This window comes from Rhinichthys klamathensis, unplaced genomic scaffold (assembly GCF_029890125.1).
Source record: "Rhinichthys klamathensis goyatoka isolate OS25496 unplaced genomic scaffold, OSU_Roscu_1.1 h1tg000053l_1, whole genome shotgun sequence".
In the NCBI taxonomy this organism is placed as follows: Eukaryota; Metazoa; Chordata; class Actinopteri; order Cypriniformes; family Leuciscidae; genus Rhinichthys; species Rhinichthys klamathensis.
In genome coordinates this window covers 3183762-4337194 of record NW_026606598.1, presented here as the reverse complement: position 1 = coordinate 4337194, position 1153433 = coordinate 3183762, and the positions used below count along the sequence as shown (strand labels likewise).

Genomic DNA, 1153433 nt, shown 5'->3' with positions numbered 1-1153433 from the left:
CTAAAACATACCAAAAATTTATTTCAAAGTGAACTATCCCTTTAACAGGTTACAGTAGTCACACCGCATACGTCAAAAGAGTGGCTCTGTGTACAGTAGCAGAAGCTGCAAGTAGAATTTCAGCTCTGAGCTTGTTTTTACCACACGTTACATGCCGAACACTGCAGACAAATGTTGTGAAAATGCACTGTCTATAAACTAATCTATTTAAAATACTGGAATGAACCACTAAAAAAACTGTCACGACTTGATGCAAATTACACACAAACAACACTTTCTATTAAATCCAGAAACTAAATCAATTTATTTAAACCATTAACATTATCAGGGGAAAAATGGTATTGTAATATGTATGTTTAGTTTTGGATTAGTTCCGCTTATAGACTCTCCCCTCGAATAAATCAGGACAGACATGGTTGAAAGTGGACAAAAGAGACGGATTAAAACACCAGGTGTAAACGGGAATGTGTCTTCACCGTCTACTTGTGATCCAATCGACCAAAACGCATCTTAATACCAGGTGTAAACAGGGCCTTAGAGCTCCCTTCCTTTTCCGAATGTTTCAATTTTGTTTCGCGTGTCTTATCTTGTAAAATGCGCTGTGTGAGCTACTGTTGGTTGTTTTGGCTGAGGGGATGATGGTCTCATCTGTTCAAAATCCATGTAATCTTATTGGCAGGTGTTTTATTATTGACACTTTAGTTCATTGGGGATCTTATACTTCTCTGCTGCTTTTAAAATACACAGTTGACGGAGGGCAAGAAGGAGATTGAGATGAAGCTAGACTTTCTATCTGTCTACCTGCTTCACTGGCTTTGTTGGTTTGGGAGCAACAAAAGTGTGTGTGTGTGTGTGTCTTAGCGAGCCAGTGAAGAACTGATTGAGTTTACTCTTCTCTTTCAACTGTCTGTTCATCCTCAACACCTACACACCTCTGAAATCTAATTTAACTCACACTTTATTTATTCAGCACCTTTCCAGCAAACAACGGCATACAGAGTGCTTTACATGCATGGCATGACAAATAAGAACAATCAAAGGCAGAGATAGATAAAATAAACATGTATTCAATTGGAGTCAAACAAATTGATATCGCAAATAACATAAAATAAATATGACTTTAATTAGTTTACTAAATGAATAAGCAGGAATAAATAAACCCAAGAACCAAGGCAAAAGTTATTAACAGACTTTTCAACAAAGCCATATACACAGTATATATATATATATTATTTATTCTAGACAGTGTAAGATTAAACTGAGCAGTGGCTGATTGCTGTCACAGCAGCACTGCAATAATAATGTATGCAACCAATAAGATCTCTGCGTTTTCCCAAAGGTTTGTCCCGGATCAGCTTTGTTAATAACCTCTTAATGACTTCAGTTTTAGATAATTGATCCACCCAGGATTGTGGAATTATTTTTTTGACTAATAGTTCAACACAGTATGATGTGAGAGAATATAAAAAAAAAAAAAAAAAAAAAAAGCGAGATCTTTATTATATATCAGTTGTATCTCCTAGACAATAAGTTTAAATAGAGATCAAATGTAGACTTTTACTTGCGTGTCTTGCTCATCAGATATTTCTCCTGAAAAAAAGACACTAATAATCTCATGTCTCTCTAGAGTTTAGAAGGCATCTCAATAATATCTCAAACAAGATACCAGTCTGCAATCAAAAGTTTCATTTTGAAGTTGAAGTTTGAAGTTGAACTCAAATATTTCTCATCAAATTCTTCCAAGATGCCATCCACAGTCATTCATATACATTAACGTTCAGAAGTTTGTGGTCGATAAGATTTTTTAAAACATTTTTGAATAAAGTCTCGTATTCAGCTGGATTTATTTGATCGAATTACAGATAGTGAAAACAATAATACTGTCAAATATTACTTAAAATGTCATTTATTTATGATTTTATGATGGAAAAGCTGAATTTCCAGCAGCCATTAATCCACATAATTCATTGGAAGTTGTTAAAATATGCTGATTTGAAATCTTTAATACCATTATAAATAACTTTTCTGTAACTTTTTTAGCATTTTTTACAGTGTATGAATCCTGAATATTAAATATGTTCTGAATATTTCAGATGTTTTGTTATTAACGTTGTCTGTAGCTGAAGTGAACTGAGATTTTGGCATGGTTAGCAGTGGATAAGGCTGCTAATTGAAATGCATGTTTGTGTATGAATACGCTGTGGGCAGCAGCCGGGGTCGGTGTAATTGGGTGGGTGGGTAGCTGTCGGGTCAGAGCTCTGAAGGTCAAAATCATAGAGAGAGGTTGAAAGCAGCGACCTTGTTTAATGAGAACAGCGAGGTAGGCCAGACGGATCAGCGCTCAGGGGTTCTGATAAGAAAAGCATTTGTCTATGTTACTACCTGGTTGTCTATTTTGGCCCTCCAGCCATCCATGACAGACAGAACATCACATATGCAACTAATTATGTTGAAGCCATCAACATGTACAGTATGGTTGTGCTTGCATTGTGCTTTTTGGAAGAGAGGCTTCATAGAGACAGGAACTAAACAGAGCGTTACTGTAATACTGGAAAGAGAGGTGCTGCAACAATGTGAAAAATAATGGGTTTTGAACATTCAAGCAAGAAAACGTATTCTAGTAGAGCCCAAAAACAAAATCAAGTCTTCGCAAAAGGGCATAATACATTTTTTAATACTTTTGTTTAAGGTTCACTCAAAAGATTTTGTACTAAACCAGTTGGAATTTAGATTTTCATGACCATTTTTAATTAATTAATGTTCCCCATGAGGAAATCTTGTAAATCATAGTAAGTGGTGTTTTTTGAAAAAGTCAAAATGCAGAAAGTTTTCTGTGATGGGTTTGGTTTAGGGGTAGTGTTAGTGTTAGGGGATAGAATATACAGTTTGTACAATATAAAAAGCATTACGGCTACGGAGAGTCCCTACAAAGATAGCGAATGAGTGTGTGTATGTGTATATTGCTATGGCTTTAAGAAAAATCCTTAGCATATATACTTAAAAAACTCTTTAAGTATATATCTTAAAACTCTTAAAAAAATACAAATGATTTATTGGCATCTATAGTTCCATGAAGAACCTTTAACATCCATATAATTTTTCAATGCCACAAAAGCTTCTTAGTGTAAAAAGTTATTTAGATTATTAAAAAGTTCTTCACACTAAGATAAAAAAGGTTCTTTGGGGAACCCAAAATTGTTCTTGCACTGCTGCGAAAACCCCCTTTATTTTTAAGAGTGTATATACTGTAGGCTATGTGCCTATACTTGGCACTAACAAAAGTTTACCAAAAAGTACTAAGTACTCTAATTTGATGCATCTGTAGCCCCGCTGCCACGGCCGGCACTCTGAAAGAGAAGTCTGGGAGAGGAGAAAGCTGTGAAACCGCAGGAAATATACCACTGCCGCCATTTTCACCCCAGCATTGCATCATGGGAACTACCAAGTGCAATAATTTTAAATATTTTTTTAATAATAATAATATTAATTCATATATAGCGCTTTACATAGAAGGGGGAATCTCCTCAACCACCACCAATGTACAGCATCCACCTGGATGATGATGATGCGACGGCAGCCATATTGTGCCAGAACGCCCACCACACACCAGCTTACTGGTGGAGAGGAGACAGAGTGATGAAGCCAATGAGTATATATATATATATGGGGATGATTAGGAGGCCATGATGGACAGAGGCCATTGGGCAAATTTTGGGATTTTTAGTGACCACAGAGAGTCAGGACCTCGGTTTAACGTCTCATTCGAAGGACAGTGCTCTTTGACAGTATAGTGTCCCCATCACTTTACTGGGGTGTTAGGACCCACACAGACCACAGGGTGAGCCCCCCCCTGCCGGACTCCCTAACACCTCTTGCAGCAGCAACCTAGTTTTTCCAGGTCTCCCATCCAGGTACTAACCAGGGGTGCGTTTCCCGAAAGCATCGTTAGCCAACTATGGTCGCAAGTTCTGTCGTTACCAATTGAGTTCAATGGGATTTGCGACCATAGTTGGCTAACGATGCTTTCGGGAAACGCACCCCAGGCTCAACCCTGCTTAGCTTCAGTGGGCAACCATTCTTAGGCTACAGGGTGATGTGGCTGCTGGCTTATGGCTTATTTTTCCCTTTTCTGTCCATCACAAGGAACAGAATAGATTCAGTTCTGATGTTGCTGGTGAACAAAATGTGACTTGTGACTAACGACATAACATCTAGTCATTTTTGCAGCTTAGGCTATTCTATACAAAAACTGTCATTTTAGAAAGAACCAGACCAAGGAATGTCAGTAATGCATTGACAACATTTTTGACAAGCTGAGTTGTACATGTCATGTAACTGATCACTCTCATTGGAAAAGATTATATACACTACTTTTCAAAAATTTGGGGTCTGTGAGATTTGTTAAAAATGTTTTTGAAAGTCTCTTACACCTTGTCCTAACCAGATGCGATGCGGCACCATAACACGGTGATACCATGGTAATCAGAGTTTTTGTTCTAACCAGTCGCAACGGCAATATATATATGTATAGAAAATCTGAAATATATATTTATATATATATATATATACACGAGAACAAGTCGTGGACTACTTTTATAATGGATTTATAGTGCTTTTGCATGTTTTTTAAGTTTTCTAAAGCTTGAATTTAGACTTTCTGTTATTCTATAATCATAATAATAAAAAAAGGACACGCAGACTGTGTGATCCATGGTGGAATTTTCTCTCCACAGTCTCAGAGACGACATGCTTACACCTGTCCAACAGCACTCATTGGAGACAACAATGCTGGGCTGATAATTTGACTATTAGAGATGTTAACATCCAGCAGAGACAGTCCTGGATAATATCCGCTGGATGTGTGTGTATGAGCATTTGTTGGTGAGCACGGTCAGCGTGTATTAAAATGCATCTTGTGAATCCCCACACTGCTAAACAATAGATCTTCAGGGTAGCTGTTGTATAAAAGAACCAGACAACTGTAGTCTTATTGACAGCACTGCGCTGTTGAGATATCAGAGCGACTGCACAAAAAGAGACCCTCCGACCAGACGCATTTCCAAGCAATCTCTCTCATCTCTCGCCACCACAGGGAGGGTTTCAATTCATCCACGGCTGCCTCTCTGTTTCTGCCGTCCCTCTGGAGGGAAATGTCTGAACAGCTTCATCTCTGTCTGTCAGTAAGCCCGAAAGCATGACATTTATGTGATGAAAGAAGATCGTATCATGTAAGCGCACTTTAGCGTAATTCACAGAGGTTTAGCCACTCAACAGCACTTCTCAAGTATATCTTAGTACTTGTGCTCACAACAACACACTCCAGATGGACACTCTTTTGTCCAAAACATATTTAGCTATTTTATGTGAACTTCTGATGGGTCGATCATCAGAAACTTTTATATGACACTGGAGTAATGAGTAGTCTCAGAGAGCATTCACCTTTTCTTCTCCGTACAATTGATTTTCCAGATCTCCCAAACAGTTGTAAGGGAGCTTCATCGTTGCACCAGTCTTGTCCAATCCTTGCACTACCTGTAGAATTTCATTCTGTCCTTGATGTTTTTCTTGAGGAGAAGTGGCTTCTTTACTGCCCTTCTTGACACCAGGTCTTTGTCCAAAGTCTTGGCCTCACTGTGTGTGAAGTAGTAACCGGTCCAACTCGACCCGCTCCGATTGGGATTCAGGGTCTCTGGCGTGGGACGCCTCTTGAGGCCAGGGGAGTGAGGTTTACACACACAGCTTACTACAACTCTTACTTGCCTACGTGCGTTACACTCACCCTCCTAAACCTCACTCCCAGTCAACTGCACCAAATGTAACCAGCCCTGTTCGACTTGCTCCGAGCGGGATTCGAACCTCGAACAAAGGCATGGTGTCAAGAAGGGCAGCAAAGAAGCCACTTCTCTCCAAGAAAGACATCGAGGACAGACTGAAATTTTATAAGTAGTACAGGGATTGGACACCAGAAGACTGGTGCAAAGTTATTTTCTCAGATGAAGCCGCCTTACGACTGTTTGGGACATCTGGAAAATCAATTGTCCAGAGAAGAAAAGGTGAACTATATTGCCATATAAAAGTTTCTTTCAAAATTAACGAATCGTTCATGATCGACCTACCAGAGGTTCAAATAAAATATCTAAATAGTTTTAGACAAAAGAGTGAAAACGCCGAACAGAGGAGCTTCTGCTTCCAAATAGAGAACGCAACAGAGCTCGTAATAAAACGACAATCAAGATTGGCTTGGCTTTTCGGAGATGGAGAGAACCGAGTGATTTTGAAATATAAATGCGACGCAGAGATGCCATTTTTATGATTCAACAGGTGAGTAAGTTCATTATCTAACTGAACTTTTAACACCCTACACACCAGCACGTGATCTCCGCTCTTTGGAAGCTGGCCTTTTAATTGTTCCGCATACCCGACTAAAACCCATGGGTGATAGGGCCTTCTCGTCGAATGCTCCAAAACTTTGGAATTCCCTGCCTATTGAGATTAGGAAAGCCAAATCTCTTAGTGTTTTTAAAACATCACTTAAAACTTATTTGTTTAGGGTAGCTTTTACATAATTGTTTATAATTGTCTTATTATTATTAATCCTATATTTTCATAATGTTTTTATTTATTTATTTTTTGTATTTTATTACGTTTTACTGTCAGAAATGCATAGTTTGTTTAATTGTATGCTTTATGTTTTTATTCTTGTGAAGCGCTTTGAGATACTTTTTAAAGGCGCTATATAAAATAAAGTTTATTATTATTATTATAAGGTATTTTATTGAACAGATAAATTGCCATATTTCTCTCTCTAACAGAATAAGAGCAAAATCTATTGTGAAGGGTCATTTCATTATGGTTGTTGTAGTGCTGTGCTGGACTTTATTTTTGAAGGAAGTACTTGTCTATTATTGAGTAAAGCTACAACGTCTTCAGCTAGTCAGCTTGAGATCCTTTCCATCTAAACTGGTTATATCTGTTACGCCTAGTAGTGAATGTTTTATGAGCAGTAGGATAACCATTTTTGGTTTCACTTTATTTGGATGGTCCCTTTAACACATTCATTTGACTATAAGTAACGTTGCACCTACATCTCTACTAACTCTCACTAGAGTGTTAGTAGAGTATTAGTAGACTGGTAGGGTTAGGGATAGAATAAGTTGACATGTAGTTGCAAAGTTACTTATAGTCTGTAGAATGTCTGTTGGAGGAGCATCACAATAAAGAGTTGGCAGATATTAAGCAGACAGTCTACAAATACTCTATTGAGAGTTAGTTGACATGTAGACTATGAGTAACTTTGCAACTACATGATGTAGTTGCAAAGTTACTTATAGTCAACAGTATGTTCAAAAGGGATCATCAAAAAAATAATGTTACCCTATTGTTATCCGCAGTCACGCAGAGCCGAAGCACAACCAAAACAATGTTCTTCTGCAAAATGCAAGCAGTTATGCTTTTTACTAGAGGGCTGAAAGTTTCATTGTGTAGTTTTATTTCACAGCTCTAAATGTTATTCTAATAAACCAGGTACTTCTAATAAACGGGCAACAAACAACCTATAAAACTTTTCTCATTAGTTCAATTATGTTTTCCCACAGCAAAAAGGATCAAAAACATTTGCCCTCGACACCCAGCCAATCTCGTCACTTTGTTATGGCCATTTAGAAGCAGACAATTAAAGTGACCATTGACAAAATATATGTTGAGCTTAAGTAATAGCTTGAGCTGGAGAGATCGCCGTGGTTTGGAGTTCAAGATGTTTTTATGAGCCACGACTGAAAGCCATGAGAGCAGAAGAGTGAACGAACAGATAAGATAAAGTTTTTATTGGGTGCGTTATTGATCTGTGGACTGTGGAAAATCCGCTTCCAAACACAGTACGCGTCTCATTACAAACAGAAACTCATTAGGTTTGTGGGGGACTACGCGCGGCTTTTGTTTCAGGGCAGGCGACAATTAGCTCTCTCCCTTTGAAAACTTACTAATGAACAGCAAGTCCTAAGAGCACACACAATGTCTCTCTCAGACACAATCACTTTAAATCAAACCCAGACCTCATCTCCTCTCTCCCAGGCCAATTTGCTAAGCATATATTAGTATTTACTGTTCAATTCCACTGAATTAAACAGCTAGAGCAAGACTTTGCTCAACGAGAAGGGGTTAGCTAGGCCCACATTTCCCCCACAATTTAATTAATCACAGGAAGAGGGATTGTGTATCTCGGAGCCTCTTAAAGTCTCCAAGAAAACAGAATATTAATCAGCCTCGGCCCATCGCATGCTGCTTTCATCCCTGTTCAGAATAGTCAAGGAAACGCTTTAATCCCCGACTGGCAGCGATACGAATCGGAGCTTTAATGCGTTAGCGTAGTCCCTACGGTCACAGGGACAGATGGCTGGGCCGTCTTTATTTTTCTTTGCTAAAGATTACGACATGTTGTAATTTTTACAATGCAATTAGATGCTAATGAACCAGGATGAAAAGGTGCTCTGTGAAAACTTTGTCGGGATTAATTATCCATCCGCGTCTGTACAAAAACGCTTCAAAATACGCCTCCTCTCTTTAAAAATATGTCATTAGGAGCGCGGTTCTTTGAAATACAAATAAGGCATTTAACCGTCATCATGATACAAGAACGCAATGAGAGATCACAGCTGGGGTTTTCTCTCTTGGGAGTGTTAGTGTGCAATAATCTGAGCTGTGTGAACAGGAAAACTGAATCTACACGAGCTATTAAGTTAAAAATAATAAAGTGAAAATATGCAATCAAGAAATAATTATGTCATCCATTACACCAGTAAGGTTCAAAACTCACAAAAACAGTAACTGTATTTTTTTTTTTTTTTTTTTTTTTTTTTAATAATATAAAACAGCTATCTAAGCTAAAAATATAATTAGCATTATAAAAACGCTAAAAGTCTGGTATGTCCCCATTTAGATAGCTAAGAAAGTGTGTGTGTGTGTGTGTGTGTGTGTGTGTGTGTGTGTGTGTGTGTGTGTGTGTGTGTGTGTGTGTGTGTGTGTGTACATTATCGTACATTATCTAAAGTGCCTATTGCTTAGTCAAAAAAGACAGCTTTAACATATTACAGTCAATAAACATCTACCTTTCAGTGTGCTCTGAATTTAAGAGCTTATTAATTCACTTCACATCCTCCTTGTATCATTATTGGATAATGTAATAATGTTTAAATGAGCCATCAGTCCTTTTGTAAAAAAAAAATAGTTTTAATTTCCCTATTAAATAAAATTGGGTCAGGTTGTTGGCAGCCCTAAATGATCTCATTTTTATTCTTGATTTTTTTTTTTTCATTATCTGTCTTTTAAAACCTCTTCTTTGAAGATAATGTTCCATTTTTATTCAAACATTGTAAAGAAGCTGATAATGGCTAATTTGTTCTTATTTCCGAAAGTGATTTCCACAATTGATTCTGCTTGAGTCACGTCAATCATTAAAGCTTTTTACTGAAACCTGCTTAATTACTTTAAAACATTCTTTAGAAATCATTAACATGCAGAAAATGTCCTGAAATATATTCAAGTAATTCCAGAATTCACTAAAGCACAGGGTTATACATTTCCGAAAGATCCACGCTCTAAATTTCCATTCAAGCACTGAGTTTTCAGGTTGGCAGTTACAATTGAAATTAAAAAGTATTATAAAGTAAAATCATTTAAAATAAAATCATAACCAGCTCATGTGACTGTTCCGTGTTGAAAAAAAAACCCCCAACTAATTTATAAAAAAAAGAATTCACTGTCCAAAATGGAACAATTAACTAATTGTTGACCTCTGCATTTTTATTTTATTTACATAACTTTCAAGTAACACTTGGACTGTACTTCAAAATCATCTGTAAACTTTAACCTGGGCTTCACTAAACTCCACAGGTATAGTGCACAAATTCATGGTGAGATTACAGGACACGGTAGTAATGGAAATCTCCACGACCGATTAAATCCTCTCCAAATGAAAGACTCCGAGCTAAACTTATTGGTTGGATCTTATTTTGATTTGGGAGGACCGAGAGAGCACTGAGATATCCATCAATATGAGGACCCAGTGCAAACAGTGATATCAGAGACTGTACGAGTGAACACCACAAGCACAGCGAACATCGCCTGTAGGAGAAAAAAATGAAATCAAAAATGGATTCTCCGTAATATCTCAATTGCGAGATTAAATGCGTGTCCAAGAGTTTCAGAAGGGATCAACATTATAAAATGTCATATTTGCAACAAGTCCGATTTCAGTATGAACTAATCAAATTCATCCAAAAAAAAACAACAACTATCTTTGGAACTGAAATCGAATACTTCCTTATATAGTATGCGAAAAACGGTATACGCTAAAAGAGTATGTTCGTGAAAAACAGTAGGCGAAACGTCCCCCAATTAACCTACTACTTCCGGCGAGATTCTGAAGTGTGCATTCGATGGACACTTTACTATCCCATGAGGCCACGGGAAAGGATTTATGAATGGCAGTGAAGCGACGCAACTGACGCTTGTAGGTCACGTGACAGTAACAAAATGGAGCATGTAGTAAGTCTGAATTTCATTCATGCTACACACATTCATACTATATAGAACATACTTTTTTAATGGTCGTGAAGTTCAAATGTAAATTCAAATTCATACCTACTCAGAAACTATGCGATTTCGGACGCAGCGTATGTGTTTATTTCCGTTTTTATTTTATAGAAATATACTCTGCTTGAAAAAAAAAATCACACATTTTAATATTTAATCAGCTAAAGAATTAAACAAAAATGAACAAGTAAAAAAAAAAACATCCAAATTATAAATCCAATCCAAAATAGTCTATTTTGTTTGTGTGCTGTGTTCTTATTCCTATATAATCCAACTTTGGCTTTGTCTTCTTTCTGTTAAAAGAACCTGTGTAGTAAACCCTGAGGCGCATCCAAACAACACTCGTCTTATCCTCTGACAGTCTCTCTTTTTTTTCTTTTAGACCATAGCCATGGCATCCTCATGCATTTGATTTTGTTTTTTACTTATTTATTTATTTTTGTATTTATGTGGTTGGCTTTCCATTCGTCACTTTGAATGGCTCGTTTCATTTCGTTTCTGTATTTGAAAGTCTAAAGGATCTATAAGGAAGACAGAATGTTGAACAGAGACACACAGCTGATCAAACTCTTCACAAGACGTCACACAAAACAGCCCGAATCAAAGATAAACACTGTTGTGTGATGTCAGTAATGAGTAAAAAAGTAATGAGAAAAAAAAAACAATGTTTTATTAAAAATGTTAACTTTTTTTCTGTGGTTTACGGTACTCTGATTGGCTGGTGCCACACCATTGGAAGAACCAACCAGAGCTTCATGCCTGACCTATGTATTTCATGAAGCAAAATGTACTCTGCTTAAAAATATCTAGTTTGTAGTACACTAATAAAGTTAACTAAAACAAAATCTCGAAATATCTTTCAAACAACCTGAAACCTTTGGCAATTCAAAGAGCCTGACAAGTTCTCCCTAAGAGGTGTGCTTATCAACAGGTACCTTGTAAATATGACAATAATATTGTTTCCTGCAAGACTGATCATACCTGTGCCTCCCGAGCTAAAAGATGCATTAAATGATTTCTGAGAAATTCTGTTGAAAGTGGATCAGACGAGCACCACAACACAGTTGTAGCCAATCAGCAGTAGGGGGCGTGCCCACTCAGAGTGAGCAAGAGGGAGATTTGAAGAAAGACTGTAGAAAGAGAGATGGCTGAGAGACATTACAAAAAAGAAAAGGTCAGAGCAATATCACTGGAAAAAGAAGGGTTATGAACAGGCAAGAGCTTTAGGAATTAATATTAGAAAATCTTTCCAGCGCCTAAGTGGTTCCAGCGCCTAACCCTGACACCGAGGTTGCATCGTTTCTGCTCTATACGTGAGTAACATTGGTTTTGCTGTTTCGCAGAACTGAGATAGGCTGTTGTTGTAATGTTAGCTGTAGTAACAGGACAGTTTTGTGTGTTCATTTTTTGTTCTTCCTTTGTTTGTTTGCCATCTTCTCTTTTTTTTCTCGAAGCACTCTTTTGCTTCGCTTCAGCTATGATAAAGACACATGCACTCTTGCATTGCGTGTTCGTGCATTTTGGGGGTGGATCAATGAAGGAAGGGGTGTTTTTTTTTTTTTTTTAGATTTCAAATATTAACAGTTAATGCACATTTAAAGAAGTATTGCCAGTCAAATTGCCTGATGCGGACACCAACAACACATGCTAGGGAAATATTTTTATATTATTCATTTTCTTTTTTTCTTAAATCAAACCTTGTTAAATAAAATAGAACCAGAATAAGCTTTGCTGATAGTGTCAGGAGTAATCATTGAAGACATTTGTTCCTGTGCTAGCTCAAAGCTTAATGGTGAGCTGCACAGCAAAAACACCTACAGTATTCGAAGAGCCCTTGAGACATGCAGTTTGGTATGTACAGTAACCAGTTTGCATAAACGCCTTCAGGTTCACAGGTTTTGATCATTTAGCAGTGCATTTTGTGTGATGAAAGGCCTCTTTATTTCAGCTCTAGGGTGCAAGAATCTCAAGTTAAAGGTGAGTCATTGCATTTGAACAAGGCTGGTGAACCCACATTGTACAAACTTTCACTGGATATACACTGGCTTTGTGTGGTATTCTGTTCCCACTTGAAATCTCTCATTTGCCATTAGTACTTGTGGGCTTTCAAGGCTGTCAAGACTAGGTTTTGGAGAGCCCAAATCCCTGTGCTGTCATGGTAACCGTCTTCTGTGCCAGGTGAGTAATGAATATTTACATTTTGATGGATGGTTATCCATCATCTTATCCCTCTGAGACCCATTTAGTCTCTCAGAGCTTTGAAAAACTTAAAGGGAAGGTTCAACCAAAAAATGAGAATTCTGTCATTAATTACTCATCCTCATGTCGTTCCAAACCCATAAGACAGATGAAGATCTTTTTGATGAAATCTGAGAGATTTCTGTCCCTCCATTGACAGCTACGCAACTGCCACTTTGACGCTTCAAAAAGTTCATAAAGAGATCTTAAAACTAATCCATATGAATTAAGCGATTTAGTCCAAATTTTCTGAAGAGTCTCAATAGCTTTATATGATGTTTATAAGTGAATAAAAGTCTAAATTCAATCGGGTTATCATATATAGCGATCGTGTCTTTTCGTCCATTTCAAACACAACCTCATTATATTAAACACATCAGACAACTGGAGGTTACTTTGAAATGATCTCCGTGTTCCCCCTGAGACCAGCAAAAGTGTCTCCAGGTGAGAGTCACTGTAGATTGGATCAAGATCACAGAGACAGTGTCGAGAAATGCTGTGGGACCGAGTGGCAAAGAGTCTTATTATTTCTTCTCACCTCTAATTTACTCCCATACATTCAGAGTCTTGTCTCTTTAAGTACCTGTGTAATGGAGAACAGTTATGTTGATGCATGTTGAAGAAAGACACAGACTCACTCAGGAAAAGGCGTGAAATTAGTACAATTTCTCAGAGGGGAAGGGGACCGAGCCGCGTAAATTGCTCAGTTTCCAATGGACAGAAACCAATTTGCAACATTGCATGCAACACGAGGCCTACAGAGACCCTACTGGGACATTTTTCAGAACCAAGCGCTGGCAGATTACATCTTGAGAGCTCTCAGTCCGCATGGAGACAAAGCAAGATGTGAAGATTGGCTATCACTATGACCGATTTATGTTTTGTGTCAATGGCAGATTACAATCATTACAGTAACGCTTTAAATCCAAGACAATCTGTGTTGGAATGACAACAACGAAAAAATGGCTGAGCACAGTTATTTCCATTTTTGGTCTCTTATTTAACTGTGTTAAGTGACACCTGCTGAAATATATCATGAGGAACGAAAAGAGTACTGTACTAACATATGAAAATGTAAGCTCATTTTGATGTTTCAGAAAAATTCTACTTATTTGAATGCATGAATTCATGACATCCCGCATTTAACCCTTGTACACTGTTCGAATTCTTCGTGCACCCTTTATGGAGCGGGTCAAATTGATCCTAATTGGATTCAATACAATTCTTCAAAAATCACACTATGAAAAACAACAAAGATTTAGATACAAACTGTAAACTTTTAATATCAACATTTGTCAAACATTACAAAAACTGAAAATATGATTTATAAAAATGTTTTTGAACCAATTTTTGACAAAATTGGAAAATAAACAGTATACTGACTTTTTTTGCATATCATTTTTTTTTCCACAATTTTTATTTTTTATTTTATTTTTTACATTTTATGCTTTGAACATCGTAACTGAACAATACAATTTTGCTGTATAATGAGAATTTTTAATTAACTTTCCCTAGTTTCCTAAGACCTAGTTCCCTAGTTTCATTATTCACTCACAGGGAAGTGAGAAACCAAACATAACAAAATCATACATCAAATAAATGTTTTTTATTTATTTTTTGGCTCTGTGAAGCTGCCTTTGAAAATCCTACATAAAAGTTTTGGTTAAAAGCTATTTTAGATATCTTGAATATTGAAATGAGAGCTTATTTTACTATCTGTGTCTGACAAAGATTTTCATCTGTAATTTGCAAATAATTCTAAACACTGTGATTTTAGCTTTTTCAAGTGTGTTTGGTTAGGGTTAGAGCACTTTTAGATACACTTGCATGTTAGAACTGGAGTTGAAGTGCCCTTACATACAGAAAATAAATGTTTTAATTTCGTGTCTGTACAGTTGCTTTTGAATGGCTGCCTATGAGGGTCAAATTGACCCGCGAACATCACGAACGTAATAGTAATTTTGTTTGTTAATGTCAAAACACATCAGCATGTTGAAACTTTGCATGCATGTTCATCATGATAAATGAGAAAAAGTCACAAAATATCAAAAAAAAAACAAAGGTTAACCAGTATTTCCAACAACTAGAAAATCGAAACGGGTCAAATTGACCCGCAACATAACACAAGGCCCCGATTCTCACGGCAAAGGGGTAAACAGAAGCGTTCTTCGTTAGAGGTATACAAATGAAGTTCAAAATACATGAGTGGTACACTGTTAGCGAAACATCCTTACGCCGCCCATACAAAGTCACATCACATTTATTTATATAGCACTTTATACAATAGATTGTTTAAAAGCGAGCAGCTTTACAGTTTTAAATATGGGAAAAAGTGTATCTTTCAATTAGAAAAACAATTTCTACAATAAAGCAGCTCTCCAGTGTGTTAATGTTTTGACCATGACAGGAGAAATAAACCGGAGAAGATTTCCACTCGTTGACGATCACACATTGACCTGATTGGTTTCAAGGAAGTTTGTGACGTCAGGAACACCAGCGATTTCAAACCGCATTTTTGAGACTGTCTTTAGTTCACTGCAGTTTTAAGGAGAAAATATGTGGATTTGCACATGGTTTGTCTTAAAGGGATACTCCACCGTTTTTTCATATTAAACTATGTTATTCTCTTATCTAAGACGAGTTGATACATACCTCTCTCGTCTCAGTGCGTGCACTGAATCGCTCTGTCGGGCGGAGAACTTTGAGAGCAGTTAGCTTAGCCCCATTCATTGTATATGGGCCAAACAGAGATGAAGTTAGAAGCGACCAAACACATCCACGTTTTCTCTATTTAAATATAGTTACACGAGTAGTTACACGACCAAGTATGGTGACACTAAATAAAATGTGGCGCTTTTTATAAGCGGGTAAAATGGATAACTATAATGTATGGCGGAATAGCACTTATTGGGAACACTTCGACTCGGCGCTGTAATATCTTCACTTGTGAAAAGTCCTCTCCCCCTCTCCCTCTCCCTCTCCCTGTCATTAACGTCAATAGAACCAACGTGACCTGCACGCCTGCAGTAGTAGTAGTTTTTTGTGCAGAGTTGACGAAGTATCAGGGAGAGGGACCCCAGAGTTGATACTTCGTCAACTCTGCACAAAAAACTACTACTACTGCAGGCGTGCAGGTCACGTTGGTTCTATTGACGTTAATGACAGGGAGAGGGAGAGGGAGAGGGAGAGGGGGAGAGGACTTTTCACAAGTGAAGATATTACAGCGCCGAGTCGAAGTGTTCCCAATAAGTGCTATTCCGCCATACATTATAGTTATCCATTTTACCCGCTTATAAAAAGCGCCACATTTTATTTAGTGTCACCATACTTGGTCGTGTAACTACTCGTGTAACTATATTTAAATAGAGAAAACGTGGATGTGTTTGGTCGCTTCTAACTTCATCTCTGTTTGGCCCATATACAATGAATGGGGCTAAGCTAACTGCTCTCAAAGTTCTCCGCCCGACAGAGCGATTCAGTGCACGCACTGAGACGAGAGAGGTATGTATCAACTCGTCTTAGATAAGAGAATAACATAGTTTAATATGAAAAAACGGTGGAGTATCCCTTTAAAGCATATTAAAAACACCACATAGACATTTAACAACATTAAGATTTCCACCACAGGGGGATTTAAAAAATTTTTGTGTAAGCAAAATAATAATAATAGCCTAATTCTTAATATCCTAAAAAATAAATACAATGACAGAATACATGACTATTTTTGAAAACATCAGTGCATAAACAGGCTTTTTGCTCATATTATATATTATAGAATTTAAAAAGAACATTTAAAGTGCCATTTACAAAGTACTGCTTTCACTTTCACAGTTATCTGTAATGAGCCGACATAATATGTATCAGCGTCTCTATTTGTTTGTCAACTGTTATCTAGCCGAATACTGTAGGTTTTCATTTATGTTAAACACCTTTTCAATCTAATGTTTGTAACCACAGCAATGATTTTAAGGAGTTAGAGAACATGGATATTAGATATCTTTCACAACATGCCGTATTTACGTAAAGTGTGTCAGAGTTTGTTCACTGTGGCCTGGAGCCGGCGAGGCATCTGATTTGATCAGGGAAAACCAAAGACCACAGTTAGAACTGCTGTAATGGTGGTCAAAATGAAGAAAAGTTGCAGTGATATTGCCTGTAATTCAGTGCAAGCACAACATCTATTAGGATATATTGAGCCCTCGGGATACAGAGATAGCAGGGGATGGAGGGGTCAGAAAGTACCATGTTCTCCCTCGCGAGGATTGTGTGCGAGAACGTTCAGGAATCACTCAGAGAGATTAAAAGGAGTTCGGAGAGGGAGAGGGAGAGGGAGAGAGAGAGAGAGAGAGAGAGAGAGAGAGAGAGAGAGAGAGAGAGAGAGAGAGAGAGAGAGAGAGAGAGAGAGAGAGAGAGAGAGAGAGAGAGAGAGAGAGAGAGAGAGAGAGAGAGAGAGAGAGAGAGAGAGAGAGAGAGAGAGAGAGAGAGAGAGAGAGAGAGAGAGAGAGAGAGACTCTGTGAATCTACTGAACCTCTGTTGACTTTATAAATGCGATTGGATCTACAGTGCAATTGCATTACAGGGTTCTTATTTCATTACACATTCTCTTCTTTATTGTATTATTTCAGAAAGAGTTGGAAACAAGTCTAATAGCTTTTTAAACAGGTTCCTGTCAGTGGCGTTTTAAGCTGCTGTTATTTACCAAGAACGTCTCTGCTAGGCAATCGATCAGACGCCTTCATTTCAGCGTTCTGCTGTCACTCTGAGATGAGGCTGTGAAATAGATTGAGGACAGGAGGGTGGAAAACTGAACGAAAGCCACACACCCGCACACCAGCTTGGCTGCCCACAAGATAGTATTTGGTTTATTTTCTGTCAAAGGCACGTTCTTTTGCCTTCGAGTATAACACTAGTGACAGATCCACTAAAAGCTTTAGAATTAATTGAAATTCAAAGAGCTGTGAAAAACATAAGACTGCAGCTATTTAACGTGAACCTGCCGCTGGCCTTGTGCTGCATTCTTCCACAGAACAAATCTGCAAAGAACCTCATACGGTGTATAATTCAGTATCGATCGCTGCTCCCATTGAACATTTCAGAGACTGAATACTTGCAAACCGCATACTTTATTTTTTTTTTTTTTTTGGTAAGGGTGAATCTTATGAAACCATGACTATGTTTCCATGACTATGGAACCATGTTTCACCCCCAGATTTAAGGAACAAAAATTAAAAATAACATAAAAAAAAAAAAAAAATAGTTAGCCCTGTGTCACAATAAAGGAGATTCACAATGAAAATTATTATTTTCACATTTTTTTTTATTTTTACAAATCACATTTATTTGGTTCAATAAGGTCTTATTTTTTAACATTATTTAATGTATTAACTAACATGAACTAACCATGAGCAAAACATTTGTTACTGTATTTGTTCATCTTTGTTAGTGTTAGTTAATAAAAATACAGCTGTTTATAGTTTACAGTGCATTAATTAATGTTAACAAACACAACTTTCGATTTTAATAATGTATTATTAAATGTTGAATGTATGTTGAAATGAATGTAATAATTCAAACATTCCCTAGACTCAAGGCTAAAATTCTCCTCAAACATTTTAAATAACAGGCTCAAATAATGAAGAAAAAAAAGTCCAGACCTAAACTGACCATCTTGAAAATTAGAAAAAGATTATAAATCATATACTTTGAACACTTTAAACTGACAGATGTTACTAAGGTGGTCTGGGTGGTAACTATGGTGTTGCTAGGCTCTTGCAAATGTGTTCTAGGTGGTCACTAGGCAGTTGCTAAGGTGTTCTAAGTGGTTACTAGGCAGGTGCTAAGGTGTTTTGAGTGATTGCTAGGCCAAATTTCATGAACATAGCTTAAAGGCGCAGGGAAAGTTGCAGTCAAAAGTTTTGAAAATAGAATTATGCAAATTACGAAAAACAGAATATTATAAGACATGACAAAACTGAGAGTGTGCTGGAATACTGAGAATGCCCTGTTTCTATGGTTACTGTCTCCTCTAAATGATATCCAGCCGTGTTGCCCTGCATAATACTAGATCATGTTTAATAACTCTCCTATACAAGTCATAGACATACAATATACACAAAATAAATCCCCAAGATCTCCCAAGAGCAGCATTTCTCACTAAACCTGTCAAGAACATCAAACTGAAAATTACAAAATATGGAGCCTATTTTTAGGATCATTGTGATCATATTTTCGACAATTAAGAATATTTTCATCCCAATTCTTATTATAGTAAGTTAACGCAATGCAAAATAATCTGTTTTTTATTAATGTAATGTTGGAAAAATAATAATTCTGAAGTATGTTCGCATTATGGTAGTATATGTTGTACTACATTTATGTTGCTTTAAATTTCAATAAAAATCACTGTATTACAACAATGAGACAAAAAACTGACGCAATACAGTAATGAAGTATTGGAGGAAGGTTAATAGTCATTAAAACTTTCACAATGCAAAAAAAAAATCCTAATGCTCCTCAAAATAGGCTGCATTTTCTATATATATATGAATTCTCATATTTCCTTTCATTTTGGGTTGAAATGTGACGTTTAGTGAAATTCATCCATATAAACCTATGTACAGAATAATCGCTCTAATTTAGCATTACTTTAAGAGGCGATAAACACTGTAGGGCCATATCGCTTTACCACTAATCAAACCAGCATCCTGCAGTATAAACGCAGACCATGGACACAAAGAGGATGTGATTTGTGGTTTGGTAAAGCTGCAGAATTCATAATGAACAAATAGACAGGAGAAGATTGAAAAACAACAGGAGGGACCCATTAAAGAGGGAAAAAAATCACTGCTATTAGGATCATTACAATCAGCAAGCGCATGTAATACATGATAAACAACTTTTATCAGCAACTTTACCGCAGAGATAATGCTTGTTAGTTAAAAAGACAGGTGTTGGACTTCACATCCAGGAGATAATGAAACAACAGGGCTCATTATTTCAAGTTAAAAACTTGGGAAGACTTTACTGCAAGAGAAGGGTATTGTAAAAATAGGGTAAAAATACTATATTATTATTATTATTATAAATAACTTCACTCTGTATGTCTGATTATCCACATGTTAGACAAATCTCCTTTATATGAAAACTCTGTTAGCACCATTACAGTATATTAAAGCTGAATTATGTTATATTAAAATACTTTTGCCTATGCAGAGACAACATTTTACATAAAATTTTTGTCTCCAAAAATCTGTTTTCAAAGAAATGGCACAGAAATCCAACTTTTGTTGTATAAACTGTATGTAACAAAGTCCACTGAAGGCAAGTTAAAACCCAGGTGCAGTTTATTGATGCGATACCAAACTAAAACGGGACCAGGACTCCCCAAAGAGCAGGTTACATTGACAAACAAGAAAACAAAGAAACATTAGGGCTATTTATACACAAACACTAATCGCATAAGAAGGAACACCTAAGCAATCAAACAATGAGCCAATGAGGAAGCAGAGCAGAGTATCACATGACAAGACAAACCAATGAGAACATAACTGAAGAAACACATGACCAAACCAACCAATCAGAACAAGACACATAAACACGGGAAGCACAAGACGATAGGCTCGTTCGACTTGAACCAGCGCTGCACAGACCGATCGGTGTATGACAAAGTACCACGAGATCCATTCAAAAGTGTACCAGCCGTCTCTCTAATCGCTCTCGCGGTACTTTGATGTCATTCATCGATCGGTCTGTGCAGCGCCGTTCAAGTCGAACAAGCCTATAATCACATGAGGGCAAGGAAGTCACATGATAAAGAACCAGCAACAAAATTTCAAAATAAAAGACACTCTAGTCCAGTAGGTGGCGGTGAGTTGGTTTTCCAACCACCATTACTACACAAAGAAGAAGACGAAGACCAGACCATAAAACCAAACCAAAAACAGATATGACACTGTATTGGTGTACTTCTGTAAACTACTACTTTCACAAAACTGACAGCAAAAAAAAAGGTAGGCCCAACTCTGACAGAATTTGAGAAAAGTGACAGGGGTCTTTATCTTTTCAAGTGTTTCCAGCATAACACAGAGGCAAGCATCACCTGGTGACACAATCACATAGTCCCATCCCACACCCACAAAACTTTACAAAAGTAATTCTGCAGATTGTCTAACCTGATTCTTTTCAATTCCAGCAGGCTTATTGAACAACTAAAACAAATGGAGTCACACCACACCTTGCAAATTCAACCACTCACCCCTGAATCTCAAGCCATGCATTTATCTCCAGCATTGTGATAAACCAGTATGAGAGTCCCTGCGAAAATAAACCGCAATAAAGCAATTTAGACTCTGTGTGTGCTTCTCAAATAGAAAAGAAACATGGGATCTGTGTGTGATGTATATGTTTCTAATACAAATCATGGCTGTCAAGCTCCATAAAGAGCAAAAAGACCAAAAAGGTATGACTTTTGCATATAATATTGCAAGCCTTATGAAGTTATATGATATCTTTGCTTGGGGAACACAATGAAATTGAACCATAAACAGAAATAATCTTCCATTCCCTCTCATTTGAGGACTTGTGACAGGTTTGATGTCACACAATGTTGCCGTTCAAACGGGGAATGAGATTTGAAAGATGGTGGATTTTAATGTGACTGAAGAAAAGGATTCACAGTGAATACCAGCTTAAATTTGTGCTTATCTGACAAAGGTCTAGCATGACTTCCGAAAAAAAAAAAAATTATGCTTATTTTGTATTGTCTTTTGATCCACTTTGTGGCTGCTATGACTTGTGTTGTATGGTTTAAAAAAAATGAGGGTGACATAATATTGGCAGAAATTTCATAATTTGGGTGAGCTATTCTAGCTGATCTGCGAAAGTGTTTTATCATTGTCTTTGAAAGCCTGTATCTGACCTTGAACCACTCAAAGCCTTGCAGTTCTCTATATCAGCCCTTCATCTCTTGATTGAGTGATGTCCCCAGCTACAGAGCCAGACGATGGAGGAAAAAGACCTTAGAGAAAGAAAAGCCTTTGATTTAGGAAATACCCCATCAACTGGCAAAGTCATGGCTGACCGTACATTTAATGGTACAGTTTTCCACTGATTTAAGTTCAAACTTTTATCACAGCAGGCTGATGTGAACCACTGAAACACAAATCATAGTCCTTGTAGGAAATAAATAAGGTTGGGTGAGCATCCTGTGATCTTACTGGTGTTTATGTGGTTGGTGAACCATTTGCCAATGTGATGCAATTAAGTTCCTTTCACAGCAATTCCCTAATCCTCTTCTAGCTCCAAATTATTTTTCAGTGTTAGAAACCTCTTGTGTTTTAATAACTGGAACATTTCATACTGCTATTATTTGTAATAAAGAACTTGCCACTGGATTCTTTCCAAATTTTTGAGGTTTCTGCTTTGTATGTTTTTAAAGAATTTTGGCAAATGGTTGCAAGTAAAGTTTTGATGCTCATTGGTTCATTATTAATTATAATTAAGTCGATTGCTGGATTAACATGTCTCAATACGAGAAAACATTGCTCAATACGAATTTCGTGTTTACTTGGCCGTTGTACAAAACAATACCACTTGAGAAAATTCTGCCGATACTGTGTATCAGAGAGTAATGGACCACTTACTCTCAACATTCATTTCTAAATAATGTGTAATTTTATTTCACGATAACATGAAATTTCATAAATCTCATCACCAAATTCAATATCACATAAAATCTTTAAGTAAACAGTCAGTGATATAATAGGAACAAAGAAATTGATTACAAGCAATAAAACAAAAAACTACAGTAGAACAAAGACGCAAATTAAATAGACCTACCTGAAAAACTTCAAGCACTAGATAGGCCTATAAATAGAATACAACATAAATTGTATAAAGTAATCAAATACACAAAAAACACTGCATAGTCTTTACTGTGTAAATTAGGTATACATTTAAAGTTACAAAAGCGATTCAGTCAAGAGCAATGAGATTGTTGGATTAACATTAATGGCACAGACGGCAGCAGATATATTAGGCTACTGTCACTTTAAGACCGAATGCACTAATCTAATATACTGATACACATGCGCTTTCTTTCTCAACTGTGAACGTTCACTTACACATAAACGACTGTGTTTACGAGGATACTCACAAAGATGGGCATTTTGACTGTTCAACCCCAATAAGGCGCCAAAATAACTCAGTTTTCACAATCTGTATGAGCAGAGGCTTTATGAACGGTAAAAAACCCCGCTTGTTTTTAAACCCCAAGGCTTATAAAATCATTCAAAAGATAAGCTTTCGTGGCGGCGCAATAGGGCAACGTCACATGAGCATAACCGCGATAGAGACGATAGTCTAAATCTCTACCGGTTGACAAATTTCTACAGGTTAATCTATCGCCCACGCTTAGTTCATTGCATCTCATCTTTATCTTGTTTCTATTATTACCGAAATCAAAGAATTCTCATGTGACTGAGTGGGCGGGCCTTTCACCCTGAAAATGGCTGCTTGTAAAAACACACTGCCTAATTAAGTCTTCATGGGTTCTACTTTATTGCAGAGATTGAAATACTGCTTGTGGTAATTACAACTAGACTCTCATTATGAATGTGTTTCATGCCTTAATTTAATTACATTTATTAATCAGTGCTAGTGTGCAAAAGTGCTGGAGAGAGAGAGAGGAAGAAGAAAATATAGAGTGAGGATGAGAATATGAGTTGATGGGGGTGTTTATTTGTTCTAGCTTAGGTAGAGAGATATTGCATTGTGCTTTGCTGCCCATAATTGGATCTGATAATGATAAATTATGGAACATTTCCAGGAGATAAAACATCACCCAGGCGCTTATTGGAAGCTGGGGCAATATACATCAAAATGAGAGGTGTGGAACACCCCCCCTCATTGAGCGGAGGTGCGGGCCTTGGTGGCCTTTCACCATCAATTTCATTTATTTCTCTCAAGTAGAGAAGGAATTATGTCTATAAACAATACAGCAGTAGCTGCACAAAGCCAGATTAGGGATGAAAAGTGGACTGGCTATGTTTAAAGTAATAAGGGGGAAGGGTTTTTAGTGGGTAGATCTGTCAGCTTACAGACACTGTCAGCCTGTAAGCCCCCCAAAATAGTTTTGAGACACTTAAGTCACATTTAAAAATGTACAAATGTAATTTCGTGAGAAAATATCCAATGGCATATATTTGAAAGAATCAGCACTATCACACCTGGAAAAAAATCATGAAAAAAAAAAAATCATGCTCAGAAAACAAGGTGGGATTTCAAACAAGAAATTGAACTTGCTCATTGCATAAACACGACTTTGCATAGGTGGACTGTTGTAATGGAAAGCAAGACTGTTACACTAGGTGCGACTTTAAAGGTAGAGTAGGCAATTGTGGAGAGGCTAGCAATAGCAAGCTAGCTTTGAAAGCATGAGATCGTCTCCAGAGCGTCTCCAAAGCCAGAGTCTGCAAAGCGTCACGAGACGACAGACGGTATTAAATTACCTCATGTCTCAAAGCACATACAGAGCCCCTAAGGCGACATGTTGGTGGAAAAAAATATGAGATGATAGTGTTGAACACATTAATCTGAGTCTGAGGATGTGAACAGCTCCGGGCAGAACGTTACGGGTTGCCATCTCGTGATTTTGGTTACGACATGGCGTGAAGCAGCATATGCTCGTTGTTTGCGCGAATGTATGGAAATATATGTTGACAGGTAGGACAGCGTATAATTGCATTCGGGCCGAATGCAATGATTGGACGAACATTGTTTGGTCCTGAGACTTCCACAGAAGATATACATTTAGACCACTTCTATCATTGATTGCTATCATGATGTGAAAAGAGAGTTTCAACCAGTATGACAAAAAAGTGTTTACTAAAAAAATGGCCTACCAGTTCAAGTGTGTTTTTGTGTGTGTTTAACTCCTTGCCCTGCTGGTTAACATTAAGCTGATGAAAGTAGAGGCCATTTCCACAGCAGTGCCAAGGTTATGAGAGATCACAGTGAGGATTTAAACAGGTGCTAAAACATGAGTGTTTTCTAATAAGATCCCTCGAGGAACAAACAGCCATAGAGAAAGGTAGAATACAGGCATCCAGAGAGAGAGAGAATTAGAAGCTAATGAGAAGTAGAAGGAAGAAAATAAAAAGTAGAAGGTGGATGAACTTCTGCAAAAGAAAGATTTGCTTTTGTCATGAAGAAAACAAAAAAGATAATCTGGTCAGTGAAATTTTTATTTTTACATTTTTATAGGTTTAGTTTAAAATGCACAAAAATAATATTTGTATTCATGCTGGTTTCATCTTTTAAAACATTTTCTTTAAAAAGGTTTTCAAATGTCTCTTTAAATTACAAAAAGTCATGTATGTATATCATATATACAGAGAGAGAGAGAGAGAGAGAGAGAGAGAGAGAGAGAGAGAGAGAGAGAGAGAGAGAGAGAGAGAGAGAGAGAGAGAGAGAGAGAGAGAGAGAGAGAGAGAGAGAGAGAGAGAGAGAGAGAGAGAGAGAGAGAGAGAGAGAGAGAGAGAGAGAGACTTCCCTCTGTGAAGAATCAGGTACAGTAAAGATATCCATTTTTAAAAGTTTACTGTATGTTAAAAATGCATATTTGATGAATCTATGATTGTACAAACTATATTTGTGATTTCATGAGGCTTGCCTTGTTATATTCCTGAAGATGGCAGCAGAGATACACACTGCAAATACTGCTGGATTTCATGGAACTTGACTCTCCTCTACTGTTCATTTGAAAAACAATTTTCCATTACAGCTGGATTTTTATTTATTTTTTTCCCTTAACATATATATATTCTTAATTTGATCTAAAGATATTCTGCAGGTCCGTGCATGAATGTGTTTGATGAATACAGTGAAGCCAATCAAATTAATTTTCTTATTTCAGTGCACAGAGATGCAGATATTAAGTTTAAGTTGTTTCCTTATGATTATGATTTAAGATGCTATATTATTGGCTATGTTCGCAAACTAGCTCACAGAATGCAGTATACAAGCATTCTGCAATAACTAAAAACAGTATGTCACATGAGTTGCATGTGAGTAGAACCAGTTATGTTAAATAAATATGCTGCTTAATTTTGTGTAAAAAAAAAAATATCTGAAATTCTTGCAGTCTGATAAGTCAAATAGAGAATGGCAGTAATATTTCATTACACTGGAAATGGAAGGTCAAATTGAGTGCATTGCATTGTGGGATACAGTATTCCACTGCTTTGTTGTATACTGCATACTGTTGTATGCTTATTGTTTAAATACTTGCTATATTTAATGTATTATATACACTCACCGGCCACTTTATTAGGTACACCTGTCCAACTGCTCGTTAACACTTAATTTCTAAGCAGCCAATCACATGGCGGCAACTCAGTGCATTTAGGCATGTTGACATGGTCAAGACAATCTCCTGCAGTTCAAACCGAGCATCAGTATGGGGAAGAAAGGTGATTTGAGTGACTTTGAACGTGGCATGATTGTTGGTGCCAGAAGGGCTGGTCTGAGTATTTCAGAAACTGCTAATCTACTGGGATTTTCACGCACAACCATCTCTAGGGTTTACAGAGAATGGTCCGAAAAAGAAAAAACATCCAGTGAGCGGCAGTTCTGTGGGCGGAAATGCCTTGTTGATGCCAGAGGTCAGAGGAGAATGGCCAGACTGGTTCGAGCTGATAGAAGGGCAACAGTGACTGAAATAACCACTCGTTACAACCGAGGTATGCAGCAAAGCATTTGTGAAGCCACAACACGCACAACCTTGAGGCGGATGGGCTACAACAGCAGAAGACTCCACCGGGTACCACTCATCTCCACTACAAATAGGAAAAAGAGGCTACAATTTGCAAGAGCTCACCAAAATTGAACAGTTGAAGACTGGAAAAATGTTGCCTGGTCTGATGAGTCTCGATTTCTGTTGAGACATTCAGATGTTAGAGTCAGAATTTGGCGTAAACAGAATGAGAACATGGAACCATCATGCCTTGTTACCACTGTGCAGGCTGGTGGTGGTGGTGTAATGGTGTGGGGGATGTTTTCCTGGCACACTTTAGGCCCCTTAGTGCCAATTGGGCATCGTTTAAATGCCACGGCCTACCTGAGCATTGTTTCTGACCATGTCCATCCCTTTATGGCCACCATGTACCCATCCTCTGATGGCTACTTCCACCATGTCACAAAGCTCTAATCATTTCAAATTGGTTTCTTGAACATGACAATGAGTTCACTGTACTAAAATGGCCTCCACAGTCACCAGATCTCAACCCAATAGAGCATCTTTGGGATGTGGTGGAACGGGAGATTCGCATCATGGATGTGCAGCCGACAAATCTGCGGCAACTGTGTGATGCCATCATGTCAATATGGACCAAACTCCCTGAGGAATGCTTCCAGCACCTTGTTGAATCTATGCCACGAAGAATTGAGGCAGTTCTGAAGGCAAAAGGGGGTCCAACCCGTTACTAGCATGGGGTACCTAATAAAGTGGCCGGTGAGTGTATTTGTGCCAAGATAGGATTAAAAATCGCACACACCCAAACTTTTGAGAAAATTTCACATTTAAATAAGGAAACAAACCATGTGTTTCTGCAAAATAAATGGTCAGAAATATCATGCTGACTGTATCATTTGCAATGAAAATTAAATTAAATTAAACTAGAAAAGAATGCAAACAAGAAAAAAAAAAGTCAGAAAAGGCCAACTAGTCAGATTTGTAGCTTCCACTGAAATACAAGATGCAAAAAAAAAAAAAAAAAAAAAAAAAAAAATTCAAACCAGGCTTTTGCACAAATTCAACTTTCAATTTCAATTTAACTTTTCAATTATATTATGATGCTGATTGTACACACACACACACACACACACACACACACACACAGCTTTAATTAAAAAGAATGCAGAGTTTTGGCCCCACAGTTTGTGGGTTTTGCTTAAGTCTCCTGTAGATAATAACATGCTATTATACACCCCCAACATCACATTACTGTGGCAACCTGCTGACAACTGACTCATAAACAGCTATTTACTGCTGTTTTCATGTGGACAAACTCAATAAGATCACATTTGAGGGACGTAGAAAGAGATTAGCATCCATTAACAGCTCAAATTAGCATCAACACAAACCTCAAACATTAGCCTCGCTGTGCTGCATCTGGCAATAACCAACAACAAAAAAGAGATTGGTTTAGTTTAGTTAGAAAAACTGCAAATGAACAGAAATGAATTTACAATGTGGAAAATTGGTTTAGACCTGTGGCAAATGATTATAAAAAGGTTGATAGGCCTTGTCCCAAATATTCCACTGCATGTCTGTCCACAAGACCACATGGTGTTCCATTTATCATTTTATGACAACCAAATTAATTTATTCAGCAAATCCTTTCACATGCAATATCCGTGTTAGAAGAGCTCTAATAGTGTAATGGCTTGATAATGCTTTTCTTACTCGTTGTTTGGTTTCTCATGGCAGATTAAAGCTGAATGAACGTCTTGTTCCGCTGTGTACTGAACACAAGAGGGCAGCAGCAGCTCGTGATCAGAACAAAGATCATGGCTGTACAGAAATGGATACTAGCTTACTGTATGCTGACACCATTTTTGAATAGTGTGTGAAGCAGAATGCATTTAGCAACAGTACGAAAGTTTCAGCAAGAATGACAATTCAGTGACTGGTGTCCAGTTTATCTTGGAAGGTTATTTATTTGCATTTTTAATCTATTTTGTCCAAAATGGTTTCTGCTCAAATGAGTAAAGAAAGGGTTACGAAAATTACTGAGATGATCTCTTTTAAGCCCTGTGAGGAGGAATGAAACCTGCAACCTGTCAGCAAAAAAGGAAGATTCTGCATCAGATTTAAAGGGTTAGTTCACCCAAAAATGAAAACTCTCTCATTAATTACGCTCTCATGTCCAAACCCGTAAGACTTTCGTTCATCTTCAGAACACAAATGAAGATCTTTTTGATGAAATCTGAGATATTTCTGTCCCTAACATTGACAGCTACGCAACTACCACTTTGACACTTCAAAAAGTTCATAAAGAGATCGTAAAACTAATCCATATGAATTGAGCGGCAAATTTTCTGAAAAGAAATGATCGCTTTATATGATGAACAGATTTAATTTAGACTTTTATTCACATTTAAACACTGACCAGCAAGCATAAACAGAAGCTCAACCAAAAAGGCTTGATGCGCGAGAACAAACCTCATTGGTTCTTGCTGAAGCTCAAACGTGATGCGTAACACGAGAATGAACCTCATTGGTTCTTGCTGAAGCTCAAACGTGATGCGTAACACGAGAATAAACCTCATTGGTTCTCGCACGTCAAGAAATCTCTCAGATTTCACCAAAAAGATCTTCATTTGTGTTCTGAAGATGAACGAAAGTATTATGGATTTGGAACGACATGAGGGCGAGTAATTAATGACAGAATTAATTTCATTTTTGGGTGAACTATCCCTTTAAGTAAAAAAAAAGGTTCTGTAAAGTAAATTAGCACAGACATTAATTGGTCAGTTGTGGACTGAAGATGTTTATTTGGTGTACATTGAAAATCGAAAATTAGCAAACAAAACCTGATGACCTCGAACAAAGTTTAAAATGAGTCCAGGCAATCTGGCTGATCTAATTTCAGTTTTCTAAAAAACGAGAAATCTTGTTCTGCAGACGCAAACACGTTACAACAAACCAAGACCTCAAACGTCATTCTGTAGTGTAGGAAAACAATTCCAAAAGTGTTTCAAATATGTTAAGAAAGAAAAAAAGACACTACATATTGTAAATACTCGGGCAGTAAAAAGTAGATACACAGCATTTTGTGTTAAAATAAGAATATCTGACAAAATATATTTTGTTTACAAAACTTCGATACGCGAGACTACACTTAAAGCATCTGTTAAATGGTGTTTTTATATATTATCATACATGTCCATATTGCACGAGAATCGTCGGAAAACTTGGTCCTCCTCTTGGCACAGACGGAGAAGTTTTAAGTAAATCTGGTCTGTCTCAACGGAGAGTAGAAGTAAAATATTGAATAGAAATCATACAAGCATCTTAGAGTACATGTAAAAATTAATAACATATAATACTTGGTTTGATCTCCCTAATCTGTCTCTGTCTCTCTCTCTCTCTCTCTCTCTCTCTCTCGCTCTCGCTCTCCTTGTTTTAGTTCCGTCCAACCCTCTCCGTGCTGTTTCCATTGTCATTTTACTGGTCCTTTGACTCATACAACAGTTTGGCAGCCTAGACAAGCAAGGAACAGCAAACATAATATTACTATAACATAGAGGAGTCCTGAAGTTCAGAAACTCCCTACAGAAAACACAGTATCATAGTAACAACTATGGCTGGGTGAAATTGTGGTGCGTAACATGGTGGCTTTATTACTGGAAGTCCTGCTATGATGACATTATTATTAGGTTTCATAACGGAGTTAAAATATATTATTAAAACATAAGTATGACAAACAGATTGTGTTCCCATTCAAATAGAATATACCTAAAGCTTGCCTTATGGAGTACTTAACGATTTTGCAAGCAATATAAAATTAAACAAAATTGTGATTCCCATAATCATTTCAAAAGCACCTCTTATTTAGGCTTCAGTTAAAAAAAATAATTAGTAGGCAAGTTTGATTCACTTTCTTAAATCAGTTCAAACTGTCCCTTTCAAATAACTGATTAAAAACCATTTACATCACCACTGGACTCCATGTGAGGCAATGTTCATTAAAATTTTATATATATATATATATATATACACACACATTGCATATATACATACACATACAGTATATATACATATATATATATACATACACACTCACCTAAAGGATTATTAGGAACACCATACTAATACTGTGTTTGACCCCCTTTCGCCTTCAGAACTGCCTTAATTCTATGTGGCATTGATTCAACAAGGTGCTGAAAGCATTCTCTAGAAATGTTGGCCCATATTGATAGGATAGCATCTTGCAGTTGATGGAGATTTGTGGGATGCACATCCAGGGCACGAAGCTCCCGTTCCACCACATCCCAAAGATGCTCTATTGGGTTGAGATCTGGTGACTGTGGGGGCCATTTTAGTACAGTGAACTCATTGTCATGTTCAAGAAACCAATTTGAAATGATTTGAGCTTTGTGACATGGTGCATTATCCTGCTGGAAGTAGCCATCAGAGGATGGGTACATGGTGGCCATAAAGGGATGGACATGGTCAGAAACATTAGCCGCGTTTCCACTGTCGGGCCAGGGCCGGGCCGTGCTAGTGCGTGCCAGGGCCAGTCGCGTTTCCACTGTCACTTCCGGGGCTTGATCGGGGCTCACTCGGGGCCAACGGCCAGGATTTCTGGCCCGTCGAATACCTTGGGCCAAAGCGGGCCAGCTCAGGCTAGAGGAGTGGTTACGAACAAAGGCGGAGTTTACCTGAGTCGAGAGACAGGAGCGCCGATGGATTCTGTCAGCATTAAAGACTTTTAAAATGATTTAACTCAATTTCATGTTTGAATAAGGCACTGTTTGTGATCCGATGTGGATTCTGATCACCGTATAAGGTAGAAATATTTATACGCGATGCAAAAGACTATGTGCGCTAACCATTACCATAGTAAACATAGTAAAACGCTTGAAGATACGCAGTAAAAAAAAAAACATGGTGAACGCTTGAAGAAATCAGACCAATCATAAAGGCTATCACAATCATGTTTTTATTTTATCTGTCAGTAGCCTGTCTCGTCTCTTTATACCGGACTATCATAAAAAAAGCTACTTTTTTCAGGAGCTTCCTCTGTTTCTCTGACTGAAAATATCTGTAGCCTACTGGGAGTCGAGACTGTGCTAACGCTCCTCAGGTCGTATTTTTGGTGGCATATATTTGTAGAAATTATCATTCTTTCTAAATGTGATATATGTCCTGTAACTACCAAATAAACAGAAACAGCCTCAACTGAATAAGTATAGTGTGTCCTCTTTCTTTTGTGAAATAGACCTAACGGTAATTTATTTCTGTGTGACTAATGTGCAATTTTGACATAAATTAATTAATTATGATCAATGTATCACTTTTGATTGTAAACATGTGGTAAAACATCGATGCTTGGGTTTTAAATATTCAAGTAAACAACAAAAATGCCAGCAAACGGCCGCTTTTATCATGTTTGTTTTGCGATGCACGCTGTTTCCAGTGATTTCTTTCTGATTAGTTTTCTGATAAAACTTCCATTTGTTGGTGAAATGATGGGTTAGTGTGACGTTGTTCCAGAGAGGCGTGTTACGGGCGTGTTTTAGTGACGCGCTGTGGAGATTCTGGCCCGACAGTGGAAACGCAGGCCCGGTGCTACTGGCCCGAGGCTATTAGCCCGGCACGGCCCGTTTAAAGCCCTGGCCTAGCACTGGCCCGACAGTGGAAACGCGGCTAATGCTCAGGTAGGCCGTGGCATTTTAACGATGCTCAATTGGCACTAAGGGGCCTAAAGTGTGCCAAGAAAACATCCCCCACACCATTACACCACCACCACCAGCCTGCACAGTGGTAACAAGGCATGATGGATCCATGTTCTCATTCTGTTTACGCCAAATTCTGACTCTACCATCTGAATGTCTCAACAGAAATCGAGACTCATCAGACCAGGCAACATTTTTCCAGTCTTCAACTGTCCAATTTTGGTGAGCTCTTGCAAATTGTAGCCTCTTTTCCTATTTGTAGTGGAGATGAGTGGTACCCGGTGGGGTCTTCTGCTGTTGTAGCCCATCCACCTCAAGGTTGTGCGTGTTGTGGCTTCACAAATGCTTTGCTGCATACCTCGGTTGTAACGAGTGGTTATTTCAGTCAAAGTTGCTCTTCTATCAGCTTGAATCAGTCGGCCCATTCTCCTCTGACCTCTAGCATCAACAAGGCATTTTCGCCCACAGGACTGCCGCTCACTGGATGTTTTTCCCTTTTCGCACCATTCTTTGTAAACCCTAGAAATGGTTGTGCCTGAAAATCCCAGTAACTGAGCAGATTGTGAAATACTCAGACCGGCCCGTCTGGCACCAACAACCATGCCACGCTCAAAATTGCTTAAATCACCTTTCTTTCCCATTCTGACATTCAGTTTGGAGTTCAGGAGACTGTCTTGACCAGGACCACACCCCTAAATGCATTGAAGCAACTGCCATGTGATTGGTTGATTAGATAATTGCATTAATGAGAAATTGAACAGGTGTTCCTAAAAATCCTTTAGGTGAGTGTATATACACACATATGCACAGACATGCACGCGCACACACACACATATATATATATATATATATATAATAGTTACAATATATATACACACATTTTAACATAAAAATTTGTTTTTACATAGATACGATTAGGGTTATAAATATAATTTATTAAATGTGTGTATATATATATATATATATATATATATATATATATATATATATATATATGTGTGTGTGTTTTTTTTTACTTCTTGCATCAAACATTTTTAATCCAATTGGAAAAACCAATTATAAATAAATTAAATTAATAATAATATATATATATATTTTTTTTTTCAGTGTATACTTTTACTAACACCTACTTTGTGCATGGCTACAAGCCAGGCAGATGCGACGCGCTTGTCATCAGCAGTGTCCATGTAGAGATCCTGAAGGTTCTGAGATCCTGGTGGCTTGTACTGAAGCACCATGCCATTGGCACGGAGAGAACCACCTAAAACAGGTCAAAGGTCAGTGGTGGTATTTGACACAATTCTTTTTCAAGGCAACTTTCAGAGTTTGCCATGACACATGTTCCTTATGTAGTTAATTGTACATGCACAAATTAGATTTGTGACTCGCATAATACGACAGCAAAAGGGTGCTGAAGTCTGAGGGACTATCACAGCGTCACAATAAACATGCAGATGCAGCCGTTTATGAGACTGCCTTGCTTTGACATCGAGGTCACAGGAAATGAGTGCATGCAAGGTTACTTATATCATATGACAAGGAAAACAAACTAAATGGCACACATTTTAGACAAGGAAAAATAAAATAGACAGGAAGGAGAGATAGAGGGACGCTGACCTTCAGATATTTGATTGTCCAGCAAGCTCGTGTACGAGCATATATCTTTCTCTTAATGCAGAGAACAAGGAAATTAAAGAAAAGAAGAGAACGTTAAAAGGAAAGAAATATAAACCAACAGAAAAAGATTTAGGTGTGCATCACACTGCAAGTAGATGTACTGTACATAAATTGGCCCCAACAAGTATTTGGACATGCAAGTCATGCTTTAAAAGTCTAAGTGGCCCTATTTTAACGAAATGGTCCGAATACACTTTTTCCACCATATCTTTATGTACACAAAAATAATCTTTTACATTGTAATCCATTTATTTTTTATATTTGGTTAGTTTGTGCGCTGCTGCGCGTCCCTGTGTGTGTAATAAGCAGAGTGTACGCGTGCTGTGGACCCGCCTATAGGCGCACATTACTAACGCGCTCTTTAAATAACAAAAAAAATATTGCGCCATAGTTTATTGAGGATAACTATTAAGTTTAATGACTTATTGTTTAGCAAAGAAACTAATTTTTTAAGTTGTTATTTAAATAAACTAATACTTATTCATCAAGGATGCATTCAATTGATAAAAAAAGTGACCGTAAAGACATTTTAAATGTTATAAAATATTTCTATATCAATTTCATCCTGTTCTTTTGAATGTTCTATTCATCAAAAAATCCTGGGGAAAAAAAGTATCACGCTTTCCAAAAAACATTAATGGTGCAGTAAGGGATTTCTGAGAAATGCTGTTGAAAATTTAAATCAACGCCTAATCAAACAATTTTGTGAATATTTGAAAGATGTCTGTTCTGTGTGTGTGTGTGTGTGTGTGTGTGTGTGTGTGTGTGTGTGTGTGTGTGTGTGTGTGTGTGTGTGTGTGTGTGTGTGTGTGTGTGTGTGTGCTGAAAAAAATGTGTTTATAACATAGTCCTAGCTGTGTAAATAAGAGAAAAAACTAATTGGATTGGACCGATCCACGGAGCAGCACAACACACCTGTAGCCAATCATCAGTAGGGGGTGTGTCCGCTCATGATGGGGGAGGAGAGAGAGAGAGAGAGCAAGCAGGACATTTGTAGAAAGACTGTAGAAAGGAGAGATGGCTGATATATTATCAAAGAGGAAAGGTCAGAGGAATATAATGGGAAAAAGACGGGTTACGATCAGGCAATAGTTAGGACCCGTGTTAATACTGGAGAAACTTTCCAGCGCTGGAAAGACATTAGAGAGCAGGAAGGTCTGAAAAAGGAGAGACATTACGGAGAGAGCATTAGAGAGCAACAAGTTTGCGTTGTTTTTGGTCTATACGTGAGTGACATTGGTTTTGCTATGTTTCACAACCAAAATACGCTGTTTTATACAACAGTTCGTTCTGGTTCTCGAATCTGATTGGCTGATTAGCCTTTTCAAGTGAGAATGTAGTTATTTAGACCTCAAATATGGAACTTGTATATAAATATAGAACCTATTTGACAATTTGTTTGAACAATTTCGGAGATGTGAGCTCCAGATATATATATTTATATTAGCACGGCTGTGAATGATATAGAGCTCATGTATATCGTGTGATATTGCTCGTGTATGCTGTTGTTGTTGAATCACAGGTGATTCATCCATAATTGTGCGAGCTGTCTGATGCGCCAGCTGTTAGTGGTTGCCTGTGTTGCACAGTGTGTTTGTTTGGGTGTCGATTTCAAATATTAGTGTTTCTCAGAAATCGCTTACTGCACCTTTAAGCAGCACAACCGTTTTCAACATTGACAACAATCAGAAATGTTTCTTGAGCAGCAAATCAGCATATTAGAATGATTTCTGAAGGATCATGTGACACTGAAGACTGGAGTAATGATGCTGACAATCCAGCTTTGCTTTGCAACACAAAATAAAACACATTATACATATATTAAAATATATAACAGTTATTTTAAATTGTAATAATATTTCACAAAATTACAATATTTGACTGCATTTTTAATCACATAAATGCACCTTGGTGAGCATGGTGATTTTTTTAAACAAACATTATTAAAAATTATACCGACCCCAAACTTTCCCTGTGGTTGTAATGTAACTTTTAAGAGAGGGTTTTAGCATCCTCAAATGCTGTACTCAATGTTAGCAAATGTGCTAAGATCCCAAAACTTTGCTCTTCTTTACAGTCATTACATTTACCTAGTGTCTAGTGAATAGTCTCAAAAATCAATAATTGTTTATATTGCTCTGACAGGTTTCTCCTCAAAGCCTCACCTCCCGGAGTCGACCCCTCAGTCAACACCTGCATACTGGAAATGCGAGACAGCTCCACCTCAAAATGACTGTCACCGTCTAGGAAGAGATATCTAAAAGAGCAATAAAAGATACACTTTAAAGGGATAGTTCACCCAAAAATTAAAATTCTGTCTAAAGGAAGATATTTGGAAGAATGTTTGTAACCAAGCAATTCTCGCCCCCCATTGACTACCATAGTATTTTTTTTTTCCTACTATGGTAGTCAATGGGGCGGGGGGGCGAGATCTGCTTGGTTACAAACATTCTTCCAAATATCTTCCTTTGTGTAAACCAGAACAAAGAAAGGTTTGTAACAACTTGAGGATGAGTAAATTATGACAGAATTTTTATTTTTGTGTGAACTATCCCTTTAAGATATGCTACATCAGATCTAAAGAAGTCAATTTGTGGTTACCTACACGCATACCTGTGATTATTGGACAAGCGGCAGACCATGGTCTCCGATTTCTCTGAGGAACCCACTTTGACCCCGAAAGTTCCTCCTACAATGCAGGAAAAAGGCTGTGAGGTTGTCAGTGTAAATACTTATTGGTGTATTTGACAACATTTTCCATATAAATGAAAGATCTCAGTATTACAGTACCAAAAGTCCAAGTAGCCATTTTCTTTAGTCACACTGCAACAATAAACACCTTCAAACATCAGTGTTTTCAGATTCAAAACAGACTGTTAGACTTGCATTATGAGACGGCTCTAAAGTCAATTACATCCAGATTAAAAATCTGGTTGCTGTACACTACCATTCAAAAGGTTTGGGGTCTGTAAGACTTTAAAGATTTTGAACATAAACATACGAGAAGTCCCTTATTCTCACCTAGGCTGCATTTATTTGCTACAAAAATACAATCAAAACAGTAATATTGTAAAAGAATATTACAATTTTAAAAAGGCCATTTTCTATTTGAATTTATTTTAAAATGTCATTTATTCCAGTGATGCAAAGCTGAATTTTCAGCACCATTACCTCAGTCTTAAAGGCAGGGTAGGCAGTTTGTTTCTAAAACCCTTTTTCCCAAATTTGTTTAAACTGTCTTTATATACCAATACAAATCTAAAATGTAAGTACTCTGAAAAGGAGAGTATAAAAATCGAGTGTCTGTAGCCCAGAAGGGAGGGGGTGGGAGTTTCTCTGTTGGATACTTTCAAAATCTCAAAAAAGTTTCTCAAAAACTTGCCTAACCTGCCTTTAAATGTCACATGATCCTTCAGAAATCATTCTAGTAGGCAGATGTGATGCTCAATAAACATTTCTTATTATTATCAGTGTTGAAAACAGTTGTGCTGCTTAATATTTTTGTGCCATTCCATCCCTGCTGAATAAAAGTATTTATTCCTTTCAAAAGAAAATTCTTACTGACCCCAAACTTTTGAACGAGTGCTATTGAAGAAACATTTTAGGAAAGCACCGATATTAAAATTCTGGCTGATACTGGTAAGCGGATTATTTTCAGGTTAAATAAATCAAAATACCCCCCCAAAAAAAACTATTGTTTTACATGCTTCAAGTGAACCTGTATGACCGTATTATAATATACAGTATAAAACTGCATTATCATTTTGAGATGTGCTAAAGATTTAATTTCAAATCAAGTCACCTTTATTTTTTTATATATATATATAGCACTTTATACAGATTGTTTTGAAGCAGCTTTACAGTGATAAACCGGAAAATAACGATACAAACAGAATTAAATTCTGCTGTAAAGCAGCTCTAAAAAGACTATAGTAAACAGTCATTATTCAGTTGAAATCAACTGTGTTGAATCATTTCAGCTCAATAACTGTCTAAAGTACATCAATTATGTAATGAGTTCAATTAAGCTAAAAAGCAGCTCTGCAGAAAACTGTGATGTCATCATTCACATTCAGCTAAGTTGAGTTCTCATCTAACAGTGTCAGTCAAAACAGTAATATTGCTGAATATTAATATTTAACAATGTTGCTGAATTATGTGTTTTTAAACATGAACTTTAAGTCCGTTTTAGATGAAAGCAAAGGTGATTCAAATATTAAAATAGGCCAAATGAGCATGCAAAATTACATATTGAATATAGGCTCGGCCCATGTATAATTGATATACAGTACTGCATGCCTAGTTGTGATCGCAGAACTGTCTATTTTACCTGATTCCATCAGTACAGTCTTTGCCAAACACACACTCATGCAAACACAGAGTAGCTAAATTCTATTTCCAGCAGCAGTTAAGTTGAGTCTCAGGTAAAGCATTACTCATCAAGTCAGTGCTGAAGTAAGCTACAGAAGTTATGTAACATACATACGCTCTCCATGACCTATAATAGCAACATCATAAACTTTGAACAGTGAGTCTATGAATGCAAAAGTGGGAATAATCGTGTCAGTGGTCTCAAGCTAAAAGCATTCGAGTGCGTGTTTGTTCAACCCACCGGCAGTGAGCACTTTAAGCTGTTTGTCGTAAAACTCCACCTCTTTCTGTGAAATGAGGCCGCACTCCGCACACTGCCTCACCGGATCCACAAAACACATCCTGGGCAGAGACACTTTCTGACTGCAGCATTTATCGCAGAAACACCGACCGCAGCGCCGGCAGTGATGCTGACATACAAAGAAGAAACACATATTGCTTTAAATCCATTGCAATTCCACAACACAATACACACAATAACTACAAAATAGTAAAGCAAATAATATATATATATATATATATATATATATATATATATATATATATATATATATTAGGGGTGGAACGGTACACAGAAGTCACGGTTCGGTTCATACCTCGGTTCAGACATCACGGTTCGGTACGATTTCGGTACAATGGAGGGAAAAGCAAAACAAAAATGCAGAAGGCATTGTATTTTTTAAATAAGTTTTATTATATAAAGGCATAGAACCAGTTTATTTGTAGTGCACTGACAATAGTTTTATATAATTAGTTTATTAATTATTTTAATGAAAAGACAAAAAGACCTTGCGATATGTTTGGTAATTGTACCTGAATTAATTTAAAATTAATTTGCTATATTTCAGATCAATATATTTGTTTTCCTTAATTTTAATTATTAATTAACAATGTAACATTATTCTCATCTGAATTATAATTGATTTCTGTTAAAATAATACTACCATTAAAAACACATTCGATTTTCTTTTTTAATCAATGAGTGTAGAATGTGTAAGATTAGTGCTCCAAGGACAAGAAATGAAAACCAATGCAATATGACGAATGTCCAAAAGATGGGACCCACAGACTGTTTTGAAATGGAGTCGGATAAATATGTTTTTCTTTTAAAACAGTGTGTGTGTGTGTGTGTGTGTTTGTGTGATTTTGGTTGAGTGACAGTTGTAGGTTACAGTTTGAGTAAGAGTTTACAGTGTGCACAATGTTGTGTTTTATTGCGAGTGTACACAAATATAAGTAGGCTAAACACTTTGCAGGTTTAATGATCTGTATGAACAAAATTACGGAGTATGTTTTTTTTATGTTTCCACTGTTCGGATCGCGCGCGCCTCTCCCTCTCTCCCTCTCTCCCTCTCTCCTCTCTCTCTCTCTCTCTCTCTCTCTCTCTCTCTCTCTCTCTCTCTCTCTCTCTCTCTCTCCCTCTCTCCCTCTCTCCCTCTCTCCCTCTCTCCCTCTCTCTCTCTCTCTCTCTCTCTCTCTCTCTCTCTCTCCCTCTCTCCCTCTCTCCCTCTCTCCCTCTCTCTCTCTCTCTCTCTCACACACACACACACACACACACACACACACACACACACACACACACACACACACACACACACACACACACACACACACACTTCGATCTCGCCTCTCTCTCCCTCTCTCTCTCTCTCTCTCTCTCTCTCTCTCTCACACACACACACACACACACACACACACACACACACACACACACACACACACACACACACACACACACACACACACACACACACACACACACACACACACACACACACACACACACACACACACACACACACACACACACACACACACACACACACACACACACACACACACACACACACACACACACACACACACACACACACACACACACACACACACACACACACACACTTCGATCTCGCCTCTCTCTCGCGCGCGCGCACACACACACACACACACAGACACAGTCCAGCATTGCAATCTTGACATCGCAGCCTTCATTATGCGGTCACACCAAACACGAATAGAGCGTCAAATTCGCGTCTAGTTCTAGTATCTAACGGTAGTTCCGCATTACATTAATTAATTTGCACGCGAGTTTTATTTATTTTTATACCGTGTATTCTCCGTGTAAATTCGTGCACCGAACCGTGACTCCCGTACCGTTTCGGTTCGATACGAATACATGTACCGTTCCACCCCTAATATATATATATATATATATATACACACACACATATAAATGTATATATATGTGTACACTATAGTGTAGCTATTTGAAATATACACTGCCATTCAAAAGTTTGAGATCGGTAAGATTTTTTTAAATGTTTAAAAGAAGTGTCTTATGCTCACCATGGCTGTATTTATTTGATTTAAAAAACAAAAACATATATAATATTGTGAAATATTATGACCAGTTTTTATGAATTAAAATACCTGTTTTCTATTATAAAATGTCATTTATTTCTGTGATGTCAATGCTAAATTTGTAGGATCATTACTCCAGTCTTCAGTGTCCATGATTCTTCAGAAATCATTCTAATATGATGATTTGCTGCTCAAGAAACATTTATTATTATTATCAATGTTGAAAAGAGTTTTTTCAGGATTCTTTGAAGAATAGAAAGTTAAAAAAAACAGCATTTATCTGAAATTGAAAACAAATGACGTACTTTTGAACTTTCTATTCATCAAAGAATCCTGAAAAACAATTGTACAACTGTTTTCAACATTGATAATAATAATAAATTTTCCTGAGCAGCAAATCAGCATATTAGATGACTTCTGAAGGATCATGTGACACTGAAGACTGGAGTAATGATGCTGAAAATTCAGCTGTGCATCACAGGAATAAACTACATTTTTAAATATATCCAAATAGAAAACAGTGATATTAAATTGAAATAATATTTCAAAAATATTACAGGTTTTTTATATTTTTTAATCAAATAAATGTAGCCTTGGTGATCATAAGAGACCTGATTATTCAATAAAAATAATTGTTGACAAAAAAAAGAAAAAAAAAACTTTTATATGGCAGTGTACATGCACACAAGCTATGGTAAGTGTTAACCAAAATCATGATATGAGTAATTTTATATCATGGTAACAGTATATTACAATATAGTTATTTGTTTTAATTTCAGGGGAAGGAGTTTTACAACATAATGGATGTGATCTAAAAGATATATATATAAAAAAAACATTGTTTTTAATTTACATAAAAGTGTTCTGTTAGGGCTTAAAATTCTATACTATCACATAACCACAAAGACAGATATAAACACACTAAAAGAACAGTCAGTAACAGGAAAGCAAAAAGAAAAGAAAAGAAAAGAAAAGAAAAGGGGAAACAGGAAGGGAAACTTGCAATTACATACTATTGCAAAACTTAACACAAAGACACTTAGGGACAAATCAAACTGAAAGGAAGACACTCATAAAGGGTGTCTCTATAAGCAACAATACAGCAATTTCCATTGTCCTGTATGTGCGAACATTCATAACTCTGTACGAAATTACTCTTGACACAAGATGAGTCCACATGCTTACCTTCCTGGTGATGAAGTCAAACTTAGTATCACACTGCATACATCTGGGGCACTAAGAGAGGACACAAATGAAACATGAATTTCTAAAGGCTCTTTATTAAAATCCAAATATAGGGAAGAACAGGCACCTGTATATCTCTATCTGCTGCCAAGAGTCCATGGCATTTCATTAGGAAAGTGTGGCAGAACACCCTGGAGACTTAAGCTGAATTTAGTTCTCATATCTGGGCGTAGCAGCAATACAATCAAGGCCAAAACCTTTAAGGCAAAATACACAGGGATTTAAGGTAATGTTATCTGACAGCGGCCACAGTAAACCAGAAGCAGCCTGTGTGAGTCAAATAAAACACTTCAGGTCTGACCATAGTTTCGTGTCTAAGCACTTAAAGGGATAGTTCACCCAAAAATGACATTTCTGTCATTAATTACTCGCCCTCATGTCGTTCCAAACCCGTAAGACTTTCATTCACCTTTGGAACACAAATGAAGATCTTTTTGATGAAATCTGAGAGATTTCTGTCCCTCCATTGACAGCTACGCAAATACCAATTTGATGCTTCAAAAAGATAATAAAGAGATCGTAAATCTAATCCATAGAGCAGTTTGGTCCAAATTTTCTGAAGAGACTCAGTCGCTTTATATGATGAACAGGTTGAAATTAGGCTTTTATTCACATTTTCAACATTGATCAGCGAACATAAACAGAAGCTCAACCGAACCTGCTTGACGCTCATTGGTTCTTGCTGAAGCTCAAACGTGCTGCGTAACACAAGAATGAACCTCATTGGTTCTTGCTGAAGCTCAAACGTGCTGCGTAACACAAGAATGAACCTCATTGGTTCTCGCACATCAAGTGAACATGCTTGAGCTTCCGTTTACCACAACTGATGTGTGAGCTGATGAATGTTTATATCTGAATAAAAGCCTAAATTCAATCTGTTCATCATTTAAAGCGATTGTGTCTCTTCAGAAAATTTGGACAAAACCACTCAATTCATATGGATTAATTTTACAACCTCTTTATGAGCTTTTTGAAGCATCAAAGTGAAAGTCTTACGGGTTCGGAACGACATGAGGGTGAGTAATTAATGACAGAATTGTAATTTTTAGGTGAACTATCCCTTTAATACATAATCTTACAACTAAAAGCCCTAAATATCATGAGCTCAGCTATATAAATATCATGAGCTCAGCTATATAATTTATTAACATGCTTATATAATATATAGTACAGTTTCGACAATATCCTACTCCTCCCAAAATCAAATCCTTTTAAGTCGTCTATTAGTTCACAGTATTGTAAACCATTCCTGTTAGCGGGCTAAGTATGCAGGGAATTTCTTGGACAGTTGTTTCTTCCTTTAAATTTAATGCGAGAATAACACGGAATGTGTTGTACAGATATAAGATTATGCCGTTTCTGTATACCTCAGCATAATATAATGAATGGGCGTGGCTAATCATTTGACAGTCTCTTGCTTTTCCGCCATACAGAATCATTGAAGAAAGTTTGTTTCATGGCACATGCCCCAAAAATCAATCAATAACACATATAAGAGTTGTTTTCCAGTGTTTTTGTCCACATTCATGGATGTTCGCTCGCATACACACTCTACAGCACAGAGATGCATTGATTTCCATCCATCTGAGATAATGTCTGTTTAATGATCCAAGACTAGCCATCTGTTTTCTTTGTAACACCATCTGGGAAATTTGCTAAATATTTCCTACTGGCTCTTGTTGCCTTGAGGAGCAAACAACGCCCAAAGACAGAGACAGACCAACCACCACAGCTTCAGCATCATCATCATCTTCCTCTTCATCAAGATTCATTACCTCTTTATCCGGAACCCACTGCGGCTCATCCAGGGAAAATGGACTGTTGAAAGCGCCGTTTTCCGGTACCATGCGGAGTCCGCTCGGGCTCCGGACCAGCTTTTTGCCGTCAGGCACCGCGGACATATTTGTGTTTATGAGTGCGCAGCTGCTGCTGAGAAGAACAGCACAGACATCAGCAGCAGCACAACACTCACACTGGCACACCTTCAGCATAAGAGTCCTTCCTTTCACCAGTGTATTGTGAAGTATTTGGACACCTAGGGCACCATTAAAATGCTTGAATTCCAAAGTTTTCCAGCCAATTGCAAATTAAGCAATTACAAATTGCAAATGTTTTATTTTAAACGAGCCTTTAAAAAATATTTAATAATAATAATAATAATCTCGTTAACTTGGATTTACAGATTTTAAAATAAGAGTCCTTTGGATTTTATTATTATTATTATTATTATTATTATTGTTATTATTACGGCTACTGTTACAAATGTTAGTCAGTGCACTACCTTAAATGTAAAAAAAAAAAAAAAAAAAAATCCTCACAGTGTAAGTAACCATAGACTGTACAAAATTGTGGGCAGGTAGGGCACCATAGATGTTAGGGCACAATTAAAATGCATGCATTCCAAAGTATTCCTGTCAATTGCAAAACTAAAATAATCCAATACTTCATACAAATGTTTTATTTAAGCGAGCCTTTAAATTTTTTTTAAATAATCTAGTCTATGATTTACAGAAAGTGCAAAAGTATGAGTCCTTGATTTTACAATAAGAGTCCTTTTGATTTTATTTTTATCCTCTTGATTATTATTATTATAACAACAAAATACACAATTTTGAAATGTATGTGATATTTTCAGAGAACTGTGCAATGCCTCGATGGGCTTTCATATAGGTCCTGTCAGTTTTCTATTTAAAATTTCATTTGTTTCAGCTTTTTTGAAAGAGCATCAAAGCTTTTAAAACACCATATAAAATACAGTGTCATTAAAACAATTAATTGAATATAGGCGGATCATTTTTCTTTTTTCTTAATTTCAGTATTTCAGTTTTGCCGGCGTCTGATGTGCGTTAGCAGAAGAGAGTGAGACCAGTGATCTCAGATTCTGTGTTTCTTCGAGCGCAATGAAAGTGCCACCGTGGCCTTAAAAAGACAAACCTTCATTATTCTCTCAGTGCAGCTGTGCTTGATTTTCTTCACCTACGTTACAGTGTGTGTTGACATGTAAACACACACTATCGCGTTTTCGGTATATATGTAGTCCAGTGTGTTTTAGTGTAAGTGTTCAAACTGGATCACCGCAGAAGGAATAGCAAAGGAGGGAAGAGAGAGGAGATCTCCAGAAAATTCCTCCTGTCCAAAAACAACATGTTCTCCAAATTTACCTCCATCCTGCAGCACGCCGTCGAGGCGGTGAGAGCTTCTAAAACTATCTGACCACATTTAAATGACTGCTTGACTAGGGAAATGAGAAATGGGAAAGTGAGAGTCGGTCAGTGTTGATGTGCTGAAGGCCTGCTAGCTAACAGCTAACAGCTTATGTAGTAAATAACACATGACAGACAAAACTTCTGAAACGGTTTTAACAATCTCCCCATGCGTGTTTCAGGGTGTGCGTCCGCTCGATTGTGGTTTATTGGGTGTTCAATGTTGGTCTGGACATTTTAAGCCTTTGTTTGTTTGCTGTGTATTTTAGCAGCTGTGCTAAATCTTGCGCAATTCGTGGATTGTTCGGTTAAAGGTCTTCATGTACGCGAGCCTCTCGGGATTTTAATCAATGTAAAGTAATAGTTATCACATTTTAGGAGAGATATTGCTTGTATAATGTGACATGTAACGTTACAGTAGGTGTATCCGTGATAGCCTGTTAGCATGCTAGCGGCTCATTTGCAGGATGTAAACAAAACGGCTGTTACTAGGACACGCGTACGAATCAAAACTAATCTACGATTGTCTTAACATTTTTACATGGTAGTATCTAAATGCGTGTGTGTGTGTGTGTGTGTAATAAAATAATATTAAGACAGTCGTACATTAGTTTTGATTGCGTACGCGTGTCATAGTGACAGCCGTTTTGTTTACAGCCATATTTAACTTACATGCATGCATGCATTCCATTGTAATGTACATACATAAAAAGCATTTAAACACTTAATTCACATTCACAATTTTTTTTTGAATGTCATTCAATACATTAAAATATAAAATTAAAATAATGACAAAATGGCAATTGAATTAGCAGTTATTTTAAAATAGGATAGCACAAACCCTGTTTACATGCAATTTGTTTGTTTTTTACATAAGTTTTAAACAATATATAATCACGATTCTTTTTGGTCAATATTGAAATCTCAACTATTTAACAATTTTTGGTAGGCAATATGATCAACGTCTCATTTAGGTGAAGTGTCACAATTATTAATTCTTCAGCAAAAATGTATACTAGGTTATCTAATGTAAGAAAAAGGTCCTCAAAATAATTACACAAGACAAGTAAACAGTCAGCAAAGCAATGCAAGAATAAGTGTTTAACCATGTTTTAAGTTTTTCAGGAAGGTGTACTAATGGTGATATTCAGATAAGGAATAGCTTACTTACTACAACAACAAAAAATTGAATAATCAAATGTAAAATAACACTGTCTGCATAGTCTTATTGTATAGTGTACACAATAAATATAGATTAATCCTTAGTAAAGCTACTTAAGTTATTCAGTCAATGACTACAACAGGTTTATTAGGGTGCTGTCACCTTAAGAGCTAATGCACATATCCATTATACAGTTACACATGCATTTTCTTTCTTTGTTTGCAGAGGACAGATGATTTTTATTTTTAACTTAAGTGTCCAAATACTTTTGGATTGTAATGGTGTAATGCGTTATATGCATGCATTATGTTGCTGTAAAGTGCATAATCATATAGTAAGAAGAACTAGGCATTTTATTTTTATGATAGTTTGTTTTATTTTTCAGCTTGCACCCTCACTGCCATTGCAAGAGGACTTTGTCTATCATTGGAAGGCTATCACACATTATTACATAGAAACCTCAGGTAAGAGATCACCTGCAGTGATAGTCAATCTCGCTTGTTGTGCTTTATTACCAAATAACCATACGTCATCTTCTGTTCATTGTTTTGTAGATGACAAAGCCCCAGTGACAGACACCAACATTCCCTCCCATCTGGAGCAGATGCTGGATATCCTGACCCAGGAGGAGAGGGAGAGAGAGTCCGGAGAGACGGGACCCTGTATGGAGTATCTTCTCCACCACAAGATCCTGGAGACGCTCTACACACTAGGCAAAGCAGATGTCAGTGTTTTAGTTACAAGTAGTGCTTTTCACTGGTTTCTGTCAATTGCATAATCGAAGTATGACTAAATATTAGGAATGTTATCTGAATGTTTTTATGTTTAGAATAAGGCTCTGTTTCAAAACTTTCTTAGGCAGCATCTTAAGTCAAATTAAATCTCAGTGACAGATTTGTAATGCTCACACACTCAACAGTTTGTTTCAGGAGAGTTTCTCATTAGCATAATTATGTCTAACTTTTAGAACTGCCTATAATGCCTAATTTTGCTGCCTATGTAGCCAGTTCACTAGATTTGGGAAGAAAGCAAAGAGTAAAAAGTATGTGGCCAGTAGAGACCTGCTCATTTACTGTGAGTCATGTTTAGTAAGAGAGACTGTATATATAATGATTAATGTTTTGGCACGCACTACCGTTCAAAAGTTTGGGTTGATTCACTTTTTTTTTCTTTTGAAAGAAAGTAAGTTATTATTCCTTTTATTCAACAAGGATGCATTCAATTATTCAAAAGATTATGTTTCAAAAGATTAATATTTCCAATTTAATGTTCTTTTGATTTTTCTAATTATCTAAGAATCCTGAAAAAAAATCGTCGTTTTCACAAAATTATTAAGCAGCGCAACTGTTTTCAACATTAATAATAAGAAATGTTTCTTGAGCAGCAAATCATCATATTAGAATGATTTCTGAAGGATCATGTGACACTGAAGACTGGAGTAATGATGCTGAAAATTCAACTTTGCATCACAGTAATAAATTACAGGAATAAAACATTAAATTTAATTTAAATAGTATTACTATTTCACAATTGTACTGTTTTTTGACCAAATAAATGCAGTCTTAATGAGCGTAAGAAACTTTCATCAAACATTAAAAAAGCCCCCAAACTTTTGAACGGTAGTGTAAGTTAAACGATTATTATTTTAATACCTTTGATTATTTGATCTTGATCAAAGTACCAGTAAAGCAAGGGTTTTCTTTTTGTCTTTTCTTCCTCCTGTGTGCTCTTCCTTAGTGCCCTCCTGGAATGAAACAGCAGGTTTTGAGTTTCTACACCAAACTGTTGGGGCGAATTCGGCAACCACTCCTGCCTCACATCAACGTGCACAGACCTGTACAGGTGATAAGAATTACTGTCTTCACACTTTAAACATAGAAAAATCCCTTCAATCTTTAACTGACCATCATGATGTATCCTCAGAAACTGGTCCGCCTTTGCGGGGAGGTTCTAGCTGCTCCTACAGAGAACGAAGAGATCCAGTTTCTGTGTACCGTCTGTGCCAAACTTAAGCAGGACCCATATCTCGTCAACTTCTTCCTGGAAGTGAGTGTTGTGGGATGTGTGTAGTTTTCAAGATGGGCTCCGTCTGTGTAGGCAGCATATATTAAGACACGCTTCCGACACACATGGCTATATCTAACATTTAAATTTCTCCATGTGTTTCTGCAGAAAAAGAATAAAAAGTTGGATGCTGCTAAAGGTGGTGGAGCTGATTTAGTGAAAGATCCATCTTCTCCAGATACAGGACAGAATAAAAACCAAAATCCCAGTCTGGTCACATCCGCACAGGAAGGTGCAGCAGGTCAAGCCACAAGCCCAGGGGAAGCAAGTCCGTCCTCAGTCCACACTACACTGCCAAACAACGACAACTACAACCTAGTCAGTTCCCTGCTTAACCTCACTAAGAGTCCAGTAAGTGTGTCTCTCTGACTCTAAACTCTCCATCCTGATGAATTTGATTGTATGCATGTTAACGGATCTTTTCTCTTTCTCAGGATGGGCGTATTGTGGTGAAGGCATGTGAAGGTCTCATGCTGATAGTCAGTTTGCCTGAGGCAGCTGCAGCCCAATGCCTCACAGAGAACACTGAGCTCAGTCAACTCCTCACGGACCGGCTGGCACAGTTCTACCGGGCCCTTCCCCAGTCCATGGACCCTCTAGATATTGAAACTGTGGAGTCCGTAAACTGGGGGTACATGACTATCTAATCCAGTACCTATATTATATTGCTAACACTTGCAAAAGGAAATTTTTTACATTTATAAATGTTGTTGTTGTCATATATAAACTGAGCGCCCACATAGCTACAGTAAACTTCATATTCTGTAAATTGAATGCAATGCACTTACTACCTCAGATGACTACCTCAGACCATGACTTGCCGTTCTAATGATGAACAAAACACGTATGTCCGACATTCGCTGGTCATAAACCTCGTAACTCAGTTTAGGTATTAAATAATATCTAATCAAAATGTTTTCACTGGTTTCTAAACTTTCTACACTACTACTACTATTACAATTGGATTCCATGTACAATATAATATTATACATAATATTTTAACTAAATACAAAATGTTTATTTTCTATATTTTTATACATTTAATTTAAATAAACTGTTTTGAATGTTTATTGAGAGTGTGTGTATTTGTAGGCTGGATGTGTATAATCTAAAGGAGGATGCTGCTGCTTTTGTGGGCAAACGTGCCCTTATTTCCTTCCTGTCATGGCTGGACTATTGTGATCAGCTCATCAAAGAGGCTCAGAAGGTAAAGACAATTTAATCAAAAACCACAAGATGGGTAAATACTGAATCATGCTTAAAATCTGTCTACAAATGGCAAGAAAATACATAAATAAACATTTTTATCCATATCAGATATATCAAATCACATATTGAAGTGTGTGTTTGGTCAAATATTTGTGTGTTGCTTCTCTGTAACTTTAGACGGCTGCTGCAGTTCTGGCCCGGACCGTGAGAGAGCGGTTCTTTGTTACTGTAATGGAGCCTCAGCTGATGCAAACGTACGTATGTAAGCTATCTCGGGTTTGCCAGTCTCACAGACTTTGAAATTGCACCTACACCCCAAAGCTACGAATTGAACAGAAAATATGAGTTTTCTTTCTCACGCTTTCTCGTTCTTTTCATTTTTGTCGCATTCCAGCTCAGAGGTTGGAATTCTGACTTCCACAGCCCTGTTAAACAGGATCATCAGACAGGTGACGTCAGAAGCCCTACTTCAGGAGACCATTTACTTCCTGTTGGGAGAGGGAACTGGGCCAGAGACACTTGCTGGCATTACCCAGCATCCCCTGAGACACAGACTCATAGAACATTGTGACCACTTGTCAGATGAGGTAACCCTGGCTACCATGACTGCATTAATCGATGCATTTTATCCTTCTTTGACCAGATGATCTAAAGGTTTTGTGAGCTCCTAAAGGCAGGGTCAAACATTAACATACAAAATATGTATGTATTGAATATACAATATACTGTCTTTTATTTATTTTAGGGATGCACAATATATCGGCCACCTTGTCGGTATCGGCCGGTATATGTTCATTTATAATTTTTTCGTTATCGGCCAAATTTTCTTATTAGGCCAATAACGAAAAAATTATAAATGAACATTATACCAGCCGATACCGATATGGTGGCAGATATATTGTGCATCCCTAAAATAAATATATTAAAGCCAATAAACAATGGATTATTTCCTTCAGCTGAGACTCTTCAGATGCGCACTGTTCGCCTTGATGGTTTTGAACTGCTTGAAATATGATTGGAATCACTTCAAAAAAGGAAAATACAGTTAATATGCTGTCATATAGACTATATAAAATGATAATGAGAACATTATAATTGTGTGCTTGGGACATGGCTTTTAGTAGTGAGACTTTTGTTTTTGTAATTAGCTCTCAAAAATTCTATAAAAATTTGGATTTAGATTTATCGGCCAATATATCGGTTATCGGCTTTCAAATATAAAGAATTATCGGTTATCAGTATCTGCCAACATTTTCATATCAGTGCATCCTTTATTTATTGAATGGTTAGAACGCCTCTTTAATTCTAAATCATGTTCCTACCACTTTGGATTTTTAAAATGGTGATTTCCAGAACTGCAAAAATCATGGAAAGTTGTAAAATCTTACAAAGAAACTGGAAATACTAAGTCTTGGAAATGTTTTTTCAAAAAGTATGAGAAATATATTATAGAGGTCTACATTTAGAATAAAAGACGAGTGTCGGCACTATAAATTAAATAAGAAGTCGTACTCAGTCAAGGGATGTTAATGCATTCTAGATTTACTGCAGCAATTCTTAAGGTTTATATTCATGAATTTCTGGTTCTGTGTCTGGTTCTAGATAAGCATCATGACTCTACGGCTCTTTGAGCATCTGCTGCAGAAACCATGTCAGCACATTCTGCAGAACCTGGTGCTGCGCTGCTTGGAAGAGCGCAACTACATGGAGAACAAACAGCCGGAGGAACGAGAGGAGCGCGAGCACATGGAGAACGGCCAACCACATGACGCCGTGTAAGAGCTGCTGTCTCCACTGCTGCTAAACTTCCAGATCATTCTGATCAATGCGCCTGCATGCTTCTAGAACATGCAACATCATAAATGCACTGCAATTTGTGAATGAATAAAACTTAAATGCAAGTCAACCAAAGTAATATTTTTGAAATGTGTTTGGATTGGTTGCTGTGTAATGATACTAATTAATTAGTAATTAAAGGTAAAGTGTGGATTTTTTTTATGTTAAAAAATCTTAATATGCAGAAAAGATTATAATTTAGGGTGACTTCCACTGAAAAAGTGAAACTGGGTCGGTATCTGTGGCAATAAAAAAAATTGCTCTGTTTGTTTTAGCTTGCAGTGCAACATTTTCACAACCAATGCATTGAATTTAGGACAGCACTGCCTGTTTGGAGATCAATGAGAGTGGGGAAACCTGTTTGACAACAGACAAATTACACACACCACCTTTAAATAAATGCCTCATACAACATTTCATTCCTTTGTTAAACAAATGGACACACATTAATACAATTAAACTGATTCAGATATTGTGCTGAATCACAAAGTGCAGAGGAATGTTGCTTATTGAACTTATAAAACACTGACAACAGCAAGACAATGTTCAATAAATAGTTCCATTTATTCGTAAGAAGAATCTGAATAAACAATTATTCCACCACATAATATTGGTCGTAAGCCTTTGTGTTTGCCTCGCTATCCGTTAATGAGGCATTTTAAGTAACGGGTCTGAGTAATAAAAATTGTGCCAGAGTTAAATCCATTATCACTCATTCTAATAAATGGGACTATATAATGGTGGTGTTGCACTACAGTAGTTCTACATATTTGTTGCATGTTCCTTTAAAAATCTAGCTGTAGTGATGCTTTATACTACAGTTCCTTGTTTTTTGTTCTTGGGTCAGCTCTTGTAAATCTTCAGAGATCATAGCAGATATTTCTGAGAGCTGTAGTATACATGTAATAGTCTAATTACATTGATTTGTATTGTTTCCCCAGAGATCTGGAAGAAGACCCGCTGTTCTCAGATCTTTCACCTGATAACAGACTCTCTAGCCCTGATTGGTTAAGCTGCTCTCCGCCACCAAGCACAGAACATGCAAAGCCTGATGGGAAGACGGAGGTTCACAAAATAGTTAACAGGTACCGCAGGATACCCTCTATTGTGATATGCCAGATTCATAATTTTGTGATAAATATTAACTTCCCATATACAAATTCTGCGTTCTCCCCCTGTAGTTTCTTGTGCTTGGTGCCTGATGAGGCAAAATCATCCAATCAGGTTGAGGGCACAGGCTATGACACCTACTTGAGAGATGCACACAGACAGGTAAGGAAGAAATACAATAAATTGATCAAAATGCGGTGAATATTCAATATACTCCATGGCTTTATTTATTAATTTTTTTGAGTTGTGTATATATTTTGTTTTATTTATTTATGGGATTTATTTGACATTTTAAAGGCGTTGTATTTGATTCCTTTTATTGTATTTGATTTCCTCTTATGTTTGATGTATTTGTTTTTATTGGATGGGATGTTGCAATTAGTATTTGATTGTAATTTTTTGCTCGTGTAAAGAACTTTGTCTGAAAGGTGCTATATAAATAAGGTTTATTTTAAAATAAATAAAATAATTGCCAAATTGTGAAATTGGCAAAAAGTGCATTACAATTATTATACGATTTATAATAATAAATTATAGAATAAAATGTGTAACACTGAGTCTCTACGGCCCTATAAAAATTGCTCTGTTTATTTGAGCATCCAGTACAACATACTAACATTGACACAACCATTGGAGTGATTATCATCATATTTGGTTGCATGTTGACAGTTTCGGGACTATTGTGGAGTTTGTCAGAAGTGGGACTGGCGTAGCAGTCCAAAACCCTTTGAGAAGTGTAATCTGGACAGTCCTTTTTTCGAAGGACACTTCCTCAAAGTGTTGTTTGACAGAATGGGTCGAATCCTCGATCAGGTATGTGAACTGATGTGTGATAGCTCTCAACGTATTGCTTCAGAAGACTTCAAATATAGTGCTTCTATAACACTTGAATGGTGTTTTTGTCATTTTTAGATTGCTCATTCACTTTCTTTACATAGATAATACATTTGTAAAATTATGCATTTTTATTAAAACTATCTTTGGATGATGGATTTCCTCCTGATGTCTCTCTTTGTTTCACTGTCTCCATCCAGCCGTATGATGTAAACCTGCAGGTGACGTCTGTGTTGTCTAAGCTGTCTCTGCTGCCTCATGCTCATCTTCATGAGTTCCTGCTGGACCCGTACATTAACCTGGCGCCGGGCTGCAGGTCTCTCTTCTCGGTCATCGTCAGGGTACATCTGCTGTTCTCCACACTGAATCCCTATTTCAAACACAATCAAAATGATCCTAGCTCTGCAGTCTCCAAGTCTGTTAGACTGTATGTGTCATTTAGTGTAGCGCTAAATGACTGGCATTTTTGTTGGATAGTTTGAATGACTGGATAAGTGTTCTCTCTCTCTCTCTCTCTCTCTCTCTATATATATATATATATATATATATTAGGGGTGGAGCCGAACCCGAATACGGTATTCGGAAAGGTACAAATAACGTGTTTTTTACGAATAGTTATTTCGAACAAATACTTGAAAAAATATTTGTATTCGGGAACAAGAAAAACTTTATATCAAAAAGCTGCGTTTCCTCACGAGACCGCAGTGCATGCACAGATGAGTGAGTTAGAGTGAGTGAGTCGTGAGTGACGTTCAGGAAGAGGTGACTGACACAGGCTGCTCCACACAGCAACAGAGAGGGCTCGGCTGAGCGAAAAAACACTTAACTGCATCACTATTTTTGTTGAATAGATTTTTGTACCTTAACTGGGTTCCGGAGGCAGTTTATAACTTTCGGGAAGCGGAGTTTAAACGGGAGATTATTCCATTACGCTGCATTATTGACGTCTGCAGTCGGATGCTCTCATGATCGCTCTGTTTACGTAGCTCTGTTAGCTCGGTAATTTAGACAATAGGCTGTTGACAGAGTAATGTTAACGTTCGGTTAAAAAGGTTAAAAAATGCTTGTGTAGTTGTGTCGAATTGTATGCACTTGTGGGAGTTATATGGTACGCAGACATCCCAAGTCTCTATTGATAGCGGCTCCCTAAAATTAGTTCAAATCTCCCGGAATCTAACGCGCATGCGAGAGAGAACATACTGTGCTCCAAACCGTGTAGCGCGCGCACGGAAGAGAGAGGGAGAGAGCGAGAGACCTTGCGTGTATGCGTTATGAAAGCTAGATTTTTAGGCCTATTTTGAATTTTACTCGAATACGAATACAAATACGAATACTTTTCCCCCCTCAACAAATACAAATACAGATACAAATACCGGCTGCTTTGCACACCCCTAATATATATATATATTATATTTAGACACCTCAAAGACTGTTTAACCCACTGTTTGTGTTGATGGTTTGATCAGGTGGTTGGTGATCTGATGTTGCGAACTCACCGCATCCCTGAGTTCACCCCTAAACTCCTCCTGGTGAGGAAGAGACTGCTGGGACTAGAGCCAGAGGGGATGAGGTAAGGCTTTGATTTATTTATGTATTTGTATTTGCACAAAAATCATGAGCAAAGATTACATTTTCCAACATGAATGCATAAAATGCCATAGCGGGCCCTACAGTGAAAGTGATTTTTTTTAAGTTAAACCATTGAAGTAGACCATTTATAAATCGATTGTATCATGTTTAATGTACCATTTATATCCAGCATATATAAATATTTATATACAGTATATACAGTTCTGTGCAAATTCTTAGGGACGTTAGTATTTTAACCAGAAAAAATGGTTTCAAGCCAGTTATTTATATCTTTTGCGGTAGTGTGTCAGTAGGAAATATCAGTTTACATTTCCAAACATTCCTTTTGCCAATAATTGTAATATATATATATATCGTATATATTCATTACAGACCCGTAGCACTGGGTTAAAAATATTGATTTCTCGATTTTAATCAATTCTCATTTTGATGAACTGATATCGATTCTTAAATCCCAAGAATCTATATTTTTGGTCTTTTTTTAGTTGATTCATGAACACTAAACATTTATTAACACTAAAACATTATTTTTAGCCTGCCTCCAGTGTCTCCAGGGTCAGTTCAGAGAGATTTTTCCCCCCTTGAGAACATTTACATGTACTTTACCTGATATACACTCACCTAAAGGATTATTAGGAACACCTGTTCAATTTCTCATTAATGCAATTATCTATTCAACCAATCATATGGCAGTTGCTTCAATGCATTTAGGGGTATGGTCCTGGTCAAGACAGTCTCCTGAACTCCAAACTGAATGTCAGAATGGGAAAGAAAGGTGATTTAAGCAATTTTGAGCGTGGCATAGTTGTTGGTGCCAGACGGGCCGGTCTGAGTATTTCACAATCTGCTCAGCTACTGGGATTTTCACGCACAACCATTTCTAGGGTTTACAAAGAATGGTGTGAAAAGGGAAAAACATCCAGTATACGGCAGTCCTGTGGGCGAAAATGCCTTGTTGATGCTAGAGGTCAGAGGAGAATGGGCCGACTGATTCAAGCTGATAGAAGAGCAGCTTTGACTGAAATAACCACTCGTTACAACCGAGGTATGCAGCAAAGCATTTGTGAAGCCACAACACGCACAACCTTGAGGCGGATGGGCTACAACAGCAGAAGACCCCACCGGGTACCACTCATCTCCACTACAAATAGGAAAAAGAGGCTACAATTTGCAAGAGCTCACCAAAATTGGACAGGAAGAAGACTGGAAAAATGTTGCCTGGTCTGATGTGTCTCGATTTCTGTTGAGACATTCAGATGGTAGAGTCAGAATTTGGCGTAAACAGAATGAGAACATGGATCCATCATGCCTTGTTACCACTGTGCAGGCTGGTGGTGGTGGTGTAATGGTGTGGGGGATGTTTTCTTGGCACACTTTAGGCCCCTTAGTGCCAATTGGGCATCGTTTAAATGCCACGGCCTACCTGAGCATAGTTTCTGACCATGTCCATCCCTTTATGGCCACCATGTACCCATCCTCTGATGGCTACTTCCAGCAGGATAATGCACCATGTCACAAAGCTCGAATCATTTCAAATTGGTTTCTTGAACATGACAATGAGTTCACTGTACTAAAATGGCCCCCACAGTCACCAGATCTCAACCCAATAGAGCATCTTTGGGAGGTGGTGGAACGGGAGCTTCGTGCCCTGGATGTGCATCCCACAAATCTCCATCAACTGCAAGATGCTATCCTATCAATATGGGCCAACATTTCTAAAGAATGCTTTCAGCACCTTGTTGAATCAATGCCACATAGAATTAAGGCAGTTCTGAAGGCGAAAGGGGGTCAAACAGTATTAGTATGGTGTTCCTAATAATCCTTTAGGTGAGTGTATATCCAAATTAATAAATACTGAATCAAATAGCAAGCTTGTGAATCGAAATCGAATTTTGAAATTTGTGGCAATGGCTAGCCCTATTTTGCAGCCTGATCAGAGACTTGTTTCTTTACTGTGTATCTGTTTTTCTGTGATAAAGAGGTTCATCTTTGTCTTACAGCGTTGATCATGTGACTTTGCTCGAGGGGGTTATTGTTCTGGAGGAATTCTGCAAAGAGCTCGCGGCTATCGCTTTTGTGAAGTTCCATGCGTCCGCCTCCACTTCCCCCTAATCTTGGTTGTGCGCCGGACACAAACAAATTAATAAACAGACGAAAGGGGGCAGATGACACAGGAACGACAAACCCAACTGTACTCATCCCTCGGCGCAGACTGCTCCCTGCGGCAGGACTCGCATTCAAGGATGCTTCATTCGTGTTATCTCTGGGATATTTCCATAACTATGACTGAGCGTTCTGTTTTAAAGGCACCGAAGAGGAAATTTTGAAAGAGATTGTGACTCTCATGGAACAGCCCATGTGGAAGGAGAGAGAGGATTTTGTAGCATTCATATGTACCGAAAAGAAACTGTAACTTCCGAACGAAAGAATGGTAATGCCAAAAAAAATTATGTTTAAAGTAGAAAAAAAGGAATTGACTTAAATTTGATTCAAATAGTGAAATTAAATTAAATATTTAATTAATGATTATTGTTTGTCATTTGCAGTATCAAAGATACTGTCATCTGTTCTCTGTTCTTTAAAGGAAAAATAGTGTGAATACAAATGTCAAATGCAACATAAGTTAATTTGCAATGAAACATTGCAATAACTCAGGATTCAAAGTCTAGGTGTTTTTAAATAATTGGAGAACTAGACAACGAGCAACGTTTTTAAACAAATCCTCTCTTTTTCTTTTTCTTCCCGGTAGTGTTTGCCGACACTTTTCTTTTAAAGCGAACCGGAAGCAATGCGAACTGGATTGATTTGAGACTGGGCACATTTTGCACTCAAACCAGTTTTCACTGGTGCATTTCCAGAGAGCTGTTCATCATTTATGTTCCCGACAGTGTTCCCAAACCATTTTAGTTGTTTAACTTGACATGTTATGTGTGTGTGCCTTGGTGCCAGCTAGACAGTAGCTGTGTCTTTCATCCTGTATCATCATGTATTTATTATTGATTTAAAAAATAGTTTTAAATGAGTAGTTCACCTAAAATACACCTAAAAACTCAAAAGATTGTTTTTGTTCCTTGAAATGGCAGAATGTTCGATCACATCATTTTCCGTGCAGTAAATATGAATGAGGATTTACGCAAAAAGTACCATAAAAGCGGTGCATATAACTTGTGCAGACAGTCGTCTGAAGCCATTTCGATAGATTTGTGTCAACTATAAGAGGGAAACATTTAAGTCTTAAGGTGATAGTTAACCCAAAAATAAAAATTCTGTCGTCATTTACTCACCCTCAAGTTGTTCTAAACCTGTATGAATTTCTTTGTTTTGTTGAACACAATTTTTTTTTTTTTTTTTTTGGGAGAATGTTGATAACCAGAAGTTTGATGGCCCCCATTGACTTCCATAGTATTATTTTTTTATTTTTTTCATACTATGGAAGTCAGTGTGGACCATTATTGGTTACTGATATTCTTCAACATATTGTCTTTTGTGTTCAACAGAGCAAAGAAACTCATGCAGGTTTGGAGCAACTTTAGAGTGAGAATAAATATTATTTTTGGGTGAACTATCCATTTCAGTGAATGGAATTTTAAATTTCGATATGTTCTGGCACAAAGATTTTGAAAGGCTTGGAACATAGGGCACAAGTCATATGGATCACTTTTATAATACTGGAAAAGTGAGAAATGTAATGGTTCAGAACAACATTAGGGTGAGTAAATGATGACAAAATGTTCGTTTTTAGGTGAACAATTCCTTTTAAAACTACTTTAGAGTTTATCTGCTTCCTCATAAGGGATCTTTAAAATGATACTTTTGCAATATGTGACATTGTGTAATTATACCAGCAATAGTGTTATTCATCTGGCTGCTCTCTTCGTCTGCTCCTGCTCTTTGTAAAGGACATGCTGAGCTTAATGCACACTGTGTACATTTGGCAAAGAAGGGGCACAGCTTGAAATTGGGTTGGGTTTTTGATTATATTTTTGGAGAGCTGGCTGCCTTGGCTTCGTGACTTTATTTAACTATCTTTACAGGGTTCAGATTTATGTATCTCGATCGTTACCTTGCATTTTTCCATCCATAATACAAGTGTATGTTTAAAGATGCGTCACGTCAAGGTTTGCATTTATTTTCAAGAATTGCACATTAGTGTCTATTTATCCAATTTACATGTGCAGAAAAGCTAAATGTCTGTCTTTTTAATTGTATTTTCTTTAAAAACCAAAGGATGTCTCGTCATAGGAGCAGCATGTCTGTTTCAGAGAGAAAGAAAAAATAATGTTTTTTTTTATTTTTTATTCTTGATCATGCACATTTTATACCAAGTTCTGAACTGTGTATATACAAATGTACAGTTATAACAGTAGTGAAGTCTGGTGTGAAATGCATGCAAGGTCACAGCAGAGGAAAGCATATCACCTCCCTAACTTGCCCCTCCATTCAGGGTTTTGTTCTCTCTACTTTTGCTTATTTATGGTGATATTTGTAATGCCTTATTTTAAATGCAGTAATCGGTTATAGCCTATAACCGCTGCAGTCTTGGTTTTGAGTTAAACGCCTAAGAAAAATTGGTCTTTGTTTTAATGGGGTCTATTTAAAAAAAAAAAAAAAAAAAACGTTGTAAAGCAATGTATTCCATCGGTTAAAAAAGATTCCCGGCTTTCTCCTGTAAAGTTTTCTCTATCTCTCTCTCTCTAAATATGTAATTCATCTGCTTAGACCCTATCACTGTTCTGCTTGACTGATTTATTCCCATTTCTTGTACAGATGTTGCTCACATGTCAGACGTGTCAGGACATATCTGATGAATTTGAGTGTCACTGCCATGGTGTCACAATGTGACACTTTTTAGAAGAACAAAGTTAACCGGTTACTATTTTCGGGATGCAATGTCATGTGATCTCAGTTGCTTGATTCTGCTGAGCCATGAAATCTCTGTAATGAGGTTTATGCTCTGTCCTGTGGCTTACTTTAATTCATTTCACTCCGTCCCAATTAAAAAATTTTGCTTTCTTCAAATTTGTTTTGAATTAGTTTTGCAGTGCAGTTTATTCTGACTAAATAGAATATTTTTCGATTATTGCATATTGCTAAAATTTAATTTCAGGAGATTCAGATGAGGTGTGTGTGTATGTGTGTGTGTGTGTGTGTGTGTGTGTGTGTGTGTGTGTGTCTGTGTGTGTCTGTGTCTGTGTGTCTGTGTGTGTGTGTCTGTGTGTGTGTGTCTGTGTGTGTGTGTCTGTGTGTGTGTGTCTGTGTGTGTCTGTCTCTGTGTGTGTCTCTGTGTGTGTGTCTGTGTGTGTGTGTGTGTGTCTGTGTGTGTGTCTGTGTGTGTGTGTCTGTGTGTCTGTGTGTCTGTGTCTGTGTGTCTGTGTCTGTGTGTCTGTGTCTGTGTCTGTGTGTCTGTGTCTGTGTGTCTGTGTCTGTGTCTGTGTCTGTGTGTCTGTGTGTCTGTGTCTGTGTGTCTGTGTGTCTGTGTCTGTGTGTCTGTGTCTGTGTCTGTGTGTCTGTGTCTGTGTCTCTGTGTGTCTGTGTGCCTGCCTGTGTGTGTGCCTGCGTGTGTGTGTCTTCCAGTGGCTGCCTCCGAAATCCCATACTCTCATGAGTAGGTAGGTATTTTGAATAGTAATTACTTAACCCTCTGATGGTCTTCAAAAAAAAGTCACACTCGTGGTCTTCGGGGTCTATTGGACCCCAGACAATAACATTTAATTTTGTAACAGAAAAATATTTATTTTTTAACAAATATAATTTTACTCTGTTTATTAAGGTTTTTACTCAACATTTGTGCAGTTTTTGGAGGATTTATGATTTCTTTTTAATTTTTATAAATAAATAAAGAAATATTTATTTAAATAGGATTTTTACAAAAAAAACTGCATTTTATGTTAAATAAACTTTGTAAAAGACCCAGATTTCTAAATTTCATTCCTGGGGATACCATGGATAATTTTACAAGGTTTAATGTACAATTTTTGCCCATTTTTTTGAAAATACAGGTTAAAATTTGTAATAAATCACTTTAACCACTAGATGGCTATAGAGCTCCACTAGGCATATGCTATTTGAATTACTGAAAGATATAGTTTCTAAAGTTGGATTCAGTTGGATTCATATCTAAATATTATAAATTAAATATTATATGTGTGTGTGTGTGCACATTTTGAATGTATCTTAGTGTTACCAATTTATTTTTGCGGTGGTTCTGCATTTTAGATTATTTTATTTTACAAATGATAAGAGAACAGTTTTTATAGATTTAATTTAACTTATTTAATTTAACTAATTTAATTTAACTCATAAATTTTGGGGCATCTCGCCCGGGTGGCGGGGTTACGTCCTGTTTCACATCTCTCATGCGGGTTCTTGTTGACCAGGGTCAGCGCGCACAATAGCGCACACAGGCAGGCACAGAACTAGCTAGCGAACCTAGGTCTAAACCTAACCCCTATCCGCCCCCCGGGCGAGATGCCCCAAAATTTATGAATCTCATTCCTGTCTATTGTATTCCTCTACATGTGTGTGTGCGCGTGTGTGAGCATGATAATTTTCATTTCTGTCTATGTGTTCTGCGTTATTTCTGATTTTGATGATGAATTGTGTCTATTTTGAGTCCAATGATAAATATGTATTTATTTATTTATAGATATTTAAAAGATATCATAAATCCTCCCAAAACTGCAGAAATGTTGAGTAAAAACATTAATAAACAGTAAAATTATATTTGTAAAAAAAAAAAAAAAGCTATTGTTCTGTTACAAAATTAAATTTTATTTTTTGGGGACCCCGAAGACCACGAGTGTGACTATTTTTGTCACGCCTACATAAAAACAGATAACATTCCATTTAAAAAAAAAATTTGTAGATCTAGAAAGTGTTGAGAGCCGTAGGAAGTTTCATACCATTTGGAAAAAGAGAACATTTTTTTTTAATTCAAGTAAAAGTCATTTGGGGTCCAGTGGAGCCCGAAGACCATCAGAGGAACACTGCTACTTGGGCGGAGTGATAACCGCAGCACCTGAGACGCGCTCTCTGCTCCTCACCACGGCGCGTCTCAGGTGCTGCGGTTATCACTACGCTCAAGTAGCAGTGCTTGTGCTTCGCCTTCAGAGAATATAGTTCCCAGTATTTATACGGTTAAAATATGTCTGTCTCATGTGACTTTGTTTTTTGTACACTCTGTGACTATACAAATCACAACATGTAAATAGGAAAATGTTTGCGTTATTTTGTCACTTATTTGGATTGCTAGCTGCCTGCAACCATTTACATCCAGTCTTTGTGCTAAGCTAGGCTAGCGGTGGGTGCGTCAAACAGACTTATAGCAGCACGGAGATGAAAAAGGTATGTATGGACTTATCTAACTCTTGGGAATAAGGTGAATAGGCTAAAGCCTCGCTCACACTACAGGAGTTTTAAAATCCTAACCGATTTTGAAATCTGGTTGCAGCTCACACTTAAGGAGAATCTTTGCAGATTTTCTTACCTCAAATCTTAAACATGCTCACACTACAAGATTTGAAAATCGTGGCGCATCACACACTACACAATGTTATTAAGATTCGTGCCAGAGAAAGCGCCTCACGTGATCTCACGCAACAGATCGGAAGCGGAAAGGTGGATGTAAACAAAATATCTGTCCTTCATATCAAGTCATATTCGTGAAAAGGTTGCCGTGTGACCAAGGAAAGCGAAATCATTTTAAAAAATCATCCTTTTAATAAGGATATTTCTAATGAATGGCGTCAGCTCTGTTCAATACAATGAATCAATGCCATAGATCTCTATAAGGTAAAGCATCAGCAGCGTTGCTCAATGCCCATTGCTGCTCAGCTGAGCATTGTAAAGTGGAGCTCAAAGTTAAAATTAAAATAATTAACAGCTTGTTTCATTTAACCTATCTTTGAATGAATATAACTTTATAATGAATATAAATATTTTATAATGAAAATATTTTTGTGTAGGCCTAGGCCTAATTCTGTGAATTACACTGTGCAAACCAAAGTAATAGCCTACAGTAGCTACTACCCACCGGATGAAGAAAGGGCTCTCAGTCTCCACAGAACATAAAATATTCATATTATTTTATTTTTCGTGTTGGCATTTGAGGAAAAAATAATGTTACGGACATGACCGCTCTAAGCGACTTTAAAATATGCTTTAAAACTTTCACAAAGACATCAAACAGAAAGCACAAAACCTTTCTTTAAATCGAATTTCGTTTTGTATTAATTGTATCTTAATTTTAAACAATGTTTCATCAACCAATTGCCTGGATTTTTATAAATAAGAAGTAAATATAGCAGACGATAGATAATCACGAAACGGAGGCGTCGGCGATACTTCATAAATGAACCGAAACTCAGCGTATAAGATAGACTTGCCTCACAGTCACAGACATGTCTACTTTTAAACAGAACAATTCAAAACGAAAGAAAACAGACAACAGACTGCTCTCTGCTTATGTAATCCGTAGGGTAGACTGGGTACAGTTGAGACACTTTTTGCGTTTTGATTTTTCACACAAAAATAGATGCTGAAAAGACGTGAATTTCCACATGATATGCCACATGACATTTCATGAGCTTGTAGACTAAGATATAATCAATCAATATTACTCATAAGTAGTTTATATTTTCCACAATTAGCTAATAAAAATAAGGTGCTCTTTGTCTCAACTTTGTCTCAACTGTACCCATATGTGGTACAGTTGAGACAGTACCATGGTACAGTTGAGACACCCATTTTTAATGATGTAAAGGTAACTAATCGTTCATTGAAAATATAATAAATAAAGACAAATAAAAAAATAACAATTGGGCAACATGTTTGTTTATTCATCCAGTCAAATTCATTAATGTTATTTAAATTAGCACTGGTTAAATTTTATAAAACAGAAACAATATATTTTATACATTCATTAATAATACACAGTTTAATTATCACAAATACCAAATTTTTATTTCATTTGCAGCTTATGCTGGCTAATTATGACATTTAACCTGTTATCATAACACTGAACAACTAAACAGTGTGTTTCCTAATAGAACTCTATCGCGGGTACAGTTAAGACAGTGTGTCTCAACTGTACCCTGATGGCCACCTCGCGCATTTCTCTAGATTTTGCAATGACCATGCCTGAAACAATCCCATGAAATATGCCCGTTTTTAGGGCACAGAATAACGTTTGTGATTATACCAGTTACGTTTAACAGTCACATAAGGATAATAAGCTATTCATTGTGGAGTGTGCATGGTGAAGTGAACGTCTTACCTTAAAAAAAAAAACTTTTGCCGATATCTTCGGAGCGGATATGCGTCCATTGATCAAATTTCCCACGATCAAAGAGGACACTAATACGCATGTGCACAGCAAAAATCACAACTTGTGCTGGCTGCGCACGCAAGTTATTTAAGGTGTCTCAACTGTACCTATGTCTCAACTGTACCCAGTCTACCCTATGAAATGTGCATTTCTCTCTGGCGCGTTCACTACTGAAGATCGCGTGCATCCTGCGGAAGACGGAAGAGTTGCAGATGGTTCAGGATCGATATCGAAAAATCTATATTTTTGACAACACTAGATTGTAGGCTACTTAGTTTATTATTTCAGATGCCTTTATTATGCATTTAGTATTTTATTATTATTTATTATACTGTAGCCTATTGTGCTTATTTATTTAGCAATAAATGGATAAATGGAGATAATGCGCGCATCGCGCTGATGAGTCACTCAAAATTACCTCAATGGAAATTCCTTCACCATGACAGCCCTACTTATTGGCTATTGTGACAGTACTGACGTAATCACAATCTTGCTCATCCCGATAAATATCAAACATGTTTGATATGATCTGGGCGAGCCCGATTTGTGTAAGAGCAGATCGGGAGGTGCAAGATTCGATCTGTGAATGCCTCACATTACCAGATAATCTGTGCCGAACATCGGAACCGATCGAGGTCCTCGACAAGATTTTTTCTCCGATTCTCGGGAGGGGAAAATCGGGCATAAATCGGCCTAAAACTCCTGTAGTGTGAGCCAGGCTTAAAGTCCCCAAAAGTCGGAGTGTTCCTTTAATGTACGTTCCATATGAAAGTGTGTAGTATGAATGTAATCCGGATGCACACATTATCATGTGACCTGCCAGCATCAGTTGTGTCGCTTCACTGCCATTCACAAATCCTCTCCTGTGGCCTCATGAGACAGTAAAGTGTCCATCTTCACTGAAGTATGCACACTTCACACAATCTTGCCGGAAGTAGTAGGTCATCCGGGTACTTTTATGAGTAGCCTACTGTGAATTCAGACATATTTTGTCACATACTGTTTTTCGTCTACTATATAGTAGGGGAGTGTGATTTCGAATGCAGCCCTAATGTTTTCTGAACTCTTGTTTAACTCTGACAGTGGATGAAGTTTGTGATGACTGAAGAAAAGAAGTGGAGCTGGTGTATTTAGCTAGAAGATGGCAAAACCCGGTCAGTTCAAACTATGAATTTCACTTCTCACTGGCTGGCCCAGGGGCGTAGCCATCATTTCAAAAGTGAGGGGGACAGAATGTCAAGTTTTTTTCTTCAGACTTTTGTTGACAGGTTTTTGCTTAATTGGTTTAATATGCAATTTATTTTTAAAGTAACAACAGGTAACTTTTCAGCCTTCATAATATATTTCCAAGTCTCTTGTGATGGTACATCGACTTACAATAGGTTGAATGACACGTCTGCCATAGCCTGACGGGGTCTGTAGCGTTTTTAATCGTACTTTTAAACTTCGGGTTTCGGGTAGTAACCGGCGAACAAAGAGAACTACAAAATTCGACTGCTTTACGGCATATACGTCACTTCCACCACCACCCCCACTTCCTTAAAATCGGACTTGCGAGCCAAATGTTATAGTCATGGCCGAAGCAGCACAGAAAAACAAGAAAGCAAAGGTTTTATCGGAGCAAAGCAAAAAGAGAAAGTGATCGCGTTAAAGGCAGAAAGAGGATCAACATTGCAGAGCTGCCAACTCTCACGCATTGGCCGTGAGACACCCGCATTTGATTTGTTTCACACGCTCACACGCCACACCCCCGGTTTCTCACGCTAAATTGTCAACCCGGTCGGTCAAATGCCTGAAAGATGAGTTTATCTATAGATCTCTACCTGTTGAGCCACTCGTGATCGACAAGTTATACCGCAAATTAGTTCAAATCTCCCGGAATCTAGAGCGAGCGCGCACGCGAGACAGAGACTGTGCTGCAACGCGCGCGGACGCCAGAGAGAGAAAGCGAGCGAGAGACCTTGCGTGTGCAGGGAGCATCGAACCCCCCCATCGAAAAAAGAATGCCTCTCTCTAACCTCTCTAATTCGCTAGAGTAGTAGCGAATTATCAATCTGGTAGCTAGTAAACGATATTCTAGTTTTTGATGGTTAGCTATCGCGATAGTATTCTCGTTCTGATTTGAACTTTGCAATCGATGAAATGCCAATAGCAAATGTTTGACCTAAAAAGTGTAGTCTACTCAACATGTACAAAGAAAGGAGGAAGATTATTAATAAAATCATATTTTAGGATACCTAACATGTCTGTGATATTTGTTTATTTGTCTTGCCTCAAGCTATAATGCAAATCGATTTGTAAAATTTGCAGATTCATTTATGGTAGCTTGATATTATAATATTGACGATATATGGTTATTATCAACCACTCAAACATTGCATTAAAGTATCATATAGATTCAGTAAAACGGTAACCAATAGACTAGGCTACTATAATGACGCTGGCTTGTAAACGCGATCATTTGTCGTTATAAAAAAAATAAAACACATGAAATTATATTCATATGACATGCTGAAATATATGCCACTGTACCTGGGATGAAGACATTTCACACACGCAAGAACACCTGCATGTGACCTCCTCCTACAGTGTTCAGGGCTATCATGGTTGTCAACAAATGCACGTGCATGTAGGATGACAGAGTTTATGACAGTAGTAGAGGACAATACTGTTTCCCAACTGTAGGGGGAGCCCGAGAGCAAAAAAACAACCTGTTGTTACTTTAAAGCAATAAAACAGAAAGAAAGAAATGCAGATGTTCAGTACTTTATATTGCACATGCAGGGTTTTTAGTTGAAAACGAGGCGGAGGTGGTAAAATCCCGACCATGTATTTAAATTAGATAATAAAATGTTTATTTTTCGTAGATCACCATATAGCCTACTGTGTTACCCACATTATTTTTATAGGTGGATCTCGGTACTTCTAGGGGGGTCCGGGGGCATGCCCCCCCGGTAGAAAATTTTGTAATTTTTAAAGATAAATTCATTAATCTGGTGCACTTTGAGTCCCCCGAATACACTGTTAAAAATAAATAATCCACCCGTCAACCGCCCAAACATATGATATTCTCTGATTTATATTTGATCATCGCATTACAATAATTAAAATTATCAGTGTTAAACATGATAATGGTTAAATATCACACTGAAGTAGACTGATTTAAAAATAACATTTAGGTTACTTAGAATAAAAGTTCTTCTTTTGGCAAAATTAAATTTCCTTAAAAGCCTAAACAATGTCTGTCTTACTAAACTTTCCAATTGAAATCCTTCAAACTTCAAGCTTTTAAAACTACTTAAAACTTTCTAGTTAGGCTTTTTCAAGAGAACTTAAAGTTTGTCTATAACTTTTTTATCTAAATGTAAAGTGTTACCGAATTATGGTATCATGTAGGCCTACTAAATGTTACAACGCTGCCTGATTCAAGCAGATCGTGGCTGTTATTGCATGAAAATACAAATTCAGCATTAACAATCACCATGTTTATTCTAATTTGAAGGGCTTTGATAACATATCTGTGAAAATAAAAGACATTACGAATAAAAAAAGATTGAAAATAGTGCACATTTTTGCGGGTAGTGAATATTTTCAATTTACAACAAAACTTAAAGGCACACTGTGGAACTTTTCAACCTTTATAATATATTACCAAAACCCATTGAGATGGTACATCGACTTACAATATGTTGAATGACACGTCTGCCAAAGCCTGAAGGTGTCTGTATCGCTTTTCCTAGCACTATGTAACTTCGGGTTTCGGGTAGGAACCCGAGCACAAAAAGAACTACAAAATTCGACCGCTTTACGGCATACGTCACTTCCCCCACCACCCACAACTTCCTCAGATTCTGACCTGAGTGCTCAACTCGCGTTTGATTGCCGTCTGTATGTTTTCGTCATGGCCGAACCAACAGCTACAAGGAAGAAGGCAAAGGTTTTGTCAGAGGATACTAAAAAAAAAGTAAAAGGCATAGTGACAAATGAAAAGCCAGGACGAGGATCACCATTGGTCCAGCGTTCGCTCGCTGGCGTGAGCTACAGGAGGAGGAGGGGTGCCCGACCGATTCTAACGCTTGCCTGCACACAAATGCCGTTTCCAAGGTGACACAGATAAATCATATAAGCAGTGTAGTATTTTCTGGTATTCCGGCCACAGCCGATGGTGTTATGAGTGTGTAATAAAATGCCCACAGCCCATTGTTCATTTCTACACACAAACACAGCCCGCCACAGTGCAGGGCTCGAACAAATAAAATCGACTCATGTCAAATGTACATTAAATGTAGTGAACGTTCCCACGACTCAGTGCCCACAAACACTACACACAACATGTCCCACGGTTTCTGTAAAACGAAACCAACACACATAAGTTACAGTCAGCTCAGGCCGACGGTGATTTTAGTGCAGTAAATGTGCCCGGCTCGCCGTCCCGCGCCCACATTCACTCACAGACATGTTAGCACTAAGCCGCTCGCTCTCTCTCAGCAGACTGCTATAAGGGAATCGAGCGCGGCCAGGCTGCCCGCCTCAAACACTGCAAGCACACACAATCTAAAGACACGGGAAGCTGACTCACTGTCTATGGGCGGACCGGTTGACTTTTGCGACAGTGCTGCGGAGCTTGTGGCCTCTAGGGACGCTAGACGTGAAAGTTACAGGTCGAGCGCCACTAGTGGCCAAAAGTTCCGCAGTGTGCCTTTAATTCAACAAGAGAAATAGGCAGAGTTATTCATCATTGTGCAACACAATTCGGATACCACATGACAACTTACTTACAGTGCTTGACTTTTTCGTGAAAAACGAGTGAAGAGTTTTTGCCGTTTTGAACTAATACTGATGGATTCGCATGGGCGTGTCGTAGGCTAATGCAAGAGTGAATGATTACCATGGAAACGTGAAAGTCACGTATGTAGATAGACTATCCTTGACTCTTTGGATTTTAAATCTCGATGTAGGCTACACACAACCGCGAAAACCTCAGCTTGTTGTATACACACTTGCCCTATGAAAAAGTGCGGGGGACGAATTTACATTTTATAAAAAGTGGGGGGGACACGTCCCCCGCGTAATCTACGCCCATGGGCTGGCCAGTTTATTGTCTCTTTTAAAAATCTCTCAGGCTGCTGCATATGACCCATGGGCCAAGTTTGGACCTTTATTCCTGCAAATTTTCACTCTCAACACTATAGATTGTGTCTGTGGCCAGTGAAAGTGTTTCCACCAGAAAACCCCAACCTGCCAAGAGATGACAACCGGACAGTAGCCGTCACAACCGGTTAGTTCTATGAATGTATTCACAACCAGTGAACAGGTTAAAGTCAACATGATACAATTCACTTTTGTGACATATTTATGAGTGAGATTGAATATTCAACCCAGCACAAGTAGATTGGTATTTGATTTGATTTGTCGTAAATAGATTGGATTGTGAAAATTAGGCCTTTTATAACAATGGTTTGGAGGGGTTAAAAGGGAAGAGGGATTATCTTCACAACAGCCACAAAAAAAGATGTTTCACAATTAAAAAAGTTTGAAGAAAAAAATTTATTATGAAGGCAAACATTAATGAGAACTAACCTGTAAGCACTTATTATCAGGCTCGTTGTTAATATGCAATGTGAAAATCTGTTTCCATCTTCAAGGGAACTGTCTCATCCATAATATACAGCATAATAATTGCTGCAACTCAATAAGGAACTGAAAGTCTGGCATCATTTAATGACAATGTGTCAGAAAAGTTTTTTTTTTTCCTTTATGAAGATGTAAAAAACAATACATTTCATGGATTCAAAAAGTATAACAAATACTGTATGTAGAAAGAGAAATAAGTTAACCAAACTTTCTTTAGTTAACCAACAGATGGCGCCAGACTCAGAGTAGGGCTCACATTTGTATAGCAGTCACACTTTTTCACTAAAGTGTTTATTTCTAACTGCACGTATATATTTAAAAGACAGTTGCTGTAGAAGCAGAAGGTGTAGCCTTGGCTACAAAATGCATATAGTGTGAATGTGGTGTTAGTTTTTTTGTTGATATTGGACTCTAAATGTGGTCATTATCTGAGAAAGTTGTCTAGATGAGGATTAGCATATCTGTGTAGTTCTGGCCTAAAAGAAGTGTATTTTCTGTGTTTTCTGTTGCATTGTGCAACCAACCCCAAAGTCATGGGTTCGATTTCTACACGGACACTTTGGTTATGAAAACACTTAACCATTAAATACACATAATAACATATTAATGGTGCAGTGTTTAATGGATCTGAGGTTTGCAGAATGTCCAAGTGGTTTCGTTTCCCATATCAGCATTTTGTCGTTTTAATGCTGTTGCTCTCATAGGTAAATCAATATATCGGTGTGTTATTGAGCGATGGCCATGTTCCCAAGTGAAGTGTGTGAAGGAGTGAAACAGCTTACCACCATTCCACATCCTAGCAATCACTTTCTTACCATACTTTCTTAGCATCTCCTCCTATGGGAAACTTACAGGCAAAGAGCCTGTAGCCTGATCTTGATCTTACAGGCAAAGAGCCTGACTGCAAAAACTCTAGTATTGATAAATCAGTATATTTTTTAGTAAAACATATCCAAACATTCTTTAAACATTAAGAAAAGGTTCGCTTTTATGGTAACACTCTAGTATCGGGAACACATTCACTATTAACTACAACTTTTGCCTCAATAAACTCCTAATTTATTGCTTATCAATATGGTAAATGGTAAATGGACTACATTTATATAGCGCTTTCACAGACCCAATGGCCACCAAAGCGCTTTACATTGCCTCACATTCACCCATTCACACACCGACGGCGGTGTCTGCCATACAAGGCGCCATCCAGCTCGTCGGGAGCAGCTGGGGTTAGGTGTCTTGCTCACGGACACCTCGACACTTGGTCAGGTGGAACTGGGGATTGAACCACCAACCTTTCGGTTCGCAGACAATCCACATGAGCCACTGCCGCCCCTTAGTAAGGTAGTTAGTTGTAGTTGTTAAGTTTAGGCATTGGGTAGGATTAAGGGATGTAGAATATGGTCATGCAGAATAAGGCATTAATATGTGCTTTATAAGTACTAATAAACAGCCAATATCCTAGTAATATACATGTAAATAAGCAAGTTAATATTGAGAATTGGACCCTAAACTAAAGTATTACCACTTTTATTAAAGGTGACATAAAATATGTACATTTACAGATGCCCACTTTTAACACATTTTCAAATGAACCAAAACTTTTTTGTGATCTTATTTAATAGCCGTTTTGAAAAAAAAGTTTGGGGTTGTAAGATTTGTTTTAAATATTTTTGAAAGAAGTCTCTTATGCTTACCAAGGCTGCATTTATTCGATCAAAAATACAGTAAAAACAATTAAATATTATTCCAATTTAAAATAACTTTTCTATTTTAATATATTTTAAAATGTAATTTATTCCTGTGAAATCAAATCTGAATTGTCAGCATCATTACTCCAGTCTTCAGTGTCACATGACATGATCCATCAGTATTCATTCTAATATGCTCAAGGAACATTTCTTATTATTATCAATGTTGAAAACAGTTGTGCTGCTTAATCTTTTGGTGGAAACTGTAGTTATTTTTCTTTTCAGGATTTTTTGATTAATATAAATTCAGCTTTTATTTGAAATAGAAATCTTTTGTAACAATGTTTAAGTTGTTCCTGTCACTTTTCATCAATTAAATGCATCCTTTCTTAATAAATGAAGAGAGTAAAAATCTAACTGACCCGCGTTATTAGCATTATACCGTCAACCTTCCACCCTAGATTACAGCATCAGCCATGGAAAAAAAAAACAATATCAGAGTTGATCGCTAGGCTACGGAAGCTGTTTTTCCATCCCATCTGACAAAATATGCGGATCTGTAGAAAATAATAATGGGATATTAAACCTTAGTATTTTATAATAATGATGAGAAACATTCCTGTTATGACTTCATATCTGCTAATAATGAGAAACCTCATAATAAGGATTTCTCAAAAATACTACGAGACACTAACTCACAATAATGACTTAATATATCTCATTATTAAAACAAAATCACAATTTTGAATCAACTGTGACAGAAACCGACTTCCATATCAGACACAGTGATTGACAAACCTAGCTGAATAATTCAGGCCAAGTATTTTTTAACAACATATGGATGGGTGTGTGTGTGTGTTCTTGCATCTCTGTGTCCGACAGCATCCCGTAAATGCCCCGCCCTGCCTCTGCACCAGGACATCAGACTTCTACCTGTTAGACTGCGGCATCACCGGCCTATCCTTGGCAACCGGTACCGCGGTAACCTGAGTCTCCTCCTCCACTTCCTCCCGGGTCCGGACACCAGAACGCATGCAGTGAGGACACACCGCCTCAGCACTTTCGTGAGTGTGTGTGTGTGTGTGTGTGTGCGAGGGGGAACGAGTCTGGTGTGTGTGTGTGTGTGTGTGTGTGTGTGCGCATGTGGCCCTGTGCGAATGTGAATAATTGATTAGGACGCAGCTTCAGAATGTCCTGCCGGGGCCGTCCTGTGAGTGTGTGAGGGTGTATATGCTTGTCAGTAGAGATGGGGGATAAGAGTGCAGTGCACCAGCAAAAACAGCCTCCTTACGATGGACTGTGCAACTACGCCCAAAAAATTACCTCCTGCTTCGGACTTGATGGTAAGCACCGTCTCAGACTTCCCAGTGTCTTGTTCTATGTGATATATGTGTTTATCTCTATAGGAGGCTTGGGGGCTTTGTGTTTACGCTTGGTTTGTGTTCATTGTTTTCCTTTGTAAGGGAGTTGTCTCTGATGTGTGCGCTGGAGCTGGATCAGTTTCCGCGAGGTGAACTGGGGCGCTTTGCTCTGCAGCAGAGAGATTTATTCCCACTGTACCTTGTGTTAGTTTGTGCTAAGCTAATTTGCTGTATGGTCCACTTCACAGAAGAAACGGCAAACTCGTCTGTCCCGAGTGTGTAGAGAACATGGAATTCAATGGGAGTGAGTGAAAGGAAGAATACAAATCTGAATGATAAAACATTAACGTAGATGGTATCTAAAACATATATGAAGAGGACATGATGTTCTGCCCATTCATTCACTGTGGTCTTTTTATATCACAGGAGATGCTTTAAGGGGGTCACCTAACAAGGGAAATTGTCATCATTTACTCACCCTCAAGTTGTTCCAAACCTGTTTGAATTTCTTTCTTCTGCTGAACACAAAACAAGATATTTTGAAGAAAATGGTTAACCAAACAGTTGATATGGGCTTCATTGACTTCCATAGTATGGAAAAGAAATATAGTCAATGGGGCCCATCAACTGACATTCTTCAAAATATCTTCTTTTGTGTTCAGCAGAAATAAGAGATTCATGCAGGTTTGGAGGAACTTGAGGATGAGTAAATGATGATGACAATTTTCATTTTTTGGGTGAACTATCCCATTAACTGATATCAGTGGATGAAGGATTTCAGCATGTTAAACTCTTCAGCCTTTTTGCGGTTTCTATGCCAAGTTCATGTGTCATGTTAGAGGCATGTTTAAGATGTTGTCAGAGTTTGAGTATCAGTTGAGTAGAGTCTAAGATGATGTAGCAGTTTTGGGCATCTTCGGAGACCATAAACAAAAACAGGGATTTTTAGGATCACAGCGGTTTTGGAGTTGTAATACTGCACTGATCAAAAGTGTGTGTGTGTGATATGCATATCTATTTATATTATTTTTAATATATTTTTGCACTCTATATATACACCACCGTTCAGAAGTTTAGAACATTATTTTAAAGAAGTCTCTTCTGCTCACCAAAGCTGCATTTATTTGATTCAAAATACAGTAAAAACACTAATATTGTGAATAATTTTTTATATATATATATTATAAAATGCAATTTATTCCTGTGATGCAAAGCTGAATTTTCAGCATCATTACTCCAGTCTTCAGTGTCACATGATCCTTCAGAAATCATTCTGATGATTTGCTGCTCAAGTAACATTTCTGATTATCAATGTTGGAAACAGTTGTTAAATTTTTTGATATTAAATAGAAATATAAAGCTTTTGTAACATTAGCAATGTCTTTACTGTCACTTCTGATCAATTTAATGCATCCTTGCTAAATAAGAATTCATTTCTTTAATTTATTTCCCAAAAAATCTTACTGACCCCAAACTTTTGAACGGTAGTGTATAATGTTACAAAAGATTTCCATTTCAAATAAATACTGTTCTTTTAAACTTTCTGTTCAATACAGAATCGTGAAAAAAAAAAAAAAAACTTTGATAATAATAAATGATAATGATAAGTAATTCATATTTATAGTGACTGTTATGTAAATGGCCTAAAATAGTGTTAAATTCTAGCAATGTCTAGTTTAATTTGCGGTAATTAAAGGTGTTGTAATTGATTTCGAAATTTTTCGAACCTCTTTCCAAAACTTCGCTCTCCAAAGACACGTCAGATCTTATGCCAGCAGTCCCAAATACACAAAACCATGGACATGCAGAGATTCAGATTGGATAAATAAGCTCTGTATTGTTCTCTTCTGCTTCTGAAAACACATATCGGTCAACCACTCAGCCTGAAGGCCCTTTCACTGAATCACGTCAACATTGTCCAATGCATTGAAACCCTTTCTTGAACTAATTTAAATTCACCAAGAGCACCCGGTCAGTAAAGTTCAATGTTCAGCAAGTTTATTTTTTCCTTTCTGCAATGTATCAAAGCAGTTATACAGGGACCTTTTCTGTTCTAAGCACAAATGTTTTTAAGCGGTTATGGTACATTTCCCACTATCTTTCTACCTAACAATCTTGTAAAATTGCCCTTTTTGTGTCATTTTTAACTTTTCATGTTGGCAGTGCATGGGTCATGTGAAAGGGCCTTGAAAGAGATCGGAAGAGAGCTTCATTTAACGGAGACAGCAGAGCTCTATTATTCATGAAGCCCTATATCATGCAGAAGCAGAGGAAGATCATGAGAAGTTCATCCCTCTTTCTCTCACTCTCTCTCTCGGTCACTCTAAACCCATCTCTCTTCACCCCTCCCTTTAAAATCTCATTTTCAGTTGACATGTAAATGATGTTCAACATTTGACAGTTTAAAGATTACATGCATAATTCTAATTCTGCCTCAGTCTGACTCTGTTATAAATTCTATCAGCGTCTGCAAAACTCTTTGATGCTCTTTTCCAAAAACCTAGTGAGCTGGTATGTTGCCAAGATAATCGCATGATACTTAGAGCAAAAAAAAAAAATCCATTGAATAGAAATATTGGAAAATAGAAATATTGAATTAAATAGAAAAACTTCAAATAGATTCATTAAATAAATGTTTTAGTTATTAAATAAATTGTGTGCGTGTGTATATATTAATTTATATAATCACTGTCCAGATGTTTTGCATTATCTTATAACCTTCACTGTAAAGGATAAGTATGATGTAGCAGTTTGTCCAAAATAAGTTATCTTAGAAATGAAAGATAATTACCTTTCTGTACAACCTTTCTTAAAATATTGCTAGCATATACACCTTTATAGGTTTTGAAACAGAGCCTGTGTGTGTTTAATAAGTAAAAACTGCTGAGCCACGGTCTCTCTAATGCATCTGAGTGCAGAAAGACCCTCTGCGGGGTCTCAGCACATGTCTCTTAAATCGCATTCTTTACTCTGTAATTTCATAAAGCCAGTAGGTTAGTGCTTTTCTCCACTATTTGTCATCATTTGGTGAATTATCTCCTTCAGTCAATGACAGCGCCTAAAGCACTCTTCGACATTACAAGTTACGTAATCAGATTACCTTTTCAAAGTAATGCATTACTTTTAAATTTTCTACAAAATATCTGAAAGGTTTGTTTGAGCTGCGTCCTCTACTGTACAGGCGTGAGTTAGCATTGTCTTCATCCCTTATTTTGTTTGTTTTGTTATTAAAAAACAAACAAGCAAGGCCAGCCCAGGTGAGAAAAAGTCATTCAAAAGTAATGTAATGGATTACTTTACATAAAAAGTAACTAAGTAAAGCAATTAGTTACTTTTTTTAGGGAGTACCACAATATTGTCATGAATTGCTTTTAAAAGTAACTTCCCCAACACTGCTCTTCAAACAGCATTAGATTACTAAACTATGTTTGATTTATAATTACTAATGTCTGTCATGTAGTTTACTGGACTCGTTTTTTATCAGATCTAGTCGGTTGTCTGGCTGTGGGTGTTACAAAAGGTTATGTGCTCTGGATGCATTGTGTATTATTTTATATGTATTACAATTTATTTACTTTATTATTTTATATAATTAATTTGATTTACTCTTCTTTTAAATTGTCTATCTTTTTATCATTTATGTAATTTGTTTAATTATGCCAACTCTAATACCACCCAGAAAATTGGCAGAAAGCCCCCCAAAAAAGAAAAACCCATAATGAAGTTTCAGCACAATGGGAAATTCAGCTGTAGTTACAATATTGGATGAAGATCAAAATAAATGAAAATCCCATATATTCTTATCTGGACATTTTGAATACATTCTCTAGAAAATTATTATAATAAATAACTGCCGTTTCCTGTTTCCCCTTTTATTTTATTTATTTATTTATTTATTGATTTTAATCAGAAAATGTGCTTGTTTATTTATGCCCATTTGTTCTCACCTATTTCCTCCAGAGGCGAGGGAACAAATAGAGAGGTTTGGGTGGGATTTATGAACTTGTAACGGTTATTACACCTCTAATTTCATCTCCATAAGACATTCATTAAACCACAACAGTTTGATTATTTTTTTTATGAGTTGTGCCAAACAGCTGCCATTATATTAATAATAGTATATCACAAAATGAATTGCTCAAGATTACAGACTCTGCGAGCATATGAAGAATTAACATTTTGATTATTGCTGCCACGATCATAATCCTTTTTTTTTTATCGTTGTAACATCAGATTTTTTCCTTCTGACGCCGCTTTCTTTGGCTGAATTAGAAAATCCTGTGATTAAAGATTTAAAGGAGTTTGTGGGATTATAACTAATCTGTGTCTGTTTCAGCTAATCTCGTGCATTACATTTCAATTGTATTAATAGATAATGGACTGCAGTTTCTAAAAAAAGAATCGAACTGTTCAAATAAGGGCTTGCTAATTGTCTCAAAGATGACCATTCTTGATTTGGATCCAGATCAGGGTATTTTTAGTTGTGTCGTTAAACTGCTCTGAGCAAGGAGCTTGTGCTGCAGCGGCGTCGGAAAACCCCGTCCGAGAGATAGACGTCAGGGTTGATCCGCTTAGGAGAAGGAAAGGAGCTATTCGAGACACTTCTTACTGTCCACTCTGGATTGGGGTTCACCTGTGGTCTTCACCTGAGCCAGAAGTAGGAGCATTGCATCTGGCAAGCACTAAATTGTGACGAGTAAGCATTTAATTGAAGATTTGTTAACCTGAAGATCAGAGTGTTTTGGTTGGAGTTTGGCGCTCTCTGCAGACTCGCCGGCTGGAACGTGGAAGCTGACCGCTGGGTCAAAGGGCTTTTTGGGAGATCACCGGTCATCATTTGCATCTGGATATTGAGTCAGTTGTGGAGAAGACTAATTCCTAAAGCATTTTTGGGCAGGTTTGGTGTGTTTTTAAGGACTTATTGTGCACCACAGCCATGCCTTCCCTTCCCACTTTGAACAGCCTGGGGAAACTGTGCGGCTCGGGACGCAGTCAGCAGGTGGATCGCACCCGGATCAAACGCACAAACTCCGTCAAACGCATGTCTGTCATAGAGGATGGACGTGTGGCAGAAGTGCTGTACCTCATTCCCAAACAGTCCATGATGCAACAGCTGCCGTTTATCAACCCTGACGACTACTACCTGAGCGAGAGCCTGACGCCCGGTACGAACAGTGGGTTGCGCTTTATATTGTGCTTCAAACCCAGCATCGCACACCTCTTGTTCATTGCATAATACTGTAAGAGACAGTATTAGATTAGTTTTCAAATTTAGACCCATGATCAACTGAGCGATGGTATTTGTAAAGTTCAATTGTTTATTTTAAGGAAACTTTTGTTTTACAACAAGTAATTTAATTACTGTAATTTAGTTACTTTTCTCTTGAATAAGTAAAGTACTCTTAATTTTTCTGTTATTTAATTAGTTACTACTGATAAATACTGTATAGGCTATAGAACAATTGATTGCACTTTATTTTACAGTATGCTACTTACAGTGTTCTTAGCTGGGTAATATAAGGCAACTACATTGGTTTAGGTTAGTACCTAGTTATTACCTGGTTATTGTAATCACTGTAATAAGTATCCTACATAGTAAGTACATGCGGAAAAGGACTGTAAAATAAAGTGCTACCAAATAAACATATATAAACGTATATAAAACAATAGTGGAGTTAACATCAGAATTTAACGTCTAATGTTAAAATGTATGTTTTTAATATAACCTCCCTTTAAACACTGGTCAGTTCAAGAATAATTGATGCAATTTTATATTATTTATTTGAAAGAATTAAAAATAGCAGTTTCATGTCTATCCCTGTATTGTTCAACCGTAATTTGTAATATATAATGCAATACTTTTTAAAGAGAGGGTTTAAGCACAGTAATCTTATTACACTTTTTGAGATGCAATAGTATTTAATTACTTTTTTAGTGTAACTTACCCAACACTGGTCCTAGTAATGCTGTGTCTTTGTCGACAACATGATCTCATTAGTATTCATAATTTCATATGGAAAATATTTTTTATGAATATTCCAACAGCTTCCAAAACATGAATCCTTATATATATATATATATATATATATATATATATATATATATATATATATATATATATATTAGTGTTGTCAAAAATATCGATATTTCGATAAATATCGATACTGAAATATCTGAACGGTACCAATACTAATTTCCCGAAGTATCGATACTAGCCGAGCAGTCACGTTCACTTCTCTCAAAAGGCGCGTTGACAAACACCACACGTGACGCACTCGTCTCATTCGCTCTGGTTAAATAGCAAAAGTGAAGTGAATGGAAAGATGGCGAGGGCCGCGCCCCCGCGACCGGCTTTGGTTGATTGATTAAGAACACCACGAGCGGGCATGTCGGAGAATAGCGCGGACACGCGTAAAAAACACACCGCGAGCGGGCATGTCGGAGAATAGCGTGGACACGCGCTACACACCGCGAGCGGGCATGTCGGAGAATAGCGCGGACGCGAGCGGGCATGTCAGAGAATAGCGCGGACACGAGCTACACACCGCGAGCGGGCATATCGGAGAATAGTGCGGACACGCGAGCGGGCTGCGGGCACCCAACAGATTGTTTGACTATCAATAATCCCTCACATCACTCATTTTTTTAAATTATTGTATAGGTGAAAACAGACTTAAGGAACAGGCTCCAGGGGTAGGCTACTATTTAGCAGCAAATGCTCAGCATCAGGGGTGTTTGTTGTTTGGACAGACCTGCCCCCACTGCTAAAAAAAAAATCCTCAAGGAAACACTGTAACTCTTCCCATTTGAACTTTTCTGAAACATTAACCAAGATGGCCTAGTATTGTTGTTGATAAGAGTCTGTGTTGTCTCGTTTTAATTCTTAAAGTTAACATAATCTGACTGAGGAATCTTAGACAAGTAAATATTGTAACTGTGGTCAAATGTAAATTAACTGGTGCCTATTTAACTTTATTCAAAAAATATTATTTAATTCTGCAATTTTCCTTCATTAGCTATTATCATCAATTTGATTACACAGATATTAATTAAACTAAACAGCTAGACAATGGCATCTCTGAATTCAATAATGACATGCCTTTAACTGAAAATTGAATGTTTAATCTTATTATTATACATTACTGACTCTCTATCCTCCAAGAACTCAGGACATTTTTGTTCATGTAAAATATACCTCATTGTCATGTTCTAGACTTGTTATATTTAGCTTTAAATTAAAAAAATACCCCCTTAATATTGTGGCAGTTTTTTCTCCGTGGTATCGAAAATGGTATCGAATATCGATATTTTTCAAGGTATCGTATCGAAGTTAGAAATTCTAGTATCGTGACAACACTAATATATATATATATATATATATATATATATATATATATATATATATATATATATATCAGTTGCTTTTAATGGGATGGAAGCAATTAATTATGCTAATCAAGATGTAGTGCTCATCTAAGTGCAAGGAAACATCTTGACGCATCAAACTTTTGTGAGTGTGTGTGTATATGAGGAGAAAAGAGCATTATGCAATTTATTAATCAGTACACTAATGTCAAAAAATGATGGTTACTGCTTTTCGAAAATGAGTTTTATGTAACTGTAAACTTCTTCAAGGATGCTTGAATCTTGCAAAAAGGCTTTACTCGTATTAGACCATCGGACAGATCCAGCATGTCAGATTTCCTCCATCAGGAGTCTTCAGATTTCTTGGGATTTGCTTGTAAACTCTTGTTTGGGTAAAGATTTACACAAACAGATTACAGCAATTTTGTGGGAAAGGAACTTCATTTGGCTTGAAAGAAGAAGCTTTTACATGCATTGCCGTTCAAAAGTTGGGGGTCAGTAAGATTTTGTGGTGTTGTTTTTTTTATAAAAACGTGTTTTTTTAACGTTACAATAAGGTCTCATTTGTTAACATTAGTTAATTTATTAACTGTAAATGAACTAACAATGAGCAATACATTTGTTACAGTATTTCGTTCATTGTTAGTTCACGTTAGTTCACAGTGAAATTACTAATAGTAACAAATACAACGTTTGTATTTGTAAATTTTGAAATTAGCATTAACTAAGATTAATAAATGCTGTCTAAATATTGTTTATTCTTAGTTCATATTAACTAAAGTTGTTAACTAATGAAACCTGTGGCAAAAGTGGCAGTAAAGACATTTATAATGTTTGCATTGAGTCTTTCTATTAATTAAAGAATCCTGATAAGTATACTTTCCACAAACATATTAAGCAGCACAGCTGTTTTCAACAAGAAATGTTTCTTGAGCAGCAAATCAGCATATTAGAATGATTTCTGAAGGATCATGCAAGACGGAAGTAATGATGCTGAAAATTCAGCTTTGACATCACAGGAATAAATTACATGTTTATATAGATTCAAATAGAAAACAGTTATTTTAAATGGTAATAATATTTCACATAACTTTTTATTTACTCTATTTTTGATGCAGTCTTGCTGAGCATAAGAGACCTCCTTAAAACATTTTAAAAATCTTATATCAACCCCAAAAAAGATGTTTCTTGTGTTTATGTCGTTTGTAGACAGTAGTAAAAATGACACAAGCAGGTGCACAGCTAAATGTACATTTATTTTAATGTTTTAGGACACCGTATCAATTTAAAAGTGTAGCAACTCTCGAGATGTCTGTGTTCTGTTTTACGGCATATTTGTTGATTTAAGTTGCATTGCCCCCATCCTGGCATTCCTTGATGAACCATATAGATCCGCTTGGAAGAGTTTACTTCCGGACATTACTGTGGAGAACTAAGAGCTTTTACAGGGTCATCTGAGAAGGGCAGACAGTCAGTAATTGTGGAGCAGTGTTCTTGGAAAAGATAATGGCATGACAAATCAATGAAAATGCTCTTATGTATATAACAATAAGTTGTAATTATTTAACAGTGCAGTGCTATTGCACAGAGATTCAAACAAATTGCACAGAGTTTGATGCATGTGAAACAATTTTAAAATCGAAATTAGATGCAGCAGGGCTGGATTATGAATGGAGCAGATGCCCCAGGACCTCAGAATAGGCCCCTGACTACTAGATTTAGTCATCTATTGTGAAAAAAATGTTCCTAATCTTTGCACAAATTTAAATATGATGATCAATATAATGAAAATGTTTTAGCCCATCCTATCTGATGCTGAATGTTATGTTGACATCATGCAAGTTGAATCTACAGCAGAGATTATTAATATAACTATACATCTTCCATTACATTAATACATTTGGCAGATGCTTTTACCTCAAAACTTGACCTCCTGTTCTCTGGGAGCCAAGCCCATGGCATTACTAATGCAAAACTTAACCAGTTGAGTGAAGCATAAGCGCCAGTCGCATACATTTAGTTCTCCAGAGTATTTAGCTTTTAGAAATGTGTCCGCACTAATCCAGTCTATGATTAGGTAAAGTACGTTTTTGCGTACGGAAAAGTGTTCATTGATGCTTCTAGGCATGTGTTGTGAGGTCACGCTACCACCTGAGGTTGATGATCCTCAAGTTAACTCTGATCCAGACTAGATGCCACAACAACAGATCGCCCATTCAGGATGCGTTGTGAGGTCACGCTGCCACCTCAGGGTGATGATCCTCAGGTTACCTCTGATCCAGACTATGTCCAAAATATATTAGTTTCCACAAAAATATTAACAAAACCTGCATTTTTTCATTGTTTTAAGTTGTATGAACTTGTTTCTTTTAATTTAAACAAACTTAAATTTAACTGAAACTGGGCTGGGATTTCTATTTCCCAGGATGCTTTTCCATGACACTCGAAAGGGAGAGTAAATGCTCCAATTAAAAGTTTGTTTGTGGGTTGTGTGTGTGTGGTTTTTTTTTCTGCAAGATTAATGCCAAGTGTGAGATTTAGTGTTTAATGTTTTGCTATGCGAATTTCAAATAGCTTCTGTTATGTCAGGGTTTTGGGGGGTTCCCATAATGGTGTACTCATGCAATTGCTATGCTATCAAAGCTTTGCATTACCGATTAAATAAGTAAGCATTTGCATGCTGCAATATACACAATACAGTATATATGTGTCATGGCAAAGCATGCTGGGAAATAGAAATCCCAGTCCAGTCTCAGTTAAATTTGAGTTTGTTTAAATTTAAAGAAAACTATGAAACAATTCAGATTACTTAAGATGTGTCTGTTTTGAGAACTCAGAAGAAAAAGTTCTAAATACTCATAAAAGTTCATTTGATTGGACTAATTTGTTTAATTTAAGTTCACCCTACTCAAACCAATTAAGTATTTTAATTAGGGTTAGGGTTTGATTAGGGTTTACAGTGTCACTTAACTAGATATTAACGAGCAGAAATGTGCATTCTGCTTTGTTTTTGAGCTTGTGAAAAAAAAATTTACTGAGAGAAATTGTGATCAGAAAGTACACACATTTCGGCTCATTTCCTCTTTATTTTGTGTTGTGAATCATACCGCTATGTTGTTTGAGTGGTTTTTGCTGTTTGAAATAGCTTATTGTGGTGTCAGCTATTTCTGATAAACCCATTCAAAACTGCATGTATGAATGAACAAAATGAAGTAATTTAAGATCTGTCTAAAAGCAATCAGTCACCGCACCGGTAAAGCTTCACAATACTGAAATATTTGGAATTTATATGTTGCTTGCAATTTGTTTATTTATTTATTTTGTGAGAATTTACAGCTATTTTTGAACAGAGTGAACTCGGTGGAGTGTTTTTGTCCACATAATAGTATAGAAGATGTTCTGCTCATGTAGTTCTTTGAGAGTGGGTGTCACTCAGACAACTGTTGTGTCTAGTAATAGGATTGTCAGAGCTTAATCACAGGGATATTTATAGTGGATTAAACAAGATCATGTTCTGTCCGCTGCCATGATCCCAGACAAACCTGTGTGATCTAAGGATATGTCAGGTGAAGGCGGCACGGCTGGCCTTTCTCAGCAAAGATCCTGACATATTTTAGTTATTTTATGAGTAGCAGGATGGGCTGAGCACATGAGTTTTGAAGTATTATGCCTAGTTCTGTCATGATCTCTAGATGGCGCAAGCTGATGATATTTACAGCGTTAACTTCTTGGCACAAGCTGATTGGTTCACATTGCATCTGCAGCCAATGAGCTTTCTGCTCAATATTTAAATGGCTGGTTACCATTCACCATTTCGAAATTCATCTAAAACCCTCCATCTTCCCCAGCTCCACCTGTATAGATCTGTTAGGGGTAATTGATAAATGTTATTTGTGCAGCATGTCTTACATACTTATGGAAGCTTGTTTCCGCCACTGAAAAAAAATAATAATAATAATTGCGACTTTTTATCTCACAATTGCGAGATATGAAGTCAGAATTGTGAGAAATAAAGTCGCAATTGCGAGATATAAAGTCGCAATTCTGAGAAATAGTTGCAATTGCGAGAAAAAGACAGAATTTAGACTATCTCACAATTCTGACTTTACTACACGCAATTCTGACTTTATAACACGCAATTGCGACTTTATATCATGCATTTCTGACTTTATAACACGCAATTGCGACTTTATATCAATCAATTCTGACTTTATTTCTCACAATTCTGACTTTATAACACGCAATTGCGACTTTATATCAATCAATTCTGACTTTACAACACGCAATTGCGACTTTATATCAAGCATTTCTGACTTTATAACACACAATTGCTACTTTATATCAATCAATTCTGACTTTATTTCTCACAATTCTGACTTTATAACACGCAATTGCGACTTTATATCACGCAATTCTGACTTTATATCTCGCAATTCTGACTTTATAACACGCAATTGCGACTTTATATCAAGCATTTCTGACTTTATAACACACAATTGCTACTTTATATCAATCAATTCTGACTTTATTTCTCACAATTCTGACTTTATAACACGCAATTGCGACTTTATATCACGCAATTCTGACTTTATATCTCGCAATTCTGACTTTACAACACGCAATTGCGACTTTATATCACGCAATTCTGACTTTACAACACGCAATTGCGACTTCATATCAAGCAATTCTGACTTTATAACACGCAATTGCGACTTTATATCACGCAATTCTGACTTTACAACACGCAATTGCGACTTTATATCACGCAATTCTGACTTTACAACACGCAATTGCGACTTTATATCACGCAATTCTGACTTTACAACACGCAATTGCGACTTCATATCTCGCAATTCTGACTTTACAACACGCAATTGCGACTTTATATCAAGCATTTCTGACTTTATAACACGCAATTGCGACTTTATATCACGCAATTCTGACTTTACAACACGCAATTGCGACTTTATATCACGCAATTCTGACTTTACAACACGCAATTGCGACTTTATATCAATCAATTCTGACTTTACAACACGCAATTGCGACTTTATATCTCACAATTCTGACTTTACAACACGCAATTGCGACTTTATATCAATCAATTCTGACTTTACAACACGCAATTGCGACTTTATATCTCACAATTCTGACTTTATATCTCACAATTCTGACTTCATATCTCACAATTCTGACTTTACAACACGCAATTGCGACTTAATATCACGCAATTCTGACTTTATATCCTGCAATTGCGACTTTATATCAATCAATTGTGACTTTATATCTCGCAATTCTGACTTTATAACACGTAATTGCGACTTTATATCAAGCATTTCTGACTTTATAACACGCAATTGCGACTTTATATCACGCAATTCTGACTTTACAACACGCAATTGCGACTTTATATCAATCAATTCTGACTTTACAACACGCAATTGCGACTTTATATCTCACAATTCTGACTTTACAACACGCAATTCTGACTTTATATCTCCCAATTCTGAGAAATAAAGTCAGAATTGTGAGATAAAAAGTCGCAAATTACCTTTTTTATTTTTCATTCTGTGGCGGAAACAAGCTACCATACATACTCACAGCAGCGTATCCGCGTATTCAATTTTAATATTTTTTTATTCGCTTTAAAAAAAAAAAATTATGAGACTTTTCAGTGAAATAAATGACATTTAAGAAATAGAATCCAATTTTTAAATGCAGAAGCCATTTTCATATTGAATCCTCTGAGAAAGGTCAACACTGTGATAACTCTGGCTATGTTTTCATGCATCTCAGAAAACTGCTTATTCCAGGGTTTTAGCAGAAAGCAGCAGTTTTCTGGTGTGCTTGTAAAAGTACTGACAGCTCTAGCCTAGGCTATTTGTATAATAGCCTATTTGTATATTAGCATCCCGACCATCCCGGGACAGTAACATTGGCTCAACCTAAGGTGTGAGTTTGTTCAACCAATAGCAGGCAGTGTGTGTTTGGGAAAAATCATTATTATTATTACTATTTTTAATTCCATTTACTGATGTTAATTAGCCTAGAAATCTAGACGCACCCTAGCGGCAGCAAAAATCATTTCGCTGCCAGTGAAACATCTTGATGTAGGTCTGGCATGCCAGGCTAGATGTTAATGGCAAAGAAATTACACACTTTAGTAATATTTTTATTCGATGTTAGTATTTGTTTGAATATTTGTTTGTTTTTTTATATTTAAATACATATGAACCTCATTACCTGTAAAACATTGTTTTACCCGTTTGATATGAACCTTTTGAAAGCTTGTTCTAGCCTAATCAAGGCAAATTGGCTGCCACAATCATAAATCTGCTTGGCAGAGCCGGTAACTTCCAGACTGCAGAGGAAGATGGGCGAGTCCTCGGATTAATGAGACAGAAAAGGGGGATGGGACGAGGGGTGGGGGCAGAAGGAGGAGGAGAAGAGAACAGAGGGGTACAGGGGAGCAGGCACACGCCGGGCTGCCTCTGTTGTTTTAGGAGACATTTAAGCTTTCTCTTACTCACATTTTCCTCTTTCCTCCTGTTCATCTGTATTAGTTAACTGGATTTTTGCTTAGCTTTTTGAATGCGGCGTTGAATCTCTCTGGATACGACTCCACCAGGGCTGGTTATTGATTCATATCCACTTATCACTGATGGTCATGGTCAAAAAGAAAGGTAATTGTGTGTGTGTGTGTGTGTGTGTGTGTGTGTGTGTGTGTGTTAGTGAGAGTTACTGACCATCTTTATATCTTAATGTAGTCACGTTGCACACTTTTAAGAGTAAATAGTCCATTATAATCTCAGAAACCAGTCACTTTTATGCCTTTCGAGAGGTTTATAATGAGTGTGAATGTGTTCATTACATTCTGTTCTTTCACCGCTATCAGTCCCATCATGCTTTATCTGCAGAGATGCAGGTTGGATCTCACTTCTTTTTTTGACATGGTATTTTGTGGTTCATTTGTTAAACATAGGTTGATAATCTTTGTTTATGTCCAGGTTGTTTGGATTTAGCCGTTGTGTTTGAGCTATTTGAATCACTGGAACTGTTATATAATAGAAAGCGTCCTTTGTGCTGCAGTCGTACCTTTCAGGTCCACAGGTTATTGGATCAAAACTGTCGGTCATTTCACTGTGGGATTGAGTTAGCGGCATGTCTCCTGTCATCGCCGTTGTTTCGGCTGTGTTGCAGTTTTAAATGGGATGCAGAACCGTGAGGTACACACGCGAAGCCCGCAGCCGTCGCCATAGCAACGCCGACAGGAAGGTAGAGTCCATTGTTGTGTCTCGCCTGCAGTGGCCTCTTTCGGTTTAAAGATGTCTCATCCCTGCTGCAGTTCATCTGCAGAGACGCACACTTTCTGTTCATATCCTGCATTGTGTCTTTGACTATAAATCAAGAATGGGACATTTATTAAGGGCTTTTTACAATACTAGAGGGAAGACTGCAAGTGTAAAATGCATCTTTGTTAGCACAAACATTTACATGCATTTGAGCCACATTAAGTATTTTAAGATTTGTCCTCATAGATGTATATCCTCATAGACCTTCAGTATTGATTTACAGTAATTTGAGAGTATGCAATATTATGATACTACAGTATTGGGTTACTTTATTTCGATGGTCCTCTTTAGACATTCTACTACCTATAAGTAACTTTGCAACTACATGTCAACTATCTCTCACTAGAGTATTAGTACACTGTTATTAGACTGTTAGGGTTCGGGTTAGTAGAATAATTTGACATGTAGTTGCAAAGTTACTTATAGTCAGTAGAATGGCTGTTGGGGAGCATCAGAATAAAGTGTTCGTATATTAAGCAGACAGTCTACTAATACTCTAATGACTGCTAGCTGACATGTAGTTGCAAAGTTACTATCTATACTGGACCACAGAAATAAAGTGTTACCTTGGGATGTTCCATGAAAACATGCCGGCAAAGTAAATGCTCTTACAAAAAGTACTTTTTTTAGTACCAAGGTGATGTCACTGTGCCTTTGTATAAGTGGAATTTAAGTTCTTCAAAGAACACCATGGAATTACCATAATGTCCAAAAAACATGGTATATTTAATGTTAATACCATGGTGTTTCTTGTCCAAAGGCGGCATTGCATGTACCCGTCATAGAGAAGCCAATCATATAATGCAATTGAGAAAATACAAATCCAAAATTATAGATGAATCCAAGCAAATTTTGTAAGTATTGGTAAAAATAGTTCAATCTATTTTACCATATCTTTGTATGCTTATTAGAGTATTGTGCCATTAGCTTAGCAGTATGGCAATGCAAAACTCTATTGAAATGCATACAGCAATCACACTTCACAGTCAAGGCAGCTGTCTATAGACAGTAGAGAGCGAGTCCATCAAGCTGAAGTAATATGAGTAATGCTGGGCTCTCAGAGCTGGAGGTTAACTGTTCTGACCGGCCCACTTAATCTTGTTTTGCCACTTCAGAGCTTAATCAGCAAATGCCTGGAGGAAGTGTTTTATAAAGCTCCACAAAGAGTTTGAAGTACGGTAGCTGTCATATACTCTCCCACTCTCTTACGACTCTCATTCTCTTTTTCTGTGCATGTAAGATCCCTCAGTATAGTAGGTTTTTTTAGTTTTTTTTTTGCATTAGTGAGTGATTAATATGGCTTGTAGACTGTGAGAACTGTTATATAATGTATTTTTTTACAGGCTTGGACCTGGGTAATATCTAGAGACCATATTGTAGATTTACATCGTATAGAGACCTAGCAATGCCCTACAGTGCAAAAAAAGATTTTCTAAATCCGTATTTTTGTCTAGTTTTCCATTACAAATATCTAAACATTCTTAAATTTGGCATGAAATGGAAGTTGCGTTACTATTTTCTTCCCTATTATGATGTATATTCAAGTGAAACAGTTTCTTGAATAAGAAAAATGATGGCCGGGGTTTAATTTTGTCCATCAGGGATTGATTGGATGGGTGTGGTTTGCTATTGGTGGATCTCATGTGAGTGACAGGTTGTCCCGCCCTCGCGCCAGTAAACACATCACCAGAGAAGAGAAGAGATGTTGCTGCAAGAGGAATGAGAAGTTATTTCGATTAAAGATTAGATCAGATTAGAGCACATAAATAAATAAAAAATGATGTGCACAGATAAATCTTTTATAATAAATACTGCAATATTCCATAGAAAAAAATAATTGTCCATTTTGATTTCATGGTGACTTGAAATCTAACATGCATTAACTTGAGAAGGAAAAATATATCAAAATAAGTGAGTTTATGGTTAAAACAAGAAAATATATCTGTGAGTGGATTAAGAAAAATAATCTTGTTTTCTCTTTGAATTACTTTTACTTTCTTGTTTGAAGCAAGAACTCACTTAATTTTGATTTTTTTTTTTTCTTCAGAAAACAAGACCTCATTTATGGATAGTTCACTCAAAGATGAAAATTGTCATCATTTACTCACCCTCAAGTTGTTCCAAAACTGTATGAATTTCTTTCTTCTGCTGAACACAAAACAAGATATTTTGAAGAATGATGGTAACCAGACAGTTGATTGAAGCCATTGACTTCCATCATATTTTCCATAGAGATATTTTCCCCCCCAATACTATGGAAGTCAATGGGGCTCATCAACTGTTTGGTTACCCATATTCTTCAAGATATATGTTGTGTTCAGCAGAAGAAAGAAAGTCATACAGCTTTGGAACAACTTGAGGGTGAGTAAATCATGACACAATTTTCATCTTTGGGTGAACTATCCATATATTAAGTCATGTTTCTTGTCAAATCGTGTTGTAATCATATAAAAGCGGGGAAACATTTAAGACACCTTCGTTTACATTTTATTTTACCTGTACTTCTTCCGCTTTTTAATGTTTTTAAATGTACTTTCACTGATGATATATTTATAATGGATAATGACGCTTCATCTCTGGCAGTGAGAGATACGGCTCTGATCCCACTTTCCAGTGCTTTGTTTAGCCTGGGACGTGAGGGTGAAGAGGGTTTGGAAAGGGGGCAGGGGAAGAGAGTCGACGCATAAATATGTATGAAAAAAGTCTGCGTCTGCGAAATGAATGTCCCTCGAGACTCGTACAATCCAACATGCATGCACACACACACACACACACACAGCCCTTCCCTGTAATGCTGATTCAATAGCGCAGGGACTGTCTGTCTGATCTTCAACACTTCGAGACAGAATGAGCCGCTCCTTCTGGATTAGTGTAGACACCGTGGAGAGAAGGGAATGATGGGTTGGAATCTTAAGAGATGCTTCCTTGATTCAGAGATTTTGAGAAGGTTTTTGGGTGCACTGCTGTATAGTGGATATGATATTCTTCATTTGCAGCTGCAGTACTGCTGGCAAAACAAAAGTCTTTGTCAGTATGAAATGAAAATTCACATCTGTTTTCGAAATGCATGTTATTGATCTTATTGTGAACAATTCATCCAACCGTCATGGTTTTTTACCTGGTCATTTTTCATCAATATGTCATAATTTGACATGATGACAAAATAATTCTTTCTGATGACGTATACTGAACAATTATTTGTAAACCCCGTCCCTTTCTTACAATCGACTGCAAGCTCACATTCAGATCTGTCACATTACAAAAGAAAAAGCTGCTTTTGTTTCATCGTGACTTTAAAGGAACAGATCATCCAAATTGTGAGTAAATTATTTAAATCATTATTTAAAGTAGTAGGTCATCCAGGGACTTTTCGCCTGTTTTATGAATACTGTATTCAGACATACTACTTGGCTCACATTCTGTTTTGTGGGTATAAATGTATATATATATATATATATATATATATATATGTATGTATGTATGCATGTATGTATGTGTATGTATATATATATATATATATATATGGATAATATATATGTGACACCACAAAATTCTGGAATCTGAGGGTACAAAAAATGTAAATATTGAGAAAATCGCCTTTAAAGTTGTCCAAATGAAGTCCTCTGTTGCTGCATCCAGCAAAAGTAACTTTGACATATTTACGGTAGGAAATTTACAAAATATCTTCATGGAACATGATCTTTACCTAATATCCTAATGATTTTTGCCATAAAATAAAAATCGATCATTTTGACCCATACAATGTATTGTTGGCTATTGCCACAAATATACCTGTGCGACTTATGACTAGTTTTGTGGTCCAGGGTCACATAGATGGATAGATGGATGGATGGCAGTTCAAATGTGTTTAAAATGACATGAGGGTGAGTAAATAATAAAAGTCATTATTCGATATTTTTTGCATGATCTATTCCTTTAAAGCCGCCACTGTCACATTTTACAAACACTAACAATTATAGAGGATGTTTTGGATAAAGTGAAGCTCAAAACGAATGGAAAATTAATGGAAAACAAATGCAGATCAATAATAGTAAAAGCTTTGCGTGTTTCTAAAGGAATGAGAAATGCTCGTCCGTGCCGTATTGCTCAGTGCTGAATTGATAATCAGGTTTGGAGGACATCTGAGGTGAGGTGGTGATGTTTTTATAAGGGATATTTTAAGGTACATGATCTGCCGTACGAATACTAAAGGAACTAGAGACGTGCATACAGTCGGACTTTCACATTTCGGCACTGATTGCAATTTGATTTCTTGCTGAATATCCTGTTTTATGTGCCATTTCATGATGACTTTAAGGTGCAGTGAGCGTTGTTTTTTGATGTACTCTACCGTTCAAAAGTTTGGGGTCAGTAAGATTTAATCATGTTTTTGAAAGAAGTCTACTTTTGCTCACCAAGGCTGCATTTGTTTGATCAAAAATACAGTAAAAACAGTAATATTGTGAAATATTATTACAATATAAAATAACTGTTTTCTATTTGAATATATATATATTTTTCAATTTAGCATCATTACTCCAGTCTTCAGTCACATTATCCTTTAGAAATCATTCTAATAATGATGATTTGCTGCCCAAAAAACATTTCTGATTATTATAAATGTTGAAAACAGTTGTGCTGCTTCATATTTTTGTGGAAACTGTGATACTTTTTTTTTCCAGGATGTTTTGATGAATAGAAATGTCAGTATTATTTTAAAATAGAATCTTTTTGTTACATTATAAATGTCTTTACTGTCACCTTTGATCAATTTAATGCATCCTTGCTGAATGGAATATTTACTAATCCCATAATTGTGAAAGGTAGTGTACTTAAGCTTGATTTTGTAATGAAAAGCAATGTGTCACCTTAATAGACTGTGTTACTGAACAGAATAGTAAAATTAAATGCATTTTGCACGCAGTAGCTCTATATGCATCTCATATTCCACCTGTACTTGCACTGTCACCCTGTAGGTACTGTTACAGACCATGACAAAAGCTCTTTTTTTTTCTTCTATGCAGTGGCCCATACACAGGAATCTCACCACCAGACGGAGAAGCCTCTGATACGCTGTGCTAAATGTGGAGAGGTGTGCAAGGGAGAGGTGTTACGTGTGCAGGCCAAACACTTCCACATCAAGTGCTTCACGTGCAAAGGTGAGTGAGTGAATCAGTGTCACTTATCCATCTGTTACATACAAGACATTCAGTGCCATGAAGACCAGTTCTGAATGAGGAATAGATGTCTACTGTACATTCGAATTACGATATGTATGCAATATTCAGAGATATAATCTATTAGTCTGTGGAAAAGGAGAGGTGTGTACTGTGCTGTAGTGTATACTGTAGTTTAGCTTTTGAACTGAGAGCAAATGAAATTTGCAATAAAAAAAAAGCGGTAAATCTAAAAACACATCATCAAAAGAAAAGCATAAAAAAATGTTTTCTGCAATATGACTAAGGCCCTGCTTACACCTGGTATTAACTCTTTCCCCACCAGCATTTTTATTTTTTCAAGTTGCCAGCATTTGATCATTTTTACAAAATTTTCACGGCCCCCAGAATATTTTGTTGTATGAATATCTGAACCTGCAATATGACAGGGCATCTGCATTAAGCTATAATAAAGTTTTTTTGTTGTTGTTGTTGTTTAAAAGCAGTCTTTTTTATCAACAATTGAATGTGGGCAAGTTTCATAAAAAAAAGCAACATTTTGAGCAAATTGCTGAGAAAAACGTGTTTTTGTCAAAGCCTACGTCCAGATCAGATTTAGAACGACGATCAAAACACAGATGGAGTAGATCGAGTGAGTCCATCAACACCCCCAAAGCTTCACAGTCCTAAACCTCGTCCTGGGTCGACATTTCATTCGGTAACATTAGGCAGTTTTGATTTTATGCTGTTTATTGTTGATGATCGCATTATTTTACATAACTTGCTTTTACTTTTACGTAATCGCTTGTTTCTGCTTCTTCTTCACGTCTTTTGATCAGGAGATACTCTTTGGATGTCATAGCGCCCCCTACAGTATAACAGTGAAAACACGGAAAGCCTGAAATTTCCAAAAATGACAGGGAAGCGTTGTCTCATAAATAACGCAAATTTCCGTCAACGCCGGGGAAAGAGTGGAGATGCATTTTGGTCGACAAGTATAGTCTCCCTCGTCTCCTTGTGATCCAATCAACCAAAACGCATTAATACCTGGCGTAAATGGGGCATAATAAATTCATACATACATATGATACATACAGTATATACGCTATATGGGGGAAATCTGCTTAACTGTCATGAAAATAATGTCACTATGCAGAAAATCTCAATGGTACAAAATTTGTTTATGAGATTGACGTGTTTGACAGGTTTCGAGCTTTTGGTTGCATATTCATAATCAAATCCTCTCTGTCTGAGATGCTGCCGTTCTGGTTTGCTGAATGTTTCCTATAAATCACCTCTTGTGTGAGTCGTCTATGACTCACCTCTCCAGTCAGAATTCAGGATCACCGAGTAATTGTTAAGGGTGTTATAGATGAGTTCCAGCTTGACCTATTTAGCATGTGTTTTTCAGAATCTAAGTCTTAAGAACAAACTCTAACCTCTTGTGTGTGTAGTCTAAATAGCATTAACTCTATAGGGACAGGTGAGGTCAGCAACCACAGTTGGTCACTGTTGAAATGGCAGTAGTTAACATGAAATTTACAGCGATTTCAGTAGTGTCATGGGGTATGCCATGCTCTAATTCATAAATGTTAACCTTAAAAAATAATTATATTAAAAAAATATATAATAAATACTTTTTTATGAACTTGGTTTGCTATATTTTGTTATAGACTATGGGTATTGTGTAATATAAGCCTTTTTTCAGAGATTTGTTGCATTCAAAGTTTCTTTTGAGACCATTAGGTGATGCCCAGCGCCCCAGACTGCCTTTTTAAATTCTCTCACTGCTGAACTTACACCGACATATCCAGATTTACCATGCCACTTCAGGGCCATTGTTTAAAAAGCCCACCAAATCTATCAGCTTTTAGCAAAACACTCAAGATAATGTGGACTATTTTGTCAGTTGCACTTGATGCAGGGCTGGATATAATAGAGTCCTACAGTACGAAGTAAATCCTGTCATGACTGAGCTCAGCTGTGATCCAATTAACCCAGAGACTTTCTCTCTGTCCTGCTGTACCACTTCAGTTAGAGAAATCAGCATTATGATGATGTCAGATCTGCTGTGTGAATCTAAGTGACAGTGACATGTATGTAGCACATGACAATTTTGGGGATTCATTCATGGAAGTAGCCTTGTCCCACACTTCCAGTCAAAGATTTGGACATACTTAGTCTTTATAATTACTATTTTTCACAGTTCAGAAAAATAGTCATTAAATCTATGAAATAACACAAATGGAAGTTTGGGAATTATGTAGTGACCAAAACGTGATATAAATGTTGGGTATCACTAGTTAAGGGCCCAATTCTCACTATTAACTAGTTATTAACATGCATATTACTAGGATATTGGCGGTTTATTAGTACTTATAAAGCACATATTAATGCCTTATTCTACATCCCTTAATCCTACCCAATGCCTAAATTTAACAACTACCTTACTAACTATTAATAAGCAGTAATTATGAGTTTATTGAGGCAAAGGTCATAGTTAATAGTGAGAATTGGACCCTAATCTAAAGTGTGATCAAATGTTGTATGCTGGACAGGTGTTGGCAGCTGTTTTTTACTGTTCTAACTCATAGATTCATTTTAATGAATAAATAAATTCTACAAAACTAGACCAACAGCTCTGACTTCAACTTGTACTACTTGCCCAGTGCAGATTCATTTTGGCATTGATAGTGTTTCCATAGAAAAGTATAATTCCGAGCCCAAGGACATGAACAGCAGAACGTCACAGGTTGTCATCTCGTATCACAGTAATTGCGACATGGTGCAAACGCAGCATTAATCATACCAACATAATGGAACAATGAAATGAAAGATTATTTTTAATTTATTAAATGCTTTATTTCTGTTACCATGAAGCAGTTGGCAATGTTGGTTGGGGAATACTTTTAAAAAATATTACAATTATCAACATTAACATTATTAAATACTAATTGTTTCACTTAAAAAGTAGCATTACTTGTATGTTACTTTTGCATAATTTTTTGTGTGTGTATTGTTTTCAGTTGAGCACAGATTCCCTCATCATCAACTGAAACATCTCAAATATGTTTTTAATATTTAATATCTGAGTTCATGTCATTCTCTCTGACCTCACTGACTTCTTAATACATCACAGACAGAGACTCTATGAGAAATAGTCTTTTAGACTAGTGGTTTTACAGATTAGGATTTTGAAATATGAAAGGTGATAATGAATATGAGAGATTAAACTCTTTTCGGACGACTTTGGATCGAACCTCACAGATATTTGAATTGAATTTGCACATGACCTGTAGTGATCTGGGCAGATAATCAGTTTAAGAGCTAATCATCTACTTTGTGTTAACCAACCTGCAGGGATTATGTCATTCTTACTGTAAATCTGTGTAATAATAATCAGTTTATCTAATGTAATCAGTCCAGAGCAGCGTACAGACAAGATCATTCTATTCTTCATTTATAGGCAACATTAAGAAAGTGGTTTTTGAAAAATAAAATGTACATTTTAGGACATTTTTAACTTGTGAAATGAAAATAAATAAAATCACAGAAAGTTAAGTTCATGCATTAAAAGTTTTGGAGTTTTCCAATTGCATATCTATTTTTGGGTTTTATATTTAGCTATTTTCTAGATAATCGTTCTTATAGGCCTACTTCTTAAAGGCATGTAAACATGTAATTTTAATGCTAAAAAATGAGAGCTGAGCTCATCACATTGAATGAGAGTTAATGAATTCTTTTGTGTCTGGGTCGTCCAGAGATGAAAGTCAGATTGTAGGAAATGTGTCAAAGGACGTTGTTGCCAAGTCCATTATTTATTCATTTATTCATCAGATCAAATGATTCAGTGCTGATTTCAACATTTCAAAGGAGACGCGGTCATATTGTTTATTCCCCATAGATTCATATCGGTTGTGTTGTTGAGCTGCAGGTTAATTTAAGGATATTGGGATGAATTTTTTATTTTATTTTAATAAATGTGTACTTTTTTGCACCGTTGCACCTAACTTTTTTTACAGTAAAAAGTATTTTTTATGAATATTTTCAGTATTAATAGAATACACGCAATTTGCATTTTTATAATGAAAATTTCTCTCGCTTTATCCATGAGACTAGGGTGGCGTTGTCCTCATACGGCCCCTGCAGAAGTTTCTCAGTGCATAAACTCATTTTATCGGAGCGGATCGTGAAGAAGGATAACAGCACTGTGGAGCCTTACTGTGCACATTGTACACATCTATTATACTTCCACTCATTTATTCTCTCAGTAAATCGCACATCCTGCATTAGTCACGGCCTCGGTTCACCCCGCGGGAACCCAGGATGAGGTGCGGAAAGCCATGAAAGATGGTTTGGACAATAAGACTCCAAAACAGAAAGTGTCTGAAGGAGCTCTTAAGAGCTTAAAATGAAACACAATGAGCTCTAAATGTGTTTCAGAGAGCCTGTTGGTTTAGATTAGACATTTCAAGGTTTCTGACTATTGTGTTTTCTCAAGATCATGGTTTGGCCATTGTCCTCCACTAAGGTTTATTTTTACACTTTTATTTGTTACAAGTTATCATGTAACAAGAGAAATGTATCACAATGAATACATTATAACCCATGAAAAATATCAAGGTTCATCCTAAAAATTACACTCACCAACTATTGTTCCAAAAAAAAAATAAAAAAATGTGTATATATATATATCCTGTGATGACATGAATTTTCAGCATCATTACTCCAGTCTTCAGTGCCACATGATCCTTCGGAAATCATTCTAATTGCTGATTTGCTGATCAAGAAAAAAATATTTTTAGTGTTGAAAACAGTTATATTTTCTTATGCTACATTTTTTTCAATATTCTTTAATAAATAGAAAGTTCGATAGAACAGCATTTATTTGAAATAGAATATACACACACACACACACACACACACACTGCCATTCCATCTCGGCCCTGTGCATGCATGTATATTACACACCATAATAATTTGATTATTAAAACCATAATTAAAACGGTTGTGTGTGTGTTTCTGTAGTATGTGGCTGCGATCTGGCTCAGGGAGGATTCTTCATGAAGAATGGAGAGTATATGTGCACTCTGGACTACCAGCGCATCCACGGCACCCGCTGTAACATCTGTGGAGAGTTTGTGGAGGGGGAGGTGGTGACCGCGCTCGGAAAGACCTACCACCCAGCATGCTTTGTGTGCACAATCTGCAAGTAAGAGCCGAAGAAAAACCCACTCACACACTAGACATTATACAGTCACTGACATTGTGGTTTATGGTAAGCACAACACTGGCAGGAGTTTTAACAGGGATCGTATATTTCATGACCTACAGGAGACCATTTCCTGCTGGAGACAGAGTGACATTCAATGGGAAGGACTGTCTGTGTCAGTACTGTGCAGAGCCCATGTCTCCAGTGCACACCAAAGACGTCGCCGGACCCAGCAGTGAGTGCAGGACCTGAAGCTACAGCAACCACATGAGTTAATGTCACAAAACCAGCCAAGAACATAACAGGCACATTTGAAGTCAAATTATTTAGGCAGCGGCTATTTACACTGTGCAAATAGCAATAGATGTTATTTATGGTGTATTCACACCAGGAAAGTCCGATAGTTCACTTGTTTTGGTCCGGACCAAATAAATTTTTTTTTTTTTTTTTTTTTTACGGTTCGCTTTCACACTGCTCTTTTTGCAAGTGAACCAAAATTTGTAAACAAAACCACACGTGTGCTAAGGTCGTCCATTCATTGGACAAGGATTCTCAAGTAGGGAAATCAGGAAGTGCAAAAAAGGTTCAGCATGGAGATATTTCGTACTGCAATATTTGTTATTTTACTAATTTTGTGTTATTCTGTACAAACGCAATATGAAGAAACTGCGCAGAAGACGGATAAGGTATAAAGTTTTCATTCATAGAGAGGGGCTATGTTCACACATTCAAATAATGAGATTCTTATTGTATATACTGCTATCAAGTGCTGTCAATGTTAACGCTTGCGATTAAGTTTGTCCAGTTTAACGCAGCATCATCCTTGTATATCGTTACATTATATGAACTGCAAAAGCTTTTTTTGCATCTATGCGCGATTAGACTAAAGAGAACGCTCTGTATGTGAAGTCCTGATGCACACACTCATTCATTCCACTCCAATGACGCACACACGCTGCGCAACAGAATCGCGTGGCCAGACAGCGCGCCGGAATGGAATTCTCTTTCGCACTTGAACAACAATAACACAAACCATTATGCCAAAATCTCCGACTACGGAAGCCTGTTAACTCAAAGGCGCAGTGCTTTCTTGCAATTGGGTCGGTTCATGTTCACACCGTAAACGAACCGTACCAGAGTTCGTTTGGAACCGTACCGAGACCACCTCTTCAGCTGGGTCTCGGTTCGGTTGTTTGGTCCGCACCCGAGTTCGATTGCTGTATTCTGCCCAAAAGGTCCGCACCAAGGGGGGAAACGAACTAGAGTTCGATTCAATCGAACCAAACAAGGCAGGTGAAAGTAAGGGTGCTTTCACACCTGGATCGATTTGTTTTGTTCCGGAACAGATCCGAAACAAAATACTTTGTTCCGAATCAATTTAATACGTCACTCTGTTCACACCACACTGTTGTAAAGCGGTCCAAATCGCGCACCCTTCCAGGGCGTTAGACACTTTATTTTTATTTATTTTATTACGCGCCTTTTATTACGCGCCATTACACTATTGCTGCTGTTGACAATCAAACGTCTTCCATTATTTTGTCTGGTTCAATCAGACGTCACTAGGCGGAGTTAGTGGAAATAGCCTAGTGACGGGGGGAATTATATATTATTGGTATTATTTGTCATGTTAACTTGAATTTTTGCTTTTTTTTTTATTAATTTATTCCAACATTCTGCTACAATTAAGCAAAAATTCATAAAATCTGTAAAAATCACCATAGAGAATAATGGGGAAAATCTAAATTCTTATTATGGAACTTGCGTAAACTTTATAAAGCAGCTTATTTAATCACAACTTCCTTAATGGTCCAACATTTAAACTTAAGAAAGAAATAAAAATACCATCAGTGTAAATTAACTATAGTAAGAGTACAAACTGCCACACAGAGACATTGCATCCACACACCAGTAGCCTAGAACTTTAATGGGAACGAAAGTGATTGTAAAACCCCTTAGAGATGCACTGGCATGAATTTACACGTGAAACAGTAAATTATTCAGACCCTCCATCTATCCTTGTTCCCTGATTCTGAGTGTTTGGGGGCTTTTTGGCCAGGATCCACCTACTATGATAAATAATTAACTATTATTTTCTCTTAAGTCTATAAGCTTGGCTATTAAAGCCAAATATCTTCTTTTATTTATAAAGTAAAAAGTATAATGTAAAGAAGAAATCAATAGCAGACATATAAATGTGTTTAAAAAATGCTGATTCACAACATGTTGATCAAGACAGTGGGATAAGTTAAAGTATAAAAATATTTTGGCACAAAAATAATTGCCCACGCTAGTAAAAAATTTGGTATATATATTTGGATCAAGTTTGATCCAAAGATCAAGGCTTTGAGAAGCATACAACCACATCCAGTGTTTTTTTTGGGGGCAAATCAGTTTTTCTTGTGTTTGTGTTTCAGGTTGTGCAGGCTGTGGCAGAGATATTAAGAATGGTCAGGCTCTGTTGGCTCTCGAGAATCAGTGGCATTTGGGCTGTTTTAAATGTAAGGCCTGTGCTAAAGTATTGACTGGAGAATACATCAGCAAGTAAGACACATTCATACACAAAATCCATCCAATCCATCCAAAATGTTGGGTGACTGCATGCATCGGTTGGTTCTTTATATGTGCACAGAGATGGCGCCCCCTACTGTGAGCAAGATTATCAGGTTCAGTTTGGAGTTCAATGTGAGGCGTGTCAGCAGTTCATCACAGGGAAAGTCCTGGAGGTACGACAACACACACACACACACACACACACACACACGTTGGGTTTCCATGTTTATGTTCCATGTTCCACACCTACCCCTAAACCTACCCATCGCAGAAAACTTTCTGCATTTTTATATTTTCAAAAAACATCATTACTTATGATTCATAAGTTGTTTTCCTCTTGGAGACCAAAAAATGTCCCCACAAGATCAAATATTTCTGGCATTACTATCCTTACTATCCTTATACACTCACCTAAAGGATTATTAGGAACACCTGTTCAATTTCTCATTAATGCAATTATCTATTCAACCAATCACATGGCAGTTGCTTCAATGCATTTAGGGGTGTGGTCCTGGTCAAGACAATCTCCTGAACTCCAAACTGAATGTCAGAATGGGAAAGAAAGGTGATTTAAGCAATTTTGAGCGTGGCATGGTTGTTGGTGCCAGACGGGCCGGTCTGAGTATTTCACAATCTGCTCAGTTACTGGGATTTTCACACACAACCATTTCTAGGGTTTACAAAGAATGGTGTGAAAATGGAAAAACATCCAGTATGCGGCAGTCCTGTGGGCGAAAATGCCTTGTTGATGCTAGAGGTCAGAGGAGAATGGGCCGACTGATTCAAGCTGATAGAAGAGCAACTTTGACTGAAATAACCACTCGTTACAACTGAGGTATGCAGCAAAGCATTTGTGAAGCCACAACACGCACAACCTTGAGGCGGATGGGCTACAACAGCAGAAGACCCCACCGGGTACCACTCATCTCCACTACAAATAGGAAAAAGAGGCTACAATTTGCAAGAGCTCACCAAAATTGGACAGTTGAAGACTGGAAAAATGTTGCCTGGTCTAATGAGTCTCAATTTCTGTTGAGACATTCAGATGGTAGAGTCAGAATTTGGCGTAAACAGAATGAGAACATGGATCCATCATGCCTTGTTACCACTGTGCAGGCTGGTGGTGGTGTTGTAATGGTGTGGGGGATGTTTTCTTGGCACACTTTAGGCCCCTTAGTGCCAATTGGGCATCGTTTAAATGCCACGGCCTACCTGAGCATTGTTTCTGACCATGTCCATCCCTTTATGGCCACCATGTACCCATCCTCTGATGGCTACTTTCAGCAGGATAATGCACCATGTCACAAAGCTCGAATCATTTCAAATTGGTTTCTTGAACATGACAATGAGTTCACTGTACTAAAATGGCCCCCGCAGTCACCAGATCTCAGCCCAATAGAGCATCTTTGGGATTTGGTGGAACGGGAGCTTCGTGCCCTGGATGTGCATCCCACAAATCTCCATCAACTGCAAGATGCTATCCTATCAATATGGGCCAACATTTCTAAAGAATGCTTTCAGCACCTTGTTGAATCAATGCCACGTAGAATTAAGGCAGTTCTGAAGGCGAAAGGGGGTCAAACACAGTATTAGTATGGTGTTCCTAATAATCCTTTAGGTGAGTGTAGTATCCATGTCCTCACAACATGGGGTTACCTGAACGATACACACACACACACACACACACACACACACACACACAATCAGTTTTGAAGTTCTGGACTGGTAACAAACTGACTCTTTGAAATAATTTGAACAATGTTGTTATTGTTAACAAAAAATGTTGAATGAAAATGCTGAAATAAAACTTAGAAATGTTACCTTGAAGTACTAAAGTTAAAGTACTAAAATTACTAAAACTATCTGGTGTAAAAATAATTAAAGCTATATATAATTATGTAAAATCAATAAAAACTAATAAAAATGACAAAAGCACATAGCAAAATTGCTAAAACTTAAACTAAAATTCAAATGAAAACTGAAAATATAAAAGCTGATTCAAAATATTAAATATATACTATAATAGTATATAAATAACACTTGAACACTGGCTTTGAGGTGATTTATAACAAAATTCACATATATTCACATATTAAAACTATTCTATTCCAAGAAAATACATACACCAAAAATATTAATGCCACATCTTCTTTGTAGAGACGTATACAATTTTTCTTCAATAAAATGTCCTGTTGGTTATAATCACCTACGACCGATTTAATACTTCAACAGTAAAATCTTAAGTAAATAACGCCCCTCAGAATATGTCCAACTTCCTGTTTGAACAGGAAAGATGTCAACACAGGAAAGAATATTGCGTTCATCAAACAGGCAAACCAACACAGTACTAGAATCGTTTTGTTTGTTGTATTCAGTTGTTTCATACAGTCATCAGCCAATAATTCCCTGCATGAAACCTTATCAGTGCTGCAAGTATTTAATGTAGTCTGGGTCATATTTTCTTTTAAATATTTTTCAGAGCAGACCTGTGACCCATTTTGGTGTCCTAACCCACCATTTGAGAATCCCTCTTTTAGCTCATATGCAACATGAACAGTATATTTATCACTTGACAGCACACATTTGTATGTCCCACAACAAAAGATGGTTACACTTTATTTTGATGTTCGCCTTTAGAATAGCTGTTATAGTTGACTAGAAGTAACGTTGCACCTTGCATGACAAATAACTCTCAATAGAGAATTGTTTGATTATTATTAGTTTATAGGGGTTGGATTAGTGTTAATAGAATAAGTTGACACGTACTTGCAAAGTTACTTATAGTCAGTGGAGTGTCTGTTGGGGAGCATCAGAATAAAGAGTTAGCAGATATTCAGCAGACAGTCTACTGATACTCTACTAATACTCTAATGAGATTGTGTGTTCACACTTGGAAGGTTTGCTGGTGCAATTGCTTTGTTAGTACGGTTCATTTGAATAAGTGTGAACGCTGAACCTTGGTGCGTGCCAAACAAACGGACCGAGGCGCTGGATTTCCTAGCGCTGTTTTGACTCCTTTACACATTTTAGAAGCTCTTTATGAGTTCTCAGCTGGTCAAAATACCATCATATGTAGGCTACGCATTTAGCCTTGAATGCTTTTAGGTTCTGTGTTAAAATGCCAATCTGAACGCTAAGCGGACCAGGACTAAATGTTTTTTATTGGGGGTTTTTTGGGTCCGAACCAAGCGAACCGAACTACAAGTGTGAACACACCCTTATATTCAACAGAATATCTAAAGATGTCCATCAAATGAAAGTGTTACCCAAAGACACTGATTGTGACACAGACCTGCAGCACAAAAGCATGTTACACACATCCGATCTCTCACAGATAACCGTCTGCGTCTACAGTTTCACAACAGGCTCAGAGCAGACAATTGCAACAGGACGTTTCATCCGGCTAATTGAATCTGATTGGCTGTTAGAGAGACACTTGCCTTTTCTTTTCACACGTTAAAGCTTTTCCTGTATGTTATAATGGGATGTGTTTGTGCATCGCCGCTCTGGAGTATAACACACTCTATATGAACGACTTTGAGTAGTTTGAGATCACAAAATACTACACAGGGCCTGTAAGTCTCTCTTAAGACTGATTTTTGTGTATGAATATAGTTCAAAGGTTTTAAAGATGATGTCTGCGCTGTAAAGAGAGAACACAGAACCTTTCTGTATTATATTTGATAAGCTCATTGGTTCTGGTCATTTGAATAAAATATGTGTCGTCTCACATGATACACATGCAAAGCATCAGTTTCTCTGTAACAGTCTGTTTGAGTTATCTGACTTCATGGTTGTTAGTACAGTTCAACTTTAAGCGAATCGATATAGTGATGTGTGTGTCTCTCCACAGGCAGGGGACAAGCACTACCACCCCAGCTGTGCTCGCTGTAGCAGGTGTAACCAGATGTTTACAGAAGGAGAGGAGATGTACCTGCAAGGTGAGTCTGAGCCTACAGACGGCACATATAATATGTATTTTTTCTGCAGGAGGAACCTTTGTCAATTTAGTAAAAGTGTGTGTTAAAACCCTGTTTCTTTTTTATGATTTGACTTGTCTGGTTCAACTACACTGTTTTTGTATTTTTTCCCCCCAGTACAAATATCTAAATATTTTTGAGAAGCAACATTACTTAGATATTAAAGGTGAACTAAGTAACTTTTTTACCTTAACCGAACAGCTTTGGAGTCATTGTAATGTTTATATTACTGATTTCGTGTTGAATGGTGGTCGTCTCGCACCCCCCTGGTGCCTGTGAGCCGCAAAACCACCCTTGCAACTTTGGGCCGGCGGGCCGCCGGCCTCTGTGTTAGGAAGTATCGTGTGATATCAGGTCTCGCGAGGTAACGAATTGCTTTACGGCAAAAAACAGATCTGATAACATTCTGATAAAATGAGCATCAAACAGAAATAACCCGGCGCCGTATACATGTGGTGTTCGAGGCGCACATACAATACAGACTGCCGACAGTTAAACAGGGCGCGCGCGCAGCTCTTAAAGGGGCCATACCTTATTTCCACTCATTACAGCGTCCATCCTACTGAACAGGTACCGGTGTACAGGGGGAGGGGATCCGGCCATGAGTGCGTGCCATCTCTGCGTGAGTGCTATTCTCCACAGCAACTCTAGGGGTCGCTGTTTGACAAAAACGGAATTCCTACTTAGTGCTGCTTTAAGTATGTTAGATGCTTCAAAATTAAGCGAGTTCATACCTAAAACAAAAAATATCTGCCAGTGGGGTAAGAGAAAATACAGCTTAATTATTTTTCTCAATCCACTGCCAGATATTTTTTCTTGTTTTCAGCAAAACACTTAATTTTAATTAATTTCTCAGAAAATAAGATTTAAGGGGTTAGATCACCCAAAAATGAAAATTCTGTCATTAATTACTCGCCCTCATGTCGTTCCAAACCCGTAAGACTTTTGTTCATCTTTGTAACACAAATGAAGATATTTTTGATGAAATCTGAGTTTTCTGTCCGTCCATTGACAGCTACTACGCAACTGCCACTTTGACACTTCAAAATGTTCATAAAGAGATCGTAAAACGAATCCATATTGAGCGGTTTAGTCCAAATTTTCTGAAGAGACAAGATCGCTTTATATGATGAACATATTTAATTTAGACTTTTATTCACATTATTCATCGGTTCACACATCATGTTCGCTTGACGTGCGAAAACCAATGAGGTTCATTCTCGTGTTACGCAGCACGTTTGAGCTTCAGCAAGAACCAATGAGGTTCATTCTCGTGTTACGCAGCACGTTTGAGCTTCAGCAAGAACCAATGAGGTTCATTCTCGTGTTACGCAGCACGTTTGAGCTTCTGCTAGAACCAATGAGGTTCATTCTTGTGTTACGCAGCACGTTTGAGCTTCTGCTAGAACCAATGAGGTTCATTCTCGTGTTACGCAGCACGTTTGAGCTTCAGCTAGAACCAATGAGGTTCATTCTCGTGTTACGCAGCACGTTTGTGCTTCAGCAAGAACCAATGAGGTTCATTCTCGTGTTACGCAGCACGTTTGAGCTTCTGCTAGAACCAATGAGGTTCATTCTCGTGTTACGCAGCACGTTTGAGCTTCTGCTAGAACCAATGAGGTTCATTCTCGTGTTACGCAGCACGTTTGTGCTTCAGCAAGAACCAATGAGGTTCATTCTCGTGTTACGCAGCACGTTTGAGCTTCTGCTAGAACCAATGAGGTTCATTCTCGTGTTACGCAGCACGTTTGAGCTTCTGCTAGAACCAATGAGGTTCATTCTTGTGTTACGCAGCACGTTTGTGCTTCAGCAAGAACCAATGAGGTTCATTCTCGTGTTACGCAGCACGTTTGAGCTTCTGCTAGAACCAATGAGGTTCATTCTCGTGTTACGCAGCACGTTTGAGCTTCTGCTAGAACCAATGAGGTTCATTCTCGTGTTACGCAGCACGTTTGAGCTTCTGCTAGAACCAATGAGGTTCATTCTCGTGTTACGCAGCACGTTTGTGCTTCAGCAAGAACCAATGAGGTTCATTCTCGTGTTACGCAGCACGTTTGAGCTTCTGCTAGAACCAATGAGGTTCATTCTTGTGTTACGCAGCACGTTTGAGCTTCAGCTAGAACCAATGAGGTTCATTCTCGTGTTACGCAGCACGTTTGAGCTTCAGCAAGAACCAATGAGGTTCATTCTTGTGTTACGCAGCACGTTTGAGCTTCAGCAAGAACCAATGAGGTTTGTTCTCACGCGTCAACCAGGTTCGGTTTCGCTTCCGTTTATGTCCGCTGATTAATGTTTATATGTCAATAAAAGCTTTAATTAAATCTGTTTAGCATATAAAGCGATCAAGTGTCTTCAGAATTTTTTGACTAAGCTGCTCAATTCATATGGATAAGTTTTACAATCTCTTTATGAACTTTTTGAAGCATCAATGTGATAGGTTACTTAATTGCTGGACTATGTTTAACCAAATGTATTTATTTTAATTATACTTAAAATAATATAATGCCAGATAAATTAAAATAGTATGTTGTTTTGGTGTACAATGGTGTTTTGTTTTCATTGTAGCTGAGCACATTGATTTTGAAGGGTAAATCGGACTTGGATGCCTCTTGGGACTAAATAGTTATTTTTGGTTTGATGTTATCTGTATTTTTTATTTATATTGTATTGTCTTATGTATAGTATCTGGAGAATGGTGGCAGATAATGATACACTACAAAATGCAATGCCATTTAAAAGTTTGGGGTTGATTTTTGATCTCCAAGGCTTCATTTAATTGGTCAAAAATACAATAAAAACAGTAATATTGTTAAATATTATTACAATTCAAAATGACAGTTTTCTGTTTGAATATATTTTAAAATATAATTTATTCATGCGATGAATTTTCAGCATCCTTACTTCTGTCTTCCGTGTCACATGATCCTTCAGAAATCATTCTAAAATGCAAATTTGCTGCTCAAGAAACATTTATTATTATTATTAATATCAATGTTGAAAACAGTTGTGCAGCTTAATATTTTTGTTTCTTTTATTCTTTGATGAATAGAAAGTTAAAAAGATATGCATTTATTTGAAATTGAAGTATTTTGTGACATTTTAAGTGTCTTTGTCACATTTGATACATTTAATAAAAGTATTTACTTATTTAAAAAAAAATATATACACTTCCGTTCAAAAGTTTGGGGTCAGTGAGAATTTTATTTTTATTTTTTGGAGGAAAGAAATCAATACTTTTATTTATCAAGGACAGTAAAGACATTTATAATGTTACAAAAGATTCTATTTCAAACAAATGCTGTTCTTTTGAACTTCCTATTCATCAAAGAATCCTAAAAAAAATAAACAAAACTGTACAACTGACAGACCAACAACTGTTTCAACATTGATAATAATAATAAATGTTTCTTGAGCATCAAATCCTCATATTATACTGATTTGTGAAGGATCATTTGACACTGAAGACACTGACACTGGTGATGCTGAAAATTCAGCTTTGATCACAGGAATAAATTACACTTTACTATAGTATATTCACACAGAAAACAGCTGATTTACACTGGAATAATATTTAATACTATAACTCATTTTTGTTGTATTTTTAATCAAATAAGCGCAGCCATGGTTAGCAGAAGAGAATTCTTTTAAAAGTATTTAAAATCGTACCGACCCCAAACTTTTGAACGGTAGTGTATATGTATATATATATATATATATATATATATATATATATATATATATATTAGTGCTGGGCAAGTTAACGCGTTATTATCGCGTTAACGCATTTATTAATTAATGCCGACAATTTTTTTATCGCGCGTTAACGCAGTTTTTTTTATTATTATTATTTTGAAAGTCCGTTGCTCACTGGCTCTGAATACACATAGGCCTACAGCCAAACCATGATCACAGGAGGGGTGGGATGTTGGTCAGCCAGCAAATAACCCACCCAAACAAGCAGTGGAGGGGCTTTGGCAGGTTCTCTCAGGTGAACAGAAAGGGAGACAGCGCTCCGCGAGTGAATGACAGGCGCTCCATGGTAACCATGCAACGGCTTCTGTGCGCTACGCAGCTGTAGCCTTTTTAACTTAAATTAAAATTATACATAACTTTACCTGATAGGCCTGCGTTTAGTTCAGCGGGGATGCTCTGCCATGTGAATTCCCTCCTGTTGATGTCCTGATAACTATTTAGATTCTGGAAACTCACAAACAGCGAGCCAAGGATCAGTCTCTCTTCCAATGATTTGTGCTGCGCGTCGTGTACAAAATTCAACTTCGGCAACGCGCGGGCGCGTGCGTGAGGCGAGCATGACCGCAACAGTTTCACAGGAACGCACCCGCTTGTTGCTGCACCTGTGCTCGACCACTTCACCTCACTCTAGGCTGATTTATAATTCTGCGTCGGACCTAAAGGCCAATTTATACTTCTGCGTCGGGTGCGCGCAGTACGTACGGCGTAGCATACGCACAGACGCGTACCATACGCCGTACCCTTCGCCGTAACCTGACGCGCACCTCCTCAAAAATGTAACTACACGTCGCGACGACGCGGACCGCAAGATCTGTGATTGGTCGGCTTGGTAGCATCGCGTTTCCTCCTATGCATTTCCGGCGTGTTCTTCTGCACCGCCCGCCATTTTTAAATTCTAAGTACAGCGAAACTGTTAAAAAAACTAAAAATTTACCTTTTCCACCCCGATAAGCTCCAACTCCAACATGATCTGCTCTCTTTCAGTCGGCATTGCTTGTAGTAACCTAAACTCAAAACAGCCGCGAGGAATCTTCTTCTTCTTGCCGCGAGGAATCTAAACACAGTGGAACATTAAAACCCTCCGCCGCCAACTAGCGTTTCGGCGCTGTACTGCAGAGCAACGCAGACCTAAACGCAGAAGTATAAATGCTCATGACGGCGTTGCCTACGTGCGTAGCCTACGCCGTACACTACGGCGTACACTCGACGCAGAAGTATAAATTGGCCTTAAGCCGGAGCCTCTACGCTATAGACTACGCGTTGGTTTTCATTTATATATCTGCGTCCAGCGTCGTTGTCCGCGTTGACGCGCAATTACACATGCAGAGGGAGAGTGTGAAACCCGGGGAGCGGTTCTAGCAATCACAGCGCTTGCAGTACGCGAAGAATTGACGTTACATTTTTTGAGAGATGCACGTCAGGGTACGCGCGCTACACAGCTACGGCGTGAGTTCGACGCAGAAGTATAAATTGGGCTTTACCTCTGTTTAATGTAATCTTACGTGGGAAACCATGGCATGCCATGACCAAACCTAAGCTTCTATCAGAGAAGTAACGTTGGTCGACTTATATCTGTAGTAGTGATCATGACCCTTTAACTAGACTGTTTCTGCTGCTCCCTGATACAAGATACCTGTTCAGAAAAAAAAAGAAAACTGGACTCTTTTTAACAAGCTAGATAAAAGGTAATGCCCTGGCAGTGGCAAATAGTTTTGTTTAAATATTTGATTTGATTACGTTAATGTTTAAGTTGAGATTTACAAGAAATATTGTATTGATACTGTGTAAAGGCAATACTGCTGGTATAAAAGCACCTTATTTGTTTAAAGTTTTTGCAAACCACATGTTATTGCACTTTTGTAGCAGTACATTAAATCAAAAGTGCGCAATACACTACTTTAGAATTCATTATTCAATATTGCGCGTAACAACGCGATTAATCGCGATTAAGCGCAAGAAAATCATGCGATTAATCGCGATTAAATTTTTTAATCGTTGCCCAGCACTAATATATATATATGTCCACCATGCTCTATAAATTGAGATTATCATCGTTCATAAAAAAATTGAGTAGTTGGCCAATAGTAAAGGTCACCTCACCTCAAAATCATGACCATATTCATTTCATTTTAATTCTTCTTTATAAGCGTTGTCAAAAATGTATCCAAATCACATGACTCCACTCTAAATGTGGCCTCTTAGCCTGGTAGTCTTTGGATTATTTTGCCTTCTGTTTCATTGTTTATGCAGGATCAACAGTTTGGCATCCAGGCTGTAAGCATTCAACTAGAGGCGAGGAGAGACAGCGGGTACGGCCCTTTTTCCATCTCACTTTTGTATCCGGTATTTACATGTTCGTCCTGTATAGTTGTTGTCTGTGTGTTCTTCTCTGCTGACTCTTTTCTGAAAGTAAGCAGATCTCATTGCTAGCTTTGAGGTTGTACTTTCTCCTTCTGGCTGTTTTCTAGTAGACTTGTCGCTCAAACAATCGTTCCGGGAACACCGCTATAGGCTAGGTGATTCAGAATCTTGTATGATGTCCAACCAAACCCCTGTGTCTTCCTCCACAGCTATTGCCTGCATCTCTAGCTCTACTCAGCAAAACAGAAAGGCAGGTACTGTACTCTCTGTCAGCTGCGGCATGGCATCGCATGACCATGTGCTGCCCCCTGGAGGTGGAGGGTTGCAGTGCTCCTCACTGGCAGTACACTCCAGCGCTCAAGCCGCCCGCTCTGTTTTAGACATAAACCATCATTAACATCTGGTTTATTCCATCTCATAGACGCTGATGCCACAGAACAGATAGTAATCAACATCCCAGTTACTCTGTTTAGTCGATTAGTAAGTTAAAAGTTGGATATTGGTGTAACCTTAAGGAAACCCTGACTCACATTCCTTCGGTCTTGTTATTGTGCTCCAGTATTACCAAATAGGCCTTAGATCAAGTCAAGCAGCTGTAATCACGCATGCTGCATTTCAGTATGCTGAGAAATATCAGATGCCCTTACATTTTCCGCCATTGGAAACATGAAATCGCCATTGACATTCATTGTGTGGAAGGCAAATGAATGATTTCATTTGTTTTAGGTTTGTTTTAAAGGTTCTGTCATCATTTAGTTCTGGCCTTCATGATATATGGGTCAAAACACACTGGTCTCGACTTGTTGATTAAAAGTATTTAACTTTTAATAATATTGTTGTGCTTTTGTTAAATTTTGCTATTTAGGTTTATTAGATATTGATTTCAGTTTTAGTTTTAGTTGGTTTTAGTTTTGATTTATTTCCAGTTAATAGTTTTAGTGCTATATTAATCATTTGTTTTCAACTAGTATTTGTATTTTATTTTATTTCAGCTTTATTTCAATTAACATATATACTGTATTATATATTAAAGATTTAGTTTTAGTTTTAGTTAAGGGTTTTCTTAGAACATTTGAAAAATTTGGATAAATGCATTTATAATATATTTATATTGCACTAATTTTCAGATTTGTTGTGGATGCCTTGTTGGTTTTGTCTCACAATAAGTGAGTTATAGCATTGATCAGCTGACTGACTTTCTGCACCCTGATTGGCCTTATATATTTTACTGTACACTATAAAAATGTATATTATAGTGTATCTCTTTACAACCATGTGCAACAGTCACAAAATGTGTAATGTAAGTAAGTCAAGGAATACATTAGGCCAAGATTATGTGCAATAAAGCAAATATAGGTAAATCTTCTGCTAAAGGGAAAGTTTATTGAGTAATCATGGATCATACTACCGGTAATCATTATGAACTGATGGTTAGCTGTTTAGATGGAAATTAATACTTTTTTAAAAATAATTTTCTCTTTAAAGCTTATGTTGAATATAGATTTGTTTTTTTGGTTTGCTCCACAGCCGATGCGCTCGTCGACCGAGAGCATATGTTCCAGACCTGGTTCAAGCATACCTAGCTCACCGGGTCACACCATATATGTAAGTGCATTAGTTCATCATTGTGTGAGTTGATATATGTGCATATATCATATATACATACCATGGCTTATTTTTTATATAAAGCTATTTATGTTGACCCCACATTTTTTCTAAAAGTAATTATTTTACATCAAAAGCTCAAAAGTGACCGTAAAATCGTGTTACAAAAGAGTTCTATTTCAAATAAATGTTCTTTCAAAATTAAAAAAAAAATTCTTTTGAATTTTCTATTTATCAAAGAATCCTGAGGACAAAATGCACAACAATATGAAGCAGCACAACACTGATAATAATTAGAAATGTTTCTTGAGCAGCAAATCAGCATATTAGAATGATTTCTGAAGGATCATGTGACACTGAAGACTGGAGTAATGATGCTGACAATTCAGCTTTGCATCACAGGAATAAATTATATATAAAATATATATATTGTAAAAATGTTTCACTGTATTTTTGAACAAATAAATGCAGCCAGGGTGAGCATAAGAGACTTCTTTCAAAATCATTCAAAGAAATGACCGACCTCAAACTTTTGAACAGTAGAGTAAGTACTTTTATGCTGATTACTCAACAAATATCTATAATTATTGTGCATTTTATTGGACTTTACAATGTTATAAATTGGCTTATTTGAGTTGTCATGTTGTTTTCTGGATGTTAAAATAGATAGAAGTCCTGATAGATAGCTTTCTTTTCTGTCATTGTGAATTCTGACAGCAGTGTTGAAATATTATACATATTTTTTTATTATTTAAATTCTCATAATTTCGCCCTTTGATTGGCCTGTCTGTAGAACTTAATATTTTCACCGCTGTCATGTAGAAATTCATATATGTGTGTGACTCCCTGTGTGTCCTTGTGTTTCCCTCTAGGCAAAAGTAGACAATGAGATCCTTGATTACAGGGATTTAGCAGCCATTCCCAAAGTCAAAGCCATTTATGACATTGAGCGTCCAGATTTAATCCACTATGAGCCACTTTACACCACCACACTGGAGGAGTCAGAGGAGGGAGAGAGTGTGGGAGAGGTAAAAATAAGTCAAAAAGAAGCTCTGTTCCAAACCATAGAGACATTTCTGTCTAGACAGCATCATAGGTGACATGCTCCTGATGAGAAGACTGGTTCAAAAGGCAAACTGCAAAATTATAGGCAAATTACAGCAGCATTGCATATATACAGTATATATATATATATATATATATATATATACACACACACACACAGTGCTGGTCAGAATTATTTGCTCACTTGGTAAAATTATTGGTAATAATTCTGACCAGCACTTTGTGTGTGTGTATATACTGTATATATATATATATATATCCAATATACCTCTTTTAAATAATTCCCACCCAAGGCATACGCAGTATGAAAAGCATGAAGGCATGAAAACCTATTCTTGTAGAGCCCCAAAACAAAGTCACTACGTAAAAAAGGGCATAATAGTTCCCCTTTAAATTTCATTCAGCAGATGAAATTATCATAGGATATTATAGGATGTATACAAATAAATTTGAATTGAATTGAATGTTGCCTTAGAAGGTACATATGTAGGTAGTAAATAGTGATGCAGCTCACTAGGGTTTGAAACAGAGCTCTCAGAGTTCAGTATTGAACACAGACTAATACATTTTTCTACTTGTGTAAAAGGGATATTTATTCACTCACAGTAGTCCTTTATTTGACATTCACCTGGAGTTTATTATCCCAACACACTCTGTTGACAGCTGCAGAGCTCCAGGAGAGAGTGTTCACCCATGCCAGACGACAGAGTAAGTTATTCACATGACCTGTTCCACTCATTCTCATGTTATTGGTGCTGTCTTAAATGGCACACTGTATTTGGACTAGCAGTCCTATTTCTGATTTAATGATTCAGATGGGTTATCGAGAGTCACTAAGCCACACAAATTCTCTGCTGTGCATCCATATGTTTTACTTAACTTTTTTATAATTTACTTTTTGTAAGTCCTATTATGGATGGATGGGATGGATGGGATGGATGGATGGATGGATAGAATAATAAACAGGCAGATGGATGGATGGATGGATGGATGGATAGATATTTTCTTAAAGCTAAATATAACTTCTCTTTTCTTTCTTTTGACTTCGGGAAAAAATTTTACCCAGTCATGTTCCTGACAGTTTTTTTTTTTTTTTTTGCCCCCATAGCTTTAATAGTCTCCCAGTTACAATGTGAATTTCTTCACAAATGTTTCATTGTCTGCATATATTTTTTTGCCCTGTTGTTTCAGACCAGGTCACCCACACCAATTGCTGAAGTAAGTCAGATTTTGAGTTTTATTTTGCATGCAGGCAAAAATAAAATTATTACATCATAATAAATTGTGGAGAATATTTATATTTTCAATTGTAAGAATGGCATTTTGTTTAACAGTGTATGTTTCATGCATGTTTTTTTTTCAGGGTTATTATGACATGAGAGAACGTATCCTCCACAGGTCGACAAGTCAGGGCTCCATCGGCTCTCCCATTTACAGCCGCCACAGTTACACACCCATGTCCCGCTCACCACAGCACTTCCACAGACCCGGTGAGCTATGAACCCTGCCTGGAGTGTCCATCAGTCTGCTGTCTTCATAAGACTCAATTTAATATTTCATCAAATCAAAATTTATTTTATGGATTATTTACAGCTTTCTAATATGCCCCCCTCAGAGAAAACCTTTCCAAATCCCCTCTAAACACTAGGACTTATGAAAATCGTGATGCACTACTATTCAAACATTTGGGGAATTTAAAAAGGTTGAAAAAATGTAAAAAAAATTAAATTAACACTTTTTACCCCGCAAGGACAAAGCAATCTTAATTATTTCAAACTATGTAAATGTTGTTATTTATCACTAGACATTGTTACATTTGTGCTATAATATATAAGTACATATCATATAAATAAATAATCAAATCATCTTTCTTATATATATTTATTAAAAAAGAGTGTGTAAACATGCCTTAATTTAGTTTTTAACTTAATTAATTATTTTTAAATACTGCGTTTTACTTTGTTCATTAAACATTTTGAGTCAAACTGAGGCTATATACATATACATACATACACATTAAATATTGATTATTGTCAAATGGCTGAAGAATGTTGTTTTTAGCTATTTCGCCCAGCCCTAATTTAAGCTATTCTCCCTATTGACCTCTGACCCTGTTTCTGATTGGAGGCACTGAGCCGTCCAGTGGTCGGAGTTCCCCAGGGTCCAGCACCCCTCCTCTCCCTCTGACCCCTAAACATTTTCACCTGCCAGGTACTGTTGGGATTCTTCCAGCGGCCCTCTGTGTGTCAATCCCAGCATGCCCCTGTGTTTAAGCACACTTTCACAATTCATTACATTTTCTATATCTGGTTATCTCTCTGTCTTAAAGTGCCAGTTCAACTAGAAACGAAAATTCTGCACAAGCTAACAGCACTCACATTTTTGTTCAGATATGATATCTTATATCATATGTTAATTTGGTTATGGAAAATCCAAAGTTTACGTGATGCAGTTGTCAGTTTCTCCGACTTATTCTTTTTAAAACCCAGTAACTCAGATATCAAGAATTAAAATTTTAAACATTTACTTTTTCCTTTCTTTCAGATCAAGGAGTAAACATCTACAGAAAACCCCCTATCTACAAACAGCATGGTATAGTCATTCAGAATCTTTGAGGTCAACACATTAACTTTTACATTGATGAATGATAGGAAATTAGATTTGGACACATGCCTATTGATTTATAATACTAAAGCAGTGTTTCCCAACCAATTTGTGATATATGGACTCACACAGCCCCATCTTAAAGGGATAGTTCACCCAAAAATGAAAATTCTGTCATTAATTGGGGGGCTCCATTGACAGCTATTTAATTAACACTTTGAAGGCCCAGAAAGGTAGGAAAGGCATCGTTAAAATAGTCCATGTGACAACATTGGTTCAACCTTAAATTTATGAAGCAAGGAGAATACATTTCCGACGCGCGTTCGTGTCTTTCCTACCTTTCTGGGCCTTCAAAGTGTTAATTCATTTTTGGGTGAACTAACCCTTTAAGGTACTATCACACCCGTCACAAACACCAAACCTTTTAACTGCCTTTAATGGCCTTAATTATCACTTTCTAGCCATGTTCCGATCCTCTCTTTTTTTTCAGCGAAACTCCTGAGCTAATTTGTTGGTTTGAGGAGTTTGAGAAGATAAGAAAAAGATTATCTGAGAAAGACCTAATGATAAAGTGAAACTTGGGTAGAACATTTAACAAATTTAAAGTAATATGCACTCTTTGTATGTTGAAATTGAAATGCTATTGAAGCTCAAGTAGAAAATATCACTGAAGGGAAAATACACTGTCATTGGTACAATTTTTTATGAGAAGATGTAACTTATAGGAGGATAACTTACAAGTTTAACACAGCAAAATGGCGATGTTTAAGAATGTGCACCCCTGGTTGGGAATCACTGTTTTTAAGCATTGCATTGTGAAGATTGCATCTCTGAGTGAACTAGTTCTTAAAATGCTTGCCTATTTTTACTTAATTACTTTACTTATTTAAAATGGCTAGACAGTTCTATCATTGCAAGGATTAAAGCACTCATGTGGAGCAACTAGCTGTTCTGTTTACTGTTCAAGTCAGTTTACACAATCTTATTCAGCATCTGCATGACATTTAAAACAGCATACTGAATATACAGGCACGTTCATGTTCCCTTTAATGCTGCTTGGCTCACAACAGCAGGGCATTTCTACGGCCTTATCGATGAAGAAACAAATCTTAACAGTTCAGTGGTAACCTCAGCAAGGGTCGGAAATTCTTATTGAGAAAAAATCTTAAGGTCATGGAATTTCAGAATATTTCACTCCATGACTGTGTATGGTTTGTATGTCACTTTTCCATAATTCTGTGTTTTGTTTGTCTGTTTTCGTTTGGAAACTGTGAGTCCCTCCACCTCATTAATATCTGCTTGTGTGCCATTTAACACCACCTCAATGTTAACATGTAAGTATTGTTTGAAGTCTTCTCAACTGAGCTCATTTCACTATAAATATAAATCAACCAACCGATCAATCAATCATCATTAAAGCGTCTTCTGATGAGTGCCTGAATAGCTTTCATTCATATTCATCAATAACAAAACTTGCACAAAAAAATTGCACGATTTTTAAGTTAGTTCTGCATAAGTTAGTATCTGCTAATTTATTTAGTGACCGCGTATTACCAAACATGTAAAGTCATGCAAGTAACATCTGTTATTTTTTTTAAATAATTATTACATTGACAGCTTGTTGCTGATACTCGAGTATTGTTTATCACCAAGCATTGAAAAAAAGTAAATAAATAGGCCAAATCTTAAGGCCACGTCCACACTACTGCGTTTTCGTTTAAAAACGGAGACCTTTTGCTACGTTTGCACCTCCCGCCCAGACTAAAACGGAAAAAACGAAGACCTAAAACGGAGAAGTTTAGAAACGCTGCCGATCCGTTTTGCGTTTTGAATCTCCGGAGGGCGTTTTAGCGAAGACGGGACAAAACGGAGGACTTTAGAAACGATGACGTAGTAGAGGCTCACGCTCGCCTCTATGATTGGGTGTCATCAGTCATGACGTATCCTTCCCTGATTCGTCAGCCACCCATCACATGTCAATCCGTTTCCTGTTTACACCGGCACGCGCATGCCCAGTGTTGGTGAGTGGTCACGTGATCCGCGTTTTCAGGCATTTTAATGTGGACGGAGATCAATTCTAATACGCAGATAAAACGCTGGTGTGGACGGAGATCGTATTCGTTTTAATTCTCCGTTTTTAAACGAAAACGCAGTAGTGTGGACGGGGCCTAAGTTTATTGCTATTTAAATGGGTCATATCACACAATATAGTTTTTTTTCTCTCTCTGAGGTCCACTTATAATACAATATCGGTGCCAAAACATTATGGGCCCTATTTTAACGATCTGAAACGCAAGTGTCAAAGCGTAAAGCGCAAGTAACTTTGTGGGCGGATCCCGGCGCTGTTGCTATTTTCCCGGCGGGATAAATGCCTCTTGCGCCTGGCGCAAATCTAAAAGGGGTTGGCCTGAAGTAGCTTCATTATTCATAGGTGTGGTTTGGGCGTAACGTGAAATAAACCAATCAGAGCGTCATCTCACATTCCCTTTAAGAGCAGGCGCGCTTGTTCTAAAGCGGATTCCTATTATAACGGCGGATTTGCCAGGCGCGCGCCAGGAGCGGTTCACAGCCGAGGAGAGCAGCGTTCTCGTCAGAGAAGTGACATTGGGGATGGAGAAAGTTTGAGAAACCCACCCAAATTAACTTCTGTTAAACAGGCGTATGATAATTTGGGTAAATGTGTAAGCTACATGTTTTTATAATAAATTGTCTATCTATCTATCTATCTATCTATCTATCTATCTATCTATCTATCTATCTATCTATCTATCTATCTATCTATCTATCTATCTATCTATCTATCGTAATAATGTATGATTTGCAAAAATGAAAACTGCTGCTTAGATGAGAGAATCGTATGCGTGTTGTGCACACGCTACATTGATTATGGCCAAGCATGCGCCCTTAAAATAGCATAATGAACAACGCGCAACGCGCCACTGACTTTAGACTAGGTTTTTTCTGGTCAGTGGCGCAATTGTTTTATAGAACAGCAAAATAGCATGAGGGAAAGTTTGCACCGGAACACGCCTCCTCTTTGCGCTGAACCGCCCCGGGGAGCGCAAGTGTATTTCTTAGTTAACCGACGTGCGTCTGTGGAGGGAAAAGTCCGCTTTGCGCGGGTGCAAAATAGGAATGATACATGCATCAGTGTACAAAGTCATTTGCGTCGAGTGCAAGATAGGGCCCTATAAGTTGACACAATTTATTTTTAATTTTTACAATCTGCAATGAAAAGTGTCTTAATTATATTAAGATCAGCATAAAATGGTCAGGGATCTTGTTAAAAATAAACTTCAGCCGCTTGTTTCTAATGTTAGGATCATTTGGAGTCACATGCAGAGCGGCAGGTGCTACACACGGATGGATGGATGGATGGATGGATGGATGGATGGATGGATGGATGGATGGATGGATGGATGGATGGATGGATGGATGGATGGATGGATGGATGGATGGATCGATAGATAGCTCTGCCCCCACATTAACGTACACGCTATGCAACACAGGCACCTCCCCCCTAAAGAGTGGACACGCCCCTTACTGCTGATTGGCTACAAATGTGTCTTGGTGCTCGGTCCGATCCACTTTCAACAGCGTTTCTCAGAAATCGCTTACTGCACCTTTAATTGGTCTGATGTCAGTAAATTTAGAACAAGAGTCCCCCCCCCCCCTTCCCCCAGCTTTGTTTCAGTTTTCTTTTTTCCATCAGGGAGAGCATTTTTACTTCTGACTATCACTGTATCGGATTCTTTGTGATATGACCCCTTTAAATGCAATGTGTTCTGAAGCCAGTGATTGTTTGTCAGATTCCTGCATGGCTTATTTTGGCTGAGTGATTTATAATTGTAGATGTGCATGTTTAGCATGCAAGCAAACAACCAATAGTCTCTATAGTAGCATTGTGAATGTGAATGAGGAGAGGCCTTAAACTCTTATGCCACAAATGGCTTGCAGCAGGTGGTTTTTCTGCTATCTGTTGGTTAGATGTTGGTGTAGCCACACTGATGGTCCAGCTCCCCCGGTTTATTGATCTAGATTCAGCTGCCTTTGCAGCCCAGAGCAAGTCTGCTGATGACATCATCAAATCGGCCAAATTCCCCTCAGCGTACGCCCCTGGTCCCGACTACCCAGCAATGATAGAGACAGACTGCTGGTCCTTGCCGATCTCCCATGCTGCCCTAGGTACTGTGGGAACTACAACCTTGCCCTCAAGATTTAAAGCAGATTTATTAACATATAGAAGAATTGTAGACGTAGATGCAGTAAATGCTAGTAAGTAGTAAGTTGCTTCTTCCTGATTAATAGTTTAATATTCAATATCAAATTGAAATCTTATATAGAGTACCTTTTTCTTGCAGTACTGTAAAGTTTGTTTATCATTGTGTTTCAAATTATTGTATTATCGCATTAAAACAGCTTTTGGTGCTGGATTGGCATAAAAAAAAGAATAGTGTAACGTTAAAAAAACGTTAAAACCGAACACTGAGATTGACTTCAAACGTCTGTGTTGTCTTTCTGTCCATGTGTTACTGTGTAATCGTCTGTCTTGATGTAATACACAAGTGATCATTTCATGTCTGTTCTATCAGGAAGTATAAATACCGAATGTAAAATGTGTTTCCTTTATATAAAAACAGATTAAAGACTGCAGAATTTCTGGCATAGACTGTCTTTCTACTGTCTTTTACATTAGCTCTCCCCTCCATCCTTGATTTCAGGTGTTTGTGTCTGTGACTGTGTCCCACTAAGGTGTTTTTGTTGTCGTTGTGCTGCTCAGGAACAGACGGGTGGAGAAGGTCAAGAGAGGAGGATGAGGAGGAGCTTCAGAAACGCAGACAGATTCAGGAGGAACATCTCAACAAGGTCAGGAACTGAAAGAATGATGCAACACAGAGAGCAGCTCTAGAACTTGTTCCTGTCTAAATGGCTTCATGTTTCTGATTCCAGATCCAATCTGGTTTGGGGAAAATGATCCTCAAAGAGGAGATGGAGAAAGAGAAGATCCGAGAGAGTCATGAACGGAGTCAATCGGCACAACGCTACGAGCATGGAAGCAGTAATGCTCCTCAGTACAATAGATTGCAAACTAGACATTCATGTTCTGATTTTTATTGAGGTAGTAAATAGGATGCAGAATTTGAATTTAAGGAATCAGGATTAATGGAATGAAATGTATACTACATATATTTAAAAATACATTTTAAAAGGAATAATATATATACAGTAAATATTATTGGACCCAATTGTTTCATGGTGAATGTATACTATGTTATTACAATTGCAGATCAAAGTTCACCGTCTAAATCAGGCTCACTGCCTGGATACGGGCGGAATGGACTGCATCGGGTAAGATCCTTTCTTTGGAGGAATCTGTGGGACATTACTTATTAATCATAATATAATGTAATGTAATATATTGATTAAAGAGATATTACACTGTAAAATTATTAACTGTTAAATTATATTTAAAGTTGTAAATGAAACAAAGATTATTGGAGTACTTTTTACAAGAAAATACTCTTTCAGTTTGTATACTTTCATTGTGTTACTTTCCGTTTGAGAAATGTATTAGTCGTTTCTGAGTTAAAATTTTGTCAAACTAAATTCAACACCATTATTATTATATATATATATATTTTTTTTTTTTTTTTTTTTTTTTTTACAGTGTATTCAACCCATTTTGTCTGTTTCTAATGTGTGTTTTTTTTTTTTTTTTCAGCCTCAGTCGACTGATTTTACACAGTATAACAGTTATGGGGACGTGTGCGGTGGGATGAGAGGTTCGTTTATCTGTCTCTTTATTTAGTTTAACTTAAATTACATATGTGACCCTGGATCACAAAACCAGTCACACAAGAAGCACAGGTATATTTGTGGCAATAGCTAACAATACTTTGTATGGGTCAAAATTAATGGTTTTTATTTTATTTTTTTTGCCAAAAATCATTAGGATATTAAGTAAAAATCATGTTTCATGAAGATATTTTGTAAATTTCCTACCGTAAATATATAAAACATTTATTTTTGTGAGTGAATGCAGTAAATGGACAATTTTAAAGGCAATTTTCTCAATGTTTCGATTTTTTTGCACCCTCAGATTCCAAATTTTCAAATAGTTGTATCTCAGCCAAATATTCCATACATCAATGGAAAGCTTATTTATTCAGCTTTCAGATGATGTATACATGTCAATTGAAAAATAATGGACCCATGTGACTGGTTTTGTGGTCCAGGGTCACATATAGGAACATGTAATGATAGCAAATAATAGTCAAATATGTTTTGGTCTATGTATTATGGAAGTAGTATAAATGCATATGAATAATTCTCATGTTGGTCATTTTAATGAATGAAAATAAAAACAAATCTTTTTTTATTTTCTTCTTAACAGAGTTTCAGGTACGTAGATATGATTACCTCTTGGAATCACTCTGTTTTCATTTATCCTTATTGCTTTCTTATAACTGATATGTAAAATAGGGTACAACAGGGCCAAAGGCACACCTTAAGAAAAATGTGCTTTTCACTACTCTCATAGTGTATGATTGCAGAAAAAGATGTATTTGTATTGAACATTTATGGAGCAACAGATTTTGTGTGAAATAAATCCTAAAAGTGGTTTGTTTTGTTTACAAATCTTATAAATGTATGAGGTGGCAAGGTGGGCCTTTTAGCCCACACACAGGGTAAAATGCACACATTATTTATACAAATACTTTAGCTAAAATAATGTTTTTAATAATTTCTAAGTTAATAATTGTTCAAAACAATCACTTTAGCAAAGTGTGTACTATTTTCTGTTTATTTTGATAAATTAAACAATTCATTTTTGTTCAATAAATAATTGAATAATATGGAAATATATTTTAAAATTATAGAAACCAAATTATTTAAAAAAGTAAACATTCTGAAAGCATTGAAGGAGATCCCATAATAATTAAATATAGATTTACAGTAGTAACAATAAATTATAGTTTATTATATGATATGATTAATAGCATATTTTTTAAATATGATGGTTTCATTATAAATATGTTGATTATCTCGGTAACACTTTACAATAAGGTTCATTAGTTAACTACATTAGTTAACATTAACTAAGAATGAACAATACTTCTTCAGCATTTATTCATCTTTGTTAATGTTAATTTCAACATTTACTAATACATTATTAAAATATTGTTAACATTAGTTAATGCACTGTGAACTAACATGAACAAACAGTAAACAGCTGGATTTGTATTAACTAACGTTAACAAAGATTAACAAAAACAGTAACAAATGTATTGCTCATGGTTAGTTCATGTTAGTTAATACATTAACTAATGTTTAATAAATTAACCTTATTGTAAAGTGTTACCATTATCTCTAAGGTGGACAGCCAACCTATTTACCATCTGAATCTAACCATGTCATGTCAACAAATGGAAAAGTCAGCCAGCTGTTTATTATCATGGTGACTTTTGCCACAAATACCATACGTTTACATATTCTTCCGTTATTGAAAAACTGTTTTTTTTTAATTACCTTGAACAAAACTGAAAATCATTAACAAGACCTTTGTCTCAAAATATATTCAATGGTTTTAGCAATTCTCATTTTCTACTTAAATCTACAACATTGTAAAAAACATCAGATATTAGTTCAAAGTATAGTGCAGATTGCATCAAGGATCAGCCAAAAATCCACTTGCATTGTGAAAAGCAGATGTTTTGGAAAGTGCTGTGGCAAGTTTTTGTGCAAGGTTTAGAGGAAAATAAAATCAAAGGCGCATTTAGCCCCGTTGTATACCCTATTCTTTAAAAAATAATATCTTCTACATGCTCATACTCATTCAAACAACATTATGTGAATTAAAATGGAAAGAAACAGCTGTCATGGCTCATTAAAGTAGCTTCATGTTCTCACTCTGTCTATGATTTGTTTCTAGGCCATGCATGATGGCCACCGCACAGCCACTAGAATGGACAGAGGAGTGTCTATGCCTAACATGCTGGAACCAAAAGCAAGTGTAACACATTAAACTAGCAAAACATTATCTGGTATTGAATACGAGTTCAATTATTAGGCTGCTTAACGTCCAAGAAAGTACTTGGATGTAATGGTACTACAGCCGGATTTAAGGGCCATTCACACCAAGGACGATAGCTATAACGATAAAGATATAGACCTTATGTAGTCCCGCTCCTTTTCAGCTTTGGCCTCATTGTGTTCTGTCTTCCGGTTTGTATTTCATGAAGGTAAGATCTTATGGATTCATGAATGAACCGCTCGTTTTAAAATCTTTCCGGTCTACTGGCATTTGTTATGACATTCGCTTCAAACATTACAAAGCTCAGGATAACTTTCGTTAACTCTACAATACAGTAAGTGGTCAGAATTACTGGCACCCTTGGTAAATATGATCAAAGGTGGCTGTACAAATAATCTTTTGATCTTTCATTCAAAAATGTTTGCAAAAATCAAACCTTTCATTGAAGTAAAAATGAAAATGGAGGGAATATCACATTATGAAATAAATGTTTTTCTCCAAAACATGTTGGCCATAATTATTGGCACCCATTGAATACATTTTGCAACCTCTTTTTGCCAATATAACAGCTCTGAGTCTTCTCCTATAATGCCTGATGAGTTTGGAGAACACCTGACAAGAGACCAGAGAGCATTCCTCCATACAGAATCTCTACAGATCCTTCAGATTCACAAGTTCATGCTGGTGCTTCTTCTCCTCAGTTCACCCCATGCATTTTCGATAGGGTTCAGTTTAGGGGACTGGGACGGTCATGGACCCATTTTTGTGTTGATTTTGATGTTTGTTTTGGATCATTGTCCTGATGGAAGATCCAACCACGGCCCATTATAAGATTTCTAGCAGAGGCAGTCAGGTTTTGATTTTCTTTTATCTGTTGGTATTTGCTAGAATCCATGATACCGTGTATCTGAACAAGATGTCCAGGACCTCCAGCAGAAAAATAGGCCCACAACATATAAGATCCAGCGCTATATTTAACCGTGGGGCATGGGGTACTTTTTATCTCTGTTTTCACCAATTTAGACAATATAGACACAATTAAGTAACATCTTTAGTTGATTGGAACTTCTTAATTATTACTCTGATGGTGGAAATGGGAATTTTCAATGCTTTAGCTATTTTCTTACAGACACTTTTTTATTTTGTGAAGCTCAACAATCTTTTGCTGCACATCAGAACTATATGAAGTCTGATGTGCAAGAAGTCATAGATAGACAATTTCATGTTCCTAGTCACCCTGGTGTGCTAAAAAAGTTTATATTAATGGGAATATACTTCAGAGATATTTTACTCATAAAAAATTCTAGGGGTGCCAATAATTGTGGCCAACGTGTTTTGGTGATTTTCCCCCAACTTTCAATTATTTTACTTCAATGAAAGGTGAGATTAAAAAAAAAAAAAAAAGAATGAAAGATCAAAAGGATAAACAATGCAGATTTATTTGTATAGCCATCTTTGGTCATATTTACCAGGGGTGCCAATAATTCTGACCACAACAGTAAGTAATTCCAGCTAATTGTTCTTCGACATAAATATACAGAGCAACCGCAAAAACGGAAGGTCAAAGACAAAATTCTAAAGATGGCTGCGCGTTTATTTTTGTGGCGCATAAGCTCTATAGTTCTAAATCTAAAAGAACAGCAGAGTCCACAGCACAACTATAATGGCACAGAGAAACTGTATCTGCGTCCCGACTCAGAGTCTGTATCCTTCGAAGGTCAAATGCGGCTTCAATATGCGTTTTTTCTGTTCCTGTGACATGAAGGATACAACAGATGGATCCTTCGCGGCCTTGCCTACCCCAGCATTCATTGCGCGCCAGTGACGAAAGGATTTTTTTGAGAGAGAGGGATTTTTTACTACACTTTTAAACGTAGTAGCCTCTGAATTGGGACACAGCCGATTTCGTTGGAGTCATTTTCAGAACGACTTTTTCTAGCTGATGAACGATAAAAACATGACAGCCAATCAGAATCCATTGAGCATTTAAAGCGGCAGTAGGCAAAACTGCGGAGCGTGATTACAATAAACAGAACGATATTGTCCGCTGGTGTGGATGCTAATAGAGTTATCGGTAACGCTTTAGATTACAGCCCGGAAAGTACTGTGTAATTAAGAGGAATTTACAGTGTAACTTTCGGTAATTATAGTGTACCTATAAGTACTTGCATTTAAGTATAAGGGAACAATATTTTAAGTTTGGGGAATAAAGGGGTAACAACCAGGAGAATTAAAAAAATATTTATACTGTAAGTATTATAGAACTAAGGGGAACTTATTCTACTATTATGATACAACAATCTTACATTTGGGAGCAATTTAGCAAGAACATACTCTGCGTACCTTTTTGTAATAATTGTGTACCAATACATACTGTATAGGCTTTTTAAAAATGACAGGGTACATATCTATGCATTTATACACTTTTTTTTTTCTTTTTCTTTTTCTTTTTTGATCGCAAAAGTGCAGATGTTTAAGTTTGAGCTTACATAATTTTTAAATACTGGGAAATATACTTTAAGCAAAAGTTGCAATAGTTTTCGTTTTTAGATTACTTTATTTAAAGTAACAACAGGTAACTTTTCAACCTTCATAATATATTTCCAAGTCTCTTGTGATGGTACATCGACTTACAATAGGTTGAATGACACGTCTGCCATAGCCTGATGGGGTCTGTAGCGTTTTTAATCGTACTTTTAAACTTCGGGTTTCGGGTAGTAACCGGCGAACAAAGAGAACTACAAAATTCGACTGCTTTACGGCATATACGTCACTTCCACCACCACCCCCCACTTCCTTAAAATCGGACTTGCGAGCCAAATGTTATAGTCATGGCCGAAGCAGCACAGAAAAACAAGAAAGCAAAGGTTTTATCGGAGCAAAGCAAAAAGAGAAAGTGATCGCGTTAAAGGCAGAAAGAGGATCAACATTGCAGAGCTGCCAACTCTCACGCATTGGCCGTGAGACACCCGCATTTGATTTGTTTCACACGCTCACACGCCACACCCCCGGTTTCTCACGCTAAATTGTCAACCCGGTCGGTCAAATGCCTGAAAGATGAGTTTATCTATAGATCTCTACCTGTTGAGCCACTCGTGATCGACAAGTTATACCGCAAATTAGTTCAAATCTCCCGGAATCTAGAGCGAGCGCGCACGCGAGACAGAGACTGTGCTCCAACGCGCGCGGACGGCAGAGAGAGAAAGCGAGCGAGAGACCTTGCGTGTGCAGGGAGCATCGAACCCCCCATCGAAAAAAGAATGCCTCTCTCTAACCTCTCTAATTCGCTAGAGTAATTGCGAATTATCAATCTGGTAGCTAGTAAACGATATTCTAGTTTTTGATGGTTAGCTATCGCTAGTATTCTCGTTCTGATTTGAACTTTGCAATCGATGAAATGCAAATAGCAAATGTTTGACCTAAAAAGTGTATTCTACTCAACATGTACAAAGAAAGGAGGAAGATTATTAATAAAATCATATTTTAGGATACCTAACATGTCTGTGATATTTGTTTATTTGTCTTGCCTCAAGCTATAATGCAAATCGATTTGTAAAATTTGCAGATTCATTTATGGTAGCTTGATATTATAATATTGACGATATATGGTTATTATCAACCACTCAAACATTGCATTGAAGTATCATATAGATTCAGTAAAACGGTAACCAATAGACTAGGCTACTATAATGACGCTGGCTTGTAAACGTGAGCATCGCGATCATTTGTCGTTAGAAAAAAAATAAAACCCATGAAATTATATTCATATGACATGCTGAAATATATGCTACTGTACCTGGGATGAAGACATTTCACACGCGACGCAAGCAGAACACCTGCATGTGACCTCCTCCTACAGTGTTCAGGGCTATCCTGGTTGTCAACAATTGCACGTGCATGTAGGATGACAGAGTTTATGACAGTAGTAGAGGACAATACTGTTTCCCAACTGTAGGGGGACCCCGAGAGCAAAAGTTATCTGTTGTTACTTTAAAAAGCCTATACAGTATGTACTGGTTTACCATTTTTCAAAAAGGTGTGCAGTGTATCTTCTTGCTAAATTGCTCCCAAAATGTAAGATTGTTATATCATAATAGTAGAATAAGTACCCCTTAGTTCTATTCTTTCAGTATAAATCGTTTTTTAATTCTCCTGGTCGATACCCCTTTATTCCCCAAACTTAAAATATTGTTCCCTTATACTTATATTGTAAGTACGTTATGGGTACACTATAATTACTGAAGGTTATGCTGTAAAATCGCTTTAATTACACAGTACTTTCCGGGCTGTAATCTAAAGTGTTACCGAGTTATCTTTATAGTTATCATTCTTGGTGTGAACGGGCCTTTGTGCTTTCCTGATTTATTTGACCCTAGACTACATTTCAAACAATTAAAACAAGTTTGTGCATTTTTGTACTGATTGAGATGTGTCCTTTAAAGGTATATCCATATGAAATGCTGAAGATAACCAGCCGCGGTCGCTCCAAACTGCCCAGAGATGTGGACAGAACCCGACTAGAGGTAATTGCTCACAGCATATGTATCACAAAACACCGCATTATGATATAATCAAGTGATTTTTATACTTTTTTAATTAATTTTTACCTGCATTTCTAGCGCCACCTGTCTCCAGAGATGTTCTTTGAAATCTTTGGGATGGAAATTAAGGAATTCGACAGGTTACCACTGTGGAAACGCAATGAACTGAAGAAGAAAGCCAAACTCTTCTAACCGGGATGTACAACATCTACACACACTCACACGATGTATCATACAGCTGTTTGCTAATCTTCTGTTGTTTCTTGCTAAAACTATAGCCAGAAGACAGTTCCATTCTGCAATATTATCATATGATGTCAGTTTGTAATAAACGGAGGGTCCAAGCATTTCAGATATATCTCCAAAATTCGCAACACTTTGTTCTCTTTGTCTCTGTTGTTTTAATATTCCCTCTTCCAGAAATGAGTCTTTGTCTTTTTGTTCTTTGTTCTTCTTGCATATCTTGGAAAATCATGTTCATGCAGGTCTGATCATCTGAACCTTTGTACATTTGCAGTCATAATCCATTTAATTCAGTGTTCCAGTAAAGACTCCTCTATTTGCGTCACTTTTGTTCAGGGAGGGATTGTCGATGCTACACTGTGTGGGTGTCTGTGTCTTTGTACCTGTTCATGTAAGTTTTGAATGCATTTAAACAAATGTAATCCATAGCACATATCCATGTATTCACCCTTTACTACTGTACCAGCCTCTAAAGCATCTGTAAAATTAAAGGTGAAGCGTGTAATTTCTGGGCCAATAGCAGCACCAAACATAATTGGGAAAAAAATTGACAGCTAACAGGGAATGTTCTCAGAATGTTCTCGCAAGGTTCTCTCAAAGTTATGAACAAACGTTCTTCTGAGATTGTTAATAGAATGTTCTTTCAAAGTTATCTGGTCTTTAATGCTATTAAAACATTAGCACAAAAAAAAATGTTTATAGATCATTCATGAACTGTTTTTCTGAAACAATCTACGTTAATACTTAAAAACATTCAAAATGAACGTTCACATGATACTTGCAAAATGATAAAACAGAGACAACATTCCTTTAATGTTTTCTCTAACGTTCACATTTTTTAAAAAACTGAACGTTTTAAACGTTTTGAGAGCATTCAGAAATAACGTTTTCATAACTTAATCGGAACGTTAGCAAAACGTTCTTAGAACATATTTTTGTTGGCTAGGTTGGTTGAGCCATGGGCTTCTCAAACCTATATCTTTTTCATTTGATGCCACTAGTGGTGCAGAACTGACACATTTCACCTTTAAGCTTTCTGAAGCTAATTTAACTGTTGAATCAATGCTGATGTCCCTAGTATATTGTACATTTAAATAATAGAATACAAATTTAAGGTAAAAATGAACTGCATTTGACTTTTTTTTTAAAGAGCTGATACTCACACTGCCAATTTATTGTATTTCAATTGTATTTCTACAGTAAATGAAAATGTTTCAATGAGCAACTCTCAGTAAAACCAAAGGCATTACAAGAGAACGGGCTCTAAAAGAGTTGTAGTCTACAGCTGTTTTTATTTTATTTCATCCTCATTAATCAAATCTGACGTCTTCATATTTCTTTATGCACACTACAGTACACTAGGCTTCATGGAAAGCATATTAAAATTACCTTACATTTCCAGCTTTTCCATGAATATGGGAAGAGTGCCGAACTGCAGCTTTTATTATCAGCATTATTGTGAACAATAGGCTACTTTTATTTTGTGCAACCGAATATAGTAGGCCTACAGTCGTTTTTAAGGACCATTCAGTATGTTTTATTACTAAGAGAAAAACTGAATATGTAACCACCATTATATTGCTGATCAATTCCAAAAAATATTACACATCATTTTAAAAGGTGAAAATCATATTAGTTTACTTTATCATAAAATCATAATAAATTGAGGTGAATTTTTAAATAATTTTGTTTTGAGCAGATGTCATGATGCACTGAAATATAATACAATTTAACCAGGTTTTTCCTGTGTCCTTAATATCACTTTCCATCCTGTCAAGTCTTTTGTAATATAATTTTTAAAAGGCTAGTTACTTGATGACATCATCCAACAGGAAGTGACATAATTTCGGAGGGAATTTCACAGCACAAACCTCAGTAAGTAGCCTATGGATTTGATCAGCTCTGTGATGTTTTGCGGTATTAAGTTGATTTGTCTCATTCTAAAACATTCCATCCGGTCTGATAAAATGACAGATGGTAAAAAAAAATCTCTCAAAATTAACCTCCAGTTTCATGTAGCAAACAAACATTCACTCCTTCATGGAGCAGTGGCTGACTTTAGCTGTTTATTCCCATTCTGTCAGGCATGATGGAAATATTTTTGCAAAGTTAGTTCTGAATAACTTTAACGAAACGATTCCTAAAATTACAACATAAGCATATACCGGTACATGTTTTGCAAAACTTCAAAAGGTAGTGCATATGGGATTGATTTTGATACTGTATTTCTCCTCTAGAGGGCCACAGTGTCGCATTGTGTGTATTTGCTGGTGTCACTAGACACTTTATATAGCTCTGTCTGTCTTATAGAATGTGCAAATAAGAATCCACTAGAATGATTGTCCCTCTCTGTCTTAAATCAATGGATCTGCCTATGACCTATCCTTTGACCTTGATATAAAATAAAAAATTCAATAATGCATGAATGGGGATGGTAAATCACAACTCATAAAACTGCCATAAAGGTCAGCAGAGACACTGAAGTAATTAGTAACTATCTGTAAAAGTATAAATCACCATTAGCTAAATTGTGACATTAAAACAGAATTATGTATTTTAAAACAGACGGATTTCACTTTCAAAAACCCCATCACAATGGGATCTTGTGACGATGTTTCAGCAAACAGTCCGACCCATTACATATATTTATCTTGGATTATATTTTGCAATATTACCAGCGAATGACGGTTCGTGCTAATAGATGTTTAGCCAGCAAAGCATTATGATGGGAGAAACTTGGCATGCAGCTTCACAGCTTTCCAGACCATAAACACACGTGTTTTTCAGTCATGGTGGGGAATTTCCATCGACTTCAGTTGTTTTAACAATGAGCTAGGGATTAAACCTTCACAGAAATCGCAAAAATTAGCATGTATTTTAAGCAAATTTCAAGTTACTTACTATTAGGCCTACCGGTACTTTTGTGCACATTTAGTTTCCATAATGTAGGCAAAACCTGACGCAGAGAGACGCTCTCTCCTGTCAATGCTGTGTAGCTATTGATGACATAATGTAGTGTGCAGAGGCGGACAGAGTACAGAGCTTTTTTACTTGAGTAAAAGTACAGATACCCCTTGCTAAATTTTACTCAAGTACAAGTAAAAGTACTACATTCAGATGTCTACTTAAGTAAAAGTACTAAAGTACTTGTTTTTAAAAGTACTTGAGTATCAAGAGTACAAGAGTAGATTTTCTAAATATTGCATAATCTACTGCCACAGTGCTTACATTTATGCACAGAAACGTCCTACATGGAGTTATGAAAAATGTTAATGTTAATACCTTGGAGAATGTAAAAGGAATTGAAAGTAAAATCAAGTCATTTTCATCTTTTTACCATGTTGCTTTATTTAATTTAATTAAATTTTTGGGGGGTCCCATCTTTAAATGCGGGGACAACACACACACACACACACACACACCACATGTAAGGGTGGCGCTGCCAATAAAGCACCTAAAAGCTGTCACAAAGAACCGGCAAAAGGAATGATTATGAATATGTAAAATATAGCAAGGAGATATTTTAATTGTTTATTAATTAACACTTGTTAATAAACAAGTGTTTTCTTTGTCAATGTCGACTAGATGAAGTTGACGATGCTGACTCGCGATCTTCAGTAGTGAACGCGCCAGAGAGAAATGCACATTTCATACGGATTACATAAGCAGAGAGCAGTCTGTAGTCTGTTTTCTTTCGTTTTGAATTTTTCTGTTTAAGAGTAGACATGTGAGGCAAGTAGGCTACCACACTGTGTTTCGGTTCATTTATGAGACGAGCTCCAGTTCACGCACCGGCGCCTCCGTTTCTTATCTATCGTCTGCTATTTACTTCTTATTTATTAAACCCAGGCAATTGGTTGATGAAACATTGATTCAAATTAAGATACAATTAATGCAAAACGAAATTCAGGTTAAAGAAAGGTTTTGTGTTTTCTGTTTGATGTCTCTGTGAAAGTTTTAAAGCATTTTTTATGCCGCTTTCAGAGCGCTCACGTCCGTAACGGAGAACACGTCCATAACATTGTTTTTTACTCATAAATGCAAACCCGAAAAATAAAATAAAACAAAATTAATATTTTATGTACTGTGGAGACTGAGCGCCAACCCTTCTTCATTCGCTGGGTAGTAGCCTACTTTGGTTTGCGCAGTGTAATTCACATAATCAGTTAAAATATATATTTTGCCTCCTAAAGTTTTTTTTTTAAGAAATCAGAAATCCCTCGTGGCTACGCCACTGCCACATTTGAACCTGACTGTGTTAAACACACCACATACTCAAGAACATCAAACCAAATGCTTGGCTTACATTAATGTGTAATATAAAATCTGACCATGGAGTTGACTTTGGCGGAAAGCTGAAAGTGATTGCTGATAGGCTGTCCCAATCAGTGGCGCCTGCACAATCCAATCACGTTTGAGAGGGAAACAACAAATTGAGGGTTTCTGAGATTTTTCTTTACTTTTTTTTTTTTTTTACTCGGGTACTCACGGTTATGGATAGAAATGTATTGGAGTAAAGAGTACAATATTTGCCTCTCAAATGTACTTGAGTAAAGTCACGAGTACTCCCCAAAAATGATACTCGAGTAAAGTACAGATCCCTCAAAATTGTACTTAAGTACTGTACTCAAGTAAATGTACTCCGTTACTGTCCGGCTCTGGTAGTGTGTGTGTGTGTGTGTGTGGAGCCAGACAGCGATCAATTCTGTGCCTCCTGTGTGTCTTTGTAGGTTGGGCTATAAACAGTCCTGTCTTTAATTAAACTCATGCTGACCAGCAGGGAATGTAATAACCCTTAGCAAATATAGCCTAGTTTTGTTCTCTCTCTCTCTCTCTCTCTCTCTCTCTCTCTCTCTCTCTCTCTCTCTCTCTCTCTCTCTCTCTCTCTCTCTCTCTTACCTAAAGTCAACTCCATCCAAGATGACAGATAAAACGAGAAAATGTTGATTATAAATACAATTATTTTAATAGGGTACATGACATATTTTTTGTTCTCTGTAAATGTTAGATAAATAGCTTAGCAACTCTTGAAATCAACTGATTTGTGCATGATGAATCTCAAGCACTATTTTGCTGCCAGTGTAGAGTGTTCCACGTGTGTGTGTGTGTGTGTGTGTGTGTGTGTGTACGTGTGTGTGTGCGTGTGCGTGTACGTGTGTGCATGCGTGCGTTTGTCTGTCTGTCTGTCTGTCTGTCTTGATAGCTGGAAGGTATGTATGTGTTGTGTGTTATCTGTCAAATGTTGACCTGGATTAGCAGGACAGAGCAAACAGATCATAAAAAGTCATAAAGATGGTGTTTATTGTCCAGAGCAAATCAGCTCAACAGACACCGCTCTCTCATGTGCACTCATTCTGTTGTGTTTCTGTCTGTATCCATCTGAATATCTGCTTATGTGTTGCTTATTTATATATTATATGGATATTCAGATGCCCTACTGTAGAATTCCTCTAATACACATCTCTCTCTGAGTGTCTTTCCAACTCTTTCGTATGCAGTGAATTGTGAACCTGCATTGACCTTAGTTCAGGTGTGATCTGGAGCTGGTGACAGAGGTTCACTAAACATGAGCTTCAATCAGACATTGGCTATGCTCAGAATACTATTTCTGCCGTATACGATACTATAATGTGATACTAGAACAGATGTAATGATTGAGATTAAGTTTTTTAAGTTCCTCATTATTTGATCAGACTGACTGACTGGTGTTAAAATATTATGCAAAATTGGATTCAATGCAAAATAACGTCAAAGCATAGCCTATATGTTTAAAATGTTTAGATTTAGTTTAGACATCAGAGATATTTTTTGAACTGGTTTTGTGTCATATACCACAACATCATTAGACTTTCATCACTGCATTGTTAGTTTCGGAAGAACTGACTGAGAAATCATCAACAGGTTTACGTAACATCACAAATCCACACCGATTCATAAGAAACAAAAACGGCCATGCCAATGAAACGTCAGTGCGTCATGTGAACTTTTCACAGTCATTGAGGCAGAAAGAGTTTCCTCTCGTTCGAGTCAGAACTCATGGAGCATAACCCACGTTCCCCAAACTTCTCTATTCTCTATAATATTCATAACTCAAGTCTATGAATGCTGACTGTATGACCAGATGAGAATCCTATCGTCTCACTGAATGGGTCTTAACCTCAACACAGATGATCTGTTATGTGTTTTTAACATATTTTCCTTTGACTGATGACTTTATGTCCTGTTTCTACTTGTTGACTTGTTTCCAGTACTGAGATAAGAGTCCAGAAATGATTTCTGCCCGAAACCCATAGTAGAAATGATACAGTGTCACGCACAGGCCTGCGTTTAAAGGTAAAGTGTGCAATTATCTATGTCATCTTGTTTTTATACAGTACAGATTGTTTTAAAGGAGCTTCACAGTAATAAACAGGAACAAATGATCAATTCTTCAGCTCTAAAAAAGACAATAGTGTCATTATATTCAGTTCAATTCAATAACTGTGAAGCTCATCAATTATGAAACGAGTTCAATTCATATATGCTCTACAGAAGACAACAGTGTCGTCTGTATTCACTTTGAGTCAGTTCAATGTTGATTCAGTTCAGTTCAATAACAGTGTCGATGTTGCTAAATTACATTTAGAATTTAATAAACCTATAGCCTGAATTTGGAGCAGGACTATGTGTTTATTCTGTTTGGTACCACTAGTGGTGCAGAAACGTCCCACTTTACTTTTAAATACGTGTGTAAAAAACGTTTGTGACTCACTGGAACCGCTTGCAGAGCTGATTATCTCCAGAATGCCTAACGCAGGTTTGTGGTTTGTCAGTTGGCTTGTTTTCTCTCTGAGGGGGTGAAGAGCTGTCATGTTTGTCCTTTGCACCTCAGTGTGGGGTCATCTGATAACACTGCTTTGGTATGTGGCTGTGTGTTTAAGGAGCAGATGATGATAATGTGGCACTGCAGGAGAGCTCCTTCTTACTGTGATCTAAAAGTCTAGTCATTTCTCTGAATTGTAATTCGATGAGAAGATTGCAGTTTTGCACTTGAAAACAGGAACAAAAAAACTTGATTTAAATCAGTAAAAAGTTATTTATTTTCCAGTCTTGTCCAGTTCCAGTTTCCAGTTCTGTTTCCAAATTTTTTTTTTTTAAATCCAGTCCCTTTAATATTTTGGAATCAGCAAGGACACCCTAAATTGACCAAAAGTGCCAGTAAAGACACAAAATGATTATATTCTAAATAAATGGTTTTTGACTTTCTTTTCATCAAAGAATACTGGGGGGAAATCACAGTTTCCACAAAAATTACGCAGCACAACTGTTTCAGCATTGATAATAATGATAAATGTTTTTTTTTTTTTGATCAGCAAATCAGCATATACGAATAATTTCTGAAGGATCATGTGACACTGATGACTGGACTAATGATGCTGAAAATTCAGCGTTGCATCACAGGAATAAAATATATATATTATATTTTAAAATATAATTTTAAAATATATTCAAATAGAAAACGGTAATTTTACATTATGATTATATTTCACAATAGTAATGTTTTTACTGTTTTTTGTTGTTGTTTTTTAAATCGAATATGCAGGCTTGGAGAGCATGAAAGACGTCTTTCACATTTAAAAAAAATATTACCGACCCATTTTGAATGGTACTCTGTATATAACTATTTTGTTAGTACTTCATATTTCTACTTTACATTTTCTTTCCCATAATGTGGCTTTGAAATAGGCTTTCATACTACGCTCTTTTTTTTGCAATCCACACTGGCAATAACATTTAACAATTACTGTGAATAAGGCAATAAATTGTTTAATATAAAAAAAATACAGTATATAGTTATACAGATAACAAAGAGAGGTATACTGTGTTCACTGGATGATTGCCGGTTTTGCTGTGCAGCATATTGAAAGATGGAAACAACACTTAAATATATAGTTGCTGAACACATAATAAAATATTAGACTGCACTTTAGTACTCATGAAGTCTTTTGAGTGCTATCGATTATTCTGAATGTGGAAGATGCAAACAGCTTCTAACACAAAGTAAACTTCATTGAATTTCTTGTATTGATTTTATCTGATGTCCATGATTGGACTTTTATTGCTGTTTTAAATTACGGCATCTTTAATTAGTGAGACTGGACCAAGGGTCACCTGTAAAACAAGAGGCTTATACGTTATGACCCGAGAGATCATTTCCCTAGTAACCCTAAGCCTCTATACATGACTAAGACAGCTGATAATAATATATCCTTCAGCCAGATGGGGTCACTTCTCTGGGTCCATATCTCAAGCCTATACTTGAGCTCAACAATCCTTGCCCCTTAGCATTTTGGGATTGATATTTCCCTGCTAAAAAGGCTAGCACAAGGCCAGCACCAATTTAAATAGTCACACAAATAATCTGAGTTCCCTTTATTTGAGTTTTGCTTTTTAACACACTCACCGGCCACTTTATTAGGTACACCTTGCTAGTACTGATGCAAGAACTGATAAGAATGTAAAAATGTGTATCTTGAAATGCAATGTAAGTCGCTTTGGATAAAAGCGTCTGCCAAATGCATAAATGTAGTACTGGGTTGGACCCACTTTTGCTTTCAGAACTCCCTTAATTCTTCATGGCATAGATTCAACAAGCTGCTGGAAACATTTCTCAGAGATTTTGGTCCATATTGACATGATAGCATCAAACATAGCTGCAGATTTGACGGCTGCACATTCATGATGCGAGTCTCCCGTTCCAGCACATCCCAATGGTGCTCTATTGGATTGAGATCTGGTGACTGTGGAGGCCATTCGAGAATAGTCTCATTAGCTATGTTTCCATCCACACGTTTTTATCCGCATTAAGTGATATCGAATGAAAAATGCCTTATGGAAACAGTAAAATTCGACTGAATTTCATGAATATCGACTCAAATGAAATACGATCGGTCTCATCGGATTTTATCTTGATCGATATACGGCTTATGCGATAAACGCGGATGGAAACGTTATTATGGTGCGATCCATTTTGCCTAGTAAAACTTTTTTCGCAAATGTTGGCTTGAATTTGGTGCAATTCGGTGAGAAAATGAATGGAAACACCTTAACATGTCTCAAATCAATTCGATATACCAATTTGATCGCAAAACAGCATGTGACGTCGTTACGCACAGGTTTTTATCCGCTTTAAAGCCGTTTGATGGAAAAACACTTTCATCAGCTGTGTTCGCATGAGGTTTTTTACCGAACTTCAAATAATTCGATTGACAAGTGGATGGAAACATGGCTATTGTCATGTTTGAGAAACCAGTTTGAGCGTTCAGAGATGCTCTTCTCCAGACCTCGGTTGTAACGAGTGTATATTTGAGTTACTTTTGCCTTTCTATCAGCTGAACCAGTCTGGCTTTTCTTCTCTGAACTATAAAAAAAAACAAGGAAATCCCGCACATATCAATACTTGCAAACGAGTATCAAAATTTTATTAGCATCATGACCTTCATCAGGCATATACCTTCTCTGACCTCTGGCATCAACAAGGCATCTTCCTCAATCTGATTGTCAGTTTGAACTTCAGCAGATCGTCTTGGCCATGGCTACATGTCTAAATGCATTGAGTTGCTGCCATGTGATTGGCAGGTTAGATATTTGCATTAATGAGCAGTTGAACACGTCTAGCTAATAAAGTGGCCGATGGTATAAGCCACCGGGGCTCAAAGGGCACCGTTTACCATCTTTTGGTATTTAGCAGGACAAGTTACAACTATTGCAGATTATTTATGGCAGCTGTACACAAACTCAGCTGTGCATGAAGACAGATAGTTTTCACATAATCAGATTGAAGAGGTCATTTAAAAACTCTGAAGAATCAATCAACTGAGAAATACCCATTCAACATGTCCACCAGTGACTGAACCCTTGCTGTTTCCACTTAGAATGGTATTCACCTCTGCAATCATCTCTGTTTATCTTTCCTGGAAGAAAACGTTAGCAGCCAGTTAGCGCCCAGTTTATAGCCAGGTGAGAGGTGTATTCTGTAAAGAGCGGTGGATGATTTAATTAGTGTTTTTGCTTGTGTCTACAACACTGACCTCATGTTGCCATTTACAACTGATCTCATTAACGGATTGTTACCCATGTATGGTAGCTAATGCTCCTGACACGTTGAGCTACAGGATATCTCACCTCGAGATGAGCATTTATTCTAAATCAGGCCAGATTAAAGCAAGCAAGTACAGGATTGTGCATCGTCGGATATAAATAAACTGTACTATAGTGACCAAATCCACTAAAACTATTAGGCTACTAGTTGAGCTAGACTAATGAGAGCTTGGTGCACTGATTACTATGCAAACTTTTTCATTGTAGAAAAAGTAAATTCAAACCTTAAAATACAAAAAAAAAAAAAAACGTTTTTTTTAAACTTGTTTTTCAGTTAAAACAAGATAAATATACTTTAGAAGCAACACTGCATAGTTTTCTGTATTTTGTCTTACTACACTGTTATGCAATGGTTACTCATTTTTAACTTAACTCATTTTTAAATGCAATTTTTTTTTTTTTTTTTTTTTACTAATTTTATGCTATTGCAGTAAGACCGAATACACTGTAAAAAAGATCAAAGTTGGAAAGGGTTACGGTCAGGGTAGATTTTAGTACATTTTACAAGGAAGTCCTTTCAGTCTTTCTACTTTAAAATGACACATTTAATTCAATGTTACATGCTGTTTCTTTGTAATTATTTGAGAATATTAACTAGCAATTTCTGAGTGAAAAGTGTTTCAAAGTAAATCTTGTACCATTTTTTTCAGTGTACACTCATATTTAAATAAATAAAAATGAATTATTCCTTGATCTAGATTTTGGTCTGCTCGCACCTAATTCTCAGCGTTCTTTATACTTTTAGGCTAGACTGTATTAGCCTTTAGCACTCTGTAAATGTGCTCCTCTAAAGCCTCCATTGTGGGTTACCGTGGAGAATGTGCCTTATGGTGCAGGAAGTGAGGGGATTTGTCCTCTGGCTGTTTGGACAGGGGTTCCCGCTGAGGGGACAAGCTGTGATTCCAAACACCTTTTGAATAAAAGCTTCAGTGCACTTACAAAGGCGAGAGTTGAAGCGTAGTGCCATGCTTAGATTCACTGTAACATGTAAATGCAGTGCCTACAATTTGAGGAAAACTCAGTTCTTTGTTCAGTAGAAATTTATGAATGCCAAATGTCTCTGTGAACGACTTTGTAACCTAATGTGAACTACTGCGCTTCATACGCATGTGAGAACAAAGCTGTTCATGAACTGACCAGTCACAAACTGGATGAACAAAATACTGTATTGGTTCCTTTATGTCTCCCTTCTTACAAGGTCCCTGGCTTATTTAAATCTCTTTTGAATATTAGAGAAAGGAATAGTGAGATTTTAGCATCACCGTTTCCCTTATATACCAACATCCAGCAGATGGAATAGCAATAACAGCGGGTGAGTCGAGGTTAATCAGCCGTCCGTCTCTTTCTGGCCTGTTTTTACTCTAGCTCTAATGACTTTCACAGTAAGAACTGTGTTCTCCCAAATCCAATTGCATGCAACGCTCTCAACATTTTGACTGTACCTGCTTAAATTTGTGATGTAAGAATATGCCAGATGTATGAAAAGTGAATGAGACATTCATGCATGGACCTAAGAGTTTGGGGAAATATTATATAAAATATAATTATAATTATTAGGAACTTTTATGTCACAGTGGTTGATTTTTATTTGAACAAAAATATAACAAAAAATTAAATCTTGACTTTTTTTGCTATTTTTCCAATTCCTTTTATGTGTAAATTGATTTTATAGGCTTTATTAGCTTAAAATATGAAAATCCCTTATAATAATATGGATGTTGATGATCTAAAAGGTAACTATAATTTTGTAAAATCAAGTAAATTATGCAAAATTCTGCACAAGAAATAAAAAAAAAAACGTTTTTTAAATGTGTTTATATTTTTAATGTGTTGTATTTAATATTATTAATACTATTGTGCACTTTTATTTTTTAATCATGTCTCATCATTTATTTTTGATGTTTTTCAATTGCTTTATGTGTAGATTTTATTGTTTTACCCTTAACCCGGACCCTTTTCTAGCTTAAAATATGAAAATCATCATCTTTCATCTATAAAAATCATCAATATTTAAAATGTTTAAAAATTTGATGATCTCACCTGTAAAAGTAATTTATTCAAATTATGTAAAATATGCAAAATTATGCAAAAAAAGAGGAAAAAATATTTGTTTAATTGTATTTATAGTGTACATAAAAAATACTAGCTTTGGGATTAGCCTTAGCAAGACATGAAGTTGACCTTTTTCATTTAATGTCTAAAATGTGATCATGTCCATCACAAAATAAAAGTTGATTTGAGATGTGGCTGAACATTTGTTCATGATGGTTAAGGGGAAAACACAGCAAAAATGTGTTAGACAAAAATTAAACAAATTAGAGTTTAACTCCACAGGGCCAAAAGTAAAGTACCTATTGTTGCAGGTAATGGGTAGAACGCTAGTTAAGATTCAAATGTCTGATTACCATCATAAAACATAGAATTTCTGCATTATAAATTTGCATCTACAGTTGTCACACACCTGTCTGCTCATTCTGCCTCTTTACACTCCACTTCAGTCAAGCAAGACTTTTTCTGTCGGCTGCACACAACCTCCATCTCACAGATGAAACGACACTGTCTACAAGTATAGAGAGGTTTCATGTTGTACATAGTTGTAGACATCAATTTTCATTGACTGATACATTAAACAGCAAACGTTTGCCTTATCAATCAAGTCATTTTTGTTATCCATCCATCAGTGCTTGAGTGCTTGTATCCACGTGTGTGTGTGTGACAGGCTGTGACCCTACAATGGAAACCCATGTTGAGAAAGACTGCAGGAAGTTGATGAATGAGAGCTCTTCCCTCGTGACCCTGTGACCTGAACTCCCACTACACCCTGCAGGTACTAGTCTGAGGTCATCACACGACTTTACAGCCAAACCCCACCCTATGAGGTCAGTGGTCTTTACCCTCGACAGAGTTCCCTCCCGCAGGGCAGGTGTAAGGTAGAACGAGTCTGAAATGCACTTGATGTGGAACTTCACATGCTGACGGATGAGATCTGCGCCTCTCTATAGACTTCAGTCAGGGTAGATACCATGTTTCATTTCAAGCACATGAGGCTGTGAGTCTGTGCATTGCGTACGGATGAAGTTTATAACAAACTTTTTTTCCAGTTTTAACAATATTAAATATTCAGAAGGTATGCATATCTTAAATTAAGTTGTAGGCCAATATTATTTTTCATACCCAATTCACAATTTTGTTTTCTCTTTTTGTAGGAAAAATGTAATGCCTTTTTTATGCTTATTTAAAACTTACACTTTTTTATGCTTTTTTAAAACTTACACTTATAAACATACACTATGAATTTTTATTTTTTATTTTTTATTGATCTTGTTTTAAGGATATTTCTCCTGGTAAACAAAATAAAAACACTCACAAAAAAAAAGACTTAGAAAAATAAAGTAAATTTGACCTAGAAGCTTAATATATATTGCTCAAATAAAATATGCATTAAATAGGCATATACCCTGACTAAGGGATAAAATAAGTAGGATATATACTGTACGTGTGTGTGTGTGTACGTGCGTGCTGTGCTGTGCTGTGCTGTCAGTAAGGATGACCATCAGCCAGACTGACATGATTCTGAAACACAGAAGTATGACCTGATGTGCCCTTCGCCCTCAGGATGTACCACAGTTTTGACCTCTGTCTGGTTTCTATTACTCTCTGAGATAGTTTCCTCAGATGAGTCACCTGCTGTCTGGACCGTAGTCTGACTGACCACTAAACACTAATGGAGGGTGAGTACAGGTGAGAACAGGAAATGCAGTAATGCTGTGGAGGAAATTACTACTCTTACCAGCATTTTACATGATAACGCTAGTGTTCAGAAAAATACCTGGGGTGCCTTTCTTTTGTTGATGTGCTACTCTCGTAACTATATTTTCCACATTCATGTGAAATATAATTATTTTATATACAAATACCATACATGCAATTATTTTTGTTTTGACTACGAACTTTATTTTGGATATGTTGTTTCTCTTGTTTGATCTAATTTAATTTTTTTTTTTTTTTTTACTAATTATGTTAACATGGTTTTCTGAACTAACCTGCACAGTCAATTTTTATACCAATTATAGGGATGGGTCATAATGGTCGACTAATTTGTTATAGTTGTCCAACAACTAGTTAAGGTAACAACTTAAGGTAAACTGGTTGTTTAAATAAATCTATTTGTATTTCACTGAAAACCTCCATGTTAAAAAACATCCCTTTAAAAACCTTTGGCCATTGTGTCTAGCGCCTTCAAAAGCGCTGTTAAGATGCTTTAAAAAGTCAAGTTGAAAACTCTCTAACGTTTAAAGTCCCCCTGTAGTCAATAATTGTATCCCTTAAAACTCATATTTTAACACCAAAATTACATATTTAAAGTCCTTGAAAAAACATTTCTTCATGCCTTAACATAGCTTGAATGTAACTCTTCACCCTTGCCTCATTTAGTATACGCGATTCTATGACTCCACTCACTCACACCAGCTCAGAGATCCACTCTTTGACGATCACACGTGGACCTGATTGGTTACAAGGTAGTTTGTGCCGTCAGAAACACCAGTGATTTCAAACTGCGTTTTTTAGGCCTTGTCCACACGGACACGGGTGTTTTTATAACTGGAGTTTTTCCTCCTGCGTTTAAAAAAGAAATCCCGTCCACATGAAAACGCAAAAACACGCTATCAAGCGCCGTCAAGAGCCACACCAGCAGGCGCCGATATAACCCTAACCATAAAGCCACGTTGGCCAATCAGAAGCCTAACAAAAAGTTATTACAGGTTCCGGTAGGCGGATAACAGCGCACAATCTGACGTCGCAAGGCAAAAACCCCGGTTTTACTGTCTACACGACAACACTGTAACCGGCGTTTCTGAAAATCCTCACCCTGGCAGGGGTTTTCAAAAATGTTCGGTTTCAGTGACCTGATACTGCGTTTCCGTGTGGACGAACGGCCAAACCGCGTAAAAAAAGTCACGGTTATAAAAATACCCGTGTCCGTGTGGACAAGGCCTTAGTCTGTCTTTGGTTCACTGCAGTTTTATGGAGAATTTTTTTTAAAATAGCAATGGTGTTGACATGAATTTGCACATGGTTTGTCTTAAAGCATATTAAAAGCACCACATAGATAAACAACATTAAAAGATTGGTTTTCACCACTGGGGGACTTTAACAATCCCTTGCATTCGGATCCATTCCTTTGTGCTCCATTAAGCTTCTTTTTGAAGCATACTTATACAAGGCTTCCTCGAGATGATTAGTTGACTAGTTTTCAAATGTAGTTGACATCTACTTAAACTGCGGCGTTTAGTTATTATGTAAAGTGCTGCGAGAAAAGCCTATACATCTAAACATCTCGTCACGCGCAGTATAGCCAACATTTTTTACTTTTGAAAAATGAATTTCACCAAATGGTTGATGACAAATGGCAAATGAAAAATGGTTGGTGAAATTCATTTTTCAACAGTAAAAAATAACTGAAGTAACCCTGTTACTTGTGTTGAAATTATAAAATGTTGTGATTTTATTGCCATCAAGAGGTGCATCAGTTTTTAGTCAAGATCTTGTATTGTCAATGCAAGAGTCCAGCACTCTGTAAAGTCTCCTCCAGCACATCCCAAAGACTTGCAATGAATTTAAGGTCTAAACTCAGAGGAGCATCAGTTCATGTGTGAAAATGATTCATCATGCAACCATTCTTTCTTTCACAGTTTGAGCCTGATGAATCTTGACATTGTCATCCTGGAATATGGCCATGATGTGTCACATGGTTGTTTAAGAAATGAAAAGCTACACACTCCATCAATTAGGGTAAGAAGAACTGTTGCCAAACATATAATAATAATAATAATAATAATAATAATAATTCATTACATTTATATAGCGCTTTTCTCGGCACTCAAAGCGCTTTACATAGAAGGGGGGGATCTCCTCAACCACCACCAATGTGCAGCATCCACCTGGATGATATAACATGCTAGAAACATAATCACTGCAATAGTGATCCAGTCATAGACTCTTAAGCATTTGCCTATTTAAATCCAAACAGTGTAAATCCAAACAATGTATAACAACTGAACATGTCAATAATTAAAGACCACATGATAAGAGTAATAATACATTTCTGCAATGTGTTCAATGTTGAATCTTAATGATGAGCTCATATAGAGCTCATGTTGATTTGTAGATGAATAGCAATATATATTTCAAATGCCAGATTTATGCTATTGATCATGCCCATTGATATTTATTTCCCGATGACTCTAGCAGAGTTTGGAGGAGGCCGCTGGCCTGATGCCAGGTCATGCTGGGGAGACGCTCTGACGCCATCCTGCTGAGATCCGGTAGGATTACTGTTTACATTGAGCTCCATGGGAAATGGCTTTCATTGAGGGTGTGTGTGCTACAGTGCTAAGTCATACACACACACTGTAATCCAAGAGCCATTAACCGCTGCATGTGATGATGGATAGACTCTGTCTAATGAAGCATAATTGACTCCAGATGTGTGACTCACCCGGTGTGTTTACTAACTGCTCACTCGCACAAACAGCAATACACAAAGAACAATGGCAATAAAGCTTCTGATGCATTCTTGGTAGATTGAAGACATTGTTGCATAATCATTTTGATAACACCTGAGTTTAACATTAATCAAGTGCAGGATATTCAAATCAACCTTCTTATGCAGAATGTAAATGTTAGTTACAATACAGTGGCCACAGAAAGCACGTGTACGCGATGGTCTTATTTCAAAGTTTTTTTGAATGTCATTGCATTACATAACAAAATATCTAAATAAGTGGAATTTTACAATGAAATATAACACAATTAGACTTTTCTAGTAAAACATTTGATATTAAAATATTAGGTTTAAAATTATATAAAGAAAATATTTAAATAATGTGAATCAATTGTTTGCAGATGCCACTTGGTTTGATGTTTTTTTTTAAATCAAATTAGTGACAATCAGGCATTTTCATGGCTGACTTGAAAATCCACAAACACATTTTTTCTCATCCGTGGAAAACAAAAGAAGATATTATGAAAAGTGTCTGTTTTTTGTCCCTAAAATAAAAATGATCCTAGAATAACAACAATCTTTACCACTTAAGTGCAAAAACCGTTGAAACTTTGGGGGATAGAATATACAGTTTGTACAGTATAAAAATCAGTGTGTCTAAGTCTCCATAAAACATTTAAACTCAACGTGTGTGTGTGTGTGTGTGTGTGTGTGTGTTGCTGTGAATTCTACCTTTAAGTGCATAGTTTCTAAAGTCATAAATACATTGAGCACAAGCCTTCTAATCAAACCGGTGTATGTTATACCATTGCTAATATTTATATAAACGTAAATGCAAATGGAAATACCTATGATAATGAAGGTCTTGTCCATGAATGTCTTATCTGAGGAGGGAAGAAATCTTGTATGTTTTATGGTCTGCTAATTTCATTGCGTGTCCTTATTTCTGAGTTAAGAGAACCTATTCCACAGCTGTTCTGCACCTGTTCATGTTCCTCAATAAACCTTTATTATAACCTTTGAGGATTCATTTCACTGCATCATAGATGGAGCAATAAAAACCCTTATAGACATATGATACGGGAAGACAAAGACAACGTGCATGCATAGAAAGCTACATGAAAGCAAACGATCGGAAAAGGGAAGTCGTGAATAAATGTTCCCATGGGAGCATCAGTTCCAGTATTGACTAAGAGGAGCAGGCTTCAGTACGGTTAAGCTGATCTATACTTAAAGAAACTACGTTTGTTGCGGTACCAATCGAGTACTTGGGTAAATGTAACTCCAGTAAAAGTACAATCATTTATTTTTAATATTACTTGAGTACAAGCAAAAGTACAAAAAGTCTTCAAGCTTTATTTAATTTTTTCATTTTATTACCAAAACTCATCATACATTACTTATCATTTAATATACACTTTCACAGCATATTTACACAGTTTAACAGACAGTCATGATTTTCATTTGTAATAATCAATACTAAAATCCAGCATTAGTAACTTACTTTTTACGTCATTCAAGCTCTATTCCGAGTTCATTTTGACCAGATCATTTACTGCAATCGGATCAGGCAGATTCGTGATTTCTGAACCAATTCAACAGGTTCTTTGGAAAGAATAGTCTCATTCACGAATCGGACATTGCCTCGTTTTGGCTGTAGTTTGCCATATAATTTTTGTTAGATAAATACCTTAATTTATCTAACAAAATGAGTCTTAAAACTACTTTTTATAATTTGGCGTTAAATTCCGTATGAGAGCTGTTGGTTTTAAGTTTCTATTATCTTCTTGTGTTTTAATGTTCTTGCTTTTTGTTATGTTATTGTTTTATTTTTGCTTGTACAGCACTTTGGTATTCCCTCGGGTTTTTAAAAAGTGCTATATAAAGAAACATTGAGTTGAGTTAACCGAGTTGTTTTTTTTCTTCCCATATATTTAAAATATTAGTTGAGCGTATAGGACTTGATTAGTACTATCCTGTCCTATACGCTCAACTAATATTTAAAATTTGAGCAAAGATGTTAAATATCCTCTTCCCTCATATTTAAAATTTTAAATATACATGTAAAATATTGTCCTTAAAAACAAAAAAACTACTGTAATTCATCTCACAACCTTTGTGCTAGACATGAACGATACCTCAAACTGTGGCTCGTGTGAAAGGTTCCTACAACTCTATGAGTGATCGAACTTCCAATTTCTGCCTGGAAGACAGTCAAACATGCACCTAGAAACCACAGACTGCCTAGCAACAACCTCTCAACAAGTTAACAACAACCCAGAGCACCTCAGAATTGTGGCTGCGGGTTTTGCACAGGCAAGGAACACTTGCATAACTCAGATAAAACAAAAGTCTGGTAATTATCATAATACCACAAAATTGTCTTCAAATCACAACAGAGTATTGTGAGAGAATCCCATCTGAGCTGGATTAATGTGTAGCGGCAGATGTGATGCGTAATTCTAATGAGGTTTTGTTTTGAGGGGATGATGGGAGATTTGCCGGCATGTTTTGAATCTCCCACCCATGCAGCTCTTCAAGTCTTTCACGTGTTTTACTGACAACAGAGAACAAAGACGTCTTATCCGCTGCCAAGAGAGTGTGTGTCTTTATTGAACTCTCTCTGTCTCTCGCCGTTCTCATTTTGCAACTGCTGCAGTGTGTCGTTTTTTTAACATCCATCAATCAGCTGTCGCATGCCTCGTGTCAACCAACACTGTGCTAATGGCAATGTCTTATGGGATTTTATGGCCAGAGCAAAGTATCCACAAAATGTTATCTCCTCAGGAATTTATGGGACATAATGAAAAAGTCAAATACAAACTTATCAATCTGTCTTCAAACACTCACTTTAGTGCAAAATGACATTAGCAAAGAAAAAGATGAACCGATAGGCTAGTGGAGGATAAAAACACATGCAATAAACTCATTAAGCTAGCTAGTCTCTGAGCTGCCTGCCATCCCTGCAGTTTTTCAATTTGTGTCTTCAAAGAAATTTTTTAGGCAAAATGAAATCATTATTTACTCACCCTCCAAATCAGTATGCTGCCATGGTCACTACAAGACCTAAAAAGAGCTGTGTTGAATATTTCTTTTCAAAATATGTATTATTATTATGCATTCATCATTTTGGGGGCTAAAAAAACTTCAACACCCATAATCCACCACAAGTCTGCTAATAATAAGGTTGCCAGAGTCAAATACCGCCTTGTTTTTGTAGGAAATACTACTTGGCAAACTTTTAGTCATGATGGTGTCCACTTGTATTGTTTCCGGGTGCAATGCTTTGGTCTGGGTGTATTTCTTTTGCCATGGAAACAGAAATTTTGTTTGCGGGTGAGTGACCATAGTAACATTAAGGCCTGTTCACACCGGGACGAATTTCGCGCGCGATATTCGCCGACGTTTAACGCCTCGTGACTAAACAAAGGGCTCCAATGTGAGTGTGCACACCGACACGGAAAACGCCACGCGTAAAAGCGTCATTTTTAAAAAAAAACGCCTCGGGTTCGTTTTTTTGGTTTGACGCGTCAAAAACTATCCGACCAATGAGATTGTCGCTTTTGCTCACTTGTCTGGAGCTTCTGAAGTTACAGTAAAATACAACTTGGGGGCGCTCAAACAAAAAACGGTCTTGCCGAGCACACATACGTAACGGCGAAGAAGATATACGCCAAGTAGCGTCTACACTGCCGGGAAGAAATAAGACGAGGAAGATGCAAGGCAAGATGAATGTAGAGCTGCTCTCGTTGGTGTCGGAACATAAATACTTGCTCTCTTCTTCTGAGTGACAAGCGAGTGTCAGAAAGTTGCGCAGCGCCACCTTGTGTACCGGGGTATTTCTTTTTTACATTAAGCACCATCTAATGTCAGGGAATGAATTGGCATGTTCACTCGGCTCATCGTCAGGGAAAATCGCTTGGGTGTGAACACAAAAAACGCGTTGAAAAACGCTGGCGAATAACGCGCGCCGATATTCGTCCCGGTGTGTACGGCCCTTTTGACTTCTGCAGTGTTTTCTATTTAGATCAGGATTTTATCATTGTCAAAACATAATTGCTTAAAATATTTAAATAGTAAATATAGTGGCCAAGAGTGATGTCCGGAAGGGGATATTTGTTTTTAATGAACATTCAAGTTTGATTAAAACATCAAAATATGAGGAAAATATTTTATGTTTTTTATTATTTTAAATATGAGGGAAGAACAAAACACTAAACTTGGTTATGGTATTTATCTGTCAAAATTATTGGGGGAAAAAGAAGGCAAACTACAGCTACAGGTTGCAAAAAAAAGGGCATAAAAACAAAAGGCTCACAGGAAAAGGCATACAATGACTATAACAACACAGTCAGTTATTAATATTGCATGTGTTCATCATTTCTTTGTATGATAGCTTGTCCAAAAATTCCCGCACATTTTGTTTCATTGTGTTATCACAACTAAAATGATCGACTCCAAGCACAACAATGATACAAAATCTTACAAAAAAAAAAAAAAAAAAAAAAAAAAAAAGTATAATATCTGAATAAAGAGTGAAAATGTGAAAAGACATCACTTTGGGCCACTACTGCATATGAAGGGGGTAGTATTTTTTTGCAAGCTTAAATAATGTATTAATTCAAAATGAACTAAAAACTTATTGAAATATAATATATGGTAAAATATAAGACTATGCATTTCTGTATAATCAGTCATAGAAATTCAATTTAAATTATTTTTGAATAATTTGAATTAATTAAAAATTGGGCAAAGATATTTTTTTGCAAGATTGATCACATTTCTCAAAAATAATGATAGATTCCTGAATTGATTTAGTTCCCTGTTCCACCACTTATAGCCTTATAAGTGAAATGTCATTTTAAATTACATATTGAAAAGGAAGTGACATCATTAACAAGTTCACATTCGCATAATATATTTTGTTTGTCAAGTCCAATTGTCATCTACAATTAACAGGGGAAATATTTCAAAATATTCAATTAACAGGGGAAAGTCATGTCACAGCATGATTGTTAACAGGATGAGCAGCAGCCATTTTCTCCCCGTGAATATGAAAAGTGGTGCCTTTGCTCTTTCACAGTGCTTCTGTTTTTGGGAGTTGAGGTAATGACAGAAGTTGGATCCTAAACAGCGAGCAAGAGCCCAAAATCAGGGCATGTACCAACACGCTCCAGTTTTGGTAAGAAGATGCACTCATGCTGCACTCCTCCAGTGAGACACTGAAAACCAATTCTAGAGAGAGACCTGTGACCCAGAGGAGATGATGTTTTCCTCTATAACAAGCACTAAACACAGAACACTACGTATACAATTTAATTGGATATTCCCTAAAGTTTGAGCAATGAGCTTGTAGGTCAGAATGTTTTGGTCCACTTATTCCTTGAAGGTGATAAATAGAATGTGCTATTTTTCCCCCTTCGAGTAAACAGAGTAATGATGCTCAGTGGTGTCTGAAGGAGTGAGGAGTTCATCTCAAACTGAGATGGCAGCTCTGAGAGCTTTTGAGGATGGCATAAGTTCTATTTTATCATTGGTTGCATGGGATGAAGTTCATTGAAGAGAGACAATCACGAGAGACAACGTGAATGAGACAAACTTCATTTGTTGTTACCCTTAACCATTTTTGTATCCTCTAAACTACATAAATTGTTTGCAAATAAACAAAGGAAGTATGATGCTAAAAATTAGGTTTTACATACATATACTGTGTTTTATATTACATACATATATTTTTTTGATTGAAAGAAGTCTCTTGTTAGCCTGGGAAAACCCAGACAACTTCCGGCAAATTTAGATTTGCTCTGAAAGTTAGTCTGGCAAAGAGCTCATTCAAGCCATTTCCAATCCGTCGAAATCGCGGCACCAATCAGAAACGTTGGGGCGGGCTTTACACGATGATGACAGCGCTGGGATTTTGAAGCAGATTTTGTAGCCTACATTACAGAGATGGATGCCGCCGTGGAACATCACTCGTTCGAATCAGCTATCGCGTCTGTTTTAAAGGTGACCTATAATTCAAAATTGAATTTACCTTGGTATAGTCAAATAACAAGAGTTCAGTGCATGGACATGACATGGAGTGAATCTCAAACTGGACTGTTTTCGCGTTCTCATTTAATTCACGTTTATGAAAAACACCCCTGAAAAACGGTCGGTTCTCCACACAATACCGACTGTGACGCAATAGTCGGGATCATTAATATGTACGCCTCCAAATATTTGCATAATGCCAGCCCTCAATGCCAGGTGGAACTGCGCAGCCGAAGCATGACAGTTGCTCAGTGTGGATGTACACATGAACACAAAAGTATTTTTTAGTTCCTTCATCTGAGCCTCTGAAAAAACAATGGGTTAATTTTATTTTCTCTGGAAATTTCCAAACATTTCACCGACTGTTTCCTCAACTTGGGCCAATACAGAGCTGGCCTCGGATCGAGCTACCAAGCAACACTTTCTGATGTGTAATTGTTCAAGTTCAGACAGGTAATCTTTCTCTCAAAATCGTTCAATACTGTTTATGCATCAGTAAGTCAAGTGTTACGTTCCCAATTAGTTTTCTAGGGGCAAAAGGGAAGTAACGTTTTAAAGCAAAAGTTAACGGCAACAAAGAGAAGTTAACTTATCTGAGTCCCAGTACACAATACACAAAGTAAGATGTATTATACATTTATTTACAATAAATAAGTGATAACATTGATACAGTGGAAAAAGGAAAACTAAACAAACAACTCCAGAAAAAGAAAAGGGAAATGAAGCATGCTCTTCAGGAGCGGGTTAAGCCAAAACAACAAACAAAAGACCACTACCTGTTTGAAGGAAATCTAATTAACCTACAACAATAAATACAAAATAAACAACAGAACTCTTACCTAACTAAAGTTAGCCAGAGTGACTAAAATATCAGCTTCACATCGTTTCTTTTAGTAGGATGAAAATAATCGTATTTAAATTGTGAACAAATTATATACAGAAAGCGATCAAAGAACAATCTTTCCACACGGCGCGAGTTTATCTGGACACTTGCCAAACTCGTTATGAAATTAATGACGCACGTTACACTGCACAACGAAGCTCTTACTGTATTTACATCATCGTGTTTGCATTGGTGAAAGCAGAGAGAGTGCAGAAACTGCTTTGCAATGATAAGATCTTCATTCTCGCGATCAACACACTGTCATCTGCTCAATGCTCATCACGGCAACATTTTATGTGATGGGAATAGATCTAAATACTTTAAAAACATCTCACGATTCGTTAATCTCGATAGCTGTTATAGTGAAAACGTATAATAGCAGTAGTAAAAGTATTCGGGAGAGAGTTTCACATGTAATGCGTACTAGCTATTTCATATGCAAGCATGTCAGCCAATCACAGCAGTGGCCGCGGTTACACTGAATCCCACAGCAGACACGCCCCTTCAAACAGAGTGTTCAAATCAGAGGCTAAAAGCAGGCTAGGAAAAATGCCATTTATTTCTAAATTATGATTATTTTTTATCTAAAAAACATACTAACATTATAAGGGTAACCCAGGAAACATCATAAAATAATAAAAAAAAACATTCTAGGGCACCTTTAAGCGATTTGAACGTTTCCTTTTTGTTAAAAACCGAGCAAAGAACAACACTCGGAGATGTTTCTCCGCCGCTCTGCATACGTCATCTCCTTCATCGCTCTGATTGGTTTTAGGTCTATCCGCGACGTCCGTTGGTGACGCCCCTCTGGAAATGATTTGTCTATGACGCTTTGCCAGACCATAACTCAGTTACAACTGAGAATGGTCTGGTTTTAACCAGGCAAGTCTCTTAGGCTCACCAAGGCTGATTTAAAAAAAAAAATCAAAAACACAGTGAAAACTGTAATATTGTAAAATATTACAATTTTAAAGAGCAATTTTCAACTTTAATATATTTTAAAATGTAATTTATTTCCGTGATAATAAAGCTTTGATAATTAAGATTTGCTCTCTCCATTTATTAAACAGAGACAAGCCATAAGATATTGAGTGGTAATGTTCCATCGAAAGAGACAAAAGTAAGGATTTCTTGGGATTTGTAGAGACGTGTCTGTACCATCCAACCCCAATATACCCAAGTCAGGTTAACAACATACCGTGAAAAAAATAATTGTGAAAATTACATTATCTAGGACCTTAATACAGTACTTGTATTATTATACACTCTTTCTCTCATAAAACATTTTTTTGTAAAAAAAAAATAAACCCAAACAGGGTGAAAAAGACCCTAAAATAGGTGCAGGAGTCTTGTAGTATTTATTTTGTGATAAAGAATGACTGACTGTGCACTATTCCATGAAGTCACCTTTGCAGTCGTTCCAAATTCACATTATTTTGTGAACGGGTTTGTGAAAGTCGGAATGACAAATACAATATGTCAATTGTATTTTAATTCCAACACTTTATTTTCACCAGAAAAGCTTTGTTTATAGGTGACAAGCCCCAAAGTCCATTAGGACTCGAGTTGGCTTTCATGCGGTCATCATAACAGCACTTCCACTGGTTTTATGACTTGTGCCCGGGCAAACGCTCTCACACGTGCAGGAGGAGATACAGGAAGGGAGGAGAGAGGTGTCTGACTGAGGAGAGATGAAAAGACACCTCCTGCTGAGTCTGAGCTTATTGTCTGCTGAAGTGTTGTGGATGTAACCGGGAGTGTTGAAGCTTCAATAAAAACAGTGTCTCTCTTTGTCAGGCATGACCTTAAAGATGCTTTTAAAAACAAAACAACAAATCTCCGTAGTTATCACTCCTGACATAGCAACGACTTTACCCGAACTCTTGCTACTACTGTGGCACGTTCATTAGTGTTGGGAAGTTTCAGAGGAAATCCTGACTGAAGCTTGGGAGGAAATCCTAATTGTTTCTCTTCAGTTCCCCATATTACCTCAGAGACAGTTCGAATTCATCAACCGGTGTGGAGCAGAATGATTTTGTTAAACCACAGCTCTCTGGGGCATATCCTTTATTTCCTTTGAGTATTCTGTTATCTTGAGACCTTAGGATGACAGGAAAGACCATCTGTTCTTCTGCAGGGTCTTTGATGTGGTCAACCCCAGCACATAAACCTCATTTTAACACTATAGGAGACGAGCCTTATCGGTTTCCCACAACAGCTGTGGAAAAGGCTTTCTGAACTCAAGGCAAGAATCACTATTATTATTGCACATACTCAAGGGTAAGGATTAAAACATGTCTAACTCTATGTATTAAACTTAGGTGTGTATGCTCATCCCACAGAAGGTATAGGAACAGCCAACAACCTCCTTAGCATCATGGCATGCGCACCAATCACATTCTCTTCAGAAAATGTAAATATGTCGTTATTTCAAGACCCCATGATATCAAAATGGAGTTTTGTGGTTATTAGTTTTGAGTTCATTTACAGTTTTCATGATTCTTTGATAAATAGGTTTAAAAGAACATCATTTATTTGAAATAGAAATCTTTTGTAACATTATGCATGTCTTTACTGTTGCTTTTGATCAATTTAATGCATCTTTGCGGAACGGTAGTGCAATGTTATAGGTGCATTTTGAAAAGTAAGCCACACTTTTTTTTACTAAAGAAAATAGACCACAGATAATGATGACTCATGTTGCACTCATGGGCATTTCAACATTTCTGTCCAATCAAATGCTCTCTAGAAAGACTTTTTTTCTTTTTCTTTATTCTATCTGCCATTTATAAAATATGCAGAATTAAATGCTCAGATCCTATATTCGCTTTTCATACATGAAATACATGTGAAAATTAAAATCAGATCTGACTAGATGTGACACAACATTTAAGACATTTTGAAGTTTTATGTGTTTATACGGGAAAATGCAAGCACACCAGTCTTGTATCCTGTCGTTTTTAAGCTTAACTAGACAAATGTGAGAGTATAACATTTATAATTGTATATGTTACATATATGGATTCCTGACTAGACAGTTCCCAGGGAGTGAGCTGGGATTATGGGTGATCCTGGGAAGTAATCTGACCACTACTACTGAACATTGGCATGAGAATAGAGCTGGTTAGTTAATCCATTTCCTGTTATTCTTAAAAGGCTTAAAGGAAGTGGTGGAGAAACATCTGGAGGTTGTTTGGAGCTCCTTCCAGGGCAGTAAGAGAGTTAGGAGCCTGGGACGGCTGCTGTCGGGGGGAGAACACCACCTGTCTGGAGCTGTTGACAACGGAGGATGTGCTCTGACATAATACTCGGCTTCCTCACTACAGGCAAGGAAAGAGGAAGACAACACGCATGCATTCATCCACAGAAACATTGCATCTTTATTTAAACTATACCCTGTTGGTGAGAGTCACTGTGGATGTGTTTGTGTTCTGTGTGTAACCGGTGGCATTTGTGTTGTTATAATGATTACCAAAAAAAAAAAAATGTTGCCTCATCCCACAGTTTTACAGTAAGGCACTTACAATCTATGTACATGGCCACAATGAACACTGAAATATTCACGGTTTCAAAAGTGCATACATTATGATTAATGTTAAATGTGTTTTGAGACTAATAAATCACACTCTTAAAAATAAAGGTGCTTTAACATCCACAGAGTCATCCCATTCCGGACAAAAGGACAATTTTCTTTGAAAACTCATTTTTTCCTCTCCGTTTTGGCCTTCCGTCCACACGTAGATAGCATTTTTGTCAACAAAGACGGAGCTTTTTGAAAACGCTCTACAAAGTGGATAAATTTGAAAACGGCAAAATTGGGGTATTCGAAAACAATGACACAGGTTTAGTCATGTGATACATATTGTACCTATAGATATCTATCGTTATACTGTTGTTGTACCCAGGGGCGGACTTAACCATTAGGCAAAGGTCGGCAATTGCCTTGGGCCCCGAGCTACCTAGGGGCCCCCAAAATGCCCCATTAAATTATGCTTAAGTTTTTTGTTTTTTTGTTTTTTACTTTTCGCAAATTATATATTTCTAAAAAACATTTGCGAAAAAAAGCATCAAATCATTAGTGTCGCAGACAGGAGAGCATCATAAAAACATTCATTAAAGCAGTGTTTCTCACTAGCAATCTATTCAGTCAGTATATTTGTGTTTGATCTGTGTGAATTACAGAAATATAAGACTTTCTAGACCTACTTTTTTCTATATTTCTTTGCACAAAACTCTCCAGAAAGTGCCATTTAATGGTTTATTTTTCAAAAAAAAAAAAATGTCGTTCTCTTTTAAAGAGCGGATGGGGGGCCCCATACTACCTTTGCCTTGGGCCCCCAATTTGCTAAATCCACCACTGGTTGCACCTACTATTTACTTTCATTGTGTTGCTAAAGATAATTGTTCCTTTTTAGAATCTCCATTTTGCATTCCTGAAAAGATGACAGAAAATGTACTTGCAATTGCTATCCTACAGCAAAATTGCGATTTGGATCATACGGTTTTGAATGCAACCTGGACGCAACAGTTAGCGGTGGGATATTTTGCTAATAAAACAATCATGCCAGAAGAATAGCGTGAGAAGTTTATTATGTCTGCTCTCTCGGTATCATCTCGTGAGATTTTATTATGTTTTATTCATGTTCATTAAAGCATTTTCAGTCTCGGTGTGGATGAGCAACCTTTGGAAAACACTTGAAAATGCTAGAGTGGACGGGAGCATTTTGAAACAAAAACACTGTTTTTAAATATTTCCGGAGAGACGTAGCCTTATGAGTGTGTAGAAAAAGACTATTTACATGGCCAAAAAAAGTAAAGCACAACCAGAAGTTCCAACGCTATCTCACGACCAATTCGTACAAATTTGTACGAGTGATTAAAAGGTGGCTAATTCGTAAGAATTCGTACGACCTCACTCGTACGAATTTGTACGATTTGTCTAAACCCACGTGATGGGTAGGTTTAGGGGCGGGGTCAGGGGTAGGTCATTCGTACGAATTCATACGAATTGAGCAACTCATAAAATATGTACGAATTTTACGAGGTGGCTAATTTGTATGAATTCATACGACCTCACTCGTATGAATTTGTAAGATTTTTGCTAAATCGTACATATTTTACGAGTTGCTCAATTCTTATGAATTCGTACGAATGACCTACCCCTGACCCCGCCCCTAAACCTACCCATCACGTGGGTTTAGACCAAATCGTACAAATTCGTACGAGTGAGGTCGTACGAATTAGCCACCTCGTAAAATTCGTACGAATTGCCGTGAGATCGTGTTGGAAGTTCATCTGCTTAGAAAAGTAGCCACATCTCAAAAGGAGGTTTAGACAACGTTGCAGCTCAAACAAAATAAACTTCACATTTCTCCTTTTGAACCAACTGGAATGCTGGTCCCTGTTGACTTCCATTGTACATAAATATAGCCTTGATTTTTGCTTTAAAAGATGCAATTTTTATGGGAATTGATCAAATGCTGTCAATAGAGCTTAACTTGTACTTGCACCATTCCTATAAGAGCCTGAGAGAACAACAAGCAGTGTAGTTAGTTGCATTTACCATCATTGCTCTTTATACACAAACACAGACCACATACTTAATTTTTTTAGTAAAAATTTTCTCACACTGTCCTTTCATCTTCTGTCTCCCTAACCTCAGCCCCCATCCTCTGGCATCACACAATCCCACACTCGGGGGGGAGGGGCGGTCGTACCCTTTGTCCTTCTGGTTACTGTACATATGAATGGACGCAGGCAGGGACAGGAACCCCTGAACTCATGAATGTGAATGGAGTCAGGACACCAGCCTGATGAGCAGGTCTGGCTATTAGAAGTGTGTATGTGTGTCTGTGTAGTAAGGAAATGAGCACTCTGTGGTCAGCTTTCTACAGTGATTACATTACATTACTTTGCAGCCATGCCAATCAAAAGCTTGAACGCACTTGACTGAATTTATGTTTCATGATCATGTTTTTTTGTGTACGATTTTTGATCACTAAATAACACCTACACTACCACTCAAATGTATTGGGTCAGTAAGATGTTTTACATTTTGGGGGAAAAAGTAGACTATCTTATGCTCACCAAAGCTGATTTTTCAGCAGCCATTACTCCATCTTCAGTGTGACATGATCCCTCAGTAACGATTTCAAAACAATTTTATCGTTTTGATGACTTTACTATTATTCTATGTGAAAAATGGACATGGTGCTAGAAATGCTAACAGTTGTAGGTTTGAAACCCAGGGAATGCATGAGAGGATATAATATAGACTTTCGAATGCATAAAGGTGTGTCCAAACTTTTTGACTGGAGATGTACGGGAATGTAATGTTATTTGAGGAAATGCAATCAGTTTTATTCACAAGATCTTGCATCCTTAAGATATTGAATCCATGATATGTTTGGCTAAATTATTAGACTTAAAACACGAAGGCTTTGGCAGGTTTAGCATGTGTATGCGTGTTGGTTTTCAGAGAGGTCACTGAAAGCATTCTCATTGTCAACACATTCAATACAAACCTTATTTCAGACCCCTATTCCTGGAAATGCATCTACGTATGAAAAGGTTTTCAGAACTGTATGAAAACGTCTTCTTGTTAAGCTTTGCTGCAGAACAACAATGACCAAGTTTCATGCTCTGTGCATGCACCAAATTACAGGCCGAGTGAATGGAGAGAGACTTGTAGCATTGCTAGAGGGGGACATCTGTTGAGGGGGACAGCTCAGTGAATTGTGACACAGATGACAGTGGGCAGCCGTGTGTTTGGACTGAGGATTACCTCATCACTAAAAGAAAGCAGAGACCCTTGCATCCCCCCTATCCTCTCTGCATTTCTCCCTCCCTCCATCCAGGCTTTAATTATCACCCGTCTGTTGGATGGCCACTGTTCCTTTGTGGTTTCTCTCTATCTCTCATCCCCCATTAAAACCCCTGTTTCACTTGTCTGTCACGTTAACATTGCATTAGAGATGTGACATTGACAAAGAGCAGTTAGAAGCACACTTTTAAACTAAACACAACACAGTAGTATCAGCAAATAGTGATGCCAAATACAGTGGTACAGTTCTACAGGAAACAGATTTGTGTTACATGTTGTTTTGGTTTATATACTATATAATACTTTGGCAGTTTTTTTAAGCATTGTGCATCTTAAACTGATACCATACAAGAGTTGGATATTTAATTTAAACATGAGTATCAAAATCACCTCTAAGGAATCATTCTTCATGTTGAAACCACCGAGTCATCCATGTGGATAAATCTTTCAAAGGCTGTCCAGGTCAGAGGAGGCTGGAGTCCCAGTGGGTGTTGACTGTGCATGGAAGACTTGGGCCATAATGAGATCCCTAATAACAGCAGTAACCCTTCAGAGTAATATGCCTCCTGTGGATAACCAAAATTCACAACTACTCCAGCCGTCTGTCTGTTTCTTCATCTTTTGTCCTGCATGTCTAACTTCCTTTAGGTTTGTTTTCCATGCCATACACCTGTTTTTATTCTGGCTTCTCTCTCTCTCTCTACCAAGCCTCTTCCTGATGTGTATTGATCCTTTCTGTTTCTCCTTCCCTTCTCTCCCATCCTCTGAGTTCATTTTACACTATAGAAGAGTGTGGAATCCCCAGGTTATACTCATTAACATTAGAATGGTCATATGTTGGGTTTTTATTGATATTCATCCCATTGATTATTGTTTTTTATGTCAGAAGCAAGCTGAATTTGAGGTTCATTTCTCTCCAGTTTTGATGTCAAAATGCTCACAAGTATGCAGAGCGAAATTGCGGTAATACACAAAAATCTAAGTGTGTCAATCAGGTTTTGCTTAGACCGTTTAACTTTAATCCGATAAAAGAACAATGTTTAAGGTGTTGACATGACCTTTACATTAATTCTCAAGTAATTAAACATAATTGGTGTAAGGTCATGCATGTAAACATATTCTGAAACAACAAGATTTCAAAGCTGTTTATCCATGCTTTTGTGTTGAATAGGACTGCTTCATAAGATCTTATGTGATTAAATGTTAAAGGTGAACAGCGCAATGAAAAGGCATGCAGGGATAGTAGCTGTTCTCAAATATCTTCATATTTGAGAACCGGGTCAAGGTGTGTTATCATGATTTATTCAAACTTTCCCTGATAGAAAACTTGCAAACATAATATTTTTAAATAATTTTTTTTTTAAAAGAACTAATATGCTTAATTTTACAACACGCAAACACAGAAGTAAGCAGTGAATTAGAGTTTGTCACATTATACAATGGCCCCAAAAATATTTGGAAAAGCTAAATACTTTTTGGGCCACTGATTATAACATCTCTGAATCATTTGATAGTTTTACTTGTGTAAAATGTTTTAACAAATCATGCAGTAATTTAAAACAAGGGGTAAATGCAGCCATTTCAATCCAATTAATTTAGTCAACTAAAAACTAAGGAAGGTCAAGGCTTGAGACCAAGCTGGGAAAGAAAGGTTTGGGAGTGTGTGGTCATGACCTCTATGTTGAACCTGTTGACTAGGCATCAGGGAGTGTGAGATGATTCAGCTAGACAGCTGGTGAAGGTGAATGCAAACACAGGGTCAGGCTTGCTGGCCTTGACCCAGCGCCAAAGAAAAACAGAGTGACCTATGCTCTCTATAATCTCGTGATTTGCTTGATCTTCTCAGACACAGATGCAACTCTGTCTGACACAATCACGATTATTACATGATGTGGGGGGTTTATGATGCTATGCACTTAGAAGAAATTACATTTTTTTTGCAAGAACTATCTTTCAATATTTTGTGCCATTAGTGTTGCATTTCAAGGTAAGTTAATAGTTGAACTTGATAAAAGTTGTTAACAAACTTTTTTCTGTTGGCTCTCAGGAATTTAAATGCAGTGCTTGCTTAACAGGCACTGTAAATTATGCTTCTTATATAAATCCCCTTCCCAGAGCCAGAAACAGTCTTAAAATACATGGTCAATTGTGTTGAAGGGGTGTGTGTGTGTGTGTGTGTCTGTGTGCATTGTCATGGTGATAAGACCAAGCAGTGTAGTAAATTGTAAGTAAAAGTTGATGACATTCTAGAGTCTGTTAAGAGAGTTAAGCTCCTTTCAACCCAGACTAGCAAAGATAAAACGCATCCAGGGGCCCGAGGACCATCTGGTCTTCACCTGTGTTGAGTCTATTCAGAAACCAAAAACCCCATTCCAACCTTTGTGACACTACAGGAATTTTAATAGAGATTCTAAGACAGAGTAAAAGAATGAGATTTAGAGATTTTGTCAACTCTTTGATGTCTGACATCTATTCTTCTCTTGGTTTTAATGCTCATCTTTCATTGATTGTTGCTTTAACTATTTTTTTCGCCTCCTTAACAGACTTGCAGCCTTAAAGCTCTCACCTTTTTCAGATAAAGCCATAGCAATCAGAGATTAATTGAAAGCAATATAACTCCTGGCTGGTGTATATGCATCTGATCTTGCATGGATAAAAAGCTTGCACAGATACAAGCACGCTCTGAGGTGGGACAATGGACTCTTGAATGCTTATCTGGTATGACCGCTTAATACTGAAAGTTATGTTCCTATGTTTTACTTGCGCTATAATTTTAACATAGACAATATGGATAAGAAAGTAAAGGGAAACTCCATTAAAAAATAATATGCATAGCTGAAATTAACGTGGAAAAAGCAACCGATTTTTATTGAATTACATAAAGTACAGTTTTGTACCAAAAGCAGTTTTCACATTTGATTACAAGATATTCAAAGACCTTATTTACAGTGTACATTTCCTATACATATCAACAGAGGATGTTAGTGTTGTCGAGAAGCCCAATTTTTTCAGCAAAAAAATATGACTGAATCGCTCAAGTCTTGTGATAGTTGTGATAATGTTTTGGGTTTAAGTTAGCTGGAGCTCAGTGATCAGTTGTGGAAATTACAACATGTGACATTATTGGATTTGAAGCCTCAAAATACTTTTATGAGATACAGGTTGTTTGGATTACAGGTGCAATTGAACCATGACCAGATTGATAAAAAGGGCTCCAAGTGAGTCCCAAATTTCAGGTGAAGCTAAAGGTTTACTTGACAAAATCCACCTGAAACCCAAGTGAAGCTACACCAAAGTCATAACCTTAAGTGACGCTGGCTGAAAGCGGCGGATCTTCTTCTTCAGTGCTTTGGAAGCTTTGATGCGGCAGGCTGCTGGTTCTGAACGATGCTGTTGCTGAAGAGAAAACCCTGCTGCCGTGGTCCCCATCGCTGCCTGAGCCCACACTAAACCCCCTTCATCTTCCTCTTCTTCCTCCAACAGGTCCTCCTCATCCAGCGAGAGACTGCTGTCCGAGTCTGAGACCGTCTGAGAGCCCTGGCTGGACTCGCTGTCCCCAAAACGGTTTGTGGTGTAGTTGCTCATCTCTCCATCACTGCTTGCTGCGATAGTAGAGTGAAAGAGCGACGCACACTCTGCAGAATACTCAGAGAACTCTGACTCACAACGAGGAGGATAGCGGCTGGAGATTGGCGCAGCGGGATATCTAGATTCTAAGTAACTGAAGTAAGAGGAGGTGGAGAGCGAGTGAGGAAGGGCCCTTGGAGGACAGCCCCAATGACCTGAGCGAGGTCTGGCACTAACACTCCTTACCATCGACACCTTTCGAGAGTTCAAGACTTCTTTGGATCTCTGGGTGTGGAGAGTTGGGGGCAACGGGATCTCAGAAGCGGAAGGCCATTTCCGAGAACTCGGTTTCTTTTTGGCTTGGTCCAGAGGAAGGTGCACAGGTTCAGGGGCTTTACGGGACTTTGTGGACTTGGAGGTTTGACTCTGTTGAAGGTGAGGGTTGTTTTGGGTGTGGTGTGAGTTGAAATGTCCATTACAACTGCAATCGGTGCAAGAATTTATCTGGGACTCTTCCAGATTTGTCACTTTCCCTTTGCATGTGCTGGACTGCTTTAAGTCAGCTCGGGTTTTGGTGCAGAACTCTCGAGACAAGTGTTTTTGCTGCAGTTTCTTTGAAGATTTTTCTGAGCTCTTCTTTCTCAGTTTTACAGATTTAGTTTTCTTGTCTGCCTGACGCACTTTCACCCTCTGAGACCCTGCAGGAACAAACTGTGCATGGACAAACTCTGCTGGAGGTGTACCACCCTTATCATCAAAAGAAGCTCTACCGTCCTCTCTTCTGAAGGTAAAACTTGATCTCCTCTCTACTAGCTTTGGGACCATAGATGACTCCTTGGGAAAATGTCCACTCCCCTTTTCTGAATGTCCATTGTCAGACTCGGCACCAGTCTTGCCTGTAACATTCCTTATGGGCAAGTAATTATTTTGGAGATCATTGGAAGGTGCTGAGTGTGTGCCATAGCATGACGTCTGGACCACAATTGCTTCGAAATTGGGCTCCAAACCAGGTGTGTTCCTCTGTTGCTGATTGCTGTATAGTGCTGAAGATGTTTTTCCAGTCTCCGGTGCATTTTCTAAGGGCATTGTTATTTGTTGAAGGGATCCCAGAAGTTGAGGAACGTTGAGCTGTCCATAGGTCATTTCCTGGGATCTGGGTCTTTGCTTTTGTGTACTACTAACAGTATCATTTCTTCTTATGGCGTTTAACAGGTTTATCTTACTGGAGCTTCGCTGCAGTATCTTGTTAATGTATCCAGCAGACCTGGAGTTTGTGAACCCTTCGATTGGGTTTTGGGTTTCCTCTTCAAGACTCACTTCAGGCATTCCATCAAGTGCTAATGCACTTCCCTGATCACCGGTGCAACTGAAGATGGGGCTTTGTAAGGCCACAGCATGCAGTGGACTGGGGTAACAGTACACTTCTGTCCCATTGCTAGACACCAGGTTACTCTGGTATTTGGGGTCTACTGAGGGGTTTTGGAGGCTAACACAGGGTTTAGAGCTCTTCACATCAGTGGATTTGAAGGAGCCAAAACCAGGTCCGATCATTCGGTCGAGGTCCCCTGAAAGAAGAACCCAAGAAAAATTGCATCAAGATACTTTACATTTCAAAAGTTAAGCTGATTGTGACTATGTGACTACAATAAGAAACAACGTATCCTGATAGTACATGCCATAGTACTTTACACAAACTTTACCCTAAGAACACATTTTCATGCTCACCTGTGGAAACAGGTCTTTGCCTTGCTGCTCGAGCGGTTGCTGTTCGTATACAACTGCTACCGAGCTTCACTCCTGAACGTGGTGCATCAGACTGGCCAGTACTCTCATCAGCAGAACAACGTCGAGACACACCAGTCTGTCTAGAACCATTACGGCCATGTGGCACATATGAGTTGGAGAGAAGTGGAAGCAGACTGGTTTGAGATGAAGAGGAGAGACTCTCGCTGTAAACAGAGGTGCAAGAGTTGGAGAGTGAGCCTGAACCACCATCACTGAGCTCGTAGAACCCTGGAAGTAGAAATTAGCACTATTAGATGCAATGCAGAGTACCAAAAAATGCTTGATGTTGTCATTTAGGTCTAGAAGCTGGTGTAAATTTTAAGTCTTTAAAGGGGAAGCTTGTTATGTCTGTTTACCTTAAAAGGAAAAAGGAAGTATGTGAATGGGTATGTTTAGTCACCTGAACTGGGTCTGCTGTCACTCTCTAAGTGTTCAGTGGATGCTTTACACACATCCAGTTTCAGCTCATTGATTTGTTGGTCTAGCTGCTGGAGATGAGTCTTCAATCCCACATCCTGTCTGCGTAGACGTGTCTGCAGGTACAACACACATTGACATATATCAGTCTCAACATGTTAGCATGCAACACAACTGCTGCAACTGCATCCTGACTGCAACTGAAAATACATCACATATCATTCAATATTATATACAAGATATCTGATACATCAAGCAATTTAAGCACATTTATCAACCACATGAGCAGAGTTGTATATAAATTCAACAGTTTTTCATGTAACAAATACTAAGCTGAAAGTTTGAGGACAGTGAAGTGTACTAAACTTAGTCATGCACAAAAGTGTATCAAAAAACTAGTGTTCTTTGTTAAGCTACTATTCATACTCATTCCAAACTAACCACAGAAGAACATTGAAAACTAGATGGTTCCAGACATTTAATGGCTGATATGACTCCTGCTGTTATACGATGTAGACAAGAGGAGAAAAAAAAACAGAAGGAGGAAGCAAATAAAAAAGGAGAGCGGTTGACTATTAACTAGGCAAGGATAAAGGGTAGCTTGGGGGAAGTGCTGTAAGATTACTAAACTCTCTCCTGCAGAGGAGCACAAACTATTGTGTAAACCAAATGTATGGGTCCAAGAGGAAATGGCATGCCAAATACAGAACATCTATAATGGTTGACTGTAAACCATCTTTGCAAAGTAAAGGGTCACACCTTTGCCAAACTCTGACAACACATACTTTAATCTATCGTCTTTGTACTTGCCAGTTAGTGAAAGAGAACAATGAGGAACACTAATCCAATTTTATCTGAGGGTATAACCGTAAACTATAGTTGTGTGGATAATGCAACCGGTTGCAACCACTTAAATTCAGAAAATCCTTAGTGATAATACCCTAAATGTTATTCCTAAGGGTTTTCTTAACTTAAGAGGGTTTGTTGCATCTGGGAACTGACATTTGGATAAATATGAAGTCAGATCCGCCAGATGTTTTCTCAGGGTTCCTAGAGATTTGACTAATGAATCTTTTCTTTTTAGAGTGTTCACAATAAGCAATTTATAGGCTGATGAAATAATTCAGAGCATAGCATAACTAGAACGATTTAATTCACTATAAACATTTCCATGACTTTTAAATATATATATATATATCTGGAAATCAAATGTGTTAATTTTAGGATGTGTATTTACAAACAGAACATTATAATCTGCACACATACTTCTACATTGGTGGAGCACTTATTGCAGATGATATCAACTGTGCAATTTTCCTGTGCTTTGAAAAAAAAACAAATTGTAATTAATTTAAATGGTGTAAGAGCACTAATGCCAGTCTCTTATATGTCTATAGACCAGAGTCACTTTGACTATTGAGCATTAGAAGGGTTCAACAAAAGTCCAAAACATTCAAACATGCATCGGCTGTGGGGTCAAATCTGTGTCGCCGACCGAGCCACAGTTCCTCTGTAGCCATTCTCATTAAATTGGGTTAATCATCAGAAACGGACTGGCCCCCCTCAGAGCCCTTGATTTATGACCCCTCACTATGACCCCCAGCTGAGCTTGTGATTCAGCACTGGATTCAGTCATCAAGCCTACTGCCAAACCATGCACAAAATACACAAATGAATCCCCCCCTACAGTAAGAGCACACAGGAATATAAGCTTTATGCAAAGATTCTCATTTGCTGCTAGAAAATACACAAAATAATGTAAAAGAACTGACTAAATCACAGACAACATCTGGTAGATCTATCTACATATTCATCCAAAATGATCACATCAGATATGTTCACATATGTATGTCTGTCTGAAGGGTTTTCAACGAGCAGTTAATGCTTTTTTTTTTACTTTTTTCTTGGCTGGTGTAAACAGTCATATGACTAGAATGGACTAGACAAGAATAGCTGTTTAATCCAGTTTGCTTCTCTAAGATGATATCTTTGTCAAAGCTCTATAAAAGTGAGCCAAATAAAAGCTGTTAAAGCATAATACAGATAATATATGATGCATATTATATATAAATGGTTGATTATTGATTATTTTTATATTAAAAGGTTTGTTTTAACTTACAACTAAACATGTCATGATGTCAGTGGTCACAATTGTGAGCCAGCTGGAAATCACAAAGTTTTTTTATTATCATTATTAAATGAAAAGTAAAAAATAAATATGTAGCCTACATTTGTGTTGGCCACAATTGCCTGTTATAACTTATTTTTTACTCCGTAGGTAGGCTACCCACTGTATAGCCACAGTTGTGATCAAAATGAACCGCATACTTTCATCAAAATTATTGTCACATTGTCTTTTATAAGATGTCTTACCAGCTGTTGTTTTAGCAGAGTAAGTGTTGCCTCCAGTCTCAGCTCTTCTGTGCTCACGTTCTCATGTTTTGATGTATCGGACTCTTCTCTGTTCAGGGTCAGAGCCCAGTGCACCATGGCACTCTGTTTGTCCCGGAGGAGATGCAGTTCCTGCAGTCCGGCCAGCGCTGCGTGCAGCCTCTCTCCTGTCCTTCCCCGGTCCATTCCTGCAGCTGCGCTCAGCACACCTGATCCAGGTGTTTTTCTCCCCAACATTATCAGACGTGCTGTTTAGACATATCCAGAGAGGCGAGGGAAATAATGAGATCCGCTATGTGACTGAGCTTGTCCAATGTGCGACCCAGTGTGACACAACTATTGTGTTTGGACGAAGCGCATGTGACTGTGTACAGTACCTGTACGGGGCGTTGTACAAAGCAACCCCGCCCACTTTCACGCTAAACGTGGAAAACCCCGCCCCTCGCTGGCTGATTGGCGAACATTGATTTAGTCTGGTCAGTGAATTTGCCAATCCTTCTTTGGTAAATGTCTGGGATATTATTCTTAAGCAGTTAATCAAGAAAAAGAAAAAAAATGAACAAATTAATATTCATGAGCTAATACATCGCTCTGTCTGTAGGATTTGTAAAATCGCTGGCGGTCACGTATTGCCTACATTTCTTTTAAAAGGGATAGTTCCCCCAAAAATAAAAATTCTGTCATCATTTACTCACCCTCAAGTTGTTCCAAACCTGTATGCATTTCTCTCTTCTGCTGAACACACACACCAAACACCAAACAGTTATTGACTTCCCTAGTATTTTGTTTTCTTCCATACTATGGAAGTCAATGGGGCCTACCGATATTTTTCAAACTATCTTCTTTTGTGTTCAACAGAAGAAAGAATTTTCATTTTTGTGTGAACTTTTTTTTAGACCTAAATAAATGCTCTGTGTCTCAGAAAAAATATGAATAGCCTACACAAGGACTGGTTTTTTTTTTATCAAACACCAATTTAAAACATATAAAGTTATATTTTTAATCCGCATTAAACTGTATACATGTTCTTATGTGTTTTGTACTTGTATCCATGTACTTCATATACACAATAAAGAAATCCATCTTGGTTTATACAATTAGCCACTAGCGCCCTCTTGCGTACAATGACTGGCCTACAGAAAACCTCAAAACCTCAAAATGATCAACATTGGCTTTGGCATGCAATTATCGAGGTTTTGGACATTTAGGCATAGTATGGTGCATCATTTTGCATAATTCTCTTTTTTAAAAGCTCAAGGTAAAAATAAAAAAGACATTTATATATATATATATATATATATATATATATATATATATATATATATATATATATATTTATGTTGAACATGCTATGCATCAAGCAGAGTAATGTTGAGAGTATCTGGAATCCATGTGCATTTTTGTGATGTAGGTCTACACAGGAAACGTGTGTTGATGAGAACAGGGCAAGATAGCATCAGGGTTCGAGCCCTCATCGCTGGCAGTGGCGCTGTGAGGTAAAGTCAGACTGTACCACACTGTCTTTCCCCTACAGCTTGCATAAGTTTACCTCTGTCAGCCACAAGATGTGGGAGAGGAAGTGAGATACAGGGAGAGATACAAAAATAAATACAACAAACAGACCTTTGAGTAAGTCAAATAATGCAAAATCTGATCAAGATTAGCCTAAATACAATGTTTTATCAATGTTATAAAATATGAGATGGTTTGATTAGGTTTTTGAGTCAACCATCTAAACAAATGAAACGCACAAATCCTGTCCGGGTCAAAATTTACCCCCAAATCGGAACATAACATGATCTAGAGATGTCTTTGTGAGATTTGTCCATACAGTGACATTGCCGAAGTCAAACAGAAACAGAATCTTATGTGAGACAATGACTCTATTATACCTGCTATTGTGTTTTACATAAACTTCCCACAGGGAGACACTGTCCTGTGTTACAAAGAAGAGATGTGATGTTACCAGCAGGTGGCGCTATAACACAAGCATCAAGTGCTGTATTTGACCCCTGTGTGAATCTCACTAAAACATGGTCGCACAACACCCTATTGATATTGTTTCCATTTTCTTGTTTTATAAGTAACATTTTCTTTCTTTTTTTAGTAATGAATTAATAATTCTTATGTTTCTCAATGGTGATTTTCATTAGATATAGTATTTTTAAACTGCTTTACAGTACTATTATACAATGATTTTGTAAATTTAAATCAATATATAGATATTGCATTACAGTAATAAGAATGAGACTTTCTTTTCATTTTGGAGTAAAATATGATGAGGACGTGTTATTGACAGGTTTCATGAAATTTACTCTCTTACACAGAGTGAAATCTCAGAATGTCATGTTAAAGGTATGGTAGGCAATTTCGGAGAAGCTGCAAGAGCAAGTTAGCTTTGAAAGCATAAGATCCCACCCTCCCTTTAGAGCGTCTCCAAAGCCACGCCTCCTTCAAAACACATGAACGCAACACAGCAGAGTCTAAAGCGCCACGAGATGAGAGACGCCGTTAAACTACCTCATGTCTCAAAGCACATATACATTACAATAATAATGAACATGAACAACTTACAGCACTCTGGTTGTACCACCTGACTGCTTTAGATTAATTTCGATGTTGATAGTGTTGAACACATAAATCTGTAATTATGGCTGCACGACATGAACTCAGCATAAGCTTGCTGTTTTGGTTCAGGAGGAACTGTAGAAGGCGACTGCTGTTTGTTGATGGCTCTCGGTTACTGTCTGTGTACAACTCTGCATAGCCTCGAACGAGCTGATGACGTGTGATGTCTGTGCGAGCAGGATGCTCAGAGGTATAGAAAAACATATTGACAGACAGATAGGCAGTGTTGTGCCTGAACGCGTTCATTGAACGATAGTTCATGAACTCGTTCATATTTTGGGCGAACGTGAACTGAACGTACTGTATTACTGCCTGATGAACGTTACTGTGAACGCGTTCATTCTGGTGTCTGTGAACGCACGCTCTCTCAGTTTAACTTCGTTCAATAGGGTGCCAGGTTTCTATAGAGCCTTCCAGGCGAAAACCCGGCTAAAACACGCGTAAACAGGCCTTAATATGTAGCGAAAATAACACCCAATCTGGCAACACCAGCCACCAGTGTCGCACCGCGGCCGCCGCGTGCGTCATCAAGACAAGAAGCAGCATGTAGTCGACAAAGCAGCGAGGAGGCGTCGCATCGTATGATCAGTTTTAAGACAAGGTCGGTGAGGATGGGAGAAATCTTACATTTCTGTGCAAACTTTGCCCGCGATAAAATATTGTATATGGGTTGTGGCAATAATTAAAAAAAAATAGCTCGCAGCAACATATGGAAAAAAAGAGCTATGAACTAGTTCATTTTTTGGAACCGTGAACTTAGTTCAAAATTGTGAAGTATGAACTATGAACTGAACTAGTTCATTTTAAAATTTGTGAACTGAACTGAACAAGTTCATGTAGAAAGTGAACTTTCCCAACACTGCAGACTGCAGATAGGACATCGTATCATTGCATTCGGACCTCATGCAATGATTGGACGAACATTTTTTGGTCCTTTCACAGAAGATATATGTACATTGTACATGTTTTAATATTTAGACCACTTCTAATATTGATTGCTATCAGGATGTGAAAAGAGTTTAAACCAGTGTAACAAAAAGTGTTTATAAAAAATTGCCAACCAAACAAAATCAAAACAAAATAATTGTTGCAAATATGAAATCGCTGCCCAAGACTTTTGAACTAAATACATGATCTGTAAGTTTTCAATAAGGATGTTTACTAAAATACTTCTCTCGTACCGTACGTGGCGGGTGTGTGATGTTGTCTGAGGGAAATGTTATGCTGCAGTGCTGTGAGGGTCCAGTGAGTGTGAGTGTCTCAGCCGTTTGCTTTGATCAGCGTGAATCGGAGGTCTCGGACTGTAAACCAGCGCGTAAGAGGAAAGTGATGCTTATCTTGTCTTGCCTAGAATCTTGAATGATACAGGTCCAGTGGACATAATAATGCTAACATTGTCCTCTCTGGACGTCCCTGTGCCCTTATCCCCTTCAAAGCACTTCCCTATAGTGATGTCATGATGGTTTTGATCCCGCAGTGTCCTCCTCTATGCATACCAGTGAGGGTGTAAAAATAAATAAATAGCTACATTCTGATGTAATGTCATGTAAACAAACACACAAGCTCTGTTGCAAAACCCAGTAAGCTGCTTTGCTAAAAAAAAAAAAAAAAAAAAAAGGATGTTCTTTCTCAGTTTTTTTTGTCTCGTTTTCCAGTACAAATATGTAAACATTCTTAAATTAAGATATTACTTGAGATTCTAAAAATGATCAGAATTAAGTTGCTGAACACAAGGAAAAAATATCTTCAAGTGGAGTAAGACAAATAATCGGTTTCCCTTTGAATTAAATTTTACTGGCCGATTTTTTGTTCTTGTTTTAGGCATAAAGTCGCATAATTTTGATACATTTTTCAAAGTTTTGCTTCTCAAGTAAACAAGAATGCTCAGATATTTGTACTTGAAAACAAGACAAAAATACTGATGAAGAACATTTTTGCTTTGTGTTTAAGCCTTTTATCAGAAGTGTATGGCAAGCCGTTTTAACTTAAAATGTTTGCAGTGTAGTTGTAATTGTATTTTTACTAGTAAGAATAAAATTAGAGAGCTCTCTAATTCAGTTGTTACTAGTAAGAATGCTATTGCAGAGCTCTTAAAAATGAATGGAAGTCAATGGAGACATACAGTATGACTAGTAAAAAATTCAATTGTGGAGCTCTCTAATGGCGCTTTTCCACTGCTGGTACGGCTCGGTACGGCTCAGTACGGTTCGGCTCGCTTCGCTTTTCCACTGCTGGTACGACTCGGCTCGGCACGGCTCGGCTCGCTTTAGCTCGGTTTGCTTTTCCACTGCAGTTAGTACCGCTTCAAAGTGGGTGGGATTATAGTCGGACCGTTAGTTTATCCGCTCCTCGGCAACCAACGAGACGAACGTCTGCACTTCGTCCACTGACCACGATTCAGCCATTTCTTTTTTTATGGAAGTTTTCTTTCTTTCTTTTTTCTTCAAGCAAGTCAAGCAAGTAGTTTTAAATCAGGTGCTACAGCGGTGGCTGTTGTCTACTGGCTATTTAAATCTAGTGGGTTTAGTGTCTCGTGTCGCAAATACAATGACGCTGATAGTGACGATTCTGTCTGTCTGACCAATCAGTGATCTGTAGTGTTTTCACGTCACATTTAGTATCGGTACGGTACGCTTGGAACCTCAACAGAGCAGGTACCATTTAAAGCGAGCCGAAGCGAGCCGTACCGTACCGTACCATGCAGTGGAAATGCGCCATAAGTGAGCCGTACCGAACCGAGCCGCACTGTACCATGCAGTGGAAAAGCGCCAAAGCGTGCCGTACCGAACCGAACCGTACCGTTCCATGCAGTGGAAAAGCGTCATAATGTATGGAAGCTTGTTTTAAAACAATTTAATAGATAATTGTGACTTTTTACCTCACACCTCTGACTTTTTTCTAGCAAGTCTGACTGACTTATTTTCTCAGAATTGTGAGATATAAAGGCAAATTCTAAGGACAAAAAAAGACTGACTTTTTGAGTTTTTTGACTGAGTTTATATCTCGCATTTCCATCACAATTACTTTATGACTTTATAAGTTTCAATTATGAGAGAAAGGAGGTCAGAATTGTGAGATAAAAAGTAAGAAATACCTTTTTTATTTTTTATTCTGTGGCAGAAACAAGCTTTCATACTAATGGGAATTGTTACTAGTAATAATTGATAGAGAGCTCGCTAATCATAATTGTTTTGAATTGTAGAGCTCTCTAATTTAATTCTTACTAGTAAAAATGCAATTACAACAAGGTACGCTGGGAACATTTTAAGCTAAAATGGCTTGCCATAGGAGTGCAAACAAATGACACCAAAAGGCTTTGCTCATGGCGTGTTGCACAGCAATGTTCTTTTAAGTTACAGATCTTGATAACAGTTCTGTTTTCATCTCTACTCCTTAATGCAATGCTTTCATCTTCAATATGTTTCTAAATTTTTCCATGTCATTTTCTTTTCATTGTTTATCTCTCATTCTCTCTCATCATGAATGCAACCGTCCAAATGAGACACAAAGGCCTCCAAACAAAACCATAGCGACAGACAGAGATGCCGCTCAGAGCTTTTAAAGGATCGGAAAAAAGAAAGGAGCGTTCGGTGATAAGGTGTACCTGTATTTGTGAGGCAATAAAGGACAGGTCACAAACAACAGGAACTGCAGCAGGGGGAGTGAAAGGTAAACAGGAGTCAGGAGTCAGGAGACAGTGAGTGATGAACACAAGAAAACAAACATGTTGGCAAGCCTCACGGCCTTCAAGCCACCAGCATCTGATATCATGCACAAGGTATTTTCCTGGATGTGTATACTGTGTGTGTGTGTGTGTGTGTGTGTCGTGGATGTGTATACTGTGTGTGTGTGCTTTGTTTTTAATGGAGTTTTATTTGGGTGTATATTTTGGGTGTTTTTAATGGAGTTTTATTTGGGTGTATAGTGCGGATTGTTCTTCTGAAAATATACATTTACTGTAAGCCAATAGCAAAACTTTATTGTTTCTTCATAATTAAGATATTTTGAAGAATGTCTTTAACCAAAAAGTTCATGGGGCCCATTGACTTCCATAGTATTTTCCCCCCATAGTCAATTGGGCCCATCAACTGTTTGGTTACATGTTCTTCAAAATATCTTCTTTTGTGTTCAGCAGAAGAAAGAAATAGATACAGGTTTGGAACGAGTAAATGATGACAGAATTTTCATTTTGGGTGAACTATTCCTTTAATGTATATAGCAGCTCAGATCATTTGGAATTTAATGAGAAATATTTAAGATTATATTGAGATCTCTGCCTATGTTGTTTAATGTCTGATGATCATGTTAGCTTACATGTGCGTATAGACAGTAAAAGAAATGGCGACAGCGACCCCATAGACTTCAACGGAGAAAAGTCAAGTCAATTAGAAGCACTCACTTCCTGGTGGCTGAGCGAACTGCGCAGGCTCACACTGAGCTTGATGACGTAGATGTGACGTGAGCAACCTGTCTGACAATTGCAAGTCTTCTACTAGCTGTGCCAAGAGGAATCTGAATCATTCCCTTACGAATCTTGCAGAGCCAGAGATCGTGAGTATTAGCTGTCCATGAGCTAGCAGCAGGATCAACTTTATGACTCTCTATGGACTTCTCCCTTGACTTTATGCCTCCACGTCCCCCCGACTGACCACAAGCTTCCTCCTGTCTATACAGTAATTTCTCTACTGTGCGACAGAGAGTCGCGAGGTTATGACCAATTGTTAGCCTATTTTACAAAAACTGCTTCTACGGGTCCATAACGTAAGATACAAGGTAGCCTTTTATACATTGTCGTGTTTCTTTAGAAATAAACAATGGACAAATGGAGTCTTTAAACGACTCAGATGTAAAGTTATTCGCTGTCAAAGTGATGCCAAAATGAATGAGAGTCAATGGAATGCTAACAGCAGGTGAAGGCTTGCTAACCAATGGCGGCCCCCAGGGAGGCTTCAGTTTCCGGCTGGTGGATTACCCCCTTGAAGCAATCTTATTTTGCTATTGCTTGTTTCTGCTTCTTCTTCGCTTGTTTTTGGATCCGGAGATTCTGTACTATTTCATAAAATGCGTAATAGCGCCCCCTACCTTAAAGCTACACTGTGTAGGATTTTCTCCCATCTAGCGGTGAAATTGTATATGACTACCAACAGAATATTACTTTTTTAGCCCCTCCCATTCCGAGGGCGTTTTAACCTTTTACTGTCTATGGTTCTCTTACGAGAGGTTCTCTCGTATTGCGTAAGCTAGCTTACGCTGCGGGAAAGATTCATCTTTGCTGAGATATTGAAGCCAAAAAATTATTTCATAATTTGTATCCATTGACAACGCAGTTCCTCTGCGGCAGACCTAGAGCAGGCTAGCTAGCAGCTCATTGGTTCGCTCAGAGAGAACTGCTTAAGCCTATGGGAGAGCGGGGCTGAACCCGCTTCCAATGAGAGGCGCCCGCGCGCTCATTGCGTCATGGCCCGCCAGAATGGGCGTGGCTATGGTGTATATAACAGTCTCTCCCAGGCTTATATGTTGATTCATTTCATCTTCAGCAAGCTGCACGCTTCTGCTGTCCTGAGAAAAGCCGTCGCCATCGAGAAGGCATCACTCTAGCGAGCTCCCGGACCCTGAAGAAGCCGGCCGTCTTCGCCACCTTCAGCCGCCCTGCAAGCTAGCGCCATCCGACGACTGTATCCTTCTCTTTTCTCTATATATATCTAAAAGAGCCGAGCATCTTTTTAAAGATGTCTCGTTTTTCCTGCGGCTCTTGCCGCGCTCCTCTCGAGGACGGAGACCGCCATGTCATCTGCGCTCTCTGCCTGGGACTCGAGCACGCAGAACTCGCCCTCGCGGATGGAGGATGCGACTTCTGTGAGAGCCTGCCGTGTTCGTCCCTGCGGGCACGACTTCTGGCAGCAAAATCCGCTCCCGCGCCGCCTCCCTCTTCGCCGCGTAAGAAGAAACGCCGCTCCCAGAGGCCCCCGGAGCCCCCTGCGGAACCATGCGGGCCGCCGCCGCCGCTTCCCGCTTCCCGCTCTCCCTCCCCGCCCCTGCCGGACATACAGTTGCCGCCGAGTGGCCGCTCTGTCGCTTCCGATGACGCCGCGGAGGAGAAGGATTCCTGTTCACTGCTCGCATCAGACAGTGAAGAATGGTCATCTCTCGGATCCACGAGAGAGTCGGCGGGGATCCGCGCCGGGATAGAGGAGGAACTAATGCGCCTCCTCTCACAGGCCGTCGAACGCCTCGGTCTCGAGTGGTCTCCTCCACCCGAGCAGGCCCCGAACCGGATGGACGGCAGCTTTTTTCATCGGCGTTCGACCCCCGCGTGCAACCGGGCCGCCCCATTCCTGCCTGAACTTCACACAGAGCTGACGAAGTCCTGGAATGCCCCGCTCTCGGCTAGAAACCGCTCCGATATATCCGCCTCGCTGCGCTCGGTGGACGGAGCCGCCGAAAAAGGTTACTCAGCCATGCCGCCCGTTGAGGACTTGGTCGCCGCACACCTCTGCCCGCCCTCTGCTAGATGGCGCTCTTCCCCCACGCTTCCTTCGAAAGCTTGCAGAGCGACCTCGAGCTTTCATGCTTGCGCCTACGCCGCCGCCGGTCAGGCCGCCGCAGCGCTACATTCTATGTCTGTCCTCCAAGTATTACAGAGCGATATTCTCCGTGAGTGGGCCGAAAGCGGTAGAAACCCCTCCCCCGCTGTCACGGATCTGAGAAGTGCTACGGACCTCGCCCTTCGCGCCACTAAAGCCGCCGCACAAGCTCTGGGGAGATGCATGGCCAGCCTTTGTGTAGCCGAGAGACACTTATGGCTCACGCTCGCCGACATGGGAGATTCTGAGCGCGCCGCGTTTCTTAACGCGCCCCTCTCCCCGACGGGCCTTTTTGGATCTGCTGTCACGGGAATCGTCGATCGCTTTTCCGAGGTCCAGAAAGCTACTCAGGCGATGAATTTGTTTCTGCCCCGCCGCGCTAGCTCTTCCGCGGGCCGCTCTCGCGAGCCTCCTGCCAGAGCTCCACCACAGCGCCCCCCTCCGCAGACTCAAACAGCCCAGCGCAGACAGGGCGGCCGCCCTCGCTCTCGCTCTGACAGCCGCCGCAGACCGCCGCCCCCACGGGGCCCGCGACCTAAGATCACGCTGAAGCCTGATCATCAGAAGTCTGCCTAGCAAAGTTAAGAAAACGACGGTGCTCTCCCGCTGCGGCCGGACCGCCGTCAAAGCTTCGCCCTCTGCCAGTCCCCGTTGTTTCACCGACTGCTGTAGTGTTGACCGCCACAAACAAGCCGGTGTCCCAGCCTGCTTGCGAGCGACAAAAAGCCGTTTTTACGGCTACCCAGAGAAATCTCAAGAAGAGAAAATTTGCCAGTTGTGTAGAAAATGTGCCCACAATCATGTGCTCACCCATACACACAAGCATAACATATCCCGTGTCTCTATCAGAGCCCCATCACATGAAACGGGCACAGCCCGCTCTAATATCAGAGAACATAAACACGCCCACGAGCTCGTGCGCGTGTCCCCTCTCTGCTCGCTCTGTTTCACGGCCCATAGACTCCTCTCTGAGTGCAAATCCCGTTGCCACACACATTCAAAGCGCGCCCACACACTGTGTCCAGCCCGCTATGTGCAGCAATCAGGGCGATATAGCCATTCGGCCACTAGCCGCATGCTCCAAAGCGTGGGAAGCCATTCCAGGCATTTCCCCGTGGGTGCTAAGCATTATAAAGAACGGCTATCTGCTACAGTTTCGCCGCCGCCCGCCTCGTGCGCGCGCGCGGCTCGAATCTACTGTCAGCCCGCTGGCCGCCGGCACGCTCCGCTCAGAAATTGCGACGCTGTTGAAAAAGGGCGCCATAGAGAGAGTCCCACCATCTATGACCGAGTCGGGGTTTTACGGCCGTTATTTTCTGGTTCCCAAGAAAGACGGCGGCCTCAGACCGATTTTAGATCTCAGGTCTTTGAACAAAGTGCTCATGAAGAGACCGTTCAAGATGCTCACTACCAGGAAACTCCTCGCGCAGGTGCGCCAAGGGGACTGGTTCATCTCTCTAGACCTGAAAGACGCCTATTTTCAGATCCAGATAAATCCCCGTCACAGGCCATTCTTACGTTTCGCCTTCGAGGGTCATGTTTATCAATACGCCGTTCTCCCGTTCGGCTGATCCCTGGCGCCCCGCACATTCACGAAGTGCATGGATACGGCGCTCGCCCCCCTGCGGAGCCAGGGGCTGCGCATATTGAATTATCTGGACGACTGGCTGATTTTGGCCCAATCACAGACGGAGCTTCTGTCGCACCGCGCAGTTCTCCTCGACCATCTGAAAACGCTGGGCCTCTCTGTCAACTGGACAAAGAGCTCCCTTCAACCCAGTCAATCGATTTCCTTTCTAGGAATAGATTTGAACTCGGTCACGATGACGGCTCGCCTGTCTACACAGCGCGCGCGCAGTGTACAGCGACTGGCCGCCTCGTTTCAGATGGACACCCGCACACCTCTGAAAATTTTTCAGAGGATGCTGGGTTACATGGCCTCAGCCTCCGCTGTGCTTCAGCTGGGCCTTCTGCACATGCGTCCGCTTCAGCTTTGGTTAAACAGCTGTGTACCCCACCGCGCGTGGAACATGGGCCGCCAGCTGATCAGAGTTACGCAGACATGTCTCACGGCGCTGCAGCCATGGACAGTAGCAGAATGGTTTCGACAGGGCGTCACGATGGGGACCTTTTCCCGCCGAAAAGTCATCTCGACAGATGCATCCAACACGGGTTGGGGTGCAGTCTGCGAGGGCTCACCGGCCTTCGGCCATTGGTCGACACAGGAAAGCCCCTTACACATAAACTGTCTGGAAATGCTTGCGGTCGAGAACGCGCTTTCGCGCTTCCTCCCGCTCATTCGGGGACACCACGTCCTGATCCGTTCGGACAACATGGCTGTGGTCTCCTATCTCAACCGTCAGGGCGGTGTCAGGTCCAGGAATCTCTTCCTACTGACACACCGCATTTTAGTTTGGTCTCAGAGCCGCCTGCTCTCGCTCAGAGCGACGCATGTGCCGGGCCATCTGAACGACGGTCCAGACATACTGTCCAGGAACCTCATCTCCTCAGGAGAATGGTCCCTGAACACACAAACGGTCCAAATACTGTGGCGGCTATTCGGCAGAGCAGAGGTGGACCTCTTCGCGTCAGAAGAGAACGCTCACTGCCCAATATTTTTCTCAAGGAGCGAGGACGCGCTAGCCCAGGAATGGCCTCGCCGCCCGCTCTATGCATTCCCTCCGATCGCTCTGCTACCACAGGTAATTCAGAGGATCAGGGACACACGCCACTCGGTGCTCCTCATAGCCACGCGTTGGGAGAGTCAGAATTGGGTTCCGGAGCTCACTCAGCTGTCACAGACAGCCCCGTGGCCCATCCCAGTCAGAGCAGATCTCCTCTCTCAAGCTCGCGGCACGATCTGGCACCCCCATCCACGGCGCTGGGCGCTACATGCATGGGTGATCAACGACTATTTGTCGATTTGCCAGAAGGAGTAAGAAACACTATCATACAGGCTAGAGCACCTTCCACGAGAAGGCTCTATGCGTCTAAATGGTCTGTGTTCTCAAAATGGTGCACCGACAAACATCTGGACCCACGGTCATGCGAGGTGCCGTCTTTGCTTGTTTTCCTTCAAGAGATGCTGGACAAGGGCAGGTCCCCCTCCACTCTCAAGGTTTGAGTGGCAGCCGTCGTGGCGTTCTCTGAACCCCGACGCGCTCAGTCCCTGGGCAAAGACGAGTTAGTCATCCGCTTCCTCAGGGGAGCTAAGAGGATGAACCCTCCGCGCCCCCCTTCGGTTCCTATCTGGGATCTTTCTATAGTTCTCGAAGCTATGAAAGCACCCCCGTTCGAACCGCTCGAGTCTGTGGACCTAAAATACCTCTCGCTCAAAACCGTTTTTCTGACGGCTCTGTCCTCAGTAAAACGCGTGGGGGATCTTCACGCGCTCTCATCCAGCGCCGCGTGTCTCGAGTTTGGACCGAATGACTCTGTTGTCATTCTCAAACCTAGACATGGCTATGTCCCGAAGGCGATTGGTACCCCGTTCAGGGCTCAGATTATTTCCCTATCGGCTCTGCCTTCATCCGATAGTGAGCGCGACGCCAATCTCCTCTGCCCGGTGCGGGCTCTGAGATTGTACACTACGCGCGCTGCCGCGTTCAGACGCGCTGAGCAGCTTTTCGTGTCGTTTGGGGGGCGCACCAAAGGTCTGGCCGCCTCTAAACAGACACTGTCTAGATGGATAGTAGACGCTATCGCCTCTGCTTACGCATCTAAATGCCTGCCCTGCCCTCTGGGCATCAGGGCGCACTCCACTAGAGGCATGGCCTCATCGTGGGCATGGTCCTGTGGAATTTCCATTCATGACATTTGTGTGGCCGCGGGATGGGCCTCCCCGTCCACTTTTGTCAGATTTTACAACTTGGAAGTTCCCGCCTTGCAGGCAAAATTACTAGCTGTCTAACGACCAGCTCCCTAAGAAGCTGCATTACTGGGAGTCCCTCACACAACCGGTTCGCCCCTTGTGCTCTCCTTAAATGCTTATACACTTCATGTGCCCGCTCTGCCGGCCTCATACATGCTTATGTATACACTTCATGTGCCCGCTCTGCCGGCCTCATAATACATTCACTCCACGTTAAAAATCCCCCGGTATCACCCTGGGATTCATGAGTGGATTCATAGCGCGCACGGCGTTGACCAGGTGTTCCCGCAGCGTAAGCTAGCTTACGCAATACGAGAGAACCTCTCGTAAGAGAACGAATCGGTTACCTAACGTAACCTCGGTTCTCTCTAGAAGAGGGAACGAGTATTGCGTTCCCGGTCGTGCTTGCGCTACTAGCGTTTCGCTTCACGCTGAAATAAATCAACATATAAGCCTGGGAGAGACTGTTATATACACCATAGCCACGCCCATTCTGGCGGGCCATGACGCAATGAGCGCGCGGGCGCCTCTCATTGGAAGCGGGTTCAGCCCCGCTCTCCCATAGGCTTAAGCAGTTCTCTCTGAGCGAACCAATGAGCTGCTAGCTAGCCTGCTCTAGGTCTGCCGCAGAGGAACTGCGTTGTCAATGGATACAAATTATGAAATAATTTTTTGGCTTCAATATCTCAGCAAAGATGAATCTTTCCCGCAGCGTAAGCTAGCTTACGCAATACTCGTTCCCTCTTCTAGAGAGAACCGAGGTTACGTTAGGTAACCGATTCGTTTTAACTCCTACAGTGGCCGTATTATTTCAATGGGAATTCTTAATGCTAATTATTTGTTATGTATTAAAGAAAGAAAGAAAGTATTTGTATAAATATGTATACAGTTATTGGTATGTGTGTGGGAGTTGTCGTGAGTGTGTGCACGTGTGTGTGTGTGTGTGTGTGTGTGTGTGTGTGTGTATGGTCTCCTGTCATGAGGGGTTTCCCATGCTGGTTGTCTGATTGAGTCTCTAAGCTTTATTCACTAACAAAACCACAGATATGGGATTTCAGACATCAAAGAAGATTTTCTCTTTACCTAAAAACATTCCCGAATCCCTTCAGCACCTCTGAGAGACTCACACAAACACTTTCCCACAGAAAATCACTTTTTTACACACTATAGCACATCTTTCTTTCAGTTTACTTATTTATTAAATGCATTAAGTCAGCACACTTGAAAATGAAAATATTAAACCATCTATCAAATTTTTATCAAAAATAAATGGATCAAAACTGACTATATACTTTTCATTTTTACAAAAAAAAAATCTATTTCAAATAAATGCCGTTGTTTTGAACTTACTATCAAAGAGTCCTAAAAAAAAGCATCACGGTTTCCACAAAAAATACTCAGCAGCATATGTTTTTCCAAAATAAAAAATAATACGAAATCAGCATATAGAATGATTTCTGAAGGATCGTGTGACACTGAAGACTAAGGATGCTGAAAATTCAGCTTTGCATCACAAGAATAAATTACATAGAAAACACTTTTTTTAAATTCGAATAATACTGTTTACACTTATTTTTGATCTAATAAATACAACCTTGTTGAGCATACTAGACTTCTCATCAACCACAAACTTTTGAATGGTAGAGTATATCCACTAAAAAATTATACACAATGGTTTGATAGTCAACATGAAAATGCATTCCTGATTTTATTGTGCACATTATTCCAATTTTTGCCAATAGAGTGGGGCAGGGATGACGTCAAAACCTGGAAGACTAATTTGCCACTGGTTCCCTTGAGAACATCCAAGTATTGTCAAGTTATGTTTACCACAGACCGTATTTTACTCATAAATTGAAAAACCTCATTATAAAAACCTGTTGGAAAATCCAGAGGAAACCACTTTATAGCATTAGTCTTCAGGGTTTTAATGTCAGGACTGCAGCACTCTATTGCAAACAATTTAACCTCCTTAATCTGATGTTTGAGAGGGTTTGAGTAGTCGTTTAGAGGCGGAGTCACATTTTTCTTTTTATTAAGAAAGTCATTTTGATTTCACGTTGCCTTTAAGTGTCCAAATACTGGGCTTTAATATTAAAAAGGGCAAAACCTTAAAGGGATACTCCACTTTTTTTGGAAATAGGCTCATTTTACAACTCCCCCAGAGTTAAACTGTTGAGTTTTACCGTTTTTGAATCCATTCAGCCGATCTCCGGTTCTGGCGGTACCACTTTTAGCATAGCTTAGCATACATCATTGAAGTGGACAAGACCATTAGCATTTCTAAAAAAAAAATGACCAAAGAGTTTAGATATTTTTCCTATTTAAATGTAAAGTTGCGATTTTCTAGGCTGATATGGAACTATACTCTCATTCCTGCGTAATAATCAAGAAACTTTACTGCCGTACCATGAGAGCAGCAGGCGCAATGATATGACGCAGCGCCTGAAAATAGTTCCGTTGTGTTGACGGAAGGTAGCCTATTTTCAGGCGCTGCGTCATATCATTGCGCCTGCTGCACTCATGGTACGGCAGTAAAGTTTCTTGATTATTACGCAGGAATGAGAGTATAGTTCCTAGCCGTATCAGCCTAGAAAATCGCAACTTTACATTTTCCGTCGGTCTTAGTGCACGATGTAACTACAGAAGAGTCAAGTTTTAAATAGGAAAAATATCGAAACTCTTTGGTCATTTTTTTTTTTAGAAATGCTAATGGTCTTGTCCACTTCAATGATGTATGCTAAGCTATGCTAAAAGTGGTACCGCCAGAACCGGAGATCGGCTGAATGGATTTGAGTAAAACTCAAAAGTTTAACTCTGGGGGAGTTGTAAAATGAGCCTATTTCCAAAAAAAGTGGAGTATCCCTTTAAAGGCCGCCCTTTTCCACCGTAATAATTTCCACAGAGATGCAAAGTATTTATTTACTCTTATGTTATGTTACTCTCATGTGGAGGCGATTTGTCTGGTTTTATTAGTGCTGTAAGTGTCATGCAGTGAAAAGGAAGGCATCCCATAAAGTAAACCTGTCCATCCGTTCCTGTGGTTAGGCCCGGCATTACCCACGATCCTCTTTGTTCTAAACCACACATCTGAGCATGAACAAAGCCAAGCATCTCTGATATGTCAATGAGATGTCTACACAAGCCAAGGGCATCAACGCAATGTGCAATGCAGATTGTTAATGTATAAACAGTGTGTGTTTCTGTGTGTGGAGGAGCATGTCCGAACATGTTTCTCAGCTAGTCACTACTAATACGTTATTTCCCCTTTGTTTATCTTTTAAGAGAGTATATGCGGGGCTTTTATACTATTACAGTATATACTAGAGTAGATGAAAAGTCTGTCATCATTTAATCGCCCTCATGTTGTTCCAAACCCGCATGACTTTCTTTCTTTAATGAAAGACAAAAGGAGATTTAGACAGAATGTCTGCTCTTTTCCATATGAAAGTGACCAAGGAAATCAAGCTACAAAAAAAAAAAAAACATCATAAAAGCCTCATAAATATAGTGCATGTGACATGTTCCAAGTCCTCTGAAACCATATAAAAAATTCCAGGCTCTTCTTTACATTGAGCTATTGCATTAACACTTCCATATAGCATCAAAATCTCATTTGCACTTTTCTTGCAGCCTCTCATTTGGTCACATGACATAAGAACCACTGATGTGTGGTATCGTTGATGGTAACACTTTATTTTAAGGTGGCGTAGTTACACGTTACTACATGTACTTACTAATAACAGTGAATTATGCATAATTACAAGTAAGTAACCCTAACCGTAACTTTATAGTACATGCAGTTAATATGTAAGAACTGGCCCCCCGACTGAGCCTGGTTTCTCCCAAGGTTTTTCTTTTATATTCTGTCACCTGATGGAGTTTTGGTTCCTTGTCACTGTCGCCTTTGACTTTTGCTTGGTTGGGGACACTTAATATTCAACAATATTATTGATTATTGATCTGCCTGCATTGACAGCATTATATGAGAACTGAACTGGACTGAACTGGACGATGACATCACTGTTTTCTCCAGAGCGGCTGTATAGATGTATAGATGTATAGATGAACTAAATGAATAACTTTTTTACAACAGAAACCATCACTGAATTTACTTAAGCTGCGGACTATGACACTATTCTCTTCTAGATCTGCTGTACAGCTGAAACAAACTTTGTTGCATTCTTTTCCTGTTATCAATCTGTATTGTAAAAGCGCTATATAAATAAAGGTGACTTGACTTGACTTAAAGAGGTCTTGTGCTCAGCAAAGCTCCATTTTTTGATAAAAAATACAGTAATATTTCAGTATTATTACAACTTAAAATAACTGTTTTGTAATATAAATTATTCCTGTGATGGTAAAGCTGATTTTTCTTTGCATTTTTACTCCAGTCTTCAGTGTCACATGATACTTCAGAAATCATTCGAATATGCTGATTTGCTGCTCAAGAAACATACAGTTCCACAGACGCTGTGACGCTCCTCTTTTTATTTATTTATTTACTTATTATTTATAGGTTTACTCATCTGTTCTCACACTCGTTCATTTCATGGGACTGTCGTATAACTCAAGAGGATAGATGTCTGCATGCAGTGGACAGAAGGGTTCTACCTGAAAGACTTCATTTTCCTCGGGGAGATTAGGTTTTAAGGGTGAGTATAAAAATGTCAAGGTCCATTCAAGAGTGAGTTATCCAGACCAACCTCCAGTGGCTTGTATTCAGACACAGGTTCTCTGCTAAAAGAGAAGCACTCTTTCTCCAGGAGTGGAGAGAGTGCTTTAAGAACGTGTAAAGTGTTGGGCCAAGTTGAATTCCACACGTTGCCATCGTAAAACAGTCAGCAAATTAATGTTAATCTGTTTTTTAATGATGGAGTATCCCACAAGTGACCAAACTGCTCAGGAAAGTTTGACTTGCAGCCATCTCCAATAACAGAGACAGGAGAGGTGGACGGATAGACTTACTTTAGAGTTGCTGTAAATCAAAGTAAACCATCGAGTAAAGGAGCCTATAATGTGTACATGCATCTGAGATGATCTGGAAAACACAAGATTTGCAAGAGACGTATAGTAATGCTTTGTTTTGATAATCCTGCACTTTAGACATTCTAACTATAAGTAACTTTGCAACTACATGTCAGCTAGCAGTCATTAGAGTATTAGTAGACTGTCTGCTTAATATACGAACACTTTATTGTGATGCTCCCAACAGACATTCTACTGACTATAAGTAACTTTGCAACTTCATGTCAAATTATTCTACTAACCCAACCCCTAATACCTAACAGTCTAATAATACAATAATGAGAGTTAGTTGACATGTAGTTGCTGAGTTACTTATAGATAGAATGTCTAAAGTGGACTATCGAAATAAAGTGCAACCAGGATGTATTTTAGGACATACTGTCGGTGTCACATGTGCCCTCTGGACTCTGCCCTGCATGTTCTCACCGCGCGTGTGTGTGTGTATGTGTATGTGTATGTGTGTGTGTACTGCTCCTTCACAGTCTTCTGTTGTCTGGCCTTGAAGTATGATATAGGCTACTTATACTGACCTTTTGCTCCTCAGGGGATTTACCTGTGTTTCTTGTTGCCTGGAAGATATAAAGATAAGTGATTTATGTAAGACTGTTTCTTACCTGTGTCAACTCATCTGATTTTTCCCATACTTGCCTGTTTCTCCAGTGCTTCTGATCTAATAAAACTCCCACACCTGGATTCAACTATATTCGTGTCTCAGAAGTATCATAATAGTCGGTGTGTTCCAAACTAGGGATTTATGTTGCCTATCTTCTTCTAGACTACTCTGCAAAAAAAAAAAAAAAAATATATATATATATATATATATATATATATATATATATATATATATATATACCGGTATATATATTTCTGATTATTTCTGTCTTGTTTTCTAGTACAAATATCTAAACATTCCTAAATAAAAATACATTTGCTTGAGATGCTAAATGACACAAAAGATATTAAGTCTTGTTGTCTGTATTTATATCTGAAATAATTTTTCTTCTCAAATATATATGTCTTGAATTAAGTATGTGTAGATATGTGTACTGAATACGACACAAAAATACCAACCAAGAAGATCATTCTTTTGGAGTGTATGCAGTTTACTTGGACAATCCCATAATGCATTGCTACCAACAAAGTGTTGGGATGCGTCCGAAATCGCTCTCTTATAGGTACTTATTTTTAATAAGTAATTACTTCACGACCGCTAAAAAAAATCTGGACGTACTACATTTGCCATGTTGTCATTATCATGTGACCTACCAGCATCACTTCGCTTCACTGCCATGCTCTCCCGTGGCCTCATGGGATTGTAAAGTGTCCACTGAATGCAAACTTCAGAATCTCACGAGAAGTCGGTCATCCGCATACTTTTTGAGTACTGTGAATTCGGACAGACTTCTTTTGTCACATACTGTATTTCGCCTACTAAATAGTAGGGAAGTATGCGATTTTGGATGCAGCCTTGGTGTCTATTGTGTGTGTGATTGTCTCTCTCTCAGGTGTAGTCATAATACTTACATGATGCTTTTATGTCTTTTGACAGCTGCAGGTCACCTTCATTGAAAGAAAAAAGCAACTTGGACAAATTATCTCCCACTGTGTTTCAAGAAAGAAAGACGTACAAGTTTAAAATGACATGAGGGTGAAAAAATGACAAGTTTCGTTGATTATAAAGATAATGCAATTTAAATGCGACCTTAAGCAAATTTCATATTTCATGGATGGGTTTAGGAAATAGGTAGGACTTCAAGGCTCTGTTATTTTTGAAGTTGTCTTCTAGTATGCTTCAGGCTTCACACAGGTGTGTGTGTGTGTGTGTGTGTGTGTGTGTGTGTGTGTGTGTGTGTGTGTGTGTGTGTGTGTGTGTGTGTGTGTGTGTGTGTGTGTGTGTGTGTGTGTGTGTGTGTGTGTGTGTGTGTGTGTGTGTGTGTGTGTGTGTGTGTGTGTGTCATTTCTTTCTTTCTGAAGCCCCTGAGTTTTGCTAGCCTGAGGCTTGAGCACCTGCACGCAGTGACCTCAGGCAGCTCCAGGGCGAGAGGTTTGATTGACAGCAGCTCCGGCTGGAGTGTCATCCATCAGAAGGACAAAACATGCACTGATATAGCAGTCATTCCACATCGGTCTCCATTCACTGCAAAGTCAAAAAGTAAAGGTAATTGTGACTTAATTTCTCAGACTTGACTTTTTCTTTTGATTTTGCCATTATATCTTCTTATTTTTTATGTTTGACTGTTTTACAGTGTTCTTTTAGTATTAGTATATATTAATATTTCGAATTAGCTTTTATTTTTATATTTTCAGTTTTCATTTTCATTTTAGTGTAAGTTGTAGTAATTTTGTCATGACTTTTTGTCATTTTTATAAATTTTTGTTTTAATATTTTAATATATTCTTAATTTATTTGTATTTCTCTTTCAGTTAATAGTACTTTAACTTAAACTTATTTATATCAGTAAGTTGCCAAGACAAAAATAATCAAATTTTTTAACTTGATTTTATTATATTTCAATTACCAAAAATGATTTTAAAACTATAGTTTTAGTTTTTAGTTTTGGTTAACAACATTGATTTCTTGTAGTTTTTTATGTTTCTCATAATTGTACTTTTTGAGACTTTATGATTGTGTCTACAATTGTTCATTTTAAACTTCCTCACAATTATCTTTATATATTCACCTTCCATAGGTGTGTATGCAGTTTTGGACATTTGACGTAGTTCTCACTATTTTCAAAACTGACCAAAAATATATATATATATATTTTTTTTTTCCTCTAACCCTTTGGTGCTGTTCTGTCTTGTTACGTTACAAAATGTAATGGGTTTTTGTTTTTTTTTCTTCACCTTATCGGAATGGAACAAAACTTAATAAAGGTTTTGGCACTTGCAAAGTGAATACACACACAAACAAATAATAGTCATAATTCGAAAAAGTTAAATGGTCCTGAAAAAAATAGTCACACTTGTACTGTTCGTGGACAAACATGCATTGGAAAACGATTGGAAAGTGAATTTCATCTAGTGGAAACGTTTAGTACTGCGCCCAAACAAAATCTTACTGAAAGCTAATTTTTTTGAGATATTAACCTCAAATTTGGAACACAACTTATTTAGATTTATGGCTTTGATTTTTCTAACAGTTTTAGAGTAAAAACATGTTTTGTAATTCATTTTAGATTTAAAAATAGTATTTTTATGTATTTTTCATAATAATAAACTTAAACTTCTATAACTTTTTTCCCTTTTTTTAAGCTTTTTTTTTTATTTATTTACTTTTTTTTCACTTCAGCAATAATCTACCAAGTGTCTTCTTTGAAAAGAGATCAAACCTAGTCTGTGCTCCACATTTATGACAGTTTAATTTTTCATTTTCAGGTCTATGCTCAAATCAAGTGATTAACAGGTAATAAATGGATCATAACTATTCCATAAATATACTTTAGTACAATATATTAACAAAATATTTAAAAAAAAATCAATATTGAATAAAAACATTACCAAACTAAAATATAGTGCATTCATTTCATTGAAATGAAGGGTAATTTTTGACCACCACACGAGCAGCACAAGAGGGTTAAATCTAATAATGTCAACCGGTTTGCATGATTTTATAGGGTAGAGTATAAATATCATTACCTTAGTAATGAAAAGCATGAGAGATGCTCAGCAATAGAGCTCAAGTCTGTGTGGATCCCAAACGCATTGGGCCGACAGCACTTCTGAGCTGAGGCTTAAGAAAGCAAACAGAACCTGCAGACACCCGTCCTGCCTGTTGAACACTCACCTACTGCTTCACAGAACAAGAGTTTAACTCCTGTAAGGACCGTGTTCCAGGCAGAGATTAAGCCTGTTCCTGGAATAAAGTCCTCCATCAACAGTGATCCTATTTAAAATTCTAGTTTGTTGATATCATGACTTAGAATTAATGGGGAGAAATGTGAGTATGAAACCCCTAGATCCTACAGTAAATTCATGCCTGTTTTACACTAGGTACACGGCTTATAAATCATACAAAATTATGTTTTTTGAAAAAGTAAAAATGCAGAAATCTTTCTGTGATTGGTTGATTTATGGGTAGGGTTGGGGGATAGAATATACAGTTTGTACAGTATAAAAATCAGTATGTCTAAGTCTCAATAAAACATTTTAAGGTGCAGTGTGTAATTTTTAGTGGCATCTAGTGGTGAGGTTGCGAATTACAACCAACAGAAGTTACGGTGGCCGACAGGAAGAGATGTCATCGTCTGAGACAGCAGAGAGCAGCCAGTTAGGAATGAGGTTTCTTTACAAAGATAAAGTAAGAAATTATGTTTACTTTATTATTCAGTAAAACGATATGTTATTGCGAATATTATTGTTACTTGTTCGTCATTGTGTCAGTGTTTTATTTGCTGACTTTAGCTAGCTTCTTTGCACGAAAAACAACAAAGTGACGAAACGTGTTTGTCCGTTCAGGGCCACTGTAGACACATTGTCGGCGTATTTCAATGTAAGGGGACCCGCGGTGTATGTACTATGATATAAATGGCTCATTCTAAGGTAATAAAAACATAACGGTTCATTAAGTAAGGTCTTTATACACCACTGAAAACAGTTATGTATATTATATTGCATTTCTGTCAACAGATCCTCCTAAATGTTACACATAGCACCTTTAAACTCAATGTGTGTGTGTGTGTGTGTTTGTGTGGTCCTGGTAAACCCTATGTTATGGGGACAAAATGTCCCCACAAAGATGGCATATCCAAAATCCTTGTCCTTGTGGGGACATTTTTTGGTTCCCATGAGGAAAACAGCTTATAAATTATACTAAGAGATGTTTTTTGAAATTGTAAAAATGCAGAAAGTTTTCATTGATAGGTAGGTTTAGGGGTAGTGTTAGGGTAAGGGGATAGAAGTATATATAGTTTGTACAGTATACAAATCATTATGTTTATGCAAAGTCCCCAAAAACATGAAAACACAACATAGGGATCAATAGAGATGGTTTCTCACATTAAACCTGTGATTTGATGCCAGATATTATTTTCTTATTTTTATTTACTTGGATAAAGTGGCTGCTAAATACTTACTAATCAACCAATAAAAATAATTAAATTATAGATAATATAGTTGACCAAGCCTTTTTGCGGTGTGTGCAGGCATTATGTAACAGCTATTTGCAGAAATGATTTCTAAATTGCATTCAAACAAGTTTGTATTGTTCCTACATTTTTAGGTATTTGGCAGGTGGAGAGAATTTGATATAGTGCTTAAATCATCTGAACGTGTGGCTGGACATGATGAGGTGCTGATTGCCCACAGCCAGACGCCAAACAGCTCGAGCAGTCAGAGGGACTTTCATGAAGAGCAGGACAACATTTCAAGTGAGGGAAAATGGTTGAGTGGTAAGGAGGAGCAAAAGGGAGAGAGGGCAGCAGTAGGACAGGCAAGTACCTGACCATAATGCATCTCTTTTCAACTGCTTCACTTGTGACGCAGAGCACTAAGGGCTCCGTTGCCCAGTACAGTGCCGTCCACTGTGTGCAGAGCCAACCACAGAACCCTGTCACCTCAGCAGCCATGGAAACCCCTCTTTAACCGCCAAATGGCCTCTGCTAGTCAGCGTCTGCTAGCTAATGCTGTTAGCCAGCAATTTGGTTGATTAATTGAGAGCTGGTGTTATTTGTGGAATAAGATTAAGTTCTTATAACGGTCTACAATTAACGCTGACAGTCAGAGAGCAAACTGCAGGCAAGCACGCAACATTTGTCATCGTGCACGTCGACCCCAAAGACGTCCATCTGACTTTAAGCTGTTGACACAAAAGTAAGTGCACGCAGGCATGCCTGTTAAATAGTGTGTTAGCAGCGTCTACTGCGTCATTTTGACTGAGTGTTGCTGTCAAATTCATTTAAAATTAAATAAGCTCAATGTGCTAACTGCATATGCTAACCTCACCCCTTGGGAGTGACCTGAGGTTAAGTGCTTTGGTCTAACTACTGCTGTGTTTTTCCCGAAAGCATCGTTAGCCAACTATGATCGAAAGTTCTGTCGTTACTAACAAAGTTCAACGATTTGACGTCTCCTCAAACCATAGGTCCAACTAACATTCGCAAACAGCATCGCAAACTTGTGTGGTTGGAACTACAGCTCTCGAGCTGTGGTAAGAATAAGAGTTTTATGTTATATGACATGTGGACTTAAATAGATTATGACCATTAAGTACATTCGATATATTGCATTCTATTTAAAATAATCTATTTATTTTAGCATGTCAACAATCAGCCGTTTTTGAAGTGTGTGCATGTGTGTAAAATGCACAAAGGAACTCTGGAGTATGAAGTATGAGGAACCCCGCGATGAATCAAACATCAAATAAAGCAAAATGACATGGAATAAAAAAAGTTAAGTACTGTAGTAGTCATATAGGGTTGGACAATGAAACTGAAACACTGACCAATATAGAGTGGTGCGGGTATGACGCCAGAACCCAGTAGTCTAATTCACCGCTGGTTCCCTCGAGTTTTTCCTATGGGGTTTTATAATGGGTTTTTTTCCAATTTATGAGTAAAATAAAGCCTGTGGTGAATATAGCTTGACGATGCTTTGACGTTTTGTTCTACAACGTACACTGCACACACTCACACCCCAAACTGTCTCATCTACTTATTAAAAGTGCTTCAAAATTCACTTTTTTGCTATTGGTGTATGTAATTTGTTGTAGAACAAAACTTAGTTTTGAACAAAGTATAGTGAAGCTATGTTTAACTCATGCAGGCTTATTTTACACATAAGTAGAAAAACCCCATAATAAAATCCCATAGGAAAATCTCGAAGGAACCAGCGGCGAATTAGTCTTCTGGGTTCATAAACTTTATTGTATTATTTATTTCTCTACAAAATAGTTACACTATTGCACTGGTCAATATATATATATATATATATATATATATATATATATACAGTATATAATGATTCCTTGTAAACTCAGAGATGTAAATTAAATTGCCACATGACTCTTTGTTTTTCAAAAAAACAGGTAATTCAACCTGGAACTTTCCCCTGGGTGGTAGAAAAAAACACTGACATTTCCAAATTGGAAGGCAATGACCAACTAGTGTCTGTAAACACTGATATTAGCTCACATCCCCATGTAAAACTCTTACCATCTGAATAGAGCTTTACGGTACACTTATTCCAGGGACAATCCACTGGAGCATCTTGGAATTAATTGTCTTGCTTGTAGTCACAGTGTACTTGTTACCAGCCCTTGCTTTTACAATAGAGTGTATTAGTGCCCGCCCACTTAATTAATGACTTTGTTTCCAGAAGTATTTTTTCCATTAATTGTTCATGTCACAAGACCGATGCTTCTAGCGTCAGTCGCTAAAACACCCCTTGAGATCAAGAGAGTAAGGTTTACACACACAGCTCTCATGGGCCTACGTCCATATAGTGGGAGATAGATTCGATTATGCCATTCATGTTACATAATGGGACTGAGCATTCTCTACAGAGCTCTTTTGGTGTGATTTGCTTGCCACAACTCTCTGATTCGTGGAAGTTTCTATGCATCATGGCTAATGTAGTTTTCACCTTGAATTCAACTGTTAATGGTGCAATATATAGGATTTTTGCAGTAAAATATCCAAAAGCCACTAGGCCAATGTTATATATTTTGTTTAGTTGATTACTTACTTACAATATCCCAAATGTTTCAAACTATTTGTAAATCGTGAGAAAATTGCGATTTTAACCAAGGAAACGGGGCGTGTGAGCAGGGGTGAGGGAGTCGCCAGTCAATGGCGTCATATCAGCGTTACCCTTGGTTTCCGCTCGTACTGCCATAGTAACCATGGCGACAGACGTGAACAAAAAAAGCCTAGCAGGATGCTCACGCTGTTGTTGTTTTGTTCAAACACTATGGACCATGGCAAGCAGACTTTGAGACAAAAAGAGGACTAAAACGAAGATCAACATCTTTCGAGATGCCGAGAGCTCCACGTCCGCGACTAACTTCGACTTGACAGAGACGAGAGTCTTGCATGTACTTTATTAGACAGGTGAGCAAATGAACATACAACTAATCAATGTTATTTAGTTCAACATGTTAGAATATGATCTGTATGTTATTTTAATGTTGATCTAGCTTACTGCTAGTCTCATATAGCCAACAAACAACTTGACTAACATAATTCAACACACTCAAATGCCGTTTAGTGTGATAGTGTAACGTTAGAGCAAGTGAAACAGCGCTGCGTTACCTCAAGTTTAATTCGTCTAATAAACTGACCTGTGTGAGTAATTCAGCACTTGCGTGTAGTTCGGTAGAATGAAATGTCCTTGTTCCTTTATATCCACAGGACTCGCGTTGCGTGTGTCGCTGGTATACGTCTCTCATTAGCAATCGCGCCCTGCTTCATAACACAGTCATGTTAAAAACATCAATGTCTTCACTCATCCATAAAAGATCCATCAGCTTGACGACAAGATCCATAATTCCGCTTAATGCTTTGCGTCATCAATATGCGCCTTTGTTATTGTAAGAGGTTAGTGACCCCTTGTGGCGAAAAATCCTACATATTGTACCTTTAAACACGATTCTTTTAAAAATAAGTTAAAATAGCTCATAACAGGCCTGTCTTTAAAGATTTATTTCCCTATGGAGAAAATAAATGTTACTTCCGGAACCCGACTGTTGCACTCTATATGCTCTTTGCATGCAAATACTGCTGATCTTACTTGTTTTAAACCTGTTTCACATGTACTTTAGGTTCCCATTGGCTGCATGTTATAGTTCAGGCTTACGCTGCTGTCAGTGGCCTTCAGTCCTTTCATGAAGACGTTGTGGAAAGAGAGCATCTGCTTAGAACATAAATGTAGTTTCTTCAGAGCTATATTTTAAGCAGACAAGCAAATAAAACCCTTCCAAATATGATCAACGACGCATCTCCGAAGGGCCATCTCCGGAGCGACATGAACACAAAGAGTCAGGCATTGAAGCTCTGACATTCTCTCTTCTCCTTCTCCATGCTCAGGCAGGTTTCCTTTTCCAGAAGGAATTCTTGTGAGGTCTGTCCCTCATTGAAGGCTTATACCCACCTCCGCTGATTCGGTACTATCAGATGTTTTGTGATAAGGGCGGATTCTGTGAGCTGGGTATCTCCTCAGCCATTTGAGCTGTGTAAACTTACCTCTGTGGGTCGTTACACAAGACTTCACATACAGTGCCCTGTCTCATGTCTGGGCACAGGTGCCAAGCGCTAATAGAGGCTTTTGCGAACAGGCACTACAGATGCCAAGACTGACTAATGACTGAATGAATTAATACAAGTGGAAGAGTCCATTGTTAAAAAATAAATGTCTCTTGGAAAGTAAGAATGGGCATTGTTCTCCCATCAGCCCTCAGGAATGTGTTAGCGATATCCCTTCATAATCAGACAGACCCACTCACGCTCTGTTAGTGATGTCATGACAGGCTTTTCGGGATGATTATGTGATTGTGGGCTTCGTTACACATTTTTAGGGAATTTTCCTGACGTTTATTTAGAAGCTCATAAACGTAAGCCAGCTGGATCTCCTCCTTAAGTCATTTGTAGATGCAATGATTGTGTCCCTTGGCGTCAAGTCTCACATTGTTAATGTCAGATGGGTGACTGTTTGTTTTGGCTACTGTAGGGTTGCTAGGTGGCTCATTTTGTGTGGCCTTTCTTTATTTACCAGCCCGATCTCATTGTGGAAATCAACGTGGTGGTGATTTCATATGAATTTGCATGATGTGATTTGTACAAAAACATATCTAAAACTTTTTTTTTGTAAGTATGAAGGTCCACCCCTAAACCCAATTATTTAAAAAAAATAATAGACTAATGAGATGGTACAAATTCGCCAAAATGTAAAACTGTTATGAATTGCCATGAGAGTGTTGTTGGGTCCAAAGATACTTGTAAAGATTGACTCACCTTTATGATCACGGGATTCAAGCAGGTTTCTTCTTCTTCTTCTTCTTTTTCTTTTTAGGGGACACGAGTGGGGAAAATGGCAATGGATAAAAACAAAACGCAGTTAGTGTGTATGTAAATGCGTTTAGTTTTTGATACTGTTATCATAATCGTGTAAACTACAAAAATGCGAATGTGTGAAAACGGTGAAGTCATGCGCATGCGTATTACACGTTCAGTCTATAAGTGCATCGTTTTTCTTTACAAAGTGACATCGCCATCTACTGGCCTGGCAGCAGAATACAGCGTTTTTAATCATTTTCGCAGATTCGCATTAAAGGAGAACTCCGGCGCAAAATGAACCTTTGGTCTAATTACACATTGTTACCTAGTCGACCGTTCTCTGAGATTTGTTTTCATGATGATCGAATGTAAAGAGTTTTATCTCTAAAAACTGTTTAGCCTATAACGCTAGTAGAACGCTAGTATATAGGGCATAGAGTCGTGGCAAATAAAAATCGCTAGTTAATACCACTAACAAGGCTCAAAATAGCCCCACAATAACACGTTAGCGTAATGAGGGTCCCTACCTGCAAACCTAAGCATTGAGAACTTTGTCCAGACAGTTTAATAAGAAGATACTTTATAAAGACAGTCCACTTCGCGTATACAGGCAGGAGCCATCTTTGAAAAACAGTCTCGACCAGTAGAACTACGAACGCCGATCCAAGTGAGCTGAACTGTGTCTTGGAATCTCATATGGTCCGTTGTTTCCGGAAGAAAGCACTGAGCGCATAAGAGAAGCACTGAACGCAACACAGAAAATAAATAAATAAAAATAATTTTAAAAAGAGAGACTTAGATCGGCACTTGGATCGGCGTTCGTAGTTTGACTTGTCGAGACTGTTTTTCAAAGAAGTGGACTGTCTGGACTCTGACAAAGTTCTCAATGCTTCGGTTTGAAGGTAGGGACCCTCATTACGCTAACGTGTAAGTGTGGGGCTATTTTGAGCCTTGTTAGTGGTATTAACTAGCGATTTTTATTTGCCATGACTCTATGCCCTATATACTAGCGTTATAGGCTAACACAGTTTTTAGAGATAAAACTCTTTACCTTCGATAATCATGAAAACAAATCTCAGAGAACGGTTGACTAGGTAACAATGTGTAATTAGACCAAAGGTTAATTTTGCGCCGGAGTTCTCCTTTAACAGGGATTGTTTTGACAACGTTGTCGTCTGTAGCCTACGTGAAAAACGCAAAGGAAAAACGTTTCTGTTTTTAGAAGCTACATAATTGACGTGTAAATGTACCCTTAGTTAGAAGATTTTGCTGTGAGGGTACTGAATCGGTTGATTTTTCCAATTAATTGTGCAGCCCTGACACCCATAATCAACTGTAAGTCTATTTGCTGATTGATTAAAGACTATAGTAGTTCAATGACCAGACTTATGTCACATTTAAGTCTTTACTCAATGACAGTACTGTGTTTTTGTTCCATCCTTCTGTCAAACCCGATTACAGTATTGCACAGCTACAGCAATACTTTATGTCAGTCATATTTCCTCACATGTAATCAGCAAGAACTTGTGTAAATACATATTTGTTTTTATTTTTATAGTTTATCATTTATTCATCATGTTCTTAATGAATCCTGTTCTTTCTTGCTGAGTTAGTGGTCGTAAGTCTCATGCAAAAACATAATCAAAATTCAAATTAAGAGTGAAAACTAATAACCAAAGACAAATATCAAGCGTGTTTGGGGAGCAGAAGGCAGGGGAGGGAGGTTGTCACACACAAATAAATCATATGGAGAAGCCAATAAACCGCTGCAGAACGAGTATGAATGCTGTCTTGTGCCACGAAATATTAGGCAGTGCAAGTAATCCGTACAGACGACGGACGCCTGGAATGCGAAGCGGCATCGATGGCCAACTCATGTCAAGCCGTCAGCTCCGCTGGCCCGAGAGAACGGTGTGTGTGATTGATGAGCGGGAAGCGCGAGGACCTGCGCATAATTAATGTCGCATGCACTCAAAGTGCGCATGCGCTTATTCGCAGCGATTCTCCCAATTCTTGTTCATATTTTGAAATATGTAAAAGTTTTCATGTTATTCTTCCTTTTTTAGATTTGCTTTGATGTTGTATCTGTTTAAATGTATTTACTGCTGAAATACAGTGTTGCAAGCTTAGGCTGTCACATTTAAAATGGGATGCCCTTAGTTCAAACAAAGCTGGAAAATGGAAAGCAGCCTATGCTTTTGAAGTGTTAACAATGAATTGTGGTCCCAAACATGTTAGGTGAGTTGTAAATGTAGCCTAATTGTGAAAGTAATACAATATAATGTGATTATGCTTATCCATGGTAATGGAAAATGTGTATAAAAGGCATTATGTTAACTTAGGTAAGATTATTTCACGTAGGCCTAAAGTTGTTGCCTGTCTTGCATTGGTGACAACAGAAGGTTCAAAATCAAAGAGGCGTCGCAACATGTTGACCTGCTAATTAGAACATATGTATCTGTCTTCAAAATGTTACTTTTCCTCATTGCAATAACCAACAGACTTGACTTTTGCTATGCATATACTGCAGTGCACGGTTAATGGCTGAAGTTGTTCAAATACTGCAATCTGTGTATAAATATTGCAAAGCAAGTTTAGGTGAAGGGCTAAACGAAACAAAAAAAAGCTCCTCACAAGGGAGAGTTTGTGGACGGACATCGTGTATGTTTGCTGTGCAAATGTTAGCTTTAATAATTAAGAGCAACACTTTTCCACAAGCACATTTTTTTTCCTCCTCTGCCATTTTCATAGTCAGTCACCTGTATTTTGACAAATTTCACAATGCAAACTTTTACTAATCATGTGAAATTTTCATGCGGCTGTATTCTGTTTGCACAGTGCTTCTGTGTGGTAGGCTGTGAGAAAACTATGTAGTCCTATATTTAAGTGTAAAGAACATATTCCATTATTTTTGTGATAATGAAATGTTATTTCAGTCTTTTCTTAGTTTTACTTTGAAGGAAATCATAGTGAGTCTGGGGTACATTTCATGTGAACTCCGGTACGGTTCAGGTATTCAAGCAAATGAACATTGTGCAGATCATCTCCTTTTGTGTTCTTTGGGTTTGGAAAAGCTTGAGGGTGAAAAAATGATGACACTATTTCCATTTTTTCCTAATTTTTCCATCTCAAAGCTATGTTTCATCCCACAGTGGAACAAGGAATTTCAAAGAGCATGCCTCATCTCTCTCGCTCTCCTGTTCTCCCTCCATCAGTGAAAGACTCTCCTGAGAGTGTGTGACCCAGGCTCCTCACACATCTGATGAGAGACCTAATAGGTGAGCAAACACACCGATTACCGAGCCTGCTCTGCTGAGGTTACCTGTTTGTGAGGGTTTTTCTGCTCTTTTGCACAAACATTACATGTATATATTTAGGGTGTGTTCTCACTTGGCATGTTTGGTTAGATTAAAACGAACCCTGGTGCGATTGCTCTGTAAGTGCGGTTCATTTGAATAAGTGTGAACGCTGTCATCTGAACCCTGGTACCCAGTCTGCGCACCACACAAGCGGACAGAGACCACTGAAAAGATGAGTCTCGGTCCACTTCCAAACAAACTCTGGTGCGGTTCGAATGATATTTGAACGCAACGCGGACCAAAGACATGTAAACGAACCAAAAACAGAAAGATGAGACCCTAAAAAGGACAGAATGCTCAAGCATACCTGTTTTTTCTTGTCATAGTCGCGATGTTGCCCATTACAGTTCGGTACAGGCATCAGAACCACGTCTCCTCGCAATGGATCTTCGTTTGTGTGTGTGACGGACATAATAGCTGTTCACTGAAAGGTTCTTTGGGGAACTAAAAATGGTTCCTCAATGCATTGCTGCCATTGCCTCCCTTTTGCAACATTATTTTTTAGATTGACCCTTTATTCTTTTTTTTTTTTTAGCCTTTTAAGGGCAGATGTGCCTACAGTATAAACACATTTATGAGATAACTTCCATAGGATTTCGTTTTAGCCTCCGAGCAAATTCCTGAGGTTCCTGAAGTGTTGCTGATTGTATCTGTGACTGAGATGAAACAATGGTCTTTAGAAAATGAAAACCACTGCACATCCCACACACTTCATCGGCTTTTATGTAAAAGAGTTGATCAAGTGGAGATGGCACTCTTTTTTCTAGGTTTGATATGCCACTTCGCTGAAATATCTGTTTCTCCTTTTGCCGATTACTGATAACAAGGGTTTTGAATGTAAATGTCAGCCTTAAACAAACAAGTCCCTGTCAAAACCAGAGCTACTCACTAGTAAACACTTTATTGTGGACCGTTAAGGATGGTTGAAACCTGCAGAGATATTCTGATCATCTGTAAAGCAGGTCTGAACAAGAACAGAGCAGAAAAGAAAGCAAGAGAGGGGGGTTTGCTTCCAAAACAATAAAAACTTATAATGTATGGAAATCTGCTCAGTGTTCCATTAAAGATATTGTTAAATTTGTAGATGTTACCTATGTAGGGAGCTCACTAGCTTTTGGAACAGAACCAGCGTTACACAATATTGTTTAATAGACTGCAACTGCATTAGTCTCGCCCAAGTATTTTTTCTATTCATTTTCCCCATAGGGATTTTTTTTATAAACTCTTTGTTAAAGTGTTATAAGCCATGAACCAAACAAATCAGCTTCGAGGTGAATCACATTACAAAATTGTATTTGAAGCAAAACCACTAAAACGGTTTTAGTAAGGGGGAAAAAACGTCATTCCGCATCATGAGTAATAGTTTTTCACCGCAAATTCAACTGTTAACCCTTAAATGCATACCTCAGTTCTTTAGTGACCCGAGAAGTCATTCACTAGCCCCCTCCTCGTTTATTTTTTAAAGATAGACATCAACCTTCTTAGTATTCCTCAATCAATTCATTTTAAACAATATAACAAGAAAAATGTCTCATCATCAATTTACTGCAGAGCAAGTACTGAACGCAATCATGTGTCACTGTCATTTGATGGTGGATCTGGTGAAGAAGCTGTCAGCAATCATAATATTGATTTTGAAGTTGAAAATGATAGTTTTGAGAATATTTTTAAGATGGTGAATATGAGCCAGATGCTGAATGTACTGGGAAATGAGCTCTGATGAGGACAGTGACGATGGTATAAAACATCTGCTCAAACTGAACACTTTCAAGCTCCAAAAGGTAACAAAATATGCTTTATTTTATTCTTCTGGGATTGTTACTCTAATATCAGGTGAGTTTTATATTATCGCGACAGGTAGAGATCCATCTGTGTAAAATCCGGGCCGCTAAAGACCCGAATATGTAATAATAATTGGCAAAATTCATACATTTAAGGGTTAAAGTTTAAATATTGCAGACTTACGGCTTCACCAGAAGCATTTACCATGGATTATCACTGCGGTTTCATTTAATTTAATTTTTAAACTTTAAAGCGTTAAATTATTCAAAAGGGTAAAGTTTATACAAAAATTTCCAAAGTTGGAATGGAGTTTGTATATATTTGTATATATGTTAGTGTAATAAATAATTTGAAATTCTAGATAAAGATATAAAAGAGCAGTCTGCTTAAGCTGAATTTAGCTAAATCCACCAAAAATCACTCCGGAAACTTTCGCTCTTTTGGCCCAGACTGAAATCTCCAGAGTCTGAGATTAAAATACGAAGACAACCTGTGAAAAAGACTGTTGAAGCAAACACAAGTTTGTCATGTATATTCAAACTTCTCTTTTTTCCAGTGACATATCCAGCAGAGTGAGGAGGATGCCAAGAGCAAAATCCACCCGGACATCAGAATTTCCCAGGGAGATAAAGAGCTTTTTGTGTGAGTAATATTTTAAGGATGAGGGGAAAGACGGGACTTTGACAGAGAAAGAGAGATAGAGAAATACAGAGAGAGAGACAGAGCTAATCGGAACACTGAAACACTGTGAACCACAGTCTTTAGCAAGTTAAAATAGACATAATGCAAAGAGACGCTTTTGCCAATCTGCCCAAACCAAGTATTATTTTGAGAGGCTAGACTGAATGTTTAAGAAGCTATTTTCCATACAGCAATGGTCATTTTTTTTTACACATTTTGTTAAAGATAATAGAAAAGTGCAGCTGTGCATTTCTTTTCATTTAAATTTTACTCAAAGTTTACCTTTACACATTTCCTCTGAATTTTTTTTTTTTTTTGTGAATCTGTATAATTAACTTTGTAGTGAGTGTGAAAACACGTTGGATCTGGTATGACATCAAAACTGGTTCTCATGTATAAAATTGATAGATTGTTATGAAACAAACTTAAATATACTGATTCACACATAAGCATTAAAAAGCTACAGCATTGAAGTCTATTGTATGAACTTATGAAACTACATTTTATGGAATTTAAAGAGGACCTATTATGCTTTTTTACAATTTCAATATTTTTAGTGCGTAATGTTGCTGGTTGAGCATGAAAAAAATCTGCAGTTACAAAGCACAAAGTCCCTCCAGAGGAAGTTATTCTCAGTGTGAACTGTTTCTGAACTCCCTGAAACGCCTCGATTGTAGTCTTGAGTTTTCTTCTGGGAACGAACACATCACAATATTTCTCATAAATTATTCCCACCCAAAGCATACGCATTAATGAGGACGAGGGCTAGTTGAGTTACGTTAGTAGTGTGTTGATACTCGCAGTTATGGTAAGGGCAATGCAATGGCATTTCTCAAACAAGCTCAAAGCAGTTGACCAATCACAACACACTGGTTCAGCCGACCAATCAGAGCACATTGCACTTTTCAGAATGAGGGACTTCATAGAGACAGAAACTAAACAGATCGTTACTGACAGACTGGGATAAGAGGTGGTGCAACAATGTGAAATATGTGACAAATAATGTGTTTTTTGAACATTAAAGCATGGAAACCTATTGTAGTAGACCCCTAAAACAAAATCAAGACTTTGTAAAAGGGCATAATAGGTCTCTTTGTTTATTTTTATTTATTTATTTATTTTATGCCCAAAATCTACTTTTGGTCTATGTAAAAGTGCAGCTTGGACATTTTGCAAAAAATCTCCCTTTGTGTTTTACAAAATAAGCAAGTCATACCGGTTTATAGCATCATGAGAGTGAGTTTTTTTGGTGATAGAATTTAAATTTTTGGGTGAATTATTACTTTAATTCTTATTGTTAATTCCCTGCACCAAGTAGTCTCTCTCTCTCTCTCTCTCTCTCTCTCTCTCTCTCTCTCTCTCTCTCTCTCTCTCTCTCTCTCTCTCTCTCTCTTACTTTGCCATGGTTTCTTTTAGGTCCTCCTCAGATACGGAATGAACAATATTTGCTTTCATTTGGAAATTTTTGTGAGGATTAAAACCTTTAGGACACTTTTTTTTCAGGAGGGGTGAAAGGGGCTCCCTTAATCTGGTTCACACAGTCTCTACCTTTGGTGTAGCACTAGTACGTTTGAGCCAGGTCTGATTGAAGAGGGCAGCGGGTCAATGTATGGATGGATAGATGGAGGGCAAAAAGGAGGAGAGGACAGAGGAATGGCTAGAGGGGAGGTGTAAAGGGGTGCGTATGAGGCGTCCCAGGCCGAAGCTTTGAGGATTAACGGGGTGACTTCTCTTCTGGAATGTTCAGCCGACAGCCAAGACCCTCCCACTCTGCCAAACAGGTGCACGACAGAACCAAAAAATGATACGAGTGAAAGAAAGGGGAAAAAAATGTTACGCACTGATGAGTGCTTCACTAAACACTTATCTTTCAATATCTCAAACAGAGCTGTTTTGACTGAGCTGATCAGAGCTTCCAAATACAGAGCAAAACATTAATTTTGATTAATGATGAAAACGGAGAGATTAAATCTCTCAAAGCAGCTTTATTTTATCTGTTTTTGTCTCAAATAAACAATGCTTGAATGAAAATGAGTTTTCACAACTGTAGGTCGAAACCATTTGAGAAGGTACCTACTGTAAGTGTAGTGTTCTGTTAGTAATTATCTAACAAATCATCTGGCTGTCATCATTTGGAAAAATACAGTGCCAGAAACTGGAAAGCTATGTTTATTCAACTTTTATGACTCTTAATAGCATGCAAGAAGATTTGAAACACAAGAAATACAAAAAAAAAAATCAGTTATACTTTAATTAGTTGCCACAGTCACAATTTTCATTTCAATTAAGTTAAAGTTGAAGCTCTAAAATTCCTAAAACTAAATTGAAAAATACTAAACTAAAATTTTAATAAAATGTAATAAAAACTAAATAAACATGTTTAAAAAATTATAAACTAATAAAAACAACAAACGCACAAAAAAATTACAAAAATGTAAAAATAAAAAACTGAAAAATATTATAAAATATAAAATAAAATGAAAAAATAACTAAAAATGTATAAAAAATTATTCAAAATGTTAATAAATACTAATGATACTACAATAATTGTACACACACACAAACGTTTAATTCATATCTCAATCTTTCATTATCACATCGGGATTTGCCAGAGCCTTGTGGTGCCATCAGCCAATCAGCATTGTCATGACGTCATTTGTATACAGCTTCAGGGCGATTAATCACATGGTATTTACTCTCAGCTCAGGTGACTGACTTAAAGTGTTCCCATGAGCAAAGGTGGTAGATTTCAATTTCAAATGGCTACTTCCGGAAGTTCCTGCACCAGCCGAGTAACTGCCATAGAGATGAATGGGAATGCTAACGGGCTGCTTTCTTTAGGTATTCCATACCAGCTGACAAAGAACCCAATAACAACATAATAGTCAGCATCTGTCCTACTCTATAAATCATCTTGAGTGAACTCTATACGATCCGTAATGTCTTAATACAATCTAAAGAACACAGTTATTATGGTAACAAGAATAGAGAGGAAAGGACATTTCTCCACCCATAATTTAAGGTTGGGAATGCCGTGGCTTGCCTGCGCTTGTGCTAAATTTCAAGCATTGCAAACAAATAGGAGATAAATTAAGTCACAGTGAGTCGTGACCTTGCAGGCAGATGTCTTAGTATTTATACTAATGAAAGTGATTTAGGTATCTCAAGTTACTTTTCCATTATTCCATTTCAAGCTCATAAAACAGCTATGGATCTCAATCCTCTTCCAGAATTGCTTTCTTTTTAATCTCAAGGTCCTCATTGGGGAAGATAACAGATTGTTTGAGGGAGCTTCTTGATAAAATGGGACTCTTTGTTTTTGGATTCACCTCTTCTTGTGTGAATAGTCCCGTTATCCTGCTGTTTGAGGGAAAAGGAGGGGTTAGTGTGAATTCAAACTCATTTCTATTGGCTCATCAGATAGTATTGATGGTTTAATGACTCTCTGTAAACTCCATGAGCAGATTTGATATCAGATTAAAGATGGCCTTAGGTTCTCCAGCACAAATAACCTCAGGTTGAAGTGGGTGCAGATCCATCTCGAAATCCATCAACACTTTCTTTGTTCCAAAGGTTCTTATCAGTCGCAGTGTGACATATCTTGATCGGACCAAATAGTTTTCCCTCTGACTCCCAAGGGTCGGCTTTACCTTATCAACTTTAATGTCCACATGCGCCGCTGGAGGAGTTGGAGGCCTCGGGTTATGGGCAGTTTATCTTGGTTGACACTCCCTTGTTTTTATTTAAATCAGTTAAACGGTTCTTTAAAAGCATCACAGTTTTATTTGAAAAAAGACCTCCTATGTTTATAAGAGCTCTCTTTTTCTTACATCAAAAGGAGATGTTTCAAGAAGCTCTGCTGGGTGATACAGAACGGGAATGGCTCTCAGCGTGAAGAACTCCCGAATCTCTTCCCACACACCTCTTCACACAGCTGCAGTAAACTACAGGTAGGAGTGTTTTACCGCCATGTGCTCTGGATCAGTCGATGTGCCTCAAGACCACCAAGAAAGACTTTGTTCTTCGTCTGGGAACACAACAGACACAAACTCTCCCTCTTTTAATTAGAGCATCAACAGAGATGCTGCTACTAGAGTTACTGTTGTCTATAAACACTGCTCCTTCAGTCAGTGTGAATAAATGAGTCATCAAAGTCTTCAGGATTCATCTTTCAAAGGTCTTGGTTTGGTAAGAGGTGTTTCATTATCCAAACAATCCCATTTTTGTTTCAGTTTTCATATTATATTATTTTATTGATAGAGGGAGTCCTAATCTATATCTAGAGAGCAGAATATCATCGAGACAGTGGAATATTTTGACTTGAGCCAGCAAACAACTGATTGGTCCAGTTTTAGTTTGCGATCTGTAACCCAGAACAAAACCTGCTCCGGAGCAGGTTAGCTATGTAGCACAAGTTACCATAGAGATAGAGACCAGACACACCACTAAAAAGCAATCAACCTTCTTGAGTAAAAAAACTAGAGTTTGCTCAAACTAATCCCAAACTTACCTGGGTAGCAAGCAACTGAAACCAGCTTCATGCAACAGGCCACAGATAAATCCTTTTGTTGTTGCCAAGATAAGACATGTATCAATATTGTTCATGTTTAGGGTTAAAGATGTGAACAAACTCCTCACAATAAGTTATTTAACTATTTCACTTTAAGGTTCCAAGATGCCATAGAATAACCATTTTTGGTTTCCCAAAGAACCCTTCAGTGCACAGTTCTTAAAATATTGTTTTTTTCTTAGTGTGAAGAGCATTTTAAAAATCCAAAGAACCTTTTTCCACTATAAAGAACCCTTTGTGCAATAGAAAGGATGTTAAAGGTTCCTCATGGAATTATAGATGCCAGTAAAGAACCTATTTTTAAAGGGATAGTTCACCCAAAAATGAAAATTAAGTCATTAATTACTCACCCTCATGCTGTACCAACCCCGTAAGACCTTCGTTCATCTTCGGAACTCAAATTAAGATATTTTTTATTAAATCTGAGAGGTGGATCACTGCTACATAGGCTTCATAAGGGAATGAAACTTGACGGCCCAGAAAGTCTTTGAAGAAAATGTTTAAATATTTCATGTGCCTACAGTGGCTCCACTATAAGTTTATCAAGCGACGAGAATACTTTTTGTGCGGAAAAAAACTGGCGAGAACTGACGTTCTTCTTCTTCTACTACACAGCGCGCGTCTTACAAGCAGAGGAAGACGCACGCTGTACATAGTAGTAGAAGAAGAACGTCAGTTCTCGCGCATGCGTCCTGGAAATCTCTTGAACTCTCGTCTCAGGCCCACAAGGAAGCAATGGAATAGTCGAATAAAGTTGTTATTTTTGTTTTTTTCAGCACAAAAAGTATTCTCGTCGCTTGATAAACTTATAGTGGAGCCACTGTAGGCACATGGAATGTTTAAACATTTTCTTCAATGACTTTCTGGGCCGTCAAGTTTCACTCCCTTATGAAGCCTATGTAGCAGTGATCCACCTCTCAGATTTAATAAAAAATATCTTAATTTGTGTTCCGAAGATGAACGAAGGTCTTACGGGTTTGGTACAGCATGAGGGTGAGTAATTAATTACTTAATTTTCATTTTTGGGTGAACTATTCCTTTAAGAGTGTGTGTACCACAGAAATGATACTTCAAATCATGCAATAAGAGGAGTGCTATTACTTTTTTACATCATCAAGCTTAAGATATACATTATCCCTTAAATGGTTAAATTCTTCACCAATTATTATTACATATTCGGGTCTGCAGTGTCTACCTGTCGTGATAATATAAAACTCTCCTGATATTAGAGTAACAATTACAGAAGAATAAAATAAAGCATATTTTGTTACCTTTTGGAGCTTGAAAGGGTTCAGTTTGAGCAGTTGTTTTATACCATCATCACATTCTCATTTCCCAGTACATTCAGCATCTGGCTCATATTCGCCATCTCAAACATATTCTCAAAACTATCATTTTCAACATCTTTACAATCAATATTTAGATCGCTAACATCTTTACCAGATCCACCATCAAGTGACAGTGACACTAATATATGATTGTGTTCAGTACTTGCTCTGCAGTAAATCGATGAGCTATTTCAAGTTTTACTGATGATACTTCCTGTTCTTTTGTTTTCTGCCTGCAGTAACTATGAGTGAAACGTCACTTCATCATTGTGTCTCAGACATGAAGGTGAATAGCACTTATTAAGTCATCAAAAATTGAATTATTGTTGCGCAGAAAAAATATAGATACACTGTTACACACCTCGGGTCGATGGTGACCCTATACACATTTTACAAAAAATGAATGGGAAAACAGGCATTCTTTTATAAAAAAAAAAAATCTTGATATATTGTTTATAATGAATTGATTGAGGAATACTAAGAAGGTTGATGTCTAGCTTTAAGAAATGAATGAGGAGGAGGGTAGTGAATGACGTCCCTGGTCACTAAAGACCCGAGGTATGCGTTTAAGTTATAGGAGAGGCCAGGGGACCACAATATCATAGATTTCATAGATTTGGACATGGTCTCTTTGATTTGAGCATTTTCTTTGCCCTATTCTCTCTGATTCACAATGCCCTTGCCTTTGAGTAAACCGCTGCGCTGCCCTCTCTCAACCCCCCTTCTCTTTCTCTTCCATTCCTTCATTCTCATGCTCCTCTGATCTTGCTCTTCTTCTGGTGTTAAATAAGGTGAGCTGAAGAATTATTAGATCTGCAAAATGCAGCAAAGCCACAAATCATATAGCATTAGCGTGAGAACAGACAGCAGCTGCCCCAGTAATCTGCCCCTTTTCTCTCTCAAAGGGCTACTGTGGGCCCCGTTCTCAAAAACCTCTGCGTGTGTATGATGCTGTGAGACTTTTGGACTTGTGTATATGTAAATGACTGTTATGTTATAAACTATTATAATTAATTTCATAAAAGACTAAGGCTAAAGACTAAATCACAAAGATCTCATTCAGAAAAATGTGTAATACAGCAGATCCTGTGACAACCTTTGAAAGCGGCCATGCGCTCACACAACAAAACACTCATCCTTCATCTCCACATCAGCCACTCCTATCAAAGTCTTAGCGTGGCTTGAAGTTGGTGAGAGTGAAAAAAAGAGTTAAATGAAAAAGAAGAATGTGGAAAGTGTGGGAATGAGGAACAGCAGGGCAGACACAAAGGCCCGCCGTGTGTCGGGAGAACTGACCCGATCCAAGACACAAAAGAACCACTGCAGAGAGAGCTGGACAAGAGCTGGGCATCAGTCCTGAGCCACTGACACACAACCAGAGAGAGAGAGGGAGGGGTGGGATAAAAAGATGGGTGAGGCTACACTCTAGAAAAGGTTCAGCAAGGCTCTACATAGAACCCTAGAGTTCCTGACTCAATTTTAAAGACCACTTTATGCCATAAAGTTTCTATATAAGGAGAAATGTCTTAAATGATTGCATAATACTTTTTGAATGGAATTATTTCAATTTTTTTCTAGTGATAAAGTATGTTTACAAGCTATTTAATTCATAAAATTCAAAATTAATTTAATTAACTAATACTAAATCCATGGGATGGGAATCCCTAAAACCTGAAACCCTGAAAACCCCTTTATGGTTCCAGAAACTTTTCTTCTTGAGTGTAGGGGTGATTCTGCAACTTACCAACAGAGAATTGGAGATTTGAGTTCATAAATTACCATTAAAAAGATTTTTTATTTTTTTTTATTTTTTTTAAATAAGTCTCTTATTATTCCCAAGGCTGCATTTATTTGATCAAAAACACAGTAAAACAACAGTATTGTGAAATATTATTACAATTTAAAATACGTTTTTTTCTATTAGAATATATTTTAAAATGCAATTCATTCCTGCGATGTTAAATCTGAATTTTCAGCATCATTACTCCAGTCTTCAGTGTCACATGATCCTTCAGAAATCATTTTGATTTGATGTTCATGACACATTTACATTATTATTATCATTTTTCAATGTCAATGTTGAAAACAGTTTCTGCTTAAGTTCTTTTAATTTTCTTCAGTATTCTTTGATAAATAGAAATTCCTTTTTAGACACATGAAATTGAGTGATCCAATGACCAATTACAGTGGCAAATTTAAATGATTATTGAGAGCCAAGGAAACATTATCAGTGAATGAAGACTTAACTATTGGCCAGTTCCTCAGTCCCTATCGTAGGACTTCAGAAGACTTGGAATATAATGGACATGGACTACTTTTATGGCGCTTTTTTTTTTGTCTTTTTTTCTTTAGACATTATTTGTATTAATCCCCTTCCACTTTCCATGAACAAACAGGTTGGATATTCTATATCATTTTATGTTTCACAGAAAAAATAAAATCATGAGGTTGCAAAAAAATAATATGTAAATAATTACACCTTTTTTTTTTTTTTTTTGGTTGAACAATTTCTTTACTTGTATGTGATTATTTTGTTGTATTATATTTAAAGTATATTTTCCTATATGTTTTATTTTCTACTAATTAAAGATCATCAATATTAATAGTAATCTATTTTATATTGATACCACTTTTTATTTATTTTTCCTTCTAGAACGTGGAATTGTTCAGACGTGGTTTGCAACTCACCACAGAATGACCCAGGAACTATAAGACAGAGAGAGAGGAGTGGGTGACACACCTGACAGCAACCTGATCTGTGTTGGAGAGAGTCATGCCAATGCCTCTGAGGGATGCTGGTTATGTTGACTGAGACGCTACAGCATTTGTCCGGTATGTCACAACATGGCCGGCCTGTTTTTAAGCCACAGGTGTGCTTGGAGGGGTCACCTGACCTCAAACCTGTTAAAACACACACACACACACACACACACACACAGAGAGAGAGAGAGATAGAGAGAGACTACCTTCTTCTCAGATACTAACACACTGAACTGCTGCATCAGACAGAAACTGGATGGATGGATGATAGATGGATAGATAGTTGGGGTGTAACGACACCCACACGTCACGATTCGATACTTATCACGATACTGAACTCATGATACAGTATAATTGCGATACTCCAAGACATGGTAAAAGGTTAACAAAAAATGTACTGTTGATTAAAATGTTACATTTGGTATTACATTGTGGGTGTAAATGAATAGGCTTGGACTTGGTGCTGGTAACCCAATGCACAGGATAATGGTGACACCAGAATAAAAATATTCATAATTCTGAACCTGAAAATACAGAATTATTTTAGATGAATATGCTTGAATCACTGACTATATATATATTTAAAATAATGTAAGCCACTTTTTACTGATAACATAAGACATTTGGCATTAACAAGAACCACAAATATCCCCCCATTGAATTTTTATACATTATATTCAACATTATATATAGCAGTTTAATGTAGTACTGACACTCACTCTGTAAACTTGAATTTTTTCTCACACAGTAATTTTTATTTTGGGTGAACTAAACACAATTTGTCACTATCCACGATACACATTGTTGCATTTTTGTATTGCGATATATTGTGACACGATATATTGTTACACCCCTAATAGATAGATGTATAGATAGATAGATATATTCTAACATGAAAGTATTTTTTTTATGCCAGCTGTAGAATTGTTTACACTTTTTAGTTTGTTGTTGGAAGATTAACTGAGTATTGACTGCAGGATGGGAATGTAGAGTCAAGCACAGGTGCTGGATTAATAAGAAACACATTGTCGACACAATCACACACACACACACACACACACACAGACACGCTCAGATCTTATACTGCCGAAATAAAACACATGAGATACGCAAAAAATAAACCATGTACAGTTAGTGTTGGAGTATTGTCATACTTGACATACTTCATGCTGATCATTGCTTTTTAGAGCAATATGCAATATAGGAATTTCTTGAGAAGCGATTGAGGATTCAGCTTATAGTGCATAAGACATTTATTTATTTATTAAAATCTCCCTATGGTTTGTTTCCCCAACTACCATAAAACGGATGAATTAATCAATTTATTTAATTGTTTGCTTTATTATGTATATTAATGTGGGAGAGAATATTAAAATCCCTGTCTTTATGTTCAGTCTCTTACTCCATCTCTTTTGCAGCAGTGGGAAGCACTGATATAAGGGAGGATTTGAGTAGTAGGGCTTTTTAAAATCTGAATTTGACATCTTTGAAGTGTCAATAACTGATCCCCTTCTTTATGATCCCCGCAGTGTTAAAACCAGAGAGTGCGCCTTCTAATCTCACAGATGCAGCTCCAGATCTGCTTATCATAAATTACACCCGGAGGAAAAGAAATGAGGTCAGTTTGAGGTCACTGATGGAAATATGGAGCTCTAGTTCAAGACAATGTTGGAAAAAAACTGAATAATGGTGCATTTACATGTGCATCTCAATTTAGTTTTCAGATGTCATTTAAGATATCAACTTAGAATGAAAGTGGGTTTTTTTCACAGCTCATGCATGTGGATTTAATGATTGTGGAGAAATGTACACTTACACACTCTTACATTAACAAGAATACAAAATATTATAAAAGACTTCTTTATTTCTAATCATCATGAAGCACTTTCAACAAAATTATCTGTCTCCCATTCCATGTGTGGTACAGGACTATGATCTGAAGGCAGTAGCTGGGATTTGGTATAAAAAAAACTTCTTTAAAAAAATGTTAAGACTTCTAAAAAAATCTGTTTAGATGCATTACAAAAAATCCAGAAATTAGTCAAAGAAAAGACAAAGAAAATACATAACAAAAAAAGATGGCCTTGACAAATGCAACATGTAATACTTGTACAACTTAGAAAAGTATACTCATTTTAGATTCACAAAGGACACATACATTGTATGTGTTAAGTTATTATTATTCTTTTTGTTGTTTTTGTAAGGACATAAAAATGCTAACTAAATCATTCACATATTCAGCAGTCTGTTTAAATACCTTATTTTCTTCTACAAAGTGAATTTACATTGTTTTAAAGTACAAAGTGCAAAGACTATGGTTTCCGTTGTCGTTTTGGTGGGGGCGGGAGCGGGAACCATCGCGGCGGCCACTTTAGCCTTGTTTCTTTGACGGGTTCTGCAAATGTGAAAATTAAAGTCAGAGAATGAGGAAAATGCTATTTTAAAGCAATGGCTTGCTGTTGTCATCATTAATAAATGCAATTTCCCATTTGTATTTTAGTAATTGGTTTCAATCTACTGCTTGGTAAAAAAAAAAAAAAAAAAAAAAAAAAAGGTGGGATAGAACCATGGAATGCATGTTGTGAATGTTAACAGCACCTACATTAACTCACCAGTTTACTAGATGTTGTGCCTTCACCTGTTTTTGCCCCTGAGGAAAAAGCAATGAGAACGTTTTACAAGCCTGTTCCCCATTACATGACAGCAATACGGGTTGTTTCTGAGAAAGTTATTAAACAAACGCAAACACTCATTGTCAATTAAAACGACCACACAGTCTTCAAACAATCTCTTACAGCTCATAGAGCAAACTGTCAGTATCCCCAATCAGAAAACACTTAGAACGCTTGCGCACTAGAGTTTATTCTGTGAATTTACTAATTTATGAAACAGGTTCTAACTCTAACGAGATAGTTTAAAATAAGAAAAAATGTCATACTAATAGCAATAAGGTCAGAATTGTAAGAAATAAACTATGAGGAAAAAATACTTCTTTACGCACAAATTCTGAATGTTCTGCAACTGGAGTCAACTCTCAAAAACAGTTTGGTTAATAGACACCTGCATCAGGGAAAGGTACATTTACATAACTTTGGAATAAATATATATATATTTAAAGAAATTCATACTTTTATTCATTGGGGATGCTTTAAATTGATCAAAAGTTACAGTAAAGACATTTATAATGTTACAAAATATTGATATTTCAACTCTAATTTATTTGAACTTTTTATTCATCAAAGAATCGTGGAAAAAAATGATCACGGTTTTCACAAAAATATAAAGCACCTGATTTCAGCATTGCTAATAAAAAATAAATGTTTTTTGAGCAGTAAATCAGCATATTAGAATGATTTCTGTAGGATCATGTGACACTGAAGACTGAAAAAAAATTATGCTGAAAATTCAGCTTTGCATCACAGGATTAAAAGGTACACTATGTAACTTTATTTTGTTCAAAATTAACCAAATTTAAATAACGAGTCAATACATTATCCATCCTTCTTCCAAAACGTGTTTTTGTCTGACCTTGATTTACTATGGTAAGTCTTTTCTAAGTGTTTATATTTCATACAGGATAGTTTTCGCGGGAAATAACGTACGTCACTCGCCTGACGTCTCGTCATATCCATAAACAGAGAAAAGTTGCTCCGGCTACTTTGACGCGTTTATGATGTTGGAGTGGCATAGGTTAGTTGTCACAATAATCGAGAAAGGTTGACACGAAGCAGCTAAATCTCAAACCTCCGTGAAATCACCTGTTTTAAAAAACGCTGAACAGAGGAGAGTCTGCTGGCAAAAGGAGAATACGAAAGAGCTCGTAATAAAACCAGAATCAACATTGGCTTTTTGGAGATGGTGAGAACTGAGGGGTTTGAAATGTTAAAGCAATGAGGAGATGATGACGTTTTATACACAACAGGTGCGTAAGGTAATTTATTGAACAGATAAATTGACATATGTAGCTCTCTAAAGGAGTTCATTGTAAAGCATTATCTATATTTGTGAAGGGTCATATTCATGCGCAGAGCCCAGGCACAACCAAAACAGTGTTCTTCCGCAAAATGCAGCTAGAGGGCCAAAATTTACAGTGTACCTCTAAAATATATTCAAATCGAAAAGTCTATAGTTGTAATGCTGTTTCACGATATTACTGCTTTTACTGTATTTTGATCAAATAAATGCAACCTTGGTGAGCAAAAAACCTTTCAACTTAACACAAACTTTTAAACAGTAGTGTATGGAGCATTTAAATTGCATTAAAAAGGTGCATACAACTTTTGTGCAAACCATTTGAAATCAAAGTATTGCAGTGCAAACTCTAGATGCCCGTACATCTGGGTCATCCATGAGGAAACAGCGAGACTCACCCTCTTCCTTAGTAACACCCAGACAGCCCATCAGTTCCTGTAGAGACAGGGCCTTATCGTTGCTGATGTCGCAGTACTCCACAAACTTCTTCACACACTTCTTAGGTTTGGATTTCTTACGCAGCAAACGCTTGAATGGTTTGATTTCTTTCTTTCCGATATCACCGCTGGAATTCTTATCAAGCTGACTGAAATACCAGTGAACAACTCGCTCTTCCAGAGTATGACTGGGGTCTGGCTCCAACATTCTGAAGGAAGAATAAAACCAAAATGTTTTTAAGCAAACACAGGACATGTTTACATGCTCATAGTTTTCTGGTTAAATGTTTGTGAAACTGGCAGTGTATTAAAATATCTTTCCATTGTGAAGTACTCTATTTACTCCAAGTACTCAACCCAGCTAACAAAAATATGTTCTAACAATATTTTGCTAATGTTCTCATTAGGGAAACATTATTTATGAATGTTCAAAAATGTTTTTAAAAAGTTTTTCTTGGTTATGCGAACGTTAAGGGAACATTCCATTTTATCATTTTGCACACATTATGGGAACGTTAATGTTGAATGCTTAAAAAATAAGTTCGGTGAACATCCAAAGTTAACGTTTCAGGGGGGAAAAAAAACGTTCCATGAATGATGGATAAAAAAAATCAAATTTGTTCATTTTTGGAGAAAATTATAAAAGACCAGATAACTTTGAACATTCTATTAATGTAACTGGAAGAACATTTGTTCATAACTTTGAAAGAACCTTGCCAGAATGTTCTGAGAAAATTCCCTGTTAGCTGGGAATTATTCCAGTCAGTCAGCTAATGAACTAAGAAAATACTTGTACACCACACAGTAGGAAGGGTCAGTTCATTTTATGAACTGGCCCATTACATCTTAATCTGTCAATGGTCTCTCACTTACCTGCCGGCAGAGGCCGGGTCAGTTACTGCATGAACCATGTCAGTGGACAACGCGTCCAACACGCTCGTCAGGAATTCTGTCTTCTTCTCCCCAGGACATCCTGAAAAAGAGGGACCCAAGAGTTACGAAAAGAGCTGTGGCATTCAAAATAACTGCATACAACTTTGGAATAAATACCAAGTTCTGTCATGAAACTCTAGATGGCGTAGGCTGATGGGTCCTTAACGCAACCTGCTGACAACCACATTGCTAACTACATGGCACAAGCTGATTGGTTTCTGTTGCATCTGTAGCCAATGAGCTTGCTGCTCAACATTTAAATAGTTGGTCAATGTTTGCTGCAGTCTGCAGAGTGCTTTCAGAGTTTCTCCGAAGCCTCCACCTTCCCCAGCTCCACCTGTATAGATCTGCTACGGGTAATTTCATACATGCTATTTGTGCAGCAGCATTTCTCACAGCAGCAGGTCTGTGTATGTGTATGCATTGGCAGAAGCAAGTCTCTGTACTTGTTCTGCAGCAGCATAGCAGATGTATTCCGCCAAGACTAAACCCATTACCATGCTAAACTGTTCAGAGAGTTGTCATGATAGAACTACAACTATGAATGGACTATTCCTTTATATTATACTTTCGATGGCAAAACTGTCCTAAATGTTCTTTCCTCATTGGATTTGAGTGAAATGAAGCTGTTGTTTTATAGAATCCCATGGGAAAAAAAGATTAAAAGAGACCAAAGCTTCCTTTCATTTAACATTTTACCTTTAGGTTATCAGATTAAACAGCTATGAAACCTCATAAGCAGCTGTTGTGACTGAATTACCTCATGTAACTGCTGCTCTGATCCTAATTTATTGAACTATTTTTGTGCTTGAATGCTCTGTGAGCATTATTATTATTTTTTTACTCTTATTTATCAAGGATGCATTAAATTGGTTAAAAGTGACAGTAAAGACATTTATAATGCTACAAAAGATTTGTATTTCAAATAAATTCTGTTCTTTAAACTTCCACAAAAATACTAAGCAGCACAACTGTTTTAACATTGATATTAAGAAATGATTCTTGAGCACCAAATCAACAAAATTGATGAGATATCGATGATATATGATCTGCTAGCATTTTATGCTCCTCTTACTAGTGGCTATTTTGGGTACTGGTGCCATAGGTGGCCCAATAAACATTGGGAAGATGTAAAGCTGACAGACGTTTCACTGTTTTTACACCAACTGCACTTAAAGATTGTGGAGAGTAGGAGATAAACTATGTTACGGCTTGAGAGATTCTTCGCCGCCCTATCGTAAAAATCCGACCTCCCCTATCCTGTCTGAGGAAGATGACAGCTGCCAATCAAACAGATGATTTAGGTTTATGGTCACAGGTAAAAGTCTGCTGTGTGTGGGAACTGTGGTCTGTGGATGTTTGGGTGAAACCCACAAACCAGTCAGAAACATGTCCAGGTCATAATTCACCAGAAAAAGGAGAAATTATATTTGCATACTGAAAATGAAGCCTATTTAGGATTTTATTGCATTATTTTTATGGCAATTACCTTTTTTTAAGTAAATCTGGTGTACAATAATCTTATTTCAGCACATATGTGTCCATCTAATATCAGTTGCTTGTGTTATGTATTATGCACATGTACAGTATATTGGCCAACCTGCGCTTTAGATATCAGTGTTGGCTGTTGAAAAGCCAAAAAAGTTTAACACACTAAACCTTCTTTCTCATATCCATTTGTCCGTTCAAATAATGAAAGGGAAAGTGTGTGCGCGCGTGTGTGTGTGTGCATTTGTCTTCACATGCTGGGCTGTTTATGGTCAGGCCCAGGGGCAACAGATTCTCTGGTGTAAGAGGTTCTTGTGAACAGGTGTGTGTGTTCAGGTAAACAGTCCTCACACAAGAGAAAGGAGGAGAAAAGTGTACAGGTTTACAAGATGAGCACAGAATGCCGAGAGTTTGTGAGTGAGTGTCGTGATGAAGATCTGCGTGACTTTCTGCTCCTCGCTGAGACCAGACACAGTAAAATATCCGTCCCACCTGTTCATACGAGGGACTGCATTCTTCTCGCTTTTTCAATAAAAACTACATAAACTCCAGTCTAGTCTAGACGCTCAATAACAAACATTTCTGACCGTTTGAGAATGTATTAATAGAGGAAATGCAGCCTAAAATGTGTCTTATATAATCATGCACAATTTGGTAAAAAATCTACCTATTATTTTGAGAAATATATTGAAATGATACCTGTATTTGCTAGGCTGTCCAATAGATTGCTGCAGGGGTTACATATTTGTGTAGGTCGAAACCCTCACAAGTTTGAATTTTATCAATTCTGGTTCCATCGACCTGAACTCAATGGGTTTTTGAATGGGTTTTTGGTTAAATGCTAGAAATAAGGTCTGTAGTGAAACAAGCTCAAGATATTTTCACAATTTATTCTACAACATAAAATACACCAGTGTTACCCCTTGTGATATTTCACATAGTGATATTGCGCAAAGCTTCTAGGTTGCACGTCACACGTAGGCTCACTATTGGCCGACGCTGGTCATGTGTGTGATGCGTGACGTACAACCTAGAAGCTTTGCGCAATATCACTACGTGAAATATCACGGTCGTACAGAGAAGGAAATGAATAGTTGAATAAAGTCGTTATTTTTGTTTGTTTTTGCGCACAAAAAGTATTCTCGTCGCTTGATAAACTTAAGGTTGAGCCACTGTAGTCACTCGGACTACACTGTAAAAAATAAAATCGTAAAAAAACGGTCAATGACTGGCAGCTACGGCTGCCAAACAAAAACCGTAAAAATAAAGTAAAATATCCTAATTTAAATTGAGTGCAAAAAACTTTTCCAAACTTTGTCCTTAAATGTTTTACAGGAAAAACACTGTTATTTTACAGTTATTTCCTGAATTATTATGATCAAACACCTTCAATGTGAAAAAAGGTCAAATGACTGTCAGCAATGGCTGCCATACAAAAACCATAAAATGAATGTAAAATATCCCAATTTAAATAATAAATACTATTGCAGAAATCTTCATTAAGCTTTTTAACAGAAACACAGTTATTTCACATATATTTACTGAATTTTTACTAAAAAACATATTCACTGTAAAAAGTAAATATCTTGCTATAAACTACATGCATGATTTACTGTGATTATACGTCATCAGCAACTACACAGTTACTGTCTGTTAAATAAAGCAACACACAGCATTTCATCTGTGTTTCTCTGCTCATCATGGACTGAAGCACAGGCTCTACTCTTCAACACAATGGTGACACACACAAAGCACACCATACAGAAACACTTTACATCCCAACAGAACACAGTAAACAATACCAGATCTCTCAAGATCTCAGCATCTTCACTTATTACAATCCTTCTTTCATACTAACATTCTTGTTGAGAAATAACAGAGGTTTAGAAGTTGATATTTTATTGAAAATAATAAAGTTTGATGTCACCATGATAGAGGTCAGTGTTGGCTTTAGTTGGGCTCTTGACCCTTCATAAATTAACATTAGTTTTTTCTCTTAACTGTGCATGTCTTTGATGCATATTTATAATTGTAGGAAATTGAGAAAAACTCAGATCAGATGATGTTGGTCATAATTAGGGATGGGAATTGATAAGATTTTATCAATATCAATGCCACTAACGATTCTGCTTATCGATCCGATTCTTTAACGATTCCCTTATCGATTCCTGATAGCACTGTGTGGTAAAAAGTAGTCTTTTTCGGGGGAAAAAACAAGTTGTTTTATTTGTTTTAAAGCTTACACTTGACTAAGCAAACTGTACTTTTTATGTAATTTATGTAATAAATGGAACCTTATTGTAAAGTGTTACCGATTAGTTATACACCGATTAAACGTCCCGTGAGTTCAGTGTTGGAAAGATCAGTTGTTTTAACCATGAATTAAAACGAATCGGTTCAAATGAGTCATTAGTTCGCGAATTGGACGTGTCATTATCAGACGTGTGCGCGTTGTGTGATTATCCCGGCAGTTGGGACATCTCACAAGATGTGTGTCATCACAGAAAACATTTCATCACTGGATCATTTTTTTTAAGTGTGATTATGTCAGCTGAATGTGCGGAACACTTTTCAGAGAAGATAAGGCAACGTATTTTAGCACAATTCACACCCAGCGGCAATTCAGGAAAAACAAATCTCCGAATGCTCCACATGAAACTTTAGTCTCCCTACCTTACCATCGTGTCGTTTATTTTGATTAATATGTGCGAGGGAGAGAGGAAGACAGCGCTTAGTTTTGAGACTGTGAAGCCTACTTCTGCCTTGCTCCGAACTCCGAAGAGAGAGAGTGCGTGCGCGCGACCGGGGCTCTCTCTCTCTCTCTCTCTGCTCGATCAGTTTAACATGCGCCCTGTCACAAGCGCAGCGGTTCATCTACATTACCAGAGAGAGACAATTTTACTCACTGATCAAATAAGACTTTGCAGGACAAAGATTAGCTTTGGACGCGGTGCTATGGTGCTTGAAAAAGGACAAAAGGGACAGTTGTGAGTTCACGGTCTGTAGCCTACATACTATGGCTGACTCAGAGCAGGAGCATCGATAAGAGGACTCGTTAACGTCGAGGGCATACAATATCGATGGATCGTAAAATTTAGAACCGGTTCTCGAGTGGAACCGGTTTTCGATTCCCATCCCTAGTCATAATAGTGATAATATTCATCAAGCAGTCATCTGCTGTATTGATACCACCTGATTGGTATGAGTTTTTAATGGCTGATTAAGTTGTAAATTGTTAATTTAGAATGCCAGTATTGCTATAGAAGATAAGATTTTATGAAGTCATTATGCAAAAAATGCTTTGACAGGATCATACAGACTCACTCGGGCATCAAGAATTAGCGTGTGAATCTCAACAATGGTGACAATGAAAAAAAAATCTGACCTATTATAAAGTCACAAAAAGGCTTTGTTGATTGTAGGGGTGACCCCGAATAGTCGAAGATTCGATGCTTCGATAGGAGGAGCCTGATTCGACTACCAATCTCACGGCCGAATCTTCGCAGATGTGTTATTAAACGAGGATTATGTCATTTTGGCTATATGAGTGTGCTCAATGTCTGATTTCACATAGAACTACTGGTTTTCTGTCAATACGTTAATATATAACCTATTATGATAATGCTGTCAATAAAAATGTGCAAAGAAAGAAGCTTTTAATAAATATTTTTTAACGTGCGTGCAGCGTGAATAAATCCAAACACCCCGTGACAGATTAAGTTTCACTTTCGATCCGTGACCGACAGAGGAGCGTCGTGTCGGCAGGGATTTAAATCTTTAAAAATGTCTGGGATAAGAAAATCTAAAGATGCACACCATCAGAAAGGATATTCTCCAAGCCTGGATTTAGCATCAGGAAAAACATGATCACACTTCTGCCGGCCAACGTTAACAGGTTGGTTTTCCTCAGGACTTTCTAAAATGCTTAACATGAAAAAAGCTTTTAAAACGCTTAAATGGCACTTTTACGTGCTTAATGTATGTACACAGTAGGCTACACACCTTAAGAAACCATTCTATGTGCAGATAAGCAGATGAACCCAGAATATGAACGCAACGCGTTTCTCCTATAGAAAGTCACGTAAACCTTTTCCTTTAACGGTTTTCTCTATGGGAAGAAAATGCTTAACGTAGCCTATAATAAAACGCATTGAGTTCATATTCTGGGCTCATCTGCTTTTCTGTAGGCTATATAATATGCTTTATTACTAAGGTGTGTACAGAATTTGATCTTTTAATATAACAGGTTTAGGACAAAGCCGTTAAGCGTTTTTCACGTTAAGCGTTTTAGAATGTATTTTATCCGCGCACACAATTTGAAAAGACTCAAACGGACACAGGCCGAGTGAAAGACTGGATTTTGTTTTTTCGATCAGGTATGGGTACAAGTGATTTAAAAACATTTCAGCCGGTTCTAATTTGATTTTTGGAAACTGTTTGAATGTAACCCCTCCACCCGGACTACTAGCTGGCCTCTGTTACATGAACACGGTTAGCTAAAAAAGACTGCTGCTCCAGTTTAGCGTTTATTGTTGTTTCTGCAGTTAAAAAGACAAAGTTGACAATCCTGGCCATACTTTCGTTATTTTAATAATTTCTTTATTTTTATTTTATTAATTGATCACTCAGGGTGATCTAATTTAACTATTTGTGACTTGTGTTTTGAATATTTGTTCCCCTGCACTTTAGGCATTTTGCACACATTTGTTCTGCTTCTTGTGACTTGATTCTGACTTATTTCGTTTTGTATTTTTATTTATTATAAATGTATGTTGTGTTCTTAATTGTTGATTATTTTTCAGAGCATTGATGTTGCGCTGTAGGCCTACTTAGAGCATGCTCGTACAGGCAATTCAGCCGATTTAATTTGATTTGCATGTGAAATGCAAATCCTATCTGCAGTGTGGCCTTTCTGCAGTTATTTATGTTATTTCTTAGTTTTATTGATCCAAAATGTTTTTATACATTTTCTTCTATATCTTTGTGTGATGTTCTGTACATCGCGGCTTTAAAATGTTAAAGCCCCGCCCCCTCCCCAACACCACACACATGATTCGACTATTAGTCGACTATAGGCAGGACTTGACGAATCTGATTCGACTATGAAAATCCTTAGTCGGGGACACCCCTAGTTGATTGTCACCATTGTTGAGATTCATATGTTGATTCTTGATGTCTCTATACTCCTAACAAAATAAATCAACTCAAAAAAAATTATGTAGAATATATAATTTTTTTAAATTTGAGATTGCAATAATACTGATCCCACAATATTTCAACAAATCATGTGAAAAAAGTATGATAATAATTGCCTTTGTATAACACTAAAGTCCATCTATATATAATGTATTCACAGCTAATAAAGATTTGACTGTCATATCAGTGAATCAGATCATCATATGATGACCTTAAAATCATCAATAAATGACCAAGATCATCTAATATTTTCTCTTGCAATTATTGCCATAAATGTGCATCAAAACAGTCAAAGCAGCCAGAGAAAAAGTAATGTTGAAACTCAAGTCATGAGCCCAACTAAAGCAAACACTGATCTCAATCATGGTGACATCACATTTCTATTAAAGTTTTTTACACTTTATTTAAATTAGGATATTTTACTTTAATTATATGGTTTTTGTTTGGCAGCTGTAGCTGCCAGTCGTTTGACCCTTTTTTTACGATTTTTATACAATGAAGGTATATGATCATAATAATGCAGGAAATACCTGTGAAATAACAGTGTTTTTTTTTTTTTTTTTTTTTGAATTAGAAGATTTTACTTTAATTTTATGTTTTTTGTTTGGCAGCCATAGCTGCCAGTCATTTGACCCTTTCTTTACGATTTTTTTTTCACTGAAGGTATATGATTGTTATTTTACAGGTATATCCTGAATTATCACAGTGAATTTTCAGTTTATTTAATTTAGGATTTTTTACTTTAATTTTACAGTTTTTTGGGGGCTGCCAGTCATTTGACCGTTTTATCAATTAACTTTTGTTTTGTTACTGTTTAATTACAGATTATATTTGTAATTTTACATACATTTTTATGTACTTTAAGAAAACAGAAAAAATACTGTATGAAAAATACAATCAATTTCCTGTATAAAAGATGTGAATTACTGCAATTTGTCATTAATGTCACAATACCTAAAATAACAGCTGAATTTTTATTTTACAGATATTATTTGTAATTTTACAGTGTTTTGAGTACAATTTAAAATGAAAGAAAATGATCGTCAAAAAATCAGTTATTTTCTGTAAAATTAGGATTTTTTTTTTGAGTGTATTTTACCGATGTCTTTCATAACTTTTGGGCCGGCCAGTTTCGATCCCTTAAGAAGCCTATGGAGGAGTGATCCAGCTCTCAGATTTAATCAAAAATATCTTAATTCGTGTTCCGAAGATGAACGAAAGTCTTACGGGGTTGGAACAACATGAGGGAGAGTAATTACTGACAGAATTTTCATTTTTGGGTGAACTAACCCTTTAAACGTCATCAGCCAAACATGAAAAATCATCTACTCACCAGTCCACTTTTACAACCTCGTTGTGTTTATAATCGTGCTCTTGCGAAGTATACTAAGTCTAACTCAAACTTTCAGGGAAATGTCTTTTTTAAGTATAGACTGAAAGAGTTGTCAGAAGTTTGGTGATGGTGACGATGACAGTCCTGTGACCGTGATGGAGTTCGTTTATAGCATAACTTTAGCTTTTTATTTCTGGCAATTGTAGAGCTTATTTTCTGCAATAATCCAAAATCCTATTGGGCTTTTGTTGAGGGAACTAGGGCTATGCTAACTTCAGGTTTGGCCGAAAAAAAAACATAATCACTGCAGCGCTCTATTAAACTAGACCTGACCTCCCTTTAGTTTGAAGAATGCAAAATATAATTAATAAAATGCAGTGTGTGATGAACGTCTGCCAGTATCTAGTTATTTTAGTCGATAAAGTTTTAAATATGGATATTTTTCTTACACGAACGCGTCGCTTCACTTCAGAAGGCCTTTATTAACCCTTTATTGGAGCACTTTTATCATGGATGGATGCACTTTTATGGACAGAATTGAAATGGCCATTCTGCCATTATAAAGCTTGGAAGAGCCAGGACATTTTTTAATATAACTCCGATTCTATTCGTCTGAAAGAAGAATGTCATATACACCTAGCTTGAGGGTGAGTAAATCATTTTTGGGTGAACTATCTCTTTAAGACACTTCTAATTATAAGAGCACTAGAAATCAAAAAACTTTCAGACATTCATTTTTGATCTCTTAAGCTATATCACCTGATTAAAATGCCGAGCGAGAATTCACTGAGCAAACCCATCCAGATCCTGCATTTTACAAAATTTCAGCGTTACCCAGAATCCCGCAGCTTCTGGATCTTACATAAAAACTCTCAAGTTGCAACAGAGTCATGAGAATTGCGGTATTGGCAGTGGATTGTGGCCGTTTAGCTGCCAGCAGCCGCCGGCCCCCATCAGCCCCCCTTCTACACCACAATTAACCAGCCGTGACCAGAGAGCTGCTCACACAGCCGCACCTGTGCACACGCTGCTGGCAGCCTGAACGTCCACACACACACACCTGAGGAACAGAGGATTGTTTGTTAACATACTGAGATATTACAATGTTTACCAAAGCGCCCAATGACAAAGCAGACCAGCAATTCATCTGCATCTCAGACATACTAAGCTGGGTCATATCTACCATGGAGTAGTACAGATTCATATTGCCATCATATAAGTGGGATACAATATTTTTCAATACAATATTAAAATGAATTGAACATTGGAGTCCAACTCTTAACTATCCAAGTCTATCCAAAATCGTCACTTCCTGGGAAATTGGCGCAAAATATCTGTAACAAAATTGGAAGTTGTTGCCATCGGGGGAGAAACACTGGCTCTTTTTCCTACATCAGAAATGACTTGCGTCTCAGAGCGCACAGACGAAACTCAATAAAAGGCGTCATTTTATCTTGCGTTCGGATGCCTGGTGTTTGGGAGCGCGCTCGTGAGGTCGAGTTGCTTGTGAGGTCATTATATCAAATCTTTCTGATGACAGACTTTTGCTCATTTCAGAATAATCAAACCAATATTTGAGATCCTGTGCAATGACATTATCCATTCATCTAATTATCCAATCACATCCCCTGTTGAGGCAAAGCCACGTAAGCTTTTTGTTGCGCATCAAGGGATTTATTCAGTAAATATGTTTCCAACTTAGATTTTGTGCGTGTCTTCTTATTAAAAAAAAAAAATGTATCCGCCTTATTGAGTGCATACATTTTTTATGCACATTCTTTTCATTTATGTGCATCTTATCGTTCTCATCTCATTATACTGGAGGGTTTTGTGGTTTGTGTCACTCCAAAATCATCCATCCTGTCTAATGACATTACATAAATCAGTATAATAATAGAAGAATAAAAATGACCTTTTACATTTGTAGACATTGCCAAAGGGAGGTGTTGTCCGATTCCAAATAAATATAGCACACATTAGTAACACACGCACACATTCTCACACCTCATACTGTTTCAAAAGCCTTTTTCACCACTTAATCTTAATTAAAAAATGAGGATAATCCTATTAGTCAAAGTCTGGCCAGGGTTACTCTAGAATCTGTTATCTGGAACTGAGACAAAGCACAAAAGCATTTCTCATGTACTTACACTAACAAAACAGTACCACGGTATTTCCATGGAATATATTCTTAGAAGTACCATGTCCTGTAAATACCATGGCATGGCGCATTATAATAGCAATTATTCAGTATCATGGTAGATATTAAAATGCAAGAGTATTATTCCAACAGTATTATACCACACTACATCTTTGTAAGGGTGGTTATTAGGCCTGAGCAATAAATATATACTTGTTTTTTTTACATTTATGTATTTGCTCTGGAATGAGCTGATTCGAATGAACCACAAATGAATCAAACTGTTCAATATAGTCACTGATATATTCCACTGATGCTAGAGGTGTTCAAATCTTTAAAATCAATAAATTAATATTTATAGAGTCAGTAAGATTGTTAATGTTTTTGTCTCTGATGCTCACCAAGGCTGAATTTATTTGATCAAAAATGGAGTAAAACAGTGAACAGAAAGTTCAATTTGATGAACAGAAAGTTCAAAAGAACAGCATTTATTTGAAATTTAAATCTTCTGTAACATAAATGTTTTTACTGCCACTTTTGTGTAATTGCTGAATAAAATCATGAATAATAATAAAAAAGAAAAGACAAAAATTCCTTACAGACACCAAACCCTTGACTGGTATTGCATATTGTCAACATGATACAGCCACACAGTCCCCATACAGAAATCTAGTCTAGTCAACTCAACAAATTAATTCATGCTGGAAATGGAAGTCACTCCCTCGTTTCCTTTTTGCTGTTTTTTATCTTTGCCCTCCACTCCTTTTCCCTCTGTTCTTCATCACAGCCACTCCCCCACACTCATCCCTCCTTGTCATCCTCCTAGGCTCATGCTATCTATTGTAATCTATCTTTTCTACCTCCCCTTTCGTCAGTGAGATGATCTGTTAACATCTTGTCGTCTATGCGGACCGCAGGGTCGTGGGAAACCAGGAGATGGTTTAAGACTCTAGATGTCACACACATACCTGTGCACACTTGAGCTCACATGCAAACACAAATACAGACATCCTTGTGGTTTATGTTTACATGCATTTTTCCAAAATGAATAAGTATGAAAATGTATCAAACACATCTATAATCAAACAGCTGGTAGTGCAGAAAGTGCACCTATTAAACAATACCTAATGTGTAACAATTTTTTTTTTTTAATGTTTTACATTTATTTGTTTATTTCCTTGAGGTCCTTTTATAATATTTGAAAAGTTGTTTGGTAATTTTTCTTTTTAAGGCGTTTTTGGTTTTTGCAGCTTTGTTTCTATAAGTTGTTGCTAGTTTTGCGTTGTGAAGTATGTGGCTCTGCTCAGAAGCACACAGTTCAGCTCACCCTGCAGATGTCTGCTCCTGTAATGGTCCTTTGGTTTGTTTGGATGGGCTCTGGCATTTCCATCACATTTTGGTTGTTCGAATCTAAAGCAAGAGAGAGAACAGGAAAAAAACAAAAGTGAAATACAAAGCATTATTGTTAACACAGAGACGAGTCCAACATCTAAAATATTCCACCAATGCAGAGAATTTTTTTTTTTTGTGCACTACCATGAGGATATCAACATGAAGTAATGTGGATTTGTTATTTAGCATTTCTTAAAGCAGCATAAAATGGAAGTTGTGATCTTTTCTTTCAATATTTTAATCAATATCACACTAATCACAATGTAAATATTCATAAAAACACTGCAGTTTGCTGTCTATCTATCTATCTATCTATCTATCTATCTATCTATCTATCTATCTATCTATCTATCTATCTGTCTGTCTGTCTGTCTGTCTGTCTATCTGTCTCTCTGTTTGTCTCTCTCTCTCTATCTATCTTTCTGTCTGTCATTTTATCTATCTATCTATCTATCTATCTATCTATCTATCTATCTATCTATCTATCTATCTATCTTCTCTCTCTCACACACACACACACACACACAAATCTCTTTAAAGTTTTCACAGATCAAATGAGTGCACTAGGATGCAATCACTAGAAGGTCGGCTCAAGATGCCGGTAACAGAGGAATGGGATGAGAGAAAAGTGGACAAAAAGAAAAAGTAAGAAGTGTAAGACTAGAAAAATATCTATGGCCCCATAAGGAGAGTAAATGTGCTCCAATCACTGCCAGGCGACCTGCCCAGAGAACAGAGAAAGAGAGAGAGAGAGAGAGAGAGAGAGAGAGAGAGAGAGAGAGAGAGAGAGAGAGAGAGAGAGAGAGAGAGAGAGAGAGAGAGAGAGAGAGAGAGAGAGAGAGAGAGAGAGAGAGAGAGAGAGAGAGAGAGAGAGAGAGAGAGAGAGAGAGAAAGAGAGAAGAGAAGGTAGCACTTCCATGCGTGCTCTAATGCGCCGTCTGGCACACTGCCTGAGGCTTTGTTAACTCAATACCACATTTGGCGATGGTCTGAAATCCACAGCATCACTCGATTACACTCATTAAAGGTGCCCCTGAATACAGCGGGTGTCCCTGACCCCTGACAAACACTCACAATGTTTTGTCATTCTGCCAGGTTTCTTGATCAGATTTGAGCTGGTTGTGCAACCAGCCTGTTAGGAGATAAGTGATTAATCGAAATGATTGGATGGTATATTTAGCTTCATGGATACTGTTCTCATCAAGTTGCTCTCGAAATGTTAAAAGAGACTGAATGAGATTGGGCCAAGTATTGGCCCCTAAGAGACTCCAAAGCTCAATTTTGTACCCCATAGTAAGTCAAATAAAGAGACCTGCCCCGGGTGTATATTAGATGTTCTGTAAGAGAACAAGTCGACTGGCACTTACCATTTTAAAAGCCAAGTGGTGGGTTTTTCCTTTCAATAGAGACAAACTGCTTAAGTTGTATTTTGGCAACTAAATAAGGACGGATTTGTTTCTTTGAGGCGCCAGAGGTATTTTAAAGTGTTTAAAATAACATTTTGTTGAAGCTGATGTTAAAGAGACATGGTGAAATAACATCCTAGCAGTTGTACTTGGAGAAATTTCCACCTGATGTTTTGTAAAAAGTGGATCATGAGCTAAAACCACAGAATTGCACTACACAAGTTTTTTTTTTTTTTTTAAAGCAAAGTACATTACCTTGTGGATGTGCCCGGTATGGGCCGTCCAGTGTCCACCAGGACACACCAGCAGTACCCGGTGGAGGGATGGCACTGGACGGGTTTGTAGAGGCCACCGTGAGCGCAGTCAGGTACAAAAACTGCTTCGTTTTTATGTTGTCTTGCTTCTTCCTGTGCCGACAGCTGCTCCTCATCACACGAGGTTGCTGAGTTAAAGTGAGACAGAAGAAAGGAGTGAAATACAGCAGGAGACACAATTTGAGTGAGTAAGTGTCAGTGTTCTCTGTGATGAAGAGAGGCCGAGCATCTGTGTTGCTGTACAATGAAAGTAGACAGTGACCAGGAGCTGTCAAGCTTTAAAAAAAAACACACCTTACAATTTCCATAAAAGAAGTACATATGACTAATGCACAATAATATACCAAGTCTTTTCAATAGGTTGTGAGGAACAGTACGAACAAGCTTCAATCTAAATTAGGGATACAAAAATCCAGTGTTTGACTAAAAATTTTCTACTAAGATGTCTTAATATTGATTGTTTTGGAAGGCAGCGTAGATGCATCCATCACTGCCTGTGATATCCCATGATCCTGATAAAATAATACATTTGTCAGATGTTAAAATAATTAATAATGAATTAAAATTGAATTGATACATTTAGTCACATTTTAATTAAATTCATAAAATTGTATTGGCAGTTTTATGTAAACAAATGAAATGTAAAAATTTGATTTTTTTTATCTTAGGAATTCCTTTATACTAAGAAATAAGCACTGCGGTATTTATTAAATATCATATCCCGTGATTCTATGTATGTGCTTTGTCTGGATAAAACAATGTAATTGCTGTCTGATGTTGAAAGAATTAATAATACATTTAAATTCAATTCAATTGAAATTGAATCGGAACTAATTAATTGAATTGCAACTAATTAATGTATGAATGAATGTAAATTTGTAACTTTTTTTCAACTTGTGATTTCATTTAGACTGAGAAATAAGAATTGTATTCATTAAATATATATATCCCATTATCATGTAGCTACATGTGATTCAGCTGGTTAAAAGAATGCAAATGCCGAACACTGTTGAGAGATGCACAGACTCAGGTAATTCACACACGCTTAATCTCTCTCTCTCTCTCTCTCTCTCTCTCTCTCTCTCTCTCTCTCTCTCTCTCTCTCTCTCTCTCTCTCTCTCTCTCTCTCTCTCTCTCTCTCTCTCTCTCTCTCTCTCTCTCTAACTGCATGAATGACTGCTTTAATCAACTAGCTCAAGCCTCTGTTACTAGCTCTAAAATTACATTTTGGAATTAGCAATGGAGCCTTGGGATGAGATGCGCAAGTAATTAGTGCTACACACAAGAGCGTTTTAAGGACGAAACCTGACGCATGTCTTGAAATACAACATCTCGGTAACCGTAGAATAATTGACTCTGATCCATTGAATTATTCAAAAGTAATGTACACACGAGGTGTAACAGCCACGGGTGTGCATTATTTTCTTATAATTCAACAGCCCGTCGTCAATTACTCCTTACATAGTAAAGTTATCTCTAAAACTCCTTTGAATTGGTTTCAGTTCATTTGACATAATATGATGGTGCCTGCATGCAAGAACATTGCCTGTGAAGTCAATGACTGACCGGACTGTGATGCCTCAGACACAGCCATGGAGAGATGGATGGACAGCATGTTGGAGGGGGTAAAGTTAGAGAGAGTGAAAGTGAGAGCTTGTGCTTTATGGAGGGCCTGCAGGAATGTTTATGACATTAGGACTGCACCGGGCTCTTGCGACCAGCATAAATATTTACACGTTGTCTCTGCCTGTGTTTGCAGTGCCTTTGAATGAAGATAGAGACCTTGGGCAGAGAATCGCCGCATAAAACATAGTTTTGGGAAAACAGTGGCATCTTAGTGATTTCTTTCAATCCTGAGCATGAGCTTAGCCACGAGACTCAGATGCACGCACAAGACGACAGCCCGAAACACATGAATGATCCATATGGAGCACAACCTCTCAGTGAGATTTCTCTGCATCAGGAACCAATCATGTCATGTGCCACAACACAGCTCTCCAGCAACGCTTTGAGCCGCCTCATCTAATGCAAGCAAGATTATGTGAGTAAAAAAAAAAGAAAGATAAAAAGGAAATGAGGGGGAGAAAATTTGGTGCAAAAGTCAAATTTCCATAAATTGTGCAGCCCTAGTTACCTGGGTGTTGCTACGCTTTTGCAAAGCTGTTCTGAATGGTATTTAGTGCATTGCTATGCATTTACTAAGGTAATGTATTCTCTCGCCCACATCCTTTTATAGTTATCCTCTCTCTCTTTCTCTGTGGTGTTGTCAGGTCTTTGGCTTCATGTGAACATTGTTTTAGAAAATGTTTTTTTTCCGCCCATCTTTTCTTTGTCTGTCTTTCTTTCAGTTCTATTCTGAGCTTCTCTGAATAGTGATAATCACCCTTTAGACCTCAACGAATCAGCCGTAATCAAAACCATCAGCGTTCACTGCACTGCACTGACGTTTTATTGATTGTAAATCAAGAGAACTTTACAATCAAGCTATTCACGCACACACATAGACACACACACAAATGAGCCTGTTCAGAAACGCACAAACTCTGTAATGTCATCAGAATTAGATCTGTTATTAAATTCATGTCATCATTTTTTCGCCAGATGGGTTTTAATGACATCTCTTGATTCCTTCATTAGATCAACATGTCAGGCAATGGCTGAGTATACCGCATTGAGCTGGATCTTCACATGTGTGTGTGTGTGTGTGTGTGTGTGTGTGTGTGTGTGTGTGTGTGTGTGTGTGTGTGTGTGTGTGTGTGTGTGTGTGTGTGTGTGTGTGTGTGTGTGTGTGTGTGTGTGTGTGTGTGTGTGTGTGTGTGTGTGTGTGTGTGTGTGTGTGTGTGTGTGTGTGTGTGAGCTACTATAGCAACAGAGTTTCATAATACTGACCGATAAGAATCTGCCTATGTCTCTTTTGCTTTCTCTTTCTATTCTCTTAAAAAAATAACAATAATATAAATAAAAAACTCACGTGTCTGTGACTCACATAGTGGTTTGGTCTTGTTTTGTCTGCTGCGGACCTGTTCTGTCCAGAGTGTTGGGTACTGAGCGATGATGTCTAAAACACACACGCAAATGCACAAAACATTAGTTCTGTTCCAAACCCTACACTCAATAAGGTTCTTGACTCAATTTTAAAGAAGGCTTTATGCCAAAAACGTTCTATATAAGGATAAATGTCTTAAATGATTGCATAATACTTTCATCTTTATTTAAAAAAAAAAAAAATCTATTGAGCTATAAGCTGTTTAAAGGGATAGTTCACTTTGGAATTAATTTTTGGTATGTTTTAGCTTACCTCAAGGGCATCCAAGATGTAGGTGTCTTTGTTTCCGCAGTAGTTTCAATTTTGATATTTTTAGGTCAAACCGTTCTTGTCTGTTAGTCATAATGCAGGTCTATGGTCACCACCTCAAAGAGCATGCACAGAGAAGTCCAAATTAAACATGATTTAATGACTCGTAAATGTAAGTACACATTGATGGCCTAAGACACGAAACGAGCGGTTTGTGTGAGAAAACGAACAGTATTTATATTATTTTTACCTCTTGTAAACAAAGCCACGTCCAAGTGATCTGATGGCGCCGGAAGTGATCCCTCGCGCGTGTACGTCACTCATACAATTGTTTTATTTTTTATTTTTTTAATTGTTTTATTTTACAACGGTTTAAACATCCCGGATAAGCGCAAATTAGTACCATTTTAATTAGCCGTCTTACCTACAATCTCTGTTCTGTGTAAACAATGAGTGACGTACACGCGCGAGAGATCACTTGCGGCGCTTGTCGGAAAAGACCGAAGCGCCGGCGCCATCAGATGACTTGGACGTGGCTATGTTTACAAGATGTAAAAACTATATAAATACTGTTCATTTTCTCACACAAACCGCTCGTTTCGTGTCTTAGGCCATCAATGTGTACTTACATTTACGAGTCATTAAATCATGTTTAATTTGGACTTCTCTGTGCATGCTCTTTGAGGAAGTTACCATAGACCTGCATTATATGACTGACAGACAAGAACGGTTTGACCTAAAAATATCAAAATTGAAACTACTGCGGAAACAAAGACACCTACATCTCGGATGCCCTTGAGGTAAGCTAAAACATACCAAAAATTAATTTCAAAGTGAACTATCCCTTTAATTCATAAAATTTCATTCAAATTAAAAACAAATGAAAACAACATTAATTAATTAAACCATAAAATGATCCCTAGTAGGTTCTATATTTGAAGTGCCCGACACAACCCTTTTTCTAAGAGTGTAGTGACCGCTTAAAGGCATCAGTGACACTCACCTTCCTCATCAGCGGACGGCTGGGATTCCACTGCGAAAACCGTAGAAGGATCTGCGTTTAGAATGGAGAAGATTTGCAAGGAAACTACAATTACGAGTGTCAGCTAGACAGTCACATCACATGAGCTATGAAGCATTTGCACATTGCCCGGTCAGGACAGATTAGAGAGATGGAGAAACATAATAAAACAGAGAAGAAAGATAAAGGTGTTGAAGGAGGTTTAGTGGTTATAACTGAATCCCTGAAAGAAAAACACAGTTCAAACATTTAATCTCTTTGCTTGAAACCATAAAACGCCTTTATCGAGACAAAAAGCAGTGTGGTTCAAATACAAAATTCTGTAAATGCTTTAAGATGTAAAATAAATGCAAACCGCATCCAAAATGAACACTCCAAGCACCAAATGCGAGTAAAAAATGGCTGAAGTGAGTAAAAAAAGTTTGCCAGTAACTTTAGAATTACATAATCAACCTAATACGTGGCTTTTTAAGAAATATGCTTTGAAAAATAGTTTATATAGGAAGTATTTTCCCCTTCAGAACTATCCTCACATCCCAGACAGCAACATAGTGTCGGCCCAGATCCGGGCCACATCTGGGCTGGATCTGGGCCGACACTATGTATATGAAAACTTCAGAAGTCTCTAAGTCCGTCTAAAGTTTTTGTTTAATATTAACATTATTATCAGGCTCCTATGTATAGGTTTCTAGTACCGGCATTTCTGAATGGGCTGAGGCTGGGTTTTAGTGAGTTTGAAGTGAAAGTATTTGATGAACGTATACTATGTGCGGAGAGCATAACTCAATATTATTATCTCATTTTTAAAAGAGGTGGCTTTTGCATCAAGGTCTTCATATGTCATAATGTTTTTGTGACTGTCCTTTGACTGTGAGATGGAGACTTGTGTAACCGGTCCTACTCGACCCACTCTGAGCCGGAATCGAACCGTCCGTGGGAGGCGAGCGCGCTAACAAGGACTCTAAAGACCGCAGTCGCTTATTGGCCTACATCCGTTACACATGTACAGTATATAATGCTGCAAGTGTAGTAAATAATTCATTCATTCAAGACAATATTATATTCATAAGAAAGAATAATGATATACAATAATAAATTAAATAATAAATAACAACAATAATGTATTTTTAAATAAATAATAATGCCAAAATACATTTTCGTGACTGGTAAGAAATATTTATGTCTGGTCAATTCTCTCTGGCAAAACATTAATGTTGGACCCTGTATGTAGAAAAACATGTTTTTGTTTAGTTCAGACTTTATCGATCTGAACAACAGGCATGCAAGAATACATGCCAACACACACGCACACAAGCAGAGTGGACGTATCAGACATGGATGACTGTTAGACGCTTTGGCCACAGGAATCCTAAATACTGAGAGCCGCAGGTGTGGTTAACCTCAGCAGGGTCACCATTAACTCATCAGAGGCCAGAAGACAAACTGCCCCTTCTCTGTTTCTCTACTAGCATCCTTGGGAAACAGTTGGGGAACTTGGGGAACAGTCACTGTCAGCACTCTGATGAAGTGATAAAGTATTATGAGGTCCGACCCTGTTATTTATATGACTCTAAAATTTCAGTGTAGCTCAACACATCAATGATTTTCTATGTTTTTGTGGCTTTTTGCCTTTTATTTCATTGAACGGCCCAGCAGCAACAGGAAATGGTGGGAAGAAGGAGAAGGCGTGGGATCGGGAAATGACCCAAGACACGAAACCAGCTCATCATGGTGCTATGTGCACTACTGACCTGGCCGCACCTCTGACAATGGATCTGTTCCAAAACTTAGTGAGCTGCCTTATACTGTATGGTTACGATATATAGGCAGTGACATCGTAACCATCATGGAACCTTATGAGTGACTGATTTGGAATGCTCCACATTAACAAAATAACGTTTTTGATCAACGTAATTGATTTCAATAGAGTTTGGCATCAGCAGTTAAAGGGTTAGTTCACCCAAAAATGAAAATGATCACTGGTTCCCGGTAACGGCTGTAAGCAAATCTAGTTCTGGCGGAAGAGTGACCTCTGACCCGACGCATGACGTAGACTGTAGGAGTAGCGTCAGCTTAGATGAGAGTAGACGCCTCTCGCGGTTCAAACAAATAGGGCTGGACAACAAACTCAAGCTCCTCCCACATTTCTCTTTAAAAATTCTCGTTTTAGTCTTAAAGGAGTAGTTCCCTTTCAAATGAAAATTAGCCCATAATTTACTCACCCTCAAGCCATCCTAGGTGTATATGACTTTCTTCTTTCAGACGAACACAATCTGGCCGGAAGCTAGAATTTTACTTTGTAACGTGTTGAATATGAATATTTTTCTGACACAAACTCATCGTTTTGCTTTAGAAGGCCTTTATTAACCCCCTGGAGCCGGCGTTTGGAGTTTGTTTATGACGGATGGATGCACGTTTTTGAGCTTCAATCTGTTGGTTGCCATCCACTGCCATTATAAAGCTTGGAAGAGCCAGGATATTTTTTAATATAACTCCGATTGTATTCGTCTCAAAGAAGAAAGTCATATACACCTGGGATGGCTTGAGGGTGAGTAAATCATGGGCTAATTTTCATTTTAAATTGAACTAATCCTTTAATTTGTGACCGGTGTTTTATATTGCTTTATCACGTTCGTCAATAAGCCATGCGCCGGGGTCAGAGGTCACTCTTCCGCTGGAGCTACGTCGTTACCAGAAGCCATAAGGCCTTTATTAACCCCCTAATTTATATTTATTAAAGCTTACAATAATTGTATATAATAAATATTTTATTTAATCATGTTTAATATATAACCTAATATCAAATTATATGTGTTCATTCATGTATATTTATTTTTCTCACTTTGTCCCCCATCTCGTAGGGATTTTTGAGGCAGCTTGCTATATTTGAAACAGATTTAGTTCATGTGGAAGTTTGTTAGAAATCTGTTGAACTTTCTTAATGAATTAGAGTGATTGTATCATTTTTTTAGCATAGGTAAGACATCTAAGAAACGAACTTCAACAAAAACCTTCACATCTCCCACAGCTCGAGGGTTTCAACTGGAAAGGACATTCCTCTTAAAACTGAGGGGAAAAGACCAAAGAAAACAAGGTGATCAGGTGGTCTCTTCTGCTTTGTGAAAGGAGGGAAATCAGTGGCGTTAGTAATGCATGAAAAGGTCTTCATCTGGAAAGAAGAGAAATGACGTCCAGGTGAAGTGGTTAATGTTCACTGCGGTACTATGACAAAACCGCGAAGCCCTTCGATTTCGTTTTAACGACTGTGAAAGGCAAAGGCTGTTATTACATCATCTCTCTGTTTAACGACTCCAACATACGACCATTTACTTTCAGCCCTGAAGCAACTTCAGCACTCTCAATTCACAAAATATTGGAATGGCAAGCCGTAACTCGCAGTACAGACACACACACACACACACACACACACATTAAAACATAGGTGCCAGTACAGATTGTCCCTCATGAAAGTCTTTACCATATCAAAAGGAATCATTGAGGCTATTTACCTGATTTTCCTGGATCCTTGGGATTTACTTTACCATTCTTGGACCCTGTAAATCAGCAGGACAATCACAGGTTACTCACGCTAACATTTGAGCAAATCTACACCTAGAATTGTGTGCGTTCTAACTGGAATAGAAATTTGAACGCTCAAATATATGCCGCGGATCAAGTGTTCCAGGAATGGTTGATTTTATTTTTGAAAAGTGACTTACGTTTTTAATTATCTTTTAAGCTCTACAGGAGAACATGATAATGTTATGGAGACTGCAGGGGGTAAAAGCCATATGACACTATCTTGGAGTAAAAGAGCAAGAATGTTTGAGCTCGGCCGCTTCGCTTGCCAAACGCGCATTTGTTTTGTGATGCTCCCCCAGACCTAACTGATTAAGCTGTTGCATGTGCAATTAAATCTAATTGGTCCTTTTCTAGTGAAGTTGTGGTTGTTGTACAAAGCCAAGCCAACAATGTTATGATCCAGGAACTCATGGCCTGCAGTGATAGAGTTTCAGTTTTGTGCGTTCAATGGTTCTATGGTAGTTTACTGCATGTGGCTTTGGTTATTGTGGTATTTTTATGCTGAAAAGTTTATGCAGATTAGGATTAGCTCTGTTCTGGCATTGCTCAGTGCTCTCACTGGCTTAGACACCACATTTACAGCTTGTGTAAGGAGCTCTGGGTGCCTTAGTCTCTTGATTTATTTTCCCTAACTTTTCTGTGCTAAAACATCAAAATCGTGTCATCAAGGTTAAGACAGTTTGGAATCACTTTGGAATATTATTGATGCTGTGAAAATAAAACTAACAAAAAAACAACAACAGCAGAGGTAATGTATTGTACCTTGGCATTGGGGTTTCTTATTGGCTACTGCTGAGCCACTGATGGGTCTGCCACTGGGCGTTACACACCAGCAATAACCAGTGTAGCTGTGGCACTGAACCTGTTATTCAAATACAGAAGAAAATAGAAAAAAAAACAGAGAGAGTGGCAGAAAAACTAAGACATTTGACAATGAAATCCTTAAAGTTACAAAATCCTACATTGTCTACTTTTTTAAGGTTTCTTGAACCATAAAAAATGAACATGTCATACATCTGTACATCCATCCAACCATCTGTCTGTCTATCTATCTATCTATCTATCTATCTATCTATCTATCTATCTATCTATCTATCTATCTATCTATCTATCTATCTATCTATCTATCTATCTATCTATCTATCTATCTATCTATCATCTGTCCGTACATCATCTGTCTGTCTTTCATCTCTGCCTATCTATCTATCTATCTATCTATCTATCTATCTATCTATCTATCTATCTATCTATCTATCTATCTATCTATCTATCTATCTATCTATCTATCTATCTATCTATCTATCTATCCATCATCTGTTTGTCTGTCATCAATCTATCTATCTATCTATCTATCTATCTATCTATCTATCTATCTATCTATCTATCTATCTATCTATCTATCTATCTATCTATCTATCTATCTATCTATCTATCTATCTATTATCTGTCTGTCCGTCCGTCCATCCGTCCATCATCTGTCGTCTGTCTGTCTGTCTGTCATCTCTGTCTATCTATCTATCTATCTTTCTATCTGTCTTTCTCTTACCTCACTGTAGGTTCCGTCAGGGTTGCAGACAGGTACAAACACCTGTGGGAAGAGTTTCTTAGCTTGCTGCTCTGTGTATTTCTTCTCTGCCACACACCTGGATGTATCTGGAGACATGAAACAGGTAAATCCAGCAAGTTAGAAGAACTTTATAACCATCCATGTTATTATAATCAACAGTTACTGTCCTCCCAACATCTAGGTGGGACGAGGTGAGATATGAAACGCTTCGGAGCAAAACAATCGAGTCCATTAAAAATGTTTTTAAAAACAAATCAAATATTTTGTATATCTGAAAATTAAGATGCAAGATTCTTGTAAGTAAAAAAAATGGCAAAAATAATTAATGTGTCTGAATTTGGTCTCAAATGGTTTCACTTTATTTTAAGATGTCTGTGTTACAGTGTAATTACACCTTTAAGAACTGAGTAATAGTAATTAACTACATTAGGAAAAGGGGGTTGGTTTAGGGTTAATTGCATGTAACTATGCATAATTTATACTGTAGTTATTAATACAGTGAGTAACTTGGAATATTTAACTTGGAATAAGGACTGTCAAATAAAGTGTTACCGTAATTTGTTGTAAATGGAAAATTCTTCCATTATCTATCCACTTTCATACAATCATCATCATTCAGGACTTCTACTTGAGCCCCTTTAAAAAATGCATGACTCCTTTGCTTTGGAGACCTTGAAAAGTACTATAAACTTGATGATTCATTTGTTCACAAACTCTTCTATATATAACCTTAACCTTTATTTCCCATCATTCCACTTTAAACACACGGTCACTATTCAGCTCATCGTGTCAGTGTAATATAGAAAACAGAAAGTCCACAGAGAGCGAGTGCATTAAATTCAAACCGACAGGCGAATCCCCTGGCGTCCTCTCTCTCTGACTGATGTGGCACTGGTGTTTTTTATTTAATTTTTTTTGAAGGAAAGGAAAGAATGGTAATGGCGAAAGAAAATGAAATAGGAAATAAGACTTGGTTTCTTTTGCAGTGACACGTGACCTCTTAGACACAGAATAATTCAAGATGTTTCGGAAGTGGTGGATCCATGTGTGTGGTTGGGAACTGGATCAACAGTCATACTGGAGTCATCAGTATCTCTATGCCAGTCCAGTGGTGAAAGGATCAGGAATATCTCTGTGTTGAGTCTGTGTGAGGTGATAGTGTCCAGCAGGTTGTAAAGTATCTGTGAATGTGTGTGTGTATGTCGATGATGCAGCTGGGCAGTAATTTCAGTTGAGACATAAACTCACTCTCTCCACTGGGAAAATCATTAAAACACTTTCTGTCTGGGATGGCATGAGAGGGCGAAAAGAAAGGCAATGAAAAAAAGGTGAGTAAGGCAATCCCAGAATGCATTGCAGGTGATATAAATGCCAGCCTAGAAATATATCTGGATACTGTATCATTCAGTAATGAATAATATAGCTAAAATATAGTTCAGTCTATTTAAACGTGGCTATTTTATGCACTGTTTGTGTGCATTATGTATTTTATTGCTTATTAGAGTATCATGGCATTTGCTTATAGAAATGGATGGATGCTGGAAAATGTGTTAAGTAAATATGTTAACTAAAAGAGGAAGGACGCTGATCGCTGAGTGTTTCCAGAGTGGAAAAAATGTAAAAATAGGTCAGAGCAAACGAAAAGGTTCAAAAGCTGTATTTTTATGCCCAGGAACAATTATTATTTATGCATTTAACATTTATTATACATGTACTTCTTTTTCCAATCTAATCATTCCTTTTTGGTTCTCATTCACTCTCTTTTAAGTGGAACATAATTTATCCTCGTTTCGTACCTCTTTTCCTCTCTCTCTCTCTCTCTCTCTCTCTCTCTCTCTCTCTCTCTCTCTCTCTCTCTCTCTCTTTCTCACACCCTTTTTAATCCCAATGTAAGAATGACACATTGTGCTTACTAGTAGGGAAAGAAAGAGTGAACGGGAGACAGAAAGAAAGAAAAAGAAAAGATAAAGGGCACGAGAGTCTTCCGGCCGAGCCTAATACAATGAGAGTGTTTGAGAGCCATCTGACCTTTGACCTCTGTGGATACTGACAGTGTTTTGTCAGTCTCTCATACAAATGACCACCGATCTTCCACAGATATGAATGCACCACTACATTTATTTTTACATGGACAAGATCCCCATCAAGATCTTTACGCCAAGCAAAGATGTTTCAAAATTGTCAGAAAGCACAAATTTTGTATTTAGTTCAAATTCACCGATCATAAATACTGCTATATATTTCCTATTACATTCCCAGTTCAAATATGGTGATTTTATAGACAACGTAAAATGGCATGTGCAATCAATAGGAAATTAAAACACCGTCTAACTTGCTTTGATCCTTCCGGTTTTGATTGAATAGTGAATGTTATGTGGCCTTGGTTACATCATGAGAAAAGAAAAGTTGTTGAGGAGGCATTAAATGTAAGTTAAAACATTTTAATGGATATTTATTTAAATTTTATATTATGATTATATTATATATTTATATATAAATATCTTTTTTCTATCTTTTTTCTAATGATACGGAATATAAGGAGTGGTCTGCATCAATCGTGTCGCCTCAGTTCAGGTAGCTTTGTTGTTAAAAATCACTGTTGGTGTGAACGCCTCTTAAGAGTACAATTGGAAACGTCATAGAGGATAATGTGTTGTAAAATCCCACTCTGTCTCGTCAAAGAATCATTTATCCCTTGATGGATTTAACCCTGCTCGCCTCGACCCTGGCCCACAAAGGGCATCAGGCCAACCAGCAGCAGCTCAAGCATGATTGGTGAACTCTGACCTTTGCATTGGCCTCGGATGACCTCCAGCTGAGGGTCACGGCACTTTGCGCGGAGAAACTCGCAGCGGGAACTGAAGGTCCGTCCGTCCGATGCGCACAGCGGCTTGCGAGGAGCTCCGGAACAATCCGTATTGCATTCTTTATCCTGCTCCACACGCAGAAACTGTAAAGACAGACAGAGAGAGATTTGAGCTTATTAATAAGCAAAATGTGATTCTTTAATAAGTGTAAAAATACATAGCATACAAATATTGGGTAAAGTAACAAATGCTATTTAAATAAACCTTTTTTATATATTTAACAATATATTTTAAAATTTAAAATGATATTATATTTAGATTTTATTTTAAATTATACTTTTAAAAATTAAATAGAAATATAATTGTATAATATAATTTTAATATTTAAAAATATTAATAATAATATATTAATCAATTATATTTAATCAATTATATATAATTATATTTATTAGAGCTGTCAAAATTAAAGTGTTAATACATGTGATAATTTTTTTTTCAGCTTTACGCGTTAAAAATATTTAATGCAATTAACACAGCTTTTTTTTTGCTAGCGTTACATTATGACGCTATCATTCATTCAAGCGCTATTAAACCATTCAAGAGCCAATAAGACAAAAAAAACTCAAAATCTGTATTATAATTTTTTCACTTAGCTTGTTGTAATCTCCAGGAAGAATACATATGATGACACCTTCATCCTAAAGAAAGTATCCTAGAAGGCAGCATAATTATTTTTGTGCATTTTGTGCAAATACATTTCAAGTATTGGTAACACTTTATTTTGATAAATATAACTTTTGCAACTGAATGTCAACTTCCTCTAACTCTAACCCTATCAGTCTACTACTCTACTAATACTCTAATGAGAGTACATGTAGGTGCAACATTACTTATAGTCAACAGAATGTGTTAAAAGGACAATAAAAATAAAGTGAAACCCAATTATTATAGTATGTTATACTGTTATGATGTTTTTTTGGTGGGCTCATGTTAGTTGCCAGTGAAGGGCTTGGCATCTTTTGAGCTCATCACACTGTTCCATTGTTCCATCACATTCATTTAGTGATTAATACACACACACACACAAGTGCAAACAAAACACACACAGACAAAAAGCCTTCACACACCCCTCCACGTCTCCCATCCCATGTCACGTCTTGTTTGTGAATGAGGGATTGTGGGAGAAAGGCAGAGGTGCTGACGGGCTCTCGTGCAGATCTTTTATCTGTCTGTCACTCTCACACCTGCACAGGTACGAGTCCGACCACAAACAACTCGCACACTCACATTGATTGAATACTGTGTATTTTGCTCTTTGTGCACCAATGCACGTTCAATGACACTGCAAACATCACCTCATCGACGAATTCAAGAGTGGACAGGAAATCGACTTGCTTTGTGTCGGGACATTATCTGCACAGGTGTGTGTTTAATGTTGATGAGTTATAATCGGTTAACCTGGAGAAGGCAAAAATAACTTGAAAAGGTTTTCACACACACAGGCACACTCACCTGTGGCCAATAAATCAGCCGCGAGGAACTTCGAAAGAAAATCAAAGTAGTGTTGAAAGGAAGCAGATTCTTCATATTAAGCTGATGGGTAGGTTCATTACCCACTCAAAAATTAGCACTGGCTGACATCCTACAAATGACTTTCTTTCTCTCTCTCTGTGAGTGTGGGTGTGTGTGAGGGAAGTCTGCACCTGGAAGATGGTTTCAGAGGGGGTTTGAGGATCAGCCCTTTGCCCCTGGCGATGGGAGACAGCTCTGCTGTCATCTCTGATCGTAAATCTAGAGTTGATGTGTGTGTGTGTGTGCGTGTGCGTGTGTGTGTGTGGGGCAAAGAAGCTGGTTCAGGCTTATCAGAATAGGTATTTTGAGAGCACAGAGACAAAACTGACCTTTTTTACTTCATTTTGCTATGAGTTATTGGTTATTAAATCCTTCTCTTCTGAATGCCCTTGTATGTGTGTTCCTAGAGGAAAGTGTAATTGTTCTCTCTTGTAATTGGTTTCTCTTTCATAGCTTAGGAGACTAAATTAAGATCTTGGTGATGTTTTGGACCAATTTGTTTCAGATGTTTCTCTGAAAATGTCTACAATAACACCATAATATAGAGATGTAGAATCAATGTGGATAGCAGATCAGATCATTTGAGCTTATATTTTATGAATTATTATATATAGGCTATATATTTTTTAAATATATATTAATTCTCTCCTAAAACGCTTTTCAACACTATCTGAAAATATGTTCAGATTTGCCATACCTTAGTCAATAAAAAGTCATAGCTCTCAATATGAACTCTTCCTAGCTGCTATAAAAATCATTTTATCGTTCTACTGTTCCTGTATGTTAGCAGTTGTCTATTTATGACTATTTTAATTTTTCCTCAGACATTCTGAGAAATGTCTGAAACAAAGGTGACGAAAATATAGCTTAAACATAGCTTAAAGTCTCTGAGCTATAAAAGAGCAGTCTCTGATCAGTGTAATTGGACTCTGAGTTGGTCACCTTGCTCTCTTGATATCAGCCATGTTTTGTTTTGCTTTGTTTTAGATATACCACAATGTTTTTTTACTACTAAAATTTTACATGTAAATGAACTGCGTGACCTAGTAGTCATTATTATTTCAAAAGCAAACTGAATGAAAAAGGAACCAATTTCACATTCACATTGTATTCAGCTCTCAATCTACAGGTATTTTTATTTGTTGCTTTTTATTTTATTTCATTTCATTAGTTCATTTTATTTTATTTTATTAAAAAAAAAAATTTAATTGCCAAATGCAAACTTAATGAAAAGGGGCCCAATTTTGCATTCACATTTTAACTGACCTTTAAAGTGGACTGAAAGTAAAATCTTGTTTTTTTTATCAATTTGTTTTCCAGCTCTCAGTCTACACACAGCTAAATTTGATTTTTTGTTGGGTGTCACTATAATTATTTTTATTTTATTCTGTTATTTGAATTTTATTTTATATTGTAGAACCTATTGTACTTGACCTTCAAAGTGGACAAAAAGTGAAATCCACTTTTTTTTGTTCATCTCTCAGCCCACACAGTTATTTTATGTATATATTTATTTATTTATTTTTTGCACGTAGGCGATATATTTATTTAATGAAATCACACCCCTTTTGAGGTTTAATTATTGCACTTGGCCTTTCGCGATTTCAATTTTGTTTTGATTGACAGCAGTACATCCTGTCTCTATGTGTGACAGAAAATGTGTTTCAAAAGGACAACAGTCCTCTTCATCATCCTCTGCTCTGCCACAACAGGCTGCTCTTTACCCTTAATTCAGAATGTTTATGAATGAATGAACATTAAGTCGTGAATAAGAGGGTCTCATGTCTGGAGTTTGTTGTTTGGGGTCTGTGTGTGCCGGTTTGTGACTGACAGACTCATGCTGTCTGAGATCATGGCTAACACTGACCCAGACCCCCCTCGAAACTCTCAGTCCCACCACAAAATCTCTTTCTTCCCCTCTCTCTCTCTCTCTCTCTCTCTCTCTCTCTCTGTCTTTATCTTTGACAAACACACAGTCTTTCTCTCTCTGTTCTCACCCTGTTCGCTCTCTTGCGTTTTCTTTGTGTCTCTCTCACACACATGCGCTTTCTTTATCTCCCTCTGGTCTCTGCAGCTGTGACCCTGTGCCCCTTCCGCTCCGTCATTTTCAGCGCTGCTGTCAGTGAGCTCGCAGGAGTCCCGACAGAGATGTCAGGAAACAGATTCTACCCGGAGAGCCGAGCCAAACACAATCGGCCACGATGGTCATCTCGCGATCGCGACCAAGACAGAGTTCACAGTCCTCACAACCAGGCCAAGCAATTTCAGCCAACGCGGTTCAATTCGGTCACAGCTGGCGTCCGAGACATGGACAAAACCAACACGGCCACCACCAAGACCTCATCACGGCCAAGACACATAGCGATTCAACAGTTGAGATCAACCCAAACGAGACCCCACAAACCCAGACACGGCCAAATAATCAGCAATCGATTCAGCCGCAGCCAAACCGAGACACGTCCATTGAACATCTCCGGGGGAATCTGAAACCACCCACGACCTCTGTCTGTATACAGCATCAACAGCTGGTCCCAGAGACACCAGAGGACCAGAACCAGTCCAAACAGACCTCCGATGCTTTCTGCACCATGAGAACAGTGACAGGATCACATTCGGGACTCTTTCTGAACAAACATCAGAGACTTGTGCAATGTCTGTGCCACTAGCAGTGCTATTTCAGTATTATTTATTCACTTTACAATAAGGTTCATTAGTTAACATTAGTTAGCTAACTTAGTTAACATGAATGAACAATACTTCTTCAGCATTTATTAATCTTAGTTAATAATAATTTCAACATTTACTAATACGCTATTAAAATCAAATGTTGTATTTGTTAACATTAGTTCATGCACTGTGAACTAACATGAACAAACAATGAACAGCTCTATTTTTAACTAACATTAACAAAGATTAAAGCAGTGTTAACATTTGTACTGTAACAAATGTTTTGCTCATTGTTAGTTCATGTTAGTTAAAACATTGAACTAATACACCTTTTTGTAAAGTGTTACCATGTATTAATATATTATGTATTCATTTTTTCAAACAGGTTTTCCTGAAGTAGATTGTTGTGTGTTGCTATGTGGTTGCTAGATGTTGCATACAGTCCAAGGACAAAAGATAATTGCATCGTTTCACTAATTTGAAAATCATAATTCCAATCTCCTAGAAAAAAGCATTGCGCAATTTTGCATTCAAGTAATTTGCTCAAATGTGCATGGCAACTTATGCTCTACACTCAAAAAAATGATATGTTGGCTTTACTTAACTTTTTTTTATGTCAACAGGTTCCATAAATTAACTTTGTTATGTCAACAGGTTCCATAAATTAACCTTTTTATGTCAACAGGATGCACATAACTGGGTTACGTTAAACAAACATAATTTGGTCATGTAACTTCAACACACTCAAATAAATGATATGTTGGCTTTAATTAACTTTTTTATGTCATCAGGTTCTGATATGTTGTCTTTAATTAACTTTTTTATGACAACAGGTTCTGATATGTTGGCTTTAATTAACTTTTTTATGTCAACAGGATGCACATAACTGGGTTACGTTAAACAAATAATTGAGTGATGATTGAGCATTATTGATGAACACCTGATGTTAACAAGCAGAATCACTGAATGAGAAAACCGGAATTTCAGGTCACCATTATGGAGATGAGTGTTTGTTTTAGTTGGGCTCTTGACCCTCACTTTATTAACTTTATATTTTGTCTGGCTGCTGTACATGAGTTATAACAGCCAGATGATCAATTAGAAAGGGTGATCTGATGGCGTTGGTTGTGTTTTAACGTAATCATTATATCACTATCATTTTACCTGAACTCATATAGAACCCAATTTCTGAGTTAAGTTTACCTTATGGATTATAGCAGCACTGCCATTGTAGAGCATACTATTATTAGCCTTTTCAATGAAATCCAAAAGATCAAATCAATAAAAAAGAAACAAAAAGAAAAACTTCTAAAAAAATAATAATAATACTGTAGGCACACACAGACATCAAGAATCAGACTGTGAATCTCAACAATGGTGACAATTATAAAGCATGTTGCAGTGCATTCTGGGTGGCACCAATCAAAACTCATTCATGGCTCCCATCATGCATTTCTGCATGAATAAATAATGAGCTTATGTTCAGAGGCGATCTGTTTGTCACCATTGCTGAGATTCATACGCTAAATATTGATGTCTCTGTGTGCTTACATACAAATTTTTTTATTTTATTTTATAGATTTGATCATTTGGATTTCATTGAAAAGGTTAAAAATGATATGCTCTACAATGGCAGTGCTGCTATAATCCATAAGGTAAACTTAACTCAGAAATTGGGTTCTATATGAGTTCAGGTAAAATGATTGTGAAATAATGATTATGTTAAAACAAAACCAACACCATCAGATCACCTTTTTTATTTGTTCATCTGGCTGTTATAACTCATGTACAGCAACCAAACAAAATCTAAAGATAACGATGTGAGGGTCAAGAGCCCAACTAAAACACACACCGATCTCCATAATGGTGACTTTAAATTCTGGTTTTCTCATTCAGTGATTCTGCTTGTTATCATCAGGTGTCTTCAATAATGCTCAATCATCACTCAATTATTCACTTAATTATCTCATTAACTTTAACACCGCTTCAGTGTTCATTTAACACTCAGCTCAGAGTTTAATTGGGTCGCTTAGAATTACTTAACTCCATTATGTTTAAGTTACATGAACACATTATATTTGTTTAACTTAACCCAGTTATGTGGAACCTGTTTCCATAAAAAAGTTAATTAATGCCAACATATCATTTTTTTTAGTGTAAAGTTTAATATTTAGTGCAAGCGGTTTGTTCAACAGCAACACTAACCTAAGTATGAGCTAGAAATCACTAATTAAGGAGTGAGATAAAGGTTCCTCTGTGGTTCAGCAAAGAAACCCCTTCTTGCAGTTTTTTCTTTTCTTTTTCTTTTTTTTTCCAGTGTATAGCTTGATCAAGTTTGCTATATGGCTCTTTGGAAGATAAAAAAGTTCTTCAGATGAGTTTATTGGTTTCTAGGTACTTTCGAGAGCCAGTATTTCTGAAGAACTTGACTAGAACTAATCCTTTGTGAAACTTAAAAAGGTTTCAGTTTGTAGAAGGACTTTTTGGTTCTAATTGGAGCTAATTATTAGGAGTTAAAGCAGTGATGCATATAATATTTCTGAGGGAAGGTTGATAAATGGCAGAAAGACCTTAATGAAGTCTTTTTATAGCCAGATCGAAAAGCCCGCACTAATCCATATGAACTGAGAGGATAAGTCAAAAATTTCTAGAGAGACACGATCACTTTTTATATGATGAACAGATTGAATTTAGACATTTATTCACATATAAACATTGATCAGTGAACATAAAAAGAAGCTCAATTGAACATGCTTGATGAGCGAGAATCAAGCATGTTCTAAGGCTCAAACGCACTGTGTAACACATGAGAACAAACCTCATTGGTTCTTACTGAAGCTCAAACGTGCTGCGTAACACGAGAATGGACCTCATTGGTTCTTGCTGAAGATCAAACGTGCTGCGTAACACATAAGAACAAACCTCATTGGTTCTTCCTAAAGCTCAAACGTGCTGCGTAACACATGAGAACAAACCTCATTGGTTCCTACAGAAGCTCAAACGTGCTGCGTAACACGAGAATGGACCTCATTGGTTCTTACAGAAGCTCAAACGTGCTGCGTAACACATGAGAACAAACCTCATTGGTTCTTACAGAAGCTCAAACGTGCTGCGTAACGCAGCACGTTTGAGCTTCAGTAAGAAGAATGGACCTCATTGGTTCTCACTGAAGCTCAAACGTGCTGCGTAACACGAGAATGGACCTCATTGGTTATAGCAGAAGCTCAAACGTGCTGCGTAACACATGAGAACAAACCTCATTGCTTCTTACTGAAGCTCAAATGTGCTGCGTAACACGAGAATGGACCTCATTGGTTACGCAGCACGTTTGAGCTTCAGTAAGAACCAATGAGGTCCATTCTCGTGTTACGCAGCACGTTTGAGCTTCAGTAAGAAGCAATGAGGTTTGTTCTCATGTGTTACGCAGCACGTTTGAGCTTCAGTGAGAACCAATGAGGTCCATTCTTCTTACTGAAGCTCAAACGTGCTGCGTAACACATGAGAACAAACCTCATTGGTTCTTACTGAAGCTCAAACGTGCTGCGTAACACGAGAATGAACCTCATTAGTTCTCGCACATCAAGCGAACATGCCTTAGCTTCCGTTTACCACAACAGATGTGTGAGAGGATAAATGTTTATGTGAATAATCTTCTAACCTACTGCAAAGAAGTGCAGACAAAACGAGCCATGGTCTGTTTTTCCCGAATCACTCTTCTAGTGCTCCACAGCAGCCCCGTCCTTTTGTTTTTTCTTTATCTTTTGTTTTTATCATTCCCTCCCAGAGAAAAAAATCAATATAGATGAAAAGCTAAGCTGGAGGAACCGAAAGAAATGAGGAGAGAGAAAAATGACATATTTTTCAGAAGACCCACCAGCACACAAACCTCAAATCCTATTACCCCTTTTTGGCAGTGAGGCATTGTGGGATTGAAAGCAGTGATCCAGGGGCCAACCTCCAGCAGAGAGTGCATTGTGCCCCACAGAGGGCCACATGGGGGTCGAGGGGCCCCAGAAAGGTTGGGGGGGCCTCCCGACCACAGACCCAGAGAGGCCTCTCACACCTTGGCCGCAAAGGGTCAATGGGGGCCAGGCAGAGAGTGAGAGAGAGCCCGCAGACGTGTGAAAGGGTCCCGACGGGGGCTTCCTGGGATTGGCTAGGCATCGTTAGTCTCCAGCATAGTGGAAATGGAAGAAAGTGACAGCCTAGATCCAGGCTATTAACTCAATCAAAGAGAAAAGCCTTTAATTGCTGTGAAAAATCGGCAAGAAAAGGGAAAGCCTGCTGCTAGTCATGTGAAGGATGAGAGAGAAAAAATATCTTTTTTCTTCTCATGCAGGTGCATAGTTTTGCGTATGAATACCGGCCACCATTTGAACAGCCTCTGTTATGAAGTGACTGATATACATGGATTTCAGAAGGGAGGTGTGGAAGGGAAGACCAGCTCAAGCGGTTTAAAAATGGAAAATCACGGAGGAACGACAAACAATATGGCCGTCTTTTATTCCGTCTGAAACCACCAAACATTAGATTTTACTGGCTTTTTCTGTCTGTTAAAGGGACAGTACACCCAAAATGTTTACAAATTCTGCCATCATTTACTCACCCTCATGTTCTAAAACTGTATGACTTTCTTTTTTTCTTCGGACAGAAAATAAGATATTTTTTACAGTTTTGGTCACCATTGACTTCTATTGTATGGACAAAAAAGACAAATCTCAAAATATTTTAAACACTTTACAATAATTTTTCTTTTATGTTCCACAGACGAAAGAAATTCATGTAGGTTTGAAACGACATGAGGATGACCAAATGATGACAGCATTTTCCCTTTTGTGTCAATTTTCCCTATTAGTGCACAGTATTGCTTGAAGTAGCTCAAAATTCGCCTCATGAAAAAATGTGTCATACTCAAGAAAGCAAATGTGGAAAATGTGCTGCTAGTGCTATATGTGGAACTGGTGCAGAAAACAGAACTGTTCCTAATGATTTTCAAAGGTATTTGGCACAGCTGAGTTATGAGACTTCTCCTATGCAAATGTGCATCTGATATGTAGAACAGTTTTACTGGTGAAAACAGGGTGATAATGTGTTTATTAAACTCTGGTTCACTAAAATAGATTCTACATTACTATATTATGTTAGTAATGTTTTTGATGTTAGTAAAATTTTGGTTTCACCAAAACCTTCTTATGATCATTTTCCACCCTGTCTCACCCTGATCCTTACAACTAAACTTGTGGTTTTACTGTAATTTTAAGACTATTTAAACAGCTTCTTTGCATATGAAATGAGTATTATGTGTGTATTAATTTATATAATGCCCATCCTTCAATTACAGCCTCTTTAAAGGGGTGGTTGATTATCATTTAACTTTTTTTAACTTTAGTTAGTGTGTAATGTTGCTATCTGAGCATAAACAACTTCTGCAAAGTTAGACGCTTAATGTTCAAAGCAAAGGGAGACATTTTATTTTACAGAAATCGCTTTTTAAGGACTACAACAAACGACTGGTAATGACTACAATAATTCTTCGCGGGTTAGTGACATCACCACTAACCATAAAATGTAACTTACATAAACCTAAAATTTACATAAACTCTGCTAATGATTTATAAATTATCATGAAAGCTATGCTATGCAATCAGCGATATAAATTCGTCAACTAACCATTCAGAAATGTCCTGTTGCATTCTACATATTGTCACTTCTTCTTGAGTCTCTCCATCTTTGTCGACCCTGGTTTGAACATAAAAGGCTAAAAGTTTTTGAAATGTTCTGTGCATGAATGTGGAGCTGCTAACGCACAAGCTCTTGAAGCTCCGCCCTCTTTGCGGGAGCAGCAGCTCATTTGCATTTAAAGGGACACACACAAAAAACAGCGCGTTTTTGCTCACTCTCAGAAAGTGACAATTTTAACATGCTACAAAAAAATATCTGTGGGGTATTCTGAGCTAAAACTTCACATGCACACTCTGGGGACATCAGAGACATAGAAGACAACATAATGCAGCAGCTCGCTGCTCTGAGATCAGTCTGCTTAGTTCTTATAGCAAACAAGTGTGTGTGTGTGTGTGTGCGTGCGTGCGTGCGTGTGTGTGAGAAAGTAGATGAGGGTTTGCGCTGCACTGCTCTGCCTCCCACATTCCTCTCTGCCAAGCTGAGTAAGAGGAGTGAGATGGGATGACCTCTGACCTCCAGGTTAACTACCCACATACATTGTTAACGTTTAGATGTGGAGGCATCCCTACTCGACCAGTAAATAATGAGCGAAGAGGTGTCGACCAGAGCGTTCCTTCGTAAATCACAGCACTCTGAGCCTGACAACTGTGCATTCCTTCCAATAATCCCCTTCATGGATTGATTCAAGGTGCGGTCACACTTATCGTTGTTCAGCAAATTTCAATAGGAATCCACACGATGGGATGTCGCGCAAGAACGAAATATTTCCTCATGCAGATTTTGCATTGGGTTTAAAGTTGGTCAAGTGAATTTGCTACGTTAATCAACAGAAAACTGTTTGGTTTGAAAGCGCCTTCTCTTTAAGGGCCACTTTATACATCACTATGCTTTTGACAATAGACAGCAAAAAAAATTATATTGTCTTTTAAAAAACCATCAGCCGTATCACCCTGTAGCCCAAGACTGGTTGCCCACTGAAGCTAAGCAGGGTTGAGCCTGGTTAGGATGGGAGACCTACTGGGAAAACTAGGTTGCTGCTGGAAGAGGTGTTAGTGAGTCCAGCAGGGGGCGCTCACCCTGTGGTCTGTGTGGGTCCTAACACCCCAGTAAAGTGATGGGGACACTACTGTCAAAGAGCACCGTCCTTCGGATGAGACGTTAAACCGAGGTCCTGACTCTCTGTGGTCGCTAAAAATCCCAGGATGTCTTTCGAAAGAGTAGGGGTGTAACCCCGGCATCCTGGCCAAATTTGCCCAGTGGCCTCTGTCCATCATGGCCTCCTAATCATCCCCATATATATATACTCATTGGCTTCATCACTCTGTCTCCTCTCCACCAGTAAGCTGGTGTGTGGTGGGCCTTCTGGCACAATATGGCTGCCGTCGCATCATCCAGGTTGTGGTTGATATTAGTGGTGGTTGAGGAGATTTCTCTTCTATGTAAAGTGCTTTGAGTGCCAAGAAAAGTGCTATATAAATGTAATGAATTATTATTATTATTATAACCAATTTTGTTCTGCTTCAGGATGGGATCTGATGGCAACTCAAGCGACTGGACTGTGTCTAACGACGAACTAGTACAGGTGAATCTGACACCTCAGGACGGCTAGTTTATTTAAACGGAGCCCTGCTGCTCTGGAGCGAGAGGTTCGTACCTAAGCTTGCGTAAATTAAATCCCCCTGTTTACTCTCTCTCTCTCTCTCTCTCTCTCTCTCTCTCTCTCTCTCTCTCTCTCTCTCTCTCTCTCTCTCCCAAATAACAGAATATCTTCCTTTTCCGGCACGAACTGCAGCAGGTGCCCAGGAGACCTCGTCATCACAGGCCCTGATTCATGCCTGTGCCACATAGCTGCCATCCCAGAAGGCCGAGCAACAGCAGATGCCAGCAGAGAAACATTGACAGCAACTGTATCTCTGGCTGTGGTGCTAACAGCCTCCATCAGCACCAGGAACACAACGCCAGGCCAAAACTCAGCGGCTCGTGGCCCAGAAGGGACCGGACTGCGTGAAATCACAGCAGAGCGCTGATCAGTTTCAACACAGTGAGAAAATAACACTCCTGGGATTCCATATCAGGGTTATTTTAGTTAACTAAAACTAAAACCATTAAAAAAAAAAGTCCTTACTTAAAATAAAATAAAGGTTATGACTGAAATAAAATATGAAACAAAAAAAATCACATTTCTCATTTTCATTTAGTTTAAGTTGATGTACTAAAATAACTAAAACAAAAACTGAAATAAAAATATATATAAACAAAATTACAAAAATTACAAAAAAATTAACTAAAATTAAAATGACAATGTTATGTATAAAAATCTAAACTATGTATCTCAATGATACTAAAATAACATTGTTCCAGTACCACATCTTTCTTTTTTTTCTTTATCTGTTCATTTGATTCTCACATGTGCATTTATAGCTTTGCATATTTTCAGTGCATTTGGTAAAGAACAAAATATGTGACCACAAATGGAAATGGTACCAAACAGCTGCAAAGCACACTTTATTATATACTACATTTGTTGCAACTACTGACAGGTACACAAATATTGACCATTTAACAACATTTATGGATTAGAAAGTGGGCCATTTCCTGTCTCACTATTGAAAGTGCAAAGCCTCTCTGGCATTCGGCAGGGCAGGGCCGGGTTGGTTGGACAGAAATGCTTGGGCTTCGAGGTCCGTCAAAGCTGCTCTGTGTCCAGGCTCTGGACGGACAAATGTGCCTGTGCATCGCTCTCTCTCTAGCGGTCATATCCCACTGGGACAAGCTACACTCACTCTCTCACTCGGTTAATGGGGAGCGGCTTCCCGCAATCAGCAGCCCTAACCTTGTGTACACAGGCAGACGTCCATGTAGAGGCCAGCGGCCGCAGGGAGGGAGAATATCTCTGTTCCCAGCACTTAGCGTGCGAAACCAAGCGCCTGTCACATACAGTATAAGGGAAAGCATGAGGTGGGTGTGCACCTGTAGCTCTCATGTGTGTGTGTGCTTGTACTTTGTGAGGACCGGTTTGAGTTTTAGACCATCGGAGTGAGGACAAAGACTGTAAAGTGAGGACATTTCTTTCTGAGATCCCTTTAAAGGCCTGTTTGAGAGTCAAGACTTAGTTTTAGGGATAAGGTTATAATTAGGCTATGGATAGGGTAAGGAGCTAGTGTGTGTGTGTGTGTGTGTGTGTGTGTGTGTGTGTGTGTGTGTGTCTGTGTGTGTGTGCGATTGTTTGAAAGCAAGCTTGTGGATCTTTGGTTACCCTCCTGAATTGTGAGTGCACAAACATCACTACTCTTGAGGCTAAATAGGATTCCCATGATTACCCATCTCACCTTACTCTAGTATCTGAGCTTCTCGCTTGTTCACAAAACAAGCACAGAGATGCTCTGAGTATGAACCCAAACTCACAGTGCGAAACCTAAAATAAACCCATTTCAAACTGGCTTATTTAGAGAAAAAAAAACACTAAACATACTTGGCCAATAAAGATTCATTCTGGATCTGATGATAAAATTGGTATTACTATATTTTAACACACTGTTAAAATTACCACAAGTTAAAATGTGCATTTACAATCAGGAATTATTTCTACCTGATCAGACACATACACGTTTGCTGGGGTAAATGACATTTGTCTTGAAAAACAAAACAAAAAACAAAAGAAAAAAAACTGTTAGTTTTGATGGTGCCACAGAAAGGCTACTGGATAAAACATTTTACAGTGTATACATTTAAAGTATAAAAAGAAAATTAGCCTGATATTATTATACTGATAATACTACTAATAAAATCTATTTTCAGGTCTATTAGGCTACTAATATGATGACAACACAAAACATGTAAACAGTTAAAGACCATTAAAACAGCCAAAAAATCTTATAAAACATATTTTTATATACAGACTATTCATAGTTGTACAATAAATGATGTTAATGTGAGAGATTATAAAGTGTGGTGACCCACCGTGAGCGCGGACAGTTTGTGCGCGTCTCCTGCGTAAAGAGCGCAGAGCAGCAGCAGGACCGAGACGCGCATCCTCACGGCTCTCCAGACGCACCAAATCCACAAAACTCTGTTCAGACACGATCGATTCTCCAAAGTGAAGCTTAATTCCTTAAATCCCGTGCCTTCGCCGCTCGTGCAGTGTGTTCTGTATAGTGCTGCTGCGGGTTGTGCTCTGTGTGTTTTCTCTGTGCGTAATGAAGTGAAGCGCTCGGTTTGGACTGTCTTGACCCTCTCCTCGACTCAAGTGCCTGTGCTGTCTGTGACTCTCTCTCTTTCTCTTTCAGTCGCTCTCTGTGTGTGTGTGTGTGTGTGTGTCTTTATCGGATGCCCGTGCTGTAGTCGGGAGGTGAGTTTGGGTAGAATCTTTTACAGATGCTGGTGTGTGTGTGTGTGTGTGTGGAAGGGAGGGAGGGGAGGGGGGGGGGGGGGGGGGGGGGGGGGTCTCTGCTCCCTCCCTATGTTCTTCTTGTAAATCACTCTGTTTGTGAAGAAGTAATAAGCTGTACTGGTTTATACATATATATAATATGGTAGCACTTTATTTTACAGTCCTGTTCCTCATGCACATACTATGTACTTATAGTAATTGCAATAACTGGGTAATAACTAGGTACTAACCCCGAACCTACCCCTAAATCTTAATCCATGTATAGTTAGTCACCTTATATTATCCAGTACTTTCTTAGGTAGTCAAACCTTGCTATCCTAACTTACTTAAATGAACTAGTGTCCTGCACCCACTAATAAAAAAATATCAAACATTATATATGGTGTCTGAATAATTGTGGGTTTGACTGTATGGATATAGGCTAGACAGATAGACAGACAGACAGATAGATAGATAGATAGATAGATAGATAGATAGATAGATAGATAGATAGATAGATAGATAGATAGATAGATAGATAGATAGATAGATAGATAGATAGATAGATAGATAGATAGATAGATAGATAGATAGATAGATAGATAGATAGATAGATAGATAGATTTAAATAAATAAACATAAAATAAATAAGCATGGCATTTCTGAATATTTGGATGTGCACGATGAACACATGATCTATTAACCATTAGTGATGATGTTTAACTCTTTTTATGTTCATTTACACTTTTCATCCACAGAAAATCATCCCCCTCAGCAGCAGCACCTGTATTAATAATAACTGCAAACTCAGACATGAAAGCCATCATCATCATGTTATTGTGTTTTTATTTTGGCTTGTTTGCACTGACATGCCAGAGAGTGGCTTAAAGTAATTCAAAACAAACACTTTGAACCGCTTTACTCCTATTCTCTTTTTCAAGCCAAATAAGTAGACATATGGCAGCAGTTATTGAAACTCATAACAGCCTCCATTCCCACGACTGCAGAGACAAAACTACACATGTGGGATTTCAAAACCTCACTTATTTATTGTTAATTCAAAGGGCACACGTTCTATTTTTGCCTCTCATGTTCAGCAGTGCTCAGTGAAGCATGAATTCACTCATTAAAATCATCAGATCTAGTATTGCCACACTATAGAGATAGTGATTGGGTGACTTGTTGTAGACAAAATCGCAATAACCCATGGTGTTTCATTTATCTTGTGAGCGGACGAAATACCTCATTATAAAAGCTACACACAAAAAAAAAAAGTCAGATTTATGAAATAAATCAGATTCGAAGTGTTAAAGTGAATGTGATGGGCAGATGTGAATGCTGCTCAATTATAGGAACATCTGGACATCTACTGGACACATATGGTAATGCAGCTAGATATCACTGAACATTCACCATAGAAAATATATTGTAAAATAGGTTTAGTCCAAATTTTCTAAAGATAACTAGTTGCCTTAAGAACTAGTATGACCAGCTATCAGTAGCCTATGTTAGGGGTAGCACTAATCAATCAGTCTTAACTTTTCGGTATCAAATGAGATCAATCTACGGTTTTATGTAGCCTAACTGACTTAAAAAACTATGAATAGTCTTACAGCAAATAATTGGATTACTAACTTGCAAAACTAGTTTTAGCAGTTTATGCAATCGGCCACTGGGCAGGATTAACCAATCAGACGTTTCTAATTTAACACTTAAAATCTGAAAGTTTACGAAAAATGATTCCGCCACTGGCCCACAATGCCTTGTGCGCTGCGGATGCGTCACCGGAAGTATGTGCTGTGGACTTCCTCTCTCTCCTCCGCGCGTGCTTTGCGGCAGCTGTGGGGTTTATAGGTTTATTAACGAATTATACTCCAACTAGAGGAATAAACGTTCATCATGTCACAGTCTTTCCCGGTCCCGAATGAAGAGGAAGAGGTTAACGTGAGTGACTGTTTTGACACGAGAGCGTGTTTAAGAGATTAAAGCGTGTAACGTTATTGATCTTATCAATGGAGCATCACGATCAGACCAAAGTTTCATTCTCTTTGTTAATTACAAACATCGCCCTCACCTTGCATTTTAATTTTAACATGTCAGATTGATGATTTTGTAAACTCTCTTTTTGTCTGCAGTATGACCCTTATACCTACCCCACTGATTATGACTATCACACCGGTAAGTGTCTGCTTATACAGATGACAGATAAAGACACAAAAACAAACAACACACACACACATATATATATATATATATATACACACACTGCCGTTCAAACGTTTTGATCGGTACAACTTTGAATGTTTTTAAAAGAAGCCTCTTCTGCTCCCCAAGGCTGCATTTATTTGATTAAAAATACAACAAACAGGAATATTGTTAAATATTATGACAATTTAAAATAAGTTTTTTTTATTTGAATATTTATTTAAATGTCATTTATTCCTGAGATCAAAGCTGAATTTTCAGCATCATTACTCCAGTCTTCAGTGTCCTTCGGAAATCATTCTAATATGCGGATTTGATGCTCAAAAAACATTCATTATTTTTATTATTTTATTATTATCAATGTTGAAAACAGTTGTGTACAATTTTTTTCAGGATTCTTTGATGAGTAGAAAGTTCAAAAGAAAAGCATTTATTTGAAATAGAATCTTTTGTATCATATTAGAGTGATTTCTGAAGGATCATGTGACACTGAAGACTGGAGTAATGATGCTGTTTGATCACAGTAATAAATTACACTTTAACCTATATTCACATAGAACCACCACCCCCCCCCCCCAATAAAGCTTTTGAACAGATTGATTACCTAGATGGATATATAAAGGTATATAAAGTATGTGTCTTCTGCAGGCGACCCTAAAGCCGATCTGGCTTTTGAACGTCAGTATGAGCACCAGCAGACGTACCATGTGATCCCTGAGGTCATCAAGAACTTCCTGCAATATTTTCATAAAACCATCTCAGACCTGATCGATCAGAAGGTTTACGAGCTGCAGGCCAACCGCGTGTCCAGCGAGAGCATTGAGCAGAAGATCTACGAGATCCAGGATGTTTATGAGAACAGGTGCACAGCCGTACGGTTACATGGACTTTCCTGATGTATGTAAGGAAATTTTGACGTATCATCATATTTTATTTGATTTCAGCTGGAATAAGCTTACAGAACGCTTCTTTAAGACATCACCATGGCCTGAGGCAGAAGCCATCGCTTCCCTGGTTGGTAATGGTGAGTGAATTAGATTTTTGCTGTATTCAGGAATCCGAAGCTCTTAATTCAGCTCTTAACTGAACAGTTTGATGATGTATGTGTTTTTTTTATTTTAATTTTTTTTGCTGACTTGCACATGTTGTTTTGTCTGTTACAGATGCAGTTTTCTTGATCCTTTACAAGGAGCTGTACTACAGGCATATCTACGCCAAAGTCAGCGTGAGTGTGTTTGCTCATTTGTCTTGTTAGTGTTTTATAGTCAAGAAAATTCTTTGTGAATATATATATATATATATAGATATATATATATATAGATATAGATATAGATATACACTCACCGGCCACTTTATTAGGTACACCTGTCCAACTGCTCGTTAACACTTAATTTCTAAGCAGCCAATCACATGGCGGCAACTCAGTGCATTTAGGCATGTAGACATGGTCAAGACAATCTCCTGCAGTTCAAACCGAGCATCAGTATGGGGAAGAAAGGTGATTTGAGTGACTTTGAACGTGGCATGATTGTTGGTGCCAGAAGGGCTGGTCTGAGTATTTCAGAAACTGCTAATCTACTGGGATTTTCACGCACAACCATCTCTAGGGTTTACAGAGAATGGTCCGAAAAAGAAAAAACATCCAGTGAGCGGCAGTTCTGTGGGCGGAAATGCCTTGTTGATGCCAGAGGTCAGAGGAGAATGGCCAGACTGGTTCGAGCTGATAGAAGGGCAACAGTGACTGAAATAACCACTCGTTACAACCGAGGTATGCAGCAAAGCATTTGTGAAGCCACAACACGCACAACCTTGAGGCGGATGGGCTACAACAGCAGAAGACTCCACCGGGTACCACTCATCTCCACTACAAATAGGAAGGCTACAATTTGCAAGAGCTCACCAAAATTGAACAGTTGAAGACTGGAAAAATGTTGCCTGGTCTGATGAGTCTCGATTTCTGTTGAGACATTCAGATGTTAGAGTCAGAATTTGGCGTAAACAGAATGAGAACATGGAACCATCATGCCTTGTTACCACTGTGCAGGCTGGTGGTGGTGGTGTAATGGTGTGGGGGATGTTTTCCTGGCACACTTTAGGCCCCTTAGTGCCAATTGGGCATCGTTTAAATGCCACGGCCTACCTGAGCATTGTTTCTGACCATGTCCATCCCTTTATGGCCACCATGTACCCATCCTCTGATGGCTACTTCCACCATGTCACAAAGCTCTAATCATTTCAAATTGGTTTCTTGAACATGACAATGAGTTCACTGTACTAAAATGGCCTCCACAGTCACCAGATCTCAACCCAATAGAGCATCTTTGGGATGTGGTGGAACGGGAGATTCGCATCATGTCAATATGGACCAAACTCCCTGAGGAATGCTTCCAGCACCTTGTTGAATCTATGCCACGAAGAATTGAGGCAGTTCTGAAGGCAAAAGGGGGTCCAACCCGTTACTAGCATGGGGTACCTAATAAAGTGGCCTGTGAGTGTATATAGATATATAAAGATAGATAGATAGATAGATAGATAGAAGCCCTAGATTAAGTCTCAGCTCTTGTCATGTGTCTTCTCATCTCTAGGGAGGTCCAACTCTCGACCAGAGGTTTGAGTCCTATTATAATTACTGCAACCTCTTCAACTACATCCTCAGTGAGTCCAAACACCAATTGCATCTGATGGAATATGGTTTGAGTGATATTTCAGACATGTGTGATGATATAAAATTAAGCAGCTTTGCGATAATTTTATTTGGCCATTCAATTTCCTAAAAATAATATTTTTAAATGCTAGATTTTTACTGGCTTATTTTTGCAGTTAACATAAATAATGAGCTATGTAGCTAATATGTCTTAATATATGGGCTGTTAAATTAATGATTCATTTAAATAATTATTTTTAAAAATCTATCAAAATATCTGCTGTTTTCCATATCTACTACCCTTCAATTTTTTGGGGTCAGTAAAACATTTATTTTATTCAGCAAGGACATTACATTGATCAAAAGTGACATTTGTAACGATACAAAAGTGTTCTTTTGCAAATAAATGTTTCTTTGAACAGCATTTGGCTGCTGAAAATTCAGCTTTGCATCACAGGAATACGAATAAAAAACTGTTATTTTAAATTAGAATTTATAGTTCACAATATTATTTGTTTTATTGTATTATTGTTCAAATAAATGTAGCCATGGTAAGAGACTGCTTTCAAAAACTTTACGAAACTTTTGAACGGTAATGTATGTTGAATATTGTCAAAGGATTTTTTTAATTCATATCGCCCAGTCATAGATCCTGAGTTTGAGAAGGTTTAAATATGAGCTTGTTTTACATCAGCACATTTAATGTGGTGTATTGTTCTCAGATGCTGATGGACCGGCACCTCTGGAGCTTCCTAACCAGTGGCTGTGGGACATCATCGATGAGTTCATTTACCAGGTAAGAGCGAAGCGCATGTGGTTAAGGAGACTCTTGGTCCTCTTGTTCTGCCACCTTCTGTGTCACTGATGTGTTCACCGAAACGGGTCGCTGTGAACAGTTGTTTTTGAGGAGGTAAAAGGGTATTGTTTTACACAACCATTGAGGACTTTAACCAAAGTATGTTATAAACTTTACATGAAGACCCTAAAGAATCATTCCAACTTGTGGAAAATGGGCATCCGATGACCCTTTTAACATTTCTCTCTGTTTTGCAGTTCCAGTCATTCAGTCAGTATCGCTGTAAGACTGCCAAGAAATCAGAAGAAGAGATTGAATTCCTGAGGAACAATCCCAAGATCTGGAACGTTCACAGCGTGCTGAATGTTCTTCACTCTCTGGTGGACAAGAGCAACATCAACGGTCAACTGGAGGTGTACACCAGCGGAGGTGAAAGCCGTCAACCGGCCCTCACACACTTACTACTTTATCCAGATCTCAGTGTGACGCTGGTGTCTCTGTTACAGGTGACCCTGAGTCAGTGGCTGGAGAATACGGCCGTCACTCGCTCTATAAGATGTTGGGTTATTTCAGTCTGGTGGGTTTACTGAGGCTTCACTCTCTGCTGGGCGATTACTATCAGGCCATCAAAGTCCTGGAGAACATCGAACTCAACAAGAAGGTAATAAAATAGCCCAGCACCAGTGTTACTTTAGTTTTTTTATTTTATTTAAGGGGCCATTTACACAACAACCGTTTTTTGGGGGCCTTAAAACGCAAACTTTTGAAAACGGGTTTCAAGGTGCAAGTTTTGTCTGTACGTGAAAACCGCAAAGGAAAAACTACATTTTTTGTACATGGTTGTCATCAAAACGTACCCTTAAGTTTATCATAGTTTTGTTCATATTTTTAGTTTACAGAGCCCCTAAAGGGAAATGGTGATGGGAGGAAAATTATATGGGGAAAAAACTTTCGAAAGAAAAATGCAATTTCTCGGGGGAATGGAAATGTTTTGCTAAATTTAATTTTTCCTCCCATCTCTTTTTTTTTTTTTTACCACCATGTCCTGGCTCTGTATGTATTAGCTTTTATTTGTATACTATTAGATGTTAATTTTTGTTATATTTTTTGCAATTTGGTTATATGCATTCTATTAGTTTTTTTGTTTAAATATTCATTATTTATTTATTTCCAGGTAATAATTTTAGTGCTTCAACTTATTTCAGTTTATTGTCAAGGCAACATTAAGTTTTTCAACTAATACTTATTTATATCAGCTTTATTTAAATGATCAGAAATGTTTTTAATAGTTGTAGTTTTAGTTAATGATAACAACCCTGCCCAGCAGCACTGTCACTGTTTATGGATGTCTCAAGGTTTTGTGTCAGTGTGATTATGTTGTGTTCATGGTGTGTTTCAGAGCATGTATTCACGTGTGCCTGAGTGTCAGATCACCACCTACTACTATGTGGGTTTTGCGTATCTGATGATGAGACGCTATCAGGACGCCATCCGTGTCTTCGCCAACATCCTGCTCTACATCCAGAGGACCAGAAACATGTTCCAGAGAACCACCTACAAATATGAGATGGTCAGTGAATTTAAAATCAAAAGTATTTGTTCCATTTGCATAAGTTTTGTTGTATTGCTTCGTTATGTTGTATGCTGATTTAAATAAAACAAAAAAGCAATGTATTCTAGTATTTTATTTACTGTAAAATAGCTGGTTAACAGTAATGAGGATAATTTCATTTGATAATTCTTTCAAATGGACACAGTAATAAGAATTTTCATTGTCATTAAAATAATACAAAACATCTTAAAGGCGCGGCGTTTTTTGTTTTTGTTTTTTTGCTGGGTGTGAGACTGGGTAAAATCTCATGAGCACATTCAACCAGTCCTGATATTTGTGCATTATTATTCCTGGTGTGGTGTTATACTTAAGATTGAATTGGTTGCGTTCTGCTGTACTATCTATTATATGCTGTCATAATGGTGTGATATTTAATCAAAATCATGTATTGTGTGATGTTCAGATTAATAAACAGAACGAGCAGATGCACGGACTGCTGGCCATCGCTCTCACCATGTACCCCATGCGCATCGACGAGAGCATTCACACGCAGCTCCGTGAGAAATACGGAGACAAGATGCTCCGCATGCAGAAAGGGTGAGAACGCAAACACAAGTTATATTTATATACTACATATTTGTGATTGGTAAGATTTTTGACGTTTTTGAAAGAAGTCTTTAATGCTCACCAAGGCTGCATTTATTCGATTTGTTTTCCATAACAACAGTAATATTGTGGAAATATTTATTTTTAACTGTTTTCTATTTTAATATATTTTAAAATGTAATTTATTCCTGTGATCAAAGCTGAATTTTGTCTTCAGAGTCACATGATCCTTCAGAAATCATTCTGTTATGCTGATTTGCTGCTCAAGAAACATTTCCGATTATTATCAATGTTGAAAACAGTTGTGCTGCTTAATGTTTTTGTGGAAACCATGATTTTTTTCATTTATTTGATATAGAATTTGTCTTGATATTTAATTTATAAAGACATTGTAAATGTCTTTACTGTCAGTTGATCAATTTATTATATTGCTGAATAAAAGTATTAAAGTTACACACATACATATGTATCTGTAGTATACACAGCATCTAAAAAGTTCTGATTGTTTTCCCGCTCTTGTTCAGAGATCTACAGGTGTTTGAGGAGTTGTTCAGTTTTGCCTGCCCCAAGTTCCTGTCACCTGTAGTTCCAAACTATGATAACGTTAATCCAAATTACCACAAAGAGCCATTCCAGCAGCAGCTCAAAGTGTTTGCAGAGGAGGTGCAGCAGCAGGCGCAGCTCTCCACCATCCGCAGGTACAACACCCTTTATTTCACGCTTAGGCCAGTTCTGTCTGGAGGAACAAGAATTATATGGTGTGTCTGGTCCTGAAATGATCAGATATTCATGGTATTTTTATAAATTAGAAACATTAGGGGCTTTTGCACCACATAGCTGTAGGAACTCAGTTCTAGGAACTAGCCACCAGGGCGGTTCCCAAAGAACTAATTTCCCCCCAGGGCCATGTTCCTGGTTGCATTCGGACCGGTAGCAGGAACTCTGAAGTGATGAAAGCCGGCCCACAGCGACACCATTTAAGCGTGGGATTTATAGACCTCAACAGCTGGAGGATAGAGGACGCAGATCACGTTTGGACAGTCAATGGACACTTGTGTCACTGGTAGTTCTTATTGTGCTGGGTTAGACCCTACACTGAAGTAGGAGCTAATTTAGTTCCCCGAAAACCAGTTCCTAGTTGCTGCGGTGCGAACACACCAAAAACCGCATACTTCCACCAATAGTTCTAGGAACTATAGAAAGGTTCCTCTGGTGCAAAAGCCCCTATTGTGAGTATTGTGTAATACTTAAATGTGCTTTTTATTTGACCATTAGGTTTCCTGTCCCTGTGTTTTGTTATGTTGGTGATTAAAAAAGAATTCTATTGAAAAAAGGTGGAAAGCATTCTGTAAAAATCCTAATACCTTAAATATATATTTATATATCTTATATTTCAGTTTCTAAAAAAAAATTCAAATCTTCCTAGCATCAACTTAAATTTATTTAGAATTATATTGCCCAGCCCTACTTGCAGCTGGAGCATGTTGGTTGTTATAAAAACTCCTCAGCTGACTCGTGTGTTTCTCTCAGTTTCCTGAAGCTCTACACCACTATGCCAGTGGCCAAACTGGCCGGATTCCTGGACATGTCTGAGCAGGAGTTCCGGATCCAGCTGCTGGTCTTCAAACACAAGATGAAGAACCTGGTGTGGACCAGTGGCATCTCTGCTCTGGACGGAGAGTTTCAGTCTGCATCTGAGGTCGACTTTTACATCGACAAGGTGTGTGTGTGTTGACTTAGGTAGTTCTAGTTTAAAGACAAAAACACAAAGTTAAGGTTTTAAATTATGAGATTAAATATAGGGCTGCACCGTCATGAAAACTTGGACATTTCAATTTTAGCTTTTAATTATTTATTTTACATACTGGACATTTATACGGTAAATATTTTTTTTTCCTGCTTATTTTATTACAATTTCGTAAATATTATAAATAAGTCCCCATGAAATCAAAATGAAAGTTGTTTGGCTTTTAGTATGAATATGCTAACCTTACTATCTATGCTCCTATCTTGTGCTCCAAACTGACAAAATTCACATTTAGAAGAAATGAGCATTCAAATTCTCTCACTTCCGCCAATCTGGATCAATGATTTTGATCACTCGGCACTTCAGGTTCTTATCAGATTTTCTGTCCAATCAAATGCTCTCTAGAATCTAAAGCGTCCCGCCTCCTACTTTATAAATAGACGCTGAAGCTGCGATAAAAATCCATGTGTGAACAAGTCACTCGTTCACACATTTATTATTTTCTACATTGTCTGAATATAGTGCACTATGTGCATTCACAGTGTAAATATGCTTTCCATTAGGGCGAATGAAGTCTGGTTTCATGTTAGTGTCACGCGAACCGCCACAGCGCACGCAGTCTGCTCCGGTCCAGAGACACGATACACAGAGCGGATCATAAGCGCGAGTCGACGCAGACCAGGAAACGTATCGGACCCATTTAAATTCTGCACAGAATGCTGTATTTTAAAGCGATATGGAAGAGATTACGAGGAGAAACAGTTAGAGATTAGGAGGAAACTGCGGCTTTACCGAGCTCAACGGCCCTTGCTGAGATGTGATATAAACTAAAGGCTATTGGCTATTTTAAAAAAGGAGAGAAGCTGTTCGATATGTCCCGCCCTGTCTTCCTGTTTCAGTGAAAATGACGTAAACACACTGAATAATGCTGCACATTTCAAGGCACTTCAGTGGGCCTTTAATTGGCTGGATGTTTCTCTATGATATGATCTTAAAATATTTCAAACAACTTAAAGATCTAAAAGTCTTAAAGATCTATAGTAAATGTATATTTTTCCAAGTTATACTCCGTTCTGAATGTTTCACTGATGAAATAATGATCTTTGTGAGTGCAGACTAACAAAAGATCACATTGTCTTCCATCAGGATATGATCCATATTGCAGACACCAAGGTTGCCCGTCGCTATGGAGATTTCTTTATCCGACAGATCCACAAGTTTGAGGAGGTACACTTCAATTATTTTTCAAACATACATAAACTGTAATTGCGAAAGGAAATGTGTAGAGTATGTAAATGTTTTTTTGTATTTAACATCAACATTGTCACATTTTGATTGTGCCTTTTCATGTTCTGTAGCTGAACCGGACGCTGAAGAAAATGCCTCTGGCATCTGGCACCACGGCTACGACCAGCTCCACATCACGAGCCACATAATGCAGATCCTATCAGAAGTTTCTCAACAACTAATCAGAACCTGATTTGATCTTACTGTGATATCCATCAATCACAGGCCGACCCAGACTTCTCAACTGAACCAGTCGGTTCATTTCTGAACTATTATACCATCCCATTCAGTTTCTCTGACATGCTCTGGTGTGTCAAAAACAAGCAAAGCTGTTGGAAGTCTTTCTAATGCTTTTTTCTAAGTCAATAAAGTTTGATGTGGCTGAACCCTAGTTTGGAGGTTTTTTGAGTTTTCATATTACATATAGTGGGCCTGAAAAAGTTATGGTAATTATGCATAAACCAAAATCTTGCATAAATGATCACATTAAATGACTTCAGACAATTTACAGTGTGCCCATGTTTCATGATTAGACTGTAAAGTCTGCATGAATGCGATTGTCTTTTCTTTTTTTATTGTAAAGTATATCCAAATAAAACGAGGGACAAAATGTAGGGAGAGACGTAATTTTGTCCATCGGGAAATGGCTGGATCGTTGTGGTTTTTACGAGACTCATTTGATTGACAGGTAGTCCTGCCCTTGTGCCAGTTGTAGATGTCACTGCAAGAGTGAGGTGGAATAGACCTTATTCAGTGCAGCGCCATGACAGGTATGAAAGCAAGGCTGTGTGGGATAGACACCGTGTTTGTCAATGGCATCTGCTGTAAAAAATAAAACAAAAATAAAGCTCCTAGATCACTATTTCCACAGCTCATCTTGTTTGGAGTTAACGAGTTGAACGCTACCACAAAGTCGTAAATGCGAGCGGGAAGTTCTGGGTTTTCTTTAAGCTCCGAGTTAAAGGGATATTTCACCCCAAAAAATCCAATGTTGTCAAATGCACTAACTTAAAGGTTGTATCAGCGATTTCAGGCCCAAAAAAGGCCCAAACATAAATGATCGCATTCATCTAATCTTTCCTAACGATCCGCTAGCTGCCCGCCCCATAAGCAGGCCGTCAAAAAAACGCGTCTCTGTGGGCAGCCTAGGCTCTGAGATCTGCAATTGGTTTCACCAAACACTCAAAACCAAAATAAATAGTGTTCCAACCAATCACCGACAGGGGGTGGGTGTTGTGAGGTTTTGCGCTCGTGCACAGCTGCACGCGAAATCGGAGCTGAAGAAGAAGCCAGCGTCTATCAACGAACAAGAGAAATTGAACATGGCTGAATCAATCCCCAAGAGGAGGAGGAGGATTAGGGTGAGGGAATACCATCGTGTTTATTCCAAGACACGAATAGTTATCGGGAAGGCTTTTGAAAGGTGAAGAGAACTTGCGCGTATAATTATATATTATATGTAGTATAATTATAATTACATTGTAATAAAATGTATAATTACATTGTAAAAAATGTATAATAACACTGTAATAAATGTATAATTACATTGTAATAAACATATAATTACATTGTAATAAATGTATAATAACACTAATAAACGTATAATTACATTGCAATAAATGTATAATAACACTGTAAACGATGTATAATTACACTAATGTATAATTACATTGTAATAAACGTATAATTAAATTGTAATAAACGAATAATTACATTGTATAAAATGTACAATAACACTGTAATAAATGTATAATAACACTATAAACAATGTATAATTACATTGTAATAAATGTATAGTTACATTGTAATAAATGTATAATAAGAATGTAACAAATGTATTATTAAATTTTTTACACTACTTTTTTAAAAAAGAATCGCTACTTTTTCCAAAAAGAATCGCTACTTTTTAAAAAAGAATCGCTACTTTTTAAAAAAAGAATCGCTACTTTTTCCAAAAAGAATCGCTACTTTTTAAAAAAGAATCGTTACTTTAAAAAAAAGAATTGCTACTTTTTCAGAAAAGAATCGCTACTTTTTCAGAAAAGAATCGCTACTTTTTAAAAAAGAATTGCAAGTTTTTCAAAAAGAATCGCTACATTTTCAAAAAGAATCGCTACTTTTTCAGAAAAGAATCGCTACTTTTTCAAAAAAGAATCAACAAATGTATAATAATAATAATGTAACAAATGTATAATTACATTGCAATAAATGTATAATAACACTGTAAAAAATGTATAATAACACTAATAAATGTATAAATACATTGTAATATATGTATAATTACATTGTAATAAATGTATAATGACACTGTAACAAATGTATAATTACTTTGTAATAAATGTATAATAACACTGTAATAAATGTATAATTACGTTGTAATAAATGTATAATAACACTGTAATAAATGTATAATAACACTAAACGATGTATAATTACACTGTAATGTATAATTACATTGTATAAATGTATAATTACATTGTAATAAAGGTATAATTAAATTGTAATAAACGAATAATTACATTGTAAAAAATGTACAATAACACTGTAATAAATGTATAATAACACTATAAACAATGTATAATTACATTGTAATAAATGTATAGTTACATTGTAGTAAATGTATAATAAGACTGTAACAAATGTATAATTCATTTTTTACACTACTTTAAAAAAAAAAATCGCTACTTTTTAAAAAAAGAATCGCTACTTTTTCCAAAAAGAATCGCTACTTTTTCCAAAAAGAATCCCTACTTTTTCCAAAAAGAATCGCTACTTTTTCCAAAAAGAATCGCTACTTTTTCACAAAGAATCGCTACTTTAAAAAAAAAGACTCGCTACTTTTTAAAAAAGAATCGCTACTTTTTCAAAAAGAATCGCTACTTTTTCCAAAAAGAATCGCTACTTTTTCAAAAAGAATCGCTACTTTTAAATAAAAGAATTGCTACTTTTTAAAAAAGAATCGCTACTTTAAAAAAAAAAGAATCGCTACTTTTTCAGAAAAGAATCGCTACTTTTTAAAAAAAGAATCGCTACTTTTTCAAAAAGAATCGCTACTTTTTCAAAAAGAATCGCTACTTTTTCCAAAAAGAAACACTACTTTTTTTAAAAGAATCGCAACTTTTTTAAAAAGAATCGCTACTTTTTCAAAAAGAATCGCTACTTTAAAAAAAAAGAATCGCTACTTTTTCAAAAAGAATCGCTACTTTTTCAGAAAGAATCGCTACTTTTTCAGAAAAGAATCAACAAATGTATAATAATAATAATGTAACAAATGTATAATTACATTGCAATAAATGTATCATAACACTGTAAAAAATGTATAATTACATTGTAATAAATGTATAATTACATTGTAATAAATGTATAATAACACTATAATAAATGTATAATTACATTGTAATAAATGTATAATAACACTGTAATAAATGTATAATTACGTTGTAATAAATGTATAATAACACTGTAATAAATATATATTTACGTTGTAATAAATGTATAATAACACTGTAATAAATGTATAATTACATTGTAACAAAAGTATATTTACATTGTAATAAATGTATAATTACATTGTAATAAATGTATAATAACACTGTTTTAAATGTATAATTACATTGTAATAAATGTAAAACTACATTGTAACAAACGTATAATTACATTGTAATAAATTTATAATAACACTGTAATGTATAATTACATTGTAATAAATGTATAATAACACTGTAATAAATGTATAATTACATTGTAATAAATGTATAGTTACATTGTAATAAATGTATAATAAGACTGTAACAAATGTATAATTAATTTTTTACACTACTTTTTTTTTTTAAATCGCTACTTTTTCCAAAAAGAATCGCTACTTTTTCTAAAAAAATCGCTACTTTTTAAAAAAAGAGTCGCTACTTTTTCCAAAAAGAATCGCTACTTTAAAAAAAAAAGAATTGCTACTTTTAAAAAAAAGAATCGCTACTTTTTAAAAAAGAATCGCTACTCTTTTTAAAAAGAATCACTACTTTTTCCAAAAAGAATCGCTTCTTTTAAAAAAAGAATCGCTACTTTTTAAAAAAGAATCGCTACTTTAAAAAAAAAAGAATTGCTACTTTAAAAAAAAAGAATCGCTACTTTTTAAAAAAAGAATCGCTACTTTTTAAAAAAGAGTCGCTACTTTCTTAAAAAAGAATCGCTACTTTTTAAAAAAAGAATCGCTACTTTTTCCAAAAAGAATCGCAACTTTTAAAAAAAGAATTGCAACTTTTTTTAAAAGAATCGCTACTTTTTCCAAAAAGAATCGCTACTTTTTCAAAAAAGAATTGCTACTTTTTCCAAAAAGAATTGCAACTTTTTAAAAAAGAATTGCAACTTTTTTTAAAAGAATCGCTACTTTTTCAAAAAGAATCGCTACTTTTTAAAAAAGGATTGCAACTTTTAAAAAAAAAGAATTGCAACTTTTTTTTAAAAAGAATCGCTACTTTTTCAAAAAGAATCGCTACTTTTTCAAAAAGAATCGCTACTTGTTCAGAAAGAATCGCTACTTTTTCAAAAAAGAATCAACAAATGTATAATAATAATAATGTAACAAATGTATAATTACATTGCAATAAATGTATAACACTGTAAAAAAATTATAATTACATTGTAATAAATGTATAATTACATTGTAATAAATGTATAATAACACTGTAATAAATGTATAATTACATTGTAATAAATGTATAATAACACTGTAATAAATGTATAATTAGGGCTTTTCATGTTGCTGGCCCTTTGCTCTGGAATAAGCTGCCCCCGAATCTTCGTGCGAACGACAACATCCGGTCCTTCAAAAAACATCTGAAAACTCATTTCTTCAAGCTTGCCCAATAAATCATTATCCTCATCACTGTTTTCTCTGTTCTACACTTTTCCAACTCTATCTGCTACATACTTTGTCATAATAGCATATTTTGATAAATAATGCAATATCTCTATCTTTTCATGCAAACCAGTGTATGCTTGTTTCCATCTGTTCTGTCTCTCGTAAGCAGATGGCCTTTGTATTTGTTCGCTTGTTGTTTGTTTGCTATTTGTTTGTTATTTGTATTACATTGTGAAGCGACCTTGGGTTCTTGAAAGGCGCTATAGAAAATAAACATATTATTATTATTATTATTAATTACGTTGTAATAAATGTATAATAACACTGTAATAAATATATATTTACATTGTAATAAATGTATAATAACACTGTAATAAATGTATAATTACGTTGTAATAATTGTATAATAACACTGTAAACAAGAATCGCTACTTTTTCCAAAAAGAATCAACAACTGTATAATAATAATGTAACAAATGTAGTATAACACTGTAACAAACGTATAATTAAATTAGAATAAATGTATAATAACACTAATAAATGTATAATTACATTGTAATAAACGTATAATTAAATTGTAATGAACGAATAATTACATTGTAAAAAATGTACAATAACACTGTAATAAATGTATAATAACACTATAAAAAATGTATAATTACATTGTAATAACTGTATAGTTACATTGTAATAAATGTATAATAAGACTGTAACAAATGTATAGTTACATTTTTTACACTACTTTTTAAAAAAAGAATCGCTACTTTTTCCAAAAAGAATCGCTACTTTTTCTAAAAAAATCGCTACTTTTTAAAAAAAGAATTGGTACTTTTTCCAAAAAGAATCGCTACTTTTTAAAAAAGAATCGCTACTTTCAAAAAAGAATCGCTACTTTTCCAAAAAGAATCGCTACTTTTTCAAAAAGAATCGCTACTTTAAAAAAAGAATCGCTACTTTTCCAAAAAGAATCGCTACTTTTTCAAAAAAGAATCAACAAATGTATAATAATAATAATGTAACAAATGTATAATTACATTGCAATAAATGTATAATAACACCGTAAAAAAACGTATAATAACACTGTAATAAATGTATAATTACATTGTAATAAATGTATAATAACACTGTAATAAATGTATAATAACACTGTAATAAATGTATAATAACACTGTAATAAATGTATAATTACGTTGTAATAAATGTATAATAACACTGTAATAAATGTATAATAACACTGTAATCAATGTATAATTACATTGTAATAAATGTATAATAACACTAATAAATGTATAATAACACTGTAATAAATGTATAATAACACTGTAATAAATGTACAATTACGTTGTAATAAATGTATAATAACACTGTAATAAATGTATAATAACACTGTAATCAATGTATAATTACATTGTAATAAATGTATAATTACATTGTAATAAATGTATAATTACATTGTAATAAATGTATAATAACACTGTAATAAATGTATAATTACATTGTAATAAATGTATAATTACATTGTAACAAACGTATAATTACATTGTAATGTATAGTAACACTGTAATAAATGTATAATTACATTGTAATAAATGTATAATAACACTGTAATAAATGTATAATTACATTGTAATAAATGTATAATTACATTGTAACAAACGTATAATTACATTGTAATAAATGTATAGTAACACTGTAATAAATGTATAATTACATTGTATTAAATGTATAATAACACTGTAAACAAGAATCGCTACTTTTTCCAAAAAAAATCAACAAATGTATAATAATAATGTAACAAATGTAGTATAACACTGTAATAAACGTATAATTACATTATAATAAATGTATAATAACACTGTAATAAATGTATAATTACATTGTAATAAATGTTTAATAATTACATTGTAATAAATGTATATTTACATTGTAACAAACATATAATCAGGGTGCGATTTGCCGGGGGGATGCGTGGGATTTCCCCCTTTCTGGTCAAATCGCCTTTGGCTAAGCCCCGCCCCCCTTAGTTACTGTTGCTACGTCCGACAAACAAACTTCATCTGGGCTCTGGTATCAACATGGCTTATGCTGTGACAGCTCTTCCTGCTGAAATTTGATCAAACTTTTATAAAGCAGCAAATAAAGTGTCCGATAGAAGTAGTCAAAAGGGGCAGCAATATACGTTCGAAGGCTATATTCACGACATACAGGTGAAACACAAGGAACAACAAGGCATCCAAAATAGAGGCAAAAGCATACCGGTCACAGTCAAAAAATGAACCACCGCATATCCTACTAATCGAGACGGAGGCTGGGACTAACAATATCAAGGAGCAACACTGTTCATGCAAAGCTGGGTAGGTCTATTCACTTCTATAATCGTTATCACAAAGCAAATGGACTACGCGAGTATAACGTTGTATTTATTAGTAACGTGAGCAACACTTGTCAGGATTTGACTTCGCTTTGGGAAGGGAAAAAAACGGACACCCCCCTCCAACCTCTCTGGGAAACGCGTATCTGTGTTACAAATGCCCCAGGCACAACGTTTAACCATATTTTTGATAAAACTACGACGGTAATAGCCTGCTGAGGCCAAAAATATGAGACACCTGTGTTAAAGTCAATGGAGCGCTGTGAAAAAGTGTCGGACCAGTGTGGGAGCTCGTTCTTGGCTGCGCTGTGATTGGTCAATCTACATTCTAGGGTGTGGCTTAGCCAAAGGTGAATTATGTATCCCTGCCTCTGCTTAATTATTTTTATCCCCGGTGGGGATAAATTAACCCCCCCCCCCCCTCAAAGTGATCAGTGCTTTAATAATTACTGTGTAATAATTAGTGTAATAATTACACTAGTGGCGAGACGGATCACAAAACTTATTACAGGTCCGTGGTTTGATTAAAGTCCATTTTATTTTAAAATGCGCTACTTTGGCTGGCTCTACTATAGCTGCCGCAGCCTCTCTGTAATCACCATTCAACTCAATGTCGCGTCCACGGCGCTATCTGATTGGTTACACCTCACGAGTAATAGCCTATCAACACTTGCGAGACGGTTGCAGGTCCGCTGGGCAGTGGAGCTGTGTGTCGAAAGGACGGCAGCATATTCAGCATATTACTGAAGCGGGAATAAACATCACAATCTGATTATCTCTTTCTATGATGACAAGCAGAGTTAGTGTCCCAGTCACACCACTGAGAATGGCCGAAGTTACACATACGGTGTTACACTCAATTGAGGCTAAAGCAAAGGTTTAGCATCAATTCAAGTCGTCTGGCGCGAGTGATATCAATGTTAAGTCAATGTAAAGACGCGTTTACGCGCGTCTAGATGTCCTGCGGCGCGATTGAGGCGCTTAGCGCGGTAGACGCGCGAATGAGGCGAATTGACTACCACAGATAATTGTACTGTGATGGTTTAACTTTGCAATCAATCCGTGTTCAGCAGAGGCTGATATACACTCACCAGCCACTTTATTAGGAACCCCATGCTAGTAACGGGTTGGACCCCCTTTTGCCTTCAGAACTGCCTCAATTCTTCGTGGCATAGATTCAACAAGGTGCTGGAAGCATTCCTCAGGGAGTTTGGTCCATATTGACATGATGGCATCACACAGTTGCCGCAGATTTGTCGGCTGCACATCCATGATGCGAATCTCCCGTTCCACCACATCCCAAAGATGCTCTATTGGGTTGAGATCTGGTGACTGTGGAGGCCATTTTAGTACAGTGAACTCATTGTCATGTTCAAGAAACCAATTTGAAATGATTAGAGCTTTGTGACATGGTGGAAGTAGCCATCAGAGGATGGGTACATGGTGGCCATAAAGGGATGGACATGGTCAGAAACAATGCTCAGGTAGGCCGTGGCATTTAAACGATGCCCAATTGGCACTAAGGGGCCTAAAGTGTGCCAGGAAAACATCCCCCACACCATTACACCACCACCACCAGCCTGCACAGTGGTAACAAGGCATGATGGTTCCATGTTCTCATTCTGTTTACGCCAAATTCTGACTCTAACATCTGAATGTCTCAACAGAAATCGAGACTCATCAGACCAGGCAACATTTTTCCAGTCTTCAACTGTTCAATTTTGGTGAGCTCTTGCAAATTGTAGCCTCTTTTTCCTATTTGTAGTGGAGATGAGTGGTACCCGGTGGAGTCTTCTGCTGTTGTAGCCCATCCGCCTCAAGGTTGTGCGTGTTGTGGCTTCACAAATGCTTTGCTGCATACCTCGGTTGTAACAAGTGGTTATTTCAGTCACTGTTGCCCTTCTATCAGCTCGAACCAGTCTGGCCATTCTCCTCTGACCTCTGGCATCAACAAGGCATTTCCGCCCACAGAACTGCCGCTCACTGGATGTTTTTTCTTTTTCGGACCATTCTCTGTAAACCCTAGAGATGGTTGTGCGTGAAAATCCCAGTAGATTAGCAGTTTCTGAAATACTCAGACCAGCCCTTCTGGCACCAACAATCATGCCACGTTCAAAGTCACTCAAATCACCTTTCTTCCCCATACTGATGCTCGGTTTGAACTGCAGGAGATTGTCTTGACCATGTCTACATGCCTAAATGCACTGAGTTGCCGCCATGTGATTGGCTGCTTAGAAATTAAGTGTTAACGAGCAGTTGGACAGGTGTACCTAATAAAGTGGCCGGTGAGTGTATTTCCTTCATTTATTAATAGCATGTTTTTTCGTTGTGCATGATCACAGTTCATATGTGTGGGGAAAGATAAGCTATTAGAGTAAAAATATTGCGTTAGGCTACTTCATGAGTTAATACGAAAAAATATTTTACAATTCCTGCAAATGCAGTGATGAAGTTCATGTTCTCATGATTTATTTTTATGAATAAAAACGTTTCAAAACATCCCCCCCCCTTTGTTTTTTCGCACCCTGCATATAATAACACTGTAAACAATGTATAATTACATTGTAATAAACATGTAATAACACTGTAATGTATAATTACATTGTAAAAAATGTATAATAACACTGTAATAAATGTATATATACATTGTAATAAATGTATAATTACATTGTAATAAATGTATAATTACATTGTAATAAATGAATAATAACACTGTAATAAATGTATATATACATTGTAATAAATGTATAATTACATTGTAATAAATGTATAATTACATTGTAATAAATGAATAATAACACTGTAATAAATGTATATATACAATGTAATAAATGTATAATTACATTGTAATAAATGTATAACGACCTTGAAAAGAATCGCTACTTTTTTACTTCAGAAGTGAACAGTGTAGCTGACTTAATGTTTAGATGACAGAATGTTTATTTTTAAACCACAATTTTTAAATCACAACCCTGTCTAATATCAAAATGTTTATTTTTAAACCACAACTTCAATGTGTGCTTCTTTTACAGATATATTTAACGATATCTTTTGCATTTCTAATCCAAACAATGTCAAACTCGGCAGTGCACTTACTCGTGCCCGTAGCAAGACACCTGTCAATTTTGAAATCCATCGGACTAACGGTTCGAGAGATATTCGATTAACAGACAGACACACAGATGTTCCTGTAATTTATAGATAGATATGACAGTGGCTTCTATGACAGCTGATGCACATTCTTTGTTGTTTATTTTCTACAAGTAGAGTTAAAGAACCTCCCTCTGTTATTGTAAAGTTAATTAAGAGAAGCTACATCGCCATCTTCCCACGCACCTGCTGACGTCATAAATAGGAACTTGAACTTCCCATGAGGACTTGAAGGCTTTTTTTTTTTTTTTTTTTTTTTTTTTTTTTTACTTCTATTATTAATTTTAAATTACTATATATTTTATTTTCCTTTATAATTATTTAATATTTTACACTATATGTTGGATTATTGTCGTTTATTGTTTGTATTTGACAGGCATTCAAAAAAATAAAACTTGGAACGCACCAGATGTTATTTTGATTAAAGATAATGGGTGCACATTAATGGAAAAAAGAGGTACACTGATAAAATGATTTAATATAAACGACAAAATTCTATCAAAAATAACAATAGTCCATTTTGATTTCAAGCATCTGTGCACGCTTATTACTGCCAGAAGATGGCAGTAGAATCTGTATTAACTTATACAATCAGGCAGGATCATAAAACGATACCAAACTGAAAATTTCTTTCCATTTATTTTGGACACCTTTGGGCTGACAATAGATTCCTATACAACAAAATATATCTTGCACTGTGACAACAGTATTTTTTATATAGGAATCCGGATGTTTTTAATCTTTTCCTATTCGACTGTAATACACTAGACTAGTCAATATGAACCGGGACGTCTGAGAAAATTCATTTAGTCAGTGCAGCGTGTACATCATGTAAGGGCCACTTTACACTTTAATATCCTGCTGGGCTTCAATACGTAAAGGAATGCCCTCCTCGTGACGACTGTTGCTTTGGTCAATATGTTATCATCATCTTTAGGACCTTGAGGCAAAACTGTTGCATATTTCCTTTATTCAAACATGATCCACAAAGATTTTCCATCCACAGCCTCAACGCTTATACAATATGACAAAGAAAAGTTACAAAAAAAGGGGAATATAAAAAAATAATGCCATACAACACACTGCTCAAATAATCTGGTATAAAATATTGAAAAATAAATACACTTAAATACAACCATTTACACTCAACTGTTTGGTAGGTCAGCATTTTCTTTTCCAAAAATATCTTTTATATTCTTTATTTTTATATATCAAAAAAGTAAAATAAAATAAAACCATGGTATTCCCCCCCCCCCCCCCCCACTCCCCCCCTCTTAAGTGGCAGTGTTCTGTCATATTTTAACAGGTTGACTTTTCTTTTTCTTTTTTTTTTTAAAGTTCAAATTGAGTTATGGCATCTCATGAACCTTACAAGCACTACAAGTGAAACACTGCCGTGTTTATTAAAACCATAACACATGACAAGTCCCTCAGTTCAAGCAAAAACAAAATGATTTTTTTTTTTTTTTTGTGGTTCACTTGACCAGACACAAGTGGCCTCAGTAAGTTCAAGTGGAAACAGTGTTTGGTCTGCTGACTGGGTTTCCTCATTGGTCCATGAAACTTCTTTTTGTCCATTTTTTTAAATGCAGATTACACTTTTTTCAGACAGTTCAAAATGTTTAAAAAAGTTCATTAGGTGATTCTGTAAAGTCTTAAATCCAGCCTGTAAAGGACATCGGTACAGAGCAGCTTGCAGTACAGTCTATTTCCTTGTGGTCTTTTCCTTTGTATATGAGATGGGCTTTTCACACTTAACTGTTAACCCAGGCTAAAAAAAAAACAGTCATTTTCAATGCATGTTTTCACATGGTTAATAACATTGATCAGACAAGAACAGCACACAACCTGCTTTTACAAACACTTCTGTTAATGTCACCAGCATCTAAATCTATGGATGCACAATATATCGGTATCAGCCTATTTATGTTCATTTTTAATGTTATCATTATCGGCCCAATAAGAAAATTTGGCCGACATATTAAAGCCGATAGAAAATGTATTATTTCCTTCAGCCGAGACTCCTCAGATGCGCACTGTTCGCCATGATGGTTTTGAATTGCTTGAAATATGATTGGAATCACTTCAAAAAAGAAAAAAATCTGTTATGTGCAACATGTGCTGTCATATAGACTACATACAATTATAATGAGAACATCTTTATAATTGTGCTCGTCTTGGGACATGGCTTTTAAATGGTGAGACTTTTGTTTTTGTAATAAAAATTTGGATTTAGATTTATCGGCTAATATATCGGTTATCAGCTTTCAAATTTAAAGAATTATCAGTTATCAGCATCGGCCAAAATTGTCATATCGATGCATCCCTATCTAAAACCCACAGTTTGTCTTATAGTTAAAGTGTTATTTTTGGAAATGTTTAAAGATGGCATGAAACAGAAGTTGCGATAGTCTTCTTCTGTTTTATGATGTGTATATCCTAGTGATATGGCTTCTCAAACCAGAAAAGATGACAGGCGGGACTTGATTTTGATTACGGGGAAATGATTGGATGGTTGTGGTTTGCTATTGGTGGATCTCATGTGAGTGACAGGTGGTCCCGCCAGTAAACACGTCATCAGAGAAGAGAAGAGATGTTGCTGCAAGAGGGAGGGGAAGTTATTTTGATGAGTTCAGCTTGAGTACCACATGTCAGAATATTTACATTATATTTCCACTACTTGGAAAACCGTGTGACACCATCTGTATTTCGAGGAATGGGTACAGTGGCTGCATTTAAGTCATATTTTTTATGTCCTTCCCTCGCTAACTTCCATCTCGTTCACTCGGATTTACGTCTTTGCTTCTGTTGCACGAGTGCCCACTACCGGCGGAACCCTTGTAATGTGTCTAAACAGAACACTATTGATCACTTGGAATTTAATATCGAGGTGATTTATTATTTATTTATATTTTTTTCATACAAATTTGTTTTGCAACATTCTATATAAAGGCCTGTATGTATGCTTGGGCTGTTCAAAAATGAAATATAAACAAAAATGAAATCTTAATATATTAATATTCTATATAAAACATAAAAAAATACACAAAGGAAAATTATAATAGAATAAACCAACTGTGTAAAAAAAAAAAAGCGGTTAAATGTCAAAATAACTCCAATAGCATTTACCAGAGTTGTGTGGGGTGGGGGTAAATTAAGTGCGATCTGCTGTGACGTCACAATCAAGGTGCATTGTGGTCTATGAATCTACCTGATGTTGAGTAGACTCGCTTCCTCGGTCAAAATCGAGGGGTCAAAGTTCTGTCCAAATAAACTTCCCTCGTCCACTAGACAGTTGAACGCACTTCAAAATGCTTGCAGGGATTCCCCCGAGGGGAAGAGTGTACGTCTAAAAGTGGAGTTAAAACGCAGCCAGTGATATTCAGTCAGCCATATGTAGGTTAGATCGCTTGAAAAGACGAGGCAATATTAGCTCAGCCAACAGCGTGCACCATTTCTCAACCAATGGCAGACAGGGGAACTGTTTGGGATGCCTGCATCAAAACAGTGAACATTTTTGCCATTCTGCTTTGTGAACTTGAACACCTCACCTTTAAGTCTTCAGAAATAAAAAAACAACATTAAAAATTAATAAAATAATACTGTTTCTTAATCTCTCCAGCTACCATCACTCTTCAACATTTTTAAATATCAACTTTTCTACTAAACAGTGTAAAAAGATACTTCCGGCGGCCATATGAAGAACATGAATATTTGAATGATTTCATTTAAGACTGGTTGTCTGTGGCTAAACTCCTCAATACTTACGATCACTGCACTGTTTCACACTATATACCCCTGCCACTGCAATATACAGTGCTGACCCTGTTCTGGCTTCGGTTAAACACTTGTCCAAATTACAAGTGTGAAATGTTGCTTAACCCCGGGTTAATTGTGATGTGAAAAGCCCTAGAGATATACTCTCATAAGCAGTTCAAATTGTTCATTATACAAACATCACCACGTTATTCACTGGTGCCCCATTCAAATATGAAAAAGTAACTAAATAAAACCTAGTGTCCGTGTTTGGCCTTCCACTGGTCTGAGAGTGCATTCGTTTCTCACAGTGTAGTTTGAGTGTGTGTGGTTAAAGTCTTACTGCTCTTTGAATAGCCCTGACAAGATAAACTGCCCTTGTTTAGGTCGTTCCCGGTCTACACACACATCTACACCTCCTCACACCTGGCCCTTACAAACCTGAACTCTCCTCAGGAAACCAAAGAGCCAGGAGTGGCGTGCACCCTGTCGTTTTCTCAGACCAGCGAGGCCTCGGCTAGTCATAATTCTGTGATCTCTAACGGACTCTCGGACAGAGTGTCGCTGCCCTTGTTTCTGTGTAACGGGGTTGATTTTGCGGATTCTGTTCGGGCGTTGCGTTCGGCATACAGTCCGCCGTCTGCGTGCAGGGCTTCGAGGGAGCGCGCCAGAGCCCGCTGGTCGTCTTCAGGCAGGCTGTTGAGGTCAGAGGTCAAAAGCGTGCCCGTGCTGCCGTGAACCGCGTGCACCCCGTCAGGACCCCTGAGCTCGATCGGGAGCTTGTGCTTGAAGCGAAGGGTTCCTCGACCCCCGACACCAATGCGCTCATCGTCATCATCATCCAGGTCACTTTGGATCAGCTGAGAGAGGACAACATGGATGGATGAAATGATGCAATGATGGAGTGATGAATGCACGCATGGTGGCATGGAATTATGGATAGATGTATATGATGGATGGATAAAAGGATGGATGGATGAAAGGTGGATGGAAGGAATGATGGATAAAATGAGGAATGGAGGGATGCAATAATAGAGTGATGAATGCAAGCATGGTGTGATGAAATTATAGATGCAAACATGAACGCATGGATTAATGGGTTGATAGATGATTGAATGAATTTACAGATTGGTGGATGGATGCATGATGGATACAATGATGAATGGATGAATTCATAGAGAGATGCATGGGATTATTGATTGGTATAAATTATTAGATGGACACATGATGGGTAAATAGAAAAACATGGATGGAATGATGGATGATTGAATGGATTGGTGGATGGATGCATGATGGGAAGATAGAATGAATGATGGATGCAATTTTGAATGGATGGATGCATGAATGAAATTAATGCATGCATGGTGGGGTGGAATTTTGGACAGATGCAATCGTAGATGAATGCGTGGAATTATTATATTAGCAGATGCATGGATGTTTAAATGGATGTATGATGGGTGGATAGAAGGAAGAATTGATTCAATAATACAATAGATAAATGATGATATGGATTAAATAATAGATTGATGCATGGAATTATAGATTGGTAGACAATGGATTCAAGACGAGGTGAAGAAGAAGAAGAAGAAAAATATTAACAACAGAAAAACTCACAACTTTATAGCAGTTTTAGCGGAAACACCAAGTGAGAGCAGCAAACACATCAGTGAAGCAGTGAAGAGCAAGTAAGCAGGCTGTGAAACAGCCTGGGAAACATTAGCAGGGTCACATGACTCAGTGTGGAGAACACAGATCTCTCTGTCTGGACAGCAGGAGAACCCAGGGTTTCTATTGATAGGACAGGGTGGAGACAGTCAGCCAGCAGTGAGGAAGAGGGGTGTAGAGGAAGAGCAAATACAGCACCCTGTCACATCGCCCACCTCTGTGACTGATGATTGGTCACCGTGGCTTGTTGACTTGGTGACCAGACGAGCAGCAAACAGCTTTTTGAGTCTCAGGTAGTCATCCAGAACCACATTGAGCAGCGAGCCCTGATTGGATGGCAGCATTGGTCATGTTGTGTCTTATGAACTAAATCCTAACTCATTAAGAACATGATCTCACTTCACATTATGTTTAAGGGTCCCACTCTCAGCCTTATTTTGGACAAAATAACACCATAAATGGTGATTCTAAACTCAAAATGCATTTGAAATGTGTTATCGAATGAGTTTGTGTCTACGAATCAGTCTTCAAAAAGCACTGAGGCTCTATGATGATCCCATCTTCTGTTTGTTCATGCTGTTTTCTATCAAAGATTTTATTTGGTTGGCCTTGTTTATGTACTCCAGCCTTAACAGCTTTATCAGAAACTCCTGAGTTACATGTTAGATTTGTAGTGCGTGTTCTAACCTTGATGGGTCCCTCTCTCATGATTTGCCCTAGTTTGGCAATGTTGTCATACTCCTGAATAGCAGCTCGTAGATATCTGTCATCCTCTGGTTTAGAGGCCTGAGGCTCACGTCCAAATGTACCCTATGGAAGAAAAGAAATATATTCAGTACCTTATAAAGTCAAGATGTCAATTTCGACTCAATTTCAAGATATCAGTTCCGTACTTTACAAAGAGAAGGTTTATGTTGTTGTGATGTGGCATGATTGTGACAGTGTTTCTGTGTGTGAGTTACGTGTGTGCGAGCCGGGCTGTTCCAGAGGTCAGTGATGTCACTCAGGTCTTCTGGAAGATCATCCTCATGCTCCGCCTGTGCAGCTAACTCCAGATTCCTGCAGAAAGGATCCAGCCACACAGGATTCGCTCTATAAACACACACAGAGAAAGAGAAGCATTGTGATACAGATGATAACCAACACATTATTTTTTAACATATTTGAATGTTGTCACATACAGTAAGAGTATTTTATGTTTTGTCACACATGTGACCATTTTAGCTGTCTGGAGCCCTGTTAACATATAAGTCGCTTTTCTACTGTAGGGTTTAAGAATGGCAAGGAACAGTTCCAGTTATAGTTCCACAAATACATGGCATGACACGATTACAAACCGTTCTCGGCCAGGAATACTCAGCACAGTTGTCTAACCATGCTGAACTGTGCTGGTAGAATGAGTGTAGTGACGTCGCCACTCAGGATCGGTCACTTCTCTGTAGCAGGCCAAGAGTGCTATTTAAGCGAAGTAAATAAGTTAATAGTTAATTATAAAATTCCTCCATAACGCAGTCGCTATTTACTTCTCATACCATCTGTAAACTCTCGTGTCACCAATGCAAAGACTGACGGATTTGTATTACATTCCAAAGAGCTCCGTTATCAGCCCCACAGTGGAAAATGAAACCATATCCGTAATGGCTGTACCGGATCGGCGCGGAATGGAATGGTTAAGCAACGAGAACGGTTTGGCCTGATGGTAGGAAAAGCGGCTATACAAAAAGGCTCACATCACCAACATCTTTCTATCGCTGTCTCACCCTTCAAACGTGTACTTGTTAGTGTTGGGCATATCCAGAATATCCATCAACCCCTGATTTCCTGCAGATAGAGAGAGATTACAGTAACAACAACACTAACACAAAGCCATGTTTGTCCAACTTCAACATGTGTGAGGATTAGTCTCTGCTTCCTCCAATCGGAGGGATGGGACATTCCCAGCATTTTACCTGTGGAGCCGGCAACAATTGCCTTCAGCTTCCTTTTGTGCCTATTTAAAACACAAGCAAAACACTTAAATGCTGATAATAGAACCACAGATACCATTGGTTATGCATTGAAAAGGAAGTGAGTGAACATGACAAGTGGCAGAACAGGATCTTAAGTGGTACCTCTTTCTATGAGAATCTAATGCATCTTCTCTAAAAAGTGTCAAGTGGTCTGACTAATCTCAGTTCATTCAGAATGTAATACATGACATAATCTGTTCTTAAAATACTCACACTGTGCGGTAATACCAGTTCATCAGGATAAACAACATGGCAGCAAGGAAGAGTAAAACTGCCAAGATGATGATGGCCATCTGGAAGAGATAAAGAGGTGTTCGTTCTGGATATTATGTATTCTTGATACAGCAAATACACAGAATACAAATACACACACACACACCTGTAAAGTGGTGAGGTCATCAGGTGCGCGTGCAGTCACGGCAGGCTGAACGTCCAAAACGTTGTAGTTTCGAAACAGATTCCTCAACTGCTCCATGTTCTCATCGATCATTTGAATCACCCTGAAAACCAATAAATCAATTCAGTGAATCAATCGTCCTCAATGGATCAAAGGAACTTTGGATGAGACTATTCCAAGGCAAGAAGTCATCACTGTATTTGGATGTTACTATGGAAGTACACAACAAAACATTCATTTATTTGTTACTTTTTGTTTAGTTTATCTAAGTTTTGAACATTCAATAAACAATATTTTTATGATGGATTGTCATAGTGCAGAAATTAAAGTCAGGATCTTGATCAAGAGTAAAAAAACTCAAATCTAATAACAGCCTCAAAATCTCATTAAAACCATTAAAAAAAAGTTAACGCTGTGGTAAAAAGTTCCTAGAAATTTGAATGTGACCATGCAACAAAATAATATTTAAAACATTTATTTAATTGCTTTTAAAAGAAATGTTATTTTAATAAGAAGCAACCCCTGGGACAAAGTTCAAGAAACAACTAATTGACATGTATTGGTCATGTTTGGTATATAACTCTTACTTTTCCACATCCAGAATACGGTTTGTCTGCTTGTTGACCACATGAATCAGAACATCAGTTTGAGCAAAGTTCACTCTTCCCTTCTTATCCACATGAAACTATGGGAATGAAATATCTGAATTAACTCATTTGCATGGCCATGAAAGGAGATCTTAGAACAGATTGGCGAGTAATCTTATTTATCACAATATGAATAATGACAGAACAAACACACATTTACCTGTACGTCATCAGTGTTGACTATGGCTCCTGTGATGTTTGAGAGCAGGTTTATAAACTCCTCCTGAAACAGCCGGACACGCTCCGGTATCTCATTAATGACGATTTTCACCCGCTGGTCATCTCTCAGAATGTAAATGCCCACCAGAGCCACGTCACTGTGTCCTGCCAGATCTCTCGCCAGCACCTCCACCACAAAATAGCCCGGATCATATGCCATGAACAGGTCAAATGTACGGATGATTCCATCAGTCTCACCTGAAAAGAAAGAAAAGTCACTAAAATTAACACCAATAAATGCCATTCATTTGAACAGACATGTGAAGAATGTGTAGAGCACACCGACCGATGATGAAGACGTTGCCCATGTCTTCAGAGTCATTGGAATGAAGTTTGATGTAGCGGATGGACAGAATGTGATAAAGAACAAGACTGTTGTTGCCGATGTCATTATCAATCGCTTGAACCCGGATCAGATCAGAGCCAACTTTAGCATCTGCAGCCACACCTGGTAGAGAGAGAGAGACAAATAAGCTTTCACATACACACGTTTACTAGATATATAAATTAGGACATACCATAGGGATTGTCCCAGGGGTTGTTTATATTAAAATATATATTTTGAAGTATTTATTAAAATATAATTGATATAACAATAAAAATAACAATAATATTAAATAAATGCAAATATTATTTGTGCTACTTTTTAATGAGATTTTAAGTTATTACAATAACTGGGTAATAGGACTGTACATGGGGAACAGGACTGTAAAATAAAGTGCTACCATAATAATAATAATAAAAATACAGTATTTAATGCAAAATAAATGAAAGCCCAAACTTAAGTCAACCTACAAACAGTGCTCAGAAAACTGAAATAAAATAATACATACAGATTAATTATTAACATCAAAATAATTAAATAAAGAAACTTTATAAAAAAAAACTTTAAAATATTATCACAAAAAAAAGAAATCTGTTACCTGCGGTGTACTCCAGCTTTGTGAATCTTGGAGACTGGTCGTTGATGTCCTCAAGGAAGATTCTTACTTCCTGTAATGTGGGATCACGGCTCGGGTCAAGTATCCGGGCCCGCTGTGACCTTTGACTTCTCAGAAGAGTCCAGCTTCGGTTACTGGAAGCTTTAACGATTATGGAATACATTGGAATTTCTTCCCGATCCAGATCTTTCTTGACACGTAAAACCCCGGCCACACTCATTACAAAGTTTCCTTCAGTATCGCCTCCTAGAGAAAAACATGTAGTATATAGTAATGCAGTTAATGGAACGTTTACACTGGCTGTGTATGAAGTGAATACTACCTTACTACTCACTGAATACTGTGCAGTATACACTTCACATGGCCTACTATTCTTTTAAATAGGAAGAGGCTTTTGCTATACTATCAAATGTGCAAAAATATCTTAATGGGAGTTTGATCAAATAATGAATTAATAAATAAATTAAATCATTGTTATAATTTTGTCCAGTTCATTTATCATGCTTAAATGGAAGGTCATGTCAAGCACACTGGATTGAAGGATAGTATTCAGCACAGTAAGCTTTATTGTATTGCACATAGTTTAACAAATGTACTACAGTAGTTCATCTGAGTATCCAATGCATACAGATCTTTGCATACTGTACATGGCATAAATACTATATACTGCAGACATAGTAAAAGTAGTAGGTTAGTGTTCTATTTTGACCATAGTCATTGTTTTGCTAAGTTTACAAGTGAAGTTTCTCAGAAATCTGAATTTCAGCATCTTCTGCTGATGCAATGACATTGTGCAAACTGAGGAATTCATTGGAAGCTGCAGGCGGAAATGCTCTATGAAGAAAGAGTCTTGACCTCCAGTAGTTAATTGAAAGTGTTTGTGTGAGACCTAGGTTCACTGACCTTCATGTACATTCTTTCATTAATATGTTCGGCAGAGAGATTACTGTGCATTACTTTAGGCAGTGCAGATGATCCAAAATTACTCATAAGTAAATAAAGGACAAACTTCTTTTCCACTGGCTGAATGGAGCCTAACATTGGATAAGCATGGTATAATGATGCACGTGCATCTACAGGGGTTCATTTTTGTGCTTTAACGTTGTGTCCGCACCTGCGATGAAATAGTAGACGATAGCATTAGAGCCCTCGTCTGCATCGACTGCACCCGTCACATTACCCACAACAGTCCCAGGAGACGAGTGCTCCGGCACCGACAGAGACTGAAACGGCAAACTTCCTCTCTGAAATACACGCAACACACAGAAGTCAAGACTTAAGCAATAAGTGGTGTGAAAATTTCCAACCATCACATTTCATAATGCAAAAGTTCTTTAAGGTGCAGTAAGCAATAACTGAGAAACTGTAGATATTTGAAACAAACACACCCCTCCACCCCAAAATACAATGCAAGAGTGGATGTGTCTTTATCATAGCTGAAGTGAAGCAAAATAAGGCTACGTGAAAAATAAAGCAAAGATGATGAACGAACGATAAGGAAGAACAAAAACTGAACATACAGTACACAAGAGCAAGAGTTAGTTGTTAGTCGCCAGCAGCACACCCGCTCCAGACAGACAGTGACCCTCAAAACTGCCCTGTTACTACAGCTAACATTACAACAACAGCATATCTTGGTCCTGTGAAACACCAAAACCAATGTTACTCACGTATGGAGCAGAAGCAACGCAATCTCTGCATCCATTTTCAGGTCTTCCCGCTTAGGTCTCTCCAGCGCTTTTCTAATATTAACACGGGTCCTAAAGCCTGATCATAAACCTTCTTTTTCCAGTGATATTCCTCTGACCTTTTCTCTTTTGTAATGTCTCTCAGCCATCTCTCTTTCTACAGTCTTTCCTCTTGCTCACTCTCTCTCCTCCCCCATCATGAGTGGGCATGCCCCCTACTGCTGATTGGCTACAAGTGTGTTGTGGTGCTCGGTCTGATCTGCTTTCAACAGAATTTCTTAGAAATCGCTTACTGCACCTAAACTGGCCTACAGTCTGTACTTAAAAATAGAGTAATATATGTGATCTTTGAAAAAAAAAAAAAAAAAAAAAAAAAACAGTCATCAAAACAGTACCGGAGGTTTAAGGAAGACGGGTTCATTGTCATCGATGTCAGACAGAGCCACCTGTAGCGGCTGCATGGTCTCATATGGGACTGGCTGTCCAAGGTCAAACGCCACTACAACAAGCTACACACAAAATACAGAGATTTAAATAGTTATTGTACCATTTATGACCAGTGTTCATTTATCTTTTATTTTGAATTGTGTCCTGAATTTTGTCATTAAAGTGCATCTTTTTCAGTGGCCTTGTTTAAAAAGAAAGACTCACGCTGTACAGTGCTTGTTTCTCTCTGTCCAGTTTAACCGCAGTGGTGATCACTCCTGTCACTGCATCAATATGGAAGTTCTCCCAGTCTCTGTTTCCGGCTCCAGTCTGAAGGAAGTTGTAGCGGACCTCTCCATTCACCCCCTCATCCTCGTCTGTGGCGAACACTTCATACACCACCAGTCCAGGAGGCTGTTCCTGCATCCACATACACAAGATAATACTCACTCATACATGATGCCAAATAAAGGTCATCCAATCTCTCACAATCCAGATATGGGGCATCAAATACGGCAGACCTCCACGTGACAGATTTGGGTCAAAGTATTAAACAGTGAGAACTCATCCCTGTATAAATTTTGGTTAAATCACAAGCAGGGAATCTCTTAATTATTATTTTTTTGATGCATAAAAAGGTCTGTTTAGTACCTTTCAGTCTAATCCAACGCTGCACCTGAAATTGAATACTTACCTACTATGTAGTATGCGAAAAACAATGTACCAAAAGAGCATCCAAATACATAGTATTCAAAAAACAGTGGTTTCCGAGATTCTGGAGTGTGTAAAATTCTAATTCAAATTCAAATGTAGTATCTACTTAGACAGTATGCTATTTCGGAGGCACCACAGTTTTAAAGATTGTTTTGAAGATTGCACTCAAAATACTATCTGCTAAGACACTATGGCTAACACCTCTGAGATACTGGGGTTGTTTTCATCACTTGGGCTCAGGGGGAAAAAAAAGGCCTGCCCTTCACTATTAAATTTGACACACTCTTTTTAGCAACATGATCTTTTCAGTCTGGGTGTCAGATGTGAAGTATATTCCTATGATGCACCCTGGGATGCGAGAAAGACAATGACGAAGCCAAAAGAAGGAATAGCTGAGGACACATCAAAGTGGTTGAGTTGTACTTTGTAAGATGAGTGAGGAATCCTGCCTTGAATTACAATACTGTTTCCATCCAAAGTCGCAAATTTAACTTATGCACAAAATTGGAATATCACATAAAACATTTGCGAATAAAGCATGTATTCAAGAGAACAAATCTGTCACTTCCTGGGAAATTGGCGCAAAATATCTGTAATAAAAATGAAAGTTGCTGCAATCGGTGGAAGCCACTGTTGCTCTTTTTTCCTACATCAGAAATGACTTGCGTCTCAGAGCGTACAGACGAAACTCAATAAACGGCGTCATTTTATCTTGCGTTCGGATGCCTGGTGTTTGGGAGCGCGATCGTGTGAGACTCTTCTGAGAGGTCATTATACCAAATCATTCGGATGAAAGACTTTGGCTCAGGCATTTCAGAATAATCAAACCAGAATTTGAGATGCTGTGTAATTAAATTATACATTTATCCAATTATCCAATCACATCCTCTGTTGAGGCAAAGCCACGTAAGCTTTTTGTTGCGCATCAAGGGATTTATTCAGTAAACGTGTTTCCATTATAGTTTCTGTGCATGTCTTCTTAGAAAAAAAATGTATCCGCCTCATTTGAGCGCATACGTTTTTTATGCGCATTTTTAGAATTTTGCACACCTTGCCGTTTCCATACGTTTTTTTATGCAATATCCCAAAATTTGAATAAAAACAGGTGGATGGAAACATAATGAAATGACAATATGCTTCAGTAATAAAAAAAATGAGTGATTGTTTTTTCACTGTTACACACCTCTAGTATATGCATGATAGTGCCATTGGCAGGCCGCACAAAGACAGGCCTGTTATCATTGACATCTATGACAGTGATCTGAAGACTGGCGGTGCCCCAGAGGGGAGGTCTGCCATGATCGGTCGCCACCATAGTCAGATTAAACCTCTCAAAACTCTGCAGTAACCGCAGGGAGCGAATCAGCCCAGTGTCAGGATCCAGAGAGAACGCATCTGTAAAAGAGAGAGGAAGAGACATCAGCAACAATATCAAACGCTGTAGTTGTACTGTACAGACTTTACTTTCCCATTCATTTCATGAATTTGAATTGCTTTGTTATCAAGGTAGAAAACAAGAAGGAACACTGTAATTTGATCATTTTATGTGTCTTGGTGGTGGAACATCTAAGAAGTGATCTACTCTTGCTCAGGTTGAAGTCTTAGACTAATGTGTTAAATTCCTCGTTCTGTCATTCCAATTCCAGTTCCAGTTCCATTTCAACATCCGGTGAGCAAACTCTAGCTCATTAATTAAAAGAGAGCCAATTGCGCAACCCATGTGTGTATATTTCTGTATGCCAGTGTGTGTTGTACCCGCTCCAGGGCCCTGTAGACTGTAGGTAAGTAATGCATTCTCGCCCTCATCGAGGTCAGTGGCCTTTAGTGTGATCACCGACGTCCCAACCGGCTCGTTCTCAAACACACTAGTGGTGAAGACTCTCTCTGAGAAACGTGGACGGAAGTCATTTACATCCATCACTGTCAGCTGCACCTGAGAGATACAGAAACATAAGTTCAGAGATCTGATACAGAGGTGTTAAAGATGGAGTACCAAAACACAAATGTTATGCATGAGTGAGCTGACCTCAGATACTTTTTGCACAAATGAAACTGAAACTTTCTGTGCAAAAAATGCAAACATGTTTGATCTCTAAACACTGGTTGGGGATACAGCAAACCAACATTTTGATTTCAAACATAATGTGATAAATAATGATGATGCAGTTCCCAAAAAGTTACTGGCCACCTGGACTGACCAAGGCCGATTTGGTGCATTATACTTGCATTTTGTGCTTTAAATAATTCCTAAGTATTATGCAATGTTTGTATTGTACTTTGCACCAGCTGATGGTATTTTAATTTTCTGCTTGTTTTGCTTCTATACTTCCCACTTCCTTGTACCATCAGAGTGAATAGAGGAAGTGTGGGCTGAACGCTCGGCCAACCCACGGTCTTCACGTCTTGTGAAACTTCATTTGCACAGCTGATGCTCTCTTCATATCCTTCTTAAACAGGAACTGGAAGTGAAGTGCACTCCGCCTAGTCTGCGTCACGGCCTCTCTTGCTCAAATCATTTTATCCATGTTTGGTTTTTATTTTATGTGCCTGTGGTCAACTGGTATTTGCAGTTTGCAGGTTGTTTGAATGTTGATTCCATACTGAGAGGATGACACGGGTTCATCAGGTTGTGTCTGAATGAGCCAGATCTAGATCTAGCCAGAATCAAGTTTCTATTTTCGTGTTTGGAAGTCATAATTGTGATGTGAAGTGCATTCAAATGATTTTAGATGCAATCAAATGGGCTGAATTTCCTATTTTTTGGAGCTCATCCACACCTGGACGGAGTTTTCTCTGCGGTTGTTGGGGCTGCCGCCAGGGTTGTCTCTGGCATAGGCTGTGAGAGTGTAGCGGTCTTTGGTCTCTCTGTCCAGGGCAGATAGGACGTAGATGTCACCCTGATAACAAAGGACATCAATATTGAATTTAAAACATTATGTCATTTCTTTTTGTCTTTGCTTTGTTTTCACACCAACACACTTACCGTAGTGGGTGTGATGCCAAACCTGCCCTCTCCATCCACTAGCCCGTATTCAATGATAGAAAACAGGCCGGAGTCTGCATCTGTCGCACTCACGCTCACAATAATGGTGCCGAGTGCAACATCCTCAAAAATGGACTTCTGTACACACATACACAAACACTTTGGTTTAAAAGTGTCTTATTGTATGCTCACCAAGGTTGCATTTATTTGATCAAAAATGTGAAACTATTAAAAATAACTGTTTTCAATTTTAATATATTTTATTTTATATGCTGAATTTTCAGCAGCAGTGATACATGATCAGAAATCATTCGGATGACTGATTTGCTGATCAAGAAACATTTCTTATTATTATCAATGATGAAAACAGTTGTGCTTACTCTTTTTTTTTTTTACACAAAAATATTTTAACATAGTTTTTAAATACAGTGGGGTCCTAAAGTCTAAAACAATATTGAAAAGATTTAAAATACCATTTTTAAAAACTATGAAGCATGACATAAAATGCAGAATAAGCCTTTTCTGCACTATTTCTAGGTCTAGCAAATCAGTGACATTGGTCATACTTAATACTAACAATTCATAATATAATTAGTAATCAAAAAGTTCTCAAAAAGCAACACAGAAGCATTTTCACTAAAGTCTCAGACTGTTTGACCTCACTGTAGGAGTTATTATAATGCTTCCTGAATGCAACTGGGAAGTAGTAGCCTGATTCTTTGGTCTGTGCTGATGTACCTGATATAAAGGTTGTTGAAAGACTGGGTTGTTGTCGTTGACATCAACGATGCGCAGATAGACAGGAAGTTCAGCGAAGCGAGGAGGTGAGCCAAAGTCCTGAGCACGCACCGTGAAGTTCAACCACTGCACTTGTTCATAATCTACCGTCCGATTGGCCACAATTTTACCTGTGGATGGTGATATCGAAAGACATCCGTGATATAGTTTAGAGGTGGAATTAAATCAGCAAGGTGTTTCATAAAATTTCAAATTTCAATCTTTGAGAGTTTAGGGTCAGAACACTGATTGATCAATAGAAATGTTGCAGAAATGCAAATGTGAAACCTGTAGATGGGTCTTCAAGTCTAATGTAGTCTCCACGGGGCAGGTGCAGGAGCTGGTAGATGATCTGTCCATTGGGTCCTTTATCAGGATCAACAGCCGTCACTGACAGCAGTGTGGTACCAGCCACAGCACCCTCCAGAATCCTCTCGGAGAAGTTCGCCACCCCGAAAGGGCGAAAACGAGGAGCGTTGTCATTCACATCCAGCACGTTGATGGTCAATTTGGCTGTGGAGAGAAATACAATTTAAATGAGTTTGATAAACAGCAAATATTATCCGCAGGTTGGTTTAGTGCTGGTCTAGGCGATGGAAACCATTGGAAGAAAAACCTGACAAACTGGTGCAGTTACCAGCATGGATTTTCTGGCAAAACTGGTTAACTTTAGACTGGTGGGGACATGTCGTCCCGATTGAACACATGCTGGTTCTTTCAATAGGAGCAAGAACGAAAAAGTTTGCATTATAACTATTCTTAAATGGAGGAAAGGTTTCAATAGATGAACAACAGTAGAAAACAGGAAAGAGAGAAAGACAGAAAGAATAAAGTAGGCAGAAAGATCTTTCTTACCGTTAGGTACACTGACTGACATGTCAATAACATCACTGGCGTTGTCATGCACTGAAACGATGATCTCAAAAGTGGCAACCAGCTCTCGGTTCAAGGGGTTTCGTACAAACACAGCCCCTGAGAAGATGGACACAAATATTGAAAAAACAGAGCACAGCAGAGTTCATTTTATCCATAGAAAATAGATTATTAATAAAAATGTAGAGTGTTTAGTTGCTGAATTCCAGAAGAAGAGTTATACAGTATGTGACATCTCAGAGGGCTGAAAGTGCAACTTATGCAACAAAGATGTCTTATAATGTGGTTCACCTGTGTGAAAGTCAATCCCAAACGACTGCTGCAGCCCACCCACTGGATTATTCCCATCATCCTTTGCTTCCACAGAGATGATGTAATACTCCAGGCGGGGTCGTAGATCAGGGTCCTCGGCGGCGAGCGTAGCTACAACCTCTCCAGGTGGAGTTGACTCGTTGACGCTGATCGTCTGCACAGGGCGTATGAAACGAGGACGTGAGTCGTTGATGTCATCTAGAACAACAGACAATGTCGCCGTCCCGGAGAGAGAGGGCGTCCCTCGGTCAGTTGCTATGACAACCAGCCGGTACGAGCTACGTTCCTCTCGGTCCAGTGTAGCATTGCCGACCAGAACCGCACCAGAGAGAGCGTCAACGATGAAGCGGTCTTGAGCGCCGGTGTCTAACCGATACTGCAACCAACCGTTGGAGCCAGCGTCAGCGTCACTCGCCGAGAGCTGCGTTACTACCACACCTGAAAATACACACAACGCCACATAACATACCTTTAACACAATAGTATGTATGTGTGTGTGTGTGTGTATGCATATATATACAGTAGTCAACATTTGAAGTGGATCAAAAAAGTTCATCAAAGTTGTCCTAAGACAAGAACGGGTATTGTTCAAAATTCATGTATAACTTTGTAGAAAGGTTTTGATCCACTTTAAATGTTGACTACTGTATGTATATATTTATTTATATTTATATATACACTGAATATATAACTACTGAATATAAAATCAATAGGACACTGATATTTATTTATTGTTACTTTAGTATTATTAATATACAATTATACTATTTATTAATATTTTGAACTTGTTTTTATATTTTTAGAGACTCTTTTATTTAATTTAAAGTTTTAGTAATTTTTAGTACGGTACTGTCAATCTATTAAAACAAATTAACTAATTAATCAAACGTTATTCTGTAATTAAATCACGATTAATCACACCTAACATTAAAAAAACATAGAAACAACATAAAGACATTAGCCTATATTTTAAATATTTGTTTAATGGGATCTTTTTCATTTTATTTAAGTTTTACCGTTATTAATACTATAAATAAATATAAATTCATTTACTATTATAATAACAATCACACACACTCCCACTCCCATTATACTGCAAATGGGACCAACAAACCAGATTAAACTAGTTCCTCCACCAGTTAATCCAGCTCCATCAGTTTATACTGTTTCTCTCACCTGTGGGGCTGTTCTCTGGCAGGTGTACAGTGAAACTGGATGGATTGAAGACAGGTGGGTTGTCGTTTATGTCGAGGATAGTGATTGTGAGTGGAACGCTGCTGTTTAAACCTCCCACATCCTCCCCGAGCAGAAACAGCTCCACCCGCGGCACAGAGAAAGCCTCCCGGTCCAGAACAGCACCCCCACGCACTGATACCACCCCTAGAGACAGAGAGAGAGGGGGTGGGAAAGAAAATGTGTCACAAGTGGGTGGGGTGCTTGATTACGAGAAACTCTGTGGGTGTGAGGACTGTTATCATGTATATCTGACACCACAGAAATAAAAGTATCTGCATGTTAAAGAATCAAGAACTTTATTTGCCATTTTGGCCATTTGGCCTTTGCCATGAAGGGAATTCAATGTAAGACCTTTGAATAATTGTAAAAAAAACCCAACAACTTTATTTAAAGATCACCTTTGCAAAAATGATCATATTATAGGTGAAACCAATGAAACCAGTGGACTATATTAACAAAAACAAAACAAAATGAACATAACCCATAACATCTGTGCTGAACTTCTGACCTGTGAGGGAGTCTATCGAGAAGAGGTCCACTCTGGCTCCCAGGAGACGATACCTCACCACTGCATTCACCCCAATGTCTCTGTCCTCTGCTAGAACAGGGCCGTTCAGAATCAACACTGTGGTGCCTGATGGACATGCAGACAGAGAGAGGGAGGTGATGATGATTCATAAGTCATGACCCCTGTTCATCTTGTATTTACTTCCTCTCAGTCTGTTATATTAGTCAAATATTATTGATTTGACTGCACTGACATTATCTGATGAGAACTAAACTTGAACTGACTTGAGCTGGATGATGACACTATTATCTTCTGTAGAGCTGCTTTTGAAGTCAATTTATCATTAATGAAAAAAAAAAGCTTCTTCTTCACTTTCTTTGAAGGGACAATCCCTACACAATCTTTCATTCCTAACTGTGCGTTCACACCGCCGGCGGCGAGAGCGTCAAAGTGGCCGGAAGTCATTCATTTTCAATGAGAGCCGGCGGCGAGCTCCGGCGAGGGCGGCGCGGCGCGTCTTGGACGGTGAGAGCGGCGAGGAGCGGCGAGAAGAAGTTGAAATCAGCTCAACTTTAGGGAAATGAGCTATGACGCGGTTCGGCGGCAACCAATCGGAATGTAGATGTGCTCCGTTTGAGAGGATTCCAGAGAACGCAGTCAAGTAACAAAGGTTCCGACCACATTAGTTCCCAAGCAAAATAGAGGAGAGGTTGATCATTTGAATTTCATAAGAAGGCGCGCAACACTATTTATAGGCAAGATATTGGTGCTAGAACGCTTGTTTTTCAGCGGGAATGCAAATTAGAATAGCATTTAACCATGAACACAAAAGCCACACCAAACAAATGGCTTTTAATTTGTTTATTTCGTTAGCAAACATGTCACTATAATTAAGTTCTTTCCATCGATACATTTTCTGCAAACATAACGATCGACATGCTTGTTTGCTTCGCGGCCCCTTTAAATAAAGTTTTAAAAAAAGACCAAGCATTCGATCTACGTCAGAGCATCAGAGCGTCCACGAATCTTTCCACGGCGTCGCTGACAGGGCAGCGAGAGCGAATTTTGCCGCTCTCGCCGGCGGCGGTGTGAACGTACGGTTAGAGTGTGTTCACACTTGGCATTTAAACGAACCCTGGTGCGATTGCTGTGTTAGTGCGGTTCATTTGAATAAGTGTGAACGCTGCCATCTGAACCCTGGTGTGCACCAAACAAGCGGACCGAAACCACTGAAAGATGAGTCTCGGTCCACTTCCAAACGGACTCTGGTGCGGTTCGAATGAAATATGAACGCAGCACGGACCAAAGACATGTAAACCAACCAAAAATGGGACAAGATGTCACAAGATGAGACCTTAAAAAGGGCAGAATGCTCAAGCATACCTGTTTTTTCTCATCATAGTCATGATGTTGCCGAAATACAGTTCGGTACAGGCGTCAGAACCACGTCTCCTGCCGCTGTTTTTGACATTTTATAATCTCTTCACGAGTTCTCAGCTGGTCAAATATGTAGGTGGGCACATACAACGAGCACATTTATCCCAGCACACAGCATTGTTTTGGATGTTCGGTAAGTTCCATCGAAATATACGTAAAAAAAGCCGACCAATCAGGTTGTGAACATATTAACCATAACCTAGTTTCGGTATCTTTAGGTTTGATGTTAAAATGCCAATGTGAACACACCCTAATAATGGTGGTTAGCGAGAACATTTGGTACCGTTGAGTGAGTTTTCACTGATTTCGCCCCTGTAGCTGGTCTGGGTGAAGATGGGCCTGTTGTCATTCACATCCAGCACGGCAACTACCAACAAATCGGAGTCCTGAGCAGAGTGAAAAATCTCATTGCAGTGTTCACCTGATCGTGATATTCACACAGTCTGTGAAACATATATTTAGCCGGACATGCTGTGTTGTGTCATGTTATTTACCCTGCGTGCGATGCGAGGGTTGTCTGGGTTGTCTTTGACGGTGATGGTGAGTCTGTATTCAGCCACTCTCTCTCTATCCAGTGGCCTGTTCACCTGAAGCACACCTGACTGGAGGAGAGAACACATTTTCAGTGTTCACTATTACATTACTATTTCCTTGTCTTATTCTTTCCCTAGGCTGTTTTTGTCCCGTATCCCTCTGTCTCTTACCGTCTCATTAATGTAGAACGCTCCATCAGTGTTGCCGGCAGTGATGCTGTATGTGAGGAGAGCGTTGCGGCCGTTGTCAGAGTCTTGCGCCCGCACTTGAGTGATGGAGGTGTAAATCGCTGCTCCCTCGCTCACGCTGGTGTTATACGGTAAGTTGAGCAGGACGGGGTCGTTATCATTAATGTCCAACACCTGAATGCCCACTGTCACCTGATACAGAAAAACAAAACCACCACATGACTTATGGGAAATGTGTAAGCGATTCACTGCTTACTAATTCAAATATAAACCATACTAAAAATGATGCAAGATTAGAATTTTCCTGTTGATTTTGTGTATCTGTGCATGCGTTATGTAATATGTAATAAGTAATATTATGTAACATTGCCTACTTTGGACTAATATTGCCAACAGATGAGGATTTCCTTTCAATGTTTTTAACTATGGTGAAGAATGGAAAAGAAAATAGCAGATGGCACAATTTCAGGGAAAAAATCAAATTGTGATTTTTCTGATAAAAACTGTGATAGTGTTAAAAGCTCCAGGTTTGCTGTGATCGTTTGTAGGGATGCACTATTTGGCCAAGAAGTTTGTGATTATATGTCAATATGACTATAAAATAATAATTATTAAAAATATAAAAACAGAAATATAATTATTAATATTAATATAAAAAGTATTTATAAAAATAATATAATCAATTATTTTATTTTACAGCACAAACAGTTTTAATTTATCAACTTTTAAACATTAAACAATCTAACTTCAGAGCTGTGATTAACTCTAAAACACGCATCATAGCTTTTGAGTTTTGATTATTGCACTAATTGCGATTTTAGTTTGATTTAGATCAATCATTCAGCCTTAATGGCCAAAGACGCCGTTTTTAAATGATGAAGATCAAACTAAAGTAATAATGAATTTAGTTTGATGAACTACAAACACAAATGCAAAGTAGTTTGTGGTGTCAAGACGATTTATTGTGTCCCAATAGGCATATTGCCTTTCCAAATAATCAAAAGTATGTCCTTTACCATAAGTTCATATTTTTGTGCGTAGTAGAAGAATATAAACAGATGTGTGTGTGGGTGCGTACCGTAGCGCTGAGCGCTGGCGTTCCCAGATCTTTGGCAGTAATGGTGATGTTGTAATAGGCGATAGTTTCTCTGTCCAGCTCTACATCTCTCCTCACTCTCAACTCTCCCTCAACTGAAGAAACTACAAACTCATCTGGGATAAGGAGAGACAGAAAGAAAGGAATAAAAACATTTTTACTGCAGACAAAAAACACAAGAAATATCAACACTAATACTTTTTCTGATTGGATCTGAATCAGCTGTCCATCACACACACTTTTCAGGTCCCCTGCGGTGATGCTGTACTCCACTTTTCCATTGGACCCAGAGTCGGCATCCGTGGCTCTAACGGTCCAGACACGTGGGCCCGGCTGACCCTCTGGGATATCAAACGGACCTTCGAATGAACTCGGGAAGATGGGTGCGTTATCGTTCACATCTACCACATTCACCAGGACCTGCGGTACAGGACAGTGTGTGAGAGTGATATAAAGGAATCGTGAGGATTGTAAGAGTAGCAGACGTGAACTCACTGTGGTGCTAGAGGTCAGTCTAAACTGAGGTATAGGACACTGGTCTGTGGCTGTGACCGTCAGCACATAGTGACCGTTACTGATCTCATAATCCAGTTCCTTAAAGACAACAATCTGACCCTGTGAACACACACAAACACACAATTAACAGAGGATCATTCTCAGAAAACAAGTGTCATTTTGTGACATATCAACTTTTTTTTGTTTTAAAATGTTTTTATTTAGCAAGGATGCATTAAATTAATCAAAAATGACAGACATTTATAATGTTATAAAATATTTCTATTTAAAATAAATGCTGTTCTTTTGAACTTTCTATTCAGACCATTAAGATTGGGTTAGGTGGACCTGAGGTAAAAAATAAATATATATATATTTCTTGCATTTCAAACAGTAACTTTTTTAAAATAAAGTTATAAAAATTCCCTGACATTTTCAAGGTTTTCTAAGAATTTCTAAGAATGAAAAAATACAAACAGCGCAAACACATCAGAGTATCTAAACCAGTCCTTGTTTCCTGTCTGTCACTCACCGTTATGCTATTGATCTGGAACGTCTGGGCCAGGTTGCCCCTGGAGACGGCATAACGGATGGTTCCGTTGAGACCTTCGTCAGGGTCGATGGCTGTAACTGTGGCGATGATGGCTCCTACAGTGTTTGGCCCCTCTCTGAGCTCCGTCACATACTCTTCCTCCGGAAACTCAGGTGCGTTGTCATTTTCATCAATTATACGCACCCACACGGTGGTGGACGTCTGTGGAGACGGATGACACGTGAATTAAACACTTGGAACATTTTACAGTAATAAAAAGAGCAATCCAACAGGACAAATGTAACATATATATATACAGTGTCCTTGTTACATATGTTACATGTACTTACTCTAGTAATAACAGGGAATTATGCATTATTTCATGCAACTAACTCTAAACCAAACCCCAACCCTAATTATATAGTAAGTGCATGTTGTTAATTAATATCACTCAGTACTTGCACTGTAACAAGGACACCTTAAAATAAAGGGTGATCCTATTTTAAATACAAGTGTGTGTTATATACCATTTAGCTAAAAAAAAAAAAAAAAAAAACACAAGTTGACCAAAGTGCTTTACAGGTCTAAAAAATACTCAATAAACACACAACAACTCAGTATACAACACTGACCAGTGTCTCAAAAATTCAGAATCTATGTCTAGATAGCAGGGCAATGTTTATGCTCTTTGATGAAAGTATTTGCATGTTTTCTTCGGAACAGACCACCAGTGTGGAGTCACCCTTATCTCATGGTATCATAGTGAACTGGTGTAGCAAGTATGAATTTCATTTGCATAACCTGATGGTGTGTGCAGGTTACTGATGTGTGCATGTATGCCATCAATAGGCATCAAAACTGATACCATGTCTCCCCACAAAATTCACTCAAGTAGTTCTCTCAAGTGCGGAAGCCGAAACCTGGTCAGCTATGACAGATTCTGAATATGATCTAAAAATCCAGAGTCATTCAAAGTCTGTATAAAACCAATTTACTATCATTGAAATGATTGTTTTAATAGGCTTAAAAATGACTTGGCAACTTAAACTATTACTGCAGAATAAACTTCCAGAAATATACTACTATAATATTTCAATTAAATGATAATTATATTTTAAATAATAATTAATTATATTACTACATAATTGGTTTAATTAGCTACTATAATTCAATGCATTTAAAAGTGTAGTATAACTTGTATGTAGTCTAGTGGGAGGAGTGATTTGGAGGGAGGGAGACAGCAGAGTGAAGAACAGATTCTTGTTTGTATGGTTCACTTCTGATAAATAACTTACTGTGAGAGCCTGCAGATCAGCTGAGTTCACAACACACGGGAATAAGAGAAAGACTATACAAGTTTTCTGTCATCACGGCGGGAAAAATTGTAAAGGACTTTGGACATAAATTGAAGACAGGACTGATGGATGTATTTTGGGCTCTCTTGCTCTGCGTTCATTTTCTAACTGCAGTTCAAGGTAAATCTACTATATTTCTGGACTGCGTTTTTATTTGAAAAAGCTTTTCTGTTTGTATGTGCGTCAAATTGACGTATTTCGCTGTTCATGCGGGTTTTGGAGTTTTTTTGTTTTGTTTTATTAGGGTTTTAACATCGTGGTTCAAGTTTTAAAACGCGTCTCGAGACCTCTTTCAATCGCGTTGCGTTCCAAGCGCGTGCTGCATCTGCCACGGTTCTGACATTTGTTTACTTGTAAAACGTCTGATCGGGCGTGTGTCAACTTGTTTAAAAAACAAAACAAAAAAACCCCAAGTTCTTTCTCTCATTTTTGACCCGAATTCAACGTTTACCTTCTACAAAAAGCCTGTCATCATCTGTCATATATTTGTGATCGATTGTGTACTTTCCTACGTAGGCTTTGCAACACGCAACTTACTGACATTTACTTCAGTTGCTCCCTTTAATTTTCTATTGTGGTTTGGAGCCGTATCATTTTGGTTATGTACGTAAATAGATGGAATCTTACCGAAAAGAAAGCTTTTGGTGTATTCAGTCGCTGACGCTCTCTCGTGCGTCGACAACAAGCGAATTATTAGCCTACTGTTGCAGTGACTGCTTGTTTCATGAATATTACTTTCATTTGAGGTTTATCTAACAAAATTATCTGATTGGCTAAACCGTAGGCTCTAACGTTAGGTAGTGGGCGTTAGACGTAACGTTATAGCGAATCCTACAATGGTGAAGACTTGGCTTGTAAGTATTAATTTAGTTTAAAGGGCAGTCAATAATAGGCTGCGTAATATTCATGAGCTAGTTTGGTCATCATTTAGCAACCAGCGTTTTTATCGCCTATTAAATGCATTTAGACATTATTGTATGATAACCACGCTGAACAGAACAAACATTTTACAATGATTTTAGTTTAAGTCAAGTCAAGTCATCTTCATTTATATAGCGCTTTTAACAATGGAGATTGTTTCAAAGCAGCTTTACAGAGACAAACATACAATTTACGGTAACAGAGATTGTTTTGGCTTTATAGCGATTTTTGAATTGTTGTGTTAGTGTTATTTCCAGTGTTATTTTGAATTGTTGTGTTAGTGTTATTTCCAGCTAAAGTTGGTTTTGATTTATTTTAGAAAGTTTAGTTTAGAAAGTGTAGAAAAAAAATCTTTTAGTTATGGTGTAAATACAATATAATCATTATAAAATGTCATCAGTTCTGATGGAACCACATCACACATTATGTATGATTTTTATAGGCTATAAGAGTCTATTCGTATTTTTCTTTTCAACTGATTACCTCAGCTTGAGTTTGCAGATGAATTCAATAATCCATAGACTATGGCTGGTTCATCATTTAGCTAATATTGATTTTTGCCAATTTTAGAGTGGTTGGTCTAAAGGTAAACAGTGTGAGGTCTAGATGTAGGAAGTGGCAGGGTATGAGGCTTGTTCCCAGGGGGGAAGCTATTATTAAGTATCCGTCAGGTCAGATTTCCATACCAGGGGGTCTCGATTCAATGCCCAATCATCCCTACACCCTTATCACAGTGAGGAGGTGTGATCCTTCTCAAAAAAGCCTGATGGTTTCATCTTAACCAGGCCTGAAGAAATCAGCATATAGAGAGACAGGGAGACAGACTGAAAAGATCCCAAAAGGAATGAGACAGGGAGACTGTGGATACTGCACTGGGATTACATTCCTGACCCCCTGGGTTTGTAAGTCCCAATGAGAGGCTACATCCACACTGCTTCTCAGTAAGAATATGAAGGGGACAAAATGATCAACTGAGAACTAAGAGAAAAATAACGCAAGGGAGGAAGAATGATGCATTGATGAGCATTAGTGGTGCTTGCTAAAGGAAACATCCCTATTGTTTATTGTTCTTGACTCTTAAGACGTAGTCAGACCATAGCAATGGTGCATTTTTCCAACCTGCCCCCATGATTTCAAAAAGATCGTTACTTTAATAATAATTCCACAAAATATCATTTATTGTGCTTCTGGAAATAGTCCAATACGCCAAACCAATGTTTTAATGCATGAAGCTGAGGAGTTTCTGTAATGGTGGGCAGATTCTGATCTGCAGGAGGTTTCAGGTGAAATGGGAAAGTCCCTCACAGTCATGCTCTCTGCAGATGGGAGGGGGGTTCTTAGACCCCCATGGCTTTCATTAACACCTTGTAATGAGGCTCTTACATAAACAGCAATAGCAAGAAATGAGACCAACACATGTAGGTGGGGGCTGTAAAGGGGCTCTGCGTTTATTTAAGGGCCATTCACAAAAACACAAAAATTGTCTACCACGAAAGACAAAATGAGATATGAAGGCAGAATGCCTGAGCTGCTCTTTTCCATATAATACACACATAATGCCAAGCTTCAAAAACAAAAAGCAGCATAAAGTCCACAATATTCTAGGATTTCCAAAGTCATATGATAGTTTTGTGTGAGGAAAAAGTCCAAAATTTACTGATAATCTTCCCCTTCATCAAAGCTCTCAAATTTCATTTGCATTTGTGTTCAATTCCAAAAGTGTCTTGAGAACATTGTCAAACTTGGTTTGATGCATCTCACTCATTATGTGACTGACTGTTTTAAGAGAAGTTATGATAAGTGAATGATCTATTATATAAAACGTTGACTACATTTTAATTGTGTTTTTATAACTTTTTGGTGTCATTTAGGATCTTGGCAGTATAAATAAGCATTTATTTGTAATAAAAACAAGCTAAATCTCTCTTTAAAGAGGTTTCAATCTTTAAGTAACCAATCATAGACACTCTTTCTCTATAAAATGAAGCAGATTATGGATGGTGGTGCATGTTAGCGGCATGTAAATGTGATCACTCTTCATATATCAGTAACAAGGAGCAGGATGGACGCTGACGTCCATGTAAATTCAGAGGCACAGATGCTTTTGTGTTGACGTCACAGATCAGCACAGATAAACACATTTGCAGACAGATGTCCTCAGGCAAGCAACATTTCATTATTAGTTCTCTGTCTCTGGCAGATGTGTCTGAGTTCTGGGCTCAATTCAAGTTATGGTCAGTGACAATTTCCAATCATTATTGCTTAAGTTGTTAGGGTTAGGACCCTTGTTGAACCCTTCTTGAAAGGATTAATGGCTTTTTTGTGCTTTTAAAGCAACAGTTTAGATTGGCTCGGCCTCCAAAAGACTCTCTAACACGCCTTTGATCCAACCACGACCCAGGACTCAGAGACGGCACGTTTATGTACAGAGTGCAGAGAAGTATTTCATCCAGTCACAACAAAGACGTGTGGAACCGCTGGCAGCTGCCAGAGCGGATTCCCAACACAGGATCTCACGGGGTGGGAAATGAAGCCCTGAACCGGATAATTACGAGCGCTGATTGGGAATATGAGGACGGATGAGGTTTATAGGGAATAGTAGGGCAGGAGGGGGTTGAACTGTATTGTGTCTGAGAGAGACAGGAACGGACACACCGCCCTGAGCTGCACTTTATCACACAGAAGCCGTTTCCTATTGCTTTTCCTGACACTCATTCACACACACACTCATAGCCATGTACATTTAAGACACTCAGGGCATAAAGAAGCATTTGCACAGACTGCACATTAAGGTCAACTACACATGCATTGATAGTAGAGGGCGGCACATAATGACGGGCAGCCATGCATTCAAGCAGTCAATATCTGGGACAGTCGCATAAATAAAGGAAATATTTGTCCATTCATGAGCAATCTGTATTTTTCCCCATTTCCTTTGCCTTGTCGATAAACATTCAGCTCTGGTTCATAGGGTTTGTGTGTGTAATTAGGATGTAGGTCTGTTTGGTCTATTACAGGATAGGAAACAATGCACTCAGTGTGCAACCCTTTTATTCTACAACACACACACACACAATAAAACTTGAGCAGAGAACATCATAGTCATGGATAGAAGAAACAATAGCAGTCTAAAATGACACCTGTTGTTTGTTCACTAATGTGGTGGAAATGCATTTCTTCCACGGAGCATTTCTAGGTTTCACAAAGCTTGTTTTTCTTTTTTTATAAAATAGTGTTGTAGTACTTTTACTATACATAAGCAACATTTAAATGTATTAATGTGTCTGGAGGAACAAAATTTAGACTTTTTGAAAGGCACAGTTTCCAAGCAAATCATTTGTTGTCGAATTAAAATAAAAAAAAATAAAAAAAATAATGGATTATAAATTTGTATATAAAATAAAATCAAGCATTTTTACAACAAATGATTGGTTGATTTCAAATTATAAAAATAAGATAAATAATATATCATATATATATATATATATATATATAATATAATAATATCTAACAAATGTCTTCCAGTGACACTCATAAACGTTTAAACGTGTGGCTTAAAATTGGACACTGATTAAACATTTTTAAGTAAAAGACTAATGCTAAAGCCTTGCCACAAAGTCACCACTGTAGTAAACAAACTTTGATAGAAATGCACAAGTGGTCAGCCGGCACACACTCTAAAAGGAAATAACCAGTTGAGCTCAAGAAATCCAAGATGTCAAATACAGATATTGCAGTATATCTAATAAATCTAATAAATAAATAAATAGGTTGGCATTTTTTTAATTCAGAATTGTATGTGTTTGCATGTATTTCCATTGTTTGGGGGAATTAACTTACAAAAGTTTTACAATTACAGTCTACTAATATAGGATACATATACAAAACTTTGCACATGTTTGATATTAAATGTAATTGTTTTATTTAAATTTTAAAAAATCCCCATTTTCTCTTTCTTGTCTCTCCAGCGAGCGGTGAGCACCCCTCTCTAAGTGTTTCTGTGCCCCATCGGACCTACGAGTGTCCTGAAGGGGCCAATGTCACCCTGACATGCATTCAGTCCGGATCCAAGGCTGCCTCGGAGGACAAGTTGTGGAACACCTGGCTCTTCACGCCTCACTCAAAGGAGCGCTGCCACAAGGGCATTCACCCGCGCGGGTCCGGTCACACCAACCGCTCTGCGGGAGTGAGTTACATCAGCGGTGAGAAGTCCTTCTCCATCTTCTTGCAGACCGTCAAGCACAAGGACCAGGGCAAATACTGCTGCCTGCTTTTGGACTTTCATGGCAAGCACAAGGTCGAGCAGGAGGCCCACGAGTCCATCTACCTGACTGTGGTGCCAAGTAAGTGAGCCAGGAGAGAGGTCAGGTGGGACATTCATGTATCCCCTTCATTCTTGTGTGATCTTAATGTCACATGTTTCCACAGCAAATGGAAATACTCGCAACGGCAGTCTGAAGTGTTTGGAGTGGTCTCACATTCCTTCAGATGGTACGTTCAACAACACAAAAACAACACAGAGGCTCTAAAAAGTAGTAGGACACATAAGTCACACTTAAAAATGTCAATCAAACCAAGATGGCATCTGCAAACACCTGATGCAACAGATTTTCTCAGAACTAGCTTCTATTTTTGCTCAATGAAAGTTCCACTGAAGTTCACAAGTATAGTTTTGAGAACAAGACACATGTATAATTTTACAAATGTCTGTGTAAAAAAAAAGAAAAGACATTGACTTTAAAGTCTATTTCAGTGCCTACTGCCGAGGAAAACTAGACTGTGAGTGGTTAGGGAATGAGATGCAAGTTTTTGTGCTGCAACATGGTGTACAAAATGTACACCCCCATTTTTCTTTGCGAAATGTTCTGGCTGAAAGATGTGCTTGTGCTATCTTGTTATATAATATGTGACCCTAGACCACAAAACCAGTCATAAGTCGCACGGGTATATTTGTGGCAATAGCCAACAATACATTGTATGGGTGAAGATGATCAATTTTTCTTTTATGCCAAAAATCATTAGGATATTAAGTAAAGATCATGTTCCATGAAGATATTTTGTATTTCTGTAAATATATAAACGTAACGTAAATGGACAACTTTAGAGGGAATTTTCTCAATGTTTCGATTTTTTGGCACCCTCAGATTCCAGATGTTCAAATAGTCGTATCCCGGCCAAATATTGTCCTATCCTAACAAACCATACATCAATGGAAAGCTTATTTATTCAGCTTTCAAAATTCACAATTTCAAAAATTGTGACCCATGTGACTGGTTTTGTGGTCCAGGGTCACATTTGCAAACTGGCATCTATGGCATTCACTCATTTTTAAGTGTGGCTTTAAGTGTCTCAAGTACTTTTTGGGCTGATTCACAACAGATTTCTTTTCTCTTTTTTCCACCAATAACGTCTTTCTCCGTCTCTCTTTTTCAGACTCAGTGGCTGAAGGTCTGGCTATCGCAGCCTGTGTAGCTTTCATTCTGTGCCTCCCGCTCATACTGATGCTAGTTTACAGACAGAGACAAACAGTAGAGCGACACAGACGTGAGTACACACACACACGCACGTAGACTTAGTCATGTTTAGCTCACACACTTACTCTGACCTATATTGTGTGTGTGAGAGAGCGCTGCACATTCTGCTGATGGCAGTACAGTAGCAGCACTAATTGTTTTAAAGAGACTGCATTTCCTTTCTCGCTATGAACCATTTCCTGTTCCTGTTTTTCCCAGGTTCACATGAGCTGGTGCGTATGGACAGGTGAGTTTCCACAGTGACCAAACAACTCAACAAGGGATATTTAGCTAAATTTTGCAAAACCATGTCCAAATTGCATTTCAATATAAGATTATCTTTCTGTTGCAACACAATTTTTTTGATAATAAAGTAGTAATAATAATTTTAATAATAAACCTATTACAGAAATGCTTAAAATGTATTTATGTGTACAATTCGTATTATTCTCAATGGTGATTCTCATTACTGAATCTTTGAATTATAAAGTAAAACAACTCTATAAATAAGCATAAAGGCAGTACAGCAAATGCTACAAGTGTAATTTACTATTACGAGTGATTATTTTTTACATGAAATAATTTTGTAATGACAATTTTGGGGGAAATATGCCTAACTGTCAGGAAAATATATATTCTATATATTTTTTATATATTAATATGCAAAATATGATTTCTTATTAGTTCATATTTTTTGTGATGAAACATGTTTCGGACATGTTCTTGGCAGGTCCCATGAGATTTAAATAAATACAAATATTTTCATTAAACCTCTGTCTATCTCTCTCTAGTGAAGCACAGGCGCATGAGAACCCAGTGTTTTTGGGCGATTCTCCACAACCTAAACCCCGCACGGTATCTCAAATCATGAGGCAGTCATCTGAAACAGGACGCCACCTCCTGTCGGATCCTGGAACTCCACTCTCCCCAAACATCCAAGGGGAATTTTTCTTCCCAGCACAGGGTACGACACAAAGACACAAACATGAAACTGTAATCCAATTCCAAAAGCTTGTCACGCAGGAGACAAGAAACAAGTGGAGAATCACTACACGCACAGACACACACATAACGATGGTGCTTAAACCTACCCAATCTTAAACAAATGTGCACACACCACACAAACAGAAATTGTTCATCTTCTTGGTAGGCACACCTGTACCCACACGTTTCAATGAAAAATGAACACGCATGCAAATCTGCACACGACCAGACAAAACACAACTAGAGTCTCGTGTGTGTAGGCAAACGTTACGAAGTCCAGCTCACTATCCACACACAGACACACGCCTCCTCTCATTTAACCTTTAACTCAGCGGAATTTACAGAATGTCAATTTCCCCTTTTCTCCCTCATTTCTCAACACTCATTTCTCCTTCTCTGATGGCAAGCCGGGTTCTGAGAAACTGAGAACGTGTGTGTGCATACGTGTCTACTTTCATGTGTGTTTTTTTTTTCATTATACATGACCTACTGGCACATACAGACGGTTCTGTATTCCCACACAGAAACGTTAATGTCAATGTTAAACAAGTTTACAACCCATTTTACTTCCTTAATGTGACTCAAAGTGAAAACAGGATTTTCAGTGATAAAGATATACGGTGGGACCTAATTTTATCCTTGACGTATTCGAGCAAGATATTCTATTTTGATGAAAAATTTCAAAAACATTTGCGATTTTTTCAAACACGCACAATATTTAGCATAATATGCATGATAAGACCAAAAATGTATATTAAAGGGGTCATATGATGCTTTTTAATGTTTTCCTTTAGTGTGTAAATTGGCTATTTTAGCATGTATACGATCTGCAAAGTTACAAAGCTCATAGTCTCCCACAAAGGGATTTATTCTAACAGACCTGCCTAGAACGCCTCGATCCAAATCCAGATAATACTTCCTCAAACGTCTACGTCACAATGTGAAATATTAGCAAAGGCATTTGCAAAGAAAAAAGATGAGGCGTCAGTGAATTGTATTGTTATCATCATGTCGTGGAGACGCTGTGTGTTTGGATACGAAAGCAAATTCGCTTTGTTTGGCCTTCTGAAATAAGAAATCAGAGCGTACGACTTATTTAGAAAGCTGTTCCCAAAAGTTTGCTCGTGCACAGTGCATTTTACAGAAGACAGCTTTATATAAAGACTACGTACGACTGTAAAATGTTCTGCTGAAATCCTGCTTTCAAAGTTGGTTCCTATTGATTGGCTTGATCATCCACGTTTTCTGAATCCGACTCGTGCTGAACTGATTAATGCAAAGCTCCCACACAGACCATTCATTAACATGAAGCTGCAAAATTGACGCATTTACATATGGATTGTCCACACAGCCTGGAGACATCACTCATTTCATATGTAACTTATATTTATATAGAAGTCTTAAAGGTAGAGCAGCAAAAACAGACTAAACGTAAATTCTGGCGGTGCTAGACACCTTGCCTAACATTATAAGCAGAGTTTATGGCTCCCCCTCTAATCATTTTACTTTATCTTTTCCAGATCCCATCCCTGAGTCTCCCAATTTACTGGATTAAAAGGCGTCATGTTCACAGAAACACCTAGTGCTTCTTCCTTCTCTTCCACATCATCATGCCTCTTTTCTTCCGGTCTTCTGCAAGGATGATAAGGTCCCCCAAAAAATGGTAGCTGAACTCAGCTCTTCGCTATTACGGTGGGACCCCTTATCTGATGACGTCTGTGTCTGTCTGCTGACTGTCCTTGAACGGGTTTCCAGAGAAGAAAATTTCACAAGTTAGGGCACTAGGGAGAGCACGGTCACAGGGAATTTTTATGAAGAGGATCCAAAGATGTCCTCGAGTGCCATTTGAGTTGAAAAATAGATTTCAGCTAAGCTGTTTGCACACTTTTTTGTTCGTCCCGTGCTTCGTGTGTCAGTCACACTGAGGCTTCATTTGCACTTAAATGACTATTTTCTTTCTCTTTTCTCTAATCTGTCTATTCCTATTCTCGTCTCATGTTTCCACTTAATCATTCTGTTCATCCGCTCTCTTTTAGAGGTCAGGGATGTATTAAAACCTCATCCACTCCTGTTTACCCATCCTAGTACTTTCTCAAGACCTACTTGCTCAATACTCAGTGCCAAAGTACTCGGTTTACCCCTGAAATGGCGCCGGTGCTGGTCCCAGATTTGGTGCTCAGCCGGGGAATCTGCAGATCTTAGAAATGGCCGGTTTTCCCATTTACTTGAGAGCCGAATGACGATGCACATGACTGTTTGTTTCAAAGTTTTAAAACTCATTTCACTTTAGAAACTTTATATAACGGACCCAGATTGGGACCAGCACTGGCATCGTGTCGGTGGAAAACGGATGTTCTCAGTACACTCACCGTCAGACCATGGGCTTTTTAAAACCCTTTAATGGTGAGTGTGGTGCTTTTATGACATATGTAGCTTGTATGATGCATTCTGTCAGAATGAGTGCAGTTTTTTGTGGTAAATGTTGCATCGGTGCCAGTTAAACACAATGCCACTATCTTATACATCTCCTACGTCACCTGTGGCTTTAAGGGTCTGAGGGCTCAAAATAAGGTTTTCTATCTTTTGTATTGAATTTTTATCTGATGTGTGTGTGTGTGTGTTCTTTTTCCATAAATGAAAAAAAAAGCAAAGCAAAGAGCTGGTAAGCATTTTCAGGAAGCATAAAAGTTTAAATCCACTGCCAAACAGAGTGCCAAAACCTTGCTTTGTGTATGAATGAAAGATTTGTTGGTGAATGATCGCAAATCCACATTGTAAATATGCTGATAAATACGCCACTTTACCAGTTTGTATATTTGAAGTTGCACATGTGCCTGTACACCGTATATGTAGCTCTTGATGATGCTGTGACACAACTGCTGTTTCCATTTGCTTATATTTCTTTTTTAAAAATACAAATAAATAAAACATTCTGGTGAGAGCTGTGAGTCCTTGTGCTGTGTTTATGCTATAAATAATCTCTTTAATCACATGGAACTGCCCGAGACAGCAGACGGTCTACTGACGGGTGGCAAGACCTCGAAACCATTGTGGGAAACTTACCCGACCTCTACTAAAAAAATTTAAAAGTTTAGCTAAGATGAATCTGTTCAAATAAGAGTATCATTTCTCTGTTTAATTGGAATCATCTGAAAGACAACATATCCCTAAAAATTAGTTTCAATCTGCTGCTTTTTACAAAGTTGATCCAGACACCAGAGGACCAAAAGTCACACTTGCTGAAACCCAGACCGATATGAGGTTCACAACAGGAATCAACGAGCTCTTAAGAGTGCAACTTCCTGTTTCAAAAATAAGGCAGGTTGTGGTTTCCTGTTTTTGCTGTTTGGTTGTTCAGACTGGCTTTTAAAAAAGCAAGCGTAGTATCTTATGTTTAGAAAGAAAGAAAAAAGACAAGACAAAGGAAAAAAAACTGTCAAAATCTGTTTACAAGAAGTTGCAGCAACTTCTGATGTCCTATTGTAAGGGTGGGGTTAATACATTGGGATCTGTCTGGATCATAAAATGTAGGTTATAATACTATTTTTCCCCACCCATGTGGCCTTGGTAATGTCAGGAAAAAAGAAGAGCAATTTAGAGATGAAGATTATTTTGATGAAAGATTACAAAGAAAAACAGGCAGCTAACGCACACACACACACACACACACACACACACACACACACACACACACACACACACACACACACACACACACACACACACACACACACACACACACACACACACACTTACTGATAAAGGTGGCGTGCCATCATCTTCCACAGTCACAGTGAGTGTGTACTGCTGCTGTTTTTCTCTGTCAGGAGGTGACGGTCGGGTCACTATCTCTCCCGTCATACGGTCTATTCTGAAGGTCAGGTCCTGGTTCCCACCGGTGATGTAGTACGACAGCATGGCGTTGGGTCCGATGTCACGATCCGTCGCTACGACACGCAGGACCGCTGTACCACCCCCCACATTCTAAAACAACACACACATATATATGTTGGTTTATATATATATATATATATATATATATTTAGATTATATATATATATATATATTCATATATAAACAAAATAGATTACACTGACAGAGTGATTACGTTTCTTTCTTTTGCCATCTTTCATGCATTGCAAACATTTGAATAATTAACACCCAGAATCCTCTGAGGTGCTGATGGCATCACTGGTTTGAGGTGCTGTGACTTCACTGACCTCATTGACGCTGACGTTGTATCCACGAGGGCTCTGCATCACTGGAGGGTTATCGTTTACATCCATAATATTCACAGTGAGCGACACATCTGTGAACCTCGGAGGGGAGCCATTATCCGTCGCCCGCACCTGATCCAAACACACAAACACACACAGGTATCCATGTGAACGTCAGCAAACAGACACACATATCCCACAGAACGCATTATGCAAAACATACTATATTTAACTGTACAAGGAAACATGTGAAAAGTCACGCAACACTCTGACCACGTACGGCTCGTCTGAAGGAGTTATTACTCGGTATTCAGCAGATGTGACTTATTGAAAGATGTCTCTTATGCTCACCAAGGCTTTTTTGTTTATTTGATAAAAATACAGAAGAAACTGTAATATTGTGAAATATTATTCAAATGTAAAATAATTGTGTCCTATTTTTTATATGTATATACTTTAAATGTAATTTTATTGCATTGTTAAGGCAAATATGAATGATCAGCATTATTATGTCAGTCTTCAGTGTCACATGATCCTTCAGAAATCATTCTACTGGCGCTTTTCCATTACCAGTACCAGCTCGACTCGACTCGACTCGCCTTGGCTCGCCTCGACTCGGCTCGCTTTTCGCTCCGTTTTCCATTGCAGAAAGTACCGCCACAAATAGTACCCGGTCGTCATAGCGACGCATTTCGTTCCTCGTTGCCCCATCAAGCTCTCGCTGGATCCTCTCTTCGGCAACCAAACAAAGGAATGTCTGCACCTCCTCGTTTGACCACGGCGTATTCTTCCGAGTTGCCATAATAATAGTAGTAAGTTTAGTAACTATCTCTGGCCAAACTATTTAAAATACTCCATCTGGCGCGTGCAATGATGACGCAGATTCTCTGTGACCAATCAGCAGTCGGCATTGTTTTCACGTCACATTTTAGTATCGGCTTAGCTCGCCTCAGCTCGCTTGGAACCTCGCCGGAGGTGGTACGAAAAAAAGTACCCGAAAGCAGGTACAGGTACAACTTTTACACAGTGGAAAACCAAACAAAGGCGAGTCGAGTCGAGCCGAGCCGAGCTGGTACTGTGTAGTGGAAAAGCGCCATAATATGCTGATTTGCTGCTCAAGAAACATTTATTATTTATTTTCATTTATTTATTTACTAAGCCGCTGCTTAATATTTTTTTGTACAAACTGATGCTTTTTTTCAGGATTATTTGGATGAATAGAAAGATCAAAACAACAGCATTCATTTGAAATAGAAATCATTTGAAGCAGAAAATAAATGTCTTTACTGTCATTTTTGATCAATTTAATGGCAATGCATCCTTGCTGAATAAAAGTATTCATTTCTTTAAAGAAAATCCTACTGACTCCTATTGAAACGTTTGAATGGTAGTCTATATTTCTAATATCAGATGCTTTTTGAAACCTCTATAGTGTAGGGAGCATGTGTATGATATAAAGCGAGGTCTAGGAAGTCACTCCAGTTCGGTAGAGAGCCAAAGCATGTGTCCATAATGTCTCTCTCACTTTTAGCAGGTAGCGGTCCACGGCTTCACGGTCCAGACGGGCATTCAAGTAAACCTCTCCATACGTGTTATTGGCTGTGTTGATCTTAAACACGTCCTGCATGTTCCCCGCGATCAAGGTGAAATTGACCTAAAGGAGTGTGATGGAGGCGGGGTTAGGAATGATTGACAGCTCATTTCACAGTGTTCTGAGTATGTCCTACTCACCAATCCATTTCTTCCAGCGTCTTTGTCCCGTGCCAGCACGACCGCAACCCTCTGGCCAATGGGAGTGTCCTCCGGAATAGCCACCGACAAATCCGAAGTGATGTCAAACTCTGGGCTGTTGTCATTCTCGTCGAGAATGGTGATTGAAACCTTTCAAAAGTACAAAGCAATGGAACCTGAGATGTTGTTTCTGACAGAAAATTAACATTTGTTGCATTAAAAATGATTCGAGGACAAAAAAAAAAAATCACCCATTTACCTTCTTCAAATGTGTATCAAGAAAGAAATCAGGAAAAAAAGAGAATAGAACAGGTTTAATTAGATGTTTATATAGTACAAGTACATGAACATCATATTATCATATGCATTTTAACATCACTATCACTCAAGCTTCTAGATACAATCCTGTTTACAGACATGCATTTCAAATTTACTTTAACAAACATGGCCATATTGTGCACAATTCAGGATAAGAAGAAATGTGTGTGCTTCTCTACAGTGTGCTGAAGGCTTTAGTGAGCTTGACTACCAGAATGAACAGATCATTACCACAGTGGAGTCTCTCTTGGGTCCTCCATCATCGGCCACAACAGTGAGAGTGTATGAATCCCCCTGTTCTCTGTCCAACTGTCCCGTCACAGTAATACGGCCCTGTAGAGCACACACAATGCAAGTAAAGAAATAAACTAAATCTTTTCAGGACTGAATTATATCAGAATAATTTTGACCAAAGTGAGTCAAGTCCAGTCAGCAAGGTTTTGACCACTCGGTCTATTCATTTTTGCTGTGACAAGCTGGTAAAGGAAACCCATTCTAACTCGTGATGTCATTTTTCCATACGGTCTAGCTTGATTTTTGTGTTCACCCTGCAAGAAAATGCCTTACTGACCAATAAGATTTAGCGTCATTTTCTGCACTGATTTTGGTGGGACAAAATCTAAATGGGAGGGATTTAAGACACCCATGTGTTAATCGGACCTGAGAGTATTACACTTGTATAGTTAGCTGAGATTATAATCAAATGAGCCAAAAAATTATTTTAAACACACAAGGGGAAGAAAATATGGACATTTCACACCTAAGGAGGCTTCAAGCTGTAAAAAGAAGTTAATTCCCATGAATGCGTGTAGAAAATTAAGTTTTTCCCTACTGTCTAGCTTGATTTTTTTGTTCATCCTGCAAGAAAATTCACTGACCAATAAAATTTTGGCTTCAGGGTCATGTGTCCAGATTCAGCATTCCATAAAAACATTGAATGTTTTAATTTCATTGCTCAATTCTAGGTGAAAGAAAAAATTAGTGATAGGTGTTTTTCCACATTTTCTGCACTGATTTTAAAGGAAAAATTATTGTGTTAAACGGACCTGAAAGTACTACATTTTTATTGCTAGCTTTGCTAATAAAACAGCTGAAGCTGCATGCTGTATGGTGAGTCATTTGCATGAGTCAAACATTGACCTGCTGACTAGTCAATTACTTAAAATGAGGCGTTGTCTGAGCCCTATCACATACAGTGTTATTCTTTTTGAGTAACATCACTCTCAGTAGTGAAACTCTCAAACCAGACCCATCTATTCAGTTAAATGGAGTTTCCTCACCGTGATGCTGTCGATCTTAAAGAGCGCCAGGGCAGCAGGTGAGGTGTCGGGGTCGAAGCGGTACGTCAGCTGGTTCAGGTTATCAGCCGACTGCGCCTTCACCTGGACCACCTCCGTTCCTGTGGCGATGTTCTCCCTCAGTGATATCTCGTATCCGGCTGATAGAAAGGCTACGGCTTCGTCCAGTTCATTGAGTAAAGTGACGTAAACGGTGCAGTAGCCGCGGTGGAACGGCGCTGACTGATCTGTGGCCGAGACGTTCATTAAATAGCTGGTCTTGGTCTCGTAGTCCAAGTAATCCACTGTGGTTACCAGCCCCGTACTCATATCGACCTCAAATTTACGGTCAGAACCGGAGACCAGAGCGTATGCCACAGCTCCCCCATCCCCTAAAAACAGAGAGACCGCAAAAGATGTTTTTTTTTTTTATTAAAAGTAATTAATACTTTTCAGCAAGGATGGATTAAATTGATAAAAAATGACAGTAAAAAACAAACAAACAATTACATTGTTACAAAAGATTTATATTTCAAATAAATGCAGTTCTTTTGATCTTTCTATTCATCAAAGAAACCTGAAAAAAATTTACCGTATTATGGTTTACATAAAAATATTAAGCAAAAACTTCTTTCAATATTGATAATAATAATAAATGTTTCAGCATATTAGAATGATTTCTGTGTGACACTGAAGACTGGAGTAATGATGCTGAAAATTCAGCTTTGCAACACAGGAATAAATTACATTTCATAATATACATGTAAATTGAAAACAGCTATTTTAAATTAATAATATTTACAATATTACTGTTTTTACTGAGCATTAGTGAGCATAAGAGACTTCTTAAAAAAAAAAAAATCTTACCAACCTCAACTTTTTTAATGGTATTTTAAATAAATCTAGTTTTATTAAATAATAACAATTATTTTAAAATCTTTGTTTTTAATAACCGTTGTGTGAGAATCATATTGTACAAAAATACCCATTGTTAATTTAATAAAGTGTGCCACTTAAAAAATAAAATAAAGGCAAAATATTTAATCCATTAAAAATAGATAAATCACTTTCAAATTGTTCGCACATTTAAAAATATAGCAATTTATATTTTTTTATGACAAGCATTTTATGAAATATCAATTTGAAAAGTGATTTATTTATTTACATGTTTTTATTTTTTAAGTACTACGTTGATAATTGGTTATATTTTCCTGTTCCTCCTCCTATGTAGTTACATGTGGTTAGTAGCTTGTAGTGTAGCTGACTACGCTTTCAAAAAGCAGCTTGATTGCAGTTCAACATTTATCTACAGGTCTAAAGACTCCAGCACACTGCATCTGAGCCAGAGGCCTTCAAAGACGCAGATGGGAAGACGTCTGTCCAGCTTATGCCATGCTGGACATCCTCCACGAGGAAGTGAAACAGGGAAGCAGTAACGGACACAAGCAGAAGTGCAACAGAAATGTTGTGATATTGTTTGGCATTGAGAATCAATGGAAAAATACAACACAGCTTGAGCCATGTTAAGTGTATGACACACACACACAGTTGCGGAATTCAAAACCGTATAAAAATAATAAATGAGAAGTGTTATGAATACACAATATTAGCAACCATAGAAATTCCCCTCTGTCAATTTACCTTCTCAGAGAACTGGTGTGGTCAGAAACAAAAGTCAAGTAGAGAGGAAATGCATGCATAATATGTTTGGGTTTCTAGTGTTGTGTACCTGTGTCGGGGTCTGTAGCTCGGACCACTACCACAGATGTACCAATCCCAGCAGTCTCTCTGAGCCCAAGACGATTGTACTGCGACTGAGTGAAGACTGGAGACTCGTCATTCACGTCCTCCACGTACACAATCACCTACAACACAAACTCACAATCAGTCTGATTCACAACACACACATTATATTCAGCACTTCCTTTTATTCTAGAATTAAACATGACATTTTTAGCTAGATAAAATAAAATAAAATCATTATTGTGTGTTGTCTCTTTGAAAGCTTCAGGATTACTTCAGGAATTTGTTTCGGTCTACTACTATGTTATTTTTTATAAGATCTCTGTTAGATTTATGTTACATGTTCCCTGTGTTGTGTTTGGATTCTTATGTTACTTCCTGTCCCGAGTGCCATTTTTGTAGTTCTTTTTCTTATTGATTAGTCTTGATTGTTTTTAGGTGTGTCTTGTTAGCTTGTTATCCCTTGTGTTTCTCTTGTTCCTCGTCAGTCGTTGTTAATGCAACAACCGGATACAGGTGAGCATGTTAATGCCAAGTGTAAATGAGCCCTTAAAATAATGATGTATGTAGTTTTAGCAACCTTTCTGATATGCAATGCACACTTTTCACCATTTAATCAATACCTTAAGGATTAAATCAAGTCCTGCCACACAACACTAAACATGATTTTACTTTTAAGGTCACAAGGTCACACACACAAACAAACACTTTATATGTTTTATGGGGACTTTCCATTATGATTTTTTATACTGTGGAAACTGTATATTCTATCCCCTAACCCTACCCCTAAACACAATCCACACAGAAAACTTTCTGCATTTTTACATTGTCAAAAACATAATTCAGTATGATTTATAAGCTGTTTTCCTCGTGGGGACAAAAAAATGTCATGACACAAAGTAGGTTTTACCAGGATCACACACACACACACACAAACACACCCTGACAGAGCTGCGCATGCTGCCCTGGTCACTGTTGTAGGCCTCCACCTCCAGCACATGAGAGCTGCGCGTCTCTCGGTCCAGAGCCACAGTTCCTCTGCTGATGAGTCCAGACAGACTGTCCATGCTAAACTGACCATTGTTTCCTATAGAGAGCAGACATCACACACACACATGAGCCATACTGCCAAACTCTAACATAGTACTTCACATGAAGCCCGAGGTTGGAAACAATAATGATAATTTATGTTCTGTCATGACACATCTCTGTGTTTGACATGGTAATGAGTATGAGAATGCTAATGTGTTTGGTCTTGGCGGAATAGATCTGCTACACTGCTGTTGTTGCTGCAGAGAAAGTACGGCACTCGCCAAGACATGTAAGCAAGTAAGACATGCTGCTGCTGTAAAAGCATACATGAATTACCCCATAGCAGATCTATACAGGTGGAGCTGGGGAAGGAGAGGGGTTTCTGAAAGCGTGCTGCAAACAATAGGGAAGAATTTGAATGTTGAGCAGCAAACTCATTGGCTACCAATACAGCGGGAACCAATCAGCTGTGCCCAATATATTCATTCAAATTCAAATTCTATAGAGAATGATGTGATTGCAAGCAGATTGGGTTAAGGACTTATGAGCATGCGCCTTCTAGAGTTTCATGATAGAACTTTGTATTTCCTGGCAGGGTTTGTCTCTATTTGTCTAAACATGTAAAGTATAGTCATATTTAACCACAAAAAACTAGGAGAAAGAAATAATAAAATACATTTTCTAAAATAAAATAAAATAAAATCTGTTTTTAAATCGATTAACACTGCTTGTGGCAATGTTTACAGTATGCCATAGATGAGATGTTGTCCAAAGACATTCTGAAAATACTCAAAACATTACTATAAAAATATTTTATATTGTATAGATATATTATATATACGTATTGCAATAATGTTGGTTAGTTAGTATAGTACATAGTGGGAGCGCATCTGATCAAGGCATTGAGGTGCGACATCAGGAAACAGGAAGAATAGTTACCAGAGAGTATCCTGTACAGAACTCTTCCATTCTCCCCCTGATCTGCATCTGTGGCCTGAACCTGCAGACAGACACAAACACATTTAACCACAAAACATACACACACGTGTACTGCTTAAAAATGAGAGCGAGAGTAACACTTAAACTCCACACCCACAAACACCTAACCAATATTATATAATGTATTGAAAAAACATGTTCAAACTCTCAAACAGACTACAAGTGGACTCCTCCTTTCCACCGTCTCAAGTTATGTGTGCATGTCTTCATTATTAGCAGCACCAAATAAAATTCAATCTCTTTGTTTGAACGGCCTGGGCCAAACATTGGCTCAACCAATAGTGTGAATTTGGGGCGGGGCTATCTGTGTAATGATGACTACAGAGTGCAACAGTGCCCGCCTCTTTTTTCAGCGGCGCTGGTTCTGGGTCCCATAGCGATTTTAAAATAATCATCATAAGAGTTATAAGTCATGAACCAAGCCAATCAGCTTTGAGGTGAATCACAACACTGCAAACTTTGATTTGAAGCAAAAAGTTTTTGAAAATCAGACAAAAAGACAAAAGGTACAAGACTGTGTACTTAACAGCTTTAGTGAGGGAAAGAACTACAATCCCACGAAGCATTGCGAACAGCATAATCAAATTAAAAGCAATGGAGAAATATAAAACTACTCATTTCAATCAAAAGTTGATTATATGTGTAAAAAGATATACGTTTATTATTATAAGTTTATTGCAAAATATCCATATACAAACATTTCAGTATTTTGAGAGCGTATAGAGATCGCTTCGATTACGTCATTCGCAGTGCTTCATGGGAGTGGGCGGGGCTAAAGAGCTATTTTGGAGTGTGTTGCTTTTTTCGGCTCTGATTGGTAGAATTTGTACAGCAGCATGGGCAATGAAGTATTTACCAAAAATGCCATGATTATTTAAAAAAATAAGCTGAAATAATGTGGGCTGACGCAAATCCCATAGATTAACAGAAGGTCTGTCTTTAAAGGTTTTTATTTTTAAGTTATCTTTCAAAATCAATTTCCTTATGGAGAAAACGAAACGTTTTTACTTCCGGAACCGGTCTCTTGCACTCTATTAAAAGACTGTTTAAACCTAAAACTCCTTAACTGCAGTAAAACACAGCCTGAAATTGCTGAATGCAACAGCAATATGATAAAAACACACACTAATATTCAATAAATAGTTACATTTATAAATTAAAATGATTGGAATAAACAATTCCAGGAAGTACATGATATAAATAGTTAATTAAAGCCCAACCGCTGACTGTTTAAGTTTTCTAAGCAATGTCACTTTAATATAGAATGTTCTTATGAGTTCAAATATGGCTCGTCGTGTTTGGTGCCACAAGTGGAACAGAAGCGAGACAGTTCACCTTTAAATAGTTGTCATGGTAGTAACTTATAGGGGCTTGAAAGCACACATACAAATTCAACGATCATTTAAATCATGGAAACACAGATCAGCAATTGTTCCTGAATACATTTACACACATAAATTCATCATATTGAAGAGTAAAACCATTTAGCACACACTGAATACATCCATATATTAGTCAAATCCTACTGACAGCGAGGAGGACGGCCCCTCCTTCAGACTCATTAGCTTTATAAAAAGATGTGGAGAGTTGAAGAAAGAGGTAGGGGATGAGGAGGAGGATGGGGAGAGAAAGAAAGAAGGGGTCTAGGGGGGTCTCTTGGAGAGAGATGAATAGAACAGGCAGACCGGACCATACCATCACATGGGGGGGTTATATCTTGAGGCTGAAAGTTTGGCTCAGAATGGGTTTTTAGCTCATGAAACACACTGCTATGGTCAAAAAAGAAGGAGAGGTTGATTTACAGTCTCTCTGAACGGATATTAGTTGCTCTTTCTGCACACGTTCCAGCTGTCTCATCTCCAACGCTCTTGGTGACAACGTGATTTGAAACTTTGGAGGAGCCACTAATCGCGTCCAACGCTAAAGGTAAAGTTGAACCACAAAGAATAAACTAAAAAACAAATGTTATTCACTGGACCCCTGTTGAAAACACCAGGATAAGCTTTGTTTTGAATGCTAGTTTCCTATACCGGGATTTTTCATTTTTGTTCTGCTGAGCAACATGGCTATGCTAGTCCACCAGCACCAAACCCACACTGACCAGCATAGACCAGCATGGACATTTATTCAGCAGGGCCGAATCCATTTTATTTTTTGCCATGATGTCAGCCATAAAGTACACGGACAACATAAGCCACGTTTGCATTATTTTACTAATTCATGCATATGCTTTGCCTGAAATCACTGACTATAAATCACTTAACTATTCACAACAAATACCACAAAGGTTACTATAAAGGGGAACACATTAGTAGGCTACACATTATTTAGTAAGGATGCATTCAATTGATCAAAAGTGTCACTAAAGACTTTTACATTTTAACAAAAAAATTGTTTCAAATAAATGCTGTTCTTTTGAACTTTCTATTCTTTAAAGTAAATGTATTATGGTTTCCAGTAAAATACTGTTTTGAACAATGATAATAATAAGAAATGAGTCTTGGGCAGCAAATCAGCTTATTCGAATGATTTCTGAAGGATCATGTGACACGGAAGACTGGAGTAATGATGCTGCGAATTTACAGATATACCATAAATGACATTGTAAAATATATTCAAACAGAAAACAGTTATTTTGAATTGTAATATTCCACAATATTACTGTTTTCAGACAGCCTTGGTGAACATGAGAGACTTTTAAAAACATAAAAAAAACATAAAACTTATGAACGATAGTCTGACAATCAAAACAAGAGACTAAACCTACTTCATATCTTACTGTTCTTACTGAAAAGTACTTAAAATACACTTTAAATTAGATTCGAAATCCCACATAAATGGGATTTGTATTAGATATGTAATTTTTTTTTTGTGCAAATTGTGTTTTTTCCCACCAAAGACTAGTGCACCATGAAAAAGAAGAAGCATAAAACAGATTCTAACTGCCTGCTTAAGTAAAGCAAAAATGTGAGGATGTGTGCATAACTGCATTTCAGCAGATTCATACCGCGGTAACTAATGAAGCGTTTCCCTAACAATAGTTCTCGTCTGAGTGGCCTTTTCAGCCTGTTTGTGGCATTTAAGATGAAGAATAATTTCATGTCTCAATGTGTTTTCATCAAAGCGATAAGTCACACTCTGTGTGCTCAGAATTTAACATGCTGACATTTAGGAGCAGAGAGGTAGAGTAATTGGTGACTCGGGTGCTACTCTGTGTTTGTGTGTATTTCAGATGGATTGAGAGTTATTTTAACAGACCCAATTTAGCTTGCAAAACCCCCCAAAAGAAAACCAACTGGCCACATTTCTCATCTGACTGCTCACTTAATGGGGCACCGACATTTTTAATGTCAAATACCTTTTCAAAAGTGTGTTTATTGAAACGATGTAGGCCAGAAAGTACATAAACACACGTGTATGCTTAGCACATGCATTCACCCTGTACGTAAATGAACATGTGTTATTGAGGTTATGTGATGGTGATCCAATTACCAATTACAAAATTACAAGTGTTTAAATTCAACTAACTTGCATACACTGCAAAAAATAACTTAGTTTAATTGGTATTTTTCTTTTCATTAAAATATAATAAAAATAAAATACATTTACTGTAGAAGCAATGCTGTATATGATATAAAAATAATGTGGTATAGGTGTATTCTGTCTGCTAAAAACTGAAGAAAAAAAACACTACAAATACCGAATGTTGAATGTTGTATAGAAAAAAGTTGAAAAAACATGTTGTCATAACTTATTGATCATATAATTTTTACAGTGTACTGAAAACAAGTCGATATCTTATGCAGTGCTGTTCCTCAAGTGAATTTATCTTGTTTTAAGGATTTTTAGATATTTGACTTGGAAAAAAAACACAACTTTGACAAAAAGTAGTCTTTAATAATGGCTAAAAATACAAACTGTATATCCAAATGGAAAACCTAATACAAGAAAATTATGTCTGAAAACAATGTTCCCAGCAACTAGAGAATACACAGCCATGTTTATATATTTATATATAGGGCTGTACAGCCATCTAGTGGTTAGGCTACACCATGGTATTACAGATGATAAATTGTGCATAATTGAGAAGTAAATATTTATACGGTACTTATACAGTCAGTATTTATTTTTGTTTTCCCTAGTCCCTTCTGACTGGTTCTTGGTCCCCTCTGTGCCGCCCCAGCAGAGATTGAATCAGCTCACCTGAATTGCCATTATTAGTGATACATCATTTGGGTCATGTGCATGTGTTTGTATTGGGTGTGTGTGTGGGTTGTCTTGGTGGGGTGCTCCAGAAATCCCTGAGCATAGGGGCCTGTGTAGACCTTAATCTGCCCCTGCTGTGTGTGTGTGTGTGTGTGTGTGTGTGTGTGTGTGCGTGATTTTATGATTAAGAGACTGTAATCGATATAGTGCAATATAAATCCACTATACTTGACCTTTCTTTACAGAAATCGCTCAGTCATTTTGCTAGTCTTGCAGAGAAGCACCGTAAGCTGCGTGTGTAGAGATGCTAGATGGTGATGACGATAATATGTGTGTACTGTAGGTGTTCAGTCCCGCCACCACAAACCGCGCTGTGTTTACCTCCAGGGAAATGTGCTCAGATGTTGCGCTTTCATTGCTCATTTGAGAATCATCTCAGATGTTTCGAATCATTAGAAGATTTTTGTGTATAGCCTATTTTATAGTATATATTAATATTTAGCTTTTTTCATTTTAATTTTAGTTTACATTTTAGTCATTTTGTTGTGAAATTTTTATTAGTTTTTGTGTTTATAAATTATTTTTATTTAGCTTTAATTTACTTTTAATTTGGTTTTAGTATTCAGTTTTTCAATTCAAACTTATTTTTTTCCCCAGTAAGTATAACATTTATAATTTAAGTTTTTAAGTTGTTTAACTAGTATTTTATTTGATTTCAGCTTTACTTCTATTAGCGAAAAATAGTTACGTTTTAGTTAACAATTACAACACTACTTAAGTGAAATAAATTAGACACAAATGAGACAAATGGTGACAATTATAATTACAGAGCTTATGAAATGAGATCATGAGCTTCATAAGAAATCTCAGACTTTTGATTGCAGATTATCTTGGCAAATCTGAGCACAGTGTGAGGCAGTGTTGTAATCTGTCCAAAACTCACATGTGAGATTATGTATAGGGTCTTTAAAAAAAAAAAAACCTGTGAGAATGAAACATACCGGTACTTGAATTGTGTAATGATTTGCTTTGAGTCGCATCTCAGACCACTGTGACCCATACAAACTCAAAGCGCTTGTTTTCACACAGTTGCTGTGTAGATGTTTTAGGCCTTAGGTTTCAAAAAAAAAAAAAAAAAAAAAAAAAAAAAAAGTGTCCAATTGCTTGCTGTATCATTGCTGCTTAAAACAAAATAATTAAGATATTAAAAAGATTCTTTCTTCTCAAGAGTACACACACGCACACACACACACCTGTTAACCACATCCTGGAACCTTGCATGCGTCTCGTACAAGCACACATTCACACATTTGCACAAGCCTGAACCCAGAGTGTCACAAAAACAACCTACACTTGACCCAGATTTAACACTCTAACTCCCGGTTTTGCTTCTCTACAGATCCAGGAACGAAATGGACGTTCCCTTCAATCGGTCCCTCTCCAATCTCTCACTTCCCGTCTCCCCAACATCTCCACCTCTGGATCTTCAACACCCCCTCCTGACCATCATCATCATCATCGCGTGTCTCTTCGCTGTGTTCGGGGGCTGTGTGATTGTTCTGGCGATGTGCTGCTCGACGGGAGGGTCGTGGGGTGTGGATGGGGACAGTGGCCCAGTGGACGGTCTCTCGGGGGGTCAGACTCAGTCCAGCGAGCCCCAGCTGAAGCTCTGGAAGCGCTTGGGCTCTATGAGGCAGTCGTTCTCCTCCACGCCGGCGTTCAGAAGACCCGTTCAGCCATACGTAGCCCAGAGCCGGAAGCAATCAGGGTCAATGCCGCCCGCAGAGTCAAAGACAAATGACTCCCACACATATATTACTATACCGTCTCTGCTGCAGTATGCCACCGAGATTTGAGCTCTGTTGCCAAACCTACTGAGTCACCTTGCGGTCTCCTGCCTACATAGGCAGCTGCCTTTTAAGTGACTGATTCGAAGTGCACTTCATAGGGAGAAACTCCAGCTACAGGAAACTAGACTCAAATTGATTCCAAAAATGTTGCTAAGCATAAAAATGCATAACATACAATAACAGATACAATTAGTTTTATTTAGATTTAATTGATTTTATCGCAACTTTCAGGAACTGAAAAAATGTATGTTTAGAATTGACATTTCTATCAACTTGTCTGCCATTGTCTGCTCAATGCAATGCATTCTGGGATTACCTTTTCCTTTGAGGGATGCATATGATGTTGCCACGGTTATAATATTAACAAACTAAAACAAAGTATTTAAAACATTTTTGTTCATTGAAATAAATCTGAAGTTAAATATAAATATTAGACGAAAAATGTTGAAAGTTGAAAGTTTTAGTTGAAAGTTGAAATTACTAACTTGAAATAAATAAAAACTAAAATAGAACTACAACTAATATATATATATATATATATATATACATACAGTATATATATATATATATATATACACATACAGTATATATATATATATATATATACATATACATATTTATATATACTCAGTTTTATACATTCAGTTTTAATTTTAGTTTTAGTTCTTTTTTATTTTGATGCTGCTTCAGAATTTGAAACAGCCAGTATCCATGTTGTTTACATCTGGTCCATGTGTAATAATGCTCTCCATGTGTATTAAAACTTTATGGGAACACTATTTGCATCTGAAGTGTTACCTATGATCCCTTAAAATGCTGTCTAATTTGGAAAAGAGCTATAAATACAGTATGTACCTCTATACACAATCAGTGTTTTAATGCAAACATGAGAGCAGACTGAGAGAGATCAGGCTGTGTGCAGGAAGACAACTCATTTCATTCACCATTAGCTTCAATCGAAACAAGATGTGACTCAGCGATAACACCATACGGTGGCCGCAACTTTATAAACAGCTGGACATTGCCAACATCACATCCTACACCCCGGAGTAATGGTGGCCATTTTGACGGCATTAACAACAGAACTATCCACATTCATTTGCATCTACTGTATGTTTATGTGTACAGTGGCCCCGAGAGTATTTGTACACTTGCGTCCTGAAAAATGTCTGAATGTCATCGCATTAGAAACCAAAACAGCAAAGCAAGTGGCATTTGTAGAACTTGTGCCAATTTTAAACTACTGAATACTATAAGACTATAATATCTCGTTTTTTTTTTCATTTAAAACTTTAAATTTTACTTTAAAAGTAAGCAAGTGTGTTTGTGCTATTTTTAAATCTTATTGTCACTTGGTTTATGGTTTTGATACGTTTAAGTGTGCTTTAGGTGTCCAAATGATAGGATTTGTTTCTTGCAAACTCAAACAAAGCTTTGCATATTAACAATTATTTCCCAAACAAAGCTTTAATAACAGTTCAATTCATCTTTTTTTCTTTTTCTTTGAAAACAAAAAAACATTTATTTAGTCAACAGAGTTTTAGAACTTTTGAAGAAGCGTCATGGTTACCCTATTGTGGCAATTGACCATTCGCAAAGACCACCCACTTTAGTTACTGTTGCTATGTCTGACAAGCCACGCCGCTCTCACACACACCATGTTCTCACGCAGTGAAAAATACAGCGCGGAGCAGAGAGGACACTGACAACACACTGACAGACAGGACAGACCAGGTTACTTTTGATATGAAACTAAGTCTCAACTTTCAAATTTGTTCATTTTTTAAAAGAAATTTAAACAATAAATTCCATTTTGTGGCTCTTTAATGTGTCTGACAGATCGCTGTAGAGCCTCAGTTAAAGCTTCTCGTGATCCGATCATCTCTTCCTTCTAGTTCATTTATAGCATCAAATAAACATGAATGAACATAAGGAGGAATGTTTTTTTAACAGCGGAAAGACGTCAGTACCCTCCGTTTTTTAAGTTCAAATCCTCCAATGTTAATCTGCTAACTCTCCTGACTGCTTTGTCTGACAAAACTGGCTGATTCGGCGGATTATGATTGGTCAGATCGCCTGTCAATCAAACTCCCTGCAAAGGGTCAATAGAGAGCCTAAGTCCCTACCCTTCCGGTCGACCACCATGGGACCTTATTTCGAAAACATATTGTATGGTAGTCAATGGCGAGAGACAACAAAAATTTTTAATCTCGTTTGAATTGTGCCCTGAATTACACATATGATGTTTGTCAATTTAAAAGATACATTTTAAAGTCAAGAAAGTCGCAGTTTGATGTAAAACTGTTGAGGTATAAGACTGTGAAAATACGTAATTACAAAGACTACAAACCCAAAAGGCGCACATTTTCTCTCAATGAATGAAGCTAACTTTCCTGAAGCTAACTTTACTGAAGCTAACGTCTGTAATTTTTTCTATAGTCTTGCGTTATAATCAAGACTCAAGACTAAATTGCGTCATGCCTGAGTGTTTTGTACCAGACTGCACACATACGAGCAACGGATCTTGCTCGTTGTTTCGCTTCCCGGGAGATGTAGTTCATTGAACGATTTTCACATAAAACTAAATGTTACTCTTCTGTTTCATGACAAACTGCGACTTTCTTGACTTTCATAATTATCTTTTAAATTGACAAACATCATATGTGTAATTCAGGGCACAGTTCAGACGGAATAAAAAGATAAGTTGTCTCTTGCCATGACTACCATACATATTTTTTTCCGAAATAAGGTCCCATGAGCCGGAAGTGGAGGGGAGGGACTTAGGCTCTCTTTTGTTGCCAGTCTAGAGATGGTTACCAGCACACTGGAACATGACATCACAGAAAACAACTGGCATGACATGATACTGCTGCCATGGTTACAGAAAAACAAAACCACAATGTAACAAACTTACAACCTCATGCGCTACTTCATAATACCAAAAAAATGTTTTGTTGTTGTTCTTTTTTTCTTTTTTTTTTATATTCATGAGCATAGTTTTCATATAGAACAGTGCATTGTGAATATGAGCATGTGTACCTGTAATATACTAGTTCCTCTTGAAATGTTCTCCAGGACGCTGGTCTCATAGCTGTTCTGGAGGAATATAGGCCTGTTGTCATTGACGTCCAGCACCTCCACATATACTGTAGCTGTGCCTGTTCTCCGTCCTCCCGCTGGACCATTATCTACAGGAGAACCATCAACAGTCTGGGCAATACGGCTAGGAAATGCTACTCTCAGTACAAATAAAATACAACAAGTTCAAGGTTGACCGATTTCTCTGACATGTCTAGTCATTTAGGATTATTGGATAAGGATTTTTACAAAGACTGAACTAAAGAAGAGCTGGAACTTGAAACAAAGCATACTTAAAATAATAATATTTCATAGATTCTAATTTATATTATATCCATTCTAATTAAAAAAAAAATTAGAATCTATGAAATATTATTATTTTAAGCATGCTTTGTTTCAAGTTCCAGCTCTTCTTTAGTTCAGTCTTTGTAAAAATCCTTATCCAATAATCCTAAATGACTAGACATCTTCTCTTCTCTTCTATAATTTATATTATATCCATTCTAATTCCCCTCCTTGAACTGCCACCTTAACGTGGTGGAGGGGTTTGAGTACCCGAATGACCCTAGGAGCTATGTTGTCTGGGGCTATATGCCCCTGGTAGGGTCTCCCAAGGCAAACAGGTCCTAGGCGACGGGTCAGACTAAGAGCGGTTCAAAAACCCCTTATGATGCACAATAAAACAAGGACTGTGACGTCGCCCGGTATGGCGCAGCCGGGGCCCCACCCTGGAGCCAGGCCCGGGGTTGGGGCTCGTATGCGAGCGCCTGGTGGCCGGGCCTCTCCCCACGGGGTCCGGCCGGGCTCAGCCCGAAGGAGCGACGTGGGACCGCCTTCCAGTGGGCTCACCACCTGCAGGAAGAGCCGTAAGGGGCCGGTGCAGAGAGGATCGGGCGGCAGTCGAAGGCGGGGGCCTCGACGACCCGATCCCTGGACACGGAAACTAGCCTTAGGGACGTGGAACATCACCTCGCTGGTGGGGAAGGAGCCTGAGATCGTGCGTGAGGTTGAGAGGTTCCGACTAGAGATAGTCGGGATCACCTCTACGCATGGCTTGGGCTCTGGAACCACACTCCTTGAGAGAGGATGGACTCTTCACCACTCTGGAGTTGCCCATGGTGAGAGGCGACGGGCTGGTGTGGGTTTGCTTATAGCCCCCCAGCTCAGCCGCCATGTGCTGGAGTTTACCCCGGTGAACGAGAGGGTCGTTTCCCTGCGCCTACGGGTCGGGGATAGGTCTCTCACTGTCGTGTGTGCCTACGGGCCGAACGGCAGTGCAGAGTACCCGGCCTTCTTGGGGTCTCTGGGAGGAGTGCTGGAAAGTGCTCCGACGGGGGACTCCGTCGTTCTACTGGGGGACTTCAACGCTCACGTGGGCAGCGACAGTGACACCTGGAGGGGGGTGATTGGGAGGAACGGCCCCCCCGACCTGAACCCGAGCGGTGTTCAGTTATTGGACTTCTGTGCTAGTTACAGTTTGTCCATAACGAACACCATGTTCAAGCATAAGGGTGTCCATCAGTGCACGTGGCACCAGGACACCCTAGGTCGTAGGTCGATGATCGACTTTGTGGTCGTTTCATCTGACCAGCGGCCGTATGTCTTGGACACTCGGGTGAAGAGAGGGGCGGAGCTGTCAACTGATCACCACCTGGTGGTGATTTGGATCCGATGGCGGGGGAGGAAGCTGGACAGACACGGCAGACCCAAGCGTACTGTAAGGGTTTGCTGGGAACGTTTGGCCGAATCTCCTGTCAGAGAGATCTTCAACTCCCACCTCCGGCAGAGCCACGACCGGATCCCGAGGGAGGCTGGAGATATTGAGTCTGAGTGGACCATGTTCTCCGCCTCCATTGTCGAAGCGGCGGCTCGGAGCTGTGGCCGTAAGGTCTCCGGTGCCTGTCGAGGCGGCAATCCCCGAACCCGGTGGTGGACACCGGAAGTAAAGGATGCCGTCAAGCTGAAGAAGGAGTCCTATCGGGCCTGGTTGGCTTGTGGGACTCCTGAGGCAGCTGACAGGTACCGGCAGGCCAAGCGGACTGCAGCCCGGGTGGTTGTGGAGGCAAAAACTCGGGCCTGGGAGGAGTTCGGTGAGGCCATGGAGAAGGACTATCGGCTGGCCTCGAAGAGATTCTGGCAAACTGTCCGGCGCCTCAGGAGAGGGAAACAGTGCCCTACCAACGCTGTTTACAGTGGAGGTGGGCAGCTGTTGACCTCAACTGGGGATGTCGTCGGACGGTGGAAGGAATACTTCGAGGATCTCCTCAATCCCGCCGTCACGTCTTCTATTGAGGAAGCAGAGGCTGGGGGCTCAGAGGTGGACTCGTCCATCACCCTAGCTGAGGTCACCGAGGTAGTCAAGAAACTCCTCGGTGGCAAGGCACCGGGGGTGGATGAGATCCGCCCTGAGTACCTCAAGTCTCTGGATGTTGTGGGGCTGTCTTGGCTGACACGCCTCTGCAGCATCGCGTGGCGGTCGGGGACAGTGCCTCTGGGATGGCAGACCGGGGTGGTGGTCCCTCTTTTTAAGAAGGGGGACCGGAGGGTGTGTTCCAACTACAGGGGGATCACACTTCTCAGCCTCCCTGGGAAAGTCTATGCCAGGGTACTGGAGAGGAGAATACGGCCGATAGTGGAACCTCGGATTCAGGAGGAACAGTGCGGTTTTCGTCCAGGCCGTGGAACACTGGACCAGCTCTATACCCTCTACAGGGTGCTGGAGGGTTCATGGGAGTTTGCCCAACCAGTCCACATGTGCTTTGTGGATTTGGAGAAGGCATTCGACTGTGTCCCCCGAGGCGGCCTGTGGAGGGTGCTCCGGGAGTATGGGGTCCCGGGTCCTTTGCTAAGGGCTGTCCGGTCCCTGTATGACCGAAGCAGGAGCTTGGTTCGCATTGCCGGTAGTAAGTCAGACTTCTTCCCGGTGCATGTTGGACTCCGGCAGGGCTGCCCTTTGTCGCCGGTTCTGTTCATAATTTTTATGGACAGAATTTCTAGGCGCAGCCAGGGGCCGGAGGGTGTCAGGTTGGGGGACCACGCGATTTCGTCTCTGCTCTTTGCGGATGATGTTGTCGTGTTGGCCCCCTCACACCAGGACCTTCAGCGTGCACTGGGACGGTTTGCAGCCGAGTGTGAAGCGGCTGGGATGAGAATCAGCGCCTCCAAATCCGAGGCCATGGTCCTCAGTCGGAAAAGGGCGGCTTGCTCACTTCAGGTTGGTGGAGAGATCCTTCCTCAAGTGGAGGAGTTTAAGTATCTTGGGGTTTTGTTCACGAGTGAGGGAAGGATGGAACGGGAGATTGACAGACGGATCGGTGCAGCTTCTGCAGTAATGCGGTCGATGTACCGGTCTGTTGTGGTGAAGAAAGAGCTGAGCCGTAAGGCAAAGCTCTCGATTTACCGGTCAATCTACGTTCCTACTCTCACCTATGGTCATGAGCTTTGGGTCATGACCGAAAGGACAAGATCCCGGATACAGGCGGCCGAAATGAGCTTTCTCCGCAGGGTGGCTGGGCGATCCCTTAGAGATAGGGTGAGAAGCTCGGTCACTCGGGAGGAGCTCAGAGTAGAGCCGCTGCTCCTCCACACCGAGAGGGGTCAGCTGAGGTGGCTCGGGCATCTGTTTCGGATGCCTCCTGGACGCCTTCCCGGGGAGGTGTTCCGGGTACGTCCCACTGGGAGGAGACCCCGGGGAAGACCTAGGACACGCTGGAGAGACTATGTCTCCCGGCTGGCCTGGGAACGCCTCGGTGTCCCCCCGGAAGAGCTGGAGGAAGTGTCCAGGGAGAGGGAAGTCTGGGCATCTCTGCTTAGACTGCTGCCCCCGCGACCCGGCCCCGGATAAGCGGAAGAAGATGGATGGATGGATGGATCCATTCTAATTTGCATTATAGCTAATAGTTCCAGGTTTTCCATGACCATGGGAACACTGATAGGAACATAAAAATGCACAATAAAGCCCTTGACTAATGAAGGACCAATAAAGCCTTGATGACTAATATCTTCACTGGTGTTGCATGGTAATACTAGTCATTTTTAAATAACCAATAGTTGTGCCAAGCAACAGCAACATGACTGTGCTAAAAAAAAAAAAAGACCCATGAAAGACAAACCTAGACAGTTTTTGCCTACCACATTTACTTGTATTGGTGTAAAATGTGTTGCAAAATATATATATATATATATATGAAATATTAATATACAAAATAAATAAAATATATACATAATATTAAATAATATATATATAAAGATATATAATTGCGATATATTGCAATTCTGACTTTATAACTATCAATGATATATATATAATTATTATTATTCTGAAAATTTTTATTTGATGTTATTGCAAGTTATAAAGTCAGAATTGTGTATGTATGCATGTATGTATGTATGTATATATATATATATATATTCTTGTATGCAAAATGACTTGCAAGAGTGTTTTTACTTATCAGATAAGTACAATGATGAACTTCTCAGTATTGAAAAAAGTGGACAGCGTATTTTCATAGAAGCTAATCAAACTGGTATTAGAACAGCTGGCATATTTCTGAAAGCTGCACAGCTCAAACAGGAAACCACAACACTTCTTTCAATTCAATGTCATTCGCACAGGAAACTGCAAAAGATCATACCACATATGCATGCAGACATGCATAACCAGTTGTTTTAACACCTATATGAAACTCACCAATCGCTTCAATCACCAGCCTGTACGAGCCCTGAGTCTCCCGATCCAGACCCACCACGGTCCGTACCACACCGGTCCGGAAGCCCACGCTAAACTTTCCATCTTGGTTCCCTCCTATTGGGACACATAAACACAGGCTGAGAAATCACAAATCACGGCTCTGTCCCAAACCCTAGTGTGCTGCCTTCAAAGATGGAACATCGTAATTGACTGATTTTGAATGGGCTACCTGTGTTGTCACACTAATGCACAATTGATTTCAATGGAGTTTGAGATTAGCATGTTGTTACATATTGGTACATATTTGACATTGTTGCAGCACCTCTCTGTCAGTAACACTTTGTTCAGTTCCTGTCTCTATGAAGCCACTCCTTCCGAAAAGCACAATGTGCTCTGATTGGACGGCTGGACCAGTGTGTTGTGATTGGTCAACCGCTTCGAGTGTGTTTAGGAAATTTCACACCACTTACCATAACCGCGAGTTTTAACACACTACTAACGCAACTCAACTAGGCACCGCCCCTTTATTTTGTGTATGCCTTGGGCGGGAATTATTTAAATTAGGAATATTGTGGCGTGTTTGTTCCCAGAATAAAACTGAAGACTACAATGGATGTGTTTCAGGGAGTTCAGAAACTTTGTATCTTTGCAGACCTTTTTCATGCTCAACCAGCAACATTACAAACTAAAGAAAGTTATCACTTTTCACAATTGAATGAGCTTCATCTGTCTTCTTGTAACTGAGCACAATGCTGAGCTCAATACGTTGGCCTAGGGTATATTTAGTAGGGCTGGGGTAAACGATTATTAATTAAACGATTAGTCTGTCGATTATTTTATCGATTAGTCGACTAATCTAACGACTAATTGAACGATTCTTTTTTGTAACATGGAAATTGCAGGAGTGCACATTCAATGCACAACAATTTTGATCTGGTTCTTACAGAGTATCTACACTGTAAAATGTTTGGTAGGCTACTCAAATGAGCCCTATCACACTTGGATGTGGTGCTCATTTTAATGTTTTCAGTGCTCATAAAAAACATCCGGACTGATTTTTCGGTTTTGTTGACGGGGGTGGGGTTTACATGCGCTTCATAAGGCACACACGCACATTTGCACACACACGCGCAAGGTCTCTCGCTCTCTCCCTCTCTGCGTGCGCTACACGGTTTGGAGCTCGCGAGCTCTAGATTCCGGGAGATTTTAACTAATTTGCGGTCATCAGGGAGCCGCTATCACTATGCGGGAGACTTGGGATGTCAACTCCATTTGACAAAGAGCGCAAATAACGACACCTTTACGTTTGGGACTAAATTTGAAGTATTCCCATACCTTCGATGATTTAGTGCGAGCTGGGGTTTTTTAGGACTTTTTCTTTTGTTGGGACTTTTGCATGGCTTTGTTGTGAATTCTGTGAAGAGGTTGCTGTTTCGTCCTCGATTCTGCAATGTTTCGGTCTCCCACGTGTGTGTGGCGAGCTGTACCGCCGGGAACGGTGCAAAAAAATAAATACATAAATAAATAAAGAAGCGTCGACAAAAAAATATGACGTCGACGAAATTTTGACGTCGAAGCGCCGACGTCATCGACGCGCCGCTACAGGCCTAATATTTAGAGACTAGAATGCTGTGTTGTTAAGGCTATGATGCCTTAAAATGCAGCCTTAGCCTTAGATTCACATTTGCTGAAAGCGAGTCACTGTGGGTCACAGCAGACCCAGCCAAAATCCCACAGTGTTGCTCCATCAGCACAAACTCATTCACACCCTCTGATCTGTGACCTTCTGCACTCTGACCTGTGATAAAATAGCTGAGCTCTGCGTTAAGACCCGCGTCATTGTCTGTGCAGTTCAGTCTGACCAGCACATAATCACGGGGCACGCTCTCATCCAACGATACGTTATAAACGCTGGGAAAGAAGGTTGGCGTCTCATCATTCATGTCCAAAACTGCACAGAAAGAGACACACACACACACACAATAACATCATTCAGCATTTGCTTTTGAACACGAGGTATTGACAGCCGGACAGTGATTGGTCCTCCTGCTCTGTACCTGTGATAGTGAGAGTGCTCGTGGATGTTCGTGGAAACTGGCCTGCGTCATACGCAATAATTCTCAGATAATACTGGCCAATCTGCTCGCGGTCCAGCACTGCCGTGGAAACCAGAATTCCTGTGGTGATGTTGAGCCTGAAGTCCAGCCGCGGCATCCCCATCTGAAGCGCCATGGTAACCGCGCCATTGTCACCTTCATCAGGGTCCTGCACCTGCACCTGAGGGAGGAAACCAGCAGGGGGCAGACGAGCACAGGACAGTTTTATTACAAGAACTTCATTAGACCTCAACATTGAATCAAAGATGACCATGTTAGCAACATGTTCAATTATGTTAGTGCAAAAAACATGCTAATTCATGTTAAAGGGATACTCCACTTTTTTTGGAAATAGGCTCATTTTACAACTCCCCCAGACAACTCAACTTAATTGTTGAGTTTTACCGTTTTTGAATCCAGATTCAGCCGATCTCCGGTTCTGGCGGTACCACTTTTAGCATAGCTTAGCATACATCATTGAAGTGGACAAGACCATTAGCATTTCTAAAATAAAAATGACCTAAGTGTTTCGATATTTTTCCTATTTAAAACTTGACTCTTCTGTAGTTACATCGTGGACTAAGACCGACGGAAAATGTAAAGTTGTGATTTTCTAGGCTGATATGGCTAGGAATTATACTCTCATTCCTGCGTAATAATCAAGAAACTTTACTGCCGTACCATGAGTGCAGCAGGCGTAATGATATGACGCAGCGCCTGAAAATAGGCTACCTTCCGTCAACACTGAACTATTTTCAGGCGCTGCGTCATATCATTACGCCTGCTGCTCTCATGGTACGGCAGTAAAGTTTCTTGATTATTACGCAGGAATGAGAGTATAATTCCTAGCCATATCAGCCTAGAAAATCACAACTTTACATTTTCCGTCGGTCTTAGTGCACGATGTAACTACAGAAGAGTCAAGTTTTAAATAGGAAAAATATCGAAACTCTTTGGTCATTTTTTTTTTTAGAAATGCTAATGGTCTTGTCCACTTCAATGATGTATGCTAAGCTATGCTAAAAGTGGTGCCGCCAGAACCGGAGATCGGCTGAATGGATTTAAAAACGGTAAAACTCAAAAGTTTAACTCTGGGGGAGTTGTAAAATGAGCCTATTTCCAAAAAAAGTGGAGTATCCCTTTAACAATGTGTTAAAACATGCCAGCAACATGGTAATTTATGATAGCAAAGTGCAAACACATGCTGGCAACATGATAATTCATGTTAAAAATGAGCCAAAACATACTAACAGCATGCTAATTCATGTGTTAGCAATGTGTTAAAAACATACTAGCAACATGCTAAAACATGTTAACAATGTGTTAAAACATACCAGCAACATGTTAAAACAATCTAGCAATGCGCTAAAACATGTTAACAATGTGTTAAAACATACCAGCAACATGTTAAAACAATCTAGCAATGTGCTAAAACATGCTAGAAACATTTAGTGTTTTGGTAATTCATGCTAGTAACATGCCAAAAATGCTCAGAACATGTTGATTCATGCTAGCAATGTATTAAAACATGTCAGCAAAATGTAAAATAACGCTGGACACATGCTAAGACATGCTAACAACAACATGATAAATCATGCTAGGAAGCTCATTTTCACACGATTTTGCTGAATACATTTTTGTTATTTTTGGACCAAAATGTATTTTCGATGCTTCAAACAATTCTAACTAACCCACTGATGTCACATGGACTACTTTGATGATGTCTTTATTTCCTTTCTGGACAAGGACAGTATACCGTGTATAGATTTTCAATGGAGGAACAGAAAGCTCTCGGACTAAATCTAAAATATCTGAAACTGTGTTCCGAAGATGAACGGAGGTCTTACGGGCTTGGAACGACATGAGGGTGAGTCATTAATGACATCATTTTCATTTTTGGGTGAACTAACCCTTTAAGGCAGGGGTCTCAAACTCGCGGCCCGCGGGCCGGGTGATATTTTGTGGCCCCCTACTTGACATTAAAGTTTAATGTTAGTGCGGCCCGTCGTTGCGTGTGCCGCGTTTTTTAAAAATATATTTTTTTTTTTATCCCTTATGGGCTACCATAGATAGTCTCGTGACAGTTTACGGTGGGTTTGTTGTCAAAAGTTGTCATAGACAACCGCGAAGTACAAACATACTGCGCCTGGAAACAATGAGCGCGTCGCTTCAATTATGAGCACGCTTGCCGCGCACCTACATTTGAAATAACGAACTTGAGCGCGCAAAATATGTGAGCGCGATATGTGAACGGGAGCGACGTGTTGGAGAGAGACCCTGCTCTAAAACAATGTGAGAATAATCATTTTGAGCTTGTAATATGTGTCCAACAGGTTGATAAGAAGGTTTGCTTTGATTTGTGCAGTATTTGCCTGAGACACTATACATGTGTAGAAAGAATTCAATAAGACGGGCAGACATGACTGCAAATATTTGTATTTCAAAAGCAATAATTGTTTTTCTAAGTATAATAAAAGGAAATGTGCCTTCCAAAAAAAACATTCAATATCATTAATGTGTTGTATAAAGAAAATAAAAAGGACATAAGCAAATATAAATATCACAAATATGTGTTATAGACAAAGAAAGTTTGTAAAATGAACTTCAACTGTCAGAAGGACAGCTCATGAAGAACCAATCATGTACAGAAAGGAATGTTCAAATTCAGAGGAACAGTTCAGAAGAAACGTTAATAATAAATATTGAGAAGATTGGATCAGTTGTGCTCCTTTTTTGGAATACTTGAATACTATTTTTTGTGGAATACTTGATGCGGCCCAGCCTGACCCCGACTCTAACTCCAGCGGCCCCCAGTTAAGTTGAGTTTGAGACCCCTGCTTTAAGGCTTTGTCAAGCCAACATAAAAGTTTTTCCCAACGAACTTTACTTTCTAGTTATTGCCCATGTTAAAAACAGTTGTGCTACTTAATTTTTTTGTGGATACCATGATGCATTTTTCCAGGCAATTTCCCAACGTAGTTATCAAAATATCAAATCTGCTCATTTTCATACAGTGAAAATGCCTGGTGATTACTGTCTGTCAAATTGCAATTATTGCTTGGTTTATTTTAAAAATATATTTCAAATGAGGATATAAACCCGCCGGGCCAGCATACTAAAATGAAATGATTGTTGAATATTTAATCAGTGAACTTTCAGTCCCTGTGGATCAACCAAATGCTAACCCTGAAGACAGACGATCCAATAGGAAGCCCCTCTGGTACTTCAGCAACAAATGGGAGGTTGAGAAAGGCAGGATCGTTGTCATTGAGGTCCAGGAGGTTCACATACACCGTAGCGCTGGCTGAAGAGCGCAGTGGAGGTGTCCCACCTGAGGAGGGCAGCACAACAAAGAGAATACTCACATATGGCATAACTTATCTGAGTTTTCTGTAGTCATTAGATCCACTGAGGGGGAAGGAATTCTTTCAAGAAATATCAGTTGATATTGTCAAACACAACTAATAGAGGGAGAAAGACAAACTGTGAGAAGGCAGACAAAACAAAGGATGTGTTTGGAAAGGAGTAACACCTTACTAAGTGAATACTGCACGGTATACACGTATGGCGGCAAATCAATGCCAATAATAACCGAGCGCACAACTGATGCTGGGGCGCGCGGTAAATGACTTCCGCAAGAGGATAACAGATCTACATGCGAGGAAACGGGAACTCGCGAGCTCATTCAAAAAACACGCGCCCGCATGACATCTCCTCTGCACGCTCATTCCCCACGCTCTCGCGCTCCATCTGCTCTCGCCTGCTGCTTTTGCTCGCTCGAACAGTTTTATTTTTGGCAGTCGAGGGGCGGGACTTACTGTTTTAATAACCTCAAATGTCATTGGTTACTTCCCCTTTTCCGGAAATCAGTAATTCACTTGACTTGAGACATGAGACATCACTTAATTTGTTTTATTTATTGTGGTTTATTAATGTGTAATGTGATTTAATGCATTGTTAATATAGAATAGATTCTTCCCAGATACTTTATTAACAGGAAGTCTTACTAGTGATTGCATTGTGTTGTTAAGAGATATTTACAGACTGTAATGACGCATATCCATGGTTATTAGTATTGCAAATGTACCCACATTTTTATACATTTTTACGTAATATAAGTGGTTCATTATGTTTTCTATTAAATGTAAATGGGGTTCTGGCTTCTCAAGTTAAGATACAGTACACAGCATGAATTATAGCTTATAAATGCCTTTTCAGAATTTGCTACAGAATACAGAGGAACAAAATTAAACCTAGCAAATTATTAAACCCAGCTTAAACCCAGCAAATTAGATATTAAAATATTATATAGTGATCTTAATCATCTAACTTTTAAAGATCTGTTATCCTCTCGCGGAAGTCATTTACCGCGCGCGCCAGCATCAGTTGTGCGCTCGGTTATTATTGGCATTGATTTGCCGCCATATACACGGCATACTATTTTTAAGTGAAATAGAATTAGCCAATGATCAACATGAATACAAACTTTGACATATAATATTGTGGTTCTAAAATACAGCACATGGATATCTTGGAATTAATGAATCTTGGAAAAAATAAAATAATTTTTTTAATCTGATTTCATTCAGTTTGTGAAAGGTCAAGTTTTTGAAAGAAGTCTCTTACGCTCAATTAAATCTCTTATGCATTTGACTAAACATACAGAAAAAAACTATTTAAATATATTTTAAAATGTAATTTATTCCTGTGATGACAGAGCTGAATTTTTAGCATCATTACTCCAGTCTTAATGTATCACATTTTATTTTTCAGGATTATATGATGAATAGAAAGTTCAAAAGAACAGCATTTATTTGAAATACAAATCTTTTTGTAGCATTATAAATGTATTCACTGCCACTTTTGTTAAATGTAATGCATGAATAATTCTTAAAGTATTAACTTTAGAACTGTAGTGTGTACAAAGTTTACATACTGTGCACAACATACAAACTTTATACTGGAGATATGCGAAGACTGGTGTGTTAGCATGATTTAAAGACACCGAAGGTTGGCGACTGTAAAACTAGCTTTATTGTGGCCTCAGCGAGAGAGAGAGAGGCATTATGGGACAGCTGAGAGTTGCTTACGGTCGATAGCAGAGACAATGATGGTCCTCATAAGCTGTGCGGACCGGGCGTTTTGACTCTCTCTGTCCAGCACAGCTCCACTGGTGCGGATCTTCCCAGTGTTGCGGTTGATGGTGTAGAAGGGGTTCTCTGGATTTATGGAATAAACCACCGTCCCATTATCACCATAATCAGGGTCCACCGCTAATATCTGCAAAGAGAAAAAGAAAAATGAGTCACAAAACAGAGTTCCAAGGTGCAGAAATTAAATCACACCAATCCTCTCCCCACAGAATGGCATGATGGGAGATTTATGCATGGGGCATAACTGTATAAAAGCCTGGCTGTTATTTTTTCTAAAAGAGCCAATCAATTATTCACAGTGCTGGTGTGGAAAGCACTGAAAATCACTTAATTGGTCATTAGAGAACAAAGGTTCTGTAAGTCTTTAATTATTAAAACAGGAAGGACCAGACGACTGTGTTCTTCATTGATTCGAGGGAGTTTAAACGGGTGATGAATGGCAAGGGTCTAATGTAAACTTTATCTAATTGAATTGAACTCTGAGGGATTTAATTTTACACACATTTATTCGGGCATGTTTACAGACCAATTTAAAGTTGATGTGTGTGATTTTGCGATGTTAAAATATGTTCTCCTGCAGTCATTTGTATGCCTTGCAGAAAGTCTCATTGCTTTCTTCATATGAAAGAATACAGGGAAGAGAGAATAATAAATAACCATCATATATCACATATCATAAAAGTAGGTCATGTGATCTGTGTTCATAGTCTTCTGAGGTCACATGATAGCTTTGTGTGAAAAACAGGTTGAAAATTAAACTGTTATTCAGTGAAAATCATCTATGTTGTAAACACTATATTGTTCAAAAGAGTTTTTTTTTATCACGATCCCACAAAAATATTAAGCAGCACAACTGTTTTCAACATGATATGATAATAAGAAATGTCTTTTGAGCAGCAAATCAGCATATTAGAATGATTTCTGAAGGATCATGTGACACTGAAGACTGGAGTAATGATGCTGACAATTCAGCTTTGACATCACAGGAATAAATTACTTTTTAAAATATACTGAAATAGAAAACAGTTCATTTAAATTATACAAATATTTCACAATATTCATGTTTTTACTGTATTTTGGATCAAATAAATGCAGCCTTGGTGAGCATAAGAGACTTCCTTCAAAAACCCCAAACATTACTGTATGCTGCACGGAAAAGAATAGCTTGGGTATTCTGTAAATCATCAGATAAAAGAAGTCTGAATTGACATGATAGTGAGTAAATGATCTATATAATATACTGTGTGTATATATACTATATACTGATTAGATCACACAATACCACTGTTTTGACTGGTAAATAGACTGATTGTGGAAGTCTTGACCAGTGGAAGTCAAAAGCTTTAAAACATTTAGTTTTTACATCCACTGTTCTGTGATTAAAATTATCCATCCATTTCTTCCTTTGTTCTGTTTCATCTCTCTCTCTCCTGCACAGTGTCCAGCAGGGTAATCAAGTATGCACTTGACTCTGGGCTACATTTTAATTAGTCATCGGAACCTCCTAATGAAGTTCAGTACTGGCTTGTTAATTAAAGGACAATCAGTGGCATATTTATCCAAAGACAGAGCCACTATAAAACGTTTACAAGCTGAGTTTAAGGTCTCTAAAGGACTGACCACATTTAACTTGAACACCCACATCTCAAATTCAATAGTTTTTTCCAATATACTGTAAAACAGTATCAGATCGCTTTTTCCTCAGATGCCACGTCCACAGATATCGCCCACAGTTTAGATTTATACTGCATGCAAAATGTACAAGATCTGGCTGAAATTTTTTTAACGTGGCATTGTTGTTGGTGGCAGACGGGCTGGTCTGAGTTTTTTTTAGAAACTGCTAAACTACTGGGATTTTCACGCACAACCATCTCTAGGGTTTACAGAGAATGGTCCGAAAAAGAGAAGATATCCAGTGAGCGGCAGTTCGTGGGTGAAAATGCCTGGTTGATGCCAGAGGTCAGAGGAGAAAAGCCAGACTGGTTTCAGCTGATAGAAAGGCAACAGTAACTCAAATATACACTCGTTACAACCGAGGTCTGCAGAAGAGCATCTCTGAACGCTCAACACATCAAACCTTGATACAGAAGCAGAAAACACACCTGTGCCACTCCTGTCAGCTAAGAACAGCAAACTGAAGCCACAGTTCACACAGGCTCACCAAAATTTGACAATAGAAGATTGTGAAAACGTAAATCTCAATCCATCAGAGCACCATTGGGATGTGCTGGAACGGGAGATTCGCCATCATGAATGTGCAGCCTCAAACTGTGTGATGGTATCATGTCAATATGGACCAAAATCTCTGAGTAATGTTTCCAGAACCTTGCTGAATCCATGCCAGAAATATTTAAGGCAGTTTTGAAAGCAAAAGTGGGTCCAACCCAGTACTAGCAAGGAGTACCTAATAAAGTGGCTGACTGGATGGTGATTGAAAGTAGGCGATTCTCGCCCAAAATATTCTGTAATCTGGATGAGTATTTCAAGTGTTTTTTTTTTACAATTCATGGATGCCTCAATGTCTTACAACTCCCCATGGAGAAGTCAAAGGCGACACTTCTATGACAACAGCCAAAGGTCTGGCTTATTGAGACTGTGAAGTTTAGTGGCAGATAAATCTGAAATCATTGATACAACAGTAATGTTAATAAAGTGTGCAACAAACTAATAGTTCACTTAAATAATGACACAGCAGTCAACACCAAAAAATAGCAGAAATTGTGTCTAGTGGTCAGAATTTCAGTCCAACCAAAAGTAAAAATGTAATATACACTCACCTAAAGGATTATTAGGAACACCATACTAATACTGTGTTTGACCCCCTTTCGCCTTCAGAACTGCCTTAATTCTACGTGGCATTGATTCAACAAGGTGCTGAAAGCATTCTTTAGAAATGTTGGCCCATATTGATAGGATAGCATCTTGCAGTTGATGGAGATTTGTGGGATGCACATCCAGGGCACGAAGCTCCCGTTCCACCACTTCACAAAGATGCTCTATTGGGTTGAGATCTGGTGACTGTGGGGGCCATTTTAGTACAGTGAACTCATTGTCATGTTCAAGAAACCAATTTGAAATGATTCGAGCTTTGTGACATGGTGCATTATCCTACTGGAAGTCAGAGGATGGGTACATGGTGGCCATAAAGGGATGGACATGGTCAGAAACAATGCTCAGGTAGGCCGTGGCATTTAAACGATGCCCAATTGGCACTAAGGGGCCTAAAGTGTGCCAAGAAAACATCCCCCACACCATTACACCACCAGCACCAGCCTGCACAGTGGTAACAATGCATGATGGATCCATGTTCTCATTCTGTTTACGCCAAATTCTGACTCTACCATCTGAATGTCTCAACAGAAATCGAGACTCATCAGACCAGGCAACATTTTTCCAGTCTTCAACTGTCCAATTTTGGTGAGCTCTTGCAAATTTTAGCCTCTTTTTCCTATTTGTAGTGGAAATGAGTGGTACCCGGTGGGGTCTTCTGCTGTTGTAGCCCATCCGCCTCAAGGTTGTGCGTGTTGTGGCTTCACAAATGCTTTGCTGCATACCTCGGTTGTAATGAGTGGTTATTTCAGTCAAAGTTGCTCTTCTATCAGCTTGAATCAGTCGGCCCATTCTCCTCTGACCTCTAGCATCAACAAGGCATTTTCGCCCACTGGACTGCCACATACTGGATGTTTTTCCCTTTTCACACCATTCTTTGTAAACCCTAGAAATGGTTGTGTGTGAAAATCCCAGTAGCTGAGCAGATTGTGAAATACTCAGACCGGCCCGTCTGGCACCAACAACCATGCCACGCTCAAAATTGCTTAAATCACCTTTCTTTCCCATTCTGACATTCAGTTTGGAGTTCAGGAGATTGTCTTGACCAGGACCACACCCCTAAATGCATTGAAGCAACTGCCATGTGATTGGTTGATTAGATAATTGCATTAATGAGAAATTGAACAGGTGTTCCTAATAATCCTTTAGGTGAGTGTATATAGCTGTGCTTTTTGGATATTTGATTTACTAATTGCCTCAAACAAAAACCTTAAACATCTTTAAAACGATCTGATGCCATGAAACTAGTAAACTTTGGCAAATCCAACTGACTTGTTCTTCATTTGTACAGTCTTAGGGAAAAAGGTTCTATGTAGAAGCCTAGGGTTCTTGACTCGATTTTAAATACAAAACCTTTGACAAAGAGGTTCTATATAAGGAGAAATGTCTTAAATGAATGCATAATACTTTCATGTTTAACAGATTATTTCAATTTCTTCTAGTCATAAAGTACGTTTATGAGCTGTTTGATTCAAGGTTCGCTGAAAGAACCCTTTCTTCAAAGAGTGGAGGTTCCAGAGCCAGACATAACAACACTAATCCAACGGGACGAGTAAGTCATGAAAACAGTTCTGTTTGGTGCCACGAGTGGCACATAAATCACACACTTCACCTTTAAATGTGCTCATTGTAGCAGTCTGGGAACCTGGTAAACAAGATGTTGTTTCCTGGTGGACTGATAACCTTATGAACCATGACTTGTGGAAATACATTAAAGCTAGTTCATAATATTGGAGTTTTAGATGTTGGAAACCTCTAACTAACTTATGAATGGTCCCTGGGAGTGCCTTCTGAGACTGAAAGTAGAGATGGCATGACTGACATTAACATATGAACTAATTTATTCATTCACCAAAGGAGGAAAACCCCCTCAAGATGGGACTTTCACATACTTCAAGCAATAGAATAATAGGAGCATATAGGAGCTCCATTAAATGTTCCAAGGACACCGAGGTGAGAGCCCACTTTGAATTCAGCCGCAAAACTCCAGCCGATCAAAGGCTGGGACAGAGGGGTTTTCTCCAGACGGAGAGGAGATGGAAACTTGCTCCTCTGGGTACTGGGGGGATTTGACTCAGAGAGAAACTATAAGATATTATTAGTCATAAAATCAATAGCACTAACCATGTTTACCTGCTGACATTAGGATCTAACCTCTGCTTTAAACAGGCACAGTTTCTATATCTTGTCATTTCATCTAATCAATACAGATGGTGGGATATGATGGGATTGTAGCCTTTTTGGTGTCTAACCAGACCACGTCTGTCTACTTCCTAAAGGGGAACTATACGCACCATTAAAAAAATAAAATAAGTAGTCTTTTGAAACCACATGATCACTTTGTGTGAGACACAGACTGAAATTTGAGCCATTATTCAGACAAAGCAGTCAAAAACTATTTCTGTGGAAATATTGCTTTAAAAATAAAAGGTCTGGACAGTTTGAGGTTGAAAGGTCAGTTCAGAGGTTAAAGGTCAAATCAGTGCACTCACAGTAATGACGTCGGTATCGATGGGACTCATCTCCACAACATTTGCTTGATACGGCTCATCTCGCCACATGGGGGTGTTATCATTTATGTCCAGTATAGTGATGTTCACCTGCAGAGAAATATATGCATGCTTTAAAACACTTTAAAATAACTATAATGCATGCCTTCAAGTGACTTTGCATTTAAAGTAAGGTGGAAACAGCTATACGAAAATAGACACCCATTTAGTTATTAAGAATAGACACAATAAACAACTCTTCTGTCAAGTAACATAAAGTAGTTTTATACATAGGTGATGCTGTCTGAGGTAGACCAAAGAGTCATCAGTTACCGTAGCGATGCCGATTTTCTGTTGTGGCCCCACCCCACCATCCACGGCTCTTATGATCAGAATATACTCAGACTTCATCTCTCGATCCAGAAGAGCTGTAGTGGTGATCTCTCCTACACACACACACACGTTGGGTTTCCATGTTTTAAGGGGACTTTTCATAGACATAATGATTTTTATACTGTACAAACTGTATATTCTATCCCCTTACCCTAACACTACCCCCAAGCCAGCACAGAAAACTTTTTGCATTTTTACATTTTCAAAAAACATAACTTAGTATGATTTATAAGCCGTTTTCCTCATGGGAACCAAAAAAGGTTAAAAGGTTAAAGGGCAGGTGTGAACGTGTGTGACGTTGCCCACCTGAACGCGTGTTGAGTCTGAACTGTGAGCTGCCCTGCAGGGAATAGATGAGAGAGGCCTGACCAAATTCTCGAGAGGCGTCCAGATCAGTGGCATTCACAAACAACACCGTAGCTCCTGACAGAGAGAGAGAGAGAGAGAGAGAGAGAGAGAGAGAGAGAGAGAGAGAGAGAGAGAGAGAGAGAGAGAGAGAGAGAGAGAGAGAGAGAGAAAACATGAGTCAAAAGAGAAAAGAGGAAGTAAACAAACCATCAGATAATGATTGCGTGAGACAGACAGCTGAACGAAGAGAAAAACACATAACATGAAGTGATAGACAGGCAAAGTGTAAGGGATGGTCTTCAGACAGAAAGTGGTTAATGTGTGCATTGGGTGGAGACAGGGTTATGGATTTCAGGTTTATCAGATTTTAGTGGAGTGTGTTCAGTACCCTTGACACACACACACACACACACAAACGCAGAGCAAATGTAATTTCCCTTTGATGATTGGAGGCGAGTCTATTGTGTGGAATAAAGGCATTTAGTGAATAAATGCATGAGAATTGTGAACATCTCTGTCTCTTTTCCCCCTGCACACAACCTACTTGCTAAATTAAAACACAATCATTTAAAAAAGAAAAAAAATGATAATAAAATGAATTATTAGAGACAAGGAGTTTTGTAATGTGTCCAAAATGATGCAGCACAGAAAAAAAATGGAAGCTGAATAGACTAGATTTGTATTTCCATTGCTTGTCATGCAGACTGTTTCTGTCTGGTGTGCATGAGAATCAACATATAACACTAATATAAACATAATAGTGAGAGATTTAAAAAAATCACAAGTTTAACAGGTTTAGTCCAAACCTCTAACTAGATTTTTTCTGTGTAATATTTGAACTCTTTGGTTCTGATTTTGGGTGGTCAGAGCTGAAACAAATCTACCATAAGCCTGTGTGTCATGGAAAACAGCACTTCTTCACACAAAACATTATATTAGCGTTGAACAGAACTAGTGCACAGCTGGCTGAACGTTGTAAATCATCACTGACAGGAATCTAGTTATGTTGTCATGAGGTTTTGAGCACTGTACATGTACTACATGTTGATACATTCTTCCATTTTTTGATAATATAATTGTTAATGCACCTGCAACGATATTCTCCGGTATGTTGACGATATAAGACGGGAGGCTGAACTCGGGTGGGTTGTCATTCTGGTCCTGCAGAGGGAAGGAGGGAGGAAATCAGTGTTTTAGGTATCTGAAAAGTCTTTGAATATTAACTCATTAATTTTCCACAGTGAAAAATGCTTTGGTTGTAATTAAATGTATTGATGGAGTGCTTTTAGGGTTTAATGGAAACTCACAGGCTGTGGCAATGGGAAATTATTCAATATCAGACACATACACTGTTTTACCACTTCAATTCAGCTCAACAAAGTAACACACACACACACACACACACACACACACACAGGCATGGATGTGTCAAACCCCTGCTGTTTTTCAGATGAAATGTGTCTAATCAGAATTATAATAAAAGAGCAGAGAAATGTCAGAGAGAAATGATCTGTGGATTAACCGTCCTAGTCAATGAACCTAAGAGGAAACCAATTAATTCAGAACGAACACAGAACTGTGTCTGTTTGTGTGAGAGGAACTTAAATCTGAAATGACGGTTCTGTAATCTTCGTTTTCACTAGATTCTAGGATAAAGGTAAAGTATTATTCTGGGTTACCGGTACTAGTTAAGCTCAATCGCAGCACTTGTGGCGTAACAATAATTTTCCTTTTTCTATTAAAAGATAAAAATTCTGGATTAATGTCACTCTGGCTCTGTTTACGCCTGGTATTAAGATGTATTTTGGTTAATCGGGACGATGCTAAATACAGGTGTAAACGGGGTCTGAAACGTTGTGAGCTTGTCCACTTTCAACCACTTCCAGAGGTAGTCGAAAACATATTCGACCGGATTGCTTTCGTGGTGTAGACGCTCATGTGGTCGAATGTGTTCGAACAGCTGCAAAAGACCGTCTACTCTCTACCAAAAGCGCACGGGCAAGATGGGATTTAAACTTTGTCGGCTGGAGACCCAAGTTTGGTTTGAAGACGAAAAACATACCAAGCACAATGTTCTCTCACCATTCCTGATTTCTAACACACACTCACAGCGTTCGGCAGGTCTTGCGTCTGTCAGAGCAGAAAATAAAGCTGATGCTCTCCGTGTGTTTTTCCATCGTCAATGGGCACGTTCATATATTAATTGCGCAAGCTTATTTTGTCCATTAGATTGAACGATTTGAAAAAAAGAAAACAAAAACATTTACCCCCCATAGACCCTCCCCTCGAAGAAATCAGGACAGAAGTTGTTAAATGGACAAAAGAGACGGATTAAAACGGCAGGTGTAAACAGGGCCTTTGAGTAGAAGTGATTGAGGATGGGCAATAAACAAGTCGAAGTTATTTTTTGTGGCTTAACTTTGAACCCGGCGTATTCCTTTAAATTAAAAGACGGTTCTACTGCAACACAACAAATTAAAGAGTTCATCTGTCCTGCTGTAATGTTTGTAACACACTACTGTTGAAAAGTTTGGGGTCAGTAAGATTTCTAAAGATTTCATAAAAGTAGTCTCTAATGCTCTCCAAGGCTGTAACTATTTGATGAAAAATGAAGTAAAAGCAGTAATGTTGTGAAATATTATTGCTATTTAAAATAATTGTTCATTTTAATCTATTTTAAAATGTAATTTATTCCTGTGATGGCAAAACTGAATTGTCAGCATCATTACTCCAGTCTTCAGTGTCACATGAAATCATTAATATGCTGATTTTGTGCTCAAGAAAGATGTATTAATACAGCGGTTCTCAAAGTGTGGGGCGCGCCCCACTGGTGGGGAATAGAGACGTGACAGGTGGGGCGCGCCAAACGGGAGGAAATTTTCCTTTTTATGCCTTCATATCTTTATCCAGACATCCCAAATGACCCGGAAGTTCCGGGAGTCTCCCGCATATTGATAGCGGCTCCTTGACGCCCGCAAATGAGATCCAATCTCCCAGAATCTGGAGCAAGACCGCGCACTAGAGTAGAGAGTGACTGCGCACTATTAATGCAGCGCGTGTGAGAGCAAACCGTCCTTATAGCTGTGTCTTGCCGCTTATTAGACCGATCACCCCCGGGGGCGACAACAAGTAACAGGAATTCCCCACCCCCAAAATAATGATTGACGTGACGTCGGCATATTAATTGTAGCGGAACAAACTTTTGCGCCCATAGATATGTAGCCTATGTTTCGCGCCGACGGGTAGCCAGGCGCGCTGGAAGCTGTTTCATGCGTAAGTGGGGGCTGAGGGCTGGGTTGGAAAATATGTGACGTCATTATGTTGTGGCTTACGACAAGACATGAAATTTCTCTGAACATTGAACATGATTTGAGAGTGGCAGTATTAAGCCTGCAACCCTGCTTTGAGAAATTGTGCAATGCAAAACAGGCTCATTGCAGTCACTAATGCAGGGATAAATAGACCTGTCTTGCCAAATGGATTTCTCTTCTTTTCTTTTTTTAACAGATTGCAAAGTGGCACTTTTATTTCTTTTCTATTTTTGAGGCACTTTTATTTTCTCTATTTTTGAATTTCATGCAAGTTATGACACAGATGCACTTTATTTTCTTTATTTTTGAACTTGCTGTTATTTGATGTAGATAGTTAGTTTGTATTTAGATACAACTTGTTACTATACTGATACTACTTGTTACTTCAATAAATTGGAACATTTTAAGCTTGTTGCGTATTTCATTAGCATTGTGTCGGGGCGATGGGGGCAGTGGGGCTTGAAAATTCCCCCTTGTCCAAAGTGGGGAATGACCGAAAAAGTTTGAGAACCACTGTATTAATACCAGTTGATTTGTGGAAACCGTGATACATTTTGTTTTCAGGATTCTTTGATAAATAGAAACTTCGAAAGAACAGAATTATTTGAATGGAAATCTTTTGTAACCATCTATATATAATGTTTGTAACCACCATTATATACAGCATATATATATATATATAAAAAAAAAAATCTTACTGACCCCAACCTTTTAAACAGTAATGTAACTGACAATCATCCCAACAGGATTGCCCTGTTTCATGGTGTAGATATTTTGGACATTCTCTGCTCACTAAGGCAGGTGTAGTGCTCACTAAGGCAGGTGTAGTGCTCACTAAGGCAGGTGTAGAGCTCACTAAGGCAGGTGTAGAGCTCACTAAGGCAGGTGTAGAGCTCACTAAGGCAGGTGTAGTGCTCACTAAGGCAGGTGTAGTGCTCACTAAGGCAGGTGTAGAGCTCACTAAGGCAGGTGTAGACCTCACTAAGGCAGGTGTAGAGCTCACTAAGGCAGGTGTAGTGCTCACTAAGGCAGGTGTAGAGCTCACTAAGGCAGGTGTAGAGCTCACTAAGGCAGGTGTAGTGCTCACTAAGGCAGGTGTAGAGCTCACTAAGCCAGGTGTAGTGCTCACTAAGGCAGGTGTAGAGCTCACTAAGGCAGGTGTAGTGCTCACTAAGGCAGGTGTAGTGCTCACTAAGGCAGGTGTAGAGCTCACTAAGGCAGGTGTAGTGCTCACTAAGGCAGGTGTAGAGCTCACTAAGGCAGGTGTAGTGCTCACTAAGGCAGGTGTAGAGCTCACTAAGGCAGGTGTAGTGCTCACTAAGCCAGGTGTAGTGCTCACTAAGGCAGGTGTAGTGCTCACTAAGGCAGGTGTAAAGCTCACTAAGGCAGGTGTAGTGCTCACTAAGGCAGGTGTAGTGCTCACTAAGGCAGGTGTAGTGCTCACTAAGCCAGGTGTAGTGCTCACTAAGGCAGGTGTAGTGCTCACTAAGGCAGGTGTAGAGCTCACTAAGGCAGGTGTAGTGCTCACTAAGGCAGGTGTAGTGCTCACTAAGGCAGGTGTAGAGCTCACTAAGGCAGGTGTAGAGCTCACTAAGGCAGGTGTAGTGCTCACTAAGGCAGGTGTAGTGCTCACTAAGGCAGGTGTAGAGCTCACTAAGGCAGGTGTAGTGCTCACTAAGGCAGGTGTAGTGCTCACTAAGGCAGGTGTAGTGCTCACTAAGCCAGGTGTAGTGCTCACTAAGCCAGGTGTAGTGCTCACTAAGGCAGGTGTAGTGCTCACTAAGGCAGGTGTAGAGCTCACTAAGGCAGGTGTAGTGCTCACTAAGGCAGGTGTAGTGCTCACTAAGGCAGGTGTAGTGCTCACTAAGCCAGGTGTAGTGCTCACTAAGGCAGGTGTAGTGCTCACTAAGGCAGGTGTAGAGCTCACTAAGGCAGGTGTAGTGCTCACTAAGGCAGGTGTAGTGCTCACTAAGCCAGGTGTAGTGCTCACTAAGCCAGGTGTAGTGCTCACTAAGGCAGGTGTAGTGCTCACTAAGCCAGGTGTAGTGCTCACTAAGGCAGGTGTAGTACTCACAAACAGCTCTATGGTGATGGGAACAGTGCTGTTGAGGGACGGGTTCCCTCCGTCTCTGGCCAGCAGAGTCAGAAAGATCAATCCAGCGGGAACCTGCTCATAATCCAGAGGACGATTCACCGTGATGACTAAACAAACAAACAGGGGTTATGACATTCAAATAAAACAAATATAAAAACAGAAAAAACCCAAATACATCAGCACATGCTTACAAGACACGCAGCTCTAATCCGTTTACGAAACACCAGAGGTCACAAAGGCTTCTCTAAAGGCATTTTCACGCTTTAAGGTGTTAAACACAAATCCGATTCCCCGCTAATGCACAGAGCGATGGCGAGAGCCTAATGTAACCCGTCAACAGCCTGAACAAGCAGTGAAATCGTATTATTAGGTGACTTTGATTTGAACACAGACCTGCATAGCCCTCCACCACAGTGATGCTGAAAAATGATCTGAACTGAGAAGCGTAGATGATGGAGTAGGTCAGGATGTTATTGGGAGGAGAGTCCTCGTCCGTCGCCTGAGAACAACACAAAGAGAGATGCAGAAATTCGTTATATTCTCACTATGACGACTATCTCAAAACAAGTTTCCCAAACACTCCTACCGCCCCATTTGGGAAAAGCAGGAAGCGTCGCCCCCAAACTTATGCCACTGGCCACAGAATCTGAAGGTGGCACTCAAGCAAACAGAGCAATGTCTAGTGACAAAGCAGTTGTGTTATTGTTAACTAAAACTAAACAAATATATTTATAATTTTAATTAATAAGGTGATATATAATAAGGTGATATATAATCCAAATATTTGATGAAAAACTTAATAAGCTTAATAAGCCTAATAAACTTAATAAAACGTAATAACTGATAACTGAAATAGAATTAAATTAAAGCTAAATAGTAAATAGAAATATAGTAAAACACATTATTATTACAACTTAAACTAAAATTGATGTTAAAACTGAAAATATAAAACTAAAAGCTAAAAAATTATTTATAGTATTATAGTAATTCAGATTTATCCCAATCTTCAAGCAGAAGGAGCTGGATGAAATATTCTGAAGGATATCAATCCACAATCCGACTTTGTGATGCAAGCCTGGAAAAATGCGTTCATTCATTGTTTTTTTTTCTCCATTTCTGTCACCACCCTTTAGCTTGCTTAGTTGGGGACAATTAAAATTCAGTAATATTATTGATTTGACTACACTAACACTATTGGATGACAATAAAAACGTAATAATTGATGATTTTTGCAACATCAACACTGTTATTGAACTGAATCAACATTGAGCTCAAAAGTGAATGACACCGTTGTCTTCGAGCTGCTTAGAGCTGAATTGAACTCATTTCATAATTGATCAACTTTACACAGATATCGAACTGAACTGAATTGAGCTGAAAATATTGTTTTCTGTAGAGCTGCTTTACAGCAGAATTGAATTCTGACAGCACAGATGATCATTATTTTCCTGTTTATCACTGTAAAGCTGCTTTGAAACAATCCGTTTTGTATAAAGGACTATATAAATAAAGGTGACACTATTCACTCTTCAAGAAGTCACAAACTCTCACAAAATGCCAACATCTAAAAGTCATTAAATGAACAGAAAAAAATGCATTATAAATTTTTCGTCCCAAAAGAGTAGCATTTTTGTATTTTATGGTAATAAAATAATGAATGGTATATACAGGTAGTGGCCAAAATTTATGTCCGACCAAGGAAAATAGGCTTCTTCGCACTTTGTTCAAACTTTTTATTTTGTATGCATGTTGTGAAGTTGTGCCTTGAGTGTAATACTTACAGGTACGCATTCCACGTTTCAATTGTATCATTTATCATGACACAACCAAACATACTGTAACAAACTGTGTGGATGTCATGGTCATACAGTACCAATCTTGCACTTATTATTCCTAGCCTACAATTCAATAAATCACTATATTATTAGATGTTATTTTGTGAAATATTTTGTGAAAATGGCCAGACGGAAGGAGCTGCAACCAATGAGCATATTGTTGATAAATCTGGTCCATCGGTTTTGGATATCGCTCATGTGCTGGATGTGAATGGTCACAATGCACAGAATTATTTCAGAGCACTGAGACCACTACCATGCAGAATGTAAAGTGCTGTGGCTGGTAAAGGAAGGTTATAGAGCATTTTGATAGAAAGATGAAAATAACCTGAATGAGGAACCACATCAAAACAGATCCTAAAGGTTTTGGAAGGATCTACAAAGTTGCAGGCACTTTGAAAATGGACCAATACTTGTGAATCCTGCTGGACAAAATGTCAAGTATGGAGGATCTGTTTGGAGATCAAATGTTTAGTTTTAAACACGATTATGATTCCAAACACACCGCAAATGCAACAAAGTTGCATGCAATGAAAGTGTTCATTCTCAGTATTTTGAAGTCTTCGAGTGCCTCCTCAGTCCCCTGACCTCAAAGCCATTGAAAAGCTTTGGGAAATTATAAACCTGCATTGTGAGAAGTCACGCAGGTCTTAATGAAGCTTATCTTTGGGAAGAACTGAAGGAGGATTGGAAATACGTTAAGCACGACACACGTGCAAAGTTTAGTGAGTCAATGCCCAGGAGAAAGGCTGCTGTAATCAAAAACAAGGGAGAGCCAACAAAATATTAATAACTAATTACATTGTAGTCAATGTATACTTTATTTCCAGTGAGTTTTTTGCATAATACAATAAAAACCCATATTTAATTATATGCTGGAGTTTGCCTTTCTTGCCAAATAATTTTGTCATTTTAATACCTTAACCCCTTAACTGTCACCGTCCCGCTACCGGGACGCCTAACTTTACCTCACTATATTTCTATTAAATCCTAATCTAATTATGACAAATTATATATCGTTGGAAAGGTCAAAGACTTCTAAATAGATATTCTACCCCTGTTTTGTGTTACAAATTATGTAGGAAGAGTAATTGATGAATTTATGACAAGAGTGCACCTCAAAAAATCTGCATCATAATAGGAGGTCTGACCTTTGTCACAAAAAGTCGATGCACCCACTTTTAATGATTGAAACTTCTGTTTTTATGCTAAAAGTTCATAATAAAACATATAATCTAGTATTTTTCAATAAAAAATTATAATATAATATTATCCTCTAAAAATGATAATATATATATATTATCCTCAAAAATATAATATTATCTTTTTTATCGCCTTTTTTATTATATCACAGTTATCATAAATTAGGTATCATTTGAAAGCTTATAAACTCAGAATTCATCCTGTGAAAACCGTTTTATAATTGAACGTTGCGTTACCATAGAAACGGTACTCTAAATTATTTTATCAGGCTCCTCCCCTTTTAGGCATCATTATATTTCATAATTTATGATCAAAACCTTTTCTAATCTTGACAAAACACATATTGTCAGAAAGGTCTGTGTCTCAAGGTTCCAAATTTTGTGACAGAATTGATATTTGGACAGAAATGTATTAATTTGTTAAGGCAGAATGTATACAACTAAATTCAATGGAATTCAATGGCACCCGGTGGCTATTTTTGGTACTACGCCTAAACAAAATCTCATGGGAACTTCAAATTTTGTGATATCAACTTCAAATTTGGAACATAACTTGGTTAGATTTATGGCTTTGATTTTATAGTAATTTTAGACTAAAAAATATTTTGTAAAATATATATTATATAAAATAAAAAATATATAGTACAGTATATTTGATTTACTGTAAATTTAAACTTCCATAACTTTTTCATACTTTAATTTTTTGAAGTGTTCTAACGTCAGCAATAATCTGCTGAGTGTTTTCTTTAAAACAAGACCAAACTTGGGTATATATTCCAAAGCATTCTTGAATTACAACCATTTAAGTTTGAATAGTGCATTTTAACCCCCATTCTCAAAAGGGGGGGTGACAGCTAAGGGGTTAACCAAGTTTAGTGTATTATTCTCCCCAATATAACATATTCCTCATATTTTGATAGTTTAATAGTCATTAACAGTAAACACTGTGTAAATACCCCCTTCCAGACATCACTTTTGGCCACTACTGTATTGAAGATGTTAGAATATTATAAAAACAATGTGAACTAGCAGGCATGCATAAACACACCGCCTCCTGCTGGTCAGATAAGTGCAACATCTGCCGTTAAACTGTCAATAACAGCTCAGATTAGAGCAGACAGCTGGAATTAGTGCAGCAATGTCCACACGCTGAGAGAATTAAACACTAATAGAGACATACTAACAGACTGACTGCCCCACAGTTACACATCAGAACCAATCTTTCTAATACAACTCTTCCCATCTATTCAGGTACATAGTATTCACTTTTCATCATCACAAAAGAGTTTGTTTTACTCTGAAAAACATCAGTCACAAAATGAAAATGTGTTGTGAACAGCGTTTCCTCTTTCTAGTTTCTCTTCCTGCTGTTTTTCTAAGCTCCACATGTCTTTATGTTTCTCACCCGGGCCCGGACGACCTGCTGTGGAGCCTGCTCGTTCTCCATGAGCGAACCTGTATACGCCTCCTTCTGGAAGATTGGCGCATTGTCGTTTACATCCATCACGTTAATGCGGAGACGTCCCGTAGTCTCCTCCCCTCCTCCATCACGAGCCAGTATCGTTAGAGTGAAGCGCCTCATGAGCTCATAATCCAGCCGGTCTCGCAGAGTCACCCAACCCGTCTCAGCATCCATTGAGAACCTGGGGTTAATACATGGACATGAGTCACCAATAGTTCATTCACAGTTGCAAGAGAGGTTTAGACAAATTAATTAACCAGCAATTGAGAACTATGTTCAGAATAGCATAAGGCGTTCTACTCATATTCTCTAGCAGTATAGAGTAAGTATAGGCTACTTTGTAAGTGTTATTTTAGTATTATTTACAATATATATATACTATGATAGGATTTATTCATATTTTTAATTAGCTTTCAATCGACTTTCATTTTAACTGAAATTTTAGTACTTCTGTTACGTGCTTTTGCCATTTTCTTTTTTGGTCAATATTTCTATTTAGCTTTAATTCACTTTTATTTCAGTTTAGGTATTTTTAGAACCTCAACTTAAACTAATTTCAGTCAGATGCCAAGGCAACATTTATATTTTTTTTAGTTTTTTAAGTTTACGGGTTTTTTTTATCTAATATTTACAGTATTTTTTTTTATTTAAGCTTTTTTTTCAATTAATGTAAATAATTTTTTATAGATTTAGTTAATAACAACACAGCACAGTATGCAAATTGTCAATTTGAATTAAGTCGATTGAATTGACTGACTTAAGTCAGAATATCCAGATGTCCTTACATTTGTAGTATAATGTGCAAAAAATATGCAGTATTTTGAATACTCTCCCACAATGCAGTGCCCTTGTGTTGAATCAATGCCATTGTAAATAAATTAATTTTAAAATCTGTTTCTTGACTTACATAAATAAATAATTTTGAATTCAATAAAATTATAACAATTACATGTTTTATTTATAGATAAAAATACTTTTTTATTTCCTAAATTTGCTGATAAGTCTTTGTTGCTCGTCAAATTAATATAGTGATGTCATGTGATAATGTAGAATAAACCTACTATGGTTTGAAATGTATATGTGTATGTATAATGTTTTAAAGAAAATGATATGCAGTATGCTAGTATTCCATCCCAAACACAGCCATGGAAGAAATCAGTCTATAGGAAAGGCATGCAAATCTACAGAGATGTGGATTAAATTAATCAGAGGAAATTAATGAATTAAACAAGACGCTGTATAAGTGTGAAAGGTCACAGTATGTTAATGAATGATAATCTCACTGGTCTGGCTCATCGCTGAAGTAATACCGAACCACTCCAAACGTGCCAATGTCATTATCCGTGGCCTGCAGAGAGACACACAAACAGAGAGCAACGAACATCAATAAGACACATACTCTTGGTCGTTTTGTATGTGAATGTGTGTGTTTGTGTGTTTCAGTGTTTTAATATTGAGATGATGGTGTCAGCATCCCCTGTCCTACCCTACAAAGTACACTGTTCTGCACGATTAACGCTGACACACACACACACACACACACACACACACACACACACACACACACACACACACACACACACACACACACACACACACACACACACACACACACACACACACACACTTCAGTAAGGACCATAAGGGGAAGAACTCTCCTCACACCAGATGGGCTGGCATGAACCGGCCGCCCTGTCCTCTACCTTACAACAACACAAGCTTTTGCTTCACCTTCCACTCTTCTATGGCCAGAACCACCTTTATAAAAGAGCAAAGCTTTAAAGTAAAAGAAAGTAAAGATGAGTGACAACACATAAGTGGTCTCACTAACATGTTGACCCACACCTCTACTCTCACTCAGTGTTATTTTTGCTGCTGTTTAAAAACCCAGTGATCTGTCTTTCTGTCTGCTTGATTTGGAGCGCTCTACATAGACAGCAACTATGCATGCTATAATTAGTGCTCCTCGCAATAAGTGCATGGACAGGAGTACAATAAAATACAATAGAAACAGTAATATTATTACAATCTAAAATATATTTTTTTAATGTGAATATATTTTAAAATGTAATTTATTCCTGTGATGCAAAGCTGATTTTTCAGCATCATTACTCCAGTCTTGAGTGTCACATGATCCTTCAGAAATCATTCTAATATGATGATTTGGTGCTCAGAAAACATTTCTGATTATTATCAATGTTGCAAACAGTTGTGCAGCCCAAAATTTGTGTGGAAACCAAGATTCCCAGAAGTTTGTATAGCATTATAAATGTCTTTACTGTCACTTTTGATCAATTTAATGTGGCCTTGCTGTACCAAATAAACATAATTACAAACAATAAAAGTACTAACAAGATTACAAACTTTTGAACTATAGTGCATTATCAAAACATGTTAAATTTTTCTCCTGAAAATGGGGGAAAGTGTTTCCAGAAACCACAGTGACAGATGGTGAATTTGGCATCTAGTCAACATCACAAAAACACCCCAAAATGACAATTTATTTGATAATAAATACAGCACAGGAATATTTACAGAAATCCCAGTGAAGTAGATAGCGTACAGACAGCATAAAATGTGTGTGTGCATGTAGAAATAAAGTTCTTCAGTGCTGAAGGCAAACAGATTCAAACCTGGCTTGTATCTTTATGCAAATGAATACAAAAGGGTAAAAAAACAAGTTACCACAGAAACAACAGTGCAGCTGCGTATGTGTGTGAAAGGAAATAGAATATGACAAGTGACGCTTTTCAAACACACACACGCACGCCACGTGTAACATCTGTTAGATCCTGATATAAAGAGAACTTGTTCTCTTTTTTGGAACTGATAATCCATCAAAGCAGATGTGGAGGTGTCTATTAGCAGCACATTTGTTATTGGGGCTTGATTTGGTGGGCTGAATCTGATCTGTAAATGTTTCCGCAGCTATTTGCTGTAATTATACACATACACGGTCGCATTCTCAATAGCCAGACTTTGCCAATATTAAATGTCTCGCCCAATTTGCAGCTTGATCCAAAAACCAGCCACTTAGATGGGAAGAGACCATCTGATGACATTTAAAGTAACCAACCATAGTTAGTTTCCTTACGTGACCTTTACACGTTTAAATCAATGAGGCCAGGTTATACAAACACCATTAGACACATTAGTGGAAAATAAGTGTAATATCCAGCCATCTAAATATAAAAATATGAGGTTTATGAGGATATCTTGTTTACTTGCTAGAAAAAAGGCCCTGACATACTCACGCCGAAGTTTTTTTTTTTGTTCTTCGCCTTGGGGTAAAAAGAAGTTAGAAATATGTGAGCAGCGGGATACCGTTAGCGAATATGCTGACATCACCCATGATGCTGAGAGTAAATAAAAGAAGGCGGAGCCTCAGAGCCACACCAACCTATTATGTAATCGCCATGGACCAATGACCTGGATTTTGTTCGCAATTATGTTACACCAGTTCACTCTTTGATTTCGCTTGAAGTATGTCGGGGTCTTAAGTCTCAAACAGAAACGTTCAATATCCCCCACAACACTTGATTTTATTTTCCATTTTCTGTCATAAATCAATGAATTTATTTAATAGATACATTTATAAACTTACTTTATATATTTAAAAATCTGTTTATGAGTGCCAAAAAACGTTTGAACTGACTCCCAAATGATATTTTACATATATATTTTATATATGTTTTATTATCGAAATTAAATGATGACCAGATGCTGCTTGCTGAATTAAGCATGTAATATTGCAAGGTTATGTGATAACATAGGCCTCCTACAGTTTAAAAAGTCATTAAGAAAAAATAAATAGTATGAACCCACAAAAATTGTGTATAGCCAGATTTAGATTTAGCATGGCTGAAATTGACCAATCCGCATCCAGAACAAGAACTATTTGATCAAGGATAAAGGTGTGACTTCATTCCAATTAGCTCTTCTATTTGGTCATTTCTGTTTAATTTTCTATCTGCATTTCAATAATAATCTGAAATAACTGCATTTTAATCCGCGGTTCTTCTTCTTCAAAAAAAAAAAAAAGTATAGCCTTAAGTCTGGTCTTCAGCTCTTATATAGCGTTTTCTGCTACATTCATGGGTTATTCTTGCAGGAGTCTGCCTGCAGAGTCTTTATTTGGTGTTTGTCACATTTCAAAAAATCATTTTTGATGTGTGTGAATCCTAGAGCTCATGCCTATACAGTGTGATGGACTCTGTTCCTGATTCAATTATTTTTGGCCGATTCATTGAAATGGAATTTCAAATCCGATGTTCTTTAACAGCTATGCTTAATTTTTTTTGTGCTGATGATAATGTCAAGGTAAGCGTATGATGTAAGAGATTGTGGTTTCATTTCTCTCTCTCGTGAGCTCTCTCTGATGGATCGTGGCTGGGCGCTGGTAATGTGGTTTCAGTTGACTGGCGCTGCTGCTGGTGTACAGGGTCATGGAGTTGTGTGAGTGTGCGCTGCTGTCAGTGCCACTATTAGAATCCATGATTCAAACGTGCCCTGATGATGACCTCACCCTCTGTGTGTGTTTTTATGTGTGTGTGGATTTTGACCACCGCTCGCCTGGTGCCACGCTACAATGTATTCAGCCAACCGGCCAAAAGAGTTTGTTAAAAAAAAAAAAAGGGTTAGCTCATTGTAAACCTGTTAATAGATTCAGCCAATCACTGTGAAGAGAAGAAACAAACAAGCAAATAAAAGAACAAATAAAATAAAAAATGAATAGAAAGGAAGAACAACCGAAATAAAATATTAATAATAAAAAATAAATAAATAACAAAATGAACAATAAACTAAAGAAAGAAAAGAAAAAGATCAAACAAACAGACAAAAGAAATTAACAAACAGACCATTAACATCAACAAACAAAAGATGGAAAGAACAAATTAAAGACTCTATAGTCTACCACAAACTTTTCCACAAACAAACAAAAAAGCGAACAAAATAAATTTGAGGGAAAAATCAAACAAAACAGAGACAAAAAGAACAAACAAATGAACAAAATAATTATTTCTAAGGTAAGAACAAAAAATTAAAGAACAAAATCAATAAAAGGAAGAAACAAGGAAAGAGAAAACAGACAAAAAAACAAACAAACAAAAACTAGAAAGAAAGAACAAACAGATCAAAGACTTAATCTTTCTTTCGTCTTCTCTATAGCCTTGTTTTACTTTTCACAAAGAAACAAAAAACAGACTAAAAAAAACATGATTAAATGGAAAATAAAAACATGAACAAATCACACAAAAAAAGCAAAAGAAAAGAACAAATGAAAAAGAGAAAGAATAAACACAAATTACAAAGTTCAGGATAAATGAACAAAATAAAAATAAAAAGAGCAAATAAACAACTGAACAAACCAGCAAAAAAAATAAAAAAATAAAAAAATCTATTTTTCTCTCTCTATTGTTCTCTCTATTGCTCCTTCATGCCCTTTTGCACAAACAAAATCCTCCCCTTTCTTGTGTCTTCATGCCCTCACAATTCTCTCTGTTTCTCTCTCTCTCTCTCTTGGTGTGATTGACAGGCCCATAAGTGCAGTGATGACAGTGCTGGGCTCCAGGTGTTAGTGTGACAACAGTCGCGACCATGACAGGAGACTTAATGCAGGTCAGGTGAGATAGACAGGGATCAGAGCGGAGAGAGGACGGCAGAGGTGATAGCATCTCTCTCTCTCTCTCTCCTCCATCCCTTCTTCCTGCTCACTCTGGCAAAGACACACACCTAAACCTCCAGACAGCAACCCAACAGATTTACAAAGACACTCAAACTTCAGTGAAAGAGCAGAGTAACAGCCTGAAGACAGGCCTAAATGTGCACCTGATAGTTTTTGACCAAACCCTGAAAAGACGATTCTCTCTAACTGACACATGTCAGACAACATCTCCGTGTGAAGGAAAGCGAAAGTGACACCAGGGTGAGGAGAAACCCTCAATAGAGATCTAGCTGTGACAGATGAGACAAGAGACCATCAACACAACCAAAAAGTCTCTTTTCATTCACTAAGACCAAACACCCAACAACCGTTTGAGCCAGAAAATATTTCAATACAATATAAATATTACAGTAGCACAACTGCTTCCAACATTGATAATAATCAGAAATGTTTCTTGAGCAGTAAATCATCATATTAGAATGATTTCTGGAGGATCATGTGACACTGAAGACTGGAGTAATTATGCTAAAAATTCAGATTTGACATCACAGAAATAAATTCCTTTCTAAAATACACTAAAATAGAAAAAAGACATTTTCAATATTTATAATATAATTGATACGATGATTAGATTTTAGATCATGTTATTATGTTAACTTAGAGTCGATGATTTAAAAACAATCAACTGAAATGTATTGAGCAGAAACACTGAGTGGAAATTTGTTAACCATATATTGTATAAACCATATAGTTCACTCTTTGAAAAAAAGAAGAAAACAAACATTAGGTGAACTTAATGTCAAGTTTTGAGAGACACTATTAACTAATTTGATGGAATAAGTTTCCTCAAATGTTTTGAGTCAATTGGACTTATTCACTCAGATGAGTGTGTGAGAGAGAGTATTAGTCTCGGTGGTCAAAGTGAATCTGTGACTAAGCTGTAAGTGACACATTAATCCAATGGAGCAATCTGCCAAAACACACACACAACACACCCTAAGGGCCTCACTAATCTACTGAGATTAGCAGAGAAATGTCTCCAGAAGTAACAATCGGACTAAACATTCTTATGGGGACGTCCAAAAGGAAAGGTGATTCATAATGAATAAAAAGGGGTTTTAAGATATTTATTTAATTCATTCTAAAGCAGCAAAAAGTTTTCTTTTAGGTAAGATGGCCTGTGGAATTACATTTATTTTAAAATAATAGAAATCTAAGGTATCTCCTCATTTGACAAAGCTTGGAAAAATACATTTACAAGTGTATCTGAACATACTGAACATAAAGGGCATTTACAACATTTTGTCTTAAACCTCTCGGTCAGAAATACTCTTTATCTACAAATAACAGTAATATAATGCCAACTGTATGCCATAAGAAATCTCTTTCACACATACACGCGCATTTACAGTAAACCAATCAAAACTTGCAAAATCATATAAATCCTTATTATCCATGACAATACAACCAGTTCCATACATGTCCAATTCACTGTACAGTACAGTAGTGGTCAAAAGTGATGGCTGGTCTAGGAAAACTGACACCTTCACCCTTTATTCAAACATTATTAAATATCTCTTACATGGTTTTGAATTTGCGTAGTTGTGCTTGGAATCAATTGTTTTATTTGTGATTCACGAATAAAATTTTGGCAAAGAAACATGCCAAATTGTGTGGACAAAATTTGAGAAATCCAATGAAATATTAATAACTGATTACGTTGTGATGTATGCTTTTTTCTGTGAGCTTTTAATTTTGATAGATATATGGATATAGATAGACAGACAGACAGACAGATAGACAGATAGATAGATAGATAGATAGATAGATAGATAGATAGATAGATAGATAGATAGATAGATAGATAGATAGATAGATAGATAGATAGATAGATAGATAGATAGTAGGGCTGTAACGATACCCCAAACCCACGATTCGATTCGTGTCACGATTCTATCACGGGGGCGGGGCTTGAGGGGGCGGGGCTTGTGGTGAAAAAAAAGAGATTTTGAGAGAAGAAAAAAATACTGGTATTTTTATTAAATAACATTAGGAAAAACCTGTATAATCTAAACACCAAAGAACAATAATAGGCTACCTATGCAAATTATTAAACTATACTAGGCAGTGTAGGTTGCTGCTTTTGGGTTGTGTTCTGTACTCCAACTAAATTGATTTCGGGATGGTGCCGTAGGATATGCATCTGCATGTTGGACGTGTTGCCGGTCAATTGAGGATTCATTTAATGCACTTTCTGAGAATTTATATTTCAAGTTTTGGCTGCAAATTTCACGTCCATAATGCTGAAATTGCCAAATTTTAAATAATTTATCCTCAACTAGTTTTGTGGTGTAGGTCTACATATTTTATAATGTTAACTTCAAATAATACTAATAGTAATTTAAAGATGTGGTAGTTCTCAGGGCCTGAATTTCGTTTTGGAAAATGGGGGGGGAAATCCCCCCTTAGATGATTCTCATGGGGGGGATTTTTTTTGTTTGAGGGGGAGAAAGGGGGGGGGGGGGCATTTTTTCCAAACAAAATTACTACATTTATCTTGCCTAAATGTTTGCGCTCATTGCATTTTTACAATGAGGTAATATTGTTGTTAAGAATTTACACATCACAAGGAAGCTTGATTTAAATTGTTTAATTAAATTTTAAAAAGTAGCACAAATAAATACAATCGAATAAAGATACAAATAAAGACAATTAAAGAGAAAAGTTTTTGAATAGGTCTAACACTAGTATTCATATACAGAAACTGAATAAAGTAATCAAATGGAAAATAACACTGGGTAGTATTTTAGTCCTGAATAAATTAAATACATATAGGCTATTAATCCTGATTCCTTTAACTTAAAGCTATCTTTTGTTGTTTTGACAACAAAATTAATGACAGACACAAATATGGCTGCCATCACTTTAAGAGCTAGTGCACGGATCCTGTGTTCATTATACTGGCATGCGTTTTATGCTTATTAAAGACAAAACCGACTATATTTAGAGTATAGCCTAGGCTACTCACAAAGACCGAAATTGACAATTTTGCATGTTAAAGCAATATAGTCCGCGAAAAATAGTTACTGGCCAGCTGTTTTTGAGGCGGATTTTCTATGAATGTGCGCATAGAAAATAATCTCTCAGAGAGCGCGCGAGCACTGATTAGTTTAAAATCGCTTGAATGTTTAAACTGGTAAGACTTAAAAAGACTTCAGCCACGATCCACTGCTGGCCCGATTGTGCAAGTGAATATTCCGTCATGTCCCGACCTTACAGTCTATGGTCCCGACTCCTAAACGCGAGTGTGTATTATCGCCGCAGCGCTTGATGCCTGCCTTGCACAACACAGAGAGAGATAGAAGACGCGCGGCACCGCTGAACACTCACGCTGTTTGTGAAATTGCGTCTGGAAGATAGTTATTATCTTATTAGATATTAGATAGATATTATCTGTGTGGATTACGATTGCGGGAATTTCCCGCATTATAAATGGGAGACCTGCGGGAATGATTAGAATTATGCGCAATACCCGCAATCCCGCGCCGAAATTCGAGCCCTGGTTCTGGACAGGAAGGATAACTCTGGGAGTTGGAAGGGGTGTGATCACGATTCTGCCTTCTCACATCGCGATACAGGATCGTGGACCTGAGTATCGCGATTTCGATTTTATATCGCGTATCGTTACAGCCCTAATAGATGGGCAGTCAAGTGATAAAATTTTTTTATCTAATTAATTACACAATGTGGCGATTAATTAATCTAATAAATCACAAAATAATCACACATCAAAATTGGCTGAGAAATTATCCCCAAAAGACAATTTAAAGTCATTATTGTGTTAAATGAGAAAAGCATCAAATAGACATTACAAAAAGTAGCTTTAAGAAAAACTTGGAGACGCACAACAGTTGCTCTGGCTTTATAGGTAATATTTTCATAGCAAAAGCAGACACTATTATGTCTAAAATATAACAATATTAACTTCTTATTTATTGAACTGTTGTATAAAATCAATATCATATTTGCACTCATGCTATACAGGTAATATGAATAAAAACTCAGCATTTTTGTATATAATTATATATAATTTTGTATTTTTTATTTTATAATTTAAAAAAAATCATGCAAAAAACATCACACAACAGGAAAGACGAGTGCTGCCTCAGGGCGATGTCTGAGTCTTATCAACTGTTTACTGAATAAACCTATTACAGCAATTAAATAAACACAAGCGAACGATGAACGTCTTAACGAACTGGAGGACCATGATAAGAAAATGAGTAAAAGAGTGATTTAAAGAGAGAGGAAGAAAGGGAGGAGAAAGAAGAGATGTGCTGTGGATTGAGAGAGAGAGAGAGAGAGAGAGAGAGAGAGAGAGAGAGAGAGAGAGAGAGAGAGAGAGAGAGAGAGAGAGAGAGAGAGAGAGAGAGATCAGCTTTCCGTACACATTTGGCCACAACAACAACAAAAAAAGAGGGATTAAAATGAGTGTGACAAGAACAACACAGCCAAATTATACCAGAATAGACAGAGGAAGAGAGAGAGAGAGAGAGAGAGAGAGAGAGAGAGAGAGAGAGAGAGAGAGAGAGAGAGAGAGAGAGAGAGAGAGAGAGAGAGAGAGAGAGAGAGAGAGAGAGAGAGAGAGAGAGAGAGATTTGGCAATATGAGTATATGAGGTTTGAATACAGCCACCAGCTATACTTTATAGACAGATCATCATCAGCGACTGTCCTCCTCGCTCTTTATGATTAAAGGAAAAAAAATTAAGAAGACTATACACAAAGAATGATGAGAGGAAAATTGAGAACATAAACCCAGATAAAGAAATATGGCCACTATATGTCAAAACTAGAGAACCTCTCCTCTTCTTCATTAACTGTACAAACTGTATATTCTATCCCCTACTCCTAAACCTACTCATCACAGAACACATTCTGCATTTTTATAGTTTTAGAAAAGACCACTTAGTATATTTAATAAGCTGTTTCCCTCATGGGGACCAAAATGTGTGCACAAGGTCCAAAGTGACTGGTTTTGGAATGTAGGGAATACCAGAACCACATACCCACCCACACCCACACACACACACACACACACACACACACACACCCACGCGCGCACACACACACACCCACACCCACGCGCGCACACACACACACACACACCCACGCGCGCACACACACACACACACCCACACCCACGCGCGCACACACACACACACACACACACACACACACACACACACACACACACACACACACACACACACACACACACACACACACACACACACACACACACACACACACACACACACACACCCACACACAGGGACAGAAATCCATTAGTGCTATAATGGCTGAAGGAAAAGAGAGTGTATAAATGCAAGTGAAAATAATAAATAGGATATGGAGAGATGCAAACAAACCACAGTGAAAAGACACACTGAAAACAAAGAAGCAATTTAGCAGATATGAGCTGCCCTCATCTCATGAGACACATACAAACTAAATCACTATAAATATTTATAATGATAACCACTGCCATCACTGATACATATTAAACAATGTCTCTGAGTGTGTATGAATGCCTTATCAAACACACAATAGGTTATGTGTATATGGGGTTTTGTGATGCACAACTTTGTGTTACACCGCAAAAAATGCCTTTTTGAAAATAACAAATACATTTAGAGAGAGTTGTTCTCAAAATAAAGTGATAGAAAAAAATCTTCCCATGGAATAAGACAAAACCAGTAAGACTTTAGTAGAAAATTACTGTTAATGTAAAAGATATCAATCCACAATCTGACTTGTGATGCAGGAATAAATCATAGCGTTTGTTCAACTGAGCCTCCTGACTGAGAAGGCTTTCCTCCAGTCCTGTCTCCAGATGGAGTGCACTGTTGTATTGAGCTAGCTTAGTTAGGGTTTAAAAGATACTTAATAATCAATAATTCTACATTAACAATTTGACTGCACTGACACTTTTGACAAATTTGAACTGAATTGAGTTAAGACTATGACAGTTTTCTGCAAAGCTGCTTTATACAGTAGCTGAATCAAATTTTGCAACATCGATTCTGTTACTGAACTGGATTGAATCAAAACTGAACTGACTCAAAGTGAATAACGACACTGTTGTCTTCTGTAGAGCTGCTTATTAGGGATGTCCCGATCCGATACTCAGGATCGGTATCGGCTCCGATACTGCCATTTTTGCGGGATCGGGTATCGATCAGACATCGATCAGACGAGGCCGATCCAAATCCGATATTGTGGGTATATGTGTTATTGTTAAGCCCCACAAAAGGCACAAAAACATTCTAAAGTACCATAACGTTTTCGTGCACTCTATTATAAGTGTTCTGAAGCCATTATGTGAGAGAGAAATTAATATTTAAGTCATTAAATTCAAGATCACGTAAACTTTTCCCTCTCGCGGCTGTCAGTCATTCTCCATTCAGCATTCAAACAGCGCGTCGCGTTCGGTTACAGTCAATGATGAAACTATCTTCAAGATGATTCAATGTTAATACTATTATACTTGATCTGTAAGATAAAGGTCTATGTTTTCGCATATAACAACTTTATCTTGCTGGACTTTATTGCTGTAACTCAATCGTGTTACTCTCTACCGGGTGTCGGACGCTGTCGGTTTGATCCATAGGGTTTGATCACAACACTAGAGTCAGAGCACTATAATTGTTCTTCACGCGCACAGTAACTAAAATTTAAAACTGTTAAAAGAAAAGGCTCAATAAACGATTGCATAGATAGATACTGTATAATACACTGTCCATCAATATGTATCTCCGTTGTGCTTTGAACTTTTCAAAGCGGACTCGACGCGCTGCGTGCTGGAACTCCACGTGGCTTCAAGCGCATCATTCTCCGCTCGGGATGCGCATACGCGCTTTGTGCCGCACTGTATTGAAGCCTTTCATATCATAATGCAGTGACGCAATTAAAGCTTATTAACATTAATAATTATTATTAATGTTGCTGCCTCATTAAATAGCTGTGCAATACACTTAAAACATGTCTCAATTTTATAGCAGATTTAGCTATATCTAAAATAATTATCTTTTTCATTTTTGTTACCCTTGTTTTTCATGAATGTATTTTACAACAATAAGAAGAGCAATGTGTATTATCCACTAATAGATTATGATCATATATTTTGGGGATTTGTTGTTTATCTTTATAATGAAGCTGTCTGTAGAGCGTCGGCGCACTGAAGCGTTTTTTTATTTATTTAGTTCAAATATACTATCAGATTTAATGTTATACCTTGACAAACTATACATCATTAAAAAGATATAAGACTCAAGATTCAGTATTTGACCACTATTGTATTCTGAGAAACTTATAGTGACAGTTATGTCTTAATTTGTGTCAGGAGTTATGAAATGAAAAAAACGAGTCGATACCTTTAATATGAATTATGAGCGTCAGCTGGTCCATTCATAAAAAAACACTCCGTGCTGTCCTCATGATAGCGATTCACAAAACAACGTCCCTGAGGGCTTTTAGCTCAACAATGTGCAGATGTGGAGAAATATTGATATATTCTCATAGATTCACATCATATTTCTATAGACAGGAATAATATTGTAATGTCAGTATAAATAGAAGACACTAGTTAGTATTATGTTGTTCGACAGTGTTAGACTCATAAGTGGTTCTATCTGTTAGTCCCTGGTTCTTTAAGGGGCGGGGTTTAGCGGGGTCGAGGGACTAGAGCGAGTGAGAGCTGGAAGCGGGGAGTCAGACAGAGTTTAACAGCAGAGCAGAGACAGCACGTTATATCTCTCCTTTCATGTTGTACGGCGTGGGTTACGGCCATAACAGTAATCCTGCAGTTCTTGAATAAAGCCTTAGAAGGAGGAAGAATCCGTCTGTTTACTTCTTAGTAGCGAAACGCTACATTTGGTGTCAGAAGTGACGGACTTCAACGCACGAGCTGAGCATTCGCCGCCGAGATGGACTACGGGGCGCGGCCGAAAGTGAAGCAAGAGATGCAGGAGACAGTAAGGGGGAAAAGCGAGTGCTTGTGGACACACGGGCCGCCGGCAGATCCGCGCTGGGTTTCGAGCGAGGCGGCTAGGATGAGAGAGGCTATCATGTTACAAGCTGCTGAAGCTGGCTTCGCGCCTCCCTTTACCCCGCACAGTGAGTTTGCACATCAGCAGATTGGCGCCGACATGACAACGCATGTGCGGCGCGGCAAGACACACTCTCGCGATGACGTGAAGCCGCGGGATGTAAACAAACATGGCAGCGCCCAGGCCAGCAGCGAATACATCAGAGACTCAAACACGATCGCTATTAAAACACCGCGGTTCTCTGGTAAGACGGATTGGGATGCATTCAAAGCCCAGTTTGAACTGTTAGCTACTGCTGCAGGCTGGCCTGAAAATCATAAAGCCTTGCAGTTAGCGCTGTGCCTGACTGATGATGCGGCTGCCTGTCTGTTGTTGTTGAGTCCTGCAGAAAGAAATGATTATAATGCATTGGTTGGGGCTCTTCATAGGCGGTTTGGACATTGTAGCCAGCCTGTCCTTTTAAGGACAGAATTTCATAACAGACGTAGAAGACAAGGTGAACCGCTCCGCATTTTGGCCAATGACATTGAATGCTTATGTAAACGCGCCTATGCTGAAATGCCACCGTCAGTCCAGAATGAGCTCACTAGAGACAGATTTATCCAGGCGCTCAGCCCAAGAGAGCTCCGTGTACAAACGCAGCTAGCTCACCCGACCACACTGAGTGAAGCGCTGGAACTGGCTATTGAAAGGGAGATACTGGGGACTGAAATGGATGCAGTTGAAGTTACTCCAATAGTGAGGGCCGTGGAAATGACTGAAATGTGTCCCAGGACACCCATGTGGGTGGATAATTATGCAAATGCTGCGACGATACGCCCGGGCCGCTCCGCCTCAGTGCCCCGTCCACGCCACCGACCTTCAGTTTGCTGGGGCTGTGGCCAGCCAGGTCATCTGATCAGACATTGCCCTAGGATCGGTCAAATGCAGGGAAACGCCCAGGGGCCCGTGTAGACAGGGGGACACGGGCCCGTGATAACATTTCCCATACCTCGCCCCAAGCTGAGGATGAGGAACAGCGGGTGGAAAAAGGGGTTAAACTGCAGCCTGAAGAGACTGTTATGGTAGTGGGCTGGTCTTATGTTGGAAATTTTTGCCACATACCCATTGTAGTGGCGGGAGTCGCTTGCACAGCCCTTGTTGACACTGGATCGAATGCAACCCTTGTTCGTCCTGATCTGGTCCCAGTGGGGACAACTTTGGAATCGACGTCTGCTCGTCTGAAAACCGTGACTGGTGATTTTGCGCCAATAAAAGGGAAAGGTCTCTTCCTGTTTGACATAGGGGGTCTATCTGTGTCGTTCCAGGCGTGGGTGGCTAAAGTGCAGGACCCATGCATCCTGGGACTGGATTTCTTGAGGGCCGTTGGCTGTGTGCTGGACCTATGTAGAGACTCGCTTACCCTCCCTGATGGACGTTCGGTGCAACTGACCCATCCTACTCCAAACTTGACACAGGTTTCCCTATCTGTGTTTTCAGCAGACACATCCAGGCATGCCCTTGGCGCAGAATGCCCAGCCCTTGGGGCACCACCTCACTCAGTGAAATCGCCTGCCATTAGTTCAAATTGTCACACACGCTACAGCCCCGATTGTGACGCCACATCCCCTTCCCCCATTTTTCCGTTAGCACGGAATAGCTATTGTGTGAACAATGGGGTGTGCGATGATGAGAGAGAGACTCGGATATCGGCTGTGAGAGACATTTGGTCCAGAAACTGTGAGGGCTTAAGTGAGCAACAAAAAGAGTGCTTGTGGGAAGTCATGGAGGACTTCATCGACATTTTTGCTCTCAATGAGAAGGAAGTGGGCCTAACCCACTTGATGCACCATGTTATTGACACTGCAGATGCCCGCCCGATAAGAGTAAGGCCACGTCGTCTCCCCCTGGCCCGACAGGAAGCGGCGGATAAGGAGTTGGAAGAAATGCTGCAGGCGGGTATAGTTGAGCCCTCAGAGAGCCCATGGGCTTCAGCAGTCGTCATGGTACCACGGAAAAACAGTTCCAGATGGCGGTTCTGCATAGACTATAGGCAGCTCAACAAAGTCACGAAAAAGGATTCATACCCCCTTCCTAGAGTGGATGAGTGTCTCGACTTGGTAGCTGGTTCATCGTGGTTCTCCACCCTTGACTTGAGGAGCGGCTACTGGCAAGTGCCATTATCCCCTGAGTCTGCTCCCAAAACCGCGTTCCGCTCAAATGGAGGCCTCTGGCAGTTCAAGGTCCTTCCGTTCGGACTCTGCAACGCTCCTGCCACGTTCGAACGGCTCATGGACAAAGTATTAGCAGGAGTGCCTCGCCATGAATGTCTTGTATACCTGGATGATCTCTTAGTCCATGGTGATTCGTTTGAGGTAGCACTCGATTCCCTCCGACGGGTGCTGGGAAGAGTGGCAGCAGCAGGCCTGAAACTGCATCCAGATAAATGCCACTTTATGAGGCGGGAGGTTGAGTTCCTTGGACACAAGTTGGGGAGGGAGGGCATAGGCACCCTGGAGGACAAAATACACACCATTAGAGACTGGCCAATCCCTACAGACCTGAGACAACTGAAGAGTTTCCTGGGGCTCGCCTCTTACTATAGGAGGTTTGTAAGGGGATTTTCATGCATAGGGGCGCCGCTCTTCCGCCTCCAACAGAAAGACCATGTTTTCGTCTGGACTGACGAGTGCCAGAAGGCATTCGATACCCTACGGCAAGCATTGATTGAAGCTCCAGTCCTTGTTCCACCTGACACCTCGCTGCCTTTTGTTTTAGACACGGACGCAAGCAACGTCGGCATGGGGGCAGTGTTATCACAGAACAGACCAGATGGGGAGAAGGTGGTGGCATACTTTAGCAGGGTCTTTAACAAGTGTGAGAAACGCTATTGCGTAACCAGACGCGAGCTCCTTGCAGTGGTAATGGCAGTGAGACACTTCAAATACTACCTGTGTGGCACGCCATTCACGATAAGGACAGACCATGCTGCTCTTCAATGGTTGATGTCCTTCAAAGAGCCTGAAGGTCAAGTGGCCCGATGGCTGGAAGAACTCCAGTCATACGACTTCTCAGTAGTTCATAGACCCGGGTCTAACCACGCCAACGCTGATGCCTTGTCTCGTCGCCCCTGTGCCGCCGAGGGCTGCCGCCACTGTGAGAAGAGAGAGACGCAGGAGAGGGAACTGTGTCTGGGGAACGAGCCAGCGCAGCCTGCATGTGGAGCATTAAGGGTGTTTGATACACCAGAGTGGAAGTTGGAGCAGGAGAAAGATGAGGATCTGAGGCCTGTTCTACGTTGGTTGGAGGCACAGCAGAGACCCGATTGGGGGAATATTACGGGCTGCTCGCTGGGCACAAAAGGACTGTGGTCCAAATTTAACACACTGAGGCTGAGTGAGGGGGTGCTCCAGCGAGCATGGAAGGAGCCTGCCACTGGGGAGGACAGATGGCAAGTAATAGTGCCCAAAGCACTGAGGGAAGCAGTGTTAACCGCTTGTCATGGGAGTACGGGGTCTGGCCATTTCGGGGTGTCCAAAACGCTCCGCCGCCTTCGCCAGGGGTTCTACTGGGGCCAGCATAGAAGGGACGTGGAGGATTTCTGCCGCAGATGTGATGCCTGTGCAGCTTATAAGGGCCCTCTCGATCAATCTCATGCCAGACTTCAACAGCAGGCTGTAGGAGCACCAATGGAAAGAGTAGCTGTGGACATCATGGGTCCCTTCCCTGTCACTGTAAGAGGTAACCGGTTCGTCCTCACTGCTATGGACTACTTCACAAAATGGCCTGAGGCCTATGCAATACCGAACCAGGAAGCAGAGACGGTGTCTGATGCACTGGTGGAGGGGATGTTCAGCAGGTTCGGTGTGGCAGAGGTCATTCATAGTGATCAGGGGAGAAATTTTGAATCCAAGCTGTTTGCAGCCCTGTGTGAACGGCTTGGCATGGAAAAAACTCGCACAACTCCCCTGCACCCCCAAAGCGATGGCCTGGTTGAAAGATTTAATAGGACCTTGGGTCAACAGCTAGCTATCCTTACAGCTGACCATCAGCGGGATTGGGACACTCACCTCCCTTTCATTCTCATGGCCTACAGATCTGCAGTACAGGACTCCACACTGTGTACCCCTGCTTTGCTTATGTTGGGGCGTGAGCTTCGGACCCCCACAGAGTTGTTGTTCGGGAAGCCCCCGGACATGCCGGCTATACCTGCCGGACCAGAGTATGCAAGGAGGTTGCAGGATCGAATGGAGACAGCCCATGTGTTTGCCAGGGATCAATTGGAAAAGGCTGGCATGAGGCAGAAAAGGAACTATGATGTTAGGAGCAAGGGAAGAGACTTCCAGGCTGATGAGTCAGTTTGGGTGTACAGCCCGAGGAGGAAAAGAGGACGCTCCCCGAAGCTTGACTGCCACTGGGTGGGCCCCTGCTTGGTTCTAGAGAAGGTGGGAGAGGTAGTGTATAGGGTGCAGATGCCGCCTAGAGGCAGGAAGGTAGCCTTGCATAGAGACAGGCTGGCCCCGTACAGAGGTAACTTGGCCGTCTCTTTTGAAAAGAGAAAGACCACCCCCCCTGCCTCTCAAAACAACATTGACCCCAGGCCCGGGCCCCACACCCCAGTGGCTCCTGAATCCCCTGCCCTAAACAGCCCACATGCAGCCACTTTCCGGGGACTTTCAGCTGATCCCCATGCCCCAACCCCTCATTCCCTTGCAAGCTCAGACATTCAACCTGCTATGCGGCCAAGGAGGCAGAGACGTCGGCCTGGGCACCTTAAAGACTTTGTTTGCCCCCTCGTGGACGAGGGTTCTTCTTATTAAAGGGGGGGCAGTGTAATGTCAGTATAAATAGAAGACACTAGTTAGTATTATGTTGTTCGACAGTGTTAGACTCATAAGTGGTTCTATCTGTTAGTCCCTGGTTCTTTAAGGGGCGGGGTTTAGCGGGGTCGAGGGACTAGAGCGAGTGAGAGCTGGAAGCGGGGAGTCAGACAGAGTTTAACAGCAGAGCAGAGACAGCACGTTATATCTCTCCTTTCATGTTGTACGGCGTGGGTTACGGCCATAACAGTAATCCTGCAGTTCTTGAATAAAGCCTTAGAAGGAGGAAGAATCCGTCTGTTTACTTCTTAGTAGCGAAACGCTACAATATTTATTGAATTTATACCCAAATGCGTCGATGTAATCATAATGATCGCTTCTTCCTGAGATGTGCTGTGTTTTCCATTCATACCAATAGCATGGGGGCGCTATTATGTCCAATAAAATTCCATATATGGATCATGAAGAAGACCCATAGTCATGTGACATTCCAGGACGTCACTGAGTGATACAGAAAGTACAGAGATCGCTGTAACATGCAGATAAAGATGTTTTGAAGACAATAAACATGATTGCAATGATATTTGAGTTACCTGTGTTCTTCAAGCCATGCCAGGTATTTCATAATAATAGATTATATTTATAATGTAATGCTAATCGATATAGATTTCATCATTGTTCAGAACACTAAATAATACATTTTCTGTCTGATTTTTTTTTTATCTGAAGCCAAGTTAGATCACAGAAGATTATTTAAAACACTAGACTTGCGTTATATAGTGAGTTTGGAGCGCAAACATAGTTTTAATCTCATAAATGGTCGTGTATTGATGGTGTGCTAAGCTAACATGCTAGCGAGCCCAGGCGCACCTGCCACGAGCAGTTATTGTTTTATGATTTTTTTCTAAATAGGAATGCTTACTGAAATGTTTCAGTGCATTTGATACCAGTTTCAAATATTTAGTGAGAACTTTGATAAAAGAAATTAGGGTTTGAAACCCTATGAATAGCTTGTGAATAGCCAGTCGTTAGTAGCTATAATGCAGACAAAAGAAATGCATATTTAGAGCCATAATAACCAGTCTGGAGAGGTGTAAATGTGTGCAGGGGAGACTGAGACTGAATGGGGCACCACAAAACAATAGAGACAATAGACTGAATAGATGACTCAGAAGATGACTAAACATCAGTTTGCTAATAGAGTCTAATCAAAATAAAGTAATTTGACATGATCTTGAAAAACATTTAACTAAATACAGAGCTTTATACTTATCATTTTCAGATTTTAAATATAAAATGGTCAGACATGTGGCTTTAGCTGCAGTGCATTTCTAGATTGCTCCAGGGCCAACTTCAATTTTATTTTCATGAAGATGTTTCATAAAAATAAATTTCTAATAACTTTACAAAACTTTGAAGCTATTTAAAATTGTTTTTTTCATTATGACAATAATTAATTCTACATTTACAATAAACAACCAAGTGTCAGCTTTTAAATGAGATCATACTTGTGCTTTTAGTGCAAAGGGTTCATGAACTGTATCTGTTTTAGTTTGGGTATGTCATTTCTGGGGATTTTTCAATAGTGGGCTTGAAGCTTAACAGGTTAAGTAGATTGTGTTTAACACACACAAGAGTGATAATCAGTTTAACACAGTTATAGAAATTCTACTTGATTTAAAAAACAAAAACTGTACTGGTATTTACAATGTAGAATGCTGCTGTTTAAATTGTTTTAACTTTAAACCTGTTGGTAGCTAGCTAGCTTTAAGTACTGAAGTATCTGTATTTTCTTTCATTTATATATTTCTTTATTTTTTTGTAGTGTTTGAATAAAGGGTGGCAATCTTTCATAATCAACTGTTGTTGTGGACTATATAGGAGGTATATTTTAGGTGGCTAATTGAGAAAATTGCTATATTTTTTATTAGTTTAAGAATAAAATAAAAATATCGGATTAATATCGGTATCGGCAAAAGCCAAAGCTGCGGCATCGGTATCGGTATCGGAAGTGAAAAAGTGGTATCGGGACATCCCTACTGCTTATAGATGAATTGAACTCATTTCATAATTGATGAACTCCACTATTGAACTGAACTGAATCAAGGCTAACTGAATTGAGCTAAAAACCTGACACCATTGGATTCTGCTTTACAGCAGAATTTGTCTCATATTTGATGATGTTTGCAAAACTTGTTATTTTCCTGTTTATTTCTGCTTTGAACAATCTGCACAATATAAATAAAGTTGGGCTGGGGGTATTTAAACAACAAATGACCCCAAAAACTACACTAAAATCACACTTCAATATGAAACCAAGTGGCATCTGGTCAGTGATATTCATTGTGTGAAAATATTTCTCTCAGTATAAGTATAATTTATGACTACATAACTTATGACTTATAAACTATATACTTTGTTAATTTTAATAAAAATGTTTACACCTACTTTTACAAATGTGAAATCTTTACTTTGCTAAATCAAATAAAGCATATATGAATGTATACTATAAAGTGTCCTATAAACTATAAAGTGGACAGAACAAATGACTCATTCTAAAACAGGGTCCAAAATCAACACTCGTCGACTGCCAAACAAGACAGCAAATCAGCATATTAGAAGGATCATGTGACACTTAAAGGTGCTATTTGTATTTTTTAGCGGCCTCTATCGGTGATGTTTCAGATTGCAACCAATTTTTACAAGAGCGCTCGTGCTCTTGCGCGTGCTCGAACACAAGAGCGAGCACTCATGGTACCGGCCACACTGAGACTTCCAACACACCGGAGAAAGCATCACACAACATGCTGGAAACTCATGTAAACTCCCACTGCAACGTTACAATAATAGGCTACTTTTATCAGCTTGAAGTTGAACTAATGCTCCATGCTCGTACTATGATAACGTTACATTTGTGGTGTTATCTAGCATAAGGCATTTCACTAACTATTCGTGTATCTTTCACAATCGGCAATGTCAACATAGGCTGTAAACCCTAACGCTCAAAATACTTAATTGGTTTGAGTAGGAAAAACTTAAATTAAACTAATTAGTTCAGTCAAATTAACTTTTATGAGTATTTAGCACTTTCTTTTTCTTTCAAGTTCACAGAATGGATATATTTTAAGTAAACTGAACTGTTTCATTGTTTTGAGTTTTATAAAATTATTTCTTTTAATTTAGACGAACTTAAGTTTAACTGAAATGGCTGGGATGTATATTTCCCAGCATGCTTTGCCGATGGCACTCGAAAGGGAGAGTAAATGCTAAAATTAAGTGTAATACAATGTTTTTTTGTGCAAGATTAATGTTAAGCGGGTGATTTAGTAATGATTAATGTTTCGTTATGCTAATTTAGAAGAATTTCTGTTAATGTTGGTTTTAGGATAGTTACCATCATGGTGACAAGTGGTGCATGAGCTTGATTTGAGAGCAAATAAAACCTTTATATTGCTGCAAGTGTTACTGTATAGCATACTATTGTTAAGATGTTAACAAAATAGTATGTTAGCAAACTAACTTGTTAAAGCTAGCTAAGTTTATACTAATAAAAGTGTTCACATTGAGATTACATGACATTTTAAATTAAATGTATGAATTAGTGTACTCAAACATTTCAAGTTAAGAACATTTCAAATGTACAAATACAAAATAAAAATACTTATTCTGCTTACTTAAACTTTGAATTTCTTAACTTAAAAAATTTGAGGCAACTGATTGCCTTAAATTTTTTGAGTTGTGCCAACTTATTCGGGTTTACAGTGATAATATGATAACGAAAACGGTTTGTGAACCAGACTGAACAGTTTCAGTGTAACAGTAAGATCGTAGGAAGTAACATTACTGTACTGAACGTGTCTGAAAATTATAAACAATATGATAGTAGTGGGATGAGTGAGGTTAGACAGTAGATCTAGTACATTAAATAAAAGTTACATCCTAAAGCACCTACTTTTTGTTATCCTAGAACAGTCTTTTGTATTCATTTCATGTCTCATATATGTTGTAGTTTACCTTGCCATTTCATTACAGTTTACCATTATTTATTTCAGCATATCTGAAAACTTGTAATTTATCACAGTAAAAATAGCGGAGGTCTCTCCATAATTCAAACGCTCTGCCGATGTTGATCCGTGTTTTCGTCCTAAAGTCAAGTTCAGACGTAATAGCAGAACCCGACAAGTGGATCATTGTAATGTGTGATTACAACCCCTTCACACACAGGCAATAAAAAAAGAATTAATTTTAGAAGAAAAGTTAAATTTAGCACCTTTAAGTCTGAAGTAATGGCTGCTGAAAATTCAGCTTTGCGTCACAGGAATAAATTACATTTGAAAATATATTCAAATGGATTCTTTTTTAAATTGTTCACAACTAGAGCGTTTCTGTCAGTATCATGTGACCAATTTGAAAGCCACACAAGTAGAGCTACGTTCTGAAAGCTTGAATGATGGGGCTCGTATAGGGATACATCAGCCAAAAACAGCTGGGGAAACACCACCAGGTAAACGACTGCTTACTCACTATATTTTTCACAGTGAATGTGTTGGATCCCCCTGCTTTAACAGCTCGTGCAGTAACGGCGCACCGTGAAAGGCGATGCTATTGAGCCATGAGTCTGCTGCTGATTTTACGGGCCCGTGCTTGCAGGATCACAGCACTAAACTCACTTAATGAAATAATAGAGCTTTTATGACCATGTTAAAAAGACAGACAGATTATATGAACGGGTAATAAGTGATCGTTAAGGGTTAATGAGGCTATATTTATGGCGTGACATAGTCTGGAATAGTGCTAAAGGGTCCATGTCATTGAAAAATTGAAGAAAAAAGGCTTTTCTTGCACTTTTAAAATAAAAAGAGGTTAAAAAGTGCTCTGCGTAGTACCTACGGCTCTTTCCAAAGAATCCCAGCATTAGGAAAGAGTAAACCCGACAGCAAACCTGAACTATGCGTTTCTCATTTCAGATGTGAAAAGTTTAGCATAACAGTGGTCATTTACATCAGATGTCTTAAAGGTAATTCTAAAGGAAAGTGATCATGAAAAAACAATGTTTTTGGCACAAGAAATCTTGATCATTTTCACAGACCTCAGCAAAAAAAATTAAAAGCTAAACAGGTAGATCAGATCCTCCTCAAAACCGGGTCTCTGTTAGGACCCCAAGTGATCCCATTGGCTTTTAATAGGTACTCTCTTTAGCGCCTGATCACAATTCCTAAAAAATCATATTATGGTAAATGCGGTTTAAACTACATTCTAATGGCCATTAATGTCTGTATTAGTTAACTTATGTCCTAGAATAGCATACAGATACCCAAATGAGCCTGATAGCTTAGTTTATACACGTATTTGCACTTACCAGTATTCACAGTCATCTTTAATGTAATTACAGTGGTGTGAAAAAGTGTTTGCCCCCTTTGTAAATATGATCAGAGATGGCTGTAAAAAATAAATCTGCATTGTTAATCCTTTTGATATTTTATTTAAAAAATTTGAAAAAATCTAACCTTTCATTGAAGTAAAAGAATTGAAAGTTGGGGGAAAATCACATTATGAAATAAATGTTTTTCTCCAAAACACGTTGGGAACAATTATTTGCCCCCTTTTATTAAATACTTTTTGCAACCTCCTTTTTCCAAGATACCAGCTCTGAGTCTTCTCCTATAATGCCTGATGAGTTTAGAGAACACCTGACAAGAGATCAGAGACCATTCCTGCATACAGAATCTCTCCAGATCCTTCAGATTCCCAGATCCATGTTGATGCTTCTTCTCTTCAGTTCAGCCCACTCATTTTCTATAGGGTTCAGGTCAGGGACTGGGATGGCCATTGCAGATGCTTGGTTTTGTGCTCAGTGACACATTTTTGTTTTGATTTTGATGCTTGTTTTTGGATCACTGTCCTGTTGGAAGATCCAACCACAGCCCATTATAAGATTTCTAGCAGAGGCTGTCAGGTTTTGATTTTTTATCTATTGGTATTTGAACGAATCCATGATGCCATATATCTGAACAAGATGTCCAGGACCTCTGGCAGAAAATTAGGCCCACAACATTAAAGATACAGCAGAGTATTTCATTCTACACATGGGGTACTTTTTATCCCTGTGTGCACCAAACCCATCTTAAGTGTTTGCTGCCAAAAAGCTCTTTTTTTTTTTGTTTCATCTGACCATAGAACGTTTGAAAAGTAACTGACACTACAGGAACTTCAAATGGGACGGGTTCTATGGTCAGATGAAACAAAAAAATTAGCTTTTTTGGCAGCAAACTTAAGATGGGTTAGGTTCATACAGGTATAAAAAGTACCCCATGTGTAGAATGAAATACTCTGCTGTATCTTTAATGTTGTGGGCCTAATTTTCTGCCAGAGGTCCTGGACATCTTGTTCAGATATATGGCATCATGGATTCGTTCAAATACCAATAGATAAAAAATCAAAACCTGACAGCCTCTGCTAGAAATCTTATAATGGGCTGTGGTTGGATCTTCCAACAGGACAGTGATCCAAAAACAAGCATCAAAATCAAAACAAAAATGTGTCACTGAGCACAAAACCAAGCATCTGCAATGGCCATCCCAGTCCCTGACCTGAACCCTATAGAAAATGAGTGGGCTGAACTGAAGAGAAGAAGCATCAACATGGATCTGGGAATCTGAAGGATCTGGAGAGATTCTGTATGCAGGAATGGTCTCTGATCTCTTGTCAGGTGTTCTCTAAACTCATCAGGCATTATAGGAGAAGACTCAGAGCTGGTATCTTGGAAAAAGGAGGTTGCAAAAAGTATTTAATAAAAGGGGGCAAATAATTGTTCCCAACGTGTTTTGGAGAAAAACATTTATTTCATAATGTGATTTTCCGCCAACTTTCAATTCTTTTACTTCAATGAAAGGTTAGATTTTTTCAAATTTTTTAAATAAAATATCAAAAGGATTAACAATGCAGATTTATTTTTTACAGCCATCTCTGATCATATTTACAAAGGGGGCAAACACTTTTTTACACCACTGTACGTGTTAAATGAAGTGTTAAATGTCCAAATATTTCATTTAAAAAAGGAATGTAATGATCTTCAATTATTCACTTAATAGGCTATTATTATTTATTTATTTTAAATTAACATCGTTCGTATGTACTTCGTATAATCCTTAGTTGATATAGGCCCAATTTCGAGGGAGGACCCGATTTGTCATGACACCGGCCCTTACATATTTCCAATGTTATAGCATTTGGGCTTAAATTTTCAATTTAATTCTGTTTGGTGGCATTAGTGGCATAGAGATGAATGATTTGTGGAGTGATGTGGCCTTTGGGTTTGTGAGCTCTTCTTTTAAGGGAGAAAGTGTCTCAAGTGGTCTTCCAAACACACTGATAGCTCACAATCCAGATACTCAGAGTCTAAGCTCTTTGGGCTGGGTTCCCGGGCACAGATTAAGTTGAAAGAAAGACTAAAAACAGCATTTAAAGAACAATCAGCTCTGACCGAGTGATCTGCTCCAGCACTTGGCTTAATGTGTGTCTGAAAGTTTTCTTGAAATAAAAAAGAAATATATACTAGTAGGGGTTGAACGACATGAATATGGCATTGAATATGGCAATGTTAATGTATTTGGTACTGACGGACATGATCTGCTATGCTGCTGCTCCAAAGCAAGTATGGACTTGCTACTGCTAATAGATACACAGACCCGCTGTGATCATGTAAGATATGCTGCTGCTCCATTAATAGACATACATAATCCCATAGCAGATGTAAGCAGGTGGAGCTGGGGGAGGTGGAAGGTTAAAAGTGCACTGCAGGACTAGTAAACAACCAGGCCATTTAAATGTTGAGCAAGCAATCTCATTGGCTGCAGGATCAGCAGAGGCTTCAGTTTGTGCTATCAGCTTGTATCATGCAGTAAATTGCATGTAAAGGAAGGCACCCTCTAGAGTTTTTATGACTCTATCTATCTATCTATCAATCAATCAATCAATCAATCAATCTATCTATCTATCTATCTATCTATCTATCTATCTATCTATCTATCTATCTATCTATCTATCTATCTATCTATCTATCTATCTATCTATCTATCTATCTATCTATCTATCTATAAAATGGTTAGCTAAACAACAAGCAACATTTACTGAGTGCAACTTGAAAATCCTAAAAATGACATTATAGTTTAAACAAATTGAGAGAAAAAATGAGCATCCATCATAATGAGTCAGAGCTGACAGGTATCTGACAGTTATGTAAATGTATATGTTGGAACATATGGATGTGTGTGAGTGCGTTTTCTTTTTCTAAACTGCTCAAGTGAGTTAGCAGCAGCACATTAGCAGCAGTCCAGACATCTGTTTAACACACACAGAGCCTCAGAGAGAAAATAAAGAGGTACAGACACAACTACATCTGCAAATCCTGAAGGAAATAACAGTGACTGCAACACTGCAATGGGGAAGTGTTAAAGGTTTAGGTGAAGAATCTAAGAAGACAAGAATCAACCAACTGTTTAAAGCTCTTTATATCAGCTGTTTGAAAGCGATGATTGGTAAGGAAAAGAGAATCGAGATATTACAAAAAAAGAGAAAAGAAAACAGAGAAAAAGATAGACCAGTGAGTAATCATAAGGCTGCTGCCACATACCTGTGTTTCGGCTACTCCTCAGGGCATTGTGGGTAAAGTTACTACTCTATTGACTTTACAGGCCGTTACATGTCATGAGTGAACAAGTGACAGAGCAGACAGCATTTATCGACATAAAAGACACACACACACTTGCCTCATCAGAGATGGAGAGAGAACAAGAGCTAGAGATGCCATTACATGCAAACCTTTGGGGTCAGTAAGATATATATTTATATCTGTGTGTGTATGTGTATATATATATATATATATATATATATATATATATATATATATATATCTGAGCTGTCAGTTAAAAACGTTATTAACGGCGTTAACGCAAACCCATTTTAACGCGATTCATTTTTTTATCGCGAGATTAACGGTCTTTTTGGCCTAGCAAACTTTGTAGTTTTTTTCACATGCTTTTGCAACCGGACGTGGCATGCGCGGCGCTATGAAACCCATTCATTTCAATGGCTTGCGCCGTGCGAGGAGGTTTTGTTGCTTCGTCGACCAAAGCGCAAGAGCAGCGGCGCGCACACCGCGGTCAAAATTCAAAATAGTTCAACTTTAGCCGCTGTGACGATTACCAGCGCGGCCAATAGAAACGTTTTGGCATACAAAAAGTTTTGAAAACTGGCGTAGCGCCGCGCATAGCTAGCCCGGAAACACACTTGTTGCGAGCAGGCCAAACAGTAGGATAACGTTACGTTTTGAGTGGATGACGAGCGTGAGACGCCGAAATGGATGCCAATAAGATTCTGAATTGAAAGTTTACTTTTAAAAAGTTTCCAAATGGTCCCATTGACAAGACCAAAGTGATCTGTGTGTTTTGTCGTTGTGAACTGAGCTATCATCATCGCAGCACGTCCAGTCTGAAATACCACTTGATGATGGCCAAGCACACACACACACACACACACACAGCTGATGCGAATTCTGCGCCCCCTCGTCAATATCAGGACCTCGTCAGTATTTCTTTCACCCTTTTATTGATGGACAGTGTTACATTGTGTGAGAGATTTTTTGCTCCAAGTGAGAATGTTTTAGTGTGAAATTGAACACAGTATTGTCAATCTTGTTTTCAATAAAAAACATTTGCACAAAGCAAGCCACTGATCCACTTTTCCATGTTGATAAGAGCATTAAAATTAGAAAAAATAATGGGACAAAAAGAAATCAAGAGACATTTAGAATAGATAAAAATGTGCGATTAATTGCGATTAATCTCGAGTTAACTATGACAGTAATGTGATTAATCGCGATTAAATATTTGAATAGTTTGACAGCACTAATATATATATATATATATATAAAAAATAAATGCAGCCTAGTTGAGCACCTTGACTTCTTTTAAAAACTTTCTTTTTTTTTTACTGACTGACCCCCAACTTCTGAACTGCAGTGCTCTACCCAAAATCAATAACATTTTGCTAAATGAAACTTATTTTAGGACTATCATATGCTTTTGTTCGTTTATTATAATTTTTTTCCGTTGTGCTATTATTTTCATTAAAAATAAAAAAAATCCTCCCCAAATTACAGTAACAAAGAATGCAATTTATTGAGGATAAATTCTTTATTCAGATTTTGAGTTAAAAGTGTGTCTTGGACACCACACACATAAAAAAAGATGTGTAAAAGAGACATACGATTTATCCTTTTATTTTTTTCTGAACCGAATTATAATGTGAGTCAAAGTATCTCCAAACAGTCATAATTTACATGTTTCACATTCTCTGACCCTTTTATGAAACTACCGTACCTACCTTTAAGCTGGTTGCATCCAAATTATGTCTGTCTTGCATTTGAATGATCATTTTGGCCCTTTTAAAGGGGTCATACTTTTTTCCATTTACATTTTTTAAAACAACTAAAGTCCAACTAAAATGATCAGAGATATAGAAACATCAACCAGTCTTTTCTAATGTTGGCAATGAGGTAATAATACCTGCATTTTTTATGAATGCATTACCTTTCAAATCCATCCTAATCACAGGCCAAATTTCTGACTAGTTATTTGCCAATGAATATGTTATTGTTTGTTTTCAATAAATGCTTCTTTTGGACTGCAGAGGAAGTTCTGAAAGTCACAGAGTGTTTTCATAGTACACCACGCTCTTTGATCTCAAAAGATCAAGGAAAACTTGACTCGTCATAATATGACCCCTTTTAATATTAAACAGAAAAGTTTTGTTTAAAAGTTCAAAGTGGATTTTCCAACAAATGACACCATGATTTCTGATTGTTTCTGTGCATTTGAGCTCTTGGACTCCCTCCTCACAATGCAGAAGCTCTGAACTAGAATGAGTTTTTATGATTAGGACTAGCTTGCAGAGACACCAGTCCAGCACCTGAATCCAGAGCCTGGACTGCGTATCGATCAGTATTGATCTCCATAGCGTCCATGAGTGAGAGTGACAGAGGGAGAGTGATAATAGGCTGAATTTATGAGCTGCGTGTGGTTGTTCACAGTGATTTATACTCCTAGTGTGGGATGACCTTCAGCGCTCTGGAAACAGTCTGTGTGCTGAAATCAAATGAATGACGTGACGCCGTGAAAGGGAGAGGAATCTTATGGCTGTCAAAGAGTTAGATGAGAATCCTAACATCCTAATGTATAATCATGTTGTTGCCATGAGAGACACAGAGGGTGTATTTGATACGACAAATACGAATATCTTTTTTTTTTACGAAATGCTTGTGAAGTGACTCTCGGAGCAGCTCTGGTGATGAATTTCATGTTTTCATATCCTCAAATAGTGAGACGGCAGACGCTGAAAACCCATGCTTGAGTATGCGAAGTAGAGGAATCCATGGCACTCATTCACACAGAGACACGCAGAACATCATATTTAAAAAGTAGTCTTTTTATGAAAAAGAATACGGGAAAAGAGTACTATGTCCGAATACATAGTATTCGAAAAACAGTTGGCGAAAAGTCCCCTGGATGACCTACTACTTCCCGTGAGATTCTGAAGTGTGCATACAATGTACACTTTACTATCCCATGAGGCCACGGGAGAGGTCACTTGACAGTGTAACAATATGGCGGATGTAGTACGTATTTTCATTCATACTACACACATTCCTACTATATAGAGTGTACTTTTTTTAAATCCAAATTCAAATGTAGTACTTACTCAGACAGTGACACAGTGCTGGAGAAAGCGATTGGTGTGTGTGTTCACCTTTATTTGCAGTAGAGATGTTCCAGGAGCGGTGCTCTCAAGTAAACTGATGTTATAAAGAGCCTGGCTGAAGATCGGCCTGTTGTCGTTCTCATTGATGAGGTCGATGAAGACCCGAGCAAACCCCACATGCTCTGACAGAGACTCGTTGGCATACAGCTGGAGAAAAGAGTGGCAATGAAACCACAACATCAGAGGAAGCATTTTAAAGCATCATCCTTCAAGATGGAAAAAAACAAACATATTTCATTAAATACTGAAAAGTATCAATAAAGAAAATATTGAATTAACTATTTTACATAGTATTTGTGAGTTCTATGCACTGCAGCGACAATATTATTGTTTCCAATGTCGAGTTTTAAATCAGTCATGAGGTTAGAATGCTCCCTTTGAAGACAGCTCACTAGATTTTGGAACAAAACCAAAATTTTAAATCAAAGTGTCCGTTTTATGAGACTTTTATATGATGACGTGCTGACATGTCTATGATGTCTGCGAATGAGCATAATTGTGTTTGAAAACAACATGCTTGTACAGTATTCTTAACACAATTAATCTGTTACAGTATATGATACATTTCTCAAATGAAGGCCATGATTTATTGGTTAAAGCTATTTTTTCTAATCATTTCAAATAAGGATGAAGTTTGATGAAAGATAGTGAAAGAGAAAAAAAAACATTCTCTCCAAGTAAAATGACTTTTTAATCATTTTTTTCAGTTTTCAAATGTCTTATTAGCTCAATTGAGTCGTGACTTTTACTGTAGATGAATTAGAACAGATGTTTGCAAGAAACAAGGCTACAAACTGGTTGAGTTAGTGCCCGTTTGAAGGAATCTCCTGTACGTTTCTGAGTGTGTTTTGTGCCGGTGCAGATTGCAGTCATTTGTCAGTTCAGCTAAGCTAGTAAGTCCATCGCTGTAGGGAGCAGCTCCAGTCATTTAAACTAAATCAACTGTAAAAACACAGCTGAAGTCCAGCAGCATGACAGCACTGCCAATAATCGATTTGTATTTCATTTTCCCCAGTCTAAATCTCTGTTTATTTCCCTAAAAACACTACCCAAGCTTGGTCATCTAGTCTCAGTGTATTCTAAATGTTTAAATAAAAAGCAGAACTTGAGAAAAGACAGAGCTTTACTGTTGTTCATTTAATGTGTAATGTTGTCTGCATCTCATATTAAATTCTCCAGGCAAAGATGAAGAAGCTCCCCGAATCCAAGAAATGATTTTAACACACATCCTTTAAAAATTAACATAATATCAAAATTGACCACATGCATGTCCATGCAAATTCCTGATCTTATCGTGAATAATTCATCAGTGAATGTTATTCCAAAGTCAAAAAAATAAAAAAAATAATGGCTCTTTAATATTATACGTTTCCACCTGATTCCATTCTGGTGTTACACTCCTTTTTCATGATCCAATCAGTTAAAAACAAGTCCCATTCTATATTTTTTTCTTAATAAATATTCAGTTGTAAACAGTTTTATGTTGACTAAATATTCTGACAAATATCTGATCTCACGAATATTTGCATGTATTTGGTAATATCGGTAAATAAAGGCTTTTATGCATGTACAACTTCAGAGACAAACAAATCTTTACAAATCCAGGTTCATACAATATAAAATTCATAGAATTCACAGATTGATTTACTGTTTAAATTTAGGCAAATTACATGTGATAAATGGCATTAAATTTAACACATTTTGCCTAATACATATTTTACATATTTACTTGTATGATAATGTAAGTATTTGTGACCATTAAAAAGTTAATATATGTGTGCCTGAACCACACTTAACATATAAATATACACTACTGTTAAAAACTGTACTGTTTTTTTAATTTATGTTTTATAAATACTTATTCAACATTCATTAGATTAAAAGTGACTATTAAAATAATGCTTCTGCTAAAAGTAAATGGTAAATGGTAAATGGACTGCATTTATATAGCGCTTTCACTGACCCAATGGCCACCAAAGCGCTTTACAATTTGCCTCACATTCACCCATTCACTCTCTCATTCATACACCGACGGGCGACGGCAGCCATGCAAGGCGCCATCCAGCTCATCGGGAGTAGCTGGGGTTAGGTGTCTTGCTCATGGACACCTCGACACTTGGTCAGGTGGAACCGAGGATTGAACCACCAACCTTCCGGTTTGTAGACAACCCACATGAACCACTGAGCCACTGCCGCCCAAAGTAGCAGTTTGCACAAAAATAAGAAATGTTTCTTGAGCACCAAATCAGCATATGGGAATGTAGACTTTAGGTTTGCCATCACATGAATTAATAACATTTTAAAATGTATTAAAATAGACAAGTAAACAGTTTTCAAATTGTTGTAATATTTCACAATATTATTGTTTTTACTGTACTGATTTAAAAAAAATATTTAAACAATCTTATTGACCTCAATCTTTTGAACGGCACCTACAAAAACTGATGAGATCACTCAGGGATTGAATAAGTGGGATTTGTGAAGTAAATTGTGAGATGAACACTCACAGAAAAGCTGTAGCTCCTGATGGTTTCGTAGTCCAGCGGGACGGCCACTCGCACGCGGAGGTCAGCTCTGCCCTGCACTGCGGTGGGAGAGATGCTGAAGTGCTCAGAGTTATTTCCAGTCAGGACCACCTGAAACATGCTGTTCACCCCCTGTAGAGACAACATTATTATTTTAGTTTATTATGCATTTCATTGTCCAGAGCTGAGCAAACATTTCTCCTCCTCAGGTGTTTCTCCTAAGAACAAAAAAGCATCATTTCACAAGAGACCTCACATTTGCCCAGATGTCAGCGATCAAAATTAAATATGACTCAAATATTTATCATCCAAATGTTCTGAGATGCTATCCACCTTCATTTTGAAGTCGGCATGGAACGGAAGTTGCAATAGTATTTTTTCTCCTATTGTGACGATATCCGAATGCAATGGCTTCTCAAACAAGAAAAAAATGTAGGGCGGGACTTAATTTTGACCATGGGGGATTGATTGGATGGTTGTGGTTTGCTATTGGTCGATCTCAGGTTGCCCCGCCCTCGCGCCGGTAAACACGTCATCAGAGAAGAGTGGAGATGTCGTTGCAAGAGGGAGAGGAAGTTATTTTGATTAAACGATAAGAAGGCACATTAATTTAAAAAAAATTATATGCACACACAAATCATTAATAATAAATACGGCAATATTCCATAAAAAAAGTGTCAATATTGATTTCATGTGACTTTAAAGCTCTCATTTGTGTCTACTTTCATTTCTCCCAAAGACTGAGAAACATCTGAGAAGATGTTGATGCTTAAAGGAACCATGAGTGGAAACTTTATGTCTAATAAAAAAGCCAAATTTAGCATCCACCGTCCATCACACCTGCAAAAAGTTCCTCTCTCTCATCATTCTAACAAATGTGAGAGTGCGTTTTGACAGGGATTTTATCGGATGGACTCGAAATAAAACTTCAAACCTCACATAATAAAGTAATACAATGTTCTGCAATAATCATGTCTGTCTCTTGTCGCTGTTTCAGGTACAGAGAGATCCCGAGCAAATGGAAAGATGACAGGAAGTCCCTCATTAGTGTCATTCTCTCTTCCGCGAGGCCGGTGCAGGGAAGACAGGACATATGGCAGGAAGTAAATTCAATGATGACTCATCATTATCTTAGAAAGTGCAGTTTTATACTGTACACACACTGCATCACACACTCTGATTAAACACAATGCTAATGCTTGAGTGAGACAGCTGGCGGTTAAAGTGATGGCGAGGTTTGCTGACTGAAAACCACACAGTTGTGTGAGCTGTCACAACAACTTACGACGAGAAAAAATGTGGAATATAGTTCAGACGGAAAGTGAGGCAAGGTACCGACTCACCACCCCCCCAAACACACACACACAGACATAAACACATACACACACATACACAAACACACTCAAAAAGCAATAATGTTACACATGGTGAGAAGAATCTGTGATTGATTATTGTGTGTGTTTACTGGCTGCTTATCTCTACAAAGTCCACACTTATCTGTCTCTACAATCACTTCATCTCTTCGAGTCTCCTTCTCTCTTTCTTTTTTTGCCGTAATCTCTCTCTCTCACACAAAAAAGGAGAAGATGGGTTGAGGGTTTTGCTCTTATCTGATCTCATACACATACACAGGAACTGACAAACCAACATGGTGGACCAGCAAACCCGGTATACTAGTATATTTGTTAGAGCTGGGTGATATAGTGAATGTTTAGGATGTATTCACAGTTATTTTTCTGGCGATATAAAATTAAGCAACATTATGATTATCACAACGGATTTAATTAATGTGCTTTTTATTTGGCCCTTAAGCTTCCTAAAGAGTGTGTCATTAGAGTAATTTAGCAATTCTGTTTGCGAGAAATTTTTTTGTTTATTATTATTAAAGTCATGTTGATCATTTGCCAGTTTCAACTTCTTCAGTTGCCACTTCTTCCTTGAGCCTTGAAAATCGTTACAGTATTCTTATTTTGGTTAATACAATTTATTTGTTATTTCTTGGGTTAATTAAGTGAAGGAGAGAAACAGTGAAAAGAGTATCAGAGTTAAAATCTCAAGATATATATACTAAAAAAATATATATATATAGAGATATGGGAGCAATATGGCAGACCAGAACCAGATATATATATATAATTATATATACTGTATATAAACTTTTTTTTTTAATTATTGACGAGGGAAAAACAATTTGATACAGTTTATAGGGTAAATTTGTCACATTAGCTCACAATTTCGAAACCAAAATTTAATCAAACAGCCAAAACCGTAAATGCTAACATTCTTTATTGACCTGACTCTTGCCTTTATTATATTAACTTGTTTATCAGTGTTGAGATTAACTTAAACTAAACCTATTAAAAATATTTTTTTATTAATTGAAAAAGGTGAAAAAAATACCAATACTAATATTAGATAAAAAAATAAAAAAAACTTAAAAAAAATGTAAATGAATGTTTTCTTGAAAACTAACTGAAATAAAATAAATTGAAGTAAAATAATACAATTACTAAAAATTAAAGTGAAAAATTAAAGTACTGAACAGGGAAATAAAAATGAATAAATATGACAAAAAGCAGAACCAAATTACTAAAACTTTTAAAATGAAAACTTAAAATATATCATTCAAAATATTAATAAATACTATAATAATATATAAATAATACTAAAATAACACTTTTGTTTATCCAACAGCTATCGCAAAAATATGACAGTATTGGAATTTAGTTAACAGGATATAAAAAATAATAATAAAAACACTGCTAGAAAAGAGCATTTGTGAGTCAAAAACCAGATACTTGTGACAACTTCCCCAATCTCCGCTAATGCTCAGTGCTAATATTTGTACCTACTAATAAAAGCACAATGCTTAATGAAAAACACTGCTAAAACACACACACACGCCGCCGCCAGGTTCCATTTTGCAGGCGAAGCCGTTTGTGACCGCAACGTGGTGAATTGATCCGGACAGGGAAAATAGTTTCAGAGTTCAATAAACATTTACCCCGAGGTGTTTCCATACAGATGAAAACACACAGAAAGAACAAGAAAATAATAGAGAGAGATTGAGCGTGTGAAATAAAGGACGATAACCACAGACTAGCCCTCGCTAAAGAGACCAGCACTCCAGGTTAATCTGAGGTATTCACTTCTTTTATTTCTCTCAGTTATAAAAATCCCTCCATCACGCCACTCCTCAGGCCGGATGCTGTAATTGAGGAGGAGAATGAAGAGCCGGAGGCCTTGCTGAGGAAAAGTCTGACCGAATGAACGGCCACTAAACAGATGAGGATGGATAAAATGAGTTTGTGTCACTCGAACTCGTATATGCAAGCATAATCAAGAGATTCATTTGTTCAGATATTCTTCTCTGAATCATCCTGTTTTATGATCTGCAAATGATTGTAAACACAAAGCTACAAATGCAAATGTGACCCAACAAACTCTATTTTTCTTAAGAGTTAAAAGTTTGTTGTTGTACAAACTAACTAGCGAGCTGCCGGCTGATTGTCGTGCGGATTGACACAATCATTAATCCTGACTTTCATTCTGATCTGCATTAACCTTAATGCTAATGAAGAGACGCACACTGCATTTGCTGACATAACACCTCATTATCTCTGAACGATCATCCATTTGAAAGCACGCTGCCGGAGATGCTGTAATGGACTATTGGAGTGATTTTATAGCTTTTAAGGTGATGTGTGTAATTTTTTTCTGTTAAAACACATTCTCCTATCTTGGCTTAATATGCATAGACAACTACAAGCAAATGATTCATTGGCTGATTCCTGCAACAGAAGTAAACAATATGACTCTGTGGCATTTTTAAAATACTGAAATCAAAGATGACTCATCAGAGATTTATTTCTCATCACATGAGAAATAAATGTATTTCTCATCTAGCACCCACATAGAACACATTAGCGACTGCATAGAAATGTCCTATAGCAACAATCTAAAACACCATAGAAATGGCCTAAAATTGATGTAGGATTTACTTTAAAACAATCCAGAACTCAGAAATTGTTACACAAATACAAAGAAAAGGCGAGTAACACGTTGATTTAAACATGAAATTCTGAAGTAGAAATAATATTTTCTTGTAAAACACACTCCAATTATCTTTAACATCTATAACACCTAGCAACTGCCTAGCAACCACCAAGAACACTCTAGAAATCACAGAGCAACACTCTAGCAACCTCTTAGCAATGCCCAAGCAACCACCCGAAACCAATTAGAACACACTAGTAAAAGTCTAAGATACCATATAGGAGTCATCAAGAACACCCAAGCAACTGCTTAGCAATGCCCTAGAAACCATCTAGAACACCCTAGCAACTGTCTAAAAACTACATAGCAATGCCTTAGCAATCATCTATGACACCTAGCAACTGCCTAAAAGCCAACTACCCAAAACACTATAGAAACTTGTCCTCTCAATGTCTTAACCACCTGGAACACCATACAATCCACCTAGCAACACCCTAGAAACCAATTACAACACCTTAGCAACCACATAGCAAGTCCCAAACAATCAGTCTGAACATCATGGCAACCAAATAGAAAACCTCAACAATTGCTAATAAAAGCCAAGCAGATGACGGCAGAAGGTCTGGGCTCCATAGCAGCTTTCATTGGCCAAGTACCACCCAGAGGACGTCTAACTGACATGTAAAGCAGCCAATCACGGTTTGTTTTGTTCCGCGTCATGTTTAGAGGCGTGAAAATTCAATGTCAATGTCCCTACAATAACAGACCGGTGTGTAAAACTCTTGGGCGGACATTTTAAAAGAGTTTATGCTGCAAACTTTACATACTTCTGAAAATCCAGCGTTTAATTGATTCTGATAAGCGCTCATTGTCACAGTTGTAAACACAACGGCATTCTTCTTCCATGAGGGGGTTTAGCTTCACGGCATCTTTGTTTTCAGACGGACCGTTAAAGAAAAGCGACACACACGTCTCCCGGACATCCTGTAGAATTCAACCAATCAGATGACGACTTCGAAAATCGCTCCCTATAGACCTTATGTAGCCCCGCCCCTTTTCCGCGCTGAGCTCATTGTCTTTTGACTTCCGGTCTGTATTTTCACAGCGATCTTGCGTAGTTATGAATGAACGGCTCGTTTAAAAAATTCCCAAGGTCCATTTGTTAAGACATATGCTTTACAATGCTTATCATAAACATTAGAATGCTCATGATAACTTTCGTTAACTCTACAATAAGTAAATCAACTTCACCAGCTAATTACTCCTGGACAGCGATGCCATAGAAATATACAGAGCAACCGCAAAAACGGAAGTTCAAAGACAATATTCTAAAGATGGCGGCACCCTCGTTTCTCTGGTGCATAAGGTCTATACCCTTAAATAGGGCACTATTTGTAGTGTTGTCTGAAACCATGGTGGACGTTATCAAGTGCACTCATTCAATCCCACAATGCACTGCAAGAGTGTACAACCGATGTATGCTCAATGGCTAGAGAATAACCATAATGCACTGTGATGGTCGCGCTGAATGAATTCCCGCGTCTGACTAGAAGATGGTTCTGACTGCTACTCCATTTGGAAAATGGATGGATGGAAGATTCAGCTGCGGGCGCCATCTTCTGGTCAGACGCGGGGCTAGGCTGAGACTAGGACTGACCTGACCACACACAAAAACCCAGCTATTTTTTACCCAACACCATGTACTATAAAGATCCACCTGACAGCTTCAACTGGGATGACAACACACAGTAAAGGCAAACCATCCAGCACATCTCTCTATCCATAATCAAGACCACTAACTGTCAAGCATTGCAGAAGAGAAGAAACCTCTCGCCACATTTGTGCTCTTAAAAGCCTCACGTGCAGGCGACACGGAGGATGGCGCTCGAGATCGATGACGGAATTACATCGGCGGTTAAAATAACACCTTGTTTTTGTTTGGAGCGCTTAGAGAGCCATTGTAGCTGATGGGGGCTATTTAAAGAGCCATTCAATATGCAGGGATGTCAACACTCACTGGCCATAAGCGTAATTGCCCGTCCATTTGCCTGAACCACTACAGAGAAGATAAAAGCTGCCTGTCACACGCATCAGCAGGAAAGTTTGAAGATGAACCATACAGAGAAAGTTTGGAAACATGGTAAGAAATCCTAGGTAAGACACTTACGGTAAGACACGTACTTACTGGGTTAGTAAGTAGATGTCGTAGAGATGTCAATTTAAAATGTTCATTTAGTGCAATTAAAAGAATAATTCCCCATCAATCCCTAAAAAAACACCTGGCGTGAGCCCAAGAAGCCTCTTTAAACAGGTGCACACAGAGGCTGAGGTGGTTATTGAAATCTCAGATCCTCTGGAAGACTGTTGTTCATCTTGCATTAGGATCAGAGTCAAGCCTCACTGTATTGAAGAGCTGCCATCTCTATTCGCCTGTGTGTTTAGAAAGTCTTGTGCTGAGAGAGCTGAAAATGCCTCTAATATGTAGCTGGTGCTGTATTTCTTGAGTAAGAGGAAATGCCCACTGCTCAAAAGAAGAAAAAAAAAGAGCTGTTTATATGCCCTCAAAGACTGAAAGGTTAAGACTAATATAATTGATTTAACAGGACCGTAAAATGTTTGAGTTTCTGACAACACACTTGACTTCCTCTTTTCTGTTTAATTATCTGTTAATTATGTTCAGAAGAGCATACTACTCTTATCATTTCAGCAGAACAATATATATGTATATAATTTCCTGCATTCATAGAATACCTAGATGACATTTGCCAGAATAAGCATTGTAAATTGGATAATTCTATTTTTTTTTACCTTTATTTAACCAGGCGAGAACCTCACTGAGATTAAAATCTCTTTTAAGCCTCGCTCACACTACAGGAGTTTTAAAATCCTAACCGATTTTGAAATCTGGTTGCAGCTCACACTTAAGGAGAATCTTTGCAGATTTTCTTACCTCAAATCTTAAACATGCTCACACTACAAGATTTGAAAATCGTGGCGCATCACACACTACACAATGTTATTGTTAACGTCAATGTAATGTTAATGCAGAGAAAGCGCCTCACGTGATCTCACGCAACAGATCGGAAGCGGAAAGGTGGATGTAAACAAAATATCTGTCCTTCATATCAAGTCATATTCGTGAAAAGGTTGCCGTGTGACCAAGGAAAGCGAAATCTTTAAAAAAAAATCATCCTTTTAATAAGGATATTTCTAATGAATGGCGTCAGCTCTGTTCAATACAATGAATCAATGCCATAGATCTCTATAAGGTAAAGCATCAGCAGCGTTGCTCAATGCCCATTGCTGCTCAGCTGAGCATTGTAAAGTGGAGCTCAAAGTTAAAATTAAAATAATTAACAGCTTGTTTCATTTAACCTATCTTTGAATGAATATAACTTTATAATGAATATAAATATTTTATAATGAAAATATTTTTGTGTAGGCCTAGGCCTAATTCTGTGAATTACACTGTGCAAACCAAAGTAATAGCCTACAGTAGCTACTACCCACCGGATGAAGAAAGGGCTCTCAGTCTCCACAGAACATAAAATATTCATATTATTTTATTTTTCGTGTTGGCATTTGAGGAAAAAACAATGTTACGGACATGACCGCTCTAAGCGACTTTAAAATATGCTTTAAAACTTTCACAAAGACATCAAACAGAAAGCACAAAACCTTTCTTTAAATCGAATTTCGTTTTGTATTAATTGTATCTTAATTTTAAACAATGTTTCATCAACCAATTGCCTGGATTTTTATAAATAAGAAGTAAATATAGCAGACGATAGATAATCACGAAACGGAGGCGTCGGCGATACTTCATAAATGAACCGAAACTCAGCGTATAGATAGACTTGCCTCACAGTCACAGACATGTCTACTTTTAAACAGAACAATTCAAAACGAAAGAAAACAGACAACAGACTGCTCTCTGCTTATGTAATCCGTATGAAATGTGCATTTCTCTCTGGCGCGTTCACTACTGAAGATCGCGTGCATCCTGCGGAGGACGGAAGAGTTGCAGATGGTTCAGGATCGATTTAGAAAAATCTATATTTTTGACAACACTAGATTGTAGGCTACTTAGTTTATTATTTCAGATGCCTTTATTATGCATTTAGTATTTTATTATTATTTATTATATATTATGCTTATTTATTTAGCAATAACTGGATAAATGGAGATAATGCGCGCATCGCGCTGATGAGTCACTCAAAATTACCTCAATGGAAATTCCTTCACCATGACAGCCCTACTTATTGGCTTTTGTGACAGTACTGACGTAATTTGCTCATCCCGATAAATATCAAACATGTTTGATATGATCGAGGCGAGCCCGATTTGTGTAAGAGCAGATCGGGAGGTGCAAGATTCGATCTGTGAATGCCTCACATTACCAGATAATCTGTGCCGAACATCGGAACCGATCGAGGTCCTCGACAAGATTTTTTCTCCGATTCTCGGGAGGGGAAAATCGGGCATAAATCGGCCTAAAACTCCTGTAGTGTGAGCCAGGCTTTACAGGAGTGTCCTGGCCAAGATAGGCGGCCCAATTATTCAAACACACATATAACAATAAAACAATACAACACACAATAAATTAGTATTAAAAATACAACCTCAGAAGCATTTGCAAATCATCAAATCTTTCTCTAGCGCATATATAAGGGTTCTAAAACTGCTGAAAGACACCAGATGATTCAGCCTCAATGTCATTTGTAGAGAGTTCCATTCTGAAGGTGCAGCATAATTAAAAGCAGTTTTACCTAAATTAGTTCTAACTCGAGGTACATGCAGATTAAAATAGGTACATGCAGATTATAATCTCAATAAATAAACTGTCCGCACACTCAAATCCTTTAAAGGATTAGTTCACTTTTTAAAAAACTTTTGCTGATAATTTACTCACCCCCATGTCATCCAAGATGTCCATGTCTTTCTTTCTTCAGTCGAAAAGAAATTAATGTTTTTGATGAAAACATTCCAGGATTTTTCTCCATATAATGCACTTCAATGGTAGCCAAACGGTTCAAGGTCTAAATGACCGTTTCAGTTCAGCTTCAAAGGGCTTTAAACGATACCAGACGATGAATAAGGGTCTTATCTAGCGAAACGATCGGTCATTTCAAAAATAAATAAAAAAGTTAAAGTTTTATAGGCACAAATGCTCGCCTTGCGAACTCTCCTGTTCGAACTCGTTCATCAAAATGAACGAATCTTTTTTCGAGACATTGACTCGTTCATCAAAATGAACGAATCTTTTTTCGAGTCATTGTCTCGAAAAAAGATTTGTTCATTTTGATGAACGAGTTCGAACAGGAGAGTTCGAGCATTTGTGCCTATAACACTTTAACTTTTTTATTTATTTTTGAAATGACCGATCGTTTCGCTAGATAAGACCCTTATTCATCGTCTGGTATCGTTTAAAGCCCTTTGAAGCTGCACTGAAACGGTAATTTAGACCTTGAACCGTTTGGTGCCCAGCAAAGTGCATTATATGGAGAAAAATCCTGGAATGTTTTCATCAAAAACATTAATTTCTTTTCGACTGAAGAAAGAAAGACATGGACATCTTGGATGACATGGGGGTGAGTAAATTATCAGCAAAAGTTTTTTAAAAAGTGAACTAATCCTTTAGGCAAATTTAATAGACCAAGCTTTCGGTCAAAAGACCATCCTCAGGGCACAGGATTTGAGTGTGCGGACAGTTTATTTATTGAGATCCTTAGTCTTGTGTGTCTGGCACCTTGAAGATCGTGAGTGCGGTGTAACTCCTTCAAAACATGCAGATTATAATAAAACTATGAACGCAGTGAATAGTTACCTGCTACTTTTTGCTTAAGCATACAACAAAGATAAGATGGTAAACCCCCCAAAATTGCTTTGTATATCAATGAGTACCAGTGCATAACTCATAACTCAGTAATTCATAACTCTGAATTCTAATTTTTATGATATTATATAATGAATGAATACTTCAGCAAGGATGCATTTTTTCTCGCAATTGCGAGTTATAAAGTCCAGTTCTGAGGGGAAAAAGACTGACTTTTTTTCCGACAGACTGACACAATTGCTATAAACTTGCAATTTTGAGAAAAAAAGTCAGTTCTTCAATTCTGACCTTTTAAATTGCAATTGTGAGTTTATATCACGCAATTGCGAGAGGAAAAAAGTCAGAATTGTGAGATAAAAAGTCGTAATTACCTTTTTAATTTTTTATTCAGTGGCGAAAACAAGCTTCCATACTTATGAATTACTTTATAAAAAAATTAATTAGTTGAAAAAAAATATACAGTATTATGTTAGTATGGCTCTCTCTCTCTCTCTCTCTCTCTCTCTCTCTCTCTCTCTCTCTCTCTCTCTCTCTCTCTCTCTCTCTCTCTCTCTCTCTCTCTCTCTCTCTCTCTCTCTCTCTCTCTCTCTCTCTTCTTTTATCTGTCACTCTCAGTTCCAGTGATTTGAAGCAGGAATCAATGTCAAGTTGACTCGTGCTGCTCTTATCTCTGATTGATTCTGCTGGTTAGCGATAATTTGTTGATGTATCTCACCTACTCAAAAGCAAATGAATCTGCTGTCTAAATGGGGTTCTGCTGTGTTAGATGACATGTGAGAGACCAGGGATGTATATCAGAGTGTGTTTGTTTGTATACTGGTGATGAGATTAAAGCTGGTCGACATTTTATAGCAGATCTGAAGGTCTTTCGTCCAATCAGAATTTAGAGTCAGAACTCTCCAAAACCCACAATAACCATCTGACATAACAGTAAATATTATGTGTGTACAGTAAGTCTGTCTCCCTCTAACTACAGAAACTTCCTATCTTAATTCTTGACTTGATTTGAAAAATATATATTTCCTAAGTGAAGTTTACTAAACAGATAAGACAGGATTCCAAGTTTTACAGTATAAAAGCTATAAAAATGAATTGCCTTAATTAAAAAATGTGTCAAACACAGCAAATGATGCTCATGAAAGCAAGAAACATCCTGCACATTTTATCAGGACCTTGACTAGCGTTCCCTACGGACATTGATATTCATAAGCCATAACATTTAAATAACTCTCAACTGGATACACAGCCTGGGCACATATTTCTCCCTCATAACTCAGCTTTTACACTTACTTACAAATCAAACACTTCAAAACTGCTAAAAAAATACATGATGCAAATTTTTTGTTGCGCAACAGATTTGGAGAAAACCTGCTTAACTGACACAACTTGACAACATTCTAAACGTAAAATGACATGTTTAGCAAGCATGGTAATAAGAAGTAAAGCAGTTTTGTTATTATTATTATTGCTTTTATTATTCAAAATAAAATTAATTAATTAATATAGTTATAAAATATCATCAAATTCTAATAATTCCATTCGGTCTTCGTTGTAATATCAGGAAAGTCACATCACTGACATTTTTTACTTCACGCCATGCTAAAAATATAAAAAATCATTTTAATACAAAAAATGTTATTATGCTCATCATAAAAAAGTGACTATGTATGAACTGAAATTGAATGTATTTTTGAGCATCATGTAATTGACCCTCAACTCATTGCATTGTTTCTGAGCTAGTGAAATAAAAATGGCACATTTATCACCAGCAAATACATTGTGAAAATTCCTAGCCCTATGAGGGATCAAGGTGAGGAAGTCAGCCATTTCAACTGACCTGGACCTGCCATTCACATACAACATGAACTATAAGTGCTGACTCTGAAAATGTGTGGATGGCACTGTCGAAAAACTGCTTACAGGTTGAAAATAATTAGCGTGGAGTTAGGCGAGCATGTTGCTGCTGACTTGAGCACTTTACAGCCAAGAGAGCAGATTCAGAAGAGTGACTAGTTTGAAGCTTGACTGATAGGGGTGAGCAGGTGAGAAAGGTTGACATCTGACTGATTCGAGCTTGTTTCGAACTACTGCCATGAAGGGGTGCAGTGAGACCGGTCAGAAGGAGAAAATGTCATGTTCATGGAAATTGGAAAGCGCAAAGTTTCTGCGAACAGCTTCTTCCTTTTATTTTAGGAAGAAACAAAGTCAATGTACTATAGACATGCTCGTCCATCTGAATATTTCATAAGTGTCAGTGAAATCATGTGAAGGGAAAATATTCTCTTTAAAACTATGTATGTGTGTATGTCTCACCTCATCTTTGTCTTCGACCTGTATGTACAGGGGCAGAGCGAAGCCGACCTGCGCCAGCTCGGGGATCAGGACACGATACTCAGAGCTGTTAAATCTGGGTGGATTGTCATTTTTATCGATCAGCAGGATGGTGAAGGTGGTCATGACGGTGGCAGACGAGGGCGTGCGGTCCTCATTCAGCTCTGTCGCCTACACAGAGACGGAAAGATATTTTGAATGCTATCTCAATACAGAAGGGTCAAAAGAAGACTGCAACGGAAATCTGGAGGACTGGAATTAAAGAGAACATTTTAAGATTTTTAACAATTTTCAATGCACAATGAGTAAGAACTATTTTCAGAGAATTTGTGACACTGATCATGTGACGATGTTCTTATTTCCACGGAAGAACAAGATGGTCTTTGGATCCTTCTCAAATCATGCTGGAAAAAAAACGTGATCATTTAGAATTTGTTCGTAAGAATATCAGCTTAATACAGGCGTCGGAACTGCGTCCTGGTGCTGTTTTGACTCTTTTACACATTTTATAAACTCTTCACAAGTTCTCAGCTGATAAAAATAGCATCATATGTATACAGTTTAGTCCAGCACACAGCATTGGTTTGGATGTTCGGTAAGTTCTGTGGCAAAATATACATCATAAAAGCCCTTTTTTTTTTTTTTGTATCTTTAGATTTGGTCTTAAAAATGACAGTGTGAACGCTAGAAGAAAGAACGCTAGAAGAACACAAGTGTGAACACACCGTTAAAATACACAGCCATCAAAATATACCCATCCTCATGTCACTCAAAACTCATATGACTAAAAAATAACATGGACATTTTTGTCCACAACAGAAATCTCCCTTACAATATATATATATACACTCACCGGCCACTTTATTAGGTACACCTGTCCAACTGCTCGTTAACACTTAATTTCTAAGCAGCCAATCACATGGCGGCAACTCAGTGCATTTAGGCATGTAGACATGGTCAAGACAATCTCCTGCAGTTCAAACCGAGCATCAGTATGGGGAAGAAAGGTGATTTGAGTGACTTTGAACGTGGCATGATTGTTGGTGCCAGAAGGGCTGGTCTGAGTATTTCAGAAACTGCTAATCTACTGGGATTTTCACGCACAACCATCTCTAGGGTTTACAGAGAATGGTCCGAAAAAGAAAAAACATACAGTGAGCGGCAGTTCTGTGGGCGGAAATGCCTTGTTGATGCCAGAGGTCAGAGGAGAATGGCCAGACTGGTTCGAGCTGATAGAAGGGCAACAGTGACTGAAATAACCACTCGTTACAACCGAGGTATGCAGCAAAGCATTTGTGAAGCCACAACACGCACAACCTTGAGGCGGATGGGCTACAACAGCAGAAGACTCCACCGGGTACCACTCATCTCCACTACAAATAGGAAAAAGAGGCTACAATTTGCAAGAGCTCACCAAAATTGAACAGTTGAAGACTGGAAAAATGTTGCCTGGTCTGATGAGTCTCGATTTCTGTTGAGACATTCAGATGTTAGAGTCAGAATTTGGCGTAAACAGAATGAGAACATGGAACCATCATGCCTTGTTACCACTGTGCAGGCTGGTGGTGGTGGTGTAATGGTGTGGGGGATGTTTTCCTGGCACACTTTAGGCCCCTTAGTGCCAATTGGGCATCGTTTAAATGCCACGGCCTACCTGAGCATTGTTTCTGACCATGTCCATCCCTTTATGGCCACCATGTACCCATCCTCTGATGGCTACTTCCACCATGTCACAAAGCTCTAATCATTTCAAATTGGTTTCTTGAACATGACAATGAGTTCACTGTACTAAAATGGCCTCCACAGTCACCAGATCTCAACCCAATAGAGCATCTTTGGGATGTGGTGGAACGGGAGATTCGCATCATGGATGTGCAGCCGACAAATCTGCGGCAACTGTGTGATGCCATCATGTCAATATGGACCAAACTCCCTGAGGAATGCTTCCAGCACCTTGTTGAATCTATGCCACGAAGAATTGAGGCAGTTCTGAAGGCAAAAGGGGGTCCAACCCGTTACTAGCATGGGGTACCTAATAAAGTGGCCGGTGAGTGTATATATAAAACCCTGCAAGCCAAGCACATCTAATCTAAGCTAAGAGCGAGCCTCAGACAGCTGACGGTGAGAATGAATGACACAAAAAGGAACAATGTAACATAATTAGCAATTCCAGGCAGAATCATATTATCAAAAGTCAAAATATTTCATAAATGAACACACAGTTAGCAGAGGATCCATCCGTTCAACCATTCATTTATTATTTTGTTGACTAATCATTTACACCTGAGTAAAACGATAATCAAACATCATACTTTATACAACACCATCCTCCATCATTCTAATGTGATGAAAACATTATACGTAGCTCTAGAAAAGCAAAGGAGAAGCAAAAGAAAGGAGAGAGAAGAGTGACAGAGAGAGACAGTAGGAGATACGAAACGAGAGAGGAACGGATGTGATAATAGAGGGAATCTGGCAGTAAGCAGCATTAACGTTTAGTCTTCAATCTCCTCCATTTGTTCAGCTCTGCCTCTTTATTAAATCAGAGGGGAGGATTCTGGGAGATATCCCACAGGTCTGCCATAAATGGGGGCACACGGGGGCCAGACAGATACAGGCAATAAAATTTAGGATGAACACATCTTATCGACAGGAAACAATTGCTTCCCTCCCTCCCTCTCTTTCTCTCTCTCCTCCTCTTTTTGAGTGATAGAGTTGGACTCACAGAGAAATCAAAAGGAATAATGGTGTTTTGTGAAGGAGGGATGCAAGGTGAACGGAGGATGGAGGTGTGGTGACGCTGCAGGTCCAGGTTAATCACGAATTGTGTCGTTTAACACCCTCTTGCACATCTCTTCTCTATCCCTCCGTATAATAAATGCACTGACCTCCGGCCCAATGTACTTCAGCCTATCCAAGCTCTGTGAAGTTGAGAAATTAGTTTTATTACTTTTCACTTCAAATCAATAATCCGACCAATAAGAGAGAGGGAGACTGAGAGAGAGAGTAAGACAAAATGGTAACGAGAAAAAATATATATAAAGGAGCAGAGGCTCAGGAGAGAGTAATAGATAATGAAAATCTATAACTTATGAATATTTTGTGAGGTTTTTCTTGCGCTTGCTTTGTTTTGAGTTTCACTTTTCGTGGCAATCATTGATTTCAATTTAGAGAACTACAGCTGTGCAGTTTATGTCTGCAAATAGAGCAGAAGAATCCAAAACGCATTTATGAAAATGTCCGGACGGAATTCTATATAATATTACAGGGAGAGAAAGAGGCTGTAACGTTATAGTTTTGGTTTCAGTTCCCGTTCCTGTTTTCCTATTTAGTTTCCACACACCTGTTTCTGTTCACTTTGATTACGTCCCCTATTGTATTTAAAGCTGCCGTCGGCAACATTTTTTTGATCATATTCAGTGAAATCGACACTATAATCTGACAGAACAACATAAATAAAGTGGTTTTAGAAAAAACCCCTTCTAACTCCACCTGGAGCGTGTTATTTGTTTTGCAAAAATCCACAGCTCCCGGTTCATCATGTCCAATCAGCGCAGGGGGGTGTGAGATCTGACTGTCAATCACAGATCGGGCACACGCCACCCCTCGCGCACGTTACAATCACATGCACACGCCTGGAGTTCGCGGAAGTTCGCGCAGTAACGAAGAGTGATGGCGGAAAATCAAGTAAGCTCATTTAGAGTATAAATGACGTTAGCAATTGCAATCTATCGGTACATTAGCCAGGACAGCATACCTCCAAATACTCCATGGTGTTGATGGATGCTGATGAGACGGGCGCGTTCCAGGGCTCTCAAGTTTTGAAGACAGGTAAGAGTGACACCCAGCCGACGGGGGGTTGGATACATTTTTGTCATTGGTTGTTGCGTTAAATCTTACCCAGATACAATAGTGCTATTTTCTGATTGGCTATTGTGTAGCTCGACGAACAACACCAGAAGAAACGCGCTTGATTCATGTCGGTTCCACAGTGAGAGCGGCGCGGCCAGAGTTTTGGGCGCTGCGGCATATTAAATATATTACAAATAGTTTTTCAGCGTGAGAAATACAATGTGTGGCGGGAGAGCGTGACAAAAGACTGAAATGAGTGACTGTCACGCTCAATGCGTGACACTTGAGAGCCCTGGCGTTCACTGAAAATCTGGTGCACACGCACTGACGAGCATGAACTGGGTGGGAGGGTATCCGTTGATAGTGGGGGAGGGGCATGAGAGTTGTAAACATTCAAAATTTTCCTAAATCCACTCAATCTGCCAGACTTGCCGACTGGAGCTTTAAGCCCTGAGTTTTAGGGACCGTTTACACGACAACGATATGCTTAAAACGGAGAAGCTTTTCCTTCGAGTTTTCTGCGTACAGACGATAAAACGATCCCCATTCACACGGATCCACGAAAACGACTAACAACGCTGTATTCTGCTGCCAGGCCATTAGATGGCGATGAAACACTATAGACTGAACACGTAATACGCATGTGAATGACGTCATTGTCTTCAGAGATTCGCGTTTTTGTTGTTTACATGGAGAAAAAAAACTTGCACTTTGAAAACTATACATTTTCAGGCACCCAAAACACCGTTGTCATGTAAAAGCATAACAAAAACTTTACATTTACGTTCTGTCGGACCCTTATTCTGTTCCTTTGTCCGCTATCGTCAATGTTTGGTTGTGAGTTATATCTCAATTTTCCTGGGTGTTCCCTTTTTGGACCTCTTATTAATGACTGTCTCTACACCTTCTTCACGCGCTTTATTACATAAGGCAAAGGCAGCAATAATGAGGGAACATTTAAATGTAACAGTAACTAAAACTTGAGCGAATCATCCTTATAGAACAGAATAGTCCTTGCTCTGAAACCTGCTTATTTAGATAGAATTATCACACAAGTTCTGATTGCACAAAACAACTTAAGTGCCCATTCAAAACAAACACAAAGACAGATTGTCTCAATACTGCATGATTGTTATGTACTTATCCTTTCACAAAGAGTCAGAATGGGCTATTGTGTTAGTCAGACTGGGTCCTGTTACATAATTCATAATGTTATTTGGTCATATATTTGTCACTGTGGTTGTGCTTTGGAAGTTAAAATAAAGCATTGCCGAATTTAGGGTTTGTGCAAATTTACCGACATCAGCAGCGGTTCAATGGTGTCTTATCAGAGCAGAGGCGATAATGATGGCTATCATGACGTCTGTGTCAAATCCAGAGAAATAATGACAGAAATCTACAGAGGCCACAATCTCCACCAGTCTTTTAGAAACAGAATCCCATACACAGCACTTTCTGGACATTTTCAGCTCAATGTGAATAAAGCACTAATCTAAAACAGCTCTTTTTTGGCGGGTGTCTGAAGATTATTTATTAGTAAACAGTATTTCAGCTGTATGCACACCTGTTACTGCACATCAGTGGAATATATATTTATACATATACATACATGAAGACTGGAATAATGGTTGCTGAAACTCTCACACACAAGTTACATGATCCTTCAGAAATAATTCTACTATGCTGATTTTGTGCTCAAGAAACATTTCTTCTACAGCTGTGCTGCTTAATATTTCTTGTGGAAACCATGATAACTCAAATCCAAACTTTATATATATGGTCTTTATCAGAATTATTTTAAAAGGTCTAAACTAAAGTCTGTCTGCACTTCCCTTTTGTTCTTTTTCTCCCTCTCTCTCATCTTCATCCTCATACAGCCTGAAGAGGAGGCAAAGGTGTGTGTGTGTGTGTGTGTGTGTGTCTGTCTATTTCAGGAGCCTCTGCTAAACTGAGCTCTCAGAGATTGAGAGACTGGAACAAAGAGCTTTCCTGCCTGAGGTCTATAGGGACACTTTCTGTCTCTCTCTCTCTCCCCTCCAGTGTCCTGTGTCTGGCCCTGGCACTGTCAGCGGGACACTGAGATAACAATGACATCACACACACACACACACACACACACACACACACACACACACACACACACACACACACACACACACACACACACACACACACACACACACACACACACACACACACACACACACACACACACACACACACACACACACACACACACACACACACACACACACACACACACACAGGTGTCTGTCACATGGTCACTCATTCCAACTAGCTACAACAGTAGACCAATACATTTTTGACATTAAAGAAAAGAGTTCATTTTAAAAAAACAAATTCAAAAAAAGGGATCCAAAGAGCATCTTGAGTTTCAATGAAAGCAAGAGCATCTGAGCGTCTGTAAAAGGAGTTGACATGGTCAATGTCACAAAAATACTTGTCATGATATATGAGAGTTGCATGTTTCTCTAAAAACACTAACATGCACAGTGAACCGAAAATCCAGTCCAGTTCAGTTCAGTTGAAGTGTTTTCCATGTTTGTAATGGCTAAGCAATGATAGTTAAAAATGTATTTAAAGCTCCAGGGTCAGTGAGACCTTTTCACACACTGACCCTGATAAACTCAATGTGGGTAAATGGCTCGATAAATTACAGTCACAGTCCGCAAACATTTACAGTAGAATCAATACTGCATTTGGCAGAGATCCCAATGACTTCTGTGCAGGGGATGAGAGACTAACCAGAACTACTATAGATGAGAATTTCTGGAAACAGAACAAATCGTCTTATATGTGATTTTATTCCTCACTTAAAGTCAGTGTTGACCTTGAAACATCACAGAATAGATTTTAATAATGCATTAGAGGATTTGAATCTCACACAGGGTTGGAAGACTTATAATAAAAGGTTTTAAGAGCTTAAGGATTTTAACTATTCTGATTCCAATTCCACTGAACGATTCCAGTTTCTCAACAAATCAATGAACAGTTCTTTTGGTACTACTGAGGAAGCATTTGTCCAAACTATATATTAAATAAAAACAATTGTATTCTTTGTATTATTATAATTATTTTATATTATTATTTAAGTACCAAAATATAGTGTGTATCTTTTTTTTTAATAAGGCAGAGCGCAGACGTTCAAGAACTGTTAAGGAAACCCAACGTCATAAAGAATGGCACCGTTTCTGAACAGGAATATTGAAATTGAACAAATCCTTTTGTGAAGCTCAAACACATTTTTTAAATTCCATATGAGCTCCTCCACCTCTAGTTTTGAGTCGCACCTTCACTGTGATGGTGAATCCGGATGAGTACAGCGGGTTCTCCCGGTCCAGCTGGCCGCTCACTGTCAGAGATCCGCTGATGTAGTCGAGAGCAAACATGCTGTTGGTGTTACCTGATGAACAGAACCAAAAAGGATTGTGAATTATTGTGGCAGTATTTGGGTCAAAAGATGTTTCTGTTTGCACTGGATACTGCCATATTAAACCCAAGAGTTTGTACCCTCGTTACACTTTGACTGTTTAGCATTAAGATATTTTAATTATTGGGATGTCATGATTGTAAAGTGGTTAAATATCCAAGCCCAAACTCAAAGGTTGTAGGTCAAAACCCTCAGAGGTGTCAGCGAAGCGGAGGTCGTTGAGTTCCCTAATCACCATTCTGCCCTAGAGCAGGGCTCTTAACCTCCGCTCCTGGGGGAACGTCCCTATCGTCAGCTTTAAGCTAAGGATTTAAAGGTATTCATCAGATCATTCCTATCCTGTAAATTAGGGCTGGATGTTATGACAAATTCAGTGGTTAAACTTAAAACCAAAAAAATGGTACAAATTTGCACATCAATAAGAGGGCAGGATTCTAATTATTATTATAGATCTATCTGTCTGTCTGCAAGGCCTATAAAGCTTCAAACTTCAAGGCTTTGTTTTTCTAGACAACAATTAGTTACATCACTTTTTTTTTTTCAGTTTCAATTCATTTAAATTCTACATCATTGTGTTCAAATTTAAATTGCAACTAAACACCCTTTTGCACAGGATCTGAATTTTAATTTAGAGGCATTCTCAATTTAATTCTGTACCACATTATTTAATATATTCACCATCTGTTCAATGGATTTCCAACAATAATGACTACGGTATATTGTGATATAGACTGTTAACGCATTACAAGTAACATGAGTTATGTAATCAGATTACTTGTTTCAAGTAACGGAGTAAAGTAATTAGGGGTGTCACGATTCTCCAAATCCTCGATTCGATTAAGTTTTCGATTCTAAGGTCACGATTCGATTAGATTCTCGATTTAAAAAAAAAAAAATTTAAAGCGCAGATTGCTATGCAATTTTTAGACTACACGTTTATGCATTATGCAATATAAATTTGTTCACAATGTACACTACACCATTGCCAAATTTAAAATATAACAAAAACAAGTAACATCATAAATGTAACAATAACTTTATTAAGTCAATTGGAAACTTAAGAGAAACTAAATGGCAGGTTACTTTGCTTTTGTAACTGCAGTCTTCTCAGAAGATGACATTTATGTTCATTAATATAATGTGCTGTGACAGTCATGAAGCTCTGTGTTGCTCTGGAGGTCCAGCAATCTGTAGTCAAGGCCACTAAATGTGCACTTCTCAGACCTTCAATAACTTTCTCCTTTACATTGTTGTACAATGAGGGTATCACCGTAGTTGTGAAATGCGTTCTACTTGGGATTTCGTAGTGCGGTTCTAGCACGCTAATTAAATGCCTAAATCCGGAGTTTTCCACCACCGAATAAGGTCGCATATCTGCAGCGATGAATACTCCTAAGGCGCTTGTAATTGCATTTGCACGAGTTGAGTTACTTGGAAATTTAATTCCAAATGAAGACGGGAGAGTAGTTTGTACAGTTGTTGGTTTGACCGACAAATCTATATTTTTGTGCTGTCTGCGGAGATGCGCAGCCATGTTAGTCGTGTTGCCAGTGGACGAATATGGTACACGCACATAGCAGAGCTTGCAAACTGTGGCTTTTTTGTCGACAACGCGAACGTTGTCAACATACCGCACTGCAAATCCAAAATACCTCCACACCGGCGACTTCAGAGAAGCAGGAGGGTGTTCAAGTTCCGTTGATGGGTCTTCGATATCTGCAGTTGCCATGATGTGTCAGTTAGAGCAGGGGTTCTCAACCTTTTGCAACTCATGGCCCACCAATGACTATTTAAAAACATTCCAAGGACCACCTTTCCAAATATGATAGTATGAACACAGAATAACAGATAATTCAAAAAGTGCAATGATATACTCTGCTGTTAATCTGTTATGCCATTGTAGCAGACTAGGTCAAGTCAGCTATATAGATGAAAACTGTCTATAAAAACGACTCGGCAGGTTTACTCAGTAACCATTCTTGTTGTAACAATAACAGGCACAATGGGTCAGACACACAAGAGGGGAACATTCATTAGCAGAAATGTTCATTCACCCCAATTTACATAGTGTAAGTATAATTTATCAAATACAATTAGCGATATTAACATGACTGTTTAAAACAATATTCGTTTGGCTTTCCAACACAGCCCGGGTGTTTTGAGGTCAAATGTTTCTGCAGCTTTGATGGGTTTTTTTAGCGCTTCATTTGAAACGTTTCTCCACATTCAACACACTGTGCCTTCGGCTTAAGGGGGTCGCACACCGGACGAGAGGCTTTAAAATTCGAACACATTATTTTCTATGAGTGTGTACACACACCGGCAGCGCCATTCGGCGTCTGTCCGCGGCACCCAGCTACGGCTCAGGACCCTGTTCAAAATCCTGCCGTGCCACAGAGCCCCATTTACACTGACTTAAGATAGATACAAGATACATTTAGTTTTAGTTTTACATTAATTTACAGAAATCAGCTGCGTGGATGAAAATTATCGGATTTTCAGGTGAGATTCTCAATTAATTCAGTTAATGTAGGCCTACGTCTTGAGGTAAAGTGTTCTGCAGCAAACTCAGCAACGGTTGTATTTAATTGTAGCTACAATCCAATCATAATAGTACAGATATTATCTTAATTTAATAATGTCCTTAAACATAACAATATTGCTGGCCATAAACTGAGAAAGTGCACGTCTGGTGTGTGATACCTTGAGTTGTCCTAGCTCCTAGGGGCAATTTACACCTGGCCACTTTAAACTGTGTTCGGATAGCTATCCGATTGTGAAAAGACCAAAAGACGGATTTAAATCCGATCGCTCAAACCACAGGGAGGAGGTCTGGGGCGCATTCCAGATGAAACTGGACAAGTGGAAATGCATCTGGTTGAAACCACATATGTAAATGTTACTCCTCCCAACAATGCAAAAAAACAAAACAAAAAAAAACATGTGAGAGCGTATTATAGGCTAGGCCTATATATGTCATGTTATAATCAGATATGACGGCGCTACTGCAGTGGGCTACGAATCGCCGCAGATGAGAGCAGCTGAGCATCATCAAGCCAACGCGCAACTTATAGCAAATCAAAGTGAAAGTAGTCGCAGACCCTTGCTTAACACACAATCATCTTCATTAAAAGTAAAGAAACGAAATTATCTTACCATGTGCCATTGCCGTTCTCTCCTATTGTGGTCTTTGATTTTGAAATTAGCTGATGATCAATAAATTGCAGCTCATATCTTTTGATTTCGGTGACGTTAACTCCATTAAATCAGCATAAAGCGCGGGAATTGAAGATCGGATTTAGGCTATATCCGTTTTGAGGAAACACATTTATGTGATCAAGTGTAAATGGAATCGTTTTGATATCTCGGATCTTCGGATATCTATCTGATCAGTAAAAACACATGAAGTGAGCAGGTGTAAACAGGCCCCTAGACGCGACGCGGCGCTGCGCTGCGCTTCTCGTCCGGTGTGCGACCCGCTTTAGTCTCAGTAGGACTTGCCCTTATAAAAAACAATTTGAATGTATTCAGCATCATATTTTCTCACCACACACTTCGCAGCTTTTGCTTGCACCAGTCTGTCTCCCACGTCTGCGTTTCTTTTCAGAAAACGATCCATATAACAGTAACGTAATGTTATCTGATCGAATAAACGTTCAATCTGACGTTGTAACGTGATAGGCTTGTTGCATAAACAGAACGTTCGATATTTCCGGGTTGTCACGGTAGGCCGCACAACTTCCGGTTACGTTGACGTTATCTCCTCTCAGAGAGAGCGAGAGAGTGATAGTTTAGTTAGACGGCAATTATGAGTTTCTCAAGACTAAAAGAAAAACGAATTAAATTACAGCGTCAATCCAGACGAACGTCTTTACACTGTTGTGTGCCGATATGTGGAAATTCGTCGAAATACAATGGAACGATTAGTTTTCATCGCTTCCCTGTGGATCTTGAGGTGAGATCAAAGTGGCTAGTCAAGATCCGCAGGGATAGCTTCACTCCAACTGAATGCACTCGAGTCTGCAGTTGTCATTTCCTTTTTGAGGATTTTGTAACGACGACTGGAGGGGAGAAACGACTAAAGAAAGGCAGTGTCCCTTGTTTGTTTGCCTGGAATGAGTTCAGCGTCCCGGCACCTCGGCTTAATGTCTGGCAACGTCGGCCAAGGCCTCCTTCCCCTGACCTACCGATGGCGTCTGACAACGAGGTGGTCACAGAGATGGAAGTTGTACATCGTGATCACGCCTACTGTGTCACCCCCACTACTGCACTTGTCACACATCATCTGGCAGATGAAAACGAAGCCCTGAGGAGAAAGGTAGAGGAGCTCCAACAACAAGTCCAATCACTGCAACTGCTGTCTCGGTTTGGACTCCAACACCTCCAAGGATCTGATGAGGATATTCGTTTTTACACAAGGTTGGTCCATGCTATTATGCAATTGTATGTAGTAGCTAACTCTATGTGTGTCTGGGTTGCAGTGGGGGTTATAGTACTGAAAATCTATACTAAAGTTAAAGTACAATTACTCCCTAAAAAATGTACTCGAGTAAAAGTAAAATTTCCTTTTTGAGAAACTGAAGTAAAATTTAAAAAAGTATGTTGTTCCATCAATAATATGTCAGTCATCATTTTGTATTATTATGAACATAAAGTTCTAAAGTGATTATAATTTCATTGCAGATTTGCATCATACAAGCATTTCCAGGCCTTTTGGCAATTGGTGGAGCCTGCTGCAACAACTAAAATGGTACGGATCACCAGTGTCCATGCTGCCTCCAAAGAACCTAGCCTTCTGAGACCATCAGTAAGTTATGTTGTTAGTCTTAACATTTGTTACAGTTTACTTGACATATCTTGACTGTCAAAGGCTCCATTATTAATCAAGGGTGTTTTCAGATGATTTGTTAGGGCAACACACATTAATACTACAGTACAAGTGATTTCTAGTGTGTTGTGTGTTTTTGTTTTTTAACAGAGACTAGCACCGATAGATGAGTTACTGCTTTTCTTGATGCACCTTTCTGTGGGCCTGCATTTGAGGGACCTAGCCAAACGCTTCAACATCCATACCACCACAGCAAGCAGAATAATTACATCGTGGACACATTTCCTCTATTATCTACTGGGTTCCATCCGCCTGTGGATACCACCAGAGGAATTAAAGGCTCATCTACCACCTGAGTTTGCTTTGTTCCCAGACACACAAGTGGTGCTTGACTGCACAGAAATCTTTTGCCAAACTCCCTCTTCTCTTCTTTTGCACAGCGAAGTCTACTCCCCATACAAGTCACACACCACTTTCAAGGCCATGATTGGCATTGCACCTCATGGTCCCATCACCTTTGTGTCACCTCTGTATGCAGGTTCCATGAGTGACCGGGAAATTTTTAAGCAGTCAGGAATAGCCAAACTCCTCACACCAGAGATGGCCATTATGGTTGACAAAGGCTTTCTTGTGGACAATCTCTTCTCTGGAAAGGTTTACCGACCTGCTTTCCTTGCAAGAAACAAACAGATGACCAAAGAGGATGTCCAGCAGACACAGTCTATTGCCCGTGTGAGAGTGCATGTTGAGAGGTGCATCAGGCGAGTAAAAGAGAACAAACTGTTTGATAAAGTCATTCCTCTGTCAGTGTGTGGGAGCATTGACCAGTTGTTCACCGTCGCTTGTCTCTTGGTGAATTACCAGAATGGACCACTGGTTAAGGCATGGGCAACACAGAAATGAATGGACTAGAATTTTTATGAATCAGTTTACAATCAGTTCCAATTTCTTTGTTCAAGTTTTATTGTTAATTTTTACGAATCTATACAAAACTTGAACTGATACTGTATGTTGTATGTTTACAAACATACACAAATGTAGAGATGTTATTGTTCATTTTTACAAATCTATATATATCTTTGTAAATGCACTCACACACTCTCTCACACACATACTTGCTCATTTGTTATTGCTGTTCAGTTCATTCCATTTTGATGGTCATGTATTTTTACCCAACATGTAATATAATTGTTCATTTCTGTTCATTTTTGTTCTGTTACAGTTAGTAATAGATGATTGAAATAAATAACATCTTAAGAGTCCAACATTTCTCTTTGTAACACTTTGTTCAGATTTGATTCTAAGCATAATGTAAAATTATTGAGAAACGTTTTTTTTGTAGTTTTTTTCTGTACAAAAAATGCTAAATTTTGACATTTTTTTTAAACATTTTATAACATTTAGATATGAATCCAACTTGTGAAAATATATCTTTCAGGTAGTCAAATAGTATAATGGAGCCATGTAGCTGTAATGTTTCAGGCAGCAAACTTAAAGTTTAATATTCAAACAATCCAACAATCGAAACAAGTGTGTATGAACACAAACAATAACCGGCCAGTGAACAGAGAAACAGGGGGAGCTTAAATACACAGAGATAATGACAAAGACAACAGGTGACGATGATGAGTGAAACACAGGTGAAGGCGGGGATGACAACGATGATGAACAGGTGATGATGATGACGGAGGATACTGGGAAGTGTAGTACAGATGAAGACAGACAGTGAATGTGACAATAGCCATCTAGTGGTTAAATTGATTTTTCAAAAATGGGCATAAATGTTACATTAAACCATTTAAAATTATCCATGTTATCCCCATGAATGAAAGTTAGATATCTGGGTCTTTTATAAAGTGAAATTTGCATAAAATACTGTTGTTGTTTTTTTGTTAAAAGCCTATTTAAATAAATATTTTTTAATCTATTCATAGAAATTTACAAGATATTATAAATCCTCCCAAAACTACACAAATGTTGAGGAAAAACATTAACAAACAGAGTAAAATTGCATTTGTAAAAACATTTTTATAATCCTGTTACAAAATTAAATGTTATTGTCTGGGGTATCTGAAGACCCCAAAGATCACAAGTGACAACATAAATGAGGGTTAAACTGATATGTTGTTTGTTTACAAACATTCACAATTTAATAAATACATACAAAAATAGAACTGATTTACTGTAAATTATTCTAAGAGTAACAGTAAATAGTAACAGTATCTATTTCAAACACACAGCCATGTAAAAATAAAAAAAGAAGTGATCCCCCTTCTCCCTAATGATTTGTGCAACCTCTGCATCTTTGTAGATTCTTTGGATGACCATGTCATCCTCTGCAAACACCACAAAGTCACACCACTCCATTCCACTTATTAGAAGCTGGCCTTGGACCTGCCAGTAGTAGCTGTGCTGCCGTTTTAATTGCATTGTGTTGCCATGCAACTTCAAGTACTTGCAATCAACATAGCTCTTGCAATTTGGACATTTAATCTCAACCAAACCATAGGGAGGGTTTTCGGTTGGGTCAAATACAACCCCGTCAGGAGAAGACCCTAACCAGGGGGCATCAGGGTGGATGATAAACCCACAAGGCCAATAGTTTGTGTTCTTGATCCTGCAGTACTCCTCAATGGCAACAGGTTCAAGTACCAGGCCCCTCTTCATGGCAGCAGTTTGAACAGTGCCCTTCCAAATCCTCTGAGCGAGCTGCTGTGCTGTACTCTCACCTCGAACATGGCACAACTCTCTAAAGTGTGAGGACGTTATTCGTGGTCGACGAACCTGATGCCACTCTGCAGACAAGCTCTGGTCCCGTGTGGAAGCCTCCACCTGTCTGGCCATTTCAATACTTGTCTGGAGGGAGACCAGATGAAGTTGTTGTTGTTCACTGCAAACAAATTGACAGGTTGTAGGCTCCAACCTGTAATCAGCCAACGGCAGAAGTGGAGGTGGAGGTGCATCTGAGTGCAACTGGATGGTCCTGGTGGGTGCTACTGGGTGCTGAGAGGCGATGGCACTTCCCTCCTGCACTTCCCCTAGTGCTGACTGGACTAACGGAACATCAGAACTAATGGCCATGGTGGTGATGAGTGGTGCCAAGGTCGCAGGGAAATCACTATACACCTCAGCCACTTTGAGCATGTCCACATCTGGCAGTTCTCCCCTCAGTGCTTTGTAAAGTGTGCTCCTGTGTACATGGTAACATGCTGTGTTTCAGATGTGTTTATTTTCATATTTAAATCATGTTTTATCTAAATTATAGAAATAACATAAAACATTATTACCTTACACCATTTCCAACCGTCTTTTGCTTGGGTTTGGCTGCCAACACGACCATGTCTCTGACCCGGCCTGGCTTCACACCCTGTTGATAGTAATGGTCTTTAATGAAAGCAAGCTTTGCACACATACCAATTCAGCTGACTGACTACACTATGAAACAGTGTGGTAAATAATGCTCTCAGACTTACCATAGACCTTGGCTTGTGCCAGCGTTGCTCTGTTTCAGTGCAACTAAGGACAGGGGGTACAGCACTGATCTGAAGCTGCGAGAAGTGTGCTGTCTGATAGAGCAGTGCAACATTGTGATTGCACAGTGCCTTACCAGCCACACATGAACACACAGCCTCATACAGTTGCACCGGGAATGAGTGCTCAAGTGTAATCTTAAAAAAAACAAAAAAAAAAAACATTACCAATAACCATTGCCATCTTAAATATAGTACAGGCACAGGAAATGGAACAAAATCAACATTTCAGATTGTTAGTCATGGTAGGCTTAACCATATCATATTAGTTAACAAATGACCAAAAAAGGTCGTTTTTAGTTCTGTTTTTATAAACATTAAAATATGTTAGTATTACATATGTGAGATGTTAGTAGGCTATTACAAGTCAAAAACGTTACATGAATACTGAACATACAGATAACTGAAACTCCAACAAACTTACAACTTAACTTACCATACAAACTTAACTTAAACTTAACTTATAATAAACAACAGCCGTCACAAGCAGTTCCTGGAGTTTTCATGGGGGCTAGGTTAGATATCCGAGTGCTATTTTCTGCCTATGTTACTGATACAGAACCTATCCTAGCAACACAAAATCCCCAGGACATGTTTGGAGCAGAACTGGCTGGAACAACTGAACTATCTTAGATCCTACTCTGAGGTCGTGAGGTTTCTCATTCTTCCTCAGTGACCTATGGCAGGTAGCGCGGACGCTCACTCTCCCTGTCTCTGGCTCTTTGTTTGACACTGAGTTAAGAATAATATCATGTTATGATCAAAACAATTAAAACAATATAATATTCATCAGGCTCATTCAATGTTTAACGTTACCGGTTAGCAAGATAGCTCATAGGCTAGGCTACTAGACTAAAACAAAGCATAGTAAATTAACTTACCTTCGTAATGGTCAATGTAGCTGGAAATATACATTTTAAACCCCTTCTCCCGCTTGCTCTTTGGGGCTGATGTTGAGGATTGTATAATCCTATGTACATCGTTAACGGTAGTCCTTGGCAGGTCCTGCAAGCATCGTGTGTAAAATGCCATCTTCCTCGTTGACTAACTAAAGTTAACGTTAGCGTTCTCGCTCTGACAAGCAGCTGCTCGCTGTCAGACTCGCTCTGACAGGAGTAACCGGAAGTCGTGCGGCCTACCGTTACAACCCGGAAATATCGAACGTTCTGTTTATGCAACAAGCCTATTGGTGTTGCGATATTTAAACATAAATTCGCTTTTAGATAATGCTTTATGACTGGACTGGAGTGTTTTTGATCATATAAATTCATAAGAACAATCAGATAATTAGAAAATAACAAGATTTGTCAATTAAAAAAACAAATAAAAATTAATTTGGGGGTAGTTTACCACTGCCTACACGGCCCACCAGATGGCGCTCCGAGGCCCACTAGAGGGCCGCGGCCCACCGGTTGAGAATCACTGAGTTAGAGGACTCGCAGCCTTTCAACAGGTGTTTTGTTTTCCGCACCGTGATGAGTCGTTCATCATGAATGAGTCATTCATCATAAACGATCTGTTCATTGCCTCTGTCACGCGACAAATGAACAAAAGACTCGGAAGGTAAAGTAATTATTTGTTCCCTGTAGTGTAAATTATTTTTCACTGCATTCATTATGTACATCTTCTTAATGTTCGGGGAATTTGCATGTTAATAGTATAACATTTAAAGCCCCTGAAATGACTAGAAAAAAAGTCTAGTTAATTTTGATGAACGAGATTGAACAATAGAGTCTGTAAAACGATCCGAACTTTCCATCACGGACGCGACATGGGGCGTGGCAGTATCGACGATACCATTTTTTATTTCGATTTCGATACCATTGAATTAATTTCGATCGATTTCGATTTAATATAGAAATCGTGACACCCTTAAAAGTAATGCATTACTTTAAAGCTGCAGTCCGTAGTTTTTCCTCTTTGTCGCCATCTCTGTTTGAAATTGGCAATTGCAGTTATTTGCGGAATGATCAACTTTACGTGGGTTGTGCCTCTGCACGGCACCGCGCGGATGAATCCAATGTTTTAGGGGAATGTGCTGCTGTCAGTCGCCGCGCCGGTGTGGATACTGGCATACAGAATCACAGATTCAACTTTTTGGAAGTATGACCACCAACATAAGAATTTTCACCGGAAAATGTCATCTGAACAAGTAAGTAACATCCACTTTTGTTCTGACCAACTAAGGGGAAAAAAGCATTGCAGTAAATCGCGCTGATTAAATCCAACGATCGCTTATCATATCACGTAAAACCGTGCAAATTATACTTTGTTCTCCAATTTTTCATGTTAACAACATCAGCATTGCATGACTACATTTAAAGCCCTTCCGATATCATCCTTGTTTTCGCATGGGCCCGGTTGCTGTCTCTTTTTTCCTGTAGCCACTCCAAAGGCCAAAGTCTTTTGCATTTTACAGCGGGTGAATCTCCAGTTGTCACTGGTGATTGTCGTTTGAACCTTTTTGGATCCGCCATCAAATTAATAAGTTTAATTACAAAGGAAGATATTTTGAAGAACAATTGGAACCAAACAGTTGTTTGGCACCATTGACTTCCATAGTAGAAAAAAAAAATACTATGGAAGTCAATGGTGCCAAAGTTCCAATCGTTCTTCAAAATATCTTCCTTTGTGTTCAGCAGAAGAAAGAAACTCATACAGGTTTGCAACAACTTGAGGGTGAGTAAATGATGACAGAATTTTCATTTTTGGGTGGAGTATCCCTTTAAAGTAAGTTACCTGGTTGCCTTTTGAGTTCATTGAAATTAAATATTTGAGTTAATACAATTAAGGAGATTGGTTTGGCAACTATAATAAACTATCACAGAAAACCAGCATTAGAATGACTATGTGTGTTTAATATTACTCAAATAAGAGTAATATGAAATAAGATATCGCTCATACCACCCTAAGGTCATACTTTACCGCTAAGGTCAACAAAAATACTTGCTGAAACACCAGACATGGACAAAGAGTAAGAAACAGGAATAAAATCTTTCCTCTCCAGTACTGTCTGGCAGAGAGCAGGCGTGAGGTTTGGGACTGGACCTCTCCCTGGTCTGGGATAGAAGAAAATAATATCTTCAGACTGGAAACGATAGCCCTGTTAATTAATCCGTTACTCCTGAGATATCATGCTGGTTTTGGGTAATTAGTTTAGTGCTCGGCAGCAGAGGCCCAAACTTTAGGGCTACAAAAGAGCACTACACTTGCTCGCCATCCAATCCACCATTCTTTTCTAATTCATTCTCCACTCAAAACAGTTTATACTCCCTCGATAAACTGTCCGTCTCATTAACACCTCACTTTCCTTAATTATATGATATTTCAGTAATTATTTTCATTATATGTTCATGTCTTTTCTCTCTCAGTCCCTCTCCCGCAGCTGCAGTGTTTATTCACTGCACACTAATTAAGTCCAGCAGTTGCAGATGGCCCACAGAGTGACACACAATCTGTCTTCTCTTCTAACAGTTCTTTTGTTCTTTATGATAGATTCCCTCACCTCTGTACAGCTCTCATCACATACAATCATGTATTACTAAAGATCATCAGCCCCCCCATCGCTCCGTTCTCTACCTCATCACTCCTACATTCCTCCACCTCCCTGTTCCCATGTAAATCCACCCAACTCTGTTACACCTGCCCATTCCTATAACCTTCAGCTAACCATTGCTCCATGCCTCCACCATCCCACTCCTCAGGGTTGTTTGCTTTTCAGAAATGGCTTCCCAATATGTTACAACAGCGATGATTTAAATAAAAAAAAGTGGATAAAACATACTGATGAGCTTTTGTAACTTTAATAATGATTCATCTTTATTTAATTTACAGAGTGAAGATTGTATTCTTATTTTCTTTATTTTTATTTGACAGTAGTCCTTTTTCCTCTGAACATAGCACACACCTAACCGTATCGAAACTGTGATGAAAACCGAACCGTGAGTAATTTGAACCTTTACACCCTTACTGTACATAGACAGACCGACAGACAGACAGGTAAAGTCATTGTGTGCACATCCGCAATGCCTGGTCTAGGCTGAAAAATAAGTGTTTTTAATGCTATTTGAGCATAAGAAACAACAATTAAGGAACAATCCAAGTAAGATTTTGTTGCTGATTTGAAATATGCCATTTAATTGTGAGTTTGGCAAGCAGTTTTTGAGATTTCAGGATTCCCCCATTCAAATAGATAGGACTTGGTCTCGGATGCCCAAAATAGCTGCCTGGAGGCGTTGCAAGTATGGCCGCTGAGTGAACAGACTTTCCTTGAAAGGGACTTTGCCGACAGACAGACAGACAAATAGAAATGAATCAGCGTCTGCTCCTCACCTTATAGACAGATTTTTTTTTCTGTTCTACTATATATTGCATAACCCTGTCCTCCAACTCTAAACTCTTGCATTCCTCCACCTCCCTATCGCTCCATTCCACTTCATCACTATGTTCCTTTACCTCCTCCTTCCCAGGTTCTCAAACTTCTTCATTCAGCCCATCTCATCTCATGTGTTCACTATTGTTATGCTAAATTGGACATAGCCACACCACCGCTGCATTGGCACTGGGTTCAAACAGAGCTTGTTGAGCATGCATGAGTGATTCAGAGCTGCCCTAAAGAGATAGCTGTGATTTATACATTCGAATAGCGCAATCTGAACCATCTGCGTAATGGAAATCAAACAACGGGAGAAGCCAGATTGATTGAGAGTGCTTGAACCGAGTGTATGCATCCGAGTCCGCTAGCGTGAATATATTGGCTCCTCTGGGCATGGGCGGCCAATTAGAATACACACTTTAATTCACTTTCCCAATTGCCCAGTGTGAAATCAAACGTGCAGCGGAGAGCCACGCTGACCTGATGGATTCATTAAAACCAGCATGCTTGGCTGTTCACTGGACTAAGACTTTTGAAGAGCAGGCTGATTTGAAATGATAATAATCCTTATTTGGCAACGCAAATATATTGAAATTGAGCAGCAGACGCTGATTGTTTCTGAGGGGTGACTTGTGAGGAAGCACTAATTATGAACTTAGCATTGAGGAGAGAATGTATTGTTTTCAAATATTCTCATTACAAATGTCTTAAAGTCACATGCCCCCCCCCCCCCCCCCCCCCCCCCAAAAAATGTAATTGTCATTATTAAGTCACCCTGATATAATTGCAAACTTCACGCAAAACGAATGAATGAATAAATAAGTAGTCCATATTATTTCAATGTTTAATTTATTTAAAAAATCATAATATAATATAATATTATATTATATTTCGGAAGCGTTGTTGATGAACAGATTGAAGATCTTCCCCCTCCATGTCAGCTCTCAGATTTTCCATTTAGCTTATCAAATTGGCATATCAGGTTTGGTTATGCAAAAAAACAATATGCAAGAACCATTAGGCAACAATGACATAAAACAACAAATGTGAATAAGATTTGTGAGCTCTGGCAGAGGGAAAGATTATCAATGAATAACGAATTTTGGTTTTTTCCTCACACACAGCTATCATATTCAGAAGACTTTAAATATTGTCACAAGAATCACTTTCATAGTGTTTTATAGGTGTTTTTGTTCTGTTTGGAGCTTGACAGACATGCTCACAAATCGTTTTTCATGGAAAATACTGAAGTAAAGGTGAGTAAATAATGACAGAATTTTCATCATTGGATAAACTATTCCTTCAACTAGAGGCAACAAAATGCATGTTAATAATTTAGTAACCCAGTCAGCAGACAAGAGCTGTGATTTAGAGGCGCTTATATTAGCGTGAGATAAGCAGACTCTTCAGAAGACTCTTCAGAAGACCAGAGCGATGATGCGTTCTGCCTGACAGAACAAAAACTCTCCCTTGCAGAGATTGACATCTCATCAACACGCAAAGTGACAACACAGAGACTTCACTGTTCTGTTGCAGAAATCAAGCTCAGCTGAAGTTGATGGAGAGAATAAAGAGGCGAGTGTGAGTGAGTGGAGCTGTGCAGAAGAGCAGATAGCTCACTCATTCTAATCCTGCTGAGAGCCAGAAGCTAAGAGAGCTCACCCACTGCATCTTAAGACAAGCACACCAACACACCAGAGCACGAGCTGCCATTAAACTACACGTCAGCAGCTGGAGACTGCTGGGGAAACCCTGTAATTATGCTCTTTAATAGAATCGAATTATTTGTAATACAAGATCTTGACCAAAAACTGATGCACCTCTTGATGGAAATAACCAAATAACCATCAAGAGGTGCATCCATTTTTGGCCAAGATCTTCTATTTACAATCCAAGTTTCAACCACTCTGTAAAGTCTCCTCCAGCACATCCCAAAGACTTTCAATGAATTTAAGGTCTGGACTCAGAGGTGCCAATTCATGTGTGAAAATTATTCTTCACGCTCCTTCACAACCATTCTTTCACAATTTGAGCCTGATGAATCTTGAGTTTGTCATCCTGGAATATGGCCATGTGTCTTCCTACATGGTTGTTCAAGAAATTATAAGCTACAAACTTCATAAATTAGTAGGGATGTAACGATTCACTCGCAACTGGTTGAAAACCGATAAAAATGTGTGACGATTCAAGTTGGTTGAAATGTTAAACGAATTGCGATACACGTTTTAAACAGCAGGAGCGCTTACTGTATAGCCTGTGAAGTTGTGAACCTCGCTTTACAGGCACAATAGCAGCAAGCACACACTGGCGCGAAGCTAGCGAGTGTTTTCACTTCATTCATGGAACTTGAGCTTGTGTGAGCCAAGGTCAACTTCCATAGGAATGAACTGAAAACGCTCGGTTTGCTCCGCTCGCGCCGCGCCAGTGTGTGCCATGACTGGTGTGCACGCGCCGTTAAACAGTAGACATGGCGACGGCAAGCGTAGATGTTGACTCATTCAAATCGGAGATGTGGCGGCATTTTGACTTTCCGTAGACTAATAATAATCACCACCGTGAGAAGCACAAGTCACCTCCGTTTTCATGTAAAAGGCATTAATACGACAAGTGCGAGAACCACGGAGATCACAAGGTGCATCAGTGTTTCCGTGGCAACCAGGTGTTGTATTTATTTTACTATCTCTTTCTCTAAATGTGTACATGGATATATATTTTTATATATATATAATTTATTGATGGTTATGGCATATTTTTCTAAATGTCTGGGGGTTTTTTTACTCTTGCTAGTTGCTAGTGTAATGATACAAATTATAACAAAATTAAAACCCCTCTAAATGTGGTACTACTGTTACATAGTCTTTTACTTAGTGTGCGAGTGCCCACCCTCTTGACCAGACAGACAGAAAGACTGAGTTGAAACAACCTTGAAGGGATTTTTTTTAAAATTTCAATGTAGTTTTTTTATTTGACAAATATATTTTAAAATTAAAAAGAAATGTGCAGCATTTTGTCTGAGAAATAATAAAAGGGACACTTTTTCATTTATAATTTCTTAAATAATCACTTGTTAAAAAAATCGTGAGAAAATCGTATCGTGAAACCAGTATTGTGAATCGTATCGCATCGTGAGTTGAGTGAATCGTTACATCCCTATAAATTAGGATTAGAAGAATTGTTGCCAAACATATAACATGCTAGAAACATAATAATCCAGTCATGACTCTTAAGCATTTGCCTATAAATCCAAACAGCAACTTTTTTTTTTTTGGTAGGGCAGTGTATGTCATGTGTTGCAGGAGTTTCCTGAAATATTCCTCTTCTAAAGCTGCAGCGCTATGTGTGTGTTTGCCTCCCAGACAGCAATTGTTTACCTTCTGCTTGTGAAGGCGACTGTTAAATCAATTTAAGTCACAGTCCATCATCTGCACGTCTGAGCTTAGCTGAACCTCATGTTAAAGAAGAGGAATGAGACTCCACTGTTCTCAGCCTCTGTTAGCGCGGCACCTGCTATCTCTCTGTTTCAGACTGATTTACTACAAGAGCCGCGTCGCCAGCCTTGATCTTAGCCATGCTAACAGAGCGACGCAAATTAGCTCACAGTTATGGGTTAGGGAACCTGCGCAGCAGATAGCCACGCTTTGTCGCATCTATCAAGTCAGTCAGGCAGCAAATTAGTGGACACGGCGTGAATTAGTGAATAATTTCATTAGGCTGTCAGCGAGCAGGAGAGGAGTTGCAGCGGTATCAGCCTGAAATATGCCTGAAAGGGACAATTTCAAAATAAAAACACCAGTGACATAATGCTTGATGCCTAGGAATGACTTGTATGTCTGTTCTAATCAAGACTGGAGTGTGTACAACCCTTAATATGCTTAAAAACAATATTTTAGTTTTACTTTAGTGGTGGGTATTGTCAAGAGAGCCCTGCTAATAGATTACATCAATATGCCAGTAGGTGGCGACATGTAACTGTCTTTATGAAAGAGTAATTAATTCAACTGATTCTTTCAAAACATTCATAAACTAAACGAATGAGTGAGTCATTGACTACGTTTACATGCAGCCAATAACCCGTTCAAAACCGGGATATTAGCAATAACCCGGTCGCGAACGGCCATGTAAACACCGGCAAAAACCCGAATATGCTCATATCCCGGATTTTAAAAACCGGGATATTATACCTGGGGTACCCCTTTTCTAACCCGAATTTTTGGTCATGTAAACGCGCATCGGCATATCCCCATAGTGATGTGTGTTCTGCGCATGTTCTATTCGCAAGGAATCTTGGTCTTTTGAGTAGAGAAACTTCTCGGCGCATACAAAAACCCGCGAGCAGTATACCAGAAGTAAACATGGCGAGACGCAGCACAGCATACTTTTGGAGCGAGGTCAGTAACGTTACCAGCACCAAAGCGCAAACAAAGGCGATCGCTATCTGCCCCGAACTATTCATTATCCGCGTGCTGCTGTTGTTGTTTTCTTTGGATACAGGAAGAAGAATCGGAAATGACGCATATTGCGTCTTAAGGTTGTCCGTACGTCCAGACGCTAACCGCGCGTCGCGTTTACATCGGGATATAGCAATTCCATGTATACAGGAGAAACTCTCTCTGCTCACGCATGTAAACGGGTTATCCCTAATGTTTCAGAAACCCGAATAGTGACCTTAACCCGACCATAACCCGAAAATTGGCTGCATGTAAATGTAGTCATTGAAACATTCACTCAAACGATTCGTTCAAAAACACTGATTCGTTCAGGAACATAAACAAGTGGGTCTCATTCACCATCACGCAAACATTTTTGAGTGATTTGCATGTTACGTTCCACGAGGGGGTTTGTTTTGTTTTCACTAGTCTGTGCACGCTGGTATACTTCGCACGTGTTGATAGTATATGCTCATTATCTTTTTCTGTTTCTAGCTCACTCTCGGCTCGCAGGCTGCTGTGACTGGCCTGGCGGGACGTCACTCATCATCGGGGCGGCGCCCGGGAGCCAATCAGAGTTGTCCAGCTGGGTTCAAAAGGATGGCGTTTTCATACATTCGATCTCTCTCTCTCTCGGAAGCGTCCATGAGTTCGTGTAGCGTTTTGAGGTTACTAAGAATGTAACTTGAGATTCATATAGTGATGACTAGCTCTTTGTAGTGGAATGAGTTGGGTGCTGTATGCTCTGTTTATATGTACCTTAGTATTCAGTATGTTCTAGTCTTAGAGATCATAGTTTCAATGTGTATTCCAGTTAGACGCTGTGGGGTCCTGTAATTCGACTCTCTCTGGGAAAGAGAACGACAGGTCAGTATGCCGCGGTATACACATAGACACTATAGTGTTTATTTGTTAGATACACTAGGTTAGGAGTGAGCGCCACTCTGTGTATGTTTTGTTTTAGTAGTTAGCTTATTTAGGTGCCGGATGCACCGAAGAATTCGGTTTTCTTTTCACATTTTTCTTTGGTTAGGTTTAGGTTTAGTATAAGACTTGTTTTGTTATATTCTGTTCTTTTCTTTGGCGCCACTTTTTGGTTCTCTTTCCTATCATTTGTTTATTATTTGTATCTTTAAACATTGTAAATAGCGCACCCATTTATCATCCGAACTGGAACTAGTGGCTTCGGCTTTGTGACAATAAAAATCCAGTTTGTTTCTCTTCAAGTTGAGTCTGTCATGGTTTCCTTTCCACCGTACTCATCCAAGTGTTGCGTAACATCTCCTAGACTTTAAAAAGATCGTAACATGTATGATTTGTTGTTAAAAACTAAGGTTTTTTACAACAAATCATATTTCACCAATAACTTTCATACTAAACTTTATTATTAAAAAAAGTATGAACAACTGTAATCACACCTAAGCAAAAAAATTGCATACTCTGGATGGCCTTATAATTGTGTTAAATTTTATACATGGAAGTATTTTCATTGACGGAGTAAAAATAAAATAAAAATATTTGAATCTTTACTAAATTGCTCTCACCATGTTTTTGTGCATCATAAGGAATAGGTATATCCTAAAGACTAAGTGGGCAAGATATCAATATAAACATGACTGTAGAGTCGAAGGTAAAGACAGAGATAATTTCACTGTAGTATATGAACAATCATAAATGAAAGAAAACATGTTAAAGGATTCATTCACTTCCGAATTCAAATTTCCTGATAATTTACTCACCCCCATGTCATTTTTCTTGCTCACCCCCATGTTCATGTCTTTCTTTTTTTCAGTCGAAGAGAAATTAAGGTATTTGAGGAATACATTCCAGGATTTTTCTCCATATAGTGGACTTCAACAGTTATCAACGGGTCGAAGGTCCAAATTGCAGTTTCAATGCAGCTTCAAAGGGCCCTACACGATCCCAGCCGAGGAATAAGGGTCTTATCTAGCCAAACCATCGGTCATTTTCTTAAAAAAAACTTTATATAGGCCTATATATACTTTTTAACCACAAATGCTCTTCTTCCACGTCCACGACTTCATGCATTACGTAATCACGTTGAAAGGTCAGGCGGTAACCTGACGTAGGTGGAAAATGTAGGGTAGGGCGAAAAACTCTTCAAAATCAACTTCAAAGTCATCCGACATCATTGTTTTACCTTTTGTTTATTTATTTATTTTTTGTAAAGGGCGTTTGACTTAGTGTTTACAAAGCGAACGTGCAAAGACAAGGTCTGTACTAAGGCCTACATCGCGCGTGACCTTTCAACGCTATTACGTAATGTGTGAAGTCGTGGACGTGCAAGACCAGCATTTGTAGGGGTTTTATTTATTTTTTTTATGACCGATGGTTTGGCTAGATAAGACCCCTATTCCTCGTCTGGGATCGTGAAGAGTCTTTGAAGCTGCAAGTTGGACCTTCAACCCGTTGGTTCCCATTGAAGTCCACTATATGGAGAAAAATCCTGGAATGTTTTCCTCAAAAACCTTCATTTCTTTTCGACTGACGAAAGAAAGACTAGATATCTTGGATTATGTGGGGTTGAGTAAATTATCAGGAAATTTTAATTCTGAAGTGAACTAATCCTTTTAGATTAAGATTCACTGTGTAAGTCCCATGCTGTACCACTCCACAAAACTGCGTGTGGCGCACTTGAGAGTGCTTAGAAATAGTGAGACAGAAAATCAATTTCACATCACTGATAAAAGGCTGGATGAATGAAAAACAATCACGCTATGTCAGGGGAATAATTGAAAATGAAACAGAATTGGAATGTTTCTGTTCTTATGGGACAACCAAGCCCTCCCCCTCACTGTTAGGGCCCTGCATTTCCCTCTTCATCGCAACAGCTCCAGTGCTTGACGAATGAACAGAGGCACATACCTATCATTGTTTCCTCTTGGATCCTTTGGAACAAACACCTGCTAACTAGCCCCACAGTTCCCATTTCCCATGGCACACACATTTCCAGCTTCAGACACGCTCTCCCTGCTGCAGGTCTGCTGTACTAGTGTCTGAGCGCAGTGCGTTTGTGCAATAAACGAGGGCAGAGAGTGGGCATGTTGACAGAGGCTGGGGCGCAGCAGATTAACCCCGGGCCAGGCCTGTCTATAGTCACTGCGTAGTGGGCCTATGCCAGTCCATTGTTGGTCAGAGAATGGGGTGACGGTGGGGCCACTGCAGGCGGAGGAGGGAGCGCAGCCTTCTGGGTAATTATGGAGGATTGGGGGCAAAAGGTGTAGAGAGGATGGGGGCAGAACAGAGCTGTTGAGGGGACAATCCTGGCAAATGTTACTGTGTATGTTTGTGTAGCCACAGTTGTGACATTTCTGCACAGGCATAAACACACTCACACAATATCTTCAAAAGCCTATTATAAATGCAAATTTTTACTTATTAAAAAAAATCTAATTCATGAGGAAAAAATACAATTACACAAACTGAAATGCACATTATTTGAATGTTAGGTAAAACTGTACAATAAGGTTTCATTAGTTAAAGCCCCCCTGTGTTGAAAATCAAGCTTTTAATGTTGTTTATATGTCTATGTGGTGTTTTTAATATGCTTTAAGAGAGACAAAACCGTGCGCAAATTCAAAATTCAACACCATTGCTGAGTATTTTCTCCTTAAAACTGCACTGAACTAAAGACAGTCTCAAAAACGCTGGTGTTTCTGACGGCACAAACTGCCTTGTAACCAATCAGGTTAAAAGTGATCGTCAACGAGTGGAGGCGGGGATAATTTGCATATTCATAGAACCATGTATACTAAATGAGGCAAGGGTGTAGAGTTACATTCAAGCTATTTTAAAGGGGTCATATAATGCCATTTTTGTACAAGCTAATATGATTCTTTAGGGTCTAAATTAAAACTTTGTAATATACTTTAATTAAAAATTCTCATTAGTATTGTAAGAAAACACTTATTTTACCTGGTCAAAAACAGCTCTGTTTTCAGCACGCCGTTTCAGTGCATATGACTTTAAATGATAATGAGCTTTGCTCACTCCACCCCTCTGTTCTGCGCATACACCGTTTGTAACAAAATAACCACGCGTTGTTCATTATAAACGTGGGATTATGAATTATATTGAGAACGTTGTACATAGAAAACATGCTGTAATGTACCCTGAGTGTAAACCGACGCATTCATCGTGAAGCGTGCAGCTGGCGATTTGCAAAGATTATATAAATATTAATATAAAGATTATTTAAAACGTTACACTCACTTTAGTTCTTCTGAAGGTTCAGCAGGAACACGAATAGGTTCCGATCCTTTATTCGGGTGCAGCTTCTCAGCAAAACCAGCTTTACACTGATCCTCGTTTATAAAGCAGTCCACTGAGAAATGATTCGGCAAACATGAGAGCATTGACGTTGCTCGTGGGGAATATTCCCTTCGAAAACAAACTCAGCCACTGCGTCTTCAGCGGTTCGGATTTAGGAACATTAAAATGACTGTGTTCGTTATTGCACCCAAGAACAGAACACCACAATCGCTTAGACGCCATTCTGCTCATAGACAGTGCTCCAGCATATCAACAATGACCGCGCCGGTCCGCGCAGACTATGATTGACAGGACGAGCGAGGGCGGGTCTGTGTTGAATCACAAGCTGTCAATCAACAATCGCGGGAGGGGCTTCCGTTTTATTGACGTCACAAAAACGAACGGCTCAATTTGAGGCAGGGGAAAACATATAAGGAGATTAAAACAAAAACACTGGATGGATTTTTATCATTTTATGATGGTTGTGTACAGGCACTGCCAACACACATTTCAGTACAATCAACTTGTAAAAGTGCATGTACCATTATATGACCCCTTTAAGGCATATAGAATTTTTTTCAAGGAAAAAAACGTTAAAATGTAATTTTGATGATCAAAGATGAGTTTTAAGGTATACAATTATTGACAACAGCAGGGGGACTTAAAAAAAATATTGACAAGTTACTGAGAAAAAATATAATTATGCTGTCGCAAACGGTTGCAAATAAGGTGACAGAGGATGACAGTTTGATCTATTCGCAGTTCTATGAATATGCAAATTAGCCCCGCCTCCACTCACTCACACAGGCTCAGAGATCCACTAGTTGATGATCGCACGTTGATGTGATTGGTTACACAAGGTATAGTTTGTGACATCACAAACACCAGCGATTTTAAGCGTCTTTGGTTCACTGCCATTTTATAGACATATAAACAACATTAAAAGCTTGATTTTCACCACAGGGCGACTTTTAAATAAGACCTACTTCACCCCAAACTGAAACTTCCGTCACCATTTATTCATCTTTATGTCCTTCCATTCTTGCGTGAAACGGAAACGGTGAAACTATAACACATCTGAAAAAGACATACCATACGTGTCTGGCATAAATAAATCTCCAAACTTATAAAGCTGCATATATGGCAGGTGGAACAGAGGTAGTTCTCATTGTGACACGCCCCTTCACTGGTCACCGTCCAATCAGTGAGACAGAGTGCTGAGTGTCAGCTGCTCCGCAACTGGTCATCCATGAGGGTTCAAAGCAGCCATGATGGCTCTAAATTGCTTTGTGTGCTTCAGTGGCTTGACCAAACTACCAATATACTGTGACAGCCGTCGGCTATACAGACCACTGCGCCCTCACCTGTCACCCACACCTGTGTTGGACTAGACTAGACAACACACACACACACACACACAATTCACACAGCCATTTTTCTGAACCTTAGATACAGAGCTTTGTTAAAACATACTAAAGGGAAACACACACAAACACATACACAAATAAATAAACCTCAATAACAAGTGATATGAAGCATCACATCATTATTACTAAAAATAAATTACCGGTAATAAATATTTGCATACACTACCATTTAAATGTTTGGAGATTTTTTTTTTTAAATGTATCTTAAGCTCATCCAGGCTGCATTTATTTGATCAAAAATACAGTAAATATAGCAATTTTGTGAAATATTATTATTACAATTACTAAACTTTTCTATTTTAATATATTTTAAAATGTAATTTATTCCTGTGATGTCAAAGCAGAATTTTCAGCATCATTACTCCAGTCTTCAGTGTCACATGATCCTCCAGAAATCATTCTAATATGCTGATTTGCTGCACAAGAAACATTTCTGATTATTATCAATGTTGAAAACATGTTTTAAAACAAATGTTTTGTGGAAACTGTGATAGATTTTTATCAGAATTCCTGATGAAAAGAAAGTTTAAAAGAACAGCATTTATTGGAAATGGAAATCTTTTGTAACTTTATAAATGTCTTTACTATCACTTTTGTTCAATTTAGTGCATCCTTGCTGCTGTTTTTTCTAACCCTAACCCCAACGTTTTGAACGGTAGAGTATACTGTATATTCTTTCTTTTTTCTTTTTTGTTCTTCTCTTTGACAGGCACAAGACACATCTACACACTGGATCACACAAACAAGTGCTTGTATGTATGCAAGTGTGTGTCGAGTGAAACTACTAGAGCTGAAGTCCTTCAAGTATGGCAGCCATCACTATTTCAAGATGCTTGAATTAACTTTTCCATTCAGTGGATTGTGTGGAGAGTGTGTGAGTTTTGCTGGGGTTTTCACATTACCGCTAGTAGTGAGCTGGAAAATGAGAAGCTAAAGCAACCACAACTCACACACATGCAAACACTCTGTATACATATACACACACATTTGATTTTTTTTTTTTATGGTATTTTATTTAGGCTTTTGAGGTTGTTGTGTTTACAAAAAAATGACTTGTGGTTTGAAAATATCAATAAATAATGTTGAAAAATATATTTATTAAATCGTATGCCATTACATGATAGCTGTATAATTTAAAAATAAAAAGAAAACTTAATATTTAATTAAACATATTTCTAGCAATATAAAAAAATACATAGCAAAAAATGTAATAATATATACTTTTATTTTAATAATTGAAAAAATAAAATATAGATTTTTACCATTTGCTATGGTTTTTTTTTATTAAAAAATAATTAATTAATTTGAATTTTATTTTATCGAATGCAGCAATTTACATTTTGTCAGACTCCATACCTCTAGTAAATGAAATGTTATTTTTTAGTTGTCTATTCAGAATCGTGATCTCTATTTTAAACAAAAAAAATCGTGATTCTCAATTTATCTAGAACCATGCAGCTCCTATATATATATATATATTTGAGTGAAACCCCGCCACATTCATTTAAAAAAGACTGAAATTAAAACATTATAAAATATTCACATAGTGTTTGTGCATGTGTGAGTTAGGCAGCAGTCTCTCCGGACCACCAGTCAACACTTATTGAAATTCTGCCCGCCTCATTCTCAGAAAAACACACCCAGATGAAAAGAGAGAGGGACTCAAACATGTGTAGCTATTATAAGAGAAAGACGAGTGCATAATCTGATGTGTGTGATCGAGTGTGTGATGAGACAAACGATTCTCACGCTCAGCACACACACACACACTTTCCGTCAAAGTTTAATCACCGTGAACCTACGTGCAAAGCTTTCGCAACCACTTGCACAATAGCAGCAGGAAAGTGCTAATGTTGTGGGGATGTTGTTAGAGGGTTTGGGATATGTTCTGGGGTTTGGTGATTAAAAGATTGCGATTCCTCCAAGCTAATGCGCTGTGTTATGAGAGCGTCGATGTAATGAGAATAATTTCAGAGCATTAGGAAAGACATCAGAGAGAGTGACATCCAGATAAATCCGAGCCACACGTAAATGCATATACACAAACAAGCTCACATGGGAACATGCACAAAAAGAGCTGATATTCATTCCCTCATTATAATTATGCTTTCATGCAGGTGAACCCACAGAGACAGACAAGACAAGCTGATGTGCACTGTATTGTCCTCCGCACGCGTTCTTTTGTTACAGAGTGATATAGCGGTCAGAAACCCTGCATTTCAACAATCCTGCATTACGTTGTTTAATCGACACGATTTCTTCTGAACTAACAAATATATGTTAACAATAGCCTGCATTACAATACAATATAAAGAAAGTACTTTCACTTTCAACAAACGCACATTCTACTTCAAAAGAATGATAACCTACAGAACAGATCTCTCTATAGAGACAGGCAAACGGCCATTTGACAGCGCAGCAGATTAATTCAAGCCTGTAGTTGACCTGAATGACTTCTATTACCTATTCTATTACCGATTTAATCAAAACCTCTTGAAAAGGACATGACCAGCTTTCATAGGTTTCAAGGGAACTTACAGTTTTTCTCGATTGCTTAAACACATTTCTTGAAACTATGCCTCGTATTCTCAAAACAGTAAACACAAATCCATAACGTCTCACCCAATTCCCCAAACATCCTATTTTCAGGTCAAAATGAAGCTCTACACTCAAAACCATTCACTCTTGCTGAAAAACCAAACTTTGCCCTCAGACAGGACACACAAGCCCTCAAAAATACACACACTACAACATAGTCTTACACACTGGTGCTATAAATTCAAAACAACATTTCCAAAACTGGTAAGTCATGTTGCTTGTGGTCCCCCAATCCCCCCCCCCCCATCTTTATTTTTTACTCGCTCCCACTCTTACGTAAGATGTGTGTGAGCATCATATGACAGTAAAAGAGCACACACAAACCTTATTCAAATATGGAATTGAATCGGAATGGTAAAGAGTGTTGGTACATGCCTCCACTCAAGGATACAATATGATTACAGTAACAAGTCTAAGAATGTTCCACATATGGCTGAAATACCATCATTGGCCTAGAAAGATAACACTCTGGGAGTCAAGACTATAAAGGAGAAAGGATGCCCTCCCTTCACTGTCACACTCTGCAGCCACTCTGTGTGACTGTACGACTGCTGGCCTTTTCTTGCAAGAACATAAACCTCATCAAAGACAATTGGAAATGTCTGTCTCTTATTCAGTGATAGAAATCTGTTTGCCACCACACCTCCCTGATGGTTCTGATGATGGAGGCGACAGTGAAGCGACTCAAATTTGTCTGTACTCGTTGCCCAGCCTCCCTCATAGTCATACCATGGACAAGGACATGGCCAACTAAAGTGGCTTGAATTTCATCCGAGACTGCTTGTCTTCTTGCCCTTCCTCCTCCTCCTTCTCCTCCTCCTCCTCTTCCTCCTCCTCTTCCTCCTCTTCCTCTCCCTCCTCTTCCTCCTCCTTTTCCTCCTCCTCCTCCTTTTCCTCCTCCTCCTCCTCCTCTTCCTCTCCCTCCTCGACATATTGCTTACGTAATTTCTCTGTGGATCCATTGTTCCAAAACTCAGGAAACTGATTTTTATCTTCTATAAAAGATTGTATAACCTTTTATCTATCTATTGAAGGATCTGACTGATGTGTGTTCAATTTTGACTCTTAGTGTTTTCACCTGGGTAATTGTGTGCTAACTGAGCTGAAGCTGAGCTGACTTAGGTGAAGAATATTGAATGTTAGTGCTTTCTAAATGACCACATGGTGTAGGCAATGAGAAATGAAGGGATTTGTGTGTAGAGTTTTGCTGTGACAGTTCAACAAATCTGACTAATGTGTCAAAACAGGGGAATAGTGTTCATAGTTCAGTGAAATGGGTGTGCTTTTTGATAAATGGCATTATGGTTTTGAAATTTTAGTTCAAAAGCCTGGTTATAGTGTTTAAGCAATCGAGAAAAACTGTAATAGTGTTTTACAGAACGCATGGAACCAAAGAAACATGGAGTAATGTGAAAATACAGAGCACAGTGTGTCCAAAACAAGTCAAGAGTGTAGTTGTTTACTTGGTGCATCATGAATAAAGAATTAAATTCGTTAAGTGCATATACTGTATATATGTCACGCTGTATAGTTAAACACTCACTGGAAGCAGGAATCCAAATCCACAGTTTCATTCAAATTCACGAACAGAAGACGAGGGCATCGAAGGAGAAATAACAGAACTACACAGCTTACTCAAGACTAATATCGGAGCAAAGAATGAATGCAAATATATACAGAGCAGACAAAGGGACACACCTGAACTGAGGAACCCAGTCAATTAGAAACCATGGAGACAAACAGGGAGAGAATGAAGGAGAACTGAACTAATCAACAGAGAAGATCAACAAAGAAACTCAAACATGAACAAAATAGAGGAACAGATTAAAAGACAAACTCAAAATGTGACATTATATATATTAGATGTTAGGGTTTGGGTTAGTAGAATAAGTTGACATGTCTTTGCAAAGTTACTTAGTTGGCGACCATCAAAATAAAGCTTTGGTAGATGGTACTCTAATGACTGACTGCTAGTTAACATGTAGTGGCAAAGTTACTTACAATTAGTAGAATGTCTAAAGTGGACTATCAAAAGAAAGTGCTTTGTAAGCACTGAAATAATTTTTGTGGATCTTAATTCTGTAGTGAAAATCTCGCTGTATTAAGGGTATTTAAGTACTTCAAACTCAGTAGATGACAATAAGCTGTTAATCTGAGAGTGACAGAAAACTGACATGATAACATCCTATTAAAGATCAGACGGATGGCAAAATAAAGGGAAGTAAGCTTCGTCACATATCACGTCTTTGCAGGTGGATTTCACAGGTCACACTGTTGTGAGCAGACTTATGCGTGAACAGGTAATGGCTTTTTAAGTACTCCACACAGACAGTGAATGAGTGTACTGCAGAAAGCTTTCAGTGCGCGCGCGCGCGTGTGTGTGTGTGTGTGTGTGTGTGTGCGCGCGCGTGTGTGTGTGCGCGTGTGTGTGTGTGTGTGTGTGTGTGTGTGTGTGTGTGTGTGTGTGTGTGTGTGTGTGTGTGTGAGAGAGAGAGAGAGAGAGAGAGAGAGAGAGAGAGAGAGAGAGAGAGAGAGAGAGAGAGAGAGAGAGAGAGAGAGAGAGAGAGAGAGAGAGAGAGAGAGAGAGAGAGAGAGAGAGAGAGAGAGAGAGAGAGATTATCAGAGGAACGATTCAGGGGTGTCCAAACTTTTTTAAAGGGGGCCAGATTCGATGTTGTGGACACACCTGGGGGCCGGTTACTTCTTCGTTTTATATAGATTTATATTTGAGACCAGTGGCACCAGTACCCGATTTGGCAACACTGCACATGTAATATTAATGATATTGTTTTGTCTCGGAAATGCACATTTGATAGTAGTTGACAGTAGTAGTAGCTTGAGTTGGGATGCAGATGTAAATTTATTTTCATTAATACAAACAGTAAAAAACATTCAACAATCTAATTTTTAAAGGGTAAATTTTAACCATAAAATGTAACCATAAGGGTAAAATGAACCATTGGTCTTCTACAGTATCATACATTTAGGTCATTATAACCACCGGTAAAACCACACACACATGGCACCTCACTACCATGGACAAATTAACAATACGCTTTATGTGGTATCTAGAATGGCTTTATGGTATTTGGTGTATAAACACATTTAGTATAAATATAAATGTAGCTTGTAAGAAAAAATTCTGTAATTTGGCCTATATTTCATTACCCCTTTAATACATTTAATACTTGTCCACATTAATAATAGAAAAAAATGTAAACGAATATCCCACATTTCTGCCACAATACCACAGTTACAGTCAGTGCTACTACAGTAAATCCATGGTAAATGTTGGTGATTTGTGGATTGCTAACTGGATCGTTGTGGCACAATGTCTCTCCTGTTTTCCACGTCAGTGTTGTTGAGAATGTCAGTGCTGTATCATCTGGATTTAAACTAGTTTAAATCACTAGACATTTGTGGTTTGTATTGGAGACCTCTATGTCAAACTGGAACGCTATATATATATATATATATATATTTTTTTTTTTTGCACACATAAAGTTCTAAGTAAAAAGGAGATATATTAAAGCTGCTGTAGGTAAGTTTTGTAAAAAATATTTTTTACATATTTGTTAAAACTGTCATTATGTCCTGACAGTAGAATATGAGACAGATAATCTGTGAAAAAATCAAGCTCTTCTGGCTCCTCCCAGTGGTCCTATTGCCATTTGGAAGAAATACACGCTCCCGGTCAGAAACAACCAATCAGAGCCAGGAGGAATGTCTTAGCAGTGTCAATCACGCTCGTGTACGCGCTGATCACACCCCTCTCTTGCACAGCGCGAGCCGTCGTTCAAACTCAAGATTGCCGGCGAGCTGCAGCTGTGCTTATGACGGAGAAACAACCTAAACTGCCAATTCTCGAGTGACACCTGCTCATAAAACAAAGAGGTAAAAGGAAAAAGACCGATGACGATAAACAAGCGAAAAAGAAAGAATTACACAGAGCCCATTGATTCGGTGTCAAAACTCTAGCCGCATAACATGTAGATAAAATGTCACGCACTCTGCTAAGCAACAATTGAAACCTGCTAATTCACTGGCTTGTCATGTTGCTGAAATAATGTACTAGCACACCTTATCTAGCATTATATATCGCTAGAATAATTACTTACATACTGTAACGTTAGTTACCGTTATATATTAACGTTATCTTACTAGCTATTTATAACTTATAGAAAGAGTGCAACGTTATAAAGTTACATGTACGTTATTGCAAAATACATAATGATTTGAGGACCAAGTTTATAGTCAAAGTATGGGCAGGCCATAGTCAATGTAAAGCATATTGTTGACGTTTAGTCCCTATTAGTGAATGTGCCATATAACTTTTTATCCGCTGTTATCGGTGGCCCTGTTTACTAGCCTGCGTGTTCACGACAGGCTCCGCTGTGGAGGACGAGCTGTGGAGGGAGGGCTGTAGCGCAGCAGAGAGCAAGGGGGTGGGACCTGGAAGTTGTGCTTGTTCAAATTTTCAGGCTAAGTCAACGTTTTCTCAAAACTCCCTACTGCAGCTTTAACCTTTAAATCACAAAACTGTATTCACAATGCAGGAAAAAAAAACAATACTATAAGGCTTTTTGACTAAAATAAAATAATACAATAAAAAAAAAGTAATAGTAAAAAAAAAGAAAATGTAATGTTAAAAAGACCAACAATACTACAAGGCTTAGCAGCTATCAATCTATAAACTAAACTAAACTAAAACTGAAATTGTAATTTACATATTATTGAATACACATATGTATATTTACAAGGATTTGCAATACTCTAAACTACTAGATGTAGACTTTGGAAGAATATTGCGGGTAATATATTTAAAAGTCAAATGATTACCAAATCATAACCTTCTACAATGAATAAAGCCCTGTCCCATCAGCTTTTCACCCAAACTCCGCATCATCAACCATTCATGTACCCTACACACCTTCATCGACAAACATTTACAACACACAAAAGCATTGAAATCTTTCCCCCCTTTATAGATGGGAAGAAACCATTTGATTCCATTTGACACAAAAAGCTGTTTTATGGATTATATGACATAATTCAATCAATATACTCACAAAACAAATGCAGAATCCCGATTAGTGACAAACACTCTCCGATTTCTTCAGCCAGATCAGAGTCTGACAGTGAAAGCAAACGCTAACCCGGACTCAGACAAGAGTGACAACCAAAAAACTCAAACCAAGCACTAAAGCAAATCTTTACAGAACATCATTCAAACAATTATTTGAAATAATCCCAAAATCCTGATATCTAACTATCCATTTATAGTGTCTATTTTAGTCTACTACTATTTGTATTGATTTCATCCACCTGGACCACGAGGGAACCATGCTCTGACGGGACTGAATGCCATGTCCACAGCCAAAGAAGCTTTTTAGAGTCAGAGAGAATAGTTGTAGGATGGGATTTTAACGATTATGATTCCACTTAACAATTCTGGTTTCTTAATGATTCCATCAACAGTTGTTTTAGTAATTTTGAGGATGAACGAATGGATGCTATTTGGAAATTGCATTCACAATCCACAAACAACCTATAGTGAAATGATGAGATTATTTCAGGATTCAGCAGAACAGAACAGAAACAACTAATTGGAAATAAACCACATAATACAGTGGAAATGTGATTCACAGTAACGTTTCCACAATTATTTCATCTAACAGCCTTTCTGTTCTTATTACTTTTCCTAATCCCATAGCAAGGATTCAGTGTGCTTTTGACGCGTATCATCTGTGACTCAAAAGACGTTTAACACGGCATGCATAGACCTGCAAGGTGATTGTTCATTCTTGTGCTCAGCGGACAGAAAATAAGATGCATGCTGATCACGATAACAGTAAAGTTTAAGGTGACACTGATGCGTATATTGCATATTTTAAGTATATTTATGCATGTTTTACAGCGTTCTGTCCACAATAGTGGAAGAATGCAGATTTTCCAGAACCATCGATTGAACTGAACGTCATGAAAATTTCAATATTTTTTTAAAAAAGGAACCATTCCTGAATAAGAACAGATTCTAAAGGGCAAAGGGTCCAGCTGTCAGGACACAGTGAAAGTAAAGGAATAAAGAATAAAAGGTGTTCGGTACTTCAGGCTAGAGCAGTGACCCATCCGACAAACCTGTCAGCCATCACACACACACTCATTCAATATACACACCGCCAGCCTCATCTTAAATTAAAGACCCCTCGCACACACATATACACACACAGATATTTCATTATCAACCAGAGCTTATTGTAACCCAGGTCAAAGGGTTGACTATCGATCAGAGAGCTCAGGCCTCAAGGGGAATAATCAAACCCAGAGAGATAGATTGGAAACTTTGATCTCTCTACTCAAAGTGTCAGGCGCATTCTTTAAACAAGATCCACAGATGATTGAGCTTATTGAACTTTTCGTTTCGGTCGCGTGTGCACTGAAATGTGAGGATATAAGGACTAGGTGACATTTTTGTAATATAAATGGTTGGAAATATGTTTCCCACAAATATTTTTGATTTCAAAGTAAACTAAATTTGCATGATCTCCTTCACCGTGTTCCAGTCGGTTGTGCACGAGAACCGGGCAGTGTAAAATATGGTGCCAGATAACTACAATTCATTAATCAATTATAAAAAAAATAATCCTAATTTTGGACTTTTTGATTGTTGAAGAGCACAGAAACATTGATTGTTGTATGACACCATAATAATTTGTCATATAAATGCAACAAAGGCAAAATTCCTGTTTGTGTATGTTATTATCTTGGTAACATTTAATGCCCAACTAGATTTTGAATTACCTGAATGTGAAAATAAAAGTAAAAGTAAAGTCAAATATTTTCCCTTTAATGGTGTAATAGAACTTGTATGGTCATTAAAAACAAATGTCCCCTCCGGGCTTCACTTTTGGCCACTACTGTGTGTGTATATAAATATATATACACAGTATAACCCATACATTTTTCATTTATGAAAGAGTTTCAATCGGTTCCAAAGTCCAAAGTCCTTGCTAGGCAACCACAGACAGCCTGCAATAACTCAGTCCTGTCCTGAACACATGACCATGCTCATATTCGGTTATAGTAATAGCGCCACCTGCTGGTAGCAGGAAGTGTGGCAAATACAAATGACTTTAACATAGTCCTCCTATATTTACATACTGCCCATTCTGCTGTTTTCCTAAAGCCGCCGGGTGGCGGTGGCACGGGTGCGAGGGCCCTTTTCATCGCTGCTGGGAGCTGAGAAGAATCTGAGAGGAAGTTCAAAATAGCTGACCTGTTGTGTTTAGGGCTACGCTCCAAGAGACTTTTTTGTAGGTATTGGGTCATTACATGTATGTACCAATTTTCATATCTGTACGTGAAATGTAGAGCCGGGGCAATAATGTAGGGGGGGCTATTGAGCCATTTTGCCCCACCCAATTCTGAAACCCATATCACACGTAAATTTTCACCACTTCTGAAGCGTGTGCAAAGTTTCATGAGTTTTCGAGCATGTTTAGGCTCTCAAGAAAGCGATTCACTTTGGAGAAGAAGAAGAAGAATAAACGGAGTAAAAACAATAGTGTCCTCTCTCACCATCGGTGATCGGGCCCCAATTAGTTTTGTTCCAAAACAGATACAATGACAAATTAAATTAATTATAATGCTGTTAAAATAACTATAATAACAACATTACATTTAATAATATTTGTTAACCTGTTAACTTTGACAGCCCTTATAAAAGTGAGCAGACATTCAAGCCCTGGCCTATAGCGTGTGCATGCATGATCTAGTGTTAATCCACTGTACATGCATGTGGAAACAAACTTGTGTGTGTGTGTGTGTGTGTGTGTGTGTGTGTGTGTGTGTGTGTGTGTGTGTGTGTGTGTGTGTGTGTGTGTGTGTGTGTGTGTGTGTGTGTGTGTGTGTGTGTGTGTGTGTGTGTGTGTGTGTGTGTGTGTGTGTGTGTGTGTGTGTGTGTGTGTGTGTGTGTGTGAATATCACGTCTTGCTTATCCAACGCTTTGATGAAGGCAAAATGGGTCTGCAAGCTGTCCGGTGTCCACTGAGTACGGCACAGTAGCCAAGTGTGTGTGTGTGTGTGTGGTTATATTTCTTGAAGTTTATGAGATGCTCCTAAACTGGCATCTGCACACATCAACAGAATCTCTCCTGGTGGAATCTCAGCGTTGGTGAGAGTCCAGTTCCCTACATAAGAAAAGTGTAAATCAATAAGAACTGGTCTCCATAAAGCCGGTCAACTTTCCATGAGGTTTCCATGGTAACATTTAGCTTCAATGTCAGGTATAGCGGGGCTACGTAGATCTGTTCCTTTCGGGAACTCTGAATCCAAAGCAGCTCACATCTGGTTCTGAAAGACCAGGGTGATTTAATGAGGCTTTAACTTTGGCCCTTTAAAGCCACCGTAGCTGCAGGGGCTGTTAGCCATATCTGTGAGCACTGCGGTTCATGAACCCTGCTGGGCTACTCAGGACACTGTTCTCCCAGGGCACTTTATAATGGATTCTACAGGCATGAGAGCATGTTGAAGACCTTCACAAGTCTGTCTCTCTCTCACACACACACACACCTTCCCTCTCACTTCAGTAGTCACAGTTGTACCAACTTGTCCTGGAGTTATGCTGCAGTTTAAACACACACATACATTAGCATCAGTCCTTCTGATTTATAATACTGATAGTTCCGGCTGATCTTCTCTGATTTATCACACGTATGTTAAATTCTATATTAATATAGCAACCATAAATTTATTTAACCCCGTCAACCGGCCATAAATCCGAAACTTTTTTAGTTTTATTTTGGCCTCTTTTCCAGACTTGCGCACAAACTGCATTGCAATCATTTCCCAAAATGTAATTTGTGTGGAAATATTATGAAGTCTGTAAACAGGACTAGGGATGCACAATATATCGACCACCATATCAGTATAGCCGAATACGCCGATATATGTTCTGATAAATAAAGGATTGTTTCCTTCCGCACTGTTCGCCATGATGGTTTTGAATTGCTTGAAATATGATTCGAGTCACTTCGAAAAGTGAAAGTATAAGCTACATGAAATTATAATGAAAACACAACTGTAAATGAATGTTGTGAAAGTTTGCTTTTGCATTCGCAGACTTTTGTGCAATTGTAAGTTGTAATATTTTGTGTATATATATCTGATTTATTTCATATTGGAAGTGTTCGAAATGTATAGGAAGAAAAATATAAATATTGAACTGGGGGCGGAAGTTTATATGAATGTATCTCTGAAGGTAGCTCTTCAGAAAAGTTTGAGTGGCATTTTCTTTTCCTCTTACCTCTGTATAAAGTAGTGTTTATAAGCGCTATATTTTTCTGCTTACAGCGGTACCCAAAGAAACCGCCGATTTTTTAATAAGCGCCACCTACTGTCAGAGATTGAATTTGCATTTTCATTCAGTCCGTCTGCTGTTTTTGTTTTGTGCAGGTGTTTTATGTAGCATAATTTCACAAAGCTAAAGTCAGACCATTACATTTTTGCTTTAAATCTTGAAATTAGACAATCTAATTTAAATTAAAAACAACTGTTCATGCTACATGTGTGTAGCATCTTTGCTTGGATTGTGATTAAAGTGGTTATAGTGTTTTATAGTGGTTGCCTCAAATTTTTACATTCAAGTAGTGTTTTGACTTCAGAAGACACACACATGATCATATAATACCATTCCAGGGCAAGTTACAGGATTAGAGAGGAAGTTTGAGGCCTGAGGAACAGCGGAGTAATTTGGCAGTAAATAATAACATCAACAGCACTGTCATCACACCTTTGGGGGAGAGAGAGAGAGAGAGAGAGAGAGAGAGAGAGAGAGAGAGAGAGAGAGAGAGAGAGAGAGAGAGAGAGAGAGAGAGAGAGAGAGAGAGAGAACAAGAGAGCATGATCTCTAGTCTCTAGATCATTAACACACATCACCCTGCAATTAAAAACTCATTTATCTTAATTACTCAACTAATGGGACGAGTCCCCACAGAAACACACACACAGCCCCAAAGGACACCACAATGACATATACACACATACACGTGCGCATATAGGTGTGAAAACCCAACATTAAGGCTCAGAGAGAAACCTAGCCACACACACACACTACACACTACTCTCCGCACCACACACTCTTCAGTTCTGATGTGGAATGCCGTTATCGCTTCCTGAGGTGTTCATTCATTACATGTTGATGAATTTACCAGTGCATCTGTACTAATGAGATTAGCTGTGTGTAAAGGTTGTTTGAAAAGTCTGTTTCTGTAATGTACACTAAAACAATTAACATCGAATCTTTCTTTTGATGGACTATCTATCTATCTATCTATCTATCTATCTATCTATCTATCTATCTATCTATCTATCTGCACAACCCTAATGTTAACACAGGAAAGAAACTGCGCTCAACAAACCATTTCATATGATCTCAAACTGGACCCGAGGCTCCTGGAGAGAGCGCTCTACCCATTTTCCCCTGCTCCTTTGATTGTCCCCTTTAGATTCTCACACAACGGCTTTGAGAGAGCATGCAGTATGAATTCTAATAGAGCCATTACCATTATGAATGATAACTAGGGATATTCTGCTGATCTAGGGTCAGGGCCCGTGCAATAGCTCTTGTGATTACGGAGTACAGAATCAGGTTCAGGAAATAGCAGTGCTCCACAAGCCAGCGGGAATGTTTAACCTACATCACGGATCCCTGTCCTATTGATTAGACCATTAGACTTGAACCGCTCGGAGGAAATTGACACAATCCTCTTTCCATATGAAATCTTTGCATTAATGCTCCTCAATTTAATGTCAAAGCTATCAGATTTCACCAGAATATTCATCTGACCACTTCCCAGCTCTCCTCTAAAAACTGAATAATATGTTATTTTGGATGCGACTTGGGCTGATGAAACGATTCTCAAAAATAATGTCCTCAAGCCTCCCTGCACAACAGGAACTTGAAGAGGCTATTTTGTGATTATTGCCATTAGACGATAACCAAACATTCGCTTGAAAGTCAACATTTTTTTGTAAATACTATGTGCAAATGGCATAAAAGCATTGTTACTTGCCATCTGCCACTCTGCTTTATAGATTTTTGCTATATCCCAAACCCCAACCAGATATCAGTCAACACTTAAAGGGGTCATATAATGGTACATGCACTTTTACAAGTTGATTGTACTGAAATGTGTGTTGGCAGTGCCTGTACACAAACATCATATAATGATAAAAATCCATCCAGTGGTTTTGTTTTAATCTCCTTATATGTTTTCCCCTGCCTCAAATTGAGCCGTTCGTTTTTGTGACGTCAATAAAACGGACGCCCCTCCCACGATTGTTGATTGACGGGAGCGTTTCAACACAGACCCGCCCTCGCACATGAGGTAGTTGTCAATCATAGTCTGCGCGGCGCGGACCGGACCGGCGCGGTCATTGTTGATGTGCCGGAGCACTGTCTATGAGCAGAATGGCGTCTAAGCGATTGTGGTGTTCTGTTCTTGGGTGTAATAACGAACACAGTCATTTTAATGTTCCTGAATCTGAACCGCTGAAGACGCAGTGGCTGAGTTTTGTTTTCGAAGGGAATATTCCCCACGAGCAACGTCAATGCTCTCATGTTTGCGCGAATCATTTCACACACCAGACTGCTTTATAAACGAGGGTCAGTATAAAGCTGGATTTGCTAAGAAGCTTTGCTAAAAAGGATCGGTACCAGATATTCGTGTTCCTGCTGAACCTCCAGAAGAACGGAAGTGAGTGAAACGTTTTATTAAACTTTATATTAATATATTAATCTTTGCAAATCGCTAGCTGCACGCTTCACAATGAATGTGTCTAAGGTTTACACTCAGTCAGGGTACATTACGGCATGTTTTCTATGTATGACGTTCTCAATATAATTCATAATTCCACGTTTATAATGAACAACGCGTTATGGTTATTGTGTTATTGTGTTACAAACGGTGTACACACAGAACAGAGGGGCGGGGTGAGCGCAGCTCATGATCATTTAAAGGCATATGCACTGAAACGGCGTGCTGAAAACAGAGCTGTTTTTGACCAGGTAAAATAAGTGTTTTCTTACAATAGTAATGAGAATTTTTAATTAAAGTATATTACAAACTTTTAATTTAGACCCTAAAGAATCATATTAGCTTCTACAAAAATGGCATTATATGACCCCTTTAAATAACATTTTATGAAATAAGTAAAATGGATGCATAATAAAGTTATATTTATATTGTAAAATCATATTTTAATTATATTTACATAAATACATTAAATCATAGAATTAAATTTCAAATTAAATGCATGGCGAGTTCCCAGCTATGGGAATCCCTCTCTAATCTCCCTAAAATATCCTATCAAAAAAATCCGGAAAATATAACTTAATATATCTATAAATGGTAACAAAAAAAGGTTTATGATCTACCTCATGTCTGCTGTGATAAGAAAAAAAAAGCAAGTTGTTTAACAGTTCATTGTATAGTATATTATAGATGGCTTAATTTATTTATGTAATGTATTCATGTGTTTGTGCCTCAGTGTGTTTACAGAATACTGTAAAGGGACTGTAATGTGAGCGACATAGAAGCCTAATCAACTTTTGTCACAGTTGCATTTACAATGTGCAGTGAAAACTATACGAGCCTGTGGCGTGGACATTAATCTCAATTAGGGTGGCAGTAACAAACTGTGCTGCAACACATAAAATACAATAAATATGACAATTAAAAGAGAAGCATGTAATTGTGGGGTTGTTTTAGTACTTGCTCTCCCAATTTAACATTGATAATTCATAGGCTGAATTTCCTCAAATTGGCACTATGAAAACATGGAACTGTATGTTTGAGCATCACGACCAATACTGAGCAACAACCAATGGCATGAGTCTGGGGCGGGACTATCTGTTGGGGTGACAAATGGCAGATGTTCAGAAAATCCGTTTGAAAACAGAAACTACACACTCTGTCCTTTAATATAACTTAATCAGAAAAACATTAGCAATATTAATGTTTTAACAATATTTTAACAAAAGACTTTTTTAACAATATTTGAATATATAAACTCTTTAAAGCAGCACTAAGTAAGAATTCCGTTTTTGTCAAACAGCGACCCCTAGAGTCGCTGTGGAGTACTTGTACTGTCGTGAATAGCACTCACGCAGAGATGGCTCGCACTCATGGCCGGATCCCCTCCCCCTGTAAACCGGTACCTGTTCAGTAGGATGGACGCTGTAACGAGTGGAAATAAGGTATGGCCCCTTTAAGAGCTGCACGCGCCCTGTTTAACTGTCGGCAGTCTGTATTGTATGTGCGCCTCGAACACCACATGTATACGGCGCCGGGTTATTTCTGTTTGATGCTCATTTTCCAAGGGTGGTTTTGCGGCTCACAGGCACCAGGGGGGTGCGAGACGACCACCATTCAACACGAAATCAGTAATATAAACATTACAATGACTCCAAAGCTGTTCGGTTAAGGTAAAAAAGTTACTTAGTTCACCTTTAAAGGGGTCATGATATGGATGGTCCTTGAGGTTCACTTACCGGTATAATGCTAATAACGTTTTTTGCTCAAAAAAACAAATATACTGTATATGTTGAACAAATTATTTTCAACCTTCATTCTGACCCTCTGTCTGAAATTATCCGTTTTTAAGGGGCGGCTCCTTTAAAGGGGTCATCGGATGCAACATTCACTTTTATATGTTGTTTGTATATAAATGTGTCTTTGCAGTGTGTGGACACAACCACCATACAATGAAAGAAATCCACACTCCTTTTTTTAATCCTTAAAAAGTCTAAACACTCTCAATAATCAAGCCGTTTGGATTTTCTGAGCAATATGATGTCATATTGCTCATGCTCCGCTCACGACCACTGAAAGACTATCCCATATTATACGCCTATTATAATCATACGCCCCACGGAAGAGAGGGGTGGGGTGAGCAGTTGCTCATTATCATTTAAAGAGACATGCACCGAAACGGGTCGCTGTGAACAGTTATTTTTGAGGAGGTAAAAGGGTGTTGTTTTACACAATTTTAACCAAAGTATGTTATAAACTTTACATGAAGACCCTAAAGAATCATACCAACTTGTGGAAAATGGGCATCTGATAACCCCTTTAAGGCTTGTCAGTAAACTGCCACTGTTATGATTGGCTAACATCACTGCATAGGAAACAGTATCAAAGCCCCCTCGCTATTGCATGAAGTGTTTTGAAAACATTATCCAAATAAAATAGGGATGTACCAATATGAAAATTTTGGCCGATACAGATAACCGATAATTCTTTACATTTGAAAGCCGATAACCGATATATTGGCCGATAATTCGAAATAAAAAAAATTATATACTTTGATTACAAAAACAAAAGGCTTACCATTAAAAGCCATGTCCCAAACATTTCAACATTAATCAAACATATACAGTACAGTAGCCTCGTTTGAACTAATGTAAGATTCCTTACCTTTTAAAATTAAAATAACACTCCTATGGCCAACTTTCTTTATTAAAAATGGTAAAACTTTATAATAAGGTTTCATTTTGTTAGCATTAGTTGACATGAACCAACAATGAATTAACAATACTTCTACAGCATTTATTAATCCTAGTTAATGTTAATCTCAACATTTTCTAAGACATTAAGATCCAAAGTTGTATCTGTTAACATTATTTAATGCACTGTGAACTAACATGAAAGCGCCATTCCCACAACAACGCGCTGAAAGAAACGGCAACTAAACCTAGAGAATTTACAACATTTTATTACAATAGTGTTCTCGTTATAATGTCATGTATATGGCAGTCCCAATCATAGTTATTAATGTGCATTGCTGTGTGAGCTGCGCATCGCTAAAGCTACAGTGCAGACACCGGTACAATGAAGCGCTTTACTGCATCGTTCATTAACTCAATTAAACTCATCCTATATTAGATTAATCAGATATATATAAACATGATATTACAACTTACAATGGCAGAAAATGCTGCGAATACTCAAGCAAAACTGAAGGCTTGACTCAGTAGAAGAGCTCTCTCCGCCACAATGCGCTCGTCACGCTGAAACACTGGCGAACAAGATTTCACAACATCATTTTACAGTCGTGTTCTCATTATAATATTATTAAGCCAATATGACAGACTTGTGCTGCACATGTTGCACTCAACTGTATCTTCCTTTTCGAAGTGATTCCAATCATATATCATCAAGTAATTCAAAACCATCATGGTGAACAGTGCGAATCTGAAGCGTCTCTGCTGAAGGAAATAATACATTATCTATTGGCTTTAATATATGGCCTAATTTTCTTATCGGATCGATAACGATTACATTAAAAATGACCATTTACGGGCCGATATCGATATGTGGTCGATATATCATGCATCCCTAAAATAAAACCTTTTTTTATTTCTTTGCAAACTCATTACACTGTGCCTCTTTTTAAAACAAAATGCTCCGAACAAACATGTAATCCTCCAATGCAATCTGGGACCTCGTTAAAATAAATCATCATTTTGTTTTTGAAGTCAGTAGAGAGACGCAAATAAGCAGTTTAAACTGGATGCGTCGAAACAAACCTTCTTTCACTCTTCCATTTGTTCGGCTGTCGGCAGACTTAAGCAGGTAGAGTATGTCAGAAGCTGAACGTGCATCTGTATACTGTATCCAGTGTAGACAGCGTCAGTGATTATAATGGGTATAATGCTTTTGAAGCGACGCTCACATCCAGCAGGGTTTCCCATACATGCATTAATTTGTGGCGGCCCGCCACAATATCAACGCTGACCGCCACGGATTGATTTTCAGATTTTTTAACTATTTAATATGGGTAAAATTGTATTTTATTGTAGAGCTGCGCGCAGCTTGCTCCCTCCCTCCCCCTCTCACAAACTGACAACGGAGACGCGAATAGCCCTGCCCCTCCTCTTCGAGCACGATCTGAATCAAAACATGAGATTGTTGCCGGTGCTTATTCCTCCAGAATCAATCCGGAGTTGAATGGTTAGTATAATGAACACTATAACTGAGAAGTTAATCTATGTTAAATGCTGTCGCGTTTCCATTACAGATTCGCGCTTGCGAAATGACGGCGTTTCCATTAAACGATGTTATGCAACTAAAACGTCATTTTTTCCTATCGTGATCAGTCATTCCAAAAATCATGGCAACGGATGTTGGTTGGTTTATATTTAAATCACAGCCACCGCACTAGACATTATTATTATTATTAATGTAAAGAGACGTAGTCCTAAGCGTGATATCCAAGCATTAATGGCAAGGAAAGACCCTTACTGTGAGCGGCACATGTGAGGTGTTTTCTCACTTATATCTGCTCCGAGGTCTTGATTGTGGCATTTCTTTGAGGTTTAGAAGCCAGTATTCCTGTATTTGGTCTTTTATGAATGTAATAAAGAACTCTGTCTCGTATTCTGTCCAAACACACATTTTGGGTATCTATACTTTACTGGAGTAATTATTTTTCAGCCGACTTTTTACTTCTACTCCTTACATTTTCACGCAATTATCTGTAGGCTACTTTCTACTCCTTACATTTTAAAAATAGCCTTGTTACTGCTTTTTCATTTCGGCTTGTTTTCATTTCTGCTTGTCATCGTAAAAAAAAAAAAAAACTATCCAGATAAATCGCGCCATCTGGATAGAGTGCATTTGATTGTGGTTGGATGAGAAGTATAAACATATTCCGGTTTGTACACGGTGCATCGCACCTGCAACATTGTTGCCATTAGCTATATCAGAGCTCTCAAGTGTCACGCATTGAGCATCACAGTCACTCATTTCGGTCTTTTGTATTTCTCTCGCGGAAAAACTGTTTATAATATATTTAATATGCGCAGCGCCCAAAATGTTTCTGGCCGCGCCGCTCTCACTATGGAAGCAGCAGGAATCAAGCGCGTATCCCCTGGAGTTCTGCAGTCGAGCCTGCCACTTATCAGCCAATCAAAAAAAAGAAAGGGCTACACAATAGCCAATCAGAAAATAGCACTATTGTATCTGGGTAAGATTTAACGCAACAACCAGAAAAAAAGCATATCCTGGAATTGTGATTCTGTCACTCCTGCTGCCTGTCTTCAAAACTTGAGAGCCCTGCTATATAATTGAGCATAGTACATACCAGGAAGGTATCAATCAGGAAGGCATCAATCAGGATTATGAGTTATTTTTATTTTTTGATTAATCACTTGGATTAATCATTTATTTTGACAGCAATAATGTTTAGTGTATAGACAAGACAACCATACAAGGGTATTTGTTACTAAGCCTGCCCTGGGTACACCAATTTTCTTGTCCGTTGCCCTCACAGATTCCTGCAGTTAAGCTTATGTACATTTATATTCCAATAAAGGTTATTGATAACATGCCTCTATGTTGAGAGAGACTTTTTGCACCATTACAATACATATAGGCCCCTGTGGCGCGGCCTAAGCTTTTGTCCTTTATGCACCCATCACCCCCCCCAACCCCCGAGCCACCCCAACCCCCCCCCCCCGGTCCCCAAACACCACACACCACCGCAAATAGAATCTAATTCTGTGGGAAACACTGCATCCAGTGTAGGCAAATGTCAGCCATTAAGCGACTTAACGCCAGTGGGCGGAGCCAATGGTGTGATGATGTAAAACTGCTTGTCGATGTCTTGCTCAACAATATCTATACACATATTTAGCTACAAAAACCCATTCAACACCAAATTTAGCCAATGAAGGTTCTCAATGTACATCTAAAACACATGGTGTAACCCCCTCTTTCTCTCTCTCTCTCTCTCTCCATTCTGTCCCTCCCTTTGCTCTGTCTGCCTCATGCTGATAGCAATGAAAGTGATCTACGGGGAAAGCCATACACAATAACTGTGTGTGTGTGTGTGTGTTGCGCTGTGGGAAGGTTTGTCCTGCTGTGTTAAGCTCATGTATGGACTAAACCGACAAAGGCTTTCAGTCACACACACACACCACTCCATCACTAATGTGATGCATATAGGCCACTGTCTAACTCAAATTATACTATAAGCACTGTCAAAGTCATTGTATAATTGTGCTTGTGGTTATTTGCTGTAACTGGAGAGAGATCCAAGCACATACTGCCAAGTAAGAGAATTTTACTCTGAAATCTAAGAGTAAGAGAAATTTGAGTTAGTATTAAAAATGCAATGAAATGCATATTGTGAATTTTTTTTGCCACGCTGAGAACAGTCAGATTTACATTCGTTGTGTGATTACCTTTTAACATGTATGAGAAATTCATTCTGGTTTCACTTTATATTCATATTCATAAATCTTTATGGCCAGTACAGGTTATAATTCAAGGTAACATTATGCAACTAAACAGAGGAGAAGTGTTGCGTTTAGATGAATGAATGAGGCATTAATACGTTCATCTTCAAGATACGGAGAGCGTAGCAGATTGTATAAACAAGATCGTTTCCCTTTAAAAAAAACTAAACAAAAGATTGACATCCAACATGAAAATATGATGACACTGTGCTCCATACACAACCTTAAAACACAACCTTGAAATCAAAATATATACATGGAGAATGTATATATATAGTATATCTTCAGATTTGGAATCAGGACGATATGCAAAATAAAATAAATAAAAAAACATCTAATATTAAAAAGGGAACTCTAAAAAAATATTAAATATTTTTAAGTATAAAAGGAATATATTCTTTTTATTCTTCTTATTATTATTGTCTAATATTATTGTTATAATATTGTGCCATTCCACCCTGTGAAGTATTTGCTTGCAAAGCCTTGAAGGACACCGTTATTTTATATACATTTTTTTTATATATTATAAGATAAGTGATATAATATCTAAATAAAGCTCAATGTAAATAAATGAATTATTCTTAAAGGGATAGTAAGACTTGTTCATCTTCGAAACAAATAAATATTTTTCAATTTATGTCACTCCATTGACAGCTACGCACCTACCACTTTGATGCTTCAAAAAGTTCATAAAAAGATTGTAAAACTAATCCGTATAAATTGAGGGGTTTTGTCCAAATTTTCTGAAGAGACTGGATCACTTTATATGATGGACATATAGCTTTTATTCACATATAAACATTTATCAACTCACACATCAGTTGTGGTAAACGAAAGCTCAAGCATGTTCGCTTAACGTGCGAGAACCAATGAGGTTCATTCTCGTGTTACGCATCAGATTTAAGCTTCCGCAAGAACCAATGAGGTTTGTTCTCATGCATCAAGCAGGTTCAGTTGAGCTTCTTTTATGTTCACTGATCAATTTTTATGTCAATAAAAGCCTAAATTCAGTCTGTTCATCATATAAAGCGATCATGTCTCTTCAGAAAACATGGACTAAACCACTTGTTATGATAAAATGTGACCCCAAGATGTGCGACTTTGGTGTTCTTTGTAGTTTCTTTCGTATTGTTGTCCGCTGTCCGTTTTTACTTTCTCTTTCGCAGGTGACGTGCTGATTGATTCGTCTCTGCTGTCAATCATCTGAGAGGAGGGTTTTGGCGTGCTGACGTCTGAAAGCGAGATCCAGTCATATGGCTACCGAAAATCCGGGGACTATAAAAGGGACACACGAACGCACTAGAGGCGGGCGGCCTTTTGTTTGTGAACTTCAACTTGCACGTTTGATATTTTCTGTTATGCTTGATTTGGTTTTGCTTGATTTCAATGTTGGTTGATCATTTATCAAGCTTTGTTAATGTACTTAATTTGTTATGTGAGATCACTTTACTTTGCCGTCCCATTTTCCTTGTTCGAATATTTGAGAGCGGTAACGCTGTGTTTTGAGATGGAGAAAGGAAAGAGGGACAGGTAAGATGTCACGTGACGTACACCGCACACACTTAGGTTTATCTTTTGTTTAACACACTAGGTTCAGGGGCATGCGCCATTTGTTGTAATAGGTAGAGTAGGAAAGTACTCTACAATTCATATGGATTAGTTTTACGATCTCTTTATGAACTTTTGTGTTCCGAAGATGAACTAAATTTGGGCAGTACTCAGCCCCCCTAAAACTATAATCACATACCAGTGCAAAGGGCCAGTGCTGATTCTTCATACTTCTCAATACATTCTCAATACTTGTTAATAATAATGATATGATGACAATTTTCTGTTAGTCAAACAGTAGCCTACACATACTGATTTGAACTGTACCACACAAAGACTAGTATCATTTTATCATTTCTAAAACTTTTGTATTGACTTTTTGTACCAATTTAAGTACCGGTAGGCTACTTTTTACTACATATTAATGTAGTGGTCTCTTGCTACACATTCTCACTGAAGGATAAGCCTCCCTGAGGATCAAATCCTAGAATATGATAATCATGATGGATGTGACTGACCTGATATGATCGTATATCCAATTCCACGTGGTCGACCTAAGTCCTGATCGATCGCCCTGATCTTACGGACTTCATAACCCTACAGACAAACAGAGAGAGAAAAGAGAGAAACATTATGCATAGAAGTGCACGAATATTTTGTCTTTAGTTTAAACATTAAGAAACATTAAGATTTACTAAACAGGGCAAATTCCTGCATGAGAGCTGAAGGCTAAAAATGGACTGTTTAATGTTATTTTTTAGTATTATTTTTCTTTATTCATATAATTTCATAATGTATTTTGTGAAGTCAGAGTATGTTGTACACATGTGCTGAGCAGAGACACAGGGAGGGGAGCTGGGAGTTAGGAGTTAGCGTCTGGTTTAAAACGTGCTTTTTTGGGGCGTTAAATAATGGAGCAAACCCCAGTAAATTGACGAGCGCAACCCTTAGTAAATCACCTTGCATGATTCATTGAAATACTCTCCTCCCATACAATTTTGCACCTAAAAGGGAAACTCGTACAAATGCATAAGCAAACAGCCTTTAAAAATAACCCTGTTGACAGTTTTTTAATGCCAAAAGAGGGTTTGCGCTGCTAGTAAATCTGGCCCAAAATGTATTCTCTAATCATTTGTGTGCTTGTGCTGTCATTCTTTACAATAAATGGTTTTATTTTGTCTAATGCAATGACAATTAGACATTTTAAATGTCCAAATATTTTTGGCGTCATTGTATTTCTCGTGTGAAACTGTTGAGGAAAGGACCTGGTGAGGGATGTTACACTGACATCAGCTTCAAGAACGAACGAATCAAATGAGACATGAAAAATAACAAACGGCAAAATATTCCAAGTTAGAGGACTCTTTGATCCTGAATGAGAAAGCGTCAAGATGCTTAAAGAGAAAAGTGAGAGAGCATCTGCCATTGATCCAGCTAATAGTGTCTGAGAGCTGTTTATGCTTCATTTCTGCCAACACTCTACTGCTATTACAGCACACAATCAATTACAGCACGTTTAGCGCAAGAACGTGAGGAGGAGAGAGGGAGAAATGGATGACAAAAGTGGGGAGTGAGCGACTGAACGGAGGATGAAGTGTGGCTGAAGTAATTTGCGAGCTATTCTCTTTCCAGCCGCACAAGTGGAATGTTCAATCATGCACACGTCTCTCTCTATCGCTTTCCTTTCCTCTCATCCTTAAATATTTCGCCCTGCACCTTCTCGTCCACTCCTTCATCCTCCCTCCATCCGTGTCTCTTCTCTTGCACCATTTCAGATCAAGCGCTTGACAGCCAAATTGTGTTTGCCCCTAAAAAGCCTTTAAATGTCACCCTGACAAAAGAAAACGCCAAACAGCTGTGAAAAAACACCCCACTTTTCCTGCAAAACATTGTTTTTCTCTACGTTTTAGCTGTTCTCAAACTTTGGTCCATTTGGCAGGTGGATACAGCTTTCTATGGCATGAACATGACCCGCAGAGCTACACTTGTGCCAGGAGGTCAGGGTTTGAATGGTTTGCATGCCACACCACTCCACAGAGCATTCAAAAGTAGCGGTTTATTCTGATAAAACATATCTATTATTTATAAAAACTTTTCATTACATTATAGTTATGGAAGCAAATTTCTGTTTAAGTAATTGAGATACACTACTGTTCAAAAATATGTTACTGTTCAATTTTTTTAAAGGAAATTAATAGTATATTAACAGTGACAGTAAAGACATATCATGTTACAAAACATTTCTATTTCAAATAAATCAGTTTATTTACTTTCTTTTCATCAAAGAATCCTGAAGAAATATATATTACAGATTAAAAAAAAAAATGAATCACAGCTGTTAACACTGATAAATATAAGAAATATTTCTTGAGCAGCAAATCAGCATATTAGAATGATTTCTGAAGGATCATGTGATAATTCAGATTTACCATTGTAGGAATAAATTACATGTTTAAATATACTGAAATAAAAATCAGTTTTTTTCATTTGTAAAAATATTTCACTATATATTTACTGGATTATGATCAAATAAGTCCAGCCTTAGTGAACATGAGAGATTTCTTTCAAAAACATAACATTTATTTAAATAATATAACAACCCAAAACTTATGAACAGTAGTGTGCAGTTTAAAATAAGAAATAGTCACAATTGTGGCATTTAAAAATCACACTGTGAGATATAAAGTCACAATTCCAATAACTAAGTTGAGATTTAAAACCACATTGTGAGGCGCAATTACATTATTATTTCAATATAAGGCATGAAGGAGCTTCCATATAAAGTAGATATTTCACTATTGACACATTTTTAGGTGGACTCTTAAATGAGTAGTTCATCTGACAATTTTATTTCTGTCATTATTTACCCAAAAACATTATAAATATACACAAAAATATAATTTAAGAATCTTCACTAAATTAATATAGTAAATCATACTGGTTTGGGACAATTTGAGGGTGAGTAAATAATGATAATTGAGTTTTGGGTAAATTATTGCTTTAAATTAAGTGCTTCTACAACGTAAAAAAAAGCCATTGAGATGAGAGGTAAAGCTAACTGACCTCTCTCCAGGTGTGTGTGTGTGTGTGTGCGAGAGCGATGCACCTGAGTTGGAGCGGGGGTTAAGAGTTGTGTTTTGACAGATGACCCACGACAGTTCTACGTGTTTGATATCTGTTTGTGTGTAAATGTCAGTAGCCTTGAGAACTCTCCACACCCACTCAGTCACTTAGCCCGAGGCCCGTCGTCTGAGCCGACACACTCCATACGCGCGCGTGTGTGTGTGTGTGTGAGGGAAGATAAGCTTTAAGCTCTCTGCGTGTGGCTAAGTGTACGTGTCAACATCGCTTTATATGAACATGCTAGTGTGACGTGTGCAGTTATTGAGGCCGTACGTGTTTCGAGTGTCTAATTCTCAACACAAAGACCTCTTGTCTTTTTTTAATAGTACTCCCTCAACTTTTTCAGCATTGATGTAGGATATAAGGAATGAAATGCCAAAATCAATCATGTCCACTTGGAACTTGACGCTGACCGCCACATTTAGACAGGACAACTGGTCTAAAGTCATCACTGTCTTCTTACTCCTGACCTTCCTGAGACGACTGATAGGTCCGTGTCTCAATGCTTCACTTCTGACACGCTCATGAGTTAATATGCATGCAAATGGACACCAGAGCGAGATAAATGGAAGGAGAGAGAAAATATGGCCATGAAAGAAAGAGAAATAGGTAAAAAGCAGAAACTGAAGAATCTATCTATCTATCTATTTGAAATTCAGGTTTAAAGACTTAAACTGTTTTTGCATCATTTCCTCCTTGAGTGACTTCTGTTTTTGGTTTCTGTAAACTTTAGGGCTTTAAATTTAAGATGAAATTTTTAAATAAAGCTGCTTTGGTTTCATTTGCATTTAGTGCAGTAACTGGCAATTTTGTGTCTAAAATATGAGCTACTTAATATTACATGACTTTTTATTGAACTGCTGTTCAGTATAAAATCGATACAGCAGTTCAGTAAGTGCAAATCTCCTGTGGAAATATATGATTTTTGGTTTATGATCTGTTATAAACCAGAGCTATTTTACTGACAGAAGCACACACAAACACACACACCACATCCTCAGAGCCTGCGGTGGTGTGTTTGACACACAGAGTAAAATGAGACAGGAATGAACGGCCGGTGGTGAATCTCAGGCTTAATGACCTTTCGTGACCCTCATGCTGAGCCAGTCACATCATAAACCCATCACTATAATTACAAGAATATTCCAGCGAGAGTTCACAGGTGTAAATGCTGCTTCTCCAATAATTATTGTCTAATTACTCAACACACACATTCTACCACTCTTTGTCAGCCAAATTGCCTCTCTCTCTTTCTATCCTGGATGTCTCTCTCATTCTCTGGAGCATTTTATGTTTACACAAACCTTTACTTTACTTTGTTCCTCCTACATATATTACTGTTTTATGGGTTCTATCTAAATATTACCTGGCTGTGACTCAAAACCTAGTAAGAGTCCATCCCATCTAACATGCTTATGAGGCCCAAATATGCTGTCAACATAGGCAGCTCACTAGGTTTTGTGCCAATCCATCTGGATCAATCTCACGAAAAAAATGATCCAGGACATGTCCAGGTTTGCAAATGAGAAAAATGGAAATTACAAACACATTCAAGTTATTAGAGAATTTGAGAGAGACCTTCTCTTAATTGTCATGAAAATAGATAAATAAAATAGTAATTGTAAATAAACAAATAAATAAAAAATGAAATGTAAATGTAGGTACATAAATAATAAATATAATATAAAAATGTTCATTATAAATAATAATAAAATATATTTTTGTGGGGCGGGGTCAAATTTTATAACACCCACTTAAACACTACTGAATTAAGTACAAAGTAAGATTACTGACTGGTGGTGCATCCTCCATGATATTCGTGCTGTAGGGGAGGTTGGTGAAGATGGGGTCCATATCTTGGATATCAGTGATGGTAATTGCCAAATTAGACAGACTAGAGAGCGGACGGCGTTTATCCTGGTCCTGTTACCACAAAACAAATACATGTTTTATTTATCTTTGGAATTGACAGAGTTCCACACAATCATTTGACAATGTAGAGCTCTACTGTGTGTTTTCTAACCGTGGCATTAACAGTGAGCTGATAGCTGGTTGTCGTCTCATAGTCCAGCGCTCTCGTCACAGTAACGATTCCTCTGGCCCCATCAATGGAGAAGAACGGAGAGGGAGGCTGGAAGGAGAAGAGTACACTACCACCCACGCCTTGATCCGGGTCCGTCGCATTCACCATTAACACTGACGTTCCGACTGGAGTGTTCTATACACACACACACACACACACACACACACACACAGAGAGAGAGAGAGAGAACAATAATAATGTTAATAAAATCATACTTGCATGATGAGCATTATTTAATGCTGTGTTTAGGCATATTTCAGATGATGAGTGACAGCTCTTGTCTCTGTCATTTCACCTGTCAGTAAGTGACACACGTCTGAGATGATCAGACCCTGCAGTCACTGAGACATGATGCAGTCCGTCAGCACCAGAGAGAACACACACACACAATAAAATGCTAGAGGAGCATTTTCACACGCTTAAGTTTTAACCCAATATTTATACATTATCTTTAGGGAAGGAGTCAAAATGGGTGAATTGGATAAAAACTAGTCCAGCTCAAACTTTACTCTAAAACAAGTCATTTAGAAAATTCTACTTAATAATAATTAAATGTAAATAATGTAGTGATTTAAAAAAAAAGAAAAATTATTTAAAAAAAAAAATTTTTATAAAAATATACACATATCATGTCCCTGTTTATCTATATATTTAGTAATTCTCATTATTTTCAATGGTGGTTCTCATTACTGTACTACATTATTGTAAAAACAATACTGTAATATATATTTATTACATAACATAAAATGCTACTATGATATATAAACACTTTACAGCTTAAATAATAAACATGTTTAACATTAAAGTAATTAGAATCAATTCTGATTTATTATTATTATTATTTTTATAATATATTTGCAGAATTGAGGTTTTTTTGTGGGAAATGTGCAAAAAATCGTATTGTCCGGAAATAGGATTAATTTTCTTTATGCAAAATAATTTATTTTTTCTTTCTTTTGATTTTGGGGTAAAACTTGACCCATATATTGTTTCATACATATAGATTTCATAACATTTGCTCATAAATACACTGTTCAAAAGTTTAGGGCTCAGTCCTTTTTAAAAAAAAAAAATATTAATACTTTTATTCAGCAAGGATGCGTTCAATTGATCAAAAGTGACAGTAAATACATCTATAATGTGACAGAAGATATTTAGCAGCACAGATGCTTTCAACATTGATATAAGAAATGTTTCTTGAACACCAAATCAGCATATTAGAATGATTTCTGAAGGATCATGTGACACTGAAGAGTTTTTGATCAAAGAAATGCAGGCTTGGTGAGCATTAGAGACCTCCTTTAAAAACATTTTTGAAAAAACGTACAGACCCTAAACATTTAACAAACGGTAGTCAACAAATCATCTGCACACCATCTATACATAGTATATATTTACATATCTACACTAGACAAATGCAAGGCTGCATCCGAAACTGCATACTTCCACACTATATAGTAGGTGAAAAACAGTATGTGACAAAATAAGTCTGTCTGAATTCACAGTACTCATAAAACAGCAGGCAAAAAGTATCCAGCCGACCTACTTCTTATGGCGACATTCTGAAGTGTGCATACGATGTTTACTATCCCATGAGGCCACGGGAGAGGATTTATGAATGGCAGTGAAGCGACGCAACTGATGCTGGCAGGTCACATGATAATGACAACATGGCAGATGTAATACGTCCAGATTACATTCATACTACACACATTTAAACTATATAGAAAATACTTTTTTTAGCAGTCGTGAAGCAATTACTTACTAAAAATATGTACTGTGATTTCGGACGCAGCCCAAGTCTATATGGAAAAGGAAATGCAACTTCAAGAACTCTTGTAGAGAGTCACAGCTGACTATGAATAGCAAGCTGCATTATTCATGCTTATATATGCCATTTACATATAAAGCTGTGTCACCGCATTACTCCCAGAATCCCTCGGCCACAGAAAGAGAACAAAAGAGAGAGAAAGAGACACTTCCCATTCCAAAACAGTAAACCAGATCCTTCCTGAGCGAGAGAAGTTGTACTTCAGCAAGCACTCACTCTTTATCTCTTTCAATAAAACAGGAGATATCCATCCTTTGAAAAGAAAGGATTAGAAAAGATTCAGATAAACTATTGGAGAAAAAGAAAGCATGAGAGGTATAAAGGACAAAGATAAAAGAGAGAGAGAAAAGAGGATTAGAAAAAAGGGGAATCATAAGAAGGAATGAAGATAGATGTGGACAGTGAATTCTTGCCTCGACCTGATAACGTCCTCTCACACTCTCACTGCACAGATGCCCTCAGCTGCTCTACGCTAAAGTTCATGCACCTCAAAAACAATCCCCTTCAGGTCAACCGGGGAAACTGGACCACTTATTTTACTGGTCACATCAATAATTGCAATCATGTGTATGTAAATACAGACTTTGAGTTGTAGCTATTTAATCAAGTCAGTGACATTTTTCATATCCATTGAGACTATTTCCACCTATTGGGGAGGGGGTGTGTTGATCTGAAAGAAATTTGTATTCAAATATAATATTTGAGGTTAGGAAAAAAGCCTAGCAAGAATATAAAATAAGAAGAATGAAGGAAGAAAAGAATGCACGAGTGGGAGAGAGAGGCATATCTAATAGTATTAAGAACCTCAAATACAGCAGGGACTCCCCAGCCTCTTTCAACTGCAGTATGTTAGAGAAGATTATTCCCAAACCAGGAAGACAGAAAGAGGGAAATGGGAGGAGAGAAAGAGGATACTTATTATTAGCTTTCTGGCTCTTATATTGTGACAAGTAAAATCAGTTTACACAAAAACACCAAAGGAAAAAGAGTGACATCAAGTTTATAGTTTAGCGTGGTCTGGTTTAACACTTACTTGTTTCTATTGAACCTTTGTGCATTTGCATTCATCTTACGGAAACAGGTCAATATATTGTGTTTTGTATTAATTTCGTGCTTTTATGCACAGCAGAGTGAATGACAGTTGGATTTACTATATGTGCATCGTGTAACCGGTCCTACTGGACCCGCTCCGAGCGGGATTCAAACTGGATCTGCGGCATGGGAGGCGGACGCCCCCACAGCACGTAGTGCGCCTCTTGAGGCCAGGGGACTGAGGTTTACACACACAGCTCTTACGTCCGTTACATTCACCCCCCTAAACCTCAGTCCCAGCCGGGTCATGGCACCAAATGTAACCGGTCCTACTCGACACGCTCCGAGCGGGATTCGAACCGGGGTCTCCGGCATGGGAGGTGGGCGCCCCCACAGCACCTAGTGCGTCTCTTGAGGCCAGGGGACTGAGGTTTACACACACAGCTCTTACGTCCGTTACATTCACCCCCCTAAACCTCAGTCCCAGCCGGGTCAGGGCACCAAATGTAACCGGTCCTACTCGACCCGCTCCGAGCGGGATTCAAACTGGGTCTCCGGCATGGGAGGCGGGCGCCCCCACAGCACCTAGTGCGCCTCTTGAGGCCAGGGGACTGAGGTTTACACACACAGCTCTTACGTCCGTTACGGGATTCGAACTGGGGTCTCCGGCATGGGAGGCGGACGCGCTAACAAGGGCGTTAAAACCGAAGCCGCTAGCGTCAGTTGCTAGAGTAGAGTAGGTCACTCTCAGTAGCATGTAGTCACCTTATATTGCCCAGTACTTTCTTAGTAAGTACACTTTACACGTAAGTGCACGTACTGTAAATAATAATAATAATAATAATTTTCTCTAACGTCCTTCGGGAAAACTAGTCTCGTCCAAATAGGGCTGTATTTGGGAATTTCCCAGGGAATGCATGAAGTCGCTTTAGATAAAAGTATCCGCCAAATGCATAAATGTAAATTAGAAGTGAGAATCAGAGTGAGATGTGGAGTAAAGCTCACACTGAGATGTGAACAGCAAACACTAAGAGGAACAGCAACGCATTCCACTAAAGATCACTCTGCAAATACACACTCTGTTCAACATGTTCTCAAGCTCTATAATTACTATTATCATATTTCTAAATGATCACAAGCCCATTTATCAGTTCATTAGCCCATTTGAAGTCTTCCAAGAGACTCTCAGAGGAGACAAATTATCTATGAATGTTTAGGATCATAGGGATTCCCCCATCATCATCGGTCTGTTCTTTTTTCTATCATACTCGATTTTATCGTTATCATCAAGAGCTCAGTAGCAAATCAGCATAAATGATATCCTCTACAGAGAAAAGACAATTATTTTCTGAAAATGTTTAAATTCATGAACAATTGTATCTGATAATGTCTGTCAATATGACAAAGACATTTTGTCAAGCTTAGATTTAAAAGCCACATAAGAATGAACTTAAGTTTTAAAATTTTCATCATTAGTAATTTCTTAAAGTTAGATTTGTTGAAAGGCAGCCGTTCACATAATGTAATTTGTATAATCTAAAGTGTTCATCTATATGATTATATAATAAATCAGTAAATTCATACAGGTTTGGAACAACTTGAGGGTGAGTAAATTATGATAAAAAATGTATGACAAATTTCAGTGAATTAAAAAATATATATATAATAAATATGTTATGTAGTGCACATTAACAGTAAGTAGTTGTTTTTACTGTATTTTTGAAGAAAAAAAATGCAGCCTTGGTAAGAATAAGACAATTCTTTCAAAACATTTCAAAATCTTACCAACCCCAAACTTTTCAACGGTAGTGTATATATATATAAAAGTAAATTATAATGATGACTACAACTGCATAGATGCTTTTATAAATGATTCTCAGCTTTGTATATCATACATGTAAATCGCATAAATATTTAAGAAAACAAATTAAATTGAACATCTGTAAAATCAAAGACATCACACTCTCAATGACTGGATGTAGTTTAGGATCACAATCAGACAATATGACGAAGGCAATTCATCACTCACTTTGTGTTAAATTGTGTTTTCACAGTCAAGCTTCCAGCATCTGCTGCTAAATGGAACGCATGTGGTTTGAAGTTTGAATGTGCAGCAGATGTCCTGTCGCTCAGCACCAATCACTGATGACAGTATTTGCATATTCTGATGTTTTACTTCACAACTATCAAAAGGAAAATTAATAAACGTTTGGTGAAATAATCAGATTAATCTACTCGGTCTGTCTTAAACCATATCATTCTCACAACAATCGGTGAGCATCTCATTTTCTATCAACTGTGCATTATTGGAAAATCAAATATCTAAAGCACCGCTTCCCACAATTCTATTTCATGTGCATTTAAAATGTCTGTATCTTGTATATAAAGTACCGTATATGCCACTTTCAATGTAGCTTCCTTTCCAACCATATTTGCCTCACAAGCACAAACGTGACACCTCTGCACTCTGAAGGGGTGTAGGAGAAGTACAAATATTGCTCACAACATAATGCAGATGTCAGTTAAATATACTGTACAAAATCCACACCATTTAGTCCAGTTTATGGGCTAAATCCAGTGGCCCTCAGAGGTCTGTATCACTTGTACAGTGGCCGGTTCACTGACCATTAGCTTGTCCATGAAACAGTCTCATAGGGATAATTACCCTGACACCACAGAGAGACAAAAGCAAATGAACTCACTGAGCACTCACCATGCTACATCTCTAACTCACTAACATCCTCACCGACAGCGATTAAACCAAGTCTCGGTCAAGGTCTATAATACCTAGACAGAATAGCTGTACTGTACAGTACTGAATTTTTGGTCTCATAGGAACCATTATCTGAGCCATAAATGCCAAGTGACTAATCAATCTAGAGTCCTATAGAAAATAAAATAAAATTTGCAAATTAATTGTTGCTTGAAAAGATGTATTTGTCAAATTGTTGTAAATGTTCAAGGCTCTTTTCAAAGTTACATTCTTTGTGATCTTTTAATCTTGAAAATGATCAGTGATCTTGTGATCTGACAAGGCCTATTTTGTGTTTAGAAAACATTGATAAAAAATTATAATAAAATAAAATAAAACAATTATTTGTTTCTTGAAAAAAATATATTTGTCAAATTGTCATAATTAGCCGCGGTTCTTTTGAAAGTTCCTTAGTGATCTTTCAATTTTGAAAGATAATAAAGTTTTGTATGCTTCAACTGTATCACATGACCTTCACTGCCAGCACTGCCATTGGTAGTCACAGTAAATCACCAGCCCTGACTTGAAATAAAAAACGTCTGATCGCTTTCGTTTTATGCTTGGACATCTCTTAACAATTCACCACTCTAACAAGTTAATCATACTCTCTTGTTTGACGACTTTCTGTTAAACGCTAAAAAAATCCAGCTATTATTTTACATTTTATACAACAGAAAAGGTGTTTTAGCAGCTTGCCGCAGCTCTCAGCGTGTCCTGCCATAAGCTCTTTCATGCCAATAGCTTTGTCAATGGAAGGGGGCTGATTAAAGTTACACGTATGAAAGGCTGGCCTTTTCTGTGTTAAGGGCGTGCGGGGGAGTGAATACAGGTTTAGAAGAAAGTTCAAGTTTAGCCAGGTTGAGCAGGAGTGAATGGCAGCTTGCTTGCGTACTGAAGGCTTTCATTGATTGGGAGGCTTAATAGAGACATTGTGTGCTAGACGAGGTGAGGAGCAGGTCCACGGCGCGCATGTTCTCAAAGTTAGGCTGGCTCCAGACGTAAGGGCTAATTTACAGTACTAGCGCGGCGCGGCTGCAGGATCACGCAGTGCGCTAGCCTAAAGCCGCAAAACCCCTGCAGGGTACAAGCAGAGCTGGCCGACCGCTGACAACAATACAGCACTGATTACAGATACGGACCCGAACGCCCACTCTAGCCCAGATACAGGCCTCGTGATTATACCTCTTTCCCTACGCTTTTTTCCTTCTTTCTTTTTCACACTTTAAACATGTCACGTTCCTCATTGACTTTCACTATTTTGCTAATTCTCTCCTTCTCCATCTCGCTAACTTCTGCTGCCATCCATCCCACATGATACATAATTATTCTGCATTTTAGGAAACATATTGCCTTATTATATCCATACATGATTGTTTTACAAGCAAACAGCTAAAATGCAGATTATAATGGAAAATTATCAGTGAAAAAGACACTTTTTCACATAACACTGGCTCAGTTACGCGCTTTTGTTTTCATCACTATTTCTAAATGTCTGACATACGAAGCACTATGAGCTTTCAAAAACACTCAAATCTGTTCATCTGAAAATATTTATGTACAGTCACAATTCTCTTGTGTTACAATTTATCTGGGTAGAAGCTAAACTGATATGTGTGTAATGGTGTGTGATATTTTAGTATGGCATTAACATTTTTTTTTTTTTTTTACAACAGAGGCAATGATGTCATATACCAGTGAGCCTAAATCAATCCGATCACACATCAAAATGTGTTTAACCTGTTTGATGGCAAGGGGCTCCAAATATGAATTTTTGCAAATTATAAATGTAGCTTTATATTATCATTTATCAAGACTTTTGCGAGATTTTTTAAAATAATTTATTTATTAAAACAACATGCTATTATTTACTTTTATTTTGTACAATATGCTTGCTGGTATATATATAAAAAAACAGTAATATTATGAAAAATTATTATAATTTAAAACTGTTTTTAATTGGAATATTTTTTTTTTTTACATGTCAATTATTCCTGTAATGGCAAAGCTGAATTTCTCCAGTCTTCAGTTTGCAGAAAATAGATTTTTTTATTTACATTTCTTACTGTCAAAAAACAAACAAAATGATTGATCAGGTAAAAACAAATGGAGAATGTTACTAGTGTTAGTCCCAAAAAGAAACTGAAAGAGTGGACTATTTTATTGCTGAAGTTGGCAACCCCATCACTCGCACTCTTTAACTAACGCTGCACAGTTTCCCCACAAACATTCATTGCAGTTAAAGAGACCTGACGGAGAGACAGACAGCAGCTTGCCCTTCAAACAACCTGAGGAGGGTTGGGAAAATACATTCTACCAAATTTTGCAAATTATAATGCAACTATATGTTTTAATTTGACACCTACACCAGGAAAGGAAATTATGCAAGTGATTACATTATACTTTGTTCACAATCTGCTCACTTTGTTATGAAAATAACACAACGAAATGAACACCTATCAGATGCTGTGGAATTTCATCCTGACGGCAACAACTATAAGTTAACAAATGGCGATGATATACAGTAAGACCATTTTCATGCATCCTATAGTGGCTCAAATTCACAGCAAACACGCACAGATTCATCCCCCTCTATTTCTCCCTGAAAAATGGAATCATTTACCAAACTCCATACTTGTATTTCTCATCAGTATCTTTCTTACGTCCTGCGCTCCACCGTCATCCATCAGAGAGAGATACCTCATATATCAGTGCTGAAATGAGCTAATCAATTATTTAACACCTTATCCAAACTGAACACAAGCACAACGCCCTTCAGAACAACAGTACAGTCACAAGTGTGTGTGTGTGTGTGTGTGTAGGGGGGTTCAGGTATACCGTAAGTTATTGTGACAAAATGTCCTCACAAATATGGCAATACCTGGAATCTTTGACATTTTTTGGTCCTCATGAGGAAAACAGCTTATAAATCATACTAAGTGATGTTTTTTGAAAATGTAAAAACATCAAATCCAATCCCTACAAAATCCAATGTGTGTGTGTCTCAGGTGAACCCTATATTCTATCCACACAAAGATGACAATATCCGAAATCCTTGTGACATATACACCCATAGATTAATAGATCTTGACTAGGTTAAATATAACTGTAAATACAAAAATAAACATTATGTTAATTATAATACCATTTTATTCTATAATAATATGATTAATAAATAATTAATACATGCTGGGGAAAAAAAGATTAACAATCATATCCCTGACTAACTGTCAACTGTCCAGTGCAGTGTCAGATCGACTACGGTGAGTGACACTCATTTATATCACCTGGAAAATAAAGAGTCTAAGGGTGTATTCACACCTGCCTTGTTTGGATCGATTGAATCGAACTCTAGTTCGTTTCCCCCCTTGGTGCGGACCTTTTGGGCAGAATACAGCAATCGAACTCGGGTGCGGACCAAACAACCGAACCGAGACCCAGCTGAAGAGGTGGTCTCGGTACGCTTCCAAACGAACTCTGGTACGGTTCGTTTACGGTGTGAACATGAACCGACCCAATTGCAAGAAAGCACTGCGCCTTTGAGTTAACAGGCTTCCGTAGTCGGAGATTTTGGCATAATGGTTTGTGTTATTGTTGTTCAAGTGCGAAAGAGAATTCCATTCCGGCGCGCTGTCTGGCCACGCGATACTGTTGCGCGTCTTTCTGCGCGTCGTGTGTGTGCATCATTGGAATGGAATGAATGAAAGAGTGTGTGCATCAGGACATTCACATACAGAGCGTTCTCTTTAGTCTAATCGCGCATAGATGCAAAAAAAAGCTTTTGCAGTTCATATAATGTAACGATAGTTACAATACAAGGATGATGCTGCGCGTTAACATTGACAGCACTTGTTAGCAGTATATACAAAGAATCTCATTATTTGAATGTGTGAACATAGCCCCTCTCTATGAATGAAAACTTTATAGCCTACCTTATTCGTCTTCTGCGCAGTTTCTTGATATTGCGTTTGTACAGAATAACACAAAATTAGTAAAATAACAAATATTACAGTACGAAATATCTCCATGCTGAACCTTTTTTGCACTTCCTGATTTCCCTACTTGAGAATCCTTGTCCAATGAATGGACGACCTTAGCACACGTGTGGTTTTGTTTACAAATTTTGGTTCACTTGCAAAAAGAGCAGTGTGAAAGCGAACCGTACCAAAACAAAATAAAAAAAATTTATTTGGTCCGGACCAAAGCAAGTGAACTATCGGACTTTCCTGGTGTGAATACACCCTTACTCTACATCAGGATGCTCTTCATTGATTTCTATTCAGGGTTCAAACCCTTCATTCTCTAGACCCTTATTAACAAATGTCTTCTCTTGAACTGAACACATCAGTCCCGGTCTTTCGGAACAACAAGCCTCAGCTGTCACATACGCATCACAGATGTACTGAGCCTGCTGACCTGCGACTGCATTGGCAAACACAAGAACAATCATATCATCAAGTTTCACTGACGACACTACAGTTATGGGGATCATCAACAACAATCGATGTCCTGTGTGTGGACAACAATCTCTTAACATCAGCAAAACAAGAGAGCTGATTGTGGACTGAAAGCAGCTGGCCCTCCTGCACATCACTGGTTAGGGCCGGTTCACACAGTAGGGTAGTGGTCTCGACTAGGGCTGTCACTTTTGTGAAAAAATCCTGATCGATTTTTGAGACATAAATGTTCATTGAATCGATTGTAAAATCGATTTTCCATGTCTAAAGACGTTTCCATTTTCAGCGCCAAATATAGGCAAATCCACGGACAACTAACAGGCATTAGGACGAACGTAAAGAGGGCGCTTGAGACGCGCACAAGTCAGCAATATTTCTGATGATTTATTGGCGTGAAGTTTCGTGCACAATGACAAACAGGAGTGCAAGATTCTCGAAAAACAATAAGCAGAGTGGACTGCCATAACATCAATGAAAAACATTACTGCAGGCTTCAACATGGCTGTGTTTACGATTAGAAACGTCAAACAAATTTGTAGGCCGAATCTGCATGAGACTGTCTGAATACCGGCAGAATTCACATTTTTGTTGTAAAAAGAGACACATTATGCAGAAGTATAGTATAGTTTGTATGTGTGTTTGTCAGAGCCTGCAGTTGCTGTGTGACGCGTGTGTCGTGACGAGCTGGACGCGCTTCGAGAGAAGGCCGTTAAAATCCATTCCCTATTTTCGTTTTCGATACTTCCGATCGATTGTGCAATCGATTTTCGAATGTAAAGTGACAGCCCTAGTCTCGACACGCGTCTTTTAAAAGTTGAACTTATTTTAACTTGAGCGGCGTGTATTTAGAACGCTGTGTCATGCGCGAGACGCTGCAAAAGATGCAAGACGACGTCAAACACGTCCATCTAGCGCGTTTACATACAAAAATAATGGAAAAGTAGAGCAGTGGCATGGGATAACACGTTGTTTGTGTGGACCTTAAACACCTTCACCTCCTGTGAGGAAAACACAACAGCATCTGCACTTCCTAATGAAACAAACATGCCTCTATTTGTAGCTCACACACGAGTCTGGTGGCACATACACGGCATCATATGCACTGCACTAATCACCTTCAATAATCTACTGTACCACATACGGCCCAGATTTACTGAACAGGGCAAATTAACATGAGACCGCAATCCCATAAAAGCGCAGTGGGAGTTATCTACTAACAATGCGCAAATTAAAAAACACAGATGCAGCGATGTCAAGCATAAAATAGGTGTAAAAGGAAAAGATATACTTTTTTGGGGGTGTTACATGATGGCACAAATACCAGTAAATTGACTACCGCAAACATTAGTAAATCTTGTTCCAGGATTTATTTAAATATTCTCCTCCCATAAATTTCGCATTTGAAAGGGGAACTCCTGCAAATACATATGCAATAAGATCAGCCAGAAAAAAACTGTGTAACCTTTCGATCGCTAGTTATTCAGAGTTTTTCATCACCAAAAGAAGGTTTGTGCTGGCGTGAGCTCTTTGTAAATCTGGCCATATGTTTTAACGTCAACATGGACCCTAATCACTTTCTTAATACGCGTTCTTGGTTTCAATCAGATATGTCCTATTACAAATGTCAAATTCATTATGAATCCTGTTTCACGTTGAAGCAATTCATTTACAGCTGATTTATTTGCTTTGAATACTGAGTTTTTCTACGAGCTCTAATTGCTTTTTTCTAATAATAATAATAATAATAATAGCATGATATATAATAATATTATAATAATAAATAAATTATTTCCTATTTATTTAGGAATTGTCAATAGAACCTGTGTTTAAAAAGTATAGAGGGGGTTTGAGAAAAAGAGAGAAAAAGAAAGAGGACTGAGATGTATTAAAGTGGAATTCACATTCTTATTCACATTGCATCCAAATTGCCCAAGATCTGATTTTCAATTTATTTCATTCTTACTCTCATATTTCATTTTCCTCCCGTTTTTATTTTTTGTTTTGTCCTCGTCCACTTTCCTGAACATGACGAGAACAGAGCAGAGAGAGAGAGTGAAAGATGAGTAATGAAGCAGAAGAATAGCTCTCCTCCTCTACCTGATGGAAATGGCTCTTAGCAGGAGGGGCTGCACATCTTTATTCCTTCTCTCTCATCCGTCTGTCCTGATTCTCCCAATCAAAACTTACACTGAACACACATGCAACGTTATGCTACAATCTATAAAGGCCCCGGCGACCCATGAGACGCAACTCAGCCCACATGAAGTGACATCATATAAGCATTTGTATCACTGCCGGAGACAATGCTTCAAAACAATGATCATCACAGACACAAATTTATTACAATGTGTCTTTTTCAAGTGTCCATCTAGCAGCTTATCTACCAACAAAAAAAAAATCAGTAAGGGTGACGAAGGACTAGATGAAAGATGTGCAAGGACATTACGCAAATCACAAGAAGGTATAGTCTGTGAAGTTGTATAGAAGGTCATTTAGACTGCCAAAAAGGAGAAGAGATTTGACACATGCGCTATAGTCGAAGTCTTCTGAAAGCGTACAATAGCTGTGTATGAGAAGCTAACCAAAACTTAACGATTTTTAAATATCAAAGATCTCCGCCTCGCTTATGTTTATTCAAAAATTGGTGCCTGAAGATGCATAGCACCAGATTTGACATCACAGGGACTAAATACCATTGGTTGTTTATAGAAGAAAATAAATTCATACACATTTGGAACAACATGAGGGAGAGAAAAATATATACTACCAAGTGTGAAAACAGCTTTAGGCAAGCAAATTTAACCAATTAAATACATTATATTTATTATAAACTAAATTAAATATAATCTAACATAACATAGCATATTCATTTTTGTATAAATTTTTTCATGAACTCATTTATTTATAATATTTATAAATTATTATAAATTACATAAATAATAAACTAAATAATTTAAAATTGTTTTTACATTTAATTTAAAATAATTGGAATGCAATTTATAATAATGCATAAATATTTTAAATAAATTAAATATACATATGTATTGATTTACCTCGTACATTGACAGAAGCAAAGTATCAGTGTATATAAACACTGAGCATATAATACACACGGATGCTTTGACATATGGCAGTGTAAAGAGCAGCACAGAAATATATGTGTGAAGAAATATACTCTATCAAATAGGCTTCGCACAGACAAACACACACACAGAGCTCACGGCTGACTGGTTGCTAAAGGTCTGTGCTGTGTATTTAAGAAGAAAGATAATCAAGAAAGAGCCTGGAAGGCCGAGAGACAGAGAGAGAGAGAGAGAGAGAGAGAGAGAGAGAGAGAGAGAGAGAGAGAGAGAGAGAGAGAGAGAGAGAGAGAGAGAGAGAGAGAGAGAGAGAGAGAGAGAGAGAGAGAGAGAGAGAGAGAGAGAGAGAGAGAGAGAGAGAGAGAGAGAGAACACGATGCACAAAGAGAAAAAACTGATGGTATTTGGGTACCTCATGGCGAGAGCACAAGGACGCCACAAAGAAAAACCCTCCATCTCCCATTCCTCTGCCTCAATCATTCAAACTCTTTCATTCTCTCATTCATCCTATTTTTTGTGTCTCAGCGGGAGAGAGCCAGGGTCAGACGCACACATGGGACCGACACACCGTAGAAACACTACGGAAAAGACTGGAAAAAGATGATAATGAAAATTTTGTCATGATTTACTCACCATCACCCAGAAGAAAAAAGAAGACTTTTTAGCAGAATGTCCCAGCTCTTTTCCATACAATGAAAGTAAAGGGGGACATACACTGTCAGGCTCCAAAAAAGACAAACACGCACCATAAAAATATCATAAAATTGGTTTACTGTTTATGATTTGTTTTCTGACTAAATTTAAGCCATTATTCACCATAGCTCTCAAATCTCATTCTTGGTGCTACATAGTTCAACTTAAAATGGCATCGCTGACTACAAACCTGGTAAAATGTGTCTTCACATTTAAAGAAATGAGTAATCGATAAGACAGAACTACTTTCATGATATTTTTTGTCCTTTTTGGAGCTTGACCACTGTACATTGTTTTCAGTTTTCATTGTTTTTACGTGCAAAATAGACTGAAAATTCACGAAAAGGGCATGAACATTCAGCAAAAATGAATCAAAAAGAAATAACTCAGAGTAAATAATGACAATTTTTATTTTGGGCTGGAAAAAAAATTCATTAAAGAAGTCACACAATCCAATAAAACAGCTTTGAAAGCATCTCCCTAAGAAAAACAAATTTACCGCATAAACATTGTTTTCTCATTCTGTGTGTCTCCTATATCTCTTGGTCTCATTTCTCTCCCTCTATCCATTTAATTCAGGTGAATTGTGTTTTTAATAGAATTAAATGCAAATGGGCAGAGAGCTGATTATCATACAAAAGGTGCATAGCACAAAGAGATGCCACATTCTGGCTTCAGTTACTTATTCGATACGGTTGCATTTGCCAACAATAAAACACTGCAATTATCAATGTGTGTGTGTAAACTGTGCATGTGTTTGTTTGATTCTATAATCGCTAATTTGTACATGCATGGTTGGTGGGAGACTGCTGTGTGTGAGAGAAACAGTCCATTGAAAAACTCCCATCAGCGGAGGAAGAGAAGTGTTTATCTGTTATGGCTGCCCTTTGGGGTGACGTCTCTTTCCTGTCTATAAGACGAGGGTTCCTGTCGGAGGAGCTGTATTATCAGTGGCTGATTAACCCTCTGGTTATCTTTGGGGTCTTTTTAACCCGCAAATGACTTTTGGTCAAATTAAAAAAAATGTTCTCTTTGTCCAAATGGTATGAAACTTTCTACAGCTCTTAAAGGGATACTCCACCAGTTTTTCTTATTAAACTATGTTATTCCCTTAACTAAGACGAGTTGATACATACCTCTCTCGTCTCAGTGCGTGCACTATATCCCTCTGTATTGCCGCAAAACTATGTTAGCACTTAGCTTAGCCCATGCATTAAATATGGGCCAAGCAGAGAAGCGACCAAACACTTCCACGTTTTCCTATTGTAAACACAGTTACTCGAGTAGTGTAACTTGACCTGGGCTGGTGACACAAAATAAACCGTTGCGCTTTTCTAAGCGTTTAAAATTGATGACTATATTGTATGGCGGAATACCATAACAATTGCTTTTGAGCACTTCGACTTGGCGCAATAATATCTTCACTCGTGAAAAGTCCTCTTACCGGTTCCCGCTTCCTCTCCCCCTCCCTCTGACATTTCCGTCAATACAACCAACGTGACATGCGCCGGTAGTAGTAGTTCGAGCGGAGTTGACGAAGTAACAGGTTGTTGGAAGCTAGTTTGTGTACAATAATGGTTAAAGCGTGCATCGTAAAGGGTTGTGAAAATAAGGAGAATGTACACAGTGCTGTCATTTTTCACCGAATTCCAACACACCACATACAGCGGAGAGCTTGGTTAGCTGCTTTGAACAAGAATCCCAAAACACCATTGATGACTCTGAAGAAGTGGCGTGTTTGCTCCGAACATTTCACAAAGAAGGACTATACCTGCACAGGAACACGCCTAAAGGATGAGGCTACACCAACAATATTCAGATCACTTACAGAAAGCCCGTGGTCTTTCGCCAGCTCCGGTCTGTTCTGGATCATATCTTTCTTGCCTCTCACGGTCCACAAGAGCTAATTCCTCCTCCGTGTACTCGGGTTCAAACAGATATGGCTCTGGGTCTTCTAAAAGAAGTCATAATCATCTACAAAGTCCGCCATTGCAAATGATCTGCAGTTTGCTAATAGCACAGGTAGTAAAAGTCACGTTGGTAGTATTGACGGAAATGTCAGCAGCTGGATGCTATTGGAGGGAGGGGGAGAGGAAGCGGGAGCCGGTAATCTTTTCACGAGTGAAGATATTATTGCGCCAAGTCGAAGTGCTCAAAAGCAATTGTTATGGTATTCCGCCATACAATATAGTCATCAATTTTAAACGCTTAGAAAAGCGCAACGGTTTATTTTGTGTCACCAGCCCAGGTCAAGTTACACTACTCGAGTAACTGTGTTTACATAGGGAAAACGTGGAAGTGTTTGGTCGCTTCTCTGCTTGGCCCATATTTAATGCATGGGCTAAGCTAAGTGCTAACATAGTTTTGCGGCAATACAGAGCGATATAGTGCACGCACTGAGACGAGAGAGGTATGTATCAACTCGTCTTAGTTAAGGGAATAACATAGTTTAATAAGAAAAACTGGTGGAGTATCCCTTTAACACTTCATAGATCTACAAAAGAAAAAAAAAATTGGAATGATATCTGTTATTATGTTGCCGTGAAAAAAATAGTCACACTTGTTGTCTTCGGGGGCCCTGGAGACCCCGCATAGTAAATATATAATATTCATCATCAAAATCAGAAACAACGCAGATCACATGGACAGAAATGAAATGGCACACTTCCAACAATGTAAAAAACATCCACAATGCAAAATTATCATGCTCGCCACACACACACACACACACACACACACACACACACACACAACCACACATACACATACACACAGAAATACATTTGTAAGGCTATAAAAAAAGTCTTATAATTTGTCAAATAAAATGCAGAACCACCACAAATATAAATTGGTGACACTGACACAACGAAAATACACACACACACACACACAGAATGTGTGTCTGCAGAAGTCATGCAACGTACTACGCATACTGCCTGCAGTGCACTGACTCGTGAACACCTCCAGTGCACCACCAATTGTTGTTCTTATTTGTTCAAAAAACAAAAATTTCCCAATCAGTTTTTTTAACAAAATAATTTTTATATTACAACCATTTTATTTTTTTACTGCTTTATTTGATCATTTGTTATTGCTGTTCAGTTCATTGCACTTTTTTTTTTTTTCTCAATATGTAATATAACTGTTCATTTCTGTTATTTTTTGTTCTGTTACAGTTTGTAACTGAAACGTTGATTAAAAATGATAGAATTATATTAAAAACAGATAATTGAAATAAATGATAAAATCTAAAGACTCCAAGATTTTTTGTAACATCTTGTTCAGGTTTGATTCTAATCATAAAGTAACATTATTGAAGAACTTTTTTCAATACAAAATATGCTAAACTTAATACAAAATATGCTAAACTTTGACCAAAAGTATATAATTCTTTTTTATAATTTTGATTTTAAAATATTTATATATGAATCCAACTCAATCCAACTGAATCCAACTTGTGAAAAGATGTATTTTGGTTAATCAAACAGCAAATAGCATATAATGGAGCTCTATAGCAATATAGTGGTTAAAGTGAATTTTTTTATTTTAAAACTTCATTTTCCAAAAAAAGGGCAAAAATCTTACATTAAATCATGTACAATTATCCATGTTATCCCCATAAATGAAAGTTAGAAATCTGGGTCCTTAATAAAGTGAATTTTACATAAAATGCTGTTTTTTGTAAAAAAAACTATTTATTTAAATATTTATTTATTTATTTATTTTTAGAAATTTAAAAAATATCAAAAATCCTCCCAAAACTGCACAAATGTTGAGTAAAAACATTAATAAACAGAGTAAAATTACATTTGTAAAAAAATTTTTTATTATACTGTTACAAAATGCAATGTTATTGTCTGGGGTCCCTGGAGACCCCAAAGATAACAAGTGTAGACCCTAAATGAAGATAATCAGAGGGTTAAACTCACTGTCCTGGAGACCCAGTGAGGCCATGGAGAAAATCACTAATTATAGGGCCAGTCTTCACTTTTCACTGCTGTTTTTACCCTTGATAATAAACCACTTTGGATTGTATTGCTTTAAACAATAATAAATACAAAAAATGGTAGCATCATTATGTTTACACTTCGCTGTTGCAATCTTATCAGCTCTGTGAAGTTTTCCTTGTTTTTGTGACCTCGTATTCACGATTTGATGGCAGACTAAAGTTTTCAATATGTCATTTTCAGTCAGGGATGAAAAATCCATATTTATCCAAACAAAAGGCACAATCACTTGCACCTCAAGAGAGAGTTTGAGCGAAAAGCTTAAAAGGAAAATAAATCGTGTAAGAGTTTCTATTTTGCGATGAGATCAAATGGAGAGCAAATAGAAAGAGGATAAAGTGTTTATGTCTCAAACGGTGATCAGATCTGGCCAGTATTTACAGGTCTGCAATCAAAAGTCAAACATTTCAGTATAAACGCAAATATTTCTTATCAAATTCTTCAAATACATCAATGTTACAGCTTGTCAACAATTGTCTTGTTTTCTATTTTTATTTTTGGAGGAACATCTGCACTCTTGCAATGGGGTTCAGTCTAGGACCCTATGGTTCTTGATGCAATTTTAAAGAATGCTTTATGCCAAAAAGGTTCTATACAAGGAGAAATGTCCTAAACGATTGCATAATACTTTCATGTTTAAAGGGATACTTCACCTCTGGAAAGATGAATGTGTATGAATGTGTATTAAAATGGGTCATTTATGTAGAAGAAATGTGAAATTATTTTTGAATTTGGAGCTTTCTATACTGAGAAAAGCCAGAAAATGTATTTTTGACTTATGTGGATGAAAGACAACAACTCCCAGAATGCACTTGCTTCGCTGCTCTAGGAGGCCACGCCTGCCGGTAACGGAGCGCAGTAGTTAAACAAGTCTAGGCTACTAGTGAGTCTCCGCGATGAGTCTGCCCGAAAATGTGTTTCGAGATCGCCCAAAATGTCCGGGATTCGGCTTTTGCGTTCTACAGTCGGCATTCATCATGTTTACTGTGGCGAGCAGGACGAGTGAGGGCCGCGGGAGAACGGCGCGAGGCCGGTGGCGTGATTACCGATGAGCGACACCTGTGAGACGCACCGGTCTCGTATCTCTCACGGAGGAGCGGGAATTTTCTTAAAACGCACATCAACCGATCACTTGTTTGGCGTTCATGTAAACACTACATTCAGATTCACCAATGGGAATGAATTCAGTTAGACTGAAACAAAAGGTTGTGCATGTAAACAATGAATGGCGACTGCAGAAAGCAAAAGCTGAATCCCGGACATCGACGGCCGGACATGTCCGGGAAAAAGAGGATGGTAACCCCTACTACTCAGCTTTCTCCACAGAACAAGAGCCTGCTAGCTTAGCTTCCAAAAAAGATGGCTGACACTGTGTACATTCTGTGAGTGAGAGCCCACCCTCTATGGGCGGGTTGAGAGCATGCGGGACAGCCCCTACTACTGGCTGTAGTCTTTAGCCTCGGGCCAAAAAATCCTCCGATGACGCAAAATGACGATTTTTGCGTCATCGGAGGATTTTTTTCCAGACAAAAAATACATAAATCTCTCGTCTCAGGGGGATATGAGGATGGAAAGCATGGTAATTCGAAAATACTACAGGTTTCCTACTAATACAAAGCTTAATGCTAAATCCTGAAGTATCCCTTTAATGGTTTGTTTCAATTTATTTCAATTTCAATTAATTAAGTAATTTTATTTTAAAGTATGTTTATGAGCCGTTTAATTAATAAAATTTAATCAAAATAAAAAATGAATTAAAACAAAAATCATTCATTAAAGTTGAATCTATTAAATGATCCCATGATGGGCCCCCTAAAGGTTCTATATAAAGTTCCTGACTGAACTCTTTAAAGGGTAAGTTCATATTTATATGTGAATAAAAGCTAAACAAAATTCAATATGTTCATCATATAAAGCGATTGAGTCTCTTCAGAAGATTCGCTCAATTCGAAGATGAAAGTCTTACAGGTTTGGAACGACATGAGGGCAAGTAATTAATGACAGAATTCTCATTTTTGGGTAAAATAGTCCATTTTAAGATCTGTATAGAACCTTTTCTTGTGGAGTTGATGATGAAATTATGAAATAAGAAATGCTGAAGAGAAAAACAGTGTAAGAATAAGAAATTGCATGATATTAAGACAAAACAGAGTGTGACAAATGAACATCACAAATAATCAAGTGCTATAGGGATAACACATGATCACACAGTATGCTATATCAAATACTGAATACAAACATACTTGTCAAGTAATACTCATTACTCACACACATCGATATTCCCACTTCAAATGCACAACCGAACATCTATATGCAAACTCATGCACACCAAAACACTGATATACACAGTTTGACACATCAAACATGATCGTAGTTGTGGTGAGAACAACATTTATTTTAAATAGAATTTTTTGTAACTGCAAAATTCTGTCACTTTTAATCAATTTAATGCATCCTTGCTAAATAAAAGTGTTACTTTCTTTCAAAAAGACAATCTTACTGACCTCAAACTTTTGAACGGTAGTGTACATATAATTGAGGACTACAGTGGATAGTTAACGCTCATTACTGATGGTGAGGTTTGGTTCAGAGTAATACTCAGGAATTATACAGCAGTATAATTTAACACTGGAAAAAATGTATTATTCTTTCACTCTCTGAGAAATCATTTACTCACGCATTTTTAGATGCTCTTTTATTTCTGGTATTGAAAGTAGATTGTATTATTCACACTGATTAGTGAATGTTATTTATGTTGACTGTGAGGTTTGTGGCTTTGGACGTTATATTTATTAGTGAGTATTAGTTTTAGTGCTTAGTGTAGTGTAAGTGCTTAAATTGTTTAGAACTTATCAGAAATTAAGATTTTATGAAGACCAGATTGAAATTTAAGTCGTTATTCACTGAAATCTTTTACGATATATGAGTTTATTGTGCATGTTTATTTGTCCTACCTGTTTCTGTTTCATTATTCTCTGTGCCTATATTTCAGTCTGTCTCTATCTTTTCCCTCATATTCCCAGTATAACCCCCTTTGATGTATAATTAAGTCCTGCACCCTTCCCCTTTTTTCCTTTTTCACTCTTTCCTTGGATATAGAGATAGGGAATGTTACACGCATCTTACTCAAAAAATTGTGACTATCTATCCTTCTATCTATCTATCTATCTATCTATCTATCTATCTATCTATCTATCTATCTAATTCATATATATATACAGTATTTATATATACACACACACACACACACACACACACACACACACACACACACACACACTACTGATCTAAAGCTTTATTTTTTTTTTAAGTTTCTGAAAGAACGGTTTCTGTTTGTGAACTTTGTTTTGCACTGGTGTAAATTTGTTTTAATAGTTTTGGGTATATCAACGTGATATCCTAATAATTTACACATAATCAACCGAATCAAAGGAGCGAAGGAGAAGTTTTTTGGGGAAAACAGCCTGATTTATTATCATTCCCAGTCATAAAACCCCTTCAGCCCTTCTCATAGCAGTTCTCCCCTTCTCTCTCACTCTTTTATCGCTCTCTTATGCTTTGAATTGTCTTTATAAATGAAGGAGAGTTGAATTTAGTTTAGCTTGAATATTAAGTGAGTCTTTGTTAGCTTTTGTTTCACTCATAAATCTTGTATGTTAAATATTCACAGAGCACCTCTATCTGCTGCATACATGGAGTGCTTGCAAACAGTGGCTCAGCTTCACACACACACACTCACACACCTGTCCTCAGCTCTATAGAATTATAATATGAAATATTAGCATTAGTATTAATATCTGTTCTTTTGAACTTTATATTCATTAAAGAGTCCTAAAAAAATGTATCACGGTATCCACAAAAATATTACAGCTCATCTGTTGATAATAAGTTTCTTGAGCAGCAAATCATCATTTTACATGTCACATGATTTCTGAAGAATCATGTGACACTGAAGACTGGAGTAATGATGCTGAAAATTCAGCTTTGAATCCCAGGAATAAATTATATTTAAAATATTTTCACTTAGAAAACATATATTTTCAATTTTAATAATATTTCAAAATATTATTACAGTTTTTGCTGTTTTTTAATCAAATAAATGCAGGCTTGATGAGCAGAAGAAGCTTCTTCCCAAAACATTAGTCTAGTGACCCAACATTTTTGTAGAGTAGTGCATCTTTTCAAAACACCCTGACCTATTCAAATAAATTAAACATTACAACATACTGTTTTTGGAATTTCACTTTAAAGTATTTTCCTGCACAATGGATCAGACTCTTGAAAGCATAGCATCTCCAACATAAATGAGCAGGCTGTGATCATAGCATAATTCTGCACTGACTAATCCACATTTCAAGTGTGCTACAGAAAATACATATAAATGGGTGTTTCTGTGGTTTGGTTGATTCAAGCAGCCAAGAAAGACTCTCTCTCTCTCCGGCACTGGTATGACAGGTAAGATTAGACTCCAAAAACTGCAAACACAAATCAAAGGTGCTTTTCATGCTCAAGCAGATACAGGACATAGAAAGAGAGAGAGGGAGAGTTTGACGGACAGGACGCAGGCGTTGTTAGTATTAGCCACTGAAGTGTAAATTATGTGTGCTAAACTGAAGCGAGATGAGTCTGCATCTGTGATATCTCACTAAATCGCCATCAACACACACACACTGACACACACACGGACACACGAACGTAAACAGAAACACACATGCAGCATACCGGTAGATGCCTTTAAAACACATACAAACAACCTGACAAACACACAAATTCTGTCTTCTTGCTGTAGGCAGCATTTTAGACATCATAAATGTGTTTCCAACATAAAGGTTGAGCTTAATTATACTGCTTTCTGAGATTCATGTTCTTTTAAACTTTTTTGTTTCCACAAAACTTTTAAGCAGCACAACTGTTTTCAATATTGATAATGACAAGAAATGTTTGTTGAGCAGCAAATCATCTTTATAAGAATGATTTCTGATGGATCATGTGACACTGAAGACTGGAGTATGATGCTGAAAATTCAGCTTTGATCACAGGAATAAATTACATTTGAAATACATTAAAACAGAAAACAATTATTTTAAATTGTAATAATATTTCACAATGTAAATGTGTTTTTTTTTCTTTTTTTTCAGTAAATGCAGCCTTGGTGAACATAAAACACTCATAAACACTAACAAATCTTAACAACCCCGAACTTCTGAACGGTAGTCTATCATACCAAATGGTAGTTTGGCATGCAGATATGAGGAAATTCAACATTTCTACAATAAACAAAGACATAAAAAAAAACACATTATATTGATCTCTCTTGGATGTCCCTTATTACCCCAGGATTGCCAAAAATACAACTATACACTCTTAAAAATAAAGGTTCTTTATTGGCATCAATGGTTCCATTAGAACCTTTAACATCTATAGAACTTTTCCAAAGCACAAAAGGTTCTATAGAGGAAAAAGGTTCTTTAGAATATTAAAATGCTCTTCACACTAAGAAAAAAAATGGGTTCTTTTAAGAACTGATCACTGAAAAGTTATTTGTAGGACCCCAAAAAGCTACCCTGACTTCGTCATACTCATATTCTAGAAAGAATGTGAGTCTGATACTGCTCCATTGGGCTGTGATTATGGGGCGTGTTTCAACCGAACCAGGAAAGAAAATGCCTCTGCATTCAATTGGATAGACCTACAACCAATCAGAGCAACGGAGTCATCTTTCTGACCGACAAATGCCTTGATCGCGGTTCTCTGTTCCTCTTTTAAAAGGAATGCGCTGTCGATATCTTCTATAACAGACGCGATGGCGGAATCTACACGATGATTGTTATTTCATAAACAAAGTTCGGGAGGAGCACGTTCAAATAATCAATCCAATCAACTTGTCATCAAACAATACCATGTCTAACGTTACCCTATCAGCATGAGAGGAAGCATATTCACTCTAACTCACCTAACACTCCTCGACAGTTTTTCTGCATCCCTCCACCCCGACTCCTCACTCTTGGCTTGTTCTTTCACAGCCAGGAATACGGGGGAGTAGGCCTACTCTGGGTTCGGGCCGAATAACGATCACGGAGCCCTCTCCTCGGACAGCACGTCATATACGCATTCATTCTATCTGACTTATTTGTAAGTGTGAACTCGTGAAATCTCAATTCTCCAGCGGCAGAACTTTGTTGTAAACGAATTCAACCCAAGCGCTCTTTGGTGACGTGAGGATTACGTAACAGCACCTCATCTGTCAATCATCGTATAAAGCCCGCCCTGGCAATTTGATTGGTCCGAACATTTTTTGACTGATCATAATCACTCCTCAATGGATCGAGTCCAGACCGAACTTCCCGACCAAAAATTGTTGTGGGCGGGGTTCGGGCTGGCAGCCAGGCTACCAAAAAGCATCACAAAAAAAAGAAAAACTTTTTGGAACCTTTATTTTTTAAGAGTGTATAAGCATAAATGCTAAGCAGTTGAGTGTATGACTTCCCTCCCTTTCTATATCGTTTTCCACCCTTTCCCTTGTTCATTTATAGAGATGCTGGGAAAGTGCGCTTTCTCTTCCATGAGTGTGTGTGTGTGTGTGTGTGTGTGTGTGTGTGTGTGTGTGTGTGTGTGTGTGTGTGTGTGTGTGTGTGTGTGTGTGTGTGTGTGTGTGTGTGTGTGTGTGTGTGTGTGTGTGTGTGTTTGTAATAGATTTCAGTGAGAGCGACAGGAATAAAGCCCCCAGTTTACTGCTCCAGCAGTGAATTCTGTAATGACTGGCTGGGGAGAGCAATTCCCTTCCCTAAACATCCACTGCTTTACATTTGGCAGGCAGTTTTCAAACAGATCAAGAGGCCATATCATCACTGTCCACCACAAATCTCCATTTCCCGCAGCTCCATTTTTCTTTGAACGTAAATTGAAAGCTGGCACACACGCTCTTTGTCTTCTGGATGTTTGGCAGGTTTGGGAGTGAAAATAGTCAGTTTGGAAAAATCATATTTTATTTTTTCTGACAGGGCTGAGCTCACCCTTCAAAATATTTATTAATACCATACACTGCTTTCCAAAACAGTTATTATGCTTGCCACTGTATGACATGCAACACATGGCCTCTATCATTACAAATAACATTTGATTGCATCTTGTTAGCCAGAAAGAAATCTGAATATTCCCTATTTATGTCATCCAGTGATCCAAACCCAAGTGAGTGGCCTAGCTAGCATTTTCACAAAGACTGGACTTGATAAACACCACATTTATTCCAAAATCTAAGAGTGCATCATACAGATTAATTGCAATTCCAGAATGCATTTTGACAACGAAAAGTTCATGCTGCCTTCAAGTTCTTCTGGCAAGTTTCTATTTACAAGCTTGGAAGTCATAATGTGATAAGAAAAAAATGTTTTTTTTTTTTTTTTAAATGGGGGGGGGGGGGGGGGGGGGGGGTTGTGCTAATTTGTTTACAGCACGATTCTTTAACTAAACTAATAGTTTCTCAGAGGTAAACAACAATTTTCTGATGTTATCCGGAGTATTTTGTGGAAAACGGCACAATTATACGAGACAAAACAATGATCGCGGATAGATTTAATTATTTTTTTGTCAATGTTGGACCTGATCTGGCGCATAAAATTCCATCTACTAATGAACAGATTAAGGGACTAATTGATATAAATTCTAATACCATGTTTCTCACTCCAACTGATGAGAGGGAGGTTATGAAAGTAATCAGGGACTGTAAGAACAAAATATCCCAAGACATATATAATATCGATATGAGGATTGTTGGTAATGTTGCAGAAGAAATTATAAATCCATTTACATATATCTGTAACTTATCCTTTCAATTTGGTCATTTTCCATCGCAAATGAAAACTGCTAAAGTCATACCAATTTTAAAGTCGGGGGACAAACATTATTTTAATAACTATCGGCCTGTTTCCCTCCTGCCACAGTTTTCCAAAATTTTAGAAAAATTATATGACTCCGGAGCTTTATTGATAAACACCGATTACTATCCGATTGTCAATATGGATTTAGGGAAAATAGATGTACTTCACGTGCATTAATTGATTTATTGGAAGAAATTACAGATGGTATTGAAAGAAAGAAATTTGTTTTGGGAATCTTTATAGATCTCCAAAAGGCCTTTGATACCATTGATCACCAGATTTTAATAAAAAAGATGGAGGACTATGGCATAAGGGGAATAGCAAAAAAAATGGTTGGAGAGCTATTTAGGCGAGGAGACAGATTGTTGAGATTGATCAATATAAATCAGGGTTTCTGGATATAACGTGTGGAGTACCGCAGGGGTCAATTCTGGGACCTACACTATTCATAATGTATATTAATGAATTATGTAAAATAACAACGAAAATGAAATTTATCCTTTTTGCTGATGATACCATGAGATGAGAGGATCTCTTGGAAACCCCATATAAGCTACCTGAGGACAAAAGTGGCTAAATGTGTTGGAATGATGAAAAGATCATGTAATTTACTGAACACTAAAGCTCGACTTCTACTGTATCATTCATTTATTATGCCATATTTATATTATTGTGTTGAAATTTGGGGGAACTGTTACAAAACTCACTTACAGCCCTTGATCACTCTGCAGAAAAAGGCCATTAGGATTGTCTCTGGTGTTCATTACAGACATCATTCCAATCCATTGTTTGTAGAGCTGGAAGAACTTAAATTGCAGGACGTGATCTATTTTAAAACTGTTCAAATTATGTTTAGGGCATCTCAAAATTCCTTGCCTCCTAATGTTCAAAATTTATTTGGTGATAGAGATGCTCATCATAGTTATACATTAAGAGGAAATAAAAATAAATATTTGCCCAAATTTAGAACCACTCTAAAATCGATGTGTATTTCAGTGCAAGGAGTAAAGCTTTGGAATGTTTTGGTGGATGAATTAAAAACCTGTCCTAATATAATTCATTTTAAATATTTGTTTAAAAAAAAAAGTTATAAAGAAATATGTAGAGGACAGAGAATGATGCCCTCAGCATGAAGCTAGTGGTGAGAGAGTGTAGAGGCAGAGAGTGTTTGGGCCAGTGTCTTTTGTAAGGGTGTGTGGTGTGAGTGCGATGTTTTGTCTTGTTTGTCTTATACCAATTATATAGTAACAATTGTTCTTCTGTATGTACTGTACAAGAATACTGTTGCTCTTGAATTATTTTGTTTATATATTGTTTTTGTATTGCATTTTGTGTTGAATGTGAGGGGGTTTGGAATTATATAAGCGTTTGCTTCATCCACCTCCTTTTCAAACCATGCACTTGTATAATTTGTCTGTTATGTAGCCTGTTATGTTGATTTGTGAGAAAACTAGAATGCAGGTTTGAAATAAACATCATCATCAAATATATAAAATATTATTCTGCAATAAAACTACTACAGTAAATTAAAAATAATAATTAAACTACTTCCACTAAATCTAAAGAGGCCGAAATATCTAACATTTTTTGGGGGAAACCAATTGTTTCACAAAAAAAAAAAAATTTATGTTAAAAATCTCTTTTCTGAGGTGCCTAAGGGAATCCGGAAGTTTTGTTACTAGTTTTTTATTTTTTTATAATAATTTAAACTTTTTCACGAACTACAAACAGCCAATTAAATCCTAGAATATTAAAAGACTAAAGGAGAAAAGACTAAAAGATTGACTACGACAGGCTGCTAGACACCGCAGAAAGATCTCAACTCTCTCTTAAGCATGTTTGCATGTTTCTGCACATGAACACATTTCAATAATTTTAAAATATGTGTGAACTCAAGTAAAAATCATTGAATCTAATATCAGAGCGATTCTACTACAAACACTCAACCACACACTCATTCATACAAATCTTTCATTAGCATTCCTGTAGATGTATACAAGTCATATAAAATGTAAGCCAAAAACTCACTATTTGTAACGTATATGCAAAGAGAAAACAGTTTCGTAATACTGTAGAAATATTATGTGTGTGCGACATCTAGTTCATCTGGGTCTTACTGTGCAGAAGGTGACCATCCTAACTATAGCACTGTCACTTCTAGGGATGTAACGATTCACTCGCAACCGGTTGAAAATCGATAAAAATGTGTGACGATTCAAGTCGGTTGAAATGTTAAACGAATCGCGATACACGTTTTAAACAGCAGGGCGCGTTTACTATAGCCTACTGTGAAGTTGTGAACCTCGCTTTACAATAGCACAATAGCAGCGAGCACACACTGGCGTGAAGCTAGCGAGTGTTTTCACTTCATTCATGGAACTTGATCTTGTGTGAGCCAAGCTCAACTTCCATAGGAATGAACTGAAAACGCTCGGTTTGCTCCGCTCGCGCCGCACCAGTGTGTGCCATAGACTGGTGTGCACGTGCCGTCAAACAGTAGACATGGCTTTGGCGACGGCAAGCGTAGATGTTGACGTTGACTCATTCAAATCGGAGGTGTGGCGGCATTTTGACTTTCCGTAGACTAATAATAATCACCACCGTGAGTAACACCAGTCACCTCCGTTTTCATGTAAAAGTCATTAATACTACAATTGCGAGAGCCACGGAGATCACAAGGTGCATCAGTGTTTCCGTGGCAACCAGGTGTTGTATTTATTTTACTATCTCTTTCTCTAAATGTGTTTTTTTTTTTACTCTTACTAGTGTAATGATACAAATTATAACAAAATTAGAATCTTGCCTTTATTACAATGTAAAACCCCTGTCAATCTGGTACTACTAATTTGACACAGTCTTTTACATAGTGTGCGAAGGTACCAGTGTCCAGCCTCTTGACCAAACAGACAGAAAGACTGAGTTGAAACAACCTTGAAGGGAATTTTTTTAATGTAGTTTTATTATTTGACAAATATATTTTAAATTAAAAAGAAATGTGCAGCATTTTGTCTGAGAAATAATAAAACGGACACTTTTGTCTTAAATCGCATTTGTTAAAAAAATCGTGAGAAAATCGTATCGTGAAACCAGTATCGTGAATCGTATCGCATCGTGAGATGAGTGAATCGTTACATCCCTAGTCACTTCAATAGAGAAACACCCTTTTTAAGTCAAGGTGTAATGGCTTGCATTTACATAAATGTGAATGAATTTTAAATGAAGAGACACACACACACATGTGAGGCTCTGTGTGATGATAAACGTTCAGGCACCTGCTCACTATGTCTATAATGCACAGGGGCCTATTAATGAGTGTTATTTATCATCATCTCATATTACACTAGAACATTTACAGCAGAACAAATGTATACAGGATCAGGTCACTTCTTACCATGAACTATCACCCTTCCTGTTCAGGGTTGGGGAAATATTCACAAATTAGTAGTCCAACAAAAGTTGTGTGACAAAAAAAATAGAATTAATACATTCTTAAATTATTCATATTTATTCCCTGATAGAAAGTTAAATGTCTTTTCTAATGAAATGTGTATACATTCAATAGTCAACAAATTTAAAGTGCCCTTATTAAGCTTTTTCGAATATTACACAGTGTGCAAGACAGCTGTTTGTGAATGTAAAAGGTCTGCAAAGTTTTAAAGATCAAAGTGCATGACAAACAAAGTTATAGTCTCCTAAAAAAAAAAAAAAAACTATTCTGAACTGCCCGAAACGAGTCGTCAGTATTTCCAGTTTTGCATCCGTAACATATGTATCAAATTTGCATATGGTCTTCATTTGCTGCCTGCGAACAATGTCTACTTTGCCCCGCCCTCAAACACTGACGTAGCTGAGACTGGAAGAGTTTAGTTCTTGTTGTCGACATTTAGAGAAGACACTGTTTCTGTGCTGCAAATCCACTTTGCATGCACTTCAAAAGGATAAGGACTCGTGCTGAAATTGACACTAAAAAAACCCACGCCATTGTTACTGTTCGTAACTGTGTAAGTGCTGAGGAAGCCTCCGGGGCTTAAAAAAAAAAATCAGATATGGTCAGTTCAGGTATAGGCGTTTTTCTTTTTTCCTGACACGTGCTGCAAGCGGTAGACCAATCACAACCAACTGGGCCATCTGACCAATCAGAGCACTTTAACACAGCCATTAAAATATATTTAAATTTTGTCATGCAGCACCACGCCAATTTAATGTTTCGAGAAAACTTGATAGAAATAATTATTTACATTAAAAGTAACCTACTGATTATATATTTTAGTCCATCTTGAAAACTGTAGCATAAATTATATACACTGTAAAGTATGGGTCAGTACGATTTTTTATGTTTTTGAAAGAGGTAGTAGCAACTCTACCAAGTATGCATTTATTTAATAAGAATACAGTTACACAGTAATATTGTTACAATTCCCTTCTGTGATAAATGTCCTGACCAACAACTTGGATCCTTTTTCCATTTGATGTGGGAATGTGAAAAGGTTCCAAAAATTTGGAATGAGGTATGTGGATACCTTATCGAAAATCATTAAATATCCTATACTGGTGATCCCCTCTGTATTAATACTGAATGATGATTCTCAGTTTGATTTCTCTAAGCTGCAAAAAAATTGTCTGGCTGGCCGGTTTAACGTCTGCAAAAAAACTGATAGCTGGCTCCCACCACATACCCTGGATATATACAAATGGTTGATTCAACTTCGGGACATTATAATGTTGGAAATATCCACAGCTCGGGTGAATTCGCCACAAATCTCAACATTAAAAATCTGGACTATATCTTGCTGAGATCATCTCCAACTAAATTGCGAAAAGCAATGATCAGGACTCTGATCCTCTTGTTTTTTTTTTTGTTTTTTTTTGTGGCTTTGTTTTTCTGTCCATTATGTACCCCATTGTAAAGAGAGGGAGGGATTGGTAGGTGGGGAGTGGATTTCATACGTGTTTTCGTGTTCTCATTCAGGTTCGTTTATTGTCAAAAAAGTTAAATATCTTAAAAAAATATTTTTTAAAAATAAAAATAAACGGAAAAAAAAGATTTGTTACAATTTAAAATAAATGTTTAAAACAAATTTGAATATATTTAAAAATGTAAGTTATTCCTGTGATGCGATTATTGCATCATTACTCCAGTCTTCAGTGTCACATTATCCTTCAGAAATTATTCTAATATGCTTATTTTGCTGCTCAAGAAATATTCTATTTATCATTATCAATGTTGAAATCAGTTGTGCTGCTTCATATTTTTGTGGAAACCATTATTTTTTTCAGGATTCTATGAGGAATAGAAAGTTCAAAAGCATTTATATGATATAGATATATATATCTTTATATTCTGTCACTTTTGATCAATTTAATGCATCCTTGCTGAATTAATATGTTAATTTCTTTTTAAAAAAATCGTACTGACCTCAAACCTTAACAATAGTGTATTTTTTTAAAAATGCACATAGATTCATTTCAACAAATTAACAAAAAACAATTCTACATCCTCTTTGCTACAATACCTCAATTCAAACTGAATAGGACTCAAACGCATTCTCAAAAACAGTTCACATCCAAATCAGACTCAATTGTAAGCCTGTCTAAATCGGTCCAATGGCGGTATCCGATAGAACGGGTGAAGGTCTCTGCGCGTTACTGTCTTTCCGCGTGGCAAAGTAATTTAATTCCATTTAAGGTTTTATCTGACTCCATTTTATCACGACCTCGAATTTAGGTTAGAATGCCAATTGGTTAATGGTAGTTTATATAATAGTTTAGCAGCACATTTGATTATTCTTTTCAACTCTTTACTTATATTTTACCCGTTCATATTAGGAAGCTATGTTGCTCAAAGGTCCTTCACGCCTTCTGTTTAAAGTGGGTCTCACGATCACAAGCTCGCCAGCTTCGGTCACTAAACAGAGGTAATTGCTATATACCTGAGATGGTCGCATTCACGCTTACACAATCAAAGATACTTTGGAATAGCCCCCGTGGTTTTGCATACACTTGAATTTAAAGTAACGTTTACTTCAGAAGAGAGGTATGGCCACTATTACAGATATAAGTCGACCAATATTTCTCTTATAATAGCTTTGGATTGGCCATGCCGTGGTTTCCCACGTACACTTGTCTAAAGTAACATTAAATTAAAACAGAGGTAAGACACACCCAAATATAGCAGCGCTTTTGCTGCTCTAAACGGAAATTCACTTCTTGTCTTTGCGAACCAAGTACACTCGAATTAGTGCCAAATATTAGTCGTCACTAATCTGACGCAGGCTTGCGGTAACATACCAATCCGTTTAATCTACTTGGGAAAACAATTTCAGAGTCAGTCAGAATAAAATCAAATGTTTACAACATACATTTATGTCAGGTAAATGTATCATGCCAATTTCATAATCAGTTCAAAGATAATAAATACAAAACATCAAATGCTCTGGAATAAAGAGAAAAGATGCGAACCTGACATTAGAAAATACACGATGCTGAGTGTCTTGCCCACACTCCGCATCACAGGCTAATTTGAGCTACAAATCGCCCGAACCTTCTTCAGCATCTCCCTAAATACTCAGACCAAGGCAGAAACCTCTTTTCAAATGTAAACATGAGTACACAATGGGAATTTGCATGAATCACCGTCCCAGACTTACTGGGGACAGCAGTTGATTTACATGGGGGCACACCCACAGCAGTTAACAAGTTATCTCTAAACTCTCCACACCTTTTTGGTTTACTTCTGTGGGAATGAGACCTATGTACCAGTCGCACTGAGACATTTCAAATGATACCAAACATGTATAATACTGTATGATAATTGTTCATATTGAACCATATAGATTTTTGGGTGAATTCAGGTAGGGATGGGTGAAGGGAATGATATGTAAATTGAGAGATGATCAACTCAAGTGTTATCGTGTCTTAAATGGGGATGGTAATATAGCAAGAGTGTTCAAATATAAATTTCCTTTGTTTTCTCAGGGAGTAGCCCTTCTCTTCCAGTTCTTCCAGTTTCTCCAGTCTTACACAATTAACTCTATAATGAAATAAAATGATCTTGCTGTAGCGCTGTAGATTCAGCAGCTGTACAGTGTCATCGGAGAAGAACGGTGCAGAAAAACACTGGCACGCACACAATTGCATGCTTACACACACACTGTAAATTTAAGCAGCTTTATAACTGTCAGATGCAATGCTGTTCACCTGCTCCCCTTCCATAAGAAACCTCCCACAGTTACTGCCCAACAAATTACACTGCCAATTACAGGCCCATTCTCTCACATACACACACACACACACCTCTTTCCTTCAGCCTCCTATGATACTCATTCACACATCATTGTAGAAATTACAACCAGAAACAGTCATACTAGCAAAAACATCATTCTGTCATTGATATTCTTGACAGATTCTTTTTAACTAAAGCAACTTTAAAATGGTTATACCATACATGTTTTCTTCTTGTTTTCTGATTGGCTCAAAAAAGCACAAGCATTCTCCTGACTTATTTTTGCTGGTCACAGTTGCTTAAACCACCTTTCATGCTAACTTTAAGGTAAAGATTTAAAAGCCGTTCTCTTTTATAACCTGTCCTGAAATTCTTACCCTAACTTTATTTTTCATTCAACCATTTACAGCTCTTCCTACCATCTTACGCTATTCCTCCCACTCATCCTCTCACTGCTAGGGGTGATGTGTGGATAATCCGATTGGTGGAATACAGTTTGAGTGACAGATTGATGGAGTGATGCCGCAGCGTGTCTTCACAGACCAAGCGAGGTCAGAAGAGGTAATGAGGCCATCAAAATGCAGAAATGGAGACCTAAAAACAGAAAGTGGTGGTTGGGGAGGAGCTGGGACTGTTTTTTCTTGCTCTTTCTAAAGAGAAAAAAAGGAACAGTTTCCCTAAAAAATTAAATAGTCAAAATTCACTTAAAAATAATCCTTCCCGCTGTCAATCTCAATTTAAATTGTGGTGCCAGTCATCAATGATGTGTAGTCATGAGACATGTGAAACCAATGATGCCTGATGATATGTGGAGTTCCTCAGGGCTCTATTTTGGGGCCGATTCTCTTCTTCCTTTATTTGCTTCCCCTTGGATCCATCTTAAAGAAGCATAACATCAGTTTCCATTTTTATGCAGATGATTCACAGATCTACTTGCCTATAAAAAGGGAGGGTGATAATTCCCTAAAAAGACTGTTAGATTGTTTTTATGACATTAAAAGCCTGGATGGCTTTAAACTTTTTACATTTTAATGAAAGTAAAACCGAAGTCATGATATTTAGACCCAGCAGTTCTACTGGCGCCTCCCAATTGGACCTGGGTCCCCTGACACCCTATGTCAAGTCCATGGTAACTAACCTTGGTGTTAAGATGGATAGTGATATTCAACTAGAGAAGCAGATAAATTCTGTTGTAAAAACTAATTTCTTTCAACTCTGCTTACCAAACTGAAGCCATTTTTATCTTTCACTGATTTTAAGAGGGTTATACATGCTTTTATCACAACTCGCCCCCTCTCCAGATTACAAATGGTTCAAAATGCTGCCGCTCGACTCCTTACCGGAACTCGTAAAGGAGATCACATTACGCCTGTTCTTGCCTCCCTTCATTGGCTACCGGTTTGCTTTAGAATACATTTTAAGATTCTGTTGTTTGTTTTTAAATCTCTTTATGGTCAAGCCCCAGCTTATTTCTCTGAACTACTGAAGCCGCACGCTCCTCTGAGGTCATTAAGGTCTGCTGACCAGCTTCTCTTTGTTGTCCCTAGAACACGGCTTAAAAATAAGGGAAATCGAGCATTTTCAGTCGTGGCCCCAAGGCTGTGGAATGATTTGCCTCTGCATGTCAGATTGGCCCCCAGCCTTCACATTTTTAAATCATGACTTAAAACTCACTTTTATTCATTGGTCTTTAAACCTGCTTGAGAGTTGTATTCTGGATTTTTATTTTTTTAGTTTGTCCCTTGTTTTAAATGTTTGTTTTTGTTACTCATGTGTTTATAATCTGTCCGAAATCGTGTCAATGTCCAGCACTTTGGTCAACCTGAATGTGCTTTACAAATAATGTTGGATTGGATTGATTCTATTGGTTCTATTACTTACAGACAGCTACAGCGTTTTCAGTCAATAACGACTTTTTTCTTTTTCTTTTTTAAAATGAAGCTATTTGGGTGGACTTTTTTTGTGGGGCATATTTGTATTGCAACATTATTTTAATGGCAATTCAACACTTCCCCAGTTCTCATTTGAGGAAAACAAACTTATTCCCATATTACTTGAAATGAATAATGAAAAAAAAAAAAAAACAACAACAACAAAAAAACATATATATATATATATATATATATATATAATAACTTAAATTGTAAAATATGTATAGACCATGGTAAATATTCTTGAATTGTGTTTATTTATGTGGATTAAATAAAATAAAAATATACATTTGTCTGTAATACACTAATGAAAATCACCATTTACTGTAGATGGGAATTACAAATAAATTAAATGTACTGCAGCAATGAAAAAAATATTACAGTCACATGTCAGAATGCAAAAAAAAGTTTTTTTTATGAACCTAAAATAAGTTTCATATTCATTATGTAAAAAATCTATTTATTAAAAAAATCTTTTGACTGTGGTGAAATGTCACCTGGACATGTTTGAAAATAAATTATACAAGCTGCTACTAACAAGATGACTCAGAGAGACTCTACATTGAACAATCCAAATCTCTTTGGGTTTTCCACAGTTCTGATGAAGACTGAGAATTTTGGGTAAGTGGCCAAATATGCCGGTCCTCCTCTGTCCTTCCAACTGCAGACAGCTTAATCATCAAGCCTCGGTAAACAACATCAGCTAAATACAGCTCTCTCGCTCACACTCGCTCACTCTCACCCTACTTTTATTTACTCAGTTATTTTTTTTCTCTTTTCAATCTGTCATTCTGTGGCTTTGAAGATTTTCTGTGGGGAGGAGTGTGGGATGTATATAGACACACAATATAAACATCAGCTGAGGTGTGTGTGTGTGTGTGGAGAGAGAGAAAGTTGTCTACTTTACTCAACCAAATTACCTCATGTCAGGGATTAGAAGAGGATGGGCCAGAAGGATGATGGGAAAAGGAGAGAAGGATAGGTTGAAGTTGAAAAAAGTGCTGATAGACAGAGCATGAGAGAGAGAGAGAGAGAGAGAGGGAAAGGGGGGTTCTGTTGATCTCAGTTGGGGGTGATGAATATGGAGAAAAAAAGCAGAGCGAAATAACTAAATAAAGAGAATACAAGAACATTCTCTGCATTCCAAACATATAACACTGTTTCTGGAATTCAAGCCAGAATATTTAGTCTGATCATAAGACATCAGGAAAATAAAACTGACTCTAATTTGCTCTCTTAATGCAAATCATTGGTGCATGTTGTTAAAAAGAGGTTTTGCTTTGTAATCTTTTATTTAAAAAAAGAATACATAAATAAATAACATGATAAAATATGTATTATAAAGTATATTAAATTATTTAAAATAAAATATTAGAAAAAATGAATACATTTAAAAATAAATAATATTAAACTAAATTTAAAAATAAAACAAAATAAAATAAATTAATAACTCACCTAACATTTCTTCTCATTCAATATCATGTATGACTTCGAAAAAGATCACATCATGAAAGAAAAATGAAGTGAATGCTACTTCAAGTTGATTTTAAGAAGTGAAGTGTTGTACATTACCTCTGGTATTTGAATGGCATACGGCTGGTTGTGAAATGTTGGAGCATTGTCATTAACATCTCCGATCTGAATGTTCACTGTATCCTTGACGACCTAAAAATCAAATGAAATCAAATAGCAGAGGCTTTTGAGAACGTTCTATTATTTCTACACTGAATCTCTTATTTAAAAAAAAAAGTCTATAGTAATTATAAATAGAAAAGAAAAGTTCATCAAGTGCTAAAAGTTCTAAAAGTTTCAGTCGGTAAGATTTTTTAAATCTTTTTGAAAGAAGTCACTTATGCTCAACAAGGCTGCAATTATTATTTAAAAAACAGTAATATTGTCCAATATTATAACATTTTAAAATATCAATTTTCTATTTGAATCTATTTTAAATTGTAATTTATTCCAGCGATGTCAAAGCTGAATATTCAGCATCATTACTCCAGTCTTCAGCGTCACAAGATCCTTCAGAAATCATTCTAATATGCTGATTTTTAATGTCTTTGCTGAATAAAAGTATTAATTTCTCTTTTCTTATCTTTAAAATCGTACATTTTTGAACATTAAAACTAAAGGTTACATAGACCTTAGAGACGGATGGATAAAAAGGTGGACAGAGATGGATAGATAGATGATCGCTAACTCACCCCTTGACTGTCACTGACTGAGAACTCCACCTGCATCTCTGACTTAGTCTGAAGAGACAAAAACAAAAAACACACAACACACAGCAGCATTAATATCACAAGTGTCAGCTCCAGTTGGACAGTCATTCATCGCATGGTTTTCCGCACCTCCCTGTCGAGCGGCTGTCTCAGCCACACCACCCCAGTCGTCTCCTGCACAGCGAAGTACCGCATGGCCTCTTCCCCGACCACTCCGAAAATCAGCGGCTCACCGTCCGGATCGACCGCCTGCAGCTGGGTAATGGATGTACCTGAATACACAGACAGAGACAATGAATGACATTTAAGACAAAAGTACATCTTAAAGGGGTCATATTATGAAAAGCTGAATTTCACTTAAAGTGGTACTTCACCGCTGGAAAAATGGGCTTTTAATAAAGCTTGGCTGCTTTTACAGTAGGAAAAAAAAAAATTCATTGGTGCTACCTGACTATAGAAAACAGAAGGTAGGAAACCTTCAATACCCATAATGCACTGGGCATGTTGCGGTCCAAGGCAACTCCCACCAGTCTGCTATGAATACGCTTACCAGAGTCAAATACCGCCTTGCTTTAGTAGGAAATACTTCTTAACAAACTTTTAGTCATAATGGTGTCGACTTGTATTGTTCCCGGGTGCAAGAATTCAAAGAGTAAACGTGTATCGGGAGTGAGTTACTACTTTCTGTTTCCAGTGAAGGATCCAGAGTGTTGTTGGCAGCGGCTAAAGGCTGTAAAGAATCGTAAACACGGCGAGTGCTGCGACAGAATATCTGAAAAACCTCTGTGTTTGTAGTCAACATTTCAAACTGAATGACCATGAACACAGTGTTTTAGACCAAACGGAGGGGGGGAATGAAAGAAACTGCCGTTCTGTCAGTACCGCTCAACCCCCACGAAGCAAAACGCCATTGCAGGTAAAAAAGCTGAAACTAGAGTGAAACAACATGAGTGAAGCTGAGTAAATAATGGTAGAATATTCAGATATTTTAGTCAAGTGCAAAGTTCTGACCTTGAGAAGCAGTTATTTTAGTATTTCATTCTTTCTTCATCTCTCATTAATCAAAATCTAAACAAACTAACCCTTATAAATGAGTTTTTTCAGCTCTTTATTCTCTCATTCCTTCTCTTAAACAGTCTCAATACCCCAAAACCTGCTACAATATAACCAGAAGCAACAATGACACCCTCTAAGCTCTTTATACATCACACACATGGAGTCTGTGTGTCTGGTAACAGGTGTGCGTTTATGAAGACACCTGGCGAGGGGGTCCCTGACTCATTCCAGCTTTACTTCTGCTGACAGAAGCCTAATGCTGCAAATCCTACAATAATGAGAAAGACCAACAAACAGATCAGGCTGAATCCATAAACACACACACACTCAGAATATTTTATTTTACACACATTTAAATGCACTCACATAAATAGGTACGGTAGAACATGGTGCTAGAAACACTAACGCCGTGGGTTCAGTTCCCATGGATGAAATTTATACTTTAAAAGCTACTTTGAATAAAAACCTCTGCCAAATGCATAAATGCATAGCAATCAATCTATATAACTATTCGGGTCAAAATATACAAAGCACCTCTTTCATATCCAGACACATCTAGGAACCACAAAGGTCACTAACTTAAACTATAAGCACACATACAGTGAAGTGAAGTAACCCTTACTTGGAATTTGTCCTCTGCATTTAACCCATCCAAGTTAAAGTGAAGTAACCCTTACTTGGAATTTGTCCTCTGCATTTAACCCATCCAAGTTAGTTTACACACATTAGGAGCAGTGAGAAGTGAACACACACACGCACACACACACTGCAAGCCATGGACGCACACCCAGAGAAGTGGGCACTGCGGCACCCGAGGAGCGATTCCTGCCAGTAGAAAAACGAACCTGTGACCTTTGGGTTACAAGTCTGACTCTCTAACCATTAGGCCACAAATACACATTTATTCATATACGCAATACTGTGTGAAAGAGGTGAAAACACCTCTAATTAATGGGAGGATTTATGAACTGCGCTCTCTGTTTATAATGAGATTTATGCAAATTCTGCTGCTTTCAGTGTGAGTTATAATTTGGTTGAAGACGGTGCAAATTAAGCATTTTACGTTACACTCATTAATAATAAAGACTTCCCCCTCTCTGTTTCCTGTTTTTAGGGTGGAGGGATCCATTGTGTGTGGCCAGGAGAAGGAATGCTGGGTAACAAATGGCTGTTCTGGGTCAGTGATGTGTCTCTGAGCATAAAGGGATTGTGGGATATGTTAAAGGGGACATTTCATGCAAATCTGACTTTTTCCGTTTTTAAGTGCTATAATCGGGTCCCCGGTGCATCTGCCAACCCAGAAAACATGAAAAGTGACAACCCAGTTGTTTTCGTAAGCCTTTCTCTGCAAGCATGTCAAAAAATAAGCCGATCAGATGTCGCTCCCCTTCTGATGTAGGAAGGGGATCTTATTATAATATTACCGCCCCTTTATCTGCACGTTTCCACCCACAGCGCCACCATTTGGTTTTCACAAGTGACAACAGTGTAACCAGTTCTAACGCAATGGTTCGAGCTAAGCAGCAAACTGTTCTGTCGTTGCTGCACAGACGAGCACAGAACACTATTTGACAAAATAATTATCTTGTAAAGACCTCAGGGAACTGTGACAAATTGTGTAAAAGTTAAACATGACGGTACATGCAAAGTCGATGAGATAAATCAATGTAACTCCACAAGAACTACATAAATGTATCCACTAACCATTCAGAAACGTCCAGGTGCGTCTAAAAGTTGCAATCTCTCTCTCTTTCCGTAAGGCTTCACTCCGCTACTGGTTATTTCTGAGATTCTGGATGAGTGAGATTCGCGTGCTTTGTTATTGAATCCAAAGCGCGTGTAAAGGATCGGCCTCTTCTGAACGGAGGCGGGGAGCAGCAGCTCATTTGCATTTAAAGGGACACACACAAAAGCGACGCGTTTTTTCTCACATTCAAAAAGGGGCAAATTTGACAAGCAATAATAAATGATCTGGGGGGTATTTTGAGCTGAAATTTCACGGACACATTCTGGGGGCACCATAGATTTATATTACATCTTGTGAAAAGGGGCATAATATATGGAAGCCCTGAACCGTAACGTAAATTTTTCTTTTTTTAAATATAGTAAAATCTCTTTTTTTTAGCATTGAGATTAAAGTTGAAATATTTTGAGAATAAAGTCAAAATATTCTGAGAATAAAGTTGAAATATTGAGATTAAAGTCGAAATATTTCGAGATTAAAGTTGAAATATTTCGAGATTAAAGTCGAAATATTTCGAGATTAAAGTCAAAATTATGAGAATAGTCTTCCATAGAAGTACTTATTTATTTATTTTTTGTAAAGATATGCGCTCGTTAAAGCGTAAATAAAAAATGCATAATGGGATTGCATTATATGCAATATGACATCCTATGCACAAAAATATTTAATTCCAATAAATATTTTTCTAAATTATTCTAAACAATTTTAACTACACTTTTTTACTATGAAATGTATTAAAATAAAATAAAAAATGTAGCAAATTATATTAAATATAAGGATTATAAATTATATCTATAATCACTTCTCGCTTCATCCTGCATCTTTGATGCATTTTTTCACTTGTTGCAATGTATTATATTTATAATGTGTTTTAAACCTATTTAATATAATTTATCATATTTTATTTGTAATATTTTTATAAATTTTATTTAAATTATATTTATAAACGTTTCTTCATTCCATCTTTGGAGGAATAAAATAATCTATGCATTATTTCAGCTGTCGCAATGCATTATAGTATTGTATTATCTGTAAATTATACATTCAATTTGGCCTCAGAAGGAAACAGTCGCACTACTTAGCATTTGGAAGCACACTATGTAGGCAGCTCACTAGGTATTGAAACAGTCTTTGTGTTGGTATATGTGCGTTTTATGTGTAAAGCAGTGACACTCACATTCTCTCGCTCAGGCTGATAGATGATGCTATTTAGGCCCTCGGTGAGGCCAGTATTATGCTTTTGACTGATACACTGCACATTTACAGACCCCACTGCGGAGAAGAACTGACAAGAGCAATGTGCCTGGGGGCTCATCTATCTCTCTCGCTCTCGCAGTCACAGGCCATCTCAGCAAGTGTGTAGAATGTTTTATTTCAGAGAATGTAACTCATGTTGAACAGTGACCGGACAACACAAACTCCTGGACAAAACAACATTAAGTCAGACTGCCACATGTGATAAAAATGAAGCACAAACAGTAACCTGAACATTTGTGAGCAGCCTAAAGGGATATTTCACCCAAAAAGGAAAATTCTGTCATTCTTTTACTCACTCTCATGTCGTTCCAAACCTGTATCGACTTTCTTTTACAGAACACAACATGTGATGTTAGGCAGAATGTGCCAGCTGCTCTTCTCCACAACAAAAAAAGCAAATAGGGACCAGAGTCTGTCAAGCTCTAAAAAGACCATAAAAGTAATGCGTATGACTCATGAGCTATATTTCAAGTCTTCTGACGCCACACCATAGCTTTGTATGAGGAACGTCATTCACTGATGATTTCATGGTTTTAGAAGACTTGGAATATAGTGTATGAGTCATATGGACTACTTTTATGTTACTGAATAATCATTTATGATCTGAAGCCAATATAAACAAAACTCAACTGAAAACCAAAAATTTTTGGCATTTTTTTTGTAAGGGACAGAATTACTACCTATTTTATTTTAATTCTAAGATCATAAGAATTATAATCCCTTTAAATTATAGCCCTTTAAAGGGATAGGAAATTCTGTCATAATTTATTCACTCGTGTTACAAACCTGTGTGACTTTCTTCTGTCTAACACAAAAGAAGAACGTTGGCTTTCATTGAAATGTCCATGACATGTCCAAAAAAAGCCATTTTTATAAGTGATACTAAAGAAATAAAATAAACCTTCAATAAGTACTATTTTTGAGATCATACACCCTTAAAAGGACAGATCACCCAAATTGTCAGAAAATGTTGTCATGATTTACTCACCTTCATGTTGTACCAAACATTACTGGACCCCACTGCCTTTTTATTTTATGAATAAAAAAAAATTAAAAATTAAAAATATCTTCTTTTGTGCTCCACTGAAGAAAGATATACTGCAGTGTTTCCAATACATTGATTTATCTGTGGCGGTCCGCCAAAATATCAACATTGACCACCACAAATAGATTTCAGTGCTTCCCATTCAATAACTAGACTGCGATGGCCAAAAAAAAACATTTAAATTCACATAATAACATAAAAAGGTCTTTAATGTCGTGTTTTGCGCCATTGCTGTCAAAGCATTTTGACAAAGCATTTCACTAAATTTGTAATGAGATTCGTTTGTAAACTAGCCTGGTTAAAACCAGACCATTCTCAGTTGTATCTGAGTTATGGTCTGGCAAAGCGTCATAGACAAATCATTTCCAGAGGGTCGTCACCAACGGACGTCGCGGATAGACCTAAAACCAATCAGAGCGATGAAGGAGATGACGTATGCAGAGCGGCGGAGAAACACGTGTGTTGTTCTTTGCTCGGTTTTTAACTAAAAGGAAACGTTCAAATCGCTTAAAACAGACGCGATAGCTGATTCGAACGAGTGATGTTCCACGGCGGCATCCATCTTTGTAATGTAGGCTACAAAATCTGCTTCAAAATCCCAGCGCTGTCGTCATTGTGTAAAGCCCGCCCCAACGTTTCTGATTGGTGCCTCGATTTCGACGGATTGGAAATGGGCTTGAATGAGCTCTTTGCCAGACTAACTTTCAGAGCAAATCTAAATTTGCTGGAAGTTGTCTGGGTTTTCCCAGGCTATTTGTAAACTTGTTTTGCGCCAAAATAAAAGCTCAACTGTAGTTTCCGGGTACAAGTCAATGCACAGAATTTTTCTTAATTCAATTTTCTACACTGAAAATGGGTTGGAGCTCTCAATTTTGAACTCTCAAAGTGCACCATATTTATGAATTGAACTTGTACAACATTTTCTTACGGGGGGACATGTCTCCGGACCCCCATAGAGGGACTGAGGTCCATCCACCACAGTTTCACAAAATCCTGTGCACTGTACTGGTTTGGAATGAAATGTGATGATGAAAGAATTAAAAAATTTTGGGTGAACTATCCCTTTAAGGATCTTACACCGTGTCTACAGCGGATGTGACAGTTGTCATCTTGAGGCTGTCTACACTGGATGCGACAAAGCGTCCGTTGCAAATCCATTTGTTCTTCAGGTCAGAAGTAGAGTGTCTTGCGAGTGCTTGAAGTATGTGAGAAATAGAACGGGCCATCAGTGTACTGTTGGGAATTTGTCGTGTCAAGTCACTCCGTGCCGTGCCACATCCACTGTAGACAGCATGATTATAATGGATCTGCTGAGCAGCTTTGCCATCACAGGAATAACTTACATTTTAAGATATATTAAATTACAAAACAGTTCTTTTAAACTATAAATAATATCTCACAATATTACCGTTTTACTGTATTTTTGATCAAATAAATGCAGCTTAGGTGAGCATAAGAGACTTCTTTCAAAAACATTTTGACCAGTAGTGTATACACTATGGTACTAATGATTACCACATTCATATATCAAAGTATTTGTATGGTTCTCCAATGTATTACTGTAACATGATACCTGAAACTTACAAATTACAACAGAATGCATGTATAGGTGGCTAAACTGTGTGCGGTAAAAAAAAAAAACAGACAGAAAGAGAATGAAAGATTGAGAGAGGGCGAGTATGAGATGTGATTGTGTAGAGATGCTGGCAGTCAAGTGTTTTATGTAGCTCCTGCTCTGTTGGAGAGCAGGCTGCTGGGGCCAGTAAATCAGCTCAGAGAGAGCATCCATCCCTGGATAGATCAATAGACTTTCAGCCTCTGTGACTACACAAAAGCTCCTCTGGGGGCCCACAGGGGCCTGGGGTCATGACTCCACCATCACACCGCCAACTTTATTACCATCATCTCAACTGTAATGTTGTACTGCAATAGAGAGACATATACACACACACAAACAAACAAACACACACATGCAGTTCAGAGAAACACATTCGAAAACAATGAAAAGCAGCGTCCTAACCCGGACACACAATGACTCATAGAAGAGCAGTGGGATCACCCATAGCAAAGAAATATCACAAAAGAGATCTCACTAAAATCTCAATTGTTTCTCCTAGACAGTGAAGACAATAAATTAAGAGCAAATGGGGAGTTTTCTGTAACCCAGATGTTTCTCCTGAGAGGAAAAACTCCAGTTGAGTTTTAGAACAGATTCCAAATGTCCTCAGATTTGCCAAGATAAGTCTGCAATTAAAGTGATAGTTCATTTAAAAATCAAGCGTAGCGTCAGTTCTGGCAGGTCACGTTAGTCTAAGCAGCCTAAAGGGATATTTCACACAAAAAGGAAAATTCTGTCATTCTTTTACTCACTCTCATGTCGTTCCAAACCTGTATCGACTTTCTTTTACAGAACACAACATGTGATGTTAGGCAGAATCACCCAAAAATCAAGCGTAGCGTCAGTTCTGGCAGGTCACGTTAGTCAAGCTCACATCAGCTGACTCTCAGCTGATCCTCTACCAACAGGAATACGGCACCTATCACTGTATATATAAGCTCCTTCAGTATTATCAGCAGCTATCGCTTTTCTCAGGAGCTAATTACCCTCCTCCATCCCCAGCTCCTCTCGTCAGTCAGGATTTGGAATTCTGATTACCCCTGAATCAGACTAAAATTCTCTAATTATGTTGTACATTAAGATTAATTAATGATATCTGCAATACATTCATGTTGGTCCTGTTGTGTTTACCCTAAGGGGGGTTATTGCTGCTCTTGAGTTCTTGCCCAGAACAGAACCATACCACCAATCCTAACTACTGTATGCTATTTGTCAATCGTATTTGACGATAGTGGTCCTGACAGAAGTGAAAATTCTGTCGTTAATTACTCACCCTCATGTCGTTCTAAACCCGTAAGACTTTCGTTCTTCTTTAGAACACAAATGAAGATCTTTTTAATAAAATCTGAGAGCTTTCAATGTGGTACAGTAGTTGTGTAGCCGTCCCTCCATTGACAGCTACACAACTACCACTTTGCTGTGTGGACGTGGCCTAAGTCTCATGAGCTCTAAAAGAGCAACTTCAGAGCTTTAACCTAGTATAAACTATTAATAAACAATTCAGAGGCAGTGTGAGGAATGTTTGGGTCAGTTGACATAACCATTACTCGTCCAGTTGGTCAGTGTTTCATTTACACCAACAGGTGTCACATTATTGTTTTTTAAACAGAATGTAGCAGAATGATGTTTTTAAGAACTAAAAATATTTTTAACTTGACATGCAGTTTTGCAATGCCATTCTTCTAATATAATCTTACTGTTTGATGACAATAATAATTGAATCATTCTGACACTTTATTTAAAAAAACAAAAGCTGCTAAAAACAGCAAAACTTTTCAATTTTGCCACAGTTCACCGACTGGACCAGCAAAATCCTAGTTGTTAATCTATTTTATCATTGCCCAGCATGATTAATAATAAGACAGAGACATGAAGACCACAGTTAAACCGGAAAGCGCTGTATTACGTTATCTCATTGTCATTTACTCACACGTACAATCCTGCAGATATCATCATTCTTAGCCCCGTCGAAAGCTTCGCCTCGCACGCCGGCGATAAACCGCACATGTTCCACGACTGCGACTCTGATACATGATTCACAGCCTCGAATTCATTACCCATTGTGTTAATGGCGGGTGTTTCATTAATAGGGCTGAACTGTAAATCAAAGAGGCTGTTAATTGGCTTTGTGTCATAATCTCCGTCTAAAGCCGTTCTTCATCCGTGTGCCCGTAATGTCTTAACGCCTGAGTTTCCTCTCCACTAATGAGCACAGGCACTGAAGCACAGGGGCCCTAATTTGTTAATAGGCTATTGAAAAAGGTTAGTCCCCCCCCAGAGCATGAGTTATGGTACCCTCCCTAATGTGTTCAGGGAGGAGGTAAATACCATGAGCCGCGTTTGCAGGGGAGAAAAGGTGTAAGCAGCATAAATGATTGATTTGAATGGAGTTTGTTTCAGTGTTGAATGTAGGCGATGTTAGGTCTCTCTCGGGGTGATCCGTGCAAATCTGTTTCTCCTCATGTTTTATGTGAGCATATTTCCATGCATAATTTGACCTGCAATCCAGAGTTTATTCCTTTTGATAGACCCCTGAGGAGTCAACATAATCTAATCTGACCAAACCCCCTTCAGTGACTTACTGTGCCCCAACCATAAATGACTTTAAATGTCAGAGCGGATCTGATCCCTGTGAGGGTCCCCTCAAATCAGGAGTTTTACACACACACACACACACACACACACACACACACACACACACACACACACACACACACACACACACACACACACACACACACATTTCTGTTCCTTAACATAGTGAGCTTCCTTTCGTCAAACCATCTGCAAAAGGCAGCAACTGCATAGAACACAAATACTGCCACAAAGTGCACAGGCAATTCTATTTACAATTGATCTGACATCAGTATGGTGCTAAGATTTTATAAAATCAGATTTTATAATCAGTATTTTACAAGATGATAGATATATATAAATTTTTTCTTTTATCCCGGTCGTATATAATCATAATGCTTTGCAGATTTGATATGTGAGAACAAGACTTGTTGCTGTGGTATATGTTGTTTGTTGTGGTTGTTGTTTATTTATTCATTGTATTTTCTGCTGTGACATATCAATTTCCCCCTGGGGATTAATAAAGTAAATCAAATCAAATAAACTAATGCTATTAAATATAATACACAACAAAAAGTTAGTCAATACGATTTTTTTGTGTTTTTGAAAAAGGTCTCTTTAGCCCAATTTGGACGGGACTTGTTTTCTAAACGATGTTTGAGTCACAATTCTTATCACCCGACGTCTGTGATTTTATGGGATTAGGGATGCTCCGATCCGCCTTTTTCCGCAATTGGAAATTGAATAGAAAGTAAGGAATCACTTAAAATACCAATTCAGAGAAATTCAGCAGGCAATGGCATTCTGGCAAGTGTTCTAAATTGTTTAAATAAGTTGTAAATTGATTAAATATGAAAAATTATATACAAATTAAGTGATGATTTCAATGTACATTTATCTGTGAGTACCCATACTTAGACTTTTTTGGATTTGTTAATCCATTATTCAAAAAGTTAAAAAACTTCCTTTTTTTATTTTTTTTTATTACTTATTTTAGTGGTAATTTATGAATTTCTTTGAATTTCAGTTCACTTTACAGTTGTAATCGAAATTATTCAACCCCCATTGCAAATCAGGTTTATTGGCAAAATGTACAGACTTTCAGCCGTTGGCAATGAACAAATCAAACAAAAGTTTGATATAGCTCAACAAATGTGTCAAGTGGTTTCCCCAAATTCAAAAAAAAAAAAGAAAAAAAAAAGCAACTTTTAATGACTTCTGCAGTCTCAAAATTATTCAACCCCTTACTGGCAAGCATCTTTAGTACTTAGTAGAACAGCTTTTGGCTGTTATGACCTGCTTCAAATGAGATATATAAGCAGACACCAGGTTCTGGCAGCATTTCTGAGGAATCTTAACCCATTACTCATGAGCAAAGGTTCAGTAATATTCTTGGGTTTGCGTGCTGCAACCACCGCCTTCAAATACCACCAGAGATTTTCTATGGGGTTCAAGTCTAGTACGTGCCTTACTGTGCAAGCTGAAACCTCAGTGCCTGCTGCCACCACGTCTCTGCAGGTCTTTTGCAGTCACTCAAGGGTTTTTTTCTGAACCTGTCTTCTCAGAAATCTGGTTCCAGCTGTTGATAGCTTCCTTTTTCTGCCCCGTCCAGGTAGAGTAACCCCTGTTCCTTTAACTTTGAACTTGCGAACTATGCTTCCAATGGTGTCTGGAACATTTAGTGCCTTCTAGGGCTGGGTATCGATTCAGATGTTCAAATTCGATACAGTTCGATTCGATTTCGATTCTCGATTCGATTTCGATTCTCGATTCGACTATAACGAATATAGATGTAATACAAATCTCAGTCTAAATATCAGTTATCATTTTTTAGACAATTTTCTATTACATTGATCTCACATAAATGTTTGTTTTTACAATGGGGTAATTTTTTTGTTAAGAGTTTATGCAACACATGGAAGCTTGATTTCAATCTTTGAATTAAATTGAAAAAAGTAGCACAAATAAATACAATAGAATAGGCCTAAAGACACAAATAAAGAGACATAAAAAGAAAAGTTTTTGGGTAGGTCAGAAATACTACAGAAACTGAATAAAGTAATCCAATGTAAAATAACACTGGATAGTCTTTTAGTCCTGACTGAATTAAATACATAGGCTATTAATTCTGATTCCTTACAATTAATGCTATATTTTGTTGTTTTGACAACAAAATGAACGACAGACACATGGTTTCGTTCACTTTAAGAACTAGTGCACGGATCCATTACTGTTTCATTCTACTGTCTGTCACACGCGTTTTATGCTTATTTAAGACAATCGACTGTCTTTACGAGGTTACTCACCAAGACCAGAGTTTTGACATCATTTTGCGTGTTTTTAACTGTTAAAGCGATATAATCCACGAAAAAGAACTTTTGTTACTGGCGAGCTGTTTGTGAGGCGGATTTAGGCTTTACTGTATGTGCACGCAGTGAAAAACATGCGCGAGTGCGCGAGCACAGGATAGTTTAAAATTGCTTAAATGTTTAAACTGGTAAAACTTAAAAAAGACGTGAAAATGATAAACGTTAGTTACGATGCAATGCTGGCCCGATTGTGCAAGTGAATCATGTCCCGACTCCTGAGTGTGTATGTCTCTGGTGTGTATCGACGCCTGCAGCACCGCGAGCCCTGAATATGGAAAAAATCGATTCGTGGCCGTTGAGAATCGATTTTGAACACATTTTAAAAAACGATTAATCGAAAAATCGATTTTTTTGCCCAGCCCTAGTGCCTTCTCTATCTTTTTGTATCCTGTTCCTTGTTTGTGAAGGGCAATGATTTCTCGTAACTTTTTGAACCATTCTTTTGACTTACCCATATTTATAACATGCAGTCAAACGTGACACTAAACCTAGCCACTTCTGATATGTCATGTGTTTTAGCTCAAGCACACCTGGTGCAACAAATGAAGCCCTTAATTAGTTTCATCAGGTGTGCTTTAGACAACACCTGTCTTGTTGCAGATTTGTGAGGGATTCTATTCAGGGGGTTGAATAATTTTGAGACTGCAGAAGTCATTAAATTTTGAATTTTTAATTTTTTTTTTTTAATTTTGGGAAACCACTTGACACATTTGTTGTGTTGAGCTATTTCCATTACTTTTGTTTGATTTGTTCATTGCCAACAGCTGAAAGTCTGTAAATTTTGCCAATAAACCTGATTAAGTAATTTTAACTGTATACTGAACTGAAATTCAAAGAAATTCATAAATTACTACTAAAATAAGTAGAGCCCGACCGATTTATCGGTCTGCCGATTTTATCGGCCGATATGAGCATGTTGCAGATATATCGGTATCGGCGTATATGACGCAGATATGCCGCCGATATTAACTACTACTTTTTTTAAACGCGGATAAAATGCTTGTAAATTGTGTAACTACGTAGTTTGTCCAGCAGAGCGCACTCCATTGTTTGCTAATGGCAACACATGTCACTGTAGTGACACCAGCCTACCCTTTCACTTCAGTAAAAGGAGGCCTCTTCTTCAGACACAGACAGCTAATGTAGCAAACGAGTATGATAAGCTCATTGTGAGAGTAAAAGACGGGGACATTGTTTATTTACTTTATAGCATTGCGTCTCACCAGGTGACAACGTAGCGTTAAATCACCATTCAACAGACTCAAGCCACCACCGCACACTGGTAACTAGTTAGCAACTTAACTTTAAGACACCGCTTGCCTGCTGCTGCCTGAACAAGACACTGGACGCGAGCGGCGCGTGATGTTGTCTACACTGGATGTGGCGCGACGCGAGCGACAAATCTCCGACAGTAAACTGATGCCTCATTCTATTTATGACGTACTGACGCAAATGCTTTGTAACGGGCGGTTTTTCGCGTCTAGGATAAACAGCTGTTGTTACGCGAGAGACAACAGCCGCGTCCGGTGCAGACACAGTGTCAGCACATTCTGCATATAACGCTACGTTACAACATCAAGCAATATTCCAATAATTTATATAATTATAACACTTTATATAGGGCCATTTTGCATAATGAGTAGTTTCACGTTTAGTACATTTTGCTGACTAATTTAAAATAGTATTTAAGTAAAAGTACTGTGTACATATGTGATTAAACATGTTTTCATTATGGTATTATTACTTTTACTTTAGTAAAAAGATCTGAGTACTTCCTCCACTGATAGAAATTAGAGGAATTAAGAATAATAACAGAAGATAAAATGTTTTGCCAGTGACACTTTTGATATATTTATTGATACAAGTAATTTTTTATATAACATGACTAAATAAAAAGTTTGATCACCACATTTGAGTGATCATTGCAAAAAATGTGTTTATGTTCTGTTGATGTATACTGTATTCTATATACAGTACCAGTCAAAAGTTTGTACACACGCAATGGGAAAGAGAGTCCAAACTTTTGACTGGTACTGTACTATAATATACACATAAATAATATTGCTACTATATTATAATATACACATAAATAATATCGGCCTATATATATCGATATCGGGCTTTTTTACCCCCTAATATCGGCATCGGACCACAAAAATCCATATCGGTCGGGCTCTAAAAATAAGTAAGTACGTTTTTAAACAGATAAATATATAACTTATAACTATAACTTATAACTTTAAATATAACTATAACTTATTTAAACAATTTAGAACACTTCATTTGCCAGAATGCCATTGCCTGCTGAATTTCTCTGAATTGTATTTTAAGTGATTCCTTACTTTCTATTCAATTTCCAATTCAACTTCCTATAAGGTGTGGCCGATCCGATTAAATCGAAAGCCAATTCTTCAATTTTGAATTTCCTGCCGCCTGGATACATCTACCATGGTATAAATCGTTAAGCAGAATCTCTACTGGCTGACACATTTCTATGTATCATCATACCTTCCAGCTCTATTCAGCACATTTACATACAGAGAAGCCTTTGTGTGAGTGTGTTCCACAGAGGCACATTAGGGCACATCCAGGCGTCTCATTTCCATGGATAAAGCTCCAGAGAGCATGCTGGGTCAGTCCCTCAGGAGAGCTATCAAACGCTACTGATAAAGACCGTGTGTATTACTGTGTCAGATCACACCAGCACAAAAAATGAGCGCTACATTCATAACAACACAGGGTTAAGTGCCAGACAGGAAAATTGTAATCCAAAAACAATGCTAAAACAGAAGCTCAACACATAATGAAAAATAGTAAAAAAACAGCTTTTTCGTGCTGTCGGCAACAATTGGGGACTCCATTCAAGCTATAAATTCCCCCTTCTGTATCCAATTAATTTCAGGAAGTAAATGAAGTGGTGGAAGCATTCTGCCAATATTTATTTGGGACTCTATATAGAGGCCTTTTCATACCAACGGCAACATGATAAAGCAAATTGCCAAAGAAAATAGCTGCTTAAAATTTGACCCAAAATGAATCAAGTACGACACAAATTTCCACCAGTCTCTAAAAACAGAAACAGAAATGCCTGGCAAAAATAAAAATCAACATATGCTGCAAGCAAGCAATAAATAGTTAAATAAACAAAAATGTCATATTTGTTATAGATACAGTAAATATTTAGTATGAATATTTATATAAATGTATTCCATCAAATTTTGCATAAAATTTCAAATATATAAATATGAATAAGTATATATTTAAAATGTACAAATTGTAAATGTTTACCGGTATCATATTATGAGTAAAACCAGTCACTGACTGTTATACAAATATGCAGAAGTTATTGCATCACAAATGTCATAAAAGTCTCTCTCCTACTCTTACTCACTCTCTCTGGTTTCAGTGCAGTGCATTATTATCAAAGTTGATGACAGAACAAGAGACTGATGGAGGTCTAAGTCCAACTCTAAGTGACTAGGGTGTTTTAACACACACACACACACACACACACACACACACAGACCTTGGGCCAGTGTGTATTAATCCATCTGATTTATGGTTAAATCTGTCACGCTTCAGGAGAGCGTACCCTTTGCCTCCATCACCTTATAGTTCAACAATACATATACAAGCATGCACAAACACACTCACACTTTTAGAACAGCTTCACATGACTCAACCAGTAACATGCATGACGCATGGTTTGAATTGATTCCCATTTCAGAGAACATATCTTTGACATCAATGGCTAATTATTGCCACAGTAAACAATAATACTTTATATATATATATATATATATATATATATATACTCACCGGCCACTTTATTAGGTACCCCATGCTAGTAACGGGTTGGACCCCCTTTTGCCTTCAGAACTGCCTCAATTCTTCGTGGCATAGATTCAACAAGGTGCTGGAAGCATTCCTCAGGGAGTTTGGTCCATATTGACATGATGGCATCACACAGTTGCCGCAGATTTGTCGGCTGCACATCCATGATGCGAATCTCCCGTTCCACCACATCCCAAAGATGCTCTATTGGGTTGAGATCTGGTGACTGTGGAGGCCATTTTAGTACAGTGAACTCATTGTCATGTTCAAGAAACCAATTTGAAATGATTAGAGCTTTGTGACATGGTGGAAGTAGCCATCAGAGGATGGGTACATGGTGGCCATAAAGGGATGGACATGGTCAGAAACAATGCTCAGGTAGGCCGTGGCATTTAAACGATGCCCAATTGGCACTAAGGGGCCTAAAGTGTGCCAGGAAAACATCCCCCACACCATTACACCACCACCACCAGCCTGCACAGTGGTAACAAGGCATGATGGTTCCATGTTCTCATTCTGTTTACGCCAAATTCTGACTCTAACATCTGAATGTCTCAACAGAAATCGAGACTCATCAGACCAGGCAACATTTTTCCAGTCTTCAACTGTTCAATTTTGGTGAGCTCTTGCAAATGGTAGCCTCTTTTTCCTATTTGTAGTGGAGATGAGTGGTACCCGGTGGAGTCTTCTGCTGTTGTAGCCCATCCGCCTCAAGGTTGTGCGTGTTGTGGCTTCACAAATGCTTTGCTGCATAACTCGGTTGTAACGAGTGGTTATTTCAGTCACTGTTGCCCTTCTATCAGCTCGAACCAGTCTGGCCATTCTCCTCTGACCTCTGGCATCAACAAGGCATTTCCGCCCACAGAACTGCCGCTCACTGGATGTTTTTTCTTTTTCGGACCATTCTCTGTAAACCCTAGAGATGGTTGTGCGTGAAAATCCCAGTAGATTAGCAGTTTCTGAAATACTCAGACCAGCCCTTCTGGCACCAACAATCATGCCACGTTCAAAGTCACTCAAATCAACTTTCTTCCCCATACTGATGCTCGGTTTGAACTGCAGGAGATTGTCTTGACCATGTCTACATGCCTAAATGCACTGAGTTGCCGCCATGTGATTGGCTGCTTAGAAATTAAGTGTTAACGAGCAGTTGGACAGGTGTACCTAATAAAGTGGCCGGTGAGTGTATATATATATATATATATATATATGTATATGTATACACACACTCTATAAACAGAATTTGTGGTTTGAATGAATGAATGAACGAACGAACGAAGCTGCAAAAATATTAGAAGAGTGACTGAATTTCAACTCTGGTATGAGACAGGTTGACCAAGATGGTCTATCATGTCAAGCTTGACCCAGTCAACTGATTAAACCCATAAAATGTTCCAGCAGGGAGTTGTGGCCTCCAGGAATAAGGGTGAGGTAAGACAACAGTGGACAATGACTGGTCACGAATGGATAGTGTTCCAGGGTCTAATTTGTCTATTCCGGGAAAGAGTCTGTTAGACAATGTGTGTGACGAAGATAAATGATAAATAATTAATAAAATAAACACCATGGCAAACACTCACACACACATGCGTGAATGTGCTATAAAAGATTCCACCCCACACAAAATGTGCATCCTGAAAGAAAAAAGAAAAAAAACTTCCACAAACCCTTTACTCGGGTCCCATTTAGCTGTCAGAAGTCTGGAGCATTTAAAAACCCATCCAAGAACTCCAAAGCTATCACACACCTCACTAACACCCCTAACATTACTTTTCTCTCATCCTTCTCGATCTGTCTTTCCCTGTCTTTTAGTGTGGCAAGCAACAAAGAGAGATGGTAGGGGACGTTTTAGAAATGTTTGGGCAGAGTCCCAGGGGGAGCCTTCAAGGTTAGCCAAAAAATGAGTAAAACAGTATGGATCCTGACTAGGGAGAAGAAAAGCTATTCTGTTTGAATAGATGTCAATGGAGAAGACTCCTTAGTATGACTCCTAATAATCTCAATAAAATTCTCAATAGTGATTCTTATTAATATATTACAGTTTTTTTTATTAAATCAGCATAAATCAGTGATCCTCAGTGTTTGGCAGGAGGGGGCGCGGGAGATCCGCAGACAAAGAAAACTGCCATGGCAAATGCGTTCAAGAGTCTTAATGGTGGTTGGCTCTCGGCCTTTATAAAGTGGCACTAAACGCCAATTCCTCATCAGACTGCCGTCTGAACGAGCCCGATATAGAAGATCTTCGCCATAGAACAGCATCTCTTCAGCGGACAACATCACAAGCGGCTACTGTGAACGCGGCGCTCGTACAAGAAGCTGAGCTTGTGAGGCGGCCGTCATATACAGTATTGTTCATACAAAGAAACGGCACTAAAATATTTTTTACATTTTTTACAAAACATGCCAAAATATCTCTTTAGCTCTGCCACTCCCATGAAGCACTGCATATGACTTAATCGAGTCGATCTCTCTACGCTGTCAAGATACTTAATTATTTGAATAAGTAGGCATATTTTGCAATAAACTTAAAACATATTGTTTTATATATATGAAGAGTTTGGTTCCAAAACGCGATAAACGCCATTTCTAAAAAAAAATTAGTTACTACAAAAATCAGTATTGTATCTGGTTGGTATTGAAAAGTCCATGTTTAATTTTAAGTAAAATGCGATATCCGCCTTGTTATTCTGTCATGTTTTCTCCCTTTCTTTCCAAACCGCGACAAACGCCAGTCTCCCTTCTCTGCAGAATGCGATATATCCGCTCTCAACCAATCACAACGCACCATTCCACGCAATGTAAACAGTAACGGCAGCGCCTTAGATACACCCGGCTTCCTAGTTTTTCTTATCTATTTTGTACTTTTCGATCAACAAACAAACAAAAAAATGAATAATTTTGACGGCATTGATGAACCTGTGGTTGTTTCTGCGGTGGGTAAGAAACATAAGGCATCGAAATCGAATCATTTACGTGAGGAGATTAAGAAGATGAGGCACTCGGGAGGAGGAAAAATGTTTTCAATCTTTACAGTTCTTAATAAAAAAATTATACTAATAAACTTACGTTGTTCAAACTTACATTTTCAACAGTTTCAATATGAAAAAAAAAACTTTTATATTGATTCAATGGATTAATTGCATTTTGATTTTTTTTTTTCAAATGGATTTATTGCATTTTGGGGAAAAAAATTATCCGTTTTTATAATAAATCGTTGAAAATCAAAACCTGGATTTAAATTTGTTTTTGTTATTATGACCTACAAATGCTATGTGAAAGTTTGAAACAGAAAATAGTGGTTTTCATCTTTCCACTTTCTTGGTAAAGAAATTAATACTCAAATTAATCTAAATGGATTTATTGCGTTTTGGAACCAAACTCTTCATATATATATAAAAAATCAAAAATTTTAAATGAGTAATTTCATATTTCTACATCGTTTTTAATTTGATTATGCTGTTTCGCAATGCATCATGGGATTGTAGTTATTTCCCTAACTAAAGCTTTTAAGTACATTGTCTTTTGTCCAATTTCAAATACACAGTTTGCTATGTTGTGATTCACCCCGTAGCTGATTGGCTTGGTTCATGGCTTATAACTCTTTTAACAAAGACATTTTTGAAATCCCTATGGGAGGAATTAATGAAAAAAATACTACCGGAACCAGTGCCGCTGAAAAAGTGTGCGGACACTGTTGCACTCGATATATCTAGTCTACATTTCTCTCACTTGATAACTCTTGTGCTCTGATGTTGACCTTTTAGACCTGTACATTATCAGGAGTGGAGTTAAATCAAAACTAAGGGAACTCTAATGTGTGTGTTTTCACTCACAGGTTCAGCCATTTCATGCTTCTCAATCAAGGCAGCCATCCTTCCTCGCTTCTCTTACCCCATCCTTTTCTTTCCACACCTATTCACTTAAACGACAAACACTTGGAGAATGTTTGTCGTCGCTGCTGTCAACCTCAGAGCTGTCTGTCACTCAGCGTTGCCGTGGCAGCAGGGCTGTCCCAAAAGAGAGTGTTCTCTGGAGTGTGCCATTGTGACATTTTTTCCAAAGATGTTCCGAAACCTAGTGAACTGTAGTGCTGCTGTCTACACTGGCAACTGCCTTTTAAAGGGAATTAAATCAGCATAAATGAAAGGCAGTGAAATTTATATTTCATATAAAATAATGTCACTATGTATTTATAAAAAATAAAATAAGGTTGCATTTTATAAAATAAAAAACATGTTGAAAACGGTTGTGCTGCTTAACATTTTTGTGGAAATTTTTTCCTTTTTTCATGAACCTCATTCTTTGGATGAAAAGAAAGTGAATATGAAAGTTACAATCTAAAAGTCGTTACTCTCACTTTTGATCAATTTAAAGCATCCTTGTTGAATAAAATATTTTTTATTCTTTAATATAAATATTTTTTTAATTCTTAAAAAAAAAAATCTTAATGGCCAAAAACTTTTGAATGGTAGTGTATATTTTTATGCATTAAAATAAAATAAAAATAAAAAATAACATAAAAAATAAAATAAAGTTGCATTTTATAAAATAAAAAATATGTTGAAAACGGTTGTGCTGCTTAACATTTTTGTGGAAATTGTAATACCTTTTTTCATGAATCTCATTCTTTTGATGAAAAGAAAGTGAATATGAAAGTTACAATCTAAAAGTCGTTACTCTCACTTTTGATCAATTTAAAGCATCCTTGTTGAATAAAATATTTTTTATTCTTTAATATATATATTTTTTTCTTTCTTAAAAAAAAAAATCTTAATGGCCAAAAACTTTTGAATGGTAGTGTATATTTTTATGCATTAAAATAAAATTAAAACTAAAATTTATAAATAAAAATATAATAAAATAAAATAAAAAATAACATAAAAAATAAAATATATTTCATTCAGTATAGTGAGTGACAATACTCTCATACGAATACATACAAAATTACATAACCTATTTTTAGTTGATATTTTTACAAATTTAACAAATTATTGCTTCACCCCTCATCTTAGATGGATTTTTTTAATGAGCTTGTTGCAATGCATTATGGGATTGCCTTCTCTCTGAAAGATGCAATGCTGCTACCTTTCAGAACAGACTCTGCTTCTGAACTCCGTATATGTCTTCAAATGTTGCCTACACTGGCAGCTCACTCAGTTTTGGAGTCTTTACCTATCTGTTGACCCATTGACTCTCTCACGTTACCCGTGGCTGCACTCCTGACAGTGAGGTCATAGAGGTGGTCACAGGAAAAGGAGGATGGAGGATTCAGGTGGGCAGCTTGGGTCTCCAGGTCGCAGGAGTCAACAGCCTCTAGATAGACAGACAGATGTGAGCCTGAGTGTCTGTGAGTGTGTGTGTGTGCCTGCACTGCGTCTGCTTGAGTTTGAACCCCTCCTTTCAGAGATGCTAATAAACCATGGATGTTATGCATTATAAATGAACTAATTATTTGTAATGCTCATTAGCTCCAGGTCCTAATTAGCCAAAATTAATATTGGTTTTGATAAAGACAATGGCTGAGGAAAATTGGCAATTGACCTTCTCAGTTAATCTGGGGAGGAATAGAATGAGAGAGTGCGACCAAAGGTAAACAGGGAAGAAAGAGTGTATAAAATTAATAAACTTCAGGATGAACTCAAAATGCACACATCGGCTGCATTCCAAAACCTGGTGAGATGCCTTTGAAGGCAGCATTTTCAAGGTATATATTTTTTTTCAAGGTACATACTATTATTTTTTAGGTATTTAAGGTATATACTAGCCTGACTACGTCAGACTTCCTACTTCCGCTAATTTCATTTCGCTCCTGTAGTCAGTCTGAGATAGCAGCCTATCTTTCTGTTTTCCACCGGCCTGAAAACAGCCTGGCCAATCAACGAACAGAGGGCGGGCTGAAAGCCGTGACGTAGTCGGTAAGCGCCGTACGTGTTTAAGATTAGGTCAGGGAAATCGAAAACGACCGCTGATATGGAGACGCGGATGCAATTAGCTCTGTTGTGGAGAATATTCCCGGCATTAGCAAACTGAAGCCCGAACACGAAGAGTGTGTATTAAACATTTTGAATGGAGGTGATGTTGTGGCGCTACTCCCTTTGGGAAAAGTTTAATTTATCAACTATTACCGATCGTCAGCGAGAAACTGGGGAGCCTTTTGACAGGTCAGTGTATCTTTTCTTTTCCAGGTCTTAAATACCGTAAAACTTCAAATAATAGCCCGGGCTTTTATTTGCCCAAATCGTCGAACTGCACCGGCTTGTACTTGAGATAGGCGTCTAACTTATATGAGACAGGCCTTTATAGTTGAGATGTTGTTCATTGAGATGTTGTTCCTAAAATCTATAATCTCTAAAAATCTCCAAATGCTCCACGTGAAACCGCGGTCTTCCGACCTCTTACTATCTTGTCGATTGATTTTTATGAATATGCGCGAGGGAGAGAGAGCAAGACAGCGCTCGTGTTGTTTGTAGACGTGGGACTGCGCGCGCGCGGCCGGGGCTCTCTCTCTCTCTCTCTCTCTCTCTCTCTCTCTCTGCTCGTTTGTGCCCTGTCAAGCGCAGCAGTCATTCTATTACATCACTCACAGATCAAAAAAGTCGTTTACAGCCATGTTCACTCGGGTATTTCGCTCGCATCATCAAGTGTTTACAGTGGAAGTTCGATCATAGATTTGAGTTCGATGCATGATGTCTGTGGTTCGATGGCTGTGTCGGCGCATAACATACGTCAAACAAACTTATCTGATTGGCTTACGGGTAACCAATGATTTTAAACTTCAGTACGCGCCCCCTAGCGAGAGAGAAAACACTTCTCTATTATGCTATCCCAGACTCTGTGTACGAAGCAAAGTGAAGTAGCAGAGTCTGGTATTACCAGGCTAGGTATATACACCTTCTTTTGGACAAATTCACAGAGAAAACAATCCCATAATTAATCCAAGATGGAAATTGAAAAGAGAGAAATGTTGCTCTCTGTCTAGATGTCATTAAACACAAGAACACGACCTGTGATATACAGTACACACCTGAATCCTCCTCAAACTGACTATTGAGAGCCAGACTGAAAGTCAGTGGACAGTTTTGGTCTGCAAGGTACCAGCAAAAATGCCGTTCTAACCAACCAAAAAAGTAAAAAATGAAAAGTTGAAAATGTTATGCAATTATTGTGTTGCCATGATCGATCATTGCCGTCACCCTCGAGTACTCATGCCCATCTCTATTCAATGCCAAATAATAAAATTAAATATGAAAATAAAAGGATTATTTAACCCAATATGTGTGTCTACTAGACGATACCGTTCAAAAGTTTGTGATTATTACAATTTTTAAATGTTTTTGAATGTTTTGAAGTCTCTTATGTTCACATGTGCTGCATTTATTTGCTCAAAAATACAGTAAAAACAGTAATATTGTGAAATATTATTACAATTTATATTAACTGTTTTCTGTTCTAATATTTTTTCCAATGTAATTTATTCCTGTGATGCAACACTGAAGACTGGAGTAATGATGCTGAAAATTCAGTGTCACATGATCCTTCAGAAATCATTAAAATGCTGATTTTCTGCTCGACAAACATTTCTAATTATGATCAATGTTGAAAACAGTTGTGCTGCTTAATATTTTTGTGTGAAACCATAATACATTTGTACGGAATCTAATACTTTGATAAAACAAAATTAAAAAGAACAACATTTATTTGAAATATTTTTGTAACAATTTACTTTAGATCAATTTACTAAAAGAAAAAAAAAAGTCTAGAAAAAAAATCTTACTGACCACAAACTTTTTAATAATGGTAGTGTATATTTGTATAGGCCTAATTTTTAAAGCATATTTTTATTAAATTAAAAGGAAAATAAAGCAAAACAACAGCAAAATAAAATAAAATATAAAAAACAAAACAAAATAAATTAAACAAATAAATAAAAATTCAATTAAAACTTCACAGCTCATGCATCATCAGCAAGACAGTTGCTAGAGAAGGGTTAGAACTGTGCACAATCTCAAGGTGTCAAGCTACTTGGTAGATGTCCAGCTATAATTTAGAATTGTGGGGTTGCCAAAGTCCCAGTTGTCTACGGCCCCCCGTCTGGACAAGGCCCTGCCTGCAGTCACCTCTGAGTACAACCAACAGAAAGAGAAAAAGGAGCCTTTTAAATGTCAAACACTCTCTCCTGCGAGAGATAAGGGGGAGAGCCTCAATTATACACACATCCCTCCCAACCATCCAGCAAACACTCCCGCACCTCTGCGACACACCAACACAACCCCTACCCAGGCCGAAATTAAACGTGGAGCAGCGCTGCAGAGCTAGATACTGTCAGATTGAAGACATAATTGCTTGGTCTTTGCAAGCTTAACCTGAATGACAATAAGAATCAATAGAGCAGGACTGAGAGAGGAGTGGACTGAGAGAATGAAGCGAAGATAAACAGTAGGAAAACAAAGAAAAAAAAAACGGCAGGAGATTTGGGCCGTGCGGTTGAGGAGGTGACTCTCAGTGGAGGCACGGGGCCGGTGGATTAATCCCATCAGACAACGCTGCTCCAAATGTCATCGGAGCGGTGAAGGACATGATAACCTTTCAGCACACACACTCACACACACACACAACCCTTTCTGACACCGCTCTCCTATATTCCCACACTTTTAACCCTCTCATTATCAGATGGATGCAAATATGCACAGAAAAGGACACGACAGGCACAAAGCGGCGCGCGCACATGCAGGTAAAGCCCGTGCGGGTGGTTGTTGTCGTCGGCTGGGCAGAGAGCGGGTCACTGATGTGAGACATCAATTTCCAGGTAGGCTGCTCTCAGCGGCTCCAGCAGGTATCAGCCGACACACACCTGCCCCTGATAAGCAGCTGCCGCAAAATGATCTCAACCTCACACACACACAGAACAAGCGCGCACAACATACATTATTCACACACACACACACACACACAGACCAGTACATCCATACACACCTACACGGCACACACAGAAATATTGAGAAATTGAATGAGTCATGCTTTACTTTCAGACATACAACCCTTTATCCCTGACAAATGAATGAAACAAATTAAAATGAATAAATTAACTATAAACAACAGGTTTAAACCCATGCCGACCAACTACACTAGAAAACAAACCAATGCAACAAAATAATATGTTTGAGTTAGGCTTAGGTTTTTCTCAAAATACCTCGGACTCTTGGATCAATAGATCTCAATGTTCAATGTGTAATGAAATATAAGTTTTACAAATTTTATAAGTATTAATTTCTTTCAAAAAACAAATCTTACAGACCCCAAACCTTTGAACGGTAGTGTATATATAATCTCTTTTTTTTTTTTTTATACTTTTATTCATCAAGGACACGTTCAATTTATCGAAAGTGATTATATTAAAAAAATATATATATTTAAAAAATGCTGTTTTTTTTACTTTCTGTTCATCAGAGAATCACAGAAAAGTATCACAATTTCCACAAAAATATTAAAGGTGCTGTATGTAACTTTTTTACTCTACTAAAGCATAAAAATACCATAATATGTTTGCAGATATTTAGGAAACATGCTAAGTTCACATACTCGTTTCTCTGAAAAACACATACAGCCAGTTATTTTACTTATTATTTTACATGTTCTGTGTTATCAGTCGCTTTTTGTTTTGGTCTGTGTGATCTCATCTCGCCCACTGCCAGTTCACCCAATAGTATTTCGACAACCCGGGATGCAGGGCTGCCAACTCTCACGCAATTGACCCAATTCTCACGCTCTCACGCCACACCCCCGATTTCTCACGCTGAAGTGTCAACCCGGTCGGTCAAATGCGTGAAAGATGAGTTTATCTATAGATCTACCTGTTGAGCCACTCGTGATCGACTAGTTATACCGCAAATTAGTTAAAATATCCCGTAATCTAGAGAGAGAGAGAGAGAGAGAGTGAGCGACAGCGACAGCGACCCCCCCCCCCCCCCCCCCCATTTTTTTAAATATATAAAATAGAAAAAAATTAAGTTGTATTAATATTTCACAATATTAGCAGTTATACTCTATTTACTTGATCAAATATCCAGCCTTAGTGAGCATAAGAGACTTCTTTCAAAAACATTTTAAAAATTCTTACCACCAGTAGGGCTGTCACTTTTGAGAAAAATCTAATTCGAACGGATATCAAATATCAAGCAATGTATTTGAATATATTCGAATATCTACGAGCCTCCATGGAAAAAAACAGAATCGGAGCAGCACGGCACAAAGAATAACGTGACAACTTAAACAGCAGCAGGAGTAAGGCCAGCCTAATTCATTTCTTAATATTGTTTGCTAGAAACACCAATCTATCAACTTGATCTGGATCAAGTGTGACTCTCTTTTTATTGACGAGGTTCCCCGTGGTGGAGAACACACACGTTGGGACTCTGAGAGGACAGACGTGCCTGGCTCCGACTCTGACTCCGCTGCCTCATTTGGATGGTAACTCGACAGGTGAGCGAGAAAATTGGATGTCAAGGTAAGTAAACCGTTTTTTGCAAATACGGCAAACTAACGTATCTTTAAAGGTTACTTTACCATCTATGGTGTAGAACCCAAAATATTTCCAGACACTACTTTTCAGACGACTTGGGGTCGTAATTGTCCACTCAGGCTGGCCGTTCTGTGAGTTACCTTCCATTTTCAAAACAGGGTGGCTATTGGCTATTATTCGCTTCATTTGGTCATGGACCTAGGCTACAATACGTTTAGAGCTCCCGCTACTGGATGAGATGGCAAACAATAAAATAAAAAACAAACGGTCTAATCATAGACTGTAAAAAATGCGCTACACATGGCACTTTAAAAACCAGATAGTTTATTAATAGTTTGATTACGGATATTTCACGTCATGGTCGAATGCATATTCGAATATCGAATAAAAAGGGACAGCCCTAACCACCAGACGTTTTGTTTACTTAGAAACTTTATATAATATATCCTCAACAAGCTGCTGATTTTATATATGAAGCAGTGAAGATCTAATATGATAACTAAACTGGCCCCTTGTGATCTAGGTCTACTTTTTGTTGGTTTACAGTACATAAGTTACAGTACTGAAGCACATAAAACATTATGGCAGCTGTGCTCTCTCTGGTCTCATCACAAACGTAACGCTCAAACGCACTTACAAATCCTTACGATTCCCATCAAGCTTTGTGATGCCTCTGTGTGTGATGTAACAGAGCATTGAGATAGAGTCTCAAATGGCTTCGGTCTTCTGTTTCTCCAGAAATGTAACCTTACACACCTGCAGCCTGAGTAAAGGCCAGTCAGTGAGATCATATGAACGTCAACCTGGACACAGACAGATACACTACAGCAAAACGGTCCGAAGAGACACACACTTTCACATTTCATGATCGTCTGTGTGAATATTACTACATAAATAAAGCTGGATTTTTTTAAAAAACTTTTTCCTACACCAGTTTAATGAAGCAACAGCATGTTTCTGATGTAATCTGATTTAAAATCACATCAGGGTTTGGCAATGCAGTGGTAAAGTGAGCTTATTACTGCAGGAGCGTCTGTGAGCACTTCCAAATGACCCCAATCAATTACGCATAAGAACTAGCATCACAAAATATGCCAGCCCTTATAAATCATAAGACAATGATGGGTCACCAAGAGGGAGAGAGAAGTAGAGGTGCTGAAGGACACCCAGTGCACACCCTCAGGTAGTTACGTACAGTACATTTACTTGGTTAGTTTTTAACACTTATTCTGAGCAACAAATGTACACTATAATGGATGAACTAAATGGGTTTTCAAATCACTGATGTCAATATTCACAGAGCAGGAAGAGCTGACGGTTATGGAAGCTTGAAAATTTGACTTTGTTTCTCGCAAATTTACATCTCGTAATGCTGACTTTTTTCTTAGAATTGCAAGATATAAACTTATCTTTATATCTCTGAAATAAAGTTGCAATGTGACGAAATAAAGTCCGAACTGCAAGTTTACATCTCACAATTCTGACTTTTTTTCAAAATTATGATTTTTCTTGTGAGATATGAACTCGCAATTGTGAGTTATAAAGTCAGAATTGAGAGATAAACTCACAACTGTGAAAAATTTATTTATTTATTTATAATCAATAGAGGTTTTAGATCTATTTATATTTAGGGCCCGAGCACAGATGGTGCGAGGACCCTCTTGGAATTGCTCTGTTTTTATAATTGTGATTGTGTTTTTCTTTTCTTTTTTTTTTATAAGCTTTTACCCTGCTCGATTCAAGCCAATTCTCTTCTAGCAAATACACTGTACATTGCAAAAACACTGTGACATTTTGGGGGAGAATGAGGTAAAAACGATCTGATTCAGGTCATAATATCCCACTTAGACCCTGTGCTATCATATTACAATTAGTTTTCATTGTTATTACCCTATTCAGTGGAAGTTAATAAGTGAAAACAACACTATTGCAATTGCAGCTAATAATACTATTCTTATAATTAGTTCAATGTACACAGTGCTTTCATTTAATTCAGCCCTTGCTCAAGGCATATGGTAATTGTGTGTGGTCAGTACAGCACTTTAAACACAACGTGATTGTCCAGAGCTCAGAGAACACCATGTGTTCTGCACACCCACATGTACAGTAATACACACTAAACAGAACAGGTCTGATGGATGGTGTGTTTACAGACACCGTTCAAGCGTATAAGATTATCTCCTGGAACGAGAGTGAGAGGGAGGGAGCATGAAAATCGTCACCATTTTGAGTTACTGGAACTAGAGCAACCTGAGGTTAAGCGTGTGGTTCAAGTGCACAACAGCGATCGCTCAAGGGCTCAAGCCAGACCTCAAGCCAAGCCAGACCTTCTTGCAGGGTTCGAACTTACAAGCCCAGATATTTAGCCACCAGGCTACAGCACTCCTTTTTCTTTAGGGCTATCTTTATTTATTGAAAACCTGCCTTCTTACAGCCAGAGTTGAACCAGCCACCTTTAGTAAAGCAACCAACATCCAGCCGCAATCTTGTAATCAGATGTACAGATGTAATCTTATGCAGAACTCAAAATTAATGACCATTACCAACATTTTGATGCCTAAATTCACTTTAAAACAACTTATTTCAGTGCTTTATTTATTATTCATTTAGACAAAATAGTAAAAGAAGAAAAAGAAAAGAAAAAAAATGTCCACTAAAGGAATTAAATTATATAAGGTTTGGAATGACATGAGGGTGCATAAATAACAAAAATATAATTTTGGGGTAAACTGACCCTTTAAGCCATCAGTGTGTCTTGAGCCATCATCTCATTCAGCAGTCAGATAAATCACTTCCTTTATCATCAACAGAAGTTCCTCTAAGCTAAGGCTACAAAACACACCGCACTGTTAAACTAGCTTTTAAATGAGATGAGAACACACAATGCCAAACAGAACCACTGAAATAATTGCTCTAAGCTCTAAAACATAATCTGTTTAACAAGGGCACTCATTTAGCTGTCAATCCCAGAGTCATTTACATTTGAGAGAGCAGGACTGCTCAAAGGAGAGCTATTCCTCAGGAAATTAACTCAAAGCTTTTAGAGTGATTGTGTCTCCAACAGGTATGAATTTTCTCTTTTAAAATTCACTCTTTGAGAACAAAATTACATCAGGCTTTGAAAATTGTATTGTATATTAGCCAGACCTTCCATTCATTTCTCTATAGACCTTCCAAATTATCAATCTGAATTCAGTGGATTAATTCTTGAGTGCAAATAAAGTTTTAAAAGCAGATAAATCCAGAGGCTAATACTATTAATGTTCACACAAAAAAAAATTTGTCATCTTCCAGTAAAAGAGTAAAAGGAAAGTGGATGGTGATTGTCAAGTTAAAATAATACAAACAAAACTATATTTAAAAAAAATGTTCATAAAACGTGTTCTTCTGACTTGTAAGAGCCATTTTTGTGAGCCTGCTTGTGACACAAATATATTGTATGGCTTCAGGGGACTTGAAATAAACTGAATTGGTCATATGGACTATTTTTTATGGTGCTTTTTGTCTTTTTTTGGAACTTGGCAAATTGCAATATAATAAAACATCTATTCATACAGTATATACTGTTCAAAAGATTGAGGTCTGGAATGTTTAAATAAAAAAAAATAGTATAGCATAGGAAATAAAAATATTAATATTGTGAAATATTATTACAATTTAAAATTACATTTTAAAAGATATTAAAATAGAAAATGGTTATTTATTCCTATGATCAAAGTTGAATTTTCAGCATCATTACTCCAGTCTTCAGTGTCACATGAAGATGAAAGAAAGAAAGAAAGAAAGAAAGAAAGAAAGAAAGAAAGAAAGAAAGAAAGAAAGAAAGAAAGAAAGAAAGAAAGAAAGAAAGAAAGAAAGAAAGAAAGAAAGAAAGAAAGAAAGAAAGAAAGAAAGAAAGGCATTCATTTGAAATAGAAATCTTTTGAAATATATGCCCCTATATTATTCAATTAGAAAGGTCAAGAAGCTCACATGCAAAATGTGGCCCTTACGGACACATGCATATGTGCATTAATACAAATGCATATGATTAATTTAATCTCAGCATAAGAGAGCACGTGCGTGACAGAGAGAATATGTGAAGTTTAATTGCCGTGTTGAAACGGAGTCTGAGTGAACAAGTGGATCAAAATAAAGTGGATTATCAGGTTAAAGGGTTTTGCCACACGCTGCGCTTCAGTTAGATACACACTAAACTTCCTCTGAAATCACACTGCTAAATTACCACGAACACACAGACAGAGAGCGCACATCAAGGAGAAAGGTGTGTGATTTCTTAGATGTTCATTATTCAGCTGGTGTTTATGTTAATGTAGCGTGATGTGTGAAACATGTCATGTGTACTAACCGATTTGAGAGATTTGTCCATGTGGGATCTCAGACATTCTTGCAAAAAGTGCAGTGGTTTCAAGTACTTGTGTGTTAAAGGATTTATCAGAGGCCATCTGTTTAGGGAATCTGACAACAACATGCTACTTTTTTTTTTCTTCAAATCTGAAAAATTCAATTTCTTGGTTTTGAATCTGAATGTTATTTATTTAACTCAAATGTATGCCGCATCTGCTTTCTTTTTAGTGTGATTTCTAATGTTTGTATAATTGAAGGGCTCTGTTATAGTAGTCTAGCGAATGTGTGGGAGGGAACAAAAATACACTTGTATGCAGTTCCACATCTCTCACTCATAATAAATAAACATGACAAAGCTTTACCCATCATTCCTGCATACGTCTATGGACATAAAAACAGCATAACATCACTAAACACTTTAGTAAAGCATTAGATCACAGTGACTCAGCTGGACAGAGAAGGAACCTAATCCCACCAATCAGAAGTCATGGAAATCTGACCACTGAGGATTGAATATCCACATCCAGTTTGGACGCATTCCCGATCTAACCGATCAAAGTATCCTTGCTATTAAAAATGATAAAGTTTACAGTTACAAACAAAATGGGTTTTACAGCCTGATGCTACAGTGTTGTAGAACATTATTTATTTCCACAAATAACTTTAGGCTGTAGTTCTTTAGAAAACCTCTACATGTCCTTTAAAGAGCCCAGAAACCAATATGCTGGTCTGAAAAATCGAGAAATCATAATCAAAAGCAAACTCAAGAACCCTACAAATCAAAAACCTAACCAAACCATTCACATTTCTTTTTAAGTGCGTCTAAACACCACTGAGCTGTGGAGGTCAGGTCAGGACACAACACAGTCACATTTATCTTATTCTATAATAACCTGTAAGTGTCTAACCTCTAGTCGGAGTCAAGAAGAGACTCTCTATAACCCAGAACAAGACAGCTTCAGGTCCAGATCCAAACCGGAATATAACCCCCAGATCTACAACAACCAGGCTGTCCATTTTAATCAACTGAATGCTGAATACAGTGAGCAACTTTCATTTGACTAACAATGGAATTCTTCTTGCAAATTCTGTATTGGTGAAGATACTATGCCAAACTGCAGTATCCAAGGAGACACTACGTAAAAGCGGGCACTGACATGTGTAACTTGAATGTGCAAGGCTTGTGATGTCAGCCACTTCCAGTTATTTTAGCTATACCACCACAGCTCATTATGCTGCATTTGTTATCATTTTATCTTAAATTATTATCAGAGGGTCTGAATCAGCTCCCCGGTTCAGTAGTCTGGGCAAAGATCAGGGAGTCGGCCATTTAAAGGGCTGTCTCAATCGCATAATCCTTCCAGTGCACTGAATCTTTTGCTCCCTAAAAGTCCAACAATGCACCATGAAAACCAGGGAGCATCGATGCTCACTGTAGCGGCACAATAAAAACAATCCAAAACCACTAAGGAGCTGAGTGAAGGAATAACTTCTGTGACTTGCCAATGTTGGAGGTATGTGTAGTGTAACAATCAAAATATTTATCATAAAGTACTTTAAATAACAATTTTTTTTAAATGTCAGAAAAATATTAGTTCTGCTGATGATTATAAAGACCAGTAGTGACGTTTTACAATGAGAATGTTGCCATGTCACCATCAGTGTCCCAATGTGTCCTTTCTGTCCTTACCAGTGCCCGAATTCATGTACACTATATACCGATTCACAACCTAGGGAGCTGATTGAGACGCAGACAGAATCATAAAAACACTGGTTTTTAGTGCAAATAGTTTTACCCTTTACTGCACTTTTCCTTTCTTAGATATTTAGCGACTAATGAATCGGACACCTTTTCAACAGACAACTTTTTCCCATGTTGAAAAATATGGTGGGATGTCTGAGACCAAAGACCAATATCCAGACAAAATATTTAAGTTCTGAGTGTTTATATTCAACCTCCAGTTCACCTAAGCGGTGCATTTCTGGGCTCTTAATGAAGTCTTCACACTACTCAGTGGTGGCAGCAGACTGCTGTTAAACTAACATTATAATTATCTGCAGTATGCCCTTTATTCAAAGCCAAACAGGCCTGAAGTATTCTGTCATTTAAACAGATGAATGCACATGCTACAGTTAGCTAATTGACTAATTAGTCTAATTAAGCCACTTGCCAATTTGGGAGTACGCAAACAGAGGCATCTCAGTGGAATTTTAGAAGGAAGGAGAGAGTCATAAATTGGCTGGCTGATAAACTACTGCAGTGAGACACCAGCTTAGAACACATACAAACAGGACCCCTTTGGACACTGCGGGTCATGGTAACATTTACTAACAGTTTACTTCATAAGTCACAGACAAGTGACAACAGCAACAGTACCAATATTAACACTAAGAAAGTCATAAAGTCATTGTGCGTTACAGCAATTTACCACAGGTAAGGAGCATTCTTACAGGCGCAAGGGGAAGCAAAGTGCCTAAAGCACCCTTAAAACACTTATACTTGGAAAAAATGCAAACCCAAAGACCATTGCAGAATACTTAATAATAAAAAAGGACCAAAGTCCTTTGGCAGTAAACTCTCAGACCCCAATAACAAGGTGTTATAAAAAAAAAAAAAAGTATATATATATATATTAGAGCCCGACCGATATATCGGCGGGCCGATATTATCGGCGGGCCGATATTATCGGCCGATTTTAGGCATTTTCCTAACTATCGGTATCGGCATTTATCATGGCCGATAAATGAATATTTAAAAAAATGCGGGGGCGGTGATTCATGTGGGGTGGCGCTGCCAATAAAGCACCTAAAAGCTGTCACAAGAACTGGCAAAAGTAATGATTATGAATACAACAAATATAGCAAGGAGACATTTTTATTGTTTATTAATAAACAAGTGTTTTCAGTCAGTGTCAGCCAAAGATGAAGTTGACGATGCTGACTCGCGATCTTCAGTGAACGCGTGCCAGAGAGAAATGCACATTTCATACGATTACATGAGTCTGTCTGTCTTTCGTTTTGAATTGTTCTGTTTAAAAGTAGACATTTCAATATAGATATATTTCAATTCTCAGGTCTATACGCTGAGTTTCGGTTCATGAGACGAGCTCCAGTTCACCCGCAGGCGCCTCCGTGTCGAGATTATCTTTCGTCTGCTATATTTACTTCTTATAAATTAAATCCAGGCAAATGGTTGATGAAACATTGATTAAAATTAAGATACAATTAATACAAAACGAAATTCACTTTTATTCATATTTTAGTGCCGCTTTCAGAGCGCTCACGTCCGTAGTGCTGAACTGTCGCGTCTGTAACATTGTTTTTTCCTCAAATGCGAATACGAAAAATAAAATAAAATAAAATGAATATTTTATGTAGCCTGTGGAGACTGAGAGCCAACCCTTCTTCATCTGGTGGGTAGTAGCCTTATGATTTGCGCAGTGCAATTCACAGAATTGATTTCTCTGCTACAAGCCTCTGTCACGTATTGTGTGAGCTTGTGACTATTGCAAGCGCGCAGCTGAGAAGTCCTGATTATATTGTCTGCTATATTTAGGCCTACTTCTTATTTATTAAGGCAATTGGTTGATGAAACATTGATTAAAATGCGTGGCGCAAGCGATCTCCGACAGTAAACTGATTCTGCTTTGTCTAGGGTAAACAGCTGTTGCGACGCGAGCAGTAACGGCCCGTCCGGTGTAGACACCGTGTTAAAGCTCATTCTGCCTGATAACGCTACGTTACAACATCAAGCAATATTCCAAAAATGTATATAATAACACTTTATATAGGGCCATTTTGCATAAGAGTAGCCTAGTTTCACGTTTAGTACATTTTGCTTACTAATTATTTAAAATAGTATAAAAGTACTGTACATATGTAATTAAAAACGTTTTCATTATGATATTATTAATTTTACTTTAGTAAAAAGATCTGAGTTCTTCCTCCACTGGTAGAGATTAGAGGAATTAAGAGTAAAAATAGAAGATAAGGTTTTGTCAGTGACACTTTTTATATATTTATTGATACAAGTTATGACTAAATTAAAAGACAAAGTCGTTAGTGAAGATTATGCAACAGTATTTAGAATATAATATAATATAACATGCAATGCAAACTAGTTTGGTTACAGCTCAGCTGTATAATTCTCATTCTATCATTCCCCCTGCCTCCATTACATATCTGTGTCACACAAGTGTTTGATTACCACATTTGAGTGATCATTGCAAAACGTGTTTATAAAATATATTTATTCTGTTTATAGCTACTGTGTAAAGTACCCATCAAATGTTTGTACACACCAATAGGAAAGTGTCCAAACTTTTGACTGGTATACTGTACTATAATACACATAAATAATATTGCTACTGTATTATAATATACACATAAATAATATCGGCCGATATATCGGTATCGGGCTTTTTTTACTCCCTAATATCGGTATCGGCCCCCAAAAATCCATATCGGTCGGGCTCTAATATATATATATATATATATATATATAATTAAAAAAATTGAATAATAATAAATAAAATAAAAAAACACACAGTAGATTTGGAAATGTCCTAGGCAAAATTTTGAGATCAGCATAACTTTACCATTGTGTGATGACTTTGCATCAATGGAAATCTTTAAGTAAGAAAACATTTAATCAAATAAATAAAAGAAATTTATGAATTCAGAATATAGTTCCAAAATATTAAACAGCACTTTTGTTTTCAACATTGATGATAATAAGAAAATATTTCTTGAGCAGAAAATCAGCATTTCTAAAGGATCATGTGACACTGAAGACTGGAGTAATTCAGCTTTACTATCACAAGAATAAATTACATTTTAAAATATATTCTAATAGAACAGTTACTTTAATTTGTACCATTATTTCACAATATTACTGTCTTACTGTATTTTTGAAACTTTTGAACACTATTATATATTTAGGGTATGTTTACACGACAATGATGTACTAAAAACGGAAACGTTTTTCCTTTGAGTTTTCGCGTACAGACGACAACATGGTCAAAATGGTCCCCGTTCACACGGATCCATGAAACCGATTAGAAACGCTGTATTCTGCAGCAAGGCCAGTAGTTGGTGATGTCACTTTGTAAAGAAAAACTATGCACCTATAGACTGAACACATAATACGCATGCACACGACATAACCGTTTTCATAAATTAACAATAACGGTATCATGTTCAAAAACTTACTTTCACCAGTTTTCAAAAGTTGCCATTTTCAAGCCCCCAAAACGCCTTGCCTAAATGAATGGCCAAAACGCATTAAAAGTTTTCAGTTTTTAGTTGAAAACGGTGACGTGTAAAGTAAAGGGCCCCTTAGAGCGTTACAGTTTCCACTGTTACATTTGTCCCCTATAAATAAGCACAAGCTCACCAATGCACTCACAAAAATGTATCAAGCAATATAATGCACAAACTCACTTGATCCTGTATAAACACAGATACTGTTCGTGTGATTATACTATGCATATACACACACCCCAGTGCAATGTCTGTGTCTCCATCAAGTCATGAGTGTGAACGTGTTGGTTTGCATGTGTTTATTCGTGTAAGTGTGTGTGTTTGTGTTGGGGTGTGCCAGTGCGTGTGTGTCATTTGGAAGTCCTCCAGTACGAGGACATCTGCGCTACTAATAAACTATAACTCTGACAAATTGGCACTGTCCAATCATCCGCCCTCTCCATGAATAAGCCATCAGAGTCATCCAATCAGACATGGCTGATGGCTCCGACCACCAATCAGAGTCAGGCAGGGTACAGAGGACACACAGGGCACGCTGACACTGCTGCGGGTGGAAATGAACCCTGACTGAACCAATGCTGGTCTGGGAACAGCTTGTCACATCCTAATTAATCTCAATAAACAGAAATCAACTAATTATGGTCTGCACGACGACACTTTTTTACTAGTCACAGAAAAAGTATTAAACTAGTCATGACCTCAATGTTTACCTTTTGTAAATGGCTCACCATAGATTGGCAGCATCAGCATCTTTGCTGTTCAGCGCTGCGTTGATGGAGAGTGTGTTAGTCAAGGAAATGTTCATGCTGCATGCATTGTCAAAGTTTCATGTTGCTTATGACATCTGATCAGTTTCAGGGTGGGTCACGGGAATTTTGGCTCTCTAAATAAATGCATAGCATGAGAAAATTAAAGAGGGAGGCAAGGAGCAATGGATCCAGGATCAATGCAATAAAAAAAAAACATTCAAACTTAGGATAAGTATAGCTGAGGACAATATAGTATATGCAGATAATATATTGATGATGTCATGGGAAATGAAATCATGAATGAATATGTCATGAAGATAAAGCTTAAACTAGCCCTGAGCCCACATATCCAAACAACTTGAATAAGTAGAATGTCCAAATATGTAATATTTGCATCTAAATACGCTGATTTCACAATGCCGCCATTTTGAAATCGAAAGCGAGGCTCCGGTGGGAAGAACCCCGGAAGCACAGATAGACAACAATGCTTGGACTACCAACCTGAAGCTGCTGCCGCGATTTACACTGTTGGATGTTAATATCCAATATAGGATATGTATATAGTTCGTTCCTGCTTCTTTTTTTTACGTTCTGAATTATATATAAAAAAAATGTTTTATTTATAAATGAATTTCACTGTATATAGTCTAAAGTATGAAAGAAATGTATGTACATTTTTAGAATAACTAGCTTCTACATTAAACACAACAATACGCCATCGCATTCGCGACTCTCCTATGATTAAAAGCGACACTTCCGGTTTTCTTCCCACCGGAGCGATTTCAAAATGGCGGCTGCGTGAAATCAGCGTATAGATACAAGAAAGTAAATTATTTAATTCACAATTCACTATGACAGAGGTAAGATAGAATCCGATTGGAATTCAGCATACAAGTATAACAATGATGTCATTGCTGTCTGTTACATTTTGAATGCTGAACATTCTATCAGTCAATGGAAGATCTTCAACTTCGGGCACTTGATTTTTATGTATTGGTCATTTCCAATCAAGCTATAATTGTCAAATTAGTATAATTGTGTCAAATTGCAGTGTAAAAATTACAAATTGTATGTAAACCTATCTAGCCTTAGCTCAACAAAGGTATCAGCCATTTGATTCCACCATCATCATTTCAATCACAGAATTATTATATATTATTACATATGTATACCTATTACATTATAATTTATAATGCACAATATGCATACTACCAACAAAAAAAAACTCAAAAGTTTGGGATAGGTAAGACTCAATGTATTTGAGTCTCTTACAGTCTCCAAGGCTGCATTTATTTAAAATTTATTAAAAAATAAAGTAAAAACAGTAATATTTTCTATTTTAATACAATTTTTACAAAATGTAATTTATTCCTGTGAAGTCAAAGCTGAATTTCAGCATCATTGCTCCAGTATTATCATTACTCCAGTGTCACATGATGCTTTAAAAATCATTCTAATTAGCTGATTTGCTGCTCAAGAAACATTTCTGATTATTATCAAAAATAGTTTTTTCTGGAAGTCCACAATGCCTAAAGTGCCCATAGTAGGGATGGGACGATTACCGGTTTCACGATAAACCACGATAAAATCTCCTGGCGGTTAGTATTATCGTTTAAAATTTAATTATCATAAAAACCGTGTTTGATTATCGTGATTTTGAAAACTCGCGGTAAATCCTGGCCAGCCAGAATCAGAATCAGTCTGACGCAGGCGCGCAGATGCAATGTTGTTTTTTTTGCGCGAGAAGACATGGCGGAAGGCAGTGACAGCGCACGGGAGATTTTTCAGCCATCCAAGAGGACAAAATCGGAGGTATGGTCTTATTTTGGCTATTACAAGAGTCCCGAGGGCAATTTAATAGAGGATGGGCACCCTGTCTGCAAATCTTGCAAGAGGAAAGTCGCTGGAAAAGGGGGAAACACGTCAATCTGCTAAGTCATCTAACGTTACGTGACAACCACCCACTGAGTTAATTGTTACCTTAATACCACAACTAACTTGGGCAAATAATTAGACAAAAAATGTATTGGAGATCAATTATTTCATTATCTCACTTGTAATTATTGCAAAGCTTCCGCGAAGAGAAAAGTTTTACAGCAAGTGGATTTGAGCATTCATAGTAAACGTATTACAGTTTTATTTTTTACCACAGAAATAATTTCAGGGACATGAAATATTGAATTGTGATTAACTTAATGTTTTTAAATCTTACCGGTTTATAAATCCATTATACAAGTTACAGTGTCCAAATCAATCGTAAAGTAAATGTGATCACTACAACAATATTATAGTAGTATTAATACTAAAGTACTCTGATTTAATTTTCAATACAATCAAAACTGAGACGCAAGACATACACATTTGAATGAAACCAGAGATTGCGTCCGCGGTGATCCGAGACAGGATGTGCGCTGTGTAGTGCGTTGCTATTTACAACAGTCATTATAAGTATTCCAGTAGTTTAGTCACCCTGACCCAACCAACATATTTTGTTCATTTAAAGTGTGTGTGTGTGAGAGAGAGAGAGAGAGAGAGAGAGAGAGAGAGAGAGAGAGAGAGAGAGAGAGAGAGAGAGAGAGAGAGAGAGAGAGAGAGAGAGAGAGAGAGAGAGAGAGAGAGAGAGAGAGAGAGAGAGAGAGAGAGAGAGAGAGAAGTGATTTATTATTTATTAATAATAATAATATTCAGTCATACACACATCCATAAGTGTTATTATCATTATTAATGATAGGGTTTAATGACGGGTTCATTAAAACCTGCACTAGGAAAACTTATACCTCTCACTCTTAGGGCTCCATGTTAATGTTAATATAATGTTTATGCTTAAAAAAGTGCATATAGCTGCTAATTGTATTTTTTGTTTGTTGATTTTCAAATGTTTTCAGGGTGAGCATCAGTTCTTTTTGAACATTTCCATCTCATTTTAACAAAACCGTGATAATATTGATAATCGTGATAACTTTGGTCACTATAATCGTGATATGAAATTTTCATACCGTCCCATCCCTAGCCCATAGTTTAAGAAACAATAAATTATAATATATTAGAAGCAAAACTGTGAGCTTTTATGAAACACACATCTAAACATACACACATACGGTTCACACGGCACACGGTTCAGGTAAAATGGGCTGGATGGCAGAATTCAGAGATTTTATGGATAAGTGTGGTGTAAGTGTATTTGCGGTTCAGAGAGCCTGCTATCAGCGAAGAGGCCCGATAGATCTATTTGAAAACCAACTCACGACAACACGCGGCAAGGTGATGAAAACCCTGACACTCTCAAATTGCCCTGTCAATCATCAGGGTCCCTAAAAATGCTGAAATACATACAGGCACAGACAGAAACTTAAAGACAGAGACTGTTAGAGTAAAGCACTGCTTGAGACCAAACAAAGAGTTAAAACTACAATATGTAATTTTTTTGCTGCTAGGGGTCGCTAACCTCTGACAATAACAAAGGCGTAGGTTGATGACGCATAAGCGGAATTATGGAACTTGCCGTCGTGCCGATGGATCTAATAATGTTTATGGATGAGTGAAAACATTGATGTTTTTAACATGACTGTGGTATGAATCAGGGCGCAATTGCTAATGAGAGACAGATATCAGCGTCACATGCGGGTCCCGCAGATATAAAGGAATAAGGACATTTCATTCTACCGAACTACACGCAAGTGCTGAATTACTACTCACACAGGTCAGTTTATTAGACGAATTAAACTTGTGAGGTAACGCAGCGCTGTTTCACTTGGTCTACACTATCACACTAAACTGCATTTGAGTGTGTTGAAAGTTATAATGTTATTCTATGTGTTAGTTTGTTGGCTGTATGAGACAGTAAGCTAGATCAACATTATAATAACATACTGATTATATTCTAACATTTCATGTTGAGCTAAATAACATTGATTAGTTTTATGTACATTTGCTCACCTGTCTAATAAAGTACATGCAAGAGTGGCGTCTCTATCAAGTCGAAGTTAGTCACGGACGTGGAGCTCTCGGCATCTCGGAAACGCCACGCTGATATTGATCCTCGTTTTAGTTCTCCTTTTGTCCCAAAGTCTGCTTGCCATGGTCCATAATGTTTGAACGAAACAACAACAGCGTGAGCTGCTAGACGTAACGCAGTTGTCCACGTCTGTCGCCATGGTTAAATATTTAAAGCTTACACTAAGTGTGTATTTCTTTCTATGATAAAATGTTTTCTCATGGTGAATTTTTTTTTTCCTAGTGACACCAAAAATAATACTTATAATTAAAAGGGTACTTCACTGCTGGCAAAATGGGCTTTCAATAAAACTTGGCTGTCTATGCAGCAGAAAGGTGAACATTTTTAAAATCGGTACTACCTGACTAGAAAAAAACGAGAAAAAAGGCTGTTGTCTTCCCTTTTGCCAAATAGAAAACAGAAGGTAGGAAAACTTCAATACCCATAATGCACTGGGCATGTTGCGGTCCAAGGCCACTCCCACCAGTCTATGATGGATACGCTTACCAGAGTCAAATACCGCCTTGCTTCAGTAGGAAATACTCCTTCAAACTTTTAGTCATGATGGTGTCGACTTGTATTGTTCCTGGGTGCAAGAATTTAAAGAGTAAACGTTTAGCGGGAATGAGTTACTTTTAGTTTCCAGTGAAGGATCCAGAGCGTTGTTGGCAATGGCTAAAGGCTGTAAATATTTGTAAATATGGAGAAAACGCTGCAACGGAAAATCTGAAAAAAAACATTCAAACTAGATGGCCACGAACACAATGTTTTATGCCAAACGGAGGGGAAAAACTGCCATTCAATCTATTAAAAAAATACTTTTTAACAAAATATTTGTCAGTGTTACGCATTTTCATCTGTATTAGAGTATTAAACAGTTAGCTTACCAACATGCTAACAACAAACTTCAAGAAATTCTAGAAAGTATAAAATAACATAAATTGTGAACTTTGTGAACTAACATTCAATGCTATATTTTTTGTATAATCTACCAAATGCACAAAAAAGTGCAAGTTAAAACCAGCAAAAACAAAGACAATGTTTTTTTATGGAGAGAAGTCATTTCTCTAGGATTAAACAGCCCAAGTGCTTTCCTTTAGCAAATATGCTTAAATTATACATAAATGTTTATCATTCAGTCCATAACAACAGGGAGTTTAAAAACCGAAGCAAATAAGGAACAGTGAGGTAAACCGCAGACTGAGGGTCAGATAAGACCACAAAAACAGCTTATGATAACAAGAGGTCACAAGGTTAAATAAACATGCATGCTCTTTGACCTATAAACTGGGAGAGGTGAAAGAGGCATTAAAGATAGGAAAACTATGAATAAGGGATGAAGAGGAGGGATGGGAAGTACAGACTGTGAGGAGGGATTAACGCCCTTTATAAAATGCAAATGTTTGTCAAAAAAGTGTGTGTACGTGTTAACATGTAAATGTGCATTGCTTTAGTGCCGGTGCTAGTGAGGGAACTGTTTAACATTACTGCAAAATATATATGTATATATATTTAACAAGTAAGAAAAAGATTTGAGAAACTATTAGACTAGTTGGTTGTTGGATGACTAAGCAAATAATCAACTGATTTCAGTCACAGGTGTATATGTATATCATTTTCATCTTTTTACCTTTCAAATATTTAATTCACTGGATTATCTAAATAAAATAAAAAAGAAGCCATTACCACATGGTTATTTCATGCAAAAAAATAAATAAAAATAAAAATAGTTGAATTTCCTAGCAAAAAGAACTTTTTCATACTATATACTCTAACACTGAAATAATAAAGCACTCATCTAGTTAAGAATAACTCTTCAAACTATGGGTCTTTTGCTTAGCTTACACACGAAAGCAACTGAACGAACTGAAACTCAAGACAAACATGGTCCATCCAGCATTTATGGACTGAAATCAAGAAAACTCAGACGAATCAAGATAAAAGAAGTTCAGACAGTGTGTGTAGAAAGATCCATCAGTGTGTGTACAGACAGAGCAGTATGTGTGTATTTGCGAGAGACACTCACCCACTGGTGTGTTCTCATAGATGAGCAGGTACGACTGGAAGAAGTAATTCTGGAAACGAGGTGGCTGATTAGAGGCTGGAGGACAGAGAGACAGAAAACACACACAGTTACAGCAGTTACATTAGATGGCAAACAGAAAATGACATCGATGGGCATCAAATGAATACTCTCAATGTGGAGCCTTCTCCAATCAATATAAGGGCCAAGTGTGTGTGTGTGTGTGTGTGTGTGTGTGTGTGTGTGTGTGTGCATGTGACTTGACAGTGAAAATCAGCCACTTCTACAGCACACTCAAAAAGGGTTTTCGCAACATCTCATAGAAGTGTATTGGGTTCCCCAAAAGAACCTTTCAGTGACCAGTTTCTTAAAAGAACCTTTTTTTTTTTTAGTGTGAAGAACATTTTAATAATCAAAAGAAAATTTTTCACTATACAGAACCTTTTGTACAATGGAAAATGTCCATACATGTTAAAGGTTCTTCATGGACCTGTAGATACATTAGTATTGTATTCTTGACAATAGACTTCTTTGTACTAATTGTTCTTGGCTATGTTGCTCTCTTCTGTTGCCATCTTTCTCTTTCTCTCTCCCTGTCCTTTCTCTCATGTTTACTTTGTTTTAGATAATTCACGTTTATTTTTTATTTTAATAGTGATTTATCTGGTTGTGTGTGAATTTTTTTTTTTTTTTTTTTTGTAATTACTATTATTATTATTATTATTTTTTCATATAATGTTTATGTGTGATGCTCTGTCTCTGTTTTTAGGGTGACCTTTTAACATTCTGACCTGATCTACAGATGAAAAATAGCCTTTTGGGCTAATTCTGGCACGTTTACATTTATGTTTATTAATGTGCATTGCCCCTGTAAATAAATAAATTTAAAAAAAAAATACCAATAAAGAACCTTTACTCTTAAGAGTGTAAAGTTAAAGTTTCTACAAGGGCCATTAGCCAGTGTATAGGGTTCAAGAGTTGGTTAGTTCTGTACTGTACTGTATGTAACCAACCTGAAAAGTAAATATATGATATCGTTGTTTTATGTGCGAGACATGTTTCCCCAGTGTATACACGCGTGTGTGTTCTCTCTTTCCAGGGGTAGCAGGAGACAAGCTGATTTGTCAGGAAGATCAGGAGAGCTTTGATCGCATGCATGGGTAGTGGGCCACAGAGACAACACACACTAGAAAGGGGTTGTGCATGTGTGTTTGAAGTGCTGGTGTCTGATAGGGTGAATCACTCTTTGACTCTGCTTTGAACGTGGCAAGAACAAACCCAAAGAGAGAAATGGAGAGATGCCGAGCAATCGACTGTGCATCTGCCAATACACACTAACTAGAATCAATCTAGAGTAACACATCAGCCTGTGTTAATTACTGGACCATTACAGAATGGCAGCAGATTTAAAACGAGTTTTAGGTGAGTGACAAAGTGAATCAGAGATTTAATGGGAGTTCCTGCCAAAAGCAAAAAAACTGCCACATCTGTCCTGGTTTCAGCTCCAAATCTTTATACTGTAATGATAAAATTAAGTTATATCATTATTGTTGCTTAATGAAATTTTCTTTGAGCCCCATGCACTGAAATTAAACCGTAATGAATACTGAATTTAATGTGATTTAGCGATGTGTATTTATTTCAGCTTCTATGGCTGTGTGCAAAATTTCTTTTGTTTTTTGGTTCATATTAACAGCATATACCATATGTACGGTACTGTATATTACACTGCTTTCATTGTAATACACAGATCTAATATACAAATGCGATTTCTTTCCGTGCTGTTTACGTTCACAGATATAACCGACTGTGTTTGTGAACTTTGTTTTTGACATAACCTTGTGTGTATTTGAGAGTTTAAGTACAAGACATGAAAGAGAAATAATTTAATACTGGCGGGACGCGCCGTCTGACATCCAGCTTTCTGTGCGCGTGCTTCGGATGTGTGCGCTCAGAAAACCATGACAGAATTTTAAACTGATTTAAAAAACTGGCTTTAAAACGCATGCATATAAAAGAAAATTCAGTATGACGTAGAGTGCGGCTGCGATGGAGAGAATAATCAAAATCAACCAGATGTTTTGTTAGTTTTTGGCAGACTATCCGGTCAGAGGCACGAGCTGCACAGGCTCCGCCCCCTCTTCTGCAAAGCAGAGTGGAGAGCAGCAGCTCATTTGCAATTAAAGATACATGCACGAATCGAGGGACACCTGAGACTTAAACTACATCTTGTAAAAAGGGGTGGAATTACAAAAATAAAGCAATTTTCAAACAACCTTGCAAACGCCCCTTTCATGCGTCGCACCTCCCCCAATTCAAACATCATAAACATATCTCTTTCAGGTACCTGTGAAGGAATATCTGCAACAGGTAAATGCAGACTACTTTCAATAAAAGGTCTAACATATTAGGAATACTTTTAGCTGTGTTACTGAGTGTCAACAGGCTTTATGTCAAATATCACATAAATAAATAGTAAAACAGGTCTCATTGCATCTGCTTGTCAGAAAAATTGTTAACAGCAGTACGAACTGACAGTGATATCTATGGACTTTTAAGGTAATCATCTTGCCTAGCTAGTTAGTTTTATTGTTGTCGTTTTAATATCCAAATGTTATTGAAAAGAAGAAAAAAAAACTTTTAGATATTAATCTGCATATGTTGCAAAGAACATTGGTTTATGCTCATCTTTGCTTGCTCATTTGAAGGCATCTTGACTAAAACAGCTTTATATTTAACAAAGCACATACAAAAGACCTGGACCGGAAGCGATGCAACCTATTTTTCAGAATACGGAAGTTTGTTGTGCATAACCCCAACTGAGGCCTTGTCCACACTAATACATTTTCGTTTGAAAAAGCATCTTTTTCTCTCTGTTTTGGCCTTCCGTCCACACTGAGACAGCATTTTTATTAATGAAAATGAAGATTTTTGAAAACGCTCTCCAAAGTGGATAAATTTGAAAACGGCGTTTTCACGTTGTAGTGTGGACTGTCAAACCGGAGGTATTTAAAACCGATGACGCAAGTTTAGTCATGTGACGCATATTGTACCAATAGATATTCATGTTTATACCGGTATTGTGCCTGTTGTGTGCTTTTCACTTTCACACTGCTGCTAAAATATGTTACTTTGCACACTCTTCATCAGTCCTTCACAGTCCTGCAAAGATGACAGAAAATGCTGTCCTGCTGCAAAACATGAAAGCAGTTGTGTTTTTGACCAAACATATGGTGATTCAGTGCGACCTGGACGCATCAGTGAATGGTGAGATATTTTGCTAAATAAAATGATCCTGTCAGAAGAATTGCGCGATAACTTTATTTATTTTTCCATCTGTATCATCTCAGTGAGCTTTTGTGAGGTTTCACGCATGCGCAGTAAGGTGAATTTAGCGTTTTCAGGCGTTTTCCAAAAGTTTCTCATCCACACTGAAACGTCGGAAAACGCCTGATAACGCTAGTGTGGACGGAGAGCGTTTTTAAACGAAAACGCCATTTTCAAATGTATCCGGATTAATAGATTGTACATTTAATGTAGTAAAGTACATTTGTCTTTCTGAACGAGTGCAGGATGATGCTGTATGGTATTGAAGAGTCCATTGTAGCGCATTGCATTGTAATGCCACGTTCGCTTTGACGTGTTCATGACGTTTCATCTTTGAAGGTCTAAATGCAATGAATTTTGGCTTACACTTCTGTAATCGAATCTGAATGTCTTTTCCCATGTAACACGTGTAACAGTCATGGTCCTACAGCAGCTAACTGGATAGAGATTGACAGATCTTCGCTCTCAATGTTTAGATAGTCCCTTGGAGGCTCAATTTTTTGGGGAGACAAACCAATGAACGGCTTACTAATAGAAGTCAATGAACAGTAAACTTGGGCTACGTTCACACTGCAGGCTGAAACGACCCAATTCCGATTTTTTTTCCCCAACGCGACCTGTATCTGATCTTTTCATGACAGTCTAAACGACACAGATCCGATCTTTTCAAATGCGACCCAGGCCACTTGGGTATGTGGTCCAAATCCGATATGTATCCGATCTTTTGAAATGCGACTTCAATCTGAACGGCCAGGTCACATGTATCCGACCCGCACGTCATTGATATGCGACAAACGTCATAATTCTGCGTTGAAGTAGGCGGGAATTGACCGTTGAGTACTCTTCTGCGCATGCGGGTCACTTCTGGGTCATTTCACGTTCACACAGGAGATCACAAAAGGTCGCATTTAATTGGAAATGTGAACGGCCTTGCAAAAAAAAACGAATTTAAAAAAAAAAAAATCGGAATTGAGCATGAAGCCCCTGCAGTGTGAACGCAGCCTTGGTTAAGAGAATGTATTTTTAAAAATCTTACATACTTCGCCTTTAAACCAATTTATCAACACATTCTTTAAATTACAGGCTTTAATGAAGCAGTTTAACTTTACTTTGGGATTTTGTAATAGTTCACAATGGCCTGCTGTAGACAATTTTATAATTACGGCCATTATCAAGGAAAAACTATAAGCCCTCTACAAATACCTCCGGCTGTAGTTTGCTGCTTACACTGCTGCACACACAGGATGTGTGAAACAAGCTTTGTAGCTGATGTTTTACCATTGTGACATTGATTGAGTGTCTTTTGAGTGAACAGTTCGGACAGAAACTCACGTCATATCAGATCTCTTCACAGACATCATCATTTTTTATGAAGACAGCTCACCTCTCTTCCACCTCTTCCGCTTTACCTTTAAGTGAGAGTTCACCAAAATTAAAAAAAAACAAATCCTTTACTCCTCTTAACTTTACCCTTTTTTTCAGAGGAACACAAAAGAAGTTATTTAGCAGAAAATAAAGGCTGTTCGCAGTCCAAAAGGACAGAAAAAGTACTTTATATGACTCTTGCTCTATTTTAAAAGCCTTCTGACTTTGGGCAAAAATAATGATTTTCAGTGAAAAAAAACATATTTCTGTCTGTTTCTCATAAAAAGTTTTTAATGGCTTCAAAAGACTTCAAGTACGGCGTGCAAGTCCTATGGACTAGTTTTACTGTACTTTTGTGGTTCTTTTTGAGCACTTTATTGTCTGGGTTGTGACAAAAAAAACACCATAAAAAAAACAATACCACAGTGTCAGTACAGCTTGTGTAAATACTGACGTTGTATTAAGAGGATCGATCCTCACATAAAAATATTGATACCAAAAGTTTTAACACGTAATTTTTAGGGCTGTCAAATGATTAATCGTGATTAATCACATCCAAAATAAAATAATAAGGTTTTTTTACATAATATATGTGGGTGCACTGTGTATAATTATTTTATATATATATATATATAAATACACACACATGCTTGTATATATTTAAGAAATATTTTCATGTATATACTGTTTATAGATTTATATATAATTTATATTATATATAAATATAAATATTTTATATATAAATAATATTTTTTTCTTAAATATACATGCATGTGTGTGTATTTATATATATATACACAAAATAATTATACACAGTGCACCCACATATATTATGTAAAAAAAACTTTTATTTTGGATGTGATTAATCGTGATTAATCATTTGACAGCCCTAGTACTTATTGTGAAAATGTATGCACAAAATAAATTTAGTGGGAGAAAGAATGAACTGACAGCTCTCATTCAAAAAGAGAGAGCTGATATGGACAGAGACAGAAAAATCAATATATTGCTACACTGAATACAGCATTAAAGGTACTTTATAATAATGACATTTATTATAAAGGGTTTATGTGAAGAGTTTTTTTTTAAGTTCACTTCAATTAAAATAGTTAACTTTTAAACCCTATTAAATGTTAAAAATGATGACTTTCAATTATACTGTGATGTTAAATGGCTATAATTACTAATTTCATCCCCAGAAATTAAGGGGGTGGGGGGGGATAAATAGAGACATCAGTAGCAGTAGCAAAACTCTTCTGAAGCCATACAGTAGTTAAAATGTAGGTTATTCGCTGGAAATCATGCATTAACAAAACGTAAAATAGTTATGAAGTGCCAGACGAGTCTGTTAGAAAAGGCGAATAAAGCAAATGATGACAAATTTCAGTCGGTTTGTCACACACAAGCTATCATATGGCTTCAGAAAACTTGGAATATAGCGCACAAGTATGAATTTCTTTTTATGATACTTTTATGATGTTTTTTGTCCTTGTGGAAGCTTGACAGTCACGGTCACTGTGAAAAAGTTTGGATAATGACAGAATTTTCTTTTTTCCGAACTATCCTTTTTTAAACTCTCTCTCTTTTGGGCGAGGAGTGTTTAACATTCAGTCCTGAGTTGTTCTGGGGTTCAGGGCTCAAACTCCCTCCCTAATTTACCTCCATTTCATTTAACCCTCAAAACCCTGAACCAATCACTTGAGAGCTAATAACCATGAGAGAACAGCTCCCACAGGACCTATGGAGACCGAGAGGAGTGAGGCAGATTAATGAAGAAAGATGGAGTGTGTAAATGATTGAGAGAGGTTCAGCAATAGGAAAGGACACAGACAGGAAGAGGAAGAAGAGGGCAGTGAATTATAAACTGCTCTGGACTGATGTTAAGTGGCAGAGACACTGTCTTGTTAAACGGGCCGCTGCAGAGCGCAGGTGTCCAACACACACACACACACACACACATGAACACTGAGGAATGATAGACAGCTGTGAGAGATGGAGTGAGATGTCTGAGAAAAGACAGGACATGTGGGCTGATAGAAGGACAACAGGAAGGTAATGAGTGCAGGCTGAAAAATGAGAGAAACAGATGAGAGTGACACAGAAGAGGGACCGTTGTCAGCACAATCAGAGTTTTAATCTTAAAGTCTGAGAAACACATTTGACCCGTGAGCAACAAGTTAGTGGGGGACTGAAGATGGGCGGGGTGTGATGCCACTGGGCTCATGAATATTAATTAGTCACTGCTGATGTTGTTACCTCATTAATATTCATCACCTAAGGTTTATATAAACAGGTCCTATTCTTCTTCTCACACTGATTTAATGCTTCCTCAGATATTTTTACATTCAGTTTTAATAAGGAATGTCAATTTAACACATTCATTCGGTAAAATTACTAATGAAAAAAGTGATTAAAAATGAACGCATCAATGCTAAATTAACAATTTAGAAGGACATGGATGTGTTCCCGAGTTCAAAGGCAGCAAGATGGAGTGCAACGGTATGGAACAGAATGAACGCAAGAATCTCAAGGTCCAGGTTTTTTTACACGGTGTCTTAAATGCAATGATTATATTCCAAGACATCTGACAAAAACTTTTAAAAACTGCGCAGACAAAATGCTAGAACAGAAATTTGATGAGAAATACAGTAAAAACAGTAATATTTTTCATACTTGTAAAGTTATCTTTGTGAGGACCAGTTTAAGTTTCAGATCATCGGAGTGAGGACAAATAGAGTAAAATGTTTTAGCCAGTTCTCTTTCTGATACCCCTTTAAAGGCCTGTTTGAGGAATAGAGATTGCAAACAATGTCCCCACAAAGATGGCAATATCTAAAATCTTTGTGGGAAATTTTTTTAGTCCCCATGAGGAAAACAGCTTATAAATCAAACTAATTGATGTTTTTTGAAAATGTTTTCTGTGATGGATTAGGGGTAGGGTTAGTGAAAGGGGATAGAATATACAGTTTGTACAATATAAAAATCATTGTGTCTATGGAATGTCCCCATAAAACATTAAAACACAACGTGTGTGTGTGTGTGTGTGTGTGTGTGTGTGTGTGTGTGTGTGTGTGTGTGTTCTTGTTTTACTTACATTGTAGGACCAAATGTCCCAACAAAGATAGTAAAATGTGAAAATTGTAACATTTGGCCAGGGCCCACAAGTAAAACAGTTTATAAATCATACCAAGCTATGTTTTTTTTTTAAATGTTAAAATGCAGAAACTTTTTTTAATGGTTTAGGGGTAGGATTAGTGTAAGGGGATATAATATACAGTTTGTACAGTATAAAAACATTATGCCTATGAAAAACTATGTAAAGATAATAAAAACAATTTGTGTGTGAGTGTCATCCTTACCTTCAGAAAATGTTTGTAGCAGCAATAAGGAGAGGAGCAATTTAACCAAAGTCATCTTGCCTCCCGAACCTTCACACCACAACATCTCCAACCTGCAACACACACACACACACACACACACACACACACACACACACACACACAGTAAGAGCACAATCACCAATGCATTCAGAGTGGCATCATGAAAAACAATCACAACTGTTTGGTACTAGTGTTTCAGAAATAACACATTGCATTTTTGTGTACTGGTATTGTACATTAAAGCCTTCATGATTAAAACATATTTAAAATTCTATGACATTAGTAGAAACAAAGCACAGCTGGTAATCGACATCTGTGAGGTGAAATCCATCTCTCTAAATAAATAATGTTCGTGTTGAGAGTTGCGATGTCTCCAGGTGAACCTCATTACAAGTTCATTGCACCTGATGTAAACATGTGATATGCAAATACCATCATTGTCTGGTTCCTGATAAACTCTAACAAGCTGCATGAATCTCAGTGAAGAAAAAAATCTCACAGTTTACACATTGGTGGCTACTAGTGTTGTCACGATACTAGAATTTCTAACTTCGATACGATACCTTGAAAAATATCGATATTCGATACCATTTTCGATACCACAGAGAAAAAGCTGCCACAATATTAAGGGGGTATTTTTTTTTATTTAAAGCTAAATATAACAAGTCTAGAACATGACAATGAGGTATATTTTACACGAACAAAAATGTCCTGAGTTCTATTTGTTTATATTTTTTAATTGGACCAGAGCTAACATGATGTATTTTTATTACCTACTGTTATCAAAGATTAAAATATACTGCAACAAAAAAGCACTTAACAGTATCAAATTGGAGGATAGAGAGTCAGTAATGTATAATAATAAGATTAAACATTCAATTTTCAGTTAAAGGCATGTCATTATTGAATTCAGAGATAGCTGTTTAGTTTAATTAATATCTGTGTAATCAAATTGATGATAATCGCTAATGAAGGAAAATTGCAGAATTAAATAATAATTTTTGAATAAAGTTAAATAGGCACCAGTTAATTTACATTTGACCACAGTTACAATATTTACTTGTCTAAGATTCCTCAGTCAGATTATGTTAACTTTAAGAATTAAAACGAGACAACACAGACTCTTATCAACAACAATACTAGGCCATCTTGGTTAATGTTTCAGAAAAGTTCAAATGAGAAGAGTTACAGTGTTTCCTTGAGGACTTTTTTTAGCAGTGGGGGCAGGTCTGTCCAAACAACAAACACCCCTGATGCTGAGCATATGCTGCTAAATAGTAGCCTACCCCTGGAGCCTGTTCCTTAAGTCTGTATACAGTCACCTATACAATAATTTAAAAAAATGAGTGATGTGAGGGATTATTGATAGTCAAACAATCTGTTGGGTGCCCGCAGCCCGCTCGCGTGTCCGCGCTATTCTCCGACATGCCCGCTCGCGTCCGCGCTATTCTCCGACATGCCCGCTCGCGTCCGCGCAATTCTCCGACATGCCCGCTCGCGGTGTGTAGCGCGTGTCCACGCTATTCTCCGACTCCGACATGCCCGCTCGCGGTGTGTTTTTTACGCGTGTCCGCGCTATTCTCCGACATGCCCGCTCGCGGTGTTCTTTATCAATCAACCAAAGCCGGTCGCGGGGGCGCCGCCCTCGCCATCTTTCCATTCACTTCACTTTTGCTATTTAACCAGAGCGAATGAGACGAGTGCGTCACGTGTGGTGTTTGTCAACGCGCCTGAGTATCGATACTTCGGGAAATTAGTATTGGTACCGTTCAGATATTTCAGTATCGATATTTATCGAAATATCGATATTTTTGACAACACTACAGAAATGGACTTTAAAGTGTCCAAATAAAAATCCAAATGCTTTCTGAAAATTCAGTGTTTGTTCAGTTTGCATCAGTCTTCAGGGGTTAGACATTTAATTTTAGGTCAGTAAAACATCTCAGTATGTGAATATGAAGTTCAAAATCTTATACATGCAGCTACAAAAAATGCATTCTCTATCCTGAGAAGAGTTTTCTTTTCTTTGACACTGTCAGTTTTGGGGACTGACAACCGCATTTATTTACAGATGCGAGTCTCAAAATGTCCGGTTCAAAAAGCAACTTACAGTAGCGTCTTGGATACTGTCTGTATGAACGTGCAACTGGAGTCAAGCCCTTATTCTCTTACCAGTAACCATAGTGACAGAGACCAAAGTAATATCAAAGATGGCGACATCCATAAAACTAAAAAGTCTTATCACTTTTGAAACGACAAGGGTCCAATCAAGTTCACCCATCAAATCTTCAGTATCCGACAGCAGCTTTAATGACGTGTCATGTGACAGACAACAAGTTATCCAGTCCGGTTCTGTTCACATACCACGGGTTCTCTTACGAGAGGTTCTCTCGTATTGCGTAAGCTAGCTTACGCTACGGGAAAGATTCATCTTTTCTGAGAAATTGAAGCCAAAAATTATCCTATAATTTTGTATCTATTCACAACGCAGTTCAGCTGCAACAGAGCATGAGCAGGCTAGCTAGCAGCTCATTGGCTCGCTCACAGGGAACTGCTTAAGCCTATGAGGAGACACGAATGAACTCTCGGCCAATGAGAGTCTGACCTGCTCTCATTGCGTCAGAGCCCGCCGAAACGGGCGTGGCCAGAGAGTATAAATTCGCCTCTCAGGCTGTAAATTCTGATTTTTCATATCTTCAGCGAGGCTACACGCATCTGCTGATCCTGAGAGAAGCCGCCGTCGTGGAAAAGGCACCTTCTAGCGAGCATCTGGGAGTCTGAGGAAGCCGGCCGTCTTCGCCACCTTCAGCCGTCCTGCAAGCTAGTGCCATCCGACGGATTCATATCCTTTACCAAAAAGCTTCTTGTATTATGTGTGTGTATCTAAAAGAGCAGCGAGCGTCTTTTTTAAGATGCCTCGCACACCTGCGGCTAATGCCGCGTCCCTCTCAGCGCCAGAGCCCGCCTTCTTCTGCGCTCTCTGCCTGGGACTGGGACACGCAGAGTTTTCTCTCGCCAACGGCGGATGTTTCCTCTGCGATTGGGCTTCTGTTGTTGACCCTGCGGGCTCGACTCGAAGCGTTACGCCGCCTCCCCCTCTCACCGCCTCCCCCTCTCACCGCCTACGAGCGCTGAATGGGGGACGAGCCGCTTACAGCTGTGCCAACCGCGGCTAGCTTTCTTTACTTTACAAGAGAGCTAGCCCGGCCCCATGCATACACCGGCAAGTGGGTTTATAGTGCGTTAGTTCCGTCGAGGCCGAACTAGTCGCTGCTATCACACCCTCTTATCTGCACGCGCTATTAAGCCTGTGTCTTCCCCCTAGCTCAGTGTTGGAACACAAAGCTTTTCGCGCCAGAGACCCGTGTTCGATTCCGGCTCTCGCAGATAATTTTTTATGCAGCTCTGAGCTCTCGGCTAGCTTTCTTACGTTACAGAAAGCGGCCGCGCTCTCCCGCCTGCATATCACGCCGCTACATAAAGGGTTTATAGTGTATCAGTTCCGCTGAGGCCGAACCTGTTTCTGCTATCACGCCCTCTTATCTGCTCGCGCTGTTATGTTTGTGTCTTTACCCCTGGCTCAGTGGTGGAACACAAAGCTTTTCGCGCCAGAGATCCGTGTTCGATTCCGGCTCTCGCAGATAATCTTTATGCAGCTCTGAGCTCGCGCCCAGCTCTCTTACGTGACAGAAAGCGGCCGCGCTCTCCCGCGCTCATGAGAAACGTTCTCATTTCCGAGCATAAAGCTGGATAAATGGGTTATAGTGTGTTAGTTCCGCTGAGGCCGAACCTGTTACTGCTATCACGCCCTCTTATCTGCTCGCGCTACTGTGCTTGTGTCATTACCCCTGTGGCCCAGTGGTGTATCACAAAGCTTTTCGCGCCAGAGACCCGCGTTCGATTCCGGCTCTCGCAGATAATTTTTATGCCGTCACAAGTCCAGCCTCTGCAGGCTAAAAATAGTCTCGTGCCCGCTTGCAGCGCTCACGTTTCTAACACGCACTTGCACGCGACGCGCGTCACATGTGCAGCCGATTTCAGGCTATATATATATCCCGCTGCAGGCCGCTCACGTGACCAGCCTCAGCTGAGAAAAGGACGGCTATTTCTCACCATGGCTGAACCGCCATCAAGGTTTCGCCCTCTGTCAGTCCCCGTTCACACGGCTACTGCAGCAGTGTACACCGCCATCAACAAGCCGGTCTCTTTTCCCGCTTGCATGTGCACAAACGCCGTTTTCACCGCGTCCCAGAGAAATCCAAAAAAAAAAAAAAAAAAAGTGCATAAAAGCCTCTTGTGTAGAAAATGTGCCCACAACACTGTGTTCACTCATACACAAAACACTGCATGTGCACAAACACCGTTTTCACGGCGACCCAGAGATATCTCAAAAAGAGCATAAAAACCTATTGTGTAGATAATGTGCCCACAACACTGTGTTCACTCATACACAAAGCACTGCATGTGCACAAACACCGTTTTCACGGCGATCCAGAGATATCTCAAAAAGAGCATAAAAGCCTCACGTGTAGAAAATGTGCCCACAACACTGTGTTCACTCATACACAAAAGCTTTTTAGTTCCCGTGTGTCTCACAGAGCCCACTCTCATAAAGCGGTTCCAACCCGCTCGAGTTTCAGAGTGCATAAGCGCGCCCACGAGCCCGTGTGCGCGTCCCACCTCTGCTCACTCTGTTACACGGCCCTTAAACTCCTCTCTGAGTGTAAGTCCCGCTGTCATAAACACTATGAGCGCGCCCGCGCGGCCCGCTGTGTGCAGCAACGGGGACCATGTAGCCATTCACCCCTTAGCGTTACGCTTCAAGCGTGGGAAGCTATTCCGGGAATTTCCCAGGGGGTGCTAAACACAATAAGGCTAGGCTATCGCTTACAGTTCCACCGCCGCCCTCCAGGTTTCCGAGCGTGGCTAGAAACTATTGTGAACCCAGAAGCAGTGACTCTGCTCCGTTCAGAGATAGCAAAACTATTGTGCAAAAGGGCTATAGAGAGAGTTCCTCTATCTATGAGCGAGTCGGGGTTTTACGGCCGTTATTTTCTGGTTCCAAAGAAAGACGGCGGCCTCAGACCAATCTTAGACCTCAGATTTCTGAACAAAGTTCTCATGAAGAGACCGTTCAAAATGCTCACTATCAGAAAACTCCTCGCGCATGTGCGCCAGGGGGACTGGTTCATTTCACTAGATCTGAAAGATGCCTACTTTCAGATTCAGATAAATCCCCTTCACAGGCCATTCGTACGTTTCGCCTTCGAAGGCCAGGTTTATCAATACACCGTCCTCCCGTTCGGCCTATCCCTAGCACCCCGCACGTTTACGAGGTGCATGGATGCGGCGCTCGCCCCCCTGCGGAGTCAGGGGCTGCGAATACTGAACTATTTGGACGACTGGCTGATTTTGGCACAATCACAGAGGGAGCTACTGTCTCATCGTACAGTTCTCCTCGACCATCTGAAAAGTTTGGGCCTCTCTGTCAACTGGACAAAGAGCGCACTTCAACCCAGTCAGACTATCTCCTTCTTGGGTATAGAGCTAGACTCGGTCTCAATGACGGCTCGTCTGTCTACACAGCGCGCGCGCCGTGTGCAGCGTCTCGCCGCATCTTTTCAGATGAACAGACTCACACCTCTGAAAACTTTTCAGAAGGCGCTGGGTTACATGGCCTCAGCCTCCGCAGTGCTCCAGCTGGGGTTACTGCGCATGCGCCCGCTTCAGTTCTGGTTGAAGAGCCATGTGTCTCACCGCGCGTGGACCACGGGCCGCCAGCTGATAAAGGTAACGCAGACCTGTATCACAGCTCTGCAGCCATGGACCATGACAGAATGGTTTCAGCGGGGCGTTTCCTTGGGGACCTTTTCTCGCCGAAAAGTCATTTCGACAGACGCATCCAACATGGGTTGGGGTGCGGTCTGCGAGGGCTCACCGGCCTTCGGCCCCTGGTCAGCTCAGGAGAGTCTCCTCCACATAAACTGTTTGGAGATGCTGGCGGTCGAGAACGCGCTCACGCGCTTTCTGCCGCGCATTCACGGTCACCATGTGCTGATCCGTTCGGACAATATGGCTGTGGTCTCCTATCTAAAACCGTCAGGGCGGCGTCAGATCCAGAATTCTCTTCCGGCTGACAGAACGCATCCTAGTTTGGTCCCAGTGTCACCTGCTCTCGCTCAGAGCGACGCACGTGCCGGGCCATCTGAACGACGGTCCAGACAGTCTGTCCAGGAACCCCATTCCCCCTGGCGAATGGTCCCTGCACACTCTTACAGTCCAAAAGCTGTGGCGAATATTCGGCAGAGCAGAGGTGGACCTCTTCGCCTCAGAAGAAAACACCCACTGCCCAATATTTTTCTCAAAATGCGAGGACGCGCTAGCCCAGACCTGGCCCAGCCGCCCGCTTTATGCATTCCCTCCGGTGTCTCTGCTACCACAGGTGCTTCAGAGAATCAGGGAAACACGCCACTCGGTGCTCCTCATAGCCCCGCGTTGGGAAGGTCAGACTTGGTTTCAGGAGCTCACTCAGCTGTCACAGACAGCCCCGTGGCCCATTCCAGTCAGAACAGATCTCCTCTCCCAAGCTCGCGGCACGATCTGGCATCCCCACCCAGAGCGCTGGGCGCTTCATGCGTGGGTGATCAACGACTACCCGTTGCTTTGCCAGAAGGAGTGTTAAACACGATCATGCAGGCTAGAGAGGCTTCTACTAGAAGGCTCTATGCGTCTAAATGGTCTGTGTTCTCTAAGTGGTGCACCGACAGAAACTTGGACCCACGGTCATGCGAGGTTCCTTCCTTGCTAGTTTTTCTCCAAGAGATGCTGGATAAGGGCAGGTCCCCTTCCACTCTCAAGGTGTATGTGGCAGCCGTCGCGGCGTTCGCTGAACCCCGGCGTGGCCAGTCACTGGGCAAAGATGGCTTAGTCATCCGCTTCCTCAGGGGAGCTAGAAGGATGAACCCCTCACGCCCCCCGTCGGTGCCGATTTGGGACCTTTCCATAGTTCTCGAAGCTATGAAAGCCCCCCCATTCGAACCGTTAAACACCGTGGAGCTCAAATACCTTTCGCTCAAGACTATCTTCCTGCTCGCGCTCGTGTCAGTGAAGCGTGTGGGGGACCTTCACGCGCTGTCCAGCAGCGCTTCCTGTCTGGAGTTTGGGCCCAATGACTCCTTAGTCGTTCTCAAACCTAGACATGGTTATGTCCCAAAAGCGATTGGTACCCCATTCAGGGCACAAGTTATTTCTCTATCGGCTCTGCCTGCATCCGATAGCGAATCTGACTCTAATCTCCTGTGTCCGGTCAGGGCCCTGAGATTATACTTTACTCGCACTGCTCCGGTCAGACGAGCTGAGCAGCTTTTTGTTTCGTTCGGTGGGCGCACCAAGGGGTTGGCCGCCTCGAAACAGACTCTGTCCAGATGGATAGTTGATGCCATTGCAGCCGCATACGCGTCAAAAGACCTGCCATGCCCTCTGGGCATCAGGGCCCTTTCCACTAGAGGCATGGCCTCATCGTGGGCTTGGTCCAGCGGAATTTCCATTCATGATATTTGTGTGGCAGCGGGATGGGCTTCCCCCTCCACCTTTATCAGATTTTACTATCTGGAAGTTCCCGCCTTGCAGGCTAAACTACTAGCAGTCTAGTATGTTACAGCTCTTCTGGTTGAGCTGCACTATAGGGAGTTATTCACGCAGACCGGTCTCGTTCTGTCCCTCCTTATTATGTGCTTATGTACTTCACAAATCCCCGGCCCGCTCCGCTGGCCTTTGTCACATGTACATATTTTATTCCCACTCATAAGGGTTCCCCGGGGTCCCCCCTGGGACTCATAGTGGATGCTTAGCACGCACGGCGTTGACCAGGTGTTCCCGTGGCGTAAGCTAGCTTACGCAATACGAGAGAACCTCTCGTAAGAGAACGAATCGGTTACCTAACGTAACCTCGGTTCTCTCTAGATGAGGGAACGAGTATTGCGTTCCTGGCCGTGCTTGTGCTACTAGCGTTCTCGCTTCATTCTATGAAAACCAGAATTTACAGCCTGAGAGGCGAATTTATACTCTCTGGCCACGCCCGTTTCGGCGGGCTCTGACGCAATGAGAGCAGGTCAGACTCTCATTGGCCGAGAGTTCATTCGTGTCTCCTCATAGGCTTAAGCAGTTCCCTGTGAGCGAGCCAATGAGCTGCTAGCTAGCCTGCTCATGCTCTGCTGCAGCTGAACTGCGTTGTGAATAGATACAAAATTATAGGATAATTTTTGGCTTCAATTTCTCAGAAAAGATGAATCTTTCCCGTAGCGTAAGCTAGCTTACGCAATACTCGTTCCCTCATCTAGAGAGAACCGAGGTTACGTTAGGTAACCGATTCGTTTTCCGATAATGCGGTTGTGAGTCCTGAAGATATACAGATGTGAGTTTGGTTATATAATGCGGGTGTCACTCCTTTAAATAACTGTAAGTTATAACAATAAGTACTGAAGTACAGGACTGACAACCGTATTCTGCTGCTGTGTGAACGTGGCCAAAGTTTGCAAAAATGTTATTTATTATACATACAAACATACAATCATACATATATACACATACACACAAACACACACACTTAATATATAGGGTACAATGGGGCTAAATGCACCATGGGGAAAAGGCACCTTTGATTTTATTTTCCTCTAAACCACTAAATTGCACAAAACTTTCCAAAACATCTGCTTTTCAAGATGCATGCGGAAATATGGCAGCTCCTTGACGCGATCGCAGGTAGCAGTGAAAAGTTATTGAATATATTTTGAGACAAAGGTCATCTTAATGATTTTCAGTTTTGTTCAAGAATATGTAAAAGTATGGTATTTGGGGTGAAATGCGCCACTGCTGTTGGGGCAAAAGACACAGTAATTAACATGATAATAAATATCTGGCTGACTTTTAAATTTGTTGACATGAACGGGTTAGATTCAGATGGTAATAAATATCATATATTAGGTCGGCTGTCAACTGATTGTAATGAACAAGTATTAACTTAGACATTATTAAAAATATATTATTTTAGCTAAAGTATTTGTATCAATAATGTGTGCCTTTTACCCCATGCTGGTGTGTGTGTGTATATATATTATATTATATATATATATATATATATATATATATATATATATATATATACACACACATATATATATCCTCACTATAGCTAGAGGGCAAAAAGTTAATTTCGTACCCAGGTGAACAGCCTTAAGAGTAACTCTTTTGCTGGCAGCAGAGCATGAGCTAAATAACTTAATTTGAAGACAAAAGGCATCATTTGCTAGCTCGTAGTGTTTCACACCCTGTTGAACATGAAAGCTGCCGTTTCAAAATGATTTTATGCCTTTGATTCTTTTAGCATTGATATACAAGCAGTATAGCAGTATGTGATGTTTAAGTATTTGTACTGCATACAAAATCTGTCAACATAATCTCAACATAATTCTTTTTTTTTTTACCAAACTGTGCAGACCTACATAAATGTATTATATGCAGTCTTCCTCTTAGAAGACTTTCTCCCAAATATTTTGCAAGCTAAAAGCACTTTCAGATGTACGTGAAGTCACTGAATAGACAATACTGCTTGAGGAGAGAGGTATTATATTGACAGTATTAATGATTAATAGGCATATAATTTATGCATTAAAATGTAGAATAGTTTTACACTTGCTCAAGTGAGGAGGAGGGTTCACTCAACAAGGAATTCCCACAGAGTAAAGTACTCACACACACTTGAGCTAATCGTGTGCTGCTAATCATCTCTTCAGCATCTCTCTCTCTCTCGCTCGAAAATAAATAAATTAAATAAATAAGTGTCTGAGTGAGAGGAGTGAAAATGATATTTACAAGGGAGCTTATGTGATGAGCGACTTAATTACAGCAACTGTAAGGTCGAAATTAATGATGTATAATCACGTCGCGTTCAACCTCAGTTTAATTAGGCTAATTACAGAGCTGGGATTGGCTGAGCTTGTTTGTTTTGCTGGTATTTACTGTTAATGCTGCAGCGTCAAAGGTGTCCGCAGGGATGGAGGAAAGATACGATCTAATTCTCTCAACATTCTAGGAAACCAATCAAATGGAAGTCTTAGGATTTAATTCCAAAATGAGAAAAGGCTCAAACAAGAATCCCATCTAGCACTGGATCTCCTGGTGGAGTGATTTGCACATTTTTTGTTATAATAGTTATAATCACTCACTATTAATCACCAACTGGTGTCAATATTAAATGACATGGATCAATATTTGTGAGAAAAACATCCAATCAAAGATAATTCAAAAGACATTACAGTGTTGTATTAGACAAGTAAATCATTAACTAGACATGAGCGTCACATTTGTAAGATTTTGTGTCAAGAAAAAAAAAGGACCAAATTTAGACTCAAAAACACCCTTACGCATTGTGTTCACAATAGTTGCATAATAAATGCTGAAGTCAGAAGGTATTTGGGTGTGTGTGTTGAAAGAACTTGATCTACCTTCTCAGTGTCCATGATGGATTCATTATTCAGAGGATCTACCTCACCCATGGTATGTCTATCTATCTATCCATCCATCCATCCATCCATCTTCCAAAGAAGTGTTTGTAAGACCTCAATCCTCACAGTTTGAATCTAAAATAAAAAAAGTGTTTGTTCTCAGCTAAGTACATTACAGTCAAACTGGAAAAGCACACGTCTTCTGGTTGTCCCTGTAGACTCAGTAGCAGGGCACATTGTCAACAAAAATACATGAACATTGCAACAAAATGAAATGAGCAAGATGCATATTATAATGTTTTGGTTAGCATGGCAATCCCTGGTGTGGAATTTGAGCAACAACCTTGGCAGTGAATTGCATTTCGAGAGAAACAGAAGAGACACGAAAACGAGAAAGAGAAAGAGAGAGCGAGGGAAGGCGAAATAGTCGCATTTGTTTTCATTTGGCATCTTGCAGTTTCCTGGGTGATATAATAAAAGAGTTCCCTGGCGTCATATAGCAGCACAAACCTTCTCTGTCCACTGTGTAGCAGAGCATTCTGCCACTGGAAAAGTGCTGTCACATGGGCTCAATACAACTGCTTCTGCTGCAGGGAAATCCACACAATATATGATGCTTATGCTTTTTCTGAATAGGCATATGGTTTCAGAAAAATGTAAAGTAAGTAATGAATGTTTAATGGATGCAATACATCTCAAACATACTAATATTCAATAAAACATGCTAGTAGGATGTGGCTGCACAGCTCGAAGAAAAAATCTGTTTGTAATGAAATACTAGCAGATCTTAATACTTCCAAACATTTGAAATGTATTTGAGCATTAAATATACTAAACTACTTTTTTTTCTCAATAATTTTGTAAAATAATGCTGTTTTTAGCATCTTGTAAATATTTTGCATTTTGATTACATTTTGTCGACTTTTGGTAGTTAAATCAAATGATGAGCTAGAATATATATTTAAAAAAATGTATTCCAGAGTATTCACACTAAAAAAGGGAAGAAAATGAACAGACTACAAGAGTAGATAATTACAATCATTTCAACTTTTTAAATAAAGAGAAAAAACACCATTAAATAAAAAAAGACCTTTTATATTACGACTCATGGGGATTTTTTCATGTCTTTACATGAAAGTAGCTAGTTTTGACTTAGTGATTGTGATGAAATGTTATGAATATTGAGCAGTATTATTGTTTAGGGCTGTAAAAGATTTATATTGTCAACTAATTTTTTAATTTTGCATTGTAGCCTGCCTATGACCCATAAATAATAAAGTAAAAGTCAATATATTTAAATGTGTGCATGTAAAACAACAGAAAAGATTCAGAGCTTGTTTTTAGCTCATGCGGTGCAGAAATAGGAAGAGTAGTATGTATGTAAGTATGCTAGTATTCAAACATATAGCCAGAAATAAAACGGTTATATTGACCTAGAGCTAAATCTGAGAGGGACCTTCACTCTTTAATAACTCTCACGGTCCTTAATAACGTATATGAATGAGTTTGCTAGTTACATCATCACAGTATGTATTGCACACTTAAAAATAGAACTCTTTCTGACCTCTTACACACAAATCTTCAATCCCTCAAAACCCTAACAACACTTATGAATAAACAAAAATGAAGAATTTGATGCAGACCCTAATAAAAACATGACCGCAATCCGTTCTAATATGAGACAAAAAGATTATAGAAATTTTACAAAAGCAACAACCTCTAGGCCAAAAATAGTTTTCTACTTTTTTTTTTTTGTAAAACCACTCATGTCTGGCAAAGGAAATTGAAAAAAAGGAATGTAATTCATTTTCAAGATGCTTTCAAGCAGTAAATTGGTTGATTATAGTTTGAGAGCCTTGTTTTAAAGTATCAAGGGAAACTTGAAAAGAACTACCAATCAATAAAAAGGTTACTTGCCCACAGGGGTGGCTTGTATAATCCAACTCAGCAAAAAATGTTTGCATTATTATTCAAACTTCCTATAATTTTACTAATGATAAACCTACTGGGCCCTGTGTCCACAGTTCACAGAATGTGGCACTATTGATAGAGAGAACGCCCATCATCACATCCTAAACTAAACTGCTAAACTAAACCACTTTAAATTCCCATTTTGATTCTTATTTGATATTGCCACTGTTGTCCTTTTTATTGAATTGTTTTCATAAATCATTACTTTTGGTCAACCTTTACATCTCTCTGTGGGTTTTGCAAAATGTAACCAATGAAAAGTATTAAAAAGAGCTTGTGACTAAACCTCAGATCACCATTGGATCCTAAAACTGTCAGTCAAACCTTGTAACTCCACCCACCTCTATCGTGAACGAAGTGCCGCACGCGATTTGGACCGTCTCTGCTTGTTTGCAATGCAAGGGTTATAAATAACTGGTTCTTTGAATAAGTACAGCGTTTTATTTACTCAAGAAACACTATTCATAGATGCCACCTACGTCACTACCAATAGAACGCCGCCATATTTACGACCGATCTCGCCCGGTATGGCCGCCCAAACTGCCTATTTGAATAAGAGAGAGAGAGACAGAGATACCTTGAGAAAATTTTAATTTTAGGCTCCGATCCTTATTTATTACCCCCAGTTTTCTTTTGCCCACTATTATCTGCCCCAGACTTGCCCTCCATGATATATATATATATATACACTCACTGGCCACTTTATTAGGTACACCTGTCCAACTGCTCGTTAACACTTAATTTCTAAGCAGCCAATCACATGGCGGCAACTCAGTGCATTTAGGCATGTAGACATGGTCAAGACAATCTCCTGCAGTTCAAACCGAGCATCAGTATGGGGAAGAAAGTTGATTTGAGTGACTTTGAACGTGGCATGATTGTTGGTGCCAGAAGGGCTGGTCTGAGTATTTCAGAAACTGCTAATCTACTGGGATTTTCACGCACAACCATCTCTAGGGTTTACAGAGAATGGTCCGAAAAAGAAAAAACATCCAGTGAGCGGCAGTTCTGTGGGCGGAAATGCCTTGTTGATGCCAGAGGTCAGAGGAGAATGGCCAGACTGGTTCGAGCTGATAGAAGGGCAACAGTGACTGAAATAACCACTCGTTACAAACGAGGTATGCAGCAAAGCATTTGTGAAGTCACAACACGCACAACCTTGAGGCGGATGGGCTACAACAGCAGAAGACTCCACCGGGTACCACTCATCTCCACTACAAATAGGAAAAAGAGGCTACAATTTGCAAGAGCTCACCAAAATTGAACAGTTGAAGACTGGAAAAATGTTGCCTGGTCTGATGAGTCTCGATTTCTGTTGAGACATTCAGATGTTAGAGTCAGAATTTGGCGTAAACAGAATGAGAACATGGAACCATCATGCCTTGTTACCACTGTGCAGGCTGGTGGTGGTGGTGTAATGGTGTGGGGGATGTTTTCCTGGCACACTTTAGGCCCCTTAGTGCCAATTGGGCATCGTTTAAATGCCACGGCCTACCTGAGCATTGTTTCTGACCATGTCCATCCCTTTATGGCCACCATGTACCCATCCTCTGATGGCTACTTCCACCATGTCACAAAGCTCTAATCATTTCAAATTGGTTTCTTGAACATGACAATGAGTTCACTGTACTAAAATGGCCTCCACAGTCACCAGATCTCAACCCAATAGAGCATCTTTGGGATGTGGTGGAACTGGAGATTCGCATCATGGATGTGCAGCCGACAAATCTGCGGCAACTGTGTGATGCCATCATGTCAATATGGACCAAACTCCCTGAGGAATGCTTCCAGCACCTTGTTGAATCTATGCCACGAAGAATTGAGGCAGTTTTGAAGGCAAAAGGGGGTCCAACCCGTTACTAGCATGGGGTACCTAATAAAGTGGCCGGTGAGTGTATATATCTTGTGCATAACCCCTCCCCATACAGTGGAGATCGCTTGAAGGCTGTCAAAAGTACCGATGCATATCAATATGCTGTAGCTGGATGGGTAAAAGACGTAAAAGTGCGGCGCTGGCCACCAAGGATTTATATTTAATCATGGGAAATGTAGGTATTATAAAAAAAAATTTAAATGTATGATTTTGGTGGTATTTTGCTCTGAATAGCGAGTTGTTAGCTAGGTAAGTGACTAACAGCTGGTAGCTTGCCCGCTGTTAGCCACGGCTCACGGCTAGCTGTCATTAATCTGGATTAGGCCCCTTGCGATAGTCAATAAATCAATTAATCACACGGGGAAAAAAATGTGCGCGATAATTTCCATTTGCATGCTTGTTTGTTTTCCTCGTCTCTCTCTCTCTCTCTCTACCAAAGAGACTGGATGACAACTCTGTTTAAGACATAACCGACATATTTTACGTGAATACCCTCCAAAACAGACATTTAAACATAATGTTGTGTGTATTTGTCCATTCAGACACGAAACAGAGCTCAATTCATTACTCGCGCGCTGTATAGGGGTCTATGGCCGCACGCGTCGGGTCGTGTGTGTGCGCACAGAAAGATGAGACATGATGATACAATATGAGACATGCAGCGATGATCTCTTCGAATGACAGCTAACCACTTCTTTCTTCTATCCTTTTCTTTTGTTATATAATAAATACCAGTTCGGGGTTCCTCTATCGGCTGTTTTTGCAGCCAACTGCAGAACATATTGCAGGCATTACTGAGACCGTCGGTCGTAAAGATGGCGGCGCAAAGCTACAGTGACGTCATGTGACCCGAACGAATATAAAGGCTAATATGTTTTATTTATTTAAGGAGCGGAGAAGAGTGTCTAGTCTAACATTTGTTGTCAAGTCATAGTCAGTACTGTCTTAAATAGCCTGTGTGAAGCACTTCGTCTTCAATAACATGAGATTTTGGACAAATGACAGAAAAAAAAACTGAGCGCCCACATAGCTACAGTAAACTTTATGGTCAGGTTTCACAGATTGGGCTTAGATTAAGCCAGGAATAGGCCTTAGTTCAATTAGGACACTTGAGTCACTTTTATAAATGTGCCTCAGAAAAAAAATGCTCAATGCATCTTGAAAAAAAAACAATGGTACTGATATATTTTAAGATATGTCAGTGCAAGTTGCTTTCAGGTATAACAGCCCAAACATGCATTTTAGTCTGGAACTAGGCTTAAGTCTTGTCTTTGAAACCAGAGAGGGATATATCTTGTAAGTTGATGAACATGCAATGCGATGTGGAAGTTCTAATGACAGACAAAACACATAATATGTCTGAAATTCGCTGGTCAGAAACCTCCTAACTCCATTTGAGCTTGATTTTGTTAAAATGTCACAGGCAAGTGCCTGACAGTGACAATATATAAAGCCACAATATACACTTTTACAACACAGTGTTTAATTATTTAGAAAATGTTGTTGTTTTTTCATTTCCTGAAAAGTAGCGTGTTTGTGACAATATATTATATACACACACAACACCCACTGTCTTTCTTAACTCGCCACACACCCTTATAAGGACTTAAGGAACACAGCTTATGTAATTTCTTTGATGATAAAACACTTTCTTCTATCTCAGCTTAATATGCAAAGATAACTATAAGATTTGACAATCTATTTGTCATGCTGCCAACTAGTTGTGATGCTGTGCACATCCTAATGCAGGTACTGTGACATGAAACGCAACTTACCCTTCAGTAAACAAACCGAGTAAATGAACCCAAATGTGCTGATGGAATTATGGGAGTTTGCCGCATCAGCCCTGTAATGTCATGTGAGTGTCATCAGCTTGCGTTTGACACTGATCTCAATGGACTCAAAATGGGTTGCACTACATGCCACTTGACTTAGACTGAAGGGGAAGTCCACTCAGAATTACAGTAATTGTCCCCGCTGATAGTGTCGTTAATTTGCATGTGCTTTGAGTTGTTTTAGCGCCACATTCAAAATGAATTATGCAAATCAGATAATGGGGCAAACATGGCCCCAGCATTGGGGCTGTTTGCGCAATCTGATCATAATTTGCATGGGTCAATTTACTTTTTTCCCCTCAATGTCAGTACTTTGTTGTTACCTGTGTCATACCACACACACAATCGATCTGGCTACAAATACTGCTGCCATGCCCATGATCACTACATGCACTCATTCTTTTTTTACCACCTACTTTTCATGGGTGTTAATAAAACCAAGTTAGGGGTCCTTATGTTTAGGAACCCAGCACATTCTATAATAAGTATCATTAAGATAGAAAGCGTTTATGAATAAAAGATGCAGGTTTTTGCATTGAAGTATGGTGCAACTGTTAAGTAAATTAGCCTGTGTATCCAGACTGATCTCATGAAATGGCGTATGTATGACACGCCAATTCGTATTTCCATTTTTGGCGTGCTATCAACACGCATAATCGCTTTTCAGCGTGTTTATCAACGCCTTTGACTTAACGTTATATTACTGTATTATGTATATATAGATATATGACCTACCCCAACCCCGTCCCCAAACCTACCCGTCACTGGGGTTAATACCATTTATGAGTCTTCTCCTACCATCCTAGGAAAAGAAATATCGCTCCACAGATGCAGATATAGATTTTGCTTCGTTTCGCTCGGACATTTAACGGCGTACGCATACACGCGGAATCACTCGGACATTTAATGGCGTAGACATACACGCAAAAGATTTCGGCGTGGACATACACGCGGATAGCTCAAAATGCGTATAGATAACACGCCACTTGACTTGAAAGTGGCGTGTATGTTTACGCAAAGTCATGATGTCATGTTGGTGTATCTCAGAATTGTGACAAATTATTTACAATGGAAATCTTGATGTTTTACAAGGCTTTAAAAGACTTCAACATAATATACACTACTATTCAAAAGTTTGGGGTCAGTAACATTTTTTTATGTTTTAGAAAGAAGACTCCTTTGCTCAGTAACGCTGCATTTATTTGATCAAAAATACATTATTAGTGTGGAAAAAAAATATTACAATTTAAAATAACCGTTTTCTATTTTAATAGATTTTAAAATGCAATTTATTCCTGTCAATTCCTGTGTTTTTTATGCCAAAAATAACCTCAAAAGGGATGTTTTAGCTTGAATAATAAACAGGATTTTACTGAAATATTCATGCAAGTGCTTTAAAAAAAAAACAATCCTCACATTATAAAATGCCAGATTTCCAAAGCAACACAAGGACGTTGTCACAAGGACGAAGATGAAGACGAAGGAGAGTTCAAAAAGGTTTCTATAAACAAAATGGCAAACTCAGGTAATCCACAACAAAGAGAAAGTAACAGTGTGTGTAACATGCACACATAAACAACAACCAACAAACACAGTGAAGGTGAGGAACTGAAATACACAGTGATAATGAGGAGATGACGAACAGGTGTGATGATCTGACGAGTGTCCATGACAACTGATGAGTGGCGGGAAAATCAAACAAAGGAACACATGTTATGAATGAAAACAAACTGAAAGTCCATGAAAGTGAAACTAAAGATGAATGTGACAAACATCTTAATTAAGTTTGTTTAGCATTTTTCTAACACAAAGTATGTTGACTTGAGAGAGTGACATTCATTTGAAATTCCTGACGTGTTGCGCAACACCCATAACAATCAAAAAGTGACTGCATGAATTATTATGATCTTTGCAAAATATTTGACTTTCCACAGCACCATTTGGATTATTGGCACATAATAGGAGTTTAATCAGTCATTATTCACAATTAAAGGTACAATAAAAACCTTGATAACCCAACAAAGCCATCTGCTGACTGTAATACGACTACATCAATTAACAGAGTAAACAACACTATCAAAGTACAATGGGTTATAATTCTTGATGATACCGGTTGATGGCTGTTTGCGGTAAATGTATAGGAAGTTATGATGAGTTCTCTCAAAGCCGGTAGAGTGGGTGAGATACATTAATGCATCCACCGTATCCTTTCCTCACAATGGATTTCAGTGAGATTATGTGTGACAGGACTTAACCTCAGAGAGTACAACACTTCACTTTGTTCTCCTCTGCCTCATCGCTAAGATCATTGTAAGCTTGAGTCATCAATGAGTCGCTGGTTCCACATAAGTGACCAACCTCTCATGATCTTATTATCCTGCTGTCTGCACAGGCTAATTATTTTGTGTGTCCTTTTTCCACTGTATAATGGGATATTTCTTCTCATTCACTTCTAATGATCAGTATCAGAGGGTTGAATTAAGTGCTGTAGGTAATCACAGCCTTGCATTCAGTATCGCTTGACTGCAATTGAAATATTGCTTTTATACAACACTTCTATAAACAAGAAGTGAATATTGACTAACCTGTTTTTAAACAATACGGCATCCGTATGCTTACTTAGAAAAGTCTATCTCGAAAAATATTGGTTATGCTAACATGCACTTTTGTAATGCCATTAAGCCAGATCAGTGATTATGTTGGAGGTCAGGCGAAATACTGTGATTATGTTAATGTGATTGTGCTCAATTAACAATCGCAGTAAAATTATGTGGAGTACTGCAATTTGAACTGTACTGTATGGTCTTGTATACATTCACATTTCTTTCTGTTCACATCATGGCAGACCGATGACGTGTGACGCTCATGTGTAAATATGGTGGAATAGAAAAGGACACATTTTACAAACTTATACTCATGCTTAAGCTTTATGTGACAGACATTGTACGTTTTACACTGCATAGATTAGAGTACGTTTAACATGGGGGAAAAAACTACGTGCTACTTGTCGTTTCTTTGTAATCATTTGTGAAATTTCTAGCAATTTCTGAGTGAAAATTGTTACAAAGGCAATTTTTTGCTCCAGTTTATTTTAAAGGGGTGGTTGAATATGATTTCACTTTTCTAACTTTACTTAGTGTGTAATGTTGCTGTTTGAGAATAAACAACATCTGCAAAGTTACAATGCTCAAAGTTCAAAGCAAAGGAATATATTTTCTTTTAAAGAAATGACATCACTAACCCTAAAATTGGCATAAACCCACTCCCAGGGACGCAATTTATAGATTATCAAGACAGAATATGCTAACCAATGACTAGAAGATAACTACACATAAGCTACATCAATTCACCAACTAACCATTCAGAAATGTTGTCTAAATGTTGTCACTTCCTCTTGAGTCTCTCCATCTTCCTGACTTCGGTTTGAACATAAAAGGCTAAAAGTTTTTTACATTTTCAGTGCATGTCTGTGTGAGGTAAAAGGACACAAGCTGTTGAAGCTCCGCCCCCTGTGTCGGGAGCAGCAGCTCATTTGCATTTAAAGGAACAGACACAAAAACAGTGCGTTTTTTGCTCACCCTCAAAAAGTGACAATTTTAACATGCTATATAAAAATATCTGTGGGGTATTTTGAGCTAAAACCTCACATACACACTCTGGGGACATCAGAGACTTATTTTACATATTGTGAAAAGGGCATTATACCACCCCTTTAAACACCCAAAAATTGACATATTTGAAGTACACTAACATTCAAAAGTTTGTGGTCAGTAAGATTTCTCTTTTAAAGAAATTAATCATTTTATTCAGCAAGGATGCATTAAATTGATCAAAACAAAAGTGACATTAAAAACATTTATTAAAAATGTCTTTCAAATAAATGCTGTTTTTTTTTTTTTACTATCTATTCATCAAAGGATCTGTTTACACTTGATCACTTGCGTTTTCAGATCGGATAGCTATCTGATTGTGAAAATACCAGAGCTGTGTCCGAAATCGCCCCCTAAACCCTTAAATGGGACACTATTTTAGGGGACAGCCATTTGGTAAACATTTTAAACGGGCAAATAAAACCTACAACAACAAAGAGATCTGTTACATTTGCAACTGAACGTTTTGTGTTGTGGGTTATGGTAAAAGCACATTTCTTAGCAAATAATTTGAAATATTAGCAAGTATTAGCAAGTAACATGTAAATGTTTGATTACACCAATAGTTTGATTACAGTCAATAATCAGAATAAGGAATTTATATGACATGCATAAATCTTTTCAATCCTGTTTAGACGCATTATTTTATTATCTGCTAGTTGTGTTTTTATTCTTTAAAATAGGAAGCCTTCCAGTTCATCCAGCATATACAGACCAGTTTGTTGGTCTCCCTCATTTTATAGAAGCAACCCTTCTGGAGAGCTCAGGAAACAAAGTTTATGCTTATAGCTTTATACGACATAGACATAATGCGTTTTATTGGCGCTCAGAAACATGGACATTCTGAAACATTCTGTTCCGCCATGCTTTCAAAACCGATCATGAGCGCTAAACCTCCTCCATATGCAGCACATGCACACCTGTGTCAGAGTGGAAAAAATACGATTAAACAGTCTAATATGTGGAGTTTAATCGCATGTATACAGTCAGTGATTATGGTTACTGTAATTATGAGCCTAATCAAATTAACAATCACAGTATTCAGTGTACATGATCTTCAACTTAATCTCATTATATGTAAACGCAGCCAGCAAATGTGTGAATGAATGCGTGTATGTGCTGCATTTAGGTGTCCGATTGTGTGTGTGTGTGTGTTTGTGTCTGAACTAAACAGGCATACTGTCAACTTTCAATACAGTAAAAGCAGCAGGAGACTGCAAGACAAACACACACACCTTTCTCTCCTGCAGCCTCGAAACAAAGTCTGAAACAGTGGCATCACGTAGCTGAGAATGACTACATGAGTGTGTGTGTGTGTTAGAGTCTTCTTGTTTTGTTTGGTGAATAATGTGTTTGTGTATGCGTGTGTATTTGGCGACCTGTAGAGACGGTAATTACTGCGACAGGATGAGGCCCTAGCGAGACGCTGTGCTGCAGTTCATCCTGTCACTATCGCTCAAGCAGGTCTTGTCCTCCATCCACAACCGTGTGAGGTCTCTCCTTTCCCATCTCGGCACTCTTTTTGTTCTTTCAACTTTTTTTATTTCTCTTTCTCTAACTGCAGAACTAAATGAATTAGTCTCCTGTAGAGTGAGAGTGGAGCAGGCTAGCGTGTACGTCTCAGACTGAAACCAAGCTGAAATCCACCGCTGATATGCTAAGTGTGAGTGGCATCACTTCACAGCGATCCATCCTTGAAAAATACCAAGGAAATATGACAGGAGCTTCACAGCCACTTTAAACTTGTGAAAAGAAGTTAGAGGTGATGGGTTGAAAAATAAGAGGGACTGGTAATGTTAGCCGAAACAGAGTAGATTTTGATAAAAATTATCAAGACCAATAATTTTTCTTCAGAATAACATGACTGACTAATCATGACCACAAAGAAAGTAAATAGGGTAACCTTTCCTGTATGATTGCCTGCTACACTTCTGTAATACATTTTCCATTCTTTGGTACACACTGGGGGACGTTGACGTCTTATTTTAGCTTTTTTTATTACTTTTTTATACACCACCATTCAAAAGTTTGAAAACCGTTATTTTAAATGAAATATTTCACACCATTTCTGTTTTTACAGTATCAAATAAATGCAGCCTTGGTAAAGGACTGTTTGTTTTTTATTTAAGGGGCTACCGGAGGAGATTTGAGATCTGTAGTCAAAAAAGACTTGACCCTCCCTTCACCAGCAAATTTTTTCTATGACCCTCCAAAATGATTGTGAAAAAAGGCATGACCCTCCCCGATAATTTATTGATTACTTCTGTACTGGTTTGCGCTTGGCAAATATGTTCAGATAGCCATTGTTTTTTCAGGACTAAACTCCTGCTTTCTCATCTTACTAGGGCTGTAACGATAGACCAAACCTACAATTCGGTTCGTATCACGATTTTTGATTTGAAAAAAATCATGTTTTCGGTGCTGATGCAGTGGTGACGCCGCGTTCATGTAACATGTAGCTAAGGGTGGCGCTGCCAATAAAGTATCTAAAATCTGCCACAAAGAACCGGCAAAAGTAATGATTATGAATATGTCAAATATAGCAAGGAGACATTTTAATTGTTTATTAACCCTCTGAGACCTAAGGGTATTTTTAAAATAAATTTTCCGTCTGGTGTTATTTACTAAAAAAGCTTGTAAAACATCAACCCTTTTGTGCACAGACAATTGACACACCTCTTTTTTTTCAGGACAAATTGAACTTTCAGCATATTTGTGTTGCATTGATGTCACCTGAATGTAAAATAAGTTATGGGACCACAAAGACAAATGAAAAAATAAAACGGAAATTGAATCACTCAAACATTTATTGAAATCACACACAAATAAATAAAAGCTAAGCAAATGTCCTCTGGAAAACAGTTTGTTCATGTCTTTGGAGTCCTGGAGCACAGGAATAAACATTATAACTTGAACAGAACCAAAACTATTTACATTTTTCCAAAAGAAGTCCAGGCGTTTTGGGCCTCATGAAATTCACTGATGCCAAGCCTCAAAACAGTTCCTATCAGGAATCACACAGAGGGCCACATCACAGGCTTTGCATTTCCAGGGGGTGGCCTGTTTGACCATATTTAGAAAATGTATATTTTATTATATTAGTTTTTTTTTTATATACTTTTACAGACAAACTATGGCAGACAAAGTGTAATCCACAACTCTGTAACAAACATAGAAAAACGAAATACTACTTTTACAGAACTTATTTTTACATATTTAGAAAATGTATATTTTATCATATTAGTGATAATATGATATTGATATATCATAGAATAGTGATATTCACTTTTACAGTTAATAAATAAATGGAACTTATTCTTCAGCAGGGTCTAAGACCATCCAGGTAATCTAGTTCCTCATCAGTCAAAAAGCTCTTTTCTCCAGAAAATCCATTATCCTCCATGGGATCAAAAAAGACCAGCGCTTGATTTAGATCCATGTTTCTCAATCTGACGATCCATTATTCAAAACTCGCGTCTCTCTGTGCGTCTCTCTCTCCACAATATCAGCCTTGGTTCATGCGTAATGACGCACACCAACGTGGATGACGGATCAGCCTGTCATTGGTCAACAACCTCACGCAACGCATGACGTGTTATCCAAAATGGCAGCTAGCATCGAGTTAGCGGCAAAAATGACGGATAATGTATAAATTATGGACATCAAGTCGATAAAACTTGGATATAAGCGTTTGGATTTATTGCTGAAACACTCTGAAAGGACGCACAAGTTCCAGGCTGGATAGAAAACCTTCTGTAAAGGCTAGAAAGACACGAAAGACACCCCAGTGACGGCTAGCTCGTTAGCTTTCTGCTGCAAAAAACGGTAAGAAAATCGATCAAATTTTCATCAAATAATATAAATATTTATCGGAGGAGTCGTGTGGCGTCGTGGACGATGCCGTCGGGTTCAGCGGGTTAATAAACAAGTCTTTGTCAGTGTCGGCTGCAAAGATGAAGTTGACTATGCTGACTCGCAATCTTCGCAGTAGTGAACGCGCCAGAGAGAAATGCACATTTCATAGGATTACATAAGCAGAGAGCAGTCTGTAGTCTGTTTTCTTTCATTTTGAATTGTTCTGTTAAAAAGTAGACATTTCAAGCTTTCTATTTATTTATCAGGTCTGTGAGGCAAGTAGCTTACCTTAGGCTATACGCTGAGTTTCGGTTAATTTATTAGAGAGTCCAGTTCACGCGCCGGCGCCTCCGTTTCGTGATGATCTATTTTCTACTATATTTACTTATTATTTATTAAATCCAGGCAATTGGTTGATGAAACATTGATTAAAATTAAGATACAATTAATAAAAAACAAAATTCACTTTAAAGAAAGGCTTTGTGCTTTCTGTTTGAGGTCTCTGGGAAAGTTTTAAAGTCACTTTCAGAGCGGTCATGTCCGTAACGGAGAACGGTCACGTCCGTAACATTTTTTTTTCCCCTCATAAATGCGAACACGAAAAATAAAATAAAAAGAATATTTTATGTTATGTGGAGGCCGACCCTTCTTCATCCGGTGGGTAGTATTACTTTTGTTTTGCGCAGCGTAGTTCATAGAATTACTAAAAAATATTTTGCCACCTAAAAGTTAAAGATTTTTTGTATCACATCACATGTGTATTTCCCTCATATTAAATATAAAACGTGTATAAATGTGTAGACTGATATTTTTCTAATGTCTGGACTCCTTTATTAAGGGAGTATGAATATATAAACAGACGTTTCAGTATTAAATGCATTTTCTGAGAATTTATATTTCAAGTTTTGACTGTAAATGTCACGTCCATAACGCTGGAATTGCCCAATTTTAAAGAATTTATCCTCAACTAGTTTTTTTGGTGTAGGTCTACGTATTTTATTATGTTAACTTCAAATAATACTAATATTAATTTAAAAATGTGGTAGCCCTAAGGCTGAGCAATTTTATCGATTCTGCGATATAAATCGATATTTTTCCCCCCAAGAAAGTATCGATTTTTAAGGCGCGAGTATCGATACATAAGTCCCATTCAAATCCCCCGTGTTTAACTTAGCCCGTCAAGTGGCCGTTCACATATCGTGTCTTTTGCGCACTCAAGTTCATTATTTCAAATGTAGGCGCGCGGCAAGCGCGCTCATAATTGAAGTGATGCGCTCATTTTTCCCAGGCGCAGCGAGATGAAAACGCCTCAACTTTTCAGAATGCCGCAAGCGCACCGCAGTTCATGTGACAAGAACCAACCATCAGCTTCACCCTTTCCGTAACAACATTGAAAGCTCGGTCAACATGAAGGATGGGGTGCACCCAAACACTACGGGTGTTTTTCTCTTCTCCATAAATAAATCTTGTAACTTAGCAGAGCTACAGCAAGCGTTTTTCGGTGGTGGAAATCTATTAGCTACTAAAACTTCTTTGTCGTTGTGGAGAGCGCAGTGCATAGTTGCTTAGCAACGACAGACGCCACGGGAAAATCGGACCGAATTTTACTATTAATAATAAAAGATAGGCTGATGTGCATTGTAAATGTCAGTAATTTATCTTTTTTGACTCATTCTTTTATAAAAATTATTTAAAGGCTAAAATATTTGAGGTTTATCTTTTTATAAAACCTTTTTTCTAAAAACTTTATTTGCACTTTTTAACTCTGCATTGTTAATTGCAATACTGCACTTTATTTACTTTTCAAAGGCTTGTAAGCTACAGTTTGCACTGTTTCAATAAATGGAACTAATTTTCTCAACACATCTTTGATTCATTTTGTCCAGCATTTGCAAGCTGTAGAGACTCTGTCCAGTCAGACATATATTGTGTAATTGATGTTTTTAGTTTTCAGTTCAATTAATTCAATCCAATTGAACACTCAAAAGATGTCACCAAAATCACTCTGTCCCCTTTAAATCTTTCAGAAAATGATGTAAGTGTATCGAATTATATCGAATCGTATCGTTGGCTGAATATCGTGATATAGCTATATCGTATCGTGAGCTGAATATCGTGTATCGTATCGTGAGATTAGTGTATCGCTGCAGCCCTAGGTAGCCCTACGTCTAACACATCACACTCCACTGTTATGGTGGCAATTTCAGTAGATTTACTCACTAACATTGTTGTGGAAACACAGTAAGAATGGAAACTAAAATATGGTAGTCTCGTGCTACAGCGCACATTATATCAGCTGCAGTTCTGGCGCCTCAGTCCCAATACTGTAAAACTCGACGTACATTCACATCACATGTTAATGCAGCGGTAGAGTTACACTCACAGGACACTGCACTTATTCGCAATCACAAAAGTTCATTATTTGCTCGTGCTTTAAAGCTTTGCCGGGTAAACATTTCATTGGCGTTCTGTTCTAATGCACTTTTCTGAGCGCCTACTGAAGTGTGCACGCACTGTCAAACAGTGCCAAACTGGATTTTTGTTGGGTCAGACCCATCTGATAGCGATGGGGGGCCGAGACCGAGAGAGATACATGGAGCTACATGGAAAAAATATGCACCAAACAAGCCACTTTGAAATTTTGCTGTTTTCATGAATACAAAAGTTGGATGACCCTCCCCCTAGACTAAAAAAAGTTGGACGACCCTCCCCTAAACAAAGAATAAAAAGACATGACCCTCCCCTATTTTCCTCCGGTGGCCCTTTCCATAAATACCGAACGGTCCCTAAGATTTTTTTTCTCCCCACTGACCTGCATCATGACCAAGGAGAATCATTCACATTGCCTACATCAGTGAGATTCCGATTATCGATCTTACAGTTCAATAAAAATAAAAAAAATGCTATGAAAAGTCAGACTTTTTTAATAAAAGTGGTACTCACAATTAAAAAAAAAACACTCAGAAACCTAATGGTTCATGTGTAAAAAAGAAAACTGACATACCAGCGAGTCTGAATTGCAACAGATCAAACATGCTAAACAAAGAGAGGGAAATGTGAGATTTGTGGGGTCAGAGAACATTGAGTTGAGTATTAAATGGTTTGTGCAGACTAATATGTTCAACATGTATCAGTGCCGTGCGCTGGCTTTGACTTTATGTGCAGCAAAACTTCGAGGCAGGCGAGACAAGCTCACTGCGCCGACAAAATGCCTAAATCAATAACCTGTCAGAGGAGAGGAGAGCTGGAGAACGACTGATATTCTCTCTCTTGCTCCCTCTGCCTCTATCTTTTCTTTTCTGCCTCATCCCTCTCTCCAGAGAGAGTTTGTTATAGGCTCCCTCTATTATTGCATTGCAAAACAAACTGTCAGAATTCTCAGAGAGATAGAGAGAAAGAGAGGGCAGCTGTTGTGTTGTGGAGAGGTCCACTACTACAATAAACCCATCAGACGGGGAAACTTGCAGCTTTTCTGACAGCATACATGTGAAACAATACAAAGATGTAGAATAAAACATCTTTACTTCCACCATCGCATGCGCTGTTGTTTATCAGAAGTAAATGTTCTGTAGGTGAATGCAGTGTCATCTGCTATTGGCGAGTCAAACAGATGGTCCCGCCCAAATCTCACACAATAGAATAAGACTGATCAATAATTTGAAAGCGAAAAAATATGCCCCTGGAGTCTGAAGGACTTGAACAAATTGGAACATTTGTGAACGATCTCAACAAACGTTGCATTTCAACACAATTGTTCACTCTAAAAAAAGATGGTTCTTTAAAGGTTCTTTACACGTAGTAACAGTTCTATTATACCATATCGTCCTGGAGAACCCTTTATATGCTGAAATGGTACTTTGTGTTGGAGTTTAGGATTCTTTATTCCCGCTTTTTTGTTTTTCAAATCTGTAACTGTCAAAGCCTCCTTATAACTGATTTTCTGGAGCTCAGCTACAACTACAGTTACTACATACTGTCAACATACTCTCAACAGGTAAATGATTTCTTTATTAAAAGGTCTATAACTTTAATAATTGTAACAATCATTTCCTAAGTAACAATCATGTCTTTTTCTCTTTTTAGTTTAACAGCTCCGTTCAGTTAAAGGAGAACTCCGGCGCAAAATGAACCTTTGGTCTAATTACACATTGTTACCTAGTCAACCGTTCTCTGAGATTTGTTTTCATGATTATCGAATGTAAATAGTTTTATCTCTACAAACAGTTTAGCCTATAAAGCTAGTATAACGCTAGTATATTGGGCATAGTTGTCACGTTCACACTTAGGAAAAGGAGAACTCAAGTGCAAAACAAGGAAGGTTTATTTACAAAACAGAACAAACACAAATTAAAAACCCACGAGGGGGAAAACATAATAAATGAACATGAAACAAACACTGGGTCAAGAATACAGGGAACACCAACCAGGAACAGAGAAACATCTGACAATGACAACGAACCGACCAAGACTGCCAACATGAGGAGACTTATAAAGGGAACAAATCAAGAGGGAACAGGTGGAGAAACTCAAACACTAATCAGGTAACGAGCGGGAGGGATAAAACAATGACAGAGGCACATGGCCCAACATAACAACCACCCATGTGCAACACAAGACAGGACAGACATGTGACATAACCCCCTCCCTACGGAGCGGCTACCAGACGCTCCATGAGGCTAGGGCGGGGCAGGAAGGAAACATCAGGCGGAACGGGAGGGACAGACCAGGGCGGGACAGGGGGGACAGACCAGGGCGGAACGGGACATCGACCGGCCAGGGCGAGACAGAGTTCATCAGGCGGCCAGGGCGGCGAAGAACCCTCGAGTGGCCAGGGCGGCGAAGAACCCTCGGGCGGCCATGGCGGTGAAGAACCCTCGGGCGGCCTGGGCGGATCAGACCTTTCAGGTGGCCAGGGCGGTGAAGACCTTTCAGGTGGCCAGGGCGGATCAGACCTTTCAGGTGGCCAGGGCGGTGAAGACCTTTCAGGTGGCCAGGGCGGTGAAGACCCTTCGGGTGGCCAGGGCGGTGAAGACCCTTCGGGTGGCCAGGGCGGAGCAGACCCCTCAGGCGGCCAGGGCGGATCAGGCCTTTCAGGTGGCCAGGGCGGTGAAGACCCTTCGGGTGGCCAGGGCGGAGCAGACCCCTCGGGCGGCCAGGGCGGATCAGGCCTTTCAGGTGGCCAGGGCGGTGAAGACCTCGGTTCAGGCTCTGGGACAGGCACAGGCTCAGACTCTGGGATAGACACAGGCTCAGGCTCTGGGACCGACACCGGCTCCGGGTCAAGGACAGGCTCCGGGACAGGGACAGACACTGGCTCAGGGACAGACATTAACACAGACACAGTCATAAGAACAGAAACAAATACAGAAACAAACATAGATTCCGGCTCAGGGACAGACTCCGGCTCAGGGGCAAACACAATCTCCGGGATCGACACAGGCTCAGGGACAGGGACAGACACTGGCTCAGGGACAGACATTAACACAGACACAGTCATAAGAACAGAAACAAATACAGACACAAACATATCTTCCAGCTCAGGGCCGGACACAGGCTCTGAGACAGGCACCGGCTCAGGGACAGATACCGGTTCAGGGACAGGCACCGGTTCAGGGAAAACCACCGGTTCAGGGACAGGTACCGGCTCAGGGACAGGTACCGGCTCAGGGACAGGCACCGGCTCAGGGACAGGCACCGGCTCAGGGACAGGCACCGGCTCAGGGACAGGCACCGGCTCAGGGACAGGCACCGGCTCAGGGACAGGCACCGGCTCAGGGACAACCACCGGTTCAGGGACAGGCACCGGCTCAGGGACATGAGCGGTCTCTCGCTGGGCAGAGGGGACGTGAGCAGTCCTTCGCTGGGCAGACGGGACGTGAGCAGTCTCTTGCTGGGCGGACGGGACGTGAGCAGTCTCTCGCCGGGCAGACGGGACGTGAGCAGTCTCTCGCCGGGCAGACGGGACGTGAGCAGTCTCTCGCTGGGCAGACGGGACGTGAGCAGTCTCTCGCTGGGCAGACGGGACGTGAGCAGTCTCTCGCTGGGCAGACGGGACGTGAGCAGTCTCTCGCTGGGCAGACGGGACGTGAGCAGTCTCTCGCTGGGCAGACGGGACGTGAGCAGTCTCTCGCTGGGCAGATGGATTTCCTCTCCTCCGTCCATGACGGTGAGAAGCCGGCTCTGAACTGCCCTCCACTGGTACAGGATCGTAAGGAGGCCAGGATGGAGAGTGATGTTGACCCTCCTCTCGACCACCTCCTCCTCCTTTACAACCTCCCCGGGTCCCACGAAAAATTACCTGGCGGGTCCCCCGAAAATCTCTCCTGTGACCTCCACGGGTCTCAGAAACCCTGGCCAAGCGCTCCGACTCCTCCCTTTGATGAGCCATCAAAGCGAACGCTTGGAAGATGTTCATTCCTCCGGATTCCTTACCGGGCCGAGTCCTTCGGTCCCCGCCGATAGGACGGAACTGGGTTGCTCCAAATGTGGAGATGACGTAGTCCGGGCAATCCAGATCATCGTCGTCCATATACATGTCATTCATGCTTCTTCAGAGAAAAAATAAATAAATAACTAAATAAAATCCTCCTTGCTGCTGAGTTCAAAAATGGTCGGTTCGTTCTGTCACGTTCACACTTAGGAAAAGGAGAACTCAAGTGCAAAACAAGGAAGGTTTATTTACAAAACAGAACAAACACAAATCAAAAACCCACGAGGGGGAAAACATAATAAATGAACATGAAACAAACACTGGGTCAAGAATACAGGGAACACCAACCAGGAACAGAGAAACATCTGACAATGACAACGAACCGACCAAGACTGCAAACATGAGGAGACTTATAAAGGGAACAAATCAAGAGGGAACAGGTGGAGAAACTCAAACACTAATCAGGTAACGAGCGGGAGGGATAAAACAATGACAGAGGCACATGGCCCAACATAACAACCACCCATGTGCAACACAAGACAGGACAGACATGTGACAATAGTGTAATGACAAATAAAAATCGCTTGTTAATACCACTAACAAGGCTCAAAATAGCCCCACACTAGCACGGTAGCATAATGAGGGTCCCTACCTTCAAACCGAAGCATTGAGAACTTTGTCAGTGTCCAGACAGTTTAATAAGAAGATATTTTAAACATACAGTCAACTTCGCGTATACAGGCAGAAGCCATCTTTGAAATACAGCCTTTACCAGTCGATCTACGAACGCCGATCCAAGCCTGCTGTTCGCGCTCACCTTATCACAACTTATAGCTCGTTCGCATTCTCACCAGCGCACTTGGATCGGCGTTCGTAGATCGACTGGTAAAGGCTGTATTTCAAAGATGGCTTCTGCCTGTATACGCGAAGTTGACTGTATGTTTAAAATATCTTCTTATTAAACTGTCTTTACACTTACAAAGTTCTCAATGCTTCGGTTTGAAGGTAGGGACCCTCATTATGCTACCGTGTTAGTGTGGGGCTATTTTCAGCCTTGTTAGTGGTATTAACAAGCGATTTTTATTTGTCATTACACTATGCCCAATATACTAGCGTTATACTAGCTTTATAGGCTAAACTGTTTTTAGAGATAAAACTATTTACATTCGATAATCATGAAAACAAATCTCAGATAACGGTTGACTAGGTAACAATGTGTAATTAGACCAAAGGTTCATTTTGCGCCGGAGTTCTCCTTTAAGGATACTCATCTTCTCTTCTCCACAAAGTAACAGAGATATAGAATTTAGGATCCATGTTGTTTGATTTTTTTAATTATGACTTTATGGCTAAACATACCCAGTCACAAAAAAACATGAAAGCTATACCATGACTTAATATCACTTTTTCCTTTTAACATGGTAAAGGGCTCATACGGTCCATTTTTGCTCATTTTGGCCTTCTTTATAATTGTTTTTACATAATCAAATGGAAGAGACACAATGTAACTCTAAACTTGATTGTGTATTTCAGATGCTGTCACGTATCATAACCTCATCATCTGCAGAGAGAAACTGCTCAGAATACACACACTGAAGGACGTAAAGACATCATAGGGGATTGTGAAGATTTTTCACTGGAACTTATCTTCATTACTATATCGTGTTCAATGTCAATGGTTATTTATTAATGTATTCAGGTACCCTCTGTTGTAAGAGCACTGTCATTTTTGCTACAATATGCCATGTCAATAAAAAAAGTACCTAATTGACACAACATGCTGTTTTTTTTTTATGTAAAACGTACTCGGTTACTAACGTAACCTCGGTTCTCTCTAGAGAGGGAACGAGTACTGCGTAATAGCTTTACGCTAGGGGAAAAACTCTTTTCCGCGAGATATTGAAGCCAAAAATTATCCTTTAATTTTTTATTAATGCAAAACGCTTTGCAGCAGCAAGCAAACATAGGCGAAACAGCTCGCGCGCCTATTGGTTGCTCTGCAGCAAATGCAGCAGCCTATCGAGAGAGACTCTGCGTGACGTAATGACCAATGGGGGCAATTCGCGCCCATATCGTCACGTCCCGCCAGAAGGGGCGTGGTCTCGCCCTATAAATATGCTCGTTAGGCTGATACAAGCTGGTTTTTATCGCTGAAGCGAACCAGAGCGTATTCCACGCACGGCAAGATACGCAGTACTCGTTCCCTCTCTAGAGAGAACCGAGGTTACGTTAGTAACCGAGTACGTTCTCTTACGAGAGTATCTCTCGTACTGCGTAATAGCTTTACGCTAGGGGAACACAATGCAACACGCCGTGCGTAAAGGGATCCAACACCAAAGTCCCAGGGGCCGAAGCCCAGGGCTCATGTAGTGCATAATCACCATAAACTCACATAGAGTAAAGGAAGAGAGGCTGGAAGCGTCATTCCCTATACAAAAGCACCCAGCGGGGCTATTATATGACCATCAAACGCGCAGCCAGGGTGAAAGCATTCAGCCTGATCTGGGCGGCCATACGTGAGTCAACACTCATGGGGCTGCAGTAAACTCAGCATCTGGGCCGCAGAGCGGGGCAGATAGCACTGAATTTAGACCGCCAAAAGCTTAGCTTGTAAGGCGGGTACCTCCAGGTTATAGTATTTTATAAATGTAGACGGCGAGGCCCAGCCCGCGGCCGTACAGATATCTTGCAGGGAAACCCCGCTAGACCATGCCCACGAAGAGGCCACGCCTCTCGTGGAATGCGCCCTGACACCCAAGGGGCACTGTAAGCCCTTCGCAGAGTAAGCGAGCGCGATGGCATCCACTATCCATCTGGATAGGCTCTGTTTTGAGGCGGCGAGTCCCTTGGAACGCCCGCCGAACAAAACAAAAAGCTGCTCCGTCTGTCTGAAAACAGACGAGCGTGCCACATAAGCTCTCAATGCCCTGACGGGGCAGAGGAGACTTGCATCCTCCTCCTCACTGAGAACCGGAAGGGCAGACAGGGAAATGACCTGGGCCCTGAACGGCGTGTTGAGGGATTCCGGGACATACCCGTGTTTCGGTTTGAGAATGACCTTTGAGTCATTAGGCCCAAACTCCATACACGACGCGCTTACTGAAAGCGCCTGTAGGTCCCCTATGCGCTTCACTGAAGCGAGAGCCATGAGAAACACTGTCTTGAACGACAGGTGTTTCATGTCCACCAGCTGGATTGGCTCGAACGGGGCGCCTTTCATGGCCTCCAAGACCGTGGAAAGGTCCCACGTCGGGACTGAAGGGGGCCTTGGAGGGTTCAGCCTCCGAGCTCCCCTAAGGAAACGCACGACTAAGTCGTTTTTCCCAAGCGACTGGCCAGACACCGGTTTTGCAAACGTTGCTATGGCCGCCACATATACTTTGAGCGTGGATGGGGTCCTGCCCTTATCCAGTAGTTCTTGAAGGAAGGAAAGCACTTCCGCAACCCCGCACTCCACAGGTGAAAGGCTCTGGGCCTGACACCATGTAGAGAAAACAGACCATTTCGAGGAGTAGAGCCGCCTGGTAGACGGAGCTCTAGCCTGCGCGATCGTGTTTAACACTCCCTCTGGGAGGCTAGCGGGTACCCGTTGATGGCCCATGCGTGCAGGGACCATAACTCCGGGCGAGGGTGCCAGATTGAGCCCTCCGCCTGAGAGAGGAGGTCTCTCCTCAATGGTACAGGCCATGGGGCAGTGCTGGTCAGCTGCATCAGGGCAGGGAACCACGTCTGGTTCGTCCAGAGCGGGGCTACAAGCAGCACTGGGCATCCGTTTTCCCTGATTCGTTCCAACACCTGAGGCAGGAGCGAGACAGGAGGAAAAGCATACAGGGGGCAGCGGGGCCAAACATGAGCCAGCGCGTCCTTGCTTTTCGAGAAAAACTCCGGGCAATGAGCGTTTTCTTGGGACGCGAATAGGTCCACCTGAGCTCTGCCGAACGTTTTCCACAGCAGCTGGACCGTCTGCGGGTGCAGCGACCATTCCCCTGCTGGAACGTTGTTCCTGGACAGTCTGTCTGGTCCCACGTTCAGGTGACCAGGCACGTGCGCCGCTCTCAGTGAGAGCAGGTTGTGCTGAGCCCAAACCAGGAGGCGTTCCGTCAACCTGTGAAGGTTTCGTGACCTGACGCCGCCCTGGCGATTTATGTATGCCACCACCGACATGTTGTCCGACCGGACCAAGACGTGGTGGCCTGTTATCTGGGGACAAAAACGCCGTAGCGCTTTGTCGACTGCTATCATCTCCAAGCAGTTTATGTGAAGGAGCTTTTCCCGTTCTGACCACAGGCCAGCTAGCGGTCTGCCCTCGAGCAGCGCTCCCCACCCCGAGGTGGAGGCGTCCGTAGACACCACCTTCACGCTCGAAGCGTGAAGGATGGGTCTGAGACCCCCATCCTTTTTCGGTACCAGAAAATATCTGCTGTATAGGCCCCCTTCGCTCTGAGCCTGAGATAAAGGTTCTATAGCCCCTTTGCTCAGTAGTTTCGCTATTTCGGCACGAAGTAGATGAGATACTTCGTTTTTCACCGTGGTTTCGACGCGCGCCGTATAACGGCGCGAGCGTCGAGCGAATTGTAGCGAATAGCCTCTCTTTATAGTGTTCAGCACCCATTCTGAAACCCCGGGAAGCTTTGACCACGCATCTGCGTGAATAGCTAGAGGCAGAATGAAATCCGGGCTCTGGCCGCGACAAAACGGCAGCTCGAGAGCCTGGGCATACTGGGAACACAACACCGTGTTTACAGCGTTCGAGGCGGGGGGCGCGCTGATCACAGCGGGCGACCTGGCCGCGCTCAGCTTTTTTATGGCAGATTGTGCAGAAAAAGCGAGCGGGGGAGATCCCGTGGGAATCGGCGTGTCTGTGAGAAAATGTGGGCGCGGGGCTGCGGGCACATTTAATACACTGAAAACACTGTCGTTCATGGCCGACTGAATGTGTGTTGGTTTCGTTTTTACAGAAACCATGGGACACGCAGCATGTAGTGTGATCGGGCATGATGACATGGGCACTTGCACTACATTGTTTGCACAATCGACCGGAGTCGATTTTATTTGTGCTAGCCCTGCACCGTGGCGGGCTGTGTTTGTGTGTGGGAATGGGCACTGGGTGGGCATTCTTACAACACTCATAACACCTTCGGCCGTGGCCGGAACACCAGAAAATGCACTCTTTATTGGATTTATCTGGGTAGCCGTAAAAACGGCTTTTGTGCGCAGGCAAACGGGCTGTGACACCGGCTGACTCTCTGCGAAATACACTGGGACAGTCGCGATGTTTGGAACTGACCGAGCGAGAAGTTTTGGTGAAAAACCGGCCGCAGCGGGATCTGAACACCGTCGTTTTCCTAGAATGGCTAGGAAGATTTTGAGGCCTCGGGCTTGATCTCAATCCTCGGCCGGGGCCCGCGCTGAGGGGGGCGGCGTCCAGCAGAGCGAGAGCGCGGTCTTTGGTCTCGGGCGTGGCGGCGCTGTGAAGCGGCGGCGGCGGGCGGTGCAGGCTGCGGCTGAGAGCTGCGAGCAGGCGGCGGTTTAGAGCGACCTGCAGCGGAGCTCGAGCGCTTCGGGAGGAAGTGCTTCATGGCCTGCGAAGTCTTTTGCACCTCCATGAATCTATCCGCAAAGTCTGTGACGGCAGATCCGAAAAGGCCCGCTTGAGAAATGGGCGCGTCGAGGAACACAGAGCGCTCGGCTTCCGTCATCTCGGACAGCGTCAACCACAAATGTCTCTCAGCCACGGTGAGAGAGGCCATGTTTCGTCCTATGGCCTGTGCAGCGGCTTTAGTAGCGCGAAGAGCGAGGTCTGTAGCGCTTCTCATGTCCGCGACGCAGATCGCTCCGGGTCCTTCCTCGTCCAGTTTAAGGAGAAGGTCGGCCTGGAAAATCTGCAGGATGGCCATAGTGTGCAGCGCTGAAACTGCTTGCCCGGCGGCGGTGTAAGCGCGACCGTGCATGGATGACGTCACCCGGCAGGCTTTAGATGGAAGCGTCGTGTGCGCGCGCCGTCCAGCGGAGGGCGGGCAGAGATGAGACGCTACAGCTGGTTCCACAGGAGGAACAGAAAGGTATCCTCTTTCCTTCGCGCCATCCACAGAGGAGAAAGCAGCAGAAGCAGAGGTACGAAGCCTGGCGGAGAAGGGGGCGTTCCACGATTTCGTAACTTCGTCGTGAAGTTCCGGGAGGAAGGGCGCGGGCCGCGATTTCGACGGAGCCTCGTCACTTCCGAGAAAGCGTCCGTCCATTCTGTTGCGCGGCGGCTGCGCGGGCGCCTCCCAATCGAGGCCGATGCTTTCAACGGCCTGAGAGAGCAGACGCATCAGCTCAGTCTCAATGCCGGCTCTCTTACCAGTGGTCTGGCGGGAAACGCTAGCGGAGGGGAGATCCACGGAGCTCGCCCAATCCTCACTATCGGACGCCAGAAGAGAACACGCCTCGGAGGGTTCGTCAGGCTCGTGGATGGACGCGGCGGCAGGCGGCGGCCGTTGTCCGTCAGTGAGAGACTCGAGCGAAGCCGGCGAAGCAGGCGGGCGAACCGGCGAGCTTTGGCGGGCTGGAGATAGCTCGGGAGCGCGCTGGGCGCGGCGCTTTTTACGGCGCGGCGTCACGGCGGGCTGTGGTGAAGGCTCGGAGAATGATGCCAGGCGCGTCCTCAGAGTCACCATGGGCAAAAGCTCGCAATGAGGGCATCCGCCGTCAGCGAGCGCGAGAGCCGCGTGATCCTCACCCAGACAGGAAACACAGATGACGTGTCGATCTCCATCGCTGAGCGGGGCGCGGCACGAGCCACAGGAAGGCATCTTTAAAAAGACGCTGCTCTTTTTGTGAGAGAAGTGTAAGTCGCGTCAAGTAAGCGAACAAACACTTCTCAACAGAGAAATACACACAGAGTATTGAAAGGATATATAACGCCGGAAAGCGCAGCAGGTACGGCAGATGAAGGCGGCGAGGCCAGCGACTCCAGAGCTCGTCCCGCTGAAAGGCTTGCTTCGACGGCGCGGCTTCTCACTCCGGATCCAGCGATGCGTGTGCTTCGCTGAAGAGGTAAAAATCAGCTTGTATCAGCCTAACGAGCATATTTATAGGGCGAGACCACGCCCCTTCTGGCGGGACGTGACGATATGGGCGCGAATTGCCCCCATTGGTCATTACGTCACGCAGAGTCTCTCTCGATAGGCTGCTGCATTTGCTGCAGAGCAACCAATAGGCGCGCGAGCTGTTTCGCCTATGTTTGCTTGCTGCTGCAAAGCGTTTTGCATTAATAAAAAATTAAAGGATAATTTTTGGCTTCAATATCTCGCGGAAAAGAGTTTTTCCCCTAGCGTAAAGCTATTACGCAGTACGAGAGATACTCTCGTAAGAGAACCCAAATAGAGACAACAAGATAAGACCAGGCAGATAGAGGGCTAAAAAAAACAATATTAATAAATAATTTATAAAAAATTATATTGATATTAGTAATATTAATAATATGAAGATACTAATATACTAATATAATGAAAATAAATATAATTGAAAAGGTTTTTTATAACACCATTAAGGTCCTATAGCACTTTCAAAGCATGGTCCTTATAAAAAGGGTTCTGCTATTGTTACAAGCCGAAGAACGCTAATTTGGTACTGTTTAGAACCATTTTTCTTAAGAGTGTATTTTGCTTTTAGTCTGCTTTTAGTAGTACCATTAAGATGTTTTGTATAGGGTGACATTTTTACAACAATAAAATTGACATAGACCAATAACCATTCACCAGTTGTGTCTTTAATGTCTGGTCTACTGCTAATATAATTAGACTTCAAAATAATAATGTTGTTGTTAATATTAAAATATTCATAATGCATATTATGTTTTTATTGTTATAATGAGTCTGCAGTTTTTTCTCCTCAAAAAGCAGAAATAAAACAATAATTAAAAACCAGTGTGCATTTTGGTTATTCAACAATAATACAGGTCAAACTAATATTAAGCACACTCTATTCTCATTACTGTAATTAAAAAAAAACTTCCACTGATAGATTACTTACTGTAAACTGTTAAGTAATAAACATCATGACAAAAAGTGCTAAAATATCATGAATATAATGTTATGGAAAAAACATTAATTTCATAAAATATACAGTATAATGCCTACTTTATTTAAATGTGACCCGAACGTGCTTTTTCTTTCTTTATTAGAGGATTATAAACAGAGGAATTTTAATAAAAGATCTAAAAAAATGAGTTTACTGTTGTTTGTGTACACACACACAGACAAACATTCCCAAGGCTGCATTCTGTACATAAATACCAACAACAAGGATTTGTCACGCTGTAAAGCTAACACTGAATGGGGTATTATGACCGGCCTCCGTCAGATTATTTATGAGAGGGGCTGTAATTGAACACTGCAAATCCTACAGCTTTGAGTTATGGATGAACAGGAGAGGGCGTTCGCAAGTGTACTCCATATGCTCCTCTCTCTCTCTCTCGAGCACACTCTTCACAAACTTTACAGATTCATACCTGCTTATTTACACAGTACAACAAAATATACACACAAATGTGACAAATGTGTCAAAATCTGATATGTAACACCTCAGAGGAGGTGATTAATTGCCAGTATACAGTACTGAATCATTTTAATCATTCAGGGTAAATAAAAAGAAAATAAGGGAACGCATGTTTTGATAGGCTATAACTAACAATTGATCCGCTTGTGTTGAATTTACCAAGGGGCCCGGAGGGCCCTAGTGATCAGTTGATTCTGGATGAGCCAAAGGCCTTTATAGAGATAACACACTTTGTAAGAATTTTGAGAATAGAAATATTCAATTTCTATAGAAATTCAAAAAATATAATATTCACAAAATACTGAAGAGCTGGTTCTCCCAAAACCTTTTTCTCAATGTCACATACTGTATGTAATGCCTGTTTAAAAAATGCATTGCCTTGAATCAATGAGAATAGAATGTGCTTAATATTAGTTTTGCATCTTGTTTCATAGTAGCCTGGTTAAAACCAGACCATTCTCAGTTGTATCTGAGTTATGGTCTGGCAAAGCGTCATAGACAAATCATTTCCAGAGGGGCGTCACCAACGGACGTCGCGGATAGACCTAAACCCAATCAGAGCGATGAAGGAGATGACGTATGCAGAGCGGCAGAAACATCTCCGAGTGTTGTTCTTTGCTCGGTTTTTAACAAAAGGGAAACGTTCAAATCACTTAAAACAGACGCGATAGCTGATTCGAACGAGTGATGTTCGACGGCGGCATCCATCTTTGTAATGTAGGCTTCAAAATCCCAGCGCTGTCGTCATCGTGTAAAGCCCGCCCCAACGTTTCTGATTGGTGCCTCGAATTTCGACGGATTGGAAATGAGCTTGAATGAGCTCTTTGCCAGACTAACTTTCAGAGCAAATCTAAATTTGCCGGAAGTTGTCTGGGTTTTCCCAGGCTAGTTTCATAGAACAATTCATTCATGAATCAGGGCGAACTAGGGTAGATATTAAGATTTTTACTAAAACTTTGGTTTATTTCTCACACAAAACTATTCAGAAGACTTGTAATAGTGCTCAAGTCATATGGATCATTTTTATGATACAGCCCTTGTCTTTATTTACAATTATATTAAAAAAGAGCTCAAAATATTCTTCATAAATTCATTTTTATGTTACACAGATACACTGGTTTGGAACAACACAAGCATGAGTAAATAATGACAGATTTATCATTGTTGGGTGAACTGAACCCAGCTCTGAAGTCTGTTACATCATAAAGCACACGAGCAACCATTAGCTCACCCTCTCTGACCGAACAAACAGCTTGTTCTTAAGAGCATCATGTCACAGTCACATCTGTGCTCAATTAAAATCTTAATCACTCATAATAGCAAAAGGTGTTCAGCTCCAAAACTGTATATGGAAATGATCAGTGAGGTCAAAAATATCACGAAGGATGTAAACTAAGGATTTAGCTGCTTACTACTATATACGTAACTCTGTGCACGTATACGTATACTGTGAACATTTATCGGCCTGGCCAAAATATCAGTTTATCCCTACTGTGCAGTATGCCATTCAATTCTGAATACAGAATATATGCATATTGCTTGATGGGAGAGTCCTGTCCAAAATTCACTCTCCTCTCCTTCTGCACCCCTCATCTTCTTTATTCTGTCCCTGTGACCTCTCTAAGTTCTGCCTGACTGACCCTCCTGATTTAATGACCTCGCACAGACGGGACACTCAGATAGAATGGGTGAGAAAGAGAAGCGAGAAAGCGAATGGGAGCCAAAAGCTAAAACCAGCGGAGTGGGATTCATTGCTGCTTACAGATCAGAATTCTCCCATTTTATCCCTCAGATACATCTTTTATTTTCTTCACCTGTTCGTCACTGTATCTGCAATTCATTCCCCTCTCCTTCTCTGTTACAGCCATTCATTTTGGCCTGTCACTCAAAATACCTGTCCCATCACAAGCCTTCATTTCAAATGATCATCCCTCTCTCCCTCTCTCTTTCTCTGTACTCGTTTTCAGAGTGGATTTGAAAGGAGTGACAGACATGCCGAGTGAGAAAGCGTGGCAGAGGAACCAGAAGATTCTATATCAAACAGAAACACTTGTGCACGCACACAAACATACCTCCGCCAAGCATTCATCATTTTTTGTTATTCTAACAAAGCTAATGCAACGAAAGTCCTAATGATGTCACTCTGATGTATAAACTGACATTCTCTCCTCACAAACTCATCAAGAATTCAGACCAGCCTTAATAACACTTCAACCCAAATCATTTTAGCCTAAATTCATCATTGCTTTGTAGCCATAAAATATAAAAAGGTAAATGGCTCGGTTTCATAAGCTGAGCTGTCTTGCTGTCTACTCCCTACATAGGCAGCTGCCTTCTAAGGCCGCATATGAACTGGAATAGAACATGAACTCATGAGAGACTGGTTTGAAGCAACAGTCATACAAATAGCATTGCTCACATGCTTAAAGTTGATTTCATTTTCAAAATTGAGTTTGCAACTTTGCACGTTGACAAGCCAATGCCACAATATTGTATTAACCATAAAAAATATATAGCATGAAAAATATTAGGTAAAATATTCAATCTTTCATTTTTAATAAATATATATATATATATATATATATATATATTAAGAAAAATTCACTGATACATTGTGGGATTGCTTTCTTAGCACAGAATGCATTCAATGGTGCTAAAATGTCCTAAAAAAAAGCTGTTATCAACCTTTTGAAAAGCCTTTATCTTGAGTGCACCTACTGTAGGATGCTTTAAAATGCAGCTCACAAGTTTTGGAACAGAGCTCATGCTTTTTATATGAAAGTTGTTCCAATGTTCCCAAACTGATCAACAGTTGAGAGGCAAGTCCTAAAACTGAAGAACTGGAGAACTAATCAAGTAAGGGATAATGTACATCCGGCCGGTGGTTCTCTCAAAATAACCCCCGACAGGGTGATGAGGACCGCAAAGCGGATTATTACACAGCATTTCGCAACGTAAATAATTATGGGGATAAGAAGATATATTGATTTCAGATTAAACTGTTTTAAATTTGTACCTGTTTGTATCTCATAATCCAACAGTGTACAAACCAATAGTCACAAAATGGCAGCAGCTGCGTTTGTATGAAACAAGAGAGAGCAGGTCCATGATACTGGATGGCATAATTAAATAACTGGACACAAAATATTGATTCAACTGAGTTTTAATACTTTATTAGCTCACCAAATACAAAACTTCCACGAAGAAAACCCGTTCCTATAGGCGTATAGCACTGCTGACTTCAGTAACCCGGATGAGCCTGTGTCTGTTCTGAGCGGTTGTTATCTGGAAATAACTTACCGCTGGATGGCGCCATTGACCAATCAGAATCAAGTATTCCACAGAGCCGTGTAATAATAATCAGTAAGTCCTTGTAATCAATAAGTCAACTGAGTTCACCCAAACCAAAAGGTGAACAATCTCAAATGTAATGAGGTACAGTATCTCAGCTGAAAGCGGTTTATTTATAGCCTTGTATGAAAGGCAAAAAAAGACAAATAGGCACTTCATAATATCAGACCCTCGTTGGGGGGAGAGCAAATTGAAACAAGCCATTTGGATTGGATCACTCTAGAGCGCTTATGCATGCACAGGTAATCAGATCAGCTGTCCAGCTGGAAGTCTATATGCATGCTGATAATATACGTAGCATCACAAATTATTCCCTCCTGCCACCACACAACATTATAAACTCGTAGTGTCCCTAATGCTATGCCAGCCATTCCTCTTTCATCAGTGTCAGCATCAGTCATAATAACATTAAATGCGCTTATCAGTTGACACGCTGTTTTATTTGGTTCTTCAATAAGTTTCCGGGGGTGAAACCCCTCACGAGCTTCTCGTGCGCTCATGGCAACCCGCTAGTTCACACTCGTGTGCTCGCATGACATATGAATAAATAACGACAAGCGCAGCAGGCGCGTGCACCGCTACCCGATACGCGCAACACTTACGCAAAAAACTAATAAACATTCAAAGGTTTAAAAAAAAAACTTAAAAGATAATAAAACACTGAAATATAATAGAACACAACATATAGAAATTGAATGGCCAATTGAAAGCATTGGTTGCTTCATTGTTTTCTAACATGTCTAGTTGATACTAAGTAATGTTATCAATAAAAGTAGCTGTTGTAGCCTACAGACTTGTCATCAGTTTTCCAGAGTAAGTCAGAGAGTCAGCGCTCTTACCTGCTTCCTCCTGATCAGTCCGGCCCGTGCTCTCGACAACCGACCGACCGACCGCTGATCCTGATGCTGAGAGAGTGCTGATGCTCCGCGCGCTCACCCTTCCTGCGCTCTCTCGCGCTCTCTCTCTCTCTCGCGCGCATCATCATGTTGCGGTTTCAAGTTTAAACAAGTTGAATGCTGCATGACTGATCAGCATCGTCGAGTGTCATTTGTCATCTATAAATGAAGCTTGCAAGAAATGTCATTTTGCATATCACTGCATTTCAACAGTAAAATAATCATCCATCTCTTATCATATAAATTACATCAATCCAAGTTTTTCTGTTTTATTTCTTGATTAAACAAATTTAATATATAATATAATCATAAAATAAGCTATATAATATAATATATAGGCTATAATATAACAATATAATATAAATGTATAATAATAATAATACAATTATATTACTATATATATAATAATAATAATAATAAGGTAATATAATTGTTTAAGCAAATGTAATAATATAATATAATCCAATGCTGCTTTGTAAAAAAAAAAGTTTGTGTACATCTTGATATTATATTATATTCAGGGTGAGAATTATTCAATGACTTTCAAATGGGACGACTGATAAGTTATAAAAGAAATTGTATCAAAGATGATTCACTAAAACACTATTTATTGTGATATGTATAAATTCATGTAATTTGTGATGTGCAAAATTATAATGAAGTAATTAACAATGATATACTACATGTTTTATATACAGTCCAATGCTGATAATGGAAAGCGCTGAGTGGCAAAACTCCTCGATAATTCACACTCTGCTTGTAACGGCAAATGGGCACCCTTCTGTCATTATATTATATTATATCATATCATATCATATTATAGTTATATGTTATATATTATAGTAATTCAACAGATCACAAAACTCACAGTTCGGGTCATATTACGTTTTTTTATCATTTTTCGGATCAGCGAGAAAAAAATAATATAAAGATAAATACAATAGCCTATATCAAAGTTGCAAATAAAGTAAGGTCTAAATAGTATTCAGGTACAGAAATATAATAATTAGGCCTAAATGTAAAATAACACTATAGTCCTCATTGTATTAAATATTCTTTTGTAAGCTATATTTTGTTGTTTCATGAACATTAATGACATATTATCAACTTTTATTCCAGACACAGAGGTCCATAGAGACAACACAATACAGATATAAATGTAAAAACAATACAAAACAATTAAGAATGATGCGGATGAGGCATCATTTATAGAGCATATACAGGCTTCGGGTCCAATGTTTCCAAAAGCAAGATGTATACTTGTTTTGACATAGACAGCTGCCTGTATTTATAGGCTGCTGTCACTTTAAGACCTAAGGCACGTATCCAATATAATGGTAGTAATCCTAAGGTTCAATTATGACAAAACCGAATGTGTTTACGAGCATACCTGCAGAGACAGGTATTTTTTCACATACTTGTTTTGTGTGTTTGTGTCCGTTCAAGCGCAAAGAGATGGGAAAGGAAACAATTCGTTGTTTGCACGCTATCTGAAAAGCGCCACTGTTAAGATAACAATGCACAAGTAGCAAATTGATTCTTCTTTCTCATCTCCTTGCATTGGAATGGTTTAAAATCAATTGAATGTGTAAATTCAAGGGACTTTCAGATGTCTGCTTTCTATTTCTTTGCTGCCATCATGTGGACTTCATCACATTAGGACGTTTTATCATTAACAGTTACTCACCCTTATTTCAGCAGGCTTCTGAGAATTTGGCATAAAAGTGGATGATTTATACTACCAAGCTACGAAAAAGTCACCCCAAAAAGCAGTCTGCAATGTGTGAGGGCACAAATCAACGATTTGGCATATTTGTTCGCATTGTTCAGTTAAACTCGCTTTTGTTCTTCGTCTTCTGGCAGGTTGCCGTCAATTAAAAATGGCGCCTTTTTGTTTGCTTCATATTGACAACAAACCTTCTCAGCCTATTGGTTCTCATGTGTCATGTGACCGTTCGTGACGCATCCTCATAAAATGAAATAATTTGGGTTTATTGCATTTGGTTTATGCTTGGTTACAGACTACATTTAATAGACTATAGCATATAGTAGACCTATATTTTATTATACTTTTACGGTGTTTTTATATATATTATATTGCATCCGCTAGTTAAGGATTTGTAACACCAATCTATTCTAAAGGATAATTCAAACCTCAGAAGAGTGATTTATGAAGTGAAGAGTTACCACCAGTATCCTGTACCACCAGAGATGGTATTATTAAAGCACTGAACACTGAAAAACACTGAAACACTGAACAAGACGGGTTGCTTCAAATATTTAAATGACTAAACTGCCTCGGAGTTTTAGTGTGTTTGCTTGACACTCTACTTCCCTCTGCTGGACATGCTTTTAAATTAATGGAAAGAAGGAGGAAAATATGGCCTAGTAGGCCTACTTGGACGAGCAAAAAAAAGACTAGTAGACTTGGCTATGTGATGTAATTTTAGATCAAAGATTTGTATTCCAAATGGAGAAACATCAGACGGCATTAAAATGTTTATTTGACATGAGTTCAATATTCTGAATGCTTGCTGCTTACAGAACTAGCCTACTATTTTCCTCTGGCAGACATATAATACTTATTATAATTTCCTATGTAGCCTACCACTGCTATACAACTTTTAGCAATTATAGAATGTTGGCCAGAACGTCAAGCTGATTCAGCTATGTTATTATTAAATGCATAAATATATTGCATTTAACACAGTTTAATTTTACAGTTCATGGAAGTTTAAAGTTTTTCTGTTTGGATCAAGAATTGAACATATGCTCTTGTTTTAATGAACAATAATATAACATTTGAGTTACAACTTGTTTGATGAAATGCTTAGTGTACATTGCTGTATAAAGAACACAAGAGGGCGGTCATCGTGAGAATGCAGATCTTCAGCCCTGTGATGATTTGGAGCAGAAGAGTTTAAGAGAACTGTGAGACAATTAAAATACACTCTGGACTACTTGATTCAGATCGGTTAACAGCAACATTGTGGGGTCAAATATGTAAAAGATGATGCAAAAATATCTAGCATGTCCAGGATGATGATGATGCATCAGTCAATGTGTTATTAAAGGAAATAAATATAAATATTTGCTTATTTAGTTGTTATAGCACAAAATGTAAAATATGAATTGGCCATATTTTGGCAATGAGCATATTTTAGTTATAATAGAAACAGTGAAAACTATTTCACAAAATGACTCATCTTGCCCCTTGTTACCCGATTCAAAATAATCGGCATAGGCTCCCAACAAGACGAACATTGTAGCCTAATGCAGTAAAGCTTTTCTCTATAGGCAATTCGATAACTCAGGCGAGATAGCGCCAGTTGCGATTGTATGAAAGCGAGCAAGTCTCCGAAAGTAGCGCTGATCAGTGCGCTTTTTAAAGTTAACCCAAAATAAAAAATATATACAGCGATAATTACCATGGATGTATGGGGAACCAAGCCTGCAAACATTTTAAATAAATAAATAAAAATAATAATAGGCCTAATAAATAAAGGAATAAATGACGGCAAATAATTGACCAATTAGAATCAAGTACCTGGCACCGTTACCAGGCTGATTTCACAGAAACCAACCCTACTGGAAAGACTATAGCAGCCAGCTAAAAAGTTACTAAAACCCCTGTAAAACCAGCCAACAGACCGGCTTGACCTGGGTGGGAGACCAGAAAAGGTTTGTTTTATTCCCCCAGCAAGACGGTCTATAAACCAAAAAAAAGTGCAGACGAAATGCAAGACCTCTTCCTCTATAAACGCGTGAAGTCAAGACCTCAGCTTTGTAAAGCCGCCATGAGACGTTCTGCATTCTTTAAGCTGTGCTGCGTCCAGCTGTTTTTAAACGCAAAAAGAACGCAGAAATCCTTTGCGTGTGCGAACGCCCCCTAAAATTAAAGGCTTAGGACCACGCCTGTCCTAGAAGGAGGAGTGGGTGAAGGCATACGAGTAGAAATATTTCACTGTCGCACTTTACAGCTGTAGAGAAGCACAGGGGAAAAGTTTAGAAAATGTCCGGCGTGGCATCAACACTCGCCAAGAAGAGAGCCCTGGCGGCTGGCTTTGGGACGAACACCAATGCCGTGAAGTACCTGAACCAGAACTTTGAGAGTCTGAGAAGTGAATGTCTGAGCCGCGGGCAGCTGTTCTGTGATACAACATTCCCAGCCGCTCCCGAAACTCTGGGCTTCAACGAACTCGGTCCACGATCGTCAAAAACCAGAGGTGTTGTGTGGAAAAGACCTGGGGTGAGTTTATCCACCTGGGGTGGGATCTATCTATCTATCTATCTATCTATCTATCTATCTATCTATCTATCTATCTATCTATCTATCTATCTATCTATCTATCTATCTATCTATCTATCTATCTATCTATCTATCTATCTATCTATCTATCTATCTATCTATCTATCTATCTATCTATATTGGCATTGTGGCATGAAGCAAACTCTTGGTAATGTACTTTTCTTAAAAAGCAATGTCTGCCAACACATGACTCATCTTATGAGTATTTGAATAGAAAATTTTAACATTGTAAGTAGGCTACTAGTTTGTTTGTTTTCCGAAAACTTCACGTCAATGCTTTTTCACTATTCCTGCAGGAACTCACCTCCAGCCCTGAGTTTATTGTTGGAGGAGCTACAAGAACAGATATTTGCCAAGGAGGTTTAGGTAAGTAAACACCACTGCTATGTGCAATAAAACAGTCCAAAATGTGTTCATTATGAGGAATGAACAGGAGGATCATGTGAGATTGACCAATTGTGTCTTGCATTTTATGAAGCTATCTTGGAATTGTCTTATTCTTTTTACATTTTTAGGAACTCCCCTCTAAGCATGTGGAAACGTTTTAAGAAGCACACCCACTGTCTTTAAGTATTCTGTTCCCCTTTAATATTGCACTGCAATATTATAATAATAAGTGACACCCAGTAAAGTAGACATCAGAGAAGTTTTGTGCACTTTTTGGATCAAATCCCAGCCATTACAGTTTTAGCTCCTCTGTTTGTTTGTGTTTTACTTACAATTAGTCTGTTGAGCCTTATGGAGAAATCTTCTGTCTGTGTTCATAAAGCGGGGTGTGATATGCACCATTGCATAACACAGGGAACGATTCCTGTAAAATCTGCCTCACAAGGGTCCCATATTACATCTGAATCTGTGTATGTGCTAGTAGTAGGTGCACCAAATTTTTGATTTCATCTTTTTTGTATCTTTTAAACCATATGTATGATTATGATGAAGTGTGGATGAATGAATGAATCTTTTAGAATCGGAAATAGTGCTAAAATAGTTTCGACACTGGTTGAGGAAACTCCCCATTAAGACTTATAGTTTAACCGTTACTACAGTAACACTTTCAGTGTTGTTGTATATGGTAGTATCACTAGGAACATAATGTCATAGCTGTATGAAAGATGATTCATACCTAGGAAACCGTTTTTTTCAGCCCTGTTAGTTAAAGGCATTTTGAAGCCTAATCAGCTGACACGTTGGGGAAGAATCTGAAAGGCTATTTATTTCAGAGGCAGCTAGCTAAACTGAGTCGTCTTTGTGAAGATTGCGGAATGCAAAGGATATTTGGGCAGGACGAACTGTGTAGGCCTACAACAAACTGCTGGAGGACAGAATCTCAGCGCTTGCAATTGAGCATGTGGGGGAAGTAAAGTCTTAAAGGGATAGTACACAACAAACATGAAAACTCTGTCATTTACTCACCCTCGTGCCATTCAAAACCCTGTGGTTTTCTTTCATCAGTGCAACACAAAAGGGGAATCTTCAAATTATGTAGAATTTGGACTTGAAGTCATAACTCATGACTTTACTCATGACTTTGCATTATTTACGTCTCTGCTTTGGGAAAATGTCAATTTTCCTTATGAGTATTATAGGGAAAGTTCACCTGAAAATGAAAATTCTGTCATCAGCCAATTCTTTACTCAACCTCAAGTTGTTCCAAACCTGTATGAATTTATTATTTATTTCTTCTGCTGAACACAAAAGAAGATATTTTGAAGACTATGACAACCAAACAGTTGATGACTTCCATTGACTTCCATAGTATGGAAAAAAAATACTATGCAATTCAATGGGGCCCATTAAAAGTTTGGTTACTGACATTCTTCAAAATATCATAATTCAAATTCATAGAGGTTTGGAAAAACTTGAGAGTGAGTAAATTTAAACAGAATTTTCATTTTTGGGTGAACTATCCCGTTAACATTCATAATACCTTTGCAGCTGTTAATTTTGGTAAAGTTCGTAAAACCTCCAAAACTACAACTATGTTTTCTTTCTGCAGGTGATTGCTGGCTCTTAGCGGCCATTGCGTCACTAACCCTCAATGAAGATGTTTTGGCTCGTGTTGTACCATCCAACCAGGGTTTTGGGCAAGACTATGCTGGAATTTTCCACTTTCAGGTAAACAAAGTAAATATTAAACTATGTTAAAGTTGAACTTAAAGAGAAATATGTTGAATACTTAGGCTGTTTGAAGAGCTGATGAAGTTTTGAAGAATCAAGCCTTGCTAGGATGTTGATAAGGTGGTTGCTAAGTAGCTGTTATGGTGTTCTGGGAGGTTGCTTGGGTGTTCTAGCTGGTTGCTAGGCAGATATTAGACAGATAGATGTCTAATCAATAATTATCTCTCTTTAACAGAGACTCAGTTTGGCTCGGTTTTATGGGTTGGAATGGTGGAATGTTTTTGTCAGGACAGGAAGTCAAACTGACTCATAATAGACGGACAGCATTGATCCCAGAGGAAGTGCATGCTCAGTTCCTCTGTGTGCTCAGCCATGCTGTATTTTTAAATTCTACTTTTTGCCATGCCACTGAGTTTAATTATATTTAAGCATTTAAATCATTCCCGTTTATAACTGTAAGTGATGCCAGAGATGATTCACAGGATTTTGAGACTGTGCTTTGGCTCTTGATTCTGTGTTATGAGGTTGTATTTTAATTGTCATCTGCTGTGATTCCTCCATAATTTAAGTACATTTGTTTTGATGGTTGCAGTTGTGGCAGTATGGGGAATGGGTGGATGTGGTGGTGGATGATCGATTACCCACTAGAGATGGAGAACTGCTGTTTGTTCATTCCGCCACAGGCTCTGAGTTCTGGAGCGCCCTTCTGGAGAAGGCCTATGCAAAGTGAGTCATATAATCTTTTGTTGGGTTTGGGATGTTTCGCATGTGTCATAACAATCATAATTGCAGTCTAGCTTTTCAGTTTTCTTAGTGTCTTATGCTCACCAAGGCATTTATTTGATAAAAAAAATACAGTAAAAAATTAATATTGTTTTTCTATTTTAATTTTAATTTAATTTCTATTTTAAGAAAATCAATTTTTATATTTTTTTAAATGTAATTTATTCCTGTGATCAAAGCTGAATTTACAGCATCATTAACCCAGTCTTCAGTGTCACATGATCCTTTAGAAATCATTCTAACATGCTGATTTGCTGCTCAAGAAACATTTCTTATTATTCTCAATGTTGAAAATGCTTGTGCTGCTTCATATTTTTTGTGTAAACCGTAATACATTTTTTAAAGATTATTTGATGAATAAAATTTGTATTTTATACTACTAATAAAACTATGTTCTGAATTCATGCACATAAAAATTTCTCGAAATTTGTGTATAGAATATAGATTTATTTGTTTGTTTGTTTGTGTGTAATCTTAAATATGTGGTTACAGTTTTGCAAAGTGTTATAGTAAGTCATGCACATATAGCACCCAAATATCACCCAAACACATTTTTGGACATTCTCATTAACATTTTTATCAATACCAACAGAAGGTAAACAATTATTGTAGTCTATATCACTCTTTTTGCACACTTTCCCTCAGAGTGACACTGTGTTCTCTCGTTCAGAGTGAATGGGTGTTATGAAGCTCTGTCTGGAGGTTCCACAACTGAAGGTTTTGAGGATTTCACCGGTGGGATTGCAGAAATGTACGAGTTGAAAAGCGCGCCATCCAACATGTTCCAAATCATCAGGAAGGCCCTGGACTCTGGAGCTCTGTTGGGATGCTCCATAGATGTATGAGGTCTTCAGCACACCTAAAGATGTTAAAGGAAAAAAAGATGCAGTGCTTATATTACCAATTCTTTGTTCCTACAGATCACCAGTGCAGCAGACTCTGAGGCCGTTACTAATCAGAAGCTTGTGAAAGGACATGCTTACTCTCTTACTGGGGCAATTGAGGTTATTTTTTTATCTGAGTGTCTTTCTTTTTTTTGGGAGGGGGGGGGGGCTGCTTTGATTAGACTAAATTCAGACATTTCCCTGTGCATTGGCTTAGTGAAAGAAGACATTTACTAAAAGTAAACTTTTATATGTATAATATATGTACAATTTTGTCAGGTTAATTATCGAGGTCGAAAGGAAAAGCTGGTCAGAGTTCGTAATCCTTGGGGTCAGGTGGAATGGACGGGGGCCTGGAGTGACAAGTAAGACCCAACAATTTAATACAAGATTCAAAATAATTTATTCAAATCTATATTATATTGATGCATGAGCTTGGAATTGAGCATTTATAGCATTATACAGTAGAATATTCACAATATTGCTTAACCTTATTACTTTATTATATCTATGCACCCTGTATTTTAGCTCTTCTGAGTGGAGCGCTGTCGATCCATCTGAACGTGAGATTGTGAAGGCAGAAGATGGAGAGTTCTGGTAAAATAAAAATCAGTTATAAACCATATAACCACATCCCCAAAGCTTTTCTTGGACCAGTTTTTCACTTCCTGTTTGCATTTGTGCAGGATGTCATTCTCAGATTTTATGAGGCACTATACCCGCTTAGAGGTCTGCACTCTGACACCAGACACGCTGTCCTCGGACTCTGTCAAACACTGGAGTGCATGTAAATTCGATGGCACCTGGAGAAGAGGCTCTACTGCTGGTGGATGCAGGAACAATCCATGTAAGCATGTTTATATTTCTTTGACCTTAAAGGTGAAGTGTAATTTCCTGACCACTACTTGCACTAATTGGAATTGCAATCTGTTTAAGTGGGCGTGGCATAACAACATCGGCTCTAGCAATGCTGTGAGTTCGGGGAGGGACTATCTGTCAGTGGCTGATTAGAGAATGTCTAGAAGCACAGTTTGTACTGTATGAATGTAATCAGTTGCTTTAATTGACATCTTAATTATTTGTATTCCAAAGACACCTTCTGGATGAATCCTCAGTTTAAGATCAAACTAGAGGAGGAAGATGATGATCCTGATGATAATGAAGTAGGCTGCAGTCTGGTGATTGGCTTGATTCAGAAGAACCGGCGGAAATTGAGGAAGTCTGGAGAGGACATGCACACCATTGGCTATGCCATCTATGAGGTGGGGTTGCTAAGATACAAATGGTTTATGTGTTTGTTATTGTAATGTTTATGACAACCTGTGAAGGGCGCTGTTTATACACCTATTCTTTTTGCTTTCTTTCTAGGTGCCTTCACAGGTGAGCACAATGGAAAAACCTCAAAAGGAGTTTTGCAAATGAAAATGTGGAGCATTAACATAAATAGAAACAGTAAACATATTTTTAAATACACGTTTTAGTCAATAATAACCACTCAAAACTCCCAAGCAACCACATAGCAATGCCTTAGCAACCACCTACAACACCCTAGCAATGTAGCATTGACTTTTGCACAGGCAAAACCTACACCCATTTTCTTCAGAAAATGCAAACATCTAGTTTATTCTTCCTCTGGTTCTTGATCGCCTCATTGCAGTTCCATGGGCAAAAGGAAGTTCATCTGGATAAGAATTATTTCCTGAGCCACGCTCAGAAAGCTCGATCTGAGACCTTTATTAACCTGAGAGAGGTCAGCACCCGCTTTAAACTTCCTCCTGGAGAATATCTCATCGTCCCTTCCACATTCGAACCGCACAAGAATGGAGACTTCTGTGTGCGCGTGTTCTCCGAGAAACAGTCTGAGATGCAGTAAGTACTGTCTTGTTTTATTGAATCAAAAATTATTGATAAGCTCTAATAAGATCATGTTCTTGTAGTGACTTCAACATGTGATCAAACAAAAACTGTATTACTTTACAAGTGACCTTTTTTTCTCAATAATTCAACGGTCTTAAATGGATAGTTCACCCAAAAATGAAAATTTCCCTTATTAATTACTCACACTCATGAAGTTCCAAAAATGTAAGACATTCGTTCATCTTCAGAACACAAATTAAGATCTTTTTTATGAAATCTGAGCGATTTCTGTCCCTCCATTGATAGCCTACACAACTGACACTTTCAAGCACCAGAAATGTAGTAAAGACATCATTAAAATAATCCATGTGACACCAGTGGTTTAACCTAAATTTTATGAAGCGACACAAGTGCTTTGTTTGTGCAAAAAAACATTGAGGGTGAGTAATTTATGAGAATTTTCTTTTTGGGTAAACTAACCCTTTAACCCTTTAAACCTATATTGTATTATTTACATTACAGTATATGTTTTATTTATATGGATATAAATTACTATTATTTTAAGGGATGCACCGAAATGAAAATTCTGGGCCAAAACTGAAAATTCTGAATGCACTTGGCCGAAAACGGAAACCGAAAATGACTTTTTTAATTTATTTTTATATATATATAATTATTAATTTCTTATTTTAAATTAGTTTTTTGTATAATTGTGTTATTATGAGATCTTTTAATTAAATTCCATAATTTAATAAATCTGAATTTAAAAAATACAAGCCAATAAAATAACCTTTTATTTAAACACAATAATTAGACAGAAAATAGGCCTATATTAAAATAATATTAAATATCAATATATTAATATCAATATATAAATATATTATTCTTCATTAAGTTCTATGCAACAGAATCAGATTTAACAGATTTGTTTTTTGATCAATTATCAAAATAAATTTTAGTAGCATCATTTTACCAGCATTGCCCAGCACAGCTATATACACCATATTAGAGCACAGTAGGGATATTGCACTCAGAAACGCGTCTACACATTGACGTCTACACAAATGCGTCTACACAAATGTGCGTCTACACATCGACGGCGGCTGAGTCTAACCCTATAGACCTTATGCACCAGAGAAACAAGCGCGCCGTCATCTTTAGAATATTGTCTTTGAACTTCCGTTTTTGCGGTCACTCTGTATATTTCTATGGCATCGCTGTCGAGGAGTAATTAGCTGGTGAAGTGGATTTACTTATTGTAGAGTTAACGAAAGTTATCAAGAGCATTGTAATGTTTATCATAAGCATTGTAAAGCAGATGTCTTAACAAATGTCGACCGGGCCAAGATCGCTGTGAAAATACAGACCGGAAGTCAAAAGACAACGAGCGCAGCGCTGAAAAGGGGCGGGGCTACATAAGGTCTATACCCTAGCGTGTCTACATATCGATGGCGGCCGAGTCTAACCCTATACCCTAGCGCGTCTACACATCGATGGCGGCCGAGTCTAACCCTATACCCTAGCGCGTCTACACATCGATGTCGTCCGAGTCTAATCCTATACCCTAGCGCGTCTACACATCGATGTCGGCCGAGTCTAACCCTATACCCTAGCGCGTCTACACATCGATGTCGTCCCAGTCTAATCCTATACCCTAGCGCGTCTACACATCGATGTCGGCCGAGTCTAATCCTATACCCTAGCGCGTCTACACATCGACGGCGGCCGAGTCTAATCCTATACCCTAGCGCGTCTACACATCGACGGCGGCCGAGTCTAACCCTATACCCTAGCGCGTCTACACATCGATGTCGTCCGAGTCTAATCCTATACCCTAGCGCGTCTACACATCGATGTCGTCCGAGTCTAATCCTATACCCTAGCACGTCTACACATCGATGTCGTCCGAGTCTAATCCTATACCCTAGCGCGTCTACACATCGATGTCGGCCGAGTCTAATCCTATACCCTAGCGCGTCTACACATCGACGGCGGCCGAGTCTAATCCTATACCCTAGCGCGTCTACACATCGACGGCGGCCGAGTCTAACCCTATACCCTAGCGCGTCTACACATCGATGTCGTCCGAGTCTAACCCTATACCCTAGCACGTCTACACATCGATGTCGTCCGAGTCTAATCCTATACCCTAGCGCGTCTACACATCGATGTCGGCCGAGTCTAATCCTATACCCTAGCGCGTCTACACATCGACGGCGGCCGAGTCTAATCCTATACCCTAGCGCGTCTACACATCGACGGCGGCCGAGTCTAACCCTATACCCTAGCGCGTCTACACATCGACGGCGGCTGAGTCTAATCCTATACCCTAGCGCGTCTACACATCGATGTCGTCCGAGTCTAATCCTATACCCTAGCGCGTCTACACATCGATGTCGTCCGAGTCTAATCCTATACCCTAGCGTGTCTACACATCGATGGCGGCCGAGTCTAATCCTATACCCTAGCACGTCTACACATCGACGTCGGCCGAGTCTAATCCTATACCCTAGCGCGTCTACACATCGACGTCGGCCGAGTCTAATCCTATACCCTAGCGTGTCTACACATCGACGGCGGCCGAGTCTAACCCTATACCCTAGCGTGTCTACACATCGATGTCGTCCGAGTCTAATCCTATACCCTAGCGCGTCTACACATCGATGTCGGCCGAGTCTAATCCTATACCCTAGCGCGTCTACACATCGATGGCGGCCGAGTCTAATCCTATACCCTAGCGCGTCTACACATCGACGGCGGCCGAGTCTAACCCTATACCCTAGCGCGTCTACACATCGACGGCGGCTGAGTCTAATCCTATACCCTAGCGCGTCTACACATCGATGTCGTCCGAGTCTAATCCTATACCCTAGCGCGTCTACACATCGATGTCGTCCGAGTCTAATCCTATACCCTAGCGCGTCTACACATCGATGTCGTCCGAGTCTAATCCTATACCCTAGCGCGTCTACACATCGACGGCGGCCGAGTCTAATCCTATACTCTAGCGCGTCTACACATCGATGGCGGCCGAGTCTAACCCTATACCCTAGCGCGTCTACACATCGATGTCGGCCGAGTCTAATCCTATACCCTAGCGCGTCTACACATCGATGTCGGCCGAGTCTAACCCTATACCCTAGCACGTCTACACATCGATGTCGTCCGAGTCTAATCCTATACCCTAGCGCGTCTACACATCGATGTCGGCCGAGTCTAATCCTATACCCTAGCGCGTCTACACATCGATGTCGGCCGAGTCTAATCCTGTACCCTAGCACGTCTACACATCGACGTCGGCCAAGTCTAATCCTATACCCTAGCGCGTCTACACATCGACGGCGGCCGAGTCTAACCCTATACCCTAGCGTGTCTACACATCGATGGCGGCCGAGTCTAATCCTATACCCTAGCACGTCTACACATCGACGTCGGCCGAGTCTAATCCTATACCCTAGCGCGTCTACACATCGACGTCGGCCGAGTCTAATCCTATACCCTAGCGTGTCTACACATCGATGGCGGCCGAATCTAATCCTATACCCTAGCACGTCTACACATCGACGGCGGCCGAGTCTAACCCTATACCCTAGCGTGTCTACACATCGATGGCGGCCGAGTCTAACCCTATACCCTAGCGTGTCTACACATCGACGGCGGCCGAGTCTAATCCTATACCCTAGCACGTCTACACATCGACGGCGGCCGAGTCTAACCCTATACCCTAGCGTGTCTACACATCGATGGCGGCCGAGTCTAACCCTATACCCTAGCTTACTCACTGTGCAGCAAAATGACTTCAGCAGACTTCAGCAAATGTCCTTTAAATGCTTTTAATCACGGCCGGGAGATCTCAGAGAAGTACTCGAGCATCTCACCCAAAAAGAAACATACATCAGGTTTTATGGATAAATACAGACACATCAAAATAGAATCAGCATTGACAAACATGTCACGTTCTATCAATATGATTGGTTAAATTGATAAAGCAAGCCCCCTTTCTTCTTTACACTGTCAGTGAAATGTGACCCAATTCCGATTTTTTACTCGTATGCGACACAGATCGGATGTGTTCTATGACAGTGTAAACAGGAAAAAAACGCATGCATTCGGATATTTCGAGATCGGTTTCAGGCCTCGTTCATATGTGGAAATAAATCAGATGTAAATCGGATATGTGATATGACTGTCATGTAAACGGGCAGATCGGATTTTCCGAGGCATTAGGCTGCGTCTCCGCGGTTTAATGACGAGAGAAACCCCGACGCGCATCTGCGGATGGACGGATGGCCCGATGAAACATTGTGTCGTTGTAGGAGAGGAATGTGGACACACGTTGACACAACATATCAAAGGTTGGCTTGCTCATCCTAAAATTTCGGACCCACTGCTCCTCGTTAAAGCCCGCCACGATCTCATGAAAGTGCGCGTTTATTGCACGATTTTTTTTTTCACGTGGCATTTACGCCAAAAATAGTTTTTGCGTGCATGATACGCACTTTATGGCGTTTAATACGCACGTTTACAGTGCGTATCATATGCAAGCAAAAACTATTTTTGGCGTATAAATGGCATGAGAAATAAAATTTGTGCTATAAACTCACTTTTATGAGATCGTGTTGTATGTTACCACCTGTCCTGAGATCTTGCTGCACGTTCGTCCATCTGAGCAAGAAGACCCCTTTAAACATGCGCGATGTTTCAGTCAAGTGTAAACACATGACTCGGATATGGGTCACAATTTAAAGAACGTGTAAACGGACGGTAAAAAAAATCGGATTTAGGCAACAAATCAGAATTGGGCATCAAGACCTGCAGTGTAAACGAGGCCTTTTAAGTGACATCAACAAAAATATCTCGAATCTTCGAATAAACATTGTAAAGGGTTAATAGTTCAGTTGATCATAACACAATACAGACAAAAAAACAGTATGTTCTGGTACATTGTCCAAGGTCACATTATCCAAAGTTTGTCAGAAGGTTAGGTCGTGTCAAAAGTTTGTCAGAAGGTTAGATCTAAAAAAGGAAGTAAGATTTATTTTGTTATATTGTTAGATCTAGAATGGGAAGTCAGGTAAATGTTATTCATCATTTTAGAACCAACGGAGAAGTCAGGTAAAACCTTAACACAGGTTAAAGTCAGATTTTTATAATGGTTAGTTCTAAAAGATAGTTTACTATCTTATTTATTAAAAAATCCACCACAGCACTGAGCTTGTCTTAGTTTATTATGAAATGTAAGACAAAACTAATGTTTTCGGACATGAAAGCATAGATTTTATCTTTTATTTTGCTGTAAATTAATCACTAAGTAAACTGACAATAATGTAAGCCACTGGGAGACCATCTTGAAGGCCACTGGCCCTCTCCAAACCTATTCTGTAAAATTACATCTGTTTTTGCTTTCCAAACTCAGAGTGGTTTCAGTTTAATATGTTGCAGGCTCATTTAATGATGAGAAATAATATTGATGATAATAAATAATATAATAATATTAGGCTTGTTTTTGAAGCCGTGGTTGCTTATTTGTCTCGCGAGAGTTGGCAACACTGACAGAACATTTGAGCACAGCGCACACACAACAGTTGCTTCAAGTTCGAACTTGTGTATCTTCGGAAGCGGGAGCCGCTCTCAAAGTTACAAGCAAACATGCTGCGCCAGAGTGAAACTGATCTCTGAACACGGAAGAGCGGGTGGCATATTTTCAGCCTTTTTTCTCTTTCGGACAAAAAGCGAAAAATGCCATTTCGGTGCATCCCTATTATTTTTATTATATTATCATTCGATTTTTTGAAGGGGGGGAGTTTATCTACTATCCCTGTCTCTCTTATTTCCTCCAGACAATGTGATGACCCTGTAGAGGCAAACCTAGAAGATGTAAGTCCCATTTTCCTTTGTGTCCCATTACACATTTTTCCTCCTTTGTGCGAATTATGGGAGTAACTTCTGTTAAACTGTAAACAATCCTCTCTATAAACGCAATAAGCTTAAACAAAACAACAACAACTGGGTACAATGAAGTGACATTATTCTACTCAACCTTCTGCCATTGTGCGTTAAAAGAAAACTTAAAAGTGTTAAAGAATGAACAAATTGCTTTCAACAGACCATGAATTACCACAAAAGCTTGATTCTTTCCGCAGCAATATTATGGATGTGTTAAATATCACTGTAGTAATGTATGTCTGTATTATGTAACATGCATTATCTTAATCAAAAATGTTAATTAACTTTAGCATCGAGTGATGTTTCAAAGTGCTTTCTGTCATTTTGACAGATTTGTCTGCTTTAGAAACATTCCAGCACTGCTAAAAGGGATTAGAAGTGAAAAGGGGAGACAATTACATTTTAAAGCATCTGTGTGATAAAAGAGACGTGAGGATTTGGGGAGAATCTTAGTGAATTTTTAGTGAAATCCAGTGAATTACCGGTATTCATCGGATATATCATAAAGTAAAGCAGACCACTGTCAGTGTTGGGTTGCAAACAATGATGGAAATAAAAGAGCTGGATCTTTTTGCAAGCATTATAATCAGAATCAGAATAATGTGCCAGATATGTTTTTATATATATATATATTGTTACAGTGGTATACAAAGAAAATAATCTGGAGGAAAAGAATATAGCAACTGAAAAGAGCTCTTGCCACAGATATTCTTGTGATACTATGTCACATTAAAATACCAAGTGTTTGGGGATATTCTTCTGACGTCTAAAAAAATTAAACATGAAGGAAAATGTACAACTTATTCAGTCAAACTGACGGATAAGGATTATTTGTTGCGCAACCTTATAATATGAAATGATTTGTTTTAGTCTTTTTGAGTGGAAGCTCCCCAAACCGGAAGTGTCTCCCATAATTCAAAACGCAGTAGGCTCTTCAGGAAAAATGTGGATAATATTGCCATTTATTACTGTGAATATCATCAATAACCCTCTTTTCTGTCTCCTCAGGACACAGTGTCTGAAGATGAGGTTGATGCTGGCTTTAGGGGACTGTTTACTAAACTTGCTGGAGATGTGAGTTATTTTAGACCCTGCATAAAGGCCTGTTCACACCAAGAATAATAACAATAACTCTTAATAGCATCCACACCAGCACACAATATTGTTCTGTTTATTCTAAGCGCACGCTGCAGTTTTGTCCTCTGCCGCTTTAAATGCTCAAGCTTTTTAAAGCCGAATGGATTCTGATTGGCTGTTAGTTTATATCATTCTGATTCAAACAATATTGTCCCTGTGCCGTTATCGTTATAGTTGTGGCGTGGACTCTGCTATTCTGTAGAATGATTTTTAGAAATACTTTTTATCGTTATAGTTATTGTCCTTGGTGTGAACGGGCCTTTATGCTCATGGATTACTTTACTTGATAAACATGTAAAAATGTAATAATGTTTGCTCTTATCTAAGGACATGGAGATCTCTGCCATTGAGCTGCGAACAATTTTAAACAAAATAGTCGCCAAAAGTAAGTATTTTCTTTGTACATTATTATAAAAAAAAAACATATTTATAAAGATATTATTTAGTAAATAATTTGTCTTCTCTCTACAGGAACAGATATAAAGACAGATGGTTTCAGTTTGGACACTTGTAGAGTCATGGTGAACCTCATGGATGTATCCTTTTACAAATAGTCCAACAGGCAGTTGTTGTTAAATCATTAGTGTTTCTGAGTGTCACAATCAGTTTGACTTAACTCTAGTGCAGGAAAGTGGCAATGGTAAACTGGGGTTATGTGAGTTTGCCACTCTTTGGAAGAAAATTCAAAAGTATCTGGTCAGTTTGTCTCAAATTTTGCATAGAAACTTTTGCTTCTCATGAGTTATCTTGGGGTAACATTCTCATCATCCCTTTTTTAGGGCATTTATAAGAAGAATGACATGGATGGGTCCGGCTGTATGAGTACACCAGAGATGCGAATGGCTTTGAAAGAAGCAGGTACTCGGACCATTGACCTTCATTCAGCTTTTCATTTTAAAATGAGTTTTTAAAGAAGGATTAAATGAATTCTGATACAAGGCAATCAGTATATTCCTGAAAGTCATAATATGAGCCGCAGTTATTTGCAAGCAGCAAAACAAGCTTTGAGTTTATCAAAGTAACTTGGTTTTTTGGTGATCATTTCACAGGATTCTCTCTGAATGACTGCATTCATCAGAGTCTGGTTGCACGCTATGGAGACACAGACATGAACATCGACTTTGATAACTTTGTGTCCTGTGTGATGCGCCTGGAGATGATGTTCAGTAAGAGCAGTGATTTCTTAATTCTGATTGGTTGAGATCGGTTTTAAGGGTGTTCTTTTTTGTTGTTGTTGAGTTGTATGGCTATAAAGTACTTGAGGTTTGTTGACCGCATTACAGTTGTATATCACTTTACTACATACTTTCTGAATTGTCTCAAGTTATGTTTTTAACGTGAAAATTAAACTTTAACAGCAAATTGACAAAAAAACATTTTTGTTTAACTTTTTGTAGAAGTGTTCAAGAGGATTGATGCAGACGACAGTGGGTTCATTGAGTTGGACTTCTTCCAGGTACGCAATGTCTTGCAATCTAGTAGTATATCTTAATGTTTATACATTTTGTGTTTGCGTTTTATATGGTTCTTTTTCTTTCTTTCAGTGGCTGTCATTTGCTATGATTTAAAGGGCCAGAGGATTATTATGAATTACATTTTTATTGTGCTAGTTACCTTACACAGATAACAATCATATAGATAAATGCTTAATTAGTATAGTGGGCCACCTGGAATTTGTAAATGTGTCCATTGTACTTTGCTACAGAGATACAAGTATAGTTGGCTGTTGTTTTATTTGTAATGGACTTTTCTCTTATTGTGATGCTTGCAAGGCATCACTGTTTTTCTTTTCTTTTTTGCTGCTGATGTGATTGGTAGACCAAATTGTGTGGGTTATTGATGAGAATTCTGCAATTATTTTAAGTTATCAGACAGATGATTTACACCTGATCTACGATACAACTGTTAAATAAAATCCCAAGAGGGATCCAAGCCATATATGGGGACCAGATTATTGTATCAAACTTGGAAGTGACCAGTAAGCAACCACCTAGCAACATGTTAGAAACTGCATAGCAATGCTCTGGCAATGACCCACAACACCCTAGCATCTTGTTTGTGTGAGCAAGCACTGCTCACATTTTTTAAGAAAATGTTAAAACCAACCAATTACAGACCTGATGAAATCACTTGACAAACAGGATTTTTTTATGTTAATGTATTTCCTATTGAAATTTGAATAGGACATATCTTAGGGATTGTCCATTAAAAAACAATATAGCCACATTATCACAACAAAATGATTTGCCTATTGATAATCAATTCAGGTGTTAAAAGCCACAAAACTATCATTTTGATTTATGTGTTTTTTAATGCACAGACTCTATTCAAACTTTAGTTTGTAGATAATTTATAGTGCCAAGATGAAAATGTTTGTGAACTTTATACTTTGAATGAAATTCAAGATTTGTCCTAAACAAAATGTACTCTTTTTTTTATTATTATTGCTGCCTTGCAAGCATCGGTATTTCCTTGTGTGTCATTTGGAATTTAAAAATGTGTACAATACAAAGCCTTGTTGCTTTAGAGAAACAAATAAAGTTGTCTTTTATTATAACATGCTCTTCCCATTGGTCAAATTATTATATTACTTTCAAGGGGTTCGACTTTTAAGGAGAATTTCTGTCAATAATTGTAGCACTTTCTGGCCAACTTAAAACGTTTGTTGTTACTGAATATTTGAAATCTCTGATGAAAGTATGCTGTTTGAAATAAGTCATATAAAAATAATATTTAGTTATTGTTTTTACTTTCGTTAGAAATGTTCAAGGCTCAGCTAAATGGGTCAGACCCTTTCAAATCCACTATTAATTCAGATCAGGAATTTGTATAGCACTTGTCCGTTATGTTGTGACAGGTGCTCTTGTATCGCTCCGCCTCCTTTCTGGACTATCTCTCACACACACACACACTGAAGCTCTAATACACGCGTGTGTCGCTTATCTTTCGGACGAATAGAACTGTATATTTCACACATTCGCATCACAGAAGAGACAGCCCAGGACCGCAGTTGCAAGGCAAGTTTAGCGGTTCTTGTATTTCTTCCCTCAATGAATCACGTCGAGATTTATTTAGCTTTATTCTGTCCGTGTTGTTGGTCTCCGTCGGCCTGCTGTTAGTTTGTCGCATTATTGGACACTTTATTCAGTGTTAGATATGAATGTTTTGCACATATTGAAGATTAGAAACGTCTAGCTATCGTAGTAGGCTATCGCTAAAAACAAATTTGCTGTTAAGTTAAAGTTAATCATTAAGTGAACCGCAGTGATTTGCGAAGCTTAACGGAGTAAGACAACACCAAGGCAAATGTTTGGCATTCCTTACATTTTAGAAAAGAAATGTAGGCCTACAGAACAAGACACCAAATAAATCGCCACTAAAAGTGTTTTTAAAATGTTACATATATATTGATAGAGGTTTAAAACAGTCCTGTTGTTGATTTCTCGACGTTTCAGTAGTTTTCGTACATTTGTTTGTTTGTATACTAGTTCAGGCTGTTATATTACACTGATTGTGATTCGTTTGTTGAAATGAATGAGAGGCTCTCAGTTTGTGTTTGATCAATCATTTAAATAGAGATAAGATGCCAATGGTGTGGCATTATTTAACTGAGAAGAGCCACAGAGCAGCATCCCAGTTATCAAAGACAGTATTTAACATCAAACCTTCATGATGCACAGCACAACTATTCTCAAAGTTATTTTTCTCTGGCCATTTGTGCAATTGCCATGTTCCACATTAACATGGTTTCACATTAAATAATTCCTTTAATGTTTAACAACCACAAAGTGTCAAGATACTTTTTGTCTTCATTTTGAACAGTATGTCCATTGTATTATCATTTACATGTATACTGTAAATAAATGTTTATGGGTTCTCAGCACCAGTGTTAGTCTTTTGAAAGCTGGTGTACATGATTGACATTTACATGTCCATTTTTTATTTGTCTGTTTTTTTTATGGCAAAATGCAATGTCCAGACAAATGCACAAACATGTTATAATGATATGGAGTGAGTTTTAAGTGTGGAGTGAGTGTGAATCATCTTGGTATCAGTTTTGCTATTTATACCCGGTCTGCATCTCACTGCTCCAGCATGTTCACATATGGAGGGATCTCAGCACAGATCAGTGCTAACAGGCTAAAGGCGGATGGTGTGGGCTCTTTTGAGCAGGCCTTACACTTCCAGAACCAGGATTTTGAGGCCCTCAAACAGGAATGTTTGGAAGGGGGCTACCTGTTTGAAGACCCCTGCTTTCCAGCCGAACCGCCCTCGCTTGGCTTCAAAGAACTCGCTCCACATTCCTCCAAAACCCAGGATGTGGAGTGGATGCGCCCTACGGTACGGAAAAAAAGCTACATTACTAGATGTGGTTGTCTAAAACGGTTAGGGTTAGGTTACTCACCCTCATGTCATTTTATTTAATTTTTTTGTGGAACACAAAATATGGTATTTTGAAAAACTGTTTTTGTCCATGCAATGAAATTCAATGACAATATTGGACCACGCTGATTTTCATTCTTATATTGTCTTAACGCTTATATATTCACTACCTCTTAGTCTCTGATGCTAACCAAGGCTGCATTTGATCAAAAATAGTAATATTGTGAAATAGTAATACAATTTAAAATAACGCCTTTTCTATTTATTTTATAATGTAATTTATTCCTGTGATGCAAAGCTGAATTTTCAGCATCATTACTGCAGTCTTCAGTGTCACATGATCCTTCAGAAATCATTCTGATATGAAAAATGTCTTATTATTATCAATGTTGTAAACCGTTGTGCTGCTTAATATTTGTGTGGAAACTGTGATTCTTTTTTTCCAGGATTCTTTGATAAATAGAAAGAACAGTATTTATTTCAAATAAATGTTTTTTGTAACATTATAAATGACTTTACTGTCACTTTTGATTAATTAAAAAAATCATACTGACACCATTTTGAACATGAGTGTATAATATACTGCATAGCAGTCTAGACGGCAACATGCTCTTCATTGTGGGCCCGCACATCCCTGCAGTCAGAATGACTCCTCCCTTCTCTCGAGTCTCTACTGCAGCTGTTGTCACTATTATAAAGTTGCATACACATGGATTATAACGTTTCTGTAGACACACTTAGTCAAAATGCCTCCTCTGAAGAATGAAGGCCTCATTCACACTGGCCATTGTTATTTCTTTAAACAATATGAATATGTTTTTCTGGCAGCAGTACTTGTGCTCATGTCGTTCCAAAGCCTGTTTTCCCCCCCCCCATAATATACGAAAATATGTTCTTTTCCATACCAGTGTATTATAATTAACTAAAACTAAAGCGGATTTTTTTTTTACTTGCAATAAAATAAACGATAACTGAAAAAATAAATATATATAAGTAACTACGACTCTCTCACAAGTCTTATTTTTCTGCAAGTTTATATCTCACAATTCAGACCTTATAACATGCAAATGCAAGTTTACATCTTACAATTCTGACTTTTTTCTTGCAAGTCCATGTTTATATCACAATTCTGAGGAAATAAGTTCAGCTCACAATTCTGACTTTTTCTCTCACAATAGCGAGTTTACATCTCGCAATTCAGACTTTATTACTTGCGATTGTGAGTTTATATCTCACTCGCAATTGCGAGGGGAAAAAAAGTCAGAATTGTGAAATAAAAAGTCGCAATTAATTTATTTTCTTTTTTTCTGTGGCTTAAACAAGCTTTCATACTAAAATAACTATATACTGATATACAGATAAATACATTTAAGAAACATTGACAAATAAAAATGACAAAAAAACAACAAAATTACTAAAACTTTCAAATGAAAATGGAAAATACAAAAGTAAAAACTAATGCAAAATATCAAATAATTATCCCTCAGTCTCAGTCATACTAAAATAACACTGTTCCGTTCAACGGCAGTTCATCAAAAAGGTAACAAACTGTTAAACATTTATCCTTTGTGTACCATACAAAAAAACATACAGATTTGTTTTAACATGAGGGTGCTTTTTCATTTTTGGCTAAACTATTCCTATAAGGTCTTGCTTGCTTCAATCTTGCTAGGAATAAAAACCTTTAGGCTTCCAAATTCCAGTGTCAGTCCCTCTAATCCCTCCTTTTCTGCAGGAGCTCTGTGATGATCCTCAGTTCATTGTGGGAGGAGCTTCGCGGACAGACATCTGTCAGGGAGCTCTGGGTAAGTGTTCTGCTTGTACAAAAGTCATCCAGTATAGTTTCTAAAGGTGATGATACACAGGGCAACTTTTTGAGCAATGTTGCTGGGCAATGTTGCCGTCAACGGGCAACCAGATGAGACACAGGGCCCACGACCGATCTAAATTATCCAGATAGAAATGTATTGCCCATTTTCAATGGGAAAGTGCCCAAGCAACAATCGCTCGGCAAGATTGCCCAGCAACATTGCTCAAAAAGTTGCCCTGTGTATCATCACCTTAAGAGTTGGTGCTCTGCAGGAATCGCCTCTAAATGATTCTGTGGCTGTACCAGCAAACTTAAAGCATGAGTCACGACAGAAAGAGCAGCTCATATAACTGACCTGAGGCGTGTCTGCTTGTGACTCATCCGTTTCCCCCTGACCTTGAGTCAGTGCATGTTTGTAATCGTGCCAACTTATTTCAATCAATGTGCATGACAGATTTTTATCATTTTTATAAGTTACCGCCCTTGTATATTACGTCTGCTTTCTATTAAGCTAGTGTAAAACAAGCAAATACATTACAAATCTGCACACACCTACTTATTCTTTATTGTTAGCATTTTCCATGTTTCACTATAATAGAAAAGTCATCAAAACTAGGAGATAACTTATCTGTATCTCTGTATGTTTGCTCTTATTACATTAACTGCTTTAAAACTCTCAAATTCTCTACCAGGCTAAAGTCTGACCCTGCTCAAACATACTCATATTTTGTTAGTATTTTCCATATTTCACAACAATAGAAAGTTCATCAATCTTAGGAGATAACATAAATGGAATAATGGAAATTATATACTAACCAAAAGTATTAAACCATTCAAATCTCTCATATATTTGAGCCTACATTTCCTAAGGCTGGGCCTGCCGCCGGCCCCTTGCGCTTTTGAAGCTGTGGAAAATTCCTCTGCTCTGAGGTGGAGATCTGAGTGGGATGTAAACAGGAATGGGTACACACAGGCCTCACACAGAAAATAAACCCCACCCCTTTCTTTGTGTCCCCCTGCTGGTTGTAAATTGACAGTTCAACTGCTGTGTTGTATTAATAATAATGGCATTTTATTCAGGGATTTTAGTATATCACAGTTTAAATTGCTTTTAGAGTAAGTGCCATTATGCCTCATCTGTTATATATATATCTTTTTCTTTTTCCTGCTCAGGTGACTGCTGGCTCCTCGCTGCTATAGCTTCTCTGACTCTGAATGAAAAACTCCTCCACAGGGTCGTACCCCAAGGCCAGAGCTTTCAGGATGACTATGCTGGAATATTCCACTTTCAGGTTCTGAAACACACTATGCATGCTCTAAAAGTTCTTTTTGTAAATGATAAAACAAAATCTAAAATCTAAATATTGTGTTATTGTTTTAACTTTATTAATCAAGGCATTCTAAAAATAAAAATAAAATAAAAAACGGATCACAGTTTCCACAAAATATTAAGCAGCACAGCTGTTTTCAACATTAAGAATTAGACAAATTATTTCTAAATTAATCTTGTGACACTGAGGACCTGTTTAATCTGGAATCCTCTCAGCTTTTTTTTTTCTTCACACAGTTGCTTGTTTCTGTTCTGCAGTTCTGGCAGTTTGGCGAGTGGGTCGACATTGTGATTGACGATCGACTCCCGGTCAAAGACGGAGAGCTCATGTTTGTCCATTCAGCAGAGGGAAATGAGTTCTGGAGTGCCTTGGTTGAAAAGGCCTATGCCAAGTATGTCCTGATAGACATTTTGGTAAAGATCGGCAAATTTTGTTCTTACTAAACAAGAATCATTTACAAAAGTGCACTTATACTGTCTCTGTCTTATTTAAGAAAGATTTTCTGATGGTCTGAGTACAGTCTCCTTACCTGTGTTTGTTTGTTTTGTGGCAGGCTAAATGGCTCCTATGAAGCTCTCTCTGGAGGCTCCACCACTGAGGGTTTTGAGGATTTCACCGGAGGGGTCTCAGAGATGTACGAGCTCCGGAAAGCTCCGAGAGACCTGTACCGAATCATCGGCAAAGCCCTGGAAAGAGGCTCCCTGCTGGGCTGCTCTATTGATGTGAGAGCTTTATTCACTTAAGGGATACTTCACTCAAAAATTAAAATTGTTACCTACTTGAACTCATGTTGCTAGAAACCAGTAAGATTGTTTTCCAGTTTTAATGCAAAAATTTAGCAGAATGTCCAATCTGCTGTTAATTTACAATGTATGATGATAGGGATAGTTTTGGGGCTGTCAAGCATATACACTACCCTTCAATTTTTACTTTTTCTTTTTTTATTATTATATTCATAGTTTTGAATGTGTGTGTGTGTGAATATATATATATATATATATACACACACACACACACACACACACACACAAGGATGCATTAAATTGATCAGAACAATTGACAAAAATGACTTTTACATTATCACAAAAATGTCTCAAAGTATCTCAGTTTTCAGAAAATTATTAAGCAGCACAACTGTTTTCAAAATTGATTATAATAAGAAATGTTTCTTAAGCAGTAAATCAGCATTAGAATGATTTCTGAAGGATCATGTGACACTGAAGACTGGAGTAATGATGCTGAAAAATCAGCTTTGACATCACAAAAAGAAATTGTATTTTTAAAAATATTGATTTATATTTTTTATTAATTATAAATATTACTTCATTTTACTGTATTTCTGATCAAATAAATGCAGCATATATAGCCTATATATTATAAATAAATATTTCTTTATTTTTCGATTGATTGCTTTATATTTCTTTTATATACGTAATTTAGTTTTTCTTTCAACATTTATTCACATGCATTTATTTACCTATTTCTCTATATATATTAATTTGTTATTTATAATTGTTTTCCAGATCACCAGTGCCTTTGACATGGAATCGGTGACGTTTAAGAAGCTGGTTAAGGGCCACGCTTACTCAGTGACTGCTCTCAAACAGGTAACGCTCCCAGTGTATGTTGATCATCGACATATTGGAGTTCAATTTTGTGTGCTTTCGTGTGTGAGATCTCTCTCCTCTTTGATAGGTGGAATTTAGGGGCCATACGGAGAGGCTTATCCGTATCCGTAACCCGTGGGGTCAGGTAGAATGGACGGGGGCCTGGAGTGATAAGTAAGAAATAGAACAGAAATACTCATTCAGTTCAGCACAAGTCATTGAGTAAGAAGACCGTGTATGTTCCCTCCTCAGCTCTCCTGAATGGGACGAGATCGATCCATCTGAAAAGGATGACTTGCACTTACAAATGGAGGATGGCGAGTTCTGGTGAGCTGTTTTAGCAATACAAATTTTATTTGACACAACAGTAGACCAATAAGCATTGTGTACTCTCACAGTCACAGCATAAAGAAACGGCTCCCTTTGTCCCCAGGATGTCATTCAGTGAGTTTTTGCGGCAGTTCTCCAGGCTGGAGATTTGTAATCTGTCCCCTGATGCTCTGAGTGATGATGACCTGAGCCACTGGAACACCATCAAGTTTCACGGCGCCTGGCGGAGAGGAAGTACCGCAGGAGGCTGTCGAAATCATCCCAGTGAGTTATCGTTTGAGGTCACAGTGTGGCAGTATTGGTGGTCATAGTGGGAGTCTCTACTACATTCATAGGCTTTACAAATGTCCATATGTTTTGAAAAACATGATAAAAAGATTCTGGGGGAGGAAATGTTTGGATATACAGTCCCTTATGCTCAGAGGCTGCATTTATTTGATCAACAGTACAGTAAAATAAGTAATATTGTGAAATATTTGTAAAATTTAAAAGAACTGTTTTTTTATTTGAATATATTTTAAAATGTTCAGTGGCCATTACTAAAGTCTTCAGTGTCACACAATCCTTCAAAAAATCATTCTAATATGCTGGTTTACTTCTCAAGAAACATTTCTTATTATTATTATTAATGTTGAAAACCGTTCTGCTGCTTAATGTCTGTCGTAATATCTTGTCTTTTTTTCTACTGTAGGATTCTTTGAAGAATAGAAAGTTGAATTAAGTTTGAAGAGTAGAAATCATTTATTTGAAATAGAAATCATTTGCAACATTATAAATGTCACTTTTGATCAATTTAATGCATCCTTGCTGGATAATATTAAGTATTAATGTAAAGTATTAATTTCTTTTTAAAAAAAAGAAATCTTACTGACCACAAACTTTTGAACAGTAGTGCATTAAAGCATCATATCATGAACAAGATGAACAATTATTAATGCATGAATCAAACTCAGCTACCAGCTTTACCTGGGATTTGAACCCCATAACTGTATGTGTTCCTGTACTTTGGCAGACACATTTTGGATCAATCCACAGTATAAGATCACGCTGCTGGAGGAAGACGATGACCCGGAGGATGAAGAAGTGGCCTGCAGCTTACTGGTGGCTTTGATGCAGAAAGACCGCAGACGGCACCGCCGCCACGGCCAGGACATGCACACCATCGGTTTTGCGCTCTACGAGGTGAAGAGGTCCCTTTCCAACATGTTCAGATGTTTGTTATGCTGAACAAGCATAAGCTGGCAATCTTAATAAGATAATCATATTTATGCAAATTTTGGAATTTTGCAAGAACAGGTAGCAAATTAAAAAGGACTTCTTCCTGACAATGTTTCCATCCCATCCATTTGTTCAAGGAAGAACTGGCAAATTTGGCTCAGTAATGAGGATGAGATGCACTGTAGGACTGAAATATTGATTTGTTAACTTTTTGCTCATTGTTTTACAAAGTTAGCTAGGTGTTTACAAGGCTTTGTTTACAAAGCTAGTTGTTTTCTGACATTGTAAAAGATTTTCCTCAGTGCTTTTTGTGTCTAATTATTAATCATTGAAGTAGTTAATTTTTGTCTTTAAATAAAACAATTCATTGTTCATTACAAAATAATACAAAATAATTTCTTATTTTTCCATTTCTTTTTTCTCCTCCTTGCAGATTCCTGAAGAGGTATGATCCCATGTCAACAATATCTTTGTTAAAACGGATTGACTACATCATTATGGCTTGTTTACTTCCATAAACGGGTCATTTATTTTTAAAACGGAAGATTTGAAGATTGAATTTATTGAATTATTCACAGTGGAATAACAGAAACTTAACTTTGCATACCGCACAGATTTATAATTTCTGTCTGTCTGCAGTACGCAGGCTGTCAGAATGTGCACCTTAAAAAGGACTTCTTCCTGACCAACTCATCAAGCGCCCGCTCCGAGACCTTCATCAACCTGCGCGAGGTGAGCACGCGTCTCAGCCTCCCTCCTGGGGAATACATCATCGTCCCCTCCACCTTTGAACCCAGCCAAGAGGCTGATTTTGTCCTGCGAGTCTTCACAGAGAAGCAGTCAGAGACAGAGTGAGTGTGTGTTTGTGTTTGAGAACTTCAGGCATTTTTCAGATTACTCACCCTCATGTTGTTTCTTTCCAATGTCCAAGCTTTTTTTCATGGACAGTGGACAAAGACAAAATAGCACCATAAAGCCACACACACATATTTATATGATGAGAATAAAGAGAGAGAGTGCACAGAAAATTGTAATAATTGTATTAAATTAAATTAATTAACTTTTTAATTAAATATTGTGATAATTTTCAGATTTGTATTTTATTTTTATTTTTATTTTTTTTACATACCGGTATTTTAATATAACTACATTTGCATATAATAATAGTGCCCTAGTCACATTGAACTACTTCCATGGTTCTATTTTTGTTGTATGGTAATGGTCATATTTCCTGTTTTATTCCTTTTACGCGGGGTGTTTGAGAGAGATGGGTAGCAGGGTCCAATTTTTAACATTAACTTTTATTTAAACAAACAAAACTAAAGTAAATCCTGGCTAAGGGAGATGTAAATCCAAAAAACAGGGAAAGGTAAGCAAAAACAAAACTGACAACACCAGACACTGTACAAGGGAAACACTGGGGTTTAAATACACAGGATAACGAGAGGCTAACTAGGAACAGTTGATGGAAATCAATCACTATGGAAACAAACAAGGGTTACTATAAAAACAAAGCAAAATGGGAACTAAACATGGGGAGTGAACACTGGAAACAATAAAAATAGCAAATACACTTCAAAATAAAAGTCCTGTAACGCAAGACAGTGGAAATGAGACTAGAATCGTAAGTGTTATATGGGGGAAAAAAGAAAATTGAGTTTGGAATGACATGAGGGGTATTAACCCATTACCTTCAATAAAATTAGTTTTCTCTTCAAAGGGAGTTGGATGATGAGATTTCAGCTGACCTGGAGGATGAGGTAAGATTTTGGATCTACATTATCATATAAACTTGATGATGCCAAGTGCTTTAGAGTGTCAGTTCATACTGTTTAATAAATATGGTTTCTTTGGTTTTCTTATAGGCAGAAATTACAGAGGATGACATTGATGACTCTTTCAAGTCCATGTTTGAGCAGCTGGCTGGAGAGGTGAGTGAATATATAAAAATGATCCTGATGTTAGATTTGTGCATGTAATTGATAATTTTTTGTCTTGTTTTAGGATATGGAGATATCTGTCCGTGAACTCAAGACTATTCTCAACAGAGTAGTGTCCAGACGTGAGTAACACACAACAGTTTGCTCACACTTGGAGTCGATTCAGTCAAAATGAACCTGTTTAACTGAATTGAATGAACCATTTCTCTCTCAGACAAGGATCTGAAGACAGATGGCTTCAGCATGGAGTCCTGCAGAACGATGGTCAACCTCTTGGATGTATCCTTCACTATTTAAAAGAGTATTCTGGGTTAGATACAAGATAAGCTCTATTGACAGCATCTGTGTCATTCTGTCGATTACTACGGAAAATCATTTTTTGAGTTTGTAAACAGGCAATAATCCTGTTTACATTTATGCAAATACAGTGGAAGTCTATATTTACGAAATTTAATAAAGCAGAAACAAGAAGCTTTTTTGTTGTTGCTTTAAATGGCAATGTACGGACAGCAGAAATACTGGATATAACTTTGTACAGAAAGGTTAGCAGTATATGTTAATAATATAACAAATAGTTTATTCTGGAACAATGCTTTGCTAAATTATTTTCTGTGGTAATTGACATCATGTCAGTTGTGATCAGACAATCTGCATCAATTTTTGTTCTTGACTCCGTTCATCAGAAAGATGGTAGTGCACGTTTGGGTTTAGTAGAGTTTCAGATCCTCTGGAACAAAATAAGGAAGATGCTGGTGAGTGGAGATTTTTTTATTTTTTTATTTTTACATCTTAGCCTACTGAATAAAACTTACATTGTGTTTCCCACAAATTCTGAAATGTTTATAGATGATTCTTTATAGTGTTCAATAGAAATAATTCATGCATTTTCTTTCCACTCAGGGGATCTTCAGAGAGTTTGATATTGATAAGTCAGGGACTATGAACTCTTATGAGATGCGTATCGCTGTAGAATCAGCAGGTAAAGAGGCATTCATTATTGGCACAAACTCACGAACAGGGCCCAAAAACTTGCCACACCTGCCAATGAAGGGTGAATTAAGATAATTTGCTGTCCATTAATATTTATCAGCCATAATTGTTTTTAAAGAAATGACCACTTTTATTCAGGACAGTAACTGTCCAGACAGTAAAGATATTTATAATATTACAAAATATTTCTATTTCAAATAAATGCTGTTCTTTTGAAGTTTCTATTCATCAAAAAAATACTGAAAAACAGTACATTAATGAGTCACAGCACTTGCATATTGTCGCCCTATTGTTGTTTTGATTGCTTCTATTGCTCTTCTCATTTGTAAATCGCTTTGGATAAAAGCATCTGCTAAATGATTAAACGTAATGGCTGCTGAAAATTCAGCTTTGCCCGTCACAGGAATACATTTAAAATGTATAAAAATAGAAAAATGCAGCCTTGGTGAGAATATATTTTAAATGGAGAATCATTTTAAATGCAGCCTTGGTGAGAATAAGAAACGTCTTTCAAAAACATTGAAAAAGAAAATCTTACCAACCCCAAACTTTTGAATGATACATAATGGTAACACTTTAGAAATGTTAACAAATGGAACCTTATTGTAAACTACATTAGTTTACATGAATTTACAGTGCAAATAATTATAAAATACATTAATTGATTAATCTTAATGTTACTTTCAACATTTACATTACTAATATCAAAAGTTCATATATCTATTAACATTATTTAATGGACTTGAGCTGAAATTAACTAACAATAAACAGTTGTTTTTATTAACATTTACAAAGATTGATAAATACTGTTACAAACGAATTGGTCATTGTTAGTTAATGCATTAAGTAGTATTAACTAATAGGACCTTATTGTAAAGTGTTACCATAATCTTCTCTGAAAGCCCACCCTGTTCACTTTCTTTACAGGCTTTAAACTCAACAATAGACTCAACCAGATCCTTGTTGCCAGATACGCTGAGAATGATGTCATCGATTTTGATAACTTTGTCTGCTGCTTGATCAAACTCGAGTCCATGTTCAGTAGGTGTTTCTCTTTGAATCACATAGTGCCTTTTAATTATTTTAAATGACACTGAAACACGTTATGCTAGCGCCTTCATAGTCTTGCACTTCCTTGTAGGGACTTTTCAGCAGTTGGACAAAGATGGAACAGGAACGGCTGACATGAACTTGTCTGAGGTGCTTTGGTTTGATTTCTTGATTATTTAAATGTTCAAATATCTACAAAACACTTATTCTTTCTCCTTCCTTTTGTTTAGTGGCTCTTTATGACCATGTGTGGTTGAGGTAAACCATTTCATTAATGTCCAACTCAAGAACCTGCTGCAAAGTGCCTCAATGCTGAACTCCTCGTGCAACAATCTCATTTCCACTATAACCTCATTAGAATAAAGTACTACTAGTTTTTTGAAGGATTTATTAATATAAAATATTGCAGTTACACTACAAAGGAAACCCCTCTAGTGTGAAACACAGGAGAAGAAGAGGACCTCCACTCACCGCTTCTCTAGGACTGATGGAATGGCTGAGAAACATCATGTGCATGGGATAAATATCAAGTGAGCTTCAAGTTTTGCATTTGTCCTAAAAGAAGACCTGCCTTCGTTTCCAAAAGGTTGTGTACTGAGTGCCATAGTGTACTTCATGTTCTCCTAAAAGGTGAACTAATGCATCCTATTAAAACAGCTTTAGATGCATAATGCAACAATTGTGTAGATATTGTCACTGACTTCCTACGATCAGAGCTTTAGAATAAACTCTGTTGTTAAAATTTAACTTGTTTCATTTCATATGTTCTGAAAAACAAGCCTTCCAAAAGCCTGAAACATTCTTACAAGCAAGTCATATTGGAGCATTTAATGGTGATTTGAGTAAAATTTAGGTCATACATGTTTGGGAATACTATAAACAGAAATTATGCGCTTTAAATCAATGGATAATGTAACAATCTCTACAAAATTATAACAACAGAAGTTATATCCACATATTTTATTACAAATTTTTCCACAAGTAACCATGAAAGCAAATTTCCTGAATGGAGAGAACATAATTTTTTATATTTATTTACAAAGATAAGTAGTTGCATATTTTGGGATTTGTCCTCCCAGAATACAGAAACGCTGATCTAAACAAATCGCTGAGCAATGGCTAACAGTTTAGAATATTCCCCTTCCATTTTGCGCAGGTGTGTTGGTAAAGGAGTTTTTATTCTCGTTCCTGTGGGGTTTCCATTCTCTTCAATCAAAACAACATTATTTGAATCGAAGCGTGGGGTCATTCGTTCTCCAGGCATCTTATGACCCACTATGAGAGCTTTTTTCTTCTGTCCTTTAATGGCCAGTAAGACTCGGTCTCCCACTTTACCAACTCCATTCTTGGTGTAAACGTGAATGACTTTTGGTGGACGGTGGTGATGGGCATTTCCAAGAGCGCTGTTGTCGACCACCCTCACGCGTGTTAACTTCTGAATAGCGGCCACAGTTGCTGAGACACTGCAGTGAGATTGATAATATATTTGTTGAGAACATGTGAGATCATTATTTCAAAGCTAAATGACAAGGCTACAAATTAAAACAAAACAGGATTATTTGAATGATTAAAACAAATCATTCATCATTAAAAAGTAGCTTATACTTTTCTGAGAAACTGAACCACTAGCAGCTAATCATATATTGAGAACAAAACATTTGAATTCCCATTATGTGTGGTATCAATAAATCCCCAATCGTCTTTAGATGACAAACCACGGGTGCCCTGACCAATTAATTTCTATAACTTTTGCTGTCATTAATTATTATAAATGGTAATATAAATAATAATTGCAATATTACAATTCCCTAATATTTCCCCCATGATTGTGGGAACCCTGCAAAACTAAAGTACAACCTCAAAAATGAGAAAATTGTTTACCTGAAAGTCCTCTGCTGCACCAATTTGGGCAAAATCACGCCGGACAACGACAGGGCCATCCTAACCTGACAATAAAACCAATCCAAAATTTGTAATAATAACATTAATATAACTTTACAATATAACTTAACGAGTATTAAATAGCATCTGGCGTTTGACACCTCGTGTTATTTAACTGCTTCAGTTATCGGTGAAAGGATGCGACGGGAGAAAATTAACTCAAACATCTATCTAAACATTAGTCGAAATGTACTTGTAAAGTGATATTAAATAGTGTGAATAAATAACGTTATTACCTGCTCAGATCATTCACACCAATGTCACACACACATCGGCTTTGCGTCATAGGAAAGCGACGTCTGATCTTTTTCTTCAATATCAGCGAACTGAGCTCATTAGCGTCCCCTGCAATGTTGGAGGAGCCACCGCATTAGAAACCGACAGTATCCCTATATGGCAACCCGTGTTAAAATTTAATCCTTAAAACCTACTAGTATCTATTTTCATGCTACTAGAAGGCCTACTTCTTTTTTAGATATTGGTGTCTATTCCATTAAGTAGCCTACTAGTGCTTATTCTTTAGGTAGGCTAGGCTACTATTCTTTAGATACTAGTAGGCTATCTTTTTAAAGGTATATGTGAATAATCCAGCATTGACAATAGTCAATCATATTTGCGGCACCATATGGGCCCCAAAATAAAATTCTGCTTAGGGCCCCGTCAGAGACTCGTAAAGGCTTGGGCCGGCCCTGCTAGGCTACCTATTAAATAGATACTAGTACTTATTCATCAGCTACTAGAACTTAATAGATACTAGTACCTATTAAATAGATATAGTTCCTATTAAATAGATAATAGTACTTATTAATTAGCTACTAGTACTTATTCAATAGATACTATAGCTATTTATTAGATACTAGTATTTATTCCAAACTAGTACGATTTTTTATTGAACTGGTCATTTTGACTAGTCATAACATAAGACGAGTAAAACACATGTGACTATAAGATAAGAAATGTTAGTTACAATTAAAAAAGATACTAAGTACTGGTACCTATAACAAATAACTAGTATCTATTAAATAGGTACTAGTATCGAATGAAAAGTAATTGTATAGCCTACAATAAATAAGTACTAGCATCTAATGAATACTAGTAATATGTAAAAAGATATAGTCATAAATTATTAGATGATATCAAAACAGATTAGCTACTAGTATCTATTAATTTGCAGATATCTTCAACCCCATAAGGAACTAATAAGAAAATATTAAGAGGTATATTATTTTAACAGATCATTACATAAACATGAGTATACTCTCAACCATCCAATCAGAGTTCATATATGGTAATGTAGGCTAAACTAAGGCTAGAAGATTGATTTTTCATAAGTAACTGGCTTTGTTGGTTTATCTAGTTAATTGGTTAGCATGAACGCAAGGACAGATATATGTTTTATGTCATTTATTGTTTTGAATGTACAGTAGGCTGTAATAAAGACTTAACTGCCAATAATAAAATTCAGACAACAGTTAAGTAGATCCAAAAACCGGTTCATACCCACCAGCAAAACAACCACAATACCCAGAGATTGGGATTTTTGGTTAACATTCATAATTCCTTCCAATCAAAAATTCGGAATATTAATCTGCGTGTGAGATTGAGAGTCATGTCAAAATGAGAGTATATATGCACTATATTACATAATCATTATATATTTTTACTCTAATACCATTAAAAAGGTAGGCTATTATTATATTGTTATTATAAAAACGGCCTTGTGCAATTCAGTCCGTTAACTGTGTCATCTCTCTTTGATATGTTGTTGGTTCATTAATATTCAACATATTATTTGCATACTGATTATTTAAATAGTACTAGTATCTATTAAGGTAAGGATATCTTTGATCTAAAGTGTTACTAGTAACAAAAAAATTAGCACTGGTTCTATTTTTTCTTAACAAGTTAGGTATAATTAAATAATAGACACTATTGGAATAAGTATCTAATAAATAAGAACTAGTATCTAATGAATAAGTACTAGTATCTTTAAAAGGGTACTAGTTCCTAAAGGATAAGCACTAGTATTTAAAGAATAGGCACTAGTACCTACAAAATAAGTACTACCAAGTAGGTTTTAAGGATTATATGTTAAAACGGCTTGCCATAGTCCCTATGGAGCCACAAACCATATATAAACTCAGCGAAAAGAAACGAAAGAACCGTTCCTTTTTCAGTATATTGTATTTTAAATATAACTATGTAAAATCCAAATAAGCTTTATGCATCTTTACTGGAAATGGTTAAACAAATGGTTTTCATGCTAGTTCAATGAACCATAAACAATTATTGCACATTACTTATTGTGCATTAAACATTACGCCAGGGTTTCCCAGACTGGGGTTGGAGAATAATTCAACATGCAGTGTTGCAATGCTGAGAAAACACTCCTTTAAAATCCAGTGGTCAAATGCTTTGTGGCCTCTCAATTTTCCGTGCAATTATAACCACATGACTAGTGGCAGGTTGTGTGTGCAATTTCACAAAACGAGAAGATTTTCTGAATGTATATAAGAAATATGCTTTTTTAGAAAGGAAAATTTAAAATGTAAAATGGTTTACTGCCATTTTGTGAATAATAAGCATGTAATAAAAAAGTAACTGTAGTCTGATTACGTATTTTAAAATACAGCACTTGTTTTATATATATAATTAAATTTCGTCCTGAATTTATTTTGTATTATTTTTTATCTTTATTTATTATTTGCTGTGTTTTTACCTTTATTTTTATTCTTTTAAGCTTGCTTTATTTACGTATTTATTCATTCATTTATTATATCCACATGTCTGTTATCACTTTCTGACAATATTCTGAAGTCAACAGCTAGATGTCACTATTGGACTGGAAATGTAACACAGAACTCTGCATTCTGTCAGAGAATGTCTAATTCGGCTCTGATTCTGTGGAGTTATAAATACATTAAGAAATTAGAAATTATAATTACAATTTCTCTATGAAATTGGTTAGATTTAGGGTACCTAGAGCTTTATTATTATTAATGAGTAACATGGACAATATAACCATGTTTAGCCTAAAAAGTTTTTGACAAATTAAAAAAAAAAATTTGCTAAGGGCTAGTGGGGTTATAAACAATATTACACATTGGACATGATGACAGAAGATTCTATTCAATGATCTGAATAGTTTTCTGTTTAGGGGACTAGAGTTAGTTAGGCGTGTTCGAATGCCACGCCTCTTTTCCAACATCCGGGACTTTTAGCGCGAAGCTGGAAAAAACACAGGAACGACCATTAAGGTAGTGTATCGTATTTTCTCGCCATGTAACTGTCTTTTTTCTTCTTCTTTTTTAAGTTAAACTCATACTAGCGGTGGTAGGCTGCTTTTAAACCTTTCGTGACTTAACTTGGGCCGTTTTCTTGGGAAAGTTTGAGGTGACGGACAGTGTCAGTTTGTGGCTGTCACGCAGGCACGCGCGCGCTCACTCAAACAGCCACGCGCACGTGCGCACTCGCTCACCCTGGTCAGCGGGAACGCGCCCGGGTCCCAGTCAGTCAGAACCGACCCTAGTCTCGAGCGGAACAGTGACGGAGAGAAACGGTAAGAAACCGGCACTTACGGAACCAACTGTCATGAAAGTCCAGACAGGTCACTAAAATGTAATGTGCGAATTAACGGCTCGAGACTTGAGTGACATTTACACACTTTATGCCTTTGAGGACAAGCTAGCAGGCTAACAGCTAACTAGAGTCATAAAAATATTGAATTTTTCTTATCATATTTATCATTTTAAATATTTACATACATTTAGCTTTGTGTGGGGAATACTACATGTGTTTAAGCACATATGTTATTTATTTGTTTGCGGGGAAATAAAGTGGTTTAAGTTAGTCTGTCACGCCACTGAATGAGTGTTGGTTTATATTTAGCACCCCAGCAGAAATATCAATACAAATATAGATTTTTATTTCTAAATGTATTTTTATTGAACTGATATTAAAATATCCTGACACATTCAACATGGGTTTGGTTTATATACATGATACAGACAAGCATGATTATATCGTACGCTCAATTCTTTGGTTAAACTACTTAATATTCAGGTATTATTTGTCTAGATAAATAAAGTGCTTAATAACTGTCATTGTACAAACTAATTGGCTAACAAAAGAGCAAATAAGAACTGATGAAGCTGCTTTTAAGGAATCAAACACATTAGTCTTCCTGTGCCTGTGATATTTCTCTGCTTTTGTTACATTATATTATGAGGTGTGTGTCTGGTGTTAATCAGCTCTGAGTCCAGACACACATGACTAAAGCCTCTATTTGTGGGTGTGTGAGATAGTGTGAAAGGCCAGGCTTATCTTACATACATTTGAAATGTTTTATGAAATAACACACTAAGATGACTTTCTGAATTTAGTGGCATAGTGAAAAAGGTTTCTTTACTGTATGTCTTTGCTGCATGCAGTTAGATTGCTTCTCAACAAGCTGGTCATTAAGGTTATGTTGTACAAAAAGAGGCCGCCTTTCAGAGATGAGACCGTAAACATCTCATTCAGTGTTTTCTACATGGACTATCTTAAATTATGACAACTGCCAATCATTGTCTTCATCTGCAGAATATTACGGGAAGCAAGTTGATCTTTATTCAGCTGTGGAGTTGCTGCTGACATGGGGACACCAGGATCAGGACGAAAACGGGCCCCGATTAAAGACCGTTTCTCAGCGGAGGATGAGGCTCTGAGCAGCATCGCCAGAGAGGTAAGAGGTGTTCACCTGTGACCCTTTTTATCTCACTGTTGTCATCTTGTGGCTGGTGGTTTCCTGTGACCACAATAAAGGAAGCGTTCACCCAGAAATGAAACTCCTGTTGTCGTTTGCTCACCCTGATGTTGTTACGATCTCATATGACTTACTTGTATGCGTTTACAATAAAACATACAGTGATTTTAAGCAAATAAAAAGACAAATAGTGAGAAACAGATTGAAATTCAGGCGTTATTTGTTTAAGTCGGCATGAAATGAAAGTTGTGAGTCTTTTATAGTCTATATTGTGACGTATACAAGCGAAATGGCTTCTGGAATGAGAAAGAAAATGGTAGGGCATGACTTTATTTTGTCCATCGGGAATTGATTGAATCGTTGTTTGTTATTGACTTCAACATGTCATCAGAGAAGAGGAGAGATGTCGCTGCAAGAAGGAGGGGAAGTTATTTTAAATAAAGTTAGCGAGGGCACATCGAATAAAAAAAAATTATGTGCACAGAAGATTAATCATTTATAATAAATACTGCAATATGCTTTAAAACTAAATTTGTCAGTTTTTATTTCATGGTGACTTTATAATCATACAATCCACTGTAGCTTTCAAATCTCATTTTCAATTCCACATGACACAAGAGAACCAGTGGCGTTTGCTGTCAATGATGTCAAACCTTTTTGGAGTTTGACTGCCATTCTATAGACTCTCTCCTTATGTTTTACACTGCGAAGAAAAATCACACAGATTTGGAACAACAGAAATGTATTGATGTAATGGGTGAACTAATCCTTCAAAACAGAGCAGTGTTTTTCTGTCATTCTATAAATACTTAAGTAGGATGCCCCATTAAAGATATTTGAGAGTTTTTTTTTTGTTTTTTTTGGTCTATCCACAAGGTTTTTGCTTTTTTGAAACACCACACATAAAATGTCTTTACATGACAGGAATATGTGTACCTGTCTCTGTGACAGCTCTGGGCTCCGTAAACAGTAAAAAAGTACAACAGGGTAGCGGACTACACCTTGTAATCAGAAACATTCTCCAGCTGTCAATCATCGTGCCTTTTCGGCTTTGCTGACGTTGGATTTGCTGGCATGTCTTCGAAGGGTGGCGTTTTAGAGAGAGGGCGTGTTATGACATCTCAAATGGGGAGCCTAACTGAATTTTAGTGACTGTCCAAGATGAAAATATTAACCCTGTAAAGCCTGACATATGGAAAGATAGTCAGAAAAATATTTTATTTTTAATGGAACAGTTTATTTATTAACAGTTAAAAAAAGTTTTCATATGCATTTTGTTTTGTATCATATGTGATACATCAGGCTTTTATGGCCCATATAGTATGAAGATTTCACAGATAACAGACTGAAGGTGGATGTTTTTACAATTATGCTAAAAGGCCTTTTACTTGCTAAAAAAAATGAATTGTCATTCAGAGGGCAGAACGCATGTAGTAGATTGTGTACAAAGGGTTTTTGGTAACTCATGTGTCAAATATGATACAGTAATCTTTATAGGGTTAAGGTAAACGTCTGCTATGTAAGCTCTACACTGTAGGATCTGCATTATTTAGTTGGTCAGTCCCTAATAGTCTGTTGTGATGTTAATATGTGGACGTTCAGGTTTTGCCAGTTGGAGCTGCAGCTGATGAAGTTTGACTCACAGCTTGAGCAGGGAGCAGCCAGTATGGACTTGTCTCAGATTTTTCTGCAGCACACATGTGTGAGCCCGTCACTCTCACAAGTAAAAAAAGCTGCCTGTGACTGCTATCAGTGCTGTGCTCTGGGACACTTCAACCTGAAATTAACTTGTATTACCCAAATTTATAATTTCAGAGCCCTAATGTGACCAAATGGGATGATCTTGATGCTAAGCCAGATATAAAATCCTGAGTGAGAGAGTTTGATGTCTTGTCTTGCATCCTTTTTCATTGTTTGTTTACAATATTCATTATCAGAAACATATGCATTTCTTGTTGCTGTGATACAGCATTAGCTGGCACTTAAAATAATAAAACTAAAAAAAGAACAAATCTTGATTAAACTAGTCGACTCCACTAATCAATTATTCCGCTGTTGCAGAATTAGTAAACTAGATTTTTTTGCCAATTCCCACAATTATAATTTTTTATGGAATATTGCAGTTTATTATAAATAAGTTTTCTGTGCACATAATTATATTTTTATGTTCCCTTCCCTTGTAATCTTTATTCCAAACCATTAACTTCCCCTTCCCATTACAGCGACATCTCTTCTCTGATTAAATGTGTGCACCAGCATGAGGGCTGGGCAATAAAGCCTCCTTTCCAGCAACCTGTCACTCACTTGAGGTAGCAGCAGTTTGCAAATGATTCTATCAATTCCCGATAAACAAAATCAAGTTCTGTCTTACTTTTTTTTTTTCTCATTCGAGAATCGTTACTCGGATCGTCACAATAGGGAAGAAAAAATTATTGCAATTCCAGTTCGTACCGACATTAAAATAAGGGTTTGATATAAAGAACATCTTTTTTTTTTTTTCTTTTTTTTTTTGCCTGGTTTAGTAAAGAAAAGAAAAACAAGAGTATGTTGCTGACACATTATATATACTTTTTTGGGGGGGTCGGTTCAAGTGTTTGTTCAGCGTTTAAAGCGAATGAAATGGAAGGCATTTGTTACCTTTTGATACTCTCACTGTAAAAAGCAGCAATATCTCCCAACTTGAATGTGGACCATATAAGGATGTTTTAAAAGAGGAAACAGAAATCTAATGCTACAGGGTATGAATTTTAATACAGAAGTGAAACTGCAGCCACATTGAAGATGTTTGTTGAATATCTAAATATTTAAGCATTGCCGTGGGAGAGATCTGTTACCTTGTTCTGTGCATTGCTGGAATTCACATACTTTTCAACCCATTCAGTCAGTCACACGTTTTTACAGTTGAGAGAAGCTGAATGCATGCTGACCTATTACATTAGGAAATACTCTGCTAGATCTACTGTATCTGAACGTTCAGGAGTCACTCCACCCATGCAGTCCAAAGATTATGAATCACGGTCTACCTACAGCACACACAAATCCCTCTCTTGTTTCATTGAACCTGCCTCTTGATCCACCCATTTCGCGCCTACTGCAGAGGAAACTCCCTAATGGTTAACAGAAGTCTCTGTTAACTGAAAGCATGCCGTTTGACTTGCCTGTGCATAGTCCAGGTTTCTTCGGGTAAATTTGAGCCGTGTGACCCCCTGTGGAGGTCACTTATGTTTCTGGGCAGTCTCGTCACTTTGAAATGCCAGTGATTTGCATGGTCCATTAGCCACAAATCAACAGAATGAGCTAGTCCCCTAAACTTGGAGTATCTAGGGCAAGGTGTGATATTTCTTTAGCTATTTCCTGGCTTGCACTGCTGTCTAAGGTTTAATGTGAGGTTGAAATAGGTCAACATACTGTAATAGTTTTATGCCAGGTGTAATATGCAAAGTGGATACCTACCTTACTCAATGACGAAAATAATTTAACATGCAAGAAAAAAAAGTGTAGCTAACTAACTACTTACATCTTAAACTTAAACTTTTACATCCAGGAGCAATGCAATAGTGGCCTGCCTTTTGTCTTCTGATGCCCTGTGGCTTTTCAGTTTCCATCTTTCACTGTCTCTGTCTTTATCTTTCACTATCTGTCCTCCACTGTCTGTCTTGTCTCTCTACCGTTGTATCTGTTGAACTCAGGCAAGACAACCAACCCCGTGACGTCACGGGTTGTAGTAATGCAAGATGGCAGCGCCCTTGCTACAAAAGCTATATCAAAAAAGCTATATTTTTTCTCTTTTAAGTTGTTACATTTATCAGGTTTATTATATACTTTTTGATTACAGTGGAAATCCATTTACTAGTCAGATGTTTGATTCTGTTGTGTTCTTAAAGGATTCAGTGAGTTTATTCTCTGAAGGATTTGTTAGACTTATTCAAACTGCCAAGTCGAGAGTTGTTTTGAAATGATTCATTAAAAGATTTGACTTTGTTCGTGAATCGGACTACAGCGGTTGTGCTTTGTTTTGCCTGCAGTCCACAAAGACAACCCAATCTAACAACATGTTTTCTTGCCGTTATTTTAAAGTAACAGTTCATCACATTCAAGTGGTGCAAAAAAACTCTGCCGTGGACTGTAGAATCCTAAAAATGTAGATGCATGTTAAACGTCAAGACATTTTAACATACAGACTGTACTTAAATAACGAACCAGTTCAAATATAGACACTTTGCATTTTATTGTGACCTTCGATAACACAGTTCTACAGTTCGATAACAAACATTTCCATATCCGACTTCGATAAGCTTATTGTGTAGTGTGTCTGTGGCATCTCATTGGTCAGTCCCACTATAGAGCTCACTTGTTCTGCAGAATACAGTTAGACTGTCTCTAATAAATGAACGGCTATGTTGGAGGTTGTGAAGTAAGTGTCTCTCCTCGCTCAGATTTCCTGTTGCAGTCTCATGACGGAGGCTCTGCTGTTCTATAGATAGAGCTGGAGACACTGGGCTCAGCTGAGCTGCTCTGGTGAGCTGGTCAAACTGTCAGACAGCTCAACAGGTGCTGAGCAGAAGAATCACACACACACACACACCGAGCCCACCCTCTCTAACCTCACCATATGTTTAAAGATTTGCCGTAAGCTTTGTTTAAATGTTTGCTGTTAGGCTGCATACTTTGCAAAGTCACTGTCCTTTCTGTCAAGGCATAATTGCATTGGAATGTGATGTAATTAATTACTGTGTAGGGTATTGGGAAATGTAAGCAGGTCATATTGCATGTGTGTGTCACATGAGGAATGTGATAGTCAGAAATCACCCAGCATGTGTTTACCTGGAGTGAGTGGTGCACTGTGTATGTGTTGTTGATCTTAAGTTAGACACTGCTGCTGAATCATGTTTGTTGTTTTTTCACCTAGTTAAAGATGGTGTAATTGAGTTCAGCCGTACTTCTGATAGACGTGAATTATTGACAACCTCCATTGCTTCAGCCACACCCCCTCACTTACCAAACCTCACCCTCCACAGACATGTCAGCAGCAAACACGAACACTTAAAGGGGTCATATAATGCCATTTTTGTACAAGCTAATATGATTCTTTAGGGTCTAAATTAAAAGTTTGTAATATACTTTAATTAAAAATTCTCATTAGTATTGTAAGAAAACACTTATTTTACCTGGTCAAAAACAGCTCTGTTTTCAGCACGCCGTTTCAGTGCATATGACTTTAAATGATAATGAGCTTTGCTCACTCCGCCTCTCTGTTCTGCGCATACACCGTTTGTAACACAATAACCACGCGTTGTTCATTATAAACTTGGGATTATGAATTATATTGAGAACGTTGTACATAGAAAACATGCTGTAATGTACCCTGAGTGTAAACCGACGCATTCATCGTGAAGCGTGCAGCTGGCGATTTGCAAAGATTATATAAATATTAATATAAAGATTAATAAAACGTTACACTCACTTTAGTTCTTCTGAAGGTTCAGCAGGAAGACGAATAGGTTCCGATCCTTTATTCAGGTGCAGCTTCTCAGCAAAACCAGCTTTACACTGATCCTCGTTTATAAAGCAGTCCACTGAGAAATGATTCGGCAAACATGAGAGCATTGACGTTGCTCGTGGGGAATATTCCCTTCGAAAACAAACTCAGCCACTGCGTCTTCAGCGGTTCAGATTTAGGAACATTAAAATGACTGCTGTGTTCGTTATTGCACCCAAGAACAGAACACCTTAGACGCCATTCTGCTCATAGACAGTGCTCCAGCATATCAACAATGACCGCACCGGTCCGCGCAGACTATGATTGACAGGACGAGCGAGGGCGGGTCTGTGTTGAATCACTGCTGTCAATCAACAATCGCGGGAGGGGCGTCCGTTTTATTGACGTCACAAAAACGAACGGCTCAATTTGAGGCAGGGGAAAACATATAAGGAGATTAAAACAAAAACACTGGATGGATTTTTATCATTATATGATGGTTGTGTACAGGCACTGCCAACACACATTTCAGTACAATCAACTTGTAAAAGTGCATGTACCATTATATGACCCCTTTAAAGTCCCTGTAAAGGCAATTCGGAAAAAAAAAATGTTAGAAATGTATTGCTAAAACTCATTACAAAGACTGTGAATTGTGGAGTTAGACCGTTAAACAGTTTTGCACCATTGCTGTCTTCAGGATTTTTTGGGCGGGGCTAAAACGGTGGCTCGATGATGCACCGGAGCCACTGAGGCTGGCCCCTCCCCTAACAATATAACTAGAGCACATTCGCATGTTCTCTAAACAGTTCGCCGCTCAATCGCGAGTTACTTTCAGTACTATTAGTTACTACAGCCTACAGTTTGCTTGCTAGCTATGCCTTCGTCACGGAAATGTGTATTACCTGGATGCCATCACTTACAAAACAGACCGGTGTCCTTATTTAAAGGGTAACTCAATCCCTGGTCAGAGCCTGACTCCACCCACTGGCAATATTTGAAATGAAATGAAATGAAAAGCGGAGGGGCGTTCACCTTAGACCCGCATCTCTCTGTAGGCAAGGGCGTGGTGAGCTTGGTACCTGCTTACATCACGCAGTACCACAACATCCAATAGGAAAATTCAACTGCAGTATCCACCGTTCAACCTGAAGAGGGCAGCACTCAGACGTTTTTACACCATATATTGTAGAATTAAAACACTTTATACCAAAATGTCAAAAAATCCTTAACACGCCCGCTCCGCGACACTAGTAGTTTGGGGGGTCTATCCCCCCCCAAGGGGAATAACTGCCTTCTTTCAAGCTACTAAATGTTTTACTAAACAGTCCAGTGAAGTATAATATACCCACCCAGCCATGGTTTCCCTATTCTTATATCATGTCTACCTATGTATTATGAAGCAGTTGCTTCCCCAACTGTAGTTGCATGGAAAACATGACTGTTCCCCTTTTTTTTTTTTTTTTTTTTTTATGGGTGTTTTGCAGCATTTATTTATAGGACTATAGAGAGACAGGAAAGTTGAGGGAGAAAGATAGCCAGTAGGAACGAGACATAACTCTGGTTTGAATATAGGACCCGTGAGCCAGCTGCTCTTATATATATCATCAGCATGTGCTCTATCCACAGCTCTGATGGCTGTTCTTGTTATGATTGTTGACTTTTGAACCATCAGCCTTAAATGCCACCAACAATTGAAAATGCAGTGAAGATGCATATATTTATCTAAACTTGGTGGGAATATGTATCTTTAACTACACTGTAGCATCTTAACATTGTTTTTGAAATGTACACATAGCACAGTAATAATTTTTGGCTCATTTTGCATTTTGAGTGAGTGAGCAATGAGACTCGGATTCTGTAAGGCAGAGAATAATATGACCTGTTCATCCAGCACTGATGAGAGTGATGAGACCTTTCCAAAATTTCAGGTCTTGCGTACCATTAAGTGTCCAGACAGAGTGCTTCCTGTTCAGACTGTTCCCAGTGTTACAGCTGTTTAGATGAATTCTGTTTTCTATCTTGTGCAGGCGGAGGCTAGACTTGCTGCGAAGAGAGCTGCTCGCGCAGAGGCCCGGGACATCCGAATGAGAGAACTGGAGCGACAGCAGAAAGAGGTGAGTTTTACAGAGAACATATAAGGTGACAAAAGGCACTTTTGGGCTTTCGCACCGGAGGAACCTTTTAATAGTTCCTACAACTTCCCGGATTTTGTCATGCAGGAACTAGGAACGATTTTAGTTCTTGGAACTCCTTTTGGAGGAACTAAGTTAGCTCCTACTTCAGAGTAGGGTCTAAACCAGGACTATAGGAACTACCAGTGATGTTAGTGTATGCTGATTGGCCGAACTCACGCGAAAAACCAGCACCCGCCATTTTAAAAAAAAGCTGTGTAAACACACATATTATAGCCTATATATTTACTCCAGAAACTAACTCTACAAACATGCAAAACAGTGATAGATGTGCCTCTTAACCTTTACGCTGAGGAGAAAATCCAACGCGACTTTGAGGGGACCAAGCAAAACATGATTATGTATTTCTGCTCAGCTAGCAACATTGGATATCAACCACACGGCATACGCTAATACCTTTTCATATACTGTCTACTTTCTTTGTATAGCAGTTATATCTAATAACGTATTAGACAGGACTGTTAAAGGGTCATGAAACCCCCCTCTTTCAGCTCAGGTCTAGCTCACAATCTTTTTGAAAAATGCAACTTAAATGGGCGTGGATGGCTGTGAGAAGAAGGGAGGGTTGTGGGTGTGGTATGACACGGCAGGGGAGAGGGGAGGGCAGGTAGGGGCCCAGTGTCATTGCCAGTGGCCCATGCATATCGACTGTCACTAAAAATCTGTGGTAAAACGTGAGGAAATGCTAGATTTTTTTTCTAGCTGGCAAAAAGTTAAAGTCTAATGAAATACACGGACACTTTATTATTGTCCTTTCAAAAGTAACTGAATGCCCTGCTACATATATTAGCCTACAGTAATCGTAATTCTATTTAAAACATATTAATATACATGTAGCCTATAATTATAATGTCATTATAAAATATATAGTTGTTTATACACACTATAAATGCATATATTTGAATATAATTAATTTTCCGCTTAAAAAAAATCTTCGGGACTTGGTACCGCATTACTACCGCAGACGTAACTTGCATTGGTCGTCAACAAGGCCGAAGTCCACCATTCTCCAGTTCTCGAAGCTCTCTCGGGTAAAATGTTTGCGGCACACGTACAAGTTAGGTATGTCCGTGATTGATGGCCAACCAACCGCCCGGAGCCAGAGTCTAGCCCTGGCAGCATCGCGGGGAAACATATTCAATCCACTAGAACTTCTGCACCCATAAAATATACACTTGCGTCCCATGATTGTCTCTCTCCTCTACTACGCGATATCACAGTTTGACATGTCTGTCATTGGAAAGATCCACGTGTCTTTCGAGTCATCAACGCACTATACTGTGCTCTGCCACGTCACAGCCGGCGATGAAGATTTTAAACCCGGAAGACGAAAATAGCGGAAAGAAACTAAAATTTAACCATTTTCACCCTACTATTAAATCTAACAGATGCTAACATTGTCTTCAATGGTGTTCAACACACATACCTCTGATAAAATCTCAGAAAATTTGGTTTAGGGTTTCATGAACTAATGAACACGGAGAATGCAAGCACTGTGAGCTCAGGCTCTGGTGTTTTCAGCGCCGTCAAAATAAACGTCACAACAACAAGCGCAGCTTACGTCACTTCAGAGTTCCTATTGCCGGTGCGAATGCAACCAGGAAAATGTTCCTAAGGGAACCATTTGTTCTCGGGGAACCACCCTGGTGGCTAGTTCCTAGAACTACCTGGTGCGAAAGCCCCTATAATGCACAGTTTCTCAAGGGCTTTATAACTCTTTCCTGTGCCTTTGCCCAAATCCAGAACCATGCCTATGTGTTTACTATACTTATTTAATCTAGGTCTGTTGACCTGCAGATCTGTCCTTCATTGATCCGCTGTTCTACTAAAACCTAGTGAACTGCATGTATAGGCAGCATTGTAAGGCATCATAAGCACACATTCAATGTGCAGCTAATTGATGTAGCTTTGCATATATCCTTCATGGAGAAGGAAAACCCATAATGCATTGCGACGGGCCATTACCTTAGAAAAATGATACTGCTAAACTCTATTGAAAATATTGAACCCAGTCTCTTGCACGATGAGCACTATTAGTATGATGGGTGGGGTTGCTGACTATATAGCTTTGTTCCAGATCGATCACTTATGAGGTTCCATTTCCGTTAGGATGCTGACTATGTAAACAATAAACAGCAAGGAAGGCAGTTCACTAGGTTTTGGAACAGTCTCTGTATTTTGTTCTGAATATTCCTGATCTCCTACAGACTGTCACCTATCTTTTGATGCAATGAAGCCAAAGCTGAAAGATGGTTTTTAGAGATCCTCTGAGCAGCTTTTTGAGTAATTTGCTTGTGTTGTTTTAAGCTTTTTTGTTCAGAAGAATAAGTATGACTGTGTTTACAAATAGTTCCAGATTTCAAAAACCAGATTTAGCTAGCTGACTAACTAAGCTCATAAGTGGAAACAGGCCTTTGACAGTACAGTGTGTTTTTAATGTTTGCAGACACATGTGAATGACTCAGTTATCGATGTCAGCTGTATCTGTCAGTGTTTTCTGTACTTGTGAGTTCCTACAATCACAGACCTGGTTGGAAGAATATATTTACTAAGTGCATACTTTCAGTATGTCTAATGTTATCTTAATGGGTTTATTCGTCAGAGTCTTTGTTTGTGAAATGTTTTTCACTGTCAGAAATTCACAAGTACCAAACAATCCACTGTCATATAGAAGTGCAATAGAAGTCTTTGTGTTTGTCTCGTGGCTGTCTCTCTCACAGCTGTCTTACCATCAGCACTCCTCCTCTAGCAGGAAATGGGGGCAAATCCACCAATGGATGGTATGAGAAAGATTAGGCCAGTTTGGACATGCATGTACTTTTTCCTTTAACTAATAAAGAACATCAGATGGGAGTGTGCTATCTGTATTCTCATACACTCAGTTGATTGAATTTGGCTCACATGCATGTTTTGTTAATATAACTTGTGCTCTTTTGAATTTATAAAAGAACGCGTGTGGTTCTGTTGTTGTCTTTAAAAATAGTATTCTTTTAGGATAGCATTGGATTCACTTTTTCAGGATTTTTTTTTTTTTTTTTGAGTGTGTGTTTGCATGCGTCTGTGCATGTGAGTGTATTACAGTAAAAATGGATCTCAGTGTTCTAATTTGTCTGTATAAAAACTATTAACTATAGGCTACATTTACTTTATGGTCTGGGTGATAAATTCCTGATGTATTTGTCATTTGTGAATATCACAGTGATTTTAATACATTTTTACATTTTATTTGGAAATGATAAGCAGCTATGATCTTTAATGAAGGTTTTCAAAACCCTGCACTGTATTTGTCATCTATTAAATTGTTTATTTTATAATGATTTGTATATTGGTGCATATCAGTGAAAATGATTGTTTTATTTAATTTAATTAATAATCAAAATAAATTACATTTATTTATTCAGTAAATAAAATTGTGGAAAATATGCATTCATTTATTTTGAGATAGATATTTACTATTTAACTGCATCAGTAAAAGCAAATGCATAAATATCTATTTTGTCAAAGGGGTAAAAATTGAGGGCTTTTTTAGCTATGTTGCCCAGCCCCTATTGTCATATTGCTGCTAGTAAGCTTTTATGCTTGCCCTGAAATTTGAACAGGCCTTATAGACCCTAATATCAGCATGTTAAGTGTGTTTAGAGTTTGTTTAGGACTGCCGGCGAAGGCTAACACTAACAGCCTAAAACGTGCAGCATTCTTTTGTTTAAATGCTATCTCCTTCATTCTCTTCATATCAGGCTGATGCAGAAAAGGCCCGTCATGGTCATCATTCCAGTAGCCACAGCCGACGGGTCTGTATCTCCTGATGTTGCTGTCTGTCTCCTGCTCTTTCTCTTTTCATGTTTCCTTATTCCTTTGTTCTTCCAATCTCTCATCAACAGGGATTAAATGATGACACAGCATCGGTTCGGAGTGTCGGAAGTTATAGGGTGTGTGATTCTGGACTTTATGAAAGTACATTTAGAACTATTGTTTCTTATGAAGATATATTCCTCATTTTCAGGAGCTGTGTAGAGTAATATATACCCACAAGCCAGTGTGAAAAATGGCATATTGGAGACATTCGAACCCTAATAATAATAATTGTTTCAATTGAAATATTGGTACCTGCTGTGCAAATAGAAATCTGACCAAGTATTCAGCTTTTTTTTTTTATTGATCCCGTAATCACAAACAATTGGAGAGTAGTTTTAAAAGCTCATTTAGAGACAACATGTTACAATCATGCCATGGAAATTGCAAATTAATGTTTGCCTATTGGATTTCTCTCTACTTTAAAAGTCAAATTCGTCATCTTTACGAGACTTGAGCAGTTCTTCTCATCACTCTAGTCGGCTTAGTTCTTCCAGGAGAAGAGACTTGTTGGTACGTCACAGTGTGTGTTTTTATCCAGGCATTGTATTGTGTGTATTTTGGCAACATGGTTTTCTTGTGTGTGTGTGTGTGTGTGTGTGTGTGTGTGTGTGTGTGTGTGTGTGTGTGTGTGTGTGTGTGTGTGTGTGTGTGTGTGTGTGTGTGTGTGTGTGTGTGTGTGTGTGTGTGTGTGTGTGTGTGTGTGTGTGTGTGTGTGTGTGTGTGTGTGTGTGTGTGTGTGATGTGTCATGACTCTAAATTAGACTACTGCATACTAACTTTGTTTGCGCTCTTAGATAGACAAGCTTTTTGTGGCCAAGATTGTCAATGTAACAAATAATTTGGCTTTTATTTTATTGAAATTATATAACTCTACAAAGTGCTGCCACCAACTAAAGATTTCCCTATTTGGCTGTTAGTTGTTCATTTAAGGCAACCCATTAGTTGGAAAATACTAAACCATAACAATGAGCATTTAAAATATAAACTAAGCACTCCAGCTGCAGCGACACCGCACACATCGCTTAACCTTTTCTGAGATCAGAACATAAACAAAATAAATTGCCTATAATATAAAAAACAGCCTTATCTTTAAAAAATAATAATTTAATGAATTTTTTTTAAAATGTAGGACATAAATATAAATTATAAAGAAACAAATAAATACATATACAGTCAATTGAAATGCTTAAAAGAGAAATATCAGTGCAAACATAATCAAGCAGATGGACAAGTAGCCTTAACATGTAATGAAAACTCAAGAGGTCAAAACACAAATAAAATAAATATACATTATAAAACAAATAAATAACAGCAAACTGAAACACTTCAACAATATGGACAATTAGGCTATACCTGACACGCCGATCTTATGAAAAAGGAACACAAGTTTGTCCACATTGTCGGAGAGAACTGAACTCTGTCTTGCTCACTGTGAAGTCTTCACTTGAGATGTGCTCGGATGGCGTGGACGTGGCTAATTTAGCTTCCACACTCCGCATGAACACATTAGGATATGCGCCTAAAAGAGTACACATTTTACTAGGTTCACATTAACGTTAGAGCAAGCGGCCACGTAAAGTGGCTAATGAAAGGCTTCATGTTTTAAATAAGTTATTTTTGAGGTTGCACATCAGCTTTTTGTGGTCATTCTTTACCCTCTCTGAATGTTCCCACACTTTGGATTTTCTCCGCGACATATTACCGTGTGGACCAGCTGAGTTAGCAATGTCACTGCGTGGACTTTTATCAATTACTGTGGAGTTTTCTTTCTTCTTCTGACTAACCAACTAATTAAAATTTAGTGGATAAAGCTGATTATTAATAAAGATATACAGGGTTTCCATGGTCATGGAAAATCTAGAAATAAGCTAATTTTGAAATTCATACATGGAAAAGGCAGCTAAAGAATAATGTTTTTTGATTTGCATGCAGGTTACTTCAAGATTGATATGTGTGGACATTACAGGCAGATTTTGTGCTGTTGATGACTAACACAGTTGAGTGGTTTTCTATAAATGAAGTATATCACCACTGACTCATTGTGTTGTGGCACTAACAGAAAATGGTCTGACATAACGCTCCCTTATTAGCGCACATGGCATGTCTGCGGCATGGATTAATTCATGTTATATGTAAATCCAGCATAGATGGTGATTGTATTGACTGCTGTTTTCTCTGCAGTCTGGTGTCTCCAGTAGTTCCACTTTGAAGAGCTCCCTTTCCACTGTATGTATCTAAAAGTTTATGTCTTTTCTCCATTGAGTGTCAGTTGTTCAGCATTTAAGTGTTTTATAGTTCTCCTGTTTGACTAATACAAGGAGAGACGGCAAGATCTGGGATCTTCGTTCATTCCAGCTTTCTCCTATGAGATCATAACTGTGGATATCTATGACTAGATATTTTAGGGTTACATGATTAATCAAAATAAAACTAAAATCGTGATTAGGTTTAGTCTTAGTGACTTTCAAATTATCAAATGGCAAAGGCTGTGATTTAATGAAATAAATATATGCTCTGCATGTTTCAGAGTGAAGAGCGGCGCTGTTCTTTTACACGCGAGCAGCTTATAATCTGTGTTTTCAGTGTCTCAGAGCGGCTCTGTTTGCAGTAAATACTCCTCCACAGTCCACACAAACTCATCTCTGCACCTGCTCTGAGTTTAGGTCACTTTTAACATACAATTGGGAACGCAATGTGCCAACTACTTCCTAAACTTGTAACGAGAATCGCTTATAAAACGCCTGTTGTCAACAAAAGAGAAGCTTTTAGAGCTCCCTGCGATTTTCTGCCAAAATAAAAGCTTTATGGATTAATGTGTAAAAAATGATGAAAATTAGACAGCCATAAATATTACATTTAAATTTACATTTTTTCACTAAGTAGATGGTTTTATCCAAAGACACTTGCAAATGCGTTTCAACAATCTTAGAGGCAATAACACAAGAAGTGCTACCATACAAAGTCTTTAACATGAGAAATAGTGAAAAAACAGAAGAACTTTTATTTATTTTTAATTGTACAGTTGTACTGTATAGTGTACAATACAATTATTATTATATTATTTTTCTTGAATGCTCATTTTCTATTTTACAGTGAAATAGATATATTTCTTATGTAATATTTTAAAATGAAATAATCATAATAAAAAATAATTAATTTTTATAACCATTTTGTTTGGCCAAATTGCACAGCCTTACAAACAAGCACCGCAAACCTAGAGCTTTTTTTTAATCACATTTTTAAATCACAATCATCATTTTTATCAGAAAAGTTAGGCTTTTCCCCAAAAATTGTGCAGCCCTACTAGGTTCTGTTGCTTCTAAAATTAATCCTGTTAATAAGAATTCTACACATTTGTGCTCTTTCCTTCCAGAGCTCTGTATATAATGATCTTCACAAAAAACATGTTGGCAGTAGCTCCAAAAAGGACCTTCTGGTTAGTGCTGTTCAACATCCTGAACTCAAGTGCTGCTTCATTCTTCATGCATCATCTTTAACATGTTCTTCCTTGTTAAGAGCACGATCTTTGAGAATAATAACTACTACTATGTCAGATATCTGTGTTCATTCTCCATTGCTTTACACCACTTCCTTAGACTGGATTGTATCATGACCAAAGAAACTACACCAGCTTAAAGAACTCCAAACCTCCTCCCTCTACCGTCTCTACCTATACGCCACGGGTTTGTCCGCTTCCTTTCTGCATGTTTATTACTCACATTGCAAATCTTTTGTAGGAAACATCTTTGAGTCCTCCTGGAAAGTTCCTACTTGCTAATTACGATATGATATAATCTATGTAGTTCATTTCTCTTGTCTAGTCAATGTCTTTATTCCAGTATTGGTTGTTCCTTCAGTTTCATAAGCTAGTCTGGCATCATCTGTTTGATTCAGTGGTTTAGTAGAGATATCTGACAGCTGTTGATTGTTTGACCTTCACAGGCTCCGTCCAGCAGCAGTTCTGCAGGTCTGACGCGCAGCTGTAGTGTGGTCAGTCTGATTTTCAGCACATCTGCCATGTGATCGGATGTGATAAAACCCCAATGATCACATGCAAGCAACTGTGATGTTTTATAAGCCTCTTTGTCATCTGTTCATTTAAAAATTGTGAGATCTGTTTTGACAGGCCTCCATATGTGACGATGCTCTGTATAGTTCATATGGTTCAAGAGCTGTAAGTGATGCCATAGTATATATTTTAAAATAACAATCATGCCATATATCCCTGGAGCAGCGTTAGCTCAGTGGTCAGTGTTTTTGCCCGCAGCCCTCTGAATGCAGCTGGTATTCTTCTGGTGCCAGCTCTACCCGTAGTAGCCCTGTGGTGAGCGTCACATGTGTCTTGAGCTGCAGCATGTCGCACAGCAGCTGATCATGCATATGTTGATTCTGAAACGCCAGTGTGTGTTTTACTGTATTATACACCTTTTGACAGTAGATGTTCTTTCTAGTCTAACTCCAGGTATTGAACTTTGTGTGTGTAACTCAACCTGCATTTTTATGTGCTACGAACATGAATGATACCTGGCATGTTAAGGAAAGGTGTGTCATAATTATTTTTTTTTAAAAATTTAAGTAATTGAACTTAAGGTTTATAAAATAAAATGAAAACCTTCACAGACCTACACTGAAGCAGGGACTGAGCTATACACTACTGTTCAATAGTTTGCGGTTGGTAAGATTTTCATGTTTTTGAAAGCAGTCTCTTCTGCTCACCAAGGCAGCATTTATTTGATCAAAATACAGTAAAAACAGTACAATTGTGAAATATTGTTACTACTTAAAATAACTGTTTTCTATTTTTTTTTTTTTTAAAGTAACTTATTCCTGTGATGGGAAATCTGTATCATTTCATTCTTCAGTGTTCCTTCGGAAATCATTCTAATATTCTGATTTCGCTGTTCAAGACACATTTCTTATTATTATCAATGTTGAAAACAGTTGTGCTGCCTAACATTTTTGTGGAAACCATAATCATTTTATTTAGGATTCTTATATAAATAGAGAGTTCAGAACAGCATTTATTTGAAATATAAATATTTTGTAACATTATAAATGTCTTTACTGTCACTTTTGATCAATTTAATGCGTTCTTGCTAAAAAGTAGTCATTTCTTTCAACAAAAAAAATCTTACAGACTTTTGAACGAACGACAGACTTCGAGGTGGACTTTTTTTTTTTTACTTTAGCCACCAAGCAACCACCCAGGTCACCTTAGCAACTGCATAGCAACACACAAAAAAGATACAGAACACCTTACCAACTGCAGAGCAACACCCTGACAACCATAGCCACATAGTAACACTCCGACTCATGACTACAAATTTGTTTATGTGCCTCTATTCCATGAGGCCGCAGGAGCTGAGAAGCTGTCGAATTCTAAATGTTAGAGAGGGAAATATAAGACAAATGGCTGTTTTCAAGTGAAAGTGCTTGTAAGTATCCAGAAATGTGTCCCTTGTGGTTAAATTGTTTAACAACAACTGAGTGAGTGTTTGTTGTTGTTGTTGGCTTGGTCAAAGAACATCCTGGTCAAAGGTTAAAATTGTGATGGTGGATATAGTATGTCCAGAAATGTATTCAAATAAGTTCTTTGTTGCATTCAAAGCATCATCTGAAAGTGTGAAAATTTGGATGCATCAGTGGTGTCTTGAGTTTGTTCCCTGAAGGTGGGACAGGAATGCAGCTGGTGTCTTTGTTACTCATTGCCCAAACATCTTAGACAGCAATGACATTGTTTAATGACTTGTCACTAATACGGATGGAGTGCTATTAAAAGATTGACTTTTTCCTTGAAATGGTTGCAACTTCTGCTTGAGTCATGACATATGGTTTTTGGTTTTATTTCCTGTGCCAATGTTCTTTTCTTCTCTGTAATCACCCTTATTTAAACTTTTAGTCATCCTCTGATGACGATTCTGTCAGCACTGTGTCCCAAAGTCGACGTGGGAGAAGGGATAGTGTGGTGAGCCAGAATAAAAAAAAACTGTAAACAATGCAATGCAACCACATATTGTTTTCATAAAAAAAAAAATATATCAAAAACAACTTCTTTCTTTAGGTTTACCATTGCTGCTACTTTTTTCCTTTATCTTTCTCATGTTCTTGTCTGTCTGTGTAGTTGTCTGATTTCTCGGATATCTCTGAGACGGCTGCTGATTATTTCAGCCGCTCTAATCGCAGAGGCAGCATTGTCTCTGATCTTGATGATCTGAGCATCCCAGACCTGGATAGTGTGAGTCAAGACATGCATGAAGTATTAACCGGTGTGACAACTTCACTAAAGACCACTGGATGGTGACTTTATAGGGATAGGTTATTTGTTAAAGTTTCTTTACTTTGCATGGCTTAATACTCTGTGAAAGTTGCAGTAAATTTGACTGGACGACTGCTTTATTTGATTTATTCAACGACCGCTTTTAGGAAGGTATCAAATGAAGTTGAATTTGTTCAACTTTCACTTACATGCATTATTCGAACAATAAGTGAATCAGCTAGAGACTGCCTTGATCATAACACCGAAAATCATTCCTGTTTAAATACATCTAACCATTACCTCTGTTGCGTGTGTATCTGTAACTTGTCAGCATTTGGTTTTATAGCAGATCTTTGGTAAAGTCTGGCCAGAGCACTGACTCTGGATGTCGCTGGTTAAATTCTTATGTGCCATGCATGACGTGCCTAAATCAGTTATTGGAACTACAGCAAGTAGAATCCCACTAACTAAGGCAAAACCCTGTTAATAGTCATTCAAATTACGCCAAGTATGTATTTCTAATGGTTTCAATGTGAGTAATGGTATCGTCTTCTTTTTCAGCTCGATGAGAAATGTGACAAGCAGTTTACAGACACCTTCAGTCGGGTAAGAGGAAGAGAGATCATTTTCCACTTCCTATTGTAGACTGGCATTTGAGCCATAATTAAGAGCCTAGTTAATTTTACTCTTCTCATTAGGGTAAAGTTCGTCTGAATTTGGTCAATATTTTCAGATTGGGAGCTAGAGCGGGTTTAAGGGATTTATGTTATTGTTGTTGTCATTACTAATTAAATGCACTAGTGTTCAAAAGTTTGTAGTCAGTAAGATAAAAAAAAAAAAAGAAATTAATACTTTTAATTAGCAAAGATGCATTAAATTAATGTGTCAGTAAAGATACATTTACATTTATAATATTTATACATTTATAATGTTACAAACGATTCAAATAAATGCTGTTCTTTTGAACTTTCAGTTAATCAAAGAATCCTAAAAAATGATAAAATAAGATAATGATAAAAAATGTATCCTAATAATAAGAAATGTTTCATGAGCAGAAAATTGCATATAAGAATGATTTCTGAAGGATCATGTGACACTGAAGACTGGAGTAATGATGCTGAAAAATTCACAGAAATTAATTCGATTTTGAAATAAACTCAAATAGAAGACATTTGATTTAAATTGTAATACTTTTTCACATTATTACTGTTTTTACTGTATTTTTGATCAAATAAATGCAGTCTTGGTGAGCATAAGAGACTTCTTTAAAAAACAATACTAATCCCGTACTTTTGAACGTTTTGTTAAGATACTTTTTGGTTAGGCTTAATACACAATTAATTCCTCTAAATATCAATCAATAAAACTAATAATATACAGCAGCTTCAAAAAGTATTTGCACACTTGAGTCACACTGAAAAATGTATGAATGTCATTGCATTTGATGATAAAATATCCAACCAATTTGCCTCTGCAAACAAATTATCTCAAAAATTCATTTTTGCAAATAAATGTAACCAACAGGTGTTAAGGTTGTTGAATCAGCTTTTAATTCATTGTTGATGGGTGCTCTCGTCTCGTGTCCTGCAGCCATCCTCTCGATGTGCCACCCCGGCGCTCTCCGCAGCTGCTCTGGCATCTCTGGGAGGAAGCACTTCTAGAAGGGGCAGCGGAGATGCTGGAAGTGTCATTATGGATGCAGAGGCTTCTCTCAGCGAATTAAGGGTAATTATGTTGTTTATCTGCAGTCAGCTAGTTTACAGATTCAACACAAACTCTCTGTAAAAGGGGATTTCTCTGGGAACTTTTTTTAATAGGATGAATCTACCTGCCTTTGAACATATTTTGGCTAAGCATAGAGCATCATACTTTCCTATTGAATGCATTTGATCTCAGAGAATCCACTTGTTCATTTCCCAGCATTACTTGGTTTTATTTGTGTCTGTGTTAATCTTTTCCTTTCTTTCCTCTTTGTGTTTGAATGCATTTGGGAAGCTCTTTCCCTTTCTGTGTTTGTAAAAATGTAAAATCAGAGGTCACCGCTCTGACCTTCAGTGAATGCCAAACCTTTCCCATGATTCATTCATCCATCTCAACAGGACATCTATGATCTAAAGGACCAGATTCAGGATGTAGAGGGCCGATACATGCAGGGTCTTAAAGAGCTGAAGGTAGAGGGTCCTGAGCTCAACGCATGCCTTTCCTCATCCTCCACTAACACATCAGACACTTTGCACTCTTTAGTCTGAAAGCATGAGCCTTGCATGGGTCTTTCAATCACTACATTAGCTCTTTAGAGTCACGTTTAGCCCACAGTCGTGTTGCCTGAAGAGGTAATTGCTCCAAAGCGCCAAAGTCACATGGAAGTCTTCTGCCTCACTCCAAACTACTGTTAAAGAAGATGGAGGACGACGCAGACACACCTTTACACTGGGTGTTTCAGCTGTAGCTGTGTGAAGAATTTTTAGTGTTTGTCCAGTTCACATTATTGGAAGCTGTAGTTATTTAATGCATTAAATATCCTGATACTAGTAAGAACTTGTGAAGGAACCTTACATGAACAAGTGTTAATGCAGGGAAAGATTTGATTTTATCTATTGAAAAGTGATTGAATTTTAAGAAGTTGCCATTACTGTATATGCTACTGTTAAAAGGTTTAGGGTCAGTAAGATATTTTTTTGAAAGAATTAATACTTTCATTCAGCAAGGTTGCTTTTAATTGGTCAAAAGTGACAGTAAAGACGATGTTACAAATGATTTCTATTTCAAATAAATGCTTTTTTTTTTTTTTGCTTTCTATGCATCCAGTTTTTCTACAAACATTTTAAGCAGCACACATTTTCTAACATTGATAAATAAGAAATATTTTTAGAGCTAGCATTATCTAGCAAGTTAGCATATCCAAAGTGTTTCTGAAGGATCATGTGACACTAAAGTCTGGAGTAGTGATGCTGAAAATTCAGCTTTGCCGTCACAGGAATAAATAATGTTATTTTAAATTGTATTAATATTTCACAATATTTCTGTTTTACTGTATTTTTGATTAAATGAATGCAGCCTTGTTGAATAAGAAACCTCTTTCTAAAACACTACAAATCTTATCAACCTCAACCTTTGAGCGGTAATAAACCTGAATTGGACAGGTGATTGGAGCAAAGGAGCTGAAGAGGAGGAGCAAGTTATTACCATTTTAGAAAGAGTTACAACGACCAGCCTTAAAAAAAAATCACAGTAAGACCAGGAATGTCTGTTTAGTAAAAGGGCCTTGACTTTAGACAAAGATTGTTGTTGTTGTTTCAATTTTATGTATAGCATTGAGTTGTATTACACTTTTACTTCCTCAATTTTTACCTGCACTTCACATTTTTATCTAATCTTCAGTGCAGTGATCAGAGTCTGCTTTGTTTATTCGCCTGTCATTAAGTTCTGTAGTGGTTTTGCAGTACTTGTGTGTTAAGGATTGTTCCTCCCTTTCATCAGGAATCTCTGTCAGAAGTGGAGGAGAAGTACAAGAAAGCCATGGTATCGAACGCTCAGCTGGACAATGAAAAGGGGAACCTCATTTACCAAGTGGACACACTCAAAGATGTTTTAGAGGAGATGGAAGAGCAAATGTCAGAGCTGCGCAGGGAAACAGAGGAGAAATCAAAGGTACTAAATTGGTTGTTTCTAGAAAATTGTTGCTTAATAAAACTGTTTTGATTAATTTGGCAATAATTAATCAGGCAAAAAAGCATTGTATGGTCCAGCTGTGTTTATTGCCAATGCACAGACCAATGTGTGTAAATATATTATATATTTCTTTGTGTGTATATACTGTATATACACACATTTATACATATATACTGTGTGTGTGTGTGTATATATATATATATACATACATACATATTATGTAAACACAGACTTTTATGTTAGATGCGATTAATCGTAATTTTAATTGTGTTTAGAACCCTAAACACAAGCTTTGGCAGATTATGTGTGAATGTATTTTTTCTTCTTCTTTTGATTGACAGGAGCTAGAGCGACAGAAGCACACATGTTCAGTTCTACAGCACAAACAAGAGGAGCTGAAGGAGGGCATTCGTCAGCGAGATGAACTCATCGAGGTAGAGACCAGAACAGAAATGGTTTATCGACCATAAATTCAGTTGAAAACATCAAAAAACTAAAAAAGAGTCTGCATTAGACAAAGTGTTTCAAAGCTTTTGCAGGATAATCAAGTTGTAAATGATTTGGAATCTTTTTGAGGGAAAGTGTTGTTCTTTGTGTTCTTCATAGATGAAATAGGAAGGTTTAGATTCTCTATATCATTCACTCTCCTCCATTGAGATCCTCCTGTTTTCTTCCTTCATATGTTCCGCCTCATTGCTGCTTTGTAGTGTCTGTTTTGAATCTGTCTTTTTTCTTCCTCTGCTTTATTAAACACAACTCCAGGAGAACCAGACATTTCAGCAAAAACTAGATACCCTCACAAGAGAGGTGTTTGACCTGCAGGAAACTGTTAACTGGAAGGACAAAAAGATTGCGGTATGACGGTTTAGGAGATACTGTTTGGATTGATTCTGAAAAGGCTGATCAAATTTTATATATACTGTATGTGTGTGTATATAAATATATATATATATATATATATATATATATATATATATATATATATATATATATATATATATATATATATATATATATATATATATATATGATTTATGAACAGTGTATGTACAAGTTTACACAAATTGATTTGCAGTTTCAATAGTTGTAAATGCATGGTGCTGCCCTCTGCTGGTATCCCATGAGCCCCTCAGCTGTTTACACCAGAATTGCTGGGTACCACACAGTAGAGTTGAAAACTGTAAAAGGAACATAATGCATGAAAATTGATTACATCCAGACTTGCGTGTTTGAAGAAGGTTCGTTTTACTTCTAATATACTCACTTCTGATGATTGGAAGAAAAGCACAGGCAACACTATATAGATAGACTAATAACCTCACTTCTTCACTTCCTGTACTGTTCATCTGTCTGCATGGTCTATTTTCATCCTACCATCTGTGACTAAAGCTAGGGCTGGGCAATATATGGAACATTTGTGATGGGTTAATCAATGTCATTTTTTTATTACATTTACATTAATTCAGTAAGCAGACGCTTTTATCCAAAGACTTACAATTGAGGAATACAACAAGCCATTCATGTTAAGGAGGCAATTACACAAGAAGTGCCAGCAATACAAAGTTTCAAATAGGGATGCTCATAATTAACTGGTTAACTGAAAATAAGAATTTTTACCAATTAATACTATCAGTTAAACGGTTTAAAAAGTAATTTAAGATATTTTAAGACGTTTGATGCATGGTTAAAAAATATGCTTAGGTAGGTCCTGGATCCCTGCCTATCTTCTGATCCTACCCCTTTTTTCTACACGTTAAATTGTACAACTTTGTTATGGAATGTTTGGAATTTTGTAATATGTGGAGAAACCTATAAATAAAGTGTGGAGAAATATATATATATATATTCAGGAACTGAACATATATATATAAACTACCGTTCAAAAGTTTGGGGTCGGTACGATTTTAAATACTTTTAAAAGAATTCTCTTCAGCTAACCATGGCTGCGCTTATTTGATTAAAAATACAACAAAAATCAGTTATAGTATTAAATATTATTCCAGTGTAAATCAGCTGTTTTCTGTGTGAATATATAGTAAAGTGTAATTTATTCCTGTGATCAAAGCTGAATTTTCAGCATCACCAGTGTCAGTGTCTTCAGTGTCAAATGATCCTTCACAAATCAGTATAATATGAGGATTTGATGCTCAAGAAACATTTATTATTATTATCAATGTTAAAACAGTTGTTGGTCTGTCAGTTGTACAGTTTTTTTTTTTTTTTTTTTTTTTTGGATTCTTTGATTAATAGGAAGTTCAAAAGACTTTTGTAACATTATAAATGTCTTTACTGTCACTTTCGATCAAATTAATTGTTCCTTGATAAATAAAAGTATTGATTTCTTTCCTCCAAAAAATTTAAATAAAATTCTCACTGACCCCAAACTTTTGAACGGTAGATAATATATATATATATATATATATATATATATATATATATATATATATATATATATATATATATATATATATATTATCAGATTCAGAAATAATGTAAAATAACTGTAAATTAAAAGAAATGTTTAAAAACACCATAAACATAGCTATAGGCTTTTTTAGTTCCCCTCACTCCACAACAAATCCTTTAAATTGAACAGTATTCAGAACAGAACAAGGAAAAATAAAAGTAGCCATATTAACATCAATCCAAAATGAATTCCTTTAAAGTAAAACCGAAACAGAATCATATTTTATATATATGTATGTATATATATATATATATATATATATATATATAATTTTTAGCTATATCGCCCAGTCCTAACTGAAGGTGGTGTTCATTGCGTGTATTTGCTGCTGTCTCTACTGTTTTCTTCACTCCTCTCTCTTTTCCTGCCCTGTGTGTGGCCAGGCGTTAGAGAGACAGAAAGAATACTTTGGTTGCATTAGGAATGAGAGAGATGAGCTCAGGGATGAGCTGGCTGACCTCAAGGGGAAAAGCCGAATGGAAGAGGTACGTCCTTTAAGTGGTCCTGCACAGGAAGCTTGAGATCAGCACTGTATAACAACAATAAACAGATCGTTTGAATGGAAAGTATTTGGCTTGTTGCGCTCGTCTCCTTTTATTTGGTTTCATCTGATTGATCTGTTTGATCTGCATTTCACAGGACACTTTTTTTGTGTGTTAAAAGTAGTCAGTTTAAATTATTTGTAGCTATTTTATCTGTAATTTCTGTCCACCTTGGATCTTTTTCCCCCCACTGAGCTTGTCAGTACATTATGGGATTGCTTTCTCTATAAAGGACGCATGCAGTTTTTCCTTAGAATCTATTCTACATAAGGTTTCCTATAAATTAATGAAATTATGCAACAATCGTACTGGCCAGTGTCCATTAAAAACGGCTTTTATACATCATGCTCTTATACTGTCCTCTCCTGCTCTCACAGAAACATGGGCTGGTCATCATACCTGAGGACATGCCCAACGGAGACGTTAGCCACGAGTCCCCTACCTCAGGCATGACTGTGGTAAAACAAGAGGTAGCGCAGGTGCTGGAGTCAGCAGGAGACGGACCTTTGGGTGAGTCTCCGAATACACTGTCAAGCTTATTTGTATTAGTTTGAAGCAATGGCATGATAAAGCCTAATTCCTGTCTTCATACGCCAGATGTAAGACTACGAAAGCTTGCGGATGAAAAGGATGAACTTTTGTCCCAGGTATGTTTGTGCATGAAATGATTTCAACGGGATTATTGGCATAGATGAGTTGAAGTAACACATCTGTGCTCTTTTAGATCAGAAAACTGAAGATGCAGCTGGAGGAAGAAAGGCAAAAACACTCAAAGATCGACAGTGTTTACACAGAAGGAGAGCGAATGGAGAACGGCACTGACCTGCATTTCATCGAGATGCAGAGTACGACCTCTGACACGCTACACACACACAAACACACACTGAAGTCTGAATTGACACCTTCACATGTACCTTTACATGCTTTAACACCGTTTGTTCCTTGTAGGGGATGCCAATAGACAGATAAGTGAATACAAATTCAAGCTCTCAAAGGCTGAACAGGAAATGGCCACGATGGAACAAAATGTGAGTTTGTAATCAGAACCAAATAATTTTCAAAAATGTATCAATCAGTAAAATTATTTGAATCATATGACAAATATTGTCACTTTATTTAGATTTTTTTCATTTATTAATAATTGAATATTAGTATAACTTGTAATTTTCTGAATGTCTTGCAGGTAAACAGACTTGAAGGACAGGTGTCCAGATATAAAAATTCAGCAGATAATGCAGAAAAGATTGAAGATGAACTGAAAGCAGAGAGAAGAAAACTTCAGAGGGAGGTATGAACACATCTGCTGTTCAAACATCTCTGCTACTGATATAGACACACATGACACATTTTTTTTCTCTCCATTCTGTCACCTGATGGAGTTTTGGTTCCTTGCCACTGTTGCCTTGGCTTTTGGCTTGCTTAGTTGGGGACATTTAATATTCAATAATATTATTGATCTGCCTTACTTAAGGTGGACGTTGACGCAATTTTCTTTTAGAAACAAACTTTGTTATATTGTTTTCATGTTATCACTGTGAAGCGCTTTGATACAATCTGTATTGTAAAAAGCGCTATATAAATAAAGGTGAATTGAATTGAATTGAATTGAACATTCAGGGTTCCCACAATTGTAACTATGCAAATGCCAAATCCAAGCAAACTGTCATATTAGCAGTCACATTCAAGAGTTAACCTCACGCACCTCTTTTCCATTTGTAGCTGCGTACTGCCCTGGATAAGATCGAAGAAATGGAAATGACCAACAACCATCTTGTAAAGCGGCTGGAGAAAATGAAAGCAAACAGAAATGCTCTTCTATCCCAGCAGTGAAGAGAGACTCTCCGGCACCTTTCAGTTGGACACCAAAAAAAAGAAATCTGCAGGCCCTTTACCTTGTTTCCTTGCCTCTCGTGGTAAAATACAGATTTACACCTTACTAAGGCAACACGGTCAGGGAGGGAACATCTAAACCTTTGTGCTTTCTGATCTGAACCCGAGAATATTGTTGGTTTTGTTGTTTTTAAAGGCGCCGTACATCACGGTAGCTGATGAGGTTTCATTGCTCGGACTGGGTGCTTTCTCCCCCTCCTCTTATCCAAGTTGAACGAGTATAAAAGCGCTTTTTAAACTGTCAATCGACACGACCGCGGGGCCCTCGACGTCCATGTAAATGCCTACACAGCAATGTGCCTTCACAGGGGGGGCGAGGGTTATATGCATTGTAACACTATACAGGAAAACGTATTTCTACCGGTACAGAAAACTTTAATGTGTTTAATAAAGGGTACAGCCATGAGTTGAACGGTATAGAAAATCAATCATGTCTGCTATGGTTTCAATTAAGTGTTTTTGTTTTTCAAGTATTTAAAATATTTCTTAAAAAAAAATGTGTAAATGAATGCAGTATGAATGGGTGGGTGATTCATGAATTGTGATCGTTTGCAGGGCACATTGACTTTTGTTAGGTTTTTTGAAGTGCTTTGTCACAATGGACTACATCAGTTTTACACTAAATGCAACGATTTTAACTCCCAGATAAAGACCGAAGTTTCTACTGTGACATTGTGAGATCTCAGATTCATGTACCAATGCCTTTCACCACGCTGTTGTATTCAGGTTTGGTGCAACTTTTTAATCACACTAGAAACAAATTGTCTGACACTTCACGAACACAGCGATTTTGACTAAAGCAACTGCAAAGTATACTGTAAATAAATTACACGATTTACAAACTGACCTCTCTTTCAGCAATTATTTTTGAACTTTTGAAAGGTGGCATTTTTACACCTTGGAATTGCAGTATGATTGAAATGGCCTAACTTAACAGCATTTGGCTCAATCAATGGCCACATGTTTAAAAACGCAACATGCCATGATAAACATTTCAAACAGTACTTTATGACCTCATTTTTCAATTGTTTGAGAATGTTAAAGGTAGGGTAGGCAATTTTCAGAGGCTAGCAATAGCAAGCTAGCTTTCAAAGCATAAGATCCCATCCCGCCCTCCCTTCAGAGCATCTCCAAAGCCACGCCTCCTTCAAAACACATGAACACGTGCAGCAGGGAGCAAAGAAATGCATCACGAGAGACGGCGTTAAACTACCTCATGTCTCAAAGCACATTATGATACAATAATAATGAACATAAACAACTTGAAGAGCACTGACCTGTACCACCCGACTGATAGTGTCACGAACCGCTCCGAGTAAACCGTCACGGGATTCCATCTCTTACAAATTTTTGCATGAGCACAGCATAAGCTCGTTGTTTTGGATCAGGAGGAACTGTTAAAGGTGGCTGCTGTTTCGGTGCTCGTGACTCAGATCTGTTTCTGACTCGAAGTATGAAACGCGCTGATGACGTGTGATGTCTGCGCAAGCTGGTGCGTGGAGATATGGAAATGCATACGTTTACAGGCAGGTAGGACATCGGACCGAATTCAATGATTGGACGGAAATGTTATGGTCCTAAGCCTTCCACAGAAGATATATATATATATATATATATATACACACACACATTTAGACCACTTAACTTAGTCATTGCTATCAGGATGTGAAGAGACTTTCAACCAGCATAACAAAAAAAAAAATCTGTTACAAATCACCTACCCTGCCTTTAATTTTTGCCATTTAATTTGGTGCAAAAATGACATACTTCTCCTTTGAACATGATTTTGTGAATTGTTGTTGATATCCGTTTCATATTTTTGCTTTATTTATCCAGGTAGCTTTGGATAAAAGAATCTGCCAAATGTGTAATGTGACTTGAAAGAGAAGTGCATTATGGAATAAGACCGTTTTACACTTTCAAAGACAGTTCAGTCAGTTCACAATAATAAAAAACATTGTTTAATATTTCAAAATACAATCTTTTTTTATTCATCTGCAGTACAAATGTCTATAAATCCTTGTTTTAATGTTAGCTGGTCATCTGAAATAATGTGACAGACATTGTGTATTGTGGTCTTAGCCATTTTGGGATTGTCAGCTGACCAATAAAGCGCAGCAAAAGCAGTCATTTCTGATAGTTGAAACTATTACACAGAACAAAAAAGTGCTGAACTTCAGCATCTTTCAAACACTTTGTAGAGTTCAGGCAGACTGGCGATCTGGAGAACGCTGCCATCTTCACTGAAGTGTTTCGGGGGACTGAAGAGAGATCGGAGAGCTTTGAAAAGGACATGCTCCACCTTCCACTGCCAGCTCATCTCTGCATCCTACAAATACACACCAAGTCATGCACATTTGGGATTCAGTCAACTCTTCTATTAATCAAAAATCATTGACATAAACCACAAAAAAATGGAATGCATCAAGTTCAGAATAGCGTTAGTAATTTTCTCTTACAGTTTGTTACTACCCACAATGTCATTTTTGTGTGTAACATGAGCATTACCTGTGGCTCTTCTGCATCCGGCTCCAGTGTGTAGCGTTTCCTTATGGAATAGAAGTGACTGCATTCTATGCTGAAGTCACGGAAACAATCCTTCTCTCGATCCCAGTTCACCTGCATCATCCATCAGTTATTTAGTTGCAATGTCTATTTTATGTACAAAACCCAATAAACTACAGTTCCATGAAATGCCGACCTCAGTGGCTAAACGCAGAATGAACATCGGAAGTCCCTCCATGGCAGGAGTGTAATTATCAAGCAGCATTGGCAGACCAGTCAGGTTCCCTTCCTGTAAGAAATGCAAGAAGCACCATGTTGATTTCGATTAGTATCTTGTCTCATCATATTGCTGTTGCCGGCCTTTTGTGAAAGCAATAAGCCACTAGAGTCTGCATTACAGTACGGCAGTCGTATATAGGAAAGCACAATACGCGAGGTTAAATAAACACTTGCAGAATAATAATTCGATTATACGTGTAGAATGTGACACTCACTCCATCTATTTCCAGAGAAAAGTACTCTTCCAGCATTTCGGTTTTCTGCTTAAGGAAATCCACAATATACTGGGCCAGTCCTTCTTTTGATCCGTCCTCATCCGTCCATCCGCTCTCCTCTGAATCCAGAGCCAACATGGCCAAATCATAGAGCGGAACTGGATTCTGAAGAAACAACTTTAGTTTTAATCTGTCAAATGCAACCATTAGTAAACAGAGCATTTTTAATTAAAAATGTATTCAAAATTGTTATTACTTTAAATAGCATGTATAACAAAAATAAAATGAATGCAATAACACACCGACAATCGAAGGACTCCAAAGTTACCAAAATCGTAGATCAAAATTTGATAAAACAGCTGCTGACTGTAGAAAACGAGAGAGAAATGTATGTTTGTCAACAAATATATTAAAAACATTACTCAAAAATAATGGAAAATGTATACATAAAAACAGCATTATTTATGAAAGTAGTCATGAATGAACTTATGTCAGTAATTGATGTTTGTGACCTGAGTTTGGTTGTATTGAGCAGGTAGAGTTTGGTCTGGTGCTGCACTAGAGTCCACTGAGGACTGACTGAACCCACAAACGAGTGTTTCTGAAGCAGCTCCTGTAAACCTGTGGAGGACAAAACATTCTGAGTGCTGTTCAACTATACACTATCGGCCGCCGATATTAATCAGACAGTTTTTGATCAATTTACAACCATCGATGGTTTATTAATTAACTGCATGAAGGCACAGATGTTGTCTGTTGCATAATCCGAGATTAATCCATAATCTAATATTCCTGCTGCGCTGCTGTCTGCGTTTTCATGTTAATCAAACAAAAATTTTTTTGAATAAATAACTTTTTTTACCTTTCATAAGGATTAATATGCATTTAATTTATACAGTGAAATTGTTATACTTTACTGCTCTCCTATTGGAAGTTGGGATGAGACACATTGAATGGCTTTTCCATTGTTAAAATAGTCAAGGGAGATTTTAATTAACTAACACTAAAATGTCAGCCTGTTCTATTTCCTAAAGCGGATGTAGTTATGACCTTTGTGAGTTTGCTGCTCAATATCCTCCCGAAGCTCCGTAATGCTGGTCAGTTTAATGACGCGTCTCCTGGGAAGAGAGGCGGCCGTCAAATCGTCCTTCACCTCCTCAACATGAGGCCTTTTCCTGAAAGACGAAACAGACGACAGGATGATCCTCTGATCACAACCGTTCCGCCACGACTGCCTTCTACTGTAACTAGTAAAAACTCTCAGGAACAGTTTTCTGCATTTCACCTCAGTGGTGCTTCATCAGGAGGAGGCTGAGAGTCTGTCTGTAGATCTTCTGAGGCGCATGGCTCCACATCAACAGCATTCAGAAGCTCGGAGTCGTCCGGCTCAGCGGCTGGGGGGCTGGAGGCTTTCTCCGGCCTGCACTGAGAGCCCGACGGCTGGAGAAACGCATCCAGCTTCTGGGCTTTGCAGTCAGTGCGGACCATCTGATGGGCGTACACACGCTCCTGGGAGTCTGCTGAAGAAGAGGCTTTGGCCACGCTGGCGGACGCCGAGAGTCCTGGAAGCAGAGTCTGAGGATCACGCAAATCCGTCAAAGTGTTGGTCAAATTGGACAATATAAAAAATGTACTCCTGTAATTGAAGGTTCACCTGTGTGAAGTATGTGCGTGAGGAGTTGGAGCCAAGCAGTTTACTCTCAATGTGTTTCTGAACGCTCTCGGTGATGCTGTCCTCGTGGAGGAAGTGCACCTCGTGCTTGGTGGGGTGAACGTTCACGTCAATGTTCTGAGGAGCAATCTCTAAACTTCACAATGAGCAATTGTCAAGTATTAGTAAAACATTTCCAGATTTGTTTTAAAGCAGAACTCGGGTTATATTCAAATGTTCTGTGTGACTTACACTAACCTTTAATAGTTTGGGAGATATATATATATACACTACCGTTCAAAAGTTTGGGGTCAGTGAGAATTTTATTTTTATTTTTTGGAGGAAAGAAATCAATACTTTTATTTATCAAGGACAGTAAAGACATTTATAATGTTACAAAAGATTCTATTTCAAACAAATGCTGTTCTTTTGAACTTCCTATTCATCAAAGAATCCAAAAAAAAAAAAAAAAAACTGTACAACTGACAGACCAACAACTGTTTTAACATTGATAATAATAATAAATGTTTCTTGAGCATCAAATCCTCATATTATACTGATTTGTGAAGGATCATTTGATCCTGAAGACACTGACACTGGTGATGCTGAAAATTCAGCTTTGATCACAGGAATAAATTACACTTTACTATATATTCACACAGAAAACAGCTGATTTACACTGGAATAATATTTAATACTATAACTGATTTTTGTTGTATTTTTAATCAAATAAGCGCAGCCATGGATAGCAGAAGAGAATTCTTTTAAAAGTATTTAAAATCGTACCGACCCCAAACTTTTGAACGGTAGTGTATATATACTATTATTACAATTTAAAATAAAAATATTTGATTTCAATATATTTTCAAATGTAATATATTCCTGTGATGCAAAGCTGAATTTTCAGCATCATGACTCCAGTCTACAGTGTCACATGATCCTTCAGAAATCATTTGGATATGCTGATTTACTGCTCAAGAAACATTTCTTATTATTATCAATGTTAATATTTTTGTGGAAACCATTTTTTCAGGAATATTTAATGAATAGAAAGTTTAGAAGAACAGCATTTATTTTAAATTGAATTTTTTTGTAACATTATACATGTTTTTACTGTCATTTTTGATCAATTTAATCTATCTTTGCTAAATAAAAGTATTCATTTATTTTGTTTATGTTATGGACCCCAAACATTTGAATACTCTCATCAAGTGATATGATTTACCTAAGATAAAGAAAAGGATGAGTGTTTTTGGGAAGATAAGCAGTGTATACAGTCTCAATAGCTTTCTTCAAGGCACTAGACTCCACCAAGCGATCTAGAAGACAACAAAGTCAGAATTATGAAGGTCTTGTATTCACATACTGCATTTAAAAACTGAGATAGAAACAAACTCATAAGACATACGGTTGATAAAAAGGATAAGGATGCATTTCTTGACAGAGTAGTTGGCATTGGAGATGTAGCCCTTCATTTTAAAAGCGAGTTTCTGATCCTCACACTCAACTTCAATCAGCTCCCTGAAACACACACATAAACGCTTCACTCCATGATTTACCATCAAATTAATGTATCCTTTAGTTTAAACGAGGTTCAAATGTTTATAATCCAGGAATATGGTCAAATAAAAGCACCTGCTAACAGCTACACCAAACACCACACGAATGTTGTCCAGCACAGAGGCATTCAGTAGGGTCTTCACATCTGCAACCATCTCGCCTTGCTAGAGGGAAACATGTTAGTATACAATTTACTTTCTGATTTTAGTATCATTAATATACATTACATTTTTTACACATATATATATATTGTCCATTTTCAGTTAAAGTTTTAGTTTTTGCCATTTTTATTGGTGTTTTCGAGTGTCTGTTTCGTTTTTATACATTTTTATTTTAGTTTTAGTAATTGTAGTTCTTAGTGTGCTAGTGCAACTTGAAATAAACAAAAGTTAGAAAAGTTGTAGTTTGCCTATAATTGCTTTTATTTCAGTTAATGTTTATTTCAATGAAAGTAAATGTGTGTGTATATATATAACAACACAATAAGAAATGAGCATTTCACCTTCTTGACAGCAAAACTTTTCCCAGAGTTGTGAATGGCGTATCTGTATGACAGGAAATACATACAGGTTGGCATGGACAGTTATTCAGGATCTCGCAGCAGAACAAAACCCTTCTAGATCTCATGAATGAACACACCTGCTCACAACCTCAATGATTCTAGAGTATTCCTCACTGGGGCTCTTCAGGGCTTTCCGTCGGGTGGACACATTATAGAACAGATCCTCTACCTAGAGGGGAAAAAAAGGAGGAAATGATTACTTGTGGAATTGTGGGAATTAAAAGAGTGTACCAAAGTACTTGCTGTCAGGTAAACCTACAGAAATCAACGTCCCCTGGTTTCCAGCGCAGGGTTTGGGTGGAGATTTCAGCTTCCCGTCGCAGTAATTAGCCCTGTAAACAAAACCAGAGTGCCACTTTATAAAAGAAAATAATACATTAATAAAAGAATTGAGCTGCAGTGTATTTACACTACATTCTGTGTGTCTAGTAAAATATATAAAATGATAAAGGCTGCGTCCGAAATTGCATACTCTCTTGAGTAGGTACTTATTTTGAATAAGTAATTACTTCACGACCGATAAAAAAGTATGTTCTAGTATGAATCTAATCTGGACGACGTACTACATTCGCCCTGCTGTCATTATCATGTGACCTACCAGCGTCAGTTACATTGCTTCGCTACCACTCATAAAACCTCTCCTGTGGCCTCATGGGATAGTAAAGTGTCCATCGTATGCTCACTTCAGAATCTTGCTAAGAGAAGTAGGTCATCCAGGTACTTTTTGCCTGCTGTTTTATGAGTACTGTGATTTTGGACGTACTTCTTTTGTCACGTACTGTTTTCTGCCAACTATATAGTTGGGAAGTATGCGATTTCAGATGCAGCCATAATTGTATAATAATATAATATAATATATAGACCTTATGTAGCCCCGCCCCTTTTCAGAGCTGCGCTCAATGGGTCTCATTCATGAAACATTCGTAAATATACGAGTAAATATGCGAGTGATTTACGCGTAAAGAGACCTTCCCGAAAACTCTTCTCCTGATTCACAAATACTTCGTAAACGTCAGATGTGATAGTGAAATGTGTGTGTGTGTTAATGAATTCCAATCAGTCGTAAATGGGATGCGCGTGCACGTTCATTCTCAATTACCATAAATCCCGCCCATTAAAGCTGCTGTCCGTAACTTTTTTGGGTTAAAAATTATCCAAAATAATAATAATTAAAAAAAACATAACCAGCCAGTGTTCAAAAATATCTGCTTGCTTTTGCCCGATTCAAAACGGTTAGCTTGTAATAATGATTTTAATTCCAGTGGTACTGGTGGATTTCCGCGGGAAATTCGAGGATGTCTTTGCGTCATTACGTCACATCTGTACACATAAAGAAGGCGTCCCGGCTAGTCGGCTATATTGCGTGAGGATGTTGGAGGTGGACATTTTTAGCCTTTTCTCACAGCATTAAATAATTAAACTTATGGCGGATCCAGAAAGGTTCAAACGACAATCACCAGTGACAACTGGACATTCACCACTTGTAAAACCCCAAATAATTCGGACTTCGGAGTGGGTAACGTTAGAGAAAAAAGAGACTGCAACTGGCCCACGCGAAAACAAGGATAAACATCGGTTCAAAACGGACGCAGAGACGGCTTTTTTTCTTTTAGGACAGGTAAGACATTTCAATAGTTCAATCGTGTAACAGTAGCACACTTGTTCGCTTAATTCACACAGTTACGGAGTTTCCTGTCTTTATTCGTTTAGCTATTATGGTAAATATTTTGTGCTAGCTATGAGAGGGAGCAATTCACCTCTACTCCAAGCAAACCAAACCGGCCTCCTCCGAAATTATATATAGTTTTAAATATGCATTGGATTACAGATACGTGTTTTTTTTTCTTTTCTTTTTTCTGAAAAAGAAAACCAGTAAAGAAACATTAATTTATTGGTATGACAATTAGAAATTAGACTGCACAGAAATAGAAACTGAACTACAGGGTAATCATAATACACATTAAATGTAGTCACAATGCTGATGTTGATAATTTGAGAACAAAGTATAATTTGAAAGGTTTGACGCGATCGATCGGCTTTCCCCCCTTAGTTGATGTGGATGTTACTTACTTGTTCAGATGACATTTTCCGATGAAAATTCGTATGTTGTCATGGTCATACTGTAGGCCTACTTCCAAAAGTAGAATGTGTGATTCTGAATGCCAGTTGCCACATCGGCGCGGTGACTGACAGACTCGCAGTCTCAAAACATTGTGTTCATCCGCGCTGTTTCATGCCGATGTGCAACTCACGCAAAGTTAATAATTCCGCGAATAACTGCAATTACAGATTTCAAACAGAGATGGCGACAAAGAGGAAAAATGCCGGACTGCAGCTTTAAATCCAACTGACAACTATATATGGGCATCATATTATGACATGAATGCGAATGAAAAAAAAAATTCTCAGATGCAGAAATTGAAGTTTTATTATCAGAAGTTCATTCAAAACGCCACATTTTATTTTCAAGCGTAGCCTACATAGTGGCGTATCGGGTCCTAAAAAAAAGGAAGCTTGGCAGCATATTACAGATGCAGTTAATGGAGTTTCATCTGTTAATCGAACATTCCCGGAAGTGAGAAGAAAATGGTTCGACATTAAGCTTGAGAGCAAAAAACGAATTAGTTCACTTCGGAAAAATAGTATTCAAACTGGAGAAGGACCACCATCGCAGATGCTATTACTGGCTCTCATAATAAGAAAAACCGTATGTAATTACTATATATAATATTTTTTCAAAATGCTGTGCAAATATGTACCCGATTAAGGTGAATTAAAATGCAGCCTTATTAATGAGCAAAACGTTCGGGTGTTAAGCGCACTATTTACGCGTGGCTGGGAGCAGGTGGAGATTTCTTGTGTACCAACTAACATTTGGAAAATACAAACATTTTAATGAATCCGAAAATTTACGCCAGAACCACTTTACACACGATTTACAAAAAAATTCGTTCTGCTCGTGTTTCATGAATGAGACCCATTGTGTTCTGTCTTCCGGTTTGCATTTCCACAGCATGAAGGTAAGATCTTACGGATTTATGAATGAACCGCTCGTTTTAAAATCTTCCCGGTCTACTGGCATTCATTATGACATCCGCTTCAAACATTACAATGATCATGATAACTTTCATTAACTCTACATAAAGTAAATCCACTTCACCAGCTAATTACTCTTTGACTGCGATGCCATCGGTATATACAAAGCTACCGCAAAAACAGAAGTTCAAAGACTAAATTCTAAAGATGGCTGGGCGCTTGTTTCTCTGACGCATAAGGTCTATAAAATAAAATAAATTACCTGTAGGCACATTTTGCATCAGCTGTTTTTGTGGTGATTGTGACATGTGCTACATGACTTATACTGGCAAGAGCCTATAAAAAAAGAGAGAGTTGATTTAGCCAAGTTGATCAGAAAATAACACACAGCGATCAGCTGAAGTGAGGCATACTGTACCTCCCCCCTGAATCCATATGTTGCAATTGATGCCAAGTCCTCAAAAGACTGAAGCTTGCTGGTCGTAAAACGCTCACAAACTATTTCCATATCATCTTTCTGTGAACCATAAAAATGCAACAAGCTCTAAACAAGAAATTTGGCATTTCACAAATGTGTGTGCAGAGTAAAGATAAGCGGCTTACCCTGATGCCACTGCCATTGTCCTGAATGAGGATGAGCTTCAGTCCTCCTTCTTTCACTGTTATCTGGATATTTGTGGCCTTTGCATCCAAACTGAGGAGTAAAAAAACAAATATTAGTGTATCATATTGTGTCACATGAGGTTGATATATTAGGGTCATTTTTCCAAACAGGTGCCATTTGTGTTCCTGAATAGATTTTGATAAACATGAGAATTTATTAGTGATATATAAAGTGTCACCGGTTGTAAGTCATCAGTCGTTCCAGATAATAATCTATAACAAGTTGACACCAGTCATAAATAATCAATAAGGTTTAATCAAGCATTTGAGACTACATTTGTTTTTAGTCAGTAACGTTATTTATTATATTAAAGATAAACCTTAGTGACACCAGTTAGTAGACATAAATTGTTGAAATATCATTAGGTAGAAGTTATTCTAGTGATCAATAAATGTGTCACCAGTTCTCCATCATCTCTTTGATGGCATTGGCAGGCCGCTGGATAATCTCTCCTGCTGCGATGCGGTTCACTACAGTCTCGTCGAGTCTGCGGATTACTCCCGCCATGATGAACTCGCACTCATTTACTAAATTATAAACAAACAGAAATACAGTCACATGAACCGTCACCCATTCACTACATAAAATATAAACTAATTCAAAAGCACGTGAATGTTTGTTTACGTCGCATAAGCACGAGACCCGCAGAACTTCAGGCGCGAATGACGAGCGCCCGCCTCCCGAGTGTTGTGATTGGCTAGTGGAAGAACTATATCCGCCAACGTCATTCCTAAAGTTTATTATTATTATTATTTTATATTGAACTTTCAAAATTACCGAATTCAACAGCAAGTTCTTGACACATTTCACACATTTTCACATGTTGTAAGTATAAGTTGAAACACAACAATAATTTAAATAAAAAGAAACAAAAACGTTAAAGTAAAGGGGCTCACAGACAAACGTAAAATTTTAGCAGAGATACAGTTCTTTTGGGCTTTTCGATTTTTGAAAAACTACAGATTCAACTTTAAAGGCTGTTCGAAAATGAACAAAACTGGGTCATTGACCAAATGGCAGGGTCTTATAAAATTGTAGCAATGAAGGAGTGGAGGATGACACACAGGTGAGTGTCCTACTGGTATTCCTTACTACAAGTAGGCCTATAGTAATACATTTTGACCTTGTGGGAACATTTTTTAGGTCCCCACGAGGAAACAAGCTTATAAATCATACTGAACGATGTTTATTGGAAATCTAAAAATGTAGAAAGTTTTCTGTAATGGGTATGTTTAGGGTTAAAGGGGAGAATATACAGATTATATAGTATAAAAATCATTATGTCTATGGAATGTCCCCATGAAACATGAAAACACAATGTGTGTGTGTGTGTGTGTGTGTGTGTGTGTGAGAGTGAGTGTGTGTTAGATGTCTGCTGATGTGCACAATGATACTCTTGTGTCCCCAAACATATTTGGATTATTAGATATCATCAGATTTAGTTAGGAATCCAAAGTAAAGCGTCTGTGTTTGTTAGTTTATCAGTTCTTTTATTTATTTTGCATAATGAAGGAAATATAGGTTTTAGTCTCTCGTCATGATATTTAATGGCCTTAATAAATAGTTGTGTTTCTGAACTACTTCAACACAGCATCACAAAACAGCCACCAGATGGCAGAAGACAAGAGTGCTTGTGTGATGCTTTCCTCGTTAAAGGAGGAAGCTCTGATTCATGGATCAAGATTACCCAATTCAATAAAAATTCTACTGTCAGGCTCTTTAATCAATGAGTCAGACCACAATGCAAGCATGTATCTTGTCTAATGTCTTTTTTTGTTTCTCTGTTTAAAGAATAAGGCATTTTATGTTTCATTAATAGCCTATAAAAAGGCATATAGTTGCCAAAAGTGATGTCCGGCCTATAGGAAAACTGACATCTTCACCCTGTTTTCAAATATTATTAAAAATCTGTTAAAGATTGTGTAAACATATTGCGTAGTTATTCTTTGAATCAATTGTTTTATTTGTGACGAGACAATTAAAACATACCAAATTGTGCAGACATATTTTTTGGCCATGGCTGTGCAAAAACGAGAGATCCAATGAAATATGAATAACTGATTATGTCTTTCCGGTGAGCTTTTTGTTTTTATATGCATTTTTTTATTTTTGCATAGTAAATTAACACTGTAATTGTAGTTTTTGCCAAATAATTTTGTCAGATAAATACCTTAACCAAATTTAGTATTTTGTTCTTCACTCACATTTAAAAGGTTTTTAAAAATCTTAAATATTTTCCTCATATATCCCCTCCAGACATCACTTTTTGCCACTATGTGTTAAAAGCCTATGCGTTTTGTTGAGCTTCATTTAATGGTCTTATAACTTTTACTTTTAAGTAACAAACAGAAATTTGAAAAATGATTCATTCATTCAATGCATCATTTACGAATCCTCATGTCATTCCAAACTCACATGACTTGCATTCTTCTGTGGAACATAAATATATTTTAAAGGCTTTTTGATCTTTTTCATATAACGGAAGTTAAGTACTAGGGCTCACAAGCTCCAAAATTACAAAAAGCATCATAAAAGTATTATAAAAGAAGCCATATGATAGCTTTATGTTACTTTAATTTCCTATTACCACTGTAAAGCTGATTTGAAACAATCTGTATTGTTAAAACCTCTATATAAATGAAGGTGACTTGACTTGACAAACAGACCAAAATTGAATGCATATTAAAATATACCTTTTCCACAGAAAAAAAGAACAACATGAAGGTAAGTAGATTATTGTATTGTTATCCCTTTAAATATACAGTGAGATCAGTTCATGAGAAATGGATAAAGATAGTACAGAAGTCACATCCAGTGTTTCCAACCCTTCCACCCTTCATCTTGTTCTGAAATGCTGTGGTTGAGCTCCAGACAGTCACACTGTGGTTGGACAAATATGTCTTTTCTCGTTTGCTTGCATTTAAGTATGTGAGGAATTTAGTTTCTTTGTTCTTTCATATTTTGAATGCAAATGAAATTAACCTGAAAAGTACCTGAAACCAGCTCCCTTCCTCTCTGAGTTGAGCTGTAAATATGTCTCTTCAGCATTGTTTCATGTTTGTTCATGCTGTATGTATGCTGGACTGAATTCAGCAGAAAATTGAATATTTTTAGGCCTGTTGAATGAACAGGTCTGATCAACACTAAACAAGAAACTATTTGCAGAACATTTCCTGTCAGGTCTCTCTCACATGATTTCTCGAAAGCTTAACCTGCAAACTAGATTTTCTGCTCACCTCTGTTCCGCATTGGATTAAAGCTATAGTGTCTAAATTATACATATTTTTTTAACTTGGAGCAGTTTATCAAATTTCGGGAACTGGCTCCCCAATGAGTTGCAGAAAATCAGTTCATAAATCAATAACTATACCTCATATTTTCCCGTTTCCATGACAATTTGCATTGTGTCCAAAGTAGTTCAGTTGCAAGCAGCTCATATTCAGTCAACACTTGTTTAAACTATTCATACATGCATATTTCTATAACCGGTGCTTCAAGCAACCTGGATTTGTTTACACACCGTATGAAGATGGAGGAAGGCATATAACCTGAGAAGGGAAATGCCGTGTCACATTATTTTATGAGGTGTGTTCTGTAAAGGTGAAGCCTTTTTCATCTGTCAATCTGTGTCTCTCTGCTTTCACCCTTTTATAGGAAACTTCTATTGAGGTCTGTGTAATATGCGTAGTATTCATGGGTAAACTGGGACACTTTCTGATAATTTGTCACTTGCATTATTTTAAAAGATGTTATATGGCTTAGTCCTTCACGCAGAACCGTTCTGAATGGGAAATACAGAGGGAAAAAGAGGAAATATACAAAAACCTTAGTGTCCCACTTACTCACCTGTACAACACATGCACATACATGTACCTGGGAGATAAAGAGATGAGATAATAGTATCTTCAATGATCTTTACAGAAATGTGATTTTATGTGAAATGTGACACTTGTAACACAGCTGAACCTGCTGATATGAATCTGGGTTGTGGGTTAGCAGGTGTGAATCGCAAGTGTTTCACCAGGGCTGTCCTTAGGCCAGTGCAACCGGTGTGACCACACCAGGTCCCGCGGCGAACGGGAGGGGGGGACTATTTAATTTGACATTATTTTGAAGAATTAATTACTTATTCCATTTCTGAGCACTTGAGCTTAACTGAGACTTTAGTGCTTCTAGACGTTTTAGAGACTATGTGTAAACCTTGATTAGTTGCAATTCTGAGGTGTTCGGTTTTATTTCAATTTTAGAAAATAAATATATGCTGCTTGCTCTCCTCACAAATCACCGGTTTCTTGTTTTTCACTGGCATGTCTCTTAGGTGTTGAGGACTAGTGCATCTTTGAGCCTATATTCAGTACGAGGAAAATACTTAATAATTACTGTTAAAATCACATTACTCAAGCCTATTGAAAGTTGTAACTTTTAATGGAGTCATTTGTGCTGCAAGGTATCTGTACTTTTACTCAAGTATGGTTTCAGGTTCTCTTTACACCTCTGGCCAAATGTTTGAAGGTTTGACCATGACAACTCCCTCTCCTTGCTCTTTAGAAATGACTGACATTGACTGAATGACTGAATTTAGCTCTCTGGAATAAAGATAATATTTTGTAATTATCATTTAAATCTGAATCATTTTCAAATAATTTGTCTTTTTTTATTAAATGTTGACAAAAAGCTCACCCCAATAACACATGTACACATACACATATACTGTATAAATGAATACATCAAATTATTTTGTTATATCTTTCAAGTTGAGAATTATCTTTATACAAAGTTTCGTTAAAAAATAGCCTGAAAAATACAAATGGATTGGTGATAGTTGTAGAAAGACCAAAAATATTATATTTTTTTACTTTAATTTATACTGTATGTGTGTAAACATGCATAAATGGGTATTGCATAGTAATGTTTTTTTGGGGTGAGCTTTTTGTCAACGTAATAAAAAAAGACAAATTATAGATTAGCCACATATAAAGATTAGTGCTGCTAGTACAGTCCCGCCACTCTTTTTAATGCATGCAAATAATATTCAGCCGGATTCTGACAAACTGATGCTTGTGCGTTTGCATGGATCTGGCTGCTGGCCAAAACATTATTTTCATATTTTTTGAGTGCAAAGGCTTGCAGCATGTTTAGACTAGATGTAGTAAGAGATGGAGAACTGCATGCAGCTACAATGCAGAATGTCAAAATCCTTTGATACCATTAATGCAGACAGTCTTTTTCGCACACATATTTTCATATGCATAATACAAAATAAGTCATTTTTATTCTTTTAAAGGGATAGTTCACCTTCAAATTAAAAGTCATCATTTACTCACCCTGGTGTTGTTCTTATGGAGTATGCCATTCTTTCTTTTATGGACCACAAAAGGATAATTAAAAAAAAATGTCCCACTTGAGCTCGTCCATATAACTGCATTGCGTCCACCATCAAGCTTTTTAAAAAAATAATGACAGAATGATCCCATGCGTCATGTGCCTTATATACAGTTGTGGTCCGAATTAATGGCACCGCTGGTAAATATGATCAAAATGGCTGTAAAAAAATAAATCTGCATTGTTTATCCTTTTGATTTTTCATTCACAAAATTCGCAAACATCGAACCTTTCATTAAAGCAAAAGAATTGAAAGTGGGGGGGAAATCACATTATGAAATAAATGCTTTTCTCCAAAACATGTTGGCAATTGTCAGGGTTGTGTGCAGGTAGCTGAAGACAAGGATACAGGAATGTCAAAGTAGTTGATTTATTTACAAAATTAACTTCAGGAACATACAAGAACAAAATAACAAACTCCAGGAATTCAGGGTAAACACAACCATACATTGACGACGACCAACAAACACTGAGGGAAAACACAGGGCTTAAAAGAACTGGGACTAATGGGATAATTAACTGAACACAGGTGAAGAAACTGAACACAAACGAGGAGCGGGAAAACTAACAGGACTGAACCAAAATCACAAAGACAGGGGGAAAACAAGATCACAGAACATAACTAAACACATAGAAAACGTGACAGCAATAATTATTGGCTCCCTGTTATTAAATACTTTTTGTAACCTCCTTTTGCCAAGCGAACAGCTCTGAGTTTTCTCCTATAATGCCTGATGAGTTTGGAGAACACCTGACAAGAGATCAGAGACCATTCCTCCATACCGAATCTCTCCAGATCCTCAGTTCACCCCATGCATTTTCTATAGGGTTCAGTTTAGGGGACTGGGACAGTCATGGACCCATTTTTGTGTTGATTTTGATGTTTGTTTTGGACCATTGTCCTGATGGAAGATCCATCCACGGCCCATTATAAGATTTCTAGCAGAGGCAGTCAGGTTTAGATTTTTTATCTGTTGGTATTTGCTAGAATCCATAATACCATGTATCTGAACAAGATGTCCAGGACCTCCAGCCAAAAATATAGGCCTACAACATATAAGATCCAGCAGTATATTTAACCGTAGGCATGGGGTTTGCTGCCCAAAAGCCCTTTTTTTGTTTCATCTGACCATAGAATCCGGTCCCTTTTGAAGTTCCAGTCATGTCTGACATCTGATTATGCTGGAGTTTGTTTTTGGAGGAGCGAGGAGCATTTTTCTTGAAATCCTCCCAAACAACATGTGGTGATGTAGGGGTTATTTGATATATTTTTTTAGGCTTTCTGACACTCAGTCGGTGGGCCAGTTCTCCTCTGGCCAACGAGCGAACAGTGTATGATTATGATCCAGGCAGCACTACATGTCAGAAGTCAGATTGGATCAGAGCGTTCAGAATATTAATCCAGTTCCATCTGGTTGGAAGTCGGAGTCATCATGCCGGTATAGTGACGAGATTGTTGAGGATCAGTGCCGATGGCTTTCGCGTCGATGAGGCCTTCACAGGGCTGATGAGGCTGGCACTTCAGGGATGCGTCACATGGGTCCAGGTGCAGGTCCACCATCTGATCTGGATACGGCCAGGATCCGGCTGACTTCAGTAAACAGGGAAGGGACTGGTTGACACTTCAGGACTGCGTTGTGATCGTGTCTAGGCGAAGGTCCTGCATCAGATCTGGATTCGGCCTGGATCCGGCGGACTGCGGTAAACCTCGGATAAACAGAGAGACTAATATTAGCGTAGACGCCATCCTTCTTATGATGTAACAAGTACAGGTTAGGGTATGGTACAAATTCCCCAAGTAATCTCTGCAATTCTCCATCTGTGATCCTTGGAGAGTCTTTGGCCACTCAAACTTTCCTCCTCACCGTGCATTAAGACAATATAGACACACGTCCTCTTTCTGGCAGATTCGTAACGTCTAGTTGATTGGAACTTCTTAGTTATTGCCCTGATGGTCAAAATGGGGATTTTCAATTCTTTAGCTATTTTCTTACAGACACTTTCTATTTTGTGATGCTCAACAATCTTTTGATGTACATCAGAACTCTTTGGGTTTACTCATTGTGATGGATGATTAAGGGAATTAAGGGAATTTGTTTCCTCATATTTAAACTAATTTGAAACAAAAAATCATAGCTAGACAATTTCATGTTCCTAGTCACCCGGGTGTGCTAAAAAAGGTAAATATTATTGGGAATATACTTCAGAGATATTTTATTTGTATGAAATTATAGGGGTGCCAATAATTGTGGCCAATGTGTTTTGGAGAACCCCCCCCCCCCCACACACACACACACACACACACTTTCAATTATTTTACTTCTATGAAAGGTTAGATTTTTGCTAATTTTTAAAATAAAATATCAAAAGGATAAACAATGCAGATTTATTTTTTACAGCCATTGTTGATCATATTTACCAGGGGTGCCATTCATTCTGACCACAACTGTAAGTGCTCTGGGGGTATACAACAGGGTTTAGTGAAAAACAAACCGAAATTCTTGACCTTGGCCATTGGTCTTCCCTGCATGTCTGCACAACGTGTGCGTTCATGAGTCTCGCCCAGAAAAGCACACACGTTGTGAGAAATCAAGATTAACAAAAACACAACATGAAACACAATGTCTAGAAATCTCACAAAAGTATCTGTGTACTTTCTTCACTGAGTCAAATATCCAACCAAACCAAATATCACCAGACTGGAACTCTGTTTGTCTGATGACAGTCAGAATGGCAGTTGACGGATGTGAACGCGATAACTTCTTGTTACGACAAACACAACGGATATATTCACGCCAGAGAAGAAGTTGGTTGTATTTCATGTTTTTGTTAATCTTGATTGCACTTGTGTGAATGCTGTTCTCAGTGAGTCGGAGTGAACTGCGGCACTGACTCTCGTGAACGTGCACGTCGCACAGAAGGCCAATGGCTAAGGTCATGAATTTCGTTAAATAAAACATTGAAATTGTGAATTTTTATTCCACTTGGAACACTTGGAATAAATAACACGTGTCGTAAGGGATCATTCTGTGATACATTTTTAAATAATTTTTTTTTCAAAAGCTGGTCTTTGTTCACTATCATCATATGAATAAGCACAAGCGGGACATTTTTATTGAAAATTCTCCTAGGCCTTATAGGCAGTAGGCATTAGAAAAAACGCCAGGGTAAGTCAATTATGACTTATTTTTCATTTTAGGGTGAACCATCGCTTTAAGGTTTTGGACTCTATAAAACGTACAATATAATTAAATGTTAGCAATATATATGTGGCGCTTGTCCCTTCTAAGATCCAACTATCGCATGCTAAATAGCCACACCTTGACCCCTTGGCATTGTCCAATCGATTGTTCTTTAAGATAAGAATGCCTCACCTTCCAAAAACACTTTCTGTGCTGTGACTTGCAAAGTAGCATTGACATAACTCAACTAATGGCTATTGATTATTTAATAATAAAAGGGTGTTGCCTTCTTTGACATATCCTTTACATCAGCACAAAAAAACTGTGCTTGTCGAGACATTTCATTTCGGGTTTCAAAGATCTGCAAGGAGTATAACATGTATGCGGATTAGCAGTGAAGAGATAGCTTTGAATATGACTTCTGTACTTGGAATGTTTTTAGGTATGAGGTCACGAACATCTTCACACTTAACACTGCTTGCAATATGTGCTTTAGGCGGTGTCTGTTGAAACAATGCAGGATTGTTCAGGCATGCACTTGAGAAATTACATCATATCCTGTGGCTCTCTGGTAGCCAAGTTCTCCTTTTTCTTTGGAAGGGAAACATATGGAACACAATGACAGAACACAAGCCTTTGGTTCTTTACAAACATTGAATCAACATCGCTTACTTTCTGATTAATGTAAGCTTGAGGTGATTGTGTGCGGACTATACATCAACATAGCCTTATTAATGTTTGAGGAGCTGTCAAACATATAGCTGTTATATCAATAGAGGTATATTTGACAATGAGTTTTGAAGAATGTTCAAGCATTTTGTTGTGAAGCACTTGGTGTAAGAGGGTGAAGGTTCTGCTTCAGGCAGTGGGACTAATCGTACTTCAGTGGCTAAGGTTAATCGTTTCCAGAAAGAGAAACCACAGACCTTCTGCCGTAGAAACGGCCGATGAGCTCTGATCTGATTTCAGGTGTTGTCTCTGTTGTACAGGTCGACGCTGCATGTACATAAAGGTCATGCGTTATACTGAAACTCAAACAAGATAATAACAATAGCACGTATGTTATCTTAGACCATTATGCTTTCAGATATATGTATGTCAAACAGGCAGACATGTCATGCTCATTCAGCAAAAGTCCCTTCAGATGTTTAAACCAACTGGATTTTAAATGCAACTTCCAAATAAAGTATTGGTCTCTTTTGATAAGTTGCACAAGTGTTGTAGGTTTTAAAGTGTTTTTTTGTTATTTTTTTTGTTAAACAAGGTGGTGTAAATTGCACATTCAAATGTCTAAATTCGCCTTCCACAGATCATTTGTTTTAAACTGAAAAAAAAAAAAGATCATCATCTACCAGCCCCTCTGAAAACTTTTTCCTTTATAACCCAAAGGGGAATTTTACATTGCATTACAAGCAAAATGTATAGTGATCACTGACTGTTGAGTTAAGTTCAACATCCTCTCACTTTCAACTGTTTTTATTTCCAGAAAATGTGTTAATATATCTGTATATAGTGTTATATACACAGTGTTAAGTGTGAAGATATACTTTTATTTTGAGAAACACTAATCAGTTTTGTTCACATATACTTTTTTCCCCCACAATCATTCTTTCTTTACAGAAGTTACTCTGTTCCAGCCTAACAAGTTCACACAGGCTCATGTGAACCCATTATTTTATCTGCACTTGGATTACACGCATACAATTTTTGTCAATCTATTGGTTATTCATTGATGACAGATGATATAGGCCTACTGGACATACAGAAATAATGTTGTGGTCTTGTCTAAGTAAGTCGCCATGGGTCCAGTTAAGAAAGTGGAAGGGATTCCCACAATTCAGACCTAGCCTACTTGTAAACTGAAACATGAATTGTTTGCTATTGAATTAGTCCAAGAGTTAAATTAAGAGCAATAAATTATTACTTGACTTTAACCATATGTATAGGCTAGCTTATGTAGCTACAGTGGATCAGTGTTTTTACTGAGTGGGAGTTTTCCAGTGACCTCTGACTGACTGTATGTTCAACAAACACACATTCTCAAATTTATGTGCAATTGAGCTCCAGATCAAGTCTATGTTATCAGGAGGACCATGTGTTTATAGTTAAACATTAACTATGACTTAGAATTATTAACTTTATAACCTATATGGAAATCAAATCAATAATATTATGGAATCACAATACTGTCATGAAATCTGCGTATCCTAACAACTTTCACTTTGAAACCTATCTAATTGAATTGTCTTTTGGAATAATGGAAAAAGCGCTTATTTTGAGCAGGAATAGACAATTCTCTTCACTTGCGCGCGAACACAAACAGGTTTTGCCTGTGTGTGTGCGTGCGTGTGTGTGTGTGTGTGTGTGTGTGTGTATGTTGGCCGAGATGTGTGTTTTCCTCTTCAACTCGAGTGAATGTTAGCGTCTGTCGTTCGTCATGACGGTCGTATGAAGGGATTTCAAACAGGGAATCAATGACAATTGCGATTTAAATAGGTAAGTCGACTTTAAATGCATGTGAGGAAACTTTAACGCGTCATTAGGTTTCATAATCTGTACTTTTTTTGCTTGGCAGTAAATTTGCGAAACTTGAGAGCTTCACGATTCGCGACGTCAAAATCTAACGGGGTGGCGTCGGTCCTCATGGGAAAGAAAACATGTTTGTGATTAAGTTAACAATAGTGATTTGTGTCTATATAAATACAAGAGAAAGATTTGGCATTTTACTCCCTAAATGGTGGGCTCTCTGTTGTCGCGACACACCCAGAGGTTGTTGAAGCAGATGTGAGATAGCCTACTCGATCTAGATTCATTTCAGTGGTTTACTGATAATAACGCACAGGATTATTAAAATTATACTTGGTTTAGATTATAATTTACTTTTAATATGATTTTACCCCCAGAGATTCTTTTACTTTACGTTTTAACTAAGACTACTTGAATAAGCCGATGTGGACTGAAAGAAATGGATGCGGTGTTTGATTATGCATTTCTTTTTGTTTTAATATCCATATTGTAATTCACCCTTTAGACACACAATAGGCCTATGCTTGATTTCTACTCTAAATGCGTTATTAGCCTACCACTGATCTATCCAAATGTTATAGGGCTAAATAGATCCGTGGATATTACTAATACATTATAATAATGAATAATAATAAAAAACAGTTTGTGACCATTTTAAATTATTTCTAAACATAAGACAACATTTGTTAGTGGATTAGTACTGAAATCATATCATGATATTATGACTTGTCTCACTATAATTTATGTAGGTTTAAGGTTTAAATATATGTTCTGGCTCTTTTTTTTTGCAACATTCATAGATGTTAGTATCATACATTCTTAGTGATGTCATTGGATGACAAAACATTTAAAAACTCAAAGAAAAAAAATGTTCTCCATTGAAATAGATATTGGGTTAAGTCCTACATGTTTGCATTTGCAACAGTATTTTTTGAATAGATTTTTTTTTTTTTTGCTTGTTTTTTAAAAAATATGTGCATCACAATAATCTATGAACATGTTTACTTCTCATGTAGGGTGGGGGCCAGAGTGGTTGTCCGCATGTGGAATTAATGTGCATTACCATTTTTTTCTGATGATAATTAATCTCTTAACTCCACTGGTCCAGGTGTAAATATGGCTCATCGTTCCCAGTGCTCCTCTTCCGGGGACAACCCCCTGGACCCCAACTACCTGGCCCCTCACTACCGTGAGGAATACCGAATGGCTATCGACGCCCTGGTTGACACTGACTTGGATGGCTACTATGGGTTTCTTCAGGAAGTAGATGTGGTTGATTTCTTATCCCGTTCAGAGATTGAGTATATCAGATGCCTGGTGCAAGCTCCACACCAGACCGCACAACTAGAGAGGAGATGCATGGCTGAAGATGTAGATGGCTCTTCTGACACTTACTGGCCGGTACATTCAGACCATGATGCTCCGAACCTGGACTTGGGCTGGCCACAGCAATACAGATCTGTTGGACCAACTGAGGTCACTACATTGGTGAACCCGCCTGACCCCGAGATGCCCAGTATCAAAGAGCAAGTCCGCAGGATGATCAAGACTGCACAGCAAGTGAGTTTTGCATGCTGTCCAAGTGCACTAATAATATTTTACTTATTACTGCATCACAGAAGTCTGTAAATACGACTTAGTATTACGGTAGATGTCTTACCTCATTAATCAGTGGTTTTAATTGCTTTGGTACTGTTTTCACAAGTAGGCAATACGAGGTTAGAGCAAACAGAAAACTGGTCACACTAGTTTCACAGCTGGTCTTTCATTCTAAGCTTGACAATGACAGCTATTGTGCACTTATAAGGATTGTAGTTTCTATTGACATCTTTGGTTTAAATACACAACCAAATGATCTTATTTCAATTTAGACATTTTAACTATCGGTTAATTCAGTTACAAGCGATACAAGTTTATTGTCTCAAATTGCCTAAAGGTGCTGAATATAAGAATTTGATTTTATGCCAAATTGACACAAGATCTGTATTGTATCTTCATGAAAATGTTGCGATCAATGAAGGCATGAAATGGTTGTTATTACATGCACTCTTGCCTGCAGTGATGCCGTTCACAGTATACTTCTGTACTGTACAAGTATTATGCATATTGTGCAGATTTATTTTCTTTTTAAAAATGTTCTTATGTTAAATTTGCTCTTGAGGCAGTTTGAGATTCAGATTGGGGTGATGTAATTTGGCAGTCTCTTTCATGATTGAACTTTTGCCTAATATAAAATAGACTGGGTGCCATCATTGTTGACAATGTGGTAAACCGAAGTCGTAAGTAAACATAAAAGTAGACAGTGTTGTCTGCCCTCCAACTTCATCTGATATTCACCTCTTTGTCATTTATGTCTGGTTATTCTGCCGGAAACGTGAAATGTCGACACTTTACAAGCACACATGGTAATCAAACCATTTGAATTATCTATACAATATTCAAAATAATTGAAATGAAGTCTTAGGACCCCCTTGAAAATGAGATGTTACATCTCAAGGGGCTATCCTTTCAATAAATTCAAATTTAAGTCCATTTAAAAAATGCTTAAACGTTTGAAAAAACTCCCCAGTATTTTTAAGGTTGTATTAGATTATTAATACTAAAAGTATGTTCTTTTGAAAGTTCTTGTGATTAAAAACAAACTCATTCTGACATTGCAACGCATGTTGTTGTTTTTTAACTTGATATATGATAATATATGTTTTATTTTTTGTTCTAGGTTATCGCTGTGGTGATGGATATGTTTACAGATGTTGACATCTTTGCTGATATCCTTGGTGCAGCAACACGTGGTGTGGCTGTTTATGTTCTTCTTGATGAACTGAATGCTCAACATTTTGTTTCTATGGTGAACAACTGTAGGGTGAATCTGGATGAGATAAAAGTAGGTACTTTTTTATTTGATTGTTATAAATCAGTACAAATTCATTAATATACATTTTACTTGCAGTTCATGCGGGTAAGAACTGTGTCTGGAATTACCTATTCCTGCCGCACAGGAAAGACATTTAAAGGTCAGATGATGGATCGCTTTATACTAGTAGACTGCAGAGCTGTTTTAAGTGGTAACTATAGGTAAGTGCATTTTACTGTTTAACAGTTCTCTATAAATCTATACTCTATATGTTGGGTTTTAGTGTATGTTGTGTTTAATCAAGGTGTCCATAAAAGGTGTGTTGGTTAATACAATTTCTCACTTTGTGTTGCAGCTTCATGTGGTCTTTTGAGAAGATACATCGCTGTCTTGCTCATCTGTTTCTGGGACAGCTTGTGACCACCTTTGATGAAGAGTTTCGGATTCTGTATGCCCATTCAGAGCCACTGGTTGTTGAAAATGTTTTGGCAAATATGCCACACTATGCTGGGGAACCTGAAGGCTTCTACAACACAGAAAAGACCCACATGTTTAACAGACAATATCCAACTATGGGCATGGAATGGGCCGAACGTACTGGAGAAGACCATATGAAAGTGGGTCAAAAAATGTTACCCTTTAGGACTGAATCCATCCACAGTGCAGCAGAAGCAAATCCTTCTGTTCAGAGGCACATGGACCTGCATGCTGATCAACCATATAGAGGGGACCATCAATCTATAGAGCATGGAAGGCAAAAGAGAGGACCAACTGAAATGGTTGGCTTCAAAAGGAATAGCTACGGAAATATACCTGATTATGAATACTTGCCTCCTCAAAACATTCCAATAATGAGAGGAAAACAGTACATGGAGGGAGCTGTGCTCCAGGGCAGTACATTTGCAAGGGAACCACTTATTTACCAGGGAGCTGAATTTCAATCTGGTTATGACATGTATGGGAAGCTTAGAGGCCAAGGCCACCACATTGATCAGTTTACAGGGTCTGGCTACCCTCATGAGGGAGATGAGGCTGAACCAACTGGAGCTTATGACCATGTTCAAAGATACCTGCAGTCTCAATCTGCTATGGAGGAAGGACATGGTCCAAGAAATGTATTGTCACCTGTGCAGTCCAATATTAAGAGACATAACATGGGTCAATCTTATACCTGTCAGAGCTCACCAAAACAACCAAACCTGCCAGAACAGAAACGTTTCTTTAATGTAAACCACAAACCACAGGATATGAGTCAAAAGCAAGGCATGCGGGACTGGAGGATCAGCTCATACCTTAGTGCATTTGATGATGCAGGAGAACTGGATTTAGCTGAACTTGAAGGATCCAGCACATGTGGTGATGTTCCATGTTTTACACAGGAAGCTCCTTGTGGTCCTGTGCGTCCAGAAATTAGACCAGGAAACAGAGAGTTTAACAGGATACCTTCACCTAGGGAAAATCCCTTGTTTGTCCAGATTCAGAATAATTATATTGTGCCTGACAGTTCAGTTAATCATCCAACAGACTTATCACAAATAAATATCAAAACAACACCAACATCAACTTCAGAGTCTTCTTGCACCACTGAGGGTGACAAAGTGGAGGAGACGCAGAATAGAGAACCTAAAGAGACAAACCGGATTAGTGAAGACTTCAAGAAGAAACCCAGCCGACCTTTCCAAAGGAGTTCCAGACTGAGACACTCACTGATATTCGGTTCAAATTTGGAGTTGCATACGTCAGATGAGATGAAAGATACTGTGGGAGAAAAAGATGGGGATGAAGCTTCAAAACATTCTCGTGTGTCACACATCTTGGACAAAAGGAGGACTGGTTCTCCATTTCAACCATTTCAGTGGAGCGATTTTGTAAAGTCAAAGACATTTGATAACTCTGACATAGAGTCTGCACAACCTGAGGATGAACTGAACAAATTGGGTGAAAATTCTGATTTAGATAAGGTTGAAAACTCCCAAAATCTCTGTCCTCTGCAAGAAAAAGACCAACTTCAAACAGCAGTTCCTGAAAGAAAAAGCCAAAGGGATGAATGCCCATCTAATCTATTGCAAAAGTCATCTTCTTTCATCGATATGAATGACCCTGACTGTAGACTGAGGTATTTCAAAGAGTTGGCGGCCAAACGCAAACTTGCAGCAGCAAAGGTTTCTCAGAGCAATCCAGTGAAAGCCACCCAAAAATTTGCTCTATCAGAAAAACCTTCCACTAATGACGCAGATAAAAATGCTGGACCTTTTTTCAAGACCCCAGAAACTACACTCAAGTCAAAAAATACCACTGTCCCAGCACCAGAGATCAAAGACACCTGTAAAGACACCAAATTTGAGGAATCAAGTAAAGACATCCTGCATAGAGCTACTGATGCTGAAAAAATTAGATTTAAGAAAAAACTTGCTGAAGAATCTGGCTCAACTTTAAAAAAAAATAAAAAAGACACTGACCCAACTCTTAAACCTGTTGAAGAGGTAAGAACAGTATCTATTGCTAAAAACCAGACATCCCCCATTTTAAAAATTTTTGCTCAAAAGCCTTCCTGTGTTTTGTCTGGTAAGTCCTCCGATCCTGGCATAAGTTCATCCTCAGAACCTTGCTCAAAAAACTCCCTTTCTACAGCCAGTGCTACATTGGAGGTGCAAAATCAAGTAGAATCTGTTGCATTCAATACTCCCTCAACAGAATCTGGCCTCATCCAATTTCCCTGTCCAAAAGAAACAGACCACTCCCATGCTGTTCTGACAGGGAGTTGTCTGCCTGTAAAGTTACCACAGACAAAGTGTATGTCACCATTAAGCACCACTATTGCACAGAGCTCACCCAATGTTTCTAGCAGAGATAATCTATCTCTAGATTTTAATTCAAAACCAAACCTTGCAATTGTAGATACTAGTGTACCCTCAAAACCTGACCACATATATGCAGTTCCCTTCCCAGTGAGGGAAAGTGGGCCTTCCCAAAAACCTACTTCAATGGATGGAGACTCTTCTCAACACCTTCCCACATCAGAGACAGGCTTTTTTCAGCACCTTACTGCATTGAGAGAGGAATCTTCTCAGCATCCCACTGCTACAGAAAGTGAAACTTCACAAAACGTCCCCATTAAAACAGTAGCATATGCTTTCCAACAGCCATTTGCAACAGAAAGCGAATCATCACATCATTCCACTGCAAATGAAACAGCCCCCTCCCAACAGCCTACTGAAACAGGGGAAGACTCTCAACTCCCTGCTAAAAATGGGACAGACTTTACCCAAGACTCCAATGTAGCAGAAAGTGAAATCTCCAAACAACTCCCTGTAATGGGGACAGACCCAGCAAGAAATGAACCTTCCCAACAGTACATTGCCACATGTTCAGACTCTTCCAAACACTCCCCTGCAACGAGGGCAAAATCTTCCCAAAACCCCTCTGCAGCAGAAATTGACTTTTCTCAGCAGTCCACTACATCAGTGGTAGACTCTTCTCGACACCACACTCCAAAAGAAAGTGACGTTTACTCCAAACCCACTGCAACAGGTGCAGAACCTTTCAAACAGACTACTCCATCAGCCACAGACCCTTCCCAGCAGTCCACTGATACAGTCACAGACTCTCCTGAACCACCTTCTGTAATAGAGACAGGTTCTTTTCAAAAGGCCATTGCAATGAAGACAGACACTTCTCAGCAGTCCACAGCATCAGTTGTAGATGCCATCCAACAGCCAACTTCTTCAGGGGCACACACTCTCCAGAACCACACTGCAAAAGAATGTGAACTTTCCCCAGAACCTTTCAGACAACCACCTGCATTGGGAGCAAGCTCCACTCAACAGCCTACTACAACAGTCACACACTCTTCTCAACAACTCACTGCAATAGAGACTGATTCTTCTCAAAAGCCCATTGCAATGGAGACAAACACTTCTCGGCAGTCCACAGCATCAGTGGTAGATGCCATCCAACAGCCAACTTCATCAGGGGCAGACACTCCCCAAAACCACACTGCAATAGAATTTGAACTTTCCCCAGAACCTTTCAGACAACCATCTGAATTGGGAGCAGGCTTTTATCAACATCCTACTGCAACAGAGACAGACTCTTCCCAGCAGCCCACTGCAACAGTCACAGACTCTTCCCAGCAGCCCACTGCAACAATCACAGACTCTTCCCAGCATCCCACTGCAACAGTCACAAACTCTTCCCAGCAGCCCACTACAACAGTCACAGACTCTTCCCAGCAGCCCACTGCAACAGTCACAGACTCTTCCCAGCAGCCCACTGCAACAATCACATACTCTTCCCAGCATCCCACTGCAACAGTCACAGACTCTTTCCAGCAGCCCACTGCAACAATCACAGACTCTTCCCAGCAGCCCACTGCAACAATCACAGACTCTTCCCAGCAGCCCACTGCAACAGTCACAGACTCTTCCCAGCAGCCCACTGCAACAATCACAGACTCTTCCCAGCATCCCACTGCAACAGTCACAAACTCTTCCCAGCAGCCCACTACAACAGTCACAGACTCCTCCCAGCAGCCCACTGCAACAGTCACAGACTCTTCCCAGCAGCCCACTGCAACAATCACAGACTCTTCCCAGCATCCCACTGCAACAGTCACAGACTCTTCCCAGCAGCCCACTGCAACAATCACAGACTCTTCCCAGCATCCCACTGCAACAGTCACAGACTCTTCCCAGCAGCCCACTGCAACAATCACAGACTCTTCCCAGCATCCCACTGCAACAGTCACTGACTCTTCCCAGCAGCCCACTGCAACAGTGACAGACCCTTCCCATTATCCCACTGCAACAGTCACAAACTCTTACCAGCAGCCCACTGCAACAATCACAGACTCTTCCCAGCAGCCCACTGCAACAGAGTCAGATTCTTACAAGCAGCCCACTGCAACAGTCACAGACCATTCCCAGCAGCCAACTACAACAGTCACAGACCATTCCCAGCAGCCCACTACAACAGTCACAGACTCTTCCCAACAGCCCACTGCAACAGAGTCAGACTCTTCTCATCAACCCACTGCAAATATCACAGACTCTTCCCAGCATCCCACTGCAACAGTCACAAACTCTCCCCAGCAGCCCACTACAACAGTCACAGACTCTTCTCAGCATCCCACTGCAACAGTCACAAACTCTTCCCAGCAGCCCACTGCAACAGTCACAGACCCTTCCCAGCATCCCACTGCAACAGTCACAAACTCTTCCCAGCATCCTACTACAACAGTCACAGACTCTTCCCAGCAGCCAACTACAACAGTCACAAACTCTTCCCAGCAGCCCACTACAACAGTCACAGACTCTTCTCAGCATCCCACTGCAACAGTCACAAACTCTTCCCAGCAGCCCACTGCAACAGTCACAGACCCTTCCCAGCATCCCACTGCAACAGTCACAAACTCTTCCCAGCATCCTACTACAACAGTCACAGACTCTTCCCAGCAGCCAACTACAACAGTCACAAACTCTTCCCAGCAGCCCACTACAACAGTCACAGACTCTTCCCAGCAACCCACTGCAACAGTCACAGACCCTTCCCAGCAACCCACTGCAACAGTCACAGACCCTTCCCAGCATCCCACTGCAACAGTCACAAACTCTTCCCAGCAGCCCACTACAACAGTCACAGACTCTTCCCAGCAGCCCACTGCAACAGTCACAGACCCTTCCCAGCAGCCCACTTTAACAGTCACAGACTCTTCCCAGCATCCCACTGCAACAGAGACAGACCCTTCCCAGCAGCCCACTGCAACAGTCACAGACTCTTCCCAGGATCCCACTGCAACAGAGACAGACCCTTCCGGGCAGCCCACTGCAACAGAGACAGACTCTTCCCAGCAGCCCACTGCAACAATCACAGACTCTTGCCAGCAGCCAACAGCAACAGAGACAGACCCTTCCCAGCAGCTCACTGCAACAATCACAGACTCTTCCCAGCAGCCCACTGCAACAGAGACAGACCCTTCCCAGCAGCCCACTGCAACAATCACAGACTCTTCCCAGCAGCCCACTGCAACAATCACAGACTCTTGCCAGCAGCCAACAGCAACAATCACAGACTCTTCCCAGCAGCCCACTGCAACAATCACAGACTCTTCCCAGCAGCCCACTGCAACAATCACAGACTCTTGCCAGCAGCCAACAGCAACAATCACAGACTCTTGCCAGCAGCCCACTGCAACAATCACAGACTCTTCCCAGCAGCCCACTGCAACAATCACAGACTCTTCCCAGCAGCCCACTGCAACAATCACAGACTCTTGCCAGCAGCCAACAGCAACAATCACAGACTCTTCCCAGGTGCCCACTGCAACAGAGACAGACTCTTCTCAGCAGCCCACTGCAACAATTACAGACTCTTCCCAGCAGCCCACTGGAACAATCACAGACTCTTCCCAGCAGCCCACTGCAACAGAGACAGACTCTTCTCAGCAGCCCACTGCAACAATTACAGACTCTTCCCAGCAGCCCACTGCAACAATCACAGACTCTTCCCAGCAGCCCACTGCAACAATCACAGACTCTTCCCAGCAGCCCACTGCAACAATCACAGACTCTTCCCAGCAGCCCACTGCAACAATCACAGACTCTTCTCAGCAGCCCACTGCAACAATCACAGACTCTTCTCAGCATCCCACTGCAACAGTCACAAACTCTTCCCAGCAGCCCACTGCAACAGTCACAGACCCTTCCCAGCATCCCACTGCAACAGTCACAAACTCTTCCCAGCATCCTACTACAACAGTCACAGACTCTTCCCAGCAGCCAACTACAACAGTCACAAACTCTTCCCAGCAGCCCACTACAACAGTCACAGACTCTTCTCAGCATCCCACTGCAACAGTCACAAACTCTTCCCAGCAGCCCACTGCAACAGTCACAGACCCTTCCCAGCATCCCACTGCAACAGTCACAAACTCTTCCCAGCATCCTACTACAACAGTCACAGACTCTTCCCAGCAGCCAACTACAACAGTCACAAACTCTTCCCAGCAGCCCACTACAACAGTCACAGACTCTTCCCAGCAACCCACTGCAACAGTCACAGACCCTTCCCAGCAACCCACTGCAACAGTCACAGACCCTTCCCAGCATCCCACTGCAACAGTCACAAACTCTTCCCAGCAGCCCACTACAACAGTCACAGACTCTTCCCAGCAGCCCACTGCAACAGTCACAGACCCTTCCCAGCAGCCCACTTTAACAGTCACAGACTCTTCCCAGCATCCCACTGCAACAGAGACAGACCCTTCCCAGCAGCCCACTGCAACAGTCACAGACTCTTCCCAGGATCCCACTGCAACAGAGACAGACCCTTCCGGGCAGCCCACTGCAACAGAGACAGACTCTTCCCAGCAGCCCACTGCAACAATCACAGACTCTTGCCAGCAGCCAACAGCAACAGAGACAGACCCTTCCCAGCAGCTCACTGCAACAATCACAGACTCTTCCCAGCAGCCCACTGCAACAGAGACAGACCCTTCCCAGCAGCCCACTGCAACAATCACAGACTCTTCCCAGCAGCCCACTGCAACAATCACAGACTCTTGCCAGCAGCCAACAGCAACAATCACAGACTCTTCCCAGCAGCCCACTGCAACAATCACAGACTCTTCCCAGCAGCCCACTGCAACAATCACAGACTCTTGCCAGCAGCCAACAGCAACAATCACAGACTCTTGCCAGCAGCCCACTGCAACAATCACAGACTCTTCCCAGCAGCCCACTGCAACAATCACAGACTCTTCCCAGCAGCCCACTGCAACAATCACAGACTCTTGCCAGCAGCCAACAGCAACAATCACAGACTCTTCCCAGGTGCCCACTGCAACAGAGACAGACTCTTCTCAGCAGCCCACTGCAACAATTACAGACTCTTCCCAGCAGCCCACTGGAACAATCACAGACTCTTCCCAGCAGCCCACTGCAACAGAGACAGACTCTTCTCAGCAGCCCACTGCAACAATTACAGACTCTTCCCAGCAGCCCACTGCAACAATCACAGACTCTTCCCAGCAGCCCACTGCAACAATCACAGACTCTTCCCAGCAGCCCACTGCAACAATCACAGACTCTTCCCAGCAGCCCACTGCAACAATCACAGACTCTTCTCAGCAGCCCACTGCAACAATCACAGACTCTTCCCAGCAGCCCACTGCAACAATCACAGACTCTTCCCAGCAGCCCACTGCAACAATCACAGACTCTTGCCAGCAGCCCACTGCAACAATCACAGACTCTTCCCAGCAGCCCACTGCAACAATCACAGACTCTTCCCAGCAGCCCACTGCAACAATCACAGACTCTTCCCAGCAGCCCACTGCAACAATCACAGACTCTTCCCAGGTGCCCACTGCAACAATCACAGACTCTTGCCAGCAGCCCACTACAACAGAGACAGATTCTTCCCAGAAGACCACCACAACAGCCACAGACTCTTTGCATCAACCCCTTGCAAAAGAGAATGATTTGTCCAAGCAGCTCACTGTAACCGAAAGTGAATCATCTCAAAACTCCACTAAAATGACGGTAGACACTTCTAAACATCCTATTGAAACAGAAAATGAATCCCTTCAATACATTACTGCAAAAGAGTCTTACTGTGTGAATGAGAAAAAGAAAAAAGATGATAATTTATCCAAAGCCTTCAGCAAACCCATTCCAGATGCTAACAGTACTCAGGCAGACAATAGCATATCTCAAATTACAGTCATTATAGACTCAAGTTCCACAACTGAGCTTTCCCAAACTGATACTGTTCCACCTTGTGATAGCCAAGTGGAACTAAACCAAACACAAGCATGGACCAAACCATGTATAACTCCTATGGTAAAAGACACAGACAGTGATGCTTTAACTAGTCTCAATTCAGTGGAGGTGAGCTCAACTCAGCCTCAAGATTCACCAGAGCTTTGCCTGTACTCAAATGAGATTAACTCAACTCAGAGAATCACACAATTAAAATCTAGCATATCATCAAACCCAATGGAATCTAGTTGTCTAAATGACCAAAAACTAGATGAGTGCCAAAAGAATGAGACCATTACAGATCAATCTCAGAGGCATGACACTTCAGCTATAGCTGAAGGGCCCAAGATAACTCAGACAGAGGTTTCTACAACCCTAGACCCTAAACAAACAACAACAGAGGTGGAAAACTCTGTGACTAACTTTGCAGAGGTGTCAGAAAAATCAGATTTGACTGTACACAGTAATTCAGAAAATCAGTCTTCTGTTGCAAAGAATCCAAAATCAATCATGTCCGCCCATCAGTTATCTACTGCAAATGTTATCTCGTGCAGCAACCTTAGAGATGACACTAAAGTTCTTTTGGAGCAAATTTCAGCAAAGAACCAAAGGAGATCATCCCAGTCCAAGCAGACTCTTGCTGCACCCAATGAAGCCAAAGAGGGCGAGGTTAGCTCTGCAGATAAACTGTTCTCAAATTATCCGGGAAGGCACTGGTCCTCCAAGACTACACCAGAAGAACGGGACATCTTAATACAGAAGATGGAGAAAATGAGGAAAGAGAGGAAAGTCTACAGCCGTTTTGAGGTACATTGTAGAATTTGTTCATAAAAATTCAACATTTTCAGTCATATTGTTTGTGTTTGTGAGTGTGGCTGTGTGTATGCACTTTTATTTTTAAATTGTTCTGAAAATATTCTATAGGTTCAGTGTTGTTACAATATCCAAAAGAGTCGTGTTTTAAATGTACATTTACTTGTATTACTCAGGCATTTGTATTTGGTGTTTTTTCACAGGCCTCATAATTTAAACCATTGAAAGAGTGGCTCCAGTAAAGGAACAATACGAGGGATAGCGATTTTGTTGTCTTACCTCAAAACTGTGAACTTGCACTGATTATACCAAAGATTGCTGCCTATATTGAGAGGATGGAAATCCCTGCAAGACTTAACAGATGAACTGCCTGACAAAAAATAGGAACACAACCCTTACCAGCTGGAATAAGCTTTCGATAGAGCAGGTATTGTGTGTGTCTATATATATAGCTGTGAAACGTATTTCTGAATCTTTTGTAATTATCGGATTTCTGTATCCAGAAATTGTGATCTATAAGAGTTGTTGGTAACGCTTCCTTTTACAGTACAGTACTTACGTGTACTTACAGTGTACTTACCTAGAAAGTACTGGCAAATATAAGGTAAGTACATGGGTTAGGGTTAGGTTTAGGGGTAGGTTCAGGGTTAGTACCTAGTTATTACCCAGTAATTATAATTACTATAATAAGTACATAGTAAGTACATGGGTAACAGGACTGTAAAAGGAAGCGTTACCGAGTTGTTTACCAAACAGTAAGTTGCGTGTTATTGCCAGGAGCAAGAAGCAGGTTTTTTGAATGTCTTCAAGATCTTTCTAATACTGCTCCAACATGTTAACAGACTAGTGTTCTTGTTTCAATACAGCATGAAACTTTTCTCCAAGTATTGTTTTTTTCTTTTCTTCATTTAATACAATTATCTTGTGCCCAGATGTTTGTGGTATTAAAAACAAACATTGAAAGAACTTTATAGTGGATCTGTAACTGGGCACACATTTTTCTATGTAGTTTACTTGAATTAATTTGTAAGTCGCTTTGGATAAAACTGTTTGCTAAATGATTAAATGTAAATGTAAATAGAAAACATGGAACAAAGTGGAGCTGGAGTGGAATGATCACAGGATGCTTTGAACAGGGAAAGGGGAAATTGTTCATTCACATACTCTGGCCAGAGAACAGGAAAGGATGTTCCACTGCTTCCAATGCTTAAGTGTTTACTTGTCCATTTTTAAAGATGTAAAATACGTTATGTTGGTTTATGTTGATGCACAATGGAAACTCCTAAAGCACATGAGTCCAGGTAACATATTGTTAAGAATGAATACAACAGTTTCTCAGTAACACAAATCGCTAAAGTAAAAATTGAGGAAAAAAGTTCTTGTGCAGTTAGATGAAATGTGCAATATTGTGAGTTTTGCTTGAGATATTGATATTGATTTGTTTAAATTGTAAAATCTGTTTGTCAACAACTGTCAATGTAGTGAGACTGCCTCTGTTTTTGATGGAGGATCCCATCAGTGTGTAGAGAACCAATAATGTCTGTTACATGTTGCCACCCGTTTCAAAGGTTGTGTGTTTGAATCATGTTTAAAACAAAGTAAGGTCTACACTGACATGATAATAAAATAAAACTAGGACACAAGACATGTTCTTCAAATATCATAATGCCCTTTTGTGTTTTGTGTCCTCTATTCGGCAGAAACGGTAAGGGATTTATCACACAGACAGAAAAATATGTTTATTAATCTTCTGATGAAAGGAAAATGAACACAATGTTTTTTGTTTTAATGTGTAATCATTCCCCTTTAATACTATTATAGTAGGCTATTTTCAGTAGGAACAAACAGATAGTTGACCCAAAAGTCATAATTTACTTGCTCTCATGTCATTCCAAACCTGTATGACTTTCTTTCCTCTATGAAACACAAAAGAAGATGCCTCTCTTTTTATCTCTCTTTTGCTTTTGCCCATGCAATTTTATTAGTCAGCAGCGGCCAGAGTTGTTTTATTCCACTATTCCTTCAAGTCAAATAATATGCCAGTGAAGGAGAATATAGACCATAGTACATCATGGAAAAAAACTTTGTGTTGAATATCACTTTTGCTTTGAGTTTTGGAGTGGGCTTACTTAACTTTGTGACATCACTGATCTATAATTAGCTTCTTAGGCCGTTTGAGTCATTCTCCAAAATATGTGAGCCATGCAGTTAAGCTTAAATTCGACTTTACAAAACCAAATAACAGAGCATACTTTTTTAGCCCATGATAATTGTACTTTGGGTGAAAGAAAAAAAAAAGTGTTATGTCACCAGAAAAACACAGAGCCCTTTGTGAAGATTTGCACTTTTATAACACCATGTCAAAATAGCTTGTCAGTTTAGGCTAATCTCTCAATATAAGCTTTTCTTCTCATAAATCTGAATTAGTTCCCCAGGCTTTTCCTAGTCTTTTGCAGCTCATATAACAGTAGAGAACTCGGTTGACGGTGATGAAATTTGTATTTCAGCAACACACTATATGACTGCAGACATGACTGGCATTTTGAAGAAATTTTACCACATTGTTGCTTTCAGCTGGTATGCCTTTGTTATTCAGTCTATTTATGCAAAAGGTGATTCAGAACTGCCACCTGGGATCTTTGTCTATGGCGGACCCTGGAAATACCTAACATTTTTAAACCTGGTAAGTTTACTTTACATCAACATTTTGGACAGTACTGGAGGTTGCTTGTAAATGTGGTTAACGTTCATTTCTCAGGTCTTACAGATGGTGTTTTTTGGAATGGCATCTGTGAATGACCTTCAGCCTGTGGGGAAGGGCTCAAAAATATCATTTCTCTGCCTCTGCAAGGATTTGCTCTTTTCCGTCTTTGTGTTTCCAGTGGGAATGGTGAGTGTGACTTTTGGAAACTTTTTAACGTGCTGTTGTATGAGAACTGAACTGAGCTGGACAATGACATTTTTTTAAATCTTTTTTTTGCAGAACTGCTTTAGATGTAATGAACTAATTTAATAATTGATTATCTTTACAACGGAACTGAATCAACACTGAACTGACTGTTGCTAATGCATAATTGTCCTGTTATTACTGTAAAGCTGCTTTGAAACAATCTGTATTGCGCTATATATATTGCCTAAATAAAGGTGATTCGACTTGACCTATAGAAAACAGGCAAACGATGTCATAGAACAAAACTGACGTTCTATATAGTATGTGGTCTTTTATTTGATGTGCTTCACTTGGTGAGAGTGAGTTGTGCTCAGTCATCTAGAGTTTTTATAGTGCTGCAATTTAATATTTGTGATTGTCAGGACCATTCTATTTTTTCTTCAGATTTAAAACAATATATAGACCAAACCATAAATGATAGCTAGCTAGCTAGCTAGCTAGCTAGCTAGCTAGATAGATAGATAGATAGATAGATAGATAGATAGATAGATAGATAGATAGATAGATAGATAGATAGATAGATAGATAGATAGATAGTGAATGTGCACCATCTACTGGTGATTAATGTTAAATGCCTTAAAGCTTTAAGTATTAAATAATCACATTACAAGTGAATCATTACAAAATCTGTGTGCCTTAATTGTTTTGTTATTTTTAATGGGTTTTTAATGTTTGTCTTAAGTTTGTAGTTCTGCTGTTTTGGCTGATTTTTGCCTATGACCGACAGCTAGTCTATCCAGCTTCAATTGACAGCTTCTTCCCTCAATGGTTGAATCATTCTATGGTTTGTTCTCTATTCCTTCGGGTTAACTTTTTAAAATATATGTCAATTCAATAATCTGAATTCACAACTAAATAGATCTTTGGATCAATGAACTGTCTAATACTAGTCACTTTGTATGTTTGATTTTCAGCACACTCTTGTTCTCCCAATCTTGTTTGGTGAGATCCTGTTGGAGCCACATATCTACCCGAAAACTAGAAATGGTTTAGCAGCTTTGGGATTTGTTGGTCTCGCTTACTTGGGATGGTGAGAATGTCTTGTGTTTGTTTTAGGGATATACTGATGATTTGAAAACAGATTATGTTGGTGACTCCGCTAGAAATGAAACTTGATTTGCTCATGGTTTAGACACAAGATTAATATATATATATATATATATATATATATATATATATATATTTCTTTTTCAGGATTGTTTGGGTGTATCTAACAGTGGGAATCTGGGTTTACCCTATACTGGGGCTGTTCAGCAGCTCAGGATTGACCGTCTTCTTCTTTCATAACATGCTTGTTGTGTCGTTGCTGTTCTTACTGGGGCAAACTCTGAACAATAAAGTTTGGGGTAAGAAAAGAGTTTTATTTTCATTATAGATTTTCATCTATTGGAATATTTGTGAGCAATATTGATGCTAAATACTTCACCAATACCAATATACCTAATAGTCACTTTTACTCTCACAGGGAAAGAACTTCCAAAACGTACAAGAACATGATGAGTCAGAAGGAAGTGTTTATCAAAACTAAAACATGACACTTGATTCCTTATAAACTTGTTCCTTGTTTCAGGCCTATGAATCTCTGGTATGAACCAGCTCCAAGTGGTTTGAATGATGTCTGCAGTTGCATTATCAGTTTTGTATATTTTATGACCATTCATTTTCTGCTAATGCAAATTTGACACTATAGTGTGCATCTGTGATATATGTCATACACATCTCTGGGAACTTGCCACTGGTAAAAATAATAAAGCTGGTGTCATAATCAAACATTTATGGAGCAAGTTATTTAAAATCAAAAACTGTGTGAAAATCTTTGTTGCAACTTTCAGAACAATTTGCAAAAATACAGCTCAACATGACTTTGTATAGCTTTATATCTAAACTAAATCTGTTTTTCATTCTAAACTAATTTTGGGTGACAATGGCAAATATGTTCTGGACATTTCACATAAGAATATTTTTAAAGGGATAGTTCAACCAAAAATGAAAATTCTGTCACCACTTGCTCACCCTCATGTTGTTCCAATCCTGTATGAATTTCTTTCTCTTGAACAAAAAAGAAGATATTTTGAAGAATATTGGTAATCAAACAGTTGACAGGCGACATTTTTTTCCGGGACGGCCACTTATTTAAAATTGGAATTTCTCTGAAATAAAAAATCTTTGTAGACTTTTGGGATATTGTAAGTACACAACTGCAGGAAATATATCACACTGTGCAAGTGATTTTTGTATATTTTATTACAAAATTCTTACATATTGTACCTTTAACTAAAAAAAGTTGGTTTAGGGTTTACCCTTTAATGAAATGTATTTTGAAAATATTTTGCATAACTGTAACTAAAACAGGTATGCAACATTTATTTTTATTCAGTTTGCACATTTTCGAGTTGTGAAAAAATAATCAAAAAATGTATTTCTGGTTAAACCGTATACCTGAAAAGGTAGATTTTTGCTATGTTATTGCACTACATGCATGTTCAACATGTTGACCTCCAGTGTGAGGTAGTAATTTATTTTTATTCAGTTTGCACATTTTCGAGTTGTGAAAAAATAATATAAAAATGTATTTCTGATTAAACCGTATACCTGAAAAGGTCACAGTTATGTGATTTTGAAATATGTGACAAAGCAAATAAAATGCAAAAACTATTACTTCTGAAAAAGTTTTTATTTTATTTATCTTCCAAGAAAAGTTATAATTTTGAAAATGTTGTGGAATTGAAAATAAACAGAAAAAACAGTTATTTAGCAAGAAAACTGACAAAAATTTGTTTTTATCCAAATGAGAAATAAAAGCCCAATGTGACATATATGTAACATTAAAAATTTATCATAAACGCCCAATGTGACACATATGTAACATTACAGATCTTTGGCAAGGAGTGGTTGTAATTAAAAAACAATGGCAGAAACATGTTCTAAGTGGTCCATTTAGTCTGTTTTATATGCCCCATAATTTTCCTATAAGGGGAAATTGGTCCGGGTTCTTATGGGTTAAAGAAATAGTTCAACCAAATGACCAAAAAACCACTTGCTCACCCTCATGTTGTTCAAATCCTGTATGAATTTCTTTCTCTTGAACAAAAAAGAAGATATTTCGAAGAATATTGGTAATCAAACAGTGGACGGTAGCCATTAACTTCCATAGTATGGAAAAAATACCATTAAGTCAATGCATGGGTTGTCAACTGTCAGGTTACCAGCATTCTTTACAAATCTTCTTTCGTGTTCCACAGAACTCAAACAGGCTTGGAACAACACGAGGGTGAAACAAATGTTCTGTCCCTTTAATGCTTGCAGATCGTCCAAGTATTATTGATACATATTGATAATCCATAATGCCGTAATTCTCTAAAGAGAATGTTTGTTCTTTTTAGGCCAATTCACACTGCACTGACAGACAGACGCAGAACAACGTCGACAGTCACCAGATTACAGCACGTCACTTCTCAGACATTCTAATCAACATGTATAATGGGGGTGGTGATGGCGCAGTGGATAAGACACATGCCTTTGGTGTGAGAGGCCCGGGTTCGAATCCACTGTGAGACACCAATGTGTCCCTGAGCCGACACTTAACCCCTTGTTGCTCCAGAGGCGTGCGACCTCTGACATATTGTAAGTCAGCTAAATGAATAAAAATGTAAAAATGTTCAATCGGCCAAAACCAGCTCTGACAGACAGCAAAAGACTGCGACGGGTAACACTGATCCGACCAAACCTGTCTGTCGGTGCGCTGTGAATTGGCCTTTTCTACACTCTTAAAAATAACGATTCTTTATTGGCACTGATGGTTCCATGAAGTACCTTTCCATTCCACAAAAGGTTCTTTATAGTGACTTTACTGTGAAAACCTGCTTTCGAAACATTTATTTTAGTGTAAATCCTCTTCTTTTTTTCAAAGGCCATTCCACCGGAGTCTTTCAGAACAGATGATCCAGACATTTCGGACATCATCAGGAGATGACAACAATTTGTGCCGTGTTACACGTTTCCTTGAACCAAAGTAAAAGAGAACCACCACTCTCAGGTTTTCCCTGTCAGGGTTAAAGATGAGGAAGAGAGCCTTTTATAATTGTCTGGGTGACACTTCCTCTCTCAGGTTGAACTTCCTCTCAGATCTCTGTATTCTTTTATATGGTGCAGAGTGTTTGGATCTGCGTCCACCAGCCCGACAGAGAGGAGCTTTATGATGAGGTGAAGTTCCCGGTCATTCATTTTCTGCAGGAAAACAATCAGATATTAGCATGTGCTTCTTTCAGTCAGCCATGAGAGAACAAGAGCTGTATTCTCACATGTATAGCCATCTACCTTGTTTTTGTAAAGCAAGTTTTTTTCTTGGGAGGCATGTTTCTGTGTTGGAGATAATACAGTCAATAAACATGCAAGACTGCGTTCAAAGAGCCTTAGGACAAAACATCATCATTAAAATGATCTCCACTGCATCTACATTAAGATATGTGTCCCTGCTTGTTCTAAAATAATTGTATACTGTATGCTTTAATGCAAAAAAACTCTTCTCGAACCATACAAAAAAACTCAAACACATAACACAAGCAGGCAGCATTATTATTCATGTTAACTCTCCACCTGATTTTGTCATTCTCTGACTTGTTCTGCACTGCCTTCTCCCAACAATAGATATAATAGCTAGATAATCCCATGTATAAATTGTTGCTGACTTTTAAATCCAGATTAACCGGTCATGAGAGCATACTTAAACACTTCCTCTTACCTGACTCAGACCATGTGACATGCACTTGATGATACCAATAAGCCCCAGAACAATCTGTGGATAGAAACATTTGAATATTAATAGACATTAAAAATGAGAAAAAGATATGTTTGCAAAAATATTAGAATTAAAAACTGCATACATAAAAGAGAAACAATACATATGAAACAATACAAATGATCTCAGCAATTTTTTATACATTTGCATATATATAAATATGTGTGTGTGTGTGTGTGTGTGTGTGTGTGCATGTGTAGCTGAGATGTACTCTCCATTTATATATCCCATTATGGTTTTATTGTGTCAAATATTTATCCAAAAGATATTACAAAAATATAATACTAGAATTTTAGCTTTAAGGAAAAAATATAAATAATTTTGGATGGTTTTTAACGCGCAAGAGCACTCTAAAAATGCTGGGTTGTTTCAACCAAACTTTGGGTCAAATATGGACAAACCTAACCATTGGGTTACATTTTTAAATTACATTTTTAACCCAACATTTGGGTTTGTCCATATTTGACCCAAAGCTGGGTTAAAACAACCCAGTATTTTTTAGAGTCAGACAATAAGCATTCATGCACCCTTTATTGACCCCAAATCTAATATAGCCTTTGTCACTGATAGTTTTGCACATACAGTATACTAAACACAAGACACAAGCTTTAAAAACATAAAACAGGTAAACTTACCCCCACAATGTACAACATGATTGCTTCTGTGTGTTCCTCTTGCGTGTGTGTTTGTCTCTGATCAGGACTGTGATTTAAATGAAACCGAGAGATCATCATGTGAACCCAACCAGATGTACAGGTCTAACAGCATGTGTTAAACTCCAAAGTGACAAAGCCAGACAATCATGTGTTTTCCCCACACACGACAGCTGGAAACACACACTGACGCACAGGTCTGTCACAATTCTGGACTACTGACGTTACTTTAAGAGTAAAAATAAGACCCCAGTGTTTTTCTTTTCATTAGTAAAGGGTTAATCAGAAGTAATGGCACATGTGAAGTGTCATTTCTGTAGTTTTACATTCATGTGACCAAAAAGAGATGACGCGCAACATTATACCTCAAGCTTCACATATCATTCAACAAACAACCTTTTCATTAAAGACGTTGTTTCATTATTCAAGTTCTTGATGATACACTGCATACTTTAAAGCACTAATATAGTTTTTTTTTTCAAAAAAAAAAAAAAATCAGCCTGACTAATATTTTTTTTCTATATCAGTCTCTAAAAAACTTTGATCAATAAGTTATGACAACATGTTTTTACAATTTTCTACTTTTTTAAATACAAGATTCAACTCAGTTTTAAGTCAGTTTAATGTAATTTAAGTTGAAATTACTTAAACATCCAAGCTGATACTTAAAAAACACTGTCTTAGACACTTTGGTGTAGTGAATAATCACAAAATTCAGAGCAAACAAACAAATAAATATATATATTTTAATCTAGATTCTATTTTGAGCAGCTGACTGAAATATTCCTGTTTTTCTTTTTCTTTTTTTACTTACAGGTTGTAGCAGTTTACCCATGAATCATTTTTTTTCAGAGGGAAAATGAAAGATAACTAAATTCAATGAGACTGAACATCTGAGCATGAATGTGTGATAAATGAACTGTTCCCATACAGAAAGCAAAACAACAACAACAACAAACAAACAAACAAACAAACAAACAAACAAAAACAGTGCAGTTGTCATTATTTTGGTCTTGATAATGATACAGATGGAAATATAGACCAATAAAACCAGAATCTACCTCAAGGAACAGCTTTTCTTCAGAAGATTGGCTGGTGTTAAACTGGAAAAGTGCCTTAAGTCAATGCACACTTACACACACACACACACACACACACACACACACACACAAAAGGAATGTTGCCATGACGACAGAGCATTTGGATTAAAACAATTTGGAGCATATACTAAATTCATTTTAGGAAACTGATAAGAAGCCTTTGGTGAATAAATGTAGAACCAGCAACAATTAAAAAGGAAGTACACTGAGGCAAATGAGATAAAAGATGATTTACATAATAGAATAGTGCACTGATGAAAAAGGCACATTTATTTTTCATATGTCTCAATCAATAATCTGAAAGTAAAAATCTCCAACACTGGCGATCCGAAGCACCCATGGGCTTATTTCAATGTGACGTGAAGCTAATAATTAAGCATTCATCTTCATGCATTTTAAGTCAGGGTATGAAGCAAAGTTTTTCAGTATTGAATTTTATATCAAATATATTTTTGGCATCAATCCTTCATGGTTCTCAGTGCTGCTTGTTGTAGAATATATAGCATAATAGTCTTTAAAATACTATAATGAGGCCAGTCATCACCCATTGTATCAATATTGTACCAGTTTACGGCTTCATGAGATGTTGGATTGTTGCAAGTCGTCAGTTTCCCTGTGCAGCAAGTGTAGTTCCTTACATAAAACGTTGATTTTTAAAAGCATAAACTAAATATATTGTATGTCTCAGTCTCAGTGAATCTTCAATCATCATACTAATTCACTAGCTAAATGAACATACTCTGGGTCACCGCGAGAGGGAGGCAAAACACACATAGAAACCAACCAGCATCAACCAGAAGAATTACGACACAAAACCGCTCAACAGACACAGGCTACACTCGATAGATATCCGACATCAAATGTATATCCAATGAGCTAATGGCTGTGTTTTATGCTTAATAATAAAGAGCGAGAGAACATTTAAATGTTTTTTTGTTGTTGCAATATTTAGATAACTTAACATTAAGTGAATAAGGTATTAAGAAATTTATTATGAATAATTGCAACAATTTTCACATTCATCAAAGCCAAGAAAGTTTCTAAATTATATTTCTCAGGGGGAAAATAATCACAGGTATATACGGGGAAATATAATTCTCATTTTCTTAAGCAATAAATAAATATATATATATAATTAGTTCTATATACGAACATTTGTGATATGAGTGATTCTAAAAGAGATGTTCTTTTTCACAAGTGATCAGAGTAGTCAACGAGTCGTAAAACATATTTAAGTCGATGTTTGTCTTTGCACGTGCAAGTGAATTTTTCCATAAAGTAATTTTTTATCATACTACTAAGTCAGTGTTAACAGATCAAGTGTCATTTATTGAAATTATTTTATTAAATGTCTCAAATATGAATTTAGAATAATTACAGGTACAAAAAGAACTTAAAAAATATTTCTACTGAAAAGGAGATTAAAAATTCGTGTTTCCGGAGCATATTTTTTTTTTCCTTGTCCTGTGTGCTTCCTTTTGAAAAGTGCGCTGTGATTGGTCAGCTGGAGCCCATGTAACCAATCACAGCGCGCCTACCATGGACGAAGGAATAAATGCAAGATGGCTCCTCATATAAAACCAGCAGCCTGGCTTCCCTTTTGTGACCAACAAAATTATTTTCCCCCGTTTATTCGATTGAAATACCGTTTTCGGGGTAGTGCGGAGGGCTAAATCAATCTGTACGCTGGCGTAGGTGTTATTCAGCGTCTTCGGGCGCTGTGGGAAATATTTAATAAGCGAGCATACCGATTTTGAGGCAGTGTGCGAGAGATCGGGCCTGTCCGCGCACGCGACGGTCAGCAGCAGCGCGAGCCCGAACCTGATCCCGAACCCGAACCGCGCGCCGGGATCCCAGCCCGGGCACCCGAACAGCTCATATGGCTGTTTCAAGGTGAGTTAGGGGATTATGGTTGATCTGCAGCTGGCAAATGTGTCTACAGTTGAATATTCTAATTCTTAATACTTAAGGTATATAATATATTCATTATAGATATAACGGTCAATATTTTTTTAATAAGTGACGTTAAAGGTTATTCCTCACAGCCACTGGAGAAGCAATTTAACCTCCCGCACGAACACGTCAATATGTGACCTGTCAAATTGTGTTATCTCATGCAGTATATCATATATTGGTAGTGTTTTGTGTTCTATTTCATATGCGTTATGAATCCAACTTAAATAGTTTGTGGTCTGCCAAAATGATTTTACTTTATCCTGGTAAATCTTCGGCTAATGTGTAAATCCACGGGTGATTAGTGGACTAACCCCACGCAGTGTCATCCCTCTCCGGGTTGGGCACTGTCAGTGAGGTAAAGACATAGTTCACACTCACAGATTGAAGACAGCACTCGTTTCTCCTAATCCATCACTTCAGTTGATGCAGTTAATGTGTCGTTATATAACGTGTCTGACAGGATGGTGTGGGGGAAGATGCTAGGTTGTCTTTTTTTACCCTTATAGGTTATTTTTTGGTAATCATATTTTTTGACATAAAGAAATGAATTAAAATGAGTCTCACGGAAAGCTTCTATTCCTTATAGTCCGGGTCGCCCTCCCATGGGCGGCGCCACGTTTATCACGTGACCAATTATTACTAATAATAAAGTTAATACACAAATTTCATGCAATCCAGGGACTCAGGGTTATGGCCCGGGATTAGTTTTGAGTTGTCAAACCAAACCAACTCAGTCAGGCTTTGTTGGTACCATGCTAATCATCAACTGTCTCTGTCAACTCAGGCTTTGATCCTGAGTTCATGGAATTTGTGCACATGAAATTGTGACATCAGTAGCGAACAGCCAATCACATGCCTTGAAACAGAGAAACTGCGATTTTGCTTCTTGTGAGCGAGTCAGCAGCGTGATTCATTTCTCTCTTCTGACAAAAATTAAGAGATGGAAGAATATGAAGTATATAAATGCATTTGCACAGCAAGAAGAAAATATCTTGCTATATGAGTGCAAGTGAAATTTCTGAAGTTAGTTTAGATAGTTGACAATTTATAGACAGGACCTAAAACTAACTTTTTGCCACATCTGCCAATTTCTTAAGTGACTTAAAAAAAATGTACTGGCCATATATTTTTTACCAGCCATATCCCATACAGTATACATATCCCATACAGTAGGTTACAGCATCAGGGATATTGATGCTGTGCATCAATACAGCATCAGGAATATTAGGCTGCTGTCACTTTAAGACCTTCACAGATCCAATATACTGATACACATACGTTTTCATTCTCCACTGTTTACATTCACTTAAGAAATAACTGACTATGTTGACATATTTTTGTTTGAATAAGTCCTTTCAAGTGCAAGAAGATGTGAAAGAGAGCTCAATTCAGCACTTGCGTGCCCTCTGAGACGCAGATTCCTGGCCGCGCGATTCTGTAACAAGTAGGCTAAAGAATTGAGTTCCCTTTTGCATCTTCATGCGCATTAATATTTAAATTGCCAAGGCTTAAAGGGTTAATTCACTCAAAAAGGAAAAATCTGTTTTTAATTACACACCCTCATGTCGTTCCAAACCCGTAAGACCTTCGTTCATCTTTGGAACACAAATTAAGATGATTTTTGGTGAAATACGTGCTTTCTGACCCCCCCGGCCCCATGGACTTCAACGTAATTGCCACTTTCAAGGCCCTGTTAGTAAAGACGTTGTTGAAATAGTCCATGTGACTACAGTGGTTCTACCTTCATTTCATGAAGTGACGAGAATACTTTTGCAGTGATAGAAGACATTTTATATGAACAGTCTAGTGTGACCACGGCTTAAATAATCAATTTATTTATAACATTGTAGATGTTATTTTCTCGTTTTATTTTCTCCAGGTTGGAACGTCTATTTATCTTATTGGACACAGGAACGACTCCTGTTACCCGTAAAGCAGCTGCTCAGCAGCTGGGAGATGTTGTTAAGCTTCACCCACATGAGCTTAATAACCTGCTATCAAAGGTGAGTGTTTAGGATTTGTTCAGACCAACCAAAAGAAAGAAAAAAAATATATATTTTGTTTGTGGACATAGGCTCATTTAGTAGTTTGTAATTTAAACAGCAAAAAGATGCATTAAACTCATACAAAATGGTTCAGATATGCAGAAGAACATGTCTGTATTGTTGTACTAATAGCATACGTCTGTATTTGTATAGGAAGAATGTCTCCTTGCATTCCAAAATGCATGTTTGCCATCTGTCGCTCACAATGCTCTCATATGTGATGTGAAAACACTACTGTGATACGCAGTGGATAAGGCAATTATTTAGCAGATGCTTTTAAATGTAAATAATAAACAAAATACAGCAAAATTACAACAAACCATGTATGTATATATATATCATTTTGTTCTCTCTCAGTTCTCTCTTTCTATACTGACAGTGGATGCATTGTATGAGAAAGTATTTTGGCATCCTTACTATAGCAACTTTTGTAGATACTGCCTGTATCTGAACAAATGAGTTTAATTTCATCACTTGCAAAATGCTAGTGTAGAGATGAAGCTTGGGTTTGAAAAACAAATCACAATTGAGCCAAGTTTTAGACCTGCAAATCAAAACTTAAAGGTGCAGTAAAGGATTTCTAAGAAACCCTGTTTCAGACGAGACCACTTTGGCAAGTTTACTGAACACAATTTATCTTTAGCGGTATGGTTCCCAATGGGGGTTCTTGCTCCATAATTAATGACATGCGTAACTTTAGCATTAACCCCCCTATGGAACCATCGGCTTGAGCAATATACAGATGATTAAGACTGTTAATAATGTCTTTAAGCCGTGGTTTAACATGTAGATGTATCAGTGAAGTCCGGGACGTCTAGTATGCTGTAGCTTGCTATGAGGAAGGGTGTGTCTCTCATGATGATGTCCGTGACTCTAGGGCTTGGAAGCCTTGATAATCTGAAACAAAGACAACAGCCAAAAGGTGCACGGAAAAATGCTTGATGCTTATAGTGGTCAGGGTGGGTGGGATGCGACTCTTGCGAGCAGTTTAAGCATATTTCCCAGGCGGAAGTGCCGCTTATATATATCCTTCCAGTCTAATAGGAGAACGGTAGTGGTTGGAGCGATTTGACAGCTGATCGCAGCCTATGCCTACGTGGCCTGTCTGAACTGACGCTGTGCTCGATTAATATTTGAAATTGACACCCAAACAAATGCACCCCTCCCTTATTGCCCCACCCCCAAACTAACAAACATGCTATGCAACACAGGCAACCACTAACATCAGACAGCTTGCGTAAGTATGGATGAATCCGCTGTGAACAACAGCATATCTTGGTTCTGTGAATCAGCAAAACCAGTGTTACTCACATATTGAACCGAAACAAACAAAGCAACCTCTGTGTCCATTTTCAGGCCTTCCTGCTCTGTCTCTCCAGCTCTGGAGCTCTTGCTTGATTGTAACCTGTCTTTTAATTATGTTCGTCTGACCATTTCCTCTTTGGATTCACCCCCTACTGCTGCTGATTGGCTACAAGGTGTTTTGGTGCTCCGTGGATCGGTCCGATCCACTTTGTTTTTCCTCCTATTTACACAGCCAGGGCTATGTACAAACACAATATTTTATTTCACCACACACACAGAACAGACATCTAACAAATATTCACAAAATTGTTTGTTTAGGTGATTTAAATTTTCTAGCTTTTCTGCACCTTTTAAAGAATGGTTATATCCTCTTACAAAATATGATGTGGTGTAATTAAATGGTATTATCATGGTACTTTGAGATGTATACCATGTTACTACATTTTTCACTTGTTTACATTATTGTCCACCATGGTGCATGGTTTTTGTACTTGGTTTTCTTTATCTTATATATATATACATATATATATTTTTTAATGTCTGGGTTAATTACACTGCGAGTAAATCACTCGCATATGCGTGTAAATCTTCACTCTGGGCAACTAAATAATGTCTATCATTTGCCATTGGTTAATTAATTCTCAGATTTTACTCGCCTGTGTGTGTTAGAGGCTAAGTATAAGTCGCATAGATATATTTTCACTCGCTGAACATTCTGACCAACTGATCAGCGCTTGAGTTTCGCTCTCTGTGCGCTGCGTACCTGTATTTGACGTACCGTAAATTCTAGTGTGAAGGCGCACGACTCACCGTCGCTTTGCTGAGAGCACTGTTTCTCTCACACGTATGCAGAGAGAGAGAGAGAGACTTACATACCACGCAGAATCGAAGCACTGCATGTAAACGATATTCTTTGTTGTATTTTCATTTGGAATTATTCAGATTTTAAGAACAAGTAGAAGATATGCCGGTTTCTCCGTAAGTGGGCAACATGATTAATATTCATGAACCCAGCAGCTCATCAATCCTTAGTCCATTGTATGTATATTGTTATTATTATTAGTAGAATCAGTTGTAGTATTAATATCTTTAATATTAATTATCTATTTTTTTTAAAGAAACACTGAATGACCAACAATATCTTAAACACCACCACCAGTCCTAAGTTCAGTTAAAATGACATATGCATTCATACATGGTTACCAAGTTTTAGTTCTAATTTCTAAAGTTCTATCATTAAATAGTGCTTGATTATCATAATATCATATATAATATAATGCTTGATTGACTGATGTTAAGTGTACGTTCAGATATTTAAAACGATGTGCCACTTTACAAATTTTAGCTGATTTGGTGGAATCATATTATATACCGGTATGATATATATATTAGTATATCAGTCTGGTGAGTAAACTAAAAAATTGACTAGCCAATGGCAAATTCTATTGCCAAGGTGTGTAGAGGGTTGAAAAAGAGAGGTTACAGAGATATATTTCTTAACATAAGAATTAAGGTAAAGGTTTGGAAGTTCTTATTTGCCTAACGCGTGGCGCGTGTGAACAAACCTGAATCTCAACCCTTCCGAATCTGATTATTGATCTGTTTTCCCTTCCTCTGGCCTTAATAGGTTTTAACATTCTTGAGGAGTCCAAACTGGGATACGCGAATCGCAGCTGGACAGGCTGTTGAAGCCATAGTGAAGAATATTCCGGAATGGAACCCAACTCCAAAGCCAAAAGACGGTGAGATGAGTATTCCTTGGTTGCATTACTGGGAATTGGATTTTTAAAAAAAATTTAAAACTTTTTTACAGGAAGGCACATTGCTGCCATAACTATTTATACACTTGATCAATGCAGTCAAATGCAAACAACTCCAATTTGATCTTGCAGTGGTAATGCCACATGGAATGTTAAAAGCTAACAAGTCTTAATCTTCTGTCTAATGTGTGTCTTGAGCTGAGCGAGAGCTTTAATGTGTTTTCCTTTTTCAGAGGCGTGTCCAGAAGATATGTCTCCAGAGGACATCTCTTCAGACAGGCTGAGTTTCTACAGGTTTGATATCTCCCGTCTGCTCAAGCATGGAGCGTCGCTGCTTGGCTCTGCAGGAGTGGAGTTTGAGGTGCAAGATGACAAGTCAGGTAGGATTAGATTTGGCATGTGTGTTAACTGCAGCTTTGTAACTTATGTCGTTATTACTATTGTTTATACTTGGAGTTTGTTCAAATTTTGCTGTGTAACTTGCCCTGCACCATTTGTGCCGCAGTCATCAATTATGTCAAATGCAAGATAACTACAGAAAAGAGATATAATAATAATTTGACTAATAAGGAAATTAAAGCATTGTTCATTGTCCTAGAATTGGATAAGAGATGCAGGTGATAAGTGTGCATTTATTTGCATATCTGTATGGAAGAAATTTGATTAGACTTTTATTTTCCCTTTCATATTGAACTTGCGTGTACTTTACTCTGCACCATTTGTGCTACGAACATGAATGATACCTCATTGATGGGTACTATTACGTTTCTATGCAAGCGATTGGGATTTATACCTGGTGGACAATAAAATGGGTAATATCTAGAGAGTATCATAGATTGTTTTGACTTGAACCATAAAGCGCACACCTAGAACACCTTGTTGGTTTTGCCATTCTGAGTCATGATAGCATTCTGTTCTCTAGGTGAGACGGATCCCAAAGAGCGTTTGGCCCGGCAGAGAAAGCAGTTGCAGAAGAAGTTGGGATTGGATATGGGCGCTGCGATCGGCATGGACACTGAGGAGCTTTTTAATGATGAGGACCTGGAGGATGCTTGTGCCTCCAGTACCAACAGAACACAGCCTGGTAAAAGCCTAGGCTGTCACTTCTCACGCAACCACATGGTGAGTTGTGCTGAGAATTTCTTACCTTCATCATATTCTACAAAAGTTTAATTGGAGGAGAAGGTGAATGGGCATAAATCATTGCAACTATATTGTGATTATTTAATTTCATCCAGCCCTGATTCGGGGTCTAATCGGGTCACTTATAATATTAAAATATTCAATTGTAAGTTCAGGTTTGTGTTCTCCTCTTTAGCCAGCTGCAGAGCTCATAGATTCACAGTTTCGTCCAGGCATGAGCAATCGACAGAAGAACAAGGCCAAGAGGATGGCGAAACTGGTGGCAAAGCAGAGATCCAGAGACATGGATCCTAATGAGAAGAGGTAATGCTAAATAGATCTGTATTTCCTTTTATTCATTGATTTTTAAATGCCAACATAACATCAAAATTGACTATTTACCCTGTACTATTAGCAATTTTGGGTATAACCGCTTTCGTAAAAGTTTTAACAGCCACGGACACAGAGGCTGCACATGCTTTATTTTACAACATCTTCAAGACGACAACAACCAAGCAACTTTTATGGATCATAAACACTATATTTAAAGGGAATATGGTTTTAGGACACAATCTATAACACACTTGAAAGTTGATTCTTGTGCAGAGCCACGGAAAGCAATGTAGGCTGAGGGTTTAAGGTCGCTCTACAGCATTGAATTTTCACAAAGATACTAGGTTATCATACCTCATTTTTATGTTTCTGTTAGTGGGTGAGAGCAGACTTGTTCTAGAACAACTTTTATGGTTTACGCAGCCACCTTCACATGTCAAATATTTGCACCCCTAGATGCATTAGATGAATCATTTTTAGAATCGGGTCGTGTTGTGCCTGAAGACTCCCAGCCCTGTAAACAGTGTTTCACGTTGACTTTAAAGATAATGACTGTTCCTGGGTATGTAGGCGGTCAGTCTGACCACTGCTCTTATGTTCCTCTGCCACAGCAATGACAGTTTTGAGGGAGAGCCAGAGGAGAAACGACGGAAAACCACAAATGTAGTCATTGAGCAGCCAGCAACCGACAGCAAACTCTTAATTGATAATGTCCCTGATAACTCCAGTTTATTTGAGGAGGTGTGAGACTTGCACACATGCTTGCTTTTTCTTTCACACATTGAGCTGTTCACATTCAACGTGTCCTATTGTGTCTGTCTAATATTAGTTTTTGTTCCACAGACTCAGGAATGGCCCCTGGAAAGCTTCTGTGATGAACTGTGCAATGACCTCTTCAACCCCTCATGGGAGGTACTGAAAAAAAAAAACTTGCAATGAAATGGCCACAAGATGAAGGGATCATACAACTAATCTTCAGTGTTTCTGAAAATTAATGGACCAATAAAAAGTGCATTAAAATACTGTTATATTTCACAATGCTTAACTTTATATTGCTAGTGAAATCGTTGTGAACATATCACAAATAGAGCAAATGGTTGAGACTGAAATTTATCTCAAATGGAGCAGTGATTTATATTTTGCTAAAATGCCTATCAGTGTTATTTTAGTATTTAGCTGTTTTATATTTAATTTTGTGCTTTGTCATTTTATTAGGTTTTTAATTATTTTTAAATATTTCTATTGTTTGTTTTATTTTACTTCTGTTTTAATTATTGTATTACTATACCTTAAACCTTTTTTCAGTTAGTTGCCAAGGCAACATTTAAATTTTATTTTTTAAGTTTAGATTTTTCATCTAATATTAGTTTAACTATTTCAGTTAAATATGCTAATTATTTTTAGTAGTATTAGTTTTAGTTAACGAAAACACTGATTCCTGCTGGTCTTGTGCTTTTTGAGACAAATGATCTTAAATGCAGCTTGCAGTTGCATGTGAACAGAAGTTATTTGTATGTGGTTACAGTGAAAGGAGTAGTGGTCGGTCACTGAGTTTTTATTTGTCATGTTTAGATTCGCCACGGTGCCGGCACAGGACTGAGGGAGGTGCTGAAGTGTCATGGTGCTGGTGGAGGAAAGACTGTTGGCAGTACAGTAGAACAGGTGTTCACCAGCTCATTGCACATTTTCACTGTCAGAGTTTAAATTCAGTGTCTGATGTTTGATGCCTTCTACATTCTCAGATGGAGCGACAGCACCAGGAGTGGCTGGAGGATTTGGTCATCCGGCTTTTGTGCGTCTTCGCTCTGGACAGATTTGGAGACTTTGTATCAGATGAGGTCTGTAACTTCTGAGTTGGTTTATTAGTGTCTGTAGCCCTGTTGCCCCCTAGTGGGTGAAAAAGACTGACATTTGAACCTGTAATTGCACGATTGTGTGTCAGCGTCACTACATTTAAACAAATAAAAAAAATGTTTTTTTTGTTGCAAGGCTTTTATTTTTTTATTCTCATCTTGAAGCATTTCCTTTTCTTAACTTTCCAGGTGGTTGCACCTGTCAGAGAGACGTGTGCCCAGACTCTTGGCGTGGCCTTGAGGCACATGGCAAACAGTGGCGTCGCCATGACTGTGGACATTCTGCTTAAGCTGCTAACTGAAGACCAATGGGAGGTTCGACACGGAGGCCTGCTGGGCATCAAATATGTTCTTGCTGTCAGACAGGTGAAGAAATCTCTCATTCGTATGGACTGAGATTTAAAGTGGTAAGAAGAGTAATATCCTGTTACTAATAACTGTTTATGAATATGTTTTTGGAGCTGTAAACTCGCATCCGGATATTACTCTTCTCACCTCTATGATTGTCGTCTTTTTGCTCTGCACCTGAGCCCAATTATGATTTGGGATGTGCACGCCTTTTTTGCACTTCTGAGATTTAAAGTGACATTCGTGTTGTAGTCTCTAGCCTTTGTTTGACCTTCACACCTTGGTGACCCTTAGGATTTAATCGCAGCGCTCCTGCCCCGGGTTCTTCCTGCCATTACAGAAGGCCTGCGGGATCTGGATGATGATGTTCGAGCTGTGGCAGCAGCAGCTTTGATCCCTGTGGTGGATGGATTGGTTCAGTTACAGCCTGCTAAGGTCTGAGCTCAAAGTTCCTTTGTTTTTGACAGTCAGTGCAGATATATTCCAAATTCATATATCCGAGATGTATGAGAGAAAGAGAGGGCATGTCATCTTATCAGATGCGATAATCTTAAAATAGTCAAATATTGGCCAGACGGTCTTTCCAACACATTTAAGCCAGTCTTACATCTTGCACTTATTCACACCAATTTCTCTGGGTTAATGCCTGTATATCTATATCCCCTGTGTGTGCTGAATAGGTTCCCTTCATCGTGGACACACTGTGGAATGCTCTGCTGGAGCTGGACGATCTCACAGCCTCAACTAACAGCATCATGACCCTTCTGTCCTCTTTGCTCACTTACCCACAGGTCCGCCAGTGCAGGTTAGATCTCTTTAAATCTGAAAGGAGCTCATCTTAGTTGCTATTAACACCACTTTTCATGAAAGTGATCAATGGGAACCCAAAACCTTTTTTTTTTTTATTTTTTTTTTTTTTTAGCTCGCAACAGTCTCTGACAGTGTTGGTTCCTCGAGTGTGGCCGTTCCTCAGACATACCATTGCTTCTGTTCGTCGGGCCGCCCTAGAAACCCTCTACACACTGCTTTCCAAAGCTGACCAGGTTGGATATTTTGTGTAAAGTCAGACGCACACCTTTACGGGAAGGATTAGCATGTAGCAATGATTAACATAAGAGTAGATGTCTTTTTAACTAGGGTTGCACAGTAAAATCTAATAAATAGTATTTAACATCTTCAGTTTCAAGTATTTAATCTTTCCTGTTTCCTGTTCTGATTTAAAAATGTTGCCTTTAGAGTTGTGCAGTGTGGCTGAATCCCATCATGCAGGACATGTTAAGGTACATCTTTCAGTCCTGCATCCTGGAGAGCAACCAAGAGATCCTAGAGCTGATACAGAAGGTGATGCCCACTGAAACTCACTCTGTTTCACTCTTTGAATGTTTTGTCTGATTGGTATGTAAATTAGTTTATTAATATGTTTGTTTTTCTAGGTGTGGGTGGAGTTGTTGCGACAGGCGCCGCAGCAGTATGTGGTGGCGGCCAGCTGTCCTTGGATGGGTGCCTGGCTCTGTTTGATGATGCAAGCGCCACACATCCCAATAGACCCTAACATGCTGCTGGAAGTGAAAGCCCGCTTAAAGGTGAGGGTGGAGGTCAAAATCTCTTAAGTCATTTCAGTTTATCGTTATCATTAAAGGGTTAGTTCTCCCAAAAATGAAAATTCTGTCAGTAATTACTCTCCCTCATGTTGTTCCAACCCCGTAAGACTTTCGTTCATCTTCGGAACACAAATTAAGATATTTTTGATTAAATCTGAGAGCTGGATCACTCCTCCATAGGCTTCTTAAGGGATCGAAACTGGCCGGCCCAAAAGTTATGAAAGACATCGTTAAAATAGTCCGAGTGACTACAGTGGCTCAACCTTAAGTTTATCAAGCGACGAGAATACTTTGTGCGCAAAAAAAAACAAACAAAAACAACGATTTTATTCAACTAATCACTCCTTCTCTGTACGGCCGCAATATTTCACGTGTGAAGTGTAGTGATATTGCGCAAAGCTTCTAGGTTGCATGTCACACGTAGGCTCACTATTGGCTGATGCTGGTCATGTGTGTGATGCGTGACGTACAATCTAGAAGCTTTGCGTAGTTTCACTACGTGAAATATTACGGCCCACAGAGAAGGAGTGATTAGTTGAATAAAATCTTTTTTTTTTTTTTTTTTTTTTTTTTTTTCGCACAAAGTATTCTCGTCGCTTGATAAACTTAAGGTTGAGCCACTGTAGTCACTCGGACTATTTTAACGATGTCTTTCATAACTTTTGGGCCGGCCAGTTTCGATCCCTTAAGAAGCCTATGGAGGAGTGATCCAGCTCTCAGATTTAATCAAAAATATCTTAATTTGTGTTCCGAAGATGAACGAAAGTCTTACGGGGTTGGAACAACATGAGGGTGAGTAATTACTGACAGAATTTTCATTTTTGGGTGAACTAACCCTTTAAGAAATTAATAATTTTGAGCAAGGATGCACTAAATTGATAATCACTACTGTTTTCAACAATGATAATAAGACGACGTTTCTTGAGCACCAAATCATCATATTAGCCACTGTGACACTGAAGACTGGATTAATGATGCTGAAAATTCAGATTTTTTGCCTTCACAGGAACATGATTATATTTTAAAATATAATTTAAATTTTAATAATTTCACAATATTACTCTGTACTGTACTTTGATGCCTAACTTTTGAACGGTAAGTGTACATGTACAAACTTTCTGCCCGTGCAAAAGTAGTAAATACAGACATGACTTTTTTATGCAGATTTTACACTTCAGATTAGAGCTCACCAGAGTGAGAAAGTGCTTTCCAGTTTTCTTCTTCTGTGCAGTATGTATCAGTCTGTCAGTGAACGGACTGTGGGTGGTCCGTGGGCATGCTGTCTGAGGCTGAGACTAATCCAGCCTACAAACTTCACACTTCCCACTCATCCAAAAACAGATCTGCTTTGAACCTCATTCTGTTAATCCGCAGGAGAAGGCTTCTGGGAAGACCCGGCAGGGATCTATTCAAGTCAAGGAAACGGTCCAGGAATACATCGGTGGAGCAGAGACGATTACCGAAGACCCTGCCACACGGGACTATGTGGTGACACGTGCACGTCTAATGGCTGCAAAGTGAGTGTGGGGGGAGGGATTCTTGAAAAAAAAAAAATCCTGTTTCTTTGTGCCATATTTGTGTCTAACTACTTTGTGTCCTCCTAGGCTGTTGGGGGCGCTGTGCAATTGTATATGTGACCCACGGTTGAACAGCTCTTCTCAGGAACTCCGTCCTGCCGAGTCTCTAGCTCAACTTTTACTATTCCATCTCAATTCCAAATCGGCCCTGCAGCGGATTGCTGTTTCTATGGTGATCTGTGAGTGGGCAGGCCTTCAGAAGGTGAGAATTGGAGAGGGTCACTTTTAGGTTTCTTTTTAAACATGTTAATGACATGCTGTCCTGCATCACACAGGAGTGTGAGCTGTTATCCAGCGTGGTTCAGCCCCGATTGCTGACCATCCTCTCAGAACAACTCTACTATGATGAGATCGCCATTCCTTTTACTCGCATGCAGAACGAATGCAAACAACTCATAGCACTGCTGGCTGACGCCCAGATTGACGTGGGAGAACGAATCAACTCCGCTGTGTTCACCATTGATCAGGCCAATGAGCTGGTAAGTAAAAGATGCTAAAAGAAGCCAAAACTCAAGTTCTAGAGCATTCTGCTGTTATCTTTTAAGAATGAGGTCCATTTTGGACTTAAACATTAATAATAAAAATAGTTTATTATATAATAACTTAAAGGGTTAGTTCACCCAAAAATGAAAATTAAGTCATTAATTACTCACCCCCATGCTGTACCAACCCCGTAAGACCTTCGTTCATCTTCGGAACACAAATGAAGATATTTTTTATTAAATCTGAGAGCTGGATCACTGCTACATAGGCTGCCAAAGGGAATGATACTTGACGGCCCAGAAAGTCATTAAAGAAAATGTTTAAATATTTCATGTGCCTACAGTGGCTCCACTATAAGTTTATCAAGCGACGAGAATACTTTTTGTGCGAAAAAAACAAACAAAAATAACGACTTTATTCAACTATTCCATTGCTTCCTTGTGGGCCTGAGACGAGAGTTCAAGAGATTTCCAGGACGCATGCGCGAGAACTGACATTCTTCTTCTACTACTATGTACAGCACGCGTCTTCCTCTGCTTGTAAGACGCGTGCTGTGTAGTAGAAGAAGAAGAAGAACGTCAGTTCTCGCGCATGCGTCCTGGAAATCTCTTGAACTCTCGTCTCAGGCCCACAAGGAAGCAATGGAATAGTCGAATAAAGTCGTTATTTATGGGGGTTTTTCGCACAAAAAGTATTCTCGTCGCTTGATAAACTTATAGTGGAGCCACTGTAGGCACATGAAATATTTAAACATTTTCTTTAATGACTTTCTGGGCCGTCAAGTATCATTCCCTTTGGCAGCCTATGTAGCAGTGATCCAGCTCTCAGATTTAATAAAAAATATCTTCATTTGTGTTCCGAAGATGAACGAAGGTCTTATGGGGTTGGTACAGCATGAGGGTGAGTAATTAATGACTTAATTTTCATTTTTGGGTGAACTAACCCTTTAAGTGTAATATGTAAATGTATTATAATTACAATATTAATGTAATTGTATAACAATTATACTATAATAATAATAATAATTATTATATATATAATTTACTATATTAATATAATAATTTAAATATAATATGTGAGGTTTACTTTTTATAATTACAATGCTATATTAATATATATATATATATATATATATATATATATATATATTGTTGTTTTTAACTATTTAAATTATAATAATAAACATTAGTAATATTTTATTATAAAATAACATAATTTAAATGTGTAATATCTAGGGATGCACGATGATATCGGGACAACACCGGTATCGGCCGATAAAAGCTTAAAATGCCCATCATCGGCATCGGCCGATATGAATATTTCTGCCGATGAGCCTTGCCGATAGGGTGGCGTGTTTCCTATGCGCACGTGACGCGAACGAAGCATGAGCGCCAGCAAACTTAAACTTCCAACTAGGGGTGTGCGTCTCACGGTTTTTGATCGTGGACGATTAAAATGTCTCCACGATCTGCTTTTGAAGAAAAATCATAGTATCGTGCATTCTATCAGTTCAATTCTGGCGCCTTCATCTCAACATACTGTACAACGCGACGTACATTCACATCACATGTAAACGCAGAGGTAGAGTTACACTCACGGGACACTGCAATTCACAAAAGTTCATTATTTACATGTGCGTCAAAGTCTTGCTAGGTAAACATATCACTCACGTGCTGATGCGCTGTTCTAACATCCGCTTTTCTGAGCGCGTTACACCCGACGCTCACAGGAACTAAAAGCCTGTCACAGAGTCTGCATACTGGACTAATCTTTCGAGTCTTATTGCGCTGATACTGTCAAATACACACACGGTTTACATAAACAAAGTTGGTTATGTCTAAAGTGAAAGCAAACAGAGAAAATCTGCTTGTCAAATGCGTGTATATTAGACGTGTCGCGTGCAGTTCTTAAAGAGACAGTATAATATGCTGCCGCTTGTCCTTAAAGAGATACTGCACCCAGAAATAAAAATTCTGTCATTATTTACTCACTCTAATGTTGTTCCAAACCTGTATTCATTTCTTTCTTGTGCTTAAATCTACTATGGAAGTCACTGAAGTACAGCAACTGTTTGGTTAGCCACATTCTTCCAAATAACTTTTATAATTTCAACAGAAGAATGAAACTTGAGAGAGTAAATGAGGACAATTAAAATTTTGGGGAGAACTATCTCGTTAATGTTAATAAAACAACAAAACACAAAGAGGAAATCACTCACTGCTCTTGACTGAGAACTTTAATAGAAGCTTTAATAAGCTTTTTTTGCACTTAAAAAAACACACAAATATATCGGTATCGGCATCGGGCAAAATTAGTCTGAAAATATCGGCATATCGAATATCGGCCAAAATCCTATATCGTGCATCCCTAGTAATATCTAAATGTTTTATAATATAATATTAATGACTATAAATAATGTACTATATCAATATATCATAATACAATTAATTAATAAAAATAATAACTGATTATTATTTGTAGTAGTAGTATTTTGTATTTATACAAGTTGTATAGATGGATGCAAAACCATTTTTCAAAACCATGTGTCCTTTGGATAAAGCAATCCCAAAATGCTTTAGGATTAATCTCAAAGAAATCTATCTATTTCAGTTAGGACCCTTACTTAGAAGGCAACAGATGGCAAGGCAGCTCATTAGAACCTACACTCACCGGCCACTTTATTAGGTACCCCATGCTAGTAATGGGTTGGACCCCCTTTTGCCTTCAGAACTGCCTCAATTCTTCGTGGCATAGATTCAACAAGGTGCTGGAAGCATTCCTCAGGGAGTTTGGTCCATATTGACATGATGGCATCACACAGTTGCCGCAGATTTGTCGGCTGCACATCCATGATGCGAATCTCCCGTTCCACCACATCCCAAAGATGCTCTTTTGGGTTGAGATCTGGTGACTGTGGAGGCCATTTTAGTACAGTGAACTCATTGTCATGTTCAAGAAACCAATTTGAAATGATTAGAGCTTTGTGACATGGTGGAAGTAGCCATCAGAGGATGGGTACATGGTGGCCATAAAGGGATGGACATGGTCAGAAACAATGCTCAGGTAGGCCGTGGCATTTAAACGATGCCCAATTGGCACTAAGGGGCCTAAAGTGTGCCAGGAAAACATCCCCCACACCATTACACCACCACCACCAGCCTGCACAGTGGTAACAAGGCATGATGGTTCCATGTTCTCATTCTGTTTACGCCAAATTCTGACTCTAACATCTGAATGTCTCAACAGAAATCGAGACTCATCAGACCAGGCAACATTTTTCCAGTCTTCAACTGTTCAATTTTGGTGAGCTCTTGCAAATTGTAGCCTCTTTTTCCTATTTGTAGTGGAGATGAGTGGTACCCGGTGGAGTCTTCTGCTGTTGTAGCCCATCTGCCTCAAGGTTGTGCGTGTTGTGGCTTCACAAATGCTTTGCTGCATACCTCGGTTGTAACGAGTATTTATTTCAGTCACTGTTGCCCTTCTATCAGCTCGAACCAGTCTGGCCATTCTCCTCTGACCTCTGGCATCAACAAGGCATTTCCGCCCACAGAACTGCCGCTCACTGGATGTTTTTTCTTTTTCGGATCATTCTCTGTAAACCCTAGAGATGGTTGTGCGTGAAAATCCCAGTAGATTAGCAGTTTCTGAAATACTCAGACCAGCCCTTCTGGCACCAACAATCATGCCACGTTCAAAGTCACTCAAATCAACTTTCTTCCCCATACTGATGCTCGGTTTGAACTGCAGGAGATTGTCTTGACCATGTCTACATGCCTAAATGCACTGAGTTACCGCCATGTGATTGGCTGCTTAGAAATTAAGTGTTAACGAGCAGTTGGACAGGTGTACCTAATAAAGTGGCCGGTGAGTGTATATGTGTAATGTATGCCACTTTGAATTAATGTCTCCCAAATGGCTTCTTATTCCTCCCCTGATTTTCTCAAGGTGACCACCATCTTCTCAGAGTGCACCTCCTCTCTGAACCTCAAGTCACGTCAGTTCCAGCCTTTGGACGGCAAGAGGCTGCAAGCTCATTCCACTGTGTGCGAGACCAGCGCTGAATGGCAGCAGCTGCAGCTGAGAGTTCATACCTTCACTGCCTGCGCTGTGGTGGGACTGGCCATGCTGCCGGATAAACTGAATCCTTTGGTCAGGCCCCTGATGGAGGCGGCCCGCCGCGAAGAGAACATACTCGTTCAGGGTTACGCAGCCTCCAACATCGCTCGTCTGCTGCAGCTGTGCTCTACCAGATGTCCCTGTCCTAACGCCAAGATCGTGAAGAATCTCTGCAGCTCAGTGTGTGTAGATCCGATGCTCACCCCTAGTGCTGCCTGTCCTGTCCCGCCAGCCAGCACTCCAGCAATACAAGAGAGCAGTAAAGGTGAGAGGAACACCATAACATTCATATTTTCATTGGCCGCCCTTATTTATGAAACGAGAGCAGAATGAATTTGTGGGTAAATTGTATAAATGGAATTATTGACCATTTATTAAATTTATTCTGCTTTTATTTCAAGAATAAGGTCTATTCTGGCCCTTTAATTATTATTATTATTATTATTATTAATTATAATTTTTTTTGTTGGTGTGTATATACAACAATAACAAATTGTAATATTACCGCTATTACTAGGGGTTAAAAGTATGTGCTAAAATATTACAGTTAGTAATGTAATACTTACTTTATTTGTAAATTTGTTATATTGTATTTATCTATGCTTGGAATTAGGGTTGATGGTCCAATATGTGACTCAAAAAACGCAATATGATCTGAAGCTAGAATTTTGATCCATTGAACCACTAGCAATTATTACTACTACTATTAGTTAATAATAATAATAATATTAATACTGCACTATTATTTATTATCATTATATGTATTATAAAAATGGATAATCTTGAAAATTGAAATATATTTTTATATACTATAATATTTTATTTATTATATGGAAATCTTTGCTTTTATAGTATTTTGTTCATTTATATTGGTATCTTTCTAGTTCATCCTATTTAATTTGAATGTTGGCTTTTAATTTTAAAATGTAAGCTCTATTGTTTCATGGGTTTTAGATTTGTGTATTTAATCTGTCCTGCAGGGTCTGTGGCAGAGAAGGATGCAATGCATCATATGGTGAACAAGACAAAGGGCATCATCACGCTTTACCGGCATCAGAAAGCAGCTTTTGCCATCACCAGTAAGAGGGGACCCACCCCCAAAGCCCCCAAAACCAACACCAACAATGACTTGCCCCTCGGAGGCAGCATTACTACAGAAACAGACGAGGTATTTACAGTGTTGTAACGCTTTCGTCTTCAGTGATCTCATGACTGATGCTAACAGTCTGTGTAATTCTAACTTTCTTCTTAATCCTTAATTCTAAGAGCAAGAAGCCATGTCTTATCCAGAGGAGAGGTGCTGAGTTCTGCTTGATGACAGTCGCCAGGCATTTCGGTCAGGAGTTGACAAAATCATTGCCATATCTGTGGGAGTTCATGACCGTTCCGCTGAGAAATGCGCTGAATGCTCAGGGATTTGGTAATCTTAATGTTTCAGTTTGAGTAAAGTGACTTGTGTGTGAAAAGCTCTTTATGATTCAGATGAATGTTTGTTAACCTTCTCACTTTGTGTCCGTGTTTGTTGCAGATTCCAGCCAGTTGTTGAAGCAGGGAGATTCGATTGCTCAGGAGCTTGTGAACTCTCTGCAGGTGCTGGAGGTCACCGCAGGAGCCATGTCCCAAGAGCTCATCCCTGTAGTATGTACACGTACAGCTTTCAAGAACGTCTTGCTTCAAACTGCATGAGCACCGGAAATTACAGCTAGTCTCCTGTTGTTTCTGTACCTGCAGTTGATGGAGCAGCTGCCTCTGCTGTGCACCTGTCTGCAGCATCCATACACAGCCGTGCGTCACATGGCCGCTCGCGGTGTGGGCGTGCTCAGCAAGATCGCTACTATGGAGACCATGAATGTGTTTCTGGAACATGTGCTGCCCTGGTTGGGTGCCATCGATGACAACACCAAGCAGGAGGGAGCCATCGAAGCCATGGCCTGTATCCTCTGTCACATGAAAATCTAGCTGTTTTCTTGTATTATAAATGTTTTTGTATTTCACCAAGGTGTTCAACTTAATTTAGGATATATTATAATTAGAGTAAGACTGCATACAGTACAGTTCAAAAGTTTGGTGTCAGTAAGATATATATTTTGTAGTCTTTTGAAGAGATATGATCGCTTTAATGTTTATGTAAAAGCCTTAATTAAATCTCTTTTTTTTTTTTTTTCACTCTTATTTTTATTGTTTTAGGCAGGTCAAAGACAAAGCATAGTGATCTCAATTTTGAGTATGGTTACATAATGCAAAAATAAAATAAAAATGAACAAATAAACATAAGACAGCAACCAGATGTCATGATATATAAAAAAATATATATATATATATATAATAAAGAAAAAACTTCAGATTACACAGTTTCTAATGCAAATCTATATGCTATCCATTTGCTCCATTTTTCTTTAAATTCAGCTTCTTTCAGTCTTAGAATAAAGGTCATTCTTTCCATGGTGAATATTTCCTGCACAATGTCCATCCACTGAGTATGGCTGGGTGGCTCAGGTTTGAGCCAACTTCTTGTTATCGCTTTCCTCCCTGCCGACAATAATATCTTAACCAGATATCGATCATCTTTCTTTACATTGGACAAAAGACCCAGATACATTGTTGTAAAAGTTAATGGTACAGAGTACTCCAGTACTTTGCAGAAAATAAGGTGGACAGAAGTCCAGAAAGGTTTTATCTCAAGACAGTCCCAGAAAACATGTGTGTGGGTAGCATCCACAGAGCCACATTGCCTCCAACATACTTGTTGGGTGGACAGTTGTTTACCTTTAATAGATGGCGTGATAAAGAATCGAATGAAATTTTTCCAATTGAATTCTCTCCATTTTTGTGAATTTGTAGATGTCTGTGACAACTCACAGATTTTATACCATTCTTCATTTGAGATCGTGACAGCTGCTTCTCTTTCCCACTTTTCTTTGACATACAGGGTTGTGTTTTTTTGACAGGACATTAAGCTAGTGTATAGCTTTGAAGTAATTTTGTGTGTTTTCTGTTGGTATGCACCACACAGAGTCTCTAAAACTGCATTAGGTTCGTTTCTGTCCTTAATTTCTTTATTATAGTATTCTCTTAGTTGCAGGTATCGGAAGAAGTCTCGATTATCTAGACTAAATTTGTCTTTCAGATATTGAAAACTTCTTATTTCCCCATTATTAATTAAATTACAAAAAGCTGTAACCCCTCTATTGGTCCAAAATTTGAAATTTGAGTCATGCATTCCTGGTTTAAAGTCTTTGTCATGAGCTACCCATCTTAATATTTTTCTTTCTTTATTCAATTTTAATTGTCTTGCTACACTATACCAAATTTCCATTGTGAGTTGTGCAATTGGGCCAAGTATTTCTATTACATCAGTTGGGATATGGTCCTCTCCCACGAGTGTCTGAACATTGTACCCAGGGATGCATGTCTCAATCTCTTTCCATTTGGCACAGTAACTAGGGTCACACCAGCAACACAGGTAACGCAATTGAGCTGCATAGAAATACATTTTTAAATTTGGAAGGGCCATGCCCCCCTTATCCTTCTGCAGCTGTAATGTTGAATACCTAACTCTGGGCCTCTTCCCATCCCATATAAACTTCGATAACAGCTTATCCCACTCTGTGAATTGTTTTGACGGAATATTTACCGGGAGGGATTGAAATAAGTAAAGTAGCCTAGGGAGGATGTTCATTTTTACCACTTTTATTCTATCACTTAAGCCGAGTGGATAAGTAGACCATCTCTGGATGTCTGTTCTAATACTTTCGTTTATTGGGTTGTAATTAAAATTATATAGTAGTGAAGAATCTTTGGATAGAAATACTCCGAGGTATTTAATTTTGTTGGTGCTCCATTTTATATCATATGTGCGTGCAGTTTCATTTGAGGGTGAATGATTAAACAATAGTATTTGGGTTTTGGAAATGTTCAACTTGTATCCAGCATATTCATTATACTTTCCCAAAAGATCCATCAGTATGGGAAGTGATATGTTAATATCTTCTAGAAATAACAATATATCGTCCGCAAATAATCCGATCCTTTGTTCTCTTTCGTTGATCATAATCCCCTTTAAATCCTCTTTCTCCCGAATCGCTTGAGCGAGTGGCTCAATGTATAAAGCAAAAAGGGTGGGGCTTAATCCGCAGCCCTGCCTACATCCTCTACTAAGTTCAAACCGGTCTGTCAGAGATCCATTCACTTTTATTCTTGCGGTTGGCTTATCATAAATTGCTCTAATACATTGAACAGAGTCATTAGTAAGGCCAAATTTCTCCAACGTTAGATATAGGAAATCCCAATTTACTCGATCGAAGGCCTTTTCTGCATCGAGGCTGATCAAGGCCGCTTTAAGCTTTTTGCTGGAGATATTGTGAATCACATGTAGACTTTTTCTGATATTATCTTGCGTTTGCCTACCAATTATAAAGCCAGTCTGATCCTCATCAATTATATCAGAAATAAAGGTTTCAAATCGTCTAGAAATGATGGATGTATATAGCTTATAGTCCACATTTAAAATTGATATTGGTCTATAATTGGCACAATTATCTCTATCTTTATTTTCTTTGGGGATCAGCGTAATAATTGCTTCCTTCCATGATGGAGGGGTCTTGCCTTCTTTATGGATATAGTTTAAAGCTCTAAGAAGAAGCGGCTTCAATTCTACCTTAAAAGTCCTATACCACTCGCCGGGGAAACCATCACTACCTGGGGCTTTATTTGCCTTTAGTCTATTTATTGCTTTATCCAGTTCTTTTGATGTGATTTCTGCTAATATTCTTTTATTTTGTATTTCTCCTATACAGGGAAGGTCTAATTTGTCTAGGAATGCTCTAATCGACTCTTTGTTAGAAGCGCCCTCTAGTGAATATAATTTGCTGTAGTACTGATAAAAAGTGTTTTCTATTTCTTTTGGCTCAGTTCGAAGCTTTTGCGAGATAGGGTCTTTAATTTTCAAAATTGTTGAGTCCGCTTGTTGTTTGCGTAGTTTTCTAGCGAGAAACTTTGTTGATTTTGGGCCTAGTTCATAATATGCTTGTTTTGTAAATCTAGCTTTTTTCTCTACTTCATCATCTAAATAATTTTCAAGTTGCATTTTCAATTTTTGAATTTCTTTTTGAGTGTCTTGATCTTTTTTCAAAATGAATTTTTCCTCTTTATCTTTTAAATCTTTAATTAATCTTTTATATGCTTCAATCCTAGTTTTCTTAATGTTTGTTACCTTGGCTATTAGTTTTCCTCGTAAGACAGCTTTTAGCGAGTCCCATATTATTGATGGATCCACCTCCCCATTGTCATTTTCTTCTATAAATGTTTTGATGTCCTGTTTGACAGATCCAACTACTGATTGGTTGTTAAGGAGGCCCACATTTAATCGCCATACAGTATTTTTGGGGTTATTCTCCAAGTTAAGAGTTAAATATATTGCGCTGTGGTCTGAAACATCAGTGACTCCGATCTTGCATTCGGTTACCCTGTAGAAATCTTCCTGTCTCATTATAAAATAGTCTATTCTTGAATGAACCAAGTGAGGCACTGAGTAATGTGTATAGTCCCTCATAGTTGGGTGGAGCTTCCTCCACACATCCACCATGCCAGTTTCCTCCAACAAAATATTTAGTAATTTTGTAAGATTTCTTTTACTCCTATTTTTACTTGTGGTATCTAGTTTCAAATTTAAGACTGAATTCCAATCCCCTCCACATACACAGATCCCTTCCGCTTCTGCTGTGAGTGTATCAAAGAATTCTTTATAAAATGTTGTTTCGCATTCCGGTGGTGCATAGATGTTAACCAATGTCATAAGATTATTATTGATTTTACCCTTTACTAGAATATATCGACCCTCCTTATCCTTTATTTCTTTAAAAATATCAAGCTTTATTTTTTTGGTTACAAGTATTGCAACTCCCCTCCTATGACTTTGTGAATATGAGCTATAAAATATATTGTAACCAAATTTAATAAGTTTTTCATGCTCCGAAGCTCCTAAATGTGTTTCCTGTAGCAAGATGATGTGCATATCGTCTTTCCTTATCTTATTCATCACCCTTGCCCGCTTTACTGGGTTACCTAATCCATTGACATTCAATGACATTAATTTAAGCTTCTGACTGTGCATCATAAATGCGAGGTGGTTCAGATTGGTTGCTTGTCTTATAACCATGAACTTTGAACATGAACTTTGTAAATAAAAATAAAAACAAAACTGAACTTAAAGCAACAGAACAAATAACGTTAAACTGAAAAAAGGCTTCCAAGGCAGGGTATTTGCAATTCCCCCATTTCGCCAAAATAAGGTAAGGGGGAAAGCCTCCCTCTAAGAGAGGACCCCCTCCCAGAACCAGCGTATAAAACAACAAGAGCTTTTCCACTAATTCTACCTTAGGCGTTTTAGCTCGTTCAAATCAGACTATTTGAATCATAAAAAAGAGTGACAATATTAGTGTTTACATCATTGACAGTCTGTGACAAAAAGCAACTGAACACACAGCTCTTTGGAACATAGCTAGTACCTATTTCCCTCAGGTCTCCACGTCTTTGTCTTCTCGGATCAAGTAGTGAACTTCCGTTGGAATTCCTGTAGCCGTTCCCGTGCTCTCTTGGCTGTCTCCTTCTCTCCGCGCCGGGGCATGCGTTGCCATGGCGATGTTTGGTCCAGTCTTCGGGTCGCTGGTGTGCCAGTTCCGCTGGTATTATCCACACCGAGGTGGCCCTCAACTAGAAGACCTCGGCGATGCAGATCTCTTTCGGCTTCCTCAGCGCTGTTGTAGGTCTGTTGGCCACTCTCCCAATGGATACGCAATCGGGTGTATGGCGTCTGGAAGCGTATGCCGTTCTCTTTCAAAACAAGCTTAATCTTTTTGTAAGCTTTGCGTTGCTGGATCACGTCTGTTGTGTAGTCGTGGTCAAAAGAGAGAAATTTATCCCCAAGCTGAATCTTCTTTTTCCAGGCGTTTCTGAGAACCGCTTCTTTGACTCTATACTGAAGAAAGTTAACAACTATTGATCTCGGGGGGGTGTCGGGGGTCGGTTTCGGGCCAAGTGAGCGGTGTGCGCGTTGTATTTGGGCATCAGTCCCTTCTTCAATAAGTTTTTCGCTCACCAACAGCTTCTCCACAAATTGAATCACAGAGGGACCTTCCATTTCCTCGCGTACCCCGTATATTCTGAGGTTGTTTCGCCTCCCCCTTGACTCCAAATCGTCAACTTTTCCCCGCAATGCCCTTTGCTCTTTTAGTGACTCTTGGAGCACTTCATTTGCCACTGCCGACCAACTTTCCAATTCCTCAATTCGCGCCGCCGCCTCCTCGAGTTTATTGTCATGTTCTTGTAAGGATAGCGTCGTAGAAGCTAACTGTTGGTTAATCTGTTGTCTGAATTCTGACAGTTCCTCTTTCACTTCTCTCTTTACTTCTTCTTTAAACGATGTTAGATCGGCATTTAGCTGAGTTCGAAGGTTGCTTATTTGATCGCTTATATCTTTCAAACTTGGTTGAGAAGTCGAGACACTGCTGTGTGCGTTTATGCTAGCATTGTTAGCATCTGGTGTATTCGGTTCACCTCCTTTGCGTCCCTCTTGTTCCGCTTTTCCAGTCATCTTTTGGTTTCTTGTTTTAGTACCCCCGCTCATATTCCGAGTCTTTTACCTAAACTTAGATAATATTAGCTGAATTCAAGGGGTTTTAATCGTCTGACTTTACGGAGCTATCGTTTCACACGTCCACCTCGTTCCGTCGCATACCGGAAGCCACCTAATTAAATCTCTTTATCATAATCACTGAACATAAACAGAAGCTCAATCATACTTGCTTGATGAGCGAGAAAAAACCTGTAGCGGAAGCTCAAATGTTCTGGCATAACACTATCTTTAAGAATGTTTTGTATTAGAGTTTGGGGTGAATAGACTTTCAATAGAGGGACTGAAATCTCCCAGATTTGATTAAAAAATATCTTTTATTTGTGTTCTGAAGATGAACGAAAGACTTATGGATTTGAAATGACATGTGCTTTAGAAATAAATGTGCCCTTGCTGAATAAAAGTTAAGTCAAAGTCAAAATTAAATTGATCAAAAGAAACAGTAAAGACAATTATGTTACAAAAGATTCTTTTAAACTTCTTATTCATCAAAAAATCCTGAAAAAAAAATAGTTTCCTCAACAATATTAATCGGCACAACTGTTCAACATTGATATTTCTTGGGCAGCATATTAGAATGGTTTTTAAAGGAGTGACGCACGACATCACAAGAATAAATTCCTTTTAAAATCTATTAAATAAGAATACTTTTTACTGTATTTGGTTAAATAAATGCCTCCTAAGTGAGCAAAAGAGACTTCAAAAACATAAAATCATACCAACCCCAAACATTGTTTGTATTGTACAAACATTTAAAGTGTATACAAAACACAAATATTTTCCCTGAGCACATTGTCCAGGTGTGATGGAACAGTTGGATGTGGATATTGTGCCCTACATTGTGCTGCTGGTGGTCCCTGTGTTGGGCCGTATGAGTGACCCCTGTGACAGCGTGCGATTCATGGCCACACAATGCTTTGCTACTCTGATCCGACTGCTTCCTCTTGAGGTGAGACATCTGTAACAGCACAGTTTAGCATTCATGCTTTTCATGGTTTCTAATGATGCAAGGCACTCTGCTGAGGTTTCTCAGTTTGGGCAGGATGCTTGTTGCATAACTTCTGTGCAGCTGTTTTCCTTTTTGTCTTAGTCCTTTTTTTTTCTTTTTTTTTCATTCCTTTCAGGCTGGAATCCCAGACCCGCCATCGATGTCTGAAGATCTAATTCGGCAGAAGGCCAGAGAACGACACTTCCTCGAGCAGCTGCTGGATGGAAGGAAACTGGAAAATTACAAGATTCCTGTGCCCATCAAAGCAGAGCTCAGGAAATACCAACAGGTGTGTTTGCTTTTCACAGGTCTGTCCATGAAATTTTTATTTTTTTTGGCAAATCCTTCTGAGAATGGAAATGCATAACTTGAATATAAAAGAAGTTTGACTGCATTTATCGCTGGTAATTTAAATCTTTGTTTTTTTTAAGTAAGTTTCATTAAAGAATTTCTATTCTCTTTTGTAGGATGGTGTCAACTGGCTGGCATTTTTAAACAAGTACAAGCTTCACGGGATCTTGTGTGATGATATGGGTCTGGGTAAAACCTTGCAGTCCATCTGTATTCTGGCTGGGGATCATTTCCTCAGGTACACTCCAAATCAACTTCATCCTTCATAGTGCAGCATAATAGGTTAAAAAGCAAGACTTCATTTGCCGAATAATACTGTTGTGTGTTTAGGGCTCAGGAGTTCACCAGGACAAAGGCTCCTGACTGTTGCCATTTGCCCTCCATAGTGGTGTGTCCCCCCACCCTGACAGGCCACTGGGTGGATGAGGTTGGGAAGTTTTGCTCTAAAGAGTATCTGAATCCTCTGCACTATACTGGCCCCCCCACTGAAAGAGCACGGTACGAACATAAGAAACTGTTTGTTAAACAAATATTGACACGTCATACAGTTTAAAAAAAGGAATAGGAAATGCATGTATGATTTTCATTGTATGCAGGTTGCAGCACCAGGTGAAGAAACACAATCTCATTGTTGCCTCGTATGATGTCGTTAGGAATGACATTGACTTTTTCAGGTAACAACTTGACATTTACTTGTTTATCATTCACAGACTTCATATACAGTGGGGGTAAAGCTTTAATGATTATATGCTGTTTCTCCCATACAGGGATATTAAATTCAATTACTGCATCCTTGACGAGGGTCACGTCATTAAGAATGGAAAGACCAAACTCTCCAAAGCGATCAAGCAGTTATCTGCCAACTACAGGATAATTCTCTCAGGAACGCCCATTCAGGTGAGATCTCAGCTCTTAAGTGCCATCTATACACTACTGTTCAAAAGGTTGCTTTCAAAATATCTCTAATGCTTACCAAGGCTGTATTTATTTGATCAAAAATACAATAAACACCGTAATATGAAATATTATTAATTTACAATGACTGTTTTCTATTTTATTATTTCAAAATGTAATGTGTTCCTGTGATGCAAAGCTGAATTTTGAAGAACAGCATTTATTTGAAATAGAAATCTTTTTTTAACATCTATAAATGTCTTTACTGTTCAGAAATTTGGAATAGTACAATTAAAAAAATAAATTGGTACTTTAATTCAATAATGTACCTTTCATATTTTGCCAACATGTCGAATTTTGACGTGGAAACATTCTGAAGCTTGATTTTGACAAACTGTCCTTCTGTTTTTTTTGGTCTATAGAACAATGTTCTGGAGTTGTGGTCTCTCTTTGACTTCCTGATGCCAGGCTTTCTTGGTACTGAACGTCAGTTTGCTGCCCGCTATGGGAAGCCCATCCTTGCCAGTCGAGATGCTAAAAGTTCCTCACGTGAGCAGGAAGCAGGTGTGATTTATCACTACATAAATAGTTTTTTTTTTTAAATGCATTTCTTAAAGCCATTTTTATAATGTTATCTTTTTAGTCTAAAATAACCTGTTTGTGTGTTTTTCAGGTGTGCTGGCAATGGAAGCACTCCATAGACAGGTTCTGCCCTTCCTCCTGAGGAGAATGAAGGATGATGTGCTTCAAGATCTGCCACCCAAGATCATACAAGATTACTACTGCAACCTCAGTCCTCTACAGGTACAAAACACACACAGGATGTGGTTAATCTTGCTGTAATCCGGATTTCATTAAGTCATTTGAGTGTGTCAGAGGGGATAGCTGTACTGCAGCGCTACTAAAAGTTAAAGTGCACTTTGCACAATAAATTTTTTTTTGCAAACCAGTTCTTGCTCTGAAACAATCTGTATTGTAAAAAGCGCTATATAAATAAAGGTGACTTGACTTCAGTTAATCTGAAATAAGGAATTTATTTAATAAATGAATAAATAGCGGTAATAAAATTGATGACATCGCTCTTGTTTTCTCACCTTTGCTTACTCAGGTTCAACTGTATGAGGACTTTGCAAAGTCCCGGGCAAAGGTGGACGTGGATGATGTAATCTCAACTACGTCTACACAAGAGGAAGAAGAGAAACCCAAACTAAAGGCCACCGGACATGTCTTCCAGGTTGATCTCAGGAAGTCATATAAGAGGAAGAATATCCTCCTTGGTCTAACAGTCTGTAATGTTGGTGTGTTGGTGTTTTCAGGCTCTGCAGTATCTGAGGAAGCTGTGTAATCACCCGGCACTGGTGCTGACCCCTCAACACCCAGAGTACAAACACATCACAGAACAGCTGAGCAGCCAACACTCCAACCTCAGAGACATTCAGCACGCCCCCAAACTCTCAGCCCTCAAACAGGTGCCGTCCACACATCTGCACCACCAAAACAGCTAATATTAGTGGTTCTTAAATCATCCATATCCGTTTGTCATATGAATATATATATTTTAATCATCACTATCAGTATTCAACACTTTGAATATTGCACATGAAGATTTACCTTCATGTGCAAACACTACTTTATCTACATTAACAGTAACTGCAGGCAATTTAAATTACACACACCTTGCAAGCCCGATTGAGACGCCGCCGCCACTCAGCCTTTCATGTTGGCCTCTCACAGCATGAGCACGCACATGTCTTTTACATCATTGAAGAGCGATCAGTTCAGCTCTCTACACAGTCCGTGTGCTGCACTGCTCTCACAACGTCTTTGATCCAACATTGTTAACAAACATTTAGAAAACTTTTTTTGAAATTTGTGAATCGATTTGAATCGGTAGAAGATAGAAATGCAATTCATACTTTTATTTAGAGATGTTCCGATACCCTTTTCCCCTTCCCGATTCCGATACCTGGACTCAGGGTATCGGCCGATACCGAGTACTGATCCGATACCTGGGTGTATCCTACCCTATTAGAGGTCTGCACGGGCTTTAAACTGAAGCCCGCACCCGGCCCGTACCCGCGATCATTTAACCCGACCCGACAATTACATTTACATATTAAGCCCGAACCCGAGGTCCATTCTGTTTCTCACAGCAATACCATTTTTGCAATATGCTATGTTGTATTTAATGATTGCTTGACATATTAAACAAATACATGTAGGCGCAGCGGCCCTATCAGCAGGCAGCACAGCAGTAAGAGAAAAAACTTACCAAGTAATTTTTTGCTTTATCAGACTCATGGTTTGCTTGTTGTCGTCGGCTGTCTGTATTGTGACTGAAATAGCGCGCGAGAGCGGTAGCACATGCGCAAAACAGTTTTGTGATATAAATGATATGATAAAATAAAACCAATAATTAAAAAAAATATATTTATATATCATTATATTTGAGAGAGAGAGCCTGTATGCACATATTGCACATCTGCGCACGTAGCCTATACTTTCTCTCTCTCGCGTGCCGGTCACCACAACACAGCAAGCAGGCAAAGCACACGGCACGCAAACTATATATAGCCTATTTAGTTTTTCTTAGTTAAACCCGACCCGAACCCGACCCGAAACCCGCACATTTTTCGGGACCCGTCGGGCTCGGGTCGGGTAGCAGACCTCTAGTATCTATACAGCTGCAATTCATACTAGCCCTGTATGAATTTATAGAATTATTTTATGGTGTGCTTCAGACTTATCCCTTAATAAAACATGAACAAGTACATAGTGAACTAGAGTATTTTAATTATCTGACATTTCACAGCAATATATTATTTATTTTTCTTGAGTGAAAAATAACTTAAAATGCACCCACACATCTAATACTTTAAAACTGAAAAAGGTATTTTAGATTTACAATAACTATATAAAAAAGTGCAACAAATAAATCTAGGAATCTAAAAAATGATATATGAATAATATAAGAAAATAACCTCTTTATGACTTAAAGTCCAGAAACAATTTTGTTAAATACACGGCATTTCAATTTTGACAGCAGCTGGTCATCCAGAACAATAAACTCGATCATTTTGTCGGTTATATTTATCGCTCGTTGGCTGTCTTTTGAAAACTGTTCTCTTCTTTTGAATGAAGCTTCCAGAGATCGATGATTCTGGCGCGGCTCATCCTTCTCTGCCCTTGCCATCGTGTTCTGCGGGTCGGGGTGACGCGTCTTCAAATGCTTTATTAAGTGTTGAAGCTGCTAATCTTGGCCACCGTATGGAAATATGAAATTGCAGTATGGCATATGAGACATGTCGCCGGTTTACTGGCTGGTTGGTCCAGTCAGAGAATGTCCAGTCTTAAATACTGCCAAACAGCAGACATACTGCTAGCGCGCGCTTTGTTCTTCGCTTCTTCTTCAGCACAACTTCCTGTGTTGACACAAGCAACCACTGTTTAGAGCAGCGAAGAAGAATTGATCTCCGATTTGCAGCGTTAAGCAAAGCTAGCGTGCATAACTAGTTATTGTTTAAGAAAAGGGTATCAGATGGGTAGAAGTACTCGCCGATACCGATGCCAGAATTTGAATCGGAACAACTCTACTTTTATTTGAGTATAAAAATATATACTCTATAAAAATATATAATATAATATATAAATATATACCCCCCCCCCATTTTCATCGTCATCAATAAATGCCATTAGTGTATAGTACAAACAAAATGCAGTACTAGCAGGATGTATTTATTTTTGTGTTGTGTTGTAGCTGCTGTTGGACTGTGGACTGGGTTCATCTGGAGCGTCTGATGGCTGCACCGAGGCTGTGGTGGCCCAGCACCGCGTTCTGATCTTCTGCCAACTGAAGAGCATGCTGGACATCGTGGAGCAGGACCTGCTCAAAACACAGCTGCCCACCATCTCCTACCTCAGGCTGGACGGAGGCGTTCAGGCCGGCCTCAGACACTCCATTGTCTCCAGGTGAGACGGCCACACAAACTACCCTGGAAATATTTAACCTCGAAGGCAGTTCCATTTGGGTCACTGTATGTGGTCCTTCTCCTTCTACAGGTTCAACAATGACCCGTCCATTGATGTTCTGCTGCTCACTACCCATGTGGGTGGACTGGGATTGAATCTGACCGGGGCAGATACTGTGGTGTTTGTGGAGCACGACTGGAACCCCATGAGAGACTTGCAGGCCATGGACCGAGCTCACAGAATAGGACAGGTACGGAAGGGTTACTGTTTTTGTTAAACCACATCGGTATTTATTGATGGACTAAAATTTCGGAATACAAAACCATTCGGTCGAAAATTAGGGATGCAGCGATTTGATGTTTTTTAAAAACTTTTTTTTTTTAAGCAAATAGGCAGATATCAGGATTTTTTGTGTGTTTTTTTTAGCACATTTATTTGTTTATTTGCTCCTATTTCAAGCCAAACTGGCCTAAATTTTTTTTTTAACCATTTGAAATGAGGCAACTGCAGAATTTGAATCATGTTTCAAGTAAAGATGTTACACACATGTAGGATGATCAGTTGTTTTTAAAGTCCCACTCCGATCATATTTTGAGCTATTTGTAAACATTCCCAGTGGTCTTTAAATTATGATTATGCCATTTTTAGCCAAACTCACAAAACCTGTGCCGTTTTCTGGGACTTTGCTTCAGCAGAAGGCAGTAGCTCATTAGCAATTCGCCTCTGCGTTGTGGGCGGAGCCGTTGGCACGGAGATGACCCTCCCCCTCCCCGTTGCTGAGAGCTCTGTCTCTCCCGCTAGCTTACACCCCCAACCTGTCATTACCGGTGCAACAAAAATTGAGAGCAATATTGGAGCTATCCAGCCGTACAGTGCGTTTTCGTTTTAAAACGCATAACTTTTGCAACGATTATGCGCTCCTGCCGTCCACATTACTGACCCTCGGCCTCGAAAACGGAGACTGACCCCTTCAGTCGAGTCCGATGCAAGACACGCAAGTGACGCAACCCATAGCAACGAGTCATGGCAACGACAGCTCAAACCGACAGAAACATACAAGTAAACGTGAATTTTGTCACATTGTCATGTTAATTATAATCAAATGGATTTTGTTTTATTGAAAACAATATTATCATTGATATTTGTTTGAGAGGGGCACTTTCGATTAATTTTAACAAGCTTGTGGCCCCGCCCAGTGGAGTTACTACGTCACAACTCCAGTCTATTTTAAACGGCATTTTAGCGTCTGCTACTGATTCACAGCCATTTGAATGTAGAAATACTCAGAAATACAACTTTGAGCTTATTTTTCTCAAGATATGTCCTCTAACATAAGAAAAATGCCACAAGAACATGTTAACACCTAGAAAAACATTATTTTCATCGGAGTGGGTCTTTAATTTAAATGAGCATTTTCGCCTGTTTTGATCTGGAGATTTTGTTTGTAATAGTGCCCCCTACCATATAACAGTGAAAACACGCTGGAAAATTCCGTCAATGGCAGGAAAAGTCAAAGAAATTTGATTAAATTAAGTTTTTGGTGTTTTGGTAAAAGAATGTGAACGGCCCCTTTGCATCCATAAACCGATTGCGTGTTTGTTTCAGAAACGTGTGGTGAATGTGTATCGTCTCATCACTCGAGGCACGCTGGAGGAAAAGATCATGGGTCTGCAGAAATTTAAGATGACCATCGCGAATACAGTCATCAGCCAAGAGAACGCCAGTCTGCAGAGTATGGGCACAGAACAGCTGCTCAACCTCTTCACACTGGACAAGGTCAGTGCTTCCAGAGAAAACACCTTCCCATGAAGCAATGCTGCCCTAAATGCTAGTTATTCCACATCTGCACAAACATTAACAATGACAGATTCATACTGATGCTTTTGTGTTGATGTTCAGGATGAAGCAGTGAAGAGCGAGGCGGGTGCATCGTCCTCTGGTAAAACCAGCATGAAGTCTGTTCTGGATGGACTGGGCGACCTGTGGGACCAGCAGCTCTATGAGAATGAATACGACCTGGACAGCTTCATACACTCCCTCAAATGAGCCCAGTTCAACTTGCACAACAAAACCCAAGTCTTCTGATTGATGGGACAACGGAGAGACGTGCACAAGCACTGTAGCTATCAGCCTTAAACACTCCAGTCTAATGCTCGTCACAGTCTTACAGCTCTTCCTGAAGGTTCTTACAATTCGCTCAAGATTTGACATCTAAAACTGTCCGTTTTTAATGCGGCACTGGAGGAAGTCTTAAAGCTAATATCTTACAAAGCTGAGTGTTGTACGAATGACAATATTTGAACCTCAGGATTTCCAGAAGGCACTATCAGTATCCATGATGACAGTATTCCAGAACTGAATGAAGAGAGATGGTGAGACGAGGACTGGACGCACTGAAACGCTTCCACCATCGTGCAGAATGACTGTTGTGGTTCATCCAGGCCACTAGGAGGCGCTTGACTAACTTCTGTAGGGTAATGAAGGGCTTGTAGCTTCTGCTCCATCAGAAATGTCTAACATGCACTGACTGAGATCTTTAGGTACAGCTAGAAGAGCAGCAGGGCATCGGCCTCGGAAACATTGTAGAGTTTTAAAAGGAAAAAGAATAGAACTGTAAATATTTCTGTTATTTGCCTTTTTTGGGTAAGCTGGTAGAATTTTAATAAATTCTAATGAGCTCTCTTTAAAATGTCTTGTCTGTGTCTGTTTACATTTATGAGCAATGTGTGAATAAACACTTATACTTCATTATATCTGGTGGTTTAGCTATGTTGTACAGAGTAGACGGGTGCATGTATAATCATTTTTTATTTAAGGCTTAAAATGGCAACACATCAATCTGGTAACAATTTATATTTATATATATATATATATATATATATATATATAAATCTTTCTCTTATTATTTTTCGATAACTTTAAAATACTGTCCACTAAATTGTAAAAAGGAAAAATGCTAGTTTTCTAATACAACAAAAAGTAGGGGGTGTAAAGACGCTAGCCATTATTAGATTTTTTTTTTTTTTTTTTGTGGAAAAACTTGACCTATATTAAATGGTAAAGTGATGTTTATTGTATAAGTATTTTTTAGTTTATATGCCAGGCAGAGGCACAAATGGCACCTGTTCTGTAGAACATTACGGTCTTAAGTGCATAATTCACAGCTTCTGAAGAACATCAGTGGTGAAAAGTGTCAGGGAAAAGATTTTGGCCTGGGTCAAAATGTATTATTTTGGATAACATCTGCAACTGGTGGTTGGTTTGTATGGTTGCATTTCAGCGGTGAATATGAGAATGAGACTGCAAGAGAAAGATGACAGCGTTTCACAGTGTCCATACAATTACATTTAATAAGATTTGCAGTTTAGTACAGAAAAGGGAAAAATCATGAAGGTGGGAAAGCTAGTAAGCATTAGCAGCACTGCGTTTATTTTATCCCACACAAAAAAAACTTTAATCACAGTTTTACTGCAAAGTTAGACAAGCAGAGGTCCAAGTTAACAATCTCAATTCCAGACGTGAAATATGAAATTAGAAGTTAAACTGCAATAGGAAAAAGTAGTTTTTTTAAACACTTTTTCTTTTTTAAATAAAACGACACATGGAGCTAAACGTGTGGTAGAAGAGAAAAATAAGCCAAAATGACCTGATATTACAGAGATTTTTGTGAAACTCACTAAATACAGTTCGTCTTATGACTACAGCACAGCTTATAATGGGTTTCAATGATTGCAATATAGAAAAATCTTAAGACATGGATGCTTTGAATGAAAACGAGGAAATACCGTCTCTACACTGGACGCGACCGTTGCTAATCCATTATTGTCAGAAGTATCGCGAGCGCCTGAAGTACGTCAGAAACAACGTGGGATTTGTCGAGTCGCTCCGCATCCAGTCAGTGTAGAAAGCATCACTATTATAATGGGTTCTGTCTGCTTTTGTCGCGTCTGGTGTAGACACGGTGAGTCTTAAGTTAGTTTAAAGTGACAAGTCAACTACTCTACTACTCTCTGCTCATAAATAAAATGAATTCTGGGAAACATGTCAATTAAACGCACACATGCTGTGTTCTGACAGTGAATGTGGTGGAGCTACAGAGCTTCATATCAGAGCTCATTATTTCATCTGGTTTTGACTGGGTTTCACCACAACCACCTCACATTTGCTCCATTCTGCCATTGTTTTTTATTGCCCATTCATTGTTACATTTCAATCACATATATTACCATCCATGATTGTGTACATTTTTGTGTGCAATTTTTTTTGTCCCCATCACACTATTGTAAGCAACAGAACTGACAAGCTTTACATTTAAAAAAAAAAAAAAATTCTAGACATTTTAGCAACAATATTACAATTTTTTTAGCTTAAAAAAGAAATAAAAGAATTAGCGCCATAAAATTAATTTATTCCAAGTAAAAATACAAAATAATAATGACATTGACCAGACATGAAAGTCTCTCCCAGAAATAGCTAACATTAATGGTTGAGGAATTAGTGTAACGAAAACACAAATAAAAAATGATGAAAAATATGTAAATGTGTTTTAATTCTAGTCTCTATTTTTCTTTCTTTTTTTGCAAAAAATCTCTAAAAAATAATGAAAAAATTTCTCCGTACAAAGGCTACATAACTACTGGAAGGTACTAGCATGTCGAGTAAATACACAGTAGAAAATGATTTTAGTGAATCACAATGCTTGCAATGAAAATAAATCTGCAATAAAGATATATGCCTCTTTTTCAGTTCTTTTTTTTATCTTTTTTTTTTACAAACAGTACAAACAGTATTGCACATTACAACAAAGAATCGAGGTTCTCAGCCTTTAAAAAAGGGACTAATTCAAGTCTTGGGTGAGTAGAAGGCTTTCCATCGAGTTGAAACGTTTCATATCTTTCCAGCTTTCCAAAATGAACATGGTTTTCTCGCCATCTTGCCAAAAACCATAATAAAAATGTTGTTTTCCCTAAATTATATAAGTTGCATGTGCGCTTTACAAAACAAAGGGGAACACGTCATTTCACGAAACATAAAAAAATAATGAACAGAAGATTTCACAACTCTGGTCAGCATAGTAAAGGACTGTTTGTAAATATATAAAAACGTAAGTAGTATGTTCAGTTGACTTTATAAGCACCTGACGGCCGGTTGACCCTATAGAATATATATATTTAAATCAAATATATATATATATTATACTATTAATAAGATCAGATGTTTGTGGAACACTGTGATGTTGCGTCTGTACTTCAGCTTCCTACAGTATTCAAATAATACAGCTCTAACTCCTTCAGTTGTTTTTGATTTTAATTTTTTTCAAAAAATAAAATTAAAAGCAAATAAGCATGACAAAAATAAAATTAAGCATCTGTTAAATCATTTTTTTTCTCTAGCAGAATTAAATTAATATATATATATATAGTCTTTATTTGAATAAACTTACTTAGAAAATATCAATCTCTCTCCTATAATATTTCAAAATTGAGGTATTGCAAAAGATTACGTCAGTCAGAAAGCACACATATTTTTCTATTAAAAAAGTAACGAAAAAAAACCCAACAACAACGCTGACTGTTCAACCATCCAGATACAAAGAGTAGTGCATAACAAATATTATCTACTACAGAGAAGGAACAAACATAGAAAAATCTGGGCAAGGGAAAGAAATATCACAAAGACACCCAGAATTCACCATCATCAGGATCAAGGTTACCCACAATCCTCTTTTTCTCAATCGGTACAAAAGCAGTGTTCGCATACGTCGTTTTTTTTTTTTTCAGACCAACGAACTAAACGTGCCGCCCTAAAGCAGACAGTTTTTTTTTACTCTCAGATAAGCAGCCAAGACGCATTTCTTGCGTTGCGCTCCTCTCCACCCTCTCTACCTTTCTGAATTTAGTTTAAAAATGTCCACCGTCGACATTAGCAGGTCATGATTCTACTTCAAGCTTCGCAGGATAATCTGGATATAAATGCAGCGGTCACTCAAGGTTATTCCGCCCGCCGTATCTCAAAGTTAGGTTCAGAGCCAGTGTTCGCTTATTCTCCCAGAGTCACCGGTCGGACACAGTATTGTGAAACGTTGGCGTGTAACGTAGTGTTATTGGTCATTTTGAGCCGGACTCTTTGGTTCTGACGGGACGCGTGTCGAGGGCTAACAACTAGCAGAAGTGTGCGAAAGAAGGGACCGTATGTTTACATACGCTAGTTTCACAGGACGTTCCATGTCAGACATCAATAACAGTTAAAGCGAATCACAGTTCTAGGCGTCTTCTAACTGAACTACATAGTGTATAAAAATTGCACAATTCTATGAACAACCACTGCAAAAAAAATGCTTCACCTGTTGAAGACATTTTGCTAGAAGATTTTCTACATCTAACTGGTTTGAAACACCACTGCGGTCCTGTATGGAGCCCCTATAGGGACATGGTGATGGTAAAGCAATGAGATGGGAGGAAAAAGTATATTTCAGTGCTTTTGTGTTCGCTCGCAAAACTTTAGTGCAAACGTTTTGCGAGAGAACAAACATTTTGAGCAGACGCAAATGTTGCGCAAGCGAACGCTAATGTTTTTTGAGCAAGCGCAAATGTTTTGCGTCCGAATACTAATGTTTTTTGAGCAAACGCAAATGTTTTGCGATAGAACAAACATTTTAAGAAGACACAAATGTTTCGCAAGCGAACGCTAATGTTTTTTGAGCAAACGCAAATGTTTTGCGAGCAAATGCTAATGTTTTTTGAGCAAACGTAAAAATGTTTCGCGATAGAACAAACATTTTAAGAAGACGCAAATGTTTCGCAAGCGAACGCTAATGTTTTTTGAGCAAACGCAAATGTTTTGCGTCCGAATGCTAATGTTTTTTGAACAAACGCAAATGTTTTGCGATAGAACAAACATTTTAAGAAGACGCAAATGTTTCGCAAGCGAACGCTAATGTTTTTTGAGCAAACGCAAATGTTTTGCGAGCAAATGCTAATGTTTTTTGAGCAAATGCAAATGTTTTGCGATAGAACAAACATTAAGAGGGTGCAAATGTTTCGCAAGCTAACGCTAATGTTTTTTGAACAAACGCAAATGTTTTGAGGGCAAACAAAAAGTGTCTTGAGCAGACGCAAATGTTTTGTGAGCGAATGCAAATGTTTTAAGTGAACACTAATGTTTTCCGAATTAATGTAAATGTTTTCAAGCAAAGCAAATGTTTTGTGAGCAAATGTAAATGTTTTTTGAACAAACCCAAATGTTTCGCAAGTTAACGTAAATGTTTTGTGAGTGAAAGCTAATGTTTTTCAAGCAAACGTAAATGTTTTGTGAGCGAACGAAAATGTTTTTCAAACAACTGCAAATGTTTTGCAAATGAACGTAATACTTTTGTGAGAGAATGCAATGTTTTTTGAGGGAGACACAATACTTTTCTGAGGGAACAAATTTTTTGCAAGCAGACGCAAATGCATCGAGACATAATTTTCCCTCCCATCTTATATTTTTCCCATCACCACGTGCCCTGAAGAGCTCCGCAGCACGCTCATCTGGCCGGTCTTGTGGGGAAATGAAAGTGATGCCCGATTCTACAGCATGCATCGCAGATTCGTTTACATGCAGTTTCGGTGCAGACCCCTCGGAGCGCTCGTTCGCCTGAATAAAGTATGATGGTATGGGTTCATACCACAGATTTAGCAGCAAAGCTATTGCAGCATTACATGTTGATAATACCAAAAAACTCGTAAAAAAAATGTAAGCCTAAAAAGTCGGAGCGAACAGAAAGAGATGCATGCATGAGGTATTACTATTCATTTCAACATGGAGAGCAAATGGCTGTTTACTTTAATAACTTGGGTGTTTTTTAACAGCTCACCCGACATGATTTGCTTAATGAATTCAATTTTACCTTTGGTAACTTTTTTTTTTGTCATCATCTAAAGGAGAATTTCCTATCACTCTTTTATCACAATAAGTGCATGCTCCTTTAAAAAGTCTGACACCCAAAATGTATTATCTATGTGTATATAGATAAATAATATAAAATAAAAATATATCCTTTTTGTAAATGTATATATTATATACTGTATATATAGTCTCACACTGCCTAATGTTACCTATATGGAGGACTAAACCGATCAAACGAGAGAATTAAAGCACAACATCCTGATAAGCGTTAACATCGACTGTTTGTGCCAAAGTGCAACGTTTGAGCGCGCAGACTCACAATTCATATTTTCCTAAATGTTCGTAAGCAGAGAATATACTTGACAGAGATATCATGATATTTGTTTTGTAAAAGGGGAGATCCGTGAGTGGTTACTGGTAATGGTGCTGGAGGTGTTTGTTGGGTGGAGAGGGTGATGTGCCGCTCGTCATCAGCTCCAGCGGAAGGACACGTGCCGAGGTCGGTCTCCACCTTCCTTCACCAGCGGTTTGTGGAACTCACGGCCGGCGCGCGAGTGGATGCTCGCCCAGCAGTACTCGCAGTAATACTGCAGACAGGTGACGTTGGCACAGAAAAAAGGGGCGAATTTTCCTCCGCAGCGAGCGCCCTGACATTCATCACACATCTGATCGTCCAGCACGTACGGTTTCACCTCCACCTGCAGACACGGCCAGAAAGAGCACTTATAGACAGCTTCATTCAAAGCTACATCCTGCTCTGTTTTATGTGTCTGAAATAATGAAGATCCACCTGGGTTATTAAAGTCAGCTAAATATTTAAACCATAAAAATAATAAATACATTACATGGGGAACAGGACTGTAAAATAAAGTGCTACCCAAAAATGTTAGAGTAATTGTAATAACTGGGTAATAACTAGGTACTAACCCTGAACCTACCCCTAAACCTAACCTTAACCCATATAGTTACCTTATATTACCCAGTAAGTGCATGTAAGTACACATACTGTAAAATAAAGTGCAACCCATTTTTGTTACTTAAAATTGAAACAAACACACATGTGCGAACAGAAAGCCACTTCTTACAGGGCTTGAATTTACAAAAACACACAAAATGATGCCAAAATGCCCGTTTTGTCGAGTATTTAGTATTTATTATTAAATGAGTAAAATGAAGTCCTAAATTAAGAGTTGTGATAAAATGGGATGTGCGTAAAAACCCCGTAATATGTGGGAGGTCTGACGCTGAATGGCTATAATGAATGGCTAAACCTGAGAACAAAATATTAGTTTAAAATATGAAATTATTACAATATAAAATATATATTAAAAACTTTAATGTTAGGTGCAATTAATTAATTGCAATTAATTACAGACCAATGTGTGATTAATTAGTTGTTTTATTATGTGTAATTAATTGGTTAATTCGTTTTTTAATTGATTGACAGCACTACTTGAAATACATTAAATGTTAACTGAAATAAAATAAAAAATATTAAAACTGTGTATTTTAAAGAAACCTTATAAACTAAAAAGGAAACATCTCTCATTTTCGTTGTTTAACTTGATGTACTAAAATAACTAAAACAAACAAAAATAAAATATACTAATAAAAACTATATAGACATTAAAAAACAAAACAAAATGACACACAACAAAACTACTAAAATGTTAACAAATTAAAATTAAAATGGAAAACCTTTAAAAATAAAAATGTATTCAAACTATGAATAAAAACTATAATAGTATATCAATGATACTAAAATAACACTGGGAACCACATACAAATGAATTTCAATTTTAAAATGTATTTAAATAGAAAATGTATATAATATATATACTTTTTTCTTTTCTTTTTTTTTTTTTTTAAATACCAATCCCAGATTTTTATATACAGTTTGGGATCGGTAGGTAAATTCACATTTACACTAACAGCACAAAATAAACTAAAAAAATTTGATTATGTGACATAGTGATGGAAGGGGTGATTCTGGGGAGCATACAGTTTTAGTCCAGTGACCATCAGCTATTTACTTCTGAATAACATTCCCAAACCAGTCCAGTAACTCCAGTGTGTACATATGCGTGCAGGAATAGCATGGATCTATAATTAACAAAGGCCACGTCTGAGACTTCAAATGTCTGTCAGGCCTCCAGAAGCCCATGGTCATGTTGATTACACACAGTCTGCTCTGGGGTAAACACAGTCTGTATGGAAACAGCCTACAGGAAAACCACGCTACAGAAACTGACACTATTCAATCACATCTAGAATTACAGTTATAAAAGTACAGTATAAAAACCTCTTCCGACACTTGTCTAGTCAATGCGGCATTCATAGAGTTCTGCTCCTTTTTTTATAATGTCCCGTTATTAAGCAGATTTCCCATTTGTAAAGAGTTTTTCACACAACTTCTCATGTAAACTGTCTGGTAAACCCTGGCGGCTTTTCGAAAGGTCAAACGGCGTCCGAGTTCAAATTGTTTGACGTTAAATGTCACATTATAACGTGCCGTCGAGGGTATCTGTAGCTTGATGCTTCAATCAATGCATTAGGAGTCATGAAAAGTCTGATCTTAAGTTAGTACTACATTCAGTTTTGCTGTTCCTGCAGTGTGTGTAATGAGAAGCATTCGAGAGTTTGCTGTGATTCTGGTGGCTGTTATATGAGCTCACTCACCCGTTTGTCAATGTCATTATGCTGCAGCTGGACAAATCTCGCGCTGATGGCAGCGATGTAGCTCTGCTGATTGGAGAAGGCCACTCTGCCCGCCCCTTTGGGGTATTTGAGTTCTGGGTCAGTGTCAATGCCAGCGTAACACACACCTCCATACAGTCTGTCCATGATCATAGCCAGCTCCACTAAACACACACAGGAGAAACACAGCATTATGCACAGTATGATGTTGATCCACAAGATGTTAATGATGATGTATTTGATATTTGGGAGGAAACTACACTTGCAAATGTCTGTGAAAAAGCGATTTCACATCCTGAGCAGCACAAGAGAGAGAGAGAGAGAGAGAGTGAGAGAGAGAGAGAGAGAGAGAGAGAGAGAGAGAGAGAGAGAGAGAGAGAGAGAGAGAGAGAGAGAGAGAGAGAGAGAGAGAGAGAGAGAGAGAGAGAGAGAGAGTCACCTGCACGTAGAGGTCGTGGAACGCCTCCCACAAAGATGGTTTTGCGTGGGTCAAGAGGCTGAGAGCCGTCCATCACGAAATCACTGTCACTCAGGTTCCACGGGCGAATCTGGACCTGAGGAGGAAAAACAGTTGATCTGTAAAAGAAATTCAATGTAGGACGCTTGTTTAAGCCCAAGTAGGACCAAACTAGTCTTCTCTAAGGAGGTTGGGAAATTTGTGTATCTCTCTGTGATTTTAATGCCACCTGATTTGAACTCTGAAAAATGATTCTCTTCATTTACTTTGACCTTGGTCTAATACAGTACACAAAAGGTCAATTATATTAGCTTATTATTTATCAGTTCATTACTTTGAATTATATATATATATATATATTTATTCATTTAAATCTTTCATATTTTACATACATATATTAATAATTTAAAATAAAATTTTAATTTTTAACATTTATATATATATATATATATAACAGATATTCATTTGATATATTATATACTTTTATAATCATTTATATTTCACATTTACATACATATATTGAATAATTTATAAATAAATATATATATATATATATGTGTGTGTGTGTTTACATTTTACAAATCACATACACATGTATTGCATATTTTACATACAGACAGATAGATAGATAGATAGATAGATAGATAGATAGATAGATAGATAGATAGATAGATAGATAGATAGATAGATAGATAGATAGATAGATAGATAGATATGAAGATTATTATAACTCGAGCATCATTTAGAAATCTACGATAGTCTGAATCTATCCTAGTCTTATCTTTAGTCTAGATAAGCTGGTAATGACAGATGCACTCTGAGCTGTGTCAGTGCTTCACTCACTGGTTTATCTTTAATAGTGGGGCTCGAGACACACAGGTAGAGTTTCCCATCCTCCTCGATGCAGGCGTCAATGAGGGCCTGGACCGAACTCTCCTCCTGGAAGAGCAGGAAAGCATAACCTGCAGAAGAAGAGCACGAGGGATGAGACACTCTCTGGCTGCAGACCAACAGTGATCTAACCGAGAGTTTCAAAAGACTCACGGGAAGCACATAAACGCTACAGACGGCAGAGACAGAAGTGTGCATGTGTATCTGTCTCTAACTAACAGGAACAGGAGTGTAAGAATGAATAACTGATGTAAGTAGGAAGTTTAAATAATCTGAGACCCGATCTGATTTCTTCTATCACTCACAGGCCTGTAGCTACGGACAGAACGGGGCATGTGGGAGGGGCATTACTGAGAGGGGCGGGGCTGTGGGCGGAGTTATGCAGAGGTGAAATCAGGACAGATCTGAGACTGCTTTCTGTAGCTGAAATTACTAAAGACAACATCATCTGAAATTTGCCACTGTCACATTTATTTCACATTACAGCTACTGTCCCGGGCATAAATGAAATATTATAGTCACAAATTTTTATTAAACAATATTTTTAAAGCAAATTCCGTCTGCTACAAGATACTGTCTTTGACATCAACAATAAGGAATTCACTGTGTATGAACAGTGTAGGAACACACTGCAGTATGTCTCCTATGCAGTTTTATAACATTTGCTGTTATTATATCATGAATTTTAAGACGAGGATTATGATTTTTATACTGTAAATAAACAAAGTCATTATTGTCTGTAGTTTTCCTTTCACTGTTCTGACCCTAAACATGCATTTAGGCTGCTTTCAAGAGCATATATGCTGTCTGTCTGTGAATTCATGATGTCCACCGTTCTCAAGTCCTTCTGACGGAGTGATTTTACACTATACCACTGCAGTATGAGAACATCAGGATCAGAGCCAGCAGAAAGACCAGAAGGAAGAAAAGAACAAGGCGTTCCGCCTCAGGGAAAGAAAGAGTGTAAGAGGCAGGCGAAAGGAGAGAGAAATATGAACCACCTTGGGAAAGTGAATCAAGGACATCAAAAGAAAGTTTGGAGAGATTCATGGACAAGCATCAGATTTATTAGAGCCAGAGGTTTTACCTCCACAGATTGAGACCATCTCCTAAGATTAAATATAATAAAGAAATATACTGTACAAAAAATATTCAGATTGGATTATTCTACTCAATTAGGGATTATGATAAAAAAATATGATATTAAACATTACATATTTGTATTTATTATTCATTATTATTATTATCATTAATATATGTTCCCACTTCACCCTAAATGAGCTACTGCATCCACAAATATTTTCATGATTTTATTATCGCACTGGTAAAATATTTACTATAAAAAAATGTATTCATCAGAATGCACTGCAACTTCTGAAGTCCTTCAGTAGAGAACAATGCTTTTTGTTTTGCTGGTGTAATTCTCTCATCTACCAGCAGGGGCGAACTGGACCACGTTAACCAGCTAAACCTTGACTTAAAGGGATAGTTCTGCCAAAAATGTAAATTCAGTCATCATTTACTCACCCTCAAGCTGTTCCAAAACTGTATGAATTTATTTCTTCTGTTGAACACAAAAGAAGATATGACAGCTGATAGTAGCCATTGACTTCCATGGTATTTTTTTCTTATTATGGAAGTCAATGGCTACCGTCAACTGTCTGGTTACCTACATTCTTTAAAAGATCATATTTTGTGTTAAACAGAAGAAGAAACTCATACAGGTTTGGAACTTGAGGGTGAGTAAATGATGACAGAATTGACCTTTTTGGGTGAACTGTCCCTTTAATTTCCATCCTATTTTTCAGCTGGTCTCTGAACAGAAGGAGCTCTTCAATAAATCTCAGTGTTAATGATAAGCGTATAACAGCCTCGTGAAGGCATTTAACCCTATTTAACGTGTTTAGAGCCTCAGCGCTGACCTCAGTCCTGCACACTGTGAGTCATGATGCTTTTAAACAACACTGGATGGAAACATGACCAGCATCTTCCATTCACTCAGTCTGGATCAGTGTTTCATATGAGCTGGAGGAACAATGAGCACATCTACAAAAAGCAGTTACACACAGTGACAGGACGGCTAAGGCATGAAGACTACACGAGTCCAAATATATCAAATCCACAAGTGCAGATCATTGTACAGAGCACAGATCTAATAAATGAAGAAAGATACAGTGGCCTCAAAAAGTACTTGGACACTTAAGCCGATCTTAGTTTGTGAAATCATTGCATTATTTAACAAAATATCAAAACAAGTAACATTTACTCATACATCCATTAAAATCACCTTGAGATCAGCAAAATGAAGCTCTTGCTTTGATCATTTATTATGAAATGCATACAATTTGTAAGATTAAAAAATAAGCCACTATAAGCAAACTAGAAAAAAAGGGTACACTTTAATTTAGGGTCCAATTCTCAATATTAACTAGTTGCTTATAATAAGCATGCATATTACTAGGATATTGGCTGTTTATTAGTACTTGTAAAGCACATATTAATGCCTTATTCTGCATGACCATATTCTACATCCCTTAATCCTACCCAATGCCTAAACTTAACAACTACCTTACTAACTAATAAGAAGTAATTAGAAGTGTATTGAGGCAAAAGTCGTAGTTAATAGTGAGAATTGGACCCTAATCTAAAGTGTGACCATGAAAATTAGTTACTAGTTGCAATATTTACAGAAACTGCATAAGCAGCTTACACAACAAGCAATTATTCACTGTAATGATCCAATAAACTTTAAGCATCCCCTTTTAATTTCTTCATTATAATCATGTCACAATATTTTATAGTATAGTCCAACCAGAAATTTTCACTACAGTTAAAGCTCAGAGCACAGGACTTAATTAAATTAATTCAAATGTTTAATAGAATGAAAGATTGAGAGGGAGAACACATAAATATTATATATATATTATATGGTAAATAATAAATACAATTGAAACATTGTTAACATCTTTGGTTACACTTTTTTTATTTTAAGGTGACAGTTACATAGTACTTCCTCAAATAAGTACTGAGTAATATTAATTAACTATAGAGTTACGGTTATGGTTTGGTTCAGGGTTAGTTACTTGTAATTATGCATAATTTATTGTTATTACTATAGTAAGTACATTATCATGCAACAACGTCACCTTAAAATAAAGTGTTACAGAATCTTAACTATTAAAAGTCCGAAAAAAATGAACTTAATCTGCATTTCATGTAATTAATGTGATTAAAAATTTTAATCGATTGAAAGAAATCTGTATTTCCTTATAACATATGTACAAATATCTCATTATACATATAATGAATCTATATCCTACAATATACACTCACCGGCCACTTTATTAGGTACCCCATGCTAGTAACGGGTTGGACCCCCTTTTGCCTTCAGAACTGCCTCAATTCTTCGTGGCATAGATTCAACAAGGTGCTGGAAGCATTCCTTTAGGGAGTTTGGTCCATATTGACATGATGGCATCACACAGTTGCAGCAGATTTGTCGGCTGCACATCCATGATGCGAATCTCCCGTTCCACCACATCCCAAAGATGCTCTATTGGGTTGAGATCTGGTGACTGTGGAGGCCATTTTAGTACAGTGAACTCATTGTCATGTTCAAGAAACCAATTTGAAATGATTAGAGCTTTGTGACATGGTGGAAGTAGCCATCAGAGGATGGGTACATGGTGGCCATAAAGGGATGGACATGGTCAGAAACAATGCTCAGGTAGGCCGTGGCATTTAAACGATGCCCAATTGGCACTAAGGGGCCTAAAGTGTGCCAGGAAAACATCCCCCACACCATTACACCACCACCACCAGCCTGCACAGTGGTAACAAGGCATGATGGTTCCATGTTCTCATTCTGTTTACGCCAAATTCTGACTCTAACATCTGAATGTCTCAACAGAAATCGAGACTCATCAGACCAGGCAACATTTTTCCAGTCTTCAACTGTTCAATTTTGGTGAGCTCTTGCAAATTGTAGCCTCTTTTTCCTATTTGTAGTGGAGATGAGTGGTACCCGGTGGAGTCTTCTGCTGTTGTAGCCCATCCGCCTCAAGGTTGTGCGTGTTGTGACTTCACAAATGCTTTGCTGCATACCTCGGTTGTAACGAGTGGTTATTTCAGTCACTGTTGCCCTTCTATCAGCTCGAACCAGTCTGGCCATTCTCCTCTGACCTCTGGCATCAACAAGGCATTTCCGCCCACAGAACTGCCGCTCACTGGATGTTTTTTCTTTTTCGGACCATTCTCTGTAAACCCTAGAGATGGTTGTGCGTGAAAATCCCAGTAGATTAGCAGTTTCTGAAATACTCAGACCAGCCCTTCTGGCACCAACAATCATGCCACGTTCAAAGTCACTCAAATCACCTTTCTTCCCCATACTGATGCTCGGTTTGAACTGCAGGAGATTGTCTTGACCATGTCTACATGCCTAAATGCACTGAGTTGCCGCCATGTGATTGGCTGCTTAGAAATTAAGTGTTAACGAGCAGTTGGACAGGTGTATCTAATAAAGTGGCCGGTGAGTGTATATTTATATAAACAATACATTTTATTATACATTATATGGTTATATATAAAATTATATATACATTGTTCAAAGTTTCAATGATGAAACGGGTCCCTGTGCCCGTCCAATCAAACTCTGTCAGCTATTTCCAGGTACTCACACAAACATGTACGTGAGTTACGTGATGAAATGCAGTTAGTCTCTCCCTCTAGGTGTGTATCTGTAAGTACTTGTCTGTGTGCATCTGTTCAAGCCATAGAAATGAACACCTGGAGGCCCTATGAACTGACGCACACAACACAACAGCTTCCTGATGCTCAGATTAAACTCTGACCAGCATCCACACGATAGACTCATTTGAGGTAAATGCCGACTGTGATGTCATACTTTCAGTTCTCAAACGCAGACGGTGTCGAAGGGGAATAATTCTGTCACTGATTTGTTAAATATTTGCAGCTGTATTAAAGTGCCGCAGGAGAGATGATGTCATAAATGTCATTACCTTTAGGAGGAAAATAGGATTTGCTTTCTGCTTTATGAGGCCAGTCCACCACCAGGTGACCGTAGCGACGGAAACTGTTGGTGATTTCATCTGTAGGACAAATGGAAAGTATTTAGACCAAAAATATGGATTCCAAACATTGTAAAAAAAAAAAAAAAAAAAAAAAAAAAAAAAAAAAAATCAGTTACTGAATCCCCTCCAAATAACAATGCTGGGGACTCATAATTTAAAAAATAATAATTCCTTTGCTATGAATCACATTTTCAGTCATGTGTGTTTTTTTTTCTGTGTCTCATGCAGTTGCTAGTGTGTTCTGTGTGGTTGCTACGTGGCCAAAAGTGCATAACCCACCAGTCTATATAATAATCTTTAGATATAATAATCTGTAGATATACTTTGTGTCAGTTGTTGTTGTAAATTAACAAATTTCCCCCATTATTATAGTTTTTATTCATATTTTGAATGAGCTCTTTTTATACTTTGTTTTCATTTTAATTTAAGTTACCTTTGTAGTCATTTTGTTATGTACCTTTGATTATATTTTTTTTAATTATTACTATTTAGGTTTAATTTATTTTTATTTTCATTTCCGTTAATTTTCAGTTAGTGATTTTTGTGCTTCAACTTAAACTAAATGAAAGTAAAAATGATTTAATTTGCAAATAACTGAAATACAGTTTACATTTTTCATCTGAAATTTACATTTTATTTTATTTCAGCATCACTTATTCATGTCAACTTTTTTATTTTAACAGAAATATTTTAATAGTTTTACTTGTAGTTGCTGATAATAACCCTAAAACAGATACATAGTAGCACAAAAAAAATCACTGTGTATATGTGAGCAGATACAGGTACAATTTTATTTCTATCATATTCTATTTATGATACTGTATCTTGAAGACCATTTTTTATTAAAGAATTGATATACCCTCCAAACTCAAGTTCAGCACTGAGCCGTGTGTGTGAGTCCCGTACCTTCATCGATGTCAGGCGGCAGTCCACCGACAAACACCTTCCTGGAGTAGCGCTCCATCCTCTCTCCGTTCTGACAGCGGCTGGGAGAGCTCAGGCCAGGGGTCAGCGCTGGATCCCCGTGACCCTCGTCCAAGAAGCCGTCCTCGAAAGGAAACAGTGAAGAGCGACCTGTAGAGGAAGCAGAGAGAACAAACAAGAAGAAGAGAAGAGGAGGAATCACACAGGACAGGAGATGAAAGAGAGGGAAAGCCAGAGAAGAGAAAAAGATTAGAGGACAAAAAATGTCAAAGACTACAACAAAAAAAACAATTTTTTTTTATATATATACGTATATATTGTTATATTATATACTACTGTTCAAATGTTTGGGGTAACTAAGTTAAAAAAGTTAAGATTTAAAGAAATTAATTCAGTAAGGACTCTCAATAATAAATAATACATATATATATAATAATACATTTATATTCATCAAATAATCTTGAAAAAAAGTATCACGGTTTCCACAATAATATTAAGCAACACATCTGTTTTCAACATAAGAAAATAAATGTTTTCAAAAACAAGAAATTTTTATTGAGCAGTAAATCAGCATATTAGAATGATTTCTGAAGGATCATGTGACTGGTGTAATGGTGCTGAAAATTCAGCTTTGCCATCATAGAAATTTATTACATTTTAAAATATATTTAAATAGAAAACAGTTATTTTAAATTGTAAAAAATATTTCACAATATTACCGTTTTGACTGTATTTTCATAAATAAATCTAAGCATAAGATACTTATTTATAAAAAAATAAATAAAAAAAAAATAAAAAAACGATCCCCAACTTTCGAACTGTAGTATAATTTATTTCAAATTGCATGGATTACAACATATTTTAGTTGAAAATGATTCATTAATTTAGATATTACATGAAACTGGATTGTTCAAATGTATCATTTTTATAAGCTTCATTGTTTCATTCACTTTGGCACTTTGGATCATCCATAAAAAATAAAAATCCCAAATAATTACACAAGCAACAATCCATTTCTTTTTTGTCTTACTCATATTTGTGAAGTGTTAACCTGAAGACATGTTAAAACACACACACACACACACACACACACACACACACACACACACACACACACACACACGTGATCAATATGATCAGGTAGGCATTACTATCCAAAACAAGATACATTTTCATACTGAAATGCAAAAACAACAGTGCTGTGATCAGACGCGTCACTGTGTGAGGAAACAGACCTTTAAACACAAACACTGATATCCCTTTTCCATCTAAATTACAGTTTATCACAAAGAGTTATTCCTAGATTTGAGAACATATTTCAGTTCATGGTCATGATGCGATTAATTGATCAGGTTTTTTTAAAACGTAAGAAAATACAATAAAAAAACACACATGATTGTAAATCAATTTATTTTAGATAAATGGGGAATAAATAGAATTTCAGAGAGACAAAAATAGAAGTATTACAGGTATGGAAAAACAAACTAAGGGTGTGTTCACACTTGTAGTTCAGTTCGCTTGGTTTGTTGGTCCAGTGCTTAGCATTCACATTGGCACTTTCACACCAAACCTCAAGGTACAGGGAAATGTTCACAACCTGATTGGTCGGCTTTTATTACGCATATTTCACGACTGAACTTACAGAGCATCCAAAACAATGCTGTGTGCTGGGATAAATGCGCTCGTTGATGATTCACTTCAAACATACAAGATTTTTCAACTTTCTCAATAATATTTTAGTGATTGTTGTCCATTTTGTTAGGAAATCAATGGCTAAAATATTCCTCGGACTCCTTAGTTTTTATGCAATAACAAAAAAGGAAACAATAATTGTAATTATTAGCAGAAAACAATGGCAAAATGAACATGAATTAATGCAATCACTGCACAAATGAAGCAGATATTATGACCCCCCTCCCCTCATGTCCCCGTGACCCTCATAGACAACAAGCAAATCAGCCATGGCAAAAGCCCCATCATTTCTGCGAGCACAAACATAAAGAAGGCGTCAGGTTACCTCTTCTGCGACCATAACTCCTGGCTGCTCGAGAGCAGAGAGACAGGTGAAGATAGAGAAAGAGAGAGAGACAGACAGATAGAAGAGGGAGAGAGACAGAAATGGGGTTTTTCAAGCTTGGTTTCACTTGTCGTTGCATTATGACACACTTCATAACACAACACTAGTATGCATTGTATTGCCGCAAGAAATGTCATGGGTTTTTTTATAGCTTGTTTTCTCTTTCAGGTGAATAGAATCTTCCTGATCAAATTGAAAGAAGCTAAACTGTTGACATGTTTATAGCTAATGGAATAGCAGCAACACATCCCGTCTAATTTTAAAAGATATTCTATCGGCCCCTTGTATATCGAGTTTTTTTTCCCAATACACACCTACCTATCTATCTTAAATTACATTTTTATATACAACTCTGCCTTTACTGCACTATTGTTCAAATGTTTGGGGTTCTGTTGAAAAATCTAGTAAACACACACACACACACACACACACACACACCTACAGTACCGGTCAAAAATTTGGAAACATTTTTTAATGTTTTTGAAAATAGTCTCTTAATTTCACCAAGGCTGCATTTATTTGATCAAAAATACAGCAAAAACAGCAATACTGTGGAATATTATTACAATTTAAATTTACTGGTTTCTGTTGTAATATATTTTAAAATGTAATTTATTTCTGTGACGCAAAGCTGAATTGTCAGCATCATTACTCCATTCTTCAGTGTCACATGATCCTTCAGAAATCATTCTAATATGATGATTTGATGCTCAGAACAAGTTTCTTATTATTATCATCAATGTTGAAAACAGTTGTGCTGCATTTTCTTCAGGATTCTTTAATGAATAGAACGTTCAAAAGAACAACATTGATTTAAAATAGATTGTTTTGTGATAATATGAATGTATTTACTGTCACTTTTGATCATTTTAATGCGTCCTTGCTGAATAAAATTATTCATTTCTTTAAAAAGATATTTGACCCCAAACTTTTGAATGCTCTAGTTATACATACACATTTGTTAAAGGAAGAGTCAATTGATAAAAGTATTTTATTAATTAAAGGTGCTCTAAGCGATGTCACGCGTTTTTTAGGCCAAAACATTTTTTGTCACATACAGCAAACATCTCCTCACTATCCGCTGGCTGCCTGTCCCCTGAACACACTGTAAAGAAACGCGGTCTCTGCAGACAGCCCAGGCTCCACAAACGGCAGCAAAAACAAACTGCGGCGACCCGCTCCACGAAACATAACAAACTGTTCCAGCCAATGACCGACAAGAAGGGCTTGGGGGTGTGGTTTGGGGGGTTAGTGTGCGGATGAGGAGGAGGGAGGGTCTAGCTAGCCTCCGTTTTGTTTGACAATAGTTCGAACGTCAACAAGAAGTGACGTCACCCAGGATCGCTTAGGGAACCTTTAACTGATAAAATAAAATAAAAAACATAACAATATCCTGATTAGATTAGATACAACTTTATTTATCCCCAAGGAGAAATGTAGCCATTACAGCTGCATGGAGAAGACAGTCAAAAATAAATAAATAAAATAAATTTGGAATAGAATTAAACCAGTACAATAATGGTAACTGAATATACACTAAAAACCATCATAAACACACCAAAAAAAAGAACAAAAAAAAGAAGCTATTGCACTTAAAGGGTTAGTTCACCAAAAAATGATGTCATTAATGACTCACCCTCATGTCGTTCCAAGCCCGTAAGACCTCCGTTCATCTTCGGGACACAGTTTAAGATATTTTAGATTTAGTCCGAGAGTTTTCTGTCCCTCCATTGAAAATGTATGTACGGTATACTGTCCTTGTCCAGAAAGGAAATAAAGACATCATCAAAGTAGTCCATGTGACATCAGTGGGTTAGTTAGAATGTCATCAGCGTCACTGCGGACTCGTGAACGCGGCTTGACAACAGAACCGGAAGACAATACAATGCTGAATAAAGTCGTAGTTTTTGTTTTTTTTGGACCAAAATGTATTTTCGATGCTTCAAAATATTCTAACTAACCCACTGATGTCACATGGACTACTTTGATGATGTCTTTATTTCCTTTCTGGACAAGGACAGTATACCGTACATACATTTTCAATGGAGGAACAGAAAACTCTCGGACTAAATCTAAAATATCTTAAACTGTGTCCCGAAGATGAACGGAGGTCTTACGGGCTTGGAACGACATGAGGGTGAGTCATTAATGACATAATTTTTGGGTGAACTAACCCTTTAAGCAAACAAAACATTATTGCAACTATGCATTCTGATGATAATTATGCAGGGAGACCAGAAACACATAATAACAGATATATCATTAAATACGAATGAAAAAACATTAACAAATAAATAAATATCCTACATCTGGATATATGGGTAAATATACTCTCCTAAGGATAAAACTGGTCCTAGGAGTGTCAAACCCCAGCCTCAGTACTAAGATATGCTGATATTAAAAAGTCGAACTGCTGTTGGAACAAAGGATCTCCGGTAGCGTTCCCTCTTACAATGGGGGTGCAACAGTCTATGACCTAAGGTCCCAACGGTCTCATACATTTGGTTCCTGATGTCGACTCTATGGTCTAAAAAGAGCCATAGAGATGCTCCAACTGTATGACATTTTCAGAGTTGGATGTATTGCTTTCATTCTGGGGGATCTCACTTTCGGGGTTTTCATTAAACCAGTCGGCCCATAGTCTCTGGGTACACAGAAACAGAGGCGGTGCCGGGGGGTCTAATACTCCTAGCAACAATGAAAGGAGAAAGCTACAGTGTCTGGAGTGAGTCAACACCCACCCGGAGAGACGGACGGGGTATTTGTTGAGAGGTGACTGTGGGCAGCAGGAAAAAGGGCAGTTCCAGTGAAATAGCAGTTTCTCTTTTTGTTAAAGAATAACCAGTTACATTTAGCAAGGGCTCAAGAGTGAGAAAAAGCAACTGGAGAAAGTCCCTCAGGCTGATTCTTAATACAAGTCACAGCAGAACACACACAGCCTTGACACACTGGGATACAGAGCAAGAACACTGAGTCCGACAAACTCGGTCCACCTGTCCTCTAAACATGGTGTTGAATTAACACCAGTCTGGAATTTTTGCGCAGTGGCGGGTAGTTTTGCTTCATCACGAACCCCGACCATCAGGGGAATATAATAGGAAAATCTAGTTTTCATGCATCACGGGACAGGTATAGAGATGTGTGAGGGTGGTGTTCACCAAAAACACCTTCTTGTGTCCATCTGAGGCATTTCTTAAGTGCTGGTCTATGTGATCTTGCGTTAGATGGATGTCTTTAGCTGCTACGGCACGACTCACACCATGATTGATTGACACGTTTATAATATCCTGTGTGTTGAGTTATAAATAGTTCAGCTTTTGACAGCATATCAATGTCAGATGTAAAACAGACCAATCAGCTAAATCTGTGGCACGTTAAACACATTACATATGGACAAGAAAGAAGTCATCAAAATGGAAAGAAAAGACATTAATTTATATCGGGTTCATATTTGGTCTACTAAAAGAGGTTGTCACACATTTTTCAAATTATATATATATATATATATATATACATACAAGGGTTATTATAGTTAACTAAAACTATTAAAACACTTTTGTTCATTGAAATAAAAGTAGAATATTTTTCAGATGAATAACTTATTTTCTATCTATCTATCTATCTATCTATCTATCTATCTATCTATCTATCTATCTATCTATCTATCTATCTATCTATCTATCTATACATTTTGTATTGTAGATATTTTTATATTAATATAAAATCTAGAATGTGATTATAAAAACAAAATGATATATATATATATATACAGTATATATACACATACATATACATGTGTGTGTATAAACAATCTACATTTATATATATTTAAATGTATATTATTATTACATGTATTTCATTTATGTATGTAATAGTGTATAAATATTAATATAAAATATCTAAATTTGTAATCATAAAAATATCATTTAAATAATATAATATAATATAATAACTAACATGCAGGGTGACCAGCCACATTTTTATTTTTAATATACTCTATATACTATTAAAATGTGGCAGGTGAAATGGCTGGAGGGCAAAACATTTTAATATCCACCCTGTATCTAATTCATTTAAAAATATAAGTTGTAGAATTTAAAGACTTTTTAGCAACCTTCAGCCAGATCAACTTCAGACTTTAAAGGCGAGTTCATACAAACAGACATGGAAACTATTCTCCCAGTTAAATTGTCCAAATTAGAGGTTTAGAGGGTGGTCTCAGGCCCTGCCGGCTCCTTCCTGAACTGCTTCCACCAAACGGCGTTCATAAACCACACGAATGACACGCCAGACCTCAAACATCCCACTCGAAGCTTTTCAGTGGTAACTAGAGCAGATACGCAGATAACTACTACAACCATCAGGCTAATGAGCACAGTTAGCTCAAAGCCATCCCTGTGACCCCGGCAAAACTGTTCCTGGCGTTTCCTCCCTTTCATGTTTGTTCCTCTGGCCGTACGCCACTTGCTGAGGAGGACCGTGTGTATATAAGCTTTCAGGACAGCTAATCATAGCAGGGGAGATGCTCATGTGTGCGGTTTGGTGGCACCACAGGAGGAAACCGAGACTCAGCACATTGCATTGGGGCCTACGAGACACTAATGGAAGACGGAAATGGGTTTTGCATTGGCTGATGCTGATATGGGAAATATAATGCTGACATTTACAGCAGAACAATTTAATTATCATTAATTATTTAATTGCTTAATTAAGGCCAATTCACACAGCACAGACAAACGCCAACAAACTCATTTGTTGGGTTGTGTCATAAGTGTGTTACCCCTGTCGGCATCGGTCCCGACTGAACATGTCCAATAAGCGTTTGCTGGTGTCTGTTGGGGCAGTGTGAACATACCAGTTATTTTTTGCCTTTAAACTGAATTAATTGGTAGATTTTGAAATAGACACACAAGGGGGAAACATTTCTGCAGCATGTAGCACGATAGTATTAATGGCTAATAGTTTTAATGGATAGTATTAATTACCCGAGTTATCTGTCTGCCACTACAAGAAACTAGTATACAGGCCTACAGATCACCAAATAAGCTTTTACACCACCTTTCGAAAAAATTTGGATCAATAAAAAAATTTGTTTAAAGATATTAAACATTTTCCTCAGCAAGGATGCAATAAATTGATCAAAAGTGACAGCAAAGACATTTACATTGTTACAAAAATCCCTTTTATCTCAAATGAATGCTGTTTTTTGAATCAACAAATCCTGAAAAAAAAAAAAAATGTATTATGGTTTCCCACAAAAATAGTAAGCAGCACAACTGCTTTCAACATTGATGATAATAAGAAATGTTCCTTGAGCAGCAAATAAGCATATTAGAATGATTTCTGAAGAATCATGTGACACTAAAAACTGGAGTAATGATGCTGATAATTCATGGTATGTTTACAAGACAGTGATGTACTAAAAACTGTCCTAAAAATCCCTGTTCACACGCATCTGCAAAAATGACTAAAAAGGCTGTATTATGCATGCCAGGCCAGTAGCTGGCAATATCACTTTGTCAAGTAACACCCCGCGAACACGCAATACGCATGCGTGAACATGCAATACGCATGTGCATGATGTCCCCATTTTCACAGATGCATGTTTTTGTTGTCGGTAAAGCCATCGTATTCAAAACCTGGCACTTTGAAACCTGTTTTCAAAAGCTTGAGTTTGCAGGTCCCCAAAACGCCGTTTTTAGTTGAAAACGGTGTCGTGTACACATACCCTCAGCTTTGCCATTACAATGTGTTTTAAAATAATATATTCAAATAGAAAACCGAGTTATAATATTTCAACCGAGTTATAATATTTCAAAATATTACTGTATTTGTATACATGTATATATTTGAGATCAAATAGACACAGCCTTGGTGAGCATAAGAGATTTCTTTCAAAAACATAAAAAAATTCTTAATGGCCCCAGACTTTTAAACGGTAGTGTATATTGAATCATTTGACTCAGTCGATTGAAATAAGATGGAATATATAACAACAAGATGTCTTCGCTGTCTTAGAAATCCAATACTTTGTTCATCTGGAATAAAAAGTCTGTGTTTATTAGCATTAATGCAGTACTGTGAGAGATGGAGAGATACTCACTGTTCGGTGGTAATATATGTTCAGCTACAGGATGGTGAAAGTTGAGACCCATGCGACCTACAAAGAGATGAGAAGAACACAAACCATGAGAGTTATGACACCATTGAGACACCTAACATACTACAAACCAGTTTATTATTTAACTTATTATTTATTTATTTTGTATTTTTATGTTACTTTTTATGTTTTGTACCTGTTTGTGGTTGGACCATGTGTGTCCTTAATAAAGCATTGATTGATATTACCTTTTTTTAAACATGACATTGTGGCATATCCCTTCTAAAAGGTGAAGCATCAATGCATTTTAGCATAAAAATCTTTAAAGCAACAAAACCTAACTAGTGCTATAATCTAGTGTACTTGCGTTGTATTATGAATTGTGTAACACATCTCAAAATGCTGATGTAGAGCTGATTATAACCCAAGCCTACTAACAAAACACTGCATTTGCATTTTCAGAATAAAAACATCTATTTATGAATCATATTAGACGAGGACATCCCCACATGTCCCCAAAGGAATCTTGTAACATTAGCGAACATCTAGGGACAAATGCATCACCCAAGTATAGCTAAGCAAACTCACACATGGACTCTCTTGTAACTACATAAAGCGTTCATTTGCATGGCTGTAAAACAGCTGTTGATTTATTTTCAGTATCAGAGCTCTAATGTGCCAGCATGAGCAGTTTTGGTTACAAATGACAGCAAAGCCCCTGTGGGATTCCCAGGGAACACTGCGGGCAAGCCTCGACGGGCTCTTCTACGCAAATTCTGAACCGTCACAAGTCACATTTGCAAACTTCTTCCCTACAGCAGACAGAGAATGCCAGAGACGCTCTGCCCTTCAGTGGTTCAACCAACGCCAAATAATGGCGAGCGATGAGAAATGTGCGATGTGGTGCGGTTTCAACAGGTATTTGGCCCGGTGAGATTGTAAGACGAACAGGGCAAATGTTTCCCAACTTGCAAGTGTCGTTCGGGCTAGTGTGCTGTGCTATATATAGGGTCTCTGGTGAGAACCAGCAGCTGTGCTGAGAGCACATCTTTCACATATGGACTATTTTCTCAATGATTCAAATCAAAGCAGCTCAACCATCTGGACATGCGGCAAAGGTTGCCAAAGCACATCATGATACTAATAAAAAGGTGTAAAGTTGATTTTGAAATAAACACACACACCGTGATTACATTATAAAGCATCAACACCTTTGAAGAGACCCATGATTCATTTCATCAACAGGGCAATGCACTTTAAATAAAGCCTACGCATCAAATACATAGTCATTGAATTAAATGTCACTGCTGAGTCATTTTGAACAAACAATACTCGCATACAATAAACAAACAACTGTTATCAGTCAGTGACTTTTGGCAGATGCTTTTTTCCAAAGTGACTTAAGGGGCTGTCACATTTCACAAGCAAAAAAGGTTTGTCTATTGTCAATGGTTTAGCAATGTATGAAGAACAGATACACAGATGTCACTTTCAAACCAAGAAGCTTTCTGTTGAGCAACGTGATGGATTCGCATGACCAACTTAAGCCAGCTGAGAAATGTGCATGGGGAAATTAAGTGAAAAAAGTGAAATCCATCAACACAATGACTGGATTTTGCCAGTGAAAATTCACAGAGCAGTGGTATATGTGACAGCACCTTTACATTGCATTCAATATATTTTGTATGTTTTTTATGTATTGCTTGCTACAAGAAGTTGAATTTATCGGGACACCAAAAATGGATCTTAAGATTATATACATAGAAATCATCTTGAATTTAAGTTGCATGTTTTTCTCATCCATTTAGGCATAAAACTCACTAAATGTAATCTTGTATCTAATGCTATTTTGTTTTTCTGGTAAATGTATGTAGTTTTGGAGATATTTTGATAGCTTTACTGAAACAAAAGACATGGTATACTAAAGGAAATGGACAATTACTTCCTTTACAACATACATTTGGTTTAAACATTGGACACTGGAAGAATTTGCATGAACAAATTTGAGGTCAGGCAGATAATGGGACACACACCGTGTCTACACCGGACGTGACCGTTGTTGTGTTGTGATGCGCCACATTGCGATCATTGCAAATCCATTTGTTCTTCTTGTCAGAAGGAGCCCAAGCAATTCAAGTACATCAGAAACAGAACGGTGCATCAGTTTAGTGTCGGGAATTTAATGGGATACTTCACCTCTGGAAAGATGAATGTGTATTTAAAATGGGTCATTTATGTAGAAGAAATGTGAAATTATTTTTGAATTTGGAGCTTTCTAGACTGAGAAAAGCCAGAAAATGTATTTTTGGCTTATGTGGATGAAAGACAACAACTCCCAGAATGCACTTGCTTCGCTGCCCTAGGAGGCCACGCCTACCGGTAACGGAGCGCAGTAGTTAAACAAGTCTAGGCTACTAGTGAGTCTCTGTGATGAGTCTCCCCGAAAATGTGTTTCGAGATCGCCCAAAATGTCCGGGATTCGGCTTTTGCGTTCTACAGTCGGCATTCATCATGTTTACTGTGGCGAGCAGGACGAGTGAGGGCCGCGGGAGAACGGCGCGAGGCCGGTGGCGTGATTACCGATGAGCGACAGCTGTGAGACGCACCGGTCTCATATCTCTCACGGAGGACCGGGAATTTTCTTAAAACGCACATCAACAATCACTTGTTTAGCGTTCATGTAAACACTACATTCAGATTCACCAATCGGAATGAATTCAGTTAGATTGAAACAAAAGGTGTGCATGTAAACAATGAATTGCGACTGCAGAAAGCAAAAGCTGAATCCCAGACATCGACGGCCGGACATGTCCGGGAAAAAGAGGATGGTAACCCCTACTCAGCCTTCTCCACAGAACAAGAGCCTGCTAGCTTAGCTTCCAAAAAAAGATGGCTGACACTATGTGTACATTCTGTGAGTGAGAGCCCACCCTCTATGGGCGGGTTGAGAGCATGCGGGACAGCCCCTACTACTGGCTGTAGTCTTTAGCCTCGGGCCAAAAAATCCTCCGATGACGCAAAATGACGATTTTTGCGTCATCGGAGGATTTTTTCCAGACAAAAAATACATAAATCTCTCGTCTCAGGGGGATATGAGGGTGGAAAGCATGGTAATTCGAAAATACTACAGGTTTTCTACTAATACAAAGCTTAATGCTAAATCCTGAAGTATCCCTTTAAGGTGAAGCTGCATCCAGTGTAGATTATAATGGGATCTATTTGCTTTTGACGTGTCGCGCCACTCGTGTCTGGTATAGACACGGTGTAAAAAGTAAAAAGTAAGGTTTTAATCAAAGTACTCACTGTTTCTAAACTTACTATAGTAAAATAATTTTGCACTTTCTGATGAATATTACAGCAATGCAAGAGTCGGTAGTGAATAAGTCTCTAACTGACTGCAGCTGTAGTTCTGACCCAACGGTGACATAATGGACAGACTGACTCTGAGTATCTCAGCTGGTTTGAACATTACCCTTCTGTAAAATCTGACTAAAACCAGCTAAAGATGGTAGCTGGAACATGGTCCAAGCTGGTTTATGGGGTTGACCAGATGGACTACCAGCTGGCAGGGAGAAGGATGAGATGGTAATGGGCCCAACTGGAAAACCAGGTCACACAAACTTAAAGTGGTCAAGCTGGTTTTAAGAACATTGTAGCTGTTTACTGCAGGTTCAGGATGGGCTAAAATTCCAGTCAGGTAATGCGGGTCCAGCTAGTCAACCACCTAACAGTGTTTAAACCAGCTAATGACCAGACTATTGAAACCAGCTAACATGGTCCCATCTACCACCTAAAACTGGTTTTAGCTGGATATATTAGTATTGCTATTCACATTCCCATCTACTGTTAATGGAAACCTAAAGCTCACATGTAAGATTAACATCAGTATTCTTTACTGATGAGTGAAGAGACACCTCAGAAATAGAGCCAAACACATTCCCCTGACATTTCCTCACAGGGGTCTATGGTTATGCAAATCATGCATTTCCCTTTCCTCTCCTGCTGTTTGATCAGGCCTGAACTCTGGAAGCAAATGTCAGCGTCTTTCCTTCTGCATGAAACAGGGCAACTTTCTAGTCTTGTTATGACAGATACACATAAGCCAACTTTTCCCCTGACACATCAGCTTAAAATAAAGGTTATAATACAACATCTGAGGACCTTCAACATCAGGCACAGTTAGAATTAGAGCAAAGCTTGTCACAAAGCCTGTGGAATTCATGTTAAAAGCACCCATCACACACTTAAACATTATAAGAACATTTTTTGATCTGACAATAATTTTACAATGCTTGGCTAAATGATGCAGTGCATCAATAAATCTGAAATTTGGTTTCATAACTTTTTGAGAATTGCATTTTCAATTACGAACTATAATGGACAATATTATATTAATACCCGGCAATTTCTCATGTAAATGTGTTGGTAACACTTTACAATAAGGTTTAATTTGTTAACATTAGTTAACTACATATTAGCCAACATGGACTAACAATGAACAATTCTTCTACAGCATTTATTAATCGTAGTTGATGTTCATTTCACCATTTATTAATAATTTTTTTAAAATCAAAATGTGTTATTAGTTAATGCACTATGAACTAGCAATGAACAACTATTTTTATTAACTAACATTAACAAAAATAAATACATGTTGCCAGAAACTGTTAGTTCATGTTAGTTAATACATTAATGTTAACAAATGAGACCTTATTTTAGTGTTACCAATATGTTTTTTTTTTACACAGGTATGTAAACATGCAAACAAACTTATTGTCAGAACAAAGAATAATGATGGATTGAATGGATCAAAACACACTTGCTGACAATAGTCCTGGTATGATAGCATGTAGATATTATAATTGGTTTAGCATGTGGTTTACCAACAGAACTGGCTTAGACCTTATAATATGACCCTAAAGAGCTCGATGTTTGTCCAACATGCCTTTAGAAGCCATCAGTAAAAGCTTTTACTGTGGAAAAACAGACTGAGACTGTAATGTCCTTGAAATTGAGCAACTACATTCACACACCTTGAGCTTCACACGGACAGCCTAACAGGGCGGCTTTAAGGAAAGACAAACAATGTTAAACTATTAATAGAAAAGACCCTACAGTGAAATGCGGTGTGCTGAGAACTGGACAAACTGCTATGGGAACAATCTGAGAATAACATTTTAAGGGATAACTCACCCAAAATAAACATTCTGGCATAATTTAAAGAATGTGTCAGTGTTTTTGTTGTCCATGCAATGAAAGTCAATGGGGTCCAATGTCGCTTTAGCCACCTTTGACATTTATTGTCTGGACAAAAAAGAAACGGTTGAAACATTCTTCAAAAGTTCAGAAGAAGAAAGAAAGAAAGTCATACAGTTTTGGAACGACATGAGGGTAAACGATGATGAGTAAATGAAGATTTTCATTTTTGGGTGGAGTACCTCTTTAAATCTAGGGCTGTCAAAAATTACATGTAATTAAATATGTTTAAGTCCTTATTCGTTTTTAAATGATTTTAAGCCATTTATTCAATGTGACACTGCAAAAGTTCAATTTTAGTGTACAGATATTACTTAGTTTTCTTTCCTAAAAAGGAACCGATTGTATTAATTGCATCCAATATAAAAAAGATCTTATCTTAATTGTAATTACATTTTAAAATCCATTGACAGCACTTTTTAATTCATGTTTATCCAAATTATACAGTTACATCACTAGACAATACTAATAATTTGAGCAAACTGAAAAACTTTCAACATGAAGGTTGATCTTTCATTGCTCTTACACATGATTAGAAATAGGAATGTCAGATGTTTTGGCTTATGCTCTTCATTAGGGTTGTGGGATATGAAAACAAAAAATAATATCACAATATTTTTGTTTCAATATTGGTACTTGTCTGTATATATTTTTTTGGAAGCACCATATCTTAGTATAGTTGATATGTGACGGCGATGGTTATTTCTTTATGCCTTTTTTAACATTTTTGATGACATTTTTAACATTTTGGAATCTGCCATTGTTTTTCTATGTAAACACACGTGTAAACACGTCTTTAAATGTTGCGATCACGTCTTTTGCAGCATCTCGCCCGTTGACACGGCATCCTACACGACGCTCACCGTAAAAGTTCAAGTTTTTAACCGTCTCTAGACCTGTGCCTCATGTTTTTGACCTCAATAACACAATGCTCCCATTCTGTTTTGCTGCAACGATAGTTTGACAGGTCTAGCAAATTATCTGGCTCTATGATATACATCTTCTCTCCTGTATTCAAAATATTCCCAAACCACAGATGTTGATTTTATTTTTAGGGCACATTCTTATCCTGCCCTAAATTCACCATCCCTGTTTCAGTGATTTCCTATATGTCAGTAAACCAAATGTTCTGTTCTCGCACTAGATTTAGGCACGCTGCATTCAGATTGCACACTGAGGGGGCTGGCGGAAAAAAAACCCCACATGCTCATATCACGATTTTATTACGAATTCGATTAATCGCACAGCCCTACTCGTCTCTTCGTACATATTATTTTCATCCTAGGCCTTCAATAAAGGATGAGTTGAACCGTGAACCATGAGACACTTTTATCAATGTGCAAAGTCACACCACCCCAGGCTTGACAAACAACTTGCATCATGATCTTAGCTACTGTCTCAACTTTGGCTTACAAGGTCAAAATGAGCTCTGACAACCCAGATTACAAGTCACCCTGTCAAACGATTTCTACTTCTAACTGTAATGAGAGGAACCGGTTTGTGCATATGTGCAGAAACGGTATCCTCGAATATATTCCTCTCATCAGCTAGTTCAGTTTGATCATTATGGCTGAGTTATTGAGCATAATGAAATCAGACTGCGGCTGCTGCCAAGCTGTGACTGCTACCACAGTATCAGTCAAGCTTTGGAAGATTTCTCAAAACCTATGACGTGCAGGAAACAACCGATTTGGTTCAAACCTTTGCTCACAGTTACACAAGACAGATCATGTGAGAAGTCCAAAAGAAATCTGTGCATGTGTGCTTGCACAAAGGCATCTTTGTGTGTGTGTGTGTGTGTGTGTGTCAATGTTGGGACCTCAGAAAGAGAGAGAGGCTGTGGTCATGTGTGCTCGGATGAAGATTACTCTGTTCTGCATTTCAAAACACAACATTTCCTACGACTTCAATCGGATTAAATGGGCACAAAACTCCTCAGAAGACCCACAGACCGGAGAACATCTGTAGCAAAACCAACAGAATTTATGAATTTATGTTGATAATTATGATAAGCTCTGGACATTTTTACTCGATATGGATGAATCTAACAGCCAATCACACAGCAGAAATAAATACAACAACAGCTAGACAGTTAATGTCGCTAATACGTGATTTCTGGTTGTCTCTGTGTATCAGACGCTCACTGTGTTTTCAGCGTCTGCTGTCTCAATATTTGAGGAGTTAGGACATGAACACACAAACTCCATCTCCAGAGCTGCTTTGAGAGTCACTTCACAAGCTTTTCACCATTTCATTTGAGAAAAACTACCATCAAATAGTACACACCAAAAGATCTTCATGACAAACCGTCAAAATAAAGGTTCGGTTTAACTCCGGTCTCCGGGTCGGATTTTCTGCGAAATCCATCGAATGTGACGTGCAAGCGCGCTCCCGAGCCTCTCTCCTTTTTATATACAGTCTATGCGACGGCACTGCAGCGAACGACATGGAGTCTGATAACACCAAAAAACGACCTGCCTCCAGCACAACACACACTCCAACACAAACTCCACATAAATATAAAAAACAAAACAAAAATGTATTTGCTGAAGCTCGTCAGGCCAAACGTGAATCGGATCGACTTTAGGACGAAAACACGGATCAACATCGGCAGAGCGTTTGAATTATGGAGAGACCTCCGCTATTTTTGCTGTGCTGTGCTGTGCTGTGGCCCTCGGGTGGACACCTGAAGGAAGAAGGAAAAGAGGCCGCCCAAAAACAACATGGCGGAGAATGGTGGAACTGGAACGAAACGGTGCAGGCTGGAACACGTGGAACACAGCACGACGTGCAGCTGCAAACCGAACCCAATGGAGGAGTGATGTCCAAGCCTTGTGTGGCTCCGGGCACGGAGAGAATTAAGTAAGTTAAGTTCCGCTATTTTTACTGTGATAAATTACAAGTTTTCAGATATGCTGAAATAAATAATGGTAAACTGTAATGAAATGGCAAGGTAAACTACAACATATATGAGACATGAAATGAATACAAAAGACTGTTCCAGGATAACAAAAAATAGGTGCTTTAGGATGTAACTTTTATTTTATGTAGGCTACTAGATCTACTGTCTAACGTCACTCATCCCACTACGATCATATTGTTTATAATACACATTTCTAGACACGTTCAGTACAGTAATGTTACTTCCTACGATCTTACTGTTACACTGAAACTGTTCAGTCTGGTTCACTAACTGTTTTCGTTATCATATTATACATTCACCGATGTTGACATTGCTGATTGTGAAAGATACACAAATAGTTAGTGAAATGCCTTATGCTAGATAACACCACAAATGTAACGTTATCATGGTACGAGCATGGAGCATTAGTTCAACGTCAAGCTGATAAAAGTAGCCTATTATTGTAACGCTGCAGTGGGAGTTTACATGAGTTTCCAGCATGTTGTGTGATGCTTTCTCCGGTGTGTTGAAAGTCTCAGTGTGGCCGGTACTATGAGTGCTCGCTCTTGTGTTCGAGCACGCGCAAGAGCACGAGCGCTCTTGTAAAAATTGTTTGCAATCTTAAACATCACCGATAGAGGCCGCTAAAAAATACATATAGCACCTTTAATTGTTATATTTCATTTGATTACATTTTAAAAGCCTGATTAAATTGATAAAGTTGATATAAATTTGTATTAAATCATAAAACACAGAATCCCAAAAAATAAAATAAAATGGAAAACACAGAGTTTAGGAAAAAATAAAAATAGATTTCATGGAGCCCTAAATTGAAAGGTAGCTACTCTGTGGAGTTTAATTGTGATGTTTACATTCATTCTCAAGGTCTAACAAATAAGTGGAAAGCATTTCCTTCCCCATTAATGGTAAATGAATATCGTGTCGTGATAAATATCGATATCATATTTTTGGCCATATCGCCAGCCCTACGTCAAACATTTTTTCCATTCGAGAAGCTATATCACTCAGATATGCATCACAATAGGTAAGAAAAGACGATCGCAATTTATGCTTCCGGCCGACTTTAAGAAAACCAAATAGAGACAAACAACACACTGATTTGGAATGAGGAGCCAGTTTTACAGGACCATTTATCTGCTATGACCTCTAGTAACCTAATCAAAAACAACATGACAGGAAGATGACAAAACTGCAGTGACTCACCACCACATTTCCCAAACACACACATAAGAAGCTATCACTACTCGCTCAGATGAAGGATGGGAAAAGTTTCTTTCGAAATTTAAGAGGAACTTTTGGAAGTTCCAAGAAAGTTGGGTGTGATTCAAATGATTCCCATCTCTCTTTCTGTACATAAGGCTACTTTACTGACATCTGCTTGAGGTGAGCAGTTTGCCAGGGTGTCTGGTAGTCAGTCAGGACTTTCTGCTCTACCTTCTGCTCACCTCCATGAGTGATCTCTCAAGAATCCAGATTCAGTTCTCAAGAACTGCCAGATTCACATCTCTTCTCCAACCCAGATCTGGAAAAACAGCTCCACACCTGAGACGGGCCTCAATGCTTCCAGCACATAAAAACAACTTCCCTCACCTCCTTTTTAACACAATCACACACTTCCATTGTCTGCGAGAGGAAAGCCATCTCTCCTGATGTCCCCTCAGACTCTAGTGTGATCTTAAAACAACTTATGAGAGAATTTCCCACAACAGATCAGAACAACTAAACTTTCCCTTCAGCAAATGGTCTGTGCAGAATCAATAATATGGCAATAGATGTGAAAAACCTACAATACAAACAAATTAATTTGACAAACATTTGAAAATCTGAATGCATAGAGTATATATTTTTATTATTTACACTACTATTCAAAGGTTTGCCTATCCAAAGTTGCATTAAATCAAAAATACAGGAAAAACAGCAATATTGTGAAATAGTTTTACAATTTAAAGTAACTGTTTTCTATTTTAATATATTTTCAAATGTAATTTATTCTTATATGGCAATCTGAATTTTCAGCAGCCAATTAGTCCAGTCTTCAGTGTCACATGATCCTTCAGAAATCATTCTTATATGTGATTTGCTGCTCAAGATACATTGATCATTATCAATGTAGAAAACAGTTGTGCTGCTTAATATTTTTAATGGAGACCATGATGCATTTTTTTTATAAATAGAAAGTTCAAAAGAACAGCGTTTATTTGAAATGGTAATTATTGTAAATTACTTTAATGTCACATTTGACCAATTTAAAATCTGAATAAATTAAGTTATTCTAAAAAGACATTTACTGACCTCAAACTTTTGAATAGTAGTGATATTGTTATTTATAATGTTTTTGACATATTTTGCAGGTAAGACAGCAGTTATTGAAAGCAATCGTCAACATAATAAAACATTTCATCATATGCTAGAGTGGCAGAAAAATGCACCAAAATAAACAAATATGACAATAACCAAATGCTTTTCATCATTAAAAGCTAAAAGCACAAGCATGGATGTATAAATAGTCCTAACCTGCAAAATGATTCCTCCATAAAATATCAGCGATAGTCATTGGTGGGCCAGCGGCAGGGTGATGTTTACCTTTGTCATGGTCAGTCATAATCATGTCCATTAAGGAATTCTCCAAAGTTTGCAAGCTGAACGGGTCAAAGGGTCGATTCCGTTCCTGAAAGACAGAAGGAAGGGGTTAACGATGGTTTTAAGGTAAAGATGAGCCACAAAACCGCCATTTCAAATTAGTCCAGGGGTTAGAGCCCGTTTACACCTGGTATTAAGATGCGTTTTGGTCGATCGGATCACAAGTAGATGAGGGAGACACATTCCCGTTTACACCTGGTGTTTTAATCCGTCTCTTTTGTCCACTTTCAACAACTTCTGTCCTGATTTCTTCAAAGGGAGGGTTTATGGCCGAGTAAATGTATGGGCTTTTTCAGATCTTTCGATGTAATGGTCGAAATAAGCTCATGCAATTTACATGAACGCTCCCGTTGACGACGGGAAAACATACGGAGAGCATCAGCTTTTGTTTCTGCTCCGTGATGCAAGAGCAAGTGTGTGTTAGAAATCAGGAATGGTGAGAGAACATTGTGCTTGGAACGAAACTTGGGTCTCCAGCCGACAAAATTTAAAAAACATTTTGCTAGTGCGCTTCCCATTATGTTTACGCGTTAAGTCAGTAGGCGGAGAGTAGGTGGTCTTTTGTGGCTGGTTAAACACATTCGACCACATGAGCGTCTACACCACGAAAGCAATCCGGTTGAGTGCGTTTCGGACTACCTCTGGAAGTGGTCGAAAGTGGACAAGCTCAAAACATTTTAGACACTGTTTACACCTGTATTTAGTGTAGTCCACTTGTGATCCGATCGACAAAAATGCATCTTAATCCCAGGCGTAAACAGAGCCACAAACTGGATTAACTGGCTGAATCTGTAATCATCAAAATAAACTTGTGTGGAAACAACTCATTCATTGTGCTTCCAGTCCATGTAATATGTTGGACGTTGTATCTGGCAAATAAAACTAAAACTATTCAAAATTATTTTCAGCAATTGAAATAAAGCTGAAAAAAATATTAGATGAAAAAATTAAACTTGATAAAGTAGAAAATGAGAAATTTTACCTTGGGAGGTAACTGAAATAAGTTGATGTAGTAAAATCACTAAAACTGAAATACAAATAAAGCTTAAAAAAAATGGAGGAAAAAAAATGAAAAAAGCTATTTTTTTTAAGTTTTAGTTTACTTTTTTTAGTTAAAAAATATACAAATTAAGGATATTTTTTAATATTATTAAATAATATAATAATACATAAATAATACTAAAATAGCACAGGACTATAAATTACATTAAAGGAATAAGAAATTAAGAAATTAAACGAAATTGTGTGTAGACTTGTGACCAGAATATCTTTCTCTCAAAAAAAAATTCACAAACAAATGAAGTGGAGTATTCCTTGTATATATTTGCTTGAAAATGATCAAATCCAACCAAACTGGAGAGATTAATTCTTCCTCAAAAGTGCTATACGTTATAAAAGCAACTTTGTTTCCAGAGAGACTTCAATCTGTGTAAAGCCAGCCAACCCGACCGAAAATGGTGAGTTTAGTCAGCAGTCAGTTTCATCAGACGGTCGGTGAACAGACTGGGCATCCCGTCAGTTTGTAGCAAGTGTTTAAATTCACAGTAGGCTATATGATAACACATTGGAAATAATGACTCAGCATTATCTATTTTTTTATCAGAAGTGCTGTGAATTTTGAACTTTTGCTGTTCCACATGACTACTAAAGAAGATGGATAATATGCATCATCATCTCTACCTAAATGTTTCTCCTGCCCCCCTGCTAGTCAAACACAAATCAGATGAGATTGCCAGTCCACTGTGTGTGCAATTAAACAAGTTAAAGAGAACGAGCAAGAGAATAAAGGAAAAGTGAAAGAGAGAGTGAGCCGGTGAAAGTGTGCGGATGAATACGGCAGTGGGCAGAGGCCAACCGAGGGAAGCACATTGTTTGCACATCGAGCCTATTGTCACGCAACTGGCTGAGCATTCAAAAAGCGATATTTCCCCTCTCAGGTTCCAGATAAAAATCTGCCCACTTTGTGAAAAGCATGAGCAATCAAAACGCTGAGCTCCTCACTTCAGTCACTATCAGACACGAGCCACACATATTTCAGCATTAAACAACTACACACACACATGCCACATCTTGTTATTGTGGCAGCCTGCTTGCATACTGTATATATAGAACTAGAAACTACATACGTTCCTTCCTAAACCAGTAGTCTATCAAATAGGCCTATGTTACATTTGTTATATTTCTATTTTTTCTTTGGTTTAAAAAAAAAAAAAAAAAACACTTTACATTGTAACTCCAATGGATGCATCAAACTTCCTTGATTTGGTTTTTAATGATGGTATTGTATGCATTGAAGGAATTCATGCAGTGACGTACAATATCAGGAAACTGACAGCATTGTGGGCAAAACTGCACGAAATCAGACTCAAAATAACACTTGTCATGAGAAAAAAACTAGTGTTCAGCTAATACGGTAAGCGTTTGCCCAATGTTGAGTGGATTGGATATGTGTTCTATACAATGTGCATTCAAAACAAACACAACATTCACTAAAATATCTGAAAACAGAAAAGATCCATTTACAAGATGACCCTCACATGCACAAAGACAGTTCAAGTTAAAACAATTTAAAAAATAAATGCAAATAAAATTGCTCCTTTAATTGCTTCTCATGCCCAGTATTTTTGTCACAAATTTCGAAGTAGAGTTTAGCTAGTTTTTACTAAAGTTAGTAAAAGTGTACTCAGACGGTGTACATGACTCATCAAAAAATGAATGAGCATACATAATTAATTCCTGCCAATTATGAAGAAAAACATTGTATCGAACAGAGCAGAAGCAGTTAACACTTTTCAAATCTAAAGAATTAAGCTTTGTTAAAACAAAAATATCAATGCCCTCTATCTGAGAATATGCTACAATGTTTCCGTTCATGATAGCAGCGCAGGCCCCGCCCCCTCACTCAACAAGCACCAATCAGATTCGAGTGGTGTTTCCTTTAAACGCCCACAAACGAGCTGCAGGAGAGCCTCTGATGGGAATTTGAACCCTTCCACCTTACAATGACATTTATAGATACAGCTGGAAAATAATTCAAAACAACTCTTCCTTACAGTCAGAGAAATGTATTAGAGATACCAGACTTATTGGTATTTCTGTAAATTTTAAGTATAAAGAGTATACATAAAAAGAAGGGAATTTACTTTAGTCAAGTCCTTCAATACAAATAAAAACAATAAAATGACATTCATGTAAATAAAAAACTTCGCAGTTTTGTATTGTATTTAAATTGTTTTAGGATTATAATGATGCAATTTTATAAAGGTCTATTAATTATGATAAATATATGCCTATAAATTGTTTTATGACCATTGATACATTACATAGCCTTTATATATGCAGAAAGCCTATGACTACACATTTTATTTTATTCATATTTTGAGGCAATATGTCTATACTTTATCATGATGATATGTTGTCCAACTATTACGTATAAATTATATGATTTATGTCTAAAAAATACGTCAATAAATTTCGTTTTGTTTCTATGATGGATGATGCATTATTTACTGAATAATCTCACCTGAAATGGCAGCATGTTGTTGCTGTTGTCGGTTCTAAATGGTTCCGGAGGCTCTGAGATCATCCAGGGTTTCTGCATGGCCCCGGGTCTCTGGTATTTCGGAGGGGCGATGACATTGCTCGGGAAGGGCTTCTTCGTCGGGGAGATGGGGTTGAGCGGAGACGGGACGCCCAGCCCGAGCGCTCTCTGCCGCGGGTCTCTGCCGCTCCAGGGGTTCGCCGCGGAGCTCCACGCCGCGTTCTGGTGATTATTCCAGGCGGACGAAGAAGCGGACGACGCGGACACTTTATTGATGAGGGTCTGGTGGCTGTAGGGGTTCCTCTGGTTCACACTCATCGGTGATCTTCTCATCTGCGGAGAAAAACTACCTCCGAACACCGGGTTGACGTGATGGGGAAAGTTCTGAAAAAGCATCGTGCCGTTTACCGACGGAATCCCTTGGAAATAGCCCTCGTCCACAGTGTTTGTGGACCAAGTGCTGCCGAACGACGGTGAGAGAGAGGAATCCTGAGGGAAACCCAGACCCGGTAATACCGGAGACTCCATGGCGACCCGCTCGGAGTGACCGACGTGATTCTGCTCGTCCAGGATCGGAGGCTCGGAGGGGGTCGGGGTAGATGGAGGCTCTGTATTTGACGGGTCTTGGTGCTGGTAAGGCTGAGCTTTGCTTTTGTCCATCAGTAAATCATCCTGCATGTTTTGAGCTGAAACACAGATGATCAGTTATTATTGATCACACCGATCGGGCTGGGATTATTATTATTAATGAGCCCCTGATCAGCCATGTATCAGCGGCAGCAGCCCGGGATCTGTCTGCACTCCGGGTTTACTCATGTGTGTCCCAACACGACTAAAGGAGAAGAGCTCGGAGGTCACCGATATTCACCAATTTTCGCCACGTCTCGTTTTTCTCTCACCGGAACTCCAGACAGAAATGAGAAACTGATTCTTGTTCCTGTTTTTTTCTTTTCACAAGCCCCGCCCCTCAATTTGCATACGTCAATAAATACAGAAGCGTCCTTCAGCAAGGTTAACTGTTTTATTCACATAAATACACGAGGAAAATCGGTTTGCAGTTCACTTTTAAGAGTGTAGCTTGTGCCATAAGACTCCTCAATACATCCGACATGTGCAAAGACTTTTTCTACTAAAATACTAACGTGCAAGAGTTTCTCTGCTATTTTAAACATGTAAAACATGACTGGTGGTTCAATGCATCACACAAGTGCTGATACTTGATGTGAATCCCTATGCAATATAATGCATGTGCTTTAGTGCGTCAGACAATACTATTTGTTGTTCTGTAGCCTACTTTTACTCATTTACTCACCTTCAATTTGTTCCAAACCAATCCTGTATGATTTCTTTTCTTCTGCTGAACACAAAATAAGATATTTTGAATAATATGGGTAACCAAACAGTTGATGGGTCCCATTGAGTTCCAAATCAGAAACTGTTTACTGACATTCTTCAAAATATCTTCTTTTGTGTTTAACACAAGAAAGATAATCACACAAGTTTGGAACAACTTGAGGGCGAGTTATGATAACAGAATTTTCATTTTTGGGTTTACTATCCCTTTTAATGTCCATGATGTCTAAAATGTTATACTTGTCTATTGTAGCTAATGTATGCAGTGCAAATTGTTGTGTATCTTGTTTGTAATGCAGACTAAGCTATTTCTTGTGTATTTATACAATCAATAAGGTAGGCTTGTTACATATAAACACAAAATGCAAAGGGAAAAACATGTAGCCTACAGTTCTAAGCATAAGTTTGCAACATGTTTAGACATTTTGCTTGGATGGTGTACAACCGTCCATGGCACAGCTCAGCAACTAGGTTATATTTGCTGCAGGATCTTGGGTTACACCCATGCTGCACAAAACACACGCAACAGAAATCCCAATAACAGCTCTGGAAGTTTTTCCACTTCATCTGGCTGTATTACAAACATATCTGAGACATATCTCTATTTGGCACCCTTCAAGTAAAATAGCTATTTCGTCAAGCCAAGGGTTACCATTTCTGCAGCTATATACGCTGATAAGCAAAACGGATCGAACGAAAAGAGATTTTATTCAACAGTATGAAAAAGTACATCAATTTCAACATACCTCTTGAGGGTTTCTACGATGCCAAATATATTCCCATGAAAATCAGGCCGAGAATGCGACAGATTCAGCGAGCCTGATGGATTTATGAACTCAATCTTTAATCAAATTTTAATCAGAATAGACGATCGTAACAAGATGAAGAGCGTTTCTGCCAAATATTCCGTCCGTTAATCCTCGTTTCGCTGCATTAGAGCTGCATATTCAAGGTCATAATAGAAACCATCACACCAGAGCACGCGCTGACCAGCTAAATGACAGTAAATAAGACCGTCACAGCACATGCATGTATATTATAATGCATTTCAAAAATGCACCGGGTTATCGGAAAGGGAAAGAAATCAAATTCAACACTTTAATCCGCGCACACAACTCATATTAAACAGATAACATGCATCTGACGGATTGATTTTTTTTCTCTTTTGCTTGCTTTTTTCTTGCCGTACATGAATCAGACTTTACCTTGTCGTTCACCTTTTGGGATTCTGTAAATAAGACTATTCTGTTTGTCTCGCCTGGGTTTTGGTATGACAGATGAGCTGCCCTTCTGCAGTCGCCTCAACAGCTGATTGACTGCGGCGCATGGCTAATGCACTGAGGGATTATGGGAATTGTAGTTTTTTTTTTTTTGCTCACTTACAGCCATCGAACTCATGACGTTGCAAAGCTTACACTAACATGCAAATAACAGTATTTATCAGCCAGCTTTAGTCCAAATACATTATGCTTCAAAGTGTTTGGCTTTTAAATTGGCTACTAAATATATTATATTATTTATTTATTTTATTAAGTAAATTCATGAAGAATTAAGCACCCTTATGCTTAGGAGATATACCTACTACCTGATATAGAGTGTTGTTAAGCAACAAAAACAATCTGTTCTTGTTGCTTAACAACAAAAACAACAAAAACGTTGTGTTTTGCCTCATAGCTGTTCCTATATTGTGGCTTTTAGCATGGCAGAATGCTGTATTGAACAAAAAGAAGGACCAGATCTATTCATTTTATAACCCAATATTAAGCCAGATTTTGTGACACTGACAGTGTTTGCATGTGTAACAAAACTACATAAAAAATGACCTTCAAGTGATGAAAGAACAAAGTTTGAAGCATTCACATGGCCTTTCACATTGTCAGGTTTTTTGGCATAATCTATGTAAGATAGATTAAACTGTAAAATAGATTAAACTATGTAAGATAATAAACACAACAAAAGCATGCAAATCTGCTAGTGGCTCCATATTCACCCCTGTCATTTATTTATGAAATAGCCTATATGAACTAAAATTACAGCTTTATAAAATAATTTAATATGAAATACAGAAAATGCTTGTCAATTTAAGTCTCATTTGTAATAATGAACTCAATAAAAGAAACAAGTAAGGATCAAAACACCTCAGCAATACACTTTATAATTTCCTAACCAAATGCTATAAGAAATGGGAAATGAATTAAGCTCTAACAAATAACATTATTATTTTTAGATGCTCTTTGCCATGTTAAATAAAATATGAAATCAAATAATATAGCCTAATAATTGTACTGAAATATGCTGACTCTTCTTACCACAGTACGAGGTATTCTGAAGCCAAATATGTATCTTCATGTTGCTCCAGCAGGCGTAGTCCCTCTTGCTCTGGGCTGCCTGCCTCTGCGAGAACATAAATTTTTATATTTTTGGCTACACGTAAGGAAGACTACACGTCCCAGAGTGCATCTGTAGCCTCGCGAGAGTGAAGTTAACGCTCGCACATGCGCGGTTTTGCGTCCGCTCGCGTTTTCTCACGCGCAGTCAATGGAGTCACTGCGTGTTTGTGGAAATACAGACTTCTATGAATATTCATTAACAGATCAGTTTATAATACTTAATTTAAATGGTTTATAATCGGATTCCAGCTGTTGCTTGATGTCAGTAAGGTGTTTATATGCGTGTTTAACACGGCGTTACGATTCACTGCGGCCTGACGATTAAATCTCTATCATAGTTTAGTTTTCAGTCAGTAATCAAGTGTGTGGACTCATGTAAATATGGCAGACGAGGGAGCGGTTGTGATGCAGCAGATTGTGGACAGGTGAGTGAAATAAATAGAATGTAAACAAACGGCTATGTCAGCTACATAAGCAGCCAGTCAGTATATATACATATATATAGGCTTTATATAGTTATTAATATTCTTAAAGAACAATTATAGTAGCTAATGAGTGATTGGTTACCGGTTTAGAGCTTTTATGCTCTGTTAGTGTTACTTACACGATGTGACGTCTTTAGCGAGGGGGCGTGACCTTGAATTGGCCATTTAATTTTGTTTTGATTCAGTCTTACTCCTTTTGTTTATTTAGCCTACTTGTAGATAAGTGTTTACCAACCCCTGCTCTAAATATACATATTTGAAAACGATATGTAGAACAGATTTTTATGTTCTTTCCAATTTTGACACAATTATAGTAGGTTTACTATTATACTACAGCAACAATAATATACGTACATGATAATATCATTATTGACAATAGTTATTAAAATGTTTTTTTTTTTATTATGGACAAAGTAATATTTGACATAATTGACAATAATAAAAACGTAATAATAATTTTGTTATTATTAATGTGGTCTTGGGCCATGTGTAGATACTAAGCTTAGCATGTTGTTTCTTGAATGGCTGTTATATAAGAGTAAGTTATGTGAGCAGTACTTTACTTATTAAATAAGTTAGTTTATCTGTGAAATGCTGTTGTTTTCTGTTGAATGTAGCATAAATGCATTTTGTAATGTCATATTATAAAGTATAAAAAGTGCTTATATCACTTCTTGCATACAAATGTATGTTATTTGAGTTGTTAAGTTGATTAAATTATCTTTTTAAGCAGTGGGATTACATCTGGTTATGCATAGATGTAAATCTTGGCTTAGCATTTTTGTTATATTTGTATGTGTCATGTGATTGCAAATGTTACTGGGTTTACCAGTTTACATTTCAGAAGTTGAAAAAAAAATAGTGTTATGTCAACACATTTTGACTTCATATCATAATAATATGATCATTACATTACCAATGTTGTATGTTTTACAATCTGTGGTATGATTGGGGTTTATTTTCTGAGTTAATCAACAAACACAGCTTAACTTGTATTGACCCCAGAATATTTATTTAATAGTAAAACAGTCGTAAAAAAGTCATGAGGCATGATTTCTGTTTGATCTGACTTGCACACCTGACCATGATGGTTTTGGAAAAGCTCAAAGAAGCTTTTTGCCACATGACTTGTGTGATGTTGATTCTTGAGTATTATGAGATTTAACTTTTAATGAACCCAGCTAGGAGGACAGAGTGCCCTGGAGAAGTTTATAATGACACTGTTGTTGTGGTCAGTTTTTACAGATTGACCCTCATGGGTCATAAATATTGTATATTCCCTATAATTGCAGATTTTCTAAATATAGGAGCATTTTTTGGTAAATTACATGGACAAGTTCTCATTTCAGTAATTATGCATTGGGTCACTGTGTCGAGTCGAGCTGTTCGGTGTCCTGACCTCGTCTTTGTTTTTCCACTGAGACTGTCCTGTTTGCCTGAGGGCCAGCGCTTGCAAAATGAACTAGAAAATTGATGCTGCTGATGTGACACACACTCGAGCAGATCTGTCCTTCCACTCGACAGCAAGATGCTAGAATCTTTCATATGCTTGCACTACCATTCAAAAGTTTGGGGTCAGTAGTTTTTTTATTTTAAGAAATTGATACTTTTATTCAACAAGTATGCATTCAATTATGGAAGCTTGTTTCCGCCACGGAATAAAAATAATAAAAAGGTAATTTTGAATTTTGTTAATTTGCCATTCTGGTTTCTTTGTTTTTAAATTCTCTGAAAAAAGTAAGAATTGCTAGATATAAACCCCCTCAGAATTGTGACATTTGCCATTGCGAGTTATAAGTCTGAATTGTGAGATATAAACAATTTCCTTTTTTATGAATTTTTTTATTATGTGGCGGAAACTAGCTTCCATATTAAATTGATCACAAGTGTCAGTAATGGCATTGATAATGTTACAAAAGATTTCTAATTCAAATAAATGCTGTTCGTTTTAACTTCTGTTCATCAAAGAAAACATGTCACTGTTTCCACAAAAACATGAATCAACAGTTTTCAACATTGATTCAAAATAAGAAATGTTTCCTGAGCAGAAAATCCGCATATTAGAATGATTTCTAATGGATCATGTGACACTGAAGACTGGAGTAATGATGCTGAAAATTCAGATCAGAGGAGCAAATTACATTTAGTAATATATTCAAATTGAAAACAGTTATTTTAAATTGCAATAATAATTCACAATATTTTTTTTTTTTACTGTATTATTGATCAAATAAATGCAGCCTTGGTGAGCTCTTCTTCCAAAAACATTAAAAAATCATAGCAAATCTTAGCAACCCCATTCCTTTGAACATGCAGCTAGTGAGGTGAGTTTTGAACATGTCGTCGTCTCATACTTCTGTTTACATTTCAAGGAAAAGTATATTTAGAGGCAAGTGCTGGACTTGTGTTAGTAAAGTGGATTATTGGCACATTAGACATATCTGTGTCAGTTGTCATGGTGAAAGCTCTCATCTCTCTCAAACGGATCCTGCATCCTACTCTAATGTCCGTCACTGAGGCAACAACCTTCACAGGTCTGTGTGAAGCAGATAGCCGTTCAGCAGCATGAAGCTCTATCAGATTCACACACACACACACACACACACACACACACACGGTCTTATCAAGGCCTGCCACCCGCAGCTGCTCTCTCTGCAGTGCAGCTCTTCACCGGTTGAAAAGACGGGGTCATGCTTAAATCCTGTCTGACCTTTACGTGGCAGACACTCTATCACCCTCTTTTGTTCTCGTCGGTATTCAGAAAGCTGGCTCCATTTATTTTGGCTGTTTTTAAACCTCACTTTCTCTGCCTTATTGTTTTTCCCGGCACAGCTTTGATGTGTTTCCACATCATCATGGATAAAACAGGCCGTGAAATAATTTTTTAAAAGCCATGAAATAATCCAGCATCTTTTGGACCTTATTGGTGTTATGTTCTTTTTGATTGAAATGTGGTTTTGCATGGTGTCACTGTCTACTAGGGATGTATTGGTACACAGAAGTCACGGTTCAGTACGTACCTCGGTTTTGGGGTCGCGGTTCGATACGAGTTCTGTACAACAGGAAAAAGCAACAAATCCCCAATGCTAGGTTTCTGTTCATTTGTTTTGAACAGACATTAGTGCAGCAAATTACAGTTTGTTCCACCTAGCTGCATTAAGTCCTCCCTGAGGTAGTTATACTGTACAGCCTCCTTTAGTGCATTAAGAACTAAGCAGTAAACACAATGCACTCTTGCATAGGTCTTTTTTTTTTTTAAGTTACTTGATCACAATCAGCTACAAAACTGAGAAGTATCTCTTGTGTTATAAATGTACAAAATAAATAGAATAATGAAAAATAAAACTTGTGCAGTTTTTGCACTCCTGTTGTGTATTTCTGCCTAGCTCCGGCGATTGGCACATCTGGATGATGCCGTCTGCCCACTACGCCCCTCATTATAACAACTTCAAAAACTGTCATTTATGGTCATACAGAAAATGAAGAAAACAAACATGCCGCTTTCTGCCGTCTTCTATGAAGTTAGTGGAGCGTGTCACACAAATTTTTCGCCTTTCGCATACATTTTTTCAGCGTTGTTAAAATGATCCCCTTTCACACTGATCTGTGAAAACGACTAAAACGCTGTATTCTGCTGCCATGCCAGTAGTTGGCGATGCCACTTTGTAAAAAAAAAGACGACACGCCTATAGACCGAACACCTAATACGCATGCACATGACGTCACCGTTTTCACAAATTCACGGTTTTGTTGTTTAAACAGAGACAAGAGCTTTATCATTTTCAAAAACTTGAACTTTGAAATCTGTTTTCAAGTTTGTTTTCAGACCCCCCAAACTCGTTTTTCTTCCCGTTTTTAGCTGGAAATGGTGTCGTGTGAACGGTTCCTAAATGACAGGCTGCATCATACTTTGTTTTCAAAGTCATTTCAGTGTAAGTTCCAGTTGAATTTTCCTTGATTTACTATTTTTTTTTTTTTTATTCTTGCATTTTCATAAATGCATGTTGTTAAATTTTTATTTAAAACTTGTTTTATTTGTAAATAAAGCAAATTATTTTTTTCATTTTTTCACATTTATTTTAGTGATTATTAAAAAACTAATCTTTCTTAGAGCACTTGATTACAAAATTATTTGCACATTCATATTGCAGGGATGTTTCCCAGAAGTTTTTGTCAGTGCCCCTGAGATTTTAAGTGAATATTTCAATAATTTAACAACACATTCTCATGTTCATGGTTTTCTGATGTTGGTTAATAGTCACTTGACATGTAGGTAATAAAATATAAATGAGTGCATGTTTCATTTTCTTGAACAACAAGTACTAAAGAATAGTAGTTAGGGTTAGTGGTCTGTTAAAATCCTCAAGCATGAAAAACAGCAAACTAAAATGTGAACGGCTGGCTTTATGCATTTTCTGGGAGTCAAGATTTACAGGATTTTAAAGTGGGCATGAAACGGAAGTTGAGTCTTTTCTTCCCTATTGTGACGTATCTGAATGAAACGGCTTCTCACACAAGAAAATCAAATGTAGGGCAGGACTTGATTTTTTACATGGGGAATTGATTGGATGTGTTGCTGGATCATTGTGGTTTGCTATTGGTCGATCTGATGTTGTTGCAGGCGGGAGGGAAAGTTCATTTGATTTAAGATTACGAGCGCACGTCAATTAAAAAAATTAATGATGTGCACAGATACATTTATTAAATACTTCAATATTCCATAAAAAAAAGAATTTTCTATTTTGATTTCATGGTGACTTTAATATATGTGGCTCTGAAGTTCTCAATTGTTTGCAATTTTATTTTCTGGGTAATTTCTTGCTTTGCACTGGGATTTTTGCAGTATTACTCCTGGAATAGTCCCATTTTTAAGAGGAAATTGCTGTCAGGATTTCTTTTTTTATTGTATTTTAAACATGTCAAATATAAATGTAGTTTTAATTATGCTGGTAGTTCTGTGTGGTGTTTGAATTCATGTTTCTCCTGGCTTTATACTTTTGCTGGTGAAACGTGATCTCGTGGATGGGTCTTGTGACTTTAACCACAGGGGAGAGAGAGTGTGTGTTTATGGATCAGCAGTATACCCCCCCCCCACACACACACACACACAAGTATAAATATAGACCACAAGTTCAAGATGACTGGCGTTACTGGAAACCAGTGACTGAAATTACATGAACTCTAATGTAGCTAGTGCTCAACTAGTAAAACCAACTAGTCACAATCTATCACATAATAATTCTGTTTAAAACTGTTGGACTTGAATAATGGGGACAGCGGTGCACGCACACACACACACGTACACACAGAGAGAGAGAGAGAGAAAGAGAGAGAGAGAAAGAGAGAGAGAGTAGTGGCCAAAAGTGATGTCTGGAGGGTATTTGTTTTTAATTACCCTACAAGGTTGCTTAAACCACCAAAATATGAGGAAAACATTTAATATTTTTAAATATGAAAAAAAAAAAAAAACCACTAAACTTGATTAAGTTATTTATCTGACAAAAAATATTTGCCAAAAAAGTCACGTGTTTGCTTCCATGTTCAGTGTAATTATTGTTACATTTAAATATATTTAACTGATACGACTAAAAATGCAGTTGGATGAACGCAGTTATTAATATGACGGTTTATTGCCAGACAACATGTCATAATCGTGGCATTTATGTAGTAGAGACGGCTTGGATCTCGGAGACTCCTCTGATGTCGGTTCCCCGGCGGTGGAACTCTCTCTTGCTGGCGGTTGGCTGAAAGGTTTTTCGGGTTCTCACAGTCACGTGACCATGACCCGATGAATAAAGGCATTGTGCCGAGGTTTTAATGCCTCTTTAAATACAGTCTGATCTGTGTAGCAATGAGAACACGCAGGAGAGTTTGTGTTTGTAACATTTGTGATGCACACCGTTGACCTTCTTTTTGATGCTATTGCTCATATAGCCTTTGGTTTGGGGTTTATTGGAGTGTTTGTTCAGTGTTTAATACATTGATTTAGGGCCAGATTTACTAAACAGGGCAGATTAGCATGAGAGCGCAATTCCAAAACAGCGCTGATGGGAGTGGAAAGTTGTGCGCGTGATCTACTGACGACACAAATTAAAGAACACAGACGCAGCCGGATCATTTCCATAATGACCAACACAATCTACCAAGAGCAGCGCGAGTTAGCGTCTGGTTTAAAACGTGCTTTTTTTGGGCGGTAAATAATGGAGCAAACACCAGTAAATTGACGAGCGCAACCCTTAGTAAATCACCTAGCATGATTTTTTTTAACACCAAAAGAGGGTTTGCGCTGTTAGTAAATCTGGCCCTTAGTTTTTCCACAAACTGCTTCCACTTTATCTGGCCAAAATCCAAATAAAGCATCTAAACTTTCGTCATTCCAGTTTTTAAAGCAACACTAAGTAAGATTTTTTTACCATAATGTTTCCAAAATCGTTTCAGTGCATGGTTCATGAAGTCGTAACAGGGTGAAAGTAGGGCTGTCGCGATAACCGCAATATTGCAATACCGCGCTACTGACAGGCCAACCGCAGAGGAATGCAAGTAACCGCAGCAACCGCCAAACCGCGTTTTCTTTTTTCATAAGGCCACCCTTCGTAGTTCGTACCATGTGTATTGAATGTTAAATAAGTTAATAATGATAACAAGACTGTTTATCATGGTGATTTGTACAGAGGCTTCGTGGATTTGGACTTAAGCCTAAACAGACAGTGAATGAGATCGCCTGAGCGCGTGCGATTACCTGCGTCTGTCTCTGAAGTCAAGTCATGTATATTTGTGAAAAGGTTGCCGTTTCCAAGGAAAGCGAAATATTTGTCGTACCATCCTTTTAACGTGTAAGGGTAGGCTATTTACCATGAATGGCGTCAGCGCTGGTCAGCATTACACAGCGCGAGGAAGCCGTGGGGGGAAAGCAGCGACTCACGCATTGGTCTCTAATATTAAGTGAAGCATTGCTTCAGCTTTGCCCAAAAGTGAAGCATTGCTGGCCAGCTGAGCCTTGAAAAGTGGAGCTCAAATTAAAAAATAAAAAATTAACGCCTTGTTTCATTACATCTATCATTTAAGGAATCAGCTTTTTTGAACGTTTTCGTTGAATGAACGGTTTAATGACGCACTCAAAGACAGTCCGTTGGCTTAACAATGGAACTGCGCGCTGAGTGACAGTCTTTCAATGCGCAGAGACGCTGTTTAGTTTCGGTTACATTGGTTACATTGTTTTTGTGTATGCTGACCACGTCATAACAGGTATTTATAGCAACAAATAAATATAAATAAATAAATGGCGGTAATACCGCATTTGAGCCACTCAAAATTACCGCAAGGGAAATTCCTTCACCGCGACAGCCCTAGGTGAAAGGCACTTATGCCTCCGCTTTGCGGTCCTATATTTGCTATAACCACGCTGTAAGATTGCCAGATCGGGTCGCGTTTCTGTAGTTCTAATGAGACATAAGAAAACTACAAATTTGACGTGCTTTACGTCAAGCGTTACAATAGTCATTATTTTGTTTTTCTTTGTTTCTGATGTCGAAATACATCATACTTTCATGAAATCATGCAACATACTCTACCTTGTCTGTGGACATCGTTCATTCCAAAGCCGGTGCTGGATAAACAGCGAGCGTGCGTGCGGCAGTAGGCTGCGCTAGGCTAAAGTATTTACGACAGCGGTAATGGACAATTCCGTTTCCAACCTGTAGGGCGACCGCAGAGGAAAAGTTACTTGGTGTTGCTTTAAAGCAACATCAGTCAACGGTAGCAAAATTAGCCACTTTATCCATGAAAACTCATCCTGTGTGAAATAGTAGCCGGTGTTAGGGCTCTAGAGTTCAGGATATTTCAACTATTATCACAGTTCCAGAGACCCCCCTCGCTGTTGTATAGATTGTGTTTCTGTGTCATGTAACCGGGCTCTTAACATGTAAAGAAAGGTGAGTGGTATCGACTTTCTGACCTCCTGATGGTATCTTATAGACATTAGAGCGATATTCTGCTAGAAGTAAAGTAGTAATGAAAATCGAGAATCTGCTTTCTGGGCATTTGTTCCTGGAATATTCACATGAACGACTTTTAATGACTCATGATTCAATTCTATTTGATTTTGATTCAGGGAATCATGAACTTACAAGTAAGACAAAAAAAATGAACTACCTTATTGTTGAACCCTGTATTACAAGGTAAGATGATCCTCTCTAATAAAAATGAGTTGGAGAAATTTCTAATTTATTATTTTTTATTAGTAGTAGTTTTTCATTTGAATATTTAAAAAAATATGTTTATTTAATTATTCCGTAGTAGTCTATGATTTATTTGTATAGTTATATAGTTTATTTAAATAGTTTATTTTTTTGTATATTTAAAAAATGTTACTAGTATTTATTTTTTATTATTAACTTACAAGACAAGAAAAAATTAAATCCGTATTGTTAAACCTTGTCCTCTCCAATGAAAAATGAGTAGGAGAAATTTATAAAAAAAAATTATTTATTAGTAGTAGTTATTTTTTCTAGTTTATTTAAATATTAAAACAAATATTATTAATATTTATTTTAATATTTCATAGTAGTTTATTATTTATTTGTGTAATGTCTTTAAATATTTATGTATAATTTATTTAAATTGTTTATTATATTTTGTATATTTTAAAATGTTATTAGTGATTTAATTTTATTTATTTATTTGTGGTTTAAAGAATTATGATGTATCTGCGAATAATTTCTCTTTCACAAAACAGACACAAATCTCATCATGTTATAATACGTCATACCGTGTGTGTATTTACTGCGGATAATATAGCCTGTAGTTTGAAACTGTACCCCCGTTTAGTGAAGGCAAACCAGCTTAAATCAGATTCTGTTTCACAGCACAATTTGTTTCAGCTGGTTTATTAGCTGATAATCTGGTTGTCTGACATTGACGGGACACAGTTTGAGTGAGGGGCGACGGCCAGATGTCTTGGGTTTCACGCGGATGATTGTGTTTCTGATGTTTGTCATGATGGAGGCTGGGTTACAGGAACAGGAGAAGCAGAACCTTAAGAAACATGGAGAACCGTCTTTGTGAAGCGCTCCTCTCCTTTCCTCACTCTTTATTTTTCTTCTAGTCTTTTGTTCTTCATCTATGATAGTTGATTTCAGGACAGAATCATTCTAGACACAATCTAAAACAATTTTCTAGTTCTGTACGAAACAGAATTGTAAAACTAAAAAAATTGATATTTACAAACATATTACACATCTTACACCCTGTTGCTTGTTTTACAAATACCAATACCTTTTTATTTAATGAAGTATTTTTTGGTAACACTCTACTATAAGGTGTTATTTTTTATCATTAGTTAAGGCATCAACTAACGTGAACTAACAATGAACAGTATGTATTAACAGAATTTATTAACCTTTGTTAATGTTTTCAGTTCACAGTGCATTAATAATGCATTAACAAACAGATACAACTATTGATCTTAAAAATGTAGTAAATGTTGAGATTAACATTATTTAAGATTAGGCTAATAAATGCTGTGGGATTGTTCATATTATATAACAAATGAAACCTCATTGTAACGTGTTACCAGACACCCCACCAAAAAAATCAAATGTTTTATAGAAGATGAAGAGGTACATGAAATTACAAATCCATGCTTTCTTGGGTCTGTGATTGTCATGTGATGGTTACAGGAGGTTCATGATCCCGGTCACCTGATCAGCTCTTCATCCCTCATGTTTTATTCAAAAAACGGACAGAACGGAAAATCTGGCGCAGGAACCTGAGAGAAAGTCTCTGTCTTTCCTCCCACAGCGCAGAAACACTGAGAGATTTGACATGGATTATTTACAGGATTGACATTATTATCATGATACTATACGATAAAATAATTGATTTTGTCTTCTAAAGCATCTTTTTGTCTACAATCTTAGAAAAAAGGGTTTAATGGGTTTCTATATAGAAGAAAAACTATTCTTGACACAATTTTAAAGAACGCTTTATGCCATTAAGAAGAAATGTCTTATGCATAATGCTTTCATGTTTAATAGGCTATTTAAAAAAAAATTATAGGGATAAAGTTAAGCTGTTTAATTCATAAAATGTAATTAAAATAAAAAATGAATGCAAACTGAATCAATTAAAACTAAATGTGATCCCATGGGAGCACATAAAAGGTTCTGTGTGTGAAACGCCTGACAGAAGCCTTTGATTTCTAAGAGTGTATTCAGGGATTTGCTGCAATAATCTAAAAATTAAATTAAATGATTTTAATTGTTTATAAATTATCTCTATTTGCAAGCTTTTCTCAGCAAAAATGGTCATTTGGAATTGTGCATGCAATTGGGATAATTTATTGGCATATTATATAATTAATTCAATAAACCCCTGCTAAATAAAACTAGTTTATCTTGAACACACTGGTTTGGAAATGTTCGGTTGGTGAATGAACATTTTTCATGATCTGGTTTCATTTGTGCTTAGTCACTGACCCATTTTACTCTGCAGTTTTATTTTTTTCCCCTTGAAGAGTTGAACTATAAAAATAACTCCCTTGAATTTTACACAATAACACGACAAACTTTCTCCTCACCTTTATGTTTTTATACTTTAGTAAGAACGCATAGCAAGCCAAGTGCTGATGTCTGTCTCTTTTTTCCGTGTTTTCCAGGAGTTGCTGGGTGTGTTTTGCCACAGATGAGGATGATCGTACAGCGGAGTGGGTGCGCCCGTGCCGCTGTCGTGGTTCCACTAAGTGGGTTCATCAGTCGTGTCTTCAGCGCTGGGTTGATGAGAAGCAGAGGGGAAACAGCACCGCACGCGTCGCCTGCCCACAATGCAATGCTGAGTACCTCATCGTGTTCCCTAAGCTTGGTATGACAGCTCTTCAATGCTGAAGTGTCAGTCAGCTCTTAAAAACTGATCTTGAATCAGTGTTTAATATACAACTCAGAATTCAAATATTTAATCTTTAACATGTTAAAGTGTCACTACATCATCAAACGTAATTGCAAAAACAACATGTTTGTTTTTGCAATTATGTTTGATGATGTAGTGACACTTTAACATGCTAAAGATTAAATATTTGAATTCTGTTAACCTGCACTACCGTTCAAAAGATTGGGGTCGGTATGATTTTTTAATGTTTTTAAAGAAATCTCTTAGGCTGCATTTATTTGATCAAAAATAGAGTAAAACAGTAATATTGTGAAATATTTTTACAATTTAACATAACTTTTTTTTTTTTTTTGAATATATTTTAAAATGTAAATTATTCCTGTAATGCAAAGCTGGATTTTCAGCGTCATTACTCCAGTGTCTTCAGTGTCACATGATCCTTCAGAAATCATTTTAATATGCTGATTTGCTGCTCAAGAAACATTTATTAATCAACTTTGAAATCAGTTGTGCTGCTTAATATTTTGGTGGAAACTGTGATACATTTTTTCAGCACGTTCAGTAAGGCTAGAGTAGTAGACAGACAGTCACGTGCACCACAAACAAACAGCAGCCACATTAACAGTTCCTCCTGAACTAAAACAACAAGCTTATGGTGCGTTCACGCCATATTGTAACAGTAATCACGAGATGGCAACCCGTGACGTTCTGCGGATTTATGCTTTTCTGTCTACACTATCAACGCTGAAATGAATCTGAGTCAGGTGGTACAAGTCAGCTCTGGTTGTGTACGTTCATGTGTTTTGAAGGTGGTGTGGCATTAAAAACACTCTGAAGGGAGGGTGGGATCTCAGGCTTTCAAAGCTAGCTTGCTATTGCTAGCTTCTCCGAAATTGCCTACTCTACCTTTAATGGCCAAGTTGAAAGTGAAAATATTAAATACATCGTCCCTGCCTTTGCTGGGAATATAATACACCGTTCACTTTTACATACCACACATTACAAGCTGAATTCTAGACATTTGTGACATGCTTTCATAGACTTCCTCAAATGTCACTGCAGTAGTTATGAATAGTTGCATGTTTTTTTTTTACACTTAGTAGGTCAATCCTGATTCCAGAGAAATCCTTCTTTTGATATTGGTGATGAGGCTTTGTGATTGTGATTCCACTAATCTGCTGCTCATGAAATGAAATGTCATTTTTCATCCTCTTGCGTTTCATCGCTTATGTAATTGATCAGGTTAGAGTTTAACAGCATTAGTTTCTCTTCACGGTGTGCTAATAATCTTCCTCAGACTGCATCTCCTGAGGGCCAGTCAGTCGTCCTCTCTCGCTCTCTGTCTCTTTCCACAGCAAGGGGTTATTCTGGGATACGGTTGTCAGGGTTACCGTGGCCAGCTGTGAAATTGCTTCAATCATGCTCCCCGTTCAACTTTCAAACTTGAGAAACTAGTGAGGGTTGCCTGTACCACTGCTCAATCTCAATGGCAATATTTTAGTTGCTTTGCGAGCTTGCATTCTGAATCGTCCGAGAAAGACTTGAAACGGGTAGATATGCTGGGTGAACAGTGAAGTCCGATTCATGAACGAATTCATAAATCAATCTTGATTTTACTGCTTGTTCTGTTCTAGAGCCTAGTGAACTGCCTCGCAGTCTACATAGGCAGCATCCCAACTAGCATTGATCCTTTCTGAAGGATCATGTGACACTGAAGACTGGAGCAATGATGCTGCAAATTCAGCTTTGCCATCACATGAATAGATACAATTTTAAAACATTAAAATAGAAAACCGTAACTTAAAATTGTAAAAAAAAAAAAAAAAAAAATCAGTTGTTACTGTATTTTCATTCAAATAAATGCAGCCTTGGTGAGCCAAACTCTCACGACTCCCAGTGGCCCTGCAGGAGCAGGACTGGACACCCCTGGACTAGAGGTTTCAAAACTGATTTGACTTGAAGATTCTGACATGAGGAATGTTTTTCATAAGGTCTTCTTGTACTGTTGGTAACAGATGAAAATCCTGATGAGGCACATTCAGTTGTCAGATTTCCGCAGCCCGCAGACAAGGACGTCTTTTCACATCAGACTGACGGGAAACTGCGTTCACACATTACCTGCACAACACTGCAGTGCAGTTCTTCACACACACTCGCATTCCTTCCACAGGACACATCGTGTTCATGTTCCATGTTCATTTTATATTTAGGGTATAATAATGCGTGATGTCTTGGTGGATGCAGTACTCTATTGAACCCATAGAGTTATTTCAGACCTCCAAGTGATTTACATTTCAATTGATTTCCTTTTGCCTATGTGGAATCAGTTATTTAGGCAGTAATTGAAGTTTCTTTATATATTATTCCACATTTCCACACATGCATCTGTCCTGCTCTACTCAATGATGAAGACAGTTGGGCTGTTTCGAACCCTAGTGAGCGGTCTGCTCTCTATATGATATCTATACACTGCTGTATAGTAGGTACTACATTTGGTTTGAGACTTTTTCCAACTGTTAAAAACAGGTTGTTGTAAGTATGTTCTCTGAATTCGGCCTAAATGATCCTATCTTAATCTTAAAAGGCTGCATAATTTAGCAGTTGTGTATGATATTTGACATGATTTTATTTATATGATGCCTTTAAATGTTCCCTAGGTAGGTCACTATGGTTTGAAACAGAGTCTGAAATAGAGATGGGTATTAAATGGTGTGCTATGCAATTGCTTTTTTGAGCAAAGTGGCAGATACGAAGATGATGAAAGAACATCTGTCTTTTTCAAATATAATACTCCTGATTAACTTTCAAGATGTTCTTCAGACCAGTGCAGCTTGAGATGACATCACACTGAAGTTGTTTTACGCAGCTTGGCATTGGAGAGGGTTTGTTGGGAACAGAAAGTCCTTGTTCCACAGCAGTTCTTTGGCAGGTGCTCAGCTGGTGTGAAACGAGGGAGAATAGACTGCAGATGTATTCCTGCTAAGTGGAGTTTAGTTTTAATGATCTTAATAACGGAATCTGTGGCCGGCAGCAGAAAATGCCTGAATGTTTCCTGTTGCCAGTAGCCATTAGCTTCTCACTGCAGTCCCAGAGAGAAAGTCAACCAGATTCCGGCGCTGTTATCAGAATATTCCATATTCATATTCTTGAGAGGGGTCAGTGTCGTGATCTCACACACCACACACACACACACACACCAGAAAGTGTCTGCTCTGCAGCATTTGAGAGCTGAATTAATATGCGTTGAAGGCTAATTTACACATAGAAACTTCTCACAACCTTTATAGGAACTTTTTGGTCAGATGACGAATTTGTTTAGGAGTCGTTTGTTCTTTGGTTTTGTACTAAAGACAATCAGCCCATACGTTTTCTCAGGCCTGAATATGAGATAAAATAAAATAATATTTCTTTATAGTTTAATTGTGGTTCACTTAGTTTGATAAAGATTGCCCTGAAATAAATATATATATATATATATATATATATATATATATATATATATATACACAAAAAAATACTATAAATCTGTATCATACTAATTAAAATAAGTTTTTTTACTGCAATTCAGTACTTTGCTAAAGGTAAAATGGTTTTAAATTGTGCAAAATTGTTATAAAATAATAGAACACAAAAAAATATACAGTACATTCTCTTAATTTTCTCTATGCAAAAATAAATGTATTTTCTTTACATTTTTCAGGTAAAATCTGAACTATCGTTGAGATGTTTCATGTTAAACTCTTTCTTTTAAGTTCTTTAGTTGGTAGAGCTGTGGTTTCATGTACAGCGCTGGATTAAAACGCTCTGTGTATGATAAATGGTAAGTGGAAATGAAAATGAAGTCATGATTCAGCAGAGAAATGAGGAAATGAATGTCCTCTTCAGTCTCCAGAGAGTCGTCCTAGACATCTCCTGCAGTGGAGGGTATTTATAGGTTGAGAGGAAAGCAGGTTGTAGGTCAGTAAATATTGCATGATTTCATTTCCACTTTGAGTATTTCCTCATTCCTTTTTAGGACCGTTTCATAAAGCATAGGTCATTGAGCCGTGTGTGCTTTGCAGTGGTTGTAAAACTTTATTCATGAGTCATGTAGGATTTAATCATCATTGGTCACACATGGAGCGAACGATAAAGTGATTATCACTCCTATCAACTTTGGTTGATTAATCACGACACAGTCAGGCTGAGGCCGAGTGATTCCCAACACCATGTTTCACATCCGAATAGCACCTTCTGCCCCCTGCTGGAGAGACGCAAACCAGAGTCACTCCTTCTTTCATTTCTGGATTCATCACCCTCTCTTGATCCTCCTGTGAGAGTCACATGATTCAGACCTCTATATCAACTTGTTTTTCATATTCAAATCTGTTGTAACATTGTAAATGTTCCTGTCACTGTTGATCAATTTCATGCATCCTTGCTAAAAAACAAACAATTCACTGACCCCAAACTTTTGATTGGTGGTATATCTGTAGTTATAAACTGATATTCAGCTGAAATTAGGTAGTTTATTCAGTTATCATGGGATAATATTATCATTGTGTATATTTCAAGATTTCAAGAAATCACCATTAGCCTTTAAAAATCCCATTTTATACTAGAAGAGCATGTTAAAACAATTATTTGATCAATAATATGTTATAACAACATGTTTTTACATTGCTTTAACTCATCAAAATAAGTTAGGCAATTTTCCAAAATGTTTATAAGTTATACAAGATTCAACAAATTTCAGTTTAATGTAATTTAACATCCAAGTTGATTGTACTTAAAAATGAAGGCAGCAACTTTGTTTTGTGTCCAGGGCCGGTGGTGTATGTGCTGGATCTGGCAGACAGGTTGATCTCGAAGGCCTGCCCGTTTGCTGCTGCTGGAATCATGGTGGGATCCATCTACTGGACGGCCGTCACGTACGGGGCTGTGACTGTCATGCAGGTGAGACGTCACTCACAGCTCAACGGATTTCACAAGCATTATTTGACTCTTAACAATCTGTCTGTGTTCTTCTCTCAGGTTGTGGGTCATAAGGAAGGTCTGGATGTGATGGAACGGGCCGATCCTCTCTTCTTGTTGATCGGCCTGCCCACCATCCCAGTTATGCTTATTCTGGGGAAGATGATTCGCTGGGAGGATTACGTGCTCCGCATCTGGAGGAAATACTCCAATAAGCTTCAGATCCTCAACAGTATCTTTCCAGGTCAGTGGTGACTAGGGTTGTTATCTTTAACTAAACCTATGTAAACATTTTTTTGTTAATTGAAATAACAAAAGAAAAAATATTAGATGAACTTCTTATTTCAGTTAGTTAAGACAACGTTTAAAAATTTTTTTTTGTTAATTAGTTTAAATAAAATGATTTTTTTTTAATGGAAATAAACTAAAACTGAAATAAAGATAAATAAAACCTAAATAATAATAATGAAAAAAGACAAAAGCACATAACAATTAAAAAATTTTTAAACTAAAATTAAAGTGAAAACTAAAATGACAAAAATAAAACATAATTTTAAATATTAATAAAAACTATAATAATATAAAAATGATATAATCTGTGCCTATATTACATAATTGTGGACATTCTTTATATTTATAAATGTCCACATACACATGTATTTAATTATCTTTTGAATGCTATTATTATGTTTATTATTTAATAATTATATTTATTATATTATTTAAATACACTCACCTAAAGGATTATTAGGAACACCATACTAATACTGTGTTTGACCCCCTTTCGCCTTCAGAACTGCCTTAATTCTACGTGGCATTGATTCAACAAGGTGCTGAAAGCATTCTTTAGAAATCTTGGCCCATATTGATAGGGCATCTTGCAGTTGATGGAGATTTGTGGGGTGCACATCCAGGGCACGAAGCTCCCGTTCCACCACATCCCAAAGATGCTCTATTGGGTTGAGATCTGGTGACTGTGGGAGCCATTTTAGTACAGTGAACTCATTGTCATGTTCAAGAAACCAATTTGAAATGATTTGAGCTTTGTGACATGGTGCATTATCCTGCTGGAAGTAGCCATCAGAGGATGGGTACATGGTGGCCATAAAGGGATGGACATGGTCAGAAACAATGCTCAGGTAGGCCGTGGCATTTAAACGATGCCCAATTGGCACTAAGGGGCCTAAAGTGTGCCAAGAAAACATCCCCCACACCATTACACCACCACCACCAGCCTGCACAGTGGTAACAAGGCATAATGGATCCATGTTCTCATTCTGTTTACGCCAAATTCTGACTCTACCATCTGAATGTCTCAACAGAAATCGAGACTCATCAGACCAGGCAACATTTTTCCAGTCTTCAACTGTCCAATTTTGGTGAGCTCTTGCAAATTGTAGCCTCTTTTTCAAATTTGTAGTGGAGATGAGTGGTACCCGGTGGGGTCTTCTGCTGTTGTAGCCACTCCGCCTCAAGGTTGTGCGTGTTGTGGCTTCACAAATGCTTTGCTGCATACCTCGGTTGTAACGAGTGGTTATTTCAGTCAAAGTTGCTCTTCTATCAGCTTGAATCAGTCGGCCCATTCTCCTCTGACCTCTAGCATCAACAAGGCATTTTCGCCCACAGGACTGCCGCATACTGGATGTTTTTCCCTTTTCACACCATTCTTTGTAAACCCTAGAACTGGTTGTGCGTGAAAATCCCAGTAACTGAGCAGATTGTGAAATACTCAGACCGGCCCGTCTGGCACCAACAACCATGCCACGCTCAAAATTGCTTAAATCACCTTTCTTTCCCATTCTGACATTCAGTTTGGAGTTCAGGAGATTGTCTTGACCAGGACCACACCCCTAAATGCATTGAAGCAACTGGCATGTGTTTGGTTGATTAGATAATTGCATTAATGAGAAATTGAACAGGTGTTCCTAATACTCCTTTAGGTGAGTGTATATATGGTTTAATATTTTAAATATGTATTCAGTGTTATAGACATCTCCTAATTTATCATGACCTGCGATTTCTATCTACATCTTTCTGCCATTTTTTTTCTACCAACAGAAACAAATATAAACAATTCTATTGTCTTAATGGAAAAGTGAATTTTTAAACACTAATACAAAATGTATTGATTGCAAATGAAGTGTAAATGAACACTTATTTTATACAATATTAATTCAAAATGCAATATTTGAAACCAGTTTAAACTGTCAGTATAATTTCAAAACGACACAATGAAAAACTAAACTAGCTGATATTTCTGTTTATCAACTTGCAGGGGCTAAAATGAACACTGCAAATGCCAAATGCAAGTAAAAATCGGAGTATATAAAACGGTGTCAATCACCAGTTGGCCTGTAATATTTTTTATGAATTCTAACAATGCAATGTTATGAGAACATGTTCGTGAACAAACATGAACAACAGCTCGAGACCAGCGCAACATCGTCTCGAAAGTTTGAGCTTTGCCAATTTAAATATTCAAGCACAAGAAGACGCGAAAGGGAACTCAATTCATTATGTGTCTGCACACAAAACTTTCTACACAGGGCGAATTGAGTTCTCATTCTTGTCTTCTTGCGCTTCAACGGACAAATTCACACAACATTTTGTCAAAATGCCCCTCTCGGTATCCTTTACTAGTATCTTAGTAAACATAGTCAGTTATGGCTTAAGTGAACGTAAAAAGTAGATAAAGACAACGCATGTGTATCAGTATCAGTATTGGACCAGCGCATTAGTCTTAAAGTGACAGCAGCCTTATATTCCTGCTGCTATTTGTGTTTGCAATGCAGTGTTGGGAAAGTTCACTTTCTACATGAACTAGTTCAAAGTTCAGTTCACAAATTTTAAAATGAACTAGTTCAGTTCATAGTTCATACTTTACAATTTTGAACTAAGTTCACGGTTCCAAAAAATGAACTAGTTCATAGTTCTTTTTTTCCATATGTTGCTGCGAGCTATTTTTTTTAATTATTGCCACAACCCATATAATATATTTTATCGCGGGCAAAGTTTGCACAGAAATGTAAGATTTTTCCCATCCTCACCGACCTTGTCTTAAAACTGATCATACGATGCGACGCCTCCTCGATGCTTTGTCGACTACATGCTGCTTCTTGTCTTGATGACGCACGCGGCGGCCGCGGTGCGACACTGGGGGCTTGTGTTGCCAGATTGGGTGTTTTTTTCGCTACATATTAAGGCCTGTTTACGCGTGTTTTAGCCGGGTTTTCGCCTGGAAGGCTCTATAGAAACCTGGCACCCTATTGAACGAAGTTAAACTGAGAGAGCGTGCATTCACAGACACCAGAAACGTTCATCAGGCAGTAATACAGTATGGTCAGTTCACGTTCGCCCAAAATATGAACGAGTTCATGAACTATCGTTCAATGAACACGTTCAGGCACAACACTGTTGCAATGTTAGTCAAACAACAAAAGAGAAAGAAAAATTCACTCAATGCTCTTGACTGAATAACTTTTGTAACTTCAATAAGGGTTAAACAATGTTTATTTATACAGTGAAGCCTATCCGGTCATTTTACATTTGATTATGTCTCTACATGAAAACTACTTTTACTTGTCTCTATTAATGTTTTTAATTTATATTAGTTAGGTTAGTAGTTTTAGCTGTGTGGCAAGTTTTAGGTTTTAGTCAGTTTTAGGCCCTGTTTACTTATATTGCTTACTACAAGATTTTGTGAAGTTGTCAGCAAAAATGTCGTGTCATGCGCAGGTATCGGCTGCCCAGTGCCCAGGATCCCGGCAGAGGCCAGTCCGCTGGCCGATCACGTGTCGGCCACACGGATCCTGTGCGGAGCCCTCGTGTTCCCCACCATCGCCACCATCGTGGGCAAACTGATGTTCAGCAGCGTCAACTCAAATCTTCAGAGGACCATTCTGGTACGAGGAATATGGTGGAAAACTAGGGGCCAGATTTATTAAACAGGGCAGATTAGCATGAGAGCGCAATTCCCAAAACAGCGCTGATGGGAGTGGAAAGCTCTGCGCGTGATCTACTGACGACACAAATTAAAGAACACAGACGCAGCCGGATCATTTCCATAATGACCAACACAATCTACCAAGAGCAGCGCGAGTTAGCGTCTGGTTTAAAATGAGCTTTTTTGCCGATTTATAATGTTGCAAATACACAAATACAAATTGACTAGCGCAAACCTGTAAAAAAAAAGTAAATCACCTTGCATGATTCATTGAAATACTCTCCTCCCATAAACTTTGCGTCTGAAAGGGAAACTCCTACAAATGCATACGCAATAAGATCAGCCGCAAAAACAACCCTGTCCTCGCCTTTTCAGCGCTAATGTTTCACTGCGTGTCTTTAGTAAATCCTGACGGTAGTTTTTTAACGTTTGCACAGGCGCTAGCTGTTAGTAAATCTGGTCCCAAGTCTATGATATGTGCACATGTACCCTCATACTGATGACCTTAATCTCTCTGTCTCTCAGGGTGGCATTGCGTTTGTGGCTATTAAAGGGGCGTTTAAGGTCTATTTCAAGCAGCAGCAGTATCTCCGGCAGGCTCATCGCAAGATCCTTAATTTCCCCGAGCTGGAAGAGGCCTGAGCTCATCGACCGATTCCATCCTCCGTCATTCTGATTTCACGCAGCTTTAAGAGACACTACCGTGCCGCCACACTACTGGACATTTTTTTTTTTACAGAGGCTGGATTTGGTTTTCTTTTCCCTGTGAATGTGACTCTTCTGTTTGGAGTTTGAACAGTGATTCAGCTTTATTTCAGTCGACATAATCAGACCGAGGAGTCGTCTGTTACTTATTTTATGGGCTTTGACCTTTTAAGAAAGAGATTGAGGAAAAATAAATATTGGAAGAACGTTTTATATTAATAAGTGATTGTTTTATATTGAATTAGAAATGTTCGGGTGAATCCACATCTTTCTGAAGCTTTAAAGTATCCTTAACATGCAAACGACAACATGCCGTTTCACGTGAAGCACTTTTGCTGGTTCTTCCTCCATTAATTAGCCTAACAAATGGAATATTAAACATTTAAAGGCAAACATAAATACCTAAAGCAGTTCATAATGAGCTAATAAAATAACCTTTATTGTGTGGTGGTTCTTCTCAGATAAACTACTCAAAGAAATTGACCAATTTCACCCAAAAATCAAATATATTTTGCTTAGAATTTTTTTGTTTCAATATGAATTAGATTTAGTATGTATCATATACTACTATATAATATACTTAAATTTATGCTTTACAAATGTCTTTATTTGAAATATTTCACAAATCAAAAAAACGGCAAAAAATCCTAACCATAGGCTTTTTGAAACAACATTTTTATGCTGATTTTGGGGAGAAATATGATCCTGACAGCGTTCATTGTCTTGCCTGCCTTCGCATAATTTGATCGGCCTATCATCTTTATTTTCCATCTTTGTAGTGTTGATGTCTGAGTTTCAGGGAGTCACTTTTATAATTCAGAAATCATGTGATAATTTGATTGAGTCTGTTGAGAGCCTTGTAGAAACTAAGAATCCAGTCTGAGTGTTTGGTCCTTGATCGATTACTCTATTAAAACATTATGGTAACCGGATGCCTCATAACTGCTGTTAATAAACCTGTTTCATAATAGATAAATGGCCTCTGGTAGAACAGTAAACTTTTAAGAGTAACAGTGGCCTTTTTGTTAAACCACGACAATATGTGTGTCTTAAAGGTCACATGGTCCAGATGGACAAGTGTATTTGGTGAACATGCCAATTTTTTCTGAATCATTGTGTTTGATGACTTCTGATTCAAGAAGCTCATCTGGGAGAAAATACTATATAGATACAGTGCAGTAATGGCATACTGAGCAACAGTACACTACAGTGTGAATTTATTAAACATCATCTAGTGTGCATTGAGAGGCAGGTGTTTTATTTTAAAAAGCTTGTGTAATTAAAGGTGCAGTAAGCGATTTCTGAGAAACACTGTTGATATTTGAAATCAACCCAAACAAACACACCCCTCTCTTCATTGCTCCGCCCCCAACAATGCATTAAACGCAATGCAAGAGTGGATGTGTCTTTATCATAGCTGAAGCGAAGCAAAATAGAGCTTCGAGAAAAATAAAGCAAAGATGATGAACGAACGACAAGGAAGAACAAAAAATAAACATACAGTAAATACAAGCAAGAGTTGGTAGTTAGTCACCAGCAGCACAGCAGCTCCAGACAAACAATGACCCTCAAAACTGTCCTGTTACTACAGCTAACATTACAACAACAGCATATCTTAGTTCTGTGAAACACCAAAACCAATGTTACTCAGTTATGGAGCAAAAACAACAACCTTGGCGTCTGTTTTCAGGTCTTCCCGCTTTGGTCTCTCCAGCGCTGGAAAGCTTTTCTAATATTAACACGGGTCCAGCTCTTGCCTGATCAGAACCCTTCTTTTTCCAGTGATATTCCTCTGACCTTTTCTCTTTTGTAATGTCCCTCAGCCATCTCTCTTTCTACAGTCTTTCCTCTTGCTCACTCTCTCTCCTCCCCCATCATGAGTGGGCACGCCCCCTACTGCTGATTGGCTACAAGTGTGTTGTGGTGCTCGGTTCGATCCACTTTCAACAGCGTCTCCCAGAAATCACTTACTGCACCTTTAACTCCGCTTTACTCCTAATTAGCTGTTCGAGTATTATTTTTCCATAGAGCTAAAGCACATCATTAGAGCTTCTTGATGATAGACGTAACACTGAAAGAACATGCTTAATGTTGACATAGTTGCTAAAAATAGTGTTTATCTACACCAACTGCAAGACAGTTATTCTGTTGCCTAAATATGATTTTAAATTCTCACCATCTTTTCAGCATTTAATTGTGCTGTATAATTTCCACGGCACAGTAATGTCTCCTGTTGTACAGATGAAGCATAATGCCAAATACAGAACATGTATGTTGTATAAATTGATGAGTTGTACAGATACGGCTTCTGAATTTATAGTTTCTGGTTGATTTATGTAAATAAATGTATTTTTCCAAAGCTTGACTGTGTGTTGGGCAGATTCAGTTTTTAACTTGGACTAAAATCCCGGAGGATTTTCAATGCACGTCTCTTAGCTTTGAGATCAATTACTAGTGTACTCCTAAAATCTTTAGCATCAAGATGCAGAGTTGCTACCCTTCTGTAGTATTATTTTTCAGATAATCAGTCTTGCCTCATTGGTTGATCTATGTTCGTATGCACAGCCCAGTCAGATCCCTCAAGCGAATGGGTTGTAATGTGTGTGTGTGTGTTGATGCTTTGGGAACAGAACACACTTACATGCTTTATCTTTAAGGAGGCGATATGTAAACAAACAAAAACAGAAAAACAGGGACAATTATTGAGAGCAGGAACCCATAGGAATAAATGTATTTAAGGGTAATCTGAAATACTGAAATATTTACTCACTATATAAAATATTATCCAATATATTACAATATTATATAATATTTTACCCAATATAACCACTAATTATTTAATCTATAATTTAAAAAACCCCATTAGCTTATGCATATCCAATATGCATTTAAATACAATGAAAATACAGTATTTAAGTAACTTTAAAAAAGTTTAAGTTCAGATAAAAGTTTAATTGACCTTACATTACAATGTATTAAGTACAATTAAATTGTACAACTATGACTATTATGATGCTTACATTGTACATCGATAAGGATTATTTTAAAGAGGCCACATTATGCCCTTTTTTCAAAGTCTTGATTTTGTTTTTAGGGTCTACTAATAAGTTTTCATATTTGAATGTTAAAAAAAATATATTTTACATTGTTGCACTTCTTCTCTTCCCAGTCTGTCAGTAACGCTCTTGTTTAGTTCCTCCTTCCGAGGGGCTTCATAGCGCAATGTTCTCTGATTGGTCGACTCGACTGTACCAGTGTGTTGTGATTGGTCAACCGTTTCGAGCTCGTTTCGGAAATGCCACGGCTCTTACCATAACCGTGAGTTCCAACCATAGACTGTAACAAATATTTCAAACATGGTTTCAACACAATGCAACTCAACCGACCCTTTATTTTGCATATGCCTTGGGCGGGATTTATTTAAAGTTCGTTCCCAGAAGAAAACTCAAGACTAAAATTGAGGCGTTGCAGGGAATATGAATAATTAATCATGTGGAATCTATGCCAGGTAAAACTAACCCGGTTTCGATTTTTAGCTGGACATGCCATCAATTGCAAGACTGGATATAATCATAAGATAAATAAATCCAGATAAATAAAATCAGTCATGAAAACAAGTAAATTATGCAAGTGGAAACTTTATCACTTTTGCATCTTATAATTTTGAGATGTAAAACTGCATCACTGTGCATTGATGAAGTGAAGGTTGAAATGATTTTTATGGTAATAACATACAGGTGAAGTTGTACGGAAGCGTATTGCATTCACTTGAGGAAAAAAAATCTAGTCTGTTTTTCTGAATTAACGAGTTAATTATCTCAGAATTACGAGAATTTTTCATGTAAAAAAGTTTTTGCTGTTTTTCTGAATTAATGACTTAATTATCTCAAAATTATGAGTAACTAATTAATTCATAAAAATAGAGTGAAAAAAATGTTTTTCAAGAAAAATGCATCTCATAATTCTGAGATAATTAACTCGTTAATTCAGAAAAACAGTAGATTTTTTTCCTCAAGTGAATGCAATACGCTTCCGTAAAAAAGCACAAAGTGCAAATTGTATTTAACGCAGAATATTCCTTTAAATACCAATTATCTATTAAAAACCCTCCTTTTTAATGTTTAACAGGTTTAAGAATGTAAAACAAAATCTTTAATGCAGATCAAAGACAAAAAAAAGAGAGACAACAACTAAGTTCATACAATTGTTTAATGATCATAAAACAGAAATCTCTCCCACAGATACAGAGCTGTGCACCAGCACCATCCCCCAGTGTTCTGTTGCACTTCAAAACCACCTAATAAACTCGACACAAGACAGTCAGCAACTGAAGAACCGCTTCTACCTCACCACTGCAGCTCAGATCTAACCCGAATGCAACATCATCTTAAGACTCGTTCATGCAGAGTAACGCTCTTCTACATTTCTTTACTCTAATATTCTGCCTAGTGTTCAACCACAGTATGAGCAAACAACATGTGACATCAGGTTACAGGAAATGGTGAGAACCACAAGCATCTGTTGCAGAACTCTGAGCTGATTCTAGAACAGTTAAAGGGATTCGGGGTGCAACAAACGCTCCAACTGCATGCGAAACGCATCTTTGGATCTGAAAGTAATCTAAAAGTTTACTAACCACAAAATTTAAATAAATACAATAAAGTCATCAGTTACTCAACCTCGTGTTGTTTCAAAACCTGTATTTTCATCATTTCTTGGAACAAAAAGATCTTTAGCATCTTTTTTTCATCAAATAACAAGCATGCAGTGACCTAGAGCCAAATGAATGATTAGTTCACCCAAAAATGAAAATATTGTCATCATTTATTCACCATCACGTCATTCCAAAACTGTATGAAGCACAAAAGGAGATATTTTGAGAAATGTCTAATGTTGTTTGGACCCCAGCGTTCTTTGTGTCCCACAGAAGAGTGTCAGTCATGCAGGTTTGGAATGACAGTTTTCATATTTGGGTGAACTATCCCATAAAAGGTACCATCAAATCTTATCCGTATGACTGCTTGCGCTATGCATACCAAAATCGTGATAGATTTGTGGCGAACAGACAAATTGAATTCGTTATTCACTGAAAATCTAGAACTTTTATGGGCAGCTGTGATTTTCCACTTCAATTTCAGAGTTATTTTAGTATTATTTATATGCCATTAAAGCATTTATGATTTTGAATTAACTCGTTTTCAAGGTTTTTGGAATTTTGTGCGCTTTTGTCATTTTTATTAGTTTGCTTTTTTATATTTCCATTTAGCTTTATTTTTATTTCAATTTTAGTACTTCAACATAAATCGCAAAGGCAACATTTGTAATTACCATTTAAGATTTATCTAATATTTATTATTCATCTTTATTTTTTAATTGCCGAAAACATTGAAGTTTTTGTTTTAGTTAACAATAACACTGTCATAAAGCTATGAACGGCTTCAGAAGACCTGAGTTATGTTCGAGGCTTAAGAATATAGCACTCAAGTCGTATGGACTACTTTTATGGTTCCTTTTTTAAGAGCTTTACAATCACTTCTTTTTCCATGAAAGAAAATGCCATACAGGTTTGGAGTGCCAAGAGAACAAATAAAATCACTGCATTTACTGGATGAACACTGCCTTTAAATTCAAACCACCAAAACCAATGCAGTGAGATGCCTGAGTAAATCCATCTTAATGGTACAACCATCTCATCTATGAGGCTGATATCAGTTTTTACAGTTTGTTTTGTAGAGCATGATTCATTATTTTGATGGAGGTGGTAGGATGGTCGTTGTGTTTCTAAAAAAAAATGCAGCATTACAGTCGATTTGATACGCCTGAGTTAAGTCCAGAATTAATCTCAGCAGTAGAAACACAAGTGATGGTCAAGTCTTGGCTAGCACACACCTGAGATGAGGACACACGAGGATTACAGACTAACTTGATGTTCCTGCATCAATGCAGGTGAACTACAGCCTTCAGACACGTCACGTCTAGCTCTTGTCTAATCCGTGTCCTGAAACAAAGCTCAAACTGTGTCAAGCAAAATGCCAAGTAGAGTTAAAGACACTAGTCAAAGGTCCTGTAAGTCACATTATTGCTTGTGAAGAGTGCATTAATCACAAGTCAAGACATCAGAGATAAAAACAGGATTTCAGAGTCAGTTTCTCGTAACGACTTCCTGAAATTGTAAATGCTTCATGTGGATATCGGCGAATTAGATCCAACTGAGCATCTCGAAAAAGACAATCGGCACTATTCACAAAACACAAGATGAACGTATTCATGTGAAATGGTTTGCAAAACCAGTGGTGAATAAATTGATGCAGTCAATGATGTACTTTTTTTTTTATTCAAATAAAAAAAAAAATGTACACAAATTCATGTTTCATGAGTAGAATTTGTGTTTCTATTATGACACTGAGTTTGTCAAATAAATCAATATTATGAATCTTTGAAGGACAAAGTAACTTAAACAAATGAACATGACATTAAAAATTGTTTATTATATTTCTCCAACCGCAAATAAAATCAAGTTAACCACCTTGCATTTACAACACTATCCTTAAAGATAAAACTCTGCCAACATGCACAGAAACTAAAAACAACTCAAAAGCAAATTGTTTAAATTAAACATTAAAAAATGTGCCAGAAAACCTGATCACTGATTAAAATCATCTTAAGGCCAGTATTTCTTTTCTGGAGAGACACATCTTGATATACTTCACAACAGCCTCTCCAAATGCTCTAATGGTTTTGCTAAACAGTGGTGCAAATGAAATGAACAGCATTTTGTAATGAAACCGAATGATGAAAAAGTGTCGTCGTGGCCAGCGAGTGATTCCTATATTATATAGGGATACAAATGTCTTGACAGAAGCAATATGAATCAAACATTGTATCAGGGTATCTGCACATTTTTTAACAGCAAATTTAATGACTTTTAAGACCTTTTTAAGTCCTCTAAAAGGCAAATTTAAGACTTTACCACGACAAAAAAAACAGGAAAATGTTCAGCACGACACGACAGTGTTAATTTTGGCAGCCGTTTTTGTTTTAGTCTTAAAGTAACACTATGTAGTTTTTCAACCTTCATAATATATTTCCAAGACCCTTGTGATGGTACATCGACTTAAAATAAGTTAAATGACACGTCTGCCATAGCCTGACGTGGTCTGTATCGCTTTTACTGGCACTATGTAACTTCGGGTTTCGGGTAGGAACCCGTGCACAAAAAGAACTACAAAATTCGACTGCTTTACGGCATACGTCACTTCCCCCACCACTTCCTCAAATTGTCTGTGGCCATTGCAGGCATCCCAAGTCTCCCGGGAGTCTCCTGCGTCTCCCTGATGCCCGCAAATTAGTTCAGATCTGCCGGAATCTAGAGCGCGCATGCGAGACAGAACATACTGCGCGCATAACATACATAGCGCGAGCACGGCAGAGAGAGAGAGAGCGAGAGACCTTGCGAGTGTGCCTCACGAAAGCTAGTCAACCCGCCACCAGCCGCCCCCCCCGTCAACAATCCAGTCACCAAGATATACCTCCCTGAAATGACTTCTTGCAGGTTGGGATGTCTGCCATTGTTGATTCCAAAGCCGGTGCTGGATAAACAGCGAGCGTGCGCGTGCGACAGTCGGCTGCGGAAGGCTAAATTATTTACGACAGCAGTAATGGACAATTCTGCTTCCAAACTGTAGGGCGACCGCTGAGGAAAAATCACATGGTGTTGCTTTAAGATGAAAATGCTTATTGGTCTTAGTCACATTTTTGTAATTTTCTCTTTCATAGTTTTAGTCTAGTTTTAGTTGACAAAGTCATTGCATTTTTTTGTCAACTTTTAGTCAAACTTCAGTTACCGACATTAATTTTGGCAGCTATTTTATATGTCGTCTTTAGACAAAAAATGACATTATAATTTTTTGCTTTAGGCCAATTCAGTTAAGCTTATGAGACATTTGAATCAAGGTAACAGGCTGTATTGACAATTAACTCTTTAGCAGTAGCACTTGTGCAATTCTACATATCCCTGTTCCTTAGTTCAGTGGTACTCCAATTTTTTAGAGTGCCGTAACCCCTCTTGCACTTAGACTGCAGTCACACCTTTTCCATTAAGGGACAATATCTGCCCCTTTTAATCGATTTTTTCCAGTTAATTTTTTACCTTTATAAATACTTTTATAAAAGAAATAATGCTTTAAATAAAACAATGTTCAATAAATATGCAATGATGGTAAAAACGAGGTGATACTTTTTAACATTAAATTAAAATCGCCAGTAGGTGGCGGTAAGTCACTGTCTTTATGAGTGAGTCATCCGTCATCGAGTCATTCATTCATTCAGTATCAAACACAACAGTCTATGGTAACAAAGCAAGTGGCTGTATTTATGAACGGGTCATTGAATCTCACGATTCGTTCAAAGCCACAGATTCGTTCTCGAATCACCACTGTCTGCTGCCGTGGCTTTTGTTGCAAAATAGCAATAATATGCAATAATATGATCAACATTAAAAACACTGCTGGATATCAGCCTGTATTGATCGCAGATTTAGTCACACAAACAGCGCAAGCGGCTCGTGACAGAATAAAGACCAACTGAATGACACTTTAATTAATGTAAGTAGAAAATCTCAAATGAAGATCACTGAACTCCAGCTTACTTGTCAGTGTTTTCAGATCATCCGCGCTTCTTCAGCAGTGTAGAGAGCGCGCGCGAGCATGGTTGCCAGATACTATTGACAAGACCGGGTAGAAAGCGTGTTATTTTAACAGAAAAGCTCTGACTGGGGATTTAATTATTTAAATCTGGCAACCCGACCGTAAGCATGAACGGTCGTAAACACCGTCTGTAATGTGTTGTTGTCTCCTACAAGGAATTTAAGGTCCGTACGTGAAATTTAAGACCTCCTTATTGGAAATTGCAGATTTTAAGACATTTTCAGACCTTAAAAAGCGAAAATGTTATTTAAGACCTTTTAAGACTTTTTAAGGACCCGCGGGGACCCTGTGTATGTTTTCTAACTAAAAATGTTGCAAGCACCACTGTTGTGGCCCTGCCTGCTCACACGCACACAAACACACACTCACACAAACAGACAGACAACGATGTTACTGGCTCCATAATTGGGCGTCTCTGACAATCCCATGGTGCTGGTCACAGTTTGGCAGCCATGAAGTTGATGTGAGGTTTGGTGAGAGGGAACAGCGGCAGACTCCTTTTGAATTCGGTCATATCCTGAACTAATGATGGCTGAAAACACACACAGAGAGCAAAACAAAGAGTGAACTATATTTTTACATTAATAAAGAAAATGTGAGTGGTGCTTGGCCACAACACTTCCCGTCACAATGCTAAGGTGTTGTTAGTTGTTTATGAATAAAAAAATAAATAAAAATCAAAAATCTCTTCGGCTCACCAAGGCTGCATTTATTTGATCTAACGGCAATATTGTGAAATATTATTACAATATAACAACTATTGTAAGTAAAGTAAAGTTTAAAAAGTAGTTTATTCCTGTGATGACAAAGCTGAATTTTCAGTGTCACATGATCCTTCACAAATCATTCTAATATGCTAATTTGCTCGTCAAGAAACATTTCTTATTATTATCAATGTTGAAAACAGTTGTGCTGCTTAACATATTTGTGGAAACTGTGATTTTTTTTTTCCAGATTCTTTAATGAGCAGAAAGTTCACAACAATCATCTAATATTTGTAAAAAAAATAACGATCATTGGCAAAAGCGTATATTGCATAAACCCACATTGGACCACTAATGTACATATACATCTATGCAGTACCTGAGGAAGTGAGGGGGCAGGAGCCAGATTGACATCATTTTGAGCAGGAAACTCTCCAACCACTGGACCTGCAGGAAACACATGGTCGAAATAAATTAATCTGTCCAGCTGCATCAGTCAGTCCGATTAAAATGTCTCAGCCTCATTGTGTCAGTACTCACAGGAGTCCATCTCTCTAGACAGCACATGCACGGACACCTTGTGTCTTCTGGGGGCATCGATGGCCAACAAGTCCTGGAGAGAATAAACATGATCAAACCACATGACAAGATGATGAATTGGACTTTTGGAGACCTCACGAATAAATTAGCATTTGCAAAGGGAGCTGTTTATTGAAATTCATTGTTTATTCATACACAATTCACAAAATAATTCAAGTATAGATTAGATTTATAGATAATTTCTGCCTTAGATGTGCTTTTTATTTATGAATATATATATGATAACATATTTTTTTTCTTTAAAAAAAGCCTCTAGCTTGACAGCATGTAATGGACAGCATTGGCGTCTTGGTCCTTTTTTTGTGCATTTATTTGCATACTGAATTGCGATTGGTCCATTTATCAGGCATCAACAAAGGTGTTACATTGTGTCCAGATTCTTAACAGACGAAAAAAACAAAACAAGATGTGTGCTGAATGTCGAGGCAATTGCAAAATGAACCTTGATGCAAATGTTCTTTTACACAGAACAAAGTCTGAATTCTAAGCTTACCTTAAGCTTTAACGTTATTATTTTGCTACCTTTAAAGCACTGGAATTTTATTCAGGAAATGCAAATCCAATTATGATGATTTAAAAAAAAAAAAAAAACCATTTGTTTCAGAGTGATAATGTGTTCACTAACCCTGTAAAACTGCATAATGTGTTCCTTAGTCAGTGTCTTCAGGTAAGCAACTTCAATATTATCTAAATCAGGCAAGAAAATCAAGGAAAAACACATTAAAACTTCACAGATACTTCACGCAGAGTACGAGTTCATTTCAACAGCTAAATAACAACTCTCACCCCTGTCAAAGTTATACTGTTGGGAGATGATCTCTCCCCAGTACTTGGCACACTCGGCCGCCAGCTTCTTGGGTTTGTCGAGACGGCGAATGGTCAGTGCCTGGATGTGTTTCTGAAACGCTTCCTCTCCCATCTCCTCCACACTCTTCTCCATGGTCTTGAGGAAGGCCTCCACACGAGACTCCAGGTAGTGAGGAGCTTTTTCAGACTGGATGATGAAACGCAGACCCTGCACCCCATTGGCCCTGCGAGGGCCGCTGAACACAATGTAACCTGGACACAGGCAGAAATACATTATGTTCTTAAGATCAGTTTGATCAATAGGACGACAGGAACAGGCAGGGTTTGTAGAGTTTCATTTACAGAGGTGTTCATCCCATAACCACATCATTAGGTGTACACACATAACTGAGGACATTTCGGATTAGTGTTTGTGTTACCCAGCTGTTCTTTGGTGCGTAGCGTGTTGAAGCATGGCTCAGAGATGATTTGACAGAAGAGCTCCAGCAGCATGTTCTCATGGGTGTTCTGCATGTCCGTCTGATAGTAAATCTCGATTCCACAGTTATTATGAACATCGTTCCTCTGCTGGTAAACATACCAACCACCTGATAACCACAGAGAACTGGACTTAAACACAAGAACCATGACAAACACACACACACACAACAAACACACAAATATCATAGACCTCAAATTACACACCACAGATTCAGGTTTAACACCGAAAGTAAAAAGAAAATGTATTTACAATGCAAATATTTTTCTTAACAGAATTTTATACAAAAAAATAAATAAATCTGAACTGTCAGATAATAATGAATCAAAGTAGTGAAGTTTAGATTTTGTTTTAGATTGTCTGAAGTCCAAACGACCTTTCATTATTAATTCTGTCTATATGAATCTGTATATTGATGTAAACGGTTTAAAAGTTTGGGTCAGTAAGATCATTTTTTTAAATAAATAAATACTTAAAATTCAGCAAAGATGCAGCAAATTGATTAAAACGTTATAACTAAACAAGTTATAATTCTCATTTTAAATAAATGCTTTCTATTAAATCAAAGAAAAATAAATTCATCAGTTTCCACAAAAACATTAAGCAGCACAACCGTTTTCAACTTTGATAAGAAATATTTCTTGAGCAGCAAATCTGTATATTAGAATGATTTCTAAAGCATCATGCGACACATTATGGAATAAATTAGATTCTTTTTTTTTATTAAAACAGTCATTTTAAAATTGTAATAATATTTCAGAATATTACTGTTATACTGTTTTTTTTTTTTTTAATCAAATATATGTTGCCTTGGTGAGCAGAACGGACTTTTCAAAAACATTTAAAAAAAAAAAAATCTTACAGAGACCAGACTTCTGAACAGTAGTGTATATGTAGATACAAAGCTCAGAGTTGGAGAAAAGCTGAAAGAAAGTGTGTGTGTCCAGCTGAGATGTTGCATTTAAGTTTGTGGTGCTAGGCACTTACCGTCAGGCACCTGCACTTCCCTGTAGCGTATCAGCTGACTCGGTAGCAGGGGTTTAGTGTGAGCATGCTCAATGAGAGTGTCCTCCAACATTTGCATCATGCCCAGAGCAGACTAGAGACAACAGACAGACAACACTGCTTATATCACTAACTATAACATGATCATGAAAGCAAAATCCAACATTACACCATGTCAGGTAATGTGCGAGCTACTTCGATGAATCTTCAGTCAGCTCATATACATAGATATACAGGGATTTCAGTCACATTATGTTGTTGTATATTTTATAACAAAAACAAGATGTGTGACCACTCAAACATCCGAGGTTTGGTCTGAATCAGTTTTGTAGCAAATACTAGACACTAGAATACCAAATCATGGGTGGCGAATGGTACGTTTAATTTATTATTAGAGGAATAGTTTCAACCTGTCCGGACACAAACCTCTCTTCCCCCCCGCCTTTTCTCTACCTGTCATCTAGAAGAAATGATTTTTAAAACAAACCTGTTTGGTTATGTTGCCATGCAGCAGGGCTTCAATGTGTAACCGTGACAACAGCTGAGGTATGAACGCCTTCAGACGAGGTAACGTCACATCTGAGAAACACATTCACAGCATGAACACACATGGAGACCACAGCACTCGTATTGACAGGGCAATGAAAGAGTGTCGCACCATCCAGAGAGTCTCTGAGTTCGTCTTTGGTCCAGGCCACCTCGGTCATGAGGAGCCGCAGGTAATACATGGCGTGCTGGTGAGGCTGCTCAGCGCGGAAATTATTCAGAGACCTCATGTACTGAAAAAAATTAATAAAAAAACCTTCTCACACAAGTTTATTTTAGATCACACAGTTACAGATTAAGCACATTTTCTGTTGGTGTTTGGGATCAGTATATGATTACCAGGCCAAGGTGGAATCCACAGATATGTCTATATCATTTCTTTTGGGGAAATTCTTGGTAAAAACATGGTGAAATGTGTTAAAGAGTAGGGCTTCCCCCTAATAGTCGACTAAATGTTAGTCGGTGAGAAGAGGCTAAGTCTACCAAATTTGCAGAAACAAAAAACCTCCACAGGAATTGGCGAAGTCACGCAGTGACAGATAGATAGCTCATTACTATGATTAAGTATTATAAGTAATGTTAATGTATTGTAAGTCAACGTTACATATAATTTTCTTTCTCAGCCCTGAAACTCAAACCATTTTCTGATGCCACCTCTCCAGTAAATATTTATGTAATTAAAGTAACAAACAAATGGCTTAAATGAAAGACTACTAGTACTAGTCAACTAGAAAAGTCTTTAGTCAGGGTCAGCCCTAGTTAAGAGGAGCTGAAAGCACAATGAAATTAGACCAAATAAATTACAAGTAAACTACTGTGGAAATCAGTAGATTCCTTTGAGCGTACAGATTTGTGTTCTGTTCTTTATTCTTAGTATTTTAAGGAGTGTGTGTTTGTGTATGTGTCTCACCGCCTCCTTAATGATATCAAAGCGCTTCTCATCAATCTCAAATGTGGCCATTTTCTCCATGATCTTCTTCAGCAGGATGTGTTGTTTGTCACTATAACCCTTCACTGACAGCTGACGCACAAAGACAACAGCCATGAATATGCATTAGAATGAGTGATAAAAACAGCTCAAGAACAGACTTATCATCATCTTTACAATTTTGAAATGACATTAAAATGGAAGACACAGAGCACAGCACAGATGCAGACTAAAAACAACAAAGTTTCAAGTTAAGGGTTACATCTTCAGACAACCAATGCAGTGCATTCACTGTGATGAATGTGTATACAAACAATAAGGAGTAAGTGAATCACACAGCAAGTGAGGTTAGGAACAGCCCAGCTTTGCCACGTCATCCAAACCTTAGTCACCCAGTTTACCGCTGTTATTAACATCCACCTCGGTTGATCCTATCCAGTGATGGGGAAGCTACAGGTCAAGTAGTTGAAACAGTCAAGTTACCCATTAAGGCAAGACACTACAGGCAAAATGATGGTTTTATGCACTAGTCAATTTTGTGATTTTGGGCTATTTTCCTACCATAACATGTCTTTCAGAACAGTGAAAAGAAAACATCTAAAATACACAATTAAGTGTTTATTTCATTACACTTTCTATTTGCATCTGTAAGTTTCAAACACAATTAATTTATTGGTTTAATTTTAATGTGGTAAGCGGTTAACGCAGAGTATATTTAATAATACTAGGCATGTTATGTCAGTTTAAATGTATGCAAGCACAAAAAAATTCTGAGATATTTTGCAAATAACTCGGACGTTAGTCTGTTCCTTGCACAAACCTATCAAACGTATACAAGAGAATTTAAAGAATGCCACCAGTCATATGGACTAAGGTGCTTTTTGGAGGTCATTTTATTTTTGCAGCTTGACACTTATACATGTAAACTGTCTCTGTTTATTGTCTATTTTTGTTTTGTTCTTTTGGGCATATACCATTACAAACACCTAAACCCAGCACAAAATACAATAACCCTTAACAGTACCCAAGCAGACTGACCAGAGACAGATATTTTGAAGGTATAACATTCCATCACTCTGCAGAAAGCAGAAGAATAGACAAGCGACTGGCACACTCAAAAGCCACAAGCTCCGCCCTTCACCCAATAGACCGCCCCATTCTCCAAAGGGGGAGGGGCTTATCACCATACTTACAAGGATGGCATTCATTCCCGAGGCTATGCCATAGACCAACCCTGCCAGGCGGGCTGCATATGTATACTCTCTCAAATCATCCTTCAACAACCTGAGAAACAGGTAAGTCATGTTGCAGTGCAGCGGGTCTGCATATAGGTAGCGACTACCATGATGGAAGAAAGAAAAAAGGGAGGGGGAAATAGAACAAATGGAGTGATATTTGTATGGAAGGGTCATGACAAAACAAAAAGAAACGGATTGAGAGGGACCACAGACAGAGTATGAATATGCAGCCTCAGCTCCGGCACTAGTCTAAAGCTAGTCTACTGCTACTAATACATACGCAGAAAAAACAACAAGGAAAGAATGAGAAGAGTTTGTTGTTGTGTAAAAGCCACAAACAAAGCTACATTTGGGGTTACTATTACAAAGACAGAAACCACTGGTAGTCACTTGTTTGTACGTGAAGTTGGACCATCTTCCTCACAGGAAGAGCATGTGGCGAGGGGGATATTAGCATACTTACATACATCCCATAGACGGTATTTTGAAGGTCATAGCTCAGGCCGGCTAGCTCGGCTGCATATGCATACTCGTTCAGGGAGTCCTTGAGCAGCTCAAGGTACAAATACGCCATGTTACAATGCAACGGGTCCACGTACGCAAACGGGCTGTGGAAAGAACGTGAGTGATAAACCCTGTCTTTAAAAAGTTCTCTGAAGTATTAATTGTAGTTTCTTAATGGTATAGAGTAGTTAGAGCAGAATTTAACAGGAATAAAAAATAATTGCATTTCAATGACTTTAAAATGAGTATAAAAAGTATAAAGCAAAATAAGCTGACACCACTGCAAGAAAAAAAAAATTAAAACATCAGTAAAACCATTTTTTCATAACATTCAAGTAATTTGGGTGGACCTCATGACACTTGTCAAAAACATGTCTGGATCATATTTCATGTTAAAATCAAATGATATTAATTTTATTATACAACTATATTTTGCATATAAAAAAACAATTAAACCTATTTTTGAAAGATGTCATCCTCTTGACACATAAATGACAATTTAGCACCCTCCCACTAATTGTTGTTACAGTTATGCAAATTTTTAAATAAATAAAAAAGGAAATAAACATCATTGCAAAGTTTTTAATTTATGTTAAACCTACCTGAAAAACTCAAAGTTTAAACAAGCCTTGGGCAGGAAAAACTTGTCATCCTGTTTGAACCAAACTTTGCTCATTGCAGTGTCCTAAAAAAAAGGAACAAAGAAAAGCCAGATGACCCGATGCTTGCAAGTTTGAGAGACCATCAGATATTCTATTAAAGTTGCTCAAAGTGTAACCTGTACAATACGAGTTTCAGCAAAACATACCTTTATCAAGGTGGGGGCAGATGGGGAATCCTTCTCTAGAGGGTAAATCTCAAAGTTTGTTGGGATGAATTCATTCTTCATTGGCAGTTTGAACTTTCCATTGAGGTCTGCGTTTAGCCATTTCTGAAACACAAAAAAGAAACAATGATTTGTATTCTTCAAATTATTGTAATTACAGTAAACCACTTAAAATGAATCTGCTTATTGGTGGTCATAGTAAAGAGGTTAAGAGACTTAGCACAAGGCCAGTCTCCTTTGATCAAGTATATAATGCTCATAGTACATGGATCATCCATTCAACTTTTTGAGTTTCCCATCCAGACCATTTCCCAATAGTCTAAGTTCTGAATTAAAATCAAATGCGTCTAACCTTAATAACCTCATCAGTAATGGCTTCCTGTTTATACTGTGTGCCGTACCACTCCTCAGTCCGGTCTGTCTGTCCTTCAAATGATTTGGAGACCACAGCGACCCTAAAAGAAAGAAGAAAAAAAAAATGAAGCCAGAAGAATTGAAGATCACTGCACCAGACAGGGCATGACAGCATCCATTTCTCATGACTCCCTAGGGGAAAATGGGCAGTGCAATTTTGCTTTTATCAGATCTCTGGCTCTGTAAATAGATTGGGAATTATGGTCATTACATCAATCAAAGGTTCGAGTTTCCCGGAGCTTCTCAATCTGCTGTGCAGGGCTCTAGATCAATGCACCATTTCTGGACAATTTAGAACGCCATGATCGAGAGAACTTTTGGAACAATGACATGCTATTCTGGACTCTCCTGCATCAATCAATTGCATAAGAGAGCCCAGAATAGGTCGTCTAAAAACCTGAATACTCCTTTCCAAAATTAGTCCAAATCACACAAGGTTACCAGCAGGATACTGCAGTCTCAGAGACCATTCCCTCACTGTCTGATGCTTAGTGCACACAAAAACAGCAAGTGCTTTCTCAATCTGGCAAGCTTTAATTTGATTGGTGCTACACATTTTCCAGCACTCAGGGTGCACAGATTTTATCAGCCTTGCAGGAAATAAAAGTGGTGTTTACAAAAGTACTGGGTTGCTACAATGCGCACTTCTGAGAAAAAACTAGACACTGGATTTAGCAAAGTTTGACATTCATGAGCACTTAAACATTCACTTAAAGTAATCAGGATACACAAATGTTCATTTTGATTAAAATGTATGGTAACACTTTAGTTTAGGGTCGAATTATCACTATTAACTAGTTGCTTATTAGCATGCATATAACTAGGATATTGGCTTACGAACTAATGGCTTACAACTACCTTACTAACTATTAATAAGCAGTAATTAGCAATTTATTGAGGCAAAAAAGTCGTAGTTAACAGTTAGTTAATAGTGAGAATTGGACCCTAATCTGAAGTGTGACCAAATTTATTTCTGTCTAAAGGTCATTTCAATTTCCGATAAACCCACAGCTAAATGACACAATAACTGTGGCTGGTCACTTTAAATATGGTTCAGATGGTCTCTCCTGACTAAGTTGGCAGTTCTTGGCCAGAAAAAGCTAGATCAGATTTTATGCCGATAGCCAAAAGTCTGGCTGTGTGAGACTATGGCCTTCTAGTGTTGCAGTACTTTCAGAAAGGTCAGCGGTGTAGTTAATCACCGAGAAATATATGACAAGCAGCAAATCACCAGCTCTGAAGTCAAAGTCTTCGTCTTGATCTGAATAGTTTGGAAATACCAAGACAAAATGAAATACAGGAACCCTACAAGTTCTTCCATCCCCAAAACAACATGAGAGCAGCAATAGTAGGGTTGAGATCTACTTCAAACAGAGAGACAATACTCTTTTAAAGCTGAAAAGGAAATTGAATTTGAAAGCCTTCGTCACATTGGTGAGAATCTGAAGTGGGATTCTTACAAACACAGCAAGAAGATTCAGCTTCAACCACTTCAAAAACAAAGACTACCAATCTGAGCCCAATTTAGCCCTGAGCAGCAATGCATTAAAGAAGCCGATGTTTGCTTTGCACAGGTTCAAATATAAAGCTCCTTCAGTGGGTCTTTGAAGAGAGCGGCCAATGGCTGGACATCTATGTTAAACAAATCTCATCCTGAGGGGACAATAAACCACTTTTAGGTCCATCCACAGGTGCAACACCAATGACATTGTTTCAGTTTAATATTTGGGATTAGTGATTTGAACGAACCCCAAATCCTAAGAGAAATAGTAATATATCCTTAACCATCAATATAAAATAAAAATAATTCAGAGTGCTTTCTTTTATAGGTTATGCACATAAAAGTGTATACATGTAACAAAACAGAAAGAAGTCCTTGTATGTGTGGTCACCTGACATTCTCCGGCCTCAGTTTATCAAGCACCATCTCGATGAGGTCTGGCCTGAACTCCTCCAGTAAGTATTCTGCAGCTAGGATTTCCTCCAGCGGATAGTACTGACACACAGAAAGGTGATTTCAGCATCATACACAGAAACTGGGTATATGTTGTGCTCTCAATGAATATCTGATCTTTTCATAACCAATTGTTACGTTTTTTTATAGATTTATTTTAAATATTTGATATACGAGCACTGCATCCCACAATACAATGCACACAATGTTAAATATCAAATGTGACAAATGATCAAGAAGCAATAACAACAGTTATTAACATCCTTCTTGAAGAAAAGATTACATCAAATTAGTGCTTAAAAATAAAAATTCAAAATAGCTATTGTCTTTTTTTCTCAAGGCAAATGTTCAAAAAAGGCATTTTTGAAATAGACAGAATACAGTATACTGTATTGTATTACACCAGTCTCCCATACTAAACATAAAATATTTAACACCAGCTATGATTAATACAGAGCAGCACCCTGATGACACAAGCACCTGTAACCATGGTGACAACCTTTTAAAGTATTTTTAATGAGAGAGACACCTACATGCAGTAGTCCAGCCACTTTAGACGTGTATCCACGAGGACGTTCCTTATCCTTGAATCTGAAAGCCACAGTGTTCAAATCCTGCAAAAACCAAAATGTAGAGACAAATCAGTGATGTCCCAACCATCAAGTTTCATGGTTCCACTGTCATCAGCAGCAGCATGTGAAGACTCACCTGGTTTTTGTCAAAAAGGTTTGGAAACACATTAATTGATAATGAATTTTAAATTATTGGGTGAACTAGCCCTTCAGTTTTATTTTTTCCCAAATTCCATATTTTCCATTTTATTTTGTCTGGATTCTATTATTGATGATTTAATTATTCTCAAATAGCCAGAAAGGATGGCTAATCAATTGAATTCATAAAAGTTTATATGAATAATTAAATATTTTAACAATAATAGGTCCCCCTATGAATATTTCCCCCAGAAATTCTGCATTGTAAATTTTTTTCTGGATTCTGTATTTTTTGATGCAATGATCAAATGAATGCATAAAACAATTTAATCTTTTAATTTTTTTTGCAAACAGTGCTGCACAAAAGAGGTCTTACAGTTTTAAAGGGGTCATATAATGGTACATGCACTTTTTCAAGTTGATTGTACTGAAATGTGTGTTGGCAGTGCCTGTACACAACCATCATATAATGATAAAAATCCATCCAGTGTTTTTGTTTTAATCTCCTTATATGTTTTCCCCTGTCTCAAATCGAGCGGTTCGACCGTGTGACGTCACACGGTCGGACGCCCCTCCCGCGATTGTTGATTGACAGCCGGGTTTCAACACAGACCCGCCCTCGCTCGTGAGCCAGCTGTCAATCATAGTCTGCGCGGACCGGCGCGGTCATTGTTGATATGCTGGAGCACTGTCTATGAGCAGAATGGCGTCTAAGCGATTGTGGTGTTCTGTTCTTGGGTGCAATAATGAACACAGCAGTCATTTTGATGTTCCTAAATCCGAACCGCTGAAGGACGCAGTGGCTGAGTTTTGTTTTCGAAGGGAATATTCCCCACGAGCAACGTCAATGCTCTCATGTTTGCGTGAATCATTTCACACACCAGACTGCTTTATAAACTAGGGTCAGTATAAAGCTGGTTTTGCTAAGAAGCTGCACATGAAAAAAGGATCGGTACCAGATATTCGTGTTCCTGCTGAACCTCTAGAACAACTGAAGTGAGTGTAACGTTTTATTAACCTTTATATTAATATTTATATCTTTGCAAATCGCTAGCTGCATGCTTCACGATGAATGCGTCTAAGGTTTACACTCAGGGTACATTACGGCATATAATTCATAATCCCACGTTAATAATGAACAACGCGTTATGGTTATTGTGTTACAAACGTGTACACACAGAACAGAGGGGCGGGGTGAGCAAAGCTCATTATCATTTAAAGGCATATGCACTGAAACGGTGTGCTGAAAACAGAGCTGTTTTTGACCAGATAAAATAACTGTTTTCTTACAATACTAATGAGAATTTTTAATTAAAGTATATTACAAACCTTTAATTTAGACCCTAAAGAATAATATTAGCTTGTACAAAAATGGCATTATATGACCCCTTTAATTAAAACAGGCGAATTGTGTGATATTCCTAAGAGATTCATGTTTTAATAAACTGAATTCTTATTGTAAAGACTATAAGTACATTCCATTGCACAATAGTAATATATTTGTAATAATTTCTTCCATTTCTTTTGACAATAGTTTTATCAAATGAAATGGTGAAATGTACAGACCTATTTTTTATTTATTCATTATTATTTATTTATTTATTTTTAAGTGACATTTCATGTTACACACTAAATTTGGTTTTCATGACTGAATTCCACGATTCCGTCGGCTTTTTCTACATCATGGAAATCGTAGGGCCCTACTTTAACAAGAATGTTCATACCTTGCACTCCTGAAAGACCCACTCTTGAGGGCCCTCCGTCCGCAGCTTCTGAATGTACTGGAACATGTGGAAGATGATATCCTCGACATGCACTAGAGACAGAAAATACAGCATAAACAATCAAAAACATACTGACCAGCACAAATAGACAAACACACTCTAGGTCCTTACACAGCCCCTCTTCTGTCAAATCCACATTAATTATAAAGAACATGAATCCTCTGGCTCCTTCTTTCTGGCCTCCGACTAGCGTGTTCACCCATCCTGAAGAGAGACAGAGTGCATCCATGAACAACATACAGCAGAGAACGAAAATATATGGATCCAAGCTAGTGTTTTACAAGTCCAGTGCTGTGCTAGATTTTTAAGTCACATCATTTTTTGTCTGTTTTATCATTTAGGCACTTAAAGCTAAATCTATCTTTCCTGACAAACCTTTAGATTTGAGCTCAGACAGAAGACTCCCTGGACCCTCATGTCCGATCAGATGGCCCAGATAATGACCAGGATTTGATTTGTAGTACTTCTGCAGGTCGGGGATGGGGAAGGTCACGTACAAGTTTCTAATGTCCTTGATAGGCACGACTTTATAAAATTGCTGTGGGGGAAGAGAGAAGGAATGAAGATGAGTCAGACGCCAAGTAAACAGTAGCAGTGGCAGCACAACTGTTTTCAACACTGATAATAATAAGAAATGTTTCTTGAGCACCAAATTCAGCGCATTAGAATGATTTCTGAAAGGATCATGTGACACTGAAGATTGGAGTAATGATGCTAAAAATTAAGCTTTGATCACAACATTAAAACAGAAAACAGTTCTTTTAAATTGCAATGATATTTTACAATATAACTGATTTACTGTATTTCCGATCAAATAAATGTAAGCGTAAGAACCGCCTTTTAAAAAACATTAAATATTATTAACCCAACACTTTTGAACAGTACTGTATAATATTACAGTATAGCATTTCCTTTAGATGGCCCTCTCAAGGAGCAGGTTTAGGGTGTATTGTGCACAATTAGGGCTTAGATCTCACCCTCAGGTGTTCCTCCTGGAAAGGGTGTGTTGGGAATTCTGGGATGGGGACATTCTTGTTCTCTACCTCTCCAAAAAGTTTCACCACCATAGATGTCAAATCATCCAGCGTCTCTGTCAAAAATGTGTCAGACACAATGTTAAACCCAGAATGAAAGCACTTCATCTCTGCACCCTTCAGAATGCGTTTCAGTCTGTGCGAAAACAAACTATGAATCATTCAACAGAATGACAAAGAACAAGGAAGATCTAATGAAAGATTCAGCATCAGACTGAGACCGAACTGAGAAATCTGCTGTGCACTGCATGGAGATCACTGATCATTGCCTTTACTGTCAGCTACATTTATGTACGAAACTTGAGGATTCAGATTTTTTTTATTTTTATTAAACAGTGCATGTGAACATCTGGCATTTTGAAATGAGGAAAAATGTTCTTCACCCACTAGTGAGTTAAAAATGTAAGAAAATGATTCCAGGGATTTGTGGCTGGTGACTGACCTCTGCCCAGCACACACAATCCCATCAGATTGGAGGAGTAGAAGGTGGAGTGAAACTTGAGCAGCTCCTCACGGATATCGATGCCCTGTTGAGATGGCCTTGTCTCAAGAGTTAACTTATTGCCTAAACAAAAGAGACATTCCCAAAAAAACACTAATTAGTGGAAACAAACCTGCATGGACAAGCAAGTAATTAAAAAAAGTCAATAGCCATTTGATAGTTTGTACCAAGGGATGAAGGCAACTTTGAATTCACACAAACAGCTGCAGAGTGTGCAGACCTGCCAGAATCAAAATTGTGTATTTATGAGCTACTGCTGTACCATTAAGATCAGTGGTAGATGGTATTTAATTTAGGATGAGCAGGCATTCTAATACTGGGGACATTTTATTGGACCAAAAAATGCATTACATCAATAAATTGATTTCAATAGGTTTGATATTATGGTCTTTTAACAACACAGAAACGCTGATTTAATTACCAATACACATTTGTTTGCAAGCATTCATTTTATCAAATAAACATTTTTCTATGAGTGGTGCTGGTTAATGCGAGGGTAAAGGACAGAACAAACCACTTTTTTTAAGAGCAAGCAAGCCTTATATAACTCAAGGCCGCCACCATCTGGCTATTCTGGGCACAGATAAATCTTCTCAGAGTAGATTATGCTAAATCAATTTAGACATTATCCTCCAGATTTCTATTGTCCTTCACTGAGAATGAAGTATAGACAGCTTTTACAGTACCCAATGGGGGGGGGGAAAGGCATGTTTCAAATGATCTTAGGACTGAAAGGACAATATCTACATGAAAGATGCCATCAAATTAGAAGTGCAGTATTTCCATACCAGTGCCAAACTTGCTAAAAGGGTGTTTGGGGTTCCCAGTGGCTTTCTCCAACTGAAACAGCCTCCATGCATCATTCATGAGGTTCTTCTCATGTTCTGAATCCACTGCGTTCACCTCTCGGTCCTTACAGCTCTCATCAAACAGAGGACAGAGGAAGAACTGGGAAAACCTGGGATGACAAAGTCAAACGCCATTTGATGCACTGCTTGATAAAGTTCTCTTACACAGTCAATGTCAGCTTGCAGCTGCAGAACACTCCATGTTCCTGTTAAAAATCATTTGAATAAATAGAATCTGATCTTAAAAGACATGAATGGCAACTGCCATGCAAATAAACATACTTAGTGACTGAGATTAGGGCCCTGTGCCAAAGTGCACATAAAGTGTGTCATTGTAGTCTTGTGGACTTTCAATAATGTAAGGCAGGGGTCAGCAACAGGCGGCCCGCAGCCACATTATTTTGATAGCGGCTGTTTCTGAAATAGATCTGTCATGACAGCAACAGTTACTCACAATCACTTGTCGTCTTCAGTGATTTTGCCTTCAAAATAAAAGTACGAGAACGTTTTTGCAGCAATGTTTTATTTTGAGAAGAATGGAGAGCTTTTAATTTTAAAAGTTCTGAATTACATTCAAAAGAGTCTGTGGATCGCTTCGTTGCAGAAAAGACACACCAGCTTTGCATTCACAAAACTAGGTAGGATGAACGCATAATTGTCTTTCCATTCTTTTTGTATGCCCCATTTTCTTTGTCAACTTTCCTCTTTAGACTCTGATGTGCCATTTTCTCTCACTAGCTAGCTTAAACATCCCTCTGCAGTCTGCACACGACGTAATAGCGTACCTCCAGCAGGCAAACAATTTAAAAAAAAATGCAGTTTAGTACGTGAGGATGCCATGGAATAATTCTAAGTGTAAAAGTAGGCTACGTCAAATAATTATTACAATAAGTTAGGCTCCATTGTGTAACAAGCAAATTAAAATGACGCACATTTATTATTCACAATATGGAAAGAGAGGGGGAAAAAAGCCGTTTGTTCGTTAAGAGCATGACTCAAACATGCCATTAATGGGCTTATTCAAGTCCAAGTCCTATTTTTTTGTTTTGTTATTTTTATCCATTCCGCATCTGCCACATATGTGTGTTTTGGCAAGGCGGTCTGTGTTGCAAGTTGGTGAATGAAGATACTTGCCAGGTTACGTGTCACTACTGCTTTATTAATTTATCCAGTGTAAAACCTGGACACCGCCACCAAATGTAGCTTTTTGTTAATGACTGTCCTACTACAGGATTTAACAGAGTAACAGCTCACTAGCAATTACAAAAGACACTGTAACAGCCTGTCACAGGCAATTTTAGTTGCATTTATCAATTCATTTCTTAAATTATCCTTTGACTATGTTCTGGCCCGCCATATAGTGGCAAAATCTTTTTTGGCCCGATGCCAAACTTACTTAGCGACCCCGGTTGTAATGTTGTCCAAATTTTAAGACATTTTAAGACAAATGTTGGCTGTGCCATTTGTCATTTTAGATTTCAGAAGGGTGTTCGCAAGCACCTTCTTTGCGGCCGATATGCGCCCTCGATGCACACTTTTAGCACCACAGTAGACTTCTACCCGACTGTCAAAACAGTATTACGTCACGAAAGTGTGGACTCAAAAGAAAATCGCGAGGGCTTTGGGTTCCATTTGGGACAGGGCCTTTGACCGCTGAAAGTTACATGCTGATCTGCATTTTTGAAATATGTATCAAAGAAAAACACCTAAATTATGGCACAGGCAAAATATAGATTTCAAATCAATAAAAATAATGCAAGATAAAGTATAACAGCCTTTAAGACTTACCATAACGCCACTGTATTCTGGTGAGCCGAACATATTAAAATGAACAAATGGCAAGTTTAAGGGTGCCTACAAACTACCGTTTAAAATACGCCAAAGCACTATGAGAATCCCCTGACTTCAGGGATGGTGCATTGCAAAGAAAACATGCAAACATTTGGCAAAAAAATGACATTCCATCATGCAAACAACTACTGTTGCAAAAGGGTTCAGTGCTTTCAGTGCATGCCTGATTGAATTCAAAAGAATTTGGCTCTTTTTACACCCTCAAAACGTATCTTACACAATCCTACTTGCCAAACACTCCACCAGTGCTTTAAGTGTCTGATCTGATTGCATTTGAAATGTTTGTGAAATTCTTTTAATACAATTCTGAGTCATGACTCAGTTTTTAGAGATTAATCATGAATCATTTAAAGGGGTCATATGACGGTTCTAAAAAGAACATTATTTTATGTATTTTAATGCAATGCGTTTATGCGGTTTTAGGTTAAAAAAAGTAATTATTTTACACATACCGTTCATTATTTTTGCTCCTCTATGCCCCACCTTTCTCAAAAGCGTAGATTTTTACAAAGCTAATCTTTCTGAAAAGCGTGGTGTGCTCTGATTGGCCAGCGATCCAGTGCATTGTGATTGACCCGAATACCTAAAGGCTGATTTATACTTCTGCGTCGGACCTACACCAGTGCCTCTACGCTATACTACGCGTTGGTTTTCATTTATACTTCTGCGTCGTTGTCCGCGTTGACGCGCAAACAATTACACATGCAGAGGGAGCATGTGAAACCCGAAGGAGCAGTTCTGACAGGCCAATCACAGCATTTGCGTCCGCGTAGAATCGACACGTTGTTAAATTTTTGGAGAGGTGCACGTCAGGGTATGCCCGAAGGGTACGGGTGCTACACACAGCCTAAGACGAAGCTACGGCAGGAGGTCGACGCAGAAGTATAAATTGGGCTTTACACGTGTGACGGTAATGTAACGCCCCTTACCATATTGGGAACATCAGCTTCCAAAGCAATAATGACAGGTGATAATGTCAGTACTACAGCTATCAATTTCGAGCCCGAATCTGATCCGGAAAATGCAGATGACCAAGCTGATCGATCAACTTTGCCAGCACGACTGGACCAGAACATATCAGATTGGTAAGGTTTTATTTCATGGGGACATAATTGCTAATTATTTTTACTATTAAAATTACTAATAATGTCTTTTTATGCTTTGCGCCACACTATGGGGGGGGAGAACACTATGTAAACATAAAACCATGTCTGCATTTGTGATCGTAGAAACGACAAACGAGCGCTACTCTATACTGCTCAAAACTCGCATTTGAGTAGTCGGTAGCAAATTCTTAAAATATGAAAACATACTTACAGGCTGTGTCTGTGATTCAGAAGCGCTAGACTGTACTTGCAAATATGGAATTGCCCCACTTTTTAGAATCAGCTTTGTGCACAGCCGGCCTTTACTCTTCCAGGTTCTGGAAACAGTCCTCCGAAAAATGCACAGCACACAGTCGAATACTTTGGTTGTACTGTTCTGGAACAGTGTTGTAAATAAAGCTTAACAACTGTTTTCTAATTGTGTCCTCTTTTGGAAGGCCAAACAAAGTAGTTTGGATTTCGCAACAAAAAAACACAGCGTCTCCACGACATGGCGGCAACAATAACAGCGAGAATAAAAGTTACGCCTTCTTTCTTTGCGTATAAATTTGGGCGGTGTTAAGAAACTCTGCCCCCACATACTGACGTAGATTTGTGGGGACGAGTTTGAACGAAGCGTTTTCGGAAGGCGTGGCTGAGCCTTAACTTTTACAAAAATATCCCTTTGCGTTTGAGACTTTGAGCTTTGTAACTGCAGATCTTATACATGCACAAACCGCTACATAACACACTTAAGAAAAAGGAAAACAAGTAATCGCATCATCATATGACCCCTTTAAATGTTTCAATGAGCAGGTGGTGCTCTGGGTCACATGAGCAGATGGGCTCCGAGGGGAAACTCTGCTCTCTATATCCCAGCAACCCGATTCCTCCTGGACATGTAACTCCACACCGCTAGACACTGTGACACCTGAAGGTCTGAACTCTGTTCACCCTTTCACAAGTTCAAACAGCGCACACATTGCTCTTCAGCATCTAAAACAGACCAGCATTACAGATGCTTTTTTAATAAGTCACCAATTGCTCTTTTTTTTTTTGGATTAATTTACCTGTCCAATGCCCCTTGCAGATGCTCATGGGATACATCAAAGTAGTAATTTGTGTGCTCTCCACTGGTGAAGGCGTTGGAGCTGCCGGCATGCTCGCTCAAAAACTGGCTGTACTCGTTCTCTTTGGGGTACTTCTCAGTGCCCAGAAACAGCATGTGCTCACAGAAGTGGGCCAGTCCTGAAATGTTCTCAGGATCTGACAAAGAACCTGCAGGGCAGTTAGAAGAGAAAACCAGGATATTAGGAAGTGCAAGAAAACACTGCTTGCTTACACTCTGACACAAAAAGAGACAATCTTGAGCGTTTGACAAACTTGTCAATCGAGTTGACTTTTTCACTGGAAGACAACAAGTTCAGGCAGTCAAGAACTTCACGCTTGCTTAAATTTAAACCCATATATTTACACAAAGATCTGCATGAAGGTAAGCTACAATGTTAAAGGCATTGGAAAGCATAGACAACTGGCTGCGTCATAATATACTGTCAGAGAGGTTTCAAAGTCTTTAGCCATCGTTCAGACATTCAGCACGAATCAGATTCAAATCCACTTTGTTACCAGTCTGAACAGCAAAAAATAAAACAAAACAGAAAAAGCATAAAATACATGAACACAAATGTGTAAATTGTAAGTAAAAACACTTTTTAAAATTGTTGCATTAAATTCAATAGGACAATGTTGAATAATTGTATGAATCATTTAATCCAGATTCATGTTGACTCAAATCAGACTGTTGAACAAATTAATGAAAATAGCAGAATGATTGTGCAAATCACTCATAAAACATTAGGGCTATCCGTTACACTAAAATAAAACCAATTTACACAGGAACTGATGTATGAATGACTTAAATTCATTCTGCTTGATTTTAATGATTGAGGGCCTCTGACAAACCCGTCATTGCGCAAATGATCGGAGACTTTAGTCTATTTTTCAGAACTGAAAACTAATCGGAATAGTGTGCAGCTCGAACAAAGCCTCGAAAAAAAACTCTCTCAATGCATTCAATTGTGATTTTGGCCTTTTTTACAAAAGGCTCTTTTACAGTGTAATGAGGGAGTATTAAAGATAAGCAATGACATCTTTTTATCTGACCTACATCTTTACCTACAAATTGCAACACCATTTCATGCAAAGGACGGTTGTGTACATACTCTTGAACTATAAAGTGCTTTGATTGTTAAAAGCTGCACTTCCTGGCATCAGTTAACCCCACCCATTAGTCTGTGTTGACACACTGGGCAGCACTTCAGCTCGAATTCAAATAAAATGTTAAATTATTTTTTTCTCTCTTAAATAAAGCACTGAAAAGATTTAACTTGACACAAAAAAGGCTTCAATTACTTTTAAAGAGTGGCCTGTTCAGAAACAAAATTATTCAAAACTCTTGTGGGCTTTGAGTGTCTCTCCGCAACTTAAACCAGGACAAGGGCAGCCGCCAAGGTCCGGACTCTTAAAAATGGCTTTTTGAGGAAGGGAAAGCTACAGAGAAACAGATAGAGGCAACTCAATCAATTCTGTTAAATAGTTATTGATGGCCAATAATGAAGATTTGAGGCCAAGATGTCCTCGAGGTTAGTAATAAATAATCTGTGTTAAAATAGAACGGAGCAGAAAGCAAGTTGAGTGATGTGTCAAGCAGATATGTGCAGAATGAAGCAAAGAAATTCCCATTTACCTATGTGGACATCCAGTGCGGCTGACGATTTGTCAGTGGTGGGGTCACTGATGAGTATGGCTTTCAGCCCATTAGTAAAATCAAGTCCTCGATACTCCCGTTTGTCTTCTGGAGAACGAATGATATCACTCACCACCCTCTTGACAGCCGGATCACTCATTCTGACGGACAGAGTCGAGACACACCTGGATATGAAAAAGACATTTATTCAGAGTTAAGAAGTCAGGCATTATCAAACAAAGTCAAAGGCAAAACACACTCCATGTGACAAGTAAATTTCAGCTCCACAACAAAAAAACAGCCCGCCATGGGCCCCCCAAAAAAACACTATCAGACAGACAAATATAAAATATGGATTAAAACGTCATGTTTAGTAATTTAGTTTCAGTAGTATTTTAATTCTTTAGTTTAAACGTTACCCTTTCATTTAAATGAGGTTTAGACCATTAATTTAGCTTAAATTAAAACATAGTGCTTTATGATTAGTTTAGTATATTTAGTTTACTGAGAAACTCCATTAGTTTAACAGTTAGTACTTTAACCCACGGTTTCACAGACCAGGCGTAAGCCTAGTCCTAGACTAAAACGCATGTTTGAGCTGTTTTAACTGAAAACTTGCACTGACATTACCTTAAAATATATCAGTGCCTTTGTTTTGTCTCGAGATGCACACCAGCAATGTTTGTTTTTCTAAGTCACATTTATAAAAGTAACTTAATTGTCCTAATCGAACTAAAACCTAATCCTGGCTTAAACTAAGCCCTGTCTGTAAAACCAGGCCTAAGTGTCAATTTAGTCCATTAGTTTATTTGAAACGCAAGTTCAGGTTTAGTTTGAGATTAAGTTGAGGGGTTTAGTTGATATTAAGTTTTGTACATTAGTGTAGTTTATTGATTTAGTTATGTGTAGGTTTAGTTTCCGTGTAAGTTTAGTCTAGTTTAAACAGTCCAGTCGGCTTTAAGCGTTTTCGTCTTTTTAAAAAAAATATTGACTAACAGCTGAGTTATATAAAACAACAATGACAAATTCTTAAAAATCAAACATCTTCAGAATAAAAACAAAACAAAACAATATTTGTGAGACTGTGTCACGAGCAAATGCTATCGCGCGCGAGAGCAACACACGAGCCCGACGCCAGCGAACCGGGCCGCTCGTTGAACGAACTAAAAAACAAAGCAGAAATTTGACACTTACCTAATACTTCGAATGAAAACTGTGGATAAGATCATAAAATCGGAAGATAACTCGCTGTAAGGGCCCACCGGTTAACACATTTCTGCATACTTCAGTGCTGGATATCAAAACTCTGCTTAAGACGTCAGGACGCCATGTTCTGCAGACGTAACCAATCAATCTCAGAGCATCTAAAGCAGATTTTTACGTACCTTTCATTAATATACGATAATACAAAATACGTGCAATATATACGCAAATAGAACAAGTATTTGTATCAAATATATATGTTTAAAATACCCTCTGTTTTCCCGAAGTAGTTGGAATTGCTTAGTCACGCCTTGTCTACGATTGACGTTACGAAACAGACCACACCCACATCCAGGTTTAGTGGAGAGCACGTTGAGTATTTAAAGAGACACATGATTTAAAGGGATAGTTCACAGAAAAATTAAAAACTGTCATCATTTACAAGTTGTTCCAAACCTGTATGAGTTTCTTTCTACTGTTGAACACCAAAGAACATATTTTGAAGAATGTCAGTAACCAAACAGTTGATGGGTCCCACTCCCATTGTGTTATTATTAGATAGTCTTTGTTGACTTCCATAGTAGGAAAAAAATACTATGGAAGTCAATGGGTGCCATCAACTGTGGTTACCAACATTGTTAAATATCTTCTTTTGTGTTCAGCAGAAGAAAGAAACTCATACATGTTTGGAACAACTTGAGGGTGAGTAAATGATGACAATATTTTCATTTTTGGGTGAAGTATATCCATTTAAATGATCGTTTCTAGGTTTCCAGAATATTTAGTAGTAACTGGAAAAGATGTGGAATTAGAGAAAGACCACAGAAATTGGACTTTGGGGAAGTTTTATCATAGTGAAAGGCTTAGTGTTATTTTTTATTATTATTATTTTATTACTGAATGAACATTATCATTATACATGAATTTTCGTTCAAATGCAAATAGAGAACATCATTATGCATACAAAAATAAAACAGAACAAAACTAAAAATAAATAAATAAAAAGCCTGGGGTTGGGGGGCACTTAAAAAAAAAAAATAGAATAAGAGTACAATCGGGTAATTATAAATTAGGAAATGAGGAAAATATTCAACTGGTCTAAATTAGGAGCTGATTAGTGGTGAACTTAAACATTTATGCACAAATTGCTTGTTTTACAATATGAAAATACGTTGCTATAACCGCTGTTTATCAATATGGAAAATTAATGTTTTAAAGTTTCAAGAATATGTGTGAAATGTATACTTATTGGCTGCTTTAACAATCATGCATCTAAATTTCAATGCTCAAGACCGTCCACTGAGTGGCTCGCCGTGATCGTATAGTGGTTAGTACTCTGCGTTGTGGCCGCAGCAACCCCGGTTCGAATCCGGGTCACGGCATTGTTTTTGTTAGATAAAATCCCGAAGACATTATTATTACAGATTCTGAGTGTTCCAAATTTGACAGGTCACGACGGTTACAGAGTAAGATCTCAGATACCCATGACCGACGAAAAGACTGACCCACTTGAACGCTCACGTAATCACGTTATGGATGCGCCAGTGTTGTCCTGACGTCGATCATAGTACACTAATCCGTGTAGTTTTACTTACTTCCGCTAGGTGGTGAAATATTAAAGAATATGAACTATGTACATATGAGCTGAGTTTTAAACCCTGGTGTTTTCAATGACGTTTACATACTTGCAATTCATGCAATTCTGGGTTGATTAAAATATCATGTTTTACAATTATACTCTACTGATCTCACGTAAACCGTGTAAGTAGTTTGTATGGGTTTGATCACCATTATGATCACACCATTATGACTGAAGGTCTGATAAATCAGCTGATCCGGTGTTGGTCGATGTTTGACTTAGTGTCGCTCCTCCTTCATAACCACAAAACTCTGCTCTAAAACTCCAAGAAACTCATTCACTCTCACAGTCTGATTCCAGCAAACCCCATTTAACTCATCTAGTACCTCAGAATTGTTAAACATGGAGACTGTTTCATCACACACACGTGAATCCAGCAGTAAGAGGAAAGTGATCGCGGTAGTGGGAGGCGGTTTGGTGAGAATCATTGCATCTTTATGACTTGATTACATATCTTATAATGCTGTCAATCACCATTTACTGTCTGTATCAAATCAATCACTGGATGTTTGAGTATTTGAAAAATCACTCAGAAAATGACAGACCAATGAAGGAAAGTTGAATTTAGCCTAGTTTGAGTCTGACTCGGGTGGTCTGTTAGATGTTTTACTCATTAGAGAATGTTTGCTATAAAAAATAAGTGGACAATTATTTTTTAATGTGACCTTTGTTAATCTCAGTTCATTCAGAGATTGTAATTCTAACATACTGTAGGCTACACGAGAAGCATGTTAATGATTGACAAAGTGGTTATGAAACTCTGTAAATGTTAAATTATGTTACAGAAGGTGTTGACATTAACATTTAATGATGAAACGCATTCAAATGAGACTTTAGGGAAATTTAGTCAAATTGAATTCTTTATGAGTTTGAAACTGTATAAACCAACTTAAGGTTAAACGTTCTTCTGATATTATGCTTAAGGAAGTGACATCAATCAGATTGATGATAAAAATATGATATTATTACATAATATTGCACTTGGCACAAAGCACAAGAATAGTGTCTGTAAATAATATGGTGCAATGATATTTGTTGGTTAGACCTGGTATTTTGGGCCTGAGAAAGTTCAGCAGTACCCGTTTCAAATAAAATGATTAAAATAAAATCAGCCAGAATCTTCAGTTCTTCAGTCTCTTTAATTCCTCCTACTTTACTATGCTTAAAAGTTTATAGTTAAGTATAAGTTCATAGGAAATAAAATAGGTCATTGCAAGCTTTCCGGCTCTAGAATCCAAAGTAATTTTCAACACTCTTACAAAAATGTACTGTGACTGAATCATGGTGCAGGTGGTATAATGTGATGGTAAATTATTAACATTTTCAAATACCATGATATGTAGGCTACTATTTACACTGCACATGGTATTATCACAGCACATATCCAAAAAACATGCGGCCACTTATTTGATACGTTTGTGTTTTTTGTTAGTACATGCACAGATATTATTACGGTCATAATCTACTTCTTCTTCTAAACCTGTCATTTTAGGTTGGATCTTTGAACGCCTGCTTCTTTGCCAAACGAGGATTTGACGTTGCAGTATTTGAATCTCGGGAAGGTGAAGAACTTTATCTCTTAAACCAGCATTAATCTAAACTTTATTTGAAGGCTGTGATTCTGCATCTCAATGAAATCGCTTCACTTTCTATTATTCATACGGCATATGCAACATCTTTAAGCACACTTATAATCTTGTGGAAGGAATTAAGATAGAAATAAGGGATTAAAATGTCTTCCTAACTTGTGTTTCAACTAACCTGTTCATTCAAACTTTTTGTCCTGTTAGATATTCGGCAGGCAAAAGTCGTGAGGGGTCGAAGCATCAACTTGGCCCTGTCCCATAGGGGGCGCCAGGCCCTGAAACATGTGGGAATGGAGGATAAGGTGGGTTATAGTCATTTACCTGTTTATTGTGGGAGTTTCCTGCAGTTTACATACATTTGTGTCCTCTTTATAAGAGAGCTGTTTATAATTGCTCAAACTGGAAAGATATCATGAAAACATATTTTCACTCTATTAAATAATGCACAGTGAATAAGTAGCCTAGTAAGTAGTCATTAGCATATGCTTTTATCTACAGTGACTTACAGTATAGGACATTTATTAAAATACACAATACCCCTGAAGTTGGCTTCATTGTGTTACCCATTTCCATCACGATGTATGTTTTTTAGAGGCATGTAAATGAATTGCTTCATTGCAAAGAACTTGCCTAACTAGTATTTTCTATAACAACTCATAATTTTTGTGTGGTGGCTGAGCTAGTAAACTTTTCCACAGAGGGAAGTAAAGAAAATACCACGAGGAAGTGTGAACATGTGAAACTAGGTCAAATGGTACTTACACTAAGTACTTACACAGTCATTACAGAAGTATTGAATTTTGGTACAGATTTATAATGTATTTTGTCAGCACATATAGTGAGCATAGTCTCTGTGATTTTATACTTGTGTGACTTTTCAGCCTGACCGAGCCAGGAATGCCAGACCAGGAACCCTGAGTTAACACGACTTTTCATATCTGACAGAGTGTGACAGTCAGTCTGAAGCGTTAGATGTATAAGGTGGATGGATGCAGCTGCTGCGAGCCCTTGTATTTGAAATGCATAAAGTGATTTACCTAAGCAGGACATCTGCCTGGATCAACATCCTTTGTTGGTCCTGGAACAACATTCCCATCAACCCAAATTAGATTTAGGGTTACGTTTAGGGGCTTTGGTAATGTCTTACAAGTTGAATAAAATCATGTACATATATATATATATATTTATATATGAAAAAATAATACTTTTATTCAAGAAGGATGTATTAAAGTATTTTCAACATTGATAATAATAAGAAATGTTTATTGAGCAGCAAATCAGCGTATTATAATGATTTCCGAAGGATCATGTGACACTGAAGACTGGAGTAATGATGCTAAAAATTAAATAAATATTGTTCCCGATACAATTTCCTTGCTGATTTAATGTCTTTAACAGTAAGAGACAGTCAAATCTGTTTTTTCTTTTCTTTTAGATAGTCTCTAAAGGCATTCCCATGCATGCCCGTATGATCCATAATACGAATGGAAAACGTTCTCCCATACCCTACGGCAAGAAGGGACAGGTAACAAATAACTATTTACATGTCTCATCACATATATAGCTTCAAATTGTTACCCTCTGGATGCTTACCTCAGTCAAGTCAAGTCAAGTCAAATTTATTTGTATAGCGCTACACAATACAAATTGTTTCAAAGCAGCTTTACAAAAAATCATGAAGGTAATGTTTATAATAACTTCATGCCTTATAGTTGCATTTAGCAGATTAGAGCTGGACGATAATATAGGCTAGTTTACATTATGCAACAATATACAAGCAATCTAGCAGATGAGATATGCTATAGCGTTCAGAATTGCTGTCACATGACAGGTTGTTGTAAAGATATTGCGCAGTTATAGGGTTATTCACCCACTAGTTGAGAACATTTATATCAGACATACATTCATGAATGAAGTCCGCTGATACATAACTAATGCACCATGACCAGTGACCCCAGCAGAGTCAATACAGCCTTCTCCTTTAAAACCAGTTTGTTAATCATTACAATTATAATGTACACATAAAAGTGTCAATTAGGACTTTGTCATTGCCTTTTTTCCTTCTGTTTATGAGAAATCTGCACTTATGTTTCGTTTCCTGTCATATTGTATCTACACCTTTCCATGCAAAAAAGGAATTATAACATAAAAAGATAAATATATTTATCTCAAACACACATAAATGTAAATAAATATTGAAAAGGGAGAAAAATATATTTTGTGGTTTGTATCAAATGTGACAGTAGTTTGACAGAAATGCATCCGAACGTAAAGCAACATGTATAGATTGCTTTACATTCCCTTATCATTGAAAATGACTAAATAAAAAAAACCCTAATAACTAATAAGAAACTAATTCAAAAATTAGAAGTATATACAATTTAGAAGTATACAATTTGGATAATTTTGCAAATTAATACATTTACATTTTTGGGCCTGTGTAGGTTATCATATTATCATTGAAATTTATGGGGAACTTTAAAAAAGTAAGATGTGTATCATTTGAATAATTTAGCATATGAATAAATTAGCATTTATCATATTATTCACTGTTGTTCAATAGACTATTTTATGTTAAATAATAAATATTAGGCCTGAAGCAAAACTTTGAGAACCACTATTCTGAATATTCTTGTTGAAAATCCTGTTTCACTGAGAAATATATCACAGCCTGGAAATTGGTTGTGGAGACACTGTTTCATATTGACGTATGAGGCAAAAAGCCCTCAGATACGCTTTAAAAACCGTGGACATGGGAAAGTTTCTCTGACCTAGTGTTTGTGAGTCATGAGGTTTGCAGAGATTATGATTACTAGAAACCAGCAGATGGACAGAAACAGAACTGCATTTAAATCATTATCTTATTACTACTGCTGTGTAATCTTCTCATAACACACACACACACACACACACACACACACACACACACACACTGGATTGATGGCAGTGATGTGTTTCATGATGCTAAGCTGTAGATAGTGTATATTGGAGATCAGGTGACTGAACTCAACATCTGTCGTGAATCCATCATTTTAGATTAAAAATATGTAATGCAGAACATGCATAATAGGGATTAAACTAGTCATTATTCCACTGGCGGACTGACTCTAAGCACCCTAAACATGCTGTGATGATGCTGTTTCTTTTGTAGTACATCCTCTCAGTGGACAGAGCCAACCTCAACAAGGAGCTGCTAGCAGGTAGAACCGTTCCTTCAACCAACTTCATTCAAAAGCAGTTGAAAACACTCAATGTGCCACTTTATATCAAATCATATTTCAATATAATAAAGGTATATATATTTTGGGTTCTTTTAAAGAAACCCTGTGTCCCTATTTGCATATACACTCACCTAAAGGATTATTAGGAAAACCATACTAATACTGTGTTTGACCCCCTTTCGCCTTCAGAACTGCCTTAATTCTACGTGGCATTGATTCAACAAGGTGCTGAAAGCATTCTTTAGAAATGTTGGCCAATATTGATAGGATAGCATCTTGCAGTTGATGGAGATTTGTGGGATGCACATCCAGGGCACGAAGCTCCCGTTCCACCACATCCCAAAATGCTCTATTGGGTTGAGATCTGGTGACTGTGGGGGCCATTTTAGTACAGTGAACTCATTGTCATGTTCAAGAAACCAATTTGAAATGATTCGAGCTTTGTGACATGGTGCATTATCCTGCTGGAAGTAGCCATCAGAGGATGGGTACATGGTGGCCATAAAGGGATGGACATGGTCAGAAACAATGCTCAGGTAGGCCGTGGCATTTAAACGATGCCCAATTGGCACTAAGGGGCCTAAAGTGTGCCAAGAAAACATCCCCCACACCATTACACCACCACCACCAGCCTGCACAGTGGTAACAAGGCATAATGGATCCATGTTCTCATTCTGTTTACGCCAAATTCTGACTCTACCATCTGAATGTCTCAACAGAAATCGAGACTCATCAAACCAGGCAACATTTTTCCAGTCTTCAACTGTCCAATTTTGGTGAGCTCTTGCAAATTGTAGCCTCTTTTTCCTATTTGTAGTGGAGATGAGTGGTACCCGGTGGGGTCTTCTGCTGTTGTAGCCCATCCGCCTCAAGGTTGTGCGTGTTGTGGCTTCACAAATGCTTTGACTGAAATAACCACTTGTTACAACCAAGGTATGCAGCAAAGTTGCTCTTCTATCAGCTTGAATCAGTCGGCCCATTCTCCTCTGACCTCTAGCATCAACAAGGCATTTTCGCCCACAGGACTGCCGCATACTGGATGTTTTTCCCTTTTCACACCATTCTTTGTAAACCCTAGAAATGGTTGTGCGTGAAAATCCCAGTAACTGAGCAGATTGTGAAATACTCAGACCGGCCCGTCTGGCACCAACAACCATGCCACGCTCAAAATGGCTTAAATCACCTTTCTTTCCCATTCTGACATTCAGTTTGGAGCTCAGGAGATTGTCTTGACCAGGACCACACCCCTAAATGCATTGAAGCAACTGCCATGTGATTGGTTGATTAGATAATTGCATTAATGAGAAATTGAACAGGTGTTTCTAATAATCCTTTAGGTGAGTGTATATCCTGAGTGGTATGCAAGTGTTTCTCTCTCTTTTCAACTTTTTTCTTCATTTGCCCACTTTTAACCGGTAAATTCCTGATGGATAAAATCAAGTCCTTCCCTATTATTATTGTTTATTCATTTTCTCTTATTGAATATCCAAATTCAATTTTAAATAAACTAGCATTCAAAAGTTTGGGGTTGGTAAGATTTTGAAATGTTTAAATGTGAGAAGTCTCTTCTGCTCACCAATCCGGCATTTATTTAATAAAAAAATACAGTGAAAACAGTAACATTATGGAAATATTATTGCAATTTAAAATATCTGTTTTCCATTTTAGTATATTTTAAAATGTATTCCTGTGATGTCATTACTCCAGTCTTCAGTCAAACAATGTAAAAGTGTCTGTTGTCACCTTTGCTCAGTTTAATGCATCCTTGCAGAATAAACATATTAATTTATTTTGAAAAATCTTACCTTAACTTCCAAACTATTAATGGTAGCACATTAGACTATGGTTGCAAATTTGTGAATGCTATGTCATGATGACTAAAGGGTAGTACATCTAAGGTGTAATACCTGTAAGTTAACAAGAAATACATTTCAAGTACATACTTTTTGTGCTGAGGATATGAACTGGGATGCAGTCAAATGTATGAATGCTTTTATTTACTGAATAAACATGCCGAATTGAAATGTTTTCTTGCAGCGGCAGACACATTTCCAAACACTACACTGAACTTTAATCACAAGCTGCATGAGTGGAGTCCAAAAACAGGAGCAATGACCTTTATTGGGTAAACAGTGTCTCTTTCTCTCTTATTGTCTTTCTGTCTCTATTTTGGACATGGTAATGCCATGTTTTGGGGTAAATTATACTATGGTATTCTTTGAAACACCATGTGAAGGAATAGTTAAATATTCTGACATTATTTACTGACCTTCATGTCATTACAAACATTTTAAAAAACAAACATGCAGGTTTGGAATGATGTGGGTATATACATAATGACAGAATTTTAATTTCTAGGTGAACTATACCTTTAAGAATGTGACTTCAATCACTGGGGTCAGGTTTGGCTGCCTGACAGGGTCATGTGATCACAAGAGTTTCCAATTCACTTCAGTCTGTGGATATTCCGTGTGAATTAGATTACATTTCAGTAGAGATGCAAATGAGATCTGGTCTCTCCACAGACCTGATGGCCAAAGGAAGGAGTTGCAGGCTGATCTGATCGTAGGCTGCGATGGAGCTTTCTCTGCTGTCAGGAAGCAGTTCTTACGGCAAAGTCGTTTCAATTACAGCCAGACGTACATTCCCCACGGGTACATGGAGCTCACCATCCCTCCTAAAGACGGAGATGTAAGCGTCACAGCATGTTATCCGGCAGTCTTCATACATATCTGACCTCATTTTGACTGTTCACATCTCTCTTTCTCTCTCCCCGTCCTCTAAGTTTGCGATGGAGCCCAATTATTTGCACATTTGGCCCAGGAACACTTTTATGATGATTGCCCTGCCTAACTTGGTGAGGTCATTCAATAATTTCCTGTGTTTTTTACCCTGTTATATTGCTGTTTTTTAACTTACATGCAGAGTTTTTTTACATTATTTTTTTTATTACAAGTTTTTTTTATTATTATTATAATAATCAGATATTAAAGAATATTTTATTATTTGATCAACTTTTTTGTGATTATCTATTCATTATTATTAAATATTAAAGAATATTTTATTATTTATTAAAATGCTTGTGATTTTTTTTAAATATTAAACAATATATTGTTATTTTATAAGTTTTTGTGAGTATCTATTCATTCATTTTTTTGTGATTATTATTATTATTTTATAGAATATTTTATTATTTATTTTTATGATAATAATAACAATAATTATTATTGTTGTTGTTTTTAAATATTAAAGAATATTAAAGAATATTTTATTATTTATTACAGTTTTCTGTTATTTTCTATTAATTTTTTTAGATTATAATTATTAAATTATTATTATTGTTTTAATTTATAGAATATTGTATTATTTTAAGATTTCGTTTTTTATAATTGTTTTTTAATAATCTATTCATTCATTCATCTATTCATCTGATTATTATTATTTTATAGAATATTATATTATTATTTTTGAACAATAATAATTTATATTATTGTTTTTAAATATTAATGCATATTTTATAATTGTAGTATTTATTCGTTTTCTGTGATGATTCATTATTACTATTTATTAAAGTAATTTTTGTGAGTATGATAATAATAATTGTTTTTAAATATTAAGGAATATTGTATTATTTATTAAAGTTTTCTGTGACTTTTTCAGTTGTTTGAGATCATAATTATTATTGCCGTATTATTTCTGATGTGGTCTTTTATAGTGTATTTCATGTCTGTGTTTTTTAATAGTATATTCAGGGTCTTTAGAATTACTGTTTAATGACAATTGTTTATGAATAATTAAAATAATTCGGCCTCCAAATGCATTTTGAAGGTACATTATAATCTTTTGCTTCGGTTATGTTGTAGTTTCCTTGTGGAAAATCATGTTCCTTTTGATTTTGTTTCTGAAGGACAGGACGTTCACATGCACCCTCTTCATGCCCTTTGAAGATTTCGAGAAGATCCGCAGTGGTGACGAGGTCATTCGTTTCTTCCAGAAATACTTCCCTGACTCTATACCTCTAATAGGAGTGTGAGTACAGTTCTCTCTCTCTCTTTCAGTCTGCTTCATGCTGCTCTCAGGTCTAAAGTACATCTTGGTTAGGTGTGAAATTGCAGTCTAACAGGTCAGCGGGTGTTTTTTTTTTTAATGAATGCTGCGATGATGGGGAGATACAGTACTGAGATGACAGTGAGTGATTCCAAGCCTCAAAGAACTGTAAATGAGTTTCAAACATCTACTGTAGGTGCTGTTCAGCATGTGAGAGTCAACTGAAGATGTTCTCCTTATTTACATTTGCTTGTAAAAATTAATCATCACTCTATGTTACACATACTTGAGCATTGAAAGTTCCAACAAAAAGACAAAAGTTTGAGGTTGGAAAGATTTTTTAATGTTTTTGAAAAAAATCTCTTATGCTCACCAAGGCTGCATTTATTTGATTAAAAAAACTGTAAAAAACTGTAATATTGTGAAACATTATAACAATTTTCTCCTTTTTTATTTATTTTTTATTTTAATTTATTCTTTTTTTATTTTAATTTATTCCTGTGACGGCATTACTCCAGTCTTCAGTGTCACATGATCCTTCAGAAATCATTCTAATGCTGATTTACTGCTCAAGAAACATTTCTTATTATTATCAATGTTGAAAACAGTTGTGCTGCTTTATATCTTTGTAGAAACAGCAATACATTTTAAAAGGATTCTTTGAAAGAAGAATAGAAAGTTCAAAAGAACAGAATGGATTTGAAATAAAAATCTTTTGTAACATGTAAATGTCTTTACTGACACTTAATTTAATGCATCCTTGCTTTTGATTTCTTAAAAAAAAAAAAAGCATCTTACTGACCCCAAATTTTTGAATGCCAGTGCATGATAATTTGATATTTTGCATAATATAATGATATTTTTGGGTTTATGAGTCAATGATGTCAGTGATGTTCATGTTTTCGATGTATTAAATCATAAACAAAGTACGGTGTCAATATGTGAATATGTCAATTTTGTCAGATTTTGTCCGATTTTTGGCGGAATGAAAGTCACAGTCACTATTTTCTTATTGTATCTAAATAAAGCGATCCACTTTTGTGATTCACTGAGTAAAGAAAGTCATACGGGTTTGAAACAACAATGAGGGTGATATTTAATTATCTTCTGCATCTTAATTTGACACTGACCTTTATAGAAATTATTCCATTTCAGTCTTTCATAATATATGCAGAATAATTACTAGTAAATGTGCAAAGAAATACAGGGTGGAATGCTCAAAAAAAAAAAGAAGGTTTTTATTTTAATTAAAAGGAGAGATTGGATGAGATTGGCCTACGTTAAATGTCATAATTAACATAATTAAGCAGTGAGTCATTGTGTCACAAAGAAAAGAGCCAGTGTTGTTTAGGCATGTACGTTATCTGCTCGTGCATGTATTCTGTCAGACGGAGTGTGTTTGTGTTTTCTCAGTGAGGCTCTGAAACAGGATTTCTTCCGGCTGCCGCCCCAGGCCATGGTCTCCGTGAAGTGCTCCCCGTTTCATCTGTTTGATAAGTGTGTTCTCATGGGAGATGCGGCCCACGCTGTGGTCCCGTTCTACGGTCAAGGTATGAATGCGGTAAGTGGATATTCATTCTGATCAATTTTTTTTTTAAGTTAGACTCCAGCTGTAATTGCTCCCAATGAGGTTAACATAACCTCAACATCAAGTTGCAATTTGCAGCTGAAATGCAATTAACAGTATACAGAAATATTCCAGTAGCTCTCGAACATGTAATCATCTTTTTACAGGCTTGGCCAGAAAATGGACCAGTGTTATCATTGAGATACTATTATAGTTTACATTTATAGTTTGAATTAGTTGTTAAAGCTTTAGCAATTATTATTCGTTTTGTTTTTAATGTGGCTATATCGTTTTTATTCGTTTTTTATTTCAGTTTGACTTATTTTAGTACATCAAGTTAAACTAAATGAGTTTAATTTATATATTTTATGAAGTAACAATTTTTTTTATGGATTTAGTTTGAGAAAAGTATAATGACCCTGATATGGACCTTATTTTAAAGGGGTCATGACATGAGAAATCAAATTTGCTCTGATCTTTTGACACACAAGAGGTCTTTGTACCATTAAAACCTCCTGCAAGCTTCAGAGCTCCTCCTGATTATAAACAAAGCATTTATTTAAGCAAGCTCCAAAAATGTCTCGTTTTGATATTGTGGGATCTGTAACGTCACACAGGCAAATATATTTGTATATGACTGCCTCCAGAGAGCAAGACATTGACAAATAGTTACACATCATCACACCATAGGCCCCGCCCACTGGCGTTCAGTCGCTTAATGGCTGAGACTTTTGAGAGCAACAAGTCAAAAGCAAATAGAACCCATTATAATCACTGACTGTCATCACCTACACTGGATACAACAGACACGCGTTTCGTTTCTGACATTTACATTTACATTTATTCATTTAGCTGACGCTTTTATCCAAAGCGACTTACAATTGCTATATATGTCAGAGGTCGCACGCCTCTGGAGCAACTAGGGGTTAAGTGTCTTGCTCAGGGACACATTGATGTCTCACAGTGGATTCGAACCCAGGTCTCTCACACCAAAGGCATGTGTCTTATCCACTGCGCCATCACCACCCCTGACATACTCTACGTGCTTGAGTCTGCCGACAACAGGACAAATGGGAAAGTGAAAGAAAGTTCCAGGTTAAACTGCTCATTTGCGTCTCTGTACTGACTTCAAAAACAAGGATGGTTTATTTTCATGACGTCCCAGATCGCATTGGAGGATTACATGTTTGTTCGGAGCATTTTGTTTTGTAAACGAGGCACAGTGTAATGGAGAGTTCGCAAAGAAACCTTTGTTGAAAGATGAAGCAGCCGACTATATTAAATCTCACAGCAGCTGCATCACAAACCGCAGTAAATGATTTCATAATGCTTTGTCTGTAAATGACAGTTTTATATGGATAATGTTTTTAAAACGCTTACTCACGTGCAATACCGAGGGGACGTTGCTGTTCACTCTGTACATGCTACCCTTAGGAGATATCATAGGGAACATGGAATTAGTTTTCACTGTTATGCTGATGATACTCAGCTCTATATTTCTTCACGCCCCGACGAAACTTACCAATTCACAAAATTAACACAATGCATAGCCGATATAAAAAATTGGATGACTAGTAATTTCCTACTACTAAATTCTGAAAAAACAGAGATTCTAATTATTGGACAAAAAGCTTCCACACGTAATAACCTAGAATACTGTCTAACACTTGATGGCTGCTTTGTTAAGTCTTCGTCGTCGGTTAGGAACCTGGGTGTGCTCTTTGATACCAATCTCTCATTTGAAAGTCACGTGTCTAGTATCTGTAAAACCGCATTTTTCCATCTTAAAAACATATCTAAATTACGCCATATGCTCTCATTAACAAATGCAGAACAATTAGTTCATGCGTTCATGACATCAAGGCTAGATTATTGTAATGCTCTACTGGGTGGTTGCCCTGCACGCTTAATAAACAAACTACAGCTAGTTCAAAATGTCGCAGCTCGAGTTCTTACCAGAACCAGGAAATATGACCATATTAGCCCGGTTCTGTCAACACTGCATTGGCTGCCTATTAAACATCGTATAAATTTTAAAATATTGTTAATTACTTACAAAGCACTAAATGGTTTAGCTCCCCAGTACTTGAGCGAGCTCTTAACGCATTATAGTCCTTCATGTCTATTGCGATCTCAAAGTTCCGGCCAGTTGATAATACCTAGAATATCAAAATCGACTGCTGGCGGTAGATCCTTTTCCTATTTAGCACCAAAACTTTGGAACAGTCTTCCTACCATTGTCCGGGAAGCAGACACACTCTGTCAGTTCAAAGCTAGACTAAAAACACATCTCTTTGACCTAGCATACACATAATACATTATAGACTTCGATAATTCAATGTTAGGCTGCATAGATTAGGTCAGCCGGAACTGGGAACACTTCCCTTAAATCCAGATGTACTCGTTACATCATAAGAAGAATGGCATCTACGCTAACTTTAGTGTCTTTGTTTATCCCGAGGTTTTCCTGCAGCCTGCCGGATCCAGGCCGTATCCAGATCTGACGAAGGAGATTCGCCTGGACCCGATGACAATGCAGTGCTGCAGTGTCAACTATCCTCTCCCTATGGAGGATCCCTTTCCCACTCTACAGATAAAGCGTTGTTGAAAATCCGGTTCGCGTACCCCGAAGTGATAAAATAAAATTCGGTATCAAATTTATAGGCAAGACAAGTAGTTTGTTTAGGCATGGTTTGTAGGGAAATTACAAACCTGCGCACACATATTCAAACGAATATAACTATAGAATCAATTTTTAATGCGCATGTGAACGCCATCAGGTCACAGGTTCGCGTTTAAAGTCTGTTTAGAGAGAACGCCGTCGTCTTAGTGGCCCCTAATGTAATAACAAATGATAATTTTGCTGGAAGTGAATCAATCAAAACCAACTTTAGCCGAAAATAACATTATTCAAAATCGCTATAAAGCCAAAACAATCTCTGTTACCGTAAATTGTATGTTTATCTCTGTAAAGCTGCTTTGAAACAATCTCCATTGTTAAAAGCGCTATATAAATGAAGATGACTTGACTTGACTTGACTGTTTCCTATGCAGTGATGTTAGCCAATCATAACAGTGGCTGTTTACTGACAAGCCTTAAAGGAGCCGCCCCTTAAAAACTTTAATTTTCTGTAAATTGTCATGTCCATCCATGTCATGACCCCTTTAAATATTGTGCATGTAAATGCGGTCACTGGTAAATGTGAGTTGTCTTATAGATAGAGTGTTTCAACTGAAAGCTCATTTATTTAATTTTTTTGATTCACAGGGATTTGAGGATTGTTTAGTTATCGACGAAATTATGGACCAGTTGAATGAAAACATTGGTAAGACAGAACCGGCTTCACAAGAAAATTCAAGTTCAAAACAATTCTGAAATGAAAGGAATTCATTAATTAAATTAAAGTTATATAAATTAATTACATTTCTCAAAAGTGCATCTGTCTTTTAAATCTAAAAATACTTGTTTGAATCATTTCATCCCAGAGTAAAATCACCGGATGATTGCTAGTTAGCAATATGGGTTATAATTACTATATAAAAGCTAAGAGGGAACTAAGAGATGCCAAATTTTTGGTCTTAAATTGCAGGGACATAAAAAAAAGTGCTCACACCGTATGTCAAACATACACATAAATAAAGGGGGAGAGCCGCTATTAGAAGATACATTATAGAAGTACATGAATTGTTTTCTTATTCTCTGTCTACAGCTGCTGTTCTTCAAGAATACACCAGAGTTCGAGTACCTGACGATCACGCCATAGCTGACCTGGCCATGTACAACTATGTAGAGGTACGCCATCAACTCATATCAGCTGCAATACTGTATCTGAACACTAGGTGCTGTCACTTCCTGCGGTCACATGACTTCTCACATCACCTGCAGCTCAATGTCAAGGTCGTGGGGTTTGTACTTAGACTTTTTTTATTTTTTTTATTATCAGAGCTGCGAGAGAAGACTGCCCTTGTTTTCTGGTCATTAAGTTGAATGCACACATACATTACAGTACAAACACACAGTAGCAGTAATCACTCTGCCACCAGCTGATCGGATGTGACATGCAGACCACAGTGAGACAGGTCAACCTTGTGATTTGTGTTGTAGATGAGGGCGCATGTCAATTCCAAATATTTCCTGTTCCGAAAATACCTGGACAATATCCTTCACGTCATCATGCCAAAAACAATCGTCCCCCTTTACACAATGGTAAGAGCTTTTTAGTGTTGTGTATCATCTTGTTTATTGTTGATATTTTTGTTCACTAATTCATATGTCTGATTGCTTGGCTTTCAGGTCACATTCACCAGAACACGGTACCATGAAGCGGTGAATCGCTGGCATTGGCAAGATAAGGTAAAGAAAAGACAAACCTGTGTTTGAAAGTGAACAAATGACTCACGTCAGTGTGAAATCAGGAACTGTGTGAGGCTGAAAACCCGGAGATTTAAAACAGCATTTCCACTCTGAGCTATTAACACAATATTATTTCACGCGAGGATCCATCAGAGTTTTGGTCGTAATAGCACATTATAGTCTGATGGTAGAAAAAGTTTAATTGTGTTCTTTGAGGGTTTTTTATTATTATTTGAAACTCCAAAATTTCCTGCTGTAGTTCGAGTGTGTTGAACTGTGAAATGAACTGTTAAACTTTTGGATTTTTTTTCTCTAGAGTGCACTAATGCACTATGAAGTGCAAAGAGACTGAAATGTTTATAGTATTTTTTTTTTTCTAAAAAAAAAGCCATATACAGTAAGCAGAATTCCAGACAGTACCATTCAAAAGTTTGGGGTCTATAAGATTTTTTTTATGTTTCTTATGCTCACCAAGGCTGAATTTATTTGATAAAAAATACAGTAAATACGCTAATAGTGTGAAATATTATTACAATTTAAAATATCTGTTTTCTTTTTTTAAATATATTTGAATGTAATTTATTCCTGTGATGCGAAGCTGAATTTTCAGCATCATTACTCCAGTCTTCAGTGTCACATGATTCAGCTGATTTGCTGCTCAAGAAGCTTCTTCTTATCATCAACGTTACAAACAGTCTCACTGTGTCATATTTTTGTGGAAACCATAATTCCTTTTTTAGGATTCTTTAATAAATAAAAAGTTCAAAAGAACAGCATTTATTTGAAATATAAAAGTGTTGTAACACCGTAAATGTCATTACTGATCAGTTTATTTAATGCATCCTTGCTGAATAAACTAATTTAATAAATCTTACTGACCCCAAACTTTTGAACTGTACTGTAGACTAAATGCAGAATGACATTTTTTTCCCCATTAGAACCAAAGACTGCATTCTTAATGAAGTGAAATGTAAACATAGTGCTTTTCATTTAAGTACAAACTGAATGTTGGATTTAAAAACGGTTTGGAAGTTTCTCACGGCACAGTACAATAATAACAGTGATCCATCAGTAAACGTCTTGCTGGTCTTTTGCAGGTGATCACTCAAGGTCTGTGGCTGTGTGGAGTTGTGTCCGCTGCAGGAGGGATGTATGTCTTGGTCAGAAACTCTCACAAACTCCCCAACATCTCTGCAGAGCACCTGTGGACCCGCATACTCGCTTTAAAGCGCTTCTAATGTCCATGCACAGGAAAGCCTGTGTTGATGTTTACTCACCAAAGAGCTTTCATAGTTCTGTACTGGACCAAAATTTAAATCTTCAGTATCAGTGGCATTATGTTGATTACCACAGGAAATAATTTTAGTGTAGTGCACTTTTCCAGATGGTTTAAAAGCAGAAATGTGCAGCTGGTATGATTGTTAAAGCACTTATCTTCTCATCAACATGTATCATCTCATAATGCAAAGCTACTTATATTGCATTCAAGGTATACATGTTATCTGTTCATGCATTCCCTGGAAAGCTAAACTTTAGCATTGCTAGTACTATGCTGTACTTCTGGAGCTACAGGAACGCTGCCTTGACATGAGTTATTCTGTAAAACATTTATCATTTGAGCTCTTAAAGTTGTCTAAATGTACTTTTTTGAAGTGGGAATATTTCTCAAAAGTGTTCTGTTTACTTCCTGTGCCTGCAGAAACATGTGTAGATTATTCTGTATTTTCTGTGATAATCAACATTATGTCTTGGGTTCTTTAACTTGTATTGAATCCAGAACATTCCTTTAAATAAGCCAGCATGCACTTGAAATTGTTGAGGGAGAAATAATGGACATATAATTCTGTGTGAACGTCTAATCTGGTTTGCTTTTACTTTATATATCATATAGATCACATCTGAGTGGGAGGAGTTGTGATTTCGAAGCACATAAAGGTATAATTACTGTTTGTAATTATTAAAAGTCAAGTTGATCACTGTTCTTGTAGATTCAAAATAAGGTAAAGGTGACTGAATAAAATCTTTTGTTCACTAAATTATTGAATTCTTCTGCTTCATGGGTCTGCCTTCATTATCTCACTTTCAGTACAATTAAACATTGTCATTTATCCTTTTTTTTAGGGTGGGAGAAATGTTAAGTCCTCCTGTCCTCATGATTGTCAATTTGTCATGTAAAATCTAATCCCCGTTTGGATTTAACCCACAAATCCTCCACAGACCATAATCCATGAATGAGATAACAGATCGTGAGCTTAGAATTATAAGGTTCCATCTCCACTTTTGGTCGAAATTGAGTTTTTGACATAATCTTATCCATTAGGTGTTTATTAATGCCTGTGTGGTGTTATTTTTGTAAAAAAAAAAAATGTTGTTAGTAGTTATTAATAAAATAAAAAGGTTCCATCTCACAAAACAGCAGGGTGTAAAAACTTTGATGCTCAATATCAGAACTACCCTAAACGGAGATAGAACCTTATAATTCTAAGCTCATGAGATGCCTTCTCAACCACTCAAGCAAGCATTCAGTCATTCAACTGTCATTTTCAAACATATTTATCAGCATGTCTTTTCTGTATTTTACATAATTTTCATGAAATTGTAAACACTTTTTAATGCAACGATTGGTATTCAGCTTGTTTTAGCCGTCATCCAGAAGTTTTATGTTAAAGTTCACATCGGGATTTTAATATTTTTTTTTTTTTTTAGAACTGGAAAAATTATGGAAGCTTGTTTCCGCCACAGAATAAAAAAAAAAAAAGGTCTCACAATTCTTGACTTTTTTCTCGCAATTGCGAGTTATCTTAAAGGGTTAGTTCACCCAAAAAAATTCTTCCCATAATCTACTCACCCTCAAGCCATCCCAATCACAATCGGAGTTATATTTAAAAAAAATATCCTGGCTCTTCCAAGCTTTATAATGGGAGTTTTTGAAGCTCCAAAAAGCACATCCATCACAAAACGAAAAGTAATCCATACGATGCGTTTTGTAAGAAAAATACCCATAATTGTCCGTAGCGGCCATCCACACGTTCGAGAGTTGAGTTCGGCATATGACGTAGGATGTGGAAGTAGCGTCAGTTTAGGTGAGAGTAGACGCCTCTCAAGGTTCAAACAAACTCAAGCTCCTTTGTAGCCTGGTTAAAACCAGAACATTCTCAGTTGTAACTGAGTTATGGTCTGGCAAAGCGTCTTAGGCCCTGTCCCAAATGGCACACTTCATGTGCACTTTCGGTCTTGTGGACTTACGATGGCTGCCGCGTGCGCGTGTCCGTTAAGTCCTTGAGACCGCAGTGTGTCCCATTTGTCATTTTTAGATCTCAGAAGGGTGCTCGCGAGCGCCCCCTCTGCGGTCGATTTGCGCCCTTGATGCGCACTTTTGCCGAGCCCACGCTGATGCGGACTCCACAGCAGACTTCTTCCCGACATTCAAAGCGGCGTTACGTCGCGAAAGTGCGGACTCAGAGGAAGACCGCGAGTGCTTAGGGTTCCATTTGGGACAGGGCAATAGACAAATCATTTCCAGAGGGGCGTCACCAACGGACGTCGCGGATAGACCTAAAACCAATCAGAGCGATGAAGGAGATGACGTATGCAGAGCGGCTGAGAAACATCTCCGAGTGTTGTTCTTTGCTCGGTTTTTAACAAAAAGGAAACGTTCAAATCGCTTAAAACAGACGCGATAGCTGATTCGAACGAGTGATGTTCGACGGCGGCATCCATCTTTGTAATGTAGGCTACAAAATCTGCTTCAAAATCCCATTGCTGTCGTCATCGTGTAAAGCCCGCCCCAACGTTTCTGATTGGTGCCTCGATTTCGACGGATTGGAAATGGGCTTGAATGAGCTCTTTGCAGTGTTGCCAGATTGGGCGGTATTGAATTTGATTGTGCGGGTAAAAAAGGGTTTGGGCGGGTGGTCAAAATTTGGGCTGGTTTGGGATCATTTCGGCGGTTTTCAAACATCTACATTTTAAAGTCTAATTAGTTTAAAAAACGAAACTAAAGTGCATGTTGTCCATAAAATCAGTCATCATGACATTACTGTACACACACGCTCATGCAGAGTCAGCTGGCGTTAGTGTTGACATCACCGACGAGCACGCACTTTTAGCCAATCAGCGATCCGCAGGCAGACGCGATTGAGCGCGAGAAGTTGTAGCTGTATATTAAAGTGATCGCTAAGGCAAAGTGACATAGCCTACTATACAAAAGAGTGTACAGTAGTGAGCAACTCTAAAAAACGCATACGTGGAAGGAGATCACTCTATGGTGAATATAACGATTCCTGTCCATGTCGTATGTGCACACTAGCCTAACCAAACATCTGCAACTTTACACCATCCAGGCTGCACTCTACTTGTCCCTGACAGCTGCTGAAAAAGGTTTGAATCAACGATGAATCCGTTTTGACCGCTAAATTCTGCGTTATGTTCTGCAATGTGTACTTCCGAGGGTTAAAGTCATCGGTTCATTTCTTGATTGCCGTTTTGACAGTGTCCACCTGGACATTTTAGTCATATTGGCTAATTCTCCTTAATTATTGCCCTGTTGTGATTTGTTTTGCTGGAAAATGTATTTATTTTTTATTTTATTTTATCATCGTTATTTTGTTTTAAGGAGATACAAATTGTGCTTATCAACCTTAAATGACATGGTAATGAAATTATATCACATTATTTTGGCAGTAAAATTTTGGGCGGTTTTTTCTTGTAGTGGGCGGGTTTTGGTGAGCTTTTGGGCTGGAAATCACCGTCCCAATCTGGCAACACAGACTAAATTTCAGAGCAAATCTAAATTTGCCGGAAGTTGTCTGGGTTTTCCCAGGCTAGCTCCTTTGACATTTTTGTCTGTAAATTCTCGGTTTAGACTTATAATTCTTGATCAGTGTTTAGTTTTGCTCTATCATCTGTGTTTTCGCATTTGTCCGAGATCGGGTCTCTTCCACCGGAACTAGACTCGTGTTCGGCCGTTGCCGGAAGCCAGTTATTAGTTAAGTTACAAATATTGACGTTTTTTTGTACAAAAACCCATTGCTTTGCTTCAGAAGGCCTTTATTAACCCCCTGGAGCCATATGGATTACTTTTGTGATGGATGGATGTGCTTTTTTTTTAGCTTGAAAAAAATGGTACCATTCACTACTACAAAGCTTGGAAGAGCCAGGATATATATTTTTTGCATAATCCTATTGTGTTTGGCTTGAAAGAAGAAAGTCATATACACCTAGGATGGCTTGAGGGTGTGTCAATTATGGGATAATCTTTTTGGGTGAACTAACCCTTTAAGTGTATTCATAATAGAAAAGGAAAAACACACCTCTTCTCAAGAAGCAACTTGAGGTATTTTGAGGTAAACTCACCAAAGTTGAATAATTAAAGGTGCCCTAGAATGTTTTTTTTTATTATTTTATAATGTTTCCTGGGTTACCCTTATAATGTTAGTATGTTTTTTAGATAAAAAATATTCATAATTTAGAAATAAATGGCATTTTTCCTAGCCTGCTTTTAGCCTCTGATTTGAACACTCTGTTTGAAGGGGCGTGTCTGCTGTGGGATTCAGTGTAACCGCGGCCACTGCTGTGATTGGCTGACATGCTTGCATATGAAATAGCAACGCATTACATGTGAAACTCTCTCCCGAATACTTTTACTACTGCTATTATACGTTTTTACTATAACAGCTATCGAGATTAACGAATCGTGAGATGTTTTTAAAGTATTTATATCTATTCCCATCACATAAAATGTTGCCGTGATGAGCATTGAGCAGATGACAGTGTGTTGATCGCGAGAATGAAGATCTTATCATTGCAAAGCAGTTTCTGCACTCTCTCTGCTTTCAACAATGCAAACACGATGATGTAAATACAGTAAGAGCTTCGTTGTGCAGTAACGTGCGTTGATTTCATAACGAGTTTGGCAAGTGTCCAGATAAACTCGCGCTGTGTGGAAAGATTTTTTTTATCGCTTTCTGTAGGCTATATAATTTGTTCACAATTTAAATACGATTATTTTCATCCTACTAAAAGAAACGATGTGAAGCTGATATTTTAGTCACTGGCTTGACTTACTGATGCATAAACAGTATTGAACGATTTTGAGAGAAAGATTACCTGTCTGAACTTGAACAATTACACATCAGAAAGTGTTGCTTGGTAGCTCGATCCGAGGCCAGCTCTGTATTGGCCCAAGTTGAGGAAACACTCGGTGAAATGTTTGGAAATTTCCAGAGAAAATAAAATTAACCCATTGTTTCTTCAGAGGCTCAGATGAAGGTACTAAAAAATACTTTTGTGTTCATGTGTACATCCACACTGAGCAACTGCCATGCGTCGGCTGCGCAGTTCCGCCTGGCATTGAGGGCTGGCATTATGCAAATATTTGGAGGCGTACATATTAATGATCCCGACTATTGCGTCACAGTCGGTATTGTGTGGAGAACCGACCGTTTTTCAGGGGTGTTTTTCATAAACGTGAATTAAATGAGAACGCGAAAACAGTCCAGTTTGAGATTCACTCTATGTCATGTCCATGCACTGAACTCTTGTTATTTGACTATACCAAGGTAAATTCAATTTTGAATTATAGGTCACCTTTAAGGGTTTGTTCAAACAAAGCCATAATCTAAAAATGAAGCAGTAGAAATAGTGATGATGCTTGCCTTATTTTCATAAAGGACACAAAGTTCGTTTCCTCCAGGGGGCGCTGTGGATCTGACTGACTGTCTGGATGAGTTGCATGCTTTAACAAACGTCCAGTCCTCCAGGAGTGTCCTTGCATGAACACTGTGTTCCTAATCTATCTAAAGACACTCACTAATGTATTCTACTCACGGACTGTGTGATCTAAACTGCTGGATATCTCATCATCCCATGGAACTGGGTGAAGGTGGAAGTTTCAGTGTCAAAAGTGATGGAAAAGGTATAATTGATCGAAAGTCATTTTCATAAAACACTTACAGCAAATTTATATAATTCTCAAGTCCTGATCGGAACACAAAAGTCCGTTTATGTTGGATTACTGCTGCATAAAGAAATCCTTGTTTCCATGTTTATAAAAAGAGATGTATCTTCTGCATATTTATACATTTTGATTTAGCGTGATATGAACTTCAATGTCATTCTTTAAATGTTACCACGGCAAATGTCAAAGGGGTCGAACTTGAATTGCATTGATGTCTGGTTCATCATTGTATTTGGTGGTGATGTCCAGAGGACGAGTGTCATTGCTAGCGATGATGAATACGATGGAGGAAGAGTTGAAGGTCACTCTCTTTTTGGGCCGGTCAGGGCGGCTATGCGACATCACAATGGGACGTACAGGATGTTCGATGCGGGCCAGGGGGCGGTCCTTAATGGTGTGCTGCAGACTGGCCAGGCGAGAACAAAGCATCTGTAACATGCACCTGCGAAACTGACCAATCAGAAAGAGGAAATACATTCATCAAGATGCACTGCACAAAATGACATACAGTACACATTCAGTAAGCGAGCGATAGATAGATAGATAGATAGATAGATAGATAGATAGATAGATAGATAGATAGATAGATAGATAGATAGATAGATAGATAGATAGATAGATAGATAGATAGATAGATAGATTTATTTGACAATTTTGGAAAAAAAAATGTTTACAGTGCATATTCTGCTGACAACTTTATGAATTCAGTTTTACTTTTTGTACGAGATCCTGTCTGAGCAATTCCTTATTTCATAAATGAAAATACAAAAAAATGAATAATTTAAAGATTTGAAGATAAAGATTTTCATGCCACAATTTACGGTACAACTTACTAACATTTTATATAATTAAAAAATCATTATGCCCCAAAAATGATGGAATAATACAGGTATATACAAATATTTATATTACTATTTATTATCATAATTATTTTAATAATTTTATTCAAAATCTCAAAGGTTCTCCATCAGAACTGAGTGACCCCTGCTGACCTTTCTGCTCATGAAGGCGTAGATGACGGGGTTGTAGGCAGTGCTGGATTTGGCGAAGAGAGAGGGAATGATGGCTACCGTGGGGGAGACGATACTCTTCCTGCCAAAGGCCTCCAGCATGGAGACCACAGCATAGGGTGTCCAACACACCAGGAAACAAGAAATCATCATCAGGAACATCACCGCCACTTTCTTCTCATATCGCAGAATCTTAATCGTCTGAACCGTCTGCAGATCCTGGATAGAGCGCAGCTATAGGAGGAGAACAGAGGACATTTTGTCATAAATGAGCAGGTGGAAGCTGCACATTGGTGGTGGTTGAGGAGATTACCCCTTCTATGTAAAGCGCTTTGAGTGCCTAGAAAAGCGCTATATAAATGTAATGAATTATTATTATTATTATTATTATAAATCTGTTTCCTTTGGTAAAGCACATCTAGCACATCGTCCTAGAAAAAAAAGACCAGGTCATGACATTCAACCTTAGATTTTTTATATTGTGTGTGATGGTATAGTGATATTTTTCACTGTTTGGAGAGCCTTGGATTAGCTAACATAAATTAATAAATAATTTAAACAATATTTATTTATTAATTTAATTATCAGATACTGACCAGGGCTGCGTAAAGACCATTGCCAATGTTCTCTACAATCAACTTAAGTCATGATGCTTTTGGGATACGCAACCCAGTTTGATGTGACAACTAATTTAGTAATGATAAAGCTACTCTCAGATCATGATGTAAAAAAAAAATTTTTATACTTTAATATTCTTGGCGTGATGGTAAAGACAGTAATTCTGTGTTATTAAGTGACAAGTTAAAAATGATTTTCAAATTTAACATCACAACACCAAGCAAACATTAATTAAAAAAAACATAGTAAAAGTTGCTATCATAAATGTTTTAAACAATTTTTTTTAAACTATTCTAGAGGACAGAAAAGATAAAGAAGGAATAGAATAGACCAGAACACAACAGATTTACAAGCATCATAAGAACAACTGATTTACAGTCATTTAAATACACATAATACATGCCATCTGGATCATACAGAAAAAGTCATAACCAGTGTTGGTGTAATGCATTACTGATTAATTATTGTAATTTAATTACTTTTCCCTTGAAAAAATAAAGTATAATACTTACTCTTAATTTTTTCAGCATTTAATTACAGTTACTTCTGATGTAATTGCATTCAATTCTTCATAGAGTAACAATTCTATAGAAAACAGTGGATTTAACATCAACATTTTAACGTCTAATGTTAAAATGTATGCTTTAAATGTAACATTCTCCCTTCACTTTGGTCAGTTTATGCAATAATAATTTATGCAATTTTATATATATATATATATATATTTAAAGAATTATAAGAGCTGTTTAATTTCTTTCCTCGTATTGTTAAACTGCTCGAGGTTGATATGGGATTTAGAAAGTAATTAGTAATAAGTAATGCAATACTTTTAAAGAGAGAAATTAGTAAAGTAATCTAATTATCTAATTACAGTTTAAGATAATAAGTAGCTAGTAATGACTTTTTCAGAGCAACTAAATAAAGTAATAAAGTGAGATTAAATACATAAAGTATATTTAAGTTATTTAACATATTTAATTATCGCAGGTTTGCATAATATTCTGACTTTGCATTTCGCTGTTTTAATTCATTTTGAGGAATACTGAATCAGTTTAGTGCAAGTGAGATGAGTAAATGCATGCTCACATTAGTCTAAAACTACAATAACCATCATGTTCACACAGCTCTGCTTCACTTTTTCTCTCAACATGGGGACTTATTTGAATAAGTAACTCAAATATTTATTGCACATTTAAAAGTAATGCGTTACTTTACTCGTTACTTGAAAAAAGTAATCTGATGACGTAACTCACATTACTTGTAATGAGTTAACCCCAACTCTGGTCATAACAAATTCCACATAATATATTGCACATTATGTTCATGGTGATAAAGACATATATTTTTCCAAGCGGATTGGCTTTAGACAGACGTCATATGCTCAGAAACATAATGCCCTATGAAACTCTAATGCTTTTGCTTCTTTAATTAAACATACAATTTGCATTCATTGTCTTCACACAGCTGCAAGAACAGCAATAAAATGTGCTGAGTTTGACTGAGCATCTCTCAGAGCTCCTGCCATTGTGTAACTACAACAGAACTGGGTCACCGCTTGGGTGCGCAATGGAGGTGGTGTGAACAGCTGATCAAAGTTTTCTCCTGAAATAATTTAGTCACACTGAAGATGGTTTTCCAAACCCAGTATAGTCATGCTGCTGACAAGGCACGTATAACACCTTCATTGATTCATTATTTGGGTAGATGATAAGGAGTGTGCATTTTTTTGTTCATTAAAGTCCCCGTGAACCGGAAGTTGCAAACGACTTTTCTCCAGTGTTGTGACGTATTTCCGAAAGAAACGGAATACTAAATGAGGCAAAATAGTGGGCGTGGCTTTTTTTCCAACTAGCACCTGATTGGATCTAGAAAAGTAGGTGTTTTCATTCAGTCTGTCTACTGTCAGTTGGAGGGGCGTGGTTACGGATGTTAAAGGGATACTCCACTTTTTTGGGAAATAGCCTCATTTTACAACTCCCCCAGAGTTAAACTGTTGAGTTTTACCGTTTTTGAATCCATTCAGCCGATCTCCGGTTCTGGCGGTACCACTTTTAGCATAGCTTAGCATACATCATTGAAGTGGACAAGACCATTAGCATTTAAAAAAAAAAAAAAAAAAGACCAAAGAGTTTCGATATTTTTCCTATTTAAAACTTGACCCTTCTGTAGTTACATCGTGCACTAAGACCGACGGAAAATGTAAAGTTGCGATTTTCTAGGCTGATATGGCTAGGAACTATACTCTCATTCCTGCGTAATAATCAAGAAACTTTACTGCCGTACCATGAGTGCAGCAGGCGTAATGATATGACGCAGCGCCTGAAAATAGGCTACCTTCCGACAACACAACGGAACTATTTTCAGGCGCTGCGTCATATCATTACGCCTGTTGCACTCATGGTACGGCAGTAAAGTTTCTTGATTATTACGCAGGAATGAGAGTATAGTTCCTAGCCATATCAGCCTAGAAAATCGCAACTTTACATTTTCCGTCGGTCTTAGTGCACGATGTAACTACAGAAGGGTCAAGTTTTAAATAGGAAAAATATCGAAACTCTTTGGTCATTTTTTTTTTTTAGAAATGCTAATGGTCTTGTCCACTTCAATGATGTATGCTAAGCTATGCTAAAAGTGGTACCTCCAGAACCGGAGATCGGCTGAATGGATTCAAAAACGGTAAAACTCAACAATTTAACTCTGGGGGAGTTGTAAAATGAGCCTATTTCCAAAAAAAAGTGGAGTATCCCTTTAAGCAGACACCCAAACCGTCAAACCTACGTCATCAGGGAAGGTCCTCCAATGCAGAGGGGAGGGGAAATTTCAGATTTTGATTAAAGATTATGAAGCCAAAAAAATGTTTTGTGTGGATTGACATGCATGGATGAATTGTTCACCACAAAACGATCAATTTAGGCAAACAAAGTAAGTATGGTCAATTTTGAATTCATGGGGACTTTAACACCAAGATTAAGGTTAAAAGGGAATGTGTATATTTAGTCTTTTGACTGGTCAAGTTTTACCATTTTAAACAGCTTTTCTTTAACTAGTTCATAATAAATGGCCCTTTGGTGGAATACATGTTTTTAAACCGTGTTGTAAATATAAATTTAAATGTATACAACTCTAAGTAATCTCTCAATTTGAATATCGTCTCTGGTTACTCACGTAACCGTAGTTCCCTGAGAGGAGGGAACGAGACATTACGTATGGGGAAATCCATTTTCCTCGAATCATGAAGTCTGATAGAATAACTCTTTTGCTTGCAAATAGCCAATGGCGGTCCCGCCATCACCTGATTGGCTGACCAGAAACCTCAGAATCTTAGCTGAACGAGAGTAAGGAGACTGAGAGTCCCTCCCACACGGCAGGTTACGTAATGTCTCGTTCCCTCCTCTCAGGGAACTACGGTTACGTGAGTAACCAGAGACGTTCCCTTATCGAGTCGGTCTCTCGACATTACGTATGGGGAACAATAAAACCCCCGCCGCGTGGGAGAAACCCCGCCCAGCTCTCAGGAACAGACACCGGACCTGGTTGAAACATCTATTGGCACAGAGCCAACTCGGCATCTGCACCAACGAAGGCCCCTGCACCAACGAAGGCCCCTCCCATCAAGCTAAGCACGCTGAACTGAATGGAGGGAGATTGCAGCAAAGTGAATTGTGCTTAGGAAAATACTGCCGGCTATGAATACGGGCATAACAAAGGGCACAATATAGTGAACATGATATCTATGCTAATAATAACTCGCACTGTCTGACGACTAGTCGAACCGTGGCTAGAGCGCGCGCCATCGGGGCAGTCTAGCCTAGTCCAACGACAGCTCAGCTTTCTCTCCCTGCACTGACAGACATGTGGTGCGAATGAAGGGATATCCAAGTTATAGAATCTCGCGAAGGTATTACGAGACGACCAACCTGCCGCGAAACAAATGTCTTGAATAGACATGCCTTTCGCCCACGCCCATGATAACGCCAAACTCCTAATGGAGTGGGCGTGCACCCCTATAGGGAAACGCTTCCCGGGAAGCATAAGCCAGCCAGTGCACAGCCTCAACTATCCAGTGAGATAGCCTCCGTTTCGACAACGCGCCGCCTCTTAGCACCCGCGTAGCAGACGAAGAGCTGCTCTGAAGTTCGAAACTGGCTAGTTCTGTTCACATAAGCACGCAGGGCACGCATGGGGCACAAAGCGTGCTTCTGAGACTCTGAAACACTGACCTCATCTGGGCAAAATGCTGGAATTGTAACCACCTGGGCTCTGATGAATATACGCAGTAGATAATAGCCCCATAATAGCATAGCACCTCAGTAAACCACAAACACATAGCCGTAGCTACAACTGTGAGTAGACGAGTTAGCACAGAATAGCCAGTTGCACTGAAGGAAACGGGGCAACATAACAGCATAGCACATGTACGTAACAGCATCGGTCGCTGTAGCGCATCCATGCATGTACATAACGCAGCATAAGCCGCCGTAGCGACAGAACTGCGTAGAGACAGAAACTGAGATGTACAGTTCGATCAGGATGGCTAGCTGCACGGTGAGTATGCACGGTAGATTAAGATAGCTAGTTTTGCACTGAAGAAACAGAGCAACAAAATAGTAACACACGTCCTTATACGTACATAAGTGCAGTGTAGTCGCTGTAGCGACAAACTGAATATGCAGTTAGATAGGATAGCTGGTTGTTGCACTGAATGATAGAGGGCAACATAACATCAGTGTGCACATTTTAAACATCTGCGTGTATAATGCAGCTCAAGTCGCTGAAGCGACCGAAACTGCATGAATATGTGTACACAATGGTCCATTACATTGAAGGGCAGCATAACGCTTCAATATCTACACAGATGCAACGCAAGTTGCCGTAGCGACGACTGAGACTATGCACAAGCATAGTTACATTTTTGTGTACAAAAAACACAGCGTCAGAGGCATAGCGACATCGACTGTGAATACGTAGTTAATCGGAATATCCGGCTGCACTGAGGGTACAGGGCAATATATAACAGCATAAATCATAGGCACATATCAATGTACATAACACAGCGTCAGTGGCATAGCGACATCGACTGTGAATGCGTAGTTAATCAGAATAGCCGGTTGCACTGAGGATACAGGGCAACATATAACGGCATAAATCATAGGCACATATCAATGTACAAAACACAGCGTCTGTGGCATCGCGCAACAACTGTGACTACACAGTAAAAGAGTAGCCAGTTGCACTGAAGGATACAGGGCAATATATAGCGGCGTAATAGTTACACATGTCAGTGCGTTGTGTGTACACAGCGTCAGTTGCATCGTACAACAATTGTGAATACGTAGTGATCAGAATAGCCATTTGCACTGAAGGATAGGGCAAAATATGACGGCATAGATCATAACACATATCAGTGTGTAGTGTGCACAAACACAGCGTCAGTTGCATCGCACGACAACTATGAATACGCACTGCGTAGTAATCAGGATAGCCATTTGCACTGAATGACATAGGGCAATATATAATGGCATAAATCATTACACATAACAGAGTGCGGTGTGTACGTAAAACAGCGTCAGATGCATCGCACGACAACTATGAATACGCACTGCGTAGTAATCAGGATAGCCATTTGCACTGAATGACATAGGGCAATATATAATGGCATAAATCATTACACATAACAGAGTGCGGTGTGTACGTAACACAGCGTCAGATGCATCGCGCACCAACTGTGAATACGTAGTAATCAGAATAGCCATTTGCACTGAATGACACAGGGCAATATATAAGGCATAAATCATTACACATATCAGTGTGCAGTGTGTACAGCGTCAGTTGCATCGCACGACAACTGTGAATACGTACTGCGTAGTAATCAGAATAGCCATTGCACTGAAGGATACAGGGCAATATACAACGGCAAATTCATATAGTGTGCAGTGTGTACGTAAACACAGTGCCAGTTGCATCGCGCAACAACTGTGAATACGTACTGCGTAGTAACCAGAATAGCCATTGCACTGAAGGACACAGGGCAATATATGGCATAAATCATTACACATAACAGTGTGTAGTGAGTACGTAACGCAGCGTCAGTTACATCGCGCAACAACTGTGAATACTTACGGTGTAGTAATCAGAATAGCCATTGCACTGAAGGACACAGGGCAATATATAATGGCATAAATCCTTACACATAACAGTGTGGTGTGTACGTAACACAGCGTCAGTTGCATCGCGCAACAACTGTGAACACGTACTTGCAGTAATCAGAATAGCCATTGCACTGAAGGACACAGGGCAATATATAATGGCATAAATCCTTACACATAACAGTGTGGTGTGTACGTAACACAGCGTCAGTTGCATCGCGCAACAACTGTGAATACACACTGTGTAGTAATCAGAATCGCCATCGCACTGAAGGATACAGGGCAATGAATGCTGCGGCGAGGGCTGGGCGCCAGCCACCGGGGAAGCATTGACTGCTATATGAAATGGTATAGCTCGTCCGCGGCATCATGCACGGGGACATAGATAGCCATCTCCTCGGGTTTCCCCGAGCTTCCGCTCTGCGATGCGTCTCCCGGGGGAGAGGCTTCACCTATGAGGCGGGTAATAATGTTGGGGAGAGAAGCTCTTTTGCTGAGACATATAATGTACCTTGTTATTGAAACAGAACACAGCGGTTTCAGAAACAACACATTCTCGTCGAACTCTGGGCGGGAACACGCCCTCTTCGCACGGATCCGACGAACATGTCCCGCGCTCTTTCCTCCCTGACACGCACATCAGGAGCGCTGTGTTTTTTTTTTTGTTTTTTTTTTTTAGCGACTTCCTGAACTGCCTCTGGCGGAAGGGAGGCTCTGGCTCGCTTCAGCTTTACGGCCCGCGCCGAGGCCACCTTTCCGACGGCAGCTCCTTGGGCGCTGTCCACTCCAGCTCCATATCTGCCACCGTGAGAATGGCCATAAGCTCCGCATCCAAAGAGGCGAGGGTGCCTTCAGACGGAGACTCGGACCATTGGTGTCGTCATCGTCGTAACCGAACGAGATAATTCCCGTGCTTCCTCAAGAGGGCGGTAAATGGCCTCAAGAGTAACTCACGGGCTCTGCCACGTGAGGATGGCGTGGACCTTGGGCCGACGTCAGCGCCTCAACAGAACCCGCGAATGAAGATCTCTGCCGTCTCCCGGTCCGCGGCTCGACGGCGGCAGACTAGGGAGAGGCAGGAGACACAAGGTCGTCGCTACGTGTAACGGCCAGCCTTGCACGAAGGATCTGATGGGAAGCTCCTCACAGGCGGGACATCCCGATCCCTCGAGTGCCGCCTCTGCGTGGTCCCGACCCAGGCACAGCACACAAGTTGTGTGCGTCCGGGGATTCGATGGGTCCACCACACGGGCGACAAAGAGACATAATAATCCACCGGAACGCGAGAGGGGAATTAAAACTCCTTAATATACTCCGCTCTGAATGCGTACATCAATGGTGAAAACAGACTCGAGTGAACAAAAAAGATTCTGAGGTTTTTGGCGCCCGCCGTCACCTATATTGAGTAGTGTCAGCCAATCAGGTGATGGCGGGACCGCCATTGGCTATTTGCAAGCAAAAGAGTTATTCTATCAGACTTCATGATTCGAGGAAAATGGATTTCCCCATACGTAATGTCGAGAGACCGACTCGATAAGGGAACTACCCATTTTACTAATTTATTCATGAGTGAATCAGTTTACTAATTCATTCATGCATTTATTGATTCCCTGATTCATTCATGTGCTTATTGATTCACTGATTCATTAATGCATTTATTGATTCCGTGATTAATCTATTCAAGGATTTGTTGGTACACTTAACTATGTTTACTCATTCAAAACAGAATAATCAAGACGTGAGGAGCTGTTCTGTACAACACAGAGGCAGCACCTCTAAAGTCAAGGACACTAAAGATGCAGATAAGAGAAAAAACCTCCGCTCAGAGCACTTTGTAAACCCTCCCTTTGCCAACAGAGAGAAGATGAAATAGTGAATGAAAAGAAGCAGTCTGGATGATTAAGAAACCCCTGCTGTGCATTCTAGGGTGAATTGCAGAGCAAGAATACCAACACTGTGAATGTGTTTATGTATTTTCAAGGGGTCTCGTCTGGTATTGTGCTTTAAGGGTTTAACTTTTAGTAGTATCCTTATGAAGCTTCCAAAGCCGTGTTGAAGTCATCTACATTTTTTAAGGTTTTTGTTCTCTTTCATCATCTCGTTTCGAGATCCACCTATGGGAAGGGCATCCGTACCTGACCTCTGCAGAAGCATCCAATTGCACCAAGTCTGGCTAACAGACAGAAGCGCGCAGCCAATGCCAGGTGAGGCCACACCCCCTTACCTACGGGCATATCACAGCTGGGCGCGCTGCTATTCCTCAGTTGACATTCGCTTCTCGCGATCTCTGCATTGACACAGTTCGGTTGGATTAACGTTACGCTGCTCACTTTCGAGTCTTCAGGAGGACATATCGCCAGATCAGCCTCCGCCAGACGTGAGTGACAGTCGTTTCTTCAGCCTATCCGCTGTGTTTTTTGCATCCGGAGCCGCCCGAGCTCTCGCTGTCCTTCACCTGCTCCTCCTTTACATGGCTGCCCGCCACGGATTTTTCCGAGTTCTTCACCGCTGGCCCGCCCATGGCTATGTGACCGTCTAAACAGCCGCTTCCCCCGGGGAACAGCCTAGCACGACGAGCCTGCCCGGCCGCGTGTGGTGCTCTCAACGCCGCTATAAGGACCCTCTCGTTCTGCGCGGTCTGCTTGGGCTTAACACGCTCAAGCTTTGGAGAACCCGGGGAATTGCGGTCATTGTAATTGCTGCCCATGTAGCTAACTTTTACCAAGCCGGCTTTTAGTTGCACGACACAGCGCGCCGTGCTCGGCCTTTCTGACTCGGAGGAGAGACACGGTGATGATGACGCGCTACCGGGGGACTCCCGGAGCGCCACCTCTCTAAAATATTTGAGCTGACATCAGCCCAATCCGCATTCCCTGAAGAGGACATCTTCGCGGGAAAACCTCACTCTCGTTGACGAACCGGTCGGTTCCGGCGACGGGGATGACGCGGTCCTTTTAGCGTTCCCTAGGCTAGCGTTCACGCGGCTTTGCCTCCGTCCATCCTCCTGGAAGTTTGTGAGCGAGCGGCCGTTCGTTTCAACATTGTGTGGCCAGCTCCACAGAGCGCCACCGACCAGGATAGGAATATGTACGACGGGTAAACGCTGGGACCACCGCCCAGTCTGAACGGCCGGAGCGTCCCGCTAGACTGTTAACACGGTCTCACGGGCCTTGATTTGTTACGATTACGTGTTGAGGTTTTCAATGTATGCCTTCCTAGGAAGGCGGTCCCGAACGCAAGCGGCCTGCCTGTTGTTCGACCATTGGGAGTAACGTTAACTAACAGGGTCTCCCACCTACGGTCGGTTAATCCCCTCGCGTGGCTGCCCAGCCCGCATGTTAGTGGACGTTGTGTGTGTGTGTCCCCCTCCCCCCCACAACAACAAGTTACGGGGGAGGGGGCTGTCGTGAGGAAAAGTACATAGCAGTGTTACCACACCGCACGCACTTGGTTCCCCTCACCCAGTTATTAAAGGCTTCGGCCCCAGTGTTTCCCAACACAAACACACACATTACTAAACAACACATTTAATAAACGAATCAAATGAATTCGTGCAGATTTATATATCTGCCAGCGGCAACATAGAGAGCAAATCTCTCTGATCCCATGCATGTCGCCCTGAGTCCGTCCACAAGAGGTCGCCATTGCCTCATAAATCAACCAACTGGGCTCACACAGCTCAGTTGCGGCTGTCCAGCCGATGTGTTTTTAGTGGACGTTGTGTGTGTAAGGCCCCTGTGTTCCCCAACACAAAACACACACATAACTAAATAACACTTAAAAAAAAAAAAAAAAAAAAAAAAAAAAAAAAAAACGCATTAAATAAATCCGTTACAGAGAGAGTATCTCTCTCCGCGGATATTATTTTTCTGCCTGCACTTGAGACTGCCCAGTTCATGTGTTCAGGAGATATGTGTTTATCCCACTTTTGGGGACACCTTGTGAGGGAAAGTTCAGTACAGTGGACACCACACTATGTTTCCCTCACTCTGTCAATAAAGGCTTTGGCCCCAGTGTTTGCCCAACACAAAACACACAAAGCTACGAATCAAATTTATTCGTTTTGGAGAGGAGACCTCTCTCCGCAAAGAAAACTTCTCACTGCAGAGAGAGGAAATCCCTCCAAACCCCTGCATGTTGCCTCTAGTGTTCCCACTAGATGGCGCCTTTGCATCACAAATGAACCAGCTGGGCCCATACAGCTCCGCTCCGGCCCGAGCGGGGGCGCTCGCGAGTCACAAAGCGGCTTGGCAAGCCGTTTCAGCGCCCGAGTGGGTTTTTGCGTACTGTAACCCAGGGTTACAAGCTGCAGTTTGCAATAAAACCTCCGCATTTCAACGGCGTTCTCTCTTCTCACACAGAAGAAAACGCCACACACATTCTGAAAGAGGAAATTTCCTCCCTCCTAACAAGGGAGCGATTCAGATGGTGCCACCCAATCTGATAAACCATGGTTTTTATTCCTGGTATTTTCATGTTCCAAAAGGCGTGGCGCCCCCCCGCCCTATATTGGACCTTCGAGTGTTGAACAAACATTTGAGGAAATTCAATTTCAGAATGTGACACAAGCCTCTCTCGCCTGTGCCATAAAGCAGAACGACTGGTTCACATCAGTCGATCTGAAAGATGCTTTCTTTCACATAAGCATCTACCCTCCACACAGGAAATATCTTCGTTTCGCCTACCAAGGCGTTTGTTACGAATTCACAGTTCTTCCGTTCGGGTGCAATTTGAGTCCCCGAACTTTCTGTCTGTGTGTGGAGGTGGGCGTGGCGCCCCTGAGACTATCAGGGCTGAGAATTCTGACTTACTGGCTCATCATAGCCAAATCAAAGGAGAAGGTGTCGCTGGGCACCGGCCGGGTGCTCGCGCACATCACATCCCTCGGGTTCAAGGTGAATGCGAGCGAAAACAATCTGACTCCCAGTCAGAATGTCATTTTCCTGGGCTTGGAATTGAACTCAGTCTCCATGCGAGCGCGTCTCTCTCAAGAGCGCGTTCGCTCGCTGATGGACTGTCTGTCTCAGTTCAGTGAAGGGGCGAGAGTACAATATCGCACATGCCTCAGGCTGCAGGATCTCATGGCTTCATCTATCCAAGTTGTGCCATTGGTCTCCTGAGAATGAGAACGTTCACGAAATGGGTTTTGTACACTACATTTCAGCCCGATTTGCGATCTCTGCCGCTCGGTAACGATGACGCGCGCCTGCTCGGCGGCCTTGCGCCTTTGGGTGAGTGAGAACTTTTACGCACAGGGAACCCCCCCTCGGGACGGTACGATGCGAAAAGTTTTGACGACAGATGCGTCCTTAACAGGCTGGGGAACCACCCAGGAAGGCAGAACGGTGAACGGTCTGTGGCTGAGCAGACTACGTTCAGCGCACATTAACTATTTAGAGCTTTTACTATTTGGAAAGCTCTGAATCATTTTCTGCCTTGCCTGCAGGGACATCCTGTTCTAGTACGGTGCGATAATACCACGGTAGTGGCTTATATCAACCGTCAGGGTGGCATGCGCTCGTCAAAACTCCACGCTCTAGCTTACAGGCTTTTGGTGTGGAGCAGACAGGTTTTTCTGTCATTACGCGTGACTCATGTCCCGGGCATTCGGAACAGAGGCGCGGATCTGCTATCGAGGGGAAACCCAATCCACGGGGATTGGCGTCTTCACCCGCAGATAGTGGAGAGGTTATGGATGAGATGGGACAGGCAGCCGTAGATCTTTTCGCCTCGCGCGAAAATCACCATTGTCCTATGTTCTTCTCGCTGAAGGACATGGACGCGCCCCTCGGGGCAGACGCACTGGCCCACCCATGGCCCAAAGTGCTGTTGTATGCTTTTCCTCCCCTGTGCCTGATAATTTTCACTCTGGCCAGGGTGAGAGAGCACGGCCTGTCTCTCACTCTAATAGCACCCAGGTGGCCCAAAGCCCCATGGCTGGCAGAGATAATCCCTCTGTTATACGCCGAGCCATGGCGCCTCCCCCCTCGCACGGACATACTGTCCCAAGCCAACGGGGAGATTTACCACCCCCACCCGGACAGGGTGGCTCTCTGGGCCTGGCCCGTGAGAGGACGAACCAAAATGCACTGGGGCTCCCGCCGCGTGTAATCGCCACTACTCAGAAGGCCAGGGCCGTTTCCGCGCGATCCCTATATGGCTGTAAGTGGCAAGTGTTCGAAGGGTGGTATGATGGGCGTGGTTTCACATCTTATCAGTGCTCGGTGCCTGATATTTTGTGTTTCCTGCAAGACCTCATGGAAAGAGGCAGGTCCTTTTCCACTATTAAGGTCTACCTGGCTGCGATTTCAGCCTGTCATGTGGGTTTTGGGGCTCCACCGTCAGGCAGCACCCTCTAACCCGCAGATTTATGGAGGGTGCACGCCGCTCTTTGCTGGTCATCAGGAGATCTGTTGTATCTGTCCCAGAGTGGGACCTCTCCATGGTGCTGGAAGCGCGGTCTCTGTATCCTTTTGAGCCTCTGGGGAGTATTTCCCTTAAGCTGCTGTCCCTCAAGACAGCTTTGCTCTCGGCCTTGGCATCTGCTAAACGGGTCAGTGAGCTACATGCACTCTCGGTTCACCCCTCGTGCGCCAAATTCTCCCTAAGTGGAGATAAGGTTTTCCTTAAGCCTAACCCGGCCTTCATGCCGAAATGCTTCCCTGCGTTCACGTCGGAGGTTTTGGAGCTATCCGCTTTTCACCCTCCACCCTTTGGATCAGGGGCTGAATGCTCTGTGTCCCGTCCGTGCTCTGCAAGCATAATGACCAGGACCAGTGCTTTCCGCAAGAGCGACCAGCTCTTTGTTTCTAGGGCTCCCCTGCACAAGGGGAGTCCCATTTCAAAGCAATGCCTCTCACATTGGCTTGTGGACGCTATACTATGGCTTATGAAGCAAAGGGAGTGCAGCCCTAAGGGGCATCAGAGCTCATTCCACAAGGGGCTTAGCCGCCTCTTGGGCTTTGTTCAGGGGAGTGCCACTGCAGGACATCTGCTCCGCGGCCAGCTGGGCCTCTCCTCATACCTTTGAGCGTTACTACCGGTTGGATGTCACCAGAACTTCGGTGGCACACTCGGTCCTAGGGGTAGGGTCCTCTTAGCCCTTTCCCACAGCCCCGTTTGGTTAACCAACGAGGAGTGAATGGGCCGGCTGGCCATGTTCATTCCTGTCACCAAGCATTCGCATTCCTTCTTGGGTTTAGCTATGTGCATTGGTGGTGCGGGGGCCATTATCATGTATGTGTCTCATGCATGTTTCATGCCCTGCTTGTCCACAGCAGTTAGCGTGGCGGAAAACTTGCAGGGTCATGTTTGTGGGACGTGTCAGGCACCGCCTCTCTGAGGTGACCGTCCTTCTCTGGCCTTCAGAACCTCACTGTGAGTGTATTGGGCAATCGGGGAGCTGTCCATGTCTCTCCCATAGGTGGATCTCGAAACGAGATGATGAAAGAGAACAATAGGTTACTGTCGTAACCCCGGTTCTCTGAAACATCGAGTGGAGAGATCCACCAGCCTTGCCCCGCTTGCCGCACGAGAAGCGAATATACTGACTGAGGAATAGCAGCGCGCCCAGCTGTGATATGCCCGTAGGTAAGGGGGTGTGGCCTCACCTGGCATTGGCTGCGCGCTTCTGTCTGTTAGCCAGACTTGGTGCAATTGGATGCTTCTGCAGAGGTCAGGTACGGATGCCCTTCCCATAGGTGGATCTCTCCACTCGATGTTTCAGAGAACCGGGGTTACGACAGTAACCTATTGTTTATGTCTCACTGGCTTTTCTTCATCTCAGTAGTGTTGGACTTTTTATTGACAATTACCAGTGTGTATGCATGCATGAACTTCACAACTGAGCTGCTTGTTCCTTTCAATCTATGCTTTTTTTCTGTCTCAAATCAATACAATTCTTGGATTCAATCCAAATGCAATCTTGTGTTGTGCTGGTACATAATCGGCTGCTCATCATCACTTTGTGGTTGTTGTGGTTTGTTTAATCGATCCAGCAGTTTTACATTTTCTGATCGACTGCTGTATCTCACATATTGATCCACGCCATCACACACATAAATATATATGTATGCAGTCTGCCATTGATCAGACAACAGATAATTCCACCAGAAACTAGCCAGTGTTGCTGTTTTTAATAATAAATTGTTACATTTATATAGTGTTTTTCTAGGTACTCAAAGCACTTTACATATGGAAGGGGGAATATCCGTCCTCAACCACCACAAATGTAGAGCATCCACCTGGATGATGCGACGGCAGCCATATTGCGCCAGAACGCCCACCACACACAGCTTACTGGTGGAGAGGAGACAGAGTGATGAAGCCAATGAGTATATATATATGGGGATGATTAGGAGGCCATGATGGACAGAGGCCATTGGGCAAATTTGGCCAGGATGCCGGGGTTACACCCCTACTCTTTCGAAAGACATCCTGGGATTTTTAATGACCACAAAGAGTCAGGACCTCGGTTTAACGTCTCATCCGAAGGAAGGTGCTCTTTGACAGTATAGTGTCCCCATCACTTTACTGGAACGTTAGGACTCACACAGACCACAGGGTGAGCAACACCTCTTCCAGCAGCAACCTAGTTTTCCCAGGAGGTCTCCCATCCAGGTACTAACCAGGCTCAACCCTGCTCAGCTTCAGTGGGCAACCAGTCTTGGGCTATAGAGATACGGCTGCTGGCCATGTCACCCTGCTGAATGCTTTCATGCGAATCAACCTACAAATGGCTTACTTGTGGCTGTCTCTGTACATAAAGCTGAGATAAGAGACTGTATTTCAAACGCTTCAGTAAGAACACAATCATTTGTAGATCATTTTACAGCAGTCCTGCCCTCCCCCTCCTGGACGGCACACCTGATCAAATCTGACGCACAGGAGCTGCGCTGATGAAAACCGCAAGCTATTTACGTTCACAATCACAGTCTCTGCTTATTGTTTGAAGGCACCTTCAGACAATAGGCTTTTAGTTGAAATAGCCCCTCATACAGAATGTGTTGGCCCCATACACTGCTAAATCACAACAGCTTGACAGTGTGTTTATAAAAGAACAAGAGAGAATGATGAAGGTTAAAAACAGAAAGAAAGAAACTCAGGTGACATGCAAATCACAGGTCATGTGATGCTTTAAAATACAGTTTTGTTTATGCCTATGTATAAAAAAAGTAACTAAATTTGTGTAATTTAATTATTTTTGGAATGTAATACGCTACGTTACTTTTGCATTACTTTTTCTCACCTAGACTGGGCTTGCTTGTTTGTTTTTTAACTTAAAAAAAGAGCAAAAGTTCTATTTTGGCAAATGTAAAGGCCTTTTCACGCCAAAAGTGAAATGAATAAGTCTTAGGCTCAAACGAACCTTTCAGCTGTGCTAGCATTCTGGATTTCAGAACAATAGGACAAAATTGTTCTAAAAAATTCCACACCTTAACTTCATCAATATAAAACGCAAATGTGATATTAATCTAAAGTAATTTTTGCTTATTAGTGTGGTTGAATTGGATCATCGAAGGACAGCAGCAAAGACACTGGTTAATAAAGTGAGATTAAATATATAAAAAGTATATTTGTGTTATTGTAGGTTTGCGTAATAATTTGAGTTTGCATTCACTGTTTTTATTTATTTTGAATACTAAATCTGTTTTGTGCAAGGGAGATGAGTAAATGCATGCTCACATTTAGTCTAGAACTAGCCTGGTTAAAACCAGACCATTCTCAGTTGTAACTGAGTTATGGTCTGGCAAAGCGTCATAGACAAATCATTTCCAGAGGGGCGTCACCAACGGACGTCCCGGATAGACCTAAAACCAATCAGAGCGATGAAGGAGATGACGAATGCAGAGCAGCGGAGAAACATCTCCGAGTGTTGTTCTTTGCTCGGTTTTTAACAAAAAGGAAACGTTCAAATCGCTTAAAACAGACGCGATAGCTGATTCGAACGAGTGATGTTCGACGGCGGCATCCATCTTTGTAATGTAGGCTACAAAATCTGCTTCAAAATCCCAGCGCTGTCGTCATCGTGTAAAGCCCGCCCCAACGTTTCTGATTGGTGCCTAGATTTCGGCGGATTGGAAATGAGCTTGAATGAGCTCTTTGCCAGACTAACTTTCAGAGCAAATCTAAATTTGCCGGAAGTTGTCTGGGTTTTCCCAGGCTAGTCTAGAACTACAATAACCATCATGTTCACACAGCGCACACAATGTGTCTGCACTTTTCAGACAAAAATGAAAATTAGCCTATGATTTACTCACCCTGAAGCCACTACAATCGGAGTTAAATAAAAAAAATGTCCTGTCTCTTCCAAGCTTGATAATAAGAGTGAATGGCTGTCTTTGGAAGTCCATCAAAGCGCATCTATTCATGATTAAAGTGCTCCATGCGTCTTCGGGGGGTGGGGGGTTAATAAAGGCCTTCTGAAGTGAAGCGTTCGTGTAAGAAAAATATCCATATTTAATACTTTATCAACTAAAATAACTAGCTCAGACCGGCAGACGGCTGTACGCATCGACTACAACGTAATGACGAACACGGTTGCCCAGCCCTGTTTGTTTGAACCACGAGAGGCGTCAATTGCCGCCATTACGTTGTGCGTCAAGTTCAAGGGCAACTCTTTTGGCGTAAGTCGATGCGTACGGCCGTCTGTTAACCCCCGAAGGCGCGTGGAGCACTTTAATCATGAATACATTTGATGGACTTCCAAAGACATACAGCCATTCACTCCCATTATCAACTTAGGAAGAGCCAGGATATTTTTTTATATAACTCCGATTGTATTCGTCTGAAAGAAGAATGTCATATACACCTAGGATGGCTTCAGGGTGAGTAAATCATGGGCTAATTTTCATTTGTGGGTGAACTATCCCTTTAATCCGATTTCTGTCAACATGGGGACAGGAGAGCTGTCAGTCAGTAAATGGGAAAACAAAGTAACTTTACGAGTTACTTGAAAAAAGTAATTGATTATGTAACTCACGTTACTTGTAATGCGTTACCCCAAATCTGTGTGTGTGTGTGTGTGTGGTGTATATACTGTATGTATGTATATATAAATATATATATAAGACCATGTATTGAAACAACCACCATAAATCAATGAAAAACCCCTTACAAAGTTAGGCAGCTCACTATTTTTTGATTCAGAAGTAGTGTGTTTGTAGCTTATCAGGTTGAAGGAGATATACGTACTGTATAAATGAGACATCCAGAGACAAAGTCAGCGAGAAAATGATTAATTTAGATGTTGTTATTTTTAGGTTACCATTTTTTTCAGTCTGTGGCACACATAATTAAAGGAAAGTGTTTGCCTTACCATTTTCACTGTATACAAGATGTTTCCATAACAGTAGGCCATGACACCCACAGGGACAAAGAAGCATCCGAGGAGGAAGAAGAGAATGAAGGAAGCATCATTGGGATCTTTAGACGCCCAGTCAAGAGAGCAGCCTAACTGATGGACTTCCAGCGTGTAGCGGTTCCATCCCAGGAGAGGAGCTCCAGTCCAGGCCAAAGAGTACAGCCAGATGTGTGTGATGGCCCTCCAGGCCCAGGGGAAGTCAATGACCTTGGCATGAACCACACGGATGTAGCGCTCATACGCCAGGCCGGAGAGAGTCATGATGGACACGATACCTTAAAGGACGAAAAGAGAGATAAAGAGACAGCTGACCTAGATAGACAGATAAACAGACAGACAGATAGATAGATAGATAGATAGATGATAGATAGATAGATAGATAGATAGATAGATAGATAGATAGATAGATAGATAGATAGATAGATAGATAGATAGATAGATAGATAGATAGATAGATAGATAGATAGATAGATAGATAGATAGAAGTGTCCAGATATTTATCTTTGAGTTTGTTTGTAATTCTCATTTTGATTTTTGGGTGAAATTATCTGGACATTTTCTTGACAGATTTTGTGAGATTCACACATCTGTAAATGTAAACTATATTACTGCCCAGCTGCAACGATAAGGTATGAAGATATTGAGCTATTAAAAACATTAAAATCATGATTTTCTGTAAATTTGCTTTTAAACTATAGGCTATATATTGTGAAAAGTGTTATACAAATAAATATAAATGCTAAACAATGTTTGCCTATTCTTTTACAGAAATCAAGCTCCCAGGATACAGTCCTAAATTCAACAGATGATGGATCATAGTAATTGCTATCATTTCATTTTTATAAGTAAATAACTGTATCTCAGAGTGGCAGTATACACAGACAGAGACTACTCTGCCAAGAGACTTTCCCCCAATTACCCAGACATCACAGTCCTCAGTGACAGAGCCGGTGGGGAGGCAGCACTCGCATTTGTCCTCTCAGCTGTCAGAAATATTCACACAGACCTCTTTTTACATCACATAGAACTGTGCTTGGTAATTTTGATATGGAATATAATGCAGGATTACACACTGAGCAACTTCTCTTCAAAACTGTTTTTATTTAAATAAGTCAATTCTCAAGGAGGCAAAAATTTAGGTCATAGACTCAAATGTCCGTACAAACAACTGTAGAAGCATAAAAGGATTCTGATTTCACATCTAAATGCATCAAATGAGGCAGTACAGCAGCAATCATGAGGGATGATAGTCTTTGAATAACAGCAGGTGTGACCTTGGGGGCGCAGGTGCATATCTATCTTTCAGAAATGAGATTACAAAGCTCTTCTCAAAGCATATCCTCTCACAGATGCGTTGTTGATATTCTACCGGTTATTTCTGGTCCATTAAAGTGCCATTATCCGACTCTATTCGACTTTATCTTTCCCTGCAGCAGATGGACTTTTATTTTCATTCGTGTATCACAGTTGTTTACGAACGCTTAGAGCTGCATCTTTGCTTTCCGTAACAATATCAAATAGGCCTAATGAAGCATTTAATGTTCTTATGACCATGAAGCTAAGGCAATATCTGATATAATTAGATAAAGTTAGCCATACCATACATTTCCTTTAATTTGATCCATGCTGCCAAATATCCCTTAATAACTTGAACAAGATTGCATCAAATGAGTCAGATGATGATCATATGAGATCATTTGGTGTAGAAAAGCCAAAATGGCAGAGAATTAAGTTTCCTGTCCCTAAGATTTTCATCCAAAGAAAAAGACCCTACAATCTTACGCCTCTTCTAAAGTTGAAAAATATATCTCAATAATATCTCAAACTGTCCTCTGATTTACTAAGATCTAATCGAAATACCTCAATGTGAACATTTCTCATCAAATTCTTACAAGATCAAATGTTTTCAGCTATGCTATCCAAAGTCATTTAATGTTAATTTTATGTTATCAATGCAGTGTGTTTTCTCTTCTCCATTTACCAGCGATTCCATACTTCCATACTTAAAGGCAGCTAACATACAACTATAAGTAAATGATATTACTCCAATGTGTTGTCTTGTTATCGTGGCTTTTTAGAAGTTATTCAGATAATTCGTCGCGAGGTATAGGTTGTGTCCGAGATCCTGTCAGTCACGCTGCGCGCGGCGGCGTTGCTGCAGTGACTTTGTTCGCGTGAGAAATGTAGGCTGTTTCGTGCGACCATTCAAAAAGTCTAACGTTAGACCTTCACAAATCTAATATTAAGATATAAAGAATCACAACTTACTTACAGTTTACTTAATGCCTGGCAGTTGTGATAAATACCACCCCACACACAAATAGCTAAATGTGGTTGGTGGTACTCGTTGGCTGTAGCCTATTTTTTTATCTTTTAAAACCTCGCGGTAGCCTACAGTTTGGTCCTGTATGGTTTCCGTATTAAACCTACGCACTCAGGTACCGTATGTTCAAGATGATTTTAAATTATTTGCTTTTGCTTATATTTAACATCTGCTTATATGTGCTTTCTATAGGCTAACGTTTTTAAAACGTATTACATAACTGCACCAAAACAAACGCCGTGACTTGTATAAACGTTTTGTTCTTAACATTTTCCCTGAGTTAACACAGCAATATATGAGACCATTTTAATGACAACTGAACTGACCAAAAACATTTAAAAATGACTGTTTTCAGAAAGATCATAAAGGCTAAAAGACGAATAAACTAGCCATCACCAAACGGAATATGCAAATCAACTGATCTGTATTGATGAAGTAAACAGAGAAAAAAAAACATGTAAGAATGACTCTTAAAATTAAATTCGAAGTAGGGTTTAGCCGAAAACTTATTCAGGTGACTCTATCGATACATGATCGAGAAACTAAAAGACAGAACTGACCAAATAAACTGTTGCTGAATCCATCCCAAACACATGTGGCAGAATTAAAGACCCATCCTCTCTTCACGCACGAGACGAATGTGAAATTAACTCCAGTGAGGGACACCAGCAGATCGCTGACACTTATATTCACTATTAACAAATTAGTCGGAGTTCGGAGTCTCTTGAATCTGCAGTAGAGAATAATGACGATGATGTTATTACAGAAGCCCAGGACACCGATAGATCCGATGGTGAACGTCAGGAGTTGATAAGTCTCATCGGCGAAAATATAGTTATTCTCCAAGTTCGATGTTTCATTGAAAGAATTCATTTCTTTTCTAACTGTATTTCCAGCATGGTCACTGAAACGCCTGAAGGTCAGCAGCCCGTCCAGAAGGAATCAGGGCAGTCGACCAGTGTTTGTAGTTCAGTGTGTCAATAAGGCTGAAGACGTCTCAGAAGAAAAAAAAATGTCACCTAGGCTCCAGAGAAATGCGTATAAGTTCTTTCCGGATCCACAAGAGACTTCCAGCGTTTGCAGTGATTGCCTGTCACTGCTGACTGAGCGTTGTGGTGTAGCCTAGTGTGTAGTGCGCTGTTATGAACACTAATCACAGTAACGGTGATGTTCCGCATCTACTGCGCTGTTATGAAAACTTATGACAAGAACGGCGATGATGATTAGCATAAAGTGCTGAGAGAAAAATAGCTGATAATGTGCTGTATTAATGCACTGTTAGGACACTGACACCTACATGCATTTCTGAACTGAACATTAATCACAGGTGGTATTACGCTGTTTTGACAATTGATGACTATAATAGGCTATTCCTTTTTTGTGCTTATAAGAAGACTAATCATAGTCACGGTGATGCGCCGTATAAAACGCGCTGTTATGCTTTTGAAATGGTAGGCTAATGTTAAAAAATGTGCTGTTTATGAAAACGAGTGACAGTAAGAGGGGTTAATGTGCTATTCTAATCGTGAAGTTATGCATAGGCTACTAATATGCTGTGAATGACAGTAAAACTGGAATGAACCCTACTCAGTCACTTTCATGTTCCATATTTAATAATTTGATACAAAACAAATGCCAAAGCAAAATATCCACCGTTAGTCATATATACCGTATAGAGGAGACTGGGAAGAATACACTAAACTTGGTTAGGATTTTAAAATGACAAAATTATTTGGCCATTATTTTAGGCAAACTTTTGCATATAATTAAATAAAGGGTTTTATTGTATTATGCAAAAATCCATAGAAAATCAAAAAGCTCACAGGAAATGATATACATTGCTTACAATGTAATAATAATTTGTTGGCTCTCCCTTGTTTTTGATAACAGCAGCCATTCTCCTGGGCATTGACTCACTAAACTTTGTACGTGTGTTGTATTTAACGTATTTCCAATCCTCCTTCAGTTCTTCCCAAAGATAAGCTTCATTAAGACCTGCGTGACTTCTCACAATGCAGGTTTATAATTTCCCAAAGCTTTTCAATGGCTTTGAGGTCAGGGGACTGAGGAGGCACTCGAAGACTTCAAAATACTGAGAATGAACACTTTCATTGCATGCAACTTTGTTGCATTTGCGGTGTGTTTGGAATCATTATTGTGTTGAAAAATACACATTTGATCTCCAAACAGATCCTCCATACTTGACATTTTGTCCAGCAGGATTCACAAGTATTGGTCCATTTTCAAAGTGCCTGCAACTTTGTAGATCCTTCAAAACCTGCTGCAGACACGAGTTCCCAATAACATTGTTTCCCCTGCCGTGCTTAATGGCACACGCATGCATTTGGTATTAAAACACTCCAGTCATCTCCTACAAACATGACACCGTAATGCAATTTTGACTCCAATCTTCCACACTCCAGTCCTTATTTTCTTTGGCAAATGCAAGTTTTTTTTTGTTTTTGTTTTCTTAACTAATCTAAGAAAACTAAACTACAGTACTTTCTTTACTGGCACACAACCTCTCAATCAAATCTTACAGTTCAAGATGAAATTGGAGGTTGGAGGTCTCATCCAGGTCTTTAGAATCTGTGTTGATGTGGTCCCGCATTCAGGGTTATTTTCATCTTTCTGTCAAAATGCTCTCTAACCTTCCTTGACCTGCCACAGCACTTTACATTCTGCATGGTAGTGGTCTCAGTGCTCTGAAATAATTCTGTGCATTGTGACCATTCACATCCAGCACATGAGCGATATCCAAAACCGATGGACCAGATTTAGTCATTTCAACAATTGGTTTGTTTATTTATTTGATAGGAACAATGCATGTTAATGAACATAAAACAAGCCGGATTATAGCAACATTGCTAATTTGTACACACAAGGACACATATGCTAAAACACAAATAGACAAATACCCCAAACATATTATTTAAAATACCTAAGTAAAATGTTTACACATCTGGTTTGACATAAGCCACTTTTTAAGGTGATCTTTAACATTGTAATATACACTCACCGGCCACTTTATTAGGTACCCCATGCTAGTAACGGGTTGGACCCCCTTTTGCCTTCAGAACTGCCTCAATTCTTCGTGGCATAGATTCAACAAGGTGCTGGAAGCATTCCTCAGGGAGTTTGGTCCATATTGACATGATGGCATCACACAGTTGCCGCAGATTTGTCGGCTGCACATCCATGATGCGAATCTCCCGTTCCACCACATCCCAAAGATGCTCTATTGGGTTGAGATCTGGTGACTGTGGAGGCCATTTTAGTACAGTGAACTCATTGTCATGTTCAAGAAACCAATTTGAAATGATTAGAGCTTTGTGACATGGTGGAAGTAGCCATCAGAGGATGGGTACATGGTGGCCATAAAGGGATGGACATGGTCAGAAACAATGCTCAGGTAGGCCGTGGCATTTAAACGATGCCCAATTGGCACTAAGGGGCCTAAAGTGTGCCAGGAAAACATCCCCCACACCATTACACCACCACCACCAGCCTGCACAGTGGTAACAAGGCATGATGGTTCCATGTTCTCATTCTGTTTACGCCAAATTCTGACTCTAACATCTGAATGTCTCAACAGAAATCGAGACTCATCAGACCAGGCAACATTTTTCCAGTCTTCAACTGTTCAATTTTGGTGAGCTCTTGCAAATTGTAGCCTCTTTTTCCTATTTGTAGTGGAGATTAGTGGTACCCGGTGGAGTCTTCTGCTGTTGTAGCCCATCCGCCTCAAGGTTGTGCATGTTGTGGCTTCACAAATGCTTTGCTGCATACCTCGGTTGTAACGAGTGGTTATTTCAGTCACTGTTGCCCTTCTATCAGCTCGAACCAGTCTGGCCATTCTCCTCTGACCTCTGGCATCAACAAGGCATTTCCGCCCACAGAACTGCCGCTCACTGGATGTTTTTTCTTTTTCGGACCATTCTCTGTAAACCCTAGAGATGGTTGTGCGTGAAAATCCCAGTAGATTAGCAGTTTCTGAAATACTCAGACCAGCCCTTCTGGCACCAACAATCATGCCACGTTCAAAGTCACTCAAATCACCTTTCTTCCCCATACTGATGTTCGGTTTGAACTGCAGGAGATTGTCTTGACCATGTCTACATGCCTAAATGCACTGAGTTGCCGCCATGTGATTGGCTGCTTAGAAATTAAGTGTTAACGAGCAGTTGGACAGGTGTACCTAATAAAGTGGCCGGTGAGTGTATGTAGAATATATTGTCTGGCTCTGAGTAACCCACTTCTAGTCAAAATAACCTTGAATTTGGTTACATGTCGTTTTTGCCACAATAACTTGCGAGAGGTATACCATCCTGTAAGCAAAGTCAACAGTGATTACAAGGTGTTTGGTTTCATTTCTTTGGCATGTTATATGCGAAGCCTGTGGGTTGATGACTAGTCTATTCTTGGATTGCATTGGTTCGACGTCTATAAAATTTTCACTGACAGCCCAAATTTGGTCTTGTTTTAGCCTAGACGTCAGGGCTGTGTTTGGACGGCTGTTAGATATCTTTTAAATGCAAAATTGCTTGCTAGGCATTCTCCTTGTTTATGTGGTTTTTGCTTTTACCCCCAGTAAAATTGAGGATTCACAGTATAAGAACATGAAAAGGTGCGAACTGTACAATTATTTCAGCAGTTTTCTGCCGAGACCTTGATCATCTAAGATAACTTCGAGCCAGTTGATCCTGTGCTCTTGCTGTGGTGTCTCTTGTTACTGTGCAGAGAGACAATTACCAGGATAAAATGAGATTTCTAGCATCAGAAAAACTGTTTCATAAGAGGTTCTCCTCGAAAACCATTCCTCATTGATGAATTGGGTCACCGTTATGGAATAACCCTTATTTAAATGAATCATTAATTCATATTACATACAAATCGGTGTCCTTATTGGAACAACATCTGAGAATTTTATCAGCATTTTTGTCTTCCCTGTCCAATGATATTTTCACAACTCCAATCAGTGTTTAGAAGTAACTCTATAGATGTGGAGAAAGATTTGATTTATTTACAAGCTTTTTTGGCGAGTTGTCTGAGCGGGAGTGGGGAAAAAAACACATTAAAGGTTCACTGTTTTACCAGTCAGATCTCATTCATGCTTGTGCAAGCTCAAAAACAGTGACGCACATGGTCTGATGGTGATTAATAAGTTACATTTTAGTCTGTTTCTCACATCAAACAGCTTTAGAAGACTATGAATATTTTCTGTCACCTATCATGATAGAAAAGAGCTGATAATGCAGGTTTGGAATGACATGAGGGTGAGTAAATGATGATAGAAATCTTTGCACTGTAGAAAATGAAAGTAAGAAGAAAATACTATTTCAGTCTTTCTACTTTACTATTTCACATCTGATCTAATGTGTTTCTTGCCCATTTTTATGATTATTTGTGAAATTTAACTAGCAATTTCTGAGTAAAAAAATGCTTCAAAGTAAATCCTACACCAAATCTTTATGTGTGTGAACTCATCTTTTACATGCTGGCCATTTTTCCAAGCTTTTGAGAAAGTATACCTGATTTAACTATTCATTTTAACAGGTTTATGTGGCTTTTTATGTGACACAACATCTGATTTTTAATGCCCTCATGTGAAACCCCTTGAGGATTAAACTCCATATGTGTTTTCAGTAATTAAAGAGTTTCTTCCCCTCACATCGTCATCTGACTCACGTTTATGGAAACTGGGTCATTTCATCCTGCATCTGTTTTTCCCTCCTCTCTCTCTCTCTTTTTATCTGTCTCTTACTTTCTCTTTAATAAGAAGCAACATTAACAGTTTACGGCACAGTGCACCGGCTGCTGAATGGAGTCTAATTATGAAGACTTGGAATGTGAATGAGTTCCCACAATCCCTGCTGGGTATTAAAATTACGCACTGGCCCAATTCTCTAACTCCCTCTCTGTCTTTCTGCTATTCCCACCTATCTCTTTCCCTTCATGCACAGGAATGTTTCATGTAACTTAGTCTCTGCATGTAATTGCCATACTATGGCATGTCTGCCCTTTTTCAGTCTGATGTACCAGCCTTCAGAGATCAGACATCAAAGCTGGGATGAATCAACACGGGGGTATTTTCAAAACTGCTTCTCAGATGCACATGGAAAACAACATCAAGAGAAAAAGTTTGAGAGGAGAATCTAGATAATCTTAGAGTATCCATTTGATTAGCCATACAATTAGGTATATTTGTCTGTAAAAACAGGTGAATCAGGGATGAATTATTTTGTTTTAGGAAATAAATTCAGATGTTGTAAAATGCTGAAACATTTTATATTAATATGCCAAGTTGCTGTACTGCTTGGCCTAAAGCAAAGTCGCTTTAAGACAAATTACTTAGTTCACTCAGCAATCATCTTGAAAACTTCTTGGCCAGATTGCAATAGCTTAAAGTGGTTCTTTACTGCTGGCAAAAAGGGTTTTCAATAAAACTTGGCTGCCTGAGTAGAAAGGTGAAAACATTTTTTTTAAATCTGTCCCTGACAAGAGAAAACAGGAAAAACAGCTGTCGTCTTCCCTTTTGCCAAGAAAACTTCAACACCCATAATGCGCTGGGCGTGTTACCATCCAAGGCCACACCCACCGATCTGCTACGGATACGGTTATACCAGAGTCAAATCAGAGTCCTTGCTTTAGTAGGAAATACTTCTTAGCAAACTTTTAGTCATAATGGTGTCGACTTGCATTGTTTCCGGATGCAAGAATTCAAAGAGTAAACGTTTAGCGGGAGTGTGTTAGTTTCCAGTGAAGGATCCAGCACATTGCTGGCAGCGGCTAAAGGCTGCAAAAATCATAAACACGGAGAGTGCCACGAGAGAATATCTGAAAAACCTGTGTTTGTAGTCAACATTTCAAACTGGATTACTAAACACAGTGTTTTATGCTATGCTGCCTTCACGTGCTATTGGAATTATCATAAACATGAGTTTCCTAGTTAAAATTTGGACATGAACGCCCTTTAGTTGTATTGGGAAGCTCGAGGATAATTTTGATACCCAACCCAGGTTCCCGAGATGGGCGGGCCACAATCTTTAAACAGTGGATGGGAGAATGATTGCTGCTGTGACTGGTATTCTTTGCTAGTTTTTTTTTCCACAACAGCTACAATCGCCTTGTCTTGTCGTTAGTGCACATTTACAAATATTAATTATCATTTGAAGTGTATTGTATGTTTTACACACAATGAAATTAGCCTGTATTTGACCGAAATTCCAGAATCGTCAGCAAGCTGACTCAGACAGTGACAGTGTGTGGTGAATGTTTCAATGAATGGGACGCTATATAATTTTGGCTTTAATAAGATTTTTCCAATAAATAGGCTAAGCAAGATTAAATGGTGTCCCCCATGATTCCTGGTCTTTCCCGACAACAAAGCACTTGAATGCGACGAGCTCATAATCACGACTTCAGAAGTGGGAAGTAGGAAATTTCCGATAGCACGTGAAGGCAGCATTAGGTCAAACGGAAGGGAAAACTAAAAGAAACTGCCGATCTGTCAGTTCCATCTAAAGCAAAACGGCGTCGCACAGGTGCAGGTAAGAAAAAAAAGCTGTTGCCATACATAGTGTTATATTTTTACCATAATGCTGTTTAGACGGTTTTCAAGGGTTTTCCCTTACCTACCCTAACCCTGTCCGTGTGCGGGAATACAAAAATGCGGAAGTATAATCTGTAGTTTCCCCAAAAGCCCTGGAGTTGCCTTTTGCTTTTAAATGTGAATGTCTCAGTCCAGGTAATACAGATAATGAGTAAATATTGTTAATTTAAATATACAATACTGAAATGGCAACAATACAAAGTGGGATGAAAATCGGTGTTACACTTTAAGTCAAATCAGCAATAAAATCTGACAACAATGGCATCATAAATTCTGCTTCTTTGGCATATTGCATTATCCTCTGGACAAATCTGAAAAATACAGTTTTGAGCTAAAGCACATTCATAATAATAATAATGTGTTTATTAATGCATTTTTACACAACTTAGTAAGGTCCTACAGCATGTGCAAGCAAATACTGTTCTGTAAAACAAACTTCATTCATTGTAAAGCACAAGCTAACCACAATGGTAACCACAAAATGTCCAGCATTAATTTTCTAAATCTCCAATTGAACATTTTAACAACAACAAAAAAATCAAAAACATAAAATAACACTTACTTTATTTCCACTTAACAGGTGTTATTTGGAATTATCCCAATGTTTTTGCACTGATGCTTTTGCTGACGTTGTTAAGTTTGTTCATTTGTTTTGCGATGAAGTTCATTTTCTAAATGATTTATATAGGCAAAAAATAGCCATCGATTGTTATTGTTATTGTGTTTTGTGTACCATGTGCTTACCAATATTCTTTTTTAATATGGTCTAACATTGTTGACTTGTTTTAGGTTATAGATTTACTTTCTCACTTCAATTTTGTCACAAAGTTAAATAGATTCTTTGCCACTGTACTTAAAATTGAATGCAAAAACTTGAAAAAATAAAAAATAAATTACTATTTAATTTAATGAATTGCTATTTTTTGTCAGTACATGCATAATTGTGTAAAAGTGTCTTTCCAATCCTAAAAACGCTCTTCTATTTTATGCATGAAAGCATGCAAATACTAATGAGATACAGTTTAAGAACACCTTTGCCCTTATAAAATTGATTCATTCAAAACAACGTTTGAGTTTTAATCAATGTGTTCACATATGCATTTACAGATACATGTGTTTGTGTACATTCAGGTGAATTTTTTATTCCTGTGTTTCTCTTATACTTTTGATTTGACTCATTAAGTGCCTTGAATTTATATTAATTTGTGGCTCAAATGGCTTAAACAAGTTGTGGCACAAGAGACTAAGCACTCGTCATTAATTTCTCACACTGAGTGATCTTGACAGCAGGCTCAAGGCATTCAGCCAGGACTCGTGTCTTCTGTGTGTGTGTGTTTAAATCATTTTCTCCTTCACGGCAAGGCCTTTAGAAATGTAGGACACCAAGGACATGAACCACATCATGTTCTGTGAGCTTATATAATAATTACAATGTTCTTTGTCTTTATAGAATGGGAGGGGGATCTGTTTATTTGTTGCTGATAACAGATTGGATGATGTGTGAAATATTGATTCTTTTTTACCTGCACTTTTAGGTCTTTATTCGCGTCAATTGAACTCACGATGATGTCTAATTGGTTTCTGAGACTGCTGACTTTTAAAAACAAAACAAAAAATGAAGTAAATTCTTCGGAGCCCCCTAAGGACATGGTAGTGGGAAGAAAAAAAATGAGATGAGTGGAAAAATAATAATAAGTTTCTCTGCAGGTTTAGGACAACATTTTTGGACAGGAATGTTGTTCCAGGATCAACTAAATATGTTGATTTAGAAACATACTTGACAAAATCAAGGTGACGGCTTATAGCAAAGTCACTTGGTAAAAAAAAAAAAAGTCCATAACTCCTGCTAACGCTGTGGCAGGGAAGAGACCAGAGGACGTTTTTTTAATGGATGTCAATAGAGGAGAGGCTTCACGCTATAAAACTGCTTTTATGGGAAAACGGCTTATTTAACGAATCGATAGCCCATCGGAAAAAAATGCTGGTTTATAAAAGAAGTCACAGACAATTATGCGAGAGGTATGAGTTTAAGGCACTTCTCATTCATTTATATGGCATCTGCAAGCAGTGATTGACTGTCGCACAACTCTGAACGAAATTCAACAAAGTCAAGGCTGTAATGTGATTGGATATCAAGGCACACGTGATCCAAGGTAGCCGTTACACTTTCTAAAATGGTGGAGCCTCGGACCCTCGTATCTCTCACGAATAAGTCCAAGGCTGCGTCTGAAATAGCATACTCTCTTGGTACTTATTTTGCATAAGTAATTATTTCACAGTCGCAAAAAAAGAAAGAAAAGGAAAGTACATTCTATTATGAGTGTGTGTAGTATTAATGTAATCTGGACATACTATATTTGCCATATTGTCATTATCATGTGTCAGTACGTCGCTTCACTACCACTCATAAATCGTCTCCCGTGGCCTCATGGGATAGTAAAGCGTCCATAGTATGCACACAGTATGCACACAGAATCTCGCCAGAAGTAGGTTATCCGGGTACTTTTTGCTCTTTTATGACTATGGTGAATTCGGACAGGCTTCTTTTATCACATAATGTTTGCCACCTACTATAGTAGGGAAGTGTGCGATTTCAGATGCAGCCCATCTCTGGCTACTAGTGACGGCCATCTTATACACACACATCTTTCCCGCTCTTAAAGCTGCAGTAGGGAGTTTTGAGAAAACGTTGACTTATAGCCTGAAAATTTGAACAAGCACAACTTACAGGTCCCACCCCCTTGCTCTCTGCTGCGCTACAGCCCTCCCTCCACAGCTCGTCCTCCACAGCGGAGCCTGTCGTGAACGCGCAGGCTAGTAAACAGGGCCACCGATAACAGCAGATAAAAAGTTATATGGCACATTCACTAATAGGGACTAAACGTGCTTTACATTGACTATGGCCTGCCCATACTTTGACTACAAACTTGGTCCTCAAATCATTATGTATTTCGCAATAGCCTACATGTAACTTTATAACGTTGCACTCTTTCTATAAGTTATAAAAAGCTAGTAAGATAACGTTAATTTAACGGTAACTAACGTTACTGTATGTAAGTAATTATTCTAGCGATATATAATGCTAGATAAGGTGAGCTAGTACATTATTTCAGCAACATGACAAGTCAGTGAATTAGCAGGTTTCAATTGTTGCTTAGCAGAGTGCGTGACATTTTATCTATGTTATGCGGCTAGAGTTTTGACACCGAGTCAATGGGCTCTGTGTAATTCTTTCTTTTTCGCTTGTTTATCGTCATCGGTCTTTTTCCTTTTACCTCTTTGTTTTATGAGCAGGTGTCACTCGAGAATTGGCAGTTTAGGTTGTTTCTCCGTCATAAGCACAGCTGCAGCTCGCCGGCAATCTTGAGTTTGAACTACGGCTCGCGCTGTGCAAGAGAGGGGTGTGATCAGCGCGTACACGAGCGTGATTGACACTGCTAAGACATTCCTCCTGGCTCTGATTGGTTGTTTCTGACCGGGAGCGTGTATTTCTGCAAATGGCAATAGGACCACTGGGAGGAGCCAGAAGAGCTTGATTTTTACACAGATTATCTGTCTCATATTCTACTGTCAGGACATAATGACAGTTTTAGCAAATACATTTTTTCAAAAGTTACCTACAGTAGCTTTAAATGGAACATACCATTTTTTTTAAAAATTCATTCTTTCTTCACCATATGATTTATAAGTAAATGATAAGAACAAGAGTATAACCAACATTAGTAAATACAATAAACATTTTTACCAAAATATACATTTGCAAAAACACTTCCACAAATTAGCCTCCCCACAGGTTTGCACTCCCTTTAAGGCCATAGGCTACTCACTTAGCTAAAACAGAAAATATAAACCAGCAAGCCTCAGGTAAATATTCTAAAATGCATAGGAACAGTAAGAAACGGTCACAACGCTGTGTTGTAGAACACGATGATGAAGGCAAGGGTTATCTTTAAATAAATAAAAAAAAATCCACAGGAATAGAAGATAAATCACACAAAGAGAATGGCTTAGCTGACAACAAATGAATCGACACAGAGGACTTAAATCCACAAACAAACAAGGCTAATTAAATACACACACCTGAACTAAATGAGAACTAATCAGGAACCATGACAACTAACGCAACAGTGGAAACCGGTGCAAACTGAAAACAAAGTCCAAACTCAGTGAGACTGACAGAAACACAATAAAAACAGTGATGGAAGACAACTTCAAGGTCTCTCCATCACAAGGTTTTTGCCTCACAAATCCAGCTACAGACTTTTATACTGGGGTCAGAAGTGTTTTAGTGTCATTTGACTCACTGTGGCTCCTTTTATAACAGTGTGGGTGGATGTCAGACAACTGTCATACAGAGAAAAACATGAACGATTTTTCACATCGTGTCTCCTTTTATGCAACAGATTAACCTACTTCTGGTTCTGAAATAATAATGCCCATCAGTGTATACATGCATTACAAAAGCATTGGGATTTTTGTCATTTATCTAAAACGAGCATCCACCACATGCAAGTTTCACCAAATGATGTGTTATCTGCAGTAATGACATTTTAAACCCTTTGTCTTGCAAAAGCTGCATTTAGAATTAGAATTAATTAATAGAATTAAATAATATTCACACAGTTTTTGGATAACTTGACAAAATTATAACATGAAACAATAAAATGATTATGCTTGACACTGATAATAATAAATGTTTCTTAAGCATCAAATCAGCATATTAGAATGATTTCTGAAGGATCATGTGACACTGAAGACTGCAGTAATGACGCTGAAAATTCAGCTTTGCCTCACAGGAATAAATTATATTTTAATATATTAAAACAAAAAACAGATATTTTAAATTGTTGTAATATTTTACAATATAACTTCTTCTTTTTTAACCATATTTCTGATTAAATAAATGCAGCTGGGAGCAGAAGAGACTTCTTTCAAAAACATAAAACAAATCTTACAAACCCCCAAACATTTCAACTGTAAATATGAGTATATATGACTGAACAAACAGTGTTGAAAAAATGATGACATGCAGCCCTGTTTTGTTTTCCTGTTCCCCTCCATTTCTCTCTCTGTTTCTCCTGCTCTCATTCTTGTCTTTCTCTCGCCTTTGCAATGGAAAGCCTATTTATGGCTCCAGCTCCTCAGGGAATGTCAGTCTCACATGTGTCTCTTTGCTCTGTCATCCATTAGCACCTCAGCAAGCACTTCCCGTACCCTGTTTTTGACATAGTGATCTGCTGCTGTTTGTGATCAAGCTCAACACTAGCTGAGGTCATTAGTCTGAGTCTTATGACATTGTGGACTTGGACAGATTTATAGTGTGACTGGAGCGTGTTGTGTTCACAAAGCTTCAGTTGAACTCAGTTCAGTTGTAGATAGTGGTTTACGCTTGAAGTCTACTATCTAAAACCTACTGTATCAAACTTGATACACACATTTTTATGGCCTCTAAAGGATCAACATGATCAAAACGTTGCTGAAAAACCTGTTGTACACAGTTGACTTCTGTCATTTCCAGGAACATTTATTTGTACATCTCTCAAACATCACAGTATTGCATTGCATTATATGTTTTGCCTAAGCATTTGAATATCATACTAAGGCATATTATTGCGAGATATAGAATGACAACTGATATTTACATCCATTTTATATCAGTAATCTGCAACGCTGTTAAAGGGATAGTTCCCCTAAAAATGAAAATGAAAAATATTGTTCATTAATTACTCCCCCTCGTGTCGTTCCAAACCCGTAAGACTTTTGTTGATCTTCGAAACACAAATTAAGATATTTTAAATAAAATCTGAGAGCTTTCTGTCCCTCCATTGACAGTCTATGCAAGTGCCACTTTGACGCTTCAAAAAGTTCATAAAGGGATCGTAAAACGAATCCATGAATCGAGTGGTTTAGTCCACATTTTCTCAAGAGACTGGATCAATTTATATGATGAACAGATTGAATTTAGGCTTTTATTCACATAAACACTGATCAGCGAGCATACAGTTGTCAGAAGCTCAACCGAACCTGCTTAATGCGTGAGAACAAACTTCTTTGGTTCCTGAAAAAGCTCAAAGGTGCTGCGTAACACACGAGATTGAACCTCATTGGTTCTTGCTGAAGATCAAAGGTGCTGCGTTACACGAGAATGAACCTCATTGGTTCTTGCTGAAGATCAAAGGTGCTGCATTACACGAGAATAAACCTCATTGGTTCTTGCTGAAGATCAAAGGTGCTGCATTACACAAGAATAAACCTCATTGGTTCTTGCTGAAGATCAAAGGTGCTGCATTACACGAGAATAAACCTCATTGGTTCTTGCTGAAGATCAAAGGTGCTGCATTACACGAGAATAAACCTCATTGGTTCTTGCTGAAGATCAAAGGTGCTGCATTACACGAGAATTAACCTCATTGGTTCTTGCTGAAGATCAAAGGTGCTGCGTTAGACGAGAATTAACCTCATTGGTTCTTGCTGAAGATCAAAGGTGCTGCGTAACACACGAGAATGAACCTCATTGGTTCTTGCTGAAGATCAAAGGTGCTGCGTTACACGAGAATGAACCTCATTGGTTCTTGCTGAAGATCAAAGGTGCTGCATTACACGAGAATAAACCTCATTGGTTCTTGCTGAAGATCAAAGGTGCTGCATTACACGAGAATAAACCTCATTGGTTCTTGCTGAAGATCAAAGGTGCTGCGTTAGACGAGAATTAACCTCATTGGTTCTTGCTGAAGATCAAAGGTGCTGCGTTAGACGAGAATTAACCTCATTGGTTCTTGCTGAAGATCAAAGGTGCTGCGTAACACACGAGAATGAACCTCATTGGTTCTTGCTGAAGATCAAAGGTGCTGCGTTACACGAGAATGAACCTCATTGGTTCTTGCTGAAGATCAAAGGTGCTGCATTACACGAGAATAAACCTCATTGGTTCTTGCTGAAGATCAAAGGTGCTGCGTAACACGAGAATGAACCTCATTGGTTCTTGCTGAAGATCAAAGGTGCTGCATTACACGAGAATAAACCTCATTGGTTCTTGCTGAAGATCAAAGGTGCTGCGTAACACGAGAATGAACCTCATTGGTTCTTGCTGAAGATCAAAGGTGCTGCATTACACGAGAATAAACCTCATTGGTTCTTGCTGAAGATCAAAGGTGCTGCGTTACACGAGAATGAACCTCATTGGTTCTTGCTGAAGATCAAAGGTGCTGCGTTACACGAGAATGAACCTCATTGGTTCTTGCTGAAGATCAAAGGTGCTGCGTTACACGAGAATTAACCTCATTTGTTCTTGCTGAAGATCAAAGGTGCTGCATTACACGAGATTGAACCTCATTGGTTCTTGCTGAAGATCAAAGGTGCTGCGTAACACGAGAATGAACCTCATTGGTTCTTGCTGAAGATCAAAGGTGCTGCATTACACGAGAATGAACCTCATTGGTTCTTGCTGAAGATCAAAGGTGCTGCATTACACGAGAATGAACCTCATTGGTTCTTGCTGAAGGTCAAAGGTGCTGCATTACACGAGAATAAACCTTATTGGTTCTTGCTGAAGGTCAAAGGTGCTGCATTACACGAGAATGAACCTCATTGGTTCTTGCTGAAGATCAAAGGTGCTGCATTACACGAGAATGAACCTCATTGGTTCTTGCTGAAGGTCAAAGGTGCTGCATTACACGAGAATAAACCTCATTGGTTCTTGCTGAAGGTCAAAGGTGCTGCATTACACGAGAATAAACCTTATTGGTTCTTGCTGAAGGTCAAAGGTGCTGCATTACACGAGAATGAACCTCATTGGTTCTTGCTGAAGATCAAAGGTGCTGCATTACACGAGAATGAACCTCATTGGTTCTTGCTGAAGGTCAAAGGTGCTGCATTACACGAGAATAAACCTCATTGGTTCTTGCTGAAGGTCAAAGGTGCTGCATTACACGAGAATAAACCTTATTGGTTCTTGCTGAAGGTCAAAGGTGCTGCATTACACGAGAATGAACCTCATTGGTTCTTGCTGAAGATCAAAGGTGCTGCATTACACGAGAATGAACCTCATTGGTTCTTGCTGAAGGTCAAAGGTGCTGCATTACACGAGAATGAACCTCATTGGTTCTTGCTGAAGATCAAAGGTGCTGCGTAACACGAGAATGAACCTCATTGGTTCTTGCTGAAGATCAAAGGTGCTGCGTTACACGAGAATGAACCTCATTGGTTCTTGCTGAAGATCAAAGGTGCTGCATTACACGAGAATGAACCTCATTGGTTCTTGCTGAAGATCAAAGGTGCTGCGTAACACGAGAATGAACCTCATTGGTTCTTGCTGAAGATCAAAGGTGCTGCATTACACGAGAATAAACCTCATTGGTTCTTGCTGAAGATCAAAGGTGCTGCGTTACACGAGAATGAACCTCATTGGTTCTTGCTGAAGATCAAAGGTGCTGCGTTACACGAGAATGAACCTCATTGGTTCTTGCTGAAGATCAAAGGTGCTGCATTACACGAGAATGAACCTCATTGGTTCTTGCTGAAGATCAAAGGTGCTGCGTTACACGAGAATGAACCTCATTGGTTCTTGCTGAAGATCAAAGGTGCTGCACTACACGAGAATGAACCTCATTGGTTCTTGCTGAAGATCAAAGGTGCTGCGTTACACGAGAATGAACCTCATTGGTTCTTGCTGAAGATCAAAGGTGCTGCGTTACACGAGAATGAACCTCATTGGTTCTTGCTGAAGATCAAAGGTGCTGCACTACACGAGAATGAACCTCATTGGTTCTTGCTGAAGGTCAAAGGTGCTGCGTTACACGAGAATGAACCTCATTGGTTCTTGCTGAAGATCAAAGGTGCTGCGTTACACGAGAATGAACCTCATTGGTTCTTGCTGAAGGTCAAAGGTGCTGCATTACACGAGAATGAACCTCATTGGTTCTTGCTGAAGATCAAAGCTGCTGCGTAACACGAGAATGAACCTCATTGGTTCTTGCTGAAGATCAAAGGTGCTGCATTACACGAGAATGAACCTCATTGGTTCTTGCTGAAGATCAAAGGTGCTGGGTAACACGAGAATGAACCTCATTGGTTCTTGTTGAAGATCAAAGGTGCTAAGTTACACGAGAATGAACCTCATTGGTTCTTGCTGAAGATCAAAGGTGCTGCGTTACACGAGAATGAACCTCATTGGTTCTTGCTGAAGATCAAAGGTGCTGCGTAACACGAGAATTAACCTCATTGGTTCTTGCTGAAGATCAAAGGTGCCGCATTACACGAGAATGAACCTCCTTGATCAAAGGTGCTGCGTAACACGAGAATGAACCTCATTGGTTCTTGCTGAAGATCAAAGGTGCTGCATTACACGAGAATGAACCTCATTGGTTCTTGCTGAAGATCAAAGGTGCTGCATTACACGAGAATGAACCTCATTGGTTCTTGCTGAAGATCAAAGGTGCTGCATTACACGAGAATGAACCTCATTGGTTCTTGCTGAAGATCAAAGGTGCTGCGTAACACGAGAATGAACCTCATTGGTTCTTGTTGAAGATCAAAGGTGCTAAGTTACACGAGAATGAACCTCATTGGTTCTTGCTGAAGATCAAAGGTGCTGCGTTACACGAGAATGAACCTCATTGGTTCTTGCTGAAGATCAAAGGTGCTGCGTAACACGAGAATTAACCTCATTGGTTCTTGCTGAAGATCAAAGGTGCCGCATTACACGAGAATGAACCTCCTTGATCAAAGGTGCTGCGTAACACGAGAATGAACCTCATTGGTTCTTGCTGAAGATCAAAGGTGCTGCATTACACGAGAATGAACCTCATTGGTTCTTGCTGAAGATCAAAGGTGCTGTATTACACGAGAATGAACCTCATTGGTTCTTGCACGTCAAGCGAACATGCTTGATCTTCCGTTTACTACAACTGATGTGTGAGCTGATGAATGTTTAAATGTGAATATAAGCCTAAATCTTTTCATCATATAAAGTAAATGATGACAGAATTTTTTGTAGAATTTTCGGGTAAACTAACCCTTTAATCTCATTGCTTTACATTACAAGGATATCAGAAATTCATCTTACTTTTTGGGCATAAATATTAACAACTGCACTAAATTGTATATTTATGCTTAATTGAGGCCTCTGAATAAAAGGTGCCATATTCTCCCACTATGAGGAATAAAAAACAAAACACACAATTATTGCTTTACAAAAAAAGGTTCAATGAACTGTTCCATTTGTAAAAATGTCAGATGCCGCAAACTCTGAATCAACATGCACCAATGCTACATTTTTCTAAATGTCATAATCATTTGTTAACAAAAAAGTATTCATTACTTCAATGAGCTCATTGTTTCTGCATTAAATTATTATATACCTTTTTCGCTAACTGTGATTTTGTATATGTACATTTCTGAAATAAATAACTCGGACAGTTACCTCTGATAACAGATCAATCTGTTATCCAAATTGTAATGTGGAGCTGTAAAGCTGCTTTGAAATGATGTGTATTGTGAAAAGCGCTATACAAATAAATGTGAATTGAATTGAATTAAATTGAATTGAATTAAAAATGAAAAAAAAAAGGATTAAAATAGGATTTCAATTTCAATTAAATAGTTAACCTAAGTGGAGTACCTTGCGTAGCAGAATCCTAAAACTATTCCTTTAAAGTCATCCATCTTTTATCTATTCTCTCTCTGACAGAGCCGCTAGCACTCACAAACACACTTGTCTCTTAAAGTTTCTTCTCACCTTCACACGTTTCTCATTTTTCTCCATTACTCCTCCTCCCTGCTCTGTGGAAGGATTAAAGAGTCCCTGTTCTCTTGTCAACTGTGACATGATTTGCTACTAAATCTTTGAGGGCGGCTGTCCCACAGTGCTGACAGCTCCGCTCCACTAACCCCCCGTTAAATGAAAAGCACATTACACACTTCTCCATACTCACAAAACGAAAGGAACTGTGCTACATTTGCAACGCTGAGTAGGAGGCTGATTTATGCGGAACAACTGAAGATCAGAATTTATGAAAACTGTCTGTCAGCCATCTATCAGTAAGAGTTGTTTGAGACAAATTCTGGTCTTGGCTTTTGTATATTTAAAGGGGTCATATAATGGTACATGCACTTTTACAAGTTGATTGTACTGAAATGTGTGTTGGCAGTGCCTGTACACAACCATCATATAATGATAAAAATCCATCCAGTGGTTTTGTTTTAATCTCCTTATATGTTTTCCCCTGCCTCAAATCGAGCCGTTCGAGCCTGTGACGTCACAAGCTCGCACACCCCTCCCGCGATTGTTGATTGACAGGACTCGAGCGTTTCAACACAGACCCGCCCTCGCTCATGAGGGAGCTGTCAATCATAGTCTGCGCGGCGCGGACCGGCGCGGTCATTGTTGATATGCTGGAGCACTGTCTATGAGCAGAATGGCGTCTAAGCAATGGCCCCTGACCCCCCCTCAAAAAAAGAAAAATAAATAAGTGTGCCATGTAATAGTAGTGTGCCATGTAGTAGGAACGAGTGAGAGCTAACAGATAAAAGTGCAAAATTGTTATTTATTAATACAATTAATATATAGCTACTCCACCGTGATGAACCTCCCTAAAAAACTATAAGCTCCATTGGAACAGCAATACCAGTGTTTCTCACAGGATTTTAGGTAAAACTGTAGTAGGTGCACCTCTGTCCCTCTAGGGGGGTTCGGGGGCATGCCCCCCGTAAGAAAATTTTGTGTTCTTTAATGTTAAATTCAGCAGTCTGGTGCACTTTGAGAGTTCAAAATTAAAAGCTCGAACCCATATTCAGGGTGCAAATTAAACAAAGAAAAATTCAAACCTCTTTTAGTTAGTGTCTGTCTACATTACACTACTACATAATAATAGTTATAATATTAATCCCATGATAGTAATAGCCATAGGCCTATATTGTAAAACAAATGCACTGAAAAATAAAGGAAACTTTCATAATTAGTTTTGTACTAATTTCTATACTTGAAAGATATAAGCACATGATGAAAAAAATGATGTGTGTCAGAAAAAAAAACTAACACTGACTTTTTTTGACCAATGCATTACACTGGCACTAACCCAGCGCCGCCAATTAAGCAAAAAAAAAAACAAAAAAAAAAAAACGAATGGGCCGCCGACGTACGAGTTTTATGGGCCGTTAAGACAAAAAAAAAAAGTATGAGATGTATCGGCCGAAAAAGCATGTCGGCCCACCGGTAGTCCCGATGGCCACAGAGATAGATAGCCTACATGCCTGGATGTCATGTCACACTTTAAATCCTACCTGGTGGCTTTCAGCATGCACTTATTTAGCTGCTGTCGCATCAGTTGACATGCCATCTCCTTTTCCCGCTTTCTTTTTCTATTTTTAGCCCCACAGCATTTTGTTTTATCCATCTTTTTTCGACGACAACTCACTACTCGTACCTGCTCGCTCAGCGCTCACGGCGCCCCCGCCCGCTCGCGATATCACCCCGCCCCCCTTCTCCATGAGGGCGCCTACTCTAGCCTGTTAGTCCTCTAAAATTTTATATAACAAGAAATGCAGAAATTATTTTAAAAACGCACAACAGCAGTACAATATATATATATATATGATTTTTTTTATTTTTTTTTACCATCGCTTTGGCGCTCCCCATGGTGCTGCGCCCCTATGCGCCGCATATAGCGCATACCCACTTTTTGCGCCACTGCGTCTAAGCGATTGTGGTGTTCTGTTCTTGGGTGTAATAACGAACACAGCAGTCATTTTAATGTTCCTAAATCCGAACCGCTGAAGACGCAGTGGCAGAGTTTGTTTTCGAAGGGAATATTCCCCACGAGCAATGCTCTCATGCTCTCACAATGCTCTCATGTTTGCGCGAATCATTTCTCACCAGACTGCTTTATAAACGAGGGTCAGTATAAAGCTGGATTTGCTAAGACATGAAAAAAGGATCGGTACCAGATATTCGTGTTCCTGCTGAATCTCCAGAAGAACGGAAGTGAGTGTAACGTTTTATTAAACTTTATATTAATATATTAATCTTTGCAAATCGCTAGCTGCACGCTTCACAATGAATGCGTCTAAGGTTTACACTCAGGGTACATTACGGCATGTTTTCTATGACGTTCTCAATATAATTCATAATCCCACGTTTATACTGAACAACGCGTTATGGTTATTGTGTTATTGTGTTACAAACGGTGTACACACAGAACAGAGGGGCGGGGTGAGCAAAGCTCATTATCATTTAAAGTCATATGCACTGAAACGGCGTGCTGAAAACAGAGCTGTTTTTGACCAGGTAAAATAAGTGTTTTCTTACAATAGTAATGAGAATTTTTAATTAAAGTATATTACAAACTTTTAATTTAGACCCTAAAGAATCATATTAGCTTGTACAAAAATGGCATTATATGACCCCTTTAAGCTATGATATATATTTTTTTATAATATTTTTTATAAATTCTCTCTCTGCTAGTACTGTAAATTTTGTAACACTTTATTTTAAGGTGACGTAGTTACACGTTACTGCATGTACTTTAGTAATAACAGTAAATTATGCATAATTACAAGTAGCTAACCCTAAACCAAACCATAACCCTAACTCTATAGTAAGTACATGAAGTTATTTAATATTACTCAGTATTTATTTACAATGTAACTATGTCAACTGACTTTTTTTAATTTAAAGAACCAGCTCTTAAGAATAATTTGTTTTGAGAATTGGGCTGCATCCGAAATCACATACTTCCCTACTATATTGTAGGCGAAAAACAGTAAGTGTTTAATGATCGTGAAGTAATTACTTATTCAAAAAGTACCTACTCAAGAAAGTACGCGATTTCAGGCACAGGCTACACTGGTTTGCACTGTATGTCTTTGAGTCACAAAAAAAAAAAAAAAAAACGGTTCATAAGAGTCATCTGTTAAAATGATTGACTGAATTTCCACCGGAAATAGTTGATCTTCTGGGTACTTTTGGAATAGAACCCATTTCAACATACTACAGTTTGGGACACTCTAATTCTTCGAATACTATTTTGTAGGGATGTGCCCGAATTCTGAATTCGGAAAGGCAGGGAAAATGAATAACATATTCTACGGAGCCCCAAAAGGGCCATGCTTAGGCTTGCTGCGGTTGTCGGTTATTACAGTACATCAGATTTCACTTATCACGTGAAGATATTAAGCCAGAAGAGATGACTGACAGGATGATGTCGGAGGATTTTGAGCACAACAGATCCTGAGCGTCATTGACAAATATCTTATCATGTGTGGTCAGTACCGCCGCTCCCTACAAAGAGTAGGTGTGATCGCGAATTGGAAAGCGAAAGTAAAAAAGCGAGTGTGCATTCAAAAGCGACTTCAATACCCCGCATATTGATAGCGACTCCCTGATGCCCGCAAATTATATAAAATATAATTATCCAACTATATAGTAATGCAAAAGCAACTCATAATTTTTCCATCACCATGTCCCTTTAGGGGCTCCGTAGAACGGCCATTTCCTTTACGAACATGGTATTTCGGCTTCGGGCACATTTAGAATGGATAGTATGTGAATGCCCGGTACACATTGTACGATTTCGTGCTGTCCCAGATGAAAGATGATTAATCGTGGTGATTTCTTTGGTCGTGAGAGAGGTTCAAAGACGGCCTCTTACGACCAAAGATAGCCTGCGATACTTTTCTGACAGTGTCAGAAATTTAGTATGATCATCCGGGGTGCAACGCTGCTCGTGCGACTCGTGACACAGGCTCCGTGTTTGATGTTTGTTTTGTTTGTTTTTATATCAAGTGTTTTGTAGTTTTCTTAATTTATTATTTATACGCAAGATGGCTAACTTCTGGACAATTCTGGGCCTTCTGGTGATTATTTCTCAACCAAGCTTGGCTTTGTGGACAATACCGACAACGCAGACTGGAGCATGTATATCAACCGTGGAAAATCTGGTGTACTCACGTGGACTATTGCTGGATTTGCGCCCGCTTGCTGTTTTGCCGACAAGTCAAGTCAAGTCAAGTCACATTTATTTATATAGCGCTTTTCACAATACAGATTGCATCAAAGCAGCTTCACAGTGATAACATGAAAGTAGTACAACACAGTTCAATAATATTGTTGAATATTAAATATCCCCAACTAAGCAAGCCAAAAGCAAGGCGACAGTGGCAAGGAACCAAAACTCCATCAGATTGGATGGAGAAAAAAACCTTGGGAGAACCCAGGCTAGTCAGGGGCCAGTTCTCCTCTGGCTAACAATCATAGGGTTTCAAAGAAGCTTTACAGTAAGTGCATATCAGAAAGTACCTGGAAAAAATACATTTAGTTAATCATGTAATATTAAGGGGATAACATATCGCCGGCGTTGAGTCGTCTCTTCGCAGGCGTTGAGTCGTCTCTTCACAGGCGTTGGTCTTCTCATCACAGGCGTTGGGGCATCCGAAATCCCCGTGAGAGGCAGGATACAAAACTGGAGCCTACGAACGCCATTTTTCTCGGGACAAGCGTCCCGAGATAACAGCAGAAAGGCAGATGGGAAATAATTAGCATAGCTGATGTTCATAATGATTTCCATTACACGGGAGTAGGTGTTAGAAAACCATAATCTCACAACTCTCCGCAACCCAAACTCTCCGCAACCCAACCGCAACCATACGGACCGACCCGTTTGTCTATAAGGCTGTCGAGCCCCACTGGTGCGTTAAGCAGTTTCAGTGGCAAACGGTTCCGTATGGCATAGCAGAGGACTAAAAGGTAAGCATTATGTGAATGCTTGATTAAAGAGACACGTCTTTAGTCTAGTTTTAAAGTGTGTCAGCGAGTCAGAGCATCGGACCGTATCGGGAAGGCTATTCCAGAGTTTTGGAGCTAAATGCGAGAATGCCCTCCCTCCTTTCGTGGACTTCGATATCCTAGGAATGACCAGAAGCCTTGAATTTAGTGATCTTAGAGAACGCGGTGGATTGTAGGGCGAAAGAAGGTCCGTTAAGTACATAGGAGCTAAACCATTAAGGGCTTTATAGGTCAGTAGTAGTACTTTGTAATTGATACGGAACTTAATAGGTAACCAGTGCAGAGATGATAGAATCGGTGTTATATGATCATATTTTCTTGATCTAGTAAGAACTCTAGCGGCTGCATTTTGCACTAACTGTAGCTTGTTTATTGAGGATGCAGGACAACCAGCTAATAAAGCATTACAGTAATCTAGTCTCGAGGTCATGAATGCATGAACTAACTTTTCTGCATCAGAAACAGATAGCATGTTACGTAATTTAGCAATGTTTCTAAGGTGGAAAAAGGCTGTTCTTGTAACAGATGAAATATGATTTTCGAAAGACAAGTTGCGGTCTAGTATAACACCCAGGTCTTTTACTGTAGTGGAAAAAGTAACAGGACATCCTTCTATATTAAAGTCGTATTGTAAGAGGTTTTGTGTGTAGTTTTTTGGACCAATAAGTAATACCTCCGTTTTATCTGAATTTAATAGCAGGAAATTACGCGTCATCCAGCATTTTATATCTTTGAGACATTCTGTCAATTTAGATGAGGTAATGTTTTCATCTGGTCGTGATGAAATATATAATTGAGTGTCGTCAGCATAACAGTGGAAATTAATTCCATGTTTTCTTATAATATTACCAAGTGGCAGCATATATATTGAGAATAGCAGAGGGCCTAGCACCGATCCTTGCGGTACTCCGTAGTCTACTGACGTTAACTTTGATTTTCCCCCGTGTAAAGAGACAAAATGATAACGGTCAGATAAGTACGATCTAAACCAGCTTAATGCCTGTCCCTGAACACCAGTGTAGTTTTGTAGTCGATCCAAGAGTATTTTATGATCTATAGTGTCGAACGCGGCGCTAAGATCAAGTAGGACTAGTATTGAGATACAGCCTTGATCCGAAGCTAAGAGTAGATCATTTGTAATTTTAACTAGCGCAGTTTCTGTACTATGATGCGGTCTGAATCCTGACTGGAATTTTTCATAGATATCATTTTCTTGCAAAAAAGAGCAAAGTTGAGCGGATACAACTTTTTCTAGTATTTTGGACATAAATGGAAGATTTGAAATGGGTCTGTAATTTGCTAGGTTATTTGGATCTAGTTGCGGTTTCTTAATGAGAGGTTTTATTACTGCCAACTTGAATATTCTTGGAACATGACCTAAGAATAAAGACGAGTTAATAATATTGAGAAGAGGCTCTTCCACTACAGGTAACACTTCTTTCAGTAGTTTAGTGGGTATTGGATCTAATGAGCATGTTGTTGGTTTAGATGCAATAATAAGTTTATTTAGCTCTTCCTGTCCTATCGTTGCAAAGCGGTGTAGTTGTTCTAGAGGGGCCATAATTGAGGTTGAAGCATAAGAGACCATAGAGGATTGTACATTTATAATTGTGTTTCGAATGCTTTCTATTTTCTCATTGAAATAATTCATAAAATCATTACTACTAAACTGTAGCGGTATATTTTGCTCTGGTGATGTCTGTTTATTTGTTAGTCTAGCCACGGTGTTAAATAAGAACCTTGGATTATTTTGGTTATTTTCTATTAGTTTGCGGAGGTGCTCAGCCCTGGCTGTTTTTAGAGCCTTTTTATAACGTGACATACTGTCTTTCCACGCGATTCTAAAGACCTCTAAATTAGTTTGTTTCCATTTACGCTCTAGGTTACGAGTTTCTCTCTTGATATCATGCGTAACACTGTTGTACCAGGGTGCTTTAGTTTTCTCTTTAACCTTTTTTAATCTAATTGGTGCAACAATATCTAATGTACTAGTGAAAATGGTGCTCAAACTGCTAGTCATTTCCTCTAGTTCATCTGTTTGTTTGGGTTCACTGAGCAGCTGAGATAGATCAGGTAAGCTATTTGAGAATCTATCTATAGTGGTTGGAAGGATTGTTCTGCCTGGTCTATAACGTGGCGCAACATGACATATTTCAGCAGTACGTATTATGCACGTTACCATGTAATGATCAGTGACATCATCACTTTGCGGTATAATATCTATATCAGTTGGATTGGTTCCATATGATATAATTAAATCTAGTGTATGATTTAGACGATGAGTGGGACCACGGACGTTTTGCTTGACCCCAAAGGAGTTTAATAAATCTGTAAACGCAGCCCCTAACGCATCATTTTTATTGTCTACGTGTATGTTAAAATCTCCAAAAATTATTGCTTTATCGACATTGACCAATAGATCCGAGAGAAAGTCTGCAAACTCTTTTAGAAATTCAGCATATGGCCCTGGAGGTCTATATACAGTAGCCAAGGCTAGAGATAATATGGATTTCTTTCTTACATCTAAGAGCGTAACATTTAGCATAAGTACTTCAAACGAATTAAATCTGTGACCTGTTTTCTGAGAAACATTAAGAATATCTTTATAGATTGTTGCAACACCGCCGCCACGACCAGTCAGACGGGGCTCATGCTTATAACAGTATCTTGGCGGAGTAGACTCATTTAGACCGAAATACTCATTTGGTTTAAGCCAGGTTTCAGTAAGGCAAAGTATATCGAAATTATTATCTGTGACCATTTCATTTACAATAACCGCTTTAGGTGTGAGCGATCTAATGTTTAGAAGACCTAGCTTTAGAAATTCTTTTTGTTCACTGATATTTAGATTTTCTGGTTTAATTACAATAAGATTTTTGCTAGATCCTGCACTAGATTTATTGTTTGGCTTCACTAAACGAGGAATAGACACAGTTTCTATATAATGTTCTTCACTACGTATATCAATTAAGTTTGGACAGCAAAGACTGTGATTTGGATTTTGACTTATTAGTCATCTGGTGCGTAACGTCTTGGAGATATTATCCGACAGAACAGCCGCTCCGGCTCTGCTGGGGTGCAGGCCATCAGCACGGTACAGCCTGGGTCGCTCCCAAAACAGATTCCAATTATTTACAAAGAGCAGTTTCTGTTCATTACACAGTGACATTAACCATTCATTTAGTGCAAATAGTCTACTGAACCTTTCCTGTCCTTGTCGGTACGTGGGAAGCGGTCCAGACACGATGATCGTTGCCTCAGGCGCTGTGTTGCGTACCGTCTCGATCAGGCTCATGTAGTCCTTCTTCAGAACCTCCGTCTGCCGCAGCCTGACGTCGCTCCCTCCCGCATGCAGCACCACAGCTCCGACGCGCTCGTCCCCGGTCAGGATTTCGGGAACCTGTGCAGCGATATCAAGAACACGAGCACCAGGAAAGCAGTGAGAGCGCACCTTACCCTTACCTGAGGTAGCGCGGACATGGCGGACCATGGACGTGCCGATGATCACGGCGTCGTCGCGTTTCGACTCGCGAAGAGGGGAGAAGCGGTTCCGAGTGGAGATCTCGAAGACCGGGAGGGGCGGAGGAGAAGCTCTGGTCCTGGCTCGCGTCTTCCGCTGCGTGATCCATGGTCCATTGTGTTGTGTCGGTGCCGGAGTAAATGAAGCCCGAGATGATCGCGTCCTTCTGGACAGAGAAACACACGGAGTAGACGAACTCGGAGTTAAAGAGTTACTAACCACTAACTTGTGAGCATCGGCGCGTGCTGCTTCAAGTGCTGATCGCCGATCCAACAGCTCGGCTTGCTTTTCCAGCAGACCACGGATCTGTTTCTCCACGGATTCCAGCTCCAGATTCACCGAGAATAGCTCGAAAGTGTCCTCACCTGCACTCAGAGGTAAAGTTAGACACGCATCCGATATGTTCGCCATTATAACAAATGAGCTGTAAATTAGCAGTGATACTACAACTATCAGTACTAATTTAGGACTGCAATGTCAAATATAACCCGTGTCCTTTCAGTGAAAGGGTGTAATATTAGACGGCCGAGGCCACGCGTGAAATTTTAGCGGGCTAAAGGCTAGTAGCCGAGAATCGAAAGGTTGGATATAAGTAGCGATATCAAAGCAATCTAATTGTTTTTTATAAGGAATAGTTTCGTGGATAAGTTCACATGATATAAAAATAGAAAGTGCTTGCTTATAAATGCGTGGTAAAGCAGAAAAACAAGGATTAATGAAGTAATTCGCCGGAGCAACGGAGTAAGCGTCTGCCTCTTGCCGTGCCTCTAGCCTTTTCAGCCTTGGTGTGCATATGATGGACACTTTACTATCAACGGACAACGGATTCAACACTTTTTAAAAATGTCCCAAAATGTCTCTTGGTTGGCATCAGTTGGAAAAAGTTTAAAGCGAAACGGAGGAAAAGGGGTTCGAGAGGAGGAATACTTAAAAGGCTACGGAGAAGAGGTACTAAACTGCCCTTACCTGCTATCACCTTATCAAATGTGAGATCCCTGAGAAATAAAATTGACGAACTGTCTGCGTTGATCAAATTTGATGAAGATTATTGTCGCACAAGCCTTTTCTGTTTTACTGAGACATGGCTCTCCCAGGAAACAGCAGATTTTCACCTTGATGGATTTACTTTGATTCGGTTTGATCGAGATACTTTTAAAACTCAGAAAACTGTTGGTGGGGGCCTGTGTATGGCTGTGAATAACAGATGGGCAACGAACTTTACGCTGAAGGAAACCGTTTGCTCAAAACATTATGAAATTATGGTGGTCTCCTTTCGACCGCATTATCTCCCTCGAGAATTTACTCAAATAATGGTGATACTGGTGTACGTCCCGGGACCGGATTTTATGTTAGCTGCTGAAAGCATTGCAGGCATTTTTAATAATATTGTAAATAAAGTTGGATATCAGCCGGTGTTTTTGCTCGGAGATTTTAATCGATGTGACGTTGCTACACACCTGCCGAATCTGGAGCATATGTCACGTCTGTCACTAGGTTGGACAAAACACTGGACTTGTGCTATGGAAATATACCAAGTGCTTACATCTCCAAGGCACGCCCACCTCTTGGTCGTTCCGATCATAATACTGTTCTACTTCTACCTCGATATAGGCAAAAACTTAAAACTGAGAAAGTGAAAACTAGGACTATCCAGGTATGGGACTTTGATTCCACCGAAAAACTAAAAGGATGATTTGAAGTAACAGATTGGAATGTATTTTTTAAGGACTGTGGAAATGATGTAGATATGCTCAATGCTTCCATATCTGGGTATGTAGATTTTTGTGTAGATAGTACTATTCCTGTAAAACATGTGAGGTGTTACCCTAACAATAAGCCTTGGATTACAAAAGATCTGAAACATTGCTTAAATCTAAAAAAAATTAGCTTTTTTAAATGGAGATAAATATGGTTTTAACCTTTTACAGAAAGAATTTAAGCAAAACTTTAAGGGGGTCAAAAAGCAATATAAACGTAAGGTTGAGGAAAAGTTTACAAGAGGTAATGCACGGATGGCCTGGCAAGGCCTAAACACTGATGGGAAGAAACCAGAAGCAACACAATATCCAATGTCCGGACCCTGCCTGCTTTGCTACTGAACTGAATGAGTTTTATGCTCGTTTTAATAATAACTATTCAGATGAGCACTGGACTCCGACAGAGCATTCTGACTTTTCACCCATAATAATTGAGGAACAGATTGTGGAAAAGGTTCTAATGAAAGTCAAACCCCAAAAGACATCGGGGCCGGACGGAATAAAAGGCAAGGTACTGAGGGAATGTGCATCTCAGTTGAAGGGTGTGTTGACACAACTTTTTCAGCTGTCTCTTGACTTTAATGTTGTACCGCATTCCTGGAAGGAAAGTACCATCATCCCGTTACCAAAAAAGGCTCATGCTAAGGTGCTTGAAGACTATAGACCAGTGGCCTTAACATCAGTGCTCTGTAAATGTATGGAGAAAGTGGTTTGTCAGCAACTCTCCCAGGCAATGGCTGGCAAACGAGACCCTTTACAATTTGCTTATAGAACGGGGCGTGGAGTCGAAGATGCAACTCTCACTTTGCTGGACAGGGCTGGAAAGTATTTGGACTTGGCAAATTCATACGTTAGGATCTTATTTATGGACTTCTCATCTGCCTTTAATACTGTGAATGTAAACACACTTCTGAGGCGCCTGGAGGAGCTACAGGTGCATCGAACCTTGATCTTATGGATTAATTGTCTTTTAAGGGACCGTCCACAACATGTAATGGTAAATGGCGAAAAGTCAGAGAATGTGGTTTTAAAATCTGGTCTCCCACAAGGATGTGTTTTATCCCCATGCTTTTCTCTATTTATACAAACGAGATAACCTGTAATAGTGATAACCTGATGCTTATAAAATATGCAGATGATATGGCACTGGTGGGATGTGTGAAGGATATCCAATCACTGGACATTTATTTAGATTTTGTTGATTCTCTCACAGCCTGGATGGAGGAGAGTTCTTTGCAGCTTAATATTAACAAAACCAAGGAAATGTGTTGTGGGGCTAATAATGTAGGTATACTCTTTAAGCCTTTGATACTTAATGGAGAGGAAGTTGAGCAGGTGGGATCTTTTAAATACCTGGGTACAGAGATTGACTCCCAGTTTAAATTTGATAAGCACTCAGAAACTGTTTTTAAGAAGACGTATCAACGTCTAGGTTTATTGAGGAAATTGAGGAGTTTTAATGTTGAAAAGGACATTCTGACAGTGGTGTATAAATCACTTATCGAATCTGTGCTTACTTTCAACATTGTATCCTAGTTTAACTCTCTTTCTGTCAAATGTAAAAATAGACTGTTAAGGATTATAATTATGGCTGGTAAAATTATTGGTGAGAAACAAGTAACTCTGTCTGATCTTTACACTGCGGCAGTGAAAAGGAAAGCGTCTGTTATTGTGACAGACTCTACTCATCCCCTGCATAGTTCATTTAATGTACTTCCATCTGGTAGACGATATAAAGTACCTTTGGTGAAAAAGGCCAAGTATAAGAAGACTTTTATTCCGACTGCCATTGATATTTTAAATAGGAAATAGAGGAGAGGAGGGGAGGGGAGGGGAGGGGAGGGGAGGGGAGGAGGGGGGGAGGCGTATCTTAAATAGTGTGGTTGTCTTTTGTATTGTATTGTTTGTTGAGCCCTTGTCTAAAGACAATTTTCTACCCCCCTGTGGGGATAGACAATATAGCTTTTTTGAATTTGAATTTGAATTTGAATCTCACAGTGTGTTTGCTGCTACGACCTACATCTACTGACTAGCCAATAAAAATGCAACATGAAATGGCGTATTGATCAACGCGACATGGCGCTAAAACTTCATTTGCAAGATCAGCCTCTTTTCCCTAGCAATGACCGCGTCCATGTTCTCCTCTTTTGCTTCCTCCATTTTTTTTCAGCCCAAATTAAAAACTACAATTGCCAAAGTGCGATTCATCTTGCTCTATTTGTTTACCTCTATCACATGCTGATGACGTTTTATTCCTCTATACTAACTTGCGTCGTAGCCTATTCAATAGGTGTCATCATCGTACAGTCTACATACATGTCGTATCCAAGTTTAATAGGTCCATCTCGTACAGTGTGATTTGTAATGAACTTATAAGATTCTGGTCTGTAGCAGGCGTAAACTAACACACTTTTGAATGCAAAAACGTGTCCTAATGCTGTGAAACAGGCAGATGTGTAACCTAACATTTTTTTTTGTATATTCACCCTGTGTGATTTAAGTTAGCACATGGGAGGCAGATGAAAGTGTGTGAACGGGTCACTGGAAATATGGTGAGATATGGCGGAATAATATACAGCAGAACCTCCGGCAGTTCAGCTTCCTTTCTAAAAGTCAGGTAAATGTCAGGGAACAACGGCAGAGCAGATTCACTGACATGAGCTTTGTGTTCAGGTGAACGGATCCTTCAACCCATGTCCTTTCTCTGATCTCTCACTCCTGTCTGCAAATGCTGGTTTATTTATGAAGATGCAGTGATACTGTAATGGATGCCGGGATTTACATATTTGTGGGTCGAACATTCTGGACAAAGGGTTAAGGGCCAAATCCAAACCCTTTCTTTAATCTACCTTAAATTGGTTGATAATAGTGTGGTTTAATAATCAAACCTCAATGCTGTATTATGCATAAGGATTTTCAATCATAGCACAGATTTGATCGCAATTTTGTTCCAGCCGGGGTTAGGAATTGGTCCATTCCTATTCCATTCATAATTTTGACCAATGAAGATGTTGATTCAAGAGCACCAACCTTTCTGTAACACATACACTGAAATAATGCACATACACGCGTGATGCCTTAAAATTCTCTCTACGTGTATAGAGCCTTTGTTATCAGACTGTTTCACACAGGCAGGGTGATGATTCCCCAGCATGAGCACCGTTCTGGAATTGGATTCGTGAGCAGAATTGTACAATGAGTTTCCACTGATCTCTCAGTGAATGACGGTAGATGAAATATGAATAAGGGTCAAAGAGGAAACCCGAACCGGGGTTCATCATGCCAGTGATCCAATCAGCTCTAATGGGTTTGAGTCGAGATTGGCATTACAAGCAGATGTGTGTGTGTGAGAGAGAGTGAGGGTGAACTGAGAGTCAGAGGCATATGTATCAGAGTGACCTTTATTGGCTGATTGCTTATGTCTGAATGTCAGGGTATTTTTTATTTTTTATTATGTTACCATTCCTACAACCTATTCTTGGTGTCAGATATTAAAGAATCAGAATCTGAGGACATATGAGGAATTCGTTTTGATGACAGCTTCCACAGCACAAACAGAATGACAGTGACAGGACACATAATAAAAAGAATTAAATGTAATAAGTAAATAGGAAATAACAATATACAAAAACTATAAATAAAAAAATAGACAATATACAAAAATAGACAATAGATTAGATTAGTTGCAGGTGCACTATGGAATAATTTTTTATATATATAATTTTAAATATCTTATATTTTACATAACATAACCTAAATTTATATTTTAGAAAATGTTACACATTTAAAAGGTTTAGTCTTTTTAGGGGTTTTAATGTGCACTATATGGACGATTTTTTTGTATTATTTTAAATATTTTTTTTAATATAATTTTATACATTTATCTATTTGTATTTTTTCATGTTTAGTTAAAGGCGCACCATATTGAAGATGTTTTTATATTCTTTTAAACAATTTATATTATATAGCCTACAATATAATTTTATATTAACCTTGGTGTGATCTTTGACGCCCACCTAACACTTGACTCACATATTAAGAGCATTACAAAATCTGCATTCCATCATCTCAGAAACATTGCAAGAGGCCCTGTCTTCCTCTACCTGACGCTGAAAGGCTTATTCATGCATTTGTTACTTCCAGGATTGATTATTGTAATGCACTATTTGTTGGTTTACCTGCTAAATCTATAAAACGGCTGCAGTACATCCAGAATTCAGCAGCATGTGTTCTTACATACACTTCACCACGTCAGCACATTACAGGCGTGCTTTAGCTTGCATTGGCTTCCTGTTCAGTCGCATATTGCTTTTAAAACTCTCACACTAACATACAAAGCTATGCACGAAATAGCCCCTTCTTATATCTGTGACTTAGTCAGCCTGTGTGTGCCTTCCCGTTCCCTTCAGTCTACTGATTCACTTCCTCTTCACCAGCCTCCCTGCAGATTCAAATCTATGGGGGAGAGAGCTTTCTCTGTTGCTGCAGCCAGGTTATGCACTTCTTCTTATTGTTAGAGATGCTCCTACATTAGCCAGTTTCAAGAAGTTGTTAAAAACTCATCTTTTTAAAATTGCTTATATTGACTGTCATGATTAGTATTTTACTGTGTTAATGATTATTTTTGTATTACTCTTGTACTCCTGTATTTTATACTGTGACGCTTTGGGTTTTAGAAAAGCGCATTAAAAATAAAATGTATTATTATTATTTTTATATTTTATAAAAATGAACAAAATTCCATTATTATAAGAGTACATAAAACATCAGTGTACCAATTTATGGTAAGCCAACAATAATGATTTACATTTATACATTTATCCAAGAAGAAGATCAGTGCAGCAAATAACTCATAATTTATGTTTCAAGAAGGGGATAGAGAGGACAAGAAATCATACAAAAGAGTGTTTTAAACCTACCAAAATTTGAAAAACCAATGACCGATTGCTTTTGATTTTCCTCATTTGTAAGTTGCTTTAGATAAAAGCATCTGCTGAATGAACAAATATAAACGCAAAATTGCAAACCTCATAATTTGACTGATATAAAAAGCAAACCAATAAAAAAAAAATCTCATGCCATTTAGAGCCGCATTTTTCTCAAATAGTTCATTGTGGGAAAAACTTTCCATGATTGGCTGTTCAGAAAACACTGAAGAAATCAGAAGCACTCAAAATTTGCAATCATTCAGTCCACGGAATGAGCCTTTTACAAAGTCTTTTTTGTTTGTTTCTGGGGTCTATTAAGAATAGGTTTCACTCTTGAATGTTCAAAAAACACATCATTTTTCACATATTTGACATTGTTGCAGCACCTCTCTTCCCAGTCTGTCAGTAACGCTTTGTTTAGTTCCTGTCTCTATGAAGCCCCTCCTTCCGAAAAGCATGGTGTGCTCTGATTGGTCGGCTGGACCAGTGTGTTGTGATTGGTCAACCGCTTTGAGCATTTTTCGGAAATGTCACGTGACGTCCTTGCCACAACCACGAGTTTTAACTCCACTTTTAGACTTGCGAACTTCCTTCAGCACTTACCCTCGGGGGAATTCCCACCGCCATTTTGAAGTGCGTTCAACTTCGTCAAGTGGACGAGGGAACTTTATTTGGACAGTCCTTCAACACCTCGATTTTGACAGAGGAAAGTGAGTCTCAACATCAGGCAGATCCATAGACCACAATGCAACGCGATTGTGACGTCACAGCAGATCGCACTTAATTTACCCCCACCCGACACAACTCTACTGTATGATGTTGGAGTTATTTTGACATTTAGTCTCATAATACTTGGCCTTGGCCGGGAATAATTTAAATGAGGAATACTGTGACCTGTTCGTTCCTGGAAGGAAACTCAAGACTGCAATCGAGGTGTTTCAAGCCAACTTGAAATAGATATATATTTATATATATATTTTAAATGTAAGTATTTGTGACTGAGGGGAATCTGTAGTCTTAGCCTGAAGACTGTGACGGTTTCTGCTGTTCTCATGTGTCAGGGAAGTTCATCTAGTTGTGAAGACAGCAAAGTGCTTTGTCCTGTCTAGTTTGTATCAGACATTCACGCTTCACTCTGCTGTTTGAAGCCTATGTCACCTTCAACTTGGAGCAAAAATAGGTTTTTGATTGATTCTGAAACACATATCTTGTTTTTTAACACTTGATCTCTCTCTAACTCTCCGTCTCTTATGTTGTACATTCTCATTGATGACACCCGTTTAGTTTTCCTTTCTCTGTCCCCTCTTTCTGAGCTCAGCATCACGGATTACATCCTCTCATAACTTCGTGGTGAACTGCCATGGAGCACCATTGAGATGCAGAGGATGTCTTGACATTAAGGATGATAATCCATACAGCACACTCCTCTGTCCGACTCGGTTCCCTCCGGAGGCGTTGTGGGAATGATTTGCTTGCTCAGCTTGTCGAAATCAGCTCTATCTGCCGGAAAGCATAGTAATGAGGGATTTGCATGCACAGGTCCGATGGGTGACCTGTCCTTTCTGCATGCCAATAGTCCTGCATTGATGAGAAGGAAACCTTGCAAGGTTGTTTGCAGCTTGTACTGTACTATATGCACCATTTTGTTCTGTTGACTCCATCCTTGCATGCATGATTATTAATGTGATTAACGCTGATCTTATTCTTAATATGCAATGCAATGCATAATAACAGGATTTATTTCAGACAGCTGTCATCAGCTCCTCATTACCATCAGCGATTGCGCACAAGAATATATTTTTCTTCATTTTGATCAAATGTGACATACCGGTATTTGGGATTTCCTCAACTGATCACTATAGGGGTTGCTTTTTTAGTTGTATGAAGGCGTTTTATGACTTATTTTGTATGAGAAGTCTCTTATGCTCGGCAAGGCTGCATTTAAAAAAAGAAAAAAACAGTAAAAACGGTAATATTCTGAAATATGATTATAATAAAAAAAAAACTATTTTCTATTTAAATATATTTTAAAATGTACTTTATTCTTGTGATGCAAAGCTGACTTTTCAGCATTACTCCAGTCTTCAGTGTCACATTATCCTTCAGAGATCATTCTAATATGCTGATTTGTTGCTCATTAAACTATTTTTATTTTTATCATCAGTGTTGAAAACAGTTGTGCTGCTTCATATGTTTGTGGAAACTTTGTTTCGGGATTCTTTGATGAATAGAAAGTTTATTTGAAATCTTGAAATCTGAAGTCTTTACTGTATTGTTTGATCGATTTAATGCATCCTTACTGAATAAAAGTGTTAATTTCTAGTGTATTTGAATGCATGATCACAGGTGCTCAGTTGTACATTTCCTTGGTTATGCATGTATTCCTTGCATACACATTTTTTTCATGGGCATGCAAAAAGGTATTTTCCTATCAATTGCAGTGCAGAAGGTTGGAGGATCAAAATAATTACTGTGAAAGTCTAGTTGCAGCTCTAAACCTAATTTCACAGATCAGTGATCAACAGGCCAATTGGGGAATATGATGATGCAGTAAACTTCAGTAAACGTTCACATAGTTGAAAGAGGGCTTAGAGGAAGAACACTAATCAAAAACAGCCAAGAATATATCATTCATCAAATATACATCACTGCTTTTGTAGTATCGTGTCTCAACACAAGGAATGTCAGATCACACTAACAGCACAATGCCTTGTTTATGTGATTTTGTTGAAGAACTGGGATAGAAATTAAATTAAGCCTGCATGGTGTTTGATGCAACAGACAGCACTGTCAGGAAACAAAACGTGCAAAAATTCTACGTTTAGGGGTACAACAGCTTGTCACTGGGGCGGTATACTTAAAGGGAAAGTTTTGTTACATAAATATGTATATTAGTACCTATGGTTGATTGAATTATGGATGGATTGAATTGAATATGTACCCTTAAGGTACTACTAATCTTTTTGGGGTAAATAAGTACAAATATGTGCTTTATTTCTTATGAAACAGTGATGTGTGCACTAATAAAACTATCAAACCAATCTGGTGTTCTGCATTGTATGAAATGAAATAACAGTTGTGTGATGTTGTGTTGGGTTGCTTATATTGTGATATTGAGTTTGAGCACATTATTATTCTAAGAGCAAAATCTATTACTCTTTCTCTTATAGAGCTTTTAAGATCCACAATATCCCATAAATGCCATCTGTAACTACCCAGCAACAGCCTGTAAACACAACACATTCTCATCCCAAGGCGTCATATACTGAAGCTTTTGCCAAAGCGTCAACATCCGACGCACATGGCACCCTTTAGCGTCAATATAACACGCTTCGGTTGTGGGTAGGTTTAGGTGTAGGGTAGTGTTAGGGTTAGACCACTAGGAGGCGCCATATACCTGCGTCTGATATTGACGCTAAAGGTTGCCATGTGCGTTGGATATAGACGCTTTGGCAAAAGCGTCAGTATATGACGCCTTGGGATGAGACCAGCATAAACTCCAGGGGTGTCCGAACCTCCTATACCCTCCTAGGCCCCTTATACCCTTAAATAAGGCAATTTTTGAGGGAACAGTTGTAGTGGTGTCCGAAATGAAACCATGGGCGTTATTGAGGGCACTCATTTGATCCCACAATGCACTGCGATAAATAGTGTACAAAACAACCGGTGTACGCTGAACAGCTAGAGACTACCCTAATAACTACTGTACTAATATCATACAGGTTTATACATTGACATATACAGTGTTTCCATGACCGAGTTCAAGATACATCTTTTCATCTTACTGGAGCTGCCAGTGTGATAAGTGTCAAATAGTTATTAAACAGCAAACACAAACTATGCAAAAGTGTTTATTTTAATTTGCATGCATATGATTTTGAAGATCCATTCTGTATGTCTGTAAACACCTAAAGTCATATTGAGATACAGTAAAACAGTGACTCTTGAAAACAAGCTGCAAAACAAGCTACCATAACAGATTGATTTATACAGCTTCCAAATGCATGAAAAAGTTTTGGCTACAATCCTTCACTAACAGTCATTAACGAGAGCAGGCGGTTCTGGTCAGGCAAATTGCTTCAAGAAATGCTGCTGAATAATATTGCACAGGGTAAAATATTGCTTTTAATGACCTTTAGATGTTTTGAATCTTCCTGGTTTGCTGGCAGGGTGCACAAACAGCATAAAAATATTGCACCTTGTTAGTTTAAAAGCATGTTGTTCTGCTCCCTTTCGATGAAATTAAAGTTCATGAAAATTCAACATTAGCAACAGGAATTCAAACATACCTGTGGAGTTTCCTGAATGACCCATAGCCCTGAGTGTAAAGCTATCATACAGAGACTGGTGTTCAGCACACACACAGTTGAGAAGTCGGTCAGGCAGAATATTGAACAGAGAGACCATCATTGATAAACAAGTGGAGCGTTCAGGTGAAACATCTGTTTTATCACTTAGAAAATTCAGTTCTTATGCAGGATTTACCATGGACAGGGATTAGAGGCGGATTGCTGGAAAAGTGTTAAAACTGCTAAGCAGATTTGTGCCAAGACTCTTTGTCAATTCTTCTCCTGTGAAGACTATTTTGAGTCTCTTAGAGAAATTTGACTTTTATAGTTTTCATAAGCTGAAAATACGCCCCCCTCTCAACAACACCCTCATATTTGAGATCAGATTTTTAATAACTAGACATTTGAAGTCATTTATGCATCTTATATGAAATAAATATCACAAATGAAATCTTGAAATCTCAATTATCTATAACAATTATCTCTCAATATTAAATTGAGAGCAGATTGAGAATTTAGATTAGGAAGGATCCTAAAATTTGCATTTCAAAGTAAGAGATTTCAATATGAACTCTTTCAACATTTCTCATCACATTCTCCCACTCCCATAATGAACTGCACTTCTACAGCATATTTGTTAGTCTATGTTAATTTCAATGTACTAATACATTATTAAAATTAAAAGTTGTATTTGTTACCCTTTGTGGTAACACTTTACTTGAAGGGGTGTGCATAAGACTAACATGACACCTTCGTAATCATGGCATGACACATGTTATGAATTTGAAGGAAGTTGTATGCATGTTTATGACAACTGTCATTAAGTGTCATTCGCTCAGTTAATGCAAATATGACATTGTTTGAGATGTCTTTGTTATGACACCTTGACATAAACAAATACATCATAACCTGTCAGTGTCTTTGTCATGACAACTTGCCATTACTAAGACAACACAACCTGTCATAAACATGACCTAGCAGATTAATTATCAAACTTAAGAAACCACTTAGCCTTATTGGTTAACATTACATCCTGAGACCCGAGAGTTTGCCTGGTGTGCATTTTATAATTGTTCTTGCTATTTGGGATAAGTAGGACCTAATAAATATAATAACTAAAATTTGTTTTTGTACAGGAAGTAGTTTTTGCAGAAAATGATGTCCTCATGTGAGGACAGTGGGTCTATGATTTACCATATGATGTCCTCGTGTGAGGACACAGTACTAGCAATAAAAAAAAACTTGTGGTTGTAAAATGGTTGTAATTCAAGAATGCTTTGGAATATAGACATATGGTTGGTCTTGTTTTTAAGAAGACAGTTGCCAGATTATTGTAGAAGTGAAATAAATTATGAAAGTGAAACAGAAAAAAAGTTAAATAAGTTTGAGTTTATGAAAATATAGAATGTAAAAATATAATTATTTATATTTTATATAAAATATATATATTATAAAATATATTTTACTCTAAAACTGCTAGAAAATTAAAGCCAAAAATCTAAACAAGTTGTGTTCCAAATTTTAGGTTGATATCTCAAAAAATGAGCTTTCAGTAAGATTTTATTTGGGCGTAGTACCAAACTTTTTCACTAGATGGACAGCCAGCTTCCTTACTGACCATATAAGGGTGTCTCCATTTTCATATGTTTTGAGTGATCTGAACCATGTCTTTCCATAATTTCATACAATTTATTAAGAATACATCCTATTCAGAAATAGTATAGGTGTTTTGGCAGTATTTGATTTGATTTCAACCTCTAATAAACATAAAAAGAGCACATATGTGCGTTATAGCTCGCTGCCGCATCACAAATCGAGAATTCATCATATTTTTCTTTATATTCTAAAAATTTTCAGACCTTTTTTTCTCATAACATTTAATTAGTGTTATCTTTTGAACTCTTGGCATGAAAACAAACTGAGGTTTCTACCAATCTTTCATGATTTTTCATGTTTATTTTTCTATTTCAAAATAAAGGCCTAAACACGCCTAATGAATATGAAATATTCTTGTTGCAAATTGATAAATTACTGCTATTCTGTAATTTATTTTAAAAAACAGCCACCAAATATGAAAACTAGAGATTGTAAGCTTTCAAATGATATTTAGTTTGTCAATATTACTTTAGGTTTTTACTAAGATATTTTTGTTCTAAATATATATGGGCAAACGTCCCAGGTGGGACGGTGACAGTTAAGGGGATAACGTAATATAGTCCCAATGTCCTCAAACGAGTACTTCATATTTACTGATGTCCTAGAGTGCTACTATTACTAAAATATGTCAAATTTTAATCCCCATATGATGATAGAGACAGTATTGTACATAAATACATTTGTTTCATTCATATAATTTGAATAGATCTTTTACCTGGGTCATTTTTCTTTCGAGAACTGGTGTAGAAGTGTTAGGGTTAGGGTTAGGGTCATTTTCTTCTCACTGACATTGGTGTAATGTTGTGATATCACTACAAGATGGTGTGGGCAGTGCCCCTAAATGTGGCCAACATGTCTAAGATTTACAAATTTGACTATCATTGTGTCAAGACTAGAGGCAAAAATGTAATGTCCTCATATGAGGCCGCAGGGTCTCAGGAGGTTAAACTGTCATGTGGTTGGTTTTGACATTGGCTGTCATGAAGCCATTATAACTTTTTAATGACAAATTCAATGTGTACCACTGTAGTTGAGGTCACGAAAAATATTCATGACACAGTTATAATGGCCTCATGACAGCCAGTGTCAAAACCAACCACATGACAGTTTAATGTAATTTAATGTCAAGTTGTCATGACAAAGACACTGTCAGGTTATGATGTTATGGTTTATGTCAAGGTGTCATAACAAAGACATCTTAAACAATGTCATATTTGCTTTCAAAATGTCATTATTGAGCGAAAGACACTTAATGATAGTTGTCATAAACATGCATAAACCCTACTTCATTTTCATGACATATGTCATGTCATGGTTATGAAGGTGTCATGTCAGTCTTATGCACACCCCTTCAAGTAAAGTGTTACCAAAGTTTCTTTATAAAGTTTAACCATTTTAAAGCATTTTATTTTGGGCTGCAAAATAATAATCAAATTAGAATCAGCCTTTGAGCGATGATGCCAATGGCTCCACTGGTTTCGAAAGTTCGAATGAAATGTGATATGATTTATAGAAAATTTAAAAATTGCACAAAAAGGTTGACCCCCTTGGCTTAGATAATGCAGTTTTGTTTATTCATGTACAAACTGCTGTGAGTTGTTCTCTAACATGAGCTTTTCTGCCAATGAGAGAGAGAGAGAGAGAGAGAGAGAGAGAGAGAGAGAGAGAGAGAGAGAGAGAGAGAGAGAGAGAGAGAGAGAGAGAGAGAGAGAGAGAGAGAGAGAGAGAGAGAGAGAGAGAGAAAAGAAAGACAAGATGGTCGGTGACAGATGCCATCATGATCCATGTGCTTGCATGGACTGTACACACATGAAAAACACACAGCACTAACAAAACCCCAGTGTTATGACATATGATATCCACATAGAAGAGGGGTGATCCCCTGTCTTTCTGAATGCTATCAGTCTGGATTACTGCACTATCAAAGTGTAATTTAGACAAATGTCATTGTCTAAATGTCACAAGGATGTAAGGCAAGAAGTGTTTGCAGAGGGATCAGGAAGCTCCTGCTTCAGAATTCTGCATGCAGAAAAAAAAAGATATTTACAGACGCGGCCTGATCTGGAATGAAAAGAAAACAAAACATGAGTGACATTTGATTGCTATGTTCCCTCTGAGGGAAAATATATTTTCGCTCTGGTAAAAGATTGTTTGTTTTGATAGGTAGACTGTGGCTGTGATTCAAAAACAGTTTGTTCTTTATAGGTTGTTTTCTAGACTGAGGTGAAAAATAAAATGCAAATTCCTCGGAAATTCCTTTTATATTTTTGATAAAAGGCATGTTTGGTTTGTGCCGTCCCCAACGCATTTGAAATGTTCTAAAAGGGGTAAAAGGTCAGTGCAAACTGTCTAATAATGGCAAAAATCATTGCACCACACACAGGAAAAATATCCTGTTATTTTTACAGAATAAAAACTGGAAGCTGTGGTTGCCAGAATAATTCTGCAAAATAATTTTGTAAAATTTTTAATATTTAACTAAGTTAAGTTTAACTATGTAATACTGTAATTTAAAAAAAAAAAAAAAAAAAACAGCAAATCCAGCAGCCCTTTTTTGTTGAATTAGCAATGTAATGCTGCTATTAAACTATCTGTTTTGTAAATGTTACATATCGGCCTACTGAAAACCACAATAATAACACAGGTGGTAAAGAGAAAGCCATATGATGAATCAAAGGTCATCACTAACAGCTTTACACAGTGTGCACAAATGCGTCTCTATAGCACGCATTGTGTTTTATCGTGCAAATTTATACGCGAAAATGAGTTTTTACGTGCATATGATACGCAGTTTTCGCGTGCATTTGATACGCAGTTCATTTGCGTGTAATACACACGCACCCCACAACCACTAATTCTACCCAAACGTATAATACACACGCACCCCGAACCACTACTAAACCTACCCTAACCAACCCATGCGTATCCTATGGACGTAAAAACTCATTTTCGCGTATGAATTGCACGATAAACACACACGCATTTAGTGTGATCGGGTTGATATTAATAGATAAAGTGAGGGCAAAAAGCAAGGCAACTTCTGCCTTTCCAAATGGCACCGCTTCCATAATGACATCGAAAGCATATATATTAATGCTTCAAATGAACATTAAAATGCACTTCATTTGTAAAATATGGTCCTGTGCGAAAAAATGTAAATGCAAAATTTAAACCAATGGCAGAAATAAAAGGTGAAGGTCTCACATCTGTTCATGTTGTGCTTTCTCTGCGTACAGCAACTCATCTCATGGTGTTTTCAGAACTCGTCTGATGATGAAAATGTCCATTTAAAACTTGCGGCCTTCAGCTAATGTGTTGAATAAAAGACTTTCAGAAATGCTTGGAAAGGTGACATGACTGAATACATGCCCTGAAGTGAGTGTGGCGCGCTAAATTCTATCATGGTCGAGCAGGCATGGAAGATTTGATATTGCATATTTAATTGTGCTGTTTTACCTCAATGCATTTTTAAAATTCCATTTGGAACTGGTCCTGCATACAGCCATGTGGTCTACCCCGAATAACCTTCAGTGTTTATTTTGTCCCTTAGAGAGAATGAAACAAGAAAACAACAGAAACTACAACAATAACAACACATACATTTATTAATGTAAAAAAAAAAATCTCAATTTTTTTCTCGATTCACTGTAAAATCAACAACTACAACAAAAACCTGAATTGCATGATGAATTCTATGGATCAGTAAAGGGATAGTTCACCCAGTTAACAGCATGCGTCAGTTATAAGAGGTCTGATAACTGAGTTTTCAAAGCAACGTGAGGCTAAAGACTGAAGAGTTGGTACCAAATTGCAGGTGCTCAACTGTATGTGAAGCTGAAATTCTACACCTACAGGATTTCTGTGCCCTGCATTTCTGACGGTAATCCTTATGACAAGATGCTCAGGCTTTAATGCTCACAGATGATCCTGATGAAAATCTATGCTTAATAAGAAAAATAACTCATGAGTGCAGATGTGCAGAGATATTTGGGATGACAGAATATAAGATTATGGGATGTAGAATTGGCTGACTTGTGTGGAACCTATAGGAAAACATCTATTTTAGGCTTCGAAGGCTACATTGAATATCATTTACCGTATGCAGTACAAGTTTCTTCACAGTTGCTGGGGACATGCATTTATATTTTGCCATAAAGGTGCATAAAGGTTGTCAGGTTTTTGTGAAGTTTCCGTCTTGCAGCCCTGAAAGTCTGAACACACATTCACATTCACATTCTCTAGTTCTTTCACTCAAAAAAAAAATCATGGAAAGGATTTCCACATGATTAACTTGCTTTATTTCAGCATTATGCAATTCTGTTATTCCAATCTAATGTACTTAGGTTGGGTCAACCTAATGTATTATCCAACAATCCAACACTTCATCACAACTTCTCCATTCAGGCTCATCAACCACAACTCCTAGGACAGCCAGGAACCAGTTGTGATTAATGTTAATGATCAGTTAAACTTCACAGACCCCATTGCTAGAACTGCCCGGTCCTGCAGATTTGCCTTATTATACAACATTAGGAAGATCAGACCCTTCCTATTGGCACATGCAACACAACTTCTTGTCCAAACTCTTGTTCTAGGAACTATCTGGACTTGTAATGCTCTCTTGGCAGTTCTTCCAGCTTGCATTGTCAAACCTCTTCAACTGATCCAGAATGCTGCAAGCAAGTGTGGTCTTTAACAAGCCGAAGAGAGCGCACGTCACACCTCTCTTCGTCAATTTACACTGGTTGCCAATTAGGGATGCAACGATTACAGATTTTCTAAGTACGATTATTGTCTGAGAAATAATCACGGTTTAACGATTATCACGATTATTATGCATCAATTAATTTCACAACACTACTAATGTATAATATCACATGAACACTCAGCACTAGATTTTAATGTGTTATTTATTGCTGCCACAACACAGTACAAAATTATAAAATGGCAAACAATAATCAATCTCTTCCTTTGGAATTAAAGAGAAGTGCTTTGTAAACATCCAGCATTTTTCTTTTAAAAATAACAAATTAAGTCAAAGGCTGCAAGACTATTTGATTGAAATAGATCACAAAATTATTAAGTTTTTAGTTTGTTCTAAATTTATTTTCAACCTGAGGTAGAAAACTTGATAACATGAAAACAATATCTTGTTGGTATTTGACTTAAAAACATAAATAAAGGGATAATAAATCCCAATGAAAATAAGAATAAACAAAGTATTTGGCTGGCTCTATTGAATTAAATGCAAGCTAAATATTAGGCCTATGTATTTCTTTTAAAAGAAAAAAAATATAGTCCAAATGTTATCCACCAATATTATTGTACTTATTTTAATACTCTTTTTTAAATTATTAATCCAAATTTTACATGTGCCTTTAGAAAATCATCTATTATAATCTCATTAATTTTGTTTGTTTGTTTGAAGTTTAAGTAAAAATTATAGAAAGAAACTGAGAACATCTCTCATGCAGTGTTATTAATAACTGAAATGCAGTTAATTGGTAGTCCTAGAAGTCTACATGATCTTATGTTAGTGTTTTACACCGGGCATATTAAAACTACAAATCCTAACATTTACTCAACACAGACAGGAGAAAGCAATAGGATATTAAGTTAAATGTTCACTGAAACTCTTGAGAGCACGTCACATTCGGTTTTCCACAGACTTGCGTAACCAAAATATTCCGCTGTTTTTTTGTTATTGTTTTTTTTTTTTACGTTGCACTGAAAGCTGAAAGTTGCACGCCGCGTTCTCCTTTTTCCAAAGCGCTAGGGCGGTTGCGCTCCGGAGGCGTCTGTCATTGCTGTGTTAGTTCTTGTCACTTGACCAACGGTGCGCTTGCGGCATTCTGAAAAGTAGAGATGTTTTTATCTCGATGCGGCGCGGACGCGCTTGGAAAAAACGACCGCGTCGCTTCCATTATGAGCGCGCATACATTTGAAATAACGAACTTGAGCGCGCAAAAGACGCGATATGTGAACACGCACTTAAGGTGTTTTTTCGGTGGAAATCGAGCGTCGCTGCTTAGTCCCTCTGCCAAAGTGGTTGACGAGCACGGCACTTTAAGCTGGTGCACCGCTGGTGTAACTTTGTTTTCGTTTTGTGTTAGGTGCAAAAGTTCCGTACTTTGCAGAACACTCGGTGTAGCATAGTCTTTACGATTAATTAACCGTGACGTTTTAAAGCGCGGTTAATTGTGAAATCCGGTAATCGCTGCATCCCTATTGCCAATTGCCGCTCGCATCAAATTCAAGGCACTGATGTTTGCCTACAGAACAACCACTGGCACTGCACCCCTATACCTAAACTCACTAAACTCACTACTTCGGGCCGCTCCAGAAGCTTGAGTTCTGCAAGTGGACAACGCCTTGTGGTGCCATCTCAAAGAGGCTCAAAATCACTTTCACAGACCTTTTTTCCAAGCTGGTGGAATGACCTGCTTAACTCAACCCGAGCGGGTCAACACTTGACCCATTAATACTAACACTTACATATATATAATTTATATGCTACGTGTACTGTGCTAGACTAACTGTGACTGTTCACAGCACTTGCACATGTTTGCCCTATTGTTGGTTTGATTGCTTCTATTGTTCTCATTTGGATGTTGCTTTGGATAAAAGCGTCTGCTAAATGTTTAAATGTAAATAATAACCATTAAAAGTATATTTCCTGCAGCTAATTAGTCAGAATTTATGGTTTATGTGATTAGTTCATATATTGGCTCTGAACATCTGTCATGTGCTGATTTATACAAACCCCCCCCCCCCCCCCCCCTCTCAAGGTGGGGGGGGGTTGTATCTCAAGGTCTCAAGCTCTCAAGGTTATGTTCTCTGGTTCGTTTTCCAATCCTGTCCTTCATGTTCAGTAGGCTCAGGCTGCCTAACAAATGCATGTTTTTTTTTTTTTTTTTTTACATGTGCACTGACCATTATGGTGATAAAAAAACGAATGGAGAAAAACTACAGGTGGAGAAGAGGGAGTCTTGTTTGTAAAGATGGAGAGAGATTTAAACTCGACACAGGTTATTAGGTCAATAATAGAGTGGTGCAGAGATGACGTCAAAAGCCAGAAGACTAATTCGCTAGTGATTCCCTAAAGATTGTGATTTACGTTGTGCAAAACATCAAAGTAGCGTCAAGTTATGTTTACCACAGGTCTAATTTTACTCATAAATTGAAAAACCTCATCATATAGGAAAATCTTGAGGGAACCACTGTGTTCCGGATTTTGTAGTCATCCCTGCAGGCCTGCACCACTTTACATCTGCCGGATTCTGTTGTGTGACTGCTCTAGTGACTCATCAGCAGGAGCTATACATAGTTAAGCCTCATTTTTGTTTGTTTTGAAATGAAATGTGCTGTTGTCGTAATCAAGATTAAAAATGTCAACTTCATGTTTCATTTCCTTTCACAGTTTATGTGTTCTATTGTTACATTTTTGAATAGGCACTTTTGCCTTTTTATTTAATAAAGAAAAATTTTATTTCCTGAAGTAACATTCCTTCATAAATATATGCAACAAACCCATTCAGTACAGCTTTGTGTGAAATGCTAAAAAGGCTGTGGTTGTGATGGCATACTTTCATATTATTTTGGCAGGAAATGTATTATTTGCATGGTATAATAAAAAGTAATTTGCAAATAAATTCCAGTGACAGAAAGGAAGTAATATGACTCGTTATTTGATCAGATTGCTATATGTCAAGGCATTTTTACAGAAAAACATTTTAAATGCAAAATATATTTTTTTTTTCCTACCCACAGAATGATAACTGGAAATCACTCACAACATGTTGAGGTCATGCGACAACAATAGCTGTTACTGTTTGAAACATACACATTTTTGAAGAGTAGAGATAGAACATCATTAATGTGAGTAAATGATGACATACAGTACTTAAAATTTTTGGTTAATTAATGGTTTGACTCCCGAAAAGCCACCATCACCATGTCCCTTTAGGGGTTCCATAAAATTTCAACTCCAAAATGCAGGCTACAGTGTAAAATCATAGATATAAATGTCTTTTTAATTGATTATTAAATTGTTTAACTAAGGTTTATACATAGTTTCCATGACAGAGTTATTATAAGGTAAATATTTTCATATTATTGGAGCTGCAAATTAGCTAAGTTTTAAATAATTTTTAAACAGCAAGCACAAACTATGCAAAAGCGGCCAACCTTCTGGCACACTCAATGTCCGAACTCGCTCACCCGTTGTCATTCACTCCCTCTAGTGAACTATATTAGTGGACTAATGTATAGTGAATGAGGGTATGAGGGCGATTTCGGACGCAGCCAAGGAGTGAGGAAGCTTCCTGAGGAGTTATGAACGAAGATACACAGGTGCATCCTTCCCTCACATGCAAAGGGGGTGGAGCTAAAACGCAAAGAAAAGAAACGAGGCAAGGAAACGAGGATGCACAAATAAGAAATGAGAAGCACCCACTTGTCATGTTCCAGAATGAAACCACTGTTTGAACGAACCAGTGGAATGAATGCTTTACACATAATGACAGCGATTTGCCGCCACCTACTGGCAGTTTAAATTTCATAATTAAAAGCATCATTTAATTCTTCTATATTCAAAATTATGTATTTAAAACATTATTTTTACAGTTGCAAATGTAGTGTAAATGCATTCACCTATAATATTACGCATACATTAACATGTTAAAGATGGGGTTTAATATAGTTGTGGCCTAATGGTTAGAGTCAGACTGGTAACCCGGCGGTTGCGGGTTCAAGTCTCAATACTTGCAGGAAATGACTGAGGTGCTCTTAAAAAACAAAGTCAAAACCCCCAATCGCTCTCAGTCGCCACAGCAAAAATGGCCGTGTGTGTGTGTGTGTTCACTAACTGTCTGCTACTAATGGGTGTGCACTAACTTGGATGGGTTAAATGCAGAGGAAAATTCAGAGTATGGGTTAATGTCATGTCACGTAAAAATGCCCCTGGAAATCAATTTAAGGGAATCAATGGGAAAGTTTATTTCTGTCATTTCCCTGGTGATATGTCATAGAAAATATGCAAGCAAAGTTTCGAAAAGCTTTGGTCTCTTTTCAATAGATTCCTATTGGACTGCTTAAATGCAATATTACAGAAATAAGCACTAACAGCAGGCATGTGCATGCATCTTAAATGTATGGCATGAGGCATATGCAAGTATGAATTGTCAAATATAAAAGACGTTATTAGAGTTTTGAATGATTAAGTTCTTTGCTGATGTAGGACTACAATGAAATATGTCATTTTGCCCAAAAAATGCATTATCAAATGTATTTAGAAAAAAACATAATATTATATATCAAATAATATAAAACCATATTAAATCTGTGGATATATTTATTATTATTTATTTAAAAATTAACAGTTTTTCTAACAGTTTTTGGCACTTGTGTTACAAAATAACATTTGTTTCATTATATCATGTTGATATAATTTGTGCAAATGTAAAAATGTTATAGATGTCTCATTACATGACTACATTTTTGGGTAACTCTATTATAGTATATACCCAGATAACTCAAAAGTTTGTGTTATCTACTTAGTAGCAATACATGTAATGTTGTCAGGAAAAAGTACAGTTGTATAATGTTGGAAAAGTAAAATTCACATGCTTATGTAGTTTCACACCACTGAGAATGTGAAGCGTGTTGTATGTGTGTACGTCTCTCCTGGTCTCAGCAGAGCATCAGGAAAATGAGGCTGATGAGAGACAGAGAACAGAACATCTCATTCATTGAGAACCATTATGCTTTTAATTAAACAAACACATTACATAAATATAAACAAGTTCACAAATAGGCTCTGTACATGATGTATAGTATAATGTGCACTACCATTCTAAAGTTTGCGGTTGGTATGATTTAAAACAATTTATTTTTTTGAAAGAAGTCACCAAGGCTGCATTTGATGATCAAAAATACAATAAAAACTGTAATATTGTAAAATATTATTACAATTTAACATAATTGACTGCATGTCAATGCATCCTTGCTGAATAAAAGTATTACAAATTAATTCTTACTGACCCCCAAATGATCAGTGGTAGTGAACATTAATCAAGTGCCACCACTTGAATGAAAATGTTCTTTTGATTAAATTACCTGGTTAACCGCATCTGGCCAGTTTTGGGTCTCTAAACAGAAGGCACTGTGTTTGGAGTAAGCAGCTCCACCCTTCCCTTTCAATGTCCCATCCAGGAAGTTGGAGGTGTAGAACTGAACCCCAGGCTGTGTAGTGCTCACCTCCAGGACACGACCCGTCCCAGGATGCACCACTCTACAGAGTCCAACATGAGTGCTAATATTAAGATGCATAAAGTGTTATATCATGAAGTCAATATTCCAATACAAATGACACGTTACCGAGCACATTTTCTCTCCAGTGGCGGTTCACCAGGTGAGCAGAGACAGAAGTTGTGATCAAACCCTGGACCAGGCAGCTCTTTCAATCTAGAGCCAAGAAGAACAGGCTTTCTCAGGTCGAATAGGGTCTTCTCCACAGATTTCACCTCCCCTGTACATAGTAAAGAAACCACACAAAACCACGTTTGACAGTTTCTGTTCTGGAGAGTTTCTAAAAAGTTCTAATTCTCTAAAATAAACAATGTGATAATAATACCTGTGGGGATCATTGCCTCATCCACAGGCAGGTACGACTCCGATGAGATGGTCACCTCATGGTCGTAAATGTCTGGTGTTCCCTGCAGAACGTGGGACATTAAATAGCATTTATTGATAGTAGGAATACACCAGCTGTGTCCACCAAAGACAATTCATAAAATCTTAAATATAGCCACCAAGGGTCCTATAAGTTCATAACAAATCACACTGTACGAGTTATTATAGAAGATAATAGTGGTGAACAAAGAGCAAGATGAATCGCACTTTGGCATTTGTGGTTTTTTGAGGATGAAAAAAAAGAAGATGAAGCGAAAGAGGAGAATATGGACACGGAAAAGAGGCCAACTTGGCATGTCAATCTTGCAAATGGAGCTTGAGGTAAGTAGTTTTATGTTTCAGCACCATGTTGCGTTGATCAATACACCATTTCATGTTGCATTTTTATTGGCTATTCAGTAGATGTATAGGTCGTAGCAGCAAACACACTGTTGAGATGATCGTGCTAAATTTCTGACACTTTTAGAAAAGTATCTTTGGTCGCAAGAGGCCGTCTTTGAACCTCTCTCACTGTACGATGTGGAGCCACGACCACAGAAATTGCCACGATTGATCATGTTTTGTCTGGAACAGCCCAAAATCGTACAATTTGTACCAGGCATTAAAGTTGGCATGAAATCAAAATTGACCCCATTTACTTTGTTAGAGCACTTTACTAGTTTTGTGGTGAACAATAAACCTGTGCAAGTTAATGTACAAAAGACAAAAGAAGGTTTTCTTTGTAATCTTTGGTCAAAAATTCCCCTTCTTTTCTGATGACAGCTTGAGCGGAACATCCTTAATCACTCCCTCCAACTGTCAGTCTGATGCCAGCTAGAAATGGCAATGAGGTGCGCTAAATTCAAGCCCCCCACTATTATTTCATATTCAGTTACCTATTCTATTTCACACGGAAATAAGTCACCATGCTGAAGTCAAGTCGATCGCAACTTCCAATTCACACAGACTTTAATCATGAAGTGTAAGACGAGGAGTAGAATCTCTGAGATGTGGCCCTACCTGTCCAGCCAGGTTGAAGTATGAATGGTTGGTGAGGTTGATTGGTGTAGTATGGTCAGTCTGTGCGTGGTACAGCACACTCAGTGTGTTCTTCTCCAGTGTGTAGGTGACACAAGCGTTTAGGTTCCCAGGGTAACCCTCATCGCCACCTGGACTACTGTGACGCAGTTTCACTCCGTTATCCACAGCCTCTGTGGTCCACACGGCCTACACCACACAAATGTCCTTAATGAAATGCCAGATGCAACGATGTCTGCTAACTCACATGAAAGAAATGACAAATAACATATAATGGGACATATGTGCGTTTGTTAACCTTGTCAAAGCCCTTCAGTCCTCCATGCAGAGCATTGGGTCCATTGTTTATAGCCAGTTTATATTCCTTCTCATTTATCACAAACCGGCCCTTGGCAACGCGGTTTGCAACCCGGCCTACCACAGCTCCAAAGTAGCGAGGGTTTGAGAGATAACCTAGAGTGAAATAAAGGAAATGAATCATTATTTTCATTCAGTATCTCTAGTTAGTTCTGTCTAGCGATAGACAGATATGTCAACGAGGCTGATTAATACACACACATTTGGTTATTCTGAGATCATCTGCCAATAACTATGCCTGCTTGGCTGATTACAGCAATGGTTCTCAACCTTTTTGACTTATATGGTTGAGCATGAGCGGGACATTTAAAAAAAAAAATCTTCTTTTGTGGTTCATAAAAGACAGAAGGGCATACAGCATTAGAACAACACCAGGGTGAGTAAATTATGACTTGATTTTAATTTTAGGGTGAACTATCTCTTTAAGGGTTCTTTAACCAATGAATTTGCATCATTGCATGACTTTTATAAATGTTCATTTACTGGATAAGGATTTAAAAAATATATTTATCTACCTAATAAAATATTTTAGAGCTTGGCATTGCTAGAAAAATGTATATTCTGTAAAAAAATAGCCATGTCATTATAAAGAAATATCTTGAACTTAGTTGTTTAAAAGGCTTGTTTTGTCTAATTTTGAATAATTTTAAGTCATCTTGAGGCCCACTAGGAAGTCTGCCAAGTGCAGAGGCCCCGTGGTTGAGGATTTTCTGGATTACAGAAATGATAGTTCTCCTTGTGTTTATTTCAAAATCTACGAACAATCTTGAATAATGAATATCTTTTTTAAAAGATTTTTGTGAAACAAAACGAGTAAATGTTGTGCAATTGTTCATTCAATTCCCACAATTACATAGATTTCATAAAGGGCATCAGCAACTATGCTTTCTCAATATCTGTAGTGTTGGCCTGTTAAAAGCACAAATTGGGCAACAAGGAGAAGACTTATTAGCAGCCTTTCTGTCGGCACAGCCTCTGCAGTGATTCAGTGCTCTTAAATATTATGTATAACATTTTTAATTAGATTAATAATGTCTTAGCCAGTACTACACTGAACTTTCTTTTTCAAACACCCTGATAAAACTGCAAATAGTTTGTTTTTTTTACTTATGTTTTAGCCTATGAATGAAAGAATCTAAAAGGATGTTTTAGTCAGTTTGATATTTTTTTCAAAGACATTAAAAGTTTTATTGGAACATTTTATTACTTACAAGTTGCTTTTTCATATGGAGAAATCTTTGAAAATGTGATTAAGGAAAAAGTATGTTTCCAAAAGTCAATTGTTGACATTGTAAGTTTAACAATGTAAAATTAATGTGTACTTGGCAGCTTGGATTATTTGGTTTTTGGGAGAATTTCATGAGAAATGCATGACTAACGTTACATTCTGAAATGTAATAGGCTACAAACTAGATGTTTCACAAACTAGAATTAATCTAATAAAATTCTAAAAAGCAATAGCCTTCATGTATTCTCCATTTAATCAGAAACAATTTCTCTGAAACAGGTGATATTAAAGAACCATTATTGTGTCTTATTTTTTTCTCTGTACAGAGAGGATACATTTGGCAGGAATAAGCAAATAAATTGTTAAAACAGGTTAAGAAATTATTTTAAGCTGTCTCTAATTAACATGTCAGTCTAAAATACCTGTCATGCACAATAATGAAACGCTCTCATTAACTGAATGATAGAACTTGCCTTCTAAATCATCGTATCCTAACACTATATCCGCACTTTGACCGCTGCGATCTTCTGTTGTAATGGACTTTATCACACAGCCCAGAGAGATGATCTCCACACACACACTGCCGGACCGCAGGGTCCATTTCTCCACTGGACCCACTGCAGTGCCGAACTCCTCTTTACACACCTCGGTCATTATGAATAATCTCGTTTGCTCTAGACTGGATTTACAAGTCCACCATTGCAAAGAAAGTTACAACACGGCAGTACAAATGACTACACTTTGAGTTAATAAACTACAGTGTACCGCCCTCTAGTCTAGTCAGATCAACGCTTTCGAAACACGCTTCGTGAAGCTTCAAAACCTTTGCGAATCATTTGTTTCGAACCAGTGATTCAGAGCGCCTATGAAACTGCCAAAGTCACGTGATTTCAGCAAACGAGGCTTCGTTACTGTTTCGAAACGTAAATGTCAATGGTTGATTGTTGTAGTTATGTGAAAAAGTTATGGTATTATGTGTCTATGTGTCTTTAATTTTGATTTCCTATGATAATTAATAAAAAATAATTTTAAAGTATGATAATTCATTTTGTAATTAATCTGTTAACTGTCTAATTTCACATTCATTAGTTTTCTCATGAGTCCTTAAAGAATTTGAAAATTACTTTTCTACTATTCAAACTAGTACTAAACTAAACTAAACTGCATTCATCTGTTCTGAGTTCACAATCTTTGAATGATACAATTTGAATGTATGTTTTATTTTATTTTATTTTATTGTGTGTGTGTGTGTGTGTGTGTGTTACTTTTTCTTCACCTAGCTCCAAAGTGTATGTTGAATTGTTTTGTTGTTTAAAGCAAAATTATTATTATTATTATTATTATTATAATTAATAAATTCATAGACTGTAAAAAGTTATAATTATTATTATTACAAAATCAATGGTTGATGATTGTCTATGTAAACCCATGAACCAGATTATTGTTCTGATCTCCGATCAATTTTTTTAATTTGTAGACATTTAATGACACATTTGTTTAAGAAAAAGGAAGAGTTGTTATTAGAAGTCTCTTATTGGTATGAATAACCATAACTCTTCATAAAACAAACAAAACAAGCCCTACAGTTTAATAAAATAATAACACATATCAGAAATGTTTGAGCTGAGTTTTTGTTGCATTATCTCGTTCTGACCAGCAGGGGTCACCAGCGTGTGACGTTTCGAGCGCTTCGAATCAGTGAATCATTTTACGAAGCAATTGGTTCAATTGATTCAAAGTGACGAAAAGCTTCGTTTCTCCGTTTCTCCCATCACTACCGTCCAAATCGCTTCTATTTGTTGGTGTCATACTGCCACTATCTGGATTGGGGCAGTACTGCGCATTTATGTAGAATATTTGGCCCATTTGGTGCTGTTCTGACTTTGTAATATGCATTTACCAACCATTTTTAATTGCAAGACTAAACGTTGATGCAAAAATAAAATAAACTCATAGATTCGTACATTTTTACACATTGTACAGACCACAGACTAAAGACTATCTGATCTGAATATTAATCTGATAGAATCCTGTTACAATGACCATAATAATAATAATATTTGGATAGTGATAATTGTTGTAATATAATTACTGTTTCACAAACCACATTAACCACAGTGTCAATTGCTAATGATTATCAGGCATTAGTAGGCTACGTTTGTTCCCTTTAAAATTTCTATGAATTCATCATTTATTTATTTTTCAATAGTTATTTTCTGGCATTCTGGCCTGGAGATTTATGAGAGAGGCAATGTGTGCAAATGGATTTGAAATGTGTCAGTCTAAAAATAGAACAGTCCTAGAAATGCTGTCTCTCTGAGGGTTCCTCCTTTAAATCTTAACAGCTCTTTTGTTTCCAATAATTTTCTCAGAAAAAAATTGCACTATGGTATTCTGTGCACATTGGGCTCCAAAAGTCTGGGGCCATGCATTGCATGCAAATGCATTCTCTCTCTCTCTCTCTCTCTCTCTCTCTCTCTCTCTCTCTCTCTCTCTCTCTCTCTCTCTCTCTCTCTCTCTCTCTCTCTCTCTCCCACATGGTATGCCACAAATTTGCTAAGGCAGAATCGTGAGTAGGCTTTTTTTTATATATATATATATATATATATATTTTGTATCGTTTATTCTGTAACATATCATTTATTCTAAGGATTGTATTGTAAGTTTATAATCAACAAAGACAAACCCATCTGCCTTAGTTTCCCAAACGTCTCAGAATGAGAGCATGAAGTTGACATACAGTATGAGAGAGAAACTGGGGCTGTTACGTCACGCAGCAAAGTTTCAACAGAACCAAGATGGCGGAAGACAGCGGACCGAGGAATCGGCATTTCTCAGCAAAGAACCACAAGTGCCACAACTTTGATGAAGGTGACTATCTCATTTCATGTCGTGAATTATCAAAAACCCGTTCTTCAAAGTCATTGTGTTTCACTGTAAGTTTGAGTTTGTCTGTGTTTATTGACACGTTAAAAGTTAAAAAGCGGGACTTGAACTCGTGTTATTTCTGGTCACGGTCAAATTTGACCAGGTGTGAATCAATTCGCGCCCGAAAGCAGACCGCATATCCATTGAGAGCTGAAATAGAGAGTTTGACGAACATTTAGCTCTTGTTGACTCGCATTACTGGAATTAAAAGCCTCGTGAGACGCGCTTCAGAGAGTTGAGTTACCTGTCATTTTGACACCATAACGGTTTTATGAGTGAAATACACACTCTAAGCGCATGTTTATTGGTAAACTGTAGTGTTCTCGGTGAGTTCTTCGGTTATTTTTATGCTAGCTATTATTAGATGGCTTAATTTGCAACCGTCCAAACTTTGGAGCCAGGCTTTTTTTTCACGTCTTGCTTTGTCATGGCCGTTCAGTATGCGTTATGTGTTAAAATCCAATATATATATTGTTTGTGAGTGGAGATGTATTTGACAGTAATTTTAAATTATTTTAGTATTTCACTGAGTTCTGCAGTTGTTTTATGATTGACGTCCTCGTGCACGCGCGCAGAAACAAACCGGCACGATGTTTTCAAATATTTCGTACAGGAAAGTGTATCATACTCGCTTTAAGGAATCTTTTGTATTCATATTCATCTCCAAACGCTTTTTTTGGCACGAGTTGTGCGTTTTGTTTGCTCCCTTAAGCTTTAGGGTGGTGGATGTCCTGTATGCCTGTGTGTTCACTCTCAGAATTTACCAGGGTAATTTGCCATGTAAATTTACTTTACTTTGAGTTTCGCTGGTGTGTCTAGTAATCAACATCATACCATGTTGATTTACTGGACACAGGACAATTATATTAAGTTACTTTTTATCTGGGCAAACATATCAGGCAGTTAAAATCTGATAAGAAATTGATAGACATTTGCATGCAGGTAGTTATTGTGTTAGATAAAGGTCTGCCTGTCTGATTTGTACCTGTATGTCTCAAGTTAGTAGTCTGCATCAATGATATTGGGCCTTTCAATAGCTGATACCAATGTCTACTTTACCTGTGTTAGTTGCTCAAATTAATTTTCATTTTGGAATTAATTGGGAGGAAAAAATACATATGGCTGAAATATGCATGTTGGTAGCACTTTACAATAAGGTTTTGTTTATTAACATGAACTTTCAATAAACAATACTTCTACTGTATTTATTATTCTTAGTTAACAAGAAGTTTATGAGTGAGTCGTTAAAGGGATAGTTCACCCAAAAATTAGAATTTTGTCATCTACTCACCCTCAAATTGTTCCAAGCCTGTATGAGTTTCTTTCTTCTTTCTCTTTTTTTCTTTCTTGGTAACTAACTGTCTGGTGACCAACATTCTTCAAAGTATCTTCTCATACAGAAAGAAATTCATACAGGTTTGGAACAACTTGAGGGTGAGTAAATTATGACAAAATTCAAAATTTTGGGGTAAACTATCACTTAAAATCATTCATTCAAACTGATTAAAAATTAACATTCTCAACCTCTAATAAATTCCATGTTATTTTTTTTTATATGCTTAATATTCTCAATTTATCCAGAATCGAGCAGCTCTAATAATATATATATATATATATATATATATATAAATAGTGTGTGTATGTGTATATAAAGCAGTCTTGATTCTTGAACTGTCCCCTGTCCAGTGTGTCCTTGATGTGTGTTAACTCACTCTGACACTGCTTGACTCTGATCCGGTGGCTCAGTTCATCTGGCCGTGAGCCTGAAGAGACTAAAGTGAAGGGGAGAGGGTGTTTGTTTTGTGTTACATATGTCTTAACTAGAGGACAAAAATGACCAAATTTAGCCCTGTGGCCGAAGGGATCTAGGCTTATCACAGCTCATGGATAAAGTGCAAGGGGTTAGAACAGAGACCCACACACTCCTGGAATAGAAAGTGACCACAGTAATTAGCTGCTTGTTGAGTGCTAAAAAGCAAAGTTGCGAACGTCAGAAAACCCATGTCAGACCATCAAGTTCAGTATGTGGACTTTTCTTATTCATGCATGGCCAATATCCTTTTTTGGCCAATAACCCCTTGCACAACGTAAGCGAAGATGTACGATTACTTTTGACATTTTAAACGGTGACAAATTTAAAGCTGCCTTTTTTTATTATGTGTGTATATATACACACACACACACAACTAAGTATTCAAATTGTTTTTATTATTATTTTAGTATTATTTATATACTTTCATTGTTTTTATTAAAGGGTCACTCCACCCATTTGCATTAAGAGGTCCATTGTTAGACAACCAGTCATACTATTGAATGGTCGTGCAACATTCTTTCATTTTCCCCTGAGACGAGAGAAATCTACTATTTACCTTTTTCACTTCCTCCTACAATGACGCAAAAATCGTCATTTGACGTCATTGTAGGAGGAAGTGTAAAAAGGGGGGATTTCTGTATAGACTACAAGCACAAATTCCCACCCTTTCAAACCCGCCCATAGGGGGTTGGACCTAATGCGCTAACAGAGCTATCACAGATCAGTGGGTGGGACTTCACTTGCAGATACTGAAAGCAATATCAGCCATCTTGTTTATAAGCTAAGCTAACAAGCGCTGTGGAGATAGGAAGTTACGACAATGACGGAAGAAACTAAACATGATATGGAAGAAGAGGATTTTGAAATTCTGCTGCTCGAATCCGCTGTTCGTGGCTATCTTTACGAGCCCCAATATAGTGAAGAGCAGCTGAGGCTGATGGTGGAACAGGAGGCGGCTGCCTGTCGCGGACGAGGAGCCCGGGCTGGCTTGAGCTGGGCGGACTGCTGGTGCGTGTGCTCTCGCTGTGCGCTACGGACACAGATAGAGTCCGTCTGCTGCAGAGAATTTCAACAAGGCAGTTTCTCCTGGACGAAATCTCTGAATCAGACGACCACACGGACGTTTGTGTTGTGATGTGAACCATCCTAGTTTCGCCTGACTGAACATGCAGGTATCATGCAATAATTCACCATATAGAAAGAAATACAAACGAGTAATTCACTAATGAGTTTGCCAATGTAACGGGGTTCGTTGTTGTGGGAAGGAGGCTGGAACCGGCGAACATTTAAACGTTTTAATAGTAAAATAAACAAATACAAAACAAAAGTATAAGCCAGCTGGCCACACACAACAGAAACAAAACATAAAATCAGGCCTGTTCCTTTTGTGCTTCCGCTCCTCCGTGAGAGATATGAGACCGCTGCACAGGTGCCATTCATTATCACTCGCGTCGTCCTCTCACGTCCCTCGCCCTCGTCCTGCTCGCCACAACTAACTAGACATTTTTTGTGAAATGAATTTTAAACTCATTTGGCAGCTAGCCTTCTTGTAGACGGAAGAGCGATTTCTCTGATGTTTGCGCTGTTCTGGATTAGTGGGAGTGGCTTGCGGAGCTGTGCAACATGGTGCATTGTGGGAGTTGTTGTCTTACATACAAATGCGCCCCAAAGTTATTTTCTGTCTTTTCTCGGTCAAGAGGGCACCAAATTTAAAATTTCTTTTACATTTCGACTACATATATAACCCACTTTCAATAAAGATTAATGTTGAAATGGGTGGAGTGACCCTTTAATGTTTTGAATTAACTTTTATTTTTATATTTTGTTTTTATTTAAATTTTAGTTTAATTTAGTAATTTCTTTATCTGCGTTTGTCTTTATTTTACTGCTCGCGTTTTATTTTTTATTTCGTTTTAGTTTTTTTTTGTTAGTAATTTTAGTACTTCAACTTTAAATTTCAGTTTCTTATTTACATTTACTTTGTGTTTCACATACTATTTATATTTTATTATTTTACCTTTATTTCAATTAACAAAAATGTTTATGGTATTTTAGTTGTAGTTAATGATAATAACCCTAATGACTGTTTTTTTTTTTATCCTACAGATATGACCGGTGTTGAAGATGTACCATTGTGCCGGCCGGTTGAGGCGTTGAGCTCATTGGAGGAGTTCAGCTCTGACACTTATGGTGCGGCACCATGTGCTGTAGCAGAAGAGCTTGAGCCAGAGGAGGACCCGGTACCAGAGGGGGCTCGACCCATTCAAATTGTGATCGCTAACGAGGACGATCATAAGTTTGAGTTGGATGCTGTTGCTTTGGAAAAAATCCTGATGCAGGAACATGTCAAGGATCTCAACGTGGTTGTGGTGTCTGTGGCCGGTGCCTTCCGCAAGGGAAAGTCCTTCCTGCTGGATTTCATGCTACGTTACATGCACAATCAGGTTAGAACGAACCCCCTCTCAGTGATGTAAGCATATGGCTAGTTGACAAATGGACACAAATTAAAATTTTAGATTAAATGTGTATATTTGTAAATGAGAACTTATATATTTTTAGATGCTAAAATTGGTCATTGTTTTATTCCTTTTTTTTTCTCTTTTTTTTAATCTACTTTCAATTGATATAACTAGTGATGCGGCAAAATAAAAATTCTGGGCTAAAACCGAAAATTCAGGATACACTTGGCTGAAAACAAAAACGTTACGAAAATAACGTTTATTTAACAATCAGTTAAACAAATGTATTTAATAATCAACACTCAAATTGAACAAACTGAGTTGTACAAACATTTAAATGGCATATATATAATAACAGAAATATTTCTACTCCAATTTGTTGGTTAAATATAAGCATTTAAACAAGAAACTGTTATTTGTTTTCATGACAGATTTATTCAAGCATAAAATAATGACATCACTAACAGGTTAAGTAAATATGTAATGAAAATTTAATATAGTGCATATATTTATCAAAATGCTCTTCTCTAGAGATATTTTCTTTTCTAACTAACTAGTTTATGCTCATTGAATAGCTTCCAATATATAAACAGTATACAAGCTGTTCAAATTGTTGATGTTTCCCCCTTTTGAAACACTGATTGAGCGATTACATGAGACATGATACATTTCAGTAAGGTGTACTGTTTCTTTCAACATACCTTCTGATGTTCATTCATTTTTATTTCATGCTGTAAACAGGAAGAGATGATTGGTTCATGTGCGGCTTGAACTGAGGCGCTACAGTGATCTGTCACGGCATATGAAAGAGCGACAAAACGGCTTTTATTGTTTGAATTTCATAACAAAATGGACAGAATTTGAAAGTTGTGCATTGTTACTTTTAATAATGAAACAAAGTGTCAAAGCTTATTTGCCCTTATCTGTGAGGACTGTAAAATAACAGGTCATCTACCCTAATGCATTCAAATATCCAAGACATGAGAGCTCCAACACATCAGTTAAAAATGAGTCTACCTGAATCATTATTCCTGAGAACAAGTTCCTGATGACTCCTACCCTTGACATGTCTAAACGTGTGGGCTGCGTACTGCATGTTTAAAACCAGCTAGGTCACATGTGCGCGAGCATGTATGCTTTATTACGTGCATTTTGGGACATTCATATGAACAATCCCTTTTGTTTCTTTGTAGTCATCTGAGTCATGGATGGGAGGAGATGATGAGCCGTTGACTGGTTTCTCCTGGAGGGGAGGCTGTGAGAGAGAGACCACAGGAATCCAGGCCTGGAGTGAGGTGTTTGTTGTGGAAAAGGAAGATGGAACTAAGGTGAATGGTTTGCTCAGTTGAAGATATGTATTATGTCACTGTCAAGATATGTTGACTGTGTGATAAGACTAATCTATGTGTGTTCTTAGGTGGCTGTGCTGCTGGTGGACACTCAGGGAGCCTTTGACAGTCAGTCCACCATCAAAGACTGTGCCACTGTTTTTGCTCTAAGCACCATGACCAGCTCTGTGCAGGTATGTAGAAGCATGTTAGTGATGCACATGCATTAGTAAAGGTTGACATGACATGGGGCTTTGCCATACATCGTAGTCTATTATATTATGTGACCCAACAGCCTTGTTTGTTTTAGGTTTATAATCTTTCTCAGAATATCCAAGAAGATGATTTGCAGCATCTCCAGGTAGCAACTTTATTTATTGGTGTATGTTGTTTAGTGATGTGTTAATAGTGTAAGTGGGACAGTAACATCATGTGTCTTTTATAGCTTTTCACAGAATACGGTCGACTTGCAATGGAGGAGATCTATGAGAAACCATTTCAGGTAGAAAAGCTATTTCCATACTGAGTACTTGTCATGGACACAAATTAACCTGCGCTCAGGACAAAAAGTCCCACAGATGCCACAGATATTCAAAATGTTTCAGAGGCCACTTTAAAGCCATTATTGAAGAATCATATCATTTGTTTTGATGGATTGTATGGAATGTATTTGTGCTGTGTTCTCTGTGTATCTCAGGGGACAAAACTAGGCCCATTTTAGGAGGCCTTTAGCCCCCCCGAAATTTGCGATTTCCTTCAATAATATGTACTCTAATTCGTGATCGCCTCAGTCCCCTTTAAAACTCGTATGAAAACGGCGGCAGGCTTGGCTCCTCCCCGTATTTTAGTCCATGTTATTCAGCGTGTTCTTCAATCCGCAGCAGCGCGGCGCCAACGTCAGAAGCAGAGGACAAGGTGTGTGCATTTATTGATAGATTGTCATGACGTATATAACTAGTTCTTTGTCATAAATGCAGTTTACATAATATGATGCGGGAGCAATACAAGACGGTTTCCCATCCACTTTTTTTATTATTATTATTTTTTATGTATATAAATGTTCCTTTCATCTAAATGGCATGAGACTTTGTGAGACTTGTTTTTTTTTTTTTTTACGTTTTACTGCACAAATGGAAAGTTGAAAAAATAATATACTAAAAATAACAAAATCAAAACTTCGTAAGAGGGCATAATAGGACCCTTTTAATAATTCTATTCAGCAAGGACTTGATCAAAATTAAACTAAATTAAATTGATCAAAAGTGACATTAAACACATTGGGCATGTTACAAAAGATTGCTATAGTCTATTTCTCCTTAAGAATCCTTAAAATAATTCCACAACAATATCAAGCAGCACAACTGTTTTCAACGTTGATGATAAATGTTTCTTGAGCAGCAAATCAGCATATTAGTATGATTTCTGAAGGATCATGTGACACTGAAGACTGGAATAATAATGCTGAAAATTCAGCTTTGCATCGGGAATAAATTTCAGTTTAAAATATATTAAACTAGAAAAAAATATTTTAAACTGTAATATTTCATATTTTTTATCAAAAAATGCATTTTTGGTGAGCATAAAATATGTCCTTTTAAAAAAATAAAATAATTAAAGATTATTCACAAAGTCTAATGTGATTAAAACAGCACAATTATTTTCATACCAGAATAATTCACTATGAAATCTGAAAATGAGTATTTTTCCAGAATAATTTTTTGCAAATCAATATTTTCTTTATTCTCTGAAAAAAGTTTGAATGATAAATTGGGCATCGATTACACCATCATCAGTATTTGTGTTTTTCTAATTTTGTTGGTCTTGAGATTCACTTTTTTTTTTTTTTTTTTTTTTTTTTTTTTTTGCAGAAACTATTGTTTCTGATCAGAGACTGGTGTTTCCCTTACGAGCATAACTATGGGCTCAAAGGAGGGAATCACTTCTTGGAGAGGAGACTACAGGTGAGATGAAGCACAGAATAGATGAACACGGCATCAGCATGTTGAACGATTTGTGAATGTTTTATTTGTGCTATGCAGGTGAAGCAGAATCAACACGAAGAGCTGCAGAATGTTAGGAAGCATATTCACAGCTGTTTCTCCAGCATAGACTGCTTTCTGCTGCCACATCCAGGTCTGAAGGTGGCCACCAACCCTCACTTTGATGGCAGACTGAAAGGTCAGGACAGATTTCTCTCAGATACCGACATGCACATGAACGTCCAAACTCTAGGCTCATCATGAAGAACTTCTTTTATTTTTTTGCAGACATTGATGATGCGTTTAAGGAGGAGCTGCAGAATCTAGTGCCTTTACTGCTGGCACCAGAAAACTTGGTAGAGAAAGAGATCAGTGGAGCTAAAGTCACATGCAGAGACCTGCTGGAGTACTTCAAGGTCAGATTTGATTACTTTAGCTGCACTAACAGCTGTACAAATCAGATTAGCTGTAAATTGTGTCAGCATTTAAATCGAAGAGGCTCTATTCAAGTGTCCCTGTAGAATTTGTGTGGCAAATGATGCAAGTCTTTATTGATAATAAGTAGGGCTGGGATAAACGATTATTTTTGAAACGATTAATCTAGCGATTATTTTTTCAATGCATCGATTAATCTAACGATTCATTTTTCCAGTCCGATTCGATTTCGATTCGGTTATCGATTATCTCCCCATTAATTGACTAATAGCATTTTATACATGTTGATTTGCATATCTGAATGAAAAAACATGAATTCCTTAACATTGGAATATATGTTTATTGCTCTTAAAATTCCAAAATAAAAGACTATACAAGTGCAAAGTAATGCATTCTTAGTTAGAGGTAGCAATCAATAAAACTTTGAAGCCTTGAAAACACATAGGCCTAGCTTACTGAAAAAAGTGCATCTTGTAATTTTTCTTAAAGATGAAAATAATAACTTGATGTCTAGCATTCAATAAAAAAATTCTATAAATATTGAGTCTTCATTTTCTTTTCTGACATACATACCCTACTCCAGTTCTTGTTAAAACACACCAGACATGCAAATTATGTGCATTTTCTGCACTTTTTGGGTGAAATCATATTTATTTTGTCCATCAAAAGTGTGCTTTCACTTTAATTGAGCGTGAGCAGCAGCAAAGACTCGCGCTGCTCGCGCTGCTCCTGCTCCCGCTCCCGGTGTGAATGCACTCAATGATTAACATGCACGCCGGGGGGGAAAAAAAACCCGCACTCAGACATCCCAAGTCTCCCGGAAGTTCCGGGAGTCCCCTGCATATTGATAGCGTCTCCGCGTCTCCCTGATGCCCGCAAATTAGTTCAAATCTCCTAGAATCTAGAGCGCATGCGAGACCGAACATACTGCGCGCATAACATACATAGTGCGCGCACGGCAGAGAGCGAGAGACCTTGCGTGTGTCTCTCGCTCTCTCCCTCTCTGCCGTGCGCGCTATGTATGTTATGCGCACAGTATAGTCAACAATCCAGTCAGCTACTACTCTCCGGCGCCGCCATCTTTGTTTTGGTTCTGACGAATCGACGCACATATTTTTTGCGTCGACTTCATCGATGGCGTCGACTCGTTGTCCCAGCCCTAATAATAAGGCAAGAAACCTCAGTTTCATTAAAGGGTTAGTTTCAAAAATGTCATTTCTGTCATTAATTACTCACCCTCATGTCGTTGCAAACCCGAAAAAAAATAACGACTTCATTCAACAATTTCTTCTCTTCCTTTTTTTGAGCACAAATTGTATTCTCGTTGCTTCATAACATTAAGGTTAAACCACTGTAGTCACATGGACTATTTTTTGGAACAACATGAGGGTGAATAAATGATGACAGTGTTTTCATTTTTTGGGTGAACTAATCCTTTAAGTAAATGATTAATCACACTTAACAATTCTTATGTCAAGAAATATACACTCACCGGCCACTTTATTAGGTACCCCATGCTAGTAACGGGTTGGACCCCCTTTTGCCTTCAGAACTGCCTCAATTCTTCGTGGCATAGATTCAACAAGGTGCTGGAAGCATTCCTCAGGGACTTTGGTCCATATTGACATGATGGCATCACACAGTTGCCGCAGATTTGTCGGCTGCACATCCATGATGCGAATCTCCCGTTCCACCACATCCCAAAGATGCTCTATTGGGTTGAGATCTGGTGACTGTGGAGGCCATTTTAGTACAGTGAACTCATTGTCATGTTCAAGAAACCAATTTGAAATGATTAGAGCTTTGTGACATGGTGGAAGTAGCCATCAGAGGATGGGTACATGGTGGCCATAAAGGGATGGACATGGTCAGAAACAATGCTCAGGTAGGCCGTGGCATTTAAACGATGCCCAATTGGCACTAAGGGGCCTAAAGTGTGCCAAGAAAACATCCCCCACACCATTACACCACCACCACCAGCCTGCACAGTGGTAACAAGGCATGATGGTTCCATGTTCTCATTCTGTTTACGCCAAATTCTGACTCTAACATCTGAATGTCTCAACAGAAATCGAGACTCATCAAACCAGGCAACATTTTTCCAGTCTTCAACTGTTCAATTTTGGTGAGCTCTTGCAAATTGTAGCCTCTTTTTCCTATTTGTAGTGGAGATGAGTGGTACCCGGTGGAGTCTTCTGCTGTTGTAGCCCATCCGCCTCAAGGTTGTGCGTGTTGTGGCTTCACAAATGCTTTGCTGCATACCTCGGTTGTAACGAGTGGTTATTTCAGTCAAAGTTGCTCTTCTATCAGCTCGAACCAGTCTGGCCATTCTCCTCTGACCTCTGGCATCAACAAGGCATTTCCGCCCACAGAACTGCCGCTCACTGGATGTTTTTTCTTTTTCGGACCATTCTCTGTAAACCCTAGAGATGGTTGTGCGTGAAAATCCCAGTAGATTAGCAGTTTCTGAAATACTCAGACCAGCCCTTCTGGCACCAACAATCATGCCACGTTCAAAGTCACTCAAATCAACTTTCTTCCCCATACTGATGCTCGGTTTGAACTGCAGGAGATTGTCTTGACCATGTCTACATGCCTAAATGCACTGAGTTGCCGCCATGTGATTGGCTGCTTAGAAATTAAGTGTTAACGAGCAGTTGGACAGGTGTACCTAATAAAGTGGCCGGTGAGTGTAGTTCATTAGCATGACAGTGGCCTGTTTACAGCTGTCAAGCAACATGAATGCATTCATATAGACTTCAGTTGGTCTGAGGTCATAGGTGTGCCTTTTTTTACAGTGCCATTGAACATGCCTCATTCAATCAGGTTGTAGATCCATAACATGTTCTGCTTTATGAACATCCAGTAAAATACCCATGTTTATATTCCTTTGTTTGTAGGCGTATATCAAAATCTATCAAGGGGAAGAGCTTCCACATCCTAAATCCATGGTGCAGGTAGGTTCCTCTCCATCTTTAAAGTCACCTATAGTACTGTTAAAAAGTTTTGGGATTGTAACAAATCTCTCTCTCTCTATATATATATATATATTTATATATTTGATAAAAAATACTGTAATAATTTTGAAAACAGTTGTGCTGCTTAATATTTTTGTGGAAACCATAAAACATTTTTTCCCCCTGGATTCTTTGATGTATACTAAGTTCAAAAGAACAGCGTTCTCAAAAAAAACAAAATCCTACTGACCCCAAAACATGGTTGTTTATATGGAAGGTATTAAATGCTCACTGTGCCTCTTTTACTCAGGCAACTGCTGAAGCGAACAACTTGACAGCTGTCGCTGGAGCGAAAGACACTTATAACAGAGCCATGGAGCAGGTAGAGTTACTTTGAGACACTATTATTTCTTCTATTTGACAGCATACATGGAGACAAAAAGGAGTGCGAGTAAATGCATCCTGCATATCAAGTGCATTCAGTCAAGATTCTTCACTACTAAATGGATCATAGATGGAGAGGGACCTAAATTCTATTTAAATATAGCAGGATCATGACGTGAGATGAGCTAGCCTATATAACTGAAAATAACTTGAGGCCATTGCACTAAAATAGTAGGTTTGGCCTAGATAACTCAAAGAAAATGCCTGTTATGGTTTAGTTAAATCTACGCCGGGTGATTAGATAGATCAGGAAATGTGCCTGAGCTTATAATTTTGTTGTGTGTGTCACAGGTATGTGGAGGAGACAAACCATACATCGCCCCAGTTGACCTCCAGCGCTATCACGAAGAGTTTAAGAAAACCTCCGTTGAGAAGTTTTGTGCTGTGAAGAAAATGGGCGGTGTGGAGTTCTGTCAGCGCTACCAGCAGCAGTTAGAGGCGGAGCTGGATGAAGCGTACACAAATTTTGTGAAACACAATGAAAGCAAGAACATTTTCTATGCGGCGAGAACTCCGGCCACTCTGTTTGCTGTCATGTTTGTCACCTACATGGTCTCCACTGTAACAGGTTTCATTGGTTTATCAGTAATCGCGGCTCTGGCCAGTCTTGTGATGGGTGTGGCTCTGCTCTCGTTGTGTGCCTGGGCGTATGTCAGATACTCAGGAGAGTATCGGGAAGTGGGCGTGGCTATAGACCTCATAGCAGAGGCCCTGTGGGAACAGGTGAGTTATGCTTCCACATGTTGGTTGGGTCCATTCTACGTTCTCTTCACTGCCCCACACGTTGTTGTTTCAGTTGCTTTCCGGTCTTCTTTTGTGTTCATCTCATCATAAATCATTCTCTTTTAGTCTTGTCATAACCCATGTTTCTAAAGGTGAGACTGTAATCTCACTCCCCATTTCCTGGAAACTCCTAGCATTTTTCTAAGCCCCCCCCCCCCCTTAGATAATGTGAGGCCCATCAAGCTCCTCTTTAGTTTAGTTTACTAATAGAGTTCAGGGAATAGAGGTTCCTCCAATAAAAATTTTGTCATAGGGCCGATGAATTTTAGAGCCAGTCCTGATTCTAATGCCTGATTTGCATCCGGTGTTCTACTGGGAGTGTCTAGATAGGGCTTGATTTATATGTGAATCTACATTATTCTCATATGTTATATACACTATGAAGTGCTTTTGATTTCTGCTTTGTTCTGGGTTTAGACTAAAATACTATATTTGACCCTGGGCCACAAAACCAGTCATAAGTCGCACAGGTATATTTGTGGCAATAACCAACAATACATTGTATGGGTCAAAATTATAGATTTTAATTTTAGACCCAAAAATCATTAGGATATTAAGTAAAGATCATGTTCCATGAAGATATTTAGTAAATTTCCTACCGTAAATGTATATATATATATAAAAAAAAAATGTGTGGATGCAGCAACATCGAGGACTTCATAAAGGCTTATTTGTTCAGCTTTCAGATCATTGACACTTATGACTGATTTTGTGGTCCAGGGTCACATATAGAATTTAGCATTTAAATTGGTTTTATTTATGTATTATTACTATAAGTCTTGCTTTGTTAAAAACATAGTTCATTATCCCGTTAACAAGGGACACACGTTATTCCACACCCATAAGATCTTCGAAAAAGAAATGAAAATATTTTAAATGAAACTTGAGAGATTTTTGTCCCTCTATTGAAAGTGCATTTCACCAAAATTTAAAAATAATCCATATATGAATGTATCATTTTATATGATAAACAAGATTCATTTTAGGCTTTTATTCGCATACAAGCATTGGTCAACATGCATAGATCACATCAAATATGGTAAACGGAAGCTCGAATGTGTTTGCTTGATGTGCAAGAACGCAATGAGGCTTGTGCTTGTTTCCGGCAAGCACATTTAAAGGGCTAGTTCAAATTATCCAATAATTTACTCACCCTCAAGCCATCCTAGGTGTATATGACTTTCTACTTTTAGCCAAACACAATAAGATTTTTATTAAAAAATATCCTGGCTCTTCCAAGCTCCAAGCACATCCATCCATCATAAAAGTAATCCATACGGCTCCGGGGGGTTTGATAAAGGCCTTCTGAAGTGAAATGGTGTGTTTTTGTTAGAAAAATATGCATATTTATAACTTTATAAACTATAATCACTGGATTACTTTACTGCCTGCTTCAAAAATTCAGGCTCTATTCACTCCCATTATAAAGCTTGGAAGAGCCAAAATTTTATTATAAAAAAAAAAATCTGATTGTGTTTGGCTTAAAGAAAAAAGTCATATCCTGGGAGTATATGACTTTCTTCTTTAAGCCAAACACAATCAGAGTTTTTTTTTAGTTTTTTTATAATAAAATTTTGGCTCTTCCAAGCTTTATAATGGGAGTAAAGTATGGGGTAATTGACATTCAACTAACCCTTTAAGCTTTCCACAAGAGCAAACCTTATTGATTCTTAAGATTCATCATTTTGAAGATGAATGAAAGTTGTAAGAATTTGAACAAACCCATAACCTTAAGTCCAGGGTTCTCATAATACCAGAAAATATATTGAAGGTAATACAATCTCATAACTTAATAAAATGTATTCAAGTCATGGACATTTTTTAGTAGTAAATATAATTTTTTTCTACATATGCTTAACTCTTATTTCATCAGTTAATATTAAAAAAAATCTTACATTTTATACAGTAATTGAGGCAAGGTTACTTAAAGTAATTGGACTGGTCAATGTTTGCCTGGTGGTTGTTAAGGTAAAAAAATTCCAATAGATTTACATATTTTGGGACTTGTTGGTGGACTCCTTTTGACTTTGACCTGTAAACAACCACCCTGAACTCCCTAGCAAGCAACCATTTGGCAACAGGCTAAAAATGTTCAGAAAGCACTGTTGACATTTTCTTTAGAAAATCTAAAAATCTAGTCCTTAATGTTAATGTTTTCTCTTCTTTGTTCATTCTAGGTGCTGAAGCCACTTACTGAGCAATACATGGAAGAAAATGTCCGACAGACTGTTGTGAACTCTATAAGAGCCACGCTTACAGATCAGGTGACACAAGCTACGAAGTTGAAGACCAACTGACAGTTTGCTGTGCCTTATCTGCCTAGTGTTTGAACAATCTGCTTTTATGTTGTGTAGTTTTTTTTGTTGATGTTTGGTCATGTAGACTCTAACCAAAGTTTACAGCATAATTTACCCTGACCAATATCCACACCACCAATATGACGCTGTTAACGGCAAGGAACATCATTACAAATGTTTATCAATTCAGGTTTAAGTCAGCAGATATACATGCAGCTTTGGATTTCTCTTGGTTTGAGGGATTATCAGGGAAGCACTACAACTGTTTTATAATCTGAAAGGTAATTTAAAAACTAGATGTTAAATCCCTTATATGCTTAACGGTTTAATTACTGCTCTCAGTGGATGAACTGTAGCATTTTCAATTTAGCCTTCTACCACATCCAGTTACTCCGTGTGAAAACATACCAGCTTTTTTGCTGGGGTTTTTTTTTTTTTGTGAGATTTTTAGTGCTTTTAAGGAATGCTGAAGTTGTAAATCCATCCAAGTCACTGCTCTACTGGGCCTCTTTCTGTACAGTGTCGTTTTAGACTGTATCATAGCCTCATGCATGTAAATGAGTATGAATATCAGCTGTAGATCATCAGAGGATGTTTCGAGATGTGTATGAATGTGATCTATTTGCCTTTTGTTGTACTTCTCTAAGATCAGAGCCCCTTTCATTTGTGTCTTCTGACCTATTGGAGTGCTCATGAGATGACTTGATTTGTCAGTCTTTTAAGGTTATGCCATTTAATTTATTTTTTAAACAATTAAAATATTTAAAATTGCTGTGTCTGACTCCTTCAGTATTGTTGTCTGCATTGTTGCCTGAACGTCTTGCAGTACAAATACATTTTCATCTCAAATGGAACTGGAAATCAAACAACTGTAAACCTGATAGCATTTGTGCCTTATAAAAAAAAACATTACTGGTGTGCATCTTGACAAAACAATGGCATTGACATGTTTTAAGATATCAGTGCAAATTGCTTTCAGTTTAAACAGCTCAAACATGCATTTTAGTCTGGGACTAGGCTTAACCTTGTCTGTGAAACCAGGGATAATGTATTATGAGTATGTTATACTTTTAACTATTAACCTAGATAAATAAATTCCAAGTAAGTATTGTTTATGGTTCATAATGCATGAACTAATTCAACCTTATTGTAAAGTATTAACTATATAAACTTATTAAAGTTTTGCTCAAAAATCAGATATTTTTATGTTCTTATTTTATACAGCTAAGTTTCACCAAAACATGCTGGACTTTACAAGTGTTGCATCTCACCAGAGTGATAAAAGCAGCTTTTGTGCTGCAGCTCTAACGTTACAGCCATTCAAGCAGAACTGGTTTGGTTCAAAACCATTTTTATAACGTCTTTCTTTTTTCCCCCAAGCGCTTGGCGTTGCCAGCACTGGTCCTGTTTCTATGGTGATAGACATTTTAAAACATTTTAAACAATGGGGATTGAGTCGCACAGTAGGCTTCTGTTGCAGTTCGTTTGGATGGTGGGAAGTAATGCAAGTAAGGTAAGAGCTTTTGAAGAAATGTCTTTTTATTTCATTTCTGCATCAATAAAGTGCTTCTTATTACAAGTAAAGCTTTGTTTGCCTGAATGTCTTGCAGTACAAAGAAATTTTCAACTCAAATGGACCCGAACGTCAAACGGACCAGAAGGTCTGTGCACAAGTGTAAACTTGATAGCATTCAAGATACACAGCAGGGCTTAGACGGACCAATTCCTGATAAGCTAGGCAGCCATCAGCCAGGAGCCATCAGCAGTGAAGTGCAATCAAATGACATGCTTTTTAGTGGGTGGAAGAAAGGACAAGAACTCCCATGTGCTAAATCACAACATGCTTCAGTGGAAACCCTTGAGAACAGGTTCCTCAAAGTGCGACAGAGTTTACTACAAAACACAAATGGAAATGTCAATCACAATTTTAATGAGCAGACAATGGAATCCCTGCACAGAATTCTAGCAGGAGCAGATCTGCTTAAAAAAGAAGAGGCTACAATGAGTATCCTCGGGTCAAAATACGATTTACAGATGGGCAGTAACTCTGAAGCTTTACACCTACCATTCGCTTACTTGATTAGGTCTAATTCAACAAGATCTGTTGAATGCTCCTCAAACCCACCCAAAGTCATTGTGAAGGAAATGTCTAAGGGCAGAGAAAAAAGCAGAGCCGACAAAAGTTCATCTTTCAAGGGCAAACATCTTGACTTCTTTGAAGTCGTGAAGGAACAACTGCAACAGAAGGATTTGGAAAACCAACATCTTGTCCATTTGTTGTTGGTCAAGCAACAAGAACTGAAAGATATGAAAGAGAAATCAAAGCAAAATGAGAGAGAAACCCAACTTATTACCGAAAAGCTGAAATGTGAGGAGCAGAAAAATACAGAGATCACCACCAGGTTCGATCATATCTGTGAAGATATGAAGGAGGAACTAGCTGAAGCCAAAAGTAACAACAAAACTTCAATGAAGCAGCTTAAAGCACTGATGGAGAAATACGAGCGTCTCAAAACACGTGCCGTCACGATGAAGGACCAGCTCAACCTGGAGCTCAACGAGAAAAAGAGCTGTCAGAAATCATTAAAGAAGCTTCAGCAGGTGTCTCAAGAGCTGCTAACCAAGCAGAAGCTACTAGAGGAGCAAAGAGATGTAGCGGGTCGAGATCTCGCTTCGTGTAGAGAGACCTTGCAGTTGATTGATGCTGAACACAAGAAGAACATCAGCATTAATCAGAGGCTTGAAGAGGAGGCATCGGCCATAAGAAGTGAATCTGCAAACCTCAGAGACCATTTACGTAAAGCTCAGGAGAAGAATAAAGAGCTCATTCAGTCGACTCGCTCCAAAGAGTCCGACAATGAGAAGAACGTTAAGGAATTTCAGGAGAAGCTGAACGCTGAGTTGGAGAAGTGCCGAACAGAAAGAGACAAAGCACATCAGCAGGTGGAGACCTTGAAGTATGAATCGAAATTGATTCACAACAAGCAGAGAGTGGAGATACTTCAACTACAGGAGCAGCAAAATGCCCATCTGCAGCAGTCCGATGGTTTGAGAAGAGAGTGCGAGACCTTGATGGAGATGGCCAATAAACTCAAGAGAGACAAGCAAGTCCTGACAGAGAAGCTGCAGACCATTCATAAAGAAAAGATGGCGTCTCAGATGGCAAGCGTCAGGGAGGGAGAACGACTCAAAGAGGCCATTGGTTTGCTTGAGCGAGAGAGGGAGGTGCTGTTAGCAGAGATGGAAGACTTGCGCAAGGATTACCTCGGCATCAGCGACAGGATCACACAGAAAATGGGCCACATGGATGCAGCTGATCCTCCCATGACCATTACTGACATCACATCAAAACATCAAAGAAACGCACTAAAGCTCTCACCTACTGATGATGGTATGATTTCTGATATAATCTGACACCACTGGTAAAATTTTTGCTTTTTTTTATTTTAATGGCAAATGTATTGCAAATTATTATCAATGAAATTAACACAAATATCTGAATGTATTAGCACTTGAACTGCATGAATTTGACCCTTTGTTCAAGAAGTTAATGTCAACGTTATATTTATTTGATTTGTCAATTAGAAAGTGGAAAATCTTAAGTTTGAAAAAAGTTAAAAATTTCCTGGTTTAAATTAGCTTTTTTTTAATGGATCAAAAGTGATATTTAAGACCTTTATGTAATGTTAAAAATTATTTCTTTTTCAAATAAATCCTGTTCTTTTGAACTTTCTATTCATCAAAGAACCCTAAAAAAAAAAAAATCTATCAAAGGTTTCTAAAATTAGGCAGCACAACCGTTTTCAACAATGTTAATAAAAATTGTTACATTGTGTACATGCCCATTATGTCAAAGACACTCGACTACATGAATCATGTGTTTGGAATGCAAATATTATCTCGTAATATTTTGCATTGCATTTTTCAAATGACTTGTTTTTTTCCTACAGTGATCCAGGATATAAGAAGAAAACTAGAAGAGGAGAACAAACAGCAAAAATGAACAAGTCATTTTGTCTCCTGGTGGACATTAGCTACATGCCCTGTAGAATGCAGGCATCTGTTGGTTTGTTACCAAAACAGCTATTGTATGCACACGCAAAAATTAAATAAACTTCACAAATACTGAATATAAAATATTTATTATATTTTAAAGACATAAAAAAACAAAGGAACGTTTGTGTTCTACAGTATTCTAGCAAAGTGCTTTGAAGCAGTTAGCATGTAAACGAATTCTATTCAGTCAACTACATATGAAATGTACAACAGTATTTACAGAGAAGCCAAAGTAGGGGATTCTTTTCGTTAGTGCAAATCCCCCCTCCTCAAAAAAAGAGACATGAAACGAAAAAACTGGTATTATATGTTAAAACTGATAAAATAAATTCACAACCAAGGATGGACTGATTAAAAGCAGCAGTGGTGGTTTACATAAAAGTCTAAAATAGAAAAGATCTCAATCTTTCTGTATAACCAGCAGGCAGCTTTTATACCAGTTAACGTTGCTTGATCAGTTTAAGCAGTGGGAAAAACTCAACTTTGGCCTAAAGGCAAGCTTCAAGTGTCTAAGCTCTCAGGACAGACTGATGTCAGCATTGTCATCTTTGGTCTCAATAACTTTAAACACCCTGTCCTTCTCCTGTTTCAAACGGTTCTTGGCTTGATCTGAAAAGGGAGATTTGATTCACATTAGAGGGGCATTACAATATCCAAGTATCATTACTTATTACCACTACTATGCAGTGGACTGAACACACATTACATAGACAAGGAAACATCAAGATCGGAGATGTGAAGGGCATTGATCCACTTACTCGTTAAATCACTGCGGTCCAGCAGGATCTCCAGATCTTTGTCACTGATGACCTTTCCTTCAGTGCCTTTCACTGCCCTGCAACAGCATGACTCATATCAGGACAATGCAGAATTTGGCAACACTTTATGATGGATTAAAACTCTTGCAACAGTTGAGATATACAGTATGAATATCTGTACCTGTCGTAGTCTCTGGACTTCAGCAGTTCTACAAGCTCATTTACATCCATGCAGCTCTTGGTCTGTTTGAGTTCTGCTTTATAACCTTTAAATTTATCTATAATGACAAATATAAGTGGGAGAGAGAAAAAAAAGTGTCAGTCATGGCAAAAACTAGATCAATCCTTAAACAGTTTTATTAAATTCAAAAGTTGGTAATGTGGCCATCTAAATAGCTACATACTTTTATGAATGACCATCTTCTCTAGCTTTCTCTTGGCAGAGGCTCTCTCCAGGATCTTCTCATCAATGGTGTTGGCCGTAATGAGGCGGTAAACCATCACAGGCTTTGTTTGCCCAATACGGTGACACCGATCCTGTGCCTGCAAATCTGCCTGAGGATTCTGAAGATGAAATTCACCAAATATTAGGGGTGCACGATTCAGAAAATGTCCCGATTCGATACCGATTTTTTGTCTCAAGATTCGGTTCAAAATCAATTCTCGATTCAAAAAACGATTCGCAGTATATAAATGTAGTTTACTTTTTCCTATGTGATTGATTGCAGTAGACACAATTTAAAAGAACAAAAAACACAACAAATTAAATGTAGTTTGATATTACTTTATATGTTTTCATACAAAAATAAAAACTTTTGCAACTAAAAAGTGCAAAGTGCCAAGCTTTGGCCAGCTTTCAAATACATTTAATTCAAGTTTAAAATAAAACTTAAATAAAAAGCTTTTACATTTAGCTTTAAAGTGCTGTAGTCAGATCAAACAATTATGCTAAATGTGGTTTAAGGACTACTTCAGCTACCAGGCTGACTGTTGAAATGTAAACTCGACTGGGCACATTGAACTTCCTAAAAATATATACTAATGTCATAGAACCCTTGCGAAATTATTTTAAATAGATTTTAAAAAGCCACCGCTACTGGTAACATCTATGGTTAGATTGATTTGTTTAGATCCAGTGAAGTCGTTCATAGGCGTAATTTGCGGGTATCTCCAGTTAACTAGCAGAGCATTCATTTAGTTCGCTATTAAATAAGAGGTCTGTTGTTTTTGAAATCAAGCTGCGCGCTCGTTGCCGCTGCTATGTGTCATGGATACAGTGTTCTCTGTGGCTCATGCAGTCTCACTCTTCACTCGGACACGCGCTTCAATCTATCGCCGTTGTGGAGACTCCGGTGCAATCACAAAATAAAATGCACACAAACGTGATGAGCATATTGGGTTTTGATGAGAGAGAGAAAAAAAAACTATACGAGTGCGGTTTAGAACCCGTAACCTCTGACACGCTTGGCAAAAGATCAACAGAACGCAAACATAAGATCTGCGGATCGATGCATTTATTTACGGGTTGAGCAGAGAGGCTGCAGTTTGACCAGCGGGCGGCAAGAACTTGCAATGTAACTATTTATCAGACCGGCCCTCGCAGCCTCGAAACACTACCGGACCACCGGTAAAAGTCCTGACTCATCCGATTGCCACTCCGCCCATTCACGCCATTAAAAAAAATATATGAATCGATTTTTGGAATTCTATGAATCGATTCTGAATCGGTAAAGATTGAATCGCGATTCAAATGTGAATCGATTGTTTTGCACACCCCTACCAATATATATATATATATATATATATATATATATATATATATATATATATATATATATATATATATATATATGCTGCTGAAGAGGCTTCTCATTCACAAAAATTATTGAAAGAACAGAACTCTAACTTTGAACTCTAAATTGGTTTAAAAGCATGCAAAAAATAATAATTCATACCCAGTCACTGTCAAATATGATGACTGTGTCGGCAGCTGTGAGGTTGATCCCGAGACCACCAGCTCGAGTGCTCAGGAGGAAGAGGAACACCTCTGGATCAGCAGCAAACTTCTTCATCTGCATGAAAATTAGTCAACTGTTTACTGAACACAACCCACACTAACTGTAATGCAATGGCAATTTGTGTTAACCAAACTGCTGCTCACATTCTCATCTCGGTCTGTATAACTCATTGAGCCATCCAGTCGGCTGTACTCATAACCCCGGAGATAACAGTAATCCATCAGAATATCCAATATGGAGGTCATCTGGCTAAAAATCAGCACCTGTTGAAAAATAAACAAGGATGTGGATGCAATTAAGACCGTTTAATACAGCTACAACCAAAATAATAAATTATAGTTTTCACCTTTAAGTAGCACAACTGTTTTCAATATTGATAAAGAAATGCTTATTGCAAAACAGCATATTAAAATGATTTTTGAAGGATCATGTGACTCAAGACTGGAGTAAAGTTGGTGAAAATTCAGCTTTTTCATCACAGGAATAAGTTATATTTTAAAATATTTAAATATAAAAGTTTTCCTTTTTGAATTTTACATTTTTACTGTACTTTTGATCAAATAAGCCTTGGCGAATGAGGCTTCTTTCAAAAATATTTACACACATATTTTGAATGGTAGTGGAGATTCAAAATTAATGCTGAGAGCATTTTAGGAAACTCAATGGCCATATAAAGTGCTGTACTGTGTGCATCATAAATATCCAATGTATCACTCAGCCCTACGTATAATCCACACATACAACAATTTTTATACAGGCAATTAAATGCGCGCACAAATGGCTTACAGCCATAATGGATTTTGAAACTCACTGATAGAGTGGTTAATGATTAAAATGCATGTATGAGAAGTGATCATTACCTTGTGCCCTCTTCTTTTCAGTTCAGGAAGCATTCGATCCAGGATAAGAAACTTCCCTGATGCTTCCACCAACTGCTCATCAATCTGTCCCAATGAGATGAAGATTAGTGCACTTGTTCTATTGCATTACAAATGTGATCACTTAATACCAGATGTAGAGTTATGAGTGAAGTACCTTGAAGTCTCCAGTGGCGGGGTCCAGAGGATATTCTATCAGGTAAGCATGGTTGCAACACCTCTTCAGCAGCATCAGTACGTTCTGCAGTTTCAAGTTGATTTGAGAATCGACCGGCACAAACACATCCATCACTGGACTGGGGCTAAAGAGAAAGTAACCATGTCATGTCAAAAACATTGTGACATTAAAAAGCTGAGTTTAGAGCAGAGGTAAATTTGGTAAACAGACTTTTCCTGACTCTCCATCTCTTTCTGAACTCTCTCTAGATATTTCTCAAGGTCTTGCACAGAGTCAGAATCCGTGTCCTTCTCAGAATAGTCCACCATCTTCCTGGTCCTGCGTTTTGGCCGGCCACTGGACGTCAGCTGCACAGGCCCCGAATCAACCTTAAAGATGTGTAATAAGACATTAATCAATCATGAATAAATACTTTTAACCACAATCTAACTTCCAAACTTTCATTTAATATTTAAAAGCCCTGTTCACAAGATGAATTTTCAGCACAATAAACATTTTAAATTAAATGAACAGCATATTAATGCATCTTACAATGCAATTGCAACCAACAAAGTTGCTAACTTAGTTAACTTAGTTAGCAACTATGGTTTTGGGAAACACACCCCTGATTTGTTCGCTAAGGTCTTGTATCATTCATCAAATACATGACACATGAACACCAAAAGAACAGATGAACAGGTTAGCAACTATGGTTTTGGGAAACACACCCCTGAGCGGCTGTTTGAAAACATGTAAATACAGCAGGGCTTTCTTCTCCTGGTGACCGATACACAAAGTGCTGTTTAACTTTCTGTTTCTGAGTAACCAAGATTTCTGCTTTTCCATAAGCGTCACCAGAATGAATTTGCATTTTCATTCAGCCCATCTGCCATTTTCCACTTATTGGTCTGAATAAATTGAATGACAAATCAGACTGCATTTTCATGCTGAATATTCATGTTTGTGTAAACAGGCCTTAACGGTAAGATCAGTAGTTTTTGAAATATGCAGTTTGGATGTTATTCGGTCTGACACCAACAACAAATGTGTCAGTCAATCAGCATTAGGGAGCATATGACGGTGGAGGAGAACAAGCAAGAGGGAGATTTGAACTGAAGAAAGACTTCAGAAATAGAGATGAGACAATACAAAGAGAAAAGCTCAGACGAAATTAGCGGAAAATAAAGGGTTATGTCTAGGGAAGAGCTTAGGACCCGTGTTAATATAGCCCCTTTCACACAGAGATTCCGGAAAATACACGGATAAAGTGACCCGGGATTTGACCCGGGTTCGTTTGATTTTGCTTCATTCACACTGCAAGGTGATTTGCCGGAATCAGAGACCGCGTTCACACACAACCCGTGTATGTTCCGGAAAGACACGTGACGTTGGATGTGACGGGTCTCTACTTCAGTCCTGTTTGCAGAAATTTTTTCGTTCTTTCTTGTATCGATGACGAACACAAACTTTCTTCTAGAGTAACTGAGCCGCACGATAACTACGTCATTGCAAAGGCTCGTGAATCCTCACTACGACATACCCCTTATACGGCATTGGTTCTGGCTTTTGTTCACACAGCGCGCGTTCCGGGTCTGAACACGGCAATGTTACTAGGTCCCCAACCCAGCATCGATCCCGGGTCGTGTTTGCGTTCACACAGAAGGCACTCTGGCAATTTGCCGGGTTCAAAGCGCTGTGTGAAAGGGGCTTATTAGAAACGCTGTCCAGCGCTGGAGAGAGCTGAGCAGGAAGGCCTGAAAACAGACGCGGAGGTTGCTTTGATTCGGGTCCACACATGAGTAACACTGGGTTTGAGTGTCATTGTGTGTCTGGAGCTGCTGTGCTGTTGGCAACTAACCACCAACTCTTGTTTGTAATTACTATTGAGTAGTGTACGTTCATTTTTTTGTGCTTCCTTGTCATTCGGTCATCATCTGCGCTTTACTTTTCGTGAAGCATTATTCTGTTGCGCTTCTATATATATATATATATATATATATATATATATATATATATATATATACACTAGGGGTGGAACGGTACACAGAAGTCACGGTTCGGTTCATACCTCGGTTCAGACATCACGGTTCGGTACAATGGAGGGAAAAGCAAAACAAAAATGCAGAAGGCATTGTATTTTTTAAATAAGTTTTATTATATAAAGGCATAGAACCAGTTTATTTGTAGTGCACTGACAATAGTTTTATATAATTAGTTTATTAATTAAATTAATGAAAAGACAAAAAGACCTTGCGATATGTTTGGTAATTGTACCTGAATTAATTTGCTATATTTCAGATCAATATATTTGTTTTCCTTAATTTTAATTAAGATTATTAATTAACAATGTAACATTATTCTCATCTGAATTATAAATAATTGATTTCTGTTAAAATAATACTACCATTAAAAACACATTCGATTTTCTTTTTTAATCAAATGAAATGGAAATGAAAACCAATGCAATATGATGAATGTCCAAAAGATGGGACCCACAGACTGTTTTGAAATGGAGTCGGATAAATATGTTTTTCTTTTAAAACAGTGTGTGTGTGATTTTGGTTGAGTGACAGTTGTAGGTTACAGTTTGACAAGAGTTTACAGTGTGCACAATGTTGTGTTTTATTGCGAGTGTACACAAATATAAGTAAACACTTTGCAGGTTTAATGATCTGTATGAACAAAATTACGCAGTATGTTTTTTTATGTTTCCACTGTTCGGTCGCGCGCCCCTCTCTCTCTCTCTCTGTCACACACAGTTCGATCTCGCCTCTCTCTCGCGCACACACACACGGTCGCGCGCCCCTCTCTCTCTCTCTGTCACACACAGTTCGATCTCGCCTCTCTCTCGCGCGCACGCACACACACACACACACACACACACACACACACACACGGTCGCGCGCCCCTCTCTCTCTCTCTGTCACACACAGTTCGATCTCGCCTCTCTCTCGCGCGCACACACACACACACACACACACACACACACACAGCAATCTTGACATCGCAGCCTTCATTATGCGGTCACACCAAACACGAATAGAGCGTCAAATTCGCGTCTAGTTCGACGCTAGTCCAAAGCGAATAGGACGCGCGTATAAAGCCAACGTTTGAAGTGAACGCGCGTTCAGAGCTAATAGCCGATGGTACAGATTATGTGTCCCTAAAAGAACCCGCGTATCTAACAGTAGTTCCGCATTACATTAATTAATTTGCACGCGAGTTTTATTTATTTTTATACCGTGTATTCTCCGTGTAAATTCGTGCACCGAACCGTGACGCCCGTACCGTTTCGGTTCGATACGAATACATGTACCGTTCCACCCCTAATATACACAGACATTGCGTGTGTAACAGAGGCCAGTTAGTGAAAGTCGCGCTGACGACGGCTAGTGAATGCGGTGTATAGCGTAATTAAGATCGAGATCGGGGTTCGAGACCGACTCGGAGCAGTGCCCGGTTGCATAAAGCACCTTAAGTGTAATTTTGCCCTTAAGGTCGCCCTTATGTTTCCCTTAAACCTAAGGGTGTTGCAGAAAAATACCCTTAAGTGTTACTTAACGGTTTTTTTAAGTGAAACGTCATAAACACTTAGAATTTCCCTTAAATGCTGTTTTTTCACTTAAGTAATCCGTAAGTGTTGCATAAAACCCCTTAACGGTAATTTCCCTAAGTATAACTTAAGGTTTGGAAATCGTAACCTTAAGAGTAACGCGGACAAAAATAAGACGACATGGCTGAATTTATGAAACCAGCTGAAGATCATAGGGAATAGGGAGAACCCTTTGGACCAATTTAGCCATGAAAAATTGTTGCAAGAATACCGATTTGATCGACACGTAATATTTGACATCGCTATCAAACTAGACGGCCGTCTGTCTGTCATTACACGCGACTCGCATGTAAACTATCACAACGTTAAGTCAGTGCGCGCACGGAGAGTGTGTGGCCGACAAAAAATTCACAGGAGAACGAGCTGATTCTGTGTTTTAAAAGGAATCATGACAGAAGAAAACAGGTATGCTATGGAAATATACTCAGCTGTATTTCGAGACACAGAGCCAGAAGTGCATTCACAAAACCTAAACAAATGCCAAAGCATGAGACGGTGAACAACACAAACTGCAGCCACTTTCGGAGCTAACGCGGTGTTGCGTGATAGCGTCACTGGACTGACACGTGATATTCCGACATGTTAGTGTTTTGCGTATCTATGGCAACAACAGACTTTTATAACGTGAATCCAGGATCGCTGTCGTGAAACACTTAAATGTTTCCCTTACCTAAGAGAACCGTTTAAGAGATTATATGCAACACCCTTAAGTTATTCTCTTAGGTAAGGGTAAATCGCCCCTTAAGTATCACACTTAAGGGAAAAACTTAAGGTGCTTTATGCAACCGGGCACAGGGCTGTTAGGATTGGATTGTATGTTTTGGAGGCGGAGCAATGAAGGGGTGTGTTTGTTTTGGGTTGATTTCAAATACCAACATTGTGCAACAGCATATTTCAAAAACTACTGATCCCACCTTTAACACTGCATAAAACTAACCTTCTCTTGGCCCAGCATCTTTGCTATAGTCTTGTTAACAATGGCCATGTAAAAGGCCTCCTGTTTGTTGGTGAGGGGTGCGTACACAACAATCTCTTTCTTAGGTGGAACCTCCAGTGTGACATCTGACTTCAGTCTTCTCAGAAGGAAGGGTGTGAGGATCTGAAAAGGTTAAAAATGGCATCAGAATCACAAGCAAAAGAACAGAAAAACTATACTTACAAAACAGCTAGTTGGTTGAAGAACATTTAACATTGTGTAGCTGTAGCAACATCTACAAAACTTTATTAATGTCAAGTGAAGATACCTGATGAAGCATGTGAAGGATCTTCTGCTCTCGCTCACCAGCCACAATATTTTCTGCGTCGGAAGTGATGGTGCTAATGTCAAACCAAGACTCAAAACTGCGGGGAAAAATGTTGTCAAGTATTAAATAGAGTTTGAATTTACATGAAAAAATATAGAATCTTCCATTTAAGAATAATCCGCATGACGACACGCTGGATAACAGTGTCAAATTCCATTTGCATGAAAGGAGCCACATGTGACTTACCTTTTCAGGTCATCAAACACATCTGGAAGGAGGAAGTTGAGGAGAGACCACAGTTCAGACAGGTTATTCTGCAGGGGGGTTCCTGTCAGGAGCAGTTTGTTATCAGCTGGCAGCATCTTTAGTTCTTGCACCAGCCGACAGTTCAAGTTTTTAATCCTGTGGCCCTCATCCACAATCAGATAATTCCAGTGGAAATGCTGAGGAGACAAACATAAGAGCCCTCAATTTATTCACTTAAAAACGGCTTGGTCCTGGCCAAATCTTTGTTTAAGTGGCAGAAGGGGCACATACTTCCATGTTAAGAAAATTAAGACATTTTGATGAAAGATAAAACGTACAAAAAGTCTTGTCCTGATGAATTGTGCACAAGACCAGGACCATAAATATCGCCACTATGTTAAGACGCACTTGGCTAACTGCTAGTTGGTCAGACTAGTTAACCGGTCTTACTTTTCAGATTCAAACTAGGTAAGTCTATGTTTTTATGAAAATGTTTATTAAATTGAAGATACATTTTTTGTATGAGAGTACCAAATATGCAATGCCAGATCTGTTTACCTGAAGAGACTTCCGGTCTCTCATGGCTATTTCAAAGGATGTAACAACAACAGGGCACATTCTGAGGGGACCCTGGTGCTGACGGATCTTTTTCACCAGGTTCATCCTCTCTTTTTGAGGACCATGATACAGCAGGACGGACACCTTAACATTGAGAGCAGGTACAAAAAAGACAATCAATAGTCAAATTGTTAGCTCGTCTTAAAGTAAAAATTTCAATAAAGATGAACTACAGTTATTGATTCACACCTCTGGGGTGAAGCGCTTGAATTCCGACATCCAGTTTGGAAGAGTGGACAAAGGAGCCACAACTAGGAAGGGCCCAAGGACCTTCTTCTCAACCATCATTGCAATATGGGCAATGCACTGTATGGTTTTGCCAAGACCCATCTCATCAGCCAGGATACCATTGATACCATTCTCCCATAACATCTGAAAAGCAGACAAAACAGTTTATTAGCCATTATACAAACATAATACACATCTTCCTTGTCTTCCAACTCAAAAGTATGAGAGCATTAAGACAGATGGTGTTTGGTTCAAATTTAACCAGCATACACAATTTTAAAGCATATATATTATATATATCATCAACAAGGGCTTTGTTTCCCAAAAGCATCGTAAGCTTAAGTTGATCATAGAACAATTGCCACCAATGGTGTCTACGATCAACTTTTGGGAAACACAGCCCAGCTCTCTTCAGACAGTGAGGATTACTATACTGCCCTCTGCTGGTCATCTACTCATTCAGGACTGCTCAATGCCTCCAGGAAGCCCTTACCCTGAGCCACTCGATGCCTTCCACCTGGTACCACCTCATCACACCCCCAGAGAAGAGATTGGGTTGCTGTGCAGGTACCGGTTGGCCGTTCACAGTTCTCTCTGGATCCAGCATCTGCTTGCTGTTTTCCCGCAAAGTCTCAGACAGCCTGCCTTTAATATCTGAGTTTGTGTCACTCAGCTGCTCTATATCCTCAGCTTCCAGCTTTACTGATGTATGTGCCTCCTTTAAAAGACAGATCAAGAAAAGTAATGTAGTTCATTATTTTAACTGTAGGTTTTATATGGTTGCCAAGCAATGTTGCAACTTGGCCTTAATACAAAAAGTGAGCTCATCAGCATTTTACAACAGCTTCAAATGCTGTTCATCCAAGCAGGGTCAAAGTCCAAAGTATACGTTTTCTACGCGTACGCTTAGGGTATGCATACAGTGCGCATGGCACAAATTTTGTCAACAGCACAGTACATGCATACTGTAGGCGCACAGCTTGATTTTTCTAACTGTGCGCAAAATGTTATTGGCTTCACAGTCAAGAAAGAAATGGAGACAAAAACAAATTATTACTGGAGACACCAAGAACAGTAGATCACAGGGGGTAAAGAGATAAATACAACTGTAGTTTAAACATGCACAAAGACATTTTTTAATCACTCATAACTTGTGTAGACACTGTGAAATGTGAAACCTCAAACATGACTTATATATGACTATATATTTTATTGATTCATTTTTATATACCCTATATTTATTTTGTTTGAGTTTTCATTCAATGTTAAGGCTACTTGTCCGTTGGTCTGATAATGTTTGCACTGATATTTCTCTTAAGTGTTTCAGTTTGCTGTATATTTATTTGTTTATAATTTATATTTATGCCCTACATTTTAAAAATATTTTCATTAAATTTAGTTTTTTTTTTTTTTTAAGATAAGGCTGTTATTTATATGTTAGGCTATCTATTTGTATGCATTCTGATCTCAGTAAAGGTCAAGTGATGTTTATCGGTGACGCTGTGACAAACTTTATCCACGTGCTGGAGCACAAATTTAAAGCGCATTTTAAATGCTCATTATTATGGTTTAGAATTTCACCCCCAAAAAATAAGTTACATGAACAACTAAAAGCAGACTAGGATAAACTTTAGCCGGTGGCAGCCCTAATGTTGACCGCATGTGTTTGTGCATGGCACGCTATCAAATGAAGTATACTTTGAAAGGCTATTTTTGACTAAAGCTCAAATTATACTCAAGTATAATTGTGCGCACAGAGTTGGAACATGCCTGAAAACAAAAGCCATAAAGAATAAAACTTTACCTCTTCCATTTTTGGTTTTTTAGCTTTTGACAGAATTTCCTTAAAAGAGAGAAAAATCCACATCAGTAATTAAAATAAATTTTTTTGGTGTCATAAAAACAAACAATTGAAGACTCACCTCTTTGGAAATGACATCTGCGATTTTGTAATCCTCCTCCCTTTCACGCTTCTTTCTCTCAACTTCACATGTAACAATAAACAGAATAATGTAATGCACACCAAACACTGTATAAACTCACTTCTTTGAAATGCAATCTGAGGGGCCTACCTTTTACGGTCTTTTTATCATTGCCCTGCAGAAGACATGAAAATCAATAATTTCACCTTTACTTTTACCTAAATGGGTCAAAATGTTGTTATAAAGCAGGATCACACTTACCTTTTGCTTCTGACTAGAAGCTTTCTTTTCCAGTCTCTCTTTTCTAAGTTTTTCCTGCATTTTTAGAAAAAGTTTTTAATTTCTGAATTAAAATGGAGAAATCAATAAGATTGTACATAATGTTGATTATGCTGACACTTCAATGAAGAGTGAAGAAAAAAGGCTGGTCTTAAATGCCTTTAAAGTCGCTGTACAACAGGGGCAGGTGGTGCACAGCAACTATGGCATTTGATTGGCACACAGTTCTCTGCTCACACACATCAACATCCGTGCCATTCCACCATGTTACAATTCATTTCAGATAAACACATTCAAGTAAGATTTATGTCCGGAAATCATAAACCTCCTGCAAGACAACTCTTTCCTGTCTTTTGAACACACGACGTACCTCTTGCTGCTGTTGTTCCATCTTTGTGAGCAGAAACTTTGAGTAAATGTTGCTTTTCTCCAAAAGGTGCTGAAGTCTTTTAAAACGCATGTCTTGAGAATCTTTTTCCCACGTATGCCTGGCCTGTTAAAACAGCATTATTATAGTTTTTTTAGGAGTATAAATTATTTTCAATTTATAAAAATAGTGCATTGTGCAAAACACTGCAACAGATACAAGACTCAAGAGCCTTAAGGGTCTATACATTTTAAATGTCTTTTCCATTACATTTACAGCATGTTATTAATGGATAAGAAAATACAATTTAATAGGGATTGCAGTTGCACTCATAAAGACAATTACATTTTGGAGCTGAACACAACTAAATATCCAAACTTTTTCAGGATCTATGTCTAAATTTCCCTTATATTTCCAGGTTTTCCACAAGTGTGGAATCATATCAATTTAAATAAGGTCATTTATAGAATGGTTTACCTCCTCCATCATTTCTCTTTCTTTCTTCTCTCCCTCCTCCACTAAATGCTTCTCCTCCTCCTCCATCTCTTTGGTAATAACCATCTCTCCAGGCTGGCTTTTTTCTGTAACATGCAGGAGATCAACTGAATGTTGCATGGACTTGCACAGACAGGTCTGCCAACGTCTCTAGAGGATTTACTGTGAATGTGTGTGATCAGTTTTACCCACCCATAGTGGTCTCCTCCACTGCTGTACCTTCTGGCTCTTCGGATTCATTTGGTTTGGGGCAGTGGGGAGAAACACTGCGGGTCTCTTCTTTGACAATGCTGCAACGTGAGAGTGAAGTCAATTAAAGCATATGGCTCTACCAACACCTTATACTTCATGCAAAAAGAATGCACTTACCCACTCATTTCTGCAGCTTTCTGGGTAAACTAGGTGTAGAATTAAACGTTTCCGAAACCTTATCGAACTGTAGTGCAGTTCAGTAGGTAAAGCAAATATGTCTAACTAATGACCCGATTAAGTAACAACGCCTTACACAACAAAAATAAGAATGCGTTTTGTAACTGCAGAAAGGAATGCAAATACCATAAATGTACCCGAAACGGGGCCTTTTCTTTGCAAAAAAAACAAAAATTACACAAACACTCTCCTAAAAGCACATGAGTTCCAAACACACCGCCAGCAGATACACCAACCGCGCGCATGTAACGTGAAACTTTGCAATAGGGCGCGAGGCGTTTCGCGCCACTGTGGACGAAACCATTACAGCTCACATTTGGAGGGGTGGACGTCTAAACTTTGGTCGTTTAATGACTCGCTATTATTGCAATACTATATAAACATATTGCTATCAACCGTTGAATTACAATTCTGAAGACTCGCTATTGCTTCTTTATGTAGGCAAGCTTTTAAACAAGTATAAGAGCTTGAGATGAATTATTTTGAAACCCTTTTACTGCGGTGCGTATGCAAACAGCCTAGTTGATATTTCCCGCGAAAGTACAGTTCATTCGGTGCAACAAAGAGGAATGTGGATGTTGAGCGTGACAAGTTTGTTTGATCTATCCGACACACACACACTCACACACACACATACTGTATGTATAGAGCTGTTCAGTTCTAACAAACACCCTGAGGAGAATTAGCTTTTTTAATCGATGGGGTTTTTCAAAGAACGTCATTTGGGCAACTTTACATTTTAGAAACGGCTGCGCTTCAGATTATCCTTGTATGAATGACTATGAGTGTAATTGTAATTAAGTTACACAGTAAAGTATCATTTCTGTCGTAGAACAAAACGTGCAACCTTAACTTACTGAATTGAAAACCGCTATTCTAAAAACCCATATGCAATTCCTGAGGTAGTTTCATAACTGAACAGCTCTTGACTTGGAAGTGGAAAAGTCAAACCTGTGGCATAAAGATGATATGTAGATGGTCAGAGCTCGAATCACTAACGTTACCTTCGTCACGTTCTGCCAGGTCTCACATTGCTCGTATAAATGTCACAATAATGTAAAATTAGCTATATAGGCTGATATGAAAGGGAAATTATTATTAATACGAGTAACGAGAGGTGACTCCGCTTCATGTCGTGCCCAAAACACACTTTGCTCAGGTTAAAATCACTTACGTAACGAACCTGAACCTGAAAATGTTCCGTTTGTTCACAATAATAAACAATTATTCCTCCCATAGTACGTTATGACGTTAACGGTTGCCAAGCAACATAGCATTAATAAACAATTTTATATCGTCGTAAAGGCAAAAGTTTAACCCTCAGTGGGACTCGTTATGAAATCCCAGCTAAAGAAGAAAAAAAAAGCCTTTATATTTTACATTTAAGACTAAACTTTTCCAAAAAAAATTAGTTTTCCTCTACATCTGACCTTTGACCTTTTTTTTAGAGTGCCGTGTCGTCATTTATAACTGACTTTGTCCAAGGGTATAAGTTATTTTTGGCAAATTGCCTGAAACTTCACACACATTCAAATGCATTTTCGCTATTTTCATTTGGAAATATATTTCAACTGTCTGGAATCTGATTATTATCATTACTAGCTTGAGATCCTTTTATATCTAAACTGGTTATACATCTATAGTAATGAATGTTTTATGAGCAGTAGAATATCCATATTCATCCGCACAGTCACACAGAGCCGAAGCGCAACCTCAACAATGTTTTTCCGCAAAATGCATGTATCCCTATCTAGTGCACTATCTAGTGTACTTTATCTAGTGTACACTATCTAGTGTACTTACTATCTAGTGCACTATCTAGTGTACACTATCTAGTTTACTCCCTATCTAGTTCACTATCATTGAAAATATTAGAAAATATATAGCCTGGTTAAAACCAGACCATTGTCAGTTGTAACTGAGTTATGGTCTGACAAAGCGTCATAGATAAATCATTTCCAGAGGGGCGTCACCAACGGACGTCGCGGATAGACCTAAACCCAATCAGAGCGATGAAGGAGATGACGTATGCAGAGCGGTGGAGAAACATCTCCGAGTGTTGTTCTTTGCTCGGTTTTTAACTATAAGGAAACATTCAAATCGCTTAAAACAGACACGATAGCTGATTCGAACGAGTGATGTTCGACGGCGGCATCCATCTTTGTAATGTAGGCTACAAAATCTGCTTCAAAATCCCAGCGCTGTCGTCATCGTGTAAAGCCCGCCCATACGTTTCTGATTGGTGCCGCGATTTCGACGGATTGGAAATGGGCTTGAATGAGCTCTTTGCCAGACTAACTTTCAGAGCAAATCTAAATTTGCCGGAAGTTGTCTGGGTTTTCCCAGGCTAGAAAATATAGGAAAACACGTCAAACTTGGCTCTGGACTTACACTTACAAGACACCTGTCAAGTTTGAAATCCATCAGACTAACGGTTCGAGAGATATGCGAATAACAGACAGACAGACACAGACAGACAGACGTTCCTGTAATTTATATATATATATATATATATATATATATATATATATATATATATATATATATATATATATATATATATATAAAATCAGTTACTATACCCAGCACTGCATATATATACACTATATTTATTTATTTATAGAGATAGATAGATAGATAGATAGATTTGTTCTTCAACAACACATCTAATGCAATGGTCTGAATTAACCACAAAGTGTCAGTAGAGAGTTGCTTTTCTTTGATTCCCAGATGAGTTCAAACTAGGTGAGCCTGCCCCTGCTATTGGCTGCTGAACCCTTATTGTGTAGTGCAGCGGCTGCATTTATAAGGAGAAACTCTTATAAACATATACTTACTATTCTTGATTTGTTTCACATTCTGTAATTAACGGTCTACACTTCTGATCTGTATTAATTCCAGGCTCAATTATTTTATTGCCTATTAATACTTTCCCGCTTTTCCCAATGGTTTAATTCGGAAAAGCAATTTGAAGACAGTGCTTCACAATGTGTAATAAAGTGTGTTTCTGGATTATACATTTAAAAACATAATTCTTAAAGTTAATCTAACACATGTTCATTTAGAAACATTTTCTGCAATCTTAGTAATGCATGATCAATGAACATAAATGAGCTTTGCTGAAAAAAAAGTCAACTCATGCTTTATTGCTTTTAATTTGATTTTGAGTGCACACTCTGTGCATAAGCCAACAGCAGTGAAACAAAGGTGGCTCTGAAATTCTTCACGCTTGATAAGAGCAGATCCATTTACAAAACAGCTTTTCGTCAAAGGACAGGACTCCCACTTGAGCACTGTCCCAGAGCAGTCTTATCTTTCCTTTGGGAGAGTGTGTGCTCTGCGTCACGGCCTTCCTTCCTTTCTTCCATCTTGAAGAATGAACCGCTGCAGATGCCACAGATCCTTAGGCCAAACCTGCCCAAATTATGCTTGAAATCCAATAGCCTCACATCCAGTGATAGGAAAGAATGTGTCAGGGAAGGTTTTTATTCATTCAGGTCATTGTAAAATGTAAAAAAAAAAAAAAAAAAAAAAAATTACAATAGGCCTGAGTGGCTTTTGATCAATTTACATTTCAGTCTATATTAAAGGAATATTCTGGGTTCAATACAAGCTCAAGTGACAGGATATGTGGCATTACGTTGATCACAAAAAAATTATTATATCTTGTCCCTGAGCTATTTCGTAAGAGTGGAACATTTTTGAACATTGTTTTTTTTTTTCAATATTGATTGACAACCAAACAAAGACATAAAAACGTAATATTCAACTAAGTACTGAAAAATTCAATAGTCAATGCAATTTGCACTGACCAAACACTAGATGATTTACATATTTTGGTGTAACACAAAGAACCTGACAGTGAGGTCAGCACAGGGTAATGTCACCTTAGCAAATTATTGACCGAAATTTGTAGGAGGGGTGATATCCAAACAATGGAGTGTAAGTGGAGACTTTCAGCTATGAATTCTTTCAGGATAATAGCATGTATGGTTGAAATGTGGTGGTCATACATGTGCAGGGCGTGTTAAGATGGAGTATGGGGGATTCATCCGGGTTATCAGGAAGGTTATCATGGACAGCCGGCTGCCTGTAAACATATGGAAACGACCTATTAACCCATTTCCTCCATTGCAGCTCTCTGTCTGTTATTTTAGACTTTAAAGTGTGCCACTTTATTTTACTCTTCTCTCACTGGAGTATTGCTTCAAACCTTATATTTACATTTGTAATTATGACCTGTAATATGAAATCCCATGTGAAAAAGAAGTATACTCTAGAACACTTTTATGGAAATAACTTACAAATATATACTTAAAGGAGAACTCCGGCGCAAAATGAACCTTTGGTCTAATTACACATTGTTACCTAGTCAACCGTTATCTGAGATTTGTTTTCATGATTATCGAATGTAAATAGTTTTATCTCTACAATCTCTACAGTCAACTTCGCGTATACAGGCAGAAGCCATCTTTGAAATACAGCCTTTACCAGTCGATCTACGAACGCGATCCAAGTGCGCTGGTGAGAATGTGAACGAGCTATAAGTTGTGATAAGGTGAGCGCGAACAGTAGGCTTGGATCGGCGTTCGTAGATCGACTGGTAAAGGCTGTATTTCAAAGATGGCTCCTGCCTGTATACGCGAAGTTGACTGTATGTTTAAAATATCTTCTTATTAAACTGTCTGGACACTGACAAAGTTCTCAATGCTTCGGTTTGAAGGTAGGGACCCTCATTATGCTACCGTGCTAGTGTGGGGCTATTTTGAGCCTTGTTAGTGGTATTAACAAGCGATTTTTATTTGTCATTACACTATGCCCAATATACTAGCGTTATACTAGCTTTATAGGCTAAACTGTTTGTAGAGATAAAACTATTTACATTCGATAATCATGAAAACAAATCTCAGATAACGGTTGACTATGTAACAATGTGTAATTAGACCAAAGGTTCATTTTGCGCCGGAGTTCTCCTTTAAGTGTGAACTGGATGCAATGTTTTTGGACACTTAGCACATTAGTTACAAATAAATGAAAATGTTTATAGTCAATTTATATTAAATGCAATAAGTTGAACTTAGTGCATTTTGACCCACTCAAGTAGGACTTAATGACATCTTTTGTCATTTCAAAAATGGTTAAAGTGTACAGGCAAATACTAACAAGTATGGTAAACTGAAATATACTATAATGCCATTTCATTGAAACGTGTATGTCATGTAACCTATTAAAATATACTGAAACATTTGAAATGATGAAGTTGCAATTGAAAAATATTAACTTCAAATGTTATATCAAACAACACAGTACAACACATCAAAAAAGTGTACTTCAAAGTAAGACAAAATATAATATTATAAAACACAAAGATTTAAAATGTACTTTAAAGTAAAACTTTTCATTTGAAATGAAAACAAAGTGCCCTTTTCAAAGTGTACTTAAGTGTGCTAAGAAACTATCTTGAAAGTGTATACCTTTTTAATATAGGATTTGAAGTACACTACAAGTAAGTTACAATTCAATACAATTAAAACTTATCCTTAAGGGACTTTCCTGATGAAAAGTGGCAATAAATGTGGAAAAAAATTCTGTTTCAAAGACACTTTATCTTTTTTCTTGCTGCATTTCTTGCTGTTTAATGTAAGCTCACATTGTTCCTTGCCTTTATTTTTCTACTAGAGCGTAGCGCCGCCATTGTCCTTGATTTTGTGGCAACACTCAGGGAGTTCACATGAGGGAACTTGTCTGAGTCTTTGTCACCAACACTTCAAGGTTTCCTGTACTCATCATAAATCATCCTGTTTAAAGGCCGGCTTTATTGTCCTCTCATTGGAGATAAACATAGGTTTATTCACTGTTTAAGAGATCAAATGACAATGTGACGAAGACATGTGTTGATGCTTGGGGGAAACAGCTCACAGGTGTAGCCAGGGATGTCATCATTTTAAATGTGCATAGACAGCAGGGAGATTTTCACAGATATTTTTATTTTCTCCTGTCTTTGTTTTATGAATGGGAGATGGGGAAAGCAGCTGCTCTTACCTTACTCTTCTGTGCTGTTGCCAACCAGGCTCAGCTGATGAAGACTAAATAAGTCCTGACAAACAGAGGTTAATAGTTAGAAAAAAGTTTTGTGGCATTTTATATTGAGATCTGGCTCAATTCTCTTCTGAGTGTTGACTAAATAACAACGTTCTGTGCTTCTGAATTAAATTGAGAATGCTTTTAAATGACATTTAATTTAAATGTAATTTACATTCATTTATAGCAAACAGGATTCAGAATTGCACTTTAAATAGTATAAACAAACATTACATGGAGAAAAAAAAGAGAAACCTAATACAAATCTATTTTGTATTTTTATATGTTGAATGTTTTACATTAACTAATGTTCTATTTATTAAAACCAAGTATAAATCTCGTCACGTTAGCGTCTTTAAGCATTTTACATTTATTCCAAAATAATAACTAAAGGCAGTAACAATTTAAGCAATGTGAACTGATGTTCAGCTGTTCCTTTTTAAGTCAACTTATTTTTATCAGTCATCAAGCTCAATAAGACACGAAGATGTACTTTTAATTTCATCAAGCTGATTGCTTACTAAAAACCCCCACAGTTGGCATGTTTTCAGGCCATTTCAAGTTTGATTTTGACGTGACAACGAAATGGCTGAGTTGTTTACTTACTTTTTAATTAGTCTTCCCATTTTGTTCATTCAGACACAAAAATAAGAGGCGGGATTTATCGCATGAACCAATCACATCCAATCACAGCGTGATGGAGGCATTGCCTCCTCTCACGTGATTTTCCCCCATTCATTCTCAATTCCTCCCACCAAATCCATCACACACTTCAGGGTGTCTGTTGAAACTCAATGGGCTCAGGGGAGGCAAGAGAGGCATGACCTCCCACATGTAAGTTTACCTTTATTGTAGAAAAATGAGTGATTTATACAGTTTTAATGTCACATTTTGTAATTTTTGCATTGTTTATTTTTGTAATATGGATTATTTTTTCATCCAGTTTTTTGAGGAGGCACCTCAAAAAGTGAGTTTTTTTCCTGCCTCCTCGGAGGAAAGCCCATTCAGTAATGTTATAGGCAGTTTTGATCGACTATATGCTGTTTAATGTTTGATGATTGCATTATTTTACGTAAGCAATGCTTCTATCACTTGTTTCTACTTTTTCACCTATGATCAAGAGATTCTGTACTATTTCAGAAAATGCCTAATAACGCACCCTACCGTATACCGTAAAACATTACATGCATACCAGCAATGTGAGAATTCCGGGTCGAGAACGGTTTGTAATTTTGCTGTGCCGAACCAAGCTCAAGTGGAAATATAACTGGAACCGTTCTTATAACCATTTGGACCGACGGTGGAAAAGCGGCTTTGGACTGGTAGAAATTTCCGTCAAAGGCAGAGAAGCTTTGTGTCATAAATGACGGAAATTTCTGTTAATGTCGGGGAAAGAGTTAATATCAGAAACATATTTAAAAGAATATTTCACTTAAAAATTTTAAATAAAAGGTCGAGAGACACATTACACGGTTTGAGTTTATTGAGCTTGAACATTCTGCCAAATAACTTCTTTTGTGTTCCACCAAAGACAGAAAGTCATACAGGTTTGGAACGACATGGTGAGTACATTTTATTTTCATTTTTGGGCGAACTATTACTTTAGCACAATGAAAACAACCAAAGTCTGACAGAACTAAGCAAGCCACAGTTATTTATAACACATATTTTCATCATTTTCTCAGCTTCAAGAGAGACTTCTTAGTTTGGGGAGAGATTGTTTTTCTGGTTTTCCAGTGATGCACCCTGGAATGTAGAATTTCAAGACTATGAAGTCATGACGCTGAAGTTTTGGAAAATCTAAACATTTTTTTTTAATCCAAATGCCGTCAGCAGACACGTTTATTAAAAGTGCTCAGTGTTAAGATAATATAGAGAATAATTGAATAACTAAGGTCACAGATATCTAACAGAGTGTGTGAAGCCCCCGCCCCATCTGACCCAATTCCTGCAATATTCATGTAAACACTGGCCTGAAGTAAAGTCAACACCTCTGAAATGGAGGAAAAGCCAAATGTAATCATGCCAGATTTGGGAAGGCAGAAATACTGATAGCTCTCATGTTTTTTTCTTAGGAGAAAAAAACATCTAAACAACTATATTCCCGAAGTGGCAAGTTTTCTGGAAGTAAATTACCACTAATTTGGTTATTCTTGGTTTAGGCAACATCCTCTTCTGTTTAATGTCAAGCACTTACACTGAAATTAGACTGATCTGAGCAGTTGATAAACACAAAGGATGCCTTTCCACAAAATAATAAAAAGGAAAAACCCCAAATCTGCTAAACAAATTCCCAAAGTGGAAAAATACATCCTCTCTGGCAATGTGCTGAAGGACATGTCACCCACCATAAGTAGGAAAAATCAACTTTTAACTGATGCCCGCTTTTCATTTGATGTCTTTGTTGCACGCTCCTCGATTTGAGGAAATGAGATTAGGGAAACTGTTTGGGGAAAATGGTGTTTGGGGTGTGACGGGGGGGTCTGTCCGGCTTCATCGCAGCTGCAAAAGCCGAAAACACACTGTTCTGTCTGACCTCATCAAAGAAACTTTGATTTAAAACCACGTGACAGAATATCAAACAGGGTGAAGGTGCTCTGGGGCTTGGTGACTAAAGGCTGTATGAATGTTGTTGTGGTGGAACATATCCCTGGTTTTCATCAAAACAGGGAACACCTGAAACTGGACCATGAAAAACCATCTGATATAAGTTTAGAAAAATGGAAGTGTGTCATACAGGATAAAAATTAGGACATCTGAACCAGATATGTCCTTACTATCAGCAAAAAAGTATTAATTCAAAAGATTGGAGGCCCATGTGGTTCTGCTTACCAGGAATCTGCTTGGACTGTAATATTTAATAAACATGCCAAGATATACAGCTCTCAAGTCATTTATAAACATTTTGCTCCCTGAGATGTTAGAATCTCAGGAGAATGGCGGTCTTATACAGTAATAAACTGCTTTGTTGTTCCCACAGGGCGATGTGAGATTTGGAGGGAGATTTAAGATGACATTAACTACAATCCTACCTAGAGTCTGCAACAAGCGTTGTGAGATAAACAAGGACAAAATTACAATGTAATTTGGTCAAAACAATGTAGTATTATTTGAGAAATCCTGTAAAAACGTTCCAAACTTCGGACATAGGCACTGTTGCACTCTATTAAATAATTATTATAAAAGCTATTTAAAGACCTCATATTAATTGAGAAACCTTGCATTATTTATTCTTAAAAATTCGGTAACGCTTCCTTTTACAGTCCTGTTACTCATGTACATATGTACTTATTATAGTAATTACAGTAATAACTGTACTAACCCTAAACCTATACCCCTAACCCATGTACTTACCTTATATTAGCCAGTACTTTCTAGGTAAGTACACTGTAAGTAAGTACTGTACTGTAAAAGGAAGCGTTACCAAAAATTCAATATGAATATTCCCCTATATATGAATATTAAATATGATTTTTTCCCACAAACTTTAATTAAAACTATCAAGAAAATGAAGTAAGCATCTTTAAAAACATGTAGAAAATTGTTTCGTAACAAAAATCTTAATGGAAATTGGGTGTATATATGTTTTGCATCATAGCTGAAACTTGTTTTGATCAGCATCCATTTTACCATGTTAAGTTTTATACGTTTAGATTTGAAGGGGTCTAAGGGGTGACTGTGCAGGTTGAAACAAGAAAGGTGATACTGATCTCTCTGTATCTTGGTCCCCATCATATTTTCCATTTACTCTCTGTGATTATTAAGCACAATTCTCCCCTGAAATAATAGAATCACATCATGCATCACATTTTCATTTTTTTAATTATAGACTCATACTTTTTGAATCAGTGAATCATTGTTAGTGACATTACCAATGAAGCAAAACCAACATCTAAAAAAAATATTCAATATACGTCACTTCCGCAAATCTGAATGATTAACCTCTCAAACTTCCATATGAACTGTCATATGGCTGCACCTCTGCAGCAAACAAAGATATGAAAATAAGCAGAAATAAAGAACATATTATGTTATTCATGTGAGACTATATTGCTCACTTTCGGTCACGGTTCAGATTATTTCAAAACACAAGAATGATTCAGAGACCACCTGTATAGAATTCTGAGCGAAATTCAATATTGTTAATTGTGAAATCACAACAACTTAGTATTGCCTAATCACTGTGACCTTCTGGCTTTTAAAAATGACCCTGTTCACAGTTTAGTTTCCATTAGGGAAATACTCCTCCTCTGCATATTTAATCTTCAAATAGATTATGTAATATAAGATCACTGTTAAAACATTCCACTCTCTCTGAGCTGTTTCTCATGACAGGAATGCTTCTGTACCCCCTTGTGAGTCTTTACGAAGCTACGCCGCACACCCATGAAGCTCCAAAGCAGCATGAAATGTTCATACAACGCTTTCAAAGTCAGACTTATATAACAAATACGAAATACAGAGCTTCAAATCTGGAGAGATAGATGTCTGCAAAATCCAAGACCAACAAGACATTGTAAAAAAAAAAAAACATTGTAGGTTCCCAAGTAAACATACACTTGTCCAACTTTTCCTTATTATTATACATCCTATCTATGTGTGGCTCCAAAAGACAACCAGATGTATTTGTGCACAGTCTGCAGGGAGACGTTTCAGAGATGTGTTCCCATCATGGAACTGTGTAACTGATCACATCTGGATTACGTAATCCGATTCCAAAAATTAAGTACTTGTACTTAAGTACAGGGTTACTTTTTTATCGATTACATGATTACATGTTATTCACACACAATGGAAGTAAAAAAAATCATAATTTTTCGATTGTTTGTTATCAACAACATGAAGTGCATTAAATATTACGTTACATCAGGGTTTTCCTAACTGGGGTTCAAGAAGGAACTGCATGGGGTTTGTGAGTTTAATGAAAAGCTTAAAAATCAATAAATCATGAAAATGTAAAATAAATATTTTTTTAAAATAAAAAATGTGTTTGAAAGAAAAATACTTCCAAAGACATCAATACATGATTCAATAACTTGAGTGATAATTAAAATAATAATTATTGTGTCAGGAGTTGATTGGATATGCAATGATGCAATGCTGATAAATGATTTCTGTAAATCCAGTGGTCAAATGCTTTGTAGCCTCTCAATTTTCCTCATCCACATGAATCCACACGACAAGTATCTGGTCTGTTTGCAATTTCACAAAACTAGAAGACTTTCTGAATGTATGTTTTTTAGAAAGGAAAATCTAAACCATGAAAAAGAATAATTAGGGAGAACAGAATATATATTTTTTTTCTTTGTATATTTATATCAACGTGGTTCAATATTATCCTATTCAATTTATTGAGAGATACGAGGTCAAAAGTAATCTAAAAGTAATCAAAAAGATTACATTAGATTAACCTGTTAACTGTCACCCCCCTTTTTTTGAATATACATGAAAATGCACATTTCGAACTTAAATGGTTGTAATTCAAGAATGCTTTGGAATATAGACGTAAGATTGGTCTCGTTTTAAAGAAGACATTTGGCAGATTTTTGTTGAAGTGAAATAAATTAAGAAAGTGAAACAGAAAAAAGTTATAGAAGTTTGAGTTTATGGAAATGTACAATGTAAAAAAAAATTATTATTCATATTTTATATCAAATATATATTTTCAAAACCTGGGCTACTCTAAAACTACAGAAAAATCAAAGCCAAAAATCTGAACAAGTTGTGTTTCAAATTTTAGGTTGATATTTCAAAAAATGAGCTTTCAGTAAGATTTTGTTTGGGCGCAGTACCAAACTTTTTCACTAGATGACAATCAGACTCCATTACTGCCCATATAAGGGCGCCTCCATTTCCATATGTGTTTTGAGTGATATGAACCATTATTTCCACAATTTTCATACAATTTATGAAGTAGAGATCCTATTCAGAAGTAGTATGGGAAGTTTGGCAGATTTTGATATGAATTCAACCTCTAAGAAACACATACAAAGAACATGCATGTGCGTCATAGCTCGCTGCCACATCACAAATGGTGAATTTATTATTTTTTTCTTTATATTTAAAACATTTTCAGACCTTTTTTTCTAAAATAATTGAATGGATGCTATCTTTTGAACTCTTGGCATGAAAACAAACTGAGGTTTCTAACATTTTTTCATGATTTTTCATGTTCATTGCTATTTAAAAATAAATGTCTGACCACGCCTTAGGACTATGAAAATATTCTTGTTGCAAATTGATAAATTACGGCTCCTCTGTAATTTATTTTGAAAATCAATCACCAAAATTTGGAAACTAGAGATTGTAAGCTTTCAAATGATATATAGTTTGTCAATATTACTTAAGGTTTTTACTAAGATATTATTGTTTTAAAAATATAATGGCAAACGTCCCACCTGTGGGACGGTGACAGTTAATTAAATTACCTAAATTGTGTAATGTAATGGTACGTTATTACAATTTTTGTCCTGTAATTTGGAATCAGTAATGGATTGTATGTTATTAGTGATTGTAAGTTATTTTTAAGATATGTAATATATTTATTTTAATTGTAAATTATTTCTTTACAGTCAATTTAACAAAAATATAACACTCGTAGATAGTAGTTGAGAAAATCCTGTAAAAAATAGTTCTTGTACAGGTAATTTGTCTACTTATAACAAAAGCAATTTTTTTAGACCTCATATTAATTCAGAAACTGGTTATTTGTACTTAAAAATGCACATAATGATGTCTCTCCACTGTTGTAGTAATTTTTAGAGTTGTGGTTTTGTTGTAACAGTTGTTTTGGAAACTTTGCGTGGGGTCGGGAACTGAAAAACATCATCTTTACAGTAAAAAGCCAATGGTTGACTGCATAACAAAGGTTTCATGCAAGCGGGAAGAATATAATCATATTCAACAGGCATTACACATCCAGGGAACCTGAGGCTTTCATGCTCTTCATTTGGTTTTACAATGAGACTGCATTTGGAGACCTCAGCATTGTCCAGGCCTGTCTGAGGTAATTACCCTTTCTTAGCTTCATCTTCTAGCCCAGGGCGATCTCTAACCACTCGACTGTGCCTGTCACCCAACCAATGTCCTCACCTGTTCTTTACCAAAACAACTGAGAACAAGAACGGCTTCGGATGTCAGCAGCAGTGTCAAAAAAACAACCTTATCTGCTATTAAAGATATAATTAGGCTGTGATAAACATTACAAAAAAGTGACAAATTACTGCAATGTTTATTTTCACAGAACAATGGGACGCTTCATTTAATGCTGCATTACTTTTCGAACTTTCCCTCCTCCCACGTCTGAACTAAGGAGCGGCTGAGAAAGACTTTCATTGTGACCCTGAAAACTGTAGTGTGTGGGTGCATCTGAATTCCATCCTTTTCTAAGAAAAGTTGGACATATTTTTACAATTCAGTATTGAATAATGAAATATGAGCAATTTAGCTATGAAGAACTTAGAAAAAGATAGGTTTAAATAACCACGACTGATGTTTATGCTGAGAGCAATTTGTTGATTATAGTAAATCAATTTTCTTTACATCTCAAAGTCTTTAATATCCCCGAATGTGTTATTACTGAAGACATTTTTCAGTTTCATGGGTATTTTCTTCTAGTAAAATGTTGGCTTGACAAAATCTTGTCTAAAGGTTTAAATAGGTTTAAAAAGCCCTGAAGTTTTAAGCATATTGAAAAAGTGTACTAATAGCCTACTTTAAAATAATAAGCTTAAGTTTGAACTGAATATAATGTTTTCGGACACTTAAAATGTATTATAGCTTAGATTTATATTAAACGCAGTTAGCCAAATTTTAGAGTGTTTTTTGACCAACTTAAGTAGGACTTTGTACATCTTTAGCCTATTATGCAATTTCATTAATCCATAGTTTTTGTAATTTAGTTGAAGAAGTGTATGTATATATGACAATTTCTATTGAAACTTGTATGTCATGTATTTAAAAATATTTGTAATTACACATTTGTAATGATGCTGTTGCAATTTAGTACTTTTAATACTGTATATAGCTACTTTAAATATTATATCAATTGAATAACACACTAAAGTTTCAAGTACTTTATACTTAAGTATGCTAATCAACTAATCAAAATACTTCTATAAAACTTGACACACGATTATTGAAACAATAATTTAAAATGCACTTTAAAGTAAAAAGAAAGTTAAGAAACATGTTAAGAAACAGTCATGAAAGTGTGTGTGTGTGTGTGTGGGGCACAAGAAAATAAGGCAAAATACATAGTTTGAAGTTCTGTGTAAAGTTTAGTGGATGTAGATTGACCTCAAACCCAAGTTTGTACAATAACAGTATGCTAGCTTTAATGAGTGCAATGTCTTCTGAGAAGAAATATTATTCATTGGTATATGATTGCACATTTTCCAACTTCTCCCACTATCTCTCCCTCTCTCTCTCTCTCTACACACGCACACAAATGTTTCTCCGGAGTCTTTCCCCTCCCTCCATCTGGCAGTCCGTCACCCCTCCTCCTCCAGCTGCTGATGGTCTGCTCATTCTCCTCAGTGAGAGGACAGCACACACACTCCTTCACAACCAGCCTCCTTCTCTCACATACACTCGTGTATGAAACTTTTCCGGCAGTATGTTCAAAACTGGATATACCCCGAGCAGCACAGATTTCTGGAACATCTGAACAATTTGAGCACTCTATTGAGGAGAAGGAAGATCATCCAGCATTAAGGTATGAGGTGTGCTTGAATAAGCCACTGAGGAGGGGTTTTTCCTCTTGACACCGAAAGCTACTGAAGTTTTGCACATCAACAATGAGTCTTAAGAAGAGGAAACCAAGCATGGTGTTCAGCTGGCACAAGTCTTTTGCTATCCTTGCCCCTTGGAGAAAAGGTAAGTTGCGTGACTCAATATGCGATCTTATGCTGAATGCATGGAGTCATTGCTTCACCAGTCGGCTGCATGCAACACCTGGATCTGCAGCACAGGTAGTAATTTGTCTGGCTGAGGTGTTGGAGGATATTTAGAAACCTGTCATTTGAACTCTGAGGTGTTTTCTGCTTGGTTGAACATGGTTAGTGTTATCTTCAAAAAAACATTCAGTTTCACAGGTAGTTGGGCTGATGTCATTTCAATTAAGTTAGCTCTAAAAGCTGAGCTCGTATAGAAAACCCACAAGCTTTAGCCACAGACTTTATTATATATACAGTGTTGTTTTTAACTGCAGTTGTAAGTGTTGCTTTGGTGTTAACTAGAAAAACATGTGGCAAAACAAGGGGCAATTTGTGTTTAATTAGTAAGAAATTCAAATCAAACATCAGCTTAATGAGTAACATTTTATAAGCCATTTGTTTTGTTTTAGTGTAAATCACAGAAGCATTTTGTCTAGACTTTATATTGTGCAATTGTAATTGTGATTGTTCAATCTAGGGTTCTTGTTTCAGAAGCCTTTCTACACATCATATAACCAGAATGTTGAAACAGTTTATGAACATATAGCAAAACCTAAAATATCCTGTATAAAATTGAAATCGAGAAATGAATTAAATACATAATCTGTTTCTATTTACTGTAAAAAAATTATATGATCAATAAGTTATGACAACATATGTTTTTACATTGCTTAAACTCAACAAAATAAGTTAAGCAATTTTCAACTTTTTTATAGGTTCTACAAGATTCAACTCAATTTAATGTAATTTAAGTTGAAATGACTTAAACATCCAAGTTAATTGTAAATTTACAATTAACAACTTTTTTTAGTCTTTCATATTGGTTTCTGGGCTTTTAAAGCATCAGTACATTTGTATTTCAAAAGAACTAGAGAATAAAGAGTTTTGTGTAACTTAAAAAGTTATAATAAAACATTTCTAAAACCGTTTTGGTTGTAATTGGAACCTTGCAAAACAGATATCAATGGGATTGTCTCTCATGTGAATGTTTATGTCTTATAGAGACTAAATTAGTTTAATAAGTAGCTGTGATTCTCAATATATGACAGTTTAGATGATCAGTGTTACCATAAAGGAAGACAGTGAGAGGAGAGTGTCACACAGGTGTTTCAACCTCAAGCAAAACTCACATAAGAAACAGAGTGATATCAGATGTGAATGTTTTAGTGGTGACAGATTCTTGAGAGGGGCTCTTCTCTACTTGAGTTATATTATACGTGACTCATAACTGCAACCAGGCACAGCTGCACTGAGTCGAATTCTTCATGCGTAGGATCAGTGTGTGAAATCACAGACACACATGACTCAGTCAGGTAATATGGATATATGAAGCTGTCCTGAAGGGACAAGACGAGAGCTGTCACCATTATTGTAGTGACATTCAGATTGAGAGTGTCTCACAGAAAAATAAGTCTTCACTGTTGTTTGTCAATTCTGGATTACTTGTACCTTGATTGTGGTCATAAGTGGAAAACTGTAAGTAGAAAATCAAATCTTACTCTCTCTCTCAAAAAAAAAGGTGGTGGGGGAGAAGAGTGGGGTGAGTTTGCCTGAAGGCTTGACTGATGTTACTGCTCCCGCACATTCTTGCCTTATCCTAATGCTGTTAGATAATGAAAGACTGGGCCGTTCAGCTCACATTGATAATGTGCTTCTGGAAAGACTCCTTAGGGTCAAAACCACTGCCTTGGTGGAGAACAGGGAAAATGTTCTGGCATTGTGATGAGAGAGACAGAGAAGTGTGAGGCACTAGAGGTCTGCTGGATTTAGATTAGGAAGAAAGGGGGAAAAGGTGTAGGGCTGTATTTCACACCTCATCAAACCTGACATCTGGCCTCTGTCACCTCCTTCAGCAAGGAGCAATTCAGTCAAAAAGTCAATGGATTACAACTTTACAATCCGGGAATCGTGAATGTGTGGTTCGCCCATAAGAAATTCACCTCAATTACGCTAGGTTTTTTTTTTTTTTTTTTTTTTTTAAATGTTTTGCCCCTTGAGAAAAAAAAGTGCACTTGATTGTACTGAATTGCACATGTAGTGTACTTCGAATCTTAAAAGTATATTTAAAAAAAAAAAGCTATACTTGCAGATAATGAAATAAAAGGCAACTTAAGTGTACTTAAGAGTATGTTTCATGACGGTTTCTTAACACACTTCAGTACACTTTTAAAAAATGCTCTAATGTCAAATTAAAAGTTTTCTTTAAAGTACATTTTAAATCATTGTTTTAATAATCATTTTAAAGTTTTAAAGAAGTACACTCATATTTGACTAACATACTAAAGCACTTGTGCATACTCGATTATAATTTTAGTGTTACATTTTAGTTGCAACTTCATTATTACAAATGTTCATTACAAATATATTTAAATATATGACATCCAAGTCTCAATATAAATTACATTAATGTATATTTTTACCATCAATTCTCAGAACATACTTCAAAGACAATATTGTAATTCTAAAGTAACATCTAAAGTTGAACTTAAAGGGTTAGTTCACCCAAAAATTAAAATTCTGTCATCATTTACTCACCCTCATGTCTTTCGTTCATCTTTGGAACACAAATCTTCCAATTTTCTGAAGACTCGATCGCTTTATATGATGAAGAGAACAAACCTCATTGGTTCTTGCAGAAGCTCAAACGTGCTGCGTAACACGAGAATGAACCTCATTGGTTCTCTCACGTCGAGCGAACCTGTTTGAGCTTCCGTTTCCCATGATGTGTGAGTTGATGAATGTTTTTATGTGAATAAAAGCCTAAATTCAATCTGTTCATCATATTAAGCGACTGTGTCTTTTCAGAAAATTTGGAATAACCTCTCAATTCATATGGATTAGTTTTACGACCCCTTTATGAACTTTTTGAAATGTCAAAGTGGTAGTTGAGCAGACTGTCAATGGAGAGACAGAAATATCTCAGACTTCATTTAAAATATCTCCATTTGTTTGGAACGACATGAAGGTGAGCAAATGGTGCAGATCTTCAGTTTCCATTCAACCAATGTTTAATATAAAAAATGACAAATAGTAATACTGATGCAAGTCTTAAAAATGTGTATTTATTAAATAGAATATATAGGTTCCTGTGTTATGGCTTGTAAGGCCAGAACTAAAACAGTCCATATATGGATTCTAGCGAACCGATTATTAGCTTATGTGCTCTCGGGGTCATTCAGTCTGGCCACCCATGTGCTAACAGGGTTCTGACATTCTCCTGGCTGTAAAAATAGAAGACCTGCCCTGGCCTGCCTCTGACCTCTCCACCCATAATCACAATGGATGTGTCTGCAGACAAGACCGACCCACTATACTTATCCCACTGCATCCCCTAACAATACTGTCAAGCCGCTGAAACTCATTTAAAAAAAAACACTGCACTTCAATTCAACAAAAGCTGTTTTTTTTTGCTAAGAACTATTTTTGTTTTACAAATGAAGATTCCTAAAACAGAGCTTTACTCTGAAAGTTTTAAGGCTTTACTCATGAAAGTAGACAAAATGTATGCATCCATGACCATTTATCAGTCATGAGCAGTAAATCAGTGAACGTAATATTTATGGCAATGAACACCCTTATAATTATGATAAAATAGGGTGCCTGCATGCATGTGGCTTTAGTTTCACGTCATGTCAGACGTGATGATGTAAAAAGAACTGATGAACCGGTTCAGAGAAATTAATCAGACTTCCCATCACTGTCAAGAGCATAGCTGTATATCATCTTACTGACTGATGTTACTGATAATGCCAGTTAAACTGGGTGTAGGCTCTAATTTTGTGTTAGTAAAGCAGAACTCACAAACATAGCAGTGTTGAAATGTGGTAAACATGAGCGGGTGAGGCCAGATGGAGTAAACATGTTCTTGTCGAAGCTTGTGAATTCTTCACATTTCATCCCTGTGAATGTTTCTATCGAGGGCCTTTAATGATTCTCACATTCTTCATCTCAAATGAATAGCAGCAACTTTTGGTTATTGAAGCAGACTTTTCTTCTCCCTTTCAGGACAGATAATTGACACAATATGTTTTGAGTAGTTATGTCTCGCAGAAATCCTTCAAATTAAATATTTATTAGACTTATAACATCCATCTGGAACATATCAGTGTTTTTACTAAATCTACATACAGCTGTAAAATACACTGGAGCAGATGATTCCAGGATTCTTGAATGTGAACAGAGTATTTTATCAGATCAAATATGTGAGGAACTTGCCAGTTGTACACAGTGAACAACATTCTCCACTGACCTAGAAGAAAAACCCTACTGCAGGTGGCATGTGACTAACAGTGCTGCTTTAAAAGAGAGAAAAATCAGTGAATAAGAAAATATGCACAAAGCAACCTCTAAAGATTATGGAGGCCCATTTCCGCCACACAAGGAAAATAAATCATGCTTTGGTAAATAATAATTATGACATAAAAAGCCAAAATTATAACATACTGGGCCCTATCTTGCACCCAGCGCAATTGACTTTGTACACCGACGCATGTATCATTCGTATTTTGCACCCGTGCAAAGCGGACTTTTCCCTCCACAGACGCACGCCGGTAAACTAGGGAATGAACTTGCGCTCCCTGGGCGGTTCAGCGCAAAAAGGAGGCGTGTTTCGGCGCAAACAATCCCTGGTGCTATTTTGCAGTTCCAGAAAACAATTGCGCCACTGACCAGAAAAAAACTAGTCTAAAGTCAGTGTTGCGCGTAAATTCAGATGCTATTTTAAGCGCGCATGCTTGGCCATAATACAGAGTGTGAACAACGCGCATACACTGTAGATGATTCTCTCATAGATGCATTTTACTTTTTGCAAATTATACATTATCATAAGGAAAAATATTAAAGCACGAGTGAAATCATTGTTGTGTCCATGACGATAGGAAAAATAGGCATAAAGCTTACACATTTACCCCAAATATTATATGCATGTTTAACCGAATGCTAATTTGGGTTTATCCCACAATGTCACTTCTCTTTCTTTTACGGCCCTGACGAGAACATCGATCTCCTCGGCTGTGAACCGATTGTGAAGCACGCCTAGTAAATGCGCCGTTATAATAGTAGGCTATTGCGCCATATGGAACAAGCGCACCTCGTTCATCATGCTCTTAAAGGGAATGTGATATGACGCTCTTATTGGTTTGTTTCCCGTTACGCCCAAACCACACCTATGAATAATGAAGCTACTTCAGACCAACCCCTTTTAGATTTGCGTCGAGCGCAAGAGTCATTTATCCCGCCGGTTAAATAGCAACAGCGCCGAGATCCGCCCACAAAGTTACTTGCGCTTTGCGCTTGACACTTGCGTTTTAGATTGTTAAAATAGGGCCCACTATGTCATAATGTTGAGTTTAAAAATGAAATTATGGCATAAAAAGTCTAAACTATGAGATACTAAGTCGTAATTTTAAGATAAAAAGAAATTACGACATACTCTCATATTTGTGAGATAAAAGATAGAATTATGACATAAAAGTCAAAGTTCTTACATACTAAGTCGAAATAGTTTAAACTATGACATAAAAAGTCAAAATTATAAATGAGATACTGAGTTATAATTATAGATAAGAGATAAACATTTAAATTCTAACTGTAACATGTCAAAATTATGAGATAAAACATCATAATTATTACACAAATGAAAACTCAACTTTTCATGTTATGACTTTTTTCTCAATTTCCACTTAGTATGTCATAATTTTGACTTTTTATCTCACAAATATGACAGCATATTGTAATTTCGACTTTTTATCTCATAATGACTTTTTAAGCACAAAATTCCAAAGAAGATTGACAAAGACTGACAAAGACACAGATATGTGTCGATATTCCTATAGGGTTGTACCTGCCTTTCACTCCTGAAATAATCCCCAATCAGATATTTGCAGCCTCCCGAGTGATAAGGACCAGAAATATGTGGGGTTTGATTCCCGCCAACACTATCATTGACCTGTTTTTATTTTAAATGCATTATACTCTGCAGAATGAAGGACCTTAGCATTACTTACATTCCTGGCTGCCAGGGGCTAGCGAGGGCTTTTTGATCTCTCTTTACAAGCGGCCACGTCTGAGCGATGTTAATTGAAAACCGAGGGGGATTTAGATGCTGACTACTTGCCCCTACTGAGTGGCATCAAAAATGTCCCACCATCAGCAGTTCTGGAGAGCACGGGTGTATGAAAGACTGACCCAATGGCTCGGTCTAATTGACCTGTAGAAGTAAATTAGCTAAAATATTATTCAGGGCCTCACATAGAGAACTCCAATTACTGTAGGCTTGGGTTTCATGTTGGGACTGCTTGTAGGTAATTATCGGACAATGTACTGGTTTTTTTTTTCAGTCTCTTATGTTTCATATTTGTATGGCATGGTGCAGAGTAGCCCACTACAGTTAACTCTGATTAGACTAAAATGCTGCTGTATTTCATGGATGTTTCTTCAGATATGTTCATAGTGTCTTCTTGCACTCATCATGGACAGACACATTAGAAACTTGAATTCCACCTAGTTAGCATAAAAAGGATTAGAGTAATATGAAACAGGACCTGTTTGTTCAACATGATCTCATGAAAGTGCGTATATAGCACAAAATGTATTTCTCGTACCATTCATACGGCATAAATCGTTTTTTGCGTGCAAATGCATGCACTGTAAACCCATTAAACCCAGGGTTTGGAGTGTGTGCGTATTACACGCCATAAAGTACGTATCATATGTACGTGAAAACTATGTTTGGCGTATAAATGGTACGAAAAATTTTATGGTAAGATTTTTTATTTTTTTTATTTAGATTAGATAAAATTGAACAATGAAGTCTGTTTGTAGTTGATTTTACACAGGAGTTATGGAGTCCAGGTGTTGTGTACACACACATGGGTTTATGAGAAAGGACTGTAAAAACACAGGCACTGATTTGAATGGGAAAAAACCTGGAGCAGAAGCAAAGGTGGTATGACCTCACGTAATTGAAACACTATCAGTGTTTTCACAGTTAGTATCCAATCTGAAAAAAAAAGATCATAAATTCTTTTCTCTTAGAACACATGGGAGTGCTTATTATTAAAAGTGACACAAAAAACACTCTATCTAGCTGGGAATGGCTAAAGTGGCTATTAATGTTATCTTTTTCAAGGCCTCGTGAAATAACTTAGCCTACCATATGATTTCCACCATAGCATTGTATCGGTGTGAAGAGTATGTCAAAGCTAAAAGCTATTTAAAAGCCAATTTCCTCACAGTATGTAAATTAGTGAAGCATTTCCTTCTAAAAAATATTCAGATTGAATATCCTGTGAATCATCTAATTAACCATTCATTTCCACTCCACTGAGAGCTTCCCGTCACACCTCTTCCTGACAATCAAGATAAAAACAAAACAAAACAAGAGACAACGAATTCAAATTTTAAACAGAGAAAACCTAAAAGAGAACTGTGCAATATATATACAGTATATATGTATATATATATATTTAATTTGCCTTATTTCTATCCAGTACTCGACTGACAAGTGCATTTAAAAGTGCATTTTTTCAGTTGAAGATGCAAGCACAGACTTTTATTATGAAAATAGTGAGATGAAGAAATTATATGAATGACACCTGAAATGTATTAGATTTCTAATACGGTACTATGAAAGAGATGAGCCTCATAATATCATTAAGCTAATGCACAGATCAAAGATTAGAACAGGACAGAACTATATGACTCTTTGTAGAAAACTGACGCTAAGAGATAAGCACTCTTCTTTCAGCATAGGAAAGCATGTCTGCATACAAATTCTTTTAAATGATTTGAATAATGAGAGCTGAAGTATGCAGTGAAATTTAGTTTTACTTTTGTCTCTACACAAGTGAGAATTTTTCTAATACCAATGCTTTAACCTGTTAACTGGCACCCCCCCCTTTTTTTTGCATAGACATAAAAATCACTATCCAAACTTAAATGGTTGTAATTCAGGAATGCTTTGGAATATAGACCTATGGCTGGTCTTGTTTTAAAGAAGACATTTTCCAGATTATTGTAGAAGTCCAGAAATTGTAAAAAATGAAACAGAAAAAAAGTTATATAAGTTTGAGTTTATGAAATTGTGTAATGTAAAAATATAATGATTAATATTTTATATAAAATATATATATTACAAAATATATTTTACTCTAAAACTGCAAGAAAAATAAAGTCAAATATCTGAACAAGTTGTATTCCAAATTTTAGGTTGATATCTCAAAAAATGAGCTTTCAGTAAGATTTTATTCGGGCGCAGTACCCAACTTTTTCACTAGGTGAACACCAGAATCCATTACTGCCCATATAAGGGCGCCTCCATTTTCATATGTTTTGAGTGATCTGAACCATGTATTTCCATAATTTTCATACAATTTATGAAGTAGACATCCTATTCAGAAGTAGTAGGGGTGGTTTGGCAGTATTTGATTTGAATTAAACCTCTAATAAATGCATAAAGACTACGTTATAGCGTTATAGCTCGCAGCCGCATTACAAATCGAGAATCCATACATTTTTCTTTATATTTAAAACATTTTCAGACCTTTTTTTCTCATAAAATGGAATTGGTGTTATCTTTTGAACTCATGGCATGAAAACAAACTGAGGTTTCTACCAATCTTTCATGATTTTTCATGTTTATTGTTATTTCAAAATAAAGGCCTAAATACTCCTAATGAATATGAAATATTCTTGTTGCAAATTGATAAATTTCTGCTCCTCTGTAATATATTTTAGATAACAGCCACCAAATATGAAAACTAGAGATTTTAAGCTTTCAAATGATATATAGTTTGGAAATATTACTTTAGGTTTTTACTAAGATATTATTGTTTTAAACATGCAATGGCAAATGGGCCCGCATGCAGGGTTAAGAGGTTAAAGCTGTGTGTGTATTTTTTTGTGTGCAATTTGAAATATTTTCCCCTATCCCAATTTAATGTTTAGAGACAAATATAAGTCCAGAAGATAGTTGGTTTCCCTGAGAAGTGTAAACATTGTGGCTCTGTGGTGATATTGAAATATTGCTGTTTGTTTGAGCATCTTGTCCAGCCAATGGAGTGAGTTTGTCTGGTAGACAGGAGGAGTCTTCTGGAAACCAGTTTGAAAATAATCATAATTTTTGCATTTCCATCTGGCGGTACTAGTTGCGCACAAAATACACACTTCAAAATAACTTTAATAGGGATAGTGATTACATGATTTTATGGTATTTTATGATTTTAATATTGTGAAAGTACAAAATTATTAAAATGTTTTTATTTGTTTTGCAGGTAAAGGGGATATTGTTTTAGAGAATGAAGTTGTACTAACAAAAATGAAGCTCCTCAACAACTTCCCTGAGAAACTACTAAATGTTGAGGATTCCATTTCAACCATCTCCATTTCAATGTCTGAGCAGGATAACAGAGAGCCTCTCCAGGCTGATGAGGTGATCTCCATCCATAGCGCTGCTCCAGATACAACTGTGACTGAATCAAAAACAGACTATCTATCTTCGATTTTTGCTGATTCTGAGCTTCAAAGATTGTATAAATTTGAATCTGAGGACTCTGGGGTAGAGATGACTAGTGGAGCAACCTCCCCATCCACCCCAACTGGTTCAGAGCAAAGCTTTGTGGTCCACAGTAGAGGGTCTTCATGTGACTCTGGCAACCTGAACTCTCATGTACCTGCTGACAATCCTCTTGAAGACAGTTCGGTCTTTTTGGAAACTGAACAAATGTCTTGTAAATGTGCTGAACAAGATACTCTTACCATTCTGGGAGACAGAAGAGAGGATGAGAATGCTGATGATGATTTAATAGACCTGATGGCAGATTCAGAGAGGTCCGAGGACAGAACCCTGAGGAATACCATGGAGAACTGTGAAGATGAAATTGAAATCATATCAGCACAGGTGGAAATAACAGGCACTGCAATGGCTGAGGACACGATGTCAAGGAACCAGTGTTCTATTGAAGCTTGCGATGGCGAAACAGGACATGAATTTCAGCAACAGCCTTTGAGGAAAAGCACAACCAGCGACAGCTTGGATGAGTACATGGAAGAGTGCTGCAGGCTAAGTGAGGTAGTCATAACAGTTTACATATCTTTTATTGTTATTTACTTGACATCATGAAGTTATGTCTGCTTTTATATAAACAACAATGGTCTACGATATAGCAAGCATTTAAATGTGAATTACACAGCATTTATTGGGAGAGTTATGTTTTTAATTAGTCTTTTCTAAAGATAAGGTAAAATCAAAAACAAAGGCGTGTACTGTAAAAACAGTTACAGATATGTAGAAATGTCTATCAAATAGAAGTAAACATCTGAAGTGGTGTTTACCTATTTTACTGGAAAACAAGGCAAAAACACTGATTAAGGTTTTTTTGCAGTGTGATTAGGAGATCAGCAGTCTAAATAATGTCTTTGAAATTAAGTTGTTTCATACCCCAGTAAAAATCAGAGTGAAATGCTCTTCCTGTCAATCAAATTCACAATGATCGTTTACCACTGCTAAACACAACATGATATAATGCTAATTGCATCCAGAAGTAAAGCACTTCATTGACATTATGTGAACTGAAAACAGTCCTGGGTTCTTAAAATGTAAGATGCAAGTGCAGAATGTGAAATTAAGCTGTTTGAGAGATGAAGAGTGTCAGTGATATGTTCATTGTGAACATGGTAAAATGAATAGCTACTGTTTACAGTTTAGAAGCACACACATATCCTTTCTCATTAGCCGTAATGACGGTCTTCCCGCAGCTTGACGTCATCAGCTCATCACTGAGTGTGTATGATTTGACCAAAAAGGAAAACAGGATAAAAGCCTTCCTGTCAGCAGTGTTTCCGTAGACATTTTTTTTCTTTCAAAAGAAACAGCTTCTTTTAGCATTTCTGCTGATTTGTAAAGATTTTTTCACCACGAAATGAAAATATAGCACACAAAAATGAGCACACCTCAGCTCGCTTCCAAGCAGCCCTTAATATTCATATTAATATTTATATGTATTTGGTTGGTCTACATACAGTAAGTGATTCTCAACTGTTTTTTCTTCAGGGCGCAAATTTTACATTGGTGACACAATACCGATACAAAAAATACGTTTTAAAATATATTGAATTTTGTTTTGGAGACACTCAAAGCAAAAGCTTGTCTTTACAATTTGAGTTTTGTTTCTAAATGCTAAATGCAATTGCTGATTACCACCGTAGCAGCCACAAAAGGTCATTCAGTGAGGCCCTGTTTACACCTGATATTAAAATGCATTTTGGTCGATCGGATAACAAGTGGATGACACCAAATACAGGTGTAAACTGGGTCTAAAAAGTTTTGAGCTTGTCCCCTTTCGACCACTTCCAGTTAGTCGAAAACGCATTCAACCGGATTGCTTCCATAGTAGACGTTTATGTGTTCGAATGTGTTCGAACAGCCGCAAAAGACCGACAAACTCTCTGCCTACGGACTTAATGCGTAAACATTATGGGAAGCGCACTAACCAGATGGGATTTTAAACTTTGCCGGCTGGAGACTCAAGTTTGGTTTGAAGACGAAAAACGTACCAAGCACAATGTTCTCTCACCATTCCTGATTTCTAACACACACTCAGTGTTCGGCGTGGTCTTGCGGCTTCCAGAGCAGCAGACTGATCTCATGAAATGGCGTATGTATGACACGCCAATTCGTATTTCCATTTTTGGCGTGTTATCAACACGCATAATCGCTTTTCAGCGTGTTTATCAACGCCGTTGACTTAACGTTACATTACTGTAGGCTATATATATATATAAATATATGACCAACCCCAACCCCCTCCCTAAACCTACCCGTCACTGGGGTTAATACCATTTATGAGTCTTCCCCTACCATCCTAGGGAAAAAAATATCGCTCCCCAGATGTAGATCTGCATTTTGGTTCGTTTCGCTCGGAGATTTAACGGCGTAGACATACACGCAAAAGATGACGGTTCGTTTCGGCGTGGACATACACGCGGATAGCTCAAAATGCGTATAGATAACACGCCACTTGACTTGAAAGTGGCGTGTATGTTTACGCAAAGTCATGATGTCATGTTGAGAGCAGAAAGCTGAAGCTCTCCGTGTGTTTTTCCGTCGTCAATAGGCGCGTTCATATGTAAATTGCCTGAGCTTATTTTGTTCATCAAAAAAATCCATACATTTACCAGCCTATAAACCCTCTCCTCGAAGAAATCAGGACAGAAGTTGTTTAAAGTGGACAAAAGAGACGTATTAAAATGCCAGTGGTAAACGGGTATGTGTCTCCCTCGTCTACTTTTGATCTGATCGACCAAAACACATCTTAATAGCAGGTGTAAACAGGGCCTGAGATGTGTGCTGGAGTACAGTTTTGAGAACTGAGAGGACGTTCTGCGGGGTGTGCTGTACAGATCTCTCCCCTTTAACGTGGCCGCCACATCACACAGCACCTGTTCATCTGTGTTGAGAGAGCATGCAGATGGCTGAGTCGATTACAGCTGCAACAGCCAATGCAATGCCTCTCATCTGGACTGTTTCCCTCAGTCCACCATGCTCGTCCAAGCCTCCCTGGATGCATCAAACAGGTGTCAAATAGCTCAAATTACTCACATATTTATCCAAATAATGCCTCTTTGATAGCTCCTAGGTCTTTTGGTGGCCAGTGACTGGACTTTTTTTTTTTTTGACGAATGGTCGACTTTATGGGAGCTGCGATGACAGGTAGCCAGGGCGGTAAACTCGGCCCTCATCATCACCTGTCACCACAGCTAATAAGCTAATTCCCTTGCCTGTTAAATGGAGCTCTGTGGCCTGAGGAAGAGGATATTGAAAAGGGACTATGAGCTTTTTTCCCATCCGCTTCAAACATGGCGACTTCAAAGGGCCTCCCTCCTCCTCGTTTCTAATCTGATTTGTTCCCAACTTATGAGGGTAGGAAGGACACAGAGCTACAGTGAAGATTTAACTGTACAGCAGGTGTATGCCAATCACAATAGACTGATTGTTTACTTATATTATATCATATTTTCTGCACTTATTTAGGGGGAAATTGAGCTAACAGTTCTACGCTTTTAAAGGGATATTTTACTCAAAAATACAAATAAATCACTTAATCACCCTCAGGGTCATTCCAAACCTGACTGTGTATTTTGTGAAACACAGAAGAAGATGTTTTGAAAAATGTCTCAGTGTTTCAGCATTCCAACCCCCAAAATAAAATGTGGCCAAATCTGTTTTGGACTCATTTAGACAATTGTTTTTCTATTTTATTCTTAATCTGACGAAGTAAACTGACTGAACAATAATATATGGACTTTTGCTAATTTCTAGTGCTATCCAGTGCACACCCCACATTTTGAGCAGATGCCGAAACATGTCACAGTTGCACTTAATAAACCCTTTATACAGCCATAACTCAAAACTCTTTGTAATTAATTATCAATAGATGAAAGCATAATCAAATTAGCCAAAATATTTCAGAAATGAAAGCACAGGGGGCAGATGATGTACAACTTCCAGTTCTGTGGAGTCCTGTGAGCTCAAATTATGTGTGGCCCTGAGTAATCAGATATGGACCAGCGAAGGGACAGCTTGTAGAAAGGTTCATTCGCAATATTTAAAGATGGCATTGGGAATTATAAATCATGTAAACGAGATTTAGACTCTTATATGTTAATCAAATGCATGTGTTCGGCTGGTAGCCAGCTAGCTTGAATATGTTAGTCTCTCTGTATGTGGTATAATGGGACATTAAAAGCATTTTTGAGTCTCAGTTGACGGATGTGTGGAGCAGAGCGAAATATGGTATCAGGGAGGAATGAAGACAGCGTAATTGCTGTTGCCCTTCTGGAGCTCCTCAGCCACCCCCAGGACAGCTACAGCTGAGGAGTTGAATTCCTCAGCTGTAGCACATGAACAGTTATAACGCCAACATTTCCATAATGCGAGTGTTAGGCTTTAATCTAATGATAGATGAGGCGTGGAGACCGGCGCTGTGTGTGCCACATCTAGCCTCAAACTTTTGGCTGACACTCCGGAATGTGACGTAACAGGTCGCGACACTTCAAGGATTTTCAATAGTTTTCAGATACACAGAAAAACACAGGATATATCAACACATCTAGCAGGACGTCTTTGGATAAATACACAAAGCTTGTTTTGTGAGAGATCATATCAGCCAACAATATTAGTTCTCAGCTTTGTTTAAGGCTCATAACCACCAGTACAATAAATGAAAATATAGTGCTAACTTCAAGAAGAACACAAGCACCATGTATCTCCCTCAGGATTGAACAGTATCACCTGAGGTCACTGTATTGGGTTGTGATGGGCCGTAAATGAATCTTTAGAAAAAAACAAGTGAACCTGGAATAATCGTCTGACTCTAGAGGAATTATGCGTTCTGTAGTTTTACAACAGCTGTTTCCATCCACCTATTTTTATGCACATTTTGGGATATTGTATAGAATAAAACGATGAATGGGAACGCCAAGATGTGCATAAATTCTAAAAATGCACATAAAAAATGTACGCGCTCTATTGATTTTTATCCAATAAGAAAACATGCACATAAACTACGAAGGAAACACATTTACCGAATAAATCCCTCGATGCGCAACATAAAACTCATGTGACTTTGACTCAACAGAGGATGTGATTGGATAACTGGACTAACCAGCGGAAGCATCGCATCGCATTGAACCAAACGCATCGCACAGCATCTCAAATGTTGGTTTGATCATTCTGAAATGCCTGAGCCAAAGTCTGTCATCTGAACTATTCGGTTTAATTACCTCCATGATCACGTTCCCAAACACCAGCATCTGAACCCAAGATAAAATGACAGCGTTTATTGCGCTTTGTCTGCGCATTTATGATTTAGGATAAAAGAGCCAGTATTTCTTCCCCGATTGCAGCAACTTCCATTTTTGTTACAGATGTTTTGCGCCAATTTCCCAGGATGCGACAATTTTGTTCTCTCTAAATCTCATCTAATCAGCTTCTATATCTGTTGAACTCACCATTGTTTTCAATGTTCTTGGTTACCACCATAAAAATCCATATACCTTTTCCTATATCTCTGAATACACATCTGGTTCCACATTCCTCTCCAGTGGTGTCACATTTAGTATTGCTTTAAAACAGACCCAGTGAAATATTTCAAATAATAAAGGATTATTTTCTCAGACACGCCTGAATGGGTTTATAATATCTTCCCTCATATACAGAGCTTACGTAATTAGAAAAATATTGTTTTTGCAATCCAACCCAGAGGCATATGCGCAATTGTTTTTCCCAGTTTGTTTTGATCTTCAGTGTACTGTTTAAAAACCACATCCTCACAGCAGAAAGAGCTACACCATCAATAACCACAACGTCACGCTTAAGTGTTAACAGCTTTATAGAAAATCATCTCCATGTTTTTGTGTGTATAGGAAAACATTCCCCGCTTTGTTTCAGGGTCTGTGCAGAAATGCACGTGAGAAACGCAGATCCTTCACATTGAAAAGAGAAGCAGGGGGAGAAAGGGAGTGGTGCTTTCCCAAACATTTGTGTCTTCCCTTCTCCTGGGTCACTAGGGATCCTGGGCAAGGGGAAGCAGATAAGATCTGTCATGTTTCTGCAGTCATTAAGGCCTGGAACAATTACTTTCCTTTGGCTACCCCACATCAAACATCAGTGCTGGTTGCTGCTTTATGAGAGAGCACCTGGTTGTGAGCCACCTGTCTACAAATGTGTAGAGAAAGATTGTAGTTATTGTACATGATCTAAGCAAGTCCAAGCCTGAAAGAGCCTCAAATAGACACTTTAACAAGTTTTGTTGAGTATAAGTGGACATCAAATTAAATAAGAAATGTCTTATATGATCCATCTAAATCAAATATGGAAGTGTGATAGTGCAGTGTTACTAGAGAAGCATGAGAAAAGTTCATGTTCAAGGGAGCAGAAGCGTGACCTGCCGAGGATCTCACACTCTTTCTGAGGAAACGAGTGATGTCAGCTCCTTGTATTTCATATCTCCGCCATGTCCTCTATTGTTTAGCCCCTGTGTTTCCATTAATGCTGGGCTTTGGGACTGGATTGGACGCAAGTGGCACGGAAAAGCTTTCGGGGTGGAAAAGCCCGAGACCTGAACTCACATCCTGCTTTTGTTGGGACACTTTTTGGAATGTTGATCATTGTATAAATATTTGTTCAAAATTTCCTTTGAATTTTTTAGAAAAAGGTGAGCATCTGCAGCTACAACCAAAAATGGAAGGATGAGTCAACAAATAGGAACCGGATCTAACACGTTTCCTAATGATAAATCACACATTTAAACTAGTTACCTTCATTTTCAAAAGCAAAAGAAAATTCAAGCTTTCAGTTGTGTGGGGTCCCAAACAATTTTTTTCATAAAGCCATTTCATTATGTAACAGTATGTTTCCACCCAAAGTTGCGAATAATGTTTCCATCCACACATTGGAATATCGCATAAAACATTTGCGAATGAAGCACCGTTTCCATCCAGTGAGTCGAAGAGAAGAAAATCGTCACTTCCTGATAAACTGGTGCTAAACATAACTAAGAAAAGTAGGAGAAGCCACTGTATATAATCATTTTCATATATAATACATTTCTTGCATCTCAGAACGTGCAGATGAAACTCAATAAACGTGTTATCTTACTTTCGGAGGCAGATGCTGCTGTTTGGGAACCCAGTCTTGTAAGAGTTCTGGGAGGTAATTATACCGAACCACTTTGACGAAAGACTTTGCTCAGGCATTTCAGAACAACCAAAACAGTATTTCAGATGCGTCCCATCTCGCAAAATCACATGATTTTTTTTATGTGCATCGAGGAATTTATTTGGTAAATTAATTTCCATTATAGTTTATGCTCATGTTCCGACTCAAACGAGCACATGTGCTTTTTACGCACATTTTAGAATTCATGCATATCTTGGCGTTTCCATCCAGCAGTTTTTAAGCGATATCCAAAAATGCGCATAAAATAGGTGGATGGAAACATAGCTAGTGTCAGTATTGGTTAATGAATGATGTAGAGTTGTCTAATGATAGCTTGTCTCCAGGAATGTGTCAATTTGTTTAATGAAATGCAGTGGGCTAGTTGGGAAACTCTATTTAAGACCATCTTGTTCGTCTAAACGTGTTTCCAGAGCTATGATAAATCCTGTTAACGATTCCACTGAGATAGTAAAAATACTTTTAGTGTTAAATAATGGTTGGAGATCATGGTGCTTATGTCATCAGTTTAAGACCCTCTGGTTCACCTGAACACATGCAGTCGTGCTCCTGGAATGATCTTTATCAGTTACTGTGGGAACCTTTGCTTTGCTCTGCGCTCATTAGCCCATCAAATGAGCCATCGGCTTTCAAACAATAGGATACAGTTCACACTGTTCTTGTTGACTTATTTAACAAAAGTTGCTTAACCCCCTATAGTGTACATAAACATCTCGGGTAATCCCCTTATTTAGAGCCTACCTATTGTCCAGAGAGGGGTGGGGGGTCCTTACCTAAGGGAACAGTCCCAGCCAGCGTGAATAACCCCCATTTTTACATTGTTTTATGCAAATTGAAATAAAATTAGCAGTTAACCGTAATGATTTTTCTCTCTGTCTCTGTCTTGACAACCAGGTGAACCAGGCCAATCAGTCCAACCCACTGGGCTCTGGACTGGGGTACCTAGAGCACATCTGCCAACTTATAGAGAAGATCGGTCAGCTACAGGAACACAACCTCCGACTACAGAAACAGATCTGTGGCCTGCAGAAGGATGGCCGAGTAATCAAGACTAAAGAGGTATCAATCTGCCAGCATTCATCTTTATAAGCTTGGCCCAAAGAATAAAAAAGTGTAGATCAAGTTTTGAAAACACATCATACTTCTCAATTTGAAACTGGTTAAAGACATTGCTGTAGGTCTGGGTTTGAAAGATGACGTCTTGGAATTATAATTTGTTGTGGGTCAAACCCCCATATTGATGCCTGGGGCAAAGGATTATTGATTCATGCTGTGTCAATGTAAATCCAGCTGTTTGGAGTGGGGTTTAGGGGGTTTTCAGTCATGACGGATAAAAGTGTATTTAATAAACAGAGCTGCTGGGTTCAGCCCTTTTCGACCCGCACACAGATAGGGTATTCGTTTCAAAGGACCTGATGTCCCCTCACATGGATTTCATTTGTTTTTATGCGTCCCATGTTGACATTATTCAGGACGAAAGTCTTTTCCTGTGCCTTTGTTTAGTGGGTCATTGAGAGAAGCTCACTCAGTCATGAAATGCGTTTTGTTTGATGAAAGGCCTGATTGAAAAGCAGATGAGCATTGATATATACCTAACAAAAATAAATTTGCTAAACAAAATATGGTTAAAAAATGGTAAACAGAAAGGTTTATGTCAGGTCACACTTTAGATCAGGGTCCAATTCTCACTATTAACCAATTATTAACTATGACTTTTACCTCAATAAACTCCTTAGTACTGCTTATTAATAGTTAAGGTAGTTGTTAAGTTTAGGTATTGGGTATAGGATTATGGATGTAGAATATGGTCATGCAGAATAAGGCATTAATATGTGGTTTATAAGTACTAAACATCAACTATCGTAGTAATATGCATGCTAGTTAATAGTGAGAATTGGACCCGAAACTAAAGTGTTACCTTATGTCATTTAGCAGTTATTTACTGCAAAATACCAACATGTGAATGCATTCTGGTAAATCATAAAGCTGTTCAGATTCAATTAAGTTAACAATGTGGAACCCATAAAAATCTGAACTCAGCAAACGTGCTTGAACAAGAACAAGAGTGCATCTGGCTTGAATGTTATCAGCCAAAAGCCACAGGAAAAACATAACACTTTTACAACGTTTTGTATAAAGTTATGGATGTTTTTCTAACATGTTGGCCTTTGTTTTTCCCTTTGGATTTGTACCTCTCCTGAATTAGTAACACAACTCCAAAATATTGAGACCAGGAAGGGAGCTTGTCTTTGTTGAATGCGGATGCAAGTTAGAAAGCTGGACGCAACCCCCAGAAATGGGATAAAGCCTATATTAACTCTTTCCCCACCAGCATTTTTTAAAAACTTTTACGAGACCCCCAGAATATTTTGTTTAATGAAAATCTGAACATTCTATAAATCAAAAGAAAGAAAAGAGCCTTTGCTTTAAAATATTCTAACTTAATGCATTCTTTTTCATAAAATAAGTTTCATACAAAAAGCAACATTTTGACAACAAAAAGCTGTCCGTATCGGATTCAGAATGATGATCAAACATAGATGGAGTAGATAGCTTCCATCAACACACCCAAAGCTTACACATACCCCTTCATGGGTCAACATTTAATTCGGTAACGTTAGGCAGTTTTGATTTATATGTGGTTTAATGTTTGATGATCGAGTTAGTTAGTTCAAATTTATTTTATTTTTTTATAATAATTTAATAATTTAATTTAATAACTTTTTAATTCTTTTAATAAAAGTGACATTGACAAAATCTAGGAAATCCTTGTGGGCCCTAATGCTCAAAAGAATTAATTGGTTTGAATAAGGTAAACCTAAATTAAACCTATTTTCCAGCATGCTTTGCCATGACACTCGTAGTCGTAAGGGAGAGTAAATGCTCAAATTAAGTGTTATATGTTTTTTTTGTGCAAGATTAATTTTAAGTGGGTGATTAAGTAGTGTTTCATATTTTGCTGTAATTTAGACGTTTCTGTTTTGTTCTATATGGTTTTTATTTCAAGTTAAGAGCCATTAAAATGTATAAGTACAAAATAAAAATCAGCCAGTTCTACTTACCTAAACTATGTTACCTAAACTCAGTTACATCAAACTTTTTGAGTTTTGCCAACTTATTCGGGTTGACAGAGGGGGCATTAGCCCAAGCAAGCCCAGGCTTAGTACCACCACAGATAAGCAATGCTTTACCATATAACAGTACAAATATGGATTGCCGGGAAATTCCGCATATGGCAGGGAAAGAGTTCAAAGGAAAAGAATTGAAAATGTCCCAAATGTATTAATGACATTCATTTATTTAGCTAATTATGTATTTTTAAATATTTTTAAAATAAAATCAGTAAATCACGGTATATCAAATCCTGTACAATACACAAATTTGTGTTTGCTTATTGCAGCAGCCATTGAAACTGCTATAGGTTGAGAGAATACTTTCATTGTTGTGGCAGGTTTCAATATCACTCGGTGTTCTTGCTTTTTTCAAATACTGTACGTGATGGAGGATAAAACCCATTTTTATAATTCCTGAAATTTGCTAACGTATTTAATATACCTTCCCCTTTGCCAGTCCTTCACCCCAGTCTCTTCTCTCTAGTCCTTTGCTTACCGACTAAAAGGCTGTGACAGTATATTGTGTAGACGTCTTCCTGACCTCTGGATGCTGTGCTGTTGGATGAGAACAGTTTTGTTCATGGTTTTTCAGAGAGTCAACTCTAAACTGGCTCTGTCAGGTCGGGCCCTGGGGCCAGAAAAGACTTTACATGGTCACAGTGAGTGAGCTCAGTGGGGGCCTGCTCTTTCAAAGAAAGCACGAGAGAATGAGGGGCAAAAGAAAGGAGGACATTTTAAAAATGTTCTTTTTTACAGAAACCATGCATGCGTGCTTACATGAAATATTTTTGCCTTATTTTAGGTTTGGGAATCACGTTTTCTTAGAACTGGTTCCATTTATTTAACTGGTCGAAAGACTAAAAGATCCAACACGACTATTTTGATTTGTTGCAACTTCGTATGAATCCATAAAAAACGCATGCACGTTTTTGTACGATATGCTCTCATCCCACTGAGGGGTATAGGTTCAGGGATGGAGCTTCATAATTTTTTCATACAAATTATACATTTTCACACAAATCCAATCCATTTTTCCCAGTGAGATCGGGGGAAGATTTGAGTGTTTGTACGCTAAAATCCACGTCAACGTTCATATTTATAAAAATGATGGGTCTTTGATGTGGAAAAGTGCTTAGTGCCACGTCAGGGTCTAAGCAGACGTACACACTGTTCCTTGTGGCAGAGAGTACTGCAGGTATTTGGAAATCTAGGAAATCTAAGCAAATAAATGTCCAAATCTAAGCAATTCTTGCTGCTCACCATTCTCAAATAAAGGATTTGGACGTTGACTAGTGCTCTTTTATACGTTAATAACATTAATTAGGGGGCGTTTACAAGACAGAGATCTGAACCATTCAGCTGTGCACATTTGCGATTTATAAATTTCACTTCTAGAGACACATGCAGGTTTTTTCCTCTGAATCACACATAAGCACATTTGATAAATGATCGTAAGATCAAATGTAGGATGTTTGTTTTTGCTCATTTTATAAATTGTTTTTTATAAATCGCAAATGATAGGGCCATTTTATAAAGGCCCCAGGTTGATACAATTTAAACTTATGAATTATCTCTTTGAATCAGTCAAACAACTTGTTCAGTAGTAATAGCAGTGGAATCGTCAAGGAATCAAAAATGTTCAGTTGAATGTCAATTGTCAAATTCTTTATTCCTTAAAATTCCAAGGAGAAAAAGTGTGGCACATGAATAGTTTATGGACCACACGGCGTGGTGGTCTCCCTGGGTCTTCGATTCCCTGGGCTGTGTCTTTGGAGAACAAGCAACAGGCAGCAACATGCTGTTTCACACATCAAAAGGGAGGGAAACTCCTGAAACGTGCCTCAGTCTCCACTATAATGGACCAAGCTGTCTCGCCAGTCTCCTCTCTGGCTGTTTTACCCACCTACCCCTAAACCCACACAGGATGCTTTCATCTGTACTCATAAAAAGCATTCAGGACTCAAACAATATGCAGTTACCACCATTGTAGTGTCCTCTTACTCTCTTGTTAGTCCTACATGTTGATCTCTTCAGTTATCAGCCGTGACCAATCCGATCAAAAGATATGTTGAAGGATCTGGTGTTTTGGTTTATGGGACATTTAAGGTGAATTCTTTCATCTTCAGTCCATGTTCAATGCTCATGCTTCTTTCTTCTCAAATACATCAAAAGATCTTTATGATGCATTGATACTTACAGAGGAAGAAGTGTTCAGTGTTTAGCATGTCTTTGCTCTCTGTGCCAACAACAAAATCCTTAGCAAACGGATCCACCATAGCACCCTCACCTCATCAATCAGAAAGCGTTTACCATGCAAATACAGATATAATGGAAACAATAGGATAATCTTGGGTAAACAGATTTTGGGAAACATCTTATCACTTACACAGAACACTGTCATGTGAATTATTTAGAGGCTAAAAACTCAAACTCTTTTTTTCTAAAAAGCGAAGGTTCTTATATTTCGAATATTGTGTATTCATTTGCATAAGTCATATCTACTTCACTGCACATCTGGTTTGGAAAAGAATGTGTAATTTTAAGAAAAATTGGTGGAAATGACACCAGCAGATTTCAGCTGTTGAGGTGGTCCAAATGATGATGTGGGATACATGAGGAAAATGCTTAAAATAGTGATAAAGACATATACCAAAGGAAAAGCAAAATCAGGGTCATTTTGATTTTGTCTCATGATTTAACTGTTGAGAGTGAATTTGAACTGTAGAGCAAATGGAGACTTTTTCTTCTCAATATGAACTTTAAACTTTCTCATCAAATTCTTTCAAGACCTAATTACCCGAGCTCTTATCTTCATTCATTTTATAGCTCTGTACACAGAATGTGTAATAGAAAAAAAGAGACACAAGTGAAGATGACTTTCTCATAAGATATTTTAGAAGTAAACCTTGATATTTACAATATGAAATATTTTAAATATCAAGATATGAAAAAAGAGTACCGGTAACCTTTAAGAAGTACAGTTTTACTCTTGTCTATCACAGTTGTCATGTAAGATAAAGATAACATCAGATAACGTAGGATTAAAAAATTAACCATATTTTTAATGTAACATTTATGTAGCAGCAAGAAAACCCAAAATATATTGAAATAAAAATCTATTCACATAGATTTTGTCAGTGAATGGACGTGTTTGAGGGCTTCAGTACTTTTACACTTGTATAAATCTGAACCAGATGTCTAATCTACGGGCCAAGTATGTGCTGTCATCCTTAACCCAGGGGTGTGAACATCAACAAATTGAATTTAGATTTCATAAAGTGAACTATTTTGAGCGCTCTTCTATCCCAAATGACCACATTTTAATTTTGTTTTGGAGCATTTTATCTACACAAAACAAAAGCTTTACAAATCTGGGCATTTACAATGTATGCATATGCATTCATAAATAGATGACTAACAAAATGATTAAATAAAATGGCCTCAATATTATATGTATGAGACAAATTCTCGATTCAAACTCTTTTTCAGGACTTTTTCATACATCACTGCAGCTGTGGAGCAGCCAGCTTGGCCTTCCAAGAGCTCAAGAGACACTTTCACAGTGATCACTACAGCCTAACAGCATCAAGCAGCACGCTGTCTGACCTGACCACAATCCCTGAGGTCACGCGCATCCCCCTCAGGACAGCAGCGAGAGGTCAGTGTGTAAACACACCTGGAGTCCTACATACAGGGATACGATTAATCTGTGTTTACATTGACAAATGCTGATGGTTGGTTTGAAAAAGCCATGGCTGAAAGTTCAAAAATGTTTTGAAGATTGAATATTATAGAAGATTACGTAGATCTTCTATCAAGACAACCCCCTCTAAGTGTCCCGCATATAAACCCTTGCTGTCCACGTAGCACTAAAGTCATGTTTTTCCTGGTTGCTTTCCTTCCATCTCATGTTCCATCAGGTGGGTGGGCGACCAAACATTAGTCTCTGGAGAAATGGGAAATGAACACTTTAGTGATATGTGGAATTTCTGGAATTCCATATAGAGGGAAGAAGCATATCTCAGGGATTCTGGGACTTTTTGTGGGCGGGAAAACAGAGCTAATGTATGTTTCAGTATCACACCCTTCAGAGGACATAGAGTTAAGTCATAGATCACGAATTCATAAGTCATTTCCTCTCATAGAGAGAACTATATACAAGCATGTTTTCTTCTGTACAGATGGTGAGATGGGCTGTCAACCTGCTCTTCCCGTTTGGAAAAGGGGTCTGAATCGAAGAAGCTACACAGAGGGAGAAGCCAAGTACCTGAGTGACAGCGCTGAGGTCCTCTCTGCTCCTCACAGACGGGTGAGGCAGTTGAATTTCAACACACTGACTCACTTTGACAAACACACATCTATCAACACTCAGGGGAAGTGGATTATAGTGAATGTTTGGTCAAGCCTCTTTGTCTCATGCATTGGTTTACTCATTGAATTACAGATTGTGGTAGTTTAGTCAACAGAAAATGAAAATGAATTGCTCAGGAATGGAAGTAGAGCCAGTTGAAACTGTTAGTCACATTAGTGACAATTATTTAGATGACAAAGCATTCCACTTCAGGGATGTGGAAATTATGACATAAGAGGAATAGTTAAAAACAATTGTATATTTCATTAACTGATAAATAATGTTAATATTCCAAAGTACTAAAATCTGTTTTGTAACTTTAAAGAACTTAAAAAAAGCTGGTAAAGAGAAATCCACGATGAATCAAAGTTAATCACAAGTAGCTTTTTCACAAGCTGAAGTAAATACTAATTATATAAAAGGTGCATGGTGTCATATACAAAACACCATCATGGTAACACACAACTCTAAAAGGCTATAATGCAGTAATAATTTAACAACACAAGATGTAACAAAACCTTCATGTATGTAACTGATAACAAAAAAAAAACTAAGAAGAAACATCAAATGTAAAGTGTCACACAGGTAATTCTGGGAATGTCAATTAATGGTTTTCACTGTAAATTACATGACGACTTGTTCTTTTATCACTTCTAAACTGTACATATAACTGTGTAAAATTACATCAAATGTCCCATTTTTCGCCATATATAAAGGAACTCAAAGGTTTTAACCATATAGAATTTTTACTGTTTAAAATAATGTTGTACCTTTGTGTTTCTAGTTGAGTGAGAACTATACTTGGGGAAGAGTGAAGGAACTGGTGAAGAAGACTAAACTGAGGAACCAGAGCAGGCTGGGACTGTCTTCAGGCTCCTTGAAGAGATCATGTCCACAGCTTTACCGGTACTCCATCCCTGTTTTCATAAGAGTTTCGGATCATTAGCACTCAAAACAATAGTCAGATTTGATCTCCCTCTGAAGGCTCATTGAATGTTATTTTATAAATAAATAGAATATATATTATTTCTAAAAGCCTGATCAACATTATTTCACAGACAATTAGTTTTGATATTAAAAATGAATCAGAATGGAAATTAATTCAAGCTTTGCACACTGCCCTATTGTGTTGTTCCCATTTGGACTACAGTAACTTCTAGGAAACTGCATCACAAACACAAGTAGTACTAATGGCTCTGCTCTTTTGATGTTATGACTCACTATGTGTGCAAGATAAGACTCTCATCACAACCAAACGCTGGTAAACTGGGCGTCCTAATCTCGCCTGAATGCTGCCTCCTCTTAAATACCTCAGCACTGGGCTCATGTGGTAGTCGGTGACTAGCACCACGCTGTATGAATGAGCAGAGAGCAGAACACTGATTAGGTATTGGATCTCATTCAGTCCAGTATTATTTGAGTGTTTTTTTAATACTTTTCTAGTATTTTGAATTCTTTTATTTTCATTTAAAGAGAAGTTTAAGTTTGAATGATTTTGTAATGTGCTTTTGTCATTTTTATTAGTTTTGGTAACACTATAAAGCAATATAAACAGCAATATAATGCTTCATGGAAAAAAAAGCGAAGATGACAACAAGGAAGAACAAAAAATAAACATACAGTAAATACAAGTAAGAGTTGGTAGTTAGTCGCCAGCAGCACAGCAGCTCCAGACAAACAATGACCCTCAAACTGTCCTGTTACTACAGCTAACATTACAACAACAGCATATCTTGGTCCTGTGAAACACCAAAACCAATGTTACTCAGTTATGGAGCAAAAACAACAACCTTGGCGTCCGTTTTCAGGTCTTCCCGCTTGGGTCTCTCCAGCGCTGGAAAGCCTTTCTAATATTAACACGGGTCCTAAAGCTCTTGCCTGATCAGAACCCTTCTTTTTCCAGTGATATTCCTCTGACCTTTTCTCTTTTGTAATGTCTCTCAGCCATCTCTCTTTCTACAGTCTTTCTTCAAATCTCCCTCTTGCTCTCTCTCTCTCTTTCAACAGCGTTTCTTATAAATCACTTACTGCACCTTTAATTCATGCTTAACTAATGTACACACGACCCGTCATTCATTAATGGCTGATTAATTGATTAAGTCTTATATTAATTGCTAATAATTAAATGTGCCATCAAAGATTAATTCTCTTCAAACATTTAGTATTAACTAATAGTGAAAATTTGTGTAATTCACAATGGGTCGAAGCCATGTATTTCAACTTTCAGCTGTCTGCAACGGGATACCATGAAGTTCTTCATGAGTCATACATGAACTCAAGATTATCTGTGCATTAGTTAAGCATGAATTAATACATATTAGTGCACCCATATTGTTACCGTTTTACATTTTTCTAATAGGCCTAATCTATTTTTATTTCAGTTTTAGTCGTTTTAATAGGCTACTTAAACTTGAACTTATTTCAATCAGTTGCCAAAGCAAGATTTCTAATTTTCATTTAAGTTTAACTTAATTTCAGCTTTATGTCAACTATGATTTTTCAGTTTGTTAAAAATAACAACCCTGATTCAGTCACTTTCTGTTAGTACATCTATAACTGCATTTTTCACAATATTAATAAATCAGTTTATACTGCGACACTGATTGGTTAACCAAGGTGTTTATTCGTTATCTGCAAGGCTAGAAGCTAGATCCAAGTTTGCTGACCAAATTGCAGCTCTATATCACTTTCTGAACTAATAACAGACACTTCTGTGACGTAAGGAAGAGCGTTTTAGAGACAAATACCTTAAAAATGTCTTTTTCCTCTACAAAAGACATCTTGAATCTCAACTTATTCCAAGTTAGCAGTGATCCAACACACAGGTTGGCACAGACTCAGATGAATAGTTCTAGGGCTGCAGTGTCAGGTTGGAGGTATGCTGGTGGGAGTAGGAGAATTCCCCATGTTGTTCACTCATTAGATGAGATATGGGAGCTATGCTAAACGCACTCTCCTCCCGAGAGTAGATATTTTCTGAGGATCCATATGGACCGGTGATTCATACAATACGCTTACTGTATTTTGACAGTATTTGTTTTTCTCATTTCGTAATATTCAGTGAAAAATTAGGTCCGACTGACTTCCATTAGTTCAGACCAACTTAATGAGGCATTAACATTCTCGCGCTATTTAGAAAAGTTTATTCAAAACATATTTAAAATATTTTAAGTAGTGTCCCAATATTTGCCATGACAAGGAAAGCATGCTTGAAATTCAATCAAATGACTGCAAATTTGATACGATTAAGATTGCTAAAATGGTTTCAATCTTCCTCACAGCCCAGATGTGATGTCAGCAGAGCGCCCCAGGACAAACAGAAACTCCATGATCGCTTTGGGCCATCAGAAACTGGACTATCTGTGGCCACAGTAGTATTGATCAGGTAGGCCAAAAACACATCATTTGCCAATTCCTAGTGCAATAACTATGAACATGAAGATCAAAAACTGACAATTTAATAATAACACTTTTGATTAGTAAATAGACAAAATTTACCTTGAAGGCACCGCAAGTCAATTTGGATAAAAGTGTCTGCGAAATTCATACATGTAAATGTAAAATATAGCTGCCAGCAGCAAAATTGTGGCCAAGCACATTAATGGCACTGAGTACATTGCATTCTTCGGAAAAAATGTACGATTTTAATGCCAATTATTGCAAATGTTATCATTTTACCTTAAATAGTTGAGCAAAACATTTAAATAGACATCATTTATGACATTCCAAACCCAAAATACTACCATCTTCTGAACACAAATGAAGATATTTTCTATATTTTGTAGTATAAGTGGTTGAATCCAAGTCTTCTTAAAAACATTTATATGATGCTTTAATTTTACAGATTTAATTTAGGCTTTTATTCACATATAAACACCGATCAGCACACGTACATAGAGCACATCAAATATGATAAATGGCATTTGAACAAATCTCACTGGTTTAATGGATGAACTATCCCTTTAAATTAGTCATTAGAGGCAGTTTTCTATCAAGCGTTGCAGAGATATTGCACTGTTGATTTCATTCCACTCTTACTTTTTTCAGCTTGGTGAGAGTTCAAATGACTGGGTCACAAAATTTGAGTAGTTGTAAAAAACTAAACAAAAAAGTTAACAAAAGGAACCTAAAGGTCCGAATTGGTCCCAAGTTGCTCATACTATTCACCTTAATTAGTGAACCAAATTTCACAACTTTTCATCATACAGTTGTATATGGTCTGTCATGGACTCCCATAGCAGAGGAAGAAGAAATAGAGGTCAGAACAGAAACAATATAAAACAGAAACAACAAAGTGTTGGTCCCCAGTGATGTCCAGTGTGCAGAGGAGGGTTTGTGTTCCAGGTCAGTTGTTGTTTTAGCACTGTTTGGACAGTAAGGCTCTATCTCTCGGCAGTGTTGTTTCAGTACAACTGATATCACGCACACAGTGAATGAGCAGCATGTTAACTCTCAGCTTTTGTTTTCTCATCAGACATTGAGCAGATGGCCGGCGATGGGGCAGCTTTTCCAAAAAGCAAAAGGACAAAGTGATGTTTTTTTGCAGTTTGCAGATGGTTATTCCAGACTGAGGAACAAAATGGGAGAGAATGCACAAGAAAAAGACGAACAGGATTTGAATAATGAGAGAAAAATACTGGTATTGTGTGTACTGTTTATATGTTAATGCAAGTGTTAAGTTGTTGATGGAACCTGTTGATGGAGCTTGTTTGAGTGACGTGACATTTCTATAAAGCACTCATTAGATTTGTCAGCTAATGAGGTACTATTAAAGACTATATAAACGTGGAAAGATGCTTTACAGAAAGCGATTTTCCAAAAAATGGAATTACAGTAAATTCTTAAATATAGTCTAATGTAAATTTCTGTCTGGGACAATTTACCAGACACTGTCCTAATTGTAAAATACTTGAAATACACCCAAAGTATAACAAATGTTGAACACGCATGCTATAAATTTATATACATTCTTTTGTACCACAATTATAAGAATTGCCATGTGTAAGTGTGTATATACAGACATAACAAATATGCATGTATGTATCCATGATGCATGGATCATACAGTATGTGTGGATGAGAGTGGAAGAGGGGCGCTCCCACATGTGAATTCCTCCATCTACAGACATATATCAATGTGATGACGGGGCTTATGATAACATGTAAATGACTTATGGCAGTTCTGTACGCTGCTCGCCTGTCTGATGTTATATAATGTGTGCGGCCTTTCGCCTCCCTAAAAACGAAGCAATGCCCAGAGTATGAACCTGAAATTTCATCCTAAACTATGAATTAACAAGTGCTTCCTATGTGCCAACCAAATTTCAGTCCAAAGACATAAATGGTTAATTAAACCGAATAAAATGTAATATACAGTGAACTAACCAAACCGAGCTGGATTAAAGCAGTATTCCATACTGTAAATCATACTGTCACATCAGAAACCCAAAACGTTATGCCCAGTCATAGTGAGTTAATGTAAGTTAGATAAGTGCTGCTAATCATAAACGCCAGAAGAACTAATGACAGTAAAAATGTAAAAAAGTTTGAAAATGGCTAAAATAAATAGATAAAATACAATAAAAAAAAGTTGGAAAACTTTACTAAAGTTATTAGTGGACCTCAGGGACAATAATGAAATAAAAAAGTTATGAAGAGTGCAACAGTGCCCACCGTCTTTTTTAGCTGCGCTGGTTCTGGAAGATTTTTTTGTCCCCACTCATTTTTCCCATAGGGATTTTGTCTTTGTTAAAGAGTTATATGCCAGGAACCAAGACAATCAGCTACGAGCTGAATCACAACACTACAAACTTTGATTTTAAGCATTTACATTTATTCATTTTGCTGACGCTTTTATCCAAAGCGACTTACAATTGCTATATATGTCAGAGGTCGCACGCCTCTGGAGCAACTAGGGGTTAAGTGTCTTGCTCAGGGACACATTGGTGTCACACAGTGGATTCGAACCCGGGTCTCTCACACCAAAGGCATGTGTCTTATCCACTGCGCCATAACCACCCCCAAAAAAACGTTTTTGAAAATCGGACAAAAAGACAAAGGTACAAGACTGTGTACTTAAAGGAGTAGTTCACTTTTAAAAAAAACTTTTGCTGATAATTTACTCACCCCCATGTCATCCAAGTTGTCCATGTCTTTCTTTCTTCAGTTGAAAAGAAATTAAGGTTTTTGATGAAAACATTCCAGGATTTTTCTCCATATAATGCACTTTACTGGGCACCAAACGGTCCAAGGTCCAAAAGACAGTTTCAGTGCAACCTGCAAACTGTTCAAAGGGCTTTAAATGACACCAGACGATGAATAAGGGTCTTATCAAGCGAAACGATCGCTCATTTAAAAAATAAATAACAAAGTTTAAGTTTTATAAGCTCACATGCCCGCCTTGCTCTGTTCTGTGTAACTCTCCTGTTCGAACTCGTTCATCAAAATGAACAAATCTTTTTTCGAGTCATTTGATTCATTTAACGACCGAAAAAGATTTGTTCATTTTGATGAACGAGTTCGAACAGGAGAGTTACACAGAACAGAGAAAGGCGAGCATGTGAGCTTATAAAACTTAAACGTTTTTTTTTTTTTTTTAAATGAGCGATCGTTTCGCTTGATAAGACCCTTATTCATCGTCTGGTGTCATTTAAAACCATTTGAACAGTTTGCACGTTGCACTGAAACTGTCTTTTGGACCTTGAACCGTTTGGCTACCATTGAAGTCCATTGTATGGAGAAAAATCCTGCAATGTTTTCATCAAAAACCTTAATTTATTTTCGACTGAAGAAAGAAAGACATGGACATCTTGGATGACATGGGGGTGAGTAAATTATCAGCAAAAGTTTTTTTAAAAGTGAACTAATCCTTTAACAGCTTTAGTGAGAGAAAGAACTACAATCCCATAAAGCATTGCGAACAGCATAATCAAATAAAAAATGATGGAGAAATATAAAACTACTCATTTACTAATGTTTATTTTATATATAAAAGCAATGTATTTGTAGTTAATTGCAGCAAAAAATTATATACACACACACACACATTTAAGTATTTTGAGAGTGTAGAGTGATTTGCTGTGTCCGAAATCGAATACTTCACTACTATATAGTATGCGAAAAACATTACGACAAAAGAGTAGTATGTCCGAAACATAGTATTCGAAAAGCAGTAGGCGAAATGTCCACGGATGACCTATTACTTCCGCTGACATTCTGAAGTGCACTTTACCAGTAACAACATGGCGGATGTAGTACATCTGAATTGACTCGATTTTGCCATTCGCAGGGCTTCACGAGAGTGGGTGGAGTTAAAGAGCTATTTTGGCGAGGATTGCTTTTTTTTTACTCTCTGACTGGTGTAATATTCCGTATAGCAACAATGGTTAATAATGTAGTTTTTCACCAGGAATTCTGAAGCAAATACCAGGGATTAACAAACTCATAGCTGAGACTAGGTCTGTCTTAAAGGGTTTATAACTTATCATTCAAAATCAATTTCCCAAGGTTGAAAATGAATGGAGTACTTCCAGAACCCAACTGTTGCACTCTAAAGTTAATCCACAGTGAAAACAGTCAGGTATACTGGACAACATTAAGTTAAGCTCCGAAGTGAGCATTAAGTGTTTAACTGTCTTTGTTGACAGCTGGGTGAGTGAGGTACTAAAATACTGATGTCTAGATAAGGTCTAGCTGTTTTGGAGACCACGTGCAGCCTTCCGTGTGAAAGATGAAACATTTTCTAATCAAACTTTTGTAACATGATATTGTTCCGGCCAGGAAGGTGTATTAAAGCATGTAGTACTGTCTTTTGATGTACGCTTGACCTATCGTTTCAGTCACTGTTCTGAGTAATGCTGTTGATCTGTGTGTAAAAATTAATGACAGCTGATGTATGGCAGAATTCTTTGTCTGTTAGGGACAAATGATATGATGACGAGCGATTTGTACTTATCTTGTGTATTGTAGTGTACCAAATGGACGGAATAATTCATTATGCATATTGCATTGTTATTCAAATGTATTTTTTAATAAATAAGACATTTCTAAATAACATAATTTGGTTTAAATTTCTTTCATCATACTGCACTTAAAAAATAGACCTTATAGTCATATACTGTACATACTCTGATTCTTACAAAGCCCCAAAAGGGAAATTCATTTGTGAAGCAAAAGATTTGTGAGTGAACCGAAACACATTGAAATATGATTTTTCCACCCCGTATTCCTCTCCCATCACCATGCCCCTTTGGAGATTCAGAACTAAAATTTTAATATTTTGTCATAGTTCAAAATAAAATGAACAAAAGATAAAAATGATATTTGATTATGACTTAGATCAAAATGTTGGGAGGTACACCTTTCAATGTTAATATTTAGACTATATGCAGTGACTAAAGGATCAGGCGAGAAAACATCAGAATCCAGGTCATGAGGTCATTGGCAGAATGACAGCAAATATAAGCATTACTCTCAGTATGAAGAATCTCAGATTTCTCTCACTCAATACAGAGGATGGCAGAGTTCAAGCGGTTGCTGCACAAACAGAACAGCTTTAAATAAACGGTCTAATGTGATTCCCCCCACCACAGTAAACAATAAATGTAAAATCATAGCATATGTGGGACTTATGAAGTCATAGACTCTATAAGTGTGCACCACACTCGTAAAAATGTATAATAAAATCTCAACACTTGAGTCAAGCTGTTTATCAGCATGGCAGAGTTGAGCACACTTGATATTAGCGCCTCCGTCTGGTAGATAGCGGTAATGCATGAGTCAAAGTCAGTCAACTTTAGTTATTGTGTGGCAATGGTTAAAAGCAGCAGAGGGACATGAATGAATTGTAGCATTGAAGTAAATACTAAATATATATTAGTAGTAATAATAGTAACAGTCTCTAGAACATTTTATGAGCTAGGCCATATTACTAACGCCACATTATCTAACCTTTCTTAATTCCCAACCAGGAATTGAACAAATTGCGGTAACAAAAGCATGATACAGCACATTTTAATTGAATTCTCTACAGAAATACAACAAAATTGTTGTCAATTGATGTATTTGGGGCAGTCTATAGAACATTTTATAAAAGCTGAGAGACATAAGAGCCCAATTTTTGTACACTCAGAGGTTCAGGAGGGCCGGTGTAGCTGCACACATTCCAGCAACTCCAACACAATGGAGTCATAAAATATGTCATACCCACCCTCTGCATACAGATACCACAGAAACAGACGAATGACTCGGGGAAATATAAAGTGGATGTGTGCCAGTGACTGATGATTTACAGAAACACATACTTGTGCTCCAGTGGGGCAACATTATTATTATGTTTTGTCTTTTTGTGTAGTTTAATACAGAGAACATGCAAAAGTAGGTCAGTGCAGGTGAAAAAAAAATCTGACAGGAAAAGGACTGATCTGTGTTTGAAAAGGAGTCCATAACAAAACTGCGATAAATGTAAAAGTCTTGCAGTATAACACAACATTACGCATATGTATTATGCATAGTTTTATCTGTAACTATTTGCATTGCGAAACGCACTATGCAGTTATCATAGTGATGTGTGATGCCTTACTAAATGCCTAAAATTAATAATTATAATCACACTGTTGTGTATGTTGTGTGTCATAATTACCATAACTAAAATAGATTGCGATTTGCGGTTTTGAAATATGCAAAAAGTGTTCAATTTATAAAAAATAAACTTATAACAACACTGCAGTCAGATCTACAATATCCTGTTAGTGTTAAAGGAGGTGGACGTTTCCCCATCCAGGGCACACAGATTTTTTTATATCTGTCTAGAGAATAATTTCCTCCTGTGCAGGAGATTGTGATTTGCTCATTGAGCAGAACTGAGTCATACTGTGATTAATACACTACTGATCGGCAGAATAGTAGAAAGAGGACATACTTGATGCATCGCTATGACAACAGCTCACCCCTGCCTCTTGGCATTTCCTCAAGTATGGCTGGCCAGTTGGATGAGATCTCCAATAATGTCACAAAGCATATCCCACTTCAGGCCATCACTGTCCTGAAACACACACACACACACACACTGGCTGAGATCCAGCTGCAGACTGCTTTGGCATTTCATTGAGGGAGCAAATGAGGTTTTTTCCTGTAGCAACGATTTCCAGACATATCCACAGAGAACATGTTGAGATCAGAATGAAATCCTTATTATGTAATGGGTCAATTATTCTGTGACACTTAGGCTGTTTATTTGTCTGCATTTATATTTATTTAAAAAATAATATTTTGCAATTAAGTATAATTCAAAATAGACGGTGAAATTAATAAATTTTCTATGATGAGCATGTTACGACATAATGGGAAACATGTCAAAGTGATTTGCCAGTCTGTTGATTATAATTAAAATTTCACTGTAATAGTTTGATTAAAGTAGCCTATATCTGTTACTATAGATATAGATAGACTATACAGATATGGCTATGTGAGACAATAGTTTAAATTAATCCCCTTTCTTTGCATGACACATTGACATTAGTATAGAACAGCTCTTTCGGCATTATCCTGAACACTATAGTCATAACGAAACAGAGGCTCTCGGGAGCGCGCGTAAACGTCACATTCTTTTGATTTTCATGGCAAAAACGTCCCGATTCCTTCACATAAAAATCAGTCTACAGGCTTCCGTAGACAACTTATAGGATCTTATAGTCTCGTTTTTTAAATTTTGTTACAAAATTAAGCTGCTCACACATTGGCGATAAAAAAAAGTGATTTGAAGATTCGTACATATAGCCTCTCATGATCATACCTCATCTGTCGCCAGTGAATTGCAGAGCTTTATACTGATTTCTCACCGCTGCCATTTGTGTTGTGTTTATTTTGTTAATGAGAGGAAAGCGCCCAGCACATAGGCCTATTTATTTACCGTACATATTCATCTAAACGTCGCTCTCAGTAGCGTGGACAGCGTCTGGATGTTCGTTAACAATGTCGCCGCAAAGGTATTTCTAACCTATTTACTTCTAAGCAAAGAACGAAAAAGAACTTCGCGTGAATATATCGTGGCCTTGAATCACGTTCAGTCTCTAGTAGTACGTTAGTTGCTGGCTGCAGTTCACTTAACGGCCACCAGTGTCACTATTAACAAGGGTTTCTGAATTCTACCAGAGACTATTTTTTGAATTCTACATATAGCCCATTTGAGAAAAAAAAGTGTCATTAAATGGCTAAATGGAATGAAACCTTTATTAAACACTTGTTTTGTTTTAAAATATTACTCATATTTAAAATTATAATATTATTTTTTCATAAAATGTAAATCAAATGTATAACCAACATGCAGGAAGCCATTTTTGTAACATATTAAAAAAAAAACAGAAATGCATACAATATGTCAGCCAAACATTGACCTTGTCATAGTAAGGATAGCTCCCCACAATGAAAAAAAACCCCATCACACTCTTCCCATTATTTTTTTTGTGTTCCAGTTTAGAAAGAAAGTAATTCAGATAGCATGCATGATATCTCTGTGATACTATATCATAAATGAAATTTATACAGTGATACTTTATGAGTCAGAGTAAATGTTGCTCAGCAGAATAAGTAATGTGCACTTTATTAGGTCCACCTGTTCAACTGTTCATTAACGCAAATATCTAATCAGCCAATCACATGGCAGCGACTCAATGCATTATTAGTAGACATGGGCTGTGTCTGAAAGCTTAAAAATGCTGCCTTTTGGAGGATGCATTCCGAGGTACGAAGGCATAAAGGCCCGTCCGAATCCATTGTAAATGTCACTCCCTGTCTCATGAAATATACCTTCATCTGATAGATTTTTTAAGGCAGGATGTATCCTTTGATATCCCACAACCCTTTGCGTTTCATTCCGTGACAGTTGAGTTAAACCATAACGCTGCCTCAGAAGTCTATCTGAAATCAGTTTCGTGAGGTATCTTTGTGCGCAAACGCTGCCTACAAAGTCATTACTTGATAAGGCAGCGAGGCAACAAGTCAGCTGCCTAAGTTTTCGGATGGAGCCATGGCCAAGACAATCTACTGAAGTTCAAACTGAGTATCAGAATAGGGAATTTAAGTGACTTTGAACGTGGCATGGTTGTTGTTGGTGACAGACGGGCTGGTGTGAGTATTTCAGAAACTGCTGATCTACTGGGAATTTCACACACAACCGAGACTGGTCCGAAAAAGAGAAAATATCCCGTGAGCGTCAGTTCTGTGGGTGAAAATGGCTTCTTGATACCAGAGTTCAGAGGAGAATGGCCAGACTGGTTCAGCTGATAGAAGAAGAGCATCTCTGAACGCTCAACACATTGATACAGAAATAGAAAACACACCTGTGCCACTCCTGTCAGATAAGAACAGCAAACTGAAGCCACAGTTCACACAGGCTCACCCAATTTGGACAATAGAAGATTGGAAAAACGTAGCCTGATCTGATGACTCTCGATTTCTGCTGCAACATTCAGATGGTAGGGTCAGAATTTGGCGTAAATATGAAAGCATGGACCCATCTTGCCTTGTATCAGCAGTTCAGGCTGCTGCTGGTGTAATGGTGAGGAGGATAGTTCTTGCCACACTTTGGGACCAAATGAGCATTGTTTAAACATCACTGAGTATTGTTGCTGAACATGTCTATCCCTTTATGAGCACAGAGTGTACCCATCCTCTGATGGCTACTTCCAGCAGGATAACACACCATGTCACAAAGCTCAAATCATCTCAATCTGGTTTCTTGAGCTAACATGATGAGTTCTCAAATGGCCTCAGTCACCAGATCTCAGTCCAATAGAGCACCTTTGTGATGTGGCGGAACGGAAGATTCGATTGATGGATATGCAGCTGACAAATCTGCAGCATGTGTGATGCTATCATGCCAATATGGACCACAATTTCTGAGGAATGTGTCCAGCACCTTGTTGAATCTATGCCACGAAGAATTAAGGCAGTTCTGAAGGCAAAAGGGGTCCATTCCGGTATACTAAAAATGTGTACCTAATAAAGTGTCCAGTGAGTGTATAATTAACTGTTGTATTAGTCTCCACTGTGGGGGCTTACTTTACTGTAGTAAACATTTCATCTTTGCTCTGCGTCTCCCTCCTGTGGCTGTCCTGATAGTCTCCGGTGCTCTGAGAGGATATTTCATGCATCATGTGAGTTTATGAATTTTGAGTTTACACAAGCACTGGCTTAAGTTACATGTCGTTTTTCGTCTTATCTTTTACAATTATTGTAGTAATTTTAATACTGCAATGAATACTATTGTATTAGTGTGATAAATATTAATATTGTTCCAAAAAATATTTAATGACAGACCATGTTGTAAACTTATACATTAGTAGGCTAGTCTTCATTACTAATCGAAAGCTTAACCACGCGGTCTCTGCATTGAAGGGTTGGTCAAAATCCCTTGCCTCTTCAAATACATATATAATCATATATCATTTTGAATGGTTATATACTTCCTTTATAAAAATCAATAATCAAATATATTCATTATCACATAATAATTTTTATATTCTTGTGCTTGTGAAATTATATTTTCTTAAATGCATGGATGCAAGTAACCAGTTTCTTTTAGGTGCATTCCAATCTTACTTTGAGATTGCACGAAGTACACGCAGGACCCGAAGGCCACGTAACCCACAAGGCCGTTTGTCTCTTTCTCTGGGATCAGTAGAAAGGTTAGAGGGTCCTAAAGGCAGCGTGGGCACATATGATTCTTCGCTGGACATATGGTCAAGCTATATTGAGTGTCACTATCAAACTTTAATTGTTGTATTAAAATGTATTCTTTCCAGTATATTTCCTTCCTTGGGAGTAAATGCCAGTGATCTGTTTTTCTCTTAAATGAGTGAATGTTTTAGCAGTATGTTTTGGTATACTTAACTGATAATAAGGAGCTCAGACTCTCTTCAGCCTTGATGGGAGCTGTTATTTGCTAGTGTCTGTTATTTGTGTGTGTGTGCGTATGACATTCTATGTAGGTTCTGGACGGTCGGACCAGACACCCCGGCGCCCTTCTCTAACCTGCGAGGCCACCACAGACCTAAATCTAATGAGTGGACGACAACTATCTTTACTAATGGCGATAGGCACCCCTATCTCCTCACATGTGTTAAATTGTTTAGGCTTTCATGTTTCTTAGCCAATGAGAATCATTCAACCTGTAAGCAATGACGTAGCTTAGACCTTGGAAATGGTATAACTGCTGTGATCTTTGTAACTGTAAGCGGGGCGGCCTACGAACTCCTGTGTGAGTCTTGAAGCTGACTTCTGCTGATGAAAATGCAAACTATCTTCAGTAAAACTTTTCTTTAATTTTTTTATAATTCTGACTCCGGGTCTTCATTCTTCATATCTGGTTCTGGGTCTTTGACTGTACACCCCTTACAGTTATGGTGGAGGATGCGGGCAATTATTCTCGGTGACACCCCTGGCAAATCAACAAACAAGGTAGTAAGCTTTTGTTAATTGTTAGGGCTGTCTGACTGGAAGAGATTTTGAAGGAGAGCGGGAGAGCTTCACTCCGATGAGGCGAGTGAAGCTTCACTCCGATGAGGCGAGTGAAGGAGTAAGTTAATTATACTGCTGACAGTATAAGAAGTCGCTGAGAGCGTCGTTAAGGGTAATGGCAGCAGACAGCGCAAGCGAAGCGTGCTCTGTGGGGGCCCCGCTGGGCATTACTGGTGTAGCACCACCCCAGCAGAGCACGTCCCTGGGCTAGAGGTCCAGTGGCACCGTAAACCTGCTCAATCTCTTCCATCTCAGATAGGGGATCCCCGAACTTAGTGAAGTGAATCAGGCAGTTAGGGATACTAACAATAATAGGGTTGTTTGCCAGGGATGCATCAGGAACAATTCCGAGAGAAAAATTTAAAAAGTTGTGACCCAAATTGGCATGGACCAGTATATGTAACTGTGATTTTGGAGTATACTTTGCAGTTTCATCACGCAGAAGCCAAGCTGTGTTGTTCAAAGATCGCCGCCTCCATTTCTGCAATAACTTCAGGTGAGTATGAACTATGATTAAGATAAAAAAAAAAAAATGTAATAACTTAATCAGTAACCTGAAGAGTCCTGAAACAAATAGTGAGACAGGAAAAGCAAACGCTGTAAGCAGCTGTGCTCTAAAGCCCTCACTTTAAATAAATTTGCAGAAATGATTAAGTAAATGGTAGTCAGGATTTTGATTCTGATTGGAAATTTAAACAACTTGACTGGCTACAAACAAACAAAGAAACAGAAAAATTAAAATGTTTAGCCTCGTATTGCTTACGATGATTACAAGAAGCAAGTGAAAGAAATTCTGGGTCAGGGATAATTTCCCTGGACAAGCGACTAAAGTTAAACAGACACTTTGTGAAAACAACTTAGAATATTTTGCAGCTTATGAAAATTAATGTTCTGCCAATAATAATGATGAAGATTATGATTGGGCTATTATGATTGAATCCACCATTGGTGGACTGTAAAAAGAATACAGAGAACTGCTTATCAGTGGCTCTGTTTACATTCCTGAATGGGACACACACTGCTTCAAGGGCGTGTAGTAAGTTGGAGCCGTTGAGGCTGACACATGAACCCTTTTGAAGAAAAGATCTATAATACTAATTTTTATAAGTGAATTGATGAATACAGGTTGATGTAAAATGAATGACTCCAACAAATGTGAGTTGCAGAATATATCAAAGTAACTAAAAGGATGATTGTGTTGCCATTAAAATTTTTAAAAAGGTTTTAGATGATATAGAGAGACTAATCTCACAGATGATTTACAATAACTGCAAAAGTATCACAAGCAGAGAGTGCTTGCCTCGTCAAACTTAGTGTGAATCCTAATTGGAGATTGATAAACTCCAAGAGAAAACTTAAGTCAAATATTAAGTTATGGTAATTGAGAACTTGACAACTAAAATTGAGATTGAGAAATGTGAAATGTTATTGAGAACTAGAATAATTACCATTATGTAAGAACAAATAAGCAGAAGCAATAGGCTACTGAATTAACAGTTGCTAAATGTAAAATGTGTTGAAAGGCATTTGATTAAACAAAAAAAGGCCTGCTAGTGTTGACCATGAAAAGAACAGAGCTGATGTTTTGCTTTCAAAAGATAAGTTTGTTATTGGCTGTAAGGAAACAGTTTGCTTATCTGAATCTGATGTGTGCTGTGGCTGAAACTGCCAGTGCAACAGACTCAATCTGAGTGGAAATTTGTAATGCCTAAATTTCCTGATGTGTGGGCAAAAGACAAATATAAATAATATGTTTATTTGAAACCGTATGTAATTTCTGGCAAAGATGCCTTAAGCTGGGATAGAGTTAAAAGATGATAGATAAATGTTTGATGTTAGAAGTATATGAGAGAGCAGTGTACCATCCAATAGAGTCTCAGAGTCTCTCTCATTCAATGAGTCAGCTAAAAGCTGGTATCTGTGATAATGTGTAAAGCACAGTGTTTCAGTTGAAGGATCATAGACACAGAGATGTTTTAAAAATAAAACTGAATGACTTTAAAGAAGTATTTAAAATAATAATACAGATAGAGATGACATTTTGATTAGGTTAATTTAGGACCAGTAACTTCTTTGTCTGATCTTAGTCCCCACCATGAAACGGGGGAGGGGCCGACGGAAATGTACACTGAATGTACAGTTGTGATCTAAATTCACTGAGTATAATCCAAGTAGCTAGGTTGCTGCTTTTAAGATAGTTAATGGATTTAAGTGATTAAATACTGTTGTTTTTGACCTGTCTCCCTATGTGAACACTATTAGGCAATCGGAATGGCTCTGGTGACTCTTGAACGTGCCTTTCCTAAGCTCTAGAAAACAGCTGAGTTCTGTTGAAGCAAACAGCCTGTGATGGGAAAGAGCGGTCACCAGTGGGCACGAGTGGCTACTCAATGACGGGTAAGACCTTCTATTGGCCAGACAGGGGGCAACCCAAGCCAGAGTGGATCACGTAAAGTCACTGGGCATCTCAAGATGGAGGTGTTTATGTGAGAAAGGTATGAGAGTGGAACGGATGACTGTGAGGCCAGCAGCATCCTTTATCGTTAGGGCGGATGCGCTGTGAGGAGTTACAGACAGTCTGACCCCGAAACGTGAGTGTTCCTCTAATACCAATCACCAGAAACCGCATTCATTGTATGGCTTGTTTTTTTATTGTGACAAGCGTCTGCAAATATGCCAGGGGAAAACACCCTGATGGAGATTATAGATAAAGGGCTAACAGGAGTGGGCTTTCAAGAACCAGCTGAGGCCATGAAGTGATTCCCATTAGTTGTTGTGGAGACAGTAGCAAAACTTTTTATGTACTGGTTTGCCTTATGGGCAAGGAAAATCATAGTGTTGATTTTGAACTAATAGGTCTATGACATAGTTTTAACTCCTGAAGGTCGTTAGACATGGTGGTGGCTAAAGATGAAGACAGCTTTTGTAGATTTGAGAAAAGTCTGGATAACAAGGTGAATGGTCAAAGGTTATTGTAATTAATTTAATATTACATTATGTCTAAGTTACAGCCTTAGAAGGCTGTTGAAAAAGATTATTTATTTATAGTGAGAGAGACTGCTTGAGCAGAGGAAGGGATGGTAACTGTGTCTGTCTTTCCATTATTGGCCTGCTAGAGCAAGCTGAAGCAAAATAATGATAATGAAACAAAACAACCCAGCTGACCTTGTTAAATTCTAATGAATAATGAACAAGACATGCTTTGAAACTGGTTGGGAGACCATGTAAAATTAGGTAGAAGCTACCGGAAAATGGGAAGTTTAAAATCTTATTTAAAATTTAAATCTTTTTAGCAATAACATAAAGAAAAATTAATATTGAAAATGAACAGTTAACATATGCGTGTCTAGTATGAGTGCGTGTGATGGTGACAGCACTTTTTGTCTTGTATGTATTAGTTTGGGGTACTATTATTTCCTGATTTTGAGGATATTGTGTCATTAACCTCTGGAATTAGTGTTTTATCATTACAGATGGGTTAAGTGAAATGACCAACTTTAGAAAAGTTGATAATTCTAAGTCAATCTGATGAAAAGACAATGCAGAACATGGGACGAGCTTTAATTGGAGTGGTTTTCCAGCTCTGTCTGCTATTGGTAATTATGAATGCTTTTGTCATTTATGATATTGAACTGAATTACTCTCTGGATTAGTATTTTATATAAATTGGAATTGTAAAGAAGATTGCCGTCCATTCTGGGGTAAAACTCTTGTCTAAATTCAACTGAGGGTCTAAATTTAAATAGACAACTAGGTGGGATCATAAGGTTAAACGTAGGGAAAAAAAAAAATATATATATAGACTTGACGGCAGAGAGACAAAGTGGCACATTGGCTAAGTCACTATCCAAATTATCCAGAGTGAGCTCCCTCATTTTTATTGAAAGGCCGGAGGGCGAACAAAGAAGGAGTGAATATAACTTCTAAAAAGAAAAGGTTTTATTTCTCAATCCATTAAATGTATGTATGACATTAGATGTCTAAGAAAACTACAATTTAATAAAGGTAAAAAGAGAAAGCAGCTATATGGCTGGCTGGGATCTGAGTAACATAATATTTTGGTTTCTGTAAAACTGTAAAGATAAGTGGAACTGAGACAAATACTGTGAGAAGTAGTTAAAATGAACAAAGTTGAAGCTAATGATAAGAAAACAAGAGTATTGAAGAATTAATAAAATACCATGATTTCCCCTAACGAGGGAACTTTAAGTGTCACTAGGCTGACAGTGGTGAGAGACTCGGATGCAGAAGGAACTGGCATGTAGGGCAAGATGGAAGAAATATAGTAGAAAAAAATGTATGTTATGAAAATACAATTTCTGATAGGATTTATGGAAGTCAAATTAAGTTTAAATGGTATGAAAAAGGTTAGGGTTAGACATTGTATGATTGACAGGGATTCAAGTTATATAAGGATAAGGAATGAACAAAAGCTTTATTAAGCAGAATGGGGAACGATCCTATATTTTAGTGGTAAAATAATGACTGAAATGATGATGTGAATTTGTTTTATTTTATTTCTATTTTTGAAACAAACAAAAAAGGGTATAAGATGTTATACAATTAAAATGGTACATGCTATGTGACTGTAAACTGAAGGATGATTTCAGTAAAGACTTAAAGTGCTTACATCGATTATTATGGGTCTTAATTATTAATATTTTATTGTTTGTTGTTTATTTTTAGTTAGACAACCATTGTGTTTTAAACCTAAAGGGTCTATAAAAGGGGTAGTGAAAATAATGGATTAACCATCCAACTTTGTTTATAATAAAAGGATTTGGAAATCATAATTTTATAAATAAAAAAAAAACTAGTGCATATATTCTGGTACTCATGATTATAGACAATGTCTTTATTTAGGATCTGAGTAGTGACTGTGGATCTAGCCCATGCTAGGAATACAGCAATAGTGCTTGCTTATTTAGCCTGGCTTCCAAAGAAAAAAATATGTACTTGTTTCGTAATCAGTTATGTGTTTTATAAAATTTTAACCTGACTGATAAACTGAGGAAGAATGACATTGATGTCCTGTTGTGAGTGGAAGGTGGGAGAGCCTCTTAATGGGGACTGGAATTTTTAGTATCCAGCATGTCCGTGACGAGGTGAAGAGACAAGTGTGACCCATCAGGGGAGCATGCGTCACCACTCCTCCCTTCCGTAGTGACCTCACTGGTTAGACCAGACGTGGCGGTATTGGACCCCACATTGGTCTAAAACGGGGGACTGAAGGGTTGGTCAAAATCCCTTGCCTCTTCAAATACATATATAATCATATATCATTTTGAATGGTTATATACTTCCTTTATAAAAATCAATAATCAAATATATTCATTATCACATAATAATTTTTATATTCTTGTGCTTGTGAAATTATATTTTCTTAAATGCATGGATGCAAGTAACCAGTTTCTTTTAGGTGCATTCCAATCTTACTTTGAGATTGCACGAAGTACACGCAGGACCCGAAGGCCACGTAACCCACAAGGCCGTTTGTCTCTTTCTCTGGGATCAGTAGAAAGGTTAGAGGGTCCTAAAGGCAGCGTGGGCACATATGATTCTTCGCTGGACATATGGTCAAGCTATATTGAGTGTCACTATCAAACTTTAATTGTTGTATTAAAATGTATTCTTTCCAGTATATTTCCTTCCTTGGGAGTAAATGCCAGTGATCTGTTTTTCTCTTAAATGAGTGAATGTTTTAGCAGTATGTTTTGGTATACTTAACTGATAATAAGGAGCTCAGACTCTCTTCAGCCTTGATGGGAGCTGTTATTTGCTAGTGTCTGTTATTTGTGTGTGTGTGCGTATGACATTCTATGTAGGTTCTGGACGGTCGGACCAGACACCCCGGCGCCCTTCTCTAACCTGCGAGGCCACCACAGACCTAAATCTAATGAGTGGACGACAACTATCTTTACTAATGGCGATAGGCACCCCTATCTCCTCACATGTGTTAAATTGTTTAGGCTTTCATGTTTCTTAGCCAATGAGAATCATTCAACCTGTAAGCAATGACGTAGCTTAGACCTTGGAAATGGTATAACTGCTGTGATCTTTGTAACTGTAAGCGGGGCGGCCTACGAACTCCTGTGTGAGTCTTGAAGCTGACTTCTGCTGATGAAAATGCAAACTATCTTCAGTAAAACTTTTCTTTAATTTTTTTATAATTCTGACTCCGGGTCTTCATTCTTCATATCTGGTTCTGGGTCTTTGACTGTACACCCCTTACAGCATTATTTTATATTTAGAGCCATTTGCAAGTGTAGGCTACTGCTTCTTTTCTTGCTTTTATCTTTTAAGAATTAGACAAAAAAGTAACCATTAGGCTACGTGGATGCATTACAATAATCTAATTTGGTGGGAACATGTGCTTAATTTAAATGTATTAATTTATTTCTTTTTATTTTGCGATGATATTTGACTTGGTCAGATTTTTGTGTGATTCACGGAATGAAGAAATATGCAACTATTGTTATCCTACCAGTCTCTCTTATGTTAGAAAAAATGAAGCTTCTCTTAAAAGCACATGCCACAGAATCTGCGCAAGTCTGAGCACCTGCATGTGGAAGAGCAGCATAAAATGCACAAAACCATGTGTAGGGGAATGCATTAGTGTCCATCTGCGCAACCTTTATCAACATTGATTACTTAGAAACACATTGGTGAAGTCTCTCTTGCTTGTGCTTGCAGATTTTTACCAGTAGATGACAGTGTTGTTTTTCTCATTAGTGAAATATCTAGACTCTGATCCAAAGAATGAAATACACTAATTTAGATAAACCACAATAAGTACAACAGAAAATAAATTATTTACATCTGTACATGAAATATTGTTAGTATTATAAAGTTAGAATTTAAAGAAAGGACTTTTTCATCAAAATGTATAAAGTAACTATATTATTAAAATATAAGGCCCACCTTTGTTTATTGTCTGAACTTTTTTTTTCATGTTGTCATTGTGGCTGTGCTTACATCCAACATTAGCAAAATAAATCTGTTTCATAATCAAAACTTTTTTCAAATAAACGGATGAATTTGGGTTTCCAAAAACAAAGTCTATGATTATGGTTATTTATTACATCCATTTTTTCTCTTGAAAACATGTTTTAAGCCATATCCAATTCCAAAAAGAAAAATAAAATGGTCAGGAGTGAGTATAAAAGCAGCTTCTTAAAATATTAGCTGTGCACTTAAAGTTCCGGCTGAATGATTGCAAAATGAATCATATCCAAACACATCTGACTGACCTGTCAGTGACTTAATGACATATTAGGTCTTAAAAAATGAAGTGTAAATGTCACAAATAGACAGATTTTAGGCATCGGTGATTTATCTATATAATGAGATATCACTGCAATAACCTTTCACTTTGTAAAATGAGATCTTGTCCATCTGAACAAGTCAGTAGATTGCACAATGCTCCATAAAGCACATCGAGGTAATACTGAGACTTCTCCAGTCCAGACACTGTCCACCCTCCACCATCACTTTATATTAGATCGTCTTTGAGCCTTTGCTCACTTATAAAGGCAAACTGGTCAGTGAAGCGGTCTGAAAATAGTTAAATGAGAGCACAGCGATGCTCTGCAGAACAGGCTCATAGAAACAGCGTGTTTTCAGAAGTCTTTATCCCAGCCAGAGAATTCATCTGGAGGCTCCTCAAGCTCAGGGGGAAACATGTCGAAATGGCTGTGATCCAGAGGTCCTTTTAGCTGCAAAATACCACAAGTTTAGGATAACTGGCTTTCATTTCTCAAGACATATGTAAAAACATTGGCTGCATCCTAAATTGCAAAAAAAAAATTAGGCAAAAAAATTATGTGACAGAAGTAGTGTGTCCGAATTCTCAGTACTTATAAGAGTAGGCAAAAAGTCCCTGGATGACCTACTATTTCCGGCGAGATTCTGAAGTGTGCAGTCAATGGACACTTCACTATCCCACGAGGCCATGGGAGAGGATTTATGAATGTCAGGGAAGCGACACAACTGACATGATAATGACAACATGGCGAATACAGTACGTCCGGATTACATTCATACTACACGCATTCATACTGTATAACTTACTTTTTAGAGTTTGCAAAGTAATTACTTAATCAAAATAAGCACCTACTCAAGAGAATATGCGATTTGGGATACAGCCTAAAATCTGTTGGAGCGATGCTTCACCTCTCTCCTCAGAGGAGACGTCAGCTTCTGCCTTCTGAGTCCCTCCCAGTTGAAGCCTTGAAACCACCTGTGAGAAAACAGTGGAACAAACTAAACCTCCACAGTACAGTAACAGCATCTGCACACATCTTCAGCCTCATCTGTCACTTTCCTTGTAGTGAGAAAATGTTTCAAGGGAACTATTTTTCTTTCCCCCGTGGTCCACTATTATTGTTAGAAAATGTTTTACTGCTCCAAAATTAATTTAATTTTGATGCCCATTTCCACACTCTCACTGACCTTTAGAATTGAACAGGCCATGTGCACTTTTATTTTTGCTATGGTTCCTTTAAGATGCATTCGTAAGGGCTCTCTTCACATGCTCTCTTTTTCAATAGTTTTTAACTGCCCCATAACAGCCTCTTTGCATGTTTGCAGTTTAATGGTCTTTTTTTGGACTGGGGAGGATGTTTTGAGTTCTGAAAGTTATTCTGTATATTTTTTGATTCCTCATAATATGACCATAAAATTCTGAAGATACACTACCGTTCAAAAGTTTGGGGTCGCTAAGATTTTTTAATGTTTTTGAAAGAAGCTCACCAAGACTGAATTGATTTGATTAAAAGTACCGGTAAATACATCAGTATTTTACTATATTTTAAAATGTAATTTATTCCTGTGACGCAAAGCTGAATTTTCAGCATCATTACTCCAGTCTTCAGTGTCACATGATCCTTCACAAATCATTCTATGCTGATCTATTGCTCAAGAAACATTTCTTATTATCAATCTTGAAAACAGTATTAAGACATTATAAATGTCTTCACTTTCGACCAATTTAACGTGTCCTTGCGGGGTTTTTATTTGTAAGAATGATCTGACTTTTGAACGGTTTTATATCTCAGATCTCACTCGTCTGACGACACATTGTTACCTGCACATGCATATTCATGCCTGTATCAAGAGCATGCGCCTTCATTTGCATAATGCTCTGAACATAATTTAGTGACATAATACAAATGATGTTGAGCTCTTTGTGTGTACGTTACCTGAATCACCCCTGCGTGATAAGAATACTCAAGCATAATGAATATAAAAACAACAGCTTCTTAGTACAAACACACAGAGTTAGTAACATAATAAGTGTGGTGAGTCCCAGTCGATTGTTATTGGTCCAGTGAGCATCATCAGTGCACATGCACTTTAGGCGCTATCACTTGTGTGACTGTTAAAGGATGGGCCCAGCGCTTCACCTTGCTGTCTGCGGCTTCACTGCTCTGTGAAAGATGGCGACAGCTGTGCGTCTCGTTTTGGTCACTAATTGCTCCCCCTGTGAATGCATTGAGGCTAATTTGGCAGGCTAGCTCAGCTACCCATTGTGCTGTGACATACAAAAGAGCGAACAGACCAGCAGCAAAACAGACTCAACAATGCACTACCCGTGATCAGACACGTGGATCAGTGGTTCAGTCTACTCCCGGGTGGGTCTAATGTTCTTTTAATGCTGAAAAATGAAACACTTACATGAGAATATGAGAGTGTAAGGCCTGCAGTGTACAGTGAGACAAATGAAGTTAATAATAAAGTTAAAGTTAAAGTTACAAAAATGTATGGGCAGGATTGGTGGATTCATAACATTGGCTACAGAGACGGAGTTATGACACTAAACCTAATGAAATCAATATTATAAAACATTTAAGGAATAAATAGTAATAAAAAAAGTCACTATTTATTCAATAAATAAGTACACTTAATTGTAACCAATCTTCACTTGTATAGTGTCCTTTAACCAAGGTCAGCACACCTAACCTGTTTAACTATATTTTCCACATGATTATATGATCAAGCGAACTTGTGAATTGACCTACTTGTGTTTCTTGATGTCAATGATCCCATTCTTTTTATTCCCAAGCCGTTCTGCTGGATTGAGTCTGGAGACAGTGAGGAAGATGAGTGAGTTTCTGACTGTTCTCATACAGGCCAAGCAAGAGAAAAATTCACAACAATAAATATACTGTATATAACATACATTGACAGTGACACATTGATATTGACACATGCAGAATCTGATTTCACCAAGTGCAACATATTTTTTTATCCTGATACAAACCTTCTAATCAACCAATCAGATTTGAGAAACAAGTTTACAGTTTGTCAAGTTTAGGGTTAGGGTTTGGTGCTTCTACATCAGTGTTGTTTACCTACCATTTCCCTCTGATTTAGGGATAAGTTATGGGTAGGCTTGGGTTTAGGGGTAGGGATATGGTTAGGATTAAATTTTCGGACAGGAATGTTGTTCCAGGATCAACAAAATACGTTGACCCAGGAACTTGTCTAACTTGGCAAAATCAGGACATGCTGCAATCACAGTGAACATCTAATCCTATTTTATTCTTGATTACAATCTGTACAGATCATCAAATCTGAAGTGATAGCATGTCTGGAGGATATGATGACAGAGGCTCTGTTACAAAATCTAGTAAGCTCCCTACATAGGCAGCATATAAAGGCATCAATAGCACACTCCAGTCAAGAAGACTATGTTATGCCAAATTCTATGGCAGCATCGCACGTATGCTTCAAGTTAGCAATCTAGTGTGACAAGCTCAGAAATAATTTATTAAAATCGGTGGACAAAGAGGGATGTGGTTCATAAATACTCGCATGAAAAAGATGTGTGCCTAATTGTACTGAATGTGCACTTGTAGTGTAGTTCAAATCTTCAAAGTATATTTTTAAGAAACTGTATACTTGTAGATAACTTGCCACTTAAATGTGCTTTTTTATGATCATATTTCTTCTTAACACACTTAAATACACTTCTAAAAAGTGCACTTTGTAAAAATGGCATATTAAATGTTTTACTTTACATTTTAAATCATATTTTTATAATCATTTGTTGTGCTTTAAAGAAGTACACTTATGCGTTGACTAACATACAAAAGAACTTGATTATAATATTTGATATTACATTTAAAGTTAATATAATATTAAATGTAATCTTGCAACTTTATCATTACAAATACATTTAAATACATGACAAAACGTTTCAAAAGAAATGCACAGTAATGTGCTATTATGTGTTTACAAAACCTCTGGTCAGCGAACTGCTGCGTATTTGAGATGAGTTTGACAAAAGTGTCAGAACGAGAGAAACATACTTGCAAAGTCTCCGTATGAGATCCTCTGGACGCTTGCTGATCCTCTTGGGAATGTCCACCTTCTCTATCCCATGAAGAACCATAGTGTAGATCCTGATCGGATCAGAGCCTGTGAATGGAGGGCTGACAGTCGTGTGGGAGATGTTATATTTCAAACACAATCAAAGGTCATTTATCATAATTTAAGCCACTTAAATTGCTCAAATTAAACCATAAGGCAGACGATGCCTAAAATGTATTTCATTTTGTGAATTTGAGTTAAACAATACATGATTAATGTCACAAAAATGCATAACGCAACTGTGCACAAGAATGTAAATAAATGAGCTCAGCTAACAGTATGCATCAGTAAGCTTTGAGAAGATGTAAACTTCATGTGGCATTACATCATAAAGATTTCATCCAGCTGGTTAATCACACTGCAACTGCATATATTACATAGTCCCATCCCCAATACTCTGTTGTCATGGTGATGCTGACTGAAGCTTGAGGCAACAGAGTACACAGTGAAAGCCATAACGGCTAATTTCACTAGAGGACCATTTGCTCTGGTCAAGAGAGCCCTGCCCTTTATAAAACGGATGTTGAACATGGTGCAGAGAGTATTGGCAGAGGACAGGGAAGGCCGTGCCAATTCAGCAACAGAACCGATTCTCTGAAGGTCTGGGAAATCTGTGCTCTTTAAAGGTGAAATGTGCAATTTTCTGCGCCACTAGTGGCACCAAATAGAATTGTGAAACTGATTATTTCTACCAAACACTTTCCATTGTTTGTCCGTCCCAGCATTGGTTGAACCAGAAGTTGCTTTAAAAGTTTCCATTTTTTTCAATATTTCCACTTTTGGGTCAGCCTACAAACTCAGTCCCGTGGAAGCATTTGGTGGATGAAACACATGATATGAAACACACACGATTACCTGCCCATTAGGAGCTCAAAGATAAGGATGCCCATGGACCAGCAGTCAGCTCCAAAGTCATGACCCTTATTCATGATGACCTCAGGAGCCACATACTCAGGAGTGCCACAGAACGTCCAAGTCTTCTTACCTAGTCCGATCTTTTTGGCAAAGCCAAAATCGGTCTAAAAAAAAAAAAAAAAAACAGCGTAGATAATAAGGATGCTCAGTGAGTCTGAGACATCGCTACATATTCCAGACTCCCATACAGAGTGAGGAACAAAAGTCTGAGACCACTAGTGAAAATTATTGTATTACAAATAATCACAAATTATATGATCACATCTGCGTGAAAATTTTAATTGAAAATATTAAATTGGATGTCAATGGAGGAGAGGCTTCACCATGCTGAATAAACTGCTTTTGTGGGAAAACGGCTTATTTTATGAATCGACAGCCCATGGGCTAATCTTCAACATGCTCTTAAACATTCGTTTTGGATTCATTCATTTTTAGAGTTTACACTGAAAAAAAAAGCTGTTTCATAAGAGGTCACAGACAATTGCGCGACAGGTATGATTCAGTTTACACACTTATCATATATTTTTATGGTATCCGCAAACAGTGACTGACTGAAGCACAACTCTTGAGTCTGAGCGAAATTCAATGACATCAACGCTGCAATGTGATTGGTTATCAAGGCACACGTGATCCAAGTTAGCTGTGATGCTTTCTCCAACGGTAGAGCCACGGACGGACCCTCGTATATCCCGATAATAAGACCATCACCATCACTGGCTTTGAAGCCTTGAAATAGTGAAAAATCATCTGAAATAATTCTTATTCATGTTACATCATTTTATTTATTTTTTGCTTTTATTTTTATTTTTTAATGTGGCCTCAGACTTTTGGACCTTTCACCATGGTATTTAGTGATGTATGTACAATGACCATTTTGACATAGCCTTCCCCGTCCAGAAGAAGATTCTCTGGCTTCAGGTCTCGGTACACGATGCCTCTGCTGTGCAGGTAATCAAAAGCTTCCAGCACACATCCAGTACAGAAACGGGCAGTGTGCTCGTCAAAGCAACTCCTAAATGAAATCAAAACATCATGACGTCCTAAATTAAGAGACTTACGTATTCTACATCTATTAGCAGCTATGACTCAATCAGCGATAAGTCAGTAATAACCGTGTATGTGATCAAAATAAATGTTTATCAAAGACGGTGGGCTGTGATATATGCAATATGCACAGTGTCAAAACAACCTACACTCACATGTCCCTTAGCACGCTCCACAGCTCTCCTCCCAAGCAAACCTCAAGCAGCATGTAAACATACTTATCATCCCGGAAAGTCCGGAACAACCTGAAACACACAAGGGCAGCCTGACACACTCGATTAGTGTCTCTTTAGCATTTCTTACTGCTAGCTTTCATAGAGAACTAGACTTGCATGTAAAGCTGTGCTTTTCGTCCACAAATGCCAGAGAGGCAATAAAATGAGCTAGAGCACACACTCAGACAGGAATATAAGCATGGTTTGAAATTCCCTGAGGAGTTTCCTAGAAACATGCAAAGTAGAAGCCCCTTTTCTGACACAGATGAAAAGCACAATGGCACTGAGACCACTGTGACAGATATAAGATAAATGTCTAATGTGTCAGTATGACTCTGTCCGCTCCACCACATTGTTTGAAGGAATGGAGCAGGTTACTGAGCTCTGACACCACTGTGGCCTCCAGTCGCTTTGGATAAAAGTGTCTGCTAAACGACATATTTCAGGTGTAATGTGTAGATTTAAATAATTAGATTGAATGTAAATTTAATTATGCATTAAGGACACTCAGCGGTTCCAATCTTGTGAAAAAAAAAGATGAAGAAAAGGACAAATCTTTTGGTTTAAAAGTAACACATGTGCCAAGTTTCTAGAATTGTACCAGTTGACGTGATGATAGCTTTTATACCATTTTTAACAAGTTTATTTTAATGGCTCTAAAAATGTCATGTGGTGTGACCATCATAGGCATATTTTTTATGGGGGGGTTAAAAACATCAAATTTGGCAAACAATTTTAAAAATATATATATTTATACAACTTGAACAATACTGCTTAATTGCTTTTAGGAATAATAATCAATAATACGAAATCAATAGTAATCAATAAATTATATTAAATTATAATGGCAAACTACTTAATAAGGTTTTATAAAAAAAATCATCCTTTTAATTAGACATTTTAGAATTCATATATAAACTATATAAAAATATTTTTATTCAGAAATTCTATTTGTACATCATAGTGTGTTTATGTCATTGTATGTATGATGAACTACATGTTTTATGTATTTTTGAGTAAATTAATAAATCCAGACAAAAAAAATAGCATCATGTCATTGACCCCTGTATGAACAGATAATCAAAGTCAAGACCATTTTCTATGTACAGCTATGATAGCCATAAATAGTGTCTGTAGCCCTAGTGACAGTGACTGAAATAAATTGAAAGTTGCCAGCTTCCAAAACACCGGAAAGTCTTATCATAATTGACACAACATTATCTAATAAACAAGTCTAATCGAAGTGCAAGTTCATCCATCAGATCTTAATTAACAAACAGCAAACAACAGTCTGTTTACATAGGTTTCTCCCACCGGTCTTGCGGTCTAGCAGCAAGCCATTCATTCAGTCCATTATATTGATTAACTAATTAATTAATTTAGTGGCCTTCAGGGGGAACTTAAGTCTTGTTCTTGAGCCCAATCTGTGTACAGATACCTTCATCACTCTTGAGGATTATATGAATCTAAATTGTACCATTATTCCTGTGTGTTTACACTTCTCCAATTACAATATGTCAGTATGCGGCAGGAAAGATGCTCATTAGACTGACCTGACAATAAAGTTAGAACGGGTCTGTTGGAGGATGTCCTTTTCTGAATAAATGTGCTCCTGCTGCCTGGTGTCCACAATGTGCTTCTTCTTAATACACTTTAAAGCAAAAGCAGTATCTTCTGAATCTTTAAGCTTGACCTAAGACACAAAATGCATGCAATAAGTATGCCATTGGTGTCATTGTTTACATCATGCCATTGGTGCAAAACTTTTTACTAGATATATTCATGCATCAGAGTGATATGTATGCTGTATAAATGAAATCTAACCAGCTCCACTCGTCCAAAGCCTCCCATCCCTAGTGTGGCCACCACTTGAAGTTCTTTCATGAATGAGTAACTGGACAAACCAGCAGCCTTCTCCTTCAGCCTTCTGAACTCTGCTGCCTCTGGAGAGCGTTCGTAAAGAGGCGACTGAGGCCTGTGGGGAAATGATTGTGACTGTCACATACAGGAATGGAGTAGGCTTACAGTAGTAGCTGTGTCTGTTTCCATTAGGTGTGTTCTTACATGGCATTCCTCATCTCATCACTCAGAGAAAGCTGCTCCACATACTCCCTCAGATAGGCTTGCAGCTCGTCGTAGGTTCCCACCATCTGATTGAAGTTACTGTTTAAAAATCCCGAGACAGTGATAGTAACTGTTTTAGTCACAGGTAGAATAATAGTATGCTGTAAAAAAGTCTTTTTCAAAGTTGTAAATAAAACAAAGATTACAGTTTAATTGTTTTTTTCCCCCATTTCTTTGTAATTATTTGCAAAATGTACTTTCAATTCCTGAGGGAAAATTGTTTCAAAGTAAATCCTATACCCATTTCTTTTCATTGTATGTTGTTAGTAGGGATGTAGCAGTAGTCTATATTAAAATAAAAAGGTTTGTCAATGATTCTTAATAATTAAGACTAATTTAAAGCTGTAAAAAGCTATACAATTATAATTTTAGGTTATACCAGACAACCACCAATTTATTAGTGGCATGTATCCAATAGAGTTATAACAATGACAATTTCATCTTTTTAAAATCATTTTATTATCATTTGTATTATTATATATTTATTATTTTTAATTTGATTACATTTGATTTGTATTTTTCACTTAATTTGTATCTCTCTTCTATTGTTTTATTTGTTATGTTTCTAGTTATTTGTTTTTGTTCTTTTATTTTATTACCGTAAAATAAACTGCTTTCTTTGATAATTATTTGAAAAATCGGAAACAAGATATGCCTAATTAAGAAATACCTGAAGGCTACATGACACGATATTTATATTAGATTTTTTTTTAAATAACACAGGATGTTTAATAACATATTAGTTTTTTTTTCTGTGGTATCAAAATTGGTATTGACAACTTACGATATGTGTGATAATCAAATTATGATATGGTGACAACCCTACTTGTTAGTGTGGAAGAAACATCACTTACTCTCTATCCACCACCAAACACTGTGTGTCATTTTCTTTTGCAATGATATTAGCCGAGCGGACATCCTCACTGAAATGGAATTATAAGACAAATGTAATGATGTTGTGCCGGTTTGGAGATTATATATATATATATATATATATATATATATATATATATACAGTATATATAAATAAACAGTGACTGAAAACATCCAGAAAAACATTTGCTTGTTCCATAGCTTTAAATGAATCTAAATCATTATTACAAATTAGTGAATATGACAAGTGGCTCTCCTGTGTCTAAGTAGCCTATGTGAGCCCATCAACAATGGTACATTGAGAATGAACATCTTTTCAGATGACTGACATTCCTCCTCCCACATCCACTCCTACAGAATCTCTGTTTCTTACAGCTCTTAGCGAACAATCTGTGGACATTGTAGAGATATGTAATTAGTCTTTTTCCTGGCCTACAGGAAGTCCATAGTCACAAAGGAGTCATTGTTGGATGTGTTCAATATTGTTAAAAACACTTCACAATGATACCCTCTCCAAACCTTATGAGAGCCTTTTCCCCAAAGTAATCACCCACTCCAAGAGTCTTAATCTCCTGTGGTTCTGAAAAGCCCTCTGTAGTCTGTGTTACAGACACCTGGAAAAGAACACACAAAATTATTGGATAATAATTATTGAATTATGGCTTCTGGGTTGGTCTCAAAATAATTAATCTCCAGTCTCTTATTCAATTAACATCAATCTTTGCTCCATTACAATCAATGGTACAGGTATCTGCCATAGACTCCCATTTAAGCACTAGTTGGGGCTTCTATGGGCCGTGTGTCTGCTGATTCCTACAGACATATTTATGTTGGCAAAGCAGAAAGATTGCACAATGCTACAACCATGAAATAAAAAAGAAAATAATATTTAATGGATTATATATAAATCAATACTTAATGCAATAATGCATACCTCTCCTTTAGCAATGATAAAGAAAGTGTTTCCTTCCTCGCCCTCACGAATAATGTACTCTCCTTTGTCAAAATAATCCTAAAAAAGATTGAAACATGAATATGATTTGGTTTTATTTCATTTCAGAAATAAATATGCATTACCAACAAATGACAATGCTATAGACAAAATGCTGAAAACTTACAACTTCTAGACAGTCAATTATTTTGGCAAGTTTCTCCTCTGGTAGATCCTTCAACAAAGACACACTAAAAAAAAATGTAACAATATGTTTAATCAGCATTAAAGGTAAACAGCATGCAATCGAATCCGTAAAAATTATGTCAAAAGGTGCACAAAAAAAATAAGGAAAGAAATTCTTCATTATAACACATTCAACCCTTGCGCCAACCAACATTATTTTAACAGTTACATTTTTACATCAGTTTATGATGCACTAGCTATGTTTCCATCCACACGTTTGTATCCGCATTAAGTGATATCGAATGAAAAATGCCTTATGGAAACAGTCAAATTCGATTGAATTTCATGAATATCGACTCAAATGAAATAAGATCGGTCTCATCAGATTTGATCTTGATCGATATACGGCTTATGCGATAAACGCGGATGGAAACGTTATTATGGTGCGATCCATTTTGCCTAGTAAAACTTTGTTCGCAAATGTTGGCTTGAATGTTGTGCAATTCGGTGAGAAAATGAATGGAAACACTTTAACATGTCTCAAATCAATTCGATATACCAATTTGATCGCAAAACAGCATGTGACGTCATTACGCACAGGTTTTATCCGCTTTAAAGCCATTTGATGGAAAAACACTTTCACCAGCTTTATTCGCATGAGGTTTTTTACCGAACTTCGGATAATTCGATTGACAAGTGGATGGAAACATGGCTACTGATTCGCATTTGTGACTAGGTCTACAATAAGCATTTAAATAAGTGCTGAATGCGTGTTGAAGCAGCCAAGCAGAGAAGTGTGTGTTTGTTAGTGTGTGTGAAGTTGACAACTGATAAATATGCACAAATGTTAGTGGCATGAATGTACCTGCGCAGGAAGCTGAAGTATTCCTCATGTCTGGCCTGAGTGGATCTCATCATGATAGTCTGGAACGTCTGCCGGTCCAGAGCCCAGATGTGGGACTGAGTCACAGCTAATGAAATGCAATCACCATTAGTTCCACTTCACAAATCTATAACTATGACACAAATCCAATGTTAACAATAAAAGTGGGTCAACAATAATAGAAAAAAGGTCATGTTTGATATAACCCAATTTTTTTGCAGACTGCATCCAAATGTAATGCTTTGGACTTGTATTAAGTAAAACGTAAATGTTTTATTTTTTAAAAATGCACGCACCTATCAGTTTTTAGGTAACGGAAGCAAAATCATTTCACTGAAAAAATAAATAAATGAGGATTTAATTATTACATTGACATTGCACTTTTTATTAACATCATTACCTACAGCAGCTTTTCAACCAGTATCACCGCAGCATTGCAATACACACAAACAGTCTACAAGGCACATATTCTAAAAGATCCAAACATGAGCACATCTAAACCATGTTCTGATGTTTTAAATATTATGAACTACACTCACATTTAGCCAGATTTATTAGTATTCTTAAAAGGATTGTTAAAAGCACAAAAGAAGATATTTTGAAGAAAGCTTCAATTGTTTTTGTCCATAGACTTTGTGGTCCTAAACAACACTAGACCACATTTATTTTCATTGTTAAAAAACACACAAAAAACAAACAAAATTGATGATAATAAAAGATGACAGATTTTTTTACTTAATGCTCCTTAAAGGAATAGGTCAGTCCATAATTTAAAAAAATGACTTTTTTACTCATACTAATTTTTTATTATTATCTTGCTGTAAACTATTAGTTTAAACACAAAAATACACCAAAACAGGAACACACACACCTTTGACTGTGGCTGTTCTTTTACAGTTATAGAGAATGGCCAACTCTCCGAAGGCCGTCCCAGGACGCATCTGACCCAGGAGCTTTCCATTTTGAATGACCTCTAATAAACCCTCTAAACACAGATAATCAAATCAGAGAAAAAAATATATAAAACAGTGGAGTACAGTGAAATATTTTGATTTCAAAAATACGAAAGTATGAAAAGCAGGTAAAAAAAACATCTGGAGTTTACCAGCAAGCACATAGAGGTAGTTCCCCGGCTCTCCTTCCTGAATAACCAGCTGCTCAGCAGGGTAGATTTTCTCGTACATGCAGTCCACCATCTCTCGAGTGTGCTGAGGCTCCAGCTTCTTCAGAAAGTCATTGTTCATGATGGCTTCATTGATCAGTTTCTTAGTGCTACAGGAGAAGAAGCAAAAAGAGTTTACATCTATCTATCTATCTATCTATCTATCTATCTATCTATCTATCTATCTATCTATCTATCTATCTATCTATCTATCTATCTATCTATCTATCAAAATTCATGATTGACTGTTTCATAATTATGAATTTTACAACATCGACACTGTTATTGAACTAAATTGAATCAACACTGAACTGACTCAAAGTGAATAACGATACTCGTCTTCTGTAGAGCTGCTTATAGCTGAATTGAACTCATTTAATAATTGGTGAACTTTACAGTTATTGGACTGAACTGAATAAACACTGAAGTGAATTCAGCTCAATAATGACACTATTGTCTTTTTAGAGCTGCTTTAAAGCAGAATTAGAATTTGCCTCATATTTAATGAAGTTTGCATCATTGATTGTTTTTTTGCTGTTTATCACAATAAAGCTGCTTTGAAACAATCTGTATTGTATAAAGTGCTATGATACATGCTTTACATTTCAAGTGTTCTCAACCCTTGTGTGAGGAACAGACTAAACTGAAATCAACTTAAGTAAAAAATTCAAATCTGGTGCAAGAATGTCTAAATATTATATGGCAGCGTATGTTTAATTTTGAACGAAACTACACGATGAGGCGGAGGGGAAGATGATCAACCTCAGGTTAATTAATTAATACAAACCTAATTATTTGTATTAATTATTATAAGAACAATTCCTATTCTTATTAATTCTTACTCAGTTTTGGTCTGTTCCTCACACAAAGCCATCACATGACTTGAAATGCAGTACATAAATCTAAAATATGGGCAAGTATTTATACTTAGAATACTCTTATACTGAAAAAAAAAACAGTATACGAGTTTGGAATTATATATAATGTATAAATGTGTAAATAGACTTAATTTGGGGAATTTTAATTCTTGGATAAATGTACTTCCATAACAAAGCATACATTTTTCATTCTTTCTTTTGGAGAGCTGAAAAATCTTGACTTGGGGACAACGTCTACATTTTACATGTCAGTTTCAGATGCTTTATTGTCTTCAGAACTATATGGCTGATTCTCATTATCACATCTGAAACTCTCCACTGACCTCAAATGGATCTTATGAATGAATTAGTGCAGGAGATTTGTAGACTGCCATCAAGAGCGTGTTTAATTAAAACAGTAATGATTCCTGTCCATGCATACAAATAGCCCACAGTTTGTGTTCTCTTTAGCCACTCCATCCCCTTCAGAGTGTGTTATGGAAATCAAGGCTTTCAAGCCCGCTCTGGGGTTGGAGACACTACAAAGGCTTGGCTAAACCTTACTCCTATATCCACCTTTCTAGGGGAGTCAGTATTCCAGTGACTCCATAATGAAACAAACAATCCAGTGGTGCAGTCAGTGTTCGCACACTCACCTGGAGTCTTTGCGGATGTGAGGTCTCTCAGTGGAGATGTGATGGACCCTGTGGTCATGACAGAAGTGCCTCGATGTAGGTTCGGCTGAAACGCCCTCCTTAGCTTTAAGGCGTCGATGCACCTCCACAGCCACTCTGTGAAAGCGTGTGGAGCCCTGGTTGATCACACTCAGGAGTCTGCGGCTGTGCCTCAGTGGTGCCGGCGGCGAGCGCCCGAGGCTGTTATACCCGATGGCATCCTGGAGCTTATCGATCTGGGAAACCTTTGCCTCCAGTTCCCTTTGAAGGCTCTGTAACCGCTTCTCCTGTGCACGGAACTCCTGGTCCCTCCGTGCCAACTCTTCCTCCAGATGGGCGATCCTCATCTTCAGGGGCTCCACAGATTCCCAAACAGGGGCTTCTTTTATACCGGAGGACAGGCAGGTCTCCTCTAGTCGAGGAGCTTTGATCGAACCGTTCCCCATGATCAGAGAGTGACTAGGAACCATAGAGAGGCCTTTGGGCTTTTAAATTTGTTCACTGGTTGGCCACTGCAATCAGAAGACAAAATACAGAATAGACAAGGCATCCAATTTAATCTACAGTACTCAAGTCTCATGCTTCTAAATTATATTTAATACAATTATTTTAAAAAAGGAAACATAATTATAAATACTATATTATGTTTCCTGGTTACACTTTACGTGGTAACACTTTATTTTAGTGCCCTTGTTACACATTACATGTAGTTACTGTAGTAATAACTATAAATTATGCATAATTACATGCGGCTAACCCTAAACCAAACCCCAATCCTAAACCTATAGTAAGTACATGTGGTTAATTGTTATTACACAGTACTCAAATGCATAATTACACTGTAACACTGACACCTTCAAATAAAATGGGTAACCCTTTATTTTACAGTATGTGTACTTGTACTTGCCTAAGAAAGTACTGGGTAATATAAGTTTAGGGGTGTGTTCAGGGTTAATGCCTAGTTATAACCCAGTTATTGTAATTGCAATAATAAGTACATAGTATGTACATGCGGAACAGGACTGTAAAATAAAGTGCTACCAGTTTCCTTAAAAAGATTATTTAATAAAATGTTACTTAGAAGCATGAGACTGAATGTTTTACTGAATTTTGTGTAAATATTGCATGAAAAAAAACTATTAACTGTATTTTTTTACACTGCTATTGTCCATGGGAAAATATAATTCATATCGTAAATAATAAATTGTGTAAATATATAACATTTAAAACACATGACAATAATGATGTGACATCAATGAAAAAAAGACCATCAACAACATTACTGACTATGAATGGAGGATAATTCTTTGAACTGAGCAGCTGAATATGCTCATTCAAAATGTAATTAATCATACTACACCTGGCATTAGCGACAGATTTGATGTAAGATGAAGGAACAATTAGACTGTCATTTAAGACTATGAACTTGAAAGACCTTTACAAACGAACAAATTGAATAAAATATGACATACATTTTCTGCCAATTTGATATTAAACGAAATGAAACGCAGCGGACAGGCAAATGTTGAATTACTACTTACCACCTGTCAGGGTGTAATAGAGTTTCCACAGCTGTTTGTTTGTGTATAATTGAGAAACGCTGCTTGTCCTCATATGAGCGATCGGTCTGAGTCTGAGTCGCGCGCTGACAGGATGCAGCAGCAGCAGGACTGTCTTCACGAGACTGAGCGCTGATGCGGAACTGTTGATTCTACTGACATCTAGCGGTGGCAGTGTAGCATTACACACGACACGGGAAACGTTTCATTGTAACTTTCAGCTATCTTGTCATAAGAGATTAATGTTCTCTCGCAATTTTTTATGAATATATCAAAAGCATCTTCAAATTTTTTTTTTTTTTTGGAACATTGTTTTCTTCATGACAAATTTTGTCTTTGGCTTTCTCTTTTTAATGTGTCTTATTTTGTCAACAGCATGCCAGCAACACACATTTCAGTACAATCAACTTGTAAAAGTGCATGTACCATTATATGACCCCCTTAAAGAGATAATTCACCCAAAAATGAAAATAGTACTGTTTTCATTTACTCACCCTCACCCCTACTCTTTCTTCTGCTGAACACAAAAGAAGATATTTTGAAGATTTTTGCTGGTAACCAATCAGTTGATAGGCCCTATTGACTTCCACATGGGAAAAAATACTATGGAAGTCATTGGGGCCCATCAACTGTTTGGTTAGGCATATTCCTCAAAATATCTTCTTTTGTGCTCAGCAGAAGAAAGAAATCAATACAGGTTTGGGACAACTTAAGGGTGAGTAAATGATGAAATTTTTTTTTTTTTTTTTTTGGTGAACTATCTGTTTTCTGTTTTTGTAGTTTCTTTAAAACCAGCATTTGTTTCCCAAACAGAACAGTTCAGTCGGTGCATTTGCATTATTCCATTTCCTTTATTTCACTGCATGGATAATACAGTTCTGATGTCTTTTTGAAAAATAAACAAAAAGCTAGATAGCCTATCTTAAAAAAAGAAAGTCATTATGAAAAAAAAGAACTTAACAAAACTTTAAATAATAATAACAGTGTCTCCAAAAGCATATATTGAAACAGCAATAATAACATTTTACATATTTATTCAATGCATGATTTTAAACCATTTAAAGAAGGGAAATGGAAGGAAAAGATAAACATAACCCTAAAGCCAATCTTTAGTCAAACAGACTGTAACATGTTAGTCAGATTGACACTTTAAATGTAAATGTATACAAGTAGGCGCATAATAACCATGCAAGTGGTTGCAATTCATCTTGCATTTGCACTTCCTGTAAAAGCACTGAAATAAATGCCCTCTTATCCATGTTCAATTACATACAACAACAACAGTATCAAAGATATCACACAAACGGTCAGATAATTTGTTCTTGGTATGAAACACACTTGTAAATGATCTAAAGAAAGAAATCTGTGAGCAGCAGGTGAACAAAGACAGCAGTGCTCAAATATGGGCAGTGTGTGATGTGGACATCAGAATGATCCAAGAATGAACTGGCATTCAAAACTGCAACTGGCAAGTTTGGTTAATGTTCCTGTGGGCTTGACAGCTGTTTTGAAAGTGTACTCCTCATTAAAGGTCAGTATAATACGGGAAATAACTGATTATAAAGCATTTTAAAAATGCTGTCACAAATTTGAATTTAGTCAAGATCGGAGAGACACATTATTTGAAGAGTACACTGTACAAAGTCGGACAACATGAGATCAAAACATTTGTCAACAGGGAAATGTATAAAAAATACATGATTTACAGTACAAACATTATATTCTTGTTCAAGACATGGAAAAAAAAAGTCACACACACTTCAATGTGCAAAATTATACTGAGAAAAAGAAATGAAGCCTTGTGGACAATAATATGAAAACCACTTCATAACATGGCATGCCCCAAAGTTTAAAAAGCACCTAATGCTATTTTAATAGGCTACAGATTGCATAAGATCTGATTCATTATTCTTTTGAGCATTGTAGATTATCTTACGTCTGAGCAGAATGATTAGAATGCCTATTTGCAACCAATATCATATTATAACTAAGGGGAAAAACACATAGAAATACATGTTTTTAAACATACAGCTGTGAACACTTAAAAATAAAGGTTAGAAGGGCTTTACTGGCTGATGCCATAATTTACATGATTTACAGCCTGATAAGCTACTTATGAAAACTTTTTCTTAACATTTGCGCGTCTCGAGCACAGCACAAAGTCTAACAGAACAGTTGAGTTCGTTTTTATGAGGCGAGAGACTTTTCATTTCGTAACAAGTAAAATAATATTAGAATATAATGACACTGACAAAGCCTGACAACAACTTCTCATTTGCGTTCACCCACGTCTTTCAAAATAAAAGTCTCGCATCAGAAAAACATTTAGAATTATTATTATTTTTGTTGTTGTTGTTTTTTTGACTACACACTCCGCGATCCACACAAGCTGAGAAACACTGACATAGTCGAGCCAAGAACCTTATACAGTGAAAATGTGCTCCAATAAACCCATTGAATAACCTTTATTTTTGAGTGTATCATTATGAAACGTTAATTTTTACACATATCACACAATGTCTTCAAAATCAAATACAAGTAGACCTCTGTCATTTATAATCCAATGACAATATTACAAATAGACATATTTTAAAATGAATTGTCATTTCTCACTTAGGCCTTATTGACTTATCCTCTAATAGTGACCATGAAAACAATGGCCTATACTGATAAGAAAATAGGTGTTTTTTAGGCTTAAATGAGTTATTTATCTGTATAACATCTTCTTAAACGATTAAAACTTGACAGAATATAAGATTTAGTGAAACTATACAATGGGTTTATATACAACCAATTTTTGTCTGAAACAGGTTTCAAAATATAATGTAAGGAATGCTTGCATTTACTTTAAAAATAGCTACCACATCTTATTTTCCTTTTTTAAAATCTAGGTCATAATTATTGTAAGGACATTTTCCCTTACAAACCCCACTATGATTGCAGTGATATTGTCATCCCTAGCAGAACTCCATATTCTGTGAATTTGATAACAATAACTTGCATTTACTGGACAACCAAAAATAGATAAAGATGTTTACTCTAATTATTCGCAGCCATAAAACTTCATATAAACAAATAGTTTATCCGATCGGTCACATATGTTGTGAATCAACAATAAATTAAACGGCCAATGCGTCACTGCTGGTTAATTTTGTTTTTGCTTTAGCTGCCTGGTACATTCTTAAAATTACAGCCGTTCTGTACAAGTACCCCAACAAACTGACCTCAGTTATTTTAATTTCAAAGAGTTTGCAAAATATACAGATCAAGTTAGCATTGACATTTATGTTTACAGCAGTGAAATGTACATGCATGTTGCAACACCATCAAATGCCCTTGTTGCAACTAGCTTTTAAAAAAATGTTTAAATACTGTTTTTGCTGAATACCTTTTAGGAGGTTTATGGTGAAAGTTGGTACACAGCATTTCAGTTACAGTGATAGTCCTTCATGCTCACTTTTTGGTTTTAGCTGTATAAGTGATTTTATTCTCATTTTTAAAGGTTGATCACTATGCTGTAGGCCTACAAGCGCAACCGTTATGTACATACATGTTAAATAAAACGCATAGTGTAAATGTGTATGAGTGAAGTGTGAGGTTACATTCTACCGACAACTCTCAACAGAAGGCAGTGATAGTTTGAATAAGGAATCATCAAAGATTTTTCTTTCTTTGGTTTGTCTGGAAACACAATAACACCACATCTGCTTGTTCAATGAGCTGCGCTGAATCCTCTGCTCACAAACATTAATAATTGTACACAACATTTTCATTAAAAAGGAACAAAATGTGCTAAAATGTTTCTTTCACATAGTGAATAATATAAAAGAGAAAGAAAAGAGTGTAAAACTTGGAGAAATGACAGGCTACTTCTGAATTATCGTCTTTTCTGTAGTTCAGTCAGTTTTAGTCTGTTCATATCTGCCGCCCTCTGGGGCCTTCCAGAACTACAGGACGGTTACACAGCCGCCAAAGAGCAGCCCAAACTCAAAGATCGTCCAAAACCTCTTCAAGCTTTTGTGTTGCTTATAAAGGAAATCACGTGAATCTCACCGCTGGATTACTTCTTGGCTAGCTGGAACGGATTCTGACCCTTTTAATAAAAGAAACACACATTTGTAATGCACTGACACACTTTCCTCCTGACTTGGAGATGGAGAATGCTTCAGACAACATGCATGTAGAATAACCAGTGTTGGGGGTAATGCATTACAAGAAAAGCTAGTTATGTTATCAGATTACTTTTTCCAAGTAAAGAGTAAAGTAACGCATTACTTATAAAGTTACTTTTTCAAATAAGTAAAGCAAGTTACTTTGTTTTCCCATTTATTGACTGAGAGCTCTCCTGTCCCCATGTTGAGAGAAATCAGGAGTAAGTGCATTATGGTTACTGTAGTTCCCTTTCGAGGGAACTCGCGATGCGTCATCGACGCTTTGGGAACGCCCCCAGCGTGAATGCGTCTGAGCATCAATGTCAACTAGTCCAATGGAAAGAATGAGCGTCACGGGCGGGTGACGTCATGACCAGGAAGGCATAAGAGCACATCCGGTGAAACGCGGCATTAGCTTCTGTTTCTCAGCAAGCGATCTGTGTTACTCTGTCTCTGTCTATTTATTGTTGTCTGTTCGATATTATTGGGAAGAGTTATGGCGAAACAACTTTACAAACTCTGTGCTTCTCCCTGCCCGCGTTATTTTACGGGTGGGGACACACACGAGCTTTGTGTAGTTTGTTTGGGAGTGGAGCATGCGGTATCAGCCTCCGAGGGGGCTTTCGCTTCGCATGCTCCACTCCCGCCTGTCACTTTTCTAGGAAAGTGGCCAGGCTCGCGATCCTCAGGGTGCAGGACCCGCGTCTGCCGAGGCAGCGCGGAGAATGCATTCCTGTGGATCGCGAATAGGATCTCTTTACAGGGTTGGAGACGGGTCCGCGGATCTTATCTCCTCTCTTTCCACGAGGGATCCAGTGCTCTCTCTTAGGTCTCGGAAGCCCGCGCTGCGGTCTTTTCCGCCCGGGGAGAGAAATCAATGCTTCAGTGCTCTACCTCCGAGGAGGTAGATGTGCTGGGCATTGAAAGTTGTAGTGGGCATTGTACATATAGTTCTAGTGGGCATTGTACACAATCATGGGGGAAGTGGATTTGCCATCTCTTTCCCCAGCGTATGAGAAATATATAAGCCTATATATATATATGATAGTTTATATATTATATATAAAAAAATATATATATATAAATAAGCTGGTGGAGGTGTTTAGTAAGGCTGTAGATAAATTAAATATTTAATGGCCAGCAGAAATAAGGGGGCACTCGTTCTAAAAAATAAAACGAGTTTCCTTCCCTCTATTTGTTCACCTCCATCATGGGGCCTTCCATTTTTCCCGATCTGCACAGCGAGCTGTCTAGATCATGGAAAAAGCCTTACTCTTCTTGTTTTTTAGCCCCCACATTCATGTATATTCAGATATTAGGGGGTTAAGAGAGTATGGCTATGGGGCAATACCCCGGTTAGAACAGACGCTTGCGAGCTATCTGTCTCCCGGTTCAGTATCGACCCTGAAGGCGTTGGCTTCTCTCACTAAACCATTAAAGAAAACTATTTTTAATCTAGTGGGAAAAGCATTTACGGCAGTGGGTCTAGCAGGAGCCTGCTTGCACACTATAGCAGTGCTACAAGCATATCAGGCTGACCTGCTGTGGTATTTGGACAGAAGTGAGGGAGTTTGGCCCGATGGGGTTTGAGAACTTCGTCGGGCCACAGATTTATCTCTCAGGGATGGCAGCCCTTGTGGTCATTGAGAGACACCTCTGGCTCAATTTGATGGGAATCATGGAGAAAGATACAATATAATCTCTCCCTCGCTATGTCCAACCCCCTGGGGCTGCTGGGCGTGAGCAGCTCCAGCCGTCTAGTTTCTCATACACAACACAGCAGCCAAAGCCTTCAAAGCAGAAGCCGGATCCGAGGACCGTTCTTCATGCTGAGAAAGCTTCGGCTCGAAGGAAAAGGTCTGGCGCCACCGGCGTCAGACCGGTGAGGGCAGCCCCAATCGGGGTGGAATGGTGTACACCTCATTATACGGTGCCCTTTCCATCTCGGTGCCCTCAGGGGATCGTTCTGCCAACCCGCCACCCTTGGTGCTCGGGGCGCAGCGGTCTCCAAGCGAGCTTCTGGCGCAGCGTCAACTCGACGTTGCGTCGGACTCGCGCCCTCTGAGGGGGGTTCGAAAACAGTCAGTTCGGGTGGTTCCTGCCAGTATGCTTCAGGTCCCCGAGCTGGCTGTCTTTATTACATCAGAGGCCAGCCACGAGGGGCTGGTTCCCTTGGTAGATTTTCTGGTAACCCATTAGCTACTGCCAAATATATCTCTATGGGTCCTGCAGTTAGTAGTAAGAGGCAGATTTGGTTCTCGTCCTCCAGGCTACAACGGGGTGTTGCTCACGTTAGTGCATTCCGAGCAGGCTCTGGTAATGGAGCAAGAGGTAAAGGCCCTGTTAGCAAAAAAAGCTATAGAGCAGGTGTACTCACCCGACATTGCGTCGGGTCTTTACAGTCGTTATCTCATTTCTCCAAAAAAGGATGGAGAGCTGCGTCACTTACTAGATCTTCGTCTGTTGGAGTGTTTGGTGCTGGAACTCAAGTCCAAGATGCTGACACTCAAACAGATCGTGACTCAAATCAGATCCGAGGACTGGTTTGTCACGATAGATCTAAAAGACGTATACTTCCATATCTCCATCCTCCCTCAGCAAAGGAGGTTCCTGAGGTTTTCTTTGGGGCAAAGAACACCAGTATCAGGCACTTCTTTTCGGTCTAGCTCTATCACCCCGCACATTCACGAAGTGTGTAGACGCAGCTCTGGCCCTGCCAGGCTGCAGTGTATACGCATTCTGAATTGCATAGATGACTGGCTGATTCTAGCGGAATCAGAACAGTTACCGGTTCGGCACCGAGGTGTCGTTCTCGCTCATATGCAGATGTTGGGGTTGAGGCTCAATGCCAAGAAGAGTGTGCTTTCTCCAGTACAGAGAACCACTTTCCTTGGTGTGGTATGGGATTCAGTGACGATGCGGGCCACTCTGTCGCCCGTTCGTGTAGCTGCTATCCTAACAGCCACAAAAGAGCTGAGGCTAGGCCAGTCACGCACTGTAAAACAGTTCGAGAGACTGTTGGGTCTTGTGGCAGTAGTGTCCAACGGGATACCTTTTGGCCTGCTGTACATGAGACCTTTGCAGTGGTGGCTCAGGACCAGAGGGTTCTCCCCGAGGGGAAACCCTCTTCGTATGATCAAGATCACGCGGCGGTGCCTTCGTGCCTTGGTTATATGGAGGAAACACTGGTTCTTAACCCAGGGTCCGGTGTTGGGAGCTCTTTGCCATCGAGTTGCTATCTCGACAGATGCTTCCCTCACCGGCTGGGGAGCGGTATTGGAAGGCCGCTCAGCTCAGGGCTTGGGAGGAGTCATCATCTCGCTTGGCACATGAATTGCCTAGAGATGATGGTCGTCTTCAATGCGTTGAGACATCTCCTCCCAGACCTGAGGGGCCATCATGTGTTGTTCTGAAACAGTGACTGTTAGGCCTCAGGGCAGCAGCGTTCAATATGATACCCTTTGACCTGCTGTACGTGAGACCTTTACAGTGGTGGCTCAGGACCAGAGGGTTCTCCCTGAGGGGAAACCCACTCCGTACGATCAAGATCAGGCGGCAGTATCCCCGCGCCTTGGTTATATGGAGGAAACTCTGGTTCTTGACCCACAGACGGTGGCCTATTATTTTGGTCCCTCAGGAAATTACGCTGTCTGAGGGCAGTGTCTATTCCAGGGGGGCCAGAATATTGGAGCAGACACCCTGTCGAGGCAGGGGCTGAGGTCAGGGGACTCCACCCTGAGGCGGTGGAGCAAATATGGGAGTTTTATGGCTAGGCAGAAGTGGATTTGTTCTCGTCTCAGCATACGACACACTGTCCACTCTGGTTATCCCTCACTCAACCAGTCCCCTCGGGGCTGGTTGCTATGGTGCAGACGTGGCTGAGGCTACGTCTGTACGCATTTCCCCCTGTTGCTCTGCTCCCAGGAGTTCTGGAGTGATTCCGCCAGGATGGAATAAGCCTATTTAGTAGCACCACCCTGGCCGAGCTGAATTTGGTTTGCGGACCTAATTTTTCTCCTCGACGTACCTCCCTTGGAGGTCCCGATCAGGAGAGACCTTCTGTCTCAGGCAGGGGATGCAATATTGCACCCCCGGCAGGGGATTTGGGAACTGTGGGTTTGGCCTCTGAGGGGGCCCAACTCATAGAGAGTGGTCTCTCAACCGAGGTTGTTGAGACCATTCTAATCTCCAGAGCTCCCGCTACGAGGAAACTATATTCACTATTTCGAGAGTTTTTCACTTCTTGGTGTTACCAGCGTCAGTGGGATCCGGTTAACTTTTCAGTAAACACAGTATTCGAGTTTCTGCAAGAACGCTTTGTATCAGGTCTATGTCCTTCCACGCTTAAGGTATACGTGGCGGCCATTGCGGCTCTCCACGCCCTGGTGGGTAGTACATTTTTGGGTCGAGACCCCCTGATCACTCGTTTCCTTCGTGGCACTTTGAGGCTGAGGCCTGCAACTTGCACTAGGGTGCTGGCTTGGGACCTTGCAATAGTTCTAGAAGGCCTATCTGGGGCTCCCTTCGAGCCCTTAGATTTGGTCTCAGAGAAGTTCCTTTCTTTTAAGACTATTTTCTGCTAGCTATTTCGTCCCTATTAGAGTCAGACCTTCAGGCCCTTTCGGTCCCCACCTGCCTTGAGTGCACCGGGGATGGCCAAGGCAATCTTACCCGAAACATGGATATGTTCCAAAGGTGCCTACCATTATTCCGAGGCCTATTGTGCTGCAGGTTTCTGTCCTCCTTTTACATCTGCGGACCAGGAAAGGCTGAACCACTTGTGTCCAGTGCGAGCACTGGATACTTATGTTCATCGGACATCTTCAATGAGGAAGTCCGACCAGTTATTTATTTCCTTTGGATCACCTAAGAAGGGTCTTCCTGCTTTTAAACAGACGGTTAAGTAAGTGGATAGTTGAGGCTATTGTCCTTTGGCGGTCAGAGCTCACTCTACGAGGGGTATGGCGGCCTCTAAAGCCTTACTTTTTGGAGTTTCTCTTCAAGACGTTTGTGATGCGGCAGGCTGGTCCTCACCGCTCACATTCGTCAGGTTTTACAGTTTGGACCTGGATGCTGCCCCAGGTTCTCAGGTGCTTAGTGCTTAGTTCCAACAGACTGACACTCAGGTACTTGGAATTCTGGCGTTTTGGGTATTCTCGTTCCCAAAGCGTCGATGACGCATCGCGAGTTCCCTCGAAAGGGAACGTCTCAGGTTACTACTGTAACCATAGTTCCCTGAGAAAGGGAACGAGAAGATGCGTCACCCTGCCATACTTCCTGCATCCCTCTGATCGGCTTGCTTCGACTTTTTGAAGCTAATGCCGCATTTCACCGGATGTGCTCTTATGCCTTCCTGGTCACGACGTCACCCGCCCGTGACGCTCATTCTTTCCATTGGACTAGTTGACATTGATGCTCAGACGCATTCACGCTGGGGGAGTTCCCAAAGCGTCGATGACGCATTGTCTCGTTCCCTTTCTCAGGGAACTATGGTTACAGTAGTAACCTGAGACATTTACTAGACTAAATGTAAGCATTTACTCATCATCTCACAAAAACAGATTCAGTACTCCTCAAAATGAATAAAAACAGTGAAATGCAAATACAGAATATTAAGCAAACCTGCAATAATTACATGTTAAATTAGACAAACGCTGCTGATCATCGATGATCTAATTCAACTGCACGAATAAACAAAAATGACTTTACATAAACGTTTCGTTATTTTTTGTATTGCTGAAGTGAGTGTTGGGCGCCCGAAATCACATATTTCCCTATACTATATAGGCGGAAAACAGAATGTGACAAATGAAGTATGTCCCAATTCACAGTACTCATAAATGAGTAGGCAAAAAGTCTCCGGATGGCCTACTACTTCCGGCGAGATTCTGAAGTGTGCATATGGACACTTTACTATCCCATGAGGCCACAGGAGAGGATTTATGATTGGCAGTGAAGCAATGTTACTGACCCTGGAAGGTCACATGATAATGACAATATGGCAAATAAATGTAGTATGTCCATATTACATTCATACTACACACATTCATATATAGAATGTACATTTTTAGTGGTCATGAAGTAATTACTTATTCATAATAAGTAGGCATACCTATCTTCTCAAGAAAGTATGAGATTTCAGATACGCTGCGTCCAAAATTGAATACTTCCCTATATAGTATGCGAAAAACAGTAGGCGAAAAGTCCCTGGATGACCTACTTCCAGCGATATTCTGAAGTGCGTATACGATGGACACTTTACTATCCCATGGATTTATGAATGGAGGTGAAGCGACGTAACTGACGCTGGTAGGTCACGTGATAATGACAGCATGGCGAATGTAGTACGTCCAGATTACATTCATATTATTTAGAACAAATGTAGTACATACTCAGACAGTATGCGATTTTGGAGGCAGCTTTTGTCCTATTCTTCTGCAAGCCAGAACGGCAGCACAGCTGAAAGGTTTGTTTGAGCGGCGCCCTCTAATGTACAGGAGTGAATGTGCATTTCCTTCAGCCTGAGGCTTATTCATTTCACTTTTGGTGTGAAAGGCCTTCACATTTGCCAAAAACAGAACTTTTTTTTTTTTTAATTAAAAACAAACAAGCAAGCAAGCCCATCCCAGATGATAAAAAGTAACGCAACACATTACTTTCCATAAAAAGTAACTATAACACAATTAGTTACGTTTCAAGGGAGAAACACACTATTGTAATGCATTACTTTTAAAAGTAACTTTACCCAACACTGAGAATAACTGAATAACCTACTGATGCAGTTTTCACACTTCAGTCAGATGCAAATCACGGTAACAAGCAAACCTGCAGCATGTGAACATCCAGAGGGTGTTAATTTTTCATCACAAACAGTTCAAAAAGACATGTTAGGAAACGTTTTGGCTGAACTTTTTTACAGCCATTTATTGTCTTATATTCCTCATGTTGACAGCATAGCTTCTTTTACATTATGGATGATATGTCTCAAAACTACTTTGGCAGAGTAAAAGCATTAAGGCACATGTTAGTATGAGGTATTACAGACGAATAAAGAGTTTATAGACACTGATGATTACAAACCATGCTTAACTCCATATTAACAGGCAAAATGGAACCCGGATAGCTTGTCAATGTAAGCAGCAGCAATCCTACACAACTCAATGACTTCAACACTGGATGAACACAAAACAAAACCATTTTAGCTAAGGGCCTTTTTCTATGACCCTGATGTTTCTTGGGAATCAACATATTATAATGTAAATTGCAGGTTTATAATACTAACTTTTATTCTTCATTTGTACTTGATAGTTGAGGTAAACGGGACATACACTACTGTTTTAAATTTTAGGGTCAGTAAGATTTTTGAAATGTTTTTTTTTTTTTTTGCTCAAGGACGCAGAATTTTTTCAAAAAAAAAAAAAAAAAAAAAAACAGTAAAAATAGTAACATTGTGAAATATTTTTACAATTTAAAACACCTCTTTTCTGTTGTAATATATATAAAAAAAAAAAAAAAAAAAATGTATTCCTGTGATGGCAAAGCTGACTTTTCAGCATTATTACTTCAGTCTTCAGTGTCACATGATCCTTCAGAAATCATGATGATTTCCTGATAAATAGAAAGTTCAAAGAAACTGTTTTTGCAACGTTTTTAGTGTCACGTTTGCTTAAATGTATTTATCCAAGCTGAGCAGAAGCATTTAAAAATATATATATACAGTATATATATTTTTACTGACCCCAAGGTTTTGAACAGTAGTGTAGATGCTTATTAGCAAACACAAAGATGTGCTTGACAGTGAGCAGCAATATATAAGATAAATAAAAAAAGCACTAAATTGTATGTAAATTGAATTTCTATTATTAAATAGTCAGAGATAAGAATAGAAACAGAAAATAACGGCTGAAAGGGCAAGATTCTGGTATATTTACATAAAGCCCATGGAGGAAAGCACTGCATGAAGATTACATTTTTTCCCTTACATGAAGCAGTTGACTAAATCAGATTTTGCAATAATATATTTGGCAGGTGAATATAGAGTCAAAACAGTCTGAAATGCTCACTAAATAAGTCATGCAGTGCAAATGTTTATCATTTATGCACTAAAACTACTGACTTGATAATTATACTGCATGTAGAATGGACTTTGAAATGAGTCATTTAAATTGTCAGTAAACATATGCAGTTACAGTGTAAGATCATTAGGTTTGGTGTGAACATGTCCATGTTATTCTCAGAGCAAAGGGTTTCCTCTTACACACAAGGCCAATCTGTAACTCCAGCCCCACTAATCAGTGCAGCGTGGTCCGACACAACACATTAAAACACCATGATACAATAAGTTAATAGGCACGTATCAGTTAACATAATGCACAAATATCATGCATATGCTGCCACAGTATATTTCTTCCTTGATCAAAACATTTTGACATAATGCATAGGTACAGTATAAAGTCCATTACATAAAAAAACATTACCAGTAATAAAAATAAACATCTGTACAAAAGTCCTGCCAATATTTTTATGGTTTGCTGTATTTTCCATCATTTTAACAGATCAATGGCAAAAAAAAAAAGTACAAAAATAAATATTCTATTTACAATCACACATGGCATTCAGGAATTAACATCACTGCAAGACAAGAGGCAAAAGACCACATGTTATTTTCAAAGCACACATCTTTCAAGCAAATGGAGGCATAGATTGTTTCCTATCAGATGTTGTTTAGAAAGAAAAGATTTATAGTCGCTAATAAAGCTCAAATCAGATTCGAAACAACTGGTCATACAGTGCTATATTGAAGATTGAAAATGATCAACCAATTTGAAATTAAATTATGATTATATATTAAAAACGGATTGTAGATGACAGTTAATATAGTGACTTCAAATCTATACCTCCATATCATGAATTCATTGCACGAGTAAGGATGGCATGGACGCAATTATTTCAAAAGCAAAATGTTAATATGATCAGTCAAGAGAACTCACTTTATTCCAACACCCTGGTACTGGCAGACCATCATCGCCCTAAAACAAAGAGGAGAGGTGACGAATAGTTAAAACTCATTTCATTTTCTTGAGATAGGAAACATAACAGTATCCGTGCACATACAGTATACATAACCATTTCAGTAGCCACTTTTGAAACATACATTTCCCCTCATCCATCCATCCATCCATCCACCAATCAATCAACCAATCAATCAACCAATCAATCAACCAACCAATCAACCAACCAATCAATCAATCAATCAATCAATCAATCAATCAATCAATCAATCAATCCTGTATCCATTTACACAAACAAACACAAAGCAGCACTCAAAACTATAACTATATGAATAAATATATAATACTATAATAATAATAATAATAATATAGCTATCTATATATGCAAAGATGATGTACCTGGATGTTTCAAACCAAAGTGTTTACATTCTTAACAATTCAATTGGGTAAATTACTAAGAAAATAATGATCAGTCAAGAATGATACCTGCTTACTGCAACAAGGCATTTCTATTGAACACTTTCTTTCATGCAGATATTTGTGGTGATCCAGGGTGCTCCATTTTACCGGATGAAAACAGACGTGGTGAAAAGTGTTATTTCGTTAATATGCAGGTTAGTGTAAGAATATTGGATACACAGATAAATAAAAAATTAAATTGAATGCATGCATTTATGTTAAACAAAGAAAAAAACATTTTATTTTACAAGTAGTCTCAATATGTATATTTTACAGAAATCAAATTAAGCAAGTGTTAAATTCACACAAAAAACATATTGGTGAAAACAAACGGTTAGATTTGTATTATTTTAATAATATATTAAATGAAGTTTTTTTTCTGAAACAGATTTTAAAAATGGTTAATAAAGGGGTCATGAACTGCATTTTTTCATAAAATTTTATGTTCTTTGAGGTTCACTTATAATGTAAGCAAGATTTTCACCAAAAAAACATCCTAATTTAGAAGTAATGAGCTATTTTCCATCCTGTGTTTACCTTTTCTTTGAAACACTCAGTTTTGATGGGCATGCCGCATTTATAAGTGCCTCTATTATTTATTTTTTGAAAATGACCTCTCATGTAGTGTGTAACATAGTGAATGAAAACATCCTGCAAAGTTTTAAATCTGAAAGTGCACTGTATATAAAGTTATTGTCTTTCAAAAGTAAGAGTCGACTCGGAGTCAGTGAAATGAATTGTTTTCAAACGAGTCATAAGCCGTTTCGTTGAGACGTCAAGACGAAACATTAGCATATTGCCCGCCCACTTATTGCACACGCAGACACCAGGGAAAACTTGAGCCTCAAACACTGATTCCTGTGGATACTGGATCATGTCCAGAAGAAGCTGTGCTCTACAATGTGACGGTAAAGCCAGTTTTGTTTCACTGTCCAAGGACGAGCATGTGAAGAATCAGTGGTTAAAATTCATCTTTACCATGATATCACGGCAGTATAATCCTAAACTTGTGCGGTGTTCCCTTTATTTTACTGACGACTGCTTCTCAAATCTTGGAGTTAAATGCAGGATTCGAAAACTGCTTGCTCTTGAAAGATGGTGTTCAAAATACTTATTTTTGAGTTTTATATTGTGTAGGTCTCCTGTTAACTGTCTTACTGAAATACTTCTAATCAGTTGTGGGCCACTATTACCTAAAACTGTGTCTATTAATGCAGATTGTCGGTCGTTCTCACTACTTTGAGGAAAGATTAAGCATGGAGCAAGATTTGTTTTTACCAACGTTTATGTTACATCAGTCATTCACTAGAGCTTGGCTAATGTATGCACTGTTATTGATACAGTTTCCACATGTTCACTCCAATAAATTAGAAAAATACTCTGTAAATAAAATAAGTACAAGTAAAATAATCGGTTTGTTGATGGACATGCACTTGTTAATGCTGATGGTGAGGAATTACAGTTGCAACATCTCATAATGTACCTCAAACTGAGTAGTGTATCACTGAGAAACGTCCTGCTAGAGTTTGTCCTTGCGATGAAGATTCGGGTTTAATGAATAGCTCTTCCAATGTTTCATCATCTCACTCGCGCTCAGATTGCTATGGTAAAATCGGCGTCATTGTTCATTACCGTGTTTAGTTTATGGTGTAGAAAGTCTCAGGAAACGCAGAGCTGACGTTTTGGCAATGGGCGTTTTTGTTTTCGACACACGCGTTGTACACGTTAGACCAATCACAACAGACTGAGCTGTCTGGCCAATCAGAGCAGAGTAGCTCGCGGAAAGAAGGGATTTAGAGAAATTGATTCATCTGACGAATCGTTTGAGAATCATTGAAAATGTAGTGATGTGCAAATGTACATTATGAGAAAATGAAACAGTTTTTTTTTACCTTTGATGCATGTAAAACCTGTTGTAGGAGACTCCAATACAACCTTAGGAAACTTTAAAATAGCATAATAGGGGCACTTTAAAATAATTTTCAACGTCTCCGCCATTACACATGTGGATCTGTTTTATAACATCCGATGTTGAATATGGGAAACCAACCAGTGAAATTCATCCATGTTTGAGCCAGAGTCTGATCTCGAATCAGAAGACAACGAACCTACACCTCAAATATCAAGGATACTCCAGTCTGTGATAGCGTGGTATGGTTATTAATCATCTTTATTTATTCCTTATGTATTTGTGGTTACATTATATTAGTGTTGAAACAAAGACGCTACAGAAAAGTGTTTATCTAATTGAAACATTTGCCAACTGTGAAATATTTATGCATACATGACATATAGGCTACTGTACTTCATAAGTCTTTGTTGTGGCAAAAACAATTTAAGTACTTGGAGTTATATTACATATATGTCGTTCTTATATCCATCGTTCATAATTTTCAGTAAAGTGAGAACATATGATCTGATCTGTAACAGTCAAAGCAATGGTGACACATGGTAAAAAGATTGTTACTCACACTTGTGTGTTGCAACATTTCTGTCGGAACTGATACAGTCGTCACAGCATCATCTTTTATTCTCAGTCTCTCGTTTAAAAACGAATCCGCAGTAAAATGAAGCGAACATGAACCGACGCGATCCTGCACGCCGTTAAAAATAAAGTTCATCAACGCTTTCTTACTGTTAGGATCACAAGGAAGGCAATGCAAACACTGTGTTTTTCCACAACTTGGCACTGCAAAACATCTTGTAATCCTCTATCGTTTTGTTGTCAGAGTTAAGTCTGTGTTTGCGTCTCTCTCGCATTTATACTACTATATGACATGTGCGAATCGGTAGGCGGAGCCAAAGAGGCAATGATGTAGAAGTAGAAGTAGTCAAGACACATATTCTGAAACGAGTCGTTTTGGGAGCTTGGTTTCAATAAAAGCTGTTTTTGAACAAACGAGGAAGTTTACAGGATATTTTTATAGTACAATGACTTCTTGTCATAAGATCAAGGAAAAAAAATTTATTTCTGAATTCATGACCCCTTGAAAGTTTGTAGACATACAAATAAATAAATCTACTTTCAATAAAGCCGGTAGATAAATCTTTCAATAAATCTACAGTCTAAAGATACCTTAAATGGATGGTCCATTTCTGGTTAACAGTTAAAAGCAGTTAAAAACTGCAGTCTTTAATAAAGATATTAATGCTGAGATGCCATGCAAGCTTTTTTTCTGTTCTATTCTTCATTTGTTCTCCATTCTGAATGGGCTATGCTGCAGCATTCGCTTCAGAGCGGCAGGAAGCATGCGGAATAAGGAAAGGGATAGACAGCAGCATACCACAGCGCACGGGGCATCAAGCCCGTCCAGGCCTGGCAGCCCCGGTTCACCTTTCTCCCCTTTAAAGCCTCGGAAACCCTGTTTATGAAATCAATCAAATAAACATCCTGTCGTCCAGCCACACAACCACAATGGCCGCTGTGTTCCAGCGTCTGATTGGTCCAGAGCACACCGGACCTGAGACTGACAGGATTTTGTTCACCACATCCACAGGGATGTAAACTCCACATAGTTCAACTATAATTTATTGAATAGTGGCTCCATCCCACTGTGTTCATCAGAACCAAATTCCTGTCAGTCCTAATCCTGAAAAGCAAAAATCCCATTAAGAGTTCTGGGGCATAGTCATTTTTAATTCAAATCCCCATCTACAATAGTTTTTATGTAATATATGAGCACAAAGTCTCTTTATATGTATATACATTGTAATTCTAAGACTTAGACCAGAACTCCTCTGGGCAGTTGTTAGTGTTTATTACACAAAGACATAAGGAGACGTGGCTTTCGTGAAGTCTCCTTTTGCCTTAGTGCTGCACGTTGAACGAAAGACATACCAACGGACACGGGGCATCTAATCCTGGGGCTCCTTGGTCTCCCTTATCCCCTTTGGCCCCCCTGTTGCCTTTCTTGCCCCTCTCCCCCTGCAAACAACAGTGCATTCGGAAAAAAAGTCAGACCTCCTAGTCTACTAGCAGTACTTGTAAGAAAAGCACCATCACTAAGAATAACTATAAGACACTCTAAAAGTAGATGTGCTTTTGAATTGAGCTACAATGAGTTTTGGGATCATTTAAGGAGAGTAAGTGGAGGGGTTAAGGAGAAAGGAGGTCAGCCAGTGTGGTTAGTGTGGGATTTAAAAATATTGTTTTGAAGTATTACTAACTTTGTGTAAAAAATACTGAATGCAAATTTACTAAATATTTTAAAATTAATAAATAAGGTTAAATAAGTCGAATGACTTATGAAAAGGTCATGCTCTTTGGAGCCTCATTTTTAAGCCTCAATTACATAGACTCCCATTCAAAAGTTTGGGGTCAGTAAGATGTTTTAATGTTTTTAAAAGAAGTCTATTATGCTCACCAAGGCACATTAATTTGATCAAAAATACAGTAAAAACAGTAATACTGTGAAATATTATTAGAATTTAAAATAACAGTTTTCTATTTTGAAATGCAATTCAATCCTGTGATGCAAAGCTGAATTTTCAGCATCATTACTCCAGTCTTCAGTGTCACATGATCCTTCAGAAATCATTAATATGCTGATTTGCTGCTCAAGAAACATTTATTATCAACTGTTGAAAGCAGTTGTGTTGCTTAATATTTTTGTCGAAATCATGAAAAAGAACAGCATTTATAAATGAAATAGAATGAAATCTTTTGTGACATTATAAAAGTTTCTTTACTGGTACTTTTGATCAATTTAATGCGTCCTTGCTGAATAAAGGTAATGGGTTATGATGATGACTGAACATCATTTTTGATCCCTACATCTAAACCTTTGGAAGGAATATATTTTTATTATTCTTGGCAGCAAATGTTGGCTCTAATAAGTAGACAATCTGTGATTGATTCCATATAGAACAATGAAATGAAATCACAAAGGCTAATGTACAAAAGCTGACGAGGCACTAAAACTGTTTAATCAACATCCCTATTCTATACTAATTAAGACCAGCTTTGCTTTTAAGAGTGTTTCATGATTTATCTTCAAGGCTGTACGCAAAGCTTAAGGGTTCTTTGGAGGAAACTATTACATTTAAGCTATATAAATGGGATCTTTCTATGCTTTAATACAGAGTTCTAACATTCCGAACAGCCCTCATCATGATAGTTATTCTAACGCTTAATGGAGGAAGGAAAAATTACATTATGAATCAACATGGAGCTCATTTTCTAATCCTGTTTGATGAATACTGATTCCTTAAGACTGTTTCTGAACTTTTGGCTCACATCAGGAGTCCTAAATACTCTCATCAGGATGTCAGAATGAGCTCTACACCGACATAATGCCATTTCCAACATTGCTTGGTTATGTGCCTTTTGAAAATAGATCCAGATGTGGCTTTCGTGGAACAATAAGAACTCTGTGCATTAGCATAATTGGGAGAAAATCAATGCAGGTTGGTAGGGAGGTAAGTCAAGGATATGAACAAAAGTATAGGAGGTGAGGAAGAGGAGGAGTATTAACCCAGGCTACGACATTAGGATGCAGGAGGAGCAGGAGGAGGCCAGGGAGTGAGAGGGGGACAGAGAGGACGACCCGGCCCGACTCGGCAAAAAGAGCCACGGACACAGGCTAGGGTGCGGGGGGAGGAAAAGGGGATAGGAAGACCTGTGGAAAAAAGAGAGGAAGACAAGGAAAGGACAAGAGTAAAAACAGCACCGTGTCCAAGGGTCCTCCACAGCACCTTCCACTGAGCTGAGCAGCAGCATACTGACAGATTTATCAAAACCAGTGGAGGATGTTGGGAGGAGCACTGACATGTCCTGACTTTCAAGGTGGGAGACATTCAGTCTGAGTAACTGAGGAAATTAGTGTTAATAGGAGACAGGCATACAGTCTAGGAGGATGAAAGCACAGGAAAAGCACAGAAAAGCAATGGTCAATTCACATGTACTTCTTTTTATAATAATAACTCTTAGAACATTTCAAACGTAGCAGTTTATATCATAGGTCAGTTTTTGCATTAATCATGCAGAAATGTGTTTTAAATATACTGCAAATAAATGATTAAAATATATAAATTGCAAATATATTTATATAAAGGACTGACAAATAAACAGTTCTGGAGTAAGAATATATGTTTAAACAATTCTATCATGAACAATTAACATATACAGCGGCATCCAAAAGACTGTTTAGCATTTTTGTATATTTAATACATTTTATAAAATACAAATTAAATTATTAACATATCAATGTGACTTACAATTGAATAAATATTTATGTGTGTGTGTGTGTGTATAAAATCTGATGCTCAATTCAGAATGATTTGAGAAAGAGCAAGGACATCTGATCCATAATGACTGAAAAAGAGTGCAGAAACGTACATTTTTCCTCATTATTTGTCCTAACCGTTTTGCGTTTTAAATTGGTCAAAATCCTAAGACATTTATTTCCAGGTTTGTTCATTTTAGATTTTTAATTTCTTATTTTCACAGACTTTTAGACCCCACTGTATATAACATACACATATTTTCTAGCAGTGAGCAGTAGCCATTCTAATTTCTTACACCCAGCATGCTTCTGCTTGTGTTTTTGAAAAAACCTCCATAACAAATACAATCGATAAAGCCGGGCTCTATGGAGGCTTGTTTCTGCCACAGAATAAAAAATAAAAAAGGTAATTGCGACTTTTTATCTCACAAGACTCAGACGAAATTGCACGTTATAAAGTCAGAATTGTGATTCTGTCTGAGTCCGAGTCCGAGCCCGGCTAAATACTGCATAATAACTGATAATGACAAATTAATAAATGAACAGTAGCTAATGCTTAAAAGTTTGGCAGATTCATGCTGGTTTAGAAATATCGTCCATCCCTTTATTTTAAGAAAGTGGACTCATGTTATTGTCCTTCAAAGTCACAATAACATATTCTGCAAACAAACTACGATCAAGAAAGCATTTATAATCTTACCCGATTTCCTTTTAATCCCGGTGGTCCTACTAAACCCTGAATGAAAGGGGGAGAGACATTAATGATGGCCTATTTTTCATTTGAATGCACTTGGAAACGTTACAATATTTAAAATGTTAAATTGTGCTCTGGTACAGCACTTACTGGGATGCCTTGAGGCCCAATTGGTCCTGCTACTCCCATATCGCCCTTTTCCCCCTGTACAGTAAAACAATGCATAGACATTATATTGAACTGTATTACACTGGACTTTATAGCTTTATACAATCAGTGAATGTTTTTGATAGGTTGACAAGGGGATGTTGAATTAGCAGAGCAAACTGTTGCATTACAATTTTGCATGTAATAATTCAACAACTGATATAATCAGTGATAAGATAATGCAATTAATTGTGATGTACATTCAAAAATATTTCATTTGGTCAATTGTCATGAGGATGGGAGCACTAACCATTTCTCCTTTTGGTCCTGCAGGCCCAGACACTCCTGCTGGTCCTATCAGACCCTTTGAACAAAGAAAGTGACAGGCGTGAGCTTCAACAGAGGGGATGGCGTTCGGTGACGAGGTCAGAAAGGGAGAGAAACTAGTCAGTGTTGAGCACCAATAGATCAACAAACTTTTCAGAGTTGAATAAAAGCCGTTTTAAACTCCTTATGTATGTTTGAAAACAGTCATCTGAGGTCCAAACTGGAAAAAACTCCAAAGTTTGTTGATCTAAGGGGAAATAAACAGACACACAAGTAAATATAACAGCGAATCCATCTTCCATTTTCCTCTCATGACTTGGAGAGGATTCAAGAGAAGGGCTGTTAGACATCTTGCTTTTTCGTGAGTCTTGCTTCTCAGCCATTTGTACAGTCGTATGCCATACTGTAATCATTGTTCATGCAGCCGCATCCCATCATGCTCTCTCCTGGTATGACATTACAAGGTCAAAGCTTGTCTTGGAATGAAATAAAGCTCGAAGCTTGAAGGGAATTAAGCCTTCGAAAGGTCAACAGAGCTTGAGTATATATATATATAAAGGTAAAGAGGGCTGCGACGGCATGAAATGCAAAGGGATTATTCACTGGTAGAGGACTAAGTACGTACTTTTCAAAGAAAGAGAAAGTGCGTTTCAGAGAGAGAGCGAGCGAGATGTTTATAAGTGTTTGGCCATGCTCCCCTTCACTCACTCGTGTGTTGACAGGTTGAGAAATAAACTGAGCGCGGTACCTCTGGAAACAGCAAGAGGCAACAGCCAAACAGGCTTAGGGACAAAGTCAAATCAAAGTCATACTCATGCCGATGCAACCTCAATAGAGATCTAAACAAGGCCTTGACCATTAGACAACACAGAAAAGACACAAACGCAGGAGACAAGCAAGCAACGGCTCAAGCAGAGGCAGACAGACAGAAAGAGTGAAGCAGGCAGACTGCGGAGGGGGAAAAGAGAGAGGGATGAATGGAAATAGAGGGGTGGATGTTGGGAACGGGTCTTGCGCCACTCACCACTGGACCAGGACTGCCGTCTAAACCATGAGCCCCCTGGACAGTGTGTAAAGAGTTACAGAGCGAGAGGAGAGATGGAGGTGGTGGAGAGGGAGGGGAGAAGTGTGGGGGGAGGAGAGGGTGGGTGAGTGAAGCAGTGACTTGTGTGCCACATAAAAACAACACTAGTTTTGATGGAGGGGTGACATGTTGAAGATGACATGTAAGAGACGGGCAGTAACTCCTTTCAATGTGACTTTAGCTTCTTATAGTGTGACTGCTAGTGAACACGACTTAAACCGGTCCTTAATATAGCATGCTGTTTTCAATCATTCCTTTCAGCTCTATGAAAGGTGATAAAATAACAACAGGTGGGTTTTAAATTCCAGAAGAGATGCTAAAACTAAAAATAATACTTGTAAATAGTTGTTCGATTCCAAAACCTAGTAAGCTGCACTGCCGTCTACTACCTTCTAAGGTGGCATGTTAAACTGAAACGCAACCTCATAAGTGACTGAATAGGAGCACTATACATAGGCAGCAACACAAATAGCGCTCCAATCTCTGCATAGGAGAGTTGACTTAAAGCTAAAGGCTTGATCACACCGAGAACGATAACTATAAAGATATCTATAACGATAGCAGACGACGGTATGGTTCTGTTTATTCTAAGCGGCGCACTGCAGGTTTGTCGTCTGCCGCTTTAAAGCCAGATGGATTCTGATTGGCTGTCAATGTTCATCAGCTGGAAAATATTGTTCTGAAATAGATTTCAACGATATATTTTCTCTGTGCCGTTAAACTTGTTGTATGGACTCTGCTAGTCTTTTATATTTTAGAACTATATCTTTATTTTAATTTTATTGTTATTTTGATAATAGCATTTTGCTAAGCTAACAAAAAATCTAAGGTTATTGGTGCAGCCAAGTGTTTGTGGCAGGAGTGTACCTATGATGCCTTAAAATGATGTCTACTGTAGGTAGGCAGCTCACTAGGTTATGGAACAGAGGAGCACACTGGGTAATATTAGCCCTTCCACAACACAAAAAGCTTTGGATCATTGTTTTTTCATATTCTTAAGCAGAATTTTATCTTGTTTTCCAGTAAAAATCTGTAAACAATTTTCATTTTACGTAAAATTTACTTGGAAAGGCTCTAATTAAAAAAAAAAAAATTACCACATTGGTAACATGTTTTTGCTTTTCTTAAAAATCAACAGTGTGAGGTTTATGCTTAGATAAAATTAGGTAAATTATTAGGTTTTTTTTTGCAGTGCATTCTAAAGATTTTCAAGACATTTTCAACACTTTCTCTTATTTGTTTAAAAGGAGTTACTGTGCCATTGATGATGTGACTAGAACAAGTTTATCAATGACTTTGACACCACAGATGTACACCAGAAGTCAGGAAAAGACCCCTGAAATTCACAGTAACAACCTATAGCATGCTATTTAACGAACAGAGAGGAAACATTTTATAAAAAACCACGTAGAGTATTTTGAAATAATTACATGGATGTCAGTCAGTTTCAGTAATATGAAACCATCAGGAACTCGTTGGTAATCAATTAAAATATGTAAAAAACAATGTGACAAGATGATTACATGATGGCACTTGTATATGATTGCCAAATGTGGAGATCCACTGATTCATGCAATGTGACACTTAGCCATGAACCATGACATCTAGTTACAGAGACACATGAAATAGCAGCACAATGATATTTGCATTAACGGGTCTAAAGCACAAACCTTACACAAAACATGCTTTTCCACTAATGCTGCACTCAGGAAAGACAAAAATATCTTGGTTCAGCTGACAAGATTGTTTGAATATTATCAAATTAATTACTCACTGGTATCACTGATGTGACGTACTCATAATTAATTCACCATAAGGATTGATTTGATGAAACTGACAGCTATTTTATCTTAAATTGTTATTGCAATGCATGCAAAGTATAAACACTAGATTATTATAATAATAATCAGAAATGTACTTACAGGGAGTCCCAGATGGCCCCTGTCTCCTTTATCTCCTTTCTGTCCAGGTGATCCCTTCTCTCCTCTCAAGCCTATTCCTGGCTCTCCCTGACCCAGAAAGAACATAAAAGATTGAATGTCTTGCTTAACATATGGCAAGGCACATAACTTTTCATTTTAAAGGGATAGTTCACCCAAAAATAAAAATTCTGTCATCATTTACTCACCCTCAAGTTGCTACAAATCTGTATGAGTTTCTTTCTTCTGCTGAAAACAAAATAATATATTTAGAAGAATATGGGTAAGCAAATATTAGGCCCCATTGACCTCCACAGTATTATTTTTTTTTTCATACTATGGAAGTCAATGGGGCCCATTAACTGTTTGGTTACCCATATTCTTCAAAATATCTTATTTTGTGTTCAGCAGAAGAAAGAAACTCATACAGGGTTAAAACAACTTGAGGGTGAGAAAAAATGATTGCAGAATTTTTATTTTTGGGTGAACTATTCCTTAAAGTTAGTTAATGGAATATAAAAGTGACTTGGGCTGCGATACTTACCTTTGGTCCTGACAAACCTGGAGTTCCCTGAAAAGCACAAAAAATAAATATGACATATCAGCATTAAAACTCAAACATTTTGAGTTGTTTAAAATGAGTTCCTCTATATAAATGCACCATCAAATGAAAAATAAAATGCACTGATGCTCCTTAGGCCCACATATCCATCTGTAATATGTGTGCTGTTATCATAAGCTTTTATGGAGTAGACAATGCCCTCACCATTGGCCCAACTGGCCCTGCAGGTCCTGGAGGCCCAGCAGGCCCATAGACCTTAAACAACACAGATAGGAGAGTCACCATTCAGATATTTAATTCTAAATATTTCCTAACCTTGAAGACCCACAGGCTAAGCTGATGTCTATTGAAACCCCATTAAAACCCCCAAAATGTGCAAATCAAATGATAAAAAAATGTGGAACATACCAGCTCTGCTTTATCTCCTTTCTCTCCAAGTTCACCTTTCTGACCCTGAAGACGTTATGAAAAAGCAAAAGGAGAAGGAGTATTCAACTTTACCATTCATTCAACAGAATTAAAACTGGCATGATGAAATACAGTACACTGCACCCTAAAGTCATGTGTTGTCTTTTCAACAATGACGTTTGATTGAGGGGCACCATTGCATACCATTGGGCCTGGCAATCCAATATGGCCAGGGGGCCCTGAAACCCCCTTTTCTCCAGTAGGGCCATCTAAACCCTACAGAATGAGGAAAGAATGTGAAATAGCAATTAAAATGAACAGAAAACTCAAGTTGGGGGGGGGGGGGGGGCATCCTTAAAAACAAAGTCCACAACCAAGAGACCTTTTAATTCTTAACATCCAACACATAGGACAAATGATTAGTAAATTGTAGGCTTTTAAGGATGCAATGCTGCCCACTCACCACAAACCTTTTCAAAATTCAAAAGCACTCAGGATGATCTCACTTGCTCAAAGAAACAAAACCAAATTTACATGCAAATCATTTTCTGATTAAGTTCTATTTTCTGGTTAAGCCTTTAATTTCAAAAAGATGTTTACATGCTCCACAATTATTGGAATATTCCAATGTTCTTGCAATTCAGAATATTCCAAACACACTGTCTTCTGGAAATATTGAAATATTGATATTGAAATTCTGGAAATATGATTCTGTTGTTTTATTGAGGTGCCTATTTTTTTTTATTTTTTTTTATTGAAATTTCTAGAAAAACAAATATTGGCTTAATTTGGTAATGGCAATCTGAACAATAAGAGTACATGATGTTTACATCATTTGAATATTATGATACGTTGCATAATATCAGAATATTGTTTCATGCAGGAGTTAAAGGACACAAGACCCTTGTGATTATTTTACAGCTCAGGTGTAGTCAGACAGACCACTACAGTCACTCACAGGTGATCCCGAGGGGCCCATGACTCCCTTGTCTCCTTTTGGGCCAGGGAAGCCCATGACTCCTCCTTCTCCCCGTGGTCCCTCTAGTCCAGGAGGGCCGATGGGTCCCTGTTCTCCTGGCTTTCCTCTTGGACCCTAAACAGAAGTAAACAGGTGCAATCACTCAGCATTAGAAAGGATCAAGAGCTGAGTAAATACATCCACCAAAGGACTACTCACAGATTAGTGGCTAAAATAGGTTTCATTTATAGTAAATGTTAATTATTATTTACCTTTTCCCCATCAAGACCAGGGGGGCCTGGAAGTCCAACGTCACCCTGAGGGGGAAAAAGGTGATGTTTAATGCAAAAGAACAGGGTGGAGTACAGTGATACGTCGCTTCTTAAAATACTTCCTCAAATCAAACCAGAATTTAGTATGAAATTCTCCCAATGTTATAAATCAAGGATAAAAGATGAGAGAAGTTGATCAGCTACCTTCAAACCGGGGGTCCCAGGAAGCCCTGGAGGCCCAGGTAGACCAGGAGCGCCCTAAAATGACAAAAATAGATGCTTAAATAAACACTGAAAGTTGTTCTCTTTTTATCTGTTTATACAAATGCTTAGGAGTCTATGACTGGATCGTTATTGCAGTTATTATTATGTTTCTTGCATCTTATATGTTTGGCAACAGTTCTTCTAACCCTAATTGATGGAGTGTGTAGCTTTTCATTTCTTAAACAACCATGTAGGAAGACGCTACATGGCCATATTCCAGGATCTCTTTTGTTTTTTTTTTGCCGGATACTCAAACAAAATGTTATCCAGTTTCCTAACAATACATCAAATACAGAAAAGGCCATTGACGCTTACCACTGAATGCACATTGCGAATATCCTGAAAAACAAATTTAAATTAGTGCCTTCATACATTACAAAATAATCTATTGAAACTTTTACATCAAGGCAGGGAAGAGAATATGCAAATTGACCAAATTATAATTAAAGTACCATTTGTATGCATAAAAAATAAAGACATACATTTTCATTGTTGTTGATTAAAGTTTTTCCTGGCTCCCCGGTCGGACCAGGTGGTCCCTGTTGAGTGATGGGAGAACAATCAATCAATTAATATATAACATTACTTCTGATATCAACCACACGTGTCAATGACAAATCTTACACTGTGCACATGGTCTCTACTCACCCTTGGTCCAGATGGGCCTTCCTGGCCAGTTTCACCCTGCAAGGCAAAATGCATTAATTTGTGCTATTGTTCTCCAAAGACGTATTTAAAATATAACAATGATACTAGGTCATTTAGAGTTGCAATGAGCAAGCACTCATTTTGGGTAATAAAATGTCAAAATTGCTCACCTTTATGCCTTGATCACCTTTCTCACCCTGTGAAAAGACATGCAATAATGAACCTGAAATTCACTAAACCGTAAGCAGATACTGGGTGCATGTCATGCCACACCAAGAAAGCAATTTAGCAGCAGATATAAGGCTACTTAGAGCTAGTTGGTGGAGAAGGCGGGCTGTCTACCTTGGGTCCAGCTTGTCCTGGGGTACCTGGTTCTCCTTTAATGCCAGTTCCTGCAGCATTAGCATCGCCTTTTTCTCCCTGGCCATAAATAAAAATGTAGGAGTTAACCATGACTTGACTGATTCAAGATTCAAAGCACAGCTCTATTTAATGAAGGCGTAATAAACATTCTAGTGTAAGCATCTTGTTCCCATTTGCTTTTGAAGCATTAGAGTTAGCGTATTTAATTCACAACAGATGTGGTCCTTAAAAAATCATAGGGAGCGAGGATAAAGGTGTGGTCACATTAGATGAAATTATTTCAGACACCACAACAAATATGGACTACAGGATATGAGGCCACCTTGTAGGGCTTCTGTTTAGCAGAAACACGCATTTATTAATTTATCACAACTTTTAAAAATGTTAAAACAAACTGTCTTCCATTTGTTGCAACACTGTAAACCATGCAGATGTAATGATTGTTTGTATTTGCATGTGCATAGATGAAAACAAATGGAACACAAACAATAAATCTAGGTGTACAAACACCATTGAGTGCAGACATTCAGCTCACCACTTCACACGTCTTTCAGACATGCATGTATAATTAAAGTCAAATCAATGCAATTCACTCAAACTATAAAACATAAAAAAATAAAATGCTGCTATTTTTATTCAGCCTCTTTTTATTCCAAACCCAAATGGCTTTCTTTTTTTCTGTGGAACAAAAAAAAGCATTAAAGGCCTCCCCTCCCCTATTTGAAATAAAGCTGAAATAAAATAAAACTTAAACGAGCTTAACACTAAATAGAAACATATAATAAAATGGCACACAACAAAATGAAAATTAAAACTTTTTTCAAATTAAAAATATGATTTAACACTAAATTAACACTTACGAATAAGGTGCATAAGTTGTATGGTCACTTTTATGATGCTTTATTTTGTCATTTTGAAGCTTAACAAAATCATTAAACTCAAAAGAATAGCCAAAAATCGTAAAAAAATTATCATTGTGTTCCATGGGGAAAAAAACAGTCATTCAGGTTTGAAACTGCAAAAGGGGTGAGTAAAATTCACCCTCAATATTGTCAGAACAAGCACTTATGCAAGACATAACCACAGCGCACATTCAAGTGTACCTTGTAGCCCCGTTTTCCAGGGATACCAGAAATACCAGCCTGACCCTTCATAGTGACAGAAACATTTCTTTAAGAATTTCATATGCTCAACAAATGTGTTACAGATCCAGCCACACCAAACAAGGCCTTTACCTTTCGTCCAGGGACGCCTGGGAAACCAGGCTCTCCCTTAAGAGTGCAAGATGTCAACATTAGAAAATTAGAGAAAGAAAGAAAAGGAAAACAGTGAGAAAAGAGCGAAACACATCCTCAAATGCTGACCTTTGAAAATCAACATCATACTGTATATTTTGCCTGAAAAAGTCATTCTTAATTTCAACTGAAGATTATTTTCTGTAATTATTTAGCCAAACACTGTTTACATCTATCGTAAAGCCCCAATGGTCTATCTCTATCAGATGTCATAATCTCTATTGAAGCAATTAGAAAGCACATGCTGGAATCAATATTTAGATTTGTATGTCGAAGTTTGTGCTCTCCAGGCACGCATAGCTGATCACTAGCAGTGCCGCAATGAGCCACCCCCCTACAATTGGTTTGTTATTAATAGTAAAGAGCACATGACAGTTATTTAATTCATGTCTGTTATCTCAGACTAATGAGCAGACATGAAGGCAGTGATTTACAGACACAGCTGTGGCTGCATGAGGACACTCAACCCACTGGGGTCGAGGGTGACTGGGGGATCTGACTGCTTGTGGCACCATCAGTCTTTCTCCTGCCATCTCCCTCCTCAAGTCTCAGACGCCACTTTACAGTGTCAGAAGGTGAGACGGTTAGATGTGGCGTGCCTGTATAAGTAAGGGATAATGTACATCCAGCCGGTTGTTATCTCAGAATAAACCCCCGACAGAGTAAAGAAGACCCCGACGTGAAGCGGTCTTGCATCAGCCTGAAGGGGTTTATTCTGAGATAACAGCCGGCTGGATGTATATTATCCCGCTTATTAAACGGCTGCTTGCCAAGTAGGTAAATAATTAGACACGAAATATTGATCTGAGTTGAACTATTTTATTAGGTCTTTAAACGCAAAGCTTCCGCGGAGAGAGCAGTTGCTAGCGCGGCAAGTTCAAACTAGACGGACATTTAAGAGCTACGGTAAACAGTCATACCACTTATTACACAGCATTTCGACACATGAATAATTATGGAGATAAGAGATATTGATTTCAGATTAAACTGTTTTAAAATTGTACCTGTTTGTGTTTTATAATCCAACAGTGTACAAAACAACAGTCACAAAATGGCAGCAGCTGCGTTTGTATGAAACAAGAGAGAGCGAGTCCACGATACTGGATGGCATAATTTAAGAACTGTACACAAAATATTGATTTGACTGAGTTTTAATATTTTATTTGCTCACCAAATGCAAAACTTCCACGAAGAAAAACCGTTCCTAGCAAGCGTATAGCGCTGCTGACTTCAGTAACCCGGATGAGCCTGTGTTATCGGTTTTCAGCGTTTGTTATCTGGGAATAACATACCGCTGGATGGCGCGATTGACCAATCAGAATCGAGTATTCCACAGAGCCGTGTAATAATGAATTATTAATCGCCTTTGGTGTGAAAGCAGTTCTACATAAAATCATAACAGATAAGATTGAGCTCTCAAAGGAGCATTTTAGCAATGGAATGCTTCTGAAAGAGCATACAAGGTTCTGGGAAAAAAGGATAGTGCTTTGTAAAAGGCTGGGGATCATGGGTAAAAGGGAATGGGGTTAGATATAGGCTGCAGTAGAAGTGAACTACCTTCACTCCTTGTTTCCCAGGCATTCCAGGCATCCCTAGCTCACCCTGCAAAATCATCAACAATTACTCATCATTTCAATACTTAAGCAGTCGCACATTCACAAGCCAAAACCAAAGATTGCACTCATAACACAAGCAAAACACCACTGAAAGACTTTTGCTTCAGCAGATTGTTAGACATGATGACAAACCAGAATTGCCCAGCACATCTGCTCACCACTGTATTGCAAGTTGTGCTCTGTGTGCTGGCAGTGTTGGGACTTGTAACGTGTCAATTAGACACATTAATTAAGTAATGTTTTGGTAAATTGTCAACAGTGTAGTGAATCTAGCGATGCATGAAGCACACCTCACACAGAAGTCACTTTCAAACCAAGCAGCTTTCTGTTGGTCAAAGCGTGCGACCAAATTGAACCAGATGTGAAATCTGTGTTGGGAAATCTTTCGCCCTCAAGCGAAATACCTGATAGTGCAGATTTCGACTGCAATGACTATTTCAACAGTGAACAAGTGTAAAAGTGACCGTACCGTTACTTGTTAAATTTACACCAAAAACCTGAGATTTATGTTCTCAAAATGTCAAAATATTTCCAATGTATTTCTAATGTAAAAGATGACTGTAAGCCAAGAACTTCCACTGGAGGAAAGAGATTTTCAGTCAGCTGACAGTGAGAAAAAGTAAGGCAATATTAACACACCATTTTCCACCAAAAAGTAGCAAATTAACACAATTACTTTCTATAATAATTAAAGCAACATAGTAATGTGTTGCATTTAAAAGCAAAGTTTTCCCAACACAGTAAACCAGCAACACCGCACTGGTCAATCAGCTAGACAAAGCACACCTAATCAGCATAAACCGGCTTTGACCAGTATGGAAACCAAGCTGGATTCTTTAGTAGGTTTATCAAACACACAAACAAACAGGTAGATTAGTCAGTCCTCAATCATTACATTACACGGCAGTGCCACAAGGGAAGCATTTTACAACATGTCCAGAAAACAACGCATGACATTCGAAGACTGGCGGTCAGACAACAGGCAGTCGAGGGCAGAGGTCAAAGATGGCATGAAGACTCCAGTGAGTCTGAGCAGAGGGCAGATGGCAGAGCCTAGCTTGGCATAACCCGCTTTGACAGGTGCAGTGGTCAGACCTTGGAGAGGGTTGCAGGTTATCAAGAGAGACAGACGCCACGTGCGCATTTTGAGAGGGTATTAATGATCCAAGGCACTCTGGTCTGGTGTGCTTTTGGGCTTGAGACAAGACTGCTTGTCATACTCAGCTGCTTTCATAAACACCGTCCAATCAGGGACCAGAAAGGGCGGTTGGGTTTGGACAAGGCAGAGAGCCGTATGAGAGCTTATGCGTGTTCCCAGTAGATGAAAGAGTCCGGACTGCATGCACCCGTCCCGTTTAGGGAATGGAACGATGTAGTGATGGTTGATCACTTTAATCATGAAAGAGAAACTTCTTGGACCCCTGCTGAAAACAGGAAGTGACTTTGATCTTCTTCATTTCCAATCAACTCACACCATTCCATTAGGCCCTGCTGCCCATCGTCATGTCTCATTCTACCGCGTCTGCTTCTATTTTAGAGTGAGGAACACTTGGTGGGGCAGAGGCTAGTGTGTGGACTGACACAGGCTGCAAGTGATTTATGGGAGTGCTAATCTTCAGGCTAAAAATGATGAGGACGGAGCCTTTGGAGTTGAGGGGCACTCTGGGAAGGTGAAGAGAACAGTCATCAGCACTGAGAAGAAGTGGCTGCAATCTTTGCTGACAAACTTGATTCCTTCAGGACAGTTCATAATAAGTAATGACTTACTTTGGCTCCTATGAAATACGAGAGCTTGGTATACGTGCTTTGCCCAAGGTATAAAGGGAAGACGGGTGAAAGGAATTTCCAAAATAAACCTAATAATTTCCATTTATATATAGACATGCATCATGAACTGCTCAAGTTCTTTGAGACACAAAGAATGCTTGTTTGAAGAGAAAAACAATATTAAAAATTCAGTTATGACTTTTAAAGACACAGTGTGTGATTTTTGAGGCACTAGCAGCACCAAGCGTAATGGCAATCTGTTTGATTGAACATTCTGATTGGGTGTGGCAGACTCACGCCAGCCAATGACCTGAGTTTGGGACAGGACTGTCTGTTTTGCAGAACAATTCTTTTTTAATGTTCTTGTTTTATGTTGGATTTATGTTTAAACAATAAAAAAGTGCTCAGTACAACTTCATTTATGTAGTGCCTAAAAACCTAGTAAAAATCACTGTAATGCATGGCTTCTTCTGACTTATTGCTTTAATAGCCCTTGGGCTCTCTATTTTAGCAATCTCGGTCTGGAGGGGAGCGTGTAACTGAGAAGTTTTGAGAGCCAATGTCAAAGAGAAAGAAACAAAGCGGCTCTCATTTGATCTTGGAGGTCCACTTCACTGGGGGGTTCTTTAAATTCATGTCACGCCATCATCTCTTATTCCTACTTGACATAAGAGTCTAATGGCAGAGGGACAACACGCGTTACGTGGGTGTACATCTGTCTTTTACTCTGTGTGTGTGTGCACGTTTGATTGTTTCTGTAAATGTGTGTTCCATTTCTTCCAGTTGGAGGGAAATGCAGACAGTCTTTAGCAGCCTCACTTAATACAGATGAGGCTCACCCACTGTTGGCTGCAGGAGTAAAAGGAGTAAATTTAGCGTTTGCTTATCTCCTTTTTATCTCATAAATTTCCACTGGCTTTCATGACACAAAACCTAGTACTGCCTATTAATGAGAAAGACAGATGTTTTTGATGGAAGACAGCAGTTTCCCTACAAAAAGGAGATGTGTCGGTACGATAGAAAGTGATGGTACACATTGTTAATATAATACTAGTTCAAAGTTTGAACACACTGGTTTTAATCTCTTTCTCATTGTTATGCTAAAATGCTTGAAATGAGTTATCTAGACAAACATAATTTGTGCCAACATATGAAACTAACTTTTTTAAATTTTACTGTCATCATCATATTGCACGTGTGAACTACTTCGATACAGTTTGCAAAGTATCCCAGGATGCACCTCATGAAGTCAGTTGTGAGAATGAACATAGTGAGTAAAGCTGGAATCTAGACAAAGATTAAGTTCAAATATAGTTACAAGAAACAGTTTTGTTTAAGAATTTTGGTCACTTTTTATTTTGAATTGTATATAGGTTTGTCCAAAACTTTGATTATTACCATAGTACTATATTTATGTACACTAAACATAGTTATGTTCAAATGTTCTTAAATTGCTTAATACGTTTATGAAGCAAGGATACATTAATTGATCAAAAGTGTCAGTAAAGACATTTATAATGTTACTAAAGATTTCTATTTCAAATAAATGCTGTTCTTTTGAACTTTTTTGCTCATTAAAGAATCTCAACAAAAAAAAATTCACAACTTCCCAAAAAAATATCCTGCAAATAAATGTTTTTTTGTGCACCAAATCAGTATATCAGAACGATTTCTGAAGGATCATGTGACACTGAAGACTGGAATAATGATGCTGAAAATTCAGCTTTATCATCACAGGATATTAAAATAGAAATCAGTTACTTTAAATTGTAGTAATATTTCACAATATTACTGCTTTTACTGTATTATAAATGCTTCTTTAAAAAACATTTTGAATGATAGCCTATAATGTTATTTACATTTCAAGGTATTTCAAAGAATATCATGGAACTATTAGAACTACTACGTCCAATAAAACATGCAAGTACCACTTTCTGGTTCGTTTTTAATTTGTTACATACAGTGTTGTGTTAAGGAGCACAGTGTCAAAGGATATTCATATAGCAACTACACGTAAATCCCTCAATGATATATTCAAACAAGCAATAGCCCGGTCCCAAGCCTGCGACCTCAATCATATCCCAAACTCACGCAAAAAACTCTTTCTGCATTCAATTAGAGGCGCTGATCAAGTTGTATATGTATATAAATGTATAAAAAAATACTAAATATAGCACTGCAGCAGATGTGCTTATTCATCTGTCAGTTTCCCAGCTGGCACATCTTCTGAGTCTGATGATGAAAAGATTCATACTTAAACAGACCGCTCAAATAGAGAAACACAAAGCACTGTCATGACAACAGACCTAACAATCGAAGAGTATGGCAGCATGTGTTTGGCAGGGACAACGGCAGGTAGCAAAAATAAGTGTGCTAAGTCCATCAAGCTGTGTGTAACAGGGGACTCTCCACAAACAGCAGGTTTAGAAGCCTGTAAATCAGATGCACAGGTGATCAGATGAAGGAAGGAGGGAATGTCTCGAGCTAGCGGCCTGTTTTTCTCTTAGCGTGCAATCCCTCTGGTCTCCCAGCATGACTCCGGTACCGAGTCATATGTCTTTGTGCGCATCCTGGTTTCAGTTGCAAAGCATATGTCCTGCCCTCAGCCCTTGCGAGTCCTCACTTTAGTAACATAAGCTGGTGTCTACCAGTGGTGCACACGTCAGTGAAGGTGGATGACTTATAAGAATGTACATTTAGAAGAGACCCGAAAATGAATGAACGAACAGACCAGAATTTAAGACGTTGTTCACTAAAAACTTCCTGTCCACTTTAGTTCTCAATCTCAAGTCTCTTATATCGTGTTGCAAGTCTATATCCAAGAGGTTTGAGAACATTGCTGATCATGCAATGCCATGCGAATATCATGATATTCATACACACACCAAAAGTTAAATGCACTACAAACTACATTTCTCAGGCTCAGAGTACCTTCTCTCCTGTTTGCCCATCCGTCCCTCGTTCGCCCTACACAAATGCACAGATGGGAACATCTTCAGCAGATCAAAACAATCTGTACACCACAAATACACACAAACTCCTGGAAGCCAACTGGAGAACATATGCAGACATGGGATTGTGTAATCCCAAACAAAACCATGAGATGAGAAAGTGTTTTCTACTGGCACAATCCAAATAAAGAAGCCAGAAACGATAAATCAATAAGGATGATGATCTAAAGTAAGCCTCTGATCCTGTGAGCATCAGGACGTTTGACTATAGGGCTCTAGGGTGGTCCTGAGACAGACGTAGGGGGGAGCAGAGGATGTGCAGAGGAAATGAAAATTCCATCAAACTCAGGCTTGTAAAGGAGTTCGGTGGGACAGAGAGTTCACATAAGATGTCTAGCCTATGGAATCTGATGTTTAATTCTACTTGTTGCAAAAATCCAATAATTGCTGTCAACTATTATTTAATGTCCTTTAAAATATTAAGGGTAACACTTTACAATAAGGTTCATTATTTAACATTAGAATTAAAGTATTAGTATTATAGTTACATTGTATTAACTAACATGAACTAACAATGAGCAAAACATTTGTTACAGTATTTATTAATCTTTGTTAATGTTAGTGAATACAAATTCAGCTGTTCATTGTTTGTTCATGTTAGCTCACAGTGCACTAAATAATGTTAACAAATACAACCTTTGATTTTAATAACGTATTAGTAAATGTTGAAATTAATAAATTCTGAAGAAGTATTGTTCATTCATGTTAACAAAGGTAGTTAACTAATGCTAACTAATGAACCTTATTGTAAAATATCACCATATTAAGTTATCTAGGATACTCCTCGCCAATGAAATGCACATCAACAGTAAGGAAATGAAAACTAATCATCAGCCAGCTTGTCTATAATTGGCGAGTTCACTAGCTATCATTGAAAAATACATTTAAAAAAAGTAATAACTTAGGGGAAGGGAAGAGGTGGGTGAAATGAAACCAAAGTTTCTAAGCAGCTGTAAAATGTTCTTTGCATTCAGAATCAGAATAGGTCCAGATAAATTTCAGCCTAATAGTGATACCTCACGGAATGGCCTAATTTACACGTATTTTGTTTATTTTCAAATGAAAATATTTATTTTGATAAAAAAATTTCCACGCAGTATCTTGTATTTTATTTTGATCTATTAAATCCATCCATCTTCCAACTCATCCATCTTACGCAGATGAGTTCAGTGAGGCTGTCTATCACTGCTGGCTTTAGAGGACAACATTCAGCATTAAGCAGTTAGACAGTCTGGATAGCTGAATCCTGTAGGGACTATTTGTGTATCAGCAGGTGTAAACTTTACGTGCGTCCCACTCCTCTTTACAGGCCAAAACCTCCCCAGTGAGAAACAGTGTAATCACTCCAGCAGATGCATGTCTTCAGTAGGAGCAAATGCCTCAGACATGTGATACAGTTATACAAACATAAATCTTTAGATGTTTAGATTTACTCTCTATTCTCTATATTGCTCCTTCAAGATGCTTTAGCCGGGGGTGTCAAATCAGTTCATGGAGGGAAAGTTTAGCTTCAACCTTAATTAAATTCACAAATGAGACCTTACTGTAAAGTGTTTCCACTTTAATAAACCACAAAGATGATATGATAATCAAAACTGAATACAAATATAAGATTTGCATACACAGAACAACAACAACAACAACAACAACGAAATATGTAAAGGTGAAGTCAAGTGTGCAAATTATGTGTCACCACACGCAATTACAAGTTCGTCCGCCATTGGTTAAACAAACAGTTAGCCCCTCCCCCAATCCCATGTTATTGGTTGAGTCAATGTTGCCATGTTGAGCTGGTCGAAATCAAACAGATTAATGTTTTGATAGCACCATAAAGACAGTGTTTACACTTTATGGAGTTGATCAACTTACGAATTTTTTACTTACCGCTGAAAGTATTTCAACATTCAACATTATTTTAAAAAAATAGCAAGCAGAACCAAATGTGTTTCTTACCTTCAGTCCTTCGTCTCCTTTAATTCCCTAAAAAGAAACAAAGCAAATAAAGTGATCAATATGCTATGAAATGCAAAATAAACTTTTCCTCAGCCCAAAACAACTAATTTGCAACTAATTTACATCTATGACAGCAACAGGACAACAGTTTCAGTCCATGACATAATTTATCTAAACAACCAGTTCAGTCTCCTGTTTAGTGGAGGAATTATTTGAACAAACATTTCTTTTCTGTGCTATTCAATGGCGTATGGTTTGGCTGTGCTGAGTAAACAACTAAACAACCATGAAGGCGACAGACAGTAATTTTTCAGAAATAAAGTCTCGAGGGAGGAAGACAAAGTCCGCTGTTGATTAATGGCGTTGGTAATGTGCCGGATAACATGTCTCCTCTGATTTGAACCTTTTAATTGTAAAGCCATTGACTTGGCCCTTTGCCTCTCTCAAAGACGAATGTAAAGACATCTCTTTTCTGAATAGAAACGAGAGGCCTGACAGGAGACAACCTCACCACACAGGGTAGAATGCATTTTGAGCTGCCTTCATAAATCTTTGGTTTTCTGAGTTTTTATGAGCGCAACACTTGCCAGTATCCAGAAGGTGGTGCAGTTGTGCAAAATAACTGCTTCTCTGCAGTAGCACAAAACATTTCACCTGAGCTAAGTTTAAAAAAGTGAACATAAACGTGACAAACACAAAGCTACTTCAGTCTAACTCTAGAATAGAGGAATTTTCCATAAGCTCACTGTGTGACATGCTTACTATCAATCTAGCTTTAGATATTGACTGGGTGCGTGTGTTGGACATGAACTATGTGGCGGATGGAAGAAAGCTCAAGTTCACTAAGGTAGATTGGATGGGAATCGATATGCAGGTTGTTCCAGAGTTCCCACGGGTAAAAGCGAAACACAAATCCAAGATTGCGAACTATATAGGTTGTTTCAAAGCAAAGCAAATCCAATTTCACATGGAAAAAATTATATGTGGTTTTTGTGCCAACATGTATCCCTCACAAAGTGTCAATCAATGCACTTGTAACTTCACATAGGCTAAGCTGTTTGACCCACTGTTCTGTGCTATTCTGGAAACAAGTGTGGAAAGATTGATTGTGTGCACGCAAGTATTCAAGAAAGAAAAAAAAGACCAAAAGATAGTTTTCTCTACAATATATGGTTACATACTCAGCAAGTGTGCATTAAATTAATCAAAAGTGACAGTACGGACATTTGTAAAGTAACAAAATACTTCTATTTCAAATAAATTCTTATCTAAGAATCCTGAAAAAATGTATCACGGTTTCAAATAAAATATTAAGAAGCACTTAATAAAACTCTTTTTAGCATTGCTGATTATAATAAATGTTTCTAAAGGATCATGTGACACTGAAGACTGGAGTAATGGCTACTGAAAATTCAACTTTGCCATCACAGGAATAAATTGCATTTTAAAATATATTAAAATAGAAAACAGCTATTCTAAATTGTAAGTATATTTCACACTATTACTGTTTTTCCTATATTTAGGTTCAAATAAATCCAGCCTTTGTAAGAATAGGAGGCATTACACTAAGCCCCATCTACTATCTTGATTCAATCTTTCATTACCTCAGGGATAATGCACTCAATGACTTTAGAGTTAAGCACATTGCTGAAGGGGAAGACAGTAAAACCCCAAACAGATGCTGTTATCAGCCGATACTTTGTCTAAATCCTCTAGTGCTCCAATGGTATTTAAACTCAACCAATAAAGGTGCCGTCCCACTGCCTTAATCAAAACTATATGTTTTGGGTATCTGATGTCACACCTAATGACACTTTAAGATGAAATCCCACTCTCTTCTGTTGGAGGCCTGATTAAATAAAGCATGCAATTTGAATACGCCTTTCTCTGCACCCAAACTTCAAGACATGGATTGACAAAACAACAGGAATTAGACTCAAAGGGGGCTGTCAATCTGATGTATGGGATTATGTAATGGGTTGACCCAGAAGTGATGGGTGACCTGTGGAGCGGGTTAATTATTTAAGCTGCTTAAACCAGTCAAAGGTTACAGATTCTTACCTTGGGGCCTTCAGGTCCACTTGGACCTCCTTCACCACGATCACCCTGAGAGATAAGGAAAAAATCAGTTAGAGAAAAAAAGGCCATGCAGGAAGCAAATGGTAGAGTTCGACCAGATGAATTGTGTTCTTTCTAATCCACTAATATTTTATCCATGGTCTAGCATGACGTGCCAAGCTTCTTTCTCCAAGTTTCAAACTTTTCATCTAGCATAGCGATTAATAAGACTAACATTCAGGGCTCTGCCCTGCAACTTAGAGGTTTTCAATCACTCTGCCGAATGATTAATTGATACGTCATTCTGCTTAATTCCTGAAGGTTCCTCTGAGGAGGAGGATCCGTTTTGTTTAAGCAATCAGCATCTGCGCCAAATTTCTAGTTGATGTGGGATTTAAAAAATGGCTTTTCGGATAACACAAACAATAAATGTTTACTCGTGAACTTTGATGGACACACTCACCTTATGTCCAGGTACACCGGGTTCACCCTATAAAAATAATAAAAATAAAAAACAATCAAATATCCATCCAAGACCTATTTGCTCTGTGGCTTTTATCGAGAATTTGTTTAAAAGGGGCTATAAGCAGAATGGTATTCGTTTATTGGGAACTTGATGTCCAAAGCAGTAAGCCTCCAGTTACAGCTCTTATATAGACCGGCAGGCAATCTTTATAGAGAGCTGAAGTACGCTCCTATAAGGGACTAGTGCTTCTAAATGGAGCACAATTAATATTCCCCAGTATAAACTCAGTGGCAATTAACAGATCAGGGGAAATACATACTTATCCAACAGCAACACGGTTAATCAATTATGGCGTATCCACCCCTTCTGTACTGGCAAAGAGAGAGCGGACCCACCCTGTAGGCTGCTGAACTGTGTGTGAACTTCATGTGAGCCTGTTTATGGCTCGCCTGTGGAAAATACTATCATTGCTGTGCAGCTGGACAGCTGTGTGGTTTTCAAGCTTACCTTCAGCCCCGGTAGCATCTAAAATCAAAGAAAAAGAAACAACATTTCAGTTTGAAGCATTATAGATTTCTGATGTTGAGTATCCGTGCTAGGAAGGTAAGGATGACAATGCATGTATTCGAATACTCACCCTTGGGTCTTTTCCAGGTTTTCCAGGTTCTCCGGGTTTACCCTTTGCCAAAAAAAAGAGTAGGTAGATAGTTAAAATGCACACACACACACATTTTTATACTGTATAAACGGTATATTTGGTCACCTAAACCTACCAATCACAGAAAACTTTCTGTAAAACATCAAATAGTATGAGATAATAAAGTGAGATTTACCGGGGGCCCACTTGCACCATTTAGACCAGGAGTCCCCGAAGGCCCTGGGGGGCCAGGAGGTCCCGGTGGTCCTTGTGCTCCAGGCTCGCCCTGCTGAGAGACAGGAAGTTAGCATCTGAGATAAAGAAATCATTTGGATATAAAGTACAATTCATAACATCAGTGGCAGGATCCACTCCGATTCAAATCCAGTAATTCACAATAATGAGATATGAAATTAAAGAATTAACCAATTTGTTGATGGAATATTTACTCAAAATCTTTTATAAAATGTGATTTTGATTTTCTTTAAAAAAATATTTACAATAATTAAATGAAACAATGGATTTGAAGCTGAGAGGAACCCAAGTTTGAAGGTTAAGTTGAAAGTCAAAGTGTCAGGATGAGATGATTGATGTTATTGTAGTTTATAGAGTACCATGTTTGGAAAATAGTGGGGGGGAAATATTGGGAAAAAAGTTAGGAAATTTTTAGAATTTTCACGTAATGCTTTTAAGAACCTCTTCAGTGGCCCACTAACCATTAACTTATGTCTAAAACTTAACAAACCCTAAAATTTTGCTAGTGGCGTCATGAAACTTCTTCAGTCAGGTCTACATCAGTGTTTTTTTTTGAAGACGCTATTTAGAATTGGACATGAAGTGGGAACCCAAAATATTTTTTTGTTTAAAATTGAAACCTTGAATTTTATCCTCACTGTAAGTGAACTCAAATTCCATAAATTCCGGGTCATGTTTTTTTCTGGTGAGTTTGATTGGACACAGCCTTTTACGCAAAGAACAAAATATATGAGAAGATTTTTCTCCTCTCTTTGAAAGGTTGTTAAGCCTATTTATTTTATCAATTGCATTTAGCATAACTTTTTCCAGGTGTCCGCAATCCTACCGACCGACCAGTTGAAAACCACTGCTCTACACGATGCACTTATGGCTGTTTTAAAACTATCTCGGGTACTTCTCAGTTATGAGCAAGACGAGACCTTCAATACAAAAAGAGACTAAACAAAATCATCTACAGGAAAGTGTCCAGTATTTACATACCGAGAGGGATGTGAAAATAGGAAATAAGACTCGACTAAACAATATCTTACTCTTCCTGAGAAGAGACCATGAGGAAAACTGATTATGTAAGATTTCTGCTGTGTAATTAATTTTTAAAATGTCTGTTTTCAACATTAAAGAGGCTTAGTCTGCAAACGGAAAATTTGGTGTTAGAACTTTCAATTTTCCTTCCATTAAAAGCATTTATTTCCAAGTCTGCTACTATAGACAGAAAATTAAGACCTCCTACATACTGGCAACCGTGTACAAGACTGATTAACCACAAATAGAGCAGATACCGTGACAAAGAAAACCCTTTCTTTAACACGGTCTCTGTTCAGTAGCAAAGTCTGAAGCTCGAAGAAATCCGAAACGCATCCATCAGCTTCAGATCCATATTTTATCCATTTATTCCTTGACAGGACTTGTCGAGATTTGATTTATGAGGCCAGATGTAGATCCATTAAATGGAGACATTCCATGATCTCCATCCAATGCACAGACCCGACCCAACTCGGAGACCCATCCAATCAGCTGCAAAGATCTTTCCCTAACACTTTTTGAATTAATTTTGAATTCTTTCCCACACCTGTAGAATTAAGATGGAGGACGGGTGCCAACCGTGGTCAACCTGTGCCAGGGGCACTTCCTGGAGTGGGCAGTAAAAGCAGAGAGTGAGAAAGCCTCACTTTTCTGCTAAGCCGTCTCATTTTTGTGTTATCTTTTGATTGTCATTGTTTTTTAAACCTTCTGTTTGTTTTGTTATTAGCCCTGCTTACTGTTCTTAAGGAATCCGACGAGTCATTGTAGACTGACGAAGAATAAAATATATTCATTTTGAACTTTTAAACACCCCATGAAATGGCCTAACGAGTGTTTTTGTAAAAAAAAATTTAGAGCATCTGATTGGACAAACAAATTGGACACGCCTATGAGTGCAAGTTGATGTCATAAGATTTTGTTGGTCTATTTTCCTAAAAAAGACTGTTCATTTTAAATGCATATGTTCTGAAAGTCAGTTAGTAACACTCTACGATAATATGTCAACGTTAGTTAATGCAATATCTAAAATTAAATAAAGAATAATACTTTAATTTTGGTTAATTCCTACTTATATAAATACATTTTTAACAATTTGCATAAACTAACATTAGTTAACATGGGAACACTATTTTAATGTGTTAAATACATGTGCTAAATACATGTTAAATGTATTTACTATAGTACTAACAGTAAATTATGCATAATTACAAGAAACTATCACTAAAACAAAGCCTAAACCTGAACTAATTTACATAATTACACCGTAACCAGGACAAATGTGGCCTTTAATACATTATGAATATAATGAATGCTACAACATTTTTTTGTTTATTGTTCATGATACCTGATGCATTAACTAATACATGAACTGTAAATGTTACTGATTAAAACAGACATGGACTAAAAGACTCCATGTTAAATATTTAAAATATTAATCTTTTATATCCAAAATCAGCTCAAAAATACCTGAACGATCCTTAAACCCAACATTATCATAGGACTAGACATATGAGGACAATCCATTATGTATTAGATAATTTTATTGAGATAATGTCCAGTTAAAACAGATGGACATAGAAGACAGAGAGGGCCTGACAGAAGTTCTTGCTGTGGGGTAGAGTTTATACGCCTATAAATTTTGTGAATTGGACATTACTTTAGGAAAGAAGTGTATTTCAAGTGGACTATGTCATATCAAGACAATGAAACTATTGGCTAAGATAATTCAACCCCGGCTGTTTGTTTGAGCTTTGTTAATAAACTCAACACAGCTGGCACTAAGAGGCCTGGCTGGCAGTCGGTGGATAGAGGTTGGCATCCGTAAGGAAGGGGTGCGAGGGTGGCAGAGAGAGATGTACCTTGAGGCGCTTTAGGATTAGAGGGCTTATTGAGGGCATGTTGCGGACGGTGATGGGTAACATCTGCTGAGGTCACAAAGCACAGGTGGGCCACGGTGCACAAAACCACCAGGCCAACAAGTTCACCAGGAGGCCAAAGGAAGGAAACGGGCCAGAGATAGATGAGGAGGGGAAGGGGAAAAAACAGACAAACAAATGAAAAAGAAAGTGAACAGTAAGGAAAAAGCAAGGCAAGGGGATAGAGAGACAGAGCCAAAAGGATTCAGCATCACTGAACAGAGTCACAGGTCCATCAGAGTGGAGTACTGTAGGTTTGCCATTTATAAATTTATTATATAAACATTCTCACAATTATCAAATGAATATCTCAAATTAAACATAAAAGATAAAAGATTTATGTTTAGTAATATGCAGGTAAAAGACTGTAAACTATGCATTTGATTCGATTTTGATCATTTGTAGTTGACTGACAGCCCTATTAATTCACATATCAGACATTACCAATGATAATGTTTCATCTCCACTGTGACGGCACCTGTAACTCTGCAGCAATGCTGTGTAGATCAGGCTGGATTCAGTCTTGCCACAAAGAGAGTTTCGCAACAGACTTACTGTGGCCTGTCCTCCAGCACAGACGTTGACAATACGGCGTTTCTGTTGAGATCAGCATCATTCCAAAGCACAGATTGAAGAGTTATTGACTTATAGATTTACCACTGACAGTTGATATTACCCTAAATACAACTTGCCTTCTTGTGAGTTGCCTGTATTTCATATTTTTGCTTGGTGAATTACACATAAAAATGTACATCTTTAAAATTAGGTCACCTTTTCAATGAGGTCTCAGACTTTTGGACCTTACTGTACATGGAATATACACTACTGTTCAATAGTTTCAGGTCTGTATGCTCTTACGCTCACCAAGCCGGTGTTTATTTTAACAAAAATACAGTTTAAAAAAAACTATTTAAAATAACTGTTTTCTAATTTACAATATTTAAAAATGTAATTTAATCCTGTGATGTTAAAGGTAAATTTAAGAGTTTTGTCGCCTGTCAATTACATAATATCCGCGTTATCCCTGGTTTCCGCTTGTACTGCCATAACCATGGCGACAGACGTGGACAACTGCGGCACGCTCACGCTGTTGTTGTTTCGTTCAAACATTATGGACCATGGCAAGCAGACTTTGGGAAAAAAGGAGAACTAAAACGAGGGTCAATATCAGCGTGGCGTTTTCGAGATGCTGAAAGCTTCACATCCGCGACTAACTTCGACCTGACAGAGACGCCACTCTTGAACTTTATTAGACAGGTGAGCAAATGTACATAAAACGAATCAATGTTATATCTCTCAACATGATATGATCAGTATGTTATTCTAATGTTGATCTAGCTTACTGCTAGTCTCATACAGCCAACAAACTAACACATAGAATAACATTATATTTTCTAACACACTCAAATGCAGTTTAGTGTGATAGTGTAGACCAAGTGAAACAACGCTGCGTTACCTCACAAGCTTCATTCGTCAAATAAACTGACCTGTGTGAGCAGTAAGTAGTGAGTAGTTTGGTAGAATGAAATGTCCTTATTCCTTTATATCTGCAGGACCCGCGTGTGACGTTGATATCTGTCTCTCATTAGCAATCGCACCCTGCTTCATACCACAGTCATGTTAAAAAACATGAATGTTTTCACTCATCCACAAACATTATTAGATCCATCGGCACGACGGCAAGTTCCATAATTCCGCTTATGCGTCATCAACCTACGCCTTTGTTATTGTAAGAGGTTAGCGACCCCTAGCGGCGAAAACAATTACATATTGTAGCTTTAAAGCTGAATTGTCAGCATCATTACTCCAGTCTTCAGTGTTACATGATCCTTCAGAAATCATTCTAATATGCTGATTTGCTACTCAAGAAACATTTCTTGTTATTATTCTTCTTAAAGATTTTGTGGAAACAGTTGCACATTTTTTTCAGGATTCTTTGATGAATAGAATAGAACAGCATTTATCTAGAATAGAACAGCATTTATCTGAAATAGAAATCTTTTGTAACATAAATGTCATGTCATTTTTGATAAATTTAATGCATCCTTGAAAAAATCATACTGACCTCAAACTTCTGAACGTAGTGTACATATTCCAATATATAAACGTAATATATGAAAAAGCAATATACACAATCTATAATATCATATATATCAAAGCGCACTGATTGTCTCACTGAATTTCCGAGTAAGAGAAAAATACATACAAATAAGGAAGGCAAGTGTTTTCAAGTATCCTTATGTCCCTGCAGAAGGTTTTTCACCAATTTAACCAGAATGTTACATTGTGTTAAGGTACTCTATGCATTAGGAGGCCAATCAAAATATAAAAAACACATGGTATTTATGTATTTAACATATCCAAAAAACATTTGGATGCATTTTCGATGACATATAAAGTTACAGCTGCATAGTGTACCTTAAAATGATATACCACAACCATAAAAGTTCCTTGAGGAGGCCAAAGAAAAAGCAGGAAAACAGCTGTGTGTTAAAATGTGTCATTATAAATTCCTATAGAGTTTTCAATCAGTTATAATAACAGGCACCTCTCTGCACCTCCAACAGTGCATGTGGATAAACTAGAGTACAGTTTTCAGCTATGTCTCTCTTTGCAGCAGGACTGTAACACACACATCACGGTATTAGGGATGAGGGACAGCGAACAGCCCACAAACCTTCAACATCAGAGCCTGACTGGAGCGCAAAGCTGCCAGCGTTTTCATTGGGAGCCCCTGCTTAAAACGGCCCAACATACAAATACACGGACATGTATACGGATACATAAACACACACACACATTCAAGTGATAATACCCAATTTTGTTCCATCACTGAAGAGTGTATCCTTTCAGTCTAGCGCAGTGACCTTTGGGTTTAACCCTAACTGCAAATAACCTACAGTACTACAACCACCCAAAAAGACCTCCCTTATGTGCAGCTTTCTAAATAGTGCACGTGGCCTGGCTGACATGCATGAGAAATAACTGTTTTGATGTGATATACAGTTTCTGTATGGTATACTGACTACACTTACACAATAAAAGCAGCGATTAAATTCTTAGGAACAAATCTATCAACTGTACGTGTCCTGCTGCTGTTTCTGTGCTTTCTTTTTCAAGCAAAACACAGATTCAGTAGAAACATCTACTGCCAAGACTATTTTTCTGCTTCTATATTGCGTGTTGTTTTTGAGATTACATAATTGAAAAAATGGCTTCAAAAAGGCCCAAATTACTTTTAAATAGGCTAAGGCTGTTACCAAAACCCCTTTTAACAGAGAGTCTTATCAAATCTAATTCAGCAGGCTGTTGGTAAAATTGCTGTGTTTACAAGAAACTGTGATTTCCCCGAGAGAGGGCTGATCAAATTTGAGGCCCTGCCTTGGCATGTGCTGCCTATCTGAGACTATCCAAGCTGCCAATCCATTATTCCTTCCCTTTTCCCCTCTGTTAATGTCTCTAAATTAACCACAAAACATGTTGTACATGTCTTTTTAAGGGTAAACGAGAGAAATCACTTTGACAAACTGGAATGAAAACATATACTGGTGTTTTTTTTAACACCAGACAACCTTTTGAAGCATTTTTGGTAGCTTACGTAAACCATAAATGAAACATTCACAGTGTTTATGATATCACAAAAACAATAAGTTCAATAAAATATTCACTCACCCTGTGAGTGTAGTCACCACATACACCCTAGAATAAAAAAGAAAAACAAAGAAAAACAAAATCTATCATGTGTCGTCCTCACAAAATATAAGAAAATTAGCTGCTATTTTAATGCATTTTAAGCATGATTCTACCTTCTCTCCTTTTGGACCAGGTTCACCCTGAAAAATTAGATTTGAACAAAATAATTACAAATCCATCCAACATAATGCATGCATGGCATTCCACTGCCACATAAAAACTGTGGAATTATAATGATATATTAATATATTTAAGCAAATACTTACTGGTACTCCTTTAGGACCACGAGGACCCTGTGGAAATAATCACAATTACAATACGGAGATGTTACTGGATTATATTTTCCTGTTTACGACCAACGGTGTTCAGTCATAACATGCACAAACGAACAAAACAGTTCCTTATAAATTAATTTCTTATGTTGAAAAAGGAAATACAAAAAAGGCTAATTGCTAAAAACAAACACCATTTTAAGTGTTTTTACTAGGTTAGAAGTATCATTGTGTGTTTGTATGGAGAGCATCAGTGGCTGCTTTTAATAAATCAATGCCCCACAATTCATCATGCCCTCTGAAAAACATGTAACCCACAGCCTTAGAAATGACAGTTAGATTGATTCCAAGTCATAATATTCATTCAGAAATCAATTTCTGTAATACTTCCATATAAGGCTAAAAGCAAATGTGGAGTGAGAAGAAACTTATCAATGAAATTATATAAATATATACAATATATAGGCTACTATGTATTACTTTGAAAGCTCAGTGAGGCATGTTCAAAAGCTCAGCAGGGGCCGTTCAGCTCTGATGCTGTCTTAAAAAGGTGTCATTTCGGAAAAGTGCTTCTCTTTTATAGTTTTTAAGCTTGCCTTTTCTCACGATGCTATAAAAGAAGGAACATGGAGGTTGCACTATATTTCATAAGGAATGGTTTAAAGCCAAGGGGGTAATCCATCGACTGGAAGTTGAAGCCGGCCGGGTGCCACCATCTTGTAGCAGAACTTCACTTGCGTTAGCATTTCCATTGACTCACATTCATTTTGGCGTCACTTTGACAGCGAATAACTTTACATCTGAGGCGTTTAAAGACTCCATTTGTCCATTATTTATTTCTAAAGAAACACGACAATGTATAAAGGGCTCCCTTACCTTCTATGTTACATTATGGCCCCGTAGAAACAGTTTTTGCAAAAATAGGCTAACGATTGCGTCATAACCACTCGACTCTCTGTCGCGCTGTACAGAAATTACCGTACAGACAGGAGGAGAAGCTCGCAGGCAATCGGGGGGACGTCCCGTCAAGAGAGAAGCCCATAGATAATGAGTCCATAAAAGCAACGGAATACTTACTCCTGCTCACTCACGCCAAAGAACTCTTTGCTCAAGTTCCCCGTCTCTGCAAGATTAACGTTGGCAATTTTCACGCACAGCTACTAGAAGATTTACGTCTGTCAGACAGGTTGCTCACGTCATCAAGCTTAGTTTGAGTCGGTTTGAGTCTGCGCGTCAGGAACGGAAGTGCTCAAAAATCGCTAAAAAGGGCTTCAACTGTCTCAACTGAGTTCCAATGAGATGGCTCTGTCCACTTCTTATATTGTCTATGTTTAAAGCGCACAGCCTGGGAGCCTAAACTATCTGCCCATTGTCTTTCATCACGAAAAAGAAAACTGTTGACTACATTTTTCAAGTCGCAGTTTAAGAGGACAGAGCCAACCCAATGTCCTTGTTTTAATACCACAGGCGGCTAAATACTTAAAGTTACTTTTGACAAACCCCACTGAATGAAATGTGGTCTATCATCTCTTTCTCTCACCTCACACACACACACACACACACACACACACACACACACACACACACACACACACACACACACACACGCCATTCAGTCACTCTACCCATAAATCAAACTACAAGAGTGTTGTTCTTGTGAATTTATATGGTCATGCTTACAGCCTAGATAAACATCAGTGTAACAAGCCATCTTGAAAACAAATGGCTCTACTGGTGAGTTTTATGGACACTGACAAATTTTTCTTTATGATATGTTTTACTTCTTTACATATTTCTCTTTATGACGAATGGTTTTTATTCCAGCGGTATTTCACCAGTAAAAGTGAACATGACAGATCTCATTATGTGTCCCTTTCAACTAAAAGTATTTATATTTATATTTTAACACTTCAATTAATTCCAGCCAAGGTGTGTTTTCTTAGGATCACATTTATAGGGAATTGTTTTTGCACTGCAATGGTAGGTTAAATGGTTACAAAAGATACTTACCATATCACCTTTTGGACCATTCTGTCCCTGTAAGGTTGGGGGAAAAAGGCAAAGGCAAAATATCCATTCTCTTTAGTCTTTCAGGTAGCACAAATTACTTCATTCTTTGTACACATATCATAATTGATTTCTGTCATGATGGCGACAGTAGTGAATTTATTATGATAATTGGCATAATTATTATTACCATAATTATCCACTTCATTGCCAAAATGACCGTCAATTATCAATTACTGCCAAATAATTTGGTGCAAGGGTTCGGAGGTTCCAAACATGCATGAGTGTCAATTACTCAAACATTTGTAAGGAATGAAGCGAAACTCACAGGTTTCCCGTCCAAGCCGATGGGGCCCTGGAAAAGAAGTGGGAGAACAGCAGGTTGGCGATATTATGAAGGCACAAAACAGCTCCAATTCTTCTGTCTAGACAAGCTAATATGACAATGTTTATTATTTAAAAAAAACTATTGCCTTGAAAGTCAAGGTAAAACACTAACCAGACACACTGAGGGTACTGTATTTTAACAACGTGTCCTGCTGAACAGTGATCATGCAGGGTAATAAACACCTGAAAAGGGCCTTTAATATCCAGAGGAGGTAGACAGCCTATAGAAAGGGTTCTAGGACATTCATATACCTTACAGTGCTTATATGACAGCTGCACAAGCCTACTGTACATTTAGTCGCACTTCCTTGAGTCATTTCCATGTGCATCAATTAAAGAAGGGGTCAAGGCAACCAGTAGCTAATTGGTGGCTTTTATAAACTCAAAAAATAAACTAGAGGTTTGTCCAGTTGGCTTCAGACAAAAGTCACTTACCGGAAAGCCTGGAAATCCTCTAGTACCGGGCTGTCCCTGAGGGGAGACAGAAAGAAAAAAGATAAGCAGTTATTTTCTATACGAAAAACATGAGGATTATGTGAACTCGATGAAAGGAGGTCTGTGTTGAGAGACGGAGTATTGTTCCTCCAAACTTGTGTCGTAATTGAGGTTGAAGGACAGGAGCCTTCCTGCTCTGTAGGAAGCACTTTGTGTGGGATGAGGAGACAAAGACAAATAAAGCTCTAAAAACTGTGGGACACTGACTGAAATTCAACACTGGAAAGAACTAACTGGAAAACATTAGAGTTGTCCTTATTTAATTTGTCTTATTGGCTCTCACATTCTGAATAAGTAAATGTCAGTAATCATTAGTTCTACATTATCCTGTGAACAATACTAAGTTTGCTTTCCTGAATAAACTTTTGCAGCCCTTGGGAAAAAAGGAAGTCATTCAATATGCCTGGCAAAAAAAAAGACCGCGTTGGAGCAACCTGAGAGAAAATTACAAGGAAGAGGTGAACGGAGCTAATGAAGGGGATTGAGTGTCTGGGTCTCAGGTAGTTATTGGAACATGGCTGATTTTCTCTGCCTTGGGAACCTAAAGGTCTGGAATAATGGAAGTAGCAGCATGTGCCCCCTCGGGATCACCCAAAACAGGACTGACAACATTCATTTTGTTGGCACAAAAATGTAACAAAAAGTAATAGAAAACAATTGAATACAAGTCCAGTCCAGCCAAAAAAAAATCCTCTAGTCTAAACCAAAAATCCACTATGGACGCAATCCATAACATTCTTCAGGAGTGATACAACATACATTTTCTGACCGCAATCTAATCTCGGAATTATACCGAGATTAAATATCACTTTTCAGTCGTTTTCAGGACAGACACAATTTTTCAAAGTGTACTTTGAACAAAATATTACAAACACAAAGACACATAAGACAGGGGTTTTCAAACTGGGGTCCAGTGGTACTAAGGAATCTACAAAAGGGATTTTGAAAAAAATTATTTGTTTTCAAAGTAACAATGTTACCTATATTACAATGTTACCACAGAGACTTCAGATGCCCCAACACCTGCGATGAGACGACTCGACGCCTGTGAAGAGACGACTCAACGCCGGCGATATGTTATGCCCTAAATTAATACATGATGATTGACTAACTATATTCTTCTATGTACATTTCTGAAATGCACTTTCTGTAAAGCTGCTTTGAAACAATATGTATTGTGAAAAGCGCTATACAAATAAATTTGAATTGAATTGAATTATATATATATATATATATATATATATATATATAATTAATGTAATTAATTGACCTTCCAAAGACCGATATCATGAAATCATAAGAATAATTACATTTATTGAATTGTTTTGATAGCCTCAGTTTTTATCAGTAAGAAATAAAAAGTATTTCTTCTTTCCTTTTGTGTATTCGAGAATAGCTTGTATTTATGTTGCATCTTTATAACTTTCAAAAACCTTGGCCCTGACCTGATCAGCTAAGACAATAACTGTAAATGTAATGAAAACTCAACACATCATCTAATGATCTCTCTGTTTACTCCATTACTGTTCAACTTATGTGTGAGAAAGAAACTATCAGGTCTACCTGCCTGGCAAAAGCAGTCATTTCCGCTGGCCTCTCCACACTTCTGCCTCAAATCAACCTCTGTGACCCTTTTGGAGGTGAGGACAAAGCCTATGCTTTCAGAACAACTGCTGAAGACATTCCCTTTGAGGCAGCCCTGCAATGAAACTTCACCTGTCACCAGTTCTCTATGCCTGATGTCCACTCCTGACCGCCTTATTAGAGGTGATGGGTCAGAGGTATAGAAAAAGTGTATAATCAGCAAGCAGAAAAACAGATGTCTGAACAGTCTGACGGCCCTGCCATAAGAGTGTGTTGGATGAATGGGGAAACCACAGGACAAAGTTTTGCACGGCATAATCAACAAGGAAATTGCGCTTCTGACGGCGTAACATTACAGTTTTGTCTTGCTGAATGGAATGCAAAGAAAGGGAAAGAGTGCCAGTTTGGGGACAAGCCCCATTTCGCCTGATGACTGACCACTCATTAACAGATACAGCACAATCTGCACGTCTAATGACTGGATTATAATGACAAGGGCCGGGATGTTTTCGTTCCTTCTTGCTAATGAAGATGAGATTCCAAATGGGCGTCATTACGTGGGAGTCACAGCCCCGAAATACACTGATGAAGTGTAAGTGCTTCCATACAAGCTGCAGTGGGATTCCTGTCCTGTTCGTGCACATTAGAGATCAAGTCTTGATTAGACGAGATTCATTGGATTTTCTCCACATACAGTAGTGTGCTAGATGACGTTGATCCTGCTTATCTAGCCTAGACCATATATTTATCGAACTCACTTTGGGGTGGTCTGTAAGTTAAGTGGGGAAAGAAAAACAATAGACCACCCCCTTGCCAAGAACTCTTGGAATCATAGGATTGAGGCCAAAAGCTAAAATCTGCACCTATAACCTGTACCTACTCTGGAGGATCTGACATTAGAGGAAGATGTTGAAGAGTTTAAGCAATGACAGAGCAAACACTTACAGGAGGTCCTCGTGGGCCAATGATAGACAGACCTGGCTCTCCTGGCGCTCCCTACGGACAGATAAGAGAGGTAGAAAGACAGTGAGGAGAGGAAGTGACAGAAAAGAGAAAGAATGATATCCACTAAACTACACCGAGTGCACAAAGCCAAATGTATCAGTGAATATATTGTATCTGCAGAATAGAATAACCCTTTCTGAAACACCCTATAACATCTGTTTAACATAACTCTTTCGCTAAGCCGCCTCACGGAGAGCGCTTGCATGTGGCTCAGAGGTGAACACCGTATATTGGTCTAAGTAAAATGTCAGCAGACCCTGGTTCTTATTTCAGAGTTGTAGTTTACATCTTGACAGCGAATTGAGAGGGTCAGGGAGCACTGCTGAGTAAACAGCAAACGGCCCGGCGGGCTGGTTATCTGGCGTAAACTAGGTGATTTGCACGGTGTCTGCCTGTCCACAGCACTGCACCAAACATCCAAGCGCAATCCCGCTACGCTCTGTGGTCAGACAGAAAAGCTCTCAGGTTTCCAGCACTTTCCCTAATTAGCTCTCACATGTGAAACTTTATCAGGAAGACACCTTTGATGACTCAGCCATCCATCAAATTGTGGACAATTTTTAATTTTTCTGGTTCAATGCCCACTTTATCAGGGGACTAAGGAGTATTTGTTTTAGCACTTTTTTGAGTCACCTACAAAGGTCACTAGAGAGTGAAAGGGGTGACATACAAAACTGATTTTCAGGTTGTGGAAAAGGAAAGGACTCCTAAGCTTTGCCCCACAAGGTTTATGGTTACCCACAGAATCTTGCAGAGATCTGTGCAACAGGACAACTGAAGATCTAGAGATATTCCTTTGAACAGGCTTACATTACAAGCATTTGGCAGCTAGGAATGGGTACTGGACAAAGAGTCCAAATATATTCAGCCAAAGCGGGAGCAAATTCTGCTGATATTTAAGAATTGGTCTTACTAATGAATGATACGATCTTCACAGATTTCATTTCGTTCAACAAGTAATCCTTTCTGTCTAAAGAATACATTGTCTCAAGTTCTGCAGTTCTTGCAAAGTTCAACCAATCAATCACCGATTCGCCTGATTTTCATTTGGCTTGAGCTTTCCAACGCAACCACTTATGATTCAACTGAATTTATTTGCTTGAGGACTGAAGCGCTAAGGCTGCCAGTTTCAGGGCTAGTGTGCCCATTTATCTTGAGGGGGTTTGTTTTGATAACCAATGACGTGAAGTTCTTCACCCAAAATTTGTTGGGTCAAGACTTATTCTGGCTGGAAGGTAAAACATGACCGCACTTAAAAAGAGGGGATAAAAGTAAACCCCTGAAACAACAAGGGAAGCCCACTGATTTTTCTGGATGAGAATGTGGTGGGTCTTTCCAAGGTCGTATATTGTTTGCTTCTCTACTTGCCGGCCCGGTGGTCACATCACTATTTATTTCCCATCCAAGTTCTTTAGAACCACAGTGTTTTGCTGGCAAGCGAGGGTAACCATCCAGAAGTTTCACTACTTTTCTGTGATGGTGAAGGATGAAGAATATGTTTCTCCTCACATTACTTGTTCGGCCTCAGACATTACATATCATTCCAGCTTGATGAAGGGAGGCCACAGAACTGCTGGCTTGTACAAACACTGAGCAAAGCTGCCAAATGGGACTGGCTTAAGAATGGCTCAAACCACATTTGCCACAACAGGAACTGAAGCTCAATGTACTAAATTCAGTCTAGAGTGCTCAGTCATACCAAATACAGACTTGAAGAGACTTCTAGTGACTACACAACATTTGGATAGTTTTGGACGTGTCCTGAAGTGGTAGGATATTGTACGCTGCTTCATTCCAAACATCTCTTTGTCTAGATTGGGGGGTCTTACAACTTCACAGTGCTACAAGAATAAACAGGTAATCCAAGCATTGTGGGACACGTCTTCCGAATGTGACCCCCATGGCCCTTCAAAATACAGCCTGAAGCCTTCCTGATATAAATCACGATCCCTGTGCACTTTGTGCAATGGATTCAGGTCGTCCCCCCCCCCCACCCGCATCAACACAGCCACCCACAGTGAGAGAGTCTCAATTTTGCACATGCAGGCTGACGTCCTGCACTTACCTTCTCCCCCAGGTTTCCCTTTAAGCCCTGGTCAGTCACAGCAGACACAGTCACATGCACAGTGAGAAGGAGAGAGACAGAGAGGAACCAGGGTTAGCAAGGTTCTGAGAGGACACAGGCATGCAGCAGCCTGAGACGGAGCGTTTGGAGGTTGGGGAATGGGACACACTGACGTACTGGAGCATTTTTGGTTGTTGAGGGGTGGAGGCTACAGGGGAACGGAAGCACTGGAGTGTTACACTGCTGGCCTGTGGGGAGTAATGGATAGTAGATGAGGGGGCTGCTAACTTTTCTCACAGACAGACTGGTCAGTGGAGGATGTTGGAGGGGGGAAGGATAAGTCATGAAGAGTGAAAAAAACGCTTCCTGTGAGAATCTAAAGGAGCACAATGTAGCTTTACACTGGGTGAAATATGGAAAACTCAGCTTGGGGCTCACAGTTTGAGCTGAACGCTGCTGACTGCTTTTAGGTAGGGATTGTTTTTCAAGAGAAAGCATTAGGGTGAGCTTAGAGTATGCAACCACACAAGGGGCAAGATTCTGGAATGTCTCCTTTGAGGACAATGCAGTTTTATCTGTTTCTTAGTGAAAATGTTTAAGGAAGAGTAGCTGCTACGCTCCAGGGGGACATCTATATGACTATGTGGTTTTTGGATGACCCTTAATTCTGTTGCGACACATCATGAATTGTGCTAATCTGAAAAATGGCCAATTCTAAATGCACAAATCTTATGAATGAGGAGGTAAAATAGAGCTCACAACTGTCTGTGGGTTTCAAATCTGTTTCTCTCTCTTTGAATATATCTATATTGTCTCTCTGTGGATATATATACAGCACTTTTTTTCCAAGATCTCCTCTAGGTTTGGCTGCAAATTTTACCTTCTCAGCACGTAGAGTGTAACTGACAAGAAAAAAGTCCTTTTTTGAGGTCTATTTTCTATTTAAAGTTCAACAAATAAATCATTTTTACATGACTGAGCAGCCAAGACAAACTGAGCAATAAGGAGAGAGATTTTCTCATCAAATGCAGCCAGAAAGAACTCTGTTCTTCAGCCCTTGTTCAAATGTGACGGAAATATTTCAGACATCTCAGTAAGACATTTCCTTAACTATCAATGGTGGCAATGAAGTGGAAACCATTTTCTGGCTGAATAAATAAGATATAGTTTTTGGTTTATGTCATATAGTTGCGCTGAAAAGCTACATTAAACATTTGGAAGAAATTCATGTGAAAGTTTGTGAATGCTTACATTCACAGTGCAAGCTAAAACAGGTCAAAACAAATTAGGAAGTGATAATCAATTATACTGGATGTTGTATATGACATACAGTACTTTAGCAATTAAAGCAAACATTAATATTGTCCAATCGGACCTGATATAATCAGTATGGCCTTTGGCATAAATTCCTGGTGTCAAAGCAAAGGTGCTGTAAAGTTACTGTAGCTACAAATGTTTAGCTTTAAATAATGGCATGCTACTGAGCATTGATGATCAATTATTCAAGACTACAGCAATATACTACAGACTAGCTTGTTGGGCTTAGTGCATATCAAATCACTCACCATTCTTCCAGGAATGCCCATTGATCCTTTGTCTCCCTAGTGGTCAATGCAAAGTCAAGAGGAAAATCAGGAACAATAAATCTGACAGACTGAATCTCTACAATCTGCAGTTACTACCACTACCGCTAGAGACTAAATTACATTCAGCCACATATTCAAGTGGTATGGTTACAGAGAGTTAGAAATGTTAAGCTGACCAGTGTGGCGCCAACTTAATGTCTATATTACTAAACATTCACCTACTGGTAAATTGAAAGCTGATGATGCACGCATGCCAAAGACTTCTTCAAAATCTAAAAGTTAACTACTTAAGAATTTGAAATGAACGTGTAGCAGACAGACATCAAGCGTCATCAGTGATTACATGATCCCAATGAAAGCATGGAGTTAATGAAGCAAATATTTGTTTTAGGGCCATTTCACAGTGCTTGCATTAGACAATGTTTGCTAGCTGACCATATCACAGATGATGAAGTGACTGAAAAAGTGTGGGAGCATGACAGTTTGTTTCCTTTTGAAAGGGTTTAGGAATAGTTCACCTAAAAATTAAAATCATGTCATCATTTATTCATCGGTATGTCACTTTAAACCCGCATGACTTCCTTTCTTCCACTAAAAAAAACGTGGATTTCCATGCTTCATTCCATGCAATAACAATGCACAGAAACTGAAGCCATCACGCTTTAAAAAGTATGCAAAAGCACCATAAAGGTATCATGATCAATGGAATCAACAATAGAATGTTCTCCTTTTAAGTTCCATTGAAATCCATACGGGTTTAAAACAACATGAGTCCTAAATGATGACAGAATTAGAAAAATTTGGGGGTGAAATGTGTTTAACAACTATGAACTATGAAAACAACCCATCCTATCAGAACATATGGGAAATGAGATCCTAATAATAAACGGTCATAAGGATTCACCATTTGTAGTCCTGGACTAATACTTTTCCAAATATTTTACACTATGTAACATGGCCATAAACTCCTGCAATGTTGAAGTGACTTATTATGCAAGGCTGTCCATTCCTACAGCTGTTTTTATTTGCATTCCTGACGTTGCAGGTCAGTGTATTAGAAGGGCTGGGTGCGTTGACAGCTTGCTGACGACTCACTCGAGTAACACGTAATGGAAGGGGGGGATGGGCGATGGGGCGAGTTGGCTAAGACTTCATAACTCATCAGAAGTCAACAAAACATTTGCTCAAACAATGACTGAGCACATGGACTGTAGCTTTGCAGGTGCCTAGTTTTTAAAGTTTTAAAGCTGTTAAGATAAAGGTTCCTAGAAATGTCCATTCAGTTGGACCTTCAGAATTAATTTGCTGCCTGCCACTGAATGTCCCAAGAGGAAAGTCACTTGACTGAATTCTCTTGGCTCTGTCCAAGGTGCTGATTTGAGATAAACTTAATACAGCTTTATGGCATTAGTTAGTAAAACTTTGAACTGCTAGTATAACTTATTTAAGTATAACTTATTTAATAACTGTAGATAGATATATCTAGAGCTTTAAAGTAGCTAGAAGTAGCTTGAAGTACAATACAAAGTCCAGACTTATCCAAATGAGCCCCAAAGTCCTTAACTACAAATCAGAAGTGTTAAATAGCCATATATACATGTGAATGTGCAGCAAAGCTTAAATATACAAACCACAAGTATCCCCTAATAGTTCAACAGAGCGTGAAAGCCAATATCAATATTTTTTTGAAGTACTAATCTAATGGACACATTTTGTGTAAAACACTTGCCCCTTCCTACCCCTATTCTACCCTTCATCCAAAAATACTAATTTTCATCTCATTTCCTGACGATGCAATCAATCAAAAGCTTTGGCAAGGGATCACATTCACACTTTGACCAGACCTGTCAACAATTTAAACAAAACGTATACAAAAAAGATTTTATGGCAAAGTTTCACAAGAAGAGCTGTCATGAGTGATGGGGGTTTGTAGGTTATAATTGGCAGGTAGGACTAGAGTTCACACACAATAAGATGGACTTCTTCTAACATGCTATAATGAAAGACAGATGTGTTTGAGTTTTGGTTAGTAATATTAGAATTTCAGCAGAAATTCAGAACAGTGGATCTAGACAGACACCAAAGGGCCAGAGAGAATACAATCATGTATAAAATACAATATGCTATAACTTGAAGGAAAAGAGACTCGTCCACGAAGCCAAGCCAAGAGACTCATTACATTAAGTCTAGCTTAGCTTATCTGGTTTAGGGCAATGCTCAGTGGGGTCCAAAAGTCTGAGACCAGGGTGCACTACTTTGGAGTCATTCCTAATTTGATCCTTTTTCTACATTACAAATTATTTTACAAGCATAACAATGGAGTGCACACGTTTATGTACAACCTGATGATCTTGTTTTCCAGCATGATTTGAGAATGATCTAAAGAACATCTTAAACTTCAGTGGAAGCAAGATCAAACCATTTATAAATTCATATTCAAATCATATTTAGTCATATAAATTCCTAGATTTAGTCATACATTGTAGGCTTTTTCACTCCATTGTATATTGGCAAAATTAAGAATTTAAGAAAATAAGCTAAATACTCTCAACGTAATACATTGGTTGTATATTCTCAGTCCCTTGGTTAAAGTGTGTCCTAATAAAGAAACTGTATATGACATGCTTTTCAAGAATATGCAACATAAATCATTTGGTATTTTTCTTTTTGTGGTTGAATTGTTTCGATACAGCTTCTTAAAACTCAGACACTACCACAGAAAGGTAAAGTGCACGAAAACCAAACAAGACAGATGGACAGACAATAGGACACGTTATGAGACAGTTACCGGAAAGCCTGCTCGTCCAGGTGGACCCTGAAAAAGGGGTGAGAGAAATGGGTACAGAATAAAGAAAGAACCAGTCAACATTACTGATTAAGAAGAACACAACACCCTGCCAAGCCATAATAAAATTCAGTGTGCTTTTACAATGATGTTGATTTCAATATTGAATAATGAAAACAATTTTTTTTTTAGGAACTCTGTGATCCAGCATTAAATTTCATTGTGGCAAGGCTCAAAGGTAGCAGCAGGAAAACACTCCAAAGAAGCATTCCACAAATGCAGACACCATCAAATGCTTTTACAACATAATTTTCTTTGGACCCCAGAAAATCTTTTTTAATATAATGACATGTTTCTTTTTATTAAATGGCTTTTAACTTTTAAAAAGATTTTTTTTAAAAATCTATATTTTTTTCCAGTAAAAATACACATTCTTAAAACAAGAATTTAATCCAGAAGAAACAAACATTGTATAAGTTATTAAAACTGTTTTTCAAAGAATAAATCTTAAATTAAGTTTAATTTTATAACCCCACTGGTGTTTTTTAAACATCTCTAATTATAAATGTAGTGATGTTTATGCTTAAAAGAATAATAAAAAAAACATGCCAATGAGATAAAAATATATATAATATTGTCTGTATAATAATTAAAAAATTCAATAATATTTCCTGAAAATAAGTCTAATTATCTCACAATTTTCCTCTGTAAAATATCTTAAGCGTGTAAAAGAACTGGAAAAGAAGACAAAATACTGATTTTCTTCATTGTAAGTCAATTCAGTTCATGTCATCACTAATCATGATTGATAATTGAGTAAGATCATTTCAGTGTATTTAATAAGTATTTAGTGCTAGTATGAACAATGAATAGTACCACTTGTCTGATTAAAAAAAGATGTTCATTTGGGGGCCCAAGCATGCATAAGAAACAGTTTCACAGATGAGAATCCTTTATATCATGCTTGACTTCAGAGTCAATTGAGGAGATCGCTCTGGTTTAAATCAAATCAAATACGTTTACTTCATTCACTGTGAGCTATTCCACTGTGGATTTTTTTTTTAAATTTGTCATTACAGAGGTTTAGTGGTAAAAACCTGACAGCTGTTTGATCATTCAAAGAAAGTTCCTTTATGTTAAGACTACCGTGACGCTCTTCATTATATGATGATGCATTTATAGTTTATTTCATGAGCCTGTGGAACTGCATACACTGTGTGTGTGTGTGTGTGTGTGTGTGTGTGTGTGTGTGTGTGTGTGTGTGTGTGTGTGTGTGTGTGTGTGTGTGTGTGTGTGTGTGTGTGTTGGATTTCCTCTTGGACTACAGTGTGGAGAGGGAAGCCATCTATCAAGCCTCAGCCCCGGGGAGGAAACTATTGCAGACGGACAAAAACATCCGTGGCACTGTCTTCTGTCTGTACACTTTGATTTGACCATACACCTTTCAAATATTAAAAAATAAACTTCATTAAAAAAAGTAACACATTTTTTGTGTGTTGTTTTATGTATGCAAACATAATTGAAAAACTACCTTTTTGGGTAACACTTTATTTTAAGGTGCTTGTAATAAGCAGTAATTAACAGTTAATAAGACACTTATAAGACCTTATAAGACACTTATAAGACCTTATAAGATGCATATAAGCATTAACTACTTCATATAAGGGTTAATTAAAGGTCCAGGCCCTGAAGAGATCAGGGAAACTACTCCCTCTTGGGAAGGTCAATTTTTAAGGGCCTGGGAGTTTGTGTTACCATTTATGTTTGTTCGGCTGTTCTAAAAGTGCAATGTATTGATACTTGAGAAATTTATTATTTAATTTAATTTATTTATTATCGTTAGTTAATGCTTATATGCATCTTATATGCATCTTATAAGGTCTTATAAGTGTCTTATTAACTGTTAATTACTGCTTATTACAAGCACCTTAAAATAAAGTGTTACCCTTTTTTGTTACACACAGCATCTATCAGAAATTTTTCAGTGAATATATAGTTTGTTTGTACAGTATAAAAACCATTATGTCTATATAAAAGTCCCCATAAAACATGGAAACCTGTGTGTGTGTGTGTCCATGTGTGTGTGTGTGCATGTGTGTGTGTGTGCGTGTGTGTGTGTGTGTGTGTGTGCACCATTCAAAGTAAGATTTTTTTAATATTTAGGATTTTTAAAGAAACGAATACTTTTATTTAGCAAGGATGAATGGAATTGATCCAAAGTGACATAACAAACATTTCAAACAAATTCTGTTCTTTTGAACTTACTATTCATCAAATAATTCAGATTTTTTATCAAATAAATTCAGCCTATTAAAAGTTTATAGGCAGAAACATTTAAAAATTGTACAGACCCCAAACATTTGAAAGGTAGTGTATATGAAACACATTAAAACACGTTTATTTGACAGCTCCAGGGTTTCTTTCAGGTTTTCCCCTCCGTTTGGCCTAACACTTTGTTCATGGTCATCCAGTTTGAAATGTTGATTACAAATACGTTGGGAGTGGCTTTTGACGGCAACATGCACAGTGCATTATTGGTGTTGAAATTTTCCTAATATTTGCCAAAAAGGGGAAGACAACAGCACTTTTTTCTTCAAGTTTTCTTCAGTCAGGTAGCACCGATTTCATAAATAATTTTCGCCTTTCTACTGCATAGGCAGATAAGTTTTATTGAAACCCCATTTTGCCAGCAGTGAAGTATCCCTTTAAAGAGCCCAAAAAGCAAAAACACTATTATTTTGTATTTATGTAACTGGGCAATCACAAAAATCCTGCTCTCTTTTAATCTAATTTGTATCACGGCTGAAGTTTGTGGGAAACAATGAAAGACCACTAATAGGATCTATAGGTTCAAAGGTCATGGGCACACATGTAAGGAATATGGGACCTGGACGCAGCTGGAAGGTGTTTATAAGCGGCGGCGTGTAGAGAGAGGAACAGATCTCTGCTGAATGTAGCTGCCATTAGGAGTGTGTATAGTGGTCTATGCTGCGTACGAGTGAGCAAGCTTACATGTGGCGTGTATATATGAACGTGTTGAAGTATGCATAGCAGGTCTAAGGTGCAGACCCAGGTGGTGAGTGGGAGCAGGCCACTGTGGCCTGCTGGGCACTGCTCAGGCCGGCCCAGAGGAGCGTCTGGCGAGGTCAGAGGTCACCCACCGGAAGAACACTTCATTTGAGATCCACGGTAGCAGGGTACATGTGGCTCTCATTTAACCCACAGCGCTGCTGGGTAAATGAAGGGGCACCCCAGAGGAAAACGGGGGCGACCGCTTCCCTAGAGCCCAACATTTCATGGATAAGAGATATTCACCGGACAAATCATCAAATACATCACCAGGGAAAACTAATTTAATTATGCTGTTCTTTTAAACCAAAGCAGCATAAAGTATTGTGGTATTTTACATCACAATACTGTTTCGATATCATCATGCCAAGAATTTATATATTTAGTTTTGATATTATTTTTGAAGAGACTTACTAACCCAGGTCAGAATATGCCTACTTCCCTACTATATACAGTAGTAGATAAAAAAAAAAACAGTATGAGGAAAGAGTATGACTGAATTTGTAGTATTCATAAAACAGTAGGCAGAAAGTACACAGATGTACTACTTCCGCCGAGATTACAAAGTGCATATTTGATGAACACGTAACTAACCTGTGAGGCCACTGGAGAGGATTTGTAAAAAGCAGTAAAGCAACGCATTGACACCGTAAGTCACATGACAATGTCGACATGGTGAATGTAGTATGTTTGAATTACATTCATACTACAATACAATACATACTACAATACTAACATACTTTTTTTTAATGATTGCAAGGTAATTAATTGTACAAAAGTAGTATCTACTCAGAGAGTGATTTCGGACGCATTATTGTGGAGGTCAATGCATGCTTGATTCTTTTAAACAAACACAAACACACTCACCTAAGAATATAATTGATATTATATCCATATATAAAGTCCAATGCAGGTGAATGACAAACAAATGTGTTAAAGGGACAGTTCACTCAAAAATGAAAATTCTGTCATTAATTACTTAAATTTGGAATAAATTGCATTTGGATTAGTTTTACAATCTCTTTATGAACTTTTTGAAGCGTCAAAGCGGTAGTTGCGTATCTGTCAATGGAGAGACAGAAAGCTCTCAGATTTCATCAAAAAGATCTCCATTTGTGTTCCAAAGATGAATGAAAGTCGAGAACGACATGAGGGTGAGTAATTAATGACAGACTTTATATTTTTGGGTGAACTATCCCTTTAAGGGTTGCAAATTCACAATTTACATTAACCATACATGATATAATACTGTATCACAAGGTCCCTGCTGATTCCCACCCCTATTTTCAAGTGTTTCACCTCTAATGTTCAGCATGTGCTTGACATGACCATTGCAAAGTTCCACAGGAGTTTTCAACACACTAACGAAGGTGCTTTCTGTCAATGTAAAATGTTTCGTGTCACTACTAATTGTTTAAGGCTGGGTTGGGCCAGCCGTGCCTTCAAAAGTGGGCAAAGGGCTATGCTCCTGTGAGGTGACCTGTGAAGAACCCCTGAGACTATTATGTATTTAAACATTTAGTATTCACTTTCAGCGCACAGGAAAAGGCCAATTTGGTGAAGTTTACAGTTGCCATCACATCAGTAAGAGTGTTGTCTTAGTGTTCTTGTTGGATAATCTGCAGTATATACTCTTCTAAGAATTTCCATAGGTCCGTGTAACAGGATGGCCCTCTATAGGGCCATTGATCAGGGACCAGGCTTGGCAAACTCCCTTTACTGAAAACAAACACTGTAGTTAAAGACATACTGACACTGATTGCCAATAGATCACCAAACTTGTTTAAAGAAGACTGACTTGATTAAAAGAATTCACTAACTATATCTAAACATTCTTACTTGACAACAGTAGAAATATCAACTTAATGTTTAAGTCTGTGTGCATTGTTTGACAGTACTTTCACCTGCCTTTCAGTTGTTTTCAATTTAACTTCAATTTATGGGTTATACGAGCAGGTGTTGGAATGTTTGTATACTAATGTGTGTTTTTTTGGGTCCTGGAACCTGTAGCTCACCCAGAGGGTTTATTGCTCACAAGTTTCACTTTCATAACTCAGAAGACTTAAAAGAACAGTTCACCCCAAAAACTAAATTAAAAGTGAGTGAAAGGGAGAGGGGACACACTCATTCCAGCTCCAACAATCACATAAAAACACAGTAAAAAGTGGTCTTTTCGTGAAGACATGTCATGCCAGATTTGAGGTTCAATGATAATGAACATCACTGATTATTGAATATGTTACACCAGTGAGTAAATGATGACAGGGAGTTTCTGGTCACACTTTATATTAGGTGTCTTTAACTAATAAGTTGCATAAAAAATGGTTAGTACCTGTTGTGTTCAAATTGTATTGCAAAACACTTTAGCTGGTATTGAGGTGGGATACGGGTAAGGTTAGGGACAGGTTTGTGGGTATGGGTAGGTTAAGGATGGGTCAACAGAGTAATTATATATGTAAATACAATAAATAATAACAGCTGTAAATACATACATGGTTTTATATTGTACTTATATAAAACAAATACCTGCATGAACACAATAAGGGCATTGCATATAATGATTAATTTAAATGTTACTACAAGTAGTTAAAGACTTAATATAAAGTATAATATAAAATTTTTATTTTATTTGGTTGAACTATCGGATAGTTTATGGACAATCGAATCGAATGCATCCTGGCAAATCTGACAGCAGTTTGAGACAGTGATGTCTTCTAAAACTTTAGAGGACAAATGTGAGATTACTGGAGTCTTTTTAACACTAGGTTACAACAATTTTCTCCTCATTTACTCTCATTGCTTTCTAGTAGAAACAGTTAAAGAGACCTTATTTGTAATTTGTCTTTTCTGTAAGGAGTGTTTGCCTGTGGCTGCTGTTATTTCATTAATCACTCAAGCTCGACCTTCTCCCTCTTACTGCAGCTGTCCAACCGCACCTAATTTTATATGGCCCAACTCTCTTTTCTCCTCTACTTTATATATATTTCCATTGACCTTCTTTCTCACTATAACCTCATTCAGCAACATTAGCCCTAAAAAGATATATTAAGTTGAACAGACCGTGTCTGCAATGCTGTAGTCTTCTATATTAGTGTCTAGCCAAATTCCCAACGTCCAAGAGCCAGAAGAAAGCATTGATATGTCCAAGATAATGCCATTCGATTTAAAGGAGAACTGTGTAATTTTTGTGGCATTAGAGTCACCAAACAAAATTGAAAAAATAATTATTGTTTTCACATAAGACTCCTGAACACGCTACCTCTACGTCATTGGTTGCCCAAACAGATAACCCTGCCCTACATTCACATTATTGGTTGAATCAGTGTTGCCATGTTGGGATGCTTAGAATGGCTAAAACAATCAAAGCAATGTTTTGATAGAGCCACAGAATCTCTGATAATAGAAATATAAGAAAGTATTTCAAAATCAAAAACTTTCCCACTTCACCTTTTAGCACAAGCTCTTCTTCTGACGGATGAAAGTGTGTGGGTGTTTATATGTGTGGCGGAAGGAAACCTACCGGTAACTAACAGTTTCCATTATGTAAATAAAAGTTGTGTAATCAGCACTCCATCAGCAGTGACAATAAGGAAACGCATGAAAGATAAATTCACTCTCAAAACACACACAAATACACAGAAAGCCACAGAGTTTGGGTCACATTACCACAATCCAGTCAATGAAGGGACAACGTCTACTTACAGGAGGACCTGCAATAAAAACAGAGAGAAAGAGAGATTAGTCACAATGAAAAAAATTAATAATAATATTGAAAAATAGACACTCATCTTGTTTGGACCATGTGCACATTACATCAAACATTTTACACTGACTGATTTTATTTCCCAAAAAAACAAAAAGAAAAACGTCACGCAAGTCTGAATTTCCGTAGTTCAACCAGAATCCGAAGTGGGTGTTCTGGCTGTTCAGCCCAGTCTGACCTGATGAACAACGCCTCAGATTTCTCTAACCGTAAAACAATCTCTGAGGAAGATTACAGCTCACAAGCAGGTAGGTTAACTAAGTGCGTCACAGCGTTTAAATAAAGCGTTCAAAAATATGTTTATAATTTAGTAGATGACAGGATTGAAAAGTTCTCAGTGGGAAAGTGCTGCTTGTCTCTGGAACAGGGATGAGCAGTCTGTCCACCAAGCAACAGACCACTGAGAACTGAGTGGGAGAATACGCCACATCACTGGAAGACTGCCGGCACAGATAAATCACACCCCTGTTCTGTGCACGCGAACCCCACCCAGACATCACAAACTGTCCATCTCCTTCATAACTAATGCTAAATCATACACTAGCGGCGTAATAAACAGTGGAAACAGATTTCATTAACATCGTTAGTCAAAACAAAGGTTAAAAACACAGTTTTCCGTAGTGATTCTGGTGGAAAATCCGGGACAGATTCAAACCTCTGTGTTAAATAAAACTATGATTTTACACTCTTATTGGTAGCTGAAAGCATAATGAAAATATGCTTCGATGTTTAATAAACGAACACGCAAGGGTGAGGGATGTGTAGAACTTTGTGAATAACATGGTTCCAATCCTGTAGAAATCATGTGTCTAATCAAAAAATAGTTAGATAGCCATATGTTAAGTATTATAAAAGCTCAAATTATGAGCACATGCATTAGTAGGATTTACAGCCTCTTTTACATCCTTTAACCAAGACACTTCAATCAAAGCAGAACAAGATCATAGCTTCAAGCATGATTCAAGCTTCAAACTTTATCGAGGAAGAGCAAACTCAAAATTGATGACAAATCTTTTCCGCTTATGTAACTTAATATCTCCCAGGACTTTTATAACTTCTTATGTCAGGACAACTGCAAGAATAAAATCGGTCCGTCGAAGCAATTTGTTACAGAACTATTGAACTATTTGACCAGAATCATAAGGGTTCGTTCCAGGATTTTCATCCAGGAACCTTTTTGTTCCTCTAAAGAGTTTGAAAAGGTAACACCTCTCTCTTTCATGGCCATTAACTTAGGGGAGTAACAGTTTGAATATTTGACTAGAGAAAAAAACTTTATAATGGATGCAAGAGAGAACAAAAGTTCATTTAAAACAATTGTTTACTGTATTCCTCAACAAGAAGAAGATCTAGATTTGGACTGAGCTCTGTGGATCACCGTGAGTCTGAATGGTGTATTAAATATGACAGCCTTAAGTAATGGTGCAGTCACACCGGTGACGAAGCTTTCCTATGGGTCCATCATTATTCTTTCCTTTCCTGTTTTGAGAAGTCTGTATTTTCTTAGAAATCAGAACCTGCATTTATCAAAGCTGCTGCTGAGACAGCTAGCCCTATTTTAGACCTAAAAGCAAGAATAATGTCAAAGAACAAGTGAACAACACACACAATAAATGTGTGGTCACGCAAGAATAGCTCTCTGAACATTCCAGATCAATCTTTGTCATCATAAACACTCTCATTTTACCCATGTGATCCCATGACTCTTTACATGAAACCACTTCATAAGCCAAAAATATAGAGGAATCTATAGGTCGTATAGTAGCAGACTCAAATGGAGCACCTACAGACTGTCCTGCACACAAAAACATCTCATTGGCAGGCTTTATGCAACTTGCGGGACGAAAATGAAAATTAGTGCTGAGAATGTGATCTAAATGATAAATAAATGTTAAGCGAACTGTGATTGATCACTTTACATGTCAGTCAGGCAGCCTCTTCTTTTCTAAGCGGACAGTTCTTTGCTCTAATAGCTGCAAACAGCAACAGTCTTAATTTTTCAAGTCAAAAGTCTATCAACCTCTACAGTATAATCATGTGAAATAAAAATATCATTTTGATGGATGTGACCCCAAATACCTTTTAGTGCGTCCAAAGGTTTCTGTTGTATTAATACAATTAATTTTGCACTAGGACTCAATTCATCCCTTAATATATTCTGTACAGAGCTAGCATCTCTGAATGTTTTAAGCTTGTTTTCATGCTTCTCTTGCTATTAAAAGCACATACGTAGCAGCTTATACAAAACAGCAATCCATGGAGTTGCAGGCACAGGCATATGATTACTAAAGACCTACCTGAAGCCCCATCGCGGCCTTTCTTTCCCCTCAAACCAGATCCTGATTGAAAAACAACCTACAATCAGTCCCAAAGTTATAGAATCTCGAAAGCAATATCTCTACACCATAGTAAAGCCTTACCCTGCTACAGTCTCAGATTTGCTTTTTACCTTTAGGAGTACAACAGCTTTTCACTGGGAAAGTACCCTTAGAAGGACAACGTTGCACCCTAAAAGGTTTACAGTAGTACTTTAAGTGTATATATTACTACACCTAGGTGATAAATTCACATTTAGGGATAGATAAGGTACAAACTTGTCCTTTTAAGGGTACTACCCAAGTGACAAACTGTTGCACCCCTAAAGGTTTTGCTATTTTTTTTCTGACAGATTTTTACTAGCAGAGCTAAAAATTGCATTCCAATACTTTATTATATAACGTTTTAAACCAACATTATATAATGTTGGTTAGTAATAACTTCATCACAATTCTTTGGACCAAGATCCCCGTGGCTGCAATAATTAAAGGCAAAAACGCGGCTAAAAATACATCACCACAGAGTCGCGGCAAGCGGCAGTCGCAAGAAGCAGATAACGTGTCAAAAACTGTGCCTGTGTAGCCAGCAGTAGGATGAGTGGACACTTTGGTAGACTGTATACTGGGTGTGGAGATCCTTAAAGCCCCAAAGTGAAAGTCGAAACCGAGCACACAGACACGTGGAAGCATGTGTTCTGATTCCTGACGCATTCTGGACTTGAGTCCACTTCCTGCTCGACAGACAACCTTCATCCAAAGGCCAAGTGAGCCGGGGCGTCAAAAATACCCCATGTGATGATGCCTAGAGGACTCTGGGTGTAAAACTATGCATGTCTAGGGGAGTATGTTTGTGTGAGAGAGCGAGAGGTGGTACACACAACAAACACCACCGAACTATAAACACAAGGAACATTTAAGGCTTTTATTAAATGTTTAGGCAGTGCTATGCCAGTTAAAGTATTAATATCGAGCCGCATATCACAACCACCTGTTACCGTCCTTATGCAAGAGGACTGGAAAGTGATAGGAAATAGAGATCTTCTGTTGAATGCTGACACGCAGGCACCCGAGTCAACGGCCCCACCCCTTTTCATAGTACTGAACCCTGAATATTAAACTATGAGGAGGACCCAAATAGTTTGGTATCATTTCCCCCTAAAGAAACTTCTATGGTACTACATAGACCTTTGGAAACCCTTTCATAAGATTTCTGTGGCAGCAAAATGTTGCATCGATAGTAGGGCTGTACGATATGGACAAAAAAAACTTGTCTGTATAAATGTTTTTTTGGAAGCTGGCTTTATTGAAGATATTTGCAAGCACCATATCTTTGAATAAATGATACGTGACGGTTATTTCTTTATGCCTTTTTGAACTTTTCGTATGTTGTGCATTTCACACATTTTTCACATGTGTCATTGTTTTTCTATGTAAATACACACAGATGTCCATGTTCACGTCTTTTGCAACATCTCACTCGTTGACATTCCGTTCTACACGACACTCAAGGTAAACATTCAACCATTAAACCGTCTCTAGTCCTGCGCCTCGTGTTTTTGACCGTGTTCTGTGTCAATGGCCCCATTCTGTTTTGCTGACACAATACTTTGACAGGTCTTGCAAATTATCTGACTCGATGATATAGATCATCTTTCCTGTATCCAAAATATTCCAAAACCACAGATATTGATTTTTTTCTGTCTTTTTCAGATGTTTAAGTCTTTATCCTGTGTTGAATTCACCTTCCCTGTTTCTGTGCTTTCTTCCATGCCATAACAGTAAACCCGCTCTGTTCTCGGCTAGATTTAGGCACGCTGCATTCAGATTGCACACTGAGGGGGCTGGCAGAAAAATAGCTTTCTGCGGTTTATAAAAAGTCACGCATGCTCACATCACAATCATTTTTATGTAGAGTATGGAAATGGGAAATATTCACTATGGTACCATAAACATATTGTGAATCTCAAAATGTCCAGATTACATTTAACCCCAAAATTAAAAGAAAAAATTAATTGCATTTAGAAATTTAAGACTATTTTTGTGTGACAATTAAAACACATTTTAACCATTTTTTTAGACACACTTACTTAACCCAGCTGAAATACGGTCTTAAGATGATCCGAGTACTGTTATATAAACCCAGGAATAACCTCAAGAATACCATACAACCTAAAATACCCATCCACTGCCAACTCCACTCCCCTTATCATCTGCCAATTTCTCCAAATGCTCTGTCCTCTGATTGCCCCGTCCACATGCCATAGTGCCCGAGAATGAATGCTTCAGCTTCCAGACTTCCAAACTGCAAGCGCAGCACAGCAAAGTCCAAGCAGAGGATGAAACAGGGACATGAATAAAACAGCAAATGTTGTGCTAACAAAGCATGGATTGGATTCCTTTTCAGACATGGATAACTTCAGTGCAAGAACATGGCGCTGCTTCTGTGACGCGATATGGTGTCTTTAGAGGGATAGGTCACCCTAAAAGGAAAATTCCCTCAAGTAGTTCCACAAATGTTACACATATGCATTTTAAGAATTATTTTATGACGTTTATGTACTGTAAACAGTGCATTTTTTAATGAAATCTTAAATCTTATTGATCATGGAAGCAGTAATTCAAGAAAGATAAATCTACAATTTAGTAAAAGTAAACTTGTTCTGCTTCAGTTGTGTGATGGTCAGAGGAAAAGAAATGAACTTTTGCACTTTTGTACTAAGATGAACTAAGTCTTCCACACACCTTTCGAAATCTGGAAAAATCGCTGCACGCATTTCATGACTTTTCACAACTGTTATATATAACCTTGTCAAATATAAGTTCTCTTGGTCTCCAAATAAAAATACGGTTATGTGGCAATTCCAGAAGGCCGAGAAGATTAGTTGACTTCTTTGAAAAAGCGATGTGGTGCTCTATGCACCTCCAGTATCCTAAGGGAACCAATAAACCTTAAACAAAGGCCCTATCAAGTTCCAATAGGTCCACAAAAGTTTCAAGCCTAGAGAAGCATACAGTCCATCACACACTCCAACCCATGCTAAACCTGGTGCAATCCAGATGACTGACGTCTCATTGAACAGCTCCCACTCCAAAGAGAGCGCAGGCCCGGTTACAGGAGCCGAACGGCAGTGTGTCTACTCCCGCCTGCCCACTGATGACAGTTGGCCCATTCACGACGATCCCTCGCCGCTTTGTTGCCTCGTTAAACTGCAGTCACAGTTTGAAAAAGGATCACAGCACAAGTCGTTTTTCATTCTCGCTCCTGGCCCCTGCTGTATTAACCTCATACCACGATTATAAAATTCAGAAGCACACCAGCTAGTTCTCAACTGAAAGAGTTTGGAAAACACTTGACTACACTTGCACCTATACCGGTCAATAAAAAAACAAACATCTGACATGCATACAATAGGCTCAAGAGCAACAGAGTATTTTGCTTATAAAATTGGGAAAGGAGACATACAACATTAGAAGGCTGGGAAAATAACCTTGCAAGCTTTCTTAAGGGCACACAGTTCTAAGCCAAGTCAATGTGCACCTCACCCTGTCTATCGTACTTCTTGCCAATTGTAGAATTCCCAGAAAGTCTGAATTGGTGCAGAGTTCTTGTTCATTCTCATGCCAAGATGAGGCTAGGTGGAGGAATATTTTCCCCAACAATCCATAGAGCAGAAAAAGTGCGCCATTACGGCCGGGATTAAATAATTACGGTGAGCCACTTACAGGAGATCACTACAAAGACTCTTTTGTGATGATGCCAGAAAAACCACTATTACACTGACTTTACCATTATTCTCCCAAATTGCTCCCAGGGGGAAAAAATATACATCAATATACATCGTCTCCTTCGTTCTGAGCAGAAGAAAGGCTTCCTACTCCAATTGTACCAGGTGGTGAAGTGGAGAATTGAAGTGCACCACATAAATCTTTCAGTGAATTTTCTTTGGCTGTTTTTCCATCTAAATGGGTGATTTAGATAGTCATCGACTGAAATTTGGCCCCAAAGAAATTCATCCATGATTAGAAATCTGAGAAACGCCCAATAGAGGCATTACCATTGACTAGTCTGCTGAAAAGACCAGTGTAGATCAGCATGAATTTCCAAGCTGGTTTATGCTGGTTTGAGCTGGTCAGCATAGCAATGCTGGCATAATCTGAATAACCAAAGAAAGCCTTGGGCTGCGAATGAAAGGTTAGGCAGCTGACTTGTTGCCTCGCTGCCTTATCAGTCAATGACTTTCCAGGAAGCATTTGCACACAAAGATACCTCTTGAAACTGATTCAGGCAGACTTCTGAGGAAGCATAGCAGTTTATTGATCTACGACAAAACAGAGAGAGCTTTGGCGATAACTAAGCAAATGTTGAATTACTACATACTAATCTCTTGATAAAAATGGCATTAAAAAAAGAAAAACATTGGTCAAAAACATACATTTAGACCAGGGATACCCAATACTGTTCATGGAAATCTACCTACATGCAGAGTTCAGATCCAACCCTGACCAAACACACCCTGTGAAGTGAAGTGAAGCTAATATTGTATTATTTTGGACGTGCCTTGATGCCTTCCTACCTTGAAATGCATCCTCTAAAGCCAGCAGTTTTAAGCTTTCGGACACCGTCTTTTTTTAAACTATTTTTAAATCAATACACTCTTGGTTCTCCATTTTGGTTAAACTGTAAATGTAAATAAATGATACTACAATCCCACACTCATTAGTTTAATTACCAGATTAAAAGAAACAAAGCAGTAGTGTAGGATGATTCATCAAGGGTCGGATTTTCTTTGAGCTATGATGCACAATAAAACTGTGGCCAGGAAGTGCAAGGGGCATTTGGTTTAAATAGAGTTTGCTTTATTTCCTCTTTAATTGGCCAATTTGCTGGACTGAATTGAGATCCACTGACATTTCACTTAAGCATGGTTGGCTTTTATTTGCTCTGAACGTTTGTTGGGTCCTGTTCAATGAATCACGAGGCAAAGCCAGCAGGACAAGCATTTGACTTCATTAGCAGAAACAGGACGGATTTGAAGCGTCAAGAATCTCAATAGGGCCATTGAGAGCGACTGAATTCCACTTTTTTATCCCCACCCATTGGAAAAATCCTCTGTTACTGGCCCTGAGGTCATCTTATCTACTACAAATAAAATGCAGATTATAAAGAGAGAATTGCATTAACACCTGCCAGCCTTCGCAGATGCTGAAGTCATTATACTTCAGTAGCAAAAGTGCTATGAAATGAAAAGAATGTGTGTGCGTGTGTGTGGACGTGTGTGTTACAGTCAGTAGAAGAATATGTGAATAAATGTGTCTAAAGAAAAAAAGGTGTTCACACTTTAAACTTTTCATATGCAACTTTATGAAGCAATTCTTTGAAATTATGATCCATCTTGACCCGCAGTGAACTAACCAGGAGAATGCTGCATGTACCCAGTAACCTCAGAGCTGTTTGCAGAGTGTCAGATGCTCACTGTAACCGTGAGAAAGCATCAAACAGCCTTTATGGTGTGAAAATATCCAGTGTGAATTTGGATCTCTGCCCAATAAGCAGGAAGAGTTTCGGAAGACAGGCTGTGTGGGTAGTAACAGTGGAGAAAGTCTCGTCTGGGCTTATTCAGCACAGCTAAAAATAACTCGAAATGCAAAATTACAAACAGGAATTAAAAAAAATAATATTGCAAGGACAACAATGGCACTGAATAAAAGATCAATCTTGTGATTTTAAGGATCAAAATGAAGATTGTTCTAATGAAGATCAATTTGTTTAATCAATTTGAAGTCTGAAATCGGTACACCCTACAGCTTAGATTATAAATATTAATCAGGTGACATAACATAGTTTTCTGTAAGACAGCTAAATGAGTGCTAGCCATAATTGGATAACTGCCTGTTGTTTTTGTGATCATTTAGTCCCCTGCTGATGCAACTGGTTGGTGTAGGATTTGACTGGTATTAAAATTGCTGTTTTACGCTGCCAGTTAAAAAACTGTGGCCAAGCAAAGCAAAAGACTTACAATAAAATGGTTATATCTCCAGAAGTGGGGGAAACAAATTTGAAATAAACACATAAATAAAGCCCCTTTTTCAAAATGAATCAAAAGTGCCCCTCTCAACAATTATCAACAACAATATTATGGTCAAAACAAAAAGCAATTGAATTATAATTAATATGACAACATGTACAAAACAGTAACAAAACACTCAAAAGTCTGAAAATTCCTGTTTATTTTTACGTATCTGCCATCTAAACAGGGCTTGAGATGTCATTGCCATAATCCGTTGCTACGGGAGCGAACTGGATCCGCGTTTTGTCTAATTTTACAATTGAATTGCATCGCTTAAAAATTGGATGTGAATTGACTACAAAACACTCAACAAAACCATGCAGTAAAAGAAGTCACGTTAATGGTAAGTAAATACTCTTATTTGTGTACTGCATATTGAATTACCGTTTGAGGAAACTATCAGAGTTGGTTAAATTAAGTTCAAGTACCATCTATGGGCCTAGTATTGTGAGAAATGTAGGCCGGTCAAGTACACGCAAAATGGTGATACGAAATGGCCCCTTATATATATGAATTATGGTGATAGATGACCCTTTTGTACATTTGAGCCTCTGCCTCTGAGGAACTCTCTGCACAACCCTGCCCATATCCTCCAAAGCAACAAACACGTTACTTGTGCAAGACAAATGGTCATCAGGGTAGGGTTAAATCAACACCTATACTACTGGTGAACAGAAAATCTGACGCTTAAGGGATGTTTTATGGTTTTGCCTTGACAATTGTAATTGCGATGCATACACTTGCGAGCCCACCTTTGACCTTTAGGAGCTTTGAATGCACCAACTATATGAAAATGGTGTTAAAAGGGCAAGATTGGTGTGTCTGTTTTAAAAAAAGACCTGACCTTGCAGTAAAGTACACTTGCTTGAAAGGAAAAAAACACAATTCATCAGAATGAAGAAACAACACATTTATTAATGTTGACTTCATGATTGCAAAAGGACAGCACAATTTCCTTTCATAAATACCAATCAATCTGTATAGCTTTGCAACTTACCACACATTCTTAAAAATAAATTTAAAGACGGACTTAAAAAGGGGAGGTTTCACCAACATGGCGTCAGTTTTCTCCCGAGACTCGAGGCAGACAAATCCGTTATTGAGCGTTGTCACATCGGTTAAGCGAAAAACTGCAGACTGCTAAACTCCCATAGGACATCCTTGCTGAGGGTTTTACCGCTCCTATTCACGCTGCGGCCGAGAGCGAAAAATGAAGTGCGATGAGAGCTCAGAGAGCCGGCGTCCGCCGATATTGGGTTACTGAGGGTAAAAAGGCATGCCATGCCAAGAGTTATTAAAACAGAAGTCTGACAAGGAGATTTCAGTGGCATTGCTGAAATAAACAGGAGCAGCTCAATGTCTTTACCATTTGTGTTACAGGGCTGGCGTTTGGCCAGCGGCTCTCAAAACACACTGTGGCTTGTGTGTCAAAAGTGGCCATCAAATAAATGCAGCCTGTCGGCTGATTACAAAAGCAGAACTGTTGAAATAAACAATACACAGCTAAAAACATGTTAAAATGCCCATGCACTGGCTTTGCTAATGGGGCTAATGTCGGGTTACTAGGCAGGAGAGACCTGTATATTTCTAACATACCTGAAATAAGGCTACAATCAGGGACATACTGTAGTATGCATGACATTTAAAAAAAAATATATATATTGCTTACTGCACCTTTCATTCGGAATTATGCTGCTTTCAAGTGCACTTGGAAAATGTACGAATTGTCCAGTCATTATTTAGACTTCTCATGCATTCAAGTTGGAAACTAAATATGGAAGTACAATTTTAAAAATAAAGGTTCTAACAGAGGGGCTTTACAGCGAACAATTTTGTGTTTGGCAAAGAACCTTTTAGTTCTTAACCGTTCTTAAAGGGGTCATATAATGCCATTTTTGTACAAGCTAATATGATTCTTTAGAGTCTAAATTAAAACTTTGTAATATACTTTAATTAAAAATTCTCATTAGTATTGTAAGAAAACACTTATTTTACCTGGTCAAAAACAGCTCTGTTTTCAGCACGCCGTTTCAGTGCATATGCCTTTAAATGATAATGAGCTTTGCTCACCCCGCCTCTCTGTTCTGTGCGTACACCGTTTGTAACACAATAACCATAACGCGTTGTTCATTATAAACGTGGGATTATGAATTATATTGAGAACGTCGTACATAGAAAACATGCCGTAATGTACCCTGAGTGTAAACCTTAGACGCATTCATTGTGAAGCGTGCATCTAGCGATTTGCAAAGATTAATATAAATATTAAAGATTAATAAAACGTTACACTCACTTCAGTTATTTTGGAGGTTCAGCAGGAACACGAATAGTTGGTACCGGTCCAGGAGCAGCTTCTTAGCAAAACCAGCTTTATACTGACCCTCCTCGTTTATAAAGCAGTCTGGTGTGTGAAATGATTCGCGCAAACATGAGAGCATTGACGTTGCTCGTGGGGAATATTCCCTTCGAAAACAAACTCTGCCACTGCGTCTTCAGCGGTTCAGATTTAGGAACATCAAAATGACTGCTGTTTTCGTTATTGCACCCAAGAACAGAACACCACAATCGCTTAGACGCCATTCTGCTCATAGACAGTGCTCCAGCATATCAACAATGACCGCGCCGGTCCGCGCAGACTATGATTGACAGCTGGCTCACGAGCAAGGGCGGGTCTGTGTTGAAACGCTCCTGTCAATCAACAATCGCGGGAGGGGCTTCCGAGCGTGTGACGTCACACGGTCGAACGGCTTGATTTGAGACAGGGAAAAACATATAAGGAGATTAAAACAAAAACACTGGATGGATTTTTATTATTTTATGATGGTTGTGTACAGGCTCTGCCAACACACATTTCAGTACAATCAACTTGTAAAAGTGCATGTACCATTATATGACCCCTTTAAAATAAATAAAACATTCTTAGTGTGAGGAACATTTGAATGATCTAATAAACTGTTTCTATTATAAATAAACCTTTTGTGCAATTGGGAAGTTTTCATGGACATTAAAGATTATTCATGGAACCATAGAAGAAAATAAATATATACAATATACAGAGGGTATAGGTATATTTAAAGTGTAGCTAAACTGGGGGGTATAAACGTATCTTTCCATGGTAAAATGAATTTTTGTGATAAGCTTAGTTACCCCGATTTACATTTGTTTCCTTGATCTGAATTCCATGTGTGCCAGAAAGGAAGTGGAGTACTTTCCAAATTGGGAGTGTACAGTATGTGTACTTTAAAGTGATACAAAACAATAAAACATTAAGCAGATGTAAAAAAAAAAAACAATTCTATAAAGGTTTGGGGCAACTGTAAACCACTTCGCCTCTAATAGAAACCTCAAGTTTGTTCCCCAATCAGCAATATGTACAAATCTATAAACCAAACAGGATATCAAAATAAACCTAGTCTTGCTGAAAAATGACATGCCCGGACAAAGAATAAACCGGAATAAAAGGGAGAAATCACAAAGGATTGTGTTTCCGTTATATGTTTCTAACTCAAATGAGAGAAACAGGCACCGCCACAAACACAGAGCAGCATCCAAAGAGTCAGGAGCGACCGGAATACCGACATTCCTCTATTCCCTAAACCCAAAGCTGGTAAGTGTGGTGTTGTAACTCCCATTTATCTAGGATTTACATTTGGGAACAAAACTGAAGTGAGACTAAACTGAAGCAAAAACCCAAATAATCAAACTTGAGGCATGTGCAATGTGCTTGTAAATTGTTGCTACGGTGTGCTCGGATCTTTACGGTGAAGTTATGGCCTGTTGACGGGGACACAGAGAACTTTTCAACACCCTTCTCTATTACGCCTCAAAATAATATTCAGTGGCACAAAACCAGTATCCTTGGTTGCACTGTCACAATCTGTTTGGGTCACAGACATCAAAAACTTTCATCCAGACTCAAGAATATGTGGAAAAAACAGGGCTTGCATGATTACTCACTGCTTCGGGCAGTTTCAGGGTACACTGCAAGAATTGCATACAAAATTGTCTATGTAAACACTCCAAATGAACCCATATCTGCAATGGAATTAATGTGTTAGCGGAAGATTAATGCTGCCTTCACAGGCTATCAGAAATTTCGTACCCTCCACTTCTGAAGATTACGAGCTTGTCGCATTGATTCAAGTACTTTGTTGTCGGAAAGAATACTAATCATGGACAAAACGTATTGAAGACTCGGAAACTCGGGTATCCAAATTATCTCTGAGTTTCCCAGTAGTAAATACGACTTAACAGGGAATTCATGTCCAATTTCCGATTAGAAAACTCGTATTTACGATAGCACATGAAGGTAGCATTAGCTATACTGATTACATATCAACATAAATTTCAACAAATCTGTTTCTTACACAAAGCTATTAGAAAAACTTGGAATACAGTTTTTAGGCCCATTCAAACCAAGAATGACAACTATAAAGATAACTATAACAGTAACTATATTATTGTACACCCCAAGGACAATAATGTTCTGTTTATTAAAAGCGCATGCTGCAGTTAAGTCTTCTGACACTTTTAAATGTCACACTCTTTAAAGTCATTGGGATTCTGATTGTCTGTCAATGTTTTCATTATTCATCAGCTGGAAAAAAACTTGTTCTGAAAATTATTCCATTGATATGGAAGCTTGTTTCCGCCACAGAATGAAAAATAAAAAAGGTAATTGCGACTTTTTATCTCACAATTCTGACTTTTTTTCTCACAATTGCGAGTTTACATCTCGCAATTCTGACTTTATTTCTCAGAAGTGTGAGATATAAAGTCAGAATTACGTGTTATAAAGTCACAATTGCGAGATATAAAGTCAGAATTGATTGATATAAAGTCGCAATTGCGTGATATAAAGTCGAAATTGCGTGTTGTAAAGTCAGAATTGTGAGATATAAACTATTCTGAGGGGGAAAAAGTTAGTTTTTTCCCCCCCTTGGAATTGGCCTGATAACTCGCAATTGCGAGTTTATATCTCACAATTCTGAGAAAAGATGTCAGAATTGCGAGATATAAACTCGCAATTATGTGTTATAAAGTCAGAATTGCGAGATGTAAACTCGCAATTGTGAGAAAAAAGTCAGAATTGCGAGATAAAAAGTCGCAATTCTGTCTTTTTTTCTCGCAATTGCGACTTAATTTCTCATAATTGCGACTTTATATCTCGCAATTGCGACTTTATTTCTCACAATTGCGACTTTATATCTTGCAATTGTGACTTTATTTCTCACAATTCTGAATTCATATCTCGCAATTGTGAGATAAAAAGTCGCAATTATTATTTTTTATTTTTTTATTCAGTGGCGGAAACAAGCTTCCATAGATTGATGTCGTTCCTCTGTGTCGTTATCTGCATTTTGGTGTGGATTTCCTTAAAGAATTAGAATGATTATTAAAACTTCATAGTTATCACTATACTCACTGTCCTTGGGGTGAACTGCCATTTTCAGACTACTTTTGGAATATGTTATGATAATTTTGCAATGCTTTAATGTCCTTTGTGAAGCCCAAACATTCCAGCCCCATTTGTTGAATTTGCATAAAAAAAAAAAAAAAATCCATACTGAAGAAGAAAGGGATACAGGTTTGGAACAACATGAGGAGAGTAATTGAAGACAGAAACTTTTTTGCTTGAACTATTCCTTTAAGATTTTATGCTAAAAGACATCAAATCCAATTAAAATGATGAATATAGTATTTTATTCAAGCATGATATGAGAACTCATGTGCGTATATGCATGTGTGTTTATTTGATTTACATACTGTATGTTACATTGCCATGGAGATCTCAAGCAGGGGAAGTACTTAGTCTGAGATGTACTGTGCTTTGGAGAGGCTTGATTCAGCTCAGTTCCTGTCACATGCTGCAAGAACACACACACTGCCATTTCCCAGAACGCGCTCCAACAACACACACAAACACACCTCAACCCTATGAACCCCATCTTTTTCTTTTTCCCCCCTCCACTAGTTTGTCTTCCTCTCTTTGCCTGTCTAGGATCAGCGCTGATCTTTCTAGACTGCCTTCAGTCCATCTGCTCATCAGACCCACTGGAAGCTCCAGCAATGTCCAGACGCTACTCACTGCTCAGCTGGCCGAGCGGTCACCCTACACCACTGCGTGCCACCCTGACCCTGAAATCCAAACACGCCGTCTCACTGAAGGCATAAACCATCCCTGCTGCCTGTGCAACTGGCCAGGACGTCCTCTCTCCACCAGACCCGGAGCGGGTGCCAGTGCCAACAGCTACTGCAGACACAGGCGTCAGTGTGTAGTGGGTGTAAAGATGATGGAATGAAATTCAACAACATTCCAAAAGAGCCAATCAAGTTCAGCGTGTTACAGTTCACACTCCCAGTGAATCATTCATTTTCAAATCGTTTTGTACATTTTTCTCAAAGTAAAAAAGGTTAAAAAAAAATCTCATTATGTTTTTGGGAAAGATTGCACCACATTACAACCTGACCTAAGCTAAAAAGATTAAGTTGCCTGATGTTTTGAGAGACTTTCTGAACTTAGCACACATGAGGGTCAGGGGTCTTTTTTATCTTGTATCACCCTGATATGTTTTACTTTATGCCCCCCTAAACATATTGTTAATTCAGGAACATGCTAATCATAGAGAGATTCTGAACATTATAGGAATACATTACATTTTAATGTGGGTAACACTGTACAATAAGGTTCCACTTGTTAACATTACTTAACCCCTGTGCAGTGTTGAAAATCCTTTCCCTAATTTGGTAAAGGAATGACCAACCTTTTAAATTGCTTATAAATCTTCCATTATGCTATATTGTCACTAAATATTGGATTCAATCTTTTTGTCAACTTGTTTTCTTTCAATCAGCACAGGTTTTGTATTTCTTTTTGGAACTGATTGATTGCAGGCCTCATTGATCTGAACTCATCCGCAGCAGTTTATGAGGGAAGAAATTTCACTCAAGCTTATTCACCTCAAAACAATTGAGATACATGAGCTCAGATTAATTAAGGAAATGATAAATCAGCTCCAAAAAGAAATACAAAACCAGTGCTACTTGAAAGAAAACAAGTTGACAGAAAGATTGAATTTGGTGACGATATAGCATAACAGGAGATTTATAAGCAGTTTTTTTTAGGCGGGTAATTTTTGACTCAGAACACCACAAGTGTAACACGATTCTCAAAACAAAAATTCACAAACATTCACAGATTTTGGGGGGGAAATGTTATACCCCGTGTGAGCAAAGCAGTAAGTTTTAGTCCAATGTGATACAAAAACTAGCATTTTTAGTATAAAAGAACATCATATCCGGGTCAAAATGACCAGACCACAACGTAAGGGTTAACTGCATTATTTCATTAACATGAATTAACAAAGAAAAATACTTATAAATCATTTATTCATCATGTTAATTTCGACATTTACTAATACACTATTAAAATCAAAAGCTTGTATTTTTTGGACTTAGGCCAACATGAACTAACAATGCATAGTTGTATTTTAACTCATTTTAACAAAGATTAATAAATACCAAACAAATGTATTGCTCATTGTTAGTCCATTTTTATTCAATGCATTACTAATGGGACTTTATTGTAAAATCTTACCTTAATTTGTTTGAATAAATTAATAGATCCAGACAAAGCGCCACATTTTTAAATGAAAATTGTTAAAAAGATTGAAAATTCTCTCATCCAACAAAGTAACATTTTGAGTTTTTATCAGCATACAGGCCTTCTTGACTCAACTAATCTATCTTTATAACACAAAGTTTATCGCTTAAGAGGCTTTGGGTGTCTATCACAGAGAGAAAAACACTGTGACCCCAGCGCCGTGAACCCTTCCACATACACAATATGTACGCACATACTCAAAAAACCATAACACAACATAAATAAACAGTGAACAGTCCTTGTTTGTCCAGAGCCTCTCAGAGTTAAGCATATGGAGACTCTCACATTCGGTGGAGAGGAATAGGCCAGCTTGCGAGGGGGCCCACAATATGTTTACCCTCCAGGCATTCCACCAGCGAAGGAAGTCAGAAAGCTCTTCACAGAAATCAAGTAACACACTACCTCGCCACCATCCTAATGGCTACATTCTGCCTGTATTCATGGCCACGAAATGTGTGATATACTGTACGCACAGGCTGTTTCCAGGCACAGATGTTGTCATGCAGAGTTTGTAACAGAAAGATCGTAACATAACACAAAAGTTCTCTTAGATTCATATTTGGGTATATTTGTTCAGGCTGCGGTATTTAATGCTACAGAAGGAGATCAGGGTTTTGGCATTACATTTAAGGCATAGTTCATCCAAAAATTTAAATTCTGTCCTTATTTACTCACCTTCATGTTGTTTCCAAACCATATGTTTGTTTTTTGGTTTTTATTCAGTGGAACACAAAAGTAGAGCTCCAAAACTTAGGGATGCACAGATTATCTTATTAAGAATGATAAATGATACATTTGCATATATTATGATACTGTATTCAATTATTTGTTTCAAGATACAGATTAAGTGAGTGTTGACATCAGAGTTAACCTAATTGTAAAATACAGAAAAATTAGCATGCACAAACTAATATTTAATATCAAACTATACCAATAAATTTAGAAATATCAGCTTATATCTAATTTGGTACAGATATAATATGCATCCCTTTAAAAAATATATATTTTATAAAAGTACCTCAAAAGGCACCCATAAAACTTTGCATTCATTCAAATATGACATATCATGGTCATATCATGAGTCAGAGACCCAAATGTCATTGGTTCTTGCGTGTCTTGTCATCATAATCCTATGGATGTGACAATTTCATCTCTAAATTCCAAGTTGTCTTTGAAAGATTTGTAACACTGCACAAAAGTTACACAGACTTTCATGGTGCTTTTCTGGAGCTCAAAGGCCCCAATTACTTTCATTGTTTGGAATAGGGTGGTGTGAACGCTCCTTTTGTGCTTCACAGAAGAAAGTCTCAGAGGTTTGGAACGACACGAGTGTGAATAAATAATGACAGAATTTTAAATTTATATCCCTTTAAATCCATCACTAAGGAACAGATGGGAATTGACATTTTATTCAAATACAACATCCTGAGTATGAATGGCTCTATTTTAAGCCCTGGTAAATGAAGTCCAGGAAAAATCAACCTTCAAAGCACTGAAAGTGTGTAGTGTAAAACTCGTAATCCAATAAAAACATCTAACTGCGAAAGGCTCCCGGCAAGTCTTGCTCAGTTGCAGGTTCTGGATTCCTGCAGGCAGCATGACAATATACACTCACCTAAAGGATTATTAGGAATACCATACTAATACTGTGTTTGACCCCCTTTCGCCTTCAGAACTGCCTTAATTCTACGTGGCATTGATTCAACAAGGTGCTGAAAGCATTCTTTAGAAATGTTGGCCCATATTGATAGGATAGCATCTTGCAGTTGATGGAGATTTGTGGGATGCACATCCAGGGCACGAAGCTCCCGTTCCACCACATCCCAAAGATGCTCTATTGGGTTGAGATCTGGTGACTGTGGGGGCCATTTTAGTACAGTGAACTCATTGTCATGTTCAAGAAACCAAATTGAAATTATTCGAGCTTTGTGACATGGCGCATTATCCTGCTGGAAGTAGCCATCAGAGGATGGGTACATGGTGGCCATAAAGGGATGGACATGGTCAGAAACAATGCTCAGGTAGGCCGTGGAATTTAAACGATGCCCAATTGACATCTAAAGGGGCCTAAAGTGTGCCAAGAAAACATCCCCCACACCATTACACCACCACCACCAGCCTGCACAGTGGTAACAAGGCATGATGGATCCATGTTCTCATTCTGTTTACGCCAAATTCTGACTCTACCATCTGAATGTCTCAACAGAAATCGAGACTCATCAGACCAGGCAACATTTTTCCAGTCTTCAACTGTCCAATTTTGGTGAGCTCTTGCAAATTGTAGCCTCTTTTTCCTATTTGTAGTGGAGATGAGTGGTACCCGGTGGGGTCTTCTGCTGTTGTAGCCCATCCGCCTCAAGGTTGTGCGTGTTGTGGCTTCACAAATGCTTTGAGTGAAATAACCACTTGTTACAACCGAGGTATGCAGCAAAGTTGCTCTTCTATCAGCTTGAATCAGTCGGCCCATTCTCCTCTGACCTCTAGCATCAACAAGGCATTTTCGCCCACAGGACTGCCCCATACTGGATGTTTTTCCCTTTCCACACCGTTCTTTGTTAACCCTAGAAATGGTTGTGCGTGAAAATCCCAGTAACTGAGCAGATTGTGAAATACTCAGACCGGCCCGTCTGGCACCAACAACCATGCCACCCTCAAAATTGCTTAAATCACCTTTCTTTCCCATTCTGACATTCAGTTTGGAGTTCAGGAGATTGTCTTGACCAGGACAACACCCATAAATGCATTGAAGCAACTGCCATGTGATTGGTTGATTAGATAATTACATTAATGAGAAATTGAACAGGTGTTCCTAATAATCCTTTAGGTGAGTGTATATGACATCCAGCATACTCATGTCAACATGTGAGTGTATGTAAGCCATATTGGCTCATCCACCATCTGCTGTTGGCCTGTTATGCACAGAACAATGTGGGCCCCTGTTCACATCGTGGCCTATTCTTTCTCTCAGTCCCTCTGATCAGCCATGCAGAACTCTGAACCAAATACCAGCACTGCTGACCGGCTGCTCTGCACCTTCTACCTACAGCACCTCACATGCACAATACAAGTTAGATGGGACGCCAATATATTCTGCTCAAGCGCACGGGCCCACCGCTGGCTCTCAGCGGAGTCCTCCCCAATCCATCGTCTGGGCCTCACACGTGGGGAAATCCTGCTTAACACACACCACTAATCACACAGAGACAGCGAGAGGTGGAGGTGTCAGCCATGACGGCAAACTCACCAACTCCTAACAAAGACAGCAATGTTTAGTCTTCAGGAATTAGAGTTCAGACTCTCGGAAGTCACTTGACTATAAACAGCAGACTGACAGAGAAGGTAAATGTGTGTTGACACCATCATTTTAGCAGGACGAGTAAATGCGTGTGGTTTGATTTTTATCTCAGTAAAGCCACTATATAATTTATAAGACCTCTTAATTATAAAAATGATTAAAGCTTTGCTGAAAAACTTTTTTACACAATCTACTACATGCTTTTTGTCATCTGATTGATAGTTTATATTAACAAGTAAAATGCCTTTTAGCATAATTCTAAAACTGTCTATCTTTATGTTGTGGTATTCCATCCATTCTCAGGTTGTGGAATTTCATCTTACTTTTTGGCCATATAAATATTATCAACTGTGCCACATTGTATATTTTTGCTCAGTTTGGCCCTCTGAATAGAACTGAGGTGGGTTTTTTTTTTCTTCTCGAGTATGCCCACCATATTCTCTTTTATCATATTTTATGAGCCATAAAAGCCTGATGCATATTTATTTTATTTTTTTAGATGAAAGTTCAAGGTTCAATAAACTGTTGCATTTAAAATAGTTTAGTATTCTAACTATTATTTAATGTCAGGCTTTACAAGATAAAAGGACTCAAAAAATGTAATTCCCAAATGGTTGTTATAAAACCGTATGCAGTCTCTTCTGTGTAACACAAAAGGTTTGTTTTTTTGGTAGAATCTTCAGCTCAAGTGAGAAGTTAGAGATTGCTAAACTGCAAAAAAGACAAAAAAGCCTTAAAAGTACATACATTTATGATTCACTCAATCGCCCATTAATGTCATTGACAGCAAAAAAAAAAAAAAAAGCTTCTATTTTCGTGAAACTTTTATGATGTGTTTTTTCAAAAGTGTAATGTTTCTTTAATAAAATTATATTTGTGCTCCAAGAAAATAACAGTATAGCAGCTTGAAACATGAATCAACACTGAATTTTGGGGGAACTATTCATTCAAGTCCATGAAGATCACTTCGTCCTTCAGAAAAGAAAAACACATAGTCATTAGCAAATGTTGACATTAGAAATTGGCAAGTGTGTATGAGAGTTTATTCGTGTGTGTGTGTGTGGGATGGCTGGAAATAAAACTGCAGGTGTTTGTGCATCTCTCATGTCTCTTGTGTCACATATACCCATGAACCCTAGCCAAACATTTTCGACAGTCTGTCGAAATTATGGCATCAGGTGTTAAAAGACAAAGGTGCTGAGTTGCTTCTCTGCCTTCCAAGAACAGAGCATTAAGACGTTGCAATGAGACACTGACACTGCTACAAATGATTTGTCATGTTTAATATGGCAAGCGACAAAAAACAACACATCCTGTACAAAATTAACGAGGAAAGAATCGCCATCCACCATTTCCATTAGGTGCCATTAGTGCAGAAATCACAAGAGCAACCAACCTACAAAACATATTACCAACAAAACCAATACATATTTTTCATGAACTGTGTCCACAGCAGAGCATGTGATCAGGAGCGGAGTGGTAATATTCCACGCTGCACACTTTCCCCTCAATAACAAAAGTAACACTACAAAATTGACAGAGGTGAGAAAACAGCAGTAAAGAAAGCATCTGATCATAGCCAGGCACGTGCACAGGTAGGGCTCAACCTGTGCAGAGCACATGCCCTTTTTGACGAAGTGCCCTTTTTTTGGTGGTGGTGTTTTAAAAAATATATATATATTTTTTTTATAAATCAATGCTATTGGTCACCCTTTAAGTCTATCTGTCTGTTTTAAAAATATTTAGCCAATGGGAGATCTTAAAAAGAGCTTGTGTAAATCTTGTTCGATCCTCAAACTGTCAGTAAAGCTGATAACTCCGCCCCCTCTATCGTGACTGAATGAACTGAAGCTCCGCAGCGGCCGCACAGCAGACAGCAGCTGAACGAAGTTTTGCAAGGGTAAACAAAGATCTTGTTGTTTGAATAACACGTTGTCTATAAAAGCTCATATTTTATTTATTTGATGTCTGACTAAGATTTGTGGGACCTGAGAGAGAGGGCTATGCTAGCATTTGCCATAGTCATTGCCAATACAGCCTACACTTAAATAGCCTGTGCATACAGTACAGTAGCATTTCATTTTTTATAAAATGCGATTTTGACCAAATGTATTTTACAACAGGAAAAACTGGGCACCTATATAGCTATAACAATCTAGTTGGTAAGCTGTTGATGAAAATGTAATGATGCCGCCGGCGCCGTTTCCATAGGAAAATCATAAGCACAGGCGCGCCCCCGCGCTGTTCGTACTGGAACTACAAAGTGATCCTCGTCGCCTAGGTAACATATTTCTAGAAATGTGTTCTTTGATTTATGATTGCTGATACACTTAATTTATTAACATTTAATCATGTTATGGTAATAATATTAAATTAAGGTTAATTCAAGGCTGTTAATATGCACGTATTCGCAATGTAATTTTTAATCTATATAGTAGGCTATTCTATACTCTCCGGTCGTCCTCACATGTATAAATGTAGTAAAACATGGTTTTACTACAGTAATATTGTAGTAGTAACTTAAAAAAAAAAACATTACAGAAGATCACTGTTAAATCTTTATATTTTATCATGCAGAATGTAATTCATGATTTAATTCATTCCAAGGCTTAATTTATTTGATCCAAAATAAGCAAAAACAGTAATATTGTGAAATATTTTTACAATTTAAAATAACTGTTTTCTATTTGAATATATTTTAAAATGTAGCCTAATTTATTTCTTTGGTCAAAGCTGAATTTTCAGCATCTTTACTCCAGGTCAGTACTCTTCAGTGTCACGTGATCCTTCAGAAATGCTTTTCACTGCAACTGTACTTTTCACACTATTTTATAATTTTTTTCATTGCTGGCTTATTTTAATAAGAGACCTTCAAGAGACCAACATTGGTCCTCCACAGTATCAAGTTTTTGCCATCAAATTCTTCTTTGCAATCAGATTCTTTTCAAAAATTAGGTTAATTAAAGAGACTGTTCACCCCACGTCTGTTCCTGAGCCGGTTAAGAACCAACTCCGAAGCCTTTGCTCAGAGGAGAGACTCTCAGACCTTCATGGCCACAGTGAAGTCATAAACATCTTCAAGCATGGCTCACAGAAGGTTGCTGTTGTAATTAGGTTTAAAGAAGCCCTAAAACCTTGTATATCTATATTATTATTATTATTATTATGGTTGTTATTAATAGTGAATAAATCTAAAGCTTTTGAGACTATTCATTTTTTTTTTTTTTTCATGACTATGTGACCATTTCCTCCTTTTATGTAGGCTTACTAAATAATCTTGATATAAAAAAAGGGAGGGGGGTCCCCTTTTTCAGTTTCAGCACATGCCCCTCAAAAGGTCTGTGCACGGCCCTGATCATAGCGATGTAGATATATTTGCACGAGCGCGTCACAGCATGTTTATTTATACCACTTTATACAATATGTTGCTTTAAAGCCACAAATATTATAAGTGTTATCTATAGGCCTTGCAATTATTCAAGAAATTCATTAAAAACAGAAAGACGTATAGTACAGAGAAATTTCATGTCAGAGCGGGATTTGAGCGAACTTCGTTTTACGGGTGAGGGTGAGCAGTACACGAGAGGAGCGTTCGGTTGGGCCGTGAGTGGAGCCACAGTGAAATATTGAGCGGTGTAGCAAATTCTGAGTCTGGTTTTCCATCTTTACCTTCAGTTCTGGATTAAGATCAATTACCAGGTTCCTGCCACAGTTAGAGCTGTAACTGATAGAAGGTAAACATAGGGATCTAGAGGGTTGGCACATAAAAAGAAAGCCGCAACACACATGCACACAGTCACTTTGTGCTCTAATCCTGGATTACCATAGTGCACTTTGGTTAGTTGATAACACAATCCCCACACTAGCTCATCTGTGACTGTGAAAGACCAAGCTTAAATCCTCTTCTCTTCCCCTGCGGCATTGGTTGGGCTGGAGTACAGTAAATATAGGTTTGGAGCCTACAAACATGCTTGATTTTATCTACAAGCACTCACAGTTTCAGCCGGCGGGCCCCTGACTTAGCCTAGGGAGCCGAATGATGACATAATGGATATACTTAACTTACCACAAACAATACAGCAACATGGTCTTATTGGTTTTATTACTAGATTTAAGTACATATTTTAATTTACTGAGTACCTGTATTTGTCATGATAGGCTGACTCTCATATGATGGTGAAAAGTTAACTATAAAACAAATAAATGTCATAGATTTTATTAAATCATATTTTATCTCAAACAAAGGGGGAAAATAAAGTGATTGGAGTAATCACAAATAAATAATTTAGTGTTTGTCTACTTTGTTGATTTGTTGTTTTTACAAAGGTGCAAATAAAGGAAAAAGTAGCATTATGAGATTAAAGTCTCACTATTATAAAGTCCTAAAGAATCTAAAAAAGTAACCAAAATATTGCAAATATATTCTTGAAAGTTTGCTTTCTTCGAGTAAAAAACAGATTATGAGATTATTCTCAAAACATCACAACTTCATTCTAATAATGTTACGACTACTCCCGAAATCAAGATTTTGGACTCCAAATGCACTGTAAATTTTTTACCAATTAGTTTTGGTTTTCTTTTTGAATTGAATTTGAATCAACTGCACTGTACTTTGTCAGGACATTATCGGCTCCCTATTCTGACCTCTACCGTCACTTGTTCCACTTTCAGTACCTGCCAGTTTAAAAGGTGCAGAGTCTATTTTTCCAGAACAGGACCACCTTTTGGTGGAAATGTCTCTATCATTAGCATCATGTTGGAGAAAAAAAAAGGTGTCAAAGACCAGTCAAAAAGCTTGAAAACCGTGAACAATTAAGTTAACGACACAGGTGCTTATGATTCATATGAACATTTGTATACTCTCTGAAAACCGTAACTGTCAGTAGTCCTTTGTAGTCAGACTACACTTTACTGTCATAGGGGTTTGCTCATAGTGTGTGGTTGAGTTACGGTGCTTATTTGAGGTTTGCTCTAATTTGCTGAGCATCCTGATTGAAGGGGATATCATACTAAATACTATCCACTCATTACACCGCCCTTTCATTATTCTATAAATGAAAAGAAAATGTAGTCTACAAAGCGTCCTGTGGTCAACAGGGCAAGTTGAGGTCAGCGTTGATGGATCACGTGTATATTTGACTAGTGTACTCTGACCAAGCCAATTGAGAACAAGGTTCTGACACAGTCCCACGTTTATACACACACCTCTGCTTGACAACCCAGCAAGGGCCCCTCAGTAAAAGCCATCGGCACTGTAAATAACCCTGTTTATCTTGAGGACATCAAACGGATGCTTCACAGCAAGATGAGCAAACCAACTGGGGCTCTGCTGGGGGAAGGTAGGATGGCTAAGGAGTTGTAGATGATTACACCCTCCCCGTTTCTCTGGCCTCTAGATGTTTGATCGCTCCTAATGGTTCCCCCAACACACAAACTAAGTGGGCACTCGCACTCCTGTTTCACAGCTGGGAAAATCATTCCCAGTAGGGCACCATCAGATATGCCTTAACAACAGCGGCTTGTTGAAGAGCTACAGCTGACCTTTGACCTCAGGTACAGAACGCAATCAACCTGGAGATATATCTGGAGTAAACACAACCAGAGTCTTTTCAGTTTAAACAGCTCTTACCATAGCAAGGCCACCAAATTAACTGCCCAGAAGAAAAGCCAGAGGCGAATAGTAAACTGTTTTTGACAAACCCCAGAGTTGTGTCACACAGGAAAGGTTACATACTATAATAAAAATACGGTAACACTTTAGTTTAGGGTCCAATTCTCACTATTATCTAGTTTCTTATTAGCATGCATATTACTAAGATATTGGCTGTTTATTAGCAGCCTTATTCTGCATGACCATATTCTACATCCCTCCTTCCTACTCAATACCTAAACTTAACAACTACCGTACTAACTATTAATAAGCAGTAATTAGGAGTTTATTGAGGCAAAAGTCTTAGTTAATAGTTGGATAATAGTGAGAATTAGCCCCTAATCTAAAGTGTGATCAATTTTTTTTTTTTTTTTGAAGTTTAAACTCACATGAGATGAAGGTTCAGTCGTATTAGTGATTTAAAACAACTACTTCAGTTTTTTTTTTTTTCAACATACATGAACACACATTTCTAGCAGTGGAAGCTCAATTTCACACATTGTAGCTTTCTGAAATGGGTCATAGCAATTTATATGTGAAGCGTGAGTTGTATTCTCAGTGTTGCCACAAGGGGCGCTAAAACTACTTTTCTTCCACCTAACGGTGGTTTGACCACCATGTTGAAATTAGACAACACTTGAAGGTGTATAATAAATTAATAATGGGTGAAAAATATGCCTGTGAATAGGGTTATTCAATAATAATAGCTGTATCTGAAAACCTTTTCTGTTGTGCAATGCTGCCTCCATGCCAATAAGTGGCAGTATAAACCACTATCGTACTAGTTGTTTAGAAATAGAGCCTGTGAAACATAAACAACATAAATTTAAAGCACCTTTAAGGTCCTCCGCTCCAGAGCAACTGATAAACCATCTGTTGGCTGTGGAAGAGGTTGAAAAGCTCATTTGTCTAAAGTAAATATTTCGTAAACGAGTCTGAGAAAATGCCCTTTGACAAATTACATACCTAAATGTTTAGCATTAACAAACAGGTTTTCCCTTATTTCAGGAAAGCAAACTTCTGTACAATTTGGCCGCCGTCTTATTTTCCTTCTTGAGTATTTTACGTAATTTCCCACAGAGTCTCTTAAAATTCATGCCGGTTGGCAAGATCCAAGGGTCTTATAAAATGAGTAAACGGGCAGATTTCTGGGAAGCCTAAAGCATGTTGACAGCGCAGGAGGCTCGTCTGATTCCACAGCTTGTGAACTCAGTCCCTGTCTGGGCTATTGGCATTGATAAGTGTCAGTCATTTGCACAGTGAGATGGAGAAACAACAGGGGTGTGTGAAATGATCACACTCTGGCCGCATTTCGACCCTCCGCTGAGCTTGCATCTGTTTTGCTTCACTGGCAGTTTAACTGTTAATTGAGCTCTGGTGTGTTGATTCTCAAATAGACACATTCACAAGCACCCATGTTGGATGGACAAACCACATCACGTGCCAGTCTCAGGCCTCGCAATGCTTTGATTGAAGGTAATTGTATCCCAAAATATCAGGCAACTTTTTCCCCTCACTCTCTCCCACTTTCTTTTCCTCATGCTTTCCTCGCTCTTTTCCCCATCTCCCTGACCAGAAAGTCAACCAGAGGTCTTGAGCTTTTTGACGTTAGAGTGGAAGTTAAGTCAGCGTCCAGTCTCCCTGTTAAACACATAAACACAAACACATCTTTCATACTCATCTGTGGAACTTTCTAAGGTGTTTCCAAGACAAAAACTCTTTGTGGGAGTATTTGAATTCATACTTCAATAAAAACTCACAAAAAAAAAAAAAAAAAGGGTTGTAGTTCCATATAACCGATGAGCCTCCACCGAGGCAAAATTACTTGCTACTTTACAATTCAATGAATTTGGTCATCCAAAAAACCAAGAACTCAGGAATCCCACAGCTCTTCTTCCAAGAAGAAAATTGACTGAGAATGTTTTTTTGCTTGTTTGGAGCCAATACATTCAGGAAAACAGAGATAAATGCAGCCATCATCTCTAAAAACGTGAACACACACATTTCTAGCAGTGGCAGCTCGATTCACACATTGTAGCCTTCTGAAATGGGTCAGAGCAATTTATCCGTCAAGCGCAAGTTGTATTCTCAGTGTTGCCACAAGGGGCACTAGGTCAATAACTGTCATTCATAAGCAACAAGAGCATAAACAAGTTTATATTTAGCAACCCGAATAATGACACATCCGGTTAAATGGCACAGACATTTGAAAGTAACTCCATCGCACCAGTGAGTGCTGAGGTTTGGTACTGTATTCAAGAATTTGTTGGCCAAGCAAGCGTGTCGGTGTACATGCTTAGAATATCTGGCCTAAAGATTAAAAATGTATGTTTAATTTACATATATTGATTTAAATGGGGAAGGATAAAGTCACCCAACATTTGCAGCATATACAGTAGTAAAAAAAAAAAACAGAGAAAAAAATTCAAATTTTTAAAAGCCAAAAATTTCTAATTATAATTAAGTAAAATAATGCAAAAACAATTACAACTATTTTAAAATGTGCTCACTTTTGTTTCACAGAGTCTATAAACGTGTTTGTACTTTATTAAAAATGTCTGAAATGACATGACTAATTGGTTGTGTTACACATAAAAAAAAAATATGTGGGTCATTTTATTGCTTACTGCTACCTATAAAATGTCCATGTCCTAAGGTTATGCTAATTAAAACATCAAAGAACTTCAAGAAAACCGTAGCTTTAAGAATTGAAGCCAAAAGTTTTTCTGTCCTCGTTTTGACTTAAGGGTAGAAATATTCTTTAATATGTGCTTGTAAAAGATGGGGGAAAAAAACCAAAACAAAAAAACAAGTGGAGATGAGGAGGGATGAAAGCAAAGCACAGACGAGTAAAGGGATTGAGAAAATGGCTGATTCGGGTAAACACAGTAAAAGACAATAGAAAGAAAAAAGGTGACAAAGCTATCAAACTTGACAGGACAAACAAAGGAAAGGAAATGCTGTCTATCTGTTTAATGGGCGTAATTAGTTCCTAATTGCTTTACTTGGATTTGGAGAGGGGGATGGTTGATGGGGGCTGGACAATGTAAACACTGAAACAGAGTAGACTGTCCAGAAAAACAGCAGGGCAAATAAAGTTCATTTAATCAAAAGAAGTACAAAAACAGGTCTTTAAAAAAAAAACTGTTGGATTTGTGTCGAGGTAACAATAAAAAGGCTCCAATGTCCGATCCAATAAATACTTCATAGGGATTATAAGTAATCAGCACTGACCCAGGGGGGTGAGAGGTCAGAGGTCAACGTGAGCCTTCAGGGCTTTCTATAGCGTGAAACAGATATTGTTTGACTAAATTAGCAGGAGTCTTTTGTGGTTATCTCCAGCCTTAAACCAGTGCAACATTAAACCTGTCCCTTTGCCGTAATTTCGTCAACAGGATTCTGGAATGGAAATCTTCTATTACTAGCAGAAGAAATATAGTAGGAAAAAAACTTCACATTGACAAGGTTGGAATTGAGGGACAAAGAAAAATGTTATATTGAATAATTGATTGGAAAATGTTTTTTTATTGGCCAAATCATATTCTTGGTATTCAGTGTTATCCAGCAAAACTATTGATTGATTGATTGATTGATTGATTGATTGATTGATTGATTGATGATTGATTGAAGTTTATTTCGAGTAAAATAAAATAAACTAATATATACATATATATTAACACACACACACACACAAAAAAATCATAGCAGTTTATCTCCCATATACATAGATATCAATATATACACATATATACACACACACACACACACACACACGCATATACACTCACCGGCCACTTTATTAGGTACCCCATGCTAGTAACGGGTTGGACCCCCTTTTGCCTTCAGAACTGCCTCAATTCTTCGTGGCATAGATTCAACAAGGTGCTGGAAGCATTCCTCAGGGAGTTTGGTCCATATTGACATGATGGCATCACACAGTTGCCGCAGATTTGTCGGCTGCACATCCATGATGCGAATCTCCCGTTCCACCACATCCCAAAGATGCTCTATTGGGTTGAGATCTGGTGACTGTGGAGGCCATTTTAGTACAGTGAACTCATTGTCATGTTCAAGAAACCAATTTGAAATGATTAGAGCTTTGTGACATGGTGGAAGTAGCCATCAGAGGATGGGTACATGGTGGCCATAAAGGGATGGACATGGTCAGAAACAATGCTCAGGTAGGCCGTGGCATTTAAACGATGCCCAATTGGCACTAAGGGGCCTAAAGTGTGCCAGGAAAACATCCCCCACACCATTACACCACCACCACCAGCCTGCACAGTGGTAACAAGGCATGATGGTTCCATGTTCTCATTCTGTTTACGCCAAATTCTGACTCTAACATCTGAATGTCTCAACAGAAATCGAGACTCATCAGACCAGGCAACATTTTTCCAGTCTTCAACTGTTCAATTTTGGTGAGCTCTTGCAAATTGTAGCCTCTTTTTCCTATTTGTAGTGGAGATGAGTGGTACCCGGTGGAGTCTTCTGCTGTTGTAGCCCATCCGCCTCAAGGTTGTGCGTGTTGTGGCTTCACAAATGCTTTGCTGCATACCTCGGTTGTAACGAGTGGTTATTTCAGTCACTGTTGCCCTTCTATCAGCTCGAACCAGTCTGGCCATTCTCCTCTGACCTCTGGCATCAACAAGGCATTTCCGCCCACAGAACTGCCGCTCACTGGATGTTTTTTCTTTTTCGGACCATTCTCTGTAAACCCTAGAGATGGTTGTGCGTGAAAATCCCAGTAGATTAGCAGTTTCTGAAATACTCAGACCAGCCCTTCTGGCACCAACAATCATGCCACGTTCAAAGTCACTCAAATCAACTTTCTTCCCCATACTGATGCTCGGTTTGAACTGCAGGAGATTGTCTTGACCATGTCTACATGCCTAAATGCACTGAGTTGCCGCCATGTGATTGGCTGCTTAGAAATTAAGTGTTAACGAGCAGTTGGACAGGTGTACCTAATAAAGTGGCCGGTGAGTGTATATATATATACAAACATATACATTATAAATAATAACTATACACATACACATACATACATATACACATGTATATGTATGTGCATTTACAATGACACTGTAAATAATATCCCATATTTAAATTATAATGTAAATAATGTAAATAATATCCCATCCCTGGTCCAAAAAAAATTGTGTCCTTTTAACAGAATACACATGTAGATTCAATTAAATTTCAGAATAATGTGAAATACATTTGCTAGTAGTAAAAGTCAAATTAACCTCATATTAAACTGACATGCCATTAAATTAATAACTACAAATTGCTACCTTCATGTGACCTAATCTTTTTTTAGTGCCTCTCAATAATAACGCAGATATGGACGTCACTGATCAAATGAGTTCTGGTCTCATATGAAAAGGCGATTCAGAACTTCAGAGGAAATGACATAAGCATGACTCCAAGGACGATTTACCAAATAAGTGCCTGATGTGGATATAAAAGAGAGAGGTAAGTCATCTACGTGAGTCTTTTCATACTGAGCCATCTGTTTTAGTCCTTATTAGCTTAAAAGCAGCACTGATGCCAAGGGTTTAGTCAGAAGAGGGCTGATTTCTTCATTATTTTGGACCGTGTATGCTTGAAAAACTGGAGGATTAAGCATGAAGATATTCTTCTTTCATACGACAACAAATTACCTTTTCTTTTAACGTTTTCACATAGGGCATGTTTAAAATCCAGAGACCAGATCAGGGAGATTGACATCTAGTAACAACAATCTTTAAATTAGAAGGCGCACAGATTCTAACCTGCTCCGTCACTGAAGATCAAATTCTGTTAGTGAGAAGCTTGATGAAATCAGATTTGGATCTGACTTGTTCTAGGTGAACACTTGCCTGATTCGCTCCATAGAGCAGGAGAAAACAAATCCCTACTTTGCATGTAATATACTCTGAAGATGAATAGAATTACTGACAAAAAAGCCATGTTTTATGAGTCTGTGTAGTTTCCAGATCCAGTGTCTCTCCAAAATACACAATAGCTAAGCCTGTGCTTCTGTACCAAATAAAAGGTTGATGTAATGCATGCCACTTTTCTATCCTGGGCCACGACCACAAATTCATGCATCTAATGCTTAAAAACATACACAATTTAACTGATCACATTTATACTGTATGCAAACGTCTTCATGAATTAACTTTCTCAAACGCAACATTTCTATGGAAACATGGATAACAATGTCTGTGGAAAAGTACTAAAAAGGCAGTGCAATACTGGGCAAGACTAAGCGTTTTCAGTCATTTTTGGTTTATATTGAGCAAATTAATGGTAGGCTTATCATTTGAGCCCAGCAGTAGAGTGAATATTGTATGGAGGTGTGAATGCTATCTGAATGCAGCATAAAACAATCTTAGAAATATTTGAAGGAGTTAAAGAGAGACTTGCCTCTGAGCGGGAGGCAACATCCTCTTCTGCTAAGACTTTCAAGCACTTAATTAGTCTTAGACTCTCAAAAGGTGACACACAACCTTTAGAAATGTGCTACTACAATTTCAACTACCGTTAAGGCAATAGCCTGAGGAACAAAAATAGTCCAATAGGGGATTTTTTTCTTCTCCTTTCAAATTCAATAAAAACTGTTGTTTTTGGACGTCTGCCAAGAGCTGTTAACATAAGAAGTGAGCGAGCTCCCAGTGAGCAGAAGTGAGGGAATGCACCTTGATGCCCACAGGAAATCTGCAGCAAGCAGGGGCCTCAACTGATGATGCCAGCACACACTTGGCCTCGGGGGAGCAGGACCATGGATCACACACACACACTGATACACATATGTGCACAAAGACCGCACTGGTTTATGATATCAGACTATCAGACTCCTGGACTGAATGCAAAAACTAAGTCTGCCTACAATGAAATTTACTGCTTTGCAGTGATTCAATGATCTGGAACATAATGCAAATATACTTTAGGTTTGATTTTGCGGTGTTGGCTTTGCTAAGAGTCCCCTTCAATAAATTTTCAATTGAACATCTATCGTAAGGGACACTGTAGCAGTAACCACATTTTCCAAGAACGGTACTGTACCTTGCCAACAATTCTGACCTCAGTGCCTGATATACCAAATATAGATATTTATTCGTAATTTAACATGTAATTTCACAAATATAAATGTTAATTATTGTAAATGAATAAGGAAATCATGTAAATCATCATAAGTATATTCCTTTCCTTGGCCTTATAGAAAATTAAATTTGCCTTAAAGGGGTCATATAATGCCATTTTTTTACACGTTAATATGAATGTTTAGGGTCTAAATGAAAACTTTGTAATATACTTTTATTAAAAATTCTCATTAGTATTGTAAGAAAACACTTATTTTACCTGGTCAAAAACAGCTCTGTTTTCAGCACGCCGTTTCAGTGCATATGCCTTTAAATGATAATGAGCTTCGCTGACTCCGCCCCTCTGTTCTGCGGGCGTTTTGACAACGCACGTGGAGTGTTGCCTTGACAACAGTTGAGGGTATATTTTGGAGAAAGAATGGCAGCGGGAGTCTCCGAGGACACATCTGTGCAACCGTATCAATTTGAACCGGAGTCGGACCGGAACAAGATGACGGCCGCAAAGAAGTTCGACAAGTAAGGCTCGAACAGGACGTTTCTGAATGGTTGGTTAACGTAATGTCACTTTGATCTATCTTTGTATGCACTGGCAGGGTAGAGAAGTGAGATACAAACGCTATGTGTTTACTAGGGGTGTAACGATACACGTATTCGTATTGAACCGTTCGGTACGAGGCTTTCGGTTCGGTTTTCGGTACGCATTTTTGAACCGAACGGTTCGTTGGACCATTTTTCCTGCCGACCAAAATTTCGTTATTTCAAATAAGGCGCGTCACGCGTGGCAAGCGCGCTCATAATGTAAGAGACGCTGGCGTGACCACAACATTGCCCAACATCAAATGGCAAATGTAATGTAAGCGGAACGAAACCACTCGTTATTGTGTGGTTGACGGACCGTTTCAGTTTGGACAAATAGCCTACAGCGCGAGCCGATCAGCACTGTTACTACACAGCGAAATCCAGTAAAGAAAGCATTTGAATTCGCCACTGAAGTAATAACATCGCTGCGAGATCTAGTGAGAAACATTCACATTTCTCCGTTATTAACGGATCAAACAGCGCTGAAGTGGAAACCAGGAAGAAACATTGTGCCATGAATGAACTATCCAGTGTCCACAGATCAGCAACATTCACCATGGATTTACTGTAGTAGCCTAACATTACTAACTGTAACCATGGAAGTTTGGCAGGAATAGTAGGCTATAATGCTTTCAAGTAACATTACGTCGGTTTTATTTTGACATTATGAATACAATTGCTGCCCTCAAATGTTAATCTGAACTAAAATAAACCAATTTGTTTATAACTACTACAATATTACATTTAATTTTGTCCAAGGAGCTGTTTTGTTTTATAAGCTCCTAAGAAAAGTCAAGTATAGCTCCATCATTGGTCAAAGTAAAAAAATATCATACTTTATGATGTTAGTTTTAATAAAAATATAATTAAAAAAATTAAATCAAGGAAATTTCTCTGGCATTTCTTTCTTTTTGCTGTATCGAAAACGTACCGAATCGTACCGAACCGAACCGTGACACAAGTGTATCGTATCGAACCGAACCGTGAATTTTGTGAACCGTTACACCCCTAGTGTTTACTGATGTATACGTTAGTTCATTGACAGATTGACGTTACAACTAATGGTCATTAAAAACTTTTTTCCGCGATTTGCAAAGATTAATATAAAGGTTAATAAAACTTTACACTTACTTTTTCTGGAGGTGCAGAGGGAACATAAATAGTTGGTACCGATTCGTTTTCAGGAGCAGCTTCTTAGCAAAACCAGCTTTATACTGATCCTCGTTTATAAAGCAGTCTGGTGAGAAATGATCCGCGCAAACATGAGAGCATTGACGTTGCTCGTGGGGAATATTCCCTTCGAAAACAAAACTCAGCCACTGCGTCTTCAGCGGTTCGGATTTAGAAACATTAAAATGACTGCTGTGTTCGTTATTACACCCAAGAACACAACACCACAATCGCTTAGACGCCATTCTGCTCCAGTGTATCAACAATGACGGACTATGATGACAGCTCGCTCAGTGCGGGTCTGTGTTGAAACACTGCTGTCAATCAACAATCGTGGCAGGGGCGTCAGATCTAGTGACGTCACACGGTCGAACGGCTCGATTTGAGACAGGGGAAACATATAAGGAGATTAAAACAAAAACACTGGATGGATTTTTATCATTATATGATGGTTGTGTACAGGCTCTGCCAACACACATTTCAGTACAATCAACTTGTAAAAGTCCATGTACCATTATATGACCCCTTTAAGAAAAAGATGCATTTACCTATCTGAAATAATATAATAATAACAATATATAATATAATATAATATGATATAATATGACGCTTTATATGTAGGGATGCTGGAACCTATCCCAGTGTTTATATTATATATATACACTCACCGGCCACTTTATTAGGTACACCTGTCCAACTGCTCGTTAACACTTAATTTCTAAGCAGCCAATCACATGGCGGCAACTCAGTGCATTTAGGCATGTAGACATGGTCAAGACAATCTCCTGCAGTTCAAACCAAGCATCAGTATGGGGAAGAAAGTTGATTTGAGTGACTTTGAACGTGGCATGATTGTTGGTGCCAGAAGGGCTGGTCTGAGTATTTCAGAAACTGCTAATCTACTGGGATTTTCACGCACAACCATCTCTAGGGTTTACAGAGAATGGTCCGAAAAAGAAAAAACATCCAGTGAGCGGCAGTTCTGTGGGCGGAAATGCCTTGTTGATGCCAGAGGTCAGAGGAGAATGGCCAGACTGGTTCGAGCTGATAGAAGGGCAACAGTGACTGAAATAACCACTCGTTACAACCGAGGTATGCAGCAAAGCATTTGTGAAGCCACAACACGCACAACCTTGAGGCGGATGGGCTACAACAGCAGAAGACTCCACCGGGTACCACTCATCTCCACTACAAATAGGAAAAAGAGGCTACAATTTGCAAGAGCTCACCAAAATTGAACAGTTGAAGACTGGAAAAATGTTGCCTGGTCTGATGAGTCTCGATTTCTGTTGAGACATTCAGATGTTAGAGTCAGAATTTGGCGTAAACAGAATGAGAACATGGAACCATCATGCCTTGTTACCACTGTGCAGGCTGGTGGTGGTGGTGTAATGGTGTGGGGGATGTTTTCCTGGCACACTTTAGGCCCCTTAGTGCCAATTGGGCATCGTTTAAATGCCACGGCCTACCTGAGCATTGTTTCTGACCATGTCCATCCCTTTATGGCCACCATGTACCCATCCTCTGATGGCTACTTCCACCATGTCACAAAGCTCTAATCATTTCAAATTGGTTTCTTGAACATGACAATGAGTTCACTGTACTAAAATGGCCTCCACAGTCACCAGATCTCAACCCAAAAGAGCATCTTTGGGATGTGGTGGAACGGGAGATTCGCATCATGGATGTGCAGCCGACAAATCTGCGGCAACTGTGTGATGCCATCATGTCAATATGGACCAAACTCCCTGAGGAATGCTTCCAGCACCTTGTTGAATCTATGCCACGAAGAATTGAGGCAGTTCTGAAGGCAACTGCCTCAACCAACCCGTTACTAGCATGGGGTACCTAATAAAGTGGCCGGTGAGTGTATATATATATATATATATATATATATATATATATATATATATATATATATATATATATATATATATATATATATGGCTACTGCTAAACAGCCAAAAACTATTTTCCAACTAAAATGCTTTTTCAGAGCACACTTCTTTAGTTATGTGTATCGTCCAAAAGCTGAGTGTACAGTGTGTGCAATGAGTGGAATTCAGCAGGGGACGCAAATACACATGATCTGTTAGGAGGCAGAAAGATTTAGAATCTCCAGGTTTCCAAAATGAAACTATTCCTCCAGCGTGACTAAACGGTCCAATTTCAAACAAAAAAATAAAAGTGACCACAATGAGTTTGTGCAGCATTTGATATCATTCCTATGTTCAGCTGGGAGATTCTATCGGTTCAGTTTACTGCTAATTTTTATCACCATCTGCAGAAATACTTAAAATTTCTCTGAATTTAAAACCTGGTGGGAAGATGTTTGTGTTTGTTGGTTCATGTCCAAAGAAAATCTTGTTCAAAATATTTGTGAGAGATTTTTCTATAGAAAAACATGCACCATGTGCACTCTCATTTGTAGCAACTGGAGACATTAATGCCTGAATAACTTAATTATTATTCAATTATATAAAAAAAAAAAAGTTGGTCCCCAGAGACTACGTGCTGCTACGAATGAGAGAGCGTAGTGGTGAGATGATATCTGCAAAGATTTCAACATGTTGTGCTTACTTTAAAGTTCATTCAAGCAAACTAACAGTGACACAATTGTTTGTAAACCACAATCACGCTGTATGTTGTTGTTTGTTTGTCTTGAAGTGTCTATCTTTGGATTCCTTATGTATCAGGATAAACAAGCAGAGAGTGACTGATGACAATTTGGTAAATTATTTGCACTTTTGGTTTATTTTCTCATTGAGCTTCGTGCATAATTCTATGCTTCATAACTCAGCCCATTTGTAAACCCAGTTCTAAGAAACGATTTTCATACCTCTCTGAATTTTTAAATTGAGAGCTATAACATTGTTATAAATAAAATAATATTCCAAGATTTCCAGACAAGCAAGCTTTTATGTAAATTTTTTCATCACAGACATTCCAACTATGTTTTTATGACAGACATAATGGAGTTGGGTTTCTATTACACCAATTTCACCATCACAGATTCACTATCGTCTGTAGAAACAAAAATAATGCTGCTCGTTTTTGGCCAACCACAGTGGAACGACCGTGCATTTCCTAAAACTACTTATTTGAGCAACATTCCCAGAATAACATGGAATATTTTAGCTTAGATATTTAACCACTGAACGTGCATAATACATTTTCCTTTGTTTTCGAGTGAAGATTCCTCATGCCACAAATATTTGTACGACCAAGATTCAAACTGATTAGAATCAAATATACAATGTGAATATCTTCTGTGAGAACATCAGGAATAAATATCCAGCACAAGATGTGGTATGTGAAAAACAGACACATTACTCACTCTCCTGACTGATAGCATTTCTCTCGCTTTCTTTGTCGGCGGTTGTGAATCATTTGGAATTTAACTGATAATGAATTTGAATTTAGGTAGTAAAAAAAATTAACATGATTAATTTCAGTTTAAAGTGTTAAAATTATTTAACACAATTGCTTTTTCCCGTAATCCTTTGGCTAGTTACAATATATGATCACGCTCTTAATCATGCCAATGCTTTTAAACCATTTAAGTGCGATAAGACTATTTTGATAAGATAAGAATCTCCTGACTGTGTGACACACACATGACTAGTGCGCACTTCAGAGAACGCCCAATGTCTGTTGAACAGACAAAAACACACAAAATTATGCCCAAATGCCCGTTTTGTCGAGTATCCTCGTAAGCACAGTTAAATAAAGTCTTAATTCAGAATTTTGCCCAACCATGTTTCTCTCATGGTCTCATCCTCTCTGCTTCCCTTACACTCTCTCTGTCCATCTGAAGATCTCGCCTCTGTGTCGGTCATGACTCCCAGACTCTGGCAGCTGCAGTGAAAAGTAATCACGGGTGAGGAAACGAGATCCAAAAGCCCCTCTTCCTGTCAGCAGACATGTCAAGGTGAACTTGGAACTCCTCAAATAACCAGCAGCACGACCCTTTCACCTGACCCTGCTGTGAGGATCAGAAGAAGCCTCTTGTTTACAAGAGCATTAAGGTGTTTTTTAACTGCAACTGCTGCGGCGTTTTTCCTTTCCTCCTTCTCTTGTGCTGTACAAGTGATAGTATCAGCTGGTTTTAATGCACTGGGTTAATCTCAGCATGCGAAACGTAGCTACTTTAAGGTCACCGCTAATCTTTCGGTGTATTTCTCTCTCTCTCTCTAACCAACACACACCGCAGTGCTCTTTGATACAGTCCAGGGGGTCTGCACTGGTCTGTCATCAGGCAATGCACTGGGCGTTCTCTGAGTGCCCAGAATGCCATGTGCTGTGTGCACCCTGTCCCTGTGGGAGCTCTGGAGACGCTCTGACATATCCAACAGCCATAATATAATAACATAACACTGTATTATAACAAGTGTGACACAATAAAGCAAAAAGTACCAGGAAGGACAACCAATGAGCTGTAGGACATTTTGTGCATTTTCTATTTCTTTGGATAGCTCCGTCCACAGTGAAATCTCATTGATCCAAAATCCTGCTATACATAAATGTTGTATAAGGAATTACAGCTGGCATTGTGAAAAGTACCGGTACTTCAGAACCAATTTGATACTGAAATTTAAAAAATGTGACGATACCAGCCTTTCTGCAATTCCGGTAGTATTGAGGACATTCGGGACCTGCTGATGAGCGGCTGCTTCCAAACACTGTGTATTTGTGTGAGTGCGCTCGGTAAAGAGTGTCAAAAGAGTCTATTTACAAGGTGCTTTTGAAGTATTGATCATTGTAGCCAATCACAGAAATTTCTGTTGAGTGCCAAACACAATGACCAATGTGAGGTGTTTAAGTTAGTCAGAATCCACTCAATGCAGCTCAAAATGAATTTTCGCAAGGAGTTTTTGCAAGAGGTAGCTTGTGCTGAACTTAAGTAATTGACAGCTTCAGTGACTCGTTGTTTGCTATCTGTATGTGACCCATTTAAAATACAACAAAAGTACTTTTATCCTACCAAGTACACAATGCAAAGTTTTGGGAGTGACCTCTGTATTTAAATGCATGATTCAATCCTAAATTGTCAATGATTGACAGTGAATGCTATTCGCCAATGTTATAATGTTTTATACTTATAAATTATAATGTTTTTTTTAAATAATTATTTACTTAGAATTATTATTAACATTATTAATTAATTAACTAATTTATTTAATGTATTTATTTTAAATTAAATAAATAAAATAGAAGTTGCAGTATTTTGGGTTTAGGTCCCGAGAACCTTGAGATTTGACTGGTATTGTTACTGAAATTTTGATATCACAGTAATTCTAGTTACCACACTTAAACATGGCATTGGCAATATTTATCTATTCTATTTTAGGTGGGGGTTTTTGTATGTACAAACCTAAATGAATTTGTACATACAAAAACAGTCTCTCCCACAAATTATATCTCTTTAATATCTCAGTTGTTTATCCTAGACAGCTATGATATTAAATGTAGAGCAACATGAGACTTTCGCTGAAGTCTCTGACTTCTCAGATGTTTCTCAAGAGAAAACACCCCAGTAATCTCACAAGTGTTTCAAAAGAGATCACAACTACGTCTCAAACTGTGCTCATATGTCAAGACACCAAAGTCTGCAATCAAAAGTCTCGAATATTTCTCACCAATGCTATGCTACTATTGAATTTACTCTTGCTGTTTGTCGACAGTTGCCTAATATGTGTATTTTTATTTCTATTGAGTCATATTCAGGAAAACATAATTGAAGTGTAACCGAGAACTCAATTAACCTATGAGCAATACACATTTCCTCTAGGCTGTGTTGTACTTTTAGGGATGATGAGGATGTTAAATATGGCAAATATGTCATACATAAAGTTCCCGGAGTCAAGCTCCGATTACACACACTAGATATGGCTTCTCTTCGGTCTGCATCCAGGTAAACTGTCAAATGTCACTTCCTGCAGTGAAGCTCGAGGCTTTAGAAGCCTCTCAACCTTCCTGTTGTACTCGTGATTAATCCCCTCAGATCAGCATGCAATGAAACCCCTCATCCCGCTCTTCATGGCAGCCACAACAATCCAACTGACGACCAACAGACAAGCAGTCAAACCAGTGTCCGTGATGCACACATTTAAAGATAGCACTCTTACTCAATCCCTTACGACCCCTGGTGACACAACTAATGCCACCAACGCTGGCCTGCGGATCGGAATCCAGTCACAAAGACACTAAATCCTTTGGGGAATCGGGTCTTTGGTTTTTCAGAAATAAGAGCATTCAGTGGGTGTGTGATGCATAGAAGCCAAGAGGGCGGCATACTCTTTCTTTTTCTCGGTTTCCTACTACTACATCCAGGAAAGTGCCATTTCAGCTTCTCGGGAAACAATGTGTGGATTCAAGAGCGTTCTGGACGCTTGGGCCTGGATTCAATCTAACTGTCATGGGAGTTTTCCTGTACTCTGACAAAGCTGTTGGCAGTAAGCGCCTCTGGCATCATTTTTACAAATCTCTGCTAGAACAAAGAGCATCATATCCATCAGCATGCCACAATTGTCTACACAGTTCATTCACACCTTGAGCGGCGTGCATTTGGTTTTCACGTGATTGTGACTCTTCCATACCAGGGCGGATAAACACACCATTCCAAAAACATTTTTTAGAGCCATAAATCATTGTCTTTATGTATACATACTACGTTCTTGTTTTCTCCGATGACTAAATAGCGACAATGCATCAGTCACTGTTAACAGAACTGTCACACATCCAGACATCTGCCGCAGATGTCATTTTTTAATAATGATGTTTATATATACACATCTGTTCAAAGGGGCACAGCTAAGCAACACGCACAACGAAAACTGACCTAAAACACTTATAAACCAGCAGTTCTTAACTGGTTAAACAATGCGGCGACTAAACCAAAAAAAAAAACCCCCAAAAAACTGTTTATTGTACAAAAGTAAACAAAATCAAACATAGAAATGTATTTAAATATTTATTAAAGTATTATGGTAATTTCGACTGGTTTGTTTGAGTGTTTGGTTTCTAAATGTCTCTTTTAATGGTTGCATGCTCTTGGCAGCTAATAAATCACCACACACAGCATGTTGTGGTCAGCAAAAATCATGTTTATCCTCACTTCAAGTGAACCCGTATTGAATGTGATCTGGATCATATTTGCTTTTACCTTGCATGGATTTTTTCATGTTTTTAAGAATGAGGATGTCACATAATCTGCCATGTTGGCATCTGTCTATGATTCTCATAAAAGTTAAAAATATCAAGCTTTAAAATTATTGAAAAATATAACATTAGAACATTCATTCATAAAGCAATGATGGCATGCTTAGGTGAAGTACATAGTTAAAACTGCCAAATTTTCTAACAACAAGGGCTGCACAATGTATAGATTAGAAATAAAATCGATATTGCGATACGAATTTTCAAATCGCAAAAGCTGTGATTTGCTTAAATAACTATATGCGTGGCGGGTGACACTGTTCATTTTGCATGAGTGCAGCTCATGATCCTGTGTTTGTTTCAGAGTTTCAGAGCAACTTGGCACATTTACTTTGAACGTAGCTGCTGAAACACTGCATCACAAGCGGCAAGTGTGTAAATGAACTGTGCCGCACTTGACTGATTTATTATACTCTGAAACTGCCATGATGACTGCCAAATGATTTTATATTAAACAGGTTAAAAACTGTGTAAATGTGACCTAAGTGGAAATATTCTTTTAAAAACTTGAGTTGATTCTAGACCCAGGTGTGAAGGCACAAGTTTTTCCCAAATTAAAAGATGGATGAAGTTAAACTGTTTTATTTTTATTTTTTAATCTTTTTTTCTTCTATGCATGCATATTCACTTCAAAATCACTCCAACCATCCTAGAATTATTAAATCTTTCCAAATATATAGCTATTCAAATCATCTGGTGAAAAGTCCTGTATGTTTCATATTGCAAAATATTCCTGTCATGACAATTCTCTGAGTGTTTGGCATGGTGATGGATATGACAATATAGATATGTTTGGTCTTGGCGGAATAGATCTGCTACGCTGCTGCTGCTACAGAGCAAGTACGGGACTTGCTACTGCCAATAAATACACAACATTCTGCTGTGAGCAAGTAAGACATGCTGCTGCTGTACAATATACATGAATTACCTGTAGCAGATCTATACAGGTGGAGCTGGGGAAGGTGGAGCGTTTCTGAAAGCACGCTGCAACTGCTACAGCAAATGCTGGCCAAGTCTTTGAAGGTTGAGAAGCAAGCTCATTGGCTACTGATAAAGCAGGAACCAATCAGCTGTGCCCTATGGAGAATGATGTGATTGCAAGCAGATTTAGTCCTGCCTGCGCCATCTAAAGTTTCATGACCTAACTTTGTATTTCACAGAAAAAATAAATATAACAATTTCCATTTTTTCCAATATTATGCAACTATAATCCACACAGGCTAGTTCCTCCCTGCAATGTAGATGACACTGAGAAGGTAAATACTTCTCTTCACAGTAAGAAACGTGGGCACTGTTACCGCTTCAGTGCTGAAATGTGCAGAGCTGGAGGGTAAACAGTTGTGTGTATGAACTGACTCTGACTTTGTTAATAAAAACAAATATTGGAGGATTTCCGAGTGAATGTGAATGGGCCAAATGGGTTTTTAAACACGAGCTGAGTGAATTTAACCTCTGCAGCCCCCTGGGATTTGCAAAACCAGAAAAAATAAACTCATTTGGATGTGTTGAAACATTCCCCAAACCCATATGCGAGGTGTTTTGAGATTGTAGAAGTGCTGCAAAAGGTACAGGCTCAGACTAATCACAGTTCAGAGAAGAGAGAGAATTAATAAAACCACCAGCGGTAGTCTTACAGATAGTCACACCACACATCATCTTCACTTAAACACGCCGAGCCAAAAATAATAATACACTGTCCTTGAGCTGAACTGCGCATGACAAACACATAGCATTCTTTATGAACTTGGAAGAGGTGGCGCTAACTATGCAAACAATTGAAACAATTATACCTTTGCCAATAGAAAAGTTATTATGCCTCTTCTCCAGCTCAAACATGACATCAATGCTATACACATACATACATACGAGTCTGTGCGCTTGATGAAGGAGTCACAGACTATTGCCCACTGCTGAGCACTCAAAATAAACAATGGAATGGAAGCCATCTGAACACTGCGTGCTGGAATGATTGACAAGCGGCAGCTGGCGACATGGAGAACCACATATATGTGGACACTTCTTTACATACACATATTATTTATACACATGCATTATAAAAAAACATGCACAATGTACAAACTGTGCTATCATTGCACTATATCTACAGTCACTTTAGCTTTCAGCTAAACAACAAAAAAATGATGCTGATCTTTTGCCTGGTTTTCATCAAATGGTTGAAATTAAGTAAAAGCGCAGTCTGTATTGTGAGATCAGACACTCTCCCACGGCACAGCAGTAAAGACCAAACAACAACAAACACGACCATCATCTGGGATGCCTGCTGTTAAACGGTCCCCACACCTGGCTCAAGAGTGCCTGTCCACGACATGTCCATCTTAAACTGGTTTCACTACGCTGTCTGAAGTCACTTCCCACTCAGTTAACACAACACTGACTAGTACTGACTAGCCTCATTAACACTGAGATGTCTGTACCATCTGGCCTGGTTCTCAGAGATGTGTAAATTCTCACACACACACACACACACACACAAAACAGTGTGACAGACAAGTAGGCCATTTTAATTTGTGCTCATATACATTTTAAAAGAATAATTGAGATATTTTAAGTTGTTGCTTTTATTTGATACAAAACAGTAATACTGTTAAAGTAACAGAAACTGTTTTCTTAATATATTTAAAATGTAATGTGATGGCAAAACTGATTTTTCAGCAGCCATTACTCCAGTCTTGAATGTCACATGATGAGGTAAGTAAGATTTTCATAATAATAATACTTTTATTCAGCAAGGATGCATTTAATTGACCAAAGGTGACAGTAAAAAACATTTATATTGTCATAAAAGATTTATCATTTAAAAAAAAAAAATGCTGTTCTTTTGTCTCTAAATTTAAACAAAAAATATCTCATCTAATTTTATGAATATTGAACAAGGCTAGTCCTGTCAAACACATGGATGTGACTTGTTAGTGGTACGCTGTGAACCTTGCTGACTGTTCCCTGCGCTCAAGAACGCCCACATGACGCCATCCCAACACTGTGGCTTGCATCACGAACCACTCAAACACTAAGTGAAGCCAATGACTGCCAACAGCACACGAAAATATGACTGCACCTGTCACCATAGCAATGCCAGTCCGAGGGCACAAGTGGACAGCAAAGGGTTGGGGAGAGGAGACTCTTTTCACTCATTTGGGAAATGAGACCTATTCGACGTGGATCACGTCTCTATCTAACGCCGGGGCAACAAAATCTCTTCATACCTGCAGGCAAAAGGTTTTTTTGCAAAAGGGGAGCTCAAAAGGCTTAACCGCAACACACATTCAAATGCATTTCAGAAGTAACAGGCGGAGCACAGTGTCCCAGGTGTGTTGCGATCAGGGAGGGTGTGTTGGGGATGAATCGGGTTAACAGGCATACCTGGTGGACAGAGGCAGCCGTGAGGTGCATCCCGAGCCGCCCGGATCTTCGGTAGACGTGCAGCTAGTTTCTGGAAATAGACAGACAGGACATTAAAGTCAGCTGTGCAGAAACAAACCACGTAATACGTAAGGTATAATGCAAAAGTTAGTTTAGTTGGTGTTATTTTGTTTGTCTCAATTGTTGTTTTCGGTCTTCAATTTTCAAGGAAACATTTCCCACACAAGCAAGAGTTAAACTAGAGTTATACAAGAATATACAAATGTTTGGGGTAGGTAAGATTTTTAAAGGGATAGTTCACCCAAAATGAAAATTAAGTCATTAATTACTCACCCTCATGCTGTACGAACCTCGTAAGACCTTCGTTCATCTTCGGAACACAAATTAAGATATTTTTTATTAAATCTGAGAGGTGGATCACTCCCCCATAGGCTTCCTAAGGGAGTGAAACTTGACGGCCCAGAAAGTCATTAAAGAAAATGTTTAAATATTTCATGTGCCTACAGTGGCTCCACTATAAGTGTATCAAGCGACGAGAATACTTTTTGTGCAGAAAAAAAACAAAAATAACAACTTTATTCGACTATTCCATTGCTTCCTTGTGGGCCTGAGACGAGAGTTCAAGAGATTTCCAGGACGCATGCGCGAGAACTGACGTTCTTCTTCTACTACTATGTACAGCGTGCGTCTTCCTCTGCTTGTAAGACGCGCGCTGCATAGTAGTAGAAGAAGAACATCAGTTCTCGCGCATGCGTCCTGGAAATCTCTTGAACTCTCAAGTTTCACTCCCTTATGAAGCCTATGGCAGATTTACAGATTTAATCAAAAATATCTTAATTTGTGTTCCAAAGATGAACGAAGGTCTTACGGGGTTGGAACAGCATGAGGGTGAGTAATTAATGACTTAATTTTCATTTTTGGGTGAACAATCCCTTTAAATGGTTTTGCAAGAAGTCTCTTATTCTCATCAAGGCTGCATTTAAAAAAAAAAAAAAAAAAAAAAACATTATATGACATTTGAATCAGATTCAAATTCAAAAGAAAACGCTCTGAAAATATATTTTTGAATTGACCTCAAAAGCTAAACATATAAATGTGGCACTTTTAACCATCATCAGAGGCACAATGTCTATATTCTCTGCATAGCTTCTGGAGCCGTTCGCTCTATTAGAAGCGTCACATTGACAGGTGCTGCAGTTATTAGTTATTTGATTAAGAATGTATGTGTCCATAGGTCACCGTTTGGAACCAATCAATTCATACATTTTAGACGGACACCCCAGTGTATTGTAGTAAATGTATCAAAGTGAACGATTAACTTTAGATCAACAGGATTTAGAGAACAGTGAGTAACATTAAACAGAGCTACTATTCCATTTTTATCCTAAACTTACAAAACCCCAGCTAAAATAGACAAACCCACTTTATGCATGGTAGAACAATCACTGACCGGCTACATTTATGACCGAATTGTAAAGCTTGTCAAACGTCTACAATGTGGTACTATAGGTCACGCCATCCCCATCTAACATCGAAACACTCAAGCTAAATAATTCTGGGGCCGCTATTGGACATTTTTCTTGCCCCAGTTTATATTATCCACGATCGTTCCAGGGCTTTATTTGGTTGATACTGGCAAAGCGTCTTCCCAGCTGGAGAAGTCTTTACTCAGACCGCTCTCAGACACTACAAGCTTTCTTAGCAGTTTTTCCACACTACTGAACTCAGCAGCACCACAGATATTGTAAAACAGAAAATAAACTAATGGAGGTTAAGAAGAAAAGGAAAACCTGAAGAATGTTAAGATGAAAATATACAGTACATGTGACAGCAAGGTTAACCAACAGACGTTTGTTCTGCAAGCACGAAAGCCGTGGAAAATGGACTACAATTTGGAAGGAACCATGTGCTGTGCGTAAACAGCTTTTCCACAGGAGCAATGTCCAGGGATAATGCACACGCAACAGTTTCCCAGAGCTTTAACTCGTGATTTTCCAGTGCCACATTCTCAGGTTGTCCAAATAAAAGGTTTCTTTTCAAAATATTATATAATGTTTTTACATCAAACCATTGGAAAGTGCTTGCAAGACCCGGTTTCACTTATGGCTAAGTGCTCTCATAAACAGCAATGCAGCGTGACATTGAGAAAACAATAACCAGTGATGAAAAGTTAGCATGAAGAGTTGCATTGAGTGGAAGCAAAGTGAACAAGATCAAAAGAAAGAGACTTCGCTTTCACTTTGAAGCGCATGAAGTTTCTGATGCATTTAATTCTGCTAGGGTGTGTTCCTTTATGCTCAAATAGGTGTTCTTTAAGTCAACATGAAATCAACAATGACCCCATTTACTTTCTTAATACCCATCTCTCTGGACTTACTGTGCACATGATTCCTCTGTGCATGTTATTTCAAAGGTTTTTTTTTTTGGGGGGGGGGGGTTGTAATCTTTCATCAAAAAGTAACAACTTGCTCACCTCTGAAACCACTTTGATGTCACGAATAGCCTAATGTTTTCAATAACTTTTTGGAATCCGACACCCACTTTTCACAATCCAGTCAATTACCAATTGTAAAAATTGTGTTCTGTCCTACATTTTTTCGCAATTAAATACCGTTTGACTTGAAAATGCATCAAATTATGGAAGTAAAATGGTTTGCGAAGTTTTTTTGCTGACTTTAAGTTTAAAGGCTCACTGAAGTGCCTTGAAACGCGCAGCATTACTCAATGGGTTGTGTAATTTCCACTGAAACAGGAAGACAGGGCGGGACATATTGAACAGCTCCTCCCCTTTTTTTAAATAGTCAATAGCGTTTCGTTTATATCACATCTCGGCCAGAGCCGCTGAGCACGGTAAAGCCACAGTTTCCTCCTAATCGCCTCCATTATCGCCTTATAATACAGCATTCTGTGCAGAATTCAAACGGGTCCGATACGCTTTTGTGGTCTGCACCGACTCTCATATGATCCACTCTGTGCTTTCGTGTCTCTGGACTGGAGCAGACTGTATGCGTGCTGTGGCGGTTCGCGTGATAACGTGAAACAGGACTTCATTCGCCTCAATGGAAAGCATATTTACACTCTCTCAATCATTTCCTATGCCCTATATAGTGAACTATGTGCCATTCACCATGTAGAATAGTAAATGTGTGAACAAGTGACCGATTTTAGCTGCAGCTTCTATTTATAAATAGGGGGCGGGACGCTTTAGATTCAAGAGAGCATTTGATTGGACAGAAAATCTGAAGGGCAGTGTGATATCATCAAAATCATTGCGGAAGTGAGATACTCAGTTTTGAATGCTTATATTTTCTTAATGCAAATGTTGTCATTGTTTTGGAGCACACTAGCTTATAGATAACAGTAAGGCTAATATAGCCTAAAACTTTTGATTTCATGGGGACTTTAAGATGACGTGATGTAAATGGTAAGGTTGCAGTAATGACACGAGACAGCTGATGCCCCAGTGTTTGCAGGGATGAGTTAGGAGGGAGGGGACATTCTCTGCCTCCCAGCTTTAATGGTAACTCGATGCCCAGTATTTGATCTGGTTTTAACAATCTATTTTGAAAGGATGACAAAACGTTTTACAATTCCAATGTCTGATTACTACTAAGACCCCCAGACTTTGTGCCCAGAGGCCTAACTCTATCTCTCTTTCTATTTCTTTCATTCTCTTTCTCTCTTGTTTTGCTACTTTCCCGCTGACCAGATCTTGATTAAACCCCTGAAGGACATTCTGGCACATTCTGTTCTAAATTGTGAAATCAGCACCTTTCTAAACTTCAACAGGCACTTCAAATGTATATGTTTCTCACCTTTAATGTAGACTTATATATGCAATTTTATGGTGATGCTGAAATGTCAGTAGTCAATATCTCTATGAGAAACATATGCCCTTGATAAAAGAACACCCTTGAGATCAACGAACTTTGGATGCTTTCAAAGGCCCATCAGTATTAAACAAAACTAAATGATTAATATTATAGCCTATTCATAAGCCTATTTTTCATTACAATTAAGCACATTATCCAGCAAAACTCTCAGTACTGTAATGCATCTGGGAATGTTACTTTTTGTAACTGAAATTATTCTGAAGGTTAATTCTCATTAGATTCTTATTACAATAATACTGTCATTCTTTATCATTTTTTTTTTTTTGCATTACGCAGATTAAAAAAGGGTGGCAAAATATGCTTAATTGTCATGTCATAATGCAAAAGAAAAAGCAAAACTAATTCTTTCTTTGACATGTTCTTAAAAGATTTCAGTGAGATTCACCTGTAAATGACTCAACTGTACTCAAACTGAACCTCAGATTGACTCACACTTGGCTGTCTCTACTACACCAGTCTGCATAGTCTCATTAACACACTAAATATTCACCTGCATCATCCTCTATTATTTTATGAACCGCAGATAGTGAGATGGTAGCCTTTCCCCGAGCAAAATTCTACCCAAGATTCTTTTAACACTGCAAATATTTTACATGCAGCTAGGTGATGATCCACCAGAGGCCAATGTGAAGGGACCACGGCCGCAGGCAATACACTGAATATACATATATATAGGCTATATATCTCACTTTCCTCCACCTCAACACTTCAAGCTCAATCCTTACAGACGACGTGCGCTCAGCCAGTGCTGAATCTGGTGAGAGCACTAACTGCTTGATTGTTGACGTAAAACAGGTGGCCATATCAATGATTTGCTTATCATTGAACAGATTGGCTCAAATGTGAAAAATACAGGTGCAGCTACCAGATCACATCAGTGTTCTTTTATTAAGACAGCTATACTAATGGATGTGTCAAAATGGCAGAGGGAAATTTTGGCTGTATTATTGTGTTATTTATAGACACTTGTTATGGAGCAATGCTAAATAGGATGTGAAAAAATGTGAGCCATGTAAAAGAGTCTGATCTGGCATCTGGAAAGCACCACCTAACAAATGTAATTTAATAATCAGGATTTAATCATTTCCTACTCATGATGTGAGACATTGAATGACATTTATTGGTTGAAATATTAATATCAACTAATGAGCTAATTAATATAATCTAGTAGTTTGTTTGTTTTTAAAGTCAGTAAAGAGTTTGTTTTAGAAATTAGTAGGCCTAATTATTTTTTGTATTTACAATTTTTTATTTACTATTTGTTCGTCAAAAATAAACAAAAGCCCAATAAAACGGCACAGAAAAATAATTATTTTGATCCATGTGCATGCGGTTTTGTTCAACTTCCCAGAGCTCGAAAGTGCTCAGTGAAAGTGCGTAAACAACGAGGACCAATAAACAAACTAAGACGGGGGCGAAGACACTGATTTTTTCTTTACATTCATATTTTAACACACCTCAACGTAATTCCAGACATAATGTTCCTCATCTTCAACCACAAAGTCTCTCTACTTAAACTTTTTGAGTAACGCACTTCTACCTCTCGTATAGGCTAAGACACAACACAAGGTGGGACAACATGCGTATCTCATCTTTCACAAGGTAACTTGTATAAAATATGACTAGATATTATTAAAACCGCAGAATAATAGGTTATCTGAAGAATACAAGTCACGCTCACCTCCTCTAATATTTGATCCAGTCGACTCCACAGGACGGGCTCCACCTGTTCCAGAGAGATCCAACTGAAGATACGGGGATCTCGGTCCTTTTCCAAACTGAGCACCCTGGACTGCAGATCCGACGTCCTCAGGTAAAGCAACACACAAACTCCAAACGAGATCAAACACACGCAGATAGCACACACGTCCTTCCAGTTCGTCAAAATGCGCTTTTGGCTGGGATGCTGAACGCAGGTCCTCTCCTGACTGGACTGAGGTGATACACGCAATTTCATGTCCTCCATGTCTGTGAGACGTAGCTTATACAGTCAATTTAATATTTATCCACCACCACTTTATCAGGCTGAGCAGGTTCGTATTCAAATAAACTGATTAAAGTTTTCCTTCCAGGTAATTGAACCGTTTTTCACGTGAAAATATCAATCTTCAAAACGACCTCAACAGAGGCATGCTGCTCATTGAAGTGCATGGAGATATTGGTTCAGTGAGGTCCGGCTCTAGTGGGAGTCCGAGTGCTTCGCTCGTGCCATTTGACGGGTTTCTCTGACTGCTGCGCGCCTGAGTCTCTCTCAGAATGAAACCTGACACACACACACAAACACACACACACTACACGGCTCTGCGGCGCTCACCACGGGACCCTTCGCTTCTCTGTCGCGGACAAGCCCCTCCTTTCGGTTTATTTAGGCTAAACGGTAGGGCGGGATTCACGAAGGAGATGACCCCGGCTTTGATCCGGCTCTGGATAGCCATACGATATTTTTAGGTGAACTCACTGAATCAACGCGTAAAGTGGACATGATAACCACCACACAATCTATTTCTCAGATGTTGCTCTGTTATAGCTCTAAACTTGTAAATATCTAAAATAATATAAACTATAATATCAATTGATGACAGTTAAAGTAGGCTATATAGCCTAGCTTTTAAAATTAATGTGGATCTAATCTTTCTCTTTTTTTTTAAAGGGATAGTTCACCAAAAATGGAAATTGTCATAATTTACTCAACCAAGTTGTTCCAAACCTATATGATTTTCTTTCTTCTGCTGAACACAAAAGAAGATACTTTGAATAATGTTGGTAACCAGACAGTTGATGGGCCTCATTGACTTCCATAATCAATGGAGTCAATGGAGCCCATCAACTGTTTGGTTACCCATATACAACAAACTATCTTTTTTCATGTTTGGAAAAACTTGAGAGTAAATGATGGCATAATTTTTGGGTGAACTATCACTTTAAGAGATCAGTCAAATCAACAAATTGTCTGTTTATTTGGAACTAAAGGTTTCTTTTGGAGCCAAAGAACAAAGTAGGAAAACACTGATAACGGTTATGTCTGATTTCCCATCCCTCCTTTTAATGAATGCCTTGGAAACAAAGTAAGTAGTCATTTTAGCAGACATCCGTTTATCCAAAATGACTTACCGTACACTTATTACAGGGACAATTCCTTTGGAACAACCTGGGGTTAGACTGCAGTGATGGTTCATTGACTTTATGAGTCTCAAACCTGCAACCTTTTGGTAACCAATCCAGCTTTTTAACCAGTGCATTAGATATAGTGCAACTATAAGCTGCCAGGTTATTGCCAACACAAATGTTAAAATGATAAGCCTTGCACAGCATATGGTGTCAGACCGTCAAAACAGTCAAATGAAATGCCATTGATAGATCATTGCTTTGACCCGAGATTCATGAGTTTGTGTTCATGTCAATATAAGAGTCCCTCCTTTCAAAACATTCCTCTAGCAATTTGTATCTTCTTGACAGGTGGCTGTAAATTCCTAATGAATCTGTTTGAGAAAACTTTATCAGCAAGAGGTAAAAAAAAAACTAGCCTCTCCTGTCAATCTTTACCACCT

General features: G+C 38.2%; 29 protein-coding genes, 2 long non-coding RNA genes and 1 other non-coding gene across 88 annotated transcripts; 19 read left to right on the top strand and 13 right to left on the bottom strand.

The window, feature by feature from the left end:
* Positions 1–29974: 29974 nt before the first annotated feature.
* zfyve21 (zinc finger, FYVE domain containing 21) lies at positions 29975–43912 on the bottom strand. Of its 2 annotated transcripts, XM_056248271.1 has the most exons (8): positions 43720–43912; positions 41885–41935; positions 38580–38748; positions 36581–36656; positions 36133–36224; positions 33908–33958; positions 33421–33551; positions 29975–30092 (listed from the first exon to the last, which is right to left on the bottom strand). In XM_056248271.1, exons 1-8 carry the CDS (start codon positions 43843–43845, stop codon positions 30057–30059), a joined length of 732 nt encoding a protein of 243 aa, XP_056104246.1. In that variant the 5' UTR covers positions 43846–43912; the 3' UTR covers positions 29975–30056. The 2 variants fall into 2 exon arrangements, with proteins under 2 accessions (XP_056104246.1, XP_056104247.1); XM_056248272.1 differs by lacking the exon at positions 33908–33958 and having other exon boundaries at positions 43720–43908.
* A 916-nt stretch (positions 43913–44828) lies between these two features.
* fhip2a (FHF complex subunit HOOK interacting protein 2) lies at positions 44829–57989 on the top strand. Its single transcript, XM_056248270.1, has 17 exons — positions 44829–45133; positions 46695–46773; positions 46864–47033; positions 48047–48151; positions 48233–48355; positions 48482–48724; positions 48808–49004; positions 49466–49580; positions 49760–49836; positions 49977–50169; positions 51185–51357; positions 52360–52503; positions 52600–52690; positions 53198–53341; positions 53563–53703; positions 54829–54932; positions 56953–57989. Exons 1-17 carry the CDS (start codon positions 45089–45091, stop codon positions 57062–57064), a joined length of 2256 nt encoding a protein of 751 aa, XP_056104245.1. The 5' UTR covers positions 44829–45088; the 3' UTR covers positions 57065–57989.
* A 14823-nt stretch (positions 57990–72812) lies between these two features.
* On the top strand, positions 72813–129288 carry ablim1a (actin binding LIM protein 1a). Of its 13 annotated transcripts, XM_056248269.1 has the most exons (23): positions 77778–78125; positions 92702–92836; positions 97862–98045; positions 98168–98280; positions 100463–100589; positions 100678–100771; positions 104452–104539; positions 110582–110640; positions 112220–112297; positions 113170–113325; positions 114026–114070; positions 114554–114580; positions 114726–114852; positions 115907–115954; positions 120005–120151; positions 120747–120832; positions 120917–121025; positions 121254–121315; positions 121689–121749; positions 122361–122368; positions 123900–123974; positions 128444–128524; positions 128621–129288. In XM_056248269.1, the coding sequence occupies exons 1-23, from the start codon at positions 77897–77899 to the stop codon at positions 128732–128734; spliced, it is 2253 nt and encodes a 750-aa protein (XP_056104244.1). In that variant the 5' UTR covers positions 77778–77896; the 3' UTR covers positions 128735–129288. The 13 variants fall into 13 exon arrangements, with proteins under 13 accessions (XP_056104239.1, XP_056104237.1, XP_056104238.1 ...); XM_056248262.1 differs by lacking the exons at positions 122361–122368; positions 123900–123974; positions 128444–128524; positions 128621–129288 and adding exons at positions 72817–72942; positions 110902–110946; positions 115490–115573 and having other exon boundaries at positions 77923–78125; positions 121689–121845; XM_056248264.1 differs by lacking the exons at positions 77778–78125; positions 122361–122368; positions 123900–123974; positions 128444–128524; positions 128621–129288 and adding exons at positions 72813–72942; positions 110902–110946; positions 115490–115573 and having other exon boundaries at positions 121689–121845.
* A 5606-nt stretch (positions 129289–134894) lies between these two features.
* Positions 134895–155860, top strand: LOC130083045 (uncharacterized). Of its 2 annotated transcripts, none has more exons than XR_008806810.1 (5): positions 134895–135118; positions 141645–141752; positions 142541–142660; positions 145178–145251; positions 155503–155860. It is a non-coding gene; the product is annotated as an uncharacterized LOC130083045 (long non-coding RNA). The 2 variants fall into 2 exon arrangements; XR_008806809.1 differs by having other exon boundaries at positions 145175–145251.
* A 6150-nt stretch (positions 155861–162010) lies between these two features.
* dact2 (dishevelled-binding antagonist of beta-catenin 2) lies at positions 162011–167713 on the bottom strand. Its single transcript, XM_056248256.1, is given in 6 exon segments — positions 162011–163110; positions 163113–163207; positions 163209–164301; positions 164462–164749; positions 164922–165054; positions 167312–167713. Coding segments are annotated over 6 exon segments (2520 nt in total). The 5' UTR covers positions 167567–167713; the 3' UTR covers positions 162011–162454.
* Positions 167714–205077: 37364 nt separating this feature from the next.
* On the top strand, positions 205078–211863 carry LOC130083194 (uncharacterized). The gene is made up of 3 exons (XR_008806818.1): positions 205078–205201; positions 209803–209981; positions 211439–211863. It is a non-coding gene; the product is annotated as an uncharacterized LOC130083194 (long non-coding RNA).
* smoc2 (SPARC related modular calcium binding 2) lies at positions 211754–254975 on the bottom strand. Of its 4 annotated transcripts, none has more exons than XM_056248250.1 (13): positions 254674–254975; positions 240773–240935; positions 237965–238071; positions 237181–237280; positions 236346–236390; positions 232819–232902; positions 231492–231578; positions 228462–228648; positions 226736–226818; positions 215192–215291; positions 214280–214527; positions 212522–212559; positions 211754–212304 (listed from the first exon to the last, which is right to left on the bottom strand). In XM_056248250.1, exons 1-13 carry the CDS (start codon positions 254743–254745, stop codon positions 212281–212283), a joined length of 1338 nt encoding a protein of 445 aa, XP_056104225.1. In that variant the 5' UTR covers positions 254746–254975; the 3' UTR covers positions 211754–212280. The 4 variants fall into 4 exon arrangements, with proteins under 4 accessions (XP_056104225.1, XP_056104226.1, XP_056104227.1 ...); XM_056248251.1 differs by having other exon boundaries at positions 231507–231578; XM_056248252.1 differs by having other exon boundaries at positions 232819–232869.
* Positions 254976–256873: 1898 nt separating this feature from the next.
* eif3s6ip (eukaryotic translation initiation factor 3, subunit 6 interacting protein) lies at positions 256874–266310 on the top strand. The gene is made up of 15 exons (XM_056248249.1): positions 256874–257026; positions 257218–257260; positions 257936–258149; positions 258232–258311; positions 258451–258512; positions 259873–259942; positions 260654–260727; positions 260985–261156; positions 261234–261388; positions 262127–262297; positions 262743–262876; positions 263410–263583; positions 264416–264605; positions 265779–265859; positions 265991–266310. The coding sequence occupies exons 1-15, from the start codon at positions 256982–256984 to the stop codon at positions 266066–266068; spliced, it is 1743 nt and encodes a 580-aa protein (XP_056104224.1). The 5' UTR covers positions 256874–256981; the 3' UTR covers positions 266069–266310.
* Positions 266311–279927: 13617 nt separating this feature from the next.
* On the bottom strand, positions 279928–590374 carry cdh23 (cadherin-related 23). Of its 3 annotated transcripts, XM_056248246.1 has the most exons (68): positions 590164–590307; positions 547296–547387; positions 539248–539322; positions 496983–497125; positions 496836–496883; positions 496204–496296; positions 459693–459887; positions 459464–459592; positions 455065–455143; positions 409101–409213; positions 401920–402108; positions 389757–389906; positions 387238–387396; positions 358142–358206; positions 356802–357039; positions 352753–352858; positions 352339–352466; positions 348042–348114; positions 346912–347028; positions 346546–346658; positions 346216–346323; positions 340832–341021; positions 338927–339072; positions 335703–335922; positions 335444–335596; positions 333646–333759; positions 328917–329065; positions 319762–319822; positions 318732–318877; positions 317777–317912; positions 316051–316439; positions 315002–315103; positions 314453–314605; positions 314247–314375; positions 312725–312853; positions 312261–312488; positions 299732–299953; positions 299200–299319; positions 298944–299124; positions 298687–298820; positions 297591–297800; positions 297381–297488; positions 297170–297272; positions 295450–295575; positions 294882–295085; positions 293685–294143; positions 293376–293492; positions 292809–293033; positions 292482–292651; positions 291744–291881; positions 291538–291657; positions 290516–290693; positions 289944–290155; positions 288272–288466; positions 288016–288129; positions 287047–287176; positions 285915–286178; positions 285278–285439; positions 284933–285189; positions 284713–284810; positions 284108–284228; positions 283942–284021; positions 283669–283709; positions 283480–283540; positions 282682–282811; positions 282407–282529; positions 281935–282045; positions 279928–280914 (listed from the first exon to the last, which is right to left on the bottom strand). In XM_056248246.1, exons 2-68 carry the CDS (start codon positions 547378–547380, stop codon positions 280576–280578), a joined length of 10104 nt encoding a protein of 3367 aa, XP_056104221.1. In that variant the 5' UTR covers positions 547381–547387; positions 590164–590307; the 3' UTR covers positions 279928–280575. The 3 variants fall into 3 exon arrangements, with proteins under 3 accessions (XP_056104221.1, XP_056104222.1, XP_056104223.1); XM_056248247.1 differs by lacking the exon at positions 281935–282045; XM_056248248.1 differs by lacking the exons at positions 279928–280914; positions 281935–282045; positions 282407–282529; ... (7 more) ...; positions 285278–285439; positions 287047–287176 and having other exon boundaries at positions 286010–286178; positions 590164–590374.
* Positions 301026–310877, top strand: vsir (V-set immunoregulatory receptor). Its single transcript, XM_056248254.1, has 7 exons — positions 301026–301206; positions 305976–306350; positions 306436–306498; positions 307441–307551; positions 307740–307767; positions 308312–308484; positions 310025–310877. Exons 1-7 carry the CDS (start codon positions 301152–301154, stop codon positions 310057–310059), a joined length of 840 nt encoding a protein of 279 aa, XP_056104229.1. The 5' UTR covers positions 301026–301151; the 3' UTR covers positions 310060–310877.
* Positions 413874–415021, top strand: LOC130083193 (uncharacterized). The gene is made up of 2 exons (XM_056248255.1): positions 413874–414047; positions 414219–415021. The coding sequence occupies exons 1-2, from the start codon at positions 413988–413990 to the stop codon at positions 414969–414971; spliced, it is 813 nt and encodes a 270-aa protein (XP_056104230.1). The 5' UTR covers positions 413874–413987; the 3' UTR covers positions 414972–415021.
* Positions 590375–594074: 3700 nt separating the features above from the next.
* Positions 594075–609446, top strand: capn2a (calpain 2, (m/II) large subunit a). The gene is made up of 21 exons (XM_056248244.1): positions 594075–594469; positions 594826–594895; positions 596526–596644; positions 597240–597373; positions 598101–598269; positions 598351–598434; positions 598594–598679; positions 598843–598911; positions 599001–599161; positions 599407–599576; positions 599683–599694; positions 599972–600183; positions 606012–606048; positions 607126–607191; positions 607582–607639; positions 607726–607790; positions 607882–607950; positions 608034–608112; positions 608304–608420; positions 608652–608710; positions 608799–609446. Exons 1-21 carry the CDS (start codon positions 594233–594235, stop codon positions 608820–608822), a joined length of 2097 nt encoding a protein of 698 aa, XP_056104219.1. The 5' UTR covers positions 594075–594232; the 3' UTR covers positions 608823–609446.
* Positions 608340–622660, top strand: capn1a (calpain 1, (mu/I) large subunit a). 5 transcript variants are annotated; one of them, XM_056248240.1, is made up of 23 exons: positions 608340–608420; positions 608652–608710; positions 611349–611595; positions 613373–613442; positions 614621–614739; positions 615036–615169; positions 615332–615500; positions 616302–616385; positions 616474–616559; positions 616638–616712; positions 616819–616979; positions 617728–617897; positions 618367–618378; positions 618573–618784; positions 619654–619693; positions 619799–619864; positions 619938–619995; positions 620088–620152; positions 620557–620625; positions 620774–620852; positions 621791–621904; positions 622005–622063; positions 622144–622660. In XM_056248240.1, the coding sequence occupies exons 2-23, from the start codon at positions 608670–608672 to the stop codon at positions 622168–622170; spliced, it is 2157 nt and encodes a 718-aa protein (XP_056104215.1). In that variant the 5' UTR covers positions 608340–608420; positions 608652–608669; the 3' UTR covers positions 622171–622660. The 5 variants fall into 5 exon arrangements, with proteins under 5 accessions (XP_056104215.1, XP_056104214.1, XP_056104216.1 ...); XM_056248239.1 differs by lacking the exon at positions 622144–622660 and having other exon boundaries at positions 622005–622093; XM_056248241.1 differs by lacking the exons at positions 618367–618378; positions 622144–622660 and having other exon boundaries at positions 622005–622093.
* A 66-nt stretch (positions 622661–622726) lies between these two features.
* mrpl14 (mitochondrial ribosomal protein L14) lies at positions 622727–624185 on the bottom strand. The gene is made up of 3 exons (XM_056248245.1): positions 624091–624185; positions 623795–623859; positions 622727–623376 (listed from the first exon to the last, which is right to left on the bottom strand). Exons 2-3 carry the CDS (start codon positions 623851–623853, stop codon positions 623010–623012), a joined length of 426 nt encoding a protein of 141 aa, XP_056104220.1. The 5' UTR covers positions 623854–623859; positions 624091–624185; the 3' UTR covers positions 622727–623009.
* A 2783-nt stretch (positions 624186–626968) lies between these two features.
* lrrfip2 (leucine rich repeat (in FLII) interacting protein 2) lies at positions 626969–655468 on the top strand. Of its 10 annotated transcripts, XM_056248229.1 has the most exons (29): positions 627052–627111; positions 627283–627413; positions 628436–628577; positions 636108–636194; positions 638993–639052; positions 640010–640063; positions 640154–640201; positions 640554–640637; positions 642309–642353; positions 643501–643563; positions 643724–643810; positions 644070–644117; positions 644254–644301; positions 644395–644451; positions 646027–646092; positions 646249–646362; positions 646945–646989; positions 647974–648108; positions 648483–648554; positions 649864–650034; positions 650397–650489; positions 650818–650910; positions 652906–653007; positions 653442–653574; positions 653662–653711; positions 653789–653909; positions 654013–654092; positions 654248–654352; positions 654784–655468. In XM_056248229.1, exons 3-29 carry the CDS (start codon positions 628488–628490, stop codon positions 654892–654894), a joined length of 2262 nt encoding a protein of 753 aa, XP_056104204.1. In that variant the 5' UTR covers positions 627052–627111; positions 627283–627413; positions 628436–628487; the 3' UTR covers positions 654895–655468. The 10 variants fall into 10 exon arrangements, with proteins under 10 accessions (XP_056104205.1, XP_056104204.1, XP_056104206.1 ...); XM_056248230.1 differs by lacking the exon at positions 627283–627413 and having other exon boundaries at positions 626969–627111; XM_056248231.1 differs by lacking the exons at positions 627052–627111; positions 638993–639052 and having other exon boundaries at positions 627152–627413.
* Positions 655469–656892: 1424 nt separating this feature from the next.
* On the bottom strand, positions 656893–666133 carry mlh1 (mutL homolog 1, colon cancer, nonpolyposis type 2 (E. coli)). Its single transcript, XM_056248228.1, has 20 exons — positions 666051–666133; positions 665827–665953; positions 665366–665456; positions 665181–665279; positions 665025–665098; positions 661986–662058; positions 661804–661895; positions 661667–661709; positions 661240–661328; positions 661013–661125; positions 660830–660923; positions 659608–659761; positions 659239–659528; positions 659004–659128; positions 658466–658574; positions 658256–658319; positions 657954–658118; positions 657656–657748; positions 657463–657573; positions 656893–657283 (listed from the first exon to the last, which is right to left on the bottom strand). Exons 1-20 carry the CDS (start codon positions 666055–666057, stop codon positions 657131–657133), a joined length of 2166 nt encoding a protein of 721 aa, XP_056104203.1. The 5' UTR covers positions 666058–666133; the 3' UTR covers positions 656893–657130.
* Positions 666134–676401: 10268 nt separating this feature from the next.
* fam83ha (family with sequence similarity 83 member Ha) lies at positions 676402–689463 on the top strand. Its single transcript, XM_056248000.1, has 6 exons — positions 676402–676486; positions 677625–678076; positions 679236–679400; positions 679467–679591; positions 679726–688936; positions 689146–689463. Exons 2-6 carry the CDS (start codon positions 677633–677635, stop codon positions 689152–689154), a joined length of 9954 nt encoding a protein of 3317 aa, XP_056103975.1. The 5' UTR covers positions 676402–676486; positions 677625–677632; the 3' UTR covers positions 689155–689463.
* Positions 689464–691042: 1579 nt separating this feature from the next.
* Positions 691043–693700, top strand: LOC130083044 (androgen-dependent TFPI-regulating protein). The gene is made up of 6 exons (XM_056248004.1): positions 691043–691625; positions 691701–691832; positions 692575–692676; positions 692807–692922; positions 693087–693238; positions 693358–693700. The coding sequence occupies exons 1-6, from the start codon at positions 691461–691463 to the stop codon at positions 693387–693389; spliced, it is 699 nt and encodes a 232-aa protein (XP_056103979.1). The 5' UTR covers positions 691043–691460; the 3' UTR covers positions 693390–693700.
* A 6295-nt stretch (positions 693701–699995) lies between these two features.
* btaf1 (BTAF1 RNA polymerase II, B-TFIID transcription factor-associated) lies at positions 699996–733463 on the top strand. Its single transcript, XM_056248227.1, has 38 exons — positions 699996–700336; positions 702279–702402; positions 705377–705491; positions 705743–705889; positions 706432–706631; positions 706828–706955; positions 707576–707705; positions 707808–707876; positions 708537–708626; positions 708707–708802; positions 709007–709183; positions 709460–709600; positions 709846–709970; positions 710088–710208; positions 710402–710506; positions 710599–710748; positions 712141–712283; positions 712371–712545; positions 712619–712822; positions 716772–717207; positions 717923–718110; positions 718209–718362; positions 718471–718580; positions 718674–718875; positions 725373–725521; positions 725697–725849; positions 726028–726149; positions 726242–726409; positions 726508–726585; positions 726679–726808; positions 727228–727369; positions 727479–727609; positions 727914–728039; positions 728122–728274; positions 730563–730774; positions 730865–731024; positions 732380–732550; positions 732674–733463. Exons 1-38 carry the CDS (start codon positions 700323–700325, stop codon positions 732818–732820), a joined length of 5586 nt encoding a protein of 1861 aa, XP_056104202.1. The 5' UTR covers positions 699996–700322; the 3' UTR covers positions 732821–733463.
* Positions 733464–739092: 5629 nt separating this feature from the next.
* On the bottom strand, positions 739093–775031 carry cpeb3 (cytoplasmic polyadenylation element binding protein 3). 6 transcript variants are annotated; one of them, XM_056248220.1, is made up of 11 exons: positions 774920–775031; positions 771240–771943; positions 767591–767744; positions 756901–756957; positions 750738–750761; positions 748703–748870; positions 747725–747814; positions 742659–742777; positions 741798–741912; positions 741341–741522; positions 739093–739359 (listed from the first exon to the last, which is right to left on the bottom strand). In XM_056248220.1, the coding sequence occupies exons 1-11, from the start codon at positions 775014–775016 to the stop codon at positions 739132–739134; spliced, it is 1938 nt and encodes a 645-aa protein (XP_056104195.1). In that variant the 5' UTR covers positions 775017–775031; the 3' UTR covers positions 739093–739131. The 6 variants fall into 6 exon arrangements, with proteins under 6 accessions (XP_056104195.1, XP_056104197.1, XP_056104200.1 ...); XM_056248222.1 differs by having other exon boundaries at positions 767660–767744; XM_056248225.1 differs by lacking the exon at positions 774920–775031 and adding an exon at positions 773816–773926.
* Positions 775032–775322: 291 nt separating this feature from the next.
* marchf5 (membrane-associated ring finger (C3HC4) 5) lies at positions 775323–795930 on the top strand. The gene is made up of 6 exons (XM_056248226.1): positions 775323–775425; positions 786140–786342; positions 791171–791301; positions 791380–791563; positions 795055–795221; positions 795788–795930. Exons 1-6 carry the CDS (start codon positions 775382–775384, stop codon positions 795902–795904), a joined length of 846 nt encoding a protein of 281 aa, XP_056104201.1. The 5' UTR covers positions 775323–775381; the 3' UTR covers positions 795905–795930.
* A 9036-nt stretch (positions 795931–804966) lies between these two features.
* ide (insulin-degrading enzyme) lies at positions 804967–826788 on the bottom strand. Of its 3 annotated transcripts, XM_056248210.1 has the most exons (26): positions 826710–826780; positions 826431–826569; positions 825237–825421; positions 823561–823768; positions 819495–819664; positions 818647–818769; positions 818148–818260; positions 817546–817708; positions 817282–817374; positions 817111–817202; positions 815210–815290; positions 814615–814718; positions 812661–812763; positions 812291–812413; positions 812085–812167; positions 811442–811586; positions 809723–809833; positions 808925–809045; positions 808754–808845; positions 808249–808360; positions 807203–807370; positions 806763–807035; positions 806602–806663; positions 805917–805989; positions 805756–805823; positions 804967–805204 (listed from the first exon to the last, which is right to left on the bottom strand). In XM_056248210.1, the coding sequence occupies exons 2-26, from the start codon at positions 826463–826465 to the stop codon at positions 805109–805111; spliced, it is 2997 nt and encodes a 998-aa protein (XP_056104185.1). In that variant the 5' UTR covers positions 826466–826569; positions 826710–826780; the 3' UTR covers positions 804967–805108. The 3 variants fall into 3 exon arrangements, with proteins under 3 accessions (XP_056104185.1, XP_056104186.1, XP_056104184.1); XM_056248211.1 differs by lacking the exon at positions 826431–826569 and having other exon boundaries at positions 826710–826788; XM_056248209.1 differs by lacking the exons at positions 811442–811586; positions 826710–826780 and adding an exon at positions 810934–811078 and having other exon boundaries at positions 826431–826664.
* Positions 826789–827749: 961 nt separating this feature from the next.
* On the top strand, positions 827750–827821 carry trnah-gug (transfer RNA histidin (anticodon GUG)). The gene has a single exon. It is a non-coding gene; the product is annotated as a tRNA-His (tRNA).
* Positions 827822–828327: 506 nt separating this feature from the next.
* On the top strand, positions 828328–844360 carry LOC130083172 (kynurenine 3-monooxygenase). The gene is made up of 15 exons (XM_056248217.1): positions 828328–828495; positions 829571–829640; positions 829869–829966; positions 831100–831189; positions 832816–832864; positions 834923–835010; positions 835411–835576; positions 835671–835742; positions 836793–836914; positions 838346–838493; positions 841768–841825; positions 842210–842292; positions 842605–842706; positions 842794–842853; positions 843951–844360. The coding sequence occupies exons 1-15, from the start codon at positions 828421–828423 to the stop codon at positions 844089–844091; spliced, it is 1422 nt and encodes a 473-aa protein (XP_056104192.1). The 5' UTR covers positions 828328–828420; the 3' UTR covers positions 844092–844360.
* Positions 844361–849977: 5617 nt separating this feature from the next.
* On the bottom strand, positions 849978–872265 carry opn3 (opsin 3). Its single transcript, XM_056248218.1, has 4 exons — positions 871831–872265; positions 868903–869222; positions 850804–851055; positions 849978–850261 (listed from the first exon to the last, which is right to left on the bottom strand). The coding sequence occupies exons 1-4, from the start codon at positions 872141–872143 to the stop codon at positions 849995–849997; spliced, it is 1152 nt and encodes a 383-aa protein (XP_056104193.1). The 5' UTR covers positions 872144–872265; the 3' UTR covers positions 849978–849994.
* A 48067-nt stretch (positions 872266–920332) lies between these two features.
* Positions 920333–924897, bottom strand: galm (galactose mutarotase). Its single transcript, XM_056248219.1, has 7 exons — positions 924578–924897; positions 922818–922972; positions 922502–922708; positions 921444–921525; positions 921188–921338; positions 920927–921101; positions 920333–920525 (listed from the first exon to the last, which is right to left on the bottom strand). The coding sequence occupies exons 1-7, from the start codon at positions 924756–924758 to the stop codon at positions 920448–920450; spliced, it is 1029 nt and encodes a 342-aa protein (XP_056104194.1). The 5' UTR covers positions 924759–924897; the 3' UTR covers positions 920333–920447.
* A 1966-nt stretch (positions 924898–926863) lies between these two features.
* On the top strand, positions 926864–942309 carry atl2 (atlastin GTPase 2). 2 transcript variants are annotated; one of them, XM_056248214.1, is made up of 13 exons: positions 926864–926975; positions 930952–931289; positions 932498–932632; positions 932722–932826; positions 932943–932993; positions 933078–933134; positions 934501–934593; positions 934672–934810; positions 934900–935027; positions 937947–938003; positions 938314–938385; positions 938739–939170; positions 941408–942309. In XM_056248214.1, exons 1-13 carry the CDS (start codon positions 926903–926905, stop codon positions 941525–941527), a joined length of 1800 nt encoding a protein of 599 aa, XP_056104189.1. In that variant the 5' UTR covers positions 926864–926902; the 3' UTR covers positions 941528–942309. The 2 variants fall into 2 exon arrangements, with proteins under 2 accessions (XP_056104189.1, XP_056104190.1); XM_056248215.1 differs by having other exon boundaries at positions 926882–926964; positions 930950–931289.
* Positions 942310–942878: 569 nt separating this feature from the next.
* si:ch211-250c4.5 (coiled-coil domain-containing protein 110) lies at positions 942879–945587 on the top strand. The gene is made up of 3 exons (XM_056248213.1): positions 942879–943040; positions 943138–944918; positions 945478–945587. Exons 1-3 carry the CDS (start codon positions 942940–942942, stop codon positions 945528–945530), a joined length of 1935 nt encoding a protein of 644 aa, XP_056104188.1. The 5' UTR covers positions 942879–942939; the 3' UTR covers positions 945531–945587.
* Positions 945588–945653: 66 nt separating this feature from the next.
* On the bottom strand, positions 945654–958877 carry hells (helicase, lymphoid specific). The gene is made up of 23 exons (XM_056248212.1): positions 958776–958877; positions 958599–958696; positions 958389–958492; positions 957915–958037; positions 957527–957580; positions 957416–957440; positions 957266–957327; positions 957148–957186; positions 955837–956061; positions 955305–955487; positions 955056–955199; positions 954498–954694; positions 954252–954348; positions 953945–954106; positions 949626–949783; positions 949395–949539; positions 949220–949303; positions 948503–948622; positions 948297–948413; positions 946746–946905; positions 946523–946619; positions 946342–946418; positions 945654–946192 (listed from the first exon to the last, which is right to left on the bottom strand). The coding sequence occupies exons 1-23, from the start codon at positions 958781–958783 to the stop codon at positions 946101–946103; spliced, it is 2571 nt and encodes an 856-aa protein (XP_056104187.1). The 5' UTR covers positions 958784–958877; the 3' UTR covers positions 945654–946100.
* A 14544-nt stretch (positions 958878–973421) lies between these two features.
* si:ch211-250c4.3 (uncharacterized protein LOC100535981 homolog) lies at positions 973422–1002705 on the top strand. Its single transcript, XM_056248216.1, has 8 exons — positions 973422–973793; positions 983125–983921; positions 991482–991646; positions 997190–997358; positions 997882–998009; positions 998836–998957; positions 1001333–1001436; positions 1002526–1002705. The coding sequence occupies exons 1-7, from the start codon at positions 973715–973717 to the stop codon at positions 1001424–1001426; spliced, it is 1554 nt and encodes a 517-aa protein (XP_056104191.1). The 5' UTR covers positions 973422–973714; the 3' UTR covers positions 1001427–1001436; positions 1002526–1002705.
* Positions 1002706–1019958: 17253 nt separating this feature from the next.
* Positions 1019959–1035553, bottom strand: LOC130083165 (cGMP-dependent protein kinase 2). The gene is made up of 19 exons (XM_056248208.1): positions 1035346–1035553; positions 1033787–1034316; positions 1032217–1032383; positions 1031983–1032096; positions 1031094–1031199; positions 1030230–1030293; positions 1030046–1030123; positions 1029631–1029725; positions 1029093–1029161; positions 1028179–1028277; positions 1027939–1028089; positions 1027668–1027807; positions 1026055–1026144; positions 1025726–1025867; positions 1024796–1024959; positions 1023880–1024002; positions 1022587–1022649; positions 1020740–1020806; positions 1019959–1020282 (listed from the first exon to the last, which is right to left on the bottom strand). Exons 2-19 carry the CDS (start codon positions 1034272–1034274, stop codon positions 1020187–1020189), a joined length of 2316 nt encoding a protein of 771 aa, XP_056104183.1. The 5' UTR covers positions 1034275–1034316; positions 1035346–1035553; the 3' UTR covers positions 1019959–1020186.
* A 2942-nt stretch (positions 1035554–1038495) lies between these two features.
* Positions 1038496–1152224, bottom strand: col13a1 (collagen, type XIII, alpha 1). Of its 17 annotated transcripts, none has more exons than XM_056248191.1 (39): positions 1151567–1152224; positions 1145985–1146062; positions 1094734–1094760; positions 1091925–1091960; positions 1090360–1090386; positions 1088235–1088285; positions 1085646–1085681; positions 1085152–1085178; positions 1084827–1084853; positions 1082811–1082837; positions 1082658–1082684; positions 1082524–1082550; positions 1078795–1078860; positions 1075854–1075946; positions 1075658–1075699; positions 1075528–1075545; positions 1075018–1075044; positions 1074558–1074602; positions 1072497–1072523; positions 1062834–1062911; positions 1062662–1062688; positions 1062492–1062527; positions 1062326–1062382; positions 1062159–1062182; positions 1061784–1061837; positions 1061580–1061624; positions 1061308–1061442; positions 1060554–1060625; positions 1060350–1060394; positions 1060146–1060196; positions 1059924–1059950; positions 1059383–1059469; positions 1057401–1057436; positions 1056360–1056413; positions 1056053–1056106; positions 1055909–1055944; positions 1052823–1052909; positions 1048505–1048543; positions 1038496–1039456 (listed from the first exon to the last, which is right to left on the bottom strand). In XM_056248191.1, exons 1-39 carry the CDS (start codon positions 1151849–1151851, stop codon positions 1039424–1039426), a joined length of 2070 nt encoding a protein of 689 aa, XP_056104166.1. In that variant the 5' UTR covers positions 1151852–1152224; the 3' UTR covers positions 1038496–1039423. The 17 variants fall into 17 exon arrangements, with proteins under 17 accessions (XP_056104166.1, XP_056104170.1, XP_056104168.1 ...); XM_056248195.1 differs by lacking the exon at positions 1052823–1052909 and adding an exon at positions 1052269–1052346; XM_056248193.1 differs by having other exon boundaries at positions 1075854–1075943.
* Positions 1152225–1153433: the final 1209 nt, after the last annotated feature.

Bases quoted from the DNA above. Each gene is read 5' to 3' on its own strand.
- LOC130083044 (XM_056248004.1), top strand. From the start codon at position 691,461: ATGACTGCAGACATGACTGGCATTTTGAAGAAATTTTACCACATTGTT. The intron at 691,626-691,700 runs GTAAGTTTACTT...TTCATTTCTCAG, and splicing joins ACCTAACATTTTTAAACCTG to GTCTTACAGATGGTGTTTTT. The intron at 692,677-692,806 runs GTTTGTTCTCTA...TTTGATTTTCAG, and splicing joins AATGGTTGAATCATTCTATG to CACACTCTTGTTCTCCCAAT.
- atl2 (XM_056248214.1), top strand. From the start codon at position 926,903: ATGGCGGAAGACAGCGGACCGAGGAATCGGCATTTCTCAGCAAAGAAC. The intron at 934,811-934,899 runs GTCAGGACAGAT...ATTTTTTTGCAG, and splicing joins CTTTGATGGCAGACTGAAAG to ACATTGATGATGCGTTTAAG. The intron at 938,004-938,313 runs GTAGGTTCCTCT...TCTTTTACTCAG, and splicing joins ATCCTAAATCCATGGTGCAG to GCAACTGCTGAAGCGAACAA.
- mrpl14 (XM_056248245.1), bottom strand. From the start codon at position 623,853: ATGGCCCTGTCGTTGTCCGGCGTGATTTTGCCCAAATTGGTGCAGCAG. The intron at 623,377-623,794 runs GTAAACAATTTT...ATCTCACTGCAG, and splicing joins GTGCAGCAGAGGACTTTCAG to TGTCTCAGCAACTGTGGCCG.
- si:ch211-250c4.3 (XM_056248216.1), top strand. From the start codon at position 973,715: ATGAGTCTTAAGAAGAGGAAACCAAGCATGGTGTTCAGCTGGCACAAG. The intron at 998,010-998,835 runs GTGAGGCAGTTG...TTGTGTTTCTAG, and splicing joins TCTCTGCTCCTCACAGACGG to TTGAGTGAGAACTATACTTG. The intron at 998,958-1,001,332 runs GTACTCCATCCC...TCTTCCTCACAG, and splicing joins TCATGTCCACAGCTTTACCG to CCCAGATGTGATGTCAGCAG.
- zfyve21 (XM_056248271.1), bottom strand. From the start codon at position 43,845: ATGTCCGCGGTGCCTGACGGCAAAAAGCTGGTCCGGAGCCCGAGCGGA. The intron at 41,936-43,719 runs GTAATGAATCTT...GTCCTCTCTTAG, and splicing joins AGTGGGTTCCGGATAAAGAG to TGCCCCAGATGTATGCAGTG. The intron at 30,093-33,420 runs GTAGGTGTTAGT...TTGCTTGTCTAG, and splicing joins GGCTTGTAGCCATGCACAAA to GCTGCCAAACTGTTGTATGA.
- LOC130083165 (XM_056248208.1), bottom strand. From the start codon at position 1,034,274: ATGGTTCCTAGTCACTCTCTGATCATGGGGAACGGTTCGATCAAAGCT. The intron at 1,032,384-1,033,786 runs GTGAGTGTGCGA...CTTCTCCTGTAG, and splicing joins CACATCCGCAAAGACTCCAG to CACTAAGAAACTGATCAATG. The intron at 1,020,283-1,020,739 runs GTGAAGCATCGC...GGTATTTTGCAG, and splicing joins CGTCTCCTCTGAGGAGAGAG to CTAAAAGGACCTCTGGATCA.
- vsir (XM_056248254.1), top strand. From the start codon at position 301,152: ATGGATGTATTTTGGGCTCTCTTGCTCTGCGTTCATTTTCTAACTGCA. The intron at 306,499-307,440 runs GTACGTTCAACA...TCTCTTTTTCAG, and splicing joins GTCTCACATTCCTTCAGATG to ACTCAGTGGCTGAAGGTCTG. The intron at 307,552-307,739 runs GTGAGTACACAC...TGTTTTTCCCAG, and splicing joins AACAGTAGAGCGACACAGAC to GTTCACATGAGCTGGTGCGT.
- smoc2 (XM_056248250.1), bottom strand. From the start codon at position 254,745: ATGCGCGTCTCGGTCCTGCTGCTGCTCTGCGCTCTTTACGCAGGAGAC. The intron at 228,649-231,491 runs GTGAGTTTTTTA...ACTTTAACTCAG, and splicing joins ACTATGTGAGTCACAGACAC to CAACCTCGTGTGATGAGGAG. The intron at 212,560-214,279 runs GTGAGTCTCGCT...CTTTTTCCTCAG, and splicing joins GGGTGTTACTAAGGAAGAGG to GGGCAAAAACAGGTGAAGGC.
- si:ch211-250c4.5 (XM_056248213.1), top strand. From the start codon at position 942,940: ATGGTGATAGACATTTTAAAACATTTTAAACAATGGGGATTGAGTCGC. The intron at 943,041-943,137 runs GTAAGAGCTTTT...AATGTCTTGCAG, and splicing joins TGGGAAGTAATGCAAGTAAG to TACAAAGAAATTTTCAACTC. The intron at 944,919-945,477 runs GTATGATTTCTG...TTTTTCCTACAG, and splicing joins GCTCTCACCTACTGATGATG to TGATCCAGGATATAAGAAGA.
- btaf1 (XM_056248227.1), top strand. The intron at 708,803-709,006 runs GTCTGTAACTTC...TTAACTTTCCAG, and splicing joins GAGACTTTGTATCAGATGAG to GTGGTTGCACCTGTCAGAGA. The intron at 725,522-725,696 runs GTGAGACATCTG...CATTCCTTTCAG, and splicing joins TCCGACTGCTTCCTCTTGAG to GCTGGAATCCCAGACCCGCC.
- cdh23 (XM_056248246.1), bottom strand. From the start codon at position 547,380: ATGTTGTGGTGTGAAGGTTCGGGAGGCAAGATGACTTTGGTTAAATTG. The intron at 387,397-389,756 runs GTGAGTGTTCAT...TCTTTTCTCCAG, and splicing joins TCAGGAGCTACAGCTTTTCT to CTGTATGCCAACGAGTCTCT. The intron at 284,229-284,712 runs GTAAGAGTTATA...ATTGGTTTTCAG, and splicing joins CGTATTCTGGATGTGGAAAA to GGTGATTCAAATGATCGATG.
- galm (XM_056248219.1), bottom strand. From the start codon at position 924,758: ATGACCGAGGTGTGTAAAGAGGAGTTCGGCACTGCAGTGGGTCCAGTG. The intron at 921,102-921,187 runs GTAACGTGTCAT...TGGACTCTGTAG, and splicing joins CTGGAGAGAAAATGTGCTCG to AGTGGTGCATCCTGGGACGG. The intron at 920,526-920,926 runs GTAATTTAATCA...GTCTCTCATCAG, and splicing joins GGCCAGATGCGGTTAACCAG to CCTCATTTTCCTGATGCTCT.
- fam83ha (XM_056248000.1), top strand. From the start codon at position 677,633: ATGGCTCATCGTTCCCAGTGCTCCTCTTCCGGGGACAACCCCCTGGAC. The intron at 679,401-679,466 runs GTAGGTACTTTT...TTTTACTTGCAG, and splicing joins TGAATCTGGATGAGATAAAA to TTCATGCGGGTAAGAACTGT. The intron at 679,592-679,725 runs GTAAGTGCATTT...TTTGTGTTGCAG, and splicing joins GTTTTAAGTGGTAACTATAG to CTTCATGTGGTCTTTTGAGA.
- marchf5 (XM_056248226.1), top strand. From the start codon at position 775,382: ATGGCAGACGAGGGAGCGGTTGTGATGCAGCAGATTGTGGACAG. The intron at 791,302-791,379 runs GTGAGACGTCAC...TTCTTCTCTCAG, and splicing joins GGGCTGTGACTGTCATGCAG to GTTGTGGGTCATAAGGAAGG. The intron at 791,564-795,054 runs GTCAGTGGTGAC...TGTCATGCGCAG, and splicing joins CCTCAACAGTATCTTTCCAG to GTATCGGCTGCCCAGTGCCC.
- ide (XM_056248210.1), bottom strand. From the start codon at position 826,465: ATGATCTTATCCACAGTTTTCATTCGAAGTATTAG. The intron at 817,709-818,147 runs GTGAGATCTAAG...CTTCCCCCACAG, and splicing joins TCCAGGAGGAACACCTGAGG to CAATTTTATAAAGTCGTGCC. The intron at 817,203-817,281 runs GTAAGGACCTAG...TTCTGTCTCTAG, and splicing joins TTTGACAGAAGAGGGGCTGT to TGCATGTCGAGGATATCATC.
- fhip2a (XM_056248270.1), top strand. From the start codon at position 45,089: ATGTTCTCCAAATTTACCTCCATCCTGCAGCACGCCGTCGAGGCG. The intron at 53,342-53,562 runs GTATGTGAACTG...GTCTCCATCCAG, and splicing joins TGGGTCGAATCCTCGATCAG to CCGTATGATGTAAACCTGCA. The intron at 53,704-54,828 runs GTACATCTGCTG...TGGTTTGATCAG, and splicing joins TCTTCTCGGTCATCGTCAGG to GTGGTTGGTGATCTGATGTT.
- lrrfip2 (XM_056248230.1), top strand. From the start codon at position 628,488: ATGGGGACACCAGGATCAGGACGAAAACGGGCCCCGATTAAAGACCGT. The intron at 640,064-640,153 runs GTCTGTATCTCC...TCTCATCAACAG, and splicing joins CCAGTAGCCACAGCCGACGG to GGATTAAATGATGACACAGC. The intron at 653,575-653,661 runs GTGAGTCTCCGA...TTCATACGCCAG, and splicing joins AGCAGGAGACGGACCTTTGG to ATGTAAGACTACGAAAGCTT.
- capn2a (XM_056248244.1), top strand. From the start codon at position 594,233: ATGTCCGGCGTGGCATCAACACTCGCCAAGAAGAGAGCCCTGGCGGCT. The intron at 594,896-596,525 runs GTAAGTAAACAC...TTCTTTCTGCAG, and splicing joins TATTTGCCAAGGAGGTTTAG to GTGATTGCTGGCTCTTAGCG. The intron at 608,113-608,303 runs GTACTCGGACCA...ATCATTTCACAG, and splicing joins AATGGCTTTGAAAGAAGCAG to GATTCTCTCTGAATGACTGC.
- mlh1 (XM_056248228.1), bottom strand. The intron at 660,924-661,012 runs GTATGTCTTATG...GTTGTCTTCTAG, and splicing joins CCTTATCCTTTTTATCAACC to ATCGCTTGGTGGAGTCTAGT. The intron at 657,574-657,655 runs GTCGGCATTTCA...TGGATGATGCAG, and splicing joins TTCTGCGTTTAGCCACTGAG to GTGAACTGGGATCGAGAGAA.
- ablim1a (XM_056248269.1), top strand. From the start codon at position 77,897: ATGCCTTCCCTTCCCACTTTGAACAGCCTGGGGAAACTGTGCGGCTCG. The intron at 100,772-104,451 runs GTACGACAACAC...GTCTCTCCACAG, and splicing joins TCACAGGGAAAGTCCTGGAG to GCAGGGGACAAGCACTACCA. The intron at 121,026-121,253 runs GTAATGCTCCTC...TTACAATTGCAG, and splicing joins ACGCTACGAGCATGGAAGCA to ATCAAAGTTCACCGTCTAAA.
- LOC130083172 (XM_056248217.1), top strand. From the start codon at position 828,421: ATGGAGACTGTTTCATCACACACACGTGAATCCAGCAGTAAGAGGAAA. The intron at 828,496-829,570 runs GTGAGAATCATT...CTGTCATTTTAG, and splicing joins CGGTAGTGGGAGGCGGTTTG to GTTGGATCTTTGAACGCCTG. The intron at 835,011-835,410 runs GTAAACAGTGTC...GTCTCTCCACAG, and splicing joins GGAGCAATGACCTTTATTGG to ACCTGATGGCCAAAGGAAGG.
- hells (XM_056248212.1), bottom strand. The intron at 948,414-948,502 runs GTGAGCAGCAGT...ATTTTCATGCAG, and splicing joins ATACAGACCGAGATGAGAAT to ATGAAGAAGTTTGCTGCTGA. The intron at 946,620-946,745 runs GTATGTAGCTAT...TTGTCATTATAG, and splicing joins GAAGATGGTCATTCATAAAA to ATAAATTTAAAGGTTATAAA.
- col13a1 (XM_056248191.1), bottom strand. From the start codon at position 1,151,851: ATGGAGGACATGAAATTGCGTGTATCACCTCAGTCCAGTCAGGAGAGG. The intron at 1,082,551-1,082,657 runs GTAGAATCATGC...TTTTTATTCTAG, and splicing joins CTGGTCCAAAAGGAGAGAAG to GGTGTATGTGGTGACTACAC. The intron at 1,039,457-1,048,504 runs GTGAGTTCTCTT...TTTTATTAAAAG, and splicing joins TACCAGGGTGTTGGAATAAA to GGTCAGAATCCGTTCCAGCT.
- cpeb3 (XM_056248220.1), bottom strand. From the start codon at position 775,016: ATGTTCTCGCAGAGGCAGGCAGCCCAGAGCAAGAGGGACTACGCCTGC. The intron at 771,944-774,919 runs GTAAGAAGAGTC...TCTGTGTTTCAG, and splicing joins TCAGAATACCTCGTACTGTG to CTCAAAACATGCAGGATGAT. The intron at 747,815-748,702 runs GTACGGGACTCA...TTTGTCCTACAG, and splicing joins GCCGCCTGACATCGATGAAG to ATGAAATCACCAACAGTTTC.
- eif3s6ip (XM_056248249.1), top strand. From the start codon at position 256,982: ATGTCACAGTCTTTCCCGGTCCCGAATGAAGAGGAAGAGGTTAAC. The intron at 258,513-259,872 runs GTGAGTGTGTTT...TCTCATCTCTAG, and splicing joins ATATCTACGCCAAAGTCAGC to GGAGGTCCAACTCTCGACCA. The intron at 260,728-260,984 runs GTAAGAGCGAAG...TCTGTTTTGCAG, and splicing joins TCGATGAGTTCATTTACCAG to TTCCAGTCATTCAGTCAGTA.
- LOC130083193 (XM_056248255.1), top strand. From the start codon at position 413,988: ATGGTACGGATCACCAGTGTCCATGCTGCCTCCAAAGAACCTAGCCTT. The intron at 414,048-414,218 runs GTAAGTTATGTT...GTTTTTTAACAG, and splicing joins CTAGCCTTCTGAGACCATCA to AGACTAGCACCGATAGATGA.
- capn1a (XM_056248239.1), top strand. From the start codon at position 608,670: ATGCAGACGACAGTGGGTTCATTGAGTTGGACTTCTTCCAG. The intron at 615,501-616,301 runs GTGAGAGCTTTA...ATTGTTTTCCAG, and splicing joins TGCTGGGCTGCTCTATTGAT to ATCACCAGTGCCTTTGACAT. The intron at 621,905-622,004 runs GTAGGTGTTTCT...ACTTCCTTGTAG, and splicing joins CAAACTCGAGTCCATGTTCA to GGACTTTTCAGCAGTTGGAC.
- opn3 (XM_056248218.1), bottom strand. From the start codon at position 872,143: ATGAATTCTTTCAATGAAACATCGAACTTGGAGAATAACTATATTTTC. The intron at 869,223-871,830 runs GTCAGTTCTGTC...TCGTCCTTTAAG, and splicing joins ATTCAGCAACAGTTTATTTG to GTATCGTGTCCATCATGACT. The intron at 850,262-850,803 runs GTCAGCAGGGGT...CTGATTGGTCAG, and splicing joins ACGCCTTCATGAGCAGAAAG to TTTCGCAGGTGCATGTTACA.